General features: G+C 37.0%; 7 protein-coding genes, 4 long non-coding RNA genes and 1 other non-coding gene across 32 annotated transcripts; 9 read left to right on the top strand and 3 right to left on the bottom strand.

Moving 5' to 3' along the window:
- The first annotated feature begins 2,474 nt into the window (after positions 1-2,474).
- On the top strand, positions 2,475-289,562 carry GABA-B-R3 (gamma-aminobutyric acid type B receptor subunit 3). Of its 2 annotated transcripts, XM_087351747.1 has the most exons (18): positions 2,475-2,665; positions 3,151-3,283; positions 140,756-142,339; positions 267,058-267,201; positions 270,869-271,039; positions 272,915-273,019; positions 275,131-275,196; positions 276,434-276,616; positions 277,091-277,321; positions 277,485-277,545; positions 278,469-278,709; positions 280,812-280,947; positions 282,117-282,233; positions 283,272-283,433; positions 283,875-283,978; positions 285,989-286,267; positions 287,231-287,402; positions 287,940-289,562. In XM_087351747.1, the coding sequence occupies exons 3-18, from the start codon at positions 140,801-140,803 to the stop codon at positions 289,194-289,196; spliced, it is 4,968 nt and encodes a 1,655-aa protein (XP_087207873.1). In that variant the 5' UTR covers positions 2,475-2,665; positions 3,151-3,283; positions 140,756-140,800; the 3' UTR covers positions 289,197-289,562. The 2 variants fall into 2 exon arrangements, with proteins under 2 accessions (XP_087207873.1, XP_087207872.1); XM_087351746.1 differs by lacking the exons at positions 2,475-2,665; positions 3,151-3,283 and adding an exon at positions 51,636-51,858.
- LOC110830585 (uncharacterized) lies at positions 44,610-45,340 on the top strand. The gene is made up of 2 exons (XR_002543289.1): positions 44,610-44,996; positions 45,097-45,340. It is a non-coding gene; the product is annotated as an uncharacterized LOC110830585 (long non-coding RNA).
- A 988-nt stretch (positions 289,563-290,550) lies between the features above and the next one.
- LOC147873287 (uncharacterized) lies at positions 290,551-293,792 on the top strand. The gene is made up of 2 exons (XR_015535902.1): positions 290,551-292,087; positions 293,095-293,792. It is a non-coding gene; the product is annotated as an uncharacterized LOC147873287 (long non-coding RNA).
- Positions 293,793-294,952: 1,160 nt separating this feature from the next.
- On the top strand, positions 294,953-334,377 carry ry (xanthine dehydrogenase rosy). Of its 3 annotated transcripts, XM_022065669.2 has the most exons (28): positions 294,953-295,088; positions 304,631-304,688; positions 305,359-305,455; positions 306,981-307,216; positions 308,265-308,542; positions 309,323-309,464; positions 311,124-311,291; positions 312,321-312,397; positions 312,548-312,641; positions 313,098-313,210; positions 314,195-314,379; positions 314,652-314,765; positions 315,731-315,875; positions 317,045-317,120; positions 317,613-317,836; positions 318,677-318,799; positions 319,669-319,893; positions 320,306-320,439; positions 321,599-321,773; positions 321,856-322,047; positions 323,039-323,184; positions 324,011-324,188; positions 325,671-325,799; positions 328,588-328,715; positions 330,007-330,121; positions 331,020-331,274; positions 331,760-331,927; positions 332,379-334,377. In XM_022065669.2, the coding sequence occupies exons 1-28, from the start codon at positions 295,029-295,031 to the stop codon at positions 332,427-332,429; spliced, it is 4,086 nt and encodes a 1,361-aa protein (XP_021921361.2). In that variant the 5' UTR covers positions 294,953-295,028; the 3' UTR covers positions 332,430-334,377. The 3 variants fall into 3 exon arrangements, 2 of the variants coding, with proteins under 2 accessions (XP_021921361.2, XP_087207874.1); XR_002543282.2 differs by lacking the exons at positions 331,760-331,927; positions 332,379-334,377 and having other exon boundaries at positions 328,588-328,662; positions 331,020-331,159; XM_087351748.1 differs by lacking the exons at positions 304,631-304,688; positions 305,359-305,455; positions 306,981-307,216 and having other exon boundaries at positions 295,018-295,088.
- A 336-nt stretch (positions 334,378-334,713) lies between these two features.
- On the top strand, positions 334,714-344,856 carry LOC110830579 (kelch domain-containing protein 3). Of its 8 annotated transcripts, none has more exons than XM_022065676.2 (8): positions 334,714-334,734; positions 335,426-335,754; positions 335,840-336,027; positions 336,387-336,600; positions 338,450-338,536; positions 340,658-340,879; positions 342,056-342,134; positions 342,759-344,856. In XM_022065676.2, exons 2-8 carry the CDS (start codon positions 335,433-335,435, stop codon positions 342,820-342,822), a joined length of 1,176 nt encoding a protein of 391 aa, XP_021921368.1. In that variant the 5' UTR covers positions 334,714-334,734; positions 335,426-335,432; the 3' UTR covers positions 342,823-344,856. The 8 variants fall into 8 exon arrangements, with proteins under 8 accessions (XP_021921368.1, XP_021921369.1, XP_021921367.1 ...); XM_022065677.2 differs by lacking the exon at positions 334,714-334,734 and adding an exon at positions 334,835-334,854; XM_022065675.2 differs by lacking the exon at positions 334,714-334,734 and adding an exon at positions 334,885-335,000.
- Positions 344,857-345,239: 383 nt separating this feature from the next.
- Positions 345,240-392,579, top strand: LOC110830582 (proton-coupled amino acid transporter-like protein pathetic). 6 transcript variants are annotated; one of them, XM_022065685.2, is made up of 10 exons: positions 345,245-345,898; positions 346,930-346,999; positions 361,626-361,701; positions 374,736-375,013; positions 378,211-378,361; positions 379,586-379,792; positions 381,264-381,539; positions 384,436-384,614; positions 385,744-385,916; positions 386,837-392,579. In XM_022065685.2, the coding sequence occupies exons 3-10, from the start codon at positions 361,645-361,647 to the stop codon at positions 387,088-387,090; spliced, it is 1,575 nt and encodes a 524-aa protein (XP_021921377.2). In that variant the 5' UTR covers positions 345,245-345,898; positions 346,930-346,999; positions 361,626-361,644; the 3' UTR covers positions 387,091-392,579. The 6 variants fall into 6 exon arrangements, with proteins under 6 accessions (XP_021921379.2, XP_021921381.1, XP_021921377.2 ...); XM_022065687.2 differs by lacking the exon at positions 361,626-361,701 and having other exon boundaries at positions 345,240-345,898; XM_022065688.2 differs by lacking the exons at positions 345,245-345,898; positions 361,626-361,701 and adding an exon at positions 345,994-346,641.
- LOC110830583 (uncharacterized) lies at positions 390,739-394,465 on the bottom strand. The gene is made up of 2 exons (XR_002543287.2): positions 393,956-394,465; positions 390,739-393,572 (listed from the first exon to the last, which is right to left on the bottom strand). It is a non-coding gene; the product is annotated as an uncharacterized LOC110830583 (long non-coding RNA).
- Positions 394,466-394,625: 160 nt separating this feature from the next.
- Positions 394,626-410,845, top strand: Patsas (palmitoyltransferase Patsas). Of its 2 annotated transcripts, XM_022065683.2 has the most exons (11): positions 394,845-394,980; positions 395,234-395,462; positions 395,738-395,978; positions 396,727-396,892; positions 397,853-397,986; positions 399,309-399,454; positions 401,080-401,176; positions 402,394-402,719; positions 403,498-403,663; positions 406,323-406,557; positions 409,065-410,845. In XM_022065683.2, exons 3-10 carry the CDS (start codon positions 395,856-395,858, stop codon positions 406,512-406,514), a joined length of 1,350 nt encoding a protein of 449 aa, XP_021921375.1. In that variant the 5' UTR covers positions 394,845-394,980; positions 395,234-395,462; positions 395,738-395,855; the 3' UTR covers positions 406,515-406,557; positions 409,065-410,845. The 2 variants fall into 2 exon arrangements, with proteins under 2 accessions (XP_021921374.1, XP_021921375.1); XM_022065682.2 differs by lacking the exon at positions 395,234-395,462 and having other exon boundaries at positions 394,626-394,980.
- Positions 410,846-414,636: 3,791 nt separating this feature from the next.
- Positions 414,637-423,802, bottom strand: jhamt (juvenile hormone acid methyltransferase). The gene is made up of 5 exons (XM_022065692.2): positions 423,725-423,802; positions 421,284-421,652; positions 418,056-418,188; positions 415,896-416,043; positions 414,637-415,483 (listed from the first exon to the last, which is right to left on the bottom strand). Exons 2-5 carry the CDS (start codon positions 421,649-421,651, stop codon positions 415,308-415,310), a joined length of 825 nt encoding a protein of 274 aa, XP_021921384.1. The 5' UTR covers position 421,652; positions 423,725-423,802; the 3' UTR covers positions 414,637-415,307.
- On the top strand, positions 415,581-415,652 carry TRNAA-CGC (transfer RNA alanine (anticodon CGC)). Its single transcript has one exon. It is a non-coding gene; the product is annotated as a tRNA-Ala (tRNA).
- A 100,783-nt stretch (positions 423,803-524,585) lies between the features above and the next one.
- Positions 524,586-742,341, top strand: LOC147873286 (uncharacterized). Its single transcript, XR_015535899.1, has 4 exons — positions 524,586-524,881; positions 603,799-603,885; positions 737,687-737,900; positions 739,443-742,341. It is a non-coding gene; the product is annotated as an uncharacterized LOC147873286 (long non-coding RNA).
- dac (dachshund family transcription factor) lies at positions 672,533-1,129,544 on the bottom strand. 5 transcript variants are annotated; one of them, XM_087351712.1, is made up of 13 exons: positions 1,127,503-1,129,544; positions 946,906-947,042; positions 910,711-910,927; positions 901,953-902,012; positions 833,349-833,425; positions 833,121-833,177; positions 830,125-830,286; positions 827,248-827,502; positions 781,590-781,673; positions 705,307-705,453; positions 700,386-700,553; positions 684,412-684,510; positions 672,533-676,819 (listed from the first exon to the last, which is right to left on the bottom strand). In XM_087351712.1, the coding sequence occupies exons 1-13, from the start codon at positions 1,128,261-1,128,263 to the stop codon at positions 676,767-676,769; spliced, it is 2,277 nt and encodes a 758-aa protein (XP_087207838.1). In that variant the 5' UTR covers positions 1,128,264-1,129,544; the 3' UTR covers positions 672,533-676,766. The 5 variants fall into 5 exon arrangements, with proteins under 5 accessions (XP_087207838.1, XP_087207836.1, XP_087207837.1 ...); XM_087351710.1 differs by having other exon boundaries at positions 946,906-947,048; positions 1,127,503-1,129,543; XM_087351711.1 differs by having other exon boundaries at positions 700,386-700,550; positions 946,906-947,048; positions 1,127,503-1,129,542.
- Between the last annotated feature and the right edge of the window lie 10,063 nt (positions 1,129,545-1,139,607).

The following is a 1,139,607-nucleotide window of genomic DNA, read 5'->3' as shown; positions in this document are numbered from 1 at the left end:
AGCTAACAGATGTATTTATTTATTCACGGTATTTTGTAAAGTACTTTTAGGTATTATAATGAATAAGTACAAAATATTACCTCAAAATACACAAAACTAGGAGCTTGAATTTAGTTAAGATACCTACAGAGTAAAAGAACACATTACCCTTTTAATTACATAGTGAAACAAGGATTTTAAGCATTATTTTGTGCGTATATAATAACTTTAACATAATAATCTGAATAGTAGCCTTCTGATGATAAATGAGAGGACATTTCGCTATTATAATTAACAATAACTTATTAAACAAAGTGTACGCACATTTCTTTTAAAATAAAGTAATTAATGCTGGGGATAAAGTCACATGTGAGAAAGTGCTAGTCGCTGAGGTGGTCGAGAGCATCCTGCATGCTTTGAAATAGGAAGATTCAATCTGTGTTTATAAGAGGTGGCCAGTGAACTCTGTCAAGTCTAATTCACAGCCGATTAATATTTCTAACGAAGCCTTCTCATTGGAGGCGAACTACTGAATATTCTGACTAATAAGTGATTATTCATTTAACAACACCATCCATAACTCAGAATAAATAGGATCGAAGGAGAGGAAGAATAGTAAATAATTAATTGTTAAGGAATTTGGCAGGAATCTTCCGTTGCCAAATTTATTTTACTATTCCGGGCTTTGCTTGTATAGACTGGGAAAACCACGAAGAAAATCGTCATGTTAGCAGGTCTCCGAGTAGAGTGAAGCCACTAATGAATTTGTTTATACATTCCGGTTTTGCTGCGTGTAAGCCAGCCGTTTTTACTTGACTTAATTACTGGAAGGGAAAAAAGCCAAGTTCACTAGAAAATAATTATCAGGCGTGCCCTGGTAACTAACCTCAATGATTTAAATATGCATCAATACAACAATTTTCGAAAAAAGTTCACCACCATGTGTTACGTGTTTATTAATTAAACGGCTTTACGTATATTTATTTGACATTCGAGGAGTAATGCATCCAAATGACCGCTTTTGTTCTCTATTTCTGGTGCTTCATCGAACAGAATGAACGTTCCCAGATAAAACTGTATTTAATTTCTTTGCAGTTGGTGGATGAATGTAGAAAGTTTCATCTTCTATATTACGGCGTTTAAGACTTTTTTCCTTTTGACCGTATTAAAAGCAACTTTTAACCGGTCCTAGTTTCTTAAGATTTTCACATCTAGAATATACACAAATTTTATCTCACAGTACTACTCAGGAATCTTTAATGTACCCACAATATAAAGACACGCGCCGTCTTCATTAGCGTACAAATGGCCACTTCCAACAACAAATCAAACGAAGCAACGAGTGGTCGGGGTGTGAGTCTCTTGGCGTTCTCTCCTTTCGTTGTCCTTGTATCACGTGATTAAAACATATGATTCAATTATTGACAGCATATAATAATGTACACTGTTGGTAAAATACCAGTAAAATGCCAGACATGGATCAGTTTGTGTAAGATAATGCAAGCGGCGTGCTTACTGTGCGTTGTTAATTTTACATAATTTAATACTGATGCCTCTGAATTTAAAAAGTGTATCAATGACTTGGTTTGAAGAAAGCTGGTCGAAAGAAACTTTTAATTAACGAGACGTCTCCTCTACCGGAGTACATGCATTATTTGCAACTTGCATTTAGAGACACCTGGACGTCTACCTCGCGAATTTATTTACTCCTCATTTTATTTATTATCGTATTCAAAATACGTTTTGAGGTGGCGCAGAATCGTATAACCTCCAAATGAAATTTCATCCAAATCCGTCCAGTGGTTCTAGAACTGAATCTACTGGACAGACGGTCGATCGGACAGACACGGCCAGCCCAGGTTAAAGCAAAGCAGTCCCGCCGCACGCCATGTAGTCGCTTGAGGGAAGACGTGGTATAGCTCTTACTCATTCTCGACCACGGCACGAGATGGGGTGAATTGTCAGCATCACGCCCCGGCCGCGCTTTACCTCCGGGAGAGGACCCCGGTACCCGTTGGACAGGAGACTGGGTGGGCCCCAGAGCAGGTTTGGACGCAGAGGCTAGAGGAAGAATCCTCTGCCCCCTTCGGGGATCGAACCCCGGTCGTCCAGCCCATAGCTAGTCACTATACTGACTGAGTTATCCAGGCTACCAATTTTGTTATGCACTTCGTGCGAAGAACGCATAAGAAGGATAAAAGAGGCTTGTTCTTGAAAGAAAAGAAAGGCAAGTAAAGGGAAGGTTGAAAAATGAAAGAGAAAAGAATAAAGGACGACAGGAAGAAGGGATAATATTAGATAATTCACCACAAACCTCGCTTGTTCCTAGGAATACATTTTATCATGAATACTTTCAAATACAGGTAAAGTCAAAGCAAGTTCCTATAATACAGAATTTAGTAACAATGAAGGTTCTTTTTTGTTCTGTTTCCGATAAGAGACGTTCCATTTGCCCAGAAGTTGATTTGTGAACGGAAACCCGTTGCTATGGTATCCAGTCGCAACCACGGTTCAAAAGTTTGAATGAAGTTGGAGGTGGGATGTACCTGGAATCTCATCAAGCAATCGACGTCTGCAGAAGCCATATGGCAGCGTGGATTGAAGACGAAAGGGAAAGAGGTGAGGTTGAAAGGAGTTGGCTGCCAAAGAAAATTCAATGTGTCAAGAAAGGGAGCAGAACAAGCTGGTGAGAACTGTGTTGTTGGGTGTTATATGGCGCAAGCGTGTAATGTAGGTGTAATATCATGAGCGATGTCCGTCACGCTGATACATACTGTTATTATAGCAATTGCCACGGCAACGCTGCTAAGTGGTTTTATACTTTATGGGATGATGTTTGTAGGTCTTAATATGTCTGTTGTGTCATTGCCATGATAATTTTGTTAAGCGATTCTGAAAACGTAGAAACTGCCGACTTTCGACCTGCTTGCAGTTTATCGTTATTTTAAAATATAACGACAGTCACCCACGGACCCTATGAAAACTGGTTTAATAGTAGGCCCATGTTCCTTGCTTAAAAGTTGATTCTGAAAAAAGGCTTACATAGGATAACAACAAATGTAATTCATAATATTCTTTTTATTTTTGTAGTTAACATCCCAGTGTGTTATTAATTAGTTTCATATGTATGTACCTAATCTTAAAAATAATCCATCAGAATTATCCATATAGATAGCAGCACTTGACCGTACTCACATCCTTCCTCGTCACACGTAACTGGAACACGCAGAACGCAATACCACGTGCTCAGGAATGCGGCGTAACGAGACATCCAATTTCAACAGACAACAGCAGCAGTATTCAGGTAAGACATAGTATACAAATAACAAATAATTTGAAATTACAAGAATGTTTCCATGACATTGTACAATACACTACTCCTTTGTATAGATACACGCTACGGCTCCAATAAAATAACTAAATCACACTATGAGTGGGTACCAACCTTCGTTAACAAATAAGTAGTTAGAATGTGTGCATATGCAACAAAACGTCATGAGCTTTTGTCGAGCCACTTAGCGGTTTTTAAGTGAGTGCATGTCGACATCTGTAATGATGGCGGCGGTGGTGTGGATTTGTTTACGAAATATTAGGTTGGATTAGGTAAGGTTAGTAATGTGCATGCGCAGAAGATCATGGTTTAATATTGTCATCACTTCGTTTCATGACCTCAAGCAACCGTGCTGTTGGCATTATCGACTACAGAAATTTGAAAATTGGTTTTGCAGTTATCATCAATGGCTCAAGGCCCATGACAGATTTAATTACAGATATCTTGTGGGCAGTAAATGTGTACATGCAGATATAATAGGTAAATGTTTAACTGAATTAGATTACTTTAGGTTAGATTGTAAATAAGAATAGTTTTATGATTTGTACAAATGTGTGTGCGTTCTTACTGTCTCATACTATTTACTTACGAACATTAATAACAGTTCACATATTGAGTACAGTTAATGTAGACATTAGAGCGACCTATTTTAGCTTCATCTTGCTGTAAGTTGACGTTGCACAAACTATGATGTTCACGTATAGATCAACTATGTTGGTTCCAGTTATTAAAAGGGCTAGTGCTGTTGTATATGCATAGTAGGTAATATGATATTGTTATTAGTTGTTGCATATTATAATTGTACCACATGAATATTAAGTCATGTATATGAAAACATTTGCCCAATTCTGTAACTCGGACTTTCATCGATGTTATCCTCTTTTGATAATTAAGTTGTTTTCAAGAAAACGGAGACACTGTGACATTGTGACACCGTCGCCCCACAAATGTACTGTTCCGAAATAATCAATAAGACATCAGCCAGAGTCCGAGAGTGAGGCAAGTGCCAGCTGACACCTTCATAAAAACTTGAGAACATTCTAGAAGCTTTTTATCTATGAAGAGTACGGAGTACACATATTGTACCTGGGCTACGCCCTTTCTGGCCAATATATATAGCAGCAAGATCATTACAAAAGGCTTTTTGATATGTAACGAGTTTAGTCTTGACGACGGTACTCCGGTCAGTCTAAAGTCGGCCACTGCTAAAGCCTTAAGCAGCAACCTGCTGTACTTATTACTATTTATTATAAATAAAGCCTTTGTACAAGTTAACTCTCCTGCAGCTATTACTCCATTCGGCGACCGATAACCAATCACCAAATCCGCTCGACCAACTTTTCGAACGCACAAGGTACCCGTGTCTGGTACGCAACAGCGCGTAATACAAATAACCACTCAAAATATTGTACTGTTCCGACTATTAATGCTGTTTTAAGAAACATTTTTGTAGTAATCGTAAATAATGAGGCAGATATATGTTTCTAATTAACATATAATATGCCTAAAGGCGTATGATAATTGCAACGGAAGACAAGCATAAGTTTATGGACTCTTAACGCAGTTATCTTTCATTGTCATCTTTGAAAATTGTCAATGTTAATTGCAGTTCACAATTGTGTGTAATCAGTCACAAATTATAAATTGATACCAATCGTAAAGGTAGAAATCAAGCCAGACAAAGACACATTGTATCACAAAAATCAATTCTGCTTTCTTAATCACACGACAGGAAGGAACACATCTGATAGATGCGGGGAAAAAATTAACAGTACTATTTCAAATACTAGTGAACCGAGTGAACTGTAGTATTTGTAACGTGTCAAATCCAACAAAAAAGAAATGTATTGAATTATCTCGTTTTCCGTCAATATTTCTTATGTAAATTTCATCTCTCACATTCTCCATTAAAATACGAGGAAAAATTGTTCTTGCAAGAGACAGACAGGATTGATGTGTGCTGACAAAATAATACATAAGTTTGTTTGATATCATCATATAACAGTTTCAGCCCACATTGAAACATAAATCGAATTATGTTTATTAGGCGTACGTTCCCTGGGGCCCAGTGGGTCGTGTCACAAGCTTTGTGTGTTCATTACACGTCACCTTATGGCGACGGTTTACATTGATTTCATGACGGATATGTATTTGTGATTGTGAAATTTTTCAATGCAAATTGCTTTTTGATGTATGACTTTGACGGAACATGTTATGACACCAGGAGCAAAACATCTGTGTGGAACATGGCGACCAATTCCCAAGTTCCCCCTTGCAAAATATCGATTGGTATCTGGTTTACGAGTTGCTAGGTTTTCAGATTGTTAAAGTACATAGAGGCTATGCTTTCAGAATCCAAAGGTCCAATGTCATTGCAGTAGTTTATAGAATTAGCCTATTACAATGTGGCTAAATGATTCGGGCCATCTTAACGTTCTAAGATTCGTTATGGTTAAAAAAATGCTCAAGCAAAATGTCCAAAATCTGCCAAACTTCTGTTGGTTATTGTTTTGTTTAGAGTGAAAAATGTTGTATTAACACGGGTTGACATCCGAACCGTTATGGTGGATGGAAACAGTAAACTGAAGGCAACACGTAGATTTAATTGAAGAACTGAATCGGCTACATCGGAATGGTATCATGCTCATGATTAACTTACGTGCTTCTGTTGCTTGCTGTACGAAATAACTTCTCGCACTGGATTTGCTCGACGTAAAACAGCACATGCAGCTTTCCATATGCTTCATGATTGTTCCGTATGGAAGCAGCACCGTCCACGATGCGCCGTAAGAACTCGCCTTATGTCTGTGATTTCTGCTGATACACCCGTCTTAAGTACAAATCAAGGGATGTCAAGTTTGGCCAGGCGTACGGAATAAGATCATTGTTTATTCAGACCTGTGGCAATTAATTTATGTTAGTTTAAAGATGAGTGTAGCAAATGTAAAAAAGTTGTCAGATAGACAAGGATTGAAGGGTAATGGGGAAGGATTTGTCAGACAACTACATTGCGGTTGAGATTTCGACTTTGCTGACGAATTATTAACCGAAAATAAGACGATGAATAATCATCCGAAGTTTGGCATAAATTTCATGAAACATTCTATACTATGCTGTGAGGTACGCCCCTGATCTCTTTACCCCGCCGGGAGTTTCATTGGACACATTTGACATATTTGCTCCAGTATATCCAAACAACTTGTCCCTGTAGTTGATTAGTTCGCCGGCGAACTATCTGCGTTTCTTTCATGTTAACCAAGCGCGTACCCGTTCTGACTGAATTGCATTTATATGTGCTGCATGCCATAAAGCCTCACAATTTCTTTCGCGATACCATTGTTGTTTTTTTGCGCATTCATTCCGCTCATCACAATTACATGTTGGCAATGTTAGTTATCGGAAAAATTACGTGCTATACCCCTGCCCAACTATTGTTGGCAGAGCCACCTATGAGCAGACTCTTTGTATTACAATCTCACGCAGTTTTACGATTTTCGTACTCTGCAGCTTAACGTGGAACTCCTGATGGCTCATTCTATTAACCCAGATGTTCCCAAAGTGTAGGGCGCGCCCACCTGGGGGGCGCTAGTGGTTTTCTGGGGGGGGGGGGTTATTGTTGGTAGTTGCAGGAGTTAAAACGAGAAGCTGCGAATAGGGAAAACTGGCGAGCTCTTTTTGGGCAGAGCAATGGACCTGTCGTCAGACAGAACACTCAATAATAATAATAATATGGATAAACATTTTTAACATCCTTTGCTTAGTTGAGGCAGTTTAGTTGTCTTACAGTGCTGTATACTCATAGCTAAATTTTATGTCAAATCTGTTTGCTTGCACTTGTTCTGGAAGGGTGGCGTGAAATTTATGTAATGTTTTAAGTGGGCGCAAGGTATAATAGTTTGGGAACCGCTATGTTAATCACATCTTTTAGCCGAGAGATCTTACTGCCATCTTTCAGTTATCTTACGAAATATACGTTATCACATCTTTTAGCCGAGAGATCTTACTGCCATCTTTCAGTTATCTTACGAACTATAAGTTCTACCATTTCACTCGAGATCGGCTGAAAGGCTTTTCATGAAAATTGCTGTGGATATTGTGTCTTTGGAGGCTACTCCAGTGTCCTACGTGTTCATTCTTGTGAGATGAATCCTCCGCCATGTTGCCATTAACCGTGTTTAGACGTTATAGGTTTTACCGATACAGATTATCACGCTGTGTAATGCGGCACAGGCAATGTATACATTTAATCGCGAATTTGTATCCTGCCCTGGTTATTTATGCATGCACGCGATTTCCTGTACAGGCAGGGGCTTTGTGACGGACGAAACCCCTGTCAAAGACGTTGTACCAAATACCTAAGGATTTACTGTATCAGAACTAAATATGAATCGGAATTTTCTACATAAGACAAAATGTTAAAACTGAAATTATAAACAAAATATGTATATTATATTATCTAAGAAGTGATCTATCGCCACAGAAGTTCGGGTCCCATGTTAAATGGCGCTTGTGCTGTTTATAATTCATAAGTTTGAACTCCAACCGTGTTTGTATTATCTGTGACAGGAAATATAGAAGTACAACGTTGAGGAGTCACATGGTTTAAGATCAGTTACCGAAAATCAGTCAACTTTTTATCATATTGATTTTCAGTCCATGAATGGAAGGAGAGTGGGTGGATGGAGACGAATTTTGATTGGGAATTGAAGACGTCAGCGACGTTAACATTCAATCAGTCGAAATCCCCTCCTATTAACGTTTTAATTTTCTTCCTTATAAAGCTTTCATTTCTCGTTTCCTTCTCAATTCTTTCTACGTCGTAATGCATATTTTTGTCATCGCCAGACGCGACACGAATGTAAGAAACATTTTCATTTTCACACGAATGAGTAATGAACAGACCACGTGTTGTCTGTTTGCTTGTACGTACATCTTACAAACATCTTTAAAGGATTACAGTGTTTGTTACTAAACCAGTTAATTTTATAATTGTTTGGTTCGTAATTTATATCTTCTTCTTCTTAAAGTGCTTATCCGTTCCAGATGTTGGCGATCAGCATAACTCATGCTTGATTGTACTAGGGAATTATAATGGAGTGGTTTTCCGTTGCCTTCTCCATCGCAGTATCACAACCTGTACAATCAGTATGTGATTGTCGTCTGTGAATATCTGGTGACGGGCCTTTAGGGAAGTCATTCTTCAATAGCCTCGCCCCAGGAATAACATAGCTGCTGCCCTATGCCATCTACCGTGACCCTGGTAGAGGGACCCTTGCAGGTTGCCACCCCTCGGGTCAAGGGGAACCCGGAGTTCGCGTAGGCAGGGGCACTCACTTCCCTGAAGTATGACTATCTCAGAAGAGAGTTCCTACCCGCTACCGGATCATTTATATACTCAGTTCGTATTCGACCCGAAATTTTTATAATACCATGCGAATAAATCGTCTTAATTGTTTCATATTAAGCAGTCTTGCAGAAAATGTAAAAATCGAGAAATAATAAAATTTCGAGTCAAATATCGACCTTCGTCATGTTTGTTAGAATAGTCACAAAGATTAATGATTCACTAATATGTTATATGATTGATTTATTAATTAGTTGTCATTAAAGTAACTCTTTAGGGTGTCAATAACTAAAGCCAATAGTTGACTAGTTAATCATTTAGACAGTTAGTTAATTAGGTATTACATCTTATGATCACGTTATAGAGCCTTTCGGCTTCTAAAAAAGTCGTTTATTTTGTTGGCTAGCTGTGCGACTGATTTTCTAACGAAGAAGTTTGCGCCCCTGCTTCTGTCTGGACTAAACTTTAATCATTATTTACAGGTAAATTATAAGATAATACCTTAAATCAGACCACGATCGTATCATTCCACGTATTTTCCAATTCACTTCTCACTAATCATAGTATTATTCGACATTATAATATAATCCAAACAATTGAAAGCGTCCTTAAATATGTAAGAAATGAAATTTGTTTTCTGATATGCAACTAGTCTAGGAATAATGTTGACGGCTCTTTACATTAATACAGACTAAAAAAATGGATTAAGATTAGTTAGACAAAATATTAAGAATCCGGCCACCGTTATCAGACTCTTATAAGGGCTGAAACTTTTAACGTTTTATGTACATTCCATAGACCCAAAGGTTGGTAAGACTGGATATAAGATGCGGAATAACTAATTAAGTACATTCAGGTGAGTACATTTACAAATATTAAGTTTAACGAACTTTCAGGTTTAGCATAGAACTGTTAAAATTGTAAAAGGGATATGAGTCCTCCTGAAATTGTAGATGTTTATTTACTGAACGTTATAAAAGCTCCATTTCTTCTCGTCACGTTGTGTTCACAGCAAATGCTTGCTGTAAAATCAGCAATCAGACAACAAATATTTTCGCTAATAATGTAACTGAGGTTTGCTCTACCTGTGATGATTGCCTTTGGTTATTGGATGTTCGTGAGGAAACTTCTTCTGTCCTGTCCGATAGTATTAACCCACGGGAACACAGACCAGGCTCTTGATTGCGTGTTCGTCTTCTGCAGTACCAAATTGCTTCCCTCTTCGTATCATCCAAAGACGATCTCTTGCGGTTTCCTTCAACGTCACTTTGTGTCTCCTTTTCAAGTAATGTCAGCTTTAATTCGGTAGACGTTTTCTTTGCCCAAGTCGTTAGTGAAAGTTTTGGGTTTATGGCAATGAATTTTAAATGGCGCCAATATGAACGCTTGTAACCAATACAATTTAAAGTGTGGTTGTCATATATTTTTTATCAATAATAAAGAAGGATTGGAAAGGTAGGGTCTAAATTTGGTATACATAAATATTTTACAATCGTATTTTTCTTGCGTCTGTAATTTATAATTGTATCAAATGTCGCAATGGAGTGGTTAGTACCCCTTTTTCAGAGTCGTTAGGTACCAGGTTCAAATCTCGGCCTGGAAACTGGCTATCTGGACTCAGATTTACCGTGATTTTTATCAGTATTTTTAGAAATTTTTGGGATATTGCCTTAAATTAATCCACGATCATTTATTTCTAGATCACCTCTAATTCATTAACATCCATATAATTCCACACTAATTATGTTACTGGCATAATCATAAAATAAATCGTAAATAAATACAAAACACTTCAATAACCTTTGTGTCCCTTATTGTAGATAAACTAGTCTTGTAAGGCTATGCACAGTATTGTACATATACGTTATAACATTATAAACATAAAATTTTATTTTGAAAGTTTGATCATATCGAAAAACTTTTCAAATAAAAGTTGCACGCTTTATTGAGGACTGTGTTTCATGTCATATACCAATTTCTTTTTGTACTTTAAACCACTGTTTAGAAAGCCGATGAGTTAATGTAAGGTAAGTGTCAAATTGGAACAATACGAAGCAACATTAAATTCGCTAGACAACTTCATGCATAAAACCGAAGTTCCTAATTTGTAACTGATACATGCTAACAGATACAGTCTCCCGACTATCCATTGTTTTATGAATTTCAGGTAAACCATTAATAAAATAAATTGATCGAATTTTGGTGTTAATCAGAAACTGAGAGTCTGGGAGATAAATGCTTTTATCTACCAACGCGTATGCAGTGACCTCTCCCTGACCGCTCCTGACTGAGCACCATCTATTTTCGCGACTAGAAAACTTCATTTTTTGTAGTAGCCTAAACTTTGTTGTGTGTGTGTGTGTGTGTGTGTGTGTGTGTGTGTGTGTGTGTGTGTGTGTGAAACTTGGTCTTTTACTCAGAAGAAAGAGTTCAGATACAGCGTATTGAGAAGTATAGGTAATATTTGTGACTAAAACACACGAAGAAACAAAACGACCGGAGAAAATTACTCTATATTGTTAGAAGCATTAATGTAGGATGAACGGATTAAATAAAACTGCACAAAAGGTTTCGATTGACAAATTAGGAATAAATATATCAATTGAAGATATTTAGATGTTATTACTAAAACAGATCTTAGTGAAATTGGGTGTGGACGTGTGGATTGGATTCAATAATGATCTCGGTAATGTATATTCTGGTCCCGTAAAGGGTTAATTTTATTGTTATGTTTTTGAATGAATGTAAAATATAGTATTTAGGAACAGACGATAACATGGTACATGAGTTTTAATTTATCATCAGATAGGAATGGATGTGTGAACTAAATTTAGTTGAGGACAGTTTCCAATAGCGGGGTCTGATGAGTTGATCAGAACGTGGTATGGAACCTGTGGGCAATTTTGTACTGCAGTCTCCTGTCCCTGTGTGATGCTGGAACCTAGATAAAACACAGATCACAGAAAGCCAGCCAACACGGTCATCAGTTGCGCTGGTAGACTCCATCTTGAGAAACTGTTGATATGGCGCGCATTTTATTTTGTTGTAATTTTTAAAAATGTTGTTGATAAATACTGAAAACACTATTACTCATTCTGATATTTTTGTTTATGTGTTCTCCGTTGCTAAACACGTAGCATATGACGTAAATGTTTCAAGTAATGTAAGGATTTTATCGGAATCCTGCTTTATAGAAATTATTTTTAGGTTTAACTCAATATGGTACCCATCTAATTTGGGGGGGGGGGTCCCATATTACGTTAACCTTTAAATAATATATTAAAATATGTTACTCATGTTCATAAAATATAATAATATATTTTAATTCTTTTAATGTATATCTGTCTATTATGTTTACAATATCTTGATTCTGTTGACAGCATCTGATAGATAAATTTTGTAACAGTTTATGGGCCATTTATCATAATTAAGAAAAGGTTAAGTTCCTAAAAAACCGAAAAGAAAATGGGATTTTATAACGCCACCTTCTCTATATCTTCAGATTCTTTAAAAGGCTGTGGCGGGAGGAATCATTGCTTGGCCAAGACTGAGTGTCTATTAGCTTCTCAATGAGGACTTATTCTATAGAGTTAATTTAATTAACTCCGTCATTATTATTCTCGTCTTACTATTCTACTTCCACAAATACTGAGTGGTTCTAAGCCTGTTCCGAGATTCAGCAGTTGAATTTGTCTCCGTCCTTAGGATCTTTCAACATCTCTTATTTATTCGGATGCACACGTAGAGATTTTATTTTAGTGTTCCTGTCTGCATGGCTTCAGTCTGTGTGTTGGGTGATTTGAAGGCGTTTTGAAGTTCAGGAGTCAATTTATTCTTTCAATTTCACAGCCAATATGTAGTTATGGGCAACTCCGTTGGCAGTTCTGCGTAGAAAATAATAGGTAATTTTTGAGGGTAAGTTTGCTCTCTGAGTGGAGTTCTGTTACACCAGTCATCGACATTTTCCCTAATGAAACCCGTTCCCGGGAATATTATCTCGAACGCTCTTGGTTAATGAAGTTGCTTCTAAATAGGTTGAAGTCTGAGTTTTATCGCAGTCAGGGCTGATGGAGTCGCGCTCTGTGTAGACGTCACTAAATTTGAAGCGAATCCTGGAGAAAGACTATGAGAACAATTAACTTGGACTGCCCTCGAAGGAGGAGTATATTTTTAACGTAGAATTATATCTGTCTGCTAACAAGAATATTGTGTTAACAAATTTCATATTGCTGCATTATTTATAGAGATATTCAGGTTGAATTTCTACTCATATTCTAAATTTTTAACTATAAAAAAATATCTTTGAAACTTGACATGCACGGTATATTATGTTCATCTTCGTACAAGCAGAGAGCATACATACAAACGTATGTATGTGTATGCTTATGCATAGGTACTATAAATACATTCATTATTTTGTATGTGTATATGTTTTTATGCTTATGTGTGTACGCATGAGCATATATGTATATACGAGGTGCACCAAGAAAGTTTCCTGAATGCCCCCATGAAAGCTGTGTTTAATTATTCACAAACTAATACATTACTTTGATAAGATCGATACTTGAAGGGCTCTCACCACAAAAATTTTGTGTACCCCAAAACAATAAATTTAACTCCGATATCAGAATTCCACACGCTTCACCATATTGATAGATGTATTATTAGGCAATTTTAAGTAGAAAATGTAAATGCAAAAAGGTAGATGGGCGTCTAGTAGCTTTATACCCTTGCAAAGAAGTCTCATAAAATCGAATCAATTGTTTCAAAAGTTACTAGGGTAGAATGCATACGCCTTCGTGATGGATATCTTTCTTATAACATAACGAGAGCAGGATAATAAAAACATATAAATTTAAACTATATTTTGGTAGTAGCATTTTATCATCACTAGCTGTATTATAATATGTATGATTCAGTCGCTGGAACGTACCCGTTCTTAAAAGCGGAATACATTAGACCTACGTTAAGGTGATTGAGATATTACTACTACTACTATGGCGTAACAGCCCAAAATCGAGCCCTAGCCTCCTCGATTTAGATATTAACGTGGGAGAATCCTTAAGAGATGCTGCACCAATTTCACTTCGCAGGCCGTAGCTCTCGATATTAATTTAATAATCGATAAAGTCACTAGCTCTTTGATAAACTTGCCAGATGACTGAAGCTGAGTTAAGTTCAGGAAATTTAATTACATCACCCAAACTTTTTTATTATGAATCATAAAGAGAAGATTAATGCGGATTAGTTATCTGTACGAGAGTGCTGAGAAATTAATAATTTTCTGCTGTCTTTAATAACCTTTGCTCTTTGGATGCTAAGACGTAGGAAGTTTGCTTTAAAGCGGTGGTCTTTGGGCTGGACTTACTACACATTTTGAGAGATAAGCTATAGAAATATACCGTAACTTATTTCAACAGTTGAATAAAATGGCTTGTGGTATTTAGCAGTAAAAATTGTATACTGCATCACATATTATATGTAAGGAAATAGCCTATACTAAGGCGGTTTTTTATAATTAAAGTCCACCATTACAGGATGTATAAGATTTGAAAAATATTTGTTGATCATCTTGAACATCATTAATTAAGAATTTAAAAATTTTCAGTAAAATAATCCTCATTTCACAAAATTGACTAATTTAAAGCAACTTCTAATTCTGTAGTATGTGTATTTTGATCTTATTGGTTTCAGTGGTATTTGGGAGGAAAAATTGCATAAACTTCAGCTTACCCTTGATTCAACCACAAATATAATTTTGGTCCTTTGCTGTTATTTCCACATAGGATAAAATTCTCTCGCCCCAAACCATTTCTCTTCCTTCTTTCCTCCTCCTCACACATCCCACGGGCTATGAACAAAATGAGGATGTGGACGATGGTGTTAAGAGTTGTGAAAGTCTGTAAATGTTTCAGCTCTGAACGCCATCTTCAGGTTTTATTAGTAGCCAAGTCTCTGAAGAGTTGTTTGTTTTTTCTCTATTGCCCGCGATTCACAATGGAGAGCTTTTACAACACATCTATTCTGAACAGAGCACAACAGCACACAATATTCTGCCGTGGACCTGTCGGGAATGGTTCTCTTCATCACAGATATTTTATCTAAGATCGCTTCAATCAATGCGTTCTGTTTTTTACGAACGAGATAATCCTTAAATCAATTCCTTGTAATTTTTCATTATCAATAAAAGTAAATTTATAATCCTTAACTTTTTTGGGGACTTTATCCGTTGCATAAATTATAAATATGACTTACAGGATACTAGAAATAATTTTTAAATGCTTTAGAAATGTCAAGACAGGTTTACATTTGAAGTTTGAAAGTTCTGGTGTGTTATACTACATAAATTTTTTGTTTGTTTTGAAGTTTGTCCAGTGTTTACATTGTAATATTATAAAACTACAGTTTTTCGGAAGCTGAATTCTGCTTCCATCTTCAGGTTATGCACTTTTAAAAATACACAGTTTTCTCCCGGAAACTGGAATCACAGTGCTTCTAAACAGTCAAAATAATTATGTTTTTCCGTATTACTTCCGCATGAAAAGAAATCATGTTACATGTTCCACAATTGAATAATAACAGTAATTTATCAGCACATTTCTCTAAATTATTGGTTAGTATACACTATAAGGCAAGCTGGACAATTATATTTACTTAAGAGTCAAATGGGACTATTTCGCATTGACCGTGCGAACGAATATTGAACTTAATTTATTAATTAGATGCACATTATTCACATCGAACTAAAATAATTAATGCAGACACCATATCTTAGTCTGATTAGTGTTTTAAAGAGATTAAGATACGCATTAAAACTAATCTTGATTGTGATTTATTGGTTTTTATAAAAAACAGCTTTAGTTGTAGTAAATAAAAATAAAAGTAGTAAGTGTGTGGTCTAGGGAAAAAATACATCTTCATCATGTATTAATTTTATTATTTATTTATTTAATTAGGAGCATACTTGGTAGGCTATGGTGTACTAGCCATTAACACGGCATCTGAACATCACCGCAAGACCATTTATTTTCCGAATCCCTTACGAATTCATGACGAGGTTATGAATGAAGCATAGCTGTAACGAACTACCGTTGCTTTTGTAACAGCTGGAAATTCTGTCGCATGTGGAGAGGAAGTTCGCTTGAATGATGCAGAATTTGGAGTGCAGTGTAGCTGACTGCACTCAAGAGCGTTTCCAGCCTCGCGACGAGACGCCTGGCGGAAACACCCTACATGTCCCAAATTAACAGCAGCCACCAGGAGTAGGGGCCACTGCTGCCATTATCCGCCTCACATCTATGAGTATCGTTCTGGCACCTTCTGATATCGACCTGAAATTCTGCTATTGTGAAATTTCACTAATTATAAACACAGTTTCCTCAGACATGTAAAAACCAGCTGCTGGTACATTCGTCACTGACATCCAACTCTAGGAATAAGTGATGGTTAGAGACGGCTGGAACTTCCTCATGATACTTCTCATAACTACTTGACAACATGTATATTGACACAATAGTCAGGATGTATACAGGCATACCGCGTTTTATTGCGCTTCGCAGATATTGCGTTTTTTTACAAATTGAAGGTTTGTGGCAACCCTGCGTCGAGTAAGTCTATCGGCGCCATTTTTCCAACAGCATGTGCTCACTTCGTGTCTCTGTGTCACATTTTGGTAATTTTCGCAATGTTTTTTTTAGACATAATGCTATTGTACACTTAATAGACTACAGTATAGTGTAAACATAAGTTTTATATGCACTGGGAAACCAAAACAATTCGTGTGACTCGCTTTATTGTGGTGTTCTGGAACCGAACCCGCAATATCTCCGAGGTATGCCTGTATAAAGATCCACTGGGACATCCGTCTTGTGTTAGAGATAACATCTGGGTATATCCACAAAGAATGTTGAATATTGACCGATATATAGGGCTCCCTCCCAACACAAAAGCTGTCATACGAGTATTCTGAATATCTTATATTCTTACGACTCATTATGTGACATTCATTTTAGTTGATGTGCGTGCCTCATACATGAGTATTTTGGCCAGTGAGTTTGGATATTAATTTATTCCCATATCCGGCATAAATTTGTAAAAATCGGATAAATTATCTGATTATTGATAATGTTCACGGAACATAAGAGTAGACGGTACAAGCACGGAAGCGGGAAAAATAAATTTATAAATATGATTGGTTCAAAAAATTTAAGAAAAGGTTTTTCACGGTCCCTGAAACGTATTTGGGAGGATGTTGTTATAATCAACCCTAAATAAATTGTAATTGAATCTGTGTCGGGCAAATTGGTTTTAACCTTTCAGGACTGAATTCCATTGTCGATTTTTGTGCTGTGTGTGATCACATTGCGCGTTCCATTAGAAGTTGTATTTCTTAAATACTCTGGCACTTATCGACTGCTAAAGGAATTTACGTATGTGGCGTTAGAACTGCCCCTTCATTTAAGCACAATCCTAAACATGTGTGTAGAAGCACATTATAGACCTCGGCAGTTTTTGGAATATTGTCTCCGGTTGGTATCCACTTGCCAGGAGGCTGCGTGAGGCACAGAGCTGACGTGGATGTGACTGATAAGAGGAAAATTCCAGTCGCTGTCGGAAAACAAACACAGTTTGTCCAACTTCTAGTATTTTACCGTGGTGACTGAGCTACGTCGGCGTAGATAATTAGGGCTGTTAATTTAATTTGAGTCTTAAGTAAGAATAAAATAAAATAATGAGGCGGATATTTGACAGGTACAATAAGACTGTGGAAACTTTAGAAGAGAAACGGAGGTTTCAATCATTGAACCACGACTCTTGACAAAGGTAGGTATCGCACTGTTTGTTGTCCTGGAAGAACATGCACTTATTTCGTACCAATATTGACGTAATGTAATTTTCTATGATTAACTCCTAAATTGTAATGACGATAGGATATGCAGTGAGTTGTCACTCGCGAAATTCCAGCTCGATATCCTTTCTTCAGTCGTTAACCTCGTATTGTCTAGGAAGAATAACGTTTCCAATAAGCGTAACATCGAAATGTGTTTCTATTTTTTTTTTACTTTTTATATCCTGCCTTTCAAATTCCGAGGGTAACATTCTTCTACCCATTCTAAGGTTCTTGATTCATAATCGGTAAGTGAGAAATAACTGAGAAGCGTAAATCACAAAGGGACTGAATTATATGTAAATATGTTCCACTATTTTGTAAGAACGGATGGACTACCTAAAATTGTATGGCTGTCATATTTAAACCGATGAAGTCAGAAGGGCGTGAATTTTTTAATTCAAGAAAGGGATAATTATAGATTCGGGTGTATAATAATGAAGCACTGAGGAAATATTTTCGCGTGGAAGATATAAAATAAGATATAGCTTAATAAAATACATTAAACATTGGAAAGCTTCATAATTTGTCACTCACTTGATACTGTTAGGGTGATAAAATTAAGATGAGAAAAATTCACGGGACATGTAGCACGAATACGAAAATTCGAAGGGGAGAGATCTGTTGGGAGAGTGAGGGGTAGATGTCGAAATATTATTAAAATCGATTTTTAAGAAATAAATGTGATGCCGACCACTCACCCCCATCTAGTGCCGAGGTCAAGAAAGAGTAGGAGCTATACCTCATGAGCTGGGATAGCTCAGTCATTATAGTGACTAGAGCTACGGGCTGGACGACCGGGGTTCGATCCCCGACGGGGGCAGAGGATTTTTCCTCTAGCCTCTGGGGCCCACCCAGCCTCCTCTACAATGGGTACCGGGGTCCTTACCCGGGGGTAAAGCCGGCCGGGGCGTGATGCTGACCACTCACCCTATCTAGTGCCGAGGTCAAGAAAGAGAGGAGCTATACCTCCACTCACCCCAAGCGCCTTTACGGCACGTAGGGGACAAACTTTACTTTACATTATAAAGAGCGGATTTCGTTGGCTGAGATTGAAATTTCAGTTCAAGACACGTGAACATGGTGCTAAACCTTTGATTTCTATAAAAAACAACTTTTACTTTGATCTTGTAAGCGTTTATCAGTTTTTCATGGCAGAAATTTTACGTGGACACAGTTGGAATAGAATGTCATAAAGCTGGAAATTAATTTCCTGTCTTTGAAATAAACTTCTAGCTCCACTCCATCATCATTCTTAGATTTTAGCTCTTTAATGACGCTGTCATCAATAGAATTTTTATAGCGTCTGACGGCCGGTTGATTGTCACTGAAAAATTAAGATGTGTCCTATTCCGAGGGATTATCCTAGCATTTATTGGCAGAGCAAAATGCATGAAAACCTCAGGATAAGTACAATGAACGTAAAAGTCCAGGAAAAAGTAAATTAACTGTAGTGCAAATTTTACTTCTGTTCGCCCACTTCTTCGCTGCCATCGTACTCAAATTTTAATCTTCTGTTTCTTAACTGTTCTGGGTAAAATAATTCCACGTTTCACAACATCGTATCAGTTCAGAGGTCAGGCAGCCCACACGTTAGGTGGGTAGAACTGTTTTAAAACACCTGACTGGTTTAAACTGCGCGTTTTAATTAGCAGAACTATTTTACCGCTACGGGACCGTTATTTCTACACTTATATGCTAAAATGGCAACAACAATGAATTGTGACTTCGCGTAGTCGCCCCAGTTCTCAGGTCGCTGAATGAACAAAACTGATTTCACACAACGCTTGGCAATAGATGAGGGTACCAGCGCGCATTTTCTGCAGTTGACTTCATGGTACAGGATACTAAAGCGACTCGATCCTTTATTCTCCCAGGTTCATGGAAAGTAACGCAGATTCAAATACCAGTCCGTTAATACCACGTTAATTTTAGTTACAAAATACTCTCAAATCATTTACTAACCGCTGCAGTAACGCACGGCGTGCTGTGACCTTGAACTGCGGTAGTCTCAAATTCCGTTATGTCTGTGAGTTTAAAAGATTGACAATTACCGGATTAGAGTACTGCATAATCGGTATTCTGCACAGCAATCGTACTTTATACGAAATGAGAAATCTGATGGATACGCGTTACAAAGTGTAGCTCCTGACATCAAGAGCTAATTGGATTGGGACTGGCTGCAATTGAAGTGAACTTATGACAAGGACAGCGATCCACGTTCCTAACGATTACGACACTCGAAGAGATGGTGAAGATCTACAGATTCTAATGCCTCTGAACTTGGGAAGAATTTTCTAATATACACCCGGCCGTCTTTAACTTCTGGGACAAATACGCTTAAGATTGGAAAAATGGTCGATCCGAAAGTAATCTTAAAAAAAAGTCGGCTTTTTCCGTGCTTCAGAATTATATTTCAACTTTTAACTTTCAACTTTAGCCTTAATACGTGACCCACATTATTTACAATATATTAAAAACAAAATTATTTACAATGATTCTATAGAATATTTTCACAAATCTTTTAAGCTCTATGTTTCTACAATTATATTAGATTTTTCAACTTAATTTCTTGTTTTAAAAATGTTAGTATTTGAAAATAATTTTTAAGGTAAGGTATTTATTTTTAAAATTTCTTTAAATCTTACACTAATTTTATATATTTCCTAATTTATTTCTTTAAAACCGATCTTTTATCACTACTGTCATCACCACCATCATCGTTGTCCCATGCAACACATACACGTTTACCATTTCGCCAAGCGTTCTGCATGTCCCAGCCAGCTCATTATCCATGATTTCATCAGCCGTATAATAATTATGCGTTACAGAGCACAAACTATGAAGCTTCTGAGGGTGTTATTCTGGGTTTTGGCGAAGTGTGGATCAACATTTCGTATAAAAATAGTCTCCGTCTTCAGGGCTGAAGTGGCCATGCTACCAACTACAAACCAAAAAACTAACAAGGAGTGAAGTTTTGCGCAATGCGCAAGACAGAATCCCTTGCACTGTTAAAACATTCCTGACTCCGAAACGGATAGCTAGATTTGGAAAACGTGCCTTATAGGCTTTTGTTGGGGATGACTTGGCCGAAGACTAGACAGTTCAGACTGGGGGTTATTGGTACAGCTGGGCGGATATTCCCATCAGGCAATGTGTTCTTTGCCAACAGAACTTTGATTGGATGGATGTTTGGGAGTTGAATCCAGAAAGTTTAAGATAGCTTTGACTGAAGGCCTCTTCTGCTTGGGGGGGGGGGGGGGGGGTTATTTTGGCTAAAGGCGGGCTGCGTCTCTTTTGAATGATATCTTAGCATTTGCCTTTAATTGACGAGAAAGCATGGGAAAACTCAGTCAGTATAGCCTAGAAGTTAGACACCACTCGTTGCGCCGTGAGAGACTTCAGTCAGCCATTGGTCAGAACAAGTGTTTTCTTACGATGGATTATCTGTGCTTCCTACTGTACTGTTCGCGAGAGTTAAATATTGCGCTGTAGGCGGCTGGTAGGCAAGTAGTGTGCACATGCGTGACCACTCTATACCTGAGTGAAAAATATCGGTCTTTAGCGCAAATATATTTCTCACACGACTTTGTTGCTTTCCGCTGTTCGTAGTATTGTTATTCAGTGGCTATGTAAAACTTCCGGTGTTGTGAAGCTTTACTAGTAGAGTATTACATTAATTACCCACCATGCAGGAGGCCGCCATGTTTTAATTGGCAATGCACTAGCTATCTTCAGTTTTAATTATTATAATGAGACAATGTTTTGTTTTAAAAATTTCATGCAAAGATTATTAACATCTGCTGCGGAAATATGTATCATATCCAGCTTTCTTTGCATAGACTATACTTTCTAGTGTCAGATAACAAAACATTAATATACTATCGGACAAACGACACGCTTCAAGCCTTTCGCTTGAAAATTTCACCGGTCAAATAGTTCTGCGGCCACTGTACAGTAATTGCTGAACTCCAGGGTTCCCCGCCATAGATCAGGTTCAGTCAGAACTCTCAGTTGGTGCTCAGATGTGGTCGAAGAAGAATGTAATACCCAAATCCTCATGAATTTGCCTGTTACCAACTTTCGACTGTGCGTTAGTTGGAATGCGAACACACTGGGATTAAATATTCAATTTCTGGACAAGGCCGCTAGTAGCGGACCGCTAAACGGGGCATGCCGTATCACATCCTTGATGATCCGGTCAAAGCTTCTGGATTTTCTTGGCCAGAATACTGACATTGTGCAGCTGGATATAATGGTCCAGTACCTCTTACTCCAAATAAATCCGACCACTTCCCAGCACCGCCACATCAGCCCTGCAGATCAAGACGGTATAGTTCTCCAAAACGTTGGCATCTACATCCAATTTATACACATCAAAGCCTCGAAGAACAGCGTTTTCCTCACTTCCGTGGGAACTTCAAGTCTCACATAAGAAGATTTTCGATTATCAGTCACACTTTGAATTCAAGCCATTGAACGTGGCCAATTTATTCCTTAAACTTCATACCCTCTCTATATTATTCTCCAATTGGATGAGAGTTTAAAATTTGTTTCTGGTAACCTGCAGCCTGCCATATTAAGTGGGTCCCTCGCCACCATAGCGTACTTCGGATAGAGGAGAAGGTTACCAGATGTGGAGGGGAGCTACCAGACACAATACTCGTGTTAGAAATTTGGACTACCTCGGATTTCAGCGATTTAAGAACGGAGACAAGAGGGTGCTTTTGTTAACACTGGAAGGTTCCACAAAAGGTGCGAAATTTATTAATTGGCTGAGATGAGAGTTTAAGATAATTTTAGTTTCAATGAGTGTGTATGAAGTGCTTTAAAACGAAGAGACATAACAGCAAATCCTTTGTAAAATTTTATCTTAAACTTTTTAAATTAAGGTCTTTTAGATATTTAATCTTAAATGTATCTTTATTAATGTTCTGTATAGTTTTAAACTTGAACTTATTTCAATCGTTTCTTTGTTTGATTTTGAAGCCATGTCAACAGGTAATGAACATTTCATCTATAAAGAATTATGTCTAGACTTGTAAATAAACTATGGCTTATCGCCTTTCTCTGGCGTCTGTGACAGCAGAAGGCACTACCGCTCTGATGGAATGGAGTTTCATTATGTTTATTACTTATAATTTACAATGTAGGGGTCCGCAGTGGCCGCGCGGTCTGAGGCTTGTGGGTCTTGTGCCGCTTGGTCGCGGGGTCCGTGGGTTCAAATCCCACTCAAGCCATGGATATTTTTCTGTGTTGTGCTGTTCTGTGTACAGGTAAGGGCCTTGCGAGGGGCTGATCCCTGATCCAAGGAGTTCTACCGAATGTCCATAGATCAAGCCAACTAAAAGGTTTGTGGACCCGTAAAGGGTACCGGAAAATGTACAAACATTGTTAAACCGGTAAAAGAAGAAGTTTACAATGGAGTATTTAAACAAAATTAAATTATTGTTCTATCTGATAAGCGTGTTATTTTTCTGTGGCTAGCGTGGTTCAAACACACACGCGATTTAAAGACAAGTTTTAAAAAAATAGGAAAAGAGTAGATTTTCAGAAGCGTGAAAATAGGGTTTTGACCGTAACATTGAAGGACTCATTACAGTTAAAGGCCTCAGAAATTACGGAAAAACAGGAACAGATGATATCCGTTATGGTAATAGGAATGCACTACTGAAGCAGTCGGTACAAACCACTAAAGAAACCATTTGGAACCACGATATAAGTTTGGATTTCTTGTTAATATACTCTGTAGAAAATATGTTTGGATGAAATTAAAACATTTAAGATTCTTCATTCTTGTTTGAGATATCTAGTTAGGGGTTATAATTTCATCACATAAATCATGTTGTTTCCCATGAAGTCTATGTTTACAAGAAGTCGACAGATTTGAGTTACGAAGCCAACTTCTGTACGCAGAACCTAGCTTTGATTCTTCCTTTAGTGTATTTACACTGTAAAAATAAAAGTGCTCTCTTCCTGCTTTTGATTATTTCTGCTATAGATCCACTATTCGTAATTAATTTATCTTATTTGTTTTACTTTATTTAACGACTCTTTTGAATAGAGTTACAGAACGAAGAATTGTTTTCGGATATTGAATTGGAAAGATCTGTAAGGAAACGATAGTAATTTGTTTTAACATACTATCCTAGATTTAGACTGAATACCTGATAAAGAGAATGGAAATCTTCGTCAGGATGGTCTGTTTCCGCGCAGAGAATCAGACCTGAGAACGAATGCCAGGCACTCAAAAGTGTCGATTGTCGTTAAATTGCTAAGAACAACTTTCTTCGTGATTGCAGAGGGTCTCTCTGGATTAAGCCAGTGAGTTCGGGCTCTTTACTCTCCGGAGCGAGACAAAGCTAAGTGTTCTACTCCGATAGCCATAACCCTGATAAATTAGGCGTGTCGCCCTGAGTGTTCTGTTAGCAGTATAAGTCCGATCAAGCTTTGAAGATGGAGTTTGTGTAGCGAAATGAGTTCGCCATTGGCTATCAGCGTTTAGGCAGAGGAAACCGGTCCCTATGGAATTTGTCGAATGACCTTTACAGATAGATTACTGTTCAAAATTTCGTTTACATTAAATCCTGTCTTTAATTTGCACTCTTCTATTAATATTGTTAGAATGAATTTAGAAGAAGAGAAGAAATTAATAAAGAATTCTAATCTGAAAGCCTTAAAATTAGAGATGACTTGGGAGAGGTATGAGAAATATGGATAATAAGTACGAAGCAGAGAAATAGGAGGATAAGATGATGTAAGACATAATGGACTTTCAGATTCCGTAACAGTTAATACCTTTGCCAGTTGAATGCATACTTACTTCTTGATTTCATCCACATTAACAATAAACTTATTAATGCTGTGTACTGGATTAAACTGGCATAAGAATGGGTCTAACAGTAGGCTCTTGTGAACACGATAATAAACCATAAAATTTCCATAAAATCCGGGCACTTTTTGATCAGGTAAGAGATGATAATCTTCTCAAAAAGGTACTATGCTACATGACCCATAATTTTTCTTTCAGGTAATCATTTCCTGTAAACGAATGTCCTGTTAATTACAGCCGTCGAGGCATCTGTCAGCCTAAAGTGTTAAGAAAAGTAATGCATTAATGTACCTTACGTTATTCAAATAGGAAATGCGAAAACACTTCTGGACTCAAAATCATGTTCTTATTTTAAGATTATTAACTTTACAAACGACTTTCTGGGTCTCATTAAGCAAATGGTACTAATCTTGGGTCTGTTCCAACTCGAATACAAGTTAACGCATAGACACACGCGCAATACTCCAGTTTTCATATCAAAATAAACAATAGTGTGAGGGAAATAACCATGCGGCTGTTCAAACAGCACTCACATGATGACAAATGTACATCGAAATTAAGGGTTATTTCGCTTTCTGCAAAAATGTAATATACTAAGTTTTGACCTGTGGTATGATGCATAACATATGAAGTGGAGATGCCAATAGGTTTCAGACTAAAAGTCAGCAATTCTCAACCCTTATTACTCTACGAACATGTATTCTTTGAAATAAAACATTAGAGAACGATAACTTTGGTGGAAAATTGTAACATATTAAATCTGCCCTTTTGTATAAAATGTAGAAATAACTCGTAATGGCTAGGTAATATACGTACGTCTGAAAGTACGTACATTCGAATAAATAAATTTTATAGCCGCTCAGTGATAGGAGCTTGTCTTCTTAGTAGACACTTGAATGTTCTCAGGGGTGTTAACGGCATGTAACTCCCGACAACTAGAAGTTGCCGCTATTGCTGAATATATTTTTTTCTTTTTACACTATTTATTTATTTAAGAACAATACAGATGATGATATTTGGCTTTAGCCACAAGACGATGATTTCAGAATTGTATTGGATTTGCGTGCGACTGTGTTCAAAGTTTGTTGAAGAGTCTCCTTAAAAACAGACGCGCTGCTGTAAGCGTCCTGTCCTTGGTTCGAAACATTCAAAACCAGTGACGTATTCACTTGCATTCAGCTCATGTGTCTAATTGGCTCTTTCAAAGTTTCTCTCTCACACTACTTAATGTGTATGGTCCAGTAACATTCGTCTGCTGAGTGGCAATGAACCATAAAGTCCAAACTGACTTTTGGCATATTGAAGCCATAAATGTCAAAGTGTGACACATGGGACTACACCCAATTCACGACAATTTATTGCCCTCGCACGTCTTTGTCCTAAACAGTTAGGTAGATGCCATGAAATGGAAGTATCCGTCCCAGTATCACACTCCGAACACCACAAAAAGTTAAAATTTTGAAACGAAAACTTAAAAGAAATTCAGATTAATAAAATAATAAGAAACTAAATAGTATGATTAAATTACCTCAGCAGAAGATGTAATTTGGACCGTTACAATTTATTTATTTATGTCAAATGGCAGGTACATAGAATTTAATCTTTGACCCATAACACATTTTGCTTCCGAGTAGCGATCATAAAGTTTGCTGCTCTTCAAAGCTGGGCAGTGTTGTAGGTGGTGACTGTCCATCGAATAAATAAATGGATTTTGATAAATTTGGCACCTGGAGATGTAAGTTGTGGAGCGAATTAATGTAGTCCCCATTGCATCTGTCTAACCCTTACTTTATATGAAGGGAACTTCATTCAATATACAGGTAGCCCTCGATTTACGCCGGGTATGTATTCCTGGACGAACCGGCGTAAATTGGAAAGATTTTATGATATAAATCAATGGGAAGTCAATGACATGCGTTCCCAGCACCCAAATATTGACGAGTAATCTAATGGCGTTAATTTAGATCTCTGAAATAACGTAAATAAAATAAAGGGAATTTCAAAAAATATATTTTATACACTTACAGTCGGCGATGGCGTGATGAAGCGGCGTTAGTTCTCTGACGAAGTCCCTGGTTGAGTATCGTCATGTTTTTTAAAGAAGGCACGTACATAGTGTGGACTGACGTGATGTCTTCTTTCTTTCAAAATTTCACGATAAGGCCTCATGGATGCCATAACGCTCCTCTTCGCTGTAGCACAAGAGCAAACTCGCATATGCAAAAGTTTGCATTTCACAAACAGCTTTTACCGATTCATCGATCTCATTGGAGCAAATTCGAGTTAACGAAACATACGTAATTGCAGAGATGAATGTATTTATAATATTTATTTAAAATCAGCGATGTAAGAATTACGATTTATATAAGAAGCAGTACGAAAAACATTGTAAAACGTTATAAACATGTTTTATTCACTTTTTGACTTTCTGGTTTCAAAATCGACGTCATTCTGAATCGGCGCAAGTTGAAGGCTACCTGTATTAGAAGCTGCTCAACATACAAATGATTAATCTCTTCACTGAGTAAAACATAACACATCTAATTAAGATGCAACCGTTCTTATTTTAGAATTTTTTTAACATTCAATAAACTTACATTTAACAGAACACAAATAACACACTTTTCATCGTTATGCACTGTGATATTTTCGGTCCTCATTAGTTGTGTACTGGATAGTTGGAATTTACAACAAATAAATTAAAAACTGCAAAGAATAAAAGTTTGCATCACGCACGTTCGCTTGTATGTTACTAATTAGAGTATATTTTTTCTTATTGCTTGTTTCCAGAGATTCTTCCATTATGTGACCTCTTTTCCTTTTACTGATACTTCTTGACATGACCTAGATTATCAACAAAAATATGATTTATCAAACAGTGTATGAATTATTTGACTTTGTTACATAAAATACATTGTAATAGTACATAATCCATAGTTAAATGTTCTCATATTGGAAAACTAATAATTTGGGCAAAGGACATGTTAGTAACATTGTGAGTAACGGAGGTTTATTTGTGAATGCAGCTCTAGGTTTAAATTCGAGAGGTATCGAATTCGAATATCGATTGTGCTATAGACTACACTTATTTAGTTTGTATGTGGTTTTCTCCTCAGTATTTTTGAGACGAACACTGCTATAGTGTTTTAATAGACCAGAATCGGTCAATTCCGAATTCATACCTACTAACCATTCATGACTATATTCTCGTACCATCTTGCTCGTTATAACCTCTGTAATGTTTCTCTGTCGTTAAATAACTTACGAACCAGTTGAAAACAGAGACCTCTGCTGCAAGGCTCGAAGGTAAAATTGTTCCTATGCCTCAGCAACGCGCCATGAAGATGTATGGAGAGTGGAAATACAAAGCCACACATTATTAAATACATCTATAGAAGAAGGTGAGTGGTCAGCTTAAAACTCCAACCGTTTTATTCCCCGAAATAAAGTCATGGTGGAAAAAGAATATAAGTGTGGTGGACCGCAAAGCTTACCCTCGACGGTTGGAGTAAATAACGATTTCTACTCTTTTCGGAAATCAAACCACGGTCACCCAGTTTGTAGCTAATCACTAACGTGATTGACCATGTGTTCTGTTATTGTTTGCTAATTTATTTAACAAATATTTTTTAACTATATAAGATGTATAGGTTCGTTGGAAAGATAATTTTAAATTATGGATCGAAAAGTAGATATATGGAAGCTATGGTACTATCCCAGCATTTACATATACGTACTGAAGAAAACCAAAACTGCAGTCAGTATTGCAGGTCTCAAGGACGACTATTGAACCCAGGATATACCGAATACAAATCGGCAGTCTGACCACTGGACTATGACGTTCGATACCAGCGTATCTCGCCATGATGAGTTCCGCTAAGACGTTCGTCATTTCTTTCAATAGTAACGAAGGACCACAAATCTCTGTGATGTGAGTAGTAAAGAATGAGACATTGCCCTTTCGTAACAAGGAACTCGTTTCATTCCCTGCTCTGACCCATGCTGGGTATAAGTGGACAGAGGCTGCATAATGAGCGTGTTAAGAGACTTCAGAATTATTTCCTCCTGTCTTGATCTTTCTGTGTGTGTAACCACAAGTTCCAGAAAAGTATTGACACGTATTTCGGTTTCATGTTTTAAATTTGGCAGGAAAACCAATGGGATTCCGCAGTCTCTGTCAATGTGTAAGTCTGGCTGTTTCTTCCTGTGTCCAGCATTTTGTTAAAAGTGTCGAATATAAGATGGATCTTAATAATGAAATGGATAATCAGTCAGATTTATGTTTCTCACTGAAGTGTGCATTAAATGGCTACCCCGTCCAGTAACCCAGAAGACAACACTCTTCAATTGGAATGGATATTCAAGAAAATGGTCGTGTTCATTACTATCCCAGCACTTATCTGGAGTAACTGACAAAAACCACAAAAAATATGCCAGTATAGCCGATTTCCAGACTGAATCAAATCCAGAACTCCTTAATACAAAATAGGAGCGATGTTTGTAACTTATACGGGAATCATGCCATTGACAAAGCGCCTAAGTATGTTGTTGAACATGTGGTATGTTTTTAGTAGTCGGGTCACGTGAATACATTTGGAGTGTCATTGTAACACACGCAGTTTTGCGAATTCGGTGCCTGATTTTTATTTCTGATTTAACGGCAGCTTTGACTGTTAACATTGTATAGCGTGGTGTGATAATATTATAAAAAAATATAATGAAGTTAAAGAGATGTGCCAAGATGCTATCGTGGTCTCCCTTAAATAATATCTACATACTTGCTTGGACAGATTTAGGGGAACACATTGAAAGCCATAGTCAGGATTGCCGATTTTTGGGACGAGATTTACATTCGGGATTTTCCTAATACGAAGCCCGAAATTTGATCTATCGAGTGTCGGTCCTTGTCTGTTCATCATATTCCTAAATGAAGGTTTTTTATTAGAGCCGAAATATTTGTTCTTCCTTTAACTTTCGTTTTTTGTCTATTTGGTTTTTCCCTTTATGATATTAAATTATTTGTTTAATTTATTTTATTATTTTTACACAACTGTGGAATTTAGTTTAAGGTACTGGTGTATTCTAATCCGCTACTAACAAAAATACTCCGGAAATCTCCATTATGCTTATATACACGTTATATAGAAGGTAAAGTAGGACGACGCCGACAATAATAATGCTCATTGCAAAGAATTAGATGCTAATCTACCATCAAAAGTGTATGTCTACGACAATAACAGCGTAAGATAAACTCGTATTAACCACTATAGTCTAAGGACAACTTGACCTAACCTTACCTAGTCTAACATAATATAACCTAATCTAACATTTGCAAAACTAACCTGATGTAACGTAGCGTAAAGTAACCTAACCTAACCTAACCTACATGAAGAGAACGTACGCCTTCACCAACCCTGCTGTATCATCCACAGGGAATATTCTGGAGACTCCGATTACATATAAATGCTCACTTCTGAAGTTATCACTGAATATGACAAAGATTGTTTATTGTAATGAAACCGAAGGAGATATACTGACAAAAATATAAGGCTCCAGAGATATGAGACAGCATCATTATAACATAACCAAATCGAAATTAAAGTAATGACAATTAGATACTCAAGTCGATAGCAACTTTTAGAGTATCCTTCACCTAATTAATATTTTCATCCTGTGGGCTTATAATTCTGTATTACGTTCGACCATCTATTTTCACCCATTTGTCTCCGTGGTCTTTCCATTATTATCTTTTCAGTAAAGTTATATGTACGAGTAACATGGATTTTAAGTTTATTTATGCTTCAATATTTTGTTTTTCTCTTACTGTACTAGATGTTCATCAAATATACTAAGGACAAAATTCTAATTTTTGAAGTTTCAGTAATATTTGGTGCCAGCTTCATTCCCACGACAATTTAAATACAGCATTCTTCCACTTACTTAACTAATGATATGAGTAGCTTTGAACATGAATTTATGTTATGTTACCAAAGTATCTGTAAGTTATTTCACTTATGCGTATCGTTTGTATTCGTTTGTTTTTTGCTTTAATTTTACAAATACCAGTCGCCATTCTGTTTTGTTTTACTGCATCCTATTAACATTCATTCCTTGCTGAAACGAGCTATTAACAAATTGAACATTCATCTCGGTGTTTGTCGGGGAAAAGAATGAGTGGAGTTTTACCTCCACTGTATACGTCTTTATTGCACGGGGCTTAATAAGCACCACAGACAACTTCACAATTTAGATAATCTTTACGTTTCAGATACTATTGTTTACGATTTATATTCTACTATCTCACTTGTGTTAAAATTAATATTCATTCTGATTAATTTAGATTCCATGTCTTTTGTTTCTACTTGTTGAGTCAACCCACAGGGAAACTGAGCGTTATGATATTCTTCGGCAGAGTCTGTGTGTTTCGCATTTACTGTTCACTCACTATCATTTAATCAATCTATTTGAACTTTGACCTTCTCCAATCAGCTGTAGCACCGTATAAATGTTATTGAGTTTGGCTATCATATTACATGGTCACATACTGCAATAAGTCGCCTTTGTTGTAAAAGTCTGCCTGTTAATTGCATATCCGTGTCTCTTCCGTTCAGCAATTTTCTATACGTATACTAGTGTCATGGCTGGTATCTGAGATGAACAAGAAGTTCTATGAAGAACATGTGACGTTTAATGATATGACAAGGTTAAAAATTAATAATTTTACAATTTAGTGATCTATTAAAGCCTGAATGTAAATTTCCATCAAGATTCGGGCAAATTAAAGCAATATACTAGTGTTTCCAATAATAATAATTATTAAAATATAAAAAGATTTTTATCCAGAATTTCTAGGTACATTTATGATTTATTTTCGAACCACATTTTACATTTGTAGCTCCATAAGGTTGTTAGTTATTGTCATTAAACTGAAAGATAAACATGGGGTTTAAACTGTTGCCATATTGTTCTACTTAACTCACGTGTCATAATTTTCGAATGTCTGTTACAACATAATATTTCAGAATCCTACCGTAGTACGTGGAGTTAGGCCCACTGTCTCCATTTTAATATTACTTTTGAAAAATACGAAGGCGGGATGGACTGTAATAGAACGGTGTTTGCGCCACGTTTTGTGAGAAATCGTTAATTGGTTCACAGGTAATCAGAAGGGAAAGACATCGGGAAATACTGATAACACTAGACAATAAATTTTAATGAGTTGTATATATCGGAAATGAAACTAATCAATTCTTATGTATTTTCGTCCGCTAAATTCGAAGATGACAATAAAAAAGCTTAGTTCGCGTTTTGAATATATTTTGTACTTTGTAAAATATCACCAATAAATTCGTCCATATGTTATGTAAATGTTTTAAAATGTTCACCTACCTTATAGACGTTGTCTTTTGGCCTTTCTTCTGTATTTTACCTCAGGGGCATCTCTTACCACCGACCAGCAGTCATTGATGCGCTCCATTTCCCCTGATAACGCCTTTCAAGAGTAGAAATATCTTGGTGAAATTGTTCGCCATGTTCATTACTAACCGATCCAGGATTACAAGGGAAAAAGTCCAAGTGAGAGTGGAGGAAATGAATTTTAAGAGACATATTATACCCCATTTTACTGTATGCTTTCAACAATTTGTCTACTAATTCCCTATAGTTTGGCGCCCTGTTATTTCCAAGAAAATTCCTAACATCTGACTTCTTCAAGTTTCCCATGAAATTTTCTCCTCTCCCCTCAAAATGTCAACAAACGTTTCATCAAGAATCAGGCAACGAAAACTCCTTCTTTGATTTTAGCTTCACTTAGTTGGGGAAATTTGTGAAAGAGGTACCTTAAAGGCTTCTCCATTTCGGTCCATTCCTTTTACAAAACTTTTCATCAGACCTAATTTAATGTGCAATGCTGGCAGTATTATTTTGCTTTGATCTACCAGTGGTTCACGGACAATATTTTTAGTATCTGGTTCCAAGTTCTGTCGAAGGGGCCACTGTTTGGTTTCATAATGTATATTCCATGCACGACTGTCCCCCTCACACAGGAAGGAGCAATATTTTGTGTAACCCTGCTGAAGGCCTAGTATGATAGCCAGCACTTTTAAATCTGCACATACACCACTTATATTTGTCATAATTCAAAATGTTAATTAATTGTTTAATGTTATCGTATGTCTCTTTCATATGAACTACATGAACTATAGGAATACTGGGTAATTTATTGCCATTGTACAATAACACTGCTTTCAAGTTGACTTTTGAGGAATCTATAAAAAGTCGGCACTCATTTGGGTTATATTTTATATGTAGGGCATCCATAAGACCATCTACGTCATCACAAAATACGAGATCATCTTGCATGGAAAACGTTTTTGTAAAGGAATCTGACGAACGCGATAACAGGATATTTTAACATTTTCTTCAAGTACATTCCATTGCCTAAGTCGCGATCCTAGCAACTCTGCCTTATGCTTAGGCGAGTCTAAATCTCTCACTAGATCATTCAGTTCACTTTGAGTCACTCTGTGAGATGTAGAAGGTAACGTTTCTGGCACAAACTCTTTATCTTGAGATGCCGATGATCTAGGAATGGCGTCATCTGATGGCGGTGATGGTGAGAATTCTTCAGGTGTGTAGGAGATAGGAGGGACAGATACAGGTAGTTCATGATTGTGGATTGTATGACGAATGGCTGAGGGGATATTTGGATAGATCAAGGCATGTATTTTATTGTTTATGCCGATGACAGGAGGAATCATACAGAAGTGGCAGTCGTTTACATGGTTATGCGGTTCCCGCCACACCATGGGCACAGCGAAGAGTATAGATTGCATTTTTCCGTTTAGCCACTCACGTAGATTTGTAGAACACTTCAGACAGCAAATATGGGGTGCCCATGCCCTGTCCATGTCACCCAATTTGCAACCAAAATAAAGGCGGGACGCTTTCTTAACGATTGGGGCCAAGTTTCGTTTTTGTGATTTAAAAGTCACTTCTCCACAGATATAAGAAAAGTTGTTAGGATTATTCACACATCTACGCGACATTTTGTATATTTTAGTGTTACAAATATCTCATTTAAGCACTCACATCGACGTTTTTGCTGTTTACTACATAAGTATTCTAATAAGACGAAGTGAAACACAAAATCCGCACTCCACAAAACACTTGTTTGCCAAACAGAACCACAAGGACAACTGAACCAATTTATTAAACATCCCTTAGGGATGTTGACTAGACCTGCAGGAAGCAACAAAACCTTCTCCACCCCTGTACAGGCTGTTTCTGCAGTAAGCAGTCCATTACAATTTTGAAAATTACGAAAATTGAGCGAAACATCTTGGTATGAATATCTTCGAAATGCGAACCAATCATGCAAAATGAATGTTATTTTCGTGTTTAACAACTCAAAATTAGTAAAAATTGGTTAGTTTCATCTCCGATATATTTTGGCTGTTGAACAGTGTAACACAGGTTCTTCTTATTCCTTTTAAAAATTACGGAATTGGGATAAAAGGAAACATGATATAATCCAGCGAATTCTGTTTTTGTGTTTGAACTTTTTAAGAAAAGGAGATGAGGTAGTACAAATGTAAACTGGTATGAGTAGAAGTTCAGGCCTCATCTATCTCAACTTCTGCCCATCAGACATTGAAATTCCCGATAAATAATAGCCGACAGTATTATCATTGCTTAAAGATTGTATTGAAGTCAAGAAGTTAATACTTTACGGCCACAGGATATAGAGATGGTTACGTAACGGAAATGTTTCGTTCCAGAAAGGCGAAAACTTAGCACAAGTGGGATAAAATGTGTACCAGGTGTTGAAGTGTCAATGGAATAATTTGCCTTGAGAATGAAAAACAACTCCCACAAGGGCGCTACCTTCTTCTCTCGCTCGCGCGCGTGTGCACGTGCACACACATAAACTCGTAAATACCAAAATGATTGTACATAAATGTATATCCCATAACCAGGCAATGAATTGTCTGGCTACAGGCTAGATGACTGGGGTGTGATTACCGAAAGTAGAAGGAATATCTCCCTTTGCTACTGTGCAAACACCAATTCTGGGTCATACCCAGACGTTGAAAACAAGGATTTAGCTTTGCACCATAAAGTAGGTGGGTGGGGTGAGCCGAGAGGAAGTGTTCGTATGGCACGCTCTGCGCATGCTCTGCTCACGAGTATTCCAAAATAAAATTTCCCTATTACACGCATAGCAGCTTGCACGTATGATAATGGAGCGAACACCGCCGCGCCGAATGTTGTTTGATCGGGTGACTCTCTGCTTTGCTTTTCCGTTGCGTAAACCAAGCCGCAACGACGAGCAGATAAAAACATTACGAACACTAGACTGGAGACGCCAAGCAGAAAATACCACCCCATAATTCGATTTTAATGACTGAAGAACACTGCGGATGTCTAGTCAGGATAGCAGGTAACACGGCCGAGATTAGAGTTCGAAAAAGAGGACTACCGTTACAATAACCTGCTGAGTATTTTGTGTAATGTATTAACAGATGTTCCGTTCGGCATGAAGCTCGTGGCAGTTAATTTTGATGAGGGATTTTCAAATGTTTGTTTTTTGAATCTCATTTTCATTACCTTCGCAATGAAACTGAATGTCCTTAATTTTCTGTTCATTGATTAATTTACTTCACGGTACTGGATGGTTGGGTTCAGTTAATTTTGCATTGCGCCATTATAATATTAATTGATCAGATTCTGCCAGTCATGTAATTAACGTGGGTATTTAATTACATGCAGATCACAAATACACGGACACACGTACAACAAAATGATTCCGTAGCGTGGAAAAGTTCTCCTGTTACTACAAAAATATCGTTATAATTTTATAGTGACGTAGTACACCAACATAATTTTCATATTAGTAGGTTTCCTTTCACATTTATTTCAGTTTATCATGCAGAGGTGCCAAATGCAGACACTCGATTAATACTTTGCTCGCCAGACGTCTTATAAGACTGGTGTGGATTAATCGCATTATGACGTCAGGTTTTTAATGAGTTTTTTACACGGAGTACGAATTTGTATCTTCTCATGTTTAATCCCCAAAATGACTGAATATATATCAATTAAATTTGGTGTTGGAGAGGGTGATCTTTCGGGTAGAACCACATAGGCCTTCATGTTAGTCTGACTCTCATCAGCCACTCGCAGGTATATGATGAACCGAAATAAAGCTTGTTATAATGGAGTCGACAGAGCTAGTACTCTTACTATAACATCCTGCTATACTATCCTTGCACCTCACCCCCCCCCCCCAGCCCCCTCGCAAACGCTCTTGAACTCTGTCTTAATGACGTCTTACAATGGTTTTCGCTGACATCTTGAAACGTGCACAGATAAAGCCACTTGGCGTAGAGGGTGGACGAGTAGACACGATGCGAGATTCTGGGGATGGCCAAATGACGTCATTTCTACGGCCTGAAAGCATCAACTTCACAATTTCACCTGTCTTCGAGTTATTATTGAAGTACGTACCGTGTAACTATAAAAATGTTTCAAACAAAGGATCATTCCCTTAATCTATTTTGAAATCTGTTTCCAGAAGCAATGGTAGACTTAAACTACATTTTGTCGATTTACTTCAATTCTAGTTCCATTCATTTTGAGGGTCACGCATCAGACAGTATAGTGATTAGATTATGACTGGACGGCCAGGTTTGATTTATGGACGGGCAAAATTTCTCTCCTCGTCACAGCTTCCAGGTTCACTCAGGTTCATATCCAGCGATTAGCCTATCACAGTTCTTCCCTTGGAGGGTAAAGAGGACGGAGCGTAAATCTAACTATTTACCTCCATCTAGCATCGAAGTTAAGATGTATGGAACTTTACCTCCAAGCCGCCATATGTTAGCAATGCATGGCGCAATGCTTTCTTAAGTGTCAAAGACAGCTTTTCCTTTTATGTTTAATTAAGAATAAATTTATCTTATGTAAGCATCCGTTTTATCAACGTATTTCGTCCAAAGGTCCATACGATTTCAATTCAATTCATTTATTTAAATGCTTGAGAACAGTCAAATAAGGCCAATAACAGCCAAGACCATCGGAATAAAATTATTTTTTTATATAAAGATATTCTTACACCGTGTCTTTAAACTCATTTAGATGATTTCGTATAATATTACGTCATTTCTTATTCTTCAGTATTCCCGAATTCTATGAGGGATCTGCTAGTTAAACTTTAGGCCGCGTGTAGACTAAGGCAGCAGGAAACTACAGCTCAGATTCAGCTACTCCCATTTTTCAGTGAAAAGCCAGTCGCTTCTTCAATGAGTGGAAATAGATTATCTGTCTGTTGCTGAGTAGTTCTGCACAGGAGAGGGTCTAACTTCGAAGATTCTCCCACTTGTACAACTGAAAGGAATCTGAAGTCAGAGGAAACTGACATATCAGGTTGATTCTCAGTTGCGTTGCAATTGCGGTAGGTTTTACTAGGTGTGCACTGCAACATACGACAGCCCGTGTCTTGTTCTTGGTGTAGAAGTTGAGTTGGAGTACCCAGTTGTCTTCCTTGGTGAGATGGTTGATTGTCACCCAAAGCGTCCAACAGCTTGGGGTTTCCCCTCGTTTGACCCTTACTGAACTGTCATTTTAATAATTTCTTCATCTTAGTCACAAGAATGGAATCCCAGATCGGTCACTTTCACGTAGCAGCCGAAACAAACGTGTCGCAGAATTTTCGCTACTCAAAATACAATGAAAAGTAGCTGGAAGTACACTGTTTATATTCGCCAGTCTCTTCTAGTGCTGTAACGCCACTTTGAGATAAAATTAATATCACCTTTATGTTGACTTTCCCTCTTAATCTAGGTTTTGCTGTTAAGGTTTAATACAGTAGACAGGTGCCTGACAGTAATTATGTGTGCTTCACAAAGCGAGGACGTTAAAGTATACAAAAGAGGTGATCTTTGCCTCTATTTTGTTTGTGTGCAATTTTTACCTCAGAAAATACTGAACGTATTTTGATAAGATTTTATGTTGGGAAAACACAAAGGTTTCTGGGAAAATTTAATTTTAGCTCTTGTCATTCAATTATAAGCAATAATTTAAGTCGAAGTTTATAGACTTGCTGGAAAAAACATGTGATTCTAAAACATAATGTGTGAGTAATGTAGGGAATATAGAAATAAATGCAAAGAGAAACAGTCGTGACTCTACGTTCTTTGATATATACCCATGTTATGTTATTAGCGTTTCTGCTGCAGATTTGTGTCCACAATAGTCGAAATTATGGGCAATGAGATATGCTAAACACAACGAACGCGGTAAATTCTGGCCTTTTTATTCCCATATGATGAATAATGCATCGATAAATATACAAACAAGAAAACGTAAATAGGGAATGGGCGAAGTTACGTAATTAGACGCATAATAAATTGTAATCATTACCTAATATGAAGATAGATGTATTCCGGACTATTGCGCCGTATAGTCTGGTACAAATTTATCGACGTTTCAGAGGTGCTTGCTGTCTTTATCATCAGGGCGACGAGTAATCCGAGCGCCAGAACTTGGTGTGAAATATGAGAGATATCCGGGCAAGGTAGAACCTTGGCTTACCAGTAGGGAAGGGGGTTAGTAGCGGATGAGGACAAGGAAACCGACGAGAGAAGGGCGAACCACACAGGAAGAAGGATGGAAACGCATGTGTAGCTCGGATACGCAAAGAGAGTTCTTACCTTCTTCTTTCCCACTGGTCCGGCCAAGGTTCTACATTGTCCGACTCGTTCCAATATCTTCAACCGATTTAACGCTCACGGCTTAGTCATCGTCCTGATGATGGCAGCAGAAGAGAGCCATCTTTATAGTCGCCGTCGTGAGAAACTGAAATTTCACTTGCTTGATTACCGTATTTATAAGAACCCTGTAATGGAACATGTTTTCAGCCGGATGAATCAAGTTCTCATACTCATCTTGAGATGAAGAGGTCTCCAAGCGGTTTCCTTTCTTCGACTTTCTACTAAAATATGTTTCTCGCCTTTCCCGCGTGCATTTGAATATCTCAAAAGGATATAAATAGTGTGTCTTTTTTGTTGGGTTGTAATATCAGATTTCTCTCACCTTATATTTTTATCCAGCCTTTTGAATCAACTCTTCTTTCTGTCGTGTTCCACACGTCTTGCTACTAATCCGTTCCAAATCTTTATTACCAAAATGATGAAGTCTTTTCTTTGTCACAATTTCTTCCGTCCTGTGCAGCACAGACAGAATTAAATGTAATTAGAATGCAACATTGTCGCCACAACCAGAAACTGCAGATCTGAATGTGTTTAAAACGTGGAAGCCATGTGCCCATGGACCAAAAAATAACTCTTAATTTCCTGCACAGAAAATAGTGCTCTGTATATCAGATTAAAGGATTCTGATTTTAATCCACACTATTTTAATAATGTAATGTTTATTGTTTCGAAGCGACTGCTGGTCAGAAATCATAGAACGAAGACATTCCTGTTTAAATTATGTTTATCCAGAAATCAGACTCGATAAAGGATTAATAATTATGTAAGACTTGAGGTTCTCACAGCGGTGAATATGAAGATTTCTGTCTTCTGGGTTATTGCGCTGTGTAGTCTGGTCGATGTTAACCAACGTTTCAGAGGTCATACTGCCTCCGTCATCAGGGCGATGAATATGCCAATAGGGTGTGAGGAGTTGGATTTTATAGGCAGGGACGTGAAAGGTGTAGCCTGCCCCGAGCCAATGGGAGCAGGTATGGGAGTGGACCAATGGTAGCACGTGGGCGAGGGTGGGAGAGGGAGAGAAAGTAGAGAGAGAAAGGTGAGTGTAGTTGTATGGATAAAGGCCCTGAAAGGGGCCGAGTTACTGGTCTGGTTGGTTCTGGCGGCGCACTCTTGCTCGTTCTCGGAGTCCTCGGAGTGTGTGGATCAGAGGCTTCCAGGACCGAGATCGAACTTCATCCTGATAACTTTAACAGGGAAGATGGACTTCACCTGAGCCGGTCCTGGAAGCCTCTGATCCACACACTCCGAGGACTCCGAGAACGAGCAAGAGTGCGCCGCCAGAACCAACCAGACCAGTAACTCGGCCCCTTTCAGGGCCTTTATCCATACAACTACACTCACCTTTCTCTCTCTACTTTCTCTCCCTCTCCCACCCTCGCCCACGTGCTACCATTGGTCCACTCCCATACCTGCTCCCATTGGCTCGGGGCAGGCTACACCTTTCACGTCCCTGCCTATAAAATCCAACTCCTCACACCCTATTGGCATATTCATCGCCCTGATGACGGAGGCAGTATGACCTCTGAAACGTTGGTTAACATCGACCAGACTACACAGCGCAATAACCCAGAAGACAGAAATCTTCGATTAATAATTATGTCTGTACATTTTAGTGACCTATTTATGTGTATGATTTCCAGGAGCACAGCCTACAAGTGAAAGTAGACTTCACTTATTCTTAGTGTCGGAAGTGGTTGTCGGTCTTCTTCTTAAGTTATGTTAAGTTAGGTTAGTCCGCGAGCTGTGTCGTACGGAAGAGGGAAAAGGTCTTCGGGAGGGATCGGAATGCGTAGCGAAAAGAAATGACCAAATCCATAGAAATATGGGTTACATTTAAAGTGTTACAAAAAATATATATCACAAATTTAACGTAGTAAGAAAACTTCACAGCTTTTAATTCTACAAAAAATTACCTTCGCAATAGCCGAATATTTTTAAATACGTATTATCGAAAAATATCAGGACGCTATATTAAGTTTTGCTAGCCTTGCTTCCACCTCCGAAGTTCGCAGTATCACCACGTTGGTGGTATTGATAAAAGTAATTAGATTTACTTTTAGTGACATGACGTATATGTACGAGTAATGAAAATCCGTTTGTTGGCTCAATAGTTGTTAGGAGGGGACAGACAAACACTTATGATAATAAAATAAATATTACTTTTATAAAATACGCAACTTAAGTTAATTGGAACCAATTTAAACAAGAAAACGTTTTCCAAATCTCAGTCAAACCTAAAAGAAAATATGTAGGTACGCATTTGATTAATATTAATTAAAGCGAAAATGTCAATAAACATTCCTACGAGTTTCACTTTTCATTTCATTGATAGTGAAATGTCAGTGAGACTTTTGGCACTATTTTTGCAAGGAATATTTTAGAACCCGGAAGTCTGTGTGAGTATATATATATATATATATTCCTTTTTATATGAATTTTACTGTAACATTGGAAATTCCGCCAGGCCACAGATTGCTAACGACTAGTTTTCACTGTCAGCTTCCCTTACACCTCTTCCTGACATGCGACATACATCATAAGGATAGTGACTGTTTTTTAAAGTACTTTGCTTCCTTTCAGGTAGTCCTCTGTTCTTCAAGATACGAAATGATGGACGCACGTTAAGACGTATAATCCAGCCCATTTCTTTTTGGTTTCTGTCGTAACTTTGTACATAAAAGAAAGATTTTCATCCGTTTGAGGGCAGAAATTTCCCTCTTAAAACACGAGTCGTTTCATTCTCCGACCGGTTCTGTAGCTAGAAATCTGACCATTCTACGTAATAATACTCTGGAGTTGCAGAGGGTCTTCAGATCTCTTAAAGGAACAATTCTATAGTAATGGGCATATTTGATTGCCCAAAAAAGAACATATCTGAAAACACATTCTGTGCCCAAAACATATAACATTTATGTGAGCGCTTGACAAGCGTCACATATTTATAGTTAATTTTAAAATATTTAGTTCTAAATTGTAGACAATTTTGGAAATCCATTTGAAAATCAGAACAACCTATGTAAAATTTGCTTGTTTTTTATATGAGTTTGAAACTTAGTTTCTCATTCCAAGGTAGAATATAAACTGGAGATAATTAAGAACTAGAAGCTAAGGTAAATATTTCGACTTAAGAAAAAAGACAAAGTAACTGATCTTCAGATAGAGAATCTATTTTGTAATGTGTTGTTCTATTCTGTATAATAAACAATTTTGTTTGGTTGGTTGCTTAACTGTGATTATTTGCTGTCGAGGATTTTGGGCCTTATGCGATAATATTTATACATGTGTGTGTCGTTATAAGCATTGCTGCCATCCATGGCATGGTGGTAATTTTCTGTTAATAGATTGTGTGCTTTGTTGAATAACATAACAGGTACCCAGGTAATAATGTTAATGGATTTACAGTACATGTAATGCAATGCAACACAGTCATTACATCCTCGATATAAGACCATGTTTAAGATTACGGTACATAAAATCTTACTATGTTCTTTAATTAATCAAATATAAATACTGGTATTAATTTTTTGTACACTATTATTTAATTTTAATTCTTGTATGTCGCTATATGGAAACAATGCTATGAGAAAAGACTGTTGACTCATCCATTGCCTGTTATGTTCATATACTTCTATACATTGTAGCAAAACTTTTTTATATGTTAACAATTCACAGCTTTCATAATTAAGCAAAGATAATTAGGCCAATGGTTTTCAGTACAATGTGTTTCAACTACTACGATAGATTTCTCCGTCATTCTTAAATGACAATTCTCTAGCAATGTAGATCACTCCCGCTTTTTTCCCCATACATTTCGAAATTAAACACATGTAGTGACCCTACCACTCGACTCTGCTTTACATATGCAGTTTAATACAAAAGAATAAAGTGTTGTAAATAGCGTGTTATATGAACATTTTCCAGACATTCTCAAGAAGAAAAACAATTCATTAACGATGTATAAAGTGCCTTGCTTCTACCTCAGTGTATTCAATTTGCTCCACGAATATCCACCGACAAATTTAATCGATACAGGTAGATGAAAGGCCAAGAATGGCGTAGTAATTTTCCTCTGAAAGGACCAGTTGACAAGAGAAATTAGTAAAAGTGTTAAATATAAAATTCATTCGTGCAGACAATTGAAAGATCTCAACATTATCAGCCAGGAAATTATTCCTGGAAATTACCAATCAATTTTCTTTTCAGTTGATTGGATCGGTATTATAAATCACGTTGAATTTATATTAACTTTGATGGATTCTAAATTAAATATAAATACGAGACTTATATAATTTGACGTACGTACGTCATTCGTACGGATAAGTCTACAGCCTTGTGTCATGTTTTACACTGTGATGCATACAAACAGTGTTTACTAATTCCTAGCCTGAGACACTTTACAGGTTATTTAGGCTTTGTAGCTGGGTTGGAAATATCAATGTCCACACAGTGAAGGTGAGAACAGCCAAGGGGCCTGTTTGCTTATTATACGATGCCGAAGGGAACTTGTCGGTGTTAATTGGGTCATTTCTTTATCGTCCCACTCTCAAACTTGCTTCGTTTTTTAAAGTTTCGTCGATTCTTGTTGTATATTAAGTATGATAAAGGTTTTCATTTGGTATATTATAGAAAAAGGAAACAACACGAGGGTGGAAGTGTGCAGGGTTTGAAATTTGTTCTTAGAGACGTAGAATGAGGAATTGGATACTGGTCTTAACCGGCTCAAAATTTGGATCCTGTGGTGGGCTTCTGTGACCACGCTGATGAAAACTCAGATTTTATAAGAGTCCGAGTTCTTTGACCAGTTTTTCAAAGAAGGCTCAACAAAATAAAGCCACGTAAGACAAAAATTTCGTTTTGGTTCATATTTAAAAGATCACCATATTTATGCTGTTATAATTTTTGCAAAACTTCCGTTGCTCAACATTCTGGAAACAGAAATTCTGTGTGGAGCTGAATCTAATATACAGGAGTATAATTACACTTAAAATTATTCATTGTCAGGAAATTTTCCATAGTCTGTTCTTTAAAACCACGACGTTTCGGAGGCTGGTTCTGTCTCCGTATTCAGGTGAGAGGTCCCTCTTTTAGGTCCCTTAGATAGAGATAGTCTCTGTCACCCAAGTACAGGTTCTGTCAGTAGATTATAATACTTAAATGATAAAATAAAATTGTAAGACCGCTCATACAGGACCAGCCTCCGAAACGTCGTGGTTTTAAAGAACAGACGATGGAAAAGTCCTGACGAATAATTTTAAGTGTAAACTACTGTCGTCAAAACCCTTTAGAAAGGAGTATGATTAATTTTTAAGAAATAAAATCTTTACTTCGTAATGCCCGTATGTGTTTATTTGGATTCAGTGACCCATTATCGTCATAGAGACCGTAAAACTTACCACAAGAAATTGTCTTTTATTCTTCCTATTTGAAATCTAGTTCGAAATATTTTCTTCTGTATTATTTCAGCAATATTACCGACATGGCAGTAACTCCTATTTAGAATGTACGGGGTTCATATCCTAATCAGAGAATAATCAGCCTGCTCTTAATGATTTTTGTTCTTACTTAGAAACATATCAGCAGAATGATACATGTAGCTAAGCAATGTCCACATCTTCCCGTTTTTTGCAATTAATAAACAACGTAATATATCCCTCGATGCTAAATATCTAAAGCAGTTGGAACGGCCTTATAAACAAAGAGACTGCACAATAATTAAACTATTTTCAAGAATGTAATGTTGAAAGGACTGCTGTTTTCTGTTTGGTAAATTTATCGTATTAAGATCAGACATAGCGCCGTAACATCTAATTTTCTTCATTTAATTTAAGGTTACTGCCCCATTTTTGATATTTTGACAATCCTGCCAGGTTCCACGCCACATATGTGCATCTTCCAATTTTCTGTTTCCCTTGCAATAGTTTGTTTTTCGCTTGACTATTACACGCCCTCTATCGCCAAATTATATCTGTTATTTCTTACAGTCGTTCCCATGTTTTATGTACCCTCGATGGTAGAATGTTTCCCTTTATTCTACGAACGTGCTCTTTGCAGACTTTGTTTATTCGACGTCGTGTCCTGTGACGGAGCATGCGCATTGACTTCCCGTTCTCTCAGTGCTTCGTGTCGCATTACCTGTCAGTAGCGTCCTGACCGACGTTTTGTAAACAGCAGGCAACTGCATTTCCTACGCTGCTCTAGTTACAAGTCCGCGACAGTGCTGCTTGTAGATCAACTAGTCTGCCCAGAGATAGTGGACATGATTAATCTCCAGTATCTTAATAAGCTTTTACAACGGGTACTGGCAAGTTGAAAGGCTATTAGATTGCGTTGTTCTGAACTTAACGTAATATCTTGCATGTATGTTGTGTTTTTCGAGCGAAATTAATACAGGTGCTTCGTGCAAAATACCGGAAGAAGAAAAATGCCCTTGTAGACAGACTACAAGTGGTTAGTCAGTTGTTTCTCAACCTTTCCTACGTGGCGTTGTATTAACGTAACTTCCAGTAACTCATAACCAGGCATATTATGCCGTATAGAAAAATTGTGTGTGTATGTATATGTGTTTGTGTGTACGTATGCATGTATGTGTTTTATTTTTACATGCACATAAGCTATGATCACGTTGGTCCTCATTACATGTTATCACTTTGATTATACAGGTGACTGTCGTTATACGCACTTTCGCTGTCTGCGTTTTGTTTCAGTATTATTAGAAGCATTAATATCTTAACCGTGGTCAAATTTTAAAGACTATTTCCTGCGCCAAACGTTTTCCACCCTTATCAGGGAATGTGACGCAGATGATGCTTGGCGTTCAAGAATTCTGGCGGCATTTTAACGTGAAAAAGGTGGTTATTATGAAGTCTCAGTTTTACGCTTTTTTGTTATGTATATAGACAACTTATTCTTAAAAAATTTAAAATATGTTTACTTGTACATTATTTTCAGGAAGGCCTGAAATAAAAGTGACAGAAGTAATGCCATTTTAGGAAGGTTCTTAAAAACATTAAGTGTTAAATATAAACAAAAGTTAAATAAATGAAGACAGCAGAAACAATTTTATCGCAAACCGAAAAAATTAAATTCGGGGCTGAAAAACATTTCAATGCTGTAATTGCACTTCTTGATCTGTTGTTAAATGTAAAAAGTCTTTTCTAATTCATGATAAGATTAAAGGCACGTCGCTTAAGAAGCCGTGGTTTAATTAACGTTATCACATTTGTTCCCAGACTCTGGACGGAATTTATAAATATGTAGTTCTTCAATTTAGCACGTAGAAATAACATCGTCTACAGGTCTAAAAAGTCAAACAGTATCAATTCTGAAAATGTCTGCCCATTGGGTTATTGCGCGGTGTATTCTGGTAGAAGATTACCGACAGGAAATCTTGACCTTCATAATGGTAGCATCAGGCATCTGTAAAACGTCGATGAACTTGTACCAGACTACAGGGCGTAACAACACAGCAGACAGCCATCTTCATTCATAAACGTGTCTGCCATCTTGTTTTATTATGTAATTCGATCTCTTGCTCAGAGGGATGGATATAATTGAAAGTTAAGGTGCTCAGGAAAATAAAGCCAATGAGCAGATTAAGATATTTCAAAACGAAGACATTCCTGATTTGTGCAGATCGTGAATTGCTGTCAGGTTAGTTAATAAACCTGGAGCTTCTGAGGTGAGAACTAAAATTTGCTGTAGTGAAATATATTAAAAAAATAAACACTTTTTGTTACGGTAACATTTTGTAGAATGTAACCAACATCATCACAGTGAAGCTTTCGGTTCGTTGACGAAAATGAACCACTGGAATTAGGCAGTTTAATGTAGAGGTGGATCATAAACATGTCTACAAACTGTGTATGGTTACATTTTATACAGTATGACCTACGAAACGCCTGCAAAACCTTTCTCTTTTTGGAGGGGGTGAGAAATATTATATCAACATACGTATACAAATGAACCTTAAAAATGAAACTCAAATTTGAGTGACATTATTTCAACTGAAGAAGCGAATCAGCTACAGGAGAATGTTATTACTCATTTTTAACGTCCGTTGTAACTTAACGTATTTAAGTGGCTTGTTCTAAATTATTTCTTGTACTGGATAAGCGAAAGCCAGTTTATTTTAAAACAGATCGTGTTGTTTCCCGTTTGCTTTTATCATTGTATCGTGTGAGAAGTGCATCGTCTATAATGTGCTGTAAGAGTTAATGAAGTTTCCGTGATGTCTGGCGACGGGGTGGCGAGACCTTCGGACCTACGACCAATCCAACGAATTCTGCAGCACCTGTTAAAGCAGTGTTTAGACAGAAATGAGGTTGAGCCCCGGTTTGTTGCACTCGCATGTTTAATATGCCCTGGAGAGGAACGTCTTCGAAAATAAGTGGTAGCTCGTTCTGTAGGAAATGTCCCTGAAGAACAAATGGCTCAGTTGGTCGTCGATAAGACCACACCACACGTGCAAGTACTCCGAATGTGTTTTATTTTTTTTGGGGGGGGGGGTAATGTGTGTTAATTTTAATTATTGGTGTCCGGTATTTTGATGCTATAAACAGCAAATTAATATAAAATATGTAAAGAAATGTATCACCATATCTTATCATTGTTACGGTATATACAGGAATACCTCGTTTTATTGCGCTTCGCAGATATTGCGTTTTTTACAAATTCAAGGTTTGTGGCAACCCTGCGTCGAGAAAGTCTGCGGCGCCATTTTCTCAACAGCATGTGCTCAGTTCGAGTCTCTGTGTCACATTTTGGTAATTCTCTCAATGTTATCGCATTGTTTTTTTTAGACATAATGCTATTGCACACTTAATAGACTACAGTATAGTGTAAACATAAGTTTTATATGCAGTGGGAAACCAAGTAATTCGTGTGACTCGATTTATTGCGGTGGTCTGGAACCTAACCCGCAATATCTCCGAGGTATGCCTGTAACCTACTGTGACATTTGAAGAGAAACAAGCCACTTAAATCGTACGCAGGACTTTGTGCTTTGTTTGAGACGCCAGTTTTATTCGGATATCTTCCTGTAGTATGACCATCCAAATGTCTATTAAGTTTGATTTTTCACGCTTGTATTTATATATTCATTTATTGTTAACAATTGTTTTGTCGATTTTGAAACTATGTTTCAAGCACTCTTAATTATAAGCATCAATATATCTAATATCAACTAAATGTAGTAGTGTCCTTGTGAGGTAACATTTGCTCATGTAGGATTTGAGGTTTTCACGGCGGTGAGTCTGAAGATGGCTGTCTTACGGGTTGTTGCGCCGTGCTCAGAAATTCTTGACATTTATTTCTTTGCAGTATCAGCTCTTTATGGAATCAGAAGGTTCATTGTTTTTATAAAAAGAGCACACTAGACCGTATCCTGAGATGTGATAAAATATATTCTTCTTATAATAATTATTAGGATAAGAATACATGAAGATTTCTGTCTTCTGGGTTGTTGCGCCATGTAGTATGGTAGATGTTTATACTCACCGCTATGAAAACCTTAAATCATACATAAGAATACATTTCTCGATATTCAGTTTAGAATGTGTTAGTTCATTTTTATTTATATTATTATAGAAATAACTCCGTTGAACCCTTGTGTTATTCATATAGAAGCCAATCATTTCTCATCTCTGTTATTACGATCTGTTATCGTTTCGTTCAAAAATACTGTTTATTTTATTGAGAGTGTCAGGAAAAATGGCAATCAGTTAAGAATCTCGCCTCTGAAATAGTCTTATCACGATATATTTTATCATTACGCGCCTGACATATTGTAGAATACTAACTGAAATAGGCCACGACTGATTTTTTACACTCTTTTAATCTATTCTTCACAATCATCTACAATTCGGCGGTGGCGTAATCTGAAAACAGACGGTAATTAACTCAAGAGTAAATAATTTAACATTGATTGACTATGAATTATATCGCTGTATGATCAATATGGCTTTAAAAAAATAATATTTCTGACTGACGAAGATAATGAACAATTTTGGTCTCGTCATATGAAACATGATAAATAGGACCAAGATGCAGGGTTTATATATGAATGCGTCTTAATATTTAACGAAGACAAAATAGCAATAGGACTATTGTTTATTTGTATAGCAGTGGGAAAAGTAAGGTGACGTAGAAAGTGATCATCTTCCTACGTGCGCATGAATTACGATAAATTGATTTTAATTAAGTTTGGTATTGGGGAATTCTATGAAAAAATGTTGAACCATTTCAGATGGGGAAATTTGATTATTTTTGCCTTACTTGGATAAACACGAGCAAGAAATATGATCAATTTATTGTAGCTCACTTAGATAAACATTAACTATATTATTAATTAATTAAAATTGATAATTGTGATTAAATGACGTCATGTCATTATTTATGTAGATCAACGTAACCGTCTCCATAATTATTTAGAGGAGAAAATGAAAGGAATAACAATGAAAGGTAAAATGTGAAAATAAGGTCACTAGAATTATAACAATTCAGAGAGGCGAAATAATTATAACAGTATTTGTTAAGTGAGAATGAACTTAGAAACCAAGTAAAAGTGTTGCTGAATATTATATTTTTAAATAAGTAGTTGCTCAATATACTTTATAGAGAATCAGTACAGAAATACGTCACTAATTCGGATATTAGAAAATTCGGACTCTCTTTCTGTTCTACTTTATTTGAATTCTTCTTATAATTTGGTTTGTAATATAAAAGTTGTCTATAATTTCCTGTTTCTTTTATCTAATTTATATTCAAGTACAATGCTTCAACATATGCTGGTAGAATGTAAATCAATTAGCGTGTATTAACTACGATTTGAAAATAATCACCTAATTTTTTTCTGTAATTTGGGCCTTTTACTAATTCATTCTCATTATTCAGAATCCGCGAGGTTTTACTGTCTTAACAAATATTAATGAAAGGTGCTCTGAATACGTTTAATTTATTCAACTGATATCTGATAGTTATAAAGTAAAGGATTCAACACCGCCTGATCAGCAAGTCGGAAGACGCACAATAAAACAAAAGGAACGCATCCAATCTTCCTCCTTAAGAACCGTCAACGACTGATCCCCCGAATGTTACAGAAATAAAACGAAGATTTCCTGGCCGTTCTCGTATTACGATGTGTGCACACTCTACCAGCTGTCATTTGCAGATAAGAGTTGATAACGCGCTGAACCTCTTAGTGGGGCTATGGAATGGGTGACTGGTTGGTCATCAGGAGATGATACTATCAAGTATCGATGAAAGAAGAAGAAGAAAAGGCAGAAGACGTGTCCGACTCCAACGGTGTGAGGTGGTAGTAGTAATCCGAAATTTTTGTGGAAACACGAAGAGACAAGTAGAATGACAATCGATCAGATGCGATAAAAGGAACTCGTAAATTTAAGCCTGTGGCTGCATTACTTCATCACTCAACTATCCTTAATCGGTGTGTTAAGAAATGTAACAGTAGTGTATAGTAATGGGCAAATGTGTATAAAAACTGTTGTAAATTTCAATAACTTGTGTTCTCCATGGAGTGATTTTATGAATTTAGTTTAGCTCTCTGAGCAAGTATTATGGCATACTGCATTTTAGGGTTTCGAAGGTTCGATTGTATAGGTTTTTAAGATTACTCATACGAGTAGTGGATGTTTTTCTCTTCCAATGACGTTTATGATTAAAATTTTGGTCTGAACCGTGCGTTGTGTATAAGATTACGATGATGGACAGAAATTAAAGTAGGACTGGGAGGTTAAATGATAATTTTAAACGCCATAGAACAGCATTCTTAAATCCTATGCAAATAAAAAAAATATTTAAATACGCCGTACTCGTTCCCCCCACACCCCTCGAAATTAAATTTTTATGATTTCCTTTGAGATAAATTTGATACTACTTTTTTATGACTAATATAACGTCGTTTAATGTCCCCGAAAAGTTTCCTTTTTCAGCGGTGTAGGTGTTTCTCTGAAAGTGTGATCATACACAGAAAGACCTGACTTGTTAATGCTTTTCAAAACGCAGGCTGTAGTACTGATTGAATATATTAGGGTCTATATGAAACGCGCTAAGTACAGCTGTTCTTTCTTTATAACATTGTCTTTCAACCTACCATTTCATTTTAGTGTTCTTATCATTTTAAATAATGAAATAGCAACTAAGTACGATTTGAGGTTCTCAAGACAATGAGTCCGAAAATCGCTGTCTTCTGGGTTATTGTGTCGATCTCATCGTCCTGATGATGGAGGAATTATTTATTCTTAAACGTTTTGCTCTAAAGTGAGTATGGAAACGTTTATTTAGGTATGAGTCAGAATAAATGAAACAAGCTAAAGTCTAAACCGTTACATTCCTTTTTAAACGTATCGCGTTAAAATTAACATGTTTTATGTAATTATATGAAACACGCTGAATACTGGAATGTGACAATCCTGATCATACTTTTCTAAATTAAATAACATAGGGGTAATTTAAGGGTCTAGTACAACATTTAAGGTTGTTGGTGGGGAAATAATTAGCATAACACGAAAATAATATATTTTCAGATTTATCAACGATTCTGTGTGACGTTAATATTTTTATTCTTGTGATTGTTAATAACTAAAAGATGAAAGCAGTTTGTTTTCGCAAAGTTTCACGGCTGATCTCGCCTGCAATTAAAGAAAAAATCACATCCTGCCTTTTATACTATTTTATAATCGTACCAATTTATTTTTTAGTACGTTTGTGTTCGTGTGGTGGGGACTTCTCAAATACACGTCGGTAAGGTGGTTTCCGTTCCGGATATTGATGTTGATATTCCTTCAGCAGCGGGAACATTTCCATCAAAAAGCCATACACGAAATGAATTCGTAAATGTACGCATTTTTGTTATCAATAGTAGTACTGTCCAAGTCTGATTGATAACTGGGCCGCAATTGTCAGGGCAGAGGCCCCGTTATACGATAACAGTAATTCAAAGGGAAGTCATTAAGTGCCGCAAACCGGAAAGAGTGGTGAATCTGAAAACATCTTTGTTTACGTTCTTCGCTCCAAACAAATCATCTCCCCCAAAACAACCTCAAGTATTGACGTTAATTTCGAACCATTCTGTGTGTGTGTGTGAGAGAGAGAGAGAGAAAGAGAGAGAGAGAGCGTTTAAGTTTGTATGTGTGCGTGCGTGCATTTGTGCATACATGTGTGTGGATGCGCACGTATGTGCATCCGTGTATACGTGTATTCATATATGTATTTATACGTGCGTACGTGTTTATGACTGTAAGCGTCTGCATGTTCGCGTTCTTGCATTTGCATGTATGAAACACGCAAACACTGAGCTGGAAGGTACAGTTTTTCCTCAACAGTCTTGTCACTCTGTAATGACCTTGATATCATGTTTCTTTCTCACTGCTTTATTATGAGCATTTGTGAAACATTCTGGACACGGCGTCGTTTCAGAGTTTTTCCCCCTGTAACGTTCATCTGTTTACCCACAATTCCGCAGTCTGCTGAACTACGAACAGGACAAGGAGAATCGGTAGTAGCTGGACAGTGTGACTGTCGATTGGCTGCCTCAGTGTCTAGTAGGGCTGTCATGGTAGGACATGTGTTGGTGTGTTACGTGTAGTGACGAAGAGATTTGTTCCGCCAATTGTGTTGTTATACGAACATGAAGCACTATGGACTGTAGTTTATAACTCGTTTAGTATAAACGTTTCATCAAACTCCTGAAAGGTAAGGTTTATAGTTTCATATAATCTTAGTTTCCAGACTGTAATACAGAATGATTGCATTTTAATCATAAATGTATATGACCGCGAGGCTCAATTTATATCGATTCACAAAATCAAAATCCGTCGATTGCTTTCATTCTACGTTTCCTGTGAGCAATTAATTTGTGTTGAACATTGCTTGCAGGGTTTGTAGGTTTGAATGGCCGATTAAAGGAAAAGTGATTACAAACTTTTGAGGTAGATTGCTGACCCTTCACAAATGTGAATAGCAAACCTTGTTACGAACCAGGCCCTTGAAGGACGATTAATTCTGATAAGTAAAACTAACTTATTTTGTTCGGCCTCGTAATTTATTTTAGAAAATGAATGTTCAGAGCGGGTGTACCAGCTTCTCTTCAATGCGTTAATTATTATATTGTGATATATGGAGTAATGTTACACTGATTCTAATAACTTTCACACTATAAGAAGTTTTTTTAATTTATGTTATTATCGTGTTATTTAAAACTGATATTTTACTTGTTTATGATTTTACCCCGAATTGTTTAAATTTTAGAAGACTTTATTCTAGACGACGGCATATCATTGCTTTATTTAATGCTGATATTTGTAAAAGTAAAGTAACTATCATTCCAGCATTAACGTTTCTTATTCGTGTACCTACAAATAAAATGGAGAATGTGCTTTTAGCGTGAACAGTGTTTTGACAATAATGCCTATCCCATTAGTTTGGTGGCCAGTTCTGCAGTTTAAATTCAGATGTTTTGATATACTTATCAAATCATTTGTCTCATTTGAGGACACTTTCTGAAAATATAAATATGTCTAGATCGGTTATTTTAGTTGCAGGATCTTTGCTATTGAAAAAACTATGATAAATAAATTAAATTGAATTGCATTATGTTGTAAATAAACATGATGTATTATAGATTTGTAAACCATTTGTTTTGGATACATATCTGTTATTGCAGACTTCAGTCCCCCGTTGCGAAATTAATCATGTTATGCCGTAATATTTGAATCGGAAAGTATTTTTCTTTTATTTCGTTAAATAAAGCTGCAGATCTAATTTTCAACTGCAGTTTATACCACGCACCAATATTTTTCAACGGTAAACCATTTTCTCCTACAAAGTCGTGAAGTTTGAAATAAGCTTATTGTAGATTTACTCGACAGCTTTCCGTGCTAATACTGATTACTAAATTCAATAAAAATCCTTGTAATGTTTTCGGAGATAAATATGCGGTCTACTATTGTCACGAATAAATTGTGGATGATAATTTAATTAGCCCTAGGTTTTGAACTAGTAGAGTAGTTTCTTCCTGATGTTTGATTCTCTTGTATCGTCTGAAATGTAAAATATACAAGTGATATTTTAGGTTCTCACGGCGGCGTGTGTGGAGATAAGTACTATGTGATGTTGGGCCGTACAGTCTTTCCATTGCCGTGATGACGTAGGCAGTAAGCACCTCTAAGACGTCAGTAAACATCTACCTCATACCAGACTATACGGCCCAACAACGTAGAAGACAGCAATTTGTAATATGCCACATTTTTCGGCAGAACCCAGTTGTTAAGGGTTGAAATAGTGCTTTTAAAATCCACTGTTTTGTGTTGAGAAGGAAGGGAGATTTTCAGAGTTTGGTGGATGACATTGAATGATGAAGTGACAATTTGTTCTAACAATCTCCTGGACACGGATTGATTAAGCTGTATTAGAACCCACGTATCTAGCAAACAACCCTAGCGTCTAGACTCCACAGTTAATAACAGCCGTCCCATTATGTTAAATTTATCCGATATTTCTTTAGACCAATTTGGAATGGTTTTGTTACCGGCCGGTATTCGTACGGAGTAATTATCTGTCTTGCATTACTTGTAAGAAGCAAATTTTATTACAAGCAATACTAATTAACTATTAAAGGGTTTTTAAAGCATTTGATAATTGTTAAGCTAGCGATGAAATTCCCGTTTCTAAAGAACTCGAAGTTTCATTGCTGTGTTAAAAAGAAAACCTGCCATTCTAATGAATATGAATATTCACACTGTATTTGAGATCAGTTTTAAAATTATCTTGTCTACTCCTGTGGTTTCCAAGTCCCCAAATGACAAATAATATATTAGTTAGAACATTCTCTATATAAAACGAATAAACAGTTTATAAACGAAGGAAAGCTAACTGGCTGGGACATATTATGAGAAGGAATGGGTTACTGAGTGATATAATCGAAGGCCAGGTTGAAGGAAAGCGAGGACTGGGAAGAAGACTGATACAGCTAACCGACGACCTTAAACAAGGAAAGAAGATGACGTTCCAGGAATTAAAGCGAGAAGCCGAGAATAGGGACAACTGGAGAGCTCTTTTTGGGCAGAGCAATGGACCTGTCGTAAGACAGAACACTTAATAATAATAATAATAATATATGGTTACGTAGCTAAAATGGAGTGGAGTTCTGTGTATCAATGTAGGCCTACGCAACAGTTCTTTTTCTTGTAACGCGGTAGCCAAACGTAACTTTGTCTTAGAATTACAATTCTAAAACCTTATTTTGTAGACTAGATTATTAAACATAGTTTCTGGTCTAAGTGATCATAAAACATATAGTTTGAATTCAAATTTATGATGTTTTAACATCAAGATATTGAGATTTTTCTGGAATATACTTAGAGCTAGGTGAAGTAAGCTGTAAACCACAGTCAAAACTATAGTGACGCAATTTAATATACGAGGTGCCCGATTGTTAAAACAGACACAGCTAAAGTTCTGTTGTTTTGCGTAAGTGTGAACTTAGATGGTTACATTGAGGTGTTTGAGAACGGTGAAACGCAGACCATTTGAATCTATTACAGAAGAAGTAAGCCCCGTGACAGAAGGCTTGTATCAATAGTGTAATGTAGAGCTTCATATCTGTACTCTTGGCCAAATTTTACTACGACGATGAAATCAAAGATGACATTGAAGGACATGTAGTACACACGGAGAGATTATAAATGCGTACAGAATTTTATCCGTAAAACCTGAAGGAAAGCGATTACTTTAGAGAGCTGGTTGCAGATGGGAGGATAATGTTTTAGTGAATCGTTACTTAATATCAAATTTTGGAGGGCTACATCTCGCTCGGATTGGGTTCTTGTGGCGAGTTAGTTTGGGGACTCTTTCTGTGGTATTGCTCAAGAGCTGGGAACATAAAACTAGCTGATAATCTATCATATTCTTTTGCAGTTGAATTTTCTCGAGTGTAGATGTTGAATTTATGCTGCCTAACTCAGTGAACTGGTGTTGTATGTGTTACAACAATGACTCTATTTACATAAGCAAAAAAGGGTTTTTGAAATTATTATGCGCTAGATGAAAGCATGTCTCTACGTTGTCATAGTCGCAAACGCATTCCACTCCCTTGCACCTAGATTATATCGGTGACGGGCCTAGTTCACAGGCCACTTGTTATGAACCGTTAATCTAGACGTGTTTAATTTAGCGTCTTCAGTATTGAGGTAAAGATTAACGTCATTGTGGGCTCCACCTGCTTTGTTGATGATGATCTCTTCTGTCTTCATAATGTTCATGGAACGTATTTAATCTTCCTTGAGGGAATGACTTTGCTCATAAGATGGCAACATTGATCTGAATATTAAATTAGGCGACGGAACTGCACCCTCCTCGTTCATTCTCTACACACACTCACGTACAGACTAACGTAATCTTCTTATGAGATTCATCTACAGGACTGAAAAGCTATTAGACGTTGTTGGCACAAGCGTTTGGGCGGTGTCCTTCGGCGTTTTGCCGTAAATGTAGCTCCGTTTCTCGCCAGTTTTCTTCTGATGTTACTTAAACAGTGTAAGGTGCTTGTTTTGCTACTAAGCCGGTCCGTAAACAATTCAGTGATCATGGCGCTGCATGGTGAATGGGTCTGCATTTCAGGCCATATGCTCTTACAGAAGCGGTGGCTGTAGCAATATCATATACCAGCTTGAGGCACAATTATCCTCTACTGTACTTATTTTTCATGTAACCAGACCTTGTGTAAAATATCACAGTGGTTTATACACAGCAGCGGCCATGATGTGTTCATCACTATGGTGACAGCATCTTCGTGTACCGATTTGTTTTATTGTTGTTTCACTTAACGACCAAGTCATTCCACGAGTAGTACCAGAATTGATTATTGGTAAACCGCACGACGTGGCAACTGCCCTACCCCATTTTACACTTAACATAGCGACTATAAATTCATATGCTGGGTTCAGGCACCACTAGGAAGTCCATTTGTAAATAGCCATCCAGACTGCTTCAACGTATTCATGGCACTAGATGTGAGATCATTACTTACTCACGATAATTTTTCTTTTGAAAGTGAAACCTGTCATAGTAGCGTTAAAATATTGTCCTTACCTCAAAGAAAACAACCTCTGTTACAAAGATTCATGAATTTATTGTTTTTAGGGAAATAATCGTTCTGTACTGTGAGAATAATCTGAAACTGACAAATATGCTTTGTAGACAAAGCGCAGAATTATTGGTTGTTAAAGCAGGTGTGATATATAGTTCCCATTAGGATTTAAAGGGTTAGACAAAAATAGGATAATAGCGCTTACAAGGCTAATAGGAATGTCGTCTTTTTTAGATTCTGTGTATAAAAATTGCAAGGTGCGGGACATTAATCATTTATCATTAGATAATAAAACCCACGCATGTCAGACTTGTGTTGCATACGTACAAGTCCCTACATTAGCAGAATTCTACTTTATGCATATGGTAAAGAATTAAAATAATGTGAATAATAAAGCAGGCGTTGGGAAACGAACCATTGGGGTGAAGAGATCATGAACGGATGAGGAAATTGCAGATATGTGATTTCTGGTTTTCACGGCCTTGAGTATGAAGATAACTCCTCTGGGATGCAGCGCCCTGTTGTCTGGTAGAAGCTTACCGACGTTTCAGAGGTGCTTGATATCTCCATCATTAGGGCGATCACACTTCTAAAATGAAAGTAAAATTTTCCAGACTACATGGCGCAATATCCAAAAATACCACCATCTTCAAAACATAGATACACCAGCTGCAGCTAGAAGATTTTGGAACTGTTAGTCACTTCTTGGTAAAGAAAACGGATTTGCAACAAAACGAGTCACTGGCAGAATAAGAAGAAATAACGTAATATTTTTACTATTCAGATAGCCATTAATTAATCCCTTAAAGTTTTGTCTTCATAATTACTATTACATTAACTGTTCAGTTTTATAGTTTTTATGTTAGTAGGGTGGACTTCGATATCCCGTGCCTCGTTATATCGCGGCTGTGATCATGCCCTTCAATACGATTACATATGTTTTACACATTTCACATATAACGCGGCTACTGAAGCTGTCTTCAGAAACCCGCGTTATATCGAGGTTCCACTGTATTCGTTGAAAAGCATGTAATTTTAAATACATTTTTGCTGTATGACATTATCATAAAGTAAGCATATTTATCCCACTGTATGGTTTGATTCGTCGAAAATTAATAATTATTCAATAGTGTAAGAAATTTATTTTGTCGAGAAGGAATGTCTATTAATGTGTCAACAAAATCCTTTGATTAAACCCTGTTATATGTCGGATAAATCCAGTCAACATTTCCACATCTTGCACATAATATCTAATATTCATTTTAATAATGTTTTCATATATACGTCTGACCTTTGCTTCCCTTGCAGTTGTCAGACCAATGTTTAAAATATACGCGTAATGTGATTCAGATAAAGGAGGAAATACGGTGAAAATTTATGTCAGTGTACAACATTTAATTTCTATTTCGGACTTCTTCATTTTTGATTCCGATCTCTGTAGTTGGCCTTAATTTTGCTTAATATCTTAAAAAAATTATACATATATTACTGGGAACTTGTCCGTGCTATCATTCTAAAATTCCTCCTGGAGTACGGATCACAGCAAAACTACCATAGACTGTTGTGTAAAATTGTTTCTGGACTTTGCCCATCGTCTATGTGTTTCAAAAACTCCACTGCGTTTCTTAAGTTGATTCTACATCCATAATGATTTGACAACAGGATAATAGCCTATCTTTTGTGTTCCCATGGTTGAAAACGTGGGTCTTCTAAATCTCCTAGACGATGGATGAAGTCCCATAAAATTATTTTACATATTTCGTCGCACTTTGATTACCGTTGGATGGATAACTTATTCAAAGTTACCTACCAATTGAATTTCTCACGCTGTAGACAAAGCACACACAAAAATATGACATCGAGTTGGTGTAATGGTAAAACTGTATGTAGCCTTGTATTCAGAAACTGTTTTGTTCGAATCTGTCGACTTTTGAGATATTTTGTATAATATCACTTTTTTATTCCTTAATCTCTTCAAATATAATAAAGCCTCGATATTCCGGACCTCATTAATACATATATCACATAATCCTCTCAGACGTAGCGTGGTCGGTTCCGCATGGTAGAACTCGCAAAGATCTAGCCAAATGGAAATTGATTTCTAAGCCTCGACCTCCTTCAAGTTCTGTGTCTGTTGAAGGGAATGTTTTACATGTTTCTCGCAGTTCATCAACGGCTTTCAGTTCTGACACCAACTTTCGAAGTTTAAGTTATACAAGTGAAGCATAAAATCTTCTGAACCACTCTCAATGATAATGAAAACAGACATTTAAGTAAGTAGGGTAGTTTTAATAACACATTACGATTCTAACATTTTGATCATTGCTTTACTAATTCGGACTGTCGCCTAATCGAGGCCAACCTTCCCCAATATAATCCGGGTTAGGTTAGGTTTTACTGTGTTCGAATAATATCTATGAATAGACTAGTATCGTCAGTATAAAGTCGTTAAGTACTTAGCGCTCATGATCATCTAGAAATGAGTATTAGGTTAGGTTAGGTTTCCTTTGCTTCTCCGAATGATTATTCAGAATATCTCGCGATCACTCTCTTCAACAACTTTACTGGTTATATTTATGATTATTTTTGCATATAATTTTATGCTGTATAAATTTTGTAGTTGAAAGAGCGTCATTGAATAAACTAAAGAATCAACAGTAAGATATTTTATTTATCTACACAGACTAGAATATAGTGACTAGCTACGGGCTGGACGGCCGGGGTTCGATCCCCGACGGGGGCAGAGGATTTTTCCTCTAGCCTCTGCGTCCAGACCGGCTCTGGGGCCCACCCAGCCTCCTCTACAATGGGTACCGGGGTCCTTTCCTGGGGGTAAAGCCGGCCGGGGAGTGATGCTGACCACTCACCCCCATCTAGTGTCGAGGTCAAGGAAGAGAGGAGCTATACCTCCTCTCACCCCAAGCGCCTACTTGGCGTATAGTGGGACAAACTTAACTTTACTTTACACAGACTAGAATAGCTTTCAGAAAAGTACGATTTATAATGCATATGTCATTATTTGTCTCCAGTATTTCGTAATTTGCAGAATTTTTAATTAATCCTGGAGACGAAGACATTTGCAGAAATGTTTTCAAGTCCGTCTCTCGGTGATGTAATGAGGAATCGCGGATTACTGGTTTCAAGGAAGTTCTTTTAGCAGTCTGTGAATCTGAAGAGCTTGAAAAGAGATGTGACTGGTTTTGATTTGTTGGTAGTGTATTCAGTGGGTGATGAGTGAATCTTGAAGCTACGTGATAGTTTTTGCGATAGGAAGTAAATTTAACCCGGATACTGGTATAAAGGCGAAAGGAAATGGACTCCATTTAAAGCTTGCTCAAGAAATTATTTTTCAGTGCTGCCTATGCGTAGCTGGAGATGATGAAATCAACACAAACAAACCTTATTGATATCACATTCTTGGCTAGTTTTATTACTGTCAGTACACGCCAGTTCTCGGCGACGATGGTTAATAATACCAACCTCAGAGGTTATAATAGGTTCGCAAACTAATTACATGGAGCGGAATCCTTGGTAAGCTGATAGTACGCTCAGCTGTCGTCGCCATTACCAAATTGCATGTTTCAAGGTCACTAAGGACTTCACTGTCCCTTTCTTCTTCTTTCTAAGGCTGATTGGTAAGACACTGATCAGCCTGAAAGACAGCATTGCAGGGTTCTTATCTTTGTTACGGTTCGAGTTCTGAGTTTAAGTTACATGCCTGGAATAAAATCAGTTTATTAAATTTTTATTCTTGATCAATTTGCTCTTCAGTAATAATACCTGCACACAATGAACAGCACAGAGGCTTTAATTATTTTTCTTATTTTTTTGTTACATTAGATTTTACTATCAAATGTACAAGCTGTAGATTTTCAAAACATCTACATTTGCTACCAATGAGCTGAGAAATGTCGTTGAAGAAGCCTTGAGTGTTGGTTGGAGTCTCTGCAACTCCTTTGCCACGCTGTCATTTCCTACCCATAATTTCTTTGTTACCCCCCCCCCCCCATTTCACACGCGCTCGTTTGCGGCCGTATTCCACAATCGTAATCTCACCGCATTAATACCATCCTCTCCTATGAGACGTTGAGTGTCCTACTTTGAGCCTGGGATGTGAGCGCTGGGTACTCTCTGGGGGCTTCGGTATCCGGATGGTGGTTAAGTGGGTAAGTTACAGTAAATCATGTTTGTCTTAACTGACGTATACCTCTGGAAACCCTGTGAGTATTGTTTGCTTATCATGCTTGTTGCTTCCTCTATATTGTCCTATTTTTTTTCTGTTTTCGAATTATTCAATTTTGAGGGTAATAAACGTGAGCGTGTGTGTTAGATGTTCGGGAAGCCAAAATTTACCCATGTACACTTCTCTCTTCTCTGTGAATGGTCCTGAATGTAGTTCAGAACTTTACGTAACCGCTACGTAGTATTAATCACAAAATGGGCTAACTCCCATGTTAGAAGTCTCTTTGATCACTTGTTTTATCAGCAATACATTTTTCTGAAAGTGAAGGGGTTCGAAGAATATGTTAACCTAGTTTCTTGTGAGGAGAATTTTAATTGAACCGTTAATAATCGAGACATATTTAAACTATTTTCAACATTATCGCCTGGACTGTTGCGGCATTTTCTACGCCGTGCGATGAGATTATAACTTTGTAGTAAGTCTGTACTCAGCCGACGAATACTTTTAATTGGCTTCATTGAAGGTTGGGTCACAACCAGCGCAGAATGCTGCAGTGAAGCAGGAAAAAAAAAAGTTACGCGTTCCGTCACAAATATCCGAGACTCCGGACACTGAGTTTAGCGTTTCTCTGCATTGCTGCATGCACAAGTTGAAACTGAACGTGTAGAAGTTGTTGGACCGACCATCCATTCCACAGACCAGATTCTGCCTTGAGAAGAGTAGGATTAACAATCTTCCGTTCTTCAGCTTAGCAATCTTAAGTATAGGGCTAATTATAATGAACTGAAATTTAGAACATTTTCATGTATCGGCGTATACCTTGTCTTTCCATCACATCATGAGTTGATTTTACCATAGAGAATTTAAAGTCGTTCCATTTCTCTTTTGTACTAGCATTTATTTGTCTCTGATCTAATACAGTTTTAAATATTTCGTGGTAGAAATATTTTATTGAGTCATCTTGTAAGAGATAACGTTCTCCATGTGTTGTTCTGTTTTATTTGTTCTTTTATATTATACTGCCTTCATTTCTTATTTATTTCAGCTGGAAGTAGGTAATGGTCTGCAGTCACATCATAGCTTCCATAAACCCCCGCATCAGAAAGCCATTTTGCTATTTTCTCATGTGACAAAATAATCGATTATTGATCGTTGGCTTATGTCTGCCGAAGCGTATGCACGTATATCTTTATATTTGAAAACGGGATTTGTAACTCTCAAATCATTGGTGCTTGTGAAATCCCTTGTTATTTTTTTATTCTGATTTAATGTAGGTTCTCTGCATTCTTCCAGTATGTTGAGAACACGACGTCTAGGAAAATATTTGGATTTTCTGTAGATGAAGTGACTGGAGGCTGGAGAAAACTGTGTGACGAGTAGCTTCGTAGTTTGTTCTATTTACCATATACATTAGGATGATGAAATTAAGGAAGATGAGATGAGTGGGGCATGTAGAGCGCACAGAGAAGTAGGAAGTTTTAATTGGAAAGCCTGTAGGGAAGAGACCGCTTGGAAGACCTAGTCGTGTATGAGAGTATAAAATAAAAATCGATTTTATGAAAATATGATTGAAGTTTATAGTTTCGATTTATTTAACTAAGGATAGGGACCGATGGCGGATTTCTGTGAACACAGTCGAGTTCATAAAAGGCGGAGAAAATCTTAATTTTTGTAAGCGTACTGTTAGCTTCTCAAAAATAACTCTTCCATTGAATTTCGCGTACGCTTCTGTGGTGTTTTCAACTTGAATGTTTCGATTACGTGAACTGAAATTCCCCCTAATTGCCTCAATTGCTTGTACCTATAGTTTCTTGTTATTTATCATTTAGTTTGTTTATTTATTCCAAACATACTTCCTCTGACGCATAAATTTCAATTACAGTCGGATATCCTCTACCAGTTTTCCTGCTTACCATCGTAATCCTTTCATTGAGGCAGGAAAAGATTGTATTTTGTTCTTCCATTTATAATTTACTGGGATAACCAGTCTGGTATTGTTCTTCATTCTGCCTGTATAAAAGATAGGATATTTCTCCAAATCACGGCTCTTCTACAATTATTTTGTTGGTGTTATTATAGCTATACAAATCTTAACTTGTTTACTTGTTCTTTACCTGTTAGAGAAGGACCCTCACATCGAATCCCGGAAGATGTATTAATATAGCGCAAAGTGTTTAGGAACACTTGCTGCCATGTTTACTTCAGAGTTTTCCTGTGATAGGATAGAAGGTTCAAACTAAGGAAATTTTATACTTTCTTGTTCTTTTTTAGTAGCAGTAGCAGGTTGCGGAAAGTTTTCCACTCGAAAGTGGCAGAAAATTAAATACGCGGAGAAAGGTCAAAGTTTCAAGTGTTTGGCATTCTGATAAAACGCTGTTCCTAGAACAAATCTGTACCCTCTCGGCATCGTGAAAAGATACGATATATCTTGGCAAAAGTGGATAACTAACCCAAGTTAAATGTTTAAATACATTTAAAGGGACTGGAAAGTAAAGTTTAAGATTTAGTTGGACTTCAGGTTCTCACGGCTAGTATGGAGATGTTATCTTCTGAGTTGTAGCACCATGTACTCTGGTAGAAGTTTACCTCTAATTTCTCTCGCGGTTTACTCATCGCCCAGATTATGGTGGCAGCAAGTACTTCTGAAACTTCGGTGAACTTCTACTACATCACACGGTGCTACAACCGAGAAGACAGCCATCTTAAATATGTAAGGTTATTTTAGCCAGCCAATAAGATTGGAAAGTTCAGATATGTTTAATTTTAAAGAGAATTTGGGGGTGACAGCACACTTTCTTCTCTACATTTTCCAGCTAGATTATAGGATGCCACACGTATAAACGCGAGATGCTAAACTTATAACGTACACATAATACTTACTTAGGATACTTAGGCGACCCGTTCTTCAGTGCCTTGAGCATCTGCGGGTCCCAAATTTCGTTGTCTTTGAACTATTAGACAGTTGGTAGGAAGCTTTGGACGAGTGATCAGTCCGTCCAAAGGCCTCTACCTGTACACAGGACAGCACAACACAGAAATACGCGGACAAACACACATGCCTTGAGTGGGATTCGAACCCACGGTTCCAGTGTCCAAGCGGCGCAAGGCCCACGCCTCAGAACACGCGGCCACTGTGACGGCAACGTACACATAATAGAAACATAAACCTGAACAAGAATCAAATTGGAACTACGTAGAATAAACCTGCAGAATCAAATTTAATTATTGCTCATGGTGGAAATATTATTTGTTTATGTTTTCTGTCATTTTGTGTCTAGTTTATATAACGGTAATTGAAAGTGATTGTTTGCATTCATGTGTATTCAGCAGTGAATGATTAATCATATTCAAAGTAACAGTACATTGCTCACCATAAAATTTCTGATTTTTTTATTCCGAAGACACTCTGAAATCCTTAAAAACCACATAAATAATATTTGCCATCCATTGCTATAGCAACATCGCGCTATACCCAAACCAGTCAAGTTAGAGGTCGACCCTGAGGTCAAGTACATCTCCAACTGATTCGCAAATCTGCTACCCTGACAACATCCACCTTTTCCACGGATTACCTAATCTGTCAGCCAGTTAACACTTCAATGGTCGTCTACACAATTATTCAGTCCGTACCCCAAAGGAAACAACACTTCATCATTACAAAGATGAAGTGATTAATGCTGCTTAAGGAAATAATCGCTTTTTACAGTGAATCATGGGAAACACATAAATACAAAATGAATCGTTATTGATTTTTGAATCAGGTGACAATTATATTTATTACCCGGCTTTGAAAGGTTAATCATATCGAATGAGGAGTGTGAGGTGATCGGTTGTACCGCCATTTGTTCTGCCCAAAAACGAGGGTTGCGTCTTCCTTCTTAGTTACCCAACTGCGCAGCCTAGGTCTTCGACCAGGGCTAGTTTCATCAATGTGTGTCCTGTGGACACTAGTGTCGAGTATTTTCAACCCCCCCCCCCCCGGACACCAGCTCCATCATGATCAACGTGTCTTTATTCTATATATTCTTATAAAGTTATTATATCTGGTGGGATCCTCCAACCCCTTCCAAGAGCACACACTTAATGGTGGTTTGTACTTTCGTTCGTCCGCAGTGTTGTAATAAGCAGGCGAGGTGTAACGCTGCTGTCGTTTGCATTCGTCTACTGATAAAGTATTTAAGCCCATATTACGCTAAAGGGTCCTAATGATGGTTCTATATGGCTATTCTTCTGGACTGATCCATCGTTCAGTATTATAAAACGATACCACTACATTTCGGGAACTAGTTCTGCTCCCGCCTTCAGAACCGAGTAGGTATTTTTGCCTGAAGACGGGAGTAGAACCAGTTCCTGAAAAGAAGTTTTATTGTTTTAGAATATTGAGTGATGGATTAAGCCTAGAAAAACAGCCATTTTAAACGTATTCAAGTAAAATTCTTAAAAGATAGAAAATAACCGTCTTTTAAAGTAGAGAGAGAGAGAGAGAGAGAGTTGTAACATAACACTCTCAAGGAATTCCTTTTAAGGGACATAAATTTCAGTTCGGTAACTATGTGTAGCTTTACAAAGGAAGATATATTTTTGCAGTCTCCCATTAAAAACAACACTGAACTATGACTGTAAACAAATGGCCAGGTTCGTCGAATAAAATCGGAAAAATGAAGTAACGGTTTGTTCGTCACCAGAATGTGTGACTAAATCACTATATAAGTTTAACTTTGAATATGAAGACAGCTATCTTCTGGGTTGTTGTGCCGTGGAGTCTGGTAGAAGAACAACAACCCAGAAGACAGCCATCTTCTGACTCCCCGTCGTGAATACCTCAACTCCAACAACTTTGAATATGTAGCACAGTTAACATAGGCCTATAATAACTTTGGGGCAAATGTAACAAATAAATTTTTAAATGTAAAGAATGACACTTTATTATGCATATCTATGCATCGATTTGTTATTTTAACTTCCCGGCACGAAAGTGTCCTTTTCACTTTGTTCTCATAAACGCCCTTATGATGGCTTTGAGCTACTGTTTGGTCTTTCATGTTATCGGAACATTTACTTTTCTTGTGAGATTTGAGGTTTTTACGGCGGCGGGGATGATGGTGTTGTCCTTCTGGATTTTGGCGCCGTATAGGGCTGAAGATGGAGACAGTATGTTTCTCCAAAACGTTGGCGTCTACCGACGAGTCAACACGGCGCCAAAGCCCAGAAGAACATCATCATATATTTACCTTCTTCATTTATTTCTTTTGTACCAAAATACGATCCCCACGGACTGAATTTTACATTCAGATCATAAAATGGAAACTTTACTTCTCACTTTAAAACATTAGATTTTCGAGTAAAATACGTATGACTTTATTATGCCGAAGACTTTAATTTGAAATATTAATACAATAATCTTCTTCGAAAGGGTTAAGTGACGATTGTTGAAAATATGGCTGTGAATTTTATTAGAAATAAGGATAAAACTTTAAAATGCGTGTTCTCCTTTACATTTTACCTCACATCGTCCCTGACACACACGAACGAGATTCGTGCCTAGTATTTTCCTCACGTCTCTGGCACCGCCGGCAAATTTCCTTCTCTCCGTTCCGACAACGAACAATTTCCATCATAGCAGCAGCATGAGTTTCCCAGATTGATGATTCAAACCAGTGAGAATTTCCTTCCCAATAAATTACAATTTTTTTTGTAATGTTTAATACGAAACATTGACAAATTTTCAAGGGTCAGTCAAAACTGGTGGTCTCTTAATGGCGAAATTAATAACAGATTAAATTCGAGAAATTCTGCCTGTCATTCAATCCAGAATTATATATCGTTCTGTGCCCTTATTTAAAAATTGAAGACTTAAATAAATTAAATTATACTTTTACCTGTGTTTACAAAGGATCTTTATGTTGTGGATATAATTGTGTAATATTTATTAGCCTTTTCCACACTACAACATTTGTCTCAAATTCCTGTATGTTCAATGTGTGTTACATTTATTAACCATATTTAATGTCACTCATGATGCTTTGTTTGCGTAGACAATGGCTTGAAGATGGATTTCATGTCGGTATGTGTTTTCCAGCAAAATAAACTCTAAGACATGTAAATGAGTAGGTAGCGCATAGGTTCACAAATATTATTGTGTGGTGACGGTTAATTAATGATAATAATAATAATATATTTGATTCAGAACTATATACAGAGATCTGTGGCCGCCTAACACCAGGTCTTCACGACCACAGTCGTTACATACGTAGCACTATTAACACTTCTTCTTACTACAAATATTCCCGAATGCTACTCTACATAACTATTCCTTATTCCCTAATGATTATATAATTTTATCTGTGTTTATGTATGACCGTGAAATTTGGTTCAGCACTAAATATAGAAAATATGGCTTGTAAGGTTAAGAAATAGGTAAGATGGTAGTATTAAAATGAATATTAGGGAAATAGTTTTGTGAAATTGTGGACTGAATTATAGTGGTTATAGCTACAATGGAACGACCGGCTTTGTAAACACGTCCATGAATATTCGGATTACGTAAATAATCTTGACCTACGAAATAAGTGTCAGCTACTGAAATAATCCTGTAATACGTCGTTAAATAAAGGGGAATTTACCACATAATGGTCAGGATTTCCTGTTAGGACCATACACAAAAATTTAAATTGTGATTTTAAAGAAAATGAATATTTGATTTTGGATTGGAAAGATAATTATGGTGTGAAATTATACTAATTATTCTGTTACAATACGTTGTTTCCTAACTGCATATAAGAGTATTTTCGAATTTACAAAATACAATAATTTAATTTCAAAGAGCTAATGGGAAAGTAATTCTTTTGACAATTGATCAACATGGTAGAAAACAGATTTCTGGACATGAAGGATTTGAGGTTTTCACAGCGGTGAATCTGAAGATGGCTGTCTTCTGGGTTATTGCGCCGTAGGTGAAAATCTAAAGACTACACGGCGCAATAACCCAGAAGACAACAATCTTCATGAATGTAGCTAGTTTGAATTACGTTAATTGGGAGCTGCCAGAACTTTGCGGAAAGATTTTGTTGATGACTTTATTATTGGACTCTATTCTAACACGGGAGACCTAGGAAAGAGGACAAAAGTGAATAGAATAAAGTTGAGGGAAATGATGGTCTGAAATATAAATCGAAATTTTGTCATTTGTTTTTAATAAATGTTATAAAAATATTTTTAAATAATCGTGTGGACTATTCTCCTTTCTAAAATATTTATGTTTACAAATGTAAAATGGCACAAATCAGATACAAGTTATTCCATTTTTGCTCTTAAAAGATGAATCATGTTACAGAACTTGAGATGTCCTCAAATGATTTCGTAATTCCAGGGTTAATACCATGTATTTGACAGAGAAGTTCTTTGAAAAGAAAGCGTATATATTTAACGACGTGTTTTTTATTGATGAATACCTTCACTACGTTTCTGTTAAACTTAAATTAATGCGTACAAAAGTTGCACGTTAATGCAGAAAAGCTGCTCTTATATTGCTTCGTGCAGAATAAATGTGACCGCATTTTAAATGAGTAATCTGTTCGAATAAAGCTGTAATAGTAAGACTTATCACAGAAAAGGTTAAAGTTTTCAATTTGTGTTTGTTAAGGTGTCGGATTCTGCCTATAAATGATCTCATTTAAATTAAGATCATTCAGTACAGTAATGAAGACAGATAAACGAATGCAGAAAAAATAAATGGATCTGCTATCGAAATATTTTGCAATATTACTTTTTACCAAAGATTAGAATAATCAATTCAAGATGGGTAACACGGAGAGGACATATAGCCCATATGGAGGAGACGAGAAATGCACGAAAAGTTTCAGTCGGAAAACCTGATGGTAGGAGTCCACTTGAGAAACATGGATATAGATGAAATGATAATAAAACGTGTCTCTACGAAATAATATGTAAGAGTTTAAACTGAATTAAAACGATTCAGAATTGAATTCAGTGACAGGCTGTTGTGAACAGTGTGATGATCATCGGGTTTCATAAAAACCGAAACAGCTTACGTGAGCTGAGAGATAATTACCTTCTCAAGATCGTTTAAGTTCCACTAAGTGAATTAATTAATTAAGCTGTTACAGTTGTATAAATATACTTCAAATAGGACCGTTGAGCTTTAAATTGGAATGATTAATTACGTATCTTCACCCCTTGAATCATTTATTCCTTTCCATTATCCGTTTTGAAGCACTTCTAAAAATGCCTAACGGTATGAGCACTTGAATAATAGAACATTTTAATATTTGTCCTCATTACTGAGAAATTGGCCAGTCATGCTTAATAACACACACACACACACACTTTCGTCATAATATTTACCCAAAATAAACAAATGTTAGTTATATATTAAAGGCTGAGGCCATTTTATACCTAGGGAATTATATACCAGTTTTTAGTGGATACGTGGCGATGTGGGATCCAGACCCAGTCTGGCTGCAATGCTGAAGAAAATATCCCCTGAGTCTGTTTTGCTGTTTGTTGGTAAATTTCTTTAAAAACCCAGTATTTTGCTTAAATAACACTTTATGTGTTAATAAATGAATGGTATGAAGATTTCTGTCTTCTGGGTTGTTGCGCTGTGTAGTCTGGTCGATGTTTACCGAAGTTCAGAGGTCATACTGCCTCCTTCATCAGGGCGATGAATATGAAGATTTCTGTATTTTGGGTTGTTGCGCTGTGTAGTCTGGTAGATGTTTACCAACGTTTCAGAGGTCATACTGCCTCCATCATCAGGGCGATGAGTATGAAGATTTCTGTCTTCTGGGTTGTTGCGCTGTGTAGTCTGGTCGATGTTTACCAACATTTCAGAGGTCATACTGCCTCCGTCATCAGGGCGATGAATATGAAGATTTCTGTATTTTGAGTTGTTGCGCTGTGTAGTCTGGTCGATGTTTACCAACGTTTCAGAGGTCATACTGCCTCCGTCATCGCCCTGATGCCCCTACACGGCGCAACAACGCAGAAGACAGAAGTCTTCATACACACCGCTGTGAGAACCTCAAATCATAGAAATGAATGGTACCTGATTTTATCCAGACCATTCATGCGGAGAATGAAAATATATGTTATTATTGTTATATTACGTAAGGATAAATATAATAATGTTTACAACTTATAGTATATTTACGATAAAGACATTTTGGGTAATACGTTGAGCTGAGCATATGGTTAGGATGACGACTATTAAAATTATAAAGAGTTTTGTTGAAGAAGCATTATTGCAATAAGCTGCTTGGAGAACAAGAAAAGAGATGGATGTAATGCACGGAAATCGGTTGTTATGATGTGAGGTTGATGAAACTGGGTCCGGGATATTGCAAAGCGCCGGATGTTCGTATTCTGTCACCACAGGTTTAGTGTACGTATCTTCATATAATATACATGTAATATTTTGTATGCAGAAAACTTGAAACTTGATACTGAAAGATTGAAAAGAGAAAATATAACTTTAAGCTGGTTGTAAGGGACATGCATGCAACAGTGAGGATGAAATGACTCTGAACCCTGCCTAGTAACTTGCCCTGCTATTAGTGGCGATGAACCTTTTCGTTAACTAATGGATCGTGGTATATTTAAGGGCGCTGTCTTAACTGCGGTGGTTAGATGCTGTCGAATGACCGCTTTCGACATAACTAGAAGTACTGGCGAGGAATCGTCCTGATGTACTTGAAAATATTATCCCTGAATTCGCTTGAAGGGACTGAGGAAAACCACTGAAGACCGCAGTCAGTACAATCGGTGTCGTTTCGAGATCAGAACTGCCTTGAGTCATCCTTCTTGGTCCTCCACAGTTCCAAGACCGGATAGTTCCTCAAATGATTGATCTTTTAGAAGCAACCAGTTACGTGTAGTTTTCTTCTTTGTGATCTCAATAGCAAAGCTGTAGAATATGAACGTATAGAAACAACAAATAGCTAAACGCTATAAGTGTGTTTTGGTAATGTTTATGAAGTGTATTTTGTGACCAGCCTAAGAGTCTTATAACCTAAGATTTTCTTATTAAATATGAGGTGTAAGGATCTCTGAGGTAGAAAAATTTATGAGACAGGATGTGGAGTAGTTGTAATGCTCAGCTGAATATTCAAAATTTCGCCCAAACCCGGAAGAAAACGTGCAGGCCCTAGGCCTTGCAGTGAATTGAAGTGAGTGAAGTCATAGAAACGAATTGAACGTTCTCTCGGAGTTAGAGAATTATACAGCAATGGAGAAGACTATTTACTTTTTAAATAGGAATGCATTTCGAAACCTGTTTTGTAGGGCCTTTCATCTAGTTTTTCATTATTATTAAATTAATATATGTTAATATTTTAAAAATTCAAATTATTAACATTTAATTTTTCATGAGATTTTGTATTGTTTTCTTTTCAAGTAAAATAAATGAACAATATAAAAGCACGAAAGTCCACTCTGGCTATTTACAGTTATGTAGCAACAAACGATATTTATTATCTATTTATTTTGTTACCTATTGTATTGTACAATTGATGCTGACAGAGTTACAGTTGTGTTAGCTAACAAATATATGATTTTATAACACAGTAATAAAAAATAATTCCAGCTTTTTACTATTCCTCATTTAATTATTTTTCTCTGTATATCTAAATAAAGATCATGTATTGTAGTATTTCTTTTCACAGATATTTTAAATAGACTTTCTTCCATCTTCATCAACAATTCTTTATCCCCGAATTTACGACCTTCCTCTTAAATATTTCTTCCTTACACTCATTACTAGTCTCTCAGAATGACCCACTGATTAAGGAACCGCAGGACACGCTCCACAGTTAGCGAACCTTCAGTCTTCTCTGCATACTTAGCACCGTGTGATGTATTGAAACGATTTTGAACTACCGAATGCAGGAAATATTGCTTCGTTCTTCAAGAAATGTAACGCGAACTAAAGTTTATGGGGGAGGATCTTCTAACGCTACCGATAAAGAAGAAAAGGAGAGTTGAATGGAGCTTGGAAAAGAAATTCCGAAGCGTATATCAATGAATTTACCTGACACAAATCCAGGCAGCCACAGCGTCCTCAAACACTGGGAAGGAAAGGAACTCAGTCGCACATTCTTCTGTTTCACTAAAGTAAAATAGAATAAAATGAACTGTAACGTAGGGAAGTATCTAGACTCTACTTAAAGTTGCAGAAATTGCTTTGTGGACCAGGTGAAGTTCTTATTTTCTTGTATTATTTTGGTACAAGATTCGTCTCGGTTACATTCACGCATGAAAAGAAACTTTATAAAACAACAAGCCACGAAAATAACTTCAGGTAATAATTACTTTGCTTAATGCGCCTATATGACGACCTTTCAATTATTAGAAAAAACTGTGTGTTAATAACAGTGTTTCTTCTTGAAAAATGCATACTATTTCATATTTCTATTGTTCCCTGTTATAATCTGAGGTAGTTTTACTGTCTCGGTGTGTTTAATACAGAAAAATGTCACATACAAAGTCTGCTAATTGATCTTAAAATCATATTATGTATGTATTTTAAAAAGTTTTTAAATAAACTAAAAATCACTACGTGTAGTTTTATGAATGGCGCTAAGCATAGTGGCTCAACAGGCTATTTTGGTTGCCATGGAGACGTGGGACATTTGTTTTCTCTATTGAGTTATAAATCGTAAAAGTAAGTTTGGTTCATATTTCAAAGTTTTTAGGCCATAGTGGTCATGCTTAGTCCCTGGAATAAGACGTGAAACAAGACAACATTTTCTCGATTATTTGTAGTTCTTTAATTCGAACTACAAACAGAGTTAGAATTCCTTTTTGCGAATTTCGTTAACAGTCACAGGATACAAAATATGGAAAAAATATTTCTTTTAATTAAATTTTGTATCATAACGTTTTTATACTATGCTCAGTTTTTTGGGGTGAAAAACTATCAGTTCTAATTAAGTGTCAAGCAGAGGTTATATTAGACAGATACAGAACAAAATTATATTCTCTCTGCAACATTCATTGTAGACTCCAAACAGCAAGTTATCGATGAGGTATCGTCGACGGATTGAGTAAACATCCGCACGAACTTCTTGTAGTTAACGCCCAACAGCAGATCTAAATTTAACATTGAGTAACTCTGTCAATAATAGATTTGTATATGCAATAAATTACTCTCTAATTCAGTGATGGATGCAGATTTACGAAAAAAAGAAGAGAATTTGGTAAGCCAATTCCATCGTTCCACGCTTGTTCACTGACGCATCAGCGCGGGAATCTGTTTCCGTGGAAATTGTGTTGAGGTAGTTAGCCCATAACCCAGTGCGTTTAGTGCAGTCCTGTCCCGTCTCTTGAAATAAACCGTAGGTTGGATAAGGAAAAACAAAGTTTACGAAGCAAAACAACAACTACATCCATTCCACTGAAAGGAACTCATGTTTCTTTACAGTACAGGAATTTAGATTTATCGAGACATGGAAAACCTGTTTTCAGGCACAATAGATATGGATTAAGTAGCTTATATGGTCTTTTGGATTTGTTTTCGGGTATTATCGGAAATCAAAATGTACCTAACTGGTTGATATAATAACACCAAAGTTTATATTTTGCATGTATCTATATTCATCCAAGTGAAAGAATAACTGTCCACTGTCTTGTTGTGTTGTACTTTTCTTGTTAGTAAGTAAGGGTTCAGATATTGAAAGAAATTTCCGTCATGCTGAAGACTTCCTGTCACAGAAATTGTCTCTCTAGAGGTTGTAAAACTGCAGTTCAGTTAGTTTGGAAACTGAAAATAAAAATATCATGCTTAGCTCCATGGTTTCATGTGACACATTTGGGAATTCACCTTATAAAATAAGTCTCTATGTCTTGTCCACAGGGGATAACACAACACGTCAAGTGTTTTCACAAACTGTTCTGAAATGATAGTCTTACCATTGTACTTCCTTCCTATAGATTTGTCTCCAATATTATTTTTACATATAACAGGAAATAAATTTTTCGAGCATTATCGTGTCAAGTGCTTTAGCGTTTTATTTATCGAGTTGTGGATGTGTGGTTTTAGATGACAAAGAAAAACATATATTCTATGTTTCATGTATATGTTACCGGGATACTATGAAATCCTGCAATGTATAGAATACCTAGGCAATATATAGAATGCCTAAGATCAGTAGACAAAATTTGAAATTCAGGCATTCTATGGAATTTCCAGTCATTTTATAAAATGCCTAGAACTTTTAGGCAATGTATGAAACTAACAGTTTATTTTATACTTTGCCTAGGTATTCCATAGAATAACCAGGAATTTTATAAAATTCCTCAGATTTTTTAGGCAGAGTATATAACAAAGAAGTTTCTATAATACGATTTATACAGTTTTATTTTATCTTTTATACTTACAAAAACTTAATATAAAACAATTTTTTTAATTCTCAAAACTTTTGTTATATTCAGATTCAGTAGCTTATTGTTTTGCGTCTATCTTGCACAACCACCATCTTGACAGCTTACCCAATCGATTTTGATTAACTTTAATTTACACAACCAAACGATAGTAACATTGCGACTTATTTCATACTTTACTTTAGGCATTCTGCACATTTCCGGATTTCATACATTGCCGGTAATATGTACATAAATCCAATGTAAAATTACACTTCAAAAAATTCTGATCTTGGTACTTTCGAAATTAGGTAGCTGATAATCAGAAGGGTTCTGTCTTCTATACCATCGTGATGGGGAAGAGTGTGTATTTGTAGAGAATTTCTAATGTTGTTTACGTACGTTTATAAATCATTAGACCACTTTTTCGCTAAACGTTCAATCACTGCATTCGTATTTATTTAGTCTACTCTTGAAAATGAATATAATCGCCTTGATAACGTTAGTAAACTCCTCTGATATTCCGGTGAATATTTGCCAGACAAAGGAATGCAACATCGCAGGGGGCAGCCATGTTCATACAAGAGCTGATTTAAAATAGTTTTTTTTTAATATTTGTGGCATATTTTTGTGTTTATACAGAAAAACCATAATTGGTTTATCCAGTAACGTTCATTGCTTTGTTCTAATGTGCATAAATAAAATAAACGAATTTAGTGGGAGGTTTTTGCGGTAACTATGTCATGCGGACGAGGCTTAATGCGGCTGTAACACGTTACAGTGTTGTACAGGTGTTTCTAGTGTTTCCATTGCTATTAGGTTCGCTGGAAAGAGTTTAAAAAACCAAGTTAAATAATTTGGTTGAAAAGACCTCGCATGTATGTGTAGACCTATGTTTGGAAGGCTGTAGAAACGGAAGGAAGGAAGGAAGGTTGTTTCCTGGGAACATTGGCTTACAACGCGCTCAAATGGAAACACGCAGGTTTGATGAACTAAATTCGTGAGCATATAATGTACAAAACAAAAGAACGCCACCGCACCATTTTCTACAAGAAGACAATGGAGCTGTTTAAACTGTGTATAAGAATTTCAAACGTGGGGAAATTGAAGAGTTCTTAAAGTTTTTATGTTTTTCTCTCTTCGTTTGGACCAAGGTTATCCATTTCGGGTGACTATGGTAATTGTTCTACGCTTCTCTGATACATGTACATGCATGCCGAAAGCAATCCAATTTTAGGTTAGTTTATAGTGTTACTTGACTTCTCGTGGCCGTTATATGAAGACACGCCAAGAATACATTATTTACACTTTTATACCCGTACTAACATGTTACTACTGACAGCTAAATAGAAACAGCTGTTTTAACGTAACGCCGGGGACAACCATTGGAAAATAACGAGGATTTAAGGCTCTCACAGTTGTAGTGCCGTGTAGTCTTCGATTTTTTTTTCAAATTGTACTGAAAACAGTTTTTCTGGAACTTATCATTCAGTTAGTTCTGAAACATAAAAGTGGAATGTCTTTATTTAAGAGATCAGGCAGGTGACGTAACAGCAGTTCAATGATCGCATTGTGTCATTGTATCTTCCAGTTACGAATAGGGAAAAGATTAAGGAAACTCCCTCAAAATTCCAGTTCTTGCTACTGACATGTTTTTTATTTTTTCCCACTACAAATTTTATTTAAGCTTGTATTTGGAATAAACATTACCTCGTTGCCTGATTACACGGACACTCATCTCTGTAACAAACAGTGCATCGTTGGAACGTATAACAAATGGAAATATGGACGGTTAATTTCACATAGCTGTAACTGTTCTACTTTGATTCTTTCGTGAAAGTTACTTAGTTTAAAACATGTTTGTTTGTCTCTGTGTCTGATTCAACTTTTAACAATAACGTTACACACACTAACTGGCCGACATTCATAAAATTTCTTTATAAACATTAAGATTACATTGAAGATCTCACCTCATTTGTCATTTTCTAATCTTTCTTACGTTATGAACGTTATAACTCGGTTTCAAACATGAGACACTTTTCCTTCTACCATATTGAGTGTTTGATAATATAGTGAAAATAAATTGTCCTATCATTATTTTACAGTTTAAGTAAACAATTTTTGTTGTAAAACAAATGGAAACTAATCTATTATTAAACTCTATAAAAAGAATGAATTTAATTATCTGACTTCAGTGATATTAACATGAAGGCAATATAAACTTCTGAGGTGGGAACGAAACTAGTATCATTCAAAGTATTGTATTGATATATTGTATGGTGATTTACTTTAAAGCTCTCTTACCTTAATTAATGTAATTTGGTAGGAAAAAAACTAAATTAACCGCAAGATTACAGCGATTTTAGGAGTGAAACTAAGAACAAGTGTAACTTGGAGCATAAAATCAAGATCGATATGGTCACTTCGTATAATCACAACTACAAAGTATAAGTTGTATAAAAACCTGCAGGTCAGAAACTAATTCCATGGAGCAGTGTAATTTCTGAGAAGCTGCTAAAGAGATCTCCCTTCTTTAATGAAATACCAGCAACTTCTTTATCAATAGCTCTATAAATGTAGTCTCTCTTTATCGAATGCGTCTAGCCACATCGAAAGACGAAAACATATTAGTATGTGTATTTTGTGAAGGAAAACAGAGATTCCGAAGATTAATTTTTACTCTAGTGCAGAAATTGTCTTACAATACAGTTCAGATATTATTCTGCGTTAAGACAAAGAACATTCTTTTTTAAGTCTCAAGAATGAACTAAATCTTTGACATAGTATATATATATATATTAGATGTATAGGTCACTATATGAAACGCTATGAAAATGTGGCAAAGCTTGATTTTTTCAAAAATTATGCTCACAACGAATAAAATAAAAACATAAATTAGATGTAATCGTTCAATTGAGAAACTTTTTCTCTCGCATTCTTTGAAAAATTAATTTCTTGATGTTGCATGCCAAGGAGAAATGGTTAGACTTTCCGGCGTATTAAGCAAAGTCCGAGTTTGAATCGCGGTCCTAAAATAATGTCCTAAGAGATTGTCTTCGTGGTTCTATAAAAATCAGTGAAATACTGGAACACGTATTTTCCTTTAAATAGGCGACAAGTGATTCTGAAAAATTACTTTTTGTCAATCATTCAAGTCATTCTACCACTAAACACCATTTGAAATATGCAATTAAATCCGTTGTTAAATAACCCATGAGTAAAACGCAGATGTTTGGAAATTCTGTAGATGATCTATGTAAGATAATTTGATATCTTAAGGATTATAATCACTTTATTTATATATCTTAAGTAAACGAAAGCGATTTTGTTCAAAATTGTTCAAAGATTCGGATCGCATTTAATATTAAGCGACATTTAGTAGGTAAAATCACAAACGAATTACTTAACGATATAAAAGTTTTGTGTACAATCTTGCCGGGTGAAACTGATGTATGAAATATTTTAAAGCTTAATTTGTAATAATTCTAAGTATTAATAAATAAATCAGTGAAAAGCGAACATTTTTACATTGATTTATGATATTTTGTGCATATGTTGTTCTTGTGTACTTTAGGTGAGTGTATAATAAGGATAATGGAGGTTAAGATCCATATATTATTAACCACGGCCCTAAATTTATATGGGCTGTGAACTTCGTGCTAAGGTCGATTTGCTCCAGGTACTTATTGATTAGGAGGCTGGATAGAAGTCAGAGCCGGTTTAGGAAAAGGGGAAACGATTCGAAGGCGATCTGAAACGCGCGTGTTCTTTCCTTTAGATAAAAGAGTCAGTTTTACGCTCTTAGAAAACAAGAAGTGAATCATAGTTCTAAGTGTTAATGACTAATTAAAAACAGGAAAACAAAAGATTCTGAACCGAAAGGTAGGATGAAATTTTCGAAATAAATCAGCTCTTAATGTCTTCTAGAATGTAGCTATGTAAGATTTGAGGTTTTTACAGCGGTGAGTCTGAAGATTCCTGTCTTCTGGGTTGTTGCGCCGTGTAGTCCGGTAAATGCAATGACGTCGGAGGCAGCATGGCCTCTGAAACGTTGGTGGACATCCACCAGACTTCACGGCGCAACAATCTAGAAGACAGCAATCTTCTTTAAACTTTATATGTTACTGTCTTTGCTAACTATTTTTGTTCTGCCACATGTACGAACGATGTATAAGCCTTCTTTAAATTGTGATTTTATTGTTCAGTCTGGTAAACAGAGATGTACATGTACTTACTTTTCTCTATTTTTATTTTTATTGCAAGCTCCTTACGTGCATCTACTAGAGCTTCTAGGAATCATTTTATGGTGTTAATATTTTCAATTCAATTCAATTCATTTCACCATTAAATTAGCATTGTCAGGATCGATGAGAATCTGATGTGTCCCGTTTAATTTAATTTCCTCCTTATTTTGTTGGACTTTTGTAATGGTGTGTTCTAAATCTAATGGAACACAAATAAAAAGCATTGGCGCCAAAGCATCTCCATGTGCCACGCATTTCTGGATTGAAAATTCGTCAGACAAATGTTTACCTTTCTGGACGTTATTATAATATTAATTTAAACACATTTTAAGTAGCTTGGTTTGTTTTATTGTCACATTAAATTTAATGTGAACGGTTTACAGCACACTCGTCATACGACTGACTTAAGGTCTTTCTTTTGCCTGTCTTGTGATTCTATATCGAAGAGCTATAATACTTTTGAGTCTCTTACTATGTAACATTATAATCTATGCAAGTTCGGAGGAAATTATCAAACACTATACAAATGAGTTTACAGACAAAATATATTTTCCCCCTCAAAATATACGCCGGGATTGCTTGAGGAAATAAGCTGAGACGTTACAATTTACCTTGAAAGTTGAACTACTGTCTCTTATTGCTTTTCGTAAATTGTTATTACAGACGCTACAAACCGCTTGCCAGTGTTTCTGAACTTTATAGCTCTTACATTTACAACCTGTCGTCTGTAAGGATGCCACACTGCAACTTTAACATTGCAATTTCCTACACTACAATGCGATCAACGGACGAAGAAAGTAAATGTTTCTCAGTGACCCAGTAAATATCCATCCTGCGACTTCCGCTTATTACATGTGGTCCTAACCAGTTTTCCGATCTTACTTCGTTGTTTCGCCAGGCGTTTTTCAGTTATTGTTGTACACATTGGCAGCAGCAGATAAACAAATGAAGCGACTACTGCCGTAATAAAAAAATTCAGACTTGTCGTTTTATTATACAGGATCTGTTTCTTGCCTTCGAGTATTACATCAGGAATTTACGTGGCCATACCACCAGACACTGGTATACCCGAGCACGGGATAGAGTGAGTAGTGAGTTTATGTTTGTACGTTGACGAACATTGGTTTAGTAGCTGAAGGAAATATCATTTTCAGATCAGTAACTGTCTGCTCTGAAAATTGGTTGTGGTCTTCTGGGTTGCGATGTCATTAGACTTGTCTGCAGTTAGCAACGTTTCGAAGAGACGTTTTGCTTCCATCTTCAGAGTTGTCTTCAACCAGAGGGTTTGAGATGTTGAGTTCATCTGAACTGTTGGTTACCACATACATACAAAGACTACACGGCAACATAATACAAGAGGGTATATATTTAAAGCAGTAGAAACCTCAAATCATAGAAAAGGCAACATATTTCGGCGTTTGTTTGTTAATTGGTTATTTTGGAAGATATTTTTAGTATAGTCCTACAAAAACTAGCATTGTTTTTGATTGAATGATTGTCTCCTGCCTCTGGGCATCATCATCTCCGTTCGAGATATCTCATTGTTCCTCACAGGAATAGGGCTGAAACTTCTTTGTTTATATTTTCTCTTTTAATATTTGTTTGTTTCTGTTCTTACACAAAGACTAAGGCCAGCCTGCTTTGCTAGCAAAGTCAAGGGTGTTCCTTGTGTCTTCCCCTTACGAATATTGCAAAACAAACTTGTTACCTTGATCTTATCGGTATATTTCATATGCGTGTTCATACTTTTATTAATCCCGAAGCAATATGACTTAATTTTACTTTAAATGTCTTAAAATAATCTTGAGTGATTTAATAAAACAAACAAGCGTTTATGTGGTTAAATGTGCGCTATAAATTGATTTACTAAAATACTTTAGTAGCTCTGTAATTGAAAACCAAAGACCGCTATTTAAACTACAACAGAAGCGCTGGAGATTTTATGTTGTTATCACCCCAGATATATTGTTCAGTTTATTGTCTTATGGGATCTGAGAAACTGCTTTCAATTATAATTCCTTGCCCAATTCATAAACTTTCACAATCTCTTCTACATTTCAGGAAATTAACGACTAACTTGTGGTATATATATTGCTCTTGCTCTGATGAAAGAATGTTAATAACCAAATGTTGATTGCTATGTTCTTGGTTGAAGTGCCGTGTAGTCTGGTAGATATTTATCGACATTCACATATTCTGTCTATATTGATTTAATACGCCATCAGGAAAGTCCAAGATAGGCAGGAGGGTTTGAAATTGAATGGGACACATCAGCTATTGGCATATGCTAATAATGTTAATTTATTGGGTGTTGATATAAATACAACAAAGGGGAATACAGAAGTGTTACTAGAGGCTAGTAGACAGGCGATGCTAGAAGTAAATTCAGAAAAAAACGTACATTTTAGTATCCCGTCAGCAGACGGTGGTTAATAAATTCTTTGGAAGTGTTACAAAGTTCAAATATTTGGGAACAACAATAACAAATCAAAATGATATTCATGTGGAAGTTAGGAGGAGACTAAATTCTGGATATGCTAGCTAATCCTCAGTTCAAAATATTTTCTCTTTCCATCGGATATCTAAGAACCTGAAAATTAAAGTATACGAAACAATAATTTTGCCTGTTGTTTTGTATGGGTGCGAAACATGATCTCTCACTCAGAGGGAGGAACATAGATTGCAGGTGTTTGAGAATAGCGTGTTAAGGAGGATATTTGGACCTAAGAGGGAAGACGATGGGGCATGGAGAAAACTGCATAATGATGAGCTTAAAAATCTGTACTCCTCCCCCAGTATTGTCAGGGTGATTAAGCCGAGAAGAATGAGATGGGCTGGGCATGTAGCACGCATGGATGGGACAAGAAATATGCACCGGGTACTGGTTGGGAAACCTGAAGGGAAGAGACCGCTGGGGAGACCCAGACGTAGATGGGAGGATAATCTCAGGCGGGATCTATGGGAGATAGGAGTTGAAGGAAACTGGATTTTGTTGGCCCAGGACAGCGTCTGGTGGAGGGCTTTGAGTAATTTGGTGATAAAACTTCGACTTCTGTAAGCCATCTAGTTAGTTAGTTATTGATTTATTATATTAGCCTTCTTTTTTACGTGGCCCTCAAATCTTCCATAATGTGGCACAGCGGTCACCCATCGGTATAGGCTGGAAGATAAATAAATAATATATATATATATATATATATATATATATATACTAACACAATGCCTGTAATTTTGCTGTGGGGGCATTCAACAAATGCGTACAATTTTGCTTGTTGATTTTATACGTAGCGTTGAATAGCACATTATTATTATTATTATTATTATTATTATTATTCGAGCTCCCTTGGTGAGCGGACGTGTTTTTGTGAGCTCTTCATACCTGCTGAATAACTGTGAGTGAGTGTGCTTCGCCCACAGCCTACCGGCACTATGGCTGCTAGCAAAGACTGTTGCTCGGTGTGTGAGAAACCGTTCTACGGTAAACAAAAATTTATTAGATGTAGCGGGCCTTGTGGAACAAGATTTCATCTCTCCTGCCTCAAAATGAGCGACACCGAATATTCGTTTCTCATGGTGGAAGGGAAATCGGCATACAATTGTGCATCGTGTGTTGTGGCTAATCGTTCTTGTAGCGCTAAAAACGCATCTAGAAGAAGCTTGAGATCTGCCTCAACTTCGGAACTTTCAGTGAAGGAAGTTTCTCCTGATGGGGAGCCTATTCTTGCAGACTCCGAGTCACTCGGCCGCCAGATCGAGATGGTGCGGCTCAACGGAGCTAGCACGCATAAGATTATTGAGAATCTCGTCCAGATGGTTTGTAAACTTTCCGAAGATGTACAGCTACTTCGGAAAGACAACGAATATTTGAAATATCAGTTTAGCAGACTATCTTCCAGCGCACCTACGCCGGCAGCACCCTCAACGAAATCTTCCATTGTTCCTGCAAAGAAAGCCACGGACGCGGTTCCTTGTTCTGTCTCGTCTGTCGCCGAAGCGGGATCCAAATCCTACAAAGACTGGATTAAAACCTAAAGTCTCCATTGTGGACACTGAAGGTTTTACAACAGTAAGTAATAAAAAGAAGCCATCTTCAGGGACAACCTCGGCTAACACAGTTAGACAACGCAGACAGCCGTTGTTAGGGGTGAGAAACTCTGCTTCTCTACCCATTGTATCCAAAAGGGAAAGGTCCAAGGCCCTTTTTGTCTCACGATTCAGCCCTGAGGTCACGACTGCTGACGTAGATAAGTCCTTAAAAGAGCAGTTAAGCCTCAAAAGGTTAGTTTGCACTAGGCTTAAAACCAAATTTAATTCCTATGCATCCTTTCACATTTTGGTCAACGAAGAGGATTTTCCCCTTGTAAATAACACCGGTGTATGGCCAAATGGGTGCCTGATTGCTCCCTTTTATGGGAAACTGACCCCTGATCAGGTGTACTCCCCTGGTGCACCTCTTATTTCTATACCAACAACGGCTGACTCTGACTCTGCCACTGCAATGAGCCCTACAACGAAGCCGACTAGCACTTGTGAGGAGCTTGGGGGAAGCATCAGTACCACTTAACTATGTCAGGTAACTGTTGTGCCACCATTTCGGATCGTCTCACCACGTCTGGTTCTAAGCGTTTGGATTCTATTGATATCTTTTACCAAAATGTTAGAGGTTTGCGTACTAAATGTACCAACTTTCATGATAATGTCTGTATTAATGATTTCAAAATTATATGTATTACCGAGACGTGGCTTAATGATTCGTTCTGTAATCGCAATCTGTTTCCTGATGACTATCTCGTTTTCCGCGCTGACAGAGGTTACACCGATCTCAACGTAACCAGAGGTGGTGGTGTTCTGACGGCAGTTCACCAATCTCTGGCTGGTTGTAAACGTAGGTTTGATCTTGAACTTACCAGCGAATGTGTTTGGATTGAAGTTCCACTTCCCGATGGTTTCAACTTACTCGTTGGAAACCACTACTTTTCACCTAACACTGATGGTAAAGTTATTGAAAATTATTTTAATTCTCTGGAAAAGAATTTAAACCCTCAAAATTTTCGGGTAGTTCTCTTAGGTGATTTTAATATACCTGGCTTTGATTGGACACACGGCTTCCCTCAAGCAAACTCACATTACTATACCAAAATTAAAGGGGATGTCGTTCACAGTGCCGCATGCTTCCTCGGACTTTCTCAACACAACCTTACCATCCAAAACATAAATCTACTCGATCTTGTCTTTGCTAACTTTTCCTCTGTAAACGTCACGATTTCTGATCACGATTTGGTTAAACCTGATGTTTTTCATCCTTCCCTGGTTATTGATATTAGAAATATATCTCTGACCACCAATTCACAGCCCTCTCGATGTTCCCGCAATTACGCGCGTGCTGACTATTTATTACTTTATAGGTATTTATCCTCTTACGATTGGTCCTGCGTATACAATCAGTCCTCTGCGGACTCCGCCGCTTATCAGCTCAAGTCGGTGGTTACTGATGCTTTAAACTTAGCTATTCCCCATAAGCATTCTAGTAAGTCTAAATTTCCTATCTGGTTTTCCGGCACCTTAAAACATTACATCAATAAAAAGAATCATTATTTTCGTCGGTTTAAAAAGACCAACTCTGATGTACATTACTCCTACTTTGCACACTTTCGTAAATTAGTTAAGGCTACCATCAGGTCTGATAGGCGGCGGTGGTTAAAGTCTGTTGATGACAGTCTTAAAACTCACCCTCAGCATTTTTGGAAATACGTTTCAAATTTCAAAAGAAAAGATAACTCCTTCATTCAGCTGAAAATCGGTGATCAGTTTGTCACTGACCCCAAACACATTGCTGATGAATTTGCTACGCATTTTGAATCAATTTTTAACACTTCTTGCCGGTCCGTCACTCCTACCGATACTTTTACTTCTGATTTTTTGCCCGCCGCTCCTATCTCTCCTGCTGAAGTTAGCAAGGCGATCAAGCGCCTCAGACCCTCAAAGTGTGTGGGGTTAGATGGAATTCCTTCGTTAGTAATTAAGGGTTGTTCTGTTATTTTCACTCCCTTATTAACATATATTTTTAATTTAAGTGTAACTAGTGTCACCTTTCCGTCCCTGTGGAAAGAAACAGCTGTTGTTCCTGTGTTTAAAAAAGGCAACAGTTCCATTGTTAGTAATTATAGACCCATCTCTATTCTTAATAACTTTTCTAAAATATTTGAACTTATTGTTTATGATCACTTGAAAAAAATTTTTAAGTACAGATTAAATCCCTCACAGCATGGTTTTCGTAAATTTAATTCCACAGCAACAAATTTGGTTACTTACATTAACTCCGTTTTACCTTCAGTTAGTACTCAAGGACAAACAGATTCGGTATACTTTGATCTTACTAAAGCTTTTGACTTAGTTCCTCATAATATTCTTCTTGGGAAACTTAGAAACTTTGGACTATCACCCAGTTATGTTGACTGGTTCCATAGTTATCTTTCTGACAGGCAATCTTTTGTTCGTGTATGTGGAACTCTTTCGTATCCTTATCGTGTTAAGTGTGGGGTGCCTCAGGGTTCCACCCTAGGCCCCTTACTTTTTAATATATTCATTAATGACATCTGCGACTCCATACATAATTCACAGTGCCTTTTATTTGCTGATGACTTAAAGATGTATCGGAGTATTAGCGATGTTGATGACTGCAAACTGTTACAGGACGATATTCATTCAGTGCAAAATTGGTGTCTTGTGAATGGGATGCAACTTAATTTAAGTAAAACTACTGTTATATCATTCACTCGGAAGACAAACAGTATTTACTTTAATTACAAATTGTGTAACAACCTGGTGGCACGCTCCCATTGTGTTAATGATCTCGGTGTTCTACTGGACTGTAAGCTCTATTTTCACCAGCATATTAACTATATATTCTCACAAGGCTTAAAAATGCTAGGTTTGATTCGGTACATTACTTCTTCCTTCTCCACTGTTGATAGCCTTTTGGTTTTGTACAGCACTTTAGTCCGTTCCAAAATTGAGTATGCATCCGTTGTTTGGAACTCTATTACTAATACTGATTCCTTTAAATTGGAAAGGATTCAAAGGAAATTTGTAGCTCTATGTTACACTAGATTCTTTAATGGCGTGTGTGCCTATAATTACGATGATATACTAGTTAGATTAAACTTCTTATCGTTACATTTAAGGAGGAGGCTTTTGGATGCGCTTTTCCTCATCAATGTTTTTAAAGGCAAAATTAGTTGCTCATCTGTTTTTGATACAGTTAGTCTCTGCATACCCACTAGGTCCATCAGAGACTACTCTACCTTTACTGTACAACGTAATTTCAAGGCCAGTCCTTCTGCCAGATGCGTTTCTGCTGCCAATGCAGTCTGTAGGAGCATCGACATCTTTAACAAAGATCGTATTTTGCTTACTGATGTCAGTCAGCTTTTTAAACAATAATCATTGTTTTTATTGTGTACTTAGTATAACATTTTATTGTGTATGTTTTCTGTCCAATATTAAACTGTTTTTAGTATAATTATTATTTTACTTATCTATAGCATTTAGTTTTTTACTTATGACTTATTTTGCAATAAATCAATATTGTACAGTTATGTTTTCAGTTCTTTGTTTGTTTGCTTTTGTATTGTAATGTCTGTATTTTTGTTAGTGCTTGGCTGTTATTGGCCTTTTTGGCTGTTGTCAAGCACTTTAATAAATGAATTGAATTGAATTGAATTGAATTATTATTAAACTCAACGTCTTTATCGAGGCTCAAACCCTTCCTTGTCTCAAGGAGTAATCATGGTGATTTTGGTGCAAATCGATCTCCCCGTTCTCGAGTTGTAAGAGAAGAAAAAACACGCACGCACGCACGCACTCACACGCACACACAAAATTTCAATTATATGGATAAGGATTATCTGCAACTTTAATTTATCAGGCATTGTTGAAAACAGGCATTTTTCGAGTAGTGTCTTATGGATATCTAAATATATCGAAACTCGAGAAATTGCTGTCGTTTCGGAAGTACCCGCTGTCCCATTTGCCACGACCGCCGAGTGTGTAAATTAACGTGCCACTGTTACGGAATGTGATCGGTTTGATATAAAACTAGCGATAACGAAATGTGATTGGTTACATCGGTATAAACATAATTGTGGCTTGTACTGATGTCAGATACTCACCGATAAAATCTAAATCTTAAGTAACATTACCGTTACTAGTTATGTGAGGTTCTTAATCTATCCAGGCCTTGACCACAGACAGTGTTGGTCCCAAGACATTTGCACCAGGCAATTCTTTCTCTGCTCAGAAGATTCTAAAGTGGCACCACATCGTCTTAAAGGAAACAATTACTCGGTATTTGTTGGCAAAATTGATTTATTTACGTGAAGCTGTAACCCATATCAGCAAAGAAAGTGATTTTTTCCACATGGTGACGATAATAAATATCTAAAGCTACCTTACTTATTACAAATGAACAGGAAGTATTTGAGTTGGATAGTATATTCGTACGTAAGGCTATTTTTTTTTTTGTTGCTGAAGTTAGACATAAGCAAAATGCTAACGTTCACAACGAATTTTCTACATTACGAGCGTATTTGACTCTCCCTGGAGAATTTCAGCACTGACGCTATTTCATGAATAGAGATGCGGCCGTTGTTTGCTTGCCTCAATTTTGCCCCCTTTTTAAGTGAAACACAAATTTCACAAATAGAAATATACCTTTGGCACATCCTTGTAATAGCAAAGTTAGGGGTTGATCGAGTGTGTTTTCAAAAAAACACTACTTAACGTGTTTTAGATGATACATTGTTTTGAGGTTTGACGTACAATTATTGTCTGTCTTTGTCGATATATTTATGTTAATGTTTATTTTTGAAATGTACATAAATGCATTAAAAGTTACAGTTCATAGGATAGTTCTTTATTCGTCATCAAGTACGTACATAGGGAAACGACTGCTCTGATAGTTATGGTAGATCGAAATACTCAGGGTCTATGGGTGATTATTAAGACTTTTAAAAACTTTAAACAGACGGCGAATAAAGTCTAAAGTAAATCAGTTTAACATACAATTTTCGGAGCGTTTGTAAAATCTAATAAAAGTTTTATGTAAGATCTGTTACTATAAACGTATTATCTGTGTAATATTTGAAGAACAATTGAATCAGAATCAAATCTATAGGAATGCGAAATCACACTCTTATATCTTCGTTCTCTTTTCTTTCCTATTTATTTCTTATTCTGTTCCTTTGTTTTTTTCGTTTAGAATTAAATTATTCGATACCTTGAGATATACATTCTTATAGAACCAAGTTGTTTTGTCATTCTTAATACAAAATATCACTATTACTTAGCAAATCTAAGTTAATGCATTCAGATTAATTTTTTATCGATGCTTCATGAGAAAGTGGGCAGAGCTCTTTGTTAATTGTTATTCTTATCTTGAAGAATTGTCACGTTCTTGAGTCGAAGATTAAAAATTTTCAGGAAAACGGAGAACTTTCAAGATATCCTCGCAGATCAAATTTATAATTTAAATACATGCAAATATGTATATAAAATTAAGATGAGAACTTAAATCTGATGTGGTAGTTTGTTAAATTGCATATGATACGAAATATCGGCACCAATCATATTTCGGCTGCCAACTACTGTATATTCACCTTCATCCTAGCAGCGACGAAATATCGTACTTTGAATAATTGAGTTATTTCGGATGCCTATGATTCCTTTGGCGTGGAAGTAGCTCTGATTAATTCAGCCGTACCTGTCTATAAATTTACTGAATTGCAAGAATAAAAATGGATGGCCAGTGTGTATGTTGTTCTGGAGGGTTGCTTCTGCGCACGTAATATATTGCATGTTCCCTGCGGTTTTACACTGCAAGGAACTTAACTTTATGAATTTTATAATTCGTAGCTACATTAATCAATTGACGTGACAGGCATTTATAAAATATTTTAATACAGTCACGTGGAAACTTCTCTTTTTAGTACAATTACCATCAGCCACAGTTCAGTAAAGGACAATGGAAATTAAATTAACATTTTAAAATTTCCATTTGTACGAAGGTTTTTATTGTAGGCTTGCAAGCTTAGATTCGTTGCATTTTTTATCTTCGACATCAGTACAAAAGGTTATGCATGACACAGTCTTTCTGCGGATTGAACACGAGGAAAACGTAATGGGAAGATCATGTACTAAAGTCTGTCTGGCTGGCTTCATGATTCGTCTCCGGAACAAATGATAGGATAAAACTAAAATTGGTTTCAGTGGTCCACAGTAAAAGTTGATGGTTAAATTTACTTTCGATTCGTATATACAGTGTAACCTCGTTGCATCGTTTTTGATTTGTTAGGGGGATAAAAATGATGAATACGGAAAAACGACAGTTGCGGGAAAGTATTAAAAATGAGAAAAAATTAAAATAGTGCATTTTTCTCTTTTACATACACAAAACAATACACAAAACCTGTTTTAAAGTTACTTCTTTTTGCCAAAAAAGTCTTTAATGGATAACTTTACGTTTTAGGCGAAACAGAGCCCTTTCCATGTTCAAAACGTTTTCCTCATCACCTTCAAAAATATTGTGCGCATAAAAGAACGAATTCACTTTTTCACCAATGCAGCATGTGCTTCGGTAAAACTGGGCACAGCTTCGGGCCATGCATGTGGCAAGCTCGCCGTACGTCTTTCGATGTTAATTTATTCCTAATGCGATCATTTAAATTCTAAAAACATTGCTTAAATTTCGTTATAATTTCTCAGAAACGATCAGTGCGGGAAAATTGCGGGTCAGAACTAAGATTTCTGAACGATTTATGCGTTAAAACGAGAGTTCGAGGAACGATAGAAACCAGAAAATGTAACATTATTTTCAATGGGACGTATCAAGGACCGAACAAAACAGAAGATGCATCCGGGGAAACGATAGTTCGGGGAACGATGGATAGAGGTATCACTGTAGTCAAATCCCGATACAGCGCCTCTCTATACACCGTTACACTCGCATCTCGCCAACGAAAATTTGAGAAAACAAATTCCGTATGTAATATCAAAGGAAATACCCTGGTAAAACGCCACACCCCTAATCACCATTTGGCAACAGCTGTGACAATACACGTGTAGTTAAAACATCATAATCAAGTCAGATATACGCCACCGGCTCTGCAGACAACTGCCTGGAATATTCGGTTGTAAAAATACACCAACAAATTCTGCGTTAGCAATTAGAATCTACCGAGGTAAGAAACCATCTCTCGTGACTCAGTGGGGGGTTCAGGGGGGAGTTGGGTTATTGCTTTGGGTCAGCGGTGTAAATGGCGTCATTTCGAATATAGGCTGTAATAGTAGCCGCTAAAATTCCGAGAATTCAGCAGACTGCAAATTCACCGTTTTGCTGCTTTACAGTGCTAGCGGACTCTTACGTGAGTACGCCGAAATAATGTACAGTACGTAAACGCACTTCAGCGAGGTTGGTCACAGTCACTTCCTTTTGTAGACGTGGGAAAAGCAGTGTGCGAAGTTGAAGGAAATAAAAGCGTGTGAGCCAACAACGAACCATATCCTGGCGCAAGCCAGCAAAATATTGCTAGGGATTTCTCCCATTTACGGCGTAAACAGATCGATCAGTCGGCGCTTTGTTGGAGAGATTCACAGCAAAGAAAGAAACTGGAGAACGAAACATGTGGAAGTGTGAAGTGGCTAAAGGTTGAACAACTTCCTAAGACCTTGATAATACGTTAGTTATTTGGAGAGGACAAGGTCGATGCGAGCAGTGGAACAGTATACAACACTAGTCCCACCTGCAAAATATATACTCTACTGTACTGGAGCGTAATTACTTTAAACATTTTTAAAAAATGGAGATAACATATATAATAGATATGACAGTTCGTGGTGTAAATTATGTTGTAGTCATAAGCGAGCATCATGGACGAATGCTACATTTTCAGTTGTAGACCCAGAGAAACTTTCTGATTTCGGTTTCAGCTGATGAGAGTTCATAATTTGGTTTGTAACTTGAGGTCAAGCAAAATATATTCACCCGAAGGATGCTAGGTAGAGGGTAAAGTTAGTGCCCAAAGCACTAGTTGGCAAAGATAGAAATTTCGTTTTACGAAGTAGCTCAGTGGTGGGGAGGAGAGTCTCATCCAAGGTCATGTTAAGATGCCATGTAATGACTCTAGATTAGGAACTGGATATTACTACCTCAGGTTCTTTGGCTGCCTTCGTGTTCCATCAAATTGGGAATTCAATACCAGTTGAGTCACTGTAAACTTATGAAAGAGTCCGCGTAATGTGGAATAAGTTATTGCGGTAATGGCATACGATATTCGTTAATGTAGCATTATATCCCTCTTAGCTTCTTCAGAGATTGATGGCCACTACAGTCTTTGTTTGTCCTGTCTGTATCAGATGTTGTCTTTCGCAAAAAGAATAACGATTGTAAACACATTAGTCCCTTAAATATTTAGTCCCTGAGTCACGAATTAAAGGCACTCTCTTATAACATATTTTTGAAGTATCGAATGGCTCATGTTAAAAATGTACCATTTTCCTTATTTTCTGTATGAGAGGAGGTTTATATAAAAATAAAATACTTCTTATCCTATAGTCCTCTCTCTGACTTGTGGCTTAGAATACAAATTCTCTCGTTGTGGCAACATTGTAGAAATCCTATTACCAATGTTGAGAATTCAAATGTATTTACATCTCTTTCGGAAAGAACAGTTGAAACAAATATGATGTATTCATGTATATGTGTATTATTTTCATGAGCCTTCCGGTTTAGAAGTTGAAAATTTTTAAATAAGTAGAATATTTGTTGTTATCCTCCATTTTCCGGTCTTTGCAGCCTACAATTCAAAAAGTAAATGTTTATTACCTCTGCACATTCAGTCTTCATTATCCGTGAACAGTTCTTTCCCTCTTTGATATCTCATCCCCCTTCTTTTGTATTATTGATTTTTATGTCTTTCTTGCCACTTCTGGTATTTTCGATATTAGTTCCATTGTAATCTTTCCGGTACATTTAATGCCTTCCGTATTTCAATGTTGTTTATCTTGTCTCTATTTCCAGTGCTGTCGAATATTGTGTTTTGACAACACTCTCTATTTACCTTGTCTTCTCATTATGACAGAGACCTCTCGTTTCTTGTACGAGAAACATTTCAGAGGTTAGGTTTTTCTGCTGGGTTTTGTTTGAAGTGATTAAGAAGGACCATGAAAAATTTGCGTGAACGGTCACAGAAGTTGTAGAACGCAGGTCGGGCTCTGTTACTGAACAGATAAATAAAGGAAGAAAGAAGGTGAGAATAAGCATGTAGTCTTCGGCCAAAAAGAGATCAAAATGCATTTGACATTGAATTATGGAAGTATGTTGTTCAGAAGAGAATGCAGGACTAAGGCAGGTACAATCAGCGAGAAGAAACAACATTTTGTATTGTTCTGTCCTTATCAAAACTCTTTAATAAACCCCAGTGGTGAATACAGGTACAACCTACTTTAATAATCAGTACGCTGAATTTTGTAATTACGACTTTAATGCAATTCTAGGTGTAAACAGCGATTATTTAATAGCATTAAAGAATTTATCTTTGTAATGGTGAAGTGTAGTGTTTTCTTTACGGTACGGACTGAATTCTTAAATATTATGTAAACAAGCTTCAGTTTAAAAGAATTGATTTTGTAGGTACCATACCTTACCACTCTGTTCGTAAAGGTAATAAATAAACTTTATTTGTTTGCACGAACGTAATTTATTTTTTAATGTATGTCATATCCCTTGAAGTTATGATAATAGATAGAGGTACTGACACGACTGGATGTAAAGAAATTTAACATTTGTGAACGAGACATTTAGCCAGAGATTAAGTTGGTAGAAATTTTCTTACGGGCAGCTTCTACTGGAAGGTGGAGAATAATGTTCAATTTGTTTCAGTAATCCTTGCTTATTATAAGTTATTTTTATGAAGCTTGGAAGTTGAATGCATAATGAGTAGGTCTTGTTCGTCCGTCTGTCTACAGCATGTTTGATTTCAGAAAATGCTTTCCAAATTTCAGTGAAAATGATATTAATTTTCTGTAGGCTACTGTAAGTCATGGGGCGAATTTAGGTTTTGTTTGTATAGGTTTAATTAACTCCTACTTTATATAAAGCTTAAAACCAACTTAATTAATTTTCTCCAAAATCGCCCATTATATACAAAGTTTAAATTTAAAATGAAGTATAGAATTTATTGAGCTTTAAAATGTTTATTTCAGACTCTTTTCGACATGGTGTATATTTAACAAAATACAAAGAAACATAATTCCAGAGTTTATGGATTGTATGTCCTTTAAAGTAACTTTGTTATAATACGTAGGTTTCAAGTATTAGATATCAATATGTATTCAAAATAGTAGTGAACGTGTTTGGTGAATACTATGTGTTTTGTATGTAGAAGACTTGGACTTTTTCTTTCTTGTGTTGCTGATAACCTGACGTGGCTTATTGCATTTGAATAACTTGATTAAACAGAGAAGAGACGAAACTGTTCTAAAATCATCTGCGCAATCTTAGCGTCAAATACCGAAGCGGATAAAGAGGGATATTATATCTTGGAACGTCACTGTATATCTACATGAATATTGAATATATCGAAAGAAGATTTTAATGTTTGATCTTAGATATACCGGTGATCTTACTTAAATAGTCTGCGATAACATTCATCACCATTATTTGCAGTTCGGTCTGTCTATTCATCCACTCATTTAATTCTACACTGAATTAAGGTTTTATTTGATAGGTACATAATAACTTTCCGTCATCAAATCCTGAATTTTCAGTACTGCTAATAACAAAATTTACATTCACCTACCATCCTCACAATGTTTCCCTGAGATACGTTTTATTTTCATCTTGGCCTTTCAAATGTACTGTACTAGTTCATAAGTTGTTTAACGATGCTGCTAAGGCTATGGTGATTATTATTCTGTAAAAAAATACCGTAAGGATAATGAATGTTAAGTAGATAATTGCTAGCCAAGAGGCAGTGTGACAGAGTTAAAAACACTAATTTGGCAGTCGCCTGGTTAAACTGAGAAGTACCACGAAGAATATCAGACAGGATAACCGATGACCCTGCCCAGATACCAACCAGATGCCTTTCAAATACAAATCCAGAGCGTTATTGCTAGACTGACCTGCTCAGTGTCATTCAGAACGACCAAGCTGAGATTTAGAATATTATTGGAGAGCTTTGGCTTTATACAGTGACTGTAGGATTGTGCGCCAGATGTAATGTTCTCAGAGTTAAATCGTCTGACATTTTGATCGAACGCAATTCCATGTGAGATGAACTGAAAAAAAACACACAAAAAAGAGATTCTTGTCTTTCCATCTCTTTCCGTGTTCTGTTATTTCCATTGGGAGATATTTCACACTGCATGAAAATAATGGGTTTTCTAAAAAACCTGATCATCAGTTATGTCTTGGGAATTTGTGTTCGCGTATTTGTCGGTAGATTTCCGAATATAATGTTAAGGTATTATGTAAAAAACCTGAAAATGTTAGATCTGAAGCTATATCTTGACACAAGATGTTTTAGGTTCTCTATTATAGATTATAAGACTGGATATATAGTTCTTGAAATCACAAGTGTGTTTGTGTAAAAGTTAGTTTTATCCAGAAGGAACAAGCACTCATTACAAAACAATAATTTACTGTACAAACGACTAATCGCCGTATTTTTGATTGTCCAGACCTGGACCGGAGGCCTCCCAGTCTTCGTTCAGTCGCGTGGTGTGGACAACTGGGGTTCGAACCCCGCTGACTGCCACTACGCGCTGTCTCGTTTTGTACACTGCCACCACCACTTCGGTTGTCCGTGTGGATTTGATAGCGATTGTTTTCCTAAGCAGCATAACCACTTGACACATTGTTTTCTTTCAGGTCCGAGCTTAATTTTAAAATATGGCTTGGATGTGCTTAACCGAAACTGTCCTGTTCGAGATTTGTCTTGTTTTTACTCAACGTCTATTTGCGAATTTTGCTGTATAGTAGCCGGAAATAGGTCACGATCGTCTCCTTTCAAATTTTTACCTACCCAACATTCATGGCAATTTCGTTTTATTATGCGATGCGATGTAACCTATACGTCGTTAAGTGACTGAAAAGTTCATTATGAACTAATATCACTGCTTATATCTTGCTTTATATGGAATTAAGTTGAAATCAATAATATTTCTTGAATTTTTAACTTTTTACTAACGGAGGTTAGATTTAGTTTTATTTTATGAGATAATTTTGACAACCTTACACGGAGAGTGTGATTCCATCTGATGTTTAATCTGAGACAGTCATGAGAAGCCAGCCAGCCACGAAATACGCAATGAAAAGTTATCTTGAATAGACTTGTCTCAATGCCAGATGTTCTTTGTTTGCGTCACATTCTAGCTTTAAGCATGCAGGCGTCAAATTCCCACCATAAAAAGGATACAAGTAAATGATAGCAATTTAAAAATTATTCTTCTTTCATAAATGTATTTCAGAGTGTATTTTAGTTTCATTTTGTATTCCCGGACTGGTAGCCATTATGGCCTGTGCTGCTGTACTCATTATCATAAATAATTGTTGTTTTAGAATTATGACTGTAGCAACAACACTTAGTTACCGTTCATTTTTACGTTTAATTCTTTGTATACTTTGATCTATACCATTTTAACGGCTTTGTGTAGATTCGTATCTCTCAGTGTCTTGATCATACCGTCCCGTTATTTAAATAACCTCCTGGCCCAATAGTAAAGCAAGTATATATGTAAAATTTTGTTTAAAATAACAACTTATCTCCCGATTCTCATTTCTTTTAACACACACTGGCCAGAAAGTATCGACGAAGTAATTAAATACGTAACTACTTAAAAACTGCATAAATTAAATTAGTGACTGCACAAGTAATAAATTAATTAATCAACCATATAACGAATTGTCAAACAAAGAACCTAACCTAACTTTACGTAACCAAACCAAACCAAACTAAACTAAACTTATCATGTAACTTAAGTTGTAAGTAAAAAACTACAGAAGTTTTCACAGCGACTGAAAGTGATGACGTCTTCAACTATCTGCTTTATAAATTTAGAGCAGATTTTTCAACTTCCCGAGACCTCGGTTTTTCATAATAATTTTCAAATGCAGTTAAACGTTCCGGTGGCTCTATTTCCTACACGGATCTCGATAACTTATGACTTCTCCTAATTGACGCGTCTGATTGTATAAATGTGTATAATAAAATAATAACAATGTGTCTAGTAATCGGTAACTAAACGTGGGAAGAAATATATAAACCTGTAAGTAAATTGGACTGAAGAATTTTAATTCTATTAAGATTTTCACTATTTCTTACTCAAAGTTCCATGAAAGGAATGACTGTTTTCCTGTCAACTTAAAAATACGTAAACTCTACAAGCTGTTTATAATTTCAAGGCAATAGAGCTTTCTCAGTTCGGTGAATGATAAACCAGTGGATTATAATCTTGAGACAATAGTATCGCTCGGATTTTGTTGATTTGGTTTCGATTCCCGACAAAGGTAGAGATTTTTCGCTTTACTACCGTATCCAGATCGTATTAAGCTTCGTCTTCACTGTGTAACGGAGGTTCCGTGCCCGGAGCAAATACGTTTACCATTTGTCGCCATTATGAGCCGAGTACAAGAACCTGTGAGGAGATATTCATAGCATGGTGCTTATGTAAGTACAGGGATAACTCTATCTTATGACGTATTTAAGAAATGATTTTCTATACATTCGCTCAGATTGATGTCGTGTTTCAGTTTTGCTTAATCGATTATGTTCACTAAATCGGGCAACTTTCTGTCCTTTGTATTAGTTAATTCCTTGTCGATGCATAATGCATGTTGGTGCAGCCATACGACACAAGATGGCAGCACACTTTTCCTCCTAACAGCAGTTTTTATGCCGTTCAAATATGTAAAAGTCGTTACTAGGGCCCACGCCTTCTGATTTGCATTTAAAATCATCTGGTTTTTGTGTTACGTCACCTTCGTCTTTTGTTTTTCTTGCTTTCATTTCGTATTCCCCTCGTTAGATGTAGTTGTAATGGGAGACGTGTAGTTGCTGCAATGGATTTGCTTTGTGGCTATCCGTGGATCTGTGTCGCGTTCTTCCTCACCGTGAGTAATTTGTGCACGGGAGGGAACACACTAATGTTGGTTCGTTACGAGCATGTCCGTCACTGTGAATAAAACAAGTCATGTTCTCCCCTTCTCTTTCTGTCACCCCTTTTTCCATTCTGTTTTGTTTGTTTCCTTCCTACCTCGTTTGCTCTTTTTTCTTTTGCATTTACCTCTTTTCCTCCTTTCTTGTTTCCTATACTTCCTACTCTATTCCTTTATAATGTATTTCTATCTTCGTAATTTCTTTATTATTTTATTTCTTTTGTCTCCATCCCTTTGCTACTGTTCTTTTATTTCCTTTATTTTTGGCTTTTAATTTATTCCGATCATATTTATCACACCTTTTCTTTCTCTTCTCTTTCCATCTTTCTCTGTTCCCTCTTCCCTCTTCCGACTCTTACTGAATTGTGGATGGGCATGCACGCATTCAATCAGACGCCATTTTCCCAAAATTATATATCAAAACGAAAAAATATAAAAAATATTCCATTTTATGATACTTTCCATTTCTCATCACTTTCTTAACGTATCTTAAGAAAATTACGAAATACTCCTAAAGATAAACGAGAGAGGACCGAACAGCCACTAGAAGCTTGGTTCCTTAGTTTTGACTCAATATTTTATCACGGTTTTATTACTGCTAGAACCATGGATATTTTTTTATAATTTCATATGTTTAATCATGAATATTAGTTTACCATGTTGTATAAATTCTTCCACTTACATGTATAAACCACTATTCCAGAAATTTAATGTAATAAATGATTAGGCACCTCTTTGCGTTCGTAATACAAAGTTCTTCCATTTGTACGTTGCGAATTATTCCAGTTTAGTTCCAAATCTTAAAAGAAAATGAGAAATAATTGTGTACATATAATGTTTGGAAGCATCTGCCTATATTGTCAGTCCAGTTGAAGATGAAAGATATAAAATTTATCTCCAGGTGTACGAACCCTTTACTCCGCACCATGTACACGTCACAATTCTGAATAGTTTGCACAGAGTGTTGACGGGCGCCTGCAGCCTTTGTTTAGACTACAAGCTATTCAGCGATGCAAGAGATTGTGCCGTGAAGGCCCGGGGCTCACTTCTTACTATAGCAATTCTCTGTTGCCTTACGGGCTTCTACAGTCTCAACCTTGCTCACACGTTTAACTGATTAGATAAGTGACTTGCTCACTGATTCGCTCACTGATTGTCTAAGCCAAACTAACTCCATAGGACATAGTCATTGTTGATAAGTTGATAGCTAAGTTATTCAAGAAATTCTCCCCGCGTTTTGTAGAATCCATAAGTACGAGGTTCGTCCACAAAGTAAGTTTCCCTGGGGCCGTTTACAGAAACAAAACACAATTTCATGGAAATATTTATTGCAACAGATACAGCAAGTGTCCAGCTATTTTTCAACATATTCGCCACCGGAATTGAGACATTTGTCATACCGTGGGACCAACTTTTGAATACCTGTGTCGTAGAAGTCTGCCGCCTGGGATTGGAACCACTGTGTGACAACCATCTCCGCCTCTCTGTCATTCTCAAAACGCTGACGCTGACCGGACAGGAATTTCTTGAGGTGTAGGAAAAGATGGAAATCACTGGGAGCGAGGTCCGGGCTGTAGGGTGAATGATTAAACACCTCCCAGCTGAACTCCTGCAGGAGACTTGCTGTCCGTCGAGCCGTGTGCGGCCTAGCATTATCACTGACTGCACTTCACAGTCGGCGGGAGCTGGAATAAGAACCTCCATCTTCAACAGCTGCAACGATGCTACTGTGAGAACGCGGGAAGTGCCGTTAGTGCATGCGCCATGCTACGTCATTGCTCTATCACGTACGCATAGTCGCTTCGCGCAATATAAGGTTTGCTAGCTGTGGGACGAGTGGGAAACTTACTTTGTGGACGCGCCTCGTATATTATTGTGTTAGCAAGACCCTACAATTTTACCTAACCTGTGCAAGATGAATCAACGCCAATCACTTCCAAATTTCGTATTTACACTTCTCTCTTCGAAGTGGTGTCTCCCCTTTCACTTTTCCAACTAAAACATTCTAATCATTTATTATCTCGCCCTCACGTGCTATAGTTTTTCATCCATTGTATCAGTATTGATTTCACCATCGTAAGAATAGTCTATTTTGTAAAGAATACAAATTTATATTTTCCAGATTACGCAAAATTCCAATCGCGTATTTGCGACTGCCTACCTCTTAGGTAAAAATATTGTCTTCAGAACCCTGATTTTAAGCATCGTCAATCTGTGTTTTTCTACTAATGTGTGTGGCGTTCTTTCACTCACACAAAACAACAAATAAAATTTTAAGAAAGCTACATTTGCTCGGTAGCTGGTTAAACGAATGTATTTTGCCGATTTCGTTTGTTAAAAAAATATACGGTGTGTTATAATTACCATTGGCCGTTGTCTGAGGACCTAGGCTAGATAGTACGATCATATTGTGACGTGTTGCGGTTGGCATTGTTGAACTGGTTTATAGACATTGTTGTGTCTGGCATTGTTGTACTTTTATTAACATTGTTGTTAGTTTATAGACATTGTTGCGTTTAGCATTGTTGTGTTTACATTGTTGTGTTTACATTGTTGCATAGACATTGTTGTATTTGTATAAAAGCCGATTGACAATCGGCTTTGAGAGTAGTGTAGTAGGTGAGAGTGTGGAAGAAATACTGCGAAGAGAGCTGAAGTGTGAATCGCTTGTAGGAGAAGTGTGTTGTAGACGAGATTATTTTGTGCTGTAAAGGCCTGTAGGCACTAGGGCACAAATGTCGCGGCACATTGTATCGGCACAGAGTCGCTTGATGTGCCGCGACAAATCGCAGTGTGTTCCGCAACAAAAATCATGTGCCGATACATGTGCCCGGTTATCGGTCGAGAGGCGGCAACACGAAGGAACATCAAAGGACGTCTCGAGTGTTGCAACAGCTTGCGTGCAGTGTGGACGTGTCGCGGGACCAGCAATGAATGTACAGTGGTCTAACGATCGTGTTTTAAAATTGATTGAATTATACCATGGAAATCAATGTGTATGGAACGGGCAACATGCCGATTATAAAAATCGGAATAAAAAGACAGATGCAAGGAACAGCATCGCGGAAGAAATGGGATCACCACGAAACATCATCGAATCGAAAATGCACAACATTCGCTCACAGTTTATTCGCGAAAGAAAGAAGATTCAAAATTCTATGAAGAGTGGTGCATCAGCTGATGAAGTGTATGTTCCAGCTTGGTTTGCCTACCTGCATTTATTTATTTATTTTTAATAATGTGGACCCTGGCGATTCATCAGACACTTTAAGCCAACACAGCCAATGTTCAGGTGGAATAAATATAAATAAATAAATGTGTACATTAGAGATGTATAGGTATCCCCAGAAGCCAAAATCTAAAGATTATGGCTAATCTTGTCTCTGGTTCCACTGAATCTCGAAATTTTGTGATAGTCTTCGCAATTGAACTCCCAACCATTTGCTACAGTTCCTCGAAATCAGTTCTCGTCATTCTGGTAAAGTTGCAAAATGATCCGTCTGACATCTGTAGGTTTTAGAGTACACAATGTGTATCCCTTTCTTCTAAAAACTTTAATACCCACACTCTTTTTTTGCGCTTCGATTTCTTTTCAGCTAAATGCATAGTAATGTACGCAGCACAGGTCAATAGCACATTCTCTTCCGATACCTTAACAAACAATGTGGACGGATGTATCGGTGTCTCATGTCGCTGCGACATGTCCCCTGATACAAGTCGCTCAACTTGTATCGCAACATGTGCCCTAGTGCGTACAGGCCTTAAAAGACGTTTTAGTTTGATTAAATTCATTATTGCTGGAGGACATTGTGGTCTCTTACAATCCAACCAAGTTTACAATTGGATCGGTTTTGAGGTAGCAGACCCCAGAAGAAATCAAGGGTTGACAATCAAGGTTGTATACCGTCCCACGCTACATTGGTGTCAGAAGTGGGATTGTCAACCTTGGAGTGTGCACTGCAAGAAATACTGGGAAGATTGCAGAGGCTGAGCAACGACCAGCAACATCTGCAGGACAATCTTGAAGACAAGATGGATGCCAGCCAGAAACAGCTACGAGACCAGTTTACGTGCATCCAGCAACAGCTTCAGGACAATCTTGAAGACAAGATGGATGCCAGCCAGAAACAGCTACAAGATAATCTAGGCGCACAGTTTTCGAAAGAAATAAGCGCCGTGAGGTGCAGTCAGGTGGAATTGGAGGAGAGGATCACCGACGATCTCGGACAAAAATTAGAGACCACGCGGCGCGAGTTCGAGGAACGCCATGCAGGATGTCAGCAGCTTGCCCCTGAAGTACGGCAAGGAGATGCGTGACCTTCTCCCCAGGCGTCCAGCCATTGTGGTTGGCCACAGCCTCAAATTGCCGATGGAATACTGTCCAAGACGTGGATCCGTCGAACTTAGGCGGTTTCACACGGTCCGTGCCACCCACGAACGTTCCGACCCCACCGTGCCTTGTTCGGGCCTCCATTGCCTGCAGCCGTGTCTCGAACTCGCGCCGCGTGGTCTCTAATTTTTGTCCGAGATCGTCGGTGATCCTCTCCTCTAATTCCACCTGACTGCACCTCAGGTCCCTTATTTCTTTCGAAAACTGTGCGCCTAGATTATCTTGTAGCTGTTTCTGGCTGGCATCCATCTTGTCTTCAAGATTGTCCTGAAGCTGTTGCTGGATGCACGTAAACTGGTCTCGTAGCTGTTTCTGGCTGGCATCCATCTTGTCTTCAAGATTGTCCTGCAGATGTTGCTGGTCGTTGCTCAGCCTCTGCAATCTTCCCAGTATTTCTTGCAGTGCACACTCCATGGTTGACAATCCCACTTCTGACACCAATGTAGCGTGGGACGGTATACAACCTTGATTGTCAACCCTTGATTTCTTCTGGGGTCTGCTACCTCAGAATAAATCAAGGGTTGACAATCAAGGTTGTATACCGTCCCACGCTACAATATTAACGTGGATTCTTGTAAATAGGATGAGAATGTGTGGATTTAATTAATCTGGCTCAGGACAGGGACAGGTGGCGGGCTGTTGTAATCACAATAATGGAAATTCGAGTTTTATAAAATTCAAAAATTTCTGATTAGTTGATCGACTCTTAGTTTTTTAAGAACTTATTTATGTATTTCATATACAAAGAGTTACTTAGTTTGGTTATACCCCGTTCTATTGTGGTTTGTTGTCATCACACCGATAAGGTCTTGGTGTCTGTGGCAGATAATAAGATCGAACATGGAAATATATCTGCCATTAATTATTTTAAATTGCATTTAATTAAATTATCCTCTAATATAATGGGTGTGAAATTTTGTCACCCTTAAGTGATAAGACCAATTGAAGGTGCTTCAGAACAGAATGACGTGTTAGGAGGGTGTAAGGGGGAAACTGGAATAATTACGTATTAAGCAGCTTCATAAGTTTACTCTTCACTGAATATTATTAGGGTTATATAATTCAATAAGTTAATATGGACCAGATCTTTAAATCGCGTGGGGTGATAAGAAAATTCTCAAGCGAAATGGCTGCTTAAGAGGAAAAGTCGATGATGGGAAGATAATGTACACGCGATACATAAAAACGGATCATAAATATAGTACATGTGTTAGGGAATGGACTGAAGTTAAATGGCTCAGGAGAGGGTCTAGATGCGAAATATTGTGAATTCGGTTCCAGGCTGCATCGTTACACAAGACACAGGGAAATTCTTGGTGCGATGAGCGACAGTTAGCTTCTAAAATAACTGCTTCCTAGAGGTTCATTGTATTATGGCCAATCAAATAATTATTAGAAGAAATCTAGCTCTCGAAACATCGTGTTTATTATATATAGGCATAAAAATATAAATGACAGTCGTACTTATATTACAGGTTTTGGATAGGCTACTTCTTGCCTCAGGTTTTGGTGGCTGGAGTTCATTGTACAAATCTGGCTTTCGGGTGTGAGCAGCGTCGGGTGTTGAGTATTAACTGTCGTTTCGGCAAACATTACAGTTTTCATTTTGAAGGCGAATGTATAGTGGGGCGAGTCCTAGGAACCTTATATAGTACAGGCAGTGGGAGGCAGGGTAGATTTGATAGTACCGAAACGTTGGCTAATACTCAACATTCAACGCTGCTCACACCCTAAAGCCGATGTTATACAACGAGTAGGGTAATTTTTAGAAACATTTGAATGTTTGTAAATGGGTATCTACTGTTGAGGTTCTGGAAGATCTTCTCCTTGAAGATATAGTATTTCTGCAGGAAGGGACATTCGGCCAGTCATATTAGCCTGTGCTATGAGGTTAATTAGTTTTTAGTCAGTCAACATGAAGGAAGAATTTGTATCTCAATTTATGTCTGATATTTTATTTTTGTTGATATTTTATATGCTGTTTTTTATGTTTGTATACATATTATTTATATCGAATGAGCAAATTTGTATATTTTTGTTATTATTGAAATTTATTTCTTGAATTTCTTTTATTAATTTGATGGAATTTGTTATATTAAATGTATTTGGTAAATTACAATATTCTTTTAAGATGTTTGCTATTTTTGTTGATATTTTATATGTAATGAAGGAAGAAGTGTATAAAGTAATGTTCTGCCTCCCAAGTTCGAACTGCAGACGTCAATCTTGTAGCCCTTCAGTTTACTAGCTGAACTGTTCATTGTAGTGAATAAAATTGGAAATAAATTCCCATGAAGTTCTGTAAAAGATAGAATGGAAATTATATTTACTGAGCATAAAAGTACAGTATTAATGACCGTCCAAATTAAATTGGAAATCCAAAATATAGGTATATATATTTTATATAGTGCACCTTTAATTAACATTCGGTTCCTTAAAATGAGAATATTCACAGCTTGGGAATTTGTGTGTAATACATCTGTGACGAGTCACTTTCCTTTGAAATCTTTATAATTTCGTAAGCATAAATCTAATAATCTTCTCCGGTTTTCTCTCCGATAGAAATATATTTAATCTACCACTTTTCTATGAAGCACAGCTGAAACCTTTTCTTTGGGGGAGGGGGTGATAATACTGATCGCAGTTTCCGAAATAGAGGTTCGTAATTTTTCCTGGGTTGTGTCTCCAAAAGGAAAGTTTTTTGTTTTTGCCATTTGGTCCATTTCTATTATGCGACAGTGGAAAAATTGAGCAATTGTCTAAGATTTTGGAAACCCCTTGGCTATTCTTGTAAAGCCTTATATCTCGAAGACAACATTTTTGGGCAATTTTCTCTTGGATAAACGTGGCGGTTAGTGAGTTTTCTTGAATATTCTAGTACTTTATTTTCTTAATAAAATAGTCGATAGTTTTATTTGAGTGTATAAGTGGACCTTCCTTGGATTAACTATTATGTTCTACGACTCGCCTTTTTAGAGAAACGCTCTGTTGTTCGCATATGATTTTTGGAAATACCTGCGATTAATTTTCGATGTGGAAAAAAGTAGACATATTCTCCCGTTTTTCTTCAAAAGTGGATAATTTTTTGTCTTCGCCATTTTTTTCGATGGTGATTCGTTTGGGAGAAACAGGGCGGAACGGACAAAAGGGATGTTGGCCAACATAGATTTATCTGCCACTATGAGTGATAAAACGACGATATTAATATTCTGACGTAATAAAGTAGGCTATTACAAAAACAGCAGCTGAACTATTTCTCATTCCTTTTGAGCTCTTTCCACGTAGGATTAATAGATGGCACTCAAAGAATAGAGAGACTGTTGGGCTCTGGGTGTTACGTCCCTCACCAATCATTTATCTTTATTAAGCAACTGAGATGTGTAGCAGCTGCGGATGTGCAATGCGTTGATTTTAGCCAATCATCAGGGTCTCTAAGACGTCTAAGTAAGCCCTAAGCATGAATCAATAGCCGAGTTTCTGTGGTCTATTCGAGGTTAAGAAAAGACAACAACATTGTAGTATGAGACATACATATGTAATACAGATCCTTCTGGTACAGAACATACAGAAAGTTAAGCATTCAATGCAAAACCATGATTTGAAACAGGGCTAGAATATTATTACCAATAGGAACTCGAAGTGCATGTAGCTTCGACAAATTTATTTAATACAACGTTTAGTTTCTTCTCCGGGAGTTTTACTTCGATGTAGACAGTTTTAAAACGTAATTTACTTCTAAACACTTGTTGACATGTAAATTATTCTTTAAAAAACATCAATAACATTTTATTGCAAAAGATATTGCGTATTACCACAGTAAAACATAAGATATAAAGGCATTAAACATGTTTGGAATGAACTAAATTGATTACGTTTGAACACTCGACAACAAATGGTTGCTGTTTTACTAATACATCTTTCTTGTTTGAGTAGTACTAATAAATTGACGTTTCAATGGAACCTTTCTTGTTAATGATTTATTCGGATTGTGTTGGAGAAAGAATATATAATTCTGACAGAGAATATATTCGGAAAGTAGGAGATTTACTATATTATAAATTGTTAATACTCTTTATCAAATTACTTAGCTATTAAAGAATTTTACATCTAATTATTTTACTCGTATGAATTAAAACGACTCAGAATAATGATGTTAAGAGTATCATTGACAAATCGTTTGAAAGGATGAGAATTGGTTTGAACCGACACCGGGTGGAAAAAGAGTGGTAATACAGGACATTCACGATGTCGAATCTTTGAGTTACCTTTCCGGAGATTTTGAGTGTAAGAAACTATTCATATCAGCGAATTTATTTCTAGCCATAGACGTCGGACATCAATATCTATTATAACCCGCCTCTTTTATTTACAAACTTTCCAGCAACAGAGTTTTTGACTATGCAGATTAGTCTCTGCCAACATCAAGCCTGTGCCTGCAGTAAATGAACATAACAACAGTGAGAAATGCAAAATAATAAGGAGTGGGTTGCTAATAACGTGTTACGTAAAACAAATAATGTTATTAGTCGTTCGCTGAGACATGAGCTTTCAAATGCGCGTGAGGGAGGGTACTGACGCTGTCTGCTAGCGGTAGTAGGGCACGGAGGAGAACAGCTTTCTCTGTACTACTGAACACAAAAATATCAGTGCAGATTGAATTACTTACAGCGGCTGACGAACATTTTACAAAGCTTCAATTCCACTTAATTCCCCATCATCTTCTTCTGCATCTTCTTCCTCCCTCTCCTCTTCCTCACTACTGCTACAACTGTTGGTATCATTGTCGTCTCATTTCTGTAACGACTTATATTTCTCAAATAAGACAGTCTTGCTGCACGAATATCATCCTTTTCGATGAGAACTTTTCTATTACTTTCTGATTTCCTCCACATGAAGCCTAAATCTCTAATTATTTTCCAAAGAGCCCACTTCCCGCCACTGAAGTTAATCTTTTTCTTAATTAGTGCCGACAACGATTTTAAAGTAGGACGCTCCCCTTGTGTAGTGTGAAATTCGTTAATCGTTCTTCGAATTACACACTTGTCAAAATCATCTACATCAGTTTTAATTTTCCTTCGTGCCCGTTTCTTGTGAGGTGTGCTGAATTCTTTCCCCACTCGTTTATTATGTTATTACTCTTTTAAAATGGGTTTCAGAGTACTTATGGACACACCAGAGTGAAGGAAATATTCTAAAAAGGATTTAATTATCTCAAAACTTTTGAAATTATTAAAATTTATGATTTTACAATTCAGTAGATAAAATGAACTTGAGTTATATCATGTGGATATGAGGTTTGTTCAGTGAGGAGGGTCTGTATCTCGCTATGGGTGATGTTTAAATTTCGTTAATTACATTAATGACATTCAGTCTATGTATGTTGATTACAGCTCACGATTGCAATGGACAGAAAGCGGCATCATTTACTCGGGATAATGAATTGCTGTAATCATCGCTGGCTCTGAACGCATCCCATCCGGTAAATAAGGGATAATTAAACGAGTCGCAGTTGTTGGTGAATTATTATTATGTCGAATAATCTAGTTCGAACACCAACAGTTTGAGAGATATGGCTGATTATAACTATAGACGATTATCACGTAGTGCTGACATAGATACGATAATCTAATACGCCATCATTATAAACCAGCTGGAGATTATGACTTCATTCTACACATTTACTTCAGTATATAGTGGAACATAAATTTATAATTTCCTGCCACAGAAGTTCCAAATTCTGACCATATTAATTCTTGTTACCTTGGCCAATTGATTGATTTAAGCAGTTATATAAGACGTATGGGAAAACTACATTGGAAAGCATAAATATTGTTGCCGCTTAAAGATGATGATGATAATGACAAGAACAAAATAATGACTCTAATTAATTCAGGACTGCGTTGCTAGTGTGATGCATCAATAGCAAAATAGCAAATAAACGAAAAAAATAAGAATATAATGGAAAATATAGCAAAGTATCGGTATTTATGTTTAAATAAATTACACGGTAATTGAACTAAACATATGATTATACGCCGAAGGCTATAATCAAGCAGCAATAAATCGCTGTAAAATATAATTTAGTCAAATCGGATGTTTACTACATATATCTCACTCACTGCATGCACAGGATATTTTGAAAAGTCGATTGTATATTCGGCTTGTCACAGAATAGCCCAATTTCTTTATGAAACCCGAAGGTTAAGCACCGTGTTCACAAACGCCCGCCACCGGACTCTATTCTTAAGTAGCTGAATTCAGTTCGCTCCATCAATTGTGGTATTAATGTAGTCCCTCGTTTGTTTTTCACATTTCATTCTCATTTTAATCCATATGACAATATACGAGGTGCGATCGGAAAGTTTCAAGACTGTGTCAATAGAGGGCGAACCGGATGTAGTACGAGATTCTTCCGCTAGGGGGTGCGGCCTACATTCATAGTGAATCAGTGTGCCAGCCGGCATCATCGAATTAGCATTTGTTTCTTAGTTACGGGCGTTTTGCTAGTGCATTACACCGACCCTCCTGCGATTTCAGAATGGCGTGTGCATCAAATTTTGCCAAAGACTCGCCAAAACGGCTACGGAAACCTATGAAATGCTAAAGCAAGCATTTGGGGAGTCCGCAATGGGTCGTGCACAAACTTTTGTGTGACATTCACGTTTTAAAAATGGCCGAACCTCTGTCGATGATGACGAGCGTTCTGGACGACCATCTTCGAGCACAACGCCCGAAAATGTTACGAAGATTCGGCAGGCCATTCACGAAGATCGACGTCGTACCATCAACGACTTATGCGACATTGTTTGGATAGGCTATGGGACCTGTCAGCTGATTCTAAAGGAAGAACTCCACATGCGACGCATCATGACAACGCGCCAGCGCACACCGCCCTCAAAGTTCGGCAGTTTTTGACCTCAAACACCATGGCCGTCATCCCGCACCCTCCTTATTCGCCGTGTGACTTCTTCCTCTTCCCAAAGATGAAAATTCAGCTAAAGGGAAGGAGATTTGAGACGATAGAAGAGATTCAGGCAAAATCGCAGATGGTGCTTGACAGGCTGACAAAGAAAGATTTCCAGGGATGCTTCCAGGCTTGACAGCGACGCTGGGATCGTTGTGTTCACTCCCAGGGGAACTACTTCGAGGGTGATGGATGAATTTAATACCTGAGATAAGTGTACGGGTTTTTATAGGCGCAGTCTAGAAACTTTCTGATCGCACCTCGTATCTGATCTATTATTACAAATGTATTGATGTATTCAGTAGCAAGTCGCCTTTATGCATAAATGTCCTCTACACTCATGTATTTTTTTTATAATCTGTTTGTTGTTACCTTTCTGTATTTGTTATAGGGCGTTGGTGAATTCGGTGATGAACCATCGGGTTCTGTAAGCCATCTACTTAGTTATTTAGTTCTTGTGTAGCTCTCTTGTACTGTATCTGTAATTGGTCTCTGGCTGATGATGAATTTAATATGATTGAATATAAGGAATTCAGATTTTAGAGTATCAGAAACTACTTTTCTTTCACTTCCTTAAATACATTTAGTAGTCTCGAAAAATGTTGAAGTAAAACGTGGAGATATTAATAGAATCCATATTGATTTTCCTGTACTAATTTGTAATACGAGTTCTGAAGAAATCTATAAAATACGATTTGGATAAAGTAGAAATTTGGACAAATATAAACCAAGGATAAGTTAGCCCTACAACAGAAGTTCATTGAAGTTCGTTCACTGTTTTCATGACTGACATATTTGAACAAACTTTCACCGTTTTTTCACTACGTATTAATTTTATTAATTTCATTTAAACAACTCGACTGCCTTCTGTGATGATACCCAGTGTATTCTGGTAGAAGTTGACAAATGTTTTACATGTGTTTGTTGCCATCATCATTAGGGGAGTCGCCTTGATCATGGAGGCGTTAAGCATAAATTCTAAAAGACAATTATATTCATTCTCGTTGCCGTGAGAACCTGGAATGGCACGGATGCTTATTAAAATTATTTGGCAAATTAAATCCAGTGTAGTTGTTGAAATGGGTGTTATAGAAATTACATCAGACTGAAAATAACTTTCTCCTTTAATGAATAGAGGTCCGCAGTAGCCGCGCGGTCGCTGGGACCGTGGGTTCGAATCCAACCCAAGCCATGGATGTTTTCCGCCTTTTTCTGTGTTGTGCTGTCCTGTGTACGGATAGAGGCCTTGCGACGGGCCGACCCCTCGCCCAAGGAGTCCTACCGAATGTCCATGGATCAAGCCAACGATAAGTTGAGACCCGCAGTGCTCAGGCACTTGAAGTACTGGTCGTTCCCAGTATCCCAGTATTCCTTTAATGACTGGAGGCTCTTAACTGTGTATACGTTGATAGGGTCCTGGGAACGCCAGCCACTGTAAAGTCATCCAAAATACGGGGTAATCGATATCCACTGCACGTGGTCTCATCGTCCGCTTTAAATTAGCACTGACCTAAACTCGCAGGGGAAAATATCGACTAGGTGAGGTCATACGAAAGCACCAAATGAAAGGGATTAAAAATTAAAACGTACAGAATCATAATATGTGCTTGTTTTGTCTGTCTGTCTGTCTGTGTGTTTGTACATGAAACTTTCCTCTCTCGGTAATGAAAGAAAGATCATAGTTTATAGTGAAAAAGTACAAGGAGAATATTTGGCCTTAAGAACGAGGAAGTAATGGAAAAATAGAGGCAAGTGTTTAACGAACTTCTTTAAGTTTGCTGTCCTCAGGGGTTGTTATGGCGCATAGTATAGTAAAAGTTTACCGAAGATGGAGGCAGAAAGAACCTCCGAAACGTTGATAAACTTATACCAGATTACAGTTCAGTTCAGCAACAGTTTAGAAGACAATCATCCTTTTACTAGCTGCTGTGAGAACCTAAAATCTCACTAAGTATTTCTTAATTTCTCTCTTAACCTCATAGCGTTATTGAGCTTAAATGAAAAAGTGAAATGAACAGTACATGTAGCAGGCATAAAGAAAGTGAAAAGTCTCACTACCTGGGATACGTAGGTATTGATATGAGGATAATATTAAAACGAATCATAAATAAGTAGGGTGTAACATTGTGGACTGGATTAAGCTGTCTTTGTGGAGAGTATTTTGGGAACACAACAACGAGCTTTCAAAATCCGGAAAAGGCGAACAATTCTTTAACAAGCGGCTAGAAGCTTCTCAAGGACGACTCATCTCTGCGTAGTTCTTCAGTATACGGAATGGATAGTTTCTTTTGTTGTTTATGTAGCGGAAGAAAATCTTTGAAAGAGATTTAATTTCCAGTAAACTTTATAACAAGAAGAAAAGTATATAAAATACGGTGTCTTCAGACAATACATAACTTATATGCTTACCTCTAATGCACTTCAGCGTAAACAGGATCGAATTGTAGGGAGACTAATCGAAAAGCATAACACGGTCTTCTCTTAAAGCAGCAATAAATAAACAAACAAACTAACAAATTCAGTGGATTCCTATTAATTGGAACACATCGGGACTAGAATACCTAGGCCAATTAAGCGGGTCTGCCCCAATTATGCGAAGTTCCACGTATAAGGTTAAAAGGTTTTGTTCTTAAGATTTGTCCAAAATAAACGGCTGCCCCTTTTAGCTGATGGCCCAATTAACCAGAATATACTGTATCTGAAATTGAGAATCTTTTGAAAGCTGATGTGAGAACAATAATAAAATTAATCTAATATAATCTATAAATTGACTGGTAGTGTGAAAAAGTTTAAATTGAACGAATGGACTGGCCAGCTTTTGTTTTAGTAATTTTGAACTTTCGTATTCCTGCACTAGCATTGTTCTAAAGGTTTGTAATAGTGATTTAGTAGTGTCATTTGAGAATATTTCTCTAGATAATGTCCATTCATTGTGTGGATACAAGGAGAGTGAATATACACGGCTTTAAAAGCCAACAGCACTATAGAAACATTCAGAGATTGCTTTCCTTGTATCACGTTAAATATTCACAACACCGAAAAATGGTTCAAATAGAAGACATGGTTCTGCTAGAAGTTAGGTACCTAATATTTTTACAAAAAGCCATTTTGGAGAAAAAGTTCAATTTCAACGTTATGTAAAATAAAGTTTATATTGGACCTATGGACCTGAGATCCAAAATTAAATTATCTCTGTGTATTTCAATGTAGGGTTCTAGTACCAATTTAAATCCACATTCATCTAGTAGTTTTAGAGATGAAGCATAAGAACGGTCGAACAGGGTAAAATAAAAGTTCCCAGCAATGAATTTATTTATTGCATTTGTGTAAATAAATACGTGTTTCTGAGGATTTGTCTGACTTCAGTTGAGCCTGATGTATTTTCCAGTCTATTACTTTCCATTTTTCAAACGTTTAATTAATGCACTGGAACTTCGGATTTTACAAATTAATAACCCTTTTTCAGTGTCGATAATAGATTTTCGGTTTAACGAAAACACGCCGAGGTCCAGCTCTGCCTATCAACTCTTCCATTATTCAGAAAGACGAACATCTAGTTTAACTGTTGTATGTTTGTTGTGTAAGTTACTGAAAGTATTTTCCCCTCCATCATGATTTAAACGTGATCACCAGAACGAACGTAGTAAATAAATCCACTCATATATGTGGCATTTCGCTTACTTCTACTTTATATTTAGTAATTTAGGGAGATCTCGACATCTGGGAGATCTCGACACTTTTAACAAATTTCACTCTAGCGACAGCTGCACTGTAGTGGCAAAGACTGTAATTGTACAGAAGATAGCCTACCATACTGCGATCAACGTGCAACTTCAAAGGAGTCTGTTTTTGCAAGTCTCAACCTCGTACGGAACCCTCAAAGACGACCAGGTGAGTTTTACATACCCTAAATAGCACATGCTATAATAATTACATTCCAGATAATGATAATTACACTGGATGCACATGGCATTTATGGATTAATAGTTATTGTGGTGACAACTCGCACTTTCTAAAGGACAGCCATGCTATGTGAACTGACAAAAACTTCAACTGTGACCAGTGGTGACATGTGTATTGTAATCGTGTAAGTCAGGGAGGTTTCGACACAGTGTACTGGGGAGAACTCGACATGTCGAGTTCTCCCTAATATATCTTTTTCTGGTTATGAACCTTATGATACGGTGTTCACTTGGCATGGGATAAGTCAGCAACAGTTGGTAATTTGACTAGTGGGTTTCGAAAATGTGGAATCTACCCATACAACCCTGGCGTACTGGCAGATGATGTCCTCGAGTATGAGCTTGTGCCAGCTCTGAATGGTGGAGATCCTGTTCGTCTTGACTCCCCTGCACCCTCATCAACGTCTACGTCCTTTGAAGAATTGTCACCAGTTCCAGTGATAAAATCCCGAAGTGACTCCTCTATTCGCAAAGGAAGGAAGAAACAGGAATCGGCTGTTGTAACATCAGCAGCCTTCAGGGAAAAACTGAGAGAGAGCAGACAGAAAAGTGGAAAGCCAAACAGGCGTATTGAAATGAAGACAATTATTAGCCGCCATTCAGAGCGACGGCTCGGGACGGATGTTCCCAGCTCCTCAGGTAACATCAACCGTGATGAAAATTACTGTGGTGTGTGCAGTGCCTACTATTACGATGACAAAGCTGGCGAAAAATGGGTTAAATGTCTCGGCGACTGTGGAAGATGGTTTCATGAAACTTGCGTGGAAAATGGAGCAGATAATCAGTTCACATGTAACGCCTGTTTTTAATTTTGCATATTTACTGTTTATTGACATTATTTTATGAATTCAAGTTGTTTCTGTTCAGTAGTTACAGTCTCCTAATATTTCCCATGCACATGTCGAAATCTCCCCAAACACAGGGAGAAGTCGACATTTTGCTTCCATTTCTTTTTTTGTTAATTACACTGTTTCCCTTAAACTTACCTGCTTTATTATTGTAGTACAAATAAAACATACCTCCATGGATAATATATGAAAATTTCTCTTTTTAATTTTCAAAAAATATTCCTGAAACCTAGAGTTCTTTCTTAAGGTGTCGAGATATCCCTAAATTACCCTTAATATTATTTATGTACGTATGTTCACATAATGTGCATTCCCTTATCCCGGTATCTGGCTTAACCGTCTATCTCTGGGAATGGCGGAACATCAAACACGAAAAAATAATTCTTCATTAACATAATAGTTTAGTTTAGATTCGGGCAGCCACCAGTTTACGTCATATTCCACGTTTCGTGTTTAGTGCTTTATAATTTCTATTAGCATTGTATACTCTACTTGTCAAATAACAAGGAAAAAAAGAATGGTTGCTGTAACATCTATCTATAACTGATAATTATTGTATGTTTAGTAAATATATGTAATGACTTTTATTACTTCTTATCTATAGTAGACGCCGGTTAATTGAGCCATCGCGGGCGCGCGCACACACACACACACAGAAGTAGAACGATTTCCCTGTAATATTTTATTTTTCTAATTCCGAAAGCAGTATAAACCCGTCAATTGCTGTCACTTGCACTCATACAAGCATCCAAACAACAAGTATAATTCTTGAGTCATAAGGTTTGTTGTGATATTTGAGGTTATCACGGCGATGCACATGTCGATGTTTCTCTTTTGGGTTGTGACGCAGTGTGGACTCCTGGCTACATACCAATCTTTCGGAGAAACATAATTTACACTTTAGCCCGTGATTCGTAGACTCTGTGTTTTTCTGAAACGTTCGTACCAGTCCACACGACGTTCAAACCCTGAAGACATAATCGACATTTTCGCCTCCGTGAGAATCTCAAATTTTATTTCAAGTACGAATTTGCATCGTATCCGTTTTCTGACAGAACGTGGATTGGTCACAGACGGGTTAGCTGTTAGAAACAGCTGAGAGTTATAAGAAAAGAGAGGAGAATTAACGGGAGCTTCATGGAGCTTTATGCCGCTCTTGTTCTCGTTAAGAGGCAGACATGATGACGTGTGGTTCGCTCCAGAGGATGGATGTCTGTCCGTTGCGTCATGGTGGAAGCACGATGCATCATCGTCTTCCTCTTCTCTTGCGTCTTTCAGTTGTATGCTTTTTCCTGCCTTCCATCTCCATTTTTTTAACTTGCTTTGTTCCTTCATCCCTTTTTGTGTTCTTCTTAAAGTCTCTTTCTTTTTACGTTCTTTCTTGTTTTCTGTGTATGTATTCAACTTTTTATACTTGTTATTTCCCTATTCTGTTCTTGATTTCTGTCTTCCTTAATATATTTCCATACAGAAATATCTTCTCTCATCCCTTCCTACATTCGTCCTTCTTTAATAGTTTTCTTTCTTCTTCAATTTCTTTAATATCTCCCATTTTATTCAGTCTTTCTTGTTAGCATGTTCTTTCTTTTCTTTATTTGTGCTATTTCCTTCATTCTAATCTGTTTTGCATTTTCCGTCATTATTTAAATGTTTCTCTTTCTTTCCATAGTTTTTATTTATTTCTACAATTGATATTGTACGTCCTACCTTTCAGCGTTTTTCCTATGATTTTGCTGCACTGCATTCTGTTCGCTTTACCCTTCTCTCTATTCAATTTATCAGGCGAAACATCATTTTGTTTTCCTTCCCATTTCTTGTTTTCTTAGTGTTGTATTTCTGATGTTTGACTTTATTTGTTTCCCCACACGAGTAAAAGCTGTCGGTCTACAGAAAGCTCATGCCGAGAACCTAAATCCCTACAACTAAGTGGCTTCCGAGTGTGCAGAGGAAAAATGGTTTGCTTTTCCCCTACTCTCAGACCAGACGTTCTGCTGCGTGTTGCAAATTCTGTTAGCTATAAATTATGAATAATGGACCAGGAAAAAGCCGAGGCGGGTGAGCAATATGGCTGATGAGGCAAGTACAATTCGTCTCTGCGTGCACTCACCATTTCTCACTACCGTTTCCTTCCTGATTTTTAAACACGAACTAAAATGTTATTTTAACAGAGCAATGTCTGTAGTTGCGACGCACATCGAATCTCTGCTTCAGTCCTGCTTATTAATGACACTAATTATACAATGTCTTGGCTTATTACTACTAAATTTAACATGAAATTCACTTCAGACAATGTTTTCGTTTCTCACACGCAATTCTCTTGCCCAGAATTCTGTTTTGAACACGAGGAGATTCAATTCTCGATAAACAAATTATTTCTTCATATAATTCCGTATCTGAATTTCAAATTGGACGTGCAGCATAACCCTCACGTGATATTTAAAAATCCAAAACTCTATCTCGCATCCAGATATCTTCATTCTGAGTAGCATTTACGGAGATAAGGGTTAACTCCATCGATTAGGCCCAACAGAGTAGGTTTTACCTAAAAACGGAGATAACTCCCATCTCCGAAACGTCGTGGTTTTATTGATTTTATTTTATTTAATCATGGACGATGGATAATGTCCAGAAAACCTTTTGCTTCAGTATTTACGCGTGTAACAGGTGTGCAGCCATAAGGTTTTAGGTGTGCCGCCAATCTTTATAAGAAATTGTACGTTCTCACGTTTTAATTACACCAAGGCAATTAAAATTCGTAATACAACCACACACATACTGGTTCATAATCGATAATTTTATTCCGCGTATTATATTTTGTTTTCATGTGCTTGCATTATTTTAGGGCAATGACTTATATATATCGTTTTGTAGCCTCTTTTCATGAAGATAAATTTTGTGGTGTGTCGTCATGTGTCTGACAATGTATGGTGTGCCGCGGGTGAAATACGTTTGCAGAACATTGTTGTAGAGTAAAGAATTACGCTATCAAATTAAATAGGTCTATAACAAATGACCTATTAACCTAGTATTAAGGTCTGTTTTTAAAAAACCGATCAAGTTTAAACAGCATTTTATATCATGTTGCAGTTCTTGTACGGTGAGCTATTTTGATAAAGTTTATGAAGTTCTTCGATTGTGGTATTTCTTAGATGGTAACCTACAAGACCACAAAGCGTCACAACCCAGAAGACCACAGTGTACATGTAAACCACAGCTATAATATCAGATATTTTATAAGGTATTTCCACTTCGTTTACATTTCATATAAAGATGAGAACTTGGGCGTAAATTCTTCCTAGCTCTGTAACAAGCTGGTGTTGTGGTAAAACGCCGAACTTGCAGATAACTATGGAATATCTATTGGTTACCAGGTATCGTACTTGAAATTTGCAATTTTGCTCTGTATCTCCTGACGAATGCTACACAGGACTTCGACATACATCATGACACGTTTTTCACAATATTTGTTTACTCACCCTTTATCGTCCTCTTAAAGTATCTGTTAATAATACACATTGTTAAAACAGCGTCGTTAAGCAATATATGAATTTAACCTGCCCCCCCCCCCTCCCTAGATGAAAAGTCTGCGTAGTTAAGTACATGTAACACGATTCAAATGAAGGTGTTAAATATCCCTGTATAGAAGTTAGTACCCCCTGCTTGTTATTCATTCCGTCTCAGTTTAGCCAGGAGACCGAACTTTCTGTGTACATTTTCTCAGTCCCTCCAGAAAGGTACTGAGATGGTGTCTTAAAATAGGCCATGGTTTCTTTCTTCCACAACTTGTAAGTACCACATCTCCGTATTTTACAGGACCCTGGTTAAAATCTAAGCTCGCAGAAAAATTGTTTTTTTTGTAGTGTTCTGTCTGACGACAGGTCCATATATTATGAACAGGATCCTTCCAACCTCTTCAGGTTGTCAGGGACCTGCTCATACATATATACATTCTTGGCAGAGATGATCAGAAGTGGTTTGCCATTGCCTTCTTCTGTGTGTGAGTGGAGTAATTGTTGGGATGCCACGGAGAAACCGGGGAAGCCCCGGAGGAAAACTCCGTGTTGCCTAGATCACGGCCTTGCCCAACACAAGTTATAAATTTGAGCACCACCGGGAATTGAACCCGGGACCCCAGGCTTACAAGGCTAGTGTTCTGACCGCTAGACCACCTGTTATTTTAATGGTTTTTAACAAACCCTCCAATCAAATGTTGAGATAGTACCTTAAATTAGACTATGACCACATTCGTTCATATAATTTTAAATTTATTACTTATATTCATCTTCTCATTCTACGCTATATTGTTTAAGGTACTGATAATGTTATCATTATAAATAATTATCCACGCCTATTCTAATTATTGGTAACATTTGTCCTTCATTTGATGGTATATAATTTCATGCAGCTCAACAATAAATCTGTCGAAAAATTAAAAATGTTTATAAATTAAGTAGATTTCAGAGTCTGGCATTTCCAAGACCGATGAATCGGACATTTAACTAGTGTCGTTTTTCCTCAGACAGCACCTCAGCATAGTGCTGACAGTATCCTGATTGAGTCAGGCAACTTTTCCAGAAGCTGTCAATTCTGATTTTCTTCGCGTCTAGTTCGAAATTGAAATCGGTTGCTCTCATACTACTAACATGAGCAGCGTCTGCCCATAGTAAGTGTTTAAATGGAACTTCGGAACTTGAATAGGCTCTAGCCTATAGAAATAGACGTATTTTTCACTTCGTTCATGTCAAACACTGTTTAAAATATAAAGTAAATTTTTGGTAATGGAAGCTGAATGTTTAAAAGTCATCAACACCAATGCGTAATATTTATCACGATCTATTGTCAGTTTAATGCACTTCACACCTTTACAGTCAACTTCTGTAAATTCTCTTTTAATATCTGGGTATTGTGTTATATCAATAGGGGCGGAACGAGTCAGTACGGAGAGTGGTTGCCGAATGGGTGAGCAGGATTAAATCCCCGGTAGAGTTGAATATTTTTCTTCTTTACCAGCAGATATCGCCTCGGCAGCCCGCCCAATCACGTATTTAATGTGTACCGATGCCTCTTTCCACGAGAATAAAACGGCCACAGCATGGAACTACTTTTTTCCTTCTAGTGCCAAGGCTAAGAATGAATGGAGTTTTGCCACCATATTCCAGAACGCCTTTATGCCATGGCATTTAAGCACAGGAGTCCCTTACCTTATTTTTCGTATTGTTGTACCAATTGGCTTTTAAAACAAAAACTCTGTACGCATTTCTTTTTCCATCTCTAACACTGCGACATTTTTATTTACCGATGATACCTTATTGACGGGTAGAATTATCCACTGGCAACATGTCGTCTCTCTGTGCAATGAAACAAGAAGGTCCATCACCATAATCACAAAAGCCCGTTACTGTACAAAAAATTTATCTGCGCAATTATTTATCCTCTTATGAGTCCTATGTATTCGCCTCGCGTTGTTCGCAATTCGCCTGAACTTCTTCATTGTGTGTAATTTAGTCCATTATCTTGTTCTTCGTCTGCCTTTGGTTTAAATAACCTCTTCTGCCTTGTTTCACGTATAGCGTTTTGTTTACTTGCCACATTGTAGTTTCCTATTTCACTCGAAGTTGAAAGCAAACAAGTTGGACTATTTTTAAGCGTATCAGTTACAAACATTTTTGGGATCATGAAATATACTAGTTTTCTCCCCTACTAGAAATGTTGATATTTTGTAATTGTTTAAGGTGATGATAAAAAATTCTTGTAGAAGCTTCCGTCAATTGCATGACTATCGTACTGATTTTAATCGGAATTATATAGTTCATCAGAGCAACACAGAGAACAAAATTATACATTATTTCTTGTTTTATATTCTTATTTAGGATGATTTGATAATACATTTTTCTTACTGCAATTAATTGTTATTAGGATAGTCAAATAAACGAGCACGAAATGTAATTAGTGTATGCGAGACGTATTCTTTGCAGAATATCGGTGGAAAATCTCCCGATAAACGTCTATTTGAAGGCTTGAAAGGTGATGCGAAGTAAATATTAAGATTGAACTTTGCGCGCCTAAACTTTTTCCACTTTTTTATTTAAAACTATTTGTCTGAAATTTCAATTGCTTATTTTTAAAAAATAGTAATTTATTCTTACGGCTGTTTGCTGGATTACTGCGCCACGTAATATGGTAAAAGTATGTAGACGTTTTGGATTACCACTCGTCAAAGCTCAGTATAGTATGGTATCGGGATCAAGAACTAAAATGGTCTTGGACATATTGTATTTTGGTACGATAAAATCAATTTTGACATCAACTTTCATGAAGCCAAAATTAACATTTTCGGATTTGTAAGACATTGCTTATTGTACAATACATTAAGGCAGGATACTAAATATAGAGCTTAGTAATAATTACAACCTTTTTAAAAATAATTTTTCGACGTGGTTCACACTTAAAAGGAACACAACGAAGATTAATTAATGATTCTGTGCACTTTGTTACTGCTAGTGTTATTGGTTTGCTTTACAAAGATGGATTTATATCTAAAGTAAACCAGTATCAGATAAAACGATAAAATATATGAACTCCATTTTCCGTGCAGAAACTAGCTTAGACTTAAAAAGAATTTACTAAATCTAGACACAGCTGACATTTGAAGAGAACAAAATGGCGCAGGTGAAGTGTCTTTCTTGCATTGTAAGTTTAGACATCCGCGGTCATTAGACGACACACTTTGATGACATCTTTTGCCATGAGGGAATGGGAATATAGGTATAAATCATGTATTGTGTGACAAGAGAGAAGCGCTAATGGATATACGTGGATATAAAAAAAGCTGAGGGCTGCAAAAACTCGGGGTTATGCACACATATTGTATACAGAATGAACTTCTCTCTAGATTCTCCGTATTTTTAACAATAGAACCACTGCTTAATAACAAAAATATCGTAGGTAGAAGACACCGGGGTTAATCGTCTTCTTGTTTAAATTTCATGTATTAGATTCCAGCAGCTATCAATACAAACACCGAAATATTTATTTCCTGTTCTTAACTCTATATTCGAGACTTCATTCTTGTAAGCCTCTCATGTGATTAGTGACGAACATTAAAACTTTAAGTGTTATTACATGGTTTGGTTCATTCTACTTTTCGATTTATACATCTAACTGTGAAACTGTCTGGTCTACACACGTGACCTTGACGAAAAGTTTTTATTTTTCATCGATTTCAGCAACGTTTTACATTATGTTTGTAAAATACAGCTACATATTCAAAATGGCTGCATGGGGTGGTTGTTACAAATGGTGTGAACACGCTTGTCACCCCGTAAGGGATATATATTTATGTTTTCTGAATTGACAAGGAATTATGAAAATCGTACCCGCGGTTCCCGTTACTTTGTCAAAATTGTATAAATTTCAGAAAGTAGTGAATCATTGTAAATTAAAATATTTACGTCTTGTCGGAAGAAGACATTTAACCTTTCTTGGTTTTATTATTGCAGATTTTATTATATATTCTTAATTAAATTTTATATGGAAATTAGAGTCGAAACGATCAACAGTATTAATTTTTAGCACGTGCTAGAACCATCGCAGACTTTGGGCAGGTTGTCACAGAACACACTCTTTGAAATTTCTTCTTTTCATTAACATTCCGATTGATGTTAAAACTTGTGTACACATTTCTGTATGTTTCTTGATGTATGACGAATATTGTAATACCTTTACGATTTAAAATATCGTCATATATAGATATATTAAAAAATACAAATATAAAATATGTGACAGACAACCCCGGTATCCTATTCATACCACTGATCTTTTAAATCTGCATCTCGTCACGTAAGGTGCTGACAATAATTTCCCCTGACGTCTATGCACAAATCGTCTTGCTGCTCCGAATATTTAGAGGACTGGGCTGCCTCATGATATCTCTGATGTTTATGGGTTACTGTTTTGACTCCCAAATTGATTTCCTATGGGTCTACTTCAGGAGAAAATCTACACGAATAATTCTACCACTGTCAATGACGTCAAAGGAGGCATTCGCCAGAACTTCGCAATAATTGTATGGCCATGTTACGTGCATTTGCCAATTTCTAGCATCGCGTGTAGTTTTACCTTTCAGAACGGAATGTAGTTTTGCAGGATCTGAGTTATGTAGCTTACACACAGTATTTGGTCAGTATCGATGCATAAATAATGGTTTTATTCCTGAAGGGCCTGGGTATTTATCTAAAGAACAGCTGTGTGTGATAAAATACAGCTTGATTAATGAAATTAGTATTTTTATTCTAATAAACCCCTCTGATACGTCCTCAATGGAGAGACTAGGTAGGCCTCACACGTGTCTGAGTGGGGGAAGAGAAAGGCTTTGCTTCTACCGGAAATCGAGATCCGGTCTTCCAGCTCGCGTCACGTTATTGATGGAACTATTCCAAATCCAATATTGATAATGATGACAGAACTCCATAACAGAGGCCCTTTGTACAGCGAATAACTGTTCTGTTAGACAAGTTCTACCAGCTTATGAAACCAGAAAGGTCATTACCATCTTCAAAAGAATCCATCATTTGACCAGAGAATGTTGTATGTATATCTCAACTTTTTCAGACGTGCTGCGTACCCAGTCCATCTTATCCTAGTTTTGATTTACTCACCAGTTGTTTAATTATTTTAGAAAAATTGTGAAGAAGAATTAGATGAGCGGGGCATGTAGCACGCATGGATGGGACAAGAGTTGTGCACCAGGTATTGGTTGGGAAGCCTTAGGGGAGGAGACCGCTGGGGAGACCTAGACGTAGATGGGAGGATAATATCAGGCGGGATCTATGGGAGATAGGAGTTGAAGGTGGCCCAGGACAGGGTCCGGTGGAGGACTTTAGTTAATCAGGTGATGAAACTTTGGGATCTGTAAGCCATCTAGTTAGTTAGTTAGTTAGTGAAGTTCGTTATTGTGTAATTTTATCTGTTTTCCTGTTACGTCCTCTCTTCTTCGTCTAAATATTTGGTATCATTAGAAAAATATTATTTATATCATAAGTCACAAGGGGAAAAAATCAAATATTTACGTGGTTTTACTTGAGTTTCCCACACAAACATGTATTCATTTCTCAGGTTTATTGCCATGACTAAATTACACGGTGTACCTGAGACGTGATAATCTGTGGAATCTGCTACTCTCAGGTTGACAGTCTTGATAATAATCAGGGAGCTTGGATCATGGAGAGCAAAGTTATATAATATCCTTCATTCATGTGAAGACAGGAAGGAGAGGTTAGTCAAGTAACGCTTCTATAGAGCCAGACGACATCAAACAGAATATCAAGTTAGAGCTGACTGGGACAATCTCTGCTCACGCTAGTTGCTGAAATGATGAGGCCCATCAGGTCGTCTCTAAATCTCAAGATATCCATCGCCCCAAGATCTGCTTCATTGTTAAAATAAGCACAAAGTGTTGAAATGACATAACAAAAATGGAAGTTGCGTAAATATGTGTTTTATTCCGTCCGAATTTTTGATATCAGAAAATTATTTTAAACATTGCGATGAAATGTGATATTGTGTTTACAATTAAAGTTATTGGGCGGATGTAATTTTAGCCAGTATCGACTTAAAGTAATCATTATACATGGAAAACAAACAAAGTTTTATCGATTTTGTCAAAATTCAGATATTTTAATAAAACACGCTCTTAACATATGTTTGTTTTGCATATTTATTTTCATTTTAATCAAAATGACTTAATTTACTTGAACTGTTGTTAAAATGTTTTTGATATATTCATTAGAAATTTTTCTTTATGTATAAATGTTCTCTACACTTATTTATGTTTTTATAATCTCTTTTTGTTATCTTTCTGTGTTTATTATTGTGTTATTCTCTTGTGCTGTATCTGTAATTGGTCTTCTAACTCTTGATGCAGCACACTGTTGACAAATAATTTAATTGAAGATGAAATCCTTATATTTTAAAGTTGTTTAATATGTTGTGTATATACTAATTAAATTTAAGGAAATATTACTTGCAAGATATGGTTTATTATTTGTAGCCTTATAATCTCGAAATAATATACTGAAATTGTAACAATAATTATCAAGGCTAATGCATTATGCATAATCGTAAAGAGCACCGGGAAACTCTTGTTTACGTATTATAACAATTTATGTTTACTGCAATATTCGCGAATACTGCCCCATCAATGTAAAGTTAGATGATACATCGTAATATTACGTAATTCTACAGAACTAACTTAAGAAAGCAGCGTAGTTCAGCTCTCTGAGGTCGAATTATTTTTCTTCACCCTGCCTGCTGAATTTTACTACTTTTAACAATGCTTCATTGCAGCTTAAAGCAAACGAGTTTCTATAAACGCCATCATATTAACAATTTTAGTGTTACTTCCTGGCACAATTGTACACCATGGGTCGGAGGAAGATGATTAGATAAAAGTATAACAAGAATAAAAAAGAAAGGAAAGTAGGGTAAAGGAGAAAATGCGGTTATAAAAGAAGGCGGGGTGAAAAATTGATACAAAAATAAGAGAAAGAACAGACAGTAACACGAACTGAAAGAGAAGATGAAAATGAAAACAAGGAGAAAATATGAGGACGAGAAAGAAACCACAAATAATTTAATATTGTGTGAATTCTTTAATTCTATTGTAGTGGATCTGAAACCATTAACGCCGTTATATTACATACATATTTAAGCACAGTCAAATGCAAACGGTTTAGAAAGTTTAACCCGAAGGGTAACTCATCCCACTGCTGTGTCGCACGATAACAGTGGTTCATGCGGAGGATCTTAAGCAGAAAGCTGATACAAACACCACGACCCCGATGCCACTGTTCACTTTTCCACACATAAATCTTAATGTGGTCGATATATATTGCTAATGGATAGATTTCATTGCCGTGAAGAATCTGAATATTAATATTTAAGGTTCATATTCAATAATGGGTTAATATTATGAAAGCTTGATACCGACATATATCGGGTTCGATCTGTGTCTACAAACAACACAAGCTAGACAATACAGTCGAACTGTCTCACAAGCCCAAAATTGGAACCAGATCCGGATATAATTAATCCTTTGAGGCCAGGGGGTAAATAGATACTTAGGCAACCCGTTCTTCAAGTGCCTGAGCACTACGGGTCCCAACTTTTCGCTGGCTTGATCTATAGACATTCGGTAGGACTCCTTGGACGAGGGATCGGCCCGTCGCAAGGCCTCTACCTGTACACAGGACAGCACAACACAGAAAAATGCGGACAAAATGTCCATGGCTTGAGTCGGAATCGAACCCACGGTCCCAGTGACCAAGCGGCACAAGGCCTACGCCTCAGACCGCGCGGCTACTGTGACGGCTGTCGGTAAATGCAAGTTAGAATTTATTTAACAGTCAACTGTTGCATTTTGTATTTAAGGGACTTACACATTAATAGTCTGACCTTTGTAATCTAGAAGCAATTATTTATCTTAATAGACCTATTAATTAGATAAGCAGATTCAAATTTTAGGTAGAATACAGTAAGACTTAAAGATGGCTGTCTTCTGGGTTGTTCGACCGTGTGGTCTGGTAGATGTTTACCGACGTAATATCCCAAATTTCAAACCTGCTTTATCTTTCTGGTGTTCAAAAGTTCAAAATATTTCCACAACTCCTTGTTTCCGCGTAATTTCAATTTACTTTCAAACAATCAAAGTAAGAGATCATGTTTGACCCGTGCACAATACAAGGGAAAATATTATTACTTTGTGTAAACAAACACCATTGCCCTTACATTACCTTGTATTGTCCTGAATGATTTCAACAGATACTTGATAGTCGTCATACAAAACAGATAACCGTGTTTCACACCTACACAAATAACTCATAATAAGCACATACATACACACATATGCATACATGCATGCAAGTAAGTCTTTATTTCTAAACCTAATGTGCCTTCATAAATCATTGTAGGTTTTGTATTACTTGCTTCTGTTTGTTGTGGTGACTTAAATGTCAGCATGTTCTATGCGACTTGACCTTTCCAACACTGAACTCCTATCCCATAGCATGGGCGTAGATAATGTGGAGGGGGGAATAATACTTCTTCACACTTCAGCACTACTGTTAAGTTTGTACCATCCAATAAAACTGAAAACGTTTCATTCCTTTCTGCTTTTAAATCTGCATTCCATTCACAACTTGTGAGATTAAGGTTCTAACGGCGGTGAGTACGAAGAAGACAGCCATCTTTTACATAAATTGTGTTGTCCGGGGTTCTGCTATTGCGTTACATTTATTTGGCATTTTGAGAAGTTAAGGTGTCATATTTAGAAAACTCCACATAACTATTTTGTAACAAAAGGGAACATTTAACATAGCTCTAATAGTTAATATACGATAATGAGATAGGTCCATCTGCTTCCAGTCTTCTTCCATGTGCAATTTTATGAGAGGTTAATTATACCAGAAAAATTTTGTATGAAATTTGTTTGCTCAATGTGATTGCATGTCCAGCCAATTTTTCGAGTAACTTTATTCATTTCGCTACTCGAACAGTTTTGTCGACCATATTTTGTTACACTCTCCAATGTTTTTTGTTTCTTCTCTGTTCGTTTACATTAATATCTATTTTCGTGTGACACATTATTACAGACAACATAAGTCTTGTGTCATATATTACTTTAAAATGTTTCTAAATGTAAATATTTAGAAAAATGTGTATTAAATATAAATGAGGTCATGATGAAATCAGATGAACAAATTCTGAACATTTCTGAAGTTGATCAGTTCAAATCTTTATGTTCAGTTTTTCTCTCTTAATGGATAAGGATAAATTTGCATAAAATAATACCCTGTTAGTTAATTCATACGTGTGTGGCGTATTTTGCTCTAAGGGAAGACTATGAAATGAACCTCATTGAAAACAAGTTCTCAAGAAAATATTTGTTTCTATCAAAGTTGAAGTAAGTGGGAAATTTGTGATATATTGAGCGCCTTCCTTGTTTACACAAGACACTAAAACAATGTACGGACGGTGAGAGATAACGGTCGACAGTGAGCTTGTAATGGAGGAAACAAAGAATGTATCCGAAGTTTTAGTGGGAAACCTCTCACAAAGTAGCCACTTGGAAGACATACAAGAACATGGGCGGATAACATTCAGATGTATACGGAATAAAAAATATTGCTAGCTTCTCGTAACTGGATAGTTTTTAATATTGTGAAAATTTATGATGGGTTTGCATGAGCTGCGTTCTGTCAGGGCGTGTGAATGCGAGGAAATGGATTTTGTGTTTAGGGTAAGAGAAATATGGCAACACGTTTAATCCACCTCGGGTTGTAAAGACAATTACGCAGGGAATATAAAATAAAGGCACGTTGAAGTCTGCAGTCGCATATAGAACCGTAGGCGTTTAGTTTTCCATTGCAAAGTCTGAGTTCTGTTTGCTATTTTTAGCTTTTTATGGCCGTTAAAGCAGAGTTGTAGTGCCATGGGTAAACAAAAGACTCACGTTTTCCGAGAAATATCTGGTACCAGGTGTGTGGAATAACCAGCAAATACAAACTCTACAAATTTGTGGGTTATAAATGCCTTGAACATTGTCCTATGCCTTGTTTATTAAAATTATTGCCGAAACGTTACAGGAGGAAAATCCTGTCGTCTCTTAATGTTGTTAGTAAAGCCGAATACGTGTATACGAGAAGAGTCGGCGAATTATCTAGAACGGAACAAACACAAGCAGATTTTATGTTGGAAGACGAGGACGGATGCAGCTAAGTCAGTAAATTGACGGATTTCGAATTGAATATCCGATGTTAGATTCTTGGAAGGGCAAAGATTATTATATTCCTCATCGTGTTCAGACTGGTTCTGAGGCATCCTGTGTTTCTTTAGTTGATACTTTGTTGTCTTTCGTCGGGATTAATACAGCCAGAGCCTGAAGTTGACTATTTGCCTGAACGTAATGCCCAATTTGATAATCCGCTGAGTTTTGCCTGTCCTCCTAGTATGCCTTCATGGTGTGCTTAAGGAAACGGACAACTGCCCATTTGTTAACCATCAAGACAGAGCAGAACACTTAAAAGATCGAGGCTATGTTGGGAGTATAATATTAAAATGGGTATGGGAGATATGCGTTGTGATGATATAAATTGGATTAAACTACTAGATGTAGGAACATGGACACTTTTGTGAACACAAAGATGAAGATTTGGATATTTTGAAATCAAAGACTTTTTTACAAAATAAATTGTTATCAGTTGGTTCAGAGAGGACCCTATCGTGGGGTTAGACCTTATCAGTTTAGTTAAGGAGTTTATTAGTTAGTTAATTAGTAATTAATTAGTTAATTACGAACAAGATAGTCGGTTAGTAATTTAGTTATATATAAATGTGAATGATTTAAGGCACTTGGAGCAAACAGGATAGTGGCGATTTTGAATACCACCTAAAGCATGGATGTTTGGATTTTTAACCACCTATGAAATTTCGCTTCTCCATAAACATCTCATTTGGTGGAAATGCTATTAATTATTCCGTGAAGTCGCTCAAGATTCTTGGAATTTTTTTTACAGAAATCACTTCCGTTTTTCGTACATTGAATTAAGGTTATAAGCATTCAAGAATAATCGATATGTTACATTCAGTTCTGATCTCTAGCAATTTTAATGAACGTGGCCGAAAAAAAACTCTCAATCCGTCCAGCAACAACTTTTTTATGCTCCTGTGCCCTAAGTGTGGAAGTGAAGCGAACGTGAAACAATGGCTTGAGCGGGTTGCGTCATCAAGCATTAGAAGATGTTTGGGATGGGGTCGATATTCTGAGTGCAGCTACACTGACATTCAACGCAGAATGTTTTAAAATCAGATGGATTATGAACCTGTACATCAGAGCCTGCAAACTGATTCTTGTATCTTGGCTTCGCGACAAGTTGGTAGGAACGTCTTAGTTTTCAGATTGTTCTCTTGATTCGACTTGCCACTTATATTCTCATAGTTGTCAGAGAAGTTGACTTGCAGATGGTTCAACAGGAAAACCTTTATCATGAAACTTGCTAGAAGTGCAAACAAAGTGAGAGAGAGAGATACAGAGAGCGAGAGATCATAAGATGAAAAAGATACAGAACTGGAGGCAGAAATAAGGTGTTTGCCTTGAAGATGAAGGTAGTATGTTCCTTCTAAACGTTGGTATATACTCGCAAATCAACTAGGCTTTACAACCCAGGAGACCATCATGGAGTTCTTCATCGCAATGAGAACCTCAAATTTCTTATTACTGACAGATGTAATATGAAAGGAAGGATGAAGCAAATAGAAAATAAAGGAAAAGATAAACAAGGAAGGAAAGAAGGTGGAATAGAAAAAGAAGAATAAAAATCAACGTAAAAATGTAGGCAAACAATTCTGGCACGTTTTTCGAGATATGACATTTGTCCCTTGTAAATGGCAAAGAATCTCCCGGCTTGGGATTTCACATACGGAAATTATCTGGATGGAGATTCCCCACCCAATCACTTTCCAGGGTACAACCGTTTATAGGTCTTACCTGTTTTTACAAGCGTAACCAAAATTGGACTGCGATAAATTCTAATAAAACTCCTCATTATCAAATTTCGCTAAGAAATCTGTCTCAAAATTAACAACATTTCTGTTTCCAGAGGAATTTATAATCTTCTGTAGTTTTAGTAGGACTCTTGTCCATTTGACGTCCTGTACTCCTATTAAATCTAATTTAAATTTTTATAAATTTCTTTATATTTTTAAAAGAACCTGACTTACAGAAACTCCACGTTCAAAATTTCATGTCACCTTTCGTTACTTAGGCCGTTTCGAAGATCCCGTGATGAATGTCCAAGGCCCTATGTAGGATTTCGTAACTTGGTATTCCCTATACGTTGTGGAGCTGTTAGCCCTTCAACCAACCCCGCAAGCTGAAAACTACCCTTGTCAGCTGTCCTCGACTGCTTATTCAACACATTCGCAGTTACGCTCCATGTTTGGATGCTCTCTCCATCCACGCATGACGTAGTGACGAGGAATACATTTAACACGGCCTAAACAGTGTATGCAATGAAATATACTTTTACTCAAATTCAGAAATAATCTAATAAATCTACCAGTTATTTTAAGTGTTATGTCCTTCAGTTCTCGAAGTAGGTTAGGTTAACATTTTATTGCTCGAAATTAAGCGTTTGCATTTCCCCATTTATCCCACGATTTAAAATTTCCGGGAATTTTAAATCTAATTGCAAGGGAGCTATAAAAGGTTTTACGTTTTATGTGTCGTAAAAGGACTAATGTCTTTTTAGCTCATCCAGTAAAGTGGCAGGCTATGAACTAAATTATCTTTTCAGAGTCATGCCCAGACTGGCTCAAAGTACCACCTGTACTTTTAAGCTATAAGACAGGTAGTTTTCTACACAGCGCAGCCGTGAAGAAACGCGCTGTGTTAGTTTGGGTCTTTAGGCTAAGCTTGCGCTAACAAAAATCCTACTGCGTGGGGTGTATACACAGTATAATCTGGAATATTAATCTCCTTACTGATCCCCGCGTGTTGTGTTTATGAAAGACATAGACGATGGTCATTTTTAACACCTACATTAGATTAGCTATTTCACTGTGCAAATGCTGATATATATATATATATATTCTTTTACTTAATTAAAATATGAAGATTGCTATCTTCTGACTCACCGCTGTAAAAACCTCAAATCTTCTGTTATTGAATGTATGAATATATATTTTTTTGGGACATCCTACATATCCCAAGAGCTCTTTCCCGTGTTAAATATGCTTGGCTGACTACTAATCTACATTTAGTATTATAGTTAAGGATGTATTTTAACATTCTTTTTGTGAGAATCGGTAATGTATATAAAAACTTTCGTCAGTTGTATAAGTGTGTTGTGCTTATATCAACTATAGAATTGGTACAGTAGTCGTCACAAAATTATTTGTTTCGAAGCCACGGAGAGACTTAACCCTCATCCCACACGTCTCTAAGTCAGCAGTACAGCATTGCTTTGCTGCGCTGCAAGTTCTGGGCTGACTTTACTCGCCTGGTCTCGTTGTGACCTTGAAGCACGAAATTTTGTGATGTATGCTGGAACAGGAATTCTCATCCTTCTCCAGACCCGTGGACATATGCACCCTTTCTTACCAACAGACTTATTTGCAGCAAAATTATAAACAAGAGCAATTTATTGGAACTTCGTGACGGTCTATTAATGTTACTAATGTATTGTTATAAACAGGTTTACAAATCAGTAACTTTCCTCAACAAAATAAATCATTGGGTACATATATCGCACTCTTTTGTTCTTGTAACGTTTCAATATAATGTATAATTTCTGTTGTGATTCGCTTGCATCCACCTAAGTGTTTATTAGTAACACATCCACGTTCTTTATTTGATAATCAACCTAGAGTTGCACAGAGGGATAGTTACTGCTAAATATTGGCATTAACTTCATGTGTTTCTGATACCAGAGAAATACTTTTTATCAGAGTAGACATAATATATAATAGGCACATGGGCAACACAAAACGTGCGAGGCCTGCGTTTTGAGAATCCTTAAGTTAGAGTACTTTCATTAATTAAATCAGACACTAGCAGACACCAGAGTAGGTTTCGTCCCTACTGGCCGCAAGTTCTTTAATATTTCCTTACAAAGAACAGGGAAGAATATCCGAATTAGCTCCTAAAATAATATTGTGAGCCCCAATTTATCATGTTTATTGCAGCACCACAGAAATATTATAGTAGAACATGTGACTGAGTGTGCAATGAAAAGACAAATTAATTAATAGGATTTGAGGTTTTCACGGCGGTGAGTCTGAAGATGGCTGTCTTCTGGGTTGTTGCGCCGTGTAATCTGGTAGACGTTTGGCGACGTTTTAGAGGCGATTGCCTTGATTTTGAAGGCAACAAAGACCTCTGACACGTCGGTAAACGTCTACCAGATTATTCGGCATGACAATCCATAAAATTACGTCTTACAATATGTGGATATTTTATGAACGGGTACTATGAAAATATTTTATGGTATTTTTATACGTCTTATTGTCTTGTCACAAGAAGATATTTTATATATGGCGTACAAATATTTTTTTAATGTGCAATGGCCATTTATGTTAAAGTTCAGTGTATTGCATTATAGTTTTTAACCTTTGACTCCACATGCTTCATCACTACACAGTAAAATTTAATTGGCAAAATGTGTTTTACTATCAAGTTTTATTATGAATTTAAGTATTCTAAATTCTGAAGGTAACCAAGAGGTCAAATAACGTTTCTTAATATATGATAACGCCATGGCTTTTGTAAAGTTATAAATTACAAATAAAAGAAATCGTGGAAATTACGGAAATATTTATCGGCTACGTATTGCGTGATGTGACACATCGATATTTCATATATCGAAATTAACAACCCTTTTGTGGGTGTCAAGTATAACATACTTTCTAAATAACTATTTATTGCGAGAATGGATTGAGTAAAAGGATTATTTTGGCACACCCTTCAAATGTAGAAGTAATTTTCCTTATTTAATTTATATTTCAACTGACGGACGATATGTCGCCAGTTAGTGTATCGACTACTGTCCTATTCACTGCACATGCAGGTAGTCCATTACATTTGTCGCCTGTCGTGGATTCTAATCAGCTTTCTATCAGAAGCGTGAATGAGAATTCAATCGTAGCGTAATTCTGATTGCTTTTACATCTCATGTGTCTTTTATGCCTGGAGGTTTTCTTTCTTCCCCCATATACGCATTTATTTACATGATGCTTGGACATAAGGACATCTTTACAACGTATTTTTAGGCGGTGGGACTTAACCAGGGGTCCGCAGTGGCCGCGCGGTCTGAGGCGTGGGCCTTGTGCCGCTTGGACACTGGGACCGTGGGTTCGAATCCCACTCAACCCATGGATGTTTGTCCGGGTTTTCCTGTGTTGTGCTGTCCTGTGTACAGGTAGATTCCTTGCGACGGGCCGATCCCTAGTCCAAGGAGTCCTACCAAATGTCTACAGATCAAAGCCAACGAAAAAGTTGGGACCCGCAGTGCTCAGGCACTCTGAAGAACGGGTCGTTCCCAGTATCCCAGGGTCTTAACCAATTCCCCGACCACTGGCCGGAATTCATACCATTAGAGTTATTTTCCTGCTCGTCTGTTATTCCAGCGGCAATTATAAATATCAATATTTCCATTGCCTTCCCTCTTCATTATAATCATTATCATCATTTTATTTTTGGTTTTGTTTCCAGAATTGCCATTAATGTGGTGAAATATGTGAATTCTTTCTCTCTCTTTATCCGCTATCATGCGTTTGTATTTTGAAGGATGTCCCACAATAGGATGTTCGTCGCTCAAGGACGTGTTTTTGGGCTCAATTACAGTCGGAAAGGTGAGATAAACTTAGGCCCGTTATAAATTAAGGTTGCTTACTAAATAATTATACAATAAATTTACATGTTATAAATATTATTAATTTAACTCAATTGCACAAAACTGTATAAATAGTAAAGAAATTTTATGAAGTAATTATTAATGCTCTTGTTAATAAAATACGTGCACGAAATGATCTCCATGATTATCTATACATATTCTGACCTTTCGTGAAATGAAAGCAAGAGATCTCAGAATAGGTTAGGTTTGATCGTCTCTCATATGAATAACAGCGTCTATTAAGCGATTTGACAGCTCAAACCTGGTTCTCGATTTTACTGCATGCACCAGAGATTTCATATATCCCCGAAGATAGTAGTTCAAAGGTCAGGTGATCTAGAATATTTCTGTCTTCTGAGTTGTGAAAACCTCAAATCATACGTCAGGTGATCTCAATAGCCAAGCAACGGGACCCAACGGTTTTGAAAATTTTGATTGCGAAATAAAGTTACTTACGTGGCTTATTTCTGGTGAGCATACTGAATGCCAGCGTCGCTTCTTCAGTCTTATGTCCTACTCAGTTCAGTTAGAAACTTTAAAAAGCTCGTGTTTTCGTAAAGATTTGCTTTCGGATGTGTGACAAGTGAGCTCAGAAACACGCCCTTCAGCCACTAAAACCCTATTGCAGGTAACATTATATGTAAATTTCCATTTGTTCCTTGTTTTACTCTATAGCCATTCATAAATTTCCTTCTTTTTACTACTTTTTTCATCTATGCTGTTTGTGTCTTGACAACAGTCCTTGAAAAGTTTACAGCTCATGTGGTCAAGAGCTGTATTTTTCCTATGAAATATGAATGATCACGCTGTGTTTAAAGCTCGCCACTAGAATATAATTTAACACGGCATATTTTTCAAACATCCATAACAGCGGAAGGATGCATTGCAATACTTACAGTACACATATTTTCCAAATGTGTTCTTTGCGAACGTAAATGCCTTATTTAAACCCAGGTTAATCTACTGCAGATACAGGTCAATTACTGATAAACTAATTTACTGCAAAAGTTATGTTATATATATATATATTTTTTTTTTCACTAATTTCATGAAGAAGAGTCTTTATTGAAAAACTGACAGTTGCTCAGTCACGTACGAAATATCTGTCTTCCTATGAAATCCGAATGTTCATTACCGTGTCTCACAAGGGTTTGCCAGTAGATCGTATTCTAAACCAGTACATTTAGTCAGAACCTCACATCCTATTATTTATATCAGCCTATATTTTTAGTGTCATTGATAAGTATCTGTCAGCTACAAATTTATGTAGCGTCAAATGAAATTAGAGTATAATTAAGTATAATTAATCGAAAGCATTAGGAACTAAATTGTTGTGGTGCCTGTTTGACTATTATATTATTGTATTGAATTTCACTGGTTGATAAAGGCCACGAAAGACGTAATTAAATGATGCCCCGTCGTATTTTTAAATCATGGTACTTTCTTTGCTGTTACTTCAGACTCTTCGATGCAAAGTTAAATCATTTAGAAAGTTGATTATGATTGCCGAGTTGATCCGGATTTAGAAGGAAGCCGTCGAGATGTATTCAGATTTTAGAAAATGAAAATAAATAAATAATTACGTGTCTGCTAGTTTTACCAATGTTCGAATAGTCTAGTTCTGGAATACCCAGCTATAGCACCACAGATACACCGATTTCCACAGTCTTTAGGTTCTTGGGGGCTAATTAAGTTCATGGCGCATCAAAAGATGACATTTATTCACGTAGCTAATGAATTTTTCATCTTTAATTAACAGTGTTCGTAAGAAACTGTCACATGGATTAATCTACATCCACATCCACACACACCATCACTTAATATCGCCTTATCTTCGCCGAGGTCTCAAGTTACTACTTCGCTTGAGGCTTTACAACCGAAATCGTGTATGAATCTCTTGGAACATATTTTGAAAAAGAAATTACTCGAGTGGAAACAGTTCTGTAATAATATCATCACATTCGAAATAATATGTAGTCAGACGTAGAATTTAATATAGTACTGTGTTCTCCGTGTAGTACATATTGAACAAAAAGGTTTCTTATCCTTATGTATCTGAGTCTCGTCTTCAAGTAAGTACACGTCACGAACACGGATGGACGTAGTGAATGCAACGCTGCATATGTTCTCAATCTTATCACTCGATGAAAGTGAGTTGCCAGCCTCATGTTCCGGCCGCCTTACTCCTGGAAAAAACTCTTTGTGTTAACCAAATGGGAAGTTATCTGAACCACATGACCTGTTTTGACTTTGTGTTAAAGAGATATCTTGTCCTTAACGGTAATATAATCAGGCCGTCTAGCCCATTGTTTTTGTTACGAGGTCACATTGTTTCTTTGGAACAGGGTCCATTGTTCATCCTACAGATAATAGTCGCATGAGTGAATATGGAGCAGAAGTAGAATGATATTGATAGATGAAAACCGAACGGCTATTAGAAAAATCTGTCTGTGTCCGCATAAATCCCACACCTAATATCTGGGCTCGAACCCTAGCCGCCGCACTCAGGGGCCGACAAGTAACCTCGTGAGCTATATACAGCACGGACCGCTGTAAATACTGAGTAGCTACCCCGTTTATTTGGTTAAAAACGAATACTTAATTTGGTCGTCATGAGTTAAGAAGTTGACTGTGCGCCGTGTAGTCTGGTAGAAAATTATCGATGTTTCAAAAGTGCTTACTGTCTTCATCATCAGGACGATGTGCCATTGAAAGAAGCCAGAAGATTTATCTTCATATTCACAGCCATGAGAACCTTAAATCTTACGTCAGGCTTTTGTTTATCATTCATATAATTTTTATCACCAAACAAAATTTAGGACCCTAAGTGTGGGTATCTGTTCCTTCAGAAATTCGCAAGTCGCTAAGGTGCTCAATGTTATCAACAAATAAGGAATACAACTAAAGAAATATAACCTTAAATTGAATTAAATTGATATCTAGATTCGTGAAAATTTTCGTCTTGGACGTTGCAAGAGACACTAGCAAATTCGCACAAGAACTAACCGGCAACTCTTCTTATAAAATACAGAAACAAGGCTAAAAAGCTGTAAAACCTGACATGTGAAGGTCATATGCAGAGCTTTTAGGAAAACCAGCCAGAAATTTTCTTCTCTTCAATCGCCATGAGTTCAAGTTCCAGGAATTTATCTTCATAAATTAATAAAAGGCAGTGGAAAGAACAGTTGTGTAAACTAAATAATGTTTTTGTTCCTTACAAGACGATGAAGAAACTTAAGGAACATTTTCTTTAAACATTTACAGAAGTGATTCCTAGTATAGCCTGTTTAAACTACGCAAAAGTTGTTAAATATTATTAGAGAATATGTAACGTTATATAAAAAGTGTCTACTAGACAGCGCAGCCGTGGAAAGTAAATTAACGTTCCTTATGACGATACGATCGTCCGACTATTCTACCCGAGTCCGCGTAGGCGTAAAGCTTTTTACACAATTAATTCTTCTGGAAATTAATGTTATACTTATGTAAGATTTGAGGTTATCACAGCGGTGAGTATAAAGATATCTGTCTTCTGGGTTGTTGCGCTGTGTAGTCTGGTAGATGTTTACCAACGTTTCGGAGGTCATACTGCCTCCGTCATCAGGGCGATGGACAAAAAATTTCCAAAGCGTACGCTTCATTACAAAATATGGAAATGTAGAGATCTATGGAGACCATTGCCCTGCAAGCTGAATAATCTGTGGAGGCCAGAAGAAGATTAGTGATTTTAAAAGAAACAATATATTGGATGCATTGAGAATTAAATTTAGGCATGATTTAACGAATCCCGAACGCCACTTTCAGCGCGCGTCCTGTCGATAGACTGGCTAAAGTCTGAATAAATATGAATCTTATATACTGCATAATTTCCATTACACTTGTACTGTTAAAACTTTCTGCTTTTGACATTTAGTCATCAAAAGCACCAATATACCAGGCACACTTAATTGTAATAGCGACCTTAAATGACTGCTCATGAAAACTTTTATGCTGATACATCTCTGAAACGCGTGAAACTTTAATTAAGCTATTTTTAAGAAATGGTAAACAATAACTCCAGTCTCCACATGAAGTCCAGTTACAGTGGAATGTTATTTCCCCCTGGAGAATTTAATGGATTCAAACACTTGGGTCCAAAAACTCTTACCCGTGTAAATTAGACTTAAGGTAAAATAAAAGTTAATTTAAATATTAAAATTAAATATAGAATGGTCGAAGGATAGGAATATTAAATATATAAACATGATAAGCACAAGATAGAAAATAATTTGTAATAAATAAATTAGTGTAGTGGTTATTTCCGTTAACACTAAACACGTTGTGCAGTTTCCATACTTTAAGAAAACAGGCAAAAGTAACGTGAAGGTTCAGACCAAGACCCTTCACGTTTTTCGTTATGTCTTTATAGACAAGTGTACATTGGTGATGATTTTTAAGGCAATGTAATAAAATAAATGCGTTACTGAACATACGATTTATTTATTGGCTCTAATTATTCTCTTATTAATCCTATTAACAAAACAAACAAGTGAGTTGCAGTATAATGTAGGTGTATATACTTACCATAGATTTCACCGAAATTGATCAAGATATATTTAAATATTGTTTTCTTTCTTGTCTACTGATTCAGTTTTTCATCAGAAAATAATTATTGACAGAATAACATAAATTCAAGCTTGACTGTGTATTACGGAATGATAAATAAATACGATCATTAATCTGCGATATACATATATTTAAAAATATATGTTGGTTGGTTAGCTGGTTGATGTTATTTTAAGTACTGTTTCAAATTTAGGCCATTAATTTACATGTAATATTCTAGTAAAGACTCGTACAGCAATGCGGCAGCACACTCAGCAAAGAAAACAAAAGATGGACGGGACCCGTAGTAGAAATTAATACACTGCATATAACATGAAGAAGACACCAGCACTGCTTAAAGGATACTATGCAAATCAAGTGACTCTATTATATTTACACTTTTTAAAATCAGTTAACTTGATTTACAAGAACCTTCGAAATTTTGAAATTTGAACTTCTACGACTTACAGGCAATTATTTACTTACCACTGGCGATGTAATCCCTGTTACAATATCTTGAATTTATAAGATGAAGCTAATGAGAATGGTTGAGTTTCTTCATTATTAAATTGTATATTGCTCCTTTAAGAGCCTGAAATGTAGCCCGTAAACGTGTTACACGTCAAATTAAATTGAACATCAAATTTATCAAGGAATTTACAACTGGATAGTTAATCAACTTGGTATCCATTCGTTTCATAAAATTTTATTTATGCAGAATTAATTAATGTTTGTATATTTTGACAATGTTTCTGACTTGTTGACTGAAAAAGGAACAAATCAGTGTGTAATAAAATATAACTGTTTTAATAAATTCACTAATCCTTTCAATATGTATCTTTCAGTATTTTGTACATCATTTACGCTACATGTCATTTTTAACATACAACTGCTGTATTTTATATGACGTAGAACGCGATTGAATGCCGATATCATGAATTGAAGAAGTAACAGAAGAAGACAGAGATAAGCTGTATACAAGTAAATATTTAAACTAGTGAACAGACCTCGTGATCTTGTATTCTGAGGCGTTTTAAAATGAAAATATTTATACCTAATAGTAATTCGGGAATAAATATCATTGAAGATGTAAATGGGGTTGGTTCAGTTAGCTCAGGGTTAAGTTTAGCGAACACTTTAAATAACCTTAGTGTTTCGTGAAGCGGAGTTACTCTCAGCTTTTCACGGACGTCTCTACTGCACAGATTTGGTCATTTAATGAGAATAATTCATGAGGAACTTCCTTATCTAAGCCCTAATTACTGTAATTACATTGTAATTTTAGCCGGAAAACAAACGTAATATGTTTTAATAAAAATGAAACTATTCTGTTTCATGTATATTAAATTCGCCATCTTATAGCTTCTTATGTTACTAAATTTTATGTCTTTTAAATTGTTTTCTAGATGAGATGTATCAAAATACGAACTGACTTCCGGACGGGCATGCCCCCTCACTCATTGCGCTTTATTTTTAAGCAATTCGGTCAAATATCCCTTTATTGTAGATGAAACAATTTTGTGAAAAACAATATAAATTCTCAGCACGCTGCATTAAACCAGACTGATCAATAAGTTGGTCTTATACAAGTCATCACGCTGGTTGTGTGGCTCCTGAAGGGGAACTGAAAATCGCGTAACCGAGGGCATTCAGACGACTGTTCATAAAAACGTTTCGGAGAAAAAAATACTGTCTTCGTCTTCAGTTTTGAATAGCTAGACTTTGTACTATGAGTCCACACGGCGTCATATCCCATAATATATATCATTAATATATAATTGAATTTGAGATTCTCACGGCAGGTTGTAGCGTAGTGTAACACATCTTTCCTCATATGTTTGTTCATAATTTCTTCACATATGTCATTATACACACTATCATGCGGTGACATCACATTTTTATTGTTATCAATAAATATACATGTCACTTTCATGTTATGTCAAAAATACATGGAGCAAATTTCTTTACATGCATATACGTTTTTGTAGCACACATACATTATATGTTTTGATATTGTAATTTATTCTTTATCTTTATATAATGTTTTTTATAATATCTGTACCATTCGGATAATCCCTAAAAACATGTAATGAATTCGTGGCATCACGAACTGATCTTCGAAATGTAGAGATTTGAAATTTGTGTTAACAATTATTTTTCATTGCTTCACGGAACTAATTATAGTTATACATGATTGTAGACAACATGCCTTTCGGCGAAATGATTGCTATTAGTTTGCTAGTGAAAACACACTGTACTTTACTGTATTAAAATCCAACAGGCCGATTCAGTGGAGGATAACGTGCTTCAGTGCAGATTTGAATACCATTAAAGAATAACATTACTTGTTATAATAAGCAGATGTGCTGTTTTAAATTTATTGTTTTATGTTAATTATTTCCACGAAATGGGAGAGAGTTTTGTACAAGTTTAATTTTGACCTAAACGAAGAAAAGAACCTATGGTTTACATTGTGATTCTGTTATCGCCATGAAGTAAGGAAAATTAAGCTAATTTTCTGTTCCTCTTCTCGCTAGCTGCAACTAGTTTTTCCAATTTTTCGTCGTACGTCCACAATATTTTCTCCCCAACGTTTTTAATCTACTTTGGTTTTCCATGAAATTGTGTTCTGGCTTTGTTGTAGCCAGTTCCTCTTACAATCGTCAAAGTTGCAAATTATAAGATATATTATTTTTAAGTCTTTATCCTGGAGAATCAGTGTTGAAAATTCACTAGTCCTCAATAACAATTTATCATTTACAAATTTAAATAGGAAAAAAATATGCAAATAATATACTACAGTGTCTAGTCTTAAGTTACCACTTCTTTAATATACGGTGTATAACAGCCATGTGAATTGGTAAAACCAATAATGATGATAAAAATTCTACCGAAGAAATAGCGGTTTACTGATTACAAATAATGATTTATATTTGGAAGATCCCAAAAGCAATTATAGATCAGGTTATTAACTGACTTGACCGGAATTTTTGCAGCTGTCGTCGTTCCATGTGTCATAAAATAGGCCGCGACCACTTTGTTCCAAAATGGGAACATTTTATTTATAATATCATATTAAATATTACGTTTAATGTACAGCAGAACCAACGTTGATGCATGAGTTATATAAAACACTTTATTGTGTATATGGAAGAAACATAGAAAACAGGGATTAAACTGTGGTTCGTCTGAGAATAACTTGAATTTGTAAATTAACTCAATTCAGAGTGAACTGAACTGAATTGAATTGAAGAACACAGTAATGTAACAGTTAAATTCTAGTAGGATCATTCAGTTACTTGTGTGATGATAATGGAAGTAAAATATGCTTATGAGCGAAGCCTTACAATAAGAATAAGATTAATGGACGAATTCACGCTTCAACCGCCTTTATTCAGAATGGCTCCATCTTAGACGTCATTCAAGTAGTATGAGGTGACCACATAGCTAAAAACAATAGATCCAACATTCACCACAGACTACGGTTACAAAGATACAATTTCCTTGACTTTTTCTACGCATAGTTTATTTTACAACATATAAAGCTTTTCCATTGTTCAAAAGCTAAAAAGCAGTTATCAGTTGTTTAGTAGCTTGTCTTTTCATTAAAATTAAACTGCATCCATACAGCAGGGAACTTCTTGAGAAGCGTATAGTGTTTCAGCTAGCAGAGAAATTCCTCGCCATTAACAGAGTTCCATGTTTTTTTTTTAACTGACAGGTTCAGACATACTCTTACCCACTTAACAATTGTTATCGAACTGCGTTTCAGTCACACGTGGCCATTTTAAATTTTTATGTGTCCACGTGGTTATTGCACACGTACTAAGGACGGAGATTTCCTTTCATTATTGGTTTTGTCCAAGAATTATGGAATCCAGTCCGAAGCGTGCTAGTATACTCTTGAAATATCTCCTAAATGGTCTCCTCCGTTTAGGTTTTTTGACTAAAATTTTGAATATAATTCTAATCTCCTTATGTTTGATACATGTGACAACAATCTCATTGTCCTTACTTGAACCTCTGAAGTGTAAATTGCAAAATTTCCCATCATGAAGTTTACTTCATTGTCTTATTACTCTCTTTTTGTAAGGTCTAGATATTCTGGTTGATACGTCATTGTCTCAAAACATCCGCAAACTGCGTACTTCCAAACTTTTTACGCATTTCATTCTTAAAATACTGATTGTTTTTAGAACAGATGTTGACAGTCTCTAAATAAATGCTTAGTTTAACATTTAAATGGTCATCTGTTGTAACAAAGCTTACTGAAAGGAATTCTTTTTGTTACAGATGAAAGCCAATCAAGGGGCAGCAGCAAATTCTCCGTGAGCCTGGATGGTGATGACGTTGCCGCCAGAACAGCAATCATTCGTCCACTCACCGTCCCAAACTCTTGTCCTTCCTCCCTGGTTATGTTATCACCCACTGTCAGTTCTATCTACCTTCATCCTGACTTTGCTTCTCATCCTGAGTGTTGCATCTGCACCCGCCCTTACAGAGTCAGGGGACATCTTCCACAGAAAGATGGCTCTTACTTACCCCTACTCGTTTGTCAGGACGTCAGACATACCACCGTCAGAGTCGACGTCTAAACTGCAGCTAAAAAACATCAAACAATCTCAAAGGAAAACCTTGTTTTCTAAATCCAGTCCCACTGTACATTCGCTATCACCCCATTCTACGAACAGTGAAAAAATATTGATTATTAAAGATTACAGAAGCCATACAGAAGCTAATAATATGGCTACAGAATTAACCCCAGTTACAGATCATTCTTTTCGTAAAAGATTATTATTATCATCAGATACTTCAGACGTCTTGGAAGGGACAAAATATGTCACACCTCAGTCTGGATTTATAAAAAATGTAAACTACTTGAAAAGACAAGATAAAGCCAATGATCTTCCGATCCTAATAAGTGTCAAAGATGATGACTCCAGATTCATAAATGATCGTACTCCATTGTCTTCAAGAATTACTTTGAAACCAAATTATGTTTCATCACAATTCGTTTCATCAGAAACTTTTACGATTTCGTCATTATATCATTCATTAACCTCAAACCCTTCAGTAGGTGTTAATTCAGATCCGTATTATTCTGCAATGCAAAGTTCAGAATTTGAACAATCAAATCCTTGTTACTCTTTAGAAGACCTATTATGCGAAAATTCTGATGAATCAGCTACTCAAGTAGCTGAAAGTAATTCGCCGCCAGGGTCAGATTTGGGGGCAACAGACGCTTCAGATTTCTCATTTTCTGGTGTCTCGCCCATGCCTTCAATCATCATGTCACTTCCGGAGACACAGTCCGAAAAGCGTTTTGAACATGTAACATCTTTGGGATTTGTTGAAATTTCAAAACTCTTTGACGGAGAAAGAACACATTCGTCGAATATGAGTGTGGTATCTGACTTTCTTCCCAAGTCCTCAGTATTATCAACCCCTAAAGGACATTCACATACCCTTTCTTTTGGAAACGCCACATTAGATTCCGTTAATGCTTTTGAAACCCTTTCCTTCAACACTTCGCGTTCTGAAGATCTCACATATTGGACTTACAAACACAAAAACTCTTCTGACAATACATCTCTGACATTGACTGAAATGAAGTCATTTTCTCTTGAGAGTGCCAAGACTCGGAAGACATCCAACATTTCGTCTGCGTTAGCACAACGATCAATATCCTCAGCGAATAATTCTTCAGACCATCTGAAACGAATCACTGTGCTGGGATTGTTTGAGATGACGACCCGCACTGGGGAACGAACCGAAGGCCGCAGCGAAATGGCAGCAGCCCGTCTTGCAGTCAGCCACATCAACGAGAAGAATCTTCTTCCTGGCTACCAGCTGGAACTCATCACAAACGACACTAAGGTAACCGGCGTGTTTTCTTTCAACTTGTATAACAGCGAAATTGATTTTTGTGATTTGTAGACAGGTAATCTAAAGAAATAAGTTTATTGAAATTTCTGCTTTAACATGAAATATTAGTGAAGTCAAAAACAGGTCTATGTCTGATAAAGACTAAGTGTAAACTTAAAACTCTCTTACTGTCGAACCTTTGAGATACGAACAAATTTCCTCCCATTTCAATACCGACCGGAGGATTTTAGCCCAAGTGAAGAACTGTCGAAGCATTAAATTTATAACTTTCGTCAATCTGTAGCGTCTCCTTTTTGCATGAATAAACTTTGCGGAGGGGATTACAACGGTGCCACCTCACCACGTCATATTTTCAGGTTTTATCAAACTGGGTTTAAAAGCAAATATGATCTTCTACAATACGGTAGTGAAATTAACACACAGTTTCTTTAAACACAAGTAAGAAATTTTGCTTAAATAATAATATGTTTCTAAGGCAAAAGCTGTTGCTTGACTGAACGAGAGCGCCGTTCGTGCGATGCGATAAATATTGAAATTACGAGGCTCGTCCACAAAGTACGTTTTCCTGGGGCCGTTTACAGAAACAAAACACAATTTCATGGAAATATTTATTGCAACAGATACAGCAAGTGTCCAGCTATTTTTCAACATATTCGCCACCGGAATTGAGACATTTGTCATATCGTGGGACCAACTTTTGAATACCTGTGTCGTAGAAGTCTGCCGCCTGGGATTGGAACCACTGTGTGACAACCATCTCCGCCTCTCTGTCATTCTCAAAACGCTGACGCTGACCGGACAGGAATTTCTTGAGGTGTAGGAAAAGATGGAAATCACTGGGAGCGAGGTCCGGGCTGTAGGGTGAATGATTAAACACCTCCCAGCTGAACTCCTGCAGGAGACTTGCTGTCCGTCGAGCCGTGTGCGGCCTAGCGTTATCACTGACCGCACTTCACAGTCGGCGGGAGCTGGAATAAGAACCTCCATCTTCAACAGCTGCAACGATGCTACTGTGAGAACGCGGGAAGTGCCGTTAGTGCATGCGCCATGCTACGTCATTGCTCTATCACGTACGCACAGTCGCTTCGCGCAATATAAGGTTTGCTAGCTGTGGGACGAGTGGGAAACTTACTTTGTGGAAGCGCCTCGTACATTCTGAAGGTGGCGACTCTGGCAGCAAGAAAAGCAAACGAAACTATATGTGTGCTCATGGTGGGCCTACAGCGTCTTCTGTTATTGGATCTCATGCAAGGATAGTAATATAATTGAAAATATTGTAAAGAGTTTTTTCTTTGATTCGAAATGTGTTGGCTAGAAATTATTAATTCCGCTACCTTAAGACAGATGCCCAGTTGTAAAAAAAGTGGTATATTGACCTGAGTGTTTATAACATGAAAAGTAAAATCCAGAGAAGAATATGTTTACTCGAGAGTGAACGTAATGGAACTACGAATGTTTCGAGAGCTTTGTTTATTATAGAAAGAATAAAGTCTCAGCAATAGAAAATTATACGGATACGTTATATATTTACGTTTCTTTACATGAAAGCAAACCGAACTATTTTAGTCCGATTAGGGAAGCCTGTTTCAAAACATGGTTACATATTGGCCTGCGTATAACATAGAGGCTGCCTTCGTAACCCTGCTATTGTTTTAATGCCTTTACGATAAGAGAATTAGTTTTATCTGAAAACCGGTCAGACCATAGTTCTGAGGTGCTTAATGAATGGGACTTTACCGCTGAGCTTGTCATTTCTCAACGCATTATAGGATTTGTAGGTGAATGAACCCATCGCAAAGAATTTGTGAAGTCGTATCACGGAAAGCTTGTAAGAAATTGCCACTTCAGCTCAATCGGTTTATTGGCAGGTCACGGTAAATTACTCAGTAGAGAAGCTGTTACGTGCTTTTCTAATGGAGACACGTAATAAGTAAAATTTCATTATCATACGTGTAGCCAGACAGAGGAACGATGTTCACTGCGGATGCATGTGATGGCCGCCCTAATTTCCTCATCGAAATGGTGGTGGTGATGTTGAAACTAACTCCGAGTTTTCTAAACGTCAAACCATTATGGGTGTGTTGGGTGTTTGGAAAAGATTTTAATTACATAATTCTAAACTTTGTAAGTGGATGGAAATGGACCAATTTCAGAATCAGGTCGCTTTAGTTTCCCGAAAAGAATACCATGTAATGGGATAATATGCTGGATGGACCGAAGAGCTTTTTGGATGTGGTGACGAAAGAAAAAGTGTTATGTCTTTATTTTAAATTTGAACCCCCGTCGTCCAGTTTGTGTTTAGTCACTTTGCCTGTACAGTAATGATTACTCTCTGCTACTACTGCTGCTATTTGTGCTTTTTCTACCACTATAAACTGTAGTAACAACGCATGAGTAATCTTTAAATGACTTACCTGTTTTATAACATATGTCAAAGTACCTTTTCCGTCTGTAAAACAAAGAGTTATTCGCAGATGACAAATCTTTTGGGATGTTGCCCCGTATAATATAGGAGAATCTTACCGATGATTCAGAGGCGTTTGCTGCCTCCATCTTTAGGGCGATCGCCATGATGATGACGCAACTCGCCTCCGTGTGAACCTGGAATCTTACATAGTTCATCTACGGTTCTCATCTTAGCAACGTCGACGAAGTGTCTTCTGCGCTTACATATAAAAATGTTCATCATAACAGTGTCACTAAATTTAACGGTTTTTTGTCGCAATTTAAGTAACTCCATATTTTACTTTCAACGCCGTTATAGCATCGTACCTGAGGAAAGTCTGGGAGGAAAAGGATTGGTTATTCGGGGGTCAACATGGGTTCAGGCCGGGTTTTTCATGTGAAAGTCAAGTAATCACGGTTTGCCAGAACATTGCAGACTCACTGGATAATGGAGGCAGGTTAGACGCTATTATAATAGACTTTTCGAAGGCCTTCGATTGAGTTCCTCATGATCGGCTGCTTACGAAAATCGCGGCCTCAGGCGTGGACTCGAGGGTAGTCGCATGGGTAAAGGAATTCCTTTTGGACCTAACGCAGAGAGTTAGAGTAGGAGGGCAATTATCAGAGGAAGTCAGCGTAATGCCAGGTGTACCGCAAGGGAGTTTATTGGGTCCACTTCTGTTCCTCATGTACGTAAATGATATTTGGAGGAACATTGAGAAGACTATTAGACTCTTCGCAGATGACTGCATAATATATAGGAAAATTGTAAATAATAAAAATATAGAAAAGATGCAGATGGACCTAAACAGTCTGGGGGAGTGGGTGATTGAAAATGCTATGAAAATTGGCCCAAGTAAAAGTAAGGCAGTTAGTTTTACGAGAAGTCGGGTGAAGGAACCACTAAACTATTCGTTACGGGACCAAGTAATTCCGGAAGTGAGCAGTTGTAAATACTTGGGAATACTCTTAAGCAGCGATTTAAGCTGGGCTGATCAAGTAAATTATACGGTGAAGAAAGCCTGGAAAGCCTTTCATTTTACAATGCGTGTTCTCAAAAAGGGAAATAGTAACACTAAAAGTCTAGCCTACACATCACTAGTGCGTCCGATTCTGGAATATGGGGCGGCGTGCTGGGATCCTTACAGGGAGGGGCAGATAAATGCGTTAGAACGGGTGCAAAAGAAAGCATGTAAATTTGTATATCATAGGAGCGATTCGAACTGGGGAACCCTGGCACAGCGTAGAAAGATAGCACGTATATGTGCTCTCTTCAAAGCGTGTACGAGAGAACGGGCATGGAAGGCTACAGGTGACAGATTGCAAAGGCCATGCTATCTGAGCAGGGTCGATCATATTCGGAAAATTAGGAACAGAAAGCAAAGAACAGATATCGGAAAATATTCCTTTGTAAATAGGACCATCCAACTCTGGAACCAGCTACCTGCTGATGTTTTAGGGACTCTCTCCTGTAAACCAAGTACTTTTAGGAAGAAGGTTAGAAAAGTGATAAATGAGGTGGAGTGAAGGGAATACATGAGTGGGTGCAGTGAAGTGAGGTAAAGCGGGGTGAGGATGGAAAGGCTTCATAAGTGTAGTGAAGTGAAGAGAAGGTCGTGATGAAATGTGAGTGCATCAGTTCATGACGTATGTAATTCGTTACTGTCTTATGTCTAGTTCGTATTAATTTTTAAGTTATCTATTTTAGGTTATCTGTTGTGTTTAAATACTTGTGTTTTTATTTTGTGTAATGTGTGTATGTTATTATTTTGTAATTTTAGTTAATAATAATAATAATAACTTTTTCTCATCCACCATTTTCAAAAGTATCGTATTTCAAGGACACGGACTTCCTACCTGAGAGTTGTCATGTGTGAAACCTACTATATACTACAAAATCCAACCTACAAACTAATTTGCGATGTGTGTATATGACGTATTTATCAAGTATTGCCGCCAACCTTCAATAGCTATTCCTTTGATTCTTTAAATTACACTATTAAATCCAAATCTATTCTCAGTTTGGAAACGTCAATTTTAGATTACTGAACCACTCTTTAAGAAGCTTTTCAAATAATTGTTGGTTGATTTTTCTAGAAACGAAAATTTTGTTTGAACGATAATTAATAATTTGAAGATTTCTGTCTTCTGCGTTGTTGCACCATGTAGTATGGTAGATGTTTACCATACTACACGGCGTAACAACCCAGAAGACAGAAATCTTCGTACTCACCGCTGTGAAAATCTCGAATCATACAATTAATAATTTATTATAATTTTGATTCTAGCTGATTGAAATAAATAAATAAATGAAAAAGTAAACAACTCGAATAGTTTTACATAACCTGTTTAAAAACACAGAAGATACTTCACTGGAGACGGGTTTGCTTATAGGAATTATAAAAGATCAGAGTAAAAACGCATGTCGAGAGGGTAAAGAATTATGTCTCTAAATTTACACTGCAAAACGTGTAACGCATTCGTTAAGGTACATTCGAATTCTAAAATATTTATTTTTTCATGTACGGGCCAATTAATTTCGGTGCGAGTTATTCTGTAAATGAAACAAAATCTTTACTTGACACTTCTTTTGAAAACCTAATATGATGTCACCAAAAAAGAGACTATTTCCTTGTATCCACAGATATCCTTTTACAAATGAATTCTATATGATGCAAAGTACACACATTAGAATAGTGTTGTAAAAAAAGAGATTCCGATTAGGTGGAGGGAACGACTTCTGAGGAATAAGTGGTTTACCGTTTGTGAAGAGTTGGCCTTCAAGAAAATAATAAGCTTTACGACGGATATAGACGTCAAGAATGTAGAGAAGAAGATGGAAAAGACAGGGCAAAATTAGGAATTTAGAACTGCAACTGGGATAGAAGGCACGGTATTATTAAGGAATAGTCGTAGTAAAGAGGTAGAGCTAATGTAAGGACTGTGGTTGCGAGAACCTAGTGTTAGGCGGCCACAGATCACTATATAGAGTACTCCACCAAATATATATAAATTAACGATGCTGTGACACAGAAATTAAAACCCCAAAAAGTGACAGAAAAAATGATTATGTACTTGGTGTGAAATTTAAATAATATAAATATTAATTTATGGTATCCATTCATACATATAACATGCACATTAATTTATACTTTTACATTCTTCTTAAACACGTGATCTACTTTTATAAGCCAAATTTGCTGGCACAAATTTCATAAACCTGAAACCTATCTGGCATTATGATTATTCGCCATTTAACTAATATTCAGCATAAACGCTTATCTTAAAATTTGTAGCTACGTATGTAACACCTCACCATATTAAATTTTAAATCCCTAGTTACGGTAAATAATTTCTCACTGTTATCTAACGGCAGGATGAGATTGAAACTGTCTCATTGCTTTTCATTACGTGAATAAAGATCTTAACGAAACTATTAAAAGGTACTTAAGTTTTTGCATAAAATGTGGCGCATGTTGCCTCAAGCTCATAAATTCTCATGGCCGTGATTTGGATTATGTTGCTGTAAGCTGCTTTGTTTAGGCCTACTAAATTTTTTAACGACTTTGTTTTAAGCAGCCATTAGAGTTTTAACAACATCGAATATGGTGGGTAGATTAGGGCGATCATCCTCATAATGGTTTCAGCAAGCACCTCTGAAACATCGGTAAATTTTTACCAGATCACACAGCGCAACATCCCAGAAGAAAGTGACCTTCACACTGACCGCGAGAATCTGAAATTTGGACGATACTGAGGAGGTCTGCGAACAACGTGTTAGAAAAATATTTGGACTCAGAAGAGACGAATTTATAAAAGCTTTGTAACTTAAACACTTCTCCTAATTTCTTTGCAGATAAAGTAGAAAGAGACAGGATATGAAAGCAAAAAAAAAAAAAATCCATGGGAGAAGCCATTTTGTAAATTGCATAGATGAGAAAGTAGTTTTGAAATGTATTTTAGAGAAATATGCTGGGAAGATATCTACTGAATTCAAGCGAACAAAATGGTGTGCTTAAATTGATCTGCCTTCACGTCAGTGAACATTTATATTTAATATAATTAACTGTTGCCTAGATGAATAACTGTGAACTGTTCAACGAAGCTGCTGTACCATGAACCACTTCATTTTAATTTATTGGCGTTTTGAGTAAATTAAAATCTATTTATTACTCGAGTTTCCTTCCGGAACATTGCGTGTCATTAATAATATTTTGTGACTTCTCCAGCCCTATCCGACTCGACAACATTCATTTGCAGCACACGCAAAGTTATAATTAAACTGGAATCTCCAGTTCTGTTTTATTTGTTATTTACTGAAAGTCGCATCTGGTCATGTCGAACGTTAATACGACCTCATTCAACGACGAAATTCGAACGTTGATTACTTTTTTACATTCCAAATACCTGAAGATGGCAACGTTCCCATTTTATTGTCCTAATGCAATGTGCTTCAAAATTCCCAGTTGTAATTTGTTAGCATTTTTAACGGATGATCACGTAACATTCATTAATAACCATGATTGCATATAGACTTATTGCACGCTTTTTCTCACCATAACGCAATGTATTGAAACATTAGAAGCACAATTTTAAAATGAACTAAATTAATTCAGTGAATACTTAATAATGTTGTTGCATCTACCAATGTTATGTGTCGTTAATATGATTTAAAAAAATCGATATGTTGTGAGTAGATACGGATGTTTATATTTGTTCGTTAGAAAGGCCTGTAATATTGTTGACCGAAACAAAATATAAATATCCTTTACTAAAGATAAATTAAAAGAATCAACTATATCCTACCAGCTGGAAATCCACTGAGAATTACTGGAAATTGTTGTTATATATAAATAAATGAAACTGTTTGCAAAATATGGCACTATAGGTATACTTAAAGATTAAATATCTAAAAGTTTAGTAACTGAAGTTTATAAATTTGAAGCTATAATTTTATTGAAATTACTTTTCCCATTTACATTAAATGAAACATGTGACAGGCAAAGTAGATAATGCATAAGACGACTTGATTTATGCCAAAGTTGCATAATATTTAACAGTTCGTAGACAGATAACAAGAAACATTATAAAGCATTAACGAGTGCTTTTAGTGTGACAGTGTTTTGTGCAACCGAATGTGTGCAGAGTACTGTCCCAGAAACAGGCTGCATTGCAGTTTATAATTCAGAAACCTGAGATCTACAAATTTTATATCGAATTGACAGTTTTGCATCAAAGTTTGTAGGTGGAACAAACGTGTTTGTCTCTACTTTTATTCTAGAATACATTAGTATTTCCTAAACATAATGCAGTAGACTACTGGGAAAGAAAAAATGCATACGAGGTTTAGCCGGAAAAGTCGAAGTCTGTATGGAAGAATAATATTAAATGAGAACTTGAAGGAGGACATAACAGTGTGAACTGGATTTAGCTGGTTCAGGATATGGACCAATAACTGCTTCTTCTGAACATGTGAATACACATTTGGGTCCCACCTGAGGGACTGTTAGCTTGTAAACAATGAGTGTAGTTTATTTATAATTAATTTATTTCTATATTACACTAGAAGTTTCAAATCAGAGAAAGTAGATGATATAAATAATATACTTAATATTTAATAATATTACTTTATAAAAACAACAGAGCGTCACCTACGTACTGGACGTTTAAAACTTAATTTCAGTTGAATTTTATACCGTACTTTATTTTTATACTGAAGGGAAAAGTTAGTTTTGTTTCACAGGCAGAAACACCCTGAAAAACAACAATTCCATGGGGACATTCATACGTATTATCCAGTATGGCCATGTATCCCTTAACAATGTTGTCATTGCAACTGTTGTAACACACACGCATAAATTCCACGAGGCCAAAATCCCTTAAGAGCAAATAGACACCAACCAAGAACTAACATTTACTCATTATATAAATAACTAAACAAACAAATTAATTAAGATACTTGCTTAAAGTACAATGCAGGGTAAGCTGTTACAGATGTTGATATAAAATTACACACATCAGCATCGGATGGATTTGTACTGTCAGCTTGAAGATTCGGCCGCTTTAATCTTTGATACTCATTGCATAAGTGTTTCAGCTAGGGCATGAGACGGCTTGGACGTAGTGGAAAGATACAATTCTTTGTCCTGTTGGTATTCGACCCTCAGCCTCCAACCTATTAGATAGTGACTACTGACTGAGATAAACTGGCTTAGTTTAGCATCTGAGCTTTTATACGAATCTAGACGAAGATAAGGGACGATTTGGTGATGTCTCTCCGTACCTGAATCTGAAGGCGAAGAAGCCGGTATTTGCATATAGTGGAAGCGATTATTGGACAGGATGTGGTAGAAACGAAAGGAGATATTTGAACTGCTAACTCAACATGAAAGAAAGAAGTGTACTTGTGTGAACATCAAAGGGCCGGTATCTTGGTATCAGAAGAGCGTCTTTTGTATGCATAATAAATGTGACGCCACTTGAGATGAAAAACTGCCTTAAACACAAGAGTCAAGTACTTTCCTTGCTATAATTCTAAACAGAGAATTGTCTTCTTCCGTCAGCAGTTTTGTAGACAGGCGACCCCATACATTGAGGAGAAATCGTGAACTATTTCTGGGACCAAGTTAATAACGTTGAATTTGCATTTATCAATTAATAATAATGGCGCGCTACAAAAATTAATAAAGAAAGTATAGAAACAACTTTTCCATGTAGATAATAATTTTGTATTGAAGCCATAAAATACCAACAAACGGGTGAGATTTTAGTTTTCACGGCATCTAGTGTGAAGGTGGTTGTCTTCTGGGATCTAACATCGTGTAACCGTGTTGCTACTGACCGACGTTTCCGAGGATCTTACTGCCTCCATCAATTCCGTGGTCATCTTTAGCGTCGATCAGTATCAACCGGATTACATGGTGCTACGTCCCAGAAGACAGCTTTCTTCAAAATCATTACGAATTAAGTAATGATGTAGTATTGAATAATTAATGATCTGACAAATTAAATAACTAACATAAAAAAATTAATAAACTAGCGAAATTAATAAGTAACATGTTTGTAGCTAATGACGTATCTAATTAAGCAGTAACGAACACAATAATTAACAAACTAATAAACGAAATAACGACTAATGAAACAGATAACTAGCGAATTGACGAAATTATCAATTAACAAATTACGTTACTTCTAAATTAAATTTGACTTTGAAGTAAATCCTAACAAACTATGTAATTAACGAAATAAACACTTAAATATCAGGACTAAATTTGTGAGCAGTAGCAAATAGGGTTTAGTTAGATATTAATATTTCCCCGTTTAGTGGAACATAGGAGAATTTCAATTACGGTCATAAATAAATTTCCCCATATGATCGTACCCTGCACCATTTCAATCCTGTCGACATTATCCAATATCCCTCAAACCTGCTTTAATACTTTTCTCTCATTACTGCCTTGATCATCGAAATGATCTCTCTTCAGTTCACCTTCCTTCATTCATGCCACATGTCCGGTCCACTTCGCTAATACATGGAATAAATGTAACAATTGTGGCAACAAAAACCTTCATCACCCATCTGAACCGATTCAATTCGAAGAAAGTAAATTAATGTGATCAGCACTGAATATCACAGTCCGACCAATTCAGTGTCTCCAGTTTGCTTGCGCGCACGTATACAAACACGTTTGCTCTGTTACTTGTTACACACAAACTCAGCCGAAGAAATTCTGGTGCGCATTGGCCGCAACGCAACATAACTCCGAGCTCGGACGGCTATTACAAGACCGCGAAGCGACAGCACACAGGGAGAGATAATCCAGTCCTTCCATGTGTACTCTCAGTGCAGTTTTCGGCTTATGCCTGAATTTCCAATGTTTTATATGTCTTCTACTTCACAAAATACAGTTTAGTGTGAAAGTCAGTGTTTGAAAATGATACCGATTTTGTAGAAATTAAAAGGGGAATTTTTTTTTAGTTATAGTATACACTCTCGAACAGGCTTCGCCGTCTTGCTCTCCCCCCTCCCCCCAACTTGCCTTTTTCATATCTCCTACCCTCTACAGTGACGTAGTCCAAGCTCGGAGTTACTTTGCATTCGCCGTGGGCCTAGTAGACTTTTACTCACTGAGATTAGTTTGACTTAATTGGAATCCCTGAAAATGGAAATAAGTTTGTTTAAAGCGTAAATTAGTTTATTACTGCAATTAAAATTATATTTGTTAGGCACAAGTTACATTTTCAAAAGTACTGATTTCACTTCTTAATTATTACGGTAACACTACATGTAGAAGCTAGCCCTAAAATTTATTTGCAGACAGAAACCTTTCGTTTTGTTACTTCATTAAGAACTTGGTTGGAGTTTGTTCTTTAAAATAAGAAATGATTTAATTACTGTAGCTGAAACAGAAAATATTGCATTACATTTTCTAAATGACGACTAAATTCTCTTGTTCATTTCGACTGTAGGATTGGGATTCCTTCCAGTAACGAAGCACTAAAAATAACGAAGTTCTTCTTGCATCAGGAGATATAAATTCAATCTCATCTCAGAAGACTTTGGTTTACAGCAGACTGTTCCTGAGAAGACAGAATTGCCTGCATTTAAAATGGAGATCGATTGTAATTAGAGATAAAACTCGTCTCGTTTGAACTAACTTCCACCTCACGTTCTCACAGACTGAAGGGTTCGGATAGAATCTCATTCGCACCTCTTTTCAGCCCACTGATTGATGTTAGTCCTGCCAAATCATGTTTACCGTGTGCTTCTATAAAGTAGTAGAGTCCAAGACAACTCTAAAGAGTACGTCAATGGAGTAAACCAGCGCTGATTTTATTTCAGGTTTATTTAACCATGATGTCAATAACTCTGATTTTATGTTCTCGAATGCTGGGATGATTAGTGAATAATGAATTCGAGCGTATAGAAGGAAGCAGTAATGGCGTAATCTCGGTTACTACTCCAGCATTTCCGTACATGGACTGAGGAAAATTATAGAATAACTCAAGAAAGTCTATCGATTTTCAGGCCGAGATTGAATCTGTAATGAATGCGTTTATAATCGCATGGGAATAAACAGATTAATGTGAACGCAAACAAAACACAAGCTTATAAAAACTGTTGTCTCTTAAAGATGATTTTATTAAAAACGTTCTAACAAATGTTACGTTTTACAAAAAATTTAAGGTTCCAAGTTTATAAGTATCTCAAAATTTTACTAAAATGTGGTATTTATATGTCAAGTATTTAAAAGTCGTAAGGTATTAATAAATAATATTTGAGGTATGGAAAAGATCTTTAACCATTATACGACAGTACTATGTCCCGGTAACTGACATTTACTTATTACTAGGGTTTGGATATTTAAGACCTGAAAAACCGAGAAATATGCATGTAAATATTCCCCCAAAATAGCGAAATATGACCCAAAAAGGCAAAATATGACCTAATTTCTTATGAAAAATATTCGCTAAAATTTAAAAAGTGTTTTGTATTTCAATCATGTTATTTATGTACATATGCATGTGCAACTACTACATTACTTGATTTCCTAACAATTTTAACCAAAAACCTCAGTCGCTTTAAGTTGTAATTGCCTCGTTTTGGATCAGCATCAGATGTTGAGTATTCCTGCTGCTATAAAAATAAGATAGATTTTTAAGTAAGAGATTTTCATGCATTTTAAATTCATTAATTACAAATAAATAAACAACTTTCAAAATATTAAGTACCTTTCTTCATTCTCCTTTCTTGGCAGCATCACAAAATATAACGATGTGCATTTTTAAGGTCTCAAATGAAAATCTTCTTAGATTGTCGCACAATATGGTCTCGTAACTTGAGACATCAGAAACGTTTCATAGCCTTAGCGAAAACTACAGCGATAGAGGAGTGGTTTACTGTATCAAGAAGGAATAAGTCACCAGGGCGGTCAGCAAAGAGCGTGTCAATAACGACATTCGCTACATATCTGCAGCAGACATCCGTTGTTTCAATCGAAACCCAAATCTTATTGTCGCCCACAGTACATGTAATTATTTTCAGAACATCTTCATAACAAGCAGGTACACCGTTTTTTCTTAGTGTTGATTAATCTGGAATTAACTGAGTCATGTATTTCTCAAAAAAAAATTTGAACTGCTCATTGTTCACTTTGTTTAGTTGGCAGATGCCATCATTTCACACAGGTTCTTCGAAAATTCCGATGTCTTGTTTTTGATGGTGGAGATATTGCAGTGTTATCGAACAGAAGTCGTTGCTCGCTTTGATGACTGGTTTGTCGACTCGATTTATTTTTATGTTTTCTAGTATCACATTGATGTTGCACATTAAATCCCTTACCAGCTGTAACTTTAACTTCACAAATTTTGCAGAACAGTATTGTTCCATCAGAACTAAAATATTCCTCGCCGAAATCTTTAACGAAACCTCTTAACTTTGCAAATTCAGAACAATTAACTTTCGGCATCTTAACTAACTGAGGGATTCACTGTAAGTTTCTGAGAAATGTAGTTACAAGTAAAAATTTTATAATCAAAATATAACTAAAATATGAATTTTATCCTCAAAATATATCCAAAATATGCATTTAACACAAATATGACCAAACTCATCAAAAAGACCTAAATATGCATTTACATGTAAAATAAAAACAGCATAATTGTGATTATTATAACCCAGTTAGTGATTAATTTCAGTTTAGAATGAAAATAGAAGCCCCAATAAAAATATGACATGTCATGAACATCCGAACCCTACCTATTACTATTATAATTTTAATTATGTTTCTTGTAACTCCAGTCGATTATTGATTTTACGTTATATGCTTTTAGTTCATAACTTTTACTTGGAACCTGATTTCTTAAATTTTGTGTTCAGAATATAATCAGATTCACAGAAAACTGTTAGACATATATGACAAAGTCATCACACGCATGAGAAGAATATGTGTAATGTATGCAGGAATTTCGAATGCGGGAATTATGAAATAAAAATTTTATTTCTTTATTTTGAGATTTCGACAAGTTTTGAAAATTTTAAAATTGTTTCTTTTTACAAATTTAATAATTTAGAAGATTTAGAAATTTCGAAAATTTATAAATTTACTTCGCTCTACAAGGCGGGCATAATACCCCCAACTGTACACAAAAAGAAAACACATGAGGGCACGTATAACTACAAGTACACGCACGAACACGGTACGCCGAACATGAATGGGAACACGGCAATATGGTGAAATGGCGAAAGAATATTTGAGAATCGCCGACGATGGCATGTCATGTATTTAAGCCAGCCGAGGCAAAACCTGTAAATTTAAACATGAGAAACGAGAAAGGAGCGTTTCCAGGGAAATCATTTTCACTACACGTTTACGAGAGAAAATCCCGTGGCCCGAAGTTTGAATAGAAAAGTCGCGAGCAGTTGGAAATGCAACTTGTGCTGGAAAAGTCTAAAGTCAGTTTGTTCAAGGGAAGTTGCAAATCCAAATTGTTAACTAAAATATCCACACGATCAAAGTTTAATTTAAAATTTCTTTATTAGAAATTACAAAGATGAACTGGCAACATAAAATCCTGTAATCTGAGAGCGATTAGGTATACACAGTGATAATACCTATAATATTTAACTGCTTCTCAGGATTACTTTCTGTGTTTCATCAGCTTGAGTGAATAATGTATTCGCCTCTGATTAACATTGAATGAATAATAAGTCACACAACGTTTACAGTGGTTACCAGTGCTATTTTTTATGAGGACAAACAAAGCTTCAGAAATATCCCGACGTCGCTTTAGCTACTGTTTACGACTCAGCCGCCGGTCAAATTTGTTCTGCCGATACATCTGAGGCAAGAGATTTCATGTATTAGCCGATTCCATCGCATTATTTACCCACGTCCATCCATCCACAAACGAAATCTGTCCCAGAATCCAACGACAAGTCGAGCACTTTCTCACCACCCGTGGCTGAAGCGCCACAGAGCGCTGACGACAGATGTGTATTCTGCAGGAGGCTCGAAATGGGCTTTTGAAATCACCACTTAATGATGCAGGTGACCCTGTAGTTTTTATGTTCATTTCTGTATCTAGAAAAGCCATGTAACATTTGTTAATTTGATTCTGGCTTCACATGTTTATAAGTTGAAGTCATTCGTAAGATTAATCTTTTGTATGTCAGTATTCACTAGTTCATTGTTTCCCGTACTGTGTCACTTCTATACTTCATTTGTTTTTCTTTAATTACTTGTTCTAGATATACGTAATTTATGCGATTAACCGCTTAATTTCCCATTCTTGCTTTGAGTTGACTTCATAAATGTAATCGTACTACAGAATATTTTTATCTGTCTAGTGATTTTAATTTATCACTTTTATCTGTGTGATCTTAATTCATCGCTTGTATCTGTGGTAACTACGCCATTTTATGTAAATATTTCATTAATTACAGTGAATGTTATACTCTCATTTCGGTGGGTTCTATAATTTTCTGCCTTAATATTACTCTGTCCCATACTACTCATTGGGCATCTATTAATACATTCTTAGCGAAAAAAAATATTTTTCTTTGTTTCCCTCGTTCCTATTATATGATGGTCTTTATTGGTTCTGCTTCTTTTTGTCTCCTTAATTGCGTCATTAATGTCTTTGTTCATACTTGTATGCCTTCAGTTCCTAAATATCTTTTGATGACCCAACAACTTCAAGCAGTTGTGTTATCCTGTTCTTTAATTTGCTCGTATTTAAGCACCTCAAAGAATTTCTGTGTAAATATATTAAAAAAAAGATACACTTCACACAATTCATAATTCTTGCTTAACTTCTTTTATTTGTTTTGCTATAATTTGTACAGTAAAATTGTATACATAGCATTTATGCAACCTGTATTTCGCAGCTTAATAAGCAACTGTCAGTGTATACGTATCTGATTCTCCGCATAACACATTCCTTAGAAGTAGCGTTAATTTTCCACTGCACACACAATTAATTATGGACATTTATGCAGTTTATTTTCAAGTGCAATTTTTTATTGTATGAATTAATAATTTAAAACAAAGCATTTATTATATTTAAGTTATAGGTAGAATGTCTCATTTCCATTCCATCGTCACATTTGTTCTTTTCTTCAACATCTGCACACAAATCTGTAATTCGTCATTGGACCAAAATGTCACACTACACAGACTAAAAATGACACTTCTTCTTCTTCTTCTCCTTCTCCTCTCTCTTTGTTAGATTGGACAGTGCGAGATCACTCAGGAGAGAGTCGTGTCTGCAGCAGCGTTTTTCACAACCCAATCACCTTCCGCCCACACATGTGCTGACAAGACGCAAAAGCGAACGCGAACCAAATAATTGTGTTTGTAAACAGTTGGAACACGTTTATTTTGGGTGAGATCAGATAACTCACAATTTTATATGAGAAGGAAGTTGATGAAAAGGAAGCTGACGAACGAAAGGAATAGGAGAGGATTTATATGTACAATGCTTTTGCTCCGTGAAGAAAATTCCAATTACTTTCACGCCCTTACTCGAAGCAACGGCATTTGAAAATAGATTTAGAACGAAATTGAATTTTGTGGTAAAAGTGGGCTTTAGAGCAATAATTTCCGTTATGTTTTCACGTGACATACCTGTCTACTAACCATTTACCTAAGTTTAGAACCCATTAAAATTAATAACATCCTACAACTTGGTTATACAACAGTGAGTCCTGCATAAAACTATCTTAACACCTGATTCGTAAAGTATCTGATCATCCTATCAATTACTTTTCCTCAGCGTCTACACTATTATTTCTGTCGTCTCATATTTATTGGTTTGTTTGTGTTTCTTAATCTTCTCCTGCTTCTTCGATTCTAATTTCAATTTTCCTCTTCTCTCACCTCGTTCTTTATTTTACTATTCACCATCCATATCCTACCCTTCATCCATTGTACCTATTTCCTTTCATTATTTATCTCCGTCTTATTTATTTCGTCTATCTCGTCTTATTTCTTTATATTCTCTTCCTTCTCCCAACTACTTCTTCGCGGTTTTAAATGCTGTCCTTCCCTTCTGGAAGCTGTCGGTCTCCGCATCCCTGCTCGGAATCTGAGAGATTTTTCTCTGTTCAGTTTTGGCCCTTTGATCAAAAACAGTCCTTCTGCTAGATGCGCATCAGCTGCTAATGTCGTCAGCAGAGATTTGGACATATTCGACACGAAAATTGTCACACTTCTTCACATTCTATAATAGTATAATCTATTTAATTGAGTTAAAGTATTTTTACAAATATGCTAATATATATTAGTTGCAATTTTCTTGTGTATTAACGTCCTCCGTATTATTGTATTTTATATTCTGCTTGTTTTACCTTTTATGCTTTTATTGTGTTCGTGTGATCATCTCTGTGCTGTATCTGTAATTGGCTTTCTCGCTGTTGATACAGCACACTAATAATAAAGAATTGAATTGAATATTTGGGTAATCCTTTAGTGTCCGATCTACTGAGACAGGCTAATTAATCATTTTCCTAGGTAGTTGTCCGTTTTACTAAATATACGTCTAGTTCTTCCCTTCTATCATGACTTAATTTTGACTTATATAGATCTCTTGACGTATCCTATAGCACAGTAGTACATACAAACTGTGTATGCGCACTGTACAACCTGAATTAACAGTATGATGTTCAGAATGAAAAGCGAATCTTTAAGCAGCATTAACCATTTGATCTTCGAAATGTAAGTGGTTGTTCTCTCTTTGCGGTAGGAATTTAATTAAAAAGAATTAAAAATAAAGCAATAGCACGAACAGGGACTACCGTTAGTTTCTGTTATCAATATTTCACTACTTATCACCCTAATATCTTCACTCTTATTGTATCCTTAACAGAAGGACGAGCGGGCATTGCTGCAATTCTTCTAACTATAAGATGCTCATTCTCCTCCCCTGGAAATGCATCCCACTTCTTCCTCACAATTTTCTCTTTGCATCTACAATTTGTTATATTTCCTCTCTCTCTGACTATCGTTGAGTTTTGTGTATTTCACTGCTGGGCTGCTGGTTTAGAGTCGGAAGGTCCTCCGACGACCATCTCGATCAAGGATTTCCTGTAAAATAGAGAAAATTCTGGATTTGTATCCAAATTCCATGCAATTCCCAATGCTAATATCAGAATTTCAAAATTTCGTCATACTGTAGCCCCTCCCTCCGTTAATACTAAAATTGCATGAAACACAGCCCTCCAAAGGTTAATGTCGAAACTCGTTTGCACTCTAAACTTCTTTCCCGTGCTCTTAAACTGAGCTACAGATCAGAAACTAGTGTGGCAGTTGTCATGATAAAAGAAAAAACAGATGAATGTGGTGCAATAGTGGAAAGATGATAACAGATAAAAGCCGAAGAACTTGAAGAATAATCTTCTTCAGTTCCTTCAAAACGAATCCGACTTTAAGCAACCGGGCATTGAACCTGGGTCTCAGCACGAGAAACCATTATGGCTTTGATCGTAAAAATGTGATGTTTAGGAAGTCAGTCTGAAGAGTAAGGTGTGATTTACTGGTGAGATAAGCAATCGAAATTATTATAACTTATTAGAAACTGTAAATTAAACTACACTCGTGAAGAAGTTTTCAATGTAACGGCCAGCTTATCTAATTTCTGTTATGTAATTTACGTACTAGAAATGTTTAAAGCATCGTCTCTCGGAGTAGCCGCTGTAATTGAAAGAAATACTTGAAAAGTCAAGGTACACGGACTCGGTGAATGAACTTTCCGAAATGAAGTTAGACCGTCCGCTCTCTGAACGTGTATCTCGGTGCGTTTCTTGCATTTTACTGTACCAGATATCCGTTTCCACATCTGAAACTGTATTAACGAAGAAGCAAGTTTCTATAGCTGACATCCGACCTGTCTCTCGGGAGCAATACAGTAAGATTTTCTGGAGACCTATGACCTTTACTATGTTCTAACGAAAGATCTTCCTTTGTGTTCATGTCTACAGGCAGGACACGAAGTACAGTTAGGTTGTTTCGTCATGACCGTTGACCTTTTGTTATTTGAAGAATGGCTGATGTCTGGGATGTTGCGCCATGTACTCTAGTAGTAGATTATCAACGTTTTAGAGGTCCTTTCTGCCTCCATCATCAGGAAAATGAGTACGCCAACCATTCAACCATAAAGTCTGTTGCTCAATCTCTGTGGCCTCTGGATTTGGCGGAGAAGTGGCTGGTACTGTTGCGTAGGCTTAAACAGAGTTCGGCCATGGCTCTTTTGTCTGGGACTACTTTCTTTGAAATATGAAGGTGAGCTTTGTTTGAGAAGTCTCACGATTTAAATCGTGTGCTATTGCCCCGGGCTTCTTTTGCTTTTCCGAAACAGTCGAATGTAGAATACAGACGTAGGCGCTAGACTGAAATGGTAGTCTGAAGATACACTTCAGAACGGCACGGCGACAGGATGGGAGTGTGAGACCTCTGGCTCGTATAGGCTGTTTGCTGGTGTACCTCAATTGAGTGAACCAAAAATTATTAAAAATGATAGGTAACCGTGAAAGAAGTAGGTGTAATGGAATTGAATCATACATAAAGAACATGATGTGTTATCTTCTTGAATATAATATAATATACCAGAGTCATGACAATATGGCCGTGCTGTCACTACCGTATTCCTTGGTTGCACAGTGTAACCAGTCCTGAAACCTAATCCACGAATCCACACACCCTTTGTAGGGAATAAACTTTACAGTTGTGATAATTAGTGGCTGTTCATGACCTTTTGTAACTGGTGGCAGAATACCGGCTGGAATGGTATGAAAAGCTAGGTAGAACACCCCCTGAAGCCACAATCTACCTCCTATGACTTTCCAAGAGGGGCTACTAGCAATGGGAATCAACACCCCACTACAGAACGGCATAGAGAAAAATTATGTAGCCGAAACATTTAACAAAACACAATGAATGTGCATTTTATAGTTCAAACACCGTGATAGCTTTCCAGGAATTTCTGTGTATCTTAAATAAATTAATATGGTAAGCAGATTTACAAAGAACACTCTCTTACTCTATCTCTTGTAAAACTTTCCATGTAATTATTTTGATTGGTATTTATGTCCGTAATGATAGCGATGATAATACTGAGAAGAACTAGTCAACAAACACGTTTCTTTCTGACTTTTGAGTACAAGCGACCAATAGACAACGCAGGAAGCAGCCTGTCTCCATAGATACCAGTCTGTTAACAAAGACAAGATTCTTACAGCCCTGAGATTTGACTCCACTTTCTTTCTTTTTTTAATTTCGTGTCTAAATTTACAACCTTTCGCCAACCTGATAACTGAAAAACATCGCTATGCAAAATACAACAGTGAGAGTATACTGCCAGAACGATTCAGTTACATCGGCAAACATACACCGATGACACGGAAATCCATTCAGTAATCCTGGTTTCTGTTTCTGCCAGTTGGAAGAATGTTCTCTCATCAGTATAAATCATGCAGATTTACAACAGGAATTGTACTGAATCGCTCGACTGAAGGCAGGTGACTACATGATGCTCCATAACAAAAAGAATGTTCGAGGGCTTGCTCTTCAGTCCCTTGCTTATGTACGGACGTTATCGCGTGTACTGAGGCGTCTGTTTAATGTTGTGGTGACGTCATTCTTACTATTCATTGAGGTAATTTTGTTCTTGTATTTTCAAAATGAAAGAAGGAAGCAAACGCGACTTAGCGTACTCCGTGGAGTGCAACAAAAATCAAGTATGAAAACGGAGATAATATTAAGCGTACAACTGACGTCATAATCCTACTGCAGACAAACAATTGTATTTGTAAAACACACACAATTTAGAACAGTTTGTATTTCGTAAAGGAAATCAATTACTAAAACAAAGTATGAATTAGCATGTTGCTATCGAAATGTCTATTTTACAGAAGCTCAGAATCCCCGAGTATCAACCACGGGTGCCATTCGTCTCAACATAAACTCAATTAGAATTATATCATAACGCTAAGATGAAGCGACTTTGTCCCAAGTGTCTGACGCAAGGGACCAGAGAGCATGTCTATTTCTCGGAGAGAGGTTAGGCTAGGTTTCCCTAATAATTTCCTTCACCTCACTCCACATATTCTCGATGGGGTCGCCACAGGGCAAGGAACAGGGACTTTGGGGCCAGTGGAAGGAGTCATAGTTTAGCTAGAGTAGTATATGGGCAGTTGATTAACTTTGTGACAAAGATTCTCTCTAGATTTGATATCCGACATAAATGTTTGCAGCATAACGTGGCCAAGTGTTCACCACCCCGGCATAACTAGAAGCCTAAAACCCCGTGGGAAAGTTTACTTGGCGAGGAGAGTGACTGTTGAACGTAGATACAATATAACATTGCGAATATAAACCAAACAATACACGAACAAATATAATTTCACAACACAAAAAATACCAAAACATATCTGTCAACTCTCAACATTGTAATTGAGTTACATCAAATCAGAAGTAGTACGATGTTTTTCAGTCTGCTAGTAGTGCAGCACGTGACTTACCTGGCCACGTAAGCCACAGGTAGATGGTTAAGTCTCACATTGAACGTGTGTGCGCTACCTTCCTCATTCACGCTTTCCTATAAAAGACCCTCTTCTCTAAGATTCCGTTGACTTCCACACACAAGCCGTGTCCCAGCCCACAGCAACCTACAGCATTTCATTATGCTGGCAATAATACGTGGCCTTCGTATCGCGAGCCATTTAAATAAGCTTTCGGATTATCTCGTCTGATCTATAAACGTGGGTCTGCACATCGCAGAAATCGCATTGTGGACCATGTAGGTTGTGTGTGTGTGAGAGAGAGAGGGATGCTGATGTAGAGGATCAGTGACGTGCAGATGCAATTACGACGAACTAGCGCCCTGTTTTCCCACCCTTTCATAACTGTTCACTGGAATATTCGAATATTAGAGCCGTGGGAAGAAGACACGTACTATTCAAATGAACAGCGAAAGCAACAGATAAGTCCATGCAGAATCGACGTTCTTGATAAAATGGCAGTCGCTTTTACCGTCAAGAAATTCCCCGTCGTTTGTATAACTCGAAACTATGTTCTAACATCACCATAAAATCTGCACTTTCTTCCAAAGGTCTTTGCTATCAGGTTCTTCGATTAAAATCTTGTAAGCATTTCTCATCGTCTCATATTTTTGACATGTAACGCCAATCTCATCCTTCATTTTATCACACGGACCGTAGTTATACTTTGCGAAGAGTATGAAATTCCACATCGTGTAACAACCCCACCCCCGATTTATCTGTTCTGTCTTAGGCCTGGATATTGTCTTCAGAAAAATGTTCTTCAATTCACATTGTACTGTCAGGCTCCCATGTAAAACAACACAACGCACGTATTTCCCTGAGGTACGCTTTCATTTTATCATCTAATTTCTTTCGCCGTTTTCAAATTGACCCGTTTGAAGGTCTCCACACCAACACTCTGAGCACATTTCTGGTTTCTCCCATCCAACCTACAACCCCAATCTGTCGTAGGGTCTTACAATTCGCAAACGAGTAACGATTATCGACGGCTTGTATTAATTCACACATACTTATTATATTATTTACTGAATTGATCAGTTATATTATTCTTATGATTACATGGAACAGTCCTTTTTGAGAAGGCGATGCTCGCTTAGCTGGTCAGACATAAATTTTAATATTATTATCACTTTTACGCTGTATCTTGTGTTTTATCTCCCCTACAGCATCAAAATTCTTTGTGCATTTTACTTCTCTATATGTATGCTAAATGTTCCACTCATCTCGTTATCTTTGTTTCCTCGTACATATTAGGTCCGCATAATTTTCATGAGAGCTTTGTTCGTAGGTGCTAGTAACTTGTGTTCTTCGTGAATCGTTCGACTTGACCGCCTTCTTCCAAATTGCTTTCCCTTTCAGTTGTGATATGGTGAACTTGGCCGGAAACACGGAAGGGAAGTGTCGTTTTTGCTGTTTTGTGGCAAGACGACAGGATACAGGCGGGGCTGATGAACCCGAAGTCTTTTTTCTTTTGAAGTTGGACCACTCGTGAAGATTACGAACCCCTCAATCGATTTCCAGGAAAACCCAACGACAGATAAATTCGTATTGTTAAATGTAGTCTGTCGTAACGAAAAGTGCTCGAAAAGCCATATGTTCTATTTGTCAAAAAATAAATTACATTGATATCAAAGAATTAAAGTTGTGTTAAGTGTTGGTAATGTTCGTCGCGTTCAGCAATGCATTCATTTACTCTTTTCCTCATGTTTGATGCAGTGATGGAAACGGTTTACCAGAGGAGATATTGTCGACTGGAAGAATCGGGAAGTGTGTCCCTAAACTTATTCTAGATGCCAAAAGCTTTCGACAATGAACAACTTACTTTACTTGTGAAAAAGACGTTTTTGCAATTCGATTGCTCAAAGACGACAACTGACGGATTGGCCCAAGCAGGTTACGACATGACGTGACCTGCGTGGGCTCTTGCGTAGTCACAGCGATATCGATCCAGTCCAATTGTATTGAATTTCAACTATCGATAAATATTTTAATATGGGTTGTGTGACATTTCGATTATTCTGTACTTAATCTTTCTGTCTTAAACGTATTTTGACCGAATGTTAGAAAATTCCTATGATCTTTATTGTGTAACCTAAGCTGCCTTGCAAACGAATTCGATTTTATTAAAAATATTTAAATTTAATAAAATATTTTTAAGGAATTGGAAATGTCCGTAGTTTGGTTGAAGGAACTGTCGTGTGTGTTTGAAGCGACTGAAGAAAAGCACAAGAAACATCAGGGCTAATAACTAGTTTCTGAAGCATGACATCCCGATTACGAAGTAGGAATGCTAACTACTATACCCCGACGTTCGGTACTGGAATTAAGCTTCAACTTAAATTAATCTATGACCTTATTATACCTATAAATTTAGCTGGTTTATTAAACTATGACTCTTGCGAGACTCAGGGGTAGATGAGAGAATAACATTAAAATTGGTTCTTGTAGAAGAAATTTTGAGTGTGTGGACTGGATTCAGCTGACCCAGCGTTTGGCCCATGGTTGTGTGCGAATAGTGAAACCTGACATTTCTCCTCAAGCGCTTCCAAACATTGCCGTAACGACACGCTGTGCTTCGCATAGAAGGAACAGGTACACTTAAACGACCTTCTGGCACAGATATTTACTTTCTAACCTTTCAACTTCTATTAGATACGTACAAAATTAAGTAAACCCAGACGAGCCTAACTTAATGAAGCAGAGATTTTCTTAAGAATGTGACAGTTACTCAGTTAGTACGTAATTTTCTGCCCTTTAGGAAACCGAAAGGCTCACAAATGAACCCTATTCCAACATCACGTATACTCTTGAAGAAATGAGGAAACCCCTCAAGAGAGCTTTTCTCCGGCCGACATTTTGTTAAAATTGTTAAATGTTGCAAAAGTGACAAAGGCAAAATTATAATATGCCTTAGTACTCGTTACATTGTAACAGGTCAATCACAAAAAGAAAAATTCTTGGTCAAGAAGTTAATTGTGTGGGATAAATTTTACAGAAACAATAATTTTAATGCTTGTTTTAGTACTGTTGCTTCTTTTGGACAACGTATGAGCCAACAAAGGTTACCAGTAAAATTTGAATTTCGTACATTGGAAAAGGAGCTATCACGATTAAATATCAATTCATAAAATGTACATGACATTTTACTGTACTTGGCAGGATTTGCATTTTATAAAAAAAGGGCAATACAGTTGTCATCAATTTTCAAATATTCTTGTTACCTGCAAATGTCATATATATGCGACATTGCAATGAACTAAAATGGGAACATTCATATTAAATATTGATGCTACAGTCATGACCTGGTTCTGAAGCTGCTCTACTTGGTGTGTTCCTGATACATAATACATCAATGGTAATATGCACTTCAGGTTGTAGTACATGTGTCTTTAAAATCCGTTCTTCTGAGTCACTTACTGATCTTAATGTCCACTTGCTACAAAAACAAATTCAATGTGAACAGAGATATTTATTAATTCAAATAGCCTGTTGCGTCGCAAGTATGCATACACAAAAACGCATACAGAATTTTGTTGAGGAAATGAATTCGAAAGACACACATAAAGAAGACCATAAAAGATATGGTAAGGCGATGTTAAGACTAGAATCAGGAAATTTACTTATGGGGATATGAGGTGAATGGGACAGACTCAGAATCGTGGTGTATGGTAAACTTTGGTATTTATTGTACCCACAGGCTCTAATGCCAAATTCTGGAATTTTATTTTCATTTCTTATGCACAACATTGAAGTATATTTCAGGTAAAATTTGTAGAATTTATTGACATTTTTGCAACATATACAGATTTTTCGTGCTGTTAACGCTTTTCAGTGGAGGTAAAAATTTGTTTGAAGGTCATATTAAGTAAGGATTAGACTGTAATAGACCAGTACGGACCAAAGTAGAACTTGCTGTAGGCTGTTTGCCGTGTAACATTCTTTAATCCGCTCAGAACTTTTGGCGGTAAAGCATGCATTTTACAGACACGATCTCTCCATTACACACAGACTTAGCCAATGTCATGAGTTTCATGCAGTCAACCTTAAGTAACAATAAAAATTAAAAGTAACTTTTGCCTTATTCTAAGTACCAGTCCATGAAAACAAAGGAAGGATAGAGGTAATACGATTTGAGGTCTCCACGGCGGTGAGAATGATGACAACGTTCTTCAGCACTTAAGATGGAAAAGAGTATATTTCTTCGAAACGTTAACATCTTTTGTCATTTCCACAGGATGGTAAAACCCAAAATAACTTAACAGCGGTAATGTCTTGTCATTCTTGACGGATGTGAACGGTCAACTTCACGTTTCATCCATTTTTATCAATTGATTTCACTGATTAAAACAGAAAAGAAGATTATATTATTTTTGTTAGTTATAAAAACCACCACACCAAAGTATTTATATTTTATTTTTCTATAAAATACTTACAAACTAGAAAACTTCAGCCTCTTACATTCATTGGCTTATAGGTTACAAGTTTGATGAACCCAGGATTGTTTATATGGGATTAACGACAATCATGCAAGTATCATCTTCTTAGTAATACGCGTATAAGAATATGGGGTTATACGAACAGACACTTTTATACCGCTATTGGGGGTTTGAGGTTTGAAGTAACATATTCTTTCGCTGTCATAAACATACTGACGATCTGACGACGAGACAACATTTTTAGTGTAATAAATTAAATATATATTAGAATTATGGCATTGCCCTTCGTGCAACAGAATATTTCAGGAAAATGTGATGTAATATGAATCTCTAAGCTGCATAATATGTATGGTATAATGTGATTAGTTTAGGGTATTGTGTAACTGGAAACATTATAATATTACATGTCGCCTTTCGTTGTTACAATACGTAGTCAGACATGCTCATGCGTTTAGAAAGAAAAGACAAGAAATGAATGCATAACTTTTGTGGGCGTAAAATATTAGATAACGTCCATTTGGAAGCTGGTTAATAATATAGGAGGATAACATTAAGATAGATCTTAAGGAGACAGATTATGAGATTTGAGGGTGGTTGGAATCGGCTCAGGATCGTGCCTAGTGGCGGGGCTTTGTAATCCTACTGTTGGTTTTTGAGGTATTTTTACCAAAGTGTTTTTTAGTTACTTAAGTTACTTGTTTTCTTAGTTATGTGTGTTGTATGGATTAAGTTGTGTTGAATAGTAATTGCTATATAATGAATATTCAAGGGATATTCAGAACTGTTGGCAAAGGCAGTGACTCGAAATAAGGAAAACAAATAAAAGAGTAGTGAATGGACAGAAAACATTGAACAGTCAGAATGAGGCTTTTACTAGGTCTTTCTAGAAACAACTCCTGCTTCATTAAAGGAACGTAAAGGGAGCAACACAAGCAGTGATTAGTTCTTAGGCGTAAAAAACAGGGAATTGAATAGCTGAACGTCTATCAATTCCTCAGTAGCGATTATGCCCCGTCAAATTATTTAGTACAGATCGTTACAGTTTCTTAGATGGTGAACTAGACCACATAAAAATGTTCGGACTGATTATTTAGTGATGGTGTTTTAGCTGCAGAAGTTAAGTGTTATTAAGATGCTCATACGTGAGAATGGTAAGTACTAGGGATATTTTTCACAAAGTATGGGACGAGTTTGATTATCGTCTCCACTCACGGAACACATAACGAGTTTTTGCGAGGTGTTTTCAAAACTTTGAGGGTTTTTCTAATGACTAGTGTAGGTGCGAAGTTCTTTGTACATTATCTGTTTTATATATTATTTTGAAAGTGTAAAGTTTTTTTGTGTTCATCCTGTACTTGAAAAAAGGAATTTCGAAATATTGGCCCAACATTGGCTAAAGAGACACGGAAACATGGAGAATATCAATGAGGACAGCTGATGACTTCGTCAGAATTTGATTTGTTTTTCTTTTGGGAACTTAAATTTATTGTTGCTTCACCACCAGTCTGCTCACGGTTGAATTACATGTATTGAAGTTTTGCATCAGCGGAGAATTCCAACAGAGTTAAAAGATTTAAGTATGTTTTATTTTATATTTGGTTTGATTTCCCATTATGATCAAACAATTTAAAAGTATAGTGAAAATATCGGTTAACCGTTTGCAATGTGTGGTTACGAAAAATGGTCTACGTCGGTGATGGGATATCTGGCCCACTACCAACGAAAACATGTTTCTGAGGAAACGTTTTGGTCCCTTGAGGACTGAAATTGAGGGAAAGTGGAAAATATTACTTTAACACGGCCTTCGTAATTAGAAGCTATAAATAATCCTTAATATAAGTAATTAGATTGATAAACTACGAGATGAGATAGTCATGTAGCACACATTAACTAAAATTCGTGAATATCATTTGGTTGTAGTCACACGTTATACGAAATTATTTGGAATAATATGCTAAGTTGAAAGAGCAAATATTAAAATTAATAGGGTAATATGATGTGGAAACATGATCTGACTTGTAACTGCTTCGTAAGTTATAGAAGATGAAAAACTGTCTTTTGTTATAACAGTTTTTTATGTCAGAAGATAATTTTGTGTTCTTATGAACTGCAGAAAGATTATGTGTACCATGGAATTTCTCTACCCGTTCAGATGATATACAGTCCTCAGTAAACTGTATTTCTAATCCTCAATTATTGTTAGACTGTAACTTCACTGTAGCGCCACGTTGGTCTAGCGGTTAGAACACTAGCCTTGTAATCTTGGGGTCCCGGGTTCAATTGCCGGTGGTGCTCAGATTTATAACTTGTGTTGGGCAAGGCATCACGGAGTTTTCCTCCGGGGGCTTCCTCGGATTCTCCGTGGCATCCACTCACACACACAGAAGAAGGCAATGGCAAACCACTTCTGATCATCTGCTAAGAATGTATATACTTATGAACAGGGCTCTGACAACCTGAAGAGGATGGAAGGATCCTGTTCATAATATATGGACCTGTCGTCAGACAGAACACTAATAATAATAAAAAACTTCACTGTAACCGTTGAGCGACATAGGACCACAGGCGGAAAAAGCCATGACCTTGGGGCTTTTACCGTAGTCAGAAAAGTACTTTACATATAAACACATAACGCTACTGTGGGCGAGAACGGGGCTACGAACTAGAAGTATAATGAGAGGGCTGTTAACATTACATGACCTATCAAATTGATACCCCGTCTTTAATTAGTGCGTGGTACTGGATTTCACTTTCGTGAACATAAGTGTAAAAGTTCGTTGTTTTGCTACGAACGTGCAACTTCAGCTCATTAATTATAGAGTCTATTGTGTGTAGAACCACCTTTTGGACACGCAAACTACTTTAACTCCCTTCTGCCGTAAAATTCCTCCCACGCCACTAAAGTAGGTAGCAGACAGGTTTGAAAGAATGAGAACCTATGTTTTGCGGGCTGTGTGTCTTACAATGGCGCTTCATGTGTAGCCTAACTGCAAGGCGCTCTCTCTGAGCCACTCTACCGGAAAGGAGCACATTAATAAAACAAAACACAAAGAGCAGTAAAAGAGCACAGCAAGTGCACAAGGAAGGAAAAAAGCAAAGAATTACTTGTCTTGAACATCAGTCTGTCTTTTCTTAGCTCTAGAGCTAGCAGAGATGACTTAGGGAAAGTTGTATGTAATTCCACCTCTTCCATTGTTATGTCTAATCTTATTATTATTATTATTCTCTTTATTTACATAACTCTTTTCTTTGTTTGTCCCTGCTCTAACGTATCTTGGACTCTTTAGATAAACGTCATTGTAGAATCTTACTGGAGACATAATATTATTATTTTAATATTTTGTGGTGTAGTATGTAAGAAAACCGACTTCAGTTTTCTCTGTTTCGCGAGATTCTGCCGTTTAGAATTGACAGGTTCTTAAAATGAATTATAATTTCTTCTTAGCATAAATAACGTCATGATCTTTTTGAAGAAAAAGAAGCGTTTTTTCTTGTCAGTCGGAGTCTAATCGGCAAACCTTATTTAGATGGCATTCCAGCTATGCAGGTAAGTCTCCAGACTCTTAACTTTAAGAGTGTCTGCGATTTGCGACTTCCTTTTAAACTGGCAAATTATTTTACAGTTGACAAATCAAATACGCTGGGCATAGTAAAAAATTCTTGGGTTTCTTTCACATTCGTACCATCTAAATTTTGCTCTTGTTCTTAGTTCCCCATTATAAGATTATTTCAGAGTAATATTTCCAGTGTCAAAACATTCATTAGTAATAAAATTGAAATAACCGTATTAGGGTATGATAGATATAGAAAATAAAACAAAGACGTGTCAGGCAGGGTTGTTGTACAAGAAGTTTTTCATCGGACGCCTCGGAAATGCCTAGAATTCATTTCGAACTATTTGGCTCCGTGAGACGTATCCTGTGGATATTTTAACTTCATCCAGAAGATATTAAATTAAGAAGAAGGACGGAAGCACATCATCTGTGACATTATGAGTTATGTTTAAGTTTCGTGAAACAGGGAATAAAACCGTCCAAGTTTCGGGAAACGATATTTTTGACTCAATGACCAAAGACTCGTTTATCGTATTAATGGTATGGTATTTCCGAATAGATCACATCGAAATAGCCTCAAGTGTGGGCGGTGCTGTTCGCAAACGGGGAGCCTGTTTTTGTAATAAAAATCAGTAAGATATAATTATCCCACGTAATACATGACGTCACATACGTATTGCAGACAGTGAACCGTGACTGGTGCTTCTGTGTCAGCCTAATTTCCTTATTTTATTTGAAAATATAGATCTAGGATAAAGTGGTTAATATTTCTTATTTCCTCAGGCCAAGAATAGTTTTTTCGTTAGAAGCAAAGGTCATGAAACCCTTCGTGGCACAATTTTTTAAATCTAATAATTATCCAGAAATTACAGATTACTATAACGTATGCTCAAACTTTAATTGTATTGATATGTACACAAATTACCATAGAGTTACGTATTATTTTAAATTTTGTTCTACAACAGCTTTAATGAGACATAATTCTTACCTGAAAAACTTCACCACAGAGGTTTGTAAGTCAGTAGCATGTAAGACACTTCTACGTATAGCGACAGACGATGTAAGAATCGAATAATATTCAAATACTTCCGATTAAAGAAAATAAATGATCTTGTAGTAACTAATAACTTATTAACAAATATTTTTTTCGACCTCGTTACAAGTGGTACTGGGCCGTATAGAACCTCGAGCTTCCGGTTGGTCCATGCTGATCTAAGGGATGTTTCTGTTTGCGCATCCATATGTCTACCCTATCCTGTAATAACAATTGAACCAAGTGATTGCTTGGCGTGACTTCATGCAAAGAAACTTCCAGGGGTCACAAAACACTTGGAACCATTTTTAACTTACTTTTCTTTCTTATATAAATATATAGAATTATGAAGTTCCCGTGTTTGTGTGTATCATTCGTTTCAACTTTTGAATCAATTGACAGATATTAAAAAATTTTATATGAAAGTTATGTCATTGAAGGCCACTTATGTTTTTAAGTTCAAAAAATTTGTCCGGCGGATGAATGAACTTGTGAGGTAGCGCCTCTTAACGTAAGGTCCTGGTGTTATATGATAATATTCGTTGCATTCAACTTTTATTTCGGTACTTTCTTGTAGAATGTAAAAAGAGACCTGTATGAAGTTGGTATTAATCTTTTGCATTATTGATGATAACTAATGAACCATTGGTTTTAAACTTTGTATGGAAATATATTGTAGTCATGCGTATGTTTTCTGTATAAGATAACAATATTGTTTGTAAGTCGCCAATTAAAGCATGGTCATAATGCGAAATATGAGTTTATGTCGGACAAATTTAAAGAGGAGAAAATCTGTACTTAAATATTACACGTTTCCAAGAAGAAAGTAAACAATAGCATTAATATTATAATATATCATATTTATACTTGACCAGGATTCGGTAAAACTACATCTAATTCTTTTTACTGTAATTTGGAAGCGATATTTTACTGTAGACTCAATAGGACCATGACATCATATAAACTGTATTTTCCACAAATAGGCTTGTAGTAAGTTTTTAACCTAATTTACATGCATGAGGAATTATAGAATCTCGTATAATGCCCTTGTGTCAGTACCACCCCTATCTTTTGAACCCATGGACGAATTTCGTAAAACTTGGTATAAGCACTTGAGATCACCAATCACTTGTACTTTTGAATAGGTTCACCATAGCTACTCCTTAAAATTTCACTTTAATATATTCTGTGTATTCGTAACTTCAATATCATTACGAACTTTTGAAGTGGGAGAGCCAGTAACACCACGTAATTCAAATATTAAAATTTACTGTTCATAGAGATATTTGTGAAATATGTAACTGTTATTTAAATAATTTTTCACTATTATTTTCAGAGCTTAAAATGACATGACGCTCGAGTGAAAACTGTGTTTATGTTTACCTTTATGTTTAATGGCGATTAATTACGTATTATTAAGCTAAGCTTGTGGGATTTTTATATATACAGATTATTACAACTTTTATGAAAATTTTTGTATAGATAGCAATATTCAAAATTTTTATGTTAGAATGACAAACATGGAGCCGATGGGAATATTTGATCACATTATACCATCTTCCAAAATTAACTTAGTGGGAACTTTTAGGCTACGGAAATTGATAAACGAATTGTATTATCAGTAATGTGTGTGAAGTGTGTAGGCTGGCCTCGCCACATTGGCTGAAGAGTCTGTAGGAATACAGGCGCTTTAAGGTCTTCCCAGAACTAATTATTGAAACTCAGTGATGCGAATTTTAACTCATAGGCCTAATATTTGCACTCTGAATAGAAGGAAGTTAATCTCAGTGCAATGAAGAAACTTTACCTGAGGCATTTTATAGTCATGAATATTTAGTTTTAAGCGGATTTAATAGTTAATAGGCACCTCACTTTTAGGAATTTGTGTATTCATAATGTAAAGGTAAACTTGGATAAGGAACAGTGCGTGAAGGTGTTACTCCTCCTATGTAAGATATGGAGTTTCAAATTCTCTAAAAGCTTCGTCGTAACTGTAATGTACATGGGGAAAGAAACAATTATAGCAAAGGGCTGCAAACTTCTGATGGACGCGTTTCAGTTTGTTGGTATCAGCAGTCACAATAGAATTTCAAACAACAAAAGCGTATTCAAGCTTTGATCTAAGTGAGGTAAAATATAACAATTACAAACAGTCACGAGAAGAGAATGAAAAGAAGTCCAATCAAAACCAAACAACTCAATATCCAAAGAAAATACGTAGTCAATATGATTATGGAAACGAAGTAAGAATCAATAATTGCTCCCAGGTCTTTAACAGAGTCAGTACGAGTTATAGAGGATTGACAAAGTTTATAATCGTAATCAGTTTGTTAGTTCCTATAGAGAAATAAATAATTCTGGTTAGTTCCATAAAGCTAACAGTGCACAAACCTTATACAGAATCAATGTTACATTATAGTGATTGCGTTAGTTAGGAGATTTAGTGACTATGGCAATGGATTAATATTAAATACAATAACAATAATAATAATCTGGTGGATTAAATAGTAAAATATTTATTTCTTGTTCCTTCAGTTTTATTAGTTTGGTAGCGAAATGTTGCCAGACCACAGCATTCGTCTCTGATAGGCACTGCTAGAAAGTGGGAAGCAAATATCAGCATAAAAATAGTAATCATAAATTTTTTAGTACCTTTTCCGCTGTGTAAAATTCGTTTCTCACGTCAATTATGGCACAAATGACAATGGTTTCGCATTCCTATAAATAAACTCAGTCTTACTCCAACTTACATGAAGAATCTCACAATAACAAATGTGGAACAGTGATGCCTGATTCACGAACTGCTTGTCTTGAGATTGAAATCGAAAGCATTCTGCAGTTTCAGAAGTTTGGTTTCCAGTTGAATCTCAGGAATGCCAACACAAATGGAATGGAGATGGATTTTGTTCCATGTCTATTCTTATAGAGCTTCTTCAAAGAGAAACAGTTTTAAGGATACGATCCAGAATTGAATACAATGTTCATATAGAATTCCTTGCTGGAAGATGTGTCGTTGAAGCAACATAATAGGATTACTTACTCTGACAGTAAGCTCTGGGGAATACAACGATTACATTCCTTCAAATAAGTTATGCAGTCTCCCCACGTCATAGTGAGAAGCCGAGGGATTAAAGTGTACAAAACTATAATTTTACCTGTTATATACTTTATGGATGTGAAACTCGGTTTGTCACCATGAAGGAAGAATAGATTGTAGGGGTTAAGAAGTAACACTTGATAATAATATTTGGCCCTATAATTAGTACAAGAAGAAACATGATTTAGACAACTTTATAAAGAGAGGATTCATAATTATACCCGCCACTTAATAGCGTATGTGGGGTAAAGTCAAGGATAACGAACCGGGCAGAACATGTAGCACTCATGGGAAAACTAGAAACATATACAACATTTTTATCGGGAGGTTTTAAAGAAGCTTGAAGCCATATACATAATAATAATAATAATAATAATAATAATAATAGCAACAGCAACAACAATAACAACAAAGATATTAGAGAAGAAGGCATGAAAACGGAACAGTGGATTAAACTGGCTCAGAATAAGCCCCAGTGTAGGATCTTTCTGAACGCGGTACAAACTTTTATGTTCAATCAAAACAGGCAATCTGTTCAACAGTTCGGTGTCTAATTTTAACGACACTGAATTATGGGTTTAATTTAATATAATATTGGGCATTCGGATTCTAATACCGAAAGATTTGTTATCTCCTCATCGCGATTTTTAATGTAAAATATTGCAGTGTACCAGGAACTAGGGCAGGAATATGATAGTAAGTCTGCTTTTCTAGTTCATTAGCTGTCCCCATACCAGAGAGTTGGTTCGTTAGTTAATTATTTAGATACCTGAATAGTTAGCCAGGTAGGTAAACAATTACTGTAGCCATCTAGCCGCATAGTCAGGTAATTATTCTGGCACGTAATTATTTACTGATGTTAGTTACATGGCCAGCCAGTTAGTTAAATCGTTCGATAATTATCCAACTATTTAGTTATATAAGCAGAGAGCTAGTCAGTTTTATAGCTAGTTTGTTAGTTAATTAGCCAGTATGTTACAACTTCCCAGAGTTAGCATGTTACAAAATGTTAACACGGGGCTTGACTTGGACGGATTCTTTGAGATCATCTAAGCATCGGTAAATGGACTTGAGAGTTGGAACCTGAAATGTTACAAGTCTCTGTAGGTCAGATTTTTTAAGGCAAAAGTTTCTCGAGAAGTATTAAAATATAAATTCCTTTCAGTGGGAGTAAAATAGATCAGATATGACAAGGGTTATACCAAACCAACAGACGATCACACATTCATCTATGGAAATGTTAAATCAAATCTGTTCATCACATAAGGACAGGTTTTTTGTACATAAATGAATAATAGCAGTAGTTAATAGGGCAGTGTTTGTTAGTGATAGGATTTCAAAAGATTTCATAAGAGTCCGTTTGTGTGATATTGTTTTAGTCGTGCGTACACTAGTCGAGGTGTAAAATTTTAAAACTTTACAGTTTATACAGGAAGATAACTGTTATCTGGGTTGCGCCATGTAATTTTATAGAAGTTTATCAGAGATACTTACTGCTTCTACCATCAGACCGATCGCTAGTAATCTTTATATTCGCCGATGTGAAAATATGAAATCTCGCAGGGCTATTTAATTTTGACGGTTTTGTTGAAACCTAATCTCTCACTTTATGGGAAGAACACAGATTGACGGTGTTTGAGAATAGGGTATGCTGGAGGTAATTGTGTAAAGGAGATCTCCGTAGTTTGTTAATCTGCGCCAAATATTACTAGGAATATCAAATCGAGGAAGATGATATGGGTGTAGTATTCAGCGTGCAAAAAGATGATTAGAAATGCATACATTTTAATCGTAAAGCCCATGGGGAAGAGACGACTTATTATATGGAAGTATAATATTAAAATATGTCTTAGAGAAATAAGGTTAGGGTTTAAATGCTTGGATTGGATGCATCTGGCTTAGGATAGGGACCAGAGCCGAGCTGTTGTGAACATGAAAATGAGCTTTCAGCGTCTTTAACAGACGGGGAAATTATGGAGTAGTCTAAATGAGTATGCTGTTTGCTTTTGAAGGTCTCTGTTCCGTTGAGTTAGTCCGGTGCTGCTTTGTTCTTGGTTTGTAACGAAAAGTGAGATGTCCTCCCCACTGCTACGCGTTAAAAGCTAATGTTAAAGCGGCACGACCAATGCTGGAACTATCACGTCACTTTGTCAATCCCTGCACGTTTTCATAACACACCCAGCACCTATAATTGAGTTAGGTCCGCTGAGAGGCTTGACACAGAGTGTGAGTTAGATCGAGTATCGGTCTGCAGACTCTCGTTAATATAGTTCTCAACGCTTTAAATCTTCTCGCAGCAATTTTAGCTTCCGTCACCAACCCCCACCCTCTTCAAATCGAATGAAAAAAAATTATTAGTGCCTGTCATATGAATCGTTCACGTAGCGAACAGGTGTTGTTATTTTAAAGCAAATAGGTGTGGAAGGTGAACAGACACACGATACCTTTGTTGTGTCAGCGGGTTTACTACATTTTTAAGTATAGAGACGATTCGCAAGTGTTGGTCCAATCGTACGCCACGATTATAGACTCTCCAAGAAGCAATTTCAATACTCTGAATTACTGAAAAGCGTCGTTAAATTAACTATAAATAAATAATAGATAAGAAGAAATTGAAATTTAAAATTCCATACCCTCGGAAAATAAACAAGAAGGAATAAATAAATAAATGAATTGATTTCATTTATTTGCTTGGCTTTGCCTGTCTCTGATTTTAATCGGCACTTTTTATATAGCTAACAGATCTCTTCAGGTTATTTGCATTCAGGTCCAAATTTTGATGATTGTATTAAGGTGGTCCTCAAGAATATCGACGGGTTTGACTAAATAAAGGCATAGACATCACGGAGTTTGGTTAATAACAATATGAACAGTTAATAACTTCAACAAATATCAAATATTAGGAGAAAAAACCTTTGCAGTTGCCTAAAGCAGAGAAAGGTGGAAAGCAGACACTGAATATACTCATTGATGGTAATAGTATTTTGAACAGTTATGTGAAGTTCTACTTGTTCACACTCCAAATTTTACCGGGCATGTGAACAGCAAGAATGGGGATATGTAATCTAATCCAGTTTATACAAAATATTTTCTCTTCGATTTGGCATATATCGTTTTATTATGTGTTCATTTATTGCAAATATAAATATACTATTCAATTCGCAAACGAGTCGTTGCAAAGGTTGATAACACTAAATATTGTAGACCAGTGATGAAATTGTTGTGGGTTCTTCGTCCTTTGAAAACCGAGCGATAACTATATGCACCATCTATTTTAACAATTGAATATTTTGCATTTTGTGTTTGTATGTTTAGTTTGATTGTCACAAATACAGTAATTATTTTGTTATTAACCGATTGTTTTATCTTTAGGTTCCATGATTCCTGTTGACTTATCTGTATTACATATCACACTTTGATGTTGCTTTTAGACTTACTTTGTTATGCTCAGAGAGTCCTTTAAGGTCTCAATAAAGACACTAGACACCAAATGTTCCATTTCTATAAATATTGTTAACATAAGGTCGATATTACAAGTACCTCTACTACGGGTGCCGAAAACCTTGCAGTAACGTAGTAGGTAGCACGATAGAATTTTATCTTTAAAACTCGTGGGAGACGAATTTAGAGGAGGGGAGAAAAAGATAATGAAGTAGTACACAAAGCAAAGGATAAGGGACACATAAAGGAAGGAAATACTTTATTGTATAAATAAATTAAAAGTCATATTTTAAGTTAATTTAATTTAATAGATTGAATGGTTAACAAACGATGTCAAAATATCATATGCACTAATAATTCTGAATGCAATATGAGATTAAATCTTCATTGACCCTTTGGAAATATGGCATGATAATTCACTACGACGTTCTGTACAAAACGTTGTCATTTGTAATATGTGCAGTCTGGCTCACACCGGCCATCACATGCAGTACATTTTCTCCTGTTCACTTTTGATTAAGTGCTTCAGCACTAAAATAAAATGAATGACAAAAAATGGGCAGGTTATGGGGGGAGGCGAATGCAGTATCTCATCCATTTTGTATTATCGATATATTGCCTTTAGGGAAGAGTAGTTTAAGTACAACCGCCTGCACACATGTTTAATAAGCTTGTCATTGGTTTAGAACTTGATATTACGACCTAACATAAGAAGGCTGGCTGGAAGTAGAACAGCGCATACTTTCAGAGAGGAATGTTGCCGATATAAACATTATTAATATTACTTAGTTAAACACAAAATTAGCATCTCATGACTGTGAAAGTTGTGAACTGGCACAAGGGGTAAAACTAACTCCATGAAGCAGATCCCTTCTTGAAAGGCATCATTGCTCTCAGATTATCAAGAAATTCCCCTCCTTTTATGGAACCAGATGATTCATTACTGTGTTCGTAAGAGCTCATATCCTAGGACAGATAAAAATAAAGGGATACGAGGTGCGATCGGAAAGTTTCAAGACTGTGTCAATAGCGGGCGAACCGGATGTAGTACGAGCTTCTGCTTTTAGGGGGTGCGGCCTACATTCATAGTAAATCAGTGTGCCAGCCGGCATCATCGAATTAGCATTTGTTTCTTAGTTACGGGCGTTTTGGTAGTGCATTACACCGACCCTCCTGCGATTTCGGAATGGCGTGTGCATCAAATTTTGCCAAAGACTCGTCAAAACTGCTACGGAAACCTATGAAATGCTAAAGCAATCATTTGGGGAGTCCGCAATGGGTCGTGCACAAACTTTTGTGTGGCATTCATGTTTTAAAAATGGCCGAACGTCTGTCGATGATGATGACGAGCGTTCTGGACGACCATCTTCGAGCACAACGCCCGAAAATGTTACGAAGATTCGGCAGGCCATTCACGAAGATCGACGTCGTACCATCAACGACTTGTGCGACATTGTTGGGATAGGCTATGGGACCTGTCAGCTGATTCTAAAGGAAGAACTCCACATGCGACGCATCATGACAACGCGCCAGCGGACACCTCCCTCAAAGTTCGGCAGTTTTTGGCCTCAAACACCAAGGCCGTCATCCCGCACCCTCCTTATTCGCCGTGTGACTTCTTCCTCTTCCCAAAGATGAAAATTCAGCTAAAGGAAAGGAGATTTGAGACGATAGAAGAGATTCAGGCAGAATCACAGATGGTGCTTGACAGGCTGACAAAGAAAGATTTCCAGGGATGCTTCCAGGCTTGGCAGCGGCGATGGGATCGTTGTGTTCACTCCCAGGGGAACTACTTCGAGGGTGATGGATGAATTTAATTCCTGAGATAAGTGTACGGGTTTTTATATGTGCAGTCTAGAAACTTTCCGATCGCACCTCGTATAAGAAAGTAGAGATGAAGTTTATAAGATGAACAGCAGGGCACAATTTATGAGACCATAGAAGAATGAACTTAATATAGAAAAACTTGAAATGGACCCAATCGTAAATAAATTATAACAGTGTTATAAAACATGCAGTGAGCGAATGAAGAGTTTCGTCTGATGTTGCACGTTTTTGTTTCCACACACAAAACAACTTTTTGACTAAAGCTTTGTCAATCATTGGACTACCAGATGGTCACAATATTGAGAACGAGACGCGTCATTTATTAGTGTAACGTCGTGACCAGAAGAAGATATTTAATACGATTAGAGCTAAGTTACGAGAATTTATTTTATATCTAAATGAAATACTACTCATTTTATTGTTATATACAATCGGAGAATGTGACATTCTGTTTGGACAAAATTATGCAATATCTAAATTTCACAATTTTATAACATGATTTATTTGTAATTATTTGTGCAGAATAAGGAGATGCCTTTGATCACTTTATTTTGTATTTAATAGAGAAAGAATATTTTAATTAAAATATTCGTGCAAAATATAAGTAGGATACTGGTTAAAAATGGAAATTATTCTGAAATATAAGGAAGATTACAAATAACTTTTTGCTTTTACGAATAATAATAAAGAATACATACATTTAGTAAGTATTTAAATCAAATATAATTTTGGACCATAGTTCTGCTGTATGGGATGTATATTGATGAAAGAACTGTTGAAAAATTAACTGCTGCTTACTTCTGTGCATTAAGCGCCATTTTCGGGTCATACGAAACATCGATGTCCTCTGCACGTAAATTTTTCAGTCACGTTATTCACTTGTCTCACTACGGTTTTGTGATGGCGATGATCAGTTGTCACTGTCACGATAATAATTACACATCGTAGCATTATCAATATACGAGGTGCGATCGGAAAGTTTCAAGACTGTGTCAATAGAGAGCGAACCGGATGTAGTACGAGCTTCTGCCGCTAGGGGGTGCGGCCTACATTCATAGTGAATCACTGTGCCAGCCGGCATCATCGAATTAGCATTTGTTTCTTAGTTACGGGCGTTTTGGTAGTGCATTACACCGACCCTCCTGCGAATTCGGAATGACGGATTTTCATGAACAAATCAAATTCGCATTACATTTGCTCGTTTTTATATATTCTTTTCATGATGAGCTAAACGCATGGCTGTCTGTTATTCTGTTCACATGTTGCAAATCGAGTACCACCGGAAGGATTAAATTTGACGTCAGATTATCCTACAAAATGACATACAGCCATTCAGATTCCCACACAGGTCGACTTTATCTGTATATTTAATTCTCTAAGGTAACAGAAATTGTGACTGAACGGGAGCCGATACTGGGGTGTACGATAAATTAATTCGACAGCTAATGTTGACCCAATCGATGTCTGAAAAAGTAAAAGTTTTGTAATCAGACTTACGAACTCCGCGAAGTTATTCTGTTTCGGGTAACCATTGTTGAGAGTAAAGGCGTTGTACAGAGTAGGCCATGGATGAGCTAACAGTTTTCTGTTTCAATCCATTGTTTATATTCTGTGAACGTTGTTATTATATGGATGTGAATATGTCAGGTTGGCGTTTGACAAAACTTTTAAGAACGTTTTCAGTAATATGGTGGACACCAGTATTTTCTGGGCATAAAATTTCTTTATTATGCCTAATGTAATGCACATTGTACCATTTAAAACGTAGTTTAACAGTAATCACATATATTTATTTATTATTATTTATTTAGTGTTCTGTCTGACGACAGGTCCATATGAACAGGATCCTTCCATCCTTTTCTCGGACTGGGACCTGTTCATATACGTTCTTGGCAGATGATCCAGAAGTGGTTTGCCATTGACTTCTTCTGTGTGAGTGGAGTAATTGTTGGGATGCCACGGAGAAACCGGGGAAGCCCCCGGAGGAAAACTCCGTGTTGCCTAGACCACGGCCTTGCCCAACACAAGTTATAAATTCGGGCACCGCCGGGAATCGAACACGAAACCCCAGGATTACAAGGCCAGCGTTCTAACCGCTAGACCGTTTTATAATAGATCCTTCCAACCTCTTCTGTGACAATCGAGTCAAGGTCACCCTGGTTGACAGCAACTGCTCAAGCCAGTTGTATGAAAGTTGTGATGCAAAAATGGCTTATTCTCGAGTACTGGGCAGTTCTTTCTTGATGTTCGTGAATCATTTAGCACAGTGTATCCTGACAAGAATGTATCGAATAAGACAATAATAGGACTTGTAACAGAAGTTTGTTTATTGAGCAATGAACCGGTTTTGAAACATCAACTACGACAATGGGATTGGGCTGTAAGAATTCTGTAGCCATTGGTTTCGTCGTTCTTTGCGTAAAGGTTCTCATGTGTAATAGTTGCGTTTTAAATAGAACATTCTGTGTGAAGGTAGAGTTAATTACAGACCCTCTCCAGTCATTTATGTTTTACATGATGTAGTACTTTTAACTTGTAAGACTTGAGGTTCTCACAGCGGTGAGTATGAAGATTTCTGTCTTCTGGGTTATTGCGCTGTGTAGTCTGGTCGATGTTAACCAACGTTTCATCGCCCTGATGACGGAGGCAGTATGACCTCTGAAACGTTGGTTAACATCGACCAGACTACACAGCGCAATAACCCAGAAGACAGAAATCTACTTTTAACTTGTTCTGAAGTAATAATAGCATTACGTCACACGTGTGTGGCCACAGCTTCTTACTTAGAAGTGCTCTAAGACAGGGTGATTAAAATGGTTATAAGAACGTTGACAGCGATTAGATTATTAAGATTTTGTAAGGATTCATAACGTTAAGTCGATTCAGAAACGAAAGCAAAGGAAATAATTGTGCATATGTTCAATAGTTGATCAAATTTGGTAGATCACATATCAAAGACAACTTGAGCAAGTTCGCCTAAATTATCCTCTCAATATTAAACGTATAGAAGTCTATATCTGGGACGACGAAGGAAAACGCATTTGTCTGGATCCTGAACAGGCATGTATGTATCATTCGTGAAGTGCAAATTTTACATTACCTGGGGTGGGGGGGGGGGGTGGCGGCTGGCCTTCCGTGTAGAAGGTCTGTCTCAGGTTGACGGAGAACGGGAGTAAGTACAGGCTTTTCTGCACGCTATCTCTGTCTGAAGTCCCGCATTGAGCTGTAAGAAAAAATGGAGGTGTCACATGAAGAAACTTGGCTGGCGGGTTTGTCTAGAACAAAGGCTTAAAAACAGAAAATAAGTTTTGGTGGGACTTGGGCTCTGTAGCTTTATTACATGTTTTAACCTTCTTCGTCTTCAGTATCAAACGGAATAGTTTATCTATACGATATTATTAGAATACATCTATCTCTGGACTTAAGAATTTTTGATACAACAAATTATGTATATTTCTCAATTTTAGCAACAGCAAAAAATAAAAAATCGTCCTAGCGTACGTTTTGATATTTTTGTTGTAAGTGCACTCACTGCTATGGAATGTAAACATTTTATTCAACACTCTAATGCTTTACTGCGTCAGATAGGTATGTTATAAAAACAATGTTCTTATTTTTGTAATCTAGCATAAGGCTATCTGGGAAAAATGTTGGGTGATTTTTCAGGGAACCGGGACACAGAATTATTAACTTTTAAATTAACGGTAGTTTCGTTTTCGATTTACGAAATTTTACCTTGCGGACAGTTTTCAATCGAACGAAGTTCATAAATCGAAGGTGGGTGTAATTAAAGAAAATATTAATAAACAGAGATGGGCAAGAATAACTCAGCGAGGTGTATGACTACAGGCTAAGTCGTTGACAGGAGAATAGAGATCCAAACTCTATCCAATTACCCAGCAGTCCTTCAGTCATGGAAAATAAGTTAATTAACTTTAATTTATGTAACCAACTAACCGTTAAAATTTACAGTGTGCTGGTCTAATAAGACCTATTAGACGATGGGGTAAGTGCTTGAAGCATGCGCAACATTGTATAAGGTACATCCAGTTACGACAGGCATTTTATACGGTTATTAAACTTGTTCTCCTGGATGCAACGTTTTCTTGTAATTACAGGAAAATTGGTCTGTAAAATAACACTTAAATGCTTTGAAACAACAACAGTCTGACTTCAGAGCGAATAAGAGCGTGCACTGCATATTGAGCTGTAACAAGGTTCACACACCTCATTTGGTCCGATTTAATACGTCCCCGAATCCAATATCCGCTCGATATTTAAAATATTAAATTTCAAGAATTTACACATCATTTATACAAAATGTATGGAATAATTTCTTAATACTATTAACGAAATTTTTAACGTATCTCTGCAACTTTAATTAAGGTAAATTTAGGGTATTATACATTTTATTTATAGTGTATTTCTGGACGTTCGATCGTTTTAAAATTGTGTGTACAAATTCCGTAACATTTAAAAATAAATGTTGACTTCCAAATAACTATAGTTTTCACCTTCACAAATTGAACATCTTAGAACTGACTACATGCGTTATTTAAATTAATTCCGGTAAATTGATAAGAGAACTAAAGTAAAGGGACAGCTTTGGAGACCTACATGTATGGAATGATGTATTCAAATGAATGGTGTGTGTCTAAATTCGGTTGAATTGGCTCTGGATAAAGTTTACCGGCTGGATTTTATGAACACGCAAATATGATGAGAGTAGCATATTGAATAGTTAAAATACCAAAAAATTGTCAGGAGAATTCTATACCGTGGGATAAGTTAAATTGCTGTCTATAAACTGTTTATATATTTATATTAAATTGAACGAACAAATTATAAGATAAAATCAAAATTATAGGCGACAAAATTACATCTTGAGAACAGGGAAATAGACTTGTATAGACAATAACAAAATTTAACTAAAAGCGGAACATATATTGGACTTGATTTTTAAAAATAAAAGCAATATTATTCAACATCTTGGCAGAATGTAAGGGCAATCTTCCCAAACAATTTAAAAACACAAAGCAACGTGGATTAAAGAACCGAGGACGACCTGTAAAGAAACATCTGAATAACTGAAGTTCGAACGGGTCAAAAAGCTGCCCAATTCCTTGACCGCTAGACTGTGATGGTAATGCATTTTAAATATGTTCGCATTAAGTAGGATTTCAGGTTTTCACAATGGTTAGTTCAAAGATGGCTGTCTTCTAGGATGTAGCGTCGTGTAGTCTGGTAGAAGTTTACCATCGTTACAGAGGTTCTTGACGAGTAGTCATGGTCGTAAATGTTGGAGACAACAAGGACCTCTGAAACGTCGGTAAACATCTACCACACCACACGGCGCTACAACTCAGAAGACACATTTCATGTACGCATTATTTTTCTCCCAGCTAACATACAAAACATTTCTAGCTGTAAAGTGCAATTCTTAAGTTACTTGGTAAACTTCATTTATTAACCTATTAAGTGCAATTATTTATTGTGGAACTTGATGTAATGATACAGTCGAATGAGTTTGGACATTGGTGTAACGGTCCAAATTACATCTTCTGCTGAGGTAATTTAATCATACTATTTAGTTTCTTATTATTTTATTAATCTGAATTTCTTTTAAGTTTTCGTTTCAAAATTTTAACTTTTGTGGTGTTCGGAGTGTGATACTGGGACGGATACTTCCATTTCATAGCATTTACCTAAATGATTAGGACAAAGACGTGCGAGGGCAATAAATTGTCGTGAATTGGGTTTTGTCCCATGTGTCACACTTTGGCATTTATGGCTTCAATATGCCAAAAGTCAGTTTGGACTTTATGGTTCATTGTCACTCAGCAGACAAATGTTACTGGACCATACACATTAAGTAGTGTGAGAGAGAAACTTTGAAAAAGCCAATTAGACGCAAGAGCTGAATGCAAGTGAATACGTCACTGGTGTTGAATGTTTCGAACCAGGGACAGGACGCTTACAGCAGCGCGTCTGTTTTTAAGGAGACTCTTCAACAAACTTTGAACACAGTCGCACGCAAATCCAATACAAATCTGAAATCATCGTCTTGTGGCTAAAGCCAAATATCATCATCTGTATTGTTCTTAAATAAATAAATAGTGTAAAAAGAAAAAAATATATTCAGCAATAGCGGCAACTTCTAGTTGTCGGGAGTTACATGCCGTAAACACCCCTGAAAAGATTCAAGTGCCTACCAACGAGCGAATCTTCTATCACTGAGCGGCTATATTGGTAATGCTTGCGATTTTAATTCATGCGATGACCCTTGGATCGTATTACAGACTATTCTGACAGCATTTTTGTGGTTTTGTTCCGCTCCTGTAGGTAAATATCGGGGCATTCATACTTCCAAATACGAGGTGCGATCGGTAAGTTTCAAGACTGCGCCTATAAAAACCCGTACACTTATCTCAGGTATTAAATTCATCCATCACCCTCGAAGTAGTTCCCCTGGGAGTGAACACAACGATCCCAGCGCCGCTGCCAAGCCTGGAAGCATCCCTGGAAATCTTTCTTTGTCAGCCTGTCAAGCACCATCTGCGATTCTGCCTGAATCTCTTCTATCGTCTCAAATCTCCTTCCCTTTAGATGAATTTTCATCTTTGGGAAGAGGAAGAAGTCACACGGCGAATAAGGAGGGTGCGGGATGACGGCCATGGTGTTTGAGGCCAAAAACTGCCGAACTTTGAGGGCGGTGTGCGCTGGCGCGTTGTCATGATGCGTCGCATGTGGAGTTCTTCCTTTAGAATCAGCTGACAGGTCCCATAGCCTATCCCAACAATGTCGCACAAGTCGTTGATGGTACGACGTCGATCTTCGTGAATGGCCTGCCGAATCTTCGTAACATTTTCGGGCGTTGTGCTCGAAGATGGTCGTCCAGAACGCTCGTCATCATCGACAGAGGTTCGGCCATTTTTAAAACGTGAATGCCACACAAAAGTTTGTGCACGACCCATTGCGGACTCCCCAAATGCTTGCTTTAGCATTTCATAGGTTTCCGTAGCCGTTTTGGCGAGTCTTTGGCAAAATTTGATTTGTTCATGAAAATCCGCCATTCCGAAATCGCAAGAGGGTCGGTGTAATGGACTACAAAAACGCCCGTAACTAAGAAACAAATTCTAATTCGATGATGCCGGCTGGCACACTGATTCACTATGAATGTAGGCCGCACCCCCTAGCGGCAGAAGCTCGTACTACATCCGGTTCGCCCTCTATTGACACAGTCTATAAACTTTCCGATCGCACCTCGTAAAGCAAAAGAGCCTCCTACCAGAACTATATCTATTCATCATTGTCTTTTTCTTTTGTTGTTTGATTTTATAGATTTTTTGTAATAGAAACAGCGCAATTGAATAACCAACTCCCCAGGTGCCTACCTCTCCGAATCTGCCATCACGTTCTGAAAATGAAATTCTGTCTGAGACATTATCCGCGCCCTTTACAATCTAATAGAATGATGGCCGGGAGGGACTGAGGTTTGCATAACGCTCTCCGCACACGCAATCCTCCTTACTACCGTTCAAAATAAAGTTTCTCGATTCTATGCACATTATGAGCAGTGTACACGCTATGACAATGGAGCGAACACCACCGCTGAGAGTGTTTAGATGTTGAATACCTGCATTGCCGTCCCGTTGAATGAACCAAGCAGCAACGTAAGTAACCTGATCACTGTGTGTGATTTGAGGTTTTCACAGCGGTGAGTATGAAGATTTCTGTCTTCTGAGTTGTTGCGCTGTGTAGTTCATCGCCCTGATGACGGAGACAGTATGACCTTTGAAACGTTGGTAAACATCTACCGTGAGTAACTCATATCTCACTGAGGTTAAGTATGTTGTGATGATTAGGTCTGGATGGAACTGGCTCAGACATGTGCCCTGCAGCAGAGTTAAACCTTTGTATTATATTATCAGAGAGTTGGTTAATTATAATACAGATTGGATGTATTACAGTATTTGTTAGAAGGGGATAAAAGTGGTCATGTTTACTGAATGAATGATTTATATATTTTTTGATTGACGATTGTAGTAACACTAACAATGACGTAAATTTATCCATGCCTTAGGAGAGGCTCAAATCCTCCGCACTCTAAACTAAATTATGCAAAGTCGACGTCGCTTGCAGGTGCCTGAATGAGATCCACCACAATTAATTACAGACTCTGTAATGCCAAAGTTGATATTCTATCTTGACCCAGTTTAATCCGTTATATTAACCTTGATTCAAGACTCAAGAGACGACAAGCCTTTTACGTTTGGCCATATCTAATAACTCGAGCCAATTTATCGCAGTGTTCAGATAAATGAAAGTACAAATTCAGCCTGATTAAATGTACAGAATAGAATTGAACGTGCCGATATTTTGAGATTTTATATTTGGTAACGTGAGTGTCCTATTGGATTTTGATTGGATCCGTGGTCCATCAGGAAACTTGGTTATTACAATGGGAAAAGTATCGAAAAAGAATTTCCTTCTCATAATTCGGTTTCTCAAGTTATCCGACATGAACGTAACACCACAGGTGTAGGTCGTGCATATCGGACATCATATTGCTAAACATTGTCGTATGGGTTTTTGTTCCACCAAAGCCGTAATCGGAGATATGCTTTTCAATATGGATTCGATATATTTCTGCAGGGGTTTTTAAGTTGTATTTCGTCATAACAGGGCCTGCATGAAGAGTGATAAAATTGTAGTATTTTACGACAATTACAAATACAAATTATACTCATGACGAAGTAAAGAGTATGACAAATTCGCTTGCTTCCATTTAGTTCAGCAGAATATTTTTTTTTATTTCCCGATCTCCTGTCCAAATGCATGAAGAGTGAGATGTAAGAAATCTACATTTCGCCTGTTGTTTGTACGTATGTAAAACTTAGTCTGTTACTTGAATAATTTTCTTTACGATAAAGTGCAAGAGAATATTGGATCTAAAGAAAAAGAGGAAATTAGGATGAAGACAGTTACATCTCAGACAAGGAAATTTCATCAATTTCACTCTTCGACAAATATTATTAGAATGGAAAATGACAGAGGTTTGGATGAGCTTGTCAGCTAGCACGCGCATACAAATTTCCGATAGATCTTAAGTGATGCGATCACTTGGTACATTTACACTAAGATGGGTCGATACTACATGTGAGAATAAGTCTTAGGAAACTAAGATTTGATGGTGTGGACTGCATTTAAGTGGCTTTGAACAGGGCCTGGTGACTGGTTGGGAAAATAATGGCAATGCATATCGTGATCTGTAAAGACCATCCAAGTTTTCAACCAGCTGAGATATTGCCAACTTTCAGGGCAGACCGTGCACCATGGTGTTAGTTCCTGACCTAGTCAGTCACAGATACTTGAATTCGTCACATAATCTGAGAAGAGACCTTGAGTAACTGGCCTGCGTTTATCGTGTCAACTCGTTTTTATATATGTCCGCCTATTAACATCTATATCAGCAGGGTTTTCATGAAACTTAGTATAAACTTGAGGTCACGAAAGGCCATGCCCTATTGTAGATTTTATGTTTTACTTCTAATAGTGCCAATATTGCTATCGTCTAATTTATGACTCGGGAGCGATACTAGCGCCACTACTCCAAAGTCGGATTAGCCGTTTCCCGCGTATGAATACAGATTGCACTTACCTAATACAACAAAGTAATGCTAACTACTGTACCACAAATTCTGAATAGCATATTAACAGTGGTTTTTGGAGACAGTAATTGCTAGATGCCATGGTGGTATGTTTGTACACCATTTGGCATTTTCCTGCAGAATACAAATGTGTTTTCCCAGTGTGTAATATATGCTTTAATAAGACTGTGGACACTAAATTTATGTGTGATTATATTTCAGCTACCCATATTGCATCAGAGTTTAATATAACAAATCCGTATAAATAAATATATATGTACATTTTTATTCTATTTTCTTAAAGATGGTTTTGAGCTGATAAAGCCAGTAGAACGTCCCAGGTTATAATTATTTACTGTTTCAGCTTAATATCGTATGAATCATCATGGTGTAGTGGTTATATGTCGTTTTTCATATTCGGGAAAGTTCTGGGTTCGAATCTCAGCCTCGGGCAAATATTTTTTTTTAATTTTCTCAGTCCTTCGAAGCAAATATTGGAAAAGTGTTCGAAATAGACCATATCCATTTACCCCCATATTTGTTTTATTTTATCATTAACGAGTTTTTTTACTCGTATTTCATTCACCACACGTGACTGTTCATCTCAAGCAGTATCCATAAAAATTAATGAAAAAGAAAATAGAGATTATTTAATTAATTGTAGGATTATTTAAAGACATTGTTTCGCCTACATGTGTCAAGAAGTGTCGAATGAGGTTTGAAAATAATTATCAGCATCGAAAGGGTGTGACGTGAATTGTTAGCGACCTATTTTAAAATTCTGCCTCGACATTCGTCTGGAGAGACAAATCAAAAACCATGAATATCAATTCAGGAAAAGATTCCACGCAGTTTAATTCAGTCTTCGAATTCAGATTCAGTTTCTGTAACATCGTTTAAGAAACTCCTCTTTTGCTGCCAGATCTCCCAAGCGGCGCGTCATTTGGGACTTTCCGACCTGAATTGTGTATCAGTTTCTCAGTTCTGCTGTTCTTGTTTCACATCACGCCCCCTCATTGTAATTATCTTAACTCTGTTAGGTGAAAACTACAAGTCTCGACGCGCTTTTGTTTTTGCTCCTTTTAATTCCTTTCACATTAATTCATAATTCTCCTCAGTACTGTGATTACAAATACCAAGGTGTTCAAACTGGACCTGAAATTTTAATCATAACATTTCCCTAAATCGTCTTGCATGTTTCAGTATTAATTTTTCTCGAAGTACTTCCACTTACGTGTAAACACTTCTCTCATAATAATGTTTTCGTAAAAAGAACACCGTTCCATGACGTTGCTTACGAGAAGCAATGAAACAGTGAAAATTTAAAGTTAAATTTCAACCACCCTCAAACTCTGTTTTGCATTTAGAGTGAAACCCCAAGTTTCTCATTCTTGCAAAGAATTAGGTAACATTGTAGTTGTTGTTTTTATTTTAACCTTTAGGTACTTAGATAGGAGACAAAGCCAAGATGTTCTGATCAGGCAAAGTAGCAATCACTTTACATGAAACTATAGACATGTTGATGATGTGATTACAGTATTAAACTTTAATAGGTTAAAAATCTAACTTTCAGATGTAAAATATAATGTTCACACATCGCAAAATTTAAAAGTTCTCTGGATGGAAAGACAGTTAAATTTATCACGTCTTGCTAGATGGAAGACGACAATGAAGCTGCTTTTTGTGTTGTACTCTTTTGAGGAGCTGATTATGACACTGACCACTACGTGTTGGTTCCAGAAGTTAGGGGGCAGAGCGTCGGAAAGTAAATGTGCAATGCAAAATTGCGATACGGAAATACTTAATCTCAAGAAGTTAACGGGTATAAGCTTTGGAAACCTCTAATAATGCGGGAATTAATATTGTTTATGAACTAAATATAACTATACGATGGTTTGACGAAGAATGATCAGAATTATAAGATAAAAGAAAGGGCCTATTGCAATGGCTGTTTGATTTAACATACGGTGAGATAGTATAGTTGCGTCATATTGTGATATTAATTAAAATAATTATTATATTTGTTTACCGTCAAATCACAATAAAATAGTAAGATAAGGTAATTAAAATGATTAAAATATCATATTATGTTCCACATCGAGCATTCGATTTACATCGAAACATTCACAACATGTTTCGGTTTATCAAACCTTCATCAGGTGTAAATTATAAACTCATTATAATTTACACCTGTGAATGTAGTAAAATACTAATCTGGTTAAATTTACTACGTTTATTTAAATTTGTATGCGACGAAGAGAAAAAATGTTTGTATTAACAGTGTGTTTTTATTTGTAATAAAACAAAGGAAAGATCACCGTTATATGGGAAACTGCATTTGGAAAATATTACACTCGACTGAAATTTAATTTCTATTTCTGATTTTTTATATCCATTAGTGGACGTACAGTTCTAAGTACATCATCAAATATCAATGGTTTAGCTATGTGTTAAGAAATGGTATATGTTCTGATATTTGACAATGGAATATGGCGGCAGTCAATTTTTACGATTGTCCATGACAGATATATCCTACTTGAAGCAAATAAATTCCAGTAATCATATTCCATTCAGTCTATGAGACGTGAATTTTATTAATGCCGTATAGAGCTCTAGTTTATCTGCGTCCGTATTTTAACTAGGTTTGAAATTGCGAATAGCTTATTTACGATTGTAACGGTCTGCGAGCAAATCATCAACTCAATAATAAAAGTGCTCACACTGAACCGTACTCCGATTATTGCTGGATTCGAATTTCGTCCATTATTCGTCATCATATCCATTATTAATATCGATTTCTGACCCATGTTTACAAGCGATATGGAGATGTGCCTCCGACCTATCACAGAGACTATTTGCATGAATTATTTACTGCTTCTCTACAAGATTTTGATGAAGTTTTTAACTTCGTTCTCAGACAAAAGTAACATAAAATCAAGTTTATTACACTTGTGGTGAGATATGATCCCAAAATTTTAGACGGAGAAAAGTTACTTAAAAATCTTATATCAATCGTTTTATTGTAATTTATGTAAAATAATTTCTTAAACTTCACGGAAGGGATTAAATCCTCCTACAGAAAACGAAAGTATTGTTAGAGTCGAAGAAAGCTTATAAGAGAGGACAAAATTAAAATACATCACAGGAAAATAGCGCGTGAAAATGTAAACTCAAGTTTTGGTCGATTGTTGGGCGTCTCTGAATAGTGATGAATATTTGGTTTCTATAAAATCCATAATTCATTCCCCGCTTGAGTAACAACTTTAGTAGACGTCGCTAAATTGCTTGCTTCAAGGACACCGAATGACTTAAAAATCATCACCCAAATGAGAACATTTCGAATTGGGGAGATAATATTAAATTGTATCCGGACAAGTAGCGTATGATGGTGTTAACTGAACTCAGCAATCTACAGAGGAGTTCTAGTGACCAGTTTTCGGATCTCGGTGATCAACTTAAAGTCCTGCACAAGCAAGGAATTTCCTGAGCAGCTGAAAACTCAACTCTCGAGAGGTCGAAATGGTGATATTCTCGGTATGCGGGTTTGACGCTTTAAAATGATTACTGAACGCATACTTCCACGTAATTTCCAATTTAACATTCGTGAGCATTCATTCGATGTACAGTAAAAAGTGTTGAGAATGTATTATTCACTGTTATCCTGTTATACGACGCTACGTAGCATATGTGGTTGAAAAGCGTCGTTAAATTAAGAAAGAAACAGATACTGAAATGTGAATTTCTTAAGACCTATGTATATTAATATTTAAAAGGTATGGAAAGCATATATATTAAATTGCTTTTGTATTTATTTGACAGACTTGTAGAGGTTTCTGACGATTCTGCGTTGTAATATAAAAAAATTTTGCTTTTGGACTTGTCTATCGTATGAAGTATAAAATAATATAACTACAACGTTTCGGAAGCATAAACCAACTTACGAAATGTTATTGAAGTGGAATGGTTTATGTAGCTCAGAATACGGACGAGCAGCGGGCTTTTGTGGACACGTTATGAACCATCCGGATTACGAAAAAGGAGAGGGTTTCGATTTTATTAGCTGAGTGCACTATTTAGCATCAGTGGCGTTATTTGTTTTTAATTTATCATGGTTTTAGTTGATCGATGGTGTGGTAAATGTTTTTTTTGTTTCTAAACAATTAATTACAGCGGCAGAAAACGTTCTTGGCCTAATTTAAGGTACATTTCCGGCATTGTCTTCGGGGACTAAGGAAAGCATTCAAGAGAGTTGGTTTCTTGGCAGAGATCTGAACCCGAGATTCCTGTATACGACGTAGGAGCGCTACGTTCGGTGTTTGGAAAAATTGACGAAACAGTAATAGTTTTTTGTAACTATTAGTAAGTCGTTTGTAATACGTTTGTTGTTCTTTTAATTTCCATTATGAACTTTGATCTTATTTATTTATGTTCATAAAAGTGTTAAATTCAGACACATTTTTATACTTTTTGTCACTTTATAACAAAACTCGAATTTGTATAGAATATATTTTTAATAATCAACCATAACAAAGTGTTTCTATTCTGAAAACAATAATTCAGAGCACGAAGCTTAATTTATAATTGTAGCCTACTATATTAAATGCTCTCTCGAGTCACAGGATTGATCTTCTCATTAGTCAAAACCGCGTAACAGACACGTGTCCCTTACGTGCGGATGGACTACACTGCCCTCTGTGGACTGAGTGTTGACAACATATTGCTTGCCTCTCCTTTGTACTGCCTGTGTTTATTTTATCAGACCTGTTTAAACAGGTTCTACATACAGGAAGACGCTTAGTTGCGAGGGTAGCGTCAATTAGTTGCGACCCTACAGTAATAAACCTGATTAGTTATAACACTGTGCAACTGAACTAAACCAGACTCTCCCAAACCGTGGTTACTCATAATGAACTTGGCCCCAGATTTTTATTTTAACTGTGCTTCTCTGGAATAAACCAGAAATCCAATCTCATTCTGGAAAGTGGAATAAACTACAGGATGTTTAAAATGGCACTTAGCTTCAATAAAACAGTAATAGTTCCAAAAATCTCGAATGTTGAAACTGTTTTAAAACAGAACTCCACATGAAAGAAAATAATAATTCTATTTCTCGCTGTAAATTAGGGTTTCAATCCATTAAATCAATAATACTGTTTTGAAACTTGAATAGTTTTACACGCTGTGATTAAAAATCATACTTTACTTTAATGATCCAATAATACTATTTGTTCCGCTCAAGTGAAATGGTACTGTAGTGTTTTTTTTAAACGGTACTTAGTTTCGTCAGTTACAGAGGTCGCCTATATTGTGTGAACAGTGAAATGTAAAAATGCCGTTTGTCTGAGCACGTAGCTTGGATGCGGGGGTCATGATTATATCATAAATTCAGCTGCAGACGAATTTTATAAAATGCCTACTTGGAAGACCTAGAAGGAGACGAGAAGATTTAATTGAAATTAATTGTAAGAGGAAGTGTAGATACGTGTAGATGTGGATGGGAAATGGCTGAGGATTTTATATAATGGGGTGCTTCTGTACAGGCTTTGTTGAATCTTTGAGTTCTGTTACCAAAGAGTTAATTTTTTAGTTAGAATGACAAGCTTCAGGCTCCAAATATCTCTGGAAGGTGCTCCTCGTATAACGTGTAGGAGAATGGATGTGTCGTAGAAAGTGCTGCAAGCCACTAATGAGATTTGAACTCCGACCATCAAGTATGTCACAATTAACTTTAATGAAGTGTCATGACTTAACAGATTAAACACACAGCTGCCCTCTGCTCTGCACTTCAGTCGCTGAACTCACAGTTATGAAGGCCAGGGCACTTAAGCTGGAGGTGGAAGGAGAAAATGGCAGATGAAGACGAGGCAAACGAGAAAACGGAAGAGAAGAGAATTATAAGTTTCAGGAGGAAGAGTAGACAGGGGAGGTAAGGAATGAAAGGAAGGGAATGAATGAGGATGAGGTTGAAGAATTATAGAAAGAAGAGGAGATGAAATAGAAAAAATAAGAAGGCATAAGAAGAAGATAATAAGCGTAAATGGGAAAGGGGGAGGCGAATAAGAGGAGAAAAGAGAAGGTTGAAGATAGGAGGAAGAATAGGAGAAGACGTGAAGGTAGTATATATAGAAGACAAAATGCAAAATACATGTTTTATGTGAGATGTCAGGTTCTCACAGCGGAAAGTGTGAAGATGGCTGTCTTCTGGGTTCTTGCGCCGTGTAATCTAGTTTACCGATGTTTCAGGGATGCTTGCTGTCTCTATTATCAAAGAGGTAATGGAGGCAGCAAGTAACTGTGAAACGTCTGTAAACGTCTACCAAACAACACTGTGGATCAACCCAGAAGACATCCTTTTAGATGTTTTATGTTATCAGTAACTGTATTGTTCATAAAACCATCACTAACTCCCTCGTAGCAGAACCGCAGATCCCGCAGGTTCAACACCGATAACAACAAAAACTGCCACCGGCCACGATCCTGAGCCAACTCCATCCATTTGCCATCCTCACAGCCCACCTCCCTAATATCCATCTTGATGTTCTCTTCCCATCTCCTTCAAGGTCTGCTCAGTGGTCGTTATCCAGAAGGATTCTTACCAAAATCCTGTACTCATCCTTTGCCTTTCCATGCGTGCTACATGCCCAGCCCATTGGATTCTCCTAGATTTCACTATCCTCACTGTGGCAGGTGACCCGTACAATTCACGCAGCTTCTCGTTGTGCAATATTCTAAATTCCCCACTTGATCTATCCCTCCTAGATCCAAATATCTTCTTGAGCACCGTTTTTAAACACTACGAAAGCAATTTAATTCTTATGATGACTGATTTTAAATATTTTGAAATGGTTCTATAGATGTAGGTATTTCAAAATTACAGTTCGCCAAATACACGCAGAACTTAAGTGTAAACTTCGCAAAACAAACTTACATAAACGAAGGCACGGCTTTCTGAATGACAGCGGAATTTAAGTTTTGCAAACATCTGAATGTTACAGTTAGTGACGTCTATCATGGCAACATATGTTGTCGACATCTCTCACAAGAGTGTGTAAATATACTTGTTTAACAACCTGTCTTCTCTGAATATGACTGATCGAAGGCTGGCACTTAGAAGTTAATCGAACATCGAACGCGTAAGTGATATTTACGTCTAAACACAGTGTGTGACGTTCTTAGTTTCGCTACTTCCTCTTAAAAGTCTGAAAAATGATCAGGTGATCAAGACATTATCCCAAGTTTTATTACCGTGTTCGTTAGGAACCAGCCACTATACCCTGTTCTGAGCCAGTTGAATCCAGTCCGCATATTTACACCATCTCGAAGATCCATCTCAGTTCTGCGTTGTAGTGCTTTGTAGTCTGGTGAAAATTTAACAATATTTCAGAGGGCGATATGATAAAGGCGGCAAGGACATAACAATTCCTTTAAAATATTATGCTTAAGAATAATGAGCAATAGTAAGACAAGAGGAATGGCGTTAATCGTAACTTAAAGACACGAATAAAAAGTAGCCTGCCTTTACCGTGAGACAAGCCATCTGCCTGTTCAGAGATGACGCTCTTAACATAGGGTCGGGGGTACGTAAATGTGTTGCTTGTTCAGGGATATTGAAAAACTCATAGAGCGGCGACAGATGCGTTTCAAGTAATGGTGGAATGATGATTAAGAGGCAAAAAGGAAAAACTCCAAGAAGCTGCCCCAGAATCAACATCGACATCTTCGTCCTGAGAACCTCAGATCTCTTGTTTTCTTCTACGTCCTCTCTCGTCTTATGGATAGTAAATGTATTTAAAAAAATTACCACATCCATCATAAGTATAATGTAATCATAATCCTTATGCCTCATCCTACATAGACAGTAAATATACTTAGAAAATAAGCCACATCCATCATAAGTAGGTATAATGCAATGTTAATCCTTTTCGTCATTATAATATTTATATTGTAAAATAGCGTCGTCAGGTAAGCCAAAAATAAATAATTTAAATTTTGCTTCCCAGTAGGATGTTTACTATTAGCTTACTTAATGGCGCTTTCTAAACTTCATTAATTATGTAACCTCAAATAGGGAGGGAGTGATTGTTAATAATGAAATGAAGAAAGTGCAGAGGGAAGAAGCCGTGATTTGTTTTTAAGCAGACTAATATCCAACATGTGTCTTAAAAATACCACGAAAATCCTCAATAAAGATAACATACCTCCTGATTAAAGTTCGAACTTGTGACCGCGATGACTGGTCACTCGGCTATCCAGACGCCTTGTTTGAAAATCCTTCATCTACCCAATAAGTAGCAAACTTACAAAGTTTTACTTCCATTGTTGCAGTTTCTCTTAAGTTTATCCAAATTTCAATAGGCATATTCCAAAAACGAAACCAAAGTTTATGGAGCTGATTCTACTGCAGTCTTCAGGCTAAAATTTATGTCTAGTGATTATAATTATCTCCTTCTATCAAACCCAAGAGAATAGATATTTTTATTTGAAGAAGGCAGTAGAAATATCTTCCGAATCGTAATGGCTTTGTTCTTTTCGGAATTTTTAAAGATGCATCAAATTTAGAGAAAGAGTAATTTTGCATGTAACTTACCATCACTAGAATCTTTTAAAGTTATTTTCCAAAGTTGTACTTGACTTGCGCAAAGAGAAAGCTTAAATTGAACCCACGTGTACATTGAGTGCTTTGATGTTTTTGTTTTTTGTTATGTGCCCATTAACATGGATTTCAAAGACAGGCTGATCTTATTGTCGTTAGTGTTTCTACACTTAATAAAGACTTCCTGTTTCAACATCTCTGTGCTGTAATTTCAACAGACGGTCTTTATAGATTTGGCACAAAATGAGTTAGTAAAGACAAAGAATCCACTTCCGTTACTTGAAACTTTGTTCACAAAAAATTACATAAAGGAACATGAAATAGATTTATGGACAAATCTTCACTTCGTCGTTGAGCGTTCCAATAATTCTTTAACAAAGATCTTGCTTGTTTAAATACTGCGATAGTGACGTAATTTTTGTAAGTAAGTTGACATTTTTTCTGTCATATTTCTAAATTACAAAATATCGGGCCGTAATAGTTTAACTGCTGTAGTAAAAGTTCACAAATCTACCATCATTCCGTCCTATGTGATCCGTTAAACACTCGGAGATAGTATGAATATGTTCGTTTGTTTTTGTTTTTGTTTTGTTTGTGTGTTTGTATACGTGCATGCAGTATACAAAAACCTTCTTGGGAAAGAGGTTTCACCAAATGGATGACTAAGATTTAAATGACTGAGCATTTTTATCGTATGATTAATTCCAATTAATTAATATTGTAGTGACTGTTTACCGAATTACGCTAAAATATTGTTATGCGTTTTTCATGTTTATCTAATGAAGCTTAAAAAATCGTTTTATTTTACCGTTTAAAAATTCCCTATCTAATGAAAATTGAAGTAGTTCAATAATGTTTGTAAAACACTGCAATATAACATTTAACTAAAATCAGGTTATCGACTCTGGAGTTATTTATCGACTTCTATCAAAGATGATCCCGCTCTCACATCATCTTCGTTGGAACACATTTTTTCCTCCTCCCCCCACGTTGTAAATCACCTTGTACATCCAAAAACCTGTATTTTATACAAATATGTATTTTCACAATCTCAGTTCCAAAAGGGGTGTTTTTGTTTAAGTATTGAATGTGTAACCTAATTGACTAATACACTAGTTTAATATTATTTAGCGCTGATGAGTTTTTCGGTAAACCAAGCCTTAATTTCTTAGTATATTGTCACAACAGTGTGTTGTTGAAAACTATAAATATCTTGCTAATTTTACAAACTCCAAAATAAGTTTCTGTTGCTGATTTTGTCAAGCATTAAGTGAAATTCAGACTAGGAGGACCAAATCTATTAATTAGCTTTCATGACATTTGTGGGCGCCCAGGATTACACGTTCTCAGGCTGCAATTACTATGAAGATGGTTGGTTGTCTTCTGGATTTCAGGGGTACGATAATGATGGCGATAGCAAGGGCCTCAGAAACGACGGTAAACATCTATCACACATAACATGTAAGATTTAGGTTTTCATGGCTGTGAGTCCTCAGATGGCTGTCTTCTGGGTTATAGCGCCGTTTAGTTTTGTAAGAATAAGTTGACCAACGTTTCAGAGGATTTTGCAACCTCCGTTATCAGGGTGATTGCCTCATCGCCCTGATGATGAAGGCAACAAGGACTTCATTTTCTCATTGCGTACAACTGCCATATTGGTACGTACATACCAAAACAGTATTGCGTCATCTACCCTGACATCCGAATAACAAATACGTGAGAGAATTTTCGCAATCCCATCTGACAAATTGCTTACTGAACCAAATGGTTGACGGGTGTCACAGCCTGCTGGAAGCAGCGGGCCATCTGTGCCGTGCCTAGAAGTCTGTGAAGCGAAGACTAACCTAACTCCATGACGGAGGGGATTATGCCAGCTGTTGAATAGCTATTCAGACTTTCAAAATATTCTGTTAATATGGTACAGCGTTAACATAAACCTCTCCTGAACACTGAGGGTGTTGTAGTAACAACGGAATATAATTGACTTTTGAAGATACCACCAGATGTTACTGTCGAAAGCTGATCAAATTCGACCATAAATCGACTGTTTACGCTGTTTTTGTATTTTACTTAGTCACTCCAGATAAACAATGGGTAGTGTCTAAACATAGGTCTCGACCGCTTCCTAGTACATTCGTTCCAATTCATAATTAAAATTCAATCTCAAATTCGACGCTACATGACCACTGGAATTTAAAAACGTTGTTTGGTTAAGAGTTATCAGATTTGCAGCTCTGTCGGGTTACTGATAGTTCTGAGGTTCTTATGGTTTTACTCAGTATCTCCTGTTAATTCCGCGATAGTGCCTTCAAAGCAAAACACTTCATTTTCCTTCCAGATCGTTATCTGTTTATCATGAATTATCATCTTCTCACTTAATCTGACGATTCTTCTATTATTCCTAGTTATTGGTACCACGTGATCAGTTAATTTGTCGTCATCAGTGTGATATTCAAGAATTAGACTTTAATTTGTTACGGCTCCAAAAATAATTCAAAATTTACATTTTAATAAAATTATTACTAGATATTAATAACACATTTTCTGCTACCTCCATGACCAAGGTTCGGTTCCCATCGGCTGGATCTTTCTCCTCAGACATCTGTCAAGTCTAACCCAGCTTCCTTCCTGTGGTTACTAGAGGATGTTTTCCAGGGAGTTAGCAGATCAGTGCTTGAAGCTGACCATCCACCCCTATCTAGGACCAATATTAAGAAATTTTTAGCTGTACCTCTACAGCTCTATAGGTCTTTATGGCTTCATGCTAAATTAAGTACTGGTAAAACATTGCCTATCTATGAATCCCAATGTTTTCTAAATATTTCGTTTGTTATTCTATTACTCCATTAGTAATCTAAGATACTTCAAACATGCATCTTGTCTTTCATTGCCAGAACATATATATCACGATATTGTAAGACGACTAAAAACTAAAATTAATGAAGGTATTAAATTAACAAATCCTGCTTTCGTTAATGTACTGCTCTTTGCTGATGATATGGTGATATTGCAATAGAATGAAGATAACTTTCAGGAAAACATGTATGAATTAGAAAAATTAACCGATATATACAATTTTGAAATCTCTCCTATCAAAACGAAAATTTACTTTTCAAGGAAGATATCTATTTCGAAAAAAATAGATACTAAATCAATCATAGAGCAGTTTTCTATCTTCAATTAATCCGGTTGCAGCGTTACGTACAAGTATGATGAAGAATTAATTAATTTTAAAAGCATATGTAGGGTATTCTCGATAACTTTAAAGAGAGAAAAACTAGAAAAGAGTAAAATTTAAAATTTTGTAAGATTTTGGTGGTCCCATTGCTTTTTGAATGGTGGCGAAACATGGACGCTTAAGAAGTGAGACTGGAAAAGACTTCCAGCAGCAGAAATGAAATGCGCGATGTCAATGATGATGATTAATATTAGTATTACTCTCAGTAAAATGTTACACAATTTCAAATCAAATTTTAGTAGCATTTCTTCCTCAGCCATATACAAAGTGTTTCAAAAGTTCCTCTGTACTTGTGTGAACAAGTTATGAAAGCGAAAGATCATTCGGACGTTCCTACGCGCCCACAAACCCCAGATAATGCACGTGACTTTTCGGTGCCATGTGACTGTGACCTTGACAACTCCCTTCAATCTGTTGTACTGTGTCGTTACCATACGTTTGCCATAAGAAATATATTTTTCTTCTCATAAGTGCATGGGGGTACTTTGACTCACTCTCTACAGTGCTTATAGCTTCTAGGTCCTTATAACGTGGTTTACGTGACGCTGATAATGGAAATGAGTGGAAGATGCTTCATGTAACGTGTTATATCACTTCGTAGGAACGAAGAGCCAAGACACATTTGGTTATGTTGTAATAAACTCATGTAATGGGGGGTATTATGGCGTCGAGGTTCGAGACAAATAGAATGACATAGGAAACTAATGTATTTAGGATGATCTTACATTTTATTATGATGTCTCATGTTAAATAGGTTTGTTATGGGTCAGTTATTATGCTGTCTTTGCACTGAAATCTCTGATAAAACGTGCCTGCAATACGAGGTGCGATCGGAAAGTTTCAAGACTGTGTCAATAGAGGGCGAACCGGATGTAGTACGAGCTTCTGCCGCTAGGGGGTGCGGCCTACATTCATAGTGAATCAGTGTGCCAGCCGGCATCATCGAATTAGCATTTGTTTCTTATTACGGGCGTTTTGGTAGTGCATTACACCGACCCTCCTGCGATTTCGGAATGGCGTGTGCATCAAATTTTACCAAAGACTCGCCAAAACGGCTACGGAAACCTATGAAATGCTAAAGCAAGCATTTGGGGAGTCCGCAATTGGTCCTGCACAAACGTTTGTGTGGCATTCACGTTTTAAAAATGGCCGAACCTCTGTCGATGATGACGAGCGTTCTGGACGACCATCTTCGAGCACAACACCCGAAAATGTTACGAAGATTAAGGGCAGGCCATTCACGAAGATCGACGTCGTACCATCAACGACTTGTGCGACATTGTTGGGATAGGCTATGGGACCTGTCAGCTGATTCTAAAGGAAGAACTCCACATGTGACGCATCATGACAACGCGCCAGCGCACACCGCCCTCAAAGTTCGGCAGTTTTTGGCCTCAAACACCATGGCCGTCATCCCGCACCCTCCTTATTCACCGTGTGACTTCTTCCTCTTCCCAAAGATGAAAATTCAGCTAAAGGGAAGGAGATTTGAGACGATAGAAGAGATTCAGGCAGAATCGCAGATGGTGCTTGACAGGCTGACAAAGAAAGATTTCCAGGGATGCTTCCAGGCTTGGCAGCGGCTCTGGGATCGTTGTGTTCACTCCCAGGGGAACTACGTCGAGGGTGATGAATGAATTTAATACCTGAGATAAGTGTACGGGTTTTTATAGGCGCAGTCTTGAAACTTTCCGATCGCACCTCGTACATCCCTTAGGATAATATTTGAAGTTCTGCCTCTTCCTTATATTCGGATTTATATCCGAAATGAGTCTGTGGAAATCCCGTAACACGCCATCGACGTGTTAAATATAAATATAAACAAAATTCTAGTATTTCAATGGTGACGCCAGAAAAGAAGTTTGGAAGCACTGATTTAGCTGTTTGTTAATAATAAAATTAATGTGTTTACGAAACAGGGGACGAGGAAATGCTTTTTTAATATAGCTGCAGGCTCTACAGCGTCTTTATTTTGTATCATTTTTTTACATTCAACAAATTATCATTTTAACAAAGTTAGGCGTTACCGCTTACAACTTAACAACCAGTTTCACAGTAAATAGTTTATTTCTTAAAATCTTAATCTTATATCATCCTCGTCGTTTTATAATTTTATTACCACAGATAAAAAATTTGAATATAACTTATCCTGAACTTTGTTCTGTGAACTTATTTTAATCACGGGATATAATTTAACTGTTTCAGACAGCAAAATTCTTGGTGTACCACAAGTTCCAACCTAAGACAGTCTATACTCATGTTAAATTAATGTTCGGCCATGAAAATATCGTTTCATCTTATTCTTCACGGGTTATTTATTACTTATAAATAGCAGTAGCAGTAGCAGTATTAGAATTTCAGGCTCAGCTGACGCAGTGTTAGTGTTATTTACTTAGGATCTGCCGAACTCTCCTTGAGAAACTGACTGCAGCTGCTGAGCCGGCTAAGAAATTTGCAGCCGCCATGGATCCTGAATGTTCTTTACAGTGTTCGCAAGAGCTAGACACTGGTCCGTATCCCCAGGCAGATGAATGAAGTCCAGAACTCATTACTTGATTTTCTCTTTTTCCATTTTAATAAAGTTGTTTATTTTCTTCAGGTTTCCGAACCAAAGTTTTGCACGCATATTCCATGTCACATACCAAATACACATTACTATTAACCTGGAAATTTTATTCGTGTTCTATTATTGGTATCAAACAATGTTTTCATTATATTGACTATTAATATATTCTCTCGCCAGTTGTGAGGTATTTAGATTTTATTGCTTCCTTCTGTTTATGCTTCATGTTTGTTGAATAATTTCAAGCAACATTCATTGTGAAAACGTATGCATTTATTTACTATTTATTTTTTCTTCATTTAACTACATTGATGTTTGCTCTGGATATATAGGGAGGAATTGTAGGATGATTAGTGAATAAAGAAATCTAAAGAACGTAGAAATAATCCTAAGTGGTCGTGACCTGATTTAAGATAGGATTACTGTTATATTACTTGCTAGGAGGGACTGAAAAAAACACGAAGAACCTCAATAATGATCGACGTTTTCTGGGTCGATATTTAAACCGTGCACCTCCAGAATGTGGAACGTGAGTGCTAGTCTCCCTACGGAGATGTCAGCTTTAAAGAAAGCTTGGGCATTAGCGCTGATACATAAGTCTGGAACGCCTTAAGCGAACTGAATACTTCACACACACCTTAAGCACTACTCCAAATCCACATAACAGTCCAGTAGGTGCATTTTTTCATAAATTATATTAATACGTGTTATAATTTTCAGATTAAGCTGAGATTATTTACCTGGATAGCATTAACAAATCGATCGTTGTAATCTATCACTTACTCTGAGGTAAAGGATGAATTTTTAAATGTTAGGTACATGAATGTCTTGCTTCAAAGGGCTAAGGTGACTGTATCACTAAGCATACGGCTTTTGTTGCAAGGCAGTCTGATGGAAAATAATGAGAAATGTTGAATCTGAACGTTATCAAGTCTACGCATGTATTAAGACGGTTATTCAGTCAATCCAGAAAACCCAGTGTCGCTTGAATATGCCATCAGTCACCAGAAAAACCCACAGACGAACTCACGGTGTGGTGGCAGCGGTTAGAAGAGGCATTGGGTTCAATTCCCCGTCAGAATATCAGCTATCTTACTTTGAATGTTATTTTTATTCAGTCATTCCTGACACAATCTGGGTTATCTTAATATAGGTAATGATCGGTTATTTCCAGATTTATTTCAATTCATCAAAATCTTCCCAGTTGGTAAAATATGTCGATATACGAGGTGCGATCAGAATGTTTCCAGACTGTGACAATAGAGGGCGAACCGGATGTAGTACGAGCTTCTGCCGCTAGGGGGTGCGGCCTACATTCATAGTGAATCAGTGTGCCAGCCGGCATCATCGAATTAGCATTTGTTTCTTAGTTACGGGCGTTTTGGTAGTGCATTACACCGACCCTCCTGCGATTTCGGAATGGCGTGTGCATCAAATTTTACCAAAGACTCGCCAAAACGGCTACGGAAACCTATGAAATGCTAAAGCAAGCATTTGGGGAGTCCGCAATGGGTCCTGCACAAACGTTTGTGTGGCATTCACGTTTTAAAAATGGCCGAACCTCTGTCGATGATGACGAGCGTTCTGGACGACCATCTTCGAGCACAACACCCGAAAATGTTACGAAGATTAAGGGCAGGCCATTCACGAAGATCGACGTCGTACCATCAACGACTTGTGCGACATTGTTGGGATAGGCTATGGGACCTGTCAGCTGATTCTAAAGGAAGAACTCCACATGTGACGCATCATGACAACGCGCCAGCGCACACCGCCCTCAAAGTTCGGCAGTTTTTGGCCTCAAACACCATGGCCGTCATCCCGCACCCTCCTTATTCACCGTGTGACTTCTTCCTCTTCCCAAAGATGAAAATTCAGCTAAAGGGAAGGAGATTTGAGACGATAGAAGAGATTCAGGCAGAATCGCAGATGGTGCTTGACAGGCTGACAAAGAAAGATTTCCAGGGATGCTTCCAGGCTTGGCAGCGGCGCTGGGATCGTTGTGTTTACTCCCAGGGGAACTACTTCGAGGGTGATGGATGAATTTAATACCTGAGATAAGTGTACGGGTTTTTATAGGCGCAGTCTTGAAACTTTCTGATCGCACCTCGTATAAACCAATAAACAAACCAAAATTTCGATGGCAAGCCCTTTCCTCAAGCACTTCAATAATTTAACATCTTCAGTATGTTTTTCTCGAATATGAAAACTCATGTGAGTTCAGTATCATTTCACCATTTTTGTCCAGTCTCTTAAAAAGAGCCACCTCTTGTGACTCTAACCTAAAATATGCGAATAGATCTATTTTTAATTTATCGCTCTTTTTGCTGTGCACTCAATTTATCCTCGTGAGATTTTATGTTCTCGCGGTGGCGAGCACGAAGAGGTGACTATCTTCTGGGTCAATACGCCGTGTAATCTAGTGCGTTTACCGACGTTTCGGGCGATCTCTGATGATTGATTTAGCAAACACCTCTGAAACGTCGGTAAATTTTACCAGACTGCACGGCGCAACAAAACCAAAGACAGTAGTCATAATGTTTTTTTATGTTACCATCCTCTTTTTTCTGTCTGTAAGGTTTCCATGCAAGCAATGGCCCCAACTTGAGCTGTCGGCAAGGCTACTCACTCTGTTCCTTCTACCTCATGCGTAGTCTCCCACGTCTTTTTATCTTCTGGTTTGTAGAAAAGTAAATTTGGTAGTCAGTCCCCTGGCGTTCGAGGGACTTGATTTCTCCATTTTGTTCCTTTTCGTTTCCAGTTTATCAATCCGGTTACAAGAGAGACTTCGGGTAAAAGAACTTTAAAAGGATTTTCTAGCTACGATGAAGACAGTAGTTAAGCTTTCTGGGATATTCTTTGCTACCGCAAAGTTTGTCGTTAAGTTTCACTGTCTTCATTTTTTACAACACAGTGTAAGGTCAGCAACATTTTGATTTTGTACGTTACTACACACGTAATGTGTCTGTTTCCCTTTCCGTCTGCATGTTTCCCATTCCAAACCATTTAATGACTTGGGATTAAATTTCGTATTAGAATTATACACAGATTTTTGCTCGGAAATGTTCTATCCGCTCTGAATTGGCTTTATGAAAACCAATGACTTTGTCAGATGAAAAAAAAAGAGTTTACCTTCAGCTAAAACAACAAATTGCATAGCGCAGTTCAGATATTTTAATAAATGGTGTATAACACCATCATCGCTCCAGATAAACTCATTTACAGTAGCAAAGTGGTCTTCATAGTTGAGCAGTTGGAAGCATCACCATGAAACTGTGAATGATCTGGTTCTTTTGACTCGTGTTCCGTCCTCAGTAACTTCAGAGATCAGAATCCTTATTTGAGAAGCTAATAGCCGCGCTCGTAGTCATGAGATTCCCCGACTTTTACGGGACCCGGAAGTTCATTAGCGTGTTGACAGGAGCCTGCCCCAGGTCCCTATTCTGAGCCAGATAAATCTAATTCACACCGACTCCTTGTTTCCTGAAGATAAATTTTATCCCATCTACGTATTGGTTTTTCAAGTGTTATTTTTTCTTCGGGTGCTTCCAACTACATTTTTTACTCTTTTCTCTTCACTATATTTGCTCTACATATTCAGCCACCTTTTTCTCCATTATTTTATTATCGTAATGACTGGCGAAGAATACTTAGATACTGGGAACGACCCGTTCTTCAAGTGCCTGAGCACTGCGGGTGCCAAATTTTCGTTGGCTTGATCCATGGACATTCGGTAGGACTCCTTGGACGAGGCAAGGCCTCTACCTGTACACAGGACAGCACAACACAGAGAAACGCGGACACACATCCATGCCTTGAGTGGGATTCGAACCCACGGTTCCAGCGACAAAGCGGCACAAGGCCCAAGCCTCAGACTTGACGAAGAATACTCCTACAAATTATGGATCTCGTTAATATCAGTAAATTGCTAATGGTAAATTTCCCATGAACGGAGCCTGTCCTAGTGATCAGCATTTTTGTCACAGGATTACTGTATATGAATGTTCATAGGATTCTGAATGACATTTATTCCTTCCGAAGTGGTTTGAACTGGTTCAGAGTTAGATCCAATGATATGTTTTTTGATGAACCTTCGGATTCCATGAAAGTATGGAATATCTGTACCAAGTGATAAACTATAATATTTTCTTGGAAGACTGTACCCTGCCATATACCGAGTTAGTTCTTTAATCGGAAATCGACTAGTCTTTTATTATACATTTAAATGTAACTTTCATATTTATATTACTCCAATTCCTGAAATTGGAAACTGTTAACAAGTATAAATGTTGAAAGCTTTTCTAATGGCTCTGGGCCTTTCGTGCATGAAACTCACGATGCCCGTGTTACAGACAACTGCCAATGGCAAGTCTCTCAATCAAGTCCTTTGTGATCGCGTCAGTAGTGGATTGCGTCCACCAAGAACTTGAGGCTTTCATAAAACTGATCTGTAATTAATTTAGGGTTGAATGTCCCTGAAAAGAACAAAGTAATTAATTTTTCGACCGTCCTTTCTACCTCTTTTTTGGTCTGTACGGCACACACACACACAGAGGCTATATCTGTCAGTACGCTACCTGCGTTTCTTCCATGGTCAGGGAACCGGTTATATGAAAGAAAAGTAATCAGGAATATTGAATTGGAGGCTGAAACACATTTCGCGAATTCAGTGACGAGGAATTCTAATCCATTGTCAGATGAAAGTGACTTCAGTGTCAGATTACAAGAGTTAAATGAGATTCCGTGGTACACCCGGATTTCTGAAAAGATAAGGTAGACCTGCTATAGTCTTTTATTACCCGGGGCATTTATCTCCGCGTATTAAGGGAGGGGGCTGGCAAGCACGGTTTGCATGATACGCTCTGCGCATGCTCTGCTCAGTACAACCTTCAAAATAACGTTTTTCCGTTCTACGCATTAATGAGCAGTGCGCACCAGTATCTGTGAAACGAATTAGGGTCTATTTATATAGGAACGTAAAGTTAACGACACGAGCCCTTGCCGATTTTTCAGAAGATATTATACAACGTTTTTCAATGGAACTGTTTAGGAAAAATATTGTTGGAGACGTAAGTTGGGCGAGACTCGTTCGTAGAACGGACGAGCTCGGAGTCAATATACACAGTTCCATTAAAAAACGTTAAATAATATTTTCTGAAAAATCGGCAAGGGCTCGTGTCGTTATCTTTACGTTCCTATATAAATAGACCCTAAAGCCGTGCAGAATGTTATTTTATCGGCGAATATCTAAAGCAACGAGCTAAACCGAAATTACTGCTATGGGCACAGCCGCCATGTAAAATTTTCGCGGACAATACTTAAAATGCACGAGAGTCCGAAGTCCATGTTCTTGTTATATTTTCCCACAGTGAGCTGTAATTTAATTATGCTTGTTTTGAAATATGGTAGTGAATGTGAATAATTATTTGTTACTCGTTTGTACTAATATAATTTTTTCTTTAATATAGAGTGGTCGAAAAGTCATGCAACCCATATTAAAATATTTATCGATGGTTGCAATTTAGTACAATTCGACTGGATCGATAAACACACAATATCGTTGTGACTATGCAAGAACCCACGCAAGTAACGTCGTGTTTTAAACTGATCACGCCAGTCCGTCAGTTGTCTTTCAGTAGTCGAAATGCAAGAATGGCTTCTTCTCAAGTGCAATAAATGTTCATTGTCGAATACGACATGGCATTTCCTTCATACTTTATTAGTTAGAATGGGTTTTGGAACACATTTTCCGTTTTACCTTTGCCAAATACCGGGTCTACAATTTATGAGACTCGGGGCGTGCTTGCATTGCGTGGTCGGCCGGCGCTCTGTTGATGTGGGCGGGAGTTGTGTGCGTTCTTCCGGTGGGTGACCGGCGAATCAGTTTCAGTGCCGCTAATAACAGCGAACTATGAATATTTCTTTTCACTAATACATGTAATTTACATTAATTGTTCTTAACTTAAATCACAAAAGATGTTGTATATGGGCAATACCACGTCTGGTGAACCCTGACACAGAAAGCGTACAGCGCTCTTCGGTGTTAAGTGAAGATTCAGAACGAGGTGAACATTTCCAATATTTCATACATTATCTTTTTTATTTAAATGCAATTTATTTTTGAAAAGTAGAACATTTGTCAGGAATGGTTGGTGTGACTTTTCGATCACTCTGTACTAATCCACTTATTTTTCTTTATTTACATTATAATTGCCCTGCCCACTGAAAGTAACAGTTTCTGTTGCTCCATTGGCTTCTTTCACTATTGCTTACAATTTTATATCTCTGTTGTGAAACGCTGTGATACGAAGTGTGTTAATAGAGAATAGCCGATGATGGGTTTTGCAAGCATAAAGTACGCAAGGGCTTAGAAGAAAAGGATGACATACTATGAATGTCTTTATTTTTGTTAAAAGGAAAAGTCTCAAGAAATATTTAGGCCTTTGTTTATTTGCGAGGGATGCTGATGACCTTTGAAAGGTTCAATATATGTACGTAGAATAATGTATTTGCAAGATTTTAATCTACAACTTGAGTTATTTATTACCATTTCTTCACTTAAGCTAAAATGTATCATCCAAAATTTACCAACTTGTTTGCAGTGTGTTGCAAGCGTAATTATATCGAGCGCATAAGTTGAGGTTAAGACTTCCCAGTGCTTAGAATATCAACACCATGAAGATGTAAAAGTGTGCAGGTTTCGCTATATATACACAATCTTAACCTGGACTGTAAATGGACCTGAGTTGTCAGCTTCACGCTGCAGTCGCTTCACCCCCCCCCCCCCCCAATTCAGAGTCAGTCTTGACGGAATAGCAATGAAAAAAATGCCCTATTTGTCCAGTAACTGGCATCTGATAATTCAATTTTCTAATTGTTGTAGCCCAGTTCAAGGAGCAACGAACTAAGAATTCAAGCTCGGTACACACTCATAAGAAGCAGAATTTTTCAATCGAATTATGTAGGTTCCATTGTAATGCCAGCAATAATTCGAGGGGGGGATTATTTCGAAGAAAGTGGTTGTGACAAGTTTTGAGGTGGTGTTCCGCCAGTCACCTGGAATGAGTGAGGAAACTACGGTAAGTATCATTCAGGTCAACCGATCTGGAAGCAAAATTAAATCTCAGAAAGTAACTAATAGAAGGGATTATAATCACTAGACCACGAATTTGTGTCTGCCGATGAAAATGCAGAAGACTTGTAAGAGGTGAGTTTATACAAAGTTTTATAACATCTTGGGTTATGTATCAGCAAGCATTTGCTGATGTAAAGCAGAATTTACTTGCACAGACTAAAAAATTTATCCCTTTAAAGTGATTCTTGCGCGCATTAGGGCGATGTTTCGTTTCGTGTTCCCCAAGGAAGCCAGTAAATCAAATTGCATGTTCCCATATGCTATGAGTAACACAGAGAAGCCACAAAATTGGATGAAAGTTTCATCACAACAGCGTAGTTTCTTACTCTACTTTAAAAGACATTCTTATCTATTCGTAAGAACTGGATTTTTAAATAACTGATTATTTAGATCAAGAGTAACTAACTTTACCTCTGGCTGCGGAGGCACCGAATCACTTGTCTTTGAAAATTTTGTATTTTACCAGACATTAATCATAAAATGAAAATTACTTTGTCCCTCGAGCGAGGAACGTCCAGAAACGGTAAACTATCTATCATTCTCCATAATAATTGTAGTGTCTCTCTATTTATCCACAATTTATCCACTCGCTGTCTCTCGAACTTTGAAAGGTCAAATATACTTTTATTGGTCACAAGATTCAGTTTATAATTGCATTAGTTTATCAGAAAAGCTTGTTTTCGTAACACTTTGCAGCATCTAATGGTACACATTTTATAAACCACTGTTCGAGAGCATATAACAATGTATAAGCCAAGTTAGATTAATCAGTATGATTCTGGTTATGGCTTCAGGGGACGACTGTTCGATTCCCGACATAGAGAAGAAATTTTATTTCCGCCATTACGTCAAGCCGGCTCTGTGTCACACTCGGCTTCCCATCCAGTGGTAGATGAAGGATAATCCGCCTTTGGCGTATCGACTGGAACATAAATGTCACATCTAACCTAACCTCAATGCAGTGCTGAGGCATTGAACACGTAGAGCTTTATTTCCATTAAGGTAACGTTTGGGCACAAGACTACTTTATTTTCCGTCACCTGAATCTTATACACGTATTTCCTTCTTGGAACGATTTCAATTTGATGACGATTACTTAACTTTAGGTTAATTTGAACTAGTCATTTATAATAGTACTATGGCTCCATATAGCAAGGTCGTTGTTGATAAGGTGATAGTACCCTCAGCTAGTCAATAGCCCGACTTTTATGGAACACAAGATTTCACAGCCATTTTCACCTGCCCTTAATCTGAGCAACACGAAACCACTCTTAACATTTGTCCTTACGATCTGTTTAGTATCACATTCTCTTCCGATTAGCCTCTACTTTTCTTTTTCTCATCTCCCCCATACTCTTCCCGTTATCCTTGGTTATATAATCGTGATAAACCAAGATGTTCCAAAAAGATGTATACGCACATACCATGAATGAATACAGACATTTTAATATACTAGACCAATTCCTACGTCAGCATCGATACTTGGTACGTTAGCAAATCTAGTGCAGGTTTTCAAAATGACCACCGTTAGTTTCGTGGCACTGGTGAGAGCGGCGAACAACTGACAAGCGGCCACCGAAGTTGCTGCTGGGACGACTGCGCAAGACTGTTCAGTTTCTTCCTAAAAGAAATGTCAGGTGGGGTTAAATCTGGCACAGATTTTCTGCGTTCTATCCATCGGTCGGGAAGAGTGTAGTCAACATAGGCTGACATCACGATAGTTATGTTAGGATGCCCTGTCTTGTTGATACCACATACAATAATAGATTGAGAGACCGAGATTCACACTCATATAAAACAAAGGTAAGATTGCAGTTATTTCTGTTTAGGATAGCAGACTGTAAGACGAGAAATACTGAACTGCATCGTAACAAGCATTCCCCGAATTTAGTCTGCTCTTAATTGGTTATTTACTGAAGCTTTACTGTTATTAAATCCAGTCTGGAACAATTTTACTACGTAGAGCCGCAAAGTACTTAAACAATTTTAATTAAACGTCACTTGAAGTTATAGGCGAGGACAATGTAGTTTTAATACTGGCGCGCTGTGAACACTGAATTACCCTTTTAAGAAAATGTTATGAGACGTAAAGATATTATTCGGTTACCAAAAGACTGATCCGAATAACCTTCTGTTATTTCATGATGCTATATCAGGCTCTGTATTTAAGTAGCATCAAATCAGATAGTAGGACTATAAGGACAAGTTAATTTTTAATGATTAATATTGAGGATTGTGACAGACAGCAGCAGTGGCATATTTTAAATTACTGTCTCTCTGTAGGCTACTCGTTAGGCGTTTTACACACTCTGGCGTGAGCGAAACCACCTTATGGGCCTATCCATATTTGTATGTGTGCGCGTATGTATGCATGTATGTCTTTTTCCCCTAGAAGGTAGGCAACTTGTATGACCGATGGTTATTGTTTCGCTATGGTTGAAGACTATTGTCATTGTTATTCTTTTCTTTTGTATTGTCGTTTCTCTTATTGTTATTTGTATTCCATTATTTATTGTTTTTCTTGGAATTACCTTCGCCGGTTTGTACTTCCCTTTGTGTCTGCCATCTGAGGTTAGATCATTCTGGTCTCAGGAGAACTGGGACTGCCCCAGAGCAACTTTGACATCCACACGGCGAAGCCAATTTCGCGAAGTACATCACCTGAGCACACTCCCTTTCTACATCCCCAGATAATGTTTCCCACACCTAGTCTCAACCGGGATCTTTTATTTAACCCAAATGATTTAATCGCCAAGTCTTTTACTCAAGATGCGAAATTTGTAGGGGCCTCGCCCCAAGCGATTGTTGGTCCAGAGTCTTTGCCCCACGGGCAGCCTCACTCCTGCCTTGGTCACCATGCCTGTGATTCTAAAATCCCAGTTGCAACATTATATATTATTGTTGGTACACACTGTTGCACATTAACGTCTTTGGATTGCATTAGTGCAAAAACAACCTATGTGATGTAGCGTGAAGAACAACTTTGGAATGTCAGTGTACTCCAAAGAGTACACGTTTTCAATTTTGTTTATTTCCTCATTTTTCATATACAGCTTTATCGCCTTCGTTTCTTCGTGTCTACATTTTTCCCCTTTCTCTCACCATTTGTTTGTTTGTTTGTTTGTTTGCTTCTTTCCTCTTTCTGATCTTTTTTTCAGGCAGCCAATTAGTCAATAAATCGGTTTTAATGCTCGGCGTTTTGATTGTTGCCTCTGGGTTGTTCATGCATAAGTTTTAAGCAGTTTGACAAAAAAAGACGTGTCGTATTGTGGGCACTCCTCGTTTATTTATTTAAAGATGTTTGTACGCAGGAAATTTCAGTACCGCCGCCCAATGTTAGGAGAATTTGAACCTACGTCAATACTAATGCAATTAGAATTCCTGCATGGGAGAAGAAAATTGTACAGCCTTTTCCTAAAAATAGAGGTCCTTTTCGTTTTTATTCCATAAAATATTACAAGGGCAGTGGTTCAGCTCATAAATAAAAATATCCCTGTTTATTATCCGGATACCTTAAACTACTGTCGCACAAAATGGAGTGTTAAGGGCCCCAAAAATTATCTGCAAATATTGAACAAAGAAATTAATACTTCGATTAATTTAATCAGCTCCAGTCATAAAGTCGAAGCAGGCTGCATATTTTATTATACTTCGATTACCCAGAACGGCGCATCAAACATTAACATACTGTTTTTATGTAAGAGAAAGAACTTTTAAAGTTTTCATCTATTTTTAGGTTAATAACTAGCATCACGCCTTGATCTTAATGAATTTGACTTTTGGATGAGGGGAAACAGTGGGATACTTCCCCTCTTATTTCTCTTAAGCTAAGTTCGGAACTTAATATTGGTATGAAACAAAACAGTGACAGCGTCATCGGCCCTGGTAATTTCCTGACTGGAACGTTTCCTAAGGAAAGTTCACCAACTTCTATTCATCATCTCAGTCACGAAGGAAGTGATAACGCAGTATGGTCCTTTATTATTGCTGGATCAACTTCGTAGTTACTAAGACGCCTTCTGTAGGTATACAAATATCTTCATATTGGTTGAAGAACAGACAATAAGATGTGCCTTACGGATGAGAACTATATGCGTGTATCTTTTCCACGAACAAAGAGAAAATATTTTGGCTGTGTATTTGAGAGCTACCTGGTTTATATTTCGACAAGAACATCACGCAGTACCCTGAGTGAAACTTTTTATGGACTTCCACAGTCCTACTAGGCGAGAAATTGGGTAGTACCTTGTAATAAACTACGACTACTTATCTAATTATTTCTCTATAACACCTATAATCATGTTCACGCCTTCTTCTACTTTACATTGCCTCTGTAGTTGATTAAACTTCGTTAAAATATGTAAAAGTTAACATAAATATATTTTTGGCCGACGATCGTATTACCCAAGGATTATGCCTTCAAAGTTAAGAAATGTTTTGAACTGAAGTAGAGTTGCAAGCGAACAAAAATCAAATATTCAGTACCTCATACTTTTGCTATAAATATAGCACTCTTAAAATAGAATACTATCTTTGATAATTTGACTATTACAAGGGCTTATTTTTTCTATGATGGTGGGTTTGGAAGGGACACAGTAATTTAGACTGCACAACTTTCTTGATGTGTGTAAGACTTATGGACATCCCTGTACCTAATTTACAACGTAGAACAAATCAGTTTTCTCTGGGTTTCTTTCCTGTATTTACAATTCTTTTCTCTACAACTCTCCGTTATTAAGTTTTTGGAACGCTCCTTGGTTTTCGACATTGAAAAATGAATTTTCTCCGAGTTGTCTGTCTAATGCGAATGTTTTCTAGCGTTTTCCACGCTCTGGCTCCACCGAACACCACCGTAAGTGTCCATCCATGACTGTCAGCCTGTGTCGCGTTTTTCTAGGGGGTAGCCAAGCTGCATGGTCATTGTTGTAATACATTGTTGCGCAGCAGCAGCCTCAAATCGCACAAGTGCAGCAGTATCAGTCTAATTCCATTTTTATATACCATTTATGTGTTTTTCACGTTCTAGCGTGAGATGACAACTTATCAACCCGTCCATATCTGTCGTATTTTCCTAGGAACACATTGTTGCAACAGTGGTGACCGAGGACATTTTTGACTCACAACAGTGACATCGAATCAATGTCCAGGAGTACTATTGTCGTCTTTAATATAATTGTTCCATTGTTATATGGATTAATTTCTCACCCAAGTCTCTCCTGATTCACTACTTGATGGCTTTACCAGTCAAATCAGGATTTAATATAAATTGTGCAGAGGCAGTTGGCTTGTCACTGACTACTCATAAATGCACACTTTAAAGACAAAGAAACCTTCCACTTGGGAGGAGGCCAAGGCTCGATTTCGGGCTGTTGCGCCATAAGAAGAAGAATTAGATATTAAGTAAAATCATAAGCAGTGGTCCCGACGTGTCAACGGTTGGCAAGATGATTATTTGTCATTGATATTACAGGAGACCGAATATGTTCGGTGTTAAATGAATGGCTTGTCTTAAACTTAATGTTACAGGAGGAACAAAAAACCTATTTTATGTTCGAATATTCCAGCTTTTGATAGCCACGGTGGTCTAGCGGTTAGAACGCTGGCCTTATAATCCTGGGGTCTCGGGTTCGATTCCCAGCGGTGCCCGAATTTATAACTTGAGTTGGGCAAGGCCGTGGTGTAGGCAACACGGAGTTTTCCTCCGTGGCATCCCAACAATTACTCCATTCACACACAGAAGAAGGCAATGGCAAACCACTTCTGGATCATCTGCCAAGAACGTATATGAACAGGTCCCAGTCCGAGAAAAGGATGGAAGGATCCTGTTCATATGGACCTGTCGTCAGACAGAACACTAAATAAAATAATTCCAGCTTTATGTGTCGACAACCATTCCCTGCACACTGCCTGAAACTTAACATAATTTTATTTTAATATAAATATTTTCCTCTTAACTCATACATTTTCCAACGTTAGCCCAGTATCATTCTCTTTTGTTATGTATTATAAAACTTTATTCAAAACATGAACACTGGTTTTAAAAAACTAATCAAATATATGATAGTAAAATAATGTTTTATTTATTATTGTTTTAGTTTCAAACAACGAAAGTCAAACTTCTGTTTCGTTAAAAAAAACAGTTTGTTCAACGTTCTAATGATCTAGCAAACCTGTACAATTTATCATTTGCTTTAAAACGGTTGACAAAATAAAAAAAGTCTACCATCAACAGCAAAACCCGTTTTGAAAAGAATATACCAACCAACTGTAGCCTAACAGGTGAAGCGCGTGGTTTATGTCATCTTCATATATTGCTTTGACGAATACGAATTCATAAATATACAAATGCGTAAACACATTCATTCATACCCTGTTGTATATAGATTAAAATATTCGTTATTTCTGACCATGAATTTTATTTAAAACATGGAAAATGTCTACACAGAAATCTGATGCCCATTTAAATATCCTTTTGGTTACCGTTCTGATTTAAACTTCTGTAGGTGCTATAAAACGCGACCTACATGCCTCGCCCATTTCACGACGTATTTCTACATTACTAACACCTACACACCCTTATTTCTGTGTACACATTCACATTCACCTACATCTGCCAGCCTTTGTATAGCGGAAGTTATGAATACGTTGCCTTGTCACTTTGTAATGATTAGTCTGTGTACCACTACAACATGAGTGACATTTTGAGAGCAAGGGAAAGGAACCCTTATAATCCCACTGTGTAACGCAACTCGGAAATACGTTTAGAGACCGAATTCCGGAAGTCAGAACAACAGCACGTCATATTACGTAATTTCCGTTCTGTGGCTCTCTGACTTCCTGACTAAAGAAATCTCTCAAAATGGCGGAAACTCTGGATGCTATACTCGAAGCTTAAAATTCTAATCCCAGCAACATATTTATGAATAAAATGACAGCCATTGATTCATTATTTGATCATTTAATGATTCTGTTTAAAAGGCAGAAGTTAAAAAGCTTGAAGTGGTATGAACATATGGTATGAATGGCGAAGTGTATGTAAATAAAGTAAAACAAAGTTGTCTCTACTGTTTACCTTAACACCGCGTAATGCAGACGTATGTACGGAGGTACAGTTCCATTTGTCCTTATTCTCGGCAGTAAATAGAGGTTAGAAGTTAGCTGCACAGGAATATCAATGGCTTCCATTCCGTATCAGCCTTTATAGATCCCAAAGCCGATCTGAACGTTATGACGAAGGGAAAAATTCGGCCTGCAGGGAATCGAACTCCAGTTCAGAATGTGACCGAGTCACTATACGGACTGTCCAACACCTCGCTTGGTGAGGTGTTGACTGTAAGAAGGTGCGGCTGTGACATATTTGAAGGCACTATTAAAGCATTTCACTTTGAATTTGAATTGATCATCATGCCGTGAGTTGTGTACTTAACCTACTAATGGAAGAGGCCCGTTGAAATTCAATGGGAAATGATTTCTTTCGTATCATCCCTTAACCCTCGTTCATCATTTCGTTTATTCCTTTATCTCGTTCCCCTCGTTTACTGTATTATTTTCTCATTCCTTTCAAATACATTGGTGCCAGATGGGAACCGATATATTTACTATGCTCTTTTAACGCTTTTGTCATCCATATTAAAAGTAGACAACTTTTAATATGGCTGCCTGATAATATAAGCAATTGTAGGAAAGTGCATTTTGCCTTATGGAGTTATTTCTCAAAATCCTTTTCTGGGAGAAAGAGAGATAGGCGCGAACAATACCAATATTCCCCTCGATTTTACATATCGCATACTGTTAGCATTCAAGGAGATTTAAATATAGCCGTTATTGATGATCGAATAAGGATTTTGAAGGCAACAGTCGTGGGCTAACACAAAAGTGTTATCCCCATTATTCGTCTGGACTGATTGTGGTAATAAAAATCCAGGAATTGGGATATTCGGTAATTTTTCCGATACTCCTTTCTGTGAAACGGGATGTATTTTGAATGCTGACGTTCGAGCCTACTCTGTGCTGATGACATGGTTCACTAAATATGCAAAGAATCAAAAGTAGTATATACAATTGTGTATTTTACCATAATATAATTAGCGGTGCAATGCGTAATTCGTTAGGTATATAAATAATCATTATCCGTTGAATAAATAATTATGGGAGAATTATTATTGACGAAACAGCACTACTGGGATTTGCTGAGCTGAACTGATCGGTCGTATTGGGAGGTCTGTGTAGCCTCCTCTAAAACCGCCATGGGAAGTGGTGAGCGCTGCAGTTCATCTCTTTACATCAACTGTTCCTTTAAGAATTATATAGGTTAAAAGATTGTGGTGTGCAAAGAAATTACACAGCGTGATCGTAAAGTGACAATCCTCATCAAAATATTTATTAGTGGTTGCAGTTCAATACAATTTGACTAGATTAATAAACACAGTTTCGCTGTGACTCTACAAAAACCCACGCAGGTCACGTCTTGCCATAACTTGCTCGCTCCAGTTGTCTTTCAACAGTCGAAGTGCAAGGAAGTCTTTTTAACAAATACAAAGAGTGTTCATTGTCGAAAACTGCCAGGAATCTCGTTATTACTTGCCAGAATGAATTTCGGGATACGTTTTCCTATTCTCCCGCGCAGAATAAATTAGTTATATCTCATCTGATGAACCATTTACATGACTCGGGAATCGTCCGGGACAGAAACCGTTTCTCTCCACTTTCTGTGTAAAAGTGTCCATACAGAACGCGGCGGACATTTAAACACGTAATATAACATTGTTCTTTTGTTTTCAGAGTTTTTTAAGTTTATTTTTTTGAAAACTAGAATATCTACAGATTACGCCAAAAATACCCGAAATAGTTAAGGGAATAATCAACGAATTCAAACCAAACGTTTTTTATTTAACAAAAACAAATAGCGAAACAAATGGTTACAAAACATGTTCAAAATGACCACCCTTAAATTGAATACAAGCGTCAAGACGTTTCATGAAATTGTTGGTTATGCTCGCACACTCTTCGACGGTTATTTCATCCCAGGGTTTGTGCAGCGCCTGTTTAAGCTGATCCACGTAGCGCATCTTGAAGAGGAGATTTTGCTCCAGAATTGACCAAACTGCGAAGTCCATAGCGTTCAGATCAGGCGAGTTAGAGGGCCAAACTTCTTTGTCCAAAATCTGAGGAAACATGCTACCTCAATCAGCATTTGCGCTGCTTTGTTGGGTACCCCGATCACCTGACCTAACGCCACGTTATTTTTTCTTATGGGGGTACGTTAATGACCATAGCTTTGTACCATCTCTGCCACGGGATCTGCCTGAACTGCGAAGACGAATCATCGCTGCCATCTCACAAATCGATAGCGACAAGCTGAAGCGGGTACAGGAGGAAATGGATTATCGGCTTGACGTCTGCAGCGTCACAAAGGGCGGAAACATAGAGCATCTATGAGGTATGTAAAATAACTTGGAGAGTTTCTCTTTCTATCGGCATGTCCTATGTTACCACCCATTGCACCATTCAAGTCTAGCGATTTTTTGTAATGTGTGAGGAAATTATGAATAACCCTGTACATTTACCACTGTGCTTTAAAGAATTAAGTACGGGCGATAAATACGTGTATATGTGTGGAGGCATTGTTTCATCCATTCTTGACCATGAAATTAGCAGGCTTTTCTCCCAGAGAAAGGGTCCATGTACACATGGGAAAGGAGACTGGGTGAGCCCCAGAGACAATTCGGATATAGCAGCGAACTAAAGATAGCCTGCCTCTACCGTGAATCAACCGTGGGTTATCTTGCCTGTAGTCAGTCACTAAACTGACAGAGCTTTACCCATTCATTTATAATTAGGCCCTTTGTTGGAATTTTAACATAACGTTGTCAGTTTTTTGTTAGTAACGATTCTTAAAATCGCTGTCAATTTAAGTTTTGCCACACACAGTATTGAAAAAACATTCTCGAATGCCGTAGTTTATTTATTCGCGGTACTGATAACTAAGCGTTTGAAACATGTAGTTCATATAAGAAATACTTAAAAATGTATTCAGTTCCAAAGTAAATACAAGTCGTTTCCATTATAAAGAAAAGATGGGCAATACTGTTGAGGAATATAAACGCCATTTACTACGAGAATAACGAAATGAATAATTACGATCTGTGGTAAACATTCAGGTATTAAATGATTAAAGTATCAAAAGGCCGAGTGATTACCACTCCTACTTTTTTCATTAAGGAGATCCCGGGTTAAAATCTCTGCGATGATGCTAGCTACATTTGCTGTAGATTTTCGTAGTTTGATCACTCCCTTCAGAAAGAGTGTTACGATATTATTTTAAAATGGGGCACTAACTGTTTCTCCTGTAACCTTTCCAGTTAATCATTTACGTATATCGGTTAACACTCTACCGTTCAGATGCTGCATAACTTTAAGTAGTTGAAATGCCATTAAGTGAGTCACGAAACAGTGAATCATTTCATCTCCTGACTTTTATTGCCACATGTGAGATATGTTATATGAAGTTACTTGTCCATGTACATTTTAAGTGCTCTGTAATTACCACAAACTCGAAACTCTGAAAATTACGGGGTATTCTTAGATATTTTTGCCACCGTCTTCAGGTTCAAAGTAAGTGTTTTATCGTTCTTTTTAAATTAACAAGTAAGAGCCAAAATAAAACCTTTGCTGAAAACAGATTCTTTCACTGTAAGCAGTTGTACAGCTCAGTCAGCAAAGTAATTGGCTACAGTCCGTCGGAAATGTGGTTTTCACACGAGAGATTGAAGTTTCCTCTTCCGAAACATGCTAAGAGAGTATCTGTTACTCACGTAACTTCTTATTGGTACCAGAGGTTATTTTCACCCCGGAGTGGTGGGGGGAGTGTCTAAAATGTGAAGCTGTTCACCACATTTAATCTCTGAATCCTGCTTGGAGCTTTGTCTTCTTTCAGCCCCTTGTCATAGGCCCCTATACATTTATTTTTGTTCAACGAACGTAATGGAGGCTCAAATACGACTCAAAGTAATATTATTTCTTATTAGACACACTGCAATCCCTGTGGAACGTCTGGGTCGTAATCATTAAAGTTTATGTTGGAGTTTAACTACAACCTGTCGACACATTTCAGTTTCTTCCGAAGTCCCACAACAAGAACGGGCTTAACAAAGACCTAAATGCATTTCCAAGCTCCGAAATGAACGGGTGGGGAATCCCTAACTGGGGAATATCCTTGTGGGAACTCCTTGGCCTTTGAGAAAGATCAGAGACGAAATTCTGATGAACGCGACGCAGTTGTCGTGCTATAACTGCATTTTCTGACCTTATTTACGTATTAAGAGAATTGTGAATATCTAAAATAGGTTTCATAACAAAGTGCAGAAACAGTGACATAAACTTTTTTTTACGTAACCCTGGAATATGTAACATACGAAAAATAAAGTATGGTCTTGAATCTGTGAAGTCTTATCTTCACGCTCCTGAAATCCTTCGGCATTTGGTTCATATACGTATATAAACCTAAAATAATGTAAAGAATTGATTATCTAATTGCAGCATTTAGAAATTTTCTCTTGAATTGTTCTAAATGCGAAATTATAACTTACAAAATTCTTTTTCCAGTTCTCTGCGTTTCTCCGTCCACTTTTCTGTGGTCTGGTTAACCGGGTTAGTAATTTTAAAGCATTCTTGTACATTTTTTCGTTTTTTGGCAGCCATTTTATGCAGATTATGCAGCATTTACGCTGCAGGCTCACGGCGGCAAATAATGTAGGAGGCATTTGTCAGTGGCGACAGATATTCACGCAGTTTTGACAACAAATGAAGAGTGTATTCCGCCCGACCAGGCCAAATGGTTAATGACGAGGATCGGAAATATTTATTAGGCAGGCGCAGACATCAGCGTTGTCACGCAGTCACTGGCCTCTGCTGTAATATATTTCCTATTTTAAGAATGAACGTAGGCGAAGAACGCTTTCATTAGTAACGACATTGATTTTTACTTTAGAGTCTAAAACATCTTTCCAGAAGACTTCTCGATTACGTGAAGGCAGACTTCGTATGAATATTTTAAATGGCGAATGCGATCGTGTATTGAATACGCACCGAATACGCACCGAATACGAACTTTACGTATTTGTAACTCTGCACTTGTTTTATTCAAGTAATTCCAGAGATTTTTAGACAGTATCATTCTCTTCTTTAACAACTCATTCTGACTTGAGGACCGGAAGTTCATTCATTTTTTCTTCTCAATATTTACATTACAGGCTTTTTATTCATCACTAAAAATGTACTGCCTTGTGCAATTTATTTGTAAGAAGTGAATATGAAGAATGTTTCATTCAGCTTAACAAGTGTATATTTCGATCAATGAACGATAAAAACTGGAAACTTATAAACTTACCCTTGACAAGCTAGTCGTCTCTCAGCTAGTTAGTAATTAATTCTCATCCATATAATTATAGAATAAGAAAGTTCATTATTATGTTTACAACAAACCGTCTATCCTGAGCTACGTAAATCCATTTTATATCATCACAACTTATTTCCTTCAGTTACGTTTTTGAATTACCTCAAGTAGCCTGTTCTCTTCCAGGTTTTTGACCAGACGGCTGTGCCGAAAGTTTGACCTCTCCCATGCATGCTACATACCCAGCTCACTTCAACCTACTGGATTATAACACCCTGATAATCAGTTCAGTTATTTTGTGTATTGTATCTGCATCCAAATAACCAATTAGAGATACAGCAAAACATGTTAAAAAATAACGCATAATAACAATTATGTTAAACGAAACACAAAAAATAGTTTCTTAAAATGTGATCAAGCAATCTTGTAACAGTTGTTTACTAAATATCTTAATATCATTAACGGTATTCGCTGTTTATGCACATCTAGCGCAGGGGTAAATTTTACATAAGGCACAATCAGCAGACAAAGGAAATCTCTAAAATTTTGAGTACGAACGCGAATGCCAATAATTTTAATAAATATTTAATAATAATAATAATTCAGTTCACTTCCTGCCAACATCAAAATCCCCATGACAAGGAAACACCAATAAATATATACGTTAAAAGGGAGCATATTAAAACAAAATTAAAGAAAAACAAATAATCAGTCTACATTTCTTCCCGTGTAAAAGAAGTGTCCTTAAAGACAATGTTTGTAGTAAAAATATCCAAAAATTATGGCCTATATGTGACTGTGTCACACCTAGAAAAAGGACTGTTTTAGTGCAATGCTGACCCTGATAGCAGAAAATCCTTTTACTTGAAGTGTATACATACAAATACAAACAGTATCAATGATGGAATGGAAATTTATTTTGTTCTTGAAAATATTGATAAGAAATGTCGTCGTCTGGAATAAAGTGTTCTAAAACTTAAACGATTCGAATTCAAATCATAATTACATAAAATATTAAACCTATAAAAATGATAACTATCGAACATTTGTTCCATAAGGATTTTGAAATGTTTGTCCACATCGTTGCTTCTGTAATTTCGAAAAATAAATAACATTGTGTCGAATAGGCTGACATTGAAACTAAGCTTAAAATAAAATTGTAAACAATCTGTGAGAAGAATCTTTGTATTTTACAAAGAGTAAAAAATTTCAAATTTACAGCAGCTTCCCATTTCTGCCTATCGTCTTAACTAATTAGCCATCACAAGACTCTTCATCAGTTAAACTCAGACAAATCGGTTGAGACAAGGCATCAGTTAACTTAAAATATTTGTGCAAATATGAGTTTCTCTGAATTTTGCAGACAGAAACGGCACATCTTTAAGATTTGATCTCTTTCTTCTTCCTTGTGTTTTACTATAAAATCTCCCCGAATGACATTAGAACACATAAAAGAGCCTGTTTGCGCATTTAAGGAAATTAAAGGAATGAAGGTTCCTTACAATTATTCTAACGAGACAGGTTCGTGCTATTTCCGGCGGCAGCTGATGCGTTCACTGTGAGCAGATTTGCAGTGCTTAACGATTGGGGACTTACAAAGTTCCGCTGCTTATCAAGTGGCACCTAGATTTTATCCAGTCGAACTGACTTCATTGTCGACTGAGTGTAACATGGATTTGTAACTAGGGGACATGTGAATGAGTGAGTGACCTGTCTTAAATTACAATCATGTACTATTTTCTTAATTCCTGAGACACAGTTGTTTTTTTAATTATTTTTATTTAATTCTCCTTGTAAAGTGTACTAGAGTTACAGTAGAACATGTCTGAAATGAGACCTCTTATAACAGAACTTATTTACGACGGAAATGGTCTTTTCTTCCGAGAAGAAATATACAAATTAGCTAACCTCTCATAAAAGTAAAAGTTTAACTTGTAAACTAGAATGAAAAACAACAAGTATCATTTCATAAATAGGAAGGAATTAAGAGCGAACTTGATAACGTATAAGCAGGATACATTAATGGATTGGCGGAAAAAGGAGAAAGGAAGGAAGAAACAAAGAAATTAAAAGATGACAGTCACAAATGAAGAAGAAAGGAACAATGCAAGGAAATGCAAGACTGAGTAAGGAGCAGAAAGGACATAAGAAAATAATTAAATAAATAATCAAAATTATGAAACTTTAAAAACCCTTTGAAGCTAGAACTTTACTGATTAAGGACACGTCTTCAGTAAAGAAATCTGTTGGTCAATGCTGTGTAGAGGAAAATCGCCCTTTTTTTTGAGAATTGTATAAAGTCCATAAACATACAGTGTGGACAGAATACAGAGTTATTGAGTAATAAAGCTACCACTGCGCTTTAAAGGGTTAAGGATGTTATCATCCTCTGAATAGAATAGTACTAACAAACTAAACGCCACTATAATTTCAGTGCAGTTATACAGTCTGCCTTTCACTTGACTTCCGCTTAAATTTAAAATGGGCCTTAAGTAAATAGTATCTAATGGCACACGTTAGATTCAGCTGGCTCGAGATAGTCCAATAACGGGGGTCTTGTGATCACGGTAGTGAGCATTCAAATTCATGGTTCATCAACTGGGGTAAGTTATTACCTATTCAATAACGCCTCTACTCCGTTTAATTATGGGCAGGGAAAACTTCAAGTGCTGAATGTATTCATAAAATACTTTTCTTGATCCACAGAACTTAAGATCTAGCTTCTGTTGGTGATATTATCTGGAAGGAGAAAAGTTTTTCTTGAGACGTTGGTAGTAGCTCAGCTGGTCAATAGATTTCCTGCAATTTATGGCTTTCTCTGTGTTGAGATGAGCCACACATTGGGCCATATTCTGAACCAGACGAATTCAATCCATGCCCTGCTGTTTAATGTCCTCCCATTCACTGTTCTGTCGCTTTCCATCAGTTTTATTCTAATAATGCACGATTAGTTTTAATTAACCAATTAAAGTATGGAGTTTATCTAAATAAAATTTAAAAATTCAGTTCTAATCTAAAAGGACACATAACACGTTTCTGCCACAGGGTATGTTGGTTAATACTACTTGCATAAATATAATATTTACTCTGAGACTCGCAAGAATTCCATTAATACATATTGTGATCAAAGCTAAACGTTTAAGTAGGTGGTGCTGTACGTGCAGGAGATTTACCACTGTGCTGTAAAGAGTTAAAGTGGAAGAGAATTTATGACAAAGGAAAGAAGTAAAGCGAAAATGTGGTTTGTTCAGTTACAGTATATTTTAATGAATCTCTAGCTCACAAATATATATTTTAGATTAAGTTAGAGACGCCTTATGCATATCGAAAATATTATCGAATCGCGACTCCTATTCTGGTACACACGGCAGTGTTAGTGTAGCCTGTGTTACGAGAATAATGGCGTTTATAGACCGGCAGAGGCTGATGCGCCTTTGAGATCAATAAAGTAAGAAATTGAATCTGAATTTAGTTGTAATTTATTTAACGACGTTGTCAGTGGCTCGGACCATATAGACTAGCTTCGAATGGTACGACAAATTATGAATTGGTATGAGGATTGAAACTGCGTGTAAATAAATGTTTGTGGCTCAATTTAATGCAGTAGCCACGGCGGACCGTAGTCGGGTTAGTTGGTATCCGAGGCCTATATTTATATAAAGATTTGGGAGCGATGGGTATGCACGTATACCAACACAAGTAAATTCTGTGTGCACCTTGCAATATTTGTTCTTATCCGTACTTCTCACCAATGCATGGAGGAGGTCTTCAGATAAGTCAAGTAGCTGGGAATATACCGAGTAAGCAGACGTGGCCAGCGAACATGGGATGGCCATTAAGTTTCGGGGTTAGCCTGATTGCTAACAACTCTAACCACAAAAACATTATTGCCTCGGATTTCGACGGGTAGTTCCAAATCGATTTGTATTTTCCTTTGTTTAGGTCGTTCTTGACCTGAGTAACGTAAAATGGACGTTGGTTTTAGAACTAGGAGTTTCCGGGGTCTCTGCAGGTCAGGTTCGTTGAAGTCGGCAAGGAAACGAGGCGGGAAGAGGGGGAGGTGTAGACGGGATATCTGTGTTTTAGAAAAAAATCTGAAGCCGGTTTTTGAGAACACAGTAATGAACTTGGCTTCCATAAAGGTTAGGAATTTCTTCACTCGGTGAGCGGCTTATAACTTGTGGGTCTAGAATCAGTCAAGTTCAAAGGTCAGAGTTTAACTATTCGGGATATGATCTGTAGGACGTGCACATAAAAACGGAACTCTTAGCTAGGAATATTGTGACAGACATTCTCCCTAGTGATTTCGAGATAAGACGATGGTTTTCCGTGTTTATAGCGTTGCGTTCGAGACTGGACTGATCCGATGCTGATTTCTACGCATGCCTTCCTCTTCCCACAAATCTTTTTGTAAATGTCAAGAATACCACCGTACCGGTGGTTAGGAGCTCACAGTAAGATGAAGTTCCTTTGCAGACTGTTATAATTATTTTTAATATTATCCTGTCGTCGGGGGTAAAAGTGTAAATGTAGTTCTGTGGCTGCTGACATTGAAAATGTGGATTTTAATTTGACTCTAACACGGCCGGGAGAATTCACACAGAAAGCCGTGTGCCTGCTGTACAACACAAATTGAATTCTCACTTTGCTTTGAACGACATTGTTTGAGCAGAGATTGCAAGCGAGTAATGTGAATTAAAACACGTGGTGTGATTTTTGTACCTCCGTGACAAACAAAAAACTTTCCCATTTTGTAGAGTCGGAAAATCATCTTCATGAGAGCCTGTCTTTGGAACTAGGCCTGAACTTTTTGAATCCAACCCATATATTTACAACTTATGTGTATTTAGTTCCATATTAATATTATCTTCCCATCTGCATCTTTATCTTCCAAATTTTATCTTCTCTTCAGGCTTGACTATTATAATTTTATGCATTTCTCATCTTTTCTACATTGGTTATATTTTACGAAGGGTAAATTTTGTGAAGCTTCTCGTTGTGTAATTTTCTCAGACACCCTGTTACGTCTGTAATTTCATTCCATGCGTAGAATTTCAGGCGTCCGTGAACTTCCTACATTACTCAGGGTTCTTCCTAGGGCTCATATGACGTTCTAAGGACGCAGTTTTCGGAGTGGAGGAGCCCCTCCTCCACTCCGAAAACTAACTAGGCTATCGGGTCACATGGTACTTCTAGGGCGTCGGTGTGAATGGTGACCCCTTCCTGTGAATATTAAGGGATACATATGAAAGAAAGATTAAAGTGAAACATTAATTTCATTGGTGTTAAATATTTAGATCAATTGTTTCTCAAAACCAAGACTGTATGCGATTAAAATTCACACATTCATAAAGTAGGAATTTTAAGTAATTTGTAAAAATAAAAGATTTGCACATAATTGAACAATATTGTTTAGAAATCTTCTGCATGTTCCTGGTCTATTTGTCACTAGAGTGTCTTGTGTAATAATGACCAGCAACGGGTGTAATGGGTCCTTCAGGTTGGGGGTTGGTCGCAAGGCTAACAACCTTGCACCGTAAAAAGGAAGATGTTTCGAAACCTCAATCAAAACCTCGGACAGACGGACCTAACAGAGGACCGAATGGAAGAAGACAATTGAGGAGGCTGTGGACCGGAAAGCCATAGAAGAAGAAGAACGGGTGAAATGTGTAAATCGTCAGGTCATTTGTTAAGTAATATTTTATATGCCTTTATTACTTGTATTTTTTTCCTGTTAAACATTTTCCTTAGTTGGTTTGCTTAACCCGCTACAACTCACTGATAGCTGTAAGTGTGGCCTCCTACATCTATCAGTAATTCTGCATTTTGCCCACAGGGTGCATGTAGTTTTCGATGATTCTCGAAACAAACTACGATTAATTCCCTATTAGCATCAACCAATTGATCTTTGAAAATGTAAAAGTTTTCTTTGACGTAGAAACTGAATTTTTTAATATTATTTTGACGAGCTTCGGTTTCAGACGGTTAAGATTTAAGATTCTAGTTTATTTGTATCATTCTTTCCTCTTTCATCGTCAAATTTACTTCATCCGATAATAAAGAAATTAGCCATTCATTTGCATTTCCTTGTTTTAGTATTACTTCAGAACGCGGGTACAAAAATCAGCTATTTTTTATTTCTGGCTGGTTCCAACATTTGTCACTGTTTCGTTTGAGCATTACAATATTCTGTCACAAAAAACAACACAGTACATACTGTCACTCTTACTAAAACTCTGTAGAGTGGTTAGTGTTGTTAGTTACACTTCTGAAATGGCCCTTTTAATGGGCCACATTGCTTTGATGATTAAATTTTAATAGCATTTTCATTCACTAATGGGATTATAAAGCTTGAAATGGTGCTTTGTTGTAATAAAGTGGAATGAAATGGCTCAGCACAAAACTGGAACATGGTACTATTTTTATGACAGTGATGCAGCACTGCCAATAAAAAATACTATATCAATTCCGTCTTTCAACGCCTAATATGAGCCTTCACGAGAATTGCATTTCTTTGCGAAAGATTATGTGGCCGATAAATGTCAAAGGTTATCAAATGCATAGAATGTGAAATAGAACTGGGACAGAGGTTATCGAAATGAAAAGGTTGGGAGTTTAAATTGGGTCATCAATGAGTCTCTTTCTTTTGCTTTAGCTCTGCAAATTATGTCAAGTGCGTTGAACTTCAGCTCCAAGCTGACTAGTTTGTCCAAAATCCGATTTCCCTAAAGGTTTGTAAGAGTGGGAAATCTATGCCGCTGCAATTCTGTGTTTAAGTACACAGTAGATTACCGATTATTCGTGTTAGTCAGGAAATGTATTTTCCCGGATAATCGAAACCTCGGATAATCCGCAAAAATGAAAGAAAAACACGTAAATGTATCAAATACTTAAGTTTATTTACAGACATACACTACTTACTTAAATTGTTAAATATTTACTAATAACAGAAAGAATTTTGTATAAAATTTAAAAAAAGCGTACATAAGAATGACGTTTTTAAAAATGATACCAACTGATAGTAATAATGTTCTTGTATCGTAAACTTAAGATTTTATCAATAATTTATATATATTACTACGTTGAATAATGCCATTGTTTTTAACGTAACTTTTACAACAGATTTTCTAAATTCATTTTTAGTATTTGTATAAACCAGACAGACTCCGGTTAATCCGCCCCCGGATAATCGGGAGTCTACTGTATGTTTTACGGTATCCGAACTGTCTTTGCTCTCGCTTTCATGTGGCTGGCTTTCTTTACACTGACTGCAGTTTATTGGTGTTTTAATCTCCTTTCCTTATTTTCTAAGTATTTAGTCTAAATTCTCACATATTTTAATATTGTCTTCCAAACTACGCACAGGTCTTGACTGATATCTTCCCTGCGGGTTTTCCGACTAAAATCTTGTATGCAGGCTATTTCTCATCTTTACTATACCCTTTCTGTACAATCCTCCTTAATTTTATGACCCCCAAGAATATTTCTTGAAGAGTAGACCTTTAAATTACAAAACTTCACATTATTATATTTTTTGCCAGAATCTTCTTACTTACTGTAGCACAATCTCATACATAACAAAATTATGTTCCTCCCTCTGGATGAGAGATCGGTTTTTTTACCCACATTAAAACCACAGATAGAATTTTCTGTTATATATGTGTTAATCTTTGTAATTTTTATAAATTTTTAGTCACTTCATTGGACTTCTGAAGTCGGGCTAGCAATCTGCCTCTTTGCTGATCTGTTGCTGGTAGTTCCAGTCAATGTGGTCACAACATCGACAAAAATATCTTGCAGAAACTGTTGCAGAACCAGTAACTGTTAGCAAATGGGTATCAGCTTTTTAAAATAAGGATCTCGACAAACATAACTCAAGTAGTGACAATGAGCAAGAAACTGTTAGGCTTAAAGTTGGAGTCTCAAAACAAACTCATCACGTCGTCATCATTATCATCATAAAACACGAATTAGGATAATTGGTATTGTTTAATCTCTGTTGTAGTCCCTATGTTACCAAATGTTTTCCTTGGCGGAACTCCGCAAAATAATTTAATTAATAATTAGCTTTAATTACATCGAGGACCAGTAGAAGGCGATAATCGAGCAAACAAGCAATCCAAAGTATCGGAATGATTAAAAGGTAAAGTAAGCAAAAATAAATAGCCTATATTTATAGAGAAGCAAAGGTAAAATTTCATAAAAGTGACATTATTCCCATTAATGACATGCTGGATAAATAATAGCCAACACAAACCAGCAAAAGCAAACCAAACGTTGGAAATAGCGAATGGAATTATGGGATAAACCAGATTCTGCCATTCAAGAAGCCAAGGAATCGGACATTAATGTGGTTTCAGTATCCAGGTAGACAGAAGAATGATTGAATGAAAGAATTAAAATACATAGCAATCGTATGTCACACCCGACACACAAAGGATTGTCCGAAAAGCAAAATATAATTCACATTCAAGTGGAAAAATCTGCGGTGAGCTACGTGTAAGACGAAGCGACTAACTCTGGAGGTAACGGGCTGTTTAACTATTACAGAAGGAGAGGACCTTTGAGATAACAGGTCGTGGTATTTAGCTTTAATAAAAGTCTATTCAGATACACTTCCCCAAGACTGTCTTCGACTAACGTTCGCCGTCAAATTGAGTGTGTGTTTCAGCAGCTGTCGGAATTCATCTTCTCTACAATTCCTGTAACTTCATTATTGCCGTCTAGTCATATATCTCTGTATTGCTGCTGTTTCTAAATCAGTTACGTCTCATTTTTCATGGCAGTTCATTTTGTTTTCTATGGGACGCTTAGAGCAAGTTCATGCGTTTGACACCAGATGGCAACACAAGAAAAGATGTTGAATGCATGTCACAAGTCATTTCCATGAGAAAGAATAATATTCGAAAACAAAATAGAATTGTGTAGCGCAGTAAGAGCGTGAGTAAGTAGATTGCCTTTTGCAATACTACGCTGACGTTGATTGAAAAATTCTTGTTTGTTTAACGACGTATTTCAACCTCACATTTCGAAAAGCGTTAAGCGGAAGCAATACTGCAATTTATGAATTGAAAGGAAGAAAGATAGAAGTGGTCATGGCTTGTTTCAAAGTGTTTTTCCAACTAACACCATGGACCACAGTCCTTTAGAAGTTGAAGGTGCGCTCAACCCATAAATTTCCCCTCCGTTATAGAACTAGAAGGTTCATTGCCGTGGTCACAAGAGCCCGCCACCAGTCCCTAAACTGAACCAAATAAAATCATCCACTCCTTCCCAAACTATTTCCCTAACATTTATTGAGATATGTAAGATTTGAGGGTTTCACAGCGGTGAGTATGAAGATTTCTGTCTTCTGGGTTGTTGCGATGTATGGTCTGGTCGATGTTTACCAACGTTTCATCGCTCTGATGACGAAGGCAGTATGACCTCTGCAACGTTGGTTAACATCAACCAGACTACACAGAGAAACAACACAGAAGACAGAAATCTTCATACTAAGAATCGCCCTGATGACGGAGGCAGTATGACCTCTGAAACGTTGGTTAACATCGACCAGACTACACAGCGCAACAACCCAGAAGACAGAAATCTTCATACTAAGAATCGCCCTGATGACGGAGGCAGTTTGACCTCTGAAACGTTGGTAAACATCGACCAGACTACACAGCGCAACAACCCAGAAGACAGAAATTTGCATACTTATCGCCCTGATGATGGAGGCAGTATGACCTCTGAAACGTTGGCTAACATCGACCAGTCTACACAGCGCAACAACCCAGAAGACAGAAATCTTCATTTATTGAAATAGTCTCCTCCTTTCCACACCAGGTCTTCCGAGTGGCCTCTTCATTTAAGTTTTTCCATCTAAAATTTCGTGTACATTTTTCATCTCCCTCGTGATCACCCATCTCATTCTTATAATGTATGGCGAAGAGAAATTATGGAATTCCTCATTGAGCAGTTTCGACGAGTCTCCTGTCATTCTCAGGACAGTCATTTACCCGGTAGACAAAGAGAAGGCACGCAAACCTCAGCGTAGGCCAAGACCAAGATCCGAACTCAGTTCTTCCCGATTAAAAATTGTACCACTTCTGACCATTCAGCCGTGACGTTCGGTAACAAAGTTACGTCTTGTTTACAAAAGGATCCGACTTCAAAAACTGAAAGAAGCAACAAACTCCTATAGAGTAGCTTACACATATTTTAAAAACCAGACTTTTGCTATTTTACGCAGCTCAGTGGCCTTGACGTTCAATTATTTAAGACAAAACCAAATAATTTCAAAGCAAATGAACGACATAAATGCAAGGTCCGGCAGATAAGTCTATATTTTTATTTGTGAATAAATTATCTTTTATTGAGTGAATAACATAACTGACACATTAACATTACAGGGTTCTTGTGAACATCTAATAAACCCTCAGGTTTCATCCAAACCAGCTTAGAGACCCAAAAATAACTGTGCTTCATAAGTTGGTTATTTTATATGCAAATTTCTAATTTTTGTAAACACATAATCAAACTTTACATGTCAAGATACAAAAAAAGTCTCTTAGTAACATCAGATCAGGACACATGAGTTCTAGTTTTACTGAGATTAATCTCGTTTGTAGCACGAAAGGAGTTTACGGTGGTCTCCATTGCATATTTTATATAATGTAGACTATTTGTTAATATATATTATAAATATTGTTTTGACTGCATAGGATATGAAGCGTCTAATGAGTAGATTAGAATTTGGAAGAAAACGGGCGTCTTTTGCGTCAAGGTACTACCCCAGGTATTCGCCTAGAGAGACATAGTAATGTCGCTAAGAACTTCTTGATAGCCAGTAACAAGGCCGACAAGTTTATTCTGCTACACCAGCGTTCTATAACTAACATCCAGTGACAGATGATTATGAATAATAAATTGGATAGAACTTTGAGAAGAGCGATCACGACACATTTTAAGATGTCCCAGCCTTCACTGGAAGGTCTAATGAACCCTCATAACTCTCTTGTCTCCGAGTCAAATAAATTTTCATCTGAATATAACTAATATTATGGTCATTATCAGTCGTCTTGGTTTTTCCCAAACACAACATTTCGGAAACTGGGCCTGCTGCTGTCATATAATGTATTATAGGGCCCTTTATAACAACCTAGCCTCGAACACTGGACTAACTCGTTTTAAGAGGCTCAATGGGCTAAGAACCTTTTCTCGCTTTATACCTGATAACGAAAAACAAATCCAGTCTGTAACGTTGTGTTTGGATAAAACCAAGACAGTATCTATAATAAATGTCGTGTTTATTGTAACATAGTACAATCGACGAAACTATTCAATTTACCTTAAACTTTTTGTAACCCTGGCATGCTAAACTCAGTGTCTACTATGACCCTTTAAAACAGGGGTGACCCTTCGAAGGGCTATCATATGAACAGAGAAAATTATAATTGCCTGCTTATGCTAATTGAAAATTTAAGCTTAAAAATGTTCGTTTCTCTATTTTCTCACAAGCACACACAAATGTCAATTACACTGAAACGCATTTCCACTTTATTTAATTTAAATATAAAATAGTGGAACACAAACAGCTATCTGACATGAATCAGAATTGTAACATTTATTGAAACTGTTACACCAGACGTCCGACATCTTGCATGATCCGAGATTGACATGTCTGCTCACAAACCTTCCGTCACCTTTCACACTCTTCGACCACTATCGATAAAATCTATTCTTCAAACGCTAGTACACGAAACAACAGCACAGATATAAAAACAATTTTCCTTGTATTTTGTTGCATATTTTTTGCATCCCTACTTTTGTGTCTGAAACGTAACACGCAGCCTTGTTGTATGCATCTGGAATATAAGAGGATTACTCAGACTTTATTAAACGACCTCTCAGCTTGTATACTTAAAGGACATTTGAGACATCATTGCAAATCCTGTAATCTTCTTACAGAACGCTGTTCGTTGGCGTTGCTTATAATAATATTACAGTTTCCCATTTCGATCTGTATACCTCAATATGCCCTCAGTACTATGCATTATATAAGCAGTGTGATGCTCCACCTATAGTTGAACCTTGTTTCCATAAATATATGTTCACACCCATGTAACAATTTTTTCGCCTATTATGTCTGTTCTCTGTTCCTCGTATAATTTCTATTGACACTTTTTAAAGCTTCATTAGTTTAATAATTTTATAACCTTGGTCTTAATAAGATCTCCTGCCCTTTTATTTATATTAGAACAAAAAATTGGGCTTTTAACCCGTTTATCCTTGTTGGAAAGTGTCACATTCTTCGTATAGAGGTGGGCCAAATGCTTCTTCATTTGCTTGGCGTTATTACCGACAATAGTTGACCATACTGAAACCTATGTACAATTTTCTTGCATCTTATCCACCGTCTAATTGTTATTAAAATCACAGCGTTTCGGAAATTGATTCTCCTTACGTTTTTCTGGTAAAACGATGTTGAAAGCCTAATCTGAAACCAATAACACTTGCACGACTGATAAAGTCAATAGAAGGTTTTACACAGTGTTGCAAAATGGTTCGAATAAATTTCGTAAATGTTTACAACGATGTTACATTCATATCGGTGCAGTAGTTTTGGATCTTCACTTGAAAATAATAGGGCATTTCCCTTTTTCTGTAAAGTGAAACAGAAAATTCACAGATATCCATTAAGTATGGAAATGTAATACATGCTCATTTTATGTCCTATCAGCAAATTTTTGAATATTTAACAAAATACTATTTGACCTGTAAACGCACATCCTTTGTCTGTTACGAAACTTGAGAGCAAAAGAAAGCATCATTTCTGAAATAGCTGTTATTCCTCTGTTAATGGCTTTGAAATGTTTTGGTGCTACTCGCGTCTGCTAGGTTCACAGCTCTCTCTCCTCTGGATGCAGAGTTAACCTTTATAGAACAGAGGTCAATAATACCTGGAGGCTTTCACTGATCTGCGCATGCGCGATGTTAGTTCGCAGCTGTTCATTTATTTTTTTAGGGAATTATACACACGAACATGTCTCATACGTTTGAGGGAAACGAATAAATTAGAAATATTTGGAAATAAAATGCGCAGGAAAGTATTTGAACTTGAGAGGGATGAAGTACTGGGAAATTAAAATATTATGTTCGTGTCGTCAACCGAAGGGAAAGTGGCTATTGTGGCCTGGGTTGCGGCTAAAACGGGTGGGAGGAGGGAAGCATGCAGAATTTTGTCGGAGAATCCTCTTGGAGGAAATCCGGCTGGGGAAATGAAATGGCATTCTAAAGCTGAATCTTCCAGAGATATTGCACAGGGATGGGATGCGAATGGTCGGTCGTGTTCAACGGCGTTCTTTCGCATTAGTGGTGTTTAAAATTCAGCATCTGCTGCAGTGGTGTTCGTTAGTGACTGACAATAGTCATACAGACAGACCAAATTCATTATGTTTTGTAATACAAACGTTGATCGCGATAAGTGATTCAGTTATTTACCTACGCTTTCCAGCTACGTGCGTTTTACATATATTGTCGAAAATCAGAAAGATAATTTGGATTAAATGTGGATGAAGTTAGTAGTGGCCTATTTTAAGGTACACTCTTTAAAATTATGTATATAGGTCGACATATATATAACAGGATATTGTTTAAAAACCGAACGTCGCGACAGAATGCACAGTATTTCGATCGTGAAATCTCTGGTTCAGACCTCGGTAAAGAGATAAGCTACTCTAGATGAGGTTTATCGTGGTTTTGCTCAGTCCCTCCGGCAGAATACTGTGGCTAGACCTTAAATTATGTCACAACAACTTCCTTTCATACACTTTCCAATTAAATATCCGTTAGGAATCCTGTCATACGACTCTATATTCTGAGCTATCGACAGTATCGTTAAATAAATAGAAAAAATTCGTATTTGTTCATAATTCGGAGTGTGTGTGTTTGAGTACGCACACATGACTGGCCAAGTTCTCAGTAACTAGCCTAGATGCAAAACTGCTGTTTACAAGTGCTGCTGTCAGTAGGCAGCTTCTAGGAGATGTAGACAGAGGTATGAATGAAAGAATTGGGATAAGGGAAGAAGAAACGAGAGAAATCATTTCCCTTTGAATTTATACGGCTATTTTCCAGTAGGCGTTTCGGCACATGATGAGGTGCAGCTGTTTGTATATTCAGTTGTTTCACTCTGTAGCAGCGCTAATCCCTTGTAGCGGCGGCTAACGTCATACAGAATTCCCTGTAAGCTGTTTTATATCCACAGACAAGATTACGACAGTCAAGCGCGCCCTCTCTTGGCCGGTTAGGAAGCACTAAACTATTAACACAGATGCCTTTCTCACTAGAGGACAGGTCGCAGTCCAGAATTCGGCGAAGTGAAGAATGTGCGATACGTCAGGAAGGGTGGGTAATACTGTTCGTTTCTTAATTTTTTAGTCGTGCTTTGTTAACTGCGTGCTTTATCTGGATATCAAGCTTGGTAGTCGTGTATTGAATTCATTTTTGAACAAAGTGCCGAATAGAAAGTTTGGACAAAAGGCAAACAAACAACAGGAGTACAGAAAATTCAAGAGGTTTCATAAAGAGCAGGGCTTGTAGCACGCGTGGCGGTGATAAGAAATGTATACAAATTTCTTAGCTTGAATATCTGTAGGGATGAGTTCAGTAGACAGACATAGACGTGGATGAAAATGGATCTACCGCAGTGGAAAGTTGTCTTATTTGTTGTTTCTTCTTCTTCTTGCGTGCTTTCTTTCCTTTTTCTGTCTCACCTTCTGTCTTTCGTACATTTTCCTTTTCTTCTTCTTTCCTTTTATTTCTGCCTTCAATGCTTCGTGTCTTACTTTCCATCAGTCTCCTTTATTTCTCCATTTTTCCTTCTTTATTTATATTTCTTCGTTCTGATCTTTGTCAGGGCAGAGATTGATAGTATGGAATGTTGTATTAGTTACTCAGACTCCATTTTCTTGGAAGCAGAACTGATATGAAACTTGCTTTCCGCGTACTCGGTTAAGATACAGCGAAAACTTACAGGGCTGCTAAGGGCACCGTTACGTAACTCCACTCAAAACGAAAAGTGAAGGGAGGAGATATTACCCCCCCCCCCCCCCCCCCCACAAGATGTAGACCTACCAGCTGTATCTACCTCGCAGCAAGTACCTGTCCAACGTCTCCAGCCAACCTTACACCATCATCTCCTATATAACTCGTAATACTCTGTGTCTAATGCAAGAAGGGCTGTCCAAAATTTGCTTACTTAACTTACGAATCTGTATCGATTTGTGAAGTTTCGTAAGCCACTTGAAAGAAACATGGCCAAGACAACTTTATGTATATTTCATCGCATTAATAGGGGTTTACAAAGCGATATACGCATCTACTACGGGCCTCATTTATCTACATTAAAATTATTATTACCCTGGTCTTTTATCATGAGCACCAGAAAAGAATTATTCTATGAGACATGCCTTTGGCCATATTATCTTCACAATGCTGATAATATGATCAACGAAAATGTTCCTCCTAAAAGAATATGTAAATCGAATTATGTAAGCATATAATTAAGACATACAACGCTTTAAAATATCATTAAAATTTATTTTATGTTTTTAAACTGAAAGCAAAAAAAAGTTACATATTTTCAAGTGAATACTGTAAATCCGTTTAGTTATGTCCATCATAAATAATCGCATTAATAATTACATAGGTTCTGAAAGTTAGATTCACGATATTTCCTTTGTTATCCTTACATTTTAATGGCGTCTGACAAATCTCAGCGTCGCGCGCCTGGCGACTGTCTCAGTGAACACAACTTGGCCCAAATTCGTGATCTAATTGTAATGATTTCTATTGACAAACTGTGAAACCATGAGTAAGACATTGACTGGTCGTATGTCCTACATTGACATTTTCCCTTCAATTAAATTATTTGTACAAACAACACAATGCGATAAATAGTAAGGAACGTGGAAGGAAACGGTCGTAGCTGACGTACTCTTTAGAAGTTTATCACCTGGTCAACAAATCTCCAGCCGTTTATGGGACACCAATTTTGACAACCGTATTCAGAAGAACGCCCCACTGGACTGGGCCATTTAAACCCAATCTCGCACAATTACATCCAATTTCCGTAACATTCATTACAAACTCTTCCAGTTTCTTCTACGTCTCCCAAGTGGTTTCGACCCTAAGTTTACTAACAATCTTTCTCCGTGCACCGTATGCGTGCTGCATGTCACACTTATCTTATCCTCTTTTATTTGATCATCGTAATAATATCTGGTAAACAGTACAAATTATGAAGTTTCTCATTATGTAGTTTGCCTCGTCCCTCTGCTGCTTTATCTATCTCTTGCCTCAATATTCTCATTTATACGCTGTTCTCAGAAAGATTTCCACGGCAGTTGTGTTCTTCTGTGTTGTTGCATCTTGCAGTGTAGTAGTTGAAACCAGAGCATCAGAACAACATCCTTCCTGCATCTGCAAAGGTTTATTTGTCCCAGAAGGCCACAGTCTGAACCCTCGATCCAAGTTATTCCCAAGACACGTTTGGAACCCAAACAAAGCGGGCCTACTTCTGTCTTACAGGCTTCTGGTACCTGTTTTTAAGGTATTATCAATATGAAATTCGAGACTTTTACGGCGGTGAAGATATCAGTGTTGATCTTCTGAGTTCCAGCTCTGTGAGGACTTACATGTAATTACAGACCTTTCGGAGTACTGTGTCTCTGTCTTCAAGGGTATCCGTGATATATGAATGTTACCGGAATGGCTCTAAATACTTGCATCTGCATACAAAAATTTAGTGATTGTGTCTGTCTTGGTAAGATACTGATATTTGTGATCCATCTTTCTCTATTTAATCCACCCCTCCCTTAATCATTTCCGCAACTTAAAATGTGGTAGGCACACAGCCTTTCGAACGCTTTCGAGCTCACAGTAGTGCAATTGTCTCTTTGTTCCTTTGATGAATTTTCTTCCCTTTTAATTTTCAATCTTGGGGAAGATAATTCCTTTGTTTCTCCTTTCATTGTGTTAACTTTAATAAAAGTCAGATACGATTTTCTCTTAGAATTCGGTTGGGACGCGGGATGTCTCTTTCAATGCAATGACTATGAGTGTTCGTATAAAAGCGTAATCTGTACGTCAGCAAAATAATAAAATTATTCTCGTTTATTTATGCTAGTGAATTGAAACACCACTGTTTACTATTTTACAAAATAACCGTATATGCAATGTAATCTATCTTATTTGTTGTCCTTTGAGTCATCTTTATAAAGGCGTTCAGATTACGAATAAATCCAATGATGGCAGAAATAATATACGGAGAAATTGAATAATTCAGCGTAACGTTTCAAGCTCGTTTGCCAGGATTTGATCTTTGATCATCGTGAATGTCAACAGTGGAGATCACCACACGTGTTAGATTTTAGGTTCTCCTGGCAGCGAGTATGAAAATAACTGTCTTGTAAATAGTTTTGTGGTAAAGTCGTAGAAATTTACGGACGTTTTAGCTGCAAATTTCTACGATACTACACGGCACAACGGTACAGAATACAGTTATATTTCAATACAACATATGATTATGCTGCTGTCTGGGAGTTTCCAAAACCAAAATTTATCGATTGTGGATTCACCATGAAGGAATTCCCCGCCCAATCACTTACGTACTTGAATGTACATACATGTACGTATGTATGTCTCCACATGTCTGCCATCTGTTGTCTGATTTCAGTCAAAATTTTAGTAGAATTATGTTGTTCGTGTAGAAATTATATCAACCGGAATTGCTCAGCCAGTACACTGATTAGTTGACAAGCTTTGGGCTGAACGACAAGGCCTTTTCTCTTCGCTACCGTCAGAACACAACCTGACCTAAGATTACCGATGTTAAATCTACCGGATAAATAATCTGGCCACTCGCTTCCATCGTGTGCCACGATTAAGTACCACAGCTTCTCATTACATCTTTATGGTGTGGAATTAATTAAGTACAGAGATAAATTTAACACGTAAGTTTCAATGAGATAGTGCAGAACGCACTCCAGCGCAGACATTTTGAAACATCACTGGTTTTATTGCAATTCAACTTTGGGTGTATTTTCGAAGGTAGTTTAACTTTTCATATAAACACGTTTAAAACAATTATTTCTTTTCTTCCAAATATGTGTCCTCATTTACGTTTTATACAAAAACGCAAGCTATTTCATGGGCATCTTTATAACATTCTCCAAACCAAGAAGATAGCTGTCTTGTATGTTGTTGCGCGGTGTAATCTCACAGAAGTTTACCGACGTTTCAGTAGTGCTTACTGCTTTCGTCTTCAGTACCGTCATCGCCCTGATAGTGGATGAAGTAAGTCACTCTGAAACATAGGCTAATTCATACCAGACTGCACGATGCAACTTTCCAGAGGACAGTTATCTTCATGTTTGCCACTCTGATAACCTGAAATTTCATCTAGTATAATTGATCAGTTATAAAACTGTTTACATTTTGTGGAAAAGTCCTCCTTAAATCAGTAACTAACCCTCTGTTGGTAGAACTGAAAGTTCAACATGATACAGAGTAAGTTCTCATCACTACAACCCATTTGTGGGTCTTCCTATAGTCTTTGAAGTGTGCATTTGTGCGTAGTGAGTGACCATCCCAATGACTCTGCACAATTTCTATTCAATCCTGCCTTCTAGCAGTGAATCAGGAAACTTGGGTGAGAAATGACCGCTTACGAAACATCTCGTTCGTGCTCGCAAGGTTCTTCTACATGCCGTAAATTTACGACACGGGACCGCTGGATTTACTTCCCCTCTGAAGGAAGTTGTAAGAAAGTTGTGCTACGGATTTTTATCACCCTTAAACCCGCGAAACTTGGGTCCAGTGGAGAACACGCTAACCACTAGTCCACCGAGGGCAACTCTTTCGAAGTTACTTTACACAAAATACTGTACATATTTCTGGCCTCACCATTTAAGTTTCATTCCTGAAAGCATCATATTTCTGGTGTACTAACATTTATTCACATTTTAAAGTTATTCCTATATCAGATGTTAGCGCACCTCGAAGTTCAGTGCACCTGTCCGTGTTCTCTGTATTAATTTTAGGTCGCACACGTTGTGTGGGGAGTCTCTGGGGCCAGCTGCTGTGATGATGGTGATCTCGAGAGGTCTGCTGCTCTCAGGGGTCATACGTACATGACAGTTGATATTACATAACCCGTAAGTGCACACACGTGATAATTCATGCGGTGTAGGCACGACAGAGACACATAGAGGCTCAGACGACAAACAGCAATGAAAAAGTGCGCTTAGATGAAGTGCACGTATTTTCTTAACGCATTCTTTGCATTTTTTCATATTCCATTTACCTTGATTATTATTCATTATAGACATCTTACTTACACGTTCTTCGCTAGGTTTTACTGAAACAATTAATTGGATAATCTCTAATGCTTGTTACTTCTCAGTTTAAAATATTTTGTCTTCCTTCTGATTTCTAAGAACCTGGAAATTAAAGTATACAAAACAATAATCTTGCCTGTTGTTTTGTATGGGTGAGAAACATGGTCTCTCACTCTGAGGGAGGAACATAGATTGCAGATGTTTGAGAATAGGGTGTTGAGGAGGATATTTGGACCCAGGAGAGAAGGCGAAAGGGGCCGGAGAAAACTACTTAATAACGAACTTAAAAATTTATACTCCTCCCCCATTATTGTCAAGATGATTAAGCCGAGAAGAATGAGATGGGCGGGACATGTAGCACGCATGGATGGGACAAGAGATTTGCACCGTGTATTAGTCAGGAAGCCTGAGGGGACGAGACCGCTGGGGAGACCTAGACGTAGATGGGAGGATAATCTCAGGCGGGATCTATGGGAGATAGGAGTTGAAGGAGACTGGATTTGGTTGGCCCAGGACAGGGTCCGATGGAGGGCTTTGGTTAATTCGGTGATGAACCTTCGGGTTCGGTAAGCCATCTAGTTAGTTAGTTAGTTAGCTCATTAATAAAACTACGCGTAGACTAATATTTGAAATTCATCAAAAAACTTCAGAAACAGTGTAGATCATGATTAATAAAGCACCACAGTTGTAATATTTATCGATTAAGATTTCCAAAACTGGCGGCGTTTAAAGTGTAAATAATTGAAATCGATATTTTCGTTATTTAAATCATTGTATTATAAATGTAAATAATTTTTTAAACAATAAATTTGCACTGGTTTCAATTTTAATTAATGACGCAAAATAAAATGTCGGTAAAGTGGCTTTGTGCTGGGCAAATCAGCTCCGATCCCAGGCGAGGTCAGATTTCAGTTCTGCCATTTCTTCCAGGTCATCTTGATGCTAACGTAGCTTCCTGTCCAGTAAATATTCTATGGTCGTTTGCCACGGGGCTAAAGGGGCTGAGCGTAAACCCAAATGGTCACCTCTTCCCATTTTCCTTGTACAAGGGATTTACTTCAACGCCAAATATATGCCTTGCCATTTCGGCATGCCAAAGACGCAATATTGCCTTTGTTTTTACTAGACACTTCAATCAAAATCCTAAGCTTCAAGGATTCGATCCAAAGGCCAGTTTTTTTTAATTGAATTAGTTCCGTCCATTTTAAAATATCCTCCAGCATTTCCCTTTCCTCATAATCTTTTACTCAAAACTTTCTGTAAGACACTATTTTCTTCCCCTTTCAACATATTTCCACCATTTCATTCAATTTGATGTGCTGTCTACAAAAATTATTAATTTGTAATCAATTTTAAGACGTGCATTGCTAATCTCAGAATCTCTTGCTGGTGAATTCATAAATATCATTTTAGCAGCTTTAGCTGTTTAAAATTTTATGTAATTGTATATGTGTCCTAATATAATTAAGGCCTCTTTTAAATTCCTAATTAAGATACAAGCATAAAATTAAACTCCAGTCAATTTAATGGAGTTAAAAGTCTACTTTCGTAAATACCGAAACGAACGTATTATTTTAACTAAATATTTGTCAGTTAGATTCATGTTCTACACAGAATTTCTATAAATTAATGAGATAAATTTAACTTAAGAGTGTTTATTTAAAGTTTTCATATTAACCTACTGAAACAATATGATTATAACTGATTTTGAAGAAAGTTCTGACTGTGTGATATTCCGGGTGTTACGAAGGCGGTGAGATACAACCTACAAAAAACGTTTTCCATAATGGAGCCCATGTCGGACGCCATAGACATGAAGTCCAAGATGGGGATATTTGTAATGGTTGTTTTAGGTTTTGGAAAACATGGTTGACTCAAGAAGGAAAGTAATATTAGTTACAGATCATCGCCAATTTCAGAGAACTCAACAATTTGACATACTGTTGAAGATTAATCACTCTAAGAAATTTTAAATGTTATAGACCAGCGTTAACAGTTAGTCTGGAACAAATTGATAATATTTATTTTGTTTTAGAGTGTTTTATATTTCTGTCAGTGTTTGGCTGTTATAGGCAAACATTCTAATAAAGGAATTGAATTTAACCGAGTTGAATGGAGCTTAATTGTTATTCATAACAGTCGAGAATAAAAGAAGTGGAATGTTCTCCAGTGAAATGACCTTCGTAACTTTAGGCTATATCTTTATGAAATCGACAAATGTGATCAGAAATTATAAGGGAAGAGCTTTTTTCAGACACATGCCCATACATTTTGTCATACCTTAAAGGTGTTATTTTTTCCTATGAATGGACACATAACTCATACAGCGAATGTTGTGAAATATACAAATTATAAAATTCCAGCCATTAATGAAACTGGTTTACTCGAAACTGATGTATAGGTGAATTACGACTGTTAAAAATCTGATTATATTGTTGAAAGTAATGAATTTGTATTTTATAGGATTTGAAGTTTTCTCAGCTGTAAGTCTGAAGATTGCTGAGTCTGAGTTTATAGGTGATTTAACGATGATTTTTCAAAAATGTAAGTTAATGGGGTTCAAATACGCAATACCGGAAGATGAATATCAGTGGCGAAGAAGTCTACATAAGAATTTGGAAAGTATTTATTGTATTTATAGCAAATATATTGTATTATGATTAAATTTTTGGGAAATAGACAATGAAAACTTTGGTCCGGTAACCTGGCCGAGATTCGAAATCGGTATATCCGAAACGCAAGTGTGGATGACTGTCGTTATACCAACCTGCTTGACATATAGCAGAAATATGAATGATGGATAAGGAAGTGGCTGTGGCCTGCTTTCAGAAATCGACTAAATGTATGTGTGAAGAAACGGAGAAAAATATCTGCAATGTCTGGAAGCCAACATTGAAACCCAGGATAACCCGAATACTAAACAGTACGTTTAAACTCCGTTACTAATGTCCCAGTGATTCCAGGAGACATTTAAGCGTCCTTCAGACACTCAACAATACGCCACCCCATTAGAGGGGACTTATTCCGATGTGCAAGCACCGCTGCATTACAGCTCAGTCAGACGACGTTCGAGTGGTACTTACTCCTACTTCGTCTGTTTTGTCCTATCACTTCAACTTCAAAATGGTGCAATGGAAAATGTCACAGCCTCTTCAATTGTTTCCAGTCCTACGGACCAGCATGAACCTCCCACTACATTATGCAAAATTACCCACTTCATTGTGTTTCTTTTGAACACCCACTAACGAGACAATGATTTAAAAAGCACGTCCTTACAAAGGCAAAATAAAATACATGCAATTAGCATAATTGAGTTAGAAGATGGATACCACGTGATACAGATTGCTCAGTGAATTACGTTACGGTTTAATAACTTCTACTAAATAGGAAATATTAAAATACACACCTTATTAAGAAGACAGAAAAATTATTTTTTGCAGTTACTGAAGTATAAGAACTTAAACAGAAAAGATAATCACATGTTAGAACAAGTAAATTAATTTCATTATCACGAAATACTTTTTATTCTAGGAAAACCTGGGTTTAGAACTATACTCGGTCCTTTTTCTTTTATTTGCTCTCATACTTGCCATGGTTTCTGCCGGAGATTGGTTTAAAGTACCAAAAATTTTACAAATACACAAAACATAATTCTTGTGGATATGGAAAGTGAAAGTCTGTTGTTGAATTAAATTCTTTGTTAACAAATAACCCATTTTACTTGGCCAAAAATTATATCGAGTTATTTATAGCAACTTTGAGCACAGAAAATAATTATATGCTTGTTTGTAAAATTAGTGCTACATACCATTTATGCCGAATTATTCGTATATTTCTTCACGAGAATGGATTAGCGTACATTATTGATGTGTACACGATGCATGTCTCTTAGCGTGAATGCAAACATTTGCAGACCTCATACAGAACTGACGAGTTCGTGCAAAGATGAGAACGAGACGATGATGTCTGAAAGATGCCAGCTGTCTGCACAACACAGAGTGCGTGAAGAAGATAATAAATAAACTGGAAGTTTCTGTAGACATGAAATGTTCCAGGACTTCTGGTTATTTATTCTTCCTGTATCAAGTGCAAATATTATTTAGAACCGAATGTACGAGAGGATAACTAACTCTGTTATATCCTTATTAATATTTACAACTTAATTGTTGCTTACCTGGTCAAGATATCCCTGGCTTTTATGGAACCTAAACGTTCGTTTTCGAGTTCACAAAATTCTGGCATTGGACCATATCACGACTCACATGAATCCAATCCCGTCTTCTACAACCTATTTTCCTAAGACAAACATCTGTGGTATTTTCGTATTCAAGTTTCGGTCGCCCAAGTGGTGTCTTTCCTTCAAATTTACCACAATTTCTCAAGCATTTCTAATCGCACCCATGTGCTCTACATTTCCTACCATTTAACCCCTCTGAATTTAATCGCTCTAAAAGTTGGAGTTGAAGAGTGTCATTGAGTGTGAAGCTCCAAATCATGTCATTTTTTCAGCTTAATGTTATTTCATTTCTCTTGCGTTCAAATATGCTCCCCATATTTTTTCAGACACTCTCAATTCTTATTTTATTCACAGAGTGACAGATCGACTTCATACCCACACAAACAGGTAATTTTATTCGCTTAAGTTGTTCCAATAACGAAGCCATATATAAACTTTCGGAACGTGTTGTCAGAAAAAGTTCAGGAAGTAGCACGATTACTGTGCAATTTTTCACAAAGTTCCTAAAATAAATTAGATCATGTCCGCCCATCCGTACGTTTTTTTAATTACTCATCAAATTTTAGAGAAGTAAGATTTGAGGTTCTCTCGGCGGTGAGAATGAAGGTGGCTGTTTTATCGGTTGTTGCGTCACATAATCTGATAAATATTTACTAACGTTTCAGAGGTTCTTTATGCCTTCATCATCAGGGCGATGGTATCGCCCTGATGATACGGCAGCAAGGACCTATGAAATTTTTGTAAACGTCTACCAGATTATGTGACGCAACAACCCATAATACAGCCATATTCGGATTTCAGTGAAGATTGTTTTGGATTATTCCTTGCCTAATCAGTTTCGTTTCGGTTTTTGTCGGCCCAATAGTCACCGCGTAGCACAAAGCTCAGAATAATCAATCACACGCAGATTTGTACGTAACGTAAAGAATATATTATAAGATAAACAGTATTTTTATTAAACAATTTGGGCTGATCATCCGCTTGTCTAACTTCAGAACGCTAAACTGCTGTCTCATACAAATTTTCAATGTGTTCAGATAATCCACAATTAATCAATTACTTCAGTATTTTTTGATTACACAGTAGATTAAGCAGTGCTATATTTGTATTGGACTGGAGGGCCCATTCTGATAGCTATTCACCGCGGAATAAAGCGTCTTCAGGTTGCGGATGGAGGCGACGATGTTCAGCATGGAGTGTAGCTGCTAATGCAGTGTATAAGACGTAGAAGATGGTCGACAAGAAGTGGTCCATAAGCTTGAGGGTGGGGCCTTAGAAACTTAGTTGTTACGATTTGTTACCCAGGACCTTTGAATTAAAAAAATTTCGAGTGAATTTGTGTGGCTCATGATAGGATCTTGAGGCATGTTACTCTGAAAACAGAAACGAATTGTCGGGTTTCATAAGAAGCTGATATTTCTTGGCTAGATGAGTGACTATGTGGCTACCTCCTCGAAATAACACCGCTGCATGAAATCATAATGTTCATAAATGCGTCTATAAAAGACAAGAGGCGGTGAACATAAGTTATTCTGAGCCACTCAAACTGAATCAATTTGGGATCTACTTTAATAATATTGTTTCATCTACACCGCGGTATTTCAAGTTGTCTCTTGTCTTGAGATTTTAGGAATGTAATGTTGTGCGCATTGGTTTTGAACATTATTTGACTACTTTTCTCTTTTACTAATTCGAAATGCGTTTGAACTTTTATAACAACAGTTAACTGACTGAGGCACAACTATAGGCCATAAAAACGTGTTTAAAATGGTATCTTCTAGTTATCCGTATGTTTGGCACAAGCTTTGTCTGTCTCTTCCGTCCTATCCTTTCAGATATCTGACGAACGTTATTAAATAACATCCCGTGAAAGAACGTATGTGACACTGTTTTAACCCTTCACAGGACACTTGTAACTGACAGGCATCTCATGCAATAACTCTGAACTCTGCCCTTAAAGTGTATTTGTCGATTCTTTTGATTCTCAGAATGGACACGATCTTTTCTCAAACATTACAATTCGACTGGGTACATTTTCTTTCGTTAGGATGAAAATATTTAATATGTAAAATTGTTCTTTGAACTCTGTAAACTTATAAATTTATAAATTTCGGAAGCTGGATTATATTTTTGTCTTCAGGTAAAAAGAGAGGAAGTGGGCGAAAGCCCAGCTGTTGAGCTCTCTGGTTGAACTAGTGACAGACCTAGTCCAGGCCTTTTCTGTTCTTTTTTTTTTACCTTTAGACGGAAGCAGATTACAGCTTCTGAAACGTTGTAGCTTTAGTATTTTCTAATTTATACAATGGACAAAGTCCAAAGGAACAATTGTACATATTATAATCACCACAGAGAGAAACTTTCAGAATTTATAATACTCCAATTTTATTTTGACAGAACTTGCGCTTTAAAGGATGGCACAGATTTCCGGTTGAAAAAATAAGCTAACGCGCAACATCACTTGGGGTAGAAGAATCTGACGGACTTGAAGGTGGTCTAAATATAGACTTGGCGTCAGGCGCTCTTCAAAAACTTTTCTGTTTTAACGAGATGCAGTCTCGATGAGGGTGTGTAGGTAAGGGTGCAGCTCGTTCGATGACTCGGATCGGTTCCGATAAGGTGTATAAACTATTAGTCGTCTATCTCTGAGTTCTGTAACTATTATACTTTTATTTGAAATCTTTCATGAGTGAAAGACAGCATTGTCGTTAGTCCTGCACCATCAAGGCTCATAGGAGCTGTCGGGGTAAATCTCCACATATTCTTAACATCGGCTCTGTATGGAAAGGAAGATTCAGCTTCACGCTCCAATCGCATTGTCCCCCGTGAAATACGAGGTGCGATCGGAAAGTTTCAAGACTGTGTCAATAGAGGGCGAACCGGATGTAGTACGAGATTCTGCCGCTAAGGGGTGCGGCCTACATTCATAGTGAATCAGTGTGCCAGCCGGCATCATCGAATTAGCATTTGTTTCTTAGTTACTGGCGTTTTGGTAGTGCATTACACCGACCCTCCTGCGATTTCGGAATGGCGTGTGCATCAAATTTTGCCAAAGACTCGTCAAAACGGCTACGGAAACCTATGAAATGCTAAAGCAAGCATTTGGGGAGTCCGCAATGGGTCGTGCACAAACTTTTGTGTGGCATTCACGTTTTAAAAATGGCTGAACCTCTGTCGATGGTGACGAGCGTTCTGGACGACCATCTTCGAGCACAACGCCCGAAAATGTTACGAAGATTCGGCAGGCCATTCACGAAGATCGACGTCGTACCATCAACGACTTGTGCGACATTGTTGGGATAGGCTATGGGACCTGTCAGCTGATTCTAAAGGAAGAACTCCACATGCGACGCATCGCAGCCAAGTTTGTGCCAAGGCTCCTGTCTGAGGACCAGAAGCAGAATCGACCTCTCGTTTGTCAGGAGCTCAAAGATCTTGCAAGAACCGACCCCAACTTCCTTTCTAAGCTCCGTGTGACTTCTTCCTCTTCCCAAAGATGAAAATTCAGCTAAAGGGAAGGAGATTTGAGACGATAGAAGAGATTCAGGAAGAATCGCAGATGGTGCTTGACAGGCTGACAAAGAAAGATTTCCAGGGATGCTTCCAGGCTTGGCAGCGGCGCTGGGATCGTTGTGTTCACTCCCAGGGGAACTACTTCGAGGGTGATGGATGAATGTAATACCTGAGATAAGTGTACGGGTTTTTATACGCGCAGTCTTGAAACTTTCCGATCGCACCTCGTAACTTCGTACTTGCTGGTTAGTTGAGATGCCGTGCTGCGTACATGGTGTGGTGCAAAACTATGTATTATGTGCGTATATTGTTATATTACTGTACTGTAATGTGATAAACTAATAAAATGGCTTCTAACAAGGGTGCTGAGATGAAGAAGGGTGGCGAGGTGAGAAGAAAACGTGTTGTGCTTTCGATAGATGATAAATTGAAGATTGAAACTGGTGTCAAGATATTCAAGCTAGCAGTTGACCATGGCATCGGAATACCTGCAGTTAAGGATATAAAGAAGAAGAGTCTGTAAGGAAATTTGCCATGAAATTCGATGTTGATACAAGGGCCGGGAAGAGGCAAGTCACGAGGGAAAATGAATCTCGGAAAATATTGAAAATGCCAGCTTCAATTACTTTAGATGAAGCAGTTTACAAGTGGTTTGCTCAACAGCGATCTAGTGGTGTGGCTGTGCGAGGTGTTGAAATTCAAGATGTTGCTAAACGCTTGGCCAAGTGCCTGAAAACTGGAAACTTCAGCGCAAGTAGTGGATGGCTCTGGCGATTTAAAAACAGATGTGGCATGAGAAATCAGCGAATTTATGGTGAAGCACTAAGTGTCGACACTGGAAGCGTCGAAACTTTCATTGATGTAACCTCAGACCCAGGGTTTGCTGATTAATATGAACACTTCAGGACATTTAGAGAATTGGTTATTCGCAGGCAAAGACAAAAAACAACCCAGCTGAAAATGCATAGCTTCTTCAAACCTGCTGGTTCTAGTAGAAGCTGAACCCCTACTCGTTTTTGTTTCCGCTGTATAGCCTATTTCTGTTTCTTTTCCTGTAACCAATTTCTAATTACTTCACTCACTTAAACGAAATATTCGTTTACTTTCTTATGTATTTGTTTATTTATTTAGTCCTGCGTTTTATTTATCGATTCCCTCATTCAATATTTTCAGCTACTGTTAGTTCTGAGTCATGTATATAGGTTTGACAAACCTGGACTCTGTAAAATCAGTTTCCTGGCCTTTATCCATCGTCTAATTTATAAATAAGATCGCAAAGTTTGGAATGCTATCCTCTCATTCTTCATTTGAAGACGGAAACAGGTACAACTTCCGAAAAGTTTAATTTTTAATTCAAACGAAGTACAAAGTCCAAGAAACTAATTTTACTGTTTGTAACGCACCATCGACAGCTCATCGAACCTGTACTATGCCGGTTTGATTAAGATTATTATAGGCCTACAGTAATCGATATCTCAGATCGAAGCACCCAAAGGGCGGTATTTTCAAAAACCACCTACTGTAACATGATAGAGTAGGTGAGTGCAGAAATAACGCTGCAGGATTGTATTTGCGAGGTATCCGGTTCAAATCTCAGCCGAGGAATTGTCTGTATTGACTGAATTTTAAGCGACTTTCGTCAGAACTACGCACAGTGTTAAAAATTTGTTTTAAAATAGTATTAAGGTGACGAATTTAAAGAATTAGTATTGTCTGTCTCCCTTATAGAATACTATATGTCTGGAAGAATCTAGAATTACATATTTCTGCTGGATTTATGCGTATAGACCTCAAATTTAACCAGCGATAACCAAGGAATCGCAGATATACCCTCAATTGCGGTTTGGTTTTCTCAACACTCTCTTGTTAGACTGAGGAAGGACCTCTGAAACGTTGGTAAACTTCTACCAGACTACATGGTACTACAATTCATAAGACAGCCATCTTCGTTCTCACCACAGTGAAAACTCTTATCCTACATTGATCTACACCCAGTTGCAAACCGCCCTGATCCTCAGTGCTCTAACTCATTCGCAGATGGAGCTCTTCGCAGAACACTTTAACTGTCTGTCGCCAGACCCACCCGCTGAGGACTCTGCTGTAATCCACTGCAAAGCGCATTTGTCATTTCTTGCTATACCTCTTGTATAATTTGTTTCATTCTTTCTTTGTTTCTCTCTCCCCTTACATGTTTTATTTATCTTCTTTCTATTCTCTATATATTTCCCTCTTTCAGTCAGTGTTTCTTTGTTTCTGTCTTTTTGTATTCTTTCTTCCTACCTGCCTTCCTTCTTCCCTTTGTCCCGTTTCGTCTTCTCCCCTGTGTTTCATAATGATTTATTTTTCTGTGGGCTTGTTATCATATTTATCATATAAATCATTAAACATACGTTCATGCATCTCAGTACTAATTTCTTGCGGAGTCGAGGCCCACGTGTGACTTGTGAACCCCACTTTGGATATCCCGCTTAGTGGCCCATGTGATGTATACTGAAGAGGCGCACAGCCATTTCAATGGCAACAGAACTTTCCTGGTGGTTGGAGCAGAGCATTTAATTGAAATGCGGTCCCAGTGTAATGAATTACATTTGACGTTATTCTGCTACTTTAGATTTCCGATGTGTCTCTGTTCCATGTCCTCGCTACAACTGTTGGTCTGTAATGCGTTTGAAGTTTAGCCCTGGTGGTATTAGTAATTAAATAAATTAAAACACTTTTTTCCATAATCAGAAAATACATTGACGTCTTCAAGCAAGACACTTACTGACATTGGCATCTTACAGTCGAATAATATCCTTATCTATATTTCAGTTGAAATTTCTTCAATTCTGCATTCAGCAATATCAAAGTCAAATTTTGAAACATTTTGTAATTATTTTTATCTTCACTTTTATAATTTTATGACGTCACAATGGCCGCGTGGTCACTGGGATCGTGGGTTCGAATCCCACTCAAGGCATGGATGTTTGTCCGCGTCTTTCTGTGTTGTGCTGTCCTATGTACAGGTAGAGGCCTTGCGACGGGCCGATCCCTCGTCCAAGGAATCCTACCAACTGTCTAATAACAACGAAAGTTGGGACCCGCAGATGCTCAGGGCACTGAAGAACGGGTCGCCTAAGTATCCTAAGGAAGTAAGTTTATAATCTTACCATTGCTTATTAAAGCATTTACTATATTTTATTATTTAAACCTTTACCGATTACACATTTTAAATATGGGCCCATACCATTGGATTAAATATATATAGCATTTTAATGGTGATATTTTATGTTTATCATATCTACAAACACGCCTGATGATAGCGATATAGCAAAACGTCACGTGGTATTAATAATCTACGTTTATTTGTATTTACTTGTCTGTAATACATCAGTTGTGTTGCCGCCTAACCAGTTTTTGTATCGTAGGGTGAAGTTTACTTGTCCACATCACAGGTCGTACATACTCTACTGGCTTGGATGCAATCCTCACACCTTGTAAACAGATTCTGGCTCACACGTCTTAGTTTTTATCTGGATACAGGATAGTTCAAGATGAGTTACTTCTCTGAGTTCTTCCATGCGTGCATTTGTTCGACAGACTTCAGATTTTAAATGTTCCCATTGACTGCATACATTACATTTTTCACAACCTAGAGTTTGGCGCTTTCACAGGTCAGTTGAATCCAATCCAAATCCTCACACCCTATTTATTTACAACCATTTTAATATTATCTCATAAAATACTATGCGTCCCTAGTTATTTCTTCATTGTAAGTTTTCCAAATAAGAATTTATATTAATATTTTATATTATTTATGTGTGGCCCATGCCCCCCCCCCCCAATTTGACCACATAGTGAATATTACTTTCGAGTGTTCTTTCCCCATATTGCTGGAAACTTGGGACACAGTGCTGTCACGTGACGATAGGTTTCAAATTGCAAATTATACTTACGAAAGAAAAGTATTCGCTTTTTACTAATAGTAAGTACGATATATATTATGAGTTTCTGTAGAATTTTTTTACTTCGGTCCCGTTTAGGTGGATAATTGGAACTCTGCTGAAATTTCGGGATGGGTAAGTAGAGAGAACAATTTTTTTTTGAGTTGAAAGACACTTGTTGTCAAATAAGTGGTATTTATAAGAGAATGATACATTATACTAATGATATAGAATTAAGGAATACATGGAAATATTGGTACAAAACTATATGCGAATGAAAGAATACAATTAATAATAGGGTAGGGGAAGGTAGGTTTCAAATTATAAGAATGAAATCTGTGCAGTAAGAGCCCCATTAGAGACAGTTATGTTAGAAATACGGCTCGCAAGAAAAAGTGTCAAAATCGGCTTAATCAATTAATACAGTGGAACCTCGATATATCGCGGGTTTCGGGGGACAGCTTCAGTATCCGCGTTATATGTGAAACTTGCAAAACATATGCAATCGTATTGGGGGACATGATCACAGCCGCGGTATAACGATGGGCGGTATATCGAGGTTCCATTTAGGGATAAACATTCATTCAAACGTGGTTGGAACAGTGTGCAACACGGGAGATTTTTGGGTCCATAATACGAAGTATGCAAAGAAAAATTAACATAACGATTTTTTTTATAAATAGGGTGTTAAGATGCTAAGCCGATTCATGAAATAAGCTTGCTGCTTAGGAAATTATACAACGAGGAACCAAAATATTGTACCGAGTACCCAGTATTGTCGGGACAGTGAAAGTAGCACAATACATGGGTGTGATAATATAGCTCTGGTGGGCGAACTGAAAAGTGTGACAGAATTTTGGTAGGAATATCTGTGTGAAAGCGGTCACTTCCAGTTAAAGAAGAAGGAAAGTTGAGGATACCATTAAGATGGATGTATGAGAAATATATTGTAACAATGAGCAGTGGGTGGAACTGTTTCACAGTCGTATACTTTGGCTGATATCGACATTAACTGTGTTCAACATTCGAGTTCTCCTTCCAGAGATTTAGTTCGTACGGTGTATGATCTTCATACTGTATTATATATAGTACACAGTCGACATGGTTTAAGTGTATTATTGGATTGACTGATTACCCCGTAAGTTTTTCTTTCAGGAAAAACGCAGTAAAACGAATAAAGCATCCCTAAAGTCATTCTGTTTTAGTAAACACGCTAACAATGTATTTCTAATTTAAATGATAATTTCTATGCTGGGGGAATGCACAAATTAATTTAGACCGTCCACTTTAAAGGACCTTATCAGGGGTAGTTTCACAAATTTTGCACGAAACTGTATGTGTGTATTTATGTCCCACATAGATGGCAAAATGTAAATGTGTTAAATTGAAACTTGTCTGAAAGGAAAGATGTTATTGTCTCTTGCTTCTCTTTTAAAAGCAGACCGGGTTTTATTATACGCGTTATTTACATTGCATTTATAACTTCGGTCTATCTCTAGGATGAATTCCCTTTTAATCTTTTGTAATTAAATTAAAATGTCCCAGAGACGGTCAATTCCCCACCAATACGGATGTTGGCATCCCTGAAAGGGACTTTATCTGATTTTCATCCAAATGGATTACATTGCCGTCTCAGCAGTAAAAAAACTACTATATGTTTAAAGCTGATGGCCCAGTGAGATATTAACCAAAGACCAAGGAACTGTTAGAAATGAAGATTTCTGTCTTCTGGGTTGTTGCGCAACAACCCAGAAGACAGAAATCTTCATACTCACCGCTGTGAAAACCTCAAATATTACAACTGTTAGAAAGATTTTTGTTGTCATTGATTTTGAAAACTATTTAATTTCACTCAAGTATGACACTTCAGCATGAAGTTAACTATACGAACCAGAGGGAAGTTTACGAACTGGTGGGAAAATTACGGAACGTTTAAGATCAGAGGCGGGTGTATGCTCATTCTGGGCAGCCATAAATTGTAGCCCACGCACTGCCGTTCAGCAGTGTATCCAACATAACTGAGAAATAAACATCGACCAATTTCTTTTCTGAAATAATCGTCACAAAAGCACGTACAGCTTCATGGCGTTCCCAAAAACGTATCGCTCTGATTTAGTAATGAAATTGTAAGCTGTAGGGAAAATTGCAATGAAATTTATGTGATGTGGACAGAAAGAATGTATGGCCGACTATGATATGAATACCAGTAAATGGCGTGTTCAAATTCTACCGGATGTAATTTATTTCTTCTCATAATCCCTCACTCTCTCTCTTCGCTCCGTTGTCTCTTTCTTCCGTGTTCCTCCTCAGTCTCTTCCTCGTCCAGGTACCCCAAGTCCTTCATGCACTTAATCTTGGCCCATTTTCTTGCAGTTTGTTACACATCCACAGAAGCATTCTAGTTTTTGTTATTTTCCAGCAATATAGATAATTTTGCCATTCAGTGTATTTGCTGAGAAGTCTTTACATCAGCCGTTACATGTTGCATCATTTGCTAGAACGTTTTCATTGAAGTCAGGGCTAAAATTTTCTCTAAGAAATATCAAACTTTTGCTGTCTCGTCTAAACCTTCCGCTTTTTAACACCCTGAAAACTCTGTTGCCATCTTAAACATCGTGAAATGCGTCTCCATTAAAAAGATCAACTGCCTAATGCTGTTAAGGGAAATAACCACTGTCTATTTTTTGAACCACAATAAACTCATAAGTACACTCTATAGGCAGAATTCGGAGTTACTGAATGTTAAAGCAGGTGTTGCAGAAAGACAATTTTTAAGTCTGTATAAAACAAGTGAGATCGTGTGAATTTAACTTTTAAGTACTTCAGTAAGACACGAAAGATACTGAGCTGAATGTCAGAGAGAATTGCATGAAATTAGCCAGTTCTTGTCTTAATGACTTTCTGTATTATTGTATCTGTCATTATCAAAGATTAGGAAAATCTTTATAGCATTTGACTGTGATGATGGTACCGCAATAACAACCAAATCACGTTCGGAGCTACAGAGACTTCCCTCACCGGTGTTCGAAATCAGGACACTTTTTTCGGAGTTATGACCTTTCTGAAATCTCTTCCAGGTCTAATCCCAAGATGGTATATCCGTTCTCTAACTACAAATTGAGATACGTACATGCACACACTTTTGATTTTGTGGGACATGTGCCTGTGTTAAAAGCAAGAGTGTTAGTAAATGGAAATATAGTCAGTTCCCATTCAAATTCGTTATAATCGGGTTTTACTCTACTTCTTTGACGTATTGGTTTGAGAATCCGTAGTGGATGCAGCAAATATACGCCCACTGAATCATTGTGATAATCGTTTATGTTTTACAGATATGCAGGTTTGCAGTTTATTGTGTGCTCGTCCTTTGTTCGCCGCTAATGAGAGATGTCAGCTCAATGTATGTTTACCGCCAGCTTATTGATAGCGTACTTCGGCATACACATGCGTCTCCAATGATTGTGTTCTCTGTGGTAGGCAGTTGCCGTATCTAGTGCTATCGTGCGATTTCTGATTACGGATATTAACAGATTAATTTGAAAATTAAATTTCTTATAAAGGTTTAACAAACTGTCGATGTTGGTCGTCTGGGTTGCGAAGCCCTGTGGACTTGTCTGTAGATACCGACGTTTCGGAGAAACATACTGTCTCTCTCTAAATAGACAAGAGCTTCGCCACCACGAGAGCTTCAAATGTCATTTAACAGATCTTCTAAGCCAGGGGTTCTCACCCTTTTTCGCTGACGTACCACTAATTTTAATTTAACACATTAGATGTACCACTAATCAAATGCGTTCAGAGAAAACTTATTTGTGTTAATATTATCTTTTGATTCTCTTACATAGTTCGCGTACCACTCAACATTGGCTCGCGTACCACCAGTGGTACGCGTACCATAGGTTGATAAACGCTGCTCTAAGCGATTTCCGCATGGTTTAATCAGCAGATGAAAAACCCTTATATACCTAATTTGTGAAAGTGATTCGGACAAGAAAATTGTACATTATCTTTTTTTAATTTATTTGAACTTACCTTTACGTACTCTAGTACTCCGCCCAAAACGCGACATACATCAGAAATTAGACCTATGTATCCCAGAGCGTGTTCCCATTCCTAGAAAATACATGAGTCACTCGTTGCATCGGCCACTTGACAGAAATCCAAAGGCACTGAATTCTCTTGTTTCAAGATTGCTTCACGAAATTTTGTGTCTTCTTTGTCGATTCAGGAAAACTTTGGTTGATTATAAACCTAAATATACTATATACTGGTGATGGATAATTATCAGAGATAAACTGCGGTTCAAATCTTTCAACAGAAGTGCATTTTTAACTAATGCTATAAAGATTTATCCGTGCAATCCGATATGCGAATTTATCAGTAGCCAATGAGATTTGCAGACGAATGTCGGTTTCGGTCAGGTCACGTGACACAGCCGAACTGACTAGTATTGCCATTTTTTTATACAGCCCAGTAAGGTGGCTATCCGCTCCCTGCTATTGTGATTGGATGTTGTATGTCCCAGCGAAGGTTAGGCTTCATAAGAAAAGGAATGAGCTATAGTTCCAGATCATTGGGCAAGGTCCAACACAAACATCGCCCCAGGGTGAAGGACGGAATGAATTATGCATTAACGATGTAGGGGATACACATGTGGGTGTAATGGGTGTTCGTACGTTGTAACATGACAAAGGAACAGCACACAGAGCCATTGTTACGTGATTAACACTGATACAAATACTGTGTACGTATTCCTGAATATAACACGCACGCGCGCGCGCACGCACACACACACACAAGCTCTGTTGTGTTCCTGCCACTGTGAAAAACGTCACCTTCATTCAAGATTCAAGCATCTGACAGATCGAATTTATTCACTTTCGCTGAGGTCTGTCTGCGTATTTCGATATTCATTTGTCACTTTGCCTGGCCGTATTTCTCATTATTCACTATAATTTTTTGTCAATCAAGGCCTACGTAGAGGGCACGTGTCTAACAATTCATATATTTATCTATTCGATTCTACACAATTTGCTATATATATCTGTTCCTTTCTGTCTGTACACCAATTTATTTACTTACTTGTCCTTAGGTCTACGAGGTGCGATCGAAAGGTTTCCAGACTGCGCGTATAAAAACCCGTACACTTATCTCAGGTATTAAATTCATCCATCACCCTCGAAGTAGTTCCCCTGGGAGTGAACACAACGATCCCAGCGCCGCTGCCAAGCCTGGAAGCATCCCTGGAAATCTTTCTTTGTCAGCCTGTCAAGCACCATCTGCGATTCTGCCTGAATCTCTTCTATCGTCTCAAATCTCCTTCCCTTTAGCTGAATTTTCATCATTATGAAGAGGAAGAAGTCACACGGAGCTTAGAAAGGAAGTTGGGGTCGGTTCTTGCAAGATCTTTGAGCTCCTGACAAACGAGAAGTCGATTCTGCTTCTGGTCCTCAGACAGGAGCCTTGGCACAAACTTGGCTGCGATGCGTCGCATGTGGAGTTCTTCCTTTAGAATCCCATAGCCTATCCCAACAATGTCGCACAAGTCGTTGATGGTACGACGTCGATCTTCGTGAATGGCCTGCCGAATCTTCGTAACATTTTCGGGCGTTGTGCTCGAAGATGGTCGTCCAGAACGCTCGTCATCATCGACAGAGGTTCGGCCATTTTAAAAACGTGAATGCCACACAAAAGTTTGTGCACGACCCATTGCGGACTCCCCAAATGCTTGCTTTAGCATTTCATAGGTTTCCGTAGCCGTTTTGGCGAGTCTTTAGCAAAATTTGATGCACACGCCATTCCGAAATCGCAGGAGGGTCGGTGTAATGCACTACCAAAACGCCAGTAACTAAGAAACAAATGCTAATTCGATGATGCCGGCTGGCACACTGATTCACTATGAATGTAGGCCGCACCCCCTAGCGGCAGAAGCTCGTACTACATCCGGTTCGCCCTCTATTGACACAGTCTGGAAACGTTCCGATCGCACCTCGTATATGCATCTGTTTATCTATCCATAAATCAGCCTCATTATACACCCATCTGTTTACTCATCAGTTAGTATATTCATCCTTCATTCCACACATGCATTCACCGACTAGTGTACAGTGTACTTGAATATTACTTGTGCGCGCGCAGACACAGTTTTGTCACATGAATTTTATCTTGTACTGTATTCTTCAGCATCTCATATGCTATCTCATATTCGTTTTTGTTTAAATTAGGCGAGTGGTTAGTTCTACAGCCCACATAACAGTTGTTAAAGAAGGAGATAGACGAAAATACAATATATAGAATGTAAAAAATATGAAATACATCAACATTAAAAAAAGCAATTGTGGACGAAGGAGAGAAAGGCATATTTAAGCTAAATATTTAACACGATAATAATAATAATCACTATAATAATAAAATTAAAGATAATAATTAATAACAAGACAGATTTAAAAAAAAAATTAATTGTTAATACTGTTGTTGTCACTGCTTGTTTCCTACCAGCTGGGCAAGTTTTAATTTCAGAGGGACCACAACAAAAATATCTCGAGTTTCTTGTAAGCAGAGCTGATTTTAATAATTTGTGCTTCAATCCCCCCTCCCAATAATCGTCATAAACATCCCGAGGGTAGAGGGGGCCATTTAATGTGGTGTCACTTACATCGTTGTAACACCAAATACATGACATTAAATGCTTTACGACTTTCACCATAATTCCACGGAAAGCTCCGATAATTGCTGTAACGCCTTGTACATTGGCCACCAGCTTAGAACCTATCGATTCCCACTCTTGTAGCGGCAGACTTGAGATGTGGGTTGCATAGATTTCGGGTGAAGTGGATGTGCTCTGGACTCACTGGACCTTACAGGTCTGGGATCATACATGACGCTCAGGATTAGTGGTTTGAGATTCTGACAGTTGTATCAAACGTTCTTCACACAAAATGTACGTGTTACCTGAATGTTTCTTCTCATACGCTACTGAGTAGATTTAAAATAAACTTGGTATTAGAGGAATCTAAACTAGAATTTGTCTGGCTCGTTTAATTTTGATTTCAATTCAATTCATTTATTTAAGTGTTTGCTAACAGCAAGAAGCCAATAACAGCCAAACACTGATAATACATACAATATAAATGAAATAATAATGAAAAGTATTACAAAAACATATTAACTAAACATATACGCGTACAATATAACCGATAGTAAAATATATGTCATAAGTGTATGTAATTTTTACATGAAATGTTTGTTGGGTATGGTGTACATTTAATTAAATAAGAATAATGAACTGTTAATGTGTGCGCTGCATCTATAATGCGATCATGTCCGTAACAGTGAGATATGTAGATCTGCAAGGAACGAATATCAAGACCAGTGAAATGTACAGAATATCAAAGAACGCATTTGAAATTAAAGTTAAATCCGGTTAATTGGGACACATCGGGAGTAGAATACTTTGGCCCAATTAAGTGGCTGCCCCAATTATGAGAAGTTTCACGTAAAGAGTTAAAAAGGTTTGTTCTTTAAGATTTGTCCCAAATAAACGGCTGCACCGATTAACATGTGGTTCATTTAACCGGAATCTACTCCACTACAGTACATGTTTACATTTCCTTTGCATGAATTTCATAAAATGAAAGCATGATAGGGCTACCGTCTCTATCATTGTATCCGAATGTCCCACGTTTAAGATTACTCATCAAGTTGCGATTTAAGGTAATGCAAAGAATCTGTACTAAATATTATCTGGTAATATTAATTTATATCTGCATTGGTCTGTTATAAGCATTGGTTTATATGAAGCCACAAGAAATGTGTTCGTAAAACAACTGGAAAGTGACGTAAAATTAACGCCTACTAGTTCATTAACACAACATTAACGAATGTTTTCGGATAACGTCAAAGGAACATCGTAATGGGATTCAATGAATAGATATCAAAGGAGAAACAAAGGAAATAAACGAAAAATCAGTAAACAAAATCAAACCGAAGATTCAAATTAGAAATTGTTGCGCATGACGTGTTTTGGTACAGATAAATGAGACAAAATTGAAGCCGGTGGTGCATGGAATGACCGACGGCACAAAGTAGGTCTTGTATCAGAGAATCTCTACGCTTTCGAGGTTACTTTCCGCACATCAGCATTTTAATGAATGTACGTCACAGAATCTGGGGCACCAGTAGTCTGATCCAAAAACCAGGATCCCCCCTTGTAGCCTCAAGAATTCAATTTTAGCTCTTTCGAACACAATGGCCACTTATGTACCAACTTCTTCAACATTAGGTAAATCAGCTTTTGTCCACAGTGCATTTATGGGTTTCTTATGATTCTCAGAATAAAATTGATCAATCTTACAAATTCCTGCTTTCGAGGATGAGCCAATATATCGAGAATGATTCGCTAAACATTACAGTTGCCATCTTCAGGGTTTCTGTAATATTTTGGGTTTTCTGGGAGCTTAGGGCAGGCATTAAGTGGCGAGTTATATTTGATGGTGCTGATTGGTGGAGCGTAAGAGCGGTCTAGATACGAACTGGTATTGAAAGTGCAAACTGCTGTATTTGCCGAAACGATGGATAATTTTCTTCATCCGACTCGGCCGATCCCCGAAAGCCGAAATTTACATTGAACTCCAGCCGTGAAAATAGCATTAATCGGAATGGACCCTTTTTTGTTTTTTTCTTCGAGATAGGAAATGACGTTTTAAATACATACTACATGAAAATTTGTGTTTCAGAGGGTTAGATCAGGATGTTGAAACAAGACAGTTGTGTACCAGATTTTAGTAGTGCGTTTGACACACACACACATCATATTTTAGAAGAAGATAGTGACATGAATTCGGACAAAAATTGCGAGACATGTAATTTCCATGGTACAGACGAGACGTTCATAAAAAGTTTCTGTCGGACGACAGAATGTGAAAGGAACGCTCGACAAAACCTGGGCACAGATGAGAGATTGATATAAATATGGAACTCACAAAAGACGTTATGAAGTTGGACGCCATGTTCTGCTAGCTCTGGATCGAATAGAGTGACGAAATCTTGTGAACACAGAAACAAACCAACCACTTCCGACTTCCACAAAATGCGGCGAATGCCGTTGCTAACTTGGAGATTGTTAGCTTCTCATCAAGGACTTTGCTTTGTCTATAGTGTTAGGAGGTGCATGCCATGTTTAATTAAAGTCCGCTAATTGAGGAAGTTACTGGATAAAAAGGAGATACAGTTCCAGGCTCCTGCAAATACATGAGTGTATAACAAAAAGAGTTTGCGTAAAATACAAAAACGAAGCTTGTAAAATCGTTCAATAGCAAGTCAAACCCCTCATAATTACAGTTAGGATATTGCTGCCTCCATCACCACCCTGATGATGGAGGCAGCAATTATCTCTGAAACGTCGGTGAACTTCTACCAGACTACACAGCGCAACAACCCAGAAGACAGGAGTCTTCAGACTCACCGCCTTGAAAACCTCAAATTCTACATAGGATATCTTTGATGTGGCATTTCGTATTAACATAAAACGTACATTGTTATTGGGGAATATGTGGGCCGATAATGAGAATGTTAAAATAAATCAAGAAAGAGACGAATATGGAATGTCGCGATTGCTGTCCCACGCTTTTACATATGAGAAAAAATTACGAAAGGAAAGCAAACATGTTTATAACATTCGAGTTACAATATCGATATCAAAGTGTCAACGCATCGTCAGCACGAAGGCCTAGGCCTATCGAAGAAACTAAATTGCACGTCTCTAATGAGATGTAGAAATTTCCATCCCACAGGCACTGCAAAAATATATCGGAAAATAAATATGAGTTTTTTTTTCAAGTGATATCCGTTTGGGGATTATTTTGGGCGAAGAATTATAAGCCTTTAAAAACAGTTTTCATTGGCGCTGAGGTTGCCATCCCATTGACGGACCAGTCGGTGGATTCTCTCCACAAAGACCTTCAGGGTTGCTCGTGGAACCTTAGCACCACCTCGGCAATGATGTCTTTCTCCGACTCGACTTCTATGGAAAAGTAAACAGGGTTTGAAGATTTCTGTCTTCTGGGCTGTTGCGCAGTATAGTCTGGTCGATGTTTACCAACGTTTCAGAGGTCATACTGCCTCCGTCATCAGGGAGATGAGTATGAAGATTTCTGTCTTCTGGGCTGTTGCGCAGTATAGTCTGGTCGATGTTTACCAACGTTTCAGAGGTCATACTGCCTCCGTCATCAGGGAGATGAGTATGAAGATTTCTGTCTTCTGGGTTGTTGCGCAGTATAGTCTGGTCGATGTTTACCAACGTTTCAGAGGTCATACTGCCTCCGTCATCAGGAAGATGAGTATGAAGATTTCTGTCTTCTGGGTTGTTGCGCTGTGTAGTCTGGTCGATGTTTACCAACGTTTCAGAGGTCATACTGCCTCCATCATCAGGGCGATGAGTATGAAGATTTATGTCTTCTGGGTTGTTACGCTGTGTAGTCTGGTCGATGTTAACCAATATTTCAGAGGTCATACTGCCTCCGTCATCAGGGCGATGAGTATGAAGATTTCTGTCTTCTGGGTTGTTGCGCTGTGTAGTCTGGTCGATGTTTACCAACGTTTCAGAGGTCATACTGCCTCCATCATCAGGGCGATGAGTATGAAGATTTATGTCTTCTGGGTTGTTACGCTGTGTAGTCTGGTCGATGTTAACCAATATTTCAGAGGTCATACTGCCTCCGTCATCAGGGCGATGAGTATGAAGATTTCTATCTTCTGTGTTGTTGCGCTGTGTAGTCTGGTCGATGTTTACCAACGTTTCAGAGGTCATACTGCCTCCATCATCAGGGCGATGATTATGAAGATTTCTGTCTTCTGTGTTGTTGCGCTGTGTAGTCCGGTCGATGTTTACCAACGTTTCAGAGGTCATACTGCCTCCGTCATCAGGGCGATGAGTATGAAGATTTCTGTCTTCTGGGTTGTTGCACTGTGTAGTCTGGTCGATGTTTACCAACGTTTCAGAGGTCATACTGCCTCCATCATCAGGGCGATGAGTATGAAGATTTCTGTCTTCTGGGTTCTTGCGCTGTGTAGTCTGGTCGATGTTTACCAACGTTTCAGAGGTCTTACTGCCTCCGTCATCAGGGCGATGAGTATGAAGATTTCTGTCTTCTGGGTTGTTGCACTGTGTAGTCTGGTCGATGTTTACCAATGTTTCAGAGGTCATACTGCCTCCGTCATCAGGGCGATGAGTATGAAGATTTCTGTCTTCTGGGTTGTTGCACTGTGTAGTCTGGTCGATGTAACCAACGTTTCAGAGGTCATACTGCCTCCATCATCAGGGCGATTCTTAGTATGAAGATTTCTGTCTTCTGGGTTGTTGCGCTGTGTAGTCTGGTCGATGTTAACCAACGTTTCAGAGGTCATACTGCCTCCGTCATCAGGGCGATGAAAATGTCTGTCTTCTGGGTTGTTGCGCTGTGTAGTCTGGTCGATGAATTGCCCTGATAACGGAGGCAGTATAACCTCTGACCTTCATACTCACCGCTGTGAAAATCTCAAATCATACATAAGCAGGGTTTAATTCTTGTCTTTCTTGTTTAGGTCAAGAATGAGTGGGAGTTATACCGCCTCTTCTTTCCCCCTTCCCCAAGCGCCTACATGGCGTAAGTGGGACAGCTTTACTTTACTTTACTCTCTGTTTGTCTTGCAGTGCGACCCTGGCGTGGGAGTGGACGCTTTCTTCCACGCGTTGTATACCCAGAAGTCAACGCGCATGGTCATGCTCCTAGGAACTGCATGTTCTGACGTCACGGAGAGCCTCGCCAAAGTGATGCCATATTGGAATATATTGCAGGTACTTATTTGATTTGTTTACATGCGTACATATTAAACACATGCACGCATTTTGGCTGTTCTGTAAAGCGAGTCTGCCATTATAGTGCAGAAAACAGGCTTTCTAATTATACAGTGTGTTCAAAAAGTGTATAAACAATAGAGATTGGCAACGTGTTTACTTTTTGTCCAGATTGGTAACACGTAGTTTACAACTGAGAATTGCTTGGGACAACATTTTTAATACTTTTTGTAAAAAGAAAACGTAAATGTAAGTAAAATTTTGGTTCACTGTTGTAAACAAACTTTTTGAACACTGGATACGAGTTTCTTTCGCTACCCATCGTGGCCGATAAAAGTTTCTAAATTATGTGTCAGTATGGAGACGTTGCTAATATGGAACCCTGCTGTACCCAGAGTTCCATACAACACACGTGCTTAATGGGAAATGCGTTTTGTTTTAATTCATTCAGTTGTGCCTGTATAGGCAACTTAGACTCAGACGCTCTTCGGAACGAAAGGTATGGGACCCCAAAGCATTTACCTGCCCGGCAGGCAAAATAACGTAAAAGAAGAAAAAAATCAAATTAAGGCTGTCAAGAAATGTTAACTTTCAATTATTGTGTTACATGTAAATAACAGCGCATATAAATGCTTCATAATTTACTTGTACATTTCTAGATCTTTATTTAATAAATTAAAGGACTTCCATATTAAAAGTACTTTTTTAAAGAGGTATTGTTTCCTTTATTTGGAAAATTTAAATGTCCGGAAAATGTTTTGCATATTAGAATTTCAGTGGCAGTGTCTGAGAATCAATTTCAACAAAACCAGTATGCAACATTCTATGTTCCCTACATTTTGAATGACTTATATATTCGGATATTTCCTTTACGTTTAACTTATATATTTTCAATATAAGCGTTTTTTAGGACGTGAGGTCATAGTTTGTAACCAGACAAACTAAAAGACCGTTAAAACAAGTATTTTCAACCCCAAAAGACAACACACACACACAAACAAAACATACATACCGCGAAAATCGTGATTCAGCAACTAATGTACTGGTTCTTCGTATTTGAGAGGAACCGAGTTTGAATCTCTTTTTGGAGACCGGCAATTCTTACTTAGATTTTTCGTCGTTGTCCTCAGTATCTCCAGACAAATTCCAGAATAATCCTGGCTTAAATCAGGCAAAGCCCGTTCATTAACCAACCTGCTATTCGACGCTACTCAATCTGAGCTGCTGACACTGTAATTAAATGAATAATATAAGGCACATTTCCAGACATCAGTATTAATTTCTTCCTTCATTGGAGTCAAATGTTCTATTATATGAAAATTTGTGAGTTAATGTGAGCACGGTAATCAGATTTCACCCCATAAAAGTCGAGGTATTTCCTTACCACCTAAGCGACTACTAGCTTCTCAGGAAGGACGCTGCTCCATGGAATGAAATGTCTGTATCAGATAGATTATGCCATTATAGCTCCAAAATTAACAATTGTGTATTAAATTTGTAGCTTAAATTAGTAATCATTCGATGTTACGTATGGTTAAATAAATAAGTAATTTTACCGGTAATACAGGACAATGTTGTACAGTTGTACAAGACATGCTCACAGGTAGGATTACGAAACTATTTTAAAATAGTCTAAAGAAATTTTGGATTACCACAAAAACAACTCAACATTTCTTAACCTTAGAATTTAATCAACCCTTCCGTGCTCAGTTAAATAAACGTGTTATCACTGTAGAACAATTTAACTCCAACAGGAAATTATGTTGCAGTTAATCACGTGTGACGAAATTTTCTCATACGTCTGTAATGTGACCTATTGCGTGTTCTTTGTAGTCCGCGTGACAAATATCAAAGCGCATTTAAGTTAGTGCCTCCCACACTACACTGTTGACTACATAATTATGACGGTTTTAATGATTGCAATAATTAATTGGTTCAAGTGGGTAGACATTTCTAAATGTCAGCCTCTCCTGATGGCAAATGGCGAGAGTAAACGATAGGCTATCGATTTCTTTTGAGGCGCGCGTTGAAATTTCCACACCGGTGATCAAGTGCATGTTCATGGTTTACTTTTACGACAATTTAATTTGCTGAAATTATAATATAGCGTCGGATGATATGATGATTAGTGAACAAATAATTTGGAAGGATATAGAAAGAAGCTGTCATGGCCTAATTTCGGTACCATCCCTGTATTTGCCCGGAGGGACTAAAGAAAACCACAGAAATATTCAATGCAGATGGTCTCCAGGCCGGAATTTAAACTTTGGACCACCAGAATACAAATCAGGAATGCCATCCACCCGACCGCGATGATAGGTCAGTCGGGCTAAGCCTGTATCAGTTATTTTGTTGCGAAAGAAATGTAAATGCAGTTAGAAACGTCTCACTGCGTCCATACCTAAATAAATTTTAAAAAATTAGACTGTTCTCTGTTTGTCTCCACTATCGTAAATCTTCGAATAAAGATTATTGTAATGTGGATGGAGAATCAGGAATTTGAGCGTATAGTTTTAACACATGACATTGATAGCTGCCAGCAGCGCAGACTTGTGTTCGTGATACAAACTAAATACCGTGTGTTATTGCGTCCAGGGAACTCATTTTCTTAACAATAAAGAGACAAGAGGAAAGTAATATATAGGAAGAAATAAACAAATCATTAATTAATTATCTTGCCCTGTTTGTCAAAGGTATGTTTATATGAAATATCAGGTAGTAATTTATTTTTATGTTGTTCATTCTGAAAATGTAACGCGTATTGTTCCTCAGTGTGATAATAACGTCTGATGTCAGTTTTGTAGTGACAGTGGTGGCTACATCCACCATACCTCACGTACGAAATTTATGTTCAGTTACAATTAATTTCAAAACAAATATGTTTTATATAACATAATTGTCACTAGATATGAACGTCATTGTCATTTTTAAACTGTTACCCACATGGTCTATCCTTTAGCGGGATTAAGAGGTGATTGCTTGAGGGTGCAAGATTCAATATGTAAGCAGGACTGGAGAGAATGGTCCATTACACGTCTGTAACTGCCTAGAGTATTTGCAGACCGGTCGTTGTCATGAAGGAACAAACCTCATTCACATTTCAGTAGGAGGAGTTCTTTAGATGCGGAATTTCAGATGTGCCGCTCTGAGTTAGTCGTTCTACCCTGAACACATTTGTCAGTGTGATTACGAATCATATGAAGACGGGTATAGCCACCTAACAAATTTATATTTATTTTATGTAATTTATTTAACGTTGCTGGCATCAGGTCAGACTGTGTCGAAACGTCGAAACGACAGAACCATCATGTAGGCTATATTATTAAATGTAACGTAGACATTTGGCAGTGTTTAACATAGCCTTTAGAACCACAAAAACATACTATTTGTCATATTAATATCACTGAAATAAAATATACTTATTTTAAATACACGAAGCTATTTTGTTTAGTTTAAAATAATTTTGAAGTGAAAAGGTTCATTATTTTCAAATTCTTACATACTGAGGTGTCGTCTCAGTATTGCCAACATATATAAAAAAAATATAATGTCGTGACACGCCTTAGGCATTGACAGCCTGAATTTACCGACAACCAATTTCAAAAGAAGTAACTGATAAACGTACAGTGCTTTACGAAGCAACTTCGTTGTTTGTTACATGTTCCAGGTTTCTTTCGGTTCGACGGCGCCAGCGCTGAGTGACCGTCAGGAGTTTCCCCTGTTCTACCGCACAGTGGCACCAGATTCGTCACACAATCCGGCCCGTCTCGCCTTCGTCAGAGGTCTAGGCTGGGACACTGTCACTGCACTCAGCCAAAATGAAGACGTCTATTCACTGGTGTGTATGACCTTTGCACGATATGAACTCTTTTTCAGCAGAAATCCGTTTGCAGTTGCAGTCAGTGAGAAGTTAAGTTGTTTTTTCTTCTGTGAATTCCGAAACTACGAAACAGCCATTGAATTTCTGCCTATTCCCGATTTTTAGATTTATGTACGAAACGAATGTATAATTTTCACGATCACCCATCGACGTGTTCCTACTTTTTGGCACAACAAACGTGTGTGAAGAACCTTTTCCGGTAATAGTAAGAATTGAATCAAAGTCCCGCTACCACCTTCAGCTTTAAAGTCGCTTACAAGTTGCTTATAAAAAATAGAGCCTAGGTTGAGTCACCTAGTCGGTAGCGTGCAGGCCCTTCCTTTTTCTCCGAGAAAGAACTGTTTAATTTTATGGCCAATACGGCCCTCGACAAAGAAAAGGTTGCTGACTCATGGTATAGAAAGTATTTTATATGCCCTGTAAACGTGAAGAATGTATATTTGTATCAAGTTAACGCACAGTAGTTTATGCGTGAACACATAATGAATTGAATTCATATACAATGTGTCCGTAAAATAATGGTGGGGTAACAAACAGTCATAGTTTTGGAACGAAGCATGATAGAGACATGAAATAACGTCAAAATAAACTCTCCAAGAATCTTACCTGTTCAGTATATTTCGATATGCGCTCTTTTAGTTGCCCTGCAGACATCAAGACGATATTCAAGCTCTTGCCATACACGATCGAGAACATCCGGTGTGATAGATGAAACAGCTTCAGTGATCCGTTCTTTCAAATGGTCCAAATTTGTTATTTGGACAGAGAACACTTGTTGCTTCACATAACCCCACAAATAAAAATCCATAGGGGTAAGATCTGGAGAGCGTCGGGGCCAACCTATCCACCCTCCTCGTCCGACACATCGCTGAGGAAATGTTTGGTTTAGGCAATCCCGCACAAATGTGGCAAAATGTGGAGCTGCTCCATCTAACTGAAGAATGAAATTCTCCGGTATTTGGGGCACTGCATACCCTTCTAACATATCCAGGAAGTTCTTTCCCGTCACAGTTTGTTTAGCAAAAAAGCAGGGGCCAATGACTCTGTCTCGTCCAATTGCACATCACACATTAACTTTCGAGCTATCACGTTGATGTTCCATAATGACATATGGAGGTTCATTACCCCATATTCTAACATTATGCCGATGGACTCGTCCCGAAACATGAAATGTAACCTCATCACTGAACATAAACTTGTCTAAAAATTCTCGGTCGTGTATGGCAAGAGCTTGAATATCGTCTTGATGTCTGTATGACAACTAAAGGAGCGCATATCGAAATCTACTGAACAGCTAAGATTCTTGGAGAGTTTCTCTTTATTTTGACGTTTATTTCATGTCTCTATCGAGCTTTGTTCCAAAACTATGACTGTTTGTTACCCCACCATTATTTTACGGACACACTGTACATATGTACCCTTATGTACATCTATCAGTGACACTACTAATCTTGAAGTCAGGCCGTATTATTAAATTCCCCAGCAATCGCACCAAAATGATTCGATATTTTAATAGTAATTCATGTAGAGTATAGTGTTATAGTAAAAAAAATTGATTTACTTTTTTCCAATTATAGTGACGTCAGTCCACTGTTATTAGCTATTGTCCCACATATTTATGACTTGGTATACCGTGATATATTGACCTGCGTTATATTTTAGTTTGCCGTCGCGTGGAAAAGATTGAAACACAGAAATTGCCCAATGGTTGTTTCATAATTATGTTTAAAGTCAGCACATCAACTGCCTAAGCAATCTGGTACCGGTGAGGTAGCATTGCTTTGGCACGAGGGCAGGTTCTCTTCTGCGATTTATCGATAATCTGTTTTACAGGCAGTGAACGACCTTGTAACGGAGCTGGAGCAAGCCAACATCACCTGTCAGGCCACAATCACATTCGCAGAGTCAGACTTCAAAGATCAGCTTCGCATGCTGCGGGTAAGAAATGAAGAAACGGAAGTGCGCCATGTTGCCCAAGTTTGGCTTCTTATTTCTGTAGACTATTTACAGTATTTCTTTGATGTGATCGTTCTTCCCATTCACCATCCATAAATGTGCCAGTAATAATTTTTCGATGTGATGTTCGTCTGTTAATAATATTAAAAAAGAGATATATGACTTTTCAGTTTGTAATAATGTTGCATATTTTCAAAACTTGTATTGAATTCCGTCTTATTTGTGGTCTGTTTGGATCCTAAGCTTCGGTTACATTATTCTATAGCTAAATGAAGCGACTCCAGATTTGCCTTCTGGGTGGAAAAATAAACATTTCAGAAAATGTTTGTTCGTGGCTGGAGATCAATGTTAAGGGTTATCCGTAAACTTTAGACGCGGCTCACACCCGAAATCCGAAGTTCTATCAACAAATTTGTTTATTAATGGTACCTTTACTCGTCTCTTTGTGAGTGTACTTCCTTGTACGTAACGGGGGAATGAGGTGTTTTATTAAATTTTACCTATCCTGGAACCATAACTGTTCAGAAACTATTCGTATTATTAAAGTAAAGCAGAAAAATTCAGAAACATTTATGAAATAAGGTCATAATAAATGAAGGTACTAGGTTATAAACAGACATAAAGCATACAGATGAGTCATTGTACGCTTTGATATGCCCATGCAGTCTTAAATAACGTGCAGGAGCGTAATGACATCCAATTATAATACTTTCGACAGAAAATCCTTATCCACGAGGGTATTTTATAATCCGTCTCTGAAGTCTAAGCCGATTCGTCTGCCTTATAAGCTTACGTACATGCTTCTGAACTGAAGCTAGGTCGGATCAGGTGACACCGTTGTGCATCAGCCCAACATGCTGGAAATTATCCGTTGAGACAGTCACCTGCAGGGCAATGGAGCGATATTTATTCCACGTATGTTACGTCCCCAATAACGTTAGGAACGTATCTCGGCTAGGACATAGACTGCACGTACACACTAGGAAGGACAGAAATAGGACGCAGATCGCTGGGGAGGGTGAACTTATGTTGTCGATTAAACAAAAGGGAATATCAGCGTAATATCAGTTTTATTGAATTAATTGCAAAAGTTTAAACATTTGAAACAATCAAACAATTTAAATCATTTGTGCACGGGTTTTGGTAGTTTGGGTATGTAAAACGCAAACTATCTGCCAGCCTGGACTACGTCACAGTAAGAGGGGGTAGAAAGATGCCTCTTTACGCCAACACTTACCCCCTCCCTCTCCGTACCTCGGCTGGCTGGCTGTCAATGTGTTTATTTGTAATGGTCAACGGAGCTCTGAGATATCTTGTTACAGGTTGAAGATATATATTGACGCCGTGCTGTAGATAAGACGGACAGACTTAATACTGTGAATCCCGCGGTAAACGAAGGGGAGGTTTTCGACGAGTGCGTTGCGGAGAATACCAGCGCCATCCAAGAGGCCATAGCAGCAACTGCTCCCATGCGTCGACTTTGTGCCGACCCGCGGCCGCCTACACTCGCTAGTATTCCACATGAAATACACCTAAAGAATCTACTGAGGCAGCAGTGGCAAGTCACGAGGGAACCCGCTCAGAAAGCTCTGGTCAATCGCTTCAAAAGATCGGCGACCTATCGACTGAACGAGTGGAGAAACGATCAGTGGAGCAAGACGCTAGAATGCTTGGACAGTGAAGTCCAGTCCAGATGACAAAGGAGTGGTGCGAATTCTAGCTCCTTCACATCCTTGCAAGTGCCAGGAGGAATAATTCTCCCAAACTCCGAGAAACGGTGGACCCTGCAGTTTTTGCGATGGAGAATGTGGCACTGGGACACGTGTCTAACCTAGTCTTTGCCCTGTCAGTATCATTCCACTGCTGCTCCATATTGACCCATGTATCATACAGGGGTTTGAAGTGAACCCAAAAAAAACCCAGTTCCACATAGACAAGGTCTCACCACATCACAACAATGAAAAAAAGATATTAACAACACGATAAATCTATTTATTAATATTTTCGTCGCTCATTGTCTACATTTTAATGATGCAATGTCTTAATGACAGAATTTATTGGTGGTGTATAATGTCCTTTGTCTTTATTTGCAGGATCTTGATACAAGGATTATCATTGGTAGTTTCTCTCATGAAGTAGCACCAAAAATATTCTGTGAGGTATGTAAAATTGTCATTCCACAGAAGGCATTTGTATTAACAAATGTCCACATCCACTGTTTTCATGCAAGAAGAGCTTCCATTATGGTAAATAAAGTGTTTCACAATTTGTTAGTGCTTGCCTCCAGTGATCCTTTGTAAAAAGAAATTCCATTCAGCTTTACTAAATTAAAATTGTCTTCAGTTTTTTTAGACATAAAACATTTGGCCATCATTGACATAGTTTTTGCCTGTACAACCAAATGTCATTTACGTGTAAAAACAAAATTGCAACTGCATTGTTTGCCAAAATGAGAACCTGTAAATTCTACGAGGTTTATTCCTAAAAGCCAGAGTTACACATGTTGGAAACTCTCTACCATGTAACTAAACTTGTCATATTGAAGACTGAATATTTGCTCGTTGTGTCCAGAATATATGCAATACATAGGTTTTCCTCAGTAACTTCCATAAAATCAGTCTGTAACATAGGACTAGGTTGCTATGGTTAGTTTGTAACTAGGTAGGGCCTGTATGATGACCTTCCTGGCCTCTGATGCACCTAGCCAAGAGTACAAAGTCCATTTCTTAGGTGGGAAAACCCACAGGCAGATCCTGTCACTCCCAGTAGTAGGGTGATAAGGAGAGAATGGTGGTCAGCAGATGGGATGAGCATGGACTAGAACCGTGATGGGTGTCCGATATTTTTTGCATTCTCAGAGTTTAACCTTTGGCAGAGGTGACAGCTTTAGTCACTTAGCAGAAAAATCTGCACACACATCTGACTGGGGACTGAACCCAGAGTCCCCTGAATGAGAATCCATTGTCTTATACTAAGAATATCGGGTCCAAGGGTTAGACTATTTTGTGTTGTAAATACTGAAGGTTTATATCCTAAAATGGATGGTTCAATTGGTATGTATATATGGATGAGAGGATAATAAAATTACTAAAAAAAATAAGGTAGGAGGATGTGGATTTGTTTTATCTGGATCAGGATATGATCCAGTGGTGGGCTTTTAAGAAAATGATAAACATTTGGGTTACATAAAAGGTAACAAATTTCTTGACTATGTGAGCAACTGTTAGCTTCTTAAGAACTCTGCTCTGTGGAGTCACTTGACTGGTTTGCTCAGTGAAATGACTGGCAGATGCTGTTTGATACCCAGTAACGGCGTTGGGATCTTTCTTTTCGTTAACAGGTTACAGGAGGCTGAATTTTATCCGTGGTTCTCAAACACACGTTTGTTTGTCGCAGGCACATCAGCTTGGTATGTATGGAGCAGACTATGCATGGATCCTGCAGGGTGCACCCAGTGATATCTGGTGGGAGAATGTAACAGAATGTCCCCAGCACCATCTGACAGCAGCCGTTGAAGGCTTGCTCCTTGTATCCAGTCACAATAGCATAGTGGGAGTCATGCCTTCTTATTCTGGACTGGTAAGTCACTCTCTTTGGTTACTAGACATTTAACTCTCACTAACTGTGGAAGAATTAACATGACATTCTCACAAGAACTTACAGTGCCTATGTTCCTTAGGGGCAAGTAATTTATGTCACCATGGCATGGTTTGTCATCTGGTTGTTGAAGAAATCAAAGGCCTCCAGAAATGATGGGTAACTGCAAATATGTATAGAATAAGCACTTGCAAACAGCTCACAAGGGGTGATCCTGCAGAATGTAGTTTGATTCTAGAGAAGTTAAAATGTTAGACATTTCTCCATCAAATTGATTTTGATGACAGGTTATGTTAATTTAATATAATGTAATTTATGTTATGTCTGTATAAGGTCTATTAAGAATACATGAAAGACAGAATCTGCAAGAAGTTGAGTGGTAGATGGCAACATATTGGTCTATGCTAATGAGGCTCAAGTACATCATCTGTAAAGTTGCTTGCAACATTTTCACAGACCAATTCAAGATTTCTAGAAGAGTTTGAGCTCCTCTCATTGCCAGTGACACGCTATGCGCCACAGACATATGATGCGGTATGGGCCATAGCATTAGCTCTGCGTGGGGCGCAACAAAAGTGGGAGACATCCGAGGTTCCCATCTCACTGCATCATTTTGACTACGGCCGCAAAGACATGACGGAAGAGTTTCTGTCACAGCTTGGACAACTTGACTTCCTTGGAGTTTCGGTAAGTTTAATGGAAAGTGCTGGTTCTGTCATATTTGTGATAGATTAATTGATTAAGAGATGGATTGTTTATAAAAAAGTTTTAATCATTGTGATTCCCATATTCTATGTGAAGAAAGTTTTGCAGGTATGTTAGTTACTGCTAATTTTTTATTTTGTTTAAGGGACCTGTATCATTCAGTGGAGCGGATCGCATTGGAATCTCTGCTTTCTATCAAGTCCAAGGTAAGAAGGGCACCAAATCACTATACAGAAGTTTCACACCAATTTCAAGAATTATTTTGGTAACAGACCAATACTGACAAAGCATATGGGGAAAAACTGTGGTTTATGGGAACATATGTAGAATAAGGTTAAAAATTATTATCCTGGGGGAAGTAATCCAAGAAGGATATGTCTTTTAAGTTTCTATGGTATACACTTCTTGATTAAAAATACTAAAACATGTACAAATGTCTCAACAAAATTTACAGGGTAAATCCAGTAACACTTGTTTCATATTACACTGCAGTTATATTAAATATTGTGTGGTGTCTAAAGTGTATTTAATGTATGTAGGATTTTGGGAGTCTAATATATCTCATATTCAAGGGATTGCATACTATTATATTGGTATACAAAATATGAAAAATGTACAGAATGTGTATAATTAATGATTAATAAGCAAGAAAACATTTGTTTTTGTGTTTAATGGCATGTTGTCATATTCCTGGCGGAAAGTTGTTATGGTCACCGAACAGCATAGAATACATGGTGGAAGGGGAAGCAGAGGACATAGTGAAGAAGTAGGTCATCTTCATTTGTTTTGCCTTCTTTGGCATGTACTTATACACCTCTTTTTGTGCCATGTATTACTTGATGCACCTATGCAAGGGTGATTATGAAAGAGCAATGCTCAAGTGCTCCCACAATAACTTTTATACAAACTTGCACATGAGGTGGGTATGCTAAGATATAAGTTATTTTTCCATTTATCCATTTTGTCAGTGTTTTATTAGTTTATTTGTTACAGGGATATTTTTTGTATCCTCTGCGAGGGTTTGAGCATGCACCTTCTGTGTGAACATCTTAACCCAAGACTATTGAGGTCTTTCTGCACTGTCAAGGCAATATTACTCTTTCAAGTGTCTTTTATATCCATGCTGCAGGTGGTGAGGTGTCGAAGGTTGCCCTATTTTACCCATCCTCTGACCACATGGACTACTCGTGCCCTGACTGTAGACCGTTGGTTTGGCAAGGGGGTCAGGTGCCCATTGCTAAGCGTGTGTGCAAGCTACGGGTGGTCACCATTGAGCCTGCAGCCTTTCTCAGCATCACCTGCCTAGCTCTTGTTGGTATCACTCTGGCATTTGCCTTTCTGGCTTTTAATCTGCACTTCCGCAAACTGAAGTAAGACTTCTTCCATGTTGTTATGAATGAAACTTTCCCTATGCTGAAACTCATGAATGTTTAAATAAATAATGTGCAATCCATGGCCTGTCAGACTTAATTTTATACATTAAAAAATGACAGGGAGAAGCTTGGCAGTACTTCCTTGCTACCAGTACCTCAATATTCAGGTGCATTTTGGTGTTAGGTATATGAAGGCAAGTCATTGCATTTACAGAAATTAAGATTTTTAAAATAAATGTGATATTCTTCATTTCAGGCACTGCAATATTAATATTTTATTTTGAAACTAATTGTAATGTTAAGAATTACCTACTGTGTCTTTTATTTGTCATTGTATGTTTTATACTTCAGCTTTCCATGCATGAAATTGGCTTGCAAGCCATGGGATGTCCATCACTGGTATATATAGTTAAAGTAGGAAAAATTGTTGAAGTTTAGGTAAACCATTTTATTAAAGTGTTTAAGAAGAATTATTTTTTGACATATATATTGACTGTAAATAAGAGGGAGGGTTGCACAAGTAAGGCCTGATGGTCATGCGATGGTATTATGATAAATACAAGGAAATGCACAATTTATGAATAAGTATTTAGAAGTCCTTTACAGTAGGAGAGGTGTTGGTCCACATCAGGCTGAAGTGCAAAAGAAGAAGATGAGCAGAAGAAGAAACAATTCAGTATCACTAATACAACTGACACCACACAGCATCTCAGTAAAACATGATACTTAAGTTATTGAAGTGATGCTTATAATTTTGACAGTCGTCATCCAAAAAACAGCAAGGGTTTTGGGATTTTTATTTTCTGAAAAATGTTCAGAAAGGCTGTAGGGAATATTCTTATGTGATGGGTGTTATGGGATCTGTTGGTGAGGGTAAAGCAGCTAGTGGTCCTCTGACAACTCATCTAAATGAGGTATAGAATGCACAGAGCAAAATTTCCATTCCCCACACATTTCCTTAAAACATAGTGCTTTGATACAACAGTACATGTAGCTTCGAATGGAAAAGCATAGAGGCATTTATGATTTAGATGAAGAAACCTGGAAGAAAACTGAAAGGCAAAATATATTGTCATTTTCTTTATACTTCGCCAAGGATAAGGCCACTTGGGCTTGTTCTAAGACTCAAAACTGTTTTGACCACCTTTCCTCTTGTCTCTCCCAATTTCCCTTCTAGTTCTGGGTTTATAATAAAATGCCCTCTTGTAATATCTTCTGTCTTTTATCCGTTCAAAGTGGTTTCTCCTATGTTATTTATGTTTCTCTGTTTCTTTTACTCCATTGGCTCCTACTAATTGATCTCTGATTACTTCACGGTCTCTTCTTGAGGCACCCACAAGTTTGAAAAGTTTCATTTGTTGAGCTTTCAGTCATTTCTCATCTTTCTTTCTCAGTTTCCAAGTTCCAGATCAAGATATAGGTGTTAGTTTTACTGTTTTCTCTAATTTCAATTTAAAATGTCTGTAATTATGCCATTTGTTTTATTTAAACTATTGTGTTTCTAAGATATTTAAATGTTTTTATGGTTATTTATTACAATCTTTGAGTGTAATATTTATTTAACTTTCATTGCCACAAATTTTGTTTCTGCAATAAAGATAGTCATATGTTAAATTAAATTTAAATACTTGTAGGTCTTCCTCACATTCGCTCAAAATAATTTAGCCATTAGCATATCTAAGTACTGGATCTATAGTATAATGTATGGTTCTTTCAGTCTTTTTTTTTATGTACAGATTAAATAATGGTGAAGAGAACTCCCATCCTTGTCTAACTTCTATAGTGGTTTTCAGGAATGGGATGTAAGGGTATAATTTTGAATAGAGTAGATCAGGTTATTTAAATAGAGTAAATTCATTTGTAGTCTTTTGTATTAGCAGCATATGACCTACAAATTCCAGTTAACTAACAGATTGTGTTCTTATTTTGGAATTAATTATCTGGTAACCATATGAGTCATATTATAGTCTGATTGGGATAGATTCTGTGCTTGTACAAAATAATACTTTTCCTGGTTCCACTGTCCCTCTCCTGGTCTGCTCACTTGCAACTCTTCACTAGCCTTTGAACAAATGCATGTGAAAGTATGTATTGTGCAGGTACATCAAGTTGTCATCACCACGGCTGAACAATATGGCAGTGGTTGGCTGTATTCTAGTGTATACAGCTGTCATCCTTCTTGGTCTGGACCATGCCACTCTGCCCACAAACACTCACTTTCCAGTTGTTTGCACAGTAAGTATGAAAATCTGTACCTAACCAACTGTTTACATGGTGCATATTTGCTAGAAATTTATAGTTACTTAGTTAGTCAAGAATTTCATGCCATCTTTGTATTTCTGTTTAGGACATGACTTTTATTTGTGCTTGTGCAGATCTGTACTAATGCTGATTCCTCTGTGCCCCTCTTGGTCTGTTCTACTACAGTAAATCAGCACCATTACCTCTCCTTTTATCTGTCTGTCCTAGTGTAAGTGACTAAGAGGATCTTTCCAGATAAATGAATTATTATATCCCAAACACATATAATGTGTAGGTTAAATTATTGTTCATTTACATAAAACAATCATCTTGTTTATTGTTTTAAACACGTATGAAATTTGTTGGTTAAATTAAATGTTTACTTGTGTATGGTTGTGAAATGGTTTTTTTCTTCATGGAAGGACATGAATTAAAAATATTTGAAGCAAGGTGCTGAAGAAAGTATTTGGATGTGAAAGATGAATGAACTGTTGTAATTGAATCAGGGAGGTTATGATGGACCAGATAGTATGGAAAAAACAAAAGATCACAGAATTTTGGTGATGAAACCTTGTAGACAGTCACATGAAGTATAATGAAGTGGCTCAGAATCAATGGTTTGCTTTGGTCAAATTTCAGGTTACATCATGCCACTCAGTTATTCATCACGTATACTATCATCTTCATGTCTGTGACAAAAATTATTATATGACTACATATGTAATCACATTTCATTAATGGTTAAAAAAACTGTCTATTTTATTTCATAATGATGGAAACACAGAAATAATGTTTTGAAGATCCTTTGAGGAAAGTTTATCTAACTTTGTAATGATTTGTTGCTTTTTCCTCACAACTTTAAATGAACTTAGGTTTCAATTCATCATCGATTGATGTTTGATGTATGTAACTACACAGTTTCATTATTTGATGTTATGTAGCACTGAATGAAATGAGAGAATGATCATGACTGTTGAATAGGTAAGAATTTGGGAAGAGTTGTTCATAGAATGTCAGCAAAATCATGTAATACCTCAATCATGATTGTCAGTAACCTGGCCAAGGTTCAGACTGAGTATACCTCCCATTTACAATCCTAGAATATTTTCATAAACCAAGCTGCTTGATGGGTTTCAGTACAAGTTTTCTGTTGTATTTACCAGGCAAGGGTGTACCTTCTGTCAGCTGGCTTCTCTCTGGCATTTGGGTCCATGTTCACTAAGACATATCGAGTGCACCGCATCTTCACACGGAGTCGCAGTGGAGTTGTTAAGAACAAGGTTAACAGGTTATTTGTGTTTGTGTGTGTGTGACATGCATAGACATGCATATTCTTGTACTGTATCGCTTAGTCATACTGAAGACCAGCCTTCACTGGGCAGAATGTTGAAATAATGTATAAATAGTCTTTTGTCAATAAGGCCAAGAATCGCTCAGTAATTCACCTTGGTATAACAATTATAACTTCCTTATTTGAAGTGCTGCTATGTCTGACTGATTAATTCTATAAAAACAAATGGAAATTGTCATTAAATTTCAGTTAGTTTGATTACTTGCAAAGTACTTGCCTTCTGTCTTTGTACATACAATTTAACATCTTTGTGCTGTAAATAATTTTCCTAAGTCATTTCAGTATTGTCATCACGCTGCTCAGAACATCTTAAAGCAATTAAAAATTTTACTTTTTTAAGAAGAGTTTAGTTCTGTGAACATGAAAAAGTCACGCATGTCGATGAGGCATATAAGTGGAAATTCTAACAGTGGTACTTCTTTCTTGGCCAGAAATAATTATATTAAAAGTGCTTTGTGGGAAAATACATTGTCATGATGCAAGACCCACTTCAGGTTTGGTCCTTTTCAATAAAGTGAAGCCATGACATTCCAAGCCTTCACTGCAAAATGTTTGGCTGATTGTTGTGGAGAAACATATTCAAAATGGGTAAATTCTTTCATGATAAGATGGCAGATTAACATTTTTCACCTATAATTTTAACATTTGTGTACTTTGTGGTTTTGAAATTTATGGACTTTTCCATTGACAGAATTATTATGTTATGCACACATTTCCTATCTAGGTACTCAGCTTTCCATTGGCTGACAGAAAAAATTGTAGAAAATTATTGTTTTAGGTTTGTGTTTCTAAAAGATGTTCTGGTTAAAATTATATTAAAAGCTCATCAAAAAAATCCAATTTTGAAAGTATTCGACAGGTGAACAAAAACACAATGTGAATTAGGAAACTTTACTACAAGTCCCACTGCTGCATGAGGAGCACCTATGAATAAATTATAATTAGTGGTATACTTGATCTGTTTTAGCTCCTTCAAGACACACAACTTATCTCTTTGATCTGTGTTCTGCTCTTAATTGATGGTTTGATTATGACACTGTGGGTGATAATTGATCCACTCCAGCGTCACCTACGGAACCTCACTTTGGAGATCAGCGCCTCCGATCGTAGTGTTGTATACCAACCTCAGGTACTGTGTAATTGTGGTCTGAAACTATTAATCTACTTATCTGCAATGTTAGTTACATCTGGTGTAAAATATCTGGGCCTGATGAAAATATCCATATATAACGGATTAAATGAGATATAGAGTATTACATCTATAATATGTTTTGGTAGAAAAACATAAGTTATGAGAAAGAATACTTAATACAACAAATGCTGAATACATGAACTTTTTTAGATCACTATACAAGTATAAAAGAAGACAGGCTTCCTGTTCTTTTATATTCATATATTTGAGGTAAACCAGATATGTAGGAAGACCTAGGAATAGATGAATGACCAATTCAGAAACTTGTGACATTTGGAACAGTCCATAAACACACAATTTTTGTGCAAAAGATGTACAGAAGATGAAATTTCCTAATTGTGTATATAATAAATAAATGATCAGTGAAATTGTTTCCAGGTAGAGGTATGTCGTTCACAGTATACCCATGGATGGCTGGCTGCGCTATATGGCTACAAGGGACTGCTGCTTATAGTCGGAGTCTACATGGCCTGGGAAACAAGGTCAGCACATCACATTGCACAAATAGGGGGACACTACACAATCACATAAACCTTCAATGTCCCTGTGCCAGTCCAGCTGTAGTGTTGATTCCATTTTCAACATCTTACAACTTATACAACTTTTCTAGAAACAGAGATATAGATAGAGAATGTTTGTGTGTCATTAAGTAAACAAATAACTGATTTTAAGTTTTCAAAATGATTCATTGTTAATGTTGGTACTGCTTTTGGGTGCTAGTATCATATGGAAGTGGGCTGATCAGAACTGATAATGGAAGCAGCATGTTCCTCTGAAATGTCAGCAACACAGCCCACATCACCATGGTACCAACAACCAAAGCAGCACCAACTTTAGAAACAAATTCACGTGTGCCTACAAATAATTTTTTGTAAGTCTTAAAAATGTTGAGGTTCCTTTACCTGAATGCTGTGTATATCATTAAGGCATATATATATATATATATATATATATAGAGAGAGAGAGAGAGAGAGAGAGAATATAAATTTATTTAAAGGACGTGCGCAATATTTTTAAATGCACAAATTTAGCCAAACACACCGTTTCATGCACATAAACTGTAGTACCGAAAACTGCCACCGCGAGCGCTCCCGGCCAGTGTGATCAAGATGGCTACTTTCAAAGGTGAGGAGCGAAGTTGTTGTGTGTTCTGGTTCGAAGAAACAAAGTCTGCTACACAAGTTCGAAGGAAAGCCGGTAGGCCACGTGTTTCTGAAGACGTCGTGGAACAGATTAGAGAGAGCTTCGCTCGAAGTCCACGCAAGTCAACGAGACGTGCATCTCGGGAAAGTGGGATTCCACATGTGACTATGTGGCGTGTTACGAAGACGTTTACACTTAAGAACGTACAGAATATCCATGGTGCAAGCCATTTCAGATGGTGATAAACTGGCTCGTAAGAAATTTTGTACGGAAATGTTGCGGCGGGTTGAAGACGACGAAGGTTTTCTGGACTCAATAATTTTCAGTGACGAAAGCACGTTCCATGTAACTGGTAAGGTCAACACCCACAACTGCAGGATTTGGGGTAGTGAAAATCCACGTGCCTTCCTGGAACATGCTCGTGACAGTCCAAAAGTTAATGTGTTTTGCGCCCTCAGCAAAGATAAAGTGTACGGCCCCTTTTTTTTTCATGGAGCAGACCATTACCGGCATTGTGTATCTGGACATGCTCCAACAGTTCCTCATTCCTCAAATTGACGAAGATGACCAGGAAGGACGCATTCACTTCCAGCAAGACGGTGCACCCCCTCATTACCTCGGAGAAGTGCACGAGTACCTCAACAACCGTTTCCCAGGTCGGTGGATTGGTCGGGCCGCACCAATAGCATGGCCACCTCGTTCCCCGGATCTAACACCTTTAGATTTTTTCTTGTGGGGATTTGTTAAAGATTGAGTGTACGTGCCACCCTTACCTGCAAATGTGGCTGAACTCCGAACTCGAATTACAGCCACAGTTGCTGAAGTGACACCGGAGATGCTACACCGCATGTGGCAAGATATTGACTACAGTTGGGACTTCTGCCGCATAACAAATGGAAGTCACATTGAACCATAAAAATCCGATGGACATAAAACTTGAAGTGTTTGACTGCATTTCTGTGTTCTGAAATTATATGTTTCTCTTATCAGTTCACCAATATCTCACCCTCAAGTTGTAAAGCTACTTTTGAAACGCGCTGTATAATTCTTAAGGAAGTAGGATGTGAAGGTTTAGTTTGGATACATCTGGCACAGGATAGTGTAGTAACCTATGGCTGCCTCTTATAAACATGGTAATAAAATTTCAGATTCCATATAAAACAGAATATCTAGACTAGATGAGGAAGTATCAGCTTCTTAAGAAGGTCTCTATCTGCTTTATGGAATTCACTAGTTAGTAAGTCAGTCAGACACTTAGAGACATCAACAGGTCACTTTCAAAGCGATTATCCCATTGATATAGTTAGTGAGGTTAATATATAAAATCATATTTTTGAAATTATTTTCAGGCATGTGAAGATTCCAGCTCTCAATGACTCTCAATACATTGGCATGAGTGTCTACAGTGTGGTTATCACTAGCGTCATTGTGGTTGTGCTAGCAAACCTTATTTCAGAGCAAGCCACCTTGGCATTTGTCACGATCACAACACTTATCTTAACATCCACCACTGCCACACTCTGCCTTCTCTTCTTACCCAAACTTCATGCTATCTTAGGACGTGCAGCTGACAATGGGGATCCGGTAATGCATAGCATGGGCCTCAAGATAGAATACAATACAAGGAGGTGAGCGTAAAGCTGTAACTGTCACAGTTGCAAGATATATGTTTCTGTGCCAACAAACTCATTGAAGTGATGGATCTGGTCTGTTAAGTAGGAAGAAGTAACAGGAGACTGAAGAAAATTCTGTAACGGGGATTTCATAATTTGTGCTCTTCACCGTATTTTATTGGGGTGATTAAATCAAGGAGAATGAGATAGATGGAGGAAGTTGTGTGCATTAGAGAGATATGTGATAAATGCATATTAATTGGGAAACCTAAAGAAAAGATACCACTTAGGAGACTTAGGTTTCTGTAAGAAGGTATTATTAAAACGGATCTTAGATAATTCATTCTGGCCAAGACACGGTCTAGTTCTGTGCGCCTGTAAACACAGTAATGAACCTTTGGCTTCTGTAAAATATGGGGAATTTCTTGATCTTACAGGTTCTGTTAAAACACATTGTCAGACAGAACATTAAATAATAATAACTTTAATTTAGTATGTGCATTATATCAAGTTAAACTGGGCTCTGTTCCACATTTTTATGTTAAAATTTAGAAAATATTTAGATGTTTGATGCTTTGAAACATAACTTATGTGACCATTTGTTTCATTTTCTCTACAACCCTAATGGCCTGTAAATGATAACATGATGATAGGATGCATAAAATGTGTGCGATTCCTTTGTGGATAAACTCTATAGAACTATGACAGTACTTTTCAAGTATAGCAACAGTTCTCATTACAGAATCCAGCTGCTTTCATGAGTAGTACAAAAAGTTAGAAATTGTCACTTTTTCATTTGAGTCTTAGTTTCCTTTACTAAACCATAAGTGTTCATGTATTTTGGTATATCCTCATCAAAATATAACTAAAACTGAATGCCACAAGTCAGATCAGCAGCAGCAAACTTTTCTTTGAGAACCATTGAACAATATTTAAAGTGAGTAATGTTGACATTGTATACTGTTTTTTTAATTTTAGGTTTGTCACAGATGATCAGAGAGAACTCCAATATCGTGTTGAAATTCAGAACCGTGTTTATCGTAGAGAAATTGCAGCATTGGATTTGGAAATTTGTCGTTTGAAACGGCAGTTGATAGAGTCACCAAATACATCTTCAGATTCCACATCTGAGGAAGCAGCTTCCAAGAAGGTCAGTCATGAAATTGTATTGGTAAGTCCACCATTTTTATTTCCAGAAGTGTAGACTTCAGGTTGTGGTTAGGTTATCTGGTATTAAGGAGATGTTCTGTAGCCCACTTTCCTTACAAAGAAAGGAAGGGGAATGAGGAGAGAGGAGAGAGAGAGAGAGAGGAAGGAAGGAAGGAGAAAAATCTCCTTTTATAAGTAAAGGACAGAGAGTGTGTGTGTTTGATGTGTGAGAGAGTTGGGGCATGTAGTACATATGGGATAGAAATAGGGAGAGAGTAAGTATCTCTAAAACATAAATTTCTATGAGACTCCAAAGCACAAAATCCCAGAAGGTAATCATCTCTGTGTGATAATTTAGGTTATTGGAAGACTCTTTTAGGTGGCTACCAGTGCTCTGGAGGAACTTGTATTCCTGAAGGTAGAAGTGATATAATCCTCCAAAATACCAGTAGCCACCTGCAAGACTACTTTGTATCATAACAGAAACAAAGATGATTCTCATTTTCACTCTATTGAAAGTCTCAAATAACACTTTCAGACTGATCTTTCTCCTGATGAGAGAGGAACTGCCCAGAAACACAATGTGATGGAAATGCTGCCCTCACCCAGTGTGGGAGGAGGTCTTCCCTTGTTGTTGCTATCAGTGCTACCTCCTGTAATACCACGGGCTAGCTGGCCATCAGCTGAACATGGGAACCTTCCCATGCGTCGTCAAGTCACATTCAGCTCGGAACCAAAGCTGGACGATTCGATAGCTACAGGAGAGTCTAGCAGAAAACAGGAATGCTACATCATTTGTGATCATCAGGATAATGACATGGAAGCTTCAGGAAAACCAGGTGTCTTTAGTCGCCTCAAGAACCTGCTTGGAAGTCGACCCTCAAGTCGGAAAACATCCACAGCTTCTTTTTCTGGTACTTCGACTGGAGGAGGCATTGCGTCAGCTCTTCGAGTCCACATGGGTTACTTGGCAGGTCTTGTTCCCAACAGCAACATGGCTGCCATGACTTCCTCATGCAACACTAGTGTCGCAGCATTAAACCAGTATGGACTAAGTGGTGGGCAATCTTCCAGAGAACTCCATCCATTAAAGCGCTTCTGTGGCAGAGCAGGAGGTGGAAGTGGTCCCATCATCAGTGTCACATCCAATGATGAACCTGAAGTTAGTACCTACTTTGATGGAGAAGATAGTAACAGTGCAAATAGAAGAAAGTTCTCACTAGGTATGTGTCTTTCACATAAAGAGGAAAAAGATTTTGGTGCAGATGAGAGAAGAATTATCTACTCGTCTGTGCAGAAGGGAATGATGCAGCATCAACGTTCGCAACCAGTCCTGTCATTCAGGGAACGAGCAAAGGGTTCCCCTCGATTCCCACACAGAATAGTTCCGACATGTAGCCTCAATGCTTTAGAGGACCGTCGCAGAAGCAGTTCATCTGCTGGTGCTGCCAGCTATGGTGCTAATCCATCTGGCAGCAATCCCTCATACCTTGCTAGGTGCCAGAGTAGCCAGCACCACCTGCATGTATCGGCACAAACCGTAGGTGGTCACGGTCATATGGGAGGGAAATGTAGATCCTTAGAAGACGCCACAAGTACGGGTGCAGGGCTGTCAAGTACTACTGGAGGCGGCAGTAACTGGAAGCCTCGGGCCGCGAGCTACAGCCCGAACTGTGACGTGTGGGCCACAGCTGAATTTGGCATTCCACTTAGTGAACTGGGAAACAGTGGCAGATGCAGGGACAAAAATATTCCGCAGAGTGTTCAGAGAAGAGACTCACAAGTGCAGATGTAATTGAAAATATTCTTTTGTGTTACAAGGTTATTGTGACATCTCTGATTGTCCACTTCTAAACACGGAATCAGGGTTCAAAATGCAGATATGTTGATGGATATTGGGTCAATCACTGATTTTGAAACTAGCATGATTTATAAGTGATAATCCAGAAGTGTTCAGCTTAACCTCATTCAGTGTCACTTCCCTGATTTGTTTAGGATGGACTACATAGGAGGATTAATAAAATGTGTAATATATAAGAAAGGCAATCAAAATAACAGAGAAATGTTCTATCAGTGCACATCTGCCCTATATCATGTACCATTTTATCCTTGCATTCTCTTGGTTGGTTTGGAAATATAACAGCAGAGTTTGTTTTGTAAAGTGTTCCTTAATTAACACTTGCTTTTGTATTGGAAACATGCCCTGTCAAGGATTTAGGGACATCTGCAATAGGAAGCAATATTCTGAAGATTTCTGTCTTCTGGGTTGTTGCACTGTGTAGTCTGGTCGATGTTTTCCAACGTTTCAGAGGTCATACTGACTCCATCATCAGGGCGATTCTTAGTATGAAGATTTCTGTCTTCTGGGTTTTTGTGCTGTGTAGTCTGGTCGATGTTTTCCAACGTTTCAGAGGTCATACTGACTCCGTCATCAGGGCCATTCTTAGTATGAAGATTTCTGTCTTCTGGGTTGTTGCGCTGTGTAGTCTGGTCGATGTTTTCCAACGTTTCAGAGGTCATACTGACTCCGTCATCAGGGTGATTCTTAGTATGAAGATTTCTGTCTTCTGGGTTGTTGGGCTGTGTAGTCTGGTCGATGTTTACCGACGTTTCTGAGATCATACTGCCTCCGTCATCAGGGCGATTAAATATGAAGATTTCTGTCTTCTGGGTTGTTGCGCTGTGTAGTCTGGTCGATGTTTACCAACGTTTCAGAGGTCATACTGACTCCGTCATCAGGGCGATTCTTAGTATGAAGATTTCTGTCTTCTGGGTTGTTGCGCTGTGTAGTCTGGTCGATGTTTACCGACGTTTCAGAGGTCATACTGCCTCCGTCATCAGGGCGATTAAGTATGAAGATTTCTGTCTTCTGGGTTGTTGTGCTGTGTAGTCTGGTTGATGTTTTCCAACGTTTCAGAGGTCATACTGACTCCGTCATCAGGGCGATTCTTAGTATGAAGATTTCTGTCTTCTGGGTTGTTGGACTGTGTAGTCTGGTCGATGTTTTCCAACGTTTCAGAGGTCATACTGCCTCGGTCATCAGGGCGATGGTTAACATCGACCAGACTACACAGCGCAACAACCCAGAAGACAGAAATCTTCATACTCATCGCCCTGATGACGGAAGCAGTATGACCTCTGAAACGTTGGTAAACATCGACCAGACTACACAGCGCAACAACCCAGAAGACAGAAATCTTAATACTCACCGCTGTGAAAACCTCAAAATCGCAACCAATTATATTCTCAAGGCAAAAATGATGCTTCATAATCTGAATTATTAACTTCATATTCCCTTTTCTCTGTTGTGTTTACTTGAAAATATCAAATAAATTTGAGCAAAATAACTAGAATACAAAGTAAAACTATATCATCATGTCTTCATATAACATGAATAGTTTTAACTTTAAAAACTGTCATACATTTGCATTATTAAACATGTTGTTTTTAGTGCTAGTAACCCTTCTTAAGTATACATTAATCACAAAAGTAATTAAAATGCTATTATTTAGGCCTACATATTTATGAAATATGAGCCGGGATAGCTCAGTCAGTATAGTGACTAGCTACAGGCTGGACGGCCGGGGTTCGATTCCCGACGGGGGCAGAGGATTTTTCCTCTAGCCTCTGCGTCCAGACCTGCTCTGGGGCCCACCCAGCCTCCTCTACAATGGGTACCGGGTTCCTTTCCCGGGGGTAAAGCCGGCCGGGGCGTGATGCTGACCACTCACCCCCATCTATTGCCGAGGTCAAGGAAGAGAGGAGCTATACCCACACTCCCCCCAAACGCCTACATGGCGTATAGCGGGACAAACTTTACTTTACTATTTATGAAATATTGCACCAAGTTGAATGAAAATTGAGTAGAACTGATTTGTGTGTGGGTTAAAGATGGAGGGGAAGAAGTTAGATATGAAAGAGCAGGTTATCAAACAACTTTAAGGGCCGTTTCACACTGTCGACCAGTCGCAGAACGACCAAACGAGGAGACCAGCGCAGACATAGGCCTCAGCCTCGGTACTTTGGAAGCAGTCAAGCAGTATGGACGTCGAGGAGATCACTTTTTTTTATTATTTGTAGTGTTCTGTCTGACGACAGGTCCATATATTATGAACAGGATCCTTCCAATCTCTTCAGGTTGTCAGGGACCTGCTCATACATATATACATTCTTGGCAGAGATGATCAGAAGTGGTTTGCCATTGCCTTCTTCTGTGTGTGAGTGGAGTAATTGTTGGGATGCCATGGAGAAACCGGGGAAGCCCCCGGAGGAAAACTCCGTGATGCCTAGACCACGGCCTTGCCCAACACAAGTTATAAATTTGAGCACCACCGGGAATTGAACCCGGGACCCCAGGCTTACAAGGCTAGTGTTCTGACCGCTAGACCACCGTGGCGAATTGAGGAGATCACTATAATGATAAAAATTCGTTCCACTAGAAACAGAAAAAAAGAGGAGTAGAAAACATTGGGTGCACCCTTTGTTGCAAGAACGTGGCAGCAAAGGAATGTTTTCGTTGTTTTTTTATGACCTCAGGAAACATGAAGATAAGTTTTTTAACTTTATGCGAATGTCCATGAAATGTTTCGATGAACTGTTGAGCGCCTTAAGACCATCAATTACGGGATTGGATACCAACATAAGACCGTGCATATCCGCTGAAGAAAAGCTATGTGTGACTTTGAGGTAAGTGCCATTTAAAAAAACATTATTAAATCAATCAAATCAACTTACGTGAACGCAGTGAATAATTTATTGCATTCCAAACTAATAGCCAATTAACATTATTTTTGAAAAGTTGTTAGATAAAAGAACAAACACGAGCAGCATCAAACGAACGTATTTTTAAGAAATTAACTAACTAAAAAAAAGAACGACAATTTATTAGTACCGAAAATTCAAAACAAGTCCACATAACCACCGGAATCTTTTGTATCGTCAGAGACATCAGATGAGGGATGTTCATCCGGAATTCTTCGTTGTTGACCTGGAGGAGGATTTCTGTAATAACCACTGATTATAAACAAGCGATTCAGTGCCCCATGACGTAGTAGGGTATGAAAGTGATCCCGTAAAGTTATCTGTGTTGGGCGTTTTGTATTGTTTGTATTATTTTTATTTTGGTCGAAGCCTTTTTATGTTCGGGAATTTTCCTGAACGAGGATAGAAGTGATATCAAAAACATTCTGTCTTCATCCTTTTCCAACGCAGCCTCCCTTGCTATCCTAGCATCGACAGATCTTCGCAACTCAGTAAGCAACTCCTGATCAGTATCGCTACTACAGGGTCTTTGCCTTTTCCCTCTGGTAGCCGAGCGATGTTCCGGGTATGGCCCAGTAGCATTTTGGTCGGAAGAACCAACCTCTTCTGACATGCTGTTTGCAGAAGTTGGGGTTTCAGTTGTGGTTTTTAAAAATGAAAGTTGATTATAGAAAATATATTCACTCTTTCGTGATGCTGCAGAACCACTTTTAATGTTTTTCAATCTTCTTACCTCTCTTGCGTAGCAGCTTCTGATATTTTTCCATTTTTTTTGGAGAGATATCCCTGCGAACAAATAAATAATCAACAATTTATATGCAAATAATAAATAAAAAGTATAAACATTGAAATTAAAGGAATATTTCCATTTTTACTGTTTACAATTTTGTACCTATTTACTAATTGACTATTCACATTCTTTTTTGTTACAGATATCTGGCAAGTGGCTGCAAATTTGTGGATCTACATTACTCATTTAGATTCGGCGTCTCAAAAATTTCCGCAATAATTAGGGAAGTCACCTATTTCATCTGGAATATTTTCAGAAATGCATGTTTACCTGTACCTACGAGGGAGAAATGGCTTGAAATAGACGAGTTCAACGTCAGGGCAAATTTCCCCAACTGTACCATATTTCATTGTTGGCGATGAAGCATTTGGACAGTCTGAAAGAGTAATGCGTCCTTATGCAGGCTCTAATGTAACTCCACAGAAAAAAATGTTTAATGCTAGACTGCACGTTCGGAATACTAGCCAATAAGTGGCAAATTTTCCATAGAGCCATGAACGTCGATATTGATTTGGCCGTTAACATAACTAAAGCTTGTTGCGTTCTGCATAATTATGTACGAGTAAGAGATGGATATCAATATGAAGACACCTGACAATTCCTGGATTCCAAAACACCGTACGGCATGAAACAACAAGAGCAAGCCTACGCGGGGCCTGTTACAGGGATTTCTTTGCAGATTACTTTATGCATGAAGGTCGATTGGAATGGCTAAGCGATGTTATTTAGCTTTAGTAGCTTTAAAATGTACTTCTACTGTAATCACTATTTGTTGTTTGTAAAATTGTAGAGATGGTTCTGACATAGTATGAAAAATTAAACCCCTACAGAGGACTTTGATATCGGTACGTTTTGTAATGCATCCATACCCAAACACATACCTAAGTACTTTAATATTCAAATTTCTTTACTTACCTAGATCCTTTTTCGACGCTTCAGGAAGTCCTTCCCCGCCAAACAATTCCACAACCTCTTCCCACTGACTTTTTTTCAACTCCCTGTTTGCATAATCGGATCTTGCAAGGTCCCAAATGGCTCTTCGTGACTCTACGACCGAAATAAATCTTTCAGTATCAAAACTCATGATATACTAATCACTTGAGTAACATGAACAAGACGGGAGAAAACAAGAAACAATGGATATGTCACCTCTCTGAGCTCTGGTCGCTGACTGAGTCGCCCGCAATGTGAACACGTGATTGCCATCTATGTATCTCGTGGTCGTTGGTCTCCCGTGCGTCGCTCACTGCTTGTAGGTCGACGGCGGCCATTGGTCGCGGTCGCCCTCGTGTGTAAACTCGTATTATCTTCTCTACCTAGTGGTCGTTCAGCGACTGGTCGGCGGTGACCGGTCGACAGTGTGAAACGGCCCTAAGAACTGATGCACACGTGAAATAAATGCCTGAAATAGCGAGAAATCTTCCAGTTTATTATTCAGAAGATGGCAGAAGAATTGAATAAATAACTGTGACATGCATTTTGATGGGAGATCTGAACATGACCCGTAGGTGAAGGTAAAATAGATTATATGAGAATGAAGGTTGGTCTTCAGAAAAATGGGGCCGTGTGATGAACAGAACTCAAAGAACCTGCCCTCCCTTAAATTGTAACAAGAAGAACAACATAGCAAATGAAAACATGATACCTCAAAACAAAATAAAAATGGGAAGGATGGGGTTGTCTGGATAGTTTTCATGTAGCTTAGATGAAAAACAGGTCTATAAGGAACAGTCCTACCAATGGCTTAAGTTTGGAGACATTAAGAGAGAAATATAAGTGCAATTGTAGCTGCTCAGGGTCAGGAAATCAACAGAAACTACTTGCGATGGTTTTTTCCTTTTTATTTCTTTTTTTGCAAAAATGTGGGTCACTGAGATCTTGTGGCATAGCCAGCAAGGCCGGCCCTGGAAAATAACTTGTATGAACTAGTTGAAAGAGGTACCGTGTGACCTTGGGTCGCCTTGCATATCTGGGCGCAGCGTCTACAGTAAATGTCAGCACAAGGAGGTAAGTGCTGTCGAGAGTGTCATTTCTTAGCGATACTTTGTCGAAGGAGGTTCGTTGCTTGAAGTCGTCATGAAGGAACCTGTGTTCAGAACGGAATCAACCCTAACCTTTTATGTCAATGGAAAAAAGGTATGTATATGTTTCACATAGTGTTCTTAGTATTCTCTAGCATTGCACGTAGCATTCACTTTTATAATCGGCTGTTTCGTTCGAATAGATATGGTTGATGCAGATCAGGTTTATCAACTTACTTAACAGTCTGCTTGTAGAAATAGGCCAGCGCAGTGGCCACGCGGTCTAAGGCATGGTCCTCGTGCGCTGCGACCGTGAGTTGGAGTCCCACTCAAGACATGGATGTTTGTCCGCGTCTCCTTTTCCAGTCTGGTGGGTAAAGGAAGGCAAGGCGAAACCACCGTGGTACTTTGGCAAGGAAACCCCGAAAGGGGTCACGACGGCCAGGCTTGACCATAGAGTCTATAAAGCTATTTCTGAGGTTCAGAACTAGTTCTGTCCTTTTCATTTATAAGCATATAGCTTTGTTCTGTAACTAGTGTTTCGCAAGCTTCGTTTAGGTTTTTTTATCGTCTATGGCATAGACGATAAAAAAGTAGAAATAGAGGAAGCCTCTATCACACAAGTCAAATTTCTTGAATGCAGGTCGCTTAAAAACAGGAACTTGAAAGGACTTGACTAATGTGAAAGATCGAATAACAAGGAAGGATGTTGAAGGTAGTATCCTGGAATTCAACTGGGAGGTTTGAATAGAAATATGAAACAGTCATGGGATGATTGACACCACAAGATTAGAACAGAGTACGTTTCGAATACAGTCAGAGATGTTGCCGCTGTTTTAACCCGTTTATAAAACTATAGGTTAAATTGGGTTTGCCTGTACTTGGCAGTTATATTAATACTGTACATGTATAAGTTTAGTTAATCTGTTTGTGTACTATTTTTCAATATTATTTCACTATTATTGTATGTATTATCAGTGTTTGCCTGTTATTGGCTTCTTGCTGTTGGCAAACACGTAAATAAATTAATTGAATTGAATTATGACTTTCCACATCCTATTATCATCTGACTGTCTTATGGATCCATGGAATGTAAATAAATTATTATTATTATTATTATTATGAGAAATGAAACCTAAACGAAGCTTGCGAAACACTAGTTACAGAACAAAGCTAATGTTTATAAATGAAAAGGGCGGGACCAGTTCTGAACCTCAGAAATGGCTTTATAGATCTGAGAACTTACTTGTGAAGAAGAAAAATACCTTCCCACATTTAAATGAAATTTAACCAGCGTTTTCCTAATTACTTTACAAGCACTGAACAGCATTATATCCATTAAATAATTAACTCTACAGTAATAGGCTTCTAACTCGAAGGTTTGAGGCCGATAATAACAATAATTGGGCGAAATATTTCGAAAGTTCAATCCATTTCATACGCTCACTACCATTTTCTTTAAGATCAATTTTAGTATTATTCCAAGATGGGGGTTGACATGATCTTCTATTGGACCCAGCTCATTACGTTGTATGATTTTACCTGATAACGGGAATAAGATAGTCAGCTTCCGAGATTTTTTTAATTAATAGACGAAGGAAAATGTTCAGTATACGAATCAGTCTGACGATACACCTTCGTCAAAAATCTTCAGACTAATCTCAGTGTTACCTACTGTTGAAGCAGGTGGTAAATATAGAAGCCACTGGGTTTTAAAATGTTCTCTAACAAAAATGTTACTGGTGATGAGAAAACCAAGCTTCTAGAACGTTCGTTTGTACCGTGTTAAAACTGCATTGCACTGCATAGAGCGTTATATTGTTTTGTGTTACGATTAAAGAATGATGCGGGGGGGGGGGCTGTATCTTTCTGATAACCTCTTTACACAACCCTCGAAATCTGACGTCATTCTCCCACAAGGGTCACTGTTGATGTCAAGAATGGAGAAACCACCGTTTGTCATAAATGACGCTGAAGGTTTCGTTATAACATGCCGAATTTCTTTAAGAGTTATACGGTGTTCCAGAAGGAGATCTGAAGTTAAATTAAACGGGCTATACGTGGTGTCCTAAAGGTTAATAAACCTCGTGTCTACTGAACAGTCAATTTTTCTGGATAAAATTACGAAAATAGCTTCATGTACGTCAGTTTTTAGCTGGATATAAGACATGTTGGATTGTTTTCCTGTCTGTTTCCTTTGAAATTGAATCGATCGTTTGTAAAATAACATGAGTCCGCGAAACTTTTTTTTTGAGAAGAATAGAAAAAAGAATGGTAGCAACGCACTATTTGATTTGCGCCTGATTTATTTTTTCCCCAAGATAATAATTGTCAGGTAGGCCGATCTAATTTTTTATGTGGTTCTAGCTCACTAACATCTTTTGCATCCAGAGTTGTAAGCCAAAGTTACTTTTGGACTCGTGTTGCTTTACAAGTACCCGTATAATATTAAAGAAACTTTTAATGATTAATGTGGTTATGCGTCTTTTGTCACTGTTGGGGTGGCCTCAATTTGGATTCCAGTGGTTTCTTTAGAAGTAGTAAAAAAAGAGTCTGCCCACACGCAGAAAAGGCTTGGTCAAGTCTGATTCTTGTCGGGAACGATGCATTTCGCCCGGTGATTGCAGTGATAGCTCAGTTGTCTAAAAAAATCGGACTCATGTGGTTATTCAAATGCCACATTCAATGGGCGTTTGTCTGGACCCAGTAACCTAGGTTGGCTGGAACGGCTTTAACGTGTGGGACTCGCAATTGAGAAGTATGGCTGAGGAAAATCACATATCAAAACCGCAGACTTAGACATTGGAACCGTTTTTCTGCCAATTACAAGTCAGTCGCGCCACCTGCTCTTTTCAAATGTGGCATGGAGTAAGAAAGACCTCACGACGTTGCAGCCAAAAGACCAACATCGACTTATTTGTCACGAGAATATTAAATCTCATATGGCTATAATTATTCCCCAGAAGATTTTTGAATGTTTTACTTTTTATTCGTAGTGCTATGCCGAGGTATATAGTTGCGGCAAAGATATATAAATTGACGAAAATGGCCGTCTTCTGGATTGTTGCGCTGTGATGGTAAAGTTTACTGAAGTTGCAGAGGGATTTGCTGCCTCCATGATCAGGGCTAAAAGTCCATTTTAACCATAATCTGCATAAATTACCAGAATTTTTTATGTTGACGCAAAAATGTCGTCACTCGGAAACAGTGGCGATTCTGAAAATATCTTTGTTTACGTTTTCTGCTCCGAATGATTTCCACAACAACCTCCTTAATTAATGAAAAAAACTTAGTACATTTTAAAGTATTTTCATGCTGTTTGTTGTGATTCTGAATAGGACCAATCATGTTAATAGCGAGCCAAAATTTCTTCGAGGAACATGAATATCGGTTTATCGAGAGGACGGACATGTTAAATGCGCATTTGCACGGGCTTTGACCGTGTTGTTAGCATTTTTTTGTACAGAACTGTACTGCTGTCGTGTTTCAACTCATTCCACTTATTCATTTATTTAATTTTAGTTAATTTTACGGCGTTGGCAGTAGTTCGTACTATATACGAGGGTCGCTCATTAAGTAATGCCCCACATTTTTTTCCTCAGAACATATTTATTCAAGATGGCTCAAATTTAGTGACAATATAAATCAATGTTTCCTTTACACATACTATTTTTCCACATAGTCCCCATCAACTTGTACGGTTTTACGCCAGCGTGGAACAAGTGCATGCATGCCTTGCCGGTACCAGCTCTTGTCCTGTGCACGTAGCCATGTCCTCACTGCTTGAATCACGCTCTCGTCATCTTCAAATCTTGTTCCGCGGATAGCATCTTTAAGTGGCCCAAAGAGATGGAAGTCGGAGGGTGCCAGATCTGGACTGTAGGGTGGATGGGGTAGCACCGTCCAACCCAATTTGGTGATTTCTTCCCGGGTTCTCAGACTTGTGTGAGGGCGTGCATTGTCGTGCAGGAGCAAAATTTCTGCTGGATGCTTGTGAGGCCGAACTCGTCGAAAACGCTTCTTGAGGGTTTTCAGGGTCCTGATGTACGCGTCTGAATTGATGGTCGCACCTCTTGGCATCACATCCACAAGAATGACCCCATCACTGTCCCAAAAGACAGTCATCATGACTTTTCCGGCGGAGGGAGTTGTCTTGAATTTCTTCTTTCTCGGTGATTGAGGATGATGCCACTCCATTGACTGCCTTTTTGTCTCTGGCTCAAAGTGGTGTATCCAGGTTTCGTCACCTGTAATGATCCGGGACAGAAAGACCTCTCCCTCAGCATCAAAACGCTCCAACAATTCAGAAGAAATCGTTTTCCTTTGAATCCTGTGGTCTGCTGTGAGACTTCGTGGAACCCATCTTGCGCACACCTTCGAATATGCGAGAGCCTGGATAATTGCAATCACACTTCCATTGCTGACTGAAAGCTGTTGGGCCAATTGTCGAGTTGTGATGCGCCGATCCTCACGAATAATGGCATCCGCGCGGTTCAACATGTCTGGAGTGGTGGCTGTGGCAGGACGCCCAGAGCGCGGCAGATCACGGAGCTCGGTTTCTTCACTTCCTGAAGCTTTAACTCTCTTAGCCCAGCGACCAACGGTGCTCCTATCGACTGCACAGCTTCCATACACAGCACACAAACGTTTATGAATGTTCACCACCGTTTCTTTTTCAGCAACAAGGAATTCAATTACAGCTCGTTGCTTGTAACGAGAGTCGTTCACAGACGCCATTTTAACAGTTCACTACAGCTCCGCTATCGGTTGGAATCATTTGAAACTCCGTACACGAACGCGGGAAACATCAAATCTCAAGCATGTAAAAGTACACTTTTCTATCTTCATTATTGGCTGAGAAAAAAAATGTGGGGCATTACTTAATGAGCGACCCTCGTAACTTCGAATTGTGTGCTGATAAACGAATGGTGAACCGAAAATACAATATCTGGAAGGAAGCGGTCATAGCCTGACTTGAGGTATACCCTACTATCCCGGCATGTTGCAGGAAGGACTGAGGAAAACGGCGGAAGATTTAAATTAGGATATTCGGCCTCGTGGCGAGATTCAAACCCGGAATATTCCGAATACGAAGCAGAAGTTCTGACTACTCGACAGCCACATTCGGTCGACTTTTTCAAATTTCTGACAGCCGTCACCGTGGATTTTTAAACGACTCGAAGATGGTTGTCACAGGTTTTAGAGAGATTTTAAGTGTTGTGATATCTGAAAACTTGAAGCGACTATGTCAATCAGAAATTGAAAGGAAGAACATAAAGAAAGACTGGCTCTAAATTTAAGGTTACTTTAAAATGCATAATTCTTTATAATGACTTACTGGCAGTCATTCTTCAAAATACCTAACCTCTCTTTTTCCCACATTATTGTACAAACCGAAAATGGAATAAATTTTGAAAGTTTATCTGTGCGTTGCATCCAGCTTCAGTCACCTTTTTTTTATACCTAATCAGGTTAGAAAGTTCAGTTTAAAATTTGTTGTAACTTGTGAGATGTGCGTTTCGCTTGTTAATAGCGTGCGTAATTGCGTATTTGTAGTCTTCTGGCATCAGCAAACTCACAAATATCCACGAGCTGCAGTTACAGAATTACGCCCTGCACTGAACATTGAGTGATTATATCAGCGTTCGAGGCAATACGGTAAAAACAAACTCTCGTCATTATAATTACCACAATCTGCAAGAGTATTGTGGAAGGAAATATCATAACAATTTTATTCAGTATGGAAATTCTGTTAATGAGTAGGAGGTACTGGTGGAAAACGAATTGAGACACAAACACTAAATAGTAGCCGGTCGATCATTTTCAAAATTACATAGCGTTAAAACGCACTTAGGGAGTACCACGGTTAAATGGACGTTTCACATATACACATGACAACAAATATTCATTTATACATACATCTTTATTACATTCCATGGATCCATAAGTTAGTCAGATGACAATAGGATGTAGAATAAGTCATAATAATACAATACATGTTATACAAATACAAGTCATGCTATTATATAATTGTCACAAGTACAAAGTGTTCACATAAAGTAGAGATAAGTTACAAATAAATCCACCCATTATATACGATAGATAAATTATGACTTACTTATAAACATTATAAATTCATCGACAGAGTAAAAGGAGTGTGTAATTAAGTATCTTTTTAATGCTGGTTTAAATTGTGCCTTTTTATTTACAAGACTTGTGAGATTTGATGGTAGACTGTTGAAAATTTTGATCCCTGCATAATATGCACTCTTCTGAAAACATGAGAGGTTGGCAATTGGTCTATGAAGCTGAGAGAAAGAAATCAACATTTCAGATGATGTACAAAAAAATAGATGAAATATAATGCTGTAACTACAATGCTAGTCATTTTCTTACTTTGGTATTCTGCCTGAATTTGTTGTAACTTTTTGCTTTGGATAGACTTTTTATACATTACCCATCACGTCTTGAATGAAAGTGACAAAATCTGACTCCCTGGTATTTTGTACACTTCTGTATATATTTGCATTGATCTTAACATTCTTTTTACATTCTGTGTTTCCATTTACGTAAAACTAAAATTAAAACTATACCACTATCTCTCAGCTTTGCTATCACCTAATTTGTGATTTTTTCCTCATCATATGCCTTCACTGATTTTACAATTCTCTTTATATTTGATAAGCTTATCTTATATTTCCCTTATAAAATAAAGAAAGTGTGACGAAAATATGTTCAGCAGATTGTATCCTAGTTCCACTACTTATTAATACCTTCATAGTTTGCGCTCTTCGCCTTATAATATTAGGATAATCATGTCAAGGAGTTTGAAACAGGCGGGGAGTGCGCCTAGTTTGGGATAGATTTGAAAATCGTATGCAATTTTAGATCCAATTGGGACACCTAGGTACAGGCAGGAAAATAATATATGAATAAATTTAAAATAATATGGAGTGAGGATGCGAATTGGATTAATCTGGCTAAGGTTAGGGACTAATGGTGAACCCTTGTGAACACGCTAATGAACCTTCGGGTTTCAAGAAACTGTGTACAGTTTGGTGTTTATACAGCACCATGTATTCACTTCTAGCATTCGTTGTTTGAGTTATAACTCGATTCGTAACGTTTTGTGCGTGTTTGTTAGTTCTCTCGTTTGTTCAGACTTCATTACGAATTTTGACTTGGTTCAAGCGGGAGAATTTTGTTTCGGTTAGGTTTCTTACATGAATTTATAGACCTGTGATACTTTATTTTATTGTTATCTGTGACAGCTCGTTTTGCTGAAGATCTACTTTTAGTTTCCTTGGTGTCTGTTTGCTCGTGCATATTTGCCTGCTTTTTTTTTACAAGGTTCCATTTTCCGTGACAATATCAAACTATTCTCCATTCAGGAGAAATAAGTTTATAAATTATTCTTTTTCTGTAATTCACGCAAGTTAATTTAAAGCTGTCTCCATTAACGCATTTATTTAATTAGCTATTAAGCAATAATCCCACAAACATCTACGAATATCTACGAGTCCATCTCGAATATCGAAAATTTCCGGCGTCTCGTACGATTTTCACAGGAAACAGCATTTGATAAACAGCTAGAGAAACGAAGAAATGTACATGATGGCCTAAAAATTTGGGAATTTTTTAAATCAGCTGAGCAGGACAGACTGTTTCCTGGAGTTATGCGAATAGCAAGCCAGGAACTGCCGAATGTCAAACTACCAGTACTTGTGTTGATGATCTTCTGGGTAGTAACGCCAAGTAGACTTAAAGGTAGACAACCAGCATTTCGGAGAAACATGCCATTTCCTCCACCTCTGAAAACGGAGACGGTATGTTCTTTCGAAACGTTTGTATCTACCTACAAGTCCATAAAGCGTTGCTACCCAGAAGATCAACATCGACGTCTTTACTGTCGTGAGAAGTTCAAATCTCATACCAGTATGTAATTAATGTCCGTCTGTTTCATTAGCTTAGACTTGGTGTCCTATAAACTAAATCCTCTTTCGTCTGTTACAGTATTCTGTCCTCTGATCCTTGACCCTCCTAATCTGATAAAGGAAGGTTTGTTTGTGCTACTAGTCATTGCAGTAGAAAACAGAACAGTCGGATTAAGAAACTAAAGATATGGAATTACTTTAATTACATTAAATTTTTAAATTTGATATCCATGTATATGGTGCTTATTTACTTTACGAAAACATTCTTATCACAAATATGATGCTGTAATTATTTTACATGTTACAACAGAATCCGATCTCGAAGTAAGTACACAAAATACGTAAGGCTCGAAGATGATCTGGGTGAAATAAGCTTATGCTATGAATACCGTATGTCACAAAACAAAAAATCATCAGTAACGTATCTTATTTACATTTGGGATACAAACGGTCATAATCCCAGTAGTAAACCGGCTTTCCACATCTCTACATAATAATGTGCATTTCTCACCTCAAAGAAAGCACATCTCCGTTACAGAGATCAATTGATTAACGTTCTTTAAGGAAATAATAGTTATTGTTCTGAGAATCGTATGAAATAATACTTACTTTCATGGTGTTTATTCTTGTTATCTCCTCGCAGAAACCAACAGTGTTGGTCTTATCTATGTTCTACCGATATTAGTCCCCAAGATTAAGAAAACATCACTGAAAATCGATTCCAGTGCAGTTTTATGGTTTGTGACCTTGCTTCCTGTAATCACCTCACCAAAAACAAACAGATTTGGTCATTAAGCCATATTTCTATCGTGCTTAATTTCCGAGCTACAAAAACCACTCACCAGGCCTCGACCTTTGTTCCTGTAATCCCTCCGCCGAAACCAGCAACTTTGGTCATTCTGTCTTGCAAAGTTTCCTGCTGAAGAAACCATCTTCACTGGAAATGAACCGAGGCCTTTGTCGGGTTTCAGAGGCCTCTGTCCGTGTTATCTTCTCACCGAAATAGAAACTATTGTTTTGATGTTGTTCATGCTTAGTTTCCGAGCTACAGAAACTAGCTATACTGTTGCCCTAACCCAGGACAGATCTTTATTATAGCTATTTGGAACAGCTGGAATGCCTTGTTTCAAGGGTGACCAGACAAATGCGCACACGACAGAACCGCACACGAAAATTGCGCACAGAAGGAAGCTCACTGACATAAATGCTCACACGAAAATTACTCACACGGAAAAATGCTCACAAGGACAAATACTCACATGGACGAATGGCCATATTCACAATATTATAAGTAATCAGAAGCGTTAACTTGTTACCGTAGTAAACCGACGTTTCGGGAACATATTCAATAAAATTTCCTCGGGAAATCAGCCGCGTTAACTGGTTATCGTAGCAAACCGACGTTTCGGGAACAAACTCTCTCCCCATCTTCAGGGTTTGTTCCCGAAACGTCGGTTTACTACGGTAACCCGTTAACGCTTCTGATTACTTATAGTATTGTCAATATGGCCATTCGTCCATGAGAGCATTCGTACGTGTGAGCATTTGTCCTTGTGAGCATTTTTCCGTGTGAGTAATTTTCGTGTGAGCATTTATGACAGTGAGCTTCTTTCTGTGCGCAATTTTCGTGTGCGGTTTTGTCATGGAACCGTTTCAAGAAATGTATGTGGAAATTCTGTGCATCTGCTCCAGTACAGACTGAACTTTTCCGCTCTTGTTGCAGGTGGTTGATAACAACGTGGACCCAGAATGGACTTTACTTTACTATCTAAGAAATAAGCGTATCCTTTAGGATGAATGAGTGAATGAATGTATGAATGAATTATTATTCTAACCTGTGCTAGGTAAAAAAAGTATTGGCACTTACAGTAATAGAAACATGAGTATATATAAATTTCAGGTTAATAATAACAACCACACTAGATTCTGCACAGTATAGTCCAAATAAAGTGTAGACCCTCCAGAAGCTTGCAGTGCCGCTCGGTGGATTTTAATGGGAGGTGGACACCATTGTGTTGTGTGGATTGCCTACATAGGTGTGGTGCTAGGGTGTCATTGTAGCTGTTGTGTGTGGTTGTATTGTAGTGAGTTCTACTTTTGCAGAAGAAGTATTTATTGTCTAACATTATTTTTACTCATACAGAAATGGGCAAGAATGAAGGCATTGTCATATATATATGATTTGAAGCTTTTGTAGTGACTAAACTTGATAAAATCTGCTCAGGCAATCGGCCACATCAGCTTGTTACATGAAGAGACCATTTTTTTGGGAATGATCTCCATCCTTATCATCAGAATTCTGAATTGTAACCCAAATATTACAGCATTGTTTACTGAAATACATAGTTTTCATAACGCTGGACAGTCTTCTTAACTTGGCACAACTTGTAAGTCAGTTCACGTATTAAAGTTAAGAATTGTGTTGTAAGGTGTTTCCTTAGCTGAATTCAGTGCGTCTGTGTGGCACAAAGCTCGGCTGTGGCGAAGGAGGCTGCGGAGCCTGCACTGTTATGGTCTCCAGGTACGATCGTGTCAAAGAAAAAGTTATGTATCCTTTCAGAGAATTTGTGTCCTATTGTAAGAGATTTAAAGAGACATTTACTTTTTATCTTATTCAGAAATATTTATTGTTTAATAGTCATGCAGTATAATTATTTTTTCTTCTTCAACAAATACATGCCCCATATCTGTGTACCTGCATGTAATGTGTTAGCTTTCATCATCTGCCTGCAATAGTGCTATGCTTTGCAGATTATCATTTGCATCATCTACCACTCTTATTACCATTAAGGCCGAAACATTTAAATTTTAAACCAGCTGTTTATTAAACTGTTTTCTCTCTTTCCTTCTCAGAAGTTTATCTACAGCTGTAAGCAGCCAGTTATCTGTGTGTCAGGTCCTGTTGTTTTCTGGCCTTGTTGACATTTGATGAATTTCAACTGATAAGATGGCCTAAATGTTGTTTACCATTCAATTTTTATGTACATAAATCACATGGGTTTTATGAGAGTTGAGGTTTTCGTGGTAGTGAAAATGTGGATTATGGCCTTCTAGTTGTGACCCCATATAGTTGTATAGCTTACCAATTTTTTGGAGGACTGTATCACCTGCATCTTCAGATCAGTAATGAAACTGGTCTGGAAGTAAATGGAGATACATTTGGATTTGTCATAATAGCATGACACCAAAATCAGCAACAAAATCATAAAAGGAATAATATTTAATAAATCATGTGTAAAAATATCAAGTGAGGATGTTTAAAATTTAAGTATCAGGGAACAATAACAATAAATGAAATAGAGTGTCATGATGAAAATAGAACAGGAATAGATTCTAAAAATTCTTGATAATGATTGTTTTTTAATATTTCTATCATTCTGTCATGTGAGGTGGTTGGAACTGGATGATCATGTCCAGTGGCAATGATTTCTGTATCAAATTGTTGAAGCTCTGTTTTCTGCTACCTTATTGTCAATAACACAATTAGTCTGGGACCTTTGTTGTTGGCAACGCAAAATCTTCTAAATTCATTAATGTGTATGCCAGATGACTATGCTTTTAAATTCAGAGATAAAAAATATATATACTGTTTCTGGAAAATAAAATCTTATAAAATCTTAATTTACTAATATTTATTTCCAGTTAGTATGGGTCCTTATTCCATTCAGCAATTCATATTAATTTTTAGGTATTTACTTAGTTGTTTTCTTTCTTAGTTTTTTAGTTACTCTATTTCACAGGATGAGGACTAGTAGCAGGCTCTATAAATGCAGTAATGAATCTTTGGGTTTCATAAAATATGAGAATTTCTTGATTAGCTGAGAAACTTTAATTCTGAAGAAAAACTCTGCTCTATGAGTCAGTTACTTTAGTTTATATAATTTTGCTTGTTACCGTGTTACTAGTTCCATTTACTACATAGTTTAATTTCTTTGTTAATTTATATTAAAGTTATTTTTTGCCTGTTTTTTGTTCGTATTTCATCCATTGTTTTCTTGTGTTGTTTGCTCGTGTACTGTAATGCAACATCTTCTGCACAAGAGCCGTTTATTTATTATCACCTTAACAAAAAGTCACCTAGCAGTCAATGCGTGTTTGGCGCCTGTGGCCTCCATGCATGGACTTGCTGTCACAACTGTGGAAGGCATTGGCAGCACCAAGACAAAGCCACATCCTGTGCAGAAAAGGATAGCAGAGGCCCATGGCTCACAGTGTGGTTTCTGTACCCCAGGAATTGTTATGTCTATGTACACACTACTCAGAAACTTGCCCAAACACACAATGAAGGACATGGAAATAGCTTTCCAAGGTAATTTTATTTTACTTTTATATCTCCCTTTAATCCTTCCAGAGCTATGATGCAACTCTTTGTCAGTGAATGGTGAGAAATTCCTGCTCTTTGCAATGTAGAGCAAAATGCAAAACACCACCATTCTTGATGAAAGACTCTTGGATTACAAGCCGCGTCAGGTGGCTGAATGGTGAATAAACCATATCTTCTGCCAGTGTTTCGAAAACAATCTCTGCTCTCATCCTCAGGGCTGCTGAAAAACAAATCTGATCCTTTGCAGTTCCCTTTAAAACCCAGTGTGGACTATATGTACCACCTACTTTAACAATCAGTAATTGTGCATTTTGTATTTATGGGTTTTATATGATTCTCAGTGTAAACAGGGATTATTTCCTTAAACAGCATTAGATCTCTGTAGGTGTGAAGTTTTCTTTTTTCTATGAGGTATGGACTGAATTAAAAATTATGAAATGAGCTTTGGCTTTTTATTGTCATTATTATAGCGAGTGTTTTACAGCCTTTATGGTCTTTTCTCACATCCTCGTTTTGGAGGTTACTTACTCTATTAGACATTGGTAGAACTCCATGGATGAGTGATCAGCCTGTCTCAAGGCCTTTGCCTGCGCGCAGGACAGCACAACACAGAAAGATGCAGACAGACATCCACGCCTTGAGTAGTATTCAAACCCACGGTCCCGGTGTTCAAGCACACAAGTTCCACGACTTTGATCTGTGTGGCCAGTGCGACTGGCTGAGCTTTCTATCCACACGCAGCTTCTTCAGCAATAACAATTATGACTGTGTAGTGTTACATTCGTACTGCTGATTATTTATTATAACTGCAGTAAATGAACATCAACAACAATAAGGGTTGCAAAATTAAGAAGAATGTATTTCAATACTATATGTACTCCAGATTTGAGTAAAAATAACACACAGATACATTTGCAAACCAAGGAATTGCTCATAAACTAGATTTCTAAAGATACATCTGATTTATTTTTCAAGAAAAATAAATAGTAACAAGATAATACAAATAATGAAACAAATATTTTTTGTGTTACAGGCAATCTGTGTAGGTGCACTGGTTATCGTCCAATTATTGAAGGATTTAGCAGTTTCACTGAAGACTGGGAACAGAACCAAGCCATGTACAACAACAAACTGATTAATGGGTTGAGTAATGGTAATGGATGTGCAATGGGAGACCAGTGTTGCAAGAACAAGTTTAATGGAGTGACAAGCAATGGTGGCTGCACTAGGGATGAGGAAGTACTCTTCAGTAAAACAGAATACACACCATATGATCCAACACAGGAGCCAATTTTCCCTCCAGAACTCAGAGTATGTGCATTATGCTCTGTTTGTGCTGTGCTCTGAAGTAATTGGGGAGGGGGGAGTGGTAACTTTTCCCTTCTGTTATCAAAGCAGCCTCCAGACTCAGTTCTGCTGCAATTTTCTACTCTTATGTGGGGATTCCTAATATAGCTTGGATCTTCTGAGTTTGGTTATGAGCAACTTACACTTACCAGTTGATATCTTCATACCACATTAATGCAGTCACGTAAAAGCAATTATGATTCAAAATGTTTGCAAAATTTATTTTGGATATACTTCTGTTACACATCAAAAAATTTTGACCAGTAAGAATTTAGATTTCTGACAAAAAAAAAGAAGCAAACCTACAGAATGTAACAAATACTGTTATATTTTTTAGAAAAGTCAACAACAGAAGTCATAAAGATAAGGTAAAAAATGTTTACATTTCTTAACAAGTCTGGTATTCTCATGCTGTTACTAGCTTTAGATTTTCAGTTTGTGAATGCAAACATTTTATGCTCACTTATAAATGGCATTTACAGGTGAGGTGGATAAGCAAGAATGTCTGGTATTACATATCATCAGAATGAGTCACGTGGTACTTCAGTTATTAAATGTCACAGCATAAAATCTCTTTTGTTTAGAAATCTTGTAAGTTGTAAGATTAACTGAAATTAACTATAGTAAGGTGGTTTGGGTTCATTTAATAACAATTAGTGTAATTGTTACTATTGGTTACACTGATGTCAAACGTAGGTAGATGTGCATAACATTTAATTTGTTGAATATGATTGTGACTTGCAGATGGATTCAAGTTTTGATTCTCAGTATTTAATTATTAAGGGGAAGAGAGCAACATGGTATCGTCCTACAAAGTTAGATGATCTATTGCTCCTGAAATCAGAATATCCTGAAGCTCGCATAGTTGTTGGAAATACTGAAGTTGGTAAGTTCCCTTTATGTGTTTTGATAATCAGGAATATTCTGTTATACTCACTTACATTTCAGTACTTCTCTCTTGATGTTATGACATAATTTACATCTCAACTGATGTATAGTTCCAGATCAAGTTTCAAATACTTACTAATCAGATTTTAAAATAATTAACACACATTTTATGGTAACAGTCATCTTCTCCATCCTTTTAGCTGCATCTTTTAATGATGCATAAAGTTCTTCAGTAGATATTTCTAAGTTCTGAAAGACTCTCAGCCTACAAGCTGCATCAGGTGGCTGAAAGGTGAATAAACCATCAACTTCAGTTGCCACGAAAGCTTCACTTTATACATTGCAACGTTCTGTTTGTACAATGTCATGTGAAGCTTGATTTCTACTTCACTGTGGAAATTTTGAATTAAATCAAGACAAACACTTCATTGTATACCTAAACTTAGGATAGGCATTATTCATTTTGTAAGGTGCTGCAAAACCTGGCCTGGCAATGAAGACTCTTGAAAATAAAACTAGCCTTCAAATGGGTTAAGACGTTTTCTCCACTTCTGACATCTCTGCTCATGCTTACTCATGTACCCCTTCAGAGTCTGTCTGTCTGTCTGTCTGCCTGCCTCTCTCTCTCTCTCTCTCTCTCTCTCTCTCTCTCTCTCTCTCTCTCTAATGGCAAAATTCAAAATCCAGGCAGTTATAGTCGGTGCAGTAGTTTTTGGCTGGTGGAGAAGCTTGCGGAGCTGGCAGATGGGCTTACTCTGTGCACCTGAGGTGGCAAGGTCATTGTATTTCTTTTGTTTGGGCGTTCAGTCCGATAAGCTCCTCGGTGCTTTCATCATTATACTATCACACAAGTGATTCGCTCCTAGCCTTCCCCTTGAAAATTCCACTGGCCAAAAACTACTTTGCCAACTATAACAGTAGCCTAAATGATCCGACTGCCAGGAGGGGCTTTGACTTGAAAATGGAAATATTATCCAAAGTAAGCTGCATACAGAAACAGGCAACATTTCAGTAATTCTGATAAAACAGTTACAGATCAATTTTTTTTCATGCAACTGTCTGACAGAGTAGTGGACTCTTTAGTAATGGAAGTGTTTACTACACACTGAGTGACTAACATACAATATGCAAAGACACGTTAGTTTGCACTACAGTCATGGTCACAGTAAGGGCATTAAGTACTACACAGATACAGGCATATATCATATTATTACAATCAGTTGCATTTGTCTGACATGGGGAAGAAAGCCATTGTTAAATTTTGGTAAAATGAAAAAGACGATGCCAAGAAAGAATAATATCTTGATGCAAGCCAGCAAAATATTACCAACTGTTTCTCCCTTTTATGGGGTAAATACATCAGTCATTGATGTGTTGGAAATATTCTAAATAAAATAAAGAACAATTTTAGTATTCCACCACCCCTACTTTAATGCTAATATGATGATGGACACAGTGTGGCACTCTAACAGGGTTTTACTGTACCATTGGGGAAACCAAGGACTGTGTTGTGAGACCAAATGAGAGGAATTATAAACAAGACAGTGCGAAAAGAATGGTAATATATAGAAGAGGAGAACAGAGAATAATTAGGGAGTCAGATAATTCAATCCAGTGGAAATGTTAATGGCGATGATAAAGATTATTTTCCTTGCAGGTGTAGAAGTGAAATTTAAAAATATGGTGTACCCAGTTCTCATCCAGCCAAACCAAATTCCAGAACTAATATCTGTTTCTATGAACAGTACTGGGCTTAGGATTGGCGCTGCAGTCACATTGAATAACATGGAACAGGCCTTAAGGAATGAAATAGAGTTACAACCAGGTAAAAACATGTTAAAGTTAACTTGCAAGCACTCTTTATGTGTTTGTACAAATCTGTGAATACAATTACATTACAATTAAATTTTCATTACAAAGACCCATCAGATCTTGTATTTAAATACTTTTTAATATATTCAATTTTTATGAAGATTTATTGCAATAAAATTTTAATGAAGCATGACACTTATCCAATGGTTAACATGAAGAGATTTTTATCCCACAATCAGAAGAATGAAATGTCAATAAGATGGCTGTTAATTAACATTATTCAGTGTTAACAAAATCAAAAGAATGTGTCAGACTAAAGCTGGAAATTGTAATATTTGTTATATATTTTTTTATAAAATTGTATATATGGAGGAATTTTATTAAACAGAAGTTCTTACATTCTTAATGTGATAAATGTGGTTTGCTGTCAAAATAAAAGAAAACCAAATATAGCAATAGCATACATGAACGTTTGTGAACTTCTGTCATAAGCACTCAATTATTTTATGGTTCCAAGTGTTGATAAGATTATAAAACGTTATCCAAAGGGAGTACATATTATTATTGAGTTCTTTGTAATATTATATACCACACTGCTCTTAATTTAATTATAATACATCTAGGTAAGGATGCTTGTTTGACTTACTGCAAATATCAAAATCTACCTAGTACTGCTCTGTGGCACTACAGCCCATTTGTTGGGCCTTGGCCTCCCCACCAAAACCTACCACTACACATAATCTTGAGCCAGAACCAGCTACTTCCCATAATCATGAAATGTTAAAGAACTTATGAGAAAGTTGATTACATAAATGATGGATTTGTTGAACTGATATAAAGAAATTTATTTAAGTGAGGTTAGAGTACAGTACACAGATGCACAATTGGTGAGTGCACATCTTTCCTTTTTGTTAAAACAAGTGATAGTTGTTTTGTTATTTATAAGCAAAATGTTTTTAATTTATTGTTTTATAAGGCATCAAATTGCCGAATATTTATAAATAATAATTTATAGTAACTCGTTGAACATCTTGCTTTTCAGAACACAAGACTAGAATTTTTTTGGCCATTGTCAACATGCTGTACTGGTTTGCTGGAAAACAGATAAGGAATGTTGGGGTAAGCTTCTTGTGCTTTGTTCTATATCCCTTCCAATTCATCATTTCCAGCCATCCTATCATTTGATGCTATATAACCATTTCAGTTGAAGATGCATAAGTAATCAAAGAACCAATTGAAAGACTTATGACATAATGATTTGTCTTACAGGCTGTAGGTGGAAACATTATGACATCAAGTCCAATTTCTGACCTCAACCCAATCTTCTGTGCTGCAGGATGCCACCTGGAGTTACATAGCAAAGGTAGTATTTGGAACAGTAGTTAAAAATGTATGAATTCTGCTTTTGAGGTTAGCTGATTCATGTGTTGAAGGTGTTTTAGAAGACACTGGGTGAATGTGTGTAGTGGTTGGTGAGGTACATGTTTGTGCAAACAGAGGAGTAGGGTGTTATCCAGTGGGGAGACCCTGTGACTTAGAAGAAAGGTTGATAGAACAAAAGTTATATATAGCATGTTACAAGAGGTCAAAATTATGTATATCGGCTTGCGAAGAACTGTTAGCTTCTGACAACTCCAAAGTTCTATAAAGATTACTGGGAAGCAGAAAAATTAGAAAATCATGATAATTTGTGTCTTGGCATGTTTTTATAATTTTATGACAATTGTAGCCTGGATTATGACTTGATCATTCCTTAAGATCAGTTTTCTTCAAAATGTACGACTTTTAGGGTAAACATTTTGGATTTTTTTTTTTTCAGAGAATGGCATAAGATATGTTAAAATGGATGAAACATTTTTCACTGGCTATAGGAGAACAGTTGTGAAACCTGTTGAAGTTTTGGTTTCAATTATCATTCCATACACTGAGAAGGTAAGCTTAAAATGTTCTATTAGATGAATTTGTGTGGTGAAATTTTAAACTTGTGGTTTCAAAATTTTTATCACTTTAAAACTTTTCATTCAATAAACATTTGTGGCAATGTTTGATTCACTGTGGGAACAGTATGTTGGACATTGTCCATTGTCTGGGGACACACACAACATTTTTTGATTGATTGTTGTTATACTGACACTTTTTTATCAGCTGTACCTCAGACAATAGACAATGAATGACCAATGTCATATTTCCATACTTTAAAACTTTTATTTAAAAAGAATGATGAAATAATTAAGCTCATTTGTTGTATATGTTTTATCTTTCTTCTAAAGGTACACTGCACAACATTGTACTGGAGCATCATGTTGTGAAGTAGTCATTGTAAGCTTACTATTTTGTAGTCTTTACATTAACAGGATACATGTATGCAGGAAAATAGTGCACTTATTTTTTCATTATGTATCGCTGGATACTGGAGAAACATTTTTCAGACATAAAAGTCTATCTTAAGGCTTTTGAGGTGCAGACTGAACATATATCTAGCAGCAGACAATGAAACAGTGCATGAATACATTATTTTGTTATAGACATTGGCACATATTTTAACATTCTAACCTATAATTTATGGGAATAGAAGATTTAAACCACTCTGTACTATAGGGCTGTCAACCAGACTGTAACTCTAGGGTTAGTAGCACAGTGATATTCTACTGCAACACAAGCAGCTGACCATAAAAGCTAATTAATCAGATGTAATGGTTGTAACTCTGGGAATAGTATATCTGTATGCATGAAGGTGCTTCACCATTAGTATAAGTATCCACGTGGTGATGTGTGTCATGGAGGAATTAAAATTGATCAGAATGTGTGTCTTTTATGGTGTTAATTTGTTTGGAAACAAACTCAGAGAATTGTTATAATATTTGATATTTTACAGATTGCTCTGTACTAATTCCATTACTATGTCTGTACTTGCAGGAGCAGTACTTTTATGCATACAAACAAGCTAAAAGACGAGATGATGATATTGCTATTGTTAATATGGCTGCCAATGTGGAATTTAATCCAGGGACAAACACCATTAAGGACATCAGCCTTGCATTTGGTGGAATGGCACCTACCACTGCCCTGGCAATGAAAACCAAAAGCAAGCTTGTTGGAAGGTAAGTCCATATTTAATTAATTTACTGATACCTGATGAATGCACAAGAAGTATTGTGATTAACCCTTCAGTGTGGATTGCTGTTCTCTGAGTTCTCAACAAATATTTTGCCTGTTATCCAGTGATATGCTTTGGTACTGGCAGTGTTGAAATCTTGAGATATGTTACCTGAAAGTTGTAATTGGTGTTGGTTTAATTAGTTATCTATTTTAATTTTGTGACAATCTTATTATATATAGTCTAATTGTAGACTTTGTAAATGCTTTTTTCCAGGCAGTGGAATGAAGAGACACTTGAAGAAGCATATTCAGGTTTAATTGAAGATTTGCCACTAAACCCAGGTGCTCCTGGTGGCATGATTCAGTATCGCAGATCTCTCACATTGAGGTATTTTTTAAATTTTCTACAAAATAAATCTCACTACAGTATGTTAACCTTTATCAGCCATATATAATAGCTTATATATGGTCCCGCTGTACATGCATCATAGTAGTGTACTATTAAATCATTATTCCAGGAGGGTTGAAGTTTAGCCAGCAATCCTGTAGTTCTGTGGTTTATATTGTCTATTCCTGTATAATAAATGTTAACCATAGGGTAGTCTTTTAGAATTAGTTACTGATTCCCACCCTGATGCAATCATTCCTTGGATGCCAGTTGAGATGCACACACTACAACAGTATTAAGTAATTTTGACATATGATGTAAGTTACTGTTTTCTCGGGTACTTTTAATTAAGATCACATTTCTTTAGGTTCAGTTTGATGTATGTGCATCAGTTTTATTAAGTCCGGACTAGGTTTTTTCAGTTACTTTAGTTTTGATGTTGTCAAGTCAATAGATAGACTTACATGGTGGGATATTAGTAACGGTTTCTAGAATTTTACTGACTTTTTAATTTATTACTGAGGTTTATCTAAGTAGTAGGAATGTCACAAAACAATATGTAAAAAGTCATAATATAACTATATATAATATTTGATATGGAAATGTTTAGATATATAAATATCTCAGAGCAACAATAATATAAAATATTGATGTTGTAATAAGTAACTGTTATCCTGTTCAGCAATTATTATCCTGTTTGCTTCCCAGAATACTCAGCCGTGTTTGAGTGTGTGTGTGTGCACGTGCGTGCATGCAAGAGAGAGAGAGAGAGCAGATACATACAGAAATTTATTGGAAAGTGTCTTGCCTCGTAGAATAATAAGGTGATGGATGGATGGATGTTACATTTAACTTATACTGTCAGACTTAGTTCATTATTGGAGAATGTTGATGAATGATTAATATGATAAGAGCTGATAATTTGTTGTAACTAATATGGAATGCTCACACGCTGATTGTTTCAGCCTGTTTTTCAAAGCATACCTTGCTATCATGAACAATTTGGATCAGAATAAGGTTCCTGAGGTACAGAAATTGCCAGACAAATACCAGAGTGGATCCAGTGGCTTCCACAGCAAGACACCAAAGAGCTCTCAGTATTTTCAAGTGGTAAATTAGGTTGCATTAAGTTGTGATGTATAAAATTAATGAAAATCTTGAACTTAGTATTAAATGTGTGTTTGAACTTTGACTTTCCACATATTCACATCTACATGTCTAAAAATGGATGTGCATTTATTTCTTTAGAAAGAGCACATCTTATTAACTGGGCAAGATTTGTAGCAGTTATTCTGCAGATGTGTTTGTAGGTACCTGGTTTGAATTTCAGACAGATACAAATTGTTCTTAATTAGGTTTTCATGCTTTTCCTCAGTCAAATCATCATCATCATCATCTTCTTCTTCTTTCCGTATTCGGGTACATGGCCTCCTCAATTCTCCTCTTCCATTCTGTCCTATCCTTCGCTGCCTTCTTCCAATTTCTAATCCTCAGGAGCAGTGTGGCATCCGTTTGAACTGCATCCTCCCATCTGTTCCTGGGTCTTCCAACTGGTCTTCTTCCTCCAACACTTCCTTTGAATACCAGCTTTGGAATTCATCCATCTGAATCAGGTGATCCTCAGGCAGATACCAAGATAAAAAGTGAAAGGTAGGGATAAGTTTGTCTCTAGTGCTTAACTAAACACTATGCCATGCAGATGTAATGGGGGAGTGGAAGTATAGCTCCAAGCATTCTTAACCTCAACACTAGGAGGGGTTGAGTGGTAAGCTTCATGCCCTGACTGCTTTACAACTAGGGAAAGAGCCCTAGTGCTTAATTTTAAGGAACTGCCTGTAGTAAAAATGTTAATGTAATTGAGTTTCATAAATTTGTAACTCTTGTGATCTGGTGAATGAAGTATTTTTAAAAATTAACTTGGTCTTTAAGTAATGTATTTACAGTATTAAATTTCATCAAAACCTGTGTGTAGAATCTGAAACATTTTCCAAGATTGACTTTGCTTCTTATGCAGAGCAGAGTCCCAGTCTAACTTACACTGGAGTTGTATGAAATAGATCACTGAAGTTTTTAAGGAACACTGGTGTTAATTTTATGAAAATTCATTCAGCCAGAGCAGAGATTATACCACCCTTTCTTTTCTGCCTCTGCATATGTCCATTTTGTTATCAACCTGCAATGAATCAGTTTAGTGTCTAAAATTCTATCCTTCCCTTGTGGAATCCATTTTCTGTTTTGCTGGTTTACTCAAGCCTTGTTTTTATACTGGAATGTTTCAGGTACCAGCAGATCAAAAGGATACAGATCTTGTTGGAAGGCCAACTGTACATAAATCAGCTTTCAAACAAGCTACAGGTAATTTTCAAATATATGAAAATGAATAAATCCCACTTACACCATCACTTTTAGATACTGTTTCTTTCCAAACAAGCATGGAAAAGTTATCTTTTAACTTAAATACACACTCTACAAATGCGTTCTTTTCATTCTTCATTGTTCTTCATATTCATGTCATGCAGTTGAAAATCTCTTGCACAAATTCATTTACACTTTACATGGAATTTTAATTAATTTTTGTTTTCTTTTATCACATACACATTACATAAAAGTACACATTTTGTATGAGATCCATATTTTATGTTATGTTTCAGTTTTTTGGACGCTGATCTGTTTTTAAGAAAATTTAGTTCAAGTTGAGCTTTGTTTAAAACAGGGGTTATATTTAACTGATGTGAACCAAAATATCAGTTTCCTTGTATGTTTTTGTGTACATCCTCAGTAACCTTTTTTCAGTGATTTTGCAAAATATAAAATGTAGACAAATCATGTTTAATTTCCCTGATTTAGGGGAAGCTGTATATTGTGATGACATGCCATACTTTGAGAATGAGCTTTACCTGGCTCTGGTGTTGAGTTCTCGAGCACATGCTGAAATTGTGTCTATCGATGCAAGCAAAGCACTATCCTTAGAGGGAGTCCATGCATTCTTCTCAGCCAAGGATCTACAAGAGCCACAATTTCGAAATTGCCATGGGATCATTCATGATGATGAAGTTTTTGCAGCAGGAAAAGTAAGTTGATGATTGAGTTGTTTGTAGTTTTCCTGTGTTAAAATCTGGATTTAGCACCATGTCAAGGAACAAAATTCTGGAACATTATTGATGCACCAATCTGCTCGGTAGGGTTAATTCATGTGTTTCAGATATTTCAGAGACTTGTTAATATATGTACTATATAAAAGAAACACTATAAATTAAGTTCCACAAATATAGAAAATTGGATTAATGTTGGTACAGTAAGTTGAAATCTACTGTCTAGGTTATCTGTGCTCTAACCAGATGTACACATATTGGAAAAATTTAATTTTATTTTTTAAAATGTATGTAGCAGAGAAGTTGCAGAACAAGACTGATATGTGTGATTCTTCTTCATTATTTTCTATTGTTTTGTATTGTTAATGTTAATGGTTCATATTTACATGGGTATTTGGCCCAATTTCCAATCATAATGTCTGGCCTGAAATATATTTCTTTTTCAGAATTTTCAGAAAAAAGACAGATTGTGATCACATGGTTCATTACAATGGTTGTATAATTTTTAACATTTTAATTCACATCATATCCACATTAATATGTTATTTACAATTGAATGCATCAGTGAACACTGTTTTGTTTATAAATGTGGCAGCTAAAAATATTTGTGCATGAATGTGACCATAACAAATATTTTACACATGAATGCAGTCATGGAAAAGTTATTTCTGAATGCTCCCACCATAAATGTGTTTGTATGCGAATGCGATTAAAAAAACATTTTTGTTTGGAAATCATTAGTTGAGATTATTGCTGGAGCTGATTTTATTTACACATATGCTTTAATGAGGAATTAATTATAAGTTATAACATTTTTAGGTAACAACTCAGGGACAAGTTATTGGAGCAGTGGTAGCTGTTGACCAGATAATAGCTCAGCGTGCAGCTAAACTTGTTCGAGTGGAATACAAGGACCTGAAACCTGTGATAATTACTATTGAGGTAAAGAGGGTGAACAGTATTTCTTCTTCATTTATATATACTGATGAGACATCCTTTGTTATCATTATTATTATTATTATTATTACTTTCTTCACTACACAAGGTGCAGAAATATTCTGAAGAAAACTTCTATCACATGAGTGTAGGGGATTTAAAAATCTCCATACTACTGGGCTGCTAGCCAGATTTTAACTCCTCGTTTAACTGTTTGGCAGTAAGCTAGTGCAACTTGTGGCAAGCTGAATAATGCATTACTTGCTTCACATGGATAATAAAGATTAATATCAATCTTTAAATAGGCTCATCGTAGTTAATTTGTTTCTTAAAATACATTAGTAGCTTATGGTACTGATAAAAGCTGATATGTTGCATATCATGACAGACAAAAATAATTAGTAAGTAGTTTAAACAGGAACAACAGCAAAGGAAATTTAAAGGACACAAAAGTTGCTGAATGTTTCCTAATATTATCACAGCTAGGAAAGGAAGTTCATCTGCAGAAATGTAGGTGTTTCACAAGGTAACATTCTCTTAAACACTACTGGACATATAGCAAAATGATCGATAAAAATTTTAACAAAGCTGTCATAGGCTATTTCTCTTACCATTACTAGTACATTTATTTTTCACCATGTTGTTATTATATTTGATCCCCACAAAGTGAACTTTACAATAAAATTCTCCTGTTTTAACCCTTTCATTGCACATTATTTTTTTACCACTTTCATGAAATAATGCAATTTTGAGGTAAAAATATAAAAAATAATAATTTCCTTTTTTTAAAGGTGATGACATGTTCCTCTCAAATGTTGGTAACTACCTGCATGACTGCATGTTGTCACAACCTAAAATGATTGTATTATTTTCAGGATGCAATTAAGAATGAATCTTTCTTCCCTGGCTGTCCCAAAGAAATATGTCGAGGAGATGTGGATGCAGCTTTTAGGAATTCTGACCACATTATAGAAGGAGAAGCTCGGATGGCTGGACAAGAGCACTTCTACTTAGAAACGCATTGCACAATCGCAGTTCCAAAGGGTGAAGATGATGAAATAGAGCTGTTTTGTTCTACACAGAATCCAACAGAGACACAGGTTTAAATTATTCATTTCTATTTTTGCTTTTTATATAGTATTGTAATGATGGTATTTGCCATTAAAAATGTTAAGAAACTGTGGGTGTGTAAGAAACAATATCAAAAAACAAAAAATAATGTTCTACAGTTAATAACATTTTGCATTATAAACGTTGAAGGAGAATTCATGTAGCTGGATGTGTAGCTCTTTTGGATTTAGTAAATGGAAATGGGAGGATAGTACAAAATGGATCTAGAACAAAAGGATGTGAAGATGTAAACTAAAATGAACTGTCTTAGGTTAGGGTGCAATAGACAGCCTTTTGAGAACAGATTGATGAACTTTTGTAATATATACAGAACAGGGAATTTTTAGTTATATTGCAGTCAGTTACTAAAGAAACTCATTAAGCCATACATCTCTGTTTCAGAAAGTGACAGCAGAAGTTCTTGGTATTAAGAGCAACCGAGTGGTTTGCCGAGTGAAGCGAATGGGTGGGGGTTTTGGTGGAAAGGAGACTCGGATGCTGGTCGTTTCTGTCCCTGTAGCAGTGGCCGCATACAAGTAAGTTCTCATCTGATGTGTGGATATATGGATTATGAAACTTATAAGAACACAGAAATGAGAATTACATACAATGCTTTGTTTTTTGTATGTGTATGCTGACATAATTTTACTTTTATTTTGTATGAATGTCAAACTGTCTCTCACATTGACCTTTATGACATGGGAATAGGGGGTTAAGATCTCTGCAGCCAGACTTTAACTCAGGGGTTTAGCAATATCCTACTGAGATGCATGCATAAGCTGTGACACACAGCTGACAAAGTTTAAGGAAAGAACACAGATGGAGGGTGACTTAGAACAGGGTGCTTAAGAGAATATTTGGTCATAAGATAGAGGAAGTAACAAGAAGTTTGAGAAAATACCATATGAGGAGCTTCATAAGTTTTAGTCTTCACAAGATACAATTAGGATGGTCAAGTCAAAAGGACAGAAGAAGCGGTATATATAGCATGCATGGAAATATGAATACAGCATTCTGGCTTAAAAACCTGAAGGGAAAAGACTGTTTTGAAGACTTAAGTATGAATGAGTGAGTAACATTAAAGTAAATCTTAAAGAAATGAGGTGGGAGGGTGTGGACTGAATTCATGTTGCTCAGGATTAGGGTTGATTACTAGCTGTTTTTGAGTTACTAATCTCTTAAACTGCCTAGTAGTTGTTGCTTGGGCAGCATAGCTGATATCTTCCTTTCATTAGTGGTATCAACTTTAAATGTATGTTGAAGTGTATAAATTACTGATGTTTTGGACAAACTTCTCTGCTTCTTCTGCAGGTTCTAAGTGGCTGCACAAAAGTAGTAATGTAGGGTTTATAATTGTAATTGTTATGCAGCCACAGTCATGTAATGTGATTGGTTAGGACTGTGTAAAGACAACTGTAGTAGGTAGTGAACTTGAATGGTGGTTCACCACAGACATGTTTATACCGTTCTGACCAGTCACAGTTTCTGACCAAAATTCATGCCTGTTACGTATATTCCTACACAAATCACTTGACATTACTTTTCCATCACTTTGGCCCTGAAGGAGGGCATAATGAGATGCTCTGAAATGTTGATGGTTTTTTCTATTTCAGAGGATGCTATAATTAACCAACATTACAGTGAATATGGACCTATGTGAGAACTTTACATTCATATAAAATTTGCATGTTTTAGGTTAAATCGGCCTGTTCGTTGCATGCTAGACAGAGATGAAGATATGATGATATCAGGAACACGTCATCCATTTCTTGGAAAATACAAAATTGGATTTACAAAGAAGGGGAAGATTACAGCTTGCGACATTAAATTATACAATAATGCTGGTCATACTTTGGACTTGTCTGGCCCTGTAAGTTAAATCATTAATTTAATTATATCCTAATATTTTTAAATTAGGAAAATTGTGTTTATTTTGTTTACTTTCCTTACAGGTTATAGAGAGAGCCATGTTCCATTTTGAAAATGCATATTATATTCCAAATGCTAGAGTTAGAGGTTATATCTGCAAGACCAATCTGCCTTCTAACACTGCATTCAGGGGATTTGGAGGACCACAAGGAATGTTTTTTGCAGAAAATATGATAAGACACATTGCATCATATTTGGAAAAGGATCCACTTGAAGTAAGGACCATATATCTCTGCTAAATTCATTTTTTTAAGTTTATGATAATAACTTGGTCAGACAAGTACATGTTTATCCTGATGATGTTAATTTGGTGGGGTAAAATATAACTGCTATCCAGAACAATGCATAAATTCGCTTACAGACCAGTGAAAGAAATTGGTCTGTGGCTAGTAAAAAATACACAAATATATATAAGAACAATATTAACAAACAGAGATGAAAGTTATGATGAAAGTAGGAGAAGAATAAATTGAGGAAATGCTTCTTATTACTTTGTTTAAAAACTGTTACCATACAATCTTCTTTCCAAGATGGTTAAGATCAGCATATACAGAGAATAATTTCACCAATTGTTTGTGTGGGTGCGAAACACATTCTCTTACTTTGAAGGCAGAACATAAATTACAAGTATGTGAACAGGTAAATATCTGAATTTAGAAAGATGGCATAAGTGACCAATTTAGGATATTATACAATGGGGAACTTTATTATTTGTACAGGTCACTCAGTATTGTTAGAACAGAGAGAAGCATAAGCAGAATCAAGCTTCCAAAATGTCTTGGTCTTATAATTTTGTATTTAGGTGATGGTCATAGTCTAAAAACATAATTTTAATTATAATGCACCATTTTCAGAAACCTTCAAATATCAAGTGTGACAGTAATGGTAACAACAATCTGAAGTACTGCTTTGTAAATATTCCCAGTGACATAATGCCCAACAGATATGTATATTTTGATATATACCAGTTTCCACATGTATTACAATGTATGCACTTTTATTTATTTGTAAATATAGTACAAGACCATATTTTTTTATGAAAGTAGAAGCAAAATAGCCTGATATTATAGTTGGCTAGATCTTATAGTCTGATAAATATGGTACTTGTATTCATTATCAATGCATCTTTGTACTGTTGTTTTAAATTAATGAAACAAAATTACAGTATATCGGTTTGAAAAAGTGTTATTTCCATGCAACTTTCAGATTTCTTCAATGAATCTATACAAAGAAGGTGACACAACTCATTACAATCAGCCCCTGGAGCACTGCACTGTGCGGAGATGTTGGGATGAATGTCTGGAGAGAGCAGACTATAACAGTAGGAAGATGAAGGTTGATGAATTTAACAGGTATACATGTACTATGCAGAAGAAAAACATATCTATTACTCTTACCATGTCCATCAGTTTAAGTGACTGCATGTGTTGGGCGTTTCATGAACAGATAAGTGGCTTACATTTTAGTATTAAGGACCTCTATTAAAGCCTAAAAGGGAAAATTTGGTTTTCTTTCATGCAGTTATCATTTGACCCAAAGATGTATTTTTACCCTCATATACTTAAATATTTACTCAGTGGAACTTTTTAAACATAAGTAGTAGAAATGAATCTGAATAATATATTCCATGAATGGCATTACCTTGCTGTCTTTTACAAACATGTATGAACAAATATTAATATTTGCCATGTCCAGCTGTGTGCACGTAAGAATCCATTAATGTTCTTTCATGAAAATTTTAAGTGCTCTTGATCTCAGTTGTATCATATGGTTAATTACTGGATATACAGACCTGAATGTGTTTTTAAATGTAAATAAGTTGAGTAATGTAACTGGAAAGTTGGTGTAGCAATAACATCCTAGACTCTTATTTTGAAGATGCATGGTTAAAATCTCAACTTGTTTACCATCTGTTTAGCCTACATCATCGTGATTTTCCCGAGTCTCTCAACATAGATGCTAGAATGATACCTTGGAGCAGGCCATCACAAACTTTTGTGAAATTATATCATTCATGAGCATATTTCCATCTCATTTAATTTAGTATAATGTCTGCAATTGATACAGTATTGTCAAATAACCTTTGATTCATTTATTCAAAACATGAAGACTTAATGTAATCGACTTTGCTTCAAGGAATGAAACTTTAAATTGTATATTTTTCTTTCAATATTACAGGCAGAACCGATGGAAGAAACGAGGAATGAGTGTAGTTCCAACAAAATTTGGCATATCTTACACACTGCTATTCCTGAACCAGTCCGGAGCACTGGTGCTCATATATGATGATGGTTCTGTGCTTGTTAGCCATGGAGGCACAGAAATGGGGCAGGGACTGCATACAAAAATGATACAAGTCAGTACTAGACTACTACATTTGTAGTAAGAAATTAAAATACTCAATGAACAACATTAATCCAGACTGTTAGGTTTTTGGGCTTTGTCCTACATCTGATGTTATAAAATACACAACATTTCAAGGACTGGATTTGTCTTTGTATAATGGAATGAGCTTATCACAATCACTGGATTGAGATTAGCTCATTCTAACAGATCCTACAAAGTAGGTGTCCCCTCTAGCACACTTGAAGATGATGACAGATCCAGTCCTTGAAACGTGTAATTTATAACATAGATGACAGATAAGGTCCAAACACCTAACAATCCTGACTGTATTACACATCATCAGAACCCTTCAGAATTAGTAGTGATACAAATCTGTAGAACAATTTCCTTCGGAGGGGAAGGAAATCTGGCAGTTCCATATTGTAGGTTTACAGCATGTAAATGAACCTTACGAGTATGAATGAAATGTTTCGTAAGCTGCCATTTCTCACCCAAGTCTCTCTTGATTCTCTACTAAATGGCTCTAGCAGACAAAAGTCAGGATTGATTTGAAATTGTGCAGAAGCAGTGGGCTGGTCACTCACTACTCTGAAATGTACACGTCAAAGACCAAGAAACCTCCGAAAGGAGGTGGCGAAGACCCACACTGGGTTGTAGAGCCAAGAAAGAAGGAAAAATATATAAGAGAATAATACAAATATTTGGAATGGAAAGAGGATGAAATATATCAGATTCATTGAATAGAATATGAAATGTGCATGAAGCAAATATTAAAACCCAAATCCAAAGGATTAAGGGGTTTAAGAAGACCTCTTGGGTTGTAGATTTGTCAGTAAGTATCTGAAGCTAGAACAGACCAAGAGACCTAAGACATGACAATGGAGAAAAAATGGAAGATTAAGTTTCTATGCACATAAATATCACAACTCAAATGTGTAGTGAGGTTGTAGATGTCTAGCTTGATGCATTTTTAACTTGAGACCTTGGTGAAGGTGAATAGTCAGCTTCACATTCTGGCTTGGGTTAAGATACTCAGTAGTCAACAGATAGGAGGCTAGTTGATACTGGTAACTGATCTGAACATGGCTGAAAAAATAAAAACCCTGCCTCTGCTGGGAGTCTATTACTAAATATCCAACCAATAAAAAGTCAGTTTATCAAGTTAGGTATCCCAACTCAAAAACTGCTCAGATTGGGAATAATTGCAAAGCTGTTTTAAAGTACCTCAGTAATATGTGTCTGAATGAAATAGAGTGTAAGGTCATAAAGTGGATTAATTTGGCTCAGAATAGAGACCAGTGATGGGCTCTTGTGAACATAGTAATGGTCCTTTGAAGCCCCTAAAGGGCAGGAAATTTCTTAACTAGACAACCATAAACTCTTCAAGATGGACTGCTACATTAGTTAATATCTATTCACTAAGTATTGATTATTAATACTCAGATATGTATGTTCTGACTGTGAAATGTCTCATGCTGATATTTTCTTGCAGGTGGCCAGCAGGGCTCTTGATATTTCTGCAGATTTCATCCACATTGCAGAAACATCAACTGATAAAGTACCAAACACATCAGCTACTGCAGCCAGTTGTGGCTCCGATTTGAATGGAATGGCAGTCTTGGTAATGATATCTAAGTTGTGAAATTCTGTATTTGAGAATCAGATACTTTTAAACCAATACGTCTTAGTAAAATTGCTGACAATTGGATAGAGAAATAGGAAGTGGCAGGAATTTTTCTCTTCACTTCTACTTCCAGAATAATAAAGCAGCTTACTCTTTTTCTTATCCAATGTGTATTTAGAGCACAGCAGCTGGAATATGAAGCTAACTTTTCACCTCTATACAGCTGTAAATTTCAGAATGTGTGCTTTATCACTATATCCATTCTCGTGTTACTTTGCTTCGACACAAGAATAACTTTAGTGATTTTATTTTTATATGATACCTATCAGTGTTTACATTCTTACACATCTTTCCATGTAACAAAGTAGAAAATTTATAATTCTAAATCATATGTGTGCTGGTGGAAATGGCTATACGGTCTAGGATGCATATGATTATGGACCACTGAAACACTGAATTTCAGGTTCAAATCCCACTTGAAGCACGGTTGTATGTTTGTAATTTTTGTGCCCTGTTGCCCCATGCAGGTGGAGGCCTATCAAATGTCTAAGGATTCATAGTTTCAAAATTAATTCTGAATTGGGATGGCACAAAGACCTCATTACTGAAAACTGGAGAATATGTCAGATGTTTGTAGAAACTGGGAATGTAGAATATTTACCATTATACGAGGGGCACATACAAATGATTTAGACTAACCTGAATTGTGTGATCCTTGATGGTGGTGGCTCCCAGGTTACACTTCAGCCCGTTCTGCATATTCTCCCTGGAGGTTGATGCACCATTGCCATCTTCTCTGGCAATTTCCGTATTGCCTCACAAAGCCATTGTTTGGGGGTGTCTCATACCCACTCCCTGACAGCATCATGTAAGGCGTCACTATCGGGGAATCGGTGACCACACAGGGGATCAGTTCCAACACTCTTTGATCATTTGCGGAGTTCTTGATGTTCTGGGATGACCACTGCTGGATCTCTTTTTCACTGTTTCGTTGTCACATGCGAATCCTGTCACCCAATTGAACACAGTTGCATGTACAGTCACTAGGGTTCACCATGCACCCACACCTGCCCTATTCCTCCGACCTGGCACCAAGTGACTGTGCCCTCTTCCGTGAGATGAAGAATCCCCTGCGTGGTCACCGATTCCCCGATAGTGACGCCTTACATGATGCTGTCAGGGAGTGTGTATGAGACACCCCCAGACAATGGTTTCGTGAGGCAATACGGAAATTGCCAGAGAGGTGGCAATGGTACATCGACCTCCAGGGAGAATATGTGGAACAGGCCGAAGTGTAACCTGGGAGCCACCACCATCAAGGATCACATAATTCAGGTTAGTCTAAATCATTTGTATACACCCCTCATATACTTGTAGAATATGAGGAATTGTAATAGGACAGAAATTCATGTCAGAACACGTTTGTGATGCTGTATTGTGAAACTTGCTCCAAACATGACAATAAATGCAAGTGTTGAAATACGTGATAGACCGCTGTTGCTTTCAACTGATACTTTTCATGGCAGTATTCATAAGCAGTCTATAAAATATGGGTAAACAGATGAAAGAGCTTTGTCTAATTTTATTTGCCTTGTCTTGGAATATACATGAAGTCACATCCCACAAAAAGTGACATAAAAAACTTCACCTTTAACTGGTAAACTTGTATTTAATCACTACAGATATAATACAGCATGTTTATGTGTTCCTTTGCATACTCGGTCCTGTGAACAATTGTGACAGTCTTGCCATCTCTTTCAGTACAGTAAAAATTCTTTTCTCTCTCCAACTAAAAGAACGATGCAGTGAAGACATGTCCTAGACTTATGTTTGGGAGGTGCCTAGTCCTGAATTTTTCTAAGTTACTGTCTGGCTAAGGTATTTTATGATTTTCCTCAGTCCCAAGAAATTCTGGGTTTTTACCTACAAATAGGCAATGACTACCTACTTCTGTATCCTTGCCTACTTATTGTTCATGATCATTTTCTCATCTCATGTAGCATCACTGCACTAGAAAGTGTTAACCCTTTAGTGGACCTAAATGTGCACTGCTTTCTTCTTTATATAGTTTGGACATTCCATCTGAGGATTTTGGTTGAACTGTATAATCAACTCTCAAGTGTCTTACATCAAAATCTTCAAAAGGAACAGGGAATTTTCATTGGTTATATTGCTTCATGATAACAGAAATGCAGAATATGAACAGGAAGAATGTCATAGCCATATTTGGAGTACAATATATACAATGAGAATATCAGAGTTTTGGTGGTAATTGGGGGGGGGGGGGGGGGGTACCCAGTAATTTTTAGAGTAAAGAGCCAAAGGGTTAAGTAATCCAGCTCATTCAGTATAATGACTGACTATGAGCTGGATGACCAGGGTTTGATTCTCAGCAGGGACAGGGACTATTCCATCATGTCCAGACTAGGTCTGGGCATAGCATCCTATCTAGTGGGTACTGACTGTTCTTACCATGGGTAATGAGCCTTTTTTTAATATCTCTCCATCTCTTACACAAAACCTATTTGCTGGTGGAGTTTAATCCAAGAATGAATTCATATTTTATGTAGTGAAGTCTATTTATTTTATGATGTAGTCCATGCAAAATTAAAATATGGTTCAATGTCTGTAGATCTGCCATCAAAAGCTCAAGTCCTCATTAGTTATTAATTCTTTGAAGCTTGTTATAGACACATTCTGTTAACAGATGGCATTCACATTACTGAACTTACAGCCTTTTAGCATCAGTTGGACCTACTACACTTGTATTTATGCTATATTGCAGGATGCTTGTGAAACACTTCGTAAAAGATTGGAACCATTCAAAGCGGCAAACCCAAAAGGCAAATGGGTAGACTGGGTAAGGGCAGCATACTGTGAACGAGTCAGTCTCTCAGCTACTGGATTCTACAGGTGGTGGAAACTTCTCAATCGCTTATCAGACACTTGCTCTGAAGCATAGCAATAGCCTCATTATCCTTAAAATTCAGATATTAACTTGTCATTTTCAGCTATTCTATGCAGATGGGACTAGACTGATTCCTTCACGGATTCGCCTTCTTAATTGTATTTCCTGTTCTCATTTAACACTGAATAACCTAAATAGATGAGATATAATCATGGAGCATGAGCCACACTTGATGATGTCATAACGATGTATACATCCAAATTAATTCTATAAATATTCTGTTATTGATACAATCTCCTATTGTAAATGGTTGATTGATGAATTTGTTTTTGATTATTTAATGATGCTGTCTTAACTAATTAAGTCATATGTTGTTGATGAAGCTTAAGTGAATCATCCTTCTACAATTGATAATTTTCCAAATACAGTCTGGCAAGGAAACTTGGATGCATTGTGCTGCTGTCAGCTATCCCTGCTGTCTCTGAGCTTAACCACTTCCACACTACAATTTCAGATGTTTGGGTGAATTCAAGTTTTTCAGACTAGCTCTAGTGAGATCTGAGGTTTTTACAGTGATGGTAATGATGTGTGGATAAGTTGGTATATACCAACATTTCTCCAAAATGTTGGCATCTACTGACCAGTCTGCACAGTGCCAAAACTCACAAGATCATCATCAGTAGGTTTACTCTTGTTCATTCTATGTTCATTAGTTCAAATAAATTCCAAGCATAGGTTATAAAGTATAATTAAACTTGCTTATAATGAAGTCCTGAGGTTTCCGTTTAACATAAACACTTGTGTATTAAAAATAACATTTTCAGTGTTTCTTTCTGTCATTTGTTTATCCTTTATTTTCCCTACCCTCTCCTTAACCCTTTAAAGCCCAGTGGTAATTGTATGTAGCACATGCTTTTACAATCAGTAACTCTGCATTTTTTATTTATGGCTTTCATATGATTGTCACTGTAAGCAGATTAATTCCTTAAACAGCATTAGTTCATCTTTGAAATGGATAAGTGTTGTGTTTTCTTAGAGTGTAGACTGAAATCTTTTTTAAACAAGCCTTGGTTTCAAATGATTAAATCTTCTTTCTGTACTACTGTTCTGTCTTTTTCTTTCATAGATAAATTCCAAAGTTATAATAACAGAGAACAATAAATATTAAGACAGATTATTTTTCATGACTTTCTTCTTTTCCATTTGTATGCTAAACAGTTTCCATTTATGTATTAGCAATAATTTTGTATTGGCTTTTACTTGGCTACACACTAATTCTCAGGTATTTTTTTTCAGTACACCTGGCATTGGATATGACATTTCAAAAAATGAAGGCATTCCTTTCAAATACTTCACATATGGTGCAGCATGTTCAGAAGTTGAGATAGACTGCCTGACAGGTGATCATCAGGTAACTTTACAACTGTCACGTTTTATTAATTTATTTAAATTATATTTAATGAGGTTCTAATATGTGCAACGCCAGGTATTATAACTAAAAAGAGGCAGATATTAGTGCCCATAATACACTGATGCCTTTTTCACAAAGTAGTGTCGCATCATAATTTTCTGATCTCATTCAGTGCAACACTTACATAATCTATAGTTTACAGAAGGAATAAATAAAAATAAAATAAAATGTAAGGGTAGTGTTTATTTTGTAGTGGTTTTTAAGGCCTCATTTCCTTCTCCTTTTGTTTAACTCTTTATTTTTCACTCCATTTTGTTTGCTTGTTTCTGGCACCTGTTTATTTTCTTCCTTCAGGAAACTGGCCAAGGGTCTTTCAGGTTTTTCTTAGTCCCTTCAGGCAAATGCTGTGCTATGAGGACAGTTCACATTTGGTCCCCAAATTTTCATTGTTTCTCATAAACTACAATGTGGATCACTCATTTTTCCCACAGTTATTTCATATGACATGTTTAATGAGAATGCCTTGAGAAGACTGTCTGAATGAAATGCTTTATTTGCATGCTGTGTAATTAGAGTTTCAGGTCACATTTGAATCACCTATGTTCCTTAAAATAGGTCATGATTGCTTCTTTCCAAATCCTTCTAAAAACACTATTTCATAATCATCCTATAATTTCTCCTTCAGCATTATATAACCTAATAAGTAAATACTAGAATTAGTATTAAGGATGAACTAAATATTATTAAATATGATTTTACTAATAAAGGAGACTATGTAAATAAAAAATTGTTAGATCCGAAAATAACAACTAACCACTTCAGTGTAAGTAAACTAGAAAACAAATGACAGAGGTTAACCACAGTTTGAGGTACATAAATGTTAAAAATGTGACTGAAGGTGCTGAGAACTGACATTGTGATGGACCTTGGGGACAGCCTGAACCCTGCCATTGATGTGGGCCAGGTGGAAGGCGGTTTCATGCAAGGGTATGGTCTGTTCACATTGGAAGAAATGGTGTACTCATCAAGTGGCATAGTTTTTGCACGAGGACCTGGTGTTTACAAGATACCAGGATTTGCAGACATACCCTCAGAGTTCAACGTTTCATTACTGAAAGGTGCACCAAATAAGCATGCTGTGTATTCCTCAAAGGTATGTGTTTACAACAGGAAGATCTTGAACACTGATAGATTTTTTACTGAGCAAGTCGATTTGTTATTGAGTAGGTTGATGTTCATATGATGCTTTATTTATTGAATGAATTTTTATACATTTAGTACAGTAAGAGTTGTTTGGTTCATATCAGTCCATTATAATATGTACTTTTTATGACACAGAAATCAAAATAAATCAGTTTGTTCCAAACAAATTATTGTACAAAGACTTGATACATGTTGTAAAATACAGATACAGTTGAGATTAGGGCCTATAATTTGAGTTTGAAACATTTTTTCATATGATGAATATTTAACAGAAGATGAGACAAATAACCAGATACCCACAGCCATGATTTCCTTTGCAACTATAGATTTATATCCATAATAAATTAACATTAAGGGCAGAGAGTTATACAAAAAAGTGAAGAATACATTTTTAAAATAAATGTGCTGCATTCTTCCTGCTCTTGTTTTATTCAGGCTGTTGGTGAACCACCCCTATTTCTGGCTTCATCAATTTTCTTTGCACTCAAAGAAGCTATCACAGCTGCCAGAGCAGAGAGAGGGTTGAAGGGAACTTTTAAACTTGATTCTCCAGCTACAGCAGCTCGTATCCGGATGGCTTGTGATGATGAAATCACTGCTAAGGTAAATAATATGTTTTCTCCCTTGAACCTTGACAATTCTTCAGAACAGCATTTTATAAAATCATTATTCCTAAACTAACAGACATAAAAGAATAACTAACAAGTCAGACCTCTTCAATCCATGTTCTTATAGTCAGCACAGTAGTTTTTGGCTGGTGGAGAAGCTAGCGGACGGGCCTACTCTGTGTACCTGAGGTGGCACTGTCAGTGTATTTCTTTTGTTTGGGCATTCAGTCCAATAAGTTCCTTGGTGCAGTCAGCATTATACTATCGCACAAGTGACTCGCTCCTAGCCTTCCCCTTGAAAATTCCACTGGCCAAAAACTATTGCTCCAACTATACCACAGAGTGAAGAATTGTGAATTTTCACCAAATATGGAATTTTTTGTTGCATATAGTTAGTGTGTTTATAATATGAGAAAAATATTGTTTAGTTTTATATTAATTTTCAGTTTCCTGAACCAGCTGCAGACTCATTCACTCCATGGAATGTAGTGCCGTGATCTTGCCAGTTGGCTGCTGCTGAATTAAAATTTGGAACTGGAGAAAAGAGAGATAAAAGCTAATAATACAAAATTATTTGAAAAGAAATTGAACCCCTTTTCATTATTTGATTAGTTCTTATCGAGATTCCAGTGGTTAATGAAACCTGGTGTTTTATGATTAATGTAACAGCAAAATAGCGGTGTTTTCCAAGGACTGGTACTTGGTCTGTCTCGCATTGTTTTATACAAGTAATAGTCTGTAAATCTAATTATTACCAGCACATCAATACATGTAGTGAAGTCTTGTTGGGTGATCAGCTGTTTGAGGATGGAGTTATGCGAAGCTTCAGAGACTGTCCCAAAACACTGGATATTAATTCTTTTCTATTGTGACTGAGGGCCCAAAAGACTTCTTTGCATTCATTTGCTATGAAATCTTCAAATCCTATATATCTATACATGTTTATTAATAATATAAAAATAAATTACTTAACATTGTGTAATAGTAAAATTATCCATAAGGTCATATGAAATAATCTGTCTACAATGTTTATTTACAATATACAGATTAGTACCATTATATAATAAAAGTATGTACACGGGCATATGAAATAATTCAAAATTCATATTGTCAAGCAGCATATGACAGAAAGACAAGTAATCATAATTGACTTGTATGGTGATATGTCTATGCAAAAATAGTAACAGTGTTCAGCTCATGTTATTTATTTAATTTATAAGGAAGTTAAAAATTAAAATAGTTATTACTGAAATATTAGCCAGTTTCCTTAAGAATTATTTTTCAATTGTGGTGCCAAAAACATTATTTTGAGTTATGTGATTTTTAACATAAATCATGCAATATATATATTTTTTTAAAAAACAGTTATAACACAACATTTTCAGCATATCAATAGCTTCTTTATAATCCTGAGTCATCTCGTGCTCTATTTTGATGTTTTGTGTTGTATGGTAGACCTGAAATTTTTATTTCTACCCACTGTAGAGCTTGTATGCCAACAGAACTGTATGAATCTGAATCTGTAATTTTCATACTTTTGATAAAGAAGTATCACTTCTGGACTCATTAACACAAATGTCCCCCACTTCAACATAACAGCTGCTTTAATATTTCACAATAACAGAATAATAGGCACATTTAATGATCACAGTTTCTGTCAGAACTAACACCTAAAAATAATCTGGGGCACTCTACTGTTAGATTATCTTCTGAATAAGTAAGACTAGCAGTAGCAATGACATGAATTCTGAAACTTTAATTAAATGTGATGAAATGTAAAATACTTAAGTACATAAATACTGGCTTGAATTTCTGCACTTTTTACAAGCCTTTCTTGCAAGACGTAGATATAGATGACCATGTACATAATAAATTGACATTTCTGGTATTTTGGATTGGCTGGACACCAAAATATTTCCAGTGGAATAATGACATTAGAGTACAGGTACAAATTTATGGTTATAAAGTGAAAGGCACTACAGATGCCACACTGCACAGAATTATTCCATATCCTGTCATGCTGGAAAAAAAATGTAAAATTCCCCTCCCTATCCCAAAATCTTGCACCTCAACTCACATCAGGAGTAAGAGTGAAAATGTTGGCAATAAAATAAAATAAAACACAAATATTCTGTCACTCAGAATAATTAAAACAAGGATAGTGTGCAGCACCATGTCCAACTTATAATGGGAAACATTTGTAACAGCAAATGAGTTGAACTTTTGTTTTGGAATTCATCTAGGAACAAATTCAACAATATGTTTGTACTTAAGCATGAAATATAATTTGCCAATGTCAGAAGTAAAAAATAGGAGTAAAATAGTTTTATAGTACTGCTTCCTACGATAAATGAGCACAGAAAATTATCAATTTATAATGATATTATCCATTTTGTGGTGTAAAGTTATGTATGTACATAGTTTATTAAATTTATATTTTCATTATCTTTTTTACACTCGCTGAAAATATCTGAGATGGGGTTTAATCCCTGATGGGGGCTAAGAATTTTTCCTCTAGCCTCTATGTCCAGACTGTCTCTGGGGCCCACCCAGCCTCCTATCCAATGGGTACAATGGTCCTGTTCTGGGGTCAAAATGCGGCTGAGACATGAAGCTGACCACTCGCCCCCTCCAGTACCGAGGGTAAGAATGAGTAGGAGCTGTAACTCCCTACCCCCCCCCCCCCATAGCCTACATTGCATATATAGTTTGCAAGGATCAACTCCAACTCGTAAGAAACTTGTGGACTCAGCATCTGAAACGGTTAAAATTACTATAAAAGTCAAAGGAGCTTCTAAATAAGTATTAAATACTAAATAAGTTCCGTTTAATTTGTTAAGATTGTAAAAAAATAAGGCTTTGATAAGTAACAGATCTTTCGTTCACATTAATTTGCACAACACCGTGCTTTCACTACATAATGTAATTAAAATGTGCTCTATTTTTATTACTTCCCACACCAAAACATGTTCCATAAAGTTTAATACAAAACATTCTTAAAATTTAGCTTGTGATTCAGCTGGGCAGAGTTTCCGTTTGGCGCTTCTTCTGTTTTGTAGCTGTTAAACGTGAGGTTGCTTGCTATTGGAGCTTCTTTAAGTGATTAGCGGCCTAGTTTTTCGCAGTTTGTGGATGGTTGAGTATATGTTTTGTACTGTGAAACCTTTTTATTTATACCTGCCCAATACTAAAACGAAGCAACACTGAGAGAGTAATTATATTAATTGAATATATATCGAACCTGAAGGCTGGCCTGATATTTTGGTGCGTATAGTCGGCAGGAAATACAAGATAGTCCAAATTTATTTGACATAGCAGCGTAGGTTAGGTTATGTTTATTTACAGCAGTTTTGCAACTGGAATGAATTTAAAATTATAATCTGTTGTTCCACTCATTTGTAAATGTGCGTTAATATCAGGTCTGGGATTCTGTGCACGTGTACATGTATGAGCAAATGAACTCGTAAGTTATATTTATTGTTTTTCTTTTCAGAACTCCAATGTATTGGACAGTTCATTTAGAAGGAGGTCCAAGACGAGTGAATCATGCAGCCGTTGTGGTTGAGGATAAGATTTTCTCTTTTGGAGGGTACTGTACAGGAGACAATTATCGGGAGCGTCGACCCATGGACATCCATGTACTTAACACGTCAAATTTCCGCTGGCATGCGCTCCCTTTATCGAAACAAAATGACCCAGATGCAGCATGTGTTCCTTATCAGAGATATGGCCATACAGCTGTAGCATATGGAGACAAAATTTTTGTGTGGGGCGGTAGAAATGATGAAGCAGCTTGTAATGTCCTCTTTTGTTTTGACACAAGTAAGTTGGTTGCAAGTGATCTCAAAATGAAAATTAATTTTAGATGAAGACACTGTTAATACAATCAAAATATATTTTAATGTAGGTACACTTCAGTGGAGTTGTCCAGAGGTTACTGGAATGATTCCGGGTGCTCGGGATGGTCATTCAGCATGCGTTATCAACCACTGCATGTATGTGTTTGGTGGTTTTGAAGAGGAGATTGACAGATTTTCACAGGATGTTCATGCTTTAGATTTTCGTACAATGCACTGGAATTACATTATTACTCAGGTAAGGCTTTGTACTTACAGTGACGGGTCATCAGTTAAGCCACCTATGGCAGTGCCCCACTTAAAATATGAACGTAGATTTTGTCATAGTTTAGGTGTATGGACAGCAAACATTTATTTGTTGTTTATTTAATTATTCTGTCAGTAGATCAGACTGCATAGCATCGAATTATAGGATGATCAGTAAATGATTAACTCAAAAGAATATGGAAGGAAGTTGCTAATTTAAGGTGGTATCCCAGCATTTGCCAAAGTGTCTGTTGAAAATCACAATTTTTATGGTTCTTCCTCCACTACTCTGAAGTATTTACCAAAGATTAACTGTTTTCATACATTTCATTAATACTTTTCTGTGACTAGGGAGAACCACCATCATATCGAGATTTCCACTCTGCAACAGCACTTGAAGGTAGAATGTATATTTTTGGAGGGAGAGGAGATCTTAATGGACCTTATCACTCACAAGAAGAAGTTTACTGTAGTGACATCATGTACCTTGACACTCATACAGGCAGGTGGCACAGGCCTGTTACATCTGGAGATATCCCAATTGGTCGAAGAAGCCACTCAGCATGTAAGTATGGTTTTTGACACATTTGCTGCCAGTTCTATCATAGAATTTGTGTGTGGTCATTATTTTTACCACTACAAACCATACTGCCTGTCACAGATATCCACAATATAAGTACAAGATACAGATATAACCTTCATGTGCAAAACACTAAACTCGGTACATATTGAAAAGGTGTTTACTACACTGGAATTAAGCTATTCAGTAACCTTCCCCTCCTATGAAAAGTCTGAATCATGATATAAAGAAGTTTATGCCATGACTAAAAAGTATCCCCTATCTCACTTCTACTCCATAGAAAAATGTATCTCGACCAGAAATTCTCAGTTATTATAAATACATGAAATCAATAGTGGTGAAGCTTTCTTTTGTAATTATTGTTGCAGTAATACTGTAAGTGACTGCAAATTATTATAACTATTTAATTTATATTTTTGTTACAAAGAAGTATTGTATTTGTGCTATGATATGTTCTACATCCTTGGATTGTCCTATGAAGGATGTATAGAATGTAAATAAATTCTATTCTATTCTAGTAGGTGGCCACTAATTTATTGCTTCAGATTTTGATATGTATAGTTTTGTATGACCATATGGTCTTCCATATCCTTGCACAAATGCTGTCAACATTTCATTTGTTTACAATGTTTATCAGTCATTAACATAGTCATCTTTAGCAGAAATTATCTCAACTTGCTTGATAGGTTGGATCATGGTTGTTTATATTTTTTCTAGTTTTGTAAGAGTGGCATCCCTTTCATTTTTATATCTATATCATTCTCATGCTGGAAGAATAAATCTGATACGTCTGTTCGCCATGCTTTATCGGCATTCACTTGATGCTACTGTTATCTAGGCTGGCTAGGAACTGATAGCAATTTGCTCCACTTGTGGATACGTACTGTTGCTTAATATCATTAGGATTGCCACCTGTATTCTAACAAAAAAGATGTTGTGCATTCTAATAATACATACTCAGTTTTTTACACTTCTCCAATTTTCTTATGTTAATGTTACAGGTTTGACCACTTTCACAATGAATGGTTAGATTTAGATTTTGATTTACAGTTCAGACATCCTTCACACTATTTTGGAATTTAAATCAGATGCTACAAATTTATCTGGCAATGATATGCAGGTAGTGAACAGAAGGTTCATTTTAAATGATATATTCTGATCACTTTGCCTTCGTACTGTTTTGCTGGCTTGCTCAAGTGTGGACTTATAACCTTCTTTTTGTAACATCAACAATATGAGCCTACTGCTCTGCAGGGCTGTCACTTATCGCATTTTATTTTCTACATTATTTCTAGTCAGTATAGTGACTGTCTACGGACTGGACGACCGGGGTTCAATCCCCAATGGGGGCAGAGGATTTTTCCTCTAGTCTCTGCGTCCAGACCAGGGCTCGGGCTCACCCAGCCTCCTATCCAGTGGGTACTGGGGTCCTTCCCCAAGGGTAAAGAACAGCCAGGGCGTGATGCTGACCACTCACCCCTTATAGTGTCGAGGTCAAAAATGAGTAGGAGTTATTCCCTCCTCTCCCCCCCAAGCACCTACACAGCGCATAGTGGGACAGCTTAACTTTTTGCTTTACATACATTTGTTACAAAAGGATGGAAAGGGTTGAATGAAATATTTCTCATGTTAATGACACTTTGGATTGTTGTTGTTGTTGTTGTTGTTGCTGCTGCTGCTGTTGTTATGTGTATGCAGAAACATTCACATCAGGGCACACTTACTGACAAACCGTTTATAATATATCTCAAAGTGTAACTAGAATATATTAAGGAGCCAGATGCCATGAAAGCCTGAATCAAGACTAACGTTTCTTTCTTTTTCTTTCTTTTAGTTGTGTACAAAGGAAATTTGTACATTTTTGGAGGTTATAATGGGTTACATGATGAACACTTCAATGATCTCTACCGATTTTCTTCAGGTAAGTTTGACATTTTAATGCACATCCACAGTGAAGTTTCAAAAATGTGTCGTTTTGTCTGACTGCTTATTTACATGTAGCAATTCAAGAACCACTGAGCAGATTTTCATGAAATGTGATACTGGAGAGTTTTACTTAACGTTGTTGACTAAGTTTACATGAAGACTCACATGTGTTACTCAGCACATCTTGAGCATAACTTGCTAAATATTTATGTGAATGAAAAACATTTTAAACAGAAGTTCTAGAGGAGAACGAAACATGCACAATATACTTTTTCTGTAAGTCTTGCAGTTTCGAGATAATTAAACAGAGTGGGTTTTATGCTGTGTAATCTCATAACTTGAGAACAATGGGACTAATTTTGTTCACATTTGCTAATATGTAATTGTCCCAATATGTCATTCTGTTAGATATATATATTTGCTTTGAAAATACTAGTTCACTTGAAGTAAAAATACCTTAAGAAATTCACCAAAATAGTATTAGGAAAGAGAAATGAAAGCTAAGAGAAGAAGGTAGAGCTTCTCCCCTACTACTACACCAGATTTTAATTCAGAAAATTGTTGGTTAAAATCTTATTAACCCTTTGCGGTCCCTTTTAAATATCACTACGGCTCTCTGCTGGTCTATTTAAATATCACTAAGCTGTATAAATTCAACTACTATTATAAACTGGCTTCATTTCTTTTTGTAACTTGCATCAAGCAGAAGACACTTTGCTTAATATGGTGAAAATATGTTCTGAGAGGATCACAGTTCCCCTTGTTTAAATACTGACAGTGTGAAATATTTTTCATGGATTGTACCACTGTCGCTAGTGAGATGTGTAATAAGTGGTGCCTTTCTGCTTGCTGTCGTTCGGTAGGGGATAAAGCAAGTCCAAGTTGATTGATATGACTTTGGTGACATCTAAACATCTCTTATTGCATGCAGATATACGATGTATAAGCATTGGATTTCATATTCTCAGAGCTAAAAAGTGAAACAGAATGTGACGTGTAAATGATGAAATCACTATTTATAAAGAATGCTTGCATATGTCAGTGGTGGATTGCTCTATGCTTGTAAAATTATTTTAAAAAATTTAATTTTCAAGCAGGAAGATGGAATATTTGTTTTATAACTTTATCAGATATAAAATACTTCTATTCTAAGTAAATATGACAGCTACACACCTGATGGTATTCCTTCACTGTATGATGTATGGCAAAACACTTGGTGTGGCATCCTGGATTCCTTGGACACATGTCAGAATAAAACGACTTTTCTCTCCTGCCTCCTTTCACTATTATAAAGTATACAAAGTCTTGCCAGGAAAACTGTGATAGAAGTAGGGCAAAGAAGAAGGCTTGAATGATATGCTGACATTGTTTGCCAGCCTCAGTTTGACTCCAGATCACGTAAAAAAATTCATAAAACATGTGGCGGGCTCAGTCCGACATAGGACGCAAAGGGTTAAGAAATTTAGACTATTTTCTGTAGTCCACAGTGACGACTTTATGGTATATCACATAAATTTCTCTCACATGACCTTTATAACAAATATACCAAGTGTTCAGTTTCCTAAATTTCCGTATTTATGGTCTGATTACAAAATGTTTATGAATCAAATATAATCACAGAACCTTTTGCAAATTATAATAAAATAAAACTAACTGGATGCAAAAGATACATGTATTTGAAAAAAAAAATACCACCCATAGTAAACATTTAGTTACTGTCCACTCTGCAATCAGCCAGTGCTGAATCCTTGTTTAACCCACTAATACACAGTGATAACTATGTACCACTTGTTTTCACAGTCAGTAATACTGCATTTTGCCTAGTGTTTTAGTGTGGATTTTATATGATTCTTGCAATAAACATTGATTATTCCCTTTAAAAGCATCTACCAGTTGATCAACTGAATTTTTAATATTATTTAGGTGAGCTTTGGCTTTTAAGGACGAAGTAATTGGGTAATAGTGACATACATACGATAAAATATGAAGATGGCAGTGTACTGTTACTAAATTGAAATGTCAACAACGTTAAACTCAGATGGGGGTCGGGTGATGTTATTTTTCTGGTGCTGAAGATAGTGTTATCGATTTTAATTAAGATTTCTTCTCTTTTCAGAACATAATGAATGGCAGCTTTTGAAACCTTTGGGTAAGCCTCCCAGCAAAAGAAGACGTCAAGCATGTCTTTTGGTAGGGGATAAGGTGTTCCTTTTTGGCGGCACAAGCCCTTTTCCAGTCCCAAATCCCCATGGGATACAAGATTATGACATTGATGGCAACCATCAGGGTCTGGAAGCAAAACTTGTAGACCACAGTGATCTACACGTTCTGGATTTTGGTATGTTGCTCAGTTTTAGCATACTTCTCTTATTTATATTATATTCATTTGACTGTTATCCTTTCACTCTTATTAATTTTCAACCAGTTGGTAGATTTTTGAGGGTCTTGATGTGCACGTCATGATATTGAAGGCTACCCTAATCTACTTGCCTGTATGAATGATAACTTTCCTTATTTCCTGTGTTTCACCTACAATCCTCTTTTCTGTCACTGTGCTGATGCATGCATTATCAGCTGTTTGCTTCACCATCTGTGGCATGTAGCAAGGACTCTGCAGTCTGTCTATGCATAAGACAACAAACTCAAAATGTTATGAACAAATTTCCTGATGATTTGACACACCAGTTTGTACTATGACCACTTGAAGTTAAGCCGCATTTGGTAGTTAAATGAAGATTTTTTAACAGTACTACATTCTTCCATGAATGTTGAGACTTGCTGTGTCACACATTGGCCAGACCCGGAATAACCAAATTTTAATTTGATTATACTGTTTATGATGTTTATTTATTTCATATGAGAAGTGTTGCAATATTGAAGATGTGGCAGCCAACTTAAGATAACAAAGTTGAAGCATATGATCTACATACATCAGTCTTGTAGCTCTGTCTCTCTCTTCACATGACAAACTGTCACTCATCCATCATCATGTTTAATAGTCTACATTTTATTTGAAAAAATTCTAGATTAAAATTGTGGTGAATGGACTACAATTTATTTTACAACTCCCTGTATTTTGAAGCTTTTAAGTGCCAATTCAACCTGGCCATGAGGTTGTACAAGAACAATTAAATTCTCATATCTTAAAGGTTACATTTGAATATAGATAAACTTAAATTTTGACATTTTGTTAGTTCATATGGCACCAATTTATGTGATAGCTGTGGATTGATTCCCAGCTGTGGGACTCACAGAGCCTCCTGTTCATTGGTTACCAGAGCTATTTTCTCGGGGACAAAGCATCTGAGCCGTGAAACTGACCACTGACCTCAATCTAGTGCTGAACTTAAGAATGCATGTAGCTATACCTCAGCTTCCCTATTTGACTGCACAGTTTGGTGCTTTGTTAAATACTAGGGACAACTATACCTTTCATATTTGTAACTTATTATTATGGATGACAGTGTTTTTTTGTTAACTATTTCTTGTCATTAGTAGTTTATTCTATTTTCAGCACCTACTTTACATACCTTATGCTTGCTTGTGGTAATACAGAATCATCTCGAAGAGTTATTGCTGCCTGAAGATATTAAGTAAGTATTGTTATTACAGTGAATTATTTTGAAATATTATAATGGATTTTTCCAGTTGTTGCAATGCAGTCATGTGCAGAAGTACTTATAATAACCATTACAGGTTAATATAATAAATTCTTGGGTTATCAGCCATGACATGGCTGATAGCCCAAGAAGAATTTGTTATACTCAGCCGTGGCAGCTCCAAATCATACAGTTCAAGTCATTGTAATATGAAAAATCTGGAGTTGAGGTGGAATCTGTCATAGACTCACAGTTAATATTTGTTGAAAAGTACAAGTCATGAAGTTAAGATCTATATCTGCAGTTGAACAGTGAGGGATATTGCTGATTTTTCTGTAACACACTTGCTCACAAAGAATGTACAGTCCACAGACCAGGAGAAAATCCCTGCGAGGAATTTGATATACGCTTAAGCGCAAGATTTCGCGGTTAGTGACACACACTACACGCTACTCTTAACTGCTTGATGTTTTCAGTCTGTGTGTAGTAGCATAACTCTCTGGCGTTTCACACTTCCCACCAATAGCAGCCCTCTAGTCCACCTGCATCACACCAGAACCGACTTTCCCCCGCAGGGATTTTCTCGTGGCCGGTGGACAGTATGTGGTTCTCTTTCAGGTGGGAGATACGTGCTATGACAACAAACAACCGTATAAGTCGTCCAGTCAACAATACAGGATGATGAAGTGAAACAGGCCCTTTTTTTACTTTCTGTATATATTTGAAGTGTCTCAAAAATGTACATACATATTAATAATGAAGAACGTACATATATAATTCAGAAAAAGATTATATTTTTTGTGTATAGTAGCAGTGGTATGTGCTGCATGTTTAACTACTAAAGTGTCAGAATTGGCCACCGTTAATGTTTGTCTAGGGTCCTCCAGGTTGGGGGTTGGAAGAGAATTTAGGAGGCCATGGACCGAATACGGACTGGAGAGCCATAGAAGAAGAATGTCTCTCTAGACATCACTGACAGCAGTACAAGACTGAGTGATAGACTTGCACTGCCCCCCCCCCCCCCCTCCCCATAACTGCACGTGAGTGCTCAGTTTCATTTGTTCATGGTTTTCTGCCATACACTTTATCCTGCAAGTGAACAAGTAAAATTATAGTGGAGCCAAGTCGGGTATTCAGTGGTTCTTCTTTACTCTGCCTACCAATCTGGGAAATTTGCATTCAGATAGTCCCTGATATTGCAACAAAAATATGAGGGTTGGTAGTAAAAAAAATTTCTCATCTCCGTACATTTGTTCATTGCAAGTAACACCATCTGTTGTACATGACATTACATCAGGCTTCTTTAATTTTGGTCCTGTCATTAATACTTGAAAATATTCTAATGGAACCAGCAATTACTTGTGGGTTCTTGTTGAAATTGGATATATCTTATATACTTTATAGGGTATTTACTTCCATGTACCCGAGACAAACCTTGTCCCTAAGGTACATAGTGCAGCAGCTGTTTCCGAAACACATTTTGTTTTTAATATGTGTTACATTTATTATATAGTTTTATTGTTAGAGATGACTACATATTTTATGACAGCGTCTTTTGAATGATGTATCAAGATCCCAAAATGGCAGCTTTCTGCAGTTACCTGATGCCGTGTTCACCCGGAATGTTGGCCAAATATTTTCTAAGTGACTTGGAGACAGTTCCAGTTGCTCCTATAATTATTGGAATTATTTTTGCTTTCACTTTCCACATTCGCTGTATTTCAATGAGATGGTCCTTATATTTCAAGATCCTCTGCTTCCTTCATAATCACATTCCTGTCAGGCGGTATTGCTGTATCAGTTAATAGGCAAGTTCCATTTTTGGTTTGGATTATAATCTGTTTATTATTAATATTATTATTATTTAATTAATGTTCAGTTAGTCTGCTAGCAGGTCATGTAACATGACCTGCATGGGCTCTTGTATAGTCACAGTGATATTGTGTATTAAAAATCAAATTGAACTGAATTACAACCATCAAGAAATAATTTAATATATGTTGTGCATTTTATAATTGTAATAATGGTCCTTTTCTCTATTGTTCAAGTCCATGTTCTTTTTCACACTGCACTCATCATCTTCAATCTTGTTATAAGCGCAGCTCTCCACTCACTAATTCTATCACCAAAGTCTCTGTCACACAGCTGAAGTTTGTCTCTTTCTTGACTCGCAACAACAGTGACACTGCGTCTAGCCTGTGCACTTTTATGCATCCACATCTTCATTCCAGAACATACTGGAGATATTAGAGCTTTGCTGGGAAGTTCAGGACCTTTTGATGTCACTCAGGAATGTACCAGATTCCACATTCTAAGTGTCTCTCATCATTCATTCCCCCCTCTTAGGTTGGCATGGTACACACCCAGCAAGTTGCTAGGAATGATATCGCAGCAGTCTGAGTGTTCATGTGACAATATGTTCTTTATTAAAATGCTTATACCTTTTTGAGACATCTGTATACATTTTGTATTGAGAAAATATTGGAAGTTGTACAGTGCTTTGTTAATTATATCTGAAGCATTCAGATATTGCATTTTGAAGAAGACTTTAATACCATATGTATTTCTACTCCTTATCTGTGTGTACACCTGTTACCATTAAGGCTTATAATTCAAGGACAAAACTGAAAGGTAAGATATATTTATAATCTATACAAATGTATGTTTTTGCAGTATATATGGTAAACATTTAGAATAAATGATATATTATCAGTTTTGTGTTTGTAGTTTATTTCCAGAAAAGAGGAAATCCATAGTAACCAGTGATTTGCCAGAAATTTAAATTTAGGACTGTTTATGAATTCATTTGAGTTTAAAGCTCATCATATCACAATCCAACCCAGTACATGAAACATAGTTTAACAAACAAAGATTAGAGGTTCTCATTGCAGTGACTATAAGTATGGGCATCTTCTGGTTTGGAGCACTGTGTAGTCAGAAGTTTGCTGATGTTAGAGATTCTATCTGCCTGTCATCACCGTGAATGAGCTCGTGGAACACCAGTGTCTATGGGAACTACTGCTTTAGAATATTCATTTTCATCACCAGTGTTTTATAAAATTGTGGGTTTTTTATATTTTTAAATAATTCATGAATGTGCACATTTCTGTCATAATACAGCTTTTCCGCATCGTGTATCAGATGGTACTGATGTTATTGCAAAACGTGCACGCAAATTCCCATTGTACCTCGCTGGGCAATTCGCAGTGCAACTAAATCAAGCAACGTTGTTCTAATGGTGACTAAAGGATATTATGAATGCAGGAACTAGTTTATTTTATTTTCATATTACTGTGTAACTCACAAGTTGGAATGGTAATAGTGTTATAGAATATTGGTGGGAGTTGGGGCGATTCGAAATTTGTCATTTGAAAGATTGACGTAGAGTATAAGAATAGTAGCATACTTAACGAAAAACTACAAAGGAAAAATAAGTGACAGTGATGCAACAATTTAGGAAGGTTTATTCAGGACCAGGGAACAACTTTTAGAATTGTTTCTTTTTTATGGTTTTTACACGCCACGATAAGAATGCTACGCAACGTTGGCTGCAATGTAAACACTGCAAAACACATTTATTTTTGCTCCGTCGAGAAGGCGGTGGTATATTGACAGAAGACAGGTGTTAGGGTGTGTAACCAACATAAGCAAGTAACCATACGTTTGCTAATGTAATGCATTTAGTTTTACCAACACACAAATGAAAAATTCAAAGGAAGTCATTAGCACCTGTGTCATCTACGTGACTGAATTGTAAGGTGAGAAAAAAACTTGATTCGGAGTGGAAATAGGGATAGTGATTTATTGAGGATTTCCTTTTTACGTTTTGCCTGATTTATAATAAGTGTAGAGTTGATCACATTTCGCTTCATAAAAGTTGTGTGTTGTTGAGTATCCGCATGTTGATTAGATTTGGAAGTTTTGCAGAAGTGAAACATTATTTACGAAAGTGGAGCAGTTTTCGTAATTCACATTTAAATTTGTGTTGGCGTAGCTTCTTAAAGGTTCATGCAATCAATTTTGAGTTATAAAAATATTCATAATGAACACATTACACTTTGAATAATTAAAAAGTATCTGTTTTTCAGCCATTCTTCTTCCTTCCTTTGACACAGCAAGTTCACAGCCCAGTCTTATTCTCATTAAAATTATAACAGTGGAACAGAATATTGAAAGCTAAGCTGAAAGACCTCACAGACTCACTAGAATAGAAAAGAAGAGTAGAATTTATTTACATCCCATAGATCAATCGTAGGCCCAAGCCAAGGATGTGAAATGTGTCAGCACAAACTTGTTTGCAATTAAAATATAAATTACATATTTATGCCAGTGATTTACAATCATCACAAAAATAATTACATACATGCTTACATGTATTTATAATAGCTGGAGAATTTCTGGTTGAGGTAAATTCTTCTATGGAGTAGAAGAAGTGAGATAGAAGATATTCTTTTAGTGCTGCCTTAAGCTTTTTTATATCTAAGAGCGGTCACAGTTACAGGTACATTTTATTCAGTATATCATACCAAATTAAATATATGCAAAGTTTTTTGAAACTGTGTAACTATGTATTGTTTGTATATTTTTGTGCCATATTTTTATACATGCTATTATAAAAGTGAGACAAAAAAATTGAGGACCTATAGTGACAGTCATTTTAACTAATTTTACGATCCATTGAATGTATTTTCATATGTATGTATGACATAATTTCAGATTTAGTTTCTATACTTTGTTGCTTAATGTTTGACACCTGCAGAGTTTAATGCTGTTTTTTTTCTACATCTAGAACATCACATACAAGGCAGCCTGCTAGGAGTGGAATAATGGCAGATCTTACACCTCTGCAGCCAGTTAAAGTGAATATTTTCATATTTGTTTTTATGTCTTCTGCTATGATAGCATTGCATCCATTGGCATAAATACAGATGTCTGTTTGTAAAATGTATTAACTCCAGTTAGTAGAACAGATTTGTAGTTCTTGTTTGTTAACTTCAGTAGCACACATAGAATTAGTTCTAGTTTAATGCTGTACACTTTTGGAGATGATAATGGTTATTAGAATGATTATGAATATTGATATGAATGATGAAATAAGCAATATAACTTATCATCTACACTCATCAACTAGTTTTGGTAGGATGGTGAAGTCTATGAAATTTTGATTGGCTTTGAATGCAGCTAGGATGCAGGGCAATAAATGCGTACAAAATTTTTGTGGTGAAAACTCCCGGTAGGTGGGGCATTTAGTTCTCATGAGGTAAAGAAATGCCTGTAGAATTTTTTTTTACAAGGTCTTTGAGGAAAAGACCACTTGGGAGATGCATGAGCAGTTGAGAAGATAATATTAAAATTGATGTTTGACATATAGGTTATGAAGTTGTTAAATAGACTAAACTGGTTCAGGATAGGGTACATTTGTGGACTTTTGTGAACATGGTTCTATGTCCATTTTACTATTAGTTATTGGTATCTGGCTGTAGTGACATAAAGTTTATGGTGTGTTACTCTTGGTGGCCATCTAGTTAATGCTTCAGCACAGAATGCTCTTAGGGTTGGCAGCTGCAATGATCTTGCACATAGAACATAGAATGAGGGTGTTTGAGAACAGGGTGTTGAGGAGAATATTTGGACCTATGAGGGATGAATTACTAGGAGGATGGAGAAAGTTGCATATTGAGGAGCTTCATAAGTTGTATGTACTCCTCACCATATAAAATTAGACTTATGAAGTCAAGGAGGATGAGATGGGTGGGGTATGTAGCCCACATGGGAGAAAAGAGGAATACATACAGGGTTTTGGTGGGCAAACTTGAAGGAAAGAGATCACTAGGAAGACATAGGCATAGGTAGGAGAGTAATATTAAAATGGATCTTAGAGTTATATGATGGGGTGGTACAAACTGAATCCATCTGGCTCAGGATATGGACCAGTGGTGGGCTGTTTTGAAGATGGTAATGAACCTTTGGGTTCCATAAAATGTTGGGAATTTCTTGAGCAGCTTAATGACTGCTGGCTTTACAGGAAGGACTTAACTCCATGGGGTAAGTAAGGACTAAGTTTTGTAAATTTTACTTTAGAACATGGAGGGGGGAAAAACCTGCAAATTTTATGTGTATTGATAATAGAGACAGATTGTAAGGATGGCAGGTAGATAGTATTTACTCATACTAGGTCCAATGGTGAGCTTTGGTGTTAGTGGTGGTGTATCTTCAGGTTCTACTACCAGTCCGTTATTAAGTTAATATAGTAGTGCCAGATCTGGATGATGAATAATTTTGTTTTTATGTGTCTGTAGTTAATGTGTTATTCTTGCTCATATACAGAACATAATAGGCCAAAAAATAGACATCTGATGGTTTCTAGATAAGTGGACTGTCATTTAATTCCATAGATTTAGAATAGCTAACTCAACTGGATCTGGCAGATAAGTGTCTCATCCCCTCTTTACCTGAAGACAAAGGAAGATCTGTCCTTTGAAATATAGTGATTTTTAAAGTTTTAATACTTTTATGACCTTTTGAAAAACATACGGTGGATACAGTCCAAAATAGAGAATGTAGCATAATATGATTCCATTGCCAAAGACATTCAGAGAACAAAAGTGTTGAACATGAAATTAAAAGGAAGGTACCTAACAGGAAGACCAAGATAAAAATGTGAACAAGTGGTTAGCTAAGATGTTACATAGAAGGAAGCAAGAAGGAACTTTGGAAAGATAGCTAAACCCATTTGCTAGATAAAGTGGAAATGTCTTTAGAAGATGAAGAAGGGTAAATGGATTAATTTTAGTAATACCCCAAAATTTCTTTGAAATTGTATAGATATAAATTCATGCCTTGCTCAGTGAATTGTTGTTGTTTTTGGTTTTATATATATGCTGCACGAATAATAGATCAAAGCTGACTAAATTGCGTAATTTCACCAGACTAAAGAAGAGCTTGTAAATATAGTGTTGACTAATCTGTTTTTCTGTATGTAATGGCCTTGGTTAATGAATTATATCAGTTGCTAAGTCTTTGGTTCCCTTATAAATCAGAGAGGAATGTGGGAAGGAAACATGTTTAATTTTTTTTACAAACATTTTACTTGTTCTTTTATGTGGCTGGGACGCATCACAGCTTAATCTTTTCAAGCTGTGTATCAAACTGAATCCAGCTGTCATTAGAAAAAGTATAAATATGAGTGTAAACAAATGAAAGAAAGATCAGACAAAATTAATTTGGCACTCGTGCTTGTCATGTGGTAAAACTATGGACCTCAGTACTTATTATCCTCGTTTATTTAAGAACTCTTTTCAGGTGGTAATATTATACACTGTCAAATGATCTGATAATTATTGAATGAATTGGAAAAGAGAAGGAAGCAGTCATGGCTAGTTTAAAGTGCTATCCCAATATTTGCCTGTAGGAAGTGAGGTACACCTTTGAAAACCTTGGTCAGGATAAGCCAGTCTCTGGGCAAGATTTGAATGCAAATCTTCATGAATACAAAGCAGGAGTGATAACCACTCAATCATGTTTGATGCAGTGTGTGGGAAGATCGTATTTCTGTTCAATAAGATTCTATTTTGATATTCAGACAAATGAAGTTTAAACTAATGGAATATCATAGTATGTTTCCCACAGGTGGGCATCTGACAGTGTGACAGCTAGAGAATTTGAAGGATACTGCATTTTAAATAGTAAAGTAAAGTAAAGCTGACCCCAGTACGCACTGTAAATGCTGTTGGGGGGGGGGGGGGGGTATAGCTCCTACTCATTCTTGACTTCGACACTGGATGAGGCGATTTGTCAGCATCATACCTCAGTTGCACTTTACCCCCCTAGGAAAGGACTCCTGGTATCCATTGGATAGGATGCTGATTAAGCCTCAGAGCTGGTTTGGACAGGGAGAGGGAGGTTAGGAGTTGAATCCTTTGGCCCTGCAAGAGATGGAACCCTGGTTGGGCAGTCCATAGTTACTATGCTGACAGCTACCCAAGCCCTTGAATGATGACATTGTTATGTGATAAATATATTTCTGTGTACAGTCATTGCTCTTTTGGAGTCACGTAAGTCTAGAACGGATAGACAGAAATTAAAACTGTCTCTGATACCTTTTCAAACATTTGCACATATACCAGTGCATGCTTTGTACATGAGTGGTACGTATTTTGCCGTGTACCCAACCCTGGCCCCACTGATATAGAAGAGCATATTTTGACCGAATATAGTGTGTAACATTTTCTTAATATTGTGTACCATAATCTTATAGATAATTTATCTTCTGCGTAATTGGCTGCTGTTAGTGATTGGTGAGTTGTGGACTGTACAGTAGCAGGTCACTGTAAGCAGACTGTGTGGCTCGTCTGAGTTCATAAGTTATCTGTATCTCAAAAGATTATTTACATAAGGAATGCTGGTTAGTAAATACAGTTATTAATATCAATTGGGTTATTAAGTAATATGTTATTGACAGATTGTGAACAGTGATTTGGGGTCCAGGTGGGGGAAAATTTAAACACAAATGTACATCAGATATAATATAGTAGTTAGCATTCCTGCTTTGTGTGAGGTCCAGTGTCTGGATTTCTTGTTGGGGCTGTGTCATCCTATTTAATATTTTTTTCAGTCCCTGTAGGCAAATGCTAGTGTAGAACAAAACATTAGACCATTTTCACTTCCTTTTAGATTCTCCCTTGTAACCTGTTCAGTCAAGAATTTGTCAGTAAATAAACTAAGAATCTGACATTAAGAGTCGCTCGATAAGTTGACAGAACAGAATTAAATGAATAAAAAAAAATATAAATGAAAATATATGCATGCCTCTAGCATTATGAAACCACAAAATTTGGATAATAAAATAATATAATGTTTATTAAAGTTAGTAACATGATATATTACAAAAGTATCATAAATTATTTGAGGCACTGCATATAGTAAGGATGAAGTAAAAAAAATAACTTATGAGGCCCCTTTTATGCAACTTTCTCCAGCCTCCTAGTAATTAATCCCTCTTAGGTCCAAATATTTTCCTCAGCACCCTGTTCTCAAACACATTAGTCTGCGTTCCTCCCATAGTTCCAGAGACCAAGTTTCACACTCATAGAAAACTACAGGCAAAATTATACTTTAATATTTACGTTTTTAAACAGCAGATTAAAAGACAAAAGGTTGTGAACTGAATGTTAGCAAGCATTACCCGAATTTAATCTGCTCTTAATTTCCTCATGAATCAAATTTTGATTTGTTACTGTTGCTCCCAAATATCTCAACTTTGCCACATTTTCAAATGATCCATTATCCGTCTTTTCTCTTCATTCTGGTGATGAGGCATTAACATAAACTTAGTTTTCTCTGTGTTTACTTTTAGACCAACCTTTTTATTTGTGTTTTCATTCCATAATATTTTTTACAAACATTCTTACCAACTTAGTCCAGTTTGTGAACGAGCAATAGAAATGTTCTTGAAATTTGATTTGACCATCACGGCAGTAATGTTGGTCTGTTGGATAAAAACATCACTAGTGCCATTTCATGTAGAGACTTGGGAAATTGCATGGCTATATATTTAACAAGAACATCCAATGTTTGTTAACGTTATTTCTTGTGAAAATGGAAAGAAACGTGGTGACCTCTGTAATGTATTAATCGTAATGTTAATTTGACACTTTAAATTTATATGGTGATATGTTAAAAGCACATGCGTCTGTTATCTGTGTGTGCAGTTAAGCACCAAACCATAAAGGCGTATGGGGCAGTGGAGGTATAGATGGTTAGGAAGCTGAGTGGGCCTCGGAGCCTATCTGGACGTCGTAGCGAATAAGACCATCCCTGCCGGTAAATACTAATGAGAGGAAGACTTAACATAGATTGCATTATTTAAATGTTGCTTTATGATATTTTCACACCAACGTTTACCGACAGATTCGTTGAATTTTAAATCTGTGGCACGCGTTAGGGTACGGGGGTGGGGAAGGGCATTCAGACGGCTTCTTCAGAGACGACACAGTTACGAAGCCGCCGAAGATAGACAACTCGTAGCGTTATCTGTTTTAACTGGAACTGACGCCACAATTATAAGTTGTAAAGACCTGCTAATTTGCGGACTTTGATTGGAATGTAATTTTTGGATGGCATGTCATTTATAGAAAAGTTGGCAAATGTTAACAGTATGTACAGTGAAACGCAGTTATTTAAACTTATGTGCGTACTTTTTTAACGTAAACCTTTATTACGCTGTTTTCCTTGAATTTTTTACTCTTTTTATTGTCGTTAGCTTCATCTTGAATGCGGCCGAATTACTGGCCCACGGCGACTAATGCAAAGATTTTTGTAACGGTGATTCAAGTAAGCCGTAACTTGAGCAATGTGGAGACCCCCATCCCGTGCCTTGTCTCCAGAGGCACTCGCCCGTTTGAACACAGCATTTCTGTATGGCGCAGATTGATAGGTGATTGGTAGTGGCCTAATTTAAACCTACCATTTCAGAATTAGATTCTGGGGACTGAGTAAACCCTCAGGATAACCATTCTCCTGGCCGAGAATTGAAAGCAGTACCTCTTGAAGTGGCGACCACTCGGCCTCACGTAAGAATTTGGGAACGTACTTTCTTTTTAATACGCAAATCTGCACAGCCTACTTAGCAGTCAGATGTGGAGAAAAATGGATGGACAGTTTGCCATTATGCATTTGTTTTATACACTTCAATCAGAAATGACACAACACCAAAGTGCCTCTCCATTGAGTATTGTTTTCGTACCGAATTTAATGAAAATGTGTCATTTGATTCCTATATTAATTTGTGTAGTTAAATTAAAGGACAGGCATGCAGCTCGTGTAATATCTCATAGGCATCCTATTGCTATGAATAATGCGCAAAATGACTGTTGTGATTAGTGATCGCGTAGCATTGACCCAAAATCCCATCTGTCTTATCTTGAACAGTTGGTGAATAAAAACCAGATAGAACCGTTTCAGTCCCCTAACGTATTGCAACAAAAAAGTGTGCCCTCTCATATCGCAAGATAGCATCCGATCAGCCGTTGTCCAGAGGAAAGTGGTTTGAGTCGTTTTTCCCCTATTCATAGTAAATTATGATAAAAATGTAGTTGAATTATAAATAAAATAGCTCAACCTTTTCGTAACGTTCTAAATTGGATATGTTTGTGTGTAACGAATTATCTGAACCGAGTAATTTTTTAAAAACACATTCTTGTGAGTGAGATTTGTGGTCCTTACGGCGGCGAGTTCGAAGATGACCGTCTTCAGGGTTTAATGGATTATTCTTCGGCTACCAGCAGTGTCAGGTGGTTTAATGGAGAAAACACCAGCGTTTCTGTAACCATCTTCGTCCTCGTCCTCGGGGTACTGTAATTGTACAACTACGAGGTGCGATCGGAAAGTTTCAAGACTGTGTCAATAGAGGGCGAACCGGATGTAGTACGAGCTTCTGCCGCTAGGGGGTGCGGCCTACATTCATAGTGAATCAGTGTGCCAGCCGGCATCATCGAATTAGCATTTGTTTCTTAGTTACGGGCGTTTTGGTAGTGCATTACACCGACCCTCCTGCGATTTCGGAATGGCGTGTGCATCAAATTTTGCCAAAACGGTTACGGAAACCTATGAAATGCTAAAGCAAGCATTTGGGGAATCCGCAATGGGTCGTGCACAAACTTTTGTGTGGCATTCACGTTTTTAAAATGGCCGAACCTCTGTCGATGATGACGAGCGTTCTGGACGACCATCTTCGAGCACAACACCCTAAAATGTTACGAAGATTCGGCAGGCCATTCACGAAGATCGACGTCGTACCATCAACGACTTGTGCGACATTGTTGGGATAGGCTATGGGACCTGTCAGCTGATTCTAAAGGAAGAACTCCACATGCGACGCATCCTGTCTGAGGACCAGAAGCAGAATCGACTTCTCGTTTGTCAGGAGCTCAAAGATCTTGCAAGAACCGACCCCAACTTCCTTTCTAAGATCCGTGTGACTTCTTCCTCTTCCCAAAGATGAAAATTCAGCTAAAGGGAAGGAGATTTGAGACGATAGAAGAGAATCAGGCAGAATCGCAGATGATGCTTGACAGGCTGACAAAGAAAGATTTCCAGGGATGCTTCCAGGCTTGGCAGCGGCGCTGGGATCGTTGTGTTCACTCCCAGGGGAACTACTTCGAGGGTGATGGGTGAATTTAATACCTGAGATAAGTGTACGGGTTTTTATAGGCGCAGTCTTGAAACTTTCCGATCGTAATTTAATTAGAGATACAAATGATGTCATTTTTCTACATAATCACCCTCGTTTTCAATACACTTCTCACACCGTTGCACCAACTTCTTTATTCCATCAGAAAAAATGTTTTTGGTTGTGCCTTCAGCCAGGAATGCACCGCTTCTTTGGCCTCGTCATCATTCCCAAATCTTCGTCCTCTCTAAGCGTCCTTCAGGGGTCCAAACACATGATAATCAGAGGGAGCAAGGTCAGGGCTGTGTGGGGGATACCGTAAGATCTGGAATCTCAATCTCCGAATGGTGTCAAGAGTTGCAGCAGCCGTGTGAGGGCGTTCGTTATCATGAAGGAGAAGAACGCCTTTAGACAAAAGTCCTCTGCGACAGCTCCGTATTGCTGGCTTCAGCTCCTCCTCCATAAGTGCGCTGTATCGGGCACTATTCACTGTTTCACCCTTTTTCTGATAGTGCTCCCAAACTGGTCCATTCATATCCCAGAAAAGAGTGAACAGGACCTTTCCAGCGGAGGGTTCAGACTTGAACATTTTCTTGACTGGAGGAGATGTGTGCCGCCATTCTAAAGACTGCTTCTTGCTTGCGGGCTCATAGTGATGTACCCAGGTTTCGTCACCTGTGACGATACGTGCGAGGAAGTCTTCTCCTTCGTAGTTATACGGCGCCAAAAAGGCTGTGGAAGTCTGAAAACGATTCATCAGTCAGCATCCTAGGCACTCACCGTGCACACAACTTGTGATACTTGAGAACCTCCGTGACAATAGTATGTGCGGATCCGATACTGACATCCAATTCCCTGACCAGAACTTCTAAAGAAATGCGCCTGTTTTCACGAATAATGGCATCGGCGCGACCCACCTCATCAGTGACGGCCGTGCTGGGACGACCGGAGCGTTGGTCATCACGGATTGACGTTCGCCCATTTTTAAACGCATCTACCCACTCCTCTCTCGCCAATACAGGCATCTCCATACTGTTGCAGCATTCATCTACGAATTTCACACCCTCCGACTACAAAAATCTGATGATTGCTCGCTGCTCCTCTACGGTACAAACAGCTAAGGGCGCCGCCATTTTGTATATGCATCCCTTCCAATTAAACACGCCACCTACTGAGCAGTGTCAAAACCTTCTCTAAGAATGTATCTTCCCTGCGCGGGAGTTTGAAATGCCTGGGGTATTCGTTTCGTGAAATATTGTCAATCTGCTGTTACATTTTGAAACGCCCTCGTAGAATCTCCGAAGACTCGCACAAATATTTTTAAAACTTGTAGTTTTACAATTTCGTTCAAACTGGAGATATTAGAGAGATTTTTATCGAAGAAACGTTCCTAGACAATAAATAATTTTCCCTTTGTAACTTCTCTAAAGAAACCGATACAGACATCTGTTTTCTTTAAACACAAAGCAAATTAATGATTAGCTCTTTTAAAGTTATCCGCAGTACAGATAACGCTGAGTGTGGGGACCACAAACGTATTTAAACCGTAAAACGGGGTCGGTCTGATGATGCATCTCTTCCGAGAAAATGCGTTTTTGCTGTAGCATAACACAAGTGGCCTTTTATCAGCTCACCCGCCGTTTATGTCATGTAAATGAACCGATCTCAACAACACACAACCGACAAGCAGTACAGACGGGGTTCTTGACCAGATCAATCACTCAAATAAGTTCAACGGTACCAAAGGGGCTTTGTAGAGAATGACCAAGATAAAGGCTTTGCCGCTCCTTAAGAAATTTCCGCTGCAAATTATTCTGCTATTACTAGGGGAATTTAGGCAAATATTGGCGCTGTAGTTAACATGATCACCTTCAGCGTTCACTCGCAATTTTTAAAGACACACCAGTCGACCACATTTTATTCAGATTAATTCCAAGTAATGTTAAATTCTGTTTTGAGATCATTTAAGTCTGTCGGACGTGTCTGGAACACTTTACTTTTTCAAGTAGCCCCATAAAAAGAACTCAAGTCGACAGATCAGGCGAACGGGTTGGCCAAAGAAAATGTCGCCATAGCGGGGAAATTATTCGATGTTTAAACACACATCTTACAGTGTTTATCGACTCCCGAGCGGTAAATTACTGAAGAACATCACCAGCCATTTTAGTGCACTTAATGGAAAGTGTTATGAATCGAGTTTATTAGTGCATCAATCTTGATGGACGACGTCTGATGGGTGTTTTTTAAAAATAACTCTGTTAAAATGTTATTCGACAATGGCAAAGACTTGTCTTTCAATTCACATTACTTTGGATAAATTCGAATAAACTTTGGTCGATTAGTGTATCTTTAAAAATTATGAACGAACGCTGCCCCGCCCTGTTCATATCTATGACCCAGTGAGATTTTATGGAATGGTGCTAATGCTTTACGAGGCTTGGATGAAAAGTGTCACGGCTGAAGTGGAATGTGAGCTGCTGTTTTCCTGCTTCATTTAGTTTGGAAATGTGGGTTAAAACATGTCTATTAAATGCTTGCTTTATTTTTGCTTCATTCACATATTTAGCTTACAGTACGAAGAACTTGCGCCATTAGTAATGTAAGATACCAAGAAAGTCACCCCGTTTGAAGGTAATATTAGCACAGTTTACATTTGTATATTACCTCTGATGACTGTAATAAGAATTTTTAACCGCTGTCATCATGATTAATGATATATAATACATTATAACTGGTTTAAAGGGGAAAAATATCTAGAATGCAGAATTTTTAAAACGTGAATGCACACAAAAGTTTGTGCACGACCCATTGCGGACTCCCCAAATGCTTGCTTTAGCATTTCATAGGTTTCCGTAGCCGTTTTGGCGAGTCTTTGGTAAAATTTGATTTGTTCATGAAAATCCGCTATTCCGAAATCGCAGGAGGGTCGGTGTAATGCACTACCAAAACGCCCGTAACTAAGAAACAAATGCTAATTCGATGATGTCGGCTGGCACACTGATTCACTATGAATGTAGACCGCACCCCCTAGCGGCAGAAGCTCGTACTACATCCGGTTCGTCCTCTATTGACACAGTCTTGAAACTTTCCGATCGCACCTCGTATATATCTAAAAATATTTAATTTGCTGTTACTTTTTGAAACACCCTCGTATGTATTAAAAAATAATTGATATACTTAAATGTTACTTGTTATGGTTTCTTTTAATTTGGATTCTTCTGTAATTACACATTTATTCCTTTCGCTGTCGTCATCATACCATAGTTTTCCTTTCTACCACCAGGTGCTAGTTGCGTGTTGCGGATAACAATCGAGTCGGATAAGAAAGCTTTTTATGCATTTATTGCACGAATTACATAATATAAACTCATACTGGAGAGTGGTATCCGTCTATTTATATGTTTAATCTAATAGTTGAATTTCGATTAAATTTGTTATTTGATGTGCTATGCTAAAATTTGTTGAGGGAATTTAATTTTGGTTCATCATCTTCTTCCTTCATGGATCAGGACATTGCCTATTCTGGTCTCTCGTATTCCCTCGATCGTTTGGTCGGTATTCAGGGTTTGTTTTGAAATTCTTCACTCCGACATTCGTTCTGTGTGTGATTTACATTTTTCGCTGTTTTATTTTCTGTATTACTGGCTCTGTTCCCACTTAGTTTATAATGTATTCATTTCGGAAACGTTCTTGTGTACATCCTTTGACTGACCTACCACGTTTCAATCTTTAATTTGCCTTTTATTCCACATCGTTGGTCCATAATCTCTTGCGTGTGTAATTTTCTATTTATTCCGTCCGGATCGTTTATTCTGGGAGACTTACGAGTAAATTTATATTTACGTGAAAAGGTTACCAGCCCCTCGCATTTTGGCCAAATGTAACCCCTGCTGTATGTGAAATTAAGTCGAAATTCATATTTCGCTTAAAAACTGTTCGTTGTACAAATCAACTGATACGTGACATGTCGTATAGATTCATTGCGAGCTTATTTAAAAAATTCTGATGTTGCAGCAGACATTTTTGTCCTCCAAATTCGTAGGTCTGCGATTAAGTTCACAAAAATTTAAACTATCATTGTTTCCACGACAAAAATTGTAAATAACATTTAAATGTTTCAGAATAGCAAAACATCCAAGATATTAATTTCTTATCATCAGTCAAACATCCATCGAGTTCTTGACGTTCTGTCTTATCCTGGCTAACGCTTTTAAATATTACAAATGAAGTAACGTAATAAGATTGATAGTTCTTTTCCATCAATTTTATGCCTGACGTAATGAGTAAAATATATTGTTATTAAATTTATGGGGATGACGAGGGTTTTATAGTGTGCTTAACGATTACTGTGTCGAATTATGTATGCAAATAACACGAAATTGGTAAACATAATCATATAGGCCTATTTATAATATTTTGGTAAATTATTTTCGTAAGTTTGTTTTAAGGAAACCTCGGTGGGGGGGCGGGGCGGCAAAAGGTACTCTTCAGTAGTCGCTAATATCAGCTATTTAAAAGAGGGTAGCTTGACGAGTCTTAATAATCAAAAAACATAAAGAAGTGATTAATTGATAACTGAGAATTAAGGGAAGACTCCAGTAATGCAATAAATTATTCCGTCGTCCCCATAACCCTATGTCGTGTAAACAGTTGTTCTAACTGCTGAGACAGCAGTGGGTTATCTTATGACTGGTACCCTGTCTTTCAAATATTGTGTTTTAAACGTCTATTGCTGGCATTTTGTAACATGTTTCTTGACAAACAACTGTGTATGGTCTTAAAACCGAATACTTCAATATTATCCACACTGATAATTCTCGGTTTATATTTATTTATTTGTGGTTTACGTAACATAGCTTTCAGTAACTTGAGATATATAACATTCAAACATCCACAGTTAACGATGTACGAGGACACGTGGAATAATTTTATTTATCAGAATTCCCCAGTCGGCCTCTAACGAAAATAAAATACTCGTAATTCGCTTACCTAATGTCAGTTCTGTAAATTTTAGGCCTGGTAATGTTCGACACAAATTATTTAATATAAATCTAAAGGGTACTAACTATGGCGCGTTACATTCTGTATCTGTTGCTGTTTGACTGTTCTTGATCCATAATTTAATATTCTAAAAACTAAGCCGCAACGTTTCGGGAGCTGGATCTCCTCCTGTCTTCAGGTTCTGTTGTGTTGGGTCCTATGGGGGGGGGGGGGTGGTAATCACAGTCTTAGCGCCAGCTCGCGAAACGCAGTGGGTTTTTTTCCCTGAACGATGGATCAAGTCCTGAGAAACAGCAATACAAATAATGTAATTACTAAAAAACGAAAGAAGCCTCTATTTATAGATTATGTCTGATATTTTTATGCAATGCATAATATGACAACTGAAATTTGTATACCACTGATTACCGATTGAGAAACACAGCTTGAAAGTAATACAGTAGAACAAGGACTGCTTTAAGTAGAAAAAATCGGGAATATGCGTTATTTAGGGATACGTTCGCCATCCTTGATCTCCCATTTAGTCATTGGCGCATCACGTGGATTTATAAAAAAGGAGCGTTGTGTCATAATTCGATCGCTGTAGGCTGTAGTCAATCTGCATAGATCTGACCTCTGGTTCTCCACCATGACCCCAGTCTGATACATGTTGGTCAACGAACACACGTTCATATTGCTGGCCAACTGCAGAATATATACTGATGGTGGTGGGGGAAATCCCCTCTCTCTATATCTTTGACTATTTTGGCTACATATATTAATAGGGTAATACGCAGTGTGATTTGTTCAGTAATCTAATGACTTAGTCTAAGAATACATATTCTGTTGTATAGTGTGTGATTGATTATAGGCCTATACTAAACTTGTTACATTTGGACTAAGGTATGTTCAGCATTAAACATATTATAAATGTTTTAGTTTTTTAATTTTACTGTTTTTATCAAGAAAAAGTGGTTCTGAGTTTCCAAATGATACTCGTGATTTTGTGTAACATACACCGTATATCTTAACTATTTTAGTTGAGATAGTTGTGAAATCGCCTTGATATTCAATAAAATCTTCTCGTGCAATCAGCCGCGTTAACTGGTTACTGTAGTAACAGGCGACTTCCGAGGATCCAGTCACATTAGAACCCTGAAGATGGGGACAGTTTGTTCCCGAAACGTCGGTTTACTACGGTAACCAGTTAACGCGGCTGATTGCCCGAGAAGATTTTATTGAGTGTACTCGCCGCGAAAGCTTCAAATCCTATATCGCCTTGATATTCTTGTTGTGTTGTGTACACTGGTGTACAGATGAAGCATAATTTATCAGATTATTTGGTACGACGTAAATATACGCCCGAGAAACGATACCTAATTTACAAAATGAATTTGTAATTTATGTCTGATGGTGGATGAAATACACTCTAAATTTTCTTGAAAAACAGAATTAATTCGATAGTGATAATAAGTACAGAAGAACTATGTTTATTTTGTACTGATTTTTCGATATTGATAGATAAATGGCCAGCGTAGCAGTCATGTGTCTAGTAACAGAAAATCGAACGTGATTAATGGATTTTTTATCGTAACCATCACCAGATTGCATGCTTCAAGGTCGCAGCAAATTCGTATATCGTTTCAGCACGAACAGCTGACCCCAGGCGAGTTAAAACAGCTTAGAACTAGCAGCGTGGCAAAGATAACGCTGAAATGTGACTTATAGCCGCGGTTAGTAGGTAATGATGTTTAAGGAGACGGTCGTGTCCTATTTTAAAGTATCTCAGTAGGAATATCCAGTAACCCTGTTGAGATTCGAAGCGGGTGTCTTTGGGATACAAGTCCGCGATGTTACTGCTACATCAGTGCACTCGCTCGCATGCATGTGATTTTAATTTTTTTTTTTTTCAAAATAAGCGACTCGTTTGAAATGATTCAGGTGATATAAGTAATGGAAATTCATATTGACAGACAATAAATTACCGTATTATATTGTTTATTCATTACTGTTTATATAAAATGTGTGCTACAGTAATTTTTGTCTAAAAATATTTTCTTTGTTGCGGTTGTATAAAATTAGAATTTTGGAACTCAGATACTAGAAACTTTTTAAACAAAGTTCGTAGTTATAAATGAGTATTTACGTATAATTTCTACACTTTGAAATCGTTCAACGTTTTGAATTTATCAGTTCTTCTTTTAAAACCATAATTTGTGAATGCAGATTGATAGGAATTTGTTTCATATGTTGTCATACCTGTTTATATCTTTCGTTGGATTTCTCCGAAGTGCAGCTCGTTTTAAATAATCCTTTTGTTTCGTCTTTATATGTAGTGTGTTGTCGCCAGGAACAATGGCTTCAGGCAGAGGGTATGGAAGTCTCAATAAGCATGTCGCATTAGCACATGGAGTAAGTTACAATTTTATTTATTTTCGTTTCTGTGTGCTACTTCACGTGTTTATGTCTCTTTTCTTCACTTTCACTGAGTTTCGTCTGAATCACAATATTGTGTTTTGTGTGTGTGCGAACGTCTTATTTTAGTGAACTCAACAAATACCTTCAACCCATCCCAGACTTTCGCAGAGAAACTGAATGTTTGTAATTTTTTCCCATCATTCTAATGAATTTGGCATACTGCATTAATAATGGTATACTTCAGGGGTTCCCATGGTTAAAAGTGTATAATCAGTTACGTTGTTTTTCTACATGTGAATGTGTGTGATGACTACTTTGGTTACATACTAACATTTTCCATTCGGATTTTTCTTTAAACTTAAAGAAACTTATAGATGTCAGTAAGACTTGTATTTCCATAGTAACATGTTATCTATAGTTCATAGCTCTTATTTATGTACTTGTCTAATTATTTATTTAGTATTTTACTATTGAGATATGGCGGGATGAAACAAAAAAATAAATCCAGACGAGAAGGGCCAGTGCTTCTGAACGAGATAAGTGGTTCGTAATACAGAAATTATTAAACACACGCTAGATTATTGATGAGCACGTAACAGCCATAGATCAATGAACAATCTTTTCTTTCAGTGCATTGTCTGTACGTAATTTAATCTGAATTGTATTTGTTTAATGCTTATATTTATTAGTGATTGCCTTTCGTTAGCTCTTTGTTTTTTGCAAAAACACTAATAAAGTGTTTGAGTTATTTTATCATCATCATCATGCATCTTAGTGACCGTTCTTTTCTTCAGGAGATGAATTCAGACGATGTATGCCTTGAATGTGAGAGTTATTAACCTGATTTCCTCTTTGTAGTAGCATTATGGCGCATTGGATTATATGTAGACGTTTTGATATTGTGTATACGTACAACAATATTTAGGTACTTTGAATCAGTGTCGTAAATCGAATGATTCATACGTAGATAAGATAGGTAGGCTTTATGAGGTGCTCAAGATACAATGACCGTTCAGTGATAAATGGATATTGTATCCAGTTTGTAGGAGGTCTCTAATAGTAGATGGGAAAGAAATGGATCATTATTACCAGCCTCCAGTTTCTGCCGCTGTTTTCTACGATGAATCTCAGGTACTGAAGATTAATTTACGATTTGTAGTTTGAATTTAGCCTACAGTATATCAGCTGAAATGTTAAAAACTCATGTATTACTGCGAAATGTATGTAAAAGATGCGGGGGAGGGGGGGATTTCAGTAATCTACTGCACATGCGCAGTCTTGAATTCTCATATTCAGAGCCCGAGTTGAATCAAGGTTAGAGAATTATTAAATTGAATTAAAATTGCAATAATTATGAGAAAAGTTTGTATCTGTCAAACTACGAGTATCAGTGTTTTCAATTTTGATGCCAGAAACGAATTGAAAGTAGATTTGAGAAGTGCATGACTTTAATTAAATTTTGGTTTTCGGGAAATCGATCATAATCGCGTTTTAAAATAAATAAATTTAGTTTAAATAACAGTGATAAACAAAACTTATGTCTGTGTCAATATTATTCGAATATTCAGAAAAACAAACGAAAACTAGTTTTAAAACTTTTGAATTGTAAATTGCGGCTTTTAGAAAACCGGTTTGAATCAAGTTCAAGGACTTCATAAATCCACTTAACGCTTCAATAAGTTTGTGTGAAAGTTGTATCCGTCAGTAAAATACATATGTCAGTAATCAATTATGACATTCAGAAAGCTGACTTGAAATATTTAATGAACTTAATTACAATTGTTTGTGCAGGTTTTATGACATTTTCATGTCTTGCTATTCTGACGTTCAGGAAAACTGGTTCGAAATCAAAATTAGGCATTTAATGCATTTAATTAACAGATATTAACAAAATTTGTATTGCGTACGGTTTTAAATTTATAATTATTATATAAATATTTAGTTGTAGTTAAACTATTAGTAAATAATAGTTATCAGAGGTATATTTACAAAATTAGAGGCCCTGTTTGGTTTTGTTATAACTCTGAGCACGCATGTAATTAAGTAAAAGTGTATGTCTATGTTTTCGTTGTTACTGTTCACTGACATGGACGTTTATAAATTGCCGTTAATGAATTCTGTGTAGTAGCGGGAGGCAGTTGGCAATTTATATTTAATTCTTTTTATTTTGTGCTTTAATCACAGTTTTATGAGCATGCAGCTATGTGGATTAGCTTACAATTATAAAATGCAAATAAAATTGTTTGTACGTAAGTTTACAAACTTTCCTTTTTCATTCAAAATATTCCGGAGGTAAAGAAATTGTTTTAATCTATTTTTCCATTTGGAATAAATAGTTTTGTATAGATATATCAGCCATTGATAATAAATTATTACTTTATATATATTTATTGCGTCAATGAAACTGATAAAGCATTCACGATGAACTATATAGGCATTATGTCACTACATGATGCCACATTTAAGGAACGCAAATTGTAACATTTAATACGCACTTAAACATCTTTCGTTTATTAGAAATGGAAATTTTCCACAGGAAGCAGCTAGGTCAAGTTCGCACTGATAAAGCGACTGCAAATGGCAGTTTTTATTGACACTTATGGTACGGTATGTAACTATGTCGAACGATAAGCAAAACGAGGCAAGAACCAATTTATTTAACATTTTTAGTCTTCATTTAACTTCGTCGCCATCAGTCTTGATCTGGTTTGAATATGCAATAGAATCCCGATTATCCGACGTGCCATGTCGGAAACCATTACTAATTTATATTATAAAACCTTTAATTTTATTTATTTATTTACGTATTTGCATATGTTAAACACTGTTTTTGTTTGTGAGATTTTTCTTCATTTGATGCCGTATTGTATTTTGTTCGTAATTTAATAATATCGTAAACTGAGTTGATATTTACCATCTTATTTTTTTATTAGTCTTCCGTATTGCTTGACATTTCCGATTACCGGAAGATGCTTGGGTCCCGGTTTGATCGGATAATTGAGACCCTACTGTTTTGACCATTGAAATGCCTTTCGATTTCAATTGCTTGTTCAACCGTGGATGTTGATCAGTGAACAAGTCTTTTAATAGGGATAGTCGTTGGTTCGGAGCGGAGCTAAGTCCGGCTCAAGGAGAATTAGAGGTATCTTTCCAAGTTCCACAATCACAAATCCAATTGAAGAATAATTTATTAAAAGATGTTGATATAGTGCCTAGTAGCACTTACAAGAATGTTCTGTCTAAAGCGATCCAACATGAGTATTTATAATGCTCGTCTTAAGGTGGCGACTGACTTGTAACATTTACTCGTAATGTAACATTCGCGGCGAGCATGTTACATTACACCACAACTGGTGAGGCGCATCGAATGCTCGTTTTGAACGCTCGGCTCGACTGTGCTCGTGTGTGCTCGATTCATTTCATTCAATATGTCGGACATGGAGGTTGTGTTATCTTTGTTCCATTTAATACGCTACTGTTATTTAAAGAACTCGTGAATGCTCGTTACGACGCCGCTCGACTGACTGACTTGTAATGTAACACTCAAAGGGATTCGCGAAAAAACCGACAACACGATGGAGCGCCCGCGAGCGCGAGCGGCTCCGTTCGCTGTCTTCACTTGTGTAATGCTCGATTTGTAACACGTTACATTACAGGCAAATGTTAGTCAAAGGACTGGGGTTATAACAGTCTGCACGTGGTGGTGAAACATGAGAGTTGAATAAAGACATTTAATTCGTATTACTTGGTAACAGCTCCAATCGTTCCAAACACGTGTGAATTTGTAGGTCAAACAGCCTTTGTTCTCCTTGATTAGTCATAACCTAAGAATCGAGCCATACAATGTTACATACAATAAAATTTACACTTATAATTTTACTGCCTTGCGTCTCTTATTACACCATATTATTTTTGGACACGCCATATTTAGGTATTACTAGCAGTGTTTCACGACCGAATTTACTGTGAGTTTTCATGCATTTTATAAAATATATCCCTACGGAAAAATGTCTGTCTTACAACAAACTTGTAGTCAAGGAAATTGTTGCATTACTTTTAAGTGTGAGATATTTTTTATTTTTCTTTAATTCTTTATAACCGGAGATTTATAAAAAAAATACTCCTTTGGATTGTAAATTATGGTAACTTGAAGTTTCCATAATGAATATTTAATTTAAAATGTCAAAAAGACGACAAATATTTCGTTTCGCTGAATATATAGTAACATACACATTAGAAATAGAAAGATCGGTTTATAAACGTGTTATATTATTTTTCGTAATTGAATTTACTAAAGAGTGTCCATACTATGCCTGGAAGTATGATTTCATGCTGGATTAGCCTGTTACAGCAAAACACGTCTACGAGAGACAACTAAACGGACACACGTTAACAGACGTAAAATTTCCTTTTTAATGTGGGAACAGAAGTTGTGGGAAGTACATTCTTGTCATTGATTGAAAACAAACCTGATCATCGACAAAATATGTGCAGAGTATTTTAGTGGATCACGTTAAAAGGAAAGAATGAGAAACAAATAAAATGCCCAAGAACAGCAGAATAGTTTCTTGTACACACACGGGGTGTAATACCTGTGTTAAATAGATGCCTGTTTGAAAGGAGAAAATTTCAGGTCTCTTGGTATTCCATTACAGGGAGGTTTTACTGTTAAATTATGACCGCCTTTTTTTGTCATCGAAAATGTTAACAAGAATTTCTGCTGGGGTCGCATGTTCTACATCCAGACTTATACAGGCCAGTATCCATCTACTGCCGTTACAGCTCGCCGATTCTCGTCTGTGCTTGTTCGTGTTCATCCATATATGCTCCCGTTCGTGCATCACCGTGTTTTTCGTAATCCAATCCGTCTTTGTTCATGTTTGTCTGTGCTCGTATGTTCTCACCGGCTAAGTCTGAATCCAGCTATAGACAATCTGACGCCCTTATCAGTCAGCTTTCGCCATAGATAAGCTCACGTAATGAAGAGGGCAAAGTCCTATTATCTGTTACAGTTTTTATACGCCGCTCTACAAACTCCATGTGTTAAAATATAGCTTCGAATGAGATAATGGGATGATCATGAATATTGAATCCGGAGGAATGCGAAAAGGTGCAGCTGTGCCCTTGTTTGAAGATACTCTAGGCCGATGTTTTAGCCAGGGACCTCCAAAATGCAATGCAGAGTGCTGAGCTTATAGAACGCGACGTTCGGTCTGCAGTAATCATTGCTTGACATGAAGTTCACATCGAACTTTTTTCAAAATGGCGCATCGTGCTAGAAATGGAGACGTTACTTAAAGCTATGATCTTATTAAGATACGTGTGTAACTCTTCGGCTCATGGTAGGGTCACCCAAGCCGGACAGGTCTAAGGAGATGCGCTAGACTAAGAGTGATACCCTGGTCCTCCAGGTTGGGGGTTGGGTGTAGGGCTAACAACCTTTCACCTTTAAAAAAATATGTGTTACGAAAAAATCAACCAAGCCTCGGATCAGGACGGACTCTTTGGCACGACCACGGCAATTGAAAAAGGACATGAGATTTGGTACTTGGAACATTAGGAGCCTCTATAGGGCTGGGGCACTGAAATCAGTGTGTAGGGAATTAGGGAATTATAAGTTAGACTTAGTGGCAGTGCAGGAAGTGCGATGGGAGGGGGAGGGCACTATCCCAGTGGACAATTTTACATTTTTCTATGGAAAGGGGAATGACAATCATCAGCTAGGGACGGGTTTTTTTGTTCATAGCAGAATTAGGGCAGCAGTTAAGAGAGTAGAATTTGTTAGTGACAGGTTGTCTTACGTAATTTTGGAAGGACGTTGGTGCGACATCATTGTCCTTAATGTTCATGCCCCAACTGAAGACAAAAGCGATGATATCAAGGATAGCTTTTATGAAGAATTGGAATCAGTATTTGATACATTTGGCAAGTATCACATGAAAATTCTGCTAGGAGATTTCAATGCAAAAATTGGGAGGGAGGATATCTTCAAACCCATAATAGGTAGCGAGAGTCTCCATGCACTTAGTAATGATAACGGTGTTAGAGCAGTAACCTTTGCTATGTCAAAAGATTTAATTGTAAAAAGTACAAAATTTCCACACCGTGATGTTCATAAATACACTTGGACTTCCCCAGATGGCAGAACACACAATCAAATAGATCATGTTTTAGTAGATAAGAGAAGGCAGACAAATGTAATTGATGTGAGATCATTCAGAGGAGCAGATTGCGACACTGATCATTATCTGGTGGTAGCAAAAGTGAGGGAGCGGCTTTCAGTAAGTAGACGAACTAAACAAAATTTTGACACAGAAAGATTTGATTTGAAAAAATTAAGTGAGGGAGAGGCAAAGGAACAATATCAAGTTGAAATTTCGAATAGGTTTCAAATTTTAGAGACAAATGAGGATAATGAAAGTGTGGACATCAACAGGGAGTGGGAAAATGTCAGAAACTGCATCAAAATTTCAGCAAAAGAGAAACTAGGATACTACAGGAGAAAGCAAAATAAACCGTGGTTTGATGAAGAATGTTCAAAATTAATAGATCGAAGAAAGCAAACAAAATTTCAATGGTTGCAGAACCCAAACAAAACAAATGCGGATAATCTATGTAACGTGAGACGTGAGGCTAGTAGAACCTTTAGGACTAAGAAAAGGGAATACCTGAAGGGTAAAATTGCTGAACTTGAGACAAATAATAAGGAAAAAAACATCAGAGACCTGTACAGAGGCATTAATAACTTTAAGAAAGGATATCAACCCCAGACCAATTTGGTAAGGGATGATAGTGGCAATTTGCTTGCAGATCCAATAAAAATTGTGAATAGGTGGAAAAATTTCTTTAGCGAGCTCTTAAATGTTCATGATACTGGTGATATTAGACAGATTAAAATGCATACAGCTGAACTGTTGGTGCCAGAACCTAGCTTAGATGAAGTGGAACTAGCCATTGGGAAGTTGAAAAGTTATAAATCTCCAGGAATTGATCAGATTCCGGCCGAATTAATTAAAGCAGGTGGCAAAGGGTTGCATATGAGGATCCATAAGCTTATTCAGTTAATTTGGGATAAGGAAGAGATGCCACAACAATGGAAGGAATCCATAATTATTCCTATTCATAAGAAGGGGGACAAGACTGAGTGTGGTAATTACCGAGGAATATCGCTGCTATCAACCTCATACAAAATTCTATCCAACATTCTTTTGGCAAGATTAACCCCATATGCGAATGAAATTATTGGGGATCATCAGTGTGGGTTCAGACGAAACAGATCAACGATTGATCAGATCTTTTGCATTCGTCAGATACTAGAGAAAAAATGGGAGTTCGGTGGGACCGTACATCAGTTATTTATAGATTTCAAAAAAGCCTATGACTCTGTGAAGAGAGAAGTGCTATATAATATTCTTATTGAATTTGGTATACCAAAGAAGCTAGTGGGTCTAATAAAAATGTGCTTAAATGAAACCTGTAGCAAAATTCGAGTAGGTAAATATGTATCTGAGACATTCCTCATCAAGAACGGTCTAAAACAAGGAGATGCTTTGTCTCCCTTGCTCTTTAACTTTGCGCTAGAATACGCCATCAGGAAGGTCCAAGGTAGGCAGGAGGGTTTGCAATTGAATGGGACACATCAGCTATTGGCATATGCTGATGATGTTAATTTATTGGGGGACGATATAAATACAATAAAGAGGAACGCAGAAGTTTTACTAGAGGCTGGTAGACAAGTGGGGCTGGAAGTAAATTCAGAAAAAACTAAGTACATGTTAGTATCTCGTCATCAGAAGACAGGCGGGCAAAATTATCTTAGGGTGGCTAATAAATCCTTTGAAAGGGTTACAAAGTTCAAATATTTGGGAACAACAATAACAAATCAAAATGATACTTGTGAGGAAGTTAGGAGGAGACTAAATTCCGGAAATGCTTGCTACTTCTCAGTCCAAAATATTTTGTCTTCCCGTCTGATTTCTAAGAACCTGAAAATGAAAGTATACAAAACAATAATCTTGCCTGTTGTTTTGTATGGGTGCGAAACATGGTCTCTCACTCAGAGGGAGGAACACAGATTGCAGGTGTTTGAGAATCGGGTGTTGAGGAGGATATTTGGGCCTAAGAGGGAAGACGATGGGGCGTGGAGAAAACTGCACAATGACGAGCTTAAAAATCTGTACTGCTCCCCCAGTATTGTGAGGGTGATTAAGTCGAGAAGAGTGAGATGGGCGGGACATGTAGCGCGCATGGATGGGACAAGAGGTGTGCACCGGGTACTGGTTGGGAAACCTGAAGGGAAGAGACTGCTGGGGAGACCTTGACGTAGATGGGAGGATAATCTCAGGCGGGATCTATGGGAGATAGGAGTTGAAGGAAACTGGATTTTGTTGGCCCAGGACAGGGTCCGGTGGAGGGCTTTGGTTAATTCGGTGATGAACCTTCGGGTTCGGTAAGCCATCTAGTTAGTTAGTTAGTTAGTGTAACTTTTATTCAGAACGTTTTTCTGTGGGATGCGTTTTGGTTAAATCCAAGCGAAATATAATTTATGCCTTTCTACATGTCCATTGTCTGTTGATCAGCTTTGTCAACAATATATTCGCATCTGAAATAAATGTGCAGGAAGAACGAAGGGCGCTTTTTTGGGAACTGTGCCCTGCACTCTGGAGTGCGCATCCACTCTTACTTCATTTAGACTTGGCATGAGTGACCCCGTCTCCCGCTGTCACTTATTATCCAAACCGCGTAGAGTTTGACAATTTTTAACACGGCATTGTCCTGGATTTCTGACCTAATTTTATTCAACTACTGATTAATATCTTAATTGATATATGATATTATGTCTCACGGCCATGATGAGGAAACTAGATCCGACTCAAGGCTCCTTAAAGTCTACCCATGCCTGGTTTACAGGTCAGGCATCGAAAGTGCTGGATTTCAGCAACGCGGCAAACATGATTTCCTTTTATCGTTAAGATGGGGCCTCCGTGATCTTATTCTTCATGTTTTGTAACACGGCTTTAAAATACTGTAACATCATTCCTTCAGTCTTGAATAAATAAACAAACTTGTAACGGCGAGGAAAATTTTCCATTCAGGCAGTTAGTTTGCTGAACGTGATCGAGTTAAATGATAATACTCGTTTTAAAAGCGAAATCCATTAAGATTATCTTCCCAAAGCGGCGTGTGGGAGGATGAGAGAGAAGAATCTGGTATATTTCCACACAGCAGTGACATATATTTGTTCCTTTGTCTACTGATTAGTCTACAGAAGTTCTCAAAGGTCAGACGCGTTATGGGAAATTAGCCAACGCGGAACCTCTGTAATGGAAAATGTTTGTGTGTGCTATGTCAAATGCTGTGCTTGGAAATAACAGTAAAAAATCAGAATAAATTTGATAAACACTGAACAGTTCAGAATTTTTTTTCTTCCTGTGCCATGTGTAAATATTTAAGGCGAAATTACTGTTTTACATCTGCGCCTCTTGGAGTGTGAAATCGTAGTCGTGCAGCGTAGAAGGAAGAACATGGAATGTTTTTATGAAGTACCGAAGACAATATTAGGATCGAAGAAGGTAAATGACAGGAAGACTGAGGTAATTGCATAGGCCTGTTACAGAAGTTTCATAATTTGCACTTTTTACCTGATATTATTATGGTGATTAAATCAAGGAGGATGAGATGGGTGAAGCAAAAGCATGACGATGAACCTGCCCCAGGTAAAGGCGCTTTGGAAGGAATTAATATATACATTATCCAGATTTCCAAAACAAAGTTAAAACTTTGTTCATCATTACGTTCTTTGATCATCATCCTGTCGTGAAGAATACGTTTACTGGTTTCCATTGAAATTAATAAAAAGGTAGTACCATTGAACGCTATTTCCACGCTGTTTAGATGTTCTTGACGCTCTAGCGCGGGCGAAAAAATACCTTGTAGGATTTGAGGTTGTACGGCGGTGAGTCTGAAGACCGCTGTCTTCTGGGTTATTGCGCTGTGTAGTCTGGTAGAAGTAAGACAGCCAGCTTCGAAAAATATCTTATGAGCACATCAGTGTCAGTCTGTCGCGTTTTCTACAGGGTAATCAACGTGACTGATAGCTTTTTTTGGAGGGGGTGTCCCATATCAAAATTCTTACAGCGTAAATGTGCTGAGTGCCATTGTTCACACAGGGGTAGTCAACCCATATGATAATGGTGCAAGAAGACCAAAGACCCGACAGGAACCTCAAATCACGTCAATGCACCTAAGCTGATGTGGCGTAGACACTTTTGTAATGCCAGTGTACTCTAAAGAGTACACATTTTCAGTCTTGTAACACAAATAGGTTTCTTTTTTGTAATTGTATATATTCTTTGGTTTTAATGTTAGTTTACTGCAGATACAAGTATATTGTTTCAGAGTTTGTCCTGCTACAGACGGAACATTGCATAGATAAATAATTTTCATTTTGTTTTGTCAAATGTACAACCATACCGAAAGATGTTTGAGATGGAAGTTACAGCTAATAATGAGAGTTATGATGTTTATTATGTAGCCTTGCACCAGTTGTTTATATAATGAATACATTCTTCAGAAAACTGTGAAGTTTGATTTCTGAATAATGTAAATCAGGGGTCGGTTGTACCATAGCTCAGATGCCTAGGTGCTGGCTTCTCATAGCAGACATGGGTTTAGTCCAGTGTGACTTCACGAAGTAGCTTTAGAGAAGGTTAATTTATTTTTCCCCCTGATAATCAAAATTCTGCTTTTGCTCCATAGTTTTCCATCACCTCCCAGACAACACATCGCATTATCATACCCTTGTCCCTATCTCTGCTTGGGCACTGGGCTGATCTCAGAGTAGAGATAGCTTAGTTCAGTAAAGTAGGAGTTATATTGGACTGCTTTGGACTAGAATCAAATTAAATTCATCAGAGAATACACAGTGCACTGGTAGACATTCCAATACCAAATTTCATTGAAAATTATTTATTAATTTTGGAGATGAAATTTGCAGATGGGTCTCCTCATTATATAATCTTTAGGTAAAAGTAAGTAAAGTTTGTCCCACTATACGCCATGCAGGCGCTTGGGGGGAGTGTGGGTATAGCTCCTACTCTTCCTTGACCTCGGCACTAGATGGGGGGTAAGTGGTCGGCCGCGCTTTACCCCCCCGGGAAAGGACCCCGGTACCCATTGTAGAGGAGACTAGGTGGGCCCCAGAGCTGGTTTGGAAGCAGAGGCTAGAGGAAAAATCCTCTGCCCTCGTCGGGGATCGAACCCCAGTCGCCCAGGTAAAAACACATAATAACATACAATAATCTTTTCTATTCGAATAAGCTGCTGCATAATCGTCCTAACACATGAATAGGAGTTTAATACAGTAGGATATTGTTACAACATTCCTCATTAAGTTCTTATGTGTTTTTATGTTAATTTTTATAGTCCCAAATCAGTTTTTTTAGAACATGTACCGAACACTGCAGTGTTTTATTTAGTATTCCTCTATATATTTGGAGGGTCACAGTTTGAATCTTGGTCTGAAGACTGTGTATCCTCACAGAAGCATTTTTTTGTAGTTGTACTTAGTTTCCCCAGGAAAATGTCTGAATAGAAGCTTTAAAAAGGCCGCAGATACTCCCACCTGTGTGCTTTACAACTTGTAATTTCTTTTCTTATGCTAACAATCTGTTGGTAACAAACGTAATTAAATATAACCACAACAAGTATTTCTGCATGTTATTAGAGTGCAATATTGTGTTCCAGAATTTTTATGATAGTTTTACAGAAAACAGATGAGTTTAATAGGTTACAAAATGTTATAGTTGTGTTATAGTTATTTAATTTTTTTATTGACTAAAATAACTTGCATGTGAAGTCTTAATGTATGTTGGTATTATTGTGGTTGCATGTAATTTATAATTTATGGTTTCACCCAATCATGTTTGTAATTCTTTAAACATTTGTAACATTTGTGGAGAAGTTGTGTGTAATATTTTTCAGATATCAAGACCACGCTACCTATCTTTTTAGACACGAAGTTTTTAAACTTGGCCATATTCCTTGTAGCATTGTTTGGGTGCCAGTTCAGTTAGAAAACTGTTCACCACGTCTAATTTCCAAAATTATGAATATTGGGGGCGGGGGAATGCAATGTAAATTTGTTTTCCTGCTTTGTGTGGGTGTGAGAGGTAAGAACATAAATTACAAGTTCTTCTTTTCACAGTGCTCGGAACAATATTTGGACTTTAGAAGGATTAAATAAGTGAGCTGTTTAGGATGTTACATATTGAGAAACATGACTTATAGAGGCCATCAATTAATGTTAGAATAGTGAAATCTAAGAAGCTATCTTGAACTGGGCTATGTTGGAAGAGATAAAGAATGACTATATACAGATTTTCATGGGAAAATATCTTGGAAGACCAAGAATGAGATAGGAGGACACAACCAAAGTGTAGTTTAGGGAGATTGATTGTGAGGCTGAAAGGTAGATGTAATGGCTCAGAATAATGTCTGGATGTTTGAATTTGGTGTTAAGTGTTGAACCTTTGAGTTCTGCTGTCACATTAATAGATGTAATTAAATGTTATAATTGAGTCTCTTTTATGTTAGTGCACGTGTGTTTTTTGCTGTGATTAAGGTTAAAAATGAAAAGGTTTTGGTACTCTGAATTTGTATCTTTTAGGAAATCATTTTGATTTTTAGTGAAAAGACTCACAGCTGGAGATTCCTGTTTCTCTTTTCTCCTATTTCTCTTTTATGTATCTACTGAGTGACATCTGCTGTTGAGATAAGAGTTTTTCTCTGCCATAAGATGAGACGCTTCGGTTAGCAACAGAGTTGTAATTTACTTCCAACCTTTGGCACCTATGTTAATATACTGTTGTGCTCCAAGGTTTACATTTATATATTTAGAACACTTTGATTATCTCTGAACTGAGCATAGCTTTTCAGTAAAGTGTTTTTGAATATTTTTCAAGTTCATTCAGAATCATCACTTTTTCTCCAACAGAATAGAATTCCAAACACTGTTAACTTTGTTACAGCTTAATCCAGGTATTGCAACAACAGCAAAAGCAGCCAAATTGAGAAAAGAAGAAAGACAGCCATTACTCTTGAGCAGCACAGAACCCCTTAATGACACGTATGATAAAGGGATAATTCCAAGGCCTGATCTCCGAACATCTCCTGACAGCATGATAGTTCATCTCCCAGGTCCACTGGAGTCTGGTGGTGCAGTAGATATAAAGCCATTATATGGAGACAGCACAGGAGATAGTATTTACAATCCAATTCTCAACCGAGAGTTGGAACATCCTACCTCGTAAGCACTGATTTCAACAAATTCTAATCTTAACTTCATCTCAGGCTTCAAAGTAGAAGTACATGCAATATGCTATTAATGTCACCTTTATTTCACAGAAAAAGTAGGCGCTTGGGGGGAAAGGAGGTATAGCTCCTACTCATTCTTGACCTCAGCACTAGATGGGGGTGAGTGGTCAGCATCACGCTCTGGCCATGCTCTACCCCTGGTAAAGAACCCTGGTACTCATTGGATAGGAGGCTGGGTGGTCCTCAGAACCGGTCTAGAGGAAAAATTCTCTGCCCCGTTGGGAATCAAACCCCGGTCGTCCAGTCCGTAGCCAGTCACTATAGTGACTGAGCTATGCCGGCTCATTTTGTTTCATAGAACACAGACATTCAAAATAATTAAAAATGTATTACTAAAATGTTTGTTGATAATTAAGGCTTAAATGAGAATAAACTTGTATGTTTTTGAAGATATCCGTCTTCTGGGTTGTTGCGCTGTGTAGTCTGGTCAGGCCCTGATGACGGAGGCAGTATGACCTCTGAAACGTTGGTTAACATCGACCAGACTACACAGCGCAACAACCCAGAAGACGGATATCTTCATACTCACCGCTGTGAGAACCTCAAGTCTTACATTGTATGTTTTTATTTTTGTGAAAAACTCATGAAAATATTTCTCCTCGCCTCCTGAATCTGCATAATTTGAGGATGTCTGAAAATAAAATTTTAAGGCAAATACTTGAACTGAAAACATGAAGAGACTTATAGATTGAGGAAATTAAATATTTAAAAGTATCACAATTTGTACTGATTACCTGCTATTATTAACTTGAGTGAAGAAGGTTGTCGAGGTTGGGATGTGTAATATTCATGGTGATAGAAGATATGCATACAAAATTTTGGTTGGGGTCATGATGGTAAGCACTTGCTTGAAAGTTTTGAGCATGATTTAAAGGCTAATATTAAGTGAATTAGAATGTGGAGATATGGACTGGATTGGAGTCAAATTGTAGACCTTTGTGACAAAAGTGATGAATTTTTAGGATCTATAAGAGTAGAAGATTTTTCAGTCATTCTCATCCGAGAGGTAGAACTTCCTTCCCTTGGAATTATTCATTTATACTAATTTTAATTAGACTTAACCACATCCCTGAGTTTTTCTTAAATATTAGTTAAATATTATACTTTTTATTTCACACTTCGAATGAACCTACATACATGAAATTATTGATATGTGTTTTGATGCAAAATATTTAATTGTACTGTTCTAAATGTTGTTTATATAGTTTTGATTATTATAATCATGAGTTATCTTGGGATCACTTTCCACTGTTTGAAAAAATCTGCTTCTTCACAAGAAGAAGTGGCACACAAATGCTATAGCAGGTAGCACAGGACATGTGCTACAGAAACATAAAAGTCCTCCTGTTTATGTGTACTCTAGCATAAAAGTACATTATATGATAAAGGTTAATTTATGTTCAAGATTTCATTCTGCATTTATGACATGGTTGTTAAGAAACAATATTTGTCATTTTGTGGCATCACACCGTCTTTTAAAACGGTATCTTATGCAATTCAACAATATTATTTATTATTGATCTGCCTTTATATAGACATTTGCCTTATGCAAAGATAAAATGTTGCCATATAAAGTTCATATTCAAAATAGGATAAGAGCTATAAATTAGATATGTGTCTACTGTGTTATATCAGAAATTATGAAGGGGATTGGCTGTGATTGTTTATATAACCTTAAGACAACAAACAGAAGACAAAATTCATTCATACCACAGACTGGGGTCTTATGGTTAATACACACTGAATAGCCAAGAGAACTTTTGATATTTTTTTTGATTAATAATGATGAAATTTTTATTGGGGTTAATGTTTTATTTTATGCCAAGTGCTGGGTCAGAGGTGAAGCCTCGACTGAGGACCAAGGCCATGATAACATTCTGGCTGCCAAGAGTTATCTCACACCTCTGAGGCACATAAATGAACAGCAAGAATGATGAGAGGCAGGGGAAAGTTAAAGTACTCAGAGAAAAACCTCTCCCATTCCACTTTGTATACCACAGATCTTGCAATATCATTGTCTGTCATGCCAGGGAGTCCAGCACTGTAAACTGTAACCAACAGACTTAATAAATGTCATTGTCATTGTCATTTAGTCATTGAACTCTGCATAGTGTTGCGTCCCCAATAGAAGTTTATGGTATGAGACTTCAGAAACTTCTGCCATTGCTCTCTATTGTGCCTGAGAGATATGAAATAACAGGAGAATTTAAACAGCAATATAATAAGGACCTTTACAATTATCACCTCATTTAGTTACAGAGTTACATCAAGAAAGATGAAATGTGCAGGGCATATAGCATGCATAAAGGAAGCAAGAAGTGCTTTGAAGACAGTCTTCTGGGGTGTTGTACTGTGTAGCGAGGTAGAAGAAGTTTACTGACTTTACAGAGGTATCAAGCTCCTCTGAAATGTTGGTAAACTTGTACAGGACTATATGGCACAACATTGCAGAAGACTGCCATCTTTATACTCACCACCATAAGAACCTGAAATCTCACTAAGAATTGCTTTGCTTTCTCTAGTTCAAAGTGAGATTAAGTAATTGGAGAATGTGCACAATTATATAATGAGGAGTTTCACTATTGATCTCTTCACTTAATGCAGTTACCAAGAACAGTGAGCTGGGTAAAGTACGTAGTATGTGTGGTGGACAGAGACAATGAATACTGAATTTTTACTGGAAAACTCCAGGGGAACAGACCTTTCTTGTGACTTAATCAGGTTAAAGAATGTGTTTATATGTGTCTTAAAACATAAGGTATGAAGTAGAGTTTACTGGTTCATGATGGTGTCCAATGATGGCCTTTTTAGACACATCAATGACATTTTGGATCCTATAACAGCAGGAAATTCCTTTACCACCTCACAACAAGGATGCTTATGTAGGATTTGAGGTTTTCACAGTGACGAGTCTGAAGATGGCTGTCTTCTGAAGACAGCCATCTTTAAGGACGCTTATCATAAATTTGGTTAATTGCCTAGTTTGTTACTTTGTTACTTTATCTCATTACAAACAAACTTTTTAGCATCACAAAACTGAGTGTCTTATGTTGCAGTTTCCCGTGTAATTTTAAAATTATATAAACATATTAGTTGTTTATGCTCTTAATTGTCCTATTATATTTTCAGGAACTTGGATACAATGATTCATTTGTTGAAGGGGAATGTAGGAACTGGAATTCTGGCTATGCCAGATGCATTTAAAAATGCAGGTCTTGTTGTTGGAACTGTGGGAACACTACTCCTGGGTGTAATCTGCACCCATTGCATGCACATGCTGGTAAGAGCTGCCATACTGATCACTTTCCCCTCAGGTTGGATTGTTTTATGCATGGACAGCATAGTATTTGCTTCCATATACATCAGGGGTCGTCAACGTTTTTATACCTACCGCCCACTTATGTATCTTTGTTGATGGTAAAATTTCCTTACCGCCCACCGGTGCCATGTACTGCCCACCACCATGAAAGAGGTACAGCTCGAAGACTGAGTGATGGCCGGTGGTAAGCTCTGCCCTCGTTATGCGCACTAAACTCATGCCTTTGGCTACGGAGCTCATTCATTGCTCCCTTGTCCATGAGTATACTTCGAGAAGTGTCCGGTGAATTATTATCTATATTCAAAGTTTAGAGATGGAATTCAAAAGTAAATTGTAAAAGCATGTTTTAAAAAGTCAAACTCGCGAAGTTGTTAGCAATGTATTCGATATATGGAGGAAGAACAAAATTTGTAACAATGGACAAAAACCACCACTGCCGACCATGAAAGCTTGAATTGCCCACTAGTGGGCGGTAGGGACCATGTTGATGACCCCTGATCTACATCTTCCCGAGTCATCATGACATTCATCCTTATAGCACTTATCTGATGTTGCATACTTTCAGCAAATGATACATTAGTTAATAAACTAAAATAGGTCACAAACTCTTCATCCCATGTTACTGTTGATTCATAATTCTCAATCACCTAGCCCTTTCTCATTTGACACTACATTTCCTCAGCAGGTGGTATAGCAGTGTCCATCCATCCTCCTGCCTGGTCACCTGGATACCCAGCCACCTGCCTACCCATAATCACCTGTTATTGATTTATAACACATTCATGTATGTGCATATTTATTGATGGTAATCAAGTAATGTTTAATCATTATTTATAGCTAGATGATAGTGGTTTGCATTACTGATAGTCATCTGCAGATAGAATATATAAAATCTTACTTTTAAAGCATTTATGTCTCTGTTTGTCCATGGTTGTAAGAATACATATTTAATAAAGCATTTCTAGAAGATAATGTTTGAACATCCAAAGAACGTTGTTGTTGTTGTTGTTGTTACACTTTCATGAAAATGCACCTGGGTCTATTCCAACTCAGAATTAATTGTGAGATACTGACCCTCAATATAAAATAGGTCTCCCTGAATGGGGAATCAGTCCGTTACTACGTTCATAGTCAGTCACTGTTAATGTAATGGGAAGGAGAAGTTTAGTATCTTATTTTTTTTAGGTTAAATGCTCTCATGAATTGTGTCAAAGGACCCAGGTTCCAGCCTTGGGCTTCTCTGAAGTATGTGAGACTGCATTCAAGACTGGACCGCCAAATGTACGAAAATACTCTAAAGCTGTGAGGATTATTATTAATATATTCCTCTGCATTACTCAGCTTGGATTCTGCTGTGTTTATTTTGTTTTTGTGGCGGCCAACTTAGAAGAGGTATGGTCAATTATTAGTGTGAATAATATTTAGGCATTTAGTTTTGGGTAGAACTCTCATTTCAAGTTTCTCAAGGCTTCTATATAACTGGCATGAGTCCGTGCCAAGATGATTGAGCTCCATGGTTGAAGCTCAAAGATTCTGGATGTCTTATTAAAGATGTCAGGTCTTGGAAATACCCTTTTAATGGTTAACACTGTAATTAATTTTTTCTATGTCATTAGTATACTTAAAATAAATTCTAAAGTGTGTGTTTTTGCAAGTAAAAAGTTTACCTATGGTCATATTTGCACATGGAACTTTAAAATCAGAATGAAAATTGCAGGTACAAAAGAAAAAGTGAAAGAAATACATTATTTAGATATCAGGATTAGATTTTTCAAATGTGAATTTTGCATCAGTGCTACCCGTTCCCTGCCATTCTAACTGTTCTATGAGGGAACATGGGGAACCAATCAATAAAAGTGTAGTTTTACCTCCAATTTGCTTTTGGAGCACTCAGAAAAGACACGAACATTAATTCACATTTCTCTTGAAATTGGGCAGATGTATTGATTCTTTGTTTAACAGATGTCTGGCATAATTCATTGTAGTTAATGGAAGGTATAGAAAAGCCACACACAAATACAAGGAGGTTAAGAATGACTGGAATTATAATGCCATCTGTATGCTTACATCACTTCTGGTATAGGACACAAAATTTCAAGTGCTTGATTTTTGTTGTACAGATTGTACAATAAAGGTTAATGTTATATTTAGGTAGTGAAAGTTTGCTATTCAGCAATTAAATGTAATACACATGAGTTAGCGTTCTGGACTAGTGTGCAGATGGTCTTACAGAGTGGTGCATGAAATGAAGTTTAAATAAAAGCTTTAATATTCATATCATGGTACATCTGTGAATGCAAAGAACAATTCATGGAAATTCATCCTTGATGGATTAGATGCTCAATAAGATCACATTCTTTCATGCTAATTCAGAAATGCAAAGAGCTACATTCGTGATGTTTTAACAGCACATATCCTCCATAATTTCACTACACATTGAACAGTCAGACCCCTGAGTTGTATTAATGAGGCTGGGGGTTTTTTTTGGAAAGGATTTATCCTTAAGGTAATCAAAAATGGAGAAGTCGCAGGGGTTTATGTCTGGGCTGTTGGGTGGCCACTGATCTCCTGCTCAACATGAATGTGGGAAGAACTTGTTACTTGTATGCAATGTTATGTTTTTCAGATATAACTTAAAATATATACATCATTGTTATGTTTTTATGACATGAATACAAGTCTGCAGTGCTATCACTATACCAGTCAGCACAGTGATTTTCTATAAGAATTTTAAAAGTAAACTTTTGCATCTCAAGCTGTAGCATGCTACTATTTAAATATGTGAAGGCGATGTGCATGATGAGGCATATGGAATGCCTACATGGATCCTAATGTTGCATAACTTTGTTTTAATGTGTTTTAGGTTATGAAACATTTCTTTGGCCTCAAGCTGACTGTACATTACTACCTGCTGATGCTATTGTTTCCTATGATACTGTTGAACTGGGTGAAGAACCTCAAGTACCTCACCCCTGTCTCACTATTTGCTGCTGTTATCACTGTGACAGGGCTTGGTATCACCTTCTTCTACATGCTACAGGGTCTTCCTCGCACTTCCACTGTTAAGGCCTTTGCTGGTTGGAAGCATCTGCCACTTTATTTTGGCACTGCCATATATGCCTTTGAGGGCATTGGTGTGGTAAGTATAAAAATATTTTAAAGTTGTCATTAATTTTCTTATTCTTACATTTAATCCTTATCTGTTTGAATTCTGGCAGTGGTCAAGTATTGGGAATGGCAGTAAACAATGAAAATTATATTATTAAAAAATTAAGAGCAAATCACATTTATCAAATGTTTGCTACCATTCATTTCAGAATATTTTGTCTCCCATGTCATATTAGAAAACATAAAGATTAGAATATACAAAACTTTAAAGCTATCCATTGTGTTGCGTTGGTTATAAAATTTGCCACAGTGGATTTAGTTTCATTATGTTTGAGAACACAAGGTGATGAGAAGATTATTTTAACCCAAGAGAAAGGAAGTAGCAATAGGATAGAGAAAACTGCGTAATGAGAAGCTTCCTAACTTGTGCTGTTGGTCATATAATATTAGGATGATCAAGTCAAGGTGTGGGATGTGTAGCATGCATGGGAAATATAAAAAACAAAATTTGTATTGTAATACTTAAAGGTAATGGATCATGTGGGAGGACAACATATAACTAACTAACTAACTAACTAGATGGCTTACCGAACGCGAAGGTTCATCACTGAATTAACCAAAGCCCTCCACCGGTCCCTGTCCTGGGCCAACAAAATCCAGTCTCCTTCAACTCCTATCTCCCATAGATCCTGTCTGAGATTATCCTCCCATCTACGTCTAGGTCTCCCCAGCGGTCTGTTCCCCTGAGGCTTCCCAACCAATACCCGGTGCACACCTCTTGTCCCATCCATTCTCTTAACTGATGCCCTAATTCTGCTATGAACAAAAAACCCCGTCCCTAACTGATGGTTGTCATTCCCCTTTCCATAGAAAAATGTGAATTTATCCACTGGGATTGTGCCCTCCCCTTCCCATCGCACTTCCTGCACTGCCACTAAGAGTAACTTATAATTCTCTAGATCAGAGAATGGTGTTATAAATGGATCTCAAGGGAATGGGGTGTGAGGGTTTGTACTCAATTCAAGTGGCTCAGGAAAGATGCAGTGGTGGACTTTCAATAAGAACAGAGAATTTCTTGACTAGCTGAGCAACTGTCAGCTTTTCAGGCCTTCTGTCTTTGGGCTGAACATTAACACTGTAGTGAATAGTTCTGCTGTTTTGCCTTTAGAGAGTCCTAGTAGTTATTTGATCATTGTCATGTTCTTCATCCATTAATGCTTCCACCTTGGTAATTGGTGAGATATGCTGTGGTATATCAGAGGGGCTTGTACAAGCCCCTTACTTGTGTCATTTATCAGTATGGAAAATATCGGATTATAAAGTAAATGCACTAGTATCAAAATATCAATACACATACATCCATATATTGATATATCTTGCCCATTCGTACTTCCAGATGCTAAAATGGAAGCAAACAAATACATATTTCTGATGCAAGCCCCTTGTTAACAAATTAGTGGCACACCCCTGGGTGTTTGCCTTATGACTAAAGTGGCCCGTCCTCGTACGAGTCTGACTTGCGAGTCTGGCTCGGCGAGCTTGACTCGTGAGCCGGGCTCAGATATATTTCACCACAAATGCATAGCAGACTCGGCTTGTGACACCCCACCCACAAACAAGTTTGGCTCGATGGAACCCGAGCCGAGCCGGACTCGCAAGCCAGACTCGTACATGGATGGGCCGCTTAAGAATTCTCTGTTCTCTTTCATCTCATTGTCATTGCTTCAGCATCTGTATCTACTATTTTCTTGCTCTGTGATATTTATCTTCCTAGTCCTGATCTCCGCAATTATCTTTTATTCAGCATTACATTTTTAATGCTTCCAGATATATCCCATTGCCATCCGTGTATGACACATGGCCAGATCTCTGTATTCTTTATTTTGCGAGATATACTTTAAACTGTGCTATTTCCTTTCTTATTAACTTATCATTCTTTGCCATCTAACTGAAGCTATTGATGAAACACCATTACACATTATTATTATTAAATTTATCTTGTAGGTTATTTAATGACGTTGGATCAACCACATATATTATGTAGTATCTAGAGGTCTGTGAAAATGATTCCTTGATGAACATTATGCTGCCAGCTGCATTGGTTGTGCTGCCTCAAACCCATGTTTGCTAATGTCACTTGACTTAATCTTGAGATCTTGTCATGTGGTTTAATACCTCCTATACTGCCACGGTGGTCTAGCGGTTAGAACGCTGGCCTTGTAATACTGGGGTCCCGGGTTCGATTCCCGGTGGTGTTCAGATTTAAAACTTGTGTTGGGCAAGGCTGTGGTCCAGGCATCACGGAGTTTTCCTCCGGGATTTCCCCGGTTTCTCCGTGGCATCCCAACAATTACTCCACTTTCATCATCATTTTGCAAAAAGGGGGTCACAGCAGGAGCGTTAAATGTCGCGGTCCCGGTCGAACTCATATACTGATGGGTCGTGAATTCTGCTTACCACCAATGCACACCATGCTGAATGGTGTGTACTGGACATGAAAAAAAAATACCTCCTCTGCTAAACAGCATTGAATTGAATTACATGAGCCATGCAGCAAGTGAATAAAAGCATGCTTAGCAGAATGTGGACAAAACTGAATTAGTTTTGGGGCTTGTGACATGTTATAAAAGGTACACACACACACACACACACACACACAGAGTACTTATAAAAGAATTAAGGGTGTGTTCTGTCCTTTGGTACAAGTTCTCATTCCAGTCCTCTATAAAAGAAAAGTTCTAAAAGGCTGAATTTGCTAAATATGTTTATAGTTAATATCTTTAGTGAACTGGAAAGAATGTGGAAGAAAGCAGGCTTTTTAAGTAACCTCTTGCAGCATTTTTTTAGAGGTAAGAAAAACTGTGACAACAATACAATGGAAGTTGTTCAGGTATATACATGATTTTACATGTTGTCTTTGCCTTTAGGTTTTGCCTCTGGAAAACAATATGAAAAATCCTCAAGACTTTGGTGGTTGGACAGGAGTCCTTAACACAGGAATGGTGATTGTCGCAGCTCTATATACATCAGTTGGATTCTTCGGTTATTTGAAGTATGGTGAAAGGGTTTTAGGCAGTATCACTCTTAATCTCCCACCAAATGACATGTAAGTTTTCCTACTTTTAACATTATAGGACTACAGATACTTATATCAGTATGTCTTAGACCACGGTGATCTAGCAGTTAGAACACTAGGCTTGTAATATTCGGGTCCTGGGTTCGATTCCCGGCGGTGGTCAGATTTACAACTTGTGTTGGGCAAGGCTGTGGTCCAGGCATCACGGAATTTTCCTCCAGGATTTCCCCGGTTTCTTTGTGGCATCCCAACAATTACTCCACTTTCATCATCATTTTGCAAAAAGGTGGTCACAGCAGGAGCATTAAATGTCGTGGTCCCGGTCGAACCCATGTACTGATGGGTTGTGAATCCTGCTAACCACCAATGCACACGATGTTGAATGGTGTGTACCGAATATGAAAAAAAAATATCAGTATGTCTTCTAAAGTTATGTATGTATTTTTGCAACTTTACAAATACACTTGCAACAAATTTGCCCTGGTAGCTTCTGTAATCTATTTAGATCACTAAAGAAATTTTTGCAGGACAGGAGCTAGATATTAGTGCAAAAAATCCATTTGCTACTGTGTGCTCTTCAATAGCACCAAACAAAAGTCTACATGTGACAAATGTTTGTGAGATGTTATGTTAGAAATTAACCCAGTGAGTTCTAAAGCTGACTTTCATATCCTTCATATTGTACAAATTCGTACTTAATTAAATATTTTATCTATCAGTCTTTGTCATAAAGGATGGTGTCTTTGATGCCTCTGATAAGAAAAATACGTAGTTCTTGAAAATTCTTAAAGAGTTTGAGTGTCGTCATGGGATGTGTCCAGTATATCTGTTATATCTGTTGAGTCAGTCCCTCTGATCCTAAACACTCTGTTCAAACATTAAAGATACATTTTAATGTTTGTGAGTATCAGAATACCATAATAGAATAATTAATTTCTAGTTTTAATTATGCATTGATAAACATTAAAGGTATGAAAAGTTTTATAAAGCAGGGCATACAACATTTAAAATTATCTACATGTAAGTTTCCTTACATCTCTTTAGACAAAAAATGTTATGGTAACAAGTCTTAATATAAGTATTGCATGTAGAAGCAAATATATTCACAAACACCCTGTCTCAACCTTTGGAAATAATATGAGTTGTGTGTTTTCTTCAGTTTAGCTCAGTCTGTGCGTCTGATGATGGCACTAGCGATATTCCTGTCATATGGACTACAGTTCTATGTTCCCATGAACATCATTTGGCCATTGGTCAGGCCCTACCTGCAGAGTGAGCGAGCGCAGATGTTTGGTGACTATCTCATCAGAACATGTCTTGTGGTGTTCACATGTAAGTTTCTTCTCTCCACATCCAGGCATCCTCTACCATTTAAATCAGTGAATACAAAGACAGGATTCAAACCTTTCCATTCATTTAGGATTACACTTTTATGAGCACATTTCATTTATATTGGCATTACATTCTGTCCTCAAAAGAAAGTGCAGCTAAATTGTTGATACATTTTCAGTATGTCACAATCTCAGGCTACAGCCAGAATCATAATGGTGCCTTGGTAGGGTTACAAAGAACTCTCGGAAGAATTTAACCCTTTAGTGCTGAAAAGTACACTTTCTTCTTGTTTTATCATTTTTTCACAATTTTTTTAATTTCACGCATCTAAAAATTAATCTTTTTCTATGTGTAATGAATTTTTTTTAAACATCTGATGTCAACCGTTTTACCTTCTCTATTCAGTATTTGTTCCAACTAGCTATTATTTCATTAATGTGTTTGTTGTATGATGTGCTCAGAGCATTAGTAATTTTTGTGAGTTTTATCTAGAAATTTCTTGATTTCCAAGCACTTAGCAAAATTTTGTCAAATTTTGTTTGCTATTTACGTTATGTTTATTCTAACCAGTACCATTAATTTCAAATGAATTACTTTTCATTATAATGAATACATAAAGTACATGTGTGGTATATATTTACGTTCCTATACTATCATCTCAGGTCACTGTATCTCACCTTGTAAACAAATGTTCTGAAAAACTGAATGAATAATGTCATGTATTCTATGAGTCAGTAGTAAAATTGGTCATGAAAGATGACTTTGGGGTGGCATTTCATAAAAACATGGCAACTGACTTAAAAGCTGCACAGAAAGAGACACAACAAAAGCTTGCATTATTCTGTAAGGAAATCATTTTAATAATTTCTTGTATTAACAGCACAAGTAAGAATGTTAAATGTTAATTTTCTGTCCTGCAGTTGCCCTCGCTGCTATGATTCCAAACTTGGGAGCAGTTATTTCACTAGTTGGAGCAGTGAGCAGTTCTACTCTGGCTCTCATCTTTCCCCCCATCATTGAGATTATCACTTTTTGGCACAAAGGATTTGGAAAGCATAACTGGATCCTTTGGAAGGATATTTTCATCATGATCTTTGGTCTCTTAGGTTTTATTTTTGGTTCATATGTCAGTATTTTGAATATTGTCCATTCTGAAACAGATTTAGACACCTAATATTTAGGCTATCAAGTTTTAAGGTCATGGTGCTTGTAAGAGCACCCAAATGTAAGAACGTATGCCACGGAAAACTAAAAAGTGTATATTAGATTTTATGTTGGCATTTAGGACTTTAGTCCAATTTAAATTGACATTCCTTCATAAGTATTTGTGTCTGAAATGCTTTTTGATGTTTTGAATTGGTTTAATTATGAACTGGAAGTGGAATTCACAACAGACCAATCCAAAAGATTCCTGTCAGTCATTTCCGTCTGTTTTAAGTCCACTTCAAACTCATGAATATAAAAAAGTTTGTTAGCTTGGTATAAAAGAGAAAGATTCAGTGCTCTGTGTCCATGACATTCAGCATCTCATTTTGAAATTTAGTAATTTATATCCAGCTTGGAATTTTGATGATTAATTCATCAAATGGCACCTGAAGATAAAGGAACAGATGAAGGAATGTTCATTTAACTATGAAGAAAGACTGTCAAGATGTGAGGTTATTGACAGCAACAGGAATGGTGTCCTGTACTAAGATAGATTGTGGACATTTTTAATATAAGATATCTCCAGTGATATCGTGGTTATAATATTCCTTAATGTATTGTCATCTTCCATAAGCCTGTGATAATGTGTCAGCTTGTATTTATCGTTAGCAGTTGTACAAAGGCTTATTTTAATGACGTTGTGCCAAAGGTCAATTGAAGTACAATAATATGGAAATTAACGTAACATTTTGAAAGCTGATACATGTGTCTGAGGGAAGCAAAATAATTATGTGAAAACAAAACTAATATGGCAGTATTTATGCTACTCGTCTTTTTTATCTCAAAATTTGTTATATAGCTATAATAGTCGAGAGAGCAGATAGAATCTCTCGGTTAAAATGAATTATTTATAAAAATATTGTAAGTTATAAATATATTGTAAAATATGTTGAATATGATGAGCTGTTTCTGGTATAAGAATCCACCACTACATAAAAGAATGATTAACTCTGAAATTATTAACAATACAGCAAATGATTTAACCAAGACCTGATAGTTTAATATAAAAATGGTAATGTTATTGGTACTTAATGTGCCTGTCATATTGAGTTGTATCAGTAATTGCTGTTTTTAAATACATTTGTTTCAGTATGCATTGAATAATGAGAAGAATGTATTAATAATGAGCAAAAAATGTTTAAATCTGGAGTCTGAAGGATATTGATGGAATTTGATATATGCATGTAAAAGCATACTGAAAATCCTCAATCTCTATCAGTAATGTTAGTGTCTGTATAATAGTTTCAAAGTTGCATACCTTAGATTGCCTTGTATACAGATATAGTATTCAAATTTTATAGTAGTTGTACCTTTTTAACTGAAGATGACTTTCATGGTTTCTTGTATTTTTGTGATTAAAATGATTAAATATTGTTATAATGTATTTGTGGATTCTTATATTGGTTAACATAGTTTTATAATCAATTGAAATTGTTCACAGTTAAACCAAAAGGTACATGTAATTCATTGCTACAAATTGTGTTGACTCTCTATATTAGAGATGCTTGACTTTGTGTCATGCCCACAAAGGAGTTTATTTTTTCTGCATTATGAATGTCTTTATTAACTTATTTTTTGTTTAGCCATTTTTATTTCTGTGCATAGATGTGATATTTAGCTGTGGAATATTGTGAATTTTCTTGTGGTATTTTAACTGTACAATTATCAGATAACAATATAATCCATAAACTGCCAGTGACAGAATTTTCAGCTCGCTGAAAACAATTTACTGGAATGTTCTTCAAACAGTATGTAATTGAATAATTCTGGAAATAATTTTCTTGAATCTTGCAAAATTTTAGGAATATGTTGTATATTAAGTGATTTTTACACTTACATCATATTTTATTACATGTTCCAAAAATGTACTTTAAAATTTGTGTTATATTCTTAAGTGCAGTTCAGAGCCATAACTTAAGAGTGTTATCTTACAAATTTTCATACCATATAGATATTTATTCAGAGCCTTACAAGCTAGCTTCCTTTCTACACTGTTTTATAACAGGCACATTTCAGTCCTCATGGGACCATCATCAGTGTTCGCTTATGTACTTGGTTCAGACCATTCCACTATATAAAATCACACAACTTTAAAGTTTCTAAAACTACCTAATCAAATGTCATATTATAAAACTAAATAACCACAACAATCTAAAACATACAGATTTTTAAAATGTAAAATTATACCAGGATAGCAAATTGTACAATGATTTTACTAATTTTAAATTTTAAGTATCTATATTTGGTTTTACAATGCAGTGTTTGATAAGGTAGTTTTAGAAACAATCATATTGTGTAATTTTAAATAGTGGAATGGTCTGAGCCAAATATGTAAGTTAACACTGATGATGGTCCCATGAGGACTGGAATGCATCTGTTGTAAAACAAATAAACAGTGTCGAAAGGAAGTTGATTTGTAGGATTTTGTTGAGATTGTTGTAACAACCGCATTTTTATACAGGCCTTTATTTTGTAAAATATTAGCTGACAGTATGGAAAAAGTGCTGGTAGTTGTAGGGTGAAATTAAATAAATGGCTATTGCCTTAGAAGTATTATTTTAAACTTTTATATTAGGTAGTATGTGTGTATAATTAGAAATTACTTGCAGGATTAATTAACTCTATGAGGCATGCTGAGTGGCTTTATTCACATTAGCTTCATGGAGTATTTATAAGAGACAGCATAAATCTAAACAGATGGATATAATGTTTCTAAAGTCTTGCTTTATCTGCCTTTGTTTTTTTTAAACTGCCCATATTTTGATAATGTATTAAAATATCACATTGCAACAAAACGCATTTTCAAGATTTGTGAACTCAGTAGTGATTTGTATAAGTGCATTATTAGTTATGGATATTTTATACTTTCAAAATTAAAGGAAATCTGAGCACAAAGAAACTGCAAAGCATTCACTACATAAGAATGTGTTTAGAAAGAGGAAATGTGTTTCAGTTCTGGACACTTCAAGCTGGTAATGCTGTTTTAATTCTTTACCAAAAGCAGGATACAATATACCACTGAAACTATCATGTGGTTTAGATTCCTCTAGCCGGTACTTCTCACACCATAAGCTATGAGTCACATGACATATGTTTAGTTGGTCTTTAGAATACAAGTCAAACATGGCCACACAGTTAATAGAAGGCTCCTGCACTTCATAAGAAAGTTTTAGTAAAAAGTTTAGAAGATGGAAAAATATAGTGATACATAGTGAGTTTGCTCCCACATGAATTTTTATTCTTTCCTTGTACTCACAGTTACCTGTGCTGTGTAGATAAATTCACCTTGCAAACAAAAAGTTTCCTCCATGTACCTCTCATTTAAAACTTCACTTATTGAATTTCACTATCCTTGTCTGAAATATGTTTCTGTTGTGATGAACAGTGCTGCAAGCACTCTTTTTCCTATTATGTCAATTCAAAAAATGGCTTTGTGATAAAAAAATAAGCATGTTGGAACAACCTGTGTCCAAGGCCTGTACTTTCCTTTTACTTTATGTTCTTATGTATTTAACATATGCAGCAGTATTCCCATGCTCTTTTTTTCTTTTTTGCCAGGTAAATTCTCATGTCATGCTACGTATGTCATCTGCTATAAATCTACAATTTTATTTAAAATTTTTTTTTGTTTTTTACGTTTTTGGAAAGTACTGCCAAAAACTTTTTGTCATTCATTGGCAAGTTTTGTGTAGACAGGTAACATGGGCTGAATATTATTGAGGTATTTAAAAACCTGTATGACCTCCCACAACTTGCCATTATTCATACTCGTCTGGCATCGTGATTTTCGTTATGTTCTATATAGGGTTGACCAGTGAAATATTGGAAAGGATGTGGGAAGACACTGTTGTGGCATACTTTAAGGTAGTACCCAAGGATTTGCCTGGCATACTAAGGTACACAATGGGAACTCTCAGTCAGGATACTGGCCTCTGTGTCCAGATTTTAACCAGAGACCTGGATACGAAGCAAGAGTGCTAGCCTGTTTACCACAGATTTGATAAAATATTTTTGGAAAGTTCATCTATAAACAGTTTTATTACTATGTTGTGATGTCATGTATATTGTGTATCTGAGACATTTGAAACATGTTGTTCTTCAGAATCAGAAAAAGAAACTTTTCAGTCTCTCTATAATGCTATGATGAGAAAGTTTTACCATGACATTAGCAGCCAAACTATTGATTTTTAGATTATCAAATTGAAGTTTGTAGAATGCAAAATGTCATTTTTACCTATTCAGGTCTTGGCTGTAAGCCTCACGTGTAACACAGTACATTACGCATAAAATGGAACCAGTTTGCATACATCAAAATTGAGAACATCTTTTGTTATATTACACAGTCAGAAAATTACATACTCCTGGATGTTAATTAAAATTCTGCAGCTGGATATTTATCCCTTAGCCTAATTAAAGGCTTAACTTGCAGATAAAATTTAGGTGCCTGTATGTTAAGAGTTAATTGCTGAATACTAAATAGTGAGCTTATCTTATTTATTGAATTTGTGGTGGTAAACATGTAATATAGTGTTAGCTTATTCAGTAAAACCAGTTTAAGGATACCCTGTTAAGTAAAGATTCCATTATCATATACTTTCAGATCTCTTCCTAAGAGATTTTCTCTGTTAAAAAATGTTTACAGGTGTGTTACTAGAAAATATTTATGGAAGGTTGTGCTGTATTACATATAATTAACTGAAGGCGAACTTCTAAGAAAATAGAATACAAAGTTTTTTTAAAAAATTTGTATTAGCCAGACTTTACTCTCTTTGCAATTAAATAAAAAAGTGTATAATTTATTTCCATTTTGGTTAAATAAATTTGTTGCAATATTATAATGGAAGAATATTTTAGAATGGAAAAATGTTACTTTTGATGTTGGAATTTAATTTTGGCAAAGTTCTGTTCATTAAAAACTGGAGAAAGTATGATTCTTCACAAAGTAAGGTCAGCTAACAGTGATTTGTGCATGTTTCTAAATAATTTGATGTGTGTGTGTATATAACAGAATATTAAAGAGAAAAATGTGGATAAATCATTCAGAACTGCTGGCAGTTAAATTTGATAGGTATGTTGCTTTTAGATTAAATGTTTAGACAATAAATAATATTTTGTAATATATATGGTACTTGTGTTCAGTTACAATAGATGGACACTGTTTTGATATATATGTACTTGATATTAATTGATTTGTGTACTGTTGCAGGTTACTCCTAATTAATTCATTACAGCAATGATAATTTAAGACATTTTAATTTGTAAAAACATGAAAAAAGTGTTCTGTCAGTGTTCCATAAAGCTAAAATATAATTACATTAATGTGAATCCTGAAAATATGTATCAAAATCTGTGCTACAAATATATATTTATTAAAGTTTCACCAATGAAACAATGTGCATGTACAAAATTTTAATCTTCCAAATATAAGATGATTAAATATTTATTCCAATCTCTCAAGTCTGTTATTAATTTGACTATTTATATATGTTAGGCATTTATATTAAACTGTTTATATTGCAGTCATGGATTTGATTTATTCTACACCTAAAGTAAAGTAAAGTAAAGCTGTCCCACTATACGCCATGTAGGCGCTTGGGGGGAGTAGAGGTATAGCTCCTACTCATTCTTGACCTGGGCACTAGATGGGGGTGAGTGGTCAGCATCACGCCCCGGCCGGCTTTACCCCGGGGAAAGGACCCCAGTACCCATTGTAGAGGAGGCTGGGTGGGCCCCAGAGCCCACTCAAGGCATGGATGTTTGTGTAGGTAGAAGCCTTGCAGATAGGGCTGATAACTCATGCAAGTTCTACCAATGTCCAAAAAATATATCAATCATAAACCTCCAAGAGAGGTAAAAAAACAGACCCTGCAAATGTGGGACAAATGCGAATGAAGAAAAACATTTAAATCTTAAAGGAAATGAGAACATGTAGGAGACCTAGGTATAGATGGGAGGATAGTATTAAAATGGAAATAGAGTATGGAGATGTATGTATGTAGTTATTTTCTTCTTCATTGAACATATATGATGTCACAAGTGGGATCCTAAACTGTCCAGTGTCTAGTGTTGTCATGCTTCAATAAATGCTGTTTGATTGGCTTGACTTGGTGGTCTGGACTGGAGTGGATTGAGGTCAAGGCTCCCTCACACTCATTTCCAATACATTTTAACTAAAATAAGACAATATTTTTAGTGGCCTCTTTGGCTGCTACAAGATGCTAGAATGATATAACTATTCAATATTGTTAGATCCAACAGGTACAAACATTTCTCTGCCACTTCAATGTTCTCTAATTGAACAGGTATTAGCCATTCTGTCACCTTTGTTGATGTAGTCCACATGCTGACTGTAGTTTTTCAACAACGGTAGTTTTATTAGCTCACATTCATCACAGAAGTTGCCTTCTGCTGCTGGATTATGTGTAGTAGTAGTTTGTTGTTCTTCATCTTCTTTTTTTTAAAAAACAAAAAATATATATATATATATATATATATATAGGGTATTTACTTTCATGTACCTGAGACAAAAACCTTGCCCCTAAGGCACATAGTGCAGCAGCTATTTCCAAAATACATTTTGTTTTTAATACATTTTAATATTATTATTATTATCCCATCTATTCACCATTTTATAGGGTATTTACTTCCATGTACCTGAGACAAACCTTGTCCCTAAGGTACATAGTGCAGCATCTGTTTCTGAATCACAATTTTGTTTTTAATACTTGTTACATATATTATATAGTTTTATTGTTAGAGATGACTACATATTTTATGACAGCGTCTTTTGAATGATGTATGAATATCCCAAAAAGGCAGCTTTCTGCAGTTACCTGATGCCGTGTTCACCCGGAATGTTGGCCAAATATTTTCTAAGTGACTTGGAGACAGTTCCAGTTGCTCCTATAATTATTAGAATTATTTTTGCTTTCACTTTCCACATTCACTGTATTTCAATGAGAAGGTCCTTGTATTTCAAGATCTTCTCTGCTTCCTTCTTAATCACATTCCTGTCAGGCGGTATTGCTACATCAATTAAAGAGACAAGCTCCATTTTTGTTTCGGATTATTTATTATTATCTGTGGCTAACCCCTCCTACACTTCCAGTGAGACTTGCATGTGTGGCTGTCATCTGTTTTCCCAAGTGTATGCTCATATTACATGTATTCTAAAAGTAAATGTTCAGTGGAGTTGTAAACTTTGTCATAGGTCTCTCTAAGTAATCAAAGAGTTGGCCAGTAATCTGTCAATGTTTGTCACCCATCATTTCCCGAATGAATGCGCAAAATACGTACAAATCTTGTACAGGTACGTCAGGAAGTAATGTCGATTCATTTTGTCAAGTGTGTAAATACTGACTTGTACATAAACGGATTACCAACATAGCATGTCACACATCATAGACGGCTTTATAATTCGACTTACAAATAACCCCGAGGAGAATTAACTTCCTGCCTGCCTTTGCCCTCTGGCCAGTCGCCTTCATAGTCTTCTTGCGCATCAGCATTGTGTAAGTCACAACCTATTGATGCTGCGCAGTCGTGTGTGGAATATGGCGTATTGTTAATGTCACAGTATTTTGCACTGTAATTTAAGAAACAACGTATAGTACATACATTTATTCGCACTGTTTGCATTTGAAGACAGCAGAACGCTGTGTAAAGTATATCCAAGCCCGGGCACAGCCCGAAGTGTCTGGGGTTTACCGACCACAGGGCAGTCTTGTAACATGGTGGCCGAACATGCACCCAGTACTGTCACGGAAGAGAAGGACAGCAATATTTTGTGTTGCTCTAACAACACCGATTTTGACAGGGGACATTCATGCAAATCAATTTTTGATGTCGTCAGAACTGGGTAAGCAGAACGTCCGTTTTTACTTGAGATTCGGTTACGGCTTTGTAACTGTCAAACGATGTGTATTGACTGTTGTAAAAACATTAACTCGTGTGTTAATTTCTGATAAAGCAATCATTTTAAATATAATGTTGATAGCGAGTTAATAAATTTCAGTCAGATTTGTGCGGAAAAGTATTTACTTAACTCTGATAACCAGTCATCTGTTTTTCGAGCACAATAATCTAGGTCTTTGACTTGCTTGTCTTTCCAGTGACATGTGATATAATTTTCTAGTACTGCAAAAATACTGCTGTTATAAGAACGTAGGTTCAACCAATACTCATGGTTCTCCATCCTTTCACTTTGAAGTGGTGCAAAAGATGTTTTAGGCATCTCCCTACTGATTTGACCCAGCTTAATGAATCCAAACTGCTTTGCAACTTGATGTGGGATGGAAAATATATTCCTTACTATAACCCACGTTAGAAGTAAAATCAGATGTAAGTATAAAAGAGGTTAGTGCATCTAGGAAAGATGTAAGTTAGATGGATTAAATTATGTGAGGTGTAATTCTCATTAATATTTTGTGATTATGATATAATGTACAGGCATACCTCTCCTGGAGGGCCATTTTCCGCAACATTATATGTTCACAGACAGAAAATTAGGGAATTTGATATTTGTTGACCAATGTTGGTGTTTCTATTAAACATGCATTCTAGACTTTTTGTATGAAAAATAAAAATGTTAACATTTAGCCTGTTGGTCATTTCAGTGAAGTTTGTGCTATAGAAGCTTTGGTTGAGAAGTTGGGACCAGAAGCTTTGAGTTCACGAGATGAGTGGGGGTACACACCAGCACATTGGGCTGCATTAGATGGAAATGTTGAGGTTATGCGTTATTTGGTGGAGCGATCTGCTCCTGTAGACCTGTCCTGTCTTGGCACGCAGGGTCCTCGTCCAATTCACTGGGCTTGTCGCAAGGGACACGCAGCAGTTGTACAAGTTTTGCTATCGGTAAGAAATTGTGTCTTGTAAAGCTTTTTGAAGTTAATGAGAACAATAATTATTTATAAGCATCATAAAGGCCAATCACATGATTCTGCCAACAGTATGTTCCCCCAACTTCAGCCCCTGTTATATTGTAAACTGTAAAGAAAATTGTTTAAACCCTCACACAGTTTAAGAACTGCAGGAAAATATCCACTTTGTTTACTCATGCCTAGCATGATTCTCAAAGCGCACAAGAACACTTAAATTGTTAAGTCATTCTCCAACTCGGTGAAGGTTCCTCAAACTTGGTCACACTGGTGGAATGCTACATGTGGTACTGTGATTGTGGGTTTGAATCCTGTTTGAGGTATGGATGATTTCTGTATATTTTGTATTGTGCTGCCCTTTGTTGGAAGAGACCTCGTGATGGGCCTATTTCCCATTTAGTTGACCTGCCAACTCTCTAGTAAAGTATTAGAAAACTGGGTTTGGTTTATTATAGTGTCCAGAATTAACTTCAAGTTTTACAATCTGATATAGTACAAAAATCAATTTCCTGTGTGCCTGCTGTCTAATACGAGATCTGCAGAAACAGAAAACTTCATTCCCATTGTCAGTGTATTAAAGAATAACTCCGGATTTACCATATATCCTGGGCCTCATCGACTGCAGTTTTGTAAATTTTGGGGTGGGTCAGGAACACGTCTTCTATGAGTGATTTATTTGTCTTGACTGAATGTATATTCATGAATTGAAATGTTGAATTTTATAGGCTGGAGTAGCTGTGAATGCTCCAGATTTTAAAGGCCTGACACCTTTGATGACTGCTTGCATGTTTGGCCGAATTGCAACTGCTGCTTTTCTCTTGGGAATGGGTGCTCTGAATCATCTCGCTGACATTAATGGTGATACAGCACTTCATTGGGCAGCTTACAAAGGTAAGGGATGTGATGCAGAACAATGTGCTATCTTTTTGGAACATATATTGCAAAGGTTTGAAAATAAAGTAGTGTATTTCGTTTTCTAGTTCATGCATTTTTTTTCTTCCAAAATTTCTTTAATTACTTTACAATGAAAAAATTATGGTGCAAGAATAACATGCTGGCATGATATATGCAATATAATATTTGGACTTAGAAGGGAATATTGCAGCACATTATATACTACTGGATCAATTTGTGTTTCTTTTCAATTACAAAACCTGACCTTGTACTGTAAACCCTTCTGTTCTGATATTAAACATATTTTAAGTTTTGGAATTAAAAGAAATACTGTTGAATCCTTGGGTGTATTATATGTTACAACAGGCAGATTTCAAAAGCCTGGACTTTTAAATTGGCATAAATTTCAGTCATAAACAAAAGTACACACTGTTAGGATAATGATGTGATGTTACAACTATGCTTGCAATTATTATCAACAGTCCACAGAACTTTGATTTTTTTTTTCGTATCCAGCACACACCATTCAGCATGGTGTGCATTGGTGGTTAGCAGGATTCACAACCCATCAGTACATGGGTTCGATTGGGACTGCAACATTTAACGCTCGTGCTGTGACCCCCTTTTTACGAGATGTTGATGAAAGTGGAGTAATTGTTGGGATGCCACAGAGAAACCGGGGAAACCCTGGAGGAAAACTCCGTGATGCCTGGACCACGGCCTTGCCCAACACAAGTTGTAAATCTGAGCACTGCCGGGAATCGAACCCGGGACCCCAGTATTACAAGCCCAGCGTTCTAACCGCTAGACCACTGTGGCGGTTAGAAGAGTGATGAAATTTAGTGATTGGAATTTTTATATTTGTGGCCATGGGCCGGAATGAAGGTCGAAGCAATACATATATGAGCTAGTCACTTTTTTCTAACAACACTGAATATTAATTTTGTTTTATTTCAGGTCATGCCGAATTAATTCGTTTGTTATTGTATTCAGGAGTTGATTTACAGAAACCTGACAATTTTGGATCAACACCCTTACATTTAGCCTGTTTGTCAGGGAATGTCAACTGCGTAAAGATATTGTGTGAAAAGGTCAGTATTGTAAAATGGATGTTTATTAATAGGTTATGTAATGTTGTATCAACTATAGTGTTTGTTGAATGGTGTTACAAGAAGATCAGGTTCATTAAACTTGAAGATTAAATTAGTTGGGGAAACTGATCTTGGTCTATTTCAGAGTGTTTTCATGGCATTTAGCTGCAGTGATTGATGAAAACCATGAAAAATCTGTTACAGTATTTGTGTCCTGGCTGAGGTGTGAGCTGGACACCTGCTGAATACTGCTCGAGCTCAATGTCTTGGTTTTTTAATGAGCTGACAAAGAGAATAGTTCTGCCCTTGCCTGGAATCAAACACTTGTCCTGTCCACTGAATACTAAGTTGTTTTAGGCATTGCTATAGAGTATGTAACAGAATAAGGTACACAATTATGGAAATTTATTGTGACCAAACATACAGTAATATCACAACACAGTTTCTTACAGAACTTTTTTTAACAATGAATTTCTTTATAAGTGTTAAATATGGCTGCCACTGATTATGCGGCAGATATTCAGACATTTTTCTAATTTGTCTCATAGCTTATACATATATATATATATATAAAATCTGTCAGAGCTATGGTATTAATTGGAGTATAGTTTATATCCTGAATAATGAGTGTCAGCCATATTAAATGTTTTTAAAATATTTGAAATGTTAACAAATTTCTGTAGTAAAGTGTGTTGTGAAATTACTTCTTCTTCTTCTTCTTCTAAGGCTCTCCGGTTCGTATTCGGTCCATGGCCTCTCAATTCTCCTCTTCCATTCGGTCCTCTGTTAGGTCCGTCTGTCTGAGGCTTTGATTGAGGTTTCGAAACATCTTCCTTTTTACGGTGCAAGGTTGTTAGCCTTGCGACCAACCCCCAACTTGGAGGACCAGGTTACCTGTCTTAGTCTGACCTCTCCCCCTCGACCAATCTGGCTAGGGAGGCCCTACCAGTAGCTATGCTACCGCCAGCATAGCTCTTGGGATCACTGAGGTACTCGAGCCCCACTACCACGACAAGGTGCAGTGGGGGTTGTGAAATTACTGTTTATTTTTAAAGTTGTATACGTTGTTGCATTTAACGTGTAATGAGGTCACTCCTATAGTCTTTATATTTTTTGCTAGATATCAGTTATCCACTTGGTTATTGTAACCAGATGGTCATCATAATCAAGGATTAATTTTGGACAGCTCAAAATGTTACACCATATAAAACTTCAGACTCCTCTGTAAAATGTTTTTTTTTAATTGTGGTCCTGTTATTGTAGGTGTGTGGTTTATGTTCCAGCAGTTTGTAGATAAACCTTTTTATAATTTTTCTCCATAGAGTAAAATTGAACTGCAGCCGAAAGACAAAAATGGGAAGACACCTTTATTACTTGCCAAAAGTCATCGCCACAGTGACATAGTGCAAGTCTTGGTTACTGAAGAAAAAAGAAGGGCTCGTTGGATGCCGCCTCTTTCTAAAATATGGTAAGTTATTGTACTATAAGGCTAAGTAAAATCATAACTTAATGGTAATCAGTTTAATCCAGTTTTTAATTTATTTTCAATTTTCTACTAATTGTTAGATTAATTACTTAATCTCTGAATTAACATTTTTGCTGTTGTACCAGGCTATGTAACCAAATACTAATCATGACATTGCTGTTTCTTAAATCAGAGTGGGATGAAGGTGAAATTACAATTATTACTTCTTGTTGGTTGATTTTATGGTTATTTAATGATGTTTTTTCAACTTAGTATTATTTAGAGTTGAATGAGAGGAGAGGATTATACTCTAGTTTGAAATTATTCAAATTTAGGTACTAAGCTGTAATTAACCTGTAAGATTTGAAGTTTTCACAGAGGTAAGTATGAAGATTTCTGTCAGAAGACTGAAATCTTCTGTAAATAACCTGTAGGGATGAGGAAAACTATGAAATAAATATGTGACAATGGCTGGTGCTTGGCCAAGTTTTATTTTGAGCATTTTTCACAGGAAACATAAGTAATTTCCATTAGACTCCTACTTTCTTTATTCTGTCATTGTGCTGATTTTATTAATGAATTCTTTATTAGAAATTTTAATAATAATCAGTAAATCTTGGATCTGTATAATTTGAAGACATGGGAGCAACAGTGGATAACTCTTGAATTTTGAAAATCTGGAATAATAAAAAACGTATTTCCATTAATGCCTTCCAAGTGGGCTAAGCAAGGTGTGGTTTGCTATGTTGAAATTTGTGTCAGAGATGTACCAAATGGAATTGAGCAATCATATTAAACTTTTATCTCCGTTTTTCACAGCCTTAATAAAATGTTGATTAGCCTACTGTTGCTCCCAGATCTGCAATTAGAAATGTGGCAGTTGATGAACTGTTCAGTTTTGGCTTGGTAAAGTAGCAGTTTCCCCTCATTCAAAAATGCCATGTTGTGGAGACACAGGGAATGTGGAGTTAAAGCTGCATGCATTTTAGACTTAAAATTATTTATTATCAGGACTTTTTCGATCGTCTGTTTTTAAAATCACGACGTTTCGGAGGCTGGTCCAGTGAGTGGTCAGCACCATGCCACTCTCACTTCACTCCTGGGGAAACATCTACCTGATATCTGTGCGATTAGAGTTCCGGTGGTCTCCAGAGCCAGTTTGAACTTTTTGAGATAAAATTTCTGCTCATAGTGGAAACCGAACCCAGCCATCCATCCAGAGATGTGCTGGCTCATAACAATTGATTAATTTATATTACGTGTAACTAATGAAGGCAAGGCAGTTGTGTTTGGCTCTACTTTTGTCATGGTTGGATGAAATAAGAAATGCATGCAGATGTTAGGTGCAGAAACAACATAGGAAGTGGTCATTTGAAATAAGTGAGAAGATAATATAAAGAATTGGTCTTAGGTAAGTAAGTTGTGAGGATGAACTGAATTGAACTGATTCAAAATTATGACAGATAGTGGGCCTTGGTGTTTTGAGTTCAAAATTTCAGGTTTTATTGCAGAAAGTTAGTTAGATGTTGTCTGTCTTGAAACCAGTCAGTAAATTTACTCTACTTTCAATGATGTTTATAAATAGTGGTGAAGTATTTCTACATTTTCACATTTTGTGTATTTTTCAGGGCCCTTTTATTTGGAGGAGCTGGTGATTCAAAGGGCCCTCTTCTTCTCTTCATGGGTTCTGTGCTTTTGTGGGGTTACCCCATGTATCTACTGAGGGTATTGTTATAAACTACAATTTGCTGTCATTATCACTGGAGCTTTGCATTGTGTTGTACACAACATTTTATTTGGTTGGTTTGCCATTTCTGTTTTCTGTTATAGTCATCTTCACAGCCCTGATTAAGTTTAATCTTTGTGGGCATTTTTTTGTTCTAATTACAAGAATTAATTTTTTGCGTAGAAATTTCTTGGAGCTTTCTAAAAGTTTATATTCTGTTGTTGTTTTTCATTTGTATCTGGCTTTGTGCTTGCTGTTGTGTAATATAGTCTTTCTGTTTGAATAACAACATTACAGTCTACTACTTAGCTTACCTTTGCTGTAATATTGCAGTAGTAGCATTCTGTTAATAAACCATAGTTTATGATTTTGATTATGATATCACTGAGTTTTACTTGTGTTTTAAATTACTCCATTACGTTTTGATGACTGTTGGAATGAATTTTTTTCCTCTTAAGGGGTAAGCCATTTACAATTTTAAAACTTGTAGGTAACTTTTCAGCAGATGTCTTTTGCTGATGACTCTGTGTAAATCTGACATATTCATACATTAAGAAATTAATCATCTCAGTGTGTATCATCAAAGACAGTAAAGTATAATAAAAGAAAGGCAAACATTATTTGATGAGCCAGTTAGCTCAGTCAGGATAGTGACTATGGGCTGGGCAATCGGGATTCAATCTCTGACAGAGGCAAAGGATTATTCCTGTAGCCACTGTGTTTTGACCGGCTCTGTGGTCCACCCAGCCTCCTGTCCGATGGGTACTGGGGTCCTTACCCTGGGGTAGAGCATGGCTGGGGTGTCACACTGACCACGTATCTCCATCTGTGCCGAGGTTAAGAATAAGTAGGAACTGTGCCACCTCTCCCGAGTGCCTACATGGTGTGTAATAGGATGGCTTTACAAAAGTTATTTGAAGTTTCTAAACATTACATCATTTAGAAATGTGTCTGTGTCTGTACTGTATTATACAAAATAGAACTTTGCACTACTATACATCTTGTAAGATGAGCACTGGAAATTTTAACAGAATATGCCATATAAATTGCATTATTTTGTGTTTAAAGCATAGCTTGAAAGTGGCTGAATGGTGCAAGTATACAGGCACAGAGCAGCACATGCATGGATGTGTTAAGTGGATTTTGTAATATGGCTCACCTTCTTAACTTGAGTTTTGAACTGTTGCTCAGTGCTGATTTTTATCTTTCTTTTCAGTGTGTTCCCATCACGTGGAACATTCTTCGAGTCTCACACTACTGCTTCATCTATTGGAATCTGCTGATGTGGTTCAGTTGGATTGTGGCCAATCGTAGGGATCCAGGTTATGTGACTGTTAACTCAGACGGTTACTATCGAGCCATTAAACAAATACCATATTTTGACAAATGGAAGAAACGTAACATCGTGCTCTCGCGTCTGTGCCACACGTGTCACTGTTTGCGTCCACTGCGGGCCAAACACTGTCGAATCTGTAATAGATGTGTTGAATACTTTGACCATCACTGCCCCTTTATTTACAACTGTGTTGGACTTCGGAACAGGTAAGCAGCATTTGTTGAGGGACGAGCTTTTAGAATATTTGTGTAGATTATAGATTAGATTTTCACATTCACTGTTAGGCTTTAAAAAGCAGACTGTGATTAAGCACTGGAGCTTAAAGCCCAAGAGCAGGATTTGAACTGTCTAAAAAGATATACTTTCCACAGTGTGCAATAATTTTAATAAACTTTAAGTATGTGGTATTGTGGCTTCAAGGTAACTCTACACAGAGCTCAGAAATATTTGTTTTCTCTTGATGTTATTTTTTAGAAAATAATAAGACCTCCAGTAGACTTTTTGAGGTAATGGTGTCATGTGTGGCAGTCTTGTCCAGAGACAGGGATTAATCGCCTTTATCAGACCCACTGAAATAGGTATTTTCACCTGAAGATAGACAATTGGTTAAGTCCAGAAAACAGCAATACTGAATATTTTAGATTTGAGGTTCTCACATTGCTGAAGATGTCAATTTTGATCTCCTGCGTAGTCTTCTAAGTAGTTTCTTTGGTGCTGTGTAGTGATCTTGGTGCTCTACAACTCAGAAGACGACAGTATTAATAACTGTCCACTTTATTATTTGTCATATTTTTTAAACTTATTCTGAAAGCCTTCTGTTGTTTTTATAAACTGATGTTGATACTATGTTATGAACAGTTGAAGTAATTCTGTGAACCAACTGTTATAGGACCAAGAAATAGTATTTTACTGTATAGTGAATTTATATTAACAGGTTTATGTGACAATCATGAAAGGATTTTGATGTTATTCTCCATTCCTCAGGATCTGGTTCTTCCTGTTTGTGATGAGCATTGCCATAAATTGTTCTTTCACCATATATTTTGCCTGCTACTGCATTGCTATTGAAGGATTTGAGATTATGTATGTTTTGGGTCTGATTGAGGCTTTGGTTTTCTGTGGCCTGGGATGGATCCTTACGTGCACCTCAGTAAGTGAACTTTTATTTTATTTATGAGAGTTTAGTTAAGAATTAAATTAACAGATTGAATTTTGGAAATGATTGCTATCATTTAGTTCAGAATCTCATATATTCTTCTTTTATATAAATGTCTAAAAATTGAAATATGTAAAATTATAATTTTGCTTATTCTTTGTGTGTGTGTGAATGTAGATCAGGGGTGTTTGAGAAGAATATTGTGTTGAGGAGACTTTTTTAACTTATGAAATTAACAAAAAAAAATAACAAAAATGATAGTCATAATTTATAGTTTTTACTTAATATTTTACGAATGATTACATTTGTAAGGATTATTCACAAAGAAGATAAAAGCATGTTAAATTTGGGGTATGCTTGGTGTCATTAAGTTTGGGGTCTTTGAACATCTCTTATAGTAACTAAAACCTAACAGTTAAAATATGCAAAACCGTAATTTTACATTTTATGTGAACTTGGCCAGGGAGAAATATACTTTGAGGATGTCTGAGAACTGGCATAAGTGCTGAGGAGAATATTTGTACCTTAGTGGAAGTAACAGGAAGACAAAGGAACTTATGTAATGATGCGCTTCACTTTTTTTTCTCTCCACAAAATAGCGCAGGATGTCTGAGAAGGACAAGTGAAAGTGTTTATTGCAAAGACAACACAAGCAGGGTTTTCAATAGCATAAATGTCCAAGTTTTTTCAATGTGTTGGTATCATCAGTTATGTTTCAGTGTTGTTTCTACTCATAGCTTGACAGATATTGAAATTAAACTCATTCTATTACTGTTCTATTAATACCACGTGTTCTCAAGAAGAACCATCTGTCACTGTTGTGGTTGCCTCTGTGATGTTGCAGTGTGTGAAGGTCCAGAACTTTGTCTTTGTGGATAATATGCTTTATTCCTAAGAGAAAAGGCGACAGGTCTGATGACCTATGAGGCCGTGCTTAAGGCACTGCCTTATCCAATCCATTTGTTTGGGAAGCATAATTTAAAAATTCTCAGACATTGTAACAAAAATTTGGTAATGCACCATCGTTCTGCAACTGTACATCATTAGGCAGCTATGGGACATTACACTATTCTAACATGCTTAGGGATGAATGGCATCATGGTGGCATGAAGAAGAAGGGCCCAGTGATGTGATCCTTCATCATACCACTCCACACATTCACTTTACCCGGTGTCCTACGTGAGCGATTAAATGCGAGCGGTGCAAGTTGCATGGGTGAAGCGAAAATATCAAACTGGCTGTTTGTGTGGCGCTGTCCTAGGTTCCAGCGAAGCGGTCAGGAGAGGGAAGCGGCCAAGTCCGAGATCAAATATTTTGATATTTTCACACGAGTCGCTGCGCTGGCCAGTAAGGCGCATGCCCAAGAAAGCTCTGACCATGCAGAACACGGAAGGTGCATGAGCAGGAGGGCCGTGTGCTTCTATTGCGGTCTCTCATGTAGGACACAACAAGCGATTCCCCGCTTCATATGACACCCTATGCTGCTTATGCAGCTTGGGTAGCTCGCTTGTTATCGCCTATGTAGGACATTGGCTTAGTGTGTCCCTTTGATGTTCAGTGATTTCATGTGCCTCGCTATTCCAGTTTCTTTCAGACATCTGACCCACTCCATATTGGAGTTGTACAACTGTGTTTAAACCTGCATACACAAATTGTAACTTACGTTGAACTCTTGTAATGGATTTAAGCTCTGCAGACCACAAAACACATGCACTCTTCTGATGAACTGTTAGCGTCGTGACTGCATGGTGATATGTAGATGGGAATGGCTAAAGTGTTGTAGGTAAACCATTTATACCACATTGGACATTGATGCTATTGAATAGTCTGATTGTTTTGTCTTAATAAATATTTTTGCATATGTAAATTTTTATTTTATTTTACATCTTTCTCAGATATTCTGTGTAATGGTGATGAACTCAAAAGAGAAGGATATGTAGCACGTGCCAGAGACATGGGAGATGGTATACAAAATTATTGTTGGAAAACCTAATAGGAATTAAATTACTTGGGAAGCCTAAGCAAAGAAGAGAGTATAATATTAAAATGGATGTTGAATACATAGGGTGTAAGGGTGCAAACTGCATTAAAGTGTCTTGGTGGGCTGTAGTGAACATGATAATGACGTTTTGAATTCCATAAACGGCAGGGAATTCATAACCAGCTGAGCGACTGTTGGCTTTTAAATAGACCTATTTACTTAGATGGGATATGTGGGACATGTAGCACATATTTAAGAATTAAGTACACATAGAATTTTGGTAGGGAAACCTGAAGGAAAGATCCGATTTTGAACACCTAGACATGGGCATAGATGGAATGATAATATATTGGAACAAATCTTCAGGAAATAAGGTGTGAACTGATTTAAACTGACTAAGGGTGGGGTTCTTGTGAACTTGTTTATTAACTGTTGTGTCACATAGAATTAGAATCTTGACCAACTGAGTAAGAAGTTACGGCACCATAGACTTAACGTTACTTCCACTTACAATAGAATTTAGAGTGTTAGGTCCATCTGGCAATTTGCTGTACTGTAACTTGTGTTTGAGAAACTCCTAGATTAGAGCTGAATTTTATTTGATGTGTTTTTTCGTGTTTGTTCATTTTCTCTTCTGTGCATATGTTGTCAGTATAATTTATATAATTGTAGATACTTCATGCCTGCATGAATCTGACTACAAATGAGATGTTCAACTACAAACATTATTCCTACCTGCGAGACAAGCGTGGCCGCTATGAAAATCCATTCTCTCGAGGACCCATTTTGAATTTGGTTGAGTTCTTTGTATGCCATCCTGATTACAATAAAGACCATGACTTCCTAGAAGAAGAACCAATATGAAGAATCATTTTTAAAGTTGCTTTCACTGATTGCAGTCAGAGAGGTAAGTTCATATTCAATTTGTTTATACATCCATAATGTGTATGTTTTTGTTTCTTATTTAAGGATCATTTAGACCAAACATGTGCATTGACAGTTTTCACTATGTTTGCAACAGATTACGTTTTGAGACGTTGTACATTCTCGTGACTGATTTAAATTCAATTATTTTCATGTTATTAGCTACCGATGAGACTGTATGCATGATGTTAAACAAGATATTGTGCCACACTTTTTTCTGATTATTTCAGAAAATTCTAACTTTTTGTATCAAAATTCAATCTTAAACATCCATTGTTCTACTGTATGAGTTAATTCCTTCTTTCTAAATGGTCTGTAATCTCAAAACACATATCTGCGAGGTTGAGTTTTGCAGACTGCTATGCTCCATAAGGTTCTGAATTCTACTCCTGTAAATTCTCTTCAGGAAAGACACTCATCTCATGACCAAGCCTGAGTTTGATTCTAATCATGGTCTTAGAATGTCTGATTTTCAGTTCTGTTTTATACCAAATAAGTTAGGTGTATTTCCAGCTTGTGTAAAATTTTTTATGAACCAAGTTTGGTGTGAGGTGTGCACTGTATGCAGTTGGTTGAAAAGTGCAAGTCCTTTAAATCATTTATACACTGGGAATGTGGATTGAATCGCTATGCGTTGTCCTATGAATTTGGAGGTCATTTGACTGATCCAATATTTGTGGAGTCTTTTATGGTTGAATAGTATTCAGCAAACATATATGAATGAAGAAACCAATATTTTAATTTAGTTTTAGTACCAGTGAAGAAAATTTTAATTTTAAAATATGGAGACTCTGTGTAGTAATTAATAATAAATAATAGAATTATTTTAAGGCAATTTAATATTGGTGACTTGTGGGCTCTTCATCATGAAATTTGGTGTTTTACATTGCATTAAATTTTGAATTAAGACTTCAGAACACATTTCTTTGTAGGTAAAGAATATTTGAAGAAATTTAATCTTAAAATTTTGTAATTATATATTAAATATCACAGTTTAGTGATTAAGAGATTAAATTTGCACATTTTCATGCTTCATAAATAATAAATTCGATAAAGCCATATTTAAGACAAAGTTTGAGTTAAAATATTGTACATCTGCATGTTTTTACTCATACATCTTAGTTTTAACCACAGCTTCTTGTGTGTGGTTATATAAAAGTGTTTCAGTAGTAAGGGTGATGGAAGAAATTGTATATTGGCCTACTACACCTCATGTAATTTGGGTTCACATTTTAGTATAACATAGAGTTGGTGGAGGTACTGGCCATGTCAATAAGTGGACTTCTGGTGATATTAAGGGATGGTGATGGGATATTAATTTGATTGATATGGTTTTAAAGTAAATGCTAGTATATTAGTGTCACTGGTTGTTGATTAAAAAGTAGAAGTGCTGTTGTTGAGTATTTTGTAAATTTTCGAAGGATTAGAAAAATGCAGTATATGTGAGTTTAGTTAGGCTCTTAAAAAGTGGCCCTTAACCCTTTGACACTGGCTTCAGTAAGATATTGGCTTATGCAGCATCTTGTGTAATTTGTTCTTACTCATATGCCATTGCTTTTGCTTAAAATTGTATGAATAACATCAGAGATAGCGCTTTGCTCCTGTTTCTAGTATGTGTGCCTCTTTCAGGCATTATTTGTATGCTTTATTGGGATGTAAGTAATGGTCATGAGTGATGAAAAATTTACCAGAGTCTTTTGCTCTGACCCTGTTGTTTGCAAACATATCTCAGAGGGAACTATATAACATTTTAGTCAAAGCAAAGCACTTTGCTGGGGTCTGTGCTTGAACCTAGATTTTCTGCATCAAGCGTGGTTTGTTGTTGCTGCTTGGAACAACAGTTTTTAAGTCATTTTTGCTCAAAGTGTTTCAATCTCTCACCTCAGTGTTTTCAATTGCATCGTCATGAGATTCTGCTGTGCAGAGAGTAAGGTCTTGGTTATGAAATTTTGCATTCATTTGTTTTTATATCACTTCTAATAAAGTATACTGCATTTGTGGAGTGTCTAAATATTCTTCTCCTCTCCCCCCCCCCCCCCCCCCAGTTTACTTAAGACTGTAAATAGAGTTGCCCTTAAAATGAACTGTACTTAACCAAAATCAGGCTTTCCAAAATTTAGCATAGCTGTGCCTTGCCAAGTATGAACAGAATTAATCCTTTGAGGTGCGCTACTTGTTGGTGGATAGAAGTGATGATGCTAGTGGTACTGTAGTTTTCAAAGTTTTTTTGAACACAGTTAGAAAGCATATAATTCTGGGAGTAATTTTTATTCACTAAGGTAAATATCATCTTGTTACTGCTTTAAGTTGTGTGTGGAAGAAGAGTTGAATTTCATTTAGTAATCAGTAGGATATTTGCAACAGGCTGCTATGATAGGCCAGGATAAGAGGAACAGAGAACTGTGACATATCTGCACGTTAAATGCTGTATTACCTGGAGCAGTTCATAAAGCGTTATTGAATACATAATTATTAATCCATCTATTTTAGGTGTTCTTCACACATTAGCGTAAGCGAAGAAAATCTCCCATGTCTGTCTGCTTGCCTGCCTGCCATATCTTTCATCATGTTGCAACAGTGATCTTGGATCTAATTATTGCAAAAGTGGCCTCATATATTGTTGCCTTTGATAACATTGTTGAATTTCATATTCCGTGTCACACTGCTGATGTCATTGCCGGTGATGGCATAAAGAACACATTTGGAATTCCAAAGTGCACATTTCATGATCTTGTTATTATATATAACCCCCACCCCCACCCCCAGTACGTTCATATCTTTATTCCCTAAAATGTGTTTGACGCTCTGGAGTTCTGCAATTTATTTTCTGTAATGCCAACCTAGAAAATCATCTTCTAAACTAATTTCATCCCATATTAAATCTTTTAGTTTCATTTTCTGGTCCATGAAAATGTGGTAGAGTAACTTTAAAAATGCATTCTGATTATGAATGATATATTTTAGAAGATTTATCTTTCATTATTTAGCACTTAAGTGATTACCGTACAGTACATTCAGATTGTAGTCATAATGCACAGATTGAATTAAGACTTCATAATTGATGCTATTTTACAGATGAACTACATCTGTTGATTTATAATGAAACTATTTACTTTCATCTGGTCACATTTCAAAGCCATGGAAGTATATAATTCATCAGAATGAGCAGATATTCAACGTATGTTAACAGATTAGCTGAACAATGTTTCATTGATATAAAGTCCTTCAATATCAGTGAGGGTTAAGGTGCATGTCAGTTCTAGTTATTAGATTCTGACATTATTTCTGATTTTGCACTACAGCAATTTTTGCAAGAATGCTTTCTTTCAACATTCTTCTATTATGTGAATAGAAGAAATGTGTAATGTTTTGGAGACTGAGTTCATGTCCATCTCATTCTGTCTTGTCTTAAAACAAATCAGCTGTATGTAATGCCCCTACAAAGAGTGTGCCATTTCCTTCTGTCTGAAAATGGATCATATTTGTCTAATGGATCCACAGATTTGGTACCATTTCACACTACATGAAAGTGAATCGTTATTATCTACATAATTGGTACCATTTTCTTGTACCTGATCATATACCAGGTTTTTCTTCTGAACTCACAAAATTGGTATCGTTTCTTCTACCTGAAGATGAAATATACATCTTCGTTATTCAGACAGTAGGTAACGTTCAAAGAAATTATTCCCATAATGTTCCAAAACCAGTGTCGGCAACATTTAGGATCACTCTAAGTAAAGAATTTAGTGACTGATAGTTTTGGTTGGAGGCTCTGTCAGTATTTGAGACCAAGAGGATTCCACAGATAAATTTTTTTTGTGAAGTAATTGTCAACACCTTACATATCGTGATAATTAAAATAGGGTAATAGTTTCTATCAACTTGTTAAACTTGCTAGTATATATGTTTGGCTTGAAGAACTTTATTGTTTATGCAGGCTTGCACATTTCATAAAAAAAATTTAGTGTATTATTTATGCATGTATTTGTTCATATATTACAGTAATTACTCAGTGGATATCATTCACAAACAAAATATTGCCACACGTTTACTGTAAAGTTCTTTAATGCCTGTTCCTCTGTTTGGATTACTGGAGAAGTAATTACGCTGATTAACATTATGCACTGTTTGCAAGTAATGGATATTTTATAAGCTTGTTGAAAATTCTCTAAAGAATAATGTTGTTATGACTATATACTTCATCTCCATAATTATATTAAACAGCAATAAAGTATTATACATTTCTTAATTTAAGAAATGTCTGGTGACTGGTATGTATATTATTGTATGCCCTCGTAATTGTGTTTACGTTGTGTGTTTCTGTATCTTCCATTCCACATTAACTGTATATCGTCCTCTATGCTACAAATGCTTTGAGCAGTTGATGGTCATATAGTTTATGAGATATTTCCTTTTGTTATGGAACCTGAAAGTTTACCCCTGTCATTTCAAAAGCCTTCCATTTAATCCTTTTCTGAGAAAAATCATCACAGTCAGTTTATTTGAGACTTTTTTTTATTTCTCTCCAATTTATGCCTGGGTCTCCCCAGTTCTCTGGCCCCATAATGCTTTTAATTGAAATTTGTTACGCATTCCATTCTTACATGAGTACTACATAGCTTGACTGTAGCAACCTTCTTAATTTAATTAACCTTAAGCACAAGTGAAATGTAAAATCTGAGAAGCTCCTTTGTTATGTAGTTCTCTCCGTTCCTGTTACTTCATCTGTCTTTGGATATTTCGATATTCTTCTAAGATTGTTTTTAGAAGCCACCCATGGATGCGTGCAGTGTGCAGTATTTGTCGTCAGCATCGAGGTCAGGGTCTTTAAGTCCGTTCCATCCTCCACCTTTAGTTTTGGGTATTCAGTGAGTCTTCTTCTTTCAGTATGTAATTCATAATTTGTCTAGGTGTTTGATGATGTTCCGTTCTGTCAGCTGGTGTGTCAAGTGAGTTCTGTTGTTCCTAAATTTATTATTTAAATTAAATTCAGTTAGTTTCAAAACCTTTTATGTCTGATTTGATTCTTTAATGTATTTCGACAAACATTTTTGAGGAATTTAATTTCTTCGTTTTCCGTTGTTTGTTGTTTCTTTCTTAATGACCATACTTTAGAGCTGTATGTTATTATTAAGTTGTGGAAAAGGTAATTGTAGTTAGATTTCTTGTTGTCATATTTATAGAAATTCATTTTTAGTTACAATGAATAAGATCTTATTTTTTTAGAATAAGTAATAAGAAGGCATGTTGTTGTGATAGTAAAACAAAGTTAGAGAGTTGGAAGTAAATAAAATTTGGAGAGAAATTTGAAGCCACAGTTGTGTGCAGGCATCATGCATGTGTATTATTTATATCAGGTGCAAAATGTTAAGGGATTGTACAATGTTGGGTTATGCAGAATCAGACTTTTATGCACAAAGTAACTTTTTTATCAATAAAAATACTTTCATTAGTCTGTTGAGGTAAATGGTAAGGGTGTCCTTATGCCTTAGCAACATCCCATGTTGATGGTTAAGGGTAATGGAGGTAAATCTCCACAGAGTCTTAACCTTGGCACTGAGTGGAGGTGATTGGTCAGTTTCATAATCTGGTCACTTTACCCTTGGGCAAAGAGCTTACAACTCATTTCATTATGTGTGTAAATGTGTAGGGTAAAGTGAAGTTTTTCTTGTGTCTAAGCTCCATTCATTCCTAACCTCAACTCTGGTTGGAGTGATCAGCTTCACGCCCTGGTCACTTTTTTCCCTGGGGAAACTTTTCAACTACCCACTTGGAAGGCAGCTGGTAGGACCCAGAGCTTGTCTGGCCACTGCCAGGATTGAAACCCATGTTTCCTTCCTTGTACTGAGTTAGCTGTGCCATTTGTGCTCCTACTGTTGGTGGTTTCATGAGGATGAAGTACGTTTGTGTGCATTTGCATATTAACACCTCAGTGGTTATTGCAATTAGAAATTGGCTTTGTTGGACAGTGGTACAATAGATACGTTATACAGCAGAGTGCCAATTATGCAGGGGCCAATTGCCCGTGGCGTTAATTATCTGTGATCTCATATTGTCTCTAATATGTAACTGTATTTTTCGTAACTGCTCAAAACACTTTATATTGAGTGCAATTTGATTCATCGCCACTTTTTACGTTTTGAAACGCGAATAAATTTTTCTATGCACAAATATATACTTGTGTAAGTTCCTATTTTGCTTACATAAAATTAAATTCGTGGCGTAACAGCTCCAGAGAGCCAAAGCCGACTAGCTTGACTGCTGGTCTCACGTTCACATGCCTAAGCAGAGGTGAACGATCATCCAACCAGATAAAGGGTGACGTGTGGTCAGCAGGACGAACCCCCAGCCATTGCTAGCTTTCCTGACCGGATTACGCTACTCATTGTAGCTCCCCAATTTCCTCACGATGCCGGTCCCATACACTGGTCGAAAGCTCATGAGAGAATTTCTTCTCCCCCGAGACTCGAACCAGCGCGCATTCCGTATCGCCGGTCCGAAGCATGATGCCTCAGACCGCGCGGCTACGGCGCGGGACATTTTGCTTACATGGACGAAGATAATTCTAATAAAATATAATTTGCATAACCATATTTTTCAATCTCCTGGGCCCCTGCTTTCCCCAGTTACCGTACATAATTAGTGCTCTGCTGTATTGTTAAAATTATTGCATGAAAATTACGAAATATATATTACAGTTTGATGTTTTGAGTGAAGATGCAGGTAGATCAGAGATCAATGAGGGGTCAGGAGGTTTTAAAAATATATAAAGAACAGAAAGTTTCCCTCAGCTAGAACAGAGTAGGGAAATTATTGTGGAATTCTTGATATATTAGAAGATGTAAAGTTGGTGACATTGCTTGTCTCCTGAACTGCCCATTGTGTACAAAATTGTCTGTTTTTCAATAGGAGTCAAAGTAACTGACTATCAGGCAGCAAAAATGACAGGGTGCGATGGGTGTGTTGATAGTGCTTTGGATTAGCCCTTTCTAGTAGACCGATCTGAGCCGGCATCCCTCACCTGAAGACGGAGCATATTTAGTGCCCGAAACATAGTGTTCATTTGTATCATATAGGATTATGGACAAAGCCCAAATATGTCAGTATTAATTGAGTATTTTTCTCCAGAAAGGTGCGTAGGAGAGTAAAAATTACAAAGAGTAGTGACGTTAGAGACCACAGACCCAAAGTTACGCCGTGAAGTCGCAGCGAATGTTTCCGCGCATGTTTGTTATCTAGCTGACTGGCGTAGCAGTAAAGCGTGTAACTTGCATTCTGACTGTCCTGATATTTTCCCGTAGTTTCTTCATCTCTTCTGAGCAAATTCTGGTAAAGTATCTTGAAATAGGTTTACGTCATCACCTTCCACATCCGACGAAGCTTATCTAAATACTATTTAAAAATTTAGTTCCTGCCACAAACAGACGCAACGCGTCTCCATTACCAAGATAAATTTGTTAATAATACGAAGGGAAGTCATCACTGTATATTTGAAGAATCATACGATATCAATAACTACACCCAGTGCACTAAATGCAAAGCCATTGGTACATGTAGCAAATCCTGTGCTTTTAGGTTTTAAACTCGGTTTGATACAGCATCATAAATTAATTGGATCAACCAATACACGAGATCATAAGTGGTTTCAATAACTGAAACTTGGCCTTAGATGATCTCGGAAATAGCCTTCGTATCCTAGGATAAATCAGAAACAGGACAAATACCATCAGGAAATCGTTCTTAAGCATTCTTTATTAGTCAGATTATTTATTCCGGTGGCGCTAAATCCTTTGCGGATGGAATGATGGTTTAGGGAAATGGATGCCTCTTGTTTGAGAGATGGAAAATGTATACCGATACTGTATAATACATTAGTTAATGCAGAAATGGATTTAAGGTTTATTGGAACAGGAGATGGAAGCATCTACTTTAGAGACAGAAACGTGAGTAGAATGACAATGCCCCGGGCTTCGAAAATAATACAAGCCGTAGTGTAGTGGTTCTTTGTAACAGAGTCTTGCATAAAGCACGCATTGCAGAGAATTATACTATTTTTGGATGTTGTACTGGAAGGATAAGTTTTATTTACACTTCAAAGAAGAAATGTTAACATTTTCACTGTGTATTAAGAAGGCACATATTAAGATTTCTGCTAAGTCGATTAGCAGTGTTTAATTTTGGTTTCTTTCTTGTTGAAAATATTTGGGTCCCGATGAAAAATCAGATGGAAAGGAATGTAATTGCCTTTCTTAGTCTATAGGCTAGCTGATTGTTATTTATTGTTATTGAACATTCGAAATAATCGGTTGTTTGCTGTTAACTACAAACGCAGACCGGATGGTAATTTGTAGTCATGTGTTGTGTCTTGTTGAATATTCGAACTAGTCTGCTAGCACATTTTGTCATTTGTTGTAGTAATAACTTGCTTGCTATAACTTCAAGCCTGGGAGCTCTTCTGTCTCCAAAGTTTTTAATCAAGGTGTCAAGAGTTCTTAATAACTGAATTAGGTAAAAAATATTACGATAAGAGGCAGCTCTTTACAAAAATCTCACACGTCACGTTCTTATTTCGTGTGCAGGTTCTTTGCATGATGAGGGTTGTAAATTTCACGCATGAAAATTTAGGCCGAATGCAGTCAATGTTATGTCCACAAATGCTTACGCTATTACCAACCGAGGTGTCGAGCTCGGTCAGAATCTCGTATAGCGACCAACAGGTGGCAGACGCATTCACGTTTTTCTTGCGTACGCGACAATGAGTTCGTATCTAATTGAAGTAACCTCGGCTCCGATATTGTTATTTCTTTCTGTTACTTTTATTGCTTCCATTAAACAGTCTGCTAGATATTCTTCATGTAGTTCTGTTGGTATCCGGTCAAGAAACGGATTGACTGCCCTCAGGGAATCTAGTTTTTTAGAAAAGAAGAATACATGTTAATAACGATATGTCCCACTAGATGGCTAAGGAGTATATATACCGCGAATGCATACGATAACATCATCGGGGGTGTAACTCAGTGGTAGAGTGTCTGCTTCGCATGCAGAAAGTCCTGGGTTCAAATCCCAGCTCCTCCAACTTCTTTTTTTCTACTTCTAATTTTTTTGCTGAATTCCATAATAAGAAAATACAACAAAAGTTAAAACAAAAGATACCTTTAATTTATTCTACGTAATTTCATTGCGGTTTAAATTTCCATACGTTATAATGAAACTGTTGTTAGACAGTTCATAACTTTTCCAGGTTCAGAGATTTGCACATGTGAACGAATATTACCCTTTTTGTGCAATTTAAAACATTAAGTCATTTGCTTGAGTCACCTTTAAGGCAGCCAACAGTGTTATAGTTGTACTCATTTGTTCTGCATTCACAGTCAATCACTTCGAATCCCGTGTCTTGCAGAACTTTGCTGAATTCTTCTCCAGGTTCTGATGACTGGTGATACGGCGATATGAACCGGTGGGCATCCTGGCATACAGGAAATATGAGTTTGGGATTAAGTTTGATTATGAAATATACACATAAAGAATGTAACTACATTACTAATGATATGTTTCTCTTTCCTTGTCTAATGTTCGCCAGTATTTTATAATAAGCCACTATTCGTATCATAAGCCTTTAATCGAATAGTAGTTTAATGCACGCAGTCCGTGTCCGCCTACGTCATTGACTACAATACGCAAACGCGCTTTGAAACAGACATATCTAATCTAGTCGTCGACCTGAAGCAGCAGATTTCGTAAAAGTTGGGGCGGGGACGTTGGAAATAACAGCTTATTTAAGACTTGTGGTATCTCCATTAATGTGGATGGGTCATAGTGTCCGAATGGTTCATATTTTGTTCACATTTGTTATTGATATGATTATATATCACACTGTGTTATTATTTGTGTACGAATTAATATTGAGAATTAGATATAAGCATTCAATATAACCATTCTTTGCAGAGTTAAATTAATATCACAAAACAATAGAAATTTAAATAAAATGTCCCCAGATATTGTATGTGGTTCTTAAACAGGTGGATAATTTCGTCTTCACCCGAAATATTATTTTCTGGATTATTTCTAATAATGCAGGTTGCCACTTCATTGAAAGGCTGTTTTGTATCGTTGACTAAGTCCCAAAATTGAAAAAAAGTATTTAGCCAAAAGTTGCAGAATTTAAGGAGATGAGCTGCTTTTGAAAATATTAAATTTGGTATACTCTTTGTATGTTAAACAGACAATACAATTTTAATAATATTATAGGAATGTTATTTGTTTATTGCGATTTAGCGACTGGCAGAGATGGAAAAACTGCCTTAAAGATGGCAATCACAGTTATCACGATTAATGCTACCATCTGAAGGATAAAGAACTGTTTTATTTTCTCACTGACTTAATTATGTTCGTCAGCATTTTATAATGCGCTTTTTGGCATGTTATCATCTCTGCGGAGCGTTTATTAAAGCTTCTCTGTCCGTCTGTAAGTCAGAATAAAACAATTCGAGAACGGGTAAACGGATTTTTATGGAATTTGATATCGCGTAATTATATTAAAATTTATCGAAGTGTTTCAATTTTGGTTGAAATCGGACAAAAAGAACGGGCTGTTTACAAGAATAGCCTTCGCGCTTTTCTGTGCGTCTTAGTGATTTTGAGTACCTTGGTAACCATGGTTACTGTGATTACCTTGGCTAAAGGTCAACGGTTAAAATGTGGCGAACGCGTTAGAATTGTTACTCTACTCGCACACTTCTTGACTTATTACACGGTCTTAAAGTAAACGCATGATGGGGAATTCATATACGTCTGTATGTCTGTCCGTTCGCAGTTTATTATCTCAAATTACGTAATGGATTTCATTGAGACTGTCGCTGAGAATCTGCACGAAAAGACTTGAAAATATAATTATGGCTTCTCTATAACTCCTATTTTTTCTTAAGCTTGAATCGAATGTTTAATGAAAGATGGTGTAGACAGGATCGATAGGTCCCTAGATAAGGACCTATGGCAAGCCTCTGCGAGCAGGGTAGTGCTACACTTGGGGAATTTATTCACAAGATGAACTACTATTAGCTTCTCAAGAAGGGTTTTGCTCCATCGAGTTAATTACAAGAAATGAAATAAATTTTGCTTATGCAGTGTAATTTCTGTATTGATGATAGGTCTGTCAACTGTAATCTTATATGTGTAATAAATAACCATTAAGACCAATAATATTATAATATCACGAGTGACGTATTTTAAAGCTCTGTTTTTTGCAGCCTGGTGCACACTTTTCACCGCTTGAATTTCAATAGATTCTCTTTGTTGGTGCTTTGATAAACGAGGATATTGAACCCTCTTTTGTGACCCGTCTGCTAAGAAGTTGACGTAGTCCAAAATCTGATTAGTAGGTCTGTTTTTTAATTTACGCAATTAAAGTAATGTTTCCGATGTCGTCCAGTGTCCAATGTCGAATTCGTGGTTCATTCAACTAAAGTATGATATCCTCACCTCCATGTAGGGTTGCCACTCTGGTTTCAGTCTCTGGGCGCTGTATACTTTGAATGCTGGACACTTAGCCAGGAACACAAGAAGGGTTTCTCCCCCAGTTCTTAGCAAGTTGTATATGTTGCTAACAGCTTTCCTGGTGGTTAAACAAAACGCAGTATAGAATGTAAGGATAGTATTAATTTATAACGTTCTATGTTGTTTATGAAACTAAACTAGCTCCATTGATCAGAGTCCTTATTGGAAAGCAGATAACACACTGAAGTAGTCAAAAATTCCCAAATTAATTGTTATTTTAAATAAAGCAAACTATGTTTGAAACTAAATTAACATGCTTTAATAACATTCAACTACTACTGGAGGAGTTTATATCATATGTATAAGTCTATGGAGCATATTCCTGATTTTTATTCTGAGTCAAACAAATCCAGTCCAAACTCTAACACTGTTTCTTTATAATCCGTTTTAATATTGTCTTCCCATTTGCATTTGTCTTCCAAATGGCCTCTCATCTTCAAGTGTTCTGATTAAAACACAATAAACATTCAACATATCAATAATACCGTTCGTTGTCTTTTGAATTTAGCGAGACAGCCGTGTTATTTTCTATGTTTTTAAAACCTTTGCTAATAACAGATATATATGATTCATAAATGAATATCCCTTTTTAAGGCTGTGTATTTAATTTTCACAGGTTCTGCACATTACCAGTAGCAAGAGGTTTCGGAAGAAAATTACTCAATATGAATGCGGAATCTCAGAGACACAAATCTTGTTAGTAGGATTTCGAAGAAGGGACCCTGTTTTGGCGCATAAGTAAGTACATTAAAATGTGGATAAAACTTTTTAAAAATAAAGGTCCAAATTGTCCAGGTACGAGTGGAGCCAGGGTTGAAATAGTTACGAAATTAACCACTTATTAAATATAAATAGACACACAACATACTTAATAAATAAAAGTCGTGTAAAGAAGATTATATACATCCCACGTTTTGAATTATGCGGCGATGAAGGTGGAATGCCACTTTTCGGCTGTTTTCATTTCTACGGTAGCCTAATACAATGCCTGCATATTTCTGGGAGAAGAGGCCTCGTGATGGGCCGAGTTCCCGCTCAGTGAGACCTGCCAAACGTCTAAAAGATTTATAGTTTCCGAATTAATTATCAATTTATACAGACAAGAGGGCATAATACTTGATGGGCGAAAAATAATAAATAGGAATATTACTGTCCGAAATTTAATACGCATGTTAAATAGAAAATTTTATAGAATACATATTTTTCACAAAATTTAACGAATATTTTTGTTATATTTGGATGTATAGCCCTTGAGGGGCCTAGGCCTATTCCCATATGGAAGGTTACTTGATCTATTTTAGACACTGAGTGAGCCAGTCGCAAGGCATCTACCTCTCTCCAGGACAACATCCATGCGTTGAGTGGGATTCGAACACACGATCCCAGTGTTCAAGAGAACAAGGCCCGCGCCTCAGATCTCACGGCCTCTGCGATCGGTTAATGAATATTTTGAAACAACACTTTAAGTTATTAGGTGATTATTACAATATTTCATGGCTGTTACAGCACAGTTTAAAATAAATTAATTTTAGTAGTTAACGACATTTTTAGTGGTGGCTTCCAATAATATGTCCAACGTTATTCAGTCTGTATGAATGTGTATTTAATGACCAGCAAACTCTTTCGTAACGAAATAAAAAGTTGTGACGAATGCTACTGTTCAGATGTTCAGTGTGTATCAAGTCTGTAATGTAATGTCCTGAAATAATGTTTAAACTGCGTGTTAAAACGTTTTAAAAGAGTTAAGAAGTTAAAAATGTGAAAAATGTTATTTGTTTAAATTTAAAAATTGTTAATAGTTTTTAAAAATATGTTTGCACGTCTTGGTGAGTTCCGGTGTGTTTGATCTGAGCTGTAAGTGTTGTGGTACGCTGTTGTTGTAGAATTGAACGTGATGATGGCCAAATTGGACCGAAACATTTTATTCAAATGAATGGACAGTGTGTGAAAAGTGACGTACAGGAAGAATCAAGGTTCAGTATATATGGCGGGGCTACAAGGAATATTATGATTTCTTTATTCTGAATTCTAGAAAGCTTAAACGGACTAGGTGCATGGCCGAGGTAATAAATATAAGGAACATTGGCTAGAAAATGTCCTAGAGAAAGTCCACTTGAAGTACTGATAAGGATATGAAGACATTATTATCATGGATCTGAGGGAAGTTGTTGGATGGATTGATGTCAGGAGGAAGGAAGTTGGATGAAATTAGTTCAGGAACTTGCCTAGTAGGGGACGTCGGTTTTAGTGCTGTTGAAATCTCGGTTCCTGCTATTAAGGTATTAATGTATTTGGCGACAACTACAAATTAAAAAATTTGCTCTTTGGAGATCGATTTATATGCGCTGTTTGTACTAGAACATATTTCGACTGACTTAAATTTATCACAAAGTTCTCATCCGCTGTCATATTTATTTTTATCCAAAATTTCACATGTCTTGCTTTAATTTTGATTAGTTATTGCCACCAAACCGAAATATGAATAGAGATTTTGCGTGACCATCACGTCGATTTACATTCTGGAAAAAATTATACAACCGACGGTTAACATTTTTCGAGTATTATCGTGCATTTCAGGATCATATATGAAGTAGAGCTAGTGGCACTCCCATGGTGAAAATTGGAACGATTTCTATGCTACAATGAATTGATATCATACAATTAATAAGTACAAAGTTAACGTGGTTTACTGTGACACGAAAATTATCTTGAACGAAAAGGGACTTAAGTCAGACGGATATAACAATACCATAAATGTATCTCTAAATATAAAATAAGGAAATTACTTAGGGATAAAATCGTGGTTAATCTGTAAAATTATTTTCTTGGATATGGCCCATTTTCTAAATTATAAAATAATTAAATTACATCGTTTCGGAAGTTGTGTTCTGCTTCCGTATTCAGGTGAAAAAGGCGTAGAGGACATAAGTCCTATCTGTTAGAACCCGTCGATGAGCTAGCCTCAGGCCTGAGGTCTAAGGCTTCATATTTTTTCTGACCTGAAGACGGAAGTAGAATCCAGGTTGCGAAACGTTTCAGTTTTACAATTTAGACAATGGACAGAGTCCAGTAGAACAATTTCGCGGATTAAATTGCGCCATCATCAGAAATATTCGGACCACACAAAATCGTGATTTCGCTGGCGTGTCGTACCTGTGATCAGGAATCCAATGGAGGCAGTAGAAGGAGAAGATCTTGTCGAAGCCCTGTGTCCACAGTTCGGAGGTACTTCGTAAGTCCTTGCTTAGGTCGAATTCTACGAATCTCAGTTTCGGGTGCGTGTACATTTTGGAGGCGTGTTGCACCATGCTGGGTGATACGTCTGCTCCCACCAGCAGCCCGAAGTCTGCTGGCAATCGGGGCATTAACTCTTGCGAGGTCACGAACCCTGGACCACAACCCACGTCAAGTATTCGGTCCCCAGGCTTCCAGTTCATGGAGTCTATGTACTCCGTTAGTACCTGGACGGCGTCTCTCTTCTGAAGCCCGTGGGACGAACTGTAGAGTTCCGCATTGTGCATCCTGGAACGTCATAAAATTCAAGCTGCGATTCACACCGAATTATGGGAACTAGAATGGCGAGACATTTTGAACACAGAGCAGTTTTACACATTTGAAACGTGTTCAGTTCTGTTTTGATAATTGGTGTTAAAATTACCACCACCAAATATCTCATCGACTTATTAATTACGCGTTTCAGAATTTTCAGTTACATTACTTTCCATATTTATTTCTTGTATATTAGCTACATACTGGTCTTACTCGCCAATGTTAGTCTTATGGGTAATAACGCCGCGTGGATTTGTAGGTAAGTAACGTTTCGGAAGAACATACTGCCGCCATCGTCAGGGCTGGTTGGGCCCAAGGGGCCGACCCCACAAGCTCAATCCTAACAGATGCTTCGGGGTCGGGACCAGATCCCAAGGGGGTTTAGGCCCAAGGCCCTGAAGATGAAGACAATAGGTTTCTTAAAGAAACTGGTATCTTCCTACAAGTCTACGCGTAGTTTCAACCCAGGTCAACATCGAGATCTTCGCCATCGTGACAACATCATATATTATTGTTTTATTTGTCTGTCGCTCTAGTTATTTATTACTCGCATATAATATTTTTAATTTGTCAATATTTTTATGAAATATGATTTATATTAGAACTTAGGTTACATAACAGCGTAGTGAAGTATGAAAATTATATCAGTATATTGTAATTATGCATTCCCTCGCTCTCTGACACACACACTTAAACGCACACACATGTTCAGAATAATACGTTATTTGGAGTGTCACTGTGCTTCTGTACCACTACGTGGATATCGCGGTCTTAGAGTTGAATATAATTTTATTTTATTTTATTTTCAAATAGTCTCTCTCTCACTTTTCCTTTACAGTTTAGTTTATTAACTATCAGAGATACGAATCTTGAAGTTGTTATTTGAGACATAGACTTAATGTAACTTGTCAGACGACATATGGTCAGAAATTCAAAATCTTAGTGTAATATAAAGGACATTATTATGATAACTTCTGGCAGATTTGAACTAAACAAAAGTAAGAACAAAAATTATATTAGAAGCAACTTTGAAATATGATACTGAGGTCTGGTTATAGAAGATGTAAAAAAAAACACGTTTATACGATGTATACGGGGTATTACAAGACTAGATTAACAGATATACAGAAATCTGAAAGCGATTAAGGGTTTTAAATAATATTAGTGTCAGTGAAGACTTGAGAACATGCAAATTGGCTATGCGCAGGTAGAACATCAAAGCAGCATACGGGGCGTAAACCATTCGGAGCGGAGATAGTCTGGAAGTCCGAAGACTTAAATGTTAATTTATTGCAGATGCTAGTCTAACTCATCATGTCACACTGCGTACTCAGAAATTGTTTCCTCGTATTTCGTGAAATTTGCACATATTGAATATTTTTAAATACAAATTGCATATAATATCTGTATATACTTCACGTTATGCACCATTGTTTTGTACGACGGGTCATTGTTTCAAGAGACCAACACAGATTGAGGGTGTTTTAGATGAGGGTTTTCACGGGAATATTTGAACCTAGTAGGGGCGTAAGCTCGAGAAGATTTGACAATGAAGTATTTGAACAGATGAATAGAAACCGCCTTCCAATTTTGCCTTAATTGCATTCTGTTTGCGCAAGAAGAGTGCATAAATGTTGCTCTTATTAATACAACGAAAGATACATTTTAATGTATGTTCTTATAACTTTAATTTTTAATTTAATTAATAGGTTAAGCTATTTATTGATCCTGTTTCAACTGAAGAGCTTAAAACCCTTGGAAAACGTGATACAGGTATCTTTAATTGTTACTAGATGAGAATTTAAGAAGATATCTTGGCCTTCTTTGAATGTTCTGTTCCGCTAACCGTCTGTATGAAAACAGAAAAACGCGGGTGACCTGATTTAGGATACCGCATAACCCAAAGATTTCGAACCGAATATCTTCCGATTAAGAATCTGGGACTTTAGCTCTCCGCGCGTTTCTTTACAGTGGCTAAGACAAATTCCATATAATTGTGGGTAATGCAGTAAAATACAATGGATGTCTTTCGTTGTAATTCTTACCTGTACAAATATTTGATACTCGCTATAGGCACTGTCTTCTCTCGCTTCTAAGGTGAGACTGAGTGCCGCAAGTTCCTGAGTGCGTCCTGTATTTATATTCTTTAAACACGAAACCCGGAAAATATTATCCACTGGATTCATTTATTTTTATTTTTAAACCCCATCATACGTTACAAGTACAGTTGCACTGCCCCTCCTATCCACTCCACTTTTTGTCTTTTAAGTATTTCTTCTTTTATTTTGTAAGCCTGATAACCTTTCGAACGTCTTCTTGTTATTTTCGGTTGTTTAGACTATACGAACAGCCTACAGGATGACCTCGGATGGTACGTCCTTAACACTGACTAGTGTGAAAAGAACTAACGTGACTCTTACTGACGGATACAATCAATGGGAGACCAAAAGGGTAACATATGTTACTAATCGCTTCTTAGGCTATTTAATGACGCTGATTCAACTGTAGGGGATTTACATTACCTTTCCAAACTCTTAATTTTATTATATATCTTCATAAACTTCTTCAGCCTAATTTTCTATCTTCATCTGTCTTTGTCATATTTATTCTTCCTTGTCATAATCTTCATTTTTATAATCACAATCTTCTTCACCACCATCACCATTATTTTCTCCATCTTTTCATCACAAAAAAGCTCATCTTCCTTCTTTACTTCATCTTTAAATTATTGGCCTAAATTTCGTTATCCTGACTGAGGTTTTCATGGTTTTACTCAGTCCCTGACAAATTCCGGCTATATCAAATTAGCCCACAACCGCTTCCTTCCATATCCTTTAAAATTCACGATACAATAACCATTCTATTATTCGACGCTATATAGTCTGAGCTGCTGATAAATTCGTAAAATAAATTACAAATAACAAATATCGCCTTGTCTAATAAATATTACGTCACGAATTATTCATACGTAATTTCGTTAAAGTTTAACTTGTATGTTATGCAACAGATATTAACGATGTTTTTTCAGTGAATCAATTAAAGTGTCTTGGTGAGGAGAATCATTCAAGCGTATTTAAGAATAGTAACACGGGTTGATGAACAGATTTTGAAGTCTTAAAAGAACGAACGATATTCTGCACATACTTCTGGAATGCTAAGTGGAATTATACCTTTCACTTATCATTCATGAAGACAGGTAATACATGTGTAAGTTTCTTGAATGTTTATTTATATGGAGGATTTTGGTAATTCTTTGCTACTTATACGTTTCACTGCTTGTATCATCGTCATGGAATTTGATGATGACAATCTTTTTTGGATTTTGTAATAGGCCTTATTTAGAAATCGTGAAGCACTGAAGAGTATATTGAACGTTGGTTTCATTATGAAAATACGCGTCGAGCAGGATTCGATCCCGTAATCCGAATTTTTGTACGGTCTAAGACGGCGTGGGTTATAAACCGAGCGACCGCTGTGATTAGCTTATATAAAACTGCAGCAATAATAATATTTTAAAGGTTATTAAAACCAAAATTTTAACTCTGAATTGAAAGGCGTTAGTGTTTTCTCATCTTCAGCATGGTCACAACATTTTGTGCTGTTGATGAAGAAACCACCATCCGTACCGAATTTCGCGACAGTCGGCCACTTTACAATGTTGACGTTCGCATTTGGCTCAAAGAACAGTAAGGATTAATTAAATTAATTAAAGTAGACCAAACTATACAGTCGAAGGATTCTCCACAATACGATTTGTGTGTGGGTCATGCACCGAGGGAAGTCTTATTACCTTCTACACAGTGACTAGTTTAGTATACGCGGCAGATGCATTCCTGAAAAACGCGGAAATGAAGAGCTAATTCATTACAACAGTTTAAAATCCCACATGATTCATATTTATGTATGTGAAATGTCTGTGTGTTTTCATCTAATGTTAGGTCTGTGTTACCATTTTGACAAAGCACATCTCCGTCACCCTCTGTCAACGCTACGCCGTCGTCCATCATATTGGTTGTCGCTAACCGCGTAACCTCGACAAAAATAGAACTAAAGTCACGTAAATGAAAAACTGATACGTCTTCAACCATTATAAACCGAAAACACATATATTGAGGAACATATATCGCAGAATAACGGTCTAATTTTAAGATTAACAAGTTAGGAAATATACTTTTAGCTTGACAATTCCGATTTATGTGATGTTAATGATCTATGCGTGCGCGGGATGTCTGGCGCCTGTCTGGTTTCATGATGTCATCGTAGGGATCCCCCCAAATGGTTGCGCGGTTTGGGATTCCTCATGCGGTTATTCCCTAGGTAGTCTTGGTAATCAGAATAACATAGGAATCCTCAGCTCAGTCATATTCGCGCGCCGAACCGTGTGTAGATCTTCGTGTAAAGTGCACGTAGTCCGGTTTTTTAAACAAAAACTGGATTGTGTCGACAAACACTCGGATATGAAATTTTATTAAGATCCATTCAATCGTTCTCGAGTTATTTCATGAGGACTAAAGGACAGGCAGATGAACATGGGAAACTAATAAGTGCTTTTTTACAAAATTTAGTTTTTGTGTGTGTGTGTTGTAGTCCTCGCGATGTGCCAATCTCCGCAAGAGTCCTACCTAATGTCTGAGGTTTCGAAGTTGAATAATTATTTTCTAGCTGAAAGAGGCCAGAGGACATAATCCATTGAAACTCAAGAAATTATGTGCTCCAAGGCGCAATATACTTAAATAACCTTTATCTTGGTACAATGATAATAAATAATGGCATATTTTAACCAGTTACATGAAATTTTATGATACCAAGTAATAAACAGATCTAATGTGTTATGGGTTTTGAAAACTATAAGGTATAATAAAGCACATTATACACACGGTCAGTAATTTTAATACTGCCTTTGATTTAATTTATTTATTGTGTTAACAGACTCGAATTACCTTTGCAATTAAGTCGAGTTTGAACCGGTTAATCAAACTTATTTTATGTTTCGTGAATTATAAACAATGTCGTTTTTTCAGTGGCTTAAAATCCTGCTTCATACCTGCGAGGCACTGGATTCGGTTCTGTCCCGGATAAGAACTATCCTTGCCGAGGACCCGTAAACATGAACGATCCGCCCCAGTTTTCTTCCCATATTCGCTGTTTATATTAACTAGTCTCTTCCCTTGAGAATTTGTGACTAAATTATGAATGCCGTATTTTAATTTTTAAATTTCAAAATAGGAATTAAATGCTAGCCGGTATTCGCCGAATTTAACGTGTTCTTTATTTCTTCGTAAATGTAATTTTGATTTCTTATAGCCGGTCACATATACATATATATTAACTTCACCAATTATCTAACTATGTACCAAATATGCACTAGCTTCTGAATTCTCTATTATCTATTTTACCGCATTATAAATTAACATGATGGACTTGTGCCAAGTATTCCAGAGTTATAGTTTATCTTGGAATTTGGTTGGGGGCCCTGAATTTTGAGGTAGCCTCTTGACAGGTTGTGGTGGGACATGAACAAGTTACATTATTATTCTCTTTGTAAAGACATGTATATTTATTTGACCTCTTCCAGTGACCCTCCTCAGTAGTAATGTGTGGATGACGGACTTCCTAAGACACTGTATTTTTAGTTGACCCCGGTTAGTAATACAGAATAATAGAAGGTATGGGTTAGAATGGGAAATGATGGGTAAAAAGTGTCTCTTTTGCTGCACTACGCCTTCAGAATTGAGGCTAACCCTTTTATGCTCACTGCCGAAGCTATGCGTGAGGATTATCATATTATATATGGTATAAAAACAATATGGATGTGAGAATGTAGGTCCTAGGACAACATATAATAGATTTTACTTCTGGAATGTTGTCTTCATTATAATTTTTTCTTTTATTATTACTGAAGGTTGTCTGTCTGGAGACTAAATTATCCCAGACGACTTGAAGTAAGAATAATCATAATTTAAACACAGACACGTCCAGAGCTTGCTTTATAATAAAAGGCTTCCCGAGAAAGTGTTCTTTTTGTTTAATAACTCAACTCGTTGCCTTCTAAAATTCTGTGCACGTAAGCGTACTGACTTTCTAATTGTATTGAGTTTGAAAGCTGTCTTCCAACTGTAGTCAGGTTAGGGTTATCGATAATACGTCTTGCTTGTAACGAGGAGGTATTCTATCGAAGGATTATATATATGGCTGTATTTCTTTCTTTCCATTCAAATTGTACTCTACCTCGCAATTACATATTTATTTTAATGTTTGTTTATACGCGAGTATCTGAATGTATCTGCAGTTAGAACAGCTGTCACCAAATTTAATGCTTCAAGGCCTCGAAAGTGCTTCACCCTTATAAACGCAAGTCTAAGTTAACATACAGCGTTGCTAACTTTGATACGCTGCGAGTTCTCAACTGTCTTCAGTCGCCTGGGCTCCTTTGTTGTCTTGTTGCAGCGTTGTAAGATTTTGCTGTGACCATGATGCTTCAACGTCGTTGAAATGTACAAAGGATTCAGAATGTTAGTAACTAGATTTACATCGAAAATGTCGAGCTGACCCACTAGCTAGCCTATATTAAATCTTGTGCATGCTTTAAGTGTCAGGATGGGGGAAATTAAATAGGTAATATTTAGACACGGTATGGTCACAAAACAAAAGTGAAACTATTGGAATTTGGATTTCACATATTTTCAAATTTCGTTCCTTGGGAGGTAAAATAACTCAGCTATGTTGCTCATATATTGCACACTAGCTAAAATTCTCGTTATCCGATATGGATTTCGTTTAATAAACTGTATTGGAATGATAACATTGCTTATGTATTACATCGCCCATTTTAACCCTTTAAAGCCTAATGGTAATTAATGCTCCACCTGCCTCAACAATCAATAATTTTATTTTATGTTTATGGGTTTTGAATGATTCTCATTGTAAACATTAACCAGGTGATCACTGTAATGGTAAAATATTGTTTTCTCTGAGATACGGATTGGATACTTAAATTTGATTTTAATGAACTTCGGCTTCAGTACTTGTAACTAGTGTAAGTCTATGTTAGTGTAATATTCTTCTGACTTATAACATTGTAAACAACTAAGAACAGTTAATTATTACATATGAAAGTGTAACTTGCCAGTAACAAACTCTGAGTTGTTCTTAATTTATCATTAAAATAAGCTTCTAAACACGAAAGGATGTGGCACTAAACACATTTTATACTGCAGTGGCGCCGTTTGTAAATAAGACTTGTAATTACGAACTAGATCACCTAATGCACTAAACCATATCTGACTGAAACTAAACAGCAGTGGACGTACATAGATTAAATACAATCAAATTAAATGAAATCGCTTATTGTTTCCTATTAGCCGTGAAGAAAACAGGACACAAGAAAATGGAAAAGAGAGAAATCCTTTATATTAGGAGGATAAAAGTCTGTTGATAATCTGTTGCATTGTGTACGTACTTTCTGCATATTTAGTTGAATATTGACCACATAAAAATGTTTTTCTTCAAAGTAACACTTAGGATATTTGATCTTATTGAGAAAGTAACAGTTTATTAGACTGATCGCTGCTTTAAGTTGCGTTCGCATCCTTATACGGAGACAATTAACATTTATTCTACCGTTTGTCCGTTCGATCATCCGTTTCTACGCATGAAACAACTCGGCAATTACTGAACGGTTATTTATGAAATTGACATAGGAGAGTTTTACTAAAATTTGTTTGAACTTTCCATTTTCAGTGAAAATCATATAAAAATAATGGGTGCTTAATATGAAGACGTAGACGCGTCTCTGCGTACTGAAGTGACTAGGTGGAAAATTCCCGGCCATTCACAAAAGTTAAAGGTAAAATTATGACAAATGCATCAGAATTGTTAAGCTATGTGTGTATTTCTTCATTTTCAAAAATGTATAACTTTCGATTTGAACTTAATGTAAAAGAGCAGTTACAGCGTGCAATAAAGCACCAAGTTTGACCGATATTTTTTATTATAGGCAATCCATACAAAATCAATCGAAACCCTTCAAAGTTGTTTTCAAGATTAAACATTCTGACAGAATGCCCCTATTACATGTTTATTTCATTAATTTTGTGCATAGAACGCTTATAAATAAACTTTTAGCACAGTTTTATAAATTTACCTACAGGACTTGAAGTAAAAATACAGACATTTTCAGGTCAGTCTCCGGCCATATTACACCGTTGTACCAATTACGTAACGAAATTCAGATGTTGGAGTCGCTAAAGAAATGTAAAGTACAACCCGTGTTTGCTATAATTGCTTTTTGGTTGTTTCGAAGTGGTGTCAAATCAATAGCTTTCTGCTGTCAGTAATCAAACCCGGGACCCGGAGCAGAAAGAACTTTTTATAGGATGCGTTCCCTGTGGGACAGAGTACTGAGGTTATTAGACTGGAGGATGCGAATAAGAGGAGTTGAGCAATAATTAAAGCGCTGACTTGGCTTCATGGTCCTGCAGGGAAATTACTTGTTACTGCGTCTTGTAGTGTTACAGTCTCTGGTTCTCTCCTGTGCACCTTCACTGCCTAATCAATGGATTTTGTGGTTTTCACGGTGGTGAGTACGAAGATGGCTGTCTTCTGGGTTTTAGCGCCTTGTAGTAAGGTAGAAGTTTACAGACGTTTCAGATGCGATCAGCCCTGCTGATTGAGGCATAAAGGACCTCTGAAACATTGGTAAACTTCTATCAGAATACTCAACGCCACAACCCAGAAGACAGCCATTTTAAATGAATTTTATTTTAGGTTACCAGAAGTTTAAGCAATAATATACATTGTGGTTTACCTGCTCGAATAAACCTATAATTAGCACGCATCTTCCACTTCAATTATCTCACCCCCTAAAAGTGTTCTGCACATTTTGTTATGGCTTGTTCATTTCTCTTAGGCCAGTGATAGCGGAATATTTTAGTGCCTTGTGCTTTCTGAAATATTTTCATGTAACATGTATTTCACGCTTCCTGGCTTAACGACTCTTAGAGTCATCATCACATCAACAGCTCTTACGAATTAGGTCTCTCGGCTTGTTTCTATTCAGAATTACTTTCTAAATTATGAATCAATTTAGTCGTTTGTTATCACTCCTTAGATGGGTGATCAGTTCGTCGTAAGGCCTCTGCCTACACAGGGGAATTTAACACAAAAATTCGGACAAATATCCGTGCATTGTGTGGGATTCAAACCCGACTATTATAATATTATGTAAAAAATAAACTACGAAGCTATTAATTATGTAATTTTCTCCAGGGCTATACTGGGGCCCAGTAACGGCATTTTTGTGAGCATGGTCATGAACTTTTGGGAGTCAATTAAGAATTAATTTTTTACCAGCTAGTAACTAGGTTATCAACTGCTCAAGAGAAATCTATCATATGCAGTCAATTTAGTTGAAAATTTTACATGATTTTTATTCGTAGAATTCTAAGGTTCCATTAATTATTTTATGATATTATCGAATGTTATTGGAATAATTATAACTGCTTTGTTTCGTAAAGTTTTGATTTATTTTTCCCTATTATTTGTTGTAGGAAAAGACAACTATCTACATTCCTGAACTTGGACCTGGTTGGACATTTTCTGTTAAGCATTCATGACGAGTAAGTAGAGTTTTATTATTGACACTAGCATTAGTAGTAGTAGTAGTAGTAGCAGTAGTAGTAGTAGCAGTAGTAGTAGTAGTAGTAGTAGTGGCGGCGACAGGCGCCACTAGTAGCAGTGTTTGTAATATAGTGACATTATGCACAAACACAAATTCCTATTTTAGACTTGGCTGCATTAGTGGTTTATGCTCTTCTCAAATTCAATTGATCACATTTTGTTCTTATTGACTGGCAAACTAAATTAAGTGTTTTATTATCGTGAAATATTTTGAGAAAATGCGTCGAAATAAAATGGAAAGATTATCTGCCTGCTCTAGAGCCGTTTTCGACATATGTTCTTGTGTTCTCTTGAACTGCCATTTTTTGAAGCACTTATGTAAGAAAGCCTGATAAAATTAAATGGGGAATAATTTCTTTCTTACCGGCGTCTCTTACCCCATTTCTTTCCTTACTTTATTTCTTTCGTAACTTTATCTATTTCCAACTTTATTTCGTACTATTTTCACATCCATTTTAACGTAGAACAATGAAAATTCAGTCGTGCTACGTACTAAGTTATTTCAGTGTTTCGTCACCATTGTTAGGAGTACTTCTAAATGCTTCATAATGATAACAGTACTTGCAAAGTAGAACGTTTTGCGGCTTAGAGTCATTACTATAAACTTACAGGCCTCTGTGAACGCAATAAAACATTCATAAAAATAAGAAAACGCCAAATTATTCGAAAGGCTTACTCCTTATTTTTTTTTGGTTAGGCCAACTGGCGGAATGCAGGACCATAGGCTATGCAGATTTTTGTTAATATACGTATAGACAATAGTCTAAGATTTTACTGCGAATGTAGGACTGCTGTTCCGTCCATATAGGCAACGTGTTTTTTCCTGTGATGTACAATCTCAGAAGTAAATTCATAATTAGCTGGTTTTTGCAAATATCGAGTCAGAATACCGCGATAGAATTTCGAGTTTCTTCGTATTCGAGATTTCCCGTATTTGATTCTCGGTACGAAGGTTGCCTGTCCCGATTGAAGTTTATTTCTTGATTTTCCACGATTTCTACTTGGATAATAACTTAAAAGAGGCTACGGTCGATTCCATCTACACCTTTCGCAGTTTATCATTTCAATTTTTGCTTCACCAATAGCCTGTGCAGGTGGAAATGCATCTTTAAGAAATAAAAACAAAAATACTGGCATTTTGTAAATATACATAGACGCTGCTAAAAATTGTTTAAGTACATGAATTACCTATTAGTAATAACTCTTCGTCTACTTAGGTGTCTCGTATAAAGGCCAGTGATGAAATTCTGCAGAGTGAAGTTTTCTCGTGTATTTTGGCGTTCCGTAAGAAGTAGACCGAACGTTGTAGTGCAGTTTTGTAGTCGGTAGATCCCTAGTTCGACTCTCGTTAGTAATAGGTTTTCATTCTTTTCTTTAAACTCCCCGCGTAAATTCTTTGAATCTTACCGCGAACTAGAACACATTTGTTCCTTTTATCTTATTTTACGACAAACCCACAATCATTTGAGGTAACTTGATAAATAATTCCATGAAGCAGACTCATTTTTGATAAGCTAATAGCCCATCAGCTAGCCAAGAAATTCTCTTCCGTCTTTAAAATTTGAAGGTTCATTACCGTGTTCACTAGAGTCTTGAACCTGAGCCACATGAATCCAATACATTCTCTCACAACCCATTTTTATAAGATCTATTTTAATATTACCCCTCCATCGACGGTTAGTTCGTCATTCAGTATTTACAAATAAAATGCTTATGAATTTCTGATCCCATTCATTCTGCATGTCCCACTCATAACATCCTGTCTGTTTTGATCGTCCCAATAATATTTGGTGAGAAGTATGTATGTATGATGAAACTCTTCATTATGCATTTTCTTCCAGCCTCCTATCGCTTCATCTCTCTTACGTCCAAGAAGAAATATCGAACGAAATTAAGTAGGTTAGTCAGGAGTAAAGAAATTATATATAAAAGGAAAATATAAAAAGACCATGTTTTACGTCGATATAAAAATCAACAGATAAGTTTATACTTTCTGTACAGCTTAATATTTACGTTCTTACATAGGAAAGGTTAAGATAAAATAATCTTAACAAAATATTAACAGGCATTCACCCAATATAATGTACTCCAGACTTTCTGATTAATGTAATTTTAATTTGTTATTATTTAGCATTGTTACATATTTTAAGGTATAGCTGTGGGTATATATCATATGGTTATAATATTTTTCTGCACTCTGATAACCCTGAACACATTTTAAATGCTTAACTAGCCTATTCAGTTTTATCTGCAAACTATTCTTGCTTGCAACTATGCATCTCCGTTCCACTTTGATATTACCCTGCCATCTACGCCTTACTATCGCAAGTGTGCACTTCCTGTGATGTTTCCCGACAAACATTTTGCATATTCTGTATAAATTTCCTCCGTACATCTAAAGCTGGTAGAGAAGACGTCGTAAAAGTGACGTCTGACTTTAATTACTGTTTGGATTAATAATGCATTTTGTCATGATGGTTGTTTAGCGTCTTATGGGAACATATAATGGCTGGTGTAAAGAGTAAACAACGAAACACTTTACTGAAGCAAGTGTTTGGGCAGACTCGCACACAACATAACCTCACTAATGCTCCAGCTTATGCGCGCCATCACGAACAGAACAGTGGCATAATCTTCACCTGCACGTATCGTATGCTACAGCTCAAAAACTTGCCTTTCTCACAAGCTGGATTTCGAAGGATAAACTCATTCTCTTATACGTGTAAGTCAAGAGGAAGATCCTTGCCTTACACTTGATAGTCTGCTTGATCTCAGAAGCAAAGATCTCTCTGTGGCACAGTACAGGGTGTACGTAATTGTTCGTTGCTCTGATCGCGAAAGAAGGGAAGATAGAAAGTGAAAGAAAGTAAGGAGAAAGAAATACGCGAAGAAATATAGGAAGAAGTAAATGACAGTGGTCAGTACGTAAGGGGAACATAAATACACTGAAAGATATTTAAAAGGGTAGAGAGCAAGGAAATTTAAGAAAGAATAAATGAGAGGCAGTATATGAGAAAGGGGAACTAATGTAAGGAGATGAAATAAAGGAACAAAATAGGAAAGTAAGGGGAGGAAGCAGAAATTAAAAAGGAAGAAATGAAAATGAACGAAAGAAATATACTATGGAAGAAACTGAAAGAAAAATAGATTAGAGATGAATATAAAAAGGGGAAAGAAACAGAAAAGTGGATGTCGAAATGTTTTCGATGTAAATCACATGGCTGGGGAAAATAAGTGGTGAAAAGAACAGTTGAAGAGATGAATCAGATGAAGGTTCGAGGGGGAAATCGACTCTGTCAAAATGTTTTTTTCTTAGAAGACTTTTCTGAAAGGGTTGGATTAATTTCGTGTTTGTTGTCTGAACTAGAATATGTCCGTGGAACTAAATTTTGTCCGTGATGGCGCACTGTAACTGCTATTTCACGTTAAGTTCAATTGGAAAGTTACTTATTTTTAACAAATGATTAAATGTACAGATAGTATAATAATTCTGGCGCGCTCGACAATGTTTTACCGTTCACTTTTGAATGGCCGAGGTATTTCCCACATAATCACTTCGGTGAGCAGAAACGTCACTACGTCTTCATATAACATGCCCGTTGTTGTTGTCCGATTTTGACTGAATTCAGTAAGAGACTCCAATATCAAATTGTATTAATATTACTTCAACCCTCCTGGAGTTGTTTCATACGTACAAACGGACAGACGGACGGAGCGACTTTAATCGACTCTCTACAACGATGCAGTCGCCTAAAAATGGCGTGCAGTACAATAGACTGCTGCATTATATCTCAATCGTCGATATGTCTTCTCCTTTAAGGTGAAATATCTCCAAAAAAAATTGTAGGCCTTTTTATGATTTATCTTTATACCAAATTACATTAGCCTTAGCTCTTAGTTCTTTAGTGAATGTGATCAAACGCTAAATATAACTGTCACTCCATTGGCATTCCATAATACTGAAATTTTGCATGTTTTTTTAAGAACGATTACCTCGCACACTCATAGACACAGGCAAAAAGGAGGAAATATATATCATGTGCGTATATCACGAACATCTCTCTTTATAGAATAAGTAATGCTTTCTAAATGCATGTGGGAAGATAGATTTATGCCGCTAATACATTACATTATATGACTTGGTTTCTACAGAGAGACGCCCTTTTTCATTCTATCGATCCACCTAGTTTTTATACAGAATTCCGTAAAAAAGTCTTTCTTTCGCTCTGTCTTGCTTTCAGCTTAGTTTTGAGATGGATGGAAGTTGGATACATCTCGAATAACCCCTTTCGTGCCCCCCCCACCCCCGCATCAAATTCTGGGTCCCGCCCAACGCGAGTTTCGGGGATTGCATAGCAGCAGGATTGAGAAGCAATACATCTTCTTTGCCCGTCTGTCTTGCTTTTCCTGACTACCACGTTTTAACTAATAAGATAGGCGGACCGAAAAATCGGGTTCTCACAGATGATTCAAAAGCAGAAAGGTTAGATCGACAGCTGTACAGGGTCTTCTCTGAATTGTCTATTTATTCCACTATGTTATTGAATCAAAAGTTTGAATGTATATTAAATCTTTAGTAATATAACTTAAAGATTCAATATCCAAGTCTCTGATAATGCGACATGGAAATAAAATTTTTAAATTTGATAAACGATGTCAATATCTAAAACCCTTCTGTCTGGTAACGTAAACAAAGACTTGCGTCAAATTTTCAACGTATAACATTTTGTTAATAGAACTTAGCACCGAACTCTTTGGTAGTTTTTCAGCAATATTCATTGTAAGTTCTGGTTCTGGAGCGAAGATTCAACACAGAATTGAAAGAAAGACTAATTTTGACAGTGGGACAGCGAGAGTTTAAAAATTTTGATGCATACAAATCAAAATCTTTGTTCTGAATATCTTAAAAGAGGCTGTGGTGACGTCAGTATGTGATACTTTCTTTATTGCAACTGCTAGTTTTCTGTCACTTAGAGACCAGTTCTATTTCCGATATTCTGCATTAATCCTTAAAAGAAACATGTGGATTAGTATTTTGTGTGCGTATCTGTTATTATCAATATCCGGTAATATTTTGAGTAAAAGAAAAAGTTGTCAGTGAAACCATGGTTCCGGAGAATTTGACGTAAATACGTCTATACGGAAAGGAAGTTTATATATTGGTTTTATTCTAAATATTTCCTTTATACATGCTTTACAATTGAGTAAAGTTTGATTAAGACTTTGCTTATTTAACTTGAATTAGTTATGCTTAAGATGGGTCTGTGGTAGTTGAATGTAATGTAAAGTAATGTAAAGTAATGTAAGGTAATGTAATGTAAGGTAAGGCAAGGTAACTATATAGGTAACCACTGTTGTTTATTTGTTGATAAACAGATGACGTTTCCTAGGTAACATAACAATGAAGTTACACTTTTTCGTTTCCCTTTTTCGTTACACTTTTTCGTTAAATTTTTGCCGAATGACACTGACCCTAAAATATAGACGTATTTACGTCAAAAAGTTGTCCCACTATACGCCACGTAGACGCTTGGGGGGAAGAAGTAGTATAACTCCTCGTTCTTAACCTCGGCACTAGATGGGGTGAGTGATCAGCGTCATGACCCAGCCGCGCTTTACCCCCGGGAAAGGACCCCGGTACCCATTGGATAGGAGGCTGGGTGGACCCCATATCCGGTCTGGACGCAGAGGCTAGAACCCCGGTCGTGCAGTCCGCGGTTTGAGTATGCGTATAAATGAACTGACCAGGCATTTAGTCACTTAATGCTTGCATTGAAGCTAACGATCCTGACAAGATGCGGAGAATGTGCATTCCTAGTCAAGAGGGTGGTCTCCTAAGACAGTGCTTAATTAGAGATCATATCGTAAGTACATTTCGTAAATTAGACCACGTGTTTTCTGCTCACGAAGTGAACGTATAACGGGAAGCTATGCAGCCTGTCAGCATGATCTGTCCCCGAAAATATTGAACTGATTTCGATAAAATTTGTTATTAGTGGTTTATACAAGTTATCTGAAGTATTTAATTTTGGTTAGTACAGGTCCATTTCAGAGCTCGGGCTTTAAGAAAAATGTATTTTTATAAAGCGATGGTTTTGTAATGTGGCAAATATAAATGGTATAGAAGCAAAGTCCTTTTATTTAACTCTCCTCACTTCTTGTTTCCTTCTTTACCTTGCGCTGCAGCGGTGTGGCAAAAATTTGCACTAAAATTGATGCCTTAAAGCGACGTGTTTGTTGGTGAAATGAATATAGTTCTTATATTCCTAGTTAAAAATCTATTATATATAAATTCGTTTAAATTAAAGTTGATGATACTGACAACTGTACCAATAATTTATACGATAGATAGATGGGAGGATAAACGATTTTGAAGACGCAGTTTAAAATCTTTTACCTTCCTATTTTAGTAAGAATTCGTCGAATCTAATATGCTTCAAATATCTTTGTGATTTTTTTATATTGTCGTCTACAAATATTTAAAAATTTATACATTTTTAAAGGATTTATTAGCTACTTCTACAACTTTTCCTGCAGTCTGTCTACGAGACATGAACAAAACTTAGTTTACTCTATGTTTACATCTAGAAAATATTACTGTTGCCCTAGGATATGTGTATTCTCCGCAAAATTAGCAAGTTTCGAAGAAATCAGTTAAGTACTTCCGGAGACAGTTAAAAAGACACGATCGCCTTATTTACCTTTATTTTGAGCACTTAGAGCAAAGGTACGTTTTCTGATAGTGTAACACATAAACCTAGTCTCTTTATTGAAACAAGATCTTTTAAAATATCGTTGTATATTTCACTTTTGCTGTTGTATCTTCTAGTGACATATGATCCGCTATTCACTAGGGAACTTTGCCTTACTGTTTTTTAACAAGCTTAGTCGTGGCGTAAGGGTGAGACGAGGCAGGAGTATCTCCGATTGCTCCTTAATGCCACTAGAAACCGAAGGGCATTTCATCTCATCTCATCTCATACCAGATCTCCCGACTGGTTGGCTTCGTTTCGAAATCTTTTGATTCTGAACAGCTAAAAAGCACGGAAAGGATAGGAGACAATAGATGAAACAGATGAAGAGCGAATACTTCCTTTTTTATTCTGAATCTTTTGTCCCTCTGTGATATCTTCCTGTCGCCATGGTTACAAAATATAAGTGTCATTATCATTGCTACTCTTATAAGGTAGAGGAAAGGAAGTGCCCGATTCGATATAAGATTTTTAACTCACTTGCAAAAAACTGATCAAAACTCGCTGACTTAATAATCTTACAGGGACGTCCTTGAGAAGTTGAAAGTTACTCAGCTGGATAATATTTGTTCTGCTTTTATGGAATCCGTACATAACAAAACACCACAAGTGGGTTCTATCCTACATATTCCAATGTAGTTTACATTTTTACACACCCTCTTTGTAAGATCAATTCTCACATTTTTGTCCCGTCTACTATTGCAATGAAATTTTCTGACTAAAACCTTTTATGAATTTCTCACTGTAAATTTCTCATACTTATCAATAAAATTGACATAATCTATCACTATAGATGGCTGTCTGAGTTAATCACCCGAATAATATAAGGCAAAGAGTGGAATCTAATGGACCAAGTTTACACATCATGTGAGATATTTCAAATGCTGTTTTATCTCACCGCTGTCAGATGGAAATATTTTCATTGGGACTTCGTTCTGAACATTTTAATCGTCTTTGGTTTTGCTTTGGCCGTACAAAACAGAAGGAAACATTATTTTGCCTCGGAAATCTTAGATGAGAACATTGACATGGACGGGGTTTGTGAAAGTCCTTTTAATTTTTATTTGAATAAAATTTAACAACAATAAAAACGATGCTATTTAGTAAATTTTAAACATTTTAATGAATGAATAACCACTCATTTATTGAATCCATTGAACATCATTCTAATTCACATTGCCGAATATCGATAATTTACCCAACAATCGGTTGATAGACAAAGTACATGCTAAGTATCCACTTTAACGCTAATTTCCCCTGATAGATATACTTTTCTTTATACAACAAACAAATTTATATCTGATGATGATGTTCTTCTGACTCTAGGCGTCGTATAGACTCGTCGGGCCTGCACGGTGTCAAAACCCAGAAGAACATAATCATCAAACTCACCGCCGTGGAAACCGCAAATTACATCTATTTCGGACTGTCCCCTTAAGTCTAGACATTCTGTGTCGCACGCAGTGGGAAACGTTCCATCCCCCGCTGTAAGCATTCGAGTCGACTGCACCGAGTTATAGCCTATACATTTGTTCAGCATGTAGACCGTTCTCCGTATCGCACAGTATCGATCCAGGGTTTCCGGCCCGTCTTACGCTATTTACTGATGGAATTCGGAACTCAGCATCGTCTTTTTACGCCTCACAAATTCTTTCTGAACCAGCTCTTACACTCTCATATATTCCACTAACGATTACTGTAGTTCAGTGTAGTTTCCTTTACGATGCTGCCTATACATTAAGCTTTATTGGAGTTGCAACCTAGTCGAATTGTAGTCAGAAAATAATTTTCAAACAAAACTTGTGAGTTTTAATTCCACGTGTTTTGACATGTATCTTTGTACGTTGTCCCAGTGTCTTTAAAAGGCAATAAAGTTTGATTTAACTCGTGTATATATATATACTGGGATACTGGAAACGATCCGTTATTCAAGTGCCTGAGCACTGCGGGTCCCAACTTTTCGTTGGCTTGATCCATGGACATTCCGTAGGACTCCTTGGACGAGGGATCGGCCCGTCGCAAGGCCTCTACCTGTACACAGGACAGCACAACACAGAAAAACGCGGACAAACATCCATGCCTTGAGTGGGATTCGAACCCACGGTCCCAGCGACCAAGTGGCACAAGGCCCGCGCCTCAGACCGCGCGGCCACTGCGGATGGATATATATATATATATATATATATCTATATATTCCGTGAAGAATAGAATGGAATTTAAATTAAATTTAGAATTTAAACGTCTAAACGTTGAGATGAATGTGTTGAATTCATGGAGAGCATTTGAAGCCTTTCACTGTGTCCATGAATCAGGCTTGTTATTAGTGTAAATATAAAAGGTAAAGAAGCCTCTGTGTCTAAGCACCATACCGTGAAGTTGTGTGTGTGTGGTGGGGAGGTATGATGGTAAGACTCCATGCATTATAAATGTCAGTACTAGATGTGTTAAGTTGCCAGCTACATGCTCCAACCACTTCGTTAGCCACTGAACAGGAAGGTTAGATTAGGGGAAGGAGGGTGGGGGCAGAACTTTTCTGGGCGTGACAGCGAAGAGAAAAATTCAAATCTCTGTAGAGAGTCAAAATTCCCAGTCTAATTACTGAGCTACTTTCTTTTGTTTTAGCTACTTAAATGGCAGAAAAACTACAGGACTCACACAAAAATTAATAAAAAGTGTCGATGTTGGTCTTCTGGAGAGTAAAACAGTGTGGACATGTAGGCAAATACCAACGTTTCGGAGGAACATACTGTTTCCTTGTTCAGGGCTGAAGGTTTTAGGCTGTTTCTTATACCGAAATGTTTGTATTTTCCTATAGGTTAACAGAGGTAGTACCCAGAAGACCAGTATCGATATTTTGACCGCAATTACGACCTCAATTCTCAATCACAAAAACGTATTCTGACAAAAGCAATACTTTACGATTTGGAGAATCGTTGAAAACAATTTAACTGTGGCGTTTGTTCGTTCTAAAACAGAAATATGGATATTATTTGGCCCATTTCGAAATCTTTTTGTGTGACTAAAGTTAGTTGAAATGTTTCTAAATCTGTAATATTTATGTCACCTCTTGGAAAGGTTTAAGGCTGTAGCTAAATATTCCTGCAGCACAGATAAACTTAGCCATTTTTTATGCGTGAACTATGATGAATTTTAATGTCTGCAGAGGGCACCACCATGACTCTGCCTAAGGTTGATTGGTATCTCACTGCAGCTATTGTGTGTTCGAGTCGCAAATAATGGCGAGGTGTCGTAATACCTACGTCAGCACTGCCACCAAGCGGGAAAGGATTGCGTAATTGAATGTTAGCTCTTACAAGCATGAGTAGCTTATGAGCAACTTATAAATGCTGTGTTTTATCATAAATTTCAGAACAATTGTAACTAACGCTCCTTTCTTTCATCCTTTACAACAGAAGCTCGTCTAAATAATATTAATTAAGACTTCAGTCCGTTTATCGAATAAAACACAACCCTTCACCGTTAAAAATATCAACTTTTTAATACTGTTCAAGTAAATTATGGCTAATTGTTACAAGTCGACGTGCCCATTTGTCTGTTTCTCCAATTAACGTTTTGAACTAACTGACGGATATTTATTAAACTCAGTATAAACGTCATAGCACAGAAGATTACCCTAGATCCGTAATTTATGACTTAATGCCATCAAAAATACTAACATTGGTGTAGCGAGAACTTGTGAGGGTGAGCGATACTAATGGTAAGCCTACTTAAAGTTAAGTTCTAAAATTTTATATGGTAATAGTATGTCTTCGAAAAATAAGCAACACGTGTTCAGGTAGTATTTTTATACAACGTGAAACAGCATGGCAGCGTGCTATATAAATTTAGATACATTTTTTGGGTAATAACTAACGATCTGTTGAACTACGCACATTAAACTTTGCACGGTGTAGGCCTATATCATGAAATATCCACAAGTTTTGTTACATTTCCTAATACCAACTTAAACTAACCGTTGGGGTTTTATCTGGTAAATTTAACGAAGTTAAAATCTGCGCTTCCGAAATTACGAAAGTAGTTTTATCACTAAATTATGTAATGACCTCGCAGGCCTAGCGTCCCTCAAAGAAATAGTGTTTGAGAACATGTGAACTGAATTGGCTCAGTGGTTGGCCCTTGCAAACATGATAATGAACCTACGGGTTCTGTAAAAGGTTGTGGGGGGGGGGGGGGGGAGGGGGGTTTCCTCGAATAGCTGAGTGACTATTACTAACTTTTCAAGAAAACTGTGCTTCATAGAGTTAACTACACAAGTCTATCTTCTCGTTTTCACGTGTTATTTATAAAAAGCTGGGAAGATTTGTTTATGAGTCCGCAACTAGTAATTGCATTTCGGCAAAATTTGGTATTGAATGCTCGCTAAGCGTTATCGAGCTGATTTAATATTATTCATGATTTCGTTTAGTATAAACCGTACATTTGATGAATATCATATTTAACTTTATGAATTTTACCACAAACGGTTCATCATAACAATATTTGTACATTACAATACAATAGAAAACAAGACATAACATAACGTCACAGCTGAAATATTATTGAACATTCTTTACATAACATTTAAAATTATCTCTTCGTTTCTCAGTAATTTGTTTAATACGTCATGTTTCGGGCCTCCAGGTCCATCTTCAGGCATTCATTTACCTTGACGCAACATTATACTGCTGATGATCACTGAATAGTGTCTCTAAATGTTATAATTAAATGTTAAACTACACATATTACAATGTTAAAACTTATTATTTTGTATTTGTAATTATTGGTAGAATGACGATAGTCCTTCTGAAATAATCCCAGTTACATATTGTCACTGCACAAATAACCATCGAAGTAATATTCTCATTAATTGAAATTCCTGAGACGTTTTGGTTGCTCAGTAACGTTTAAATCACAAAAACAGGAGTGGATATTGATACTGTTATGAATTCTAGCAGAATATAGAAGAGGAAAAATCAAAAAGGAAGATTACTGAAGTTTCACCACAACATTTGCTTCTGTAATAAGTTAACATAATGGCGAATGATGTAGTTACGTAAAATCGCAAAACACTCGTTTTGGAAACTTGTGTTTGCTGAATCAAAATCTATGTACAGCTTTTTTTACCTTTTGTTAGAACGAGAATCATAATTTTTGTAATAATAGATACAATAATGAACGTAATTGTAATTGGTAATATTATATTGAAACAAATAATTGCTAATTAGTTAATAAAGGATGGTTAAACTAAGAATAAGTCACTGAGACGTTACTCACCTTTGTGCTGGACCAAGGCTGATTTGTTGCTGACCACGTCACAGAGGAAACAGCTCGTACTGATTTGTCTTCACCACGGTCCTCAATAATTGAGAAGTGTCGGTAGGTGGAAGAATTCACCTGGGGCACTGGGTTAGAGCTGGACATCTTGCGATCACAAAAAACTACTTAGTCTTACCTACAGAACTTGGACCTTCGACATGCATACGGCGACTTGAAAAATACGATCGTACTTGGGCTATGTAAAAAACCAGAATAAACTGCCCCGTCATTTTCGAGTTTGCAAAATGTCTTTGCTCGTTTCCTGGCTTTTTCTCTTTCTGACTTTCTACAACCAGAAAAAGGCATCACAATAAAAACAACATTAAAATAGATGTGGATAGAAGAGGAGGAGGTGGGGGTGAGTGAGAAGAAGCAGCAAGCACTAAAGGAGAGAAACAAGAGGGCGAGAAAACAAAACAGAGAGAAAGATAATAAAATCAGATGGACAAGAACAAATGGAGGAGGAAGAGGACACGAAAGTGAAGTATAAGAAAAATGAGGGAGTGAAGAACGATATTAAAGAAAGCAGATGGAAGTAATACATATAAAACTAGAATAAATAGGGGGGAAAAGAAACGAATAATCAGTAAAAAGGTAACAAGAAAAGTAAAAGTTGGTGGCGTACAAGGAGCAGGAATAGGATAATTAATATCATTTAATAACACTGGCATTAAGTATAAGAAACGTAACACGAGAACTGATAAACAAAGGAAAATAAGAAATCGAAAAAATGAAGAAGGAAACAAGAAAATGAATGTGAAACTATTACTTGAAGGAGACAGAACAGACAAAGAAGAGGAAGTATAAAAACCGACATCGTCATAAACATTAGGAAAACAGATTCAAAAGAAGCAGAAGAAGAATGACAGAGAAAATAAAAGCAAGAAATGAAAATGGAATTAAACAGGGAGATAAAAATAATGATGGAGAACTGCAATAGTTCTGATAAACGAACGAAGCAATCAGTTCTCTGGTAATACAAAATGGGCCAGAGTTTATTCAGCATTTAAAAGATGTCGACCACAGTTTATTCATATTTATTCAAAGTAATGTGAGTTTGCCATTGTTGAGGAATATTTTGATAAAGTTGCTTCTAAAAATTCGTCCAGATCGGCTCTGGGGTCCACCTAGCCTCCTATCCAGTGGGTACCGGGGTCCTTTCCCGGGGGTAAAGCCGGCCGTGGCGTGACGCTGACCACCCACCCCCATCTAGTGCCGAGGTTAAGAATGAGTAGGAGCTACACCTTCTCTCCTGTAAGTGGCAACATTGGCATGTAACTTGTTAGCTTTACTTTTCTTCACTTCTTAAAAATAACACCCGTCAGATATCCATCAAGGCTGATGCGCTGATGAACTCGATTTCCATTACGCGCACTGACATGGCCGGTGATATGGCATTAATTTTTTCAGAAGTCGAACACTTTAAGGGTTGTGTCTGAACATAAAATAATTTCCCGCTACGGCGACAATTGAAGGTGTTATGAATCGAGTGCATCAGTCTTAATATACATCTGACGGGTGTTATTTTTAATAAGTAAATTTGTTTTAATGATCGTCAATGTCTTTCAATTTACATTACTTTGAATAACTGAAGGTCGACTAATATATCCTTAAAACTGCTGAATGAACCCTGCCTTATTCTGTATAATTCAAAGGCGCAACAATGTTAATAACACCCTCCGTCATTGAACATGATCTTTATTTTCTGCTTTAAATAATTGTTCTGCTGGGAGTAAGGAATCTTACTGGACTCGGTGTCCGGGTGTCAGTCGGTCGATTGTGTAATGGGAGGCGTGAAGTAGCCTGCGCCAGAAAAGATGCGGGCTACTTCAAAAGCTGATGGTGTCAGTAACGTTCTCTGAAGTAGGATTTGTGGTTTTCACGGCGGCGAGTTGAAGGACGCCTGCCTTCTGGGTTGTTGCGTCGTGTTGTCTAGTAGAAGTTTACCGACGTTTCAGAGGTACTTGCTGCCTCCATCATCAGGGTGATGAGTCATATAGTATTCTAATATAGTGGCAGTGTCACTAGAAAATTGGCAGTAACACTAGCGCCATTGCTATATTAGCCCTCAACAAATGCTGATGTTTGAAGAACTATTACCAAGTTATTCTTCTTATATATTTTAAGGCAAGAGCGATAGGACGAAATGTATGTGTTGCTATCTTTCGTTGATGATAACTAGTGAATCTCTGTAGATACGAATGTGAACATTTGTGTGAGGGTAAATTATAAATATATTTACACTTTATGTATAACATATGTTCTATATGTTAAAAGTTTTATCAAACATTCTGAAAGTGGGCAAACATTTGGATCGTAGACGAATTTATTCTTTTGTGGGGAAATTATGCTGGGTTAAGGTACTGAATTGTATGTTTATAAATGTTTTGTAACTTTTACGAGTTCGCTATGTAGACTGGATAATTTGAAGGATAGTAAGTATTAAAATCTCCTAAGAAAACATTGCTTTTGTTCGGTTTTGTACTTTGGATAATAGTGGCGGCAGTGTGGATCAAACACGGATTACTCCGCACTTAGCTTGTACCACAAATGCTAACCCTCAGACCGTCAGTCGCCCTAGGACTGCTGACTTATGCCGGTGATGCGCTAAGCGACACATTTCCATATTTGCACCCGCTTTTGCTCTGTGCGTCTTATCTTGCTGGACAGAGGTTTCCCGAGCAAATATTGCTCCCTTCTGTTATCTGAAAGTTCAAGCGACACTCAGTTTTAGTATTGTTACTAATGGCCGTTTGTAAGTCTAATGGCCGTTGCATACAAGGAGCCATACTCTCTGTTCTGTTGTTACCATTCTCTATATAAAATTATTAAATCGTCCTGTACTTAATACAATGCCCATAACGTATCTGCAATAGATACAATAGTTTTCTGTTTCAGATTTTTTTTAAACGGGTTCCAGTTTAGTTGGGTAGCAAAATAAGGTCTTGAAGGGAATATGGGACGAGTTGGAAATTAATAAATCCATGCCATACCCATAGTTTCGTAGATTTCTAACAGAGATCAGCACAGTTACATGATGAACGTCGATCAATTTGCATTAGTGAGAGAGTCGCAACCCATTCGCTCCACCGTGTTGCTCAAACCTGTTTTCGATGCTGCAAGAACAACAAAGATTGCATTGCTAATCCGACTTTATACAAACCGAAGTGAGTTCATGTATCATAAAAATCTTAACGCAAACAGTGTTTAACTTCAGTCTATACTGAAAGAGAAATTTGTATCTGTATATATAGATCACGTTTATACTGTGCAACTGGATTTTGTCATTTTTCGTTGTTCTCTCTTTCGGCAGAGACAAAAATTTTGTTAGCCGTATGGTGAAAAACATAACTTTGGTTGTGTAGTTGTTTTTTGGTTTAATATTAATAGGATAAATGATAGATTAATTTCTCACTTTTACTCGTGCTCGCGATAAAATATTGTCACAATATATTTTAATGTTGTTAAATGGGTTCTGTTAAACGTTATTTTAAAGCACTAATAAAATTAAGAGAGCTTAGCATCGCCATTACATTCAACTATATCATAGTAAATGCACTTATAATACAACTTCCAAGTCAGTAAAGTCGTATATTCGCTTTTCTTTATTTCACCTGGGAGACCTAGGTGTAGATAAGATATATTATTAAAGTGGGCCTTAAAAAGTGTAAGTCTGGCAACGTGGTTTCTGATAAAATCAAATTAGAGGAGCTGATCCTCCACGTAACGTACATTCGTACACGATTCACGGCAAGTCTAACATCGCGTAGTCACGTGTTTCTGAAAAAGAAAGTGGTAGATTACAGTGGCCGTCACCAAAATTCAGTGCCGCTGAATGACCCCACCCCTTTCCTGGCTGCTCAGAGTCAATAGTACAACGTTGCTAGCTTTCTAGCGACTTTAAATATGACTTAGATGAGTTATTTGCTTTAGAGGTTGTTTTAATGCTATTATTACGTTAAATGTTAAATGTAACTGGAAGGTGAATTTCTAAAAGAGGCGCACTGGAAGAATCTGTACTAGTCAAAACAAAGATTGAAAACTGTTGTATTCCAATTGTGGCCTTCTAAGGGCCGATATTCCATTTGGTCCTGTGGGTGGTTGTCACAATTTTGGAGAAACACGTCGTTTCCCATTCAAGTCATCCTCAAGATAGTGGTAAAATAATTCTTCGAAACTGTCGTAACCACCTACATCGGGGTACAATTCGGAAGATTACAGTCGATGTTATAATTGACGTGAGAAACTTAAATTTGAAAGCTATTTAAAAGTGTATATTATTTTATGACGCTGTATCGATTGTTGAATTTATAAGCAAATATTAGACTGTAACACTGAGAAAATGAGACAAAAATTCTCCCCGACCACTGTTCGACTTCAGTACTTCATCTAACCACTACAGCCGAAGCCCGTCGCACTTGACTGCACGAATTCGCTGTTTATGCGATGCGGAAAACATTGAAATTATGTTCTGACAGTGGCGACTCTGGTAGCAAGAAAGACTACTATGGTGTCTATGGTGGGGTCTGGGTTTGGTGGAAGACTGGAATTAGGTGGCCGAATGTGTTGGTAAATTTGGTAGGAATGTGGTTTCAGTCGCCTTAAATATTCTTCCACATTTATTTACTATCAAAATAAATGTATTAATTTGTGTACTTTCAATGAAATTTGCAAAGATAATGCTGCAAGAAATTGTATTAATTGTTCAAAGCAGAGAAGGTTTATTCCCGCAAAACAGAGGCTTACCACTGTTAAGAATCGACCGATCAATTAATCAATCAACCAATTAATGAATCAATCAATCTGATTTCACCTCGTGCTGGTAGTTCACTCGCCCACATGAAAAGCGCTAACAAGATGTCTCTTACCCCTCTCTGTCGTCAAACGTGAGACACATTTGGGGGAGGAGTAGAAGCCACCCCTACGCCCACTGCACGGGTTGAAACGGTATCGATTGAACGTAGAGAATATAAACGAATACTGGTGAGTGGGGAGGTAAGTCGCGACCGACTGGTAAGAATTCTGTCCATTCGTCTGCTTACTTCTGTGTAATTTCCTCCTCTTCTGTTGTTTCCACCATAATTATAACTGTTTTCCTACTGATCATCCTCATTTTACCCTTCTTCGTCTTCATAGTAAAAATATTAATATAATTGATAATAATTTCTTTCGTGCCTTTAATTCGGGATGCAAGAAATATGATTTTTAATACAAAATGTTTTCCACTACAACACTTAATTTTACTCACGTTTTGCAAATCATTTTCATAACGAGGCTTTCGAATTGGAGTCCAGATAATGAAGTTATTACAATCTCAGTGGACTGAAAGTCATAAGTTTTTAAATTCTAATTTATTTGATGTGTTGCCAGTCGTAATAACCGGAAGAGTCAAGTCGTCATTAAAGTGATTATCAATCAACCAACCAAAACACTGTCTAACTAACCATGCTGCCAACCTAAAAAGCTTATTTCTAAGAATTGGTGACATATGGGATGGGCATCCTTAACACATATAGCAATAAAACGAGGTAAGAATTTTAGTGAGACTTAGTATAGAAGATATTTTCACAGAAAATAGCTGATAGAAACCCATATGATGTAAAAGAAAGAACGCTTTTCAGAGTTAAACCTGTTTCGAAAAGCAAAATATGTAGTCCATTCCTATGCCTGCATCAATGGAAAGCAGATGGCAGCAGTAAACTGGTCCTTGTGTTACGTCACTTGAACGTCAGTGTCTCTGCCGTTGCGCCGTAACTCCATCTTTCTTTCTCTGATGCTTACTATCATATTCATAAACATAAAGGACGGGAGACTTCGTCTGGTATTGATTTGTATGTACCTCGACTCGTTTGTAACATTCAAGGTGCTGTTCTGTAATTTTATTCCCTTCTTATGACGCAACTCGGAAATAATTGTCAGAAAAAAACGTTTTTAAGATGAATAACTCGTAATATTTGTTTATATGTTTTGTTCCATTCTTGTAATAATCTGCTTTTACTTCCCTACTTAACGAAGAGTTTTAAGAAGGAACTTAAATCCGTAAGGAGTTAAGTTATGGTTAAATCTGTCAGGTAGTTGACAAGGGGTAACGAACACGCATCGCTGCAAAGTATGCTTTATGTTTTAAATCGAGTGTGTATGGACTACACCAGTGGTATTCAACCTTTTATGTTCGCGTACCCCCAGATATCATTTCTCTTCAACTTTATACCCTCAAAGTTGTTGGTGTATAATTCAAGTTATACATAGTATATAATCTACATCTAAAATAAATTAAATAAATTACATTATTGACTATTCAGTGTTTATCATTAAATAATATATATATTTTTTTAAATTTCACGTACCCCCGGGGGTACGCGTACTCCAGGTTGAATACCACTGGGCTACACGATAGGATAACGGCAGCCTGTTAAAAATGCTTTTAATGACGCATACGTAATGAATAGTGTAATTGTGGTAGTGTTTTTCTCCAAATCAGTGAGTTTTATGCAGAAAATATCCAAGACATAACTCATGCAGGCCTGCCTTATGGCATGGTATCTTTTATGGAAGGCATAAATCTGTCGTGGTAATACATAATTACTAAGGTACGGTCGAAAACGTGTTTAGCCCCTTCAGTTATGTGAGTCTTAAAGTGAATTTAAGTGAATAAAACGTGTACACTCTTAAACATCCCGTAAATAAAACTGTAAGAAAGCGACTCTGAAGGTGGAGATGAAAGTGGTTCTGATTGAATTGAACTGGTTGCGTAGAGGATCACGGTGGCGGGCACTTGGGAATAGAGTAAGCCTAACGGAACTTCGAGTTCCGTAAATATCGATGAATTTCTTTGACTAGCTGAGCGAGTACCTTATAAATAAATAAATTGTGGGGATTTGTGTATGTACGTATATACGTTCGCATATAGCTCAAGTAGGGATACATAAATTTGCCCCAAAGTTTGCATCATTGTACTTTGAAACCGGGAGCAGATTTTAGAAATACGAAAACTTCGACATGTGTCCTGGGTTCGAGTGCCATTGAGGATAATTACTGTAGCTCGGAAACTAAAAACGATATAATAACGGCGCCACGACCAAAGTTGTTTGTATCAGCGGGGAGATTGCAGGAACTATGTCCTGGCTTTCAGTTCCTTTGAAGATGGCTTCTGAAATTCGGAAAGGAAGCTCGATCTAAGATTGTCACGAAGAACACAGTTTTGTTTGGGATAGGAGATTTCAACGTAGATGTTTTCTGAAGATGGTGACGGAAAATAAAATATGTTTGTTACTGCGAGATAATAATAGGAATAAACGTCACTGCTACGAAGAAAGTGTCGTAGGCTCGAGGTTTGATGAAGATGGTTATAAAACGACGGTTCAAATTCCGAATTTTTTCTCCGGGAAGAGGAATATCCCGTAAATATATGTATTAGGACAAGACTTCAGATTAAACATTCAAGGATTAACATAATCGAAGTCACAGTTTGAAAAGAATATTTGAAAGGAGACACTACATTGATTTATTCCCATAATTCTACTGATTTTTAAAGTAATCCGGTGTTGGATTTTTATCATAATAATGTGCGTACAGCACGTGTTTTCAAGAATAATAAAACGTAATCTTTATTTATCTTAAGCATCATCATTAAAAGACTGAACATATCAATTTATATTCAGACTTATTTTTATGTTCTACAGATATTAATAATTAATTTCGTGAATGAAACAAATTCGTGCATATTAATTATGTAGGATTTGAGGTTTTCACGGCAGTGAGTCTGAAGATGGCTGTCTTCTGGGTTGTTGCGTCGTGTAGTCTGGAAGAAGTTTACGGACGTTTCATAGGTCATTTCTGCCTCCAAAATCAGGGCGACCTCCGAAACGTCGGTAAACTTCTACCAAACTACATGACGAAACAACATAGAAGTCAGCTATCTTCAGTGTTAATACTGTATTTCAACAACGCATAAATATTTAGATTCCTTTGAGCATGGTGTTCAATAAAACATGTTTGATAAAACAACATAATTAAGGGATTATTTAAAGCCACTGTCCAACTAATATTGTTATGGCGATTAATTAAAGGAGAATAATATGGGCAGAACAAGTATGAAACGCGAGAGATGAAAAATGACGTAGAAAATTCGAAGGGAAGAGACCTCTTAAGAGACCTAGATACAGATGGGGAAGATACGATTAAAATTGAACAAATTCAGTGTGATTGTGGGGACTTATTATGAGGTGCAATTAAAGGTTTCTGTTAATATGTAATAAACTTTTGGACTTCTTACACACTGCAAATTTCCTGACCCGCAACGTGAAGTTAGGTACTTATTAATTTGATTGTTTAAATAATAACAGTTCTTTCGTTTTCGTTATTCCGGATTATATTTTTAATATCCAATATCCTCTATATAAAATTGCCTAAATTGAGAGTATTCATTAGTGTTCTTAGGTCTCTTGAAACGTGAACAGGAAATTTATTTTACAGTATCACCGTTGAATATTTACCATCTCTATACATTTAAGTGCAGAACAGTGGACACTGAGGTACAAGCATCTACATTAATTTTATGTTTCCTACTGTTACATAATCTTTACTTTTCCGAAAAGATGTCCACCTTTAAAATATCGGAGACAGAAAAACATTTTTAAACTCGGGCAGTCGATGCTTGTGGAACTATTAGTAGAATTAGCTATACTCAGATTATTGATGTTCCTTCCGCACAAGAAGAGGCTCCACTGGAAGCATCGGGTTCTCTTGGAGCAGCTGGATGTGTGACATCTTCTCTTTTCATTACGCCGCCACTTCTTACCGAAAAAGCGACTCAAGAGACAACAGGCGATGACAGTGTCTGTCGGTACAGTAGCACTCAACATTGTTTGCTACGGGACTACGTATCAAACTGACACACTGATTGATTGATTGATTGATTGTTTTGCTGCGTCGTTGACTCAGTGTAGTGCCGATGTTAAGAACGCATGAAAGTTAAAATCACCACTGTTTCCTTTGAGCCTTTATGGAGTGCTGCTTAGATACAAGGGACAATTAAATTTATTTTTGTTACCGTAGACATATTCCACTTAAGCGCAAACAGTACAAGTGTATTTTTGCTGCCATACCAGTTTCATCACTGCCATCAGAACCGTAATCCCCACTCTCAAATTCTGTGATGCCACATAACGAGGAGTGTTCTGATGTCGCTTGGGACGTTCTTTGCAAATATTGCCAAACATACATTAATAATTTACAGTCTCAGTTATTACAGCGTAAGATATGAAAAATTAAAATTGGTGTGGATGTGTTTGTACTGGTGGGTGCCGTCTCGTTTAATCGTTTAAACAATAAATGTTGGAATATTTGTGTAAAATAAATTTATTTTAAATATGTGATTTTCTGGCCGGTAACTTAATCGAACAACAGTGTAAAATTTCCTCACACTTGGAGTACATTTTCAAAATACCTTCTTTTCTTATTGTAATATTAGTCATCGGTTCTAACATTAGTTTATTACGGGTTCATCTGTATGGTTTCTTTCGTGGTTTGCTTAAAATCGTGCATTATGTAGTGTCCAGTGAGACATGATCGTGAAGAATATGTAAATAATATTTTCAAACCCAGGTCTTACTTGAAAGAAAACGCACTCGTAACCATGTTCGTCACTGACTGCACCGAGATTTTGTGGGAAGAAATCCAAATGTGAGTTTAAGAAGGAATCTTTAGTGACATGTTCCACCCCATTGCTTCATATGACTGGAGTAGTCTTTCCACGATTTCCTGGTCGTTGTCTGCTTAATTGTTTCCCAAGAAATTGCTGCAAACATCTTTGAATGTTGTCCAAGGTCCTAGTTCAACTTCAATCAAAATAGAATAAGTTTTATCTGTTGTAAGTTTCCTTATTTGTGGGCAAACAAAAATCCCTTCGTTTATCTTTGCGTCACTCAAGCTGGGGAATTTCTGCTGCAGATATAAAAAAGCAGGGCTATCATTCTTCATAGCTTTGGCAATTTTTTTTACTGAACCAAGTTTTGTACGGAGTGGCGGTAAAAATACTCTGGCAGCATCAACTAAGGGATCGTGAACAACATTTCTTTCACCTGAGGTGATTTTCTGACGTCTTTTCCAATGTTACCGCTATATTCAACATCCACAAGAGAACGATATTTTGCAGATAGAACCTATAACTTTGAAGTTATATGTTTTATTTTTAATGTAATCCAGTTAAACTAAAAATTAAAAAAGGTAAAATAAGATTGACAGGAATGAAGAATACAATTCTTTAAACACTAGCTATAGGCATAATTAAAAAACGTTTTTTGAATTTTGAGAAATCTGTGGGTGATAAAAAAATTCTGCTTTTAAATTTGTTATCAGCAATGAAAAACACACTGAAATCACGTATCATACATTAGGAAACAAAAATTATGTATATCACCGTTACTTTTGGAAACATTTGTTATCGCAACACGGAAGATAAAAAACCATTTAATTTCAATGGACTTGATACCATTTGTTAATTGCTGGTAATATGTTTGTTAGAGTTGAATACTTGCAAATATAAAAATCCATAGTCAAATTTTCGGGAGCCATTTGTCATTTAACACAGGAATATATAAAGTAATTGTCTTTTCGATTTCTTGTTTGATCAGGCTGTTTGTGGAATTTCATCAATAGAAGGTTTATGTTATTGTGACCTCCAAAAAATATTTTTATAAAGCTAAGAGGAAACCACATCCCTTGTACAAGGCCCTTCTTTGAAATGATAGCACCTAGGCGATGAGGACGTCATCTTCTATTGAAACCAGAGAGTTCATTGCCTTATTAACAAATTCCCTAATTAATTTTTGGCTCGTTGAACAGAATACATGCCCTTACAACCTCTTTATTTGAACTCAAATTTAATATTATTTTACCATGTAAACTAAAGTCTCCGAAGTTGTCACTTCAAACTAGGTTTTGCGAATAATGTTTTATATGAATGCCTCATTTTCAAAGAAAGCTGAGATGCACAGGACATGCAGAGAGAATCACAATATTATAATACATCTTCAAGAGGAAGTGTTACGCTGTGGACTGGATTGTCCGACTTAGGATATGGACAGATTGACCCTTGTTAAAAAAATTAAATTTTTTGGGTTTATAAAAGGGCGAGGAATATCTTGACCAATTGACTCTCAGCTTCTCAAGAAGTCACCTAAGTGAAAATATGGAAATAAAATAATATGAGAGGGCTCTGGCTTGGAACTCAGTGGTACTGTGCGTTCTAAGACATAGAAGATCTAGGTACAGAGTACCTCCAACAGTCAACTGATCTGCAACTGCGAGGTGTGGCCCTGCTCACCTATGAAGTCGTCTCGTTTTCCCTGGCACAGTAGTTGAAATTCCGTTGGTTTATTTCAGACCCGTAGAAATTCGTAGAACCCTGCGAGTTTTCGTTGGGTGTGGCCATGTACCTTCTATCGAATCAGAAAACCCCTTTCTTCCGTTTGTCGAAATGGCAATACGACTGTTTGGATTTTCTGGGCGTCGACGTCGGAATTTCGGGGGTGGTGGGGGTACTAGCAGTCGCAGATATTCCCGCCTCTGCTCACAGTCGGCATGAGCGTCTGTCCGACTGTCTGTGGGTAGGAGGGGGAGGGGGCGTCGGTTCGTTGGTTCTACGCAGAAGTAGAAATTTAGTCTCTTCTCCCATTGGATCTATTTCCAACTGCTGGTTCCTCGCATTTCCACATTTTCAGTTTGATTCTGTCTGTTTGGCACAGTCGCAGAAAAAATAACAAGAAGATCTCGATTTTAGTTTCGCTCATATTTGAACTCTGCGTATGACGGGCACGTATAGGACTGCTGAATTCTATATAAAATGTATTGAGTTACTGTTCAGAGGTCTGGAGCATTAAATTTTTAAAAAAAAATATTTAATTTTTATCGCAACTTGAAAGGAAAAATGACTATTTTAACAAGTTAAATAACGTCACTAACAGGTTCTTGTATTGATGAACATAATGACACTGTGACTTTACTTGTTCTGCGTAACTCTGAAACGTCGTCTGTCTGTCGTAGGGAGGAGACTGATTGAGAATGTTTAAGAGCGAAGTACTGAGTAGAATTTGGACCAACTAAATAAGTAAAAGGCGATTGAGAACAATACGTAATGAGTTTTATGATTTGTACACTTTATATTTATTAATTAAAAAACGATGACGTGGTTGATTTTTTCTTGTGTTATTTAACGACACTTTTTCAATAACATAGTTTAAATAGCTATGGATAGAGCGATGTATGTGATTGACGAATTGGGACGGATGTGAAACAAATTTGTCGTTGCGTATTTTAAAGTACCTTTCCAGATTTCCCTGGAGGGGCTGAGGAGAAGTACGAAAGTTCTGAATCGTGGCAGGTAGCCTCGGAGTCGAGAATTGAAATACGGACATCCCGAATAAGAACTGGGATGCTAACCGCTACACAGCGATTGTCCCTGAAGATGTTATTGGTTATAGAACGCATGGAGGAAATGAGAAACCATACACAAATTTGGTTAGGAAACGTAAAAAGATAAACCCATGGAGGACAATAATACGATGGATACGAAACAAATATTGTGTTGGGCTGTGAACTGGGTCAGGATAACTATGTTGTTATTTAATGCCGTAAACCTAAAATCTCACGTCGATTTAAATGGTGGGAATATATGACAATGATAATGATCCTTTGCATTCTACAAAAGCAGAGAATTTATTGTCCGTATATTAACTTTTAAAGAACATCCAGTAGCAATTATGGAGCCGGTCTCAGCTGCAAGGGGCCTATAAACTCGATTTGTAACCTTAGCACAAGCGTTTAGCCTATAGCCTATATCTGTGGTGCAGGGCATCACTGCTTCTCACTCGATAAAAAGGTTCGATTTCCGGTCGATGACGCCCCACTATCAAACGTTGAGGCGAGTATCTCAACATATCTAGTCACCTCATTTGGCAAGTGTAATAGACTTGATCACTGTGAAATTAGTGACTGGATCTCATCAGATATGTAGTTCAGCTTTCGTATGTCGTTACTGAAATCTAGATACTGAGTTAAATCTCCTAGGTCTAGGCTAATGAGAAGATAATTATGCTGAATGGCAAAGCCAAAATGTATCACGTGGTTACAAGAAATTAGAATCATTATATAATTTAAAAGGGCATCTGGCCGTTAGCCAGCGTAAAACCTTGCCCCAAAGGAAAATGATGCAATATTCTGCCAAATGTTAAAATATAATTATTGTTATTACTGCAATTATAATTAGTGTGTTGCTTTCCTTGGATTAAAATTGATTTACTGACCATATTCGCGTGTATTATAAGTTGTCATAAGCAATTAGACCAAGTTATTTGAAATTTAGTCTACACTAAACTTTGTTAAGCGAATTTTATTTGACAAATATAGAAGGCCCACAGCTCAAGCTGGTATTTTGTGATAAAACAGTGGTAGGCCTTGCCATAGCTTAGGTAACTAGACACTGGCTCCTCATCTGTACTTTCCGGGTCTGTTCAAGGGCTACTTCAAATGAGATTCTGAGTAGATGAAGTGGCGCTGGAGAAGGTTTTACCTTGCTAATTACCATTCCACCATTGTTCAGTACTCATCTACCACCGCCCCATGAGGTGTGTTATAAGCCCTGACCAATCTGAGCATTATAACAACATCGCACAATGGACTGGAAATTATTCAGAATGGGATACGATTATTTAATGTGATTAATGGTTTCCATAATAAGTATATTAATATGTAAATTGATATATCTTTCTATGTACAAGCTATTTTCCATAAATATTGGGTTAATTACGAGGTAAAAATCAGTCTCTACTAGAATTTGGTATCTCCTTTACTTACAGTTCACATTATAATACTTCGTCTTCTTTATTTCGAGATCTCAAATTCCGTTTTGCTTTTTCCGGAAGGGAAATTTTGCGTCTTTTCTATAATTTTCTTAGAGTTAAAGTAAAAGGGTCTGAAAATATTAATAGGTTGGTCTATAAATCTGTCATGGAGTTGTGACGAGGTCTTTCGTGTGATGTGTTCCCGAAATTTGTTCATATTTTTATTCTTAGCCTCCTCAGGCATGTATCCAATCGGAACTACAGCTGAGTTAATACTCTGAGTTCGTGGATAAGATATTTTTAGATGCTGGCTGGTATTTCTAGCCAAAACGTTTTCGGGTTTTAAGTGCATGGACGTCTAAAGCCTTACTGTGTATTTCTTGTTTCATTATTTTTTACCAATCCCGATTATACGTCATGAGAAATCTTGTAGGACAGGTTGGAGGAATCAAAGTACTCTTTACTAATTTGGCCGCATTTGGTTGGCCAGATTATCTGCAGATACTTTATATATTACTGTTGTTACATTATCATGTGCTAGTAGGAATAGAATCGAAAAGTAATCCTAACAAAAAGGGGAAAATATGTGCAGTTATATTTTACATTTGCATGTTCTACAAAACGTGTTTAAATATGAGAACATAAATTTTGGTGACGTAAAATTACGTGTTTCTTTAAAGTTGCGGGAACTGTCGTATATCCTTTACAGAAGCTCCAATTTTGTTGCAGAGCGTAACTGTTTGTAAACATAATTTAGTTTAAACCTGTCTAAAGTTTATATACATCAATTGAAAATAACCTTTTGAGGCATCGTTTCCTGCTATTACGATTATGCTTTATTGTGATCTAATCGCTAAACACAAGCAACATACGCAGATTTTTCAATTTTACCCTTTGCTAACAGTAATTCACTGTTAAAAATGGCTATATTCAGTGCTGGCAACACAAGCTTTAACAATGATATTTACAGCTAAATTTACCAGATTTATACTTACCAATAAGACTACTATGGACATTATTTCGATTTTCATTTAATCAGCTTCAAATGTGCATCAGTAAGACTAGTCCTAGTTCTTAATTTGACGTTCTTGAATAAGATCGACAGTTGCTCACAGCGACAGAAGGTTTACTGCCATCTGTTTTTTTGACATTGGATGACACAATATTCCGAATATATACGGAAGGAAAGTAAGAACAAATTTGAGACCCGTATTCGGCTCGATAATTGTCATATGCTCTAGACTTCTATTCGTAAGGTACCTGACTCGAATCTCTGTTGTATTTCCGACTTCTGGATTGAGTATTTTCGTCATTCTCGTCATTACCTGATCGGATTATAAGGTTTTATTTTGAGATAGGCCACGTTAAAGTCAGTTAACTTATTTAGCATTCATGATTAGCGTCCCATGTAATTTAGCTTCATAAAATCTTGATGAGAATTATACAATAGGAACTTGAAATTTTGGAACTATCTAAGCATTTGTGTGAATGAAGCGGAAAACATAACCTAACGTAACCTAACCGTCTAAGCATTGGTTTAAAGGTAGCGGAAAACCTAAGATTTGAACCACTAAACGAATTAAATCCCTATCTCAAAGAAAACAACTCGTCTTTGTCATGAAGATCAGTTGGTTAATGATGCTTAGGGAAGCGATCACAGTTTATTTTAAGAATCTACGACACTCTGTGGAAAAAAAATCAGAGTTGTTATTGAATCTTAAAGCAGATGGTATATATAACAACCACTGTGGTTTAAAGCGTTAATACGAGTCTTAAATGTTACTTCTTCAGCTATCCTGTTTTATATGAAAGTACGTGCACCTCGTTATAACGGGACTCCGTTGTATTTATTTGCCCTGATGTATCTTACATTCTGCCTGACCTCCAAGTGGAGTTAATAAGCCAGATATACGACGGTCCCTTCAACATTGTATTTGACCATAGTTTTAGCCAAACCACAGCTAATGACCTGTGTTATATTCACAGTCACGGCAAGAGGGGTGGTTTTATGTAGCAGGGAGCCACGTCTTATCTGTCACAGTCGCACGCGGTTGGTTGCTGATTGTCGTTCGCTGGACACTCACTCGTGTGCCTGAATAATACTCGAGCAGTCTTCCTTCCTGGAGATCCAGGCCTGCCCATGGAGCTCACTTATTCACTGACTGACAAACTAATATTACGAAGAAAACTGTTTTCTGTGTTGCAGCATCATGTAGTCCGGTAGTAGTTTACAGATGTTTCAGAGGTTCTTGCTACCTCCATCATCAGGGCAATGATCGCACGTACATGAATGCGTGTCTGCGATGAGAAAGCCGGTGTAATAAATTAAAAATGAAGTTTATTTTTATTATCATCATCATCATTATAGTCATCATAACTGTAGCAAAGAAACTAATCGCTTATGCCACTCAATATTCCAGATATTTACATTTTTAGATTTCTATGTAGAAGGTAATTCCGATAGCTTTTAATATTACTTTTAATTGCGAAATAGCACAAGCCAGTGTGACGTGTGAAGCGGAAAACATAACCTAATGTTGTATAATGACACTGGCCTGATACAGATCTCGTTAATTCGACAGAAAAGTTCACTTCTAGACAACAGGGCTCGTAATTTGATAAATACATTTTGCATTTGATAAATTTTTCTTAAGTTAACAAAAAATGAGTTATAAGTTTCGAAAATAAATTCTTAAACGCTACACAGGAGACATTACTCAACTTTTCTTTCCTTTATAGAATAAATTTTGGAATTATGGTAAAATCAGTGAAAGAAATTCGTTAAGATATCTTCCAGCAGTTAAAGCCAATTAATATATATTTTTATTAATTTATTTGTATTTCGTTCAACGGCGCTCTCAGCAGCTCCGACTGTATAGCGCCAATCAATGGGATTGGTAATCAATAATAAATTTAAAAGTCTGTAAGGAAGGGGTCGTGGCCTAATTTAAAGTACTATAGCGACATTTGTCTGGAGAGACTAAATAAAGCCAATGAAAATGCGTTCAAGATAGCCGGCATCGGGGCCTAGATTTGAACCCGGAAGTTCCGGCATACGAAGTAGGCGTTTTAACCATCAAGACGCAACGTTCGAAAAAATTATCGGTGGCTGTTACACGTTACCACTGACACGCACTGACCGAGAACATTTCCATCGAATAATATCCACATACGAAAGGGTTAGTAGCTGGGTGGAGTCGCCCTAGTTCACACCTCTACTGCTGAGGTGGCCGCTTTAAGTTTTCCGGGCTAGAGCCCGGAGCAGCATCGATCCGGAGCTCAGACGTCAGCCAGGCCCTAAGAGAGGGACAGAGAGAGGAATATATGCTGGATAGGATTAGAACTTGACAAGGAAGCAAGCGCGCACAGATTCTACTCTGGGAATTCTTAAAGGTAGAAATTTAGTAGAGGAGGAGAGGAAGTAGTGTACAGTCCCTACCAACAAAATTGAGCACATGATGACTATACGCACTGTCCCCAAATATAAGTGTTCGTCTTATTGCTATTGTAACAACAGTTATAGGTAATACAAGTTAATAATAACCAATTGGACATAACTTTAACAAGACGGAAAAAGGTCATGGAACAAATGTACAAAGAAAAAGTTACAAAATGTAATGACCAACCGTTAACAGAAAAAAGGTATCAAAGTTAATTAAATAGATCAGAGAAAGAATAATTTAGTGTAACGCTAGAATTATCCAGATAAATATTCATAGTAGCATCAATGGTCTGGAAGCACCAAAGAGCATTTACATTACGCCACTCATAATACACACCTACACCGCAGACAGAAATTATTTTAAGATTGTGTCGGAATTCAATAAGAATATTTGTTCATATAACCAGTTTAATGCATTTAATATGATTTATAATAGACATAAACTATGTGCTTATCCATAGTAATGCACCTTCAACGTTCGTTAGAGAGAGTAATTTTTAATCACATTAACATCCATCAACTTTGCATTATGAACTTACTTAAAATATATTGTATTTAAACTTATTATAAGTAAGGGTGAAAATATGCTTATAATTTTATAAATTACACTAACCTGGCAAATTTAATGTATAGTTTAGTATCAAATCTAATCGAAACCTGTTGAGTGGTTGGGGAGATAAATTTTACGGCCCTGCAAACGAACACAATTTATCCAAAATTCGTTAAATTTACGGATGTGTTAATAATGCGAGAAAGAATTTTGTTAGCAGTAAAATTAGAGCACAACACGTAATTGGCACGCGGCCTGTGATCCGTCTATTCTTCATAGCTGAATACCGGCATAACCGTTCAGAAGCGCATTAATGCGGACAGCCACTGCTCTTTCATAAGCAATTCAGCAGGTAGAACAGCTGTGTAATATACACAGGGATATTGGTATGCCCTAATACACAGAGAAAGCACTTTGCGTCATCCCATGCACATGTGACCAAGATATGGGAGAGAGTTCCTTCGTATAAAGCCTACAGTGTGTTCCAGGAACTCATATCACTTGGGCAACACGAATATTACTTGTACTTGTCAATTGCTTGGAAGTCATGCGTTACATATTATCAATCTTTATTTATTTATCACAGGCCTGGTCATTTTATACATATAGTCGAAAATCATAGAAAAGTTCCTAAACACAAAGTCTTCACCGGGACTCGAACTCAGGACAGGTTTTTCGGGCCTGTGGCGGTTGTTCATGTTATCTCTTAGTCAAAACGAACAACTTCGGTCTTGGCGTCGTTTTTCTATCATTATTGGTTTCCAAGATACTGAAAATACCCTTACCAGGTTTCGAACCCAGGACACGTTTTTAAAGTTTTAACCTCTTCCTGGTATCACAGAATACTTATGACAATTTTGTTTTAAATCGGTTTGACCGTTCTCGAGCTATAAACAAACATCAGCACACACAATTTTGGTTTTGTATGTAAGATATAAGAATTCATTCAAACAGGTAAAATCCAAAAAGAAGATAATGAATAATTCTCGAAAAGTTGATAGTTACTCAGCTAGTCGAAAAATGTCTCGCATGAATCCAGCCCTGGACTCCAACCTGAGTTAGATTAATCCAATGCACACCTTCACACCATATATTTTGTGTTGCATTATAATAAATTTCTGAAATTAATCTATTTACAGCTACGTGTTTAAACTGTTTTTTTACCGATTAAAATATTGAATGCACTTGTGATCTCCCCATTTTATGGTGCAGATTCTGTACATTTAACACCCTTTAATTTGATTACTCTTAACTAATAACATTAGGGGGGGTATATACCAAATTCTTCAATGTGCATTTTCACGTTTTGTCAAGTATCTTCAGTATTTGTTTTCTCTTTCAGGCGAAATATTAAGTTTCACAACATATAACAAGTAAACTTATAGTTTCAGTTTTTTACTTCAGTTCTAAAACTATTTGATCTAAATAGCTTTTAACTCTTTCCGTACCGTGCAAGAGATATAGCTCCATCATATGGAATTCTGTTAATTCTGGTGTATGTTTATTTATTATCGTACAGAATCAATACGAACACGTACCAGACGCAGGAGAGATAAGAAATACAAACAGAATTTTAGTTGCATATTTAGAAAACAAAAGACCACTTTGAGGACCTGGAAGTAAAGTAAAGTAAAGTAAAGTTTGTCCCACTATACGCCATGTAGGCGTTTGGGGTGAGTGGAGGTATAGCTCCTCTCTTCCTTGACCTCGGCACTAGATGGGGGTGAGTGGTCAGCATCACGCCCCGGCCGGCTTTACCCCCGGGAAGGGACCCCGGTACCCATTGTAGAGGAGGCTGGGTGGGCCCCAGAGCCGGTCTGGACGCAGAGGCTAGAGGAAAAATCCTCTGCCCCCGTCGGGGATCGAACCCCGGCCGTCCAGCCCGTAGCTAGTCACTATACTGACTGAGCTATCCCGGCTCATGAGGACCTGGAAGTAGATTTGGAAATTTGTCATGATCTATTTGAAGGTACCTTTTATGACGTAATTGGCTTCGAAAAACTGAGTAAAATCACAAACAGCAAGAATAGATAGTATTCCAGCAACGAATTGAATCAATACTTCCTGAATATAATCCCAGATCGTTACCGCCATAATAACCTGCTCGGCCGATCGTTATGACAGCATCCTATATTTATCCTCTGCTGAGCATCGTGTGTGTTGTACCACCAAATGTGTGTGTACGGTACAGAATAGAAAATTAGTTTGGTCCACCCCGATTAGTGGAGTTATTGCACAACACAGAGCCAGTAACTTTAGCTAGTATTTAAATTACGCCGGTTTAGTCCGCTATTTGCTATCAGCTTAACTTGAGTTACTTACTAACTGCTGTATCATAGCAGAATATTTCATAACAACTCACATTTTACATCCGTAAAATAGATAACTAACAAACGGAGATACTAATTGACTGAATAACTGCGACGAAGAGCCTTAATCATTGAATTAAACTTCTGACGAACAAACTATCCGCCTAATCAAGGGACGAAATGTCTTGCTGGCTGAGTGATTAACACCCTGTTTAATACCTTAGGATTCAACACCGTTAACATAAAACTGTCCGTTATAATTAATCCAGAATGACCTTTCTTTTAGGACATTGAATATGAATCATTTAACAAGTAGACTGTTATATTATTATTACGTTGATTACTATATCACAATGTAGTTGTAGTATTATAACTGATAGCTTAATACATTTTATTATCATCATTATTATAATTATTATTACTGCTTTTACTTACCATTGAAATCCATTACTTTGCATGAGTGAATTAGTCACCTTTATAATTGATAGACTTCATTATATTTTAAATGATATAGTCACTTTGACATCAGCACAAGAAAACCGCTGTATTCTCTTGGGGAAAATATTGTTAAGTACAGGTTTTCAGTTGATCATGTTGAGCTCTAACGCTCTCAGAAAATCCTTTCTTCATAATTCATACATTACTGAACTGTGCTGTGAAGATCCACGGTCTTCGCTATTCCCTTTTCCTTTTATTAAAGATGTTTTTGTTTATTCATTTTTCTCTGACACCTCCTCCTGTAAAGCCTGCAACACGTCGTACCTCGAGGGATACCTTTGCACTTCTTCAGAATTACGCAACGTCCCACATACAACAGACAGCCCCACAAAAGCCTTACATAAAGCAGGGGAAAACCACAAGTTCCTTTTATTTTAAGAGTTTTCACTTAATCCCTTTCCCCCCTTTCATTTTCTTCCTTATACACCCTAGAGACATTTATAATACCTCGACTTTTTATTTAAGAATTTCTTCTCTCACTTTGCCTTCCTCCGTCATGTGTTACTCCATTTTCCTGTTCTTTCCCACCTTTCAATTTCCGCTTTGTGAAATAATCTTGTTGCTCAGTAACTAAGACTTGCCTTTAATCAAGTTATCGCACAGTGGCGAATCACCGAGGCGGATATTAAGCTGTGGTTCCAAGTGTTGGCTATTGTTTTTATGCGTAGTTTCACACAGACAGTGTAAAATAAAAGCTTAACGGTGAGATCACTTCTGTCCTTTCGCACATTTTATATCGGAAATCAGTGAAAATATTTCTATAAAAAACTTCATACTGAGGAATCTATGATGCAGCTAAAAGTGGATAGAGTCCAGTGGTAAAGACTGTGATGAAGATTACGGGTTACATAAAGATAAGCCGAGTATTAAATCGATTTTTAAAGAATTTCCTGTGCCATAGAGTGAGTGACAGGAATATAAAAAAAAATTAGAAACTGTGCCGTATTTTTGATTTTGCTTCTGTTGGTCTAATGTGACTCCTACTGAATGTGAGGATGGTTGTTTTTTGTATTATTTTCTGAAAACCAGCTAATTGTAAAAACAATTGGTACATGATACAAGTAATATCGCCAATATCATCACAGTTAAACTGTATAAGTCATAGACAAAGTTGTCTGTCTCTGATGCTTAAGTAAGCACAACGTCAAATAGACTTAATCTGGGCACTAAGTGAAGGCGGTTGCTTAGCTTAACTCCCCGGCCGCTTTATCCACGAGGATATAAACCCGGAATACGGTACTTTCTTACCAGGAGAGACATCGATAATATTTTTGAGAGCAGCAGCAAACGATTTCGACACTGTGCTAGAAAATACATCGTGTTTACGTATGCACAACTTTTGAGCAACTGGCATGAGCAGCGGCCTAGAAACTAGGGTCACCTTGACTCGAATGTCACAAATGTTTTGGAAGAGTCTATTAAAAAGTGACGAACTTACTTCTGATTTTATTGTTATGTTTTAAGTTGTACACTCTTTATAACTAAGACGAAATTAAGAGTTATATTTACAGATTTAGTTTTGAAAACACAGACATGGGACTTCGATACATATACTAATATTGAGTAGCAGTGTACCAGTTTTCATGAAATCAAAGTAAGGTACTGCTCAGAAGTCCTTGGTTTAGATGGGATGATAATATTAAAATGGGCATCAGTTGGGCTTGGATTTCTTAAAAGCAGATTTTACGGCACTATACTATGATAATAATAATAATAATAATATAAATAACAATAATAACCGGAATATTTTTATTTTGTCTATGAATCGATTGAATAATCTGTATAACTTTTCCTGCTAGGATGCAGAGCTGAAGTAATTATTTAATCGTTTACGCCATGATGTCATCAAATTTTCATGCAAATGTTAACATTAAATATGTAGGCTATAATATTTGTTGACGGAGTCTGCACCCATGTTACGTCCGACTACTAGCTTCATTTACCGGGATTAAACATTTATAGCCACAGCAAATTTTGTGCTAAAACGAGATATCTTGCTTGGAAAGTTGTGTTCTCTGCTTTGGTGTTTATCACCAGTGAAAATAAGTATATTCTGCCATCTCTTCACTGCGGAAACTAATACTTGTGATTGAAAATAAATTAAAATTTAAGGTAGAATTAAACGGCAACTGAAGGGAATTTAAAGAGTCCTTTTGAGCGAAATGCATATTTTTAGTTTGAAAAAAAACCCTAAAGATAGAATAAATGCAGACTGATGTGGTTCAACTTCGGTTTCACTGAAGATATACTTTGGAATTTCGATTTCACAAAGATAATAGTGATTCTTCATGTTAGCTAATATGAGATAAAGTTAAAATATGTAGACTAGGGGTTAGTTTATCTTTATAATTTTAATAAAAAGGGAACATAAAAGCATACAAAATCTTAAAGCATAAATATCCGGGTTTGATATTAACTACAGGAAACGAAAATTGTAAAAGTGTTCTTTTAACAAGGAAACACCTCAGTGCAACACTTGATATGTTTTAATTAACACCTTGAACATTAGCTGTTCTGTCATTAGAAAGTTTGTAAATAATCCAGTGCCCTTACATTTCTTACGTAGTGTGGCATAAAACTGTGCGACCTACTGCATGTTAGATACAGAATTAACTATATGTAAATTAGTTCAATTCACTTAATTTATTCATGTGCATGCCAACAGCCAAACAAGGCCAATTACAGCCAAGCACAAAAAACAGTAATAACTATAATACAATTCACAGATGACAAGTAAATGCAATTAATATTGAATGAAGACAAACAAAAAATAAGAAATCAGAAAAATGTACAAAATGAAATAACACAAAATATGGACAAAAAAGAAATATTTGAAATATTATAAATTCCTCAATTCCACAAATCCTATATTCAATCGTTTGTCACCAGCAAAAAGCCAATAACAGACAAACACTAATGGGGGGGGGGGGATTTGAACATAGGAAGTAATGATGATGATGGTGGTGGTGATGATGATGATGATAATATCAACAGAGGTTTCAATTACAACTATACTGGGAAAAATAATAGTAATAAACTTAAGAGAATTTTCGGATATATTTATTCAAGAACACTAAGATAATTCAATACGAAAATTGGTTCGGATCTGAAGACACACGAAAGCTGAATACTTCAGTTTCTTGGTTCGGAACAGAGACTATGATACAAACGCCTTAATCAATCATTCCTGTCTCGGCTCTCTCTCTCTGTCTCCTGCGTTTCCTTTCTTTCTCTGTTCCTTCTGGTTGTTGTAGTGCAAGAGTCCACTGGCAGATGGTGCTAGAGTGTTGTCTCGTCTCCTGCCTACCATTACCGTTCCATCCATCCATCACGTAGAGTTTTTGCTCTATTCGTTTCAGTATGCAGTATGTTATCTAGCATTTACAATAGAAACTAACTTGGTGTGAACCAATCACATTTCACGGACACAGCACGCAAGTGTAACTTTCAGCCAATCGGATTGCAGGAAATTATTTAAAGGTGGTGCGCCGACTCCAGTCGTATTGGCTGCTGCTTCAGAGTTGAAACTTTTTTAAAATCTTTATTTTGTCCCTTTGTGTTTTTTTTTTGTAAGATCATGTATTCTAACTTTATTTTATTTATGTATGTATTTCTACTGTTATTGCTTTTCTGTACTTTATCTTATTCATCTGAGCTATTCTTTCTTTGTCTCTCAGTGATGGCCGCTCTGCCCGTCTGTCTGTCTGTCTGTCCCTGTTAATGTGGTACAGAATACAAGAGTTGACCCAGTTCTTGTCTGGAAATTTCCTTGTTTTCATGAAACATCTTCCAAAACCGCTTGATCACTTCTTCAAATTTCCTCACTGATTGATGCCTGGTTTCTTACTTCAAGTCACTTAATAACTGTCTTTTTCATGCAGTGGCACGCTAGAATATAATTTGGTGACTCGTGGCATGCAAATTCACATGTTCTAAAGTGATATTTATATTAGCCTACTCTTCATACTTTGTCATGCTTTCCAGTTTCTCAGTACTTGTAAAATATTTTATAATTCAGAGACAATTTCGACAGAATACAACCCTTATCTAGTCAATAAATTCTCTGCTCTCTGTACAAATCGAAATTTCGTTAGCGTCCGTATATTGAGCTATATGAATCCAGTACACACTGATAACTCCTATTTTTCTAAAATCTGTTTTAATATAATTCTTACATCTATTCCTAGGTCTTCTTTGTGTGATCTAACAACTCTTTCCCTTAAGAGAACAGCATAAGTTGATGAAACAGAGCTAAAATATCATTGCAGAAATATGTAATGTGTCTAAAATCTCAGTACAATTAAGTCCACGCCAAGACAAACCTGTTGGAATGTCTTATAGCGTTGTTTTATGTTAGAATATTTTCCCACAAAAGCCAATATTTCATACATGTATATTTACAAGTATGAATGAAATCGTCGATTCCTTCTGCCTTAATTTTTGTTTAATAATACTCTTCGACTACAAAACATAAGCTAGGAGCGCCTATAATAGAAAAATATGAATAACAAATTATAAAGGAAGAGTTCAACATCACACTGTTATTGTAGCATTGAGGAACACGAAAAATCTTTGTCACGACAGACGGTATTTGAACCCAGGTTCGTACTCGGGACCTCCCAAATAGTCTGCTTATCAAAAGATTTAATTATGACTCCGTGACATTTTACTTCATCGTTTTTTCTAGTCCGTACTCTTTCGGTATTTACTGGACGAGATCTGCCTAGGGCGACTTTAAAACTACAGCTCTCTCTCTCCTTTTTTACCCCATTTCGCCGATGTTTACTTCGTTTATCACTTTTCTATCTGCCGTTCCATTCTCTGTTTGAGTCTTTCTTCTCTGAAAATTGCCACATGTACGATGCGATTGATAATGGGTGTGTGGTAAGGTACTCGCCGAATGTGACGGACTGCTACTCCATTATTCACAAAGAGATGGCGTTGAAGGCACGAGAGCGTCGGTGTGAAACGTCGCTTGTGACTGAGATTGATTTCGAGTCTTAAGAACGCCGGTTAATTTACATTGTCGTATTTTTAACTCTGTAATCTAAGATCGTTGCGTTCTAATTGCCAGGACGTTTATAAATATTATTTATTGTTATTATTATTGTTGAATTATAAATGCGTTTGATTTATGTGCAGGGAAAACCAAGTACTTAGAATAAATGTATACAAATTCTATCTCTGTATGAATAGCCTCTGTTGAATTGGCGTAGAATATTAATCTATTATTTTTACAAAATTATATGTAGATATGTGTGTGGGAAGTTAAAGGTGGTTATTTAAATGTATCAAGAGATGGTAGGAGATGCCGACACTGGACCATGCCCTGAGTCAGATGATTCCAGTACACACTGCCTTGCCCCATCTCTGAAGACATACTGTGACATTATCCTCTTGTATGCCTGGTATGCATGTATGTATGGTGGTCTAGCGGTCCGAACACTAGCCTTGTAAGCCTGGGGTCCTGGGTTCAATTCCCGGTGGTGCTCAGATTTATAACTTGTGTTGGGCAAGGCCGTGGTCTAGGCATCACGGAGTTTTCCTCCGGGGACTTCCCCGGTTTCTCCGTGGCATCCCAACAATTACTCCATTCACACACAGAAGAAGGCAATGGCAAACCACTTCTGGATCATCTCTGCCAAGAACGTATATGAACAGGTCCCAGTCCGAGAGAAGGATGGAAGGATCCTGTTCATAATATATGGACCTGTCGTCAGACAGAACACTAATAATAATAATAATAATAATAATGCCTGCATCAAGAAGTTTCGTCTTTTGATAATTTCGGACCAAATTATTCCGTACCTTTCTCACTTCCACAGTGCGTATTTTAATTAATTTTGACATACTTTGCACTACAACTTTCGAGTCGTGTAAATTATTTAACTGCATTTCAAACATCAAAGTTATTTTGGTCGGTGAGTACAATTACGTAGCACATAAACATTTATAAATGCATTAAAAAGGATACTGCTTTAAAATTAGGCCAAGTTGATAGCAATCGATACTGTCACTTTCTTTAGATAGTACTAGGTATACTATATATATTTATAAATATTTTAAGCGGAGCTATTTAATTGCCTATTAACCAGTTTGTTACTTTTAAATACACGTAATATTAAAAATTATAATTCTCTCTAATTTGTCAAAGGAAGACAGGTTTCTTTATTTTTATGTTACTTTCACTCAAGGCAAGATATTTTGTTGCGGCGGCGGGGGGGGTCGAATTTCACTAGCGGTGAAAATACCTCGTTGCTGCTTTTCCTCGGAAGGCTGCAAGACGGTGGGATTTCTCCTCCGGGCTTCGTACCATATTGATCCAGCAGGTTAAAGGAAACTGCGGCTGTTAGCAATATAGTTCTCGTACACACAGTTACCCTCACAACTTGACACCACCCACTTCCACCCACCACTTTACAGCTCTGAACGTGAAGCAGAATTTTTAAAGTTGACCACTTCATAACTCTAGCAGGAAACAAGTCCAAGTTGGCAGCGCGGTAGTCCAGCGAAAGACGTCTCCCGGAGCAGTTCTTTCCGATATTACTTTTCTAAGCCTACGTGAGGCAGTTAAAATATAAGAGGGTTAAATAAACAGTGAAAAGACCAAACTGAAAATAGCAACAATTCTGAAATATTTATCTTAACTATTCATGTACAAAAAATGCATTGTAAACATTTGAAGTGGTCACTTTAAAAAATAATGCTTCGTGGTTTGCATGAACACAGCAATGTGACATGCCTGCATTTTTGAACGATAGAATTTTCAGTCATCGCATTCACGAACAAAGTTTTGTGAGTTATATTTAGGAACAACTAAATTTGCCTGTTCGCATTTATGAATAAAATATCTTGAACTCACGCTTTTGAAAATATTATTTTTCGTCGTCTCATTTATGAATAAAATAACGCGCTGTGCAATTATTCAGTTTTAAAAATCACGTTGTTAAGGTAAATAGAATATATTGATCTATTCACGGTAGTGTAACGGTCCAAATTACATCTTCTGCTGAGGTAATTTAATCATACTATTTAGTTTCTTATTATTTTATTAATCTGAATTTCTTTTAAGTTTTCGTTTCAAAATTTTAACTTTTGTGGTGTTCGGAGTGTGATACTGGGACGGATACTTCCATTTCATGGCATTTACCTAACTGATTAGGACAAAGACGTGCGAGGGCAATAAATTGTCGTGAATTGGGTTTTGTCTTATGTGTCACACTTTGGCATTTATGGCTTCAATATGCCAAAAGTCAGTTTGGACTTTATGGTTTATTGTCACTCAGCAGACAAATGTTACTGGACCATACACATTAAGTAGTGTGAGAGAGAAACTTTGAAAAAGCCAATTAGACGCAAGAGCTGAATGCAAGTGAATACGTCACTGGTGTTGAATGTTTCGAACCAGGGACAGGACGCTTACAGCAGCGCGTCTGTTTTTAAGGAGACTGTTCAACAAACTTTGAACACAGTCGCACGCAAATCCAATACAATTCTGAAATCATCGTCTTGTGGCTAAAGCCAAATATCATCATCTGTATTGTTCTTAATAAATAAATAGTGTAAAAGAAAAGATTATATTCAGCAATAGCGGCAGCTTCTAGTTGTCGGGAGTTACATGCCGTAAACACCCCTGAAAAGATTCAAGTGCCTACTAAGGAGCGAAGCTTCTATCACTGAGCGACTATAGTAGATGGTGCAAATATTGGGCGTTTGAATTTTTTTGTGTAACGCTGATCGAAACAAATCCGAGCACTAGACCAAACTAAACAAAACCAGTCACTCGCGTAGTTAGGTTATATGTGATATTCTTGCATTATTTATGAAATTAGCGTATAGTCACGAGTTTTATTATTGACGAAATTAATCTTCAGTCGCTTTTCTACACTGTATAGAGACACATAAATAGTTTATTGTTTCAATGAATTTTATGAAGTACGTACTGTATGAGAAATGAAATTTGGGGATCTCACGGGGCTGACTATGTCGACATTGATCATTTGGGTTGTTGTACCTTTTGAGTTTGTAAGTAAATGCTAAGGTTTCGGAGGTACATACTACCAACGCACGGCTCTCCTGATTTATGAAACGAGTCATAAATAACCGAACAGTGCTTCTTTCAACCTTCATACAACGTAATTAAATATGAATTACGTATTACAGTTCCTGGTGTCTTATATTTACAAAACATTCGTGTTTTTGATTATTTTAAAATTAAAATTATAATTGAAGATGGGTGTTGTACTCTTGTGAAGTTTACCGACGTTTCAGATGTTCTTGCTGCCTCCACCATCAGGGCGATCGCCCTGATGATGGAGGCACAATGTAAATATCCATTAAGACTATAGATTTTTAATGAAACATTTACTTTTGTGATATTTAACCAAGTTGCTAATGTTCTTAAACAGTCTTACATATGTCGTTTATTAAATTTAACTACCTCCATACAGAAGATCCTTCATTGAGAAGCTGATAGTTGCTCAACTGTGATGTAACCAAAAGATTCATTGTCTTGTGTATAAACACTGTGGTGAGCTATGTGAATCTAGCCCACATCGTATCCATTTAAATTTTATTTTAATGTTATTTTACTATACATATTCCAAGTGATGTCTTCCCATGAGGTTTCCAAACTAAAATTTATATGTACTTCTCTTCTCGTCATGCGTACTGCATGTTACGTCGTCTAGTCCTAGTTGATATAATCACCGTAATAATGTCAGATTACATATTACATGTTATAATTATGATGAAATGAATTTGCTCTTCATGTAGAGAGTCCGTGTTCATAGAGTTTCAGCATCTCACGCGCTGACTGCTTCCAGGCGATCCATCTCTGTCAGAAAAAGGAGAAAATCTTACTGATGCTCTCGCAGCCTCCTTTGTTGCTTCAGCTGTTCTATCAGCTTTCACAGCTTACGTGCTCATACTTTGTTCTTCCGGCCAGACAGGTGTCATCAGTACAGAAACAGTAATTATTTATTACCAGAACAATTTCGACAATGACGATGATTATAATGAAACAATAATGATAATAATAATGCTGTTAAGAGATCCATCCGGTTGTTGACCCATTTCTGTGTCACTTTTTTAGTCTCTTCTAAGATTGTCCTTGAATTTTTATTTATGTTCTTTGTAGTTGTCAGTAATTTCAGTTGTCTGTCTGAATTCTTTCAACGTGGGTATTCACGTTCTTGCTGTAATTTGACAAATATTACACAAACAGATTAACTAAACATGTACATGTGCAATATTAAATATAACAGCCAAGTACAGGCAAACAAAAAATAGACACAATATTATACACAAAGAAAGATAAATGAAGAAATATAATTAAAAGCAAATAATCCACCTAGGAAAACACTAATATATATAAAACGCTAAAGAAACACAAGGAAATAATAGTCAAGTTAGTTCATCTATCGAGACAACCTATCTAGATTATTTCCCTTATAGAGGACGTGCCCTCAAGGGAGGCAATATTTATGCTAAATACGTCCAAAGATTTACATACGTCATTTGCAGGGATGACGCACCTCGCTGAAGGACTATGTCTTAGCGCACTGCTCACACTAAAAGTAGAAAATTCTTTTATTTGCCTAATAATAATAATAATAATAATAATAATAATGTCTGCGACGGTGTTGTTCTAGATTTAGATTCATGAGCAACGCCTATATCATCTCCCCAACTGCCTGTGGCTTCCCTTCTCCAATTTCCAGACCATATCCCAATATGTTCCCAGTGTTCTTCCCGCATACGTCTTATCGTGGCAACTAAATCCACCATAAGATTTCCTTGTTATTAGTTAGAATCTTCATCCATCCAACCCTGCAGTCTGGGAAGGGTGGGTGTTACAGGGATTGCGCCTTCACAGTTTGCATGATTTGGAGACGAAGAAGGGGGAAGGAAGAGATTTCTCAGAGAGTGGTTGGTGGCTGGGGGGGGGGGGGGAGTTCCCCATATTTCAAAATTCAGTTCGTCATTTCCTATATAACTGTAGTGTGATGGGAGTTTAATTTGTCGTCATTACGATGTGCACGGTCTTGTGGATCCTTCACGTGACGCATTTGTCTTTCCTACTTGTGATTTTACAGTGTCTCATCACGCATTCTACATTTTTCAGCGGTTGTCTAGACTTGGGCTTGTGAGCTGCTACTGTCATTGTAACGGAGGACGCTAAAGCAAACTGTTTCAAACTTAAAGGATTGAATTTTCATCATACTTCGTTCAGTGCTTCACGTTAAAAGGACCCCGAGTCCGATTTTACGCCCAAAGACATAGTAACCTGAAAGACGTTATGATGGTTTTTCTCAGTCATTCCAGGCAAATGCTGGGATAGGCAATTCAAATATTCCACACTTCATCCTTGAACATACATCTCGTCTCATCGTTCTCAGATATCCCCTATTGGACTCTACATAACCTGTAAAAGTGATAAAGAGTTGTTAAATAAGTAATGAATCAGGCATTAGACACGAGACGTGGACGTGATTGGAAATGTGTTGCTTCTTTTCTACACGTGCTTCTAGGCTTCTTTTCGGGTTGCGGAAAATCGTGACGATAGCTACCAATGGGTTACCATAGCTTCGGTCCTTTCTCTGATTGGATACTTAGAAGCTAGCTTTCTGCTATATGTAGTCCATTTATATGTTAAGAGATGGCAGAGCAAGGCAAAATAAGAACATTTAAACACCTTCCTTTGTGCGACGCAGATGTATCTCTTTAATGCATTATTGTAATTTGCAGGAAATAGTTTGTTAGGTCTTCATTGACTATAGAGTTACACTTGATATATAGAGGGCTAAGAAAGAAATAACTCTTTGATGGCCATTGCACAAAAAGAAAGTAACGAAGTATTTAGATGTGAATAAGAGAAATTAAAATACGTACACGGTTCAGATAATTCTAAGGATGTGGCTCATATTAGGAAAATGTTACCAGCACAACAACAACAACAACAATAACAATAAAATTTACCTTTCAGCGATTAACCACAGCCTTGTTCCGTCATCAGTCCAATGTTTACGATGTCTATTAATACCTTTTCTTTCTTGTGGTCTGTGGTTTTTCTCAGTAATTCCAGGCAAATGCCGGGATAGTACCTTAAATTAGGTCACTACCGTCTCCTTTCCAATTCATTATTCGTCATCCTCTCATTCGACGATATGTAGTCTGAGCTACTGAAAGAGTGTCGTTAAATAAATAAATAAATAAATATAATCATTGGCTTTAACATGTCACTGCTCTATCAGTGCTGGATGGCCTGTATAAATTATAAAGTTCCTAATAATGTATACGAACTCAAAATTTAATCTCAGGTCTAAATGTTGCCCTCAGAACTTTTCTAAGACTAGTATTTAATGTGTTCCAGATGATAATTTTTCAAGCGAAGGGAACTACCCTCTCGTTTCTTAGGCTGTATCTAGCTCTGAACATTTAGTTTATTTCATTTTCATCTCTTTAGGATGAGCTATTGCAATATCGCGAGTTTACACTTTCCTCAATTCGTCTAGTCGTACTGTATTTCTATTTATACAGCTATTTATTTCGGGTAATATGATTTGTAATGCGGTGGGTACCTGACCCCGTATAATTAATAAAATTCCTTCTGCTGGATAATTTTGGTAACAAGGTACCTTGGAAATTTAGACTTGCTTTGTTAAGTTGATCGGCCTTTGTTAACAGAGGGGTGATGCTAATCTTGCTTATCTGCTCGTCACATCATCATCTTGGTGTGGATGCTGGTCCCATCTTGTGGTTTTCTTGTAGCAAAAGCTTCCTTTGAGAGACGCACCGTGGTTGCTATTACAGCCGTGTTTCTTCACACATCGTGAATGTGAGCTTCGCGTATAATGAGAAACGCTATGCGTTGAGCAACATATTAAGAGCTGGTAACGCTCTGTAGGCCAACTTGTACTGTAGACTACTATAAAGAGATGTGGTTCGAATATCGGGTAGGTTACCGATTACTGAACGCTCTTTACAGTGCTCGAAACGTTTACTGACTCTGCAGTAAACATCACTTGTAGAAGACACGAACAGAATTTTAATTACGATGTACCTGGTTCGGATCTCGACTGGATTACGAGCTAACTAGGTTTAAGTGTCCTACATTTTCCCTCAGTTACTTCAGGTGAATTTAGGAATAATACAGTTAAATAAGGCACGGTCATCTCCTTCAAGAATTTTATCTACCCATCATTCATTTATCATTCGAAGATGTTTGACACTATATTAACTCTGGTGGTAAAATAAAAAATTAAAAGTCAATAAGTTTTGAAAATAATTAATAGCACTTAATTTCCTCCCAATGACTCCATCTGTACCGGAAGAAATATCAAACCGATAAAGCGTGTGAATTGCATTTCGGAGGTCTGAGTTTCGAAGAGTTGGAAGGGGTCGGATTTTCTATAGATGTTAATAAATGCCCTCAGCTAATCTCTAAAAATGTCAGTCAGTACCTAACCTTTAAATATGCCGCATCTGCTTCTGATACATAATTTTATCTTAGTCAATGTTGAAAACGTAAAATATTCTAATAAACACACTAACTCCACCTTTGTAAACCACAGTTTCATAATCCTGTTTAAGGAAAAATGTCGGCCATGTTGGCAACTATTGGCACTCAATGAAGTCTCGCAGACCATGATTTGAAAACACTGCTTTAGATAGCCATTTAGAATAAAGTTACCGGCCATCTTGATAAACGTTCGCGTTATCAGTGTTAATGGACCAGTGTTGGACCACATTTTGAAAAAAATATTATTTTAGATAGTCATATGTAGAAATATGTTAGCCATCTCTGTGCTAATGAAACCAACAGATCCGGTGTTGGTTCGCGGACAACATTCGCATTATTTGGGTATTGATAAGGACTTGTGTTTATCGAATGTTGTTGGCCCGCGGACCACGCCTTGATGATTCAGTTTAAGGCAAGTGGCCGGCCGTGTTGACAGGTGGTGGCGCTCACTTTGCTAACGACTGGAATTCCTATAGCTCACTCAAAGCTCGTCTCCTTCCCTGAGAGGTTTCATGTCGATCTTTAAGGATGCCAGAGTTATGTGAATAATCCTGCAAGCTTCTCCCCAGCTCGTTTCTTTGCCTGCAAGTTCTGTCGGTGTAGGTGGAGAACCTTAGCCGATGATGACGGCATTCCAGCGAGACGCGAACACTTTAAGCCTCCCCACAGCTATGTGAGGCCGCCAGCAAACGTGTGGGTGGAGCCAACACGGCCCACATGCAAATGTTTGTTTGTCGAGAGTTTAGCCATCCTTATTTAAAAAGAGCGGAAGCTGCAGTTCAAAGAGAATTAGTTTAATAAATTAGTCGATAGGTTAATTAATTGATGGGGGAAAGAAACGAGGAATGAACAGATTAAGGAACGAGAGAAGAAAAGTATTCTACTCTGGTAAGAGAGGAAGAATAAAAGAGAAGCAGAAAAGCTTGCTGACATGATACCGGATAAAGATTTTGCCATGTGATGTGTTATCAACCCTGACAAAAGAATTTTAAAACTCATGTGAAATATTTTAATATCAAAACTCGTCGCTTTAGAAATGTTAGAAATAGAACTTAGATATTTCCGCGTATTTTCTATATTCTGATTATTAAGCGCGATAATTATATTATAGGTTCGAGATGAAGCAACAAAGCGAAGACTCATTTAGAAGTTCCGTAGAATTTGCTACACCATTTATTGTTAATTATAATTTAATTACAAGAGAGAGAGATAAACGGTACTTCAAGGATTTGAAGCTTTATGAACGTGAAATTAATTTAGACATGTCTGTCTGCAGTCTGTCTATTCAGCCTTTGAACCGGTGTTATGATCCACGGTCAGTAAAATGTGGCAACATTTTGTGCGGAGTATTGGCTTATTATCGTACTCCATCAGGCAAAATATACACCGACAGAAAGAAAGAAAGAAAGAAAGAGAGAAAGAAAGAATTGAAGTAAAAGCATGGATGGAGGGAAGAAGAAGTAAATGCACTAATGAGAAAGTAATAAATAGAGGAAAAATCAAAAAGGTGGGAAGCTACTTAAGAAGGAAGAATATAAGGACGAAGGAAAGATATTTACGAAACGAATAAAAAAGAAAGGACGAAAATACGCGTATTTGAAATGCTATAATGCCGCAGGAGCGTTTTTGTAACAATAATCTTTTATTTAAGTCGTGATGGTTTTAATATTTTAACCTAGTGAACTAGAAGGCGAAGACTGACATCACTTGTGAAATTTACGGCCTGATATGACTGCCTTATGCTTCATCCGCGTAAGACTACAACCAGGCTTGTACACGCCTACTTACATGTCACTATTAGTTTGTCTTTAGGATTCAAAAAATGCTTATCGAGACCTGGTGACACGAAAATTTTACATATCATAAAAGTTGGTAAAAGTTTTATTTATTTTTATTCAGTTAATTTATTTAACGGCGCTATCAGTGGAGCCTTGTCGCCACTGCATAGCATCTTCGGGTTGCGAGTGGAAAAGAAGGCCTCCACAGGGAAAGGTTAACTGCGAATATATCGAATAAGCAGTCGTGGACTGCCGAAAAAGGGATGTCCTCCTGCTTGGAGTTGGGCGGCGGGATAAGAACTTCCCGCGGTAAAAAACATTATTTTATGAAATAAAATACCTGGGCGGATTTTTTGGAGATCTGGAACTTGGAACGCATAAAGCGAATTATCAAAATATGAGTGATATTTAGTGAGAGTGCAGCACATCAGATTACAGAGAGGTGGCATTGAACCAGCAGACGATTATACATTGCTCTGGTAAATGGAATTGCTGATAAGACAAGGAACTGATGTGTACTACAACAACATAACATTTTATTTTCATCAGTCTAATCATACAACGCTGGGCGACATTTTCTTATGTGTTTTCTCCGAAAATAAAGCCCACATTTCTTTTCCATCTAAACACACTAGCATTCCTAGCTCTTGTACACATCCAATCCCACATAGGAGGCCGATTTCCTTTAATTATAAACTCTTATGTAAGTTATTTTATTATTTATTATCTTGTCTAATAGTGTAAGTATGAGCCGGGATAGCTCAGTCAGTATAGTGACTAGCTACGGGCTGGACGGCCGGGGTTCGATCTCCGACGGAGGCAGAGGATATTTACTCTAGCCTCTGCGTCCAGACCGGCTCTGGGGCCCACCCAGCCTCCTCTACAATGGGTACCGGGGTCCTTTCCCGGGGGTAAAGCCGGTCGGGGCGTGATGCTGACCACTCACCCCCATCTAGTGCCGAGGTCAAAGAAGAGAGGAGCTATACCTCCTCTCACCCCAAACGCCTACATGGCGTGTAGTGGGACAAACTTTACTTTTACTTTACTAAATAGTGTAAGTATTTTAGTTCAAATCCCGCTTATATTTCATTTGTTAGTGTTACTTATTTCAGTATTATGTACAGTTTACTTGGCGATTATTTGCATGAATTCCTAAGAAATTTGTAGCTGCATTGTTACTTCTCTGCAACACAAAATCATTTCAGATTTCCTACATCGCAGTCTTCGGCACTACCACAGAACGTGAGAATTACTGCGGCACGTAGATCGTTGAACAAGAAGTCGTACGGAGAAATCTGTTAGGGACATTTATCTTGATTTGAAAATTCTCAGCCTGGGGAGTCTGTAAGGTCATTTAGTAGAAGACTTAAAGAGGTGGGAACATTTTCTGTGGGATTTTTTCCTTCCGTTAGGGTGTGAGGAGTCGTAAGGGGATGTTCATCTCGACTTCAATAATGGCTTCGAAAGAACAGAGAAAGAGGAAAATGTGTGAAGTTTTAAGAGTTGCAATTTTAGTGTCCTCTGCATGTACAGTCTCTTTCACTGAAATGTTGGAAGTGTTGTAGGCAGGCAGCTGTAACTTGTCTGGCTTTTATTCGCGATCCGAACGCCTGTGACTTTGACTAAGGTTCATCGTCATTTGTCTTAATCACTCCAAGTAAATATTTATATAACTCCCAATATAAACAATGACCATTTCATTCTAGTGCAGTGTTGATTGTCTCATTCGGTGCTTATGCACATTGTGTTTTATAAAGAGTATTTTAAGGACGCACGATTGAATGAGTGAGTAAACAAACAAACAAAGAAACTGATCGAGTGACCATCTAAACAATCAACTGAAAGAGCGACAGATGAACAAACAACGCCCGGCCATCTCACCAAACGACCAACTCAAACAAACATCTTACGACGATCTGAACAAATGACCGATCGACCGATCGACCAATCGACCAATCGAGGGATCGACATACTGGCAGACTGACCAGCTGACTCGAAATTCAGACAGTAAATGACTGGCTACGTGAGAGACGAAAGCATTCGATTCGCTGAAAGAACGATTCGATGTTAATTTCCACCACTGCTTTCAGAACCCTGGGTTCACGAAGCAGCATCATCAGTAGACAATGATGCATCTCCACCTAGGACAAAGCCACTGGTGTGTGTGTCCAGTCTTTAATTGATTTATACCTCAATTTCAAATCTCACATGCCGCTGAAACTGAATTTAACCTTTTCGCTGTTGTATCTTCTTGCCTACGAAATTCTGATAGGATTCGAAGCACACAAAAGAAAGGACCGCGAGCTTCCAGTATAAGCACGAACGAACTTTTGCACACTTTACTGTTAGTCTCCGATCTCTGTTAACACCCCGTTTTCTTATTCATTTTTCCCCCTCTTGCATTTTTATAACAGTTCGTTAATAACTGTTCTTTTCTTTCTACAAGGAAACGAAGTTTCACCCTCATTTACCATACGATATGTAATTCTTTCTTTCATGGCACAGAAACGTGATCTTTTTATACCGTTCGTAAAAAAATTGGAGGAAAAGTAATGAACAGTCATGATTTCCATTTAATACGACTTAATTTGATATTAACTTTAGCAGAAGGGTCAAACCTTAGACACTTCATACAAACTCTCAGACCATATCGAGTCTTTTATTCTTCAGTAGCTTATTTGATAAGATTGTCTTAATTAGTAGACTAAAATGAACACGTATTACTTGAATAATATTAAATGGATCTTTCTTTCATTTTTGGTTTAGTGGTTAGGCGATTTATTTAAGGAGACGAATTACGCTCTAAGTGGCAATATTATTGTTTTGCATATCCTGATTTTCAGTGTTTCGGAAGGCAGACGGAATTATAACAGTTTTAAACTGAGTAGGATTTGAGGTTTTCAAGGTGCTGAGACTGAAGATGGCTGTCTTCTGGGTTGTTGCACCGTGTAGTTATCGCCCTGATGATGGTGGCAGCAAGGACGTCTGAAACGTCGGTAAACTTCTGCCAGACTACACGGCGCAACAACCCATCTTGAGTTTTAAACTTGGGCATAACAAGCATTTACAGAATCCATTTAGATTCGTCATGAACCTTATTTTGCTTCTTTACTCCTCTGTTTAGACAATCTAATTTTTGTATTGACCTCAAAATCCACCTTTTCCTTGGTCTTTCTCTTTGAATCGGTCTGTAGTTTTAAAAGCCCATGGTATTTTCGTCCATTTTCGTTACCATTTTTGTCTATATGGTCGTTAAATATGTAATTAATTTCTTCCCTGTGCTTTGCTTGTATTTACAATTTGTCCAGTTGTATATATCTACGTATCTACGTTATAGGATAATATTGATTTAAGCCGCCCGAATTATTTTGTTACTTCTGTTAAAGTTTGCCTATGTCTCACTACCACATTCTACCGCTGACTTAGCAAAATCTTGCATAATTTCAAGTCTATACTTTTGGATAAATATTCTACTTACCCGTCTGCATGTATAATAATAATAATAATAATAATAATAATAATATTTATCGCTTTTCTTTATTTTTAAGACTTAATTGATGTTAATTCTTGATTATTATCTTTATTTTCCACACAATGCCAGCACTATACAGCCTACATCATAACAGAAGGTGAAATTTTAGTAATCGATTTTTATGTGAATTGTGATTGGTTTAGGTGACCTGAGTTTTATATCATCATTACAGTATGATTTGCTTCATTTTGTCATCTCCTCAATGAATATGTCCAGAATCATTACGTTAGATTAATCTGAATTAGTTTGCATGATAAAAATGCCCCAAAGGTTGTTCCAGGGTTGTCCAATACGCCAATTACAGAATGAGGGTCTCAAATCTAACCTGTTAGAGTAACGGTGAGATTTTGTACTAAGCGTACTTTTTCTAAACCGAGTAATATGTAACTAATATGGGTGTAAAATATTGTATAGGATGGGTTAGATTTTTTCTATGAAAGTCTTATGGAATTTTGAAAGTGGGAAATACATTTTCCATTTACTATGAAAAGAAAAAGTGTTCTGAGTATGGTTTACTCCCCGTGATTTGTATTTTGGGATAGAAATTAAGGCAGAAAATAAGTATTCCAGTAACCATGAGAGGATAATTCTGAATGGTGAAGTGTAAAACTCGTAAAGAAGGTGACAGTGGCCAAGAAACTATCCTAGAGTTTTCTTGGTGGGCCTGAGAATGACCAGGAAAAAAAATTGCAAAAATTCGCGTCTGTGATGAGAATAAAACTTGGGATCCCAATAAAGTGGAGCGGAAGACGCTAGAAATACGTTAATGTTTCTTACAACTTGAGAAGAGTGAATTTCTGGACACTCCTGTGTAAAATTGTCCTAAAATTTCAAACGGGTTCCATTTTTTTAATGTCTCCAGTAAAATTACACCGAGTCTAATGACCATCGCCCTTGGATCTTCTCTACGATTATTTGGTCAATAATAATGCTTGTAATATGACGGAAGCAGCAGACTGCTGTTTGTAGCATATAAAAGCGAAGTTAAATTAAAATCATGCGGGACCAACTACAGGTTTAACCTGGTTATTATGCGAACATACATGGTGAATAAAATTGTCCTTTTATCATGTATAATGTTACCCAGACTGTGACTCTTTAGTGCGGATGGAACACAATTGTCTGACACAGTTCCCTGAGGCTAGACTGACTTGTAATTAATTTCAGAAGTCTCCACTGAGCTACAGCTCACATTGAGCTTGTTTCTTATTGTTGGCAGCAATCCACACTATTAGGACATCGACGGCTGCCAGACGCCACTTAATGTGTGGCAGTAGACTTTTGAAAAATACACATGTCCTTACGGTAATGTTAAGTTTTTGAATTCTGTAGAATTGAATAATAAAGGAATAGCAACAATACTATTTCGGCTGACACACAACAAATAGGCCTAGTTATGAAAAGATAATATTTTATAAAATATAAATCAACAACAAAGCTATCGTGCGAAATTTAAATGCTGTTTAGCTAACGTTTTGATAGCGATAAGTAATAATTCTAACACAGTTTCGTCTGCAAAGTGTTATGTAATGGTACTGCTATGTTAATGAAATAGTATGGATTAGCCTTTCTATTGGTCAGTATTATGACTGATGTAATGTATAGTGTATGATCAGGGCTGACTGGAGAATTAGGATGAATGTATTGAGTTTCTTCTGCGACATGTTACTAGTTGCATTGGTAAGATTTTCAACTCTTAGAATATTATTTTGCTGACATTTTATTTGTGTTAAAGTGTAAGAACTACGGTCTGAGCAAACTTCGCGACGGAGTGGTTCGTATTCGGGAAACGCGTTTCAACTCTCGGCCCGAACACAGGCTGTCTTGAAATGGATTTTCGTGGTTTTCGTCAGTCCCTCCAGGAGAATGCCTGGATAGTTACGGTACTTTAAATTATGCCATGAACGCTTCCTTCCACATTCTTTAGAATTCATTATTCAACATTTATCCTATCATTCATCTTATCTACTGACTGCGCCGTTAATTAAATAGTAAATACAGTTACCAATACATAAATAAGCTAACCACAGCATGAGGACTCTCGGGGATGTATAGATCCACGCTTTCCTAACGTCCAGCATAAAAGGTCAGTGGTTAGCTCGACATTCTGACCTCTTCGCCTTGGGGAAGCCCTTGACTTGCGTTCGATAGGGACGAATTAGGTTAAAATTTTGCAAAGTTATCGGTAATCATCGCTACCGAAACTATATCCACCTTTTCTCCAAGTTCCAACCAAATGCGCAACAGACTTTTTCTAAATTGTAGTACACTCTGTATTTGTAATCAACCATCTTTCTGTTTGGAAGAATGGATTGTTTACTGACATTTCTGAGGTACTTACTACCACTATCAAGACGACGCGAAGCACTGATGATGGACGACAGCCATCTTCCTACTCACCGCCGTGAGAACCATACATTTCATATTTCCATCTCTTTCGTCATTATGCAACATATGAAATTGAAAGTCGTGGAATAACCTATAATAATAATAATAATAATAATAATAATAATAATAATAAATCAATTGAATTCTTTGGTAATAATAATAATAGTTAATTTATCAAGTACTTGACAACAGCTGAAAAAACAATTATAGGCAAGCACTAAAATAAAAAAACAATAAAATACAATTAAAACTAAAAGGAGATATAAGAAAAGAGATAAGTATTTGGATTAAGAAAGCTGATTAATATCAATAAGGAAAATACAATATTAATGTTATCAGTGCTCGTTCAGACTGCATTGGCAGCAGAAACACAGCCGGCTGGTGGCCTGACCTTGAGATCTTGTTTCGCAGTAAATGGAGAGCAGTCTTTGGTAGACCTACTGGATATGCGCAGACTAATAGAATCCAAATCAGATCAACAACTAATTTTGCCTTTAAAAATATAAAAAAGGAAAAGGGTTTCAATATACCTCCTCCTCAAATGGAGTGTTAACATTTTATCTAACTAAAATGTCTTCATATTTATAGTCATATACACCATTAAAATTCTCGTGTAACATGAAGCCTCAATAGTTATTATTATTCCATCTATTCACCATTTTACAGGGTACTTACTTCTATGTACCTGAGACAAACCTTGCCCCTGAGGTACATATTGTAGCATCTATTTCTGAAATCCTTTTTGTTTTTTAATACGTGTTACTTGTATTATGCAGATTTCACGTGAGGTATTATATATTTTACATCAGCGTCTTTCGAATGATGTATGATGTTCCTACAATGGCGGTTTTCTGATGTTCCCTAATGTAATGTTCGCCCGGGATTTTGGCGAAATATTTTTTGAGTGACTTGGAGACAGTTCCAGATGTTCCAATAATTGTTGGTGTTAATTTTACCCTGCAAATTCGGTGTATTATTATTATCATCATCATCATCATCATCATCTGTAATTGGATTTCTGGCTATTGATTCAGCACAATAATAATAAGGAAATGAATATAATTATGTGAAAAAATCGAGTTAGGCCGTCGACTTGCTTTCTGAGGGCTATATCGATTGTTTACGAAGCCTCAGTTGACTCTGATATCAGCGCATTCATCCCTGGTCGACCCGTGTTCCGTTGTGCTGCACCCTGCGTGTGTATGTCTTTTGCCACTCCCCCGTGTGATAAATGGAGTTGACTTCGGCGCATGTATTTTTTACGTTCGCAAAAGACGCACGTTGTCTTCACTTTGATTGATTTCTTCTTCATCGTACACAACAAGTACAGTTCACAGAAAGAGAATAACAACTTTAAAAATATATTCTGTTTTTATTTTTTATTCCTCTTGTCCATTTTCCTGCTTCTGTTCTTTCTTTCCCTTTATATTCTTTGATTCATTCGTGGGGTGGAGTATTTAAGAACGCCGTATCAACTATAGCGATTTATTTAGTGTCGACTGATAAAAATTGACAATCGCGTTAAGTGAACTTGAAAATATTGAAGAGAAAGTTAACGTGGCCTATTTTAAGGCATTATCCAGACACTGTCTTGGAGTTCCTAAGGAAAATTAGAATACTCGGTCTCCTCGTCGTGATTTGGACCGAGAACATTCTGTAAGCAAGTCAGTCAGAAGAGTTTCCGAATGAGCCAACGTGTTTGATATTTTTATTCGCATTACTGAAGAAAAGCTATTTAAAGTTATCGGCTGTATTGAAAAACACGTGATGTAATAAATAGACAACAACAATATTAAATACAATAATAATAATTTTATTATTTTTTGCCACCAAGTGAAAAATTTGTCGTCCCTCTGTTTAATGTGAGTTGTCCCTTAAAAGGGGAAGTCATTTCAAACCATTGCGTGTTACAGACTCGACAATCTTTGCGTATCATTTAACATCGTGACATTACAATTTTCATTCAACTGCTTCTGTTCTTTCTTACATGTATTTTTTTCTCTCGTCGCAATTTTAAAGATTTCATTATTTGCTTCGGTGAACAATTATTTAATTGAAAGACGGGGAAATGGCAATTTAAGTATAAAGTTGCTTGGTCATTGTCAGCCAATATATACTGCAGTGTGTTTGGCAGATTGGGCATGTTGAGTGGGGTCTGCAGAAGACTGCTTTTGTTAGAAATTCGACTTTCAGTTTTATTCATAGCTAGGGTACGGAACGAGATGTATGATTGATTGTATCCCGTAATTTTACATATGTTCGCAATTAATGATGGTATTAGTTCGGTCCGTTTCGACGTTTAAAATTTGGATCCTAACTAATTATTATTATCAACTTCTAAATTTATCCGTGATCCACGGCGGTGAGGATAATTCTGTGTAATTCTTTCCCTATTCATATTCACTGTGTGTGAAATGTAAGGTTTTCATCCCGCCATATATAAATCCTTCCACTTCCCAGTATATCCACTTCCGCACTGAAGATGGAGACAGCATGTTTCTCCAAAACAATGGCATCTACCGACAAGTCTATACCGCGCCAAAGCCCAGAAGAATATCATTATCCCTCGGGAGTTGTTAGGATTCCCTGGATGGAGGATTGGTCCATCGCAAGGCTCCTACCCACAAATGACAACACAACGCAAAAGAATACAGACATATATTAATGCCTCAACTGCGATGCGAACCCACAATTCTTTGTTAGATCGTGTGATCGCATTGTCATGCGACAAGTTAATTTATCCACATTCTATATTTTCCAGAACTCCATGCGATGAAAGTGTTTGGAGGCACATTTTAGCCGCCTGCCTGCTTCTAGTTGAAACCCTTCCTTTGTTACAGTAACTTTCACTAAATTGCAAGTTTCAAGGACACGGAATGACTTTATCCTCCCCCTTACGCACGGTTCTAATAACATCACAGCGTCGATAGCTTTGGTACGTTGCTAATTCTAATCTGTCTTCACTCGCCTCGGCTCCGCCATTCGGGCTGCAACGTTGTACGATTTTTATGTGACCTTGAAGCATACGATTTGGTGACGGCTGCTATAGTTTGTGTTTCTGCGACAACGTAACTTGTGCTGCTGAAAAGCGACGAACCGTTGACAGAAGCGAGGGAAGGTTTCGTCCATCGAACTCATGCACCAAATAAACTGGAACCATAAAATCCCGCGCGCTTTTAAGAGCGCCCTCTCGTGTATTCCAAAGAAAATGTTAACAATATAAGACACAGTGGTAATTATATGTACCACATGCTGTAATACTAAATAACTCTGCCTTTGGCCACAGTGTGTTGGGCTACTAAACAGTTTCGTAGATTTCACAGAGCAAACAAAGATTATTTTCTTGCAACTTTAACCGATTTAGCTTTTTAACCTTGTGATGGAGACATGTTGTTTTCTTTGCAGTAAGTGTTTAATTTGTAAATTTTATTTAGATGAGCTTCGTGCTTCAAAGGGCCTGTCGTGTCAGTTTATTGTTGAAATGTTGAGGAGGTGACTTGAGTCAGAAGTTCGAGACAATGAATCAAATTGTGATACCCTGCGACTTATTGTAAATCAGAATTTTACGTACAACTGCAATTAGTGATTGCGTTGATTTAGGTGAATGGGACCATTACAAATTGACAAAATTAATATTTTCACGAATACTTGGCGTTTTCAAAGTTCCAGTGTGTAAGTAGTATAATGCACGTACTCAGAACGCATTGTCACATTATCTTCCGTACCCGTGTCTAAAAGCAATTCCTCGGAGATTAGTTTACTATTATATAATAAATGTATAAAATGGAGATGAAATGCTTGTACTAAGAAGCAGTTTATTATACTTTTGTAAGTTGTATTTTAATTAGACTTGCCTGGTTTCTGGACAGAAGCTTAATATTAGTGAATAAAAGTTAGACTGAGAAAATTACATAATGAGGATCTCAGTTATTTGTAGGCCCACTCTTCATTTAATATTATTAGAGTGATTAAATCAAGGAAGGAAAATGTTTGAAAAGTGGCGTGCAGGGAATAGATGAGAATGGTATACAAAATTTTAAAGAGAAACTCTCAAAGAAAGACGATATTTTGGAGACTTAGGTGTAGTCCTACATAAAAGGATGATATTAAAATGGGTCTTAAAGAAACATGACTGGATTTAACTGGTTTATGACAGGACCCAGTGACGAGGTTTGGTCAACATAATAGTTAAACTTTGAGTTCTATAAAGGCGGAGAATTTATTGACCAGATGATAAACGGTCAACTTTTAAGAATGATCTTATATCATTATGTTAGTTAGTTAGTTGGATTTAAGTTTCTCACGGCTGTGGATACAAGGTGCGATCGGAAAGTTTCAGACTGCACCTATAAAAACCCGTACACTTATCTCAGGTATTAATTCATCCATCACCCTCCAAGTAGTTCCCCTGGGAGTGAACACAACGATCCCAGCGCCGCTACCAAGCCTGGAAGCATCCCTGGAAATCTTTCTTTGTCAGCCTGTCAAGCACCATCTGCGATTCTGCCTGAATCTCTTCTATCGTCTCAAATCTCCTTCCCTTTAGCTGAATTTTCATCTTTGGGAAGAGGAAGAAGTCACACGAAGCTAAGGAGGGTGCGGGATGACGGCCATGGTGTTTGAGGCCAAAAACTGCCGAACTTTGAGGGCGGTGTGCGCTGGCGCGTTGTCATGATGCAGCAGCCAGTTGTGGTTGCGCCACTTTGACGGCCGCTTCCGTCCTTTAGAATCAGCTGACAGGTCCCATAGCCTATCCCAACAATGTCGCACAAGTCGTTGATGGTACGACGTCGATCTTCGTGAATGGCCTGCCGAATCTTCGTAACATTTTCGGGCGTTGTGCTCGAAGATGGTCGTCCAGAACGCTCGTCATCATCGACAGAGTTTCGACCATTTTTAAAACGTGAATGCCACACAAAAGTTTGTGCACGATCCATTGCGGACTCCCCAAATGCTTGCTTTAGCATTTCATAGGTTTCCGTAGCCGTTTTGGCGAGTCTTTGGCAAAATTTGATGCACACGCCATTCCGAAATCGCAGGAGGGTCGGTGTAATGCACTACCAAAACGCCCGTAACTAAGAAACAAATGCTAATTCGATGATGCCGGCTGGCACACTGAGTCACTATGAATGTAGGCCGCACCCCCTAGCAGGAGAAGCTCGTACTACATCCGGTTCGCCCTCTATTGACACAGTCTTGAAACTTTCCGATCACACCTCGTACATTGATAGTTGTCTTCTGGCATCTAGCGCCGTGGATTCTGGTAATAATTTACCAACGTTGTACTGATTGTGAAGCCAGCAAGGGTCTCTGAAACATTGGTAAATTATACCAAACTACATTGCACTACGACCCAAAAGACAGTCATATTTAGTTTGTTAGTTACTACATTTAGGTCTAAACAGTCGTTTTTTATATCCTGTCTTCTGCACAGCATACGGACCTGCTATTAAAACTACCGATCGGATTTGATATATTCGTCTCTCTGCCGTTTCTTATGTTGCATTTTCTTGGTGTCATAATTAGATAAGCGAGCACCTGCATACTTATTTTAAATTCTGCATATGAAGAGGCCTTCGACTTACAGAGAGTACTTATAAATATTTTCATATAATTGCATAGCCGTCAGGCAGTTTCCAGAAAGTTTCACGGTATTTTGAATTCTGGACGATATTAGAGAAAGCCGTTTCTCACAAAAAAACACACAACTTTAACAGCTTTCTTAATATTAACGTTACTTCTGGTTCAGAAACGTTAGTCATTTCTTCTGTGAGTAAGATTGTTTGGAAATGCGAATGGATTTAACGTGTCTTACCGTTTTAATTGTTTCATGTTATTTGTGATATTTCACCAGGGCGAGCAGAGAACCCGTAAATAATAACTTTTATTTAATTATCTCGGAAATCGCAGGGCTTAAGGAAACGTTGTATTGGAAATAAAGTGTATCTTTCGGTATTTTATATGACATTTTTAAAAAAACTTCGTTTCTATAACTATCTAGTAAATTTCGTTACAGAAACGCACGTCGGTCTTCATGAAAAAACGTTCGATATTTTTGTCCAATTTTAAGTTTCACTGGAATGTAGATCATTGGTCAAATGCTAGTAAATTTCCCACAGGATCAAGTTTCATGAATATGAAATTAGCGGTTCCAGAGTTGTTACACGCAAACGGAGCAATTTATAAATGCCCTTCACGGCGAAAAGAAAGCGTGTAAAAAACGTACTTGTAATGTAGATTTCTTTAAGGATAAGAAGATTATTTTGTCATCTCTATATCTGTCTCAAAATCAAGATTTCCCTGAAATTTATTATTTAACATCATTCAAGTGAATGTTTTCTAATTTTACTTTATAGCCCTCAGAAATATAAACGTTCTGAGTTGACAGCGTCAGTAGGGCCACTTAAAGAAGGGCCATAACATGTAACGTACTTGTAAATGCTACATATATTTTGTATTCTTTAAATATCTTGCAGAATATGGAAGAACAACACGGCTATCTCGCCCAATGCATATCGGTACCTAACTTTTCATTTGATGGGGATTACTAATGAACAACTGCAAATTACTATTGAGGCAAATTATAGAGATGCTTGTAATTATGTATGAAATGTATATTGCCAATTACAAACATAGCTTTGGTGCGAAATTTTGATATTATATTTAAACAATTAAATGAATTTGGTATGTATTATTGAAAATTATGTACAAATATTGTTTACAACATTTTGTAATTAAATTATACGTTTTTGTAACCTTGCCATATTAAACAAATATGTTGGTGGAAAGAAGGCATATGATTTGCACGAATTTCTTAAAATTAAATGAAAATAAACATAAAAATAATTAATGACGTGAAAGATGCACTACTATTTTATACAATAAGAAAGTGTAAAATTTTCGAAAAGGAATCGTTATACATTGATGAGTGTTGGCGTGTTCAGACTTTTTAAAGACTCTATTTGTGGAGTGATGAAATTAGTGAACGAATGGCGTACATGTGCAATATTTCTCCCAGTGGCATGTATCAACTGTGCATGTGTCTCCCTCCGTCTCTGTCTTCATGTAGCCAGCATCCAATACATCAAAGCGACAAGCGAGCAGTCTCGCTAGATTGCTCACAATAATTACTATGCAAAATTATTATTAGCATATTAATTAAAGAAAATGTAATTAAAATGGGGATGGGAAGCTGGGAAAGTGAGAGAGATACAAGTTGGAAGCTGACTGACTAGGAAGAGGACGCATTTAGAGGGGGGCGGTAGTGTAGGGATTCTAATTTCCAAAACCCAGTAACAGTCACCTAACCGACATAGCGTTAGGCGTTTGTGCTTAGAGTAAGTAAACAAGAACCACCTGAAGATTGGTCGTAAGAAAATATGAGTAATGCGATTTGCTTACACTCGTATTTCGCTTAGTAACTTGCAGCTCTATTTTCATTTTTAGAATCTTTGTTCGCGACTATTATCTTTCTAAACGTGACCTAAATTTGTAGGATTTGAGGTCCCCACAGCGGTGGGTGTGAGGTTTGATGAGTCATGATGATGGAGGCAGCAAGGACCTCTGAAACATTGGTAAACGTCTGCCCGAATACACGGCGTAATAACCCAGAAGACAGCCATTTTCGTGACCTAAATTGACTTAGTTGTGTTTAAAACTGACGCAGCAGAGAAGCTACAGCATACGAGGTGCGATCGGAAAGTTTCAAGACTTCGCGTATAAAAACCCGTACACTTATGTCAGGTATTAAATTCATCCATCACCCTCGAAGTAGATCCCCTGGGAGTGAACACAACGATCCCAGCGCCGCTGCCAAGCCTGGATGCATCCCTGGAAATCTTTCTTTGTCAGCCTGTCAAGCACCATCTGCGATTCTGCCTGAATCTCTTGCCAAAGACTCGTCAAAACGGCTACGGAAACCTATGAAATGCTAAAGCAAGCATTTGGGGAGTCCGCAATGGGTCGTGCACAAACGTTTGTGTGGCATTCACGTTTTAAAAATGGCCGAACCTCTGTCGATGATGACGAGCGTTCTGGACGACCATCTTCGAGCACAACGCCCGAAAATGTTACGAAGATTCGGCAGGCCATTCACGAAGATCGACATCGTACCATCAACGACTTGTGCGACATTGTTGGGATAGGCTATGGGACCTGTCAGCTGATTCTAAAGGACGGAAGCGGCCGTCAAAGTGGCGCAACCACAACTGGCTGCTGCATCATGACAACGCGCCAGCGCACACCGCCCTCAAAGTTCGGCAGTTTTTGGCCTCAAACACCATGGCCGTCATCCCGCACCCTCCTTAGCTTCGTGTGACTTCTTCCTCTTCCCAAAGATGAAAATTCAGCTAAAGGGAAGGAGATTTGAGACGATAGAAGAGATTCAGGCAGAATCGCAGATGGTGCTTGACAGGCTGACAAAGAAAGATTTCCAGGGATGCTTCCAGGCTTGGCAGCGGCGCTGGGATCGTTGTGTTCACTTCCAGAAGAACTACTTGGAGGGTATTGGATGAATTTAATACCTGAGATAAGTGTACGGGTTTTTATACGCGCAGTCTGAAACTTTCCGATCGCACCTCGTAATTGTGGAGTCTGATATTTAGAAAACGCCAGAAAGAAAGAAATTTAATTGGTTAAAAATGTCCTTAAGGTAATTAAATTCAAAATTTTGCCCCATAAAGAACTCTTTAAAATTCTGAATATTTTTTGAATTGTGTTTCTTACGTTATAAAGCAAGAGAGTTTCAATAATTGTGAATTGTCTGAATTAACAAAAATTATACACAAAAGTGTATCACTAGATTGAATAATTATTAATTTATAGTTATTCATAGTTTTGGTACGGATAAGTTTCTTGAGTTTTTCCCAGAATTTCCTGTAGGCACACTGTTTAATTATTTAATGTATATTAATGCTAGTTGTTTTTGTAATAAGTTTAACAGAAGTTTATGTTTATGAAAATTAAACAACGTAAAATATTTTTGGTGGCCTTCAGGGTATAACCTAATATAGATTTGTAGGCAAATACCAACGGTTCGGATGAACATACTGCCTTAATCTTCAGAGCTGAACATTGACGGAGTGTTTTCCTCCGAAACATTGGTGTCTTCGTACAGGTTCATGTGTCGTTTTTACGACATCACCACCGAGAAACCTTTCATGTCATATGATTGCTCGGTGATTTATTCAGACGATGGTGAAGTTTTTAACAAAATTGATCTGTAGTGAATCAGTCTTTTGAGAAACGTTCAGCCTCCTGCTTTGGTGTCGGTGATGCCTTTGCTGGAGGACAAAGCGACGTAAGCGTGATCTTACAGTTTTTACCTATTGCGTAGGTCAAGAATTTGTGGAAATTTAACTGCTCACTTCTGAACGACTTCCTGGCGTCATGCTAAGTCACAAGATTAAGGAATAAAGAGTAGAAACAGGAGCTTAAATTTATTCACGGATAATAGAATCAGTGCAGCAGTAGGGTGTGTTTTATATGAAAGAATAAAGATGATGAATTCGTCCAGTATTTTTATCTGACGTGAGTTTTTTGTTTCCTGGGGGGAGAGGGAGACATGACATGGAAGAATGACAGATCGCGATATTGTGGAGTTTACCGAGGATATTGAAAAATGATGGCAGAAACGCTCCTGGTCGCCCAGGGACCGATACATAGGGCTTTCTGCTCCTTATCTGTGTTCTTATAGGAGTGTCCTGTTCTATACATCTCCCACGCCGTTTAGTTTTATTACTAAGTTTTGTAACAGTCTACAGTAACTGGAAACCTTTTATGAGGAACAAGATTAAAGTGCAACTTTGATGTGGAGACTACATTATTGTCTGAACTTCAGTCCAAATTTTACTTTAATAAATTTGGATTGAAAGTGAGATTTCAGGTTTTCACTGTGGGAAGTATGAAGATGGCTGTATTCTAGGTTGTTGCACCGAAGTACGGCAGAGGTTTATGGACGTTTCAGATATCATCGCTCTGATGATGGAGGCTGCAAACACCTTTCAAACGTCAGCAAACTTCTACCAGACTACACAGTACAAAACGCACAAGACAGCTATGTTTGTGGACTGAGGCTGTTTGAAAAGAGGGTGATGAAAAAAATATTTAGCCATGGATGACGTAACTGGAGGACGGACAGAAATTCATATTGAAAAACTTCTTAATTTGGAGTTTTAATCAAAATTCTTATAGTGATCAAATTAAAAAGGAAGACAAGGACTGGACATGTAATACGCATGAAGTGATGAGGAACGGATATACAATTTTAGTCGAAAAATCAGAGGGAAATCCTAGGTGCAGATAGATGGATAATATTCAAATGGATCTTGTAGAAAGATGATACGAGGTGCGATCGGAAAGTTTCTAGACTGCACCTATAAAAACCCGTACACTTATCTCAGGTATTAAATTCATCCATCACCCTCGAAGTAGTTCCCCTGGGAGTGAACACAACGATCCCAGCGCCGCTGCCAAGCCTGGAAGCATCCCTGGAAATCTTTCTTTGTCAGCTTGTCAAGCACCATCTGCGATTCTGCCTGAATCTCTTCTATCGTCTCAAATCTCCTTCCCTTTAGCTGAATTTTCATCTTTGGGAAGAGGAAGAAGTCACACGGCGAATAAGGAGGGTTCGGGATGACGGCCATGGTGTTTGAGGCCAAAAACTGCCGAACTTTGAGGGCGGTGTGCGCTGGCTCGTTGTCATGATGCGTCGCATGTAGAGTTCTTCCTTTAGAATCAGCTGACAGGTCCCATAGCCTATCCCAACAATGTCGCACAAGTCGTTGATGGTACGACGTCGATCTTCGTGAATGGCCTGCCGAATCTTCGTAACATTTTCGGGCGTTGTGCTCGAAGATGGTCGTCCAGAACGCTCGTCATCATCGACAGAGTTTCGACCATTTTTAAAACGTGAATGCCACACAAAAGTTTGTGCACGATCCATTGCGGACTCCCCAAATGCTTGCTTTAGCATTTCATAGGTTTCCGTAGCCGTTTTGGCGAGTCTTTGGCAAAATTTGATGCACACGCCATTCCGAAATCGCAGGAGGGTCGGTGTAATGCACTACCAAAACGCCCGTAACTAAGAAACAAATGCTAATTCGATGATGCCGGCTGGCACACTGATTCACTATGAATGTAGGCCGCACCCCCTAAAGGTAGAAGCTGGTACTACATCCGGTTCGCCCGCTATTGACACAGTCTTTAAACTTTCCGATCGCACCTCGTATATTGGCGTAACAAAAATCGGTTTTCACGATACGATAAATGGTGTGATCCTGTGAAACTTAGAATTTCGTAAATTTAGTGTACGGTATTTCTTGACCAGCTGAGCAAATATAAATTCTTAAGGGGACTCTACGTCATCAAAGCCGGTTGTTGTCTTATGGGATTTCACGCTGTGTGATATTGGTTTTCTGACTTTCGGAGTGACGACTTGCTTCCATTTTCAGGACAAAAATGACAACTTCAAACATCATACACATATATGCACCCCGCTGACGGCTAGTAATGAAACATCTGGTGTCGATTCTGCATTGGCTGGCTATAGTTTCAGGAGTATTGCTTTAGGAATTACTTGTTCCAGGCTGAGAATTTATAATATAGGGCAGTCTGCTGTGTGTTGTTGCGTATCTCACGGAAAGTTTTCTCTCTCTGTCCCAGGAGGGTGATGAAAGGTGCAGTTGCTGGCCGATACACAGGCCTCGAGATAAGATAAACTTTCACTGCCGTACGTCATTGTTCATATGAGGAAAGGCCACTTTGCCGATGTTGTTAGGATTTAGCACCCTAGTGTCATGGTTTATCGTAACTCATTTCTATTCTTTGATATAAAATAAAAACAGCGGAAATAGAGGAAAAAAATATATCACCGGGAGGTAGCGAGAGGATGATACATTCACTCAAGATGAAATACGTACATGCTAAGAGTTTTAGAAAGAGCTTATGGTACTTACTTTCCTATATTTTAATGTATGTAATGAAGCTAGCAAGAATTATGAATTTTGTAATTCATGATAATTTCGGTTTATAATTTCAACTAGGCTATGAATCCCGCCTTGGTTACATTTTATGTAAACTGGAAAATTGTCACTATTTACTGTCTTGTGATTGTTGAGCTACAAAAATATTCATACATTTTTTCGGAATGTTTGTGGTCTGTCCCACCGTGGACAAACTAATAGCACGCTCAGTTATGAAGACTCCCCCCTTCTTTTATGGAATAAGAATGTACATTGCCATGTTAACAGAAAACCCTCCACCAGTTAAATCCAGTCCACACCCTCTAATCGTATTTTCCTAAGAATCACTTTAATATTGTTCTCTTTTACTCCTAGATCTTCCTAGTGGTATTTTCCCTTCAGGCTTTCAAACGGAAGTTTTGTACGTATTTTTTATTCCCCATGCGCGCTACATGCCTGCGCATCGCATCCTTTTGATTTGACCACTCCAATAATATTCGATAAAGAGTACAGATCATGGAGTCCCACTTTATGTAATTTCTATCCAGCCGTTTGTCTCTTCGTTCCTTCTAATATCAAATATTTTCTTCACCTTAAATATTTTCTTGCTTTTAATTTAGATACCAAATTTCACACGCATGTACAACATTCTGATATCAGTTACTACAGAAAATGTTAAGACCCCATATTTAGTTTCGATAATTTCTCTCCTCCTTAGTATTTTCATATGAAGCCATATTGATGTAATGAATGAAAATAGTTTAAACAGTACATAAGTCGATTGATCTCCGTGTTAAAGAAATGTAGTCGAAAACCTTCAATGAAACATACATTTTGTGGGACTTAGATGAGAGGAAAATATAAAGTGGTTGTTAAAATAAATAATTTTTGAGAATGTGGGCTGGGTAACCTGTATCAAGACAGGGTCCAGTGATGGACTGTTATTAACACGCCAATAAGCCTTTGGTTCCGTAAAAGATGGAAACTTCCTAGACCATCTGAACGACTATCAGATTTTCAAAGTGGACTCTATTCTACAGAGTAGTTACAAATTTTAACATCTGCAAGGTGTCTGTGACCCAACGTGTCTGGTTGAGTTTGAGACAGTAGTATTCATACACGATTTAATAACTTCATGTAAATATGTAGCCTCTTGAAAGTATGTCTTTCGAGGCTAATATCTAGTTATGCTTTTGAATTACATAACTTTAACAATAAAACATGATGGAATTGCGAATTTAAAAGGCGGGGATACCATTGGAGCCATTCAGTCTGCTTGAAGTTTTAAAAAATATGCAACATTTTCAGGGAAGGTTTTATTGGAATGTGGAAATTAAGAAACTGAGGCAAAGAAATGCTTAAGTTTCATGAGAATTAATGTGAAACATATTTATTTGATTCCTTAAATGCATGTTGACTTTACTTTTATTGAGATCAATTCCTTAAATAACCTACATAGCACATTTGACTAAAAGTAACACAACTTTACAAATAATGTTCATAAAGTCCAATCAACAGTTGCTTGTTTGCCTGGATTTGTCGCATTACAGGTTACACTGACCAGTACGTGCTATTATGTTGTTATGTTATGTTATTTTACGTTATAAACATATCGACTGGTATTAAAATAGGTCGTTTCTAATCCTTTGGAGTTCGAAAATACATTGTGTCACTTGTCTGTATTTTAACACATTTCATTTTTCTGCATAAATAAACGTTCTTCTGTTGGTAAATTTTTATTGTGACTTTTAAGTTGCATAGTTGAAAATCTACGTATCTGGGCTTACGAAATTCTGCGGTCGTTTGATTAGTCCTCTTATCGATTAATCAGGAGGTTTTTATTTTGTTCTTTCCTAGAAAACAGACTATCGTGACCGGTTTTTTCAATAGTTCTCAGTATTTTTAGATACACGATGTGATTGTATCTTAAGAAAAGCCACTCCCTCTTCCTTCACATTGTTTTAAATTGATCGTTCATAATCATCCTACGAATATAACGTGTGCAGTTGAGAAGCGTCGTTAAATAATTCAAGTATTATTCACTTCCCTGCAAGTAGATTTGAATGGTGAAAGATATAACAATTCCTTTTTCTGATCTCAAGCAATTTATATGCTTAGACTAACAATGCCAATGCTTTTAAACAAGATGTCTTAGCAGAAGTGTCAAAATTAAGCGCAATCTTCCTCTGTTCTTATTTGAGTTTCGAATGATAATGCCTTAAAGTAATTTAATTTTTTAATACCGTGACTAAAACAATAAATTCATTCGGAAATAAAAATAAAGTAAACTACGTAAGGCTTTAACGGTTTCTGCTTAAAACTATTTTAAATTGCATTCGTCATGCGACAAGCGTTTGAAGTGCAATCTAGTGTTACATGTTTATACTACAACTTAATTTGTGCTTGTTAACGTTGATTACACGGAGTTGCATGTTCGGTACGTTATTTTTTTTCGTAGTATTCTCCTTCCCAACTTCTCTTCTCCTACTCCATCAATAATTCATAGCTGCGCATACAACTTGGTGGAAGAGTTAATAAAATACGGACCATTCCTCTTTTTATATGTTTCGAAGTTGCTGACTATGAAAAATAATAATGCGGTATCAGAAATTATTTGGATGGAATGCAAATTTTTAGCTGACGAAAATCTATTTTTTGCCTCCCGCTTCTGTGTTAAAAGTCGCTGAGTGATTTTCATTTCCTCTTGTTTCAACTGTTCATTTGATTTCTGTATGTTTATGCATATCCACCCAAGTCAACTCGAAACCAACCAACGTACTCAATGGACATGCAGCATGAACTTTGGCTCCTTCTTTGCCGGGATTTTTCTTGAAAAAACGTACATGGAAATAAGGAAATTACAACATGAAAGGGTGTGATCTCACAATCTATAATAAACTGGTTTGTAATGCTATAAACTATGTACATATTAGGTTAATGTCATTATACGTAGATCTACAATAAATTCTGTATTCAGTGTAAACAATAACAGCACGCTTTATCCATTTAACCAGACCTCAACCTCTGCCTCAAATAAACGCAAAATAAAATACCGCATGGCATATTAATATTAAACTAAAATAGCATCAAATTATAAGGTGATTAATGAATGATTTGGAAAGGATATGGAAGGAAGCTGTTGCGGCATGATTTAAGGTACAATACCATCATTTGCCTCGAGGAGCTGAGAAAACCACGAAAACCTTCATACAAGGCGAGATTTAAGTTCGGGACCCCAAAATACGAAATGAGTGCTAGTAAACAGGCTGTGATGTGTGCTATTGTTTGGTTTCGATAATTACTATTACCACATCTGCGGAAGATCAGGATACCTGTGGCAATTATTTTGCCAATCACACTTAGTCGGTTTTGTTTTATTGTATATGTGGATTGTATTGAGGAAGAGCGTAAATTACATGTTTATCGTAACTGGGCAATTTTGAATAATTATTGCATAATGAGGAAGAACATGATTTGTACGCTAGAAATTATCTAATAGCGTTTGGATCATGGGATCTGGTATGGATGTATCTGAATAAGGGAGAAAATATACTAATATAACATTTTGGTTGGAAAATGTTTTTAAAGAGAATATTTGGAAGACCAGTAAAGAGATGATGGAAACAGCATTAATATGGAACATATAGAAGTATTTTGTATGGCTGGGAGGTGGATAGAACTGGCTTAAGGTAGTGTGCAAAGCAGGACTTCAATATTAGTGATTTTAAACATTTAAATTTTAAGTGTATTATTATAGAGGTGTTATAGCAAGATCTGTCAAAATACTGAGAAAAAAAATAAAAATATGTAATAATAACCATAAGCCCGTGATCACAATTTTCCTGAAATTAATAAATGGTTGTAATAAATCGATGTTATCTGACCTCACTACTTTAATACATTTTTATTTTATTAGTAGAATATGAAGTTTTCACGGCGATGAGTTCGAAGACGAATGTCTTCTGGGTTATTGGGCCCGGCGTAAACCAGAAGACAGAAATCTTCTTTTCATTTCATGTTCTCGATATTTTTCTTTTACCTAATGGTGGCCCTTATATATGTTGTAACAGTTTCTGCGGATGTTTTAAGAATTGGTAACACTGTACATTGTATCAGTTTTGCACGTGAAATTCTAATAAAAACCTTTGAATCCGTCCAATCAAAACGTTAGTCAGCGTCGAAAACCCCCTGCGCATGATCGCACTTTGTTGATGACTTCAATAGATAAGCCCCGAGTTACTGGTGGAGGTCCTCGCATGCAAATACCCAACTGATTGCATACATTATACAGACCCTCATCCATTCACATGAAGTCCGAATACACAACCAGGAAAACATCAAACGACCCACCAGTCCGGCATGAACTGCATCCTTCGTTGTTAAAATACAAATAGTTTTCAGAGTCAATTTAGTGACCCCTGTGTTCGAAAACCAAATCAACTCCCCATTTCATTCCACCTCGCCCCCCCCCCTTCAATATTGTGTCCCTCCTCTTTGAAAGGTCATGTATCTCATTTTATACGCATGCGTGCATGAATGTAAATACGTTATTTTATAAATGCTAGTGTCAAGTTTTCTATTTTTAGGTATTGATATAATGCACAGAACTCCATACTACTCTCGAGCTGATTGACAAATGCTCATTTGTTTTCCGCATATTCCACCCTTTTCGGCAAAATTATGAAACGTATTCCTTTCCGTACTGTTATTTTCAACAGAAGACACTTATTTTTTCAAGTTTCCACGGCAACTTACAAAATCTTTTGTTTTGTACTGCAAATAGTTAGCTTAAATTGTCAAGAGATGGCAGGATAGGTCTCCTTCCATCAACGTTGCATACAGAAGATGATCGCTTGAACACTATTTAACTCATTCGTAGCACAGAAAGTGTTAACATTTTTCCATGTTACATATACGAAAGCTCATTTAGAAACCCGTGTTTTGTGTTTGACGGTGCCAAGGAAAATAAATCCTATTTATCGGCTGTTCACAGATCTTTTTACAAAAAATATATTTCTGTGTATCCATTGAAAAATTTCTGAATAATACTGAGTGCAGACGAGGTTAAATTAAGGGTACAATATTTGAATAGGTTTATGACAGCATGAGATGTTATCACTAAGAAAAAATTGGGTCTATAGAAAAGTAAACAAAACATTTTGAGGAATACTCAGACTGGGAAGGTTAATTCCATAGAAGAATATGTGGATTGAAGACATTGATTCGGCCTATATTACAGTTTCGTGGATAGGGGGTGGACAAAAATGGCCCCTTTTTATGCCAAATGACATTATTTGATATTAGCATTGTTTCATCGTCACGTTCATTAATTATAAATCAGAAAATTATTTAATTAATACTTTTGTAAACATTTTATTAGAAAGTACTCAAAAGAGATAAAGTTATTTCGGTGATTTAACGGTAGATGCTAAAAAGGATTTTTTCTAGTTAAAATATGTTATTCCATAAACGTAGAAATTTGAAATTTCGCAATCTTTATGTGCCGCTGATAACTTAAAAAACATAAAAATATCACTTTTTCTTCACAGTTATTGAAAAGTAATACAGTAAAACCTCTCTAACTTGGACACTTGCGGTTCCATGATAATGTGTCCAACTTACAGGGGTGTCCAGGATAGAGGGAAAGGGGAAAATCATCCTTTCAAATTGTCGTGTAATAACAATGTGGTAATTGTAAATTATTACGGAGCCCTTCACAAAAAAGGAAATTATTGATAAGAAAAATCAAAAGGGTAAATTAAATTTTTACAAATTTTGTTTTCAGTAAATTAAACTTGCATGGATAAGCTCAAAGGGAAGGGCACCAATACTTTACGTTTACCGACAATGTAATCTATTTACTTACATAATCTAACTACTGTAGGCTTGCTTGAATTAAGAATAATTTAATTATTAATTATAATAATCTTTTGAAACCCACTCTCGTGGTTGCACATTACACCCCAGCCTCAATGAAATTTTAAATGTTCAGAATGTATTCTTTTTAATTATACTTAAGGCATTAGCTCAACATATGATGTCACTTATTTCTTGTAAAAAAGTCCATCACAAGACACTGCTTTTTTGCTTTTATCTTTGAATTTGTCCATTCTCTTTCTAATTTTTGACGCAATCCCAATAAGGTTTCAACCATTCCTTGTTGGTTATGAGCGAAAGCATACCATTCCAATTTCTGTTAACACTGTTTAACTCAGTTGCAAGCACAGTACTGACAAAGTTAAAACTGTACCAGTAATACGTACTGTAGTCCAGTGAAGGGTTCAACAAAATAATTCCATTGATGTGTTCAAAGTCTCACACCTTCAACCATAAGCTAATCCTCAGGTAGAAGGCATTCATAAGTCATAAATTCAAAGCAACAAAATACTAACTGTAAATGTTTCCCATAAAAGCATTGAAGCTAAGTGCATGAACCTGTCCAACTTACAACAAAAGGGGTGTTCAAGTTCCAGGATAAAGGGGTGTCCAAGATATAGGGTGTTGTGGACATGTAAAATTATAGGATATTCGCCGGTTCCAATTAAAAGTGTCCAATATAGAGGGGTGTCCAGGATATAGGGGTGTCCAACTAGAGGGGTTTTACTGTACAATAGAAACATGCAGGCGCCCGTAAATACAAAAAATGTTAATTTGTAATTTTTAGTGGTGTTCTAATAACAAATTAAAATGTATACATTGGGCTACGACCCATGACACCCGCGATGTGTCGCTACTTACAAGTTGCGAAACACTAATTCGGTGTCTCTCCTCAGAGAAGTGTTTTCAAAAGTGCATCAATCCTCGGACCTGCTGCTTAAAAACTAGGATACTGTTTCTTTGGTATATTTTCTGTCATTTTAGTTTTTCGCTTAATGTGATTCAACCTCAAGCCACTGTATATTTACATTGTGTTAAAAAATTGTTTATATTCAGGAATAAAGAAAGAAATCTAGTTAAATATCTAAGTAAAACTAATAATTTCCAATCATTTTTCTATTCCATACTACTCAATCTATACACCTAAGTGAGTGTTGTCAAATAAGCATGTTAAACGTGTTAAATCGGTTAAGTCTTTGACAAAAAAAGTCCTTAGTCTTATTTCAACTAATCAGTACTACATACCGATCAGATAAAATGCATCATTAGTCAGTTACAACCAGCTTGACATTGTTAGCCATCTAGTTGAGGCTTACTCTCATCGTGAGCGTATCGACGCTAATAACGCCTGTCTAACTGAAGCTTTAGTTTTATTTCAGAAGCTAAAATGTGATTATTATAATTTTGTGTCTGCTTTTATTAATCCATGAAATATAACTGCTTTAACAGGTGACGCTTATAAAATGTAAATGTGCAAGTACTTCCGTAGCCTACCAATGTATCATGAAAATCCAGGACTTGGATTGTAGTCTGCTACTGATCTGACATTTTGATATTGATTCCAAACAGGAAAAGGGTAACTTTACATCAAATTTGTTTAACGAGATAATGCGCCACTTTTCAGTGTTACACATTTTTCAGTAATGAAAATATGTTCACTAAAACATATTCACTAATTTCTTTATGATGAAGTTTCCAAATAGGCGTGCATACAAAGCAAAATAATATATATTTTTCCACTTATTGGAGGTTACATCTAGATTAGAGTGTCATTATATCGGATTTTATAATTACAGTAACACAAAAATGGGGAACAAAAGCTTAAAGGTTTAAATTACCAGCATCACTACATAACCGGCTTGTGACATATACAGTATCATAAAACGGGTAAAACAGTAGGAACGTGGTTAAAAATTAATCTGCACACTCATCCATCAACTATCTATGTTATGCAGCGGATGAAATATGAGCACTTGGTGAACATCCATTCATTATACCCCTCCAATCCTCCCTCTCTTCCCTTCAAAAATTTTTTGACACTTGTGGTATCATCACTGTATGGTATTTAATTGGCTGTAATAATTAGTTCCATGCTCTGGCACACAATGAAGACACAATGGGAGCAAGAGGGAATGAAAATCAAGCCTTTTACTGGATCTTGTGAACAAACCCTTTTATTATTATGTTAAAGATATAAAAATAATGATGAAAAATAAAAATTCTACATAGCTTTGCATGTTATGAGTGGAAAGTGCTATAGAAAAGCAGATATAATGATAGTCACTTGAACGCGTTGAAAATCTCGCAGCTCGATGCTCTACTGTTGTTAAAAATAGAGAAAAAAGACTATCACGCAGCGAGCAGCGTTTGTTTTTTGTTCTCCGCCATCTCTCGCCTGCATCAGCTCTCTCTTTCTAGGAGTCTCACATTAAATACTCCTATAGTTGAATTCTGCCCTAACAGACTGCTGTTTGCAGCACAAACAGAACAGAAATATTTGGATGCAGGTAAGCATAATGAGTTACTGTTGAATGAGGCACTGGAAGAAATGAGAACACTCTTAACAAAATTATATTTTGTTATTAAATATAAAATAAGAATAGGAAAACGCCTTACATTTTGGAGTATACACTTTCAAAATAAAGCTCATTTTTGTTGTTGAAAATATTTCGCTTCCAGTAATTATATTCTGGCAAGAATCTGTCTAAAACAGATCGACTTCTCTTTTAACACTATTCTTTATCAGCCCTATTGTATTCGTTGCTATGTATTATAAATTCGCATTATTTTCCTTTATTATTTATTATTATTTGTTATAATCAGCATTCCAAAAGTCAAACGTGAAACTACAGTGTACAGAATATTCGTAATGGAAATTTGGCTTTGAGTGTTTCTTAAGACAAGACTAATACAAATATGCACATTTAAATGCAAATTATGTATTGGCCATCTGAAACATGAAAACCATCTAAATGGTATTTGCAAATTCAGTTTCTGCCCGTGTATGATTTGAGGTTTTCACGGCGTTGAGTCTGAAGATTGCTGTCTTCTGGGATGTTGCGCCGCGTAGTCTGGTAGAGGTTTTCCGTTTCAGAGGTCCTTGGTGCTTCAGGGCCCTGATGATGGAGTCAACAAGGACCTCTGAAACGTCGGTAAACGTCTGCCAGACTACACTTGAGAAAGAGAGTTTTAGTGTAGCAATATGAATCCAAATTAATATTTCCCTGACACTTTAGCAGATTCTTCAAGACGTCTTTAGGAACATGAGACACTAGGAACGACATTTTTACATTTTATTTTTTTCCTTGCATGAAAGGCTGAACACTAACAGAAGTATGGACTCAGGTAACACACAGAAAATATGCTGATTTCAAGCAGCATTTCAGATTTAACAATTTTTCTCAATTAGGTCCTTTAGGCTATATTCTGTATCGCATTGTTAATCTCCAAATGGAAATTCAGGAATAAAGCACGATTAACGGCATTATTTCCATTTTAACAATTATATAACACCGGAAGAGATGGGAAGACAATCATGAATTGATAAATAAACAGGATCTCAAAAAACTCTGTTTTGCCCTGTCTGTATTCGTCTCGATAATAAAGTCTAGTCTATACATCTTGGTAATATAAATAAAGTCGTTTTGTACATTGTGTGCCTGGTATTTTGAAAAAGAAGTTTTACCGTGATGGTCCGGCCAGCGAACACAGAATTTATTGACAAATTTTCCCTCTTTGGAAAATTTTTGGAGACCCCTAGTCTAGTCAAGTGTATTACTGCACTAACCTGTTCTGTATGGGAGTAGACATAGGACATAATATAAGGTTTTATGGAGTTAATTTTCAGGCAATGAAGCATTTCTGAGTATTGACAAGGTTTTTTTGGAATTACTGTTTAAGTACTAACGTATTGCTCTTTTTTCCTTGCTTATGCCATCCACTCTTTTGATTTACCTAACCTTTGCAACAGGGCATTCAAAGTAAAGTTATTGTATTTGTGTTTCAGGAAATATCACAACGGTGCTGAATTTTCTCACACTTCAGTGTTTCGCACTACAGTGATGGGAAGGTGAAGTGAACTTGAAGCCATGGTGAGTAGAGAAATAAATTTAAACATTTTGATTTTGGAAACACATGCAAATAGGTTTCTGAGAAATTTAAGTATTGTATAAAGTACTTAAAAGTACATATTGACTACTACAGGCCTATTTAAAGAATGTGTAGAATTTTGTAAAGATAATTTTGGGCGTGATTGGTTCCTTCTAGAACATCTTATTTTATGTATCTTACTGACATTTTTGGAAATGTAACATGAGCTCGTAATGAGGAAATCATCCCCTTTTGTTTTTTAATCGAATATTGCATTCACATAAACTTCTGAGTGGATTTTTATTAAATTTAGTATAGGGGGACAGTCTATACAAAAATTAATGTAGAACTTACGTAAGCCCGCTATAACGCCTATGTAACTAACATAAAGCCCTAATCGAAATATACTAAAGCACATTTTTATAAAGATAATGTTATATAAATGTAGGTATCATTAGGTTTCAAAAATGGTATTTAAAATAAATTTTGCCTTTGCATTTGATAACTGAATTTTCATCATACAGATACAATTTGGCTGCACGCGACAGAGACAAGCGACCGAGGCAGGCGACAGAGTTACGAGACCGAGACTGGTCGCTTCCTGTCTGCTCTCTGTACAATCGTATGAAGTACAATTACGAGCGCGAGACGAAGACAGGCGACAGAGACAGGCGACAGAGGCAAAGCACAGGAGACCGCTCTCGGACCAGTAGTGTCTCGCGACGGGCTCAGGCAGCACGTGTGTTGTTGAGTAAAATGATGGCAGAAATTAAATTTACTGGTGATCAAGATGAGCAATTGGTAGAATTAGTAGCAGAAAACCGACCACTGTTCGATCCTGAGGTCCAGTCATACAAGGATGGGAATATTCGTGATAACTGCTTATGATTCAATCTGAAATAACTCCTGAAATTATCTTCTTCTAATGATAAATGATTCTTTATTAACAGACAGAAAGATCCTTCTTCACATCTGGTTTTGAATATTGAACTCATGGGTTTTCTTTGTTTCTTTCGCAACAAATAACACAGCAACACATCTTCTTCTTCTTCTTCGAGTAACCTTTCTAGGAGCATTTTTGTACTCATTTTTCACAGAATATGTGCACGTATGTCTCAACAAAACAAAGAAAACAAACACTTTGCCGCATGTCTCGGTCGTCACCTCAAAAGTTTGTGGCGACAAGTTGCGATGTGTCCGTCTCCCGTCTCTGTCGCCTGCCTCGGTCGCTTGTCTCTGTCGCGTGCAGCCAAATTGTACCTTAATAGTTACAACAGGTGAACGGTCTTGAATTTCTTTCTCTTGGGTTAGGTCATGATATTCCATCGACACGAGTCTCAGAAACTCGTGTACCACAAGAATTACTTCTTTTGAAATTAGGCAATACAAGTTCCTTTTTGAAAAATGTAATGGTTTTACAACCATGACTAAGAAGACAGCGTCGTTCGTGAGAACACTTTAGATAGACATCGGTTACATTCAGTCTCCTATCTAAAACATAAAGCCTGAAACAAGGACACCTAATTTTAACTGTGGTTTTGTACGAATGCGAAAATTATTCTCTTGCTTTAAACAGATAACACAGGTTGAATATGTGTGAGATCAGGTTATTGAGAAGAGAACGATATAACAGGTGATTGGAGTAATTTGCATAATGATGCGATTCATAATTTGTACTATTCCCAAAACATGTTTAAGGCGATCATATACAGATTTATGAGGTGTACAGTAAAGCAGAACTGACTTTAAGATGAGCTTCCCTACCCTACACCCCTTGTGCATTGTATCTACACGTGTATAATTTTGCTTACGAATTCTTTGGCAGTGCCTGCTTTACTACAAGTATATCAACAATCCCAAGAGAAGGCGTAAAATAGACTTTCGGGGATGAGAATACCACAGCATATACATTGGAATATAGCTGCAAGCCTCCACTTCTGTATCTTTCTTCCCTTCTATAACTTTCGCTCGAAAACTTTGCTGACACCGGAGAATTTCCTATGCCGCGTCTTGCCAGCCATCCACCTACTTCTTCTTGCATGAAGTCATCAACTTTTTGTTATTTTCGCGAGGTCGTATCACAAGTCACGATTATCTTAGGGGATATTCACCCCCACCCCTAGATCTACTTACGTCATCTCTCTTCATCTCTGCTTCTGTCTATCTGCCTTGCTATGACGCTGCGTGATCTCTTTGTATAGGATGTTTCAATATTGGTTTTGTTCCCTTTTTACCTTAGAACTGTGTTTTGTTCATAGCTCATTACAGAAATTTTGAAATATAATTTATTTTAATATTTTTATCTTTTCAAAGAACAAATATTACGGTTAAGAAAAATTAATTTTGTCAGTTAATTCATACGATTGTGAGAATATCATTTAGGAAAAAAATAATTACGATTGAATTTATTAACTTATTTTGACACCTATATTGTGAGGCGAAATAACATAAAGGAGATTATGATGAAATTAACATGAAATTTGGTTAGAGAACATAAAAAATGCACATAAAATTCTGGTGAGGGGAACCTGTTAGAAAAGGGCAGCTTGGAAGACGAATAAAGGTGGAAGGATAATATTAATTTGGATCTTAACAAGTTTCGTTTTACAAACTACAGAATAAATTTTGATGAAATTTTTAGTCATGGTTTGCATTAAATGCTGTCAAGCGTGAATGTCGTCCCTAATCATAAGTAAAGTTAATAAAACATGTCAGTATATTGATAAACATTCACCAGAAGATTAAAGACTCTAAACATTTTATATGCTATATACCAAAGGTACTGGACGATATTCAGCATAATATCATACAGGCTAATATGTAATGAGCCTATGTAGATAGGCATTTGGAGATAGATCATAAAATAGGCAGGTTGAAAGTTTATAAAAACGCATTTTGTATCTTTAAAACCATAACATGGCGCATCCCAACGGGTGGTGGGTTTGAGTGGAGAGCGGCACTTCGTGCGAGAATCTCCGTTGGAAAATTTCTTTTCCATGCCTCCAATTTGAACTGTAACTTGACGTTGATGTAGTCCGAAAGGAGGGGTTAATAATCGAGGCATTTTGCTGGAAAGCGTAATGCAAACACGTAGCCTGGCTTGGCTTGTTTGTGCAATGCACTGGATTAGCGTTTTATAAATATGAAGGGCTGGCGTGCCTCATATTTCCAATAGAATGCGAATTATTGTGTGCATACTGTAATTGTTTGAACGGATTAATTTGCTGAATAATCGACCGATTAATCGATTAAATATTACTTTAACAGCCCTACTTAATTCAATAACTATGCATAGAGCTATATGAATTTCACACAAATAAGTCCCGTGTCGAAATATTGGACCATGCTGTATATTTTTACCCTTACATAACCAGAGCAAATAGAGAGGCTCACACTTGAAATTTTGAAAACCTTGGGGGAAGTTGTGAAGAGGGTGAGTTAGATATCTGTGTCCCTCTGTCGATGATGGGGTGGGTCGTGAAGGGACATAAAATACCAGAAAGATAAAGTGAGGGGGGGGGGGGGTTACTGTACGTTTGTTGGGGTAAGGTGTTGTTTCATTGGGGAGGTTTCTAAGTTTATGCAAACCGAAAGTAGAATGTGAATTCGGTTTTCTTAAAATGTCTCACTGTGGGATGAGTTAATATACGTTATGGGAAGTTACTTTCTTCTTGGGGGTAGTTATTGTCATATGACTGATCTTAAAAATGATAGGCTAACAAATGCCACTTCACTTCTACAACTTAGGCTTAAAAATGTTTCGTTTTATGTGAAAAGGAATTGAAGAAGAAAATTGCCGTTGGATTAGCAACATATTTCATCTACTTATTTACAGTTACGGTTATGTCACTCTTATAATTCTGAGATAGTGATGTGATTTAAAAGTTTAATGGCTTGTAACGTTCCTAATTCATAAAGCGGCCGGAGCTTCTCAGAGTCGCCCATTTTTCTTTATTTCTTAATGTTTGTTCTTTAATCATTTAATGCCCTTTGGTAACTACATGAACATTTGCTTTAAGAATAAGACATTCTGCGTGTATTATCTCTGAACTTAGTTTGATTCTCATTGTAAACAGATATTATTTCCTTAAACAGTGTTAAGGTTTAGATCAGGCTCACACCAAATGTTCCTTCGGCCGGGTTAAATTTAAATTTCGGCACGTGTATACCTCTAATGGACGGTCTCGGAACCGAGATTCTAACTCAGGACTCCCGAATACGAAGGAGGAGTATTAATCTTGGGCCGATTCATTAGCTCCATTGATTCTCTATTGTATGGTTTACATACTTAACGATACTCACATTGGCTTAGGTAAAATAGTGACGAATTGGAAAATGTACGGAAGGGCTTAATTTAAGATGTTATACCAGCATTTGCCTGAGTGAACTGAGGAAAAGTACGAAAAACCTGAATCAATATATTCGATCGCCAAGCTGAGGTTTGAACGTGAGGCCTCCAAAATGTTAAACAGGCCGTTAAGTTCCGTTAAATTGGTGCTTTGGCCCTCTAACTTATTCGACGTATCACATAAATAAGGCAGGAGACAAATGATGTGTCTATAGTAGTTTTTTACAGACGCGTTTGCAGTACCCCTGTGTATCGCCATTTACCTGGCTTTGTCCGTCCGTCTCCATGCATAAATATTTCTAGAACACCTAAACGGATTTTCTTGAAACCTGGTAAGGACCTTGTGCCATTTAAGACTACTCCGAAATCGTACTTCTTGATTCCTTAAAATCCTTAACACCAACGTGTTTGATGCTCAGACTTGTGAAGTTGGAGGATGATGTTTCACGACGTCCTTATTACGAATCATTCTCTTTATCCATCGTTGAATATTGAAACAATTAAGAAATAAATAATATTAATATTACTTTTTCTTCATGGAGACCGAGATATTATTATAGTATTTAATCTGTAAAGGACAAATCGCTGTGCGTAAATTTACTTTTTTCCAACAAATATTGTAACAGACTTTTATTATAAGACTTATGCTGTGGTGTTTATTTTCTATATAAATAATTCGTTATTCAGTCCTTACTTGGCTGTATTACTTAACGGGTTTCATAGTCTTTGTACATTCCTGTACCTCCATTCAGAATCTTGCAGAATAGCTTCAACAGTATTCACCTACCACAATAATTAACTGAAATGCAATTACGTGTAATTAGTAATTAGGGTCACTATACATTCGTCTTCCTTGGACGGACGAACTAAGGAGTCGCTATCATCAGGGGAGAGCTATACAACTTGAAATGTAGGCAGTAACTAAGTTGTGGGGATGAGATGATGTTGGGGGTGCGATGGGAGATGATGGACTACCCAGCCACAGCGTCCAGTGGTCCATGTGTTCTATACAGAAATCTGTTATTTGCAATTCAACAGGTCCCAGAGATGTAATTATTATACAGTGCAGCATTACACTGTTTGTTTCTATAACAACGCTCGTTTGGGTTTCACTTGTTTCAAGAAGGAAAATTCGGAGGTAAACATAAATTTTTCCTGCCTCTGGTCTTCAATTTAATTGATCCTTAGATGCAATTTCAGCTGTAAAGTTTACTGAGCCTATAGTAAATTATAGGGATTAATCCTATAGGTTCTGCTACAAAATTGTTAGCTTCTCTATTTCTACATGGGATTACCCACAATGCGAAAGTTTTGCAGTGAAACAGTTGTTTTTATTTGAATTATCCTCATATTACCAAGCAACATTTGAGGATCCTATGCCATGTTGGTATACTATGTTTTTTCTCCTTTGCTGTACGACCTTCATAAACACAGCTTAACAGATATTTCGAAGCCTCTGCAAGAAATGACGAGCATGATACTGGATATTTCAAGCGCGTACAATTTTCTGGATCCCATTGACAGCTTCGTCGCTTAAAAGACATGAAAAATCATGAGGGGAAAGTTTATACGAATGTTTCTAAACAGCAAGATAGCGGAAAATTTTTACCAGTCCGATTAACTTCTGTTATCAAAAGTTTTTTCATTACTTGAAACTCTTAGGGCAATATGATTCGAAGGATAAAAATATTAGTGAGCTAGAACTGACAATAACAATAACTGATTTTTTTTTAATTTTCTAAAATTATTATTATACATCTTTCGTATATCATTTGTTATTCCTTTATGTGGACTTGTGTTTTATTTCAGTTATAAAAAGAATGAAAGAAGAATTTATTTTATTTATTTAAGTACTTACTACATACCGATACCTGAGATAATTTTAACGATCTGTGGTATACAATTAAGAATTTGCCGGTCCACAGTAGTATAACTTGAGTTAAGAAACACTGGGCTAGATATTAGAAATGTCTGACTTTAGCAGTTGATACTCGTTCAGCTGAACAATACGTTTTTTGACTTCTGTCATATACAAAGTTTTATTGCCGAATTAACAAAGTACTATTATTGCTCTCTATCATGAAACAATCCAATCCAGTTTACATCCTCACGCCACAGGTCTTTGTGATCCATTTAAATAATATTTTCACACATGCCTGGATCTCTAGTGATTTTTCCTATCTTAAGGTTTTCCAGTTAAGATTCTGCATGATGTTTGTTTATCTCATCCTCTTCAATTTAGCAACCTTAGTAATGACAGTTTAACTTATCATAATGTTTTCTTCAAATACCCATCCGTGGGTCGAAATATTATTCTCAAACGTTTGCTCTCATGCACTTAAATATTTATTATTACATTAAGGTGAGAGATTTAATTTCAGATCACTTAAAACAACAGGTGAAATTTTTAATATTATATTTTAGTGTTACGAGGTGCGATCGGAAAGTTACAAGACTGCGCCTATAAAAACCCGTACACTTATCTCAGGTATTAAATTCATCCATCACCCTCGAAGTAGTTCCCCTGGGAGTGAACACAACGATCCCAGCGCCGCTGCCAAGCCTGGAAGCATCCCTGGAAATCTTTCTTTGTCAGCCTGTCAAGCACCATCTGCGATTCTGCCTGAATCTCTTCTATCGTCTCAAATCTCCTTCCCTGTAGTTGAATTTTCATCTTTGGGAAGAGGAAGAAGTCACACGGAGCTAAATCCGGCGAATAAGGAGTGTGCGGGATGACGGCCATGGTGTCTGAGGCCAAAAACTGCCGAAATTTGAGGGCGGTGTGCGCTGGCGCGTTGTCATGATGCGTCGCATGTGGAGTTCTTCCTTTAGAATCAGCTGACAGGTCCCATAGCCTATCCCAACAATGTCGCACAAGTCGTTGATGGTACGACGTCGATCTTCGTAAATGGCCTGCCGAATCTTCGTAACATTTTCGGGCGCTGTGCTCGAAGATGGTCGTCCAGAACGCTCCTCGTCATCATCGACAGAGGTTCGGCCATTTTTAAAATGTGAATGCCACACAAAAGTTTGTGCACGACCCATTGCGGACTCCCCAAATGCTTGCTTTAGCATTTCATAGGTTTCCGTAGCCGTTTTGGCGAGTCTTTGGCAAAATTTGATGCACACGCCATTCCGAAATCGCAGGAGGGTCGGTGTAATGCACTACCAAAACGCCCGTAACTAAGAAACAAATGCTAATTCGATGATGCCGGCTGGCACACTGATTCACTATGAATGTAGGCCGCACCCCCTAGCGGCAGAAGCTCGTACTACATCCGGTTCGCCCTCTATTGACACAGTCTTGAAACTTTCCGATCGCACCTCGTAAATGAATTTTTAATTGGGATAGATTCAGTATTATTTTGATTCCGTGACTAAGAGGCAGATGCGATGGAATGTAGATCTATAATACTTCTTGTCAGGTAACTGAAGAACCTCTGCTGACCGTTAACCCTGCGTCTACCTTGACACTCTTCATGTTGGGTGTACTGAAATAAAACACGTTTTACTACTCTTTTTAATTTCTAACTTTAATAACGCTGAATGGCCCATAAATGCAAAAAGGCTGCTGGATAAGTATTATTAACTGTTTGTCTTATTTTTGAGTTTTGTATATGATTTGTTCAGGCAAGAAAGATTTATATTTACCGCCACACACGTCGTGAGTTTGGTCATATTTCATCCGACACTAATACCGTCTACCAATACAACATGGCAGACATATTGGATACGTATGATCGATATAATCGATGATGGCGATTTACATATTTATTTAACGTAGATATAATTGGTTCAGGCATTGTAAGGGTTAAACTGTGAGGGTTATGTAACGTGGAAAACGATCTAAGAAGATGATAGCAAATGGCGAGGAGATGAAGACTTGGAAAAAGAGGGTAGTTGCATCTTATGGGCTCGTCCTTGTCTGTCTGTCTGGCAGTTGCGTTTTTCCTAGGAACTAGGCAATTTCTCTGATCCGTGATTATTGTTAAAACATATTGTCGTAACATTTTTAACGGATAATACTTTCGGAATACGTTGTTGCAACAATGGAAGGCGGGTCCATTACATTACATTGTGCGGCCTCCAAGATCTCCTGACTTTCTCAGCTGGATCAAATGTGCTTCACAAAGACAACTTCTCTAGAGCATTAGAAAGGACGCATATTCTATGGAAGGCGTAGTGCTTAAGCACTGGAACAAATTTACTTTTGCAAGATATAAATTAACATATTTGGATGTAGCGAATTATCAGTTGGTTCCAATTGTGAATATAATTTAAACCTACAATCACTGATGTCGCCCAATATCTCAGCCGGTGCCATACTAGACCAGTATTATCAGTTTAACATCTCTTCTTAACCGTTTGATGTTTAATGGTAACTATATATACCACCTGATTTAAAAATCAATAAATATACATTTTTGTTATGTATTACGTAATATCAAAATAAACAACCATTTTTACATTAAACAGCATTTACCAGTTGATCTCTGTAATTGTGAAACGTGTTTTCTTCGCGGTATGAAGTGAATATATATCGTATTTCCTCGATTTAAGACGCGATCGATTGTAAGACGCGCCTTAATTTAGTAATAGTTTTTTTTTGGGGGGGGGGGGAAGACACTAAATCGATTCTTGGACGTTATCAAACTTAAGACGCACCCCGATTTCAGAAATTTTAAAATGCAAAAGAGTGCGTCTTAAAATCAAGGGTATACGGTTTTGTTCAGACGAGCTTCTGCTTCAAATGGTTGAATTCTGTTCTTCCTACAGAGCGAGACGCCAAGTTTCAGAGCCACATAAAGCAACTGTACAAACAATCTAATTTCCTTATCTGAGATTCTGTACTTGCTGGTGCGAATCCTTAAGTCCCTCTTGCCTGCTTGCTCCATATCTATAATACTAGCCCATCTTCAAAGTTTTGCTTGTGAAATGCGCCGGCTGAGTGTGGACAGAAACACGGGCCAAACTATGAGCTGGATAAACCGATTAATCATTTTGTGCAGCAGCATCAAGGAGACTATGAAAGGGACGAAGTAAGGGAGTGAGGTAGAATATCTCATTATGGATGAGCACGCACATCGCCTTATTTAGTCTTAATGGACATCTTCCTTCCTAGTTGTGATGCTTACTGGCTTTAGCTTTCATGTAAAGGGCATCGCAAATTATTAGTCTTTTTATACTCCCTCCGCAGTTAACTTGGTGACAAATTATACTACGCCGTTGTTTCATATACTCTGCTCTACCTAACTTGAAACCAACATTGTGGGAGAGAATATAACCTAAAGAACGTTGTAGTAAATACGTGAGTCAAGTGATAACTATATGTCGGAATGTTAGATGATGACTAATGACTAATGAATTAGTAAAGACATGAAGGAAATGGTCATGGTTTAATTTTTCTTAGAGGGTCTGGGTAGAACAACGAAAACCCGCAGTCAGGACAGCCCGTGTCCGGGCCGAGATTTTAACTCGGGATCTCTCGAGTACAGAGATAACCATTTGGCCGTGAAGTTGTGCTACATAAAATATGAACCGAAGTATGATCTACAACTTTTATTTGGAAAATGTTTTTACGATGTTATTTTTTAATGAAATCACCTACAAGCGATCATAATGTGTATATTCTGATCCTATAATCTGAATAGTTATTCAAAAATAAGCCTACTTTTGATTCAGTACAGCGTAAATTAATTTTTGTTGTTAATTTGCTCTTCATCGTTAGTGAAGGAAATATGGGTCTGTGATTGTCATTTGTTTAAAACCCTTACTTTTTGATTTTCATAACTGAATGGCATCTTGTTGAAAAGACTGGTAGTTTATATAATTTAATATAGACCTGCGGAAAATTTTTCAAGATTTAAATATTACGTTATTTGAATGGTGGTAGGGTACGGTAAACAAACTGTAAATAAAGAATATTTTCATGTAAAGAAGTCCGTTCTCAGTGTCTCTTACTTCTCCCCGTAATTTCGTCTTAGCTTCTACTATGTTTGGCTTCAAAGTGTGACGTTGTGATTTTGTGGGTTGTTGGTCTACTAAAGGTCATTGTGAAAACCTCAAATCTAACCTGCGAAAATTTATTGGAAATTACAACCGGTTTGAATGTTTAGATAACGATCGATAAATCTAGAAAGTTCGGGCTTAATGTGAAAATTTGGAAACCAGAATATGATACATAATTTTGACTTGTGAGTGTCTGAGAAATAGGCGATTTAAAAAATCGACACGGAAATGTTATTATAATTTTAAAATGGATCCTTACTGGATTCGTTAGTCTGTGCTAAAGATATGTGGTGTCTCAGTTTTTGTTAGCACGGTTTATTATTTCAAGCAGATTAGTCAGTTCTTGATTTTTTTTGTGAGAATTTAAATTTGTGCATAAACGAAACAAGTTTTAAAAATTTGTTTCGCTGTTGTGGTAGATGTTACGATGACCAAGAATTTTACCTTAAAAATTTTAAGGTTATTAGGGCATATGGAAACCATATTACCTTAAATATTTAACGGATAATAGTTACAACAATTCACTAAATATCTTATTAAACTAAAACATTTTAATCGAACACCAAATTGTCGTTTTCTAGTACTTGAGTTTTCACGGTTCGAGTTCAGAGTTCAATTTTGGCTTTCAGCTATGAGCCTCGTCGAACTTTGTAAATTATCTAACATTTCGGCAAACATTATAGTTCGTGAATTTATAGTGGTTGGAAGTTTCGTCGTTCAGCACTTCCGGTCTGCCAATGAATTCCACGAAATCCAATTCTGATACTACTGCCTGTCTTATTGTAGGCCGCCAAAACACTTAACTACTACATTCTACCATGAAGATGGCAACTTAAATGTTTCCCGAAACGTTGGATAATCTTCAGCATTCGACGAGGCTCATTCATCGAAAGCCAAATTTTTATATTACGATTTACTGTTTTCTTAATATAATCTTCTTATAAAACTTGCACGTTTTTCAAAGATCTATGTAAATAACATTTCAGGATATTAGCCTACATTACATAAAAGTATTCACTTTTCCACCCTGGTATGGTCGGATGGTTCCTATGTTATTATTTTTGATGGTTGGAAGTCATAGACGTACCAAGTTAAGAGGATTTATTATGTACTGTAGCTTCACAAAAGCTGCTAGTTATCATTTTAATATTTACGTCCGCATTTGAATAAAGTGATGGACAGACGTGCAGGTTTCTGAAAGGATTACGACAAGGGACTGATTGACTTTTGATGAAAGGTAAGGGATGAAGATGTGAAAGAAATAATTCCTCGCTGCATTTCAACGGGCATGTTGTACATTAACATAATAAAGGATCGCGCTGGTTTTGAAGAAAAACAGCAACTTATGATAGGCTGCAAGTCGTTCTATCTCTCTTCTCTGCATTCTTGGATATGTTTCAAGCAGTAGTGCTTATTGCCACGTGTTGATCTGAAATGTTAATTGGGATATTTAAAGCCATGATTTATTATCTCATAAGTTTTGCTTTTAGGATACAAGCCCAGAGGCAGGCCAGAAGAGTATGAATGCTATTTAAGGAGTCTGTATTATTATTATTGCAATTCAGAAATGGAAATTTAGAACACTGGAGGTGGATGACATGAATGTGGGCGAGATATCAGGCTCTCACGTCGACGAATATGAAGATGGGTTTTTACGTCGTGTAACCCGGTAGAAGTTTACCGACGCAAAACCCCAGAAATAGTTATCTTCATATGATTACTTAGCCATGTTTTAACACCTGTGACTGCCTGTTAGTCTGTGTTAATTTATGGTCTGCTATCCTTTTGACTTATGTCAGAGTATGAATCAGCAGCTATTTTGTATATCATAGTGGCCTGGAAACAGAAGAATAAAGTATGGAGGAATAAAGCTTTTAAGCCCGAGAGGGATTTGTATCTCCCACATTGTTGCTGCGTATCCAACACATTGGAGAATTGAGTCATTTGCATGTTAAAAGTAATGTATAACTTACAGGGTCTCCGAAAAAAAACTCACCAATTTTGTCGTTTATCAGATATATGCGACCACTGGATTTGATGCAAAATTTTCAGTACTTTCCCAAGGTTTAGTCCATAGCTCTCTTCACCAAATATTATTTCGGTCATTAAATCTGTTAATGTGAGCTGGGATGGACATTTAGCAAGTATGGGACAGAATTTTAGTTAAAAATTTGAGGGAAATTTCCGCTCTGAGGGACGAGGCGTAAATATAAGTTTAACATTATAATTAATCTTGAAGAAGAAGGTTATGTTTTAAAATTGGAATCATCTGCCTCAGGAAAAGGATCAATGTGCTGTTGTGAATTTTGATTCCATAAAAGAGGGAAAATTCCTCTCTACTAGCTGGGCGAATAGGACTCTGTTTTTAGACCATTTCTCAGTGACAGTCGCTTTAGTTATGTACTCAGATACCACAATTTAACTCTCGGAATCTGAATCAAATCATTTAAACTCGAAGTATGTGCGCATGCTTCAACAGGGTCTTCATGATGGCGCAGTTTGTAGCCTACAAACAGTGAAATTGTAAATTTTCATTTTTGGTCCAGTTACGTTGACACATCTGGAGTGAATGATACAGCACATCATTTAATGCTCTCTCGTCGATGTTTTAAAGTTCGAATTTTCTTGGCGTAGACATTATTTTAAACATTTTCCTTACATGAAATGCATTCCATTATTTTGAGGTATGAAGAGTTAGTAGGCAGGTTGTTGATTCGTTTCTTGTAGTGTTTGTATTCGGAAACTAAGCTTTTGTAGCAAGGGAATCTCTAGATTATAAGACAGAAGCTGATCTTAAAAAAAAATCAAAGTTGAGAATTCTTTCACGTACGGTGACATAAATTTTTGTAGAAAATAAACTGAAATTTGGCAAGGTGTTGAGAATTCTACATTGAATTTCGTGATTGTATATTTCAAATTTAACGGTTGTTAAAGCTTAAAACCGAATCATTTTACAACTACCCTGTGCCGCCCCACTGGAGTTTGCAATTTCGACTAGACCTAGTTTGCATGTTCTACTCCCTGTCTCTGCACATTTTCTAAACTACTTACACGTCCTATAGAATCTTCTTTGGAATTTCTTCTTCGTTTTGTATGCAGATGGATTTTTTCTGGTGGTTGAGAGGGAGGTTATACATGCACATCAGAAATCATCTGTATGGGATGACTCACGGTTCAGATAATTGCTATTTCCGATATTGGCAAATGAGGGATGTGACGTTAGTTCAGATGTCCCCAATTTCATAAGCAAGAATCGACTGCGCTTATCCCATAGGGATAACTGTGTTCGTTGTCAAGCCATGGATGTTTGTCGGCGTCTTTCTGTGTTGTGCTGTCCTGTGTACAGGTAGAGGCCTGGCGACGGGCCGATCCCTCGTCCAAGGAGTCCTACCGAATGTCTATAGACCAAGCCAACGAAAAGTTGGGACCCGCAGTGCTCAGGCACTTGAATAACGGATCGTTCCCAGTATCCCAGTGGTGAACGCACATGTGCCACATGAGGACCCCAATGTCTTATAAGGCCCGCAAGAAGCCAAATTTATTTTCGTGAACCAAATCAGTATCTTCCGAATATTAAACAGTAGGGCTAACCATTCGAACGCAACGTTTAGTAATATCAATTAAATAACTAAAACTGAGCTTTTATAAGGCCTTGAAAGTTGTGATTTTGTTAGAATATAGAAAGATTTATTGAAAAATAAATGTAGGTTCCAAACAGCAGAAATTAAACTTTTATAAACAATCGAGCAATGTATTAGGTTTAAGTTGACCAATTGGCGGCCAGTGGGCCACTTCCGGCCCGAGACTGCTTGTAACCCGGTCCGTGAAATTATTTGTTAATGAGTTACTGCTTACTACAGACTCGCTTATCTTATTTACAACGAAGGATTTGAGAAAAATTGTGTTTATTTTATCTGTTGCTTTGCATGCAAGTGCCATACATGTGGCTTTGAAAACATACCGTAAACGTTTTAGAGGTATAAGTTATGTCAGATATAAGATGGTGCAGGACCAGAATTAAAATTCTATGTAACTCAATGGTAATTTGTCATTTCTGAGTAAGTGTTGTTAAGATAACGGTCATTGGTTAATAGTTTTCGAATATATTGGAAGGAGGTGTAATAGACTACGCTACCCTATTTTGAGAAGTAGAAACTTCAATTTCTCTCCCCTCTTTCCATCTTTACAGCAGTGCATTAAAATATATCGCACAAATTTTGTCGAAAGTAGGATTTAATTCTTTAGAGTTTTAATCATTAGTGTTCCTGAGTCTAAACGTTTGTTCGTGAGATGTTTGCCTAAATAAAATAACTTAAAAATATACAACTTTTCTTCCGCGCGTCAGTCAACAAGTCAAACTGTGTAGCCTAATCAGTTGGGCCCATTGGATAAAGATCAACTTTATGCAATGGGCCCAACTGACCAGCTTGCTCAGTTTCACCTGATGACGGAAGCAGAGCCAGCTTAACAAACGTGGTGTTTTTCCCCACTTTTTCCACTCCTTTTATCAATGCTTATTATTGCTCTGTTTAAATATGTTTCGACCATTTCTCGGTTATTTTCAGGTTCACTTTTCGCTATTATATTTACGAGAGCTACTGCTCTATCCTGTTATACAGTTGTTGTAATGAGTTTAAAATAAGTTGTACACTGTGCGCAGTATGCACATAAAAACCTGGTAAAATATCCACTGGCCTGGATATGAGGACGTCTATCTTGTGCATTTTTATTCCCTGTAGTTGGACTGAACTTGTATTTGCCTTGTATATTGTTATATTCATAGAAAACAATACACAGTTAGGCAGACTACATGACGTAAAACTTTTATTGTTCTGCGTTAAAAATTTCCGTTTATTACAGGTAATTACATTGGTCTTTACTCCACGTATTTGATAGAAACATTTTCTTTCAGATTTATTCGCTTTCTGTTAATATCCCTAGAAAACCTTATACATCTATTTTCTTTATATTACACTAAAGATAAACGTACATAAAAGAATAATTTTTCCAACTTTCTTTTGTGGATGTAAACATAGTCTCTTATAAATACAATCATGAATGTTTACCTGGTTAGATTTCAGAAATTATTATTTGAACATTCGTTTGGGTTTCTGTGTTACGTACGCAAAGCGTGTCCTTGATGTAGAGGCTCTTCAACCTTTGCGACACCACTGATAATGACGTTAATGAGCCTATGTATCACGTGGTTCAGAGACTGCGTCCCAACAACGGTTCCACACATTTCTTGCAGCCGTGAAATATAAAATAACAAGGCTGATATAGCAGACTGCACTGTGCTTAATATAATATAATTGGCATGATTGTTATTTCGTGAGCCATTCAAAAGCTGCATTTAGCTTTACTAAGAGTAGGTAAACCGGTTTTTAATACTCTGATTCCGCTGTAATAGTACTTCAGCGAAGCCATGGTCAAGCCAGAAAGAACATACTGAGTGTGTTGGCATCTGAACCTATAATCCAAGCTGAGATAAAAATGTGAAAGCTGTTTTATAATGCGTGTGAGAAAAACCTTGTAACTTATATAATATATTCATGCCTCATCACTAGAATGAACGACAAAATGTTTTGTTACATAGAACTCGCATTTATGTTTGCTTTGATGTACTCATATGTTTGGCTGCTCTTACAGAGAACAACACGTTCTCAGTTGAAGGAAAGTAATAAGGAGAAAGGGGTAAGGAGGTGAGTTACGAGGAAGATAAAGGATTAAGATATAAAACAAATCATTGCCCGTTGAGTTTCAACAAGCATTTTCTGCTAGCCACTATATAAAGTTGAGATATTTCGTAAGCAAAATTTAGCGGCCATTTCTCACCCAAGTCTCCTAATTCACTGCTAGATGGCTCTGGCAGTCAAATCAGGATTGAGTAGAAATTGTTAGTCGATATTCATCCAGTAGTTTAGGTATGACACATGCGGATAGATGGAGGACGTCATCACCCCTTCAGAAAATAATTTCGAGTACTTTGTGCAGTGAACATTTAATGTAAAACGTTATACTCTGACAATGACATTTAGCTTGGAAACATTAGTTTATAAATTTGTTTAATTGCTCCAACGTCTAATCATGACAATTTGAAGGAAAATAGAGGCGTACGCATGTTAGGCCTTGTCACCCACTATGTGGAGGGAAGTGGTTAGTTTTATTTTTACTTTTCCCTGAAGTTTAACTGTTGAAAGCACAGTGGTACACATCTCTAACACTCACTGAGTCTGGATTTTGTATACGTACTATTTATAGAGTTTATATGATTCCCAGAATAAACAGAGAAATAATCTTTGTAGTAGAGAAGCTTCCATGAGCCGGGATAGCTCAGTCAGTATAGTAACTAGCTACGGGCTGGAAGGGCGGGGTTCGATCCCCGACGGGGGCAGAGGATTTTTCCTCTAGCCTCTGCGTCCAGACCGGCTCTGGGGCCCACCCAACCTCCTCTACAATGGGTACCGGGGTCCTTTCCCGGGGGTAAAGCCGGCCGGGGCGTGATGCTGACCACTCACCCCCATCTAGTGCCGAGGTCAAAGAAGAGAGGAGCTATACCTCCACTCCCCCCAAACGCCTACATGGCGTATAGTGGGACAAACTTTACTTACTTTACTTTAGTAGAGAAGCTTCCTTTGTGGTAAAAGTGAATTTTAAATATTGTTCAACTTACGTGAACAGTAATACAGTAATTAAGACAGTTTCGCTCACTCCGATGTAGTAATACAGTAATTTCGATGTGTTGTATAAATTTTGCAAGCCAAGTTAAAATAAACTACTGTAATCAGAATCAAGCCAACGTATTTCTTACTATTTATTTATCCCTTATTTAACGATATTGTCAGTAACTCATACTATATACAATCAAGTGATAACACTATTCATGACCAATAAATTATAGAAGACACGAAATGAAGAAATTTTATCCTACTTTAAGACATTTTCACAGCATTTTACAAAGGGACCGAGAAAAACCACGAAAAACATAAATCAGAGCAACCGGTCTGCTTACAGAGGTTTGAACTCGGGACCTTCCGAAAACGACATAGTAGTGCGACGTTTGGACCGTTACTATAGCAACACAGAGCACAGATTCCCAAGGACCACAAGGAGATTTATCGTTTCATTAACCTTTTGATAGTGAAAGTGTAATTCTTTCTCCTCCAACAAAACATTTTTGTATACTGCGGTGTTTTCATCCCATTAATGTTGTAATTGTTAAAGAGCTTGGCTGTTTTTTAACCTTCTCTCTTTTCCTTGAAAAAATCTCAACTCGTCTTCACCTTGGTATGTTTTTATCACGTTAATTTCTAAGATATTAAGACTCGGCGAAGCGTAGGGCTGGAGACTGCATCAATATATGCGAGCTAAAGCGACACATCTTACCAAACAAATTTTATTACATATTTCGAATTTGTTCATTCATTGAGAGAAACATTTCTTTTTGCCAGCAGTTTCTTATGGTGCAAGAGATATGATGTGCCACCTAAAATATTTGTCTGAGCAAGTATGCCGTGACGCGAGTCTAAATATGTGGCGCCATTTTGAATTTAAAGAATGTGTTTATATTTAACGACAATTTAAAAAGTGAGATATTTCTTCATCTTGTTTCCCCATCTCATTTGACTGTGCTGCAGTTTTTTATGTTGCTATCTTGATATTGAATTCTCTGCCCATTCGTCTGAAAGAAATTACTTGAATAACTTGATGGGAGGACAGTTCTGAATTGTTAGCTTATATGATGTGATTTTATCCAGTATTGTACTTTAGAGACACGAAAATTCTTTTTCTTCTAAACCAGTGACACAGCAAGAATATAACGTATTTCTAAGAAACATTCTGTGCTTTCCTTTATAAATGAACACTTTGAGTAGAAATATAATAACCGGAATTAGGCAGTAAAGTAATACTGTTATCGTATCCGTCACAAAATTGCATGCTTCAAGGCCACGGAAGGATTTTATCCGCCTTACTGTGCGGTCACAAGTCACCAGTACAGCGTTTCCAACTTTGCTCTGCTACGAGTTCTGAACTGACTTCAGTCGCCTGGGTTCCGTTGTTCATATTGCTATTTCTGTTACCTTGAAGCATGAAATTTGCTGACAGCCACTATAATGTAAACTGAAATGTGAAATATTCTGTATATTGAAGTGTCAGAGCCGTCTCATGACAACGAATGTTATTATACATGAGGGAATCACAGCGGGACACATTTGGATAGAGCAGTTTTACAACTAAGAATTTCTACTTGCAGTATATTGTCTCGAAGTTTCAAGGACGGAATTTTTGTCAGCACGATCATCATCTGCGAGGTAGGCACTTTGCCCTTTATTTCATTTGAGCACGAGGCTAAATTTATCTAGCACTCAGATGTTAAAGTTTTATAAACATTTTATTGGTATAAATTAATATTAATGGAGCAAGGTGTATGCTGTAAATCCTAAATCTTCATGTTAATGTCTGTTGTTTTGATACGGAATTGTACGTCTCCGATTTTATATGTGACAGATGAGAGACCCGTTATGTGGAAAAATCCTACGTCTTCACAAACCGAGGCTCATTTATATATAATCTGTCAGTATCTGACTAAGAAAATTGTATAAATAAAGACGTTATCAGTAACTTCAAATTTTTAAAATTGAATTAAACATTGCGTATGTTTCTGTATGTTCTTCAGCTTAGAATAATTGTGTCTAAAAATTGTACTGTGAGCGAGAATAATGTAACGTATGCCCCTCTTCATTTGACTTGCTAGATGTAAGATTTTACTGAAGGTGTCCCAAGTTTCTTTGGAGCTCTTAATTGGAGACTTTAAGGCGCGGACGGAGTTAAAAGAGAGGGAAGAGAATTTTTTTAACAGCAGGTTTGCTCCTTTCTTCGTGTAGATGAGGCATGTTTTAATTGCTTTGATGCAGAGCGGTGGTAGACGTACGCCACCATACTGCACCGCTCTTACAGACCGGGCTCGCTTTTTTAATGAATCTAATATTTGCGAGGTTGAAACATGTTAAAGTCTTGTCCTTTCGGGGTGGGAAAAGAACTACATAGCGTTAGGCCACCTGCATTGCTTACTGTAGTCTATAACCTACGTATGTTGATTAAAAAAGGAACGAAGTGCGTAATTGCAAGAGACTTAGAAAAATATTTTCTCTTTCCATTATTTTTATATAAAAACGTAGTGTTGTGTAATAAAGGGAGTTCTTTGATACTTTATTAGGAACGATAATATCTCTCTTTCTACCTCTTCTAATTAAGACTCCTGCTACTTTTATTACGTTCCGAAATAAACAGGCCTACAACAGCAGAATGTTCTGATTTCACGTTTCGTTATTTTTGTTACATTTAAACTGATTCTCAAACGAAGTTAAATATGAAGATCTGGCTGATTGTATTAACCGCCACTGTACTCACGAAATTTAACAATTTCTGTGTGCGTTCTAAAACTGGTCTTTGAGCTTTATCATGTCTGCCTGTCCGTCCAACTTTACGCATGTCACAACTCCAGAACGGTTAAATGGATTTTTGTGAAATTTGGCACTGAAAAGTTTTGTTATAATTTGTCTATAAATTTTAAATTTTGCTAAAAATCGGTCAGTAAAAGTAGGCTTTTTACATAAAGACCCTATGATATTCTGGGCGTGGAAGTGTTTGAATGAGGTGCCCATAGTCTGTCACTCAACCACATGGGGAAACCTCCGTGACGTAATCGCACAACCAGAGAGGCTCAAAACTATTAAATTACTGGACACAGACTGTCTGACGTTCGAATTGATTTTTGTGTGATTTCAGGAAAATTTATGAATTCAGTTTGTGGAAAGTCAATGACTACATTAGGTGCCACAGAGGGTTTTACTGGTTTGTATTCCGAAGTGGTCAGTTTCAAATCATTTTTATGTTAGTAGCATATGGATATTTAAACTGAATGTACTAAAATATTTTAGCCCATTTAAGTTGAACTTGTGGAAAAAATAGATCAACATGTTATAAAAAGTATACAAATGATACCTCTACCGAGAATAGTTAAACTGTAACGGAAATAATGGACTATACTTGTCGTAAAAGAAAACTGGATTAATAGAAAAACAATGTTTGTTGTGGAATATGTGCCACTTAATTTAAGTCAATGACGTAGAAACTGTTCAGGCCAACGTCGTATGACTTCTGGAGCGTTTCTCGTTTCGTACCGCGTTTTTGAATTTGTGGGTATTCCTCAGTTACAATTTCCTTTTCACTGGAAAAGAAAAATCTGGGAGTTTGTACGGTACAATTTCTGTGTCCGCCCCGGGCGTAAACTTTTTAAGGGCCTACGAAGGAAATATGTAACTAATTACTTTAGTCGTTTTGGCACAAAAACAATGCAGGTAAGCTACTAATAATGACAAAATCGTAAAGCCACGCTGATCAAGTGTACGGTGAGTAATGCTTCTTACTAGTTTATGTTTATATAGGATAATCGAAATAAGCTGATAATGTTGTGTAGTGATCTTAGGTATGTTTAAACTTCCATTAGAAACCACTTAAAACCACAAAACATTTGAAATAACGCAGAACGTAGCACGAATTACACTTTTATATTGATTGAAGTTAAAATGGACGGGAAGCAAACACGGGATAAAGGAGGGTGGGAGACAAATACACGAAAGGGATGAACAAAAATGAGAAATTGGATAACAGTTGAAGATACAAAATCAATCATTTCCTGCTTAATCTTAATAGATCTTTCCCACAAGCATTCTACTCCGTTGTATACTCGTTTGTTAAGATTATATCAGAAGACAAATTATATTCAAATATCATCGAAACTGAGCCAATCAGCCATAAGTTACGTTGTAACCTTTTAATTTTGCTGAGGAATCTTTTTCTTTAGTAGATTAATAGTAACGTTTACTTGCTCAATTTCTCCGAAGGACGACAAGGATTTTGAAACATCGATTATAGGATAAAACATAGCGGATAAGAAAGTTAAGGACTATAAAGTTTATTAATCCTATCCTCCTTTACAATGTTCAAAGTTCAAACATGTAAAAAGGTAACTCATCTCGGAGAAGCGGTATACAATTTTGAAACATCCATATACAATTAAGAATAAGCAATAAAAAATTACTGTGTAGTCTCTACTCTTTTAAACCTCAATAACCCGTTGGGGCAGATAAAAAGGAAAAGCCAAATTAAACTTAACACGAGTTATTGAAGGAGGGTGAGGAGTGTTGAGGCCCTTTTATGGATCTACATGATAAAAAAATATTTCATGAAAGTTTTGACTTTACTTTTGGAGCGGCGTCTTGACTTCTTTCTGATACGAAGTCGTGTTTTTCGTTTGCTGATGTAAAGTACTTCAACACCAGACCCTCGCATTCGGGCGGCTTTGTTACTAAGAAGATACCCCTCTCTTCATAACAATGTGTATTAATTAATCTATTGATTGGTTAATTAAGCACTGAGTCCAATGAGCTTTCGAAAACCCCCTTCAAAAAGTTAGATTAAAATAATAATTGTGGTAGGCGAGTCTTTGAGGCTGTTGCTTCGAGTTCACTCCGTTGTACACGAGGAATTGTTGCAATGACTCTGGAGTTTTATCTTCATTTTTGCAGCTTCTTTAAAGAAGAGATACCTTATTATATATATTATATTGGGTCCTATTAAATACGGAACATGAATGTATTAACGTGCTTGATTACATTCAGGTCTGTGACAACTACAGTAAAATTATGTTACAGACAAATATCTGGTCAGCTTCGTGTTACAAGCTATCATATTTTAAGTAAATCTATTTATAATCACACGGGTTCAATAGATTCTGAGCTTGCAGGTTGAGAATTTTAACTGCCAGTTAGATTCACTTTCAAAAATTACATCTCTATTTTCTTTTTCTCTTTCTTTTCCGTCTTCTTTATCTGCCTTAAGTTTATTCCCTTTTCTATTCATCCACTTTCTTTTAGAGCCCTCTTGTTTTGTTTTTCATTATTATTCTTCGCCTTATTCTGCTTCTTATTTCCTCCTCCATCTTATTCGTTCTTTTCTTATCTTTCTGGTTCTCCTTCTTTTCTTCTTTGTCTTCTTACTTTCCGTCATATCTTTTTGGTTCCATTTTTCCTATTTTTTCCTTTGTTTCCTCCCTAATGTTTCTTCTTATCCTCCTATTTATTTTTTTATCGAATTTCCTTGTGAGCTGATACTAATTCTCGTCTCTTCTTTGGACTTCATTACATCTCCTTCTTGGTTTTATTACGAAGATCATTTTATGGAATAACATCTTAGTTACTGTTAGCACATTTAGGAAATGACTTGCTGCAATTCAGGATGCGACCAGACGCGGTGCTAAATCTTTCCTAAAGCTGGAATTATTTGAAGGAACTGAAAACAAATATTCTCCCTTACTCATCTGTTAGCAAAACTCGTCTTAATGTTATAAACAACATAAACGTGGCATGATATAAATTAAAGCCGGATTAATTATTGTCATCTTTGCCTTTATTTACACCGGAGTTAACCACAAAATTGAATTCATGATGAAGAGGATGTTATGAAGATCGAAAGGTGAAAAAGTAATTTGGCTATAGTTCTGATCCGAACTCCGTCTCAAGAAGACAGTTATTCATAAATCGAATACATTCCGAGGGGCTGTTCTACCTTGCCGAAGAGCTAGCGTTGAAAATCGAAATACTTAGTTAAATTACAGCTGGCTGTAATACTGGCGCGCTGACTTCTGATTCTTACTCAGTCTCAAGAAGGGAAAGAAGGGGGAGATACACAAAATCAAAATATCTTGCGTGATTATTCTGCCACAAACATGACTATGAGGAAGAAGAAGTGATGAAAATGAAAAGATAAAAGTACCGGAAGAATGAATTTACGTTAGATTAATGAATGCATGAAAATTGAATGCAAGAAAAGACTTGACGAATAGTGCGACCAGAAGAAGGGTGATACTGTCGGCTCCCCCACACGATCTTTGGTGCTTCAGATCTTACGTCTGAGGCTCAACACGATTATGCTGTGTAAAGCACAGTTTTCGAACATGGTTGTTTTCTGGCTTGTTTTGACGTGAAGACTAGTAGACGTTTATCAGGACATTCGCCCTGATGATGGAGGCAGCAAGTACCTCTAAAACATCAGTAAATTTCTATCAGACTACACGCCACAATAGCACATAATATTTTATAGTTTAATGTAAGATTAGAACCAAAATTAGTCCTGTTATTACTTATTTTTATCAACGTTCGTGATTACTGGTCAAGAAATTAAGAATATTATATTTTATCAATAAAGTTTAAAACCAAAACCGCTTTGTATTGGAGTTCAACTTATTATTTCTGAGGTTCCTTTATTTACAGATACAATTTAATATTTCACCAATCAATGGAGTACATAAATGGAAAGAATAATTTTTGTGAATAACTATAAAATATCGATCTACTGATGGGGTTTCGTGCACAAGTTTGTCATTCAATGAAGGTAAAATAATTGTAAGTGGTCGGTGTGGACCTTATTTTATATAGTTAGTTAGTTAGTTACTCAGTAAATCAGCCAGTAATTCAGTTAACTCCTTGTTTAAGTAAAAACTCTGAACTGACAAATGAAGGCCTTATATGATGTCGTGAGCGATTTGATCACTACGTAATTAAAATGAGTTCTGGAATTGTGATATCAGCGTTTACATTTTCAGGTGACCGCAGAAGCAGCTGAAATTTGAACTTTGAGGGAACAGTTGGATTGCACGTACCGTTTTGAGGGTGCTTTACCCAAATCCAATGAATACAAAGAATATAAGGTTATGAATGGATGAAGGGAAAAGCATAGGACTTAAATTAAAGGAAAAGACATTAGACGTGAATAAAAAGAGATCGAGGCACTAGAGAAAGAATGAATTAATGGGTTTTTCGTTACGTCAACTAATAGAAGTGGAAGTTGGGAGATGAATTAGGGTAGATTTTTGCGAGGTAAAGGGAGGGGGAGTGATTTGGATCTTTTAATTTCTGAGAGCTCCATGATTGATTTTCTTACAACTCTCTTTCAAAATACAGTTTTATTAGTGATGTCGGTTACTCGAAGGCTTTGATGAATCGAGTTTACTCGTTTAAAGCCCGGTGGTAATTATATGTACAACCCGATTTCACAATCAGTAATTCTACATTTTGCCCACAGAGTGTATTTGTGGGTTTATTATTATCCTCAGAGTAAACAGCCATTATTTGCTTAAACAGAATAAACAAAATAAGTTTTTTAATGGTGAACAATTGTGTTTTGTTTACGATATGGACTGAATATATATATGTATTTATATATATTATTTAGGTGATATTCAGCTCCAAAGGGTTGTAGTGTGCACAAAGAGATTGTTTTGTATAAAAATAGCTCTTATTCTCCTCACTTAAACACTCTCAGCGATCTGTAGATGCCAGTCTGACTACTCATAATTAATCTACTGGCGTCGGTAATACTGAAATCATGTTATTTAATAACGTTGTTTCAGCTACAGAGATGATATCCCAAATTCGTTGTTTGAAATGGAAATTGGCATCTTGATGTACTAACAAATAAGTCTAAGGCAGGATTTACACCGAATCAACTACTATCAAGCAACAGTCTACAAGAAACTGGTAAGCTGTACGCGATATTACCGCCAGTAAATTTGAGCCTAAGGAAACATTCTGCTGCTCTGAGGTGAATAAAATGATCATTATATACCACTTTTTTATAACTTGTTCCAACTTAATGACACGTATCGACTGTCACTGAATGATGGTTTTAAAAGCGATATCGCTATATTTTTGATGTCGATTGTTCATATTGTAATGCGTGCTATTTATACAAGCGACATGAATCATATATCGCGTTTCCCTTCTTAATATTTGATTCGATGTGACTCTTGCCTAACTGTAGCATCAGTATTACTAGTACTTACAACATAATATATGAAACTTGTAACCGTAAAATGTACCACGTCAGTAGCTCTCAGTTCTTATTTTAGAGCACGAGCTGAATACAATTATTCATAATTCAAGTTAATTCTGTATGCGAATTATTGGCCAAACCATCGATTTTCAAGTACGAAAAAAAGTCCTTAGTTTAAAAGTCTGAAAGTCATTAACAACTTTCACTCCATTAATGCGATCTGTACCTTTGTTTGCTTCGTATGTGTCTTCTGGAGGTCCGATAATGAAGTTGTTCCTTACATATTGTGAATATTCAGGTCAAAACGTTATTTAAAATTTATTGCTGACAGCAATTTTTATCAGAGAGCCACTGTATGTCTCGTGATTAAGTAGTTACTAGTTGTCAGTTATAAATTCGTTTATGCTGATAATTTTCAAACTAATTTATAGATTAATTGTTTATTTATAATGGCTGGTGACACCGACAGTGTGTCACTGTCTAGGCCAAAGGTATGGGACAAACATTATTTTTATTTAGAAATCTATGGGCGGGAAACAAGGAATGCATGCAGAATTTTCTCTTTGAAAGCGGGCGACTTAAAATATGAAGCAGGAGGTTGATTGATAGACAAATTTTAAAATAGATCTTACGGAAATATGTTTTGAGGAAAACAGTTTTATGGAAATTGGTGAGGATCATGTAAAATGGCGGTTTTGGTATTAGTAGTGTAAAATCTTTGAATTTGCTACCAGATAATTTATTTGTCAGTTAAGTTGTTGGTTAGTTAAAATATATAAATATTTCAGTCAGATATACCGAAGACAATAGACCATCTGGGATACCTCAGTGTAGAGTGGTAGATGGTGCTAAATATTAAAAGATAATATTAAAGAACTGTGTGAGAGGATATTCACTGGATTGGACTGATGCGGGATAAGGTACAATGTGGTGCTCTTTTGGCCATGGTAATAAAAGGCGTATGATTTTTAAAATAACGTGAGCGACTAGTAGTTTTTCAAGAAGAACCCTGCCCCTAAATGTGATTAACCAACACCTACTAAATTTCCTTCCACTTGCTATAACTGTTCTTTGGCCTAAACAGAAGGATTAAGTAGCTGTTACACTAAAATTTGTACCCAATGAACTATGAAGTTGTTTAGATTCGTTGCATTACTGCATTGTTCGGTGTGTTTTTTCGCTGTGTCTTTTTCTTCGGTTACCTTCTGCTTGGGTGGTTGGTAACCCTCCCTACCAACGCTTGTAATTGTCTCTTTCCTCACTTATTTAAAGTGCGAAGTTCCTGCGAGTTGAAGCCATCCAACTCCATTCTCTTCTTTGGACGTGTATGCGCTGTGTTGTTTTTTATGTATAGTAATTTTGTATTTATGACCAGGGCTTGGGTCGTGCATGACGCCATTACAATTCGTAACGCTTCTTCTTTTGTTTTTGTTACTTCTTTCTATCTAACGCCAGATGTCAATACCGTCAATGTGCACGTCGTTGTACCTGAATCGTTAAAGTAACCAGCACTAAATTTTGTCTCGTAGTTTGCATTTCCAGTCATATCACACTTAAAATTTATGTAATAAAACTTTTCGGAGAATTGTAGTTACGTTGCGAAGGTCTTATCAAGGTTTACACTTCGAAGGCCAGCACAAAAAAATAAAGAGTTGAATTATTGTGAACTATCGAACTTTTTATAAACGAATTACAGTTCGTATCCGGTCTGTGTCGACATATATTCGCACGAAACAAAAGTCAGTTAATTATGGCAAAGTAATAAGTCTGTATTGATTGGTTGTTTGGTTATTTAAGGATGATTTTTAACTGAATAGGCTATATAGCGTCGTGTGTTGTAATTGTTTTAATTACAAGTTAAGAGACATGTGAAATGTTGCGACCGTTAGATATTTTAAGTTACTATCAAAAACACTTGCTTGTAACGAATTATAAAGACCAAGAAACACCTCAGTCAGTTTAACTGATCACAGGGATGAAATTCGATCACGAAACGTCCAAAATAGGAGCTGAAGTACTGAACACTCGAACGCTACTGTCAATAACAATATTAAAAATGTGTACTCTTTTGAGTGCACTAATATTCGAAACGCGTTCTTCATGCCAATCGTCGTTGCGTCTTTGTTAATTCTTATATTTATGTTATCCCAGGTCATAAAGGTTGGTACCATGACCTTAGTCATGCAGGTTGGTACCCCTGTAAGCATAATGATTACCTAACCGTGAAGGTTAAGAACTCCCTTAGGAACAATGACCTTACAGTCATGCATGTTGAGTATCCCATAGGAACACTGACCCCCGTTCATTCAGGTTTTTACCCCGGGTAAAACGCGACGGACAGACATATATACACGGAAGGTCCCATAAGGTATTTTTCGCTCACGCCGAAGCGTGAAGGGAACCAAAAGTAGTGGCGTTGTCATTTACAGAGTGTTTGAAAACGATTTATACACATATTCAGTGAATTAAATAAAGACGTTTTAATAAACTAAACCATTACGTATGTAAGCATTGACACTTACTGAATTAGCCAATCTGGTGTTATTTAAAATGACCACCGTTAGCTTCGTGGCACAGTTAACAGCCTAAGGGGCTGACAGACAAATTGCCACCAAAGTTGCTGTTGTGTATACATCTTTTTGGAGCAAACTGTATTATTTATTATAACACATAACTTTTACAATCATAGATAAGGAGTATTTTAAGAGCAAAATATTATTCTTAACTTGTGTTATTATACATATTAGTTCACTGCACTTTGTTTGTTAACTTAATATTGATCTAAATCATGAAATGTTACAGCTCAGTCAGTAGGACTAAATAAATAGCCATCTGACCGGTCTACCTGGGTTCCATTTACATAGACTCTAAAATTTCAGCCTTTACCACTTAGATTGATTCTGGGTTTTACTCACCTCACATGAAATGGTATCCGGGGACAGATTTGCTAGGTTTAAAGCGGCCTAAGTGCAAACACACCAGTGGCTTGCATCTAATTCTATGGTCAAGAACATTTGTTCTCCCTTCACTACACTGTAGGCCTTAGTGAAGCGGTGCTAATGCACGGGGCGACTTTTATTTATTTTAATCTGGGCTGAAACCGTACGATAGTATAACTCAGACAATAGGTACTGTCTACCGGAGTGCGAAAATTTATTTTATCCACCGTTGCATTTCGGGATCTGGGGGCCACCTAAGGAGCGGGGGTATCGGAGAAAGCATCTCACTTTTTATCGTCACCGTGAGAACCTGAATTTTTACAAGTTCAAAATAAAAAGTTATCGTTGACATAGTTTTATCTAAAAAAGTTACTTCACTTTCTACGGTGTGTTTATACCTAACTAGGTCATCTTCACGTATATAATCTTGTGTGTGTATTTTAAGTTTTTTAACTAACGCACATCAGGATTGCAGGATGCAATACGTGAAATAACTTAGGCAATGTATACATTGCATAAGCTTTGTGACAGTTTTGGCAGAATTTATTTTTGGCCCTCTCCGAATGCGTCAGTGACTTCAGAGATTCCAAGGTAATTACAGCAACCGTAGTAATTAAGATAATGAAAATAATCTTGGTAATTATGGAAGCATGCGGATTCCCCACTCAGGTGCAGAAACGCATATAGTTCTTCGTGTAAAGTGGCCATTATCGTCCAGTTAAAAAAATTGGACAGTGTTTAGAAATATTACTGAAACTACTAGATATAGTATTTTATGAAACTTTTTTCAGCCATTTTTAGTAGCTAACACCCGAACAGACGGACAAATAGGTCGGTGCTAATAGTCCCTTTTTTAAACCTGAATTTTAGTTATTCTCTCTCATTAGAATAAATATTTTTTATTTTTATTTTTGTGAAAAAGCCGCCCTTGCAACGTACTTTGCATACTGCTAGAAAAACAATTTCTAGGTTGAGGCCTGTCAAAATTTAAACCAGCTACGTTTCACAGAATTCTATAGCCAATTACCAAGTAGCCTACTTTTCAAATTCCGTCTTAGTCATTGGCAACTCAAGAAAGACAAGTGACGTACGTGTGTTAGTGTCTGTATCTGGGAAATTGCGTATTCTTACTGTCACCTACTTGGATCGTTAGAAAAGACGACGGATTCTAAATTCTGTTTGATTAAATATGCAAAAGACACTGGAATATACGTGTAACAGGAAACACGAGAACATATATGTGCTAGAAGTGCTCGGGGGGGGGGGGAGTTTGGTTGTACCACTGATATGGTGCTGACATGCATTGTTGGGCATCAACATGGCTTGCTGAAATTGTGGACACACAATTCACTTGAGAGGGGTTTGCTGGAAGGGTGTAAATGAATGGCGGTAAGCCATCCACCCTCTCTCCACACCCGATCATCACCACTTTCCACTTTATAATAATAGTTGACATCAAAATACAATCCCCTTATCCCATCAAACTATCCCTCTTTGCTTTCTCTATGCACTAGCAACATGTCGTTTGAATATTCTAGAAACCATCTTTGTTGTAGTGAACTTCCTGTCTGTACATTCCAGTCAACCTTAACTTGACATACACTTTAAATAACCCAAATACGAGTCTGTATCTCAAGTTAATGTAGCTATAATTAAATAAGTTATATTGAAGAACTGATTTTTGGGACAAAAAAATAATGCGACAGAATATGAAATCGACCTTACTTGTTATGATTTCCGCAAGACCATTCACTGAGGAAGGTCACCGTCGAAGAACATTAAGCTTCGATATGATTTATTAACACCTGCTTGCACGTTATCTCAGTAAGGAGTAAATTTTCCAGAATCACGTGATGTAACAATAAATGGAAAGTTATTGTTGGAAGCTTTAATACTTTAGCATTGACTTAGTCTTGACTTTATAAGGAAATAAATATGTGTTATATATTCATGGTACTATTCTTATGGCAAATAATATGGTCATCAATCCATTTTAATATCATTATCAAGATATCTTTGTGTTTTTGCCACATTCCACTTTCAACAATACCAGATGTGGGTTTAAAAAATTAATTTCCTTAGGTGTATGTCAGTGTAAGGAAATATTGAAAAATAATACAGGGCTAGTCTAAATGATGTTGTCGATTTGAAAGACATGCTATTCACGTTTAATGAAATTCACATGCACAAAATTGGTGGCGATGGAAAGAGAAACTCTCCAAGTTTTGTTTCAGTGCATCACAGGTGTTCAATGTGAGCCCGCTTGGTAACTCGGCACACATCCAGCTTGTAGTCGAGTTTCTCCCAGACACGTTTCCGCTCTTACTGACGGGCGGCGGGTTGACTTTCTCTTACAGATGCAGCCCCTTTTCTTAAATTTGGAATAACACTTGCGAATTTAATGCCCACTGGGTGGATCTGCCGCAATGTTGGTTCGGAAATGCCTTTGCACACTAATAACAGACCGGTGAACGTGGAAATCCAGGACACAAAAGGCTCCCCTGTCTTCGATGGCAGCCATTTTCTCTCATATCGCCTCTGGCGGCGAACAGTGTTACTACGCGGCCGCGAAGTATACCAACATAAACTTGGAGAGTTGCTCTTTCCATCGGTACCAATTTTGTGCATCTGAATTTCATTAAACGTGAGTAACATGTGTTTCAAATCGGGAACATCATTTACACTAGCCCTGTATAATAAAATTCGTAATATTTATTTATATTAGGTTATGTTAGTTTGTCAATTTAATTTTGTATGTCATTCTGTAATACTCTTATTTCCACTGTCCTTTTTACTAACAGTATTTTGTTTTCTGTTACATTCCTTGATATATACACATATACATAAACTACACAAACAATTTTCATATAAGTACAAAATGATATATTAATGCTGTTTTTTACAAATAAACTACACTAAAAATTGGGTAGTTCAGTAGCACTTAAATTTAAGTGTATAGAGTGTAGTATATATTACAGGCGCAGCGAGTACCCATATTCATCAATTGGGTAAATACATGAGCTAAGCACTCACTCCTTGTAAGTTATGCAGCTCAACTTACACGATTTCGTAGCGGTACATCCGCTTAGTGAAGTAAGGCGAGAGAGACAGAGACTTTCTTCATGAATGATTCAGAACCGTGTGTTGCGGGTCGCCGGATACCTCAGGATGAGGTCAAGACCAACAACCATACACCGTTGTGTTTACACCGGCCACAGCCAGGATGCAGTACAAAGTGCCTGAATTTGTTTAACAACTTTTCGTGAGAAACTTTGTATTGTCTCTCTGTTGATTCTCGGTTAGTCAACTGTGTGTTAATTCATGATTAGCAGTTAGGAAACTCCGCTTCAAATTTAGCAGCTCCAAGTTCGATTTAAAACCACGAGAGCAATTTATATGCACGTATAAAATTTACTGTGAACGAGCCATTGAAGTAAAATCTTATTATAAACAATGATAAGAGGCTGGAATGTATAATTCCGTCTCATCAAGTTTTACTTTTAGGCTAAAGATAAATACTGAAGCGAACATGCTCCGTAATCTTATTTTAACATTTTTCAATTCGGCACTCGTCTAAAGTCCTGTCCGTACCACAAAGAAAACAAAACTCTTTACCTTTACAAAAGTCAACTCGTTTGTGCTGTTTAAGGAAATAATCGCTTTTTGGAGTGAGAATCATACAAGACCCACAAAAAGTGAAGTTAAGTGAACGCGAACGCGCAATGTGCTAATGCCAGTTGGCCTGTAGTCGGAAAAACTCCCTCAAACGCCGTTCATATGACTTGTGTGCTTCTTGCAACAGGCAGTCAAAAAGTCAGAAAAATATCTAAATTCATGACTGAATGATTATCATTCATCTTTAGTCTTCAGAAATTATCAATTTAAATTTCATATCTCACCATCCGGGTTGATGTTTCTGCGGTTTTCTTTAGTCCTTTTAGTATTTGCGACAATTCCCATTCCGCCATTCGTATTTGTTCTCCCATTCGAATTTATGTAACTGATGCAACTGAGGAAGGGATGTTAAATAAACTGAAAAATTACTAAGTATTTAAAGTAATATCCTACCCTTATTGTCGATGTCATGGATATTTGTGAATATTTGCGTTCAGAATTTCACAAATCTTTGTTAAATATCGTCGGCTCATTGTGAAATAGGTTTATCACTTTTAGCAACCCTTTTCCCCTGCTTTGATTACATCCATTATAGTACCATAATACAGTTTAAATATTTTGTTGCCGTTGAAAGAGTTGTCGGTGGTTGGTTTTGACATGTGGAGTTAAAAACTTAGTAGAGCCTTTACTGAAAACCATTGCCTTAGGCTTCAACTTGTCGCACCGAAAAAAAACACATAAGTAACACGGCAAAATACTACTCTCGTCAGTATGAAAGTGAATACGTATCTTTGATGAGGCCTTCAGAGCTTCGCAAATCCTATGTTCACAAACATCGGCTCAATGGGAGCTGCGGTTATCACATTTCATACCCGACAACCGAATCAGTAAATTATTAAAATATACGTATTGTCACTAGGAAATTGAATGAAAGTTATTTGCCGAAAAAAGTGTAGATATTTTGTTACGACCGTCGGCTCATTGTGAATTAATCTTTCTGTCACACCCGTTATCTTCTGAACGAAGTATTAGTATTATATACACGTATTAATAACGACAAACCAGACTCGGTGAAAGTTATAAGCCTTCTTTTAGCATATAAACCGCGTTTCTTGTGCGTGACCCTTCCCTCTTTGAGGGTCACGGTATTAATATTTCAGCGTCCATCTCGTTAGCTAGTGGAAGGTCAACCATCATACCACATCCGATTCCTTAACTCCATCTTCTTGTCACATATCTTGCTCATTACGACAAAATTCTTTGAGGGTCTGAACACATTTCCGTTTCGTGGCCCGTTTTATAGGGCACCTTATAGATTAAATAGCGGTTGAATGAAGAACATTACATATAGGAATTCTTAACATTATGCACAGATAGGCTATTTTGTTATCTAACAATGTTGTTTTAATTTTAAGATTTCAAGGAGAAGACTAAGATTGAAAAATAATTATGAATTGTTAGTATGTAATGAAAAATTTCATGATTTGTAAAACTTTTCAGAATTAGATATTACTATGATGACCGGATGAAGGAAGTTATGACGGGTTTGGTATGTAGCATGCATGGGTAGATGAGAAATAATTCCAAAGTTTTTGTCAGAAAACCTGAACTGAATTCATAACTTGTACCTTAAATAGGCTTACGCAGGGATGTGATGTTTAGACCAGATTAATGTGTTTCAAAATAGTTTCCACTGACCGTCTTTTTGAACAATGTATCTTTTGGTCGCTTGAACAAGAATTTATTGATTAATTGAGCGATTATCGGATTCATTAAGAAGGACTCTGCTTGGGGGCTCTCTTGTTAAAGCAGCGAACATCTGGAAATAGACAATGTTCATAAATTTAAGCGCACTCAATCGAGATTCTAAAAAAGATAATTTTCTCTCGGGATATAAGTACAAAAACCTGTTGAGTCCCTGAAATGTTTGAAATGATACCAGTTACAATTTCTGGAATAATGAGTCAATTAAAAAAAACCATTGCTTTCTTTAAGAGAAGTGAACAGTTTCAAAGATAAGGACAACATCCGCCAATTTACTCAAATAATTTCTGAAACTTCTGAGGAAGGAATATAATTTAGTAATTATTTCACATGTAATACTTTGTGAGGGCTACGAATCGACATTAGTGTCACAGGAAATTTAATGCTGTGTGATATGTAGCCTATAATTAAAAGGAAAAGATAATGAAAACTGTAAAACAGGAGATGTTGTCCAAGCAGACACTGTGTCGTGTTTGTCATTGATCCTTTGGACACAGACGACCCTCTGTAATTACTACTGTATTCACTGAATGTCCTGATTAGTTCGCAAAGAGACTGCTAGGCCTCAATCCAGCAGAGTCAAATTTACCGGCGCAGCAATATTAAAGTGCAATTAGTTGGCAGAAGTGGAAGCACGAAGCTCTCCAGTTTCATCTGCTCTGTATCTTCTGTCTTCCTCGTCTTCCTTTTATCTCTCGTTCTTTATCCGCCCTTCTATTTCTGTCCTTTACACCCCCAAGTGTTTTACAAAGAATATTGTGTCCAGTGGCCATATGTCACCGTTGTAACCCTTCCCGAAGTAGGGGCGAAGCAATACAAGTGAAACTAGAAGGGTGGGAAAAGGGAAATATCTTTTTTGTATTTGAGTAAAACGGGAAGTAATTAGTAACGTGTTACTGTCACCGTCAAAACGCGTTCTGACCTAAATTTCTTCCCTATGAAGAAGAAAATTACATTCTGGTTTGAATCGTGTTTTTCTGCTGAATACGGTCACACCTCCATTCTGTTTGATATTTTCTTTCTTGATATTTAATGACGCTTCACAGATTTCATTATTCGAAATGACAGAACTGCGGCGTTTCGGGCAAAAACGACGTAAGTTCAAAAGTAAACTTTCTGGGAAATGAAAAACTTTTTCAGCATTTACACAATTTAAAAGTCTTAATATCTTTTGTTTTACACCAATGAATTTACATGCGTTGCAACTGATGAATATAGTTAGATATGTATTTAGTTTAATTTTACAAAAGTAAGACAAAATAAAATGGTCATTGACTTATTTTTTAAATACAGTAGTGCACACGGGAAAACACCTATATTTCACCACCCTTTTTGTTCTAGACTAATGCGATTTTAACCGGAATGAAACCGTCACCTTATGAGTGCATACATAATTTATAAGATGACAACACTAAAATGACCCATGACAAATGTATTTCTTCTAGTAACCCTTCAGTTGTGAATGATAAATTCAGAAGCAAGAGGAAGGGCTTTTGCTGATCATTGCATTGCTTAACAGTAATGTGTAATTTCTATTATTTAAAGTCCATTTTAAGTTTTTTACAGATGACATAATACCGATTCTCTCAAGCATGAAATAAATCCGGCTTGTAGCTGCTAATGCCTTTAATCCTATACTAAATTGTGACGTTTCCTTCCCTGTCACTCTGTACCTTACCTACTTTCCTTTGTGCCAACCTGTTCCAAACCTTCATCATTTTCCCGTCAGAGTGCGCCCTGATCTTCTGTTGTTTTCATGGGTCATACGGTGACCAGTCCGAGCCAGTCTCTGCCCTTTGGTCGCACGTTCCACGTCGCTTACAGACCAAATTGGGATTTTATTTCCGGAATGAAAACTGGGGCAGAGAATCGGAATAGGTCCTCGGAGCTGGACGGTATTTTATTCTTGGTTTAACTGTCGGTATTGATTCATATGCCTGTATGCTGTTGTGTAATTCATAGTTCGTATTCATCTATATACACATATACTCTGTGTAAGTCATAGTTTGTGAATAAATGATTTTGTTATAAAGAGTTTTGGGCCCGGTGCGTCGCAGAATGTTTTATTGAAACGTTATTTACTTTGTACATCATAACATTTATTGTACAAAAATTGCAGACCTGTCAAGAGAAGATATGTGATACTTATTTGCTCGATGACGTATTAAACCGGTCAGAGAATAAATGTTCGTTTACAAAGTCGTTTATCCTTTGTGACACGTGAGCGATAAGCTAGATATGCTTATTATGAAAAGGCTTAAACAGACTTAGGAAACCAATATCGAAATTAAGTCAGGATGTCCTGCTTTAATGTATAAATTCGAAGTAGAGTCATTCTGACTTAGCTGCAGGAATCTAACTTATATATTGCAGTTCTTAATACTGATTTCTTGTTTCTTTGACGATGCTGTATTAACTTAATTTTTAAATTTTCGACAGCAATACACGGAAGGTTGAGTTCACACATAGCTTGATATATCTTAAGGATGCAAATAACTAAACAAAAATTCGTCACTAGTGAGTAAGCTTTTTGGCTATCATTTGTTTTCCATTGTCATTAATCTACTTATGGTCTACAATGCATCCTTCTATAGCGTTTATAAATATGCATGTATCTAACTTATTTAGGCCTTTGATTTCTTATCTTTAACTACTTACTCCAGTAACTTATTATCTAACTAAACAACTAATTTTTGAAACTAACTCATTAACCAACCTCTTGGTACGCATTGTTCCCTTGTGCAGTTGGAGCTTGTTTAGCTGAAAAGCAAATTTTTAGTCAGAAAAGAAGATTCCACGCTGTTACTAAACCAACTGTCAATAAACTTATATTGAACGAGTAGAATACAGAGTACGCCTTGAAGATGACTGTTTTCCAGGTTGTTGCGTAGTTTAGTCTACGGTAAATTTATTGACTCATAGGTGTTTGCTGCCTTCATCAGGTAATGAGGGTAGGAAGCACCTCTGAAACGTCGATAAATTTCTACCAGACTTCGTACTGGTCGCCGTGAGAACATGAAATCTCAGATTGCATTTTTATAATATATTTTTATATATCCGTTTTAGTATTATTCTTTTAGTCTTCCGATGTGGTATCTTAACTTGTATCATCCGTGATGATTTATTTACCCCAGCAATATTAGGTTAAGAAAGAATTTGAAATCGTGGCGATCTTGGTATTTTCCTTCCAAACCTTTAAACCCACCGTCGTTTCTACTCTTATAAAATCATAGATTTTTTCAGTAATTTGTGTGGAACAAAGAATCATATCGGTTTTATTTATGAATCTGTTTTTCATACAGACCTGTTATAAGGAAATACACAGTTGTATGGTATTATCGCGCCTTTGTATGTGTGTGCATATCTCATTAATAATTTTTGGAACAGTGGGCGTATTTTCATGGCACTTGTTATGAATATAATGTCAAAGTAGACAATTTCTAGGTTAGACTTCAGGTTCTCACAGTACCGAGTATATGCACTTTTGTGTTTATATAAATTAATTGTAACGTAAAGAACGTGTCTGACATCGGTTGGTGATAACTAATGACCAATTGAATTTACACACGTACAAATTCTGAACGAATTTGCGTTAAAATTTATTGCTTTGTTAAAATTAGGAAACATAACGTTGGTGCGAAAGTTTGAGGTTATGTTTGATAATTATCTTGTAACTGGAATTCATACTGGTGGAAATTATGGCGAGAAGTATAGTTTTGAAATAAAAACTAGGCATCATACATTCTTCCCAGAACAACTTGTTTAATTATGCATAATAACTGCAACGGTTCCGCTCACAGACCAGCCTAAGCCAGAATGTAGAGTGTGACCCGGTGTAAGACTTGTGGCATGTAGTAAGAAGACGGCAGCGCCCCTAGCGGCATTGTAACTTGGCTTCTATTTCGACATCAAATATTAAGAAGTTAATATTGCCTTGTAAAGTGCTTTAACAGTGGAGTTTCCGCCTGGGACTATGCATAGTCAAGGCTAAGCGCATCGCTTTTGCCAGCCAAACCCCCACACTTCGAGGCTACATTGCTATTCTGTCTTGCTTCAGGAGGTTACATGTTTAGGAATGTTTTACAGAAATGTGATACCACAAAAGTCTATCAACATCACATGTTTCAGTAGGTTCTGAAAACGTGTCATTGGGAAATATACAGAACTGTACCTTTAGCTATTGATTTGTTCTTATGTGAAATTTATCTATAAGTCAATGTGTCAACGCTTAAAAAAAGAAAAGTATTTTGATCTGGGAAAGATGAAGTATGGAGAAGGTAGAGTGAACAATATGAGGACCTTAATAATTTATACTCTTTATATAAGTATTGTTGAGGTGTTGAATCAATGATTATTAGCTGAATGGACGTATGGAATATATGGAGTAGGTGTGAAATGTGTACAAATATTCAACAGGGGGAAAGAGACAGCTTAAGAGAACAAGGCATAAAAGGAATGACAATATTAAATGGACCTTAGATAAATAAAGTGAATGTTGAGATACATCAGCTTATGTTGAAAACGACAGGCATAATGCAATTAATAGTTCAATTTAATGAGTTATTAAATGTATTTTATATCAACTGAAAATTCAGTTACGGGAGGCACTAATAACAGAAGAGAAGAAGTGTTTTGATTTAAAAAGCTGACTAATCCCGTTAGAAAAAATCTTTTTTAAAAATGTCGATGTTCCTACAAGTTCCTTAGGCAGCAGAACCACAAGTGGCTAATGCACTGACCTTGAACTTGTTTTAAAATAATTTTGCTTAATCGTAATATCTCGAAGAATAGTCTCTAGCCTGTTTATATTAAGGGGATATGTGGCCAGTAAAATCTCGTTTCTTTATAATGCAAGGATAATACAAACGTTCGTCAGTCCGAGATATCGATATAAGGTGGAAGTAGGGTACATTAAATTTAGGCATATATATAGGTTAGTAAAACTAAATTGTGTCAAGAATCATAATTGTCGTTAATAGCATTTCATCAAGCAGCCTAACGTAGCAAAGTGAGAATCGAATTACGAAACCAATTTGCGATATCAATTTTAGCAGAAACTGATATTCCTATAAATGAACTGTGATAATTTACTACCCTTTGCCCCCCTGCTTGCGAACACATTACTTGCTTTGAGCAAAAACGATATAAGTTATAGTAATAATATGTTTGTCGAATTTTATGATTCCAGTTTGCGGAAAGGAAATTCAATTAAACTTAAAGTGGTAAGGCGGATTTAGACCATAAGGAAATGTAGGTTTGGGTACAAATTCATTCCAAAGAACTTCATGGGAGTTGCTTATTTAGAAGGTCAGATATTGGAATTGTACAGTTCGTAAGCTCTGCGTCTAGAAGGGTACATCATAACTACATGTGTCAGTAGCTAGCTTCACGCTTCGGGTGTATATACCCCCGAAGAAATATTTCCTTGTGTGTTTTAGAATAGAATACGGGTTTACCCTATATCTGATCTGGCCATTAGCGTAGTTTGTGAGTCGCCTATTTTCTGATTTGGACATCTCATCTCACAATTTTAAGGCAACTTATTTATTGATTTGTGGTTGACAAAACGACATTGGCAGGGAAATTGTCAAATGACTGCATGATTAATAAACAATGAATTGGTAAAAATGTAGAAGGAAACAATTATGTCCTACGTTTAAATATTATGAAACATTTACGAGGAGAAATTTAAGGATAGAACGAAGAAACTCAGCCAAGATAGGCTGTCACCGAGCCGAGATTTGAATCTTGGACTTGTAGAATACGAAGACAAATAAAAGAGGGTGTATATATACTGGGCATTAACACTCTTGAATATAAATGTTGTACGAAATTATTATGGGTTAAATAACATTTGCGAGGCGATGGAATCGAGTAGGAGAGAAGGCCTCATGCATAAACAGGTTTTAGGGAAATATTTTGTGAAGGTACAAACCGGAATGAAGTGGCTAAGAATAGTGTTCATGCTTCTGTTTTAAGGAAATGGGGCTTCTTCTTACTAGTTATTTGTAACACCTTATTACTAAGTTTAATATAATGATTAATTTACGTGTCAGGAGGTGCTGCTAAGTTAATACATTTCATAGCAAAATTTGCTATATTTTATTTTAGGGAGTTCTTGCAGATACAGACCACCTAGTATGGTTAGGATAGCGAAATGTAAAAGACTCAGATTGGTTGTGTATGTAGCTTGTGTAGTGAGCACGTGGAATGCATACAGAATGTATGGTGTTACGAGCTCTACTATCAGAGAGTTAGCCCGTTATTGAGAAATTACGACCGTAAAAATGATGATGTTTAAATTAACACTGGATTTTGTTGGCCCAGGACAGGGTCCGGTGGAGGGCTTTTGTTAATTCGATGATGAAACTTCGGGTTCCGTAAGCCATTCACTTAGTTAGTTAGTTTCACTTAATATTATTTTATTTTCCGCTATGACCCCTCAAGCACAACAAAAATGTTTTAAGAGATATCAAATATAGCATATTCAGAAGAGTAGGAGAAGATTCAACTAAAATTTAAACTGACGAAATTATTTAGTTAATATTTTTACTGGAAGATAAACGAGTCGAAAAGAAGCAGAAAATAAGTAAGCCTATTCGGCAGAAATTTCTTAAAATTCAAGAAATCGCCAGTTTTATGAAAGATAGTTATATGACATCTGATGCAATGTGGTGAATAAAGACGTTATTATCTGAGATACGTCCTAAGGAAAAAAATAATGCTGAAGTCTTGACATACAGGCTACTGTTACGAGTTATTATTGGAGTATATTGTGTACTGATTATGTAAATTACGTCAAAAGAAAAAAATACAAATTATGAAATATAATCAGCATCTCCAGGAAAGTATGTTTAGTATTGGCTAAACATTAATCATTCCCATTCCGTAAATGAAAATAACCTTAAGTTTAGAAACACAGAATTCTTCTGATTTGAATGCCTGCTGTATCAGTAAATTTATTTATTCTGTGATATTCTATGAATACTTACCACAGAAATATAACATATCGAGGCTTCGTTCCTTTGAATAAGCCAATATGAAAAGTCTTAGAGTTGAAAATTAACAACAGGTGAAGAGAGTTTAGCAAAAGAGTAGTACATATTTGAACAAATTTCTCAATCATTCACTGGTACCATTTAAATAAAATACAAAAGTAAATTAGCCTACATGTTCGTTCATTGTGTTAAGTATATTTATTCTAACATTCAAAGTTCATCAAACGATTCATCTAATTTAAAATCAATTCTCTTCACCAATGTTTCTTATTTAATTTTGTCAGTGAAATTAAACTTTCCTTACCACGAAGATGGCTGTGTTCTGTATTGTTTTTCCGTGTAGTCTGGCAGAAGTTTACTGTCGTTTTACAGAGGTCCTTGATGCCTCCATCATCAGGATGACTCACCGCCGTGAAAACCTCAAATCATACTTTTATCGTCATATTTTAAAAATCCTTGTCTATTATGTCGTGCCACGTAATGCTATAAATGGTTAGTTACCATTGAGAATATGTGAAAAATATATTTTTACTTTTATTTTGAGCATTTTTTTTACTTTTACAGGTTTAGGGCATCCTCATCTTCGAGTGACGTTAGATACTTTGACGACTGTGGTAAAAATCGTAATAGTTTGATTACTCAATAATGCAGATTCGAATAATGTTAATTTTGTAGCGGTTATTTGCAAATACGTGAAGTGATCTTATAAATGTTCCAACGTTGAGTAAATAAAAGCAGTGCGTTGAGTTACATGGCGCAGAAAGAGTCAATTCTTTTATAAGATTTTGAAGAAATATTCTGTCTGACACAAGTCTATTTTATTTATTTGCTTAACCAAATACCTTCCCGCTCCAAATAATGGCCCAACTGGTTTGAATGCACTTAAGTCGGTCTTTCCTTTTGATTGAAAATGACATTTTACTTTAACACCTCACTCCAACTACATAACCCTCTTCATCCCCTTCTGAAACCAGTTTAGCAATTGCAATTATTTGGTCGATGATTGAACATACGTTTGTATCTGTGCCAGAACGCAAATCCACCACCACCCCCTTCCTCCCCGCCCACAAACAATGCTATCCAGCCAGTACATTAATTGAGCAATTACACTCTTGTTTCAATTGGTGCGTATTATTGCCTCATGCTGCATCTCACCGTGAAATAATGTTAATGGTCCAGTCATTCGCTTTATGAATCGAATCGCTGCAGGCTTCAGCGCCACGATATCACTCCAAATATGTTAGCTTGATAGGTATGTGCAATGAACTCGATCAGTTCCGTGATATTGTTGATGTAAACGGCTGGAACCGAGCAGCCAGCGAAATTCTGGGTTGAAATAATGAGAATAACCTGTGACTTAAGGTCTTTGACGAAAATATTCTGGTTAACGTTCGAAAATAAAGACAGAAAAAGAGGAAAAATGGATGCGAAATTTTTCAGTGCGTGGTTTTTGATATAAGTGAAGAACGAATTGATTCACATTATATTAGTGTCGAAACGCTAAGGAATTTAACATCAGACGAGAACTTCTGCTGTCATGGGCGAAATCTGTCAAACCCCAAACATTTAATTCGTTTTAAATTTCAAGATTTCACGTACCTCACATAATTAGCTCTACTTATACATACAGAGTGCAATTTCTAAGAACTTTAAAATTTAAGACTTTCCCGCCGTGAATTTTAACTCATCAGTCATTGAGCTCAGAGACATCTGCTCTCCATGACGAACACTGATATCTGTCTTCATCTTGGTCACCAGTTGTCTTCCTCTTCTACCCTAAATTTAAATAAATTAAACAGACTTTTAACCAGGGGTCCAATTCGATTACATGCCATACATAACATATGTTCTGTGATAATTTGTTGTACCAGCTGAAGCTTCTTACAGCTAAGTTTCATCGATAGGGCATGATAATCTCACTTGTAGGTCTTATATTGAAGTCATATTCCCAAGAATATTATTAAGGTTTTGGTTTGAAATAACTCAGTTATCATACATATTCCTGAGATGGTAAAGTTGCGTCATATTGTGATATAATAAATATATATTATTTAAATCTTGTCCGTCTAATTACAATAAATTCTTATTAAATATTAAAATATTACAGTATTTCGATAAAGAACATCATTTAATATTTTAAATATTTTAAATGTTAATTATTGTAATATTTAATAAGAATTTATTGTGATTAGACGGACAAGATTTAAATAATATATATACATAATCCTATTAGTCAAATGCACATCTTTGTTGGTGTTGTGCACTAGTAAACACACACATACACATGCATTTCAGTTCAAGGCAAGTGACCGCTTGCCAAACGGTTTCTTCTATAAAATATTGTATGCATTTATTGTGTGCCCTTATACGTACATCTCATGAGACAATAAGAAAGCGCGAGACATGGCAAGACAGCATAAAGAAATAAATGGCAAGACAATATTCAACAGGAAATATATTTATGCCCCGAAGAAATAATTTTAACTTTTATCACATAAAAGGAGTCTGAAAGTACTACTCCGTTTGGTAAATTATTTTTAGCCAAATTATATTTCCTCATGCATTTTCCACGAACTGTTCCTTTCCATAACATAATAAACCAACTGTAAGCAAATATGGGTGCAAAATCGAAGACAGACATTCCATCATCTATGAAAACTCTGTGCTTATTATTTATGATAACTTAGCAATCACGTTTTCCTGCTTTATAGCCTATTGTAGCCATGAACTATAGCAGTTAGTAAAATTTCTTCAAGGCTCTGAAGTCATACTAAATTGAAACAATAGACAAGTTCCGAAGTAAAAATTCCAGAAGACTATTATGAAATCTCAAATTTTCAAATGTATTCACACAAGCATGGATGTGTGCTTCCAGCTCTATAAATGCTAGATCAGTTTTCAGATCTACTGAAATGTATCCATATATACCAAATGCCATGACAGAGACAGACTATTATCCAAGAAATACCTCACGTCAGCCGCACAATAAGGGCCGTCCACTTCAGATCCACACAACTGACACATTACACATTATCTTTGAATACATAATCAGTACAATAATTATTACTGTCCAATGGCGAGTATTTTTAACACGAAAATTAACGAGTCATTTGGAAAAGAGTCTCTAAGTTCTGAACGTAAGAGTTATGCTTATAAGATGTACATGGATGACTGGATTCAGTGTGTTCAGTGTACAGTCAGAAATGTGACGAAGGAATTACGCTGAATAAAGTATGTGCGCTTTGGTGCAAAGATCGCATGACAGGCATTATGCCACGGTACATGAGGATAATCCTGACGCACTACTGCAATGACGTAAGCAAACAGCAGAGGGCGAGGAAAACTGGTAATTTCTTTTGCTTCGTTACATAACAATTTTGCGGTAAGAGAAGAATAAGAAGGAATGTGAAGAGAACAAGAAATATCTTCATAAACATAAAGCACAAAAGTTGTGAAACGAATATCCTCCCATTAGAAGCCGATGGGGGAGAACTGTGAAGAAGTGTTCGGGGTTTATAAGATTACGGTTATTGCAGCCAGATGGGCGCATTTTGGTGGGGAGTGGGAGGGACAAACGTTTGGCATAAAAAAGGAAATTAGTTATTATGAAGTTTCTAAAAAATAACATACATTTAGAAAGGTGATAACCATTGTTAAAACTTTGGGCCTCAATTGGAAACAGAGGCAGAACGGATGGTATATTTGCTCATGTAATTTATGATAATCGGCCGCATTTGTTACCTTGTTTGGTCTTGTAATTCCAGTCGCATAAGAGAAAACTAGACATTTATCTTGGGTTTAGAAATTTATATTTATCAAATGAAATACGATATTACAGCTAGGTAAATTCAGAATTATTGAATACTGAAATAGGCGATATAGTGTATATTAATTTCTTACGTTCTTCAAGGGAAAGAAGATAGTTCATATATACATACCTGAAAATTATGTAAAAAATTTAGGCTCGTTTGCTTTCTTGTGGTATGCCTAATAATTCACTCCGTCCGTCTGTTTATGCATCTCATTGTAAAAACCAAGCAACTGATAACGGCTTAACGGATTTCTATTAAATTTGACATTAACGAGATTTTATAAATTTTTCAACACTCCAAGTTGTGCAAACGCTTAACGATTCTGCTGTAATACGATAAACGTAGAATAAATGATTCAATAAATGAAAACAATAGGGATTTGCTTCTGAGCCTCCTTTCTTCTCTTTGCGGCAAGGTCACGCCGGCGCCCGAATAGTAGAGCGCCTTTAGCAACCGAGAACGTAGAATGTGCTTGGCGGGGATTCATTGCGCTTAATTCTGAGCTGATTTTAGATAAAATGGATTGTTCCGACACAGAACGTCGGATAACCGAAGATTGGATAGTCGCGACTGTGCTGTATTATGACATTAAATTAAAAGTAAAATGGTTGGTAGCCTCTAATATCATGGGCATCGTACAAAGTTTCATGAAAATAACATAAATTAGTTCAGAAGTAATTAGGGAACACAAATACAAGAGCGGGCACATGTGAATGATTGCCCTAATTCTTTATTAAATAAGGAAAGTAGTGTAATATAAATTACTTTAATAGATGTTGGATATTTTTAATATTACATAATTATAAATAAGAATTTTAATTAGAGCTGGTAATGATGGCAAAGTAAAAGGGAAACCACAATTTTGAACATTGAATTACCGCAGGTTTGGGTTGTGCCGCGAAACGAACTGTGTGCGCTTGCGTTAATAAACATTAAAATCCCTACAGACGTTCCACCTAAATTACAGTAAGATTATACTGTGATTTACGGCAGTAGTCTTGTTAACACAAATATTGTTATAAGTAGTCTACTCGTATAATGATACAGGAAGGCGCTTGTAAAAAAAGTGTACATTTCTTTACTTTAAATAACGGACAGGTGTTAGTACTAATAACAAAATTAGCACATACCTTACGCTGATAGAAGTCTATCATAGTATTTATGGGTAAAAACAATTATGCTCACGGTTTAATTATGTGATATTAAAACATACCGTTTACTTCTGAAATATATATCCATTTAGTGGGCATATAGAGTGGATGAAGCAAGGTTGCTGACATTAGAAGTAGCTTACTCCCTAGGGCTCTACAAATCCTGGGATCGCAGTATCGAATCCCGAAAAGATTTTGATGCCTGAGTTTATTTTTGCGTGTTGTCCTGTAACGACTGAGGTTTCGTCATGGGTCGATCTCCCTTTAAATTCCTATCGAATTTACAAAAGAATTAATTACTTACAATTAACTGGGAACACGTCAGAGTCTAAGAATAAGAGAGACAATTTAAATAAAGAGAAGAGGCTGAAGAAATATGATATGGGTGAATGGTTGGTATGACTGGATGATCTGAAAATTTCACGGCGACTACCAGCCGTGTAAGGTGGTTTAATGAAGAAAACACCAACGTTTCGAGAAGTTAAATCTACAGTAACCTGAGGACGAGGACGAAGATGGTTCTCGTAACGTTTGTGTTTTCTTCATTAACCCACCTTACACGGCTATTAGCCCGAGAAGAATTTATTATAGGTTGATAACTATTTCAAACAGATTTTCATGAGGAAAACGTACTTAATAATTAATGTTGAAGTAGTGTAACCCCGTGGAGTAGAAACCTTTTTAGAAGCTGATAACCTTGCAGAATAAATTTAAATATCACCTTCATCAAAGCAGAGATCTCTCAAATAAGTTCTTTTTTAGCTTTTGATAATATAATTTCGCACGAATTTTATTCCAAAATTTGTGTTAAAAATATCACCTATCTAATCTTCCTTGATTATTTTTACATTACCAATATTAAATTTTGTTGAAAAATATAAGTTATTCAACTTTTGCCATCTTCTTATTACTACTGTCTCTTACGTGTGTCTTCGGTATAAATATAGAACACAACATTAAGTTCTTAGAAACACTGATTCCACGTTTATCGCCCAGAGCGAAAGCCAAGATCCACATCCATAAAAATAGTTGATAGTTTAGTTTCCCTGTATGATGTTTGATTTTCAGGTGGAACACGAAAAGATAGACGATTCTGAACCGTAAGCGAGTCTTAACGTAGGCTGGAACCTGAATTAAACAACATGTACAGCCTTTCGTGAAGTGGCATTACTTAGAACCTTTTCAGTAAACTTATAGTTTGACATGTTAATGGAATTCATACTAGTCAAATGTTTGAACTTCGTATAACTAAAACTTGGACAACGGCACATTCTCACGACAATAGCTCTCTTTCTGCCCCAAACGTGGCACAACTTCAAGGGCATTTTGCTAGGAATGTTTTAGTAGAATGAAACTTGTGTTTTAAAGAACACCATTATTACCGTAGAAGCAATTCTGTATTCTGCATCGTATAAAACACCAACACTTAGCAAGACTGAGTTCCTGTCATTTATATTTGAAAGAGAACTTTGTATGGTGGAACAACTTTTATATTCACTAAAATACAAACAAGTAGATTGAGAAGGCTCTATAGCATGGTGCTGAGAAGAACATTTTAATCAAAGAGGGAGAAATTAGCATTAATTAAACAGTCCACGGCCTAAGATATGTTGTATTTACATAAGCAGCGTTCCAGGGGCTGATCATCAGCTGACCGGCTGTCCAGTGATTACAGTACAACCTAGTGTTAAATGTCCTAAGTTTCGATTCTAGTAATATCGGAATTAAAAGTAATATTAAATGTCTGTATAATGACGAATTAAAATAAGAGTAGATCTAGACTCATAACCTGAAATGGATTTATATATTAAATATTTGTCAAACAATGCAACTGCAATAAACAATATTTGTATAACTAATTAATCATTATCACAAACATCTAGAGAATTATAAGGAACAAAAGACTGGAGAAAATTATATTATGAGAATATATATAATTTTTTATTGTTTGCTAGGCCTGTTTTTTGGGGTGTGATATAAATGCTTTGCACGAAGTGAAAATTAACGCATAATGGGAAGGTTTTATCTTTAAGTTAATCTATTTCCACTATGATTTACTTTGAAACTACTGAACGAATTTCTTTAAATTTGGTACGTTTTTGCTTGTGTGTGTGTGAATGCACGTGTGTTCATATTTAGTCTGTACTTACACACACATTTAGACATGTCTGTACCATATTAATTATTTTGTCTTTTTATCTTCAAAGTATAATTTTTTTAATTAATTTCTCTGTATTTACTTGATTTAAAATTTAATCTTTCCTTGATACTCTTCCCGATCGTATCCAATGGACGGAAAATAAGAAACATAAAAGAGTATCAGTCAATTTCGAATAAAAATACTTTTATTTCCCTCTTAGCATGTCATACATCTAAACGGTATATTGCAATGTCCGTATCGTTGTCTTGTAAGTACTTTTGGTTCTCTTAGAATTCCTGAAACTCTTTTATCCCATAATCCACCATTCATGGTCGAAGCTACGTGTCATCTCAGATTTATTATTTCATGAATTCCTGAATCATGTATTTCATCCATATTATTTTCATAGCCAAATACTTATAACTATGAATGTGTTTTACAGTGCTTTTTTTTTCTAGAGTCGGTCACATGTAAATCTTCCTTTACTGAGGCTCCTACAGAACTTTATTAATTCTGTTGTATGTATGCATGAACCTAACTCACTAGTTACAGTTAACGCGCAACTTCAGAAATTTGTTGCTGTATAACATGATATAACATTTGATGTATATTTTTACTACATGTGACCATCATCAGGTAGTGCATTTGCTTAATCTTGACAGATTACTGTTTTCACATATTATAGTCAAACTTGTGTCGTTCGGAAAATTCCAAGAATATAATTAGAAAATGATTAATCATATTACAAGGGGACCGTAATTTGCTCAACTATAATAGAGGATCATTTTGGAATGTTTAAACGGCGTTGTTATGAATTAGTAATTTTCTCCGAACTTCGCTGGTTGAATCAAAGTTCGTCTTATTGAAGTGAATTCGTTTCACTTTTAACCGCTTCCACTTCTTACCTGTCTTATCCTAACAGGATAAGAATACATCGACATCGTATTTCATTTCCTGAGCCTTAATTGTAAGGAAACTTAACTTCGCTTCTAGACCGCCCCTACCACTCACTTCTATAATTATGAAACCATTTCTGAATGAAATCACACCAGTAAATTTTCCTATCTATTCTTTGTAATATTACTATGTAAAACCATCTATAGGTAGACAATAAGCAGATCCTTTGCTTCATAGCTTAATATGCAATTAAAACAAAATACATGGCTGCAATAAAGCTTTTGGAAATGTTTCCTCTCGAGAGTTGGAGGTGGTAGAATTCCAACAACACTATTTCATATTACAAGTTCTTGGCCTGCGCGAAGAAAGAGGGTAGGGGTTTGAAATGAGGGGTGAGAGTGGTATATAATCACTATTATATATTTTAAGATAAGGCCCCAAAAGCGGATCCCACTTTAGTGCTTAATATTATTAAAGAAAAGGGCGCAGGATGAAAAAAGAAGAAGAAAGAGTTTAAGTGTGGAAGAGGGAAATGTTAGCGAGTCTAAAGATGTAACACAAAGAGAATTATCAAAAGAATTCTCGATTACTGAAGCCGGATCATAATAGCTATTAATGCTGTGAATACTCGTAACATAATATTCTTTCAGGCTAAATTGTACTAAGGGGTTATTAGGAAAAGAAACCCATTTCTTGTTAAAAATAGACGTCTGAGTTCTTAACACGTTTTTAGCTGACATTCTGAAGAGAAATGCTTTAAGCGCTTTCATATCTATTGGGAGCGCGTATTAAAATCGCTCTGTCTATCCATCCGTCCTTCTGTACTCTTAAAATAACTCGAAAACCTATAAACAGTTATTAATGAAATCTGATATTGGAGAATTAGTAGTGATTAGTTTTGTAATCATGCATATGTAATTAACATAAAAGGTTTAAAAAGTCTTTAATGGCGTATTTGGAAAATAGACCATATGTACTCCAAGTTGTAGTACAATTTAAAATTCTTATTAATATATTTGTGGTCTGTTTTTATAGGTTTCGACTTTACGTACTTTTGTTTTATAAACAACGTTTGATAACCTAACCTAACCACAGACCTCATTCATTCCTCTCCTACGTTCTGAACCTCCGAAACCATAATAATATATTAAGAATATAGAAAAATAAAAGGATATATTTCTTGAGGCAAAGCCCCATGATTCGTTAAGCCATCACTCTTCCTTCACTCAAAACTAAAATATAAATTTCATATCTATAAACTATGAAAGATGGATGGGTTTTAGGTAGGGTAAAGATTTCGTAAATAAAAAGAACCTCTCTTTGATGAAAATAAGTTAATAGAGCTGGAATATAAATTTGTTGATGTTCTCTGAGCATAGTCGGTGATCATTATACAAGTTCTGTGTGTTTCCTTTTTTGTTTTCTGCTTCGCTTTTTAATGCTTTTTGGCTGGACTAAGTCTGAGCTGGCGAACACATTTCTCTTGCTATATAATTTTCTTCTTAAGTCGTGCCGAGAAATAGCTATCAAAAACAACGTGGGTCTAATGCCAATAACTCGGGGACGGGCTACTCAACAACATGAGACAGTTCACACATATTCCTGTAAAACAAGTCGATGTTAGGCCCTGCCATGGCTCTGGCCCACTTTGGGGAACCGGGTTTACTACTGGATTTTTCTCTTTAGCCGCGTTCGCATTTGTGTGAAGCGCCTTTTAAGGAAGTTAATTCCCTCATTACGCATGTAACAACTCCGGTAATGGCGACTCGATTTCCGTGATATTACGTATTGGGGGGGGGGGTTACTAAAATTTGTCGACATACTGCAGTTTTGGTTAAGGCCGGACAAAAATAATTGGTACCTATATGCGTTTTGCCGAATTACTGTAACATTAACAGTGGTCAATGACTAAACATTGACGAACGCGCCAGGATTATTATATTTTGCGTGCATTTCGTAATTTGTTTCTCTTTTTAAGCTACATGACTATCCTATTACTACTACAGTACAATGTCGGTTTAGGTCTTTCTGTACTTCTCAATCTCTTTATTCTCTGTTTTATTATTTTCTTTGTTGTTCTTCTTCTTATTATTCTTCTTCTTTCGTACGTTATATTACGTGTTTTAACAATTTTATCTGTATTAGTCAACTTTTTCGTTAATTCTGTATAAGTTACTTATATGCTTCAGTTGTGTCTAATATTTCATTTGTCTTGTCCTTTGTCTGTCCTTATTACTCCTAATAAGGATGTCCATGTTGATTTATGGTGGAAAAGAAACACTAGGGCAGGTGGTTCGCCGAGTCTTTCTGTTTTACTTTACTTTTATTACACCGATACTCCACACTTTGCTGTCGTCAGGATGCACAGAATTTAGTGAGGTCCCAATCTATAGATCCCTGCACTTAAATAAAAAAAGTAAAATTATCTCTATACCAAAGGACCATAAGAAGAGTACGTATGGAGAGACTAGACATAAAGCTGAATGCATTCTAGGACTCACCACTTTCAGGAGATAAGTGGTAAATTTCACGCTCAGGCCGCCTTATCCCTGATATATTTTGGCAGTAGGCCATTTTAGCTAGGAGTTTCATAAGCAGGAATAGTTTAAACCAGCAAACGACCACGTCTAGCGCTAATACAAGATTCCGCCCTTAGTTAGCATTTCATTGTTAACATCGCTACTTCAGCCTTGAGGACGGAGACAGTACGTTTTTTCCCCAAAAAACTTTGGCATCTACCGATGAGTCTACACGCCTTCAATATCTAGAATAACATTGTAATCAATTGTGAATTTTGTCGTTGAAAACTTCTGAGGAAAATTGATAAAAGTTTATAAGTTTAAATGAAAAGGAAATGTGATAAGTAGATTCAGCGAAATATAGGAATGATCTGTTAAAACACATTCCATTTGGGAGACTGCGTCTGTCTCCGTCATGAAGCGAATGTGTGAGTAATAACCAGCGATAGACTTTGTTTCCATCACTGGATCTAGTCCAGTGACTGAGACAAGATCTGTCTAAGAGGCCCACCATAGGCCCCCCTCTCTCCTATTTTTACCTGATGACGGAGACAAATATAGCTTCCGAAACATTGTGTTTTATAGCAACCAATACACTGGATATTTTTCAAAATAACAATAGAACTTAATACATGTTTATAGCTTGGATTTAATCAATACTTAGTTTATATTATAGCGCTCTTTTAAATAAAATCCATATTTTAAAATAGACCTACCGAATCATATCCATTTCTAGGTGTAGTCCATACCGACTAAACTTACAGGCCTATATGTATATGTTTTTAGTGGTAAGGAAACTGAAATTATCAAAAATTTCTAAATAATCTTTTAGGGATGAGGGGAATATAACTTTTTTTCTTATTTCCTGTTTTTTATCATTCCTACGTGTTGTATTGAAACGTTACAGCTATCTGATAAGTGTGACTTCAGTAACTGTTCCTCTAATTTAGCCCTGAAAAATATATCGTGACATTAAAGAGCTTTGCATGCCGTCCTGTAGTACGAGTGCCGTAGATTGCCGATCCTACCTTACGCCATGAAGTTGTTTATTTAGTCCTACCACTGAGAACAAGTAGTCATATAAAACAAAGTTTTATGATTTGTAGTCTGTAATATTTATCAAATAAATTTTCGACAAAATATTCACGATTGAAAGTAATCGCTTTGATATAATGAACCAATTAGAGTCTTGTGTTTATTTTGTAATTAAAGGCGGACATCTGGGCCAATATATAAATGGTTTCTGGCTAAATGACCCAGGCTCCATTACCACAAGGGCAGTGACTTTTATCATTGACATTGAAGTATGTACGATTGTAGTATAGTGGGAGGTAGTTGAACAACCTTGTGGGATTGTGTTACCCTTATTAAAGATCAGATTGGAAAAGGGGTATGTAAGGTTTTAAAATTAGAGGGAGTGGTAGTTTCCAACCCCTGGACCACCCCCCGAACGCCCACTGTTAACTATTCTTATATTGTAAGGACTGATCCACACTTTCTCAGTATTTCTTTATAAAGGGGTTTCTTATAATGTTTAAACCACTTTCGTCTCCATGGAAATAAAAAATTGCATCAATTTTAAAAGCTAATGACTGGTGGAAATAAATATGTAATAACAGAGCCTGGGGTCTGGGAGGCGGCCTTTTCGAAACATAGACTTACAAAAACCTTTTTTGCACGAGCCATCCATCAGCTACCTGGCTAGAACACTAAATATTTATGTACATTGTAGGACTGACCCACACTTTCTTTTGTATTACGTTCAAGTGCAATATTGGACTAAGCCTGATTTTCACGATAATTACATTCCTGTGAATTGTTGGACTAATTCCAATATTCGTAGAAGTTAAATTACGGTGAAATATTGGACTAACGCGAAGTTCGACGTAATTATTAAATACAATATTCCCGGAAATTATATTCTGACGCAATGTTACACTGCGAAGAAAAGTCTTAAAATCACGTTAAAAGAAGAAGAAAATAAATTGAATCAGAGAAGGCGAAAGAATGGAAGAAGAAAAACGAGAAAGAAAGGGCGAAGGCTGAAAACAAGAAGATAAAAAGGAATGGAGAAACACAAGGAAGAGGATGAGAATGATGGAAATAAAAAAAATTAGAGAGAAGTTATTGTAAAGAAATACATAATAATTAAAGAAGTAAATAAATTAGTAAATTACACTTTGGCGCCGGTGAGAGTAATTGGTGTGTCTCCCGAGATTCGATTTTAGTACAGCGAGAAATATCGCTGGGTGACAGGATGATGTCGTTTATATGGAGTCTCAGTCCTTATGGGATTAAAGAATGTAGTCCCAGCACACAGCTGGCAAGGGAAAGATAAATGAAGTTTGTGAATGTTACCAGAATGTCACGTGGGTTTTGCTGTAAGGCTTCTGATTTCCTTTGACCAATGTACATTAGCGAAGACTGGCAGGTCATGGAATGAAATTAAGTAAAAATCGCTTGTAATCCAACGTGATAAATTATAAATGGTGGTTTCTCAAGTATTTAAAAATGGAGCTCAAAGGAATATTTTTCAGATTCAATATAATGTATAGAAAATCGTGTTCTATTCCCAACGTGTGAGTTTGACTGTTTTAAAATTAAAACAAAAGAAATGGGATCTGCTGCAAAGCCGTAAGCCTACGTAAGAATGGTAATGTTCAAAGGGTTTAAGAACTCAGTCTTAATCCGTATCTCTTACCTGTAATCATTTATCGTAGAACGTTGGTATCACTGGGAAATGCGTGTAAAACACGAATAAATATTCTCTTCCCATATATTACTTTAATTATACTAAATTACTGTGGACCTTCTGTAAAAGTTGGTTAGCCGGTCAAGGAATTCTTTGTTTTCATTACCGTACTTACAAAATCTCTCATTGGAGCCCTGACTTGAGCCAGTTGAATTCATTATCACTTTCAGGCTTCAGCCTACTTATTTAACTCGCATTTTAATTATATTTCCCATATTCGTTTCTCATCTACTGCGTATTCCCACGAGGTCTTCCAATTCACATTTTTCATGCAGCACTGCCATGCGTGCAACATGTCCTAATTTTCTTTTCTTAATTTATTTAAGTTCCCTAAGAATTGTAATTATGAATATATTCTAACAAGGCAGCTAGTTAACTAAGTAAATACCTAACCTAACCCAACTCAATTGACCAGTGTCCTTCTTCAGAAGCTGACAGTCACCCAACTGTTCCAGAGATTCTCCCTGTTTATCAAAGCCTGTTACTGGAACTTACCTTGAGCCAGGCTAATTTGTTACATAAAAACTATTAATTTTTGATAATAGCTATGTATATATAATAAGAGCACATATTGTAATAAATAAACAATTTATTTTATCTAATTATTTAGTTATTCCGTCAAATCACAATGTATTTAAAATAAGATAATTAAAATAATTAAAGTATCATTCTTTGTTCCATATCGAATAATCGATTTACAATTGGAACAGTTACAACATGTTTCGGTTTTATTAAACCATCATCAGGTTAAAATTATTTTTGGTATAATCAATGTTTCTTTTGATGACACTTATTCCATAAGGGACAATACCTAGAGTGGACCTTATTTGTTACTTTTGTACTTTAAATTTGCTTTTTATGTTATCTATTAAGTTTTTAATGTCTTTTTTTCTTCCTTTTTCTGTGTTGTCTTTGTATTTTGTTTGTTTGTTTGTGTTGCCCTGTAATTGGCTATAGCAGCTGTTGGTGAGTACATTAAATAAAGAATTTAATTATAGAATTTAAGTATTTAATTTGGCAAACACGTAAATAAATGAATGGAATTGAATATTGTACATTTATATAATTAGTTCATTTGTTTGTTTGTTTATCATTTTAATGTTTCACTTTTAGGCATATTATTTAGCTCATTTACTGTTCATTATTTTGCAATAAATTAATGAATTGATTTATTATCATTATTATATTGTACATTTATATATTTAGTTCATTACTTGTTTTTTGTATTGCTATGTTTACTTTTATTATTTTTTTGTATTGTTAGTGCTTGGCTGTTATTGGCCTTTTTGGCTGTTGCCAAGCACTCAAATAAATGAATTGAATTGAATTGAATTGAATTTAAAACTCAATTACAATTTTTTACAATTTTTTGTAGTGTACTTTTCGAGGTCGTGTCCAGATATTTTCATATAATGGATCAACTTTATTGTTTGAAGTAATGCTTTTGATGTTTACATCGGTCTGTGAAGTAAATGATTCAAAGAAACATTATTGAATATGGATGAATATAGAAAACAATTAAATAAATAAATAATATTATAAGGAAAGTAAAATAAAACATACCAGAGATGAAATAGTAGACAACACAGTTGTGTCTGGAGGTTATTCAGAAGTATTACCGTATCCGATCAAGGTTTTAATACTGAATGCGGTTGCTAGTGGGGAGTAGGTGAAAGGTGGTTGTCAGGGTTGGGGTCAAGGAACTGGAGGGCATTAAAATGGGGTTATTTAGGTAAATGTTATTGTCGTTAAGGCAGATGTTTTGTTTATAAGTTTGTTGTATGTGATATTTCTCTATTGTTGGAGGGCATTAAAAATGGGGTTATTTAGGTAAATGTTATTGTCGTTAAGGCAGATGTTTTGTTTATAAGTTTGTAATTGAGTTTTAAATTTAATATAATTTTACACCTGATGATGATTTAATAAAACCGAAACATGTTGTAACTGTTCCAATTGTAAATCGATTATTCGATATGGAACAAAGAATGATATTTTAATTATCTTATTTTAAATACATTGTGATTTGACGGAGTAACCAAATAATTTAATTTTAATTCAATAAATCACAATATGACGCAACTACACTATTTTATTTTGTTTTATCTAATTAAATGATAAATTTTAAATAATTTGTTTCACTAACAAATAGCAAGTTTTTACAAAGTGCCACATTAGTTTAAATATTTACTAACTCACATGTCACGGGCATTCATCAGACCGCATAAGATAGTATACTGGAGAGACGTGTGTTTGTATACCTGACTCGATTCCCGAGTGGTAATTTCTCATCTTCAATGTCTCGTCTCTCATCCTCAGTCCAAATCAAATCTTAATGTTATCCGTCTTATCCTACACATCCTGTCCCCAGAGCGTTCTTACCGTGGCCTGAGTACAATACTCTTGTTGAATATCGTGTAAGCCTAATTCACTGCAAAGTTCCCCAAAATCTGAGTTGTGTTTTAGCTTCTGGAGGTCTTAACGCAGGACTTGAGTAAGGGTTTGTATCTAGAGGGGATAGTGGTGGTGGTCTTAAATATTGACCGTGAAAGGGATGGTAGAAGCTTGTTTCCTTGTAATTAAACTATACTGCAGGTATTAGAATGGCGTTACAGACTTGCCTAATTGAAAGGCCTCAACTGGCTTTAACAACATTGGCTGAAGCCATAAGCTCTACCTGATTCATCTGTATCGCAACTTATCCCTTGTACTAACGCAAGAAATACTGTGGTATAATGGCTGCCCTAATATGCTGTCATTGATTTGCGACTGGTTGCAATGGGAGGTGTAGTATTAAGAACGTGGTTGGAACGAAACAAAGGATGTTGTGGTAATACGATAAGATAGAACTGGAAAATTTAGCATCGAAACGAATTTAGGAAGACATATCTGGGCCAGGTGTTCTGGGAATTAGTGGTTACTGCCTTATAAAGACGTTTGGTGGGGGATTCATTTCCCGGTTATACAGGATGATTAAAACTCGAATAATTTCAGTATAGTTTTAGGTCCCCATGGTGGAGAATATGAAGATGGCTATCTTCTGACTTCTTGCAACATGTAGTCTGGTAGAAGTTTACTGACGTTTTAGATTTGCTGGCTGCCTCCATCATCCGGGCTATGTGCCCTCATTGTTTAGGCAGCAAGCACCCCTGAACCAAATTAGACTATGCAACAACCCATGGAACAGCCGTCTTCTGAATAATGTCAGTTTGTAATATGTAATCACAGTATTATTATTAATATTAATATTAATTAAATACTATTTTGTAACGACCGATATTATATTGCCATATTTTGCTACTATTTTTATGATGGATGTTTAACATTACGAATCTAATGGGAACAGACCAAATCATTTTTTATTTATGGACATGGCTAAGAAACACAGAATCTAAACGAATTTATAAACTCATATTTAGGCCATATGTAGTATAAATTACAGGTGTTCAACTGGGAGGTGATACTAGGTCTCATCCACAATCCACTAGACAATAAAATCGGAATATACAGCACATATTAAAATTATTTTTACATTTGAAGTATATTATAATTATTTGATATAATAACCTTGTAATAATTCCAAACATCTATCCGTAGCGTTCAGTTATGAGGAGTCATGACGTTGCGTGATCTTTCTTGTACGTGATTACTAAACTTTCCGGTCGAACTGTCTCTTCAACCTTCACTTATGCAGTTAAAATGAGATTGCTGTATTTCTCCGAAAGGCTGAAAACAACGTACAAGATAACGCTTTGCAATTACGGTGAAGACCAAGTCAAAATTTTTACCGTCTGTCCGGGTCTCTCTAACGAACTGCTCTTTGGGCTTCACAAAAAGGGTTTTATATAAATGTATTTTTCCATGCCCAATACTTGTCCTTCGCACCGGATGATTCACGATTTAATCGACCTGAAAATATTAAGTGATGAGTGACTTGTTAATGTGTGTCATTACACGATTTTTCCATTTCTCTGTCACTTAATATGTATCGTCAGTTAAAATCTCGTTGTCAAGTTGTTAAATATGTATGCTATTACGCATGTTAAGTATGCAAGAGAAACCAGTTTTCTTTTCTAAGATGACGTTTCATTGACTTGGACTATAGCGATGACTTGAAACGAATAGATCTTACCTTGTCAGTATAAATCTAGATTTTACGTTGAGTGTCATATAAGCCCACGTTGTAAATTATATATTTTTTGACGTTAAACCCTTTGAAGAACGAAGGTCGCCTAAATACGAGGCGCGTCCTCAAAGTAAGTTTCCCTGGGGCCGTTTACAGAAACAAAACACAATTTCATGGAAATATTTATTGCAACAGATACAGCAAGTGTCCAGCTATTTTTCAACATATTCGCCACCGGAATTGAGACATTTGTCATACCGTGGGACCAACTTTTGAATACCTGTGTCGTAGAAGTCTGCCGCCTGGGATTGGAACCACTGTGTGACAACCATCTCCGCCTCTCTGTCATTCTCAAAACGCTGACGCTGACCGGACAGGAATTTCTTGAGGTGTAGGAAAAGATGGAAATCACTGGGAGCGAGGTCCGGGCTGTAGGGTGAATGATTAAACACCTCCCAGCTGAACTCCTGCATTTGACTTGCTGTCCGTCGAGCCGTGTGCGGCCTAGCGTTATCACTGACCGCACTTCACAGTCGGCGGGAGCTGGAATAAGAACCTCCATCTTCAACAGCTGCAACGATGCTAATGTGAGAACGCGGGAAGTACCGTTAGTGCATGCGCCATGCTACGTCATTGCTCTATCACGTACGCACAGTCGCTTCGCGCAATATAAGGTTTGCTAGCTGTGGGACGAGTGGGAAACTTACTTTGAGGACGCGCCTCGTAATATATAAAACTTTAGTTCCCACCTTAGAGAAAAAAATACAGTGCGTCTCCATTACGAAGCTAGGACATTAATGTTGTTTAGATAAATAATTATTGTATAAAGATGCTTATGTTCTTCGTTATAGCACCATGTAGTCTGCTAGAATTTTACCGATGTTTCAGATGCATTTTGTGGCTCCATGATCAGGGAGATGAGTACTCGTTTCTACTTTTACTTGTCGCTCTGATGATGGTGGCAGCAATTAACTCTGAAATGTCAGTAAACTCCTACCAGACTACACGGCGCTACAACACAGAAGACAACCATCTTTATACTAGCCACCGTCAGAACCTCAAATCCTACAAACTGTGTGTATTCCGACAATCATAAGCCACCTATAAATAAACCCTGTCGGCAAAACGCGGACTTACTGAGTGTTAAAGCAGAAGCTGCCTGTAGTTACCGCTGTGACTTGAAGTGTTAAATCACTATTTAAAGGATAATAATCTAATTATACTTGTATTTATATCACGAAGTAAATAAATACGTTCGTTTTTCTCCTCATTCAGCAATTCGTCTATTTATTTATTTTCCCAAATCCAGATAATTTATTATGTAGATTCCGAATTATTTATCATCTACTAAATGGCTTCCTTAACGTGTCTCAGATTTTCTACTCTTAAACATAACATCGCAAACCACCAATGACGAAGTAAACATTACTCTATAGTACAGAGATACCGATAATCACCACTCTTGTGGAAAAAAATGACTTGTTTTGTATGCAAATTTCTTTTAGAGAAATAAAGTTCGATTGTAAGGAATAAATTTATCTGGGTCTGGACAGGAATAAATGGTGAAATACTTTAAACTGATTATGCTTCTTCACTTCATTGATAGTAAGAAATTCTTGATACAATTCTTTTAATATCGCCTTGTATTCTTAATATTTTTAAATCAGGAATATTATACATGTTGACAGGATGGGAGATACAAGAAACAGATACATAATTTTGGTAGAAATCTTCTTATATAAGAACTACTTGAATGATGAAGAAATGAAGTGAGAGGATTGGATTGATATGTAGGATTTGAGGTTCTCACGGTGGTGAGTACAAATATGTATTCTGAGTTCCAGCGTCTGGTGTAAGTTGGATCTCAGGAAAGTGGGTTCTGTTGGTTAGAAGTGACTATCTTTTGGTTTTGTTGTCAGATATATTATTAGTTCACTTAATGAAGATCCTGGTGAAGGAACATATGAGCTCAATGATGTATCTATTTCATAAATTTTTGTCATCTATTACCAGAATTTTTCTACTGTGTAATGTGACTTAATAAGACTTTCCTCTCAACATGTTTGTAGATTCAGGGGAAATTCTAAACTCATTTCAGACCGAAACTTAAGATAATCTTATTTTACTTTTTTCTAGACAGCCCTGAAGTATAGCACGATATTAATAATTTAAGCCTTATTTATAATCTTACACAAAATGTAAAAGTGTTGTAACTAAATCAAGATTTCCGTGTACCGTGTATTTTCTCTCCACATTTTATTTCTCTTGGCTTTTGCATTGTTGTTTCCGTTCTATGTGAGCTTGGTCATGCGTTCTGACTCACATACTTCCTCTAACCCCTTGTCTCTGTCTCTCTCTACGACACGACTTTTGAAGGATTGGTTGGTCTCACGAAGCTATCAGCAAAGTACAAATGACCTGTTTGCCAGTGCGTTATGAGATGCTGTTTTTTTACTCATACAAACGCTACCACCAAGGCCTCTCTTCTTTCGTATTACTGATTTACCTAGGGGAGATTTTCAATTTTTACGGAGAAGTTGTACCAAAATAAATTACATGTTAATATATGAGGTGGTACTATTATAATTTTCTTGAAAATCAATAATGGTTTGTTACAAAGGTACAAGACGGGTCTTACAGGGTGTATAAGAACTCTATTAACTGAATTTTGAATGTCACACTCGTATTTATTTAACGGCAGACAGACTTCGTGTCATTCAATACAAATTACATCTACAAATATTAAGGTATCTTTAAATAATTAATAATTTATTTTTTAAGGTTTTATAAGTTGGTATTGTGTTATATTTGAAGAAAATAAAGTGTGGTACAAACCGCGTCATAACGGTTTATGAATGTAATCGTAAAGGTTCGTGACACCTCGCAAAAACCCGGTTGGTTAAAAGCGTTATCAATGGCGACTGTTGCACTCTTGTATACTATCTGAAGTGAAAACGTTCTTCCCGGTTTAATGGAAGTTGATATTTTTGTTTAAATGCTTTTACCTAAGGTAGAAGTCAACGATGACACATTACTGCTTGGGGAATTGCTACGAACATTTCTGTATTATCATTTTTCGAGGCCCACACATTTATTATGTGATACAGTCAAAAAAGTGTTGACCTTTTATTTAGACCAGAGAGAGAAATTATTGATGAATGTACAAAGGTGCAAAACGGTGAAATTATGATCTGCATTTCTGCCAAAACATTGGAATGATAAATAAATCCAGGAGTGGAAATAAGATGTTTATACACTACGCATTAATGAACAATAAATACGTACAAAATTTTTTGTTGGTGATGGAAAGAGACTTACAATGAAAAAAGTGTTATCAAATGTAAACACCAAGAAATTCTCTTCATAAATCGGCGAGACGTGTTGTTACTAACCCGGCAATGAGAGGTTGATAACATTCCTCACAGCTTAACTAGCCTGAAGAGAAGATACTCAAAATTATATCCCCAAGTAAAGTTGTTTGTGCTATATTAAAATACATTAATTAATATTTAAATATGCTGAATATTTGAGAAACTAAGTTTATATATACACATAAATCTGAACAAAAGCTGTTGTCTGTTGTGCATCTACATCATTAATTTATCATGTACTGCAAAGGCCAAACACAGCGGCCTGTTCCGTTCCCATTTAAATCTTAATTGGTTTATCCGTAGTTTTATAAGTCTTTCAGCATTATTTTCCTTCGTGGATTTTAATAGACTTTCTCTCTCTGGACTAACGAGTTTCTCTTCCGTCCTTTCATGAATCCACCATTTATTTCTATATTCTGAGTTTCTATATATAATAATATTAACCTGTAAATCATATTACTGATAACATAACACTTATTTCGGTACTTTTAATCTCTCTATTATTCATTTTGTCAAAGAACAGAATTCTTTTTTACAAAGTCGTACTTTCATTCTTAAGTTTCTTTATGTTCTGACATTTAACCTCTAGAACTTTGTTGACTTACACCCAATTTGCTTATTTTATGCATAACATTAAAAATGAAAACATTGAACACTTACTCTGTATAGGACAAAGGTTATCCTTTAGTTTAAGGGATAAATATATGTCACAAGTGTTTAAAAACATCAACCAAGCAACAACTTCGACCTAAGAGGGAGGATACTACATGACATGATTTATACAAGTCACGTGATATTATCATAGTAGTGAAACAAATTACATGATGATCAACTGGATATCTAGATCAGTTGTCGGAAAAAAATTACGTACATACGTAATTGTGTTGGGATATCTTTTAATAAGTGGCGTCTTTGAAGAATAAGAACGAGATGATAGAATAACTTAAAGATTGTTTTATGATTTACATTGCTTGATTAGTATATTGTGACGTGAATATAATTTGCCGTGTATATTCTAGATTGGCAGCCTTTGGTAATAACGGTGTTAAAATTTTAGGTGCTACTACCAGTGAAGGAGGTATTTAATTTTGAACTATGTTCCAGAATTTATACACTTTGCCCATCGCTCCACAAGTGAATGTCCAACATAGTTTAACGAATGAATATTTGCTCCGCTTATGTCCCTTATTCTGAAAATTTCTACCAAACACAATGTTGCAATTTTGATGGCGATGCCGACAAGTCCTTTCATATCCGCAATTTCTTTCATCTCTCTCTGTCTCTCTTTATTCGATTCCCTTGGGCTTTTCCCTATTTTTCCTCTGTTATTTATCACTCTCATTTCTCATCTATTTTTCCGCAATTTTTCTCTCCCGCAGCTGATGTTGTGTAGGTAGGTGCCTCAAGACACGTATGTAACACAGACCTCACTCGCTCCATCAATTCTCTTAGTATATTATTGCTCTTCACATTCTTATAGCCAATGGCGATTGAACAAAAGATACAGGAACAAACAGTGATGTGGTAACACGACTGGAAATGCTTGCACTAGCTTCGTGTACACAGGTGTCGATAATGTGTCCTTTGTGATATTTGCATTCTTCTGAGATAATGAAGTTAATTTTTGTAAATGCAAATATATTGCTCACGAAACTGTACAATGTTGCAGAAATCACACTGCTGCGTAGAAAGACTGAGAAATTTACGGTCCGCAAAACGTTTAGATCGATCAACGCGGTAATAATATGAAAATAGTATTTATTTTTTGAATTGACAATTTCTCGTAAAAATACAGAGATTGTGATGAAGAAAGAATTCGAACCCAAAATATAAAAAAGTGTGTATAGTGGGAATCTTCGTAAGTTGTAGCCGTGCTCTATCGAAAATTATTATGATTTACTCAGGGTGGATAAGACAGAACTGATAGGACGACGAACAATTTATATAAAAATATTATTAATTAAGAAGATGGCTGTCTTCTGGTTCGTAGCGTCGTGTAATGTGGTAGAAGCTTATCTACGTTTTAGAGGTCCTTGCTGCCCCTATCATGAGGGCCTTGTTGGTTGAGGCAGCAAAGACCTCTGTAACGTTGGCCAACTTCTATTGGAGCATACGGCGCTACAAACTAGAAGACAGCCATCTTTGTATTCGCCGCCATGACAACCTCGAATCATGCTGGTAAGTAATTGTTAAAGAAAGAGAACGTGTTACAACGGATCTTAAAATAATGTGAGAATGTTTTTGGCCCACGACAGGGACCAACGGCAGTGTTAAAAACCTTCGGCTCCCGTAAAACGACAAATTTCTTGAGCATAGTTTAGTTACTATCAGCTTCTGAAGAAGGGCTCAGTTTCATGAATTTAACTGATAGGTTAGTTAACTAACTAAATAAATCAAAGAGCTTTTTGAAAGAACTAATAATATCTCTGCTACTCAAAAAAATTTCTCCTTGTTTATGGAACCAGAAATTTTGTTATGATGTGCACAAGGTTCTGTAATCAGTCCCTGTTCTGAGCAGGGTCCATTATTATTTTAATTTATATTTCCATCTACGCCTGAATATTCTGAGTGGCCTTTTTCTTTCAAATATCCAAACCAGACATTTCTCGTCTCATGCACACTCCTTGCCCCACACATTTAATTATTCTTGTTTTGTTCATATTTGTAATATTCGGTAAAGAGTGGAAATTATTCAGTTCTTAATTATGCAACTATTTCCAGCCTTCTGTTACTTTCATCTCTTAAACCCAAAAATTCTTCTCGGCACACTCTTTTCAGGTACCCTCAATGTGGGTTGGTTTTAACCTAACAGAAAATTATAAATGTTAGTATTACCTAATGTAAAGTTTGTTATATTTATGCAAACATCTGTTTGTTGCTTAAATAAATATACGTTGTTTTTTTAAAAGTTGTAAGCCTAATGGAAAAGTACCCCAAATTATAAATGTTTCCCGTGTTTCGTATTAGTTTGTAAACTTGACGCCTGAGTATCTTTGCGAACAATATGGTGTAGATAGAAAACATGGACCTACGATAAATATGAAGTAACAGGTGGGTGATGGAAGGTAGTCCTGTGTACGGAAATCATTATAATCAGTAGGCCTGCTCTTAACCTAATTATTTGCGATGATTAAATCAAGAAAACGGGACATGTAACATTAATGTATTCTCAAGAACTACATGAAAAATTCCAAGACAACAGACCAATTGGACACATTTACGTAGATGGAAGGGTAATACTGAAATATATTTTGTAAAAACAATTTTTGAAGATGTAATCAAGGAATACCTGTATTGGGATAAGATAAAATACAGGTCTATTTTAAAAATGGTTCCTAAAAGTAAATAATTTTTTGACCAGCTATTAAAGGAAGATAATAAGCTGTAATGCAGGCTACTTACTTTCAGGGGTGGTTTTCAGATATTTAGTGTGTAAGTAAAATATGCGGAACTGTTAGTTTCGCAGACCACGGTGGTGTTGTAAACGGAAGAAAATAAATAATATTCACAGTGTTTTTTATAGTTTCACTATTGAGTTTAAAAGTGGTCATATTACAATCAATTCTTCTCGGGCTGCCAGCCGTGTAAGGTGGCTTAATAAAGATAACACCAACGTTTCGAGAACCATCTTCGTCCTCGTCCTCGGGATACTGAGGACAAGGATTGCTGGTAGCCCAAGAATAATTTATTATGCTTGAACGCTGTGAAAGCTTCAGATCATACAAATGGTCATATTGTTATAAAAACACTGTTTCACAACTGCTTGTCCTTCAGACGTTAAATGCTTTCGTGATATAATTAAACCAGAAAACGGTTTTCTGAGCTATAAATACGAAACAATCTGGTCCGCATTATCTTAACCAAGTTCTCAGTAGACTTGCGTCTCCAGTCTGCAATTTATTTAAACCTCACCCACGTTACAGAAAACGTAACACAAATAATTTACCACTATTAAAAAGAAACTTGAAATCAGATTATTACCCGTGTGTTTTTCATTTTCTGTCGTTTTAATTTTTCTACAAACCCTTTCATATAAAAATAGAATATTAATTAATAAGCTCCCATTTTCATTAGGATGATTTTAACGCTACGGTGCCTTATGGTAATTCGATTCCAAGTTAATCTCTCAAGTTGTAATTCAATTATTTGCCTTGCTGTATATGCGAGACGAAGAGGTGAAGGCGGATGAAGGGGGGGGGCAGTTTAATCGAAATCTAACTGGGTTTTGTGTGGAGTGTGCAAGCAGACAAACTTTACAGGCGTTACAACATCAATGATAGTTTACTATGCTGTTACAGCTAAGTTCCTCATTAGTATTATTTTCTATGCAGAAATAGGACTGCAGAAATAATTTTTTGGCGGACTAATGAATGAAGTACCTCTGCTTACGTATATTTTTGATATATTAGTAGTCTAAGTGGGATTTTGATAATTGCTAACTTTCGCACGGTCGTGGTGGTAATTGAGAACGTCACGATTTGAAGGGCCTACTTAAACTGTATTATGTGATATATATTTTGATAATTATTAGCAAATGTTTGTCAAAAACAATACCATAAATGCACAGCATCACATACAAAAATCTTTGAAGTGTGATATAAAGTCAGAGTAACTCCTTATACCTTTGAAGTCGAAGCACGTATAAATTATATTTAAGAATTAACTCCGTACCACAAAGTAAACGCAACAAGATATTGTTTAAGGAAATAATTCCTGATTACAGTAAGAATCATACAAAAACCAGTACAAATGAAGTGTTAATGATTGTTGAAGCAGATGGGACATTCAGTTGTCATTTGAATTGAAAGGGTATTCTTCCAAATTCAAAATTTTTAAGGCATTATGAGTTTTGCTGCTTTATACATGGCCATAGAAATTATGTCCGGGCCCCAGTTTTAGAAATTTAATTTTTGTTGTTTTTTCCTCATATCATTTATAAACTAGCCACGGTGGTCTAGCGGTTAGAACGCTGGCTTTATAATCCTGGGGTCTCGGGTTCGATTCCCGACGGTGCCCGAATTTATAACTTGTGTTGGGCAAGGCCGTGGTCTAGGCAACACCGAGTTTTCCTCCGGGGGCTTCCCCGGTTTCTCCGTGGCATCCCAACAATTACTCCACTCACACACAGAAGAAGGCAATGGCAAACCACTTCTGGATCATCTGCCAAGAACGTATATGAACAGGTCCCAGTCCGAGAAAAGGATGGAAGGATCCTGTTCATATGGACCTGTTGTAAGACAGAACACTAATAATAATAAAAAAAATCATTTATACTGAGGAATTATATTACACATCCACACAACTTTGTTAAATGTAGTTATGTATATCCTACATGTGTTTTAATTATTTTGGTTCCGATCTGTTGTTAATTATTACGTTTTTAATTTAGTTTAATAACATACTTTCCCCAAAAAGTTTTATGTTTTGTCTTTTATCTTTTCTTCAAACGGGTTTCAGTGTTTGTTGCTGTTATCTGGTTATCTGTAAAAGATTAAACCAGACGGGTAAGCCTGGAAGGTAAAAAACTGTTCTTTCGGTTGATGAAAACGAAAATCTGGTTATGACGCGCTGTCCATTATGGTTTTTTCTTCCATCGAATTAATTTTAACTTTCACAACATTTGAATGACGTATATGATAATATTAAGTAAATTCTTGCATGTCAGTAAAATCTCAGGATTACATCTTAAAGACCTGTGTACTGTGCAGTGTTGAATATTTATCTAAAATATACAAAATCACGCATACAAACAAAACTGTTTACACTCTGGCACTAAGTGTTTTTCAAAGTGTAAAAAGTTTTGTTTGTATGCGTGATTTTATATATTTTAGATAAACATACGATTGCACTTTCATCAAAAATACTTATTGAGTACCGAAACAAGTTTTTTTATCAAATTTTTGAAGAGTTAAAACTGTAAGATAAATGAAAATGAACAGTTGTAAAGAACTTGTTTTCTGGAAAATAATTAACATAGATAGGCTCTTTAAGAATAAAATCATACAATTATATTTGTCTAAAGATTTTTTACAAACTGGGCTCAAAAAAGCAATTGATAAAATTCATAAACATTGAGAAAGTTAAAATAATGAAAGAAGCGTGAAGGAAAATCTATGTGAAATTGAAAACGTGTAAGGAAAGGAAGAAGGGTGGAGGAATGAACAAGACATGTAATATACAAGCGTACATTTTTTTATAGGAAAGAAAGAAATATGCAAAGAAAAGAAGGAAATAACAGCAAGTTGTAAATAATGATAAAAAGGACGAACGATTAGAATGAAGTACAGTGGATTCCGGTTAATTGGGACACATCGGGACTAGAACACTTTGGCCCAATTAAGCGGCTGCCCCAATCATGCGAAGTTCCACGTAAAGAGTTAAAAAGGTTAGTTCTTTAAGATTTAATTAACCGATGGCCTAATTAACTGGAATCTACTGTATTACAAAGCCTAACAGACAGATGAAATTAATGACAGAAAAATAGGAGACAAGGAACAGAAATAGAGACAAAAGGAGAGAGAAAAGAAATAGAACAAAATTAAAAATAAAAGGATAGAATGATGGAAGACGGAAATGAGTAAATGAGTGATGCGAGAGACCGGAAGAAATGAAGCAAGGGAGCTGTTTGTAGTGTCAGCTGTCGTTATAACAAAATTTTCTGTTTCATTTCTATTTTATTGTAAACTGTAATGGCATTATAAAATTACTGGGTATTAAAATTTTACTCGTCTTCCATATGTTTCTTCCTTTTATATTGTGATATAAAACCCCTTTTTTATATTGAAAACTATTTTGAAACCCTCTTGTGATGTTTGTGTAAAAATTACTTTTCAACACCTATCAGCCACCTTTCACAAATCATCTACACAGCCGTAACTGATAGTCCTTGTTCCTCTTGCTATGGCAAGGGACTGTGGAGCGGACGACTCACGCCTGTCTTTTGTTTCCGCCCTGTCGCCACTACTACATCCATTCTTTTTCGCCAGCAATTTTCGTGTCGATGTCACGCCCGTACGGTACAGGAAGAATGACCTAAGTGAAAGTTTTACGCCTACTTAATTGTCCTACGCCGTTCAGTAACCCAATTTAACATTACTTTTTCTTAAGTATGAATGACTGCGTTGCTAAAATACAGTCTCGTTTGAAGTCACAAGCGAACTATAAGAAGAGGTTAGTTCAATTCAATTCAATTCAATTAATTTATTTACGTTTTTGCCAACAGCAAGAAGCCAATAACAGGCAAACACTGATAAATATACAATAATAATGAAATAATAAAGAAAAATATTACAAGAATAGATTAATTAAACTTATACATGTACAGTATTAAATATAACAGCCAATTACAGGGAAGCCCGAAAAAGAAACAAATTTATACACAAAAAAAATAAATGAAGAAATATAAATAAAAACAATTATAATCGTCAGGAACAAAGTATCAACACTTTGCTGTTTTAAAAAATCATCAAAAGAGACGTTTTTGTTATATAAATCTGCATGCGCCATTTGTAGGAGTAATCCAATTAAATTATTTTATTTATGATAATGATTATGATAATAAAAAGAAATAGGATGTGTGCTTGCTACACCGGATCATGTAATAATTAGCAGAAACATAATCTGGAATAGGCTAAAGATTTATATAATAACCAGAAACACTGTGAAAGTGTTCTTATCACTATCTGCCACAGAATTCACAGGAAAACACGATAATATGTTAAGGCAGATCCATAAATTGGCAATAAAATACAAGCTCAAGAGAGGACACGTCCAAAATCTCATATACCACAAATCATTTTGGAAACAAATATGAAGTACTTAAGTGGAGTAGAAAAATGATCGATTTAAAAGTACATCACAACAAGCCAGATATAACCCTAAGAAGGAAGCCAAAAATAAGATAATCCTCTGTCGGCTGAACATTTTTGTGTCAAAACTATGCCAATAATCTTCAAGAACATAAACAATAAAAAGTAAATATTCAGACCCACCAAAGCAGATCTATAATAAACTTCAGATCGTGATAATAACCACGTGTTACTTAGTAAAAGCACGTATACATAAGGTTTTTAGTAGGCAAATAGGTAGATATTACCTATACATGATTCGTTTCCGGTTTAAACTAACCGCAAAATTCTAGGAGATGTTGCAATAAACTGTCCATTAAGTGTATTTTTGTTTCGAGTATACAATGCGTGAAACATTTGTGGCCATTCTACAAGCCATACAGCAGTCGTAACAAAAAGGAGAGTTGAGTTGTATCCTTCTTGCCTGAAGCCATGTACGTTACCAGTGCAGTGGCCGAACCTCCTCTAGTAGAATGACCATTAATCAATCAAAATGCTACTCGAATATCGAGTGCAATCGAAAAAGGAATTTCTCACCTCCCATTTTCCCCCGTCTCCCCCTTTTCTATCCTACAGCAATTATATATAATAGTCAGTCCTGTGGGTGGTGTCGTGGGGGAATACGGGGTCTGGGAAGGGAAGGGTGGTGTGTCTGAATGAAGTCTAGAAGTGGCAACGAGCCCATAACAGCATGTTAGGGTTATGTTAGTTTCTGCTTAGGTTTTCTTATGCGTTCTTTGCATGTAATGGACACTTGAAAGGGATATCGTGCTAGTTTTCCGTATGTCCAAGTGTTTCGTCTGCGAAGGTACTGAACACATTTTTATACCCTATGTTAAACTTTCGTATTATATGCCATAAGTGTTTGGTCGAAATTTGATTTTAATCAGTATCTGTTTACACAATTAGAATTTTACAGGTATTAGAAATAAATTGTACATCGTTTAAATATGTACTTAGTATCTACAAGTTTTTTTTTTAAATGTTTTACGTCATAGTGAATATTTTACGAAACAAAAGAAAACAGTTCTTGGCTTTTACAATGTTATTGGCTTTGCTGTGTATTTTCTTCTTGTTAAGAAGACCTATCTAGTAGTCTTAACATCCAGTTCGTCAGGCGAATTAAGGAATCATATCTTAAAATAAGCCACGACCGTTTATCCCGTATCCCTATATATTTATCATGCGTGATTACCCTAACATACGTAATCGCCCAGAAGATTCATGAATCGGCAGCCCCCTGACGTCATATTAAGAAACTAAACTAGTTATATAGAATCTTGTCCTGGCTAAATGCAACAGTATTTTCGTGATTTTAGTAAGTATGACAAGACTAATGCCGGAATAGTTCCAACCTTAAAATATTTTAAACATATCCTTTTTAAAATCTTTACGCATTCACCATTTTTGTTTTTATCTTCAAATTTTACCCACTGTTGTGTTTTAACACGTTGTTAGCATTTCTGTTTCATGCGCGGAAGGTCCCGAGCTTAAATCTCGGCCCGGAGACCGTCTCTCCGTGACTAAGAATGTTCGTAGTTTTACTCAGTACCTCTATGTAAATTCTGGGATAGTACTTTAAATTAGGGAACAATTGCTTCCTTACACATTCTTTAGAATATCTTATGAACTAATCACCCTCTCAATCGATGCTATACAGTAGATTCCGGTTAATTGGGCCATCGGTTAATCGGTGCAGCCGTTTATTTGGGACAATTCTTAAAGAACAAACCTTTTTAACTCTTTACGTGAAATTTCGCATAATTGGGGCAGTCGCTTAATTGGGCTAAAGTTTTCTAGTCCCGATGTGTCCAAATTAACCGGGATCCACTGTACATAATCTGAAATATTGGTAATGTCATCAAGTAAACCATAAATGAAATAAATATATAGTGTTGTTGTTGAAACAGGGTACATTAATTGTTTAACTAACAATTATTAACATTTTATTCGATGTGAAATGAAAAAGCTGTTAATACAGAGTAGTTCAGTTACCATTAACGGACCAAATACATACACTTAATGAAAGAGGAAAATATTTTTAGTATCCTAACCATACTCAAATTAACATCTCTCTACTATAAATTTAATAAAAACACATTTAATATTTATGTAAAATGTAGGCAGTTCAAAATTTCTATTTGAAATTCCTTTAGATACAACGCCTTTACGAATTTGAAGACACGCCTACAATTTTTATAAAGCTGTGTTGGCTTTAAGTTGTGTCAGAACCTTTCAGTTCACAGAATCCATAGAAAATTAAACTCTTTTGTTTTTAAACGTGACGTGCCTTCATTTTAATGATAGCTTCTGTCATCAATTTTCTGGGGTGCTAATATCAAAAATATTCTCCTCTGTATCACTCAAATAACACATTCTAAGATTTAAGAACAAAAAAGTTTATCTTCCTTCGAAATTATATGTAGAGATGGAATTTGATTGGTAGTGCCATTACTGTAGCTCCTCCTAACACAAATCGCCTCTCAAACTAATTTCAATCATGTTGCTGCTCCCCGTCTGTCTCTCTCTTCAATCATTCTATTGTTCCGTGTAATTAATATTGATTAGTTTTTTACTGATTAGAAGCAAGCTTCATCAATAATAACCCACGTTGTCTGTATTCGGATACTGATCGATTACATTCGCCAGGTGAAGGGAAATAATTTAGGAAATGAGAATCCGTATAGATTTGGCCGCATGCAGAATTGCTCATTTACTTAACTCAGTAGCGATTATTATTGTAGATTAGTGTTTATTGTAATGACTTGCAGATTAATTTGAATTGACTACCTGATAACCATCCGAAACGCAATTAGCTATTAGGAAGTTGTATTATTGCTTTTTCCACATTAAATCCTAATATGAAACTATTCCATATTTCATGAAAATTAATCGTTATGTCAATTTACAATAATATTTTCTTTACTTCAAATGTTTTCATAAGCATTTATATTAACTACATTGCTTAAAAAACAGCATGTTACAAAATGTTACACATGGTCCCGGACTTCGAACACTCAGACTTAACTTCGTGAATAATATTAAAATGGATCTTAAGTAAAGTGAGTTCAGAAGTTGTGTACTGAATTTATCTGCATCAAGATACGGATAAGTGGCGAGCTTTTGTGAACACGATAAAGAATCCTCGGGTTTCATAAAAGACGGGAAATTTCTTGACGAGCTGAGCAACCATTGCATTCCCAGGAAGGACTTTGCTCAATTGATTTACCTGGTTAGCCAGTTACGGTTAGCCTATTGAAACTCGACTGAAAATTAATTATATTAAACGTGTCTCTGCACCCTGGAATTCTTATAAAAAAGGAAATTTATATATATATTGGAGAAAATTAAGTTATTGTGGATTCTGAACTGTTTCATGCCAATATAATGTTTTGGGTATAAAAATCTCCTGCAAACATGCAATGCTAAAACTGCCAAACCCATTGCCACATCAAAGATTTGCAACAATGAGTATTTGGCCTTTCAGAGACGTCATTTGAACTGCAATTGTATCTATAAACCTAAAATTTAAAAGACAGACATGTAGCTCTGTAGGCGTAAAGGAAAAGTTATATCTGAAATTTAAGATCGCGAATCTGAATGTATTGAGTAAAATGGCCACTTAACTATACTGGTTATTCAGTACTGTAATATTAAGAACACTAAAGTTACCCTGTACCGAAAGTCTGTGCCGCTAAATATCATTGGAGGTAAAGCTACACCGCTTTAATTTAGATGAAGTGTTCGGATTATAATCACTGGACAAAAGACTTGATGAACTCAAATGACGGAGTTTAAAAACATAAGAACAGCTAGTAAATCCTTTGAAAATGTGAAAACATTTTAAAAACTGTAATCTGTAATTTTACCTGTTATTTTAATTGGGTGTGAAATTTACTTCAGCACTAGAAGGGATGAACGTAGAAAATAAAGAACAAAGTATTGAAAAAATGTTTAGATTCAAAGATGAAATAACAAGGCACTGGAAAAAAAAAATTACAGATTGGCGAGCTCTGTGATTTGTACTGTCAGTCTTAGCTAAGAACTGAGTCGACATTCAAACAGAAGTACCCATTTGCGCATATGCACAGTCGTTCTAATACAGGGAAAAGAAACATCGGTTGATTCTCAGTTCTCCACTAGTTTTCTAACTATTCAGTGCTTCGTCTCATTTTTGTGTCTTTGTTGTTTATAACTTCCATAGAATTTCGTACATCAGTCGGTCACTGATAACACACTCATTGCATCAAATATTTACATATTGCTCCAACAATGGGAACATTTTTATTAAGAGACAATGTTTTCAAGACAGTATTCAGCATGACGTCACGGATTGAAGGTCGAGTCAATTCTCCGCTCAGACAGACAGTACTCTTTACGTAATGCTGTTAAATATCTTACTTCACGGAGTAAAGTTCTTGATGAGTGGGCAAGGTTCGTTCAGCTAATGAAGAATTTATTCGCCTCTTACGAAGCATAGAGTTTCCTGGCCCTGTCGTATACCAGATGTATTTCACCCTATTTAATTAATAACATATTAATATTATCCTCTCTACGCCTTGATGTTCAAAGTGGTCTGTCCTTCATGTTCTCCAACCAAATTTTTTTATACATTTTACCTTATAAATGTTGGGGTTTTTAAGTGAAGGATGAGATAGTCCAAACAGGGAAATCGAACATTTAGAGTCATCAAAGAGTTTTGCAGTCAATGGCCTGTGCGTGGAAGTGATATCTGGGGCCCACTATTCATTAAAATTTATTACTGTGATTGGAAAAGGGCTGGGGGAAGTGGAACCTATGCAAAAGATATAAACTGCATAGGGTAAGGTCCAATAGCTGGCTTTCTTGGACACTAATAAAACATTTGATTCATTTTAATTTACTTGAGGAGCTGGGCCATTTTCAGCTGCTCTAGAAGACTTCACGGTACTATTAATAGATTTATTAATTTTATAATACGTTGGTTTCTTATTGTTTTTGTGGACAAATAAAGGACGATGAGATGGGGAAGATAAGAGGATAATATTAAAATAATTTGGACGATACAGTCTGGTGACCGGCTAATGTGAACACGGTAATGAGGCTTTCATTTCCATGAAACAATGGATATCTTTATCAACTGAGTTACTGTAGGCGTAAGGTTCTAAAATAGGGCTCTGCTTCAAAGATTTGTTGTTAGATAGTTCGTGAGATGGCGCTTAATACAGAATGCTGAAAGATAGTGATTAAGTCACTTGGAAATAGTAAAAACGATGTTTATACATTATATTCACAATGGAGTAAGTGTTATGAATAAGTTTAAATTAGTTCAGAAAAGGGTCTAATGGTAGGATCTGTTGGATTCCGTAATGAAACTTGTGGTTCATTTCTTTGTCATCTGAGCAACTATAGACTTTTCAAGAAAGACTCTTTAGCATTTTGTTGTTTACTAAGCTGAAATTTGTTAGTTCGTTGGATAGTAAGTTTTGTTAGTTGTGTTGAGGATGAGAAGAACAGTGGGCGAATAAGGATAATGAACCTAAGGTTTTAGCTCAGCCTCTGGAGACAGTGCTCTGCTAACGAGGCAATTATTTCTTAAAGACCGGTAGCTGTGCTAACTGGTGTTATGTTCCCTTGGGAGGATGATAACGAAAAGCCACATACTGAGGCGCCCAGTAACACGACCTGCCAAATAAATCTATTTCGGGCACAACCCGATTACGTATGGGACTGTAACATATTTATGTGCCTTGTAGATAGTGCCAGAAGGCAGATAAAGTAGCTGATTGATCATGATACACAATGGCTGCAAAGCTAAATAATTTCTTCAGTGTAACTTCTGTTGTTTAAAGATGGTTGTTTTCTGGGTTGTTGCGCCATGCAGTCTAGTAGAAGTTTATCGACGTTTTAAATGTCGTTGCTGCAACCATCATTGTTGCGATGACTCATTGCAAGCACCTCTGAAACGTCGGTAAGCTTATACCAGACTACGTTCGAGTAAGTCCGTGAGTCAGGCCGAAATTCGGAAAATAACGTCGCAATTTCACATTTGCTCGAGTCCGACTTTTCGAAAATTACGTTCCATTCAACGTCCTGAATGCAGTGCAAAAGTTATTTCGTAATTCGTACATTAATGAAACGTAATAAATCGAATGTGTTCGGACAGTTTATATAAAATATAAGGACCTTAACATTATGTCTGTTTGTTTTTTTTGTTTTTTTTTTGCAATATAGTTTACAGTGATTTCAGTTCAAGTGTCTTGGTGTTTTATGACAGATTGGATCAAATCCACTCGAAGAATAATATACCAGTAAATAAAAACTTGTAGAACTTTTCTGTTTGTAGCGTAATAATACTTCTAGCATTGACAAATGCGGGTAAGGTAGGTCTGTAATCTTAATTTCCACATAATAATTCGATATCTTACTTCATTACGTCAATAAATAAAACGGTTCCTACTATTTAAGAAACCCGTAAAGCACTTTACTCCAATAAATCATTGCCACTTTTAGGCTGAGATCACTATAGATTGTTAAAACTTACATGATTCATGAATGTGCATTGTATGAGAGTGTGGAAATTTTCGTTGCTTTGAACCAGAACAAATATTGCAAGGGATATAAATACTTTCCTGGGGTTGACGGATGTAGCGAAGGGTACAAATTACGAAGTTCTTTACAGTGTTTATGTGTAATTTATAACTGCTCTCCTGATATTCTTCTGTCTTAGGTTGAAATATTCTCATGAGACATTAGTTTTCAAACACCGTAAAACTATATTCTATCTTCTGAGTAAGAGACGATATTTTATACCCGAAAAATCAATTGTTATTTTACGTTATAGCGCCATATACGAGGCTGGTAGAAATTTACGAACGCTTTAGAGACCCTTGTTACCTCTATCATCAAGGTGGATCGCCCTGTCTACATGACGCTACAACCAGAAGGCAGCCATCGTCTTACTCACCGCCGTGAGAACCCCAAATCCTACAATGGTTGAAATAGCTCCGGAACTCATTGTGCCACAAAATAAGTTATATTAAACAGTAGACAGCTTTTGAAATGCAGTCTCTTTTTTATATTGGGGAACAAGCCAATAGGATTTCCAGCGCCCTACCGCCACCTATTTTAACCAGGTGTGAATCACGCATATCATTTGGCTAACCCTGTCAGCTGCTTAGTGTGTGGCTTTTGAAGGGTAACTAATAAGTTCACTGCCCGTCGTTACATTTGAATGTATTCAAACATTATATGAGTCCGCAGACCTTGAAAATGTCAGCGGGAAACGAGGCATCATTTACCGTCATGCCTTTCTGCTCGAGTACGGTTAAATATGAACGGCTGGTAGCAGATACCACACACTGCACTTGTTCTGTAGTGTTTCGTACAGGACATGTGACACAAATTGCAAACTCGTATTTAATTTACCAGGATAAGAACGGTTAATAATAAAGTTACTGCTTACTAAAAGTACTCAATCAACTTTAAGTTGTATTGATGACAAGAATACAGGGTGTAATCCAATTAGAAGAGACAACGCTTTCTGAGATTTTAAGTATTCCGCTAGCCTCGACGTTAAATTACTGAAGTGAAAAAAATGTTAGCCTTTTATAGATCCGTTTTTGGAGTTCAAATAATACTAGAGATATGTAATTCATATAGTCAGAAACCGAAAATGACTGTCTTCTGGGTTGTTGCGCGGTGTTGTCTGCAATATGTTAACCGACGTTTCAAAGGTTCCTGCTGCCTCCATCATCAGTGCGATTACCGTCGCCGCCGTGAGAAAATTAAATTTTACCTAGAGCAAAAATTGTTTTGTTGTATTTTGTAAAGTATTTACTGCATGGACATTTATTTAAAATGACAAATACATCTTAGTAAGGTATATTTATCTACAGCGTATATAAAAGAGGGGACATGAAAACACAATATCATTTGTAATGGTTTAATCGGGAACAGTTTGTGAGAACGTTTTATTTTGTTGTATTTATCACGCGATCTTTAATGTTTGATTGAAGTTCAATGAAGTATGAGAAATTTAAGTTTACATAACTAGCGCGTAAGTTCTTAAACCACAAGTAAGAGAAAGTGACGGATGTTGGTTGCTAAAGATAACACCTTGTGGGCGTATTTCCCTTTACTACTTGATTTAAAATGACGTATTACTTATCATAGTTGTGTGCTTAGTGTAGTGCAAAATTGTTTAACGATGATAAGTAGAATATATTAATGATAAGATTGTGTCCGTGCGTGTGATGTACTTGTCCCTATAAAAGTACTTACAAATCCTCGAAGTGAAACTCAGTGTCGCAGATGGACTAGTACAAGTATTCATTTGTCATTGCCTTTTTATTTTCTTCGTTATCTTTCTTTCTTAGACTATTTATTCCGCTTTCACTCCCTCATTCTTTAATTAATTCTCTTATTTCTTCATTTAGATATAAGTTTATTTCCGTCTCAAATTTTCCGTTTCCTCTTTGTTTCTATTTTATTACCTCTTTGTTTCTACTTTCTTTCCTCTTGCCTTTTTCCTGTTTATTTATTTATCCTCTTATTGTTCCCTCGCAAAATACTTTACTTCTTTCTTTCTGTCTTATTGTTTCTTTCGGAGCTGTTTCTTCCCTGTCTACCGTATTTACCTTGGACTATGCAGTTATTAGATGGCAATTACCCGAAAGACATTTTTAAAATAGTTCAAACTTACTGATATTTACGAGTGTCGTCATTAACAGAAGCTAAAGTGACGTCTTGGCATTAATTATGTCAACTGTGATAATACGAAACTTTGTGTTACCATGACAACTGAAATGTGTGAATGTCTTGTGTCAATACTGCTCATGAACCTCCAATATAGTCTCCTTTTATAACACGTGATTAATATTTTAAAGTTCACTACTAAAAGAGTCACAGCGTAAAATTATGTTTCAATCAAACTCGGCATTTAAATTTCAGAAGGTACAGAAATGAGATTGATCGAAGGGCGAATCGAATGGAATTCTACCAAATGTTGAGGCAGCAAGTTGTAAAGCGCGCTTTTTTATCATTCCTGGGTTCAGTTTGTCTTCTTCATGACTTCCCACTCACATTAACGTCTTTAATTACACAAAATTATACGTTTCAAACGAACTTGGCTCCAAGGAAATATCGCTGGGTTCATGTGAGTCTTGAATAAAATATAAAGTCCCTCATCCTTCTTTCAACATGTAATTATGCAATTACGGCGATAATACTCAAGCATTTCTGTTAATTCTGTGGCTTGAATGTAGTGGCAAGCTGTTTCATATATTACCAACTTTTACAGCATAACGTGTTTTTATAATTATTATTTCTTATTATTAAATCCTACATGAATTATTTAACGACTATCAGACGCCATTACAGAAAATAAAACAACTTTCCATGCTGGTCTGCAACCATGTTGCATGTGGCAATGAGCTAATTCTTAGGATGGAAGACCATTAAAACGTCTCAGGATATCGTGAGAGAGACAGACAGTAGAAAATGGTGAATGTTCGGTGACTTCATTTGCATAATATAATAAATAATATTGCAATTATCAACCTGATTCTCGGCTCGAAGATTTTTAATGTCTACCCGTACGAATGTCTAACAATTTATTTGTTGCTAAAGTATTAATTACTTTTGAAGTGGGTGTAATGAGACGGATTTTATTTTCATGTTTATTTGTTCTAAGAGTCTTACCTTAATTTTGACGAGTGTCTTAGTTACTAACCTGTGGAAAGCGCCTGTGTGGTGCGAAGTGTGCGGATTCCAGGGTGAAAGGAAGAGCGAAGGTTTTGGACCAGAATCTTTTGAACAGTCATAAGACGAAGGTAGTATTAGTCCTCATATAACATACAAAATAATAATTAAACGTTTCACGGCGGTAATTCTGAAGATGGTTGTCTTCTGGGTTGTTGCGCCGTGTAGTCTGGTAAACTTCAACCTAACCTACACAACCCGGAAGACAGCCATCTTAAGGCTCACCGCTATGGAAACATCAAATTCTATATAATTATTCTTTTTGTTGTCTTTATCTTGGGATAATATCCAGCGGAAAAATTGTATGAAAACCGCAATGAAACTTTGGGCTTCGTAAAATACGGGGAATATTTTTTATCAAGTGGGAAAATGTAAGATTTTTAAATAGAGCCCTCCTCCGTGGAACTGTCATTATTATCAGGCCTATGTTTGCGATTTTTCCCATTTCTTTATTGTATAATAAAAAGGAAATTATATAACATTTATCATGTGACTGAGAACTACGACTCGAAAATGTACTGGAGAGTGGAGATAAAGTCCCACGCATTCTTAAAGTGGGAATGAGCGGCAAGCTTCATGATAATTTTACTTTACCACCTTCTAACCGTTGGTTAGGAGTCTGCTTAGATCATAGAACTTGTCTGATCACGACAAAAATATCTTCCTGTTCATTTCTTTTCTTAATTATACAATCGCTTGCATTTGATATACGCTTTCGAATTCAATTGTATCTCTCTTTCTATTTTCAAGCGGAAATGTAATAATGCAGAATTTGTCATTGACAATATTTGATATTAATTTATAAAACACGAAAGGAATTTTCTTGTGAGAGTGAAGAGGCTTTGGAATTTTAGATACGACACGAGTAAGGTTAAGAACCATTGGTTTAACAGCACTGGCTTTGTAATCTTACACGAGGTCTGACCTTTCCTTTTTGGAATAACATGTGAGCTAATGCTTGGCACCTTCATGGTTATTCATAGACACATTTGTAACGTAAAGGAACAAGGGGAGATGCTTTCGGGAAGGAGCAACCCTGCTTCCGCGCAACAGTGACTTAAGTTCAAATTTGTGCCATGACCTGATCATTATATTTCTCCAGGTTTGTTATTGTTTAGGGAGTACATTTGGGCACTGCTCGTTCTATGGATTATACATGTTTTATTTAAATATGTAAAATACACGATTTTTTATAGACTTTCTTCCTTTCTTGATTCCTAGTGCAATGTAGGAGCAGTGTAACTTAACAAGTATTCACTGGGATAACAACAAGCTTCCAACTGTAGGTAATTAAAAACTGTTTCTGTCAAACTTCGATAAAAAAGTTGAAGTTCTACTGTGAGTTTAAACGAGAGTTCTCCTTAGAGTAAAAAGCGTTATAAGTGGGTATTGGCAGTTAATACGATTTACCACTGGGAGGGGTTCGAGAAAAACTGTTCAAATATTTCCTGAAGATGGCAGTATAAATATTCTGAAACGCCTTAAATTTCTTTTAGATCAACCCCGTTAGAATTTTGGGTTTCTTGATGCAACGCTTAACGGTTTGTGAACAAGGGACCGAAAGACAGAAGCTAGGATCCTTAAAATTCTGCACATCAACCCGCAGGGAAGTGCAGATACAGAAAGTCCAGCATTACTTCGGAATTTGTTACCGGGCTTCAGTCTTTGTTATAATCATAAATAAAGAGATTTTGACAATGAAGAATAAGACGTGAGGGGGAAGATGAAGAATATGATGATGATATTGAAGGAAAATGAGATGAAGACGAAGAAGATTACAGTAAATATGAAGAATGTGATAAAAACCAAGATAAAGAATAAGCCTACTGATGCTTCTAATTGAATCAGCGGGCGGGCAGACATGCAGAACAGTATTATATTTCAGAAGGATCTCTGTCTCTTTGGAAACCTAAAAACGATGCATGAGTGTAAAACAGTGCTACCTTGAGAAGCTTTAATTAGTTTTGTGGTTTCAGACAAGATAGTGCAGTGGGCGATGTGGGTTAAGATGACGCAGAGACGCGTCGAAAGAAACGCCCTTTTGTTTACACAGGATGACGTAGGGATTATTATATAGAGGTGAAAAGAAGTTAGTCATCAGAAAGATTGTTCTTGAAGGAGTCTCCTTTTTGCGAAATCCGAGACTCTCTTTAAAAGGCATAGACGCCATCACGGGGATAAAAAAGATGAATGTTGTGTCATAAGTTCTCGTATTAATGAGGGATGAAGAAATTAAAATGAATCCCAAGGTTTTAAACAATACTACTTTTGAGCTAGCTGAACTTAAAAGTTGAAGTTGAAGCTTCATGTTGTGGAAGAAATTATATATATATATATAATATATATTATATATATTACCAAGTGGCCGTCTTTGTATACAACATACCCCATGAATCACATGCTGGGACATTAGCAAATAAATCCAGAGGCACAAATTTACAAGACATATGTCATTTATATAATTGCGCCTCGTGAGAGAATCATGGTGTTTTTCGACACACGTCATCGCTCACCAGAAAAGTGCCAGACAATTTGCGCACTCAAAACAGGCCTAATTTCCCACATAAACCCTGACGTTACTATCATATTTACAAAGGCCAAAGATCAAACTCATAAACAGTGAGGCATGTAAAATCACAAACAAGAAGTTTGTAAAATTTGACCTCTGCATAGTGCAGCATTGCAATGTTCTAGCTGACTATGCAAGTGTCCGATAACAGTTTACAAAGCCCGTTGTTTGTCCCGGAATGTCACGCCAGAGAGATTTCACAGCAGCTGAATTCACGGTAGCACACTGCCTTTAAAGTCGGCCTTGGAAACCAATAATCGCCAGCACAAGTCTTCAATTGTAAGCCACAAAAAGTATCCGGCACGTCGAGGAATGCGCATTTCTGTGTAGAGATCTGATGCTTCACGATACCTTTTTCTTAATAGAAACGTTGTTAGGGCATCCAACATGTAACATACAATTGGTGTTGTATACGACGCAGTGGTATTTACAATATAACAAAACTAAAACTAAGTTAATTTATCAATTAATAAATTCGTATATTAAATATGCCAGAATTACCTGTGGTATTTATAAAACTGAATTTATGAATTTAAAATATAATTTTAGGGGAAATATTTTAGCATAAGGGAATAAAATATTATAAATTCTGCACACGAAATTAAAGTAAATTGTTAAAAATGTGATAATATCATGTAGTATCTTGCTATAAAAATAACAGTAGCCATTAAGCGTGGACCAGTGTCCTCCTAGAGAAGTTGATAGTCGCTTAGATGGTCAAGAAATTCCCTGGGTTTTATGTGACGATCATCATATCCTGTTTTCTTAAAATTCGTTTTAATATCATCCTGTCTCGGCACAAATCTCCATAATGGTCTCTTCCCTTTACGATTGCCGTTTTCCACCCTGATAACGAAAGGCTGTAGTCACCTATGAAACGTCGGTAACCTTCTACCAGACTACACGGCGAAACAACCCAGAAGACAGCGATCTTCAGACACACCGCCGTGCAAACTGCAGTCTCAAAAGTGTGTGGTGTCAGGTGTGGGGTTCGAACCCACGCTCCCTCGCGGGAATCAGAACTTAAATCAAGGGAAGTCCATTCCGTCAAAGTTTACGGTTAATGCTGAGCAAGTAACATTAATAATTGAGCTTATAAATTATAACGTCATATCGTAAATGCCTAATTAACTCCGTGGAACTGTCATTCTCGATAATCTGATAGTAGGTTAGTTGTTGAGGAAATTCCCCGTATTTTATGCAACCTGAAGTTTCACTGCTTTGTTTATTAGAGTCTTCAACAGGAACGCGAAGATAAGATATAGGCCTAGGCAGTATAAGGCCTTTAGCACAATATATAATAATATAATAAACTTTAATATCGTATAATTTTTGCTACGGATTTTTCCTTTAGAGTGTAGGACTTATGTGGATATTTGTCTTGGATTACCTAACATCGTAATAATGACAAAGTTTTATTATACTTCATTAATATTCAAATTTAATTGCATGAGTTGATGAGTTTTTTCAGTCCTTCAGTTCAGATTTTACACGCTGCAAATCATTTTGCGGTCATAACAGAAATGAGGCGGCTGATGGGAGTGAAACCTCTTTAGAGACAATAATGTTTTATACGGTAATATGGAGCAGTGTTAGCTCAAGACTATGTGAGTTGCTACCTGCAATAGGGCCAGAGATCGTGAAGATTTTAGGTGTTCACGAAGGTGAGGATGATTATGTTTTTCAGGGGTTGACTTTATACAGACCCATCGGTTCAGTCCTGAAATTGGAGACAATATGTTTTTTTCTGAAACAGTGGTATCTACCGACGAGTATACATGGCGCCAGGAGGAACACAAACGCTTTGCCTCATCTACGACACTGGCTCTTGGGCTCAACGGACAAAGCACTGTAGGTTATTAGGTTGAACAGGTTATTTGTTGATTTAACCTATAAGACAGTTGAAAAAGAAAGCTGTCGTATATCATTTATTGTCAGATAGGCTACTAGTAATAATGGCTTATAGAAAGGGGAAATGGTTCTGTGTGAATGTGGCAGATATAGAAACAGGAGAATGGTGGAAACATTTAATTAAGAGTTTAATAATTTTGAAGGGAATGTTCTCATAGTATTATCAAAAGATTAAATTGAAGAGGATGAAGTTGATGGGGCGTATAGCACTACAGAGAAGACGGAGAATGAACACAAAATTTTAGTTGAAAAGTTGAGGGGAAATGTTATTTTGATGAACAAGGCGTAGGCAGGAGAAAACCTAAAATTATTTTTAGACACGTGTGTAGTAAGGGTACGAACTAGCTTTAACTGGCTTAAAAAAGGCTTAAAAATCAGGCTTTTGTTAGCTCGATGAATAACTTTCGGGTTTGGAGCTAAGGAGCATTAATTTCTTAGAAGAATATTGAACCATTGAGTTACGTAATTCATTGATCGTTCTATTGGGTCGAAGATTATTACAGGAGACAGACAGATGGACACAAATATACAAACGTACAAACTAACGTGATAGTGTCACAAGCCTTTCAAACCTCATAAAGAAAGGGCAGAATATTGAACACAGCACTTTGCATAAAACGTTGTGACGTGCCATTTTAATGACATAGAGAGTGTTTATGAACTGATGTGCCGATGCAGGACCTTTGAGGAGAGATATAAGGGATGTGGATGCCGATGGGGAATTTTAAGCTTGAAAGTAGCGAATGAAGTGTAGTGGGAGGATGGAAGATTTTTATATAATGGGCTAATTGGGGTAAAAAGCAACAAAATTACTTCACTGGCTCTTAAAAATGTTTCCACTCTACCTTACTTAACTTATTTCTTTACCTGCACATACATAGCTTATAATCGGCAGTTAGCTGTCTTACGTTTGACTCGAACTGATAAACCTTCTGTGTTCTTCTACCAGACTACACGCCTCTACAAACCAGAAGACAAGTCATCTTTATACTCACGGCAGTCAGAACCTCAAATCTTACGTCATTTAGCGCTACTCTACATATTGCCGAATTGTGATCATTTAAGAAGAAGATAATTCTTAATAAAAGATTGCTAAATTGTATCTCTTGACACGTAAGCTCAGTTTCAAACTTGCACTTTATGTAGAACTATGTAATTTTGGGCAATGAAAAACAATTTGTGGAGTGTTTATATTCTAGGTACATGTTAAATTAAATATGGCTTCGGTGGCAGAGGGGTTTGACTATATGAAGAGTGAAACTCGTATAAATAATAATTATAAAACTCGGTTTTTGCACGTCTGTTAGCATGGATCAGGTTGTCCATTAATAAATTGTGTGTATGTAATGTCAAGCAATTGGGCGTTAGAATAAGTTTGCTTGACACGTAAGCTGCCGTTATTATTATACTTTAAAAGAGGTCATATGTGACCTCTGTGGTCTTTGATTCGAATTTTTCTATATCTACATGAATTTTGTGGGCTGTTTCATTCTGTCCTTTCATGATACTGGATGCCTTGATTCCTTGTATATTCTTGGAGTGCTACCACATGTTGAAACGATTCACTGTCACAGAATTAATTCAGAGGCAGTAAATGTCAGAGTGCTTGATCTGTGAAAGGAGAGAAAATTAGACGTTAAATGTAACTGATATTATTATTATTATTAAGTGTTCTGTCTTACGACAGGTCCATTGCTCTGCCCAAAAAGAGCTCTCCAGTTGTCCCTATTCTCGGCTTCTCGCTTTAATTCCTGGAACGTCATCTTCTTTCCTTGTTTAAGGTCGTCGGTTAGCTGTATCAATCTTCTTCCTAATCTTCGCTTTCCTTCAACCTGGCCTTCGATGATGTCACTCAATAACCCATTCCTTCTCACAATATGTCCCAGCCAGTTAGCTTTCCTTCGTGTAATCGCCTGTAGAATGTTTCTTTGCTCGTTGACTCTCCTCAATACTTCTTCGTTGGTCACTCGATCCGTCCACCTGATCTTCTCTATTCTTCTCCAACACCACATTTCGAAACTCTCCAGGTATTTCTGTTCCTTCTTCCTGAGTGTCCAAGTCTCTGCTCCATACAGCGCGACACTCCATAAGTAACACTTCACTAGTTTCTTCTTCATCTCCAAGCCCAACTTGCTAGTGAGAAGTATCCTCTTCTTGACGAAAGCTGCCTTGGCCATGGCTATCCTTGCTTTTACTTCCTTGGTGCATAGGGCGTCCGTCGTGACTATGCTTCCCAAGTACTTGAAATTCTCCATCTGTTGGTTTCCAATTACAACGTTCAATGGTTCTGCTCTCGGTGCTATCCTCATTACCTTTGATTTTTCAATGTTGATTTCCATTCCATACTCTCTACCTGTTTCCACTAACTTGTCCATCATGTTCTGTAATTCCTCCTCTTCCTTCGCTAATACTACTAAGTCGTCTGCATACTTTACAGTCTTTATCACTCTTCCTCCAATTTTGAAGTCTCCTGTTCCCTCCAGAGCTTCCTTGGCAAGCCATTCCCCGTACAGGTTAAAAAGAATTGGTGATAAGCAGCATCCCTGTCTTACACCTCTACCTATCTCAACGCTGTTGGTGTCTTATTGCATTTTTAATACAACATGGAAGGAGTTGCCTCAAGTTGGCACTGATAAATTTCTCATTTAACGTACATCTGTAAAAATGTACGTCGACTGGCTATGTTTTCTTAGATAACAATACATGGAGCTGTTAAAATTATTTGTGTTATTTTAATTTAGCGACACATATTCTTAAATCGTCGCAATTATAATTGAGAAATGAAACAAAACCAAATGGTCCTGAACAATGGCATTGAAACTGTTTGTTCCTGTGAAAGACTATTCACACAGGCTTTTAGGATTTATATATTAGTAAACTTTTTTATTTCGTATGATCATATCGTTAATTACGTTTACGAGTACGAATTCAGTAATAACTATTTAATATCTAAGGAACTTTGAAATACATATATTTATCAGATCTTATATAAACCCCCCCGCCCCCTATACTTTTGGGTTTTGAATAAAAATAATTTAAAACTAAAAGATTCCGAAAGATTATTTAAAATACATTTAGTTCCGGCACACACACTCTATAGTAAATTATGTCTGAGCATTAAGCGACTTCAATGTTAAAACTCTTTCCTACCCTCTTAAATTTGTTCCAGTTTTTAATTTTCACTTCCCCTCTTTCTTCTTATTAGACCCTATACACTTACAATAGGCCCAAATCTAAATTATACATTTTTTCCTGCTACGTTTTCCATAAATTATTAAGGGTAATTGGACACGTTGTGAGGTCCAATGTACACATTTTCGTCAATGATATTTCCCCTCCCAAACAGAACTGTGTCATTTACACAGAAGTTTGAACTGCATTGGTTTTTAAATTGCTGTTGTTCGCTTTCGCTGATGTTCCACCACGTGACCTTCAACTGCTTAGACCTTCCTCGCAGTTACGCTGTTCAGAATATCCGCAAAAAGGAGAGACGAAGGATGTGAACTTGGGAGGTGGAGGGAAAGAAAGAGAGACTGCGAAACGTAGTGAGTTATAATTAATTAAAAATTATGTTATTGAAGGTTCTTTTGATGATTGGTCCTGAGGTATTCAATTGTGAAGAGAATGGTTTCAGAATCGTCTATAGCTATTGTTACGTGCTGTAAATAAAGAATTAATAAAAAACTAAAGGAGTGGTAAAAACTAGAAGGAACAATTAAAGAGGCGGGACAATGTGCTGACCAGTAGGAGTGGCCAGAGGCTTGTTGGGGGCCGGGCCTACAGTAAGTCGGCTGGGGGATTTGAGACCCAGTCCAGCTTTTAATTAGCTTTCTTGAATCTTGAACTTACGTAATCAGAATGAGGCTCAGTGGTTTCATGTTCTTCATAACAATAAACTATTTGCTATCTTTATGGACTGCCCTGTTTTATGGTCAGGTTAAGGTAAAGAACTGAACATTGCTCTTATGTAATGACAGTTGTTGACAAAAACCTCAAAACTGGGCAGACCAACAGTCAGACAATGTTCCTTCTCTGGGTCCGACGTCATGTAGACTCGTAGGGAGAGACCGACGTTTCGGAAAAAAATAGACATCTTCACCGTCGTGGAAACTTCAGATCATAGACTAACAGTTTTTAAAGTACTTCTACGTAACACCGTGTAGCTGCTACCTAGGTTGACGTCAGATGATGACGTCTTTATTGATCACCATATTCTAGGCCTGACTAAAATGACGTTAACATTATTACACCTGCGATGACAGTTGTGTTGGTAGGAATGTCAGTTGTGAAGACAGCATAAGTAGCAGTTTGCAACGATTTTGTACAGGGTATGGTACCATACAATATGGATTGATATCGGATGGTAAAGTTCACTTCTGGAGCAAGATACTGTGTGTGAAAATTAAATATTTGCAGTGTAACAAACATTTTTAAATCCATTTAGGCGTAAAATTTAAGTTCCACCATACGTACCAAAATTCCGGCAGAAGTTAACAGTTGGTATCCATAGACTTAGAAAATATTTTACTTATTTCTGGTTTTTTTTTTACATAAATAGTTTCTCTTTCCCTTCCATCCTTAATTTTCTTCTTCTTTTTAATTCTATTTCTTTCTCCTCCTTTATTTCTCACTATATTCTTCTTACCTTCATTCCTCTTCAAGATCATTTTACGGTAACAGCCTCTAACGAAATACTTCATAAAAATCCGTTCATTCGGACAACATACAGAAATATGAAACACACCAATATTGTTAGAAACCTCAGATAAGAGTACAGTAATTTGCTCCAGGTCCATTATTAATTTATTTTAAAGGAGACGTCACTTTGTGTCATTCTAGAAATAAATGAGTCCAAGGTGTGATTGATCGAGAGGAAAAACAAGTCAGAGATCAGAGGAATCAGATTCCAGCGTCCACTACGTCTCCACACCCACGCACAAAAAATACATATCATGTTCCTTCACCAATCTATTTCATAATTCCGTGAATCTTCCGACAAAAAAGGCATGTCCAATTACTTCCAAATGACTCGACTCTTTTCCTTTGTAACGTCGAAGTTGTCAAAACTATGGTAGTATTGTTGACGTCAATGCCAGCCAGATGTCGCTTCGTCTGGACTTTGTACCTTGTACCTATCATACACGTGACAGTATACAGTCTGTTTCAGGTAATTTAGATTATATTGACAAGTAGACCTGTACGTAAAGATAAATATCCTAATTTTCTGGGTTAGTGTTCTTGTCTATAAATAATAGTTCTTTTTGGGAAATTTTTCCAACGATAAAACCAGGACAGTTAGATGGTATCTGTTCATAGATGGTGTAGTGTTTATTCTGCTGTAAATTCGGGAGGCCATGGGTTTGAATCTCACACCGGAGGCAGGCTGTAATGACTGATGTTTCTCACAGTTGGAAATGACTAAAACCATTTGATTTGAATAGTATTTCGTTTGTTATTGCTTTATTAAATGACACTTTTAATAGATCAGATTATATAGGTTCAAATGATAGGATATTTAATGAAAGATTTATTGGAAAATATTTTGAAGGAAGCGGTAGTGACCCACATTAAAGGACTAACCTAGCAGATACCTGGACAGCCTCAGGAAAACCAAGAAATTTTTTCAGGATGACCTGTTCTGGGCCGAGATCTGATCTAGGGACATCCCAAGTATGAAGTAGGATTGCTAATCATTCGACCGCAATCTTTGGGTGATCAGTAGGATTTGTTGAGTACGAAGATGACTGTCTTCTGGGTTGTAGCGCCGTGACATGAAGAAAAGAAACGAAACATAACCAAGATGTAAAATAAAATTAAGTTCAATTCAGTCCGCTTAAGAGTTTGACAACAGTTGAAAAGCTAATTACATGCAAGCACTAAGATAAAACCACAATAAAAACAAAATATAACAATTATTTTAATAATAATAATTTCATAATATTCTATTGTACGTATTGAATGGCCAGGCCTATGATAAGAGTTCGGGCAATGTAGATTGACAAGAAATATAAGCACTTGTCGAATTTTGCCGCACCCCTGAAGGCACTCTGCTAGTATATATTGAAAATTATAATACTATAATTAATCAGAATATTATGTGAATAGATGAGATATTATTTTACGTATCAATGTATTTTATATTCTGCTTGTTTTACCTTTTATGTTTTTATTGTGTTCGTGTGATCATCTCTGTGCTGTATCTGTAATTGGCAATCAGGCTGTTGATACAGCACGCTAGTAATACTAAAGAATTGAATAAAGAATTGAATTGAATATGTTATGCATTCGGATATCGTATTGCCACCTCGACAAACCGCCAACCCCATATAACCAAAACACAAAGGAAATGGTTAAACAGAACCTAGAAACATATCGTACCTAGTCAAAACAGTAACTGTGAACCTTTAGTAAAATGAGGCAACGAATTACGGAATGGCCTATTAATCTATTACCACATTATCCGGTGTGTACTATTTAAAATGACTTAATAGTACGTCATTTCCCATTATTTAAGGACCGAATAATATTAGATGTTAATAGCTTGTGAATAATTTTAAACATTTATTCAAACTTTCTTTCTGTTCTCCTGTTAGTTGCAAAGTGCGGTTCTTACAGAAAGCTACAACTCCGTATCACTGAATACTTAATTCTGTTCAACACTTTTCCTTTATATATTTTACACTTTTACCTTCAGGAAGTCGCGAACGAAATTAATCGATGTTAAGGGTAAGACGAGGTGACTGTGAAGAAGATAAGAAAGCAGGATAAGATAATGTCAGCATATAAAGGAAAGGTTAGTCTGCCCACAGAACACAGCATAATAGAAACCACTTCAAAAACGGTAGTCCATATGCACTGAAAAACATCAAACATCACTTACGACGTTCTATAATCACTTCTTCAACGTTAGTTGTTGTCAGTCTGTCCACAAAACAATTGTCATTATAGTTTCAATGTTTCGATGTCAATTGTTCATTTTCAGATAGTTCTCTCTAATTATTCGAAAATACGTAACAGATATGACTGCTGAATTGTATAGACTGTGTCTTAAGTAGCTTAAGTATTTAAAAAGAGTGGACTATGTAGTTGTAGTTACCGGTGGAATGCTACAGTTGGACCCTGAACATAGAATGTATAATAAAAATTGTAGCATAGACGGACTGTCATCAACTAACTATGAACTCACAACAGAATGTATCCCTTACGACTCACTCCTTAAACGTTATTTTGATCATAGGAATGTTTTGTTTTATCCCCTGATGATGGAGGCAGCAAGTACCTCTGAAACGTCGGTAATCGTATGACACGGCGCTACAACCCAGAAGACAGCCTTAAACATACTCGTCGTCGCGAGCACCTCAAATCCTATTGTTTGCTTTGTTTATCAAGTAGTTGGTGCATTTATATCTAAATGTATAGGAAGTATTTTCTTAGGACACTTGAACATTATCTTGGCATGAATTAAATACAAAAGGTTTCAGTTTTAAGCCGAGTATGAGTTGAAGCACACGGCGACGTTGACCTATAACTTACAGAAATTACGTAATGGGAAATCATTTCATTCTCTATTGGACTCATTGTTTAGAACATTCCAAGGGACAGAAATAATGATAAAAAAACTTATTTCTCAGGTGATGCAAAACGAAAGCGATAAATCTAAAATCGGCTAAACGTAAAGAGGAAACTATAAAGGACAAATATATTTCAAGCGACGTACTCTTGTCAACATCGAAATGTACCTTTCATAACAAAACCCCCTTAACTCACAAATCGAATAAACCCTTGGCAATATTGAATTCTTGTAGTCGTGTCCCGTTATTTCAGTTGATGCACTGCTTGATATTACTGCCGTAATTACTAACTTTCGCAGCTCAGTGAGCAAAAACATTTCCTGTGTCCCGATATTTTGTTACCAGCAGGTGCGTTGTCGTCTTATTTGGTACTTCATTGTCAGGATACGCATCGCTAAATAATTCACAAACAGCAACAGACGACTTCGATGTGAAGTAAAGTTTGAGAATAAACACAAGTTCTGTTCGTGAATACACCATGTTTACATATGCACAACTTTTGCGCAACTGCCGTGAGCAGCGGCCTAGCAACACGGGTGACCTTGACTCGAGTATCCACGGCAAGTTGGGAGAGTATTACAAGAGGGGACTGCTTTTTATTTCATTTTTGTTCTGTTATAAGTGATTATTGTTGGTGCGTTTTAAATAGTACGTAATCTACAGTCTTAGAAATGAAATAAACCACTCTATGTAAAGGATGTTTGCTTGTAACAACCTTCCTGAATGTCAAATATACATATAGTTCAACTTAGTTGACGTTTATGTTGATTTTATAGTCGCATATATTTCTTGGTATTAAAATCCCGATGTAGGCTTCTATTACTTCATTTACGCCATAGGTAACTTAGTAAAAAGGATCATATTTGAATAACTAACATCGCGAGTAACGTTCTTTAATTTAATTTAAAACAATTATTTTGTAGCGAAGTTGATAGTTTCGTATAGTGCGCCATTCCGTTTTATTTGACGTATTCACTTCAGTCTATTATTAAGTTTCTTATTGACTTGTAACAAAACACGGAGAGACACAGACAGACAGGGTTTAGAAGGCGTTCGCCAGACTTTCGCGTTACATCGTGGTCTCTAAGTAACCTCCCGCTTTATGATTTTAGTGCACAGGGAAGCAAGGGGAATTCTCTTTCCATTTAAAGGCTGGATACATTAATATAAAGCCGTTTAGCTTAATTCCATTCACAGATTTTACCCCTTTGCATTTTTTCCTTTCATCCTTCATCCCCCATTACTTCTGTGCTTGTTTAATTCCCCTCCATATCTTGATATATCTTACTGCTGTGGAACTGTGCTTTTTGGTTGCCAAGAAGCTTTTGCCCACGTTAATCTCTTTCAACTCTCACTTCTAGTCAATTATCTCATTTAAATCCAATTGCAAGCAAGTAAACATTTTCCCCTGGATGGAAGTTGGGTGAGGTTGAAAGCGGATCAAGTCTTAACGTTGGAAAGGATCTCACTGTGTTTTATTTAAATCTGTTTCACAGACAAGGCATAATTTTAATGTGTTTTTGTTTACTGTAGATAAAATTAATGAATATCAGAGACGTCTGATATGTCGGTCTATCGCAGCGCTTATTTTCATAAAGTACTCAATTGATTTTCAGTTATCGATTGAATTAACTTTAAATAAGTGAGTCATACAATTTCTTTTTTATGTGAAGCTCAACTTGAATTTCATAATTTCTATACAAGAGCAGTATTTATTTTTACAAAAAATAATTTTCTTAGGTGCTCTATAGCGACACAATATTATAAATAAGAACGAAAAATTCAGTTACACAAAAACATTTACTTACTAAATAAACAATATGTTTGCATCTTTTATCATAATTTTCAGGATCCTATATATATATATATATATCTTATTTTTGTATGAAGCAATTACATTTAGTTAAATTAGTTTCAAACGTCATATTACTAGCCATATTCATATATTTACTGAAGTATTTGTAAAATAAATTAAAACGTTTTAAAATAATTGTAAAATATTGAGCATGACTGCTACATTCATTCATAACCATATATATGTCATACAATATTTTGGATATTACTAGTTTATTTATTCTTGATTATTAGTATGAATATAAGTCATAGACAATATTTAAGCACTTTCGCAATCTAACGAAGCGTGTATTAAAATGTTCTTTCGGTCCATTTGTTTGCCCGTATGCAACAAGTATATAACGGCTTAACATTCCTTTCTAATTATTAGTGAGTAGGTCATATCAAATATGTACAAAAAATTCCAGGTAATTTTGACACTCGTCGAAAAATGGCCATAGGTGTAAATTAATTCTACTAAGGCGAGGTGCTGCGTTGTAACAAGTAACAGGATAAAAATTCACCTTTTATCTTTCTTGGGTTGATTTATTCTCTTCAGTAATTCCTCTCTGAAGTACAAACTACGTTTCACTCAAAATAAAACATCTTGTTTTATGTTACGTTATTTATTTATCTAGATGTGTTTATGTAGAAGAAGGGAAGATAAAATAATGACACAGAGCAGCATCGTAGCTGTCTTGTGACAACATGGTGCACCCAGTCATTAAGTTTTCTGGATACTCAGCTGTGAATTTTATTTTTCGCAATTACTGTAGAACAGTAATTTAATGTGGCGTTCGTTCCGAGTAAAATATAAAGGTTAACTGTGTTTCCCCTGTCAAAAAGCTTCAGAAGTGGTTTTTGTATCATTTCCGTCTGCATAAAACATTTTAAAACCCTTCCTTTCTTCCTACATTAGCAATACGACAACTCAAAAAAGTTTCTAAGTGCAAGGAAACGTAGCTCTTTATGGTAAAAGAGACAGACATAAAGACACTGTGGATAATATTCGATGAAAGGTGGGGGGGAAACAGAGATGAGATTAAAGTTTTGTGTGAGTGAGAGAAGGAATACATTAAGATAAAACGGAGGAAAGGAAGAAGTGATTAAGGGATTGGACTGAGGTACAGCACCTGCAGCTACTCAGCACCACTGAAGACCCTAACAAAAGTATCGCTGTTCTCCTTTGAAGTTCAATGCTAACATGGCTTAAAGGACGTATACAATGCATTTTAAACTTAACGGCTGATCTTTGTGCCCACTTGGGGCTAGACGCCTCGAACAATAAACTCAAGGGTTCAAGTAATTGAGGAAATATTTTCCTGGGGAATCCCTATGCTGCCTAATTTACCTTTCGAACCTTGGAATACCCAGCCTGTCGCGCAGTCACCTGTGGGGATCCTGTTTGATGATGTCATCAACCACAAAGACAGGCGCTGGACACCACGGCTACACCAAAGTTTGACGTCACAAAGTTTAAGGATCAAATTCTGCCGAACGCCGTAGAACTATCACAATATACGTACGTTTCCTAAACTCTTTTGTGTTCTGTTGTGCTGTTGAGGAATGTGCCTTATGATGAACGAATTTCTCGTCCAACAAACCTTGTCACATATCTAAATGGTTAATAGATTTATAAGTGGTATGTATTTTGTTTCATGCAATATCCTATGAAGTAAATGTGCCAAACTCGAGGGAAGAACTTACATACAAAAGAATTCTGGGTTAATTGAATCCTGTCCATAACATCTCTCAAAATTGTCATTTTCTTTCACATTTTTCGACTAAAATAATATCTTTAGTTGTTGCTTTTTCCATGCTTGCTACAGGTCCAGCCTCATCAGTTTCGGTTTCATTATTGTTGTACTGGAGGGTATAATTTATGGATAATTTAATTTTGTACATCGAAACATTTCTTCCTTCATCTTACATCAAAATATTCCTTTTAGCACCCTGTTCTCGAACACCCTTACCTTGGACAGTGGGCAAGATAATGACAGGTTGTGTGTTCATAAGTAAGAATAACGCCTCTAGTGATAAGTTTCTTAATGTAATAAAAATTATTACCCGTTTTCCTTATACACGTTTATTACCTAATAATGAATCATATGGAATTACTTTTTACTGAACACCCAAGTAAGTTTGTAAAGTGTTTTTCCCAATGTAATAACACCTTATACCAGAGAGAGTAAACGTGCTTATACTATGTCTTTTAGTGAATAAGGAGATGCAAGGGTTGAATTAAGTTCAAGGGAGCCTAGCGAGAATTAGTGAATCTCGAAAGGGGAGAGACATGGAAAAGGAAACAAGAAATTGTGGGTACGGAAAGGGATGATGTCATCTGTGTTAATGTCTTCACACCGCGTTGGTTAATGTTGTGAAATGAGGGAGGGGTCACAGCAAGAATATGCTGGATTTAGATGCAGATTTTACAACCCTTTCATTCTACGATCTCTCCCACACTTTGCACCCATTTTGTATTCAAGTTCAACTGGCTACGTACTTATTTATTCTGTTAAATCTACCAGAACCCGGAAACCCTCTGACGCAGAGTATTTTACTAGAGTGTAAAGGAGACGCTTAGAACATTGGCATTGGAGTTACTTAACCCGTGCTGTGCTGTTTTATTAGGAATAAGCACATTCTTTGGTACGAGAGTAACTTAGACGTTAATTTGATTTATAAAACACCATAAATCTGAATATAGAAATAGCAAGGGTATTTTTATACAGAGCTAAGTACGTGATATTCTTGGGAGATAATTATCATTCGTAGTAGTGAAAGGGTTATGGAAATACAAATAAGGAATATGTTTATTAATAAGATTGCAACTAGAAATATATTGAATAAGCAGTTGTAAACAGCTGACAAGGGGTGACCCTACAGTTTGGGAGTTGAGCAGGGAAACAAGTTGTACCTTACAAACTGTTACATTGTAGATAAAGCGCACACACAACTTTAATCGGAGGATCTGAAGGGAAAGGCCATTGCTGGGTAGCTAGGCACAGATATTAGTATTATAAACCGGATGTTTGCGTCAGTTTGTTGAATGTTTTTGTATGGGTCAGGACAAGTTCTTGTCAACACAGTAATAAACCTGCAGTCTCCATAAACGACAGCGAATGGCGTCACTAGTTTAGCGACTGTTAGTTTTTTATGAAGGATTATGTTCGATGAAATTAATGATTGAAAAAAGAACGTGAATATTTATAAATAACTTATAAGAGATTATGAATGGTTGTGAATCTCGGCCATTTAATTTGACAGAAGAAAAATGCTTGAACGTGATTCAAAGTATATTACAAAAAAAAATCGTAATTGAAGTGCAACTATAAAGTAAGTGGGCACTTAAAAATATAGTATGACGAAGAGCATTGTTATTTATGCAGGTCTTGCAATATTTTTACGGTGGTGAAGTCTGGGGACAAAGAAAAAATTGTATAATTTTGGTATTTTGGGGACTAAATATCTTGGAATGCGATCATTTTATGTATAGAGAAAGATAGCCAATAGGACGATAACATTAAGATAAATATTAAGGCAGTAGGTTGTCAGGATGGGAGGTGTGAGACACAGCATACTACCATGTGCAATAGAAGACGTTTTACTAGTGGTGTTGAACGTGCTAGATCATCTCTATGCGCTATGTGTTCAAAAAGTCAAAGGGTCATTAATGAGATATGATTAATGAAGCCTCCAAACATTTTGTAATGATTAATGTGAGTACATTAAATAAGGTATTGTTTTCTGCACATTTTGTTAAGTCGTTACAATGGTATCGAATTTCGAAAGTCTACCGAAATCACACGTCTTTTGTGACGATTTACAGATTTCAAAAGTGACATGAAACGAAAATCTCTGGCTCCTCCCATTCCTTCATTCTTAATTCTTCTGTCACTGATCATTGAACAGTAAAAGGTAATGTGACGTTAACCAAAAACCAGTAGTTGATAATTTCCATTCTCATACATTTAAGTTATAAAAATATTGTCTTTTGTTTTATAAGTTACTATTTTGATGAAATTAATTGTTTTGCTTTACAAAATAATCCGGTAGTTTAATTAACTAAATTATATGTCACTGGCAAAACATTAAATTTTACACTACAAAATTTACACCGGTAGACATATTATAATTGTTCTTTATTAGAATATTGTGATACTTTCTCTATCGCATAGTTTCTGAAAATGGAAGTCCCGTTATATTAGGGATCGGCGAATATTTGTGCTGAAACATACTTACAATCAGTTCTAATTTTAAATTTGTTTGGGAGAAATATTAATAATATCTCTAAAGATGTTAAAATGGAATCACTATTTGCACCTTTGGTGTAATTTATTTGATATTTGAGAAGATTGATATAAGAATCATGTGCTACGACCTGCCAACAAACAAAAAGTTTTCCTTTTCAGCAACGTAAATTGTTCTCTACAAATCGAATGTATCTCGATCTATCGGAGACAACAAAACTGATGCTTCCCCTTCCATCTGTTGTCACCTTAAGTGGAGGGATCAAGCATTCTTTAAAACATTGTATTTTATAATTCTAATTAAGTGACGATGGATGAAATTCAAAGAAGGAATTGGCAACAGAAATGATTAAGAAAAACAAATAGTAGGAGAAGAGGGATTTTAAAACAGGAATTATCATGAAAAGGATTTATACATTTTAACCATTCAGTGCAGGGCAAACTTAAATGAAACTGTAAATTTAATGAGAGAAGCAGATTTAATATACAGGAATTAAGACTACAGTCGAAACATCATTTCATTTGTTTCAGAGTGAGTCAATCATGACAAAGGAGCCATCTATATAGGAAAGAAGAACTAATCTATCAGGCGGTGTGATCAAGGGGACCCGAAAACAGGTAATTAGGCACCGCATTCTAACTTACTTTTTATCCATCTTTGAGCTTTTATTTTTTTGTGTATAATAAGAGAAGTCCTCATATGAAGAAGACAAAACAAAATATTTTGAAAAGGTAAGTGGCACAAGTCAAGATGTCATCACGCAAAAAATTAAGTCTTTAAATACTGAGGATATCCTTTATCAGATTACGTTTTTAACTAATAATTATATGAAGCAGATCTTTTCGTTTGGTGTAAGAAAATCCCCCTCCCATAACACTTGATGACAGAACTAGATTCAGTTTCTAGAACGTCGTGTTAGTGAAGACATCAGAAAAATTTAGCTTTAGCGAAACGCTTTATAGTAAAACATTTCTTTAATTGCTTACATGTATGAAAACGTAACATAATTTGTTTTAAAATCTGTTGTCATGTTGCTTGATATTCTGCTTTTTGAACACACATGGACTCCTATTGATATATTTGAACGCATATGCAGCTATGATTTTGAATGCATGATCGTAATTGCTGATACTCGCCAAAATGCAGTTTATCAAAAATTCAGTGAACGAACCACATACCAATTTATATCAAGTGATATGGATGTAAATTATGAGTAAGAAGGGACATGATTTTAGCAACACGCGGTAGAGCTAGTAGCTAGTATTTAGTACAATTTGAGACCAGTCTTGGTTTTAGAAATTGACTTATTCTCGAATAAGGATGCATTTCTTGACAAGCATTTATTCGTATTGTTTGGACATCGATATATAAGTGCTGTATCTGCGATTTGTTAATTTAGGTTATATGTATTATTTTATTTTCTTGACACTTTAGAAATTCTGTGACGTAGCTTCGGAGGTAAGAAAAATGAGCCTTTCTGTTGTTTGCACAAGTTGATGAAAATAGAAACACACAAAATAGAGAAGGAAAGAAGGATAAAGGAAAAAATGTAAGGACATAAATTAATTTAAACACAAAACTATTATAACTTTAAAGTATTTTACGTGTATATCTATCAGTCTACTTGCATTATTAATATTAATTTATTAGTATTATTATATTATTAATTCTCATTGTATCTCTGATAATTATATATATATATTCAACAAATACATCTTGCTTGTTCTTGAAGATAGGAACCAAAGTTTTCGATCTGTTGAGATGAGCTTTATAATTTAAAGTTTTAGTACATTTACCAAAAAGAAACCCGGTACATATGCCATTTATGCTCTCAAGTATTTATGTCTAAAAGAATTCAGGTGAAGTAATCCGATATTAGACACAGAAGAAGGAACCTTTTAAAATTACGTGACGTGATTTCTTTTTGTTTAAATAAGACGGCACGCATGCGCAGACAACAACAGATTCATTTGGGTTTAAAGTATCCAGCATGACGCAGGGTACAAACCGCCACCCACGATAAATCTATCCAAGTGGAAAACAATAGACAGCAGCCCGGCGCGGCTGTATCTGGGAGGTAGCTTAACAATGCCCGATCCTTTCTTAGGGAGTAAGTAACATAAATTCTACTAAAAGCAGGAAAACATTTACTCCAATAACTATGGCAGAATATCTCTTCCATTTTGAATGCACTTGCTATATTTAAACACAAATTCTTCGTCACATGAAAGTTTGATTTTTGATCTTCAGATATTCTTGATTCACCTGTTACATATTAGAACTTTATTTTTATGAATTTGTTCTCTGTATCCTTTTTGTCGGCATCTAGAATATGATTGACCTAGGAGAAGCAAAAGTGAGGGACCCAAATGTGATCCCCAACCTCCCCTTCCTCTTTTAAGACGACCCTATACAAACTCGACCATAACTTTATAATGAAAATGAAAACAGGAAAATATAAGGGACAGACTGAGAAAAGAGTAATATATTGTATGAACTCAAATCTACATGGATAGAATTTTCACGCTTCAATAGATTTCTCTCTCCCTATATTTCTTTTTTCACGATGTTCCAATTTTAAAGCAATAGGCACCATGAATTTAAACAAAAAAAGACAATAGAATAAAAAGATGATAAAGGAACTTCATTTTTGTCAAGAGGGGAAAATATATTGGGTGGTCCCTCTTATATTTTTGTAAATCGAATGTGAAGTGTGTGTCTGGAAAAAGTGTAGTGGAATGGACTCTTGATCGAATTAAGACGATGCATATTGTAATATTACTGTCGAACAGCAACCTGAATAATTGATATGACGTTCGTGTGATGCATTTGATGGAAAAATGTGTTACACTGCACAATAAAAAAAGTTATTGTTTTATTCTATTGGGAATACTAACGTAAAACTTTTATATCGAATCCTGTCTGATAAATCGTTCTGTTTACATTTTAACACAGACCTATCCACCTGAGTAAAGGAAATATAATTTATTTATAAACATATTTTGAAAAGTCAGTTGGAAACGAATAGTGACCATGAGATTGTCCCAGGCTTAAATGGGGTTAATATTAAGACGTAATCTAATAGTTTAGTTAAGAAAATAATAATAAGAATAATCTTAAAGAAATGTAATTTAGAGAAATAACATTTGATTGGAATAAATATGGCTGATTCTAGATAGAATCTGATGATCTACTTTTATGAACACCGTGTTTAATCATCCATATACGTCAAATGTTCAAGAATAGTTTACCATGTAGCCAAGTTCTAAGAAATAATTTTGTGATGGATATGATGAATCTGTGTTCATAATTTCCATTAGTGTACAATCTGAATTTTACAAAGTGCATACTGTCAGCATGTGCGCAAATTATCACATAAAAGACGCACTATATGCGGTTTATGAGCGTCTTTTTATTGTATCTTAATTCCTCTTTTCACTTTCCTAGCTGTAATAGTTAATTACTTATCGCTGTCAATCTGTAAGTTAAACACTGTGCATCTTTCGAGCGATAGATAAGCTTTGTTGTTACCTTATACTAAAATATCTGTTAAAGAACTTATATAACGTTCAAGGATACCTCATTAAGTATCACTAGTGTAGATCTCGACTCAGAAGTTTTCACTTTCACCAAGTTGGTATCATCTATCGATAGTTGGGTGTAGAAGTGCATCGCTTAGTAAGGCGTGATGTTCATAACAAGTTTTAGATATATCAGAATTTATTAGGTGCTACAGATACAAAATATAAGTAGTACACATACAACCAGAAGCAAGTGTGGAAGGAACTACATCACAATACATTTTCCTTGCAAAAGAAGATAACCTACTCAGGTCTCCTTATCAGCGGATTTTAATTTTATAACTACATTTTTCGTAAAGTCTATTATGTTCGTCCCAAAATATTAGGGTGAGTGTGTGGTTGTCGAGACCGAGTCTTATGATGGTGTTCCTCAGTCCCTGCAGACGAATGCTTAGATAGTACTAACAATAGCTCGGATTGAAAAAGAAAATTCCGCCTTTCTTTAAATCTGAAATTTAATTGTGTTTGAAATATCCCGCCATTGACTCTATCTTCAGTCAAACAAGTCCCCGTACTCACACTTCTACATCCAGTTCATTATAGCCTTCCCATTTATACCTACGTCTTTCAAATTGCATTTTTTTCTTGAGTGAATCAGGCTAAATGTTATACCAGTTTCTTATTTAAACCAAACGCCCGAAAGATCCTTCCCGTCTCACACTCTTTGATTTAATCACTATAACAAAACGCTTATTAGGCTAAGAGTGGATATTTCGGAACACTCTTTTATGTAATGTATCGAGTGTTTTGTTGTGTTTAATTCATCTCTAAATCGTACGCAGTACTTTGTTCTCGAACCTCTGTAAAAAAAAATCCGATAATCCGGTACATTTCAAGTCACGAAACTTTAGAGTATAGAAGAAGGGCCACTGTCATGATTCTAGTCTAAAGAAACAATTTGTATCTACAAAAATTCGAGATCTAGGGATCTGGGGATCGATCCAATGACCTTGGCTTAAACGCTTTAAAGTTCAAACCACACTGTTAATTTTTCTCGCGTTGTGTTTCCTTTGAGGTAGGGACTGAATTAAAAAAGGCGATCTGGATATTGTGATAAAGTAAAATATCCCTTCTCCCTGCCGGAAACATTACCCGGTCGTCTACCCCTAAGCCACTTATCTTACAAGAATATCCTATCAGATATGACGCTGGCTTAAAGTCACTGTTGCAATACGAAGAATGGTGCTTTCCGTCATGCCAGATAATGATAAGTAACAGAAGAAGTCAAAGTTCACATGGATACCTTTGTCTACTGTTCTAATATCCCTCAGCTATTAGTCCTGTGAGCGGCAAAGAAAAACAAATGAAAAGCAATCTCCGAGACCGATTGTTCGGCCGCGCACGATAACTCCTGGTGTCCAGTAAGAGGATGAGTTTCGTCCTTTCTTGGTGATCAAAAATAAACTGAAATCCAGACAAAAGCGTCCTGATTTCTGAAGACAAAAGGAACAAACGATTTTCATTTTATAAGAGGCGCCGAACTGATGTCTCATGCCTCTGTTGGTGATTCATTTGTTCCCTCAATTTCCCAAGTCTACCAACCTCTAAAAATATTTCGATGATTAATTGCTTTTCTGTGACGTCGGTTAGCGCAGACCAGTCTGTCATTCGCATAGATATTTAAACGGTGATAATGGCCATAGTGCTTTCAACGTTTTGTATTTGTAACCTTATATTCCCAACCTGAAAGAACAGGTTAGACAACATTAAATGTAATGAGACGCATTGTTTCTAGCTCTAAAGAGTTTCTCAAGTTTCTTAACCTGATGTGATATCCCATAACCTATGTCAGAGAACGCAGTCTACTGTTACCAGGTCGGAATCTGGTAAATATGGGAACATGGTAAGCTTGGATAACAAACATACGAAGATCTATTAACTGACAGACTAACGATCTACTTACCTATATAATTAACTAAATATAATCGTGCAGGTTATCTGACTGTAACAAATTCAGTACCATTATGAAGTGTTTATAGCTACGACTGTTGCCAGAAATGTACTATACCAAGCAATCAGTCTCATGTATTTGCCTTTTATAGATTGACGAACCTGCTAATGGCACTGACTGGTTAACTAATTCATTAAACAACCAATCAACCAGTTAATTGGCTGACCAACTCGTTTCTCTGCGAGATACAGATGAAGGGATGCATAGAAATTAAAAATATTTTATGTAGTTATGGAATGTGAAAGTTCATAATTGTCATCATAAAGTAGTCGTTAGAATCTATCATCAGTTGATTTAACCAAGTTTACACTTCAAAATTTATTTCAGACTTATTTTTCAATATCAACCAACCAACTAAATGTAGCAAAGTACATTTTGAGAAGCTGTATGCAGCCCAAATTCTCACACCCTATTTAGCTAAGGTTAAGTTATCCTTGTACCGATGCCTGATTTATCTAAGTGAAGGGATTTTCATTGTCTTTACCCCATTGACACACAAAGGATCTGAGTCTCTGTGCTCCTGAGGATGTCCTGATGTTCAAAAAACAACAATTTAATTCAAAGTCATGATTTTTCTGAATAAAATATAACACCATCTTGAACTCTCGTAATAGCTGACATTTTGGCTGATATGGTAGATCAGGTTGTTTATCATCGTCACGACGTCCAGACCAGCTCTGGGGTCCACCCTGCATCCTACGATCTGGATTCTGAGATTATTTCCTCAGGGTTAAAGGGTCGGAGCGCGAAGCTGACCACTCGCCTTTGTCTAGTGCTAAGGTTAAAGAATGCTTAGATCTGTCTTTCACCCTTCCATATGTCTGCATGGCCTGAAACACTTTACTTTTAGGCAACTCTACAGTAGGTTTTATCTACCTGGGTTTCTTGTTTACAAATAGATGCGGAAAGAATTTAATACTCCCCTCCCCGTTTGTTTCCATCTATGCACGTTGTTAGAAAGCTGTCTGAGATTTCAGGTCAAAAGATCTGAAATCTCAGCGGTGAGGGTGTTGTTATTTTTCTGGGTTTTGATCAGCCTAGAACTCTGAAGATTGAAACAGTATGTTTGTCCGAAATGTTTGTGCTCACTTGCGAGTCCGCATAACGTCACAATCGAGAATAACAATATTAAGATTTAAATTAGCATGAGAACCTCAAATCTCACAAACTAAAGTAACCCAAAAAAGTGTTATAGTGTGTAGACGCAGATTATACTTATCGAAATTTGATGTTTTATCAAAGTTTTCTGAAACGCACATAAATATGGCACCCCATGTATTCCCAAAACTTTTTATGGTAAACAAACTGTTTTACATCAAGTTTAATGTCGACAAATGCAGTTGTGTTTCATAATAGCCGTTGAAATAAAATAGGCTAACAAAATGCATGCGATCCTGTTGGTGTGTTACCAGCTTTTCTCGCTCTCATGCAATTAGTTTAACGGTTTTGTGGTTTCCCAATCCACTACAGACTGAGTTTAAATAATAATTTTTGAGTTGAACAAAAACGTCTTTTAAACGGAGAAAATTAGTTTGTATAATATGTTTCCCTTTTAAATAAACGTGTTATTATGAAAAATCATATTTCGATGACAATTTTGAGTATATGTTTTTGTTTTTGTATAAGGGACAGGGGAAAGGGACTAGAAGGGGACACGAACTCCTTTTGTTACGTTGCGTGTTCGCGCGATATTTGATTTGAAATGACAAAAACAGATGATGAGTTGGATCTATAATTTAAACTTTCAAATGCAGTGCACGAATTGACTGGTCATTTCAGCAGGGCGTTATTTAACACAAAGCCTTCTATTTTGAATCATTTCATTACACAGTTGTAATGCTCTGATTGTCACAGTGTCGCCGCGTAGAGGAAATGAGTGGAATTACTTAGGTTCACAATACAATGCGTGTACCGTTCCATTTTCCGCCAGTCCTGTTATAGCATCACGAATTTTTCAGCACTCAGTTTTTAAAAGTCTCCATTTCTGATTCTAAATGTTCTTCAGCGTCACATCTTGGCCTGCTTCGACTCTCGGATTTCATAACTTATCTCTCCATCTATTTAGAGGTCGTCCTAACCTTCTCTTTCCTTACATTTGTAATTTAATGTTCTCTTTACATGCCCATAATTATATATGTTTAAATGCGAACAGTTAGCTTGTGTCTTATATTTCCCTATCTTATTATTCAGTTAGAAATCTGTAATGTTTTATTTGTGTATTAAATTTATTAATTGCATAATAACCACACCCAATTAGCATGACAAGTGAAACATATTTCACACATTTTAATCCTCTTTTTACACTTTATCTTATCACCTGCATTTCGTATTCTTTGAATCAGGCTAACATTCATATGGTTTTGTATAAGTTTATCCGTATATCTTTTCGAGCAAAAGTACTTATACTTTTTATAGCCTCACATGGAGTTTGACCTAGATATTTTATTACTCACTTCAGATTCATGTAAGTTCATATAATTTTTAATGGGTAAGGTAAAGAAACGTTAAAGTTGTACCACGCCAATAAGTTGTATTTGCGATTAAGAAACTCATTCTTGAACTCCACAATAAATTAAATTTATTTCATAAGATTTGCGTAATTTTATTTTCCTATTTTACTTTAATTAAAATTATTTATTTAACACGTTTGTAAACAAATGAGTTTGTGATGATGATTGTCTTCCTGGATGTCGCATCGTATAATCTCGTATATATTCACAGAAGTTTCGGAGGTGATTACTGCCTCCATCATCAGGACGACGACTACGCGGCACAGCATTCCAGAATTCAGTCATCTTCATACTCACCGTCGTGAGAACCTAAATCTCGCAAGAATTTATCGTCTTCGTCCTTGATGACACAGAAAGGTTTAGTGCGTGATGCACGAAACGCAGTTGGTCGCGTAATTCGATTTCTGTGTTTTTCCTCACTTAGTCTGTAGTAAAACCATCTATATACACGTAATAACTGGGAATGTGCTTTATTCTAATTCTGATAATTAATCGAAGTAACAGATTAACCCATTGGTAGCTACATAACCCACCACCTTCAAGAATTAATGACTTTTCATTTAGTATTTTTTGTATGATTCTCGGTATAAACAGCATTACCAGTTGATCTATATGAATGTACTATTATTATCAATAAACAACACAGCTCTCATGTTAGGGAAACGTAGGTGGCTACTATATATTTTTGTTTGTCGGACTGTTGACTAAGAAGGCCCTGCGACCGGTCATCTCGACACAGGTTTTCTTAGTTTTCCTCTGGTTCCCAAGTTCCAAGTTGCTAGTGCGTACTTCTCATGCAGCCCTCCCGATTTAAATTTATCAAAATTTACCCCCTTACTGCGGGTGCAGCTAAATTATTTAAACTTCCAAATTATAATTTAAACATTAATCAATAAGCAAATCAAAATTCTCACTTCTTACCACCTTAACGTCTTTACTCTCATTCTATGCTCATCAGATGGACAACCGGGCATTGCCTGGGAATCTTGTAAAATGTAGATGCTCTTCCACCCCCTCCAAAAATAAAACAGCTGTCACTTCTCTCGGCCTCAAAAGGTTAAACTAATTAAGTGTGCAATCATTCAACACGTACAACGTTCCAATGGAGTACATCGTTTGGTCCATGTCTTCAAAGCAGTACATATTGAACTCTTCTGTGTGATTCATGACGAAATTTGTCATTTAGTAGAACAATGTGTGTGTGTGTTTCGGTACGCAGCTTCGTAAAATAACAGATTGTTATCGTTATTAACCAACGTCGCTCGCTCGGTTGGTTGGCTGGTTGCATACGTTACAGGAACTAGTCTATATGTAGAACTTCATGTATGACAACAGGTCATCATCACCACCATAATCATAACAATGAACGTCACTTTTGTATGCACAGGTCAACACGAAGATTATTCTATAATCTCCAGAGTACAACACCGCTATCTGCATTACATAACAGGTCTATGTCACAGGTCAGCGTACTCTCCGTGTTAGAACCTAGACGATCTGTCCATTTAATTTATTAATTTCTGTAATTGTCTAGAGATTTACGCAATATCTAGAGATTTTCCTTGTCCTTGGATTTCCGTGGCTATAGTCCAATTTGTAATGTTTCTGCTAATCAACTTTCTGATGTTAAATTTCTTCCTCTAAATAAATTTCAACGTAATTAAACAGATAGATCCTATATATTCCCACTTAATATTACAATAAAATTGATTATTTATTTTACAATTATTTATGTCATTTGTACGCCTTGGATGATAAATGAGCATAATTTTGAAAAAAACGAACTTGCTGTAATACTATTTGAAAGACCTCCGAATGTTGAATTTCTGCTCTTAATTAACGCGGCTGATCGATTTTATGATTTAGGCGCCAAGCGCCTTTGAAACATCAGTTAACGTGACGGCAACAACACAGTAGACAGCCATATTGAAGTTTTCGTTCCTCTTCTATTCATTGTGGACGTTTGCGTCAGCAATTAACTAAAATTACCATTAATTTAAATAGCCTATGTAGTCAAACAGAAATCTTACTGCCTAGCAATTATTAAATAAGACCTAGCTTGGCCACGTGGCGTTATTAAGATGAATTTATTTTGCAATAAAAAACTCTGTTGATAATAAAGTGACAGTGTAACTGCAAAGAACCTAACTCTTCTTCGTAAACTAATAGTGACTCAGTCGGTAAAGAAACTCTTCGAGGAATTTCATAACCGAGTTTACAAGTTCCAGCAGCACAATACAGAAATCCGAGCCGGTAGGTTCCAGTCGACATGCTCGTGTATAAAAAATAATATTGACTTTAATATTATTGAATCTTATACGACTAAGCTTCACTACCCCGTTAGTGGTTCTTTGTTCTGAAGTCCATGAATTCGCTTTTGAATTTTGATCTCAGGTGCTCTCAGTTTCCTAGTGCTACACGTTTTACAACTGCATAGAGCCATAGTTAAAATTTACGGTTTTGTACTTCGTATTTTAATATTCGATCTACTTAAATTCACATACGACGATTTAATTAGCAATTCGGATAATGCTGGACAAAACAAATATTTATGTTGCAGTTCTTCATTCTTACCAACGTATAATTTAAGAAATGTGAACTATAGAAATATTTGAAGATCGCTGTCTTCTGGGTTGTTGCGCTCTGTAGTCTGGTAGATGTCCACCAACGTTTCAGAGGTCCATGCTGACTCCATCTTCAGACTCGCCGTCGTGAAAACCTCAAATTATATATAGAAATAAAAAAATGCTCTGGGATTTGAACCCATACAACTTCTTTACTTCATTCATTTTTTTTGCACTAATTCTCTATGCTGTATGTGATTACTTAGCCTAGTCTGAGAGCTCATTTCTTCTGAAAGGATGTTATGATGAATAGATGCCTGGACAGACTGAAGGCGGTTACTTGTGAATTATTATAATGTAGTTCTGTTTACAGGCCATGTTATAAGGTCACTGTTGCACGCATTGTGTCCTGTTAAGACAGTTTAAAGAGATAACGGTAGACTGAACGCTGAATATTGTGTTTCTAACACGGATCTTATGTACTTTATGATTCCCAGCGCCGAATTTCGTTTATTAAGCTTGATTTCATCGCTTTGTTTTAATTCTTCCCCTCGTTTTTCTTCTTTTATCGTTCTCTACTGATTTAATCCGTAGTTGTGTTCATAGAATCCTTTTAATTTGAAGGCTTTACTGCATGTTATAAAGTTTTATTCAAGCTTCTAAAAAGCTTTTATTTATTTTATGTTAAATTACGGGTTTATAAATATGAACTATACTATTTTATTTGTTTTAATATAAATAGATATAGTTTTGTTATAGTTTGCGTTTTGAGAAATTTCTTATCTACAAGCATCACGTTGAAGATTTCTGTCTTCTAGGTTGTTGCGCTGTGTAGTCTGGTCGATGTTAACCAACGTTTCAGAGGTCATATTGCCTCCGTCATCAGGGGAATGAGTATGAAGATTTCTGTCTTCTGGGTTGTTGCGCTGTGTAATCTGGTCGATGTTAACCAACGTTTCAGAGGTCATACTGCCTCCGTCATCAGGGCGATGAGTATGAAGATTGTTGTCTTCTGGGTTGTTGCGCTGTGTAGTCTGGTCGATGTTAACCAACGTTTCAGAGGTCATACTGCCTCCGTCATCAGGGCGATTCATCGCCCTGATGACGAGTGTAGGGTAGTTTTACTTATAAAATAATATGAATGATGGGCTAAACGTAGCGTAGAAAGGGTTAAAATAATCAAGCTCTCAGCAAGACATCTGGTCTTACACAGGTGGGTTAAAATTTAAGAAGTCTTGAGAAAACAGAGAACTTGATGACGTCAGTCAATTAACACCGCTTCTCCTCAACTTGCAAACAAGTGAGACTGAACCTTGTTTGAACAGTCCTAATGGCTTCTTTTATAAAAATGATCTGTTTCTCACTGTGAAATTTAGTCCTTTATTCCTGTCCCCTATTTCTTTTAGTTTCATTTATAAAGAACCATATACACTGAATCCTTAACAAATAATTCATGAAGATTTCTGTCTTCTGGGTTGTTGCGCTGTGTAGTATGGTCGATGTTTACCAACGTTTCTGAGGTCATACTGCCTCCATCATCAGGGCGATGAGTATGAAGATTTCTGTCTTCTGGGTTGTTGCGCTGTGTAGTATGGTCGATGTTTACCAACGTTTCTGAGGTCATACTGCCTCCATCATCAGGGCGATGAGTATGAAGATTTCTGTCTTCTGGGTTGTTGCGCTGTGTAGTATGGTCGATGTTTACCAACGTTTCTGAGGTCATACTGCCTCCATCATCAGGGCGATTCATCATCATACATCATTCATCATTGACAGGACTACACAGCGCAACAACCCAGAAGACAGAAATCTTCATACTTACATCTGTGAAAACCTCAGATCTTGCAAAGCATCACGCTCATTGGAATGCAAAAATTTTAATGACCGAGAGGCGGCAGTGTAAACTTCCTTAAAATAAAAATAAATTTTATGGGCGTACGATTTTAGGGTAGGAAGTGGATGATAAGGCCTCAGGGTCTTTAGTCTCGCTTCTTATAAGGCCTATCGGTGTTCGACCTTCGGGTTCGTTTACCAGAGACTTGGTTTGATATTTGCGTCGACTGTTCCAGGAGCCTCGTCCAAAATCATAGCACAAACAAAATTTATTGCATATTATTGTAATCTATATTTTGAAACTGATAAAATATTCAAGGAGAAAGATCACTTGAGTCCAATTTCACCATAATACGAGAGGAACAATTTTGTTCGCCCTATCAATTTCCTTTCATCTTTAGAAGGTGTTTATAATTTCAAAAGAATAATTCTTGCACAGATGATACAGGAGGGTACGGCGTTGAAACTTTATCTGGCGTCAGGACGCACCCAACTAATGCTGTGCTGGAGAACTGACTGTATGGTAATAAGAAATAATACATTTACTGCTAAGAGAGATGGGTTATTAATTAGATAATCACTAAACTAAAGCCAGCGGGGGTTCCAACGTTTCCCCCCAACCCTCTAGCTTCCCCGACCATAACTTCCTGTTGTTTCCGTGAGGACCAGGCAAAAAGGCAAAGTGTCTGACGATAGTTAATACCCTCGGCTTGGGGAAATTGCAAGAAGCTGTTAGCTTGTCTTTCAGTTTTTTCCTTACTCTGTCTACAGATAACTCCGTCCTTTTTATCTTTCTCTCACTCTTACTTAATGAGGTTACATGATCGAAAATTACGGTGATGTCTAATTATTGAATTACGTGGACTCATTTTCAGTATAGATGCTACGGATGGTAACAATGTATACTGTAAGTAGAGGGAAACGCGAGCAGCATGAACATGGCCTTCAGGGTGCTGGTAAGTTATTAACCCAGTAAGAAAAGGCGCTGCTTCTATAAAAAATAAAAGAACATAAAGAGACGAGAGAAAACTGCTTTATGGAGAGAAGTTGTTGTTTATTTATCTCATAATGGGTTTGATACGTTTCCTCTTTAATTAAGTCGTATAAAAGTCAGATATAGATCTTTGTTTCTGATTGTTTTTTTAGGAACTAGCAGTGTAGGCCGTTGGTTTCTGTTTCTAGAAAATTTTTCGTAGTTCATGATACATTTATGTCTGGTTAAAGTATTTGGAGTGTATTATTTACTTTGCACTAAACAACCGAAATAAAATGTATATTTGAACCATAACATGTTTCTGCTCAAATTAGTCATCATAAGGTAATAATACAAATAAAGTAAAAGTATTTCTTACTGAAGTTCACAATTTATTAATTTGAGTACATGTGTGTAGGATTCTCCTTGCACCTGTAAAAGTAGACTAACTAGATGGCTTACCAAACCCGAAAGTTCCTTACCAAATGAAACCAAAGTCCTCCACCGGACCCTGTCCTGGGCCAACAAAATCCAGTCTCCTTCAACTCCTATCTCCCATAGATCCCGCCTGAGATTATCCTCCCATCTACGTCTAGGTCTCCCCAGCGGTCTGCGAAAATTTAGACTTATTTTATTTTAGATTCAATTTCGCACATCGGAAAATATTTACGTGATTTCTGCAAATATTATTTCTCTAAGCAAAGTATTTTGTTTCCCACGTTATATTGAGTTTCTTAAAATTTCTATTGGGATATCTGAAAACCATAAATAAATATTTGCATTAGTAATGTAATCTCTGTTCAGTTTCTATTTTATAACTCATCTATGTTGTTACTGTATGATATTAAATTACGAGGACCTTGCTGATTTCAACCATTCAGAAATTTAAACCTTTTTTCTGCCTTGTATGAGTTATAATTACATAAAACTCTATTAATTTCAAATATTATATGCTGAGTGGAAATGTTTGTATGCTTATTTTCTGTATCATAGAAACAAAGTTTCACAAGCATAGTAGACTTATGTTTTATTTATTCCGAAATTTTGTGTTCTCGAATGAGGTATTAGAACATATGTACTTGGAACCTTGTTCTGTTGTAGTCTTCAACCTCTGTATATCATTGGTTTTTAAATGTTGTTTCTTCGTGCGTATGTTTGTCCACCCCAAATCCATTCATTTTTACCTACATAATTACGTGTATTCTCTCCTCATCTAAAAATATTCTTATGTATTAAGCAAGCGATTTATCCATCTGAAGCTGAAGTTTGTTAACGTGATATTTAAAAATTCCGCCCATACCTCAAACAAAACACAAGAGTTTATCATTACATCTATCAATCCGTTAATGATTCATGTGTACAGTGAACATAATATAAACAAATAAATACAAAATGTATAGTTGCTGATTTTTAAAGCAGGTTGTACACGTAGTTCACATTGGGATTTAAAGTGTTATTAAAATAGTGTACATTTCATGACCCGCTTTTAGAATGCAAACTATAGACTATTTGGTCATGCAAGGGTACCGCTAAGTTTGAATACAAAACAGGAATAAACAGCTTTAATTCTGTATTATTTACTTGCTTTAGGGATGTTATTTGTTAATTAATTGGTTATTTATCTGAGAAGTAAATGAACGAACCTTGCGGCCGAGTAAAAGTAGGCTGCAAAAATTTCGTATTTTAAAAGTTCGAAACTCGACCAGTTACATTTTATCCTGAGTAGCTGGACGATACTTTAAAATATCCATAAGACGACGATCTCTTTATACGTTTTGCGTTCAATTCTGCATTTCACAGTCAACCTATCCGTCAGCGGTATAGAACTTAGCATTTGGGTAAACTATAGTCAAACTCAACACTTCTTTTCGTTTTAAATGTGGAATTTAAAAAAATCTATGAAGTTATTATAACATTGAAATTGTAATAAATACTCCTAAGTCTTTAGATAAATCAATCACATATTGCGTTGAACTTCCTTAAGCATCCTTAATGAAACCACAGGAAAGTATTTAGACGGTAACAGATAATTTAACAGAAAAATGGACTTCGGGAAAAACTTTTCACTGCAAGCTGTTGGTTGGCCTGGAGCCTACGTCTGATTTTATTAGAAGAAAGTGATTTTGTGAACATTAAGATACATGGATAACATGGATAAAATCTCAACAAGCTCAACTTTATTAATCCTAAGTCCTCGTACACATCCCGGGATTCGGAATGCTTTAATGTGTCTGAGCATCTTGGATTTATGACGTATCAAGTTTGAAATGAAAGCAGAGAGATTTTTCCCCATGCCATGTGTCGTAATTAAGACAAAACTAACGCGTTGCGTGGCAGCAAAAGCTTTTGTCGCGAAGTGAAGCGCCCTGTCTGCGTCGAGACTTTGTTTCGGTATTTGCATAACCCATGTCTTGCAGTGAATGCTGGCGGGGGGGGAGGGGAGGGGATTGTAAATCATTGTGGTCTTATAACCACCACCATGTCTGTCCGACCGTTCCTACTTACAATGTTAATTACTTTTAGTTTCTGTGGTGGTATATGCTCTGCTTCCTTGCAGTTCGGTATTCGTGAGATCTTGTCTGTAACATATACTGCAGAATACTTCATGTAGACTTATGGTTCTAGACACTGCTTCAGAATATGAATGCAGTAAAAATCGGTTTTCAGGACTAAACGTACACCCAATTATCCCTTGATATACGAACGTAATTCGTTCGATAAAAACTGTTCGTAAAGTAAAAATATATTCATGGAAAATTTAAATTCCATTAATTTCATTTTAAAGATTGTTTTTCGGCTTTCAGAGATGTCAATAAATATTTTTCCACCATGTTTGAATATAATTATTAAAGTTACAACAGAATTGTTTCTTGTGGTAGTTATTACTTAATATATTCTGTAAAACACTATTGAAGTGTTAAAAGTTTCCATTGCACACTATTTCCTGCCGTTATAGCATAAACGTCTGAATTTACGTAAACAAATAATAAACAATTGTCTTTAGTATGACCTTAATTATTGTACGTATAATAATTTTAAGTCATTAGTAATTATAAATTAATGAATTCTTTGCTGTAGCTAAAATAATTTTCGTGATCTGAAAAATAATTTCAAATTTACAATGTTTGTTGTGCGAAAATCCGTTAATCGTAAGTTCATAAATCTATTCATTGTGACTGTAGATTCTTCTGAATAGCGCACGGTATGAATGTATCAGACGTATATACTTCTGACAACCTCCTGCTTCTTTCTTCAGGGTCAATATGACGAAAATTATATTAGTGCCTTTCTGCTTGACTTTCAGTTAATAGGATTTGCATTTGGAACGAACCTTGGTGATAAGTATCGGTAAGTCGGTGTGTTCGTATAGAAATTATACATGCCGTTAGCTGTATTCCGGACAAGTGTCAACACGTGCCTCTTGTATTTTTATATACTGTTTCTGACACTGTTTATTTTTAATTTTATCCCTAAAGTACTTGCATAAATGTTCCCCGAAACGTCGGCAATTTGTACCCGTTCAAGAAGGTGCATTACATATGACATTACAATGATTTTAAATAATTTAATTACGTTTTTTCAAATACACATGTTATAATCATCTATTGTCAAATGAGGTGGGAAAATGGTTATTAATAGTGATAATGTAATGTTTAAAATGAGGAATATTTGAAAATACCATCCTCGCAATCGTCTGTAGATGTTGAGCCAAACCACGAAAAAATTCAGTTAGGTTACCTGATAACCAGACCCAGTTTCCAATTCGATCTCCCCCGAATACATGTCTGGAACGTTAATGTCACATTCAACTATACAGCGTGTGCTGAAGAGTGTTTAAAGCTAGATTGTAGACAGGTTACAATCCTGTGGTCCCTGTGTATTATTTGCTGTGAAATTATAATCCTAATGAGCAAATGATTTCACATTATGGCCAAATTGTCTTCCTTACCAGACAAATGTTTACGTGAACAAAAACGTGTAATTGAGCACCATCCAGCCTCGGTCGTTGTTCTCACATCCAGTTGTATGAAAAATGTTTGGAAAGTGTGTTCTTTGGAGTACACTAAAATTCCAAGTGTTCTTTAATACCACATAAAGGACGGCGGTTTCAATAGGGAAACCATGGAAATAAAAATAGCAACGCATCAAGGCAACAAGGTATCCAAGGTCCTTGTTGCAACGTTGTGGCCTTGGGGCATTGTTGTAACAGTGTTTTAAGGTCAGTATTGTAGCAGTGTGATAAAAAACATGACAGGAATATGGAAGGGCTCGTAAGGTGTTCTTTGCTTACACAAAAACTCAAAGAAAGCTAAATTCGGGGACTCAATACGGATTTTAAATATGTGATTATTTTTTGTTGTTGTAAAAATAGGTTTATATAAGAGTTGAAATTCTTACGGCGGTTGAAATTGGTTAGACATTCTCGGGCGAATAACCACGTGAATAAGGAGAAAATTTCAATGTTTCGTAGAATTTTTCTCCTTCCGTCATCAAAATGTGGTGTATATTTGTGTTTGAAATATGCTTATGTATCTGAATAAATTGAAAATCAACACCAATTAAGCATACAAAATAGCAAAGAATGCATTTATAAATTACGTGTACTCCATTGGAGCACAAATTTCCATTTCTATATCATATCGTCAACTTCTATATATTCAAAGTGGCAGCTTCCCAAGAGGTTTGCTCTTAAAATTTCTTATTTTATCTATCCGAGGCCTGACTGCCCTTGCTTTGACTATGATGACATTGAATTAATTACATACGTTTTATTTACCTATAGAAGCCATAAACAAATTGCATGCTTCAAGGCCACCGAATGACTTCACTTTCCTTTACCAGTACTGCGCTGCTAGCTTTGCTACCCAGCGAGTTCTGAGTTGTCTTTACACGTCTGGGCTCCTCTGTTCGTGTGGGAATGTTATACGATTTTGTTGTGACCTTGAAGAGTGCATTTTTGTGACGGCTGGTATAGTACACTTTGTGTACTTGTTAAGTCCTTAACTGTACCATTTCTTCGATTGTCTTAAAATTACATGCAGTAAATATAAATGTAATGAACATTAGCATTGTTAATACAACGTTGAATTAATTGTGTTAAAATTAACATGATTTATCTCAAGGTCACCAAATTTCTTCGTAATCAGCATTCATGATCTAAGGATACGAGGAGACTGGAGTTAAAACACTATAATTTTATAACGAGCTTTGATTTGTCATATCTGTACACACACACACACACACACACACACACACACAAACACACACAGTGGATCTGCAGTAGGGTTTCTGCCTTATAAACAGAACTCGCCCATTCGGCGACACATTCAGCTTCTTATTACGGGCGTAAATATTCCTTGAGAGATACGGAGACATATTGCAGGAGGTGGCTGTAGAGGAAATGACATCCCTTCCTCTTCTATATATGCATACATCTTTTAGTAAGGAATTTAGCGATATTTTAACAAGACGTTTTTGTTTGTATTAATTAAAAGTTTTTTTGCCGGCATTTCTGAAAGCTGGTTGATTAAAATTTCGTGTTTAATTTCTTCCAAAAAATTAAAAAAACTGGTACAGAAGAGTTCTAAAAATGTTAAATATTCTATAATGTAAATATTTAAGAAATAAAAAGACCTTAAAATGTTAGGTATCAACAATAGTAAATACGATAATTTTAAGTTCTAGAACTGTTTGAAACCATTCAGATAAGAATACTTTATATTCCCATATTCTACCTAAACGTCTGACGGTTAAATACCAGTAAACAAAAACTACGCAATGCAATAAATATGTTTTGACCTAAGAGGAATAAATAGTAAAACGGAGACACTTACACATTGAGGAACTTCAGAAGTTTCTTCATCTACTATTATCAGGTTGACTAAATCAAGCAGCGTGGCCCACACGAGGTTTAATGAGCACTACGAGGGATATAAGAAGTGCACACAGAATATTTTTTTCTGAATTCATGAAGGAAAGAGACCATTTACTAGACCTAGGCACAAATGTTATTTTTTTTATCTATAGACGCTATCAGTAGCTCAGATTATGAAACACCGATATTAATGACTTGGGAATGATATCGAAGGATGTGTTTGTGGCATAATTTGAAATACTATTGTCATTTTCCTGAAGGGATTAAAAAATCCACAACGAACCTGTCAGGATAACCGGTCTCCTGGCCGAAATTTGAACCCATATCTATCTAATGCGAACTAGGGATGCTAACCACAGATGTAAATTTTAAGAAGGTGTTAAGAGCGATATTAAAGGTACGCAATGTGTGGTCGTGGACTATCCAACTGATTCAAGTAAACACAGTAATGAACATTCTTCTTGCACAAAAGTTGGGAATTTTACAAGGTGAGATACTACGCTGTGTTCCACAAGAAAGACTCTGATCTGTTTATTCAGTTACAGTACACCTCCGATTATCCTGGTAGGTTGGGATAATCTAACCGTCGGACAATCTGGAAAAATAAAATAAATACGCGATTGTAGCAAATGGATAAAAATATTCATAGTCGTACATTACTTAAATTTTTAAATATTTATTAATAACAAAAGGATTGTGTGGAACATTTAATACAGTGCATGCCAAATATAATTTAGAAAGGATTCCAACGGCTAGTAAAAATGTTCTATTGTCATAAACATATGATTGTAGTAACAATTTACTTGTGTTAATATGTTAAATAATATGTCATTGTGAATTTATTCTTTTCCTTTTGAATGTTAATTTGTAATTCTCGTTGAAACCATATAGATCCTGGTTAATTCACCCTAGAATAATCGGGTTAGTTAGTTAGTTAAGTATTCTGTAGGTTTAGGAAACCTATTTTGCACTTTTGATAGTTTTATCTGTGACGTAATTTCCTGTGATTCTCTTAATAATAAGACTATTCTGCCACGTGGTGAGTTGAATATAACTGACGAAGATTGATGGAGATTTTGGTGCTGGTGATCTTAAAGATGATATTCGATACAGGCCCATTATGAACGTGACATTAAAAACCGAAGAACCTGTGACATTTTCAAACTGTTCACTCTACACGCACGTGTCTGACTGAAACATTTATCTCATATACTCTGTGACTAGCCGTACTATAAATTTTTGGTGAGGTTGCAACCTTAAAATATTTTTTATAAAAATACTATCCAGGGAGTGGTAGCAGACCAGTACGGCTAACGGAAAACATCAGGTTTCATTAATATTCTTAATTACAATAATAGTCTTGAAGATGGAGGCAGTAAGAACCTCTGAAACGTCGGTCAACTTCTACAAGAATATACGGCGCTATAGCTCAGAATGCAGCCATCTTCGAACTCTCAGACATGAATACATGAAATCGCATTTTTCCACTTTTGTTTTATTTTTGTCAGTCTGTGTTCACGTTTGCCAACTATGTGATGACGCTGCAGACTCCGTTAGTGTACATATTGCTTCCTTTTGTGTTGATATGAAAGGAATTTTAATAAGGGAACGTGTTTAATTTTTAAATAAAGAAAAATAAATTAATAAATGTTGCGCAAATCACTCGAATTTTGGTTGTAAAAACCATGAAATAAATGCGTGTTTTTTTAAGTGTTCTGTCTGACGACAGGTCCGTTTCTTGGCAGATGATCCAGAAGTGGTTTGCCATTGCCTTCTTCTGTGTGTGAATGGAGTAATTGTTGGGATGCCACGGAGAAACCGGGGAAGCCCCCGGAGGAAAACTCCGTGACGGTCTTGCCCAACACAAGTTATAAATCTGAGCACCACCGGGAATTGAACCCGGGACCCCAAGATTACGAGGCTAGCGTTCTAGGGGAATAATATTGAAATAGATGTAGTAATAAACTTTTGTGTAGATTTGGTTCAATTTAGTAACAATACACGAATAACAGAAGGACAAACGAAAATATAAAAATCAGTCCACTAAAAATAAGCTATTATTAAATAAATTCATAACCGTAGAAATAAATGTACCTTAATCGTATTTATTTGGCTCAGAAAAGGTTTTAATAGCGATCAGTTTCTGAAACCTGTGATGAGCCTTTGTATGTCATAAAAATACGGAATTTTTTGATCAGCTGGGTACATTTCAATAGACGAAGGACCGAGGAAGATAACTTAGCAAGTAGTTTAATTCATTCGCTTCAAACTTTAGACGTTTTTGACCGCCGAATAACACTATTTGTTTGAGAGTATAATCATGCGTGATGATTCAAGCGGAATATGGAATTTAAGTCTTAGCTGTTAGTTTCAAGTACAATCTCGATATTTATGTGGAACGTAACAAGGACCTCAAATCATACCAACCGGTGGCCAGGCTAGTTTAGACTAATATTGACTCCGGGCCATTTGTTTTCTTTCAGTTCTAATAAATGATTACAACTATGACCACCATGTTGAGGTAGCGTATTTGTTTTAATTCCCTCCAGGTGCACCAACAGAATAAAGATTCCCTCACTCCCATTCTGCATCGTGTATAAAAAACGTTAGGCAACTTGCACACGCATTATATCAGCCTATAATAAGATTAAAATCCATCTAAACCTTTATCCAGTCTTGTAGAAAATAGTCTGAATTAACTTAATAGTAGTCTAGGGTTAGAGAAAGGCCTTTTATTTGAGCCCACAATCAGGGTTCGCGGTTATCGCTGCACAAGGAATCGTCTCTCCGTGTATAATTTGCCATCTGTGATGCGGCACCGGTTACCATAGGTTGCTTCTACAATAGATGGCTACAAGGCCAAGATATTTTCTTACGTTATGTAACCACTGTTATTTTTTTCCTTTAAAATTTTTGAATTGCTCTGATTCTATCAATCTCTCCCGCTCCTCTTTCTTCTTCGTTCCGCATTTCAGTCTTTTAATTTTCTTTCCTTCACGTTTAATATTTTCATCTCTCTCTTTTCATCCATAACATTCGATTACATCTTTTATTTATCACCAATGATTCATTTTTAACCAAAAGAACGAACCACTCTATAATTTGTATCCATGTTGTATAATAGTTCACCCCCTAAAATACAGTATTGCTTAAAAGTTTAAAAATTCGAAAAAAGTTTTAGCGTCACCTTCTGTTTTATTTTTGCTGAATAAACCACACCGAAAAGAAATTGTACTGATTTATTCCTGAATAATTATATATAATTAGTATTTAAGATTCTCACGGTAGCTAGTATGAAAATGGTTGTCTTAAGGATTGTAACGCCGTGTAGTTTTGTAAAAGTTTACCGACGTTTCAGAGATGCATGCTATCTTCATCCTCAGATCTTCATGGAGACCGTGGTTCAACAACCCAGAAGCAGCCATTTTCTACTGTAAAAATATTTTGCTGAGGGGATATTTGCGTACTGGATTTTCCATCTCTTTTTTGGGTAGTTCCCCTACAATTTTCGAGGCCCTCGAGAACAAAGTCGTAAGAAGAAATTTGGACTTAAGATAGACAGAGAAACTAAGAGTGGGTGATAATTACAGAAGAGGAACATTTTTAGTATTTTGAAAGCCGGACATGTAGCACAAATTAAAAAATAATCGGTAAGTGATTTACTTACCTTATCTGGGAAAACAAGTTAATTCAGCGAAAATACAGCACCTTAGTATATTTTGTTTTGTGGGATTATTCGAAGAGTAATTTAATGGACTTAAAAAAAGCTATACTGAAGCTTAGAGTATGGTCCAGTGGCGGTGAATATTTACAAACAATTTAACGATCCTTTCGGATACATGGCGTGAACGTTTCCGATATGGACTTCTGGCTTACGACGTTCTGTAGCCTTGTAAGTGGAGACGGAGAATAATGAGGATAAGAAATGGAAGATGGGGATGAGGAGAGGGAATTAAAGCCGGAGAAACACGCTAAGAAATTAAATAAATTTGTAATTTGCATCTTGATATTCTGGGCTTTAATGTCTGCGCTATAATAATCACATAGGCAGTTACAAGCTTTTCGAAAAATTAGAGCCTCTATCTTCAGGGTATAAGGGTTCAAAATAGGATGTGAGAGTGTTGCCTATGAGGAACGGGAAAGACAGGAGTGGGCCTAAAATGGGCCTGGAGCGGACAAGAGCGAAGAAACGTTTTTAAGGACCACAAGCGTAGAAAGGCAGAGGGGAATCGACATACAAGAATACGCGGCGTCATGAGACCCAGATGCCACAATAGAAGAGATAACTGTGTCTTATCATCTCCTTCAGTTTCTCTTCATCTATTATCTTCCTCTTCTTGTCATTATCTTTATTCTTATTGTACTTGATATTACTTTTCTGTATCTTTAATTATTTCTTTTCCTTATTCTTTAATTTTTCTCATTAATCTTCACAGTGTCTTATTCTGCTCCATTCTTCACTATGTCTTTATCAGTGTCTTGTGTTTCTAGTGTCCGAAATAATAAAAGACCTGCAAGCTTTGGGTTCCAGTCGAAATGTCGCATTTCTCTGGCTTACCCATATGAGGTTCTTACACAATCCGCGGTTGAGGACGATAAGTACAGACTTCAGAGTCTTCAGGTCCACAGGGCACAAAAAGATACCAGCTATTTCCATTTCTTTATTGGGACATATCTTGCGTACTGTAATAAAGAGAGAAGAAGATTCCAGAATTTGTATGGCCATATGTCTTTCCATCAGAAAAGAGTCTGTAAAATTTATTTTGCTTAAGGTATTTTTATATTAAACATAATAACCGTCGTTTCAATCTTCAAATCTTTAAGCTACGACTCTTTTTAGTTTCGTGTTTTATCTTTTCTTTTTAAAGAGTGTATAGCTGTACGAACATCTGTCCACATTATGATTCCAACATTATATCTCTGCCGAGCTGTGGTTATGCCTCGAAATTTTTTTAGACAAGGGGAGAGTGGGCTGTGGTGGTGGCTCTCGTAATCCTTGGGCAATATCTGCCCCCTTTCTCGTCCTCATATCTCCCCCTCTACCAGGTTTTTATATACATAGTCTCTTTCTAGTTTTTTTCCTTTCGCTCACTAAAATCTTTCTTTACTTGTCGTCACTAGAGATATAACATCTACTGTTTCTTCTTTACCCCTCTCTTTGTCTACTCTTTTATCCATATTTTCTCTTTACCCATTCCACAATACACGAAGACTCATCCCACTCGATTCCAAAATATGATTTCAGTTCCTCAGGGTTCGTGGTTTAAGCGAATGCCTTTTCCAATTCAACCAACCGAGACCCAATCGTTTCTACGAAAATGGTATTCATAAAATGTGAACTGAAGAAAATAGAATGGGAAGTAGTGAAGTATGAAAGAATAGATAAATGGTGCAGTTTCTCTTTATGTTTCAGAGTAACTACTGTTAGAAGAGGGGCTTCTTTTTTGTGTTGAACCAACAGGTCAAAGGTAAATGGAACTGATGCAATATTTTATTATTGCTCCGGACTATGGGGGTTCCAGAGGAATCGTAATGCAAGGAGGGACAATGTCTGATGTAAAGAAGAAGCACTTTGTTGGTCGTGGAATTGTTACAGAGTTATTGGATGTATCCTCTTCTGTTGCTCGTCGTAAGATCTCACTTCCGTTTGAAGATCCCGTTTATTATCAAGGCAGAAACCTCCACTGTGCCACAGAATGAGTTACTTCTGCGGTGAAACTTTACACTAATGTTCCAAGCCATCCTATATTAAACCTCGAACCAATTACCCAGGCTTAAACGCCTCGTTATTTTAAAAATAAGTTTTAAGACCACTAAATGAAACAAAATCTTCATCGACGCACAGCAACGTCCGCATAAATACAAATCCGACGTTTTGAAGATTGCCCCTGTTTCAATCATCAGAGACTAATCTACAAACTGGTATCTACTAAGAAACCGACGTTTCGTAAACTATCTCTGCTTTCATCTGACAGTATCATCAATAGTAAAGTGACCTTTTAAAAATTAAAAATTTGTGTCCCCGTCATCAGGTACTGATGATCCACGTCGATGCCTAGTAAGATTCGACGTTTCAGAGACTGCCTCCATCTCCATTATTAATGACCAGCTTCTTCGGTATCTGGTGAAGTTGACGTTTTGAAGACTGTCTATATAATTAGGTACTGATCAAGGGCAATTTTGAAGATGGAGACATTTACGAATCGTCTGATATTTACAACTTTCAACATCAGATATTTGTTAGGGACAGTAAAGTCTTTGAAGGTAAAATAATCCACAGCATCAAAGAGCCAGTTGTCTTTGTGGGTTAACGTTTCGGTATCGTTAGGAAGATAAATGTATCAAACTTAACAAACTATTCTCCCTGAAATTACTTAGAACTTTCTTATGAGAAAATACATTATAAAGTGAGATTTTAGGTTCTCACGGCGGCGTGTATGAAAATGGCTGTCTTGTGTGTTATTGCGACGTGTAGTCTGGTAGACTTTTACCGAAGTTTCAGAGGTATTTGCAGAGGCAAGCTTTGTCGATCGCCCTGATGATGAAGGTAGCAAGGCCCTCTGAAACGTATGTAAACTTATACCAAACTACAGGAGACAGTCATCTTCATTCTAATTTTGGTTATAACCGGACAGCAATAACAGACAGTTTACAAGAGGAAAAACTGTATTTGCTCTTGTGCTACTAATGATTGGTTGGAGAAACTCCAGTGTACTATACTTAACATTGTTACTATGATTACCTTAGTTATAGGTCAGTGTTGAGTTCTGGCCAATGTGCCAGAATTGATACGCTAAACGTGTACCTTAGAAGAGCCGGAAAGTTCACGCCTCTTCCTGTTCGAGACCATTTTTGTTTTCGTACCATCAGGTCGGAGCCGACCCCTGGTGACATTATGAACAAGTTCCCTCTGATAGGGACCTGTTCATGTGATCTAGAATTGCCTTCTTCTGTGTGTAAATTATGATGAAAGTGGAGTAATTGATGGGATGCCACGGAGAAACTGGGGAAGCCCCGGACGAAACCTCAGTGATACCTGGACCATGGCATTGCCCAACAAAAGTTATAAATCCTGGCACCGCCGGGAATCGAACTCGGGACTCTAGTCTTAAATGAATTAATTTCCCAGATGTCACTGATGATGGCCTCTTGAGGTTGAAACGCATATGAAAATAGTGTATTTTTATAGTGTTAATAGTTGTTTGTTAACTTATTTTATATTCGGGACCCTAGGATTACAAGCCCAGCGTTCTGGCCGCTAGACCACCGTGGCGGTTATCATGGGTTTAGAAGCTGTATATTAGTGCACGCCCAGACGCGCGACTTCCAAACGATGCGGTATTGTTGTGGTATGTTAGCTGTTTTTGTAAGTCACGTGTTTATATGTTTCCTCTGTCATTTAACACAAGCTTCAAGTCTAGTTAGAAATTTTCTCGGCTAATTCCTCTCATCATGCAGTCTTTTATATATTCATATTCCAGCGGAAATTATGAATACCACCTCCTTTAACAATCAATCAATCAATCTGAATTTCGTACTTCCTAGTTTCTTACCTTTCACGCTGTAAAATTTGATTATGTCCTCAAACAACATTAAAAGTTAGTATTTGTAATAACAAAGTTTTGCGATTTTCGCGGTATGTACTAAATTCTTAAGTATTCTTTATATGAGTTGCGGTTTTAAAATTTAACATATTTATTATTCTGTGTCCTTGGCATTCAAAACCCGAGCGACACTGGGCAGTTAAATATTTCCACGACTAATCCGGCATCTGTGATGAGATCTTTTTCACATGCTCCAATAATCTTGTCATTCAGACGTTTAATGTCTCATTGGCGTCGAGGAAACACACGTTTCCTCATGTAACCTCAAACAGAAAATTCGGGTGGGCTTAGAACAGTGGGACCTCCTCGACCACACTAACGCATTGAAATTTATTTTGATTAAAGAATTGACGAAGCTCAAGAGGCCAGTATTGAACACCATACATACATTTTAACTCCCATTATGTCCTTTGTGACACTTTGAAATTGCGCAAACCATTAAGTACACTTCAATTTATGCTGTGGAGTTGGCACTATTTAGAAATTTCTGCGACAGTGTCGCCTCTACTGGTCCTTCTCTTTAATGATTCATCTATCGGTAAATATCCCTTCCTTCGCATAAATTAAAAAGAATTACAACTGGTGTGGAGGGGGGAACAAGTGAATAACAATATTTTCTTTTACGTAATTTCAAGTGAATCTTCCTGTATAAAAGTAATTATATTTCGTGCATAGCAAAATTTAACCTAAATTGGACTCTCCCGACAATTTTATGTGGTCTTCTAAACACACAAGACGATTTTGTTCGAGGTACTTTTTTATTTCCTGAGGTTAGACACGCAGACTGACGGACAAAGAAGTGACACATTTACATCACGCGTTCATTTCATGCTCTGGCTAAAGAACGGATACTGATGGCAACTTTTAACATATAGAAACATAAGGTGATGATAACTTGTTCATGGGCCCTTCTTGTTGTGACGTCACGTACCACTAGCGATCATTCGAGTGTGAACGCAATTTAATCTGTAACAAAAGATTATCTGTTACTATTATAGCAAGCCATCGGGCAACAAGATAATGCAAAATTCTACTATGTAGCTGCGAGGTCAGTGCGGACAGGGTCGTTGTTATTGTGAAGCCGTTTTCTGATACTATCGTCAAACAATATTAGGCCGTGGAGCCACGTTTTAGAATTAAAATGGTTTAAACTAATGAATTAACATACTCGGCCTGACCGCTGAAGAGGGGTGGGGACACAACGCGACTGCACGTAGAGAGCCATATAAGTAATTGAAGTGCTTCAGCGTGAATCTTACCTGGCTAGACTGACTGGTTGAATCAAAATTAGTAAACCAGCGATCCTCATATGCTGCATTATTTGGTATCTTCTTTACGTTTCTTTATTTATTTCTTATTAGTTCTTCCCTCTCTTCTTTCTTCCTAGTTTTTTTCTTATTTTCTTTCTTGCTGTCATTAAGTGGAAGCTTAAGTTACATCCGGCAATGCCACTGTAATGTTGCAGCTCTTATAAAATGACCGACATGCTTAGTTTATAAATACTTGTTTCTACCATTCCAATAGAAACTCTATTATTTGTTACCAGCAATACGAAAAGTGTCAAATAGAAAAGACAATTTTGAAATTAAATTTTCACAAAAAATCTTAATGTCTTATATTCATAGACGTTGTGTGCCATTGTGATTTGACTATATTTCACGAGTGACTACGTCAGTGGTTTAAGTATTTAACTCTGTGATATCAGAATTCGGAAGCTTCAACATCTCTAATAACAAAGCTAATTACAACCACAACCATTTCAGGAGTATCATCTCCCTAATTCTTCTATATCCTTCTCAGTTTCAAAAATTGACGTTTAAATAGATTAATACCAAAATTTTGTATTCTGTGTTTCACATATTCTAGCTACATGCTCAGCTTATCATTGAATTCATAATTGACAATGATAGGTGACCTGCTAGTGAATTACAGAATTAAAACGAATAGATAATCGATTTTTAAAACAATTTTAACACAGAAGTCTAATTTTAATAACATTTCCATTTGCCCTTCTCTCACCATTATAATATATTTTCCTATCCAGTACCTCATTTTAAAGACATTACGTGATCCTGATATTTGTGTATAGACGTAATATAGTGTAACATTGAACTAATGTGGATGCATGACGTAGGAACTGAAAATTCCCAATTTATAAAAGATTACACTACTGGATACCGGTATTAAACTTTTAATAATCGGGTGTTGAGACGAGGTGGCTTGTTTTGAGTGGTGAATGAGTTGGGATAGGGCCTTCGGTTGAATGGGAGGTGGAGGATGAAGAGGTGGTATCTGCGTTCGGCGGCAGGAGGTAGCAATACTGGGCAGTGAACGAGGGAAATATTTTTTAAACAATTTGAGTGTACGGTAATCAATAGATGATATATGGGGAAAGCGATAACCAACTTTTAACCCCTTCATGTGTATGTCTGTGTGTGTAAGAGTCCGGGACGTAATGAAACATGGCTGATGAGACAAATTGCACTGTGTCGGTACTCAAGAGATAATAGCCCTATTGATTAGGGTGATTGTACAACCCGGACGCTGAAGGTCCTTTTTTGGTTAATGGATAGCTGTTTCAGTATATGTGAGCCGATATATACGTTCGGTAAAACTTCATTTATTTTCAATTTTCAAGTTGTTAATTTAGATATGGTAGGCGGTAAGCCCCTTCGCGTGTTGCACCCATTGAGAGTATTTTTTATTTAGAGCTAAAGGGACTTAAAAATTTAAATATTCCAGCGAATCACGGATGGATGGAAGGGATATGAGTATTAAACTTAAAGTATTTCTTTTGATTAACAGTAAAATGATTCTCTTTTAAAATCATAATCGATGTTCTAAAACATGTCTTGATTGAAAGATGGAAATACCATCGGATCTTTCGATATAATTCGTGATATTTGGTACGATATTGTGTTATAACTGTAATGAACAGTTAAAAATACGAAACGAAATGAGGGGGCTCTTAATTGTTCACTTTGTGCTTTTGTTTTGTGACTGTTCCGATCGACTTCACATGAGTTGGGAAAATCAAGGCCGCGTATTTGTATTAATTCTAAGCTTAAATTTCAGGCAAATTTTTTGTTATTCTATTTCCCCCATAATAACACACAAATGAGGATTACTTTGAGACACACTTACACTATAGTTAATTAAAATATAAAATTCCGAAATACAATTAATTATTTGCCTTGCGCTTCAAACTTAAAATTTATTAAAATTATGACATTTGAAATTTTATGTAACTTTTAGCTTATTTATCTTGATAATTAATTATGTCTGTGTAGACATTCGGTTTCTGTTATTAAGAAAATTATTAAACTTCCTGTCTACTCCATGGTGAAGTGTCTTTCTTTCTTGAAAAGTTTGTATTGGACGATATAATTAAGAATCCTAATTTCATATAACCAGAAGGTTCATTATTTTGTTCGCAATCTTACACAATTTAACTTTATCCTGGGTCAGTTGAATCCATCTCACACTCTCACAGCCAATATCTCAAACATTTTTCATATAATCCTCCCATCTATATTTATGTCTTCCAAGTGGGCTTTTCCCTCGAGATTTTACAACGTGCGTGTTCTTGTCTCGACTGTGAGTCCTACATGTCTGACACAACTTACAACCTCCTTCTTAATTTGAAATAAATATAATGACAATATTTATGTATAATTATTAACTATAATAATATAATTATTATTGTTTTATCATTATCACTGTCTACAGTTCGTTTTCCTATCTCAGATTTATCCCAGTACATAATTGTACACATAATCCTTCTCCTTCAGGTACAAACTTCCTGATTTTTAAATAGAATTTGACGTTTTCAGAGCAGGGAGTAAGAAGAGGGCTGTCTTCCGAGTTGTAGCGCTTTGTAATATGGTACAAATTTACCGACGTTTCAGGGGTCCTTGCTGCCGCAATGAGACAGCCACCTTCCCTGCTTTTTACGTCGTCATCTGAAATTTTCAGTTCGTCGCTACATAGGAATGTTCCTACTTTGGATCTTAGATAGTATGGGGGCCCTTTGACCCATGGCTGAAGTATAACGTCTTCTTGTGGAGGAACATTCTGTCTAATTATGGTGATATTGCTCCCCTTTTCCATTGTATTGGGTTTCCCGCTTCTTGCAACCGTTTTGGCATGTTTCTGCATACATAACTAATCGAATAGAAACGAGTAGCTAATTCCTTACTACTTCCTCGTCCTTCATTCTCCCTCCCTCCTTTCCTCATTGATTTTCGTTTATGTCTCATCCTACTGTTCAATACAGTAATCCTCCAATTTCGTCTTTGGTGGAACCGCCACGCCCCCTCGTCTCCACCCCCGCACTTACATTTCCATGCACAAAGTTTCTTGCGGCGTTGCTACTGTCATCATATTGACTTAAACAAAAAGACAAACACAATTTTAATGCCCCTTGGACTAAATATAACTCTGTTTATAAAGAAATGTATTTCGTATTTCACTAATTTAGTATCTTAATTAACTGAAGTCAGCGAGTGGGTTATATAGTACAAGTGTCTTAGAAGTTGATAGTTACTGAGCAGGTCAAGTTATTCCCTATCTTTCTTGGAACTCAAATTCTGTTACAGCGTTCACAAGAGCCCGCAAATAGACCTTATCTGAGCTAGATGAAACCAGTCCACGCCATCTCATTCCATTCCTTAAGAATCACTTTAATATTATCTCTCACATTCGCTTAAGTCTCTCAAACTTTATCTTCCCTTCAGGATTAATTTGCCATAAATTCCCATGAGTGATATATGTTCACAACGCCAGAGAGTCAAGTCCTTGAGTAACTAACAGTCGCTGAGATTATAAAAAAAATCCTTTACGTATTATGTAACCCAAAGGTTCGCTGTTGTGTTTGCAAGATTCCGCAAATGAGTAATGTCCTGAGCCACCTGTATCCAATCCACACCTTTACACGTTAGAAAATCAATTTTTAATATTGTCTTTCCACTGGAACATCTGTCTTCCAAATCATATATTTTTTTCACATCTCCCTACAGAATTTTACACAAATTTCTTAATCACGCCATACATGCGCCATATGTCGCTATATATGCTACCACTTATTCAAATGACAAACTAAGTAAACAGCATATCTGAACAACACCATGGAGAGGAACGCTTCTAGAAAAGCTGATACTACGCACAACTAGTCAAGTATTACCCGTATTTTATGAAAATCGAAGGTTCATTATCATGTTCACATAAGGCCTCCATCGGTATTTACCGTGAGCCATATGAATCCAATTCATACCCCCCTTAATCAGTATGAGTAAGAGGGACTTTATAAGAAGCTTGGTTAAGATCAAAATGACCCTATGAACAAACAGATGGTGAAACATAATTTAGGTAAGCATCTAAATAAGTTACCGCAAATTATGATTCAACAAAATTATGCTGCTTTGGATGTGGCGTATTTTTATAATTAGAAGAAAGGTGATCGTGTATATTACTTTAAAACTTTTTGATAAATTATTTCCGTTCATGAGAGGTCTATAATTAAAAACAAGAACAATGTTGCCTTTCTTAATAAGCAGGTACATCTGTCGCCTGCTTCCATAATGAGGTAAATTTTCAGTTAATAAAATGAGACTGAAAATGAGACGTAAAAGAGGAACAAACACCTCAGAACAATTATTAATTACAAAATAGTCTGTTAGGAAGCATTTCGTCGAACGAAAGACAGTCAATAGTCGATTAGAAATATATGTGATATTCAGTAAATCAGAACAAATTAAGTCAGAATTATTCGAAGTATTTAAAGGAGAGGAAATTTTACAAATATGTACATATAAATGAGAGTCAATGATTCATCAATTCGTTATGGTCCCGTAATAATTTTGTCTCCAACATTAATCTTGGTAATTGATCGGTCAGTAATTTTAAATCTATTAACATCCTTCCAGAAGCATTTTGGATGGATCTCAATTATCATCAATAGTCATTCAACGAATTTAATCTATCAGCTTTAACAGAAGTTTTGAAATGTTTATTATAATGCAAAAAAATACTCTAACAAAAATCACATTTATTTTTCTTATATATTTTGAAAAATGTATTTTTCTTCTTAATGTAATTTTAAAATTAATAATTTGGAATCATATTAGGGAATTTAGAACTTTAGGTTTTATAGACGGAACGGCTTCATTAATAGTCTCCGACACACTAGCAATGAAATTATAAACTGCAGAATCCACAGAATTTTTGTTGACACATGACTAATCGAATTTCTAAAGCAATATATAATTCCCTCGGCTGTAATTAGGCCGAGTCGTCACAAAATTTTATTTAAAATCTAGGGTTAATTAAAAATAAAGTTTAAATATATGATGATAGTTGTCAAGTGAGACCATAAGAAAACTTTATACAGGGACACGTAAGTCATTATTGCTTGTAAAGAGTAGATCAAGTAGTGGAATATATGTAATATAATTATTTTTTGGTACAAGAGAAAAGAAGCATCTTGAATAAAATCTTATATATTTCCTTCAATTCTATTGAAATAAAACTATTAGAAAGCGTAGTAAATACTAATAATAATAATTTTAATAATTATGATGATGTTAATGACATCAATAATTCAATTCAATTCATTTATTCATATGTATGACAACAGCCAATCACAAAAAGAGCAATAATAACTATAGTACAAATCACAGACGATAAATAAAATCAAGAATTAATATTGAATCAAGACAAACAAATAAATAAGTAACCAGAAAAATGTATAAAATGAAATACCACAAAATATGAAAGAAAAATAAATATTTTGAATATTATAAATTACTCAATTCCACATTACCTTTATAATATAATAACAAATAATATAATATAATGATAAAGATAATTTGATGTACAAATGGGCAGAAGGTCGCAGGAATCTAATTTTAACTTGCAGGACCTAACTGCATATTCTTTGCAATTTCTGCTGATCTGAACACCCCGCCTAACCCTGCGTGTGTAAATAATTGTGTAACCTTTGTGCTAATGAATATGTGCCCATGTGCACATGCCTGTGATCCTGCACCCTTTGTGTCCCCTGTTCTGCCTCTTTTCTATATTGACATACAAAGTGATGGAGATTCCATATCGAAACAAAATGGCAGCCGATAGCGTCCGCGTTGTGCGAACTTACAATTCACATTTAATACAATCTTCTGATAGGCCTATCTTTACGTTGAAATTTTAAATGTAAATATTTCTTACTTAGACTATAAATTCGATAATTTTTATGTTTCTTTGCACTGAGCGACTATCAGTTACTCAAAAATGAGTTTCCTCCAAGGATTTAAAATTTCAAATTAAGGTCCATTTTCTTCCTTTCGAAATTTCGGAAAATTATCTGAAAATCAATTTGTAAATCAGTGTATAAATCCTTGTAATTTTCGGTCAACTGTGATCACCTGTTTACATAACCTCATCTCTACCTATAAGTTGTAATCTCTTCAACATAATTATCGATCTGATGTTCCCGTTTACTCCAGAATTTATGTTCTTATGTTTTTTGCATGTGTGTGTACACTTCTAGGCTTGCTATTTCTTAAACTCCGTCATTCCATGTCCATTTATACTTCATTTTATTACTGGTTTAACTTGTTGGTATGTTATTTGATTATACTTATGCAAAATACCTACGTAAATTAAGCAGGAATTTTTAGAGTAAACGATCACATACCTAACCTAACCTGTTAAATTCATATAAGTACGAGGTGCGATCGAAAGGTTTCCAGACTGCGCCTATAAAAACCCGTACACTTATCTCAGGTATTAAATTCATCCATCACCCTCGAAGTAGTTCCCCTGGGAGTGAACACAACGATCCCAGCGCCGCTGCCAAGCCTGGAAGCATCCCTGGAAATCTTTCTTTGTCAGCCTGTCAAGCACCATCTGCGATTCTGCCTGAATCTCTTCTATCGTCTCAAATCTCCTTCCCTTTAGCTGAATTTTCATCTTTGGGAAGAGGAAGAAGTCGCACGGAGCTTAGAAAGGAAGTTCTTGCAAGATCTTTGAGCTCCTGACAAACGAGAAGTCGATTGTCCTTCTGGTCCTCAGACAGGATGCGTCGTATGTGGAGTTCTTCCTTTAGAATCAGCTGACAGGTCCCATAGCCTATCCCAACAATGTCGCACAAGTCGTTGATGGTACGACGTCGATCTTCGTGAATGGCCTGCCGAATCTTCGTAACATTTTCGGGCGTTGTGCTCGAAGATGGTCGTCCAGAACGCTCGTCATCATCGACAGAGGTTCGGCCATTTTTAAAACGTGAATGCCACACAAACGTTTGTGCACGACCCATTGCGGACTCCCCAAATGCTTGCTTTAGCATTTCATAGGTTTCCGTAGCCGTTTTGGCGAGTCTTTGGCAAAATTTGATTTGTTCATGAAAATCCGCCATTCCGAAATCGCAGGAGGGTCGGTGTAATGCACTACCAAAACGCCCGTAACTAAGAAACAAATGCTAATTCGATGATTCCGGCTGGCACACTGATTCACTATGAATGTAGGCCGCACCCCCTAGCGGCAGAAGCTCGTACTACATCCGGTTCGCCCTCTATTGACACAGTCTTGAAACTTTCCGATCGCACCTCGTACAGGTGGCCCCCGATTTGCGCCGATTCAGAATAACGCCGATTTTGAAACCAGAAGGTCAAAAAGGAAGAATAATATATTTTACTATTATTTATAACGTTTTACAATGTATATCGTACTGATTCTCGTACTAAATCGTAATTCTTACATCGCTGATTTTGAATAGAAATTATAAACACAGTCATCTCTGCAATTACGTGTGTTTCGTTAACGCGAATTTGCTCTAGTGAGATCGATGAATCGGTAAAAGCTGTTAGTGAAATGCAAACTTTTGCATATGCGAGTTTGCTCCTATGTAATTTCATTCCTGGCGCTTTAAACTTTCAAAGGACTAATTTAATCTCTGCGGATGTACCGGGGTTGTTTTTACTACGCGATTTTCTATAGATCGGCGTCTTACATGAGTGGAACTATCACATAACAGCAGAGATGCCTGTACACATCAATCACATGAAAGAATCGCAGTCAATCGCGGGGACTAACGAATTGCCGATTGTAAGTGTACAAAATATATTTTTAAATTCCCTTTGTTTTATTTACGTTATTTCAGAGCTTTAAATGTAATGCCATTATATTACTCGTCAATGTTTGGGTGCTGGGAACGCATGTCATTGACTTCCCATTGATTTACATTATAAAAATTGTTTCAATTTATGCCGATTTTGTTTACGCCGGTTCGTCCAGGAACACATCCCCAGCGTAAATCGAGAGCTTCCTTTATCGTGACTTTCAAGTGGCTAATTAGTTTCAGTTCTGAAAGTTATTAACACAACTTGGACAAATAGACCTCCCCCTGTCATCAAAACATTCATCCTAGCGGAGTAATCGATATTTTCCATAGATGTAGATTTGTCGGAATATCTAAATTTTCAAATATAGTAATCTTCTTTTCGTATTTTTATTATCTAGCATAGTCTTATATCTAGGCTTAGTTTCTTAATTTTGCTCTTAACGTAGGTTAATTTTATCATTTAAAATTTATTAAAAACAAACCGTAGATCTTCCGTTTTATTTAGAAATTGTAAAATAAATGTATGTGACTTTGAATCAACAGAAATTTTGAGTTGATGAGAAAAGCGTTACACTTTATTTTTAAAATTCCAGAAGATAGGGGTTAAGACAGATAAATGAATGTACACACAGATGCGATGATACAATAAGCCCACGTTCTTTTAGGAAAGAATGTAAACTAGGAAATTAATACTTGTTGAAGCTTATTACAGTTTTATCGTTATTTTTGTGACAATGTTATTTAGACCGGCAAAATGGAAACGGACCATTCATTCTTTCATTCACACAAAGGAATACTTTATATTTTGTATGCGTACGTCGTTTACGTTTTGTTCAATACATAAAGATACTCGTACTAAGCAAGTGTTTTTATTATCATCCATGTTTATTAAATCATGTATTCATGAAATGGAACCCCCTATATGAAAGTAATGTCATGACGAGTAGATCAAATTGGGTTGTCTGCTTCCGAAAAATATCCCCTTAGAATGAAGCTTCTGTGCGTAAGGTTACAGCTTATGTAAGCTTCAAGGAATATTAATGAAATGTATAGTTTCAGATACGCTCATGGTATGATGTGGAGGTATGATAATAAGGGTCTGGTCACCAAGATATACTGCCAAAATATCCACTTTTAGAAAACCACGCATGTTATTGTGAAGCTGTTCTAATTTGGTGGTTAGAAACACAGTAGAAGTTCATGGATAAGATGTCGGTATCTTTAGATTTCTTTTAATATTAATTAGAGCAATAAAGTTGTATTACAGCGAGAAATTGTCTCTGCCGTTCTGCCTTATTCGTTTAGGAAGCGTCTCCCAATATCTCATATTTTATATAAACAAATTTTTCGTATTTGTTTATAATAGCCCACATGCCTATGTGAGATATGTCACTTAAATACGTATTATGATACGTTACTTTTTTCCCTGCAAAATCAGACTTCAAGCTGTTTTGTTTGTAGACTTCTAGAGGGTATATTTTATTACGAGTGTACCTGTTACAAAATATTTTAAGCGATTATCTTAACTTCATGATAAAGTGTATTGTTTTAAAAACTTTATTGCTCAGATGGTTAAAATTTATGTTACCCGAATATTCATTGCGAGCCTTTCATTAAATTAAAATTTTGATCCGTTTGAATACAGGCTATATATTTACACTCTTTTAATGGTTCGTAACGTATTAGTTTTTGTATGCTAAAGATTTGTGGCTCCACATCTAACGCCGAAGCCAGAGAATCTTCCGTTGCAAGTTCTTTGTAACTAATCTTGTATAGTATTGCCAGCACTGCCCTCTTTTAAGACAGTCTTCGGTCCGGTACAATAGGGCACCCAATGCCTTGATCGCATTGGTCCCATTGAATAATGTTTATGTGCGCTCCTTTTAACAGCCAGTCACCCATACACTGTGCATGTTGGTGGGAAATGTAAGGTCGACGGAACAAAAGAAGAGATGAAGAAGGAGAAATAACAGAGGAAGAAGAAAAACTGTGGAGGGAAATTACCGAAGGAATGAAAGATAAAAACGGATAAGAATAAGAAAGAGGGGAAATAAATAAATAATGAACGAGAAAACAGTGATTGAAATAAATAAAAAAAATAGAAAAAAGAAGGACAAAGAAATAATGATGATAAATACAGATTGTCTTTTGATTTTAAGTTATCTTATATGTTAGTCTGAAGAAATGGATTGGAAAAGAAGTTGCCAGAAAGAAGAAGAACAACAACATAACAAGAACCAATTTGTCAGAGAACGAAAATCTTTACCTTCAGAATCGATTACATATCAAATATGAAATGTTGGCCTGATATCGGTACAGACCGATCGGTGTTTTGATCTCGGTCAACAACGAAATATCATTTACAAAAAATGCAGCATCCCTCAACGGGTCACATCCATGGGTATTCAAAGTTCTGTCTCAAACGAAAGGAATAAATATTGGTATTTCTGTTCAAGTTTGTTTGGCGGTTATACTTCGTAATTTTCTGTTTTCTTTATCTCTCCAAGCAAATAAAAGGGATAATACCTTCAAGTAGGCCACTCCCGCATCCATAAAATCCCACGACGTTGCTCTATCCTTTCGCAGTTAAATCCAGGTCATGTTTATTTACAATCCTTCTTAATATTATCGCCTACGTCTAGGTTTCTCATGGCAGCGGTGCGAACTTATGAGGTGGAAATGTTTATAAAATTCATGAAATTTTGTGTGGAAGAGGGAAGCTTCTTTTCTGACGTGATATTTTCACAAATCTACTGGAGATCGGAAATTTTATAAATTAAAAGGCGTAAAATCCTTAAATGTATTAAAATCAGGGATTTTTTTAGTTTCTCGCGGGATGCCACCGTTTCCAAAATCAGTCTAGAAAAACATATCTTATATCATAGGCCGCATCATAACTCAGACGGGTGGACGTCGCTCTATCAACCACTGACCCAGATTTAATCTTGTCTCGAGTGACTTCAAGCGAGATTCATGAGAGATGACGTGACACTGGAGCACATTATTCTCCGGGTTATTCGATTTTCCCGTATTAACCATTATTCCATAATTATCTATAACCGTCCCATGAAGTGTGCGATAGCCTCGACTAAGCAGCGCATTGTCATACTCTCGGTATTAAGATAGGGTCATCATCTGTGATACGGCAATTGGGTGTTTCTTAGAAAATGTTGTTTCATATCTTTTAAAGCGCGTTCACTGACCACAACTGTCACTTCCCAGCTACCGGCTGGAACTGCATGAATCACCTCCAAGGGCTACAACGTTTTCCTGTTACGAGTCATATATCGCTTTATAAATTCAATTCAATTAATTTATTTACGTGTTTGCCAACAGCAAGAAGCCAATAACAGGCAAACATTGATAATATATACAATAATAGTGAAATAATAATGGATAATATTACACAAACGGATTAACTAAACTTATAAATATACAGTATTAAATATAACTGCCAAGTACAGGCAAACCCAAAGTAGAAACAATATTAACACAGAACAAAAAATGAAGGAATATAAATAAAAACAAATAATCCACCTAGGGAACACTAATATAATTGTAAAACTTTAAAAAATATAAAAAGACAGATAACGAAGCTAGATCATTTCCCTTGTTGAGAACGTTCGCTCAAGGGAGACAATGTTTATGCTAACAATAAAATTAACTTGTCTGTATTGTAGCAGCTCCTGCCATGAGCTGGGAAGTGACACGTCCAACGTTTACCAATAAACGGGATTTGTTATAGGCTGACAAATCTTGAGTCCTTGTTACAAAATATTTTGTTCCTAACTCAATTGTGGCAGGAATTAACTTTCTTCTTATCGTCCCACATACTTCAGAAGGGGGGGTCTTAAACTCCACCTATAAATGCGTCTCTAACCGCAAATAATCGATTAAGCGAAGGACATGACACCAATAAAAGTTGTACCTCCAAACTGAAAATCCTTCCTTTGTTAATCGTCCGCATATTGAATTCTGATCGAAAGCTCCATTACTTTGGTAGCTGCAGTCCATTGACAAACCTTGTGAAGTGTATTCCATGTAACCGTCATGCTTCGGGCCTCGCCCGGTTCTTATATTGTTCTGGTATCTTGAGTGAAGAACTGAGAGGAGGGGGTAATTACAGGGTTACGGTAAAGAGAAAGAGGGGGAGGGGGAGGGGGACGGCCCGTGCCCCTTCGCCGAGGCATCAACGTTCTTTATTCCAATGTAGGCTTCAGATCGCCTGGTATATATGTTATTTTCTCTCATGTTTTTATTCTGTGTTGAAAACATAGGAATGTTGTGGTCTTTGCTTGTTGAACTACTCGATGCATAAATGATATATGTATCTAGATATTTATTATGTTCTAAATACATTAAAAGACGCTGCTCGTTTGTTTTACGTTTTGGAGATGCATTCATAACTAGTACAGGGTCTTTCATAAAACGCTGACAGTTAAGTTACTGGTAAATAAATTGTCTGCTTTTATAGGACCTCTAAGTTCATGATCGTGTTCGAAAAATGTCGCCATTGATTGTTATCTTGTTTCTTTTGAACCAAGTCCACATCCTACAGCATGGTTATTTAAGATATGTGTAATATCATCCAAACTACACGTTGATGTCGTGACTTTTAAGGTTTTCCAATCGAAATTTGGTAATGCATTTCTCATTTCCCTTATATTTCTATATTCCGTTCATTTGTGAAATATACCACTGTTAAAACATTAATTTAAAAAGAAAGTTTCAAATCTCCATTCGACGTAATATTATTTCTTTTCAAGCACCATAAATGTAAGATTATCTCTTGGTATACGATTCTGAGTTTTTCGCCAGTAAGAAACATCAGGTAAAAATTTAGTCTTGAAGATCTATATTTTAAATTTACGAGATCATTGGGTAAGAGAAGCGAAGATAAAAACTCTGTAACTGAAAGACAGTAAGATTACTTTACTTGGTGATTGGTGCAGTTCAAGTTAGTTTGTTAATATTTTAGGGTATTAAAATGAAATACGTCACGACGTAGCCCGGATATGAGTGAGGCGAATTAAATAAATATATAAATATTTACATTCGTGTTTCAGTTTTCAAAATTACAGAACATGTTTATACAAGTCTAACTGATAAGATTAAATTGATAGACAGTTTTCTTGAGGAGTTGTCGAGTGGAAGGCAGATGGAGGCGATTTGATAATATTGTGGGAATGTATAATACTGAAATAAGTTTTGTAAATATGAAGCGATTTAACCAGACAGAGATTGTCGAAAGGCTGAATTTGGTATAAACAGTGTAAAATTTTGCTCTATTACAAATATCATTTGTTTACATTTTATTTATTTAGTAGCTTACTGACTTATCTATTATTATTCTGGATTATGGATTACCAGAATTAATTATTTGGCCGAATTCTTTTTAAATTCTTTAAGCCTGTTTTGCACTCTGAAGCACAAAGCATAAACGTGCCAAGCATAAGACAATTTAAAAACAAAGCTTAGTGTTTAGCATTATTATTATGATCATTGCTATACAGAGCCACCCATAGACACTCCTACCATTTAATAATAATTATATAGAATAGCAGAAGAGCGAGAGAGGAAAATACGTAGGGAGGGGGGTAGCGAAAAGGAAAAGGTGAATAACAGTAACAAAAAGAATGCTTGTTCTTATTTTATGGATCCTCTGACTTTGGTTGCAACATGAATGCGGGATTGGACCGGTCTCTTGTTCTGTGGAATTAAGTGTAGCAATTTACTGTGACGGAAGGAATGAAAGACGAATTGGAAGATACTGCGAGAGATGTGATAAAGACTGGGAAAGTACTAAAATACAAATACTTAGGAATTAATAAGTAAACAAGTAAATACAGTAGAGTATCGATTATTCGACCTAAATAGGACTGAAGGACACTTGGATAATCGAAAATGTCGGATAATAAGGAAAACTAATAAGAAAGGACGAGGGTAAAAATCAAGCCAGTTTACAACTGAATTTACGATATTATTAAATTAGAAGGAATAATAAAAAAACTCACGAACAAAAATAGTATTTAATATGTTGTAAATTTTTGATTAAAAGTTTATTTTGAAATACATTTAATAATGGCTACATCGGATAAAACGGAAATTCGGGTAACCGAAAGTCGGACAATCGGGACTTTACTGTAAACAAAGAAATAAATACGTATATGGAAGAATTTACAGTCTTTCATATTAAATATTTTATTAGATTAAAACATTTGGATGGCTGTCTTCTGGGTTACAGCGCCGTGTTGTCTGGTACGTTTAAGAGGTCCTTGCTGTCTTCATTATCAGGGCGACGTTAGTAAATTTCTACCAGACTACACGGCGCTACAACCCTGAAGCCAGCCGTCTTAGGACTCACGGCCGTGAAAACCTCAAAACCTATTAAGTAAAAATGATCTTTCTGGAGTGTGGTTATAAGTTAATATTTACAATTAGGCTATTTGGCTTGAGCAGCTACATGGAAGGCCACAAGAAAGGATATATTTAGGCCTACCCGTATTTCTGAATGTAATATTTTATATACTCTGTATCTGATATCGAAATAGGAACCATCTATGAAATTATTTCCTGGTTTCATCATGATTGCCACAATGTTATGATATTCGTCACTTTAATTCCATTTGCTAGTTTGTCTCTATTATTACATATAAAAATAAGCTATAACAAATACTTTTTTATGACAAAATGGCATCTTGACTCTTTTGTGCCATCTAAAGATGGCTTCTAGCGATGCTGTTTCATTCTTTTCAAGAACAAAGGTTGTGTGGTTTTCATTAAACAGTACAGACGTAGTAACAAAAGACTATCAAATCCCGCACACATATTCAGCAGTTAGCTAGCTGTCTCTTGTTCTCTTTCTGTCTCTCATCTTTTCACCGCTACTGAGTTCATCTTTTGAAAGTATTCTCATGTGGATGATAAAAAGAGAAAGACTTCATTTCTTGTACCTGCCTGAAGGCTAAACATTACAGAGAATATCATGGGAACAACATCAAGAAATGATAAGGAGTTTTATCATTGTAGATAATAATAATGTTAAATATAATATTACTCTTACATTTTATTACGTATAACTTTCCTTATTATAACAGTACAGGGAAAGGACGGAGAAATGAGAAAAGAAAATGTGTAAAATATTATTTTATATTCAATAATTTGGTACACTAAGTAATTTCCATTACGCAGTCTTCTAATCCGAAAGGTTATAACCCATACTTCCTATTCGAAGCGCATCTAAACAGTTTTTAAATATTTAGGTCGTACCGCAAAGAAAATACAACCTTTACAAAAATAAACTGGTTAATATTATTTAATGAAGTAACCACTCTTTATCCTGAGAATAATACGAAATAAATAAATACACTCTGTAGGTAAAACGCAGAGATTTTGAACGTTAAAGCAGGCGGTACATATAATTATCATACAGTCTTAAAATTTAATAACAACAGACAGAGGAATCTTGTATTATGCGAAATTAATTTGTTGTTAAGATATGTTGTCCATACAACCTAGCAGAGAGTGGATGGATTTTGCTGATACTTCTTGTGTGTAACTTATCAATTTTACATGTGTGCACAGAATTAACAGCTTTCATTACGACTTACGAAACTGAAACGTCTATATCTATTGGTACAAAAGTTAACCGTAAATAGAGCTTATGCGATTCTATCAATATACCAGCATATCTACCATTAAATCCTCATGATGACGTGTTTTATAATCATACGTGTCGATGTTTCTCAGACTTTTACATTCTCCACACAATCGTAGTTCAGTATCTCACTGTATAATAACTCAGGTGTTACAATAAAATTGGGCATATATAAATATATATACACATATGAATGAAATATATTGTTCTTGTTTATTCACACTTTGTTATTATTTTAATTTATAATTGTATACACTTGTACTTAGCATTAGATCTCATAGAAATATTAAGACGACGGTATTTTAGAAGACGGTTGTCTTCTGGGTTGTTGCGCCGTGTGGTCTGGTAGAAGTTTACCAATCTTCAGACTCACTGCTATGAAAACCGAAAAATCCACAATATTTTAGGCCTGACTTATAATATTTACAGAAAAATAAAGTGTTAATATTATAAATACCTTTTCTGAAATGAGTTAAAATTTACTACAAGTATATTTAAAGAACATAAAATAATATTCACTGACAATAGTTTTCTTGTTAATATTATATTACACCACCACTATATCCACCACTTGATGATGTGTAATTATTTTCCCTTTAAAGACCAGTGGTAACTATATGTACCATCTTCAAAAATCAGTAAAGCTGTATTTTCTACTTATGTGTTTTATACAATTCTCTGTGCAAACAAGGATTATTTCCCTACACAGCATTATCAAGTCGATCTTTGTAATGTAGAAGTGTGGAGTTTTCTTTGCGGTACGCAATTCTTAAATATTATGCAGATGAACTTCGGCGTTAAAGGATTCCGAATATTACTTAATATTACCGCCGTTTCTGATGCACGTTCTGCAGTTTTCGGTAGACAACGTTTTTTTAATAATTGGGTTGACTTGTTTTATATAAATTTCCTTAGTTTAATTAATATCAATAAATCCCGTATATTTTTCGTGTTTGCTGCTCTATTTTTGACAGAAACAATTCATGTTTTGGCCGGTGTGTACGTCTACTTTTGTAAAACGGGCGATAAGCATGATAAATAAGTAACCACGTAGGTTTGTAAACGAAGGGCATGAAATGGAGTCGTTCTTGAGAAGCTAATATTACTCTCAGCTACTTAAGAAATTCCTCGTCTTTTATGAAGCCCGAAGATTTATTAACGTGTTTACAAGAGCCCGAGTCAGACGAATCCAATTCACACCCATAAGTCCTATTTCCCAAGATACATTTTAATATTGTCCTCCCATATGTGATTTGGTCTTTCAAGTGGTCTTTTCCCTCAGGTTTTCTATCAAAACTTTTACGCATTTCTCATTTTCCAATAATCATCTGATATTCCTTTATTTAATTATCTAATAATGTATGGTGAATAGTAAACGTCATGGAGTTCTTCATTAAGCAATTTTCTCCAGCCACCTATCAATTGGTCTCTTTTACATCTGTATATTCTCCGAAGTACCCCGTCATCGAATACACATACAGACAAAAGTGGCATTAAAATCTACAAAGATGTGGTTAAATTAGTCCATTACCTACTTCTCATCTTGCCACTCAAAATAACCTGTCAATTCTCCATCCACTTGTAGACAAGTGGATGGAGCTGTCTCTAGTTGAGGCAAGAAAACAGCGCTGGCTTCCCGTAAGCCGTTGCTAGTAGCCGACAGTTCCCATGCGCGGACTTCGATGAAGTGTGCCCCTACTGGGCATAATCCTAGCAGCACACAGCAGCACAAGATCCCCGTCAAACCGTCCTTGTCCGAAATATTTTAGCTGCTCGTTTAGTCGAAGAAAGAATAAGTTCATCGTAAAACAATGAGGTCCGTAAAGAATTTGCGAAGAGTGATTCCGTTCCACTACTTTAATCTCAGTATAGTTACTATTAGAAATTTATAATTAATAAATGTAAAAGACAGTAATCTGTATTTTAAAAATGTTCCTTAATTTGTATTTACAACATATGAAATTTTGCAAACAAACTTCAAAAATAAAACTGTCAGGATTTGAGGTTTTCACGACGATGACTCTGAAGATGGTTGTCTTCTGGGTTGTAGCGCTGTGTAGTCTGGTACAAGTTTACCAACGTTTCAAAGTTATTTGCTGCCTCCATCATAAAGGCAATGAGTCATCACTCTGATGTTGGAGGCCCCAGAAGACAGTCATCTTTATACAACTGTCAGTTTGTAACTGGTAATGCGTGAAATATAAATGAACCATGTTGCGTTGACGAATCATTAATTGGTAACTGCAATAAATTCTATGTCTTTTATGGAACCTGAAATTTCACTACTGTGTTTACAGTATCTGGCTACTGAACCCTATTTTGGTTAACATAAATCAAATTTAAATTTTCAAACTCAGTTCTTTGAAGTTATGTTTTAGTATTAAATTAATCTTCCAGTTGCACTAAAGTTTTCCACGTGGTGTCTTCTTTTCAGATTTTACCACTAAAATTACGTAGTTTCTTAAACTTATTTAAATCATCCAAATAATATCTGCGGAATAGAAATTCAGATAATAAGAAATTATAGTGGACAGATACCAAAAGATTAAGTAAAATTTGAATCTTTAACTACGTATGAAATCAATGAAGTCTTCCCGGGCTATCAGCAATGTAAGAATGGAATTACAATCCACAATCTCGGGCCTGTGTTTGCATCCATCATCAGGGTAAAATACCAAGAGCCAGTGGTAGTACAGATACATGATGTAATCGTATTACTCGTCGCCTGTGTCATGATAATGGAGGCGAAGGAAGTCGCCGAAACGTCGGTTTGTAACTCTGTACTTAAACTGATAATTAGCTGAGAATACTTCAATAGAAGCAATTATAAGGACATTATTTTATAGAATGTAATACATTTATAAACCAAGAGGATATCGGTACGATGATATGTGAACACAATTTTAGAATGGTATAGTTTAGTAACATTTTTAATAACATATTTTCTGATTTGAAATTTTTTTGACATTCTTTCGGAAAAAATTGTTACAGTGGCTAATCAGTTATTATTAATTTTTCGATAAATATTAAATTTGTGAAATTATAGGTTTCTGTTACCTTGTTCCATTAAAGACAATTCTGCTTTACATTTTTCCAAGAAATTTGTTGCATTATATTCGAGTATGTACGGTAAATTATTACTGAAATCGATGGACTTTCACTATACCTGTTCTAAAACTACTCGTGTTTACTTCAAATACCATCACTTCTAACTACCTTGAAACTGAAACAGGCCGTGTCATGCACTTTTCATCACCGCCTTCAATAAATCAACCGTAAAAACAGCGACGGCAGTATTTTGTCATGTTAAGTGAGGCGTCCATGAGTGACCTTTCCCTTGCCCGTTTTACCATATTTAGCTCACATGCAGGCCTACATGAGCTGCAAATCCTCACCCTTCAAGGTTTCTTTTCGAAATTTTATGATTGCGTTACCTAGGATTAGTTCTGTCTTTCTCTACTTTTGTCTCTCTGGTCATTACTACTGTCACAATTTTATATTATCTTAAAATCGAAGATTCAGTTGTTATCCTATTGGGCGTACGTAAAGGAAATTTCTTACGAAATTACGTATTATATTGCAATCTGTTATTTACGGGTTGCTTCCGATCATTATGATACGAGACGTTTAAGTGGCGAGAAGTTGTCTTACACCATTCTTAATTTCTAAACTAGAGGCGTGTACTTGGCCAGCGTTAAGCTCCGGCCAACTTACCCTGAAGAGGAGATTTTGAATAGCCTAAATACGTGACACCGAAGAGAAAATCCTTGTTTCAACCGGGATCGAACCCCAATCAGTTGATTAACTAAGCACATAACGATCGTATTGCAAACAGAATGGAGCAACAGGTGACTGGATAAAATCACAAAAAAATGTTACTCTGATATGTTTAATTCAAGATGAGTAATATGAGCGTTATATGTAATTTGTGTGGAAACTCGAACATAAAATTTTAAGTTTCTTAGGTACGAACTTTCCTGAATGCAGGTGTATTTACCTGGACCTTTTTATGCAAAGTCACTGGTAGTAGGTGATACGAATTGAACCTTTTGGCTGGGAAGAGGGCTTTATTTTCTAAGATCACCTCACTTTTAAAAATTTAATAATTATTCGAAGAGGAAAACAAGATTATAATGAAATGTAAAACCTATTAATATGTATTTTTTTGCTTGTACAATTTCTGGAATTTATACGAGTAGTAATATTCTTGACGCAATTGAGTTACTGACATAATTAATCTAGATTATCGACAGAATACAGGCAAACTACTTCAAAATAATAGATTTAAGAAAGTAATAGCGAAAATATAATGGCGCAAAAGCAAGTAGATACAAATAAATACGCAAATAAATATATTCAGTGATTGTAATAAGTGTTGTAGGTCATATTTTAAAAAATTGTTTTCGGTTAGTATTATTAGTAACTGGTAACAAGCAGTGATAAAATAATTTACAGTTCGGATTGATACAATTGCTGCATATTCTTTACTTGATCGTAAATTACATTAAGTTGCATTTAATTCCTGTTAAATTTAGGAATAATGGAATATAATAGTCGCTCAGCAAATAAATAATGTTTTTGATATATAGAACCAGAAGATTCATTAGCGTATTCACAACACCCGGCCAATGGAATTTATTACGAACCAACTAAATCCAGTCAATACCTTGACACCGGACTTATTTAAGATTAATTTTACTTCATACTAATCTCTCAGGTGTTCTCGTCCTTTCAGTTTTTATCAAAACTGTGTATGCATTTCTTATCTCTTCGGTGTACGCTAAATGCTCGACCTGTCGCACCCTCCTTGATTTGTTAACCGTAACAGTTTTCGTTAGAATCTCCTCGTTATAACATTTTCTATACCTTCTCAGATGGACATATCTCCTCAGCATACTTTCCACTAGAATATAATTTATTATTGGATTACCGAAGACCACGTTTGCTGCCTCATTTCATTCAGACCTCCATTTCGGTTTCGTAATGTAGGTTGTAGCTTGAAGGGTAAGATATGTTGGGGGAGTATAGTGGGCAGTGTAGAGGGACGAAGGAAGAATTAGAAATATAAATTCCAGAAGCTGAACCTAGAGAGGCGGTTTTGAAAATGGAATCGATGGTGAAGAATCTCTTCGGATGATGATGACCAGTGGCTGTGGTTATCGAGTTCAAGGGCCTGGATGTAGATCCTTACACTGTACTTTACATGTCTCCAGTTTTCTACCATATGAAATAGGATACCCCAGACTGTAAACTTACTATCTACGGGTTAAACATCCTTGGTTTGATATCCTGTAAACACAGGAGCCATTGCCACATCTTCCCTTATCTTGTCCGACTAAACTTCTGCGTACATTTCTCATGTCCCGTATGGGTGTTACATGTCTCATGTCATAAACCTTGATTGATTACTCTATTAATATTAATTATCTATTTTATTCTCGCGAATGAGATATAAAAATGTTCAATGGTGTTTTCCAAAATCAAGTTATCTCCCGTTATTCGCTTCTTTCCACATTAACGGACCACTAAATTAAGACTAATATTAATAATTTGTTACAAAGAAAGGCAAACGTGGAGGAAAATTATTGAAATGACATGGAAAAATAGCTTATTTGAGGTTATTTCAGTTGATGGATATTCCGTTTGTGTACTTCTGGGCCGTGTGGTCTCATATCACAATTGGCATCATCAAAAATTTCTTTAAAATACGTTTTATTGTCATCTACGTTTGTCTTTGAGACTATTTGTTGACTTCTGTACCAAACTGAAAACGTAAAACTACGTGTAATGTTCGAATCATAGCATCTGTTTATTAGAGTGTGTGTTTATATAAATAGATATAGATGTATTTAGACAGGTTATGTTTTGTTACATAGTGAACACATACAAGAATGTTTCAAACAAATTTAAGTTTAATTTGTTAAAATATATTTATGTGAAAGTGCCATTTGAGTTAAAAACATGGGAATATTCTTGGTATTCAAGAAAGGCAAATTATACATATTTTTGTCACATTTATTAAAACAACAATCATATGTGGAACCGGAATAGATAACATTAATTACATGCCTCAATTTATTATATAATCAATAACTTTTCACTTTGTATTTATGTGTATCATGATTCTCTGTAAAGAGCGATGATTTCCTTAAACAGAATTAATAAGTTGTTCTTTGTAACGGTGAAGTGTTTTAGTTGCTATTCTGAATAAATTTTAAATTATTATTTAGATGACTTTGGGTTTCAAATGGAGGTGATCCCATGTAATTAAGTAGATGAAACGTGTTGTCTACAAATGATTCCATCTCGTTCTGATTTTCCGATTACGAAAACATATGAGAACATATTGGTATTTGAACTCTGTTTTCTGACAGTGTACTCCTAAGTTTGGGGGATGATTTGTACGTTATATTAAATAATAGTAAAAGGTTGAGGCTGCAGGGACGGTCAATCTGTAGCATTGCCGCCAACTTATTCCCCTGGAGCGTCTCTCTCAATAAATCGAATGGCGAAGTCTGCGAGCCAAGTAAAAGTGGGGCAGCAAAATCCATAGTACTCAGCACCCCATTATCTTAGTGAGATTTCAGGTTCTCACGGCTGTGAGTAAGACGTCTTACTTGCACTGGCGGTTAGAAAAATAGATAGTTTGACGTACTCAATTATTCCTTGTTGTTTTGGATGTCTTTATACTAAAAAGATTAAATACAAGCTATGATATTTCTTGCTAAAGTCTTTCGTACTAAATTTACGGTAACAGATAGCGTGTTGTATTATGATACATTAAACTACATGTTTATCTTACCGTTCAAATGTTCAGAAATACTGATCTATCCCCGTAACTAACTAACTAGATGGCTTACCGAACCCGAAGGTTCATCACCGAATTAACCAAATCCTTCCACCGGACCCTGTCCTGGGCCAACAAAATCCAGTTTCCTTCAACTCCTATTTCCCATAGATCCCGCCTGAGATTATCCCCCCATCTACGTCTAGGTCTCCCCAGCGGTCTCTTCCCTTCAGGTTTCCCAACCAGTACCCGGTGCACACCTCAGTCCCATCCATGCGCGCTACATGCCCAGCCCCGTATGTGTTTCAATATCTCTTCATTACTGATGATAAATAATAAACGCAGACTTTGAGCTTGTTTTAGGAAAGAAATGTTATAAAAGTGTTGCGATACATACAGACGGATAAAAACTCGAAACAAATTCAACAAAATAGTCTCCCAAACACTCTGTCCGAAATATTAAGAACTTCTTGGCCAAAAAAAAACAGTGTTACCTAATTTTGCCATTGTGCTGTCAGCACTCTTGCTTCATGTTATGGAAGTCTAGGTTCAGAATGACGGCCCGATACCAGCTTTCTACTAAATCGTTTGTAGTTCATCAATGACAAGTCACTTTACCATCATACGCAATACAACGTTTGAAATTGAAAAGATGTAAGTAAATATCCAGTCTTATTTTTGATCAGCATGAAGTGCATTCATGTGGAAAAACTTAACACCGAAATTTGTAAACGCAGAGGGAATATTTTATGTTGGGATTCAAACGTGTGGCTAGAAATAAATAATGTCTCAGGCGGTCGATGAAGAAAGTAAAATTTCTCTTGGGTAATCTGTGACATCCTCTCGCCCCTTATATCTGAACATCATAGCTGGACGTCTACAATACGATTCGCTTATTAATGATAAATATCGAAAATCAAGATCCAGCGAAGGGGAAGGACGAAACCAACATTTTATAGCATATTTGACGACGAAGTGGGAAAATATCTGACGACCACATTCCGCTTATAATTTGGACCTGTATATGCGAGCTACATCCTAAATCATAATTTACGAAATCTAATTATAAAATACCTAAACGAAACAAAAAACCGCAAACGGATAAAATATTATACTGGAATTAATATAACGAAGTTTATATCCAATGCACGCAAATAGTTTGTAACATTCTCATTGGGTTATTTTGGCAGAATTGATATTAGGTCCACGCTTTGGACCTTGAAATATTTCAATAAACTTAATAATAGCAGCACTTTAATGAAGTTTAACTTTACACAGCTATGGAAATGCAATATTCAAAGTTGAAGTTTGCACCTCGTAAATACAGACTTATGTCTAGTAAATAAAATTACAGAATAAAATTTTCTAAAAGTAAATGCTAAGAAATTAATAATTTCCACTATTTAATTTATCAGATCGATTAAATTTGGAACAAGGAGAATAAAGAAGAGAAAAGCATGTATAAGGGACAAGATAAATATATAGACCTATTTTTCAAACAAAAAGCAACAACAATAAGAAATAGATAGCATGAGAAAGGTTTCCACATTTGAGTATTTAATAATAAAGTTTATTTTTTAAAAAAAAATATAGTATGGCTGTGAGGAACTGGATTGAAAAGTTTTTACAGGTGATCTATTGTGAAAGCAGTGATGAATCTTCAGTATCAATGACAGCTAGAAATTTCTGGACTACTTGAATAACAATCAACAGCACAAGAACAGCTTCGAACAATAAATTTATTTATATATGTTTTTACCGAACGTCACGTTTGAGTGGTTAGCACTCCTACATCGTTTTCGGGAGGTCCGTGGTTAAAATGTCGACCGGAGATGGCTATAATGACTAAGGATTTTTTATGGTATTTCTCAGTCCTTCCAGGCAAATTCAGGTAGAGTACGTTAAATTAGACTACGACAGCTTCCTTCCACATCCTTTCCAGTTCATTATTCACTATCATTGTCATCCTCTCATTCGGCGCTGTATAGTCTAAAATACTGACAGCGTCACTAAATTTTATAGATATATATATATATATATATAAAAAGTAAAGTTTGTCCTGCTACGTGCCGTAAAGGCGCATTGGGGGAGTGGAGGTATAGCTCCTCTCTTCCTTGACCTCGGCACTAGATGGGGTGAGTGGTCAGCATCACGCCCCGGCTGGCTTTACCCTCGGGAAAGGACCCCGTTACCCATTGTAGAGGAGGCTGGGTGGGCCCCAGAGCCGATCTGGACGCAGAGGCTAGAGGAAAAATCCTCTGCCCCCGTCGGGGATCGAACCCCGGTCGTCCAGCCCGTAGCTAGTCACCATACTGACTGAGCTATCCCGGCTCATGAGGTACAGCTCCTCCCTTTCTCGACCTCGGCACTAGATGGGGGTGAGTGGTCAGCGTCATGACCCAGCCGCGCTTTACCCCGGGAAGGGATCCCGGTACCCATTGTATAGGAGGCTGGGTGGGCCCCAGAGCCGGTCTGGACGCAGAGGCTAGGGGAAAAATTCTCCGCCCCCGTCGGGGATCGAACCCTGGCCGTCCAGCCCGTAGCTAGTCACTATACTGATTGAGCTATCCCGGCTCATTATTTATTTATATATAAAAGGTTAAAGTATAGATATTTGAACTCAAAACAATCTGTAAGATCTGAGTTTTTCACAGCGGTGAGTATGAAGATTTCTGTCTTCTGGGTCGTTGCGCTGTGTAGTCTGGTCGATGTTAACCAATGTTTCAGAGGTCATACTGCCTCCGTCATCATCGCCCTGATGACGGAGGCAGTATGACCTCTGAAATGGTAAACATCGACCAGACTACACAGCTCAACGACCCAGAAAACAGAAATCTTCAACACAATCTGTCTTATAACACAGGGAATATTCTTAGAAGTTAACCATTTCCATATTAATGATATATTCCACTTACAAATGTTGACTCATCTATCTATTTTAGAGTTTTTAGTGGCAGAAATGATACGTAAACATGGAAATGTAACAGAACAAATGAACAAGTAAACAGCATGATAAATGTCAACAGAAACAAAACAAAAAATGAGTGAACTGTCCAGACAACTACATTTGTATGAAATCTCTTGCACTAGGATTGAGTCTGCTATACAGATTATGGGAAGTGTTTGTATTTTTTGGACTTTTTAATTTACTTCTTAAAACGACAGCTGTGTAGGGACATGTGGTTTTCTTAAATTTCTATGTTGTGTGAGTGTGTGTGTCTGTGGTTGTGGGGGAGGAGGCATTTATAGAACTTCATTTAATTCAACCTGTAATCAGCAGAAAATCATGTTACATTTTCCATTATGCAACTGCACGTCAGAAGATACGTTGGTAAATCAGTGACAAAGGGAACATTTTAATGGAATATACTAAAGAAGTGGCATCTGTCGACAATACGAAAACCCACTTTCTGTGAAGTTAGAACAAAGCTCACGACTTTATTTTCATAAGAAATCAGCACATTGGAGAAAACCAAATTTATATAGCACATTATAATACAGTCCAGTCCAAAAATTGCAATGTATTTTTTCAAGTGCCGTCTTAAATTCGAGTAACATCCTCCCATCTGCATGTAGGTGTCACAAACGATGTATTTCTTTTACGTATTTAAAACATTATAAGTTCTGGGCCCATAGGAGAACCTTATTATTTCGCAAGATACGGAAAAAAGTAGAGGTAAAAATTGTTCTAAAATCATGTATTTAAAATCTCAGATGTTTGAATTTTTACCTAGGATGGGCCGTCGCGGTGTTACAGACTTGGATTTATTATGGCGATGTTGCAACCCTGATATTAATTTTAATTATTTGTTACGATTTTCCTTCACTTCGTGTTTCTTTAAGTACCTGTGTCTCATTCAATCCCAATTGCTGTCAAGTCACCGTGACACCATCGCCGTAATTTTTACTAATGCTACTGCAAAAAGTGTAGCGCCACATGGGATTGAAGACACATGATTTACTACAACTTTTCTCTCTTTATATTTTTCGGTACTTTTACAAACCAACAGAGTTCTCCATCGGCCCCAAACATACGGGACACTCCATACTAATGGAAGAGTAAAGTTATTTAACTTCTCAATTTGTCTGTTACCTCGAATTTCATAGTTAAAAATCTTTAAGTCATATTTCTCTACAATTTGTTTTAATATTCATCTTGTATTTACCCCTAAGTCTTTTATCCAAATTTTTCACTCAGTATTTGTATGTACATATAAAGTGGTGACCAAAAAATAGACAGGGTAATACCATTAAAATATCGTATATCTTAAATAAATAGGGAATTGAGGATTTGGACTGAATTCTTTAAGCTCAGGATAGGGTCTTGTAAATACAGCAGAGAACGTTATATTTCCATAAAAGATCGGGAATTTTTTAGTTAGTTGAGCGACTCTTAGCTTCTCACAAAGGACTCTGATTAGTGCATTCACTTCTTTAGTTTCCACAATGCATGACGCATGTTCCACCTTTTCCATCTCTTTTATTTCAACACCATATGATTCTAACAGAGTAAAAGTTATGAAGCTCCTCCTTGTATAATTTTCTTAATTATTCCCTTACTTAATGTTAAAGTCAGGTGTTGTACAGCATGTTCACTGATAAAGTTATACGCAACTGTCTCCGCCCGGCTCCCAGCTGCAACGGCTTGACTCTCCGACAAGCGCTACAAGGTTTCCCGGAACGAGTCTAGTATCGCTTCATAAAAACAACAAAATCAATTTATCTGTTCCTGCCGGTGTTTGTAACTGACAGTTGTGTTAGTTAAACTTTATCGTGTGTTAAACTTCATAGATAAGCGCGCTGTTTAGGGGGCCTGCATGTTAAACGTCGATCTGAATTCGTTGTGAAATTAATATATAACACGATGGGTTATCACGAACTAAAGACGGAAAAAAAGAATATTGCCCAGCCAGTAAGCATAGTGACTGAGCTGGACAACTGGGACTCAGTCCGAGTCAATCAACATGCCTAGAAAGACGGCGCGTTATCTGGAACACTGGGGGCAAACCGGCTGGAGTGTAAAACTGACCTCTGTTGTCAATAATTCGTTGAGAAGTAAAATAATTTCATTGGAATGAATTGTATATCTTACACAAATTTTTAGACTGTTTTTCTTCGCATTGTGGCATGGTCCGTAGGAGTAGAGACATCTTTTGTTTTATCTTAATCAGGACATTAGATTCTAGAAACAGAAATTGTTGTGGTCGTGACAACATATTCTAATCATTATTTATGAGCCAGAACAAAATTTGTAATTCAGCGCGTAGGTTTACAATGATGAAACTATAAGGTTTTTAAATCATTTAAACTTCGGTTCAATTGCATTATTTTTGTTTGAGATTCCATGAAGAAATTATGTGACATACTCAATTTTAAGCTCTTCGCATTTTCACATATGATAAAGATAGAAAAAGACTTGAAGTTAATAATAGTAATAATAATAATAACAATAACAATAATAATACAATTTAGTTATTCATTTTTACACACTGGTATAATTTTGGCGCATTTCTTTCACCGGTACAGAATACGACTTTGAAATGTGTGATACATACCACCTCTAGGTTTTTAAGTCTTCAGTTGTATATATTTATGTGTTTTGACCTATAATCCATCCATATTTAATTTGTCATGCATAACGCAAATATAAACACTGTGATGAACCTTCGGGTTCCGTAAAGAAAGTGGGCTATTCTTTGACGTCGCTTTGAAGACGAAAGCCAAATATATTTTTTGTACAGAATATGTAAGGTACACAAATTGTCACAAGCCTAATTCCAGTACTTCGTTATATATAGCCTTATAACAAAACTGAATACAGATTTGGTGCTACTGTGATGCTGTTTTACAAGACAAAGCACGAAATTAAATAAAAATCCTGTTAACGAAGGTTTAATATTAGTCATAGATTGTCTGCTCTACCAATATCTGATTTATTATTAAATTATGATAATGTATCTACTATGCAAGAAGTTCGCACGGCCGCCATGTTTATATTGTTGGTAATAGGGATTCAAATGTACAAAAGTGGGCGGTCGCTATTACAATTATTTATTTACTTAATTTTCTTTTCTTCCACAGAGGATCTTGAAAGAGTTTCAGTTGTTTTTCATTTTATTAGCCTCAGTTGTGAACAGAAATGTGGACATGATCATACCACCAGTTTATCTTTTGTTATAAATTGGGGAAAGGGGCCTAATAGAAACAGCTTTTGGTTTTTGAATTAAAGAATTTATGAAGACCACTTAGATTGATGTGTTGCGTCTACGCGCACATTTAAATACCGGTTTAAAAAATAGTGTAGGCTCTCTGCTACCACAGTTTAACCTGCAAGTAAGGCCCCTCGGGGTGTTTCTCCGAAAGGTCATCAGCGCTGTTCATTCTACCCTATAATCAAATTGTCAGGGATGGAAAATTATGACGACAAGCTTCTTCCACTCACTGGGGCAAATCAACTTACAGCATTCGACCGAGTGGATGATGCTGTTTCTTGAAATCCCTGTATATCTCTCGCCTCTTTTAATGTATTATCCTGGCATCACTGAACAAAACGAGTTACAGATACGCTTCTTCTGTGGCCTAATGTAAATGCTGAACACTATTGTTTCAGGGCCGTGTTTTCGATGAAACTAACTACTACAAGCAGTTAGGAAGAAATTGGAAGTGCATTATTTATGTAACTTTAGATCGTCTGTTGTTATAATTTCATGAGTTATGGTTATTAAGGCTTAAGAATACGATTTAATAATAATATTACTAATAATTTATTTGGAATTCATAAAAAAATTTAAAATAAAAATATAATTCCTTCATCCCTAATGATGGAATCAGTAAAATCCTCTTAACTGTAGGTCAACGTCTACCAGACCACACGGTGTAACATCCAAAAAGACACCCATTTTCATGTTCGTCGCCGTGAGAACCTAAGATCTCACACACGAATTGCTGTGTTTTGGCTGAAAATTTAAGTTTCCGAAGAAAGAGCTGCTTTCTTTATTTCCTTCACTTTAACCCTGATGATGGAAGCAGTTTGTTCCTTTGTAACATTGGCGAGCAGTAAAAATACTGTACGACACAACCCACAAAATCATCGATATTCTGTAACCCATGTTTATTTTATTCTGTAAATCATGTACTTTAATTATAGAATTGTCAGACGTACTGCTTGAGTAGGAAGACGGAGGACAAAGGAAAGGAGATTGATGGAAATTAAGAAAACTATGGCGTCGAAAATGTAGGCCAATATGAAGAAGGAGGGTACGAAAGAGGAGTAGGAGAAGAGAATAATATTTGATAAGAAGGTAAAATAATTAAAATCATTTCTCTTAATACAATCTACACACATATTGTTCCTGATTAATTTCTTCTTAGAGAGAGAAAATATAATGCAATTTTAAGCTGGAACCAACAAATTGATTTCAACTCGTATATCACACGTACACTTTAGCAGTTACATATTCAATAAGATATCGAAATTGTTAAACTTAGACCCTGATAGAGGTCTGAGTATAAATACGTCGTCTGAATTATCAGAAATGCGCTATTGCGAAACGTTTTCCCGATAATAACTAACTAAGAGGGAAGCATCAATTTAAGAAAGTAACAATGAGCCAGCACTTTCATCACACCCATCAGGGAAGATCAACAGTACTCTAAGAAATCAATTTCCAATTTGTGTTTCTCCCGCGCAAATTGTCTTTTATGCCATCAAAATTGGGAACAGAATGTAAGATCTTACATGTACCAATTCCAAGCAGGATTTTGAATTTAAGTATCACACATTCTTCTGTATGGCGTCTATGAAATAAATAAAGGAAGAAATAATTACGCGTGTCATATTCATTAACTAAACGTCTCCATGACAAGGATATTTATTCAACCGTTGGTAATTATTTAACCTTCCAAAATATATAAAATTACTTGTTTTATATTTTTAGATTTTGTCACTAACTTTATAATGTAAGATATTTTTGAAGATTTATGTCTTCTGGGTTGTTGCGCTGTGTAGTCTGGTCGATGTAACCAACGTTTCAGAGGTCATACTGCCTCCGTCATCAGGGTGATGAATATGAAGATTTCTGTCTTCTGGATTGTTGCGCCGTGTAGTCTGGTAGATGTTTACCAACATTTCTGAGGTCATACTGCCTCCATCATCAGGGCGATGAGTATGAAGATTGCTGTCTTCTGGGTTGTTGCGCTGTGTAGTCTGGTCGATGTTTACCAACGTTTCAGAGGTCATTCTGCCTCCATCATCAGGGCGATGAGTATGAAGATTTCTGTCTTCTGGGTTGTTGCGCTGTGTAGTCTGGTCGATGTAACCAACGTTTCAGAGGTCATACTGCCTCCGTCATCAGGGTGATGAATATGAAGATTTCTGTCTTCTGGATTGTTGCGCTGTGTAGTCTGGTCGATGTAACCAACGTTTCAGAGGTCATACTGCCTCCGTCATCAGGGTGATGAATATGAAGATTTCTGTCTTCTGGATTGTTGCGCTGTGTTGTTTGGTCGATGTTAACCAACGTTTCAGAGGTCATACTGCCTCCGCCATCAGGGCGATGAATGTGAACATCTACCATACTACACAGCGCAACAACCCACAAGACAGAAATCTTCATACTCACCGCTGTGAAAACCTCAAATCTTACATAAGATATTTTTGTGGCATCATCACATAGTGTATTCTTACGCTACATTTTTGTATTTCCTATCATCTTACTTAATATCAATATTAAGACCGAAATTAATGTAATAAGTGATAACGGCTCTAGTGCCATTTGACTTAGGATTCTGATGATTTGTGGGGTTACATATCGAAATAATGCAATTTTTATAGAAGTCTTGTGTAGAACGTAAAACAACAACAGGACCGTTTCTGGAGATTTGTATTTAGTTTTAGGTTTGATATTGATAATTAATCAACCATTTTATGTAGGCATATGACATATATGAAGATGATGAGAAGCATATTTTTATTGGAAACATTTCTAATTTATATTTCAATATTAAATAAGATGAAGACGCTAAGAAATTTTAAGGAATATTGGGAAAATTTCATGTAGGCCTAACTGAAATATGTATTAGCGGAAATTACACACAGACGTGGAACATTAATTACACTATTATTTAATGGTTAATATTAATTCTTTCTATCCTTTGGTGGAACGTACTGCCCTCATTTTGAGACTAGAATATGGAGACACCACGTTCTATGATCACCGGTAACCTCTTTACAAGACTGCTGTACTCACATCTTAGATCACAATCCACGTTTCACAACCGTAAAAATTTGGAATTTGAAAGATATTTATTCATTCACGCGTTCTCCTTTGCTGTGTTTACAGTTCGAAACGTTTTAAAGTAATATATATTTAGATATATTATGGCCAGGACTCGGATTGTAGTACAGCTGTGTACGTGCGATGTTATTCAGAAGAAGACTTTGTGCTGTAATGACTGTCGTTGGTGGGGGTTGAGTCTCAAATTAGCTCGAATGGAAATTCGAGTCTCTTATAATGAATGATTTAGTGAAATGCATCATGGAAACAGGGGGAAGTAAGTTTACTTGTATGAAAGCTGTGATATCCATGATATTTGGCGTCTGCAGAAGTAGGTTGGAGAGGGAGGTGGGAGGCTTAATCATTGCATTTCTTGAATCTCCTTGCGATATTGCAAGCACTTGTACTGAATTTGTCGGGGTATGTCCATGTATAAACTATGGAAAACGTTCCAACGTAAAAGAGAAAATGAAAGTAGAGGGGAAAAAAGGGGCAATGGAAGCAGAGGATGGCGAAAATATTACATTATACGAACATCTTGATTTGCATTCAAATGCACATTTTTCTTCGTTCTTCGTCTTCTGGGTGATGTTATTATTCCGGCAGTGGCGTTAAGAATTAGTGAACGCGTAAGTGGCATATGTACCTGTCAAATAATACATTCTTTGAACACGTTCTTTTCAATTTAATTTAACTTATATCTGCCAAACGTCTGTATTTAGCGATTGGCACTTTTATCTTTGTCCCAGATTCGAATCTCTGCCGAAACCTGATGTCACTGAGAATTTTTTTTAACTTCAGGCCCTCAAAACAAATCATACCACAAACCGATTTCCTTTCAACTTATCGTTTACACATTGTCCTACACTCTACGCTACAGAACCACGAATCTCAACAGTAATGCGTAGCCATCACAGCAGATAATTTGGCAAATGTTTGCCATTCACGCAGTTGTTCGCTGCTGTCAATGTGCCTAGAATTCAACGATGGTAATTTTTAAAATCTACGATAGCTCCTTATTTGCCAAATTATATTTCTGTTGCACACACAATATATGGACCTATTCTGAATTGAATAATGGATATTTTTCTTTGTTAAAATGTGTGTACTTTATTTATACATTCTGTTTAGAATGGACACCCTAAATGGAGAATTTACTTGGGATAATCGGATATATATGAGAGGATTATTTTGAATAAATATTAGGTATATCATATGTGGGGCTTGAATATGTGAACTGGTTTCAATTGGCCTAGGATAGGGTCGTCTGGGGAAATTTTGCGAACACGGAAATTAGCCATTACATCCCATAAAAGCTGAGAGATATTGACAGTTTCAGCAACTCTAGATTTTCGGAAGAAAGACCTGCACCCTAAAATTCATTAGGTGAAAACTTTAAATGTGCCATTAACTGGTAGACTACCCTTAAGCCTTTCACTTCAAAATAAAACACACCAGTAAACAAGATCATTATTTTTATATATGAAGTTTTGAAACACTCTTCTTGTCGTTGAGCATGGCGCAGAAAAGTTTTCACTCTATTGGATCGCTTAAAAAGACATTTGTGGGTTCTGACAATCGTCATAAACATTTTCGGCTCTGCTTAACACTTTAAGATTTGAAGCCACATGGATTTAGAAGTGATAGTGTGATGAAAATATGAAAAGCGACTTAAATCAGTTTTGTCTGTAGATGCTGTTAAGTTAAAGGCGCAACAGTATTGCTTGGAATGGGAATTTAACTAGATTTTTAGAGTCTTTTGTTTCTTTAAAAGGATTCCGTCCCCATCCACACGCACCATAACTAACATTAGTTGCACAAGGAGAAACCAGTGTGAAGGGCTCACTTTCGCTTAGGAAATAAAATGCGTCGTTATAATGGCATATGCCATATTGCTAAGAATATTTTATTTCTCGCAAAGTTTCGTAACATGAGAAACGGCAGCTAGTAAAACTTATTTGAAACTTGTAATTGTCTTTGTGATACAAAGTTTTCTTTGAAATTCATGTCCATGTGTCTTCGCGGCTGGACTTGAGTTACATCTAACATGAGATGGTAGAGGCCCACGGATGTCCAAAACAGCGAAGACAATGCCACTGTGGACAAAGGCACTAAAAAGAGGCAGTCGAGGTGGAGCTAAGGCCTGTGGAAATTAATGGGGTCCACTACATAATAGTCCTCGGTAGAAGCCCTGCGAATGGATAAAATGGGTTTCAAAAGCCCCAATGGGCTAGACACAGGATAGTAAGAATGGGGGAGGGGCAGAACTTCAGAATCAGGAAACGCAGAGAGCTAAGCCCCTAAGAAATAAGCATCCTGAGGATGGACCTGGGTGGTAAAGTCACAGAAGTCCAAGAATTGAGGGAATTTCCTGGAGCTGTCCCAAGAGAATACAGATACGTAATATAGTTAGCTGCAAAGTTTCGTTGAATAAATAGTCAGCAGACCAGTTGTTGTGTTCTGACTTAAAAATAGGAAACCAATGGTCTGGATACTCCACTGAATAGGCTACCGGCAGTAGAGATTGCCAACCTGTGATCGCGGGCACCTTCATGCCCACGGAAGCTTTCTCGGGTGCCTCGCGACAATTTTAAATGTTTAAGTTCTTAACTTTCCAATTAATTGTCACATTCTTGAAACATTTACCATGGAGTAGGATTTGAGACTTTCACTGCGAGTACAATCAATAAAATCTTCTTGGGTAATCAGCCGCGTTAACTGGTTTACTACGGTAACCAGTTAACGCGGTTGATTGATTGCCCGAGAAGATTTTATTGATTTCCCATGGAGCCAGTTGGTAAAATAGATGCGAGAGAACAATAGTGTTCTTAAAACTTTAATTCGCTTTTTTATCCAGATTCATTCGGTGTCTGCAAAAAACGATAACCTCCTCCCATTCCCCTCGCACCAAATGCTGCTAATCCCTGCTCAAGACTCTAGCCGATCTGGTTTTGACTCTGTCCAGAGTCAAGGCCAAGTCTTTTCGCCACAAGTGTGACCCATCCCTTACTATACCAAGGACTTCACACTGAGTAAAGCAATCGAAGTGCACAGCTGATCCCCATTCTTCATCGCCAAGTACCAGTTCTTGCCGTAGTAAGTCTTGACTGCCTGAAGCCGTACCCTACGGCGGCCCGTATAAGCCTGTGTAGTGTAGTGTTTGTTAGGGGCGCAGTCGCTACCCTGACTCAGCAAGCATGATCTGATGACGTCACTGCTCTCCCCTTCACACAGAGGGAACTCAATCTTTCCGTTTTAACGATCACCCTATCCGGAAAGGCTGCGTAGCTAAAAGGAGATCAGCAGTAGCAGACCTTCACAATCTTACTGACCTAGTTTCTGGATCACTTACCCCTTTACTTTGAAGGGATTATTTACTATTTATTATTATTATTATTATTAAAAAGAATGACTTGTAAGATTCCTTTTCGGGAAGAAATAATCTGGCAGTTATGTGTGTCTTCCACAATGTGGTTCTATATCGACGTTTCGAGGGTTGATATATAAACTTTTAATAATTTAATGGATCAAACCCTACAACCAGTCAACTTTAGAACCCTTCATGTTCAAACCCTGAAAACGGAGGCGGAATTTCCAGTCGAAACTTTCCTTATGCACTCACAAGACTACACGACGCAAATAGAGGAGAAATTTAAATGAGCTATTTTGACATGGGAGACTGGGGTTCGAACCCCGATGGGAACAGAGGATTTTCTTTTGTAGCCTCTGCGTCTAGACCGGCTCTGGGGCCCACCCAGTCTCCTGTCCAACGGGTACCGGGTTACTTTCCAAGGGGTAAAACGCGGCCGGGGAGTTATGCTGACCACTCACTCTCATTTAGTGCCGAGGTCAAGAATGAGTAGGAGCTATAACTCCTCCCCCTCAGACGACCTACATGGTGTGTGGTGGGACTGAAAAATAGATTTTGACAGCATGGTTGACATATTTTTCTTTGTTGTTCCATAACAGAAATTTTAGAGAGAAATATTTTCCTTATAAATCGTTTTTATATTACGTTAGTTTCTAATAACTTATAAGCTTTATGTCATAGTTTTCTTTATATTTCAAGAAATTCGAACAGACAATGTGATGTAACGCCTGAAGTAAAATCGGGGCGTGAAAAGGAACGAACAGATTAAGGTGTAGAGCGGATGGGAAGAGAATGGGGGATAAACGGGGGAGAGGAGTTAAAGGAGCGAAAGGAATAAAGTAAAGGAAGAAAGAGAGATGACGGAGGGACGGACAAATAAAGGGAATGGGTAGAGAAAAGAAAAGGAGGTACGAAAGGATGTGGAAAGGAAGTTGGAAGGCGAGGGACTGAAATACGAAAGGAGTCTTCCGCTTTGAATTTCTAAGACATTTTAATACTAGTTAAACCCATTTATGTAATGTATTCGTATTTTAATTTTTTATTAACGTAATTCATATTTGTTATTGTAGTTCTCAATTTAATTTTGAAAGTTTAAAATTATTTATTCCATAACAGTTTCGTGAAATAATATGCATTATAGACCTAGGCAATTAGGGTCTGCATCTTACGTCTGTAATTACCATAATGTAGGCCTATTTACAGTAATTTCATACATTTCTTTACCATGTTCACAAAATGCTGCCATTGGATCCTACACTCAACCACTTGTATTAAGACTGATGCTAATGTCAGTTCATGAATTTACTTGTAGAAAAGCTAACCAGTTCAGTGATAATAAGAATGTTCCTCGAAAAGGTGAATAGAATTTTCTTAGGCGTTCATCAAATCTCCTACTTTACGGAAACTAAATGTTCATTACCGTGGCCACAAAACCCAAACACTAGTCCCTCCGGTCCAGCATAATATACTGATGATTCTCTAAAGGTGTTTGTGACAATGATTAATTCATAAAAGAGCAATTGGATACAATGAATTGTCTCAGTCATATTTTGTATAAATGCAAAACATTTCAGGAGTTAAGTGCCGAAACGTCGTTAATATAAATTATACTTCAGATAATTGTCAACTCCAAGTATACTGTTCGTAAATTCACTCAACAAAATCCATGAAGTAGGGTCCTTCTTAAGCAGGTAATAATCGCTCAGATATTCAATTCTGAGCCTCGTACGGAATCCGAATGTTCATTTACGTGTTCAAAAAATCCTGCCATCGCCACTAAACCCTATCCGAACTAGATTAATCCAGTCTAAACATCATTTGTATATTTAGCTAAAAATAAACATAATAATCCTGGAATTGGTTAATTCACAATGTAGCATAAATTTTGTAATTGAGAAGATGTCACTAAATAAATAAATAAATAAACAAATAAATAAATAAAGAACATTACGAAATATTATTTAGTGTGAAATAGTCTGAAATAGTGAGTTTGAAGTTCTCCCCTCTCTGTACGCCTATATATAATTTTTAACCCTAGTTATATTTGTTAAACGTCAAAATGAACCTTGAAGCGTACCTCACATGGCGTCTACCTTCATTTGTCAGCCACAAGACCCCCATAACAACACCGTCTACTGTTTCCACTACTGCAGTATCCGGAGAAACCAGAAACTTATCACGACATAAATTAATTTCCGTCATTTTAAAATATGATCAGGGCAATACCTGGAGGGGAGTTTGCATTGTGGGGTGTGGTATATATACCCCTAACAAACACTTGGGGAGTTAAAGTGTTGAGTTTTGCTACAGTGCCATTGGTGAAATTCAGGCTTTGCCGGAAGTGGGCGTTGAAAGACAGCGTGTTGCCTCGCTGCCGTGTTCTGAGTCCATCTCGATAGCAGGCTGCCTGTTCTAACCTGCATAATGACGAATGTTCGGAGCCATTTCCTTCCACGCTCCCAATCTGAGGCAGCAACTCACGTAAACACACTTCTCGACTAGGATTTGAGGTTTCCATGGCGGCGATTACGAGGATGGCTGTCTTCTGGGTTGTAGCGCAGTGTAGTCTGGTACAAGCTTACAAACGTTTCGGAAGTTCTTGCTGCTGCCATCGTCAGGGTGACATTCGTAAGCTTCTACCAGACTATATAGTGCTACAACCCAGAAGACAGTCATCTTCCATTTATCGACGTTTGGATGGCCAGTTGTGGGTACGATAGCTGAAAATTGTGAACAGTGATCTACGAATCCTAAAACGAGTGTTCGCTTTATTACCATGTCAGCAGTTTTTCTGTCTTGTACAGTCATGTGAGAAAGCGAATATCTTTAAAATTTCGTAACTTGTGAATATCGCCGTCTGCCAAATTGGAGTACTCTTTGGAGTACACTAACATTCAAAAGACGTCTTTATGTCACGTTCGGGCGACGGAATCAGTGGGACAACCAAGGGAATAATAGCTGAAATAATGTAGACTTTATTTTTGCGACAATGCTATTCACGGTTACTGTTGTAACAGTATGATGAAAGACTCGACAGACAGACAGACAGACATATAACCACGGACCATTAGTTGTTTTTCTCTTACGTTAAAGAGAAAATAATGCATGAAAACGAAATTTTCCACAGCAGATATAGTTTATTTTACAAAATTAAATCTCTGTTTTAAAGTAAAAAATGAGAAACTCTTAATAATGGTATATTTTAAAGCCTAGTTCAATTAAAGACGGAAATTTCTTGACTAAATGAGCGACTAATTAGCTCATAGATTAGTCCATTAATTGGCTGTGCGCCTGTCTGCCGGTGACTGGATGTCATTACACTAACAAATATTTCAATTCTGTTTTTATTTTAGTTACGGTCTTGTGGGATTCAAGGTCATTTTAACGCTAACCTTCTACTCTAACCGTTGGGTAACCAAATTTATGCAGTAAACCTGTTCAGATTGTAGATTGAGATGTTAAATTTAGCTTTACCATTTTATACCCAAAGCGTAGCTTCTTTGTATTAGAATAAGCTCTAAGTGCTTAACATTCTTAACGCCGCAACTCTGACTGCCATTCGATCTTCAAGTCGGAGAGATTATTTCAACCTAGTCATATCCGGTGAATACAATAAACATGGCTTCTGTGCAACATGTCGGTAATTCAAATTGAAATAAAATAAATTTAATTAGAAATAACTGAATTTTGTTTGCCCAGGACAGGGCCCGGTGGAGGGCTTTTGTTAGTTCGATGATGACCTTTCTGGTCCGTAAGCCATCTAGTTAGTTGGTTATTAGAAATAACTGCGTGCGTCGAATGACTTACAGACGACGTCCTTTGGTTCACTACTATCTGTCTGAAGATGAACGAAAAGAAAAAAAGATAAATTAACGAATTGTAATAGTATTTAACGACGAAATAGCACATATTAAAGATAATAAACAGCATGACTGTTTAATTTTCAATTATCCGTTTGTATTAGAATAACATACAAATTAATAAACAACACACAGTAATGAGTACTTGTTTACATATGAAAATTATGCTTGTTAATTTGATGAACGTGGTGACATAATATTTCAATAAAATGAATTTTCCCCTCCACACTTACACACTTCAGTACCCTTTTTTGCAGAAATGACGTAATACCTATTTTTTTAATAAATAGGAGGGTACGGGAGGGCCGAATATTTGTAGAAACTGGACAGAGTTTGCAGCACGCATTAAAAATTAATACAGAATATTAGTTAAGAATATGAGGAAAGGGACCACTTCGAGACCTGAAAGTTTACGTGATTATAATACTAATAAGGCTGAAAATGAAATGTTACTGGACTCATTTGTTTTAGGACATGCCTCGTTGGTGTTCTCTGAAATCAGTTGAGGTTTCGTAAAAGCGGAATTTAAAGACAAGAGAGCGACTATCACGTCCGACACTTAACAAAATTCGAAAATACATTACCTTGACCATAGGCCTGCGCCAGACGACGCCGTTCACGTCTTCACATATTTTTTGGAGATTAATTTCAACTTTACCTTCTCATCTGCGCGTAGGTCTCCCGAATTATGTTTCCGGCGGTTCTACTAAGAATTTCAACCTCGCGCGTGTTACATGCCTCGCTGTCTCAGCCCTTCTTCATTTTCTATAGTAAATTTTGAAAAGGACACAAATTATGAAGCTCCTCAATCTAATATTGTCTTTAAGTTCGTGTTGCTTCTGTCTATATCCTCAGTCCCCTGTTCTTGATTACCGTGTCTGTTATCCTTTGTCAGTATCCATTTTGCTTTACTATTTTTTTTTATTTGTGTTCTGTCTGACGACAGGTCCATATGAACAGGATCCTCCCATCCTTTTCTCGGACTGGGACCTGTTCATATACGTTCTTGGCAGATGATCCAGAAGTGGTTTGCCATTGCCTTCTTCTGTGTGTGAATGGAGTAATTGTTGGGATGCCACGGAGAAACCGGGGAAGCCCCCGGAGAAAAACTCCGTGTTACCTAGACCACGGCCTTGTCCAACACAAGTTATAAATTCGGGCACCGCCGGGTATCGAACCCGAGACCCCCAGTATTACAAGGCCAGCGTTCTAACCGCTAGACCACCTCATCTTATTATTATTTAGTGTTCTGTCTGACGACAGGTCCATATGAACAGGATCCTCCCATCCTTTTCTCGGACTGGGACCTGTTCATATACGTTCTTGGCAGATGATCCAGAAGTGGTTTGCCATTGCCTTCTTCTGTGTGTGAATGGAGTAATTGTTGGGATGCCACGGAGAAACCGGGGAAGCCCCCGGAGGAAAACTCCGTGTTACCTAGACCACGGCCTTGCCCAACACAAGTTATAAATTCGGGCACCGCCGGGAATCGAACCAGAGACCCCAGGATTACAAGGCCAGCGTTCTAACCGCTAGACCACCGTGGCTATTTTTGCTTTACTATGGATTAAGAATTTATTAATTTCCATACTGATTTTTACTTAAATAAACCTTCTTCTGTTCATGTATTTTAAAGGTTCCTGCAACATGAATTTCTATTGTTTAAAAAATCTTAAATAATTAGCTTCTAAAAGATGGCGAGACATGTTTCCTTAATATTTTCATCATCATAGTCATTTATTAATTTCTAGGCATGTTTCGATTATACACATTCAAATTTTTTTACGTCACTGGAAGCTCCTAAGCCCCGGATTTTGAATTTCAGAAGTCGGTTTTCAATTATCCTGTCAAATATTTCAGCCCTTTCTATTCACAAATTTTTATTGTACTGATGTCTAATAATCCGAGTCTCTCCCCTACATATTCACCATATTTGCAATACGTCCTTCATTTCATATTCTTCGATACTGTAAGGAAACTTATTTCTGCTATCTCCATTCTTCTTATTTGTTCATTATTTGGAATTGTATAAAAGCTCCGGTACGATTATTCAATTACTCTATCGCATTATTTTTCTCCTGTTGATTTCCCTATATAGTCTGGAGATGTGGTAAATCGACAAACGTCAAACTAGTATTGGCTATATAATGACTATATTCGTCTACGCGGGATGACTAGTACAAAGCATGGAAAAATAAATGACTGACTAGCGTTATGCCACTTAAGCCCAAAGCTACTACACCTAAGTGGAATGAGGAAACTGTAAAAGGCAAATGAAACATGGTGGAAATAATATGAATGCAATGTATTCTTTTCGATATTCGTTATTATTCCTTATTCTTTTTGTTTCTACAATACAAGGCACACACAAATATACAGTTACCAAAATACCGAGGTGAAGCGGCCAAGTATAACCAGGAACCTGGGAACGAGGTGAAAATGGCACAAAATGTTTTACCGTCAACTTAATCGCTGCTTCTAGTCTGCCAAGATAAAACAAAAAGTTTCGTAAACAACTGAACTAGATTTCCATGCATCCCACATTGAGGAATATTATTCACGAATCAGATTTCAATTAAGCCTACCTTCACATAATAAAACGACTTTAAATTCATTATACTTAAAATCGTTTAATTAAAATTAATTAATTTGATCCTAATTATACCAACAGCATCCAAAAACTGCTACTTTTTAGAACAATCAAATCGTTAAACTCATAAAGAAATTATGGAAGATATTCGCCTTCTCTTTAATTTTAGCAGGATTTTATGTTGTAAAATGCTTGATTTATATTTATTTGCTTGTACGTATATCTTTAAAAATAATCACCAGCTTCAAGTTATTTTGAACAAATAACTTTCGTTCAACAAACAAAAGTTCCATGTTTAAAATTAATTCATAACTCTCAAAAAGTCAGAATTAGAAATACGCGATTAATTATATGCTAAGAAGCTTCATTAATTGCCATATTAATTACTCTAGTAAGGTACTAAGAAATATTTTATTAGAGTAAAATTATATACAAATACGCAAGCACAAAGTGCTGAATACAAAGGCCAACAAACTAATTTTATGACAACGATAATATTAAGCGGTTTAGGAAGTTATTTGACTCTCATTACAACTGAGCGTTCCTGAACGTCGCCTGGACTTCTGTTACATTAAGCGTTTTTGAAGGTTGTTTTGCTTTAGGTAACATTGAGCTATTTTGATACCGGCTTAGCCTTCTCTATTATTATCCCTCAGGACTTTTCTTATACTCACTGCTAACAGACACAGAATAAAAAAAAAGATTATACAGCGGTTCGCATTTGTGGCCCTAAACGCACCGAGACACAGGCATTTAATAGGGTACATTTAAAATCATGTTTCAGTGCGTTAATTTATAACTTTGCTTGAATTACATTAAACACATAAATTAACTTTCGATATATCGTTTTAAGTGCGTAACAAATGAGACACGTTTTATAAAGCCGTTTTTGATATTAATAAGATATTTTTATTATACCATGTATGTAGCTCCTTTTGAAGTTGATAAAATTTTACTCCTATTCCTAGAAATATTATGGATGCTTCAGACGTAAATGTTTTCGCACTTGTCTATCTGCTTTTGTTGCACAAATAAAAAGTTTATTGATTTCGTATTTGCGAACTCATAGGTTGACATGTAGTAACCGCGTTTATTTCTCTGTATTATTTCAATTAACGTACGTCTTACGTAGAAGACCGGGCATTATAATTACAATTATGAGACGCTGTGTCATTCAATCTTTGAAATGTTTCACAAAATCAGTAAGCTACGTTTTTATTATCTGTCAACAAGCATGACTCGTTTCTGCGCTTAATTCGCATTGTAGTTCACTCCGAGTCCTTATTTGTTCGAATTAGGTAAGTTAAGATGACGGGAGAAGTGGTCATATTAACCGTGTTAGCCCGACTAACACGGTTAACATGAAATCTCCGTCCCAAAATTTCTGTACATCAAACGTCATACACAAAATAATGTACAGGCCTCGATCCCAGGTACCTCAGAAATTGGGGGAGGGAGTTCTGACTAACGAAGAGTGCAAGGGAAATACTTACAGTAATAAATAATACGTATTAGCTTCAGTCACAATCGTTGGAAATTTTATAACCCAAACATTTAATTATAAAAATCATGTAATATGTTGTTATTATGCTTAAAAATGTTAAGTACCATACAAGAAATTGACGTAATTTCTCATAGCTTTATATGACACTTAAGAAGGATTCACAGTTGTAATACAACTAAAATGTTATTGACTCTAGTGTCTTGCAAAAGAATCACTATTTCACTGTGCACTGTGTGAAAGTGTGTTCAAAATTCCGGTAAAATTTCATACTAAATGAATTTTTGGAGAAGTGTTTTCCGAATATGATTGTCAAAAGACCGTATACTGGTGTGCTGAATGATGGCGACTTCTGGTGGCTGCTTTCAAAAATCATGTTAGTGCTTGTAACGAGTGTTTATTACTAGCGCCACTGAAATGGGGGCAGCGCGAAGTAAAATTAAAAATTCTTATTTCTACACGCTAACACCGATACATCGCAGTGGTGTTTTTTGGGAGTTTTTTTCATTCTTTTATACAAAAGGAACACCAGTTTTAATGGACGAACACATGCACACTGTCGTATACCACTGCTATATTCATCTGTTGATAGAAATTCTTATGTTACTATTATTAAAGAAGTGGAATTTCATATTTACTAAACAGCTTATTTGCCTGGATTTTACTGAGAATATAATTTCTCGCCTTGGCAAACGTAAACATCCTTAGAATTACTTCAATGATGCATTAATTCTTAGTAGAAGTAATATATCACTACTTTCTTTTTAGAGTTATATATATATATATATATATGTACTTATTAAAAATGACGAAATATTTATATATATACAAAAAATTTTAAAATAAATTTAACTGCCAAGTTTAACCACGCGAATTAAAAACTGTGCTGTGTCCGCCCTTAATAAACACTGACAACTGTTCTAGCTCTAGACTGAGGAGTTGTGCAACACCAACACTTGGAGGGGGGAGGCCATGCTCATTTTCACAAAAGAAGTGGGGGGGGGGAGACACGCACCAAGCTTTTTGTTATGAAATGCTAACACGTACAAAGATCCTTTCATTAAATTGTTGTATATAATAACGACCATTCATAATTAATACGAAGCTTCTTCATATAATATATAATATTTATATTATTTATGTTCTTTTGTAGTGTTTATCTCGACAATTATTTTTCGTAGTGTCCACTTTCTCAGTATTTTGTTTCTTCAACGACACAGACTACTTTAAATCTTAGTTCTTTCCTCAAAAACAGAACACACAATACAAGTTCCCCCATGCACGCGTATGCTATGATTCGCACAGTTGTCATAATTTACTGCATAAACAAAAATTTCCTTCGGTATTAAATCATTAAAATTGTAGTCTATTATATCTACATTTTAAAATACAATAATGATATTAATAGTAGGCTAAAAACTGAATCTCACCACCACACTTCCACGCAAGCAGCCTTTTCTTTAATTATAATAATTTATGTATAATAATTAAAATTATACCAGATGAATTGTCGACTATTTTCATACTCGGGGGTAAGTGAACTTAGTAACACTTTTCCTTTCATTTTTGAAAAGCGGGGTAGTGTAGCCAGCTGACACCACACACTCTATAAATAATCGAAATCGAAATATTAATAATTCAGTTGTGGAAGATGGTTGTGAAGACGATAAATGTTCCTATGCAGCAATGTTAATCTGCTTCACTTTTTGATCTAATTCATAAACACTGACAAGATCATACCATTCTATATCCTTATTGGAAACACTGTAACGTTATTCATTTTAATTATATTGATATTATATTCGTATGTAACAGCCTTAATTGTTTTCTGTTTTTGTTCAATAATCACATGTATGGTTACAAGCGTTCATCTTGTCCTATTTACCATACACAGACACAAATGAAGAATCCTATCCAGTGAACTTGAAGCCAGATTCAATTAACTTCTCTCTTCTCTCAATGAACGAATAATAAATAAATTAACGATAGATAAATGTCTGTGAAATCCTCTTGACAGAAACACGATATTCACAACACATAAAATGGTGGAGGATCTGTACAATAAAGCAAAACGCGACGGATTTCCTCCTCAGTGTCTTTATCTTTTTCGTAATTGGTGAATTCGTAACACGTTTCGTCCCAGCAAAACTGAACTTTAGGACGGTCTTATATAGTTCACTTTTGCGCCCGTGGATTTTTATTATTATAATTTAATCACATTTTCTTGAGTGTTACATATGTATTTTCCCTTTTCCGAAAATATGTGCAAACCTATCTCACATCACAAAAGAAAAAAAAAACACTGGACAAGATGGCCTCCATGCATATCACTGAAATATCTACACTAGAACTGCCGATTATTGTGATTCTTGTAGAGATATCGATGACTCGTTTCATTCTTCTACTTGAGATCGTTGAACGTTTATACAAAGCGTTGATGTACTGCCCACTAAGTGGCGCTAGTGAACAGTACTGAATTCTTGTAGTAGCCGGCACGTGACTCTGCAACACACGAGAAGAGGTAAATATAAACATGAAGCAACTACCGCCATTATATCCTGGGTGCATTTTCTTGACGCTTGTAAAAAAACTAACCAAAAAAATCACATAAAACTTTTTTTCGATATGATATAAATTTAATGAAAATAACTAACTTCATGACGTATAACCTTTATTCAAAAATTCATAGTTACTTGTTTATCAGGAACTTCCCTCGTTCTACGGAACTCGGAAGCCCATCTCCACGTTCACAAAAACTTGGCCACTGGACACTATCGTGAGAAAGTTGAATCCACTTGAAACTTCATTCTATATCTCTGTAATATCCGTTTTAATATCATCCTACCTATACGAAATTATTTCAAGCGGTTTCTTTTAGAGTTTCCGCTGATAAATTTTGTATGCTTGGTACGAGTGTTAAACGTCACACACATCTTATTCATTTATTCTTAGCAATATTAGGCTAAGCGTACAAATGACGAAGTTTCTTAACAAGGAATTTCCTCCATGTCCTTGTCAGTTCCTTTCTTAGGTGCAAATAAGTTCCTCAACACTTAATTCTTAAGCGTAATATGTTTCCTTAACTCAAAACGAGAAATTACAGTAAGAGTATGCAACAAATTAGTTCATGACTGTGCACTGCAATTAATTTCCTAAGAATAAGATTTATGTTTGAATTGCTATCAATCAATAGCAGATTTGTATCTGTAATATATTGAATAGGCTTTTGTGGGGACAATACTTAAGACTTGTATTCTCATTGTGCCCGTTTCAGTTTTGTGCCAGACATATACATATAGTATTGGCAGAGATTTTTCGTGGTTTTCATCAGTTTGGCGGATATCACTCTTATATAGCTTCAAGTAATCTACGACTCAACCATCCTCATTATTATTAAATGACTATTATTGCCAGTGAGAAAAGTAAAATTTAAAACTTGTCATTGTAAAGACTTTAGATTTTGATAATTCGTCGGTTTCACTGGTCTCGAAATTACGATTTAAGCTCGAGGGCTTTTTATAATAGAACTGCGCAGCGAACTGCTTCGCTTAGAAGCACTGGATTTATTTGGTGATTAGGAATATAGGTAAAAAAGTGTTCCGTTATCTCTCAACACTTAAATCTTCAGTGTTTAACAAAATAAATTATTCAGCCCGTGCTATCTAAAACGTAACTAAACAACAGTCACGAACTATGGTAAAAAAGTAAACTAGAATCAGGCACATCACCGTGCAACAGACTTTCCCGAACTCCCCCTCTGACTCTCGAGTCCTGATCATCTCCTTTACTAGGCCGCTGCTCACGCAAAACCCGTGAAGGTGCGAAAGTGGTGTATTAATGAGCAAAACATGATCTTTCCAGAAAAGAAAAAAAATATTTCGCATCAAAATCGTTTACTGCTGTTCGTGAAGTATTTATCAACGTACATTCTGACAAGGCGGTTCCGATTAAGACAACAATATACCAATTGTAAACAAAGTATCCGGACACAAGAAGCATTTTTTTTTGCCAAAACTGCTCATGGAGCGACGAAACAACTATCATTCCGGCCGTAACTTTTTTTTTCGCGAAGAAGATCAAGTATAGTAGTTAGGGTTTCGATTTAAAAGTAACTTCCTTTAATAACCACTGGAACTTACTAACAGTTACTAACAGAAGAAGAAATATTTGAATAAAATTGTTAAAACTGAAGAACTCAGTGAAACAGAATCCTTCTTTAGAACGCAATTGTATCTAAGTGAGTCCACATCTTGTCATCTTTAAGATTCACTTTAATATTATCTTACCATCTACGCCTTGGTAACTGTCCAGGCTCTTCAACAAAAATATTAGTCATATATTCTTTCTCGCTACATTCTCCTCTAGTCTTATCCTGAATGATTTTATATATCTAATAGTATATGGCGAAACCATAAATATTCTATAGGATTTGAGACTTTCGCGGCGAGTACAATCAATCAAATCTTCTCGGGCAATCAGCCGCGTTAACTGGTTACCGTAGTAAACCGACGTTTCAGGAACAAACTCTGTCCCCATCCTCAGGGTTTGTTCCTGATACGTCGGTTTACTACGGTAACCAGTTAACGCGGCTGATTGCCCGAGAAGATTAAAAAAATTAAATTCGTGGCGTAACAGCTCCAGAGAGCCAAAGCCGACTAGCTGGCTGCTGGCCTCACGTTCACATGCCTAAGCAGAGGTGAACGATCATCCAACCAGGGTGACGTGTGGTCAGCACGACAAACCCCCAGCCATTGCTAGTTTTTATGACCGGATTACGCTACTCATTGTAGCTCCCCAATTTCCTCACGATGCCGGTCCCATACACTGGTCGAAAATCTCACGAAAAATTTCTTTCCCCGAGACTCGAACCAGCGCGCATTCCGTATCGCCGGTCCGAAGCACGATGACTCAGACCGCGCGGCTACGGCGCGGGACGCCCGAGAAGATTATATCCATAAATATTCTCATTAATACATTTGAATTCTTATGTCCCTGTACATAGACCACTCATGTATTCATTGCCCGAAACAAATTAAAATCGGAGCGCGATGAGGTGGCACATTTCGTAGTGTGAAGAATAAATTTATCTTAGCCACGTCACATCAGTTCGACGCCCGGCCAATCCACCCTGTCGATTGAATCGTCCTTCTAAGCTGGTAAGGCCCATGAAGATAACACGCAGTGGGGATCGTCTGCAGGGGTACAGTGACGGGACGCCCCTCTCTGTCTGTTTTCGATATTAAATTAAGGGGACAAGGTTCTGTCAGAAACACGGGGCGATTTTTGAGTCTTGGAATGATTGATAGTGAGAGAGCGAGACAGAAAGAGAGAGAGAGAGAGGAAAGAAGAAGCGCGGTGGGAGGAAGTTCGTCCAATGATTGATGAAAGTTCGGCCAGTCGGCCCCACATACAGACAACAACAAAAAAACAAAACAACTATTAAAACCGTATGTTGACGGACGGAACCGCGGAAGAAGGCTTCTCAGTGAGATTTTAGACTAATATTATCGGCTCTCTCTTCTGAGAGAAACCTCTACATCGGGATCTGAGGTTTTAAAAGCGACGCATAACCTAAAACTTTCCTACAGTATTCCTCCTCTTCTTCTGACTTCTCTTACCACCAGTTTCGTAATTAAAGCCAAAGCATCAAGTCATTATGCCCCGAACTGAAGTATTGTTTTCCTTGTTCGCGATGACGTGGGAGGGGTGGGGGTGGGGGGGGGGAACTCCGGAACTTCTTATGTGAATTCAATGCCTGGTCTAAGACTAATATCAGAATTTTACTAAACTTTATAGCAGAAGTATACGTATAAAAACATGTACTTTGTTTTATTCAAGTTTTGAATGATAAATTAACTATTGATAAGTAACGTACTATTTTAAATTTTAAATTTAAATGTTGATCAATTGATCCCTCGCCCACACTTCTTAAAGGGCTGATCGGGCTTTAGAATAATGTTAGTGTGTGTGTGTGTGTGGAGCATAAGGCAACGAGTATTTATTTGTTATTGTCGTATTATTACTTAAACAATAAACAGAGTTAAGTATCTTACTGAATAGTCTACATATGTTAAACTTGGACGTGTAAAAATATAATTTTTTATTTCGTTAGCGTGAGGTGTCTGTCTGTCTGTCATTCTGCCTTGCGTATTTCTGCAGGATTTAATTCAGGTTTCTGAGTGGCTAGAAACGTATTGAATAAGCAGTCACGGACAGCTTACAAGGAATGGGTCTTAATGCTTGTGTCTGGTTGACTGCTTAGCAGGTACACGTCGTAAAAAATAGCTGGTTACGAAATGTTACATAGGGCATCGAGCTTGGACGGATTGTCCGAAATGGCGTAAAGATAGGAAAATAGCGGAGGAAACTGTAAACTAATAATTTTATAATTTGTAATCTTTAACAAAATCGTTAACAGGGTGACCGGAACAAACGTGAGATAGGAGAAACAGAATTTTGGTCGTAAAACCTGAATGGAAGATACAAATTCAGAGATGGGAAGATAATATCAAAAAAGAAAATCCTACAGGAACAAGGAGTGAGAATGTGGATTGGATTCCACTGGTTAACACGAAGGCTCAGTGACTGACTCCTGTGAACACGACAAAGAATATTCAGGGAATTACTTAATGTCTTTGTTAGTTTATATGTAATAAAAAAAATTATAAAAAGTCGAGAGATTGTTTCAGGGGATGGAATTTTCTCGAACGTGTTTGTTTAATCTTGTAAGGTCCAACGAGAAGTCAAAACAAATGTATTTGTTTCTTTTATATACACGATTTTAAGTGGTAATTCGTGCCAGACATTAATCGATTCTCTCTAACAAAGAAATAGTGCCCACTGTGACGTAATAGTGTTCATGAACAATAATTTTGAACTGGAAAACGTATAAGATATTACGTATTTTAAGAACACCACTTTTAAAACTGCACACTAGACCTAAATCGTGGTCTGACACCATCACGGAAATTCTACATAATTGCGGGTGCTCATGTTGTAGCAGGCTACTAGAAACGATTATGTTATTCTGGATAATAGCGCCGTGTGGACTTGTCGAAACCTAGAAGGCCAGCATCATCATCTTCACCACAGTAAGATCCACAAATCTCACAAACTATAAGAAAGTGTATAGAAATATTAGCAGCAGTATATAATAATAATAATGGTGATGATAATAACAGTAACAAGTCTAATTTATAGGCTTATCTTCTTTAAGAAAATTCTTCTTCCGTTTTAACAATGTTTATACGTTTTCCGGTACCATTTTACGGGTCCCAAACGTTTTAGTTGGCTTGATCTATGGACATTCGGTAGGACTCCATGGATGAGGGATCGGCCCGCCGCAAGGCCTCTACCTATACACAGGACAGCACAACACAGAAAAACATCCATGGCTTGAGTCGGATTCGAACCCACTGTCCCCGCGACCACGCGGCTCCCTCTTTAAGAAAATTAAAGAATAAAATACACAAACACTTCATATAAAATTGTGCTGTTATTTGTTTGTGGTAGCTACTGCTGTACGTCGATGCGAAGTGGCCCAGTAATTCAGACAGTTCGTGAAGGGTAAAATACCTATTAAATTATTGCATCTAAACACGCAAGCAGATGAGTAATTATGATGTAGATTCAACAGGCAGAATCGGCCGGCAAACACTTGTGAATGTGACAGGGATGATGGGGCAATACATACAAGTTTCAATTGACTTGTTAAGTGTCCAAGTTTGAAGAACCTCTCTTCATGTCCTATAATTCATGACTGCAGAAAAAAAGTTTCACTAGACAAATTTTCTTTTAAGTGGATAAACTCTGTACTTTGTTAATTTTGCGTGATACCTCACTAATATGCTAATATACAGAGTCATCTTACTGATCATCTAAAACTTTGAAAGTAGCTCAGTTTGTTTATTTACTTAAAAAGTAACATAACATTTAATTTCGTAGATTTTAAGATTCCATCGATTGTAAGACGCATCCTTAAATCAGTAACACATTTTTATGAAAAAAGAAACACATTACATCTATTGTTAGACGCCATAAAATGTTTGACGCAACTCGATCTTAGACATTTCGAAATGTGGAAAAAGTGCGTCTTAAAATCTTGATTTTATTTCTCTATCAGCCACTTCTGTAACCCAATGGAGCACTTTTAGGGTTGTTGGACGTCCAGTAGTTGGGGGTGGCGATGGCTGATTTTAATGCAATGAGAAATTACTTGGGAGAAGTTTAATTTCAAAGGAGACATCGTTCAGACTTTTAAAATTTGTCATTTGCGAAATCATCGAATAATTCAAGGACACGTGTAGGATGTGTTAATTAAACGGGACTTAATGTTGAATTACATTAGTATTTTGATATTGTGATGTTGACCATGTCTATGATGTTGCATTATTGTATAAAATGCAACATAGTTGCTCACCTTTAAAATTGATAAAATTATAATTTTAATTAGTATTGTTTGTCAGTTTATCATAGTTTCGATTACTGAATTTTCTGAACTCTGTGCATTGTCTGGTAGTTTAGTTTGCAATGAAACCAGTATTTTGGAAATCGAGAATAACAACAGGAATAGGAAATACAATGAATCGGCCCATACGTCGTATTTAACAAACTCAATTAGTCTATCCAGTTTGTAAATTTCTCCCATAAACTTATGGGGAATGTCGCTATTCCACTGAAACTTTCTATTTATATCTAGGCTCTTTCGTTGAGGTCTTTCACTCAAATCTGTGTATCTATTTCCTGTTATCCCCTATGCGTGCTGCATGCCCATTGATGATTTAATAGTGAATCTGGATACTGAGTAATTTTCTCCATAAAAACTGACAAAGAATCACCCAACAAATTAAACACGTTTGTTGCAGGACTTTTAGTGAGCAATAGATAGTTAGACCCATTTTCTTTAAAAATCGATTAAATTTATAACGGTGTATTAGAACACATTTTGTATATATTTCACTTTCCAACCCATGCTGCATATTTAACATATTTTATCCTCCCCGGTGTCTTCCAAATAATCGTAAATATCAATAGGACTCTAGTGGTTATGGAGGTTACGCTTTTAACTTAAACCGCGCTCTTCCATAATATCGCAACTTATGTCGGAATTAATTATTCTCGTTCACTTCATAAGCCATTAACATCAATGTTACCGATTTAGAGGTGACGCAAACAACTGCAGGATCTGCAAATTTTTGTGGAAATAAATATTCGAAATACATATATCGTGCTACTTCCCTTGCAGCAGAATTTATAAGAAACTGGTGATGGCCCGAAATCTACGTTTAGATTTCGATTTGACAGCGACAACCAATGAAACACTGAGTATATAAGTAGGTCCTACGTGAAATGTGGTATTAAGAAGGATCGTGGAAATACATAAACGTATTTTCTGAATTTTCTTTTGATTTCATATCGTTGATATATTTATTTACTATGTTACAAGTTTCAGAGGTGGGGTAGACTTCATGGTCACTTCCCCTACGTAATGCTAGACATTCTTTCCTAAATATTACTTGACTTATTTCAATATAAAACAATACTTAGTTTATACCCCTAATATTTAGTTCTTAAATTTCTTAAATTATAAATTTACTTAAAACTCCAACCTAAGATTGTGTCTATATTCGGGGCTTCTTTTTATATCTTCAAAATTAGAAACATGGATACTATACAACATTTTTGGGTTATCTAACATCAAGGCCGTAGGTACACGTTGAAACTACAACCACAATTAGATCACTAATTTCTATAAGCTTTTATATGACTGTCTTGTGGGTAGTTGAACCGTGTAGTCTGGAATAAGTTTGCCGACGTTTCAATGGTACTTATGGTCTGATAATAGACGCAGCAAGTACTATTGAAACGTCAGTAAACTTCTGCCAGACTACACGGAGCAGCAGCCCAGAAGAAACCCGTCTTTTTTACACGCCGCCGTGGGAACCTGAAATCTCACACTGTATAAGTTAAATTTATAATATTATTCGTGACAGCCTTCATAAATATATTTAAGTATCTGTAGGCAGGCAGACGTCATATATTCTTCCAGTAAATCTTTGTTAAAAATCACTTTCGTCGTTATTAATATTGCTGACCTTGCAGGGGCGATTTGACGTCCCGTTCAGCCTGCTGTTGTTGTTGCTGTTGCTGCTGTCTGGATTTTCTCTCGAGCTCCAGCTCCTGGGCTAGTGACTCTGCAACACGCAAAACACACAATCACACAACTTGAATACGGACGGGAAAATTAGAGGTGTGATTGTACAGAACGAATGGTTAATGACTTTAGACTTGTTATGCAGTCCCGCACAACAACCTTTATACACTTTCTTAAAAATATCAGCCTTTACTGCGTCCTACAGCAGGTGTTCTATCTTTATACCTTTGTTTTTTCCCTTCATCTTACACCTCAACCCACACCACAATTTCTTAAAAAATGTATTCTATTAAAATGTTTAACAAAGATTGTATAAAATCAAACAAGCAACTGGCTCTTAGTCAGTTAATGCACAACGTAGATAGCGGTGGTGCTGTATTTCTATGCCAAGTGCTTGAAAGAAGAACAGCACAAGATGCTTTTAATACGTCGTGCGGGACTGCACAGCATAAAAATCTTATAAGGCACTGGACGTACACACATTGTATTTTGAGAGGCAGACAATAATGTACACGGCTGAAAGAAATATATACGACAGTGGGGAAGTAATTTTAAACATTTTAAAGAACAACATAAATAAGAATGATAAACACGGACACTGTTACTGATATCAGAGCAAGACCATAAGAATCCTAACCAACAAAGGTCTGTAATATAAGTAAGAAGTGATATTCTTTACAGGGTCAAAATTATTTTGTTTTAATTTCAAATATTTCGGGCGACTTTCTAAACGCCAAACAGTAACCAACCCAGAAGACAGAAATCTTCAAGTTGGCCTCTACCTGGAGGGTCCAAGGAAATATCAGCCAAGCTAACCGGTCTCCGGACCGAGAATTGAGCCTAGGATCACTTGAATACGAAACTTGGGGAAAAGTTCGATTATTTTATTTAACTGTGTGCTTATCGGGGCTATGAAGTTAAACTGCATCAATCTAGAATGTGACTTTCGCGAGTGTCAGACATTTCCGACAGAGCAACTGAAAATGAGATTTCAGGTTCTCAAGCCGGCAAATATCTTCAAATCTTCATGACTGTCTTCTGGGTTATTCTGCCGTGTATTTTGGTATAAGTATAGCAACGTTTTAGAGGTGCCTGCTACCTCCATGATCACGGTGATGAACAATTCTAAAACTTCTGCAAATTTCTACAACACTACACGGCGCAAGCTTCCAGAAAACAGCCATACTCTTACTCGCTACCACGAAAACTGAAAAATCCCAACTATTCTAAATTTACGGTGCATTTCAGTGCCTAAGGGTTAAAGTGAAAGTCGTTGGAGCATCAGAGGCAGAGACTCTAATCAGAGTACGGGGAGGAGGTGTTAATTGCTTTAGTACAGAGACGCAATGTATCTGCGAGACAGAACTGGACCGTGTAATTCGTCCTGTAACCACAATACAACTTAGCATCACCAGCAGCTTATCCTCGCAGAACCACAAAGTGTTTTGTGGTGCGTCTACAACCCACCCCCACCCCCACCTCTACCTTTCCCCTCGCCCTCACTTCTTATCTTGTTCATTCTTTCACCGTGCCTCATCAACAGAAATCCTCAGTCCAGGTTCTACGTTCAGCAGTTGATTTAAGTTTGAAAAACGTAAATACCCCACCGAGAATAAGAAGCAGATTTTGATCAAAGATTCCATTTCTACGCCTTATTTTTGGAACATCATCTTCCTCTTCTATGAATTTACTCCCTTCTCTTAGTTTTATTAACAGACATACCTCGGAGATATTGCGGGTTAGGTTCCAGACCACCGCAATAAAGTGAGTCACACGAATTTTTTTGTTTCCCAGTGCATATAAAAGTTATGTTTACACTATACTGCAGTCTATTAACAGATATAATAATGAAAAAATTTGAAATATTGCGAGAACAAAATGTGACACAGAGACACGAAGTAAGCACATGCTGTAGGAAAAATGGCGCCGATAGACTTGCTCGACGCAGTGTTGTCACAAACCTTCAATTTGTTATAAAAACAAAAAAAACACAAAGAAACTAACAAAAAACAATATCTGCGATGCGCAATTAAACCAGGTATGCCTGTATTCATGACCGGCAGTTTGCAAATTTGATGTTGTACTAAACACAGAAGATGCTAGTCCTTTGTTTAAAACAGAATTCACCGTCTAACATAATCATTGAATTCACCTTTCTCTTTTATTTATTTTTACTTTACGAATTGGTCCATTAACAGAAAAATTCAATCGAAGAAATATTCCAAGAGTTAACTTCATTTAGTATTTGAGGTAAATCCTTTATTTGACATCCATAAATATTGTTCTTATTGCGCATTCGTTAGACTAAAGTATTGTTCCGAAAGACAGATGTTTCCGTTTAAAAGAGGTATCGTTTAAGACACGTGTTGTTACGGTGCACTCTAATTGTACCTACTTGCGTACTTCGAAATGTGATTAGGCAGTGAAGGAGCTCAGGTGTTCTCACACGTAAGCAGTAAAGCAAAGCAACTCATTTCACACCAACAATAATCTGAATGTTAAAAGACTCATCCCAGAGGGCGCAAAAACTTGGAATTATTATTTTCTAAAACGTTTTCAATCCTCAGCAAGAGATATAAAGAACTAACTACAAAGATATTATATATTCTCCCCTTCAATTTTCCAAGTCGAGAGAGAAGGAGCCTGTAGTGAGGAAATACATTTTCATCCCAATGCTTATATAATATAATCCTGTCCCCTTCTCCAGTTTTCTCTCGCTTACTCCAAAAAGTTTATTCAATTTCACGCTTGGTTTACTACATATTACAATTTAACGTTTTGTTTCCACCCATCTACTCCCCATTCCTTTCTTATCCTTTACCCCGGCGTTTCCTTATTTTCAACAACTTCTTTGCTGCTAGTTTTACATAAAAATGACTTTTCTTTTTGAAGAGGTGGGCGGGTGGAAAACTGGATGAGTATATATTATGTATTTTGTACTTAAAAGCATTTCGGGCTGAAACAAACGGAACAAATGCTTTTAGTAACGTATTATATTAACATCGACAGGCCGAAAGATGGAGACAAAGACGCACAAATTGAATTATCTGTACTCTCTATATGTATATGTGTATGTCTGCACATCAGAATGTTCTGTCGTCTCGCCGTTCAATAAAATTTAATAAGATCCTCAGGCGAGTGTGTCCCCCCCCCCCACTCCCCAGCACCCCAATTCCCCTCATCCACCTACCTTAAGGGCAAAACGCTACATCCCTCACACAGCTTTTTGACTGCTCTCTCTCACTCATTCCTCTTTTTTTGATTTTTATATCTTAAAATTGGAATTGTTTCAGTAGCTTCATACACTTCCACCCTTGAATTAGATTCGCTGTCTTCTTTCATGTCGAAGTTATCAAAACTGCTTATTTCATTTGCGAGAAATATCAGTTATAGTTTATTTATTTTGTAAAATGTATCTTAATATAAGAATAAAATATAAAATCTATTTACCAAATTACATTACGCCCGTTATTAACAATAATTAATTACCTGTGTGGTACAGTGTCTTTATTAACAATCGCTCTGCTTGCCAAGAAATTCTTTGATTTTATGGACCCCGAAATTCTAATATCTTCTTCACCTCTAACGGATTAGATCCTCTGACCTTTTTCCTAATATCTGCGAGATAAATCTTAATACTACCTTCCTACATACGCGTATGTCTCCAGAGTAGCATTATTTTTCACTAAAATATTAAGACCATATTATTTATTTCTTAATTCATCCCACGCGTGCTACATGCCCTGTCAGTTCACTTCAGAGATAAAGCCTTTAATCGGACATGATCTCCGCATCGTGCTTTCATTTTATAGAGTTTGTGCAAGAAAACATAAAATCCAGCATGGTGGTCATTTATCACGTGGGCCTTGGGTTGCCTAAGTTTGATATCAACACAAATCATAGTTAATAAAACGCCTCTTATAACCGCATCATGCTGTGGGCGCTACTGTTCCCTCATGGGATCGGTCCATCACTTGGACTAGTCGAGTCCAATTATCAATTCATTCCAGTTTGAAGTGGAAAGTTAGCCAAAGGTCTGAATTATTCCTGAGAGTCTAAAGGGAGATTTGAGACAAGGGTTGAAGATGGAATGGCTAAGATACAGGATCTGTTATACTTTAAAATAATCATGAAGGGAATTCATAGGGATTATGCTCCGAGTCTAGTGCGTAACAGAGATGTAGCGGCAAGGCATAACATACATAAAATATACCAACTAGTGTCCCTTTGTTTCTGTGAACAGCGAAAGTGTCTGTAATCCGATTACCTGTCAAATTTTTAGTGTAACGACGTAACACTGAACCTAGTTCAGCACAGAGAGGACGAACAGCACAAAAATTCTTCTGATTGTAATCGATGAAGATTATGGAAAAATATTTGGACCCAAGAAGTAACCGGTCGGTTTCGGTGGTTACAAACTAGTAAATTCGACATTTATTACCTGCGCAGTGTCACACGTAGTGGTATGTCGTGTTGTTAAGACGGATTCCTACAGGTTACGATGGGCTAGAAACGTAGATGATATGTGACGGACACGAATTTCCAAAAATTTAGTACGCGGGAAACGAAGATCTTTAATACTGACAAGAAGTAAATGTGGACCTTAGGGTAGTGATTTGTAAATGAAGGTGTATAACGATTTTAAGCTGTGGTGTTCTCTGGTATTAGCGATGTTAAACTTTTAGGTTAATAATAGGAAATTCATTATAAAGTAAAGTTGTTTTATTCAAGTTATTTATTACTTTTCTTGTGACAGTGACCATAGTTGGCAATAGTTTTGAGTTCAAGATTAGGCATATTATTCAAAGTATTCGTGGTTCGTTTCTTTTAACTACTACCACACAATCGGCTATCTTGACTTTTATGTAGTGTCTAGGCCGTGCTAACAATAGCTAATTTCATTTTATCAAAACGTATCGAGTAGGCTGGCAAGACTCTAATGGTGCCCTAGTTCTGCACTCAGGAGGAATCCGCATTCTTAGTACGCATGCCAGAAAACCTTAAAGTACACCACAACCGCCTCCCAAATCCTTAACCTTCCATATCGTTCATGATAATTCTTTTTGATTCATTACTTTATAACCTCAGTACTTTGAACAGCGTCTTATTTAGATACTAATCAATCACAAAGTAATATTTTCAGATTTATTGATCTTTAAAATAATTTTCCATGAAAGAGTATGATTAGCTTGTGGGGTTTCGAACCCAGGGCGTATTTTTATATACATATATTACAGATATTTTATTTAATACAATTTTTACTTTTATTCTTTCTGGTGTTGTAAACTCTGATCATTTTAATAACTGATTTACAACTTCAGTAAAATTCCAGCCTTTAAATATAAAACAAGGCACCTTAAATCGGCTGTTACCTACAACACGTCTCTGGTTTAAATTTATCTCAAGAGCGGGCCAATACATGAATATTGATTAAATTACAGGAGTAATAAGAGTTACTGTCAGTATGCTGTCCAAAAAAGAAGTCAGCGTTGTTATGCATACATAATAGTCATTCCATGTAAATGCCTTTAGACTAGGCGTATGTAAGATTCCAGTCAGAAGTGGCCACAGACGGAATCTAATAATGAAAGCTTTTCTTCTTTTATAAACAAAAAGAATTTTCATAATAAAAGAAAAGAACATGTAACATAAAGCAGGTATCCACCTGTCTGGGAAAGAAGCGGGTAGATTGTTCAGATACCTACAAGTTGGTAATGTAACCAGAACACTAACCTACAATTATCTGCTGTCTATATCATAGGTTTCTAAAGAAATAAACATTAGTGATATCCTTTTATGTCGTCATTATTATTATTATGATAATTATAATACGACTATTCAGGCTTCAAATGCTATAACATTTTAAATTGTTGAGCAATTTTACAAGTATTTCCGCATCTAGACTTGTGTCTTTTTGTATGCGCTTCGGAACATACAAAGTAGTTACAAAGAATGTGTTTAAAATCAAAAAAATGGGCGTTAGTAAAATTTGTGAAATTAAGTCCTTGGGGAGATTTAATTTCTCACGGATGCGATTATAGAAATCGTTGTCTTTTGGATGTTACACTGCATACACTGGTAGACGTCGATCGACGTTTCAGAAGAGCTTACAGTCTCCATCATATGTGATGAGTCATCCTGATGACGAAACGTTGGTCATTGTCTACCAAACTACAGGGTACAACACCCTAGACGACAGTCTTTGTTAACTGCTTATGGTAAAGAAGTTTCTGTGAGTCTACATATTCTCCGCTACAACCCGGTTGGTCAATATTTGCAATTTATATCGTACATAAGAACTCGGCTTACAAATTGTGACCTGGTATCTGGTTGTTAAGAGTCCATGCTATTATTTAAGCTTCGGTGTTTAATCAACCACAACAATAAAATACTTTAACTTAGAAATATTTACTAATATAAATGAAAATATATTTTCCTATCAAATTACGCAGAAAAACCAAATATTGCTATTTAAATAAAATGGCATATCCCTTATCATCAGAATCATTAGACTAATAATTTCTGATGACTTTGTTTTAAAACGCAATTAAAAGAAAACCAAATACAAAATTAATAAATATGACCTGCGTTCAGGCCTATACTCAAGTCAAGAGCAAAATACAAATAAAAAGGGATACATGTGGATAGAATGTGACAAGAGTTATTACGAAAACATAAATTAAATTACAGACCAACAGGAAGAAAATATATTGGTGGACCAAGGCAAAGATGGAAAGTTCGGAACAAGCTGATAAGCCTAAACCCTTGACGTAGATGGCGATATAATTTTAATTAAAGTTCCGAACAGAATATATACAGGCTAAAAAACCTGTACGGGAACATAATAACAAAACGTAATCTTATTTAAATAAGGCGTGAATATGTGGATAAGCCAAGAAGGAGTTGATCAGAATCAACTGTTGTCACAAAGATTTAACTAACTTCGTGATGAGAGACAACGAAGAGCAAAATTCTTTGCTTTTCAGGAGATTGAAGGTTTATTATTGTGTTCACCGAAGCCATTGGACCCTGCAGTAAACAAAGTATACCCTACAGCCCACAATACTTGTGTAAGATAAATTTTGATATTATTTAATCCACTGCTAAACCTCCCACGTGGTCTTCTACCGTTGAGATTTCTCGACTAGAATTTTGTGTACTCTTCTCACTTCTCCCATGCTCTTACATATACTGATTATCATATCACGTCTAAGTTTATTACAGTAAGATATTAGAAGAAAATAGTGAATTAACAAGCTCGGTATGTAGTTTTGATTTTGTATTACTCCCACTTATATTTCGAACAAACCTTTTCATAATTATTACAAAGCGTAATATTTATTGCTGCTTTTAAACAAATATTCTAACTTCTTTCAGTAAGAAGGCAAGGGTATTAATTTCCTATATATAATGCCCCTGAATAGAACAACAGTAAAGAATTTTCTTAGAAACAGTTTCCAATTTGTTTCCATCATCATGAAAAAAGAAAGACATAGGACTTAGAGAAAGAATGGGAGAATTGCTTCTCTGAAGTAACGCACAAGAGATGCCCCTATAACATTGGTATTATTCTGAGGAGCGGATCTAATCTGCGGCTACTGCTTCGAGTCATAACACTAGACATGGCGCTGCAATCGTCCCTTCTCCACGGCCATTGTGCTAACTATTATTTGTGGGCCCCCTTTTTGTACTGATTGACCAGTAGCATCCATATCGAAATCCTGCAGCAGGGGTTACTTCAGACAGTTAATTACAGTTTAAATGCAGAGTCATAGGAGAGCCATTATGCCACCTTATATAAGATTCTGTATTACTTATTTCTCATAGGTCTCCGTGTTGCCAGGGTCACGCAGTTATCAGACCCCTCTCGGGACTATACCCGAAGTTCAGGTAACTTTTTCGGGAGTTTATTTTATTATGAGACCGGGGGCCATGTAAAATCCATAATTTGTCGCATATTTTAATATTATACAATACCAACTATTAAAAGAAATTATCATGTCATTTAGGTGAAAATCATTTCTTTTCTCGGGTAATATCTGAAATCTAACGATCACAATTTACAAAATTATATTTCTCTGTTGTTTTATACGGGTATGAAATTTGTCTCTAACTCTGAAGAAAGAACAAAGGTTTAAGTCATTGTATAGAGAAATTTGTTTATAACTAAGATCAAGATAGAAAAAAATTATGAATAGCTTCATACATTGCACACTTCACCTAAAATTACCTATGCAAATTAATAATTATAGAGGACTAAACGACGTTTAGCGAGCGTTTCAGAGTTAAGAAAAGCATAATCTTGGTCATAGGCTATTTGAAAGGCCTACGGATAGAATGCACGATAATATTAAAACGAATTGTAGGAAGCTAGAATGTAAAGTAATTGGTCTATTTTAACTAGCTCTAGACAGGGTTCAGTGAACACTATAATGAATAAAGTTTCCACTCAGGGTTAAAAACCAACTTTTCTCCTAACCACATGAGCAGCATTCTTGTTTAATTTATGTTGACGGTAAATAAACAGGTTCATAATTAACGTAATTAAAGAATTTACAATCTCTTCAGAATTTCATAGCGAACCTAATTTCTTTCAGCTACTGTCGTTGTCAGGAACAAAAATAATGTTTAATATTGTCAGATAATTACATAAGAAACATTACAACTTGGTTTTAAATATTGATTCCGTGAAATGTTCATACATTCAGTTTTACCTAGAATTACTTTATACTCCAAAGATATTCGATAATAATTTCTTGCGCATTAAGTGTAGATGTTCTTTCATCTTTTGTCTGTGTAAATCTATTTATACTCCTACAGAGAGTGCATGTGTTTCGTCACATCATTCTTCATCTTATCCCAACAGGCGCATCCTTTAACTTAATACCTGCGTGGAGAAGAATCTGATTTGAGAAGGTCCATTGGCCAAGAAATTTCTTGCCTTCTGTGAAACCTGATGATTCATTGTCGTGTTTTCAAGAACTCGCCACTGGACCCTGTCCTCACCAAGTTGACTCAAATTCACGCCATCACAAATTATTTCTTGAAGATCAATATTAATACTATCGTTCGACCTTCATATTCTTCGTACCGTCTTCGTATTTTCGACTAATTAGACTAAAATTTTGTATAATTTCTCATCACGACACTTCTTAAAAAATTCCAATCATCAGCTTTCGTTTAATTTTGTTGAAATACGAGTTTTATTTGAAGCACAAACACAAAACATTTGACATCAGTTTTAAGAATTTATGTCTGGAATCCTATTGGCTTCTACTGAATACGAAATTACATACTTATAACAGATACGGCGCAACAACACAGAAGTCAGCCATCTTCAAGGTATCGATTATTAATTCACGGAACGCATTACCTCGAAGGTGCAACAACTCTAGTACAATATTGAATCCATGCCTATAAGCCAAGTCTTGAAATGCAAACAATTGTACCAGTGCTGAGTTGTTTTTGAAATTCAATTCCTTTTTATTTGAGAACTGGTTTAATAGCCAATAATATGCGCTGTTCTGTTTTACCAGTAAAACAATTCTATTATATTTCTCAAAATTTAGTAGTCAGGCGACGCACTGCTACCCAGAACGAAGCATTCGCCACTGATAAATAGGATTACAGCTTTCTAAATAAGAATTCTCGCCTCTCATTTCTACACCAACACGTTCCTCGTAAAGTATTTGTTTTCTAAACTTACCGCCTATTTCGTCTGTCTCGTTGCAAGATATTTTCCTGAACATTCATCACATGATACAGAGTCGTACAATAACCTAGTAGGAAATCACAACCTACCCTTACCGGCCAGACTAGCCGATATGGCTATCAAATTAACTACACTTAAACTATACTCAGTATGAGATTAGATTCTACTTTCGTCTCGATCACAAAAATAATGACTACAATAGTTTTTTTGTTCGTTCCTTCGGGGGGGGGGGGGGGGAGAGAAAGAAAATGATTTCTTGTGCAGTAGCATCTTGAATACAATTGAAAACGTTTAGCCGTCTTGGCTGTTGGATTGTGTAACACTAGTAGCAACACAAAGAAAAACCTCGCCAGCCGCTGGAACAAACTTGGCCATTGTCCGACATTTCAAGCGGCACCATTATACAGTTTTAAGGAGCTTGCGCCTTGCCATCAACACTGAGAAACGATTTGAGAACGAAACTGGTGTAATATACGTACGTTATAGTTTCTATACTGAAATCAGTTTCACTGTCTAAGAACGTCACGACCCTTCAGAGGTTTTGTCATTTTCTACTATTTTCAGTCAGGAGAAATGAGACATGTAATGAAAGATAGAGACGAATACCAATTTGTAATCTTCATCTGACATTATTAGGGCGATTAAGTCACGGAGTATAAATTGGATTGGGGGGAAAAGGCATACATGGAAAAAATTATAAATACGTTAAAATATATTTTAAAAACCTCAATGAATATACGGCTTTTGAAGACCCAGGCGAGACGAGCGGATAATATTAAAATAAATTGTGATAAACTAGGGTGTGAAATGAAGTGTTTAAAGCAGACGAAACGTTTCTATGAAAGCGGTAATGAACCTTCTAATATTGTAAAGGCATTAAATGTCTCGACTAGTTGAGTAACAATGGTTACACGAAGCCGATTACTTGGATAAGTGATGAAGTCAATGATCAACGTAGTGTATCACCTACTAAGTTGTACGAGGTGCGATCGGAAGGTTTCCAGACTGCGCGTATAAAAACCCGTACACTTATCTCAGGTATTAAATTCATCCATCACCCTCGAAGTAGTTCCCCTGGGAGTGAACACAACGATCCCAGCGCCGCTGCCAAGCCTGGAAGCATCCCTGGAAATCTTTCTTTGCCAGTCTGTCAAGCACCATCTGCGATTCTTGCCAAAGACTCGCCAAAACGGCTACGGAAACCTATGAAATGCTAAAGCAAGCATTTGGGGAGTCCGCAATGGGTCGTGCACAAACGTTTGTGTGGCATTCACGTTTTAAAAATGGCCGAACCTCTGTCGATGAACACGAGCGTTCTGGACGACCATCTTCGAGCACAACGCCCGAAAATGTTACGAAGATTCGGCAGGCCATTCACGAAGATCGACGTCGTACCATCAACGACTTGTGCGACATTGTTGGGATAGGCTATGGGACCTGTCAGCTGATTCTAAAGGAAGAACTCCACATGCGACGCATCATGACAACGCGCCAGCGCACACCGCCCTCAAAGTTCGGCAGTTTTTGGCCTCAAACACCATGGCCGTCATCCCGCACCCTCCTTAGCTCCGTGTGACTTCTTCCTCTTCCCAAAGATGAAAATTCAGCTAAAGGGAAGGAGATTTGAGACGATAGAAGAGATTCAGGCAGAATCGCAGATGGTGCTTGACAGGCTGACAAAGAAAGATTTCCAGGAATGCTTCCAGGCTTGGCAGCGGCGCTGGGATCGTTGTGTTCACTCCCAGGGGAACTACTTAGAGGGTGATGGATGAATTTAATACCTGAGATAAGTGTACGGGTTTTTATACGCGCAGTCTCGAAACTTTCCGATCGCACCTCGTAACTGGTGAACCAAGTACGAGGTTGCGATGCATCTGAAGAAAAGATTATGTCATTCTAATATTTTTCTCATGTTAATATTTTGTATAATTTGTCCTCTTCACTAAATTATTTTATAATAATTTAGTCAATGACCTTTAGATGGCATGGCGTGGACCGCGCATTTCGAAAATGAAAGAAACGTACCGTATTTTTATTGGCGAGCATGAAGCGAAAAGACCACCTAAAAGACGTAGGTGTGTTTCGTTGGATAATATTAAAATGGATTTAAGGGAAAACAGGTTAGAAGATTCGATTTGTCGCGCTCAGTATAGGGTCCAGAGCGGGCTTTTGTGCGGGCTCGGGGACCATAAAAGTGGGATTTCTTGACTGCCTGGAGACTATTAGCTTGCCAAATATTCCACTCCAAACAGTTGTACATGAACAACTGAAGATAAACACCGAAAGCTTTCCACAACTTACAAGAAACATAGCACATTTCAAACGTAACTGAAAGTTTTTCATGGCAGTGTATAATTTTCATTAATTCGCCACAAATAAGTATCTTATAAAGTGTAAAAAGATTCGAGATTTTTTACCCGCTCATTTAGGAAATTTAAGTAAACTACAAATAAAAGTTTCTGGCTTATTAAGATAACGCGTTCATGGTCTTGAAGAAATTGAGCAACGAAGCGAATTATTTTTCTCATCCCACAGGCTTATATATTTGTCCTTTGACGAGGCAAAACATTATCCTCTGGACTCCAAATATTATAGCAACATTCACTTTTAAACATCTGTTGTGTACCATATTGCAACTCCGTATAAAGAACGCGTATTACATCACTGTTATCCCTTATAAATACTTTAAAATTTCCCTATTCTTTTTTCTGTGATGAAAGAAAATGCTTATATAAGTTTCTATATCCCTTGCCAGTATTTCCACTTGGCTGTATGGAAATTAAGGAGGATCGAGACGGAAGTCACACAAACGTGCGTAGTTTTCTCCATACCTCAGTGCAATGGAACGCTGTCACCCTCCGTATCAGGCCCCAACAGATCGTCTGGCGATGAATTAACCGCATTTTAATATCGGTCCCACTTTGCCTCTTGCACGGCCCAAACGTAACAATACTTTATTAGAAAATTGGCTGGGAATCTTAATTTCGAAGTCACTGGCTCTAGTTCAAGCGTGTCTGCTTAACCTTTCAAAGCACAATTGTATCTTATGTACCACATCCTCCAACACAGACTGACACTGCATTTCAACAGAATCTATTTATGGAATTCGTATAATCTCAGAATAAGCCGCTATTTCTTTTCTTAAAAATTACCAAATTAATAGTTGTGTTTCATTTTAGGTAAAGACTGAATTATTAAATATTATTTACCGAACTTATATGCAATTTTATTAATTTTCTTAAATGCTCATTTCTGTGCTGTATCTGTAATTGGCCATCAGGCTGTTGATACAGAACACTAATAATAAAGAATTGAATTGAATTGGATTAAACTCGTATCTTCATTATTAATCGCTCCCATTTCATCTATATCCTACTCGTTCTCTTTGGTTCATCCCTTCCTATTCTCGTATTTCTTTCGTTTTTCGCCTCGTATTCCCTTATTTTACAATTTAATCGTGGTTTCTTTCGTATTCTCTTATTTTATTCCTGAGTTGTTTCTTTCCGTCTTATTTTCTGATTTCGTTACGACATTCTCAATTTCTTTACAACTTTATTCCCTTTCTTATTTCCTTCTACGTAGCTTCTTTCTGAGTTTCGTTTTCATTGTTAATTTTACATTTCTTTCTTTATTTTACACTTTTTTACTTCTGTAATTGTTTCACACATGCCTAAATCCAGTACGTCATTAATTCATTCTATCCTTCATTGCGTACCATAAGTTTTAATTTCCCTTCTCTAATCCTCCATTCCTCAACGACTGGTCTAAAATCACGACTATTATTATGTACAAGTTACATTTCACAAAAATAATCAGCATTACAAAAATGAAATTGCTGTTTAAAGCGTATTGCTGAACTATGTAGACATTTAACATTCCTTTACGTAGTTTACGATGAATCCTAATTACAACAAACAGTTACAATCAAATTTTCTGATTCATGCCACTAGAACACGGCACCAAAAATTACATGAGAACATAATCCACATTGTGTTCCTTCGCCCTTCCGTCCCACACCTTCCTATCCAACGCTCGAAGTCGCGAGGGAAATTACTACAGTGGAGAAGCTAGTTTCTGCCAAGTCTTCATAAAGTTCAGTGCTGCTTGGTTACATTGACGATGTCCTGGTTACCGATTTAGTCCTTCCGAAAGCACGCGTAATGGAACCGTGTGGGAGTTACGAAGACATGTAGCAGCTACTCCTATAGAATGCATGAGATCGGCGAAGCAATACAGTGTCGCCTGCAAGGGGGGAGGAGGGGTAACATTACCTAAGTTAGCATGTAGTTAAATTCAAGTTTATTGAGGGTGAATCTCCTCTGGGCTCCGGCAGATGGCACATTTGTATGGCGGTAGCTTTCAGATGTTAACCTCAGTGTCATCAATTTGCGAAGAAAACTTGAGACTTTTAAAAAACCCGGAACTTTATTGGACATATACATTCAGATCTCTGAACATGATCATTTTTTATAATAATGCCAACAGTAATATATAAAGAGTACAAACAATGAATCTCCTCATAATATAATGTATCTTTTTGTCCCTGTTCTTCTGTCTTAAGTCAAAATATTCTCACTCCGTGATTAAATATCATCAATAGTTATTTTACTAAAAATTTTATGCTGTAAAAGTGCGAACACATTATGTTGTGATTTGGCTTATTCATACAGAATGAATTGAACAAACTTTTAATATACACAAATAAATATTTTTGATAATTAATAAATAATTAAATAATACAAACAATAAATGAGTTTTGGGCTATTGTCTTCTTGGTGGGGACAGAAGTTTCGGAAGAACGTATAAACTCCATATTCAGATAACAAATAAACTTTATACTGATAACAATTAATAATGTTTAAAGTTTTAAGTTTTAAAAAGTTAGCTTTGTTTCTACATATAATAGGCGTATGTATACGAATCGCTGATGCAAATGTTCAACATGTTGATACTAGTAACTTCTAAATTACTTGGTATTACGAAAAGCTTCTATCATGATGTACCAACATGCAAGTGCCATTTTAAACCCCTACTCTTCCATCCCTTATCAATTTGCCGTGCTGCTGAAAAAGCGTATTACCTTCTAAGTACTTGGTCTATACGCTGCTATAAGCTTTATATTGGATATTAATAGAAAGACGAGTGTATGTTTTGTAAGTTTGATAATTATTGACTATATGCGGTCAGCCAGTAAGTTATAGAGATTATAAGGGGTTTCTGGTTGGAGTATAAAGTTTGCCTCCACTACCAACGACGGAAAATCCGTCACCCCCTCCCCAACCCTCCTCAACTGAGCTAACCTTTTTTCTACAATATCTCGCACTCATTATGAGGAAGTCAGAACAAAATGTCGGAAAGAAATCGTGCCGGAAAAGCTGATAATCGTTTTGTACACGAGACAGAGGTTTTAAATGTTGGTGAGAGGATTTGTGGATAGAAGAGAGTTAAGAGAGCTTAGTACTTGAGCAGCGGTTTTATCAATTTGTGAAATAGAACAGAAAATGGTAGAGGAGGGTTTGGGAGCTCAGGAAAAGAGTGTCGCGTAGTCTACCGTGAATAAAGGGAACAGAGAATCTGCCAATTATTGGGTGATTGCATTCTTCTGCACATTGCGAAAAGGGGGAATAATCTACTCCAATGATCTTAGGAATTATGAAATATTTATAGACGTTTCAAGCAATGAATATTTACACACCAGAAGTACGGTTACAATTCTCATTTACTTCATATTTACAGCGTGTTTTGACCATAACATCCATCTTTTAAAATATACGATTGTCACATTTATTTGATAATTATAAATACTTATTAGTTACCTAATTAAACTTTTTGCCCTCTACGATATGTTTTCACAGCCATGACCACATCAGTTTTTTGGTTAAGTAATTGACTAATTAATAAACTAATTTTTAGCAGTCGAAGATTCAATGACTGTAGTACGAAAATCTTCTGTTGTAGAAATTTCTGAGCCACTTGGCTTTATGAATAAATATTCTAATAATCGGTGTAATTATCTGGTAAATCGCTTTATTTTAATTACTTTACTTTTGTGTACGTTTACATTGCTCTCACTTTATACTGCTTCATGACCCATCTATTTTACGTTACAATCACAAGACATATTGGACTTGTACACAAACACTGTGTTTAGTCACTTTTAGAACACTTTACATCACATCTATTTATGACGTTGTCATCCTAACCTGAATAATTCTGCCAGAACGCAGCTCCAGAGCCCATGAGGTCTAGACTGGAGTAGTTCCACTGCTTCTCGCTAGGTGGTTCTGGGACATGAGCGGGCTGCTGCCTCGGATATGAGCTCTCTGATTGGTCTCCGCCACTCGACACCCTGTGTTCACTCCCGCTCTCTGCTAAGAAAACAGAAATAGTTACATAAAAAAATTTGTGACTTAAAAGTTTCATATAACTTAAAATCCATCGTGTTTTGTGATTTCTAACTGTGTCCACATCGCATAAATTCGACCAAAGGTGATATACAACTGAAAGGTACATTGTGTGAAAAGTCCCAATTTTATCACTAGATGTTGCAAGTTTTATTTCATGAATATGAAGAAGTGTTTTCTTGAAGTGTCTAAATATACGCATATCATGAGCAATCTGACTGTGTCTGTATGAGTTCATATTACAGAATGTATTTGGGAACAAAGCTATGAGGAGAATTTTGAAACCTATGCAGAAGAAAGTAACAAGAAATAGGAGACAATTTCCGAATGACGAAATTTATAATTTTTACCCTCCATCAGATACTGTTAGTGTGTTGAAACTGAAGAGAACAGACAATTTTGAAGACCTAGTCGTAGATGGTAGGATAATATATAAATATTCATTCAACCATGTATTTTAATATATTGTACTTATTCTGAACTACATTCAAGAAGAACTAAAAATTTCCAGTTTACATTTCATCCATTTGCCCATCCTATTCATAGCTACGTGTCTTAACAAGAAAGTACCTGCTTATGCTACGGTTCTGTCAAGAAACTCAACTATTATACTATTTTAAATCGCAATATTCACGTGTCCATTCTTCCGTCCATTTTAGATTTGCACATTCTGCTATAAAATGGCATAGTTGTTAGAAAAGTGGTTATGTCCAAGACTCCCAAATATCAAAATGTATACTTGAGACCGAATCAATATTTACGAGGGCAGAACAGACTTAAGGGTTAATATAAATCATGTTACAGCATCTAGATATTAACATGGTAGGGTAATGGGAGGGTTATGTTTAGATGTAAGGGAGGTTTTCTCCACTTAAACTTGTCAAAGTCACCTAGCAAGCAAGATCCGGATGTAATAGGGTTGCTTTTGCTGTTTTAGTTTATAAACCATCTTGGTTTTGGTTTACTAAACGTCAATCAAACTTGTTTTCTCTCTCTGTCTTCCTTCAGCTGCAACTTTCCTTCTTGTTCGTTGGAAATATGTTCCTTACCTTGTAGCTACATCTTACATATACTTCTGTTCCAGACTTCATCATTATCATCTCCTTCCCTATCCCTTCACCATCTCATCTCTTATTTCCTCGCATGTTCAGGACTTCTTGTTCGACCCTGAGGGATCTTCAGTACATGAGTGGCTTTTAGTAGAACTTTCCTAGTCTAACGGAAATGAATCCTGGGTAATTTCAAACTTGTAACGTGGTAATTAGCTCCGAAGGTACATCTGATCTACAATACAAGTTTCTGCGGTAAACGCATCTTTCAGGGCTGCAATGCTGCCTTGGATGAACATATTCTTCACTTTGACTTGACTATAGGCTGAACGGCCGGAATTTGAACATCTTTATCTCAAGTCATCTTGTCTAAAACAGCTCTGAGGTCGAACTAGCCTCATATCAGGGCAATTTCCGTGTGATTGAAACTTGCAAAGAGTGAAATGATCTTACTATTAGAATCTATACACTGCCGAAGTTAAGAATATATAAAGCTATGTCTCCATGCCTTGTATGCGTCTTCTGGCGTGATACTTAATCACAAACAAAACCATGCTCCTTCGCTTGTTTAAACAATTATCATCTTTGGTTAACATCATTTGAAATTATGCGGAATTTTTGAAAACGTTAATGAAACTTCTGGTTGCATAACAGACGAGGAATGTATTGATAAACTGAGCGACTGTCAACTTATTAAAATAATTATTCTTTTTAAGTAATGAAACAGGTTAATGTACTGTAGTGGGCCACAGTCTAGAGCGACAGGGACAGAGAAAGGAGTTGTATAAGTGCGAAGATAAAATATCCTTGGCTGAATATAGACCATTAGATAAATTAAATATGCAAGAATCTTTAGGGCAATAATATAATTAAAGAAATTACTCCAAACAGAGGTATAACGTGAAGGACGTGGCCGAAGATAATACGGAATTATAAACCTTTAGGTCGGAATATATATGTTTATTTACTGACAGTTTAACGACGCGTCAATTAAGTTTGTTATACGGCGTCGAGTTATAATATTTAAAAGGATGTAAAATAAAGCTACTGTTGTCCAACTCCCGCTAAGCCTATATCTCAGTTTTTGCCTGGAGGGACTGAGCTAAATCTCAGGATAGCCATTCTCTGGAAATAAATATGAAACCGCGGCCTAAAGTAAGAGGAAGGGAAACTGGATGCTGGAAACTGAGTTTTAAGATCCATAAAGATAATCGGTTGCCTCTTACATGAATGAAAGTACACAAATTTTTCAATTGGAAATCTTATCTGCGATTTTATGAGTCATGTCCTACTGTATATTTTATCGCTGAAATACAAACGTGAATTTCAATAAAATGTGTTGGCTGGAGGAAGGCAAGGCTCCACTAATAGTTTCAGAGCTTATGTAATTTCGATGGAACCCACAACTACATTACGTAAAACTATTTTTTATCAATTTTCTTAAAAAATACTCGTTGTCTAAAGGTCAGAACATAATATAAAATACATATCTTATTGATAGGGTATCTGTAAATTTTAGTTGAAACTTGTTACGTGTAATAAGAAGGACTATTTATCAAAACACGGGTACAATTATGTATGATCTTGAACTTCCACGGCGACTGTGTACAATAAAATCCTCTCGGGCTATCATCCGCGTCAAATGAAGAGACCAACGTTTCGACGTCCATCTCTGTCCTCGTCCTCAGTACCCTAGTACCCATTACAATTAATTTATACTCTGTGAAGTGTGATATGTGTTGTATGTGATAACAGTTTTCTAACAAGAATAAATGTGTATAAAAACCAGTGAATTATACAGAATTATAAATTGATTGTTTGAAGAATAAAACTATCTTCGGAGTACACACTTATATTCTTGTACTGTTTAGCTACAACATAATTTCACGCATATTCGGAGACAGTCTGAAGATATGGCACGTGTACTTGCTTGTAATGAAACCCAGTTTACTTGGCTGTCACCTACAATACACAACCTACATAAGTTCTGGTATCAAGAATCGGTGCAGAAACCACTCTTCTCCCCTCCAACCCCCGTGTTACAAATCTCCCCATCATCTTTTAGCTGCCGAACCTGAGAATCCCTTCAGCATCTCACTCCACCCATTCACCCAGCTCTTTAATTACAAACACGCGTAAGATGTAATGAAGTTCTTAAAAGTTAAAAATTAATCCCTGCAAACTACGGTACGAAGGGACGAAGAAGTACAGGAGGTTTTGCTAATTTGCCTCCATCCATCAGACTCCTCTAGCAATATAATGCAACCTTCGTGTACTGTGAAGAGTAGCAAGGATTAGTAGGCGGAATTAGTGATTCATTTGTTTTAGCTCCACTTGTTTCTGTTTGCAAAAGTAAAGGAAATAATGATGGTGAGAGGAGTGGGAAGAAAGAGAGAGAGAGAGAAGGATGAAATATTAAAATTTAATAATAACTGATGATATAAACCCCTAAAATTCGAAGATTCTCCGTTGAAAGAAAATAGGCCTATGTGAAAATTTTAAAATAACTTGAAGCTTTAAAAATTAAATTCGCGGAATGCTGCAAATGGATATCTTAAATTGTCAGATAGGCAAGAACCTACAAGTTTCTTTGAATTTGTATTGCCACGTTCTAAATGCATATACAGGCTCTAGAACAGTGGCGATTATCGCCTTGATGATGGGACAGTAAATATCTCTGAAACGTAGGTCAACTTCCATGAGAAGACAGTCTTATACGTACTCGCAACCATGAGGACGTGAAATCTTACCCGGCAGAAAGTTATTAAAAAGTTTCCAGTGAGCTTGTCTTTAAATTCTTTTCTTACTCTTTTCGTCAGGGTTGTCCAATTACTTTCCGTTGAGAGGTCAAAAGCGACCGCGGGCAGGGAAGCCTCGCAAATAATTCTTTTGTGCAACGCCTCTTAACATAACTGCTGAAGAGAACTATAACATTTTAGAAGTTTCAGTAGTGAACTCAATTTATTATATTATATAATGACATATTTAGGATTACACTGCATCCTTTTAATAAAGGCAATTTCGCGATGCACTTACATAATTTTGACTTATTTTACTCAACCTCCTACGTAAAACCACTGAATTCTTGTACATTGTATTCCGTACCGGAATCCTCATCCGGTCTTTGAAACTTGCATTTAGATCTATTAAATCCGCCTTGTTCGATAACTCTCAGTTTGGCCACCAGATCGCAGTACCTGAATATCTGGATCACGAATTTCTTATTCTGTCGTTTCGATCGTAGGATATTCAAAATCACGATTCTGAGGTCGTGCAGAATAGCACAACGTACACAACAAATTTCATACATAACCGTCCAATGTTTTTCGAGTTGAATCGACTAAACGGATGGACAGACATGACCAGCCAGCCCATAACGCGTTCTCGCTATGCACTTCGTGCAAAGAACGCATTACAAGGATATTATTTTCTTCTCTGAAAGTTTTTGGAGATGGATTTCATTCATCATCGTCATAAAATTATTAAAATTCACTATGTTTACAAGGACAAATCTTCCTACGCCTTGGGGTAAAAATGGACGGGGTATACACCTAAGCGTTACATTACGATCTGTTGTCTTCTATTCTGGCTTTAAAATTTATTTGCTGCAGTATTTATTTTTCATTCGTTCGACTAATTTTCGCTTTGAAGTAAGTCGTCCGAGTACTCACCATTGAGCATGCGCAGGGCGTCAGCTGAGGCGCCACTGGCTTTGAGCGCTTCTTCCAGCTGGGAGCGCCTCTTCATCTCCAGCTCCAGTTGATCCTGGAGTCGCCTACGCGCCTTCCTCTCTTTCTTCAGCCGCTTCTGGTAAAGCACTGTAACCAGAAGAAAAGAAATATTCGACATTAATGTCGCCATATTCATTACAATTTATTACATTAAGTCCTTGATCAAACGCACCGAGAAGGCACGTTTTGTGCTCCTCGCCACAAAATAAAGGAGGATAAAGTAGCCGGAGCGTGTGTGAGACCTTAGCGTAGAAATTAACTTAATATTAAGCTGAACCTTCAATAAATAGGATGGGAGAATGTGGACTGGATTCTCTCGATAGGGTTCAGTGGCAGATTCTTGTGAACGCTGTAATGAACATAATGGTTACATGTCAACCAGTGAATTTCTTGACTAGGTAAATGAATATTAGCTTTCGCGTGAAGAAACATAAACCAACTGATCCTTGTAATGTTGACGAGTTGTCTTTGGTACAGAACTGGAGGATGACTACGAATATGCAACATGAAAGCATTTGAAATAGGAACCTGAATTAAGGTACTATCGCAGCATGACGTGAAATATTAACCCATTGAAGCCAAGAAGAGATAGTGAGGGATTATTACAAAAGAGTATAAATAAAGAGAAAATTGTAGGGAAGAAGTGAGAGACACTTTATTGTATTTCTGAGGGTGGGAAAAAGTGAATCTTTTGATAGGTTTGGCAACGCCCTCTCGTCCTTCTGGCAATGACAGAATAACAGTGAAGACGTTAGGGTGATAACGAGCTTGATGACAGAGACGGCGGAATTTTTATTTGCTTGTTAGTTAAAGTTGAAGCTATGCTCTGAAAAGTCTAGTATAATTTAGTGGCCTCCATAGCTAAGTGGTAAATTTTGATAAATTTAAGTCGTATAGGCTGCAAGAGAAACATGCGGTAGCAACTTGGACCATCTCAGCATTTTCGTAAAGACAGAAGAATTAATCTTGGCTCGAAAACATCTATATCTGTACTCGTGTATTTATTGTAAAATAAAATGAGTTCTGATATCGAAAAGCTCGTGCTGTTCTGATTTTCTGATTGAAGACAGGTTTAGCTCGGTCACCGCATGTAGCGGAGAATGACAAATAACTTCATCAGCAAGAAACGGCATGCCAAGGAAAATAACAGGATGGCCCGGGTTGACCACAAGTGATTACACTGATGCTAGCGACCCCATTAACACCAACAATAGCCACTCGAAACAATGCACAACCGCACAAATTTGTCTCATTCACCTAATGCACTAATTATTCCACCCCCCCCCCCCCCTTCTCCGGCCACTTGGATGTTTTCTTGCTAGTATTAGTACAGCGGAACCGTAGAAGGTTGGTCGGCACTTTCCTGTTATTTTATTTTCTCTTTAACAGAAGGAATAGAAGAAGAGGTTAGATACAAGGTCAGAAACCAATAATTTCGATGTAAGTTCTTTGTCGGAAAGAAAGTTATTTGGGTGGGGGTCCCCCCCTACTGTGGCTGCCCTTTCTTCATGCTAGGAGGGGCTGTAAATATTTGCTCGTGCGAACAGCAAAGCGAAGAAGAAAGAAGGAAACAAAAGGTGGACCACGAGAAAAGACCCATGTACCCAAGATCGATGATCATGAACATTATGGTTACCTAACCAACCGACAACCTTCTAGTTTGGGTAGCAATATTAAATGCTTCATGTCTGGGAAAAGTAAAAACATTGATATTCTGGGTCGAAACTTCAAAATTAGATATGGTTTATTCTGTGAATTTAATGGTTTGATAAAGACTTCTACTCCATTTCTCTCTCGCTCTCTCTGTCTGTCACTTCTACCTCACCGTAAGAATATATTTGCCTCTTACATGTTTTATGAACCGGCCTTGAATGCTATTGCTGTAGGAACCTCTATAGATTATTCTCGAATATAATACTCGTGTTTGATTTATTAAAAAATGGCGCTGCTTTAAATTTCACCAAAAGCTAAAGCCGGAAATGTCATTATTTGTTACATTTATTTTATTTTCTTCTAACTGAGATAACAAAATATATTTGTAATTAAAAACTTGGAATAAATTTTACTCATTATCTTCAATTAACAATTTACTCGACAAAGAATACATTTTCTATCTGTTCATCAGTCGGAACTAAAAATTTATTTAGATAGTGAACGGAATTAAACAAGCGTTAATACAAGAGAATTAATTTCGAAATTTATACAGCTGTATGAAAACTTAAAATTTCGTTTAAATTATTCTCTAACTGCTGTATAATTCCTTTTCAATATAATCCTCCAAACTTAGGGTATACATTAAATTCCTGCAACTGTGGTATATGGAACATGATTCTGAGGTAACACTTCATAAAAACTCCACGCTCTTTTCTTAAGAAACTATCTTGTCTTTGTAAATTTCCATAACAATAGATAATACCTATTGTTAAAAAGCTGAACATATTAAATTTTGACATCTAGCAGACATTTCTTCCATGAATTTATTCATACACAAAACAAATCCAGTCTGTAAGGGCCTCCAAAATTATGAAACTATATCGAAATGATCAAGTCATTGTTGCTTCAGAAGTATAAGAATTATCTTATAAGAATAAAAACAACAGACCAAGTAGATGCATCCCAAACATCATTGTATTCCCTAACATTTACAAAAATAAATAAATAAACAAATAGGAAGAAAATAAGTGCAATAAAATATGATATAAAGTTTCTGTAACCAACTAAGTATTTGTAATTTTTTGGGCTGTTATTGCCATGGGGCAAGGCGATACATCTTTAGTGTATTCCTGGAACCCCCCGCTGATAGATGCAAGCCCCCCTCACAGTTCACATCAGCGGGGGCTCCCCGTCTCAACATCCAATAAACGAGTAATCTGGACTCCACCATACATAACGCTCAGAAACATCATTTCACCGGACAAAAGAAGCCGTTAATATGTTTGGTAATCACACTGTCCGTCCGTCCGTCTGTCTGGTATAATAATTACCAATACCATATCAACAAATAGGCCTGGGCTCTTCAGACAACTAATCACTCAAGACGATTCCACTGTCGGCTCAAGAGGCCATTTTCTCTTCTTAATTACAAACCGCTGCCATTAAACCTACGTACGTGCATTAATCTATGAGTGTCCCAGCCAGTTTCTGGTCGACAGTTCAAAGCGTAGGTAAAAATAATCAAAATAACCACCAGCAATTAATTAATAGCTAAAACAAAGCACAAGTAGGACACACTTTTACTGCAACACAATTACCGATCATCTTGATCGAGTGGTTAGAACCACTGCTTCATAATTATTATGGCGTTCCCGGGTTCGATCTCGGCACAAAGACACTATTCTCGCAGTGACTATTTTGTAGCTCTACTTAGCTCCAACTGACAAACATTCTTTATTTTAAATGTCGATTTTGTCCCTTTAAATCACAGTATTAAATATATTTACAATCGGTTTTAATATTCAGTAACTCTTCGTGTTGCCCACTGGGTTTTTGTACGATTTTGATAATAAAGAGTTATTATTTTAATTTTAAGTAATTAATATTTGAAATGGACAAGCTTTGTGATTTGTTTGACGTGGGAACTAAATCGGGGTCACAGTGGCAGCGCGGTCTGAGGCGTGTGCCGCTTGGTCACTGGGACCGTGGGTTCGAATCCCACTCAAGCCATGGATGTTTTGTCCGCGTCTTTCTCTGTTGTGCTGTCCTGTGTACAGTAGAGGCCTTGCGACGGGCCGATCCCTCGTCCAAGGAGTCCTACCGAATGTCTATAGATCAAAGACAACGAAAAGTTGGGACCCGCAGTGCTCAGGCCAAGTCCAAGTAGGAATTAAATCTTAAATATTGTATAGATCAGCTGCCTACTTCAAAATGTTGGTTAAAGAATTAATCATGTAAATTTATGTTATCTAACTAATTCATGTTCATTTACTCCATACTTCGTTACCTCAACTACATAAGTTCCCGTCTGAAGCCTGATAAAGAATGGGAACATGATCTTGAATGTTATGAATTAGAAACAATGTGGAATTAATTGGTCATGCCAGTTTTAAGATACGATCCCTCTTTGTACGCTGAGGAACTGAGGAAGAAAGACTTCAAGGCCTGGAATTAAATTCTGGAATACGAAGCAGTAAATCTAAAGCTAGATATTAATTAGATCGTGGTATTCGTTTGAACAAATTTAGGTGAATGAAACAATATATTTCAATGTCGAAATGTGTATTTTGACTGTGTCCTGAAATACTCGTTATCGAATCTCGGTCTTCGCTTTCTTTACGTTAATTCAGCGTAGACACAGGCCTATTGTCGATAGAACTGTAAAGTAGAATTCTATCTACACTGAGCCGTAGATAGTAGGTCTGTTGATAAAGCAGCTTCTCAGAGCCATAAAATCAAACGTTGCTGCCGAATGGCTACCATTTCTGCTTCACATTTGGGAGGTTCCGTGTTCAAATCTTGGAACGAGGAAGGGATATTCTGTCTGAGATATTTCGCTATTATCCCCAGTACTTCCACGTCAATACTGGATAGTATCTTAAATTAGACAATGACCACTTCTTTCCACACTCATTTAATTTAATTATCAGCTAATAATATTTTTATTAATGTAGGATTTGAAGTTCTCACGGTGGTGAAGTCGAAAATGGTTGTCTTTTGGGTTAACAGCCATCTTCATCTTATCGTATCTTAATATAAAGTACACACAACCTTCATATTTATTAAAAGTTTTATGTGCAATTTTATATACAGATAAACCTTAGTGTGCATTGAATATACTAAACAAATCACATCAAACACATCACCGATTAGTGGTACATAGTTTTCTTTCGTATTTAATTAAACGTTTCCAATACCGAAGAAATTATTCAGATGCTAGATATAGAACACACCGAGGTCTACAGCTCATGTTATTACTAAATTCTCTTACCGTATGTTCTTTATCCGAAAATCGTTAAAGTCGATTTTGAGCTTCATGAAGAGGTGTAATGTAGGATAGGGGCCAATATAGAATTCATCCAACAATTAGGTGTTACTGTAGACTCATGACGGAATCAAAATCCAGTTAATATTTTCTGAAATGAAAACTGGAAAAGGAAAGAACTCAACCTTGCGCGTTCGTTTTATGTATTCTGTGTAAATGGCGCGTAGGAACGGTTGCAGCCAGTTAAATGAGGCCTGAAATTGTTACCGTGTTTAGATTATATCACGTATAGGAAGCAGAAGTTTCTAGTTTAAAGGAAACTAAAATTTTCCATCGTTATTCACTTTCAACAAAGCGGTTTCTTTTTCTTCTTATAACAGTAGCTAATCAATGTATTTTTCTTTGGTTTTCTTTTAAAATAAAACATACAACAAACGAAAACAAGTACTGGAACAAATATACATGCAACAAACAAAAACATAGTAGCCTATTCACTTCTTACAAGCAGCCGAGTTTTGTGGGAGGTCATAGTTGTAGAGGATTCTTGAGTTTTGCACTGGAAATCAGACAAGCGGAAAATTCGCCACCGTGGCTTCTTCAGGGGACCACACAGAAGCAGCGACCGGACGCATCGAGAGACCCGGCCATCGGCCACTTGGCTGCGCGGCGATCTGAGCCGCTGGTTCACGCTACGATACACCGCCCCTGCGACCAACAAGGGTCCATGTCGCGCGCCTCCGACGTTCACGGGGGACTTCTTGTTACGACATCCAAAAAAAAAAAACTACGTGGGTCCTATTCCGTATTAAATATATAGAGCAGACGAGATTCCAGGTTATCACGAGTCTGAAGATGTCTGTCTTCTGGTATGTTGTGTCGTGTAGTCTGGTAGATGGTGACCTACAGTTTTAGAGGTGCTTACTGCCGTCAATAACAGATGATGAGTCATCGCCTTGATGAAGAAAGCAGAAAATACTTCCGAAACTTCAGTCATATATATCATACTCCAAGCCTATCACCCGAAACAGTTCTGTATTAGAAGCTGATAGCCATTCAACTAGTTAACTAATTTCCCGCCATTTATGGACGTCGAAGGTTAATCATCGTGTTTAAAACAGCCCGCCACTAGACTCTATCTTGAACCAATGGAATACAGTCCTTGTTCGTATAATCTATAGGCCTATTGATTGGTAAAGAGCTTTCTTACCTTCTTAAAGCACCTGGACTTTAAATTTTGGATCCAAGATAACAGCCAAAACTTGCAAAGTTTTAATCACAGCTACTGTAATTGTTAAATGTACATTATTATTATCGGTCACAGATGATGTGAATTGTATCTCGCGCCGTGACCATAAGATCAACGTAGATTATTTAAGGGTATTATATCAACTGTAACTGTAACTTTGAGTCGAATGATTGGATAATATCGTTTAGTGAAACTAATTGGCAGGAAACGTCTGTTGTTAATGGGCTGTGGACAACTATGAGAAATGTAAGCTAAGATATTTGCTGTCTACCTGCCTCTTTCTAAAATCAGGCAGAAGTTCTACCGATCAAGCGAACATGCTCGATTGTAGACAGCATGGCCATTATTTCCATCATTATCATAATCATTATATCATAAAGTCACCTTTTGCATTATTATGAATCTGTTATCCACTGAGTATAATTTAAACCATGAAAAACTACACCAACTAATACAAAATTAAAATTCTGAAATTGACCATTATTTTATGGAATGGTTTGTATCTGTTTTCAGCACGAAGGTAACTTCTTTGTGGGGCCCATTATACAAAACTAACCTCATTTTGGTTTCTCCTATCTAATACCTATCCTATATAAATACCTACTACTGGACCGACGTTTACATCACATAACTTACATCGACATTCACAAAGCTGCGTCCACATTCAGCCCAGTAGCCAGCGATGTGAATCCAATCTGTCGTCCAACAGTTAGCCTGTCTGCCACAGTTTATAAGTGGCCATAACTTCTCAGCCACGTTGCCCCAAGGACCGTCTTCTTGAATCCTGCTCACATCTTTCACAAAGACGGAACATGAAATCAGTCTGAGTTAATTTTCTCATCTGCATTTAAAATCCTCGAATGATATGAAGAGTGGTCCCGTTTTTCTTCTGGACTCAAGACAGTAGACAAGATACCTTACAGCAACAGTGGCATAAGATATTCGATTAATAAATCGATGGGTCGTCCATTTTAAGAGGTCGTATGACCGAAAGAAATCTTCTTCCGTGACACTTTTTGGGTAGAAAATCCAGTTACGAGGCTATTCGAATTGCTTCTTCCATCTTGTCCTTGGTCTGGAGAAGTCACGTCTTCCTACTGGCGCATATAGTTCGCATGTCACGGCAGGTGTTTCTTCCACACGTTCTAGCCATTTTGTTTATCTTCTATTAGATTTTACGTTTGTAAACTTTTTCGTATTTATTTTTTCCCTCAATATAACCTAATATTTATTTCTGGAATTTCATGTGAAAATATTCTACTCTTGTACACTTAACATCCTTGTGTAAGCCTTGCACAACGTATATATTACTGTTCGCAGAGTAAATATTTATCGATTGCTTTTCCAGCTTACAATGGACCAAAGCAAAGAGATGCTTTACCCCTAACACGTTTTTAGGTTACCTTGAACTTTATTGATGGTATATAGGCTACCAGATAATCAAACGGAGCAGGAACTGAATGGCATAAACTAGGTGTTTGTTTGTTTGTTACGAAGATAATTTGTTAAGGGAAAATATAAACAGCCCTATCATAGCATTCGTGCTACAGACCATTAAAGTTTTTTGTCCAAAAATAAATGTAACATAATCAAATACGTGAAATGGTAGTAGCGATTTATGATGTATTTGTATGTTACAGATCAGTTTAGAATACTTTAAAGTTAAAGTAGGCTTATTTTGTAACTATAATGAAACATAAAAATGTTATTGGTAAAATTATGTTTAGAAATAAGTTAAGAAATTCGTGTTTAATACACTTCAAAAGCTGTTAATATCTCCATGAAAATATCAGATTAAACAAAACGTTAATTTAGCAGGTTTTATGCAGTTATATGAAATTCGGTATCTTACCTTCAAAAGGTACATAAAGTAGAACACTAAGTGTTCAGGAAAATATTTGGTCCTAATCAGGACAAAACAAGTACGCAATTTCTGATGTTAAATAAATAGGAACTTCGTGATCTATGCAGATCACATAAGAGGCTACTGCAGGCTGTAGGCTAATGTAAAAACTATAGGCTGCACATTTGGCTAGATGTGGGACATAAGGAATGCATACAAAATTTTGGCGGAAAATCATCTTGAAATAAAGTCCACTTTAATGGCAAAGAAGAAAACTAGAATATGACGGTAAATTAGCTGTTGGAAAAATGACCTGTGATGATTGAAATGTCTTGGGATCGTGTCCAGTGATATTAGCGGTGTCGATCTTAAGGGTTTCTTACATGAAGATTTTTGTCTTCTGGGTTGTTGCGCTGTGTAGTCTGGTCGATGTTTACCAACGTTTCAGAGGTCATACTGCCTCCATCATCAGGGCGATGAGTATGAAGATTTCTGTCTTCTGGGTTGTTGCGCCGTGTAGTCTGGTCGATGTTCACCAACGCTTCAGAGGTCTTACTGCCTCCGTCATCATCGCCCTGATGACGGAAGCAGTATGACCTCTGAAACGTTGGTTAACATCTACCATACTACACAGCGCAACAACCCAGAAGACAGAAATCTTCATACTCACCGCTGTGAAAACCTCAAATCTTACATGGTTTCTTACATACTGCCTTACCAAGCGAGCTTTCTTTATATCCTTCATGTCCTAAAGCCTGAAGCTCACTCACTAAGTCATCAGTAGTCGGCTTGTGAATCGAACATCCATCAATTCGAACCCTTTCCATCGCCTTCCTTCCATCTTGGTTGCTTCGACTCTGAACCCCCCTTCCCTTCCGCAATACCCCAGCTCGCTGAGAATAATAAGCAGGTATATATATATGTACGTATATATGCTTCACCATGGCACATTTTTATTACCCCGTAGCGTAGTATTATCTTGCGAGTCGCTCACCTGTGATTGGTTGATGGGGAAACAATGATTGCCTTATGACCAAGTTTTAAGCCACTCCTTGGAACATGAAACGACTTTGGATCCGCCTTTCATTTGAGTTGTTTCCCCTCTCAAACCCTTCCTTATCCTTACTTTTTTTTTATTTCCCTTGTGCATTATTTTCCAACTTCGCCGTTGTGGAATAATACTAATTAAACTCGAAATATTAAAATATAATGAAGCAAATCTTGAAAAATGTATTCAGGTTTCGATACTTTGGCCAGTCTATTTACTTTCAGCCTCCCTCCGTTCTGTAAAGAATACTCTACTGCATTATTTATCGTGGTTTACTTTCTACACACACCTGAAATAGTTTTAATCGTTTACAAAATACTAATAAAATTGAAGTTTACTTTTCTTCGAAATCGGAATCATGTTACATTAGTTATTATAGTTTCCTACGCACTTGGATTCTAGATATTAAATAAATATCAAATAATTAAAACAATACTAAGGATAATAATACTATTTTGTATATTTCCAAATATGATAGTTTTATTTTCCAGCCCAGTAACCATTCCTCGTTATGTCTAGTTCGACGAATAGCTACACTTCAATTTCAATCTCAACTATTCTTATTTCATTAACCCTTTCAATGTTGGTGTTTACGTTAAGAAATCTATTACAGTTCTTCTAAGGCAGTGGTATTCAACCTTTTTTGTTCGCGTACCCCCAGATATAATTTCTCTTCAACTTTGTACCCCCAAAGTTGTTGGTGTATAATTCAAGTTATACATAGCATATAATCTACATCTAAAATAAATTAAATAAATTACATTACTGATTATTTAGTGTTCATCATAAAATAATATATATATTTCTTAAATTTCAAGTACCCCCTAAGATGTCTTCGCGTACCCCAGGTTGAATACGACTGTTCTAAGGTACAGGCACTGTGTATCGTTGAATAGTTATCTCAACTGTTGACAGATGGCAGGACACACTCTGTTCACCTTCTTACGTACGAAGGAAATACAGACATAAGGGTCAACGTTTCTAAGCGATAGTTAAATGTTTAGACTTGTTTACAGGAAACTGATCCGGGTTATCTCAGTCAGCAAAGTGACTGACTATGAACTGGAAGCTCCCGGCTCGATCCCCGAATTTTCTTGTAGCTTCTGCATTCAGAGAGCCTCTGGGGCCCACCCAATACTCCATCCAGTGGGTACAGGAGGGTTTTTCTTCTCCGGGGGGGGGGGGGGGGGGAAATTGCGGCCGGGGCATGGCTGACCACTCATCTCTCTCTAGAGCCGGGATCAAGAACGAATAAGGTTTCTACCTCTTCCACTACCAAGTGTCTTCAAGGCGCGAAGCGGGGATAAATTTACATCTTTGATTAAAGTATATACCCAGCATACTAAGTATTGTTACGTATAATGTAAAATTAAAACAATTTTAATATTAGAAATTGTTCATGTGTCTAAACCCATATACAGACCTTCAGGGAGTACGGAGGGTAAACTCCTAAATGCCGAAATTAAATAGAGGTGAGTACTGAGCTTCACCCTCCGGATACTTTACCCTCTGTAAAGAAATTTTGGCACTTGTTCCAGTGATGGTTGGGGGTGGCGAAAATAGATTTCTCCCCCTGCTGATAATCGAACGGGTCCTTAAACCGCAACTTGCCGTCTCAATTCTTTCGGATCTCAGAATTAATCATTACGTATTAATACCATCACTATTATACGCATATGTATACAGGCTACGCACAGTTATCCCATGGAAGTTATGAGTTACAGAGATGGGCTACTGCCCCTGATTTAAGAGGAAAAAATATTCTCAGTTACTACTCTATTTATTTTAGATTTTAGACTTTATTCATCGTCTGCTTGTTGCAAAGGTCTTAAAAATCTTAATATGTTAAAAATCACTATGTTTTTAAGGGCGGGTCTCCCTTCATTTACAGGTAAAACAAAGAGGTGGGTGGGAGATGTTTTGTGCTTTTACTCAGTCTTTCACTACTAATTTCCGACTGTACTATCGTAACTTGTTATCTGAGATTAGTTTGTGATAATGGGTGAACTATATAAAGACACGGTTGACACCACGTGTGGATGTTATGATGCGCGCTTTATCACCAACCAATACGGAACAGAAGGCTTGTAACTAATCCTAAATATGAAGATATTTTTCATATTAACGTATATGAGCGTAAGGAAGTTCTTGTCATGCAGTAATGAATATTAAAACTTGTTATTTCTAAGGAAAAAAGAGAAGACCGTATATTTTTAATGGACTTCTTCAGGCGATCAGGAACAGAGTGGAGTTAGAAGAGAGATTTTAATAAACATCAGAGTCACTTTTTAGACGGACGAATGAATACATCAAACATATCGCTTTCTCTCAATCCCCCAAGAGACATGCCAGTTCCTTTTCTTTCAGATAATGTCGCAAAAGAGATTCAGATAGAATAAAAGACTCTAAGTCTCCTTTTCCTTCCTGAAGGACAGAAGAAAAAGTCCTTATTACAGTTTCTGTAAAACACGATGGAAGAGAGTGGATATCACAATGGGAGTGACTGGTGCATATCAAATGTACATTTGCTTTCTCTCCACTTATTGACATTAGAATCTGTAGGAAAGAATAAAACCTAACGTATAAAATACAAAAGATAATGATGTAAGAAACCCTTAGAAAAGCAAACTGAACCTACCAACATAAACTGCCATTCCATTCTTTTTAGTTCCGCGCATCATCTTTCATAAGAAAAGGAATTAAAGAAAATCTAATTTGGATTTGCTGCATTATTTACATCCTGAGACTTCTATAGGCCTATTTATCATTCTGTCGTAACCTTTCCTACAATTCTTTTTTCATGTAGATTCAATTTGCAGAGTTTTTTCATCTCCCGTTCAGCTTCCCCTCTCCTTCTGTATACACATTCATAGCTAAGAAACAGGCACGCTACTGTGTTGAAAAACGAAGTAGCAAGTCATTCAGTAAAGTGTAATGCAAGTCATCACACCGGGATATGACTGTGGGTTCACAATATGAGGTTGTGCAAACGAACTGAACAAGAGGAAGGAAGACGAGGTAAAGAATATGAAAAGGAAAGGAGAGAAAAGATAAACGCGATAAATAATTAATAAAAAAATATAACCACAGAAAGAAAAATAGATTTAACGTGACTAGAACTGAAAAAAATAAATAAGCATAAATGAAGGAGGATACGGAGAAGAAAGCAGGCGAGAAGAAACAGAGAAAGCATGTGGAAGAAGAGTAAAGAAAGGACGAATATTAAAATAATAAAGAACGATGTTTTGTTACGACATCAAACAATCATTCCCCAACGAATAAAGTTTCTATTGACATTGCTCTGCACAATATTACCAGCAACACTCAAATTTATTTATATTTTTGAAGTTTAAATGTTATCACGTATACAACAAAACTAGAATAAATAACTGTTGAAACACAATATTTAGTTCTTTAAAATATTTATACATAATATTTAGGCCTAAATTCTTTCATAAATCCAAAATTCATATCACTACAATATTTAATATCTATCTTCATTCAATTCAAACAAAAATTACATTACGAAACCTTACATTAACTGAAAGTATAATTGGGTAGATATACTGCCTATCTGTCGTGGTCTCTTAAGAATGTTAACAGCGCTGCCTTGCATTGCTGGCGCCACAGTGTGACGTAAGGTTCGCTTTGCTACAATGATAGTGACTCCAACCTCTACTGACACAGACGGTGAGATTTTATAGCTGGGTAATCATTCCTCTAGCGTCAGAAAAGAAACATCTATGTCCCCACCGGGAATCGAATGCTTTATAATGGCGTTCGTGAGCCTAACAGCGACGGTTTAGTTATCACTGGAAGACTGCATTGCCAACTACGGTTTCGCAATGTACCATCCATCCACTCTGAAAACGAGCACTTGAGGCGACTGAGGAAGTGGAAGGGATGTCGGTAAATCAGATTGTAAAGACTAGAACAGAACTTAACGCAACTGCTTTAAGTTCTAGTTTTGGTATCAGCATTATATTACCTTTTGTTTCTTATATCAAAAACTTCATAACGTAGATATGTTTATACTATTTTCTTAAATTATAAGGTTAGATAAGCTTGTGGTAACATACCCTGTACGTCTCCCGCCATGATACTTTCGAGCCAAGTGAAAATACCCATTAAATTTAGTGCGAAAATCACACTAGAGGGTCACCTTACCTTTGTCATTTTAAATGTTTGCAGTAAATAATACGAACATGGCGATCGTGCGAACTTCTGTGGTAGAAACTATAATAGCAGTACTTCATTCACGGCACTGAAAATTGCATGTGGTAATAAACGTAGGCTTATCTTTAATTAAGGAACTTTTTGTGGAATTTAAAACAATGCAACATGGCATCCGACAGAAATGTATAGAAAAATTATCTGTCCGTTTTATGACTATTAAGTAAATACACCCAAATTCGCGCAGTTATGCATGAAACATTTTGTATGTGCAATGTCAACAAATATAACCACGGCGAAAATGTGATTCTCTGAAGTTAAAATGACTATTTAAACGTAGCTGAAGATTGTAGTAGTGTAAACTATGTATATAAATCCATCACTATGTAATTATTTTTACAAATATCCGCTAGCCTCACCATACAGACGGAAGCGAAGCATGCGTCATGTCCCGAGCTTCTTTTTATCCATATGGAGTTCAATTTGGACAGAATACATATTTACAGAACACACGGCAAGTGTAATAAATCTAGTCACCCTCTGGACATATTCACCCCTGTCGCCCTTTCCCTTATCAGCTTCACAGTTGTGACTTTTTCGCCGATAAAACACAGAAACTCCGTTCAGTTTTCCCTGCAAGTGGAAGATGCTTAAAACTAAATATTATATAAAAGAAAGATCCTCCTTTGTAGGGAAACATTACTGAAGAGCGTAGGGGAAATGTTATGGCAGCCCTGGAATGATGATAACTTCCCACACATAAAAATAAATAGCTTGAGCTAACATATTTTTTTTCTTGGAGTGGAAATGATTGCGTAGTGATGGGGTAGGTGGGTGAAGTAGAGTCCCTAGCAATCTATATGAAGGGATGAAGGTGGGGGTAGGTAGGTGACTATCAAAAAATACCCAGTCATAGCCTTGTTCTTTCTTTTTTCCCATCTTTCCATTTGATCCAGTTACAACCGTCTTTCCTATAAAAGTCAGTTGACATAACACATACATTAAATCTCCCAGCAAAAATAAATGGATAGAGGAAACAGAGGGGGATGAGAAGGGTGAGTTTTGAGGGGTGTCTGTCGCTTAGCTTATAACCTTTCTCGAATCAACAAGCCTGAAGTGTACAAGCGGTCAATTCTTGCTGACACATCTAACGATCATCAAGCGGTAGAATTAATGAAAATTCGGGTCAGCGAACTTTACCCTGGCTTCAAGCAAGGTCTAGCTTTGTCTCTTAATTGACTGATTTAGTAATAAATCCTTTCAAATGTCTAAGTACCTGGGAACGAAAATAAAAGGTGAGGATGCAATTTGGGAAGTTCTTATCGTTGAATATTTTATCTAGACTAATGTTTTATAAGAATCTACGAAAAAATACAATTACAAATTTCGCGTGACTTTGTATTGGTCAGAATCTCGTATCTCACTCTCGAAGAGAAGCTAGAAGATGCTAGAAGTAATTTTTGAACCTACCAAAGATTACATAAAGAGAAATGAAGAAACCTAACAGGGAGTTAAAAAATTTAACACCACTTAATGTTAATGGAGCAAATAAGAAAAGACGATATGGAAGGAATATGTGATCAAAAGCGCCTGGTTAAACTGTATGGATAATTTGTGAGATTTGTGGTTCTTTAGGCGGCGAGTATGAATATGGCTGCCTTCTGTGTTGTAGTGCAGTGTAGTCTAGTGGTAGTAGTAGTAGTAGTAGTAGTAGTAGTAGAAGTGGTAAACATCTACCAGACTACACGGAGTTACAACACAGAAGATAGCCAACTCCATGAAGCACAATAAAACCACTTCATAAATTATTATCTTATAAATTATAAGCGGCTTACTCATGCCCTGATGATGGAGGCAGCAAGGACCTCTGAAATGTCGGTAAACTTCTACCAGACTACACGGCGCAACAACTCATAAAACAGCCATCTTTATTGGAGTATAATGTAGAAATACAAGCCCGTGGGGTTATGAATTCATCTACCCCGATTGAGTTTGTAATACGATTATGAATATTATGGCTTTCTTAAATGTCTTACCGTACTGAATTACATCTTGTGCTAGAGTCTTCACTTTAGTAAACAGCTGTGCATAAGATCTAAACAAAACGTTGGTGTAATCAATGACGTGATCCGTCTACTTTGTTTCATAAAAAGACAATCATTTGGTTTAATCGTTACGAACAGGAGCCTCATAGGTAGAGAACATAGCGCTTTTGCCCTTGAAAAGAGGATTTTTATTGGGGAAAATACTGTGACCGACTATTTATCATAACCAGGATAATTATTAATTTGGAAAATGTCCATTTCATTAGTAATGCAGCAACTTAGTGTATTCTACTGATTTTTTTAAAGAAATTACAGTATTTTTTTGAAATACGACGTTTCGGAAACTGACTGTTTCCGTCATGAGGTAGCGAGAAGAGAAGGTTCCTATTCAGCTTGACACTTTCGACGAACCGCTAAGTGTACCTTGTGATGGAAAAGAAAGAAAACATGACGATGGGCAATGTAAGGATACTTGATCCTTACTTATCTTTACCGGCGCAGTATTTATAATAATTCGGATATCTTAGCCATAATTACCTGCTGTCACTCATTATTCATAAACAATTCTGATATGCATTGGTCTCACAGGTGAAAAAATCTGAACAAATATAAACAAATACCTAGATTTTCTCAGTGTCAGTGTTAAGAAACCGTAGTTCATAATGCCCCCAATAAGACAGGGGACGTTTGTTTTATGTGCAGAATGGTGACTTAATACAACAGGATCTCCTATTGCCGACGTTTATCAGAGGAGACCAGCCAGTAATGTCATAAATACCATCATTTGCTCCAGACGGAAATCCCCTCGAATGAAATTTTATTGCCTGAAAGAAAGATACAGTTTTTTCTCTCTTTCCACCTATATTTCACCAGAGCCCTTTTTTTGTTTGTAACGCTGATATCTCACACCAGGCGCGCTGCCTGTTATGAGACGGGGTGGGATTTTTATATCAATGTTCATGGGTCGAGATCTGATCGACAAGATTATGGTCCAAATAGGGTCATGACATTTGTAATATTGTTTCAAATGGCTAACAGTAAAATAAAAGTCAGCAGAATGGGGGATGGGAAAATATTCAATAAAAGTGCACACTGCAGAAAGAGATGATTCATGGAATAATGTTGAAGAGGGCGGAATTGAGCTACGAAATTGACGGATTGAAGACACAATCTTCATTAAATAAAATCTTCTTGGGCAATCAGCCGCGTTAACTGGTTACCGTAGTAAAGCGACGTTTCGGGAACAAACTCTGTCTCCATCTTCAGGGTTCTGATGAGATTGGATCCTCGGAAGTCGCCTGTGGGGACAGAGTTTGTTCCCGAAACGTCGGTTTACTACGGTAACCAGTTAACGCGGCTGATTACCCGCGAAAGTTTCAAATCATATACAATCTTCATACATACGATTATTCTCTTTTTATGTTCATGTTAGCAGAAAATATAAAATAATACTTATGCTCAATAGTGATCAATTTCTATGTCTGATTACCACAATGAATATCTCAGTTGTTTTTAAACTTCAGTAATTCACGTTAAAAACTTCGGGCCTTCACCATGTGTGTAATTACTAACTAGCATACATTTTAGAATTTGAAAGATATGCTTTATGTTTAATAAGCTATCACCATAAAACCGTAAGCTAAATTTAGGTTTCTTCTGGTGGCCGTCCTAGTTTTATAATCTATAAACAATTTACCTTAAAATCTGTATATTTTTCGAAGATCTATTACCACTTAAAATTTAAAACACTTTATTTAGTTACGCAGATGTCACGTTTAACTCAGAGCTTAGCAACGCCGCCATGTTGGTATAATTAATGATTAGAAATACAAAAAATTACGAAGATGGGGTATTTGCGCTGACATCAATATTATATAACGCTTCGTGTAAATTCGTCTGTCATTTGCTTCGAAAGTTATTACGGACGTATAGGCCCGTGGCATAACGATGCCATGAGTGTATGGTAGTTTTACTTATAAAATAATATGAATGATGGGCTAAACGCAGCGTAGAAAGGGTTAAAATAATCAAGCTCTCAGCAAGACATCTGTTCTTACACAGGTGGGTTAAAATTTAAGAAGTCTTGAGAAAACAGAGAACTTGATGACGTCAGTCAATTAACACCGCTTCTCCTCAACTTGCAAACAAGTGAGACAGAACCGTGTTTGAACAGTCCTAATGGCTTCTTTTATAAAAATGATCTGTTTCTCACTGTGAAATTTAGTCCTTTATTCCTGTCCCCTATTTCTTTTAGTTTCATTTATAAAGAACCATATACACTGAATCCTTAACAAATAATTCATGAAGATTTCTGTCTTCTGAGTTGTTGCGCTGTGTAGTCTGGTAACCATCTACAATACTACACATCGCAACTACCCAGAAGACAGAAATCTTCATACTCACCGCTGTGAAAACCTCAAATCTGACAAATAATTCATGTTTTATTGCCACGGTAGAAACACACTTTTGAAAAGAGTTTCAATCTGACTGTACCAACTTCAATACTACAAAGAGTATACATATGTTGTTTTTATCTTTATCTTTATCTCTTTGTCATTCGTTTTTAAAATTCAAAAAATAATGTATTCAAACCCCAAGATGTTTCGTTTTCCATATAGGAACTGAAGCTTTCTTTAAGGGTGGCAAGGAAAATTCGATTTGGATGACCCACAGATCTATATCCTATTTCTTTTTTTATAACAAAGGGGGTGGATGTACCAAAAGTGGACTTGACTTGAAAGAAGTTTTGTTATCCTCGTCTTTTATTATTCTAGTATACGACATAGCTCTCATGTTTTTACATTTTTTGTTAAGTTTTTATTCCTGTAACACACTTCTCATCTTACACTGACCAAACTTTCGACTTTTCAGTACGGAATATATTTTCTATCATCTCTGAAGCTCCTTAGGTGTCGAGTGAAATTTCCGTCCACTCCTACAGTATTTCGTTTCTCTTAGCACCCAGGTACTTCAACAATTTCCTATATCGAAAAGTGTTACAAGGAGTCCTGTCTGAAGCAAAATATTTACATTTACTCTACACGTACTCTTACGGACTATTAACCCTCTGAAACTCATAAAAATAATATTAAAATAAATAGTTACTACCTAAAATAAAACAAATAGTATCTCCACCATAAAGATCAAATTATTAGCGTTGTTTAAGGAAATAATTGCTAGTAACTCTGAGAATTATATAAAATACACTTTATGTGTAACACTCGAAGTTATTAAATGTTAAGACATGTGGTATTATAGTTACTACTGAGTTGCTGAGTTGTATTGGGTTAGTGACTTTTATGTTATTTAACTTCTCTGTTTTCACAGTTCAGGTTTGGAAGATTATCAGTGTAAGTAAGTGAGGAATTAGAAACCTCTTGTGGCTTGTTTCCAAATTCTATTCCATTAATACTTCATACTGGCTGAGTAAAACCATTTAAACCTTGGCAGTGTAACCATTGACGTGTCCGAGATTTGAACACTGCTTGAACAAATACTGATTAAGCTAATTGGAAAATCTTTCAACAAAAGGAATGAAGAAAATTGCATAATGATACCTATCCATTGTTAGATCGTTTAAAACATGCTTATTCAGATGCTAATATTTTTAATGTGCAGCGAGATGGAAAGCTGGACAGAATTAAAAGGATATTATCGGGTCCAAATTCAAAGGTAGCCTATTATTCTGACGATTACCTGAAGGTAATTAGGAAAATCACAAAAATTATCAGATCAGCAGGCACACTGTCCGATATTGGAACCAAGGACCTTCATTCTATATAACTAGTGCGTTAGCATTGCCCTAACTCGCTCCTTCCTTTTATAGACTCGGATCAAGTTTCTGGTTCATTTAACAGATTTCTAGATAGCAGCTGGCGATATAGAAATAAATGAAAATCGAGAGTGCGGGGGGGGGATAATATCTAGGTCAGCAGGTGAAATGAAGTGGAAGAACTGGATACAGAAATATGTGGCTTCTCACTGCTCTTGGGAATGTTAAGAAACCAAATATAGTCATGGTAGGTTCTCATTGCGGTCTGGCGATGCCTCGCTCAAGTGGCGTGGTTCTAAAGCCAACTCGCTCCATAGCGACACATAAGATACAGACCACCCAGGTCTTGTAAAGCACGGGAATCACACCTCAATAACTTACCAAGAGGAAAACTATACCAAACGAGCAACTGTAAATATTTAAGGATCTTTTGTATCAACGACTTTCACATCCTGTTGATCATATGACGAAGTCTTACATACACGCATATGGGAAACTGCACAAGCAATGGGTCTGCATCTTGTGTTACTATTGGAAAAAACTTTAAGGGACGCGTCATCTAATTTCATTAGCAGGGTCCTTCCAACACACGCTCAGTTGGTCAATAAATTTTCCGTCTTATATTGAACCTCAAGGATGGTTATCGTGTTCACAAGAACCCGCCATTATTTCTAATCCTAAGTTGGAATGACCCCCTTCACATCCTCACACCCCATTATTTGACATATACATAAACGTTCGTAGCAGCCGACTCACATATTCAGGCTCCCTCAGTAAAACACGATTCATGTCTGTTTAAATCCATCGCAAGGTTTATGTTTTTGAGACTTCACGTTCTTACGGCGAAGACTATCATCATCAGGGCGATGAATATGACAGAGGCAGTATGACCTCTGAAACGTTGGTAATCATCGACCAGACTACACAGCGCAACAACCCAGAAGACAGAAATGTTTATACTCATCGCCCTGATGACGGAGGCAGTATGACCTCTGAAACGTTGGAAAACATCGACCAGACTACACAGCGCAACAACCCAGAAGACAGAAATCTTCATACTAAGAATCGCCCTGATGACGGAGGCAGTATGACCTCTGAAACGTTGGTAATCATCGACCAGACTATTCAGCGCAACAACCCAGAAGACAGAAATCTTCTACTACCAGATTACTCGACGCAACAGCCCAGAAGACAGAAATATTCATACTCACCGCTGTGAAAACCTCAAATCTTACAATCTGGTAGTAGTTTACCGACGTTTCAGAGGTGTTTGCTGCCTCCATCATAACCCTGATGATGAAAGCAGCAAGCGCCTCTGAAAGTGTATTCATACATAACACAGTTAGATACAATTTTATACACTAAACGTCCTGAGATTAGAATTGTTGGAACAATTTAATCCTGATTCCTATCAGTCCAGTAAAACAAATATGTGGAAATATGGTGGAATTACAGTTTGTCGTTTATCCTGAAAAAACAAGTCTAAAAAAATTGGTAACTGTAGTGCGATTAGGTTTGTAACATATATTTATATCTCCAATAAATACAATTTTTTGAAAATATTTATATTCCGCTGGAATCAACCTTTTAAAATTTGGTTCAAAAATTAATTACATTATTTACGTAAATTTTATTCCGCCCATCATAAAAGTGTGCTTTGTTTTTATATTTGCATAAAAATAAATTAAAATTACACTTTCGCTCCTGTTGGCTTAAAATTTTAGTTGAAATAAAGAGTATAATCATTACTCAATCCTTCCTCTCAGAACGGTTTAGGTAGTTGTAATTTTTTGTAGGTGCCTGAATGGATTTCCGTGTTTTTGCTTTTGAAATCTTACTTGTTCAGCTCCCAATGTCTGGCTGATCATGAGGGAGACAGAGCTACAAGACTTGCATTTACATCAAGATGCAAATGGTCTCCTTGTACCCGCAATTACACCCTGAGATGGTCTCAACAAACTCACTGAGTTAGGGACAGCGGTGCATCTGCTACAGGCACCATCTCTAAGTCACTTTTAATTGCTCTAATGAATATTGGACTTACTCCACAGTACGAACTCGTCCCCGCTGTATGCGTGTATAGCTAACCATTGTCTGCAACAGTGCATTAAGTTCGTTAAATTTCGTTACGGAAATTTCGGTTAGCTATTAGTCAAAACGTTGAAAGGAGTTGTCAGAGATTCGCCAGTAATCTTATATAAGGGAAATGGAATTGAAAATATATTTGGGAAAAGTTATTTGGGCCTAAGAGGGGCGATGTAGGCTAGAAGAAAAATGGATGGATGGAATTATTTGGTTTGTTAAAGAAAGAAACATTATGTGGACAAAAGTGGTAACATGCACAATGACGAGAATGTGCTGAAAATTTTATACCGAAAATCTTAAGAAAATAGACAAAAGAAATATCCTCTTTATATTGGTACTCTTAACATACATGCATAAAATTTTTAGATACATTCTTGATTTTTCACAATCTTAAATTAATATCTAAAATGTTTATTACATATCGTGTTCAATAAAAATATGCATTTATCATGTTATTATTTTTATCAAAAAAATTTAAAACAAGATTAAAAAGGTGCATTCCTTGGAGTACACCATAAAAAGGCAATAATAGTATCAAAGTCAGTGTTACATCAGTATGATCCACGGTCACTGTAACAAAACTGGAAAGGTGTAGATCATACCGGAGCTCACAGTTTCCACACGCGATATTTGCAAGTTCTGTAATCTAAATACGTAGTCTGACCTATCCCAGTTTAGCCCAACCTCGTCTTACCAAACATTGCTCATCTTCATGTCCCCTCACCTTTAATAACCTAGCTTGTCCTACAAGAGCCTACACTAAGCTAACCTAACGTTACCATAGTCAACTTAGTTATTGATCCTGGTTACTTTAATTACCATGATTAATTTTTTTACAGTGGTTTCTATGCTTACATTGGTTACCATGGTAACCTTGGTTAAAATGTTTACATTTATTCCCTTCGCCACTAAATTTTTCTTTGTTACCATAGAATTCAGAGGATTTCAAATTATGATGATGACTAATTACTAACATTTTCTGAGGTTATAAACTGGTTACATTTCTATAAAAGCAGTACATAAGCCATTATAGAATAGAAGCACTTGTACCTTGTTTAGTGCGGTCCATAGTAACAAATATATTGCTGAATAACTTAAGCTCTTAAGACGGTCTTGTTCTCAGTGTACAATCTAATAAGAAGAGGCGATCACGTTTGGGATTGCCGCTTGTAAGTACAGATTAGGTAGCCCATATTACACCACTCATTACGCGGTTGTAGTATGCACAACAACAAGACATTCATAGTCCGCACCTGTGTTCCTCTCTTGTTGTACGTACATCTACCTTACCGTTCAGTTAACCCCTTGTATGTTAGGCCTCCCAAACGACGTGCGTGTTATGTGAGGAGGAGTAACAGCAAAGGGAGAGGGAAGTTGAAGAAGTGGGACTTCTTCAGAAGACTGGACACGGCTGGCTCGAAATTGGTTTCCGGAGAGAGAAAGGGAGAGGCGACGAGGAAGGCAAAGACGAATACGAAATGAACACGGATTCGGTACAGGATTATGTGCTCGACTGGAAAGTGACCATTTTCTCTCATTAGATTTTTCAGTCTATATACGATGTGTAACGGAAAACCATGGTCTTATGTGTTAAAATTATAAATTTTGAATAGAAATTCGATAATCCATGTAAATAATACAGTTGTGCTAACATTAAGCGTTTCTGAAGCAAAAATATAAGTTTCTAAGATGGCATGATCTTAGAAACACCGCCTATTGTACATCAAATGAATTGATTGGAAAATAATCGGTCATGAACCGTGACAGAATGTAAGTGTTCGAGAAGCAGCGAAGAATAATAATAACAAAAAAGAAAGAGCGAAGAAGATATATATCTCCGCTCCCTTTTTCATTTTTTATTTCCACACGAAATGACGTAACCCCACGATTATTTGTTATTCAAACAGAAAGAGAATGAGGGATGCAAGATCGTTCCTCTATTCTCTTCCCTGTCCTTATTATTTTCTTTCTCACCTCATCTCCCTCCCCACCTTTCGCTGTTTGGATTGAGTTTGAGATTGTTATTGACATAGACACAGTGTTGATACATCTACACGGCTCAGAAAAGAAAGAATTGTGATTGAAATTATACAGAAGGTGAGAGGAAGTATATCGTAGAAACGTGCTCCATGGTGAGATGATAAAACCAGACCGAATAAGGGTAAGAGAAATGGAACGTTTTTCTAATTAAAAGGTCAGATATCCATTTTGAGATGGGAATATAATTATTTGCAGATATGAACAAACGCAGTTCTGCACAAGTAAATTGGTGTTTGTTGTCTTTGCGTGCGTTTTCTCACGAGCGTAAATCAAGTATGGAAGGTATTTTCTCCTGTAGAAAATTTCCCTCTCAGTATTTAAGTAAAAAGAAAATACTGTGTAGGACCAGGTTCTCGTTGAGGTCTGAAGATAGATCAACTAAGGGGATTGCCAGATAGGGTCTGTATGTCTGTCCGCTTTCTTTCTTTATTTGAAGACGGAAGCATAGTCCAGCTTCCTAAATGTTATTGTAATTTTATTATTTACGTAATGGAAAAAGTCAAAGAGTACAAATTTACAGATTAAAAAACACCATATTAAGAAATATATGCAGATATATAGAAAAAGGGACAAGCTAAGAGAGATGAACTGATAAATAGACCCCTAAATCAACAGAGATATACTGGTGTTTATAAATATACAACACATGTATGTGCCTAGACAGCTGCGTAGACAGATTTTTATGAATTTAACAGGAAAATTGAAATTTTTAAATAAAATAAACAGCCAATTTTAATAACATTTTAATAATTTCAAGATTAAATACGCGTTTCGTATAAGTGTGTTGGTTACGTATAGAAGGTATTATTTTTCGACCTCTTTATATCACGGTAGATTGGTTTACGATTTTTATTATTCAACTCTTCAAAACATGATATTAAATTGGACAACCCTGAATCAAACCACCCAGTTCGCGATCCTGCCAATAAGCATACTGTAACCATTGCTCAAACTTCCCCACCCTTCTATAAGCTTCCTCTTGACGCACAAGGAAGCACGCAAGAAGAAACAAAGAAGCTAAAATTTCGGGAAGGAAATTAACATCCTTAATCCAGATGAATAAATTCTGCAAGCTTTCACGTGGCTATTACATTGGAGATTGTCTACTCGTATTTCGTGAGGAAGATTGTACCTGTAAATTCCCCATGAGAATTGGTCACTTCTCGAATACAAGCCTGGAGTTTCACCGATTGACCAGCTTTTTCTATACTTCATCATGGAAGATCTGCAGAGTCTGAAAAAGAGCACAATACCCTATCATGATAGCAGGTAATCGGGCAAAGATTCGAACCGGAAACGCCCAGAGTACAAGTCTAGAATTCTGCTGTCTCACCACCTAGCTCCGTATTTCACTGCGAAACTGTGAATAAACTGAAGACGATACATTTTGCCAATATAACGGTGTCACAATCGATATTCGAATAGGGTACCTTAACTTTAGACAGTTACCTCTGAACATATTATATCAGAAACTCTGTGAAATAATACCGGTCACAGTGGTCGCGCGATCTGAAGCGTAGAACTTGTTCGCTTCGAAACTGGGACCGTGGGTTCGAATCCCACTCAAGGGATGGATGTTTATCCACGTCTTTCTGTGTTGTTCTGTCCTTGGGGGTAGAGGCCTAGCGACTGGCTGATCATTCATTTAGAGAGTCCTGACAAATGTCGAAACTGATTCAAAATTTCAGAAGTAATTCTGAATTTGAACAGACCACATGGACCAAATCCGTAAGAGTAAGAAGATGAAGAAGAAGAAGAGAAAGAACTGGCATTGGAAGTGGGCATCTCTCAAATGCAAATAACAAAATATCCAAAACTACAAACTTCATCATTACTTCTTCATGAAAAGTGACCAGCTTACATTCATGTCATGAAATACTAAATTAACATATTTCTCACTTTTTTTTCGTTGTATGGTAATTAAAGCAGTGTTTTCATTCGTACTGTATGACAAATGATCCTTAAAATCAAAGCGAGCTGATACAGATGGAGTTCAGAGCGATTAATCGTAGTTTGTAACAACACATCATTTACATTACTGGTACATGAAATCTAACAGCGGATCAATCAAGTGGGACTGCGTGCAGTGTGTAAAACGTGACCATAATGAGAAGAGAGGGATAGGGAGAAAGGGAGAAAGAAAGAAAGAATTAACGAAAAATTATAAAGTAAAGCTAACCGCAAGACGTTGTCAACATCGGCTTCCTACTAATGGAGACGCGGCCATTAAGAAGATTGCGTAAAGAAGTTAATAAAGTAATGGAGCATACAACTGGTATCCAGTGACGAAATTAAACCAGCTGTGAGAACTCAAAGTGCTACTTTCTTAATACTGTGATGATTGATTGCATGTTCCAAGACACCGATATCAAGAATGCTACCAGCACACAATAGCAAAGAATCCATTACACGTATTGCAAACGTTACCTCAAGGAGATATCCATTACAAAGAACTTACAGATAATACAGACAAGAGTGGGAAGGTGCAATTCAAAGTGGAGTAAACATATTTTTCAAACGTGGTCTTGTGTTTTTTTATACCTCATTGGTCTTGAAGTGAAGAGACAAGCTTGAAAAAAACTAGGCGTAGTCGAGAATAATATAGGAATGAAACATGAGGAAAAAGGTGTGAGGGTCTGGACTAGGTTCATCTAACTCAGGATAGTGTCCTTTGATGGCATTTTGTGAATACGGTAAGGAACATCCGAGATCCACAAAATGCGTAGAAGTTCTTGACCAGCCGACTGAGTATCAATTTCTCTATGGAGTTAGTTACTTAGTCGTGAAATATCTTTCATTCCATTTTGTTAAATATATATATATTATAACGAACGCACAAGGCTACAGTTGTAGATATTAAACATATATATATATATATATATATATATATATATATAAAATATACAATTATTTAAATGAGAATTTTTTTAGAAAATTTATAAACTTTTAGTTTAGTTTCGTGAATATTAGGTGATTATATTAGACCAACAAGAGCAGAAACTAATATTTTCCGCCTTTAGACATATTTCAATACAAATCAATAAAGGCAAATTTAATACTTCATTTGCCTTCATGTCAAATAATTTCAGACATAAAACTATTGTTGAGATATAATCACTATGTACGCTATACACAGAGGAGTCAGATATTATGCTTTCACGCGTTTCATTATTCTCGAAAAAAAGTCAGATATAAATCGTAATCTTGTACGAGAATATACTGAGATAGAATAAAATGTTCATACTCTGTGTGGTCCTTTAGATATGTCCTAAATTAATCCTTATCACCAGACCCTCCGTCTTCCACTTCAATCAAGGGTATCAGTATCAAATATTCGAAACAGAGGTCGAATGGCTAGCTAGTGCACTCGCTTTGACGTCCCGGGTCCAATCTTGACTCAGAGACCCACTATCCTGACTCATGGTTTATGTACTTTTCTTCAGCGTCCACAGGCAAATGCTCAAATAAGGCCTCAAATTAGCCGATGACAGCTTTCTTCCACCTAGTTTCAAATTCAGTAGTAATTAATAGTTTTATTACTTGACTATATGTATCTAAGCTAATAAGAGGAGGTTAAATTAACCTAAGATAAATAATATACCACAATTCTATTTCACACTGTTTTGTATCTTCTCAGTAACCAACAAGTAACGGAAGTTTATTTTATAAAGTGAAAAAAACGCAAATTTTGACACAGGAAATTACCAGAGCGTACTTCCGAAGTGGTTGAATCTTATATTTCAGAACGTGTTCCGTCCAAGTAGCTATCACTATACAAGACAAACCAAAAAGAGGTTGATAAAGGAAGAAGCCAATGAAGTGCTCTGCGTGCGTTATTATAAACTAATGAAGGAGCATGAAACATGAGGATGTAGTGGTGTATAGTTAAACAGAAACCTGATACGCGTCTCCACTGGTCAACTCAGAAACTACTCCACAAAGTAAAGAAATACCTGTGAGTAGGAAACGCTGTTGTGGTTTCTCCTTTGTTTTAAAGTGCCTCTTGATAGGGCCAACGGAATTTGACAGAAGACGTTGCAACGTAGTTATTCAGATTAACCCCACACTTAACACATTCTCAGGTGACGAATATAAATTGTGTAAACCAGTGTTTCTCAGCCGTTCTAGTTCCACGGATACACTCGCAACATTCCTAATACCTCGGACCCCTACCCAACATTGTCAAAAGATCTGGTTAAATAAAACAGAGACAGAACAGTAGAATGTATAGTATTTTCCGCCCACTGAATAAATATAAAATGTGATGAAGAGAGCTTAAAACATGCGGCAATATGACATAAAAATTACCTGAAGAAAGCTTAGGCACAACTTACGGGCCCCTGGTTGAGAAACAATGATGTGTACCGCCGTAGCGAACAAGCCATGTAACAGACACACGAATAAATGTGTTGCATGAAGCATGAAGAACATAAACAATTAATGAGCCACATTTTAATTTTTCTGAACATTTCAATTCGTTTGTGAAAGTATGCCAAATAACTTATAAGCATTTTCATCATTTATTTAATTTTTGTGATATGTCGGTCTGTCATAGGATGCTTAGCTTATAATTTTATATTCAGTACATTTTATTAGGCATTCTATGACTAACGCAAAATTTTAGAACAGGAAGATACAAAGTGATTTTTGTCCTTTGAAATTATTTACCGTCCAAAAAATCCAATATTAGGACAATATCATAATGGCTACTCGAGGTTTTGAACGCATGCAACAGCTCCGGGAAATTATATTTCATTTTAAAAATCGTGCACCTTTTTTATGTTAATTGACTCGATTTCACTTGGAAGTGTATTACGGTCCGGTTCTTATGAATTACTCAATTTGATCGCTTTTCAATTCTGAAAAGCTTATACAAAATAAACGCGTTAGATCAAGAAATTATCTGCTGCAGGACACTGGATACAATTCTCTCCCACGGATATAGACGAACAGCTTCAGAGTGGCTTTTTAATACGCTCTTGAGATATAAACCTACAGAGCCTTGAAACAGCCACATCTTCTTCTGGGATAACCAAAGGTCAAAGATCACTCATGTTTGTTTCTGCTTTGTGTCAAGGAACTATTCTACGGAATTCATGACGCCAAATCATTATATTACTCGCGATGTGGGAATGATAAATCGCTGTGAAAGCCAGCAGACAACCTGACAAACACACAACAAACACAGGCGCTGGGAGCGAGGTCAACCGACGGATTAAGAAAGATAACAACTGGGTGTGAGGCAGTTCAGTTCGCGTTTGTGAATCGTTTTTATACCCTGGATCTTGCCTGGATTTATTCTTAAAATGCCACGTTTCAGAAACTGAATGTTTCCGTCCTCATTCAAGGGAAAAATTAATATGAGGCATTACACCCTATCAACGACAGTGGATTTAGACAGGGATAATGTCAATTAGTAGGCTGTTTTGTTAAACAGAGGAACAGTAAATTAAACAAACCTAACCTCAATCAGTGGATCACAGAGTTAGACAGAACAGGTCTGAGTAACATTTAACATCCCGCGGATAAAGGCAGCTCTGTCTGAGGGAAAACTCAGATTGGGTTCTTCCTTGCCGTAAAACGGAGGGACCGTTTCCAAAACTTCCCATTTTAAGAACGGTTTAAATAATCCATAAACCCAAAGACAATAATTATTTTATAATCTGAAAATGTTGTACGGCTAGATTGACGAAGCTGGACAAGGGCTTTTGTTCCTTGCCCTATATTACTTTTCATTCCACGAGTATACAGTTAGAATTAAGGGCATAACATTAGTCTCTTGGCATAAAATACCCATGTTTCACTTTGATCTAAGAAACTGTACGTCTGAATTAACCATGGTTATATTCAGACACCATGAGCCGGGATAGCTCAGTCAGTATAGTGACTAGCTAGGGGCTGGACGGCCGGGGTTCGATCCCCGACGGGGGCAGAGGATTTTTCCTCTAGCCTCTGCGTCCACACCGGCTCTGGGGCCCACCCAGCCTCCTCTACAATGGGTACCGGGGTCCTTTCCCGGGGGTAAAGCCGGCCGGGGCGTGATGCTGACCACTCACCCCCATCTAGTGCCGAGGTCAAGGAAGAGAGGAGCTATACCTCCACTCCCCCCAAGCGCCTACATGGCGTATAGTGGGACAAACTTTACTTTTTATATTCAGACATCACTTTTTCCAGTTTAGTTACATACGTATTCACGACTAGCTCTAAAATATCCCAGCATTGGACCTTCTGTTTAATCTACGAAAATAACGTCTACTTTTCCAGGTATACTGCGTTTATATGAGCGCAAAATACGTTTTAAAAACACCTTTTGCACGGGTGGGCAATTACATTTTCTTATTAGTCCGGTGGGTTTTTTTGTAAATGACCGTGGATCAAACGGTGCAGGGCTGCACAAGGTGAAAACACTCATAAATTGCAATAGGACTTCAATATTCGCATACTCGTTAACATCTTGACTGTATTTATACTTGCACTCATTTGTGTTTCTAATTGCACTGCCTTCCTTCCAATACTTTCTATTACGTATACAAAGATTTAAGATTGATAAACAAATATGTCGTCATTAATATTTTAACATCGATGCAGTCTTAACTTTGTCGCGAGCAGCATCAGGCCCACGGATTGGAATTTACCAACCACTTACTGCTTTAAATCGATTCAAACGTTTGCGTTGATTTTCTGAATTATATTGTTGAAGGATTAAAATGTTTTGTCCATTCCTGCGATATGTGAACACAAAGCAAAGAAACAGACGGAAATTGAGAAATAATAGATTATACTTGATTCAGCGACCATAATAAATTAACTAGGAAGAAAGTAAGAAGAAATAAAAGAAATTTTGAATCGATAGGAATGTAAAGAAATACAGAGATCAGAGAAGGAAGCTGAAATAGCAAAACAGCAAGAAAGCAACTAAACTATATAGCAGTAAATATCCATCAAATGAACTAATAAAAAGAAGATATTCCATGATCTTATGCGACATTCTGTTTGGAAGAAAAACTTACGTTTTAACAATGATTCTGGGAAAGTTCTGGGGACAGAAATTTCTATTTTAAATATTCTTTCATGATCTACAACAGGCCTAAAAATGATGCATGTAACAGTAAGAAAACTGTAACGTTTTTCTGTATTTTATGTTGTGCTTTATTGGGGAATTACATTTGCACACAGCCACTTGGGCCGGCCCCGGGCTGATGTAGAGTACTTTGACACCTGCGCCAAACACAGGCACAATAATTGCTGCCAATAAAATTAAAAATTCAAACCATAAAATCTTCCCCACCTAATAGTAGATTGTAAGGGTTGTTCAGTTGGTACCATAACAGCCGAAGCACGTGTCTCACACACCATTTCTACATGTACAGCATTTTTCTTGTCTGTTTTTAATTTCAAACTTTAATGTATTCTTAGAGGATCAGACAGACAGCTAAAAAATCATTCTTAACCACATCACAACGGCATGGAAGAAAGCCGAAGAAGTCGGAAATAAAATTTACAAAACTCTTTTAGGAATAGGCAGGAAAAGAGAGAAAGTGATGTCACTAATATTAAGTCAGTCTGCGTGTAAGGGTGATTATATGTGGCAATATTCTAAGAATGTCGTTCTTATGGTCGTCGTGGTATGGGATGAGAACGTGTTAGGAGTTTTAGATGTGGAATGAGAGAAACAAAAATGAGAGATGAGAATATTTTCTCTTTACGCGTACGTTTGAGATGAGCGAGAAGTGGAAAAGGAGGGGAGGAGAGCAAAGGTTGAGATGAAGGAATTAGCTTCTTAGTTCTCTACCTGACTGTGCATTTGACAGGTTATCACTAGGGATATGTATGTTCATGTCAAGACCGTAGCAGGGGGCCTTCCTTGCCACTGACAGACCAAAAGAAGAAAAGTACTTCGCTCAAGGGAGACGTAATGAAATAACTGAAATGGTTCGAAATGATTTCTTTGTAAAAGGGCAAATATACAATAACGTGTATTAGCTTTATAAAATACATTTTAGCGTAATTAAATATACCCACTATATTTGTGCGACCTTGCACTATTTTAAAACAGGGATCGCGTCTTCGAATCCCACTGAGTGTATGATTTTTGTCAGCGACTTCATCTGTTTTATATAAACTGCGTAGGTAGAGGCCCTTCGATAATAGATTCCTACCAAACGTATAGCTCAACACAGAAGAATCTTAATTAAGAAGCTGTTAGTTTCCAAGCCAAACAAGAATTTGACAGTCTTTTATTGAACAAGGAGTTTCATTGACGTGTTTATAAGGTGACGCCATTGGCACTTATTCCGAGCTACCTTAATCTAATTCAGCTCTTCACGTTTCTTCTAAATCAATCTCAATATTATTCTCCCATTTACGCCTACATTTATAAATCGACTCCTTTCATGTTTTCTGACCAAGGACTCTACAAGCACCTGAATATATTATGTCCCATGCCTGCTACATGTACCGCCCATCTAACCCTTCTTGATTTCAACGCCGTAATAGTATTTTATGAAGAGAGCTACGTTACATAACCTAAAGAATATCAGTAAAAAGCCAATCCGTTACATATCAAAGTTGGCACGTAGCGGAAGCTGATATATCTCCTACTCACTCTTAACCTCGGCACTAGATGGGGGTGAGTGGTCAACGTCACCGAACAGGATGCTGGGTGGACCCCAGAGCTGGTGTGGACGCAGAGGCTAGAAGAAAATCCTCTCGCCTCTGTCGGGGATCGAACTACACTCCCTCAGCCCCTAACCAGTTGCTACACTGACTGAGCTACCCGGCTTACAATTATTTCATAATTAATTCTAAAACCCTGACCGCACTGCTTAATTAATCAGAAAGCTGATCACCTGCTGAATAAGTTAGGCTCACTGGATCTACTTATTAAAATATCAATTTTAATCCTTCCGAGAAAGACAAAAGCGGTGGTTTTCAGGCCTTTTAAGATTTCTTAGGTCAGTTTCTAAGACAGTGTTGTTCCAAATTAGCTTGGGTGTGAATTAAACGTAAATAATTCCTTAATAACTTTAAACTTTAACAATAGTAACTATAAACAGTGTGTATTTTAAGTGCTATTGCCCAATTCTGGCCTTGGTGCTTTGTGTAGAATATTTCTGCAAGGTTTTGAAACCTTCCTTTCGATATTTGCAGGACGCTTGGATGTACAAAGAGAGACCGTGACATCGCAATGCGTTCGTCTACACAGGACAGCACAACTCAGAAATACGCAAGCACACATCCATGCTTCGAGTGCGATTTGCATCCGCGATCCCAGAGATCGACAGACCAAGAGTGGTGATATGAAGATCTTTGGTGATAAAATACATTGATTCTTCAGACCACGTGACAGGCACGAAATCCATAGGTGATCTTGTATTTATGGGACAATCAGTGAGACAAATGCAATTACTTTACCTTGTATTTCGTTATAAGTACATCTCATAGGGAAGAATTTTACAAACAAATATTATGAATAGCAAACATTTATATCAGTTTCCTTATAACAGGGCGGATACTGAGAATAGCGGTAAAGTTCGGCATAAGTTTCATGTAAACTTTGGTTTAAGCCTTGTATAGACAAACATTAAACTGTTCCGACAGATTTAAGTACAGATTTATGTAGAACCAGACGAGTACTTTCGTAGATAAAGAAGCGAACAAACACGACGTCTTAGTAATATCTTCAGTTGATACACTTACAGCAAAGAAATCTCAATATAATAGTTAGTATATATTTTGGTAATTAAGTAAAATAAATAAATGGTCTCAATGGGCAAAATGGATGGAAGTTGAACATGAAAGTGGTACACATGCCAACTGCCTTCTAATTCCATGACGCGTTTGTTCTTGAAACCAAGTATACAACAACCAGTTAAGAAATTCTTTATTTTATGGAATCTGAAAATTAATTATCGTGTTAAATCCACGATAAACCCTGTTTAGATAAAATTCAGTTCCGTCACTGATCGTGTAAGATATATTTTTATGTTACGCTCCGATCTGCGCCTGGGTTAACCTGCCACACATCTTGAATTTCTCATTTGTCATGCGTACTGCACGTCCCGTCCATGCCATCATCTATGGTTTGGAATTATTAAGTGAGCAGTACGCATTGAAAGATGGCTGTCTTCTGGGTTGTTACGCCATGTAGTCTAGTAGAAGTTTACTGATGGTGATGGAGGCAGCAAGGATCTCTGAAACGTCGGTAAACGTCTACCAGACTGCACAGCGCAACAACCCAGAAGGGAGCCATCTTCAGACTCACCGTAGTGAAATCCAACATAGGACGCATTTAGTTACTACTCTACTTTAAGGTGTTAAGAGGCTGGTAACGTTTCTGAAAGATACCTGAAAAATAAGATGAAGAAAGTTGATAAACAAAAGGAAATAAAGAGGATGACGGAGAGAAGTTCGTGACATGTCTGAGGATTTCACGACTGGTTGGTTACATCTGAAACCCGTTCTTTTAACTTGACCAAACTAACAGAAAGTGAATTTAAGATGTGATCAGCATAAAAATAAGGTTCCAGGATGATTCCAGCCACAAGGACTGTGATACAGGTTGACAGGGTATTGTTATAAACGGACTGGAAAATCAGACAGAGACGCTGTCGTCTGTAGGGCTCAGCCAGACATAATTCGAGGTGAAGTCCATTTCACTGTTGTACCACACCAGTATAGATCTTAAAGCTGTCAAATTCTCGAAAATGAAGCGACACTGATGAAAAATCCCGTCGTTAAATCAAGGGTCGGTTTGAACGACCCAACAGTGGAAGATAACATTGGAATGGATTTTCGAAAAAAGGCTTGTGAAGGTCAAAAATGAATTGGACATAACACAGTTTTGGGTTTCTGTGATTATAAAAAGAACCTGTTATAATTTTAACATTTTCTTTTGAAATTTCAGGTTTTCACGGCGGTGAATACGAAGATTAATCTCTTCAGAGGACCTGAGCTGTGTAGCTTGGTACAAATTTACCGACGTTTCAGAGTTACTCTCTGCCTCTACCATCAGGACCATCGCCGCGGTGGCTGCACGGCGCAACAACCCATAAGACACTCATACTCGTTAACTGAAATTGTCTTTTCTGGTTTATCATATATTCAAATGAACGGCTCTGGAAGTGGGTCCTTTGATGTTCCTCTGACAATAAAAAGGAATTAGATAAATGCCGTAGCAAAAGAAAAATAAATAATATCAGTGCACGGTAATGAGATGGAAAAATAGCTGTTACCAATTTTCTGTAACTATTTTTAAACGTGTCGACGTTTAATTTAAATTGTCGATGTACTGCGGTTGAGAAATATTGTTCCAGAAGATACGAATGGCAGTGCAAGGAACAGCGGGCTTCATCATACTGTACGTGAAGCTAAAGTCTTAAACTAGAGGAAATTACACGTTAGACTTTATAAATAAGGTGCAAGGCAGGAATTACCCAACTAATTATTTATACCTTAGTGGCTGTACCCAGAGCCAACTGTTTCAGCAGTATCCTCTCTTTCTATCGATTCTACAGCCCCGAAAACTAAGACGTGGAATCAGCATAAATTCCGTAATTGGGAGTGGGGTAGAAAATTGTATATCCTTAGCTATTACACCCCCTGCAACCCCCTGTCGTCCTACAAACACAACCCCAATTTCTCTGTAGGTTAGGTAAGGGGCCTGGACTTAAGTAAAGGGGTTTGCTTTCGTCCCCTTAACAACCCCTTCTCTTCTTCACATAGTTAATAAATAAATAATTGCAACTTGAATTACGTCAATGTTCATGGATGAACATTAAACTTCCTGGCTTTGTTGCTATTATTAGGGGAAGAGATAGAGTACAGTAAGTTTAACAAGTTTCTGACTTCTGTTATATTACATTTACTATAACTACATTTGGAAAAGAGTAAGAATAATTTTCAATTTCGCGAAGAAACATTTTGATTTCCTTCTCAATCGGCAACTGGCATACAGAATACTTATTGGTTTCGCTTGATAAATTGCAGGATAAATTTGGAACCCTTCCGTAAAGTATCTTTAACCGATACATCTTTATGACGAAAGCACTGAATTTCTTTTAGGTAAATGCTGAATTTCGAAATGTTGTTTACAATATATTCGGTATGTAACACGTCAAAAGAAGAATACATACATTTTACAGAATTTCCTTCAAAATGTAACAGTTAATCAGGTGATAAATAAATCTACTGATTTTAAGGAACACTAACATAATCATGCAATCAAAATTGGATCCTACCCTTAACCAGTTCCACCTAGTTCACATCTTCAATATGCATCTAAAATCAGTGTTAATGTTACATTTCTAACTACAACATTTTCCTAAAATTTTATATCATTTCTTATTTCCGTCACGTACAATCATAAACTCTTTGTATCACTGTTACTTAATCTTTCTCAAATAAAGACATAATGTCCTTTACCTCACTATTAAACATCCATTTGATTACGATTGTGAAGGCGTGTGGTTTGTTGATCGATAGTGACGTTTCGGAGGAAAGTACCATGGTAAATGTATATGTTCCTCCGAAACGTTGCTAACCACTCACAAGACTACACGGAAGCTCACAACCAGCATGTGCGATTTCAGTTTCTCATGGCGGCGAGTATTAATATGTCTTCTTTGGTGCTGCGTATAAACTGGCCGACGTTTCATAAGTGTTTACTGCGGGAAATAAATCACCGTCCTGATGATAAAAGCAATAAGAACCTTTTAAACGCCGGTAAACATTCATCAGACTGCACGGCGCTAAGTCCACATCAGGAGCACACTTGCTAAAATATGGTTTTCTTCAAATGTCTGCTTTCGTATTAAACCCTAAACTAAAATACCTGGAAGTGACCATTCTTCTGGCCAGTACCTTGAATTTGAGAACAAAGTGGCTTACGTTGGTTTCGCAATCACCGATTCAATTATAATAATTATATTGAAATCAGAATCAATGGTTTTATCATATGCTCAATAAGCAGATGTAGAAGGGGTTGAGCCTGACATTTGATGAGTAATGGATATTTTAAAAAATTAATAGCGCCTGGTGGTGACACTAGCGATAATATATGTAGACCCTAAGGGTATTAGTGAGATTTAAGGTTCTCACGGCGGGTGATCATGCAGCCTCCATCATCGCAATGGTGGTGTAGGCAGCAACAATCTCTGAAACGTCGGTAAACGTCTATCATACTACAAGACACAATGACCCAGAAGACATCCATCTTATGAAGGGGGTTAATGTTAGGAGAATGGTTTGTCGTGTGAGCTTAATGATTCAGGTACAATGAAGAACTTTGATCCTATTAGGCGTGTTGATCTAGGCGGGTTCAATTACCAGAAACAGAAGACGTCATTTGTTTCTATGGTGGTATATACACCGTGTGTTATTTAGTACACGGTGTACTGAAAAGGAATGCAGATCATCATGACTGCAATGAAGCGCAAGTAAGCTCTGAGGGCTTCTATTTACCGATCGCTTTCCTGGTTCGAAGATGGATGGTGAAATTCCAGGTTTACTTGCTTGAATTGTTGCAGTTAATACCCAAGCAAAGTGCACTTTTCACATGCTACTACCCAGTTTGATTTGATAGACAGTTAATATGTTTACTTCAAAAAATCGACATTAAAATATACAGAGATCTTAGCTGAATGGTCATCCGTCTGTCTTGTGTCCTCTAGTTAAAGATATTCCAGTGTCTGGTAAATTGGAACGAAAAAATGAAACTTGCACACATTACAAACGTCGGTACTAGATGGAGGTGAGTGGTCACCTTCAGGTTCCAGCTGCCTTAACTCTCGGTAAAGAATCCCTAATAGGAGGCCGAGTGGGATTCTAGAAGCGTATAGAGGGCGCAGAGGAAAAACTACAACACGCACCAGATATCGGAGAAGTCCCATAAGCTTTCTGTCTTCCGGGTTGTTGCGCTGTGTAGTCTGGTCGATGGTTACCAATGTTTCAGAGGTTACAAGCCCATAAAATTTCTCAGTCTTAATTCTTATCTTTTGTTTCTGTTTTCGTGCTGTTTTCTCTTTCCCTTACATTTCTTTTCGGTTTTTATTTATTTCTTTTTTGTTTATTCTGTTGATACCCTATTCGTGTTTTTTCCACAGTGCTTCCAAAGTATCATCATCACCACTTCACCAATCCCAACACAAAAATAACCAATTAGAGAACCGATGTGAAGCATCTACTTCTCTCTTTCTATTGTCATCACCTCACGTTCAAAGTGTAGACTCGCAATGAAGCTCGTATCGTTCAAGATCATTTTCGACCGGCTCGCCAGCTGAGACCCATGCTTTCACGGCGCACAACAACAAACATTATGGTGGCAACTTTTACTCCCTCCACCTGCCACTCTGTTCCCGACGATATTTGCCATAAGCTCTCCCATGAGTTTCAGGTTTTAAGTATGGAATTCTGCAAGATCATCGCAGAGTTTAAGAAAAAAGCAATGGGGCTGGCAGAAGAATCACCCCTCTGTTCATTTGTCTTTCGAGATACGTTAGAGGGGAAGTATCAGAAAAGCCGACAGCAGTTGCGTAGCAAAATTCGCATGTTGTATAAGATACATTCTAAATGACTACTATACACCTTCTAAAATGAATTATTAAAAAAGAGCTGAAAGGCATACTCCACGAAATATCCGATGCTTTCTCTGCAGTATATGAATTATCCTTATTATTAATGCATTATTTCGTAAAATATTCTATAGAACAATTTTCCTTTATAGCAAAAGTGTTGCGTTTTAAATGGAATATTCTGTACTAGGCTATTTCGTAACCGAAATACAGGGTGATCCAAAAGTCGCAAAACCCGAACAAAAAATCGCGCAGAAGAGCATGGAAAAGTAAGTATTGGCAACACTGTACTGTTGGCCGGGTGTTGTGCAGGCAGTATAACCTTGAGACATCTGCTAGGTCTCACCAGTTGAGTAACGGCATTCGAAAGTGTAAGATGAGTTTTTCACAAGCGGGGCGAGTATTTATTGTGGAACATTATTTTACGACGAATTCGTACACGGAATGCCAACAATCGTTTGTGCGTAGTTTTCGAAAATCGCGCGTGCCGAATAAATCAGCAATATGCCGAATTGTTCACCGTTTTCGTGAAACAGGCAGCGTAAGTGACAAGAAGCGATCTGGACGGCCATCAAGTCTGAGTGATGAAAATTTGAATGAAACCAAGAATCATCTGTGAAGAAAGCGTTGTCCAAGATGCCGACACCTTTGCCCGGTTCCTTGAGTTCGTGCATTGTGTGAATTCTGTAAGGCACAAGTTTCAGCCGCCTCGTACACCTCTGCGTTGTTCCATAACTGAATCCAGTCTGCTGTGCTAATCTTCTTAAGGACTTCCTGGGTGACCGTTCTAAGCACTGCCAAGTTGGCATTCCGTGTATGAATTCGTCGTAAAATAATGTTCCACAATAAATACTCGCCCCTCTTGTGAAAAACTCATCTTACACTTTCGAATGCCGTTACTCAACTGGTGAGACCTAGCAGATGTCTCAAGGTCATACTGCCTGCACAACACCCGGCCAACAGTACAGTGTTGCCAATACTTACTTTTCCATGCTCTTCTGCGCGACTTTTGGTTCGGGTTTTGCGACTTTTGGGTCGGGTTGCGCGACTTTTGGATCACTCTGTATATGTACAGTTTCAGTGTGAAGACACCTCGCTTTCCTTGTACTGAAGCGTTCCACACCCTGCAATAGTTTACAATAGCAGGGGATACAACATTACCACAGACACAAGTACTAATAGTAAATCAAATCTCTTATGGAGCACTAAAATTCTGATTGTGTATATACTGGCATAGAAGGATGCTTGCAATTATTAAACAGAGGGGCTTATTTGGAAGGGTTTTATTGAGGACCTACTGTTTATTATTATATATGAATAACCATGAAATGGTGAATCATTGACATATACTCATGTCTGTCCGTCCGTGTATGCTGTCGAGTTCCTAACGTAGTTTTTTATTTTGTTTTCAAAAGGTTATAAACTACAATGAATAGTCTACAAAGAGGGTATGAATTATTAACTGTAATGTACGTGACGTAATTCAAGATGCAATACGCATTGAGCACATCCAAGAGAAATACCACAATGTATTCTGACTTGTTTACACGATAAAAAAACATGTAAAATTGGTTCCAACTAAGCAACTCCAATAATTTAGCGTATTAAATATTTAGGGAGAAAAAGTTTCCCTGAACGCGGGTAACCGGGGGGGGGGGGGAATCCTTCAAATAATTTAACTTACTATGGGTTGATTTGTGAATGATGAACTAAAAAAGGAACATTGAATCAGGTGGTCGTAGGCTATTTAAAGATGCTATCCTGCCACTTGCTTGGAGAGACTAAGGAAAACCGTGGCCGGCATCCTTGGCAAAATTTGAACCCTTTCTTTATTCCCTAATAGCCCGCGATGTATGCATCGTTATGAGCCTTCCATAAATTGAATCATAAATATCAACATGACTGGCACATGCCTCTTTATGATTGAAACAACATATTACGGATGCATTGCATAATTTCATGTATGTGTTTCTATTCACATGTCATGAAATAAAAGTCTTCGAATGTTTGTCTTTACAAGTCAAGTAACGAGTACAACCTCCTATATCAATATGTCTAACTTCACATCATCGTTTGCTTATACAATAGGCTTACAGCGGACTATATGTATTGATATTTATCCTTTGTCTCTTAATAAGAACGTAGCAGGTGTTTGCATAATTGTAATTAACAAATGACATCGACTGTGTCAACATATGTTAGAGGCAAAATCATCTTGCAAATTGTCAGGGCGTCTTGTTTCCACTGTCATATTGGCAGTGAAATAACAAGTATGGCCAAATAATATATTTGCCTCTAAACGTAATATCACATTTTTATTTCTTCGGATGTGCTGTTCTGAATCAGAATGTGTTTTGCTTTTTTTTCTTGTTTTTTTTTATAATTTAACTATAGGAAAATGCCATATTTTGTATTCCAGGGTCGCGTCACGTATATTGTAAGTACTCTAAAAGTTACCTAATAGCATCAGCACGTGTACAGTTAAGTATTCTTCCATCTAGCGCCATTACTGGAAACCTTTAGGCCTCTGCGATCGCAACAAAACAGGCCCACATCAAAGCAAGCAAACATGAAATGGGTTATGTACAATACAAATACAGGGTAATGGTGTCATTGACTTCGTTTGTCTATGTCTAATAAATTTTAAGCCAATTATCTAATTTTAATATAACTTGGTATTGATATCGTGCCACAAGAGGTATTTTCAAAGTTGTTAGTAATACGAAATTGGTGTCTGGGCCAACTTCTGACTATGAAATACCAGTAGCACATAACGTGTGTGTTGAAAATTTTAATTCTTTCAGTATTGGATTATTTATAGACTTCTAAAAATATTTTAAGGCATACTTAAAAGGCCAGTAGTGGATTTTTGTGAAAACGGCAAAAACCTTCAAATTTCATAAAAGTCGAAGAATGTTTTGACAAGCTAAAATTTATTAGTTCTTTTAACGAGTGAGACTTTATAGTTAATGATGTTCTCAGTCCTTCCGTGGTCTTGAAGCATGCTATTTGCTGACGGGTAATGAAAATACAATTCTATTCACTACGTCTAACAGTATACCCACACTTGTTGTTTTAGAAATCACTAATTCCTTCAGATCCTGAACGCACAATTTTGTAGGTCAGACTACTGAAGGTGATAAAAGGCAAAGAGATGAAGATAAAGATAGTAAAAGAGGACAAGAAATAGAGGAAGATGAGAGAAAGGTAGCACGAAAGGAGAAGAATATGGAGCGGAAGACGAAGATGGTAAAAGAGGAGGAAGGACAGTAAAATAAGAAGATGAACAAATACAAAAACGATATATGTTTAGAAGGATATGACTCCACAGAAAATGTCTTCCTCGTGATAAATTGGATATGAACGCCGCTCCAAATAATAACTCTGGATCTCAAATTTTTGTCAGGTACACATAATAATTCACGTTGCTGTACCCTTGAAGAATTCCTGTGAAATAATATCCTGGATCTCAACGTCGTTGGTTCTGTCTCTCTTATCTTCTTCTTCTTGAAACGACTGTGTCATTTTCTCGCACCATCACCTTCACTTAACCGTATCACTGTGTTTCATCTGATATTTGTTCCTACTATTCTATCGTGGGCGTCACCAAACATTAGAGTAAAAGTGACATAAGTCGGAATCAATACACCTCTCATCTGGTTTCTCTTGTATCCCACAGAAAATAAATAATGGTTAATATATTATTAGTCAAAGAAACAGGTATTAAATTTAATAATAATAATTAACCAATTAATTATTAATAAAATAACAGTACCCAATTTTCAAACCAAGTTAATATGGAAGGATAGAGAAAGATAAAGAATCAGAAGGAATAATAGATCATAACCAGACAAAACTGTTCATACGGTGACATAAAACTAAAAAAAGTATAAAATAAATTTCTGGGTTGACATAGAACACACTGGCCTTATTCTACAAAACAGCCTTTCCGATTCCGACAGGCTCAGTGGTTTTTCTGCTCACTGACATACACAGAACAGCACCGCGGGGATAAAGAGGCTGGAACATGAATCTGACCAGTAACCCCACCTATTGGACCGGAACTAAGACTCAGCATAGTTCGCTTTTACTGCATGATGATCAGCAACAGTTTGTTTTAATTCTTGATCACTTAATTTTGCCTGGATAGCTCAGTCAATATAGTGACTAGCTACGGACTGGGCGACCGGGGTTCGATCCCCGACAGTGAGCAGATAATTTTTCTTCTAGACACTCCTTTTCAATAGATACCGGGATCCTTTTCAGGGGTTAAGCGCGGTCGGGGCGTGACGCTGACCACTCGCCCCCTCCTAGTGAAGAGGTTAAGAATTAGTTGGAGCTATACCTCCTCGCTCCCTCCCAAGTGCTGACATGGCGTAAAGTGGGACGGCTTTACTTTCTTTTTATAAATCATTTAAATATGCACCTATAATTCTATGTCGAGATCTGGTTATTGCTCCCAAAATATTTCATGATTTTCCCAAGTCCTCTGAAGAAAACACCAAAATGGGCTCTTAGCATTTCCTTCCTAATTCTCTTAAGTCCCTTTTATGTTATTAATCTCATACCTTATTCTACGCTAAAACATAATAAATTGTTATCTTAAGCTACAATGTATTATATTACACTAAAAATAAATGATTATCAATCCTACAACATTTCTTAAGCTCCATGAAAACTTCGGGTTAAATTAAGGTAGGTTTACGTAAATATTGAGAGACAGAGAAATGCTTGAGTAACTGATTGTATCTACTCGCCGAAGGACTCGCTGGTCCTTTAGGGACGTCAGACTGATGTATCAAGTTGCTCGTCTCAGGGCACGAGGACAGAAAGAAATTGAGAAATGTGCGTGGCAAGGCCAAACGTTCTTGAAAATAAGTAATTCGTTTCTGATTCAATAAGTCGCCGATATGTTACATAACCAGGCGTTGGATGCAAAATATTAAAGTAGAGTGGGGAAGTGACTATTTGAGTGGCTGTGGGTGGCGTCCGAAGATAAATTATTTTATCGACGTGGATAAATTTTTATTTCAACAGCAGACACAGATCAGTTATTACAAATTCCTCAACTCCGTATAAGGGATATTAAAATACATCTTACGGAAATAGTTTGTGACAACATGAACTGAATTTATTTATTTTCACTTACATTGAAATCTTTTGGAAACCGTTTTACTGGTGGTGATTGAATTCTGAAACGAATGTGGACTATAGGCGTTGGAAATAAAGTAATGAGAAGAATATTTAGACCTAACAAAGAGGAAGTAACAGCACGACGGAGTAAATTGTATTAATAAGGAGTTGCATATAAAGCAGCTTACGATTTCCATCTTATATGATTATACTGATTAAAGCGAGGAGAACGAGATGGGCTTGGCATAGGCAAGTGAGACTGCACAACAGTTCCAGTAAGGAAACCTGATGAAGAAAGACCATTCTGGAGACTCTAAGGATAGTATGGGTCATCCATAAATACATTTGGACTGTATTCATCTGGCTCAAACCATTGTACAATGTTGGGCGTTTATATACAAGGTGATGAACACTCGTGTTCCACAGAAATTGGCAAATAAACTGTAACACGGATACTTAAAATGGTATGGTCAGAGTATGGACAGAAAACCAGGGAAAGATGCCACATGGGGCACGTGTGTTATAAAAAAGTTTTCAGAGAATGATAATGTTAGATAATGGACTAGATTCAGGTGGCTGGCGATAAGATCCAGTGGCAAACTTCCATTAGTACAGCAATGATCTTACCAAATCCATAACAGCAATTAATTAAGAAACTATAAATTTTTCAAGAAAAAGTCTGACTATGACGGCCTAATTAGTTTTAATAGCAGCCTAGCACGTCGATAAATTAAGTTTCCAAAGTATCACACTCCTCACTCGCGAGTAGAGTTTTCTGATTCTCTCAAGAGCGCTCGGAGGCGTCAAACCGAAAGACCGAAACAATTATTATTGCTATATGTTACTAACCTAACCTAATCTAACTCTGCGTCCAGATAGGTTCTGGGGCCCACCCAGCCTCCTATCCAATGGGTACCGGGGACCTTTCCCGGGGTTAAAGCGCGGCCGGAGCGTCATGTTGACCACTCACTCACATCTAGTGCCGAGGTCAGGAATGAGTAGGAGCTATAATACTCACCCCCGAATTGCCAACATGGCGTACAGTGGGACAGCTTTGTATGTGACCATGAGACAGTACCACGAGGTACTACAAGTTGTGCAAAATCCTTTCACTTGGGTGCATTTTTCATACACGAGCAGAATTTTGCTGTAGATCCTTAGCTTTTGGGAAAGCACATTTCACAGTGTGTGGGACTACGAATTGGGATAAACTTTCGTTGCTTCCTGCTCAACCCGTCTTTTCTTCCCTTTCACCCGCGTCACGTGGTTACCATTAGGATGGCAAACTATTTTTTTGTACGTAGTAATACTATACTTGAATAGTTGCAGCCAAACCAACTCACGTGACAGCCACGCGCGTCTCTATGTTTCAACATTGTTACAAACGCACTCTCCTCTTCCTCGGTTCCCACTATGTTAAGTTCATTTCCCCGTTAACAATTACCCTCTTCCCTTCAGTAAATTAAAAATATTTCCACATAAAACATCAGCTACTTTGTCCTCACCTCTCCACCGCTCGTTAACATGCTTCATCGAGATCCTAACGCCTCAGGTTCGACTCCAGGGGTGAAGGCGTACAGAAGTAGCTGGAGTATGAGATCTCAAGTGAATCGAACCGCAAGTGATGAGATTCTGCACGCTCCAATCACTGGTACCCCCTTCTCACTTCCTGCAATCGTTGCTGCGGGGGGTTCAAACGAAGAGGGAGTGAGCCAAGTGGAAAAAGAGCTCTATTTTTTCATGCGTGAGAACCTACGTTTTTCACAAGTGAAGTAGAGAGAGAAGCGAATTGAAAAATAGCACAGTTTATAAGCTTTCAGTGATAGGTCTGGGAATATTAGAGTATGCATTTACAGTAGATACTACAAATTTGCTTCTGAAACGACTTTCACTCTCAGGTTTGCCATATAATATCTACATAAATACATTTTTAAGTACGCCCTCATCTTCATTCCTTCTTAATCTGACTTTCTTCCTTTTTTGCTCAAGTACTTCCTTTCCTTCGTGTTATCTCCTTTGCTGCCTTTCTTCATATTTTCTTCCTTCCTACTCCAATTCTATTCCTTTATCCCCTCCTTCTTAGTTCGCTTCTCCATTTGATTATTCCTTTCTGTTTTCATCCTTCCATTTTGTATCTGTTCCCGTTATTATGTAATCTAAAGATTCCCCATGTTCACCACAGTCGCCCATTGCACCCATGTCATTGGCGATTTCAATCCAGTTCACATCTTCTAATTCTAATACTTAAAGACGTTCCGGTATTGTAATATTAATCTCCCATCTATGCCTGTGTCTCTATGTCACGGATTTGAGGTTTTCACGGCGGTGAGCCTGAAGGCGATGATGGAGGCAGCAAGGACCTCTGAAACTTCGGTAAACTTCTACCAGACTACACAGTGCTACAACTCAGAAGACAGCCATCTTCAAGCAGTTACACGAGTTTATAAACTTTCGAAACAGCCTGTGTCTAATGTGTACAAGTTAAGACATTAGGTCTCACTGCTCTAGAATATTGGGTTATCCGTGGCATGCGGGCTGTCTTCGATATGTCGCTGCAGCACGCATTCCATTCTAGCCCTACATATAGTTCAATACCACTCCCTTATCCTCCTACGCCACAACACAAGTTCCTCTGAAATTCTTCCAAGATGTTACTTCCGCAACGCGATGATGGGCTTAGACAATTTAGCCTCGAGATCTTCACGTCAGACAGAATAAATCGACGAAGCTCATTCCAACAGGAGTTCAGCGACATGTGGCATGCTGTTCGCCTTACTCACCACCTCTGGGAATGGCTGAATTAATTAATTTATACTCTTGACATAATGAAGATGATTTAGGACGCCTATGTACGAAGCACGAAGAACATAAGAAATTAACACAGTTACGGTTCTACGTAAAAAACATTGATGCCTTATAAAATATAATACTCTGTGAGTTTTCCATCGAAATACCGACTCAACCAATGAACGATAATCACAAAACTTGTTACGAACGAGATGACATTGAAAGACACCCGGGGTTCGTATTATTAACAGCCTAAAACCCATATTATTGGCATGGCGAACCTGTGAATTTTTAAGAAGAAAACTACAAAAAGAATTCATCATTATATTATCTGTGGATGTAAGAAGCTGTTATTGCCAAATATTTAGAGTGTCGTTAAACAATATTGCGTTACCTACAGAATATTCCAATGTAAGTATCACAATATGAATATTAAATGAAAGGTAACAACGAATAGTGAATAGGTAAGAATTTGGAAGAAGATAATCGTGTCCTTTTTTAGAAAGAGTTCTTCGAGTTAGCTGTATCAAAGTATTGAGCTAAATACTCGTAGGCCATGTAAAAGTCAAATATATTGGAGTCTTGACCTAACTGCTCGTAAGCAGAGCAGCAGTTAGCTACGTCATAATCTTGAGGTAATGGAACGGAAGCAGAGGACAAGATAGTTGCCTGAGTCTTGAGCTAACTCCTCTTGAGCAGAATAAAGGTCAGTCAGGTCAGAGTCTTTAGCTAAGCGGTGTTAAGCAGAGTAAAACTTAGCCAGCCGTGTGAGAGTTCCCAGCTGGCTCATTTTATGCAGGGTGCGTACGTAAGATAGTTACGTCTCAGCCAAGTGATCGTTAGCAGAGAACAAGTTACGAGCGTTAGTTTTGAGCTAAGTGCTCGCAAGCAGAATAGAGGTTTTGTATGTGAAAACCTTGGGCTAACTGCTCACAAGCAGACTACCTGTTAACCAAGTCGCAATCTTGATCTGATTGTTGCAAACAGAAAGAAAGAGAGCCTGGAACAGAGTAGTGTGTTATACAGCGTTCCAGCGATTTTGGCCGCTGAACTTCGTGAATTCGAACATAGGAGCGAGTCTCGTACCAGACGATTACTGGAAGGGATGTCAACAGGCCGCGTACAGTACACTACAAATAAAATATCACCACGGTATGTAACACAGGAAAGTCGATTTCACTACACTACAATTCACTAGAAAATTAACACTGAAGAGAGTATTAGATAATTTTATCTTCTTCACAACTCTTCGGTCCTCTTCCAATACTTTCACTCCTCACAGACCTTCGCTTTCTGACTTATCACTCGATTCATCGCTATCGCTGCTCCTGTCCACTCCATTATATACAATTATAATATATTTGATATATTATTGACAAAGGGTGACTAGGCGTGACCTCCTTTGAAAGCATGACGAGAGGACACCTTAAGTGTTAAAACATCACCAACATTTTAAAAGCTTGACCAAGCCTGACAACGCGTTACATACTGTAACGGCGTGACGAGATGTGGCCATAAGTGCCGAAAAGTGACGAATATTTTCAAAACGTTACCAAATATAACAAACTAACCTAAAGTAACCTAACTTAACTTAACATAAACTAACCTAACCTAACCTAACCAAACCTAACTCGACCAAACATAACCTAACCCAATCTATTATAACCTAACCTGTCGTAACTTCATCTAACGTATTGCAAAGTAGCAAAATTTAACCGAGTAAATAACATAAGCGTACCGAAACGTGACTTAGTGACCAAGAGTGCCCAAGCGTGAAAAAGCGTGTCTAGGCGTTACGTGCTTTGACGTCCTGAAACAGATCACCAATAAGTGTCGAATCGTGACAAAGCTTGACCACACGCGACCTGTTATAAAGGCGTGATGAGAGGTCACCGTACGTCTTAAAATACGACGATTTGAAAAGTGTGTCTAAGCGTGACTTAGCGTGCTCAATCGTGGCAAAGCGTGACTAGGCGTGACGTAATGTAACGGCGTGACGAGATGTAACCAGAAGTGTCGGAACGTGACGAATATTTACAAATCGTGACCAAGCGTGACAACGCGTCACTAGGAGTGACGTACTGTAACGGCGTGACGAATTGTGGCCATAAGTGTCAAAACTTCACAACAATTTTCACGTTACCTAACCTAAACTAGCCCGGCCAGCCCTTACGTAACCTTAGTATTGCAAAGTAGTAAAAATTAACTGAGCCTTACGTAAGAACGTAAGCGCGCCGAAGCTTGACTTACTGACCACGCGTAACAAAGAGTGACTAGGCGTGACGTCGTTTGACGTCATCACAAGAGGTCACCATAAGTGTCGAAAAGTGACGAAGATTTAAAAAGCGTGATAAAGCTGACTGGGGTTCATGTACTGTAATGGCGCAAAAAGATTTGGCCATATCCATCGAAATGTGACGGAGATTTAGAAAGAGTGACCAAACGTGACAAGGCGAAACTAGGCGTGACCTACTGTGACGGCTTTACGAGTTGTGGCAATACGTGTCGTAACGACGGAAACATTTTCAAAACCTTACCTAACCTAAGAAAACACACCAAACAAACTTAACCTAACCTAACCGAACATAACCTACCTTAACCTAACCCAACCAAAATTAACATAACATAACCAAACCCAACATAACCTAACTTAACCTAACAACATAACTAAATCTAACCTAACTCTACCCATCTCCAACCTTACCAAACAAGACGGAACATAATCTAACGTATTGCAAAGTAGCAAAAATTAACCGAGTCCTACGTAACATAACGTAAGCGTGCCGAAGCATGAGTTAGTGATCACGCGTGCCCAAGCGTGACAAAGCGAGACTAGGCGTGACCTGTCATAAAGGAGTGAGGAGAGGTCACCATAAGTGTTAAAATACAACGATGAAATGAAGAGTGTCTAAGCGAGATCAAGCGTGGTCAAGGCTGACAAAGCGTGACTAGGTGTAACGTACTGTAACGGCGTGAAGAGTGGTGGCCATAAGCGTTGAAACGTCATAAAAATTTTCAAAATATTACCTAACGTAACAAAATTCTCCAAACAAATTTAATCTAACATAACCTAACCCTACCTTTCTAACCTAACCTATCGTAACATCATCTAGCATGTAAGATTTGAGGTTTTCACAGCGGTGAGTATGAAGATGTCTGTCTTCTGGGTTGTTGCGCTGTGTAGACTGATCGATGTTTACCAACGTTTCAGAGGTCATACTGCCTCTGTCATCAGGGCGATGAGACAAAGTCCGGCAGAGATAGGGTAGGGCAGAGACGGTTTCCAGCAGATATCTACTTCGTCAGAGACGGGGTCCGGCAGACAACTGTTCCGGCAGAGAGAAAATCCTCCAAAGACCGTGTGCGGCATAGTTCTGTTCCGTCAGAGAAAGAGTCCGGCAGATACTGACTGTCGCAGACATATAGCCCGGTATTAATCAAGACGGTCAGAGAACGGTTCCGGCAGAACGCAGTTCTGGCCCAGTTCGGGTCTGGGAGAGATCTGCTATCACTGAGACAAGGCAGGCGGAGAACGTGTCCAGGAATTAACGAGACCGTCAGAGACCGGTTCCGGCAGAGACCAAATATTCGGAAATTTTAAAAATTTAAAAATTATTCAAAACTTTCAAAAAGTAAAAAAATCACTGGAAATTACTCAAAATGAGTAGGAAAATTAAAGTTTTTGCAGAAATATGAACTTCGAATTTTTTTAGATAATCTCAAACAATTTTATCTCGTTTTTTGGGAAATTTAGAATCTGTTTTTGAATATTTGGAAAAAATTCAAAATTTTGAAAGTTTGAAATTTTGAAAATAATTCCAGCTGAGACATGGTTCGGTCGAGGTCAAGTACGGCAGAGACCGTGTCCGGCAGGGAATTGTTTCGGCAGAGATCGGTTCCGACAGAGGCCGGTTCATGTAGTGACCGAGTCAGGCAGAGACCGGTTCTGGCAGAGTCCGAGTCAGGCAGACAGGAGCTTGAGAATCTTGAAAATTTTAGACATTTTAAAAAAAATTCAAAAAATTTGAAAACACTGGAAATTGCTCAAACAACGGGGGTAAATTAAAATTTTGGAAAAATATTAACTCCGAAATTACTTCGAAGATTTAAAAGAATTTTAATTTTCTTCGTTTTTTGGGACATTTAGGCACTTTTATGAATTTTAAAAAATCTCAAAATTTTGATAATTTATTCGAATTTAGAAAATAATTCCCGCTGAGACATGGTCCGGTCGAGGCCGAGTCCGGCAAAGAACGGGTCAGGCAGAGATCGTGTTCTGCTGAGCCAGCGACCGACAGAATCCAGGAACTGCAGAGACCGGGTCCGTCAGAGACCGGGTCCGTCAGAGACCGTGTCCTGCAGAAAGCCTCTGGCAAAGACCGGGCCATTAAGAGTTAATTTTCTCTTTCTAATATCTGCCGATATTTATGTGTCTGAGTGAACATTCTCATGGCTAGATCAGATCACGGAAATGTCAAGGGCATGTCAAAGTCACGACAATATCAGCCCCAGGTTTTCCCTAACACAGGCCATTGAATTTTTCAACGTCATTTTTCTCTCATTTTTCGCACGCCTACTTCTGCCGAACTGTATGTCTCTCAATGTCCATACTCATGTCAAGTTATGGACACGGATAATTCAAGGTCATGTCAATTTCACAAGAATATCAGAACAAGGTCTAAGTTGGGTTCTGTTAGGTTGTGTTGGATTGGGTTGGTTTTTGTTGGCTTAGTTTGGGTTAGGTTAGGTTTCAATTGCGATCAGTGTGTTCTTAAGAAGGACACAATTGATAATGTCACAACTTGAGACTTCTGGTCCTACGCGTTATACAGGTTAACCATACCAGATTCTGAGCATAATTTCTCGTAAACAGTGTATAAGTTAGGTGGGTGGGCCTCTTGAACTACCTGCTACTATACAGGGTACACGTTGGCTGTGTTAGGGTTGTGTTTAATCTGCTCTTATGCAGAGTATATTCACCGGCGTTAGATTCCCTATGTAAACTGTCGTAAATAGTGTATAATCTAGCTGCGTCTGAATCTCAATCTATTTTCTCGTAAGTAGAGCAGAATTAGTTACTTCACATTTGTGAAATAGCTTTTCCTAAGTAGAGTACAATTTAGCCATTTAGTCATATCAGAGTCTCTATATTACAGCTCATAAGCAGTGTATAGACACGTGACTCTGAGTCTTAAGGTAACTGCTCGTAAGTACATGAATGAATATAGTCATAACTATATCAATATTGAAGTGTCTTTATATAAAATTTATAGGTGCTCTTTTTGTCTGAAATCTTAAACGAAATGGTAGACCGCGAATGCAGCGAGTATATTTACAATTGCATTAAATAATAATTAAGTAATCGTACATATATATATATATATATATATATATATATATATATATATATATTTACGTGCTGCATTGACCTTCATTCATAAGCAACGCACACAGCACGATGCACACAAATCAAAGATTGCCAATAAATTCCCTGCTTTTATAAGCCTTTGATTTCAAACAATCTTTACTACAGGACCGTAGTATCGAATGTAACCCGCTTTCTACCACAAAATTGTTCTAAGTAACAAATTGAAAAGTGGTATCAAACACCATCTGTCTTTGCGTGTATTACGTCGTAGAATCAATTATTAACAGTTGACACCACCAGGAAACGCAGCGGTGGATATAGAGACACGTATATTTTTCTTAAAGCATTAGGGCCGAACGGAAATTGATGTGACTGGTGGCGTCACCGAGCGGTCAATTACAATGATTACACGGCAGCATCAGAACACGCGACCCGCAGAACTATTCTTTCTGTGTGATTAAGTTACTGACCATAACTTACGCGATTTCGTGTCACCTGAAAGCCCCCGTGCCTGGTACTGAACTGTTTGGCGAGAACTAGAACAATGAAAACGACCCAAATTATAACTTACGACACCGCACACAAACACAAACATATTTTGAAGATTCTGTGACGCTCAAACGACACGGCACTGATTACATTCTAACAGAGCTATCATCAGAACAAAGATGTGGCAGATCTGGATAATATAGTAATAGAGATTGAAACTTTTATCTTCGCCGCAGTTCAATTAGTATCAGAATTTTTCTAGTAACAGGTTTTACCTTAAACATGAGTTACAATGTAATTCTACAAAATGTGGACTTGTACAATTTAATGTTCAGCGTTTATTTCCTTCATTTTCCACAACAACTTCCTTCCTGTCTTCATGAAGGCATCCCTGATGATGGTGGCTGCACGGGCATCCGAATCGTTAGTAAATTTCTATCAGAATATACGGTACGACAACCCAGAAGACTTTGTACTCACCGCCATGAGGACCTCACATCCTACATGTAAGACCTAAAATTTTTTGTGATATTGTATCATATGTGAGGAACAATTTTTGTTGTCTTTGATATAAACGATAAATACTGAAGAAGTCACAGTTAATAACATACAACACAATGTGTAATAAAGGAACACAGAAAGACTTAATTAAAATAATACGTGAATAGTTTAATGCGTAATGGCCTGATAATGGTTGAATAGAAACATAGCCAAAAGGTAAACAATAATAGCTGTATTGTTGTGTTGGCTAAGTGCTCAACGAAAGTGTAATTCTGACAAAATAACAGTGTAACCAAAACACCAAACGCACGGGAAGACGAGACTTGGGAAGACCTAGAAAACGACGGAAAGGCTTGTAAACCCGGAACAGGCAATTATGCCTATCAGCCCACTCCTTGCTGTTTCCTAGTAACACACGAATTAAATAGATCTGTACAAAAATAAAATTGTATATTTTGTTTTGCAGGTTTACGAAACTTTGTGCCTTGTTATGAGGAAAGAACACAGAATTATGTTGTATGTAAACAAATAATATTTTGACCAACGAAAGAGGATGAAGGAAGTTGCCTGATAAGGGGTTCGATAATTAGTATTTTCCACCTGTTAATGTTAAGGTGATGTGAGAATCTTTTACGAAATTTGTTGAAAGGAGAAAATCAAGAGATAATATCGTATAAACCTACAGAAAAATAGTCTTCTGATCAGATTCAAATTCTTCGGAGCAAGATTATCGATTTTGGTTACCAAGGGCCACATCGATGTTCACACATTTCTTTACCAATCACAAATCATGTCAGTCTGTTATATTCCTACATTAAGCAATCGGCGTTACTTTGCAGTCATTTTGATCCTGAAGAAGGAGACACAAATTTCCTTTGTAACGTGTATTATTCTTACACTTGGGGCCTGTGCGATACTCAAAATACTGCACACTAAAATGAACTGACACGAGAGTATGAAATCTCAGTTTCCATGATTCCCCTCGTGAATATCTGCGTGTTGCAGGTTATATGAGCGCACACCTTGTATTGGATTTGCAGCGCAAACACTGGGTGTCATTTACCGTTAGCACCCCACATACAATAGAACACCGCATTGCCTTTTGTGTGCTATGTGCATTATAGTACAGTCTCTGATTTGCCACCGAGAAGGAAGGGTTGCCTATATACCAGGCAAGAGACGAACGTTTGGCGATATGGTGAGGGAGGGGAGAGGGCAAATATCGACTGTGTAGGAAGAGAAGGAGGTAGTTGAAGGCTTTTGGCAAAGGAAACACTATTCGCTCTGTACACCTCAACCCCCATATGTCATCTCATCTGTGAATTACATCTGAAAGCCGAAACCCAGAGTAAAGCGTACACTGAAAATTGTATGGGAGGTAAAAGGAGGGTTTAAAAGGGGTGTGTGAGAGAGAAAAGGGGTGTGAAGTTAAAGGGGTGAAGTGAGGAGAAGGGGAGATGAAATTAAATAAGAGTAGAAAACGCAACATATATACATCCTACCCTAACCTATAGAGTTCGGACCATTACCTGTGGTTTTCCTTTTGCATGAGAAACGCGGAGTTGAAATAATAATTACACACACACACACACACACACAAAAAGCGTTTTGTTCAGTGAAGTGATCACACACAGAGGACGTGGCTCTGATATATAAAGTGATGGAGTTCAGAGTATCGGTTGCTCTCTGTGTCAGACCTTAATAACGACATGGTCGCGACAGGTAGGTGACCTGACCGGTCAAGATGGGCGGCCAGCACAAGAAACAGTACACTGACATATCAGATCAATTCCTAATTTTATCGCGTTAACTCAAAACATACATAATATAATTACAGTCAGCACAAGATAATTAAATATTATTATAAGACCACGTGAAGTAAACACAATAAAACAACCCTGTATAATGTAGGCCTACGTAATAACGCTGGAGGCAGAAAAAATTATATTATCTATTTAAACAAAAGAATTATGTTAAAAAGCCTGATGTTAATCTAGTTAGCACTAGGTCTACTAAAATTGCACTGGCAGCTAAAGGCGCAGTGAACAATGCTTTTTGCTGCGAGAAAGCCAAGTGTTGAAGTCTATTTAAAATAGTAGTTTGGAACTCTGATACAAACAGTTTCCAAAAGATAAAGAGATAATGAAGCCGTTATAAACCTTAGTCATGAATAATACGTCAAAGTAATGTCGTTATGACAACAATAATAATAAAAATAATAATAATATCACCTTAAGGGAAGAACACAGGTTGAGGGTTTTTAAATATAAAGTTCTTAGAAGAATACTTGTGCCAAAGAAAGGCACATCATCTTAAAAATTACATAATGAGGAGAGAAACAGAATATAAATTGTACTCTAACTAAATACCTCATAACATAGTAAAACATTTTGCGACGTAATGGGTGGGGCACGAAGTACGCATGGATAGATGAGAGATGAATATAAAATGTCGGTCGAGAAACGTAGAAGCAATAAATAAGTAGGACGAATAAGGTGTAGATGAGAGGTTTCTACGCTAATGCATCTTAAATAAATATGGCGAGGTCAAATTACTCAGGATACAGTAGAGTGGAGGGCCATTGTAAATACGGGAATGACCCTTTTGGTTTCATAAAAGTCGTGTTTATTTTATCCAGTCCACGGCGACTAATTTCTCAAGAAGGACCCTGGGATAGCGTTGCCTTCAGAGACTCTAGAGTGCTTAGATGACCGGGGTTTTACTCATGACGGCAAGATTCTTTTGTTCGCCGTCCTTGTGTCTGGTAAACTCACAGCAATCTGTATCATGGACACTAACGACTCATTCTTGGGTAAAACCAGCCTAAGCGTAAACTTACCCACGCCAGAAAATCTCACTAACAATAATGACCGAGACTCAAACGCGGTACGTCGCCAAACGATTCGGACGTTCATCGCTGTGCAAACCCATTCGACTCAATGATGCTACTTCACAAGCATTCCTAAGTGTACGTCACACCCTTAACGAAACTGAACACTGCGCTGACCAGGCAGGGATCGAGGCTGGTGTACGAAAGGGGTAATTCGAAGAGGGGCTCTGACTTCGTCGTCGTTGCCAGGCAAAACAAAACGACGGGCGTCAGGACTGTGTAACCATGTTACTAGAGGTAATGGTCCGTCTGGCAGTGACTTCAAAGGCCCGACGTGGACCCCTACATTATTACCATTACACGCTGCTAATAGCCGGCACTACGCAGAGAAGACGCACTGACTGTGCGCGCGATTTTATGTTTCAACAGCGACGAATGAACTCAAGTCACTGACAATAAGTAGATACTGAGAAGAACGTAATCCGTTCAGCGCCATGCACAATATAACTCGCTTAACAGCACTAATCCGTACACTGGGTTTACTTGATATTTGAGATCAGTGAAAGAACCTAGCTCAGTCTCTCCAAAAGTAATTCTAATAATTCGTGGCGTTAACTGATTTGATTTATTTGTTATCATAAAACCATGGACTACTTTTTAGCTATGTCAGCGTCGTTAAATAAACCACAAATTAATAAACTGGCTTCTTAAAAATAAAACCTAGCATTGAAAGAGTAAGTATCCTGCTGTTCTTAATCGTTTGTATTGCTTAACTTAATAAAACGAAAAAAAAATTAAAAGCCCACAAAAAGAGTGTGTTTATATAGAAGTGTACCTACTTGGACGGACATAAGATTCCACTTCGCCTCATATATCTCCTAAATTCCTCCTGCAGGACGATCCGCTATTCAACTGTTCAAAGGTTCACTCATTTACATAAATTCAGAATTAATACTTAGCTGGACATAAGCACGTAGCCCAACAACAAAATTTCTTGTAAATAAGATCAGTACAGACAGCAAACTAGTACACATATACAGTTTAATACTGATCCGTAATTCAACAGATTAGCCTATTATAAGTAAAGAAGAAAACAAACATTTAAGATATAATACTATAAATATAATTAAACATTTCGATGTTATTTACAAAAACGTTCTTCTGTAAGTAAACGAACGTTCCATTAATAATATGTGACGTCTATCTTTGGAAAAAGTAAATGTTGACACGTGTCTAGAGATATTTCTTTCATATTCTGAAGCAAAAAGTAAATCCAGACCAGAAGAAAAGTTCTGATGTATCTTGCGCTTAGCATCAAAACAGTTAAACCGCTGAGAAAGAAAAATAAATTCAAATTATCAAGGCGGTAAAGACATCGATGGTTGTCTCCTCGATTACAACTCCGTGTGGACTTGTAAGTTGGTAGCAACGGAGGAGAATATTGTGTCTATTTTTAGGGCAGAAGAGCAACAGCGAAAATATAATACAAGGTGCAGTTCAAAAACGATGTGCCATAATTAGAGTCAGGATGTTCTCTTGACACACACAACACAAAAGAGCGCTGTCTCGCCTTGTCCGCTGAGGGCGTCTCTTTCGGCCTGATACCATTGCTGATGTTTTCAAAGCGTCCGTAGTCATTTTGCGTAAAATATGATGAAGAGTTGGTGTCCACGACTGGTTTCATGTTGTTACTGAGTCTCGGTGTGTACCAGCGTACAAGTAACTAACATTCAGTTCAATCGAAATTTCAATTTAGAAATAGAGTCACCGCTATACATTCATAATGGGGTACAATGCAAGCAAGTTGTGTTCTGCTGTATTATTTCACAGTCAAACATCAAAAGACGGAATTCGTTAATCAAGTTACACTTTGAAGGCAGTCAACAGGGAGAATGAGAACTGAGGGAGACCAATTTAACGAAGCAATATGGCGGATGTGGGAAAAGAGGAGACGAGGAATATTGAGAAAGATGGCGGAACAAACCTGTTCCACCCACCACCCCTCCCCCCAAACCCTTTCCTAATATATATTTTAAATAGAAAATTTAGGAATACAATTTCAACCAATTCGCGAAAGGGGAGGGAGGAGAATTCTCCAATAATAGAGAAAAGTGAACAGCATTTAGTCAATTACGGCTTTTTTAATGGTAGTAAATTAGAACCATGAATATAAACAGGATCGGCATCAGTGGCTATGCAAATTGCATGGGCGCCCATGCGAAATGCGATCATAATCGACTTTTATTTTGAAATTAAAGTGGAGTGGGCCGTCTGCTGTTAACCTAAGGTTCTGTGGTAGGGAAGGAAATGCCTTCAATTGCGCTTGCCACCTGTGTAGCCAGTCCGCCTCCCTTTGTGTCTAGCTACCTTCATTCTACACGATGTTACTCTCTGCCTTTGGATCGAAACAATTCTCCGCTCAGACAGACATGCACCTCTCGATTAATCAAAGTGTTCCTATCAACCTGTACTTAAAGAATGTTTATTCTCTTTCTGAGTGCCTCTACAGTCATTGACGGCCCTTGGTAAGTCCTTAATATGTTCAGACATTTGTTAGGACTCCTTGGAAGAGTGATCAGCCAGTCGCAAGGATTCTACTTATACAGGACATCACAACATACGAATGGACGACGACAAATAACCATGTTTTGAGTGAGATTCAAATCCACGGTCTCCGTGTCCGAGCGATCAAGGTCCAGACCGCGCGACCACTGTGACCGGCAAAAAGTGTTTTCTCGTACCTCCATTCCACAGAATATTTCTGTCACTTCTATTCTATAACATGTTTCCATTTGTCTCAATAATATAGAATGTTTTCTATATTTTATAAAAAAAATTATATTTATACTTACGCAGTGTCTTTTTTCGTACTTCGTTCAGAGTGACGCTTCAGTAGCTTATACTAAAGTATATTTTAAAAGAGCTGTCATTTTTATTAAACATGTTTTATCCAATTACGTGTTAGTTGTTCCGCCCACCTCATGCTTCATCGATGAATTTTCACTAAGCTATAAATATTAGTGAAACAAATACAACTATCACTTTGAAATTAGTGTATAAAATACTAATACACTGTAATAGAATGTTAAATTAGATTTTCTCGATCTGTGTTACAGAGACAAGACTGAAGTGACTATCGTCAGATAGTGTGAGATTTTGTGGTGATGACGATGAGTATAAGGTTCCACAATCAGTTTGATCTCTGTGTTTTTTGTGTGGACTGGTGTTTTAAGAACGCTCCATAATCGCACTGAGAGACTGCACATCGGCAGTTTGATTGTGAGCGACCACTTGGTAGAAAGTCAGAGAAAGCAGTCTCGGGACACAAAAGGAAAGATATTGTTTCAGAAATCGTCAGGAAGTTCTGGGTACAGCCATCCATAATAACAACTGCCTTCCTGTAATTTCACGAGTATATTCGGGCCCGGGACGTTTCGAATTGTAAGCAAATATAATAACGTAGGCAATACGTAGCTCTAAAACGTCGGTCAACTTCTACCAGACTACACGGCGCAACATTCTCGAAGGCTGTTATCTTCTTTATAGAGTTCGCTTTAAGATCGTATGTACTGTGTTAGAGTAAAACGACTAGATAAACATTATGTCCATTCGATAAGTTTCAGTTTAAATAAAAATTATAGTTTATAGAAATCTTTTCGGTAGTTTAAAATATAAAATATTCGAACAGTTGAATAATTAAAAATATTTATATATTCATAATCGCACTATTTAAGGACCTATTTCATATTAGAAAGGGACTATAAGATTACGTTTTTTATACCCAGCAAGGCCGATATAGTGTACCTGTGTACACGACAAGATGCGGCGTATACATTTTTAAACTAAAATTTAAACCGATTGTATGTACGTCAAATATGCTCCAGTTCACATCCAATGGTAACTCACGTTGCTGGGCTGACGGATGCAGTGTTGCGTTATGGCCTGACTGCATTGTGCTAGATGACTATCATGATAACACGCCAACCCTTGTATTGAGGAGGGGGAGGGCGTGAGAGAGCATTCGATATGTGTCCATTAAGCCTTTGATTTGTGTTAGTGTATTACTATTCAACATATACACATAGTCAAATAAATTGAGCCTATGTCTGCTTTTATTTTCGTTCATAATTTTTTTATTATTGTGTATATGTAAAAAGCATCAAACTCACCCCCAAATCCACGCCTCAACACTCGCTGTCTGCCTACCATTTGCCCGTATTCTATAACTTCATCACTGTCCATTTAAATTTTCGTTATAAAAAAATATATTTTTTAACAATCGGTGCCTTTTATTTTTAAATCCCACAAAATACAATCCGCATTACACAAAAGCAGCCAGGACAGGTCTTCTAAAATGTCACTATTGTTTCAATCATTCAATTCATCACCCATCATTAGTCCTTTACGTTCTGAAATGAACATACATGTGGGTTCGAAAATTTGGATTTACACCAATTTTTATAGGCTATATAAATGACAAGCAGAACGCGTTGATTTATCTTTTATTGGATTAAAAAGCTGCATACTAGCTGTTTCCGACACAGCTCACATTATTATTAGCCCTTTAAAAAGAAGTGGTACATATATGAACCACTTGATTTAAAGTTCAGTATCTCTGGATTTTTCCCAGACTGTATTTATGGATTATGTGTGATTCTCAGCAAAACGACAAATATTTCCTTAAACAACATTAAGCAATTAATGAAGAAGAGTTGTGTTTTCCTTGAGAGAAGAACTTACTTTCTAAAAATTATTTACAAGAGCTTGGGGGTTACGAAAGGTTAAACGAGGAATGAGAAAAGTATTAATTTAGACTTACACAATTGTTCAGGATTAAAAAAACATTTTTACAATCCAATATGTGTCAAAATCGTAATTGAGAAACGCCACCCAAGAAAAATATAAGTCAGACGGTGACATTTGATCTTACTCAGTAATAAACACACGATCCTTAAATTATGTTTTCAATTCAATTCATTCAATTCATTTATTAAAGTGCTTGACAACAGCCGAAAAGGCCAATAACTGCCAAACACTAACAACAATACAAATCTTACAATACTAAAGCAAACAAACAATGAACTGAATATATAAATGTACAATATTAATTTATTGCAAAATAATTAATAAGTAAATGAGCTAAATGTTATGGATAAGTAAATTAAAATCAGCTCAATTTTGGACAAACAACATACAAAATAAATTATTATACTAAATAAATAATAAAAAAGAACAATGATTATTGTTTAAAGAGCTGACTGACATCAGTAAGTAAAACAGGATCTTTGTTAAAGATATCGATGCTCCTACAGACTGCATTGGCAGCAGAAACGCATCTGGCAGGGGAAATAGTAATTTAAAAATAAAGTATTACAATGATAGAAAAACAATACATCAACTGTGATTATGATGGAAAATGAAGATTTGCGGTCCCTAGTTCACATACGTACATACTATTTTCGTTTATTTTCAGTAGAGGAGGGTCAGCTCCAATTTCGGTTTAATATGTTTTTAACACACATTAAACCACCTACTAGAAGACTATTCCTAACCAGTTCATACTATATATTTAAAATCCATTTTATATTAACCTCCCTCGTACACTTAAACATACAAAGTTGTTCGTTATTTCATCACCCAAACAGTACTTGTTGAATGGCAAATGTTAGAATAGTTGCGACTTGAACTTAACAGCGTCAGTTTTGTTTGAACACGGCTGTACCCTTAAATTCTGCCGCAGTGGTCAATTCATTGCCCTCAAATCCACACGATCAATCCGCCACTGTCGACCTAAACTCTACCGCCACGCATATCCCTCCAGGTTTCCAGTTGTCAGTTTGTATGAAAGGCCACTAGGGGCGGTGGGTGCTAGCCTACGTCATGATCATTCACACTGAAAGCTCACAGTCCGCCACTGGCTGCGTGACTGGCATAAGGTTCCCGAGTCGAATCTCTGTAGATTCCCACATGTTAATGTTAAAACCCTACTACAGTAGTAGGCACACTGTAAAGAGATGGCTAAACCACAATCCCCTTCGATATATGAAAGCCTCATTAGTTGCTGATATTGAATAGGACCTGCTGGGACTATGCAATTCACAAGCTTCAAACTGACCGCAAAGCATTGATGATTCCTGTTCAGTAGTTATTGTTGGTTTAACGTAGTTTTGTGTTTTAGTGGAGTACCGCTCAATATATCGATATGGTAAGCTTCTGCAATACATCTCAGCATCAATTACGAATACAATTAATTATAATTTTCGTAAGTATCAGAATTAAATATCTCACAATATATAATAAAAAAAAAACACATTTTAAAACGTCTGACGTGACAATTAGTTTATTATAGTTTCCTTCTACGTTACTAACTTAATCGACTATAGTTCGATTCGATTCTTGGTCTCATCTGTTACAGAATTTTTGCATGTTTATTTAGGCAAACGGTAGAGATTGTTGAACTGTGGATCAGACAGGTGTAAAACCCCAGAGTAATACGAAAATAGATCTTTATATCATCAGTATCTCATGTAGACATTTTTAAATACTGTAATACTTTCGGTTTTCTTGAAATAAGTGAGGGAGGGTTTCCTGTTCGCTCGATTAATATTAAGTCCTGAGTAGATCCTGTATCATGTTATTAAAACATAAAATACTTTGTTCCTTATTCTGTGGTTCAATAGTTCTCGAAGAATCATGGTCACCTCTGTGAGGTGTCATGAAAATGTGACAAACGTTTTAAGAAACGCAGACGTTAGCAACACGCCCAGCGCCTAACCTAGAGGCCCAGTGAAACTATACTTAGTCTGGCTTCTACCCTTTGACCTGTCTAGTTTGGATGACCCGCAGGGGTCAAGGTATCCGCCAGTATATATCTCGGGGTCACCAGAACCCGCACATAGTCACAACTTGTGCATCATCGAGGTGGCAGGCTCGTCACTTATATGATTTGATATTATTAAAATAAAATACACATATATTAATGTCGATGCTTACCTACAGTTTTATCTGAGCTTCTTATAACATCGTAACCGAATCTGAAATTTCTAGATAATTATACCCATCCGACAGGAAAATTCTGAAGAACTATTAAGTTCTTCTTTACCTTTCTGTCAGACAGTCTTTGCGGATCAAGTGAGATCCAAAAATTTTCGAAAACAGTGAAGTGACTGTGGACTGGACGTCCACGGTTCAGGTCTTGTCAGATGGAAAAATCTTCCTCATCTTCATGGTGTCTAGAACAAATCTAGAACCAACCAAACTTCTATCTAGCGGGTCTGTGACATAGATTTCCTCGGAGGTGCATTAACCAGTGTATGGCCTCTTGTTCCGTTTTCTGACAAGGTTAAGAATTCATTAAAATTTACCTCTACTCCCACATACAGCTTCATGGAGTGATGCTATTTACTTCCGAACAATCGAGCGTATGGGATTTTAAATGTTCGAGCTTGTCATTACACAGCCAAATACTGGAGGTGTCCTGTTAAAATCCGTCACTGGTAAGTAATTACATCCATCAACTTTATTTTCCCCTCCGCCTACATTCCGGGATGGTAATTGAACATAGGCCACGACACTTTCAATGCACTTTTACACTTGATTTATCTACATAATTATCCTTCATTGTCTCTAAATGTCTCTAGATGTTAGTAGATAGCAGAGAAATAAACGAGTAAAAACACACGAAGGTCGTTTACCAGTTAATTCGTTACCACTTACAACTCCATGCATCTGTCGGCCAAAGTCAGGACCAAGTGGTCAGGGTTACTACTTGGAAAAATAAAATTTTGCCTAAAATCATATGTATATTTATTTTGAGACGTTTTATTTCTATGTGTCAAACTTTTGTTATGCTTTTATGACATCTGTTTGACAACGCTTTAAATATTTCGATGTTCACGTTATTTAAGACGTGGCAAATTAAGGAATAGGTTTCGGTATAAAAAATCCAAACAGTTGCTATTATTCAATTAAATAAAAAACGTCTGAAGCAGTAACATGTTTGTCACAAATGATCCGTAAAGAAAGATAATGACCATGGTTGTGTCTTGAAATAAGGAAATGGGCTATAGTTCTGTGTTACACAAAGGGAACAATATCGTTTATCCCATAACCTCACTTCACTCTGACACCGCGTCATGCGTCATGCGTCCACATGGCTCGACTGCGGCCCGATGTTACTTCCGAATGATGGAACATGGCTAATGTTTTTTTTTCGTGACACAACTAACACTTGTTTTTTGACACTGTTTTTTGGTAGCGATTTATTTTATGAGGCCAATGTAAATAAATTTCCCTGCACCTCCCATCAGCGAAAAAAATTGGCAACTTCAAACTGACAGGAAAGCAACTATGGTACAATGGTTACATGCAGATTTAAAATGATTGACATATGAATAGATGGGCGCTTATCATTTCAAGAAACATTAAATCGCCCTTAAATTTATAAACAAAATACATGTATCGACGGTTTCATATGTGGAGCTCGGTGTGTTCAGACATGGACCTTGTGAAATGAACCGGATAGCTCAGGCAGTAAAGTCACTATCTAAGAACGACCTTGGTTCGATATCCCAAGAACTAAAGCGGTCGAAGTATGAAGTTAAAGAAACGCCTTAATCTAATCCCAAATCTACAATCATGGAAATTTAACACTTAGCTCATTATAATAAATTTGCATGACGGACGGGCAAAGAGCGAGACATCAGCCTAAACAGTTAGAAACTTAGTCAGTAATTAAAACATGGGACGGACAGACGAACCTTCTCTCCCTTGTGCGCCTACAAGGCGCGTAACAGGATGGCTTTACAAATAATATTTGACTAGTACAAATTATTAAACTACTGATATAATTTCTTTATCTTCATTTTTCTGTAGTTGAAACAGCCTAATGAACATAAGAATCAACCTAATATAAATTAGTCCCGAAACGTCGTGTATATTAAACATACTTCAGAAAATAAACACTACATACTTTGTGGTAATCATTTACAATTCCGTCAGAATACGAGTAAGGAGGGTTTTTTAAAGTGACGGACATAAGGATGCGAACACAATTTCTGCAGAGTGCTGTTTGTTGCTGGATGCATTGTTCACATCGCGACTCTTTGTTTACCAACTCATTCCTCCAACGCCCCATTTTCGTAGCCCTCATCATGTCCACCCTTCTCAGATGATGAATTTCTGTTTGTACGTGTGACGCGAAGAGAAATCATCATCGTCTCAAAATATTTCACAGGAAATTGCACTCACAACTTTGTCCCTCTAATATTTGCTGTAGAGAGCTGTGCTGATAATGTTTGGATCCACCAGACAGCTCTGTTTTATTCTAACTGATGACAGACTTTTGCAGCAAGGCTTTAGAAGAGGATTCATACCGGATATTAATGTAAGGGAGTTAAATTTATTAAAACCACAATAACAAATGTAAGTATAAACATATATTTTTGCTAAATTTCACTCGACATATTATCTGCAAAATGTCACACTTGGCGTATGTTTTTTTTTAATAAGTAAGCTGCAAGTCACACAAAATAATAACATTTGCCATATTTTTGCGCTGTGATGTAAAAGAAAAAAGTGTATGGCCTATACAAAATGCGTGTGAAATTTATACACACCAAAAACTAATGCGTATCCTCAGTATTTAACAGCTTCTTTATTTATTTTATGTCAAATTTCCGGTTTGTAACTTCTTTCCCTGCAGATGTTGGTGAATTTGCTACTTTCGTCATGTGGAACCGCGAACACTCAAGCACAGTTAACACACAGCAGCGAAAGATAAATACAGAATGGTCTGAAACAAACTGCGTTGAAAGATGCCTACCTTCCTCACAAGCAAACTACACAGCGGGTTAGCACACATGTTATTCATTCAGGACCAACTCGATTTAAGTTTCTGTCCTACTTTTCTTTATAGTCTCGGTAAATGCTTTAAGTGTTGCTTCAGGAACTAAGTCTGTGATGTGAGTTCTGTTCAAAAACTGATAATCAGTTAACCTGTAAAAACTACCCTTCGTCTAGTTACCTCATTCACAAAATAAAACTTTTGATATCTATCCTGAGCTAGATGAGTCCAGTGCTCATCCTCACAGTGTATTTTTCGAAGATCCATTTGGTTAATATACTCTTATTTACGCTTATGTCTTAAAAGTGAATATTTCCTTCATATTTAATGACCAAAATGTCGTATGAACTACTGATCTCCCGGATTCATGCTATATATGTTTCCAAACTCACACTTCTTCATTTAATAATCCTAAAATATTTGGTGATGAACACAGACTATGAAGCCACTCCATTCAACTATTATTTCACGTGGTCATCCCGACTGACCAATTGCAGTCTTAGTACAACAGTTCCTTCTTGCTACAGAATCTCTGCATATGGTATTGCACCGTGAAACTCTAACAGAGGATCTAGGACTTTGGGTAAGCGTCCTGTATGGATCAGTGTTGTTGAATCGCTTACCCTCACTGACTTTTCGTCGCTTTGCTCAGTATTGTAAACGATTTCAAGGAAATACAGCAGGACGACTTTCTCACAGAATATAACTCAAGCGAACTTCAAATGATCCTATTACAAGTAATTACACTCTACACATGACTTCAGAAGTTTGCACAATTTCATCAGTGACTGACTCTTTGGTAACAAAACATTAAGTCTTTCGAAAACTAGATCGTGTGTTGAAATTCCCGCTGTGTCTGACTACCATGAAGTAGAGGAGACTGCATACCTTCTATAACTCGCCATTAGATAAAGGAGATTAGTGAAATTTACGCTCTGGCCGCTTTTATCTCCGTCGAAGGAGCGCTCATTAACCACTGTCTGAGCACTAAAATGTTCCATAAATACAAGGACTCGAATCCTGATTATCCAGCCTGAATCCAGTCAGCCTACTTTCTGGGCTACTAAGCCTATCGCCATCATGCATTTGACCTACAATCGATTCTTACTCTGTCATTAATCAGAAGTCAGTCTTGTCACTTTCTCGAGCCGGGATAGCTCAGTCAGTATAGTGACTAGCTACGGGCTGGACGGCCGGGGTTCGATCCCCGACGGGGGCAGAGGATTTTTCCTCTAGCCTCTGCGTCCAGACCGGCTCTGGGGCCCACCCAGCCTCCTCTACAATGGGTACCGGGGTCCTTTCCCGGGGGTAAAGCCGGCCGGGGCGTGATGCTGACCACTCACCCCCATCTAGTGCCGAGGTCAAGGAAGGGAGGAGCTATACCTCCTCTCACCCCAAACGCCTACATGGCGTATAGTGGGACAAACTTTACTTTTTTTACATGTTTGACGAATTCTTTTAATTGATAAATGTAGCTTATTTGTGATTGGTGGTTAATAAAATTACAACTTGAATTATACATTACAAATCGGATCTTGATACTGTCACTCTATCGCACGAAACTAAGCCTGCATATGTGATTGACCCGAAAATTTATGTGATGCATTATGGTATTCAATTGCATATCTACAATACATTCGTAAGTTTTACATTCAACATAGGTAGAACGGCAATGAGGTAAATCAAGACGCCGACTAAGCGCACCAGTAGGTAGTATTGTACTAATATTTTCGTACTTGGCTTCATCGCCCAAATTAAGTAATTAAAAAAGGATGCCACACTTTAAATAAATATATGAGGCAATAAGAAAAATGACACTGTTGATACAAACACACAGCAGGTTTACATAATGCATAGTCACGGCACAGTGGTTTATAACTCTTCCTTTGCACTTGGGAGATTCCGTGTTCCGATCTCGGCTTGGAGATCGTCTATCCTGACTAGGGTTCTGCGTGGTTTTCTTCAGTCCCTCTATGAAAATGTCTTGATAATAACTTTATAAGAACTTTTAAATTAATTATCTACTACTCATCGCAACGTGTAACACTGTTTTATCTGAGCTGGTAATTCCGTAAATAATACATTCTTTAGCGAAACTACACTAAACTATAGATGCTCCTGTGTGCAGCGAGGGGGGTGAAATTAAGTATGCCGCCACGTGGGAAATGTTCGAAAACACTGCCACATAAACGCAATTCCTTAAAAAAACAGGATAAAAATTATATCCGTATTTTAAATGACTTCATAGATTATAATTAGTAGACTACATACGTTGTTAATGATATATGTGTCCTTTTATGTACTAAATAGCACGCGAAGCTTTCGTCATTTGTTTTGTTGTCGTAATGCAGAATGGCTTACGTTATTAGAGACGTAAGCCATAGAACTGTTATGTAGGGAGAGGAGATCTGACACCGATCAAGCTTAGAGTCCGACAATTCACACCCACAGCAAACCAAGTTAATTAGTTCCCCCAGGACAGTGGCATATAAATCATGGCACAAACACCGCAAACATTGATACGAGATCATCATCAATTGGAATCTCAGTATGTATGAGGCATTTCTGCTTAAAATACAACAAAAAACTGCCCCAACCATTATCTAATCCTCCTTGACAGTTTTAATTTAAAAATCATAGTGTATTTTTTCGTGACATCTACTGTACTCAGAATCCTAGGGATTACACTACGTTCATCCTATATAAAACCAACCCTCACCTCTACCACCACCGAAACCTTCGCACCAGACTTCCCTCTGGGGATATTTCAACTCCTATAAAAATGTCAACAGCCTCGCCGACATTGAAGTTTGCAACGCGTTCCTCTTTCATCAGCAACTTTCTTTATGTTCGATATACGTAGTATTCAATATTTCACGTTATGAAAATATAATTCTATACAGCCAGGCTACTGACATATACGTTACTGTCGTGACACTGTAGATATACTTTTAATATCAGAAGCCTTATAACACGTGGGCCAGGTTGGTCTCTTTCTCTCTCCACCAGGTCGCAGCACCAGCAGCAACGTATTTTGACACGCCATGTCAAAGTGAACTTGTAACAGTACTACGATAGTACATGTATTTAAATTAGTCAGGAATTTGAGACCACCCGTTCTACTACGAGCAAATGTCAATATAAATGCAGAACGATGAGAAGTTGCTGCTTCAATTTTTTTAATATTATGGACCCTCCAATGTTAATTTGAGTATAGTCTGTCTGACGTCGCCGTAACCAAATGATCGGTGGTTTATAAACAGCAACTCCCTCAAGCGGAACTTTTTAAAAAAATATATGTGTACTTTTAACCTGTGCCTTCCATTTTTTGTGATTATTTCAATCTTGAGCTGTGCGCTTTGTAAATTATTAGCATAATTTATATGAATACAAAAACATTCTTTGATATTTTATATACATTAATGGTACTAATATCAATTTGTTATAGATAGAAATCTATGGCTATAAGTAGTATAGTTTCGGACAAAAACCAATATATGAGTTCAGTTTTTACAATTCAAACAAAGAAAGCAGATAAATATGTTTGTTCTCATGTATAGACATGCATGGATGAATTAACATATGAGCGAGTATATTGATTTTCACAAATAAAATAGCGGGACGCGAGGTTCCTCAATGAGGAACTTCATAATTTATACTATTTACCAAATATTATTGGGATGATTAAATGAAAATTGAGTGATTGGCTGTAAATATAGTACGCATGACGTATATTGTAAATTCGCACAAAGTTTTTGCCGAAAAATCTAATGAAACACATTCGGAGACGACCTGATGTATCTGTGTCGTAGTTGAGCTCTGCGGATGAAATAAATAAGTTGTCTTGTACCTTTCAGGTTGAATGTTGGCGGGGGGGGGGGGGGGGGGAGGAAGTGGCGGTCAGAATGCGACAGGATGGGCCACAGTGACCGATGGAAGTAAGGTGGTTTGCGTTGCGGGTGGACAGTATCGACGGGGACTAATGGTTCTCTGTTTGCCCGGCTTCTGTTACCGAGACGTCGCTTCCAAAGTAAACTAGACTCCGATAACACTAGACCCGGTCACCAGTTTCTACGACTGAAGAGTCCAGGTCTCATTCACGAAAAGGGGAAGCTACAGCAAACACATAAGTATGAGAAGAAACATGGCGCCCGCCTTGTTTAAAATGCTCCAGATCGATTGGAAACTGTTATTTGTTTCAGACTCGCAACGTCGTGAAGACTTGATCTTTGACCCTGAAGATGGAGAGAGCAGGCAGATTTTTATTAACATTTTAAGAAAAGTCTAAAAGTCAACACCTTCTGGAAACTCATTCTATCTCTGTGTTCAGGCAAGAACATAATGAATATACCTGCCCTTTGATACCTATTCGACAAAGTTAATTTTCACCGACGGACCAATTTTCATAATCAGTGATGAAAATGGGCCTTGTCTAAGATGATTCACAGAAAAGGTACATCCTTTACGATATTATTTGATGAAGGTCGCAGCAAACCACAGGAACGCAGTTACACATATCATTTTGTATGATTTGAGGTTTTCACAGCTGTGAGTATGAAGATTTCTGTCTTCTGGGTTGTTGCGCTGTGTAGTCTGGTAGACGTTTATCAACGTTTCAGAGGTCATACTGCCTCCGTCATCATAAACATCTACTAGACTACACAGTGCAACAACCCAGAAGACAGAAATGTACATATAATTTTGTGAAATTCCCACAATTTAAATAGCACACAATATAATTACAAAATAAACTATAAAAATGCAGCATACTAATACACCAGAGCCATTAATTTTCGTTGCAAAAATATATTCTTGAAGATTCTCAATAGCACTTCACGCTAGAATTACAAATTGATTCATATAAGGAAGGGTTTTCACTAGTCAGTTATGGCAAAACACCTTTGTGATTTCGATATTCCTACTCCACCCCCAGCCCCCATCCCTTGTGGTGATCGGTTTGTCGGGGGATGTGATTGTACTAGTCATGAGTTCGGTTTTCCCATGTATTTCTGCGCCGGACGTTCTGTGTAATTGCTGTTAATGCCATCACCTTCCGACTGGATCGCGTTACTACTGATTCCCCCGGCCATGTGCAACCTCGCCCTCCGTATCACAGCTTCTGCACTGTCGCCAGAATTCAATGGATATTATTGCACTGATCGCTGCACTAATTTGTCACGTTTGCGTTACAGCTGAATTTACAATCCAGATAATCATCTAAGATCCGTACAGATGTAAGATAAAAACTTATATTATTACTATTAATAATAATTATACTTGTAATTACGAAAACACCTATTCTTGGAACACAACATCATTCTTGAGGCATTTTCAGAAGACACGCCTTACCAAACCTGCAAAAAGGTTTGATCATGTCCTGTAAGATGGCGTTATAATGGCAGGTAAATTTGTACTATGCACGATGCCATGCAAACGTATAGAGGTGTGGTGGTATATCTCCATGTATTTTTAACCATGGTATGAGATTTAGATAATTCAGCTTCACGCCCCGGTCGGATTACCCACTAGAAAAGCACCTCAGTACCAACTGCACAAGAATTTTGGTGGGCCCCAGAGCCGGTCTGGACTTTGTGGCAAAGAGACAAATACCTCGTTACCGGGAGTCAAACAGACGTCGACCTGGTTGTAGTATAGGTACTGTTCAGACTCATCAGCTATATCGGTGTGACTGACGATGACGATAAAGAATAATATTAATAATTTACTAACATGTTTTTGATAGTAGACATGCTTGATTGAAAAGTCGATTAAGACATTCCTCAGTTTTATGGAGTCCGAACGTTCGTCAGCGTGTTAACAAAAGCAAATCATTGGATCCTATTGTGTCAGACTCGAACCCAGTAATCTCTCTTAAATTATGTGTGTATTTGCGTCTTCCATGCGTGCTACATGTTCCGCATATTTCATATTCCAAATATCTGAAATTGAACATGACAGTGGGGCAACGTTAAATTATGGGCCAATTTCATGATGGCTCATGCCGTTTTAAAAAAAATCATTATTAGACTCTGCATTAAAGCCCCATGCGCGGATGGTAAATCACATATAATGAAGGCCTATTTGGAAAATAAATGTACTTATTCAAAGTAGGCGTATACATTTCCATCTAAAATTATTCTTTTTCAGGACTTTTTCCATCGTCTGTTTTTTAAAATCACGACGTTTCGGAGGCTGGTCCAGTGACAGAGACTAGCTCTATCTAAGGGACCGAACAGAGTAGGTACCTCTCACCTGAAGACAGAGACAAAAACAGCCTCCGAAACGTCGTGGTTTTAAAGAAAAGACACTGGAAAAAGACCTGACAAAGAATAAATTAAAGTGTAAACTATCGTCGTCGAAAACCTTTAGAATTGAAGTATACATTACCCGCTTACGTTTCTGAATAAAATGCGGTTTACTTTCTAATTGTAAATTCTAATTATATTTTTGTTAGGTATCCTGACGTGGTTATTCCTCGAGTCATTTGCAGCCTTGTTCCCGATACATCACCCTTAGCTATACAAAATATCCTGACGCACAATTAACGTTCCTAACAGCATAGGTCTGATAGTTTTTATATGTCGGTCTATATTACTTCAAGACTAAAAGAAAAGTCCATCCAGTTTGATACCCTCGTCAGCAAAGCAAGAAAGGCAAGTGTCAATAGCAGACAGACGCCGAGTCTAAACGTGTAAAGATGGCGGTGGCAAAGAGTGTCCGCGTTAGGAGACAGATGATCGCAACTGTAAAAAAAGCAATCAACCAAAAGTGTCAGCAGATAATAATGTGTACCTGTCGGCTCGTGAGTCGCTTCCGGCCACATGTCTTCCACATAAAATTTTATTTGACCATAAGAGAAAAACTCTGGGTTGGAAAGATTTCGTCACAATGGACAAGCATTGTTGCGGGGGTATTTTAAATGAACGCTGTTCCTGTCCGGATATAAAGCTACGTTTTAGAGCGTAGCTCTTTCTTCTTGTCACTCAGAATAAAATTCTCAGTCAGTATAGTGACTAGCTACGGGCTGGAAGGCCGGGGTTCAATCCCCAACGGGGGCAGAGGATTTTTCCTCTAGCCTCTGCGTCCAGACCGGCTCTGGGGCCCACCCAGCCTCCTCTACAATGGGTACCGGGGTCCTTTCCCGGGGGTAAAGCCGGCCGGGTCGTTATGCTGACCACTCACCCCCATCTAGTGCTGAGGTCAAGAAAGAGAGGAGCTATACCTCCAATCACCCCAAGCGCCTTTACGGCACGTAGGAGGACAAACTTTACTTTACTTACACTTTAAGCATACTTATATAAACATAGTCATCATTAGCCATTGAAGCTGGCCCTATTTTAGCCCAACGTGGTCCTATAATAACTTAACCTGTCCTGCCCTGAACTACCTGTCTTACTCTATACTACAGTACACTACACTATGTAGCCCTATTCCATCGTATTTTGCCGTGTGCCATCTATCGTACTGGATTATATCTTATTCTATCTCACACAATAATATTCTACATTATCCTACCCTACTAAACTGGTAAATATTGTTCCGTATAATTGTTTTTATCTGCGGTTTACTCAATCGCGATGTAGTAGATAAAGACTTAAAAGGGTATAGTAACTGATGTTTAATGAACAATGTATTGTAAAGGAAATGGCCGTGGCCTGATTTAAGATACTACGCCAGCAGTTGCCTAAATGGACTGAGTAAAACCACAAAAGAAACTAAGAAAACCGATCTCCGGGCCGAGATTTCGAGCCAGAACCTCCCAAACGTAAAACAGGAATGCTAGTCATTCAACCGCGAAAGTTTAATGTGTATTACGGAATATATAAACGTATATAACCAGTCATACAAACACCCATGAGCATTCGAAATTAACAGACATCTCATATCACTAACCAAACACAAATTAAGTTAACCGGATCTCTATTCTTTAAAATCCTTACTTTACCCCCAAACGACAAAATGAAGTGAAAAATCTTTCTTCTTCAACTAATAGCACACTCTGCTAGACAAATTCCAATCTTTTGTGGAAACTAAAGGTTCATTACCGTCTTTACAACAGGTTGGCCACCCAGTGTTATACTACGCATTTCAATTTTAACGCTACGTCAATTACCTCCTTAAAGACAAGCAGTAATTATATGTACCACTTACTTTAAAAACCAGTAACGCTGCATTTTGTATTATGAACCTCGTGTGGTTCCCACTGTAAACAGCGATTATGACCTTAGGGACTTATCCTTAGAAAATGTAATAGAATAACTGAAGCATTTATGGCGACTGAATGCAACGAAATCTTCACAGACGATCAGTATGGAATAAATTTTCAGTGTCAGTCATTAATAATTCTAGTCATATGTATATGTTGTATCTACAACGTATGTCCATGCATTGTCAATAATTGATCACTAGTACAGTCTTTAAATTAAGCCAACAGTTATGATTAGTTACTAAAACCGATATTCAGTTAACTGGGCAGTTAGCACACAAAGCGAGAAAGTTCTGATTTCGGCACTGAAAACATTTCGATATCCTGCACACAAACGAAGTCAGAATTTGTTTCGGTGTAACTGTACTGCCGTTTAGACTTGTGTATCAGTAAGTCAACATGGACGCCCGAAGAGAGTTTTCTTTGCGTTGCTAAGTGTTAGGTGGGCAGGCAGTATCATCAATCAACAGGATGACGTGTTGAAGACTCATGTCCGGGACAGACCGCATGAGTTTGATCAATGAGCCTTAATGGCAGAGACACGAGAGGTGCTCCAGTGGCCAGTGTCTTCATTTTCTCTCTGTCTTGTCCCTGATCTCTCAGGATTTCAATTACAGAACATTCCGAAAGAATTCGCTAGAATGTTAAGTGCCCCCGCGTTTAAAACTAAGACGCGGTGTAAGTACTGTTTGCTCAGCTATTATCTCTAGAATTTTACAGTCTGAGGTTCAACAGTAGCATTTGCTTCAAGTTTTCTTGGTCATGCTATCTCTAAAACTGAGATATGGGATCAGCATTATGACCTCAGAGATTTCTTTTGTTCCGCCGAACTCTCAAATCTTGACAGATCAGGAACATCACTACCACTGTTTTATGAAACTCCGTAATATAGAATTTGAGACATAAGGGCCCTACATTACAATCTGATCCCTGTTTCATTCTGCCGAACCCTCTAGCATCCGAGACTTTCAAAATCAGCACAATGAGTTTTCTTGGTTTTCCAAAGCTCTCTGGAATGTACGCGGTTCTGATTACGTATCATGACCAGGTTCATATCGTAAATCCAATCTACAAGATTCCAGGCACTGCCACTCATTGACATGATTAAACATCTACCATAGTATATAACTCTTAAGATACACCACGAGCCTTTTATCTTCAACAAGCCACTTCGGCCAGACACCAGAACCTGATGGTCTTTTACCTCCACAGAGAAATTAGACAGCGTGAAGTGTTGGTATATTGAATTTTAACTCTACAGATATATGGCGAGGACGACAATGCATGATAAACAAAAGGTATCGCTATCCAGTAAGCGTCTGCTGCGGTTTAACGACACACAGCATCCCTTTCAAATATTAATGACCACATCAGAAAGAAAACTAAATGTCACGTTAACATAATGGCCACTTGAGAAAATTCAATGTAGGCCTGCTTTGCAAGCAATAGAGCCCACTTTTCGTCAGAGACTTGGATTTATCAAAGTAACACAACTGACTTACATAAAGATTAACTAAACGACTTACTAAGTAAATATAAAACTGAGTAATTGGCCAAATTATGATGTTTTATTGAATTTTCCTTTAATATACGACACTTTTCTAAATCAACCAGTTTTGTTGCATTGAGCAGTAGAAAAATTTTCGAATAACGAATTGAGAAGGCATTGTCTATTTTAATGTAAGAGGCTGGCACTGTCTTAATTTTCAAATAAAATTAAATAGTATCTATTCTGTGAAGGCCGTCAGATAAAGCTATCCATTAACACTAGCACGTGAAGACGGATCTAAAACTATGTATTTCTTTTATCCAAACAATGGACAATGTCAAAAAAAATTCATCGCCCTGATGACGGAGGCAGCAAGACCTCTGAAACGTTCGTGGACATCTCCCAGACTACACGGCGCAACAACCCAGAAGATAGCATTCTTCAAAATACTCCCATCACAATTTATACGGTTTTTTAATTTCGTTAAATAAACTAAGATCTGTAACCAGAATGTCTAGTTCATTTCGATAAACGCTACAATGCAAGTCTTTCATATCATTTGTAATGATACTGGTGGATATCCTGATATGTTTGCAGTGGCAAAACACCTTCCAGAAGCTGTTGAATCACTTAAGTTTGTGTTTAGCAATCGGCCTTATTGAGACACTAGTTCTATACAGACAATGTAAATTGCCTTGTACAGAAGGACAGAGGTAGCTAAGTTAATGGGGGTTTCGTCTGTAAGATCGCCCTCAAACACTTGACATTTCAACCCCCTACCTCATGAAAGGTCAGAGCAGTTCCTCTAGTAAAATATCCCTGAATACGAATTCTAGAGATGGGAAATGAAAGGGGAAGTTTTCTAACCTCTTCCTGTCTCCTTTAGATTTTGTTTCTTCTTCTTGGTTTCGATGTCCTTTTGTTCTTAGGGTTCATCACTGTACTCTGTCGTCCCTTCCCCACTGCACAACCTTTAGAGCATAAACTAGGTTATCTCAATTCCCAGTAGAGGAACTGTAATGGAGTATGCCACTTACCAGTGTATTTGAATGTGAGCTACACAGAATCTTACCAACCTCATTTAGTCTAAACTTGTTGCCAACAACGGAATCGGAAAGATATTTAATTTTCTCAACGACTAATAAATGAAACTCGATTTATAGGAAAGCGGATTTCTCTTAAATTTCTTCTAAATCATTTTATAGATAAAGATGGAGAATTTTCTTCCTACTTTTAAAATTGCAATATACAGTACATAACACACAGGGGAGTTATATATTCCATGCATCGTTCCTGAATTATCTGCGTCTCGGTGTTGTACATCTCGCAGGTGACGGAAAAGAAAAAAGAAAAAAACAAGTAATAGATTTCAATCTTGTAGTTGTTGACACTGACAATGAATAGTTCCTTCAAATTTTGTATCGTTTGCTTTGACTCTTTATATATGTAAGAAATGTTATTATACCGTTTTATTGTCATTCAGAAATGTACTTCCAGCTTAATGTTCCCATAATTTGGTCAATAGTGGGTGAATCACATGTCCCTAACTGTTCTAACCTACCATAGTTGACGGAAAACATAACGCGAAGTGAATTTTTATAAAGTTAATACGTGCAAAACATAAAGCCCACACTTTAATACAACACGTAAACATCCTGTTAACGAAGTCTGACCTGGAAGGTGACCGGTCTCGGAGTAAACGTTGTTTAGTTTCAATTTCAAAACTCAATGATTAAGTATGTGAATTCGGTGCGAGGTTGCAAAACACACGATAATTTAATGAAAATGACGTTAAAAGTTTCATGCGCATATGGATAGATGGCAGTAGCTACTCACCCCGTATCTTCTGCTCGTCCAGTAGTTGTCGCTCCAGGCTTTCTTTGACCTCTCTCTCCCGCAGAACATCCATCTTCAACTCCGCTGCAATGAGAAAAAAAAATCAATTTCAATGTCTGTAAGCAAATACACGGCATTATTCGACCGAAAATATCGAGGCAGTACTGAAGTAAATGCCGTAATATAGTATGTATGATTTGAGGTTTTCACAGGGGTGAGTATGAAGATTTTTGTCTTCTGGGTTGTTGCAACACAGCGCAACAACCCAGAAAACATAAATCTTCGTAATATATTAGTTATTACTTTCTTGAATCTATCTTCATAGAACACAGTTCGGCTGAGGATATCCAGTGTCATTAAAAAGGAAATAAGAGATGGGTTGAAAAAATTCCCTAATGATAAACATTATAATTCAAAATTCTCAGTTAACATTATTATGATTGTAAATTCAAATGGGGCGGAGAGGGGAGGGGAATGTAGCCAGAATAGAGGGGGATGAAAAATGTATACAAAATTTTATTTCATAAACCTCAAAGGAAAATGTCACGTGAAACACAGGAGTATTAACATGTATCTTAGAGAATTAGGATACAAGGGTGTAAACTGGGTTCAACTGGCTAAAGATACGACCCAGTGGCGACTCTTATGAAGAAGGTAATTCCATATCAGAATCTCACACCCTCATTCTTCAAAATCGAAGCCATTCCATATAACATACACCGAAAATTGTTTTACAAGTATTTGAGCTTCTTTAATAGTCCCTTACCTAAGAATTGTTGCTTACATTTCTTTCTTTTATAATCATGAGGCAATACGAATCAGTTCGTGAATGACTACATGCTGGACAGCCAGGGTTTGATACCCGATAGAGACAAGTAATGTTTCCTCCGCCCTCACACTGAAACCGGCTCGGAGGCTCTCCACTAACCCACATGTAATGCCGAGATATGGAACGTATGAAGTTTCACTCCACGCCTCTTATACGCCTCAACAGCGTGACGCATATGCATAAGGACAACTTCATGCTACTTTGATACCCTACTTTCGTCTGCAGCCTCGGTAGCTAAGTAGTGATGTTGGGACGAACCAAAAAGTCTTCTAAGTGGGATACAATGGTTTGCTCACTTGAATAGACTACCCTGTGGCTGTGTTAGTTTTTGGATTTGAAGAAATGATTTACTTTGTTTTCAGTTCTCTTGAGCAAGGTCTTAATTAGCATTTAAATCTAAAACATTTCGCTAGATAGCGCACAACAGCAAGTGAATCTGCCTGGGGTACTAAGAGACCCACTGTTGTTATGCAAATTTATAACAGGGACTTGGAGCGCAGAGAGGAATGGGTTACAACCAATACATGACACGGGCTGATTTTCCACAGGGGCCGCTGATAGCATTACGAAGTGACTTTATGTTTTAACCCTTCGAAGCCTAAAGCTCAAAAACAATATTTAAAAATTTAGTTCGTACCTAAAAATAACACAAACACACAATGCGTTTCCTTTACAACGATAAATTATTAACGATGTTAAATGTATTAATCTTTGTTTATTCTGAGAACCATACGAAAGCCGTACGCACACTGTCGGCAAAATTCAGAATTACTGATTGTTAAAGTGTGCATGGTCTATATTTACGAGCCAATTTTAATTGGTAAGTTCCTGCAGTTCATAAACCAAAAACAGTAAATCTGTTCCGTTACACGTGATATAGACGCTTAGTGGGAGAGGAGATATTGTTGGTATTAGATGGAGGTGAGTGGTCAGCGTCACGCTCCGACCGAGCTTTACCCCCTGAAATGGATCCCGGTATCTATTGGACAGGAGGCTGGGTGGGCACAAGAGCCCTCTGCCCGTGTTGGGCATCAAAACGCGGTCGTCCAGTACGTAGTCATTCACCATACTGATAAAGCTTACCCGGCTCCTTTAAACTAGTGGTTCTCAACTAAAATGCTGTCACGAACGAATTTATCGATATTGCGAAAACTTCGAATCTCGGAAACATTTGCTGTGTCCGAACCTGGCTAGAGAGTAAGCTTTATCCATGCTGTTCTTTCTACGCGTATTATTAGTGCAGGTGACCAAAGCGTTTCATAATTTTTTTCATTTCTATTATATTCAATAATTTGTATACAGATGTACATAAACGTTGTAATGCTCTACCCAAAATGTGAAGGAACTATATCCACAACTTCATATATAACACACAAGAGTTATATACACCGAGCAGACAGAAAATCACCAGCTGTGTTTACAACTGAAGAGGCTTGTAGAACGGCATTTGGTTTTGAAGCGTCTTGGATAAGAAGTGGATGCATTCCAACATACCATCTGTTAACAAGAAGAATTGCCACGAAACAATGCCAACTGGGCCACTTGGCCGCATTTAATGAGTGGCTCTCAAAAGGCTCGCATGAACCGAACACATCTCGTTCGCACGTCAGTCTTCTGGTAACCATGACGACATACTGCACGGGACATCAGCAGGCAGGAGGAGTACAAACTACTCCAGTTTGGAGTGCATTATGAAATTTTGAATTCCTTTATGGTATTCGCCTTCGTTTAATGCTGACATTAAACAACTATACATAGTAACTAACTGGACTGTCGACAAACCCAAACAAGAATATAGGCCGAAATACTGACTGATTGATTGTACTCTTTGGAGAACACTGATATTCTAAAGGTGTTCTTCATGCCACATGACGATCAATTCAGACAGTTCCATTTTAGATCATCGCTGCTTAATGCAATGTTCTGCAACCGGTCTTTTGCGACACACTGGTGGCACCACAAGATTTCAGGTGTGACGTGAATTTTTATATAAGAATTACATATTCGCAAGTTATAGTTAGTAAGGCAATATCTTATATTTCGTAATTAGAATTCGTAATACACACATATTTAGCATGTGTAATATTTTATTTTCAAAAACCTTAATTATTTAGCAAGGACGTATACATGTAGATATATATTTATGACTATGTTTAGGTTTGTATCCCCTTTGCCATGAGTCGACATTTTGTGGTGTTTCGTCATGTGTCTTTGGTTTATAAAGTCAGGCAAATCCTTTACCAGGTAAGCAACTATAAATGTTTAAGAAAGACTTTGTATAATCTAGTTTGTTATTTAGATATGTAGGGGAATCATATTATTTTATTTCCCTAAACAATAAAACACTACATCAATAGTTGAGCATACTTATAGCTATGTTTTACATACTCAGAAACATTGTTAATTATTTCAGAAACTTCATCTTGCAAGAGACAAAGTTTTCTCAAGTTTACATGAAATTTACAGAAATTTCAATGTATAATATTAGAAGCTCAGAGTACTACAGGAGCAATACAAGAGGCTAGTTAGCAAAAGCCTTCAGAATATCACATACAGCGACTTGTAGGGCACATTAAAACAGCCGCCCTCATTTTCCACCCCCTCAGTCTCTCTAGAAGCCACTCAGCGAGAAGTTTAATTCAATTACAGGGAACGAAGCACGGCCATAATAATACTTAATGTGATGTTATGTGTGTAATTATCCTTACATTATTGGAGTGTTTCTGTACAAGCAGCAATTGCTACTGAGACTCCCTTGGAATTGAGACATGAAATAATAAGGGCTGTGAAGAGGAAGGACAGGCCGTATCAATAGTAAGGACTCGATATTTAGATGGAAACACAAATGCAACTACGAGAAGACTACAATTAATATACAGATGTATCAAAGGATTTGTTAAGAGCGTCTTCATTGTATTAGATGTATATAATAATGAACGAGGGGGAAGGGTGACAATTCCAGTACGAGTCCTCAAAGCGTCTGAATTACTTGCATAAAGGGACTCAGAATTACCCCAACCGGATGTGTATAAATATCAAGTAGATAGGTGGTTGCCGAGGATGTGAAATTAACTTAATTTCTTCAGGTTCTCGTTTAATGACGGGATATTATAATGACTGTGTTTTAAATTCCTATTCTGTTTCTAAAGAGTTAGGAATTTGATTAGACATGTCGTTAATAGTTATATAGGAATCGTCGTAATATTAAGAAACGGCAAACCAAGATGTAGGGAATAATATTAAAATGTGAGTAATGCAAAATGAATATAAGATTTGCAACAGCTGGACTAACTTTCGTCCTGCGACAGAATTTAATATTCACGGTACTGAACCTTTGAGTCTTATTTTCAGAAAGTTACTCTTTTGGTCATAAATTCAGTCAATTCGTTAATTAGTTACTTACTTGTCATATTTTTGAAGAAAAACAAAGTATCTAAGGAAAATATTAAAATAAATCTTAGAATGAAAGTTTGGGTGATGTGAAACTGACGAAAGTCTTTAGAAGCGAGTCCAGTAGTGGTTTCATAGTCGGATTTCTCAATAGCCATTTCCAAAGAAGAAACTTAGGTTCATAAGATGACCATATTGTGTAAGTGTGTGTAATCCATTTCAACTTTTGTATAATTTAACTGATTTTCAAGAAGTTCAGTACCAAAATTATATCGGGGCAACATCAATTTCTACTTTTCTGTTTACTGCAACCAGAAATAACAACATGGCAAACGCGCAAACTTATGAAGTCAGAGCGACACTAGCGCCATACAGTACTAGGTTCTGGCTGCGTGAAATATAAATTTAGCATTTGGTATGATGGTAACTGCTGATGAATCACTGGCGTTAAATAAATGAAAAACAGTACTGAAATACATTATGAATATTGTTATAAATTCTATACGAAATAGAATACTCTTTATAAGGCAACAACTGCAATCATGGTGACGCAATTTGATTTTAGAAGTTGCACCCGGCAAACTAAATGCAAACAAAGAATGCACTAGAGCAGTATGTTCTTCACAAAATAATAATAATTTATAAAATATTTACGATTTGAAATAGAAAGAAGGTTTGAGTCTACTGTCATTTTATAATATGGTTATTTCTTCATTACCCAGCGTCATAACCCATGGACTAGACTGCACGCTATTCATGCATTACCTAAACATCACATCAATACTATAATATTTGTAAAAGTAGCAATGTATGCGAGTACTAACTATATTTACATCCAAAACTTAATATTTAGTAATCAAAACCATAATTTGTAGTAGGTGAACTTAATACTAACTGGGTATTCAAGAGTGATTAGGAAAAAAAAACACTTTCTGCATAAAATGGCATTTTTACGTAAAAATAGAAGCCATAGGCCTATATTATTCTCAAATCATGCTAAAACGTAGCAATATTTACACTTAGAAGCGAGATGTCACATGTTCATATTCCATCAATGTGGAAGCGTTGTGGTAAAACAATCCCGGTTTCTTATGTCACCCCACCACTTGGCATCCCTCAAACATGTAACATCACTCGGAAAAGGCGATGGAAGGAAAATATTTTTTCAGATATAGAAAAAAAATGACGATTTCTTTGCGTCGTATTCGCACCCCCTTCCCCCGCTTGCCTATGCATTTCACACTTGGGCTGTCAGAAGTCAGACGGGGAGAGATATGTGTACACACGAATACATAAAGCGGTACAAAGGAAATTGAGGATGAAAGAAAGAAAAAAGGTAAAAGAAATCTCTAAGTGAGTTAAGTAATTCAATCCGCCACCGGGAATCAAGAAGAAGCATCTCTGGGAAGCAAACGGATAAAAAAGTATGAAAGAGGCAAGATATGGGCTGGAAAATTCCAGGATTCCAAGAACGAAGAATGAAGTGTTGAGAATCGATGTACATAAATTCAATAAATTTACTGGTTTGTTTACTTGACTATAATGAAGCTTCTTTACGAAATAAAATGTGTGATGCGCCTTTTAACATAGATTTATTTTATGGCGATCGCCCAGAAATATTACTTCACGTTTCACTTCTCAATTAAAATGTACTGAAGAAACATCGAACCTTAACAACAGAATCGGCCTATTTGTTTGTTAAACGTCGTAACTAAGTTCACACCAAATGACTTTACGCCTTCCAGAAACGAGAGCGTATTTTCCTTGCCGGTAAAAGCCTTGTCCTGTCTTTACAAGCCTGTCCTAACTTCTTTACCGTTTTACCACACGACCAACAGCATTGTTTCCGTAGACAGCTTTCAGCCTTTTGGGAATGTCTTTCTCCGCTATTAGAAACTCAATTACAACTCTGTGCTTTAAGCACACATCACCGTTAGCTGTCATTTGGGTCACTAATTCCTTGAGAGATATCTTTCGCAATATTTTGTATCTCATGTTCAGAAGAGAAAATATAAAATCGATAGTTTTGTTGGGAGTTACTGACAACTTTTGTAGGATATTATTTTATGTGTTATCTTCAAACACAGGCGGTTTTCCCTTTAGTTCACGTGTAATAAACAGGCTTAATTTCATCATATAAATGTTATCAAATGCATAAAAACTGTATCTAACATAAGTTTCAGAAGGCGAACTCAAAATGCAGATAAAATTATTAGCCTTAATATGGACGCCGATCTGGTATTTTTCATCCCTTAAATAAAAACATATATAGCTATAGAATTGGACAGCACCTAAGCTATTTTTGGATTTAAAGAAATACTGTAACTGAAGATAGATCAATTATACCATCACCTTAAACACAATTGAAGGTTATCAAAATATGTAAGATTTGAGGTTTTCACAGATGTAAGTATGAAGATTTCTGTCTTCTGGGTTGTTGCGCTGTGTAGTCTGATCGATGTTAACCAACGTTTCAGAGGTCATACTGCCTCCGTCATCAGGGCGATGACGGAGGCAGTATGACCTCTGAAACGTTGGTAAACATCGACCAGACTACACAGCGCAACAACCCAGAAGACAGAAATCTTCTTATCAAAATATGTTTGAAAACATTAAAAAAATGTATACATGTGTTTCTCATACATGTGTGTGGCTATCAACGCTTGAGAAAAACATACCGTCTCTATCTTCAGGGTATAAGTCAGTCAAGCTGAGAATGTAAGCCGGTTATGAACACAAGCAGAGAGCTGGCTGTCTATAAACCAGTCGGTCGGTCAGTCAACAGTCTGAATGCGTGTAAAGAGTGGTCGATCAGCTTTCCGTCACTCGACCCAACTGTAGTAGGCGGACCTTGTCCTGTTACCTGAGGCGGAATGACACATCCGAACACCCCATTCATCCATCCACTCAGCAACCCGAGATGACGCTTTTCGTAAATCGCTCAACAATAATTATTCTGGCTCCTGACAGCATCAGACTCGTAACTAAATTTTGCATTCGTCCTATCTCTCTCTCACTCACATTTCTCAATCCTACCCCTTTCTCCTTCGTACGCACCCTGGAGGCTCGTGGGTTGTAACCCAATAAACAGATGACTACCATATCTCATGAGAACATCAGCAGATCATGTATATCGATACCTGAGTTAACAACCCCCTCACCATCTAAACAACTATTTTACTTCCAAAAGTGATTATTAACATCCAGCAGTTTCAAGTGAGGGGTTACGAAGCACAAATCTGGACAGATTAAACATCCGTGTGCAGATTTCTTTCTAATGTTTGGTTCTGCTTTCTTAGACACGTAAGCAAGATTAGGAGTTCTCAACCCAACATTCAAGTTATACTAGAAAATGAATATATAAAGAAACTCACGTAGGCTGTAGTCTCAATCAGAATTTTTTTAAGAAGATAAAAGCAGGTCAGCTAGACAAGAAATCGCCAGTAAAGTAAAGTAAAGTAAAGTTTGTCCCACTATACGCCATGTAGGCGTTTGGGGTGAGTGGAGGTATAGCTCCTCTCTTCCTTGACCCCGGCACTAGATGGGGGTGAGTGGTCAGCATCACGCCCCGGCCGGCTTTACCCCCGGGAAAGGACCCCGGTACCCATTGTATAGGAGGCTGGGTGGGCCCCAGAGCCGGCCTGGACGCAGAGGCTAGAGGAAAAATCCTCTGCACCCGTCGGGGATCGAACCCCGGTCGTCCAGCCCGTAGCTAGTCACTATACTGACTGAGCTATCCCGGCTCATCAAGAAAGAAATCGCCAGAAATTTCTAAAATACAGATATTCATCACCGTATTCACAAGATCATGGCACATTCCCTGTTGAAGGGGCTACAAGGCATTTTAATATTTTGTTATAAATTTAACAAATACCAAATTTACTTATATAACACTAATAATATGTAGTTTTGTAACCAACTGTTTGGGTGAGATTAAATAAACAGCATAAAATACTGAGGTACTCAACAGATAGTAAATAGCTCCATTTTATGCATTAAAAATTGGAACAGTTGATTAGTTTAGTAACACAAGTATGACCCGAAAATGACACATTTAATGTTGAAACGTCTCACTACGAATTCACAAAATCTAATTAGCGTTTAAAATCAAACTGCTATGTACACGATACTAATAAATAATAAGATGTTTCTTCTGAAAACAACATAATTGTTGAATTAATGTCGTTATATTTTGCTCACAGAAAAGCTACAGCACGTTTATTCCTAAAAGTCAGATTATTTTCCAAAACAACGGAACTATCACATCATAGACTTAATATCTAATCTCAGAGGCACTGAGTTTCTTTGCATCAAGCACAGTCTACAAAAGCAAGCAGTACACTTGAAATACGAGCACATTTCTAAAGCAAAATCCATTCCCCTTTCAATACCTATTAAGTTATAAACTTTTGAATCGAGTCATATTGATCAAATTCACTATAACCTCGAGAACCATAAATAATGATATATACAAAAACCTTAATTAATTTTTAATCAGTAATCTACTGAAACAGCACGAGGGAAATATGTAATAAAGGAATCAAATTTTGCACAGAAGAAAAATATCAGGACGACGGTAGCAACAGCTAATGGAAGAAGTCCTGTGTTTGTATGAGAAAGATTAAGATGCATAATACTCTGATTCATCCAAGATATAATGCGATCTCCATTCAATAAGCACAGAGTGTTATTCAAATGAACATCAGTCCCCTACTACTGGCTGCTTCTAATAAATACTCAAGCTTCTAATATGGCACACAACTTTTCTTTCAAAACCACGCTGTAGCTACTTCTTTTCTTTCTGAGTTTTTTAATCTGGACTGAGCTTGAGCCAGAGCTGCAAAGAACTGTCAGTTCCTGCTATGATTTATATCAAAATAATTACTTTTCGTTGAGGCGCCAAAATGTAGAGGAAAAAGGGTGGTTGGTGAAGTTACAGAGGGTGACACAAGCTTAGGGAAGTTGTGAAAAGGCGGGGGGGGGGGGGGTATAGTGGTTGTATATTCGACGGCGATAGGGGGGGACTGAAATGAGATTGATTCATCATGTGTACTTACAGGGCCTTTAAGACAGACCACTGGAACGACAATAGTAAAAATCGTACTTTTCTTATTTTATTCTGTTGTGATTTTGAAATATATTAGTTGCAACCTCCAAGGGCCAATGCATTTGAGTATGACAACTACAACAGGTCTTTAGACCTGACTAACTTGGTTAAGGACCTGCGTCTTTCAAGATCTCAGTACGCCTACGAAGCTCGGTTTGGTAATCCAGGGAGGACCTCATTTTAAGAACATTTTTAAATTCGGTTCCTACCTTCAAGAAAATACATCGTATCGCACAAAAATAGGCCCTGTTAATTCCCCCTCCAAAAAAGAGTCAGGTTATTACAAAAAACAAACAAAGTTCAAAACATTCTCACCAGACATTTTACTGCAGAAGGTAGGTCCTATACATACTTACCCGTGATTTAAAGAGTGAAATCAGCGCTGAACATATATTACACACGAGACCGTTTACAAAATCTCAATTTCGTCACGGTCAAATGATTCAATAATCATTTTTCAACAATATTTAATGTAATGCCATGTTTTCCCGCGCATGTCTAACCTCATTTTTCACCTCCAAAAATATATAAAAGATTTCTGTAAAATTTAGTCTTATTTTGGCGACTTTCATATTTCTCTGGTGTTTAAATTTCATTTGAAATTAAATCCTGTTCTAGCATATTTATTAAAAGAGTTTTGTCTTAAACGTATGGAACGTTCTACCGAAATTTGGAGTAAAATCGACCTATACATGCTATTAAGATCTGAAAATGTTATATGAAACATTTTTAGATGTTAATAGTTAACGCAAAACAAAACAAAATATTTGAATCTATGCGTTAGCATCTGTAGTAAACCAGACTTAATATCAATAAAAATTTGTTAGAATTGATAACGTTATAAATAACGTATTTTGTAGGAATCTCCACTCTTCTTTTGTACACCATACGAATACACAAGAAGCAATTCCATTAAGTTCCCAACCATAATCAACGTACCAAGAGAATACTTTTTCTTCCATCTTTCTAGATGAGGTCTATAAACTTGTGAGGTCCTCAGACGACAATTTCATGTCTCCAATAGGAATTAACTAAAATACTACACAGTATGGAATTGAAAATATGGGGAGGGGATAATCACCTAGATGGGGATAGAATTTAAGACAGAACTACCCTTATTACTCTCGTGAGAGATGAAATTATAATAAAAATGTAAACAATAACTCTATTTTTACAATTATCACGTTTTTTCCCCTGAAACATATATTTTAAAAATTTAAAGGACTCAGCTCCACTCTGTTATTTGATGAAATTGTTCCTTAACCACCCCTCCCCGTCTCCGCCATGCCTCAACGCCGTCACTCGGAGCTCATAGTTTTAATTTTTCCCCTCTGGTTCTTACCGAAGACATAGAATTTCCTTCCCCTTGTTTCAAACTTAATCCAAAGTGCGTCCATCCCTTCTTGTTATTTCACGATTGTCAACTGTCGGAATGTAAATGTCTTAAGTCGCATATTTGTTTCAGTGCTTGAATACAGATAAGCCTATGTACGTAAGAAAATAATTACTACGTAGTTAACCAACTAAACAAATACTTTTAATTAACAAAGCAGATAACAGTACTGGGTTAATTAACTAGGTAATTTATTATTTAAATGACTAGATATATAACTGGAAAAGTGGCTAACGAAACAGATATCTAGCTAAAGAAAAGGAAACATAACTTGGTAAATATATAAATAAGAAATCATAGCGGTGAAGATGTTCAGGGCTGAAGGTGGAAGCAGAATGTTCCTATAAAATGTATCTCGTACTTGCAAGTCCACGCAACTTTACAACCCAGAAAACCGACACTGATACATGATTTGCAAGCTAAAGGAATAGCTTAGTTTGCAGCTAACTAATTACCAGACTTTCTTGTAATATAATCCAAAATGTGTATACCACAATTAGGCACTATTGAAAGCTCACAATACAATTCTAAAATATAATTTTAATATTATTCTTCAACTTACTTCTTAATGTTCATTTTAAAGCTTTTCTAAAGAATTCCCCATGAAAATTCTGCATAATTACTTGTTTCACTTTTGCAACATATACAAGCCCAGCCAACAGTCAGTTTCTTGCTTTAAACATACTATTTACATAAGTCTGCGTCAATCACAAAGTACTGAGTTAAGAAATATCCTGCATTTTCTCAACAAATAAAGATAAAAATAAATAATGTTAAAGACAGGCAGACGAAATATTTTGTTAGATTGAGAGCTTAGACATCGATCACATAGATAGATCGATGGAACGGGAATGTAGCTCGTTTTACGAAAGATATATGTCTCACTAACATTTCAAGTCTCCGGTAGTGAAAGTACACTTATATTATTCTGGAAAATATAAGCAAATAACAATCAATTATAATATCACTACGAAAGTTACACATATAATAAAACGATAAGTTTGAATTTAAAGCATTAAATTAAAATCAAAATAACTTCATGCATCGACAGTATATGTATAAATATATTGAATATGTAAAGTAAAGTAAAAGTAAAGTTTGTCCCACTATACGCCATGTAGGCGCTTGGGGTGAGAGGAGGTATAGCTCCTCTCTTCCTTGACCTCGGCACTAGATGGGGGTGAGTGGTCAGCATCACGCCCCGGCCGGCTTTACCCCCGGGAAAGGACCCCGGTACCCATTGTAGAGGAGGCTGGGTGGGCCCCAGAGCCGGTCTGGACGCAGAGGCTAGAGGAAAAATCCTCTGCCCCCGTCGGGGATCGAACCCCGGCCGTCCAGCCCGTAGCTAGTCACTATACTGACTGAGCTATCCCGGCTCATATATTGAATATGTACCATAATTAAATCAGGAACAAGTTATTTATATATTTATTCATAATTGGTTTATTCAACGACACTTCCAAGTTTTTGCATAACAGCGTCGAATAGAAGAAATGATGAATGACAAATTAGAAAGGATGACGAAAGGCTGTGGCCTAATATTATCTCGGCAACTTCCAGGCAGTGAGGAGATCCAAGAAAACAATATCTAAATACCCTGTTTCTAACCAGATGTCAAACCCCCTGATTCAAGTGACAGATTCACACGTTATTTAACGATTTCGTAACATTTACAATGGAATGAAATAAAGAGACAGAGCGTGTGTAAAGGATCGATCGAAAAGCCTAGGAGACGAAGGATCTATTTTAAATCACGAACCCCAGTCATCTGTCTGGAAGGACAAAATAAAACACAAACGCATCGATGGCGATAACAGGTGCTTGGATTCCAACTGGATACTCCAGAATACGAAGCAAAGTCGAGTGGAAAATGAGGCGTGATCGATTAATACTGTGACTGCTGACGAGGAAAGACGCGGTTGGTGGAAGCGATTGTGGCTTCATCTTTCAGAATCGCCCTACCACGTCTCAATCTACGCCACATAACTGCAGTATTTGATGCGTAGTAGTAAAATAACAGAATATGCGACCCACTGTCTCCGATATAAATTCGTGTTAGAAGACATATTTGATGAGACATTTCAAAGTGACTTTACAATTATTTTAGTAATCTTGCTGGTTAGTTGATTATAAATATTATTATCCGTCACTTATGTTTTGTAGATGATCTAATTATTCTAACTCAGTAGTGAGTATATTATGTCTAATGAAAGAACTCAATTCAATAACCGACAACTGTCATCTGATTAATAACACGATCCTTTATCAAATATACTTTCCAAAGCATGGATATTATATAAACTACAGTTAACAGAAAGAAGTAGAAACTAGGACATGAACGGAAAGTAAATTTCGAAGTTCCTATAATGTTTTTCACAAGAATTGGTGGCTGGGTCGAATTCTACTCCTTGTGAGTTGCCAGCCAGCTCAAAGAAAATCACCAGATTTCCTTTGCAGCGCGGATTTGTATAACCACGCTCAGAAAATATATATATACAGAACGAGCTACTCTCCATCACTGAAACCCCTTGTCTCCCTTATTTTACCTGATGACGGAGACAAATCCAGTCCCCGAAACATCGTGTTATGGAAAACAACATACGATGGATAATGTCCAAAATTTTAGCAAAAACTATTATAATACACCATCGTCAAAACCGTTTAGAACGATCTTAAACAAAGAATGTCTTTCCTAAGGTCCACTAGCCTGCGGCCGCCTTAACATAGCACATCCGAGTAGATGTAGCCCACCACACAAATATATTGAAACATTATCTGGAGAAGTAATAATTATATTCCTAACCACAAAAACGTCCTCTAAACTTAAAATATTAAGTTCTTCGGCATTTAAGTTACAAATTCTTGATTCTGTCCGGACAGAAACTACCCTGAGTTTCTCCGTGACTTTCTTCAGTAACTCGAGGACTCGAAAGTGACTATGAAAACTCTCTTCCACGACCCTTTCATTTACTAATTATCCTATCACTCGATGCTGTACAATATGAGCTATAAACAACATCGTTAAACAGACCATAAATAAAAGCCTAATTTTTATAATGACAGTACCAACATTCCGTGTTTAGCGTACCCAAGAAAGTTTAAATTCTCTGGCCATAGGTCGCTTCTTGCCCCAACAAAACCAACGCGCTTTGTGGACTATTTCCTCATATTTCTGAAGCCATAACAGTAAAGGGCAAAATGACTGTGGTCGGGACAGGGGGAAGGGAAATTGGGGTGGACTGAGGGGGATAATAAAGGCAGTTATGAAATTTTAGCTGAGGCCAAGAAGTTTCAGTCCACGAACGTAAGTGTTCATTGCGCCAGACTTACAACTCAAAATAATTCTTAGGAACAAATTAGAGACGTTTATATGACATTACCTGTACTAAAACATTTTTAATAACCTTGTAACTTTCGACACTGATTCTGCAGCACGACATTTAATGAACGCAGTGAGTGGACGAATTATTGTGAGAGTGACTAGGAGTGGGCGGATAAGTAATCTTCAGAGTGAATCACTTGTTGAGTGAGTGGTCGGCTGGCGGTTCGTGTGTTAGTCAATGAGTGGGAAAGTAATGAGAGAGACCGAAAGAGTGGATGACTGGGTGTGAGAGCGAATAAGAGTGGGAATCAGTGAACTGATGGAGGAGGCAATCGAATGTGTATACATAGCTATTTTATTTAAGCTACACAAGAGTATATAAAACGGAAAACGTCTTATGGTAAAACCGTATCGATTAACTATATGCCTTAGAATTCCTACAGCCTTCATCAAACTTTATTAAATTTATGATGAACGGGCCTGACGAAATTTAATGCAAAATTATAAATTTGAGGCATATGATAGACGCTCATTTTAAGAAAATTAATGTATATTCGTCTAGGTGCATATATAATAAATCAGAAAATTTCTGAGAATGAATTTTTAAATCTAACTGTGAGATATTTGTTACTACTATGCAAATATTTTATGTATAACAATAAGCTGATAAATTTTACTTTGAATATATTATAATCAAATACATAAACAATTACCCACATATTCTTCTTTCGAGAACACAAAGTATGTACTAATAATTCATGTCACTTTTTTATTCTGGGTACTGATCTTAATTGCACAGCCAATCAGAATCTAAGATAATGTTAAGTGGGAGGATGTTTAAAATATATCCCCTAAAAATTAGGTGCCAGGGTGTAGTGGGTTTATATGGGTCAAGATACGGCCCAGTGGCAATCTATTGTAAATTCTGTAATAAACCTTGGCATAGCGCGGAATTTCTTAATTTAGTAACAACAAACTTTTAAACATTTGCGCTATAAAAGTTAAGATAATTCCATTATAGAAACGCTTAAAAGATTAAGAGAAACCTTAAAACCGTTTACACAAATAAATTAATTGAAAAAACACGTCACGTTATAAATTCACTACATGAAATTCTCGTGTGAAAGTGTACTGTAAAACGGACGGCTCTAGGAGTACATTATAATACCAAAATTATTCTAATATTAGAAAGTTAGACATGAATGATATTAGCATCATTCAACGCCTTCCTGTCGCCATAGCAACTGATAAGACACAACATAAAAATATCAATCAGTCTAAATTAATATTTTCCATATCTGTCCCCTCTAGCATGACACATACCCGCACTTTTGGTCATAAATCTGTATCAAGTTCCACTCCGTATCTCGAATTCGTGACAACGTACTAACAGCAATTAACCCGTCCAAAGTCATTTGCCTGGTATATACATCCTGAAACTAGTTATACTAAAAACATAAATGTGAAAGTTCCACATTTCATTTCATCCATGAAGTTCGTCTGCATTTTCCAGTACGAAACCAAAGGAAAAAATATCTCTATTATTCATGCGTTCTGATTCAAGCTAACCGCAAAATTCTGCCTTCAGACCTCCTAGGAGAGTGTTTTACTTGAATCGGACATTGCATTTCTCCTTCCCCAAGACATCACCAGCTTCCCTTGCTAGCATAATCATATAAGCTCATGCTGTCTTATTCTTGCCCGTTATATTTGCATATTTTGTAATAAGTACAAGAACACTAACGCTGGAATGGAACAGCAGACCCCTACCGCCACCAAGGGGATTGTTTTTATTTTCTAACGTAGAAGATGTGGAATGAAAAGAAAATGAATGCGGCTTGTAGAAGTGAAGACAGCAATAATAAGGCTAGTAATATGTGGTTTGAAAGCCACGGACAACACCCCAATGTATATGTTTAAAGGCTGTAAAACAACAAGAACATCAAGAGAGATGGTATAAGATTTCTAGAGGTGTATGTATGTCTTTATTTATGCATTACAATTTCCCTCAAGACGCCTTCCTCACGCTATATAACCTGGGATCCAGTAAAGAAAATCTGAACATACAGTAAAGTTTGGGTAATATTGAAGGGGGAGGCAGAACAGGGGTGCAGATGGGAAGTTCCCGTTATTTAATCCTGTACAGTCAAATACAAAACACCTTATCGTATACAATAAAGCTTAGACATTACTTAGGAGAACTTCTTTTTGGCATGAAAAATAACATTGCAGTTCGAAAACATGACAGATAGAGAACAAGCGAAAGACGTATTAAAATATACCTTAAAGAAGTATAGATAGTTAAGGTGAAGAAAATTAAACAGACTCTCGTTAGGGTAAGGGAGATCAGAGACTAATCCGTGACTTCTTCAAAATTAAAAATTAATTTTTCTATTCACTGTTATAAATAATTTTTTCATTCAATTATGTTCTGTCGTTTTCAAACCACGGTATTCTTTATGGATGCCAGACATCGCATTTGTTACAAGTGCCATATTCTAACTACATGAATACAAAACCAAACACGCTGCTAGTGGCACTCTTCCGCTACAGTCGCTGGACTGGGACTGGCTCCACGGCTAACAACCGCCAAACTGCTTCACCGCAGCGAACCGTTCTGCACTCACCAGCACCACAAGTAACAACGTATTACGTACACTGCGCTGCCAACAACCAAAGAGATGAGGACAGTCATGCGAAAGCACGAGACGACGTCCCTTGCGAGGAAAAACATTACTACGTGCGAAAAGAGCAGCTGAAATTGGTAAACGGTGCCTTACAAAGTATAACTTAAAATATGCTTTAGCTAAAGGGATTTCTGTCTTTGCTGAAGTCCTTGACGTGTTCAGAAAAAGGCGGGTTTTTTCTGGTGGTACGATTATCCCATCACGCATTGTGATCGTAGACCGTGCAAACTATGTGACACGGGTTAGATTTCTGCTTCGAACGTTAATGTATATCGGCGTTTTTCTGTGTTGTGATATTATGATTAGGGAGAGACCCTGCAATGGGCAGATCAGCCTCTGAAGAAATTATTCCTAGTGTCTAAAGAGTTCAAAGTTACAGAAGTATTCTAGACAGAAAATGGACAAGAGGTCGAAGGGCCAAAATTTGAGACAGCCGAGGAAGGAGAATTGTAGTTTCACATGTGCAAAATAAATATTTTTGACGTAAATACGTCTATAAGGAAGGATCATTCTACAAAAAAGTGTAACGAAAAAGGGAAACGAAAAAGTTACAGGAAAATCTGTAAGATCCGATAACAATGGTTACCTAGGGAACGTCGTCTTTAATCGATATTGTTGTTACCTACGAAACGTCATCTGTTTACTCGGCATTATTGTTACCTAGGAAACGTTACTTTACATTACATTACATTTCATTATATTACATTACATTACATTCCACGGTGGTCTAGCGGTCAGAACACTAGCCTTATAAGCCTGGGGTCCCGGGTTCAATTCCCGGTGGTGCTCAAATTTATAACTTGTGTTGGGCAAGGCCGTGGTCTAGGAATCACGGAGTTTTCCTCCGGGGGCTTCCCCGGTTTCTCCGTGGCATCCCAACAATTACTCCACTCACACACAGAAGAAGGCAATGGCAAACCACTTCTGATCATCTCTGCCAAGAATGTATATATGTGTGAGCAGGTCCCTGACAACCTGAAGAGGTTGGAAGGATCCTGTTCATGATATATGGACCTGTCGTCAGACAGAACACTACAAATAATAAAACATTACATTACAATACATTACTTTACATTACATTCATCTACCACAGACCCATTTAAGCGTAACTAATTCAAGTTGATTAAGCAATGTCTTAATCAAATTTATCTCAATTGTAAAGCGGATATAAAGGAAATATTTAGAATAAAGCCAATATATAAACTTCCTTTCCGTATAGACGTATTTACGTCAAAATCTCCGAAACCGTGGTTCCACTATCACTTTTTTCTATAAAACACATGTATGACAGCCACATTATCTCAGCTAGAAATAATACCATATTTATCATGTAAACGTAAATAATTTAAACCACGAGGCTACATGTCAAGCAAAACAACTAATTATCATGGGATATTAAAAACATTTTATGTCTTAGATATCCGCTAGGGCTACAGAAGGTTCTTGCGTGAAGTGCAGAGGCTACTCAGCGGTAGCCACCGCGTGTTGCCGCTTTAGATGTATGATAGCAAGTGAAGTTATGAATGAGTAGCCCCGGGCTTCTACACTTCTGTACTTGTAAGAAAGGTCAGTCTCTCTTAGCGTTGCAGATATTGTTTAATTAAATTATGCTAATGAGACGCTTGTAACATGTTCGTGACGTGTGGAACAAAGAAGTCTCCCTTAATGACTATTCCTAAGGGCAGTACTGCACAGACGGTTCCACTATCTCCGCATGTTGGAAATAAGTAAATATGTTAGCACGATATGCTTCTGTTTTGTTTGTAAACCTGACAGACAGTGAATCACTACAAAGCCGTAATCATCACGATCATCGATATTTTCAAGCAGCATACAGGACTTGGATGATTTTCCATTATCAACAATGGAAGCAGAAACGTAAGGTCCAACAAGTTTCCTAGTCAGCTAGAAGTGTATCTCCTTATTGGTCTTCAAAGTGGGCGCTTCCCAATCAAATTTACTCACTAATATTTTGTTTATCCAATTACTGTTACAAATACAAATTTTATTATTAAACAAACTGAAGGTAGATTTGTACATAGACAAAATTAACTGACGTTAGTACCTGGATTTTTTCCTCCTGGAGCAAAGCAGTCGGGGCGTGAAAGTACATTAATCTCAATCTAATACAAAGTTTAACAATGCATAAAGCTATACTCCCACTCCCTGTATCGTCTACATGGCATGGTACTTTGTTCATAACCAGAAACAATTTTATCATAATCTTCAATCAGGAACACGAGTAGAACTATACCATTACTATCAACACAATCACTGTCGACATATTCACCTCTTACTAACTAAAGCATCTGAAGACGTAAGCCTCATGAGTTCTTCTCACAGGCGTGAAAATGAAAGTTGGCCTGGTACTTAATTAAGCACCACGCCATACCAAATTGTGGGAGACTGGAGGTATGGCTTTCAGCATTCATAATGTTGGCATCGAATAGAGGTAAGTAGATTCACGCCGCGAATGCTCTGTACCCGGAGTAAAAGCAACCAGTACCCACAGGGCACATGCCGTGTGGGATCCAGAACCGGCCTGTACGCGATGGTCAAGATAAAAATGTCTACCCCGGAATGGAATCGAACTCGATTCATCTAGTCCAAAGTCTATGCAGTATAGAAATTGTGTACCAGCTGACATTTCCTATAAGAGTTTCTTGTTTAATATTGGACTTGTGAAGCGTATGTCCATTTTAAATAAATGAAAAACGCGAAGTTAGTACGGTAAGCTTGTCAGAAATAAACTCTTGTCATAAACAGATGCCTGAAAACTGGTCTGGAGAGACAGGAATCACTGCCTCGAGTGTAAATGTCAAGAATATTTCTTTCGTCACGTTTCGCTTGTAGTCGTAATTGCTGGTTTTAATTTGCTAGATAAGAGTTTTAGTGATGAAGGTATTACAAGTTCGTACGCACACATAATTGTCGCTCAGCCATCGACCTGAACTTATGAATGTTAATGGTCGATGTGTGGAGCTACTAAAGAAAAAGAAAAAGAAAAAAGAAAACTGTGTTATTAAACGCCAGTTAATTTGAAAATTAAATGAAGCTGATAAAACAGAGCAAAGCAATTATTATAATTTTAGGTTTAAAAAATAGTAATTTGTCGTGTTGATCACAATTATTTATTGGGTCGCTCAAACACCCGCGAGTTCAAAGTCCGCTCGAGACTTGAATGTAATTCCACTTTCTCGTGTCTTTTGACACGCAGTAATACGCAGAGAACCTGCGTTAGACCGAATCTCCGTCAACGAACTCCTAGAAAATGTGTACAAGATTCACAATTTCGTAATTAAGTTTTTTAATTCATTGTATGTTAACGCTTTCAACTGAAAAGGTGGCACTTAAAAGAAGGAAACTTCCCTAAGAAAGTAACATCTCTCTCCAAGAACCTTAAACAGCAGGACCTATGTATATCTTTGAGAAGAAAATAGAATTATCAGCATGTTTTGTAACTATTAACATGTGCTAAGAACGGGGTCAATACTTAGCGTGTAATTAGATAATACAGGCCTGAATGTCGCTAAACATCTGGATCAGTGCATGTGCTACAACCACAAATCTTCTTAGTGAACTGTACATTAAACACATTTATGATATAGACTGTACAGTTAAGCCTAAGTGAACGCCCTAAGCAAAGGACAAAACCAAGCAACAGGCAAGTAAGAGCAACATCATTCTATTCGTGTTGTGATGTGGGATGTCTAGTACCCAGGGTCTGGGAAACGAGAGAGCGAGGAAGGGGTTGCAGTAGTTTACGAAAGATGGGGGTGGTGGATGAAATCATGGGGCGGGGGTGAGTGGGGTGAAGGAGGTACTCCTTGAAAACCAAACAGCCAGAAGGCATAACGTGCTGCGATCTCAAGTTGGGGGTAGAACTGTAACCCCATTTCCGTCTTCTCTCGATCTCTAAACACTACAAGATTAATTTCTTTACGATTCAATAATTGAATTAATGCAGTAAGGCATGGCTGCTGGGCGCTGCGTTGCGTTCGTGGTTTTGGGAGGAACCAAATTCTCTTGTAGCATTAACAGCTCTACAGTGCCTTCTCGCCTCCTTTGGTACAACAGCGGCTTAAGTTGCCAACAACAGAATATCTATTTTACCTTCTTTTTGAAAGGACGGTAGCATAACCATGCACAAAACAATAAATCATTTGAACTCTTTGTAAAATGAAAGTATCTGAAAACAGATCTAACGAACAAACAAAAAACGTTCGTGATGGATTTAGAATGAGAATGTCTCTTGAAAACACTTGTAACTATTCGTTTCCTAAAGTTTTATCATTTCATGTACATCAAGGAATTATTAAGATTTTGATATACACAGCACCAGTTTTGTGTGTTTTTATGAATGAGTGTCTCTTATAAGTGTGAGAAAACAAGTATCTAGGAGGATACTTAGACTTAAGCTGGATGAAGTTCGCAATTTAGAATATTAAATAACAAACCGATGCGATAACATGAGATTGAAATGAAAAAAATAAAATAATTCTTATGGAACTTGCAAAGCAAACGGAATTTTTAAACCTACATACACATTAATACATAAAGCGATATCTCAAGTGGCTTTTCAGACAATTTCGTCTGAAAATAAATAAATAAATAACATCTTTGATAAGCAAGTTCATTTCTTTTGATAGTCTAAGGGTTGCCCATGAAAAACATTCAATAATCGACTTCAAAATTCACTTCACATATAAGTATCATTATATGTATCCTTTTCAATTTTAATAACCACATACAAAAATTGTAACTTCAAAAGGGAAATCACTTTAATAAAGGTTGCGGTGTACCTAGTATATGCATTTGTTGATTCTGTAGTTATTATGACAATGATTAATGTATGACAGGCATACAAAGACACATTATGTTAAAATTATTATAATATAATTGGATCGTTTCTGTCGCCTAGTGGTTAGCGCAGTGAACCACTATTCAAACATTCCCCGGTTCGATCCCAACATCCGCCATTATAGGTCATTTGTCGGCCGCACATTGGTAAGCAAGACAATAAAAACCAAAATTGTACCTTTGACCTTTGAGAATAACCCGTGAATTGCATTTAGCATGGTCACTTAGTAATTAAAAGGTCCTGGGTTTGATTCTAACTGTAAAAACAACCTCAGATCTTTCCGAATTGCTTAAGTGACGTCAGAGTTGTCTGAGGTCAGTGACTTTTGTGTCTGTCTGGTTGGATGCTGGCATCGACTCCATGATGACGTTATCAAAGAGGACGCCACATTCGATAGTGTGATATGAAATAGTTCAGTTAATCGCTGATAGATGGCAGCACAAATAGTTGCACGGACACTGCTAGATGCCAGCACGAACTTTTCGGCTAACAGACGCGACTGATGGACGGACGGACAGGACGTGCCCGCAATGGATTTTTCGCAGTGAAGAAGGCGTAAAAATAATTACCCAGTCTCTAGCACGTGTTGTAAAAATGAATTCCTTTGGGCCACTGTTACTCGTTGCTGTGAGTAACCAGGCAGAGCTGCTCGTTCACCTTCCCTGAAGCTGTCTTCTGATAAATCGTGACCCGCTCCGAGATACACGGTGTTGTTCCTTCGATTTCAAATTAGAAGAATAAAAAACGAACACATATCACAGTACAGTACATGCGTCTTTCTGATTTTCTGTTTTATAACTGGTTGTAAGCAATGCAAGTAATCAACAACATTTACATTCCATTCGTAACCCCATGTAGATCGTGAGGGCGACAACACAAGTTATAGAGAAGTCTGCAGTTTGAATTCTTCTTATGAGCAGTACCAGCTACTAGAAAAACTTATTCAATAAATTCTTCTTTTACTGAATGTATGGAAAGCTCAGGTAAAGTCGATGATTTTTTTCCCCATTTTGGATCCAATCCTGTGGTAAAATCATAAACACAATATAAATGTGGAACTTCCATAATCCCACTTAGAAGTATTAAATTTATTTTTCGTATTTGTCTTGTTCTTATACGAGGCGCGTCCTCAAGGTAAGTTTCCCACTCGTCCCACAGCTAGCAAACCTTGCGCGAAGCGACTGTGCGTACGTGATAGAGCAATGACGTAGCATGGCGCATGCACTAACGGCACCTCCCGCGTTCTCACAGTAGCATCGTTGCAGCTGTTGAAGATGGAGGTTCTTATTCCAGCTCCCGCCGACTGTGAAGTGCGGTCAGTGATAACGCTAGGCCGCACACGGCTCGACGGACAGCAAGTCTCCTGCAGGAGTTCAGCTGGGAGGTGTTTAATCATTCACCCTACAGCCCGGACCTCGCTCCCAGTGATTTCCATCTTTTCCTACACCTCAAGAAATTCCTGTCCGGTCAGCGTCAGCGTTTTGAGAATGACAGAGAGGCGGAGATGGTTGTCACACAGTGGTTCCAATCCCAGGCGGCAGACTTCTACGACACAGGTATTCAAAAGTTGGTCCCACGGTATGACAAATGTCTCAATTCCGGTGGCGAATATGTTGAAAAATAGCTGGACACTTGCTGTATCTGTTGCAATAAATATTTCCATGAAATTGTGTTTTGTTTCTGTAAACGGCCCCAGGGAAGCTTACTTTGAGGACGCGCCTCGTATTTATTGATCAACCAACCATTCATTTTTTCGTTCTCCTGTTCCGCGTCTTCATTTTCTATTTCATTTTTTTATTATTGTACTTCTCTTCTAAATTCTCTTTCTACTTCATTATCTTCTCCATCTCCAATTCTCTTTCTTTTCATTATTTTTCTTCCTGTCGTCCTAATTATACTTTCTTCAACTCATTTGTCTCTTACTTCTCTCGACTTCCATACGCTTATCCCTCACTTTCTCCCTGTCATCTTTCTTAATTCCTTCCGTCTTCATCCTCTCCTTCCTTACACTCACATACATTCCTTCTGATTCCATTCATCCTTTCTCTTATTCCCCTACACTTTCGTGAAATTCAGAATTCAAACTCAAATCAGGCCCAAAGTCAAGTCCCAAAACACTGTTAATGTCAAATGTCTCAGACAAGGGGTAATGCCCAAAATAATGTTCCTATAATCTGCACAGTTTTTAACCGTTCAGAGGAAAACCTATACAGTTAGAGTGACCGAAATAAACGGGGTACGGATAAACATTACGCCTACATGTTGACCGTATGGAATGTTTTCGCTACGTGCGAAGTAATAAAATTTCTGAAACAGGCTATACCTTTTTATCTGGAGTAACACGGGAGATACGATAAGAGATGGAATATTGACAAATGCGCGGAAACAATTTCCATCACAAAGTCAGCACCGCCACTCAAGCAGAGCTTTAACTCTTTAAAACCAAATGGTAAGTATATATACCAACTGCTTTAAAACTAGATAACCCTGCATTTTGTATTTATGAGTTTGTACAATTCTCACTGCAAAGAGTCTAGTGACAGCATTAACCAGTTTATCATTTTATTGGAAAAGTGTATTGTTTTCTTTGCCGTAAGGACTACATTCTTAAATATTACTTAGACGAGTTTCAGTTTTACACGTAATATTTGTCTTTGCATGAAGACACAATGGAACAAAATGTATCGACAATTTTGTTCGATCAGTAATCGACTTATGTATGTTGGAAAATTTGTAAAAATCAAACATTTTTTATAGCGAATTAATAAAATAATCGCCTAGTTTGTATTCCCCTCTCTATTTTAATAATTCGAGTCTTCTCCATGTTTTTCCAAATTCGTTTCAATATAATCCAGTAAGGGAATGGCTTAAACAATTTTTGTTTATTTACGTACCTTGTTCATAATATCATACACTACAGCCGGAACAGTAAAAACTCTCTTCAAACATCTGAACGTTCTATCCCATTACACAAGTTCGAAATTTCAAAAGCGAAGATTTTACGTTACATATTGTATGATGGGCAGATTTAAAATAACGAAAGAAATAGAAGGCCATGAATGAAACGAGGAGAAACCAATTTGTGTCATCTTTTCAAAAGAACTTTGAAACATTGAAAGAATCAAAGAGACCGGAAAATGTAGCCCGAATCAAGCTCCATGTAGTAAGTGAAAAGCCTTCGCATAATTACAGGAATAAAAGAAATGAGGAGGATGAAATTCGTTGCAAATATACCACGACAGTTTTGGAGGAACACGCCGAGGTAAAACACGAAGAAACAATCCAACTTGATAAAGAGCAACTCTGTATCTCATTATCGGTTTCTATGATGGTAAGTGGTAGGAAAATATCAGTCAGGTTCACCACTTTATTAGTGATAACAGGGATATAAACCAGATAAGCAACAATCAGTGATGTAGCAAGCGAATTAATTACGCCATGGTGCGACTCAGCGATTACTAATTTAATGGGCATTTGTGTAATATGACAGTCGTCGGAACAAGGAGATTATTGAACATAAATTTATGAACAAGTGCTAGCTTTATGGAGATTCATAATGTAAAGAATAAAAATGACTCGGGCAGTTGTTACAACGAAGTGGCCATAATAATTTTAATGTGGGGTAATCTCTTCTAGTGTCGTGTCAAGATCAATAAGCCTAAATGTCAAAAATAAAGAACAGCCACGATAAAAGGTCAATAATTTAGTCCCAGGAAAAATGTTGCCAGGACTGTTCACTTTCTTGTGAAATTTATTCCATCAGCACCTCCAATGAGAGTCTTTATTATTTAAAGCATGTACGGTTGACGTATCCCGAATAACATTTATTAAATTATAAACTATAATAGTACACAAATTAAAAAATAATCAATGCAAATAAGAATAACAATGTTTTAGTATACGTCGTTTACATGTACAAGCGAAATAATTTACAGATCTTTTGGCAGAATAATACCCATACACGTACGGCTATAAAGCATTGACCAAAGTGGTGGTATAACACAATGGAAATGAGACACGAACATGGGGGTGACAGAGATGGAAGAATAATAGAAGCTCCAGAAATGACATCATCAGTTTCCCAAACTGGTTATACAGTGTTAATAAATATAAATCTTGTGAGACGTGAGAAGCTTAACGTACAAAGCACAGACGAAGAATATGTAGGAAGAGATGGAAGTGCCTAGTAATTAGATAGAATTGGTGAAACAGATGGCCAAAGGGCATAGAACTGTACACGTACAAGGTTAAAAAGAAGCGAAAGGAGACTGTGAAAACAGCATTTGAAACACAACACAAGCATTAAGGATTTTGTCCCGTGAACATAGATAGGACCAGAAATGCATGTTATGGAATGTATTTACCATGTAGTGAACATGCTGGAAGAATTTGTTGTGGTCTATTTTGAAGTACAGATTCGACCATTAGTAAATAAGAAAAACTAAAAATAACGTAGGACACCTACTTGCGCTGGTGGGTCAAGAACGCGGTACCTTCCACACAGAGACTCTCTACAATATTGTTGCATAAAAACTGTCTCTAAAAATTGAAAGTGCGTATGTCATTGCGCATATTAATTACTCTGTGGTAAATATAAAAATATTTTCTTGTGGATACAGTCACCCGGCCACCAAATACGAGCCGCGGTGGTTCAGTAAGCGAAGTGACTGGAAACGGGGAATTGGGCAGATCGTCATCATAGGCTTTGAATCGCAGGATGATGTGGTTGTCAGAGGCTGTTACTCCAGACTAAAGACAGAGACCAGCCATCTCCGTCTAAAGCCGAAGATAAGAATGTATGGGTCTTTCCTCGCTTTCCATACGTCTTTATGACGTTCTGCTTACGTACAGACAGAATTTTATCTGTTACCCATAGATTAATTTTCGAGAAAACGTACAAAACTTGGGTCTGAACACGAATTGTGACCGAAAGCGTCATTACGTCTCATTCTGGAGCAGCCCGGGTTGAATACCATCCCCCACATTCGTTTTTCGACGCTACGAACAAGACAATCCAAATGTTTCACCGTATTCGGACCACACTGTATGCAAGTGAGAGGCGGCCATATGTCATATCACTTTGCAGAGAAGAGCCGCGAATGATTACCATCTGTTGGCGTTACACTTGTATGGCCCAACTCACAACCAACACTCGCGTTTTAATGTCACAAAGTGGTAACAGTAATTAATAGACGAGTCGCCATAAGCAAACAATGTAACAGCCATTCAGCAGACTTGCCAATCCCTAACACTCCGTGGCATTTGGTTACACGCGGCAATCGAGTTTCGGTATCAGTTGCAGAAAAGTGTTTTTATAGCTGTTGTGTTTGTCACCTCTTGACGTAAAGGAGTTGCGACATACATAACCAACTCCGCTCTAAATAATACTTTGTTAATTAATTAAATCCCAATAACATAACTTATTAAAGCAACTGTTCAATAAACGAATCGCGTTCCTTATGATTTAAATAATGAACTACTTATTACAAGGATTTTCTTCAGAAATTTATGGTGAAGAACTCCTTGTTTAAGGAATTCTACGATACATCACCATGGTTATAGAGGCCTGTCATTAGGTAACGTAACTGAAAAATTGAATACAGGCATCTGATTGTCTCTACGCCATCAAAACTTTTATTAAAACTAGGTTCTTAACTGTAAAAAAAAATCTGTTTTTGCAGTTAATCAACCTTCGTTAAGGCAGATGACTTAAGAAGTTTTAGACAATCGTAAACATACGGCTGTCTTCTGTCTTGCAGAGTCGTGTAGTATGGTAAAAGTTAACTAGCGTTTTGGAAGTCCCTGCTGCCTCCACCATCGCCCTGATGATAGAGGCAGCAAGGACCTCACCAGAATATCACACACATACAAAATACACATATCACCATGCAAACTGAATATGAAAAATTAAATGCACCTCTGCAATTTACATAAAAACACATCCGTTGTAAATTTAAATTTATAAACGCAGAAACAACTACAGATGCAGGGACACTAGAGCGAAATTTAAGCGTCTGGGAAAATACGATGTTTCTCATATTAACTAGAACAGACTGTACATACAGTGTTATTCAAATGATACCACAGATAGCGAAACAAGTGTTGGGGAAAAAGCATTACGGAACTCTAAGCAGGCGTTTTTTCTTGAATGTGACGATACGAGTGCGATCTGTCGGTTGTTTATAGAAGCTCCCTTTATAAAACATGTAGCATAGGTCGATGCTTGGATTAAAATTGTCGACGACATTCAATGGTGAACCAACAGACATCACAGCACTGCAGAGATAACGTTGGCAGACAACAGGACCCACGTATTGAAAAGCTAACACGTCAAGACCACTTGTTCAAGCAAAAAGCTTTTCCTGGTAGTTAGTTCGCTGTGATGTACATCAGAGTGCACTAGGGTGCCACGAACGATAACTAGTAATAAACTGTCGTCCTCAATTGAATGTATGTAAAAGTGGTTAAGTCCGAGAACTGTGTAATGTGGGCGGATTTATCCGTTTTTACAAGTATCTGAATGCAATAATAAATAAATCACAAAGCTAAGAGACTAATTTACATCACTATCTGATAATAGCAAACCAATTAAACAGATAATCAGATAATGGTAATAAGTTACAGAGCGAGTCATTCTAGAAACACCGAACTGCCCTGCAAATGGTAGTTATGATGATATAAATGCACTTTTAATTAAATAACCAATATATATATATATACATATATACATATTTTAAACTGTCGGGCCTACGGCTCCATTATTTTGGTTCACGAAATAAGCGCAGTGCTTATGTCAAACATAAAAATGCAACCGATTGCGTTGATATTAAAGGGAAAAATGTTTTCAGTTACGCTGTACATGCTAAGGCAGATTCTTTGCCTTCTTGTTCCCCATTACCCGGTCATCCCCCATCTAATATTTTAGTGACGTAGCTGAAGCTTACAGTTCTTCTGCCACAGCAGTCTAAATGATAGACACAAGACAGAGAAAAATACGAAGAATGCAAGCGTTATCTGTACAAAGCACGACTCTAAAAGGTAATATCTGACTATAAACTCATAATTCACATCACAAAGTAATCAACACATATTGATAAAACTTGGTGTTGAGTATTTACATTAAGAGTTCTGTTTCGAATCAAATTTTGGTCAATATCGGTCAAATTCCATAGCCATTTTACACGAAACTCAAATCGAACCTTGTTAAGACGCAAAGTCTTTGAAACAATTTGGTATGGTCTGTATTTATAAAAGATATCGAAAAGAAAAAATATTTATGGGCACGCAATGTTGTGTTTTCGTCAACAAGTTCTGCAAAAATACTAATTCCATGGAGCGTAGTCCTTCTTGAGAAGATGGCAATCGTTCCCCCTTTATGGAACCGAAATGTTAATTACCGTGTTCTAAAGAGCCCAGAAGAGTTTCTATACAGGCCAAGGCAAATGTAGTCCACACCCACCTATTCTATTTCCTTTAGATTAATTTCAATGTAATTCTCCATCGACTACTAGATCTTCCACGTCTTCTCCTTCCTTCCTTTAGTCCTTTCAAGTAAAACTCTGTACTTCTCATGTCCCCGTCCGTGTTTAATGTAGCAGCCATTTTACATTTCTTGATTTGATCATCCTAATATATGGTAAAAAATACAAATTATTATTTCTCTCCAGCCTCCTGCCGTTTCATCTCTCTTAGAGTCAAATATTCTCCTCAGCGCCATGTTTTCAAAGATTATTTTAATTTTTTTCCGAACGTGATTACACCACGTTTCACACATATGCAGCAGAACATGTGTTAACCATATACAACAGATTTATTATTTTAAAAATTGGGCATAAGATATAATAAGGTATAAAAAAGTAAAGCATACTTTAGAATGCAGCACAGATTTGAATTTATGTTAACTTAATGCATTGGCGGTAGCAGGGTGAAATATTATTGTGACCTTGAATTACGTAATTTGGTGACGGCTATTATAATATCCCGAATCTCAATAACCAGAACATAGACCAAAGGATATGCTTATACGTCAGTAATATTGTTAGTATGGATAAAATATAAAAAATATAAACAAGATTTAAGATCTGAAAACAGAGCACGTTTCTGATTTCTGCTCTGCAAAAGTTCTTTCCCACGATGGGAACCTAACCTAACCTAACCTAACATGTACCTGATCGTTTAGACTGTTCATACTGAATATATTTTGTGTTACATGTGTTCTGGTCTGTGTGGTGCCATAATTATTATCAATCTCGTTTAGAAAAGGGCGTTCTTGTAACTTCTACACGACGTTGCAAGGTAATAAACTATTTGTTTTTGCATTTCAAGAGAACGGCAAATTCGTTCAAAGGTAGTAAAAGACGAGAGGGAGGGTAGAGAATCCTTTTAATAGAGATGATTACGAAGAAAAATCTTGTGTCGTGTGAGATGTTCCTTTTTCTTAAGTGTTAATAACAGACTTTATGTAAAACTAAAAGTGTTGCACTTATTATCGGTTATACCTCGTCTGTTAGTGTGATTTGTAACGACAGTTTAATGACTAAATTGAGGATATTTTTAAAATGAAGTTTGTGTTGCTTCAAACGAAAATCGAACAAAACAGCGCATATTCAATGTATACACTTGCTATTACAATTCGTAGATTACCAGTGACTGAGTATTTCGCGAACACTTGCTTCCTCCATTTCTTCGTTTTTATCTTCTCTTAATACTTTCTTCTGTTCCCCTTTACTTCTTTCTTTCCTCCTTTCTTACTTTGCGTCTTCACCTTTATTTACTAGCTCCTTTGTGTCTTTCTTTCGTCTTTCATTCCTCATGTTTTATGTACGTTCCTTCCTTTCAGCGTAGGAAGATAGAGGCACAAGGCAGCCAATCCAGCAGTTGTGTTGAGAATCTGCTGTTTGCCATTCTTAGGATATGCCTGTACCATTTAGAATGTTTTCTTTTATATAATTTAAAATATAAATCTGTAGCACCATCGTTTCTAGTTAAATGATTCTAGGGATCATGTTGATTGTCTGTAAACAGGCTTGTCCATTTAAGCTGCCAATAATTTTTTGTTTTATTTAAAAAGTTATATTTTCCATGTATATAACACAATGCAAGCCTACTTTTAATCGTTTTCATGTAAAAATTTCGTTTAATTCTCCTTCTAACTCAACATAACCTTCATAGCCAAATCTCCATAGCGTTTGTTTCTAACTCCAATTCTAAAATAAGATACTTTATTTTTTGTGTTCGGTGACTAATATTAAGGATATGGCCATCTGCTAGTTGCGTAATGTAGTGTGTTAGATAACAACCTTGTTTAGGAGCATGAATGTACGTAAATGGAACTGGCGCTAAGACTACCCTTGCAATACAACCATTTCCTCATAATCTGTGCCTTCAGGGAAGCTAGCGGTTTTCATCATCAGGGCGGTCAATAGCTACCAGACTAAACGGCGCAATTTCCTAGAAGACAGCCATCTTCATTTTCGTCGCCGGGAGAACTTGAACTCTCTTTGAGTAATTTTCTGTTTAGTGTCAAAGGTCCTACAGCTCAGAAAGACTCAACAAGCAGAGAAAGAAGAGTGGGGGGGGGGGAGGGGAATAGAGCGGACTAATCCTGCGTCCTTATTAATTAGGAAATATTATGCTACCCGGGGGGGAAAAACTCAGTAGTTACATAAATTACCCACATTATATACCTGTCGATGTAGGCTTATTCCTAATCAGTTTCTAATCTTCGACTGATTAGATGAAAATTACAGAATGCATATGAAAGACACGTGTTAGCATTCCTTCGTCGTTACCTGCAGAGCTGCCATACTAATTACAATTTACATAGTCAAAATATGAAATTTATAACTGTACGGATAACGAAAAAGCGAAGAAATTTAAATTGTTAATGACCTATGAAGCACAGACGTTAGTTACAGTTTATGTTAAATTATTTTAGCACTCATATATAATTACGAAAGCGATAGTAGACAATGTATAGCAATGTCATTTAAATGCAGATATAAACCACTTACGAAATGATATATTACTATCACCTGTCCAATATTCGTTGTTTGATATTTGTTAACGATTTTTGTAATAAAATAATTTTCATTTTAAGAACCGGTGTAGATTTTCACGTTATTATTAATTTTATAGCAATAATATAATAAAAATTGGCAGGTTTCCCATAGCATCACTGCAAATAATTAGTCAACTCCATGGGACAGATAAAGGGCTTTAGTAAGGCTTATACCTGGGGATAAAAAACTGTGAAGCTGGGTGGACTTCATAGCCGGCGAAGACGCGGTAGTGAAGAAACACATCTCTATTCCTACCGGGATTCGAATTTCGGATGACCAAATTATAATGATGGAGGTACCCAAACTCCTGGTGGAGGTGTCTCCGGAGTCCGTTGTCGATTTATTAAACACGATAATGAACCTAAGGGTTCCATAAAGTAGGCCTAGGGAATGAAATTCCTTAGGTCTACTTTCATTTCCGACTGAGTTATTACCATCTGACAGGAAAACCTAGTCAGTCAATTGACAACACAACCAAATGTCTAAACCATCCTTTATGAAAAAGAATGTAACAACTTTTGAGTGTTGTAGTAACATTTGGCAGCTACATTCAAGCATAATACTCATGACAAATGACAGGCAATTGTGTATACACAACAGAGATTTCCTATTAATGTTATTTGTTTCGATATTTATCGATCGAATCGCATTGGATTTACGATCTCGTATGAAAGAAACACAATCTAATCACGCGAGAGTAAAATAAAAGAAAAGACGTAACATCGCTCATTTAGCTGCAGCACGAAAGTAGAAAGCCTGTTTAATATTCATCACAGATCGCAGTATCTGCATGTGTGCGTTCTGTGTGGGGTTTTAAGTCTCTGTCATAAAGAGGAAGGAGGTTTCGAAGCAGACGGAGAAAGAGGAAGAAGAAATGAGTTTTGCATCAGCATTTAATTCTACTCATGTTCCCCATCTGAGCAGTTTTAATTTATGAGCAAATATAACAGACTCCAGTGGGCCATCAAAAGAGAAAATCTGCCAGCCTTGCAGTATTAGTATTCAAAATACACCGTTAAAACATTCCCATAAACACTGCCAATACATGTTACCGTCTAGATTATTTAACGACGCTAAATCAACTACAAGATAAAGTAAAATATAACCTTCACATAATCTTTTAACCAACTTCATGAAGTAGAGTTCTTGAGAAGCCAACAGTCTCGGGTTTATTGCCCTATTTACAAGAGTAAACTACTAAACCCGATTTTGGTCCAGATGAATCCAAAACAAACCGCACACACCATTTCATTAAAATACGTTTTAATATTATAGAAAAATCCACGTCTATCTCTTTAAAATATATTTCTTCCCTGAAGGTTTGACGACTAAAATTTTGTAACTTTATCTCATACACCATTGCGTACCCCACCCACCTAAACTTCCTTGGTTTGATTGCCATAATAATATATTCGCCTCGTATTTGTAAGATTATTATCTGTAAGGGGCGAGATATACGCCCACAAGCACTGGACAGATTAGACGAACGTACAATATTTTGATCTGAAAAATCAAATTATATGGCGACGTGGGCAACCTGAGTTGAAGAAAAATACTGCAAGAACGTAAAGAAACAGAATGTGAGCTCTACGACATAATTAAAGTGAAGGTTACTATCTTATGGGTTGATGAGCTGTGTAGTCTGATAGAAGTCTATCGAGGTTTCAGAGGTATATACTGCTTCCTTCATCAGGGTCTCAAGTGGCAGGATCTTGTGACTATAATAATGAAATTATTTAAAGTTTTGACGACGGTAAGATATCGGTTGTGGGTTGTGACACCGTTTAATCTTTTATGTGGTGACAGATGTTTCGGAGTAAAATATCGCCTCAATTTTCGGTTTATTTAACATAGAATGCGATCGAAGAATTTTCGTTTTGTGACTGAAATGGATGAAGGAAAATGTCTTCGCCTACTTCAGGGCATTTTCATGGTATTAGCTCGGTAGGAGAATTGATTAACTAGAAAAAGAAGTAACTAACAATACTTCGAAGTTAATAATTTGGATTTTGTGCTTTCTTTTTCCATTGTAACTGTTAAGTGTGTATTTTTATTATGTTACAATCCATTTAGCTAATATTCCTAATTAAACCTAATTGTGAAATTATATCCATTAAGTTTAACCACACAAAATAATTGTGTTAATTTAGTAACGATTTTGTCACATTTTAATGAAACAGAATTTAAAAAAAAGCCATAGATACATCACTCCATGTTACAAGAACATGGAGATTATAAAGTTAACCTTAAGATAAAAAAACAAATAATTATATGTCATTTTCTACAGTATTATGCAAACCTGTTATCAACATAATTAACCAGTCATGATACAGATAATATTAAGTACGTGTCAACACATTTCCGCATAAAGACCTGCGTTTTTAACAGTGTACACATCTGAAACTAAGATAGCCATTACAATATCATAATTATTCCGCATATGAATTGCAAATATACTCTCGCCTCCAGTCAGCGAAAAATGGTACGATGACAAATTCACAACTCAAGATTCTCAATACAAGATTAAAAATATGAACTGCATGCATATTCAAATGGAAACCGCATTACCCTATTCTATGAACCCGCTTTGCAACCGCGGACACACGCTTGTGTGGGTCAGCAAGTTCAAGAAGAGGAAGGTGAGGGAGACGACGCTGAGGATGCCAGACAGCAAAGAGGAGAAGGAGAACTACGAAGAAGAAAAGTTAAGGAAGAAACAGAAAGCAGGAAAAACGCGAAAATTCTAGAAAAAATGAAAATAAATGTTCGAAGGAGAAAGAACAGGAAAAATGAGACGATAACAAAACGGAGTAAGAGAAGGAAAAAGAAGATGAGGAGGAAGAATATAACAGAAGAAGCAGGAGATGAAGAAGATTAAATAAATACGAAGGTGACAAGAGACATGAGGGCAAAGAAGCGGCGAATAAGAAGACAAAGTGGCGACGAGGGAGAAGAACACTGAGCAGAACAAATAGGGTAAGCGTTGAAGATTATGGAAAAGGAAAATAAGGGGAGAAGAAGAAAGGTAGGCAAGTGATAAAAAAGCGGAAGGAGAAGACGGAAGTAAAATTGCTTCTCAGAAATCTGTTACCATACTAAATGGACTCCCTTCTAGTGACTTGTGTCTAGAAGTTGCAATTTGAATAGCTCTTTATGTAAACTAGAAAAAATAAAGGAATAATGAGGAAGTCATCTCTGCCTGAGAATTGAAAAAGGCACTTTTATTGACATTTTAATTCTTTTCTTTTGTCCTTTCAGGGACAGTAGCGGACATGAACCTCCACGCATTCTATCGCTGAGAACCACAAGTATGTAATCTGATATATTTAACGGTATTTATAACGGTGACGCTGTAAAGTCGTGAATTGCAAAAACAAAGTAATTTTATGCAGGTTTGTGTGGTGATTAGCAATTAAAACTTAAGCAACTTTCATTAGGCTCACATTATTTTTTGCAGAAAAATACCGAAATAACTATATCGTGAATAATGGATTTTATTTTGGTTTCAATGCGACAATTAATACACAGTTCTAACTAAACATGTGACGTTACAAAATATTATCACTAAATGCAAATTAACATTTCGGCTGTAAAACCCAGAAGTTTTAACATAAATAATTCTTAAACCTGCCTTTGAAGATTATCCTGCTACAGGTCCATCCATATCCTACTATAACCTATTTCGTTAACATTCATCTGTTAAAGCATTTTCCTTTTTTTATCTTCCATTAATCTCCCATCGTAACCTCCTTCTTTCCAGAAACCCTACTCCTTAAATTCACCACACCAGAAGAGATCGCTTAATTTAAACTTTTATAATTATATCCATTTATTTGTCACAGACTTGGCCTGTTCAAACAATCGTATAATTTTTACAAAGTATGTAATTCTAATGGCTAACATAATGCTTTATATTTTAGATCCTTTTAACAAATCGGTAGTGAAAATAAACTGTATCTGCCACATATTCTAATATATATTTTTTACCTTAAAATGTTTTACAAACGACACGCACAGACTTTTGTGAGAGGTGTTTTATTTAAACAAAAGGAAAGGGGTCATGATTCCAGTGTAAGAAACATGTGATAATGCAATATCTACACACTGGAGAGTGGGGGGGGGGGGGGGTGGAGGAGAAATAAATGGAATTGTTCCGATATTAAATGAAAGACGTAAAATAGAGGCTCGTTTCGGCAGGAGGAATATGATGAGCTTGTTCATACCTGCACGATGCCCCACAAAATGTTATCCAATGATACAATGTATGACCCGAAGACCCGTGCTATGCATATATAATATTTATGATAGAATGTAAAAGGTATTTTAATTAATCCGGTACGCCCCACAATCGAGCCAGTCTGTGGCGTGCATTAAGATTAAGAGACTGCCCGCACTAACTCAAACCGTGAAAGTGGACAGAACATGATGACCTACTGGAATCTATGGACTGTATTTATAATTATATGTGTTCGTTAAGAATTACGTTCGAGACAGACATTTTATTTATCTGCAACAAACTTGGGTTTTTTCTAAGAATTATTTAAATGAATATTGATGCCAGGTTTTGGACTAGATTCAGCTGGCTTGGGATAAGGCCCAGTGGAGGGCTCCTATGAATATGATAATGAACTTTCGAGACACATTAAGGATTTTCTTAACTAGCTGAGCGACAATCAGCTCCTCAAGAAGAAATATGCTTTATTGATTCGCTTGGTCAGACATTTCACTTACTTCTAAATGTACCGAAGCCATTCATTTCAAACTAAATACAAATAATTTTTTGTGTTAATTATTTAACTGAAGAAGCCAGTTGTATGCTGTTGTAAAGATTATTGCCAAGGGGTAGGACCTTCCATTTTGCAACAGTTTGTTCCTGCGATAGCCCCAAGGGCTTAATTCGGGCAAATTTATTTCATAATTTGTTGATGCAATTCTTGTAGTTACTTTTATATCATAATATTATTAAAATTGACATATTCATGTATGTACATATGCGCATGTGTTTTGCATCACGGATAAAGTTCTGTTTTCATACGTAATACAGCAACAATTAGAATTTTCGTAGAGATATTAAACTTTTTTAAGAATAAATAATTTTAATACTTCCTGATGAAATATGTTGAAGTCCTTCCACGCAAATTTCGGGATATTACCTTAAATTAGGCCAAGCCCGTTTCCATTCGTATCCTGTCCAACTGATTATTTACTGGTCAACCTATCACTCCACGACCTATTAATTCTGAGTGATCACAGCAACGTTTGATAATTTGCAGACAAGCCTGAATAAAATACGTTGAAGTTCGCATCGCATAGTGGAACTGTTGTGATTGACCCATTGCTAATACGGCGATATGGTTCATTCAATACAAAATTGTGCTTTGACAGTTATTTAAAAGCGAATTAAAATACACAACGCATACGCGTTACTTACTGATCAAACTCTCGTCTATTCATCTCTCCAACCAATTATCCACCTAGCAATAAACTCATCCCGTAAATCAAAAACTTAACCTGTCATTCATTTCATCATTCATCCATTTAATTAATATATCCTTCACTTAACCACCCATTCACCTACATATTCACAGCGTTCAAGTATCAATCCATCCATTAACTCATTAATCTATTTACAAACTATATCGATTCATCCATATATCAATCAACGAATTCATCTATCAGTCCGTCCATTATTCACCAAATCATCTATTAATTTACTTCCCCATCCTCCCATTCATCTGCCGATATAATTCTTCACCCATTCATTTATGCATCAATCCATCTAATAATTATTTCACACTCAAATGTTATTGCATTTTGATTTAAAATTAAGTATGGTCCAGTGAATAAATGTTTACTAACATCACACAGCGTCTGTGTGTGTGTGTGAGTACACGATTCGTGAGAAATTCTGCGTCAATAAGTCACTAAGTCGAAGACTCAGCTAATTAATACCGCGCTACAGACCTAACGACATGACACCGACTGTAGGTAAAATCATAAAATCGAGACATCGAAACCTGTGACGACACGACACTAATTACATGGGCAGCAAAACCTTATAAGATTTCTTGTTTAAGTTATAAACCGGAATGCCTTTTTCTTCTCTTGACCGCGGTTACTTTTTTTTATCGGAGGGTCATCACCGTCGCTTACAGAATTGACCTTCTACAATAAAAGATGTTCATTCTTTTAGAGACAGTAAAGAAGTGGGGGGTAAACCGACGAAGAAAAAATGAATGGAAGGAAATAGGAGAGAAAGGAATTTGAATAAGAGCCGAATACCGTGTTTTGATGGCTGGCCAGTTTATTGTTTGTTTTCTACACCCACTCCCTAAATATGTCTGAGAAGTACTGAGTGTTTTATTCCATTCTATTTAACTTGTCTATTTTTTCCAAAGCTCATTTAAACAGTTACAGCCCTTTCAAGTTTAAAACAAATTCATAATTTGTTGCCTAAGAGACAATTTATCAAACGTGGCTGGAGAGTCGTTAGAACATTTCTTTCGAATTAGCGAAATCTCGGCTTTGGTACTCGGTTCTGAAGTAGGCTACAATAATTTTATCTATTTTCCTCATTACCTCCAGACAAATATTATGGCAGTGCCCGTAAACTGACCATGAACTTTAGTTGCCATATTTTTACTGGCCAACTGTACATACTGAGTTATTTATTCGGGCATTTAAAGCATATAACGAATGAAGTTCTGGGAGCGTCATAATAAGAAGTAATACGTCAGACAAATGGGAAATGCGTAGTGATTCAAAAGTCCCTGCGAGGCGAAGACAGATGCCAACCGGATGACGATTAAGTCCGATATTTATTTATTAATTTTATTTAGTGTTCTGTCTGACGACAGGTCCATATGAACAGGATCCTTCCATCCTTTTCTCGGACTGGGACCTGTTCATATACGTTCTTGGCAGATGATCCAGAAGTGGTTTGCCATTGCCTTCTTTTGTGTGTGAATGGAGTAATTGTTGGGATGCCACGGAGAAACCGAGGAAGCCCCCGGAGGAAAACTCCGTGTTGCCTAGACCACGGCCTTGCCCAACACAAGTTATAAATTCGGGCACCGCCGGAAATCGAACCCGAGACCCCAGGATGACAAGGCCAGCGTTCTAACCGCTAGACCACCGTGGTAAAACTGTACCGTAGTTAGTTGGTTTATTTGAAAGAAGTAATTCATGCATTCGTTCGGAAGGACTAATGAACGAAGATTATTTGTTTATTTCTTTCATACTCTTGCCTTAAAATCCAATCAAGAAGCAAAGATGTGTCTCTGACTAAGCTGGCGGAGACTAATTTCAAAAGAGAGCAATAATAAGTAACATATGATCTGTTTTAATTGCTAAGGACTGTACCGTGAAAACGTGCGGGCCTCATCTTGTGCGTGTCAGAACGAAGATCCACGTGACCCAAGTGACCCTCCAACAATCGTTAAAAGTAGCCAATCTCAATGGTTTTACGCAGAAGATTCTAACAGGTAATCACGACATCTTGCGTCCGTAACGCACAGCATTCCGTTACTGACTCTGAGGGTGGATTCACGCCTGCTTCTCCCTAATTGCATCGCCAAGGAAAACGAACAACGTGTCTGAAAGCGTCGTCTGTTTGTTCACTTGGCTGAAATTGACATTCTTTAAGAGACAGAGTTTAATCGAAATTAGCAAAATTATGGAAAAATGTTCGTAAAAAATAACTAAAACAAGTAGGCAGACAAAATTCAAGGTACTGAGAATATTTTTCCTTTCATGAGACACTTTTACACATCCCTGGTACGCTTAATACCAAAATAAATTTTACATTTATAATGATTATTTTTAGACATTCACGTTGAATGCTGCATAGGAATTTTTATTCTTTGCTCACATTCATAATTCGTCATCGTTTATCCCATTTCATTCCACACTATTTGTAAACATTAGTTACATAAAAGTCTTTTGCAACAAAGGATGAATGCATTTTCGTTCCTTCTCCTTTATCCTTTTTTATTTGAATTTTAATTATCATTTTCCTTCTTCTCCTTTTAATTTAAACACATTCTTCTTTTTCAGCAATTTATTTTCTTAGTTTTATTTTGCCTTTCCATTCTTCAGCAAAGTCACTAACTTCACAACAATTATCTTTGTAATAATCATTAATATCATCTTCACCTTTTCTTCTTAGTCTTCTAAAATTTCCTGATTCTTATCATAATTTTCGTTACCACAACCTATTATCATGTTTTCTAAAATAAATGCATTTAAGGTTTATGAAGCCCATTCCATCAACTCTCACCGAAACACTGAATTTTTCATCTATTTCTGAGACGACTTCTATTTCTTGTGCCAGTCGGGCCATTGTACAGTCGAACTTTGCTAACAACCCTTAATTACTCTAATTATTATATCGTTTTTCTTTCTTTCTTTCTTCTTAGGGTTATGTTAGGCTTGAATCTATTGTCAGATATTTAGCTCGATTACCAAGAGCGTTCGAGTTAAATGTTTGTGATTTCGACCTTGGAGTTATGTTGTGGATGTTAAGATTATTATTATTGTCGTTGTTGTTATATGATGAAAACAAAAGTGGGTCCACTGGAATAACAATTAAATGATTACAGTGCCTCTTTTAAATTAACATCTAACGCAACGCTCCTTTCGGCTGAGCTCAAAGAATTTCTGATGCGAAAATCATTTCGGAAGGACGGTTGTTATGTCAAGACTACAGTGGTAAAACAATTGGTAATAAAATGGCTGGACGTTATCGGTTTGACTAGACTCGAGTTACGTTTTATTACCGATCATGCTACAAAAGTGATCTACTGCTCCCAACTGTGAATGCGATTTTGCTTTCCTATAAAAATAACTTAGAGTCAGAAGAATGTTAATGGCTATCGCAGTGCATTATCCGAGATTCTATATTATTTACAAGTCTTAAAGAAGGTCACAGTTTTATTAAACACTTATTTCTTCAACTGGTTATATATTTTGAATAATTCTAGTGGTAATTTGGTCTTGACGGATTTCCATGAGACTTAGTATGAAAATCACACCGCTACTATATACACAGAGACAGACGAATGGACATAAAGAAAATTAGTGGTTTTCGAGTTTAATAGAAATGCATGTGAAATTTATTACATGTGGATGGTATTTTCAATTGAGGCACGTCAGAAAACTGTCTCCTCGGCACTCTGAGGAACAAAATTCAGTCATACATGCAAGCGAAAAATTTTGTAAGCATAAAAGTTTAAAAAATTCAGATTTCAATAAATTTAGCTATCAGTATTAACACTTTATAATATTCCGGTTGCAGTGCAAATTTTAGGGCTAAAATTATGCCAAGTTTCCTCAGTAAGCGTGTGAATACAGCGGAGGCCTATTGAAGATCCAAGACTTTAATAAGGATTTATAAATTATCCACAGTACACAAACGGATATTGGATGAATAGAGGAATAGAGAAGGCAAAGAGAAAGAAAGACAGAGAAAAATGAAACAGTAAAAGATAATAATAAGGTAAACAAGGTTTAGAAGAGACAGAACAAATGTTCTCGTTAGTTTGTAGCGCCTGATACAAGTAATGACAATATGGAAATAATAGTCCAAAAATGCACAACCGTTTTGAAAGATGGTCTTGTGATTAGGGCGACAGGATTCTACTATTTACGCAGAACGGGAGTTAAAATTCTTGGGAGCTGCAAGAAAGATGGAGCACCACACACGTAGAACCCTAATCAACGGGACTTAGCAACCACGAACGCAGTATAGAGTCGCATTCCACAAGATGCAATGGAGGCTTCCACAGATCTCTTTATTCTGGCAAAACCACGGCTGCGTTCAAATCTTTGCATTAAGCATCGGGAGAAAATTGAGGTCCTTTTACAGACGAAACCTGCAGTCAGGACCATAGTTAGTCCTACAAAAACTTATAAAATCTAAATGTGGATTTTCTCTCTAAATACAAAGGTCTTAATGAGAATATGAAGGTAATTAGACCTCCAAAATGATGGTTTCTATAATTTGTACCTTGCAATTAATTTAACAGTACTGAAGCTATTAAATGAAGGTGAAATATGGGCAGGACACAGGAAACATGAAAATTAATACAAACGTTTTGTCAGGAAACGTGTAAGAATAATCCTATTCGGAGAACGGGAAGTACATTTAAATGATAACATAAGAAAGGTTTCTAGAAAAATGAGATGTTTTGTGCGTGTTATTCATCTGTCTAGGTATCTTCAGATTCACCTACGTGGAAACCTCAAATCCTACAAATTAATTGTTGTGAAAACCAATATAATTACGGCCTACGCAGAATCAGATATCATGTTCCCATATATTGAAAAATATTTACCATGTTGATAAACGTGTGAAATAAATTTTGTAGACCTTATGTTTTATATTACGTATGAGAAGACCACAAAATACCACTTTCTGTCAAAAATCATAACGTTACCTACAATCATCATTTGAAGTGAATTATATTTGTATGATGCACCATAATAAAAATTAAAGTCTTCAAATAAATCTGACTGCAACACCAAATAAGAGGAGAATGATTACTGAGCTAAGAAATTTGCAAGTGATAAAAATTAAAATCCTGCCAAGTAAAGTTGTAAGCTCAGAGTACGTAATGTTAAGCAATGAAAGCTCGTCTTTAAATTTCAAAGAATTACACTGAGTGATTTGAACAGAAAGGGGCTGGGTAAACAGGACTTTTAATAGAAATGTAGCCCCCTTTCCGGTTACCTGCTTTTGTTAAGTTCGATCAACAAAAATTCAATTATCGTTTTTGGTCTTATGTCACCATTATTCCATTTCAAACAAACCACAAGAAAATGGCGCATTATGTAAAGATTATAAGAGATTTATGGTCCGAAAAATAGTAGCTACGAGCTTTAAAGCAAAAAGCATGACGGCTTTCTTGTTTGACATTCGTTATACATCTACATACGCATTTCTCTCCAGTGTCGCTAGATTCTGGGATGTAATTTTGTAATTAAGTTTAATTTGAAAGTAGTTATGTACTGGTTTCCAGAAAAGATTTATTTCATAAGGTGTACTTAAGCAGCGCGTTTTAATATATTCAATATTCGGCGATTAGTCTTTCTAGTGCTAAGAATGGAAATTCACGTTCGAAAAGAAAGGTAAATTCTGTTTTGAAGTCGGGGAATTTATAATTGAAGAAAAACAGATTTCAAACTTGCATGCCCATCTTGATTTGAGATAAATATTTGTAGTTCCTTCACTAACAGAAAATATGTAACAATACAAACAAACCTTGTGTCACGTAATCTCAAATAATAACAACACTTCAGTCTCAGATTGAGTCGATCTTGATATACACGAGCGTCATTCTTTACAAAATAAACGTTTTTGTGAAGCCTTTTGGAGAAACGTCGAAACATTTCAAAAATTCGATGTGACATCTTGAGTTTTCGTTGGTGCTGGACATCGAGTTATTTTTACAGCCTAACCTCATCTTTGGATACTGAAAGTACTCGGCAGATTCAACCGTGAAATGACAATACCAGAACGAAAGAGACACTCCAATTTGTTTCTAAGTGTCACCATATATAATAACGAACCTTCGTGGCCACACAGAAACAAGTAATTAAATCTCTTTCTAAATTTCACGAAGCAGGGAGAATGAGTTACAAAGTTCAGAAGTAAAGCTGAGATCGAAACTCGGTCCTTGTGTAGATATATGCCTGGATTGTTTCTTTTTGTGTTGTGTTACCCTTTGTAAGTTCAGGAATTGGTGTCGGCCGATATCTCGTAGAATAAATCATATGAAAAGTCTTATAAATTATTTAAGGAAAAGACACTTGTGTCTCATAATTTGACTGAAAAATTTGAGAACCAAAGAAAATTACAGACGGATTAGACGACACAAAGCCATGAAACTAACCTTGGATCTCTGTAATACAGAACAACGATTATGGATTTCTCATTGTTACTGGAAGCTTATCAATCAAGACGTTAATAAAGTACGTACATTTAAACTCGACCATAACTACAGCCTTGTAAAAATAAAAGTAACATTTCATCTCGAATAAAAAAATAGCATTCGACATGACGTCACACTTTACAAATAATCACTAGTGTTGCTAGCCTGTATGCGCCATATAAATACAAAGCAGACCATGGCCGTGTCTAGAGATTAAATCCTAAATTGGCGACGTTAATTAACACAAGAGAAGCCATACGACAATTTTCTTCCATTGTGTTTGTGAGTCATGGGACGCCTGTTTCTGTGCACTGGCTTTTGCTTCAAGGCGTGCTTACTAGATGCAACACAATGACATCATTACCAGAAACAAAGAATCAAACAAAACCATTCAGTAAGGTGAAGGTCACTACGAACTTATTTAAATTGCACCGTAAAACGGCCCTTCGATAATTTCTTTGTCGAAACGCTACTGAGGTCTAGTAGCGATGTAAATAATCTGGTGACTGGTAAAAGAAAATAACTTTTTGAAATATCCGATAAAACTCCGTGCCTCAGCAGTTCACTCTGGTGGCGGCACCGCACAATCCTTCAGCTATACGAGAAAACTGCATCGGTTGCCTCGTTTCATAGTTCCAGCGGCACGGGATTCAAATATTCTTACTGTAATATACGACGCTTTGAAGAAAAGCTGTGTGCATTCTGAACCTGAACATCGTTTGGTGGTGGGCGGAAAGTTTTACGCTCCTTTGACCTTACCACCGAAGAACAGAACTCAGGAATCTATTGTGTCCCAGAACGGGTCTGGAAGTAATGGCACACCACGTAAGGTTTAATTACTCTCTACAATCCATTTTAAAACAAATCTATCCACCCACATGTGCAGACTTCCTCTGAGACAGTTGTCAGTTCTTCAGCGAATCACAAATATTTGTGTTTATAACTCGAAGGCCTATTAACGTCTTCACAATCCAGCTATAAAATGTATCCGCTGACAGCACAGTTTATACACAATGTTACAAAATTCATTTTAATATCGCCATTCCATATATGCCTGCTCACTTAAGTGGTTATATCCCAAGCAGTTTTCCTGACAAGATTCTGCATGTATTTGCCACTTTTTCTCGCGTGTGATTGCCCCGAAAGTATCATATTGTTAGCGAGATTTGAGGTATTCTGGCAGTGAGGATGAAGATATTGTTCTTCTGGGTTTTGGCGCAGTATAGACTCGCAGGAGAGTTTCTTCAAAATGCTGTCATCCATCGGAGAGTCTACACGGCGCCAAAACCCACAAGAACAGAATTCTTATCCTCATGATTCAACGGTCATAATAGCACAGTGTTTTTCACAACAGCAACAATTATGATGTAGTCTTCATTACGCGTATTTTAAACACATTTTGTACGTTTCTTTCTTCCTATGTCTCTTTCACTCCCAAACATAATCCTCAGTAGATTTTTCCTAAGTACGCGAAGCTACTAACGTGGTAAGAGAAACCGAAGTTTCCACAAAGCTAATGAAGAAACTTATTATTAAAAAATGGCAAGCTGTGGCTTCAAGTTAATTTTGATCGCAGTATAATCTGTGAACAGAAAGAAACGTTCATGTGTAGACAGAAACCTTCTCTCATAAAGTTATAACAAACGAAACAACAATAAGATTACAGTGCCACCAACTCTTACAGCAAAGTTCCATTATTTTAAGACTTTTAACCACCTCAACACCCCAAAACTTTCTAAATCGGATTAGCTCTTAAAAAAGGTGGCTAAGTGAAAAACGTAGTGGATCAATATCCAATTTTAAAATAGGAAACACCAATAATTCTTATAAAACGATGGAATATTGTTTTATTTTTTCGTTTCATTTTCCTGCTTGGTATTTAATACATAACGCGGCGGGTCTATACGAATATAACCGTGGGTAAATTCGAAATGCTTTCATGACACGACCTAATTCATTCAACTATTCGTTTCACAAACAATCAAACAAAAACAATGCTTCTGCTTGGCGAATCGAAATACTTCTACCAGGTACTACGAGCTACAAGGCAATCGCCTAGCTTTTGTGCGGGTACTCACTCTTCTCGTAGTTAATTTGGCGCTCCTGTTGTCTCGCGTTGTCAGCTGCGACCTTGAGCAGACCCTGGATGTTCCTCAGGAGCGTCTCTGTGGAAGAGATGCTGGGGTCCACCCCCACACCGACCCCAACACCAGGCGCGACCGCCCCTGCAGCTGCCGCCGCCGAAGCAAGTGTAGAGTAGTTGATGGCATGCTGGGAGTCACTGCCAGGGGCGCTGTTCAACCCGCCTATGTCTGGAGCGTCGCTTAGATCAGCTGCGGGTCAGACAGATAACGACGTATGGAAGTTCAAAAATTTAAAGTCAAACTTCCTATATGGAATAGGGTAATTTTTGAGAGCCTGGCAGTCGCTTATATGGTCGATCACTTCCTCAGACTTTAATGAAGTTGATAGTTCGTTATCACGATCACAAGAACCCGCCAATGGGCATCATTCTAAACCAGATGCAATCAGTTCACATCTTATTTCTGTAAAAACGATTTAACACAATTGTTCCATCTACACATTGGCCTCAAAACAAGTCTCCTCGTTATGCGTGCTACATGTCCTGTCATCACGTTTATTTTATGAGTCTAATCATATTTTACGAAGAGAATAAACTCTGCTTTTTACCGCCATGAAAAGTGTAAATTAGATTTCTGATATCAATATTTAAATATACATGCGCGTAGTTTACGATGTACACGAAAATGTATGTTACATACATGATTGATTCAATCCCAGAAAAACGTTCTGGACACATTTTGATATAATTTTCAGCAGTCCATTGTCTCTAGTTTTTTCATTTCATGTTAGACATTCACTACAACTCAATCGGCCGTTTTAAAACCACACGAGTCAAAAAACTCGCTTACAATTAAATAAACGTGTTAACAAACGCACTATTTATATTACAGTTAATTTTTTCTTCAACAATAACTGGCAAGTATCTACTTTCTTCATACAGTTACAGTTCATTAAAATCTCTTACATCTAGAGTTATAAGGTAAAGTTATCTTTGGACTAGTGTTGTTCAGAGCCCCCGCAAAATACTGAAGAAACACTGCGTAACTCACGTGCTTATGTGTATATTTTCACTGCTGGAGTGACCTATTTAAATCACTGTAGATTTCGGTGTTTTATGGCCAAAATCTAAACTTAAATCTTGCAATAAATTAATATGAGAGAAGAACTCACATTATTCTACAGGAAACAGAAGCTTGTGCAGACTACCTACGCACGGTAAAGACATAGTCTGGTGTATGAAACGATGAATTTATCCTTGGTGATTTCTATTTTAGTAATAACTACACTCTTTTTAAAAGTGGTCTCATGCGGTTTTGAAAATTACCGATTTCATTCCAATCGAAAATATTCAGTCTCCTGTTCGTAAGGCACTATTACACTTTAATAAACAAAATCTGTCTGCTTATCGGCGCAATGCTCATGAAACGAACGTGAAGACAGATTGATATAAAGATAAGATTCTAAAAAATAATAATTGCATTTATATTTTATGCCTGCAAAATTTTTCTATATTAGTATCTCGAAGTGATAAATGATGTCGAAAAACGTATTTTAAATTTTTCATTGCGGTTTCACTTGGTCTTTCTTTTGAAGTAGACACAATTTTTATAATAGAGCCGATTCAAACATTACTAACGCATCGTTAATTACATTACCGGTATCACACTGCATTACCAAGAAAATGTGTTTGTTATATTTATTTAAATATTCAGTACATCGAATATAATGTCATTTTAAATTTTTGTACGATGAACTGTTCATAATTTGCGAAGTTTTCTTCGGTCCCCTTTTCCAGAGAAACCTCAAACGTGTGGAAGAGGTATACGACTTACCATTCACCTTAAAACTATGCAAAGCAAAAAACAATAACTTTCTTTTTAATTTACGTCATAAAGTGCCAAATCTCAGCAGTAGGAATCTAAAATAAACGTTGCTGTCTGTACAAACTTCTTTGGATATACAACTAACGTAATTATTGATAATACTGGTACCTCTATACGTCATGCAAGATACATGTTTGTATTTTATTATTAAGAATCGAAACGAATGAATACATGGTCCAGACATAAATCTCACCGGTTGCATCTCCCGCACGAAGCCTGTGCTGTGAATTCGGTCAGCAATGAAGTATGGTCTAGCTGGCTGGTAGATGTCTTACTAGACGTTGTTTATTATTTGAGATCACGAAGGCTATCATTTCAATAAGCAATTTCTTTCTCTTTTTCTGTTCTTCATACAAAGTTATCTTTAAAATACCGATGCCGATAGTTCCACAAACTAGGTTATAAATTGAAAAGAAAAACTTCGTAAAGGTTCACTTGTTATACGAAGGGAACTAGTAAATAATAAGAATAAAAATATTTTAATGTATGAACTCATATTAGAAACAAATGGCAAAAAATGTGATAATAAATTATGGACAGACAAATAAATATGTATTTCCATCTCCAGGTTTGTGTAGTTATAAACTCAATTAGAGAATCAGCTTTCTTGACAAAAAAAACCACAACAAGACACAACACAAAGAAATTCTAGTGTACAAAGTGCTAATCCAAGAGGATTCCTTCTTTCACCTGCCCCTAATTACTAGGTTGCACAACACCGCTTGTTCCTTAAGTCTGGGACAGCGAAAGTTCCACTTTAAAATTTATCACATAGACTGTTTAGTTTATTCTACGATTATTCTAGATTAACGATTAATGTTTCGACTGATACCTAAAAATGGACGCAGTACGTTCCTCTAGAGTGTTTGTAACCTGCAAGACCACGTGGTGTCACAACCCAGATGACCACAGTCGAAATCTTCACCGCTGTGACGTCAAGTCTCTGCAGTGTTAATGGTCTCTAGTAATTACTCGTTTTCTCCTTACCTTGGTCCTTCTCGTCATCTTCATCTGCGTCGCTCACGTTCTCATCATCTTCATCGTCCTCTGGCCCCGTGTGGCCCGCTTCGCTGCCCGAGTGTTCGCCCCCTGATCCGCCCCCGCTTTTGGACAGGTTCAGAACTGGGCTGTGCCCATTCGAAGAAGAGCCTGCCGACAGAAACAACATTCCCTTCAGTTCTGAAGAAAATAATATAAAATGTGCTATATATTCTTAGTCCGACATATAAACTGAGCTCCGTTCTGCGACGGATCGACTTTGGGCTTTATGCAATCGACAAAATTATAACCTTTAATCGTTCTGATATTTTAGAGAAAATCAAAACTTTATCTGTAATCTGTGGTGTACCGGTATTATAATATGCATTCCACCTATCTAGTTTAACGCACTAACAAATAGTGTATTAAGGGGAAATATACTCTAAAATAACTGGTCTGATAGTGTCAGTATACTGCTGAATTAAGTGACGCTTTAAAGGTTTCTTACTGTAAAAACACTGCACTATAGTAATCTTGGACAGTATCCATTTTTCTGAGGTATATTTGGCATAATACAAGAGACGTTTCGGACGTTGGGTCTATTCCCGTTAGCAGGAGATGAACAATTCTTGCAGTGGTGAGTAAAAATATCGAGTTGGTTTAGAAGGTAGCATACAAAATCAGGTTTTGACACACTCTAATAAAATTAAAACAAAAGGGCCATAAAATTACAAATAATGTGTTTAAATTAGTCGATTTCAAACATTTCATAAACAACATAAACTATTTCTGTCCTTTGACAGTACTAGAACTCAACAGTTCAACAGTTAACACAAAATACCACCTTGCTGAGCCAGTTCCACCCACTCCCCTTTGCCCTGAATTCAAACTATTCCTATGGAAATATTCTGTATACATTTATTGTTTCGGTCATTCTCTCCGCATGCCCAACCAAGAGCAATTTCGTCGATATGGCTACTCAACTTGACAAATTGCCAGAAGCTAAGTAAATTCATGATGCAGGGGTTTATTTGGCACGTTACATAACTGGACAACAAAGCTTTTTTTTTGGAACATAAGAGTTCAACACTAAGTTCATAATGGTGGCCATTGAAAACCACCCTGAGTTACTTCTTTCCAGTTGACACCATAATCAATTACATCTTCCAGATTTTATTGCACTGGATGTTCAAAAACTCCCCGTACAGTAGATATAAAGTCGGAAGCTTGCAATACGCAGACTGGCAACACGGTAACAGTTGTGCAGATAGAAGCATGAATTTATGCCAGTTGTTTACTATATACAAGTGATTACAAGTTAAAGACATAATTCGCATTTACGTTTTGTAAACAAATGTAAATGTTTTCTACTGTATAAATTTTTTTAAACAAACCGTATTATAAATATCTAGTTTTCTTTGATTTCTAGTCTTCAGCTCATGTTCTGGACACTTCACTCTCACATTGAACAAAAGTCTGATTTATTCCAGGACCTGACAACACTAAAGTAGAAGAATTTACCTGGTTACATTGTTTCTTAGAAGGACAGTGGAATAAAACTTTAGTTAATTTCGTGTTCATTTTTAAAATGAATTATTGTCTGTATTCTAACAATTGCATCGTAACAAGAAATAATTATGAATCAAATGTTTCTTAGAATATCGTACCACATTTAGTCGAGTTATTGTGTCCTGTTAACTATTTTCGGGATGGGACAATAAACAGGTCTCTGCTGTTTTTCTTTCATAGACTCTACCTATCTCATTCACTCAAGCCGTAGCAACAAAGCTAATTCTAACGCCAAGGTTAAGAATGCGTGGAGGTAAACTTAAACTCCTCCATACATCTACACGGCATTTAAGCACCAAGGACAAATTTATCTCTTCCTTTACCTTTTTCTGCGTGGTTTGTGTGTATAATAAAATGTATTATCTGACAGAAATAATTACCGTGTATCTTTAACTAACTTAATGCCTTGAAAATAGACAAGGAAGAATAAACAAATCCTATCAAAATGACAGTAATCAAAGTTGAAATTACAAAACGTGAACCCTACTGGCACACTAATGTCGCCGATAAAATAATAATAAAAAATGTAATTAAGAAAGAAGCTGATAAAATCTTGAAATACAAGGGCCTTCTCGTTGAAATACAGCGAATGTGGAAAGTGAAAGCAAAAGTAATCTCAATAATTATAGGAGCAACTGGAACTGTCTCCAAGTCACTCAAAAAATATTTGGCCATCATCCCGAGCGAACATGACATCAGGGAACTTTAGAAAACTGCCATTCTAGGATCATCATACATCATTCGAAAGACGCTGATGTAAATATATATAGTCATTCCTCACAATAAAACTATACAGTACATGTAACACGTACTAAAATAATGTACCTCAGTGGCAAGGTTTGTCTCAGGTACAAAGAAGTAAATACAGTATAAAATGGTGAATAGATGGAATAATAATAATTCCATTCACGTCAATAACAATAATAATAAACCAAATTCTGATTATAAACAAATCGGAAGAAAGTAAATTTAAATGGACATAAGATGCCTTGGGATTAAAATCAAGTAAAAGTTACATCAGAAAGAATCGAGAATATTTGGCCGTACCTGTAAGAAAATCAAACTACTGGAAACGGAAATTGTATCAGTGCTTTTTTAAAAACAAATTGAAACCAAATATCTGAGTCACTTAAATACCACGGTACACTAAACATCGGTTTCAAAACAATGTTCTTTTAGAAACATAAATTAATAGAAATGATCTAAATAATCCTCTGCAACAGCATGTTCTTTTCTTAAACCTCCAAGTATGTTATTACACCAGAAATAAGGTCTCTCTACATAATAAATAATAGTATAAAACTGTGATATTAATACTAATAATACTATCTGCATTTTACATAAAAAATGTAACAGAGGAGTACTTAGAAAATTATAAATTTCTAAACTAATAATTAGTAAGTAACAATTAATTTAATAATTACTAAAATTCATACACTGATGTGAAGGCCTCCAGTGTCCAATAGTCCCTGAGAACGTGCAGAGAGTAGAGCCTAAACGAAAAGAAGGATAATTTCAAATTCTTAAACAATAAAACCTAAATTCTGAAACACTTTACACATAAATCGCGAGCTTTCATACCGAATCCGAGATGATATTAAAATAAATTTCCCGTTCTTAATACTGGATATTATTAAAACTGTTCAGCACAGGGTTTGACTTACCGTTTTGTGAGCTGAGGTCTCGAACTTTGTGGTCGAGAGCGAGGGCTCTCTCCGCCTCTCCTCGTTCCTCGCGTAACCTGCAACAAGAATTGTGGCAGTTAATACATATATGGAAAAACCAAAAAATAGTTATATTTCTGACGAAATTAAAATACGGCGCACACAAAAACACAGTGCTTGACGTATACTCATCTCAATACCATACTTCTAAGCTGATTTAGTTATTAACATATTTTGCCAAAGTTTTTATTAATTACATTTATTTTTCTGTGAGATTGTAACTGTATTTGCAGTTTTCTTCAGCATCCTAGCCAATGTTTGTCGAAGGCAGATTTCGTGGACGTAAATTAGCTGGAGCGTAAAGCTAATCACTTAGCACAATCTAGTGCCAAGGTTAGGAACACATAGACCGGATTCTAGCGCTTTGATCTTTTTTCTTTAAAGAAAACTGTTTTCGTTTTATAGTAAAAAAATATGTAGGCCTGCTCCAAACTGACGAACATATTTCCAGAATCCTCCCTTCTTAAAAAAATGAGAGAGAGAGAGATCTTCCCAGATTCCATATCAGCTGGAAATGTAATCTTTTCCAGAACTAACATTACAGTGTAAATGATTGTGAAACCAGTAGCGCCAAATGTATCAATATCGCCGCCATATGTTATCTATCACTTTTAGCAAACAAGAGCCAACTTTTATCTGAAAGCCGACACAACGAATGAGTGAGTTGTTTCAGGTTGAGAGATGGAAAAATGAAAAGTAGAACCGGGGTGAAGATAGCAGGCTGTGAGGGAACAATATTTCCGCTAAGCAACTACAGTTAAATGATGTGTGAACTGTGCGTTACAGAAATAACAGAAGACAGTGATTACGTAACACTCAGTGAATCCAATAACGCGCCTACATCACGTCACGTTTTCTCATTCGCAAACAATTTCACATGTGCAGCCATGACTAAGTATTTATTGCTTTTATAGGTAGCAGGTGGGAAATTTTTACTGTAATATTTCGCAATAGCTCAATGGATAATTGTCCTTGATGTGATGTAAACACTGTTTGAATTTGTGCAATGCATCGTGAATTTACGTCCCAATGGTTAATTCCTAAAATCTTCACACGTCGCTAACAAACATTCTGCTCTGTTATATAACGAGGGGTTTAGCATTTTGTCTGATCTAATGACGCTGATAACCAAATTATGGACCAATGAATTTAATATAGGGCATAACTACGCAAATCAATTCAGTGACTTGAAATAGGTCATGATTCCACAGTTAAATTTCATACTAATATAGGTCTTATGCTATATGAATATTAGGCTCACAATGGTGTGAAATATTTCCTTAGATCATGAGGGTGGTCGGTAATGAAGGGTATGGGCTAATTTCACGCCATTATAATGCGACAAACAGAAGGAAACAAATTGTCCCTTAAAACATAAGCTGCATCCCTATGAATTTGCTGCGTCTGAACGAAGCAATTTTCATAAATCATAATCAAAATGGAATGTGTTTAATGGGCACTTTATTTGCCTCAAAACTCCGATAACACAATTTGCTTATAGTACGTGAAAACCTACACACATGTTAACCTCCAATAAGCAGAAAGTGTGAGGTATGGGGTATGCAGACTCTGGGGGACATTTTAACCCCTGTACAAGCCACGGCAGCTCCAAAACAAGTGACGATCAACCGAGGTGAATCGAGGTCTCTAGTGACCAACCTGCTTCAAAACCAAGTGTACCTAGGCATAGTATATAGGGTCGGAATCTGTGTTTATGGTTTCATTTTTCTGTTTGAGTACAGTTTTTACACTACCGCACAACCAGAAACATTTTCGAATTTCCTGTCACAAATGTAAAATAATTAAGCCCGACCGTGAATAAGACATGAGCAGAATAATGTGTTAAAGTGCGAAAGAAACACATGAGGGAATGTAAAATAAATTAAGAACAAGAAAGGATGGGAATAAAGAGGAAGGAAGGGAGAAAAAAGAGAAACGTAAAAAATAAACAAAATATAAGACCCACAGAGATCAATACTACTGCAATATTGGTTTATAATTAATATGAACCTCTAACTTTCAATTTATTTCACATCGCACGTAAAATTTTCTGTCACGTGAAAAACAATGACCCATCCGCAACGGAAACATTTTCAGGTCCCTTGTAATTCCCTCAGAAGCAAATTTCAATATAACATTGCATTTTCTCTCATGTTCCATAGTTGAATTTCAAGACGTATTTATAACTTCGCTTGAATTTCTTGACTAGAAACATATGAAAGTATTATATCACTCACTCCTTATTTCACATCAGTCCCTGCTAATAAATAAAGTTTCTGGCTCTCTGAAGAATTAACCGCGAAACCCATCTGACACACACACAATGCAGTGTCTACTAAATGTTGTAAGCCTCTCTTCCCATTCCACATTTGTGAAAGATCTCCAGCGAAGCAATCCTGAGGGAATTCTCGGGGGAAAGAGAAAAGAATAATAGTTTCGGATGGCTGATACCAAGCTGCTATAAAGTAAAAACCTGGATACGAAACTCGTGCAATAAATGAAGAATTATCGCTTGCATTTGCCAGCCTCAGCTGCTGCTGCTGCCTTCAGTGGAAATCATCAACTAAGAATATAGCTCCGCCATCTCTCTCACACACTTCGTATGATACAGATGAATCTAACACACACACACTCACACACACACAAACATCCGGCGGAGGAATACATAAGTAGGTAAAAGTGCTTTAAAGTACCTCGTCCTGCCTTTTGCCTTCCACGTCCGGGGTGTTTCTTTTTGTTTAAGGGGGTGATTTTGTGGGGTTGGTTCGCCATCACACTATAAAGCACAATACTAATGAGAAAATGCTTTTAAGAAAAGGAATAAACTAATGGAGAAAACATTTTAATGCATTTTATAATAGGCCCACAATGGCTTCTTGTACTTGGGGAATCTAAGAAACTGTGGCTTTGGTATGAATGTTGGGATTTGTGGGGGCTTGATCAGACGAATTTTGTAGACGAAGTCCACAGGGCAGCATTTCATCAGATTTGGTCACGTCAGGCATGAGAATCTCCGGTAGATGTACATTCTTATATGGCAATAATTTGTATAAAATATGTATTAATGCATTGAGTAGTTTTGAAGATTAAACATGGATACAAAGGGACAGGCATAAGCTAATATATAAACATTTTACAAATAACCCATAATAACTACGACGAGAAATAACCTTTATATAAACTGCTTTTCAAAATGCGATTCTCCAAAACCGAGAAATTAAAGCTGATTACAATTACAAACTGTTATTTATCATCACCAAGTCTTTTATGAAGACACGTCCATTTCCATTTAAATGTTGTGATCATAATAATTCGATAGGAATTTCCCTGTGATAGTTTATAGGAATCAAGAAAAGGCCTAATTTGATCAGAAAGAAGAAGAATGCTACATAAATTAACACCTCGAGAAAGGGATCTAATCGTGGCGAAGAGAATCAAACTAGAAGAAAGAAGAAGCAGTTTCCAGTCCTAAATTGAAAGCCAAATCCCCTTCGGCTGTTGTCCTTTCTCATCGTCTCCTCATTAAACTCACGTTACGTAACAATGTAAGACAACAATCACCTCTGACTTGTTCTGTGTGGATTCTTCATTGCCGCTTATCTGAGCTGCTTCAAATTAGCTGTTCTCGCCCGCCTTGAAAGAAAAGATGATCTCGTGGAAGAAGACACAAAAAAAGGAAGAGAGACAGAGAAAGGCTACATAGTTTTAAGCCTGTTAATTAGTCGGAGTTCAGGTCCTATCCTGATGCTAAATTAGACTTCTATTTTTTTTCTCCTTTACCACGCATTCAGACTTGAAGATTGAACCGGGGCTGGCGTTGTTAGAGTGAAGAAACTAGACAGAGAATGAAAAGGTAATGTTGCCCCCCCTGCCCCCCTGCCCCCACACAGACAGCAGTTACCATTAACCCTCTCTTTTCTTCGTTCCACTCCCAACACTCTTTGTACGCTCCTGTTCTGATTGATATAGACCCACATATTATTTACATTCCGTCCGCTTCTCATTTAACGTCAACCGTGGACACTTTCCTCGGGAGTAAAGCAGATGGAACGTGAAATAATTACGCATAAAAACAAAGTTACAGGTCTGTGCTTTCCAAAAGAACCTTCCAGAACCTTCGCATGGGTGTGAAATTTGACACTTTGCATTAACTGATTGTGAGATGATTTATCAATGATTTTCAACTGAATACGTCATACAAAGTGGAATGATATAGTTATTATGAATGATGAACAGAAAGGAGAAAATAACCTTGGCATATTTTAAGGTTCAATTCAGTATTCGCCCTAAGGGTCCCAGGCATACCATTAGCCTAAAACGACTCCGGATGTAAATTTAAGCAAGTAACATTTAAAAATTGAACTCTGAATGTTACTTACTGGACCTTAAAGTTGAGTTATCCTACTTTGAAGGAAAGGTGTAAGTGACAAGCGAATGGAAACAAAATTCTAAGGAAAATATAAGGGCTTAAGAAAAGTAAGGTGTGGCAGCAATTTAGAATATTAATTACACAACAAGGAACATAGTAGTTTATACTAATCAGTTAGTGTTGTTACAAGAGCGAGATTTAAGTTACGATAGACTGAATATGCAGACAAGCAACGCATATGAACGAGATCGTAAGAATCTATAAAAAATAATTTTAAGGAAATCTGTTGTGACAGGGGCTGAATGTTCTCCAATCAGGACTCCGATTTTAGTGGTGTTAAGCCTCCACAGTGTTCGTCTTTTTCCTTAGTTAATCAGTGGAACGTATCCTAATGTCTAGATTATAAAATGAATATCAGAATTCTATATTTATGTGTGGCAAATGCAGAACAGTTTGTTCCATTGGCATCCGCTCATCTACTTCCATTTCCATAAAGTATGTTCCGCAACAAAATTCTGTATAAATCACCTTCCTTCACCCTAAAAACATGCCATGACCTACCTTGATTACCAAAATTGCGCAGAAAATAACAGTCATGAAGATTTTGCCTGAATTTTATCTTTGACCTTCCTGACAGGCAGCAGTGACGTCAAAGGTTTCAGAGGTAAATGGCCAATGCATGGACGGAGTGCCTGGAGACGACTATCTGGTGATTCGATAACGTCATCATGGTCAAATCCCCGCGTGTTTGCATGGCTGGTAGGGAATTTCCCACAAGGGGGTTCCCCAGCCAGCCGAAGTTACTGAAAAATTCTAGACGTCTGTGACAGCAATTAAACGTATAAAAGTAAGCCAACATGAAAACATAGTTCAAATAAATAAGCCACAGGTTAGGTAAGATTTGGGTTTCTCATGACAACGGTATGATAATGGCTGTCTTCTGGTATGATGCACCGTGTAGTCTGACCCTGACGATGGAGGTAATAAGCTCTTTTGAAACCCCAGTCAATATCTACCAGCTTACACGGGCAAGATCCCGAAAGACAACAATCTTCAGGCTACAGAAAGCTTCTAATTATTCAGCAACAAAAACTGTTAATTACGATGAAAACATAAAAATAAAATAAGTTGCCGTATTTTTTCTAAAGAGGAAAGGAAATTGTGTTCTAGGTTCTGAGTTTGTATTTCTTGAAGAGGGTAAGTAACCATGCGACTAGGAACACGATAAAAGTCAGGCGATAGGGTGGGTTGAGCAGGCGGAGTTGATCTTAAACTCGATGCCTTTCATGACTAAAAACAAGCATCTATCCGCTGCAAGTTCCATTAGAATTCATTATTACTGTTGCCATTGCGAACATCAGCACAATTTCCCCTTTTTGAACCAATAGCTACTGTACGTCATTCTTTATATCACGTAAAACATTGAATAGCTACAAACCGTTAAGTATGTTAGGCATTGCCAACTGATAAACAACACTTTTCAGAATCAGAGTATTGCACATTTTTATAATTTCGTTTTTACATAAACTGTATAAAAAGGAAGTCGATCATCTAACGAACAAATGAAAAACACCAATAGGTCTAACAGTCTGATACTGTGGAATTAAATACAGGAAAGAAGTGTGGCAAAGCATTTGTTACTTTTAACTTTATAGTTTATTCTTTATTGTTTTACAGAGACCTAATTAAAAGTAGTATTCCCCTGTGTTTTGTGGTATGATAAACCATGGCTGGGAAATCTGGCAGGTTCTATCTTCCTGAGATCCATAGACTAATTACACCCTCCACTCGCATGCCGATTGCGTTGTATGACATCCCAGAACAAGCATCAAGCAGGTGGATGACAGCAGTCAATGGTCACAGCTTCAAACAAGATCTAGCAGGCCGTGGTTCAGACGACAAAGGGTGGGATACGAAGGGGGTCAAATTAATTACTGACCCATGCACTGCAATTTACAAACAATGAAAGGACGCAAGTTTAAACACTTGTTTATTGGATGAGTGAAGGGTTTTGTTTATAAACACAGTCAAAAAACACATACACACACCTATAAAAGGTTCAGTATTGTTACAATGTAATGTTGCGTCGTAGAAAAGAAAAAAAGAGAGAATCCAACAACCATTTCTTTCAACGTCTCGTTAAATGAGAGACTATGTATTTAAAACACCAGAAAGGTAGTGAAAAGGAGTAGATTTATGACATAGGTAGGTCTGCGGTGTAGCACGAAACAATATGTTGTATAAATGCAGAAGCCAGACCCATATAACCGGTTAAAGAAATAAGAAAAGCATGACATTAATGTAAGGTATAAATTATACTTGACACAAGAGATACGAAATAAAAATATGGCCCATACGAACAATTTTACCAGAGATTTTCAGACACTTAACTGCTAGAGATTCCTGTTCATCGGAGTACATTCAATTAATGCTTCTTTGATATGCAATTCATTTTCTGGGATACAAAATAAATTATAACTGTTATTCTGCACGTACGAAACAGGAATAGATGCCATGATTCTTAGGTTCATTTACACAGTCAGGAGCGTATTACGGGCCCGATACTTAAGAAAAATAAGTCTTAATTAATACCAAGGGAATCTTACCGTACCTCACACAGATTGATACAATGAAATTTTTATTTGTGGCAAAAATTCTTCCCCCATTGCTATGTCATCTTCATTTCAAATATTTATATTATATCCTACTAGTATATATATATTACACATTTCATTATGTTGGTGTTTCTGCTTTTCCAAAATTAGACAGTAAAATACCTGTACCGGCCTTAAAAGCATCTTCTCAGCACTGTCTTCACCTTCTTTGTATTCCTCTCACTCTATATTTATACGAGTGTTTACAATTCCATGCTATTTCCAGCTGTCTTCATTCGTTACATCTGCATGTTCCTTCAGTCTCTTCCTCGGCCTACGTGCCTAATCTATTTTATCTTCTGTATAAGTTTATAATTCCATGTTATCTATGGCTAACCGTCTTCACTCGTTCTATGTAGGACTTCCAGTCTTCCTATACATAATAATCTCTTAGCCTATAAATTATTCAACTCAAAAGTTTTTACTTACTATTTTAGTGTTCAAGCATTTACACCCAGCTAAGAGTCTAAGAGTTCTTATTTCTAGCTTTACTATTTATCTCTGTCTTCCAATCCCCATATCCGTATACCGAATTGAATTACAAGTATAACCAGTGCTTTATATAATTCCAACTTAATGACATTTGAAGTTCTTTAGGTGGTAAAAATTTCTAGCGTAGACAGAATTATAAATCTGCAGGGTTAATAGTAAGACACATACAAAGGAGAAGCTGAAAATATAGTTTCTAGACAAGCACAGTCAAATAAGTTGGTTAAGCCGTGAAAATACGCACAACTGATATTTGCTTATGTATTTAGTGGCGATAATCAAACTACAAAGGTCATACGACGTTTAATAAGAACACAATTATCGAGTTGTCAGCACGGTGAGGAATCGTGACCTATTTAAAGAAAAAACAGGAGATGAAGGAAATGAGGAAAACAACAAATGAGTTAGGCTAAGAATAACTATATCCGGAACTGAAATGAGGTGCGGTCAGAAGACGGAACATTCAAAATCAATGACGACAGTTGGACGAAGAAAACATGGAAGTGGAAAAGTACGGGACGAAGTGTTAGAGAAAAGCGAAGAGAAGTTGAAAAGTGAATTTAAATCAAAATATCCTTAACTTAGAGACGGGGAATTAGCGAAACAGCGCAAAATTCCGTAAATCGATGAAAATATTTAGTAATAATTTCCATGACCTACCATTTTCTTAACGGTGTGGTGTGAAAACATTGAATTTAGTGGACGCCTGTTGTCCTTCTTTTATTTTATTACAATACGAAGCGATTCGTACTGAATGGTATGGATTGATTGGTTTGTCAGCAGGCATGGGGTTGAAATCCCAGCAGGGAAGGGCTCTTCATCTATATAATTTAGTCAGTACGATCTAGATTTCCAATTTGTCTACATCATGAACACCACCTCCTCCGTCAACCCTAATGCTTATAACTCAAGAAACATCTAGGATGAATGAGAGATTCCATGCTGAGCAACAGACAGTATTCTGCTACTTTTGTGTAGGGGGCAACACTTACAGATCTCTGCAGCAAGAACCCAGTATCTATCTTTCTTAAGGGTAAACAGCCGCTACACTTCGTAAGAAATATTTCGAGAGCTTATAATATAAGAGTACATATAGAAATTTATTCGCCCTGATGACGGAGGGAGCATGGACCTCTGAAACGTTGGTGGACATCTACTAAGACTACACGGCGCTACAACCCAGAAGACAGCACTCTTCAGACTCACCGCTGTGCAAATCTCAAATCTTACATGATAAGTTTTAGTTGTAAATAATGTATCAGATACAAATAATAGGAAGCATTATACTTATTATTACGAATGTCTTCCTCTGTAACATCGTGCAACGTCAATGTTCCTCCGTCTCTGTCATTTACCTCAGTTAACACAGAACGGAGCCCCGCTGGGGCAGAATTCAAATCTCATTTCCTGTCTATGAGGCTGCCCAGTGAGAGACGACGGCAAACAGGGTACAGAAGGGGCGAGTACATAATTAGCCAAGAGAAGGAAGTTACAAGCTACAGAACTTGTCTGTGGAATCGGAGAATATCACAGTCCACCCCTTACGATTACATACCCCACCCTCAGACATACTGTTTCACTCTATTTTCTTCAGTCCCAATTGACTTTATCAGTGGCAGAGCAAGGGAGAGATCAGACGCTATCACGTGTTAACAGACATGACAGACCGATATGTATTCAATGCAGAATCACACGCTTTTCGGAAAAGTGGTTTTAAATCAAAATAAATCCCATAATAAAGACGAAAGTTCGTGTTAAATTATTAGAATTCCTGCTTCGTGCTGTGAACGCCATCTGTTCGTACCTTTCTTATGAAGGATGGCGGTCTGAACTGAATCATATACTACACAAGGATAAAGGGAGAATTTTGAAAAAGGGACACATAACAACAGCTCCATTTATCTTTGTTTTCTGTGAACTAACGCTCGCTACACCCGCGCCGTAGCCGCGCGGTCTGAGGCATCATGCTTCGGACCGGCGATACGGAATGCGCGCTGGTTCGAGTCTCTGGGGGAGAAGAAATTTTCTCACGAGGTTTTCGACCGGTGTATGGGACCGGCATCGTGAGGAAATTGGGGAGCTGCAATGAGTAGCGTAATCCGGTCAGGAAAGCTAGCAATGGCTGGGGGTTCGTCGTGCTGACCACACGTCACCCTATACGATCTGGTTGGATGATCGTTCACCTCTGCTTAGGCATGTGAACGTGAGGCCAGCAGTCAAGCTAGTCGGCTTTGGCTCTCTGGAGCAGTTACGCCACGGATTTAATTTTTTTTAACGCTCGCTACTAATTTTAATGAGACTTGAGTCACAGTGTTTCCAGTAGAACGTGGTCATACATTATCTTTACTGCGTCCGTTATTTTTCTGACAATTTTTCAGGTTCAACTAATTTATTATTATTTTCAATGTCGAATAGCTTGTTAATGTTTTCTGTAGTATAACGTTGTATTATTTGCTCTGAAGTGTGTTCGATTGAAGTTAAATTTACTCCTTTTTTTCCTCACCTAACATTTGCGAAAGACTATCGGTTTAGTCTACAAGAGTAACACTGGGGTAGGTTGCAACTTGCAATGTGACTGGACCCGCAATTGATGTTAAGTAACCCAGTTCGTTAATGTTAGTAGTTTCGAAGTTTATTTTCAAATGTTTTAATTAAACAAAATACGCTATTTGTAGATGAAATTGAACAATACTATTTACATTTTAAATAAACTACGGAGGAAATTAATCGGTTGTCATACATAAATTTAGAAAACACGTGTATGTTTAGACTCTGTATGTGCCACTCCAGAGCAGGCCACTGTTACATGTCCCACCAAGGATTCGCTTCGCAAATTTTACATGATGTATTTCTAATCTTATTTCACGATTCCGATCGCAATGTAGTGGTTCAATTATTTATATATGTCCACAAAAGGTATGTGATTAATATGCATCAGGAATTTCAGTACATACACTAATTATTACTGAGGAAGTAGTTAAATATTAAATATGTTACGACGTTCTCCGGTCTCCCCTAGTTTTCTTTAGACTTTCCCATTTAAACGCCGCTTATGAGGTGGGATACAAAATATAAAACTCGTTACCCCGTGTTGATAATGGAAACACTGGCGATTCAACACTTACAGCTAAAGATTTAAACTAGCTATTGGTCAAGTGTAGCAGGCCAATCACAATACTGTCCAACAAAAGACGATGAAGTTCTAATTAAACGTTTGGCAATCTCATTTAGAACATTTAACGGATAATTTCTCCTAACTTAACCAAACTAAAACACACTCTTTTATCACTGATTGCTAAGAACTGACGAATAATGTTGGGCTTAATCAGATTTCGGCTGCTGAGATTATGTGAGATACATTTAGTGCCACGTGGAATATACATCTACATGGAATTCTCCCCCCTACCCCTTTCAACGGGTTAATATACTGGACAACTGTTGCTTCTTGCTGGCGAGGATTCGAAACGAAGCCTTAGTATTAATGTTCCGCAGTAAATATTGTACTAATTATAAATTTAATAACTGAAGGCTTGTTCAGGATGATACATCTTGACTTGAATTAATTGATTGAGTCTTAATTAGATCTAAGTACTAATTAAAATGTAATTAAAGTTGGAAAATTGAAAATGTTCACCTCTTCCTTATGTCGCTTACTACAACTTAAGAAACAAATTCCCCCTGTTTTCGGAGATGATCTGATGGTGAATGGCGAAAGGAGACAAGGGTTGAGCTTTAAGTAACCATGAAACAGATTGAAAAGCCTCAGTGTAAATACGGTATAAGTCACCTATAAATTTTACATTTATGGCCCATTAGCGTTTACAATGCGTTACAGTTACTGAGAACTTCAACTCAACACATAGCGCTATTCGTACGAAGTCAAATTTTAAGTTACTTTTTCTTGTTACTGGGCAAGTACGCCTACTGAGTGAGAAATCAAGTTATCATGACAACAAGTTTAAATATGGCTGTCTTCTGGAATGTTGCTCTTTCAATATGGCGAATATTTAACGAAGCTTAAGAGGAGCCTACTCACACCTATATCAGGGCTCGAGGCTTACTGATTGACGTGACGATGAAGGTAGTAAGTCCCTATAAAGCGTCTGTTAATATCCGTCAAATTACACGGTGTAGCATCATAGAAGATTTTTACAAGCTTACTTATTCGGACAAGAGTAAGAGTTATTGTAATAATATATAAATTCAGTTCAATTACATTTTTTAAGGGTGTTAGCCAACTGCAAAGAGCCTACGACAGGCAAACAATAGTTAAAATATGTAAGTAATCATAATAAATTCTTGTTTGTATTATCATTGTCTTGGTCTTTAAACGCGACAGCGTTCCTTTTTTGCAATAACTTCACTAAATCTGTCCAGTAAGCTGCAACAAGTACACTGTCAATATAAATAATGTTTTCTTTTTATTTCTCATGGACTTACGAAGTGCGTGTTTCTATGAATGGTTATTGTTAGTTTCGTAAATCGTCAAACATGAACATGTGCTCAGAATAGAAGGCTGACTCATTATTTTGAACAAGTCTGACAACTTACATTGAATATAAAAACGTAAAAATATAATTTCCATAGCGAGTAAATCTGCTGAAGCTACAGATGTTTTAAGAGATTCAAATTGCACAAAACGGTTAATATGTTCCTACAGTAAATTTCACGTGTATGTCATGTACTTTTACTTTAACTTTTTCTCATAAGATTAAGTCCACTGTCTTTAGTTGATAAAATCAGACAGGCCTGTTTTAAAATGTTTATTAATCGTACACTTTGAAAATCTTGTCTGTACTGTGTCTGTTCCTACATAAGCCAAAATACCGTTCTCATAAGATTAATATTTCCTCAACGTCTGATAAACTACGGAAAATCAAAAATTGTTTGCTATATTGCTGCAGAGTCCACTTACTCATTGAAAATCTCCTGCTCACATTCAGTACTTAGCTCAAACATTATTAAAATGGAACACTAATACTTGCGCATGGCAAGAAACAGAAAGGAGGGACTCAGATGAAAACTGATTACTGAGGTGGAGGGCGAGAGGCAGGGAGTTTGTTAGAGAGAGACAGGGCTAATTTCAACTCGTTTCGATTTCAAAGAAACAAATTAGAGAGCGCACAAAAAAAATAAGAGAGGGTACGGGAAATATGAGTCACTATTTAATAAAGGCATTAGAATCAATGATGACGAATTAATCTTAATTTTCTATCTCGTTCTGGATTGCATATATGCGATATCGTGAACTACGGAATTTCAATCTTCTATAGGGGCTTGCAACCCTAAACAATATCGAACGCACTAAACCACAGAAGCCGACAGAGAATGTTCTAACGAGTCGAATTGTTGTTTTTTTAAAAGGGTATAATATGGCAATAATGCGAGGTTGTAAAGATGGGGTAGAATAATAAGAGAGGCCATGTTGTACCTATGCGAAATAAAAGAATTAAAAGTTGTTTGCAAAATAAGAAGAGCATGAAAAATGAACCGTAAGATTCACATGTGACGGTCAATCAGTAGGATATGTCAATGAGATACAATAAGCAGAGAAATAACAGTGCTCACGTAAAGTAAAGTTTGTCCCGCTATGTGTCATACAGGCGCTTGGGGGAAGTGGAGGTATAGCTCCTACTCATTCATGACCTCGGCACTAGATGGGAGTGAGTGGTCAGCATCACGCCCCGGCCGGCTTTACCCCCTGGAAAGACCCCGGTACCCATTGTAGAAGAGGTTGGGTGGGCCTCAGAGCCGGTCTGGACGCAGAGGCAGTGCTCACACAAATCGAAAAGAACCTCGTACCAGTGTCAGGATACTACAACTATTTTTAATTACTGTACCTAAACAATAAATAGAAAGATAAACAGTAAAATAAAGAATGCTACTTACTGTAAAATAAATACCTTGATAACCGGAAAATAACGTAAATACAACATACATATATGTGTAAATGTATACATATATCTATTAAAATTAATTACTAATTGCTATTTCTTCGCCCGGTAAAATTAACTTATTTCAATGTGTTTAAATTATACAAAAATATCACGCGGTGTCATAATCAGGAAGACACAATTTTTACTTTAAAAAAACTTCAAATCTCAGACACCGAATTATCCTTATAAACAGATTCTAAAAACAGATGTGATATCAGACATTTTTCTGTTATTTGTTACAATGGCATCGCATGCTGTTAGAGTCTCCAAAAAACAAGTACACCGTTCTAACCACTGAAACGTGTATGGATGCGTAGCGACAAATCAGCAGTGAAAATAGGAAGATGAATGTCTCCTGGAATGTTGCAACATGTAGTCTGAGCTCACTGCCCTGATTATGGCGGTAGCAAGGACCTCTGAAACGTCGGCAAGCTTCAACCAGACTACACGTCTCAACAACCTAAAAACAATATATTTTCTGATCCACAGACCACAAGAGGATTCATGCAGTTAATGTTATTCCGGCCAGTGACAGACAATGTTAGTTGCACATAGGTAAACTGCTGTAAAATTAACCGAAACCTAGAATACCACGTTCTGTTTGATCCTGCGTGTTAAATGGATTTCGTCTGGAATACATGGAGATTTGTATTCACGTCCGCGAGTAAAATTAAACTGACTGGCAGCATCTGATTGTTAATCTCGATTCAGCCAGCGTATAGGAATCACAGTAACCAAATTACATTCGGACTTTGGGTAAAGCATACACACTGAACCACGCCGAACGTTGAGTCACAATTCGAAACGAGACCTGAAGAAGCAGTTACAAAGCAAATTATATCCAGGAATTAAAATATGTCTGATTGAAACCAATTAAAAAATATACAGATTATAATTTGCTGTATAAAAACCAAAACACTCTACTTGCAGGGAAGGTAATTTTTATTCTAGACAAGAACCGTAATGGGTCTATTTCAAAATGACTCTGTGTTACGAATCCTGGCGAGATCAATGTCCACTACAAAACTTAAACTGTCCACAAATTACATGTAACCTGTTTTACAGGTGGGCCTATACTACAACACAAACATATTATTGCTTTAATTCTTGCGGATATCTTAAAATTGCGGAAATATGTAACTTAAGTAAGATTCACTCCTGCTTATATCAATGCCCGCCTTTAGATATGATAATGACTGAGCCACATCCAACCTTAACGATACAGTTCACTAGCATTGTAAGATTTGAGGTTTTCACAGTGGCGACTCTGAAGATTGCTGTCTTCTGGGTTGTTGCACTGTGTAGTCTGGTAGATGTCCACCAACATTTCAGAGGTCCTTGCTGCCTCCGGCATCAGGGCGATCGATCGCCCTGATGATGGAGGCAGCAAGGACCTATGAAACTTCAGTAAACATCCACCAACTGACATAAATTGTTCTTGGCCTATCAGCCACGTTAATGTTGAGTCAGACAAGACAACGCGGTTTAACAACCCAGAAATCTACCACCTTCATTTGTTATGTTGTTTATGTGTTCCTGTTTCTGGGTATCAAACACTGTTATTTACAGCTCCTTATATTTGAAAGCGTGATGTCATTTGGCGCACTATATATACCAGACAGGCTTGCCTCTTGCAAAGATGAACAATTTTACAGCTGTAGGATACCAAGACGAACAACAAACCGAAAAAGAAGGCGTATGTCGATAATATATTGCTCAAAAATTTTATCAACAATTTTGTATGGGGCAGGGATGCAAGTTATGTGGCACAGAGGGTATAACACGACACGTAATCTCGGCTCTACACCATTACAATGTTGATGGATATCGCTACCACTGTTGTACAATTCCAGTGTGACGTCACTTGTTTAATAATGGTCTCTCGCTATCTTTCGGCTTTCATCACAGTTCAGTTCTAATGAAGCACACGGGTATATACGTGTCTCTATTGTCACCTAATTAAAACCCGGTTGTATGGGACAACAGCAGAGACACAGCTAAATGCTACTGGGAGGGTGAGATTTGGTGACTTTGATAAGCCAGTGGACTATGGGGGGTGTTTTAACACAGATCTACAGACGCTAAACTCGGATCTGACGAGGAAAACAGGCTAAATCTTAAAGCTACCATCCCCACCCACCTTCTACCAAGCTGAAGGTAGATCACAATGGTAAAATTATACAGTAATTACAGCATGATGGGTTAAAAGGTGGGTTGCGCTATTATACTGCTGAATCCCCGCGTGCAGTCTCTACAAGGTTAGTTAAACCACCGACGCCCAGGCATGAAAATCATAACTCTTTCCTTAAGTAACAAATGCGCAGCGTTTTATGTTGATGCTCAGCTAGTCAAGAAATTTAATGTTTTTATGTAATCCGAAAGTCTAATTCCGTGTTTACAAGACCACAACATCGAAACCCTTCTGTCCACTACAGTACTGTTCGCTTCTTCCTAAATTATTTATCTACGGTCCATTTTAGTACAATTATCCCATCTATGCCTCTGGTCCCAAGCCCACCATATCTGTTCTTCTCTAACTGTGACAGACCATGTTTCACACTCAAATAAAACAACGGAAAAATAAGAGTTTTTACTTTAATTCACACGTTTTAAGGTAGAGAACAGGATAAAAGATAAATTCTCAAGTAAGTGGTAACAAGAATTCTCCTATTTAGCCTCTCTCAATTTTGAAAATGAAATTTTGATTTTTTTACTGTCGTGCCCAAATATGTAAATTTTGATACATTTCAGGGATTTGTTATCTAGGTATTATTATTGTTGTTGAATTATAGAAGAGTAGCTTATATGATACCATATGAAAATTGTACGGCGAACATGAATGTGTTCCTTAGAGTCTGAACAGAAATGGTTGAAAACAAAATAATTTGTAGTAACTGTCCCAGTATACAAAATGAGAGCATCTCACATGTCGCACGTCCTAATGACTACAGTTGAAATCTGAATAACTATTTGCGCTCACGGAACTACCTGTTGGTGGAGGAGGATAACAACGTTTAGAGACAACAAATCCCAAATAACTAGCAAAAATAAATTTCTGTCTCCAGTTTCACACAAAAAGCCTACCGAACAAATTATGACTGATATTAATTATCATTCTCCAGCTGACACAGACGTACACTCCACCCTAATCTCCTGTTTCCAACCCTTCTTAGTCATGGCATTATGACCAAACGCCTCTGTGCTGTCTAACCCCAATATATAGCTTATTTAAATTTAATACATATTTTATATTATTATTTCTGAGAATTTTTGCTGCAAGAATTTTTCTATGCCTCACGCCGTCCAGACCTGCTTAGGAGACCACACGAGACGTTTCGACAGAAGTTAAATTAGCCAGGGCTTCCATCTAACTCAGATGCCCACAATTCGTTATGCTTTACTTTCAAACGTAAATTGCACTTTCAAGTTGGGGTTTTGAGGCAAGGTAACAACTTGTACAGCCCTGTGAATAACTTCATGGAGCAGAGACTCTTTCCAGAACATGATACAAGCAAAAGTATCCAATAAATTCAGTGTCGTTTACGGAAACAAAAACTCTCCTACCGTATTCGAAACAGCTCTCCAATGGACCTCAATCACACATCCTATTTATTTAAAATTATTTTTTTTAAATTTCCCTTCCATTTACATATGTATTTCGTCAACTGTCTCTTCCTTTTAGATTTTCCAACTAAAATGTTGTCCCCATTTGTCATCTATTACTTTCTACCCTTATAACTTAAAAAAATGATTAGGCAGTCTAGTATGACGAAGGGCAGTGAGTAGGGAGTAGAACGTCAGAACGTTACCAAGAAGTCTCCAGTTACAAGTGATGCTACTGAACAGCAGACATTCTCATTAACGATCTAATACCACCCCAACTGTTCGCCCTATTCTGCCGCATAGCGACAACAATTACCACTGCTATGAATAATGATAATTATAAGTTTCAACTGAAACCATTAGCTCCTCTGTATTGCTGTACCACGGGTTGGGAGGACGGGAGGGAGTGAGTGGTACTGTATGAAAATAATAAAGATGGCGGTGTACTGTAAGGCAAGCTAAGTTGTGAACCCTCTGGGGATCAACAGGAACTTTAATAATAACAAGAGAAAGAGAAGAAGTATATATATAAAAAAGGATGAGTTAGGAAGGATGTGGATAGTGTTGCTTGTAACCCGAAGCTGATATCCAAGTTGATCTGACTTAGAAACACTCTCCAGAGACGGTAGGAAGGACACTGCATTGGACTCAGTAATTATGTACTTCATACAAGAGAAAACTTGGATGAAATCGGAGACAGATTGTTGAGCGTAAAGAAGGGTGCTCGTACTGTCATTATGTGAAGAATTTATTTTGCTACATGAAGAGGGAACAGAAGCGACTAGAAAACTGTAGAAGAGATATGTAAAAGTGCCACTTCACTTGAACACAAAGAAATGAAGAACAGTAAAAGTGGACGAAGACTTGGGTACAACTGAATTATAAGTTACCTGAACATGCATTCTTATATTTCAGACAGGTTATCTTTCAAGACACATACTTTTAGATAAAAATACCGAAAAGTTAACATTGCGCGAGCACACGTTCGTATATCTCCTATACTAGAGAAATGGCCCTTTGAAAATAACGGGCAAAAACATGTCGCATATGTTGCATCACATTCGGGAGAGTCACCACAGCGAATGCAACTCAGAATAGCGTCATTTAGTCCAAGGGGTTCCCAATCTGTGAAATTTCTTCTGAGGACCATTATTGCTTTGTGTACATCTTCCAACTTTCAGTTGGCTTCATTACTTCCCATTTGTTATAATAATTTTCCCTCTCCGACGAATTTCTCGAATCACAGTACAGAACAAAGTTATAAGCACGGGAAACAATAAATATACAAACCAGGTAATTTCAGACTTGTGTCAACATCTAACATTCGCTGACTTGAGAACTTATATGGGCACGGGTTGACATTTAAACCAGGTACCTCCCGAAACAAATCAGATACGTCGTTCATTGTAAGACTTGAGTTTCTCACAGCGGTGAGTATGAAGATTTCCGTCTTCTGGGTTGTTGCGCTGTGTAGTCTGGTCGATGTTTACCAACGTTTCAGAGGTCATACTGCCTCCATCATCAGGGCGATGAGTATGAAAATTTCTGTCTTCTGGGTTGTTGCGCTGTGTAGTCTGGTCGATGTTTACTAACGTTTCAGAGGTCATACTGCCTCCGTCATCAGGGCGATGAGTATGAAGATTTCTGTCTTCTGGGTTGTTACGCTGTGTAGTATGGTAGATGTTCATCGCCCTGATGATGGAGGCAGTATGACCTCTGAAACGTTGGTTAACATCGACCAGACTACACAGCGCAACAACCCAGAAGACAGAAATCTTCATACTCATCGCCCTGATGATGGAGGCAGTATGACCTCTGAAACGTTGATAAACATCGACCAGACTACACAGCGCAACAACCCAGAAGACAGAAATCTTCATACTAAGAATCGCCCTAATGATGGAGGAAGTATGACCTCTGAAATGTTGGTTAACATCGACCAGACTACATAGCGCAACAACCCAGAAGACAGAAATATTCATACTAAGAATCGCCCTGATGATGGAGGCAGTATGACCTCTGAAACGTTGGTAAACATCGACCAGACTACACAGCGCAACAACCCAGAAGACAGAAATCTTCATACTAAGAATCGCCCTGATGATGGAGGCAGTATGACCTCTGAAACGTTGGTTAACATCGACCAGACTACACAGCGCAACAACCCAGAAGACAGAAATCTTCATACTAAGAATCGCCCTGATGATGGAGGCAGTATGACCTCTGAAACGTTGGTTAACATCGACCAGACTACACAGCGAAACAACCCAGAAGACAGAAATCTTCATACTAAGAATCGCCCTGATGATGGAGGCAGTATGACCTCTGAAACGTTGGTTAACATCGACCAGACTACACAGCGCAACAACCCAGAAGACAGAAATCTTCACGTCGTTCATTGTTTAGATGGTTCCGTTGGGAACATAAACCTTTCTCTTTTCACCATCAGGGCCAGAATAAGTACGACCAAATGGAATTCTGTTCAATTGTTTCTGAGAGTTCTCCTTCCGACGGAGTACACTTTGACGGACCGTCAAACTGCTAAAGCTTCTCGCATTCTTGAAAATCGCTATTTCACATCTCTGCATTTTGTCCACAGAGTTCATTTGTGTATTTTGTATAATTCTCTGGTGATTCTTAGATTTACTTTGAGTTTCAGAGTAATCGTGTAGTCAGTCCAATCTCTTTAGTGCCTGGTTTAATAATCCGAGTAGATCAAAAAGTAATTTATTTTATTCGTGCTCAGATGGTCGTGCGAACGAATCCTAATTAAGTCAATTAACCTAAAATAATCGCTCCGTCTCCGTGTTTGTAATGTAGACTTACAAACAATAATATCTCATGCAGAATGTGGAAGTAAATATGCGACTTATTTCTGTGCCAAATTTCAAACGCTTAGCTCCTCGAGAGGTTCATTAGTTGTCTCCTTCAAACAGAAAGCTAAAGAGGCTGTAACTTAGACATCATGCAAACGTCATTTTGAGGTTTTACATTCTACAAATAAATTGCCTTGACAAAACTGAATTTTTCAAAGATCTGTTACAATCCACCATTTTAATACCCTGTACTAAGTGACGCTGATGCCGAACCTAACTCACAAGTTCATGCCCCTGCATTGTTGTTACTAACGACAGTAAAAAATTAAAAATGACGCGGTTGGAACGGACTGTGGTGGCAGAACATTCATATCAAATTTCGTAAAACCTGATCAATCGGTTCGCAGTTTTAAATGAGACACACATACACACACAGACATGTTGACGGTATAAGCCTACTTATTTTAGGTGAAAGGAAGAAAGAGGTAAAATAAGGAACGAAAAAAGAAAAAAAGAATGAAGTTGTGAAGATCATGTATAAATGTAAACAATTTACAGTTGTTCTTACAAGAGGCAAGACTCTTAACAGTTTACATCAAACTACTGCGTCGTTTTGTGAAATCAAGAGCTAAAAATAAAGGAAAGAGAAGCATTTACACATATTTCAGAGCTACGTCCTTTTTGTTCCAAGTCCTTGTAATTTATGCAATTACAAAATATATATGCAATGACAGTGTGTATTGATTTATATTACTCTGTAAGTGCTTAATTTTTATCTTATGCCTTTATCAGATAATGCAATACATTTCCAACATTATGTCCTCACTAACCTTACAGTGAATAGAGTTTAGTCATGAATGTTCTTCTAGTCCACTGATATCATAGAGACAAATGTTTTACACACACACAAATACGATTCGAAATGTAAAGCCAATGGTCCCAAAACAAATTATATGCCAGTTTTAACAAGAGAATGTTATAAAGATCGAACCTTGGTCTGCAAATCTTTCTTTGTTATCTCGAAATAATTTCACGTGAATATAAACCGCCAGCCACGATGCAGCAAAACTAGCTTTGTAACATGCAGGCACTATAGTCCTAAGAAAACTAAGTCGAGAACCGGGAAATATTACTTCATAATTTGCGGTCCACTTCTAATATCACCATGAGGATAAAATGGCAGAGAGTAAATTGGATGATATATGAAATGGATTAGATTGACTCAGGATAAGTTTAATTAAATGTTTGCTGCTTAACGCACCTTAGCAATCGTAAGTTTCCACGTTCTAATATCGGTAGAGATTGAGATTTTTCTTGGTCTTCTTCAGTGTTACTAGCCAAATACTATGGGATTAAATTAAGACAGGTAATTCTACCCTATTATTCATCGTACTACTGGACGCTAAGCTATCAACTAGGAAAGTCTTAATGTATTACGTCTGAGCGAAATGTTGTGGACACAGAAATAAACAGTATATTATTAGGCCTAATTGTCCTTGTCCAAAACACAAGTTGTACACCTTACAAGTTCATAGCTACACTACTTTCACCTCATAATGAATTTTGTCATGTATGATCTTGAATCGTAGTCTCATATTGTAATTGTTTCTATGTCTGTCCTACGCACATATACGATTCAAGAATATACATGAAAAATCTTTGTGCATATTTTAACACTTCTGACGATGGTGGATTACATTTAAAATTATTCATTGTTTGGACTTTTTCCATCGTCTTTATTTATAAGATAGAGACCAACTCTATCTAATGAACACAACTGAGTAAATACCTCTCGCCTGAAGACAGAAACAGAGCCAGTATCCGAAACATCGTGGTTTCTTCTTTTAAACAAGAACGATGGAAAAAGTCCAGACAAAGGATAATTTTAAATGGAAATATGTCGGTCAGTATCGACAATTAAAATAAATGTAGGAACTGTAAAATGCACAGTTCTTGTGTTGACACGGAAATACAACCATTTTAACATTATTAATTAAAACGCTTCTTAAGTAAGCAAAGAATAAATAAATTAAGTAAGTATTCACCGGCTACTGCAAATAGACTGTGTCCAGGTATCCAGACTGAACATCGGAATATGATATACACATCGTTGAAAAATATCTAAATTATAAATCAGTCTGTCTTTTCTTTACCCTTTTATATAGCATCCGTGTGCATTCTACCTATCCGATCTTCGCTACTGTACCCTTGTTTATTGCATTATTTTCTCTAGTGCATTGTGTCTCCTGCTTATGAAATGTATCTCTATTACCGATTAATACTATACTCTAAATTCATAAACGTTGTGGTTACTAAGTGAGAAGAGACAGTGGGTTTGTCTGAGAGTCCGAGCAATGTACACAGAAGGTGACTCCATCACGCAAAGTGATGTGTTTGCATGCGAACAACATATACCTATCGATATTTCATACTGCTTCAAATTGTAGAGATAACCAAGTGATTTACAACCAAGTTATAATATTTAATCGATTTCGTCAAAGGAAAAAAAAAAGAAAACACTAACTGAGTTTGAATATATCGATGTGCACACACTGTCTAAAGATAAGCAAACGTCAGAAACAAAAGTCGTTTGTAAATACTTTTAGCGCGTATCAAACTGATGTCTTTCTCGAATGTCATAAACCTGTTATCAACAGCAGGATATTCGATGATTTAGCAGGTGCTTCTAACGCAGGTCAACTGAAAAAGACAATGCTAACACAATACATAAATGCATTTTGCTAGAACTTAAAAACAACTCAAACATGCTCCCATATACTACACTATCAGATGATAAAATTCCAAATGACCTACATGGGTTTGTAATTTTATGAGCTGTTTTAGTTTGTGGTTGTGTCTTATTGTATCACCACTGCCACCGGGTATAAACTCATTTGCAGTCAATAATAATATATTTGTTTCGCTTCTGACAGGTTTCTGCTCATCAGTACTTTTATTGACGTCTATTGAAAATTTTCTAATCATAAAGAAAATAAAACAATTAAATTTGGAATGTTTACCTCAAATCTTATATAGGAAGTGCTGAAAAATTTGGCACATATAAATAATATGAATCTTCTCTGGCACAAGGTGGGATTTATTGTCTTTGAAGTGGTAACACTGTGAATGTTTAAATTGGCTGATTTTGATAGAAAGTACCAAAACCTTTTTGTGAACACTAATGACATTTAGAAAAAACGACAGTTAAGTACGGCGATAATTGTATGAATCAGAGGAAAATTACAAAAGATCAAAAATAGTAAGCACAAGACAATTTACTGTGGTAGTAACTTTGGCGTCATTTCTAAGTAAATATGATCGACCTTTCTGTACGAATGTGAAGATCTCTTATTCTTGTCTTTGAAGGGAGTCAAGATGTTACAGGCTTTTTCTACGTATACCATTATTGGGCGCTAGTGTATAAATGACCTTGAAAACAAAATTTAAAAGCCGAATTTGAATTTTCTGTGGAGATACGTAGAAAATCTATATTTTACGTTATGTTAAGTTATGTTATGTTACAGTCATTTCTCTGACGAATATTTTTTAATGAAGGTGTTTGAGTCTGATTTCAGCCGCAAAGAGGAATCAAACTTTAACTCTTCCAACAATTTTTGGTGTAGACTTAAAAATTTAACTGACAGCACATCATAGCTTCTGAGATGAATTTGTGGGTAGACAAAAACTGATTGAACAGTGTATTTTAAAAAATGAATGAAGCTCGATTAATAAAAACTTCGGCCGACTTCCTGAGTTATTTACCGTTATATCAGATCGTACACAAAATTACCACCGATTTGAGGGCATCGAGATTTTGCTTATGGGAAACAAATTCTTTACTGACAAGTGCAGCGGAATATCAAATCAGATTTCCTCGTTCCTTCTGCAAATTATCAGCCTTCCCCAGCTTCAAAATAGATCTCATTATTTTCTTTACTCAAAAATCAGTTTATCACTAACCACATTCTCTTTTTATTTTCCTTCCAAATCTCCCTTACATATCATATTTCTCCCCACTTATTTCTGTGCAGAAATACGATCTATATGCTTTTTAACCATATCCAGAATCCACTTCACTGTCGCCATTCGATTACAGGTTTTATCATATGGAACACACTCCCTATAGAATCTCAAATCAGAGACCACATTTCAGAAATCTCATAAAGAGCTCTACAACGATAAAATGATGCAAAAATCGAACCAATAATATGGTGCTTAAAGCGACTTATCTCTTGGTTTCCCGGCTTCAAAATCCACCACAGATGGGGAGTGAAAAGGCTTAGGGGAGGTGTGGAAAAAGGCAGAAAATCTGAACGAGTGTTAGATGTAAAATGGGTTGCCTATATGCCAGTCAAGCGCAGTGAGGTGACGAAATGTCAGCAAGCATCAATACTGACACATTGCAAACCGATAGAAGCGAGATGAAAAGAGGGGCTGGGAAGGAGACTGTAATCACCAGTCTATCCATTTCCTGAACCCGTAAGAAGTATCAAAGATCTTACAGATGGATTCATAGCAAAATTCCACAGTTCAAGATTCAATGTGGGGTGAAAAGAGCATATTGAAAAGTCAGAAACGTCTTGGTTTATATATAGCCCATTCCTTGAAAAGTTGTATGTATAAAAGAAGAATAGCTGTGGAAAGACGGGAGCTAGATTTCAAAAGTAAATAAATACACACCTTAAGAAAGAAGTGCGAGGTAGGGAGGTTAGAGGTTACACAGAGGAAAGAAATTTGATAAGGTTTCATATCGAATTTCGTGATAAATCAGGGAATGATTCGTTGATGATGGTGGCAGAAAAGGCCTCTGAAACGTCGGACAATGAATCCGTACTGACGCAGCTGGTCGGCCGAGAAGATTTTATCGATAAATATTTTCGATGTTACAGCTGAAAAGATAAACGTGTAGGACGGAAGAGGGCTGCTAATCTTTAAGGTGGGATTAAAACCTCATACTCAGAAGAATTTACTTTTGTCATGTCTTCGCGATGTCGAAGAAGGGAACTATAATTAGACGTTCATGAACCACGTATCTCCAGAATGGAAGATACAGAGGATGCTTGGCCATTGGCGTCCCTTCTGCAATTGTACTTTGCCTTCAGACGACGCCGGAATGTTTTACAAAAAATAGCAAGTCTTTCTATTCTGAAAACAGTTTAAGGCACAGAGGTAATTATATGTACCACATCTTTTACTAATCATAACTGCATTTGCATACATAATGTATTCAGATCTATGAGCGTTGTATGATTCTCATAATAAACAGTTATTATTTCCAAAAAGCAAAATTTGTCAAATCGTCTTCGTAAAAGAAAAACCTTGTGTTCACTTCGAGGCATAGATTGATTTTTAAATATTACTTAGACCAGATTACTCTCAAATCTATAAAAGGCTTTGAAAATATATATTCAGAGGCTTGGTTAATAATACTCCTGATACATTTCCAAAGAAGTAGCATAATTATACAAAATCCTCCATGAAAACAAGATAATCACCCAGTTCGTCAAGAAATTACCTGGTCTTGTTAATCAAATATTTATTACCGTGTTCATAAAAGTCGCTACAAGACCATATCCTGAGTCAGTTCAATGCAGTTTACACGTTCTTAATTTATAATTCATTTTAATAGTATCCTTCCGTCTAAACATTGGTTTTCAAAACTTTCTCTTCCATTCAGGTTCTACGACTAAAATTTTGTAGTAGTTTTTTCATCTGTCGCCCATCTTGCTTTACTTAATTCTTAATTCCTAATAATATGTCTGTCTGTCTCGTTGCGTCTGCCTACATCTTCCTGTTACCACCTCTCGCTCAGGACCTACTATTCTCCTCAACACTTCTCAGTACAGTTCTTCTCGCAGGGTGAAATCCCTAGCTCTAAGTCTATACAACAATTAATGAACAATGAATTGGATAGGATATAGAAAGAAGTGGCCATGGTCCAGCATCTACCTGGAAAAATGTAGGAAAACCACGAAAAACCTCGATCATTATAGTCGGTCTTCGAGTCGACATTTAAACACGTCACCTCCCGAATACGAAGAACAAGTATTTGATCGTCACGTTCTGTGGACGTGTGAAGAACAGGAAAGTAGGCTCTGTGAGTTCATCCAGAAACACTCCGTTCATCCTTGATCTCAGTAATGGCTGAGAACGTCATCTATGCGTGATAGCTGCCTCTCAAAAAAAAAATAGGTTTGCACTTTCTAATGTAAAGGCAAGAGACGGGAAAATAGAAGGTTCTAAACTGAATGGAAGTTAGCACTCCCTGAATTTATGGCCTACTGCTTTTAACTTCGTCGTGAATGTAATTTCAATTTGTTACCATCCTCCCCACATCCTATTTTCACTGATATTAACAAAAGACACAGATGCTCGCGGAAAATTATTTCCACGCCTAATGTCTGAGTGAAGTATATCGTACATGGTATAATGAACGTTAAAAATAGGATCTAATGTTTATAGAACTGCCATCGTTTTTACTTAAGCTAATAGGAGTACATAAAAAAGTAGTTATAACTCCCGCTAGTTTGGTCCATGAGATTGAGATGTTCGCGAGCCTAACCCACAGATTTTCTTCGCGAGTTAATTTTCGTCAGTGACAGCTTCCTAGTTGAGTGATGAATGGGCCAACAGCAACTCTACGCCAGAGGAATGAGAACAGGGGGTGGGGGGTGCACGGATGACAGGGATGAAGAACACAGCCGGATGGCAGAGGGTAGATATTTTTTAGTACAGGATAGAAAGGAGGGGCGGGGTGTAGAGAAACTAGAGTCATTGGGGTCCATACTTATGTAGTTGGCAACTTCGAGGGAAGTAGAAAGCGCCTGACCCATGCAGGCAACATAACAGTAGTGTACGAGGTGCTGCCTATGCTTTAAGGGGAATTGCGTGAGAGAGAGAGAGAGAGAGAAAGAGAGAAGTTTTACTGTAAAAAAATCTGTGAAACACATTAATCATATAACACAACACCGACCTGAACTGTCATTGTGTTTTCTACCCTAAAGCAAGCTTCTTCCCTCTGACAAAACCAAGATATTTAAGCCAACACAAAATAAAAGAAAATATATTTTTAGTAAAGTGAGTCTAGCTGTAACGAACACTTAAAACTAACACCATACAAAAGATTCAGTATCTTTTAGCTTGATGGATTTTTAATGTGAAATTGAAGCAAACTGTGAGCTTAAATTACGTGTCCCAGTTTACACAAAAGAAAAATCTAAATAAGACCTGAAGGCGGGTGGGTATATTGCAGATGTCAATAGGGGTACAACTGAGCACTTAATCATCTGTTTCAAAACAAGACCTCAGCTAGGAACAGTGTACATACTTTTAGATTAGACATGTACCAGTAATAAATACAATGAGAAGAGAATAATCCATTTATCTGTCCTATTGACATAAAAATGCAACAATACAGCACGCTATTTAAGTTAGCAACTGAACGGAATAAGTAGATAGTAATCTGCAGCTTTCAGAAGTTCAGTCTTTCGATGTGACAGCTGAATACAGTGTTATCAGCAGTGAAAGAAGGAACCATTTAGTACCGATATCTGTCAGATTCGTGATACAGATTTCATACGGAGAAGCTGCACCTAACGCAGGGCGGAGAGTGACTCCTTTATGTCGAATGTTGTGGTAAGTATCTGATCAGCAGAAACTTTACAATTCTTTTCAGTTCGCCTATTATTTTCACAGCGATATTTTTCATTGAATGTCGTCCAATGTCTCGAAAGAAAGACGATGCGACATTTTGGGATAGGGACTCGTCTTTGGCTTCAGGTAGAAGAAGAGTTTACCTAGATGACTGTATTCCGGGAATTTGCAATAATCCCCAATGATAGAGGCAGTAAGCACCTCTGAAACGTCGATAAACTTCTACCACACTACACGGCACATCATCCCAGAAGAGAGTCATATTCATAATTGACACCGTAAGAACCTCATATCTTCCACCGATAGTACACTTGCTCTGTGAAGTGTTAGAAGAAGTTACTCTTTATCACCGCGTTCTCATGACAAGTATTATTCTGATGCGAATCTTGGGTTGTAACTTTCTACTCTGAAAAAGGCGAGAGAGACAGCCTCCGAAACAATGTTTAACGATGTAGCCTATCTTTCATTGCGATAATAAATACCAACCGAAGAAAAAACTAATGTGAATTTCAGAGATCCTTATACCTCGTCTTCAAGTTGTGCTTTAAGACTGCGCGGTTGAAACATAACAAACAGGAGAATCGATAGTCGTTTAAAACGTGTACTGCAATATTTCATAGCGAAAACTGCTCAGGAAATAATTAATAATAATATTGGTATTAAAAAAATGGGTTCAGTACGTGAATGGAATTTGAATAACTCATGATAATGTCCAGTGGTTGACTCTCGTGCTGTTGATGATGAATGGTTTGGTTCGATAAGAGCTATAATTTTCTTTACGAAGTAAATAACTATCAACTGCTGAAATAAAACCATACGCCATGAAATCATTCAAATATTTTATTACGTATACAATAACTCGGGAATGCGGCTAATCAGTCGTATAAGATTAAAAGTAATTCATTATACGCTTTATTAAATGTATAATTTTTCCAGTTACGGTAAATATTTGAAATTAACAATTTATGAAATACATAATTTTTCTCGCTCGGCTGACTGTTCTTCGAAAGCTTCAAAATAATTGCACCCGGTCTTCGAGTCAAAATTGCCCACCCCTCATCTAGATTGATCCATAAGAGAAGGCGATAAAATTTGAAGAGAGATGAAAGAGAAACATACGGAAGCGGTGGTTAAAGAACAATAAGACGGGTGAAGGGGGGGGGGGGCAGTAGAAATTATGCAGAAGAAAGTATTCTTTCAGTCCACGTCGACATCAATGGATACAGATTTCTGATATTCGCTTTGTTATTAGCTACTGCTTGTGTTCTACAACCGCCGCACTGCCCCGTCTCTTTCAAACAAAGACATATGAAGGAAACAAGAATAAACAAGCTTAATCTCAATTGTAACCAAGTCGTTTTGTACAGTCGCTTTAAATTAAAATATACCTGCAGTGTATTTAGTTGGCTGTCTTCTGAGTTGTTGCGCCCGTGTAGTCTTGTAGAAGTTTACAAAGGTTCTAGAAGTCCTTGCTGCCTCCATCATCAGGGCATCGCCCTGATGTAGGAGGCAAAAAATACCTCCTAAAAGTTGGTAAAATTCAACCAGACTACACTGTGCAACAACCCAGAAGACAGCCAAGTTCTTACTCACTGCCGTGAAAACCTCAATTCCTACTACAACGTACATATCATTCAAATGTTAACACTGCATGGGTAAGGTTTTCATCGGTTTGTCTAATGATTTAAACAGTGATAAGTGGTAACCTGTAACACAGCTAAAAGTAAATTTCAGTACTGGACACCATTCCAAGCTGTCCTCATAACATACATCGTTAAAATACGAGTCAAATTTAAGGTTCTCACAGTGACGATTACGAGGATGATTGTCTTCTAGGGCGTTGTGTAGTGCAGTCCGGTAGTTTACCGACGTTTCAGGAGTGCTTATTGCCTCTACCATCAGGACCCCGATAATTAAGCAGCATGTATTTCTGAAACGATGCTCATTATTTACCGGACTACACGACGCAACATCCCAAAAGACAGTCATAGTCATGAGAATCTATTTTAATATTATCCTTTCTTTTCAGTGGTACGATTTGGCTTTGTAGCAATTATGAGTAACTATTCTCTGGTATTTTAACCAGAAATGCCAAAACCGCTTATACTTAAGTCCGCCATAAAGCAGGTCCTTAGTTAGTTGCATTTATCTCTCATTTCATAAAATTATTTCCTTAAGAACAATCTTAATATTTTAAATCTATCAGCCTTCCCCATCGAGCTGTATTTCTATTCTCTATGTTCATAATTTTTATATTTATTTCCTTCCAAAGAAGAAAGATTTGTTATATGTATTATGGGCGGTTTCACTTCACGTATTATTGCCCACGTTATTGAATAAAGAATATTAAGATGAATCATAAATGGACAAAAAATTTCAAGTAAAGGGACCACCTGAGAGACACGAGTAAATTGAAAGATAATATTAAAATCTGCCCTAAAGGAATAAAATGTGCAAATTGGACTAGATCAAACTAACACAGAATATGATGTAAATGTAGTGTTAAAAACTCAGTTTCGTAACAGAAGATAATTTCTTAACCTGTCCAATTAAATTTCTCGATAATATATCGAGACAGATTATTTTAGCCACACGGTCACAGGGCTTCATTTATGTTTGGAACATAATGTACAATTTCAAACCTCCCGAACGACCAACGAAATGAATAACTGTTTGTTAGAGGAACAAAAGACAGGAATCTAATTGCTGCATTTCGGTCAGGTCTGCGCATGGTAAGAGGCAACAAGGGAGGGCAGATAAAGGGAATCATTTCATGAGTCCCTCAATCTCGGCAGTAAGAAGAGGGAGTCACAGTAGAAGGAAATAATGCGAAAACGAAAATTAAATCTTAGGGGATGGATGAACGAACGAAATTTGAAACTTTTATGCTTGAATATATCTATAGAAATATTCCTTTCCAGACTTCCATGCACAAATCACATACTTTTATTAGCCTGATTCAAAGGGGTGGTAGAATTTTGTGGGTGGTGGGAGCGAGGGCTTCTATACAGCTATTGTTGTGGCTAGCATAAATTCCCCCCTCCGTCTATAACAACGCAGTAGGCATATTCATTTCTTAGACATTCCCCTCAGATTTAGCCTACATGCATACAGAATTTAACTTAAGGGAAATGTAAATATGAGTGATGCAGCCAGTAATTTTCCTAATGTAAGAATTAGGTATTAATCTAAACACCTCTATACTAAATTTTAATATAGAATATTATCCTGAGCCTGTTTATTTCACCTTCCATCCTGTTTTCTACATTATTACGATCCGTGTTAACGTATTCCCACCATCTCCTTTTTGGTCTTCCAAGTGAACGTTTTCTAGTAGATTCCCCCACCAAGATTATACACTCCTGTTTTCCTCACAAGTCCATAGTGACCTCGTAACTCTGTGTAAAAATCCCCCGACCTGAACCTGTGTTCTTCAAATTGGAGGATCGTAATTTCCATACGTGTCGTTTTATAACCTTTACAATTCTTTGGTCTTTCCAGTCATTTACCACAGAACTAACTTTACTTTTCTTGGGTCAATGTCTTCATGAAGATCGCGGTGTCATGGGTAACATTCATATTCCGTAGGCTATTCAAGAGATCCAGTTTTGAATCTCGATCCGGAAATTGCTATCACGACTGAGACATTTGGGATTCTCTTTGGTCATGAAAACCCAGTAATAGTGTGTTAAAACACACCACGAGAGATTTCTACATCCTCTCCAATTCAGCATCCACATATTCATAATTAAAATATTTGACAAATTTTACATAAATATTCGAAGGAAATCGGCCAATTGACAGTGTTTTAAACACTAGCATAATAATCAATAACAAACAAGTGCCCATCTTGACCAAAAATACACAATACTTATTACATCGATATTATCTACAGTCTAGCATACTCCAATATTGTTACTTAACCTCCAAACATTAACCCATCGTGGCTAAAATTACGTATTTTCTGGTATACGTTTTTATTTTTGTTAATTTTAGCCGTAGATTTGGAATTCCTTGCTCTGTGGGGAAATTAGTTTGTAATTCTCCGTTTCATGTGTGTTCCTTCGCTATAGAATCGACATTCAAGATTAGGTGGGCTTTGCGGTTAAAATATGTAATAAAAATTCTTTGTTACCGGTGGGGGGATTACCAGTATTAAAATACCGTCGCTATATTAATTACCAACATTTTTATCTGCTGATAAAAGCATAATACAGAAAATACACACACATATATGAGCAGGCTCAAAGTAGAAGCAACACGTACATTTACTTCCGTGTGTTTACTTAATACGTTAAAAACGTTGTGATATTTTTATAACATTTCTCATACAACCCCTTTCATGCTGTGATACACGTTATAAATATTGGTTTTCTTTACATTTCATATATTGTATTGGAAATACTAGGAAAGAGGGCAGCTTTTAGATAAAATAAATTTTTTGGAGGACAGGAGCAAGTGAGGGTTGTAAAGAGTTAGGGGAAGGAAATAACAACTGTCGACTGTCGATATTAAACGATTAGGATGGACACACATAGTTGCATCCACAGCACAACGCAGTGTCTGGCCCAGAGCTCAAAATATCGTGCAACTTTCAAGGCTGTAGATATTAGTTTATATTAATAGTATATTTTTTGATAAAATGTCTATAGCACAGTCATAGTTTTTATATATTTTCCTTTGTCCTGTTTCTTGATTAAAAGAAAATCTGCGTCCATCAGCTAGAGCTAGACTGGGACAGAGTTGGCTTCATGATGATGGTAGCAGAGCCAAAGACCGAAACGTTGTGCTTTTAACCAAAAACTGGGACAAGGGAAAAAGTCAAAAGAATATGTGCCAATTTAATAACACACAGTCATTACAAAATGTTATTATCTTACAGTGGTAACTATTTGTACCAAATATTAGTAATCTAATTCATTTCCATTATTAATGTTTTCCAACAGCAAAGAGCATATGACAGGCCATCTTCATATTTGCCGCTGTGAGAACGTCAAATCTCACAAAATCACTTTTTGTTTAAAATCACCTTTAGGAATATCTACATGAATCAGTCCCGCACGGGTTAGAGTTTCCTTCTTAACCCTTTCCCTGTCATGCAGGTAAAAATTTAGGGGAATGAGAGGTGAAAAGGGGTGGTTTTAGAATATAGATAATAATATTCTCTTCCAACCACTCATCTCTCTCTATCGCCAAACTGGGGATGACTAACGCATTCCCACCCCACCCCTTCAACCCCTGCAGTAGTTGTCTTTGTACGCCCCGAAATGTAGGGTGGGCGCAAGGGGTGGTGGGTAATGTGAATTCATCGTTGCTGCAGCTATGTTGCAGTTATCGATTGGGAAACAACAAATATTGTGACTTCAAACGGAACATGACAGCGGTGGGTACCAGCAAATACTGCAGCCCGTTATACAAACGGGCTTACAAAAGGTACGCCAGATATTTACACAGACTACAAAGTAATTGTAATATTTATTATTAGATAAAAAGATGTACATTTTTGAGATCATCACTATTGTATTTATCATCAGCTATGTATTTTAATTAATAAAACAATTATAAATGTTTAAATTTTTTCCCCTTTCACTGACCATGGCAACACTCCATCAACATCAATTTCAGGGTTTTTTAAATATCTGTAGCACACGGTTTTAATTGCGCCTATACACTTGTTATATGTTCATTGCATAAAGTGATATGACCGTTTGTCTATCTTTCCGCGTGTTTTCTTCAAATTACAAGATGGATTTGGATTAAATTTAACAATGAAAGTCATCGCTAAAAGTTGTCTGACCAATTTAACTTTTGTCCATGTCAATCGAATATAATTTTATTCTGTTTACAATATCCTTCATTTGATTTTCATATGTACGTAAATCATAGTTTCTGCTCTTCTGTAAATATATTTATTGTTAGAGATAAAATCGCGAATAATTAAAATCCGAAAATACAAAGGACAGAGACAAATTGGGAGTCCTGGAAACAAAAGAGAGGAAAACATTTAAAAATACTAATTTGGTGGAACGTGACCTTATGACCTTCAGTTCTTCTCCGCTCAAGCGAAGACTGCGCGGCTCAAGGACAAATCTCACGTCCCACTGAACTAGCTGTTCAGTACAGAGTGAGCACAAAATAAGTTTACACTTCCAAATAACACAGAACTTCGTGCCTACACCAGGCGATGGAAAAACTCTCGAAGTTGAATTTCAAATGGTCTTGGTGATTGTTGTTGCGCGCCACCGCTAGATGCCACTAGTTCTAAAAAATCGCTACCCCACTACAGAGGAGTCGGTATGTTCGGAAGTTAGCGAAGAGGAGCCTGTATCAGCTGTAAAACGTGCATTTCGAACACAATTTTGAGATTTTAAGTTTTTTGTGCTCGTCCTGTATATTAAAGAAATAGACCTGCACGATTTGAACACGAGACGCATTGCTACAAAATTTGTGCCGAGATTGCTGAACAACGACCAAAAAGAACATCGCGTTGCTGTCTGCACTGAACTCAAAGATGAAGCCAGAGATGACCCCAACTTCATCTCCAAGGTCATAACCGGTGATGAGTCATGGGTTTACGGTTATGACCCTGAGACTAAGCAGCAGTCGTCGCAGTGGAAGTCGCCAAATTCACCGCGGCCAAAAAAAGCACATCAAATTCGAAGCAAGGTTAAGTCCATGTTGATCTTTTTTTGACATCCAAGGTATTGTCCTCAAGGAATTTGTCCCCCCTGGTTAAACTGTCAACGGGAAGTTTTGAAGCGGCTACGGGAGAGCATTAGGCGGAAACGTCCGGAAAAGTGGGAGAACAACAGCTGGGTGCTCCACCACGACAACGCGCCCGCCCACACATCGTTCGTTGTTCGGCAGTTTTTGGCTTCCAAAAACACGACAGTGATTCCCCACCCACCCTATTCGCCTGACCTCGCCCCCTGCGACTTTTTCCTGTTCCCCAAAATGAAATTTCGATTGAAAGGCCGTCGTTTTGACACAATTGAGGAGATTCAGGCAGAATCCCAGGAGGTGCTTAAAACACTCACACTTGAAGACTTCCAGGGATGCAGGGAATAATGGAAAAGAAGCTGGGATCGCTGTATCCATGCCCAAGGAGACTACTTCGAAGGAGACGGTGGAAACTAGGAGTTATGATAAGCAATATTTTTATGGGCAAATTCCCTTAACTTTTGGGTAGCACCTCGTATGCTTCACAATTTGGTCTCTTTGGTCTTTAAATAATACCGCCAAAATTGAATTCTCGTTTGAGTCAAATTTATGCTTCGTCCAATACTTCTCAATACTTTAAATTTTTGGTCATCAGAAACGAGGCAAACTTAATTTTTTCATGGCGTAGTTGATCGTAAATTGTGCCCACTGCTTCTCTGATAGAAACCGAGGATAAAATAAAGGCACCAAGCATTTTACTCTTAGATTCATTGAGGCGACATACTATCTCTGAACGTAGCATGACTATAGGCTAGGCGGCCGGGAGTCGATTCTATGACAGGTAAAGGCGTCATGACCGACTGTGAGTCCCACACAGCGTTGGATGCAATAGGTAGAGGTCCTTTGTCCGAAAATAATGTGGCGGAAGACATGCTTGCTGCTTCCATCATCAGGGCGATGACGGATGCTTCAAGCATCTCTGAAACGTCGGTAAACTCCTACCAAGCTACACTGTGCAACAGCCTAGAAAACTACCATCTTCATACTCCACGACGTGAGAACCTCAATTCTGATAATGGCCACTCATGTCCATCTAGTACCTAAATTAAGACCGCTTGGGGATTAAATACAGGAGTGTCTTAACGTCGTCCTCCGACTAATAAAACCGCATAAAGAACACGCATACTTTGCACCTGAGCAAATTAATATTCGTAAATTTCAGTTCAATAAAACTGTTTTCCACTCTCGTATGTCTTCTCCATTTTATCTTTCTTTTCCACGAAGTCCAAAATGAATCAAGAGTAAAAAATAACTGCAGAGGAAAAGAAGCTAAATATTCGTTCATCATTTGTCACCCAGTGAAGACTGCTGGGTAATAACAGTTCCTGTGGGTGGGGGGAGAGGGAGGGGCGAGGGACACAGCTGTGAGGAACATACGACACGGCTTTTTAATTCGGTTATATCCGGAGCAACGTCGCTCTCTTCTGCTACACATCGACAAGACTTTTAAAAATCATCTTTCCTTCTTAAACTTCGAGAAGATTCTGTGGAAAACAACCGTTATATTGAGAGCAACACTGACATATCTCCCACGGCTCGCAATGCCTTGGAGACACGTACTCAAGCTGATTCTACAGGCTGACAAGTGTAACTGTGTATGACTAGCCTACGGGGTGTACGGCCGGGGCTCAATTCCAGACCGAGTCTATGGTCTACCAAAAGTCCTACCCACTGGGTATCGTGCCTCTTCCATTGGGGACTCAGCGGCCGGAGGGAAAATAAAATCATTGACCTCCGGTTAGTGTAGAGGTTAAGATTGAACGTAACTATACCTTCATTCCCCCCATACGCCTGCGTTCCGTGGTACTTCGTTAAGCATCAAGATAATGTTACATACTACGATGACAAATCTAATTCTTAGGTAATTAATGACACTCTATCAACTGCTGAGATTATATGGCGTCGAAAGGAATTAAAAGATGTTTCTGAATGTTAAATAAAGAAGAATTTACAGTTTTTGTACACTACTTAACGTACTATCTGATAATTCGCTTGTAGCAATTAATTCTATGGGTACTGAACTAAAATATGGGTGTAATTAATACAACATTTAAGTGGGAAAACATCTGGAAAAGGGGTCATTTCGAAGACCCACGATGAGACGAGAGAATAACACTAAACTTGAACCCTGGAGAAATTGGCTGTGATGGTAAAAAGTGGGTAAACCCCACTTGGGATCGAATCAAGCAGCCGGCTACGTTATTGGCCATATTGAACCATCGAGTTCTAGTACTGGGGTGTTTGTTGTAAGGTACGAAATGTATTATGTCGATAAGGGGCCAAAATGATTTTTTTTCAGACAAAATTTTATAACTCTCTCTACGCACAGCTTCAGATAAATCAATTTCCTGTTTTGAACGATAATCTGGGGGAGAGTTAGACAGACGGGCATAATTCTAAAATAATGTGTTCACCACATGCCAAAACCACAAGATGATAATGATTAGTCCGTTTTAAAAACAAGCTATCGAAAGTGTTTACTTATCAAACCTAAGAAAAGTATGTATCCGAAAAGAATAACTGAAAACGAAAAGTACACCAGTGTAGCCCATCCAAGATCTGAGCCTCCTCATTCATCTAGGGATTAAGGCTAGTTTTTTTTACGAATGCAGTAGACTATACCCCCCTTCTTTACCTGGGGGCGAAGAGTTCCACTCTTAGTAACGAGAGTGTGTTCTAGAACACCAGAAAATGGACAAAATCCAAAAACTCAGTACTCCAGATTGGTCAATATTATTGAGGTTTCAGGAAGCGAGACCCATCAAGTTCAGTTATGTCTCATATTTATTTCAGAAACATGTAAATATATGCACACATGATCATACATGCCGTTTCACACAACTTTCTATTTGTCCTAATTACCCATACCTAATGTTCATATATAATTCACTTTGTTTATTCAATGGTCACTGTAACAAATCATTTGTTGACATGCTTATTAAAAACTTATATATAGCACACAATATTAATTAAAAATAATACTCAGCTAGATCAAGATATTTAATTTTTAAGAAACTTCAATATTTATCACTTTTTATAATCTGAAGATTCTCCTGAAATAATTAATCGATCCCAATTATCCACGTCTCATTTATCTTAAATCCATTTTAATACTTTCATGCATGTATGTCTGTCACCAAAATGGCCTCGATGTTTTTTTAACAAAATGTTGTGTAAATTTTAAATTCATCTTATCCTTGCTACAAAGTCATCGCATTTTAACAGTGCTTTGCTACTGTCCCTCCTGTAGGTCTAAATATTATCCTCCTCACATTTTCTCAGACAATATTCTTCCTTCGAGAAAAAGCCTAACGATTCATACTCATACAAAACATCAGAGGGCAGTGATATCTCGTAATCAAAAGACACTCACAATCTTACGTAGGACACACTCCACTTTTGTCCTGAAGCCCGTTGCCTCTTTTTTCCTCCCTCTGTCTTTACGTTCATCCACTTGATTCAACTTCCCCAAGAGGAAATGTCACCGAACGTCAAGAAAAAATACATTACCGCAAAATACCGTCATATTGTAGACAATAAGAAAAGAACATAAAACATTCTAGGGAGAATAAAATAAAAAATGGCAAACTAAGTAAGGGCTTGTCACCCCTTGTAGTGTGGAGAACATAAGGAACTGAACAAACCCCCCAGACAAGCAGTTAAGTCAGAATGACAAATAGACTCTACACTTGTGGAATACGACGAAAGGTTAAGTTTCAGTAGTGGCTACAAAATGTCATATAATAACACGCACAGCAATTAGCATTTCAAAACTGTCCCTTTCAGATCCTATTAATCACGTATAAGTACATTCTTTGGACGCCATGGCTTCGTGAAGAATAAAAGTACAAAGATTTCACAAATAGCAGACAATCAGATTAACTTTCGTGTAGTTACTTCTTCTCCTCCACATTCTCCCTTCACCCCCGCTGTATAATCCTCCACTTTCTCTTCATTAATCTCCTTTAACGTGTTCACCTCCTTCTTCTGTTTCTTGTTTTCATATTTTTCTTCGCTTAAATTTCATTCTAAACCATTATTCTTCTCATTTTTCTTTATCTACGTCTTCTCATCTTGCTTCATCTCATTTTCTTCTCTCTTACCTTCTTTCTTCTATTTCTCCTTTTTCTGTCTCCTCCCCTTTCCTTTTCATATTTCACTGTTCGTCTGTTTTATTCTGCCTCTTTACTCGTCCCCCCACTTTTCACGTTTCTCACCTATTCCTTCAATTTGTGTTCCACATTGGCCATGTTTACAAATATGGGTTCATCTTGGACTTACTAAATGGAATCACTGAAAATCATTCCCCAATTAAGGTTAAAGTCTATAATCTCTATTTAGATAACGACATATCGTTCAATAAGCTCGTCATTGTCATTATCGTCATCAACATCACGTTTAAACTCGCGTCGTATTCAGCTTGCAATTTTTGAAACTGTATTATTCCTCTGTCCGTCTATCCTCTTCCATCTTCTTACCTTCAATTTATAATCATACGAAGACTTAAAGATTCACATAAAACATTAAAAGAAATTACGTAAGAGATTACACATTCAACGTTGTATAACCAATGCAGCTGGAATATCGTTCTAAAATAAAAGCAGAATCCACCATAAATCATCTGAAACGCCATATCTGTTTGCAATCAATTTGTTGGTTTTCTGTATGCAGCTTATGTTTACTGTTATAATGGGGTAAAACTAATTGTCTGTGTAATTTGGCGTCTATCGGACCCACAGTCCACTCCCGGATGATATATGCGTGAACACTGAGCGGGAATGGAAGGATAGTTACAGAGGAAAACCGAAAGAACTGGATAAAAACCTGTTCCAGTGCCATTTGTTCAACACATATCCCACATGAAATTACCTGGGCGCAAACCCAGGTCTCCGAGGTTAAAATCCGACGTCCCAACCACCTGAGCTGTGGCATGATTATAACTAACTCTCGTGAGAGTTATGAAAAATGCGAGGGGAATTTTAGCAAAGAAACCTAAAGGAAATCGAGCATATAGGATCACAAGTAGACGGGTGTTAAAGAAATAGGGTGTGAAGTGGATTCATCTGGTAGTTCTGGATAGGATTCAGTGGCGGGCTCTTTTGAACAAGGCAACGAATCGTTGAATTCATTTAAGAGCAAGGAATTTATTGACAGGCTATTAGCTTTTTAATAAAACTCTTTTTAAACATCGCACATAGACGTTGTGAGTTCGAAAAATTATGTTAGGAAAGCGATAAGTTACTTGCCTGAATTACCGGGGTTAAATTCCTGGAAAGGGTTGAAGTGCTCTCCTGGTTAAGAAATCCAATTCAGGCCAGTGGTCTGACTGGATTTTCTTCATTACGTTGAACAATAAATTAGAAAAAGTAATGCAAGTGGCTTGCTAAAAGAAAATATAATTTTCTTATACTGCTATAATATGAATTCTGTATCAGAAATACGATCGTGTGAATATAACACGTCTGTGTAGCCTGCATCAACGGTAGGCAAAGCAATACCAATCTCTATTACTGTGTTGTAATGGGAAAGCTTTTAACCTTCTGTCGAGGAGGGATGTCGTGCATTTTATACTCCGAATCAGTAATTGAAATATCCTGAGTCGAGCCGCGGCCACGGCGGTACAAAACGGTCTGGAAATTCGTCTTAAACACCCGCACAGTTTGAAGCCACTGTCGTGTCGTACTCCGATAGGTTAGCTAGGCCAACTAGCAACAGCGAATTCGCTGTTTTAACAACTGCTCTTCCAGCAAAAGTTCTGCAACTCTTCACCAGCTTCATTGCTGTCGGTAGGGTAGCATTTGCCAAAAGTAAAGCATTCGCGTATGCAAGAACACATTTTAAATTCCTATTTTTCAGCTTTGCACAAAAGCTGTTCTTAAAATAACATTAGCAAACCATATCTACTATTTTCTATCTTCAGATCCAGTAGGTGCAACAGATTATTCCGAAACGACGGCAACAGCGAAGAACACGTTTAACAGGCAATTCCTAAGAATCAAACAAACGCCCCAAAATTGGCTTTTCCCAGTTTGCGATGCACAAGACATTTCTTCTCTATTACCACTCCCAGACCTCCGGGTTTCTGACGGACTGAAGCAACAAGCGATCAGGACCGACCCCATCACGCGACGCGTGGGACCGTGGCCCACCGAATACACTGTCCAGCAAATAAGTAGCGAATTTGTGCACCTTAGTAGCGTATTGGGGCGAAAGGATTTGGTTGAGGGGCGATGTAACTCATTGGGAAAGTTTCACGGTTGATTCTACTCCGTCTTCTTCCTATTTAACTATATCAATATAATCAAACTGCAAGTAGAAATATATGGAGAGTATGACAAATATTCTCACTACTTAAATTAATGCGTGGAATACCAGAGAAGCTTTGCGTCGTTTCAATGTCCGGGTTTTCTTTAAATTGTTTTTCGTACAGCAGGCTGCCTGAAACTCTCCTGCGAAAAACATTGGCAAGGCCAGCAAAATCATTTGTAGCCCGTGGGTACACTTCAGCTTTACAATCTTGAACAACAGAGATTAATTTCGACTGTCCCATATACCTAAAACCATCGCTAGGATGATTTAACACGAAATACTGGCTTTATGTTATGTGGTGCATCGTCCAGTGATTGAGCTTAACTCTTTATATCGAACAAAACTAAATAGGTGTCCTTCTCCCCCTATTTAACCTGAAGACGGGAGCATATCCAGCTGCCGAAACGTAGCGTTCCAATTTAAAAAACAACACAGACGACAGACGCAGTTCAAGAATTTATGGCACTGAGTAGCTATATTAGAATTCTTCTTTAGAATAATCCCACGTCTATTATTCGTCACTTTAAATAAGATAGGCACAAGTTACAACCATACAAGATTTTACTTAGTAATGACAGAATTGTATGCGACGTATGAAGCTGTATTACACAAAGCAGACATTTCGCCAAATAGATGTATGTATGATATAATTACAATGTTAACGTTACTGCATTTAAACTGGAGGCATGGTGCGGCTAACAACCAGCAGCAGTCGTCAATATTAACTCTATAAATAATAGCACGTTCAAATAGCCGTAGTATAAACCAGAATGTTAGTTAAACAAGATGGACGAAATTACAGAAGGTATGACCACTATTAGGTCTGTGTATGTGTACGTCATGAAACAGCAAAAAGGCAAGCGAAAGGAAAGCTATTATGTACACTAAGAAAATTGGATATGGGTGTTGGCCGAACACAATACGAGGCGGAGGTTGATGGTAACCGTTGCCAACAGAGAGAAGTGTTTCAACCTTTGCTATAATGCAATGGCTGAGAGAGAAAAAGACAACCTGTCATCAGAATGACTCGTGTTTGGAACCTCCTACTTCATACAATTATCATGCTCTCTTCATAGCAAAGAAAGAGATGATACAAACACGAGGAGGAAAATTATAAAGAGAAAAAGTATTGAAATTCCCATAGCCAATGGGAGAAGAGTCAGCTGTACCTTCAATTTGAAGACGGCCATGTTTCACCTGGTAAAATCAAACTACAGTATCATGTATTTATTTATTTATTTATTTAATGTAGCGTGTACTTAAGAAAGTTCGTTGTAGAACAACGCACTGTCGTGGACTGCTCCCCTCAAAGTTGTATCGCGGGTTCTAATCTCCCTCGAGGCATGCGTGTCCAGTCCTGTATACGCAAAAGCCTTGCAAAGGGCTGTTCCTTGTCCTGTGATTTATACGAAATGTCTAATGGACTCAGTGTTTCAGAATTACTCCTCATAATATACCAGAGGATCTATTCGAAAAGGAGGTGGGCATATTTTAAAAGACAAACATGTAAATTACAGGCTACTGGATTACAAAGAATAGCTAAGAGAAGGGTGAAACTCCTTCAATCCACATTTATAATCAAGAAACATAATCGCATGACCATAGACGCAAACCTAATATAATGATCACATCATATATATTTGTTGGATACTGAAATTTGGATAAACAACAACACGTCACAAGATTATGTAATAAAATACTTTGATACCCAAAAAATAGGTGTCACGGTGGTTTAGCGGTTAGAACGCTGGCCTTGTAATCCTGGGGTCTCGGGTTCGATTCCCCGCGGTGCCCAAATTTATAACTTGTGTTGGGCAAGGACGTGGTCTAGGCAACACGGAGTTTTTCTCCGGGGGCTTCCCCGGTTTCTCCGTGGCATCCCAACAATTACTCCATTCACACACAGAAGAAGGCAATGGCAAACCACTTCTGGATCATCTGCCAAGAACGTATATGAACAGGTCCCAGTCCGAGAAAAGGATGGAAGGATCCTGTTCATATGGACCTGTCGTCAGACAGAACACTAAATAAATAAATACCCTAAAAATAGTCATTGACAGTGCCATAAATACAAACTAAACTGGTTAAAATTAAACACAAAGCAAGCGAGTAGTTATGATTTGTTTAAATGGCAAATACGGTTTGAGTTTTACGTGTTTTTCCTCAATCGTACCAAGCACAAAAGGTCAGAAATCCCTGGAAAGAGTATAATCGCGCTGTTCAAAAATGTTAGCTCTCATTATTCATTCGACACTTTTATCTGCAGTTACATTAGCGTCGTTGCATAAATTAATAATAATAAGGTAAAGTAAGATGTCAGGTTCTCACGTCGGCGAGTATGAAGATGGCCGCCTTCTGGGTTGTTGCGAAATATGGTCTGGTATAAATATGCCGACATTTCAGATATGCTTGCTGCCTCCATCATCGCCCTGATGATGGAGCAGAAATCACGTCTGAAACGTCGGTTAATTTGTGTTAGAAAACACGGCGCAACATTCCAGAAGACAGCAACCTTCCACCTTAAAGAGATAATGTTCCCCAAATACCCAGGTTAAAAAAATTCATCGGCAGAATCAAATATTACAAATACAGGTTACAATAGATTCATGAAGAAGATAAAACCCAAGAACAAAGGAATCGCTCAAGAATCGTAAAATACCCACAAAAGACATTTTTGCCTGAGAAATGCACCACTGGCATCAGAATTTTCGCTTACAAATCACACAGAATTTTGTAGGAATGATTTCCTTAGACTAAGGCGTTCAAGTCAGCGTGATTAAGAAACCCAAATATCAGTATATCGATACAGTTCCAAAAAATACCCACATCCATAAAACACTTGTCAAATCCGCCACTGGTATTATCATTAAATGGATTCACCAAAACATGTAAAAAATTACTTTAGGCGAAAACATTCATACGACTGTGTTTACGATATAAACAATGAATTACAAGTACAATTCGAGATAATATTGCATTTTTGTCTGTTTTAACCAACCTTTGTAATGTTAACGTGGAATGGAAGGTATAATTGTGTATTTCTATCATTTCCCTGAGGTAAACATTCAAATAACGAGTGAAATGCGTATTAACAGTTTGATCTCAGCCGTACCTATTCCAGGCGTTTTAGTTCGATTTTTATTCAGTAGGGTTAAAAGATTTGTGTGTCGGAATAGTAACTTAAAATACGGACATGAAATACAGCGGCGATTATAGGATTTCCCATGAATATATGGGAGGTGTAGAGTGTCGGAAAGTCGATTACGGGAATTCATACTAAGATATACTGATTCGCTAACTGAAGAGACAGTATGTTCCTCCGAAATGTTGTAACTACCTACAAGTCCCCATGGCGTCTTCCCCGCAGTGAGAACCTAAATGTCATTAATGGTTATAGCTGACAAACCAAAAGCCTGAATGTCATTTTCAGGATCACAAATACGTATTTGTAAATTCCAGAGCACTACTCCCTGACCTCTGAAACGTCGGTAAACTTCTACCAGACTACACGGCGCAACAACCAGGAAGGCAACCGTCTTTTTACTTACCGCCGTGATAACCTCAAATCCTACAAAGGATCAACAATTTATTTCCCCCTGTTTGTTGTATCGTGCAGGTAATTTTGTTTTTGGACATCCTGTTGGCCGGGATGCGTGCCACTTGTCGCCGTGAACCAAACCACGAAAGCTAGCAATCAAAGTCCCATTTGAAACAGGCAACAACCGCGTGTGTCGGAATGACCGATAGCAGCTATCCAACACAACTCCACTACTTGTTAATTACCATCCAGCTCCATTTCAACTCTACCCCCCCCCCAACCCCCCACCCTCAGCAACTCTTCTGGACCCCTCTTTCGCTACTATATAAATGTTTGGTCAGATGTATCAACACAAAGCTCAATTTAAATTAATTGACTATTTTATATTTTATTTATTTGTATGTATGTTAGTTGACTGGGTTGAAAAACACTACTAACAATGTCAGGCAGGCCACTAATTCATTACCAACCGATACACCGAATTTTCAACTAATACGATCAGTTCATTACCTATTCTCTGTGTATAGAATGGCAATCAATAACATATAATCAATTAACTTCATTAGACTGCCTTGACATCATAGACAAACCGACAATCACACACGAGATAAAAGATAAAAAGTTATTTTCGAAATGTATTGTAATTCTAACGATTAAATATTTCGATAAACAAGTACTGGATAAAAATTTCACAACAGATGTAATAGGTAATAAATTTTAAAACTTATCTTATGTTCCCCAGCCAAAAAGCAATTTACAAGACAAACGAATATGACGACGAAGTCACGAATGAGGTTTACATAATCACATTTCCGGAAGACAAGGGCATCAACATTTGAATGTATGTAACAGTTACAAACAAAGAAAAGTGTAATATAAAAATACAGGACTATGGAAAGTACTCTTTCCTATCGTGGTATTCTTAATGGAATGAGAAAAACCACGTAAATTCTCTATTAGGTTAAATGTTCTCCGTTATACACTGAAACGAGACTGCTAACCATTCAAGCATAAATGACGTACACGCTTTTAACTTGAACTTACAACTTAGTGAAGGTGAGAATAATGCGGAGACACACACAGATAATTTAGTCGATGTCTATGAATTTGGAAAAGGTTTGAATCTAATCCGTCGAGGAGAAAAAAACTTAACTTTGGCATAAAAAGGAAAAGAATTTGACACATATTATATTTAGAAAATAGTACTAACATCACTGACGGGAAAAGAAATATGATCGAATGCAGTTACAAGTCAAGGCAAAGATAATACAAAGAACACAGTTCTTCGCAACATTCCCACCGTTATGAATAAGACAATCAGCAGAGGAAAATTTCAGTAAGTGAACCGTATATAGTGGACTAGTTCCCAGCAATCCTGCTTCGTATTCGGGACGTCGGGGGTTCAAATCTTGTCTCGGACACCGATTATAGTAACCAGGATCTTTCGTGGTTCTCCTCATTTCCTCCACGGAAATGGCCGCATAGTACCTTGAATAATGCAACGAATGTTTCCTGTCGTATCCTTTGTGATTTATTACTGATGAATCATACAAGAATTCGACTCTATACTAGGTCTATCCTGAGCTACCGACAGTGTCATTAAAAAAATAAAACTAAATGATTTTTAAGGATATGGTTTAGAAAGTCTGATATCAGAAATGTTTGCATCTCATATAATAAAAGAAAGCAATTCAAATCAGTGAACTCGATCTGTTGAGAGCAGACGAAGAAGGCCTTGCTGAAGCAAGAAAACACAACGTTAAAAGAGCTATAAAAACAGATACATGTAATCCTGTAAAGACAGAACACAGGTCAGAAAGAGGAACAGAATGGAATCAGACCGGTGATCAAAGGAAAGACAGAAAATTTTGGATTCTTTGCAACGCCTCAACATTAGCCAGATACAAGAGAATCGTCCAATTAAATAAACACAAAATACATAAATAACAAAATAGGCCATTTAAAATAATGAAATAAAACTACAATAAGTACACCGTTAAAAGAAAACTATTTCAATTATTTAATAAACAAAATAATTTTTATAGCTGTAACAAGGGAAATCGACTGGAAGTCAATGACTACAAATTAAGTTCTACAAAACGCTGCAAAATATTAAAACTAATAAATATAATGAAAGTTGTATGGATCTAGAGATAACATCAAACTGTCCATAAGTTACCAGAAGAATTTAGGCAACCTGCGTTATGAATCCAGAGACGTAAATCTCAGACGGTCATATTAATCTCTGCAGTTCAAACCTCGTTACACCCTGTTCCTCAAGTAATTTCCCAAGGCAGAATTCAGTGAAAAGAAGATAAATTTTGAAATAATAGTTATTATTATAGCATATCAAGCATATAATAAACTAACGCTGTGATAAGACAACCTGAAGGTTCAACATTGATATCAAATATCGCCATCTGACAGGATTTTTAGCCAGCTCAGTCTATTTACCATTTACACCCCTGTCTCCTGTTCACCTCATACATCGCCCTCAAACCGATATTATCCTTCCAACTCCTTCGTGGTCTTCAAGTGTCCATTCTCTGAGATATGTCGGTGTTAAAAGTGGGAAAAATTCTGAAATCGTACACAACACACGTCTTTTGAAGCGGACTTAAGGTCAATACGTCTTACAGATGTGAATATGCTAAATAAGTTATGTGAATAACAACAAATAAAAATCCCTTCATTTTAAAAGTCGATTTGTTGAAACATAAAAGTTTATCATATTTCACCGTTATGGTAAGAATACAGCATTAAGATGTATCTTATGGAAATTGGTACTAGAGACAAGAGTTGAATTAAACTGACTCAGGATCGCATCAAAGGACTAGGTTTGGTTATAGCGGAGTTAAACTTACGGTTTCTGATACACAGAGGTATTCTTACATGTTAAAACTGGTACTGTTACCACGGCGTTAACACAATCTAATAATGTGTAGAACAACTCTGAATTAATTTAAAACCATGTAAGATTTGAGGTTTCACAGCGGTGAGTAAGAAGATTTCTGTCTTCTGGGTTGTTGCGCTGTGTAGCCTCCGCCATCAGGGCGATTCATCGCCCTGATGACGGAGACAGTATGACCTCTGAAACGTTGGTAAACATCGACCAGACTACACAGCGCAACAACTCAGAAGACAGAAATCTTCATATTTTTAATCGCCCTGATGACGGAGGCAGTATGACCTCTGAAACGTTGGTAAACATCGACCAGACTACACAGCGCAACAACCCAGAAGACAGAAATCTTCAATTTAAAATCAGTCAAGGACAAGCAGCAATGGACAGATCTTAGTCATCGACAAGGTGAAAATAATCTGGAAGACCTACCTCAGTCATTAAGTGACTGGGTCCGGGCTGGACGACTGAGATTCAATTCTTGGTAGGGGCAAGGAATTATCTATTCATCACCACGTCCAGGCCGACTTTGGGTTCTATCCAACTTCCTACTTTAAATGCTTTCCCGCAGGGTTAAGGGAACTGGATCCTGTAACTGACCACGATCCTTAAACTAATACCGAGGATATGAATATGTGGAGCATTGCCTTTGCTCCTTCTTTAGTCTACATGTCCTGGTAATTAGCCGCACGGAAAAATGTAAAGATGTACACAGTTTCCGATATCAACACAGCTGAATTAACTACTACCGACCTTTAGTTATTAATGGATTAAGCCAGTTTACACAATGAGACGTAATCCTTAAGTCTCTGTAATGTCTCTTAGAGTTAGTGTTCTTAGATCCATTAACAACAATCCTATAATGAAAGCACCCCAACAAAGATGCACATATGTGACTGAAGAGGAAGGGGATATAATGGCATAAGACTCAAATTGCATATCAAAATATTGGATTTCAATTCAGAACTCGTTTTTCTTCTGGGGATGAGTGACCCAGCCACCATTTGTCAACGAATTGACAGCCCGTCCGTCTGAACGTTGAATAAAAAGCTAATTCTCTCCTCTCCTAGTCCCTTCCCTTCAATTCACCACCCTTCTTCCCCTTGAAACCTTACCCTCAAAGCATGTCACAACCAAATAAACAGAGAAATCAACTGCAGGCAAATCCAACGCCTAGATTTTTTCTACCACTGTAGATTTCATTAGATTTACTCGCCAAAATAAAAGTTGTTATTTGTTTGTTGCTTGTTTTATTTATTTACAACAAATAGCGTAGCAGTTTTTAGCACATACAAGTTTTCCGTGAGATTTTCACGAAGGCAAGGATTACACCTTTCAGATTTTGTCGCTGTGTATAATTTTAGATTTTTGTTTCTCCGAAACCAACGAAAAACCTCAGTCCGGATCGCCGGTTACCGGAGCGATATTTGAAATCGGACATCCCATATACGAAGCAATAGGCCCAGGTCTAATGAATCGACCACGACGTTTGCTTCAAGACGTGATGCTGACCACTCACCTTTATCTAGTTCCTAAGTTAAGAATTAATACCTCCATTCCCCCACATGTCTGCATGGCTTGATGCTTAATAATTGTTAATAACTTATTATGTTCTATGGAGGAAGAACGTCGATGTAAAAATTGCAGGAACGGAACGAAACGAAAAGAGAAAGGAGAAAAGGTAGGCGAGACGATGGAAAAGACACGAAGAAGTAGGAAAATAATAACAAACGTAAACAAAGAGATAAACGGTGAAAGACAAAATTAAAATCTGATATTTTTTTACCACCTTTGTACCTCCTTTGCATTCTAGGTGTGACGCAATTCCACAGTAACTACAGAAGTGAATCAGCGAAACGGAAATCCACCGCGAGTCCTGCTGCAGAGCTGTTAAAAACAATGCGCAGCGCTGCCTGGACTTCGGTCCTTTTTTCATTGTGCTTTAAAAACCTTCCACGTTATGGCAGTGCGAAGCTTCGGGCCCAGTGGGCGAGTGAGATTGGGTTAGACTCCCCAGCTTGCACTTGGCGTGTTTGCACAATTGCCACGTCATTATACACATAGGCCTACATTGTGGAGCAATATATTATTCCATCTATCAGAAACACGTGGCTTTAATTCCATCCATATAGTCTAAACACAGTCACGTACACAGCAACTCATATGTCATATTCGGAAGGTACAGCGTTCGAATCTCGATTCGGAGATCACTGCCCAGAAAATATTTTCAGTCCCTCCAGACTATGGAAAATGCAGCCACGATTTTTGGGACTTCCAAACCCAACCCTATCCTTAATTTTAAAATTATGAAACATAAAATGTGCAGTTGAAAAAAGCGTTAAAATAGAGAAAGAATTAATCGGTCAACAGCGCAACAAGCTACAATGATACTCTGATGCTATTGAACAGGATAATCCAGTCTCAGACTGCGGATTAGAATCATGTTCAAAACAGAGACATGTGTCAGCAGTTTCTTTTGACACTGCGTAGGAAAAGACCTCGCGTTCTGCCGATCTCCCATACAATTCTACACTACGTCAATTAAAAATTCTGAAGAGGACGGGTGACACCATGCTATCTGGTGGTATTTGACCAGCTAAATCTATTTGTATTTTTTTCAGTAATAATATAAACACACAGACACAATAAAATAAGTTCCACTTTGCTAATAAAACTAGAAAGAGGTATCCAAATTTGGAATACACATATTTTTTTAAAAAAATCCTTTGTATTAATAGTCATACAATTAATTTCGATGTAAATTTACTTCTCATTCAAATCTTGTAGCAAAGAAATTGGCTTAAAATTTACTTAGTCTTCATGTAATTAAATACGTAATTTTATTAATTAAAATATTATTCATGAAGGAGGATATCTCTCTGAAATAAATTAAAATCCTTTACTTCAACATTTATTAGTTGCCTTCCCCTCTTTTATCCTAATATTATTATTAAAATTCTTATTTATTACAGAAGTCTTATATTCAAAACAGAATGTCATTAACTTTCATTGTATTTCCAGCAAGACTTAATATAATTCCACAAATAAATTAGTAGATATGTTTAATTGAATGAGTAACTATAATTTCAGCAGCGGAAAGTAATAAAGTACACGCCAATGTTCCATCAACATCACTGATCACAAAAGCATTCACACGACTTCAATTTGGACAAATTGCTTGCCTTTGCTAGCATTCAATCACATATTAATTATTCAAATTTTTAAATAAAAATTGTAGACATACGTCCTGTAATAAAGATAACATAAACTTTATATAATGAGTTATTTCTCAGTAAATCGATAAAGATCGATTTGTGCGTCATGAAAAGAAAATTTTAGACCCCAAACTAAATTCGCTCGATAACATTTAACGAAATGTAATTATTAACTTCGAAGATAAAACACAACAGACAGATACGCCCTCACCATTATTCGTTAATTCTATGAATTCCGTACATAACGCATAGAATTCAACACGGAAACTGTTACATGTGATATCTTGGATATATGGAAATGAAGTTGATTGTGTTGGAAGTATAATGTAACCACTTTGGAAAGTCAGGGGTTAGAATACGGCGGATTCGTATTGACACAGAAGCTACACGTTTCGGCCAGCACCCCCTTTGCTATCGTTAAAATATAACGGATTGAAGTACAATGAGGGGGGTAGTATTATAGCCAACAGAGACATGGGGGGAGGGGGCTAACTTTACATATTCCTCTAAAAATGTCAGCTGATGGTTTTTCAGTACTTTTCCGATAACTGCAGCATCAGCTACTGCTCAAGTGGAGTCTGGAAGAAATGTAATTTCATGCGGTCCAAGAAACGAGTGTTTTTCATGCAATGCAAAATAGATATTCTTCAGATCTGCAACATCCTCGTTATGTATAAAGCAAGTGGCGGAAAGATGCGAAGAAAAATGGTCCAGACTGTCAGAAACAGAAGATGATCACTTCAAGTCGTTGCAGCTGCATGCTGGTGCGTTAGTTACGTCTTTCAGTTATTGAAGTCTTGTTTCTTCCTTGACATTTGACTTAGTTTTACAGAAATCCCACTCTTGAACTCATATAGCGGTAAGACTCCAGACTGATATTTTTTTCACCATTATCCCCTTCCAAGTTATCTTCTAAAGCTTATTAAAGTAGTACATAAGTTGCAGCCTAAAGAATGAAGCACAATCCACTATCCGAAAATTTAAATTTTATAATTTAGGCGATGGACAAAATCCAAATAGACTATTTTACATATTGCAACACACAGTCTTCAAAAACCTTCAGATTTTGACCAGTTCATTCCAGTTTACTTCATCACATCCTATTTTAATATTATATTCCCATGTTTCTGTATCTCCCAAGTAGGCCTCCGTCTAAAATTTTACGATTATAATTATGGCCGTATTTCTCATTTCCGCGGTCCGTTCCATGATCCGCCCTGCTGAACCTCTTTAATGTAATCCCTTTATAAATAAGTATTGAAGAGTGCAGATCATGAAGTTGCTCATGTATCTTCTAGATGTTCATCTCCTCAGGTTCTAGTTCTTGTAGCAAAAGCATCCCCAATCTGCAGACTCAGGTGGATACTTAACACTATTAGTTTAAACTTACAGCTATCAAACCCTTAGTTACGGACAATGTTATTCTTGGCTTCGGAGCAAGTGTGGTACAACTCCGTGTTAACATTGTTATACGTCAGATTTCCTGATTTACAATCTTACCCACTTCAAGATTCCAGGTACTGTCGAATACAGACTGGGTATCTGCTGTCAGAAATTATATTCAACGTCGGTTTCGAAGTCCTGGCAAGAGAACTGCAATAAAGTATGACGACTTCTTTATACGTTCATCTGGATCCATAGCACAATCTCGCAACCTTTATAAAGCTGAAGCTGCTCTAAACAATATTTAAGGATTCAATACCGCAAAGAAAACAACATGTCCCCATTATAAAGATTAACTAGTTATTGGTGTTCAAGGGAGTAATTGCTTCATACATTGAGAATCACACGAAATGCATTTACTTATAAAATGCAGAGTCACTAATTGCTTAAGAAGGTGGTACATATAGTTACCACTGGATTCTAGAGGGTTAAAAGCCTAAGTAAGAATTTGGAACGAGAAGATCGTTTTCAGTTTGTTCAGAAAGTTTGAAATACTGAAGAAACCTGTGACAAATAACAGCCAGAACAGATGGTGACTAAACCGAGATTTGAACCACGTTCCCCCAGAGCAGAAACAGTGCGTCGCCTCTGCACTAAGTGATCCTTAGTGTTGCTAAAACCTGTAAGCTTAGCCAACCCACTCAATTTCCGGGTGTAATCTGATTTCTATAGGAGACTCGATGTGGAGAGAGAATAACAAAGTTATGGGAGAGATATTCAAGTCGGCAGATCTGACACAACTCCAAGAATGGCATGACTACGCCTAGACTATGTAAGTCACTACAGAGACGGGGTTATTTCATAAGTGACAACATCTAATACGATTACACCTCTCCGTCTTCTGTGATCTTATCTATAATTCTGGGCCAGTTCTATCCACTCCCCCACCCATATTTACAATCTAGTTATCTAACATGTCTTATATATAATTTAAAAATGTTACGTTACTTACGCATTCAACAGATGTAAAGACAAGCAGTGTATTTAAGCAAACCCCTGGTCACAAAGACAAATCGAGGGCATTATGCCAGAAGGGCACATCAACAAACTGAACCGAATTCTTAAGCTTACTTGAAGTGACAAAATATGCTAGGCTATTATTAATATTCATACGCAAAAATTTAACTCTTTGTATCAACATTACGCTCTTTAGCATCACACACATATCGACATGTAGGATTTGAGGTTTTCAAGTATGTACGAAGATCTACATATAGACAGTTCATGTTCTTAGACTGAATATCTCCGATTATGTAAATATGTTGATACATCCTTCTAGGATGATTCCCTCAATACGGAGGACTAGAGATATAACTCCACATACTAGCGATTGGTCAATTTCAGGATATCTACAAAATGTTACATAAGTCACTTCTGTACCGAAAAACGTGTTGCGTTAAAGCTATTAAACAATGTAGTGGAGTCATTTGAACAAGGGAGACCAGACAATAAACAAACAATCTTTACTATTCAATCTCTAGTTCTCTGCCCGTGGTCTAACTGGCTCTGGAAATTAACTCGGGGCAGGCTTGTAGGTAAGAGCACATAAAACCCAGGGCAAAAGCAACGTGAAATGAAAGACATTGCAGGCAGTGTGATAATAGTATCTATAAAACAATGATGTGACTAATGCGATTTTCAACCTCTTCACCCCTCCCCAAAACATATCCTATAGAATTCTAAATGCCATATAACACCTGATGAGACAAATCCAGTTCGGTTACAGATGTCCATTAGGATTTTCTACACTCGTCACAGGAACACAATCGAACTCTTAATTACGGGTACCTCAACTGTATGGAGCAGTGTTTGTTGAGAAGAAAATAGTCGCTCAACAGATTACCCGAGCTTTATGAAACCCGGAGGATTATCGCCGTGTTCACAAAAGCCCGAATTAAATAGTGACATAAGCCACAAAGGAACTGAGCCCGGTACACGCCATCACACTGAATTTATTTAATACCCACTTTAATATTATCCTTCCATCTATTCCTAGATCTTCTTAATTTACGTTTCTGACTATATTTTTATATGGGTTTTTTATTTCTCGTTGTATTACATGCCCCACCCAGTACATATGAATCTCCCTCTTCCATTACGCCAGAATATCTTGTAAAACGTGAAAATTACAAAAGTCCTAATTACAAAATTGTATGCAACCTTCTGTATCTCTTCTATTCTGAGTCCAAAATCATGTCCTCGTTACCTCGTCCTCAATATCCATGGCTGTTGTAGGCCCGCGTTGCGCTGCGTTGGATTGCATTCTGCAATCATAGGCCTATATTAGAGATAAAATAATTACGAAAAACTGTTACACTTACCACAGGCCTAAAGGACACGCACGTGAGAGAGAGAAGACTATTCAAGAGAAATACCTTAAAACAGAACACGACCATTCCTTATATCTTCCTCCCAATCCTTCTCATTCAAAGCTAAATAAATTGCGCAGTTGATAAAACTACGTTATATAATTAAAAGAAGCAAACATTCCCTGAAAAAATTTTCACAGATACTAGATGTTCCGCGGAAGATAATTTGAGAACCTCTGTCTTAAAATAATACCAATAACAGGAAACTCAAAAGGCAAATGAAAATCTTCATGAGGATCGATCTCATGATATTCAAACACAAGAAAGAAAGGCCAGCCGTAAGATGGCGCCTTCTGTGTTATAAACGAAATTTCAGAACGTTTCGATGACGTACAATATAAAGGACGGAATGGCGCATACTCTGTTTCGTCGTAATGCAATCCATATTTCGAAACAACCTTTAGTAAATTCAATCCGTAGTTTGTGAGATTGCGTGACAATAGGCATAAAAATCATTTCCTCCTCCCCCCCCCCCCCCAACACGACCGCCTCATCACGACAAAGCAAAACTATTACTGCCCCCTGTACCCTATGTATCCCAATAGCCCGCAATACATTAAAACTATCAAAAAGTCCATCTTCGTAAATCTTAAGCACACAACAAGTAACAAAAGATTTGGTGCGGTTTTCGCCGGTGGAAAGTTCCATGCCTGACATTCATTGTTCCTGATAAAATTACTGCACATTTATCTTGAAACCAACAGACAAGTAACTCCCAGGGCTACTGTATTCTGTGGCTCCGAGCAAAGGACAGAGTGGATTTAGAAGAAAGGCGACTTCGTCTACAGTTAGGTACTTTATCAATACGCCTTAACCACAGATATTCTATGTTACAAATTGACTGCATCTTTGTTGCGGTGGAATTAAACAATTTGGAAACGACAACACAAACCTAAATTATATTCGTGGCAAAAATAAAATTAAATTAAATTCAGCGAATTAGATTCGACCATCCACATCACAACATACACTTTTAAGTTTCATATATAAAAATAGCCGTCACAGTGGCCGCGTGGTCACTGGGATCGTGGTTTCGAATCCAGATGGGATACACAAATAAATATCTCTTTTTACTTTACTTATTCTAAAAATGTCTCTTCATCTCACAGGAATGGAGTGACAATAAGAGCTCTGAGTCAACAGCACAGTACTGCGTTACGCTGCGAGTTGTGAGCTATCTTCACTCGTCTGTACTACGCCGTTTATAATGCAATCTCTTACAATTTTGATGTGACCTTGAGTCATACAATTCAGTGACGTACTCCATAAGCATACAAGAATATGAAAATTTGTCCCATGGTTTATAGTAAAAATGGGAGTGAAAGTTTTTTCCTCTACCAAAGCATCGGGATATTAAAGCTCATGAATGTCGTGAAGACAAACTTTGAAGAACTTTTCACTATAGTAAAAGAACAGAACTGCCTTTATTTTTGAGACAAGACTGGCCGAGCCTTCGAGTACCCTGGCGTTAGAGAGGACGTCTCTGTCCCTGATGGGAACCAAACGTTGCCCACGGCACATAAGAACTATAGCAACGGACGTGTCAAAAGTTCAGAAAACACCAAGTCAGACACGCCATGCGCAGGATCGGTATGACACATTCCTTGCCTTCCATCTCTCGTCTGCACGTTTCTTATTCTTGGCTCTGCCTTAATGACCTGCTTCCCATCACCGAAATTTAACACAAAAACAAGTAAATAATGTGCCAAAAAGTTAATAAACGTGCAGTGTAAGTTCTATTATTAAAATGTTCCCATTAATCATGATTGAGGATCGGACAGGGCAGCTGAAAGCGGGCTGAGTGCCGATAACACTGCCATCTGCCCCGGCAAGACTCTGGTATCCATTGTCACTCAGCCCTGTTCACTGACGGGACACATCCGCGTCTCCTGTTAAGGGGCCGAGAACTAACACAGTCTTCTCTGATGACTAGCGTCAAAGAACTGATAAATAATTGTTATTATGCCAGACATGTAGCACGCATGTGGAAGATCAGAGAATAATACAAAGTTAATGTAAGAAAAGTTCTAAGTTGGAGAAAAATTCGAGACATAGGCGAAATGGGAGAATAATATTAATATGAGCGTTACATAAACAGAAGAAGAGTAAGGACTAGATTACATCGGCTCATAAAAGCGAGTAGGGAGATTAATACTAAAATAGATCGCAATCAAATAGGGTATGACGATGTGGATTACATTCAGGTGATTCAGAATAGGGTAGAGGGCAGATACAATTAAAATTATTTTAACAGAAATACAATGCAGATGAATACGTCTGGTTCAGAACAGGGTCCATGGGTGTTACCTTGAGAATATGGTAATTAAGATAACGATTTCGTTAAATGTGGAGAATTTCCTGATCTGTTAAGCAACTACAAAATTTTAGAAAGAAAGACCCTCCAACATAATGTTAGTAGTGACGAATACTTACGAGAATTTCAACTGTCATTAAACTAATTTTGTATTATTAACGACTGCAGTCGAAAGACTGCCTTGCTGCTCAAGTACGTCTCTTAACACATGCAAGAATGTAGCATAAGGCTAATCCTGTTAGCTGATGGGGACAGGTGATAATGTCAAGGAGAAACTGCGTGCCCGTGAGTAAGGCAATGTGGAAAAATGCAACGTTACCTCTGCCCGACTCCTCCTGGTCAAGGTAAAAACTGGAATAATTAAGAAAAGAATATGGACGACTTCATTATGGGACTAGCCTACCGATGAAGATAACCTTTATGTAAAACAACAGAAGGTAAGAAGTAGTAGATTTCTAGATAACACTTAACTTATTTCGTACTGGTATTTGTTTTCTTTCTGTATTGGATCCCCAGCAGTTGCTAGAATACGCATACACACACAAAGGCAAGACTGTTATTTTAAAGTGTTTTATTACACATTACTGACTGTCTTCATTCGGCCCCTTCGTCATATTTATTTTCATCGCTCCACTTCCTTCTTACGTCATTCCTAAATTTATTATTTTCCTTCCTTTCTTCCTTTCACGCATTATTTCTTGTTTCTCCGTCTTCGTGTCTTTATATTTCTTTGTATTTTCGTTCATTTGTTTCTTGTTTCATGTTATATTCACCTCCCATCTACAGAACCAACTTCTCAAAGATCACTCTTAATATTTGAAGATGTCTGTCCTCTGGGCTGTAGTGCCGTGTAGTCTAATAGAAGTCCTGACATCAGCCTGATGAAGGAGGCAGAAAGTACCTATGAAACACTAGTAAACTTCTACCACAATAAATGGCGCTACAGTCCAGATGACAGTTGTCAAGAAAACCTCAAATACAACTTAATCTAAAAAATATTCTCCATCCTTCTTTGACTTACACTTGGCCGGCCAGTCGCAAACAAATTTCCTCATAAGAATCCCTTGTCTTACCTACCCTACCTACATTTTTCGCTCATTGTAGCATCCTAGATTTCACATTTGTAACAATACATGGAAACCTTTATGAATACGAAGTGCTCCTTTGTACGATGTATATCCTTTGTTGACCATTTACTTCAATTGACGCAATCAGAAATAAAATTTCCTAAGTGCATTAATATTTACTAGTTCTATCACAAAATATTTAACTGTAATTGTTTTCAAAAAGCTACCATTTCTTAAACCATCAAACACTTACGGGCAGAAATTTTGAACACCCCCCTGAATGAGGCTTATCAGAGTGTTCGTCCCGTGCCAACAACAATATTACTGAATCACGATTCAAAGTCAGGTTACTTCAAAATAACTGAAAGATGCACACTGTTTGCTTTAGATTCCCGGGCACACTTTTCCAACATTTTACCACAGAAAGCGTCAGAACACGTGCATCATGACGCACATTATTCTCGTCCTTCTTTTCTTTGAAGCACGTAACAGCTATCTTTTAATATCCTCTGCTTCTAATAAGAGTGCCTGCTGTAAGCATACACCCATTTTTACAGCTCATTTGTAAAACATTATGGCTTTGCCAATTTGTCATTTCTAATTAATCGATTTTTAATCTACCGTCAGTATGACACTTCTTTCTCGAAGGGTGTGAAGTTTGTTATAATTTTAAAAGTGTGTTGTGTTTCGGAACACGTGTTTGTCAATCAGTAACCACTAATGGCGGTTTGAGGCACCGCCCTGACGGCTCCATGTAATGGAAGGAGAGAAAAATAAGAACAGAAAGCTTCATCACTATGAGCCTTGTCGCAAAACGTCAGCCACGAAACCTTAAAAAATCCCAGTTAATCACAATTCATTTTCTCATACATTATTTTCTTAATATCCAACATTATATAACTGTGCTACAATTTAGCCTAAATTCCCACCACAAATAATCACTTTTACTTCAGTAATTAAATTAAGGGTTGTTTAGTTACTGCAATATTTATTTTCTTAGCATATTTAGCCAGTCAACTAATCCATGAGTGAAAAATCAATTAGTTTCGTATGAAAGTCAGAAAATAACTCAGTAGTCCATTTCAATGACTTCTCATTAAATGTGACACAATTAAATATTTTAGAATATCAGCAACGAATCAAAACGGTATTAAGTAAGAAACTAAAAACGTATTAAGTTCAGGGAATGCTGACTAGCACAACTTCGGAGAGAATATTTTATCTTTCCGTCTCTTATCTAAATTCCATAAAGTATACGTTATTTCACGTAGATGTAAGACTTTGTTTCTCACTCTAAGTGAAGAATATAGATTCGGGGTCTTTGAGAACAGAATTCTGAGAAGAACGTTGGAACCAAAAAGAGACAAGTAACAGATGATTGGGGAAACCTGCATAATAAAGAGCTTCGTAACGTAATCTTCAAAGAAAATTATTAGGATAAATAAATTCAAAGACAATTTGATGGGCGTGGATATTACGATATATCTGAAATATCGTGTAAGGAAGTTGACAGGATTTATCTGACTTGTAACATTATCCAGTGTCGAACTCTGAATAAGAGTCAACACATTTCTCGTGTAATAGAACGCTTCTTATAGGACTCTGTTGCCTGAGTAAGATATTATAAAATAGTAAAAGGAGACTCAGTCTTCATATACTGCTGGAATATTCCACGAAGTGGCAGATCTCATTCAACGGCTGCTTACTCTCGTTTCGCCAATTTAGAATCAGCGTGTTTCTGATCCATACTTCAATTTCACGCACGGACGCCGAAACTCAACAGCACAAAAAACATTTAGCGTTGAATGTGACAAAGATGCAAAGTAGGTTCCTGCCATCTTCCTTATTTGCCTCCACCAACTCCTACTCTCACTAATATAATGAATACAGTAAAATATATGTAAAACAGAACTTGGATTATACTAAAACCTGACTTTATAGGAAAAATGGCTTTAACCACATGAATATAGAGCTAACAGCAATTTTAAATACCTGCCGGCATAATGCGGAAACGGAAAGAAAGAACAATAATTTACTGAAAGAGCGTACTTATATATTTGTTTTTTTGTAAACTATATTTAACTGAACTACTTGAAACTGATCGCAGAAGGAACACATTTCTTGTGCTCCCTTGCCAAAGTTGGTCTTCAGTTAATTAGGTAGACAAAAACGAAGCTCTTCTGCCAGTCGTTCATGTTCTTCTTCGTCTTCTGATTTATCACGGATTATGCCTTGTGGCTTGTTTCAATTCAGAATTACTGCTGAAATTATGAATCTGTTTACACATTTGGCAAGATCCGGTGAACGTGTAATCAGCCCTTTGGAATGTCTCATACCTGAATAGGTCAGCATAATTTACAAAGACATGGTTCAGTTGACATTCAAGCATCGAGTGAGATTTAAACCTCAGCAACAATTGAATGTTCCTGACACTGGTGCATTACATTGTGTTAAGTCGTCCTTATGGGCTCTGCCCATCATATATATATATATATATACATACACACACACACACAGTATCCCGCAACAGGATGTCCACAGCTTAACTACGTGCTCTTGGCATCATTTTGGGTCGAAAGAACCTGAAATTCTAAATAAAAAAACTTTGTACTCGATATGTACCACGATCTACACAGAGTAGAGTCTGATTTCAGAAGCTGATAGTCGCTCAGATAGCCAAGAAACTCGCCGCTTTTATTGAACTCGAGGGCATATTAACAAGAGACTGTCACTGATATCTACAATGAGTCAGATAAGTATAATTCTTATATTCACGCCAAATTCTATAACACCCATGTAAGTATAATCCTCTCATATACGATCAAGTCCCTCGTAGCGTATACCTTTTATGTTTATGTGGATTCTCGTATCACAAGATAACATCAGATCAGCAATTCACGTGTGAAAAAGACGGGTTCAATCAGTAACCCAAGAAAACAGAGGCCCTATTTTGGATCGATTTCGATAAAATTGAGTAATACACACACACACACACATATATATATATATATATATATATATATATATATATGTGTGTGTGTGTGTGTGTGTGTGTGTGTGTGTGTGTGTAGAATGTCTATTTATAAAAATATAAAAAAATATGTTTTACGTAACGAATCAACCGAAGGTAATAAATTGTTTCGCATGTAAACTTAGTTATTTTGCATGAAACTTTAATAAGTTTCATTTAATTCCAGTTGAGCTTTCATTTTTACCATTGCTTTTAAAAAAATGTATTTTTTCTGCCCACCTGATATTCCTCACACTTTTTACAATCCTCATTTTGTAAGGTTTCCTGTAGGCATATATTTTCACGATGGAACAGTTTAATCAGAACTGTTTTCTATACGTAACGCAGTACTGAATGGGAAATTTTGAATTACTTTAATTGCACGTCTGCCGGAATTTTGAGAATAGGTAAAGTACCCACAGGGACTTGAATTTCATAACAAATTAATTAGTCACCTACCGACTGGCCGCTAGTTTCCCCTGAAGGGAGAAAAGTCTCAAAGGATTTGGGTGAGAAGAATGGCTATTCTCTAAATTAACCAACCTTAAAACCTGGTTTGTGGTTTTTAACTGACGATAGAACATTTAGACGTTAAATAGTCGGTCAGGATCACGTGAATACTGAACTGTGAAAGTTGAGCCGAGGCTTGTGGATAAAGCTGCAACATGCTCTATGGAAGGACCTACAAATTTAAATCTACATATATTCCATCCCTGCCTTTCGCAAGGCTTGTCGGTTGCATATGGATTAGGGAAAGGCGTAATTCATTGTAACCTCACAGTCACTAGCCCAAGAAAATCCCTGCAATTAACTTATAGGGATTAATTTGTATCCACTGTTGGACACCAACAATTTCATTGTCTTTAACAGTAATTTTGTGTTGATAACATAAAACCATACGTTTAGGGAATTATTAAACCTCAAAAATATAAAGTCGTATTAAGAGGTCACATTAATTTTCTCACCCAACATAGACTCCCTCAATTAACATTTCTACAAATAATGCAGAGTTTCAAGCTATAGATAAACGGAATTAATACGTCAGATTTGATGTTCTTCCAGTTATACATCTACAACAGGCCTCTCCACCAAAATTCTGTAATTATTTATTTTTAATTTATCTGAAATAAACACCCAGAATTTTTACTTGATCTATTCCACTAATTTAACAATACCAGCCGACATATAAAGATGGCGACCAACAATTTCAAAGCTGTTTTTAAAAAAAATTATGTAAATATGTTGCTTAATGTCAACTGCACTTGTGACGTCAGATTCTCTCTGCAGGTATCTTTCTTTTGGAAGCTGCAGTCATCAGAATTCCATTCATTATACAAGCAAAACTTATCTCACAACAGCTTATCAACAGACGGAACAGAGTAAGCATATGAGAATGATCCAGCCCTTGTCATCTTCCCCCATCATTAGCATCACAGCATCCCTTATCTGGCAAGCCCTATGGATACTTTCTCCATCAACACCCTCCTGTTTCGTCCCGTCCTTTTCTGTTTGTCATTAATAACCATGGTCAACTTCTTTATCACCGTTTTGATGAGAAAGTTGTCATACAAATCACCAAATCTGGTACTCTTTAAAACAACATTAAGCTTCGATAATACAAGGATAATCTTTATATCTGTAAAAACGTTACAGTAAATTTTATCAAATTTGACAACAAAGGACATAATACAATCACACTTAGGCACGACGGGCAATAATTTTAAAATATAACTCACACAAAAAATGATTGAATTTGTTCAACAGATTGAACTGTATGTTTATGAATTCTCATGCTACATAAATATATTTCTTTGCCAAGTAAACCAGAGCAAAATTATGATGTTGGGGTTTAATATAAAAAAAGGAATTTCCCATCTTTTATATACCTCACGGTTCATTAGCTAAGTCACTACACAGCCGCAGTACACTATTCTTATTCAGATGAATCCAGTCCAAAGCTTCGCATCGCAATTCTATAAGATCCATTCTAATATTATTCACTCATCTATTCCTAGATCTTCTCTTAACAGCTCCTGATTAAAAATCTGTCTGCTTTCCTCATCATTGTCATTCATGCTATATATATAGCTATTCCATATAATCTTGAACAACTAGAACCCAGCAAACAGTATCTAAAACGCTGAATATCGATTTAATATCACATCGTCAGGACGTGTGCCTCGATAGGACTCCACTACATTTACTCGCCGTGAAAGGTTTAAATTCTATTAAACATATCTACAAATTGTGTAATAAATCCTTTGATGAGCTTGAACCTACGAATGTGAAGAATGTGCAAAAGTTTTAGATTAAGTCTGGGAAACGTAACGTAGCTGTAATCTACACTTATGAGAACCATGCACAGAAATGACCAGCTAAATAGTACAAATATTTACAGTTTCTGCTATCTATACCACGCAGACTGTAACTTTTAAACTGTATAGGCATCATAAGTCCTTGCCGTAACTTATTATTTTTAGTTTCGATAATAACAACAAAGACCATGATTAAACCCAGAACATTTTGGAAACTAAACTGTGGCTGCATAGCACTACAAAATCTCACCGGTATGACACTTAGAGTGTAGCCAATCAAATGAAGATGGAAGTAGACACAAGAAGCAAAGATTCGAGGATACTTAACAGCACTATATCCTATACGACAACATCGTCAACATAATTTCTGCTTCTTCTACTGAAACACTTGCACGTTTTATATGTCCTAATAATCAAGACTCACCATCTAACTGTCTACTCAAATGAAAACGTACCAATCTTAAATTCATGCACAACCAGACAGTGTCTGAGTCAAAAAGTGTACATAATTTTACGAAATTTGTAAAATAAACACACAAAACTTCCAAACCCCCACTTATCGGTGCAATCTGTTTCTTCCATACATTTCGTACAAAAGTCGACAAGTTCCTTCATTCCATCTGAATTAGATAGTGGCCTGCAGGCCTTACACCTGGGCCTATTCTTTCAATTCACCGTGTTCGTTTCAGTTGAAGTCTTATCAGTGTTGACTTTTCGGTTATCCCGGACACGCTGATTAATCTTTTTCTTATGCTTAATACATGCCACTCTCGTTCGCCTCCCACACTACCATCTTATCACAGAAACTAGATGACAGATTTTTACTGTTCCTGCGTGCATTTTGAGAAAAAACAGGCATGTCATATGCGTCAGTTTTATCACTGCTCAAAAGATAACAAAAATCAATTAGATTCAAATGATGGAAAGCTTATAATAACGGTGGTGTTCTGGGTTGTTGTGTCATGTAGTCTGGTGTAATATTACGAAGTTTCAGAAGTACTTGCAGGGCGATCACCCTGACGATGGAGGCAGCAAGCACCTCTGAAATGTCCGCAACCTTCTATCAGACTACACGCTGCAACAACCCAGAAGACAGTCATCATCTTACTCTCCGCCATGAGAACCTGAAATATTACAACATTTTAAATTTTTATATATGCTATTTTTCAGTGCTACCAACAGCAATATTGAAGTAAACTATAATTTCTGTTGATTTTCTAATCGGCATTTATTCATGCGTGCGCGTTATACAGGAAATGTCAAACAATATTAGTGCAGTGGTAGGAGTTGCTTACGATAGCAATTAAAATCAAATACAGAGTAAAGATAATCAAGAACAGTGCAGACAGAAAGAGAGCCAAGGCAGTGAGTAAACGCCTGAATGACTAAATGCACTGATTTGAATTTAGAATGGAAAATTAATTAATCTTGTGACCACAGCAACGATTATTCTGGCCGACAAATGACTGCCTCTGCTCGCAGAAGACCGCGTCTTCCGCTAGCCCTTACTGAATTCATTATAAGAAGCGAGGGGTGTGGGGACCTAAACACAGCAACGCAGATACACACATGACGAGGTGGTCGACTAAAAACACGGGAAATTAATGGTTTGATATAATTAGAGATTCTTAGATGAGAACAAGGTACGACAGATTCATATCACAATTTCATTTAATTCTTTTTGTGTTAAAATTTGCATTGTGCCTAAGCAGAGACACATTTTGTTACACAGATAGCTCAGTCAGTACAGTGGTAACGCTACGGGCTGGACGACCGAGGTTTGGTTCCCGGCAAGGAAAGAATTTTCTCTTCGTTATGACGTTCAGATTGGCTATGGGACCAATCCAGCCTCCCATCCAATGGGTGCCGTGTTTTATTCTTGGGGAAGTGTGTAGTTAACCACTCTCCTCCATCTAATACTGATGGTAAGAATATTTGGAGAGGTACTTCCACTCATACATACATCAGAACGACCTGGTGCTTAACATCGCACCGGGGACAACTTTATCTTACTCAAGTATTGGCTTATTTGTTTCGGTACATGAAAGGTAATTATTATTTTATTACTTTTGTTCACTATAGGAATAAAATATTTATTTATACGTTTTATCAAATATTTAAGAACAAACTTCACTTCCATTCAATTACCACCCTCAGAACTTACGTTGCTACACAAATATTTGACTCAAGCGATTGAGATTCAAAATTGTTTTCAAGAATTGGCAGTCTCGAATCTTGTCCGGGATATCAATTACCTGATGATTTTCGTGATCCTTCTCAGTCTCTCCACAATACGTTTTTTTTTTCCAGAATGTCATATTTCTCATGCGTTCTACACACTAGATCCACCCCCTTCACCCACTGTCATTCTGCCCTTAAGCGCTACAATATGTTAGCGTTAGTCTCTTTAATTGCAAGTTGAACTTAAGGCTCTTAAATAAGATGGGACATTAGGTCTATACAGAGGAACCAAAGTTTGAACCAGAACGATTTTCATTAACTTGTGTATTTCTGCACAGGTGACTGTGAAAACTGGTACGGTCCCCTCAATCCATCCGTCCGTAAGTCCACATGTTTCATCTCCGAAAATGCTGAATGTATTTCGTTGAAATGTGGTACTGGAAATCTACATCAAATGTCATCAAGTGGATTAAACTTCATTTCTTATCAGTAGTCACTAATAAAGTATCTTATAAAATTATACTCTCTCCTATGAATAACATGAGGACGAGACATTTAAGTGGTTTTACAAAAAGGGAAATGAGAAATATTTTATTGGGAAGCCTGAAGGAAAGAGCCCACTCGAGAGACCTAGAAGTAAAAGAGACGATAAAAATGATTCTTAAAGGCACATGATATGAGACTATAACACGGATTCAATTAGCTCGCAATGGTTTTAGTAGCGTAATTTCTGAACTTGTAATGAATCTTCGGGGCCAATACATAAAAAAGAATTTCTTAACCATTTGAGAGATTATTAGCCTTCGAAGAAACTAAGTCTATATGCCAGAGTTTCTGATCGTTAGTTAATTAAAGAATGATTTATTTAAAAGTCTACAGAATAACAAGTTCATTAGCTTGTAGGCCTATGCAATAAAAAAACATCATGGTCGTAGCTAAAAAGAAAATAATGCACGTGGAAACTGCATGTACTCCGCTGGAGTACACCGACATACGTTTATGACATAAAACAATCTAAAACGGATGTGATCTCTCTCTTTCCTTTAGATTTTACGTAACCGATTATTTCATTCTGACAACAGAGTCTGAAAATAATCTCATTGTCATGCCTCATTAATATGGGTCAGTAAAGTTTGACGTTCAAATTAATGTGAAGTGATTTTAACAGAATAGGCAAACCTCCATAAAACAAGTTTAGGAAACATTACACTACAAGGTAATTCCCCGTAACATTGATCCATATTAATAGCAGGACGAGAGAATTATTTTAAAAATGCCACAACGCACTATTCAAGCTAACGGAGAACCAGAACGTCATGTGTGATAAATCGATTCATCACACTGTAAAATCTATTTGCAAGGGAATCTTAATAAATGTAAAAGAATTTCCCGTTAATGCAGGTTTTCGTTCTTTCCTATACAGTAAATATAGGACATGAGGCTTACTTATACTCCTGACTGAAGTCACAGGAAAAAAATAATTTTTTTCTCCTTGTTTACTATATTACATACAGTACATAATTTTCACTTTCATTTTTCCTGTTTTCCTGTTATTATTTACCTTTTCTCTCTCCTTATGTATTTAATTATTTCTTTACTTCTTCTATATTTGTCTCTTTTTTGTTTCATTTTCGTAAGACTTGAGATGATAATCTCCCCTGCAGTCTTCTGCATTGTGCTGCCTTCAACTCTTAAATATGATTACCAACGTTTCGTATGAACTTATCGCATCCATCGTCAGGTTTAAAATACAAGATGAGGATGTGAAATATTACGTTTCCTTTCTTATTTGTCTCCAACTTCATTCTTCTCTTTTGTTCCTTGTATGTAAGACTTACTAGTTTACACTACCTCCATTTCCTCGGAAGAATTTAGAAATTTATACAACTTCTTTTATCTCTGGTACATAGAGCCGACTGTATATATTGTTACGTACCTCTTGGCATTTGGTACGTCTGTAAAGATTCCTTGTATTTACTCCAAGACAGACAGAAGTTTTGCTACTAGGTAAAAGTAATTTAGGCATACACAAAATATTTGCTTATATTTTATTGTTGCCCAAATTGTAGGCTGAAGCAGATAGTACCGTTCGGTAAGAATCATTAGCATTAAGTCTAGTTTATGGTTTATTACGTCATATTATCCTTAGTATAGCATTATGCTGTTTTACGTTGCTTTACTTCACAAAACGCGTACCAGACAAAGAGATTTTGTTGTCGTTTCGTTACAAAACGTACTGCGTCTCTGTTTTCCAATGCGCAGTCTGCTGGTATTTTACGTCCAAAGCAGAAGCTTAACAGTGGATAATCGGCCAGACCGCTTAGTTGCTACCAGCCTTAAAATGAGTTACATGCAATGCCACTATAATGTGTGGCCACCCGGAAACATGGTTTATGGACTTGTCAAGCAAGTGTAGAGCATACACCCCAAAAAAGGGGTGTAGGTTAGTGGGTGTTTAAACCCCCCACCCTCCTAACGCTCCGCCGACGTAACAAGATACGACAACGCGACAAATCACTGTCGCAATGCGAATCAACGACATGAGAGGCCTCTAGCAAAGCCGTTCGTCGTCCCATTTGTTTCACTCGTTCTTTTAACTAACAATAAGAGAGGTTTTACAGAAGGATTTGTTGTAGCTAAAATGTCACCCCATGTTCCAAACACACGCAGAAACACATGAACGAAATTAACGCTTAAGAGAAGTGAATGACGGTGTCAAACAATGAGAGAATATTTATCAAAATTCAATAACACAGGATTCGAATTTAAATTTTAAAACTAACATTATCACACTTTCTAGATAATGCAATTAACCCCAGTCTTTCAAACAGTTATATTTTCAAATAAGTTTCCACAATTACCTAGCATTTATTTGTATGAGCATAATAACGTAAGCAACAGACTTACGAACGACGATATTACATCCCATTCCAAGGATTATTATTATTATTATTATTATTATTATCATAATCATTATTATCCAATAATTTATTTCTGATATTCCTTCTCGAGTTCAAGTGTGTTCGTTTTGTGGGCTAAATTAAAAGTACAGAATCTGCAGTAATTTCCCTATACGACTTTGCCAGTTTCCCCTTTTGACCGTCGCTATCGTGTTCAGAGAGAGAGAGAGAAGAGTAAAAATGCGCATATTCTGAAATGTTACTCTCGTTTTTAATCGCCGTCACACGAAGCACATAGTTCACAATATAATCTGAAGATGTTGCTGTAATGCCATGGTCTGACTGGTCTCCTGAGCGATGCAAAGAAATGACGTTCATTTCTAATCACGTTATTCACTACAAATGAAACTTAACTTAAAAGTGACATGTTTAATGACGTTGCCTGCGGAACTCAAAATATGATCGCCACATGGTGTTAGATGATATTTGGAGAATTGTGTTTGGAGTGACGCCTACAAATGGTGTTGTATAACACTGACAGCATTATTCAGATAATGGGAGGAATTTCTGTAAATGCTCTTCAGAAATGTTTCCAGGAATCAAACCAAAACAGAAGATTAAAGATTACTACACTCTGTAAGAGTTAGTAACAACGCGCTATGTGTATAACACATATTCATCACTATAGAATAAATCAACTTATTTTTCAAATCTAGTGTATGTTCTGTGTATATTTCCTACCTTTCAAGATGTTTAACTATGTCTTCGTATGCCGCACGGCAGTTTTCCCAAATACCGGATCTACAATGAAAATAAAATACATATAACGATTATATTATTCAACCTTGTAATTTTATGGAGCGGTCTAGACCAGGGATGGGGAATCTTTTCATGTTGAAAGTCCGTATTAATTTAGCTGCAATCAAATAAGGCCGCATACAAGAAACTTCAATTAGATATACTTAAAAATATACATTATTCTGTAAAAATCTAACTAGTATGTTCTTAATAATTTCAAAAAATGAAAACTATTTGTTAATTTTACAGTTAACTGATCTTTTAATGACTTTGTTGTGTCTGCTTTTTGTTGGAAAGCATTTGAATTTTTGGTTGCAGCATGGAGGTCCGCAGTTTCAGTTGATCCTCTAGATGGGTATCCGTTATTTGTGACCTTAAGGGCGTCTTGAAAAATGTATTAATAAAAATAAAAGTATCTGTTCTGTAAAATTTGGATTCAGTCAAAAGGCCGCACTTAAGGAGCTAGAAAGCCACATGTGGCCTTAAGGCCGCAGGTTCCCCACCCCTGGTCTAGACGATTCGTAATTCCTAAAAATGAAATGGTTACAATTACGACAGTATATAAATTAGATTAAAGAAAGACTGGAACTGTTGGACTGGATTACGTTAAACACATTATATTCATATACTGTAACTATTAATTTGTGGTTAATTTTTGCCCTCTCCATAAAATGTGTAGTTAAACACAAATGCTGTGACATGAGTAGCCTGTATCACGTGGTTATGCCTTTTTCGTTCCCGCCCATGATACATACAGTGCAATAAAGTCGAGTTAATAAAAAATCAAAGATAGCATTGAATTTTAAGAAGCAAAGATTGAAACAGAGACGAAATTCTTTGAAGGTATCTGTAAGAGAAATGTGCTTCTAATAACTTCTTCGGTTTTGATTACATCTTTTTTCTCCTGTCTTCGCAGATAAGAATTCCAGACGTACTGCGGTTTTGTAAAAGAACCCGTACATGTTAAAAGAACAAATTCGAAATGAGAAGATGATCTGAATTTTTATTAATTCATTTCCTTACCCTCCTTCAAGCTTGTCATCTCGTTCGGTTAAATATAACGAGAAATATTATTAATGGTAGGTACAGAGACCAATAGATGTCACCAATGAGACATTTGCTTAGGGAGAGAAACGCAGATCGCTTGAAATGTTAACGACATATTCGAAAGAAGACATTCTATACCTCTCAAGAAATGAAATTCGTATATTTATGAGTGACTTCTGTCGAATACTGACAAAGAACTTGTATTATAAAATAGTTTATTACCACTGAGTTGGGTACAAATAAAGACATTTAAACCTGAATATCATAGATACTAGTCTGTTTTCGAGCTCAAAAGTTTAAACTTTGGGTGTAAATACTTAATAAACAAATCATAGTGACAATACATGAGACAAATGCTGGTTCAAAGAAAACAGAAAATTTTAAGGAAAGAGACAATTAGAAGACAGACGTAAATGGGGGAAAACAGAAAAACCAATCAGAGGAAACCAGCGTTGGAGGATGAGGATGAGATTAATCTGGCTTAGGACAGGGACCGGTATCAGTTTATCATAAACATGGTATTAAAACTTCGAATTATATACAAAGCGGAGAATTTCTTCAATAACTTAGCGTACTATCAGCTTCTCAACAAGTTTCTACTTTTGTGCAAATTTTCACTTTTCAATAATGAGTTTTAAAATATCTTCATTCACAGGCTTTTGTTTCAACGAATGTACCAAATGGTAAAGTCTGTTCAATAAACATATCACAAGTCGTAAGTGACTGACAAGCTCTGTAGCACGTCAAACGAGTGTCATAAAATGAAATGAATTTTTGTTGCAGATACAGCATATCTTTTCTTCTGCGGTATAATGAATACAAGGTTGGCGCAGGCCGCCAAGAGATCATACATGGAGCTAGCTTCTCTACCTGTACCACCCGGCAGTCTCACGTGCTTTAATTCCGAATAGAACAGCGCCCTCAACTACCACAACTCCTTTCCAGATCAGAGGAGAGAAACCCTCAGATGGCGCAGAGTGTGAGGCGCAAAAAAAAGAGGCCCTTCTCGAGCGTGCTAGTTGATTATCATTTCATCACTTTGCTTTTAATTAAAATGCAAATCTTTCATAAGAAGGATTATATAGAAAAGGGATGAGTAAGAGAGAGAGAGCAGGGTAAAGAGAGGGTAGGTGGTATGTAAAATGTCAGAATCCGTGAGAAAAGAAACTGTATGATTAATCCACTAGCAGAAGCAACCGAGGTGAGTGAGTGCGCTTCTTTGCAATGTTTTTTCCTTGGGAATGTTAATTTAGCCATCCCACCCCCACCCCCATACCCGCCATCAAAATCCCAAACAACCCAACAGCTCGGCACCATCAAACATAGTAATATACTTACGCGGTAGGTCATTCAATTCTTCTACGTCTGTGTAAGATTTGGGGTTTTCACAGCAGTGAGTATGAAGATTTCTGTCTTCTGGGTTGTTGCGCTGTGTAGTCTAGTCGATGTTAACCAACGTTTCAGAGGTCATACTTCCTCCGTCATCAGGGCGATGAATTCATCGTCCTGATGACGGAGGCAGTATGCCTTCTGAAACGTTGGTAAACATCGACCAGATACAAAGCGCAACAACTCAGAAGACAGAAATCTTCATATTTTTAATAGCCCTGATAACGGAGGCAGTATGACCTCTGAAACGTTGGTTAACATCGACCAGACTACACAGCGCAACAACCCAGAAGACAGAAATCTTCATACTAAGAATCGCCCTGATGACGGAGGCAGTACGACCTCTGAAACGTTGGTAAACATCGACCAAACTACACAGCGCAACAACCCAGAAAACAGAAATCTTCATACTAAGAATCGCCCTGATGACGGTGGCAGTATGACCTCTGAAACGTTGGTAAACATCGACCAGACTACACAGCGCAACAACTCAGAAGACAGAAATCTTCATGCTAAGAATCGCCCTGATGACGGGGGCAGTATGACCTCTGAACAATTGGTAAACATCGACCAGACTACACACCGCAACAACCCAGAATACAGAAAGCTTCATACTCATCGCCCTGATGACGGAGGCAGTATGACCTGAAGCGTTGGTTAACATCGACCAGACTTCACAGCGCAACAACCCAGAAGACAGAAATCTTCATACTAAGAATCGCCCTGATGACGGAGGCAGTATGACCTCTGAAACGTTGGTAAACATCGACCAGACTACACAGCGCAACAACCCAGAAGACAGAAATCTTCATACTAAGAATCGCCCTGATGACGGAGGCAGTATGACCTCTGAAACGTTGGTAAACATCGACCAGACTACACAGCGCAACAACTCAGAAGACAGAAATCTTCATACTAAGAATCGCCCTGATAACGGAGGCAGTATGACCTCTGAAACGTTGGTAAACATCGACCAGACTACACAGCGCAACAACCCAGAAGACAGAAATCTTCATACTAAGAATCGCCCTGATGACGGAGGCAGTATGACCTCTGAAACGTTGGTAAACATCGACCAGACTACACAGCGCAACAACCCAGAAGACAGAAATCTTCATACTAAGAATCGCCCTGATGACGGAGGCAGTATGACCTCTGAAACGTTGGTAAACATCGACCAGACTACACAGCGCAACAACTCAGAAGACAGAAATCTTCATACTAAGAATCGCCCTGATAACGGAGGCAGTATGACCTCTGAAACGTTGGTAAACATCGACCAGACTACACAGCGCAACAACCCAGAAGACAGAAATCTTCATACTAAGAATCGCCCTGATGACGGTGGCAGTATGACCTCTGAAACGTTGGTAAACATCGACCAGACTACACAGCGCAACAACCCAGAAGACAGAAATCTTCATACTAAGAATCGCCCTGATGACGGAGGCAGTATGACCTCTGAAACGTTGGTAAACATCGACCAGACTACACAGCGCAACAACCCAGAAGACAGAAATCTTCATACTAAGAATCGCCCTGATGACGGAGGCAGTATGACCTCTGAAACGTTGGTAAACATCGACCAGACTACACAGCGCAACAACCCAGAAGACAGAAAGCTTCTTCTATGTCTGTCTCTTCCAGTAATTGTAACAAGAATGAGAGTCATAATAATGGCAATGTTTTAGTGTTCAAGCCATGAAGACGTATGTACAAGTGGAGGTGAGGCTCCACTAAGTCTTAAACTCTGTACTAAATGAAGGTCAGAATTTGGCTTCGACCTACGGTAACTTTAATGGAAAGATCACTGGTACGCAGTGGTTAGGAGACTGGGTGGTTCCCAGAACCGGTCTGAAGAAGGAGAAGAGGATAAGAACCATATAACTTGCAGGCAGAAGGCCATTTCAACCACAGACATAATCTGGCTCAAATTTAACTGTTTACTCAATGAAAATAACCTGATTGTTCATCGTCACTAACGACAAAACTCATCATTTGATATTATCCTGATCGAAATCCATTTCAAAAATGTATTGTCCCCAAGATCTATCTCAAAATTGCCCTTCCATGTTCTTCTGTCATGCAAGTGGCACTATGGAATAGATTTTACCACAAAAGTATACATTCTCAGTCCATCTTAATCTCATTAATTTCACTAATAAATTAAAAAGCTTATCGGTGTGTTTTCGCTATTATTATGTGATATCGTCAAATTTCATACTTCCATAATCACGCGTAGGCATTGATCGTGATAATAATTTTAATAATATTGAGGTAGTTAAATATTTAACTAATACAATTTGTTTTATACTTCCTCAGGCATAATAGAGGAACAGGTCACATTTAACAATAATGTTAAGGAATTCCTAGTTGTAAATGCTATTATTATCATCATCATCATCACAATTATCATTTATTAACTATTACGAGAGATTGTATTGGGATACTCAAAACAATTATTTATAAGAATAAATTGGCCATTTCTCATGAAAGTATAAATTTTCCGCTTTTTATTCCACAGCAGGATTACCTGTATCTTATTTATTCACTTTAACATAGGATTCAGATGATATTCTACTTCATGTATGTTCATAAATTTGTCTTTCCTATTTTCTTCTATCATAAAAAACGGATTATGAGATCATCATGCTGTCCAGTTTGTGTGTCCTCCTTTTAAGTTTTGAAAACCAACTGACCGAATTTTGACGAAATTTGGTACTAGAGTTATACCATCGAAAGCCACACGAAGCTTGTACTTCTAAATTCCCCATATTCAATAATAATACACAAACTTAAAAGGTGACTTTCAAACTAGGTCCACTGATTATCGAGTCCTGAAATTATGTACGGAAATAAATATTCTAAAAAATACATTTCCTGTCATGTGAATTCAAAGAATATATAATACAAAATGCCGGACGTGAGAAAACTTTCGTATGGCTTTCAGTATCAGAGTGATAACAAATTGAACTAAGAATATTAAATTCAGCATGAATATGGATTACATACGTCCACAGTCACAGACATGGAAATGATGCGAACTTTAAGGTTATATCCGACAAAATTTGACGTAGACATAATCTGTACTAAAGTAGCTAATAATTTCTAATAATAATATACAGAAAAACATTCTGTTACATAATCATTCACCTTTGCAACAACAAATAATTTTGGTTAAATTGGGGTTAGTTCTTATGAACACCTGCGCACAAGCCCAGCATGTTAACCTAAGGTTTAAATTGGATGTTATTGCTGGGTTACAATCTTATATTACCTAAATATAACATTAAGAACACGAGATTTATAGGGATACAAGTCTGTAATAGGAATGCTGGCTTTGTAAGTTCTGCCCGGAACGCCTTGTTTATTCCTAATATTGATTGTCCTATAGAAGAAACACGTTTATAACAAAAAAATCAACTGACCTCACAGCTAATGGTCAGGTTGTTAAACATCTGCTCAGAACCACCAACAACAAAAAAACACAAGCATCTACTTTGTATTATACGTTAGTACAAAACATACGAACACAATTTTATTTCCGTGGCATCACTTAGAAACGCATCTATACTTTGAAAATATTTCGAGCTCGTTCCGTGATGCACCAGTCATAAGGCTGAAAATAGTTTTCTCTATAAATTTCACACAGCATTACAAATATCCGTGAATGGCTCAGGTTCGATTCCCGGCAATAGTAAAATTCTTTCCTAGCTTCTGCGTCCAGACCGGCTCTGGGGTCCGCCCAGACTATCAAATGGGTACCGGGACCCCTTTCCCGAGGGTAAAGCAGCTGTAGCGTCAAACTAACTACTCACTTCAATCTAGGCCCGAAATAGCAGTGCTATAACTCGACGAGCCCATACGTATAAATAGTGTGGTTTTAATTAATGCCAACAGATAAACTTACCTTTTATCTTCACAATTAGTGTTTTATTACCAAATTATAAACCTACTGGTATGATCGCATTACAATCTGTAATCGTGAGATAAGAAACACCAAGATAGTCGACATACTACAAGAATCGGAATTAGTCCAGTCTTGATACTACAGTAATGAACAGTGGAAAAGTGTGCGTACTAACATAGAATAAGCGAAGACTTGTTTTTCAGACGCGTTCTGTGGTCTGTATCTCACAGATATTTCCGTTCGTATAGTTCAAACACAAGTCCTTTCATATTTTACGTCATACTACTTGTACGGTGAATTCTTTCTTATAAAACCGATACACGAACAATTTCATTTATGCTTAAAATAAAACGGGGCAAATATTCAAACATAAATTAATTATCGATTGATGTCTTCTGGGTTTCGATGTCGTGTATTCTTGCACACGAGTACCAATGTCTGTGACAAAAAACATTTAAAACGTCATTGTTTAATAAGGAAGAATAAGTATTAACAACGTCTCCACAAATCTTATCATGAACAACTCTAAGAAGCTAAATATGTTCTTGCTTTCAGTATTGTACCCACACTAAGAATATTTTTGTACGCCAACTTTTTCATTCTCCCTAACATCATTGTGCTCTCAATATGAAATTTTCTTGAAATTTCTTACTCTCCTTTGGAAAGAAGCATCAGTAAATGATGTATGACTACCAATTCGCTACTAATCTCAGTGCGCCTCTACAGATCAGTGAAGCCTCATCTCTTCCCCTCGAACCACAGCCACTCTCTTCCACAAAAGACGAACATTATGGATGTGTTTCTTCGCACAAAAGATTCTTCTCGAGCTCTGGAACTCCACGACCATTATTCCGAAAATTCTATCGAGGACTTCTTCTGTGCTTCTAAAGCCGAGAAATGGCCAGGATAGGACCGAACTGAAGACGCTTCTGTTTCGGTTAGGTCTGGAGTCACACCGGTGCAGTGGTCGAATTATCCCAGAGGAAATAATTCTAGCAACCTTTGGATACGAGATAAGTTGATTCCACATTCGGTGTGGACGTTGTGGCAAAGAGAAAAATCTTGCACTTACGGGAATTGATCTCCGGTCATCCAACTATTATGGCTCTTACAGTGGGTTCAAATTCATAACTTCACGATCTTGTGGTGTGAATTTCATTTTTAGAGAATGATCATTCTTATGAACACATAAAAATCTTAGTCCTTTTATATCCTGGAAATACAACTGTGAGGGTCGGGACATTGAAGAAGATGGAGTAGGGAAATGAGGATATAGCGGAGAAACGATGTATATGGAAACAAGAAAAATAAAGTGGAAATTAAGGATGAAGAGTGGTGGTGGAAGAGGAGGAGGAGAAGAATGAGGATGAGGAGGAGGAGGAGGAGGAGGAGGAGGAGGAGGGGAAGGAGAAGAAGAAGAAGAAGAATACGGAAGTATGGAGACAATGTATGATAAAATAAGGGAAGAAATTATTATTCTGTTTTCACGTCTTCCCCATGCCTGTGTTTCATTACTCGACCAAGGAGGACTCTCTTCTCCTGAGACTTCAAACGGCAATAGGACGACAACATTGTTTCTGTTACGATGCCGTGTAAACTTGTCGGTATATACCACTGTTTCTTGTCGTTTTACTATTGCTTACCGACCTAAGTATTTCCTGATTTCCATTATTTTCTCAACCTTTTAACAAACGTCTTGGTGAGACAAGAGAAGAAAGGTAATAATTTTTTCAGGGTTTTAAACGTAAGCTATGAAATTGGATAAAAGGCGAGCTTGTCATAGAGGCCACAAGAATCTTCTTTCTTCCGAGTCGTCCTAAGCTGATTAAACAGCATTAAAGCCGTAGAAAAGTGAAGAGGTTTCACTTAAGACGGACCTTTTGCTAATCACACTTCTTCACACTGGGTTAACATAGGTCAGTGACCTACGTCCCCGCAGAGCATGAAAACACCACTTAAGTCTCGGTCACAGCATTTATCCCCGGTCTTTAATTCTTCTGTGTGGGCCTTGATATTTTAATGTTCCTATTCGATATATGAAACCAATAAGTTTCCTGTTCACTACATTTCCGGTCCGAGACATTCTATCAGTCACAAACCTAATCTCGGCCCTACGACCACCTAGCATACATTCAAAGGTGAAAGTAAAAATGTCTGCAAACAGGACACACAATTTAAAGTGCATACATTATTGTAATAAATTCATTCCCTAAATTACAAAAATTCATACTTACATTTGCATTAAATCCGATTAGTCAAATCTCAGACGATCCATCAATTTGCCTCATTCCTTCAAATGTGGCGACAGAATGCACTTAATAAAGCCGGCCGGTGTGGAAGATGGAAATGACTCACCTTGCAATTACGTCCATTCCCGGAATACCCTGGTTCTTGATGATTGAGCCATCTGCTCGGGCGAGCCCATGGTGGGGGATTCCCGCGGGTGACAAGATGGCGGTGTGCGCTGCAGCTGGGTGGTGGTTCAGCTGCATGAACTGCATGTGGTTTAGGTGAGTGGGTGGATGATTGTAGCCATTCGCCAACAGTGGAGACTTTTCCAGCCGGGGAGGGTCTGCAATAGACATCAGTTCATCAAGTCCAAGCGATGTTACTATGTCACTCAGCTACTTGTCTCTACAGATAAACTCTCCATGTACTGCAATTGATTGATTGACTAATGGATTTAAAATCGACCCAACTAAAGTACTCGTAACAGACTGTCAGAAAAATCAAGCTGAAGGTAGAATCTAACCTTTAGAAACTCTACCTCATTTTCAAATTTTGGTTAATGTTTCAACAAACAAAATTATAGTATCCAGCACGAACAAGCGTAGATCTGCATCTGATGTGGAGGAAATGTTGTTGCCAAAATTAAGTTCATAATTTCACTTCGAAGTGTAAAAAATCGTGAACGAGTAGTGTAACTGTGCCAAGTTAAATTCACAATTTAATTAATACAAACATTTGTTGAACAGTGACAATCATAAGTATATAGAACCGCTAGACTGATTTATTTCGACTTTTCGGACATCCTAAATTTACACTCAAATTTTATCCTATAATTCGCGTTGGACCTTACTTTGTCTTTCAGTTTGTATACAGCTGTTTTAATGTAAATACTTTTTATGCTCCTAAAATATTTCTTAATGATTAATTTTAATGTTGAGGGCCCCCCACAGCCTCCAAAGTTGTCCCTTCTGATGTCTTAAACCCAAAATGCTGTTCTTCTTTATTCTGCAACGTCTAATGCTTTTCCCACCCGTCGCAATCCTCTTTGGCTTCGTCACCGTAATGCCCCTAGTACTAAATGAACGGTAAATGTGCAGTGATGTAAGGGGGAGTAGGCAAAACTCCATTCACCCTAGAATTCGCCGTCATTAGACTCGCTTTAGTTGCTGGCTTTGCGTTCTGGCTTTAAAAATCAGAAGAGTTCCAGATACATATTTTACAGAACATTGGATGGAACCCAGTGTCGATTTCGCGGATAAAATATCATCTTCACTCTTGCAAGAATAAACCACCGGTTGTTCAGACAGAGAAATTTTAGTTTAAAGATACACATTTCGAAACAATTATGCACAATATCAACCGCAAATTTAGTTAATATTCTACATGGATAATGCTATAAAACCAAGTAAACTACTTATCTTGTTACCATATTTCTGGAGCAACTCGGCATTTCCCTTACATGTCAGCTACAGAATGTCATTATAATATTCTAAATTATGGCGGCAAACGTTTTACTGCCACTATTAAATAGCAAAACACGTATTTATACAAAATGTAGCGCGAATATGTGACATATTTCACATCGATAGCACGCAGAAACCATCATATCCTCGCGCCCCATTCTGTATCTAAACGAGATATTTCGTTCACAACGTTTAAAAATTGATATTATCAAAAACTGGATCTGTAGAGGATAATACAGACACATGGTAGTTTAAAGAGTCTTATTTAACTTAACAACAAGTTATCCTACTGACATGAAATGACTAATGAAAATTCTAGTAACGTTCAATATGAATATACACCTGTACTTAACAAATTTGAATAGTTTGTACACCTGTGAGCTGGGCGGATTAATAATTTACTTCTCATGTCATGACTTTCTTCACCTCTCCCCGTAGTTGGAGGAGAAGACAATAAATGAAAGTCAATATAATTATTCTATTCGTTACTCTCACGCTGTAAGTATAGAGGGTGAGCGCTAGGTCTAAGTTCATTAGTCTCCTCAACTTCACTTGTACGCTGTCAGATCACCGGGTTGCCTAGCTGGCTGGGTTAACAGTTGATAGGACACAGCTGTGATTTATCGTTTTCTAGAGGATAATTAGCCAACAAGAATCCTAGTATATAAACCTCTCCCTTCCCCATTGCAAATGTTTCAGAGACACGATTAATAACTGTGACAGGGTGACTCACGTGCAATAGACCTTGGTTCAATACCATACAATGGCAGATATTATCGATGAAGCGGAGAATTGTGTTGTATTGAACGGTTAGAATCTCGGCCCGACACACGAATATCTTCCCCGAGGATATTCAGGTGAGATTTGAAGGTCTCACGGCGGTGAGTATGGAGATGGATGTCAACTTGGTTGTTGAGACGTAAGTCTGTGAGAAGTTAATTGAGGTTTTAGATATTTTGCTGCCTCCACTCGGCCTGAAGATGGAGGCAGCAAGTACCGAAGAAACGTCGACAAACTTCTACCATACCACACGGCTCAACATCGCAGAAGAAAATTATCTTCATACCCGTCGCCATAAGAACCTGAAATCTCACAAAATTAAATCCGCTCCGTAACGTTTACTTCAGGCTTTTAAAATCAAACTGAATCAGGCAACTCATCATTTTCGAGATTAAATACACTGACAGTCTGATAAGACTTTCACCTTATCCATTCAACAAATTCACTTTATACATTTATTGATAAAAACTGTAAAGAATATTAACTGAGTAGGTTTTGAGAAGGGAAGTATTAAGAACATTCGAACAAAAGAGAGAGGAACAAATAGGAAGGTTGTGATACATGCAGCATGTAGTAAGCACAGAGTTCGGAAATGTATAAGAAATTTGTTAGTACATTTCAACAAAATCCTTGGGATACTTAAGCTTAGATGAGAGGATAATATTAGAGGGGACCTTAGGTAAATTCGTTTTAAGTAAACCAAATTTAAGTGACTCCAACAAGGTCCAAAGGCGGGCTCTTGTGAACATGACAATGAGCCTTCGGGTTCCATTAAGTGCGAGGAATTTCTTAACCAACTAATCGACTATCAGCATCTCAGTAGAGAAAATGCATTTTCATCACATAGGTAGAAAGGAATATAAGAGGAGCAAGAATTGTGTTTCTTAACTAGTGGAGCTGCAAAGTAATAGCAATGAAGCGGCACTGTTTGGACAGTAGCTGATCTGAACGTATGCAGAAGCACGACCATAGACCGGCCCTGCGTTGATTGATGACTGTAAGTCCCGAATCTCGGCAGTTTAATCAGTCTGCGTCTCATTGCATTCATTTCATTTCGCGTTTTAAACTCACCCTGATGGTACAGAGGGGTGGAAATGGGGGATCTGATGCAGATTGAGGGAGATAAGTTACTTGCAGGATTTGGTATACTTCGTATAACGCCATAAGTTGCCTCAGAGGATTTTCGAGTTATTTGTCCTCCGTTTTTACGAAACAGGGTGGGAGATTAAAACTTTCCTAGCACTTTATTAACTGCTTCAATGTTAGAAACGAGATAACTCGTCGAGAAACACGTTTTTTTGTATGCCTTTACTTTATTTTAAAGCAACAAGATTAAACTTCTACAACTATATTTAGTAGTTCCTAACAAACCATTGGTTGGGAAGCCTGAGGGGAAGAGACAGCTGGGGAGACCTAGAAGTAGATGGGAGGATAATGTCAGGCGGGATCTATGGGAGATAGGAGTTGAAGGAGATTAGATTTTGGTGGCCCAGGGCAGGGTCCGGTGGAGGGATTTGGTTAGTTCGGTGATGAACCTTCGGGTTCCGTAAGCCATCTAGTTAGTTAGTTAGTTAGTTAACTAACTATTAATGATTTCCTACCTAGGAATTTGCCACGCAGATTTGAAAATAAACGAAGGCATTGTAAAAAATCAGAATGGGATGGGTCAACGCTGTTTAAAATTATTTAACCTTCTTAACAACATGCGGTCAATCGCTGTAGATCCTGAAAAAACAAAAGTAAGGCTCTAGTAACTGATATCAGAAGTCCTCCGTAATTTTTGGTGTTCTTTAGACTCCTTTGCTAAACTGAAGGTCAACTAAACTTGATGTGGAAGCAACAGCGTTTCTAATACGATACCGTGAGAGCAGTTAAGCGTAGATGAAGATAACCCCGTCATCAAAAAAATATATATGCATTTACCTTCAAAAATAAAATACTGCTCCCATTTTGGGTCGCGTGAGGACCAGCTCTCCTTAGTCACCAGGGGTTCGGCCTTATAACAAGACCCCTTGCTGGGTTCCACCATCCCAAAACTGCCGCAAGGCTCTGTGCCAGTTCGGTCACCACGCCAAGGAACGAGACACACAAAAAACAAACTAGTTTACTCGTAATGTGATTTATACCGTGTGAGAATCTTCATCTGTTGACGGCCGCACTTATTTGCAAAGCCAATCGGCTGATTGACCGACTGATTGGATGGCGGACAAACAAAGTAATTGACCACACCCCCTCCACTTACACGAAGTCTAAATTAAACTTTTTTTCTGAAAAACGGTCTATCGCACAAAACGTTGGCATACATTTTGACATTCCTTTCCCTTTCTTTATGCACAATTTTGTTTATTGTTTTGTATTGGTGTGAAGTTTGTCCTCCCATCTTAAGAAAAGAACGCATCGAGGGAACTGATAAGACATGTTAGGACGTAAGACGGACAACGTGACAGAAGGTTGCCGAACACTGGACAATGGGGGCCTCATAATTTATACTCTTAACCAAATACTCTTAGAGTGACCAATCCAAGGCAGATGAGATGAACGGGATATGTACCGCTCGCAGAAAGATGAGAAATGCATACAAATTCTGGGTGCGATGCCTGGAGGGAAGAGCCACCAGGAGGAATATCGAACTGTAGACGTGAGGATATACTAAAATATAACTTGTGGTTCGAAGGAGTGGATTTGATCCATCAGGGTCAGGATATGCTCTGCTAAAGGGCTCTTCTGAACACGATGATATGCGATGAACTCCGTTAAAGGTGGAGAATTTCTTTACTAGTCGGTCGACTATTAATTAGACTCTCATAAAGGAATGTTTCATGGAGTTACTTATACAGGTTAAAACAAATGCTATGTATTTGGCTAAAACATATTTTTACGTAGAGGATATTTTAAATCTGTAGATTACACGTTGCAGTAAGGCGTAGTAAGTTCAGCTTTGCAACAATGGATATGCATCTGCTGGAAATAAACATCAAGGTCAAACAGGTAGGCTACACAAAATTGCTATACCCAGCATGGACAGGGAGTTAAGGGAACTGGGCCTTCTGGAACTTGGACTCACGAGGAGAAAGGAGGGGCGAGGTGGATCTCTATTAACAGTCCGGCCTAGAAAACCTCAGTATTATTGTGTATTGCCGAATCACTTTTTCGCCTACACAGTTTTTCTAAAGCGTGCGCATTTCATTTATTCCAAAAAAAAACATATTTCACTAACATAACTATTTTTCATGAAGACATTTTCTCGTTTCCAGTTCCTGGTTTTGCGCTAACAACGAAATAATGATTCATTTATTTGTTGCCCACATGTCCTATGTACATCATATCACCTTGAGTCACCTGATAAAAATGCATGCCTTGACAAAATTCATTCTGAAAATTTGTCAACTTTGCTGTATACTTTCCCAGCCTTCTAAGGTTCTATGTAAATCGTTTTAAAGTCTTCAGTCTTTTGTAAGTAACCTTGGCAAATCGACTTAAATTCAGTCAACTAGAAATATTCCTCGTCACATATTCTGACGTGTTCTTTCAAAATATTTTTATTAAATTACCTGCCATTCACTTACATAAATTGTTTCAAGTCAGATCTAGACAGATATTACAAAGAGGCCTATGAGTTCTTTTAAAATTTCTTTCTCCGTTTGAATTCCCCATTAAATCGAGATAATATAAAATGATATTAAACAATTGACCATTACACAAAGTAATATTTAACGCATTTCCAGTCCGCGCTTTCACCACAGAACGGTCACGAAATGAACCACAAATAAGTATTTACTAACCTAACCCATTATTTTACAGCTCTCAGTCAGTTTATGGTATTTTACGAGATGGGAGATTAAAACTCAAAATCTTCAACCACGCATCCAGTTAAACAACTTACAGAGGTTTTGGCCGCTCTAGATGGGAATCACCTACCAAGTCGTGGATCCATTACAAGACAGTACAGACACACACAAAATATATGGACATATAAATATGATACTATCACTACTATTACCACATTGCAATGTTTACATGATATTGTTAGCGTATTAAATGGTACTAGTTGATGTAAGTGTAATGTTAGATTTTGTATAATAATTTTTGAAAAGCAAACTGAAGTTTCACATACTCATAAAATTGCAGTGTTGAGTAGACCCGTTGTCAAAACTTCGTGGCGCGCGCTCAGGTTGTGGGTTCAAGAAAAATCCGCAACACATGGAGTAAAGCTTAAATTGTCTGTGAATCGTGAAACGGTAATGAATCTTAGGTTTTCATAAAAGACGAGGGAATTTATTGACCAGAGCTGCGTCTATTAGCTTCTTTGTTTCATGGATTTATTTAGTTTCCTTCAAATTATTTAACGATGAGACTATCACTAGCTATAAATCGAGTGATCCATTTTCAGTAGTAGATTCTATATTACATTCTACACATAATAACATCAAATACTGACAACACTGTACGAGTTTATGGTCAACATATAACACGCATTTCATTTCATAACTTAATAATCTACCTCAACAATAAATTTTACATGCCTGTCTCTTATATTTAATTAATTATAGCCATAAAATGGAAAAGAGACATAGATTTCATGACAAAAATTAATTTTCTTTCGGTCGAGACTGGATGAAAGAGAGAGAATTAGGTTCTCACAGTGATGAAGATGAAAATACTGTTCTTCTGGGTTACGACGTCATAGAAGTGTCCAGTCTTAGGAGGATACCAACGTTTCGGAGAAACATACTGTCTGATTGCATCAATCTTCATCCCTGAAGATGGAGACAGAGTGTTTCTCCGAAACGCTGATTAATACATACGAGTCTACAAAGAATCACAACTTTCATGAAACTCCTTTAGCAGAGAAAAAGTAAGTAACGATTCAAAGGACTGTACAGTCCTAACGCCTTGTTGGATTTTTTAAGAACTGATAACGAATTATTTAACACAAACCTGACCCACAAAGAACAACGAATACGAACGAAGTTATTTTTTACTACCAATTCTTTATGCTTCTTACTATAAGGTGCTATTTACAGCAACACTATTTTATAAGACAATATTAGTAAGAAAGGTACAAGATAATGAAACACCAGCAATTTATATAATTTGCTATCTGTTTCTCGAAATTTTCATTTCGATGCTAGTTTAATTCATATGATTTTTATAAACGGTTTCGATTCGTAAGTTACTGTAATTTGTGTACCCTTTTATTTCTCTTGATGTAGGTTTGACATGAAAATAGGAGCGGATATACCTGCCATAAGACACCTGGAGATATAATAACCAGTGTTTTGCGAGAACACAAGTTCACAACCATAGCAATTCTACATTAACGCATAATGACACGCCTCACGTCTCTCTCAACCCCGAAAACTTTTACAAGCACCTTCTTCTTTACCCTAATTTACATTCGTTGCTATCATTTCTGCTTCCCGTCCTTTTCTCGCTTTCTGCTCTTCACAGCCCGTTCTACAAACTGTGGAATTCGATTTGGCTTCAGGCAGTACAAGTCAGAATACAATGCAAATGCTTCGCTTTTAAACAAACTTCACAAGTAAGCCACGAAACATTTATTTTATACACTCATGAGTTAAAATATCGCCCATTCATCTACGGAATATATTATTTTTCGAGGAAGAAATGTTAAACATATTACGTAAATAACAAATGGCTGGAAAATGGTTCTTAACTTTTTATTGTTAGGCAAATTATCGTGGGCTCTATAAATACAGAATAAGGCTCTGTGGAATAACATTAAGTCGAATAATGCTAAGGACCTTACTGGTAAAAGCATCCTTATAAACTAACAACAATCAGACAAGATTATATCAAAGATTGCCTTCCTTAACGCGGATAACCACAATTCCTTGAAACAAATAACATAAAGAGTGAACTTCAAAGTGTCACGCTGAAAATTGTTTCTTAGGGGAATTATGGTATAGTACAAAATATACCAATACCATTTTCCAAATCATCATTCATAATCAGCCTTTTCATTTTTATTCGAAGTTCCGTAACTTCACAATTTTACTCAGTATCTTTAAATGAATTACTAAATTTAAAAAAATAAGTTATAAGAGTTTTCTTAACCCCTACTTATGACAAGGTTGATAATTAAATCCAATTATATAGAAATATAACCAGAATGAAATATTTAAAATTGTTCTTTTGGACTATGCCTGTCGTCTAAATTATAAAATAATAGATCTGAATTCAGGCCTAAGGCTAGCTCTACCAGGGGGGCTTAGTAGATAGGGTTTCTTTCCTATTTTCCCCCTCTTACCTGAAGATGGAAATAGAATCAGCTTACGAAACTTTGTGATTTTATTATTTTATGATCCAAACGATGGACAAAGTCCGAAAGAACAACTTTGCATACTATAACGCATTGTCGTTAGAAACCTTCAGATTCTGACCAATTAAATATGTCTTCAATTAAATCGTCAAAAACTAACGTCTTTCAAGAAACGTGTATTTCAGAAATGCTAGCTATTATGCACATATTATATGCCTATCCATGTCTATCACAATGGACTTGTGATAATGAATATAAAAACTATTAATAACTAATAACTATAAAGTTATTTTCTTGAACAACTTATAAATTATTCATTTAGTTAACTATCACTCGTAATTCTGTAAGGCATAGAAAACAGACGTTGACAGATCCTAATTCTTAATAAGAAATGTTTTATGTCTCTGCCAGTCGGATGGGAAACATTCTGAAGGGGCGGCGACCATCTGATGGAAAAGGTTAAAGGCGCACAGAATTTCACGTCAGAAATGTTATAAGCTGCTTATGAGGTTTTGCTATAACTGATGATCTCATACCTGTCCTGTCTTGTTCGTCCCATGCAAGTCGTTAATAAAGCAGCTATTCCACGGAGAATAACAATTACAAAAAATATAATTCCCCCACGACGTATGCAGAGAAGTCTACGGATGGACACCGTTGATCGTCAAAGCAAATGATGTCACTTTTAATCGACGTCCTACATAGTAAAGTTGCAAGCAAAGTGAGATAAATTCGTATAACATTTCAGTCGGACAACTTATTTAAAGAGCTCAATTGGTAGACCTAGGTATAGATGGAGAGATTATATCGAAGTGGGATGCCTAAGAAAAACCAGTGTTAACGAAATGCAACAAACGACTTCGCGGCCTCTTCATGAATCATCAGGCTTCATACAATACAAGAAATTTCTTGACATTTAATTTAAATTTAGAACTGCAGTCGGCGAATTTAATTCTTGTTCTCATCGAAACAATGGAAAGATAGAAGAATCTCGTACCCATCTTTCTTCACTTTCTCCACACCAGCTCATAGGCATTTCCTTCAATACAATAAACACGATAGCATGCTGGGTCAGATTGGGGCAATTCGAAGCGTCAGCTGGTAGGTGGATCTGCCAACAATAGTGGAAGTAGAGCTACCTAATTCTGCCGGTAGGTGACTACTACCAAGCAAGGAAGTACGGCGTAAATTTGTGTAGACAACTTCTGATGACCAATGCCAATATAATATGCCAGCAGTGACAGCAACACCATTCTGAAATACATTTTTCTGTTCATATCCGTAAATAAATTTCAGTCTCTAAATCCCAAAAATTAGGGTAAGAAATGTAGGCGGAAGAATTGGTGGAAGGTAAAGGGAATGAAATGGGGGAGGGGTAGAATGGACCGGTTGGGGAGCAGGGAAGGAAGGAGTGGGAGACCCCCAGTGGGGTTGGAGGGCGAAACGAGAAGGGGCAGATCCTTTAGTAGGGAACATATGAATGCATATAAATATCGTAAACATCCGCAACTTTTATTTTAAAGACTTTCTGATTTGGTGAATATGTAATAAAAATAAGTTCACAGTAAAGAATATCTGTTTATGTGCAGTGTGGTCAGTTTAAAAAAATTGATAAGTACCGCTTTGACTATCAATCACGGAAACATGGAATTTCACAGATGATGGAAAACTTCTTTTAACGGTTTCTGGAAAAATAATTTCTTCGATGGAGTTAGTTATGAAACAAAATTTGAAAAGTCGTTACACATTAACAATACGTTATTTTTAACGCCACTTGCACATTAAGAATGAAACTCTACCAACGCGTGATGTAACTTACTTAAAATAGTTTTAAGTACCAAAGGTTATGGTCTATTTAAATTACCCTATTAATCCGAATTCACTGAACAAACAAGGGAATTCACGCGAAGTCAAAACATATTATTGAGGACAGATGGTAATATCGGCAATATAATCCAAGACTCGTATTAAAGGGTATTTCTTATATGTACTGTATATAGCATGAAGGATTTTAATGAGAATGTACTGTTTAAATTCAGCGGAAAATAATTTGCCATAAATTCATTTCTTACTCCCTCACTTCCTGTTCCATATCCGTTTCCAACTTTACCTTCTCACATCCTGTCCCATCCCTTTCAGATTATAACAGTAACTAAACTTACCCGCCGTGCTACGTACTACGTTATTCCATCTTTTTCGTAACCCTTGTTAAACATACTAATTAAACCTGCACTTGTAACACAGAACATTGCCATCTACCTTCATTACTGACAACTTCTAACCTTCTGTGAGAGCAAACAAACATGCATCAAAGCAAGCAAAATGAAATTGTGCTACATATAACATAGATTTCATGCTTGTTCATTACTGCAGAAAATTATAATCCCAACTGTAGTCTTAAATAAAGTATTTGTGGCGATAATTTTTTATTGCTGTCAACCAAAAATGTATTACGTCAGAGTGCAAATAATTGGCTCCTTGCATAGATAGCTTATTTGTAACCTCCCCTTCCCCCTTAAAGGTTATAAAACGATAAGGATTTCAGAGCTACAACATTTCTCGTTAATTGAGACATTTTACGCGTTCCAGACTATTCGTTAGTCTATCTGCCCTCGTGTGAAAATGCTTTGCAGTTGTAAATCTTTTTTTAAAGCAATGCGCTACGATACTTTTTACGCCTTTTATATGACTGTGTATAAAGAGGAATATTGGGTAAGAGCTGAGAGAAAGAAGAACGTCAAATTGGAGGAGAGGCTATCTTGAGAGCAAACGGGGTGAAAAATATGCTTGTAATTTAGGCCTTGGTAATAAAAAATTAAAAAAATAAAATTTTGGTATCAACTTGGGCCTATGACAAAAAAATAAATTGGTGTGGAAGAATATTATGTTTGTACTGGAGTGACACTTGGCCTCTCATACACAGATTGTGTTTTAAAACAAGGTTCTAAAAGAGATTTATTTACAACAGAACAGAGAAATCACAATGAGATATTCAATTCATCGAGTGTCATTAGGAGGATAAAATCACACAGAATGAGATGGATTTGGCACGTAGCATGCACGAAGAAGACGAAATATGCGTACAAAATCTTGGTTGAAATAACTGAAAGGAAGATACCTTGCTGAAACAGGTTTGGAAGGCATGGACTTCGCTCAGAATAAGGACCACTGGCGTGAACGCAGTTGAGAATGTGTTGCATAGAGTCGGAGAATTTTTTGACTAGCTAAGCGCACTATTAGGTTCTCAAGAAAAATTCTGCTCCATTAAGTCAAGCCGTTAGTCACTTTGCTACTTAGTCATTCCGCCAGCTACTTCGTTATTTAGCAACTTCGCCCGTCATTGTAACCACTCCACCGCAACATTCGATCACACACATCGTGAACGAAGTATAAGTCTATAATGATTTGGGCGTGTGTGTCCGTAGCGGAGGGTAAAGCTGTTGGAAGGTTGACAGGCTCTGAAGCCATTTGAGTCGGGTTGTAATTATGGGTTGTCACCCACATAACCTGAAATGCAGCCTCCTTTCTTTCCATTGCGGACGGGTTATTATCTGTATTTCTTATTTCGACTTCTATCTTTGTGTTGCACGCCCCTCCATTACTCTGCAGTTTATTTCATTCCATTTCATTTGAAGAAACCTCCCCTCACCGCTCCTACCTCCACCACTTAGTGCTAAGCCGTTGTTTTATCCGACCGACCGATGTTGCTTACCGTCAAAAAGGGCATATATCTACACTCGCTTCAATTAAGGAATATTTAGATTCCTTGCACCAAGACTGAAGAACAATTTCTTATCGGAAAATTCGATGTTGCTGTTCGTTGAAGATGACCTACATGATAGGTCAATAGCTTGCTAGAATTTGGCACAAAGGTTGAAGATTAGACCAACAATATTTCTGCCCGGATGAGACAATTCGATACGATAAATTGAAGAGTTTTGCGGGAAAACTCAGTGACGAGAAAATAATAGATACCAAATGAATTATTATTTAGGAAGACTGAGCTTATCTTTAAATGCAGTAAAACGTCGAACGTACAGACCAAGTGGTTAAAATCCCGATACATTCTCAGGAGATCTCCGGTTCAAAACCAGGTCCAGAGACCAGTTACTCTGGCATATTTTCGTAACGTTCCTTACCCCTACCAAGAAAATGTTACGATAGTACCTAAAATTTAGTCACGACCGTTTCCTTCCACGTCCATTACAGTTCACTAATCTTCATATCATTCGACGCTACATCATCTGATTTTCTTGTTTTAAAACGTAAATTAGTAAATTAATATAATTAAGAGATAAAGAAAGTGTAATTATTAATTCAACATTGCTTTCTAAATAGATATACCACAACAATTTCTGTACTTTAGAGATGATATTTAATTAAATCCACACGTTTATATACAGACCTAACTATTAAATAAATACTATCTTCTTGCGTTTCGTAATACCGTTAAGTTGAGCTCTGGGCGTTTATCGAACTTGCGTTTCTACTTCGTTTCAGAATACGCCATAAGAAACATCCAAGAATATCAGAACACACTGGAACTATATAAACATATTAGCTTCTGGTATTCTGATGCTGTTAATTTCTTCGTAAAATATATACATACCGTAAAGAAATACACAGCAACTCTGCAGCAAAGCAGACAAAACCAAGTCGTCCTTACAAATAGTTAATAAATCCTACGTAAATGCTAAAATGTTCAAATGCACCTATGTGGGAAAGACGGTAAAAACCGAAAGCTGAAATTAAAAGGAGATTAAATTCGAGGGGCGTTTGCTTTCATTTAGTTCAGAATCATATGTCATACGTTGCTACGTAAACACTTCCCTAATTCACTAACTATAGTCGTTCTTCAGAAGCTCAGATATCCAAAACACTCTCCGCGTTGTGCATAAGAATCTACCACCGATTCCTATCTTGAGAAAGATTAATACAACAGACGTCATCGTACCTCAAATCTATTTTAATATTATCCCCCTCATCTGAGCCTGGGTCCCCCAAGTCTTATTTTTCTTTCTTTCAGGCTTCCCAATCAAAATGTTGCAAGCAGTTCCTTATCTGCTTGCATGCTACATCATCCACCAATCTCATCATCTTTGATCTGATGTTCGTAATCATGTCCGGTGAATTATGGAATATTCTCCACTCTCCTGTCACTTCATCCCTCTTTCCTTCAAATATTCTCAAAACCAACTTCTTCTCAAACATTTCAATATGTGGTCTTCGTCTAAAGTGAGAGACCACGTTTCGCACCCACGCAAAATTGTATTTCTGTGTATTTTAAAATTTACGTTCATGGGCAGCAGACTAAAAGATAAAGGATCTGAATTTAATGGCAGAAACTACTCCTCATGGTGTCTATCCTAAATGTCCTCTTGGGCGAAATTCTTATTGGCTGTCCTCATTCCCCAAATCTTTGAACTTCCCACACTTTCAAACGATTTATTATTAGCTAGTATAAAAATTTTGTCCAGCATTCTGGTCGCAAGTCATGAATATACAAGTCTACTTATTTATCTCTGCGTCTATTTCTTGACCAATTTCCTTATTACTACCTAATACAGCTTTTGTGTTTTGTGATAAATTTAATTACGTTTACATTAACATCGTCAGGATATACCTGAAGCTGATGTGTGCCATTCAGATCACTCTTTGCTTTCTTGGACCTTCCTAATTGGGTATTCTAAAGCAAAGTTGAAAAGCAATTGCGATAAAGCATCTCCTTGTTTTAAACCATTCTAAATAGAAAATGCGTCAGACAACGTTTTACCTGTACGCACTTTAATAAAGGTTTCATTTAAACATATTTACATGTGCCTAAAAGTTCCAATAATATATCGAATTTAGTGAGATTGTTGTAAAAAAACTTCCCTCCTAAATGGATTATAGTCTTTCTTAAACTCTATATGTAAACAGCTTACGTAGGTCACCGTTCCACGGTAAACCCATTTTTTTCCAGCATATGACGAACGCAGAATGTCAGATCAGTAGTTAATCTATTAAGTCGAAATCCACATTAATGATTCCCAAGTATAGAAATAACCTTGGCATAAGAATGTTGGATAAAATTTTATATGTAGTTGATAACAGTGATACTCCTGGATAATTACTACACTTAGATTTTTAAACCTTATTATTCTATACAGGTACGTAAAAGTTTCCTGCCATTTCTCTGACATTTCTTCCTTATTATAAGCGGAATTAAAATGTTTGTAGATCTGAAATCGTAATCTATTACATCCTGCTTGGATCAGTTCTATCAGAATTTTATCAGTACCTGTTGATTTATATATTTTCAACTTCTCTGTAGCAGTCTCAACCCCAAAACAACTAGACTCAAGTACTAGCTGTTCTGTTTTAAGTATTTCAATCTGTCTAACATCGTTAATATCATGTAAATTCAATAGCTAACAGACGTTATTCTTCCATTTGTTCAAAACACTGGCAAACACAAACACCAAGCAGTAAAATAAAAATTATTAATGTTACGCGTTATTTTATATGAGTGTGAAACTTGGTTCTAGCTCTAAGAGAGGTGGATAGACTGAAAACTTTTAAAAACAGAATGCTAAGGAGATTATTTCATGTTTAAGAAAGGCCTTACTATCCCAACGTTGGACTAAAAAATTACACGAAAAATCTCAACCTGAATTGTTGACATTCGAGATTTATTCCGTGCATCCGGAGGTACATTGTTAACCTACACAGCCACGCCAAAGGGCACAACTACAAATATCTCACACTGATTAAACTGTAAAGGCTTTTCTTTATTGCCTGAGAGGCTGTGTCAATCATGCCAGCTTTATGTTCATAAGCAGAAATACAGGTCAACATACAGACAATGCGTTTTCGATGCATGGAGTAGTGTTTACTCTTGAAATTGAAACATGCAACTCAGTATGAGGGTGCAATACTGGTACTGCTGTTGCAAACACCCCCCCCCTCCATTCCCTAACATTCCTCTCCCTCACCGGAGGGACTTTAAGCCCCTCCATACATCGCCCCAATCTTTTGTTAAGACGCTATTGTAAAATGAGTCACATGGAATCATCGTCAAAATTAATATAATAGAGACTAGGTCCATACAGAAACAGTCCATAATAGAAGAAAGAAATGGACGATAATAAAATATAAAGATGATGATGATGATAGAAGAACTAACATAAAATAGATACAGACAAGTCCTGTGTTCGCGCTTCTTAACAGAACGTCCAAGGAACCGCACATTTGTGCTGTTCCGTATTCTGAAAATATAACAAAAAGAATATCGATTTGGAATTTCGTTTCGCGTTACCATCTGTCCGTTACAAGGGCCGGTGAACAAAAACGATGTCTGATGTAATAAATAAAATACAGTTCAGTTGACAAATAGGTCGTATAACGATGCCGTTTCAGATACTTCGAACTCTGTAAATAGAATTTTTTGAGCCAATTATGAAATTCAAAAATGTTTTGAAATGCAACCTAAATTATATTCACATTCATATTAACCATCAGAGATTAAGTATCCTGAACACTTCTGGCTCCAATGTCTACAATTCAATTCCGTGTTTGGCAACTGTTTAACTTCTTGTGTAAACGGTTCTGATATTGTGCCTGTGGGAATTCGTGCTATAGCAAAAATTAGACTCGTATCTTTGTAATGTCTCCAAATTCAAATCGGTGGCAGATGTTTTAAAAACAAGTAACTTTTGTTTAATAACACAAAAAACTAAAAATAATAGCATGGTCATCATGCTATATAATTCGAAGTTATGAAAACAACCGATCATATCGAACTTCATTTATACGGATGTGTCATAAACATATATTCTAATAAGAGTCGTAGAAATTTAGTCTAAACTATCAGAACCGTAAAATTAACCAGCCTCACGGCGAGTGCTTTTAAAACTAGTTCCTCACCATTAAATTAAATATTACTTGTTTAATCCTAGCATCCTTTTCCTCTGTGCTTTTATGGCGTATTGCTATTGAAGTCAATGGCACAAGCAAAGAAGCCTTATATTTTAACAGTGATAATTTAAAAAAATAAACTTTTCTGTTTTCTGGTTTTAATTTCAGTTAATTATTTTTACACTGCATATGTACGGTTTCATTACCAGAATACAGAGCGATTTGGTGTGGAAGACCGAATAAAAATACATTTTAAAATTTCAAAATAGGAAATGTCAGTGTAAAAGAGTACAATTAATTTTCTGTTGTGTTTCACAGTTATTCTAACATTATCGTTCAACTCCACTAATCAACACAGAAATTTTAAGTTATAAATAGTTCGTCATACATTGTTTCCACTTACAGCAGATTTCATGAAACTTCATTCATGTTTCAACACAAATTCATTTTCAATACGACGTAAGAATTCCTGAAGACATAGTAACACCTTACTACAGGTAACATTAATGCATAAACATATATTTACCAGTCTTTTGTGCTTGGTAAAGAGGTGCTTAAGACAAACATAAATCATAGTGACTTTAGTTCTTAGCGATCACAAAAACTACGCATCAGTGAAGCTACTAACCACGAGCTGGATGACTTGGGTTCGACTTAATTTTCGCCACCTCGTCCACAGAGGCCCAGTGGTCCTTCCAGCCTCAGTACGCGACTTTCACCTACAGAGGGTCGTTCATCCGCTAATGAAACGACCGGGTCATCAATCTGACCATTGACCTCAGCCCGAGTCTAAAAATCCGTGGAACTTTACCTTCAATCCGCCGAACACCTTCACAGCATGACTCAAGCAAAAAGGGACAACTTGACTATATTTATGAGATCAAGAAACCCAATCGTCTTTTTGCCGGTAATAAATGAAAAATCAAGGCCGACGAGTCAAAATATTTAATTCTTGTTTTCGTTAAATTATCTCTTGCCCTCTTTATTTGTTTTTTTTATTCATATGCATTACTGAACCGGTGTGGATATGAACGCAAGGTTAACACGACACTGACGTGTTTAAACATCGGGGCGTAGCGAGAGAAATACAATTCCCTACTGTTTTTCTTCATCATTATGAAATGAGCCTTCCCTTTGTTTCATTTCAACTTTTCTTAAACATGAAAGACGCCAAGAACTGCCGATAGTAGTGTCTCACCCCTCCACTGTGAAGCATAGTTGTAATCAGCTGTTTGTCAGTTGCTTGTTCCTGAATTTCTTGAAAGTCTGTCGAGTAGAATTTTGTCTGGCCGATGATGGTCCTCGTACATGTACGCATATGATTATACAATTAGGACATGATTTTGCTACATTTCAGGTAATATTAAGTATAGGCTTTAAACTACCAATAACATTACACGATAAATTTCTGGATTTGTACCCCTGCATACTGAAACCCGCGATACAAATATACAATATATATATATATATATATATATATATCTGTGTGTGTGTGTGTAAAAGCAGGGAATTACATGTATTTATACATGCGATCAGCAATCGAAAAGCTTTACAAATTGCTCGACTCCATATTCTAATTTCGCCCCTCATTTAACCACGTAAGTGTATTAATTCTAACTGCAGCCACAAATACCTTGTAAAATTATTTTGAGCTGCTATTACATCCATATTTTCCTTATAAATACGAAAATTCGCGAATCGCCAACGTGTTTATTTTGATATTTGAACTTGTTCCCTTTGCTAACTGAATGTGCACACTCGTTCAGACAAATGAACTGTGGACATTATAGAGTGAGGGGCAGTGAGGAAGCAGTGACAGACAGAATGACACACGCAAGGAGGAAATGTTCAAACAACAGATTACTTTTAATGACATTCTTCCGCCCCACAAATTGTTGCCCTGTAGTGGGGCACTGCAAGCAATTGTCCGGATATGCATTCAGTGACTGTGCTGAGTTCCAGTTCTGAATCAAATCATTCCTCTAGGGCAAATGCATTTGTTCCTTCACCCGGTCCCCTTAAACTATCAAAAGTATAGATTCTTCAATTACTTCTCTCTCGTGTTCCCTGTTTTCCATCTCATATCCTCTATTTCTTTTCTCTTTCTAATATATTTATCGCCTTTCTTTTCCTTTCATTTATCTGTCTCTCCTTCATCGTTTCTGCCTTTATTTCACACAGTCTCTCTTCCTTCATCTCTGACTTTCCTTATTTATTTTCTTCACTTTCTTCTGTCTCTCATGCGTTGTCTTTCTTTCTTTCTATCTCTTTCCTTCAACTAAACTTACAGTTCCAATATAGACCTATATAAATATTCTAATCAGCTTACTTTAGTTTAAATATGAATGATCGTAATCCGTAAGTCAGCCTTTAAGAAGAATCATTATTTATTCTTTTAATTATCACACAGACAAACAGTCTCACAATACGCCTGTGTTTTCTTAGATTCACACCTTGAACGTGTGCATTGTATAGAAAAACTGTTCACAGCCAGCAACAAACATTTTACTACCTTCCATTCTTCTGCCCCAATAAAAGTCTTAATATTATGGGGATCGTTTCTCATCCACCCCCGCCACACAACCCTCCCAAAAAAAATATCTCCTCCCCGCTGTATAACAATCATTTACCCCTCACAAACAGACACAAAAAATCATTTCATGATCATATTCCCTAGAATGTCTTTAAACATCAAGGGCATATCTCAACGGGAATCAGTCTGTTGTGATGCGAGGAAGAGAATTAATTCCAAATCAATGAATCAGTAAGAATTGTGAGAAGAACCCATAACCTATATTTTCCTTAAATAATTCAATAAATATGGTGATCTTAAAAACTGTAAACCAATAACTTACATAATAAAATCATCCGTTCCTTTCTTGTTTGTAATAGCCATCACCGTCGCCATATTTATAATTGCTAACATATACACAAACTACTTCATACAGAAATTTCAGATATGTTTATGATCTATCACAACAAAACTTTTGTCATTCCGAACGCCAATGCTCATCACAGTCATAGAAAAAATTTTAAAAAAAAATTCTTGCTGCAAAACATGCTGTTTTATATTTTGTATTAAGACCAGAACTTAATGCAAGTTGCATTTCAAAACTCTATTACTGGGGATACTGGGAACGACCCGCTCTTCAAGTGCCTGAGCACTGAGGGTCCCAATTTTTCGTTGGCTTGATCTATGGACATTCGGTTGGACTCCTTGGACGAGGGATCGGCCCGTCGCAAGGCCTCTACCTGTACACAGGACAGCACAAGACAGAAAAACATCCATGGCTTGAGTGGGATACGAACCCACGGTCCCAGTGACCAAGCGGCACAAGGCCCGCGCCTCAGACCGCGCGGCCACTGAGACCCCAAAACTCTATTATCACGTATTATCCTCCAGGTTGGGGGTTGGTCGCAAGGCTAACAACCTTGCACCGTAAAAATGAAGATGTTTCGAAACCTCAATCAAAGCCTCCGACAGAATGGACCTAACAATGGAAGAGGAGAATTGAGGAGGCCATGGACCGAATACGGACCGGAGAGCCATAGAAGAAGAAGAAGAAGAAGTATCGCTGTCACGACGTAAGCTATCAGACCATTCACGCTGGTAGTAGGGTATTACTGATGATAGGAAATGTAGATGTATTCATTGAAATAAAACGTATTGTCACCGTGTTACTCCAGACAGGTTTTAGGCGCTTCATGCCGGACTGTGCAAAGTTTACTGCCGTGTCACAAACCAGAAGACTATAGCCATCAACTTACCTGACGTGGAAAACTTTCTTGTTAAATTCAGCTCCTAAAGACGAATGGGCAATACCATTGCGAATTACATATTAAGCGTGTGTGGTTGCTTATAGGAGCCTTTACTGAGTACAGCACAGTAGCAATTTAATGCTCCCTCCAATCAGCGCTCAGCGCTTTCGGCCTTGAAACCGCATTTTGCGACGATCATGTGCGCTTACCAGTTGTTCTATTTAACCAGTGAATCACCTGACATTTTTTTCAGCCGCTAGTCCAGTCCATTGAGATGTACTCTGACCGCTTCGGGCGAGCAAATCCACACTTTCACTTTTCGAGCTCAATTAAAAAGCTGATAACAGTTATATAATCTTCCTGTCCTATTGGGGGCTTACTACGTCACACACAGGGAGAGAGCAGAAATCATTAAATCGCGGCCCTTCAAGATGCATGACGACTACTGCCTTTTAACCGCCACGGGTCATCCAAGCTCCGAGGGAAACGGGGGGGGGGGGGGGGGGGGGGAGTTATTTCCTCGGGGATAATGCGGCCGGGGCATGAAACTGACCACTTACATCCATTTAGTACCTAAGTTGCCTGACTCTTTACCCGCTCTCTCACAACACGTCTCCAATGCGTGGTGCTTACTAAGCATGTTGATACTTTCAGTTCACAGCTACCAAGCATTAGAAGCTGAAATGTTAACCGTATGTAGTCTCCTAGCAACTAGACTAGAAACAGAACGAAAGATAAGAAGGAAAGCTGTGCAATGAAGAATGCTATATAACAGAAGATGAACCGAACATCGTGGTCGAGTGGTTAACACTTCTGCTTCATATTTGGGAGGTCCCGGGTTCAAACTTAGGCCCGGAGACAGGCTATTCTAAATTGAGGTTCGACGTTTTCCTCAGTACCTCCAGGCAAGTTCTGGGTTAGTACCTTAACCTAGGCCAAGACGAATTCAAATTCATTATTCAATATCTTCCTCTCATTCAGCGTTATAGAATCTGAGCTACTGAAAAATGGTCATTAAATAATTAATACGTAAGCAGAAAACTGATATTAAATATGGTGTTCTGAACAAATTACATGCAACAATTTTAGAGAAATATAATTAATATAAAAGCAGCGTCAATTTGACAAAGAATCATCACACAGTGTCACTACTTGACACAGTACAGATTATTGTTAAATGTGCAGAAACGCGTTTAAATTCAAATAGTCTGCGCTATACCATTTAAAAAAGAGAAACGTCCTTTATTTCACTTTTGCAGTAGTGAAGTGACCGTAGAACTTGTAGCATTTTTCTGTGCTGCTGCTTCACTGTCGATAGTAAAAGAAATTGTATTGAGACCCGGATAATAGTCTACATAAAAGAGTATGTGAATCAGTCGGGACGGGGCTGACGGCTTGGCGGATAGCATTATAAACGCTGTGATACGTACACCAAGATAATATGACGGCTACTCCTATGGCGCAATAAAATGACGTTTCATTAGTTTTTATGACAAATTCACGACGTGTTCCCTATGTGTGACTACAAGATAGTACGGTCGATACAAATATATAAAAAAAGAATTTTTCAGGGATATGGACACTTCGGAATTTGGGAATCTGCAGGAGGTTTTACAGAATTCTACTAAACTGGACTTCTGATACAATTCACGTACATTCCAGAATACAACGCCCACTCTCTTACTTCAAATATTATTATAAATATATAATATACATTAAATATTATTATAAACGGAACTGAGAAAATTCAACTGCCAGTCACAGGCCAGGACGTGTGATCTGAGTCGTGGACATGGGAAGCTTGGTTTCTAGGATCGTAGGTTCGAATTCCGCTTCGGGCATGTATATTTTTCCTCGTCTTCCTATGTTGTGTTGTCCTGTACGTAATGAGAGCGATCGGGAAAAAGAAAATGCTTTCGGACTGTCTCTGTGGCCTACCCAACCCCTTATTCTTACTTACACCGGAGGTAAAGCGGACGAAGCGTAAAGCTGACCTCTCACCTTCATCTAGTGTCTAGGTCAAGAAACAGTGGAGGTATACCACCATTCTCCCATACGTCATAAATTTAAGGCGACGTTAGAAACAGAGACATGCATTTTTGTCTCAACAAACTGACCATTTTCGGGAAATACACCCCACAATTTCGCAAAAGACCATATCTGGACACTTTCCTAACGCTGGGACCAAAATAAGAATATTAAAGAATACGGATGCATTGCAATAGTAGTTTCTGCATAAACCTTTTGGGTATTATACTACAGTGGTAAGAAATGGTTTTGCATTACGTATTACGCATTAAGTATTACTTAAGAGCGTGGATCTTGCATTGACTCTATGGCCACTGTGACCTCATACATTAATACTGAGCGAGTAATACACAACTGGGCACCTGTCTTAGAACCATTAGAATGTTATTGACGATAAATTGTGGGTTCAAATTCCTTTACCCCACGGACATACAGTATATTCAAATATAATTTTATACTACTCTTACAAATTAAACAGCTAAAGTATCCGTAATAAACATAAACCAATGGGTTTAATAAAGCATTCTCCTACCCCAACACTTCTACTCTAGAAGTTGAAACAATAAGTTCGTAAATTCACACATAATACCAACACTGAAACAAGATACAGAAGCAGCTTCAGTTACCTGTGATTACGAACTTTGAGGTCTGTTTTCAGCAGCAGAGCACGGGGAAAGGAAAATATTAAGCACCACAGAAATATATGTATGTATATATTATACAAACAAATTCTTAAACAGATGTGACACTGGTTAGTGAATTCAATCAAACATCTTTTTATTTGAGAAATTTACCTTCTCCTGATAGACCTAAAACATTCTTAGGACCTACTATTGTTATTTTACACATTTCTTTGTATGATTAATACTTTATTTAACTAAATACATATTATAAATTATAACTCCTGCATTCGTGTGTTGTGTATCATGTACGTACAGCTCTGTTAGTAATGGATTTGCATCTGTATAAAAGAAAAACAGGACCGATTACAAGTAAACATAAAAAACATATATGCAAATACTGTATATGTTAAAATAAATTTCCGTACCTTGTTCAAGTAAGCTATTTCTTTGCAAACAAAAATCATGTCCATCACCGACTCGGATGATAAGCGTTAAGCCATCAACGTCTCCATACAATATACATCATTTTATCATGCATAGCGTTTTTGTCCCTCCACAATTTGCTGAAATTCTTTAAACCAATCCTCACAGTGGCGTTTATGGAATCCGAAGGTTCATTAAGACATCACGAAGAGCAGTTTCGCTCACGGGCTAATGTGCTTAACTAGTACGCAAATAGTCATGCGATCAAATCCCGGTAGAGTCACAAAGTTTTTATTTCTTGAAAAACGGAACATGTTACCTATTATTATTATTATTAAGAACAATTTGTTGTAGCGGTGCTATATTCGTTTTCTTACGTAAGCAGGCTAAGATTCTGTCTATATTACATTTGTCAGAAATAACCTCAACAATTAGTACTTTTATTACTAAAATTAATATAAAAATGTTCCTATCAGAACCTGTAAGTTTATATGTGCTTGATTTCAACACCAAATTTCAAATGCCTAGTTCTAACAGAACATTAGTTATCGTCATCAAACCGAAATTTAATTACAGACTGCATGATGTTTTAAATTTCATCGAAAATGAACTTGAAAAAGTTACATATTTTTCGATGACAAGTTACCCTACATAATTTCAAAATGCTGTAATATGCGGTACTAGTTTCGCTACCACCTCAAACGTTCGGAAGTGTCCATAATGTCAATAATTATTGTAGAAAACATTACTATTAGCTTACAGTAGCCTCTAATGCCACAACGCACATTTCATAAAAATCTGTTTAGCTGTTCCGAAGTTAAAGCAAATATACAAGCATACAGAGACGTAAAGCCGCAGCCTACATGATTTTATCTTACGCACATTTACAAAGAATTATAACCAAAAAACTCTGAATTAAGAATCTTCTAATTATGTAGTTCTCTAATTCTTTCTGTTACTTTCGCACTCGTGACTTCAATTATTCTACTCAGCACTCTGGTGTCGAGGAACAGAAGCTGAAATAACATAATTTTCGTAGCAACTTAATACCTTCTTCTGTTAACAGGTTAATTGGTGGATGTTGGGTGGGATTTTGCCCTAATGTAGGTGTACCTGAATATGAAATAATAGAAAATGATTTAGCCATTTTCAGCTATTTGCAGCAGTAACAATAACAGGACTGCTAAGTAGGGTGGGAGGGAGCGAGGGAGTAAGAGAGCGTTTTCAGAGTAAACCCGAAAACACAATTATGACATGTAGGTTAGGTTGGGGGTGCGGAAAGGATGCGAAATCCATTTCAATGCTGCGGTTCTCACAACTGAAAGGGCAGCGAAGGAGAAGCGAGGAAAAAACGACGATGAAAAACAAATAGAAATATGTGCAGAGAGGGAGAAAACAGATATGCAAGAGAATAACGTAGATGAGAGAAAGATAAAAAATGTGGGACGATGCAAATAGACTGTGGGGGGCACAGCAGTAGATAATACTGAAATTGGGGGAGGAAAGAGGGGAGGGGTGGATCCGACTCTTCGGACTTGCTGAGTAATTATGAAATTAAGAGAGAAGAGAAAATGGTTTCACCTTCCCCACATTTTCCTATCCACGTGACCTGCTCCTGAAAATTAACACCGCACGGCATCAAATAAAACATGGAAAAAAGAAAGAAAATGGAGATAATATTTTCCCCTCACGCGGAAGAAGAACAACGAATTGGATTTGAAGACAGACGGCAAATGTCAGCACAGGTAGCCGTCGATTTACGCCGGGGATGCGTTCCTGGACGAACCGGCGTAAATTGAAAATCTTTTATAATGTAAATCAATGGAAAGTCAATGACATGCGTTCCCAGCGCCCAAACATTGACGAATAATATAATGGCATTACATTTAAAGTTCTGAAATAACGTAAATAAAATAAAGGGAATTTAAAAATATATTTTGTACACTTACAATCGGCAATTCGTTAGTCCCCGCGACTGACTGCGATTCTTTCATGTGATTGGTGTGTACAGTCATGTCTGCTGTTATGTGATAGTTGCAGTCATGTAAGACGCCGACCTATAGAAAATCGCGTAGTGAAAATAACCCCGGTACCTCCGCAGAGATTAAATTAGTCTTTTGAAAGTTTAAAGCGCCAGAAATGAAATTGCACAAGAGCAAACTCGCATAAGCAAAAGTTTGCATTTCACAAACAGCTTTTTCCGATTCATCGATCTCACTAGAGCAAATTCGCGTTAACGAAACATACGTAATTGCAGAGATGACTGTATTTATAATTTCTATTCAAAATCAGCGATGTAAGAATTACGATTTAGTATAAAAATCAGTACGATATACATTGTAAAACGTTATAAATAATAGTAAAATATATTTTTTTTCACTTTTTGACTTGATGGTTTCAAAATCGGCGTTATTCTGAATCGGTGCAAATTGAACCGGCGCAAATCGAGGGTTACCTGTATTTCGTGCGCTGTATGGAACTCATGAAGGATAAAAATTTGTGATTGAACAGAGAGCCGTAGATACAGGAAGGTAGAAGTGAATTTCTCGTTTCCTGACAATGAATACAGAATATCTAAAGAAAAAAACGATTTTTTAGGCAATGATTATGTTATACATTTCTTAGATTCCATTGTACATATTTACTTAACAGTAAAATTCTACTTTGTTTTCATTAAATCTACCAGCCTCCTTCTAGTTGGCCGATATTTGGGTATATCTATTTTACACAAACCTCTTAATCAATTACAACTTGAGACATGTTAGTACTTGTTAAGCAACAATTCTCTGTTATTTTACGAGATGCAGATTAGAAGGGGAGGAACCTCGGCAGAATTAGCAGCTTTCCTCAACAAACTTCACAGCTCGGCCTGACAACGCCCTCGCCTGGGATTATACTCACTCGTAAAAAGTCGCATGAGAACCAAATTGCTCGTGACACGTACAGAGGGCATAAAAATGATGTATCTTATCAACTTAATAATTTACATAATACGTTTTATACGCGTATATATTCCTGCGTAATTCATTAATATCCAAGAGATTACTTTCGAAGCTCTCATTGAATCAGCAGGTTTGTTTGGCGCAAATACATTGATCTTTTATTTGGGAAGTCTCCTGAATTATTCTCAGAAAAGATTTATAATCACCACAATCTGCAAGCCGATACGTCATGAAAGTATTTAATTTTATTTTTAGCTAGTAACAACCAGTTCGTAAAATTATGTTACAAGCTAATGCTATCGATGACAGGTAGCTAACTAGAACCTACATACAACAGATAAATGAGTGAAATTCTCCTAATTGTAGGTCGTAATTAAGTAACTTTAACTTGACCTCCACGGTGGTCTAGCGATTAGAACGCTGGCCTTGTAATCCTGGGGTCTCGGGTTCGATTCCCGGCGGTGCCCGAATTTATAACTTGTGTTGGGCAAGGCCGTGGTCTAGGCAACACGGAGTTTTCCTCCGTGGCATCCCAACAATTACTCCATTCACACACAGAAGAAGGCAATGGCAAACCACTTCTGGATCATCTGCCAAGAACGTATATGAACAGGTCCCAGTCCGAGAAAAGGATGGAAGGATCCTGTTCATATGGACCTGTCGTCAGACAGAACACTAAATAAAAATAAATAATAACACGTTTTACTATAACACTAAATTTACGTACGTTGTACAAATAAATCAACTTGACTCATTGTAAAAAATATCAAATAATATCAATATTCGCTCGAAAGCATTATTTTATTTTATTCAATATATCTTGTCATTCTGCAAAATTATCTGATGTCAAAAGGCTGAATATCATGAAATCAGGACAGACATAAGGATTCTAAAAACGACACGCCCTATAAAAAGAGGCGGGTACGACCCCTCCTACATTAGTTACAGGTTAGATGAGCAGTATAGTGTTTTTAATTCTCACTACAGTTGTGTGAGCATTTAACGACCTTAAATCACGGAATTTCGAAGTACGGGACTTAATGTAATAAGTTGTAACCTATAAGTCACGCTACTGTGGGTGGATGAATGAATGTTCATGTCGTACTCTGTATGGAATCAATGGAAAGTCCTGAGAGAATGGATTTACCTAAATATAGGATGCAACGGACAACAGAAAAGGAAACCAGTGTCATGAGCTTCATTATATCCATTCACAATCAAATAGTATTTGACTGATGAAACTGAGAAAGACACGCAAGACGGGTGGAACGTGTAGCATGCATGGACGAGATGAAAAATTCCTGAACAGAAAAATCAACTTGAGAGACCAAAGAGTACATGGGAGATTGATGTTGAGATAGATCTTAAATAAATACGGATGTCAGAACGTAGAATGGATTTCTGGTACAGAATAATAACCTCCGAATTCCATAAATGAAGTGGAATTAGTCTAGTCTAGTCAGAAAAAAGCCTTTCTCCACGGAGTTAGTTATTACTTCTAAAGTAATTTCTTAAAAATTCTGAGAACTACAGAAGTGTATTTTACCCGGAAGGGTAGAGGCATAAGAATAGCAAAGAGTGGATCTAAACACTCGTGTTTATAATATGTAATTAAAGTTCCAAGACAACGAAACCTTTATTACTGTTTAGAAATCCGATAAATCACTGGGACGTGTAGTTTACACTACATGTCGCGTATTGCGCTAATCCTATTACCTTGCATGGCGTGTTTCCGTAAGTCTTGTGGTTAATATCACATCCCAATTCAAAGTAACACCACACTCCTTCGTGTGATGCTTGTATGAATTTTAGTATACTTAATTCACCGCAGAGTGACACAAGTACACATACTGTCACACACGGACAAAATTAAGTACAGTTCATACTTTTTGATAGAGGATTCTGCAATACGCTCGGCTGCCAGATAAAATACGAGGTAGAACTGGATGAAGAAAGAAGAATAAAGGACATAACATAAGAGAGAGAGATCCTACAGACAAAAACAAGAAACAGGAAGAAGGAAAACAAATAACTAAAGAAACCTATACAAGAATTAAATAAAATGAGACAGAATAAAATAAACAAAGAAATATCGAGCAAGGAAAAAGGGAGAAATATAATAAAGAGAGGATGAAACTAAGTACATGAAAAGACAGGAAATAAACCAAACAGGTAAAATAAATAAAAGAATTTTGAAAGAAACTGTAAATACACGCACAATACGTCACGCGATTTGGAATTGTATTTCCTACGCATCCTGAATATGAAACGAAGAGCATGGACTTCTCTCTGTGATGCTGCGTTGAATACGCATATTTCTCCCCCCCCCCCCAACCCCGCCTCGCATATTATAATAAGTGCAGCACACGTCGATTGTTTGTCAGTTAAATTTCCGTATCCACAGGCACAGGAGATGGACGGCAAATTAATTTTTCGTTATAGATTAGAATAGTCTGTGGTAGCCTGAGAATATGCAACCTGCTCTGCTGTATCTATATGTACACAAACAGACGGATATGTGTACATTACCAAGTCGGCAATTCACACAATCAACACTAGCGCCGCCCGTAACCACAAACACACATACATACATATTGTCATTTAAGAGCCGGCCAGCAGAACTGTTAGGTACTTTGGTGTTGACTGGGTACAGTACATTGCTAAATGTTTGCAGCAGATTGGCTATTAAACGTATGCGTTGTAATATCTGCGCATTACATATACACACAACAACATTGTTTAGTGTCTGGGATATTAAACATCATAATTTCGCAATTAAGCTTCTCCTGGATATCAGCAACTGGCCAAGCCGCCCCGAATTTAATGCTCCCGGAATAAAATAATAATTTTAAATTTGAAAGATCCTATTAGGGAAAATTTATATGACAGCTCCACAACATTTATTAAATAATTTTTAAAGGTTACACAGAAAACAACTGTAGAAGAATACAATATTTTGGTCATTTTAATTTAATTATTTTCATCTTAATTTTACATAAACTTTATATAATCTTATGATACTCTATATTTGAAGGACTAATACGTTTAAGTCAAATAAATAGCTAAAACAATTAGAGTCCTCATTGAAAAACTGAGTCAAACAAGCTAGAGATAGACAAAATTGGCCTTTGCCAAAATCTTATTTATTCGTCCCAGGTTACCTCAGCAACCCATTCATTAAATTCATTTTCTTTCCTTTTTATATAATTACAGGTTATATCACTTGAAATCTAGTAACATTATTTTCGTATCACACATAGAGACTACATGCACAGAATAATTTATATACAGAATATTGCATTTTAAATTAAAAACTAATTAATAAAATTATAAATATTTTATAATAAATCTCTCTAGTTAGTAATATTTTCATAACAATTACTGTTTTGTAATCAACTAACTCTTTAAATCTACAATATGGCCACCAATACTAGCGAGATACTGAGATCTCCATTACTGATATGTGCGTCCACTATTATAACTCGACACCAATACAGATCAGGAAAATGTCTGAAGGATCGAACGAAGACTGGAAAGGGCCCATTTAGTGAATGGCGAAAGAGAATGACAACTAGTAGCTAAGGACCCGTTGACCGACTGGTGAGGAAGACAGGTACAGACCACCAGACCAATAAACACGAAACGAAAAGAAAACCTGGTCAGAGACCTAGATCCAGCCAGTCGGTTAACTGATTCATTCGCTTGGGCCCGTTCATTACGGCACGTGATGTAACTAACTGAAGACAGTCAACAAATTCCAAGCTTTTATAGAACACAAAGATTTTATTACCCAGTTCAAAAGCGGCGGCCACTGGAGTCCTTTCAATCCAATTTGTAGCCTCATTGCCCATTTATTTAAGAACTATTTTAATAGGGTCTATTACCTTGCCATCTCTACCCAGTTCTCCCAAAGTCAAATAAATATTGTTTCAAAATGAAATAAAATTAATGGCAGGTACAAATAAAATACAAAGCGTCTGTAAAGTAGCCATGACAAACAAAGCAATTATTTGAAGATTTCTGTCTTCTGGGTTGTTTCGCTGTGTAGTGTGGTCGATGTTTACCAACGTTTCAGAGGTCATACTGCCTCCGTCATCAGGGCGCCGTGATGACGGAGGCAGTATGACCTCTGAAACGTTGGTAAGCATCTACCAGACTACACAGCGCAACAACCCAGAAGACACAAATCTTCGCCCTGATGACGGAGGCAGTATGACCTCTGAAACGTTGATAAACATCGACCAGACTACACAGCGCAACAACCCAGAAGACAGAAATCTTCATACTCACCGCTGTGAAAACCTCAAATCTTACAAAGTAATTAATGTATGATTTGAGGTTTTCACAGCGATGACTATGAAGATTTCTTAAGATGAATAGCCTTGATGACGGATGACCACTGAAACGTTGGTAAACATCGACCTGACTACACAGCGCAACAACCCAGAAGACAGAAATCTTCGAAGTAATTAAGTCTGTGATATTAGAACCCGAAGGTTCTAAGCAACTAAGCATTTGATAAGAGTAGGAGCATTAGTTTTTCCAAAGATTGCTTCTTTTCATCATTCGCGTGCCAGTCACAATGGACACACGTGTCTTAACTAGTCTGTAGCTTCAAGTTTTCGCACATCGCAAACTCCGTTGAGTCCACATGTCGGCAGTTCTGCTGACATGAAAATCAATACGGCTTGGTGCCTTGGGGCTGTATGATGGCTACGTTTTGCTAGCAGTCAACCACTCTGACACTCAGCAATCAGCTTCCATGACGCGCTACAACACCACTGAATGTTGACACTAACAGGGGGGAGGAGGGTGTTTCAACTACCCCTCAGGAAGCAGGATTACTTCACAGTTGCAGAACACGAATCGTTCCATTTAACGAATAAAACACAACCCTTTTAGTAGATCGTGACTAAATTTACCCCCCTCCCCGCGCGCGCAGTAAATTACTGACAAAATTACTACGATCAGATTTTTCAGAATTTATCGGAGCCTTAGGCGTGGCTAGCAGATAATATTAAAATAGATCTTAAAGAAATGGGTTGTGGGGTTGTGCACTGTGTTCAACAGGTCGTAACAGAAACTAGGGGTGGACTCATGTGAGCATGGTGCTAAATCTTCCATAGAACGGGAAATTCCTTAGTTAACTGAGCTACTGTTAGATTCTAAAGAAAAAGTGATAGTGGAACCACGGTTCCGGAGAATTTGACGTAAATACGTCTATACGGAAAGGAATTTTATATACTGGCATTATTCTAAATATTTCCTTTATACATGCTTTACAATTGAGATAAGTTTGATTAAGACACTGATTATTCAACTTGAATTAGTTACGCTTAAAATGGGTCTGTGGTAGCTGAATGTAATGTAAAGTAATGTAAGGTAAGGTAAGGTAAGTTAATTTAAGGTAAGGTGATGTAATGTAAGGTAATGTAATGTAATGTTTTATAGGTAATAACAATGCTAAGTAAACAGATGACGTTTCCTAGGTAACAATAATGCCGAGTAAACAGATGACGTTTCCTAGGTAACAACAATGCTGAGTAAACAGATTAGGTAACAATGATGTTAGACTTTTTGTTTCCCTTTTTCGTAACACATTTTTGCCGAATGACCCTTCCTTATAGACGTATTTACGTCAAAAAATGGTTTTATGGATGTCTTTAGTTAAGAGTAATTTTTTTAAGTAAATATTAGGGTCAGATTGAATGGAAATTTCAGTTCAAATATTCTGAAGTTCTATCTTCACAGTTAACCGCATTGCAGGAAAATTAACATTATTTGTGAAAACTTGACAATTGTCGAATGCCCATTTATGCGAGCCAGAAAAATATTAATTTGAACAAACCCATTATCGTAATCCCGTACAATAACAACGCGAAGAACCTGGTGGTAGCAATTTTCATTTCTCACAACTGTCATGGAAGTGCATAACAAGTTTTGGGGAGAAAAACAATGGCTTAAAAGATGAGAGGACAAAAGAGGATAAGAAGAAAGAGACATGAAACGGAAACTCAGGAGACGCTTTAGGAGAAGAAAGACGAATAAACAGGATACGAAAGAAGGAAAAATGGGGACAAGAAATGGAAAAGCATAATAAGGCGGTGGTGATTCAACGAGAAGCAAAGCATAAGGAACAGAAGGAAAATGATACATAGGAGAAAGCATAAGAGAAACAGCAGGTGAACGAGGTGAAAGCAAATGGGCTGGAAGGGAGGAGGAGAATAAAGAACAAATGACTCAACGGTTAGAATGATGTACAAGACGGAGACAACGGAAGACGGATGGAAAAGGTGACGGGAGGAATTGTATTTATTTATAGTTTAACGACGTGGCGAGTTTCCCTTTGTTTCGATTTTGTCTAACAGTCAATCGATCCTTCTCCTAGTTGTCTTTTTCCTACCGGATGGTAATTTAAGATTCTTTTGGGGGTTTATGATCTTAATTCGGTGAAAGTAAGAAGATTAAGTTTTGTGTCCTTCTGAAATATCTTAATTTATTTTGTGGTCGATAAGATTGCGTCCTACAGTTCACCTCTGCATCTTGTAGTAAATTTCTATTGCGCTAAAGTGTCTGTCACTGTCATTGGTATGTATTGTCTATACACCTGGATGGATTTAGGCCTGTTATATAACCAGACAATGGAAACTGGTTGAAGATTTCTCACAGAAAGCATTAACGAAGTCAAACACAGGGAAACTCCATCACGGAAGTAGAAATATAAACATACAGAACTGATCAATCTTGAGTCGACACTCTTGCCCACTTCGACCGTTTTCAGAAGCAAGAAAATAAAGATATAGACGAAAATGAGCAAAGAGTATAAGCAAGAGGAAGAGAATAAAGGTGTTCATAAACACGTGTCAAGAGAACACAATTAGAAGCAGTTTATATAACAGCTGCTTTTCATACAGTTGGGGTGCAAAGAATTTAATACGAGTAAACATTCTTGTATTGAATTCGTGCAGTGCCCTACAACATCAGACAATAGTTATTTGCTTACCAAGATCCGTGAGATAGAACCACATAGGCGGGGTTTTACAAGCTTATTTCTCTCAATTCACACTTCGCCCTTTCATGAAAGCTCAAACTAACATCGATTTTTTGCTATAGCAACAACGTAATCATCAATCCTACAACCTCATAATTGTGTACTAATGCGCATGAGCTATTTCACCCTAAATATCTCGGGAAGTTTGTTTTCTGTACGCCGCTCTCCTCACTTCTTTATCTTCCCCCCCTCCCCACATCTTTTCTTCTTATTGTCTTACATTCCAATATCGATTCAATTACGCCGTCACAACTGGGTCATGTTATAAATTCACCAGGTCATGTATTAGTATTCTAAATATCCTACGTATTTCGCTCCCTGATGGCTAATATATCATACAGACGTTGCATTTCAAATCAAATATTTCCTTGGTTTGCGTTCGTAAGTCAATTCGGAAGTGCGAGTCATTTGTCATTTCTAACACATCACGATTTCAGCGTTCTTCATTTTTTGTTATATAACGTAGCATTCAAAACATTGCAGTAAGATGACGCATTAAGGTCAATAACAGAACATGTTAAGTAAATGCAATTAAGATACTTTAAACAAACGCGGAAAAGGTCACGCAGTCTCAAGTACGCACTGTTTTAAAACGCCCGAGAACATGAAACGGGGATTTGAATTCCGCTGTGGTCATCGATGAAGGCCTACGTCCACGTTTCTCAGGATAATTTTAACTCTTCACCAAATATCACCGCGGAAGAGGGAGTAACGTGGATGGGGCATGAAAAATGCATGGAAAATTTTGTCTTATATCATAACGAAAAGAAGTAACTTGGTAGACCAAGTCATAGTTGGAAGTAAGATATTAAAATCAGTCTGAAATAAACAGACTTCAAGGACGTAAACTTGATTAATCTGGCCTATGATCGCATCCAGTGGCGATCTTTCATGGACACAAAAATTAGCCTTCGGGGCCCATAATAGGTAGGGAAATTCTTCACCGTTTCGGGCAGTAAGTAGTTAATTCATTTAAAACAGTGATGTATGTACAGGAATTTTATCGCCTTAGCGTTGAATGGAATGTGACGATCGTCACGAATGGTGACTGGACAAGAAATTGAAATAATACTATCGTGACCTATTAGAAGGTATCATCCCCGCATAAGCGACTGCCCTCATCGGCATGTATCGTTAACAATTTTTATCCTACCTAGCAGAAAGACATTATTTCGTTTTAAACATTTATCTTACCTTACAAATTCAGTTTACAAGATGTTTCAACTGTTAGCCTAAAATGTAGAGACATCGTGACATTCTTTTTTACTTATGTAACGTCTCACACCAAATATATACATAAACAAAAGGTGTCGGCTTCAGTAGAGTGTCTCATATCAATAACTATAAATTATATTTCGTTTCGTTTTTCGATGCATTCAATTTAAAGTTCTAAAATTCGCCTATCATATGTATCAAGTCTGACTGCGAACATGTAACTCAATAACCGCTAAACAGAAATTAAATTAATCTTTTTTCAGAATTTTTTTTATTTTTTACCGACTCGTGTTAATTATGGTTAAAACTGGGCAAAAATAACAATCACTTCTGCGAATAAAATGGGAAGTAACTAAATATAAAAATCCCACGTGCGAAATTCACGTGTTATCTTCGTAAACTGAGAAATCCCAGCCAACAGCGCAACAATGTGGGGGAATCCTCTCAGGTGACGCCATCACCTAAGCACACAAGCACCAAATAATCCGCCCACTCAAAGCCATTGACTCCAGACAATGATGTCACAAGCATCATTCGTAAAGATCAAAGTTTAGTCTCGTCTTTGGTTACTTAATATCATCATAAACATTGCACAGAAATGCAGAGATAATTACGTCCACTCGAGAAGTGACTGGATGCAATACTGCAAGGCGGACATACCTGAGAACACTATGAGCATGATGGAAACGTCTATAAGCCATTAGAATAATTAAAAGGAAGCTAACAAAAATAATCTAGTTTCAGAAGATGGATGACTTCTAATGAAACTCCGCAGGGAGACTCGTTACCTTTTGCTTTAATGATTACATCTAAGGTCACTGGAATCATTTACGTGGTAATCTTTGTTTTGTTTTTGGTTGTTCTTTTTTTTCTCTTTCATCATGTTCTTTTTACATGTTGTTGTTCACTGTGTAACATGTCTGCATTTTTGAGAGTAGGGAGGTAATCTTATTCGTTCTTAATATGAGAGAGCCTAAATGTACATTAAAAACAACATATTCTGAAGATTTCTGTCTTCTGGGCTGTTGCGCTGTGTAGTCTGATCGATGTTTACCGACGTTTCTGAGGTCACACTGCCTCCGTAAACATCGACCAGACTACACAACGCATATGCCCAGAAGACAGAAATCTTCATACTCACCGTTGTGGAAACCTCAAATTTGATTCAAAATAAGAATTACTGCTCGTAAAATTACCAACTAGTCGGTACGTTTGTTTAATTGGCTAAGTAAATAAATGGAGTTTCCAGGTGTACAGTTTAAAACACGGTGATTAAGAATTCGAGTTTGCAGTGAGCACCTTCAATGAAAATATATTTTTTTCTGTTATCTTCATTCTTCTGTCTGATGAATGAGTAATCTATATATACTTACGTCACTGATACTTCAGATAGAGGATAGATCAGTCCAGTATGGCGGGAAAACGGCGCGTATATATAATTTGGAAAAAGAATGTTGTGACCTATTGTAAGCAAAATAGCAGAAATCGTTGGAGAAAATGAGAAATACTATGAAAAACTCAATCTGGATGGCCTGTGACAATACCTAAACTAGAACTAGCCTTCTGAATACAAATCAAAAGATTTATTATTGCACTAAGCCGTTCGAAATCATCTTTGGGATATTCGTCATAAAGGTTAGATTTGTATCAATACACGTTTGACATTCTTACAACTTTTACGCATATATTGGCAACGATGAGATTATATTATCTATCTGGAAAATTTAAATTAGAAAAAGCAATGCTAGAAACTAATTATTACATCAGAAAATATTGACGAGTTTCTGCATTCGTCGCTGATTTCTTGCAACCTGTTACGCCACAGACAGAGGTAGGCGACAGAGAAAATCGTACTCACCGCCCAGATGCCCGTTCTCGTAGCCAGGGTACTCGCCGTTGTCCAGCCGATGCTTCTTCAGCTGGTGGTGATGCTGGGCGAGGTGGGTAGCGGCAATCGACAGACCCACTGTTGCCCTCTTCGGCGGTCGACCGGGCCTGGAGCTGCGGAGTAGCAGAGAGTTACTGTCGTTAGAGGAACGCGTGTTAGTAGACGGGAAGAGGAACGAGGAGACTGTCGTACCCAGAAAACAAGTACAGGGGTCAGGGCACACAAACCACTTGTTAATATCAGCGGTTGCTTCACAGAAGGACGTGTTACACAAATGACGACAAATCCTTAGATATCTGCAAAGTAAAGTGAAGTTAAAATAAAATTATAACTATAACAAATGTTTCATACATTATACACCAAAATAATTTTACTGTTCATTGTGTATTAAAATGTTATTGGGTGTCAGAAGTTAGTCTATAAAGCAGATAGGATAACTGGGAGAAAAAACGCGAAACAAGTAATGGGATGACGTTAGTACAACTGTGAAGTAAATTAAAGTACATATCTTCTTCTTCTTCTTCTTTATTACGCCGTCTCCTTTACAGGAGGTTGGCGACATATTATGAACAGGATCCTTCCATCCTTTTCTCGGACTGGGACCTGTTCGTATATGTTTTTTAGGCAGGTGATACAGAATTGGTTTGCTATTGCCTTCTTCTGTGTGTAATTGTTGGGATGCCACGGAGAAACCGGGAAAGCCCCGGAGGAAAACTCCGTGTTGCCTAGATCACGGTCTTGCCCGACAAGTTATAAATTCGGGCACCGCCGGGAATCGAACCCGGGACCCCAGGATTACAAGGCCAGCCTTCTAATCGCTAGACCACCGAGGCGGTACATATACAAATATAAAAATAAGCATACAAACAAAACTGTTTACACTATAAATGACACTAGTGCCAAAACGCGTTTCGACCTCAAGATGTCATCATCAGTGGCAAAAGAGGAATTAATTCATATAATATGGTTTTAAACAGATTATAAGAGTGAGTTCTTTACAAAACCATATTATGTAACACTTCACTGGATGTTGGTTTCACTGGAGTTCGTGTATTGTACTCTGCAGATACTGATATTATAACAGTTACTCTGGTCGTTCATTTACCTGGGCGTAATACCACTCTTATCCCCAGTGTCATAAGTTTGTTTGAGTTAATCTTCACCCTTAAAGACACATATAAAAGCCAAATACAAAACAGAGGGTTGGCGGAAATGAATGGTATAAACTTCGCAGCTATTTCTTATATTAGAGCTATAAAGAAGAAGATGACAGAGGGACACTCCACAGCGAATAAAACAGTGTCCATTGCATCGCTTTACTGCGAGATAAGACCCGGGAGAGGATTGGACGCAAACTATTACCACTACGACGCTGAAATGAATACAGGGGTGTGAGGACAACTGCCCCCACTTGGCTCAATGTCTGTGTTTACCAGAATCATGTGTGACAGAACAGAATGCCATAAAATTGTAGCTTCAGACATTGAAATTCACGGCTTCACCACTTTATTACCACAATGGGAGCTCGGGTTTGAAACCCACTCTAGGAATGGATGTGTGAGCACATTTACATGGGGTTTGGTGTTATCCTGTGGCGGCAGATACGATGCGATACTCTGATGCAGTATCTCATAAGTTAATCTAGTCTCATTAAGGTGTTACAGAATGCATGCGTAATGGAAGCCGAAACGCATGCAGGACGCCAGAACCAAGAAGAAGAATTAGTCGGTAATCTATACTGTCCAAATTAAATTAGACTAACGAATTTCTGTAAGGATTCCGTACAGAATATGAAGGTATCAAATTCTAATCTTCTAAAGCACATGTAAATAACATTTAAAAATTAACTTATTTTCTCACAGAAAATACAATGGGTTTCCACTACAAAAATTAACTGGTTGCTAATATTTATTTAAATAATCGCTGTTTAGTTTTAGACACACGTAACCCCTATAAGAAAACTGTGGACAAAAACGGACTTAAGGAATGTTAAAGCAAGTGATACATGTAGTTATGACTGAGATCTAATTGACTAACCTAACCTATCAGAATCTGTGTAATAACAGATACTGACACTGCTGGTCAAACACAAATGCTTTTTCTTGCACTGAATTCTCACTATACTCCGATTTTAACCCTTCGAAGTCGAAGACCGTCTAAATGTTAAGGAATTTGTCCGTTCCGGTAAGAAAACAGAACACTCCATCGTTACAAGGATCAATTGGTTAACACTGTTAAACACACGATCGCTGCTTACTTTGAAAATTACACAAGACCAATAAATATATTGCGTTGGCAAAATTCAGAGCTGTTAATTATTAAAGCACGTTGTATTATAATTACCATCAGACTCTTGACAGTTCATAATTAATTAGGCCTGTTTAATGATACACAGCATACAACATAGAACGGTGTTATAATTATAAATTATGAAACATAAAATAGGTTAAAGTAATCGGGCTAGCCTAATTGAGGTGATATTCAGCATTTGTTTTGAGTAAACGGGAGTAGCCATGATCCAAATTGATGTTTAAAACGGGACGACTCGGATAATTTATCTACTATGATGATCGGTGGAAAGGATTTGGAAGGAAGCGTTCGTGAAGCGTTTTAAAGTATTGAGAAAGCAACGAGAAACGTCAGTGAGGATAGTCAAACACCTGACAAGGATTCGAAGTGCGGACTTCTAAAGTACAAATTTTAATGCTAATCATTCGACTCCGAAGTTTATCGAAAGTTGTACACAACAGTTCAGTCACTTCGTGTAGGTGGACAGCCCTGACCGCTGCCATCACACGACTTTCCCCATTTCTGGATAAAAGGAAGAAACAGTAAGACGACAAGAGGGTCTCCAATACCAAACGAAAAAGTCGTAACGCGAGCCTCTTTAAGGACTAACACGGCTAAACGACTAAGTATGACACACACACCCCCTCCGCGACACGGGTTATGATCAATCTACTTCACACGTCCTAAATGGAAGAAACTGCTTGTAGGTCGTGATGCGAGGGGGTATTATATTTGGTCAAGAAATCGTCGCAGGCTCTGTATCAAGAGCTGCAGTCTCGGAGTGAAGAAATAACACGATCGTCTCTATTAAGACGACTGAGTGATGGGCTAACCGAATAGACGTCGCGGACTTAAATTGTCATACGTGATACTTGAGGATCTACCGGGAGTGAAGATTTCGACGTTGATCTTGTGACGCCGTATGGACTCGTGGGCAGATTTCAAAATTTCGAAGGAACATAATGCCTCCATCTTCACGGATGAATTCAGAGCAGACATATGAAATAAGTCATTGACTTGTGACTGAGTAACTGAGAGGCCGATTAACGACTGAAATAAGTGTCAGTGTAGCTGGATGAGTGATTGGATAATTAAATACTGACAAAGAAAATAACTTGCTGGAAATCTAACTAATTAAATAACAAGCTAATTAATCACTGTATAAATACTTACGTTAATAACAGATTTGTTAAGAATAACTTACTTGTGAACTGAAAATATATTTCAAAATCTAATTAAATTTTAAAAACCGTTATCATTAAGGCAGCATCATGATTCTGTTCTTAGCCAGTTTATTCTAAAAATTATCGTGCTAGATTTTTATATTGTTTTCCGGCTACACACGTTTCTAAATAAATAACATTAGTAATTTCGTACAAATATTCAACTATAATATAAACATTACAACACAAGATATAAGAAGCCTGCCATAAACTATGTATATCAAAAGAAATGAAGAATATGAAATAAATAACGCACATTTAAGTGTATAGTTATCAATTCAAAATCGTATGCAGACTGAGAACAATGCATTAATTTAATGAATCCACATGACGCTGAAATATAACTAATTACCTTACTTTCTAATTCATTTAGTTTCAGAGTTGAATCATGAGACGGTCGGAAGGACACAGATTTACACTTATGCGCGTGTGTTCTTGCACTTCGTGTATCGAGCTCTCTTCTGTTAATGGATTTAATTAGTTCTGAACATGATCTATTTAAATAGCACCCTGCTCATGATATGAATCACTGTTTACCCCGACAACTCACGGTTATTGGATCAGGTCCTTTATTTACAGCACTCTTCAAGGTGTTATGGTCAGAGGGTGTGAACCAACGAAATGAAGACAATCGCCTCCTTGGTCGGAGGGGGTGGAAGATGCATTGGGGGATTACATCCCTTCCTTCCTGCTTCAGCCATTCCAGAATAGCGTGACGTAAAGAGTCGTAGCCACAAAATAGTGGGAAACCATTAGTGTCAAATAAAATGGTGAGGGAGAGTCTACCAGTATCGACCTACAGGTGCTGAACACGTTTCTGCTAGCCCCAGAAACAATACACTAAACACTCAGGGTGAACACTAGTAGTTTCTCAGCTGGCCAAGACATTTCTCGCTTTTATGACCTCTGTGGGTTCATGAATATGTCTTTATCGTGAGCCAGTTTTTCTACGATCCATTTTATTTATCTCATCCATTCCCAGGTTTCTCAATTCGTCTCATTTCCTCGGGGTTTTTTTATTGATGAAATCGTGTAGGCTACATATTTCTCATCGTCTCTGTGCCTTCTACATGCATCGCCTAGATAATATTCCTCGATTTTATCACCTTAATATTTTTTTTCAAAAAACACCGCTTAAAACTATAATCTATGTAATTTTAAATGTTATTGAATAGAAGTTCGAAAATAATTTGGACCATAGACAAAAGACGGAAAATAAATTACGTAATTATGAGCTTCACAACTTGAGACACAGGGGACCTAAAACACATAGTGATGAGAAAAATACACAAAGTTTTGGAAAACATGACGGAAGCCACTTTGGAGACATAGGCATTGACGAGATGATAATAAAAATATAGAAATTGAAGAAAATGGATGTGGACTAGTTTTACCTGGCTCAGGTTTAGAAGGCAGAGGCTGGTTCTACTGAAAACGGTATTAAGCCTTCGGCTTAAATAGCAGGCGGAAAATTCCTGCACCAGCTGAGTAGTGAGTTAATTAAAATTAGGAAAACGGTGTGATACTGAAGTTCCTAAGTATGTAATTTTCTCCAGGGTCATATTTCCTGTTGCTGAATAAAACTCGGGAGACGTTTGTGAAATTTTGCAGCGTGCTTGTTCTTTTACGTTTGTGGCCGCTGGCCCCAAAGCTGCGGGCCGCCCTCGACTGCCCACGTCTAATCACAGGTTGCTATTTTCAGTAATAATTAATTACACAAAACTACTTTAAAATTTATTTCTTCACACGTAGCCTGATAATACTTAAATTCCGTGTGCAAAAATAACAATGTGTAGAGCTTATGCAAGATTTATGGATTCCAAGAATCCTCACTACCTTACCATCTGTTTCGGTAGACAGAATGCAGCAGCGAAACGTAAACATGAACTACATTCTCGCCATTATTTTAATCCATATTCACAATGTTTTAAGTACTTCAGATTGTTTTAATGACCGAGTCCGTTAAAAATGTTATTGGTGATTACATCTGTCTGTTTCCCACTCACACACACAAGCACGCACGCACGTTCTCTGTTTCCTAAACACCAGAATTTTAATGTTTGTTAAACAATGGAAAGCTTAAAAACGTAACATTCTCTCAAAAACCTAATAGCCTTTCATACAGAGATTCATATCAAGCATAAACATTTTGAAAATCGTGTGATGTTATTGCTTGTACTGGACTTCGTCTTTTTCGTAAATCAGGACCAACGTTTTAGATAATTACTGGAAGAACATTAATTAAGTAAAATCGGCTAGGGACTGCACAGCCAGGATTCGATTTCCAACAGAGGCAGAAACGTTCCTCACCGCCAAGACATAAGACCTGGCTTTGGGATCCGCCCACGCTCCTACCCAGTGAATTCTAATGCCTCGTTCACCGATAATACAGCAGCTGGGGAGCGAAGCTAACCGACCACTCACCACAAGTTAGTGCCGGGGTTTGGACATGTTGTCTATTATAATTGATAGACAAGGCTTTTCCGTCTGTCCGTTTGACACACTAGGACATCAAGATTTTTTTTGCAAAACTTTACTTGGAAAAATTACGTAAAAAAGCGAGGCTTAAACAATGTTTCAGCACTTATTGTTGTCTCTTTATTTACAGTACAAAAACAATTTAAAAAACATTTTTAACACCCGAATGCGCCAACAAGTAAATAAACTAACTAACTTATTCTTTGTAGATGATGATACTGATAAAACCCACTTTGTGGAAACATAAAATTCTTGTCATACGGCTGACCGACACAAATAAATTTATTTTATTTGTATTATCTTTGTAGGCGGTGCCGTAGACCAGGCGACTAGTAGCTAGCGTCTCACCACGGTGACCGGGCTTTAATCTTGAGTGACTTCCAGAAAGAAGTCGCACTGCAACAGGCCTTTCTTTGGTTTCTCTCTGTTAATCACCAATCCACCATTGCTTCGTACTCATATATCGCCGCTCACGAGATTTGCAATAACCCTAACGAAGCAGTACATTATCATGTCACCCCAAAGTCTCTTCGGTTCTAAGTTAGGGGCTTCGTCTCTGATCGTGATATTGGCTGATTTCAGAGTAAAGGTACTTCGGTTCATTATTTTTCTAACATCAGATGCAAATGCTGGAATCGAACCCGAAGTCCACTGAATACCATTAGTGTGACTTGTACTCGAAATTCCTAGTGTAAAGATGGGAATCCATATTTTAAATGGGAGTTCCCACCGAGCGCCATTTTCTAGCTAGCCCACATGATACTGAAGAAAACAATGGTCATACAGCTTTACGCGAGATGTGATCAACCGTGTGGGCCTGGTATACTCAAAACACTAGCCTTTGTTACAGGTGTGGATCCGGCTAGATTCGAACTGGACCTTTTGAACAAAAATTCTTATTGTGACGTTCCTTAAAATTGCATCATCTAGAGCAGGCCCGCCCAATCTTTAGCTAACAGGCAGCATATTGCCCGCGGAGACATTTGAAATAAGAAAACGTATTTTAACCCTATCCCTGACAACGGCGCGGTAGAACGCCGAAGCAATTCCACCCGTTTCCTGGCAAACTATGTATTCCATATTCCCAAGTGACCCTATCATAAATTCTTATTGTTAGCGGTTGTTTTTGCCGGGGTTAAAATAACTTCGTCGACGATTGCCGACGTGTACCGTTACGGGGGTGTTTTCCAGTTAACGACTTGCAAATGTGGGGGCACCAGCAGCGGCTTCTTTCTGATGTTTTCATTGCCGGTCTTAAAGTCGATCTTATTGTGGAAAAAATCACACCCAAGTTGAAATCTATGCAATAATATTTTAAAAAGGTTATGAGATTTTTATTTATGGAGACATACATTACATTACTAATTAATTTTGCAAAAATGTGCTTCAACACACCCTATCCTAGGTTGTGAATTGCACTTTTTACAAATATATATGTATTACGTATGCAGTCCACATTTTATGTATTGAACTTCATATTGCCGGCATACAGACCAAATTTTGCAGTAGTTGCCAGCACAATAAAAAATGTTAGGCAGGCCTGATCTAGAGTGTAGCATAGCATATTTGCCGTGCAGTTAGAAGTTACCAACATGAAAGTAAGATTTCCTGACGATAACAGAGTTTACTGTTAAGGCAAACCACCCTGCCTCAGAGTCAAAGGCGGTTCGTTGTCAAACAGACGCAACAAAAACCCGAACAGCGGAACACAGATGTACAAAGTGTTGGGTTCATGTGAGACGTCATAAAAGTTTATCTTCGGCGCCACCTTGAGGAGGAGTGTGGGAGTCTCGATAAATACGTTGCCCCGCTTTGCTGTTCTCACGATGCAACGCCCGACGGGGCCCAGAATGACCCGCGATAAACACTCTAATTATAAACGAGTTATAACTATTGAGACAGGGGAAAAGAAGTCTTAAAATAAACACACAAGAAGTAAAATACTACTTTTTTACACACACGTTTCTCTAAATGCCAACACTTCTAATTCTACAAATGTTTTGTACTCTGTTAAAGTTTTAAAACCCCCAAATGATATGACAATGTTTATTTTGGCACAAGCATTTCGTTTAAACTTTTATTTGCTGACTTAAGAAACAATACAAACCAATGTGAAACAAAGGTTCTTCATTTGAAATGTTATTCTTTGTCTTTTTATTGACTCAGCTTGTCTCTTAGATCGGTCGTTATAGGCCATGAACTTAATCCAAACTCAACTGCGTGATTAAGCATATAGGTTTAATTATTGTCTTAAAATAGTTTTATCTCAGTCATTTCATCAACTTTCAGGTTTAGACTCAACAGCCTGTTAAATTTTCTTCCATCCCTTGCAATTAGTCCATTGGTTAATCTTAAACTGTTGATGTTTATTCAAGAAAAACTGGAACAAGATTCTCTTCGATTATTTAAAGTTGCTTAGACAATTAATTTATGCTGTCCGAAATTCTAACTGTAATACCATTATCTTTAATTTGGAATAATTTCAAAACTTCTTTACCTCGAAGTGGAAAACTGCTACTGTTCCCAGAAACTTCAATAATTTTTCTGCTCCATTTCCAAAACTTCAAACTTTTATGAAAGAACGTACCTCACCACTATCTTGTACAGTTCTAAATGGGCTACATTTAAAAGGATTAATTTAAAGGACCTTGCTATTGAAGCATGACAATGACATTTATTAGTCTGCTGGTTTCAGTTTACAATATTTGACACTGAAGGATGCATTTTGTATTTTTGAAATTGTATTAATGCAATTACGTATAATCCATTATTTACGTTCATTATTTACTTGTTTTACGACATTGTATCGCTGACAAATTATGAAAATAAAAAGCATATTTATGAATGATGAATGTGGAAAGATTTCGGCTTCGTTGTTTCCATTAAGGCTGCCTACTACTTGTAGAGGCTGAAGAAAATCATGACAATCTTCAGTACATTACATCAATGTTGGTCTTCTGGGTTTAATGCCGTGTGAACTTGCAAATAGATACAAACGTTTCGGATGAATATACCACCTAAACATTCAGGATTAAAGATAGAGGCAGCATGTTCCTCTGAAAGTTTCGTAACTATCGGAACTCCACAGGGCGTTGCAACGCAGAAGACCAACATCGGCATCTTCACCGCTGTGTGAACGTCAAGTCTGATTCACCGCATTTTTTTATTAAAATATTCCATGTCACAAATATTTAATATGAGACCCGTGCCGTAATTAAACCGATATTTTATGTCATCTACAAAAAATAATAATTTACGATTTTAGCTTCATGTACAGTCGGGATTGCACAGGAGTGACACGAACCAAAACAGAAGCTGTTATTAAAAATTTGTATCTACAGACCCTAAATTAAGTAAAAGTAGAGCCGTACAGCTTCACTCCAAGGTGGCGCTATATGGAGGGGGGGGGGGGGGGAAGGATGTATATAGCTACTGCTGTGGGTAGACGGAAGCGACATCCCCATTAGACGTTCACTTTCCAGGCTTCCTGCAAAGAGCTCATAAAGAGAGACAGAAAATACCGAGTAGACCTTAAAATGAAAGATCTTACTTTTCTGGTTTAGAACAAGGGTGAGTATTCAAGGACTAACCTGGCGGAAGTAGTGCTGTCACCGAAATTTAATTGAATGCACCTAAGCCTTTATCAACACAATTCCTCTCTTTTATTTACATTTAAGTTGCCAGTTTTATAACTCAGACGTGTCGTTCTGCTTCTCTTGATACTTGTATTATAAGACTTCTTCATGCTCCTAAACCTGGATGCTGGGACTTATAGGGTTGTGTGTGTACCCAGCACAGGCTGTAAACACCCCCATCTTGTTGCATTAGTGGTTGCCCGGATCGTAGATTACAAACCAACGCGCCACATTCCCCTGTCTCCTTCCTAGCAATAAAAACGCCGTAATTCATAAGAATATGTACACAAACACAGACGAGGTCCTTTTAGATAGTAATACAACATTGTGGATTTAAGGAATATGTCTGTTAGAGTGTTTTGTTATTAAAATTTGTACTGCCAGACGTCGTATGTTAATATGGAGAAGGCCTATAAAACATTTTTGTGTTGTTAATAAAAATTTGAAATAATCATCACAGTATTTGTGGAACCAAAATAAAAACGTCTTTAATATAAACCATCACTCTTCTTTTTAAGCGTCGGAACATATTTTCGATTATTACAATCTGTTATATGAAACTGTCTGTTCAAGATGTGTAGGGTTTAAAATTATCAGAAAGCAGGCATGCAATTGTGGTCAGCATTAATGCTTTCGGATCTGGAAACTCAACTTTTTTAGAGTTCGTTTTTAAAATATCAACATTGGATGTCGTAAAGACAACTGGCGCCAAGATGGGGTTATGATTCATTTAGTTTAGTCTCCACGACATAGTTCATACAAGATCCCCCCCGCCCCACCCATCAAAGCTTCAATGCCAGAATACAAGCGTTCAGTGCCACCTTGATCACCAGCTTGTTTATTCGGTTCTAAAAGTTACAAAAAGAATCCTCCCTTGAGAACTATTAAAACTTTGTGCCCCTGACAGCAGAATTGTATGTCAGGATATTATTTATTTCTCGTCATATCATAGCACCCTAGCGATTCTACCCTTAAAGCAAAAACATGAAATCTCTTAATCCATATATGTCATAATTTTAGATAGTCATAGAATAGAACACCGGTAATTCAGCCCATAGGCAATTCAGTATACTGACTGGACTATCACTTCCTGCTGAAAGTCCATATACTGCATAAAACATACGTCTACAAATTCTTCGTTTCAAAACTCCTTTCTATATAAGAACATTTAATGAAACATATTAAATAATTTCTAATTCAATGTCGTTTGAACATCTTTCAAACAATAGACTCTTTATTTTAAATAAGTAAGTGTCAAAATAAATAATGTATGCATGCAAAATTACAGATGAAGCATTGTGTTTATGTTCGGCTTAATTCGCATGATGAAAGGGTATGATACCAAATTTTAACAGCGTTGCCATCAGAAAAGTATTCCTTTCTCCCATTTGTATTTTCGTCAGTTTGATGTTAATTTACTTAATACCTACTTCAGCCAAAGATAACAAACTGTACACGTAACAGGCCGGGTGGGAGTACATAAGGTGAGATGGGACACGGGTGACACTAAACCAGCAGACGATTATACACTCTTCTATCGGGTAAAAATTGTGTACAAATCTGTGACTAGAAAGCCTGAAGGGAAGAGACTACTTGGAAAACATAAGCGTAGATGGGAGGATAATTTAAAAATGGATATCAGAAGAATACGGTTGGAGGGTGTGGATTACACTCATGTGACTCAAAATAGGAACCGTTCGAAGGCTCTTGTGTTCATGATAATAAACATTTGGGTCCACAAACGTTGGGAAATTTCTTTACTAGCTAGGTTTACTAATATCTTCTCAATAATAAGTCAGCTCCATGGATTTATTTAGCTAGTTAATTAATTTGTTGGACAAAGTAGGCTTAAGCCACAAATTGCCATAAATTATAACATTGTTAAAAGTTATATACGGCAGGTTTAATTTTTGGATGCACCTTAGGGCCTAAATTTTCCTTATATTTTTTTAATACACAGCACAGTAGAAATGTTTGAAACAGAAGTTATGGTTCTTAACAAAACTTAATTTATGTATAATATATTATATATTTATATATAATTATATATTATATTTCTGTAAAAATAGTTTCTTTTAACAAAGTAACTATGTTTTGCGTTCCGCAGATGAAAGTAAGGTTTATAATAAACAGAAACGAGTTACAACAGGCAAGTTTTGTACATAGACCTATCCCAAATATGAAATTTTATCAAGGTCCGAAAAACATCCAGACAGATTCCCTTCATATTATGTGATTATTTCATGTATTACAAATAACAATTTAAAATCTCACTTTTTCAGCAGTTCACAAATTTGAGAATAATTTCTTTCCTGCATGTCTTCGTCAATGAGATATATTAAAGGATAGATAATTATTCCATTTACTAATATTGCACATGAATAAACAGCAAACAGAAAACATTTCTAGAAATGTGAGACTGTATATTTCTAGCCTTTAGGCCATAATATGAGTAGAGATAAAGCGAACTGCGAATAATTTGACTTTTCGACTTTCGGATTAAAAAAAAGAATCTTTTGTGTTGAATCCTCTTCAGGCTTCGGGGGAAATGATACACACAAACTTAAACGTCTGAAAGAGGAAATAAAGTATTACTTTGGAATTATTATTCTTCACTAGCGTTCCGTTCGACGCCTGGGGCACTGCAGAAACATGCAACTTCGTCCTCGTTTTTATTATTTTCAGGTCCAAAAGCAAGAAGACGTAAATACCAATAATGATATAAAAAAGAATAATAAGAGAAGTTAGACATAAAGTTTACAAACACAGAAGTTTTTCATTCTGTATAAAATAGAGATCCACCTTTGGAACTAGGGCTGTTATTCATTCGGCTACGTAATGTTTTTAATATTATCGTATGCTTGCTTCTTATTTTCTAACTTCTACAGTAACGGAATACTTATGAAACTTTTATAATATAAATCACAAGGACCTTCAGCCAAGGGTTTAATATTGTCATGTATTTTAATGCCGAGGACGTAAAGATATTACTTTTGTTAGTAAAATACCACAACCCTATATTCGAGACATGTGCTCATAACTCGTTTCAAACATATAATTTTTACACAAAACTGCGATTGCCTATCTCAGTATTTATTTATTAACTTTCGGTAACATGACAAAGGCTAATATGAAGCCCCGCAATCACTCACAATCCCGAGATCCATTCTCGTCCCATGTTCTCAAACCATTTCGTAAGGTGGTTGTTGTTGTTGCGATGGGGTAAGACTATGTCTCTGTGGAAATGGGCTTCTAACGAAACCTTTATCAAACCCCCAGATGATAATATGAATGTATGTGGACCAGCAGTTGAATGAGGAAACCAAAAGAGTCGGAGATAAACAGATAAACACGTAGCAGTGCCATTTTGTCCACTACACGTCCCACGTGATGTGAAAAGGGCGCGAAATCTGGTGTCCGGGGTGAGAAGCCAACATTTATTCGAGGTACATTTACATTTGAAAACAATTATGTGAATTTCGTTTTCCGCCATTTGAGCAACGTTTTGTCCACTATCGAATGTCCGGTCATATAGTGACGTAATCTGTAAACATTGGCATAGAGCCTGCATGATACAATGACAAAAGAATTTTAAAGCTATTTCATATTGTTAATGTTAATAAAGTGGCAAGACTGGCAAAGAAGCGTGTATCATCTGTCAATCAGACGTGACAACGCAAGCATAGGCCTACAGGGTAGAGGCCAATCAGTGTTTCTCAGTCTGTGAACAGGCACGCAAGTCTGTTTAAGTGTCCTGAAACATTTTGGGTCAGTTATTTTTATTTATGACATATTTATCGAAGCAAATATACGCATAAAGTTAACAATTCTGGTTCATTCGCCAGAGGTTGAGATTTGACCTTCAAATGAGAGAACCAAGGAAGCAGAAGTAAACATGGAGGCCCGAGCACAATGTAGATTCCCAAACAATTCACTTCAATTAGCAGAAGCGCTTGTCTATCTTTGTCTAAATTGTCCGTTATTGCTGTCCCATTTTAACCTAAAGTGGAATACGTCGATAAATATTGGTTCAATTCCCAGGTATGAAATATCACGAAAATCCGTTGAGCCTTTCTTGAGGACAGAGGGACATCAAAAACGCGCTGCCCAGGGATACGAACGCTAAAGCTCTATGACATAAATACGTATGGACGGTAAAATACTAAGTCCACACATTCTTAACCCCTTCGGCACTAGATGCATGTGTATGGCCTGTTAGATTCTCCGGTCGATTTAACACCTACACGTACTGTACAGGGGTCTGATGGTTATCACATATGGTACTGGCGTCAAAAGAAAAGTCCCTGTCCCTCCTTGAAACTGGGCCCTGATCCCTCAGTCACAGCCGTCACCAATTTGCATGATTCAAGGCCACGGAAGGGCTTCACCCATCGACTCTAAGTTGCTGGCTTTGTCACGCTTCGAGTTGTGAGCTGGGCTCCGCTGTTCATGTCCCAACAGTGTGAGATTTTTCTGCGACCTTAAAGCATGCAACTCGGTGACGGCTCTTTCAACAGGTTTTTAGTGTGACTAGACACATCCATGTAGTAACAGACAGAACAGAGGCGTATGAATCTCCATCTACACCACCTCCATACGCCTTAATTTTGTGACATTCTATACAGGTCAACATCAATCACTTTATATTTAAATACAACGTAATATTAATACATAAAGTAATTTTCACTTTGATGGTATCAAAGTAATTTGAATATAATAGATGGTCTTATCAGTGAGACTAGAAACGAGAGAAGCGGACATGAAACTCTCAGAATGTTATAACGCCTGGATATAAACATCGAGTCTCAGTTTCATATCGAATCGGTTTCATTTGTCTTATGGGTCGGTTGACGTCAACCCCTATGCCCTTATGCAACTCCCTGGACACTCATAAATGTGAATTAGTAATCCAGAATACAGTTCCAGATTCCTGCACCAGAATTCTCTACAAGCAACATTTCTTCCCCTCCTAAGCTGCTTCTGATTAATAATCCTAGATTAACTCCGTAAAAAGAAATTTCCTTCCATTTTTCCATACTACTCTGAACACAAGATAGTCCCACAGAGACGAACATTATCAAATCTTCTTCCTTTCAGGCTTCTTAAAAAGCAATCTCAATACTCCATTTGTATTTTCTTTGTTTCCCTTTGCTTAAAGCAATCGTCATGTCCCCCCCCCCGCCCCCCCATCATCACATTCCTCCAGAGATAATAACAAATGAGATGTGAAACTCCTGACGGAAATGCAATCCTTAATGTTTAAAATAAAGGGAAAACAATGCAGCTATTAAGCATTCAAGAAGACAATTCTATTCCTGAGTGGTTGCTGGGGAGATGCCATGCCATGTTTTACTTCTACTGAGGTTAATCAGCGTACAAAAAATCTGACTGCAAGATGCAGCTACTGTTTTCAGTTTATAGTCGTTCAGCTTGTTGAGAAATTTCTTCATGAAAATCGAATCTGTAGTACCGTACTCTCAAAAAGGCCACCATAAGATTCTAGCATCAGAAAGTTGAATAAAGTACTCCTTAAGCAGGGTTTATTTTAATAGCATCCTTCCATCTATGCCTAAGTCCCCCAACTAGCTGTCTGTCTGATTTGAGGTTTCCGACAAATATTCCATAGGCATTTATCACCTTTCCCGTTGTTGTTACATGTTCCACCCATCTCATCGTCCATTTCAGTTATAAAATTATGTCTGAGTTGAAAGTATTTGTATTTACGTGTATTTAAGAACCCCGCACTTTTTTAAAACCACCATATGTATTATTGAAAATTATTGCTGCAAATCTGCATTAACTGTGCGTCTATTGAAATTTAGCTATTATACGTATGTCACTTTCACAAAAAATTGTTACAGAGTTTATCTTTTACTGTAAGTTAAAGACTCAGAAAATTTCTGACTCGGTAAGACCTGAACTGCTTACTTTTCTGTAGCTTCACCTTATTTTGGTTCCCCTGAGCAGAAACACAGCAGTGAAACATTTGTGCACTAAGCCACAATACAACGTAATCATTCAACGGAAAGAAATCAGATTTTTAAATAAAATGTAGCTTCATAAATAAGTAATTCTGCATGACCACACATATTGTGTTATAACATTATATTGTCACTCGAGCAATGATACATGATGTCTGTTGCCCTCCTATAAAAATATCACATAATCCTCTCAACCCTAATTTTTTTTGTAAGTTCTCAGAATATTTCAGCTTTATTTGAAAGTCCGTAACCCAACTCCCACACATATGCACATAAACTCCACTGTCACAGAACGAAAAAGGGATTTTTTTGCCTCCTGCAAATGGAGTTGTCACGAAAGTGAATCGTTCTGCTTTCATTTCAAGTGGTTGGAGAGCCAGGTATTTTTGGAAAGGGGTTATTCATCATACTGTAGTTTGGGGTAGCTTTTGATGGTTTGGCGGGGAGAGGGTTTCGACACTAATTCAATACTATGGAAATAATACAATATCGTTCTTCATATTTCACCCTTACGCCAACTCTTTTTGTATATTTTCCCCGCAACTTCCCATCCCACTTATGTAAGGAGAGAATTTCTCGCTCAGACGGTTGGCAACCAATGCTTCTATTGCCACGATTTGGAGCTTGAGTGAACATCAGTCACTGCAGTCACAGAACTTCAAAATAAATCATCGTGTGACAGCTTCAATATAATGACTAACAATAAGAGATTACATTAATTTAAATTTCTATTTGTATAATTTTTCCATACTTCATTTAAGTGGGCACAATTACTCTACTTAACTGAATTGTTTTAATACCGAGAGGTTTTTCAACCCATCAAGCCACACAACAGACAGCATAACTCTATCAGAGGCACTGTTTTTTCTGGGGATCTTTGATGTTTCAATAAATAAATACGTGTCTAGGCCATTCTTCATCGATTGTAGTTAATATTTCGTGGTTTTTCAACAACAGAAAATATCGTTACCACGAAAAATTCTAAAAGAAGAATCATTTAAACTGTACCTGGGGAATATGGTAAAAGAAAAAGGTTTACTTAATCGTAAAAGTCACGCTGAGATAGTTTGTTTACATACGAAAATAGTTCCTAAAAATGTAAGAAACTTATTCTTCCGTCATAAAACTGCATTTCATGAACTAACCAACACATATGACGAGAAAAGCACAATAGAAATACTTATAGACCAATAGTGGGCTCTTCTAAACACGATAATCAACTTTCGGATTAAAATATAGACGGGGAACATCTTGTTTAGCTAAATGACTGTCCGTTTGTCGAAAATAACTCTGCTAAAATTAATAAGTTAAATAAGAATAACACCTTGAACTGCCTAGTTTTTCCTCCAAACAAAGTAGAAGACAGCAGTAGCAAATGCAAACAGCACGGGTAAAATGGCTGGTCGCGGGTTAAACGATACGGGTTCTAATCCCTGCAGGGCAAGGACAACTGTCCCTGCCAACTCATCCACGCCGGCTCTGGGACCCAATCGTCCTCCAGTCTAATGGATAACGACATTCATTTCCCAATTTAAAACGACCACTCACAGCCATATAGTTACAAGGTACAGAATACGTGGCGTTCTACCTCCATTTTCCACAGAGACTCTAATTCTTCCGTAATCATCATGGTTAAAATACAACAGCAACACGCCAAAGTTCTGACTTCGATACTACTTCATATTCATTTGGAGCCTTTCTCGCTCCTGTATCAGTCCCTCTGTATTTCAAACTAGGTCGACATAAGTTACGTACATGTATAAAAAACGAAAATCAACATCAATTATTAGCCGACGTGACAGTCACAACGCCAGTGTGTCTACATATGTCCAGTCTTCGCACAAGCTCAGATAAAAGAACCTTGGCTAGAATCGGGTATTGGTATTAACAATACAGAGCGTATTTTTGATTTCAAGAATTCTGAATTGGGCCGTTATCTTTCTGACAACCGGAACCGAAATACGATACTCTACTACAAAGAAACAAAAATATTTCCAAAACCAACTAGTTATCGTGTGCAGTAGAATTGATTGTATTTTTTCACGATAGGGTTGGCATTATTTATACACTGTATTTTTTATTGTAAAAGAAGGGGGTTAATCTAAAAGCATGATGTTGCAGCCGGCAGGATTTCTGAGGGCAGATGGTTGGGTTATAAGGGGATGGGGGTTGAAGCACACGCCACTTTCAATGAGAAACATGATACAGATATAAGCTAACCCCATGCGTATCATCTCTTCGTGTTATTATATCAGAAAGAAAGTCCGGGAGACAGACAGAAGTAAAATGGTTTAGTGGGGGAAAAATATACACGAATCGAGGGGAAACAAACGAACACAAAAATATCGTGAAGGGGGAAAAAGAGTGATCTTAGTTGGTAGGGTAAAGTAAGTTTCCAAAACCCCTCCTCCATACCTAAATTCTCTTTTCGTTTAAGCACGAATCAAAATTTATGTAAAAAAAATTATAGGGCGCTTATTGAGCCAGTGATCGAGACAACAGAAGTCGGAAAAATTCAGACTTTCAACTCAAGTAAAATTATTCCAAATAAATACTTCAAGATTCTGAATATTTAATTAATCTATACTTCACTTATAGCTAACTTCGTGAAGCAGAGTCCTTTCTGGTAAGGAAATTGTCATTTTAACTGTCATTAAATGTCCCGTCTTTTATGGAACTAAAGTTTCATTACACGGCCACATCCTCAGTCAGAAAAATCGGTCCACGATCTAACACGTATCTAGTATTCATTATAATACGATGTTCTTTATGGCCCATACGAGTCTCCAGATCTGAAGCTACTCACAATACAGACATCAAACAGCTTCTCTGCTAACTACCAAAATGAAGAATGTTTCAAATTAAAATTATAGAGCTTTTTGAGATGCATGTTTTACATTATGTGTCAATTTTTCATGAGCGTTTCTTGATAAAAGATGAAGATTTTTTTAAACACAATGTATATAAATGTTATATTACAACGACCATCACCATCGTTTTTAATTCACGGCTAAGACATTTTGCTGGATCACAGTATCAGAGCCCAAACTCTCCTCAGCGTCTTCTTCCTTCCACTTTCCAGTGAAGGGTTAATTTAGGTTAGGTTAGGTTAGGTTCCATCCATTCATCCCACGTGTTCTATCCATTTCTGCTTATATTCAACTAGTTTAACTTTTGCTTAATATGCATTTAATCCTTTTTTAATGTTTCAATTGCTAATTATGTTTAACTTCGTACAATCTTTTATAGATCGCAAACGTTTAATTCCTTAAAACTGCATTTTTTAATATCTAGTCTACACCTCACTCCCATACCACAGCATCTCGTAAAACTTCACCAGTGAAATTTATTTTCTTCATTTCCACTTTCATGTCCTTGTTACAGTACTACACATATTTTTAAGTCTTTATAAGCCCCAAAACACACAATTATTCCTTTTTAGAGTGATGTTAACTCCCTAAATAATTAAACATAAGATTTGTTATAAAACTGTGCCATCTGTAACAATTAGTACATGAAGAAATAATCTTTTAATGTTATCATTTGCCTGTTGTGTTTTTAAACTTATTCTGGCTGCATATCTTATTCAACTAAAAGATAACCTCTAAAGCTCCTCTAAAGCTTCTCATGTCTCATGAATTATTAATTGTTCATCTACAAAACACTGCTACACCTACCGATATCCAAATTTACGAATTACATTTTTTTTGTTTCCATCCTTTCAGGATACAATACACATATAATTATAAAAAGTAGGGGACTAACTAATGAGCCGGGATAGCTCAGTCAGTATAGTGACTAGCTACGGGCTGGACGACCGGGATTCGATCCCCGACGGGGGCAGAGGATTTTTCCTCTAGCTTCTGCGTCCAGACCGGCTCTGGGGCCCACCCAGCCTCCTCTACAATGGGTACCGGGGTCCTTTCCCGGGGGTAAAGCCGGCCGGGGCGTGATGCTGACCACTCACCCCCATCTAGTGCCGGGGTCAAGAAAGAGAGGAGCTATACCTCCACTCACCCCAAACACCTACATGGCGTATAGCGGGACAAACTTTACTTTACTTAGGGGACTAACTAAAGCCCTGTTTCATTCCAGTATTATCTTCAAAGTCCTTGGAAAATGTTCCTTCTATAATTAATACAATTATTGTGTCATTACATCTTTAAGTCTTCATTTGTCATAATTATCTTAAATTGAAATTTACGTTTGCACGATGACCTCTCTTATTATCCCTTTCGTATCCTCCTTTCGTTTTTTCCTTCTTTTCTTCCGAACTTTCTTTCTTTATCTGTAGTAAGTACGTAATGCATGTAAAGCTGTGTGGCTGCAATGAATAGGGTACTCCCCAAGCCTTAAGTACTGGGCTCTGATATGATATAACCTACTCTCGCTGCATTTCTTTCTGCAAGGAACTATTCCACCAAACAGGTGTTATTCTTTGTGTCGGCGCCGTATTCAGAAAATGAACTCTTTCCGCCCTTTGTGTATCAAACACTTTTAAAAGTGAAGTTCAAGAATTTATTTTAACAGAGATATCTGTAAAACATAGATCCCGCCCCAGTCTCTTTCTGCCTCGTGTTACGGGTTACATAGTATCCAAGACGGGGAAGAATTACACCCAGAGCCAGGGCTGGCTATTGGTTCAGGAGAATTAACAACAAACAAAAATAATCCCAAGTTGCTAATATTTTTCTTCAATTTTCTCTATACCAACGAACATAATATTGCATCTTCACTTGTTATTTTATTCGTCTTCTGTGTACTAAATGACGTAGGGACTGTTCCCCAAGGATGTAACAGACCCACAGATTTTAAGCTCTTAGCCTGAGGCCTTCTTTTTTGGATTATTCTCTCTTATAATGGACCATCTGTCTTTTAAACCACGTAGGGATGAACTTCCTGTAAAATGTTACATCATTATATCAGAGAAGGAGAATTGGTCAATGGTCAACACGGAAATACGATGTTAAACAGACACCCCAAATTCCATGGACAGAATTATTCATTTCTTATGGCATTGTATCGCGTAATCACATAGTCCATCATTAATTCATGTTTCCAAATATGAATATATTTCCGTTTGTTCTGGATAACAATGTCACGTTTCCCCAAGGCAAACAGCATTTGCTAGATACCACTGCCCGGAGTAAAAACACGATGGGCGTTGTTTTAGGCTAACTTATCCAACAAAACCACAAACGACACAGTCAGAACTTGACCTTTCCTTCACAAAGTATCTGAAAAAATAATAAAATATCGTCGGCTATTCCACGAACAAAAACAACTATCTAAACTTTCAGTAAACATTTCCAAAAATAATTGTGACATAGGACTATGCAAGAAATTTCAAGTACCCTTTACATTAATCGTTTATTGTTTAACTAATCTTTCATGCAACGCAGACACAGATTTAATCTTTGATTACGTAACATTATCTTCCATATTGTTCAAGGGTGAAACGGTATTTATTTAACGTTCTTAATATGTAAAGAACATAAGGTGTCTGTTTGCCTTATTTAGATACAAATTAATAATTACTTATAACTTAGTTTAGTGACGGTTACAGTGCTTAATGTCCCCTACATTCCTTCTACACAACCACGATTAAAAATCATGAACATCAAAATGTCTCACCACGCTCACATCTGTAATTCTTAATATTTAAAAATGGATATTTATTTGTCCACATAGCATTAACAAATGTTCAACTCCAATGCTTCATCACTTTTTGTTATTAAAAGGACAAGTAAATATCGATTTCCAGGTGGCGCAGTGTTATTTTTGTTATTCGTAATCCTCTCATTTTGGTATTATTCATGTGCAAAGGTGGGATGCCTTCAGTGAAATGGCAATCATCCCGTAATTAGTCGATTCTTTCAGTGTTTTTCAACGAAGAATTAACTGAAGGACATTATACCAGAAGCCTATCCGCCCCTTTAAGTAGGAAAGGTGGTAATCAGCTTAAAATATCTTTCCCCATTCGCAATACTGCCATATGTTATGTTCTTACTTCTATGTGGAAATTTTGATTCTGAAAGAATGTAGATTTTAAGACAGAGGACTTAACGGCTTCACAAAGTTGGCACAAACTGTATACTTTATCAAAACATCATTAATTTAATAAATATGTGACCGACAGGAAGTATAGCTAACAGGTGAGAAAAGAGAATGTGTATAATACAATAATTTTTATTGGATAAGGCGAACATAAAATATAATTGGAAGACCTAGAGGTAGATGGGAGGACAATTCTACCTTGTCTCACGTCCTTTATTACACAAAACTACTCAGCATATTTCAATAATCATCATTAGTGCTGGAATAAATGTACTTATTTGCTTCCGGAGTTCATGTTTTTTTGATTAAAATTGTTTATATTTCAGTACTTGCTTTGGTGCACTGTTCTCTATATTTGTTCTGACGAATTACCTTGATGCAATTCATTTTATCAGGTATAATTTTCAAAACTGTTTTCCTCTGATATGCTCCATTTTCCTTATGATTTAACATTCAGATGTGTTATTTAGTTGTAACAGATAAAAATATAAGAATTCTATTTTGATTAGTTATCTACATAACACGACAACCCAACGTAGACACTATAATTTCTAGTCCTCAGCGAATTATGTTAATCCTGACAATAATCCTTGCTTGGTAAGTTCCTAATACAACCAGCTTGAAGCCAAGGGAAGACAGACTTAGTGTGTGATGAGAAGAGGATCCCGAGAGATAATCTCTTCGTACTTTTGCTGGCCCGGTGAGACAAGCAATCGAGCCTTGGAGCACGTTCTCATATTACACGGGAGAAGAGGGGGTGTCGATCTTATATGCCTATAAGGGGATCCTAGGGGAAGAATTTGATAGAAGGCTTGAGAACTGGAAACTGGGAGACTTAGATAACAAGTAAAGCTCAAATCCTTTACATGTTGCATGATATATCTCCACGCTATTGTAAGAAGCACGGAAATTCACAAATTGAAAAGTTTCTTGTAAACATAACAACTAGGGAGGTGGGGAGGGGTCACTGGATATAGCAAAGATGTTACGCACAGAGACAACACGAACTCATTAAACTCAGTGTGCAACAAGGATAATTTTCTTAATGAAAACAGCAATTTTCATATTTTTGCTACAATCACAATAGTTGACTCCATGCATTCAACTACAGTAGCAATTTCAGATAAGTGATTAATAATCGACTTTAGATCTGTTAGGCTTACTCCGGGACCCGCAGTGCTCAGGCACTTGAAGAACGGGTCGTTCCCAGTATCCCAATATTCCCAGTAGGCTGACTCCAAAGAAAAGTATTCGGAAAGAGAGGACCTGGCAGGCCAAGAATCTCCTGGCTTCAGAACCTAAAAACTTTTTTCTCGATGTCCACTGGAGGGCTGTTTGAAGTAGTAGCCAGTCAAGCTCAAATTGCTATGCTGATCGCCAACATCCGGAGCGGATAGGCACGTTAAAAAGAATAAGAAGGCTCACTCAGAGGAAAGCATCTATCGGTTCTTTGTTTTGGAAAACTTTCATTCCCGCTTTCTGCACAAGTCAGAATATTAGCCATCTTTGTACACACCCTCTTCAGAATCTCAGATCCTATTTAAATATTGACAATTTCCAAATCAACATAATTCGTTCCTCCCTCTGTGCAAGGATTATTATCTTCCACCTCCACGGCAAACGCCCCAGGAAGTTAAGCGTTATGTCCTGATCAACTCCCTTCATAACGGAGTAATGCTGAGTACTGAGAAACACATTATGACCTAAGAGCGATTAAGGTATAAAACTATACAATGAGGATTGTCATACTCTCTACGTTTCGGTTAATATTATTAGGTTTATTAATTCAAGAATTGGATGAGTGGGCATGCAGCATGCATGAGAGAAAATGTAGGAGCATGTAAAATTTAGATGAAAATTCTGATGGGTGATGTTACTTTGGAGCTAAACGAAGATGGAGGGACTTTAATAAGGTAAGAGTGTGAAGATATGGCAATATTTGGATCTAACGGCGGATTTTTGTGAAAACGATTATGAACTTTCGTTTTTCATGCACCACAAAGGACGTGTTCGTCTCACGTGTAACTACGAATGTTTCGAAGGGAATCCTGTCTTCGAGCTGTCATTTCCGGACAAGCACTCACAAACGGACCTGATGATAGGAATGCCATTGCAGCCAGTCATAATTTATCCCTTTATGTGTCTGAATACAAAACAGGAAGAATAATCTATGGCAATTACTAAGTTTATTCCGTTGAGCTGTTCGGGCACTAGGGCTTCATATTACAGGTTTTTGGACGATGTGGTTTTCAGTAAGCAGATGTTACACAGACGATGGCCCGGGCCATCCACACAATTTGCGGTTAGATTAGATTAATATGACCGCGTTAGCATGATACCAACATAACATAAAACTTCTCCACGGAAACAATAACACGGCATGAACCCCGCTCGGAAGAAGGAAGAGTTGAAAATATTAAAACCATTATGCTGATGTTACAAGACAGGGTTATGGTGCCTTGAAATATGAAAGAAATTAATTGGATTTAATATATATTCCATCTTCTAAGACCCTATCATAAAAGATATTCTACTCTTTTTAACCTTCTACTGCCGTCATCTTTTTTAAGGAAATAAATTTCACGTCAAAAACAGGTGGAATATGGCATTACGTTAGGAAGGGATCTTATGCAGCTAAAGGATTCGCCATGATACAGAAAATCTTGCTGGGGAAACAAACGAGAAAGCGTGACGTAGAAACCTTAGCAGAAACACCTTCGGGGTAAATTAAATTAATTAACACTGGTTTTCCTAACTCCAATATTTAATTATAACTTTTCTGCTTTCTGTTTGTTGAAAATATTTAGCTAACGGGATCGTTGCAGTTTCGAAAACTTCAGATTCTCTATGATTGATTCCCCTGTATCAGATGAAAGCGCTATCGGCTGACTAGAACGCTTGGTTATCAAATTATGGACCGAAGGCCATGGAACCGATCAATTTCAAATTTTCCAAATTTCCATGTGAAGTGTGATCCTTGTCACTACTGCCTGCTATAATGCTTTGCTTGTTCATAAAGCGAAGAACCTCATGGCTTAGTTTCAACGTAACAGCCGCGTACAGCTGACCGCGGATAAATACTGGTACTCGAGCTTCGGCACCGAACTTGAGGCAAAAACTCCATGACCTTGAAATCTAGCATCTTAGCAAATATCACAAACACCGTCGGACTGACTTAGACGAACTTTTCAAACAAAAGTGTAAGGTTTTTGATCTGTTTAATAAACAATTCGGGGTTCGCGAAAGTAGGAAATTTCTTGAACAGACGAATAGCATTTTCGAGAAAGCTCCTGTAATACGAAATTAACTATTAGATTTGTTACCAAGTATACCATCTAAATGTAGTCTAACTGATGTGATGCCTTTCTTATTTTATCATAAATCATAATTTAAAGTTCTATACCTTACACTCATTAATGAACACCAGCAGCAGACGGTCTAACAATAATATATCTCGTGTTCATAAAATACAACTGACAAAATATAGATTACACTAACCATACGTACATTTTTATGGTTTGCATCTCATCTGTTTTCCGATGTGACGACAAACGCGTATAATCAATGCACAGTTAGGTCGATTATAAACAAATTAACAAACCAACATCTCTGCTTTCAATTATACGCAGTTTTGTACTGTCCTGCTAATGGCGAGATATTCTCCAGCGGTGCATCCATTATTTGCTACGTCTGTTATTTCTGAGATATTTGTTGCCACATGGCAGGTCGATATTACTTAATTTGGTCAAGAGTCTTCAACATTTCTCATTTGCTAGAGCTGTAGAATTTGTAATTTATTTTTCCCATGTACATAACCATCCCTTCTCCATGCATTTGTACAGGAGACAAAAAATTTAATCCACTAACCCAAAGTAGTCAACGAAAAATTCAGATCGGAACGAGAGATGTTCGTGTAAGCAACAAATAATACCACCTTAAAAGCATAGTATGATACAGAGAAAGTATTGTCATCAGAAAAATAAATAAAGAAATAACAGTAGAAATTTTTACGGAAATCCTGTAGGTCTATGGAGGTTCCCAGTAGGACTTCGCACAAATATATAATCTACAGGTTGTCCAAAAAATATATATACACAACAGCAACTTTGCTGGCCACTTGTTAGTCACCTTCTCACGGCTGTCAACTCTGCCACGAAGCTAACAGTAGTCATTTTGAACACCTACACCCGACAGGCTAATTCAATAAGTGTCAATGCTGACGTGTGTAATATAGCCCTCTGACAGGGGCAATTCGGATAACAAAGGAATTAGTACGGACAACCTAACGTTATGCGGACGCAAGCCGAAGAATTATGCAATCCTTTTATTTTCTTTACAAAATTTTCACGTTTATTTAAAAAGCTACGAGTAACACACGGATACACACCCTAGTTCGAACAGTATGAGATTTTAACTTCTGTGTTAGGACACGAAAAGAAATTAAAATTTCAAATGCTTGAACGCGGATTTTCTTATGAGATGAACAGAAGAAGTAGACGTAGAGTAAAAAGTACGAAATATGCAAATATGCGACGAATAAGACACATAATGTGCAGGGGCAAAACAAAGTGAGAGCAGGGGTAGCTCAGTCAGACTACAGACTGAATCAAGGGTCTCTAGACCCTGCGTCCAGGCTGGTTCAGGGGCCCAACCAGTTACCCACCCAATATGTGCCGGGGGTAACAAGCGGCCGGGGCGTGCCTCATATCCATTTTGTGCCAATGTCAAAAACGAGTGCGAGCCGTATCTCCTTCGTTGCGCAGTGAGATAGCTTTATTTATTTTGCATTACTATACAATGAGTAGCATAAATATAATATTGTCACGTCTTCTCAGGATGGCTAAAAATTTCTTTTTCCCAATCTGAAAGTGTCTGAAAGGGTTAAGTGTTTATTTTCACGCGGGTTTAAAACGGAACGACAATGCGGGGCGAAGTCCATAGGAAGTTAAGGGGAAACGCGTTCTAACGGGTTAAATTTGCCAAGATGCGTGACCGGAGTGCGTGTTGGGGACCCCCACTCTTGACACGTGGTGGTCACGTGGTGCTTGAGAATGAGACAGAAGAGTGTAACACGAGTTCCTTAGGGTAGAGACAGAGGGTAAGTTTTTAGGGATATTTTAATCACTCTCATTCCCGCCCTTCAATCAAAATGAGTCATGGAAAACACGCAACGCTACGTGTTTGTTCTGGAACTGCCTGCACTACTGACGTTACAGGGCATACCCGGGTTCGATATTACGTCGGTTTCTGTTTGAAGCAGACTGAACAAGTACTGGTTAAATGACGTTAATCAATAACTATTTTCGTTCAGTTCTTGAAATTAAACTGTGACCAAAACATACGAATGTTCTTGATGTTCCAAAAGAAAGTTAAAAATCGAACTGCGTCTCTGCGTCTACTTATAAGCCTTCTCATACATCACTTCCCTTGGGAGCATATTTCTATGTACGGTTACTTGTCTAATGTTGGATGTACATGAAGAACAAAATTATTCAAGATAAAACTGGGAATAGGAAGGGGATATGATGTTTCTAGTTGTAAAATTAATGCTTGTGAACCTGTGTAACGCCATTAGAGACTGTACAGCATAGTCTATTAGAACACGCTCCGTAAAACTCCGGTGTTAGTCGCACAGTCGTCTATGCAAAGAACTCAGCTCAATAAATGAACAAATGTAGAAATGAATGTTAAGAATTCTCCTTGATTTTATTCACTTGGAAGTTAAACTTATTTTGTGGCTAAGAACCAAGCACTGAAGGTGTGCTGGGAGCAAAAAAAGTATAACTCGCATTCTGAAACTCTTCACTAGAAAGATATTAATTTTAGCTTTGCGCTACGGGCCGCTTTATCCCCGGAGAAACTACCCTCGGTACCATACTCACCGTATTGGAGGTCACAAAATTCCTGTACTAGAATGAGATAATTAAGGCAAGTTCTGAAATTGCGAAGGTCCTCCGGAATACTCCTCGCAAAGACAAGAAACAATCCCGCAAATTAATTCTTTCCCTGTAAAAGAATCAATCAACTTTCATTCGTTACACCTGGAGGAGTAAACAATTATTTTCAAAGAACAAACGACTGAAGAAGCTGACTTCCAGCAGAGCGAGACGTTATAAACAGCAAACCATTTTAGCAATACAATTCCAATTAAATTTCAGATTTATCGTCCTTTATTCAACCTATTTATTCCTTCCGTTTGTTGCTAATTACGCCAGCATGAACGGTTGTAGCATGTAATAAGTGTTTCAGAGAGAGACGAAAACATGGAATTTAATTAATGACCCATGTCGCCGCCCTATCGGACTGACCGTGAAGCTATCAAGGTTGGATTGTTAGCACTACAATGGCGCATATTATCAGAAACAATCACCATTCCGAGGCCTTGTCGCTAAAGCTGTCGACCACACACTTCCAAGAACAAGTCGCCAGCAATTCCCATCTATTGTGTCCAATTGTTTCCACTTTAAATGTATGCTAGGCTCTTGACATCAATGCATTAAAAGCGTTCAGTATTAAGACAGGTTGGAGAAGGAAGGGGTGAGGTGAGGGCAGGGGGAATGCTACGTATAGGAAAACAGAAGACTGATTTTTTGTTTGTTTCTCTAAAATTTCTGAGTTGCTAGAAGTTTGAATGGCGAAAACTTACAAACGGTAAATGACGTACAAAATCACAGACTCATTTGCTTGTGTCAGCCGGTCACTAATTGTTGTATTCATCTTCCAAGGCATTTAAATAATCTTGTGCTATTCATTTTGAAGACTGAGAATCGATGTATTTGCAATTATGTACAGAAGGACTGACAGTATCCGAAAATAACCTACCGGCTCGAAAAATCTCACAAATATACTTTACAATACGTCTCAGCTGTTACTTATTTATTGAATCAATATTGTGTGGTACCATAAAATGACCTTCAATTATGAAATCGTGAATTGTTGGGCCCTACGTAATGATAATGTCTTTCAACCAACGACAGAGATTCTCCTTGTCACCAAGTCAGGCCCGGAACTGTGGCCAACCCAGCCCCTTTCTGATAGGAGAGGGTGATCTTTTCTCTGGGGGGGGGGGGGGGAAGCGGCCAGAGCTTCAAGCCAGCTACTCTACCCTTTTATAAACGATTAGCCCTTACGTGTTATGAACGTGGTGCCTTAATAGGCACAGGGTCAACTTTGTCCTCCAACAAATTTTAAATATCTAATTAGCTATTAAATAAGACGGAAGTCAATGTGGCTGTGTTAATTACGACTCAAATAGATCAGTAAGATACTACGAAAGTTTTAGTGTAGTATAATAAAATTAAATGTCGTGCAGTTACGCAAAAACATAATTTCCTAGTGTCGATAATAAGGTTAAAAACTGAACACGTAGACATGGTAATTTTCAGAACCACAACCCCCAGAGACCAAGAACAACGTGGCCACAGAAATTATCAGCCACAATAAACGATTTGTGGCTTTTTTGTTTTATAAAATCAGTGCGGTGAACTTTTTGCACGCGAAATGACATTTTTGATTGTATACGTATCAGACCCTATGGACTGATGATGTGTCATCGGTGATTCATGTGGTTTTACTTATCCTGTTACTCTAACATTTATCAAAGGTTAATCTTTCACGTTCGTCCTGTATTTTATACGAATATATTACAAAGGATTACATCCCAAAAAATACAACATTTTACTTCCGAGATTTAAGCCCTTCAGTGATAAGAATAATTTAATTCATGAAACTAAACTATTGGTATGTTAATTCCGAGACTTACAATTTCCGTGTCAGAAATTATTTTCTGAAGTACTTCCATAGCACTTTCTATTATCTATAATGAATTCAGCCGTGTAAGGAGATTTAATGAAGAAAACACCAACGTTTCGAGAAGTTGAACTACAGTACCCTGAGGACGAAGATGGTTCTCAAAACGTTTGTATTTTCTTCATTAAGCCACCTTACACGACTGGTAGCCCGAGAAGAATTCGTTATACTTAGTCGCCGTGAAAGCTTCAAATTAAACTGCTATTATTTATGTTAAAAACTGCATATTGTTAGCTTGAATTTTCATTTTCACTTATATTGTCTAATTACGAAGTTCAGAGCAGAAAGCACAGGATTAAAATATGTGGCAGCTACGATTATTAAATATTATTAAATACCAACACAATGCTCCGTGACGAAGCTCCGGCTTGGTTGTAAAATTTGATACAAAATGACTAATGTGACATATTTTTAGTGTTTAAAGTAATTTATTTTCGTACATTTAATCCTCTTAAATTCAACACCGTCTTACTAACAACCAAGTAAGAACAATGGACGCAACCAGCCAAACATTCCACCTTAAATATCAGACGCAAATTATTGGCGTAATTATACATATATATAACTAATCTTGGTGGTAATCTGTTCTATATCACAACGTATCAGCAACTTAGCAGCTTTAGACTAGACAGAATTCTTACAGATAATATTCCTTGCCACTACAGTACGCACAATTTTCCATAGACCTACTGAAACAAAACGAGAAAGGTGGATTCCGAAGTAGTACAAGTATAGACTGTTTTATATAAAACCCAACCCTAACCACTACACATGGGGATCTTAGCGCATAAATCGACGAAATCAATGCCAAATTTAAATTCTTGCAACCGTGTCCCTTTCTTGCAGCTGATAACATTGTTTGAAATCGGTACGGCCGTAATTTCAGCTGAATTCGTCCCTCCATGAGGAGCTGTCACTGACAGACAGCTCCTGTGTCCCCAAATTGTTACCAATCTTCTTATCGTTGTCTTATTCGGTACTTCCTCGTCAGGATACGCATCGTTAAATGTTTCTTGAACGGCAGTTCACCATTAAGATGCGAAGTTATGATGAGGAATGAACTCACGTTCTGTTTGAGAATACGTTCGCACCTTAACAGCTTTTGCACAACTGTCGTGAGCAGTGGCCTAGCAACCAGGGTGAAGGTCACTAAGAGTGTCACGGTTTGTTTAAAGATTCTATTACACGGAACCCATCTGTTTCTGATTTTGTGTTTTGTATCATACTACTTACTACTTTTGAGACACTTTTAAATGGTAAACTCTGTACTTTTAGACAAATTCTGTTATTTTAATACTTCATTCTTATTAATGTTCACTTATTTCAGATACTGATATGATACTTGATTATAGATATAGCACTGCACAAATTTAACATTGTATTTCAATAAATATTAGCTAACCATATCTAAAAATGTTTGAATAAATGATGTACATCGTATTGGCTTATCTTAAAGAGGCGGTTTAATGATCTGTGTATATTAAAAGCTGCCCCCCTACACGACAAGTAGGAGCTGGGGGTCGAAGAAGTATAGCTCCTACTCATCCTTAACCTGGACACTAGATAGGGGTGAGTGGTCAGCGTCACGCCCCGACCGTGTTTTACAACAGGCAAGGGACCCATTGAACAGGAGGCTGGCTGGGCCCCAGGGCCGATCTGGAAGCAGAGGCTTAAAGAAATTGCTCTTCCCCTGTCGGAGATAGAATCCCGGTCGTTCAGTCCGTAGTCAGTTACTGTACTGCCTGAGCTGCCACGACTTTTGTTTTGAAAACTTTGATATATGGAAATAAACAGAAATTTGCAGACTATGTTCTGCTTTCAACATTCACTTTCTTCTAAAGAAATTAATCAGTTGAGGAGAAAGAAAACAATGTTTAAAGTTCGTATTTACGATCTCTTTCAGAGAGAGATAGTTTAAAGTACGTAAACTATATTGCAGTTCGCTTTATTTTCTTTCTTTGATCACGCGTCTGAATAAGATGAATAGGTACAAACTGATGGAATAAATATCGTCTTATGTCGAAAACATATGCTTACGTTTTCATATCATCTGCTATCTATTTCTACGTTTCTATGGTCACTACTTACGGTAATATATAGTGTGTGTAATTTAGTACACTCAGAATGTAAAGGTCGAAACAATTCACGTGGAAACCGCATATTCCAGTACCGATTACACCTTCCCAATCTTGTTTTATTTCTTACTTATAAATGAAGGAAGTGTAACAATTTAGCTACAGCTTTCGAATTGAATTATAGCTGTCTTTATAACCACTAATTTGGAAACACGCTGTATTCTAAATAGACCAATGGTGGGGAATCACCCGAGTGTCGGAGAGCTTCGGTGGGAAATGGCTGCAGATGCAACAATAAATTAAACTGTAAGAAATCCAAAAACTGATAATAAAATTTGGTGCAAGTATTTGATAAACATTCTAAAATACATAAAACTATCTTTATATGTAGTCAGTTCAGGTACGACATCCATGATAGGTATCTTCAATTAAATTAAAGAATTAATGGCTGGTCGCACTCGACTTTCTCCTTTTAAATGTAATGGCGTATAGGGTGCGTGGAGGTAACGGTGCACTCATGAAAGACCTCTACATAAGATGGGATTAATCAGCGTTACGCTCCGAAAGCTTTAGCAAAGTCTCAATAACACAAAGAACAGTCGTGAAATTTTTTCAAGTCCTGGTGCAGGTTTAGCGCCTCTTAGCCAAACATAGGCAGTGACTATTTTAGCGCTTGAGCAGCCAAGCTGAAGTATAAACTTTATTTAGTTACTAGCGGAAAGGCCAGATGAATTTCTACGTTGAATCGTATGTAGATGGTATCTGATGGTAGCAGTACTCGTACAACAGAACATTCTGCCATCTACCTTCATTACTGAGATCTTAGTCAGTCATGCATATCACGCACACACACAGTCATCAACAAAATACTACTATTATATAGTTATTACTTTGTTCTTCCAGTCCTCTAAAGTTTTGTATTTGGTCTACGAACGTAAAATTTGGCAAACAGCCGTCTTATTACTGATATCCGGTTACAGTATATTTTGTCACCCCTGAACTAGGCTGTAGGATACTACGTTTGAACCCATGATCCCTTCATGAACATTCTTCACATGAAGCAGGCCCAGCTTCTAGTGGAAGGAACGTGGTGCGCTTGAGGGCCAGAGGACGTTCAAGTGTGCTCCGGGCTTCACGAGACACAGTGAAGAGAAATATGATATGAACAAACACGAAGGTCAAATTAAGATGCGCATCAGCCTCATGATTCTCTTCTACAACAGGCTGGGAACAACACAGTTCAATAGCTAAAACTGCCTGAGAGTAAAAGCCGATGGTTCTACGCCAACGCACACGATCCTGATCTAATCTCATCTGAATCTCACCTTCACAGCCTACTACCTAAAACTGATCTTCATGTCCCATCACCTAATCGACTTACCAAATGGCTGTGTTCCAACAAGTTTACGAACGAGGACTATGTGTCTTCTCGTTGTTACCAAGAAACCTGCATTACGTCACACCGTTTCTCGTTACGTAATACTCCCCTCTCCACAATTTCTTCGTTCCTCTTTGCTGTGGCATTCGGCTAACAGTGCACTCTTCGCATATCATATTACCCAAGTCAGTCGCACTTGTTTTCCGAACCATAAAGTAAAAACACAAGAAACATTTATCGACGTAGTAAGTATTAATTACGACTTACCTCACAGTTTTCACTGGACACCTGTTTAAAGAGTGTGAACACGAATATTCGACTGCCACTGTTGATAAACTATGACTGCAAGATCGTAAGAGAAACGCCACAAAACAAACTTTTTGCACACAAAGGTGGGAAGCCGCTCTCTATCAACGCGCCATCTTTGAAAGGAGTTGAGTACCAACATGACCAACCTAATGGCCCTAAATTTTAAACCATTTATTAATATATTTGTCACTACACAAGCGTGTCACTGTATCTCGCTCTGTAGTTTTAAGCTAGTCTGTCCAATACAAATGTCTTCCTAATAACATTACTTTCAAAGATTTTAAATGTATGTCCTTCCTTCAGAATGAGAATATACATTTCACACCAAGACAAATGGTAATAATATCCAAATGTAATAATAAATATTGCAATAATTTCAGGTTTCAATTAAAAAATTATTTCTGAATAAGTTCATTCTTTGACACTTGGTACGGGTCCTTGGTTGGAACATTGACCCTTTCTTACACAATATATCACAGACATAAAAACATAGAGTGTGAATCAAACCCGACACCCCGTATTTCGACAGGGTGTCCATCATGACGATGAAAATAATTGCTCCAGGTAAAACGTATCATTTAACAAACCCCTGTAGTAGGCACAGTTACATCTATTTATGTTAGTCAGGGTTAGGAGGTCTGAAAAATGCTGTGCATTGCATTGAAGAACTAGGCGTTTAGTGAAAAACAACAAAGTCTGCCGGTTTACAAATCCAATCTGACGACTGAGAGATTAAATAAGAAACGTTTTGTGGTAGGGAGAGATGATGGAAATGCAGAAGAAACAGGAATCGAGTTTGTACCAAAATGTGAGGGAGTGGGGGTTGAACCACTTGTCTTAGAGGTGGAATCGGAATGACGCCACCACAGTGGCGCCTCCAGGGGGATGAAAAATGGAACGAGGGGTGACAGAATCCAAATTGTTTCGGCATTCCAGCTTTTATTTGTTCCCCCTACTATTTTTTTTTGTTCTTACATTTCTTTCCCACTTTAACTTAAGCTTTTCACTTCCCTGTTTCTTGTATACGTATCTGTCTGCCTATAACGCACTGACAGAAGCCACTACTCCATAGTGAGCTGAGGGAAAGTTCTCTGGTTTCCATCATAAAGTTGAAGAAGGCTTTTGACATGCCAGCTGAAATCTTTGCGGTTCTCTTAGCAAAGGCGACCTATCCGGAATTGTAAAGAAAAAAGAGGAATACAGTGAATGACGTATAAGCGTAGAGAAGAGAAACAGAATAAAAGAAAGTTAAGTGGTGATGGATAAGGGAAAAGAACAAGAGTTTTTATATATTTTAAAACAACAGAAAACATCTTGACTTAGGTCAAGATACGTTCTACATTATGTAACTGTTCACCCCCAACAGTAACTGCTTTTCCAGGTTAAATTTAAATTCAAAATTTGCTTATATTTTATTCAATGTTCACTCGTACTACTACATCTATCGTTATTGAATTGCGTAAAATTGAACAAGTCAAAGTAAACATTCATAGCTATTTCTTGGCGTAATCAAGTAGTTAATGTTTATATAAGTAATACATATTATCCCAATACATTATTTAAAAAGTATTCACACTATGGTATGATATCTATATCATCTGATTTCAGCATGGCAACCTATGGCAGTGGACCATATTTAGATTTTTTACTGCTGCGTAATTTCTTTGATATAAAATAACAAAATCTTCAAATACATTACAAATGATCAGTATTATAGTTTTGAATAATTCTACCATGTCACTTGCTTGCCCCTCTGAGACTTTTAAACCGAATGACATCTGATTACTGTAATATCGGAATGCACCTAATTGTTCAAATGAGAGATTATCAAGTGCAAAGAAATAGTCAAAGGCGCGCCATGTTTCGAAACAGGCCTGCTACTCTGACATTTTACTGAAGGGAAACCTTGCATTTCATTACACATATTAGTCGCCGCAACAACCGAGAATCTTAATGTATCTCTCTAGCAAAAAAGTCAGGCTCTCTTCGTCTGTGTCATGTTCCGCTGTACGATACTAATTTACCTGTTTTCTAATGTTCCAGTTTAGTCGGACCTAATCTAACCTTATATGTTCTCTACATCCTAATCGCACGTCTTAGATCGGGGACACATGACAACACTGAACAATGTGGACAATCAACCGTACATAAAGCGAGACTCAAACCAGAGTGGGTTCAATTTTTAAGTAACCTAAGGTAATGTGCGTCTCAGAATGCGAGGATCCCATATCAGCGTGATTTCATAACGGGTTTTGAAATTATGTCTTTCTCGAAATTCTGTTCATCTTCCCCTCTTTCCGACATTCCCATTTCTTTTTGTTTCTTTCATTCGTTCATTCTTGTTTTTCTTTACTCCTGTCCTTGTTTTCGATTTTTAAGATTTTTATATTTGTCTCTTCCCTGCCACATTTCTTTCCTCTATCTTTATATTACCTTTATGCCTTACTTATTTATCAATAAGACAGTTGAGCTTGAAAATATAATTTTTCAATTTACTTAATGTGGAACGAACACATATCACAGCTTCACTGTGTCTCTTCTGATGCCACTGTAACAAATCCTACACTACACAATGAAACGACAATAAAGTACAATATCCAAAAGTTTGAACGTCACCTCTGAAACAAACTTTGGAATCCAAATCGAAATTGCTCTCTTTCGCTGCCAGACAGTTTCCATTTCAACACTTTACAGCCAGATCATAAGATAACCAAATTTTCTCTTGGTTTATATAAAAGCAATCTGGTAACGATTTGTGTCATAAAACAAATAAATGTGTCACAGTTGTGGGAGGGGAGGGCGCATCACATCTGTATGCGCTACTGGTTATTTCCCTTTCAACAAAGTTTCTAGTAGGACAAATGTGGATGAAGAGTGACAAATGGCAGATGCGCACTCGGATGAAGGAGAAGAAGAAGTTCTTGGCACCAATGCACAGCTCACGGCATTATTCATAAAACATTTCATCCCTGCTTCCTGCTTCGTTCCTTACAATTGAACACGTTTACAGTGTTACTACAGATCCGTACAATCTCTGCCTCATATTCTGTAGAAACAACGAAGGATGGACGAAAAAACAAAGAAATAATTTCGGATTACAAATTAATTATAGAAGACTCCTACCTACCGAAACATACGTACTAATCAATGGCTACTGACTTCGCATGAAGTAAATAAGTTTTTGCTGAATGAAACGAAAGCCCTGTACATTTTTCATGGATTACTTTAAAAAATTAATTTTTATATAGACCTATTAGTCTCTTGGGGTCCGCGTTGGCCGCGCGGTCTGAGCCGTGGGCCTTGTGCCGCTTTGTCGCTGGGACCGTGGGTTCGAATCCCACTCAAGGCATGGATGTTTGTCCGCGTTTTTCTGTGTTGTGCTATCCTGCGACGGGCCGATCACTCGTCCAAGGAGACCTACCGAATGTCTAATAGATCAAAGCCAACGAAAAGTTGGGACCCGCAGTGCTCAGGCACTTGAAGAACGGGTCGTTCTCAGCATCCTCCAGTATTTGTCTCTTAGTGGATTTAAGGTCACTATAAAGACACAGATGGAACAGTTCAGAAAAACAATCTTATCACGCCTCGGTCTCTGTGCATTATTTGCAATGCTTATGCCCCGGCCAATTGGCCCACTATCCAGATTGACGTTTACCTGATTTTACTAAGTTCAATCCTTTAAAATTCTTTGCAATTAATTATTTACAATTAATATATTAATGACGCTAAACCTATAACATAGGTTTTTTAGTTTAAAGAACGTAAAAGTTGGCCAAAGAAGACAAAACGATCCTTAAGGAAAAGTTACTAAAAACATAAAATTGTGTAAAATCAAGGAAGGAAGGACTTGACGAACGTGTAGTACGCATGCCACAGAAATGCAAATAAATGTTATCAAAAATCATGAAGTAAAGAAATCACTTAGTAGAACAAAGCATAGATGGCAGTATGATATAAAATGGGTGTGACAGTGAGGGGATTCAACTGACTCAGGATAATATTCAGAGGCGGCATATTTTAAAACGTACTAAACCCACGGATTATTTAAGAGGTGAGGATTTTGACAGTGTCAGCGACTATCAGTTTATCAAGAATGATTCTGTTCCATAGCATTAGTCTCCTAACTTGCCACAGCCAAAACGTTTTCCCAGGGTTTCACTACTATTACATATCGTGCAACTGCCAGCAGAAGATCAGAGAGTCGGATGCTGCATCAGAATTTATTTATTCAGGAGCTACAATGTATATTCCACTACTAACTTAAAAATAAATTTTAAAAAAATATTTTAAACTCAACTATGAGTATTCAAAAAATGCTGCATGTCTTTTCACTCTCTTCGTCGTATTTCATCTCTCGTTTTAAATAAACATTTTTCTGGAGCGAAGAGAAAAGGTTTGCTTAGACTGCTATACACAGAGCACATTAAGTATAAGATTAAGGGGGGCAGTCCAGGAAGACAGACAGACAGACACACATGCTGCTGTTGCTTCTGTCTTGCAAACTCAACAGGCATCTGGTGTTTTACATGCCATATAGTAAAAAAAATATAGCAAGAGAATCCGCGTTTTTACCACGAAAAAATCTCAAGTGATACTTTCACAATGTTTTTCTAGAGGTAAGGATAGGGGCTCAACAGAGCTTGCAGTCTGCGAAAGTGGTCTAGCTTCACTAGAGCAATGAGTGAAGATAATCCTACAGGACAATGTAAGTGCACAGATGAACCCGAGGAAAGTAAACAGACCAATATATTCAAACAGGATAAACACAATTTTACACATCCCACATGCTTTGATGTTCATCTGCTGCAACGTTACTAAGGTAACTACAACGCCAATATTAAACTGTGCAATCAGAAATTTTATCTATACTTTTTTAAACATTAGCAGGTTTGAATGAAAGTTCCAAATAAAAGTTTTAGATGCTGATGATAAACACATTTTGTGATGAAGCAATTTATCAACTACACTTTCACAGAGACTCATAAGTTCATTATTTTCTACATCTAAGGTGCACTAAGCGTTGTGTTGGATACGACCAAATTTAAATCAGCATGTGCAAGCTGCCAATTCTTAATTTTATTAAAATGTATTTAATATTTTCGGAGATGAGTCATCCCGAGAAGACAGTCAAACATAACCTATCAAATGCGTCATAATTTGAAGCACTTCATGGAAGGCGACACATCTAAAAATCTTAAACACCTGTTAGTCGAAATTTGTCGATAGCTCTATTACTTCAAATTGTGAGGTTTCAGGTCGAATCTCGACTATCAAAACTGCTATTCTTAGAATTACCACGATTCCGTTAATCTGGAAGAGCAAATGTTTGAACAGTACCTCAAAAAAGGCATTACTACTATTATCTCTGCCCTTCCTACTCGAATTACTTCACACTGTCATTTTGTGCTTAAAACTATTCTATTAAGACAGTTTAATCAACAAGCAAATAAACATTACTTTATTGCTACATTTATATTAATCGAAAAAACAATTATATAACTGATACATAATTTAAACTGAAGATAAACTTTCTGCTGAGTTAGGAAACAGATCTGGATTCGTTTGAATATTTTCAAAAAAAAAAGCAGGATGATTATGTAAGTGGAGGCAGTTGTAAGGGCATCTGGCAATGAGAACTTGTACCTATGGGAAACCACTCATGGATATCGTTGTTATCAGCAAGGGGAAGTTTGTCAGATGAACATTTGGACAAATGGAGCCAGAGGAACGAGACAGACTGCTCTCTGGAAATTAAGCAGAAGCTCAAACATGTACCAAGTCTGTAGGAACCCTTGAAAAACAGAAGAAGTTTCCTCCATATTATTACTTCTTGAAAGACAAATCACAATACCACCAACCCTTCTCCTCGTAACGATTAGACGCATTACCTCATATGTCAAGACAACTATCTAGAAGTGCATAAACATTTGTCAGTCTCAGTCTTCTACCTACATACAACAATTCAAAGATGAATTATAGGTGAATTAGTACACCACCTTCCGTACTGGAATAAAACATTCAAATAGATTACGATCGAGAGATCCTTTTACAGTTTACATTTCATAATAACATAACTCACGTCATTCTATCTTCTAGAACAGCGCTTCTCAACCTATGATACGCGAGCCAATATCGAGTGGTACACGAGCTAAGTAAGAAAATTAAAAGATAAAATTAACATAAATAAATTTTCCCTAAACGCATTTGGTTAGTAGTAAAAAAAATTGTTTTATTAGAATTAGTGGTACGCCAGCAAAAAAGGGTGAGAATCCCTGTTCTAGAATTTACTTGGAATTGCCATGTGCGAACAAAATATGCCTATTTCTGCTTATTTTCTAGTTATAAAAAACTATACAAGCTTGTTCCCACTTCAGTCGCATGTATGCAAGATCTGCCAATAACTCTACTTTGTTCTTGGTTTAAATTAACGTACTGATAGGCCTCTTAATTATTTAACTGAAGCACAAACAAGCTCATAGTACGCCATTGAAACTCAGAGAAAGAAGATGAAACAGCGAAGAAAAATAAGAATCAAAGAAGCATAAGAACCATAAAAGGAGGAAATGTAAGAGAAAAATGAACAGTTGATTAAGAAGAAAACGAAGAAAATTAGGGGAACAAATATAAAAAAGTATAAGGATTAGGATAAAAATAAGAAAAATAAGAGGGAAGAACAAGGAAGAGGAGTGAGTGAAGATGATAAACTATTAATATATATTTAAACTGACTCATATATCCTCAATAGTTGATTCAGCATCAATAAATGGTCTTTGTGGGACTTCGAGTACGGGCGACTGTCAAGGTGCATCAATACACCACTTTTTGTACTGGCGCCGGCAGAACAAATTATTATATCTCTTGTGTACAGTGTTTTCTACTCTGCATTCCAAACAGCAAGAAAATAAACCACAAAGCACCTTTATTCCAAGTACAGCAATGCAAGGATGCAACTTCAAACATTCTATTGCTTCAACGGATTGCATTTCCCAGGGAGATCAAGATTACAAGCACAGGAACAAACACAATAAACTTCACGTTTTCAGTACAGGTTAACCACAAAGCACACTCCCCTTGCACTCCGCAACATACAAACATGCAAACCAGCCATGAAGATTGAATAAAGGCTAGATGAAGTGAGTGCCGTGAATTCGTTGTGCAATCTTCTGGGAAACAAAGCGTGTCCAAGTGGTCAAAATTAGTGTCAGAAGAACTTTCTAATTTCTATTTCAGGTTCAGGTGCATGAAAAAATGTAAATAATTACCTATAAATAAAACAGCCAATCTCAAATTGAGAGTGGTACAGAAGATAACCTAATGGTTTACGAATCATGACTGATTATATCGCCCTGATGATGGAGGCAGCAAGTACCTGTCAAACGTCCGTCAATTTCTACGAGACTTCATCGTGCAGCATCCCAGAAGATTCTCACCACCGTAAGAACCTGAAATCTCACCATATTGAAGGCCAATTCTATATGAAACTAAGTAGCAGTAATAAAGCCAAAGGTTCAAGAAAAACCTGGCCATATAAAAGACACTGATAGTGATCAATGTCTTAAAGGATAAGCAAAATACGAGGTAATGGCAGCAACATCAGCTGTGGTCTAATTTTGATGGGTGACCATAAGATAACTAAGCTCCAGAATTGTATGTACACCGTTCTCACTAATAGCAGTTCTTGGGACGTTTCTTGTAACTTCCACCTTAAAGAATAAGAAAGAAAGTACCTCTGATACATCGGCTAAGCTCTTACCACATCGACATGGTGAGATGCTCAGAATATAACTATAATTATCGTTGGATCACTTTCAAGAAGCATATTTTTTACAAAGTTTTACAGCGTTAAATGTCGAGCGCCAGATTATTAAGTTTATTAAACCTCTGTCTCAGTGATAATTTAACGGTACAAACGACGTATCTAACTTACTACATCTAAGTGTTAATCAGCTCTCTGAGTCCACGAAAACTAGTACGACCGTCGTGGAAATTAACGCCATCTCCAAACATTGTAACAACACGTACATGTCTGAAAAAATGCAAATATCTCTAAATAGGCTTTTAAATTAAAAAGAATATGACGGATTATATAAGCTGCATTAGAACCAGTGATAATAATTTTGGATGTCTGTATGTAAGTGTTTCTGATAACCTATTGCAAGCTGATTTCTTAAATTATGGCCTAATTCTTTGACTATATCAATTACAGTGTCTTTCATCATCGACTCGCATGTATTTTCCGCTTAGAATAATAAACTTCATTACAGTAGCCATAATTATAGTTTAATCTTTTAATTTCTTCGCCTGCATTATCCAGTTTTCACTTTAATATAAGTCTTGTAAGGGCTAGAGCATCATACATTACCATTTTATTCTAAATTTCTATAATCTAAAGAATTATTTATGAGGTCTAGAATGTTTAAGAATTTTCTATGTTTACATCTATAAGTGCTCCTGCCTGCCTCTTACTGAATGCTTAGTGCAATTCATTCTAACAAACAGACAAACTATTTTTCGACCTCCAATTTCCATGGATAAACTCTCGTAAGCTCAAATGCATTTCACTATGGGAGAACAACTACACATCAGACTAACGGATATAACGCAGTTTAAATAGCACGTCCACTATATAGCTATAAACAGGCAAGGGCCTCACACATAACAGATGTCTGTCGTTAGAGGAGAGTAAGATATGAGCATTTCCGACACAGGAAAGTAAAAAGAAAAGCGAAGAGTGAACATAATTCGTTTTTCCTCTCGCGATTTTGTACGTACGTCACGGGAAGACTTGGAATAACTAAAGTACTACTGTCTGAGGAGGAAGTGTGACAGAAAGAGAGAGAAGGGAGGGAAATAACAGTGCGTAATGACTGCTCCTGCACATGGGAATGATTATACTTCTCTAATAAGGACCACAGCCGTACGTGACGAAGAATTTGTTTTACTGATTCAATTATTTCTTCATCTCTTGAAAAGCCACCAATTTGAAATCTGTACCTTACACTTAGTCGCTCGCCTTAACGAAGCACTGGTATCATCATGGAGATGGCGTGCTTCCCTTCGTTTTATAAGACCTGCTGTGACAATGAACATCACAGGAACTGTCGCAAACAGTGTGTGTTCATTTCTTTCCAGTCCTCGTCAAAACGCAATTAAAACCAAAATCAGAACTGAATAAAAAGCTCACTTATTTCATTATTAATAAAATATACTTAGATTCTTTTCCTCTACCCTTTATTATCTTCGCTTTGCTTCTAACAGCATCTATAACATTTCTCCTTGATAAACTAAGAGTCGTTTAACTAGATAAAAACTTCGTCACCTTACACAAAGCATGAATGTCAATGTGTTTAACAAAGCTGGACACTGAACCCTATCTTCAGAGAAATAAATCCAAATCTTCCCCCTCAGGTTATAAACAAAAACTCCGTATGCTGCGTTTCCCATCACTCCCATGCGTGCTACATATCCTACGCATCTCACCAGCCTTTATTTTACAATTTTCATAATATCTGCAAAGATTACAAATTAGTAGGTCCATAGGAAGCTCTCTCCTTATTATGAACTTTCTTCCAGCCTTCTGTCAATTTCTAACTCTTACCCTGTTCTCAAACACCCCTAACTATTTCTTCCCTTACTGTGAGAAATTAAGTTCCAAGCCCGTAAAAAGCAACAATAAAAAAGTTTAGTATATTTTAGTGTTTACGTTTTTAGATGTCACACAGGAAGACAACAGATCCTAATTTTTTTTTTTGGGGGGGGGGGGGCGTGTACCAGAAACTCCACTTTCAAATAAATTCTCAGATGTAAGACTTGAGGTTCTCACAGCGGTGAGTATGAAGATTTCCGTCTTCTGGATTGTTGCGCTGTGTAGTCTGGTCGATGTTTACCAACGTTTCAGAGGTCATACTGCCTCCGTCATCAGGGCGATGAATATGAAGATTTCCGTCTTCTGGATTGTTGCGCTGTGTAGTCTGGTCGATGTTTACCAACGTTTCAGAGGTCATACTGCCTCCATCATCAGGGCGATGAGTATAAAGATTTCTGTCTTCTGGGTTGTTGCGCTGTGTAGTCTGGTCGATGTTTACCAACGTTTCAGAGGTCATACTGCGATGAATCGCCCTGATGACGGAGTCAGTATGACCTCTGAAACGTTGGTTAACATCGACCAGACTACACGGCGCAACAACCCATAAGACAGAAATCTTCAAACTCTGAGTACAGTTCCAGTTCATAATCACCTATCAGTCGACATCATATGTAGTTGATAAAGACTCTTTAAATATGCCAAGAAACGAGCAAATAAAGTATTAATAATGCAGGGTAGTTAACGTGCCCTATCTTGTATTACAAAGCAACAGCCAGTACAAATGTTAATTGGCTACTTGGTTATTTGATGATATAACATATTACAGGCAACCAGTCTGACTACTTGTTCTGCTGATATGAATTTGATTCATAACGCTATATAATGCATATAAATTCAACTCGTAGAGACCTACTCACTTGTGTACATTTTATGTTGCTAATAACAATAAGAGAGAGACAGAAACTTAATAATAAACTGTTTTCATAATGATGTCAGCAACTTGGAAAACCAATTTAACACTTTGCACACCCATTCTCCATCCTCGTCCCTCACACACACAACAGATATTAAACCTTACCACTTCAGCAGTAAGCATATACAGGTGTAGACGTTCTCACAGATCATAACAAGAGACGTATTCAATAAAGCCGTATACAAGATAGGTTCCAGGGAGGTATAATCGGTGTCTATCGTTGTAGATCAAGTATAAATAAAACCATGTTTATAAATACAGTATTATTCTTAGAAAACTGTGAGAAAAACAACTTATGATGGCCTGGAAATGCAGAGAGGGTGGAGGAAATTACTGCCCATTAACCAGTTGGATAATATTAAAATGTATGGAAGAGGAATAAGTCGCAAACATGAACTAAATATAGCTTTGGATCGTGTACAATGAAGAGGGACTTTGTTGTTGGGGACAATCAACCTTAAGAATCTTAACAAAGAGTTTGTTACTGTGTTAGCTGGTAAGGAAATTAAGCCCGTGTGTGTGTGTGAATACACGAATTGCAGATTCGCTTAGTTCATCTAAGATTTAGTAGACTACTCTGATAGTTTATTAAGTAGTGAAAAGAAAGTTACTTAACAATTTGTTTTGTTTATTTGGTTAACTCTCTAATTGGATATATATAGTATATTTAACTAACCAGCCAGTTAGTCAGAAAACGTTTTTATAGTTTATTAACTGGCGAGTGGGCTAATAAGTCAGTCAGAAAGATCGGGCCTGTTACTTAGTAACAGCAGTCATCGGTGGACATGTGACTATGAGTGGGAGACAAGAAACACATGCAAAAATGTTCCTGGAAAAACGACGACGTCTAAGACAGATGAGATTGCAATGAATATTAAGATGGGTCTTACGCAGGAGAGGCTTTGAGAATGGGCGGCTGATGCAGCTAGCTTAAAATCATGTCTTTGGAATTAGTATATCGAACCTTATGGTTCTGTTACAACAGTTTAAGTACTCTAAAGCTGAGGACAGCTGGCGCTAGAGAGATTAACCTCGAAAGAAACAAAGTTATTAAATGGTTGTGAACACGGTTTTATATTTTCAGAAATGGGTAACTTATTTGATCTGCAAGCGCATCGTTTGTATTAATTCAATGACCACATTATTTATCGTACACCTGAGAAAAGTAGACGGTGGGAAAGACTTCAAATTTCCTTTGGCCTTCAAACGAACATAACAGCGAAACAAAAATATGAGACAGTGAACTAATATATCAACTTCTATGTTATAAGAGGAATCCGACAGCGTTTAATGAACCGAAAGCTGAATGTCAATAACAGGTATTTCGCCGCGTATAACGAAGACACCTTAAACCGGAAACGTATAACAATCTCCATTTTTATATTAAACTGGCATCATAATTATTTGATTTTAAGCTTATCATCTGCATCATATTCTCTGATAAGACTGTAAAATTAGGTTTTGAGTTTCTCCCGGTGGTGATTACGAATATGGCTGTCATCTGGGATGTAGCGCAGTGCAGTCTGGTAGTTTACAAGCGTTTCAAATATCCCTGCTGCCTCCATCATCAGGGCAATGAAAGAGCCAAATGAGTCTCTAAGAAGTTCGACGCAGGCTTTTAAATTTTGATCCACATAATACTAAAATAGAACCGCAAATACGTGAAAATTGAAATTACGACTGCCACCTTTATAAAAATCTAGGCATATCCGGTGAATCGAGTTTTACTTTACTGTTTCCTGTTGAAAAAACATAGTATTAGCTTTGAAGGAAGGAAATTAGAGTAGTACATCATTCAGTCTTTGTCCAACACTGATAGATATTAGTGTAAAACAGAAGTACGTAATCTCCGTGACATTTGAAACTAGGAGTATTTCTCGAATGTCTATAAAATGTATATTCTTTGAAGTTGAAATATATTCGTATTAAGATCACATATTTTAAAAGCTGTACCAATGTACGTTTATGCACACACATATGGAATAGATAACATTAAGTATCTCAACAGAGCAGAATTCTTTTAGTAAGAGCAACGGTAGCTCTCATATTGGCGAAATTCTCCAGTCTTTTATTGAAACCTAAGATTTGATCTTGTATTCACGAATGCCTCAATATAACACCATCCTCAGTCAAATTAACCAATATCTCCCATCTATGCCCAGGTCTCTCCAGTAGATATTTTATTTCAGGCATCCTAACTAAAATTCTCTGTATTTCTCATTTCCCTATGCCCCATCCATCTCATCCTCTTTGACGTCATCATCACAATAATAACAGTTGGTGAAGAATAGATTACTGCTAATACTAAAATAATATCGACGAGTGTCACTGGAATGTTCTGGCTCGCGGACCGTACTTTGTCCACCTCGGATTTAAGACGATCGCATAGTTATGCTACCAGCTGAAATATGTTACCACCCTCATCGCAGTTGATAGGGGTATTAAATGTCGTAACGTAGAGAGTTCTACTCATTAAGCCTGAGAACTCTTGAGTATCGCGTTGCTTATACTTAGGCGACCGAAGAGACGCAAAGATACCTAGAAAAAGTTCACCCAGCCATCAAATGGGCTCCATTTCTTCGGGATATAAAAGGAACCAGGGTAGAATAACAGACGGAGATAAGCAGGCTAGGTGAGGACTAACAAATTCGCTCCAAGAATTCCCACTTACACAAATGGTTAAGTAGCCTTTGAGAAAAACATGACAAGATTCTTGTCACATTGTTAAAATTTGTGCCCTTTTTAGTCTCTTGTGGTAAGAATAGGTGCTCAAGAACGCAACAAAATACGCAGACTCGGATTCTGTATTTCATCTCCATTTCTTGACGCTTTGTAAGCGACGATGCGTTATAAAGCTTCTAAGGAACACCTAACAGTGCGTTTGATAGCTTTTAGAAACTTCGAAACCGACAACCGTAAAATAGAAAGAAAAAGAAGCTACTGAGGTTGCTACTTACGACTTGAAATCAGGACAAAAGATATTTTTTCTCTTTCATTGTGATGTACTTCGAGCATGTTTGCTTCAGGATCTGTCTTAAGGTCAATGTTGTCCATGACCATCTAAAATATGTATGACTGTCAGATGTTAATTAGTAAATTCCTAGATAAGTTACATTCTAACACTTAATTTCGCCGATAAACAAGTATTTCACAACGAAATTAATACATCATGATTCTTAAAACACTGTCATGGTTATCATGTAGTACGCATGAGGCAAATTAGAAATGAGTAGGATATTTTTAAGTAGCTGAGAAACCATTAAATATCCAACGTTAATCTTGTACAAAAGAACTTATTACTTAGCTACTTTAAGTTTCAGGTTCTCACGTCAGAGAGAACAAGAATTGCTGTTTCTTTGGGTTGATGCACCGTTCACCGAAGTTTCAGAGGTGCTTGCTGCCTCCATCATCAGGGCGATAATTTTCATGGCGCTAAGACTTACAAGACAACTACCTTCATACTCTGTTCCTCTGTGGCTTTGTGATATGGAGGACAGCATTCATTATCTGAGACATACTTAATGTGCTGTATGACCTGAGTTCGATTCCCAGCAGGACAGAATTTCCTTCCTTGCCATAACATCCAGACCAGCTCTGGGGCCAACCCAACCTCCTACCCAATGAGTGCAGAGGTTCTGACCTCAGAGTAGAGTGGCTAAGGCGTGAAGTTAACCACTTACCTCCATCTAGTGCCAAGATTAAGAATGTGTGGAGCTATGCCTCCACTATACGCCTACAAGACGTGGTACTTAATTAAGCACGAGGTACAACTTGACCTTTGCCTAATGATAACGCAGAAGGATTAAAATAGTAAATATCTGAATGAATAATTTGTTGACTGAGTAAGTACTGCACTGTTACTTTTGGTTACAAAAATAATTACAGTCTAATTCATAATTAAGGCAATTTTAAAACGATAGCAAATGAGCAGTTTATCAATTGCTTTCATTTCCTTCTTGTAGAAGAAAAGTAACTACATATCAGCAAAGTGAGAAACAAATTTTAAAACTGGAATTAAATATTTCACCAGGGATGTATATCTTTCGATTAACCTGGAGAATTCAAACTGTCCTAAAGAGTGCGACATTGTTCGCATACAATAACTATAGAATAAGATTGTAAAGAACATAATCAAATACACTAAAAGCTGCCTGCCGGGATGAAGCACAGTGTAGTATCAGGAGCTTCACCCTGGTTATGAGGGCAGTAAGACCATCTGAACCGTCTGTTATTATCTAGTAGGCAGCAATGCGTTACAACGTCTTAGCCGTCTTCATACACGTCATCGCGAGATCGAACCTATTCGTAGTTTGGATAAGAAATTGCTTACATGTTTCTTAGAGACTCACAATAAAAGATTTAAATGAATTCTTTGTAAATATTAAACGAGTATGTCTTAGATTTCTTAGTTTCTTCAAGGCGTTTCTTCCACGTGAGTTACATCATGTCGATAATCTCGGGATAGAATATAATTTTACCACCCCCAATCATAAGTGGCTGCCAGTGTGTGAAACAGGCCAGGATTCTGCTTGTCTGCGTGTGTGACAGTTCACATGTCCCATAAGTTCGTAATTAAAGAACGCAAGAACTTATCATACGATGCGGGACGCACCTGCTCATTCGTTCTGTTTTGGGTCGTGGTAGAACTACCCTCCTCTTCCCGTTCCAGATATTGGTAAACATCAATTAAACATTTGCTGATACAAGCCTGACACTTTGATATAAACATGTGATCTGAGCCACATATAGGCTGTGCTGTATTTGATGTAACAGAGTACAGTTAACATAATGCTCCGAAAGCAGCATTAGCGCCGTATAAAATTCACAGACTAGCAGATAGCGAAAGCAGTCTATCCATACGTTTATATTAATATATTATATCGGAAACTACTAAACTGCTATCCACTATATTTTACAGTCGAGGTCTAATGTATCTCGTTGAGGAAATTTGTTCCAGTTAGGTCTAAAAGAGTCCAACTCTTATGTTACATTAACTTTGCATCAAAAGATATCTGTATTTTAAAAAACTGCTTATTTTAGAAGAATTGGTACATCAATTACAACAGAACGACACTGAAGTATACTAGATTCACTTGAAGTATTTTTTCAATTAATAATTAACGGAATTATGGAGTGTAATGTTTGTAATGTAATAAAATTTTCAATCTTAAATAAATGTATCCAAAGGCTGATATTTACAAAATTACAAAGAATACAATGGAAACCATATTCCACATTTGTTATATACAAGTTAAAACCAGTTCCAACCCCCAAGTGTAAAGTGAATTAATTAAACATAGTTCGAGAACGCAAATTTAAACACATAACACCTAATATCCAGATGCTAATAAAGCAAATGTACAAAGTTTGAAGTGTGGTAAAGCACAATAATAACTTATTACGTGCATCGTTTCTGTCCCACCAGAGACAAGAGGCACACGCATTTGTGAACGAACCTTCCGCACCAACAATTAGATCCTTGTGAATAAAACAGTTGTAATTTCATTCCGTCTTAACTGTCACATTTCTCTCCCTCTGGCTTCTGCGACTTGGCAATGAGGCTAGCTGTGAATGAGACAGAGCCACAGCCCATTTTATCGTCGGCGACACAAATTATGAATATATTCGCACAAAGAATCTCACAATCCAGTCGTTTGTATTGACGCTGTAAAATTTGTGACACAAGGAATAAGAAGAATAATTGTGAAATATTAATTATAAGGTGGAGTGAAGTGGCCATGGTCTACTTTAAGACACGTTAAAGGCTGGATTTGAGATTATCACAGCGGCGAGTATGAAGATGACTGTCTTCTGGGTTGTAGAGCCGCGTAGTCTGGTAGAAGTTTACCAAGGTTTCAAAGGTGCGTTGGTAAACTTCTACCAGACTACACCGTGCCTTAAAAGCTTATTCACACTATGGGACAAGATAGGATCCGAACACGGTCGGGTAATTTTAGACCAAGTATGAAAATTTTCCTTTCAAGAGGAATCCTGTGGGGGGGGGGGGGGACAAAAACATCCACACTGGAAGGACAGGTTCAGGTAAGGTCTAGGGCAGGACACCTTGGGTCACTCAAAGAGGCAACTTCTGTTCCCTGTCCTTAGCTTCTCGGTTGTGATCGCCATTTCCGATGACAGCCGAAGTCGCCTAATCCATTTTAATATTATTATCCTCCTATACCTATACGTTCCACGTCGTAATTCGTGGTACAAGGTTATCTAACGAAGATTTCTGACACATTACCGAAAGTTTCCATGCATTTCACATGCCACCCTTTACCCTATTGTTAACATAAATTCAAATCTATAGATTAGTATCTACAATAAAGAGACCTCAAGACCCATGCGGTACGTGACGCCTCAAAGAATAAATTTGTAAGTCTCTGTACTCTAAATTATATCGTAATATTTCAATGTTGTATGTCGTTAAGCGTCAGTCGATGTCATATGCCTATACAAAAACATTTGGTAAAATTATTGCTTTATACTTGTATTCAAGTTGAATGTAAGTTGGCTTAGCTTCTAAGACCCTTGTCACATGCATTATTTTAACATTCTGGTGTGTGTTTCTGTATGAAAGGTTTGTTAAACAAAGATAACACTAGCGGGTAACCTACCTCCATACCCATATAGTAGAATCTTAGAATTCCGAAATGAAGAAACTTTCCTTCATTAAACATTGCAACAGGAAGGGGTGAGAAAGGGTGGAAAGGGGGTAGAAGCTTACAGTTTGCCATTAATTAGGAGTAATATGGTTAGTAATTTAACATAGGGTTGGCATAAAACACACACCGGAAACTGTGTTCTCGGATTGAGGGAGGAAGGTTAACCTTACTTGAAATACCACCTGAACCTTCTAGAAGGGAAGTTTGGAATTACTCAAGACAGACGTTTTTACCCCTCTCTTACAACCCTTAATTGTGCAGATTTTTTCCTTCTACTTCTCTACTAGTTTCAAAAGTAATCTCTTTTCTCCATTTTTATTTCTCTGGATAGCCAAAGCCCCTTAGCAGAACTGCCAGAACAACGTAATTACCAAGAAAAAAAGAATTAAGTTGTAAGACGTTGGAATTAATGCATATCTAAAAAATCCCATACAATTTTGTGGCGGGGCGGTAGACAGGGCGGGAAGGGGTGGTAGAGCCCCAGCAAGCTCTGTGGTGCTACATGTCTGTATGGCGCAATAAAATACATACAAAACGAGACCATTATTTAAATACTGCATAAAAGCAATGCCTCTTCTGCTAAAAGGGGGGAAAGAGAATGAAAGAGGATAGAGACTGAGACAGAAACGAAGAAATTTCATTAACGTCGTCTTAAGGTAAATTTATACATTGTAATTTCCTTTTCGCTGCATGAGTTTGCTCTGGCCTGTAATACATTAAAAGTATGACGTCTCAAACATTGTTTTACGGCAATGTGTGCGGGAGCAATGGGATAAAGAGGTTCCCCTACCGGGACGTCTTAATAACCCCCTCCCCCTCCCCCACCCCAACTGTTAGTTGTTGCTCCTGGTATTACACTGCAACCCTTAACGACCTCCAATTACAAAGAAATGGTACAACACAAATTTCAATTAAAATAACAGTCTCTTATTATGTGAAACTAAGAATATAATTTTCAAGAATTCCTACACAGGTTATTATAAACAGGTCTGTACGTAACTTCTTCTTCTTCCACTATTGACACAGTGTGTGTTAACTGTACCACCTCTGCACGGCCAAAACTTGAGTGTGCTTCTGTTACCTGAATCCCATCAGACAGCATTTTAAATACGTATGAAGTTGTGTCTTCAGCTCAAATACAATTTGCTGCATTATGTCATAGCAATTCATTTTTGTGTGCGAATGTCAACAATTATGAAAGTATATTATAGCTAGGCTGAACTTCTTAACACTCTCTTCCATTTGGCCGTATCCAGATGCCCTACTCGTTATTAATGTTATTAAAAACAAAATTAGTTCTTCTTCCGTATTTTATTCCCTCAGTGCAGGAGTACATATCAGGATATTACAAACTACTCTGCATTTGTGGTAACTGCGATTTCAAGGTCAGTCCCTCAGCTGCAAATTCATTTCTGCAATGACATTGAAAGATTGTATTTCGCTCAAAGACATTTTATAACATTATTTATAATTAAATGTACTTTTAACCTTTCTCTTTTTTCTGTAGGTTTCATTTTTTACATATGGATCCTGCCTCTTTTTTCCCTTGGTGTTGCTTTTTGATCTCTTACGGAACCAAATGTCATGGTCGAGTGGTTAACACTCGGGAGGTCCCAGGCTCATATCTCGGCCAGAAGACCGGCTATCCTGACTGGGTCTTATCTTCAGTCCCTCCAGGGAAATTCTGGACAGTGTCATAAATTAGGCCACGACCACTTCCTTCCACATCCTTTCTAATTCACCATCATCCTCTCATTCGACGGTATATAGTCTAAGCTATTGAAAGTGCGTCGTTAAATAAACTATAAAAATAACAATAAAATACAGGCAAAAATAATATAATTAAATTTACAAAGTGCGTACTGCTGTTTTAGTACTCGCTGTAGAATTGTCCTATTAGCTTGTTGTCATGCACATAAATAAACTGACTTATCACCATTATTATTATTACTAACTGAACCACTAATTAAAATGGATAAAGGCAGAACTAGAGCACAAAGGTGGAATTCAATTCAGAGTATAATTATTTTCCAGTTGCGTTTTCATGACTTTGACTCTGACACTGATGTTCATTTATTGGTAAAAAAATTATTATTTAAAAGTCTATTACGTTTTTGAGAAACCAACAAAGCTGAATTTGAGTTTGATATGTAATATTCATTATATTTTTGAGACATTAATAATATTGTCTCTCAGCTTAAAATATGTATACTACCAATATGAAAAGTTGTTCCAAATCCGTTCAAGTACTTTCATCTTTCACAATTTCGTGACAAAATGACGGATATTTCCTTTCCTATTCGTCACCCTACTCGTAATAGTGGCCGACATTAAATCTAAAGGATCTAGTTCCTTGTAGCATGATCTTATAACCATACACCAATTATAATACTGCAAAGAAGCACAATGCAAGGATCTGATTTAGATGATAATCTGATTACGAGGACGATAACATAGCTGAAGTACCCTATATTATTCACATACCCAATCGCGTGTGTTATATTGTCTCTCGATGAGGGTACCACCATCTCATCTTGCTCGTTCGTCTCATTGTTTCCTGAATATCTCATTGTTAATGTTGCATGAAGTAAACGGCTTCGTGCTAGGTTTTCCGTTACGGGGACAAAACTTGAGCGTCTGTTTCCTGTCTGTAGTGTAGTATGAATATGTTACAGGAGTGGCTTATAGCTTACCAGATGACGTGTGGAAAATGTAGTGGCTAGAAACTGTCAACACCAAGGACTAAAGGAGCAATGCAGTTAAAAAAACTGTCGACACAATTTTTATTCCAGGAGATGTAACACAATGCTATTTTTCCTGAAGTACCACCATTATATTCTTCCCCTTTTTAAAATGTCTCATATACCTACTTATTTAATTTTAAAATATGTTATACCAATGCTTCCATTGTGTCATGGCTTAAAAAGTAATATTTGGCACAAGTAATGTGCCATCAGCTGGTATGAAGGACATGACACAGTATCAACGTTTATCAACCAGGATTTGCTGCATTACAGAGTCTTCTGAGATAGTTGTAAGCACTCCTGTTTCACATTCGAGATGTATCAGATTCGAATCTCTGCTAGGATACCAGCTAACCAGAGTTCTTTACTAGTCTTCCTCAGTTTCTCCAAGAAAACGTGGTGGTAGTAATAAAATTGGCCACGATAGTTTCATTTGAAATCCTTATCAATGAGAATAACCATCACAGTTACTGAACAAACAATGCAGTTGATAAAACTACGTCAAAGAAATATTTATATTTATTTACGGCTTATTTAACAATACTTTCAGTAGCTGAGACTCCTATATAACTTTTAATGATAGGGCCATTATCGAATCATGAATTGCAATGGATATAGAAAGAAGCGATGGTAATCACCAGAAGGTACTGAGAAAAACAACTAAAAGCCAGAGACATATTAAATAGTCTCCAGGCCGAGATATGAACCCGGAGCATTCCGAACACGAAGAAGGGGTGCCATCTGTTCGTTCGTCCCTTCCAATCTGTGTCAAAGATTCAAGACATCTGCCATCTTAACTGCAATTAAGCACTTAATACACAAAAATATGGGGTCAGTGCTTGGCACGAGTGTCTAAGAGCGCTGTATTAAGTAACGAAATACTATGACGTCGAATAAGACACAGAATGAGAACGTGTAGAACTATAAAATGTTTGGTCGAAAGTGGTCATGCCTCGTTTCGTTAATATGTTTCTGCATAGGCTGAGAAAATCTGTGAAAATCTATACCATAATCAGAGTAGACAGTCTTCGGCAGAGATTTAAACCAAGTACCTGTTTCAAGGAAGAGAGGAGCTATACCTCCACTCACCCTAAACGCCTACATGGCGTATAGTGGGACAAACTTTACTTTACTTTTTACCTTTCAAATGCAAGTATCTTACAAATGTGTTGCACATGTACTTAAAAAGATACCAATAGTACAGTAAAAACAAAAAGTGAGGACGTAGTTCGACGTCTGACACGGAAATGAATCTGCGATCCACGTGTTTGTACAGTCCCATACCGCCCTCTTACAACTGTCGGTTTCTCTTCTAGCGCGGCTACAAGTGGTTAAACAATGCAGACGCTGTACCATCTTATATCCCAATTAATTATCAATGTGCATCTGCACACATAAACACCATCGAATTAAGGGCTATTGCCGAAGTACCTCGGCTCCTTTCAAAACCCTTCCTTACTTTTCAACATCCCTCTCCCTACGCAGAATCTTTTCTGCGACTCTGAACACTGAGATGAACTTTGTTCATTGTCTTGCCTCATTTCTTCAAATTTTCTCTCTATTTGTTTTCTCCGCCCGCCCCCCTCCCCTTCAACCGGGCCCTTTGTTCCAATTCTCGTGTCTGATACTTCCTTGGACTGAGCCGACGTTCAGATAAAAGCTTTACTTACATTCGAAATGAAGTCAGTGAGTCGTCTAAATTCAAATTATTCACACTTTAAGATACACTTGAATGAGTCTCAGCTCATTTCGTTAGTCTAAGTTTGAAGCCAATGCAAAGCAAGCCAACAGAATATAGAAACATCGAACTCTTTAATGGAGGAGTGGAATAAACGTTCATATTCCACAACACTTGCCAGTACATTCTGCTATTTCAAACTTCTTCCCTCTCAGATCTTGATCTCAAAACTGTGCAGGTCAGGATATTAGGTCTAATTATTTATCGTCACAATGTAACCAAGCGCTAAACTCCCATAATGCTACGCGCGCAACAATGCGTTAAAAACAAAAGGCAATCGTTACCATTTATACCGCAGAATGAAGAAGGCTGAACATAATATTTTCACCTAAAGACAGGATAAATTACAACTACAAAATTAAAAACTTCCTAAGTTGTACACCTCACTAAATAATATTATGTTAATCACATAAAGCGGAATGAGACAGGCAAGGCATGTAACACGCATTGCAGAGGTGACACATAAGTTGCATACAGTACATTAGTCGAATAAATCTAAAGAAAATGTATTACATGGGAAATTTCTTGGTTCGTTTAAAGACTATTATCTCTTCCTTGGCCGAAGATGGCTTTCTTCTAGGTTGAAGCGCCGTGTAGTCTGGTAGAAGTTTACCAACGTTTCAGAGGTCCCTGCTGCCTCCATCACCAGGGTCATAATCGCTACACGGAGTTATAATCTAAGAGACATGAATCTTCATACTCGTCGCTTTGAGAACTTCAAATCCTACTCCTTCTTGGTCGACCAAACAATAATAGACGGACCAAATTCCAGATACCTGATCTCGGAAGGTGCAGTTGGGAAGAAAGAGAAGACTTATTTCACGCTGGACTCTGCTCCACTGAGTTACGTGATTCGTCCAACGGATAAAAGTATGAGATAAAAGGAAAAAGTGAGGACAGAATAAACTAAGTTCGGACAAATGGCATCCAACAGCTGTTCGAAGTGACTACGTGCCAGGCACCAGCAAACGCCTTACCGCTGTGATAACCGGCTCAGCAACTTTAGCAGTCTCATCCGTAAAGCTAATCTATTAAGTTCTAGGGCACAGTGGTAACTGCATGTAACACTTACTTCAACATTCACTGACCCTGCGTTCGGCCACAGAGTGTGTCAGAATAGAAACCGATTATTTATCTGATAATGCAGACTCGCTGAATGTTAAATTTTCTTTGAGGCAGAAACTAACAGCCTGTATTGTCACGAAATGAGTCGATTTTAAACTCTGGACATACAGGTTTTAAATTACTTGGCGATTTAGTAGATTGACAGAAAGAAACGTGGCCCTCCCCTCTCAAACTGCTTGCGGCTTCTTAGTAATAGAAATTATATTACCACAAACATAAATCGCGATTATGGTTTCCTTTAAACAATAAGAATGGGCAAATGCATTTTGGGGACAAATTTAAAAGTGTGCGTATTGTGTATAATTACATATGACGTCTGTCTGATGTCTAAGTTACATGCACTGCGCTGCAAATCGAACAGAGGTGGGCAGCGCTTCAAACGTTATATACCACTGTGTTAATAAATTTACTAAATTACCTAGATTTAAGACAAATGAACCGTGATAAAATTCAGACTAAATGTCAAATAACAGAATTACTGTAAATGTGCAACTTATGAAAACGTTAAATAAAATAGTCGTGGCCCACTTAAATCAATGCCACTATTCCATAGGGACTGAAAAATTTCAAAAACTTGTGAAATAATTCTTGTTTCACTGTGGTGTTGCGACGTGTAGATACTTATCTATATTTCAGAGTATCTCTGGAAAGGAGTCGCCATATGAAAACATAACCAGTTTTCGGGCCGAAAAACGAGGGCGGAATCTCCCTACGCAGAAACGCCAGCCGCTCGGCCGTTACAGCACCAAGGCTGACCAAATTCGGGTGTGTTACTTCCGGAAGAGCTCAAATAAACGGAATGCGCGTACAAATCAGCTCGGAAGAGGTCAATACGTGTGTCCGGACTGTGAAGAACAGTAACAATAAGCCACTCTTGCATCCGACTGTTCCGGGCCGAGCGGCATTTTCGTATTTTAATTAACTGGCTGCGTGCAGCGTGCCTTATAGATCGGAGGTTTCGGTCCCAATTACTCGCTAAATCGCATCTTCAAATATCTCTTCCTTCTCTCATCCTTTTCCAACACTTCTCATACCGTTTCGGAAAAAGAAGATTCTTCCCCCTCCCCAATCACGTCACCCCCACCCCGCCATCGCTTCATTCCCCTCTCGCAATCCTCTCAACCGTTTCCTTTATCCTAATCTTTGTGTACATCCTCTTTTCATCTGAGACATTGTAAACATTACACAGCATGAAAAAAGCACAATAAATCAAAACAGGCGATATTTCCGAAAAATGAGACGTTCGGATGCTGTCCCACCCCGCTGTGGTATATCCCACTTTTCAGATAGAACGTAACAAACAGGCATCCATTCATTCGTCACTCCTTTGTAAACCTTGATTCTGCCTGCTTCTTTTACCGAATGATTGCTGTAATTTTTATCCTGTTTTAATGAAACTTTCTACAAATATTCTTTGTGGCATTAGAAGATATTTAAATTTGAAGTAAATGTTCCAAGCATTTGGCTTAAATTAAACTGCAGATAGACTAAACAGTCTTTCACATATGAGTCTTGAGAGAAAAATATTCTGTCACAACCAATAATACATATGTGAGCAACATATCTGCTTATCTGCTTATCTATCAGCTTCGAATCGATACAACCGCATATTTACATTTGTTCTAAACAATAAGCTTTTAAAAATGCAAAAATAAATATTATCTACCAATCGAATGATTTCCTGACTAAAACATTATTATATATACGCGTACATAATATTTCGTTACATCAAATTACAGAACGTTGCAGCCTAGTGGTTAGCACTCTTACTTCGTATTCAGGTGGGTCATTACCATTTATTATGATAAAGGTTTTTCGTGATTTTATTCAGTCCTTCCAGGCAATGCTGGGTTTGTACCTTAAATTCGGTCATGGCTGATTCCTTCTAAATTCCCTGCAATTAATTATTCATTAACCATTATGCCGTCTGACGCTGCAGTCTGAACTACTAATATAAAAATTGGAATGAGTCAACAAATTTTAGTAAAGCTCGTCAATAAAGATTTATCAAAGTTCATAAAAATGCATCTAGTAATTCTATTATTCTCACGGGTCGAAAGACATCGCAAAAGCTAGCAGAGGAATATTTGCTACTTACAGATGGGAACGCAAAAATAACCTTTAAAAATCTTAGTTCATTTTTTCGGAAACGACAAATTTTGTCTGTGGTACACATTCTATTTGGCATGTGAAATAAATACATCATGTCAATGTGTCTCTTCTACACTACAAAGAGAAATGAATGTTTATTACGAAGAAACATGGAATGCTGACCTACTAGAGACGATATCAAAACTACGTTTTTGTATTTATTAAACTTAATTTGCTTTCTGCATTTGTAAATATTACTAATGAAAACAAATTTATTTCTGTAATATTAATCCAACGCACTACGGAGTTATCATCAAAACACACGGCGAGTAAATCTCACAACAGAACTTTGTTCACCTGACTTCAAATACAGAAATAAATTGTATTGTAAGGGTTAATTAGAGACATACTTGTGGCATAACACAGTACATACTTGTAATAACTGTCTGTATAAGCAAACGGTGTTGCTTTGTTCTTTTTCAAAAATTAAGTACACAACCCTGCAATTTTATTGAAGCAAATTAACGATATCCTCTTTGAAAAATTATTCGGCATGTTTCAATTTAATTTTCATCTCACATTCGTATATATACATTTTTTTTTTCTAAAATGACGAAGAGGGGTTGGGAAAACAATATGAAGCCTTTGCCTTGAAAACCATTAGTGATTTCATCAAATTTCCAAGCCACGCTACTACCCCTTTCTCTCTTACTGACTGACATTTTATACTCCGAGACCTTCTGCACCTCCCCCCCCCCCCCACCAACAGCCTCCGATTCTCTTTTATTATTTATCTCTTTGTTCATTCTACTTTGATGTAAAACAAGTCTCTTACTTGCTATTTTAACTTCGGGCAGAAAGCAGCAACGGTGCTACTGTTAATAGCACTCAGAAATAATCCATATTAATTTCCCATTGCATTTGCCTCTCGTACTACTGAATGTGCCAGAAACTTCATCTATAAACTTCTCAGTAAAGACGAGAGTCTTATGGGAGTTTGCACCGTATGGTCTAGCCGAAAATTATCGACGTTTCAGAAGAGTTTATAGTCTTCATAATCACGGTTAGGAATATAAATTGACCGGTGATGATATTCGTTACTCTGATGATGGAAGCATCAGTCACTTTCCGCCAGACAACGTGGCGAAACGTCTCAGAAGAAAACCAACTTCAAGCTCGTAACCGTGAGAACCTCAGATTTTACCTAGCCTGTACATTTCTCAGTTCTAAGTCTATCCAGAAGTTCTCTGCAAAGTGAACGGTAGATGTGGTTATTTCTTGCCCATTTGAATAGAAAGAGTTTAAACAAACTGTTAAGTTAAAAATATACTCACACAAAATATTACTTGAAATCCCGAACAGAAGACCTTGACATAGATGGAGGACACTCAAAGACAATGATTACAAATGCAGGGTATTTGAGTACAAATTAGATTCAGATGGCTCAATGTATGATCCTGTAATACTTTTGCAAAATGCTGATCTCTGAGCTCCGATGAAACACGAAATTTCTGAGCTGAGTGACAATCCTCATTTCAAAAAAGACCTTGAACCGTGAAGTCAGATCGTTAACTGGTTAATCAGTACTAAATGCAAAAATGAGGCTAACACTAGGGATGCCAAGAGGCAGGAATGAAAATTCAAAAACAAATCTTAAAAACCATTAAGTGGTTATACACGGTTAGATTTAATGTCTTACACTGCCTTACAAGGTATCTTTATAGAATACGCATCATTATCATCATATTTAGTATTTATCGTTTTTCTTCGATGAATTTGAATGAAATAGAATTTCTAAATTTTGAATACAAATATTTTATATTTTAAGTGTCTCTTAATCGTCGGCATGTTTTAACCTATTCTAACTTGCTGAACAAAATCATCGACCATCAGTTTATCAAACCTCAGTACGTCTTTTGTCTAACATTATATACACGTATAAGGACCTTAAATTTCTCACTTACGCTGTTTTATTCCTCATTTGTTTCTATCACTCCATTTCAATTAATGTGATTTCCTAGTTTCCTTGTCGCAGCTACATGTCCAGCCCATCATAACCTTCAAAATTCTACTACTATGACGTGATATATTCCTTAATGTGAAATATGCTACCTTAGATTTACCATTTTACTTCAACTTTTTTCATTTCCGAATACATTTTTAACTGCATAATTTAAGAAGCCCAACACTCGTGAACATTATTTTACCACAATTTATAGGTCAGCTTCAAACATATATTGTGCGATACTGGTCTATTATAGAGTGTCACGCAGATCAGTGGAACGCCATTTGTCAGTCACCCTGTTCCACAAGTTCCCATTCTTGTGGAACATCGTTACGTCAGTTTCATTTCCTCTTCTCCAAGAAGATTTCAACCATTTTGTCCTCACCCTTTGATATGGAGCATTCACTCGAAATGGGCTTAGTTTTGTCGTAAAATATTGCGGTAGAACTCAATCAAAAGTAATAATTAATTTATCAGTATCTAATGAAGTCTTAATGAAATGTGAAAGCGGGTATCAAGAGGAATATAAATAATAGAGAAAAGGACAAACAGAGGAAGAGGAGGAATGGGCAATACCCCAAAACTTCTCTTTGTACCTCTTTCTTCCACAACCCTATTGTAACCCTGTTTTATATGGGCAATATAATAGGACAAAGAATTAATCAATGCATTAAGTTCCCCATCTCTTTCACGCTGTATACAGTTATGTCTGCTGTGAGGCTCCATAGTGGCCAACGCCCGAGTGACGTTGAGCTCAATAATTGCTAGAACGTACGAGAAATACAGAGTGCATAAGAATATAGCATTTTACTCAGAAAGATTCAAATTATAGAGTAGTATATAAAAGTGTTTTAAAATCATAATCTACACACATTGTGCAGGAACCAGATGACGCGCTTTCTGTTTCGGCCAAAAGTGAACTAAAGTTTCGTGGAATTATTTGATAAATACTTCAATAGTATCATATAAACTCTCTGTAAAGTCCTTTAGAGAAATCCAAAAATTACCTGTGTGCTATCCGATTATTCTTCTTTGTGCAAAAACGAAACAGAGGAAAGTTTATTTTGTTTTAAGGCGTTACATTAAACGTCCTTACAAGATCATGGTGTGTGTGTGTGTGTGTGTGCATGATCAGAAAAATACTTCACATTTTATCCGAAACGTTTACATTATTAATTTCCCACAGTCCAAACTGCATATAAAAATTCATTAATGAATTTATAAATAATTACAACAAGGACGTCCATATTTACTGGTTGGCAGATCAAACACACAGAGGAAAATTTCTCAAGTTTCATTCGGAAAAGGGAAAGAAATGTTAAACGAAAAACGATTATCGAATGAATAAATCGGTGTTCGTACCAGATCATCGATCGCCTGTTTTTTCGGGGACTCAAAACCTTCCCACGTGCTGTAATCTCTTGAGATTTCCCAACCATACCGTAGAAATTCATCGTTTCTCCTATACAACTGACAGTCTCGCCCATCACATACATCTGGTACAGCATTATTACAAAATACAAGTAGTAAATCTCATTCCAAAAATTTCTGAAGTCCACTATCACTGCATATTTCTCAAGCCGACATGACTGTTCTCAGACACCCTAATTCTCTATGACAGTTGAGGTTCTTATGGCGGTAAATTTGTCGTTGTTGGTCTTCTGGGTCTAAACGCTGTGTGGACACGTAAGTGGATACTAAGGTTTAGGTGAAACACCTTGTCTCTGTCTGCAGAAGACCAACATGAAGACTGTTAATCTATGTTCTTCCCGTAGAATTAGGCGAAGTTCAAGTCAAAAACTTAAAAACCAGTAAATTAATGAAAGTAAGAAAGATGATAAGAATATAAATACGTAATAGATAAACGTAAATAGTGCAATTTACAAGATAAAAGTGTATGAAGATAAATATATTAACATTCAGTTCGTGGTTTGCTTTCCTGTTACTTGATTTTATATAATTGAAAAATCAAATCCTTTGAAACTTCCTTAAGGACTTGGTAGTTTGTATTCTTGCTTCAATATCATTTTCCGTCTACATACTCCTGCACAAGAATGGTAATTCTAGCGAGACGTGTTTATACCAAGGGTCGTACTTCGGCTACCCATAGCGTGCATATATTGCTGACAAATTAACCGAAGGTGTAAACAGTCAGCAGTTATTCAGATGTTTAAAAAGTTCGTTTCTTTCACCAAATACCACGTTTTTGAAACCCTGCCCAAGAAGTTAAAGAGAGAAATACATGTACTCACACAGCTGCTTGCCCTAGCCAACTATGCGTTAGAGGGTTAGGTGGCAGAACTGCATAATAACAATTTGGCCGGGACTCGAATCCGGTTCTTCTGATTAATTTCAGTTCTACCAGCTTTATCAGATGCGTACCTGGAAAAAAGAAACAAATACAATAAATGAAAGCATCAAGTCTGCCTGTAACTATCATAATTGTCAATAAATCACATTTTATCGGAGATCATCCGTTTTAAGTTCTGTCAGAATTATTTCAGTCCTCACCCCGAAAAACCATTTCTTTGACACACATTTTTATATAAAACTCCAGTATAAATCTCAACCGAGTACATCGTGACCCTACATCGCATCCTAATAAGCGCAATGTGTGATGAGGTGTACAGTTTTGAAGCTCAAGATAATGCATTTCATAGAGCCTCTTTGACTTTCTCAGATCCAAGTTTCTTCCTGAAGACCGTTCTCATACACTCTCGATCCAAATTACTTCGTCAGGAAAACATAACAGGTAAAAGTACAGTTTTGTATACTTCGATCATCAGGATTTTGCTTACAGATTACTGGAAGATAAACATTAGTAAAGGATTCGAAAAGTGTCTACAACGCTTTTGCGCTTTGGTTAAGGTACGTCGTTTTTTTATCAGAAAATAAATCTTCTGTTTCTTCTCCTAATCACTAAATGAGTCTAATAAATGACATGTTGCGCCTGATAGACTAATGATCGACCAAGTCTCTATCTCCCGACAGGTCGCTAGCCAAAAAGTTATTTTGTGCGTGGACATTGCGAGTCTCACAAAACTCTCCTTGCACTGGCTGCATGCTCTAGTCATATGGATTACCCAGACAAAAGTCCCTGTATTAACTATTTCAAATGTCTGTATGCCTGTGTGACCTTTTAAAAGTACCAGTAAGCTGCAGTAATTTTAGCGTTTTAAATGTGACTGCCACTCTTTATTGCTTGCCCTTCGGAAAATTTTTAATGGCTACTATCAAGGAATCATTTGTGCTGTGTTGACATTTGTGCACTACATAATAAGCCGATGTAATGTAATAGGCCTAATTAATTACCATAGTCCGCTAGAACCTGCATTGCATATGGTTTGAAGGAAGATGGGGGGAAGTCCTTTGGGATCATAATGAGCCGGTGATACTAACAATACAAAAAGAAAAAAGAATAGTGCGTCACAAATCAACGTGTCCATCAGCTAAGCACCAACTGATGAACTGGCTAAGTCACATATGTAATACTTTAATTCCCTGGCTGTACGTCTAAATGAGAGGCTGGCATAATCATCCACTCTCAGAACAGCTAGCTGACCGACCGACCGACTGACTGACTGACTGACTGACTGACTGAATAAATGATTACTCGACCAACCCACAGATTTACTCGCTCAATAATTAACTCAGTCACTGACTGACTTACTGATTTATTTACCCATTAACCTTACTACGTCACTGGCTGGCTGCTTGCGTTTGTAATCTAAATATATAAACTAACTATACTAATCAATTAATTAGCCAAAAATGGAACGAACCAACTAATTTGAACAGCAATACTCGGGTGTTCAAGTACTCCAAAATATCCAAGTTTCCTTCAATAGAAAGGCCTACCAGTGCACCCAATTTATTCTCTTAAAATGAACTCTAATATTTGTAACCAATCTACGATAAAATCTTTAAAGTTGCAGACATTATAACTAACAGGGTGTAAGGAGAACAAGGTTCTGACACCCTCTTATCTCATTCTCTCCCCTTGCGCCACCGGTTTGAAAGGAACGGAAGAGGCAAAACATACACAATTCCGTTTTCATCCCAATTTCCCTTTAAAAAAGCTTCTAAATGAAACTTTATACTCAAATATAAACTTCGACTGAAAATGGAGTAAGACGTATTCGCCTTTATTATTTTTCTTCCCCTTTCTTTTTTACTATCTTAATTAATCACATCTCCGGGGGTTCAATAATCCACTGGAAGTAACGGAAGAAGGTAAGGAGTGGGGGGAGGATCCAAGTGGAGCCCCTTCATGATGCCCTGTAAACAGGAAGGATGGGCAAACGTAGGGCCGGTGGCGGGGACGGGGCTCTTACTTTATGTAATTGGATTAAGACTACTCCTGTTTTTTTCCTTGTTTGCTTCTGTTTCCTTCTATTCTTTCCTTTCAAACAAATTTTCAACTTGATATCACTTGCATCAGACATATTTCAATTATCTCATCCAGATGATAAATTTTAAACACGAAACTTAAACATCACAGAGAAATGACGATAAACCATTCTTGCCTCGGGGCGGTATCGGAACCCGCGATCTTGTAAAAGTGGTCAAAGAACCTGTGTGACAGGATTATCGTCTGTAATATTTCGTAACTCCATGAAGCCAAGCACTTGTTGAGGAAATTGATAGTCGCCTAGTTACTATACTCTAGAAATGTCCCACTTTTATGGAGCCCGCCAAAAAACACTAAATTTTATCATGAGCCACATCAATTTAGTCCGTATCATTACACACTACTAACCTCATAATACTGTCCTTTGTCCGCCATTGACATTGAAATTATATTCTCGTGTAAATAACCTTGAACTGGATATTTTATAAACCCACTCTTCTTACTAAGGAACAATAAATAGACCTACCTTAAAATTTTTATTTTGTGGACTTTATAATCTAGTTTATAACAGTCAACACAATTTACACTGGGTATGTTCTCAAAATGCACAAGTTTCAGTAAAAATTTCACAAAACAAATATTTGTGCCCCTGTTCGCAAATCATTATGCTAACGAAAGGGAGTTGTAAAGACTAAGCAACGAGCCAAAAATTGACAATGTAGAGTCTAGACAAAAACATGTAAGGCAAACACAACTATTTTGAGGTTCCACAACACGTCTCATTCTTCATTACGCCTTAGTAAACAAGTATATAGTTTAAACAATATATTTTGTCTTTCAGCAATGTATGCAACAAGGTTTAAAATCTCAGCACTTTAGGAAGAAAATTATCAGCGAAAACAAACAGAAGCCAAAGCTTAAACTGAAAATGCTATTGTATAAAATTTTAAGTAAGAGATACTGGAATGGCAAGAAATATGTTACTTTTTAGAATTCGCATATCGGTAGGCTAATTTTCAAAAGTATTTTTCACGATTTAATACTTCAAACACTTCATTTATTGTTTTGTACAAATATAACCTTGAATATGTAATACATGAGTACTTCAGTTCATTCGTACTGACATAACTTTATTCTTGTATTACAACAGATTTCTGCAAAAAAATAAGTTGATCATCAAGATGACGAAACGGACGGAGACTACAAAATGTAAAAAATGAGAAATGTGTAAAGAATTTCAGTCAGACGAAAATATATAAATATACTACTAGATGTACCAAGGTGTACAGGGCAATGAAACATGAAAATGGGTCTCAAAGAAAGATAATGTACAGATGTTAATTTAAATCTGCAGCCTAATGATATGAGTCCAGTGGCGGACTCTTGTGGACACTGCATGAAACAAAGATGACTGTCTTCTGATGTTGTACAGTGTATCTGGTAAAAATTTACCGACGTTTCAGAGACGCTAGCTGCCTCCAACATCAGGGAGATCGTCCATCTCCTTTTACATGCTTCATTCTTAAACCGATCAACCAGCTAACAGTTATGCTTTCGAATATTATTATGGTTACAGACTATTTTTTTACTGGTTACAGAGCGCCCAGATCCTATCAGTGCTAAAATGAGTGATATTTCTAAAAATTGCCAGAATTCACTTGAGTATTGTTTTTCCATCTCGTTTATTACAATCCAACCCTCTTGTTCTGCGTGTTCATCCCAATTTCCTCCACCCACACAATCCCCAGGGATCAACGAATAGTAGAAAAGAAAGAGTGAAGAAACATAAGTAGAAGCAAGCAATTTGATCCAGGGAATTGCCTTAGAAGACTTGGGGAAGGCAAATTACAAATAGGCCTCGAATATCCGTCTATTCATATCAAAAATATAGTAGCGACAATAATGTTCTCTTTAGCCTCTTCCTTTGGGAATACGATAAAAGACTAAGAGATAATTGCATATGTCTGTCACTCAACAGCCGACAGTATTAAAAACATTAAAATACGTAATGACTATTTTAAAAGAATGCTAAAACTGAATCTATAACATATTTTGTGTGTGAGAATCAACAATTTTTACTATTAAAACTGGCCCCTTCTCACACACTATAATATCTGAGTTCAACTAAAAAGTAGTACAGTTTGTTTTCTTGACAAACATTAGTTAGAAATTCAAATTTTGGTAACAAATACACACAAATATTTACGCAAACACCACCACCGGTCTATAAAAATATTCAGCAACATTAAATAATTTAGTTTTAAAAATTAAAAATTTATAATATATGATATATAAAATTAAAATCAAAGCATTTGTGATATATATTATTCTTGACAGACATTCGTATTGGCGGATTTGAAATTTAGTGACAAAATCATATTATGTTGTGTTTTTAGGTTACGTTACAGGGATTATAAACTAGTGAGGTATATTTCTTGATGTTTTCAAAATTCGTGCAATATTATGCCATCGAAACTTTGTCAAGAGCCTTAAAATAACCACACTCATTTAACTCTGATTTGTCAGTCTCTATCTTTCGTCTGCTCGTATATTTCGATTTCCTTATCGCTGGATTGAATTCAATTTATTACACGTCAACATTACATCTAAAAGAAATCTGTGAATCCATGTTTTTAGCGCCGCCCCATAACTCTGCAAATGCTTGCTCATTTGCAGGAAATTTTTCAATCGCGTTCGTACATAAAGACGAAACGACGTGAAAAAAGATTAAATGTCAAAACACGGCTCTGGGTCTGTCATTTAAAATATAACGAACTTACTTCTGTTCTTGAAACGGATTATTAAACACTTGAGTGAGAGGAAAAGCAGAGAGAAATGACTTTTCTCTTCACGAGTAATAATAATCATAATCATAATAAAGGATTTGGAAACACTGTGCAGAGAGTCAGGGACAGCGAGAAATGTTCCCATTGAAATCAACTTGGATATTCCATTAAAAGTTCAAATGCTATGTTAGGATTTGTCACACTGCAAGTGAAATTGAAATCAGAAAGACAAATGTAACTTGTCATCTGTGTGAATTCGCAATTTACAGTTAAACAGTCAAATCTAAGATGTCATCATGTTCAATTTTACTCTGATTTCTTTAGTTTTAAATAAAGAAAGTTTTATGTATGTTATTATGTCTGTGTCCCTGTTTAATCCAGGATGTCCTACTCGATTAACGGTTTATCACAAACTCTAGTATGAATACTATACACGTCGAAACGGACATCTGGCAAAATGGTCTCGAGACTGGAATAAAGTTCCTACTTCATAAACTGTTAAATTGTACATTTTCGTGCTTATTATTTATAACTTCGAAATCAAAATACATAAAATAAACACTTTTAATACGTTTTTGTCCACAACAACCTCAATTAATATTGGTGTTCTGACTGGTGGGCCCCTCATACCTTTCCCGTACACAGTAGATGCAAAGTACACTAAAACTGATTAATGAAGTAATTCCACGACACAAAGACCTCCTTGAGAACCCTTTAACCATTTTAGAAGTTCTCAAGGTCGCGGGCAGTATTTATCTGCCTCATGCTTTTGAAGGCATCCCAAAATTTTATTCTTCACTTTTCCACCACTAATAACTCCAATATAATGGAAGTAATAACATTTGATGGTGGGGCTACGTTACAGATTTTGAACTCTGAATCAATACTTAATTCAAGGGTTTAATTAATAACAGCAGCATCACTAAATTGCATGTTTTATGGTCGCAGCAAAATCATACAACTTCCCAACACGAACAGCGAAGCCCAGGTGAGTAGACAGCTCAGAACTCGCATAGTAGCAAAGCTGGCAACGATATACTGGTGACTTAGTGCCACGCGGCAGGGGGCCGGGTGCGTGAAGTCCTGTGGTTTTGAAACGTGCTACTGTAGTTAGTTACTTTTATATTTATTAGTTATTGGCTACTTTGTTAATTTACGTAAACATTCATTTATTCTGTAGTTACATTAACTCCCGTAAATTAAACATATTCAATTCTGTAACGTGAAAATTACTTATTTGTGCTTTGTTCAACGATTCTAACAGTAATTCAGACTATTTAGAGTCGATGTGATTAATGAATAATAAAACGTAAATCACATTAAGGAAGCGGATGTTATGTTAATGTAGGGCACTCTCCCTCAATTAACCACTAGTAGAGTAACTGAGGAAAACTAGTCGAAACCTATCAGGATAGGCGGTCTTAGCCAGGATTTAAACTCAGGGCTGCCCTTTTACAAAGCAAGAGTGCTAACCACTCAGCCGCCACATTTGGTTTCAGCCACAGGAGAAATCTTTCTTATGAACCTTGTTTTAGTAATTCATAAAGTCAAAGTCAAGTCTGTAACCACTCGTTAACCGAAGAAACATTAACGGCAATTAAACGGTCCGTTAAATTAACTGCAAGTGTTGCTTTGAAATCTAAAATTACTTACTGAATCGCATCTACTTCATTTGTAACTCGAGATTAACAATACAGACACAGACAAACTGAAATACAGTTGTTCAGTCCATTAACAGTGGGAGAGATGAAAGTTAAACAGATTTATTGTGCGTCATGAAATATGAAACAGAAATATAATATTGTTCTGCGTTCACTCTCCTTGTCTAGATGAGCCTGGTTGAAATATAAATTGGTTTTTCCTTACTGTTCTCTTTGGGTCAAGCCGGGAAAAGGGGTAGGAGGACGACAATGGGGGGGGGGGGGTGACGAAGAAGCATAGACTGTTTTTTGAACTCACCAGATCCAATAACAGACAAACCAATTTTCTTTCTCCCTTCTTAGCTTCCTTCCTTAACATTGATATATTTCCCACTTTCCACTCCATTTTATCTACGGGTCGTGTCTCCAAAACCGATAAATTTTTCTCTTCTATCTAACAGGCTTTTCGTCTGCTGACCATTCGCCATCCTTCATTGCTATCTCTCTCATTCTCAGGTTAGATTTGGGCCCTCTGCATCCCACACAACTTGTTGCTTCCCCTACTGGTTAGGCCACACACCACACACACAATCAATGCGGGAAAACAGTAAAGTAGCAAGGGGAAGCACTCGCTAAATACAACGCAAACTAGAAAATATATGTGTTCGGAGAAAAAAAAAATATATCGCTAGGTTTTCATTTGCTTTTGTAGGTTCGGTGAGCAATGCAGCAATTAGGCTTTTTTCCAAAAGAGTTGAGGAGGGGAGAAGGGAAGAAAAAAGAGGCTAGCACACTCAAACAGACGTCTAATGACAAGTGATCAAAGGCAAAAGGGGTTGGCACCAAACGGAGTGTATGAGCTACGTGGGCGCATCCCAGGCTGGACAAAGGAAGCCAGCTCACGCACTACCACAAGGAACAAAAGAGAAGCACTAGTGGAAACGCACACACTGTATCGGGCTTAAATCCCACCTTGGTGTTCCTCATCGCAAGGACACGACTGGCTTCAATGTTACACAACACAGACTCGTTTCATTTCACCAAAGAATGTAAAGGACACGTTTCTCTTTCAGCTGTTGCTTCTCGAGATACGAATTATTGTCAATATTCCAGAATAATGTAAAGAAATAACAAATATAATTCAAACACACAAAAACTCTTTTGAGGTTTTTCTCAAAACTCAATATTTAAACATTACTAACTAATTAGAGATTAATTAATACGTAATTTAAAAATTGATACATCCGCTTCCTTCCACATTTTTTCCTATTCACTATCATTCTCTCATTCCATAATATTGTCTGAGCTTCTGAAGAAAGCGTCGTTAAATAAACTGTAAATAAATAAATGTGTGTGTCGGCTAACAAAAGAATATATGGGTGGATAATTTAATAAATATTAAGTGAGAAATAAGTTTAAAATAATTGCATCTATGCCTGCACAGTGCAATCAAATAACAAACATTCATACGTTTTGAGGTATGGATGTTGGCTGCCTTCTGGGTTGCAGAGCCGATCAGTCAAATAGACTGACTACAAGGCGCTACAACCCAGAAGACAGCCATTTACGAATAGAAACATTAGTCCAACCTGTATGTAAAAAATACTTTCATTATGAAGGTCTATGTGTGTATCTGGCTCAGGACAGGCACCGGTCATGGGCTGATATGAGTACGATAATGAACCTCCTTATTTTCATTAGAAGAGGATAATTTCTCAACTATCACAGTGACTGTTAGGTTATCAACAATACGTTAATGACGTTAGTTAGTTGGTTGATTCATCACCACGAAATATTCAATAATTAACTGATAAAAACATTCATTTCAAATTTAACGCCGCAAAGTAATGATTTAAATTGAGTAAAATAATATACCAGTACAGAAAATTTGAACGGCAATTTAGTATCTTAAATTCAAACGAGAAATGTATTCGAAATTTAAGTGAGAAAACCTATAAAAAGAGAACACTTCTGAGATCTAGGCAAAACGAATTTAATTTAATTAATCGTAAGTAAATAATGTTACTAGGAAAATAGATTCAGCTAACTCAGAAAAGGGTTAAGTGATGAAATATTCCGAGTACGACGATAGACCTTCGAGTGGGACAGAATCGATTAAAATAATCACGACAAAATATGAGAAATTTTAAACCTTATAAGAAGACAGATCACAGAGTCAAGAATATAATTTAAATAAGAAAATAAGATGAGATCTATCAACTTTAGTACCGAAAACATAAATGGATAAAAAAATATGAGAGATAAACATATGTTATATAAAAGGCTCAAGAGACAGGTGTAAGTAAAAGTAGATCTGAGACACGTAAAATGTGCTTCCTGATGGTTGTTGATTGTATCTACAGAGTTATGCAAACAGCACCATCACTATGTAGAAGTTTAGACGGAGCAGACAGATTTCGAAGCTTCCAGAACTTGTACTGCCGGCAGCCAAAGACGTGGCTGGTGACGCATCAACTTAGTACCGTTTCAGTTCGGTGCAGTCAGCCTAGTACACTCTCTCCCCACGAACTCTCTCACGCGGCAGTAAATGTTGTTACCATCTACTTCTTAAATTTACCTTTTCTTTTTTTACGGATGTGAAACTCAGTCTCAAGGAAATGCGCAAACTGACAATTTTTTACATCAAAGTAATCACAAAACTATTTGTATTGTATATAACAGAATTGAAGAATATTAAGTGAAAAATATGATAAAGTCATCAGCTGCATAACTTGAAATTAGCACTAAATACCAATTGAAACAATTTAATTTAGAATAATGAAATGTGTCGGACGTATAGCACCCATGGTGGAGAAACAGCTTACAGAGAAATAAGCACAGATTGGGAAAACAGAAAAACGGGGTTCGACGCTGTGGGCACGCGTCAACTGTCTCAAGACAGGTTCCCATTACAGTCCTTTGTGAATGCGGTTATGAACTTTCAGATTCCATACGAGACGGAATAAATGGAAAATTCCCAAGAAAGAATTGTACCAGGGAATGGTTTCCTGGTTGGTTAGTTAGTTCTTGGCTGTACAGCCACATTCGAACTACTTTATCGTAGAACGTTCCTACACAGGGATCATTCCCTACAAGAAAGATCAGATCGCCGCAAAGCCTCTGCCTACACAAGAAGTAACAAATCACATACATACATAACCCTACTACTAAACGCTCACCCACAACCCAAACAGCATGAGACACAACAACGCAGAAGGCCACCTCTGCATTAATAGTCAAAAATACTATTGCTTTCAAGCAAATTTCGTATTGCCTTCTACCAATACATGCTATATACCCAGCCAATCTCCAAGGAAATGTCGGAACAGAACCTCAAAATAGGTCACGGTCGCTTTATTTATCAAATTAACCACAATAAGTAAATAACGTTTGGTGTACAAAAATATGAGACTCCTCATTATGTAAAATTCTCCTGCCATGCTGCCTTATATTGGCTGGAACATGCAGTAATTAACTCTTGAAAACAAAATTCAATTAAGAGTATTCATAAAACGTTTCCAATTACTGCCTTATGTTCTTAAAAACGGACAAATGCCATTCGCAATGTAGACTCCAAAAGTATAATTCATAACAATGCATACATACGCACAAGCGACGCACTGCCAAAAGCTTTGTTGTTATTGATTTCGCCGTACTTTTTGTAGAAGCGAAACTAAATCTTGGAAGGATGGGTAACGAGAATCGTGTCCATTTGCTCTCTAATCACTGGTAAAGATGGGCAATGAGCTGAAAGAACTGCAACAAAGGGGCAGGCGGCTGTCAGTCGGTCAACAGTGTGCAGTTACGTGAAGCGCATGCGCGCGTGCATTGCAATTGGCTCTGTGTCACTCCGCCGGTAAAATTAGTCCTCCCAATGGACGAACGCCTCCCCTCATTGCACTACTTATTTATGAGTTCCAGCTCTTTATATTTAATCAATTATGGTAAATTCTTATCTCGGAAATTGCACAAAGTCTATCATCTTTGTTCTTGACGAAAACGTCTTAAATTATGTCATATGAAGATAACTAAACATTTTACAACAATGAAAATTAATGTTTATTCAGAATAAATTCGGACAAATAATCATAACACGACATGTTACAAGGCTTCGGGGTGTTGAAATTTGTTTTATATCACCAACAAGAGTTACAATCGTAGAGAAAACGAGTAATGTTGATATCAGAAAGAAGTTACATATTAATCCTTTAGAGCCCAGAGGGAACTATACGCACTACTCTTCTATATTAACCCGCAAATTTACATTTTGTGTTTGTGCCTCTCATATGATTATCAGAATAAACAATTGTTATTTTCCTAAACAGCATTAAGAAATTTATCGTTGTAATGATAAATTGTTTTTTTATTGCGGTAAGAACTAAAATCTCACATATTAATTAGACGTGCTTCCGTTTCAAAGGGTTAATATAATTGTAAACAACATACATATGTGATGTGAGCTTGTTAAATAACATAAAATAATATTATAATTCATAAAATGTCTAGAATTATTGTTCACATGAAAGAAGGAATTTTGGAATATATATAAAGTTGGGTTAAACGAAAGGGATTTTAATGAGGATGGATGAGATCATTCGGAACGATTCTTGCTGTTATATTACAATGAAATCTGTATCCATTACGTAATTCCATGTTTTATTGCAGACGAAAGGATCTTCAAATTTGTAACGAATTCCTTTAATATTAATTGAGGGTGAAACACAAAATTATGATATTAATGACACAATAATTGTGTAGTAAATGAGCAGTAGAAGATGCAGATTCTGTCCGGTCAGATAAAGAAAGGAAACAGAGAAAACCGAATTATTCTTACAAATATAAGGCCTGCATAAGAGAGACGCATTTTATAAATAAATGGAGTTCATTTATAATATCTGACGTAATTTCCTCAATAACACTTCCGGGCAGGTTCGCGTAGCGGTAAAGCTCCAGACTTGTAATAACGTGGTCCCCATTTCGATCCTTAAAAATTCTACAGACTATCCTCAGGATTTTCGTGGTTTTCTAAAATTTCTCTGGAAACTAAAAATTACAACAGTACTCTAGAATTGATAACAATCAATTTGTTTTAAATTATTATACACTTGCTTTTATTATCGTGGTCATATATCGTGGAATTCTATTAAAGTTTAACATTCAAAGCCTGAAGTTCAATCAAATACTTAAGACTTCAATCCGTATCCCAAAGAAAACAAATATTAATGGGTCAATGCTGTTTAAGGACATAACAGCTGTTTATACTACAAACCATATTAAATTTATAAATACACTGTGCTGGTAAAATACTTATATTAATATTAAGGAGGGTGATACCACTGCCTTAAAGGGTATATATGTGTGGGTGCATGCAGTTGGATTCGTGATTATAACGCTTGAGTAACATTTTCTGTTTTCACATTCGAAATGCATTACAATAGCAGCTATTACACTGTCAGAACACACCATTTTCAGACACCCTCTAGCCACTTCAAATTCCTCCTGCAGCATTCTTTAAACACACATATGAACACACAAAACACGATATACAATAGCAGACAAAGTTAACGCATCTTCAGACACGAAAAGACCGACATCTGAATTGACACTGTGGAGCACTGCACGAGGCTAATCCCCATCCATGCCTTGCATTACGCACTTATAATGTCTCTACACCACGTAATTGGTACGCGGATCACACTATAGATGCATGATACCGTGATGTGTGCATTGAACACGGCTTTAACGCATCCCAGGACACTTTCACTCACTTATTTTCTAACAGCTACCGTTGACACCCTGCTGGTAAGGGTAAAAAGGTGGTAGTATTCACCCCTCCCTTACACAATCTTAGGTAGGATTATTTGGTCCTATTGCCACAACCAGTGTATATAAGGCTATATTTCTAAAAATCTAAAACCTACCCTCGGTTAAGTTAAAAAGGTGGCCAAGAGGAATGGTTATTCACCCCTCACTGTTCTGTAGACTTCTCTTAGGTAGGATTATTTAGTACTAGTAAGGGCAAGTTGCATGTACTATGTACGGAACGTATTTCGGAAAACGCAAAACGAGGTCCCACTCTGCCTTTATTCCTTTCTGAACCATTTTACAGAACAACACACCCCATAATCCTCACCCCTCACTCCCAGGTCTCTTTTAAGATAGAATGTCCATGAAAGAAACAAGAGTGGTATCCTTATACAACTTGCACTACAAGGGCAGTTTTTCTATTTGTATAGGGAGATGAGCTCTGAGGTAATAGACATGGTTCCACGCCTTCCAAAAGAGATAGAAGTGGCATAATGGTTACTCGACTACCGGAGATACATCAAATGCATAACATTCACTGCAATATACACCGAAAAATAGAAGATGAAAGATAAAAAAACATACAACCCACATAAAAACAGATGCCTCAAAAAGTTGAAAGACAGGGAGCTGGTAAGTGCTTTGAAAGACACGTTTCGTTCTGAACTTTATGATAAGAAATTCCGTTGTCCCCCCCCTCCAAAAAAAGTGTATATAAAACACTCCAAAAGTATAATTTTAAGTATTCCGTTTTGAAGCTCAATTTCCTATTGCAGGGATAGAAAATTGTTTACTTTTGGCGGCCAGACGTGGCTGTGCTCAAATAACGCTGGACAGAGGTCCTCGCGAGAAAAATTTATTTCAAAAACCTTAAAAGTAAATACCAGTTCTCAGTAACTAAACATACTTTGAAGATGACTGTCTTCCGGAGTGTTGCGCTGTGTAGTGTGACAAAAATTTACTGACGTTTCAGAGGTACTTGCAGCACAAACTGACAAAATTTCCGACACCTACTCTACCATGAAAAGTATAACAAATGTAAGACCTATAGCAATATGAAGTAAAATAAAGACGAAATGTACAATACTGCAGCAACAATTTTCATCACATCTGTCTCTTTTTAGACCTTATGTTGCTAACCAATCTCTTACTGAGTCATACAGACAGATGCCCGTCAAGAGGCTAGTACATGCTAATACACTTCATGCCCACCACCTAGTAACTTATTAGACTTTTTCAAAAATCCTTACTCCGTTTCTCCTCTATAAGGGGAATGGGACAGCACGAACTAGAAACGCAAGGGAAATGTTCTACGTTCTCTGAGCGTATAATGCGTATATACGCATGCTCAAACACACACGCACAATAATTTCCCCGCGTGTGAATGCTTTTAGAACACACACACGCAGGAAATCTGAGCGATCACACAATACACTTCCTAAACATTGGAAGTACCTACAGGTTGGACAAAAACAGTCATTTCGATTGTTTCAAGCCAAATGATTCGATTGTTCAGCGTTAAAATCGAAAGTCAGACATGATAATCGCAAACCTTAGTTATGTTTATCATGGTTTCCTCCAGTACCGCGGTATTCAAAGGCATAGCTTAGAATTTTCAAGGAATGCAAGTTTGTATTCCAGCAGGGATAACACCTTTCCAATCTTGTTAAATACTTGGAATATTTTTACTACGGAAACACAAACCCCATAAATAACGCACAACATAACAGACCGACTGAAATAACCAGATCTTTGATGAAATTGCTAGGCAGATGAGGTCGGAACGTGTCAAAAAAACAGAACAACTCATTAACAGCTTGATGAACTTAGTTAAGGTACTGAGTGTGTTAGCTAGCCAACAACTCAAAAATTTATCATTCACATTTTTACCAAACTCTATAAATTATTTATTTCGAAAATGTACGTATAAACTCTTTTATGTCCTTATGTATTACACCGTGGCGGTTTACAGCTGATGTGGCGGTAAACAACAAATTCATGCAAAGATACGTCTGAATAAGGTCGAAGGAATAAAACTGGTAAATAACCTATACATTGATGAAAAATAGCATGAAAATAAGTCACAAACAAACAGGTTGATGAGATATGAAGTGTACTGGAGTGGCTTAGAGCAGGGTTATGGCACACATAAACAGTGGAATTACGAGCTGTCACCAAAATGCGTGCTTCAAGGTCACATCAAAATCTCAGGAACAGTGGAGCCCAGGGGAGTGAAGACAGGTCAGAACTTGCAACACAGTAAAGCTGACTATGATATACTGTTGACGTAGAGCCATACGGTAAGGGGAAGCCATTATGTGGCTTTTAAGCATACAATTAGTTGAGAGCTACAAAATTTACGTATTTAATTAGAAAAGTTCTCGCTCAGGCCTCAGAATCATGTCCAAAGACAGATGTTGATATCAGCAGTGTTATAACCTTTGGTTTCTGATATAATAGCGTTGTCAGTAAGCAGACAAAGTAATCTGATTATAATGATAATTTTGGCATTGTAATGACGGCGAATATGGCTGGCTTGTGGGTTGTTGCACCGTAAAGTCTGATAGAAATTCACTGACGTTTCAGGTGCATGCTGCCTACATTATCAGGGCGCACTGATAATTAAGGCAGCAAGCAACTCTGAAACGCCTGTAAAATTCTACCAGACTTCACAGCGCAACAACCCTGAAGACAGCCATCTTCATATTCACTGCCGTGAGAACCTGAAATCTCACCATATAATAATGGCGTTTCAACTGAACTGAGTATAGTCTTGTGCCACTGAATAAGATTAAAATGTGATTATGTATGTTCAAGCCTACATAAACATTTGACAAGAATTAAACCGAACATCCAGGCATTACGTGGATAAATTTCACACTTTTTGTGTCACCCTGTCAAGTTCAGCGTATAATATGTGAGCTCACGAGTATCCATCATTTACACGCGAACACCACAATAAGACCTAAATAGGCCCAGACCTCTTTTCATTCTGGTTCCTCCACTTGCAAACTTACTGAGGAGTAACGAGAGCAATTCTACAAAGCCACTCAGAACAAATATACAGAACTACAATTAGAGCTTATGTGTTATACGTGTCTGCTATTGTACCAGTAAGGTAAGATAGCATGAATTCTTATAGATTAGTTCATGGAAAACGTCGCGAATTATTAACCGAGAGGGATTAGGAAGAATGCGGCTGTGACCTATATTACTGTTCTATTTCAAAATATGGGGTCCACAGTGGCCGCGCGGTCTGAGGACTGGGCCTTGTGCCGCTTGGTCACTGGATCGTGGGTTCGAATCCCACTCAAGCCATGGATGTTTGTCCGGGTTTTTCTGTGTTGTGCTGTCCTGTGTACAGGTAGAGGCCTTGTGACGGGCTCAGGCACTTGAAGAACGGGTCGTCCAAGTACCAAGTAAGTAGTATTTCAAAATATACCTATAGTCGCTGAGAATAGCCACGAAAAATCTGTCCAAGAATCGAATCCGTGTCCAGACAGACCCTGAAGTCCATAAACTCCTCCTATTTAACAGGGGATTTATTTTCAGGGAATAAGACGACCTCCATACCACTATACGCCTTTACAGCATGATGATTTGTTACAGGGACAACATTCCAGAAGGGTCATTGATTCTTGAATTTTTCCATCACTTTCATACCAATAAGACGACAGGAACTTTCGACCAGCAGTCCGAAATTCTTTTTCACACGTGGCACACCGTAATTCGTCAGACACATGACATTTCTTCACAAAATGTCGCCTCACGAGAAGGAGGCACAAAAATATACAAGGCCATAGAGGACGTATGTTTACATATTATAATTACGAAACATAAAATTTTGACTTTTTATGTATGTCTATAACGTCGGTTTGAAATAGTTGGTTGATGAAATGATAATGTTTCCCGTTAGGTCTCAAGTTCATTTATTGCATAAATGAAACACAACGCAATAAGCGTTTTGCGGAATGTGAGGAAAAAGTTTTATTAACACTGGTTCAGACAACAAAAGCAGAACAAATAATCGAAACGGCCCTGACATCATTCTGAAAGCACCTTACAGGCCAATTGTTATTTCAGTGACACTTGCTGATTGAGCTGAAAGCCGAACACAGCGCGACAGTCTTTATTTATGTTGTCTGTAATAGTATATACACTCCATGATGAAAACAGATTCTTTGCAATCCTTCATCCATCGCTGGTTTCGATGTTCTAATTTACAGCAAATACAAACACATTATTGCAATGCCTGTATCATCCTACACAGTGACACAAATAACTATTTTGACTTTTTAAAATTATTTAATGTATAAAAACTCAAATGAAAGATAGAAATCTTATTGTGATTTCATTACACCTTATTGCAAGTTTGTGTTCAATAAGCCACTTTGGTAAATTTCGTACATTTAAATTTGGATTTATCATGCAAAAATTATGATTAACTATTAAGGCAAAAATTAAAAACGTCAGGCTACTTGAAGTATTCTACAGGCAAATCGCCAAATGTAAACGAAATACGCTGAGTAGTTCTGGAGATTAAACATGCAGACGGACTCACGAGGAACCGGTGCACCGTTAAGTAACCATCTCAATGGAACGGAGTTCCAAGCCTTCCATAGAAACGGAAGGTTCATTACAATGTTCAAAGAAACTCGCAGCTAGATTTATTTAACTGGACCATTTCAATATTCTACTAACTCATAGCCTATTTACTTAAGGTACATTTTGATATTATCTTCCCATCAATGTATCCTTAATTCAGGTTTATCACCAAAATTCAGTATATACTTCTCATCTCGTCGTTTTTGTTACATGTTCCCATCCATTCATATTGAACTCGATTTGATCATCTGACGACGAGTAGAATATATATTATGAAGTTCCTAGTTATATAACGTTTCCGTTTCCTTGTTTCTTCTTCCCTCTTAATTCTCAGACGCTCTCAATTCATGTTGTTCGCTTAGGGTGATGGACAAAGTTTTGTCCCTGTGTAAAACAGGTAAAATTACGATTGAACAATTTAAACTTCACATTTCCAATCAGGCGCAGGGAAAATAAAAGGTTTTGAAGTGTCCCATTATCCGAAATTGTTTTGTATGCCTTATAGTAACGAACACACAAACATTGTATTTCAGTACTGTATCTAACTCAGGAGACAAACAGACGATGTGTGCAAGAACTTGGCCGACTTTCTAGTAATTGCAGTTTGGATCCTCTGACTTCTGATAACTTCAAGTACCCGTAATGTGACTAAATGGCATGGCCAATTCTCACCCCTCTGGCCACAGAACCAATCAATCGAATCGAATCCAAACATACAGACAGTCAGTTGTGTCACAGGTCAGAGCGACTGTACACAGACTCGTGAATTCTATTCACCAGAACAAAAAACCTCACAGCTACAAACGCTGTTTTTTTACAAAAAGATTTTCCCTTTGTTGTACGCTAGTCGATTCAATAGGACCCCCATTGAGAATGACGACTGTACTTTTCTCTAGTGATGGTGGTGGTAGTGTTTTTTTTAAACCTGAAATCACAAAATTCAACATGACAAGTCTTCTTTCTGTGTGTACTAGTGTTGTATTCCTTTGGCTACTGTGTAAGTCAGTTCTCTGTGGCGCGACAGAACACAGGGAGGGTACAGGGATTGTAGGGGATGAAGGGAAGGGACAGACAACACAAGGACCTTCCTTCCCTTATACACTTCTAAAAAAAAATACACACCCCATGTCCGACACAAGTTCTGTCTGTGTGTTATATGTGATCCATTTAAATCAAAAGCCGACACAAAATGTGTTGTATTTGTTTAGCGTTTTATATGTCAGTCTTTTGTAGCAGACAGTTCTTTGTACACTCACAGACAATCACCAATCACGGTTTCAAAACTTGTGTTTCACGATATCCCTGCTGAATTTTGTAACACAATAAGAATATTAAAATAAATTCCAAAAGCGAAGATCCTGAAGGTACGTTTATAATCACACCCTTATATAAACATAATTAATCAAATGCATTTATTTGTTATAGGCGCTGTTTTAAATGTAACCATCGACATCACTTCGTAAGCGCTATCGACCGACTATAACATAACCTAAAAGACAAATGCTCAACGTTTGAATTTTCCTGCCACCAACGTAAATATGTTAAGATAAAAATAAACTTTTTCCTTTTATTTATATTTTCCCATGGTAACTTCAGATTTCAGCCCTTAAAAATTAACTAATATTAAGTTTTAAATTCTGACAGACGGGATTCCATTTCATCGATACTTTTCAAAATCAAACATGGCCACGGGCCTGCAAATCTTAAAACACTCGTCACTAATAGTCACCCTCAAGTCTTTGTCTGTAGCTATATAGGCCTAACGACTACAGCTCAAACAGCATCGACAAACAGCCTCTTAATTAAGTCGCATTATTTAAAACTGATTCCAAAACATCATGGAAGAACGCAGCTTCCAATTTAGGTGTAGCAATGTGATGCCTCTCTTATGACGTTCGATATTTAATATGTTACACGCTTCTTATATTAAATGAAACAGGCAACTTAGGCTCTGATGACCTTGCTTGGTCTTGCCAACTATGGTGGTTTTAACGTAGGTTGGTATTACCGTCGAAAAGGTGGGGGGGGGGGGGGGGGAAAGCAGCTTCAGTCGCCCCAAGCACTCAGACTACTAAGGTATTTCTATAAAAATTTTATTATTACAAAAACGATTAGTAGAATGACTAAGAGAATAACAACTAAGATTATAATAACTAGTGTGGCATAATTCCTTCAAGTTTTACATTTTTCTACCAATGTCAATAATAAGTGTTGCGCTACGATATGCCTCCACACTGTGATTCAACAGAATTATTTATAACTCCTAATCTTTGACAATAGCCACGGTGGTCTAGCGGATAGAACGCTGGCCTTGAAATCCTGGGGTCTCGGGTTTGATTCCCGGCGGATGGAAGGATCCTGTTCATATGGACATGTCGTCAGACAGAACACTAAATAAATATAAATATAAATCCTTGACATTGCAATATAATGAGTGCCGTTTTCGAACTGAATCAAGAATCAATCCGAATTTGACGATATAACAAGAATGATAATGGTTCTGGTGATTAAGTAGACAGGTACTTCGAAACGATTACTCTAAATTTCTGCGTTCTTTTTCCGACTTCGAACCTCGGTTAATAAAATACAGTACATTACGTATCTAGTGTATGTAGAAATTGTTTTTAACTTTTAAAGAATTAACAGTATCAAGTGTTTACTGCCCATCCCACAAAAGGTTTAAATTCGTGAGAAAACCCATTTAATCTCGTTTTAATACCACTAGCATTGCTGGTCAAATTTACGATGTCATTAATTCACACAACTCATTTTGAAGAGTCAAAGACTGTATCTGCAATGCAAAAGAGTTGAGTTTGTTGCGTAAAATGACAGAACACAAAGAAAGAAAGGGGGTTAAACAGAAGGGAAGAGAGAGAATGACGGAAAATATGTGCTATCTCTTTTCTTCCAGTGGTGTCATTTCAAATGGAACGTGAGGGAAGCGGATGAAAGGGGATGTAAAAACATTCAATCGGTTGCCTTCAGCAATGCAGCAGTTGACACCGAGGGTGGGTGGTGAGACGGACAATTGAGAGGTGTAAGAGACACGGGGAGGAGGGGGGCTAATAATGGACAAATGAAAACTTACAGTACCAGAGAGCAGATCAAAGACACGTCTGTAGATTAATATCAAACGTTTCCTGTCACTGTAACAGCTGGACAGTCCACACAACTGACTCTCTTTGAAACAGTCAAGAATCTTTTACTGATAAAAAGAAATTTATACAACGGACAGAGCCCATATAGCAAAGCCAGTTTCCCGCATTAGAATATTTTAATTGCCCTAAATTATGTTTCAAATACGATGTATTTACATAGACCTGCTTTTATTTTAATTCTAATTTAAATGGATATGGTGTGGAATATAGAAGAATGTACTACTCCACAGAATATGATCTCCTTAGCAATTGACAGTTATCGGTAAAGAGACGGATAAGGAAATTTTTGTTTCAAAAACCCGACAATGCATCATCGTGATTACAAGACTCCGCCGTGGGTCGCTAACAAAATCCACTTAGATTGAGTAGGCCTTCAAATCTTTACACTTTTTATCACCAATTTTGTCACATCTAATCGCTATTCTCCGAAAATGTTCTCTTCCGCTGAGGATTTCAAGTTGTATAATCTAAAAATAGCCATATTGGCGAATTTGTAACAAGTATCATATAAAGTTTCGAACAACTGCGTACAAACACAATAATGTCAAGTTCATTTATAACTTTTAAGAATGGCAACACAATTTCAGTTTCATATTAGCACTACAGATGGCTTTAGATAATTTTTTTTAATTTTATATTACAACATGGCTCAATTCAAATATTGAACATTATCAGAATAAAATGAAATTAGTCTGGGAAAATATCAAAGCGTTATTAAAGGTGAACATCAGCTGTTCTTGGTGTATTCAACTGTAAGACAAAACTCTTACGTATGCTGAATTTTTATATGCAGTTGCTACACTCTAATATTCCTCTGGTGACCTACTTAGAAGCCTAAATATTAAAAAGTATAAAACTGTAACTGCTCTGGTTATTTTGGGTGTAAAATTGGGTTTCTTACTGCAAGGAACAGTGTTCAGGAACAAAGCGTTGAAGAGAGTATTTGGACGAAAAAAGGAGAAGTAACAGGATGGCAGAGAATAATTACATAACAAGGTGTTTCACAATATTATGTGCACTGTTCGTTAGATATTTCTACCACGTAAAGCATTAGTAAAAAGATTTTAAAGAAACAGAAAATATTAAATATCTAGGAGCAATGATAGGAGACCAAGGGATAAATGGAATTGAAACAGAGGAAAGAATAAAACAAGGAAGGAGACTCATAGGAGCCCTCAATCCAATATTATGAGACAAAAATATCACAAAAAGAACGAAAGTGAGAATATATAAAACGATGATACAAAGCGTGGTTCTATATGGAGCATAAATTTGGCAATTTTCAGAACAACAAAAAAAGAAGTTGAAAATAATGGAAATGGATTTTCTAAGAAGAGCGGCTGGAATTTCCAGAAGAGAGAAAGTGAGGAACGAAAGGATTACAGAAATCATGAGGGTGGACTGAGATATAATTGAGGAGATAGAGAAAAGGCAACTGATTTGGTACGGACACGTGCAAAGGGTGGAGGAGGAAAGGTTACCCAAAAAGACTATGAAATGCCAACCAAAAGAGAGAAGGAAGAGAGGAAGACCGAGACCAGGATAGAACGACGGAATTACAAGAACCATGATAGAGTGGAAACTACCTCCGGAAGGATGGGAAAATAGAGGAGAATGGAAGAAAATATTAGGCACCGGAAGACAGAAGTAACGGTCAAGAAACGGAAGAAGAATAAGAAAAAAGAAGATACAGGATGTGGAGGAGTAAAGTAAGTTAACCGACCCAGGATATGAACCACTGGCAGAATTTTGTGAAAACAGTAATCGATTTCAGGGCTGCAAAAAGCAGGAAACTTGTTGACCAGCAAAGTAACTATTTATCGTTCAACAAAGGTCCTCCACTACCATGGTGCCTGTCAGTCTTCCTGTCTATCTGTCAGTTGGTTCGCTTCAGTCGTTAAAGATTTCACTATACAGCTGTAAAAAACGCACTTTTGAGAAACGTCATTTTACAATTGATTTCTCCCAAATAAATGCAGCAAGTTATTTTCGATTTCAAGTATTTCTATTGAAAAACCATGAACAAAATGTAAATCATGAATAACGATGTGGGGAACCCTGTATGAGGAATGTCACAAACACAACGTCTTCTATAACCAAATTCTATTCTTCCTGTACAAATATTCTTTTTATTCGTTCAACCAACACAAATAGAAGTTGTCAGATATCAAATGATTTATTAGAAAGGTCAATAAGTCCAGTTCCTTCTTTTTTTTAGACATGTGCAAGTTGAATAAAAAAAATCGTGTGAGTCGGAAAGGTAAGAGTTGTAGGCAAGCAATCAACTGGCCTGCAACAAAGATCAGTCGAAGGCCGGGCGGGAACCAGAATGGCAGATGTACAGAACCACTGCATCGGATTAACACACGTATGTAAAGAAAAACCTACCATTCCAGCCAAAAGAGAAGTCAGAAATATAATATATTTTTGTTTGTACTGCGGATCTTTATAAAAAACGCAACACCAAAAATTCCTTCCGCCATTCTTTCCTAGTATTTTCATTGTATTCCTGGAAAATGCAAAGGAATTGTATATATATTTTCAGTAGTGGCTCTAGTAATGTGGAGCTGTTATGCCGGCTGTCCAGCTAGCCGTTAACAAAAGACGTGAGCGCTACGAACCTAAATCAAACATGAAATAAAACAGATAAAAAATCGTTAGTGATGTCTTCAGACGTGATATCTTGTCATTTTGATACAGAAATGGAAATGCCAAATGCATCTCATATTCTAGGCTGTAACAGTATCGCCGTTGGCAGAAATGAAACCTGTTTATTCCAGCGTCATAAAATCTGCCCTTGAGGAATTAAAACACAGGCAATTGTTGCATGCAGATACAATAAAAATCTACATGTCTGCTTCTCACTGGCACTGTCAGAATATCGCATTACAATCTTGTTATATTACAATTTCAAAACTAATGCATAATGGATAAACTGCAAAACACAGGTTCCTTTCTTACACAAATTAGACATTTAATTTTTGTAGCGAAAAAAAAACATGGTTCCTTACTAGTTTAAAAAGGTCAAATGGTATGATGAATGTAAATTATGTTTTTAAATTCGTTCCTTGATCTCCAAGCATCCTACTTGTTTTCGAACTTAATTTTGACGGTATAAATTCGTTTCCTCAAAGCTATCGTAGAATAAATAACGACAGAGAATAAGCGTTATGCAAATATTAAAGATGAACCGAAAAGAATGGTTATTAATACAGCGACAGGAAACAATATGCGAGGCTAGAACAGCTGGAAATAATACTGAAAACCTATTACCGAAACTACTTCATCAATATATATTTATTTATTATTTCAGTCTATACACAAACTTAATTTTTAACTGTTGTTGTTAAAATTAAAATTAAAATTTAGCGCTTTTCATCGTTATTACGATGTTACATTTCAGCTCTTATTATTTTACGACATGTTTCGATGCTATTACATCATCTTCAGGTTTTTTATTGTTATTTTCATCTTTAAAACTAATATATATTTATTAATGCAACCATTTATTGATTTATTTGTTTTGTAGATTTCTTTTTGTAGGTATTCCTTTGGTCTTCGTAGTATTTTGCATATTTTGCATATTTACTACGAAGACCAAAGGAATACCTACAAAAAGAAATCTACAAAACAAATAAATCAATAAATGGTTGCATTAATAAATATATATTAGTTTTAAAGATGAAAATAACAATAAAAAACCTGAAGATGATGCAATATTATCGAAACATGTAGTAAAATAATAAGCGCTGAAATGTAACATCGTAATAACGATGAAAAGTGCTAAATTTTAATTTTAATTTTAACAACAACAGTTAAAAATTAAGTTTGTGTATAGACTGAAATAATAAATAAATATATACTGAATTTTAACACAAACATGACGCATCTAAACTACAAATACTTTATCAATGTAAAATGACGAGCAGAAGATGCCAGGAAATTTTAACATAAGGACAAGTGTAATTCACGTGACACAAAGAAACCAGAATCCTAATCCGTAATGTTGAAGGTGATGAGCTAAATTTCTGTGCAACTTCGACATTCGGAGAAGAGCTGTGTCGAATACTGAAAATTATCGTACACCTCGACAAACATTGCAGTTACCGTCTTCAGAGTTTCTTTCGTCACCACTTTCATCACCACGTGACCTTAAAAAACGTATTCATCAGTTCCTTTCGTCAACCACGTGCTCATCTCAAATTAGATAGCAGCTCACAATCATTAAATATTCTCCCTGAAGATGGCAACTGCAAAATGTACCGAAACATCAGATAATTCTCAACATTGTACGCGGCTTACCTCCTATCCTACCCGAAAGCCAAAGTTGCATATTGAACTTCAATAACAAAAACCTAAGAACAAAAACTAAATTTTGTCAGAAACGTGCCTTAATAATGTAATTCCAGATATTTCATGAATGAATTTTGTTGAATCCCGTGTAATTAGGAAGTCACAAGTTTTAAATTTGGAAAAAAAATATTGGTTAACATAGCTACTCTGAAAGTATAAATTATAGCTGAATGATAATAGGTATGTGATTTACGTTTTTTAAAAGACATGTAACTCTCACGAAAGTAGCAGTAATGCTCCAAAGGGGTACACAATTCTACAGTTCCGACCAATTCGCCTCACTCCATAAACACCGATGGTAATAGGAAAACAAATGTATAATTATTTCGCCCTTAAGCAACAGCAGAGTGATTCAATACTAAGCACGTATCTGTTTGCCGGAATCCATCTCATTTCAGCGTGGCATTGCACTGGAAATGATAAACTAAACTGCTTTGTCGGGGTGTAAATCAAAGCTTTATTGGTGATGCCAGCCACCCATGAAATTAATAACATAATTCCTTCTATGTACGCAACGCGAGCAAGTTACCCCTTTTCTTATTATAGGGTGGCATCGTAGAGGCAAGGGGTGACGTGTCTTAATGCGGTTTGTTGTTACCTCTTAAAACAAAGATGGGAGGAAGGACACAGCAACCAAATGTGATTAACCGCCTCGCTCACAAGGAAACGCGTATTTCTGAGCAGCAGTGTCGCGAATACACAGGAATTAAATTGCATTTGTTTTAATGACATTTTTTGCACAACCAACGAGGAATTTCAGCTAGTAACGGTTCATAAAGTAACATCGGGATGACAAAGATGTGTCTAATCTACTACAAAAGCTTTTATAATGAAGATATCGGCTGGATATTTTGTTAAAAGAAGTTATGTGGTGAATACAATGGGCATACAAAGTACTTCCATTCAAATGATTCACTCTATATTATGAGGTTAGCAACAACTATAAGCCAACAATTGTACGAATCAGTGATCCGTCTCTGTTCACAAATTCCATTATTATAGATTCCGAATTCCGATTTAAAATTTATCGGACTACACCCCATTGTTTCACACAATCACCAACGTTGAAAATGTTGATTTGTATACAACATTTAATTCAGAATATGTACATACGCTTATTCTGTACCTCCATACAACATTTAATATACCTAGATCAAATGATTCATCGGCAACTGCATTCAAACAAAGTAAATATATGTCGTCGAAAAACCACAATGTTATATTACATTTCACAAGAAAGTTAAATCAACAAAAGAAACAAATTTACGGGCCCTGCGTAGGAGACATTCATTTTGAAGGATAAGCATGACCGAAGGTCACAGTTGGGATCCACTGCTGGACAACATTAGACCAAACAAATCCTATTGTTGCGGAACAGTGGGAATTGATGTCCCATTATAACCAAAAAGGTCTGAGGCCATTGTCGCAAGACGTTACGCAACAATAATTTGAGCCAAAATTGGTCTAAGAATGACCTAAGTTATTTTATTTAGTGTTCTGTCTGACGATAGGTCCATATGAACAGGATCCTTCCAACCTTTTCTCGGACTGGGACCTGTTCATATACGTTCTTGGCAGATGATCCAGAAGTGGTTTGCCATTGCCTTCTTCTGTGTGTGAATGGAGTAATTGTTGGGATGCCACGGAGAAACCGGGGAAGCCCCGGAGGAAAACTCCGTGTTGCCTAGACCACGGCCTTGCCAACACAAGTTATAAATTCGGGCACCCCGGGAATCGAACCCGAGACCCCAGGATTACAAAGCCAGCGTTCTAACCGCTGAGCCAAAATTGGTCTAAGAATGACCCAAGAGGCAACGATAAATAGAGATCTACGACCTACGCGATCTACGGTTAAGAACGCATTTCGAGTGTTGGTGCAATCCAAACACCTTTCAAGTCTTGTTTCCGAAAGGCAGGACTAACCTCAGCCATGACAGTCGTATCGGACCCTAGACTGAAACTCGGTAAGTTCCGAGTACGAACAGAAATGCTAACCAGTGAACCGAAACGTTTCGTAGATCACCATTGCATGGCCATGGCGATTCTGAGCAAGAGAAAGACATATAGGTCTATTAGATGGACGATTAGTCGAATAAATCTCGTTGACTGCAATAGAATTTACACCTTACTATACTCTAAAAATGTAGCTAATCAATGATACATCACCGTGTTTGTAGTTTATTTCCTCTACCCAGTATGAGAACATAAAAGGAGAAAACAAACTCGAAGGTAGAAAAAAAAGGAAGTGGCCTCATCAGCGCTGAGAAATATGTGAGAAGGTCAGGACGTCTTGCTGGGCGAACAAATCACTTCTCACTGAGGTAAGAAACCGTACACTAGCGCCACAACAAATCATTCTTCTCCTTCTTTCTATTTACCCACCCTCAAATACATCATTTTTTTCAACATTTATTAATATATTCCTCGACCCTACACCTCTCCAACGCTGTAATTTCTATTTCTCTAACGCAAACCAGTGGCTGTTACTAGGCTGTGTCTCTTGATGGAAAAACAATACACAGCAGCCGTGGAATAACCGAGACAAAGAACGCCTAGCTTCATTTCTGGAATTCGTCTAATTCGCCATTACAGACCATTATAGTAGCAATGGTAGAGAAAGTATTATCAGTAGTGTAAGTAGCAATTCCACATTACGAGTGAGTTTGATGGGACACGTGTTTTACCCATGCCTTGCAATTAATATTTCAGGATTTAACTATGCACAATAATTGTGCTGAACTCATTCTATGTAAACTGCAGATACCTTAGTGAGATTTTTGGTTCTCGCGGGGGCGAATATGAAGATGGCTGTCTTTTGGATAGTTGCGCCATTAAGTTTACCAAAGATTAAGTGAGGCGATCGCTCTGATGATGGAAGCAACAAGTATCTCTGAAACCTCGGTTAACGTCTACCAGATTACACGGTTCAATAACCCAGAAAACGGCCTTCTTCATATAAATATATTCATTGCTTTAGAAAACCAATTAAAATTTGCGTCTGCTCACTAGCTTGTTCACAAGTTACAAATAAAATCGTTGTAAATTACGTTTTATTTGGCACATTGCCATTATCAATATCATGAGTTCGTTTTCAAGGAGATCATAGTTTGGAAACCTGAGATGAAAAATTCTTCTACCCTTTTTCTTGATACGGTAGCTTTAAGCAACGCTAAAGTTTTCTTTCTTAACCCTTTTAGGATTAACCCTTTCACAGGTAACGTCCGACCTGCTGATTATTTCCTTAAACAGCATTGCCAGTTAATCTATTTGACGGTAAAGTGTTTGTTTTCTTTGCGGTACGGACTTAATAATATTATTTCATGAGCTTCGGCTTCAGAACGTTAATAGAGTCTGTGGCCACGAAGTTCATAACGTTTCCTCTCGTTGACTTTCCGATTGAAATTGTGACGGGATGCTTATGAAAGGGCAAAGGGCAATTTGGACATTTAATCCCATCAAAACCAAGGAGATGCCAGCCTTTTCTAGACCTAGAACCACATTAATCTTTCCTTATCAAATCGCGATCAGCAACGTTATTCATTGAAACTTCATGGTGATTTATTAAAAATGGTACTGAGTTACTGCTGCAAACAGGTTCACATATTATCCTATTGACTACTTTCATTAACAAGATCAGTTCGTAATTGAGTTATTTGTCATTGTTTTTGCTTGAGTTTCAATGTCTCTGGCTGCGTTTCGCAGTCTCTTCAGGGCTGAAATTAGGGAAAGTATTTTTCTTCGAAATTCTTGTACATAACATCGGTCTGTGGGTGACAGATGTAACTGTTCTCAACTTTTACTGACAATTACCATTCCTTTTTGTATTACAGTATCAGTGCATGACACAACTGGTTTATTGGTATCATTTCAACTGTTTCCCAAAATAAGACGTTCACTTGTTTTTACGGATGTAATACGTATTCGTACGTTGTCTCTTCGTTAAAAGGCCAATATAAATTGCACGTATGTGAATAAAATATTGAACAAAAATGTTGGAACTAAGTTTGATGAAGTAAGCGAGATTTAGGATGTTACATATCGAGACACAAAAGAAGTCTCTTAATAAAGTTAAATGGGTAAAATAGAGAATACAAAGATGGGCTGGACATACAGCTCGAAGAAAATGTAAGAAATTCACGCCGAGTTTTGTAGCAATTTGGCTAATCTTTGGGACAGGTTATTCATTTATTCTCCTTGCAGCGCGCTAGAACAACATACTGCTTTGTTATTATTATCGCTGCGAAAGTATTCCTTCGTAAGATTTATAACACCCAATATGGCGGCTGGTGGCACACTCCAAACAGAAAAGGACACGAACAAGACCGGCAGATGTGGACTACGCTGTTCGCACATGGTATTTATTTGTTAAATTCTTGAAACAAAGAAGAAGTTTTTCATTAATTCCATTTTATATTTTATTGTCAATTAAAGTTGATATTATAGACCAAGCAGTCACATTTACAACTCTCACTTAAATGTTCTACGTATACAAATTATATCCAGTATGAAGTTGCATTATTTTGTCTTATGTCTTCAGAAGGAAGTAAAAGAATTATTGATATTTGTTAATTATCGTATTAAAATGCCTTTTCTAACCCAAAGTTTCCATCACCAATACGATAAACACAACGCAAAACGTCTTTTATTAATATTTTCTCATTATCATCACGAAATATTTCTGGTCATGGTATAGGGTGATTCTGAAACAGAAAATAATTTCTGAGCTGATCAAGAAATCTGCGCCTTTTATTGAACTCGAAGTTACATTACAGTTTTCTCAAGAGTCCGCCACTAGACCTAAAACTGGGTCATCTAATTCACCCACTCAAATCAAATAAATTTTTCCCAGTACACCTAGATCATAAGCGCTGTCTTCCCTTGAGATTCCCGATTAAAATTATATAGTCTATGCATTTCACACCTTTCCCATCCGCATATTAAAAACATAAAAACCAAACTTATAAACTTAAATGTCCCCTACACATCAATAAATGTCGACCATCGAGGCCAAATTTAGTCTAAATCCAGTAAATAATCTGCGAGATAAAATATGCTGAATTCGAATTATGTCTTAACTTTATGCACTTGTAAAGAAATCATTATGTATTAGGCCTACCATACGAACATAAGTGATGATCAAACGCCAGCTAAACACAATTAATCACTACGTGTATCTTTCTAGCTGTGTGATATACACTGTGTCATTTACAACGTTATTAAAACTTCTTAGTAACCAAGAGTCCATTTCCCCTTCGGCTCGAACCCAACCAATGAAGTATTAATACTCAGTAATTTGATTGAGTTTGATTGATTGGTGTCATTCAGATTATTTGTGATATCTCAGAACTAATGACATGTTGATAACGAAACATGAGAAATGTTAACACAAATATGCCCGGAGCTTGAATCAAAATTTGAACCGTCACTGATAACAATATCATAACAAACTCTAGCATTTCGTGTTCTACATTGAAGAGTTTGGTAATTTGTGGAGGGTGAAAGGCAAATCTGAAGTGTAGGATAGTTCAAATACGGCTTACAGCTACTCATAAACGCTTTAATACGCGAATAGGTAGGTGGAGCAAAGGGGGGTTACAGATTGAAGGGAGAAAAGAAAAATTAAATGCAGACGAAACTTGAAAATATTATTACTCATTGGTGAGTCAGCATGACCAAAGCGAAATGTTTCAAAGTGAGGTTAGAAATGAAGAATATAGAATGACAGAACAGGGGTCAGATAGCAGCTTCAAACTGGCTTTCTGTTTCTTGAGTTATACATTGGCGCTGCTTCAACTGCATAAGTTATGGAATGTCATCACGTCTCTATTAAAACGTTTAAGTGGTTAGTTCTGGCTCAGGAAATAAAATGCTATTTACTCTTAAAATAATAAGAAACTCAAAATGCAGTCACTGTATGTTTAAGTACATAGTAGGCCACATATAAATTACCACCGTACTTTAAATAATTGAAGACAACGCCTAGAAACATTATCCAAATCATATCTAAATAAAATATAAAGCTGGATTAACATTTTGTTACAGAACCATCACAAAATTTTGGATATTTATGGGTTAGAACAAAATCTTACAATATTGCAATACAAACAAATTGAATTTAAAATTTAATTCTATTTATTCGAGTTCATTTACCAGTACTTATCGTGGAACTTAACTCCGTTTAACACATCTTCTTAATATGTTCTCTCTCTTTCACATGCATTCTATCATTTTACACATAATAAGAGGTGACAAATATTATCTGTTGAAATTTTCTCATCCTACTTTCCCATGTACCTCTTACTACGTCTACATATTCTCCTGAATTTATTATAAGTGCATACAACAGAAAGAAACAACACGAACAGAGGAGCCCAGGCGAGTGAAGACAGCTCAGAACTTGCAGCGAAGCACTGTTGACATAGGCCCACGAGGTAAGAGGTCCTTCCATGGCCTAGAAGCATTCGATTCTGTGACGGTTACTATATGGACATACCGATACGAGATGCTGAATTAGGCTTTGATGTAGTATTCACCTGACGTGGTACAAAACGGACATGGCCATTCCGCCACTGAGTGCTTGGGAGGGTGAGTCTATGAGAGAGTTGTCAGACCCGCAGCAAGGATAGATGGCAGGGCGGAGCCTTCGCAATATTAAAGCTATGTGAGTTATTTCGGAGGTCACTCTGCTATTACCAAAGTAGAAGTATGGAACAGAAGAACAGGCAGGGGAGGAGGGGAAGAAGAAAAAGTGGAATTGGAAAAGATGAAATTTTAACTGAAACTTGCCTTCAGGGCAATGATTCTCAGCGATTGCCGTTGTCCGCCTTCCAAGATAAAGAATGGACAGTCTTTAAAAACGTATACGGAAAAATGTAGACACTGAGTTAAACCAAAATACATAAAAGTGTATGAAACAGAAATTGCTTTGAGTTCAACGGAGGAAACGCCATTTATAAACTGTAAATGATATTCCAACTTCTTCGTCACATTCTGGCTACACTTTACATTCTTATGACCATTCTATGTTTCTGAGAACCTGAAAATAAAAACATTCCTTTTAAATGCGTATTGTAAGAATAATAACGACAGTATAGGTAAATCGCGCAGTTAAAATAACTTTCAGGTTTAAATGTATAATAGTTCGTATCCACCATCTAGTAGAAATTCCGGGAGCTGAAGTTACTCAGGTACTCAAAAAATTCTCCACCTCCTATGATTACAAGAACCCACTACCAAATCCCACCTTGATTTAGCAGAGTCAATTCCTGCCCATAATTGCATCATATTTCTTAACATCCATTTTAATATTATTCTTCCAAATATGTCTGGCTTCCCCAAATTTTCTCTTCACTTCAGGTTTACCCACTGATGTTAATTCGTATGCATTGACCACAGAATTAACGCTATGAATAAATCGTCTTTGATATGATTTCCGTACACATAAAAAGTGAATAGAACAAATTATGAAGCTCCTCATTATCCGTCCTCTCTCATTATACCATCTTTTACCACCGTATTCATACGTCCTCTTCCTTACTTTCAAATATTACCCTCGGTCATTGACCTAAAACAAACTCAATGTCACACTCATTTTAAAATTATCCTTTCAAATATATTTAGGCCTCTCAAGGGGTCCTTTCTTTTGAAGTTCTCAGCATAATTTTTGTATGCATTTATAATTGTCCATGCCTGTTCACGTGACGTCCATCTCATCCTCCTGGACTTAATCATCTTAATAATATTAATAATCGAACCGTAAAACACAGTGATTGATTATGGCTCCAGATTATTCTATTGATTGTTCAAGAGAAACGAACCTAACCTATTATCAAATTCTCCACCTCCGTATTCAATGCCGACCTGACGTCACTTACATGGAAGCTAACACCGAACACTGAGGTCAAGTGTATAACATTTTTGCTTAATTTTCGGAAAGTCCCTTATTCGAATTTCGCTCTATGACCGATTATCCTGATTGAGGATTTTCTTCCTCATTATCTCAAGATAAATGTCGGGATATTATTCTTGCTACCTCCATCAACACAGTGTTTGTCTTCTGGGGGGGGGGGGACCCCAGAAGACAAACATTTTCATCCTATCATTTAACGCTTTACAGTCTGAGCTGACATTGTTGTTAAATGAACCACTATTAAAGAGACATATAAATTTTGCCGCTGCTGGCCCGTGCACCACAGGTTGCAAACGATTCTCACTGTGAGGGAACTGCACCGTATCAGGAGCTGGCGAATATTGGGTAACTTTTATTACTGGCTTCCCGTGTTATAATATTGAATAACGGTACAGGCTGTGACCCCAATAGTGAGGACGAAGGGAACAAATGGAGGAAACTTTCACTCTGCCACGTTATTGTCACTTCACAGTTAAGTATGAACAACTGAAAATCGTAACTGACCTACTGCATTCCTGTGTATGCGTTCCGCACGTCGTCGTAACCAATAAACTGACTAAACCAAACAGGAAACTAAAATTGCTGCACTAACACACGAATGTTCAAGGCCACTGATATGAAAAATCAGCCACTGGAAACGATTCTGATCTAGTGTTATACACCTCTTATCCTCAGTATCTATTATTCTCCGAAATTATTGTGTATCGAAATACACGCTTTCCTATAGACTTCACTTCTAAAATTCTATATGCATTTGTTGTTTTGATCATATCAGTGACATGTTCAGGACATAAAAGCGTAATAGTTCACTACAGCACTAAAGGATTTTTACTGTAGTCAAGATGTCGATTGTGATCTGTGGTGCGATGCCGCGTAGGTTTAGTAGTCGATGTGGTAACGCGGAGGTAAGCATTGACTCTTCATGGTTGAAGAAACCATTAATAGAGTGCTGGAAACCACAAACAAGACTATACATGGCATCAAAACCCAGAAGACTATAATCGACAATGAAGTCGAGTAATGTCCAAAACTCTTTCTTGGAATAAATACGAATGCTACCCTAATGACGCACTGAATTAAAGACTAAAAATGTTGGGGTTATTTCGATGAAATTTTCAAAAACTTGTGTTTCACAGTCCATTTATATACAAACTGGAAGTTAAATTAACGGATTTAAAAAAAGATCAAATAACTTATATTACATCTCGCCTATAAAATGCTAACACAAGGGTATGAATTACTGAATGGGGCTTCAGAACAGGGTTTGAGGTTCTCACGGCGGTGAGCACGAACAAGGCTGCCTTTTAGATTATAGCTACGTGTAGTCGATGTTGACTCCATTTCTATCGGATTACACGGCGCTGCAACCCAGAAGACACCCAGCCATCTTCAGACCATCGAAAGTAGCCTGGCTTCAGGAGGCCAATTCTACAGCAGAAACGGGGCAAAAGTTCATTTCCCGGATGGAAATTCAAAACCTACATCCAATTATTTGATTGCCTCAAAGTTTCCTAGTTTCTGGAACCTCCGAGACATTATCGTTCTCGTTTCTCGTTGCGTCAGATAGCGTGTAAACACATTTAAATGAGTCGATTGACAAAGAACAGAAATATTCGTTTTGCTATCGTACGCACACAGTTGATGTGAATCGATTTGACTTCTATAGATCTGTCATTAAATAGGTACCTATGAGTCTGGATTGTGTTATAATTGTATGTCATACACAATTCCATTAGGCATTCAATCAAATTATTAAAAGTGGTTTCATAAAATTTGACATTTTCATTATTCACTAATTACTTGCTGTTGATCAGCCATGTTAAGAACACGGGGCAGTGGCAGATTAATTCTTTGATTAATGCATATAATTATTTGTGTAAGTGTGATTGTAAATTATGTAAACCTAATGCAATTCCATGAATTAATGCAATACCAGTTTTGTCTGTCAATTGACTGGTTATAATTAAAGTAACAATTTCTGAAACTGATGTAACTCTGACACATTGTTTCAACCACATAATGAAATCATAGTTTGAGAACAATTTTTAGATTTTTTTTAATTCACATACCACCAAAACGCATGTAACATACACACAGATCACATGTTTATTTATAATTTTCTGCAAATTTTAGTGGTTATAAAATCCATTCATTCTTTTCACATAGCTTTCAATTTAGATTAGAGATCTGTCCTAAAGCATTTCAGGAATATATCAAAATAAATTAGTAATCGTCACATCATTTATAAAACTGAAAATCCATATATCGCTTTAAATACTGGGGAACGGCAGAACAAGTTAGACCGATTTAAACATCACTAAAACTCAGATTATAATGGTCAATAACTATAAACGACATATCTCGTACATAGCCTGCAAGAGGTTAACTGTAATGGAGTAGAATAACATATATCATGCCTTACAGTATATATGTGTAGCAGGTTTGCTGAAGCGGTAATGTGGCCGTGGTGCATTCGGAAGTTACACTGACCGAGTCCTGAAAACACCACCGAATGTCCTGCCTGATGATTTCACGGTATACTGCAATCCTTCAAGGCTAATGCTGATTTTTCTTCAAAGAAGTCATGACTGATTCCACTCAATTTTTTACTTCGCTGTGCTCAGACTCTATCACTAAGTTCCTATTCGATTCCAAATAAAATTGGCAGTCGACGTTAAATAAACAACGAACTAATTGGATTATACAGGGACGGACTTGAAAGGTTTATAACTGGTCCACATTACTCCCGTTTTTACGCAACCCAATAGCAACACAGAAACACGCCATTAAACTCTGTCCTATTCCAGTTGAAATCACCCCACAACCTCACACACTGTTTCTCAAATATAAATTTTATTTTGGCTTAAATCTTCCCATCTACTCCTCGGTTTCCTAAGTCGACCTTTCTCTTCAGGTTAACTGACTTAACTCGTTGTATGCATTATTAAATTTCTCTTAACGTGTTATCCCTACATTCTTAATTTAATCACCCTACTATCATTAAGGAGTACAAACTATGAAATTTCTCACTACGTAATTTTTTAATCCTTTTATATTTCATAAATTGATGCAACGTCATTAAATAGTCTCACGCTACGTTTCCTTTGTCTCTGAGAAAAGTTTTTCCTTGCCCCGTTAGAAAGAAGTTTTAATAAGCCCCCACCCCCTCCACCGAACCGTTATGAAAGTTCTAGTCAAGGAAAACATTCCAGCTTTCAAACCGGGATTCGAATGGCGGTCGCCCAGGAAACAGACCAACATTTACCTTTGTGAGCAATGACATATAGCTCACGGACTGAGTAGATAAATAGAACCTAGAGCTCCAGTATCCAAGAGACAATACAGACATATATATATATGACTGGTTCCGCGCCGTCTGAGGCATCATGCTTCGGACCGGCGATACGGAATGCGCTCTGGTTCGAGTCTCGGGGGAGAAGAAATTTTCTCATGAGCTTTCGACCGGTGTATGGGACCGGTGCCAATCCAGCATCGTGAGGAAATTGGGGAGCTACAATGAATAGCGTAATCCGGTCAGGAAAGCTAGCAATGGCTGGGGGTTCGTCGTGCTGACCACACGTCACTCTGTATCTGGTTGGATGATCGTTCACCTCTGCTTAGGCATGTGAACGTGAGGCCAGCAGTCAAGCTAGTCGGCTTTGGCTCTCTGGAGCAGTTACGCCACGGATTTATTTATTTTATTATTTATATATATGACTGCTCCCCGCCTTTCTTGAAACCCGGTAGATCAGCGATCACAACTATACGCCAAAGATCACGATCATGAACCATGTGAATCCAGCCCACACCTTATTTTCTTAGGAAACATCTTAATATTACCCTACCATACAAATCCAAGCTTGATAAACTGTGGATTAAGAGAAAATGTTCAAGCAATTTAAAACGGGCACTCCGCGAGGGTAGTTAGCTCATGTTCCGACCACATTACACCTATGGAAACAAAACCAGGGTGGCCAAACATTGGGTAGGAGACTGGGTAGGATCCAGATGTGGTCTGGACGTGATGCGGAACGGGGAAATCCCTGCTACTGACAGGAATCGAACCTCTGACTTCAGCTCCTTAGTATTTTTACTGACTGCAGTGTCCTGACTAAACTTCTAACTGCAAGGGATACAACTTTGTTAAACAGAAACTATACCGTTACAATTTCAAATAGAAGGCCACGGTCATAAAAAGGGACCTTTTCTCAAACGGGATTAAAACCAAAATAAATACAACTGCCTCTTTTGCTAAGGACCTTGAAGAAACAAAATGCCATCACTTAGTTTAACAACAAGATTCATTGCAAATCATAACGGGACAAGGGCTCTCTCAAAAGAGGGCGGAGAAGTGCATTGGCCTCTAAGAAGTATATTTTATTGTTCATCCTAAAATACCTACGTAAAAATTCCCCTCCAAAAAGAAAATAAAGTTAGCAGAACTAAAACATTGTATATTTCGTGTCAAAGTACTTCCGAAACTAGACGCAATAAAACGGAAAGCCACCCCTGAGCTGCTAAGGCTGCGGGGATAGTGAATGAGTAACAGTTAGGGGGGGTTTAAACCCCTACGCTGAAACCGCTCTGAATTAGCGCAAGCATCGGAAACACTGAAGAGACCTCGAAATGCCATATCGCCCAGTCAGACGTGGTATAAAAAACATGAAAAGAAATAGCCTCTGAAAACACTGTTTCCAGCTGTGGTCAAGGACCCAACAGTGGTTCGTGACAGTTAAACGCACTAGGTCTGGGACAGCGGATTATTTAAAGTTGATCTTTTTGCTATATAGCTCAAATAATGTCAACAGATATTTGATCGCATAATTACAAACGGTTCTTTTATTCAGTCTTTTGGTCATAGGAGGAGATTAATTTATATGTATAATTTAATCAGCCATGAAGACGGAGTCCACGCGGCTTAACACCACACAAGACAAGCAACGACTTCTTCACCGCCGTGAGAACCTCCTATCTCACATAAAAGCCATAAGGTTCATCCGAAAGTATGAGGAAAAATGGAGCATAACCTTCAGGCCACCCACACACCTGAAAATTATTCGAATTATATACACGTATCTTCACGATAACAATGTTTAAAGTGTACACTTCCTTACTTTATTTATGAATGCCTTCTCATGTGCGTAGGACATTATTACAGCATCGAATGGGAACTAAGTTAAATGGATCACTTTCAACTGCCGGGGGCCACAAAACACTCACGAAACCCGTTTCGATGACACACACGAAATATCTCGTTAAGGAATATCATCCAAAAATGCAGGAAGATACATTTAATTTCTTTTAGGTTATTAATTAACCCCTAAAATGACGTGGACCTATAAATGTGAGATTTTATTTATTATTAGGAAAATATAGATTACAAATAAAATGAGAGGAACAACTCACTCTTTTATTTCCAAATGTTGTCAGATATAGATTTTAAAATGCATGCATATTTGTGATTATTACAGTTGTTATTAATTTCCTTCCTCTACATACTCGCAGATGTGAATTCCAAGACGGTAAAAAGTGTGGCCTTGTAACACGTGCTTAAGATCAGGTTTTTTTTAAATGCTGAACCGGCATCAAGGTGCACTAGACTCTGTCTGCATTACAGCAAGCACATAAAAACGTCTTTCTGATATACAATGTTGTACTAGCCCCCATCGGCACGGCACGGCGCGCGTCCTCGGGCGATAGTGGAGACAGCCTCCAGACAAGGAGCGAATATGTTTAAAAAACAATTACGAGCAGCCGACAAGGGGTGGTCTCCAGGTTATAAAAACCGAGAAGAGAGGTTATTGAAATTTGGGATCGTGATTTAGGTTCTTCTAAGTTTCCCCAGACAAATATTTGAATATCATTGGATATAAAGTTCGACTCCAAGTAGACATTCTGATGTTTAACATTGTAACCCATTCTCTTAGATCAGGGGTTTTAACCATTTTTGGCTGGCGTACCACTAATTCTAATTTAACACATTAAATGTACCACTAACGAAATCCGTTCAGGGAAAACGTATTTATGTTAATATTATCTTTCGATTTTCTCTCTTTGTTCGCGTACCACTCAACATCGGATCGCGTACCACCAGTGTAGGCGTACCATAGGTTGAGAAACGCTGTTTTAGATTATCTCAGATTTACACTCGCTAAGTTTCAGAAAATGTTTGTATTACTTCATCATATATAAGAATAAGATGAGGAAAGACACACAGTGGGTCCCTAGATTGTGCTCATCTGAGGCCTTGGGTAGTGATAAAAACGTCTCACCGCTGAGGCCCGAGTTTGGCCCATGTCTGTCCAAGTAGGATCACTGGTGAACAAAAAGGCACTGGCACTGATTTTCCTTCAAGTCCTTCGGCTATCTTTTCAATCAAGCGCTGCTTCATATTCACTGATATATCACCTGGTGGTTGGACAGTGGCCGCAGGTCCGGAGAAACATTCTCACACCATCGCAATGATAACAAATACTACATTGCCAAAAACGTTTGGACTCAGACGAGTGGATGTTTGTCCGCCATGGCTTGTGAAGTACAGAGTGTTTGTAAATGCACTTTACACTTTTAAAATTTATTTTAAAAAAGTAAGTTATGCACAATGGTTATATTTTCAGAGCATAAATATAAACTCTCAAGGTTTTTTATTGACATCTGATTTTAATACAAGCCCCATCGGTGATTCTACACACGTTAAAAGACAATCTCATTCCAAAGACCAGACATCATTTGCATGTCACGTTACTCAGAAGCATCTCGAATGCAAATGTTGAGTTCATCGAGATTTTGTGGAATTTCGGAGAGGTAAAGAAGGAGGATTGCATATAGTCTTCGTAACACAGCCCCTCCCCCCCATAAAATTCTGATGGATTACATCCTGGGATCTAGTCGGCCATACTGTTTGCCCGTCCGTACCAATACATCTCCTGCGAAACACTTATTTAGAAAGTGTCACATTGCGATGAAAATGAGATGGCAATCCATCCTGTCGGAAGAAGAAATATCTATCAGATTCGCATTCGAGATTGTTGTAAATCAGCTGACAAGCAAATATTGTCCAGTATTTTGAATGGGACTGATTATCGTTCTAAAGTGTGGACAATCACCAATGGGGCTCACATTAAAATCAAATAAAGAGATCTGCACATATTTCATCACCGTCCATAGCTTTCTTATTTCAGAATACATTTTTGTATGTACAAAGACAGGACGTACGATGGTTTGATCTCCTAGCAAGTAAATTATAACGGCTGTTAGCACGGGAAACGGGGGTCGCCAGTTATTTGTGCTAAACGAACCGGATGCGACTATTACTAAGCGAACGTTGGTGACAGAGCCTAGCTAAACAAGATACAGTGAAACCTCGTTATAACGCGGCTGCGATCATGTTCTCCAATATTATTACATATCTTTTGCATATTTCACATATAATGCGGGTACTGAAGCTGTCCCCCGAAACCTGCGTTATATCTAGGTTCTGCTGTATTTTGGGCTGAACATAAAGTCTAACTTAATACTGCAGTTTTACAGTTCCACAAATCTAGAGTTGCTACTGTCACATCTAGGTACTATGAGTAGCAGCAGAGTAAAATTTAGCTATGGTTTACAGTGTAGGACTGGTGCCTAGATGTTCACTGAGACAAATCTTACTTGAATCATAAATTGTACTGCTTACAGAAAAGTTTACATAATGAAGATTTCTGTCTTCTGGGTTGTTACGCTGAGCGCGATGAATTCATCGCCCTGATGGCGGAGGCAGTATGACCTCTGAAACGTTGGTAAACATCGACGAGACTACACAGCGCAACAACCCAGAAGACAGAAATCTTCATAATCATCGCCCTGATGATGGAGGCAGTATGACCTCTGAAACGTTGGTAAACATCAATCAGACTACACAGCGCAACAACCCAGAAGACAGAAATCTTCATACTCACCGCTGTGAAAACCTCAAATCTTACAAGTTACATACTGTTTTTCGTTACATTATTATTATTATTATTATACATTAGGGTCAAAAATTAAAGGGGTCACACAACAATAGAAAGCATAATATACGTTCTGGTTTTCAAACAAAGTTTCTTCCGCTCTGCGGACCATATTTAACGTTGCTCTAATCTATAAAAGCCTCTAGCCTATTCTGTTATCAAAGTCTCAGGCTGAAATCGGACAGTAGTCCTGAAGAAGAAGAAGAAGAAGAAGAAGAAGAAGAAGACTGGTAGGGGTCTGTTCTGATTAATAAATTGTACCGTATGCTGGACCATGGCGCCACAGAGTCAGTGTTGCCACGAATAATAAATCTCTTCTATACCTTCAATTCAGCTTTTGTCCTTCTAAAACATGTTTCGCTCATGATTTTAGCGTGTTTTTATTCTGTAATCCTCCTCATCCTTGTACTTTTCAATTGCTACCATCAATTATACGATCATGGTGGTGCGACAACGGCGCCACTACTAACGTAAGATCCTAAACTTATAAATGGTAACAAACTTTTGTTAAGTTTTTTCAATGGAAAATAGCAACATGGCGACGAGACGGCGCGGGATCTATACGTGGCCATGATTAATTAATCCATGGTAGCTGACGTGTGATGTTTTGTATGGACACTATAAACAAATATTGTTAATCAATATTTTCTGATAATCCGGTCATAGAGACTATATACTGAAGCATTTTAAATAAAGCAGGTGTCTTGAGATCTTCCACGAACGTTTGGTTAGCATATTAATATTCAAGGGTAATAAAATAAAACAAAAGAGTATTTTAAGAATATTGCTGTCTCCTGAGTTTTAGAGCCATGTAGTTAGGTATAATTTACCGACGTTTCAGAGCTCCTAGCTGCCTCCATCATCAGGGCACGTCATCGCGACTCACGGCGCTACAATCCAGAAGAGAGTCATCATCGTACTCACCGCCGTGAGAACCCCAAATCCACCTGAATATTTTAAAAACGCAGATACTAACGCTGTATCAAAACTAATAAATCATACTTAAAAAGAAGAAAGAAAGATTTATATACGTGTGAATATAAGAACTAATATCATTATATCATTCTGTAATGAGAAGGAGAATAATAAAACACAAAAAATGCGCATAAGAAATGGATCAAGTCTATTATACAAATGTTTTAACTTGCACGTAACTTCAAATAGGAAAAAGGCAATAAACGAAATGACCAACAAACCTCTACAAAGGCTGAAAACACAAAAATAAACACGCAAGCGAACATATGCTCGCGCTTGTCGTTTTCGGCTAGACTGAAACAAAAGAACAATGAATTCCAACGGCCCCTCAAGATTCATTCCCCTGTTTGTGCAAGTGAGATTCTGTTTTGTTTTTAGTTTTTATGACTTTTGAAAGCTCAGCATGTAATCCACTTTTAACATTTCAAACAGAACACGTTTAATACACTAATTTCTCCTTATTGATGTTGAGGACATAAAATGTTACTGAAAGCCACATGGAAGTAGTTAAGAGAAACTTCAGAGTCTCTTTCTCGGCAGTCATTTAAGGCTGAGTTTTCGAGAGGGGGGGTGTCCCATTCGTGCCCACCTGTTTACATCGTGTCTCAAAAATAGAAGAGTGACAATTCAGACTACGCCTGTCTGTTACTCGGATAAAACGTGTTCCATAATTCAGTAACCACCTAAAATGACAGTTTCGTTTAGTCAAAAACAATGAAAAACTAATGTAGACAGACTCCAAGATATTTAAACCTTTAAAGTGTAATTGATTATAAATAATCTTTACACTTCAAAAACGTATCTACAAAGAGTAATCTGAGCACTACAGTTATTTATCACGAACTGACTGTTGAGAGGATAGCACAGGTTTATATATTACAAATTAATCAATATGTATAATATGGAAATTTATCTTACTACATTCATTTAAAAACTGTAAAACTAAACGTTTACCTTAACAAGATACATAACTTTGAACTTAGGCTTTAGAAAACGTATGGTTTTAATGTAATTACTTCTAACTAGTACGAATAATTAAATACAATTTTGCTTATACAGTGCTGGACTCGTGCCCAGAACGTAGTACGAAAAATTCTGAACAACTCGGAACTTAGCTGCCCTTTTAAATATCACAAATTATTACTTAATATTACTATTACTATTAAGGTACTTGAATACTTTCTGCTCTTCGTTTTCTGGCAGCCTAGTGTTAACAAACTTGATAACAACATAAATATTTTGTTTGCATCTTTTAATCCCTAATTACCATGCTTGCTACCTTCAACATTCTTATGTTCTGCATACTTGAAATTTTTACTATGTTTACCTCATGTACTGCACCGATTTTTTTGTCTTTGTATTTAGTTCTTTTGTGCCAGCTGTTTAATTGGCTTCTCTCTCTTGAGTTTTATTTGTATTGTTCTGTCTGACGACAGGTCCATATATTATGAACAGGATCCTTCCAACCTCTTCAGGTTGTCAGGGACCTGCTCATACATATATACATTCTTGGCAGAGATGATCAGAAGTGGTTTGCCATTGCCTTCTTCTGTGTGTGAGTGGAGTAATTGTTGGGATGCCACGGAGAAACCGGGGAAGCCCCCGGAGGAAAACTCCGTGATGCCTAGACCATGGCCTTGCCCAACACAAGTTATAAATTTGAGCACCACCGGGAATTGAACCCGGGACCCCAGGCTTACAAGGCTAGTGTTCTGACCGCTAGACCACCGTGGAACTCTCTTGAGTAGCAGGCTAAAATAAAAAGTAAATTATTTTATCTTTATTATTATTATTATTATAGAGTCGTAGCATTTATTTTCTTCTTGAAATAACTTGTAACCGGAGCATATATTTTGACCTAGGTTAATTTTGTGAAACATAGTTTTAAAGACTCGCACCATCGCCATATTATTATTGTTAGTTTATACAATATTACTTACAGAATTTGTGTGTATGTTTAAAATTACTTTATTAATTTTCAAGTACCTAATTCCAGTGATCCATTAATTATTACCACCATAACAAAAGGTAAACACAAATTTCACACAGCCAACACTTTTCTGAATTAGATTCCAGAAAAAAATTGCTTAAATAACAGTTTTGTGTTTTTCTAAATGTCTATTACCATACATCAGTTCAGGGCTGTTTACTAAGTGGAGGTAATCTCATTCCTAGCTCACAAATTCCTTCGTCAGCATTGTTTCTATTATTGATTGTAGAAAAACCAAATGTCATACTAAATATCATCAAAACCGTTTGGAGGTTCTCGATTTTAAACATGTGGACATACATGATCAACCTATATGTGTTCATTTTGTAGTCATTATAAGTCAATTTTGTCAAGTCTGGTGATCGAGGCGGCCATGAAACTGAACATGTAATTCTCAATTGTGCACACTGCAAAACCTCTCAAAAATGGATAGGTGGGGCAGGGTAACGTGATGTGAGAAGAATTTTCATTAACATTTTCTAGACATGAAAGTCTATGTTCCCATAGCAACTCAGTTTCTTCGTAAGTGATAGTGTTATTTATTCACAAATCCCTATATATTATTTTACCTAATACCAACACATATATGTAAGTCTACATTTGAGATACCTTGAGTTTCGGAACCAATGTTCACGTGGTCAGAAAATGACCATTTTTGACACCACCAATTAACAAACTAAATAAATAACTAATTGTACTAGCAGAACTAGAAAGTGCAATACCGCTAATGCCGAAGACCACCATGGAACAAGAACCTGAGTCAGCTCCTTCAACTTCGCATAAAACAGTGCATTTTTCTTACGTCTACCCACCATCTCAATGGCAATCTTGCACTACTTTCACAGTGATGCCCGAGGCCACACTGGAAGACGTTCCCCCACCAGAAGTCCTTAGTCATATGAGTTATGAAACACCCTGTATACGAAACCTACATTATCTTGGGATCAATTACTATGCATATAAATTCTCAGTGACAGCTGCAGTTATGTTATGATTAATGTGAATACAAAAAGAAATACCCATCACCGCAGTGTGTCATACAAAAGAACTGTGTTTTATTAATGAGGATTTTGTATGCAAGATTAAGATACACGCCTGTGTATTTGTGTGTATAGGGCTAAATATAAATGGAATAATAACTATGACACTCATTTTAACGACATGAAAAACGAAAAGTGGACGATGAGGTGTTTAAATATAGGTCTGCACTCACTTGAGACGATTTAAGACGTACAAAGAGAGGAACGCCATATATGCAATTTTTTTTAAAAAAAAAATTATTTCAAATTCAGATACATCTAATCTACGGCACAAGTAATCCATGTGTAATTACTCAGAATGTATGGGGTTTACATTCAATATGTTGCACTAGCTCAAATTCTTAATACATATATATATATATAATGTATATTCCAATAAAATTCTTGTGGATATTGTGTTACATACTTGGGGCTCTAGTAATGGTTATTTCAATGATCTCTGCCCTATATTACATCATTAGACACACTGCAGACAAACTTAGCTACAATCAGAAAACTATCTGCGAGATTTAAGATTTCCACGGCTGTAAGGATGATAAATACGTTGTTCTATGTAATCCTATTTGAAATGCCTCGTATGTTTTGGTATATACGTTCTTGTACATCCTGCTTCCATCTTTCCAATTCTTGCCGTCCAATGATCGAAGACGTTATTCCATTGACGCACGATTTTTGTTTTGCTACCCCTAAACATGGTGCAACGTCGAAACATGTAAAGTAAATAATTCCGCATGAAATAAGCATTTTACTTACTATGTAACATTTTGTTTAAAAGTATTAAATTTTTACTTTCATAAAATGCAACAGACTCGTATTTTAAAATATAAACAGTTTAAACTACAATTTTTATTCATACACACAAATCTTCAGTGTACTTCTTTAAATATTGTCATTTTCAAATCCAAAAATTAGCCTCACAGTACCGCAATACACCTTACAATGCCCAACGAACAATACCGACTTTTAATGAATTACCTTCACATTGTAGCCTACAAGCATTGCAGTTTTGCACCTGTATGAACACAGGTTAGGCGGTACAGCGCTCACGTTTCATGCCCAAAACGACGCAGGTAAGGTAAGGTTCTGCTCGCATAGCCAGCGGCCTGCCTTCCAGTAAGAGTCACATTAGCCCACCGACAACCCATACATCAAGCAACCAGCATGGCGGTGCAAGCCACCAATTCCCCACGACCAAGAAAAGCTATCATACAAGTTTTTAATATGTAATTGCTTCCCTCAAGGCTAAAGATTCGTAATTGGACTGTAAAAGCAACCATTGGCCGAGTACTTCATATTATGCAGAAGGATACAACAAAGATGGCTGGAGAATTTACATTGATATAGTACTATTATATAGTTATTTCTGCCAACGAACAACCGAGTTTTGATTCGTCAGTATTTTGGGGTGGTAAAGAGCCGACCATGAATAAGTTCGTTCAACTTGAATCATAGGCCTGTAACTGGCACTAGTATAAATGATATCCTCACTGCTTAAAATTATTTCTCTTCTTTTCGAACAGGCTGAAATAAATGTTAGGCCATAAAAAGAGAAACATAAATCTGGCATATAAACTGTAGGTTCAGGTACAACTAAGTTACAAGCGATAAATCATTTTACGTGTCTTGATTTTAATTTTGACATAGCGTTCGCGTGGATTTATTCAACTGTATATGTCTATGGAAACATGAATCATTGACAAACGTAAGGGTAAATTCTATGCATACAACATTAATCAATGATTTCCTCTTATCTGGCATGCGAAAACATCTTATGAAATAATTTCAGCTCGTCTACAAACGTAAATGGCGTTATGTAAACACGAGGTTATTGGAAGTCTTCAAATGTATCCATAAACACGGCGAGGCTAGCAAGAAATGTGAATTCATAGACCCTACAGTACAATTCAAAGATTCGTTTCTGTCAATTTCTAATAGTATAGATACCGACTGGTTACACGGTGGTCTAGCGGTTAGAACGCTGGCCTTGTAATCCTGGGGTCTCGGGTTCGATTCCCGGCGGTGCCCGAATTTATAACTTGTGTTAGGCAAGGCCGTGGTCTAGGCAACACGGAGTTTTCCTCCGGGGGCTTCCCCGGTTTCTCCGTGGCATCCCAACAATTACTCCATTCACACACATAAGAAGGCAATGGCAAACCACTTCTGGATCATCTGCCAAGAACGTATATGAACAGGTCCCAGTCCGAGAAAAGGATGGAAGGATCCTGTTCATATGGACCTGTCGTCAGACAGAACACTACAAATAAAAAAAATAAAGATACCGACTAAGTTATGTCATCTACAAACAACGTCAAATTCTAGCCCAATTGCCATATTTATAATGTTTAACACAGTGAAAACCACTTAATTCTAAATCTGTAGGTTTGTTTATGATATATAATCATACCAAATTTCGCGCTAACTTCACCGATTCGATTACATTCATGGATGCCAAACCGAAAGCTACATACAGGATTTGCGCAGAATAATTTTACTATACAAAAAGCTATTTTAAGAAATGTTTATGTTTACAATTCTCTATTATCGTTACCACTGCATTAAGTGGTGCTAATTTAACTCTGACCTCAGAGTTCGAATAACTATAAAATTAATAACGACAAATTTCTAGTGGCAATATTTATATACCAAATTTCATGAAGATCTATTCAAACACAGAGACAAGAGGTCAAGATTGTACCATAACCCCTCTCCTTATAGATTCTTGCGAAAGACAAGATATTTTATTCTAAAACAGAGATCACCAATCGTGATTTCGAACAATCGCAGAACCTTTGAATAACCAGTTGAGGGTGAGGGAGATCTGCCAACCCTTACGTCTTACCGTTTCTTACATGCAGGATATATTTCTCTGCCTGACTTATAGGGAAAGAAGGTTGGCATTTTGCTGAGAAAAAAATTAATATCTTGTGAGATTCTAGCATGAACAGATGTGCATATTCTCAAGTTTATTTGGAAGGGAAAGTGTAACTTATTCTGTTATTCTGCATTAAAAATTTATTTGGAACGTGTACCTGTAAGATGACTGACAATTTATGTTAACTAGAGCAAAGCGTTCCTTTCGGAGCCCCTTTCGTCTATCAAGGTCATTCGGCAAAAAAGTGTAACGAAGACGGGTCACAAAAATGTGTAAGATCAATATCAACAAATCGACAACAATGGTTACCTAGGAAACGTCATCTGTTTACTCGACGTACAATGAAAGGAAGGGGGTTAAAACACTTGACCAACCCCCCCCCCCCCCGAAGGGGGGTTGGTCAAGTTTTTAAAATCTTGTGTAAGAAACTAAACTAACTCTCCCTCGAATAGGGGATTAAAACACTTGTGTTTTAAAATCTTGAGTAAGACACTAAACTAACCCCCCGAAGTTTAGTGTTTTCCTCAAGTGTTTTAACCCCTTTCCTTTCATTGTATTTATTGCCTAAATATATAATTTAAATGCAGAGACGTCAGTTTTCGTAGTCGTAATATATCGAATGAGCAGTATGACTTGAATGAGTAGTATTATTAGTATCAGTTTACCTTATTGGTGTTGGTACTTCAAATAGTTGTTCGGAGGCCAACTGTCAGTCAAATCTTCATTTTCAAGAATGGGATGTGATGCTTCTGGGGCAGTGATCATGCGACTGTCTCGGTAGTTGGTGATCTCGTCGTTGTAAAGCGTTATTTGTTTACACAGTTCTGAAGTGTAAAGACAGATGATCCTTTCTGCAGTGGTAGAGCATTCGACTGCAGTTCGAGCGGTCCCCGGTACAAACCCGGGTGCCCCTTCCTTTTTTTTATATTTTTCCTTTAACACATTCTCAAATTAATTGGAAAGTCTAAGCAAACAAGTAATTCAGTTCTTTATTTTAATTTAATTTAATTTATTTTTAACGTCTATTGGGGCCAACAACAATATTATTAACAATAATAATAATAATAATAATAATACCACAAGCTACGGCAGTAAACGTAATTTAGCAGCAGATACTATTCGACCAGACTAAACGTCGCAACTTATTCAGTATCAATAATTCGAAAACCGCTGAATTGTTTTGGCAATAAAACTTGCAGATATACGAACGTAGTCTATTGTCATTACTTTATCATAATGTGTTCGTTTTATGCATTTCACGCAAATAAAAGTTAAATGAAATGTTCTGTCACGTCGGACATTTCAATGGAGCGTCTTGAACTGTAAACAGCCCTTAGTCTATAATCACGACAGTCAGTTTACCACAATTTGTGGAGAAAGAGGACACGCGTCCTTTTTAAAACAAAGGATTTAGTTGATTTTGACTAGGGACTGTCAGTCAGTAATTATCATTCGCCCCTACATCCGCCATCACAAATTACCATCTCGCGAGCTGATTGCAGCGGCAAATGCTTCTTCATATCAAACTGTTAATAATTCAACATGGGGCCGCATATTGACTATGAGCCTACTGCGAGTTAAGAACATGACGTTTTAAATAAAGCCTTCTGAAAATGAACCGTGGCTGTACAGTGAAGACGATAAATTGTCCCCGTGTTTAAGCACAACTTAATGAATACGTAGGGCGATGAGAAGGCATAGTTTCAAGTTTTCTCGGCACTAGATGCGATGAGTAGGAAAGTTTACACTCTGACAGCTTCCGAAATAAATGCAACCGAAATTCGTTGGTTAAAAAGACCGGACTGACCGACCCGGAGCTAATCTGGATGAGGTGGCAATGAAAATTATCGTTCACCCGGTCGGGAATCGAATCTAGGCCGTCCAGCCCGTAGTCAGTAGCTTCACTGACTATCTGACGTTATAAAATATTTTCAAAATATAGTACCATTAAATCTTAATTTTTAATTTTATTTATTAAATAATTTATAGGACATTCACTGAAATAATTTTAAGCACTTTACTTCAATAATCTTTATTGATCATGCATACTATTACCATTTATAAGATGCAGTAGGTTACTTCAACTTTTAACTAATATCATACACCGATAGCTTATTTTAAGTTTGCATTACAGCCATTCAATGTTTTTAACAAATTTTCTGAAATTACTCTATTAGGCTTTTAATATTTATCCAATTTGCCAGTTCATTTCCATAAATATTTTGATAATTTTGATGTATGAAGTAGTGATAAATTCGATATGAAAATATTCTAGCCTGTAGATGAGTAGTTTGATGACAAAGCTAAAATATTTAAGATTCCATACATAATCACGAAGATATTATAGTTGTACCGATACGATTCTAAGGCCAGAACCTTGTCTGCGAGAAGAAGATATGCAACTAGAAGGTGAGGTTTTTATTTGGACAGAAGAAACTATAAGAGACAGGAGTTACGTCCTCCGAAGAGGCTTTTAGGAGACTGGAATCAAACTGATCAACAAACGGCCTAACAGGACGAACGTTGCCTGATAATGGAGGAACCAAGCACCTTTGAAATGGCGGTAAACTTCCATCAGACAACAAGAAGCAGAAGAAAGCCAATCTTCATACTTAGAGCTGTGAGAACCTAAAATGTCACCAAATGTTATAAATCATTGACAAGAAGACGGAACATTACAACTTTGTTTCCAAATTGTACATAACTTATTAGTCAAATAGCAGCAACAAACAAACAAACACACACGAAAACCAAGAGCGTATTCCGTTGGACACTAATCGGAAAATATAATGTTCATTTCATTAAATATTTACTGTATAAAAAATATTTCAAATAAAAGCTGAGCGCATTGAGAAATATATATCTATGTAATGTAAAATTCTTTTAACGATAACTATATTTTGATTAAGTCTACGAAGTTAGTTTCTTAGTTTCAGCTTCTAATTTAATTTAATTCATGTGCAACAGTTAATCTATTCGAACCGAAATTACTTTTTCACTAATTTTACCGAGATATGGCGAGCAGTTCAGGATAACGGGCAGATCTTCTACTAATTATGCATTCATTTTATAAACTTCGTGCAAAGAATGCATAAAAGCATCCGACGCATGAATATTTAATAAGCATCTACTAATCTATCATTCTATAACAATTATTAGGGCCGTGTAATTTCAGTTCCATCTTACATATTTTAAAATTATCTCGAATAAAAGCCTCACGTTTGTTATTACTGCTATGTTATTATGCCTACATGCTCATTCATTTAATTATATGATTCTACAAGTGTAGCCCCTTCATGTATTTATTTCTTGAGTCGATGAGATATGTAACCCACTCATAAAAGTGGCATTGTGCTATAGGACATTGCTTTAAAGTTCTTTAAACTCTTAGATGGCTTTGTCATTAAAGCCTGTTACATGTCATTATAAAACACGATATAGACTTAATCACATTTCATCTTTACAGATGTTTCCATAACTTCATCAGGTCGACGATTAATTGCTTGAATTTTTAGGCTACTCATGTAAAATTCATATAAAACTACTTTAGCAATATTTGGACATCAATAAAACAAACCCCGATTCCATGCTAATAAAATTCATGTATTATCTGGATCCCGAATAAAGTTACTCCACGATGCCGTAACCCTTGTAAATTTGACAGTCGTTCCAAACAGTCAAAAAATTATCTGGTTCCATGGTATTAAAAGCCTGGCATCATTTTCACAAAAGCCTCCCACTGGTACTTGTCCTACTCATCTGTGACGTTCACCATCCCTTGTAACTGTTGGTCTGTCCATAATGAAGAATCAATCTGTCTACTGTTTCCATCCGCCCTCTCTGTCTTAGTAGTTACTATTAGACAACGCAAGGAATTTTTGAAAATGTTGTACATATCCAGCGTTATTCTGTAGCCCCGCGATAAAATTCTACTTAACACCGAGGCCTGAAGCGATTGGTTTAGAATTTACGAGCATTACGTAACTAAATAATGCAAAGATGTCCTTGTAAAGCTAATAATCGCTAAGCCAGTAGTGAATTTCACTAAAAAGTAAGGTTCGTAACAGTGTCAACACAAGCCTGTCGTATTACCCTAACTGAGTCTGCTTGATCCAGAGCACGAATTCGTAGCAATTTCACCAGTTTTTAATATCATCCCACGGTTTTGTCACTATATTTTTATAGTAACATTTTATACGCATCTCAAATTTGCACAATGCGTACCGCATACGTTTTATTATTATAATTATTATTATTTTGTGGTTTTAATTTTATAAGTTTTTTCTGTTTTTTATTGTTTAATGTTTTATTTAGTATTATTAATTGAATTATATTACTTAGTGTCGTATTTTGCCCATTCACTTGTGAAATATTATTCAATAAATTAATTGAATTATTATTATTATTATTAATATGGTACATTTATATATTTAGTTTCATTTGTTTGTTTGTTTTTGTATTTGTAATGTTTTACTTTCATTATTATTGAAACGCATTTAATTATTTATTATATCTTATCCTGTACTCTGGTTTAGTGCTTGGCTGTTATTGGCCTTATTTGGCTGTTGTCAAGCACTTAAATAAATGAATTGAATTAAATTGAATTATTATATAAAATATAATCAATTAAAAAAGACTCTTCGTGTTAAAGCGATTCTAGTCAGACCGTTACTTGCCTTAAGTTTTCTTTCCCCTTACCGCCAGATGATGAAGGTCCCATAGGAAAATATATCGACCAATGTCCAAGGTAAGAACCACAAATTAAAAGCACTTGAGGAGGGAGATTAAAGAGTTTCTTCAAAGTACCAAGGTTCCTCTAGCTGCAGAGAATAAATATCTCTTATAACATAATTACAGTGCGGAGAAGCGAAACCGTTGGAGAAAAGCGATTATGATAATCCAGCAGTCCAGAAACGATACCGTTTAAAGTGGCTGCGATATTTAAATATTAAACGTATATATTGCCCATGACGGTGAAAAAGGAATTACGGAAAAAATATTTAAATTCATAAATGCTTATTTCTGTCATGTTTATTATTAACACACATGAACATAATACTACGGAAACAAAATACGTCTGACTTATTTCTAAATTATCACAGTAATAAATTCCTGTAATTCTAACTTAATATGTTTTTTATTTAAGGCTTGATATGTGTATTTGTATTCTGAATACTATTCTTAAAATTGTTTTTCAACTATTTCAGTGGACGTTGTACTAAACATGTTCCAAAGTACTGATGCAATGGGCAGGAAGAAAATACTTTGATGTACCTTTGGTTCTTTCCTATTAATTTATTTACTTATTTAATTAACGCTTCCAATGTCTTAAACGCGATATTGCTCTGACAATGTTCCGGCCTATCTGTATATCTTTGACGTGAGACACTTTCTGCTTTAGCTTGGAGCAAACCAAGAAGTTATGCTGCCTGTGGATCACACATTTGGCCTTCGCTTTTATTCTATATAAGCTCAGTGGTAACTTATATGTATCACATATGCCTATTTCAAAATTTAGTACCTCTGATGTCTTACCTACAGTGTATTTAAGAAGTTTTACATGATTCTCAGAATAAACAGCTATTATTTTCCTAAACAACGATAACAAAATAATCAAAGCAAGATGAGGCGTTATGTTTTCTTAAGATAAGAAATGAAATTTTAAATACTCCAATTATGTAAAAGAACTTCGTGCTTCAGAGGCTTAAGCAACTTCTTCTATATTCAAGTTATAAAATATAGGGCTAAAAGCAGTTACAATTATTGTACGTGTAACCGTAGATCTTAAAACAGAAAATATTCAGGACACTAAGACTAAAACAAAATTTTTAAAACCTAAAAATCCTATAACATAACACTCCCGTTCCTTAACATCATATTATTTATTTTAATCATAAATGCTACTAAATGAGACTTGAAACTAATTTATTCTAATAATTAGTTACATTTTTAGACATCAACGTATCTTTTCTAGTCAAGCTTTATCATAAAACTAGCACAGAGCGCCAACTTTATAACAGTAAATCTACAGCAAATGTATATAAATATGCAATTTAAATGGTTTCATCTTGCGTAGTTTTACCATGCTGAAAGGTTAGCACACTATGTTAGTTACCGGTAAGAGCATTTGCAGTTCGTTGGCGTACAATGTTTAGGTTAAATAATCTGAATGCTTAAACAAACTATATATATATATATATATATATATATATATATATACTGCAAACGTATAACTTACTGCGAGTAAAATACGCATTGGTCTCTAAACAAACAGATTAACAAAGTGTCAAACTACTATCTCTACACAGCTAGATGACTATCCAGCTTTCATAATCACACCTCATTTTAAGATCCATTTTAATATTATCCACCATTCTATGGTTAGGATTATACTCTTCCTGTTATACATGGCTTCCAGTCCGAATGACTATGTTCTTGCATGACAATGAAAATTTAAAATTACACCGACTAATAGGTCATAAAATCTTGACTCACGTATGTGGGACTGACCATCACGTGCTAACACCAAGACAGGCAAAGATCGGGTTAAGGAACAATATTTTCTGTCAGTCTTGAAGTGAACTAATGATGAATTAGTCTGAGAAAAGAAACACGATATAACCAACGCCAGAAAAGGATAAATAAAATTAGCCAGTGAAAGCTACGGTCGAATAAAAATGCTAAAAGCATAATTGAGAAAAGACAGTGACCAGTAAGATAACAGTAGAGAAATGATAGTGTTCTTCATCGTCTTACGCTTGCTACGTGGATACAGAAATTAGTGGCAGTGAATTTAAAAAGGAAATAACAATAAAAAACGTAAAGGAGAAGTGAAATTATAAAAAAAGGAGGAGGAATGAAGGCAACCTCACGTCAAATCTCCATTAGCATCAGAAATCAGGTTTTTTGTCTCCTTTCTTCTTTCGATATATCGCATATGTGCTTCTCTTTCGTACGATATCTCGAGCCCCTCTAAGGCAGCGCTGCAACCCAATTTCCATAATTTGTGCCCAAAGAGCCACAGTCTTGCTACAATGTTCCATGTTTTCTGAAGGGCGGAGAAGAGCAGGGAAGAGGAGGGGGTCTGAAGCAGATGCAGAGGAGTTTGTATGGTTCAGAAAAAAAATAATGCTATTCTGCTCGCAACCCGTGTTCATTGGGGGATCGCCAATCTTTGTTCGTCTAGTGACATGCATCCCTGAGTACCCAATACTTTGTCCTATTTATAGGAGCAGTAACTAATTACTAACAATGGATAAAAATCCTTCTTGAGAGGATTCAGACGGTCAATATATTTCTCACCTCTTATGGAACTAGAAGGTTTATTAAAGACGTTATCCCGAGGAAGATGAATCCAACATTTTCACACTATTTAAGATTCGTTTTAATTTAGGATTTCACACCAATACATAACGTGAAATCAGACATATTTATAGTTTTTATATGCGAATACTGGTATAATTAACGAAACCTTGATTAATCATACAATATAAAGTCTGCATTTTTGTTCAAAAGCTTGATCAGACATTGAAGGAGGCTTCCACTATGAAGTATTTACTTACTGAATTATTTAATTATTTATCTTACTTTAGAGCAGGGTTAGCTCAGTCAGTACAGCGACTAGACTAAGGGCTGGATGACCTGGGTTCAGACAGTAACAGAGACTTTTCTCTTCAACGTCCAGACTGATTCTGAGGCCCACTCATCCTTCTGTGAGTGGATGCCGGAAGGCTCTTTCCTTCGGAATAAAGAGGACGGGGCGTGAAACTCACCAATCGCCCTCACCTCAATCCCGTGCCAAGATTAAGAATGCTTCGGACTGTACATTCACTCCCCCATACGACGTCTTGGCGTTGTGCTTAATTAATCAGCAGGGATAAATTTAATTTCACCTTTATTTTATTCGAGTGTCAGAATTATGTTGCTGCACGTGAAGAAGCCACGTAGAGAGTTGAATTAGACGGAAGGATAATCATGAATGAGAGTATTTTATTTGTTGTGAGCTGTTCAGAGAAAAAGTTCCTGGCGCGAATGCAGTTTCCCAGCTATTAATTTACACTTGTTCTTCTTATAGGCAATTAAGATTATTTCCTCTGCAGTATAACAACTGCCAGGAAAGGCGCCATTTAAGTTCATGGAACTTACAAACCACCTGCAAGTGTAAACATACAGGCATAATTATACAAAGAAAGGAACTTGTGATACAATCGCTCTCCACTGGCGAGGTCTAAATTGAGTTCAGTCTGCTTGTTTCAAACAGTCAAATTAACGAAAACGTAGATCAAAATATTTATAGTTTATAATCAATAAACCGAAATTTTACAAATGGTAGAGATTAATACTGCTTTAAAAGAGTTTCATTTCAAACATCTGTCTTTCCCACGTAATCCTACGTGCTTCTTATTCTTCTGAACCACTATAGTCCGTTGTGGACCTTGGCTTCCAGTACAATTTTCCTGCATTCTTCACGGTCCTGTTAACCAATTTCTTGTTACCGTGATCATCAAATCCTCTTCAACCTCATCTACCCATCTTTTAAGTGGTCTACCTCTCTTCCTCGTTCCTTCCATTTCATTAAGTTTTAGGCATTATTAAGTTATTCATTCTTTCAATATGTCCACACCATCTCAATTTGAGAGATTTTAGAAATGTTACGATATCCGAAGCTGAAGAATTAGTTCCTATTCTTCAGCTTTCTCATCCACTTACAGGACTGTAGATTCTTCTAATAAACTTTATATCAAATATTCTAAAGGCATTAGTTTCTTTTGAAGTGGCTATCCAAATATCAGACCCATAACTTAAAATAGGTCCTATTAAAATTTCGCATATTTTTAACTTCGTGTTTCGGGACAAACGTACAGACCCGTAAGCTTTAGTATGTGCATAATACTATGTATACGTAATTTTATAAAGTCTTACAAAACCTTTCATGATGTTATCCGTTTCTTCGTCTACTTCTCTTCGTCTCTGATCTGGCTGCCAGGAGGTCATAACATGAATTTAATAGTGCAAATATATATATGTGTGTTCCGTTGCTTATCAACAGTTCGTTTATAAAGCGTCACCAAGTTGACAAATGATATTAAAAATGATCAAGGGGACGCTACATTCATAAGTATGTACTAACAAGGAAGTAATTAAAGTATTTCAGTACAGACTTTTTATAAGAAAAATTAAAAAAAATGGACCTTTCACTAACCATAATACGAAATAACGTTTTATTAGGCAATAATAATAATTAATCTTATACATGATTAAAAAAGTACGTTTTTTTCTTTCTCATTCACAAGCTTTTGATACGTTCTTATGTGAAAAGTTTAGAATAAAAGAAGTTGTTAACGTTGACAGAGATGGATTCCAGTAAACAACAGATTAACTCCACGGTGAAAATCTTTCTTGAAAAGTTTACCGTCGTTCAGCTAGTCACGAAATTCCATAGCCTATCCTGAGATCAATCTAATCCACTTCAATTTTGTTAAGATACAGTTTAATATTATCCTCCACTCTGCGTCAAAGTTTAGTGCGTTAATTATTCCTTGATGTTTCAGCCCAAAATTTCTAAAAAAATTCTCATTCCCTCTACGCCCTAAGCATCTATACTGTTTAATTTTATTCATTTTGACTATGTCAGGTAAAAGGTACAAAAATCACACCTTCTAATTCCTACTTTTATCCTTACTTCTATTACAGCAATTTGGTCTCAAACACAATTCGCCACTGACTAATTTACGAAAACACAAACTGATTCTCTTGGGGGCAAAAGGACAATTGTCAGAGCGCCCTAAATGACTGGTACCATAAAGTTTCAAACATAAATCTTGGCCCCAATAAAACATTCATGGGTACAACATAAAAGTGAACACTTTATAACCATGGATGTTTATATTAATTCCTACAGGTTTCCTGAGTTCACTTATATACTTGATCACGAAAATAGAAATGTGCGATAAATACGTATGCCTGCAACTTTTAATTGCTTGCGTTTACACCACCAGAAGGGATATTTTTACGAGTGATACGTATGACACCTGTAGGGCAATTTCAGACACAGTAATTAATTACTAATTACAAACTTAAACAATAGAGGCACAAAAATACATTAAGATGAATGTGATAGAAAAGAACAGCGCGAGTGTCAGCCTTTCCTGCCTAAGCACATAACTTTGTACCTTGAGAAGTCGGCAGTTATTCTGCTCTTAAATAATTTCTCTGATGTCGCGAAATAAAACGATTTGTGACAGTTATCACAAAAAATATTATTTTTATGCTCAAATAACCCGTTATTTTTCAGATACATTTTAATATTATACAATTTAGACCAACATTTCCAAACCTGTATTAAAAATAATATTTTATAAACAACAGTTTCCATGTACTTTTATGTAATTCTACTTAGGCTATTTTAACTGCAGCGGTCATGTAACAAAGAATGACACGAAAATGCGATAATGATCGTACAGGGTAAGGATTTGGAAGGAGTGGGTTGTTGCCTATGTCAAAACACTACCGTGGCGGCGGTCGCCTGTGGAGACTGAGGAATAGCATGAAACATGAAAATATCGGAAATACAGCCTATATTCACACCAGACAAATCTGCAAGATTTCAGATTAACGTTTTTACGAGGATGAATATCTTCCGGGATGCTGTGTAGCGTATTCTTGCTGAAATTCGCCATTTCAGAGGCACTTCCTGCTTCCGCCATCACTCATCGACCTGATGATGGAGAAAGTAAGTACCTCTGCAAAGTTGGTCAATTTCTGCGATAGTGCACGGTGTAACATCCCAGAAAACAGTTGTACCCCGGTGACCCTTGATTTGATTCCCGGCCGAAATTGTCTCCACCATCGCGTTTATGCTGGCTCTGTGGTACACCGAGCCTAAGTACCAAGCACTTTCGTTCCCGGGAGGAACGTGAAGCTGGCCCATTAACTGCGTCTAGTTTCAGGGTCAGAATGCATAGAGCTATACCTCTCCTTCATGGTACAAAGGCCGTTCGCAATATTTTGGTATCTGCGCGAAGAACTGTTAAGTCTTTGTTTTTGGACTCGTCCACAACAGGTATTAGAAAGACGTAGGGTCACTTTCTAACAAGAAGCCAGAAAGTGAAGATGGTTTCCTGCTGTCCGCTATCACACAAACATAAGATATCGTTTTTCGTAAAATACTGTCATACTACGGCATTATCTGAAACAGAAACCAAAGGGGATAAAGAAAATTGGGTGGATGGAATACTTCTGTTAACATCGGACGACGACTTAAGTAATAATTTTCGTTAAACCTAATCTACGAGGCGCGTCCCAAAAGTAAGTTTCCCACTCGTCCCACAGCTAGCAAACCTTATATTGAGCGAAGCGACTGTGCGTACGTGATAGAGCAATGACGTAGCATGGCGCATGCACTAACGGTACTTCCCGCGTTCTCACAGTAGCATCGTTGCAGCTGTTGAAGATGGAGGTTCTTATTCCAGCTCCCGCCGACTGTGAAGTGCGGTCAGTGATAACGCTAGGCCGCACACGGCTCGACGGACAGCAAGTCTCCTGCAGGAGTTCAGCTGGGAGGTGTTTAATCATTCACCCTACAGCCCGGACCTCGCTCCCAGTGATTTCCATCTTTTCCTACACCTCAAGAAATTCCTGTCCGGTCAGCGTTAGCGTTTTGAGAATGACAGAGAGGCGGAGATGGTTGTCACACAGTGGTTCCAATCCCAGGCGGCAGACTTCTACGACACAGGTATTCAAAAGTTGGTCCCACGGTATGACAAATGTCTCAATTCCGGTGGCGAATATGTTGAAAAATAGCTGGACACTTGCTGTATCTGTTGCAATAAATATTTCCATGAAATTGTGTTTTGTTTCTGTAAACGGCCCCAGGGAAACTTACTTTAAGGACGAGCCTCGTACAATTGGCTCCACTCACCTCTCCTATACTTTATCGTTGTGGTATTTGTAAATCTTTTTATTTATTTCGTTTATATATATATATATATATATATATATATATATAATTTGTGTATGATTTGAGGTTTTCACAGCGGTGTGTATGAAGATTTCTGTCTTCTGGGTAGTTGCGCCGTGTAGTCTGGTAGATGTGTACCAACATTGCAGAGGCCATACTGCCTCCGTCATCAGGGCGATGGTAAACACCGACCAGACTACACAGCGCAACAACCCAGAAGACAGAAATCTTCATGTATAATTTACTTTGCTATCACTATGGACATCTACCTGAAGTGTGTACGACAAAGCACAAATTGATTAACGATTTTACTAACAATAACACTGAATTAATTCGCGAGCCACTTCTTGCAGTCACAGCTTAGACAGTCCAGGAAGCAGCTGTAATGGTCGTTCAACGCATTCTTCGACGTCCGTTCTTCTTTCGATCCTACCTTCTTTTAGATACATCTCCCACCTCCGCACATATCTTCCTTCTCCGTATTCCTTCTTTTTTGTCTGTTTCCCCTCTATACCTTTGGTTCTGATTTTCTTTATGAAAAACACCTTTCGGCTACCCAAGTAACAAAACAAAGGCAGTAAAGAGAAGATAATATCCATCTATGTAGAGGTGGCCTCTTCGTTTGTTTTCAATACTCACTGCGTAGGTAAATAAAGACAGACTAATTTCAGATAAGGTGGGGAGTTGATTCTCCTGTACACCCGTAATTGTAATTTAAAACGCAAGTTTTCTCGACGTGGAAATGAGAAATGACGACGACAACTATGATCACCTCACAAAGGGTTTGAGAAAACAGTCGGTTGGTAGAATGCTAAAAGAGTTTGCCTGTACTACTGCATACTGCAGCCCACAATACAATGTTAAAGCATAAATGGCGTAAGCATGATGTACGTAGAATGATAATTTTATTACCCAACGTTTGGTCACTACGCAGCCGCATACATTGTTCAGTTGATAAACAGACGGTTAAAGAATTCCTGGATTTTATAAATTTTAAGATTCGTTCCAATGTTCAAATAAACCTATTAATAAATTCTAACATGAGACAGTATAATCCAGTTCGCAGTTTTATATTATACTTAAACATGAAGACGCATATATTTCACAAATGATAATTATTGTTCATGATTTTTTAATAAAACCTGTTAATGATTTTTTAATTTTCTCATATGTATGCCACATTAGAGACACATTGAAACTTCAATTTTTCTCAGTTTGAAGGCTTCTGTCCCTTCGTATATTCGTGTTCTGTCTCTCCGTCTCTGCATCTTCTACTTTAGTGTCATCCTTTTTTACTTTTCTTGTATCTTTACGGCTGTGGGGACGTTTACTCTGTATCGCAAAATAATTCCAGGCTTTTTGTTCACCACAATTTTACATTTTATATACTCTAAAATCATAACAGACGACTTGGAAATGTATATCTTATCACTGATAGACTGGCTTAAAAACATTTCATATCTGGATCAATATAATAAGAATTATAAGTTATTTCCCACAGATTATTGTCGTTGTCAAAAGATATTATGCCTTTCATTTTAATATTATTATGGTGAGGTTTGAGACAAGGTCCGAAAGAAGGATCAAGAAATTACAATTTTGTCCTGTAAAATAAACACGGAGGTAGAACCAACTTCAGGAAAAAATGTAATTTCTAAATACCTAGATGACGGGCAATAATAAACAACAAATAAATAAATTTTTAACGTGTAGCACTATCGCCAGAAATCTTAGAAATTCCATTTTCCTTTTTCTCTTTCTTGCATTAATGTCAACTATTCCCCGCTCCATCTACCTACACCACGCAGCATCGGCTCCGACAAATGCACGTCTGTTAAGCCAGGTTACCGAGACTACCGTGTCCATTACTGTCTTCATTGCGTTGTGCACTTAGTTCACAACGCAAACTTGCAAGCGCACATTAACACAGCCGAAAGAACACATGACTGCTCACTGCACTCATCAACACGACAAGTAACGACGCAGATCCAACAAAAGTCGACGTCAGAGTTTTTAAAACAATTATGTCTGAACAGGCCCCAATACACGCCTATACAATAATTTAACTAGTTTAGTAGCAATGCATTACCATGGTAATTGAGGTCAAAACCCGTATCCTGCAAGCTTTATAAATAACTCCGAGGACACAGTCTTCCTTGGTAGGCTATTAGGCACCCAGATCCCCGTCCTTTATAGAACCATAAAGATCTTGATCGTGTTCACAAGAGCCCCGTGGAAATTTTGTGTAAAAAACTTGAATTTAGTAGTGTTACAGTGTAGCTTATAAATGAACTTGAAACAGCAGCACATAAATGCTAAAACTAATTAGGGTTAATTCGAGGCCTTGCATCGGGCCGATCACTCATCTAAGGAGTCGTACCATTGTCCAAACAGATCAATTAAATGAATAAATAAACCTCGACACGTACGTGTAAAAGAGAATAAAGAGAAAGAAGAAGTTCTTCTCTTGTGCTGTATCTGTAATAGGCTTTTTGGCTATTAATGCAGTACACTAATGAAAAGACACAGAAAGACGCGGACAAACATCCATGCCTTGAGTGGGACTCGAACTCATGGTCTCAGCGGCCAGGCGCACAAAGTCCATGCCTCAGACCGCGTGGCCACTACGGCCGGCACAAGAGAACACAACAACAAATAAAGAAAGGTAACAAGAAAGAGATTATAGAAAGTACTTGAGTTTAGTTGGCATTTATACACAAAGGCAACTTGCTACTGAATACATTAATATATTTGTAATAATAGTTCAAATAAATTAAGTAATTTAGATTAAAATGAGAAGAAAATATGCAAGGTAATCAAGACACTAAATCAAAAAATATAAATAATTAAATGTTAACACACTCAGTCAATGGTAAGACAAGGATGAGAGGAAGGGGAATATATATATATTGAAAGTAATTAATATCTCACCAAACAAAAGATTCTATAATTTATTGTCATAGACTGATATTCAGTTTACTTCGAGCAAAGACGACTATTAAAAATTTAAACCGTATAATAAAAATAACTGTCTCTAATTTAGTTACAAGAATACCTTCTAATGATTACTGTTATAATTATATAATTAAACTTTAAAATATGTTTAAAATTATTAATAGCCTTACATCTAACTGCATCAATGCCTTAATCCTCATTACGATTCCATAATATACTCGTAAAAAGCTAAATTTTCCCTGCACTTAAGCACCACGTAATAAAGACGTAAGTGGCAGTTGAAGTATAGCTCCATGCACTCCGAAACGTGACGCTAGACAGAAGTGAGCTTACAATTTTAAACGTCAGCCACATTGTGTAAATCCTTACCCCCAGAGGAACTGAGCAGATCTGGATCCACTGGATAAGACGGTGTTACCTTTACGATGGTCCAGTTTCTTTGTTAACGTGTAAAATAGGCTCTGGTCTCTTTACCACGATATTTATGTTGCCACTGAACATGAACAAATAACTGATTTATGCCATTCATTTTCAGCCTTTTTTAGTCTCTTGTACGTTCATGACGGCATATACAAGAAATGTTTTAAAAAAATCGGCATGAATGAAGACATTTGAAAAGCATTAACCTTATTGAAACTAAAACGTGTTAAATTACTCTTAAGAAATCAGCCCAAACATCAAAGAAAACACAACAGTTCTTTATTACCAAGATCAACTCGTTAATACTGCTTAAGAAAACAACCCCTGTTGACAGCGAAATTCGTACGAAATCCTCAAATAAAACAATAAAATTTACAGTTTGTTGAAACAGGTGGGACAAACAGTTTTGGGTTCTAAAAGGTTTCAGATCTACGCATATGCCTCTTAACACACTGTTGTATTAAACTCATAACTTAGGGAAGAACTTCCGATAATATCAGGAAGAGGGGAAGAAAAGGGGAAGGTCTGTAGAGGAAAGGGTTTTTTAACTATTCTCTAATTAACATGGTTCTAACGAGCAAAAGCAAGCGAAGCAATATGAAGTTTCTCATATTTCCCTCTGCCTTTATTTTCTATTGCCTTCTCTCTCTCTCCTTCTCCCCTCACTTCTTCAAGGCTTGAAATGTTCTGTTATACAGCAAGACTTGCAAATTAATTCCCCCAAAAATATTAACTATTAAACATCATTGAAAGTTGGTGTAACTTGCGGAGTTATACTACTAAACCATGCTGAAACCGCGCACACGAGAAACTAAATTGTAGGGATTGGTGTTTACTTCTCGGTCCGAAAATGGAGCAAATTACAATGTAATGTATTAAATACATTTGCTAATAGTGAGTGTAGCATTTCACTAAGCCTTACACAGTAATTGCAGACAGACGGTAGTTTCAAGTGTGTAATTTTCTGTACAAGAGTATCATTATCAGCAGAAGTTCTAGGAAATTTTTTTACCACATCCAGCGATTCACTGGTTATCGCCACAAAACTAAAAACTCGTGTGCAGTTTTTATTCTGTGCCATGTCGTTGTTTTGCACTGAAGAACAAACATCATATTAACGAATCAGCGTATTTTTAAAAGATTTATTACCACATAATATTTTTGTCGCTTATGGTTTGATTGATTTCAATGCACGTTAGCAACTAAAATACCAACAATATGACTATTAACTCCGCCATGTACGTGTGTCTGTCTGTCAGTCCCTCTGTTCGCAAGAAAACAACTCGATAACTGAATAGATTTTCTCAAAATTTGATATTAGGCAGTTTTACTGTAAACTGACGGCATATTTAAATTTTATATTAAAATGGATCAGAATATGGAACTTTAAATGAAGCTCCACAAGCATTCCGACTAGAAGAACTGATATGATGATGCGTCATCTGCTGGGAAGTTCCCCAGTCATTAACAGGGGTGAAAATCTATTTATGGCGATAGCTTCAGTATTGTTTAACTATTCCCTAATTTCTTATATTATTAACGATGTTTTCTGAACATCATCTTTTAGGTATAAATATTCTCCTCTATAGCATGCTGTCAGAAACTCTCAATGTTTCACACCCATATGTTACAACAGGTAAACTTTAATTCCGAATTAGCCTTATTATTTCTTCCTCAACGTAAAACTGGAGTCCAGCATTCGAACAAATTACTGATATAAACCATATGTTGTGTCACAAAATCTGTTTGCAATGGACTGATGACGTAAGTTTGATACTAGAGTAATCATCCTTCAAATTCTTACAGAACATTAATCCATCTAAAGTAATTTCATTAGGTAGATTATAATATAAAACTTCCTCTGAAGGTAAACTTATGGTCACTCAGATTCAATCCAATTTACGGAGGTACAAATACAAGCTAGAGGGAATATTCTAGGCTTACACAATAGCCATTAAATTTAGAATCGTTAGTACCATCGATTTTGGTCACCGTTACAAGGCCATAAAACCATATTCCCTGGAGATTTAAGCCTACTTTTACATTCATATTCAAGCCCTTGGGGAGACAAGAGTGATAGACGCAGGTCAAATCATTTCAACTTCTCCTCTCCTCCTTCTTAACCCCTCCTGAAATTTCAGAAAAACGTTCTAGAGTTGAAGACTTTATGATTTAAACATTACTGAAATTGGTCTGAATCACTATGTTATTTTCCTTTTTATTTCGCCGGAAGAAAAGCAAGTAGGCTTATAAGAGAATAATCACACTCAATCCTCCCCACCTCTTTCCTTTCTTCTTTGTTCTGGCAGATTCGTGCAGTTTTTTTCTGATCTGAACTCCATCTTATGGCGTGCATATATAGGAACTATAGGATCCATATGGAAGCATGCTTTACAACAGGCTTACATAATTTCATAAGCAAAACAGACATAAAGGACACTGTTTTCGCAGAAGTAATTTTGCTTTAAGATTAGCAGCAAAAGTTTTGGGCTTAAACGGAACAATAATTATCAGCGGAATAATGATAATGTTCTTATACGCTTCTGAGTCAGCTACTTCATCTATAGATACCAGCATTTAGGAGAAACATACTGTCATCATCTTCAGAGTTAAAATGATGATGTTGGATATATTAATCCGAAGCGCTGGCCATCTTCCGATACATCTACAAGGCAATTAAACCTAAACAAACAATAATCTCCCTCATCGCCGTGGAAACCTCAAATCTCAACAGAACAATGGTAATTTCCAAAGCTTTCGTTACTCATGGTCATGTTAATATTATATATTGTGACCAACATGCTTAGCAACATTTGACATTTCCATTTAATTCTAGTCCTCATTGGTGGAAACGAGCGTAAAGTACAAATTCATATTATCAATATTTACTCAAAACAGGCTCATGAAACGTAGTTTAAAAAATATATAAAATCTTCTTGATGAAGGAGCCGGAGATCTTCTTACCTCCAACTGACATGGCTTGTTGTCCGGAAAGATTTGATTGAGTCGTTGTGAAAGCTTCAATTCCAATATAAAATATACAATTTACAATTTTTTCGATGCGGTTAGTGATTAGCGAAATATAATAACAAATCATTGCATGCATTCTAAAATGTAATTAATTTTTTTAAAACTTGAGTACATGTTTTCAGAGTTGTTTATAATAAAACAGAACCTACGTTTGTAATCCAACATGTTTAAGCATGTGAAGCAATTTATTTTCATAAAATATCGGTGTTCCAAAAACCAGTGAGTGCGTACATCGAAATCGTTGGTACAGACTGTAGGTACCAACAGAATTATAAGCACATAAGCCACTGTTACTATAACACAGGATATGCAATTGCGTGTACATATGTGTGTGTGTGTGGCAAGCACGCTTTGAGCCAGCAAGGGAGAGAAATAATAAAAAAATGGAAAGGAAAAACTCACGCAAAGGTACAGAAATGTTACAAGTTTGATTGACATCAGAAAGCAAGCTAGGCTGGCTCAAAAGCCAATAGGGGTGGGTGGCGAAGTGCGGGGAAATATGGTTTCAAGCCACCCCTTCACACCCCAATTCAGCCACCAATACTTTTAATTTTACAGGATTGAATTGGGAAGAAAAGTGTGTAATATATTTTATTAAAACCCGAATTAAGAAAGGGATTTTGTAACACATGCATTCTTCTACTTTGTAAGCTGAGAACTTTTGTTTGATATAGAGATTCCTTTAGCCAATATCGATAATCATTAATGACAATCTTTATAAAAGAAATAATGTTGGTTTTAGAAAGCTGGCGTTTTTATGTCCTTAGACTGTTATAATTTTCAAAGGCAAATAAAATTAATACCTAAAATTAAATACAAAACAAAAAATCAAAATAGCCTATCATTGATGAACTAGAAACAAACCATATCGCAGTCGACACATGTTTACAAGATAAAATTATCGATTTAAAACGATATATACACTTGTTAACGTCCAATATACCAATGAACAATTAACAGAAACGTGAGTGAAAGGAAACTGTCGTAGCCTATTTTAATGCAGCAACCCAGTGAGAAAAGTCACGGAAACCGAAATCAGAATAACCGGCCTCCAACCAAAATTCTAAAGAAAAACCTAAGTTAACAGCTCAACTATAATATCAAGTGTCATGCATCTATTCCTTTCTTTTAAATCAGAATCTAAGTTTATAAAATATAAATCAACGAGTGAATAACTGCCAGTAAAAGACTCGAAAAATATTGGAAAATTTCCGAATATAAATTGACTACTACGAATAGGACATCGAAATATCGTCAAATTACAAAGCATACGCAGATGATAACGTCTAAGTCACATAATCTCAGGGCAATCATGAGAACTGGTGATATTTCATATGCACTATGATATTTTATTCTTCCTATATTAAGAGATAAATGTAATTTTAGATTGTCTTCCTTCAAAGAACACGACAATGCACTGTGATCTATTGTTCCTTACCTTCCCGTAATATTTCTTGGTTCGATCAAACACTCCCCGCTGTATGTATTACGCAATCTATCCGTTCTCCCTTGACTACCCGTCTGAAAATACGACCAGAGGCCACCGCCCACACAGAATAAATAGAACAAAACGAATGAAGAAGGATCATAAAAGAGAAAGATAATTTAATGCTATTACAATAAAAAGATTTTGAAGCAAAATTTTACAGGAATATAAAATGCAAACTCTTAATTTCTGATAAGAAAATGTCAAACAGAATGTATTAACACAAGAAAGAGGGCGTGACAGAAGAACAATAATTTAACACTGACATGCTTTGCAATTTGTATTCGTTGTCGAGTATTTGTCAGGGCAATTAAATCAATAATCACATGGGCGAGACACAATGTAAGGTCTACAAACACAAGTGAGGGTAGAATCTAAGATTTGAGACGGTGAACATATCAATCATGGTCTTCTGGGTTATAACGCTGCATAGAATTCTAGGTGTTTACCAGTGTTTCGGAAGAAAATACTGCCTCCATCTTCAGATTATCAAATGATAGCACAGCGCAACAATTCTAGCGCATTATCCAGAATCTTATTTGTGATCGTTAATCAAGTTAACAAATACAGATATTCCCCACTCAGTCAATTTGGCAAAAACAGAAACAGTGAAATTCTTGGTGTAAAGTATTCATTATATTTGTCAGATTTTAACTAAAATTGTAAAAAAATTGACATATTTTAGTGAAACTTTCCGATACCAAATTTCATATAAATTTGTTCAGTCATTCTTGAGTTGTTAATGTTAACAGACAGACAGACATGGATTGACGGACGAGCAATTTTAACAGACGCAAGCTAAGAATACAAATGTGCCATGTAACGTTAGCTGGAAGACCCCAAGGATAAAATCTGATTGAAAAACCAAAACATAAATGGGATGATAATATTAAAGCATTTCGAATAAATTACAGTTTTCTAAATATTAATTAAATGAGATAAGGTAATGGTAAATTTACCCCTGTTCATAATAACTACAAAATAGAAACACGTGGAAGAGTAGTGGTAAAACTCCACTCATTCTTAACCTTGGCACTAGATGTACAGAAATGAACTATGATCTGGGTGAACGTGCTGATTGTTATCTTCTGTGTTGTGGTCTTGCAGGTGATTATCGATGTTAAATGTTTTGGAGAAATTATCGTTTCCATCTTCAGAGCAGAAGTTTATAACGACCTACAAAACTACAGTGTCAGAACCCAGAATAAAATCTACAAAAATTGGTAAAATATTGATACAAATGTTGATGCATTCTTCAACGAGTATTGCTTTATATTTTAGTTTTGTAGAAAATATTATCAATCCCATGACATTTCAGGAGATGTCTGAGTCAGTAAAATACGACAAGAAAATAACACAGGAGTAAGCATTTAACGCGGTTGATTTCCCGATACAATTTTGTTGAGGATTTAGGAAAGAACACATTTGTAGCATAAGTCACATTGCTTAACAGGGTCCCCAAGCTGTCAGTTGTAATTTTAATATTTGAAAGAATATCTTGACTGCAGGGATGAAAAAGCCTGGCAACGGAAATCATCGAGATTTATAAACCGTAACAACTACTGGACAATTTACAGACGTGATACAGAAATAATTCAGCTCAGAACTAAATAATAAAAAAGAAAAGGAAATTTAAGCAAGAACAAAAAATAGCAGAAAAGAATAAGAAAAATACGCGAGGAAAGAAAGAAAAATCAATATAATACAAATATAGAAAGCAAGAAATTTATGGAAATAGAAAGAGTAAGGGACGAAGAAAAAATATGGAGAAGAAAACCAGATAAAATAAGAACCATGCAAACAGAGATGCACAAGAATTCATAACAAGATAACGTCTTAAGTCTTACATAAATCTAGAAGAGCAAACAATATCATTACTATAAAGCCACTGAACAAATATAACCAAGCTTCTCTCGTAATGAATTTATAGCCCGTTGCCACGCTGCCTTATTGCAGAAACTCACGTATATTATGCTGTTTACAGCCAGATATTTCTTAATATCATTTCTTCCTGCAACTGATGGGTGATATTGCAGGTGAAGATCACAAATTTTACTTAAGTGATGATTAAGTTATAAACCCCATACCACCATCTTTCAGCGATCCCCCCCCCCACACACACACACACACACATCAAAAGCTACAGTGTGTTCATTTTCGCAGTGTCATTTACCATTCGATACTACATAAGCTCAGCAGCTAACACGGAGTTGCTAAGTAAACGAAGTAACAATAATCTACAATAATCATTTTTAATAAAGACGTATCGCAAATTTAGAATACGGGTGTCGAGGGCATGGTGTTTTGAACCCGGTATATTTGGCTACAATTAGTACTACTGGGTTTCTGTTCGTTTGGTACAGTTAGAAACAGCTAATCTCGGGTAAACGATACGTCACTCAGAAAAAACTAAACTCCGATGTTATGATTCTCTGAAAGTTCTTCACAATGACTGATTCATTAACACGTATAGGCCTACTGTGTTACACATGATCCAATGTCTAAAGTATATCTGATATACGACGTTTCAGGACATTCATTTTCTTCAACTGATTGCCTGTCTTCTTGCAAACAATTTCTGTAAACTGTGAAGTTTTTGTAACAATTTGGTAGCAACAGTTGGGTTCGAACCTGCCATAGTGTGAATACTGGGCTCGCACGTCAATTCGGCGTCCGAAAATACGTTTTCAAACGTGTTAAATATCGAATGATTTTTCTCTGTTATCCGTTCCGGAATATACACACGTTTTCCAAAAAATTCCAAATGATTAATAAAATATGTATTGCAAGTAGCTCTTTTTTCGACCCCAACTCCCAAGTTTGTTCGTCCGCTATTTTGGTATTAAGGACTAAGAAATTAAAAGTAGAGTAGTTCCCAATGGCATAAGGTCAATGCCAAATTTCATCCAAATCCGTCCAGTAGTTCTCGAGTTGAATTATGAGAACAAGCAGACAGAAACAACCAGACCTATGTGCATTCATTTCATGCAAAGAAAACGTAATAAGGAAAAATCAATAAGAATAACACAAGTAGATACAATATAGCACTAAACTGTATAACGATATCTCATGTGTAACTGCTATGGTAACAAATACGTCATGTCTGAACAAGAAACAACAGCTTGGATATGACGGCTGCCGCTCGGGTCCAAGATATGGCAGGCAGTGCATATTTAATTACCGGCCTGCCTGGTTGCGTGCTAACGTATGCCATGATCTCCAATTTATTCCCGCGTGATTCTACTGGAGTTTCAGCATTTCAACTATTATGAACGCAAACAAATAGATACCTGCCTGTGTTCACAGTGCTACAAACAAGTTTAACTTTCAGATTATGCGTTAGACACCGTCAATACACGCACATGTGACAGATGGCGCGAGTCAAGTCTACGTGGTCGTATTTCATAAAACATTTTTCTCTAAAATAAAAAATACGAAATAACTGGAAGGAGTAAATTACATAAACAATAACTTCAAGATTTGTATCCTTAATACAACCACACACACCAGAGTCCTTCGGAAGAAGCTGATAGTCACTCAACATGTTAACAAATTCACCGCCTCCCATTTAACCCAAAGAGTTGATAGGTTTCACAACAGCCTGGACCTTATCCTGAGTCAATTCGATCCATTTCCTAGCCGCGTATTCTCCTACTTTAAGATCTATTTTAATAATATCCTCTCATCTACACCTAGATCTTCAAAACTGTCATTTCTACAGGATTTATAATTAAAATTTTGTATATATTTCTCATCTGGATAAAGCCATGATATAAAACTTTTAACTCCAATAATATTTAGTGAATACAAATTACAGAGCTCATAATTTTCCACCTTCCACTAGTGGACACATATTCGAACATGGGCTCTGGGAAAGCGTGAACGCGCGAGGGTCTGGGAACACAGCTATATAACAGTCCCCATTATTGGAACACAGATATTTCCGAAACGTCGGTGATATTTAATCTACTGTTACACCGAGAAAATGTTATTAATGTCAGCCGTGAAAATATTAGATCATACATACGAGTGACAAACATTCGGATTACAAAACATTTAATTTCGACCTGTAATGGAAATAATGCTCTATAATAGTACTTAGTATTTTAAAACCAATGTAATGTAGTTGACTGACAAATAAGCCTGAACACACATATGATTCTTCACTACATCATCGTGTGGCTCTTAAGCTCAGAGACAACTACACAGTTCATGTTCAGGCAGTTTACATTTTAAGTCTTTCTATTTAAAATCGTGTTCCTGTCAGATTTCTCAATACAGGTTGAATCTGGATTGGTTGCTTCTTGCTACTACCGGCAAGACAGAAGGACAGACACGTTAAACAAAGTTGACTAAGATCATGAAGTTGCCACAGCAATTTTCTGTGACCAAATACACGTCCTTGGTTACATCAAGTACTAGAAGGTCAAGGTTTTCTGGCGTGATGTTATAAATCACGACAGTGGTATGTAATCTGATTCTGTTAGCAGCCAGTAACTGAGAAGGTATGTATGACCGCTCAGAAAAAGTACGCGTGGGAATACAAGAACGAGGGTGTAAAAACAAGCATTTTCAATCGGACTACTTAGCATCTCTTGCATGTATAAAACCAGATGGCGGAAACAAAGACACTCCATGATGCAGTGTCATGCTACAGCCATTAATATTTATCGGCTCGTCAAGAAATTCCATTGTTTACTGACCCAGAAGGTTCATTACCCTGTTTACAAAAGCATACTAAATAACTAAGCAACTCCAAGCAAGCGAGTCTCTTGGAAGGTGATCCTCATCTCGTAAAACAAATTTCCCACCTTTTAGGGTACACAGATTTTCATTACCGTATTCAAAGTAGCTAATCAATGATCTTATCCTGACCCATGTAAATCCATTCTACACTCTGGCACTTAAATTGTGCATAATTAGTGTATTTGTGAGTTATCACTCCATCTATCGCTAGGGCTCTCAAACAATCATTTGCCTTCAGGTTTTCCCACTAAAATTTAGTATAATTTTCTCGTTTACCCTCGCCCATCTTACAATTAAGCAGATAACTGCAATTTTTTTTTTGTGAAGACTACAAATTATAAAGATTTTCATTTTTAAGGACAAGCTGACGGCACAAAATCATTTTAATGCAACAAATCTTGAGCCAGTCTAATGTAGCTTGCTTCCAGTACTGTATGAACCCAAATAAAGGAACGACATTTTATTTCTGAAACTTGAATGAATGAGGTGACTTGTTAAGTCATTACGTGGCCTTGATGCACGCAATTTGGTGACGGCTACTATGGAAAAATTTAGATTGAAACATTAAGATATGAATGCTGAATTCCTAGCCACTGCGAGTCACGTAGGACTAGCTACAGAATCATGGAGAAACTTCAGATTTGCTTCAAAGAAATCAAGTAAGCAGGAACTCTCATTACATTGGAGGCGTGCTAGTTCTACTCCCATTCATACGGGTTCGGGTCGCACGAAAGCCAACACACTAAATCCAGCAACTACGCCACCTGTCAGGCTGTGTATACGTAATTTCATGTACTTCGTGATTATAACATGGCGTCATTGCGCAATATTCAGACTCACGGCAAGTCTTTACGTCAGTATGACATTTCACGGTTACGAAGTTTCTATATTCTGTATTTTTAATCCCTTGACATCGTGTGCAAAGACAAAATTCAGAAACTAGCAGTGAATTGTTCTAAATTTCTGTTTTAGTTAAATTTCTTGAGGTTCAATATCTTCAGAAATAAATCATCTGTATCTATCTCTGACAGTTTCCTACTTGTGTCACCAGGAGGTAGTTTTGTGTAACGATACAAAATAGGGCATACAGCTGATCGATGTATAATAATGTATGAAATTATTCTCATAAACTACCATCTTCTCAATTAGCGTCTTGCACAGTGGATTTGGTACACATTTCTGTCATTTAAACTAATCTTAAAAGCTATTTTAATTTAAGTAGGTGGATGTTATTACAGGACGATATTAACTTATGAATACGTTTAGCTGGCTATGTAGAACGCACTTCCTAACCGTCATGATCTCTCATCATGAACAATGATGAAGCGCGATGCGGTGTCTGAAGTTCTAGACACTTTGTACTACATATTACAACTGTAATAGAAAAACAAACTCTTGCAACATTGTATCTTACTGAGCTGAATAGTTTACGATACTCTTGCTTCTATATAATGGCCGAGACGCGGCCTGTTCATAACACAATGTTACAACGAGACTAAAATATATGTTCTTCAATATATTCATTACCCGAACAGTTTCATGCTGTCTGAATAAGTGCAGTAGGCCTATATATTAGCAGTGTGATAGAAACAGAAGAAATTTTTGCTTTGTAAGAGTGTGTCAGACGTTTTTATGCTGGCGCTACGCAGAACACCTGTAGACTACTATGTAAATGAAACGCATATAAATTAAAATGATTAACTATTTCACTATGAGTAAAAGTGTTAATCCTTAAGAGGCAAATAAAGAGTCTTAAATGAGCTAATAATAAACAAGGTAGCAGTAATTCATTCCATATTCTCATTCCTTGGTTAACATTAATACTAAATATTAGCTAGACGTATACTTGTTGAAGGATAATATTAAAATATGTCTTAAATTAATAGAATGTGAGAGTATTCTCGTAGAAACTAACAGACGTTTCAGAGGTTCTTACTGCCTCAAACATCTCAGAAGACAGCATCTTCATACTCGCTGCCGCGAGAACCTGAAATCTCGCGGTTATCTGCTTGGTTGGTTGACAGCATTTTTGGCCAGTCGATTGACTGATCAACTGAGGATGTTACTTAGCGTCAAACGGTGATTATTTTTTGGTGTGCAGAAAATCGATTGTGCACTGTCGCATCAGCTATTCATGCATGGCGTCACACATAGGACCACATTATTTGTACAGTTAACAGCGTGGTAGGTAAGGAAAACTAGTCACTTCTTTTGAAGTACCCAGATTTGAGACAGGAATATTCTTTAAGACTCTTCCTACTTTGGTTTAGACCGAGACAGAGAGTATGCTGAGATTCAACAGACTTTGTAGCATAGAATTAACACGTCGAAATATGCTGAAGAAACCCACTGGCTTACATATGAATGCATAAACTGCTTTATGATATTTATCTTCTTAAGCATACACAAGCCCACGTATATAAACACTCGTTTTAACAACAAACGTACACAATGAACTTACCTCGTAATATAAATGTGAAACAATTAATCGTCGCTTTAAAAACATGTTATTAAGAAAGCTGTAAATTTCAGTAACAGCACAGTTTGGAGAGTGAACGTATGGGGGCGCTGTTACATTTCGGACTGGGTTTGAGTAATGCTATTGGCGTAAATGATTACATCCTGTCTCTCTTCAATATATTTTATAGCAATGATGTTAAAAAAAACATAACTACAAATTCCAATAGGAGGACACAACCTTACTTATAAAGACTTCCGTGTTGTATTTTCGCAGAAGAGATAACGCGATAACTTAACCTCCATTCTAAGTTCTTTCGTATATCTAGATAATCCACTCTCTCAGATTTAATTCTGAATTCGAAGATAATTATTTCCGTTATTACTATATTACGCGATTGCTGAAAATGGAATAAATTTCTTCTAACATTTTATCTCCCTGTCGTAAAACCGTTCGACCATTTACAGAATAAATAAAAGCCAGCATTTCTAAGAAATCATCCCCGATGTAAATGACACAATGTTTAAAATTAGACTTACTTTACTTGTAAAATTCAATTAAATTGTAAAACTCCAGTACAGTGGATTCCGGTTAATTGGGACACATCGGGACTAGAAAACTTTAGCCCAATTAAGCGACTGCCCCAATTATGCGAACTTCCACGTAAAGAGTTAAAAAGATTTGTTCTTTAAGATTTTCCCAAATAAGCGGCTGCCCCGATTAACCGATGGCCCAATTAACCGGAATCAACTGTACTTCATGGCCTTTCACGAACAGCTGGGGTTTACTCAGCTGGTAAAAATTATCCCCGTTTTATAACCCCAAAGTTCGTTATCGTGTTCACAAAATCCCGAATGCATTCTTCAAAGTCACACGCCATTTTTACGAACCATTTTAATATAATTCTTCCGTCTACACTTAGGTCTTACATATGATATCTTTCAGTTGTTTCTTTCACTAACACTGTGGACTTGCCTGTTACGTCCGCAATGCGTACTATAGGTCCCACCCATCTAATTCCTTTTCATTATAAGGCCTCTTTCTATGAGATCACTAGATTGGTCAAGTTATATTTTATTTTAGAGGTTATTAATAACAAAACGAAATCGTCTCAAAGAAATGTGTGAAGTCAGAGAAATCGAAACGAGTAAAAAATGACAGCTTTGCTTCTTATGAAATTTCTCATACTGTAGATACGCTGTTAAAACATTGCTGTTTTACAACAATCTGATGATGCTAAAGCTGGTTATTAATGAATATGGCAGTTTGATGTGATTTAAATTGTGCATCCGACACGGACTTGCGTACCATGATGAAGTCAGAATAAGGAAGGGACGAAGTTCAACAAAAATGTTATTAATTATAAAAGGAATGAACAGAATGAAGGGGAGGGGGAGATATAAAATATCTTAAATATGAAAGACCCATTTGTTCTTTTTTAACACGGGCAAGGGAGACGGAAGTTAATTAATTAAAAAAGAAGCACCCCTCGCTAGTCCCTCATCGATTTTTCTCGTACTATTTCGTTCGTAATACCAAGTATTTAGCATCTTTTTTTCTGGCTTAGTCTTGGGGTTATTTTATGTTTTACATTTAATAAAGCATTATTAAGACACTGTACAGTCTCTAATATACATAATTTGACAGCGATAATGAAGTTTAAATAAACAGATATCTGCTTTAGAGTAGACGCATATATATATCTGAAAATATTAGAATCCTTTTATATGAAGTTAGTCAGGAAAAATTAAAACAAAACAGTTAATTAAAGCAGGCCTACATTTATTATCTCATTTTTATATTTTTTGTATGAAGTTTATTAAAGATGTGACAGCGCATATGCATTGGGGTTGAGTTAAAAGAAGGGCAGGAGAATTAATTTTTGTTCATTTCCGTTCAATAATATTCCTGCCTTATAAGAACCTCAGATAGACATCAATTATTTTTCTCAAAAATTAATTATTTGAATACAAAATTGACCCATAGCGTGCACAGCCTGTATGCTCATTAAAATTTACGCTTATACATTTTATTTTGAAACTTTTATTGTTATAATGAACATTTAACATTATACAATTAAATACAATTGTTAATATGAACTGCAGTGTGGGTAATAGATTTTAAGCAGTAGATACGTATGTCACAGCCTTTAAATTAATAAATTACATGTATTCTGTAGCTTAAGACAGTCAACCAATTTGATCACAAAAATTACTGCAAAATGAATGCGTCATGATCGTCTCTCTCTCTCTCTGACTCTCTCTCTCTCTCTCTCTCCTTCCCCCCTCCTCTGTTAGCACATTTCATATTTTACGTCATATATGTATATGTCGGTAGAATTTTATTTCTGCCAGTATCAATCTACCTAACTTATTTACAGAAGTTCATTCCGGACATACGAAATTTCTTAAAAGCTAATTATATGCGTGGACTTTAACATACACACACAATTTCCCCAAGTCTAGCAAGTGTTTCGGGTTGTAAGTTACCGGAATAAGTTACCCATGGATTCGTAGTAACACAAAAGAAATGTCTAGCCCCAAATAAGTACAGATTTCGAATAAAAATAAAATATGCCACACAGTATTCATAATACTAAAGATTACCAAGAGAATCAGCTACGATAAATGGCAGAGGATAGATACAAGATGAGAAATTCGGGGACAGCCGAACAAATAATGAAGATATCAGTTACACGTAGAAGGTTTGGAAACAAGTCGTCGTTGTTGTTGTTATGATGATTATTATTTAATTTTTACTCTTGACATAATTTGTATCTCTGTGTCTGATATCTTCTGTGGTTTCAGTTTTTTATTTAACAAAAATTAAACGGCTTACCCGAAATTAAAGTCACACAAATGGAAGAAAACAAAAGAAATTGTGGCATGCTTCAGAAATGATGTGACTCCAACTGTTGACATGGCACTAGAATGGATACTCAACCCAAGGAAGCAAACTAAAGTTGCACGTGGAATATTCTCACATAACCCCCGTTTAACCGTGATCACAGACTTTATGAAAATTATTTCGAGCACACGAAACGCCATTTTGCTGTCATGTCAACAGTTGCGATCAAAGTGTCCAACGTCGTAATTTCATCATTTTTACCTCATGCTACAAAATGATTTTAAGTTCTCCTTCTAATGACGTTAGTTTAATTTATTTATTTAATAAATTTTTGTTAAATAAATATTTGAAACCGCTCAGATCATCTGTCCACTCCGTATTTATATTTCGGCTGAAAGAATGCCAACAAAAATAAGAAATGTAAAATTGTAAAGACAAATGGAATCCAACTCTGAGTAGACTTACCATGTATTTGTATTATAAAGAACATTATATAAACTAATCAAATCATTTGCTGGGGAACTTATTACGAAATTTCGTATCGATTCGTGTACTCGGAATGCCAAAATTAACCACATCTGTGAAAAGTGATAGCACATGCAACAAATGTCTATCTTGAAACATGAGAGTTTGTAGCAAAATGTTCTCCCATCAACTGAGTTACATAATTATACCTAATATCGCTACCAACGAGGCAACTTTAAATAGATTCTCTTAAGTTACTAACATAGGGCCTATCAATATTTTTAATAAACATAAAACAGGAACTTACGTCACTGTGATGCTACGTCATCCTACACTGATCTGCATAAAGACTACAGCTGTGCTTCACTTACCTGAAATAAAGAAGTTGCATTAGATTAAAAAAGTCAAGTCAGATCAAGATTAAAATTTAAGTTATGCTTCAGATTAATATTAATAAAGAGCTAAAAAGATGAACAGTAAGATTAATAAATAATATAACCTAAATCGCATTACGACTAACGAGATGATAAACATTAATAAATGAATTAGTTGCATTGAAATCAGAAAATAAACTAAGTCACATAACAAATAACACATAAATCGCTATAATATTAACAAAGTATGTCGTATCAAGACTGGAGAAAATTCAGGTCGCGTTATGACTAAGAAAAAAGTTTTATCCTTTGACATTTCGAAATTCTTATATTGTTTGCTGACATATAATGATAAAGGTGTTGTTGGCAAAGTGTATCAGTTTCTTGTTTAGAATGTAAGTATTTACAACTCCTATGCACCTTTCACAGTCATGTTGCATGTTGCTTTGCATATCCAGCCAATCTCTTATGTCTTGATTCGATCACACCTTACAACATATTTCAAACACCTTTTAGAGGTCCTTAAACATCTACCAGACTACACAGCGCAACAACCCAAAAGACAGAAATCTTCATACTCATCGCCCTGATGACGGAGGCAGTATGACCTCTGAAACGTTGGTAAACATTGACCAGACTACACAGCGCAACAACCCAGAAGACAGAAATCTTCATACTCATCGCCCTGATGACGGAGGCAGTATGACCTCTGAAACGTTGGTAAACATCGACCATACTACACAGCGTAACAACCCAGAATACAGAAATCTTCATACTCATCGCCCTGATGATAGAGGCAGTATGACCTCTGAAACGCTGGTAAACATCGACCAGACTACACAGCGTAACAACCCAGAAGACAAAAATCTTCATACTCATCGCCCTGATGACGGAGGCAGTATGACCTCTGAAAAGTTGGTAAACATTTACCAGACTACACAGCGTAACAACCCAGAAGACAGCAATCTTCAGACTCACCGTCGTGAAAACCTCAAATCCTACATCCTCATAATTTTCTCAGTAGCTTATGATATTTCATAACGAAATCTGACAATTTTCATGGCACTGTAAGGAAGTTTGCGCTACTCCGGTAAGAACGTTTAGATTCATAAAATAAGCAATACGGTATGCGATATTCAATGCGGCTGCATGACATTTCACAGTGACAAAACATTCAGCCAGGTCTGCAGCCGTAATTTGAATCATGTACTGTACCACACGTATGCAAAAAAGGCTTCACGAAGCGAGCAAGACCGCTAGGCTCTTATAGATTTCTGGTCCTTTTTATTTGGTTCTGTTGTGAATGCATATAGTTTAGTGGGAAAAATGTCAAATGACAACAAAGAACTATTGCTAGTCAGGAAGATAGGATATAACGGCGTATGTCTGATTACCATGGCAACAGAAATGTATCCCCAAACCGACAATCAATCAAACTTCATTATGTGCGAGATAGAAGTAATGATACAGCAAACTAAAAAAACCCAGCTGCTTCTCGAATCGCATTGAGGCAATATACAGATATCTAAAATACTTCCCCTTCGATAACTAAACAAGGGTTCCATAAAATACGATTCAACAGCAAAACATTGTACAGTGCCAACCAAAAGTTTAGGACCGCACGTGACTGACAGTCTGGAGAGAATTTTGTCCTCATAAGAAGAGACTAAAATGACGATGAAGAAATTAAACAGCAAGTTCATACTTTACACTGCTCAAAAAAAAAATTATCATCGGAATAAGGGAACTGAGATTAACGCAATATGTTCTATGGGGGTTTTCCCTTTTAAAGCTAAACTCAACGGGAAGGTATCTGATAGGTAAGCGTAGATTCAAAGGTAAAAAATTACATTATAAAATTACGGTGTGACGGAAAGGAATGGATTAAACTGGCTCAGGATATGGTCCAATGGGGACCGTTTTGAAAAGGATAATAAACTTTCAGTTCCTTTAAAATCAATAAATTTGTTTACCAGCTTAGTAAATATAAAGTTTTGTAGGCAAACTAACCATTTAGTTCGTCATTCAGACAGTTCATTAGCTGGTTAGGCTGTCTGTTAGTTACTTTATTTATTTGTTAAATATACACTTTTAATCTTAATCTTTCAGTTGAAACTGCCGATCCTAGCTGCATAATAACAAAATGTCCTGCTTTTTACTTCAGATGGCTGCAATGAGGAAGCCCTCTGAGGGGTGGGGGTAGTTGTAACTGCACGGAGCACGGCCGAGGGTCGTTTTTACACCCACCCCTTTTTGCATTTTATTTACTTTTTTAGGTGACGCTCCAGAAACCGCTCTTTAAAATTCTTCTCTTTGTGTGCTGTCGATTCGAAAGCTGAATCATGATGATGATAACAATAAGGTGGCTGCTACTAGATGATGCTTCACGGTGATACAGTGGCAACATTATAATGGTTTGTGTAAGTGGGAGGGATACTGGTGGCATCAGGGTGTACTGCTCTGCAGTACAATGCCAAGACCCTAAGCTAAGCTAATACTGACAACCTCAGTGTAAAAATGGCGTATAACAGTTCAAAATAGCGCCCCCTAAACCACTTTACAATTAAATGCATGTCTACTAAAGAAAACGGTACGTTCAAACTGCAATAGCATTTAAGTCTTTCCGTTCGCGTGATTCAACCGTTGCACGAATTTAGATTAAATTTGGTACGGATCTTCTGCAACTGAGGATTGTCCTAAAATCGCACTTTTCAATTTCCTACAGTCGGTAATACCAACATGGAGGACGAACAAACTTTTGAGGTGGGATCAACACTAGCACCACCTGCAAATAAGGCGATAAAACGAAGTATGATAACAGAGTTTCTTAAAATAAAAAACTTCGGTATAGTAATTCGTTGTTTAACGTAAAATGCCATAGAAATATTAATATTTAGTTTTGACGACGATTCGCTCTCGTGATCCCATGCAAACGGGTCCATCATGCTATCACTGAGCTAACGAGCCTTATGACATGCCGGTAAAAGTAAAGTTTGTCCCACTATACGCCATGTAGGCGTTTGTGGTGAGAGGAGGTATAGCTCCTCTCTTCCTTGACCGCGGCACTAGATGGGGTGAGTGGTCAGCATCACGCCCCGGCCGACTTTACCCCCGGGAAAGGACCCCGGTACCCATTGTAGAGGAGGCTGGGTGGGCCCCAGGGCCGGTCTGGACGCAGAGGCTAGAGGAAAAATCCTCTGCCCCCGTCGGGGATCGAACCCCGGTCGTCCAGCCCGTCACTATACTGACTCAGCTATCCCGGCTCATTATGACATGCCGGTATTTGTTTAAAATACAAGACCACTTGATTTGTATATTTGAAAACTAAAGTCGTCTGTGAAACATATTTGACATAATCTTCTATTAACAATTTAGAAATTGAAGATTGTGCATGTGTTTACTCCGGTACGGATTTCACGTTTTCAGAACAGTTATAATCAGGCATATTATACCTACAGCATGTACTATTTAAAACGTAATCTAACAACAATAACGCACTAGTACCAGTATGAAATCACAAGCAGGACCAAATCCATACAAGAGACTCTTCGAATCTTCCCCGTGACACTGAAGCCAAGGTCGCCCTGTTTATTAGGCCGCTGTGCAGATTCGAACATAGTGTATTAAGGAGCAAAATGTGAGTTTATTCACGAACATTACTTCTCATCGACATCGTTTGTTGCTGTTCGTGAAGCATTTATCAACGCTTATCCTGACAATTCAGTGTGGAATAAGGCAACATTACACCGAATGGTAACAACATTTTGTCTGTGACAAGTTTTTTTCGAGAAAATTTCGTTCGTACCGATTTCAAGGAGTGGATCTACTACAACAAAGTGATTCCACTGCAAAAATTCAATCTCGCCACAGGTTTCGTCATTTTGTAAGTGAAGTGGTTTATATGTGGGCCTGGTATTTAGAGTAGCGTTTCAAATTAAACACCTTGTCGTTCTGAAGGTTTATTTTTATTCAGTTATAACAATTGTACTCTTTTCCATTTATATCTGTACAACAATTCGAATATTCGCTCTATTTATTTATCTTGTTCGGCATATAATACACTAGGACCCTGTCACATAACCCCTGAATATTTTTTTGGATGGTACCCCTGTTCTAAATTAGTTGTTAGAGCTTTTATGGAAGTACATATTTCATGATACGCTCACAGTCGCTCAACTGATCTTTTAAGCAACACGAAGGGTCTTTATGGACTTCACAAGAACTTGTCATTGTGCCCAAAATATGCTGAATCCAGTCCACAGTCGCACATCCTATTTCTTTAAATCCATTTTAATATTATTATTATTATATTATTATGTCGAAATCTCTTAAATAATTTATTTTCTTCCGATTTTCCAACTAAAACTGTGTTAAACGCATTTCTCGTCTCCAAAATGCGCGCTACGCGGTCCTGTTTCAAAACACAATCCGTCAGCACGTGGTTAGATGTGAATCATAGAAGCAAGTTGAGGATGGATAAATACGCCAGCCTGCCGTATGCAACGAGACTTCGGCTCCATATGCAGAATTCATATCTGACTCCATCTCTTTTTTGGTCCAAGGGAGGGAGAAAATTTCCACGAAGCCCATTGAAAATGTCTATTGAACAGATAGGGAGTGGTAATAGCTTATTTCTATAGATCGGTTTAGCCCTAGCTTACACACTAACAATATAGAATCCGCTATAGAAACAAAAAGAAAAAAAGATTCAGAGACCAGAATAAAAAGTGGCGTTCCCCGACAGTTCACTTGAAATTACACAGAATTTTTTAAGGCAATCGAAAGCCGTCACCAAATAATAATGGTTTCAACACTCTATTGTCATCGGTTTGAAAACGTCTTCCAAATTCAAACACGCCGCATCGCAAGGCACGAGTTTTTTATTGACGAATAAAAAATTATAGCGGAGCTAATACTTTCAAAGAAGCCGACCTCATCTTCGACTTTCATTAGAATACTCAATGTCGAAGTAACCTGCACACCTAATTTAAATTATAACTTCGAATTTTCTGAAAGCACTGCAGAACAGAAGCGGTACCGTCTTTCACCAAATATTTAGCCGCTCCCAAACCCAAACCAAGGCTTCATAGATTCTCTGAGTGTCATTTTATTCCTCAGAGAAAATAATTAATCATAATTCATTCGCTGTTCTATTACGACACTTGAATCCATTATTTTAGTTTTTGCTTGAGTAATTTAACATCTTGCACATTCTCTTGGTTTCTGGCATATTAATTTGTGTATTTATTTACATGTAGACGAAATGCTCCTCGTTGTCAGCATTCTTAAGCTTAAATTACTGCGCATACAAATATTTTTTACTTAGAGTAAAAAATTGTAGTCGTTATAGCATAAATGTTCTTATATATTTCGGTTTGAAAGGAAATCACACAAAACATTGTTCCCATAACTCTATTTAAAATGAAATAATATTGCAATAAAATATCAGGTTATATTCTTTAATTTAAAATTGTAATTAATCTGTCTTACTAAATGCCACGTTATTCCTTTGCAATTTATTTGAATGATTCTTGACCAAACAATGCCGTTGAACTTCTTATTTGATAGTATTTCTTTCTTTCTTTCTTTCGTTATTTATTTATTTACTACTCACTCTGTTTCTTTTGAACGCCGCGATAACGCTGTTAGCACTCACCTTTCGTATAAGGGACGTCCCACGTTCGAATCTCGGCCCAAAGTACCCGCTAACATTTTTCGTCGTTTCAATGAGACTCTCCAGGCAAATGCCGAATTATAACTTAAATTAAACCAGGACCGCTTCCTTCCACATCTCTTCCAATTTATTATTCACTAAATCATGCTATAATTCAACGCTATGTAGTCTGATATACTGAAAGCATTGTTAAATAAACCGTAAATAAATTCTTACATATTTACTTTTCCACTTTCCTTATTCTAGTTACATTCGTTTATTTCTTACCGGAGCTAGATAATTCAGTCACTATTGAACAAGCCATGAGCTTAAAGACAGGGGTTTGACTTCCGGTACGGCCACAACATCCAGACCAGCTCAGCAGCTTACCCAACCTCTTATCCAGTGGCTACGGGGTTGTTTTTAGATCGTAAAACTAACCACTGACCTCCACCTAGAGCTGAGGTTAAGAATGTATGGAGCTTAACTTTCGCTCCATCGTATTTCGTTAAGCAACAGGAATAAATTTATCTTCAACTTTTATGTTTTTTTTGTATTTTCTCTCTTAATTCGCTTTATAAACAGAAGAAAGCAGATCATCAAATTAAGCTCTGATATTCGTTAAACTGCGTTAAATAATGTTTTCCTTCACTCATCATTAGCAATTTATAATTTTTTTAAATGTTTCTAACCCTGCCACCTCTCTGGTACGTCACAGAATCTCCAACAGTGATAAAGAACATTCATACACCTACTGAGTGGGAAATCTATGAACACCAGCGAAAGAAAAGTTTGAATTATTTACAGAAGGAGGATGAAATGTTTCAAAAACCAGCATTCAAGTTCTGAATACTATAATATATACCCTTGTTATTCACCTCTGACGTTTATACCTTCCTGATCCGTACATCAATTCAGATATTCGTGAAAACATCGCAACGTATATCGTGAAACAGATTGTTCCAGAGCCTCGTCTTGTTTTCGCCACTTACTAAAAATATTTAGGGAACTTTGTTTCACTCTTAACCAAAATTACGCTTTGAGTAGAAGTGTTTCAAGTGGATTATAAATGCGTGACGCTTAAGCCGTTTCATCTGTTGTTTCCAAGATTATAAATCCAGAGTTTGTATATTCTGAAATACACGTTACGGGACATTTGTTCAATATCACACCCACAGCTCGTGTAACTGTGTTACTCACACAGTGGCCCCCCGACCAGTGGCACGTACTGCCTAACAATCACCACATCTAGCGTGTTCTTTTACGACGCACAATTATAACTAGTAAAAGAAGTAAAGTAAAGTTTGTCCCACTATACGCCATGTAGGCGTTTGGGGTGAGAGAAGGTATAGCTCCTCTCTTCCTTGACCTCGGCACTAGATGGGGGTGAGTGGTCAACATCACGCCCCGGCCGGCTTTACCCCCGGGAAAGGACCCCGGTACCCATTGTAGAGGAGGCTGGGTGGGCCCCAGAGCCGGTCTGGACGCAGAGGCTAGAGGATAAATCCTCTGCCCCCATCGGGGATCGAACCCCGGTCGTCTAGCCCGTAGCTAATCACTATACTGACTGAGCTATGATGTGGGAAAATAGAAAAAAACACTGAGACGCAACGAAAAAATTCCTGACTCTAATTTAATGACTCGAATGTTTCCTTCGAAGTAGTAGCGGACAGCCGAAAAAGGGTGATCCTCCAGCCTAAGATTAGGGCGTGAGATTAAAAAAATCCCCGAATAAATAAGCTATCACATTTATAAATGTTACAAGGGCCTCATGGTAACGGGCTGTTGTAAATACGATAATGAATCTAATTGTTTACATCAAAGACGCAGAACTGACGAGTTGGGCAACTGACAGTTTCTGAAGAATAAATCTGTTCTGCGGAGTGAGTGAATTCTTATTTCTGTGAATCAATGGAGAAGGCGATGAAAAACAAATGAAGAAATAAAGTAAAATAATAAGAAAGCAGGAAGAAAGAAAAATAAAAGAAAGGTTATTAAAAGAGCAAATAAATAATATTCACAGAATTTCGCTCTTTACGTAACGCATATAACTAAAATTATGACCCCCCAAAACATTATGGAATATTGAGACGAGGCTCCATTAACTTTATGACCTAAACGCAGTAACCATAGGCTAGCTGTACTCCAGTTATCAATTACAATTCATTTTTCTTTTTTACATTGGCGTTGACATCAATTTCCCTTCACTTTACTGTCTATTCTCTCTCCACAACAATTCATCACCCTGGATTTATCTTGCACATCCATTCTATGCGGTTCGCAATGTCACATGAAGGGGAGCTGATACCTGAATCCTATGATGGTTTAGCGAGATTTTAACTAATGGCAAACGATTACACACTGATGGCTGGCAACATAACTAATGCAAAGACCAACAATATTGAGGGGGACTTTCAACAGATCAAATTGTAAAAATAAATAACAGCTTCAAACCAATACAGTTCGTGATCTGATTTCTACACTCTAAACCGGCGCCAATCTGTTTATCATGCATTTGAGCGCGCCGTTGATATGGTGTGTACATTTCATTACTCCGTTACAAATTGAGTGATTGACCATTGAAGAATCTTAAATGCGTTTTATGGTCAAGATGATCTTCGTTTAATATGCAATACCTATAACGTAGCGAACACTTCTCTTGTGGAATTATAATAACTGTGATTCAGCCTACGTATGGTAAGCAGCTCTATATTTAAATGATTCATAAAACCCTGCCATGCATGTAGAATGTAATAAGGGTATCGTTTCGTTATGTTAAGAGCCTTCATGTTTCATTCATAACATGTAAAGGGATAGAAATATACTTAATTGAAATTTGTTCTATAACATACATATAGAAGATAATCCTACTGCATACCGCATTATTATTTCATAGTAACATTAATTTAAACTATTTTATCTTTGCAATAGTAAATGAGAAACTGAAATAAGTATTAAATAATTATTTGGTATACAAAATCTTAACGTTCAACAGTGGAAACAGTAAAGCCCGCGAAAAGACACGATCGCGAACCAGTTATATCCATTTCCCACCCTCAGATCGACATCCATAATCCCTTAAAGCAAAATGGTAACTATATGTGCACCTTCTTTAACATTCAAAATATTTTAATTTATTCACATATTTCATTTGTAGTTTTCCTATGATTCTCAGAATAAACAGAAAATTACTTTCCTAAACAGCATTAACAGTTTGATCTATGTAATGAGTTATCTGAATTTTATATTTTATTTAGATTAACATTCTACATTAAAGTGTTAAGGCTCAATTTTATTTACCCACCAGTTTCTTTCTTGGCCGTTCAAGTGGTTGTAGTCCAAGATATTTAAATATTAAAATGAATATTACTCGTTCACTACTTGTTTCCCCACGTCGTAATTACATTTTCACCGAGTGAAAACCTCAAATCTCACATCAACCATTATTATTCTCGTCCTTTCTGTCCACACGCGTAAGACAAAATCTTTTGACATTCACTTTGACAGGAGCTTCCAGTCCTTTTAAGTACTGTACGCGACACAATATAGCTGCAAATAATAAGCCTATCTGACATCACCCCTCCCAAAAAAATTATGCAAATTTCAGAAGGAAAATAAATTTAACTTTCGAAACTTTTCTGACACATTGGCGCTGGTATAGAACTGTACTTTCAATAGCATATAATTCCACAAAACCATGACAGGCTTTAAGTAGTTCTATTTGTTATTATTATTATTATTATCTCTAATAGAGTTATTTCTTCGTTACGTCAGCCACAAGCTGTCGTGGGGTGAGATCCACTTAACTTTGTATGGTTCCTTATTCAGCAAGCTCTAAGTACCAGGCTACCACTGCAATACGTCATCAGCTTATGAAACACTTCAGTATGGGACAGTGATGACGTGTTAAAATCGTCAGTAGGTGTATCTCCCAAATGTGCCGCAAAACAAATCCACACTTTCCTAAAGATTTTCTCCTCCCAAGGGCTGACTGTCTCTAGAGGTGTCTTTAATACATAGCAGTGTTACCACATACACTTTTGTCACAGAGAATATCGGCCGTTACGAATCTTTCAGGTGATCTTTGTTTTCGAAATGTTATAAGAAAATAGACTAAACTATTCTAAAACCTTGCATACTGTACAGTGTATTGATATATAATATCATGTAAGTGTAAACAGTTTTTGTTTGTTTGCATGATTTTATATATTAAACTATAGATAACTATTATTTTACTTCTAATTTTGTATTTACATTCACAAGGCCGTTAAATCAAAATTAGACTCATGAAATGCTTGCCACAGTTCAGGTCAGAATATTTCGTCCCCGCCTAAAAATGTAAAGAATCATATAAATCTATAATTGATATTTCAGGTTCTTATGGCAGATAGAATGAAGAAGACTGGCTTGTGGGTTGTTGCGATGAGCAATCTGTCTGGTAGAAATTTACCGACGTTACAGAGGTTCTTGATGCCCCCATCATCAGGACGATCGTCCTGACTAAGATTACAAGACGCAGCAATCCAGAAGACAGTAGTCTTAAAATATTGAACCTGTTATGTTGAATCGTGTGAAACTTGCTTTTTCACTCCACTGAGACCTTACGGAGACAAAGCCGCAGATGATAAGATATTATTAAAATGTGTCGTGGATAAAGAATTCCGACGATATAGGCTGAATTCATCTGGCTCGAACACGACAATAGACAAATGACCCTTAGGTTTCCATAAAAGGCAGGGAATTTCTTGATTAGCTGAACGAATACCTGCTCTCCATAGGGTAAGTGAGTAATGAGAAATAAAGCGAAAATCCCAGATGGTTATAACTGTATAACTAATTATTCACACTAAATTTAATTAACTCTTGCATTTCTACCTACATTTTTTTTTACAGGCGTCTGGTTTTAGAAAATAATGCATTCGCCTTATGAAGATGGGTCAGAAATTCATTTAAGAAACTAGATACAAAAACGCACATTATTGCTTGAATATTATAATTACTGTTTTCATTCCCAGCGTCAAAGCTGGTTAAGTAGTTTGTATCAAGTATCAGTGATTTTGCGGAAGATAACAGCCATTCTCAGCGCCAGAAGTCTCGTGTTGTCTGTTGGGAAGTTTAAAGTGCAACACACTCGTATGCACATTTCTGCAGAGGTCAATGATACATCCATACAGCCAGCCAGTCATTTATTCATACATGCACACATTACGTATATACAGTCCACGACTGTAATCTTGAGACAAGCGGGGTGAAGGAGGACGTACGCTACGGACTTCCTGCATTCCTTGCAAGTCTCAAGATTACAGTCGTGGACTGTACATACAGCTTCGGTTAGTATATACCGCAACACACGATGCAATATCCCAGAAGCCAGCTGTTTTTATATGCGTACGGAATTTTGGCCTGAAAGTCTCTTGAAAGACGGTAAATTCATCATCATCAACTACTACTACAAGGATTGGCCTACTGACCCGTTCCGGGACATTTGCTCAAGGCAACTTGTCCTTATTAGTCTTACGGTCAATTCAAAGGCAGAAAAACATACTGGAGATAACATTAAGATGGATCTTGGGGAAAGAGGATGTTTGTATGAGAGAAGAACAGAAGAGGATCAGGTTCATGTCCGTTGGCGGGCTTTGATATTAGTGGTGTTGAACTTTGAGCTGTACTGCCACTTCACAGTTGGTTTGGAATGTTCTAAATTCATTGAAAGTGACAGGATTCTGGGGTCCAGTTGCGACGTAATTGGAAGGTCAATGTTCCGAAGCTCCTGTTTTCTATTAGGCATGTCATTTCACATTCGGGTCGGTATCATTTTAAACAAAACAGATCAGAGAAGCAAGGAACATTAATGGGCGCATGTAGATCGCTGCGTACCAGAACTGCCTGTGCAACTTTCGAAGGAATAAAATTACCAAACTACGCATACCAAGTATCTAGTCGCTCGTGTGTCAATGTGTCACGAACACATCTAATAAGCAGTTAATAATATATATATACCAATAATTTAGCAAACAACAATTTAGATTTTGCTGTCCCAGAAACTAAATATTCTAGTATAAAGTGGTAATTAAATACGAGGTTCACGACTAGCAGTCAGCATTGCAAATTCAATAATTTCTACCTGATGTTGTATCCAACATAATTTTCGTCTATCAACCTGCCTAAACTACAAGCGACTATAAATTAAAATCTGACAGATTTTAAGATCAGGATAAAGAGAGCAAACGCTAGGGTATGCAGGAGAAAAATTAAGGTGCTTCATAATTTGTATCGTTCACCTGACATTTTTAGGGTGATCGAATCAAGACGAATAACGTGGGTGGGATATATAACAAACACTGGAGATATAAAGAATGCATACAAAGGAAAGAGCACTTTTTGGAGACCTAGGAGTAAACATGAATTAAATATTAAAATATACACAAGAAAAACAGGGCTTGAAAATACAAACTGAATTGAATTGACCTATTTAAATGTCCAATCGCGTTATTTGAAAACAGAACCTAATAAACTTTCGTTTTTCATAAAGAAACACGATATTCTTAACCAGTTGAGAAACTAAGAAAACTTCCAAGGATTACACCGCATCAGAGTCTAGTTCATATTGACTGACATAATGTATAAAGTATTTATTTTACCTGTTGCATTAAGGCTATAAAACTGTCTCTTACTTTAACGGAAAAACGTAAATTGCACTTATTCGAAACCGAAGTAATTTAACAAACCTTCACGTTCTAATGCCATAGAGTTAGTGTCATAAAGTTCTCGAGCTGTTTCCATAAAAGAAACGGGACTACTGCGTAATATAAATTTTAACCAGAACGCTGCAAACATGGCTGATGCACAGAATATGGCCCCTCCCTCCCCTCACCCCACTGTTACCCATTACGGAACAGTGTCGCCATAAGGTAAATTCTGAACACTGAACAGCGCTTTTTAAATATGAAGGTTGTGGACACCACAACATTACTAGAGCAGCCAAGTGCAGTGGAAGTCATATAGAATAACACTGCAGTTGTGGTAATGGCAGTGAACCCTAACCCCAATGTTTTGGTCGCCACATCACATAGACAACCTGGATTATAATGACTGTATCATCACGATGATATGCAGCACGTGAGGTTTGCCAAATGCAACGATCTCCATATATAAAACGATATATAAAATCAAATCTTTTGCTGAAATTAAACTTTCTGAGTTTCTAGTACACATATTTACTGTTTTCATGCACTGATCTAGAACTGGAAAAAATATGGCGACCAGATTCGGCCTAACGCATTTTTTACGGCAAGAACTTTGCCCAGGGTGGACACTGTGGGGCCATGTGTTGTGTCCACGACTGTTCATTCAATATATTTGCTGCTACCCTCCAGATCAGGGTACTGCCTCTTCCATCCTCAACATGAGGACGCACCAAATGGTGACTGTGAATGTCGCTGATAGGAGACACGTTAAATGCATAAAAACGTCGGATAAGAAACCCGGTAAAAAGAGTCTGAACTGAAGACCTAGCTGTAAACAGGTTAGCACTAAAATAAATACCAAAATGTGGACGGTTTGTGTGCATTGGATTTGTTTCGCTGAGCAATGAACACGATAATGAAACTTCAGGTAACATAAGAGTCGGATAATTTCTTAACTAACCGAGCGTACTTTTAACTTCTCACGTAAGACTCTGCTAAGTCGAGTTAGTTATTAATTTAAAATAACTTATACGCCGTTTCGTATATTTATAAAGTAAATTCAGATTATGAATACTGATAGCTATTAACGAATTTAAACTACAGGATTTTTCTAATAAGGCTATCAGCCCAGAGTAATTTTGACAAACCACAATCCATGTAAGATTTATAGCCTTCAAGACAACAAGGATGACGTTCTTCTGAGTTATGGCGCCGTGTAGAGTCGTCGGTACATGCCAACGTTTCGTAATGGCAATCGCCACTTCAGCTCTGAAGATGGAGACAGTTTGTTCCTCCAAAATAAGGGCATCTACCTACGAGTCTAAACAGAGCCGAAATATAAATGAACACCATCAACCCGAAACTAGCCTGCAAATAGAAATACTTTATGATCACCGTATTATTAAAACATTCGCGTGGAAATGCATAAGAAACTCATGAGGAAAACTACAAAGTATTTCATTCTGGATCCCCTTTAATCTGCCCGAGATTCGAATCGATACACCTAATCACACGTCTGAAGTTTGCAGCTGCAGGTATAGAAAAATGATATTAGCCCAAGGTTTTGTACTTCGTGGCGTCTCTACTTTTGATAAGATACGTCTGCTCTAGAATATTTATGACTACGCAGAATTCTCTTGATCATCTTTGTAAACAACGGATGAATATCTGCAATAAATATAACACCAAGATCAATGAAGGACAAAGAATCGGAAAATCAAAATGGAGGGACCTATACGTTTCAACTTCTGTTTACCCAGTAATAGAGTCGGTAATTCTGTCCTCAAAGTACAAAATAAAGGCTTTTCGTCACAAATCTAATGCATGGTCAAAGTGACTTGAAATGTTATTGCATCAAATACATTCCACTGATTGAATTTGCTTCTGAAATGGAAACAGAAATGGGAGATAATTCAATTATCAGTGAGTTTTAACTTCAATTGTAACCCTTAACAAGATCATACATCATCCGGTTCATTGTGCATAAATCTATTATGTATAGGACAATTGTGTTTATGGCTACGTTTCTGTCCTCCAGTTCTGTAAAGAATAATCACGCATAAGAATAAATTGCCTAGGCCTGTAGTTAACATATTCATACACGCAACAAAGCTTTCTCAACTTCACAAGGTCCCATCACGGAATAATAATATGGCTGTGAAGAAAAAATTAGGAATGTTGTAAATTGGAAGTAGCAGTGACCTATTTTTACCCACTGCGCCCTGTACTGAGCCAGTTACAACATATTTTATTTCTGTATTATCCACTAATTTATTAAGATTCCTAATGTCCATCATATTCTACTTGATCTTATCACTCCAATGATAATATGTGAAGAGTAGCTAAGAATTAGCACTTTTTTGCAATCCTCAACTTAGGACTATTTCTTTTGGAGTAAGATACACGCGAAAAATACAATAGTTAACATTGTAGTAAACAAATCATATATTTTATCTTGAGGGTTTAGAAAGGATAAGAGAGCAAAGAATTTCCTAAGAAGAAAAATGACTGGACTTTGCAGACGGAGGAGCTGTTTTGGTTTTGTTGAGGATATCCGTGATTTTATTCAAAGATTCAAGAAAGAACTTCGCTATGTTTCATCAAGAAATAAGGGTATTCACAATTCTTTTACATCTCTATTGTACATCAAGTGCTAACATGGGTGGAAGGGGCAGAAAACAGTAAAAGAAAGATGTGGAAGTGTTTCTTCAGACACTATTAAACCGACAAGGTTAGTCCTTACACAACGAAGCTTTGTCGACTGTAAAGATACAACTCGTCGAAGGGTCAGTACCAGGATGCCTTAAGGAGATTAGCTGAGACAGATGTGGAAAAAATCCGCCTTAACCCATCATAATTTACACTGATTTATTAAATAAGTTATTTCTACAATTTAAAGACGTTCTATCGGCTGCTGATGTACGGCGTCCACTGAAGTCTGGAATGAACCATTCCTTGAGGAAAAGCATTGAAAAACAAAACAAGTGTAACAGACAGGTTATCCGAGATTCAAACAGTCTACCTCAACCATAAACTTAGAGGATTATCCCAAAACTTGTCGGTACGTTCCCTGGATAAATGACGGAAACCACGAAAATTATCGGCCAGATTACCCAACTTCCTAGCCGAAATTCAAACCCAGGACCTACTGAATACGAAGCACAAGTTCTAACAACCACGAAGTTTCTTTGTATACATGAAAGTCTTCTCAAAATACTGTACGGTTTCAATTCATCAGCTAGTTCTCTCAAATAAAATATTTATTTATTTTTAGTTCATTTACCGATGCCTTCAGTAGATCAGAATTTTACGTCAAATGGGACGCAAAATAAATTAATTGGGGCGAACATAGAAGGAAACGGTCGTAGTATATTTTACACATCGCAGAATTTGCTTAAAGAATTGAGAAAAACCTCGAAAAACGTCAGTCTCCTAGTTGAGATTTGAACCCGCGATCTCCAAAATGCGAGACAGAAGCGATAACCACTTTTTTTCTTTTCACTGTGGCTTTACCATCTTGAAAGTATACATATATACATTCCTCGCATTCTAATCTATATTAACAGCACAACACAATACGATGAAGACAAATCCATCCCTTAAGCGTGTTCCGAACCCTTGATCCCAGTAACCACGCTCACAGCAAGCTGTGACACTCAGGCCATTTTCCTTCGACAACCAGGATTGTTCCAAATTCTTCTTACAAATTCCACTGTCATACCATCTGTCCTAACATGGAAATGGGCCGGTCATGAAGTAAAAGATATTTTAGCTTCCCTTAGAATGAGGACATGGCAAGTAAAAACACAACAACAACAAAATGTTCCTAAAATGGAGATCAGTTTAAGGGTAGGTCAACTGTAAGGATGGAACAAGAAGACGTATTACACCACTGGAGTCAAACTTAAGCTCCCAGAGAAACCCCGCAAGGACAACTCGCCCTAAGTCACTGCATATCAAGTTTTATCTGAGCAAACATGCTTTGTTTCCGAAGAGCACGAAACTTCTCTGCATTAGCCACAGGAAGACAAGTTCCTCTAATTAGAGAGAGCCTGTACTCTGGTACGGCGTTGTCCATTGCCAAAGCAAGATATCATCTCCAAAGGATTGTCAGCATAAGGCTTCAGAGGCCTCCTGACTTGTGAGCTTCACAAGAATTGGTTCCGTAGACAGCGCCAGATCTACATCCTTCAGCAACTGTCGATTGCAACTCCATCTTGTTCATTTATCGATCTGGTGTCATACATGATGGTGACTCAGAACCACTTACCGTCTGCAGTGCTGAAACCTTACGTACAGCGCTTCAGTGTATTAAAGCATTGTTAAAGGTGAGTGATCAGCGTTTCTCTCCGGTTACTTTATCCTAGGTTAATGTTTAGCGGCGCCTGTTGGACGAAAATACTACTCCTGCCGAGAATCGAAACCCCGATAGTTTCCACATTTTATTAAGCATGAGTCCTAAGTTTAGCTCACCTTATAATAATTTTGATTTATAGCATAAGCATTGAACAAAATTCTACACATGTACCATCAAATGCTAGCGAGATATATTTAGGTCTCCGTTACTGGCATTTAGAACAGACAGAGTTCACGAGCTGCATGTGTCTGTCAGATGGTCTGTTAATTACATCAATATTTTTCAACAGTAAAATCCTTGTAACCACAGATTGGAAGAAGTTGCGTAATTAGGGTTTTATAAAATGTCTGTCTCCTAGATTGTTGCGCCGTGTAGTCTAGTACAAGTCCACCGACGTTTCAGAGGTGCTGGCTGCTCCCATTATCAGGGCAATGGCTTTTATGATGGAGGCAGCAAGTACCTCTGAAACGTCGGTAAAGGTCTACCAGACAACATGACGCCAACAATCCAAAAGAAAGCCGTAAGAAGGTGAATTCTTACAAAAGTTTTACAATTTCTACTATTCACCAAATATCATCAGAGAGATCAGACCTAGGGTGAGATGTGCGGAGCATGCAGCACGAATGAAAGGCGACAAATAATCACAGAATAAATCTTGTCTCGCGAAAAGCATAATGGAGATGCTGTCATCTGATACTGACATCCATGGATTTTATGTCTGGGGTTTAGACTGAGTGTATCAATTAAATTTTATTTTTATTCTTGTTGGCCCCGAGGCTACACACTATAGTTTAGAAATAACTAAAATCGAACTTCTTCAAAGTCGACTCATCACAAACCTGCAAATGCACATGACACAAAATTATGTTTTACTGCGTCGTGACGTCACACGGCGTCAACTACCATAACAAAGACAAAGCAATCTTAACAGTCGAGAAAACCTTAAATCTCGCAAGATTTTCTAAAATTTGTAAATTTTAAACACTACCCTCTGAATTACTTCTCAGCATAACCGTACATTCACGCCTACATGTATTTGTCGTTTACACAGCTTTGGATTTCCTTTCAAAGACAGACTGCCCTACCTGCAGTGCCAAATGTACGCAAGGGCTAATTAAGTATGTAAAATCGTAAAGAACTCATTTGGAAAATATATGTAGTCCGCTGCTTTTTTTAGGTACGGGGCAGTTCTGGTAGTAAGTAAACGCGATTTGGTACTGAACATCAACTTGACAAACTTCTCATTAAAGAAAAAGTACAACTTACTCATCACCAAGTACCTCAATTAGAACTCATACATTTACTGACACTTTCAATCACCTTGACTATATTAAATTAATATTCGTAACACTTCGATATAAACCTAGCAACTGAAATAAACAATAAACATTTAATTTCAAATTATGGATTGTATATTCCTAATTCACGGACACTGAACCATTGACGTCAGAGCCATGAACAATGATACGTCAGCTTATTGTAACATTTGATGTATGTTAAGTTTAAACCACGCAACGAAGATGTTGTTTATAATCACTACGTTCTACCGTCTTTAACCTCATCTTCTTAACAGTAACATACGTTTTGGAACAAACTAACAACACAGTCTGCTGTTTAATGTTACATTGAGAGCGATAATTATTTAAAATGACAGAAAGATTTGCGCCAAAATTACATTTACGGTATAATACACAGCATTTTAATTTCAATAACAATACCTTATAAATAACTATAAGAGACCAACCGATTTAGTCATAAGGTCTGCTCTCGTCTAACAACAGCACAATACACCTGCTACGTCTCGTTACGTACGACGAACAGCTTGAAGTTTTGGCGGAAACCGGAGCAGCGATCGCCGAGGTAATTTCTGACAATCTACCGTGCTCAACACATCGCATCAAACCAAAACTTCCTTACGTTTGAAACCATTTTTAAACACTTATTCATTTCAGCGATGCCTTCATAAATGCGGGTATAAAACGTTCGTGTTTCCACATACACGACAAAACACTTTATTCATGAGACTATTACAGTTTTACAATTTTATGAAGCTGTTCGCGTTTGTTCCGAGCGAGCGAGTCGGATTCTAGCGGGCGATGCGTGGTCGATCGCCGGGGAAGCTCGGAGCTCTGGTATCGGTAAAGAGACGGACTGTGGGGCAGGGCAAAACGAGATAGAACTCGGCAAACACACAAACGGCACCACGACTTCTCTCTCTAGCTGTGTCGATCTGTGAATGCTGCGCCTGGGAAAGCCGCTACCACGCAATGCGTGCGCTCCACAACCCAGCCGAGCTCGGAATGGGACGACGACAAAGCAGAATTTCTCTCACTGCCAGTAGTACTATGGTTCATTCGTATTTTCCCCCTATTCCGTTTGTGTCTGCGTGGGGAGAAATGGGAGGGAGAAGAAGAGATCTACAACGGAGACATTCATTGAGAAAGGGGAGAGAAAGGGAAAAATATCTACGACATTTCTAATGTCTGCCAGTTGTCTGGGAGAGAGCAAACAGTTCGATAAAGGAGGGGAGAGGGGAAGGATGAGTCAGAACTGCTGAGAAGTACATTTATCTGTCTCCGGAGAGACACCTGTTGAGAGAATCAGAGATATATTCTCGGTTCAAGAATGGAGCTGGATGCTGACTGAATGGAGTGAAGACAAACAGACAGAAATACGACTCAATGAAGAAGCACTTGAATGGATGACGCGCGTTTGTAGGCGAACGGTCGTTGTAGCAGTTAAGAAGTTAAGACCAATGTAAACTAAAGGCCGAAAATAAATACACATCAGTACGGCAAGAAATGCGACTTGATAATGCAGTCTACAGCTTGCTACCTGTAATTGGAAGGAACTCCGTCAAATTAAGGTCAATATAATAAAACAGTTGAATGTACAATTACGTACTGACAGAAAAAAAATTTCACATGACTTACGTAGGCCGAGAGTTGACCTTGTGCTTTGTCCTATCAAACCATGTCCGACTGTGAATAAGGTGAAAATTGATAAAAGCTGGTGATTACGTTGTAAAGGAAGTTTTTTCTCATGTTTACGCGACATGAGCATTTTGGGAAACTCCGTCCGTCTCTTACTGCAAATCAACTAACATCTATTTGATGTTCCGATCATAAATTAGTCTCTTGCATTACTGTCTATCGTAATAGTATTGTCTATATGATACTGAAAAATTCTACAAGTTGTCATATTAGGGAAATATTCAACAAAATGCTACAAAATCTCTAGAAGCATGTAATTATTATTAAAAGCAAAAATACTTTACTAATTATAAGCAGTTGGGAATTCTGGAAACTACCAACATCAGAAATGGGAAAACTACAGAAAGCGGCGATAAACATACATATTGATAATAGGCCACGACCGTTCATGAAGTTGTACCTTGTCATGTGTGTATGAGATAAAACTAATATGTCGTCGGTAATTCAATGTGTAATTATTTCCGCTCACTATAAATTCGAGTGGGGTTCGGTCATAATTCGGCTTTATGTGTGTTTTGACGCCCCAGGAATAATATTCATAATATTACTCTTATGTTTTGATATACGTTCAGTCAGGGTACATAACTGATGTCTAATTAACAATTCATTTTTCTACTATATTAATTTGTGTATGATACACTGATTTAAAGTAATTAATCGCTTATTCCATTCGGAGCAGAAATAACTTCCCATCCCTACAATGACAAAAGTTGAAGAAAAATATCAAGATTAAGATATCTGATCTCAAGGAAAACACGGTAGGTAACAAACAAAGATAAACGTAAACAATAATGCAACTGTAAGCCCAAAACATGTAATTAAATACAAAATTAAAACAACAGTACAAGTTGATAAGATAGTAAAATCAGGTCTTAACAAGGTCTTACTTCATGTTAACGCTTATCACGTGTTGTAAGAGATTGTAAAATTTGTATAAATGAAAACTAAGCAGCACATTCACACATACAAGGTGAGAATTTGTGGCCACTTTGCATGTCTTCACGAAGCCTCACTGACTCCTCATAAACGAACAGAAACAAGCTTAGCTTGTGTCACCATTTACATCCAGATAGGCCTATTCAATTCCCATATTTATTCAGTGACAGGCATACCACAACCGATGAGATTAAATTGACGCAAAAACGCCATCCACCCCCCCCCCCCCACATAACACACTACCAGCTGCAACCCTGCGGGGTTCAAACTCGTGGTGCTAGATTATCAGTGTACAGCGCTAAATGCGACAGGTAAACCTTCCAGGCCACAACCGTTTTTACACGTCGTGTACTGTGGCGTACTTCGAATTAAAACAGCCATTTCCTTTCGCTGATACTCTTATGGAACATTAGTGGAAGAAAACCTCGCTGAAACTTAACGGAGAATTACTTCCTTCGTACGTTCAATGCTTACCCATTTTATTCCAGTCGGTTACCTCTTTCGTATATTTTTCCTATCCTCGCCTTTCTCCCGTATCCCTCTTCTACCGATTCCAATTTTTAAAAACACCAAAAAAATATTGCTCATATGCTGCAATTAATTTAATTAATGGTTAAATGTTTCAAGGGAAGGATATTTCCTATTTTTGTGGTAGATCTGAATATTTTATTTGCAAGTCCATAGAAAAATATAAAATTCTGGAGTTTGTCGTGATTATCTGGACGAGTGGTAGCGATAAGAAACAGTGCAATCATTCATATTCTAGGTCGGACTGGACCCGAAATTTTAGGGATTGCTTGGCCGACGACCGTTCTATTGACCGGGAACTGTCTTCAGCGCAACGTATTCAAGTTCTTGTTAAAATCCTTCTTATAAGTTATTTTATGAATACTACATTTATTCAATCTTTCACGTGGCTAGAACCATTTCTAATCCATTTGAACGCAATTCACATCTTTCTAATACACACGAATTTTCATTAACCACCAGCTTCAATATTTAATGATTATTAAGCATTATTATTTTGATTTCGACATGATTTTCTGAAGTCAAGAAGAATGAGATTAGTGGCTAAGTAGAGCGCATGAAGGACTTGGAAACTCTGAACAGACTGGACAAATCTGAAAAATCAGTTTGAGTGAGGATAATATTAAAACGGATCTTAGGGAAATAACATTGGCGGTGTGGGATGGATTCATCTGGCTACGGATAGGAACCGATGGAGAATTCATGTGGACATCGTAACCAACCTTCTGGTTCCATAAAGAACGGACAATTTCTTGACCATCTGAGCAGTGAAGTTAGATAGCTTGTTACTTAGCATAACTCTCATCATAAACAGATTGTTTCAATGTTCAGCAACGCCCAACCGAACCATCTTAATCTAATACGTTTCACTACTGTAACAATAGTATGGAATCTGCATAGATCACAGGGTTAATAGTTACGAAATCTATAATACGTTGACCAGCTGATTCCTCTCAGGTACAAATATGTTTCCGGGTAATTAGCTTCAGGTTTGCACGTCTGAAAGTACGAATATGGTTGTCTTCTGGGTTGCTGCCCAGTGTAATCTGATGATGGAGTCAGCAAGAACCTCTGAAACGTCGGTAAACCTATAGCAGACTACAAGACGCAACAACCCAGAGGATATCATCTTCACTTGTAATTCATGTTCGTCCCTCAAGTAAGAGCCTATGGTTCACAGGCGTAGAAATAACTGGTTAGATAATTGTTTCCTGCATCTCGATGTTCACTAGTGCGGGCGTCATGGTAACAGTAATTTCTCATTACTGTATGCACCATTATTAACATGATTAAACCTCTTCCTTCTTACCCACCCTTATCCCATTAAAAATGTGCTGAATGTGTTCGTGATTCTGAGACGACAAACGATCACGGAAACTAACAAGTAATATTACAGGGGTGGCCAATATTCTGCCGGCCCCAGGAGATATTGGAGTATAATTAATAACACTGAAGTTTATTATAATTTATTTGTATATGATGTGGATACAACCCTGAAAACAGCGCGTTTTAACAATAATGACGATTATTATTTTGACGGAAATGTAAATTTTGAAGTCTGTAACATATATTTACTGTTTTTATTTAAGTTATAACTGAGTCTGAGAAAATATAGTGTTTCCTTCTTCGAATTTATTATTAAGCTGGTCTTTAATATACATTACGAGAAAAGTACATATTCAGATTGTCCTCCATGCTTCAATAGATATTTTAAATTTTATATTTCTTTTAAAATAAACCTCAGTTACAAAATTAGCGTTTATATATATGCTAACATTAAATATAAAGTTGCTTCTTTATAGAACTATTGAAAACTACGCAACAATATTTCTGTATTTAGAGAAACAACAAAGTGCGATTAGTCAATACAGATAAATAATAGAACCAACACAAATTTTTGTAGTACATATTTCTCGCAAAGTTCTCTCACTCGCAGTCATTTCTACTTAAACCAAATGGGCCCGCCGAATGAAAATAATTGGCCACCCCTAGTCTATAAGTAACGAATGGAGACAAAAGGAACATAGAGGTCCAACATGGCATCCAGGAGTTGAAGATGATGCACCAGACAAAGTAATCGGATAGAAAATGTTTTTCTTGCCTTATTAGTGTACCATACAACCCCTTCACCCATTGGGAGTCGCATTATCCCAAGAGACCTCCTGGTGAGATATTGGCCATTTCGATGCGGTCCCTCAAACACGGAAGAGGAAAATGAAGAAATTCTTACGACCGAGAAACATGACATCTTTTTGCACATGCAGTGAAATCAGAATTATGTTAAAGTACCGTAATATTCACTTTTCATGCACCAGAATTAGCCTATATATGCAGGCGTGCATTAAACTTGGTAATGAAAGAAAAACGTGTTCTCTGGTTTAAGATCTTAGAGGTGTCTAATTTCTAATCCAAATGTAAAAGACACTTCTGACATGTAAAAAACTGCGAATCACTGACCTTTCGTTTCCCTCCGAAGGTGTAACAAGTGACGCAGTAAACCGATAAAAGTTACGCCATTGCCTAAGATACTATGCCTACCTTCTCAATAACATAATTATACAATTAATACTAAGATTCAAATGTTGCTGAAGGTTATTAAATGACCATACGTATGAATATATGGTCACGATAATATCAAAGATTTATTATGTTATTTAACGTCGCTTTTCCAACTTTATATGTTGTGTAGTACTTAAAGATAAGATTAGTGTAGGAGATGACTTTACAAGGACCAGGATAAAAGCTGACGTAATCAGGCATCTCCTTTGAAAATCAAATTTTATATATATATATAATTCTGTGAAAAAGGCACACCAGGGAAACAAACCCTGTAATTGGCCACAGTGCTGAGCCAGTTCTACCCACCCAAAACCTACGCTGGGGCAGTTACAATAACAGCGCACAAAAAACATAACATTTTCATAAGTGTATATAATATGATGACGGCTTTGGACAGTGAGTTTAAGCTCCCAGCAGAAATGAAATACACTATAAACTACTATAAAGGTTAAAATGAAGGTAACAGAGTGTATAAGGGCCAGGTTTTGGAGGCATGAAAACCTCGCACGCCACAGATCTCAACACTAGATTGATATTTTTGCCAGCTTCGCTCCTCGGCTATTTTACCCCTATCAAGACTGTTTATTTAACGAGAATATACCAGTGCAGAGATTAATATAGCGTAAAATAACATGCGAAAGCGATCGTGAACGGTTATTAGGTAAGGATCTGCAAGGATTCAATTGCGATCTATTTACATGGTCCTGGTTTTGAGGACTGAGGAAAACCTGTCAGGGCAGCCAATAAACCTGCTATGGCTCAAGGCGGATAGGCGTATGTCTCAAATACAATCCTAAAGCTTCACTGCTATTCGAAGATAATCCTTAAGCTACAGGAATGACCTATAAATTGAAGCTATCACGAACTGGTAGTGTTCTGAACATAATTCCAGTTACCCAACAGACAACAGTGAAGAAGTACATGGCGGCCAATAAGAATTAAGGTCAATTTTAATAACATTTCCCCATTTGGTACCATACATCCTAAGTTAAATCTTCCGTTGAGGTTTATAGTTCTGAAATAAAAGTAATTCAAATTTCTTTACACCCAGTCGGCCCCGATGTGTTCTCCTTGGCACGAGACAAGGCTATGACATAAGCCACTCTTCTGCTGATCTGTATCCTGGTTGGTTGCTTGTACGGAACCAACAATTAAACCGTGAACGTTCGAATTGCTCAGCCCCTTAGTGAAGTCAAAGATATTCTGTTTCTCTTTTCAAAACAAATGTTCCGATTTCTTGATCACAACTACATCTCTATTACAATTCAAATGTACGCCTAGAGTCTCCCTTCGTAATAATAGCTAGTAAATTTCCCTATCGAAACAAAACACGTCCTAAACCGTTCCCATCGTCACGAGGACGTCAAATATAAATTATTCGGATGATAGAAGTGTCATATAACGTTTGTCGACAATTTCATAATTTCCCAGAGTCAAAATGTTAACACTGGGTTATCTTTATTCTCTATTTCCAAATTCGTTATTTACCTATCATATATGGAATGATTTACAAACTGCTTACCTCGAAAGTCAACATGGTCCGCATTTGCACTAAAAAAGCGATATTACATCTTCAAGAAATCAAAAATAGCATCTGTAGCCTCAGTGTAAGGACGAAATATGACAAACTTTTCTTTCCATAAAAACAGGGAATTTCGTTTACAGCTAAGTGACTATACTCTTTTTCGAACCGTACTATAAAATATTTGGGACGACTGTACAACATATTCAATTTATATTCATACATAATAGAGATAAAACAATTTCATATTAATATTTTATAACTGAAAAAAAATATGCCCTTATTTAATAATAAATTCGTTTGGTTAACATTGCAATTACAGAAATGACGCCACAGCTACAAACAGCCTACACACAATTCAATTTCACATGTTCACTTTTAAACGCGTTCTTGTGTTGCATCCGAAGTGACTTTTAATTATGGGGCAAGAACTTAGCGAACCACTAACTGCCACGTCTCAATAACAACAGGATTTAAATTTACAAGTCAATATAACGAATTTGGAGAAACAGAAGCGAGAATAAAAAAAAGTAAATGATAAGAAGTCCAACTTTTCAGGCTTGTAGAGAAGACGAAGATGGTGGAAGGAGACGAGTCTATTTTGTATACTGTTACAACGTATAGAGAAACTCATCAACTTGTCGACACCCATGAAATAAGCCCCAGGTCTTAAATCAATCGGGGAATAAATAAAAGAGGAAGACATTTATATATAATAGTAAAACGTATTCAGGGTCGTTAAAATCAAGTTGGAAAGCTTTTCGTTGGTTGTGACTCGCGGAAGAAAACACGTGCTGCTGGTTTTCGGCTTTTCTATTAACTCGCAACTCCTCGTTGTTTTCCGGAGAGCCAAGAGCTTTAAGAAAAATAAGCAGCAGTAGAGAATGAAGAAGTGGCATATAAATGAATAAAATGTGACGAGGAGAAGAAACGAAGAATGAGAACAGTAAACAGAAAGAGAAAGAAGAATCAGAAGAGACGAGTGAAATAAATGATAAAGAAGACGAAAAATAAACAAGGCTAAAGAAGTATGAGTATTAAATTATGAATAATAACGTAAAGAAGATGAAGCAAACAATGAATGAAGAGGGAACAACAAAAGTAGTAAAATAAGAAGAGGGTAAAGGCAACAGAACATGTAAGACAGAAGAAAACATAACGGTAGAAGACAGCTATAGGAAAGATGAAGACGAGAGTAATATGAAATGAAGCAGTAGAGAAGTATATGACAATAGTGTGACAAATAAAAGACTAAACAGAAACGAGGATAAGACTTAAGATAATTGTGGGTGCCGTGTTGCAAGTACAGGCGTATAACAACGAAATGGTGGGAGTTTTAGCTAACAAACAATTCGCGAAATGAAACAGCGGTCTGCGAGGCACTAACACACTCTGCAACAGGTTAATTCAAGTAGTAATTATCCCGGCTCCTGTTCAGAAGGGTTGTCTCAACCAACCAAAACATGTTAATATAAAGTCTTTCTTAGGCTTTCTGAGTTTCATTTGGGCTAATGCGTGAACAGTACCTTGCCATATGCCATAAACGAGTTTTTCCCCCAAGTCCTTAACAGTCTTTGCAGCCATCTCTTAAAATTAGACTGAACAACCTCTGTATCTAACACATCGTCGTTATAAATTACAAACCAAAACTTAAAGATTCTAGAATAATGTACTGGAATGGATGCCCGTTCTTATATTTATAACAGCGTGCAGGTATATAACATGCTGATGTGGAGTTTCATTTTAAATTCATTACAACCAACTACCTCTACGGAAGGTCCTGCTTCAGAATTTGTCGCTGAACTGGTCAGGACCTGATTTTCGTGAAATCGCTTTTACAAAAGCCCGCCACAGGACACTACGCTGTGTCTAACCGACACATGATCACTCGAAGACCCACTTTAGTTTTAACCCCTCATGAACATCTAAATATTTCAACTAAAATTGTTTATATTTTATCGGTCCCATTCGTGCTACATGTCCCATCCATCTCGTTCTTGATACGAGAATCGGAATAATATTAATGAAGTGCAGTAATACCAGTTATGTTGGTTCACTGTGTGATTTCCTCTAGAAGTCTGCTGTTTGAAGCATTACAACTGTCAAGTGTTAATATCTCCAGAACTACGTACACACATGTTTGTTATGTAACTAAAATGCAACATGTTAAGTTGTAATAATTAATAGTCAACAAATCCGAATATTTCTTATTATAATCTGGTATAGATCCATTTCAGTCATTTGTAATTTATTTACTAGATCTATTAAAATTTTTCTACAATTCCATATCTAATGCTCTAATTCTAAATATACTTTAAGATAATTCAGAAGACCAAATTCCAGATCGATATTCAAAAGCAGAGTTTGACCATTATACCAACGTATAGACTTATTTGAAAATTTAAATAAGGCATAGGCCCTTTATATGTGATCACATAAGCAGAAGAAGTTTCAGGTTGATTTCAGGACATTTGGCCACAGTCCAGTGTTAGGAACAAGTAAAAATTTAATAATCGCTACGAAGTTAAAGTTAATAGCTATAAATGTGCTTCTAAGTTTTCATAACATTTTAAAGTCATACTTTAATTTAAACACTTCTATAACAGCTTGTAACTTAAGTTCCATCTTGTGACACCGTGTGGTCTAGCAGATCGTAACCATCGAGGAACGTAGTGCCTTAAATTTCAGGGTAGGAAACAAATGATATTTGGTAAACGGATAGACAATGTCGATACAAGACAACGCATTAGAAGTACTACGCGCCCAATCACCACGACACTGAGATGTATGGGTGGCGTGAAAGATAATTAAAAATCACCCCGGTTTGGAACTTCAAAAGTAATGTCTGCACCAGCATGAAGTCCACAAATCTATAAAAGCTACTTTACAAAGCCCTATAATACTAATTGCTGTAATTATTAAAGGCTTCAAGATGGCTGTCTTCTGGAATGTAGCACAGTGTAGTCTAGTAGTACTGACCGACGTTTCTAGAGAGCTTACTGCCTCCACCGTCATGGCAGGGCCTTACGGACTCAGCTAATTACTAGCATTTTGAAGAAGTAACCCTGGTTCTTTGGCAAATATATTAGAATTTAAAAACATAAAGATTAAAATTCAGTGGTAATGCTCCAAAGCAATTACACCTATATTGTAAAATTCTGGGCTGTTACAGTTCTTAATCGAACCTCAATGTCATATTTTATTATTACCTTACATAAAATCTTGAGTAACACCTGTATTCCTTATAATCGCGAGGAATACGTTTTGTGCAAAATAATACTTTAATATAATTATCATTAATTAAAATAAAGCACGGTACACTAAAACCGAAAATAAACATCAATTTCATATTAAAGTAGCTAATAAGTCTATATTTTGATTAGTGTCCAATTTAATCTCCCACATGGATAACACTCGACCTAACTACCATCTTCTAATTAAATGTAGACAAATAAAAAGGTAGACTAAAACATGCTGAGATCATGAAGCAGATACAGAAACATCTCACCAGCATCGAGTACAACAAAGCTGAAGCAAAGTTCCGACAAATTCTTTGTATATATCCAAACGTTTATTATGTGTAGTGAAATGATACCAGAAAGATGGCAGTAAATTGTGAAAAGGATGTTACCGTCTGAATCCCTGATGCGCATCAGGACATTGTATACTTCTAGTCAGGTCGTAACATCCAGGTGCCTGGATTCCGTTTTGTATCAACGTTCAGCCTTCTACCTGCGTCACAAGTGGAGTACAGTAATCTTACGTACCGCAAAAATATACTAAAAGCTGGACGAACAGTGGGAGCATCACGAGAAATAAGGAAATACAAAGGCAAATAGGAGAACGAGGAAATATTTTCGATATTTTTTTAAATCTTTGCCGAATTTTTATTTTTTTAAAAAAATATTCTCCGAATGTTTGCTTATTCGTAATTAGACGTACTTGGATCTGACGTGATAAGGACTGGGTGGAATTGTAGTGGGAATTATCAGAACAAATAACAATGGCGGCAGGAATAATTAACAAAAGTAAAATATAAAAAATAATATTCCGATAAATATATTCACGAAATGCTACATCAGATTACTTTATTCAGTCGAAATCTATTGGTAAAATAATGAATCATATCCTGTAGTTCATTGAACCAAGCACAGGTTATGCAATACTCACTCGTGTAAGTATTGCATAATGTGCCACCATCATTCAAAATGTCTTTTAATATTAACAGATCATAACAGAACTGCCACTCAGTCGTCATTTCCTATTAAATGACATAGAGGGTATGCTGAAACCACTCCAGTGAGATGATCTTGACAATGTAATTCAATATTCACTCGAAATCACAATTATTTATAATATGACGCAAATAGAATATATACACAAATATAACAAAGAGAACTGAATTGCCTAAATTAAATTATTGTTCAAATAATTAGGGAAGTAAGCTTCTTTCAACCATTTCTACATACTGAACAAATCCTATTTTAAGTTAATCGTAATGCCTAATTTTCTTATTCTCTAGTTTATAAGTATGTTTCAAAATTATAATTAGAACCCGATCACTGGTTACTTATTAAACATTCGTTTCAGTGTCCACAGTTGTCGATATTTATCAGTTATGGGAATTTAACAGATCGTAAAAGTAAGGGGTAATAATGTGATAATGGGTATCTTACACTGCAATAATCAGCTGTAAATATCAAAACAATAAATCGTAAAGTTAAAACATTTCACACTTAAAAAGAGAACTGAGGCGGTGCTATTTAATTAGTTTTAAATGTTAGGAACCTGCAGATAAGGACCAGTTGCAAACAGCCCGGCCCTCGACTGCTTCGTCGTATTTGATTAATTTTCTCGGTTGTACAATCCGATTCGGGAAACGTCTACTGCTCTGTATAGGGTCTACTATATTAAAACAATGTTTCTGACAAATGCCAGCCGTTTCATATGCAGGCCTGTATGACTTATGTAAGTTTATCACAATCATTTAGTGTCCAGAATGACCTTTCTTGTAAGAACAAGCCGATATTTTGCAGAAGTGACCGACAGAAATCCATTTCTTCTTTCTACTTACCAACCACTAATCTTAAATATGTAATTATTTATTATAAGTGTTGAGACTCGACGGTTAGAGGGGGGTGCAAACACATCACAAGATAACACAGAAGAAATCTAACAAATGATCGATCTCAGTATGTGACCTCTTAAGACAGACAGCCCTGGTACTCATAACACCAGTACAGATTCATCCCCACCAAAGTAGACTTGATTCATCTCAACACGGACGCACACAACCAAAAATAAATATTCAGTACCGGCAGGCTGTTGCCTTGTTTTCGAAAATTATAAGCTTTAAAATGGTAAAATCTTTATTAGTAGCGGTTGGACGCAGCTAGAGTATCAGAGGATGGCCAAGAGAAAAAAGAGACCAATGTCCGTGAAAGAATCAGATAGCGCTGCCGAAATAATCCACATTTCAGACTAAATACTTCAAAACTGATTCACTGAGGTAGATTACCTTGTACTGTTTACGTCTGACCTTGAGAGAAAACTATGGTTTCTGCGCAAGACGACCTCAGGCTACAGACTCCAAAGTGTGCCCCGACTATAAACGAAAAAGATTTCTAGAAATCCGCTCATTTATCAGCTGTTTTCACCCCTGGAAAGACTCCAGTGGCCTGCTCTCATGAGAACAATAATAAAGTTTTGGTTTCTATTTGTATTTTACGTTGTGCTTTCTGTTGTTAACTTGTTTTAATAAGCACAACTGTGAGCGAAGTAACCCACCTACTTACACCGCCAATACTATCTCGACAAAGAAGGAGATCTTCTGATATTCTTTCTCTTTTTAGTTAGTTTATGACTTGGTTTAGAGAGCGTATTTGCGGATTCTCATACCCGTGAAAAATGTACGGGCGGAGGAAATGAGTAGAATTTAACGTGCGATTTCAAATGCGGAGGGAGTTTAATTTATTTTATACTAACAAGTATTTTGTGAACGATTTCATAAACAAGTTTATGAAAATATTTTTCAATTTTATAAGCAACTGATAACCCAAATAGGCCTGCTTTTGAAACGTATTCATGTCATGAATATTATGTTTCAGGTAATGTACATACACATAAATGCCTCAAATAATTTACTCCATGAGGCAAAGTCCTTCCTGAGAACCTAAGAGTACGCTGAGATATTGAATAAAATTATCCGCCTTTAATGGGACCAAATGTCCAATACTGTGTCCACAGTCCTGCTCCTAATGGATACACACCGCACCCAGTCACCCAACCAGTTTTCCTAAGATCAATTAAAATATTATTATCACACCTGTGCCTATGTCTTCCAATTGGTTGCTTAACTTCAAGCTTCACAACAAAAACTTTGCACACATTTCTCATCTCCCAAGCTGCATGTCCCTATCGTTTCATTTTCTATTATTTCATCGTGCAAATAAAATTACGGCAAGAGAACAAATCATAGCGAGCCTCATTACGTAATTTTCTCCACTTTTCTATCAATTCAATCCGCTTAGGTCCAAATATTCTCAACACCCTGTTCTAAAACACTCTCAATGTGTAATGTGGGAGACCAAGTTCCCAACCCAGGCAATTAACAGGTAAAAGAATAGTTTTGTGTGCGTAAATCCTTATGTTTTTTGACAGCAGACTTGAACACAGAACGTTTGATTTGTTACCGTCGTTGCCAAATATTTGAACTTCCAACACCTTCTATATCATTTACCTTCACAAAAGCCTATTCATATTATCCTGTAGCGTGTGACAAGATTATAATGCCTCGAGTAACCTGAATTATCTGCAAATTCAAAATAAACAAGTGTTCCACAATTTTTAATATTTTTTCATAATCCTATATTCTGTAATAACGGCTGTCTTCTGTGTTGCTTAACTGTCTAGTCTGTTAGGTATTGACCGACGTTTCAGACGTGTATACTGCCTCTATGATTACGGTGCAACAGTCAAAAAGACAGCCGTCTTCAGGCACACCTCTAGCCACACAAAACAAGTAACAAGGATTTTACAGAGTGACGTAATAAATATGTGAAAAACTCAAAAAGTATTTCCAAGAACAATTCTAATGGTTCAGTCGTTGAATCCGCAAACTTGTCATTACACTGAATATTACGTCTTTCTCTGAATTCTAGGATACCTACATGAAGACCTACATTCGTTATTAACAAGCACGTCAAACTCTTATTGCCGTCAGAAAACATTAACAGTTGCTCTTGAAACATTTTGAAATGTTTTCAATGTCTAGCGGCTTTCTAAACACCGTGACTTAAAAAGGAAATTACATATTACTCTACACTTATTGAGGATTTTACTATGAATTCAAGTTCGTCATTGCTTTGTGATGCTTGTTTGTTTATTTAACGTTGGCTGACTATTAGACTAAACACTTTACAGCTATACAATTTTATTCAATCGATTAACCTAATAAAATTAAAGGTTTATTTGAAGAGAGGATTCATATTTAAAAACTGACATCTGTGAAGACTAATGATTTAATTTTAACAGACTATGTCTATTTAATGGCTATTTCAATTTAAGAAGATATATTAAATAATGTATTATGTTGGTAGAATACTTCGACATTTTATCAAGACATTTTAACATTTTCTCAATATAGTAATTCAAAATTGTTTTATTTGTACATTTCCGGAAATTTTAATTTCCACTGCTTTAAAACAGCGTACATATCGCTTGATCTGCGGAGAAATTATAATTTTTTACTGATTATATCACAGAACGAAGCCAGTAATGCACAAAAATTTTGTAGCAAATTAATTTTTCTCGTTCACAGTATGAAAAGAAATATATTTTACAATCAAAGCTATAGGCAACTAAAGTTGGCTCTGTGAACAAATAATATAAGACAAATTTTCTTGAAATTCTTTCATTTCAGTACTCTTGAAATTTAATAAAATCTTCAAAAAAGTTCCTCTTTTTAAACGCTTCTTTCGCCAATTTTCTGCATCGTTCTCATACCAAAAACCACCATCGTGCTATATGGCGCTGTTTTTGATACAATGTTTCTACTTCCGGTATCACCAATTTAACTGCCATTTTTGAACGATTTTTAGTTCTTCAGCAAAGACTTTTTCCTTTCCTACTTGTTATTGCGGCAAATCCAATGAGCGCTAGACTTAGCGAGCAAATGAGCAGGACACACGCTTGGGTCATGGATTCGAATTCCGTTTAGAGACAGAACGCGACTAACGAGCTTAATTTACTATTAAGATTTGAATATTATCTTACGAGCTATCTGTTCAAGAGCCAGCTGAGGCTCGTTACTATCACTATCATTGATATATGCATATAAACAGTGGAATTACATTTTGAATAAGGAGGCTGAAACATCGTTAAAGTAGTAGGCTGCATTCAGATGAGCCTTCCAAATTGACTTCTCCGCGCGGCCAGTTAAACTGCTCACAACTTCGTGTCTCAGGGATAGTAATTTGGAATAGGCCACGAAGATCGCGTTCAAAATCCGTAACTACTCACCGTTCATAAGCATCTTTCCGTGCCCTATGATGCAGTTAATGAAATAAAGTTTAATGAAAAGAAACCAAATGTATTTCCCTATGTGGCTCATCTTTAGAATAAGTCTCATTTTCCATGTCTTTATGCAGAAATGTATTCTATTCGGAATATTTCACGCTTCTTTTGAAAGAAAATGGTAGTGTCTACAATAAAAACTGCTAATAACCTCTTGCCCCCTCACGTTAATTGTTTAAATCAGTGCACAAATAAATTAATTTTTCATCCGTTCTAATATAATGGACGATGGCTTATTTTTCGGTCGAAAAAATCACGTTCATCTCGTTCTTCAACCCTGCAAGAATGTATTTCCTGTCTCAGCTATTGTGATTCTTTCGGAATTTCTGTGTTTCTTTGGGGGGGGGGGGGGGGTTGTTTAAGGGCTTCAACTACTGTAGACGAACGTTCGGCATTGCTTCAAGATTTAAGAAATATGTAAGTTCCCTTATTATTAAAGTTAAATTTTATGCTCCCCGGACACCGACGCAACATTAAATACGTATTTAAAATAACACAAGACTACGACATATGATCAATTGGCCTGCTTAAGTTCTTTTACGATGACCCGTAAAAAGTAACGTACGACATTTCAATGCCATATTTTTACAGAATATTAATATCAATGCCGTGGTAATTTTATTCTACAGGACAGTAGGCTATATGCATACAGATTTTATTAAAATGTAAAACGATCCAAAAACATTTTAGTAGGTCACACGATAACTACAAAACTGTGCTATAAAAATTATATTTGTTATCAAGTATCAACGAAAACTTATTAGACAGTCGGTCTAAAGCCGTCGTTCATTTAGCAAGAGGACGTTTATAATCGTGTAATGTGTGTCGGTGGGGGTCCATGTCGCGTCGGGCACATTTCAGGTAAATTAGCAAAAAAGAGGATCTGAAAACAGAAGAATATCATTTCACTTACGCGGGTGAATAAGTACGAAAGAAGAACGACATAAGCATAACACAGGAGATAATTAACAGGCATTGGTCAACGCTTATCAAATTACAGACGCACTTTATTCGTATTGTGTGATGCTGATTACTGTTCTGATTTTTAACAGTCTTTAAAAGTAGTCTTTCAGTCTTTTGCTAACAAAAATTTAGATATTTTAAAGATTTAAAATAGGCGTTTTTCATCGCTTCCAGGAGAATATAAGATTAAGAAATTATATTTAAAAAATTACAATAATATTACTGTAACATTATTCACTGCTCACCAAAGAGTTAAGCACTTACGAAACTCTCTACCTCTCGAAAGCATTAAATTAAAACGTGTAATTAATGTTCTTATTTTGGCTGAGAATTAAGAAACATTAAATGGACAGGTATCAAAACTGAAATTAGAGTATATTACTATCACCATACTGTTTTTAACAGAACGTCCTAATTATAGTATATCAGCTCCTCAAAGTCGTAAATTTTTCTTCAAAGAATTTCGGAATTTATCGTAGGCCTGTCATCTGATAGGTCCACATATGTTTTAATTGAAATGTTCGAAAATAAATTAAAATACTATAATTTAAAACCTACAGAAATTTTAAATTAATTTCAGAAAGACAAATTTTGTAGCATTTCTTTTGTGGCATACATTTCATGCTTGAATAGAACTTGGCGTATAGAGCCATGAAATTCACCGAAGAATTGCCTTCGACTAGGAGTCTGAATATTAACACAGAACTAACACTCATATTTCCGTTTATAGCGCTGCGGTAACTATGTGTAACACCTTTTTAGCTTTGATTTTACCACACAGTGTAGGCCTATAAGCCTATAGGAATTACGTTCGGCTCTCAGAATAATAAACTATTATTTTCCGGAAATGTCATTAACGGATCAAATGGGGTAGCAGAGCATTTTCTTGGAACCAGAAACCGTCATTCTACATTTTATTCGAACCTCGTCTTTCACAGACTTTAAATCAATTGCTTTTACAGCTGTCCGAAAGAATTATAGCTACAGGCTAATACCACGAAAAGTTGTAGTAAATTAAAACTTCTTACAAAACAGACGTCTTAGTGAACCTGTTAGCAAATTTGGTAAAATTAGTAATTTCATGTTTGAACGGACATCAATAAACCTTGAATGCGTGTCTCAAGAAAGGGCCCTGTCTACTTGAGGTCTCACTTAGGGTATTCGTTATCAATTCAGACCTTATATCAGAATGATGAGTTACGTTAAAATGAACAAAAATCAAGATATCTTCAATTCTGGAGATAACACGTCGTGCAATCAGATCGAGGGTATTTTAATGGTCAATTTAATACACCAACCACCTCCGGCGCCATTATGGAATATGTAACAGAGTCGAATGATTCGTAATTTATACAACTGCTTTACCCCGCAGTAATCATGAGAACGCAGACCACAAGAGCAAGCAATAGACGATGAAGAACCTCCTCAGCAGACGTCATAATTTAGTCATGAGACGGTAGCAGGCAACCCTCGTATCTCTCTACGTTCCTATTACAGGGCTAAAGGGTAAAAATGGCCCAAGTGGCATCGCGTGAGACCTCAACTTACGGATAATGAATAGGCCCCACTTTGTGAATTGCCGTATTCCTGTACTAGGACAATTATTTATTGTGTGACATGGGTTGAAAATGTAATCAGTTCTGCGTTTACAAATTAATGATTCATTCCCATGAAAATATATAAATAACTGAAAACAGATTTTCAAGTCACCGGTATATTGCACACTACAATTGGTATTATAGTTAATATGTATAGACCAAGAGGCATATTACAGAAAACAAGAAATATTCTTGATATGGACCTACTAAAATGCATCTTACACGGTATTACATTTTCTAACATTTAATTTAACTTTACATGAAACAATTTATGTATAGAATTATCACACCTACTTCGTACTGGATATATTCTGAATTCAAATCTTGACCCCGTGGCCAATAACTTGTAACTGGAATAATAGCGTGCCTTTAATGTGCCACGACCACTTCATCTGCACACTTCAATTCTCTCATTCATCCTCCAATTTTATGCTATACGCTGGGTCTATAAGCTATTAAGTTGTAAACTCGTTAAATTGCGGAACAAATACAGGCCTAAGCAGGTTAGGGATATTTAAACACACAGAAGTATTGGCAGCTCGATGATTATAACGCCAATGATTAGTTCTTGGGATGACTGTTTTCGGTTGAAATTACCTAGCTTTTTAAGCTCAACTGGTCCATGCCGTTTTAGAAAAAAATCCTCTTTGTTCTGAGACAAATACCTCACTCACAAATACACCGTGTGAACAAAATACTGAAATGCTGATTACTGAAGCAACACACGAGTTAACACTGGATTTTCGAGTTAGGGAAAGTCCCTATCGCTACTGGTCTTCCTTCTCAATTTTGAAGTGAAGAAGTATTGCAGGTAAAAATTTACAAACCTACAGAAAATAAGTCAATCTTTATAATAATAATAATATTAATAATAATAATAATAATTAAATTCACTTCATTTATTAGATAATAATAATAATAATAATAATAATAATAACAATAATAACAGCCCTACAGCAGTTCCAGATAAAAATTGCGTTACACTCGACAGAAAGAATCGATACTGATTTCTGTACAAGAGGACAGACTTCTATTTAGAAATTTCACAAAGTCCCAACTGTAATATTGATAATCCATTCCGTATTAAGCCGAGGATCCATCCATGCCATCCCATTGTCACCACTTGACATACCCTACAGCTGCCTTCGTAGTCCAGCAACGGAAGGTTAATCCACGTCTAACAATGCTCTGTTAATTTCTTTATGGACTGCCCAAATGCACAGTCTTCCTTATTTCTTCAATTGTGAATAAATTAAGAAGTGAAGGGTGGAAATATATAAGGGAAAATGACATAAATCATAAGAGAGCACGTAAATTGAGGGCCGAGATGGATCCGTATCAAATGGACCTTCTGATTATAGCTTGCTTTCAAAACCCTAACGGAAACGTTTAACTACAGGATACGATATTGAAGGAATTAAAATTATTATTATTATTATTATTATCTAATAAATTCGGCTTTCACGAACTAGGCATGTTCTAATTTAAAACTAACTCAACGGAAATCGAACCCACTAATACATGTAAGTTATTTATGCGGTGTGGACCCACCTCAAACAATACAGCTACATTAATATTATTGTAGTTATTCTTGAATCATCATCACCTATGTTGAAACAATGCTACTTCACAAACAGCGAGAAAGATGAATTGCCCTAACTTAGTTCACCGGAAAATGAGTTTATTGTTTTGTGTTGACGATTTCAATGGTAGGAACATCAATTTATTTAGGGGTTATAGCATATATTGGTTACTACTGTGCAATAATATGAAGAAAACTTTTAATCTTAGGTATTGCAGATCGGTGGCTTTGCTGCCCCACTTTGCAAGTTGATCATCGCAACTCAAGTCAACATATGTCGCTCTTGCACGGGCTTCAGGAACAACTCAACAACTCAGTGCTTGTTTTAGGCTTGTTTAAGTGAAATGGGTATAACTTCTATGTGTGGTCATCATCAACACACACACAAAGCACACAGACAGACAGTAGTCCAGAATAGGGAAATAGCGGCATATTTGGTACAGAATGCAGAAAAGGAAATAAGCCCCACAGCCAATTTTATAAAACAGGCATGTCGCAATTTTAAAATGTATGAGGCCTCGCCGTTTATGATTTCGTAACATCTAACAATTCACAATCCTTCCCCTACACGCCAGAGAGATGCTTTATAATAACCACATCCCTTTTCACACAAATTAATTCGTTCATATTAGCGGTGACAATAAGTTACAATACTGCCTCTTCCACTCTACCAAAATGTCTATGTTGCATTTCAGTAAGTCAACTTTCAAAATTCGACATAGTAACTGCAGTGTTTGTCGACGAAAACAGGGAAATTTAAACGCCAAAAATCGAATTTCGCTGAAATCCTTAAATTATTTCCATGCCACGCCCAAGATAACTTATTCAAAAGCACTGTCTGTTATAGACGAGATTTAGTTTTGGAAGAACACAGAAAAAAATGTGCCTCGCTGTGACTCCACTGTTAACGCCAAGTCAATATTTCTTTGTAACCACAGAAATTACACGTCTATATTACAATAGACATTTCTAAGAAAATGTAATTAAACAAGAACTTGCATGGAATGGGTTAAAATTAAGTAGGAATATTTTCATGCTTCCAATAAAAATGCAAAACCTCTTTAGAATATGTCGTATAAACATATTAGTCACTTAGAGATTATGATAACAAACTTTAATGTCTTATGGTCTTAATCGGGGAAAATTAGTAAAAATTTAATAAACTTTCACGCATTTGAAATTCAAATTCAGTTAAGGCCTAAGGAATATGATTTCCATAACGTATTCTGAAAACGGGCTTACAACAATTTTACACAGAATACTTAAAAATGTTTATATATTTTTAGTGCTATATCATACGTAAATTGTAGGTAAATTTTTCAAATCCAATTTGGCGAATCAATGAGTTTCCACTTGTTATATGGCCAATTTACTTTAATATAAATATAAATGGCTATATAAGTATGTATATATTATTTATTATATAGGTAATAGCTCTTTTTCAACGCCTAAGACTGGAATGCAATAGACAGATTTTAGACCAGGGATCATCATTTACGAACATGACATTAAAACAAAATGCGTTTGCACTAAATATTAAAGATCGTGTACGTATAATGTAACGAACCTGGGAGAAAACTACTTCCTCGGTATTTTGTACTTCACGAAACATTTTTATGTTCTGCAGTATTTGCCACTTACTGTGGTCATGCCGTGTAACGCGTGCGTTACGGTCTTGGATACGTACAACTGATCTGCGGGCTCGAATTTCAATTTGGACATGACCGCAGTCTTCCAGTGTTGCCCTGTGCTGTCCTGTACAGGTAAGAGACTTTGTTGAAGACCGGTCCCTCATCCAAGGATTCATGCCTACAAAAGTTTCATAGTTTCGGAATTAATTCTGAATCGAAACAGGCCAGAAGTCACGATCCGTGAAAACAGCAAAGTGCACGTGGATGTACGTGAGCAAATTTTAAGAGTAGCCAAGTCGAACATTTAAATGACAGAAGTAGCAGAGCTGAAGTGTCAGAGACGAGCCCTTAACGCATTCGTGAAACGTGTCGTTATAAAGTTATGTGGCGTCTTGAAACTTACACAGAAGTGTTACAGAATGCGGCCTACTAACAATACGACGAGGATACACGGCGATTTATTAGGCCTACGCATTTCAATGAAAATCCTCGACCTACTATTGACTTGTTGTCAATAAAGCACGACAGATATTTCCTGCTGACAGCAAAGTGAGTGTGACACAATCCGGTCTCGACACTGCGAACACCAAAGCAAAGTGAGGGTGGGTTTACCTGGCGGTGGTGCAATCCCTGTAGAGGATGTCGAAGTCCTTGCACGACAGCAGCTTGCACCTGTTAACGCCCGGCTGAATGGCCCCGAGTCCTCGCAGAATACGAACTTGTTCCACGTTGCAGACCAGAGGCACTATGTCGAGTCTTTTCAGCTTGGTGTAGACGGTGTGCAGTCCGCCAACAAGGTGTTTGAGGAACAATTCGAATGCCTGAGGAAGACACAGCATCGTGTCGCCGGCGATAATGAAGGCCGCAACCTTCTGCCCGCGGTAGTCCACTAACTTGCACTCATTAGCCGTAGGATCGGAGCTCGAGATGGGCGGCGGGCTGTTGTAAGACCGGGGCGGACCTCCGTGGTGGGCCGCGGCCATCAGGTCCAGCGGCGAGTGGTGGATCATGCCGCCCCCCAGCGAGTTGAGCAGGCCGAGGCCCGGGGGCGGCAGAGGCGGCATCACAGACTGGGATATCCTCGGGGGCACAGCTGTGATGCTGTTGGGGGTTGAGACGGGCGGAGGACTGAGTGTCTGCGGGTGCTGGGGCGTTGGCGGCGTCTGTTGGGTACCGGTAGGCACTGAGCTGGGGCTTCCGGGCTGACGCACCATGCTCGGCGGCGGGCTGTGGGGCGGCTGTTGAGGCCCCGGGGGGTTGTTGCTCGGGGGAGTGACGGGCGGTTTGATGGCGACTGGCGGCGACGCCGAAGACGCATTGCTACTGTGGTCGCTGTTGGTCGAAGAAGAGTCCATTACAGAATCCATACTCATAGTTCACCAAGCTGCTTCGAAACAAAAAAACCACTTTTCGCACTACAAAAGTTAACTAGAGACTGGCACGTATCACACGCTCAACACCATGTTCACTCGTCGTGGCACTTGTCTAAACCCATGATGGCGAGGGCTATTGTCACTGGTGCACAGGGCCGAGTTCATCTGGAGCAGGGTACCAAGTGGTGCCGCTTCTGATCGGTTTGTCTGTCTGTCTGTCTGTCTGTCTGTCCGACTGACTGTATGCTTCTACACAATACGAGAGAAGAGAAACAACAGAGCACTGGAAGACGCAGTGCGAGAGAAACTGCGGGACAGAGGGGAGGGGAGGGAATCAGCAGAAAACTTAAAAACACTCACTGCATTCGTTCTCTCTGTCTGGATGATGTCTCCTCTATTCACCTCGTGTACCTTATCCTTCCACCGCTCACACAACAAAACAAGACGACGAGGTACCGCCCGCTGGAAACAGAGACGGAGAAGAACGGGTCGTAATCGCACACACACACACACACACACACACACACACGCGCTGCTGTGTTTTTACTGGGAAGGGGGGGCTCTCCGCACTTTGGAAATTACATCCGGCAGCTACTCTGAGGTCCCGAGGACATGAGACGTGCACAAGAAGTACAGTCCACAGTCACAAAAGTAATAAATAAAACGCAGAGGGAGGGTGGAAAACTTGGCTCCTTTTTTTTTTTTTACTTTGTTTTCTTTGTATTGGGGCTGCGCTCCAAGAGAGATAGAGGCTCAGAACACGGTCATTATCCGCACGAAATGCGCAGATCGACTGCCATTGGTCCACAGTTTACACAGCACTGCTCTCTCATTGGCTCGACACCAAGTTACGCCTGACTTGCTTTAGGTTTTCGGGGCACGCCTCTTCTTATACTCACACAAACTCTCTTTACTTTTGCTACACTGCTGGCAGTGGTGGTGAAAACAAGAAAAGTCGTTTTGTACTTGCTATTTCCTTCCTTCACTTACTCTTTCTTCTGTATTATCGCTCTCTGTCTTTTCTCTTACTTCTCCCCTTCCAGCTACACCGTCTCTCCTTCTCGCTCCCGACTCAAATCCGTCGGTAACAGTGTCTCTTTCATCACCTTAACGCGGTGATGTGTGGCAGCCAGCAAAACAGAACTGCATTGTGTGTTGCGGACATACAAGGTGCTCACAATGTAAAACTAGGCTTTGCCAGACACACAACACGAAAACACGAAGAAATCAGTATTTTTCACAAATCGTAAAAGTGTTTAGCACTAGGCGCGAACACACTGTAAAAAGGTGTACCAACTGTTGAAGTGAACTATCACGCTATGCGCAATAGCCACGACTTTTTTCCATCGCGCGCGCACACATACACACACGCGTTTCGAACAGCTGATCGCCAGTAAAACGAGCCTATCGCTCTGGCAGGCAGGAAAAGCAGTGTGGTTCAGGCTAGTGGGGCGAGAGAAAGACGGACCAGTAGGGGAGAGACAGCTCCCCCTGTAACTTCGCTATTAGGTTCATATGCAATAACACGGCCGCAACTGCTGCGGTAAAACGAGACACTTTGCTTATTGAGTCGACATCTATGAGCGAATTGGCAAACTAGCTTGTAGTTTCCAAAAGTGCAGACTTGAATACGTCATAATGCTTGTAATTTAATGACGCTATTATTCAGTGGCGTGCTAATGAAGTCAGAGAATAGAGGAACTACGATCCTGAAATTATCAGCCGTGTCGGCACAGTTGTAATGTTTCTGTGTTCAACAGAGACGTTGCTAAATTTAAATATTACTTTGAAATATTGTTGCATTGGCCCTTTCAATGACAAAACGATTTATCTAGTGAAGAGCTGTATTCTGTTTCAGATATTTTTATTATTTAAAAATGACTTGCTCCCTCCATCTTCATCGCCCTGATGATGGAGGCAGCAAGGACCTCTGAAACGTCGATAAAGTTCTACAAGACTACACGGCGCAACAACCCAGAAGATAGCCATCTTCAGCTTAAATATTCTTTGCTTAGAAGCTACAGAATTTTTTCAAATGTAATGTTATTGCTGAAGACCCTAGAGAATTTAGTTTTATCCTTTATTTCACTCTTAATTTTGTTTCAAATGTGCCTTAATATAAGTGTCTGTTAATTAGGCATAAAATCACCGTTCTCAGCAGCAACACGACCCACAAAGCGAGCAGTCATGGAGCGCGCCAGGACTAAGGCAGTTAGTTCTGAATCCGAACGGGATTACATGTTTCGCGTTTCTCCGTGTTGTATTGTCCTGCTTTAATTGGCGGCCTTGCGATGGGGTCAACCCTCGTTCAACAAGTCCTATGAAATGTCTATACAGGACTCACTATCCCAGAGTAAACCGTGAATCATCCTAATTCGCGAAGGGTGAATAACAGGCCTCAGACAAAAGAAATAAACGTTGTCACAGCTCCACACTCTAAAGACGCATTTTAACTTCGATATCACAGGCTTCCGGTCTACTTTATATGCGGAGAAATGTCCGATACCCACTGGATGGTCGTTCCCTGGGTGGGAGTGAATTGGATAACTAAGAGAAAAATCCTTGTCACTTTCAAGAATTAAACCACATTCTTCCAGGTCGCTGCACAGTTACTTAACAGACTAATTTACAAGGCTCCTGAATAATAATAATAATAAAGATGATGATGATAATAACAATAATTTGCCTCTTAATTGGTATAGCAATACCGACTGACAGGAATGTGATTAAGAAGGAAGCAGAGAAGATCTTGAAATACAAGGACCTTCTCATTGAAATACAGCGAATGTGGAAAGTGAAAGTAAAAGTAATTCCAATAGTTATAGGAGCGACTGGAACTGTCTCCAAGTCACTCAGAAAATATTTGGCCAACATCCCAGGCGAACAGAACATCAGGGAACTGCAGGAAACTGCCTTTTTGGGATCTTCATACGTCATTCGAAAGACGCTGTTGTAAAATATACAGTAATACCTCACAATAAAAGTATATAATACATGCAATACATTTTAAAAACAAAATGTATTTCGGAAATATCTGCTGCACTGTGTACCTCAGGGGCAAGGTTTTGCCTCAGGTACACAGAAGGAAATACCCTATAAAGTGGTGATAGATGGAATAATAATAATAAGTGGGACAGTAGGCTTATAGTAAAATACAATTTCCACAATTCCTTAGTTATTAATTTTTGGGTTGCTCCCAAAGTTTTAAAAAAATCGCTCCACTGATAAATGTGGTTTGTGTCCTCCTTGGACAGACAATGGCTATTCAAATAAACAATGCATAAAATAAATTACATCCCAGAAAGACGCATTACTGCTCCAACAAAAGCTAATCATTATGACTCATAATAACTAATAACGATAAGAAAAATACTAAAAATTCGATTGAGCAGAATAGTCAATATTTTCGCTTGGCTTGTCAAGAATTTTTTTTATTTTTTTTATTTTTTGTAGGAAACAAAGGCGCTAACAGCACGCCAATGGCCCTTATCTTGACCCGGATAAAACCAGTAGGCCTACACATCCTCACAAACATTTAAAAATTATTCTTGCTAATACGCCTTGGTCTCCCGAGGTCATTTCTCATCCATTTAATGCCTGCTACATGCCTCACCCATTTTATCCTGGTTGACTTGTTCACCGTAAATAATATTTGGAGAACAGTCGGCCATCGAACTTCACTCTTCCTACTGCTTGCTTCCTCTTCCGTCCAAATACCTCCCTCGGTACCCCGCGTTTAAATACTTGCAATTTACGCAATTTCCTTAGAAAGGGAGATCCCGTTTCATACCCATTCAAAACAAAAGACAAAATTATACGACGGGAAGTCACAAAAGATTGTGAAATGGATGGTAGGAAAAAATTTTCGAAAGTAATTTTCTCTTAAGTTGAGTTAAATTTGATGTGTTACCGTAATTCCCAAACAGGACCGTCTGGAACTTCCCAAAGTTAAAGAGACTTTTTCCACGGTAGCTTTTCTTTGGCCCAACAAATGAATAGGTTTCCTACCATCAGCAGAGACACCCCTTCATAGTTTCCTTCGACATTCTTAGCTGTGCATTTTAAAGAAAAACATAGCAGTAGCAATAACATTCTTCCTGGAGATAATTTTAAAACAATGGCAAATTAATAGCGTAAAGAAATCAAACTGTGTATGGTTTTCCTGTGATTGAAGGTTTTCGTGTTGATCTTCAAATATTTCAAGGTAAGTCATTACACGCCAAGAGAAGCGAGACATCGGATTGTTATACAGACCTCTAAGTGTTTTAGACCAGTTAATTGTTTGTCCGTATCAGGACAATGGGCTGACCTCGCCGGGGGTGGCAAGGCGGAATTAATTATATACAAAAACTCGGTAGCAACTATGAAAATCTGAATGAGAAACATCTTTATCAGTAGGAAAGAATATCTGCTATATATTATAACTTGTTAACTTCGGCTATGTCTTCAGGAGTGGGCCAGGTAGGCCTATTGTTCATTATAAATGGGTTCTACAAGACGTCCCCTAAAGCGGAACAGGTTAGCTACGCCTTCCGAAAGGCTCTACTCTGTACACTGTAGGGGTTAGGTACGTTATAAATCTGCAAGTAAGTGGCAAGGAAAGGTGGATAACGTAAACTGAATGGCTTCTGCTCAGAAGGGACCAACAAACTGCACTTCACTTATGCATAATATCAACTATTGGCAATAATTAGCATGAGTAACGTTACTGTCAAAATTAGTAATATTTAAACTGGTGAAATAAACGTCCCTCTCGAGACATATGAAGTGCTTAGTTTGTTAACGATACTTTACAAGCTCATATGGTAATTATATAAACGATTTAAAGACGGAGCCCACCCGACAAAACCCAGGGTTTACGTTGGAGGGTCCTATTGTATTATTTACAAACGTAAATAAGCGAACTTCATGGGTTATAAAGAATAATCTTGTAGGATGATTATGAACTCTGATCACAAATTACTCAACACGAAGTTGTGGTGCGACTGAGTAAAACCATGATAATCCTTTGTTAATATACTCGGCTCGGAACAGGTATTCAAACCTGCCACCTCTTGAATTCGAAGAAAGATTGCCAAGCAGTATATAGCGACATTAATTAAGAAAAACAGAATATTAGTTAAACAGCTTCAAAGACAGATCACATGAGAGACCACGTCATAGCTATAAATATTAAAGGAACAGGTTGTAAATACATGAAGTAGATGAAACTGATTCGGAACAGGGTCCACTGTCAAACACATGTAAACACAGTAATTAATCCTCCGGTTTTATAAAACATGGCATTTGTTGACTAGATGAAAAAAAACATGAAATAGTCACGGAATTAATCACTTAGGTTACTACCGACGCTGACTTAACGCGTGCGTTGTAGACGAACTTCTACATCTGTACTCAAGTATTCAGCACATAAACCTAACATTCTTTTGGTTCATAACGAAACGAACGGAGAAGCATAAGGTAATGAATAAAAACAGTGGGCGAATATTGACCCTCGTACCCGACCGTATGGGAGATTAGGTTGCCTCTACGTAGCACGGATTGGAAAGGAAAACTCCATGAAAAATTCTTGGTTTATAATCTGAAAGTAAAAGATTATTTGGGTGACCCAGATGTACATGGCTTAAAACACAGGACTATAAAACACAATTCGAGATGTTAAATGGATTGTACTATTTCAGAGTAGAATTTGATAGTGGGATTTTGTTAGCACGGTGATGAAGCAATGAATTCCATAAACGCATATCTTGCTACCTTATCGTTTTAGTAAAAAGTAATTTTTAAAGAAAATCCCTTTCCGATACAAACTAAAAGTGGTCAGCAGTTACTCGCGTTAAGTTTCATCCAAACACAAAACAGCTTTCAGTTAAAGTTAATTGAACAGAGTCTTTAATATGGCTGATTGCTCTCTATGTATGTTATTGTTGCTTGATTTATCAATAACATTCAACCGATACTTAATAGATGAAGATACGGTTAAACAACTACTGTGTTTAGTTAATAGTGGTTGGTTAATATTGGTTTACAAATAATCCACTTCAGTATGATGCTAATTAGAATGGACCCTGTGAAGTGGAGAGTGTAAACTAATAAATAAACACACGAATCTAACAGACAGACACCGATGCCAGCAACTTGAGCAGCTGAACATCAATATTTCAATGTACAGTAATCATATCATCCCATGTTGTCCTTCCGTGGATACAGCGAACATACTATGTAAACGCAGTCTACATTCCCTCGTTGACTGTCATTTTGTCTGTGTGGTGAAATGGAGAATCGACAGAAAACTCACCCTTACACAATTTTAGGCTCTTAGAGACGTGTATCTCTCCTTTATGTAAGAAAACAGTATAATTATTGTTGAAAAGAAACATTTATAATATATACGCACCATACTGTTCGTAAGATTGCATTAGTTGGTCAAATCGAGGACGGGGTGGACAGGGCATGTAGCATGAACTCTCATTTTGATATCCATGTACGGTTTTGGTAGAAAAACCTGAAGGGAGAAGACCTTGTTCACACCAGCCCGCCACTGAAACCTATCCAGAGACAAGTAAATTGAGTCCACGTAATCGCAACCATTTTTTTTTTCCATTTTAATATTATCTTCTCGTCTACGGCTAAGTTTTCTAATTGATCTCTTGTCTCTGGGTTATCTGACTAAAATTTTATATTTTTGTCTTTTCTCTCCCACGCATACAAATGAATAATAAATAATAATATATGATACTTCGTGAAAAGCAGAAATGATAAAACTACTCGCTGTGCATTTTTTCTTCAGTCTCGTGCTCCTTCGTCTATCTTGGTCGAAATATTCGTCTCAGCGGTCTGTACTTATTCAGTCTAATTACGTGTACCATCTGCTTTAATGTCCAGCATTACGCATTTCCACCAAAAGATGCGTTTATTATATTCGTTTGGTTCTAAACATAAACGTCTATTCCTTCCTCATCATTAACAAACTGAACATTGTAATGGAGAAAAGTATGTTTTCCCGGAAGCACAAAACGAATTTTTAAATAACGTATTATTTATATGAGCTTCGCCCTTGAAAGTATTACTCACTTGGAGCTTATTCCTTGTACTTCTGTTTGTATTATTTATTTAATACATAATACATTTTAGTGGCCAAACATTTAATGATGTCAACTTTGAAGACTATATGCCCATCTGTTAAAATCTTCTTATTGGGAGGGGGCGGTTGCAGATACATATAGGCATGATATGTTGTGATTAAAATGTTTTTATAAAGAAGCAACTAACAAATTCAAGAATTTACGTCTCTAACTGCGTGGTAGAGGATATCTGTTCCAAACTTGAAAAAATTTCAGCAGATCAAGAAATTCCTTGTTTATATTTAACTCAAAGATTCATTACGGTGTTCAAAAAATTCTGCCAGGGACCCAGTTCTGAACCAGTTCAAAGCGGTCCACACCCTCAAAATACCTCTAAAATCTATTTTAATATTATCAACCATTTTACGCATAGACTACTTCGGAGTCACTTCCCTAGAATTTCTTCCACTAAAAATGTCAAGTGAAGAACACAATTTTTGAAGCTCTTCATTACGTAATTTTTCCATCCTGATTCTTTTTCATAGGACCAAATACTGTCATAACTTTGTTCTCAAGTGCAACTCTTTCACAAACTACGTATCACGTTACAAAGTTCGTTATTCACCAATTTAATGCAAACATTTTATTCGACTTGTATTATCACAGCCATAAATACAAATTAAAAAATACGTCATTAAAAACTGCTTCCAATATTTCTATAATATTTACTAAAACTGCGACACTTTTCAGGTATGGAACTAAATGGACAAGAAAAGTTAAATGATATAATTTGTTAATTAATTAACTAACGAATCCTGCAAATGATGTGAAAAGGGTCTGAAAATTCTGTTGACTGATCCGCAAACAAGGACGATGCGGTAACTAACTAGCCCAGGCCGATTATTGTTATGATTGCAATGGTGGTAGGGTTGCTCCTATCTGGCCTATTTGTAGCGGCACGGTACAGAAATCGCATAACAATGACTCTATCAATGTGGTTTGAATGAGCATCAGGTGACCACGGCTGCAGGCGAACATAATACACACTGATGGGGCATGGCTAATGCACATGTAGCGCCCCAAACTCCACCCCATGTTTCAAAACCCCAACACTGTATAGTGAATTGCATATCATACTTGAGAAGCTTAATGTTACATAAGAAATAAAAAGCCGGTTTCTTTAGATTTTGATAAAAATATATTTATCATCGAATAATCTTAATTTAGAGTTTCAAAATAGATTACTTAACAATGGCAAGATAATTTTTTTAAAAAAGTAGCCAACCTCAACCCTTGTGTAAACAATATTCAAAAATTCATTCCGTACCTCAAAGAAAACATAGCACTTCACCATTACAAAAAATAAACCTTTTAATGCCATGTAGTTACTATTGGGCTACTAAGGGGTTAAAAAATGTAAGTAGGCTTAACTTCACAAAAGTGGACGTTTCGGTATTACTGAACTACCACAGCAACAAGACACAATAACCTACATAAATTTATCAGTAACACATCCTTTAAAGGATATGAAAAGATTGTGTTAATCTTAGTAGTAACGTCGTGTGGACTTGCAGGTAGAAATGAACGTTTCGGAGGACCTTGCTGTCTCCATCCTCAGAGCTGAAGACCAGCATCCACAATTTCGTTGTCGTAAAGATAGCTTCTCAAGAATAATTATGTTTCATGGATGAAGTTAAATTGTATTTTTGCTCGTTGTTTCTGTACTTTTAAATTGAAATGCAAAAACTCGAGGTAAAAGTGGGTAATGGGTTCGTCTTAAGTAAATAACATTTGTGTAAATAAACAAGATGTAAGTTTAAGTTCTAGTTCTGCAAAACCCCTCAATGGAGAAAAGAAGTGACTCGCGGGCTTTGTATGAGTCAAAAGATTTTTAAAAAAGCAGAAGGTTTCTAAACAGCGGTACTAAAATGTGGCAATGTTTCGTTCATTACACCACAATTATATTGGACACTTTAAATTTTTTTATACCCATTTTTCAGAAATAACGTTTCGGGGATTTCCTGTACTACCTTCAGTAAGAAACTGGTTTCAACTGAAGCAAAAGATATTTATATATTTCTTATATTTTCGATATTTTGGCTGCGGTCGGGATCGACGCTTAGCAAATACATGCAATAAAATATCTCTTCTACTACAAACAGTGAGTCTGAAATGACACTAAGCACTCCTGCTTTGAATTCGAGAAGTACCGGGCTCAGACCTCAGTCCGAAGCCTGGCTATCGAGACTGAGGTCTTTCGTAGTTTTCCTCAGTCCTTTCTGACATGTCTTGATGTACCTTAAATCGCGTCACAATCACTTCCTTCCCAATTCTCCATTCATTAATCACTTTATCACTAGCTATTATATACGCTGAGATAATAACAGCGTCGTTAAACAAACGAAAAGCAAATGTATTCCAAATAACACTTCCGTGAAACAGTTACAGAGTAAAGTGTAACCAGTGAAGGGGTATCAATGGACGTAGGATTTATTTATTTATTTATTTACTTCATTCTTTCAATATATTTTTTTCATTGCTTCCTACTTTGTTTTTCTTTCGTGATTCCTTCCTTTCCTCCATTATTGTCATTGTTCATTTTAACGGTGGTAGGTTTTCTTATTTCTCATTCGCCATGCGAAGCAAAACGTTCTCCTCGAGGTATCAGGACGTAGATAAACAGCGTAGAGCATGCCGAATGCAATCTCTTGCGATGGCATCTAACCCTGATTATAGATAACTTCATTCTATACAATCATTACATCACCATGGTAGGATTACAAACACATTTAAAAATCCAAATGCATGAATACTTTTAAATACACGCCTTACACAACAAGATGCCCAGTTCAACATGGAAAGAAATAGTTCAATGGTTCGCGCCTCATACACTAACTCATTCTAAAAATTTTCTTGTAACCATTCTCCACCTTCACATCCAAATCGTCATTATGTGAGCTACAAAGGTTCTAAATAAAACAGCGTCGTTAAGTATCATAAGTTATCACCACTATCGGAGCCAATCTTCTATTCTTCTTAACTTTGATATTAAATAATATTTTCAATAAAAGATTTGGAACGTAATGCGATATTCCGGTTATAGTTATATGACTCAAACAAAAGCAAACAAACGGCATCAAAAATAAAGCCACGAAAGAGGGAAAGGACATCAGCGAAATATCCTCAGAATAAAATCGAGTATATAAATATAATAAAAATCACTGTTTCATTTTAATCATAAGTTCGTTATATGGAGAAAGATAATAAATGAATTGAATGGAATTATCGGCAAAGAACAGCGTTTATATTTATAATATTATCCCCATATAAATTCATAATACCCAGCTCATATTAATTAAATTCCTTTATCAACATTTCTACGACAACAGTATAAAGTCACGGTATAGAATTCACATCCTTTAAAAGAATTTTAGATATAATCGATTAAATAAAAGTTCCCTTTAAATTCAATACACGTAATTACTTTAAAATAGAAATTTGGGTAGCGAAGAAAATTATTAAATATATTAAAGATATTATTTAAATTTAAGCTTAAATTCTAGTGTATATGGAATGATTAAACACTTAAAACATAAGTTACTAGATATTATTGTATCAAAAAGCAAATCTGTTAATGGGATACAATTTTTCATGTATTCTCTATGCGGCAGGAAGAATTTAATAACAATGAGATGCTATTAAAGAGGATGGAAACGACGAAGTGGAAAGAAAAATTTTTATGCAGTAAAGTGCTTAACATAAATTATTATTTAGCCTATAATAAGAATATAATAAATTGTACAAATGCAATTGATTTAAAAATATTTAAAACACCTACACAAAATTAGAAGTAAATTTTGGAATATAGTCGGCAGGATATAAGTTGAGAATATCAGGGAAGAGACATGAAGTTACATAAACGTACAGATTGTTTTTCACCAACAAACCAGTGCTGAGGGGAGTAGATGTAGGCTGTAACAGCTGTTGGCGTCAAGAACACGCTGCTACGCGGACACAGGGCTCTATATAAGAGTACATAATTACAAAATTGTATCATGATACGTCATATCATGCCATACATTTATTACTATTAATCCAGTAAACAATAAGTACAATAGGTAACAAAAACATATCATTATTTGAAAAAGAGTTTAACGACTTGATTTTTTCTATTTTATGGAAAATAATACTACCCAGCCACGTAAGTAATAAAATAAATATAGACTTTTCTAAGTAACTAAGTAATTCCACGGTAGTAAAATTGAAAGATTCAACGCTGCCAA

This window comes from Zootermopsis nevadensis, unplaced genomic scaffold, assembly GCF_977971745.1.
Source record: "Zootermopsis nevadensis isolate Lab colony 2312 unplaced genomic scaffold, Znev_1.0 Znev_ptg000020l, whole genome shotgun sequence".
Taxonomy (NCBI): domain Eukaryota; kingdom Metazoa; phylum Arthropoda; class Insecta; order Blattodea; family Termopsidae; genus Zootermopsis; species Zootermopsis nevadensis.
Note: the sequence above shows the minus strand (reverse complement) of the source record. Positions and strands in the feature narration are given on the sequence as shown.

What these genes read in the sequence shown, in the direction of transcription:
- GABA-B-R3 (XM_087351747.1), top strand. Translation starts at nt 140,801, where the DNA reads ATGGTGATGACGTTGCCGCCAGAACAGCAATCATTCGTCCACTCACCG. An exon ending in ACTTTCCAGTTGTTTGCACA is followed by an intron (nt 280,948 to 282,116) that starts GTAAGTATGAAA and finishes TGTATTTACCAG; the next exon opens with GCAAGGGTGTACCTTCTGTC. An exon ending in TACATGGCCTGGGAAACAAG is followed by an intron (nt 283,979 to 285,988) that starts GTCAGCACATCA and finishes AATTATTTTCAG; the next exon opens with GCATGTGAAGATTCCAGCTC.
- ry (XM_022065669.2), top strand. Translation starts at nt 295,029, where the DNA reads ATGAAGGAACCTGTGTTCAGAACGGAATCAACCCTAACCTTTTATGTC. An exon ending in AACAGATAAGGAATGTTGGG is followed by an intron (nt 312,398 to 312,547) that starts GTAAGCTTCTTG and finishes TTTGTCTTACAG; the next exon opens with GCTGTAGGTGGAAACATTAT. An exon ending in TCATTCCATACACTGAGAAG is followed by an intron (nt 313,211 to 314,194) that starts GTAAGCTTAAAA and finishes CTGTACTTGCAG; the next exon opens with GAGCAGTACTTTTATGCATA.
- LOC110830579 (XM_022065676.2), top strand. Translation starts at nt 335,433, where the DNA reads ATGTATTGGACAGTTCATTTAGAAGGAGGTCCAAGACGAGTGAATCAT. An exon ending in TCTACACGTTCTGGATTTTG is followed by an intron (nt 340,880 to 342,055) that starts GTATGTTGCTCA and finishes TTCTATTTTCAG; the next exon opens with CACCTACTTTACATACCTTA. An exon ending in TTGCTGCCTGAAGATATTAA is followed by an intron (nt 342,135 to 342,758) that starts GTAAGTATTGTT and finishes GTTCTCTTTCAG; the next exon opens with GTGGGAGATACGTGCTATGA.
- LOC110830582 (XM_022065685.2), top strand. Translation starts at nt 361,645, where the DNA reads ATGGCTTCAGGCAGAGGGTATGGAAGTCTCAATAAGCATGTCGCATTA. An exon ending in GAGTTGGAACATCCTACCTC is followed by an intron (nt 375,014 to 378,210) that starts GTAAGCACTGAT and finishes TTATATTTTCAG; the next exon opens with GAACTTGGATACAATGATTC. An exon ending in TGGCGGCCAACTTAGAAGAG is followed by an intron (nt 379,793 to 381,263) that starts GTATGGTCAATT and finishes AATGTGTTTTAG; the next exon opens with GTTATGAAACATTTCTTTGG.
- Patsas (XM_022065682.2), top strand. Translation starts at nt 394,853, where the DNA reads ATGGTGGCCGAACATGCACCCAGTACTGTCACGGAAGAGAAGGACAGC. An exon ending in TCATTGGGCAGCTTACAAAG is followed by an intron (nt 396,893 to 397,852) that starts GTAAGGGATGTG and finishes GTTTTATTTCAG; the next exon opens with GTCATGCCGAATTAATTCGT. An exon ending in ACCCCATGTATCTACTGAGG is followed by an intron (nt 401,177 to 402,393) that starts GTATTGTTATAA and finishes CTTTCTTTTCAG; the next exon opens with TGTGTTCCCATCACGTGGAA.
- jhamt (XM_022065692.2), bottom strand. Translation starts at nt 421,651, where the DNA reads ATGCACAATGCGGAACTCTACAGTTCGTCCCACGGGCTTCAGAAGAGA. An exon ending in AGTGGCAACCCTACATGGAG is followed by an intron (nt 416,044 to 418,055) that starts GTGAGGATATCA and finishes CCTGTATGCCAG; the next exon opens with GATGCCCACCGGTTCATATC. An exon ending in CACTGTTGGCTGCCTTAAAG is followed by an intron (nt 415,484 to 415,895) that starts GTGACTCAAGCA and finishes CTAAAAAACTAG; the next exon opens with ATTCCCTGAGGGCAGTCAAT.
- dac (XM_087351710.1), bottom strand. Translation starts at nt 1,128,263, where the DNA reads ATGAGTATGGATTCTGTAATGGACTCTTCTTCGACCAACAGCGACCAC. An exon ending in CGAGAACGGGCATCTGGGCG is followed by an intron (nt 910,928 to 946,905) that starts GTGAGTACGATT and finishes TGTCTATTGCAG; the next exon opens with ACCCTCCCCGGCTGGAAAAG. An exon ending in CGTCAAATCGCCCCTGCAAG is followed by an intron (nt 676,820 to 684,411) that starts GTCAGCAATATT and finishes CGTGTGTTGCAG; the next exon opens with AGTCACGTGCCGGCTACTAC.